General features: G+C 41.5%; 14 protein-coding genes, 4 long non-coding RNA genes, 1 other non-coding gene and 1 pseudogene across 67 annotated transcripts; 7 read left to right on the top strand and 13 right to left on the bottom strand.

Annotated features, from left to right (window-relative positions):
• The first annotated feature begins 28,070 nt into the window (after window positions 1-28,070).
• Window positions 28,071-49,271, top strand: Dusp29 (dual specificity phosphatase 29). The gene is made up of 4 exons (XM_060382098.1): window positions 28,071-28,341; window positions 28,454-28,681; window positions 41,307-41,527; window positions 48,673-49,271. Exons 1-4 carry the CDS (start codon window positions 28,073-28,075, stop codon window positions 48,900-48,902), a joined length of 948 nt encoding a protein of 315 aa, XP_060238081.1. The 5' UTR covers window positions 28,071-28,072; the 3' UTR covers window positions 48,903-49,271.
• On the bottom strand, window positions 39,076-41,313 carry LOC132653659 (uncharacterized). The gene is made up of 3 exons (XR_009591435.1): window positions 41,195-41,313; window positions 40,607-40,675; window positions 39,076-39,349 (listed from the first exon to the last, which is right to left on the bottom strand). It is a non-coding gene; the product is annotated as an uncharacterized LOC132653659 (long non-coding RNA).
• Window positions 49,272-54,212: 4,941 nt separating the features above from the next.
• Kat6b (lysine acetyltransferase 6B) lies at window positions 54,213-221,745 on the bottom strand. 8 transcript variants are annotated; one of them, XM_021637496.2, is made up of 17 exons: window positions 221,609-221,745; window positions 204,890-205,766; window positions 116,562-116,670; window positions 107,572-107,687; window positions 107,276-107,357; window positions 104,579-104,711; window positions 100,973-101,901; window positions 99,857-99,978; window positions 97,716-97,831; window positions 95,393-95,534; window positions 92,281-92,442; window positions 89,537-89,630; window positions 65,696-65,927; window positions 65,114-65,273; window positions 64,248-64,562; window positions 61,948-62,239; window positions 54,213-58,294 (listed from the first exon to the last, which is right to left on the bottom strand). In XM_021637496.2, the coding sequence occupies exons 2-17, from the start codon at window positions 205,508-205,510 to the stop codon at window positions 55,761-55,763; spliced, it is 6,159 nt and encodes a 2,052-aa protein (XP_021493171.1). In that variant the 5' UTR covers window positions 205,511-205,766; window positions 221,609-221,745; the 3' UTR covers window positions 54,213-55,760. The 8 variants fall into 8 exon arrangements, with proteins under 8 accessions (XP_021493171.1, XP_021493174.1, XP_021493177.1 ...); XM_021637499.2 differs by having other exon boundaries at window positions 54,213-58,291; XM_021637502.2 differs by having other exon boundaries at window positions 101,846-101,901.
• Window positions 221,746-248,527: 26,782 nt separating this feature from the next.
• LOC132653658 (uncharacterized) lies at window positions 248,528-263,692 on the bottom strand. Its single transcript, XR_009591434.1, has 2 exons — window positions 262,998-263,692; window positions 248,528-249,503 (listed from the first exon to the last, which is right to left on the bottom strand). It is a non-coding gene; the product is annotated as an uncharacterized LOC132653658 (long non-coding RNA).
• A 3,329-nt stretch (window positions 263,693-267,021) lies between these two features.
• LOC132653921 (U6 spliceosomal RNA) lies at window positions 267,022-267,124 on the bottom strand. Its single transcript, XR_009591742.1, has one exon. It is a non-coding gene; the product is annotated as a U6 spliceosomal RNA (small nuclear RNA).
• A 2,058-nt stretch (window positions 267,125-269,182) lies between these two features.
• On the bottom strand, window positions 269,183-691,388 carry Adk (adenosine kinase). Of its 6 annotated transcripts, none has more exons than XM_060382086.1 (11): window positions 691,250-691,388; window positions 650,505-650,579; window positions 638,894-638,947; window positions 566,628-566,706; window positions 498,415-498,587; window positions 492,354-492,462; window positions 405,454-405,624; window positions 356,407-356,442; window positions 338,455-338,569; window positions 293,883-293,969; window positions 269,183-270,110 (listed from the first exon to the last, which is right to left on the bottom strand). In XM_060382086.1, exons 1-11 carry the CDS (start codon window positions 691,309-691,311, stop codon window positions 269,986-269,988), a joined length of 1,086 nt encoding a protein of 361 aa, XP_060238069.1. In that variant the 5' UTR covers window positions 691,312-691,388; the 3' UTR covers window positions 269,183-269,985. The 6 variants fall into 6 exon arrangements, with proteins under 6 accessions (XP_060238069.1, XP_060238072.1, XP_060238070.1 ...); XM_060382089.1 differs by lacking the exon at window positions 691,250-691,388 and adding an exon at window positions 665,659-665,798; XM_060382087.1 differs by lacking the exon at window positions 691,250-691,388 and adding an exon at window positions 662,363-662,418.
• LOC132653657 (small ribosomal subunit protein eS21-like) lies at window positions 670,681-675,312 on the bottom strand (annotated as a pseudogene).
• Window positions 691,365-711,180, top strand: Ap3m1 (adaptor related protein complex 3 subunit mu 1). 2 transcript variants are annotated; one of them, XM_060382084.1, is made up of 11 exons: window positions 691,365-691,482; window positions 691,649-691,794; window positions 697,654-697,762; window positions 699,348-699,623; window positions 700,241-700,412; window positions 704,330-704,467; window positions 705,280-705,365; window positions 706,238-706,371; window positions 707,297-707,504; window positions 708,643-708,787; window positions 709,216-711,180. In XM_060382084.1, exons 3-11 carry the CDS (start codon window positions 697,694-697,696, stop codon window positions 709,314-709,316), a joined length of 1,329 nt encoding a protein of 442 aa, XP_060238067.1. In that variant the 5' UTR covers window positions 691,365-691,482; window positions 691,649-691,794; window positions 697,654-697,693; the 3' UTR covers window positions 709,317-711,180. The 2 variants fall into 2 exon arrangements, with proteins under 2 accessions (XP_060238067.1, XP_060238068.1); XM_060382085.1 differs by lacking the exon at window positions 697,654-697,762 and having other exon boundaries at window positions 691,371-691,482.
• A 1,200-nt stretch (window positions 711,181-712,380) lies between these two features.
• Window positions 712,381-808,230, bottom strand: Vcl (vinculin). 2 transcript variants are annotated; one of them, XM_021642974.2, is made up of 22 exons: window positions 807,942-808,229; window positions 776,679-776,749; window positions 761,120-761,270; window positions 760,398-760,506; window positions 758,371-758,493; window positions 756,483-756,643; window positions 748,069-748,159; window positions 747,183-747,330; window positions 742,064-742,217; window positions 741,027-741,202; window positions 737,249-737,439; window positions 735,323-735,522; window positions 734,144-734,272; window positions 730,779-730,928; window positions 727,299-727,407; window positions 725,906-726,208; window positions 724,558-724,682; window positions 722,551-722,736; window positions 718,886-719,089; window positions 716,692-716,895; window positions 716,124-716,228; window positions 712,381-714,519 (listed from the first exon to the last, which is right to left on the bottom strand). In XM_021642974.2, the coding sequence occupies exons 1-22, from the start codon at window positions 808,107-808,109 to the stop codon at window positions 714,373-714,375; spliced, it is 3,405 nt and encodes a 1,134-aa protein (XP_021498649.1). In that variant the 5' UTR covers window positions 808,110-808,229; the 3' UTR covers window positions 712,381-714,372. The 2 variants fall into 2 exon arrangements, with proteins under 2 accessions (XP_021498649.1, XP_021498648.1); XM_021642973.2 differs by lacking the exon at window positions 718,886-719,089 and having other exon boundaries at window positions 807,942-808,230.
• An 88,700-nt stretch (window positions 808,231-896,930) lies between these two features.
• Plau (plasminogen activator, urokinase) lies at window positions 896,931-903,899 on the bottom strand. Its single transcript, XM_021643016.2, has 11 exons — window positions 903,670-903,899; window positions 903,262-903,349; window positions 902,758-902,788; window positions 902,510-902,617; window positions 901,725-901,899; window positions 901,248-901,339; window positions 900,870-901,092; window positions 900,499-900,647; window positions 899,593-899,733; window positions 899,127-899,275; window positions 896,931-898,014 (listed from the first exon to the last, which is right to left on the bottom strand). Exons 2-11 carry the CDS (start codon window positions 903,316-903,318, stop codon window positions 897,838-897,840), a joined length of 1,302 nt encoding a protein of 433 aa, XP_021498691.1. The 5' UTR covers window positions 903,319-903,349; window positions 903,670-903,899; the 3' UTR covers window positions 896,931-897,837.
• Window positions 903,900-918,679: 14,780 nt separating this feature from the next.
• On the bottom strand, window positions 918,680-946,062 carry LOC132653656 (uncharacterized). The gene is made up of 3 exons (XR_009591433.1): window positions 945,926-946,062; window positions 920,811-920,955; window positions 918,680-919,268 (listed from the first exon to the last, which is right to left on the bottom strand). It is a non-coding gene; the product is annotated as an uncharacterized LOC132653656 (long non-coding RNA).
• Camk2g (calcium/calmodulin dependent protein kinase II gamma) lies at window positions 945,405-1,002,634 on the top strand. 21 transcript variants are annotated; one of them, XM_060382076.1, is made up of 22 exons: window positions 945,406-945,601; window positions 946,944-947,038; window positions 959,969-960,028; window positions 967,701-967,755; window positions 968,612-968,677; window positions 971,818-971,890; window positions 972,031-972,133; window positions 972,565-972,648; window positions 973,092-973,186; window positions 973,817-973,939; window positions 977,681-977,764; window positions 978,001-978,043; window positions 980,419-980,481; window positions 982,422-982,465; window positions 989,011-989,043; window positions 991,189-991,257; window positions 992,415-992,459; window positions 994,072-994,120; window positions 995,528-995,641; window positions 997,721-997,796; window positions 1,000,041-1,000,285; window positions 1,000,656-1,002,634. In XM_060382076.1, the coding sequence occupies exons 1-22, from the start codon at window positions 945,537-945,539 to the stop codon at window positions 1,000,661-1,000,663; spliced, it is 1,692 nt and encodes a 563-aa protein (XP_060238059.1). In that variant the 5' UTR covers window positions 945,406-945,536; the 3' UTR covers window positions 1,000,664-1,002,634. The 21 variants fall into 21 exon arrangements, with proteins under 21 accessions (XP_021498646.1, XP_060238059.1, XP_021498640.1 ...); XM_021642965.2 differs by lacking the exon at window positions 1,000,656-1,002,634 and adding an exon at window positions 998,591-998,693 and having other exon boundaries at window positions 1,000,041-1,000,231; XM_060382075.1 differs by lacking the exon at window positions 1,000,656-1,002,634 and adding an exon at window positions 998,591-998,685 and having other exon boundaries at window positions 945,409-945,601.
• Window positions 1,002,635-1,002,937: 303 nt separating this feature from the next.
• Ndst2 (N-deacetylase and N-sulfotransferase 2) lies at window positions 1,002,938-1,014,382 on the top strand. Of its 3 annotated transcripts, none has more exons than XM_021642981.2 (15): window positions 1,002,938-1,003,368; window positions 1,003,907-1,004,001; window positions 1,006,882-1,008,217; window positions 1,008,423-1,008,510; window positions 1,008,760-1,008,914; window positions 1,009,097-1,009,282; window positions 1,009,519-1,009,647; window positions 1,009,771-1,009,953; window positions 1,010,043-1,010,139; window positions 1,012,160-1,012,283; window positions 1,012,423-1,012,597; window positions 1,013,003-1,013,173; window positions 1,013,265-1,013,337; window positions 1,013,534-1,013,636; window positions 1,013,735-1,013,872. In XM_021642981.2, the coding sequence occupies exons 3-14, from the start codon at window positions 1,007,213-1,007,215 to the stop codon at window positions 1,013,593-1,013,595; spliced, it is 2,448 nt and encodes an 815-aa protein (XP_021498656.1). In that variant the 5' UTR covers window positions 1,002,938-1,003,368; window positions 1,003,907-1,004,001; window positions 1,006,882-1,007,212; the 3' UTR covers window positions 1,013,596-1,013,636; window positions 1,013,735-1,013,872. The 3 variants fall into 3 exon arrangements, with proteins under 3 accessions (XP_021498656.1, XP_021498655.1, XP_060238057.1); XM_021642980.2 differs by having other exon boundaries at window positions 1,002,941-1,003,368; window positions 1,013,265-1,013,374; window positions 1,013,735-1,014,382; XM_060382074.1 differs by lacking the exons at window positions 1,002,938-1,003,368; window positions 1,003,907-1,004,001; window positions 1,006,882-1,008,217 and having other exon boundaries at window positions 1,008,446-1,008,510; window positions 1,008,735-1,008,914; window positions 1,013,265-1,013,374; window positions 1,013,735-1,014,382.
• A 114-nt stretch (window positions 1,014,383-1,014,496) lies between these two features.
• Zswim8 (zinc finger SWIM-type containing 8) lies at window positions 1,014,497-1,030,093 on the bottom strand. Of its 6 annotated transcripts, none has more exons than XM_021643023.2 (26): window positions 1,029,886-1,030,093; window positions 1,027,201-1,027,354; window positions 1,026,876-1,026,970; window positions 1,026,388-1,026,560; window positions 1,026,113-1,026,220; window positions 1,025,894-1,025,975; window positions 1,025,657-1,025,777; window positions 1,025,082-1,025,283; window positions 1,024,745-1,024,920; window positions 1,023,337-1,024,321; window positions 1,022,227-1,022,358; window positions 1,021,909-1,022,088; window positions 1,021,626-1,021,809; window positions 1,021,278-1,021,376; window positions 1,020,161-1,020,285; window positions 1,019,487-1,019,727; window positions 1,019,237-1,019,395; window positions 1,018,903-1,019,131; window positions 1,018,437-1,018,729; window positions 1,018,072-1,018,295; window positions 1,016,479-1,016,967; window positions 1,016,077-1,016,260; window positions 1,015,809-1,015,985; window positions 1,015,531-1,015,650; window positions 1,015,100-1,015,278; window positions 1,014,497-1,014,974 (listed from the first exon to the last, which is right to left on the bottom strand). In XM_021643023.2, exons 1-26 carry the CDS (start codon window positions 1,030,091-1,030,093, stop codon window positions 1,014,771-1,014,773), a joined length of 5,523 nt encoding a protein of 1,840 aa, XP_021498698.1. In that variant the 3' UTR covers window positions 1,014,497-1,014,770. The 6 variants fall into 6 exon arrangements, with proteins under 6 accessions (XP_021498698.1, XP_021498695.1, XP_021498699.1 ...); XM_021643020.2 differs by having other exon boundaries at window positions 1,015,100-1,015,210; XM_021643024.2 differs by having other exon boundaries at window positions 1,016,101-1,016,260.
• Window positions 1,030,094-1,030,417: 324 nt separating this feature from the next.
• LOC132653655 (uncharacterized) lies at window positions 1,030,418-1,036,017 on the top strand. Of its 2 annotated transcripts, XR_009591432.1 has the most exons (4): window positions 1,030,452-1,030,534; window positions 1,032,553-1,032,653; window positions 1,034,198-1,034,710; window positions 1,035,283-1,036,017. It is a non-coding gene; the product is annotated as an uncharacterized LOC132653655 (long non-coding RNA). The 2 variants fall into 2 exon arrangements; XR_009591431.1 differs by lacking the exon at window positions 1,032,553-1,032,653 and having other exon boundaries at window positions 1,030,418-1,030,534.
• Window positions 1,033,379-1,034,570, bottom strand: Chchd1 (coiled-coil-helix-coiled-coil-helix domain containing 1). The gene is made up of 3 exons (XM_021643006.2): window positions 1,034,436-1,034,570; window positions 1,034,221-1,034,339; window positions 1,033,379-1,033,674 (listed from the first exon to the last, which is right to left on the bottom strand). The coding sequence occupies exons 1-3, from the start codon at window positions 1,034,557-1,034,559 to the stop codon at window positions 1,033,561-1,033,563; spliced, it is 357 nt and encodes a 118-aa protein (XP_021498681.1). The 5' UTR covers window positions 1,034,560-1,034,570; the 3' UTR covers window positions 1,033,379-1,033,560.
• Window positions 1,036,018-1,037,200: 1,183 nt separating the features above from the next.
• Fut11 (fucosyltransferase 11) lies at window positions 1,037,201-1,043,251 on the bottom strand. The gene is made up of 3 exons (XM_021643018.2): window positions 1,042,489-1,043,251; window positions 1,041,779-1,042,404; window positions 1,037,201-1,040,119 (listed from the first exon to the last, which is right to left on the bottom strand). Exons 1-3 carry the CDS (start codon window positions 1,043,194-1,043,196, stop codon window positions 1,039,972-1,039,974), a joined length of 1,482 nt encoding a protein of 493 aa, XP_021498693.1. The 5' UTR covers window positions 1,043,197-1,043,251; the 3' UTR covers window positions 1,037,201-1,039,971.
• A 97-nt stretch (window positions 1,043,252-1,043,348) lies between these two features.
• Window positions 1,043,349-1,063,674, bottom strand: Sec24c (SEC24 homolog C, COPII coat complex component). 4 transcript variants are annotated; one of them, XM_021642947.2, is made up of 24 exons: window positions 1,063,543-1,063,674; window positions 1,061,765-1,061,964; window positions 1,058,441-1,058,576; window positions 1,054,836-1,055,008; window positions 1,054,233-1,054,604; window positions 1,053,799-1,053,935; window positions 1,052,579-1,052,647; window positions 1,051,225-1,051,336; window positions 1,050,849-1,050,976; window positions 1,049,332-1,049,470; window positions 1,049,003-1,049,118; window positions 1,048,711-1,048,835; window positions 1,048,380-1,048,571; window positions 1,048,109-1,048,202; window positions 1,047,806-1,047,922; window positions 1,047,162-1,047,332; window positions 1,046,541-1,046,637; window positions 1,046,319-1,046,464; window positions 1,046,062-1,046,200; window positions 1,045,801-1,045,919; window positions 1,045,525-1,045,704; window positions 1,045,140-1,045,331; window positions 1,044,819-1,044,908; window positions 1,043,349-1,044,600 (listed from the first exon to the last, which is right to left on the bottom strand). In XM_021642947.2, the coding sequence occupies exons 2-24, from the start codon at window positions 1,061,934-1,061,936 to the stop codon at window positions 1,044,460-1,044,462; spliced, it is 3,357 nt and encodes a 1,118-aa protein (XP_021498622.1). In that variant the 5' UTR covers window positions 1,061,937-1,061,964; window positions 1,063,543-1,063,674; the 3' UTR covers window positions 1,043,349-1,044,459. The 4 variants fall into 4 exon arrangements, with proteins under 4 accessions (XP_021498622.1, XP_021498624.1, XP_021498623.1 ...); XM_021642949.2 differs by lacking the exon at window positions 1,063,543-1,063,674 and adding an exon at window positions 1,063,194-1,063,513; XM_021642948.2 differs by lacking the exon at window positions 1,063,543-1,063,674 and adding an exon at window positions 1,062,700-1,063,144.
• An 8,082-nt stretch (window positions 1,063,675-1,071,756) lies between these two features.
• Synpo2l (synaptopodin 2 like) lies at window positions 1,071,757-1,080,978 on the top strand. 2 transcript variants are annotated; one of them, XM_021642936.2, is made up of 4 exons: window positions 1,071,757-1,071,861; window positions 1,073,183-1,073,334; window positions 1,073,722-1,074,236; window positions 1,077,336-1,080,978. In XM_021642936.2, the coding sequence occupies exons 1-4, from the start codon at window positions 1,071,757-1,071,759 to the stop codon at window positions 1,079,483-1,079,485; spliced, it is 2,922 nt and encodes a 973-aa protein (XP_021498611.1). In that variant the 3' UTR covers window positions 1,079,486-1,080,978. The 2 variants fall into 2 exon arrangements, with proteins under 2 accessions (XP_021498611.1, XP_021498612.1); XM_021642937.2 differs by lacking the exons at window positions 1,071,757-1,071,861; window positions 1,073,183-1,073,334; window positions 1,073,722-1,074,236 and adding an exon at window positions 1,075,214-1,075,441.
• A 247-nt stretch (window positions 1,080,979-1,081,225) lies between these two features.
• Window positions 1,081,226-1,091,046, top strand: Myoz1 (myozenin 1). 3 transcript variants are annotated; one of them, XM_021643014.2, is made up of 8 exons: window positions 1,081,226-1,081,392; window positions 1,081,921-1,082,022; window positions 1,083,147-1,083,226; window positions 1,085,218-1,085,308; window positions 1,086,088-1,086,266; window positions 1,088,754-1,088,997; window positions 1,089,365-1,089,530; window positions 1,090,555-1,091,046. In XM_021643014.2, the coding sequence occupies exons 2-8, from the start codon at window positions 1,081,995-1,081,997 to the stop codon at window positions 1,090,784-1,090,786; spliced, it is 1,020 nt and encodes a 339-aa protein (XP_021498689.2). In that variant the 5' UTR covers window positions 1,081,226-1,081,392; window positions 1,081,921-1,081,994; the 3' UTR covers window positions 1,090,787-1,091,046. The 3 variants fall into 3 exon arrangements, with proteins under 3 accessions (XP_021498689.2, XP_060238054.1, XP_060238053.1); XM_060382071.1 differs by having other exon boundaries at window positions 1,081,275-1,081,359; XM_060382070.1 differs by having other exon boundaries at window positions 1,081,307-1,081,359; window positions 1,083,152-1,083,226.
• The last annotated feature ends 5,299 nt before the right edge of the window (window positions 1,091,047-1,096,345 follow it).

Raw genomic sequence — 1,096,345 nt, 5'->3', positions numbered from 1 at the left:
AACAAAAAACTCCCACAAATTGCCTTCTTACCTCCCTCCGTACGCTTACTGTGATGTGAGTGTACATCCCCTGCAAAACCCACAAATAAGCATAATAACAGAAAAGCCTCACAAATTTAAAAACTCACTGTCGGAGCTAGGGGCGTAAAGCAGTGATGAAGCCTTCGCCTCATGTGTGTTAACCCGCGATTGGTCCATGGCGCCATAAACAACAGAGCAGCTGTAGCCTTAGACCTAGCATTAAGGCAGGAAGACTGAGTGACTCTAAGGCCAGCCGAGACGACATAGGAAGGTCCAGGTCAGAGATTGGGGATGTAGCTCAGTTGGTAGAGTTCTTCCCTGGTGTATATGAGGCTCTAGGTTTGGTGTCTACTGCTGTGAAGAGACACTATGACCAAGACCACTCATAACTGGGCTGGCTTACAGCTTCAGAGGTTTAGTCCATTATCGGAATGAAATGTGGGTTCAGGCTCTAGGACAAGTGCTGCCAGCTGGCTCTCTCACATCTTGGTGGCTCATCTCTGAAGGCCGTGTGCCTGCCTTGCTGTGTGCCCAGCTTTATTCCAGAATCTAGGCCCTACCACGTACAGCTGCTCCAACTCTACGGAAAGATAGCTGTTGTTCTCAGTTCAACCTGGAGTTGGCTGGGCCTGGAGCTATCCAGACCAGACATGGTCCTAGCTAGCAGCCCAGTCTACTTACCCCAATCCCCAGAGGTTTTCCTCTTCCTGACAACTCAGTGTTGCTATTTCTTGCTCATCCACTGTCAGCAGCACCCAAAATAGTGCTCCATAGGCCTCTAAGTCATCACGCTGGCCTGTGGGTGTGGGCAGCCTGCCCCTGTCGCCTGGGCTGCGGTGCCTACAGGCCGGGATAGAGCTTTCCCCTCGGCCTGGAGCTCAGATTTCAGCAGGTCACAGTCTGGGACTCTGTGGACGGAGTTCAGAAGCTGCAGCGGGAAAAGGTAGGAGAAGCAGGTGTCTCCCAAGCCCCGAGGAAACAGGCTGGCCTGGAAAGGTAAGGGAAGCTACCTAAAGTTTGTCAGGTATGTATAGCCTCAGCCAGTAGGACAGAGGCGGAATTATTGCACAGAACTTTCTGAGAAGTGTCTTTCAAAACAAATGGTGTGCTAGCCAGACATGGCCTTTAACGCCAGCACTTGGGAGGCAGAGGCAGGCAGACCTCTATTATTTAAAGACCAGCCTGGCCTACACAGTGAGCTTCAGGCCAGCCAGGTACACATAGTGAGAATATGTAAAAAAAAAAAAAAAGGTATGGGTGTTGGGTGTTGTTGTAAATAAAAATGAGGGCTGCTGGGCCATATAATGTTTATTGTTATTAGCCCTGTAACTATCATAGTGATATTATTTAACCCACTACCACAAGTAACAAGACACAGACACCTGTCAGATTTTATAATTGCCTTATTTGCCTTGGGCTGGGCAGCTATTTCTACCTACATTATCTCAATCTCAACCATCTATCTCCCAGCCCATCCAATGCCATCTGCCTTACTCATTCCTAGCTGGGCTGCTTCCACCCACAATATTGTAAACACTTGCTTGTATTCTTCATCTGGGCCTTTTCTCTTTTTAATTTTTTCTTTATTATTATTTATTACAATTTATAATTTATTCACTTTGTATCCCGAGGTAGCCCCCTCCCTCATTTCTTCCTGGTTCTACCCTTCCTCCCCCCCAATCACCCTCCCCTAGTCCACTGATAGGGGAGGTCCTCCTCTCCTCCTATCTGACCCTAGCCTATCAGGTCTCATCAGGAATGTCCGTATCTTCTTTCTCTGTGGCCTAGTAAGGCCACCTCGACAGGGAGAGGTGCTCAAAAAGCAGGCAACCAAGTTCATGCCAGTGACTGCCCCTGTTCCTCTTACTAGGAAACCCACATGGAGACTGAGCTGCCATGGGCTACATGTGAGCAGGGGTCTTGTCCTCTCCATGTATGGCCCTTGCATATGGGCCTTTTCACACCATTATTGGAGTCCTTCCTCCCAGCCCACGTGGCTCCTTCTCCATGCTAACCCATTGTAGCGGTGTCCTTCCTCTTCTCTTCCTGTCCCACAAAGCCCAGGAACCTTAACCACACCTACCCTATTCTGCTCTGCCCAGGTCTAGGCCTTTAATCAACTAATCAGGTATGATGTTTTAGGCAGGTTTACAAAACAAGGATGGATGTATTTGGGCAGAAACCACATTTTGAAAGCCAGTAATCAGAATCAAAATGCAAGCATCAGACGAACCCCCAGCAATTGGGGAGATGGCTTACTGGATAAAGGGCTTGCTGTGAAGACATGAGGACTTCAGTTCATATCCCCAGCACACACAGAAAAGCCAGGCCTGGGGAAATGCATCTGCAACCATATCACTGAGCCAGAGACAGGCAGGACTTATTGGCCACCCAGCCTATCTAAAACAGTGAGTGCCAGGCCCAGTGAGAGACCCTGAGGTGGAGCACAAAGGGGAAAACCTGTGACATCCACTGACACACACACCACACCACACCACACCACACATACACACACACACACACACACACACACACACACACACGTGTGTTTCCCACCTCCCTGGTGCTGTGTGGAGTATGAGTAGGATTCTGGGGCTCCATTTCAGTCCTGGACAGCCTCTGCCTCCACATTTTCTTTACAAAAAAAAGAGAAACTTGTGGTGTGTGTGTGTGTGTGTGTGTGTGTGTGTGTGTGTTTTGCTTGCCTGAATGTCTGGCCAATACATGTGTGCAGTACCTGTGAATGCCAGAAGGAGGCATCAGATCCCCTCAAACCGGAGTTACAGACTTGTTAACTGTCATTTGATTGCTGTGAACCAACCCCAGGTACTCTGCAGGAAATGTTCTTGGTGAGGGCTCTTTGCTGAATGGAGACTGCCAGCTTGAAGATACTCCCTTTTCAAGAGTGCGCTGGAGGCAAAGATCATAGGACATATCGGAGTATGTTGAGAGAAGAGGGAAGCAGGGGCCATGAGGCCGCAGGAGTCAGGAGCAGAGAACCAAGCGTCGGCTGGAGACAACAGCACTATCAGAGTCCCAGAGCCTGGGAAGCTGCCGCAGCCTCTACCCAAGGATTTCCTACAATAGAGTCATTCAAGTCAGGGAAGCTTCCCTGAGACAGTTCCATTTCCCAAAACAGTCTTGGCTTTCTTTTGTTGGCTTATTTCGAAACAGGATTTCATATACCTCAGACTGGCCCTGGCCTCACTTATGTAGCCTAGGATGACCTTGGGCTTCTGGCTTTCTTGCCTCTACCTCCCATGCAAGACCATGCCTGGTTTATGGAGTTCTGGGAACCATGCTCAGGGCTTTCAGAATGCTAAGCAAGTACTCTATCACCAGAGCTACATCACCCATTACTAGAGGGTAATGGATTTCCCAAACAGATTCTCAGAGAGCATCCCTAAGGTCACCTGAATACACCTCATCCAGTCACAAACTTCAGCCAGATTGCAGATAGCGCCTGGCAAGACTGATTAAGCGCCTTTGAGAGACAGATGGTCAGCACATTCAGACTGGAGACAAGTCCTCCTTTCTTCCCTTTTCTGAGCTGGGATCTTGCTATGTAGCCCTGGCTGCCTTTAAACTTGAGATCTTTACTCAGCCTCTTAAGAACTCCTGAGTGGTGGAATTACAGACGTGAACCACTATGCCCAGCTCCTCTTTTATGCTTTTGGTGTTGTTTTTATTTTTTGTTATTTGTGTGTGCACAGGTGTGTGCCACAGTGCATGCGTGGAGGTCACAGGATAAACATGAGAGTGCCTTCTCTCCTGGGCTCCGAGGGCTTAAACTCAGATTGAGGCTTAGTGGTACCTTCACCTTTTGGGCCACCTCTCTGGTACTATTTTTGTTTTTGTTTTTTTGTTTTTCCTGAGACAGCACCTCAAATAGATGAAGGTGGCCTTGGACTTGCAATGTAACAAAAAATAACCTAGGACTCTTTCTTTCTTTGTTTTTCTATGTAGCCCTGGCTGATCTCAAACTCAGAGATCCACCTGCCTCTGCCTCACAGTGCTGGGATCAAAGGTGTGTGCCACTACCTAGCTAACCTTGAACTCTTGATCCTCTTGCCTCCACCTCCCAAATGCTTTAATTGCAGGTATGTGCCCGAACCCTCTCTTATTCTTGGTCAGTTCTGTTCCTCTAGAGAAGCACCAATGTTTCTGGACAAAGATGTTTATTATATACCTGACCACCCGCGTGACCGTCCAGCTCTGTCACTGAGCTAAGTTCCTGCCTGGGGTGATGTAATAGTCATGTTTACATTCTGTGGTAAAGTACTGTGACAAAAAGAAAAAGCAGGTTAAGGAAGGAAGGAAGGCTTCCATACCCAGAGGGGCTCAGTCCATCACGGTGGAAGGCTCAGCAGCAGGAGTGCAAGGTCAGCCTGGGAAGCATGAGCAGACCAATCACAATCATGCACACACAGGAAGCAGGTGGAACGGGGAGTAGGGGCAGGCCGGAAACCTCAAGGCCCACCCCTAACGATGTACTTCCTCTAGAAGGCTTCACTGCTTAAGGTTCCGCAGCCTTTCCAACCAGCCAACTGGACACCAAGTGTTCAATTACGTGAGCTTAGGAGGTATGGTGGTTTGAATAAGAAACGTCCCCAATAAGGTCTGGTATTTGAATACTTGGTCCTCAGGTGACACTGTTTGGGGAGATTAGGTGGCACAGGCCTGCTAGAGGAGGCAAGCCCTGTGGGGAAGGCTTTGAAAGTGAAAATCCTTCCAGTAACTCACTGCTTCTCAGTTGAGGGTGTGACCGCTCCCGGCTTCCTGACCCTTTAGCCACACCTTCAGCTGACTGCCACACCTCCCACCACGATAGACTCATCCGACTGGAACAGTAAGCGCAAACAAACTTTGTTTTTAATAAGCTGCCTCGGTCATGGTGTTTATTCACAGCAACAGAGAAGTGAATAATGGCTTGAACGGAACAGCAGGAGCCTGGACACACAAAGAGCTGAGGTTCCTACTCCAGCGTCGTCCTCGGACCAGTTGCAGGCACCAGCAGATGTGAGCGCCTGTGCGCCCTGTGCTCCTCGAGCGAGGGTTTGGTATCTTTAGCTGCACTGTAGGTCTGCTGTGAATGTGGTGATAAACAACAGGCCCAAGGGTCAGGTGTGCTTGTACGCAGTCTCAGCCGTCAGGAGGCAGAGGCAGGTGGATCTCTGTGAGTTCCAGGACAGCCAAGGCTACATAGTGAGGCCCTGTCTAAGAAACAAAACATTAAAAAACCAAAAACAACCCCCCCCCCCAACAAACAAACAAAAAACTAGCCCAGAGTCTAACATACAGTAAGTGTTGAATAAAAAAATGTGAGTTTCTTCCCTCTCTGAGACAATCAGGGCTTGGAAGAAAGCTCTGTGTGTCTGTCTGCTCTGGGCTTGGGAGAGCTGGCTACACAGAACTTAGCGTTTTCCTGCCACTTCTCACAACATTGGGACATAACAGGGTGATCGCTTGTAGGCTGTTTCTGAAAAGCCAGTGCCTAGATATCTTCTTTAAATTTGTTTGTTTGTTTATATTTTCAAAGCAGGGTTTCTCTGTGTAGCCAGGCTGGCCTCAAACTACAAGATCTGCTTGTCTCTGCTTCCCGACCTGAGTGCTAGGATTAAAGCATGCCTTGCTGCCCTTACCACCACCCAGCTCTTTTTAAATTAAAAAAAAATTTTTTTTTTAATTTTAAAAAGATTTTATTTTATTTTTAAACATTATGTGTATGGATGTTTTGCCTGTATGTCTGCTGGGAACCGAACCCCTGTTCCCTGGAAGAGCAGCCAGTGTTCTCAATTGCTAAGCCAGCCCTCTAGCCCCAATTATTTTTACTTTAAATTATGTATATTTGTCAGTTGGTGTACAAACATGTTTGTGGTGCTTAAAGAGAGCCAAGGGCCATTGATCCCCTGGAGCTGAGTTTGTGAGCCGTGGGTTGGGAACAACACTCCCATCCCTGAAGGCACATGTGCTCTCAACCAGAGTCATCCCTCCAGCACCCCGGTTATTTTCATATTCTTTTAATTATTTTTATATGATGTATGACTTTTGCCAAGAAGTTTTACATACAAAGCTGACTGTATTCTCTGAGAGTTTTCTTGAGTAAAGCTATAAACTGACATTAGAGTACATTAGGAGTCTGTAAAGCCAAATGCAAACTCCTCTGCAAACTCAGTTCTCCAAACACTAGAGAATATTTGATTTAATGGAAAGCATTTTATAGGTTCCACAGATCCAGCTCCTTCTACTCTTTAATTTAGAGAAGAGTTAATGTCCTTTACAAAAACCTCCTGACATTTTTCTTAACTTTGATATGCTCTGCCAGTAGTATATGAGTATTCACATATAGACACATGCACAGAGACATACAGACACACACACACACACACACACACACACACACTCCTGAATCAGGCCTATGAGCAAAACTTGTAATGTCTAAGAGTTGGTTGTTGTTTTTCTTTTCAACTACAACTCAATAAAAACATTCCTCATGAAATCCTGGGTAAGTTGTTTCGCTGGCAAGATGAGGTTCCCACACTCTGAGAAAACCCACTTGGTGTGACTAGGGTAGAAAGACAGAAGCCAAAGTCAGTTCCTTTGCCCTCTCCTGCCACCCTCTCCCTTCACACACAACTGGCTCCTTGGAGGACCTGGGGACAGTTCACAGCAGGGAGCAAGTGTAGGCAGCCTCCTATTCCAAACCCTGATTCTCTCCAGTCAAGGCCCTGTATTCAGCACAATATTTGGAAATTACTAGGAAGTTTTTTTTTAAATTACCTTCTACCATAAGCACATTTCATGGGGGGTACTACTGGAAATAAAATATAGGACATTCAGTTACTTTTTAAATTCAGAAACATTTTAAAACATAAATTTGCCCCAAATATCACACGGAACATAGTTATGTGAAAACTGTATTTACCATCCAGGTGTGGTGCATTTGCCTGTAATCTCAACGCTTGTGTGTAAAAACAGGAATAGCAGGAATTCAAGGCCAGGCTCAGTGATATGAGTTTGAGGCCAGCTTGGACTACATGAGACCTCACCAAACAACAACAACCTCCTGTATTTATCAAGTGGTCATTCCCACCTGGAAGTTGTTAGGTCATTATGGTCTCAGAGGAAAGGGGAAAGGAGGAAATTCAGTAGAGGATAAGCAAGAGACTGTTCACATCACAGAGGAAAAGAAAATGAAGTGCTGTTCAGCTTCCCATTACTGTAACAAGTGCCTGAGCTAAATCAGCCTTAAAAGAGGAAAGGACTGTGGTGGCTCACAGATTTGCAGGTTTCCACAGTCAGTTGCCATGTCGTTTTGGAGTCTAAGTCAGAGTAACACGTCGTGTTGGCAGCACAGAGCTGTTCACCTCATGGAAGCCTGGAAGAGAAAGGAAGAGACCAGGATGCCTTCCCCCCCACAAAAGACCTCTCAATAACCTAACTTTCTCCCCTTCTTAAAGCTTCTATCGCCTGCCAACAGTACCACATGCTGTGCCCACCAAAAGCACCACAGGCTGTCCCTGACAACAGCACCACAGGCAGGAGACCAAGATTTCAACACATGGTCCCTTGGTAGACATTTTCCCTCTAAAGTCAGTGGTTGAGCTGGGTGTCATGGCACACATCTGTGATCCCAGTAGTCAAGGAGGCAGAAGCAGACAGATCCATGTGAGTTCCGGGCCAGCCTGGTCTACAAAGTGAGTCCAGGACAGCCAGGACTACATAGAGAAACCCTGTTTCCAAAACAAACAAACAAACAAACAACAACAACAAAAAGAGTCAATGGCTGAAGAAGCCTGGATAGGGGAGAGGGCAGACAGCAGAGAGGCTCATGGGTAGTGCCCACTGTTCCCTAAGGCAGTATTCTAGATAGAGGTGGAGTGCCCTATAGACTTGGGGGAATGGAGGGGCTTTTTTCTTTAGCTGGGTAGGTTTCTGGAGGAGCAGTTATGCAGCCCACACGGGTGAGCAGCATGCAGGTTCAAGGGCCCACAGCATCAAGGCTCCTCCTCACCTTAGCCACTGTGGTTAGCACTGAGGCACAGCCAACAATCTACCCTCAGCAGGGGACTCTGGGAGCTTAATCTTAACCAAGAAGGAACTTCAGGGTAACCATTTAGTAATTAAGTGTCCTCAATTCTAGCAGGGTGATGTAGGGCCTTGGAGAAAGGCTAAGAGACAAACACCAATGACTAGCTTTTTTGTACATCTCGGTGCAGAGAAGAGCAGAACATGTGGACAGTGTCACAGTGTACCTTTCTGTCATTCTCCCTCCATCTCTACACTTTGTAACTTGTATGAGAACTCAGCCACCATCCTCTGCTGTGTGGATTCAGGCAGAACACTGAATCCTCACTGCTGCTATCCAACCAGTGAGTGGCTCCCCAGGTCTTGGGCCAGGCTTGCTGACCCCTCCCTCCTGAGAGGACAAGCTTCAGGGACAGTTTGAGAACGTGTTAAAAGCCACCAGAGTAGTGAGCTGTTTCCTTAATCCAATTCACAGGCATTTTATGGCAGATTAGACACACCGTCAGAATCAGGGATCCTTTAGTACATAATAGTAATGCCCTTGGGCCTGTTGAATGCTTTGTATTTTTCATTTATTTCAGAACCCTCTGGAGTCAAAGTAATCAAGCAATACTCATAAACTACTGTCAAAATCATGTCTAGAATCTGACCCATGTTGTAGACCCTTGTTTCTCCTATCTGACCTTGCTTCTACCATCCTTGACAAGGTTCAAGGGCTCTAATAGACCTTCATAGTGAGCATGGCAGACAGCTCCGACTGGTTTTGTCCTTGTCCTCTTTCCCTCTCACTTGCTAAAAACTGTTAGATTACATTCCTAAAGCTATCCTTCAAGGACCATTCCATAATTTGACCACTGACTTCCTGAGACAAAACACTAAGATCCAAAACATCAAAATTCATTATGTGGCTAATATGTCCAATCAGGATTTACCAACTCATCCTAGCACAGACTCCCCTTTTTTTCCTCCCGAAAAACTCACTCCTGTGGGCTAGAGAGCTGGCTCAGTGGTTAAGCGTACTGTCTGCTCTTCCAGAGGTCCTGAATTCAATTCCCAACAACCACATGGTGGTTCACAACCATCTATATGTGATCTGATGCCCTCTTCTGGCACACAGGTGTTCATTCAGATAGAGCACTCATACACATAAAATAAATAAATCTTTTAAAATATTCACCCCTGAAAAAAGAAAAATAATTGAAATACCTGCTTGCTGCTGCTGCCTGCCTCTGCAGGCTACCCACCCACCCCACTCCAACATACACACCATGCTTGCCCCTCTTGGGTAATCTCCTCTGTGCTGAGAATTTGGTGTCTGGGAGAGGGGTCTGCCCTCCCTTACACAGGTGACCAGTGCCTCTCACCCAGACATCAAGAACGTCCTTCTCTCCCAGGCTCTGACTTTAATTTTGCTATATTCCACTCTGCACCCACACAGTGTTCTTGTAGAAATGCAAATCAGCCAGGTGGCATATTAATGAGGTGAGGCAGGTGGATCTCATAAGAGGCCAGGCTGGACTCATAAGAGTCCCAGTCAAGGCTACATAGTGGGACCTTGTCACAAACAAACATAAAATGCAATTCAGATTATGCAAACATCCTAGAATAAAATCTCAGAGCCTACAAACCCCTATGGATTCAGCCCTCACCTGCTATTACTTTGCTCTGCTCTGTCCGCTGAGTTGGCCTGTGAACACATTAGGGTGTATAGGCTGCTGCCACAGAAGCTCTAGAATACAGTCCAAGCAGTTGCCTATTTCGATATCATGAAACAGAAGCAGACAGGCAGTCCAGACAGGTGAGGAGACAGCCTCTCTGAGCTCATGCAGGGGCCCAGGCCCCTTCCACATCTTTGCTCTGTCATCCCTGAGAGGGCAATCTTCATTTGCCGGGACAACAGCCTCATTTGTATCACGTGATGTTTCACAGTTACTCTTTCCTAGGCATTTGAGCACTCTGTTTGTCCCTGTAGTCTGTCCACCCTGCTGCGTTCTACTTATTGGTTCAATTTAAACCTTCCTCGATGAATTCTGCTCCTTGTTGGTTTCTGACCAATATAAGTTGCATTGCCTACTGTATGGATACACATTTCTTCCCAAAAATTAGCCCAAGATACCCTATTGTCATTTTCCCTTTTTGTAGGCAAATACTTGAATTCATTGTTTGTTTGTTCATGTGGTGCTGCAGACAACTGACCGCACAACACGCCAGGCAAAGGCACTGCTGCCAAGCTGCATCTCCAGTCCAAAGCCCCTGAGATTTGACTGGGATTGACTCAAGGTCCTGGGCACAACTCAGCTATTACAGGTTGGCTAATTCTTATCCCAGAATCAAAATATCCATGACAGTTTGGAATAGCACCACTGTCTGTGTGACAAGTGTTTGCTTTGTCCCACAGAGCTCAAGGGCAATCAGCATATTATATGACAGTTTCACTCAGTCTTCCCTTGATGTCAAAGTTGGCCTCTTTCAAAAACTTTCCTTTAAGTCTCCTGGCTCTTCTGGGCAGCTCTCTCTCATAGAGGGGCCATTTGTCCACTGGACAGTGAGTTCACCTGAGGCAGACCTGACATCCTGTCTTACTGCAGTCTGAAGCAGGGACTGGACACAGGTTGGGGTCTCATGTGTGGGAATACTAGCCGCATTCCTAAGCAGAGTCCAGCCCCAATAGACTGCATGCCAGAAGAGGGCATCAGATCACATTATAGATGGTTGTGAGCCACCACGTGGTTGCTGGGAATTGAACTCAGGACCTCTGGAAGAACAGATAGTGCTCTTAACCACTGAACACATCTCTCTAGTCCCCTAGACTGTTAATTTTCTATAGATATTTCTTAATCTATCCCATAAGTTAAGGTAATTAACTAGACTGCAATGAGGAGCAGGGAGGAATAGCAGTGGCTAGCATGTCCACAAGCCAAGTGCTCTGGTGGTGTTATCTTATTTAACCCATAGCAAGGGCTTGCCATTATTATTTCCCCTGCCAATGAGGGGATGGCTTGAAGTCAGGGCACCAGAACTAGCTCAGAACTAAGCGGTAGAGGCAGGAACTGAACCCACTTCCTTGTGTTCAGAGAACGCGTTCGCTTTCCTGTTGTGCTCTCCAGGGTGTGCCACATAAACAGGCTGCCCTGTCAAGCCTTATTAATGTCACTATGGTGCTCTGACAGGCTGTGAGGAGAACAGCCGGCTATCTGTAAAATAAACAAGCCCTAGCATGAAGACAGAGGTGCTAATGGAGACACAATTGACCCATTTGCTTGAGATCACCGACAGGCTGGAGAGGGGCTCAGAAGCCATTGGTTCTTTGGGGAAAAGGGGTAGTTTAGAAGTGCTCTGGAGCATAGCCCAGGACCTGGACCCCAGGGCTCAAGTGTCCCTCAACAGAAAGCTCACAGCAGGCATCCCCAGTGTTTTGACAGCCAGGTGATAAACAGAGGTATCGATTTCAGAGAAACATCCCCGTCCTTAGGCCTTCTCTCCAAACACATGTCCTCACATAGCTCAGCCATCAAAGTCAAGAGTGACAGCTCCTCAGCAGCAGTGCTGGCCAGCTGCCAGCAACCCCAGGCAGGCCATAGAAACCTCCAGAGGCTTGCTCGTGCAGTGGGCTTCAGGAACTGGGATCCTCAGGAGCTGGGGAGAAGGGAAGGGCTATGATTATGTGAGTAGTGTCCTTCTTGGAGAGGGGGATGCAGGGCAGGAGGCTTGAGCAGAGGGACAAATAGAAGCCCCAAGCCTATGTTCCTGTCACCATGCTGATGTGTATGTCCTATTCTCAGGAATCCCAACCAGCCCCAGGGGGCTACTGAGCTCTTGAAACATAACTGCTCTAAATTGAGATGGGCTGTAACTCGCAGACTTTTATAATGGCTTATAATGGGAAAAAAACAAACAGTGGTGCCAAATAATTGCTCTAGTAAATTTTCATTACATGTTGAAATGATAATATCTGGGATATATTCTGTTAACTAAAATATCCCAATTTATTTCACCTGTTTCCATTTACTAGTTTTTAATGTTACTCCTAAAAAAATTAAAAATATGAGACATGGCTTGCATTAAGTTTTTACTGGACAGTGCTGCTCTAATAGATTTGAAGTAAAATGATTCACTGGATCCAAGTGGGAAAACGTGAACACATCTTTTATCAAAACACAACTGAGTAAACACAGTAAAGGAGTAGGTTCATTTTACCATGTGTCTTCTTTCCCTCTCCTCCTCATCCTTTTCTTTTTCTTTTTTTCCAGACAGCTTTGTTTTGTGTGTGTGTGTGTGTGTGTGTGTGTGTGTGTGTGTGTGTTTCTGTGTAGTCTTGGCAGTCCTGGACTCCCTTTGTAGACCAGGCTGGCCTCAAATTCACAGTGATCTGTCTGCCTCTGCCTCCTGAGTGCTGGCTTGCTATGTATTTTCAAAAGGGGTTCTTTTAAAAATCTTGTATTTTATTTTTGTGTGTGTATGTGCATGGTGCATGTTGTGGGTGGGGGCGTGGGGGTCAGACATGAGGAAGTCAGAGGACAACTTTGTGGAATCTGTTTTCTTTCTACCTTTACATGGGTTCTGGAGATGAAACTCAGGTCATCAGGCATGCACTTGGGGGAGTGAATATCTCTGCCCACTGAGCCCTCTTACTGTCCCTCAAGAGAACTTTTTCTCTTAAAATAGTTTCCATGAACAAAAAGGAATAATCATTGAATAGTAATCATTGACCAAAATGATGTAAATGAACCTGAAAATCTTAACTCATGTTTTTTGAAAATGTTAAATGCATAAACTATTGTTATAAAAATTAAATGATTTAACAGGGCATGGCAGTGCATGTCTTTAATCCCAGCACTTGGGAGGCAGAGACAGGAGCATCTCTGTGAGTTTGAGGTCAGCTTCATCTACATAGTGAGTTCCAGGACAGTTGGGACTGTATAAAGAGACATTGTCTCAAAAAACAAACAAATAGTTGACAAGTCTAGTAGCCAATGTAAAGCAAGGTTGTGATGGATTACACTTATTACACCTAGACCTGCTTACATGTATACCAAAAAAAAAAGAGGACCAGCCAGGGGAGATGACCTGTCAGTAAAGAGCTTGCTTCAAAATAAAGAGGGCCTGAGGGTCAGCCCCAGGATCCACAGAAGTGCCAGGAGCGGTCAGCCCCAGGATCCACAGAAGTGCCAGGCATCCCTGGGGCTCACCAGACAAATGGTCTATCCTGAGCTGAAGGCCAGGAACAGACCTTGCTGTACAGGAAGCACTGAAGGGGCCCTCCGGCCTTCATGTACACATCCACATATGTGCACTTACACACATAAGTATGTGCTCACTGCACACACACATATACATTGAAAAAAATGAGTCTCAGTCCTGGTATACGCCCATAATCCCAGCACTTGAGAGGTGAGGCAGGATGGCTGAGAGTTCAAGGCTACTCTGGGGCGTATAGCAAAACTCTGTCTCAAAAGAAGAGTAGCAGTGGACAGATGATGGCTCAGTGATCAAGCACACTTACACTTGACCTGAGTTCAGTTCCCAGCACCCACAGCTGGCGGCTCAAACCGCCTGTAACTCCAGCTCCTGTGTATCTGACACCCTCTTCTGACTCTGCAGGCATCCACAGACATGTAGCATGTATACATAGAGACAAACAATGAAAAATAAATAACCACACCAAAAAAAGAGAGAGAGAGAACATTATGAGGCCAGACACTCTAGTGCATACATTCAACAGCAGCATTTGGGAGGCTGAGGCAAGAGGGTCAGAAGTTCAAGGTTAGGCTGAGATACACCATGAAGTTTTATCTCAAAAAAATAAACATACATGTACATATACATGGACACATATAATTAGTTTGAATTCCAGGCACGTTCTGGAGCATCCCAGAACTGTTAGGCAGAACCAAAACAAAGCAAAAACAAAACACAACAACAACAACAAAACCCAGTCACTCAGCGCAGTCATGTTGTATGTACCATCTTGGTACCCAGACCTGACAGGCAGAATCAGGTATCTTTCCCTGAGGCACTGACACAGCTCACATTCTTCACATACTCCACTGCCTCCAAAGTCAGTGGCAAGACAGCCTACCCCTTCCCAGAGTTCAGACTACGCTCCCATTTTGTCCTCAGGACACTGAGCAAGAGAAGAGGAAACGATTCCCTGGCCCGGAAGGTGTGGGTTACAAGTTCCTGCTTTGCCAGCACTGACAGACGGATGCCAAGCCACCAAAGCACCAGAAGTCCTGGCTGCTCTTGCACTGATAGGCAGCAAAACTCAACACCAAACCTCAGTCTCAGCCTTTCCAGGTCCGGCTGTGTGAGCTCTCAATTTCTGTTGTTTAAGCCTACCAGGTTGTGAGTTTTGTGATAGCAGCTAGAGCCGATCATACTCACGGAGGGGGAAAGCAGGAGGCTGCTTCCTTCACAGATGTCCCAGGGGAGGGTCCACTTCCCCTCCTTATTTAGCTTCCAGCAGATGCCTCCCAGCGGAGCCCCTTCTAGTCTTCGAAGCCAACAGCAGGAAGTTCCACCCTTTTCACATCATATCACACTGTCTGCCTCCTCTTCCTCCCTCTCCCACTTTAAGAAGCTTGTAAGGACAGTGGGCTCACTTGGATGATGGGGCTAACCACCCTACTTTAAGGGCATGTCTGAATGTTCTTAATTCCTGGGCCCTTAATTCCTTTTTTGCTGTGGTACAATGTACTAGTCCCAGGGCTCTGGGATTAGGAAGTGGTTATCACAGGGGGCAGAACCTTGCTTTGAGCCAACATGAGATTTCAACACGGAGAAACTGGGAGAGGGCAGTGTCTACTAGTATCCAAAATTGGAGAAGGAAAATTGGTAAAAAAGAGGGTTTCAGGGGGGGAAGACTTCACTAATGAAAATCACATGGGTTGGGAAAGAAGTGTTGGTACCATGTCCAAAAAAAATGGCTACGGGTATTACAAGTTCACAGGAAGCTACAAAAATGCAACACGGACCACAGAAACCAGCTGCGGTGCACATCCTGCGGAATCTTCTAGGAGCTGGGATTAGCTGGACACGTCTAAGTCAGGCTGGTAGGTTGTCTGGCTTGCTCCCATCCTGACAACATGGTGTTTGCTTTGCCCTCATGAGAAGGTATGTGGGTGTCCCCCATGGCTCTAGCTCTGCCGTCAGAGTTGTGCAGAGAATGGCGTGGACCTCACAGACTAGCCTTTTTGGCTTCTAGAAGATAGACAAGATGTCCCCTGTAAATGCCACCTTTCTTTTCTAACATAGTCTTCCCAAGGATTCCTGGAGGCCTTGAGGGAACACGACGGAAGTTGCCACCTTCCCCATCCTGCTATTCTACTGAAGGCAAGTTTTGTTGCTGTTTGGTGTTTTTGTTTATGTTGGGATTTTTGTTTAGCTGGGTTTTGTTTGTTTGTTTTTTGGGACAGGCCTCTCTATGTAGTTCTGGCTGTTCTTGTTCTCACTATATAGATCCGCCTCTGCCTCTCGAGTGCTGGGATTAACGGTGTGTGCCACTACGCCGGCTCAGAGAAAAAGTGGAGAAGTCCACCTTTTCTCTGCTTATTACTTAGGGTCTACCTAACGGAGGTGATAATCAACAGTCCCTCTGCATTAGTTGCTTTTCTAATCACTGCAACTAAATTCCTTACAACTTAAAGGAGTTTTTCTTTTGGCTCACAGTTGAAGGGTATACAGTCCATCAAAGTGAGAGAGACATGACTGCTGGCAGCTGCATGGTGGACTGGAAACAGTGCTCAATCTGACACAGATCGAGCTGTCCAGCTCTGGACACTGTCACACCTACCCCTCCCTGCCCAGTGACCCGATTTCTCCAGGTAGACCCTACGTCTTTAAGATTCCACAATCTCTCAAAAACAGTTCTATCAGGCTGTGAGGAGCATTTCACACTCAAACCATAACATCCCTCAATTTTTTTCTCTTGGCTTTATCTGACTTTACTCCATTTATCATTTCAGATGGTAAGAAATACTCTCATTGGTCTATCATCAATCCATCTACATATCATCTGGCTATCATAAATGTCTTTAGATACTGATTGGCTGGTGAATTCATCGCTTGTTTCTCTCCTTCCACCACGTGCATTCCAGGGACAAAGCTCAGATCGTCAGGGGTGATAAGCCCTTTACCCCTGAACCATTTTTTGATTGCTTCTTGTTCTGAAACAGGGTCTGGCCAAGAAGCCCTGATTGGCTTAATCACAATGTGGACCAGGCTAACATTGAACTTGTAACTGTTCCTCTACCTCCTGGATTACAGATGCATGCCTGCTACCATACCTGCCTGGCTTAGATATTTTATTCTCCTCCCACTGCTGACCCCACGTTTTCAGAGGTCTCTCATGCCAGTTCAGCCCTGTTTTAGACCAGGACCTTGAGCTTCCCCGTCAAGCCTCCCTGCAAAGAAGTAGTCTTTTACATGGATTCTTTCAACCCTAGCATCTCTGACCTTCTTATTTCTTAAGGTATTTGCAGAAAGGCCTGTGTAAGACCTCATTGTTTTGTTGTTTTGACTCCAGGGAACATTGTAACCTTGCTGTATGGTCAGACTCTCTTTCCTTTGTAAATCTTTCTGCCAAGAACTCAATAAAAGCTGTTACTAAGCAGCTTCATGATGGATATGACTAGCATAAATGATCACCATAAATTACAGCAGTGTCAGGTAACCCTGCTAGATGGATGGAAGGCTTGCTGGACAAAGCTCCAGAGGACAGTATATGGACTTCAGTAACCGAAGGATGGAAGAGACTGGTGGTCTTCTCCCCATCTCTCCTTTGCGCACACAAAATGAATGACAATGATGAGCAAGAACAGAAAACCACATGACTCACTATGAGAAGCTCTAGTGAGCCCTAAATTTACTAAAAGCTTGAAGGGCACTGGATGGGATGCTGCCCGTGATGTCAAAGAGGTGGCCTACCTTGGCGGGACTTAATAAGGGTGGAGGGATGCTGGAACAAAATGAGGCTGGAGCCAACAAAGCAGGAGGGTTAGAAAAGAGAGCAATAGGAAGAAAGACTTGGAAATGTTGGTTTGGGAAGAGTTTTGGTACTCCAATAGCATCTAGAATGTTCTACGCGTCATCACGTGCCACGCTCTTGCTAAGTGCTTTCTATACTTTATCTTCTTCAGTGCTCATGATTATATGAGTGTAGGCTTGTGACCACTGTCCTCGATGAGCCCCAGAAAAATTGGGGACTTGGGAAGAGTTTTGCAGAAAATGCTACAATACAGTGTTTGCCTACAGGGACCCTCAGGGTTTCAAGCTAGCTCTCCAAACCCTGAGAGGACTGCAGTAGAGTTCTGCATACTGTGAAGCCTGCAGCCTCCATAGGCTCTGAGCCAGCAGGCAAACCTCCCCCATCCCAGCCACAGTTCTGGGACAGGACCCACAGAGGGCCTACAGACACCTGGCTTTATCCAGCATAGGAAAACAAAGCTAGGGAATTCCCCTGTCTGTCGCCACCCTGCCGGCCACATGCCCTGTATCTGTGGCTGGACCAGAGACAAACATGTGGCCTCTAGGTACAGGACTGCTTAAGTCAAAGGTTTCAGGTCACACTGGCGAATCATTTTGCAAACAAATGCCACAGGTCTCCTCTCAGACTGGACAGCAAGCAAGGTCAGTGTCAGCAGATCTGACCCTAAAAATAGGCCCTCTGAGCTGGTCTGGAGGTTTAGTGCAAGGCGGCCACACACCCTTCGGACCGGTACCTCTTAGCCAGGCACTCCGGGCAGACAGGTAAGGCTCTTGAATGGGAAACCTGTTACCTCTGGGGTTTATCCAAGTGTTCTTTGAGAAAACAGCTATGGGGATTGGAAACCTCTCTTCCACAATTTTGGAAGCTGTAGAGAACATCCTTTTAGTAAGAAAGGCTTCTTGCTACAGCAGCATTCACTAGAGGCAGCATTGAATTGCTTTCTCCCTTCTAAATCTGAATTTTTGTGACTGTTCCTAAGAGGAAACTGAGTGGCTTGAAGTCCTTAGGTCATGTCTAAGCCTTTGGATGCTCTGTATCATATTTTATATCATGGAGCAGGGGAAATACAGGTACCAGATTCCCTTGGATCATGTGTAAGACAGCGCAAATTGCAAACCTGCACTCAAGCCTCCAGTGTCCTGGCGACCTTAAATCACACTCAAAATAAGATACTCTTCAATGATTTTTTTCATTCTTGAGGGGAACACAGGGTTAGGGATGGAAGCACCCCAAAAGAGATGGGGTGGTGGGTGATGGAGAGATAGAGCCATTCAGCTAAGACAGCACCATGTGAAATAGGAAGGGAGCTGAGGTCCCACATCTCAGACCAGCCTCTCCCATTAGATCCCAGTGCCCTTGTCCTGTGGCTCCAAGTAGGGCTTGGAACTCAAGAGCTGCTGGGACTTTCAGGCACTGTGCAGAAGCTGCAAATACTCAGAGGGGGACATGAGGGCCATGTGTGAGGAGGTCACCAGCCCCTCTGGAAACCCTCCTATGTTGCGCTCTTTCTGCTGTTTCCTTGCTCTCACTATATGAGTCCTAAGGACAAGTTGGAGGACTCTGACATTTAGCAGCAGCAGGATTGGGGGCAGAGGCTGTTCTGAGGGAGCACTCTGGGCATGGAGGTGGGAAGTGGTGGAAGGTCAGAGGAGAATTAGGAAAGGCCAGGCATCTCAGGAGCTAAGGCAGATGAGAGGCATGGTCACTCATCATCAGTAGACTGGTTGCCATGGGTGTTTCATCCTCGGGGAAGCAGCTGGGCTGAAGGAGCACCGGGGCCTGTGTGAGGGCAGACTCTGTGTGGCTACTATCTACCCGACGACAGCTAAAGAACAGAGGGGCACACTAACCGAAGGCTAGGCTTTGGGCTTTTATTTATTTGTGTTCTTTCTGAACAGAGGGCTGGTGGCATGCACGTGGGGAGGCTCCTTTCACCAGCCACAGCACTTCCTGGAGTGTTTCTGTGTGCCAGTGCCCTTTCATCAGTGTTGCCTATAGTTGGTTTGGGGTTTTGAAGACAGTGTCTCTCAGAGTATAGCCCAAGTTGACCTGGAACTCACTATATAGTCTAGGCTGGCATCAAACACATGGCAGTCTTCTTGCCTGAGCCTCCCTCACACTGGGATTCTAGGTGTGCACCACCACACCTGCCTCCCAGACGGTTTTGAGAGCTTTCAAGTATTAATATGCTTCCTTTATTCCATGTTGTCCTCCTTTTCAGATGAGGAAACTGAGGCATGGTTGATCAGGTGGTTTGCCCTAGGTCACACGGCTTAGGCAGTGGCAGGGCCTGCATGCCTCAGAGCCTGAAGGTGTACCTGCCTTGGGGCCTGGCGCCCTTTAACGTCTAAGCAGCAACGGGGGCTTCTCATTTGGCTGCTCTGTTCTGGGCAGAGCAAGGGCTGCACGAGGGGATGTGCCTGCATTTGTCCCCAACTTGATTCACAGCAGGTGATGTTTGATTCACCATTCGAGCGACCCTTGATGGTTCTGTGCTCCTGTTCCCACAGTAAAGAGGAGCAAAGGATGCGGAGGCCTGTTTGCGCCTCACCAGCACCTTCTGCCCTGGCCGCACCTCTCTGTTCTCTCTCTCCTTAGGTTAGAACGCTGCTTACCTCCCTTCTTCTTCCCGTTTCTGTTCTGTGGAATGTTCTTCAAGCCGATATGGCAGGGCTAAGATGATCTCATTTAATTCCCCAGCCCGATACATTGTCGCCACTTACATGGGAGGAGAAGACTCTGGGTGCATAGGACTCCCAGGCACGTAGCACAACTCTTTACACCAGGAGGGAAGTACACAAAAACCGAAAGGCAAGGTTGGGGAGATGACTCAGCGGGTAAGGCTGTTACTGCGCAACCATGAAATGAGAATTCAGATCCCAGCTGCCTGTAATCCCAGCACTAGGGAGGCAGAGACGGGGATCCACAGGGCAGACTGGCTAGCTAGACTAGCTGGGATCCATGAGCTCTGGGTTCAGCAAGAGACCCTGCCTCAGAAAATAAAATAGAAAGTGATCAAAGACATCTGACGCCAGCACAGATGTGCGTGTACCTGAGCATGTGTGCCCACACACATGCATACATACATGTGTCTAAAAAGAAATCACGAAGCCCAGGCTCATCCACATGCGCTCATACTCTGACTAGGAACATGGTATAGTCTCTGCTGCCACGGTCAGGGTGCAAGAGTGCTGAGCTGAGTCCCCACTGTGCCCACTTACTAACTCGGTGTCCTTTCTTCCTCTCTCTTTCTTTCTTTCCTTCCTCTTTTCTTTTTCTTTTCATTTGTTTTTTGAGACAGGGTTTCTCTGTGTAGCCCTAGCTGTCCTGGAACTCACTCTGTAACACAGGCTGGCCTCAGGCCTCTGCCTCCTGAGTACTGGGATTAAAGGTGTGTGCCACCACGCCTGGCTAGTGTCATTTTTCTTAAACTCGCTGACCCTCACTTCTCTTCGTGTGTTGATGTGGTGCACTCATGCCCTGTGGAGGAGGCTTCAAGAACAGGCAGTCCCTGGGAATACAATAAACAAAACCACCCGCATATTTATCCCTCAGAGTCCGGCCAGGGCTGTGGTTTCTCTGAGAACGTCTGTGGTGGTTTTAAGACACAGAAGCCTTGTCAAAGTCCTTAGCTTTCCAGTGTGGCATTTGAAGAGCAGAGCTAGTGAGGAACAATGGTCTGGATGGGAAATAAGAGGGGCTCACAGTGCGGGCTACAACCCCCCCAACATGAATCCTCCTTTACCCTTTTCCACAGAAGGCTTGTTCGGAGGTGCCACTCTGTGGGAAATGAGTCTTTAAAGAGCTTGTCATGCTGGGAAACTGCCTACAGCCTTCCCACACATCCCGAGAGGAGGCAAGGGCCCGGCTACTCGGGAATTAGGAACCACAACTGGCCTGGTCAGCGTTGGGTAATGTCCTTCCAGGCTGTCTCTCACGTCTGAGAGGGAAGCAGAGTGTGGGCTCCAGACCCCTCACATTTCCAGGAGGTGACCTCTGCCAAACCAAGACTGGGAAAATCAATTCGGAGCTCATAAATTACCACCCAGAGCAGTCTGAACCATTTCAAGAGTTAATCAAACAAGTTCATGGCATTGACACCATCGGAGAAGTAATATTAAATTTCCTCTTAAATGAAAGCTGCTCTGTTTTTTTTTTAATAAAGGGATTTTATATTATTTCACATAATTGCCTCCTGTTAACATACTTGCCAGGATCCAAAAGAAAAAAAAATCTGTTAAACTTGGATTACAACTGATACATTAAGAATTAAATTATAGGCAACAACAACAAAAATTCCTGGGTTTTCTTGTCCAAGTTTTCATTTCAAAAAAAAATCCACAGACTTTGTGTTCTGGTTGGGCTCAGTTTGGTAGACTTCAGATGCATGAAGACGAGTAATGACTTGAGGCAAATTGAAAGTACGTATATACTTATCTATGGCCGTTCCTGCCAGAGCCAAAACTCAGCAGCAGATACCGTTCAGCTGACAGGGTCATCATGCAACAGCATTCTCACTCCCTCCTTTCAAAGAGCATTCCAGAAACAACTCCGGTGGTGTTGAGGAAGAAATGTGGTGTACATTGCATTTAATTTTTCCCAGGAACTAACTTTTCCCCAGGAACACAAATATCCAGATGTTTCTATGAAAAGAGGGCAGATTTTTTTTTAAAAGTGTGTGTATATGTGCATGCATGTGTGTGTGGGGGGGGCTGTGTGCACACGCCAGAGGCCAATGCTATATGTCCTGTTCTGTCAATCTTCTTCTTAGTCCTTTGAGACACTGCCACTGATTGACCTGGAGCTGGGCCTGTAGCCAGCCAGCCCCAGCAATAGCCCTGCCTCTGCCCTCCAGGCTCACATAGTCGTACTCAGCTTTGTACATGGGGCCTGGAAATTCCGACTCAGGCTTTGTTCTTTCCCCATTCTCCCCAGTCCCAAGGGCACGTTAAAAAAACAAAACAAAACCATAAACTATGTTAGATCAAAAATTTCTAGACGCCAGAGATCTTTGCGGCCCAGCCAACTGTGCCCAGTCCTCTCTCACACTGATCTGGCTGGCCTTGTCCTGTGTTTGATATACAACACATATGTAACTTGGAAGGTCAAGCCACAGAGAAGATGGTGCTGCTTCCCGGCTACACTGAGGACCTCAGAGTGTCCTTGAGATCACTGGCCTGGACTAAGCCACAGCCAGGTTGAAGGGACGTTTAGGGCCCTGGCTCTGCCACTAGGAGTGGGAGGGGACTGCCCTTGCACCTACCGTGGGAGGAAGGAACTACCCTAAAGGGTAGAGCCACATCCCCGCGTGGCCTCTCTTGTGGTCTTGCACTTGCTCACCAGGCTTTCGTTTCTGGAAAGATATGATGCCAGCACTGGGACTGCTAGACTGGAGCCCATGGTTTCTCAGGAAGCGCACGGACTAGAGTGAGCTGACAGAAGCTAGGCCTGACTGCTGCCCCAGAGGCCTGTGGGATATACAACACAGCTGCTCTACGCCCCCCCCCCCCCCCCGAGGAAAGGCAACCCTCAGTTTCAAGGCAAGCACTTTCTATACACATAACCACTCTAAGGACAACATGGGATTTTCCTCTCTGTGTGCTGATGTGATGCGCTCTTATCAGAGACAATGAGAAGATGGTTTCCTAAAAGGAAAACAAAATCAGACATAATTTCACTGCACTACAGCAAGCACACAGCCAGTGTTAGTCATGTGTCTTCGTATAAAAACAGAACCACACTGTACATGTCGCTTCAGAACCTTCGGGTCCCCCCCACGACTTCCTCCTCCTTCTTGATACAGGTCTCCCTCTACACCCCTAGGTGCAACCTGCTATGTAGACCAGGTTGGTCTCAAACTCACACTGATCCTCCCACATGCTGGGATTAAATGAACCATGATGTGTGGCTGGCCTCTTCTCTCTTTAACTTCCCCAAGTCTCCACAAACACGGCTGACGTAGCCACAGGATTCTTCAAGCTGACACTGGGAACCCCCAATTTCAGTAGGTACATGGATGTCTCTAGCTTGGAAACTCTATGTTTCAGGCCTTAAGGCTTTCACTTAACTACCTACCAAAGGGTCTCTCATAGCCCTTCTGAAGTAGAAAACTTAAAACTTTGCCTAACAGCACTTTGGCACTCGGCTTCACAGCACCATTTTGAGGGCAGGGGGCCTGCATTTGTTTTCTTTTGCTACAGGCGAAAAAGTTTCTGGTCTGCTTTCAAAACTATAACTTCATCTGGGATTGCAGGTAGCTCATACCTGTAATCCAGCACGTGGGAGGCTGAGGCAGGGGCTGCTCAAAGTTCAAGGCGTGTGTAGTCTGTATAGTGACTTCTGGGCCAAACAGAGCGGCATATTGATGTCCTGTCTCAAAAACAGAACAAAGCCAGTTGTTTACAAGCATCTGGTGGCCCTCTGGCTTTTCATAAATGCACCAGGAAATGGACTGGCTAGATGGCTTAGCAGCTAAAAGTACTGGCTGGCAAGTCTGACAACCTGCACCTGATTGTGCAGGACCCTGGTAGAGGAGAGATCAGATCCCCACAAGCTGTCCTCTGACAACACATGCACACATCCAAACACATCCATGCAAGCAAGCAAGCATTTTTGTGCACACACACATGTGCACACACACAAGAAAACACACACGTGTGCACAAACATAATGAAACTATATTTTAATAGATTAGGAATCAGCCAGATGGCTCAATAGGTAAAAATACTTGCTGGAGAGATGGCTCTTCCAAAGGTTTAATTCCCAGCACTCACATGGCAGCTCACTACTACCTGTAACTCTAATTTCAGGGGACCTGACAAAAACACCAATGCACATAAAATAAAAAGAAGTTAAAAAAATACTTGCTGCCAAGCCTGAGTTCACCAGAACCCAAATGGTGGGAGAAGGGAACCGCCTTCCACTGTCTGTCCTGCGACCTCTACACATGTACCATGACATGCATCTCCCCAAAAGTGAATAAAATGTGAAGATGTATGCATCTTTAAACAGCATCAGAAAATCTGTATTGCATTCCTGCATGGAATGACAGATTGCTGTCCTGTACCGGAGGGGGCACTTCAGTGTGCCACAGTCCCCACTATTCCCTATTGTCTCTTGCTCACCACTAATCATCAAGTGTCTGTTCTTTAGTGTCCAACGACTACCCTCCACCGTGCTGGTTATGTCAGCCACCTGTCCCCTTTGTGAAGGAGTCCGAGTTGGCTTCTGTTTTTCTGAGAAAGATGCTCACACAGGCCAAGAAGCCTTCAGAGCTGGCACTTGATTCCTCGGATCCACATCTTTAAGTATGAAGCTGTAACAGGAATCTGGAAGCCTGTCTTGACAGCCTGCCCAGCTCTCATTATGACATTTAGCCTGTGATTGGTATGGTGTGTCATGGAGACCTTGGCAGTTAATCTCTGGGTCGAATCTATGGAAACCAAACAGAACAGATCTGTCTTCCCCTCCCCCTTCCCTTTTGGCTGTGATCTGGGAAACAGGCTCGCCCTCCCTCTAGAGAAATGAGGGATTTGGGGGCTGTGTGGGAGGGGTTGGGGCTGCACAGGCCGTCTTCGGGCTTTGGAAAGATTGCAGGTCTGTGGTTTCTGGACAGCCCCATGCTTTGTTCTCTTCCCTGCATCTCGATGGAGGATAATAGATCCCAGAGCCCCCTCTAAGTGCCAACCCGTACACCGCGCCACTTCCTCTTCTGTCTGGAAATGCAGCCAAGGTTTTAATGCGGAGCTGGGCCAGGGATGGCTCTTTCCACAGCCTAATGAGGGGAAAGATGCCTCACCAAGGGTGCGGTCAGCTTCAGTGGGCAAAGGAGGCAGATGGAGGTTCCACAGCTGAATGGGCTCTAGCATCTCCCTAAAATCGCACCTTTCTAAGTCCTCTTAGTGACAAGCAGGACTCAAAGGGATCTAAAACCACAGTATTAGGGAATGTGATGCCTAACTTAAAAATAAGAGGAGCAAGCGCCATTCCTACACTGAGCAGCAGGTCTTTGTAATTAAATCTGCTGTAGGCCTGACGAAAGGTGTAACTGGGAACTTAGGAGATTCTGGGCTGGTCCCTGCAAGAGAAGCTTCAGCCAGGCCTTGCAATAGTGCTGCCCTCCACCGGAAAACCCAGCAGCAGGCCCAAGAGTCAAGTTCGGGTCTCACCAGCCACCAGGGGAAGAGGCACAGTCCACGCCATGCTCTGTGCTTGCCTGCCCTGCAGCCAGGCAGGTCCCCAGTGCCTCTGTCCTGCTTCTAACGCTCCAGCTGAGTCCTTAGCCAGGCTCCACAGGCTTTGCCATTCCTTCCTCTCACTTGTCCATTCATCCATTCATTCATTCACCCATCATTCCATCGATTTACTTTAGAGATGAAGAGACCTAGGAACCCTCATCTGGGTGGTCCTTCCTCTCCCAGGCTTGCATCTGCAACGAGAACCAGTGACCTGTTCCCACCTCACTGAGACAATAGAAGGCATTTTGGGCACTTTCCAGCTCTTCTCTTGACTCTTCAGCCACATGGCAGTCAATTATTATGAATTGCCAATGAGCGTAGAGTCTCCTGGGAGCTTGTTAAATTGTCAGTTCTCGGGCCCAGTGTGCACCCCCAGAATCTGTATTTTCAGCTGGTGCCAGTGAGTCTAGAACAGATGGTCTTTCCAACCACATCGGCAGGCTCTCCTTTGCAGTAACAGTCCTCACGCTAGGAGCTGTCGTAACAAATCACAAAGCCTGGCCCTTCCCTAGCCCCATAGGCAGACACTGTTGGCTACTGATCTTTTCACGGACTTCTTGTGGACCCAGGAGAATTGAATCCCTGACACAATGGTTTTGATCTTTTCGTTGCCCTTTAAATTTTTAATTTTTCTTCAGAGATTGGGGTCTCAACCTCAACTACCAGAATATTTTGGATCATAGGTATGTACCGTTGTGTCCAGCACTTTTGAAAATTAAAACATACACACAAAGAGAAACAGTAGCTACTTTGCAACCATCATCCAGAGCCAACCATCATTCCTAGCCAATCCTGCTTCACACACCTCTGTCCATACCCTACCCTGCAGTATTGTATTTTTGTACATTTATCCAACTATATTTCTATTTTATATGTACAAATGCATTGAACTCAGGTCTCCAGGCTGATATGGCAAGACCTTTACCTGCTGAGCCTTTTCAATGGCCCTCCAACTGTATTGTTTTTAATATAAATTCTAGACACTACATAATTTTACCTGTGAATATTTTACCATGTATATATTTTTAATACAGAGTTTTTTCTGTGTAGCCCTGGCTGTCTTGGAATTAGCTCTATAGACCAGGCTGTCCTGGAACTCAGAGATATGCCTGCCTCTGCCTCCCACATGACAGAATGAACTGTTATCATGTCCATCTTAAAGATTTATTTTTAGGGGCTGGAGAGCTGACTCAGAGGTTAAAAGCTCTGGCTGTTCTTCCAGAGGTCCTGAGGTTCAATTCCCAGGAATAACATGGTGCACATAACCATCTATAGTGAGACCTATAGATGTCTGGCCTGCACGCACACATGCAGGCAGGACACTGTATACATGATAAATCAATCTTAAAGAATGACTGATTTTTAAGGGTGTGTGCATGTGTGTGCATGTGTGTGTAGAATGCACACATGAACTGTGTGCTGGCAACAGCTAGAAGAGGGCAACAGACCCCCTCGGAGCTCAAGTCATAGCTGGTTGTGGGCCACCCAACATGTGGGCACTGGGAACTGAGCTTAGGTCCTCTGCAGGAGCAGCACGGGCTCTAACCGCTGAGCCGCCCCTCTAGACTGTGAACCTGTTTTAAGCATATTACCATTTGCACATTTAATGTGTTTGGATCCACTGGAGTTATTTTTAGATTGTATGTCCAGAATGTCCTTTCCCGAGAAGTGTGAGCCTTCCAAATTGTATTCCGAGTACTGTTTGATCCTGATGTTCTCTGAAGCTCCGGACCTTTCCAATAGTCTCTGACGTCTTCCGTCACACAGTAGTCTCCACGGTCCTCCCTTTCAGCAGGCTGAAGCTGCATGTGCCAACTGTCTTCAGCGTTATCATTCCTCTCATGTGGAAAGTGGGTGTCATGGTACCTTTTACAGACTTAAGACCGAGTTAGTGAGTTTAAAGAAATTGGAACAGCAGCACCAGGTCACAAAACAAGTGCTACCCCTCAGTAGTGGGGGTGCTTCCAGGCCCTCAGGGTGCAAAGTCCACAAATGGCTGGGTTGGGAGACAGCTTGCCCAGCGCACACAGAGCCCTGGGTTTGACCTCAGCACCCTAGGAACTGCGTGTGCTGGTACAGGCCTTTGATGTCAGCACTGTGGAAGTGGAAGCAAAAAGATTAGAAGCTCAGGATCACCCTTCCATACAAAGCAAATTTGAGGCCAGCCTGGGCTACATGAGACCCTATATCAAAAGGGGGAAGGGCACAATATCTGCATTTGGATGCCACACACCCCCCTGGAGACTTTAAATAATCTCTGAGGTAGCTGTAATACCTGATACAGTATATGCAGTATGTTAATTTTATGTAAATTGGGGATTAACATCAAGAGAGATGTTCAGGATACAGGCTTTTCTTGTTTGATCCTTGGTTGGTTGAATCCTCGGATTTGGAGCTGGGTTGGATGAGCAGTTATAAGGGTAGGATGTACTTGTCAAATCTAAAAGATTCCCTGGGCACAATGGAAACATTTCTTCCATATCCCACCAACAGAATCTGACAAACTGTCCTGAAATAGTTTTCAGTCTGCAGACAGCTGTCTAGCGGGGACATTTCTTTTGACCTCCTGGCAGCAACAGCCAGATTTCTAGCATGACAGAGAGCCACGAATGTGCACCCCACCTATCCTAAGATGACTGACCCCTCACACAGACAACTTCCCTTCCACCCCAAGGCTTCAGAAGTCTCGTTTCTGTGTGCGGCTGCCCGGAAACAAACCCCACCCACTCTAGACTCAGCTGCACACCCTTTCTGCTGGACAGCTGCTTCCTGCAGATTTCTGGACAGCTAGAGGCCTGCAATGCCTCACTATTCGGGCTCAAAATGTCCCAAACTAGCAAGTTCCAGTCAGATAAAGAAAAAAGCAGGCACCAGAGGAACTGGACATTATAAAAATAAAAACAAGGGGGAGGAACAGGCTGCCTGGGGGATTTCTTCGGCTCAAGCTGCTCCTGGGTCTGCTACAAGCTGCCTCGTCTCCCCAGCATTTTTGCTGCATGAACACTGGAATGTTGGGGAGTGTCGTTTAACTGCCATCATGGCTTTTCTCACTTACCTGTGTGGCTTGGGGTGAGCAAGAAGGGGGAAGGGACACACTCTCCAAACTAAGCCCCCTTCTTATCACCTCCTCTATAATGCCCACAATTCCCTGCTAACCCTATCCTGACCCTCTTTCATGCAGAAAGAAAAGAAAATCCCTTGGCTCCAAAATGGCATCTGGCGATACAAAGACGAGCGTCAAGAGCGGCCACTCCTGTGCTGAGAGGCTGTCTCTGCAGGAGGAGGACCAGGGGGGAGCTGAGGACTACTGCACCCCGGGAGCCTTCGAGCTGGAGCGCCTCTTCTGGAAGGGCAGCCCCCAGTACACGCATGTCAACGAGGTCTGGCCCCGGCTCCACATTGGTGATGAGTAAGTTCCAGGCCCAGCCTAGGCTGCTGTCACCCCCGGGGAAGGCGCAGCGTCCTCTCCATCACTCTACTAACTCCTAGTCACAGGCCTGCCTTGTTGGTCAGCTGTTCTGTGAGAAGTGTATCGGTTAGCGCTCATCTCCATTTTACAGGACACTCAGAAAAGAGCCTTAGCAGGCCAAGCTTATTTTTCTCTTGTGCATAAATCCAAAGGAAGGCTAGCTGGGCCTAGCACAGTACCGGCAGGGTCACCAAGACAAGGGCTTCTGGGCACTGCTTTACCATCATAGAGGTCTATCATTCTTTAAGTCTGCTCAGGACCCAGACAATAGGAAGTCAGGGGACAAGAAGTCATGAAGGGCAGCTTGCCCAGGGAAAGTCTAGCTGAAGACTTCTGCACAAGAGAGGCTAGGAATGGAGTCTTATGTTTTGGCTATTAACAGTAGGAATAAGAGTTTGGCATAGAAGTAAACCCAAAATATGTGTCTGAAAACTAGGTCAAAATCGAGGTCACTGCCCCTTCTCACAGTCGGTTTCCCCACTTCACAAACAGCTGAGAAATGTCTGGTGGGTGATGATAATGGCCACCATTTAGGAACCACTGTATGGTAGGCACCATTAGGCACCCTGTAAACATGACCTCCTGTGGATTTCGTGATAACCTGGTGAAAGAGAATATCTCATGGTAAGGAAACTGAGTCACAGGACCCTTGGTGACAGAGAGCTGAGGTTCCTGACCTCTACATCAATCTCCCCCATCCTTCTGAACTGCAACTCATGCTCTGCCTGTTCTTAGAGCAGATGAACAGGGCGCCATGTGGGATCTTTTTTCTTTTCTTTTGGTTTTTCAAGACAGGGTTTCTCGGTGTAGTCTTGGCTGTCCTGGACTCACTTTATAGACCAGGTTGACCTTAAACTCACAAGAGGTTCACCTGCCTCTGCCTCCCCGAGTGCTGGAAGTACAGGCATTTGCCACTGAGCCTGGCACATGGGCTCTGAATACCCAGCTGGCTGCTTGAAAACAGGGGTGAACTGTGTATCACGGGCAGTAGCCCCATCTCCTCCTCCTAGGTATGAAAAATTAGAAAAACGGCCATTTCCTACTAAAAATAGGGGCATAAACCAAACTGCAGGCCAGACATGGTGCTGCATGCCTACAATCCTAGCACTTTTGAAGCAGAGACAGAAAGATTAGGAGTTCAAGGCTAATCTTGGCTAGATAGTAAGTTCAAGGCTAGCCTGGGCCCATGAGACTATCTCAAACAAAACAAACATAAAATCTCCCCCCCCTTAATTCTGCCAATAACAAGTATTAAGGCTTGGGGGTTTTCTTTAAGGGTTTCTGTTGTGTATGTGTGCATGCGCACGTGCACAGGTGTAAACCACACGGTCTGCATGGGCGTCAGAGGACAATGAGCAGCCCTTGGTTCTCTCTCCGCCACGTGGGAACCAGGAATTCTGAAGTCAGGTCATCCACGTTGGCAGCAAGCACCTTTACCCACTAACCCATCTTGCTAGCCTGCGTAAATTAAGTTCATATACTGTATCTACTTTCTGTGAGCGATTTCATATATAAGGAAACATACACATACACACACTTGCAAGGCATTTGCTTCCTTCTTAAGCAGATTGATTTTTCTAAAGCAAATATGATTTTCCTTCCATTATGTACATACATGTAGTTCGTGGTGCAGGGTATGTGTATGTGTGCAGGTGGCAGGAGCAGACAAGATGTCAGAGCCCCTGAAGCTTCCTTATGGGTAGTTGTGAGCTACCCATGGCAGGCTCAAGAGCAGTGAGCTCTGAACTGCTGAGCCAGCTCTCCAGACCTCCAGATGGGTGCTTTGTTGAGTCTCAGTAGCTCAGGCTAGCCTTCAACTCCTGATCCCCTGCCCTCTCCTCTCAAGCACTGGGACCAAAGGCTTGCACTACCACATCTGGCTTAAACATTTTCTCCTTTAAAAAAACCCTGCCATATTCCACAGTACAACTATGGTACAATTTGATATTTCCCAACTGAGGACATTAGGGGGACTTAGGCGAGGGGTACACCGAACTCGATGTACTGTTTTCTGTTAGAATTCAGATCTACTGGGATATAACTCATGTTCCACAAACCCATCCTCTTAAATAGTGCAATTCAGTGATTAGGATATCCACAGTTTCGCAACCATTGCCGATATCTAATGCAGAACATTTTTATCAACTCAAGAGGAAACCAGGCATTAGGCAGTCACTTCTTACTCCTCCTCTCCTCAGGCCTCTACACACCAGTCTCCCTTCTGTTCTCATACATTTGCCGAATCTGGACGTTGCCTTGGAATTGGAAGGTCTGGTGGGCTTTTGATTGGCACGGTTTTCCTCTGCATACCCTTCACGGCTCATCTACACTGTAGCATGCATCAGCGCTGCATTCTCTCTTATTGCCAAATAACCTCTGGGTTATATTTGTAAGTTTTCTATAAGTCAACGTTAGCTTTTGTCAAGGAGGTGTGCAATCACTCTGACCTCACACATGACTTCCACAGGTGCAGTACACGAGGATGTGAGCCCAGTACTGTTTATACTGAGACTGATAGAGAAAACAATGCATACCGGGGACAAGCACCCTAAACACTAGTAGAACCTACCATTGCCCCCTGGGGAGATGTGGTGGCTTTTGGACAGGGCCTTTTACCTTTCTGGACCTATGTCCTCACCTCTAAAGTAGTTGCTAAGAATCTTCAAAGCGTAAAAGACAGTACTTTGGAAACAAAAAGGTGATAGACAAATGGAGAGGTCACTGTTGTTAGTGAAATGTCTAAGAGTGTAGGTGAAGGCCCACCTGCAGAAGGCTGAATCAGGGAAGCACTGAGTACTGAGAATGCACATGCTCAGCCTCAGGGGCCGTCAACCAATGGCAAATGCTTGCTTCCTTGACCTTTGATGATAACCTTGCTTCCTTCAACCAAGAACATGTCACTGCCCTTTCAGTTCAATCCAGCTCTGCCCAATCATGCCCCAACACATACATGCACACACACACACGCACACCACTCACTCAGAGGTCCCGGGATGGGAGTCAGCTCTGCCTCATGCTTGACTCTGATCCTGGACTTGGTATGATGCCCACTTATCAGTGTTCAAAGGGTCATAGACTTCATGGCAGAGCAACCAGGTGAGGCTATAAGTTACAGGATGACAGGAATGCCTGAAGTGTGTGTGTGTGTGTGTGTGTTTGTGTGTGTTTTGGTCTCTCTGGAGATATTGCCCAAAGCCGGTTCCATAGACATAAAGTCTCAGTTTTCATTTAATATTTGCATTGAGGATGAGGGGTTTTTGTCCCATAAAGCGCCTAAGATCTTTGAAAGCGCAGTCTCTGGAGGACGGTTTGGAAGGCAATCCAGACTAAAGCCTAGGCCAGCAGCCAGCATTAACCCCAAGACGGCAGCCATTCTTTCTCCTCCAGGTCCTCTTTATGGAGGCAGACGGCAGAGCTCTCAGGCCACAATATCAGGTTTCTGTAGGGCTTTGGCCTGGCCATCAAGCTCTCTCCGATTTCTTCATCCAGCAGATTATCTAGCATTTAACATGTGAAGACATCAGAGCTCACTGCAATGCCGAGCACACTCAAGCGTGCACTATCACAGATGAGACAGGTTCTAGACTTTGACAAGAATGTGAAGGAAGTATTAGATTAAGCACTAGATTTTGTTGGGAGGTGTCCTCCTGCCGTGAGGACAGCGTGAAGACAGAAGCCAATCCGTATCAGTGGCCTCCTCTGAGATCCCAGCACAGTGTGGGAAGGTCCCTCGGCTTCCCAGCCTAAGGTGTGAAGAGGAATGCCTGTGAACCTGTGGGTTTGAGGGTTTCTAAACATGTGCTCAGTCCTGGATTGTCCCCAGCGGGTTCAGCCCCATTGGGATGCCTAAAAATCCCAAGTCCGCCTGATACACCAGCCCCACAGAACATCTGCTACATTGACAGAGGATTATAGCATGGGTCAACCAGCCACCCTGTGTATGTCCCCATGGGGGACAATTCCTCATTCGCTACCCACTTCTCACAACTTGGGGACTAAGTCTGCCCCACTGCGAAGCACAGGCTCCCAGAGACAGCACAAAGCTCTCCCTCCTCCATTCTATATGCAGGCGACAGAGTTCAAGTCCCCAGTATGCATGGCTACTAACTGTCTGGCCTTTGGCAAAACATTTTATTGTTCTGGGACTCTGATTCTTTATTTATTAAATAAAGGACGATATCAAAGTCCCCATCTGGCTGTAACATACAGTTCTTTTCAAATCATCCTGTTTAATAAATTAGGCTTTATTAGATTCAAGCACATACTTGTGTTATTACTCTTAAGTCATTTAAATTAGATTCAAATTAGGTTAACCAAGTGTTGCCCTCTAGAGAGCAAGGGACTAGGAGATAAGAATAATTCATAGCCTCTTATCAATCAGCACTCCCTAAATGGGTGCTTCAGGAACTGCTTGAGCATGCTTGAAAAGCACCACACTTCTGTAATTTAAATATTCTCACTTTAATCTCCCTCACATCTTTCATTTGCTTAGCAAAACCTTTCTTCTTTTTTATTTTTCTTTCCATCTGCTCAGCAGGAAGGACACTATCTTACCACTGTGGAGGAACTGTACATTCCTAGGCAGGGCAGCCGATGATAACAATGGGCTGACACGGAGTAATTGAGAAATCTCCTTTCCCACATGACATGCCTCTGTGCTCTTAAATGATGCTGCTGCCCCTTAGATGGCTGGGGCCCAGAGCAGCTCCTGCCAAGGTCTCATTTCAAGCGGCCATCAACAATCCCAAACCCTTCCCAAAGCCAGGCCCTCACAAACTCCTGTGCCCAGCTCCGCACTCTGTAGCCCAGGGATCTCTGTCTTGTCCTTTATGGTTCCTTTGCTCACAGCCAGCTAGTAATATTAAAAAGCCAGAGGCATCTGTCTCCTGGGCCTGCAGTTGGGGAAACTGTCCCATAGATGAGTCTGGACAGCTGTGGCCCTCTTCCCATACACAGGCACAAAATTACTGTGGCCTCAAAGCACCAAGCAAAGCTGGCACTTGGCCTCCTCCTCCAAGGTGGCAGGGTACAATGCAGCAAAAATATACCAGTGTTAACAATCTTGCATGCTGTACTTTTCCCAGAACCAGAAAACCTGGACTTTGAACCTTCAACTATTGCAAGTGGCCACAAGTCAAGGACAAGATAGCCAGAGAAAGATGCCTGAGGTCCTGGCCAGGCCTTCTCAAGCTAGATGAAGCTGCCTAAGGGCTAGTTTAATTACCCAGGCTAACCTAGAACTCGCAGAGATCCACCTGCCTCTACCTCCCCAGTGCTGGGATTAAGCACCACCACTCCCATTTCTGTTGCTGTGAATAAACAATAAAACCAAAGGCAACCTGGAGAGGAAAGGGTCTCCCTGGCTTACAGATTACAGTCCATCATCAGAGACAGCCAAGGCAGGACGGAGGAAGTGGAGCACAGACCATGGGGCAACGCTTCTTCCGGACTTAATTACGTTTCTTACACAGCCCGCGTCCACCTGATTAGGGATGGCGCCTCCCACGCTGGCCAGGCCCTCCTACAGCAATTAAGAAAGTGTCTCACAGACATGCCTGCAGGCCATCCGATCCAGGCAGTTCTTCATTTGAAGTTCCCTCTTCCCAGGTGACTCCAGGTTTTTGTCAAGTGGACAGCTGAAGTTAACTACGATGGAGTTTGAAGCAGGCTATCACAGGGCGACTCCAGGGGGCACTGGTGGGATGCTGGGACAGGGAGGAGAGGGAGAAAGGCAAGGCTCTGATTGAGGAAACCCACAGTGGCAGGACAGAAGTGACCCACATGGAAGGCTGGTACACAGGTATGGAGACATCCCTCTGGCCATCCTGGCACTCTCCCCTCATGGAAAGACAGCCCTTTCTCTCAACATGGTCACAGCCACCCTGGCTGTATAGTAATTCCCTTCCTCATTCAAATCCTAGCCAGGCCATGTCTGTCTCTCAGCTGCAGTTAGAACCCAGAGCTTGGCCAGTGGACTGCAGGGAGGGAACCAAGGAAACTTGGTTAAACCAAGGATCCAGGATGTTCTCAGAATAAACTGCATGGGCCAGGGGGAGTGGCACATCAGTCATCCCAGCAGTCGGGAGGCTAAGGTAGGAAGAGCACAGGTTCAAGCCCAAGCTGAGCTACAGGCAAACTGAGAGCTGGAGAGACTGCTCTGTTCTTCCAAAGGTCCTGAGTCCAATTCCCAGCAACCACAGCCATCTATAATGAGATCTCATGCCCCTTCAGGCATGTGGGTATACATGCAGACAGCACTCACATACATAAATAAATACATGCAGATAGAGCACTCACATATATAAATAAATACATGCAGATATAGCACTCACATACATAAAAATCTTTAAAAAAAAGGCATATAGGGGACACTTAAGATGGCTCAGTGGATCAGAGTACTTGTTGCTCTTTCAGAGGACCAAGGTTTGAGTCCCAGCACCCACCTGGTATCTCACAACTGTCCTTAACTCCATTTAAGGTATCCAAATGCCCTTTTCTGGCCTCTTCAGGCATGAAGCATGAATTCCTTACACTGAGGAATCCAGGCCATGTCCATCTCTCAGCTGCAGTTAGAACCCTGAGCTTGGCCAGTGGGCTGCAGGGAGGGAATGAAGGAGACTTTGGTCAAACCAGAGATCCATGATGTTCTCAGAATATAAATACACGTGTGCAAAACATCCATACACATACAAAAAAACAACTTAAAACATTTTTCTCTTAATTGGAATGTAAATCTGAGCCAAGGGTTTTTGTTTGTTTGGTTGGTTGGTTTTTGTTTTGTTTTTTTCAAGACAGGGTTTCTCTGTGTAGCCCTGGCTGTCCTGGACTTGCTTTGTAGACTAGGTTAGCCTCCATGTTTTCTTGAGGACCACTTACCACTTAGGAATGATTTCAGATACAGCATACCCAATTATGATTGGTGTGGGTGCACGTGGGCCCCTGCACAGCCTAAATGTACAGACATCAACTTTGCAGACTCAGTTCTCTTTGTCCACCCTTTCACTCAACTTGTCAAGTTTACATAGCACGTGTCTTTACTGCTGAGCCATCTCACCAGCTCTCGGATGTATTTTAAATTGCCCGTTCCCCTGGGCCTGATATTCTTTTAGAAGTCTTGCACTGGGCAGTGGTGGTGCATCCTTTAATGCCAGCACTTGGGAGGCAAAGGCAAGTGGGTCTCTGAGTTTTGAGGCCAGCCTGGTCTACTGAGGGAGTCAGATGGAGCTACACAGAGAAACCCTGCCTCAAAAAAGAATCCAAATAAACAAACAAATAAGTCTCTCACAGTGAGACAAACGTCTTGGCTGAAGTGACAGTGGGATGCATGTATGCACTGAGGGCCACAGGTGACATAGGTGCTCACAGTACAGGCCGATATCAGAGCTTCTGAGCTGTGTGTGCAGGTGTCTTTTGGAGACACCTCTGTCTGCAACTCCACACTAAATATCAAAATAAAGCAAGTTATTTGACTTCTTTGGCTTCTCAGCACATCTGCTTACATCATACCGTATTAAGTATGTCCTCACTTTCTAGAACATTTTATATTTATTTTTATTTACTGTGGATGGTGTTTGGCCTGCATGTGTATCTGTATGTCACATGTGTGTAGTGCCCTCAGAGGCCAGAAGAGGGCATAAGATCACCTGGAGCTGATGTTACAGACAGGTGGGAGCTGCTGTTACAGACAGGTGGGAGCTGCTGTGTGGGTGCTGGGAACCAAACCCACAGCCAATGCTCTTAACCACTGAGCCATCTCTCCAACCCCAGTGGTTAGCCCTTTGACACCGAAGTTTAACAGTGTCATCTTGAGAACTATGCGATCAGTTACAAACAAACAAACTCATGTTTTAAGTAAATCTATGATTTTGTGTTGGACATTCACAGCTCTCTTTGGTCATATACAGCTATAGGTTGGGCACACCTGCTAGTATATTAAGATAGCATTATATAAAACAGTATACATCTTTCAGTTAATTTTTGCTTTAAAAATGCTGCCCATTATTTGAGCTGTTGGGAAAAGAGTGCTGATAGATTTAGCTTGCTGTGGAGTGGCCATATGTATCAAACTGTAAAAATAAAATAAAATGTAGCACCAGAGCTGGGAGAATAGCTCAGTGATAGATAGAGCATTTGTTTGGCTTCTTACTGGAGTCCTTGGGTTCAATCCCCAGTACCACACACACACACACACACACACACACACTCACATACACACATGAACAAGCACACACATACATGTACAAACACACACATACATACACACAAATGCACAGGTATACACACACTCACACACACATGAACAAGCACACACATACATGTACAAACACACACATACATACACACAAATGCACAGGTATACACACACTCACACATACATGAACAAGCACACATACATATGTACAAACACATACACAAACACACATACATACAAACACATATATGCACAGGCTCACACCCATATACATAGACACATGAATGCACACAAAAAGCTGCACACCTACATATACCATGAAGGACAATAAAACAAGGCACAAAAAAAAGAAGGTATGAATCAGCCTGATGGTGCAGGTCTATAATCCCAAGTCCCCGGGAGGCTGAGGCAGGAGGATCACAGTTCAAGAACTTCCTGGGCGACAGAGAATTTAATGCCAGCTTGGGCAACTTAATGAGACCCTGTTTCAAAATAAAAAGTGAAGAGAGGGCCAAGGGGATAGCTCAGAGGTAGAGCACAAACATAGCATGTGCAAGGCCTTAAGTTTCATCCTTAGCATTGCAAATAAAAATAAAATAAGGGGTATGCCTGTATGGAATTATATAGAAAACAGGTCTCTATAAAATAAAAGAAAACTATGCATAAAAAACAACTGGAAGATCTTACATCAAAAGACTAAGAGTCTAATCTTTATATTTAGTGGGTAGAAAGATGGGCCTCTCACTGAGCGCGGGGCTCATCAGCTCAGCTAAAACCCAGTGGTCCTGCCTTTGCCTTCCCGGTGCTTGGACGGCAGCATGGAGCCCGGCTTTCCCGTGGGCGCCAGGGATCGGGGATCAGGCTCAGACCTCATACTTTCCTGGCGGGTACTTTCCTGACTGAGACACTAGACACTTCCTCTGTCCCTCCTCATCCAGACTCGAGAAGTAAATGTCTCAATCTGTTTGTTGTTGGTTCCCTGAAGTCTTTTCCCATGATCCAAGAGGCCCAGAAGAGACACGTGGTCTTTTCCCTCTATTTCCCATCATCCCTGGGTTTCTTAGGTTTCCCTTCTCAAATAACCCATCTGAGCCAATTATGTATTGGCCCTCAAATTAAATAAAAAACAAAACAAAACAAAAAAAAAACAAAGCAATACAGTAACCCTCTATCCACCCTCCAATTTCAGTACCTGCTGAGCTGGGCAGCTGGCCCGACTGAGGACAGGACACAGGGCGCCTACAATCTAGGAAGTACTCATTTTTATTTGTCAGTTTCCCGTTCTGCTGTGGTCAAGGTCTCAACCTGACTGCCAGCTGAGGGAAACCCCCACAGTGGTGTGTGAGGACAACACACCCCTGCCCAGCTCAGGTGGACAGAGCCCTCAGATAAGCTGATGCACGAAAGCTCTGATGAGCCCTTTCTTCCCAGACACAATCAAAGGCAGCTGGGTGGGGTGAGTGGAGCGGTATCACCAATGGGTGACAGCTACCCTGGACCCTTCACTCCAAATGCGGCAAAGTGCAAACCACAATTTATCCAAACTGCCATTGGGCTCCGTGGAGACTTGCTGCACACATACTGAGCAGTGTTTCTGGTGAGTTAGAGCTTCCTGTCAAGCACAGTTAATTTTAATTTTTCCACCGAGCTCAACCTCAAAGCGAGGCTGATTGCTGCTCAGCAAGACAGGCTGCGTTAGTGGAGGCTTTAATTGAGTGCAGATCTGTGTCCCAAAAGCATAACCTTTGTTGCATACATATTTCGGGACAAGAAGGAAAATGAAAATCAGGCCTTTTGGAGGAAAATGATAAAAGTAGATTGTGTTCTATGGCCAGAATGCCAGCACCAAGGGTCAGCCAGGGGGCTCCTTGGGACCCCAACTCCCCACACAACCTCCCCCCATTTTTGGGAACAGGATCCCACTATGCATGCAGCCCTACTTGGTCTGGAACTCACTATTTAGACCCACCTGCCTCTGCCTCCCACACGCTGGCATTAAAGACGTGTGTCACCCAACTGAGCCCCAATTCTTTTGTTTATAGACAGGGCCTCACTCTGGTCCAGGCTGGTCTGGAACTTGTAAGAGCCCCCGTCTCTGCATCCCAAGTGCTGGAACTAAAGGTATGAGCTACTGTACCTGATTGTACACACAGACAGCACTTCTGGAAGGCTTTGAAACATCTTTCTCAGCTCCAGTGCCTGTGCTTAGTTTCCCCAAACTCTAGACTCCACTGCTCTTCCTCTCACAGGGAACAAGGACACTGAGGAGAGATGGGAGGCTCGTTGGCAGAGGACTTGGCATGATTACTGATGTGAGGCTCCTCCAGGACCAGGGTACTGGTCCTTACTTCTGTCCACATCATTCTCCAGTGGCCTTACTACACGTAACGCTGATCTCGGTTGTGAGCATGGCGCACCTGGGAAGAAGGACTCTCATTAGCCTCCATTAGCCTGGCCTGTGGGAATATTTTCCTGATTGCCGATTGATGGGGGTGGAGGGGCAGCCCACCACTGGTGGTTCCATCCCTAGGCAGATGGGCTAGATAAGAAAAGTAGCTGCCCTGAGCCTGGGATTCCCTGCTCTCTGCTTCAGTCCCTGCCTCAGATCCCTGCTTTTAGCCCCTGCTCTGGCTTCTCCTGATGATGGATTCTGGCCTGTAAACTCAAATCAACCCTTTCCTCACCAAGTTGCTTTTGCTGATGGTATTTATCACAGCCACAGGTCCACTCAAAGCAGCGTGGATCTCAAAGGAAGCATAGTGCTCTCCTGGGGCTCCAGTGTTGCCATCTGACACCTTGTTACCCTTCCCTGGGCAGGGGGTTAGTTTTTGTGCTATCAAAGGACATGTCTTCTTAAATCCAAACTCTACCATCCTCTTCAAATGCTGACTATAGCTCTCTTTGACCCCCAAATACTGTCCCTGACATCCAAGCACTTCTAAGACCAAAGCCTATATTCCCTCTGTCCTCTCCTCCTGTCCCCTTTACCCCTCCTCCCCATCAAACACTCTGGTCCTCTTCTCCTTTCCCATCCCCAGTCAGTCTGCTGAGACATCATCCCAGACCAAGACTCCTCCCTCTTGCTTATTCGACAACGGCCACCAACAGATGGTTCTTGCTTTTGCTTTTCATATCCCTCCAATCCATCTCCACACATCAACCAGGATGATCTTTTAGACAATGTCTGCCCTTTCTTAAACCATCTCTGACTTAGAGTAGTAGCCAAAGGACCCACCACAAGTCCCCACCGCCCACCCATCCCTTCAGCTGCACTGGTTGCCTTCCCACTCTCTGGAGTACCTGCCATTCCTTCAGCCATGGAGGAGACACTCTTGCCCCAGTTTGCTTCCTGACTTAACCCAATGCCACCTCCTCGCAGAGACCTCTGCCAAGCACCCTTCCAGATGTAGTCTTGTGGCCAGGTCGTATTAAGTCACGTGGCTTTACTTTCTCCACAGCTTCTGTTATTCATTTGTTATTTGCTATGCCGATTAGAATAGACAGTCCCTGAGAAACCGTAGCTGCTTAATCAACCTGTTCTCTTCTGTTCCCATCAGTACGTCAAAGAATCTACACCATCATGGGGGATAAAGCATTGACTGCACAAGTCCCGAAGGTTCCTTCACCATTCTCAGCCTCCATACCTTAGTTTGTGGTATGGAGGCCTGTCTTACCTTGACGCGGCCTGTCTCGCCTCCTTCTTCTCCTTATTAAATGATGACTCTTGTAAACAAATGTTCACCCTGTAGAAGGGCAGATTTAAGGGTGTTTCTTCCCCAGGGGCTCCCAACACTTCCTCCAGGAATAACTGCTTCCTCTGATAATCCAGCCAATTTTTTTTTTCTAGCTCTGTTCTGAGACTAACTACCTCAAAGGGACCTTATTTTTGTTTCCAGAAATTCTTCTGCTGAAAACTAAGGCTCCCACCTGGATTGGAAGTAGCTCCTTAAAACAAAGAAAGCCCAGCTAGGCAAAGGATTCAACAAAGCAATCAGTCCCCATTCATACTGTGTCCTACAACCCCGTGGGCATCAATTCAAGGCTTTTATCCAGTCCCAACAAAATGCTCCAAACCATGGGCTTGAAGCCATCTTCCCAGCTATGACTACCAAACGCATAAATGTTTGGAAGCTTCAGCATAGAGGCCTCTTTTAAAGGGTCTCCTGGGGCTCTGTGAGGTAGGCTCAGCAGAACAGATCATTTCAGTTCCCTCTGGACCTGCGGGATTAGGTGAATTAGGCAAATGCCCAGCCCGAGCCTACCCCTGGAGATAGCTTTCTCAGGGTCAAAGTACCAAACAGGTGCCCAGCGGCCCGGGGCTCGGGAAACCGTGCACCACCCGAAGCGTCCTGGGCTTCTTCTCCCTGCGCCCAGGGCTACGGCGCTGGACCGCTACGGGCTGCAGAAGGCGGGCTTCACGCACGTGCTCAACGCCGCGCACGGCCGCTGGAATGTGGACACCGGGCCCGACTACTACCGCGACATGGCCATCGAGTACCACGGCGTCGAGGCCGACGACGTGCCCACTTTCGACCTCAGCGTCTTTTTTTACTCCGCTGCCGCCTTCATCGACTCGGCGCTCCGAGACGACCACAGTAAGACACCCTCTTCTGCCTTGCCTCCCAAGGCCCCGACCCCAGGCTAAGGCCCCACCCTGCCTCGCACCACCCCCAGGCCCCGCCTCCAAAGCAAACTGCCCGCCCACCTCTGGGGAGAGGTCCTGCCACCATGCATAGGCCCCGCCCCAGGAAGAACCGGGGCTCCCGCCATGCCTAACGGGATAGGTCTGAAGCAGGATCTACCAGATCTTCTCAGGTCTGGTGCGTTGGGGTTGAGGATTGTCCACAGGGATTGGCTGAGCTAACTGCCCTGGTGGGTTGCGGGTGGGGTTCTGGGCTTGATAGCTAGTGTCAGGAATTGGAAAGAGGGAGGTTTAGAGGGAAAGGCTTTGGTCTGAATCTCCAGCTCCTGAGGAACCCTTTAAAAGGCAAGGGGGAGCCTAATGGTGGCGGTGGCGGTGGTGGTGCACACCTTTAACCCCAGCACTCAGGAGGCAGAGATCGCAGAGTTCGAGGCCAGCCTGGTCTACGTAGTGAGTTCCAGGACAGCCAGGGCTACACAGAGAAACCCTGTCTCGAAACACACACACACACACACACACAGGCCAGGGTGGTCTGGAAGCCCTCAAAGCTGGGAACTGCAGCCAAACGTTAATCGTGCTGGGGCCCAAACTTAACTGGAGACGGAGGCTTCATCTGTGCTTGAAAACTTTGAAGGACCTGGCTTGCTTGAGACCCCACGTGCAGACTTGAAATACTTCTGCTTGGAATACCAAGCGCGCCCACAGACGGGCCCCTAAGACGCCCACCTCTTCAAAGTTGGGGCCCTACAGAAACTCTACCAGAGCATTTGGGCTTTGCACCCACAGTGTCCCAGTAGCCCAACGTCACTTACCGTCTTTAGTCGAAGCCTGGCCCTTGCCCACTAAGTGCCGTTTGACGGCTCTAGGGCAGGCAGGCAAGGCTACAAGGCTATTTTGGAGAGAAGGACACAGCTCGGGTATGCACCACGGGTATATGCCGTGGCTGTTGCTGGGTGACTTCAGCACATTCCACAGAAGCCAAAGGGCCATCACAAACTCCCCAGTCTGTGCTCAGACTTCAGCCTCTTGTCACACCCCTTTGTGAATCATCACACAACTAGAGGTATCCAATTACGGAAAGCCTTTCCTGCCATAAGAGGTTGGGATTACAAGGCTCACTGACCGACTGACCTGCTTCCAGAACTTGCAAGCTGGGGCTAGGCCTAAGACGCCGAGTCCGAGCCGGTGGACCTGGACGGCTGTGGCGGTGCCTGGTTCCACAGCCGGCCGTAGCCACCCACCCTTTTGGTTCAGAGGGCACGATGCAATGAAAACGCCCACAGAGCTGAAGCGTTTAGATTAGAGGATGTATCACTTCTGACCTATCCTTTTATGATTCTATTTATAAACCATCTATTGTATTCCGTCCATTCCGAGTTTCCACACAGGATCAAAAAAAAAAAAGCAGCCGGACTGTGATTCATCTCATGCGGTAAAATTCACCTCCCTGTATTTGAAGTTAACTGCAAACATATTGGGGTGACGCTGTACAGCGATCCAGCCCCTCAGTATCTGTTTCATGTGCTCAGTTGCCATTTTTATGTCTTGGAACTCCCTCCTAATGGAAGGGGCCTGGCAGGCCTTGGAGAAAACAAGGCCGGGTTTAGCGTCTCATCACAAAACTCAGTAATGATGTGATTCCTCCAGTGATGAAAATATTTACCTTGAGCAGCCCTAATGAGGAGCAGCAGCGGAATACATAAAGCATTTGGCATAGAACCTGGAGCAGGAGGCCTGCGGCCACGCGCGCTGTGGAGCGCCTCACTGTTCCGGCATGTGCACCTCATCATGGTAAAGTTTCCGATCCTAAAAGAAAAGAGAGAGAAAAAAGACATTCCAGCTTTGAACTTGTATGACAGACTCCCGTGAAAGCTTGTTTTAGGATCCCCGCACACCTCACCGCCAAATCATCCAACTCCGGACTCTGGAGTCGGATGTTCAGGGCCTGCTGGGCAGGGCATCACCTCAAGCAAGTAAGACCTGAGTCGGGGCGTGTGAAAGCGCCGGTGAAGGATGGGTCAGCAGGAAAGAGTACAGACAGAGGCCAGAGGGCGCGAGGGAAACAGGGGTGGGTGAAGGATGGCGGCTTGTCTCTCCCCGCCTGGGATTTTTGTGAGAATCGATGCCAGTGTGGTGGAACATCTGAGTTTTGAGGGAAAACCTTCAATCTGGAGTTTACTGTCACACACGTTTTCAACTCTGTCAGAGGGCAAACAAAAGTGACCAATCGTCTGCTTGTCATCTGTGTCCTGAGAAGGCTCCTTAGCTGGGCCCCAGCAATGCCACAGACCCCAGGAGAAGCGGATGACAGGTGTTTGGCTTGCCTCCACATGCAGGGGGTGCCTGACAGTGCCCTAGAAAACCAAGGGACACTGCTGTGGCATTTCTCAGCCACACCTGGTCACATGTTTCTTCTTAGAATCCTGATGTAAGAGGTGTTAAGGACAGTCTGGCCCCAAAGCAGACCTTTCTCTTGCTTCCCTCTTGCCTTTCTTGCCCTTTGTTGGCAAGTCTTAGCCCAAAAGACACTACCTTTGCCCCACCCCTCTGCCCCCTATCTTCATGCTTCTTCTTCTTTTTTTTTTTTTTTTTCTTAACTTGATCTTACTTTTTTGTAGTGCTGGGGATTGAACCCAGGGGCCTGCATCTGCTGTGTGATTCTCTCTCTCTTCATTTGTTATTTTGTTTGTTTAACACAGGGTCTTGTTATGTAGCCCATAATATCCTGGAATGCAGGATCCTCCCGTCTCAGCTAGAGTGCTGGGATTACAGGCTTAAACCACTGCTTCCAGTGAAAAATTTACCGCTTTTAGTGCTGTGGAGATAAAACCGCAGCCTGTGATCAGCCTCGGGGGTCCAAGCCTACTCCCTCTCTATGCCAGTTTGACCTTTCGAAAGAACTAGGGAACCTTGTTCATGGTGGAAAGATTGGAGCAGAAACTGTCTGCTCTCCTATCTGGGAGCTGGAAAACCCCTTCGAAGCCAGGTGGTGTGCCCAGGGTCACACAGCCAACCAGAGGCAGCACCCGCTGGCCTGGGAAGAGCTCCTCCCTCAGCCCAGCTTCACAGGGGAGCGACTGTGCCGTTGAGGAGATCTCGGGATGTCATGGAAGCAGAGACAAAGCCAGCCTATAGGATTTGACACAGTGAACTCATCCTTCTTCACTGGGGTGAGAACTGCCACAGAGCTGCCACAGAGCCAGCGTGGATGCTGGCGGTGAACTCAGGAGCATCTGTTTAATGAAATCTCCTAGGAAACGGCAGGCATCATCCGCTCCGAAGGCCAGGTCTTCGTATCACCGCTTGCCTGTCACTCACAGGCCCCAGCTTTTGAAGCCATCACAAAATCTACTTTAGGGACTGCACATGCTACTCAGGATCTGGCGCTTCCTTAACCTTGGTCCCCAGCACTCCAGCCACATCAACAACTGCAGAGAAGGAAATCCCAGCACTTGGGAGGCAGAGGCAGGCGGATCTCTGTGATGTTGAGGCCAGCCTGGTCTACAGAGCAGTTCCAGGCTGTGAGTTACATAGTGAAACCCTGTCTCAGGATAAACAAACAAACAGTTAAAAGAATAAAATCCAGGCTGGAAAGATAGCTCTGTTGGTATAGTTCTTGCAGTAAAAGCATGAGGATCTCAGTTAATGCACAGCCCCATGTGAGAAAACAAACAAGCAAAAAACCAGTTGTGGTGACATGCCTTGTGACACCAGGGCTGGGGATTTGGAGACAAGCTGATCCCTGGGGCTTGTAGCCAGACTAGCCTACTGGCAAGGCCCATGCAAATGAGAGACCTTGTTACAAAAATATAAGGTGAACAGTACCTGAGGAACGACAGGCACACACACACACATGCACACACACTTCAGACCAGGTGGGTATGAATATATAGATGCATCATCTTTCTGGCAGGAATTTGGTTCTCTGATACATCTAGGCCATAGCCAGGCCAGATTGTCCCCTTTCTTTCTGTCTGTTGGACTCACACCTTGTCCTCATTCTCTGAGGACTTGGGCATCCCCACATCTGTCTTGGATGAAGCAGGAACTGTTTCTGCCTGTACACGTTGCCAAGAAAGGCAGCTTCTACGACAGTGAGTGGGGCACAGGCAAGGGCAACCTCTAAACCAAGGAAGGGGTGCCGTCGGGGTGCACTTAGGTCTGAAGAGCAGGTAGGCGTGTGGTCACAGGCTTGCTGGGTATGTCTTCCTAAACTTTACTATTGTGATGATGGTGGTGAATCTGTGTCATGTGTGCACAGGCTGCACACCTGGAGAGGTCAGAGGACAACTTTCAGGAGCTGGTTCTCTCCTCCCACCAAGCGGGTTCTGGGGCTAGGATTCAGGTCACCGGCTTGCTCAGTAAGCAGTTTTACCCAGGGAACCATCTCCCTGGCTCTGATCTATCTGATCTGAGTGACAGAAGCTTACCTTTCAGTCACCACTGAAAACAAGCAATTGGATACAGTAGAGGTTTTGTTTGTTTGTTTGCTTTTAAGTTTATTTTGAGATAAAGTTTTACTCTGTAAAGGAAGCTGGCCTCAAATCAGTGGTAATCCTGATGCCTCAGCCTTTTAGGTATGAGCTACTATGACCAGCTAGATACATTAGAAATTCTGAATTTAGGCTGGATGTGGTGATGCACACCTGTAATACCAGCACTTGGGGAGGCAGAGGCAGGTGGATCTCTGTGAGTTCTAGTCCAGCCTAGTCTGCAAAGCTAGTCCAGGACAGCCAAGGCTACATAGAGAAACCCTGTCTCAGAAACCAAACCAAACCAACCAACCAAACAAACAAACAAAGAAATTCTGAACTTAAAGTTTCTTTATGCAATTATAGCATTTCTCCTTCTGGCAAATATTTTATCAAAGCCAGCATTTTTCAGACATAGGCTGTAACCTCTCAGTGGGTAATCAATGTGGTGGATGTGCCCACTCTTATGCATTAGAAAGAATAGAAAATAATAGCACAGACTGCACGTAGCAAAGGTACATAGTATTTGTAAAACTTGTATTTGGCGTGCATACCTTGGAGCAGTTCAGTGTAATGCCTGGGCCTCGATGCCACGCTGTCTTATCTGGGGTGTGGCCTACCATTCCCTGGCTGTGTGACTGGAGCAAGCCACTCCTCTGCATATCCTTCAGCGACCTCAGCTATAGATGGTGCTGACAGTCTGACTGGAACCACTGGGTATTTGTGAGACTTGATTATGATAATGTGAAGTGCAGGGCGCTAGGCACCCTGGCGCACAGCTGTGACTGTAGCACTCCAGGGAGGCTGAGGCAGGAAGATGGAGAGCCCAAGACCATGTCTCAATGATGGAGCTGGACCCTGTCTCAAAAGCACACAAACCCATAGAGGACCCAGCAGAATGCCCAGGGCAATCCAGGTTGCCTAGGAGTCAGCTGTGACTTGAACTAGAAAACAGTACCAACAGCACTCCCTAGCCTCAGGACTGCTAGGGCTGCTGTGGCAGTCACATAGCCTCCTGGTTTCCTGAAGTTCGGGTCAGGCCTGGGAACAAGCCAGCCTGGCTGCCCTGGTTTTCCACCAGCTCTGGGCCTCAACAGTGGGACTTGTCAGAGCCCCAGAGCCAAGAGGGAACAGGACTCTGAGGTTCTGGTGACAGGAAACTGGAGTGGAGGTAGGGGGGAAGGGCACCTGAGCCCTCCAGAGAACAAACCTGGGGAAGTCCATCTCTCTTTCCACGCTGGCAGCATTAGTGAAACCCACATTTGGCTCCAAGAGCTCCAGCCAGAGCTGAGAGCTCCCTTCCCATCCCCACTCCCAGGCTGTCTTTTTTTTCCTCTCTCTCTCTCTCTCTCTGCCTTCTCTTCACAGGCTTCAGGCTCCCCAAAAGCTTAATGGGCTACAGCTTTCATCTGTTACAAGTGTTTAGTTATGACAGGAGAGGAAGAAACACATCAGTTATCAGCAGAGCTGGCCAGAGGCCAGGCGGCATCTCTCTGGAACACTCCATTGGGATTAGAACACCAGAGGTGGATGTTCATGCTGGATGAGAGTGCGGACTGGTTCCCCCTTAGAGATACAAAGGGGGCTGCTTCCTGCCCTCCTTGCCGGCTTGGGTAGACAGAGAATGGCACTCACTAATTGCGCTGAGTTGGAGGATACCTCTGTGCTCCTCGCAGATTGTCATGGGGACAGGTCTACCCATCCCGTGTGGAGTAAGAATAGGAGAAGTGAGGTGCCCACTGTGCAGGGCTTCTTTCATTTCTTAGGCTCTCTTAGCTTCTGGCCCTTGCCACTGACTGGGCTTGGTCCCATGAGGAAGAGAGCGCTAAAAGCCACGTCCATGCAAACACTGTCCACAGGCAACTTCCTGTTTATCTCTCCGGGCATCAGGCTGAGAGGCAGGAAGTCTGACAGCACTGCGTTCACACAGCTCCAGATAGCCCAGCCAGCCGAAGCTCAGTAAAGAAACCGACCACGGTGGGAAACAGCAACCACTGAGAGAGAAGAGAGCCAAACCTCAGCGCAGTGGCGCGCAGTGAAGGCCTCAAACGCATTTTACATTAACCTGCTTCTTGTGGCATCAACCTTGTGGGTGAGCTCCGGCAAGACACGTCACCTCCTGAACCTGTCTCTCCACCTGCGAAGCAGGGAAATTGATAATGGAGTTTAAGTCAAAGCTGAAGACAAGGTCGGGTGGGCTCTAGAGCGCCACCAATTGGAGGCCTGAGGGCCATCATGGCTGCGGATATGAGCGGTGTTGGCCTGAAACGATTTTGCACGCCCGTTGCTTCTCAGAGTTGCAGGTTTCAGAGCATTTTTACACTGTTAAAAAATCTGTGAAGACTTCAAAGGTTTTCTGTGTATAGGTAATATCTTTCAAAGCTTACTTCATTGAAAATAAGAACTGAAAATTTTCAAATATTCATTAAAAATAATAAAACGTATGAATTGTAACAGTAAAAATGAAGTGTTATTCAGTTTCATCCCTGGGGTGCACTTAATGTTCTATGAGACGTATACACAAGAGCATGCTGAATGCATGCGGCGAGCACGCTTGCTCAAGGGAAGGCAGGAGAGAAGGGTGAACTGCTAGCTCATGCAACACATTTGTCTCCCTCCCGCGCAGGTAAGATCCTGGTTCACTGTGCCATGGGCCGAAGCCGGTCAGCAACTCTGGTCCTGGCCTACCTGATGATCCACAAGAACATGACCTTGGTGGGAGCTATCCAACAAGTGGCTAAGAACCGTTGCGTCTTGCCCAACCGAGGCTTCCTGAAGCAGCTCCGAGAGCTGGATCAGCAGCTGGTGAGGCAGCGGCGACAGGCCGGGCCAGGGGACAGTGAGCCGGGGCTATAGGGGCCTCCCCAGGGAGGAGCAGAGACCCTAGCACCCAGAGTGGAAGGCTGAAGCGTGTCTCCACCGAGGCTTTGGTGGTCATGGAGATGGGACAGTGAAACCAAGGGCCGGGCCAGCAGGGAGGCCTGCTGTCTCCTGTTTCCCCGCCTCACAGGGGCCAGGTCCGCTGCAGGGGAACTGGGTTTGGATAACGTACCGCTCTGCAGTCTCCTGTCCTTTAAGTTGGTAGCAAAGAGGGCTTTATTTTATTTTAATTTTTTAATGTTTGGGCACTGTGTTGTGATTAAATGTTTGGCTCTGAACGGACAAAAATCATATTCTTATATTAAAAAAAAATTAAAAATAGAGCTTGATTTTTTTTCAACCACAGAAAATTGCCTGGCAAGCTGTGTTACAGGACAGGCTTTATTGTTTAAGAGGAAGCCTCAGGAGAACCATGTTTCTTTATCCATGGCGGCAGGTATGGGCCTAAGCAAGAATGAGCATGTGTGTGTGCCTGGCTGGGGTGGGCGTGGAGTCTAGAGCCTTGGCACAAAAGTCCCTTCCCTGTATCCCAGCCAGAGCTGCCACCACCCACATGACTTGTGCTAAAGTAGAACAAGGAAGAGGGTAACTTCACAATTTGGGAGAAAGAGAGGCAGCAGACACATTTCTAGGGGACCAGAAAGCTCCCTTTCCCTTTGGTTCCAGTAAGGGCAGAACAGTGGCTTGTGTTCACTCACACCCTGAAGTATTTGCAAATGTGTGGTTTGCATGGAGGGTAGGGCAGGGCACAGCTGAGCTCCGGTGTGAGCTGACCTGTCTCAGGAGTTAAGCCAGTACCCTGACACAGCAGCACAGCCTGGCCTGCTGGCTTCCGGAAGCCAGAGCCCTGAAAAGATGGGACTGGAGAGAGGATGTCGAGAGAGGGGAACCGCAGTGGAGCACCAAGCATGACAGTGTCCTAGAGAAATCAGGGCCGGGCCTAAGGCCGGCTGGGGAATGTGGGGAAGGGCCCATGTCTCCAGTGTGAACTTGAGAGTCCAAGAGGATGTTCTTGCTGGAGGGGTGTTGGAGTGAAGCCATCCAAGCCACCATGACATCTTTAGCTTAGGACCTTGTGGTCAGGCTGATTTCCAGGAACTCTCCAGAGGGTGCTCTAGGTGTCCTCTTAATACATTCAGGGGTAGAGATTACTTGAGATTCCCTCACAGTTACAATATTGGTCTTGTAATAAGTTAAAAAAAAAAAAAAAAGAACATTACCACAAAGTTGCAAAAGCAACAGGCAAAGCTGAAAGCAAACACAGTCACCTGGTCTTGTAAGGCCCAAGACTGAGGTGGAGACATGCTAAGCTGGGCAGATGCTTGGCAGGTTGAGCACAACTCTGGTTCTGAGGGAAAGAACACTGGCATAGCACAATGACCAAGGATGGACTCAATGCTCAGATTTGGTGTGCTGGGAGCCTCAGGTCAAGGTAGCTCCTACTTGGGCTTTTCACGAGAGCATCCTGATGGCCCCTCTGACCTCAGTTCTCTATCCGTCTTATCCATTTGGTGTTCAGAGACAAGTCAGCACTTTACTTTTCGTGAGTAGGAGAGGTAGGACATCACACAGTCCCCCCCGCGCCCATACCTCGAGCCACAGGGTGTCCTAGTGAAGCAGAACCTGAAGCTGGGTGCCTGGTCTCTTCCTGGTGACTCCTGGGACTTGGAGGTAAGAGAAAGGAGGAACAAAAATCTTATCAACAGGGTTTAAAGACTTCATAAGCTGTCTTCACTTGGTTGAAAACATTATTGTGATTTAGCACATTCCAAAACTTGGGTAGGCAAATTAAAAAAATGCAGATGGTAATAAAATGTAGTCAGTGGAGGATAAGGGAGATGAGGGAAACAGTGGGGAGAAGCCTGTTTTAGACAACTTTGTGGGGTGTTGGGAAAGCACATAAGGCCAGTTCTTACTGCAAAAAAGGTGTGCCTCAACCCAAACGGGGCTGGTAAGTGCCACAAATGGATAAGATGGCCTCCATCTTTTATCCTTAAGGCAAGGGGGAGGAGCTTGGCTTCCCCATTGACTGAGGCTCAGTCTCAGTCTACCTTGGACTAATTTGAAAAGCAGCTGGCTTTGATTCACGACCTAAGCTGGAGAGCTGGCTTAGTGATTGAGAGCACCAGGTTCGAGTCCCAGCACACGAATGCTGTCTCACAAAGGTCTGCAGCTCTAGTGCCAGGAGATCCAGTGTCTCTTCTGGCCTCCGTGGGTACCAGGCACACACAGCACTGGCAAAACACCCCTACATAATACAAAAATAAAACATGTTAAAAAAGGAATCCATGGTCCTCCTCCTCAGCAGGAGGGGTTCTCACTGAGGACAGAGGGGAGCTTGTGCTTGGTCCAGAGGAGCAGGGAGCTCTAGAGTTTGACTTGGGAATCTGGAGCGCAGAGCAGTGCTCATGACGGGAGGGAAATGAAATTCTGGGTGCCTTTTACAAGTGGCTAGAGCTTGAAGTCACTGTGCCGGATAAGATAAAGAGGAAGGAAAGATACAGCCCCAAGGGTTGCAGCAGAGGCCTGGCAGAGGAAGAGGCAGGAAACCGCCCCAGAAAACAGTGGTGGAGCCTGCTCCCGGGCTCCAGAGTCCTGCGCTTTAATGCTCCCTCCCAACCAAGGACAGATTTACAGATCATTTACAGATCAGCGCAGATTTCATGGCATCACAGGCTCACCAGCCAAGCCTTCACATCAGAGAGGTGACAAATTTGGGACATTTCAGACTACAGTGTTTAGGAGGCTGACTTAGTGATCTGGGCATATTGCAGCCTAAAATTTTTAGATGGGTGAGTTGGGCGCAATTAACTTTTTTGTGTTGCCTCCACCTCCTGACCAATAGGTGCAGTTTATGAGGGAGGACTGTTGACGAAAGCTATCTGAGTCATTATTTCTAACAGTACGTCAGCAAGCAAGGCCTGTCTACTTGGGCAGGCACCATGAGCTACTTAAGTGAAGCTAGCATTGGATGACCACTCTTACAGAGGAGAGAACAGAGTGTTGATTTTGAAGATGTAGGCTATGAGCGGACTTGAGTCTAAAGAGCAGCTGTGTTCAGTCAATGATGCCTCTAAGCCACGCTTCCCAGTGAGGCCCAGTGCTCTACAGCTAGATCGGATGGACGGGTCTCTTCGGACACAGCCTCTTTATTTATTTATTTATTAAATTTGGTTATTTTTATTAACTACAGTTTATTCACTTTGTATCCCCCCCATAAGGCCCTCCCTCCCCCCCCCCCCGTCCCATCCTTCCTCCCCCTTCTTCACACATGCCTCTCCCCAAGTCCACTGACAGGGGAGGTCCTCCTGTCCTTCCTTCTGATCTTAGTCTATCAGATCTCATCAGGAGTGGCTGCGTTGTCATCTTCTGTGGCCTGGTAAGGCTGCTCCCCACTCAGGGAGAGGTGATCAAAGAACAGGCCAATTTGATTATGTCAGAGGCAGTCCCTCTTCCCATTACTATGTAACCCACTTGGACACTAAACTGCCATGAGCTACATCTGTGCAGGGGTTCTAGGTTATCTCCATACCTGGTACTTGGTTGGAGTATGAGTCTCTGGAAAGACCCCTGTGTTCAAATTTTCTGGTTCTGTTGCTCTCCTTGTGGGGTTCCTGTCCTCTCCAGATCTTACTATTTCCCACTTCTTACATAAGATTCCATGCACTCTGCCCAACAGTTGGCCATAAGTCTCAGCGTCTGCTTTGATAGTGTGCAGGGCAGAGCCTTTCAGAGGCCCTCTGTGGCACGTTCCTAGGTTGTTTCCTGTTTTCTTCTTCTTCTGGTGTCCATCCTCTTTGCCTTTCGGGATGGGGAGTGAGCATTTTAGTCAGGGTCCTCTCTCTTGATTAGTTTCTTTAGATGTACAGGTTTTAGTAGGTTTATCCTATGTTATATGTCTATATGAGTGAGTATATACCGTGTGTGTCTTTTTGCTTCTGGGACAACTCACTCAGGATGTTCCTTTCCAGGTCCCACCATTTACCTGCAAATTTCATCATTTCCTTATTTTTCATTGCAGAGTAATACTCCATTGTGTAGATGTACCACAATTTCTGTAGCCATTCTTCAGTTGAGGGGCATCTGGGCTGTTTCCAGCTTCTGGCTATTACAAATAAAGCTGCTACAAACATGGTTGGGCAAATGTCCTTATTGTGTACTTGAGCCCCTTTTGGATATATGCCTAGAAGTGGTATCACAGCCTCTTTTTTTTAAGGGATGTTTAGACTCTGGGCCCAGTGATAGGCTCGCTGTGACATGTTCTGACCGCTGTGGAGCAGTGGCTAGCACTTCAACCATGAGCTCCCTTGGACTGTGAAACAAGGGGGTGGGGCACTGGGGTCCAGACACCCAAAACCCAGAAGTGATTAACAGGCTACTGTCAAAGGGAAGGGGAGTGACTTGGCCCCCAAAGACTCTTAACACAAGAGGAAAATACTAAACTAGCACATACAAGTTTCAAAGGGGACTGGGAGGCTCCTAGACAGAGAAAACGGCTTCCTGCCAGATGTCTGGTCCTCCAAAGAGCTGGGACCCTCAGCCACCCCCACCTGCTTCGGCAACTGCTTCAGGCACACTGCACACAATCGCCTGCTATCCCACAAATACGCTCTGCTCTCCCTCCGTTAGCAGCCTTCAAGGAGGGCCTACTTAGAACCTTTCCCTCACCTGCTTCAGATAATATCCCTCCACTGGCGTGATGGGAGTGGAGGTTAGCCCTGCCGTACAGGCAGCGCATACATACACGCTTAAAGGCAAGCAACGGTGAGAACACCAAGCTAGATCCCAGCAGGCTTCCTTTATTGGGGTCACCTTTGGTTCTGGTGTGCATAGGCTATCCTGCCTGTTTGAGGCCAAGTTTGTCTGCAATCTGCCGAGCTGTGAGCCCCACCTGTGTTTAGACGCCTTGTAAAGTTAGTGGGCCAACAACACACAGGTGCCATGCCAAGCTTTTACTTCTAAATTTGTTGCTTAAGTATGCAAATACTTTAACTCCCAGTCAATATTTTCTCTGAATGCCATAAAATGTCTAGAAACATTCACTTTGTGGATGTGCATGTGTTAAACTATAAACACTAAAGGAAACACACACTCATTCAGAGTGAAACTTTCACACTTTTAAAAGAAATGAATCTTGAAACACACCATCACCGATTGTGTGCTTGTGACAGAATTGCTAAAAAAAGAAGCTCGCTGGTACCAGGCCCTTGGGGGTTTCTACAGATGGTACAAAAGCAGCAACTGGATATCCGTGTGGGAGCTTTGGGCAAATGAAGATCAAAGTCAAAAAGAAAAAAACAATTTCACTTTATTTTAAAGACAATGATTGGCATACAGAACGTATGCACCAGCATAAAAGTAAACTTTCATGAAAAGCATTAAAATCCATTATAAATTAATTTATTAAATACGTATTTGGTATATGTGATGGTTTTATTAGATATTACTCTTATTTATTGCCAACCCCCCAAGTCAAAACAAATCAGAAAAATCTCGTAACTCCAATTTACACTAGATAATTTATTTCCCCAAGTGTGTATGCGTTCTGAGGTGTGACCACAACACAGTCCTGCTGGTCACTCTCCATCAATCATAATATGACAAGGACACAAGAGGCTAAAAATGGCTCATCATAATTTATTTTATGTTAAAATGTACAGCTTTGTTTTTTGTTTTTTCTTTTTTTGAAGTAACTGACTAAAAAGAGAACAGATAAATACAAGAGTGCTGCTGGCTCCTATTTTACAAGGTCACGCCTCTCCGCTGGGCCCTCACTGTCACCTGTACAGGTACAAAGGCTACAAAAGGAAGCAATATAAACAGACACAAATAACCTTTCTGCTTTTTTACATGCGATTTGTAAGCTTAGTGTTAGCTATTCACAAGCTACCTTTCTATTTTTCCTTAAAAAATAACTCCAATATTTTATAAAGATAGAAAAATCTACAGATGGAATGAAAATGTAAAGTTAGAGGCATTTCCATAAAATAGCAACTTTACACCAAATTCACTATTTTTTTTAAATCCTGCCAAGTATTTGGACATATATGAAATGCTTCAAAACCTGACAGATAAACACTGAGATATGCTTCATTCAATAAACAGAAGTGTGCATTTATAAAACAGAAAGCTGCCTTTCCCCAAAGGAACCTGCCACCAAAATGGAAAAGGGTCTCAACTTTACACCAAACATTTAGTGATAAATCCCCTTGACTAACCAGGCGGGGATAGCTCTGATAGCTCTTTACAGTTTTATAATTAACAAAAATAGAGTTTTTTTTTTTCAACCCTCAAATTAGGGTACCCTAATCAAGGCAAAAAACTTAAGAAATGGCTTACCGTTAGCACAACACTTGTACAGTACTACAAAATGCACTGTCACTAACAAAGACATTAGCGGCATGCTGAAGTGTCACTTAAACAAAATATACAGTAATTGAAATGCTAAAGGCATTTACACGGAGTAGACAAGGAAGGAAAAAGCTCCGGAGGATTTGGGGAGGGGCTTGTGTCCACACTGTTGATGGAAGCAGGCACAAAGCGTGGCTGCTGCTAAACTCCAGTCCTAAGAGAGGCCTTCCTTTGCAGATTTTATATAAAAGTAACAGAAACAAAGGTACCAAAAAAGAAAAAAGGAAAAAAGAAAAACAACTTGTATAAGGCTTTCTGCTGCATACAGCTTTTTTTTTTTTTTTTTTTTTTTTTAAATAATTGGTGCCTACAAATGTTTTTGCATTCACACCAGTGCTGGTTTTGAAATCGTACTCTTCAAAGGTATTTGTGCAGATCAATCCAATAGTGAGGCCCAGTGGGCTCTGTGGGCTGACAGGCTGTCTACCGTCTCATGTAGGACCCATTGAGAGACTGTTTGGACATGCCTGTGTTCATGTAGCCGTGGTGCCCGGGGGCCGTGTACATCATGTTACTGTGGGGTGGGGTCTGCATTGGCTGCTGGGCATATGGCTGGGTGCCCATCATGCCCATCTGCATCTGCATAGGGTACTGGGGTGTCTGGTTCATGTAGCCGTGGTTGCTGTGGTAGCCACTGTTCATCATTGGCTGGGACATGCTGTACCCGTTCATGGCGTTCAGAGTGTTCATGTTCATGTTCACAGAGTTGACATTGTAGGCTGGCGCTGGCATCAGGTTTACACTCATGTTCATGCCTCTTTGCATTGTTAAAGTCCGTGCAGGACCCTGCATGGCTACAGTTTGGGAACGCCCGTAGAGTTGGGACTGATGGGTGGCGGCAGCCGGTGACAAAGATGCCGACTTGGCTCTCATGGAGACGTGGCCCTTGCTGGCAATCTGCGTCTGCAGTCTTTGGCTGTGGGAGATGCCAATGTTTGATGCAGCCATGTTCCGCTGCAAGAGAGGTGGCGGCAGATTCATGGGAGGAGGAGTCAGGTTAGGGGGTGGGGTCATGGTAGCTTGTGCTTGGGGTCCCCCAGGGACAGAGTGTGGAGACTGGGAAAGCTGAACAAGCCCTGTGTTACTTAATGGTGTAGACAAAGAGGCACTGTTTGCATAGGAGGTCACAGCAGCGGAATGGCTGTAAGGCAATGAATGATCAATAAGTGTATTAGTTAACTGCTGCAGTTTGGCAAGGCTGAAGGTGGCAGATGGCTGTGGGTAGTGGCCAGCCCCAAAATCACTTTGACCCATTCGCTCATATAAGCCAATGTTGGCATTGCTGGTCTCGGGGATGTCAGCCAGCTGCATGGGTGGGGTGAAGTTGGTGGCCATGCTGCACTGAGCTAGCTGCTGACTGCTGCTGGGGGGCCTCTCCACCACACAGCCTTGGGGAGACTTGACGCTGCAGGTTGGAGGGGAGTTGATGCTGGTCTGCTGCAGCATGCTGCAGCTCCCGCTGATGTTGGACATCTGCTGGGTGACAGCACAGCTGCTCTGGGTTAGATTGCTAGAGGTGAGACTGCTGTAGGAGCAGCTGTTCTGGGAAGAGCCATTTCCACAGATGCTGCCTCCCAGGGTTGAGTCATAGCTGCTTGGGTTTTCATAGTTCTCCGTTGTGCTCTCGATACTGCCCAGGTCACTAAACCCACTGTCTACGACTTGCTGTGAGTGATCTGAGACTGACGGGACATCCATCATTGGACTAGTCTCCATGTTTTGCAGAGGTGGCACTGTGATGGCAGTTTGATCGGGGCTGATTTGGGCATAGCTGTTCTCTAGGGTAGGGACGCTGGGGCTGTTGACAGAACGAACTGACTGGCCAGGATGGGAATGGACAGATGAAACGGGGCTACTGTGGTCTGACTGTTGACATTCGTCCAGCGCGGTGGCAATTTGAGGACTTTGGTCTGTGTGTGTATAGTTCTGCAGGCTTCTACAGGCCTCTTGAGTCTCGGCACAATCCTGAAAGGTGTCATCCTGTTCCCTGTTTTCTTGGGTCAGAGACTGAACAGCCTGGGCGGTCTCCGAGTCAATCTCCACAGTGGCTGTGCCTCCACCTTTGAGCTCAGCATCACTGTCATCGCTGTTCTTTTGGTCCTGCTTCTGTGTCTGTTCTGCTGGGGGTTCCTCATCAGACTCAGGGGCGGTTCCAGGGTCCCCAGCAAGCTCTTTTGGCTCACTGTTACATGAAACTGCAAGATCAGTGCCGCAGTCCATCAAGACCTCAGGATTAGAGTGGCTAGGCTGAACACTAAGGTCTAAAAAAGCCTCCTGGCTCTCAAGTGCATCTTTGAAGGGTTCCTTGGGGAGGTCTCCTCCCTTGACGTCTGCAGACTCCATGTGACCGTCATCTTCATCATCTGCATCATGGTCCTCATTGTGAGATGGCTCTTCTTCCTCTTCCTCCTCCTCTTCATGATCATCCAAATGCACAGGTTCCTCTTTTTCCATGGAGATTTCTGGTTCCTCTTTTTCCTTACTTGTAGCACCATCTTGGTCTTTTTCTGTAGTTCCTTCTTCCTCTTCCTCCTGTTCTTCCCGCTCTTCCTCTTCCTCCTCCTCCTCCCCTTTGATGAGGTCTTCCTCATCTACTTTTTCACCTGGTGATTTATGTGGACTTACAGGTGCACCTATCTCTTCCCTTCTGTTCCCATCCTGAGGCAGCAGGGCTTCCACGGCCTCTGTCACCTCCCTCTCTGTTTCCACAGGGCTGCCCTTGTCTTCTTTCACCGAAAGCTCCTTCTGCTCTTCTGCTGTCACCTGGTCGTCCGGCTCCATGGGTGTCTCTGGTGGGGTGTACAGATTCAGTTTAAACCCCGGCTTCCTCTCCTTGTTCTGCTTCCATTTGGAGAGCCCTCTCTTTGTTCCTTTGGGCCACACTTGTTTGCACTTTGGAGGCTCAGGATTGTCTTTGCTGCCTTCTTTCAAGTTTTCCGCATTATCAACCACATCTTCTTAATGAAGAGACAAGAAGAGAGAAGAGCACAAGTTTTAGAAAGTATAACCACAGACAACTGGACATATCTCTCTAAAATCATTAGCAAGCACTGCTTTCACTTTAGCACTTGGAGAGTTGATGGGAATATTGTGGCATGAACTGAGCTGAGTAACCCAGGCATAGGAAAGTAAATGACATCCTATGATGTCAAAGCTGGGAGTTCCACAATACTAAAAAAGTAAAAGAAAAAACCAATTTCACCAGGCAGTGGTGGCACACGCCTTTAATCCCAGCACTTGGGAGGCAGAGGCAGGTGGATCTCTTGAGTTCAAGACCAGCTAGGACTACAAAGTGAGTCTAGGACTGCCAGGACTTCAAAACAAAACAAAACAACAACAACAACAAAAAAAACCCAAACAAACATAATAAACCAACAAACCCAAAACCCAAACCAATTTCATCAAGAGATCTGGAAATACAGTGGGGCAGGATGAACGCTAGCTTATACCTAAATCATCACTGCACTCAGAACATTAATTTGCCTCCTACTTGAGGACAGGACCTTCTCTTTCTGAACACCTGCCAGATACTTATTTTTTTATTATGTACATTTGGTGTTTGGCATACATATATGTCTGTGTGGGAGAGTCAGAGCCACCGGAATTTGACTTACAGACCAGACACCGTGAGCTGCCGTGTGGGAGCTGGGAATTGAACCGGGATCTTCTGGAAGAGCAGCCAACTCTCCAGCTCCCAATTTGCTAGATTTAAATAATCTCAGATTACATAACTTTGTGTTTATTTATTTTATTTTATGTGTGGATGTTTTGCTTACATGTTTGTCTATGCACCATGCACATGCCTTGTGACAGAAGAGGCCAGAAGAGGGACTCAGCAACCCTGGAACTAGAGTTATAGATGACTGTGTGCCACCATGTACATGCTGGGGATGGAACCTGGCTCTTCTTGAAGATCAGCCAGTGCTCTTAACTACTGAAGCATCTTTCCAGTCCCAGACATTACTTACTTTGGCAATAAAAGCATACTTGTGTACCTTTGAAATGAAAGAGTAACTACATAGTGTATCTGCAATCATCGTCACTATCATCACCATCATCATCATCTTTAGGATCATGATGTGTGAATGATATAACGGACAATATAATTACCATAGTATTACCAAACTTAACAGTTTTTCCCCCCCATCAGTGATTATGTTCATAGTATATCTGGGATCAGTTGGCTGTTCAAATGTAAAATCTGATTTAGAAACAGGGTGTAATTGAACACTTTGTTGCAATTCTAAAACCTATTCTTCTGTGCCTATCTGTATACAGAAATAAGAATGTCTGTTTATACAAACACAGCAAACAAATATTCATATGAATAAATATGCACACGTCAGATGCCCAGGCCCTAACATCTTTAGGAAATCAAGAATCAAGTAGGGAATCAGTGGTCAATTTAAAGAGCAAGCTTTTGAAGAGTAACATTCTTAATAGAAATCCTATTTTAGCCAGATATGGTGGTGCCTGGTCTACAAAGTGAGTTCTAGGACAGCCAGGGCCACTGTCTCAAAACAAACAAACAAACAAACAAACAAACAGTATTTTAGAGAATAAAACAGTCATAGAATTGATGCAGAATGAAATGAGTCTAAAAAGGTAAGATAATTTCCACATTAAAATGACTGTCATAAACTTCCTACAGGCATTACACTCACTGATGAGCTGAGAACACGTATGTGACATAGGATGATTCTGCACAAATGCCCAGCTCCAGGCCTTGGCCAACTTCCTAAGGATGCTCAGACCATTTCTTCTGTTCACAGCAGCAGGAATCAGCCATGTCAATGTCTAGATTCTAAGGTTTTTTTGTTTGTTTTGTTTTGATAGGGTTTCTTTGTGTAGCCCTGGTTGTCTCAGAACTAGCTCTGTAGACTAGATTGACCTCTAACTTGGAGATTCACTTGTCCTGTCTCCTGCCCGAGTGGTGGCATTAAAGGTATGCAACTATCACCTTCCAATTTAGACTACAAATCTTTTGAGCCATCTCTTCATCCCTAGACTCTAAATCTAAAAAAAATAAAAAAATAAAAATAAAAAAAGCGCTTTACATCTATAAGTGAGTCTGTGTGTCTAAGTAAAACAGCTCTTTACATTTATAAGTGAGTCTGTGTGCCTGGTTGTCAGCTAGGTAGCAAGTGCCTCTACCCGCACCTATTATTCTATGGAGCCCAGATCCTATCAGTTTCTATAGGAATACATCTCTACATGAGAAGATGAGTTCTCTGAGAATCACCTATAAGAAAGGAGATGACTGTGAAAGAAATCTGGTAGAATGTGACCACAAAAGGTAACAGGAACAAGGCAGAGGTAACTCATCTACAGGCTTCCAAGCAAACACCTACAAGTGGAAATGAGGCCCGACCCCCACCCCTGGAAAGTGACCTCTCCTGCAGCTTGTCTCACATGCAGACGAGAGGCTGGGGGAGACAGCTCAGTGTGCAGTGCCTGCCGCACAACCACGCAGACTGAGTTCAGGCTCCTCGCACTCAGGAGGCCAGGTGGGATTCCCTGTGCCTGGAACCTCTCAGTCGCTGGCAAAGATAGACTCACAGGTCTTGGGAGCTCACTAGGCAAAAGGCTAGCTGAAAGAGGTTGAGTTCCAAGTAAAACTGTCTCAGAGACAGAGAAAGAGGTAGATAAGAGAGAACAGGCCAAGTGTAGTGTGCATATCTTTAATCTTAGCACCCAAGAGACAGAGGAAGGCTGACCTCTGAGTTTGAGGACAGTGTGCCTATAGTGAGTTCCAGGCCAGTTTGCTACATAGTGAGAGCCTGTCATTAATAAAAAATAAAAAAAGGAAGAAATTTAAAAAGAACAAAAAAGGGAACAACAGATACTCTTGAAGGATTCAAGGAGGTGTTGGCTTATGCTCTCAAGAACAGCGGCGATGGCAATCCCTGTGGCTCTCTGAGAAAGACGGGGCGTTTCCCCAGGCTGCAGCTCGGTCTGGGCAGCTATTTCAGCCTTCCAACTATAGGAAGGCTGTTCCACAGATCTTCTTCACTTACCTTGGAGAACCTGTGCTAACAAGGTAAGGGATATGTGCTTTAAACGGGGCAGCAAAGGCCACTCACTGGCGTCTGGCACATTTGTAGAGGATGGGGGAGAGGGTGTCCCTGTCAACTTCAAAAGAAGTCTGCCTTTGGGATGTCTGTATCACCGCCTGTTACCAAAGCTGCTACTGGCAGCGTGGGTAAGTTCAGATGGTTCTGGATCACAGTAGGCCCTCAGACACTGCTGAATGTTAGGATGCCCTGACAAGTTGTTTTCAAGAAAAACAACCGCACAGTCAGTGCTCACACGGGCGGCATATACCCTGAAGTCCAAAAACACTAGGTAGAGGACCACACAGTGGTATCAAGGAGCACACACTGTGTTTCCTTCTGGTCTTCAGAGTTCCTGAGGATGAGCCGACACAGTTTCTACAGAAGTAGAACCCACCAGAGGACTACTCTGCTTTAGAGGCTGTCTAACACAAAACCCCACTCCAAGGAAAAATGGACGAGCCACTGTGAACACGAACGAGAGCCGACACGTGTTCCAGGTGCACTGGCACACCTGTGGATCTGGGCGGCTGCAGCCCGTGTGACCCTCCACTCACTTCTACAAAGGGCAGCGTTCTTGAAGAAATGATTGTCTTTTCCTTCCTCTTCCTCTGTTTGCCTTTTCTTCCCCGGCTGATGTTGGAATGCTTTCCTCAGAACTGGCTTCCTGCTCTCTTCCTCCACTTGGATCTCACAGGTAGGCTCCAGCTGCGGCATCGGCCTCTCTTCATCCGAGTTGTCAAAGGGCTCATTCAGCACTTCCGTCGTCTCGGAAATGGTCTCAGTCGTTACACTGCTGTTGATCCTCCTGCGCTTACGACCCCTTTTCTTCTTTACTACAAAAGGCCTCTGAAATTAATTCCAAACATAATACATAAGTGCTCCTGAGAAATGAAACGTTTGAGGTGGTGTGCAGCAAATGTGTACTGAATGTGCGCCTGAGAATCTTACATGTCAGGACTTCTGCAATGCCTTTGTACTTAACCTTCCATTTGATGTTTACCACCCCTCTTGGGCGATAGAACACAGGCAAAGCACTTGTTTACTCAAGCAATGCTTTGAGGGAGAACACCCTAGCAACCTGACTGCAGACTGTGAAAGCTGAGCACTGCTTTTCTAGCACACATTTTTGAGGGGCACTTGCCAGCTTCAGTATCTGGCCTATCAGACTGTTTCTAGAACCTGGTTTTATAAGTGTTGCAGTCGTCACTGTTGCTCTGTGCCTGTTCTGCACTGTGAGGAGCACGCAGGGCGGAGGACCAGCCTCCTTGTCCCAGGTGCTGTCTACTCGTTAGAGAACAACAGACAGAGACTGGTGGCTGCTGGGATGTGAGCAATTAGAAACTTTACAGTCTATTTTGATATGGAAGATACCTTAAAAAGTGATGAAATCTCTGAATCAGATACTGGTACAAATGATCTCCCAAGGTTGCAACAATAAGCTGTCTTCCCAAGGGGAGAGAAAAAGCATGTAATATATAAAATTTAAATAAAGGAACCGATAGACTCGATGCTAAGATACGTGTCAATGAGCCATGAGACTGAGGGAAATGCTCTCCGAGGTTCAGTGTGTCCACATGAGTGCTGGCCTCTAGGGCCATAGTGTAGCTCCCTGGTGGAGCACTTACCTCTCATGTATAAGGTACTGAGCTCCATTCCCAGCATGGCGAGGGGGCAGGGGCACTACCTCCAGATGAACAGGACCAAAGACCTCCTGCACCTTACATTTTTAAAATGCTTTCAATGTTCTTAAAGAACATATATAGGCCTACTAATAATTCTAAAATTTAAACATATCAGTAATTTAACACTTGTTCTTAGTTCCCTTCAACTGTTTACACTTCCTAAGCCATGAGACTTTCCCAAACCAGCCAGTATAAAGAGCTGATTTCCTTCAGGCTGAATGGGTATGGAGGGCGGTGTCAGGTCCCGCATGATTCTGCTTTCCATGCTTTAGATCACATTGCTCATTATCCAGGAATGTGCTCTCTGCAGAGGGAAGCAAAATGCCCAGGAGCCAGCAGTGCACGCCATGCGGCAGCCTCTGCGGCCTCCAACTGTCACACCGGAAGAAGGAACCTGGCTGGGTCAGACCAGCAAACCACCTGACAAATAAACAGCTCTCAGGACAGCCTTGGGGAAGAATGTTCATTTGTCCCATGTCGAGACGACATGAGCAGTATCTGGCCCTGCTGTAATGTCACAGATAGAAAGGGCAGATGAGGATAGCAGATGTGAGAGAACAATTATTTACAGACACTCCCCCCCCCAAAAAAAAAAGAAACCCAGTGCATGACTTTCTGTACCGTTGGGCATGAGCTGGTGTAAACTGGAGAAACCACTTGGTAACTAACCACCATGACACGATGATGAGTTTCACTACTGTGTAGCTGGCCACACATGCAGAACACCAGCAGCAAAACCAAGAGTCTGAAATTCCACACAACTCTATGTGTGTGAGGGACATGAAAGGCAGGAGCACTGGGTTGGAGTTCTGAGATGTGGCTGGCCCTCCAGTGAGTCATGCGATGTTGTCAAGTGTGACCTCCCCAGGCCCTGAAGGCTGGCCATGTACTCTCTGGTACCCCCTGTGGTTGTCATGACTGGATTTATTCTTGTCCTGCACACCAGCAGGTGGCAGTGACCACCAAACTTAGGGAGCTAGCATGCTGCTGATACCAGTAAACACAGCCACAACTGTACGATGAATGATTACGACATTGGGTCAGTGAGACCACACACACATAAACTACATCTACAAAAACAAAAACTAATAAAACACTGCAGAGAGGAGCCAGATAGACTGAAAACAGCTCACAGGCTGGAAGGCTCCACACACACACACACACACACACACCTTTCTCTTAATGGAAACTGACTGTGGTTTAGTCAGCCGTGGGGGAGATGTCTGAATGTTCTCCTCTTCTTCCTCATCTTCTTCCTCTTCATCATCATCTTCTTCCTCCTCTTCCTCTTCCTCCTCTTCACTACTCTCTTTGGACAGCTCTAACAGCTGTCCCCGCTCCCCTGCCACTGGCCGCCTTTCTGGTGAATGCAAGTATTTATTTTTCGATTGTACTTTTGCGGATGATTGCCTACTGTTAACTCTAGATGACAGGATCTCTTGTTCCTCCTTCTCCCAGCAGCTGGCTTGTTCCATCAGTCGTTCAGCCTGGGGGCGGGGCGCAGAACAGTGAACAGTGAGAGGCAGTTACACAGCTGGAGCCTGCAGGATCAATGCAGTAGGGCCTTTAAGCGAGTTGTGGCTGGGACAGTCGGATGCTGTGTCATCTCAGGACCCTGTGCCTCAGTTAGGATAGCAAAGCTGAGATGACTGGGTTTCATGGGATTTAGGGTATTAATGATGCAGTGGAGCGATTCCGTCCTTTACCACCACATTACATGCTCACTTGCATGGTGCACTCCAAGCAGTTCATAGACACAAGGAATCGACGGACACGGCGGCACTGCAGCCCAGACCAAGCCTGATCTGATTACATGCTGTCAGTGCTGAGGGTGCTGCTTTACGATCAGTGATAAATGTCCCGCTTTTCATACTCAATAAAATTGTCATATCTTACTCAGTTAGGATAAATTAGTGCTTTTTCATTTCATAAGCTCTGTCTACATAACCGAGCTTTTACAATTATGCTAATGACTCTCTCAGCTTAAGCAATCTACAAGACTAAAGTCACAATTCAGGATGAAAGTATTCATCATTACCTCCTTTTCAGCTTCTCGCTCTTCTTCAGAAACCACAGCATTAGAAATTAAAATTGGGGTCCACCTTAGACTCTCCGGGTCAAGTTCATTGGGTCGGGAACAGTTTTTCAGCTTTTCCATGTGGCCCAGTATCAACTTTTCCCTTCTAATAATGACAAATCTGTAATAGAGTACGGTGAAATCAAAAGCTGAGAGCTAGCCGGGTATGGTTGTACACATCTTTAATCCCAGCACTTGGGCGGGCAGAGGCAAGAGGGTCTCAGTGAGTTCAAGGCCAGCCTAGTCTACAAACGCAGCTCAAGGGCAGCCGGGGCTGCACAGTGAGGCCCTATCTAAAATAAGACAAATAGCCTGCAATCCCAGCATTCAGGAGGCCAAGGCAGAAGGATCACCACGAGTTTGAAGCCTGCCTACAAGAGGCAACAAGAGTTTTAAGGCTACAATAGTTTGCCTTAAACACAAAACAAAACAAAGTTCCCAACCAACCCAGACTCCTTTGACACAGATCATTAAAATGGAAAGCACAGCAAAAGGACAAACAACTGGTGTGTGTGTGTGTGTGTGTATGTGTTGGGGGCTCACCTGCCATCTCTCCTGTCAATCATGTGGAGGTGCTGCAGAGTGGTGGCAATGTCGTGTGGGCACATGCCTGTGGCCCTACTGACGGCCTTGATGCTGATATGCCTCTCATGGTGGTGGTAGAGGTATTCCAAGATGACACTTTTCCAGTAGGCCAGGTAGGAGAGCCGGCCCAGATCAGAAAGTGGCTTTTCGGGAGACCCTGCTTGGCCTTCTCTTCGAGAAAGCAAATAGCCTAGGGCAGAAAAAGCACAGCTCCAGTCAGCTTAGTTGTTTCCAGAGCTAGGTCCAGGAGCCACCAGAAACAATGTCAGCGTCAAGGGGAGAGCACCACACAGGTGAGCATATCCTGTCAAGCAAGTCGCCTCTTCCAATTACAGTGATGTCACCTCGTCAGATTTCTGCTTGTCAATCTTTTGGGTGGCACTTGTAAGCCAATTCACACAGCTGGCAGCAGCAAACATACATGGTGGTATATGTCACAAAGACTGAAAGCTAAGACTAAAGATCCTACTTTTGGGGAGTCTCAACACACTGACATCCCCAGCAAGCTTGAGATTCTTTCAGAATGTTAGGCACTCAGGGGTCCCAGGGAAGGCCCACACGGACATTAACGGGCAGGTTGTTTTCCACAGGAGGATCCGCTGGCCCTCTGGCAGCTGGGGCTTAATAAAAGGGCTTCGGCTGACACAGTCTGTATTGCCTGCTCTGTTTAACCAGCCGGCTGATCTGAAGCTGTTTTAGGACTAATAAAACAATGTCTTTCAATTCCATGGTAGCAACTCATGTCTTCTTTGCTAGCTCTATTTTTATCCTTTTCATGAAAATTAACCTTTAAGTCAGCTCCAGAATGTTGCTCCTACAAATTACAAATAAAATGCATAGAAACAAAACATAACAAAAGCACACTCTTCCATATGCATATTGAAAACCCTGAGCACACGAAGCTTCACATATACAGGCTCTCTGGCAAAGAAACTCTGAAATGAGAAAACTTTAAATCCACTTAGAGTAAATGAATGAAAGCTGGTGGCTGTCTTGGTAATTAAGAGCCACTTGTGGAGTAGAGAGAAAAAAACGCTGTCTGTCAAGTAACGATGTCTTCTTTGCTCTAATTACTTCAACAGCCTCACCTTTGTGAACTTCCTGGATTTAAACAAACATCAACCACATACAGTAGGTGGCAGCAATTACCAAACCAGGCAGCTCGATAACCACCCAAATCTTCAGCATTTCTATTCTTTATCTACATTTCCAAAATGGCTGCACTTGCAAGAATGTTTTAGTTTTTTGTTGTTGTTGTTGTTACAAAGAGAAATCAATGCCTCTGATCCTTTTTTCCTGTTTCTCAAAACCACTGAAAATAACACAGAAATCCAGAACACGATATTCTACCTCAACAGCATTCTGCATCTTGATGGCTTTAATCTGAATGTCATACAGAATAGAAATAAAATAAACATCGGGTTTTGCCTAAGACTTTTGGCTTAACTCATCTCATTAAGTATCTGATTGAATGCAAACAAGCACCAGACTCTCACAGCCAAACCATTGTCGACGCATCACTTTGCTATAGACTGAAGCTTTCAATAGTGGTGTCAGGAACTGCCACTGAGACGGCTACTGTGCTGACGCCAGCCCATATCCAGTGCTGTCAACATGGGGAGTGCTTTGCTGCCAGAATAGCGAAGGAAGCCCAAATCTCAGAACACAGATAATTGGCACATCCGTCACCTGCTTTCTAAGTGCTTGGCACATTTTGATACAATTACCTAATCAGCTGGAGGCCCAGCTCTGTTCTCCTGTAGGAGTTGGGGTTGAGAGGGGAGGGCAGGGGTGGATATAGAACCATGGATGAGAACCCTTGTCTGTGAGATCCCACAATTAAAAGTTCCCTGTAGTGGCTATGGAAGTCCCCTGGGGCTCAATGGTTCACCCACTCTTGAAGGTAGAAATGTAATTTGGCCCTTAGAGAAAGTTTTCTGCACAAGCAGAAGGCTGGTGAATCAGCTCATACCCTCACCTATGCTCTCCACTGCACAGGACTTCCTTCCCCAGAAAGCACAAGCTTTTTGTTCTGTCTCTATGTTCCCACAGTCTGAACTAAGAAGGAGGCAGAATCCCTCCTCCCCCATTTTACCGAGCTGTTCCTGTTTTTTGCACTCTGGGTCTAAAAATGTGAGGTCATTCAGGCAAGCAGGCAACTTGAACCCCCGGGGAGCATAGGAGCATAAGGCTTTCATCCTCACTCCTACTGCCATGTCAAAAGTGCCTAAGACACTTCCGTGAACCCAACTGATGCTGCTCCAGAAGCTGAGGACAACAAGCTTTCATGTCTTACGGGCATCCAGCGCACTGGTCTCCCCAGCAAACACCTTACTGTTTTGTACGTGCAAAGGCGAGGGAGGCAGGGTCTGCAAGCACTCGGCTGAGGGGAGGGTGCTCTCAGGGGGCTGAGGGGAGGGTGCTCTCAGGGGGCTGAGGACACAACCAGACAGCTGACATTCAGTCAGAACCCACTGCACACATTTCAGGTATGAGGCGGACCGACACCGCACACCACACAAAGCCAAGGCCCTGCAGTGCCTGCTTGGCACTGCCTGCATCAAGTGTCTCCTCCTTCTTTAGGAACCCAGAAACCGTCAAGGAACTTGCAGCTAGAAGGAAGAAAATGGCACTTCTGCAAAGAGCCATTCGGAAGTCTATAAAATCTCCCCCTGAAGGAGGATGTGCTGATGTTAAATAGAATCCACCAGGAACAATAAAAATGACCATGAATAAATTTCTTATTTCTTAGTAGTTGAGTGAAATCACATGCAGAATGAAATCCTGTGCCGTTTAGAAGGGCGTTGTGCCTACTGCTGTGCGCTGAGTGACAGAAGACGGACTGTAACTGTCATCTGCAGCAGGCACGTGCCTGGAAGGAGCTGAGCTGCTGGCACTGAATTACGCTGACCTGCAAAACATGGGGTGTTAACTAAGGGGCTTCTTGCCACCTTTCGTTCCTTCCTACTTTCTCTTGGCTCTTCAAAGCACAATTACAATATAGAGCAGACACGGCAATTTTTGGTAAGAACATTTGACTTATTAAGTAATTACAGAGATGTGATGGTTTAAGCTCTTAAATTTAACTTACCAAAAAGATTCCAAATAATTGATCTAAGATGCAGGGAAATAAAAAGCACTTATCTTGGAAGCCGGTGTATTGTCCTGAAGCATCTGAAACAAGTACAATACACCCCTGGTGAATAGACTCCCACGGCGGGCTAACACCTCTCCTTAACGCAGGACACTTGCAATCAGAAACTTCAACTACCCCTGGGGAAACCTACTGCTTCAGATGGAAAACAAAGTGATGTGTGGAAGAGAAATCCCAGGAGCTGCAGTATAATTAATCACTGGTGAAATTACTCCCTTGAACTTGCCTGTGAGGCAAAGGTGCTGGCAAACAGCACTCCCTCAGGAGTGAGAACCTTGTCACTGAAAACCGAGTGACCCATACACCCTTACCTGCAATAGCTACCCTATATTAGCACACACTCCGGCTTCCTCGCTTGCTCTACTGGAAGTGCGTAAAGGGGAGAGGTGAGGTCTGAGTGGCAGCCAAAGTCTTCCATGCTGAACTCTAAGATGATACTCTTGAAGGGAAAGTGAACGCTGTGATGTCTACAAACAGTGTTCCCAAGCACAGCGCCCAGTGCACCTCACCTGTTTAGGACGGCCTAAAGTGTCAATTTTCACAGTACCCCGGCTTGTTTTTGCAGACATGAATAAATAAACCAATAATAATAAAATAATAAAACCAATTTGATCCCCAACCCTCGTTTATATGAAAATTCCCTCCTTTTGAACAAGTGATATTCAAGAGGACCTAGTGGAGCAAGAGTGAAAAAAATGTTCTCGGCAAGGGTCTCTCTCCTCAAAAGTGTCACCCCTCATCCTTGTACACTTCTACCTGTCATCGTCTGATTCCAAACCATATGAACTCTACTCAGCCAACTCCCATCTGCCCAGAGAATTCAGAGACGTCAGCTGCTTTTAGGGGAAGATAATCTCCAAGGATCACACACCTTTCACCAACACCTGTTTAGCTTAGCAGATGCCACTGGAAGGCCTACATCAGAAGACAGCCTGGGCTTTGCAGGCCCGGGGACTGACACCAGGCCATGGACTTATGGCAACTTAAGAGAGGAGGAGACCTGACACCTTTAGCCACATAGCTTCCTGGAGGTGGCAGTTCACTCACTGGGCCATACAGCCTGTTATTTGTTTCCTGGGCTAGCAGCACTGTGCCCATGTGGATGAAGGGCATGTTAGCAGTTTCCACGGCCAATGACCCTAAGCGCCACAGCTCTAGAGCTGCTAGGTAAAAAGGTTTGTGAAGTGGGAGAAATACTGAATGCACAATGGGATTGAGTAAAGGCCCATCAGTTCCTTGCCGGTAGAGAATAGAACAGAATGGATTTTCTAAAGCCCTACTAGGCTGCCTGTTACCTAGAGTCTGAGTAGGTGGATTGCTCTGTTCTGTGCTTGGGTGTCACTACAAACCAAACAACTCCAGCTACAACATGAATTCCAACTTAGGTCCAGAGTGGGACCCGAGGGGAAGCATCTCTAGGCAGAAGTGGTTTGTAAACTGTTAAAACAGCGGTTCTAGGACATCTTGGCTTCAGAATTTTATGTTTTAAACACTTACTTAAGACTCCAAAGAGCTTTTGTTTAAAAGAACTGTGTTGGTTTTCCTGAGACATGATATTTATTAATTTTAAAACAGCAATAAGCCTTATGATGCTACTATAATTTTAAATAGTAAAAAAGCCTTCCCTATACTTTCTAAAATGTAAACAAAAGTGAGAAAGCTTGTTTTACATTTTCACCTTACAGTCAATGTCTACTTTTGTCCTTAGTTTGTTATGTTTATCACAGGTTCTGACATTTCTGGAAAACTCCATTTTACAGTCACGAATGAAGGGGTTAAGGAGCGTTACTCTGAGATACTTATGGCCCGTGGACTGCCTGGACTGCACTTAGACACCATCTCTTTTATATGAGGAACAATAACTTTGAAAACAGAGCATCAAGACCACAAGAACTTCAGAAGTGTCATCTATAGAATACACAAGAAGCCAGGAGCACAGGCTCTGGAGCCACAAGCAGCGCAGGACCATCTAGCAGCTGTGAGACCCACAGCACGGATTTAGTAATCTGTGTGTCTGAATCCTCACTCAGACCACACAGCTAATAATCACACTGATCTCTTCAAGTTACTGGAAGCATTACACCGGTTAACAAAGAACACTCAGAATAATGCTTAGCTTAACGATTAGCTAGTAAGGATTATTCACCATAATGAATGAATGCAATCTAGAGGCAATCATTTGGATGACTTAAAAACCCTCAACATAGGGGAAATAAAGAAAATGTGGATGGAAAGAAGTCAAATTGCTGTTTAGAGTCAGACTGAGATGAGATTCCTTCCTGTTCCTACATTTGCTTGAGACACGTGAAGACCATTTTACTGTCTCATTAGTTTCCCACCATCCAAATATAAATTTAATTAAAGAAAAAGCCACTCCCCTTTGGCCTCAGGAATAGCTAATAAATTTGCTACTGAAAATTCCTGGCAAACATAATTTGCTCCCAAATTCCTTTTGGCTGTCACGTATTTAACTTCAATGACTACCCTGAAGAAACAACTAGCCCATTAAACCACAAACAATGACCGCCCCGGGCTTCAGCAGAACCATGAGGGTCCCCATACAAATATTACAAAGACTCACATATTCTAGAAGACTCAGTGTGTCCTGGGAAAATGGCTTAAACCAGAAAAATGAGGGAATGGAGACAGCATGTCTTTGGGAAACGCCTGTCCCATGTCTCATTTCAGGCTGTTTCTCTAAGTCATGGTCTTACATCTCTTCTCAAAGATGCACTAGCTTCTGGAAAGACCATGTTAGTGCTAAACTCCTTCTCAGTAATGTGGAACAAGGCCTACTGCCCAACAACCATTCCAGGAAGGTCGTCTTCATGCTCCTCCACACAGAACATGTGTTCAAGCCTACAGACCATGCTGGAGTTTGTCAACAAGTTTCCATGGTTCCTTGGTGGCTGTGGATGATCCTGAAGGCAGCAGCCAATCTACATCAGTTACCAGAGGAAGATGTGGTTTAGATGCACACTTCACAGTCGGGGTAGACGGCAGGGAAAGGGACTCTCCTCCCTCTGCTGAGCCTGTCACAGAGGGTGCTGTACATCTGCGATGGAGCACTGAGCTCTACAGCCAGGGCTGCCTCTGCTGCACGGAAGCAGTCTGAGACAAATTCCCGAGACAAGACCCGAGATGAGCCAATTTAACGGGAAGTCTCTTCAGCTCTCGGCCCTCTCCTTTGATCTAGCTATGCTGCTTCTTTTTTTTTTAATTAAATTTTTATTTTTGATATTACAGTTTATTCACTTTGTATCCCAGCCCTAGCCCCCTCCCTCATCTATTCTTATGCTCCTCTCCAAGTCCATGGATACAGGAGGTCCTCCTCCCCTTCCATCTGACCCTAGCTTATCCACCTCTCATCAGAACTGGCTGCGTTGTCCTCCTCTGTGGCCTGGTGAATCACTTCCAGGCTTGTCGCAAACATTCATGTCTCCTCTCTTAGTCTCAGCTCTTGCTTACACCAGGACAGTTTGGTCCAGAAATATATTATTAAGCGAGGAGGACTGCCTTTAAACCAGAATTTTAAATGGATACATCTTCCCCATACCAAAGGTGGGAGACTTGGGCAGAGGGTAAAGCATTAGTGAAGACAGTGCAGAATGGATTTCACAAAGATCTCACAGTCAAACGGAACTGAGGATTGATTGTGTCCTAGTTTCTTTTTCTGTGGCTGTGACAAAAAGCACTCTTCCCAAAAGCAACTATGGGAAAAAGAGTTTATTTAGCTTGAACTCTAGGAAAAAGTTTATTTGAGGCAAGTCAGGGCAAGAAATAGAGCTGAGACCACTGGCTCATGCTGGCTCACATTCAGCTAGCTTTCTTTCTTTCTTTCTTTCTTTTTTGAGGCAAAGTCTGTACGTACGTAGCCCTGGGTGTCCTAGAGGTCACTATACAGGCTGGCTTTGGCCTCACAGAGATCCTTCTGCCTCTGTCTCCCAAGTGCTGGGATTAAAAGTGTATGCCACCATGCCTAGCTGCTAAGTTAGCTTTCTTATAAAGCCTGCACAGGGATGGCACTGTCACCATGGGCTGGGCCCTCCCACACTCCACTGATTAAGGCAATCTGATCTGGGCAATCCTCCCACTAAGACTTCGTAGATGGTGCTGGCTGCGTCACATTGACAGCCAAAGCTAGGACAGTGTGCAAGAGTAAGGTATGTCACTCAAGATATGTCTTGCTTCAGGGGAAGATAAGATATTTTTTGTTTTGTTAGGTTTCTCTGTTTAACAGCCCTGGCTGTCCTGGAACTTGATTTGTAGACCAGGCTGGCCTCAAATTCACAGAGATTCACCTGCCTCTGCCTCCAGGGTGCGGAATTATTTTCTTGAGAAGATAGACAACTGTAAAATAAACTCAACCCATAGAAAATAAGGTCCTGAGATATAGGATAAAATAGTATAGAATAAGAGATGAATACTCAGCCAATATCACATATTAATTTAGATTAATTAATTAATTTAGATTATTTTATACAATTAATTTAGATTATTTTTAAATGTTTAAAGTTAAAAAATTTTTCATGTTTATATAAACATATTTTGAAAGTAACCAAACTGTTCACAAAGCCAACTCCCTTCCCCAAATATCAACCACGCTCTGATTTATCGCCCAGGGGCAGTTTTATTGGGAGATGATAGAGTACTATAGGCCCCGCTTTTGACATGACAGAATGGGAAAATGCTGCTTCTACATTCTGGTAGATAGATGCTTAGCAGATAAAGGTTCTTGCTGACAAGTTGAGTTGACTCCCCAGCCCCTCATGATTGGGGAACTGACTTCTGCAAGTGCACTATGGCACCCACACACATTAAATTGAATAACATTATTTTAAACTCTAGAATATTTTAGGAAGAGCAAAAGTTTAAAAGAGAAAAGTTAAGAAGTAATTTAAAACCATTTCTTCTCTTAAAAAAAAAACTCATCATGCTAGTGACTGTTTGAAAAAAAGACTCTAAAAAATAACTTATCAGCAAAACAAACAAACAAACAAACAAACAAACAAACAAACCTAAATTGCTGTTCTCCACTCTCCTTGGATTGCTACCGAAGTTGAAACTTGAATAAAAACTTCACATACAAGCACAAACTCCTGAGCAAGAATTTCCTATTGAAAAGCTACATGATTTCAGATTCTCCACTAAACTCATCTACTTGGTATAAAGCATGCATTTTCAGCAAATGCTGTGTGCCCTACAGTGTAACACCCATGAAACCACTTTGCTGCCAAGAGACCACAACTGAATTGCCATCACTAAAAGCAAAGCTGGGTGTTCTTTGGCCACTTTTATAGGCCCAAAGCTCTGTAGGGGCATGTATGCACTCATCTCAGCTCACCCAACAAAGCTGGGTGTGAGTGAGGTTTGCTTACACTACTGTGGATACTGCCTCTGCTTCTGAATCAGGCTCAGGAGCCAGCCTGGTGGCACAGCCTGTATATCCCAGCTATTCAGTAAGTTGTGAAAGGACTGAAGGCTCAAGGCCAGCCTGGGCAACTTATCGATAACAACAGTTAAAAGGGATGTGCAGCTCAACGGCAGAGTGGTAACCTAGCATGCGTGAGGCTAGGTTCAAAACCCGACACTGCAAAAACAAGACCCAGATAGGGTGGTTAGAAGCTAGACATGTAGCTCCCTTTCCTTTTCGCCCTCCCCTCCCCACTCCTTTCACAAACCTTCAAATACCACTCACTCTCCCCCCTCTCCGTGGTGTGTGATGTGGTGTGTGACGTGGTGTGTGTCCACCAGCACCACGGTCTAGAGACTGAGCTTTCACACAGCAAATGCAGACTCTATACAGCATGGCTTTAGGAAAAGTGGGAGAACAAAGCTCTTTCTACCTTCCCTTTGTTTTCAAACAAAGTGCACCTGAAGACAGAGTTGTCCAACCTTGAGACAACTTTCTAAAATCAAAGCCCAGCTCCTTCTCTGGTCTGACTGAACTGTTTAAAATGGAAAGCTCAGAAACATCTGCAGTGTCTGTCCTGGGTTAGCTACCCAGCGCTCACGCCCTTCCCTCGCACACCTGCTAAGTGGTTTTGAATGCAATTTAAGGCACAAAGCCTCTGGTAATACATAGCTATGTCAAGCTGTGGCCCAGCCCACTGCCAGCAGCAAGAGTGTGCGCTGGGTGATACATGCAGTTAAGTGACTGGCTGACTTGCTAGTGGCTGTGGCCACGGAGGGACTTGTATTAGGTGTGAGAGAAACAAGAGTAAATGTCGTATCATACTAGCAGGGTTTTTTGTTATCTATACTGCTGAAAAACCAGGAATTTATTATCAATCTATCTGAGGCAAGGTATCACTTTATAGCCCTAGCTGGCCTAGAACTTGCTTAGTAGACCAGGCTGGCCTCCAACTCACAGAGATCCAATTGCCTCAATTTCTTTTTTTAATTAAATTTTTATTATTTTATATTAATTAAAGTTTATTGATTTTGTATCCCAGCTGTAGCCCCCTCTCTCATTCCCTCCCAATCCCACCCTCCTGCCTCAATGTCTTAAGTGCTGGGATTAAAGGCAAGCACCGCCATACACATCTAAGGATTTCTTTTATTAAGACAGAATCTTGCTATGGAGTGGCCTTGAACTAGTGATCTACTAGTCTCAGCCTCCAGTGCGCTGACATTACAAGAATGTGCCTCATGCAGTATTGAAAGACATCAATGACTCCTTTTTGAGCTTGCAGACAGATGGTACATTTCTCTGATTCCCTTGAATGACACAAAATTGTCTGCTGTGCAAACTGATTCTAACACTGGAAGTAGCTAGAATGGAGGCACCATAACAATATATTAATATGGGCAAAGCATTATCCACAATACCACAATCATCATTTCCAGTAGTCTTCCCGTGTGGCCACTGTTAATCACCAGAGTGCCAACTTCTAGGGTACTGGAATGTACAGGCAGAGCTCTGGTGGTTGAGTATCTACTGTGTGCACACTAGACATGTGCTGGCTAGGTTGTCCAAAATACTGCTTTCCACATTTAGCTGGAGACAAAGCTCAGGGAGCTTCATTTGCTCACTACCAGGCGACTATTAAATCCAAGAGCCACCAAGAACGTAAATAACAGGAAGTCAAACACACGGTAATAGCCGCGGTTCATCACTGAGAGCTCAATTCAATGCTACACTGCCAGTGAGCATATGGCAACCGTCACTTACAAATCAAAGGGCAGCGCACACGCTCAGGAGGGCACATACACCAAGGCGGCGGTATGTGACTGTGGACAAGAACACTGAACTGTAAATTATATAACTGTCTCTTGTAATTACCCTCTGCAGAACAGAAACAAACTTCCTGTGTAATTTGCAGAAAAATGGAGATTGAGATACACAATCACTCTTTCCTTGGTTTTAACCCTTCAGCAGCTATTAAATTATATGTGATGAGGTCAAAGAAAGTTAATTTATTATGAAAACTTGGCAGAAAGGTATTTCAAAGAAAATCCTCTGAAAAGCTCCCAGCAGTAATGAAATCTGGTGACTTCTCTTCAGGGAAGAGGTATCTAAACTGTTTGCATGTTTAAAACAAATTCACAAGCACCATTCATTTTATCTTTTCTCTAAAAATACTTGCTATGGTCTGTACGTCTTTAACTGGAGGCAACTAAAAAGCTGCCGGGTGGAAGGCAGGCCGGCAGTGTCCTCAGATGCACCTTCTGTTATGGTAGGGAGAACATGATTAACTTCTTTGAATTCACGGGGAAAGATCCAGCATTGGGGTAAAGCACAGGGCAGGACTTTAGTCTTAAGAACACAAAGACATCTTGTTCTCTCTCTCTCTGCGTCTCTGTGTGTGACAGAGGCCACAGGTGAAATCTGGGTGTCCTCCTTGATCTCACCCAGCACAGCGTCATTTTGGCAACTTTCTCTGGCATTTTCTCTTCTGTGGCACTGCTTTTTAAGTGCCCAAACTTCACAAAGCCCCTGGACCAAGTACTCTAGAAGGCAGAAAGGGCATTTCCTATTGACTTTTGCAGTGTCTGCCAGGACTATATTTGTTCAATTTGGATCTTAATAAACAGAGAACAGAGTATGAGTGCCAAGGCTGCAGTCTCCTGTTCATCTCCCTGGCCTCAGTTATGGTTTCTCTCTCTAGTCCATCTCATTGTACAAATGTTTATCATCATTTAACAATTTTAAATTATTTTGTTATTTCCTATGTGTCTGACTATTTTGCCCTGCAAAGGACCATGCGCCTTGTCAGTGCCTGGTGCCTATGGAGGCCAAAAGAAGGAATTGGATGCCCTGAAACTGGAGTCACAGATGGCCATGAACTGCATATGGGTCCTGGGAATGGAACCTGGGTCCTGTGGGAGAGCAGCCAGTACCTTTAACTGCTGAGCCACTTGTCAAGCCCCCGTAAGTATTTATCTGAATCTTCCATTTCATCACCCTTCACTCTTCAGTCATGTTTAGGAGCAGAAGCGGAAGTTACAGGAAGGCTACTCTTTATCTAAGAGACTCAGCACCCGAGACTTAGTCTAGTAAGGTTTTCTGTCACATGAGAACAGCTTTACGAGGGCTGACAGGAAGCCAGTGCCAAGCACCAAGCACTTCCTTATGTAAAGCAGCAGAGGTGAACAACTATCTCTCCTTACATCACTGCTGATGTAATACCACCAACAAACAGAAAAAGCGATCCAGTTTTAAGAATTATGGCTGTAAACAGATGCCACAGGGTATGTGACCTCCAGCTTTAATGGCTTGAAACAAAACACAACTCCACAGATACAAAGGACTACCCTGAGTACGGCCTAGTGGATTACTGTAAGGCAACTGCGCTTGTAACTATCACCTGGCCCATGACACAGAATTTGCTGATCACCACAAGGGGCCTTCTGTTTGTCCTAGGTAATCCCCCCCCTCCTCCTTCTCTCGTAGGTGACCATTATCAGGGCTTTTTCTAGCAATCCCTGACAGGTTTTTGTTATTCTTATTATTTTCAGATTTATTTGTTTATTTATTTTTATGTTTGTTTTTTTGAGACAGGGTTTCTCTGTGTAGCCTGAGCTGTCCTGGAACTCACTCTGCAGACCAGGCTGACCCTGAACCCACCTGCCTCTCTGCCTCCCGAGTGCTGGGATTAAAGGTGTATGCCACCACCACTTGGCTGTAGATTTATCTATTTATTCTACGAACAGTTGCTTGCATGTGCCTGTGAATGATGTTCATGCCTGATGCCCACAGAGGCCACAGGTCAACTCTTGAGTGTCTTCTTTGATCTATTTTCTACTTTATTGAGACAGGGACTCATGAATCTGGAGCTCACCTATTTGGCCAGGCTGGCCAGCAAGCAAGCTCCTGGCATCTAGCACACCGAGGCTCCTTGCTCCACACCTACCGCAGCACCGAGTTTACAGGTATGTACCACTGCACTGAGCTTTTGTGGGGATGCTAGAAGCTAAACTCAGGTCCTCATGCTAGCGCAGCAGGAACTTTAACAACAGGCCCTCTCCTCAGCCCATAACGCTGTTTTTCCACACAAAGACCTCTACCTCATTTCTAGGTCTACCTGCATTACATTTTCTCACAATTTTAGCAACATTATTTTTGGTCCCTGCTACAGCATAACTGTGCTGCACATCTGTTTCAATATAAGTAACTATATAAGTAACAAAAATCTTTAACCCACTCAATTACTTTTATGCACTTTAAAAACATTAATTTAAAACCATTTTGTTGAAGAAAGGTTCTTCTTTAATGTGAAGCCAAAGCAAACACGACAGTATAGTGTGACAGCAGTGTAAAATGATGTTAAACACAAACCTAGCAGGGTAATCATTCCCTAGCTGTAGTTCTCAAATAAAGAAAAACTTATTTTTCAGTCACCTTGGAACCCAAACCAGGCAGCGTACTAATTTCAACCAGTAAGAACATAGGCTTGTGTGATACTGTTCTAACAGTGGAAATTTTGCCTTACAAACACCTTAACTGGGCCAGTGAAAGAGAGCTGGAAGCATTTCCTACTGCGAAGCGTCATGCATGCCACTTACACATCATGCATGGATGAGACTTGAACCCTATGTCTGACACCCCTGTCCCACAGAAAAGACTGAATCATTTGCCTTCCGGTCTGCATCACCTAGTCCATCCCTGGCAAGGTTTGGGTACAGCATGTTTGCAGAAGGAGGAATAAAGGTATATATGAGACAAGACAAAGGAGGGCAGACAATCTCAGAAGCCACCTGGGTATACTGGAGGAGCTATCAGCGATACAAAGAGTCGAGCCAGGCACCCATTTATTTCCTTAACAGATCTTGTTGCATGCTCACTGTGTGACAAGCACTGTGCTTGTGGCTGGGCTTTCAACCCTGCACAAGTCCCTGTCCTCAGGATGCCACTGCCAAGGCTCCACTTACCTACTGCTTACCGATTAGCTAGTTGCGTGGAATCTGTCTAGTTGTGGGTTCCAACATGACTCATTACACATACCCACTGGTTAGCAATATGAACAAAGATTCCAGAACAACAAAATCCACCTGTACACCAAAGGCTGAAAACCTCTGAGCTACGTAAAGCACTACGTAAAGTAGTGCTCAAAAAAAAAGAGAGAGAGAGACTGCAGACCGTATGTTTCATATTTACAATGTTTTCATTGAAGCAACGAATACACACTATTCTAGACAAACTATTCATTTGCTCTTATTTATGACAAGCTTAGTTTCTCTGAAAAGGATACATGCACCATTGGCTGCCCTGCTTCATACAATGCATTTCAATGTATTCGGTAATAGTCAACCTCTGAATAAATCACCACCAACTCAATTTTCAACCTCAATGTTATATTTAACATATTAAAATACATCACACATCGGCTCTGTGTACTAAAACAGTACAGGCAAAGGCTTTTGGTAAAACACTATAATGAGAAAACAGGGAGAATACTCATCTTCTTGTTATATTACAGACTACACTATTAAAATATGTCATCATTACACTTAATTACACAGAACAAAACACGTCTTCCAGGGACCTAACAAAAGTCCAGTGACGAGCAGCTGGCCCAGGACCTTCCAAGTGTCAAGGCAGGAGTCCCTATCCTAGAGCTGGCAGGATCCAGGCACCAATTCACAAGAACATCTCCATTTTCTTTAATGACTGCCTTGATGGCACGAACCAGGGAGGAGAGTAGTGGGGGAAAGGAGCAGAGAGAGCTGGCTTGACAGTTTCTGAGGACAAACACTGGAATCTTCCTTCAAACATAATTGTGCCAAGGAATGGACTATCTGATAACAGTAAGAAATGTGACTTAGTCACACCTCTCTTCTCTCTAATCAAGCTTGACAATGAGAACAACAATCCTTTCTGTTTAAAAGATCTCAAGAGCGAGCCTGCATGCCAACAGAGCTCAGAGGGCAGGCCGGCCAGCATCACCGGGAAGAGATGTGCCATGCCCTGGGTTGGGACAGCACGCTCCTCTTTTTTTTTCCTTCCTAAAAATAGCAAGTGTCACAAAAAAGTGAATTAATCAAGTTCCTCTTGTGGTAATTCGGTAATCACTGGTAGGACAAATACTAAAGGGCCTACAAAGTGCCAGGGTCTTCTAGAAAGCTTTCTTTGATAAAAGATAATAACAAAAACCAACATATATAGTATCTATGGAACTTTCTAGAAGACTTTCTATCTGCTTAATCAAAAGGTGTTTTTTTTTTTTTAAATGGTATCACTTAAAAAAAACAAAAAGCAAAGCTGCATTGAGTAGGTAGCACATACAATTTCATGGTACTACTGTTACCACTCTGAGAACACAGAGGATGTCTTCAGCCATAAAACAACATTCTTAGAGTCAGTCACGCTCACTCCTAAACACACCTGTAATGTCTGGCCCACCAGGCTTACATGGGTGGAGTGTGTCCCTAGTGGGGGCTCTCTGACTCTCCCCTAACCTGCACATGGTGAATCCACCTGCCTCAGGGAGTGAAGGGATAAGGCTGCTAGGACAAGATGGCAAGTGTTGCAATTTTGCTTACCTCAACTGTTTCTACCTACCCACCTGGACCCATTTTTGGGTTACCTATGAGACAGTACAGCCCTAAGTTACCCACATATGCAGAGGTGCCCACAACTCCTCATTGGATAAACGTGGTGTCTCAGCATGGCCTAGCATGGCTAAGACAGTTTCTGAAAGAGACTCAGTGTGCCACAATGTGACATGCAATTGTTCCATGTGACAGGCCTGTGGCTCCACACAGCCATGTTACAACCGACAGGGGCTGGCAATGTCTTATAAGAAACACGCCAACATCAAACTTTATTTGAAAAGAACCAGTTTCTTGCAGATTGAAATCATCTGAAATTTCTGATTAAGCGTTTTTAAGTTCTACTTAAATGTGTGGAAACTCTTTTAAGAAAAACTCCAGCCTACTCTTTGTTGCTTTTCTGTCTGAGACAGCGCCTCATCGTGTACCCAGCTTTCCTGGAACTTGATATATAGACCAGGCTGGCCTCAAGCTCTCAACCATCTTCCAGCCTCTGCCTTCTGAGTACTGGGATTAAAGACATGTGCCACAAGGCCTGGCAAGCAGTGTTTCTTTGTCCCCTTTATTTTAGTTTTATGTACACGGGTGTTTGGCCTGTGTGCTCACCATGTGGATGCACAGTGCCCACAGAGACCAAGAGAGGGTGTTGGACGCCCTGGAATTAGAGTCACACAGATAGGTGCTAAGAGGCTATGTGAATGCTGAGAACTGAAACTGGGTCCTCTGGAAGCACAGTCTGTGCTCACCACCAGTGACTCCCCTCTGCAGCTCTGCAGCAGACCATTTTTAAAGAATCCCCATCCCGAAAGGCAAAGAGGATGGACATTAGAAGAAAACAGGAAACAAATTAGGAACCTGCCACAGAGGGCCTCTGAAAGGCTCTGCCCTGCAGACTATCAAAGCAGACGCTGAGACTTATGGCCAACTGTTTGCAGTATCCATGGAATCTTATGAAAGAAGTGAGAAATAGTAATATCTGGAGAGGACAGGAACTCCACAAGGAGAGCAACAGAACCAGAAAATTTGAACACAGGGAACTCCTCAGAGACTCATACTCCAACCAAGTACCATGCATGGAGATAACCTAGAACCCCTGCACAGATGTAGCCCATGGCAGTTCAGTGTCCAAGTGGGTTCCATAGTAATGGGAAGAGGAACTGCCTCTGACATGAACTGATTGGCCTACTCTTTGATCACCTCCCCCTAAGGGGGGAGCAGTCTTACCAGGCCACAGAAGATGACAATACAACCACCCCTGATGAGATCTGATAGACTAAGATCAGAAGGAAGGAGAGGGGGACCTCCCCTATCAATGGACTTGGGGAGGGGCATGCGTGAAGAAGGGGGAGGGAAGATGAGATTAGGAGGGGAGGAGTGAGGGGTTTATGGGGGATACAAAGTGAATAAAGTATAAATAAAAGTTAAAAAATTTTTTATTATCATCATTGAGTGTGCACAGATGCTGGAGTATATATGGAGGTCAGAAGATAACACTCAGGAGTTGGTTCCCCTTTTACTCTCTGGGTTCCTGGTACTGAATGCAGGTCATCAGGGTCACATAGCAAGCACATACACCTACTGAGTTAGCTATCGTGCTGACTCTAGAATCTATACTTCTAGTCAGTAAATTTTGGTCTCTTAGCTAGGCAAGTATCATTAACTTCACTAAATGTTTTTTATGACTTTGTAATAAAAACTGCACTTGAATATTATTTGTTTTCATTTTAATCTTTCTCTTCAGCATCACCTAACATGTATAGACACGCACACGCATACACACATACACACACTCAGTCTCAGTCTCAGTGTCCTAGTCTTTGCAATTTAAAACAAGCCTACACTCATGTTGCTAGCAGCTCCAGAAAGCTAAGCTTTCTGAACTAGTCCTCACTGCTCTCTGCTCTGTTTTTTTTTTTTTTTTTTTTTGGAGATAGGGTTTCATTTTGTAGTCCATCCTGGTCTCCAGAACCCATGGCAATCCTCTGCCTCAGCCTAGAATTACAGACATGAGCCAACATTCTTGGGTAAATCCACTTTTTATAAATTTTCCTTTGCTCTGTGTGTGCATGCACACATGCATGTATACGGGAGTTAGTGGACATCTTTTTTGGACTCAAATCTTTCCTTCCACCATGTATTCCATTCCAGGAATCAAACTCAGGTTTTCAGGTCTGTAAAACAACCACTTTCACCTGCTAAACAACCTGGCAAGCCCTGAACTCATTTCTTTTAACTGTATTTAAGCCACAGCCTTCTAAGTATACTGTTTACATGTTCTCCTTTGGGGCCCTGGAGATCTATGAGAGGTTTCTTCGTGTCTCTGTGCTCCCAAAGTCACTCTCCTCTCAGTTTTCTGTGAGCTTTGACACACAGCAAGTAGTTTAGAAATGATGGCTGTGTTAAGAAAGCTGTTAGCGCTGAACACTTGCCTCCTCTGTTTTCTGGATTCCATCCTTTCCCATTCCTCTGTTTCTGGTTGCTCTCTAACTCACTATCAGTCCTGTGGATGCTAGAGCTGCAAAGGCCCATTGCTGAATTTCATTTCCCTACATACCACCCCCCAAATGGACTCCAGGAATCTTTAATCTGTCTGCAACAGTTGAAACATCTAATAGGTGTCCCATGCAAATCATGCTCTGGAGTATGTCAGTTCCCTAAGCTTGGAGCTCAGTGTTCAGCCTGGATTGTCAGCACTGAATTTCTTAGGAGCTCTGAACACACATTGCACAAATACGCTGCAGACAGCCACTGCTGGTTGACAAGTCAACATGAACAACAGCAAAATCTTTTCACTTCAGTCACTGGCATTAAGGTATTCAGTGGAGTATACATCAGGATCCCAGTGATTAAGGCTGGAGACAGATGAGCAGTGAAGGAAGTGAGCCCAGCATGGCTCAGGGTTAGTTTTAAGAATACTTTTCTTCCAGAGGACCCAAGTTCAGTTTCCAGCACCCATTCAGAGTAGCTCACACCTCCTGTAGTTCCAGGAGGAAACCTCTGAAGAAGCTCATATTTACATGTATACACACACACACACACACACACGTAATTAAAAACAAAATAAATCTCAAGGTCTCTGGGCATTATGTATGCTAGGTGTGTGATACTTACACACCTATACATATGTATACACATTTGTGATAGTACACACAGTAAAATACTAGAAGTAACCTGTATGCACATAGGGATATGTGAACAAACAATATATATACACACAATGTGCATCAAGAAAATTTTTTATATCAAGTGATTCCTGATACAGACTAATAAATGCAAAAGAACAAAATTAAAAAGGCTATAGTGATGTTTTATGCAAAAAGGAAATAAGAAAACACACAACTATGTGATCATACAGAAAGGACAGGATTGAGAAATCAGAAATGGACACAGCTGGAGACCTATGCAAAGGACTAGGGACTGGGCAGGACAAGGGAGTACAGGAACACAGCTTTAATGAGGTTTTAACTTAAAAAACAAAAAAAACAAAAAAAAAAAAAAAACCAAAAAACAGGTCATTATTTTTCTGTTTTGGTTTTTTTACAACAAAACAGCAAGTATAGAGGGAAAAACCAAACAGAAACAAACACAACCATTTCTTTACGTGTGTGTGTGTGTGTGTGTGTGTGTGTGCATGGGCCAGAGGCTGGAATGTAGTGTCTGCCTCTGCCAAGCTCTATCCCCCTCCTCTTTTAAAGACTTTATTGAAGGGCTGGAGAGGTGGCTCAGTGGTTGAGAGCACTGGCTGCTCTTCTCAGACGTCCTACCTAAATTCGAGTCCCAACACCCACATGGTGGCTTACAACCATGTGTAAATCTGGTGCCCTCTTCTGGCGTGCAGACAAACCATCGCATACATAAGAAATAAACCTTAAACAAAACAGAACAAAACCCAAACAATTTATTTATTATTTGTATGTGGATGGGTGCTTTGCCTACATGTACCTCTGTGTACCATGGAGACACCTGGTGCCCACAGGAGCCAGAAGAGGGCACCAGATCCCCATGGGCCTGCAATCACAAACAGTTGTGAGATTCTATGTGGGTCCTGGGAATGGAACTCAAGCTCTTCTGTCAAGAGCAGCCAGTGCCCTTAACTGCCAAGCCCCACCTCTCCAGCCCCTGTGAGTAATATCTTGGGCATGGTGGGACACATCTGTCACTCCCAAACTCAGGAGGTGGGAGAAGGAGGATCAGAAGTCAAAGGTCAGCCTAGGTTTTGTGAGGCCTGCCTCCAAACAGCAAATTAAAAAAAAAAAAAAAAAAAAAAAAAATCTCATTAATGAAACTAGGAGGTAAAAATGGGAGAAACTGGTGTTCACATAATCTCAAGGCATTTTCTTACCAGACACTAATTACTCAGCGATATACGCAGTACTACTTCCTAACATCTAACTATGTTTTATGCATGAGGCTACAACTTAGCTTCCCCTTAGCACCCAAGTCTAATAACAATGCAACATCAGAGAAGCCCCAAGGAAAAGGTAGGTGCTGTCTGTACCCTTCACAATGCCCAAGAGCTAAAATTGAAACAAACCCACAAATACCACTGTAGACTGCAGGAAATTCGAGACCCAATGACTAAATGTGTTAAGAGATTAGACCCCTATGTGACATAGGAACCCACACTGAGGGCTAATCCTCCCTGGAAAGGACAGCCGGAGAAACTGGCGAGACGAAATCAGAATCAATGCACTTATACAGAGTGCCGGGCCAACAGGGATTTTTTGCTAGTTTGTGGGGCATGGGGAAGAGCTTCTTTTAAGATGGTCAAATACACGCGCAGTTCGCCCTCGCCACAATTCAGGAAACAAATACACGAGAAGAGTGTGAATGAAGAGCAGACACAACAAAGGGACCCGGGGATCCAGGTAAAGAATACATGGGAATTCCAGACACATTTTCTTTTAAAACTTTTCTTTCAAGTCTGATATTTCTTTCAAAATAAAAGGGAAATAGTGAGATATATAAGGCATTACTGGGCAGCTTGAACAGCAGGAGCAGGCCAGGCTCAGGAAGAACATTCCAGCTCCCTAGTGCCTAGCTACACTCCGTGGGAAGAGCAGCTATTTTCCTTGTCTGTGGGAGGCAAAGAGTAGCAGAAGTTTTGTGGGAAGTGGGCTTCTTTGAAGTCCTAACATGTCTGGTGAGGGTGGAGAGTTGTCTGCATGTGTGTAGGAGGGCTTTAAAGTTTTTTGACTAGGGGAGAAGAAATCTCAGAATCCAGGAGAAAAAGATACGGCATCAACTTCATCCTGTGTCTATCACTCCTTTTTGCGTTATGCTAAATTTTGGGCAGTTACAAAACCCATGAGTTAGTTTATGAGCAGGCTGGGCATTTGTACCTGTTAGTCACTCTGGCCAAGTTGTGCAAACAGCCTCCTGGAAAACCTCACTCTGACAAACCCCACACAAGCTGTTTCAGAAACAAAAAAAACAACTTCTCCTAAGGGCAGCATTTGGTCCTATGGACAATCTTATCACTTCTCTTACTGTCCTGGTGTTTGTGCCTGTGTTCCTCATGCGCATACACACTACCATAGACCAGAGCTACAGCCGAGCTGCAGGCAGGCAGCCAGAGCTTCCTCTCTGTCTGTATGCTATTTCAGTTTGCTAAATTAGCCACCATTGACAAGAACTTCCCTACTTTACAGTTTAATTCACCTACTGAAAATACAACCTTGATCAAAAGATCCCAGCCTCACACAACAGAACTCAAACCATTAAGAGGTCCCTTTAACAAAACAGGACATATTTTAGGACCTTTAAACCCCTGCTTATCTTTCTTACCCAGATCACTGAATTATGAGGCAAAACTGATGAGAGGTCATGTGCTCCATGGCCCCTCCCTCTGTAAAAGAAAGGGCTCTGGAAAGATATTTATCTAACATTATTTTAAGTGACTCCCAAGGGGATGCTACTAATTTTTCAACAGCCAATTCCTTAAGATCATCCAAGGAATTCTTCTGGTTTAAAAGTGAAGTTTATTTGGATTTACACCCGTTCCCATTTTCTTGTGAGTACTGTAAAACTCTGAGTGGACAATACCAATTCACTTTGAACTACTCCACACCCCAACCCCTTTCAATATGGAGAGGGACTGATTCCAGGGCCTAATGCTTGTTAGGCAACAGCTCCACCGCTGAGCCACATGCCCAACCTCCCTGTTAACTATATTGAAGTCTTCCTTCTTAGTGCTTAGCCACTCCATTGGAGAGACAAGGCCAATGGTTCTAAAACAAGACTGCCAGGACCACTAAGCCTGGACAACACAAAGGTGGGTGGTATTCATCACAATGGCCCCAAATAGCCCAGAAAACGTTCTCTTATGCTCTGTACCTCATGTCTGAAATTACAGGGCGGTGATTAGGAATGGTGATGCACGCTTCTAATTTTAATGGGAGGCAGAGGCAGGTAGATCTCTGGGAGATGAAGACCAGGCTGGTCTGCATACTGACTTCCAAGTCAGCTAGAACTATAATGCGAGAGCCTTTCTCAAAAGAAAGAAAAGTTCAAGTCCATCTTGTTTTTTTATGTCGTGCGCTGAACTTTTAAATAGATTTAGCACTTAAAGGGGATGCCTTGTTACCTGGGTTGTTCATTCCTGTACAAGGCCATGGAGCCAGATTATATTTTACAAACATGATGACTGTTTTTAGAGCTTGACTTTTTAGTTGGTGATACCAATTCCTTTATACTTTAGGCATCACGTTAGATATCTTCATATTGCTTTGGAGATTCAATTCCTATCAAGAAAGCCACATCTAACACAGACTGTTATGGGAGCTATGCTGCTTGATACAAAGAAAGCATCCAAGGAGGTCACGATAACTTGGAAGCACGACATTTTGATGACTGCCGCAGAAGGGCAAATATAGTCTAAGCATACTTGGAATATGGCCAAGAAGGGATGAGACAGAATGTAAGAAGACAGCATCAAAAAGAAGAGGTTCCTGAGTTGTTACCAAGTGAGCATGATTTTGAGCAGGCAGAGCAGGAAAGAGGAAGTGGTCATGTCAGGAAAGGGAATGCACAGAAAAAGAATAGAGAAATGGTGGCATCCTTAGGAGCTGGAGAAAAGGAAGCTAACGAGTCAAAAGCTTAAAAGGCAGCCTGGAACTGTATGTTGGAAAGTCTCTTGATTCTATCGGCACAAAATATTGTCACAAGATTTAGGCTTGAATAACTGTGATGCACACCAGAAAGCATAACTGTAGATGAGCATCTCATGGATGGTTGTAGCAGAGAAATACTGTCTTCAGTTGTATACCCACTTCTATACTACCAGGCACTAAAGCCACACAGATGGCCCTGGTTGAATCCAGAGGAACACAGGTAAAAAGACATGAATATGGGAAAGAGATTAAGTAGTAGGCAGGGTTATGGACAAAGGAGAGGGAGAAATAAGAGAGTACGAGAAAGAGCAGTCAGAGTGCATGTATTAAAGCATTGAAGAACAATTTAATTTAAAAAAAAAAAGGAAGAAAGAAAGAAAAAGAAATTGATTCTAGCTAGAAATCTGTAAAGTAGAAACCAATAAGGTTTCTGTAAAGTGAGCCAATAAGGCGGCCCTCCCTGGAATGATTAGTCTCCTGGATAGCTAGACTAGGAGAACAGTTAAGACTAGGAAAATAAATTAGTAATTAGAAATGTTATTGGAAAGTATAAGAACAATCAACCTAAAATATTTCTTTTTCAAAAATTTTAGCTGTGTCAGTAAATTATACAACAGTTTAAATTTTTAGTTATTTTATCTGTAGACTTCAACATTTCGGAATTTGATGATACAGATTTAGAGTCAACATGCTTCCTTATGGCCTCTATTTACACTGAGGGTCTTGTATTTCCTTTATCCGGTTAACAAGAGAGGAACTACAATCTGTGAATCAGCATGCACAGGACTTAAGTGACAGACTGTCATACGGCTAGAGACTACTATGATCACAGAGTATCTCACTCAATAAATTAGATTAAACTCTGCACACGTAGCCTCAACCTTACATTTACTTATCCAATATAACTTAAGAAAGAAGAAAAAGCAACCAATTAAGCACAGCTACTGCATTATCGCCAGCACCCAGTTTTAAGCAGAGGCTCAGAAGATATAAGTACAAATAAAGTAAGCATTTCTTGAGCAACTTCTGGATACAAACACTGTAATAACTTCTGTAACAGCAAACAGAAGAGGAGCAGATCCTCATTTGAGTGCAGAGGCTCTTTTTCTCTACATGGAGATACCCCTGGTCTCCTTTGCTCCACAAAGATTATTTGGCAAAATTTTAAAAAGCTAAAACGCCTTGTAACTAACAATCCCGTGTGATTTAATCACAAATAATTACCTATTTGGTGCTAATGAATGCAAGCTCCACAGAATGGAATTCAAGTCTACCAGTTCATTACTCAGAAGGTAATGGCTCTCTGAGCCAGTGGTACTGTAGCAAGATCTAGCCCCAGTCTCCTAAAGTATAACAACTGGGTGGCAGGAAAATTTTCACTTGAGGAAGATCTTCTAACTCATGTAAATATAAATAGAAGACCCATTATCTATTGATAAAATAAACAAACATCAACACAGCAGTTTAAATAAGGTATGAGGTACTGTTTTTTGTAATAGCCATCGGCTATTATGAGAGTAACCCAAGTGCTTCACTTACTGAAATCAATGAGAAAGCGTCCAAATCCTTGCCTTTGGTGCTGGGGCATGATCATTATGCAGGAGACATTATACTTCTGCTGGCAAAGCTTTTCCTGAGGGAAAGAGAAACACATCAAGTATGTCAGAGCTCTGCTACAGTGGGCAATTCCCTGCACCTGCCACTGTCCCTGTAAAACTGTCCACTGAGGTGAAAGAGTGGCTGGGTCAGGGCCAACCACAGTAATCCCACTGTGCCAATCAAACCATCAACTAACAACAAACCTTCCACTCAGCTGTATCTTTATTCTACAAAGTCAGGACCAAAAAATAGGAATAAAAAACCTAGGAAATGGGAACAGAGTAAAACAATTCTGATGGGAGGGAATGACTGCTGCCTTTGCTCACACAACTTGGGAGATGAAGAAAATCCCATGTAGAATCACCCAGTGGAGTAAGCTGGGATTTGGCGGACAGCCCTGCTAAATGATAATCTACAACTCCGCAATGGCAATCTGTCTTCTGCCTCTGAGCAAACACCCCAGAGAAACTGAGACATGTGAGTAGATGTGCACAAATGCATTTCTCCTATGAATAAGAGGGCAAAGTAAAAAGCTAGAGAAATAATTAATCTGCATCTCAAACCAGGAAAATCAAACAACAAAAAAAAAGACAACAAGAAACCCCAAAGTCTCTGAACAATAGTGAGACCAAAATACTACCCACAGTCTAAAACCAGGAGGGAGTCTGGATAGAAAGACAGCTCTAAAAATTAAAGAACTCGCCATTCTCATGGAGTACAGCATCAGGGCAGCAGTATTCATACTACACAGACACCACCAAGGCCTACATAGAGAAGATCTGGAAAAGGCTTCTAAGGCCGTGAGTGCTGTGGACAAATATAAACCACAAATGAGGCTGACCACAAATAGAACCACATCAGAGAATTACTTCAGAACACCGAGATCTTTAACGAACCGGTTTCAAAGACCACAGGAAAGGAAAAAGTCTAAAGGGCAGAATTAAAGATTTCTTGCTGTGAAAGAAGATGAGCCCCTAGCTTCTGTGTATTTGTAGTTGTCTGTGGCATCTCTAAAATACGAGGAGTGCATTTTCTCTAGAAGATAAATTGCACATCACTGAATGTGCATGCCAGTGGTAAAGGCTCAAATAATTAATTTTACTGTGCAAAGTAAGATAAGTGGGTCACCCTATCTAAAAAGAGATGTACTCTGCACAAAGAGAATTTATATCCTTGATGACATTCCTTTCTCTGTCCAGAACCATTTCTACCCCAAAACAAAACTTTACTGAAATATAATCCAACAGCAATCCTCTCCCTTTCTTAATAGATATTCCTGGGCTGGGGAGATAGCCCAGTAAGTAAAGTGGCTGCTGTGTCAGTGTGGGCCTCCACAAACCTAAGTCTTAGAACTATATTAAAAAGGAGGAGGTAAAAAGCTGGGCGCGGCAGGTAAAGCCTTTAACCCCAGCATTCCCAAGGCGGAGGCAGGTGGATCTCTATGAGTTCCAGCACAGCCAGGGCAACACAGTAAAACAAAAATCAATGAATCAAAAAAGGAAGAAAAGAAAGAAAGATGGATGGAAGTCAGGCAAAGCAGCTGCACATTTACAAGCCCAGGGAGGATCTATGGAGCTGGCTGATGGTGCGTGTGTGTTTGGGTGGGGCATGGAGGGATGGAGAATGGAAACAGAGTTTCACCTTGCAGTCTAGGCTGACTGCCTTAGCCTTCTGAATGTTTAGATTAGAGGCATATGCCACCACACTGGGCAGATAGTCTAGCTTTTTATCCGCTGTGGAAAAGGCACTTTCATGGAGTGTTTCATGAACATTAAAGAAAAGCAGATCCAATAAAAGTCACTCATTTGCTGGGCTACCATCTTTGTTTATGTAACTATATTCTTAGGTGTTCACTTAAGGAAGGTTGAACACCTGGCCAACACTTTGAAACACAGTTGTCTTTTCATTTGCATGAGCTATCAATAGCAGTTTCTGAGCAGAATAATATGAAGGAGACGATAAGCCACTGCTCCTCAGGGTGCAGTCTTCCCCATGCTAACTGCTAGAGACATGAAGGTTTCCCATAGGCAAGCCTGCTTAAAGATCATAAGAGGCAACGGTGGAAAACCAGTCATCTATCAGTTTGGCCATCAATCGCCAGTGTTGTTTTTATTTTTTAATCACATTTATCCCTTGGTGTTTGTGTGTGGAGGGGGTGTACACATTCCATGGTGCATGTGGACAACTTGTGCAAGTCAGTTCTCCCCTACCAAATGAGTCCTGGCCTTTCCTCACTAGCCTCCCCTCCCCTCCCCACACACCAATGTTCTAACACATTAGATACTGTTGACCACTGAGGGAAGAAAATGAACCAGACAGACTGAGGTCATAATGCTACATCATAGGAAGCTTCATGTTGACACCACTTCAAAGGAGAAACAAGCTTAACAACTGGAAATCAAAGATGCTAGGCAGTCTACAAGGTGGCAAGGAGATGTCACATGACAGAGAAGCACAGGACGCTGGGGTCCTTTATACACTCCCTAGGCACCGATTTTTGTTTGTTTGTTTTTGTTTTCTTTTGTTCTTGTTTTTCCAAATGAGCGCTAAACAAAAAGCTGAGGTTTTCAGAAACATGAGCCACTTACTCAAATTATTGTCATAAAAAAGCCCTGTTCAAAGAACTGGGCTCCACTAAAAACATTTGAGAAAGAAAATGAAGGTCATGCTGGCTCGTGTATTACCTTAGAGAAGTATCCAACCAGATGACAGCCTTTTTCATCATTTTTTGTAAGGACATAAAAAAGGAATGGCTCGACATCATAATACAATGTTTTGTGGTCCAGGAAGAGCTTGGCTAACAAGCAAAGGTTTTGGCAATAAATTTTGCTCATATTCCCATCAACCTAGCAAAAGAGAAACAGACAACATTATTTAACAGAAAAATAGTACTAGAATATACTTGTTTCTTTTGTATATAATTTTAAAAAAAGTATAATTTTATTTCTAAATCCTAAACTCTTTAAGGTTAAAATACTCTGTGTTAACCAGAAAATAGCTGTTATTGCAGAATCAGAACCCCACCTTTCCTCTTGTTAAGGTAAAATCAAGACAGCTAACATCTCCCTAAGCTCATTCAAGAAATAGCAATATTAGCAAAAAGTCATTTCACTTGCAATTTATGAGTTAAAATCTATCAGGCATGTCCTCTTATTAAAGGAGCCAAATAAATCTAAATTAAACAAATACAATTTTTACCATGTATGTCAACCTTATGTTATTTTCAAAAGGACTTCAAATAAAAATAAAATAAATGAACTGTTTTATTCTGATTCAAAAGTGTGGATTAACAGCAGAGGCCTCCATTTTGGTTTTATCCCAAGTAGCACTTTAAATATAACTGGAGAAGATAAAATCTCTGTTGGGACTTACAGAGAGAGTAAGATGAATTTCAACCTATACTAAGTACCATGATTACAGCCCGCTTCTCTTCAAAATAAAAGCCTCAAGCTGTGGTACTGACGGCTTCCGACAGGAGCTCGGCACATGTGCCAATCTCTTTGATCAAATGCAGAGACTTGCTGAAACAGAGAGCCAGGCAGACCCTGCGCTCTTCCTCGGGGACATGGATATTTGCTAACCCGAGCTCTTTAGCAATGAACTTGACCATTCTCGAGTCTCCTGTGGACCATACAGGTTCTTATACTGCACAAATTATTTTTAGATTTCATATAACTATTTCCCTTGGACAGAATCTCAGTCCCACACATAGCAACATAATCAAATACAGGGAGCAGGTACTGAGGATACAATTCTCTCTTTAATTAAAGGAAGTTTTGATGTATTTGCGAGCGTGGTTCTTTTGGAAGCGGTGTTGTATTACTGTATATGAAAAAGATGGAGATGTGCATCTGCGTATCAGAAACAGAAATGAAAATGATGAAACAAATTCTGACCAACTGTGAAATGTTTAATGAAAGTGACAGGTACAGAAAAGACTCACAAACCCACCACCCGTGACTATATATTTGTTTTAAGTTACAGAAAACATCTAAAAGTTTTCGTTTATGTGACAGATATATTGACTCAAAATGCTGGAATAGGACTTTAGGACTTAGCCCACATCCTCAGTGTATGAATAAACTACAAACCCACTTCTGGGGCACTTTCATGTCTGTACTGTCCAAACATATGCCTAACAAGACTGGTTCTCTTGCCCCGAGAAGACTTCCTGATGAACTAGAGCTCCCACCACGCAGGCTCACTCATGATGATTTATTTAATAACTACTTGAAGCAAACAATGTGTTTTGCCGTCTGGGAAAAAAATGAACAGTCATTTCAGTGTTCAGCAAAGAAGCACATAGCAGAGCTACTCAAAGGCTCCGTGAGACCAGCTCTATGTACCTCGTCTCACTGGGGCTGGCAGAGCTGCATCCTAACATTAACAACACCAAGTGGGATGACCTGTACTTGGCTTTCCCTCACATCAGGGAGGCTCCCTAGAAGCCAGCTCCCACCTCCACCCCCCTTCTGCTCATGGGTATGTGGCTACGACTGTAGGCAGTTTTGGTTGTCATAAATTGATAGAGGGGCAGACCACCAGCAACTGGGGGGAGGATAGATGGCAGGATGTTGCTAAATACCTTCAAATGCACACTACCATTCCTCTACAATGTATTATCATGCATGATATGCCAGAAGTGCTCAGGCTGACAAGCCTATGGTTGGCCTTTAAGGAGAAGTAATAGAGAAACCTCACAAACAATTCCATTTGCCCTTCAAACTTGCTAGAAAGAGCAGGAAGGGGGCTTAAAACAAACAAACAAAAATATATCTCTATATATACCACAGCCAGAGTTTCCTGACCAGTCTTGGGGGAAACAAAACCAAACAAAAAACAAAAAAACCTATAAATCTAAACCCATCTGAGAAGGCTCTTAGTTCACATGGGAAAGTCACAATCTGCCCCTTATTCCCCATGATGGAGAGATACTGGAGGCCAGAGAAGAAAGCAACTGTAGTGCGGAATGATACATCTAAGCATGAGCATTCTGAAAGAGACCCCAAAGTACACCAAGATGGCGACAGAGACGACAACACAGCAAGGAAGTGTAAGTGTACAAACAGAGTGAGGAGAGTAAGGCGACATTGAGACACTGGACAGGACCGTGAGAAAAGAAAGCTTGGTGCTCTCACTGTACAACTGACTCAGCTCAACTTGATCCCCGAGCCTGACAAGAAACATGAAAACAAAGACTTTCTGAAAACACAGAATGTCTTCAAGAAACCTACAATGACAGACATGTGATCACAAGGGATTCCTGTAAATAGCACAGTTCTCTAGGGGTGGCCATCCACAGAGGTTGGGAAAACTTCCCACATCTGCTGGGATCTCATCAAAAGGATTTATCCACCCTGGCAAGAGCTGGACGGAAACACAGGTGTTTGTGTACTAAGCAGATATGTACAGCTGCTCAATTCCCCGGAAGAGTGAGGACCTGCCAGACACTGGCTGGAGCTGCTAAACAAAGCTAATTTCTCCTGCCAAAGACTGTGGAATTTATAAAGAGCCAAGAAGATCATAAATTCACTGGTGAATATTTTATTGTAGACAGGGATTGGGAAAAGACAAAAAGTCAATGTGATGAAGGAAGAATTCTTCATCACTTTAAATGGTTGCTTAATGTGGGTAGGTAACTATTCCAAACCATGGGGCTATTTTAAAGAACAGCGTGAATCTCAATGTCAAGACTGAATATACACTGTACTCTACACACAAACCATTCAAGTACACAGTCAACAGTCAGGAACACTAGGGTTCAAAAGGATGATGTTTTTGTTTACACATGCTTACCTCAAACACTGAAAGCTCTTTCTTTCGGTAAATTTCGTTCGCTGGAGGATGAAACCATCCACACTTCTTTGAGTGTCTTAGCAAAATATTTTTACTCTTCATATATTTAAGACAGAATTCACACAGGTAAAGCTTTGGTAATCTGTCAAAGTTTTAAAATCAAAGAATCTATCAGAGCAATCATACTGTTCAAGGGAGAAAAGCTAAACATTGTTCAATTTTCTCTAAGACATAAAATGGGTATAGAATCTTTTGAAACCGTTTCAAAAGAGGAGAAAGAAGCCAGGTGTGGTGGTGTACACCCTTAACCCAAACAGTTGGGAGTCAGAGGCGGGAGGGGATCTTTATGAGTTTGAGACCAGCCTGGTCTGCACACCTAGTTCCAGGCCAGACAGAGCTACATAGTGAAACCCTGTCACTAAAGGGGGGCGAGGAATCCAGTAATAAAGAAATAGAAAAACCTTAAAATATTTTAAATAAAATTTATAATGTGTTCTGATTTTATTTTGTGACCCACCATCTATTTACATGGTTCTCCTGAAAACAGGGTTTTCACCTGGAGTCATCCCGCTAAAAATCAACAATTCAGAATGCCATCTTTCAAAGCGACCCAGTGTATTTTTCAAAATTTAGATTCAATGTCATATTTCCAACAGTGTTAATGCACAGCGCTATGTGTCTGTCTTTTATTAAGTGAATTTATTATTTTAAAAATGATATAAATACCTATAAGGCTGTCTTAAAGGTGGCTTCTCTTTCTGCTTGTGGATGAGGAAGCTGGAGTTTATCATGCGCACACACATCATATATTGGTCTAAAGCAGTTAATACAGGCCGACAATCAAAGAGCATATTTGTTTTCTGCCAATGCCACTGTTGCTCTGATTTTTATGTATTCTTTAACTTAGTTGTCTATCCTCAATGATGGAGAATTACAAACTACACATTCTTTAATCTTCTGAAAGTAACAGTAGTGTCTAAATAGCAACAACTAAGGGATGAGATATACTAACTCACAGGTTATAGAGACCCACTTCAGTGACTGGCCAGCAAGTCTTTCCAGGCCACTTTACGCACATAGTACAAAGATACATACATTACATACATTTCCACGTACCATGTGGTACCAAGTGGTACATAACAAATACTTGCATTGGGCAGACAAAGCCTGAACTCCATATTCTATTGACCTTGTCATCACTTCAACTACGCTAGTCATCCACTGAGACTTAGAATTTTTCTTTTTTATTAAAATCATTTTTGAGTCATAATCTCACTTTGTAGTCTGGGCTTGGAGTGTAAAAAGCTGAAATTCTGCTAACACCATGTGACTTGATGTGAGCAACAGAAGAATGCTGGGTAATATGGTCACTGAGACACTCTCTGGGTTATTCTCAGTTAAAAAGTGAGATCTTCTGATAGCATTAATTTATCTTCTTTTTTAAGAAGGGAAACGACTTTAAGTGATCTGTGGAAGGGTCTCCTAATGTTACCAGTCGCATGCCCCTTACTCCTATTTTTTCTATTATACTAAACTTCTTGGAGAAAAACCTTAAAAATAAAATATGAGAAATTAAAAATAAGATTTATATCCGTAACTAGAAGAAAGCAAGTGGAGGAAATCTATCAAGTACCTCTAAATGGCTCTTTTTTTTCCTGATTTGGTTCCATATAAAACTAGCATTTATTCTTTTAACCAAGCAAAAACAACATGGCCTCAAATTTCAAAGAAAAATTCATTTTGGGTTTTCTAAGGCAGGTTTTCCTCTGTGTAGCTTTGGCTGTCCTGGAACCCATTCTGTAACCAGGCTGGCCTTGAACTCAGAGATCTTCCTGCCTCTGCCTCCCAAGTGCTGGGGTTAAAGGCTTGCACCACCACCTCCTGGCTCAAAGAGAAATCTGTAACACCTGTGGTGCCTACGGGTGAAGGAACATACACTAACAGTACAAACACACACCGCAAAAGCAAGCACATGGCAAACATTTCTGACTACCAAAATTTATGTTTGCTTATTTATTCATTCATTATTTCCTGGAGACAAATTTTCATGGTCACCAAATCAATACGCAGGGCTAAAGATGACCTCCAACTTCTGATCTTCCTGCCTCTGCCTCCCATCCACTCAAGTGACGGAGGTGCACACCATGATCTGTTCTACGTGGCACGAGGAGATGGAACCTGAGCCTCATGCAAACTAGGCAAGCACTCTTCCAACGGGGCTATCCCCTTAGACCCCAAATTTGCTCTCAGAACCATTCATTCTTGCTTTAGAGCCAAGCGTCACCCTTCCTTTCACACACAGCCTGCCAGGCTCGGTCCGTACCTTGCATATTCCTGTGGGTAAGGCGAGGAGTACCAGGTTTGGATTTCATACTTTCCAAACTCTATCACTGAAGGGTACCGACCACAGTCTTCCACTCCACTTTCACACTCTATTTTCTGATAAACAAACAACAAATCGTGATAAAGTACAAGTACCAAGAAGAGTATTTCATTTACATTGTTCTTTTTCATATGAGGCTACCCAAACGTATCACTGATAGTAATTACGAATTTTCATGCTGCTAAAACAGAAATTATTAAGCCTCTTTGTACATAATTCATAGGCACGCAAAAGAACATCCTCACAACAAATATGTCAAAAATGGGTAACAAATGTGATGCAGGTACTTCCCAAAGTCTATAAACCGGGTGTAACAGCACACTGCCCCGAATTCAAACTGGGAGGAGAAGATGGCGCAGCTACTGCTACACCATCTTCCCACACGCAGGTCCCTGCTCCTACAGAGGTTGTAGTGAAGCACCTGTGAGTTATACCTGTGCAGTGTGAAGTGGCGTAATCCTGTGTTTCCCCCTCCTCCCATGAATCAAGCTACAGGAGTCTGCATAATCACTGTGGTAGCCTCCATGTCTAGTATACTGTCTGACATACAAAAAGAAATATCTCTTGAACAAAGCCCCTTAGCTTTTGGGCTGGTGAGATGGCTTAGGTAAGGTATTTGCCGCCAAGATGGATAACCTGAATCTGATTTCTGAAACCCACATGAAGGAAAACAGAGAAAAACTGTCATCTGACCTGCTATGTGTGACCTCCACCAAAGCGATTAAATGTAATTTTAAAAATAAGCTTTGCCATGTGGTAGCATTAGAATTACATTATTTTTCAGATAGTGACTACTGTCCCTTACTTAGAATATTCTCATCCTACACACACACACACACAAACACACACACAAATAATATTGAAGAGGGAAACCTGGCATTTGCTTTAGCTGAAGGAGAACAAACACAAAGCATTCTGTCAGGGGCAGAAAAAGGAATGAAAATCACACTAGTTCTTTGGATCAAAAGCACCACTAGTCTTCAGCATGACTGGCTGCTACTAAAAAAAAAGCTAGAAGCACACAATGGACAGTGTGATCTCATTAAAGGAAAGCCTAGGACACAACAATAATGGCCATACACTCTTGTCTACTGACAGTAGAACTCTGTAATTACTTGTAAGTGTGTCTCGGAGATGTCTATAGCCTGACTTCTCCATGTCTGCTGACAGTATCTCAAGTCGAACTGACATGTTAAGTGGAACCATTTAGAGAAATAACTAGACAGTAAAAATAAAGATGACTTCAATTGATTATAAAAGACAACACTGCATTTATCAATGCCAAAAAGTTAAAAATTGACATATCTTCATATGGCTAGCCATCTGCGTCAGAAGAACCAGTAAATTGAAAAGGGATGTGCTTTTCAGTTACAATTTGAAATTGGTATTTTCCAAATGTCAACAAAAGTATCAGAAATCAGAAGCTTTTTAAAAATGACACACCTTCATTTCGTGTTTCAGTGTGTGCCCACACGCACGCACCTATGTGCTTTGCCCCTGTGACGGTCAGAGGACAACTTTCCAGAGCTGTGCTTTGCCCCTGTGATGGTCAGAGGACAACTTTCCAGAGCTGTGCTTTGCCCCTGTGACGGTCAGAGGACAACTTTCCAGAGCTGGCTCTCTCTCCCTACCACAGGCTTTGGGGATTGAACTCTGTTGTCAGGCTCACCCTGAGCCATCTCACTGGCCACTATTGTTACTATTTTTTGGTTTTTCTCTCTATTAGCTTGGTTCTCCTGGAACTTGCTTTGTACTGTAGGCAGGCTGGCCTTGAACTCACAGAGATCTGCCTGCTTCTGATTCCCGAATGCTGAGATTAAAGGCATGTGCCACCATGCCCAGCTAATTGTTATTATATCTGTATAACTAGTACTTCTCTGGTCTATTTTGTAAGACCACTTGAAACTTCCCCTATTTTGAAAAAAGAGATAATCCTGCAGTTATTGCTATAACTTGAAAAAAAAAAATGGGCACCAGCATGAGAGAACTCACAGGACATTGATACCCTACAGCCTCACAGCAAAGCTCAGAGGCCGCAAATTGCAAACTCTCGCTACTGCTATGTGGGATCCTGGCCTTACCTCCCAAGACAGTTCCTGGGCCTGCTTAAAAACATCCAGATCCTCTTCAGTCACGACATCCTTGTTTCCGATCACATTTACATCTGTACTTTCTTGTTTGATGCTTATTTTAATTTCAGTATCTGTCATTTAAAACCAGCAGAAAGTGTATTCACTGATTTGAAGCATGGGTGACCAGTTCATATTACCAAAATGGTACTGAATTAGCACAGTGGGCAATCAGGGATCTCTTTTTCATTAAGTGGTATAATCTTGTATAGCTATGAGCACTGCTCACAGATCCAGCAGTAATTCTTTCCCTACTACAACTAAATTTTCAATTGAACATATGATATATATATATATATATGTTATTTTTTATAACAAATACAAGGGAAAGCAAGAACAATACAAAGCAAAACATAGTTTTTCAATCAAGATTAGAAATTATGTCTAGTTATAGCATTCCCATCATTAGTTTTGAGGTCATAAAATCTACCAATTTTTCCAAACAACATATTTTGGCTTTTTGTTGGATAAAGGGTAACAAATGTAATGGGGCCAATTTGTTCAATGAACTTCGGAAATCAGTTTTCTTCCTCAGGTGGATGGGTACACACGCACACACACTCAAATCCAATGCACACTTCACAGACTCATGGATCAGGCTCTGTTGAGACGGGAGCAGGATGAACTTCGTCATGAGAAAGCAATGGCGTAGAGGGAGAGGCAGAGCTCAAATGCCTGGCTGGAAGCACTGCCAGCACACGCAAAGGCGACACTGGCTGCGGAGGCGGCACAGGAGAGAACATGGCAGAGGCATGGCAGTGGCTACTCATGCGGACTACAAAGCCAGAAGCAACGCTATGAAGGCATCTGGGGGGAAGGGGAGTGCCTAGTGCCACTACAAATGGAATAAATAATAGAAGGCCATAGAGTATTAGTTCGAAGAACAACATTTTTGGAGGTTTAGTCAGCATTAGAAAAGGTTGAAGTGTCTCTGCATGTGTGTGAAAGTGAAGAGGACAGAGAAACAGCTAGAGCCTATGTCACGGACAGGAGTCGATTTCTTGGTTCTCTTGGGGTGGGGGTGGGGGCGGGGCGCAGGTTCGGCTGGAGCTTTCACCTTTTGCTTACCATCATCCTGATCAGGGTTAATCCTTCCGTCTGCCAAGCTCCCCTTCCCTGGTGACGGGGTCCCCATCTGAGGGGTCACTTTATATTTTAATCTGCCTAGCATCCTGTGCTTTTTAAGAAAAGTTGTTCGCTTGAAGTGAGCAATGGCTTTAAAAATATGTCCTCTAGTCATTCCCCAGCTAGAGGAGGGGCGAGAGAGAAACCTGCTCCTAAAATCTTTTTTTCCAAAGAAACGGGCTTTAGCTTTTGCCGTGGAAGAGAATTCTGTTTTACGACGCATGCGTTTGGGTGGTGCATAACTTGGGTGTCCCTTTTTTCGAGACTGTCCCTGAGTGGTATAGATATGAGAAAGTCCATCAAAGAGTGCCTTCAGCTGGCTGTTGTTAGTAAGACTGCTAAAGGAGGGCTCACTGGACTGGCTGGAAGAGCTCTGGGCAGAGGCAGAAGAGGTGGAAGTGCTGGACTTTTGTGAACTGGGGCTCTGACCAGAGATGGGGGTTGGGGGTGGAAGTGCAGAAGGTGGAGGTTTTAGCTTTTGTGTGGTACCTGTAGCCAACACATGAGAAGTGCATGACTGTTTCTGAGAGACCTTTTTCCTTGGACGATAGTGCTTTGAAAAGTCTATTATTTCACCTCGTGATCTGCGACCATCAGGTGATGGTGTGAAAAACTTAGTAAGGCCATCAATGAGCCCTTTGGTTTTCTTGTTAACTTTAAGTGTAGAGGCAGAAATGTAGGTGGAGGAGGTGGTGGAGGTGGTGGTGGCACCAGGCCGGGTGGGGTCTGTAACAGCCAATCTGCTGCTTGAGTCCTTCCCAGACGCAGCATGACCAGATGAAGGTGTGGTACAGACTTTAGTCTTTTGACCCCTACCAGGTGACCCCCTTCCTGTGAGTGCATTCATGGATCCTTCATCACTGGTTACAGACCTAGGCAAAAATTTAGAGAGTAGTATCAGCATTAGATAATAGAATGATAAAGGTATCTAATAACAAATCTATAGAAACTAGATGCATAGTCAATGTACTTGGACTTCAGAAAATTAATTGCAACCTTAACAAGGGGTTTTTGTGTGTGCCACCACCTATGTTTCTTGGTGTCAGGATTCTCCGAGGGCCCATCCAATAGGTACTAGGAGAATCCATGTGGACCCAAGTGCAGTACAAAGAATAGTTTTGAAGACACTAAAAAACACCCAAAGCTTTCAGAATAATTAGACAAAAATAAGTCATCCCAGTGTTGTCCAAGTAATCACGATTTCCTGAAATATCCTTTAAGAATCATTGAAGGAAGTCGGCCACATTTTGTGACCCAGGGTAGAAGAATATCCTTACTCTAGTGAGAAGCAATTTTTCACTTAGTTTGGAAAAATTACCCAAATTGTACTTATTTGGATATGTCTATAAACTTGTACTAAAAAATAAAAATAAAGATACCCTCTTCTAGTTTATGTTCAGGATGATTAACAGCCAGTAATACTCTCCTAGGAGAGAAGACAATTACAGCATAAAATATTGCTGAAAAAGGACAACTGCAAAAAACAAAAACAAAACAACAACAAAAAAAAAAAAGAAAGAAAGAAAAAGAAATGGTTAAGGAGAAGCTGCGGCAGATCAGACATGACATGGGAGTCTGGTGGAGAAGCAGCACATTTACCATGGTCTTTGCCAGACACTGGCGTAAGAGTCTGCCTCCTACTTTACTGTCATTTCCCTTCAGGTTGGGCTCTGGCCACACTGCTGTAGGAGCCACTCCACAAACACAGCTGACTGCCTGCACCTCAGGCCAAGCCCTGGGAGCTGCCATGTTGCAGGAGAAATTTATACAGCAGGAACATTCGCATATGATCATGACAATGCTGAGGCTCAAAGTTACCAATTTAGCTGGAAGCTAATGGAAAAATGGAAGCCTGAAGATGGTATGATAACAAATTACCAAATACCTTAAATAATTACAAATAGAACACATCTTAGTGCCTATCTTGTACACAAAGATTTAATGAACCAATTTCTGTAAGGTTCACCTGAGGTGGATGACTACCAGGAACTTGGCCTGGTCCCACTGTTTCAGCCAAATCAGGTGAACACTGGAGATCTCTGGTGTCATTGAAAGACACAGTGAGGGCTAGGAAACAACTCATCCAGGCTAAAATGTCTGCATTACAATTCTGCATCTGGACTGGATCTGAACAGATTGGCCAGAAAGAAGAATATGCTTATAAAGCATATACAAGAAAATCTCCCTAGACTGTCTTAAAAATTCCTGAACTCAAAGGACAATTTTGGACAAACAAAAAGTCAGAACTGGTGCCAAGTGCAATTTCCAGCTGTACCCTTTGTTTAGAAAGTTTATATTCTACTTTGGATTTTTTAATTGGATCTTAAGGAGACTGTCCCATTTCAAGAACAATGTCTACACAAGACAAATGAAAAAATAGAATTTCTACATCAAATGATACTATATGAAAGACCTTATTCATAAATGTTTTATATTTGTTTCTAGAAATTAACAACCAACATTTATTTTAAAATGTCTACCTTTCCAGTTAAAGGGCTTTCATTAAATTTCACAGAAAATTTCAGAAAAGAACCTGCACTTTCTATTTCTCCTTCGGAAATTGAAGTACAGAAACACTTCTGAGAGCACATAATAGAGTGAACTGCAGGGTAAATAAGGAGAAAAGAATATGCCAGTAAGATTAACAGTGTTTGTCCGAGGCGGGTGGAGTACCTACTCATCTGTAAAGCACAGGGCCCCTTTTCTTAAGGCCCCAAGACAGACCTGGCTCTCCTGGAACTCACTGTTCCAGGCTGGCTTCGAACTCAGAGATCTGCCTTGCCTTTGCCTCTTAAGTGTTGGGATTAAAGGTGTGTGCCAACACACTCAGCCCTGTCTATCTACTTCTTAATACTAAAATCTATACTCTCTACAGGTTAAAAACACATTCCCTTCACTTCATCTTTTTTTCAGCTAGACATTAATGACAATTACACAAAAAAGGAAATTAGAAATAGGGTTATCATTGTAGACCTGCGGTTTACTACAAAATATTTTATCTGTATTTCTGCATACATCTACACCTACTGAATGTCTAATCTTATAGGGGACAGTCATTTGTAGGTTTCTCAGAAGCTACTATTTTGGAAAAGATATCTGAAAAAGTGGTAATATTACATTAGCATCAGAAGGGATAGTTATTTTTTTAAATGCTATCTGGAATGATAAAAGAGAATCTCTACAGACATGAACAAATTACTCTTTGGTTTTAAAAACTCCTGTGAAAATATTTATACAATTAAGCTAAAATGCTCAGCCAATAAAAAAGGCTGAGGAAGTTTGCTGTTCTTACAACACTTCCATCTTGCTGCTTGAAATATGTCACTCAGTAACACATCTATTGCCAAGAGAAGACCCCAAAATACCAACTGTAATTACAAATATTATTTTGGGGGGGAAATCCCATAGCTTATGCAAAAGAAAACTATTCCTTATTGAGTTTAGAAAAATTATGCTAAAAAAAATCTAACAAAATCCAAGGGGATTACAATTACCTACATTTTTTAAAGCACAACATAAAAGATTTCTTTTAATAAGATCTCAACCTACAACAATCGTTGCTTTAATTTATTTTTCGGTCGTCCAATGGGTTTTGCATATCGTCGTTTTATTTGTGCAGCTTTCTCATGAAGTAGTTTTCTTCCCTTTTTCTTTGGTCTGCAGACTTGGCAAATCCACATCCCTGAATTAATATATATATGAAAAAAAAATTTAATGTTTCACTTACGTTGAAGATATTAAATATAAACTTGTAGTTGTAACCTGACCAAGGACACCTGTCTGTAGAACTTTCTCTAGAAGAGTGGGTCGGCCACTCCCTGTTACTCTCTTCAGACACAGTGCTGAAGGTCAAAGAGCCCAGTTCAGGGCAGTGAGAGCGGAGGCTGGCCGTGGCTCACCACTCTTCCCTAATGTGTTCCCCGCTTGGCACTAAGCCTCCCACCACCCCATACTCACCTAACGAATTTTATGTCTGTGCATGTGTGTGTGTGTGTGTGTGTGTGTGTGTGTGTACGCACACGCGCACACATGTTAAGAAATTATGTCATGTGTATATGCCCAAGTGGGCCAGAGAAGGCGCTGGATCCCCTAAAACTCATTACAGGCAGTTGTGAGCTGCCTGGTTCCCTGGGAAAGCAGCACGCATTCCTAACCACTGGGCCATCTCTCCAACCCATGTCAGAAACCATTTATCTTTTATTTCTTATCACATGGGAGAAAAATTTTCTAGTCAATCAGACTTTCAAACTTCCACAGGGAAAACCGTTTTATTTGTTTTATCGATCACTTTGGAAATTTCCAATACTAAAAAGGATTATGAGTTCAAACATTTTAAAATTAAAATTTAACAATTTTAAGAATTCTGGCATTACAATAATTGAACTTACATGTCTGGCATGTGTAAATTGGTCAATTAAAATAAACCAGAAGATGTTAACATTATAGACAAGTTTAGCATATCAAAAAATTCCAAGTAAAGTGATGGGGAAAATGAGGAAGTGATTCAATAAACTTCCTGGAAGGAGAAGAGCTACTTCCTATTCTTCATCCTAATGTTTCAGTCCTCTCTTATCCTCTTCATTAGATACATTCTCAAGTAGCCCAGGCTGGCCTTGAACTTTAGATCCTCCTGCCTCAGTCTCTCAAGACCTAGGATTACCAGTATAATCCATCACAATCAGTCATAAAATGTTTATATACAAACTAAAAAAGTGTTTTGTTGTTTTGTTTTGTTTTTTTAAATCTACTGCACAAAGAGCTCTCTAGAAAAATATAATTTCCATGGTGGGATGGGGAGAGCTAGAACTATGTAAACTATGGAAAGAGAATGCTATTTTAAAAAAATGTCACAAATATCAGGAATCGAAATTTGAATAATATTTATGTAAAACTAAAGCTGTAAGTACTTGAATCTCAATAGAAAAAAATTATTAAACAGGTACTTCACAAATGATGACACAGTCAATAATCAGGGTCTCCTTAATGAAAAGGGACAAAACTGACAGGATTTTTTTCCTTACTATTAAAATGGATTTAAAATAAGAAGACAACAGCTTTATCAGATCCAAGATATAACTAGTCATAAGATGAAAAGATATTTTAAAGCTGTTAGAACAGAAAGCATGTCTAGGCTAGGTGAGTCTACTGATGGCGAGCATCCTGGTCACACCTGGATACTCTGTCCTGACACACTGGTAGTCAGTGCAAAAACTGCCACGTTTTCAATTTAGTAGCCTCTAATTAGAAAATTCCGCTCTATGAATTCTTCAGGAGTGACGGACACAGTTGCAACATTTGAAGTATCTACCGTAGAGAATTGGTTAATTAAATCAATTATGATTCATTTATATATGAGGTTGCAAAATCAAATACCTTTAGGAAGCACCTTGGCTGCATATGACTAAAGCAAATTAGAATGTGACAACAGGGAGTAGTGAGAGGGTGGCAAAGCATGCATGCCCCACTGAGACACCTCACGATCGAAAGTTAAAAACATCGTGCCAGCAAAGCTGATTTATGGCCCACAAGCAGGCTAGGATCCCTGCTCAATAAAATGGTGCTCAACATGACTCTTTTAAAATCATGTTTAGGAGAGCAAGCGATGACATGAGAGTGCTGACCGTCTATTACTGAAAAAGGGAAACTGCAAAGTTACACACACGTGCAGAATGCTCCTCTGACAAGGGCATGTAGAGGCAGGGAAAGACCTGGCAACTGCCCCCCCATGTTTCTCTTATGTTTGTATTTTCTGTACCTTCCACAAAGTCAATATATACATACCATAATAAAAAGGCAAGCTCATTTTTAAATGCTTAATGTATTGTAAACAAGAGGAGGGCAGGAACATGACTGACACAAATAAACAGAGAAGAAAACTCCACATTACAGCAAATACAGAGAATTCAGATGTTCGTGCATTTAGATATCAACCAACAGTGAGAACCTGGTGATGGTTTCCTGCTGAAGCACTCTGCAGTCATCACTGTCATCATGAATTTTAAAAATACAAAATTCATTTCCTCTACTTGGTAATATAGACAGTGCTATAAACTCTTGACTCAGAATCCAACTTACTAAATAAGGGGTGTTGGCGGGCAAGAATCTTTTTCCTCCCTAGGTCTGAATTACTGTGATATACCCCAGTATATGCTGGGCACTGGATCAGGACCTCCCACACGCTGGGCCAGTGCTCTACACTCAGTTACATTCCAAGACCTACACCTTTAGTATGGTTTAAAAGTTCACCTTTTGGCATTCTAGAAAGTGGTGGGTCACAGCACTCCATATGGAATCCTCTATCACAGGAGTCACAAAAAAGCATGTTGTCCTGTAACAGAACATAGTAGAGACTAATTGAGACTGAGAGCAATTGCAGAACACCAACACCCTCAAGTTCCAGGTTGACAGTGGGACACGGTAAGAGAGCCTCAACTCCGAAGGCGCGCCCGCGCCACCCGCGAGGCCGCCCCGGGCACGGGCGAGGCAGCCCCCCGCGCCACCCGCGAGGCCGCCCCCGGGCATGGGCGAGGCAGCATACTCACTGCATTCCTGCCCTGGACCCGGCAGGCGCTGCAAGTCTTGCACTCGATGCACTGCCACCTCAAGGCCTTCACGTTTGCGGTCAATTCAGGACAAAACTTCAGACAGGATGGGTGCCCTGCAATGAAAAGCAGTTGCTCTCAGCCAACAGTGCCTTGGTTTTGCAAAACTCTCATCCCCTACTCAGTGGACGGCCGGTGGTGCTGACCAGTGAGTCTTAGGAACCTGAAAATGAAAGAGGCCACAGACTTCAGCTGTACAGACTCATGGCCTTCCTTTTGTCTTTTCCTTCTTCCCCTGCTCGGCGGAATGATTGTGTGATTATGTTCTCTGAAATAAAGCTGAAGTTCATCCACTATCGGTCTCACAGGACTTGAGACAGCGTGTGTGTGCTCTAGCCTCTTAGTCCTGTCATCTTCACTAACCACCATGTGCCCACAGCTCTTGACTGCGCTGCACTGTATATTGGTAGTCAAGTTCAAACAATGTTCTCTGTGTGATTAAATCATATAAACTTTTTAAAAGCCAAATGGAAAGCAAGCTGAGCTTAGTACGGTGGTAGTGCACACCTGTAATAACGTAATTCAGGAGTCTGGTCAATACAAAGCAAGATCTCGTCTTAACGAGAAACCAGGGCTGTTTGGTACAATACAACACCAAGTGCTGTAGGGAATTCCTTCACTGAATACAGCTGGGAGAACATCCACTCCTGGGACACCAAGACGCCCACTGCCACCCTGTTCCTGAGCCACTGAGTTGCAAATCTGAAAGAAGGAGAACAACCATGAAGCTTGAAAGTCGAGGAAGGCAGACTGAGACAGAGCCTCCCTCAGCAGTCTGCCTCGATTTTCTTGAGCATTGTGCTTTTCCACACAACTCTGGGCACATTTTTATCCAGTAACACTCCACATGTCCAGTCTGCAGAAAGCCCCAGAGGAATGACACCAGGGTTCCCCGCATGAGAGGGTTCCCCGTGAGTCGAGGCTCTGGAAAGCAGCTCCATTTAAAAACTAATGGCCCTTTCTCACACAGCCCCAAGGAGAGCTCCAAACATGATTATTATTTCTTTTCTTTCTTTCTTTCTTTCTTTTTTTTTTTTTAAAATTTGGTCTCTAAATAGTAAGAACATTAGAAAATCCCATGTGAGAAAACTTATAAGCAAGCTGCAAAAGGAAACCTGAGGGGTAATAAAAAAAGCAGATTCTGTAATTTCAAAACTGTTTTATAATTTCCTGACTTTGGCAGCTTCATTGTTTAAATATGTATTTTGGGTTCCTGCCAAAAACGTTCTCCTCCCTAAAGCTTAACAGGTGCTTCATAAAATTCCACTCACCAGGAGATTTGGTTTTTGAAGTAAAAACATTCAATATCAATCATCAATGCCATTAATAAAAGTACATAATTCCCTACTCTTAAAAAAAAAATCAAAACATCTGTATTTAAGATGTTGAGAAAATCAACTGCTGCCAAATGGTTCCAACCTCAGGCTGGGAGAGACACCCAGGCAAAGGCATTTAACCTAAGCCACTAGTCTCCTCAACCAGCTTCCCGTTCAAAGGAGTGGAGGAGGGCCTAAGAGAGAAAAATGGCTCCAGTCAGCCCTCTCTGCTCAGGAAGAGCAGACACACACAGCTCACCTATTACCTAGGAGAGCATGCTCGGAGGGGAGAGACTACTTTGATCACCTCACTCCTTCCCCATGTTGAAGGAACCAAAAAGTCAACTTTTAAAGAATAGCAATTGAAATTCCACCCTTAAAATGGATCCTATCAGCTTAAAAAGACAGCCTTTACTCCTCCCCCATTCTTCATTACTTCCTGTGACTGGTATATCACCAGCACACATGACCTCAATTTCATGTACTAAATTTTTCTCCACATTAGAATCTCCTTTTGTGTTCAGTAGCTTAGTCTTTCTTCAGTAACTAAGGTAATTCATATTATATTACAGCTTATTATTTATTCCTATAGATATCCTACAAGAGATTTTTTTTTAAAAAATAATTCAACATTTTCAAAAGTAATAGATTCTGGCCATTTTCAATCAAAAGCAAGGAACATTTTTCCTCTTAATGCTTTCTTCCACTTTAAGCTATAGTATTCAAACTACTACTATTTAAGCTGCCCTACCAAATTCCAAAACCTTCAGCTCATCTTTCTTTTAGGAAGCAATTTTCTCTTTACTTAGCTTAAAAGAATTTGTTACCGATCCTTCCAGCTCTACATTTCCATGGTTCTGTAAAAGACCCTGAACAATGAAGAGACATTTCCATTTTCCTTCCTCACATTAACTTTAAAAATAAAACAAAAGATTGTAACTGATTCTTGATGTACTACTGTCCAATCTATAGTAATGAGATACTAGAAATCAATGGTATTGATAATGTAATCCATCACCTTCTACTGAGCCACTCCATAAATGCAGTCATTTCTCTAAAATCCTTGTTTTCAACACTGACAGAATTCAAGAGCATTTGTCTTTCAGGAAATAGATTGATTACTGAAGTTTGCAATGTATCAGATTTTGAGAGCCATGTTAAGTCTTTATCCATTTATTCATTGTTATACAAGCACTTAAGTATTCATAGTTTATAATAATTTTATCTAGTAAAACCAAAGGAAAAATGGTTTAGAACTAAGTACGTACCAAAGGAGTCCTGAACCATGAGGAAGTACTTGAGAAGAAAAACCATGTATAATAAATATGATAATGGTCCTAAAAGATAGCCCAGTTCTCATGCCATGTGGAGAAAGCAACCCTATAAGCACAGCTCTGATTGAGCGACAGACTTCGTGCGGCAGGAGAAGAGATGTTGGGAACATGCAATGATCTCCACTTGTCATAGCAGGTTCTGACGATGGACAAAGGAAAGCCAGAAGCCAAACACCAGGGTTCCCTCTGAAAAGGGATTCACCTGAAAGCAAGGCAAAGGCCTACCAAACAAGTAACCGAATCCTATCACACCGATGAACAATGGTATGGACTTTCTTTCTGTAGTTAAGAGAGCACACCCAACCTCCTAACACCTTAACTGTAATCTGATGAGTCCTACAGTGGACTTTAATCCTACAGTTGTAAAGTAAGAAATGTGCTGTTTTAAGTCACTAAATAGTGGCGGGCTAGGGGTGTAGCACCACAGTGGAGCACCTGATTCAACCAAAGGTGGGAGGGAAGAAGGGAAAAAAGAAAAATGCTAATAAATAATCTGATATCAGATCCCTCAGGCTGGTTACTTATCTTTTACGTACCCTTTCTTCATATGACGTTTAACTAACGTTAGAAACAGTAGAAAAGACAGACATGATTCCTACCCTTTAGAAAAACAAACATTACTGTACTGAAGCAGCGACAAAGGAACTGAAAGTTCAAGACCAGCCTGGGCCACACAGCAAAACTTTCCTCAGCACTTCAAGTTAAGGGGTCACCACAATACCACCACCAAGTCTTAGCAAACAAACACCTTCCTTCTCTTGGAGCAAGTGGCATATTATGGGCACTCAGTGAGTCACCGAGAAAGAAGTCATCACTGTCCCAGTCTCACACATCAAGTGATCACCACAACCACTTAGATTCTATGTCAGAACATAAATCCTGCTATTAAACAGATCCACACTTTTCTTCTGGTGCACACAGATTTGCTGTTATAATAATCTAAAGCTCATCTTGACCTAAATTCTCATCAATTATTCTACAGCAGCCTAAGGTACTTTTGTAAATTGTAACTCTGATCACAGAATTTTTCTGCGGCTTCCAAATAGTCTCAGGAAAAATGTAAATTCTCTCACATAGTCCCCTCTCCCCACCAAAAAAAACCCCCTTCCAAACTGAACCTCTGTTAAGGCTATCCCACATCACTGAATCCTTTGTATTCTGCCCTAATACTGACTGACTCTTCTCTCCCAAGTCCATGATGTTCTTCCCCACCTCTGTGTCACCCCCCTTCCGCCTGCCTGTCTCTGGTCCTATGTACTCCCACTCCCAGTTTGGAGGTGATTCTCAGCCAGATGATGGTGGTGCACACCTTCAATTCCAGCACTCAGGAGGCAGAAGAAGGCAGATCTCTGAGACTGAGGCCAGCCTCGTCTACAGAGAGTTCCAGGACAGCCAGGGCTACACAGAGAAATCCTGACACAAAAACAAAACAAACAAACAAGCGAAGACCGTTCTCTTTTCTCCCAACGACTTCCTGGATTATCCAGGAGACAAAATGTGCATTTGCCCTTGTTCTCAACACCATCACTGGGTAGACAAGCTTCTGATGTGTGATATTCAGCCTCATCTCAGGGCCAAAGAAATGGAGCCCGGTGACCATGCACTAAAATCTCCCCAGCCAGGATCCAAAATAAACTTTCTCACTCTGAAGTTTCGTATTCAGTTTCTTATTCTTATGACAGTAAAGAAAAAAAATCTCAACAAACATACAAACAAACACCTAACATCAAGTTAAGTGAAATGACAGCTAACAAACAAGATGTCTGCTTCTTGCCTCTCAGTGTGGTGACTCAGTGCTACAGTGGGGTTGGGGCTCCCCTTCTTCTTGAGGCAGGCTCTCTCCTTCTTCCTCTTCTTTCTATTTACTCCTCTTCTGAGGCTCTCATTCCTTTTCTTTCTTCTGTGTGTTCCTCTTAGAATTCCTTCTAGTCAAGGACTCTGCTTTCCAACCCAGTGATCCTAACTGTGTCTAGTCAGTATGAAACTAGATGACTTAACAAACTACTCCCTAAGGCATTTATACATAACCCTAAGAAACCAGTGTAAGAAAGAGAGGAGAGAGAGAGAGAGAGAGAGAAAGAGAGAGAGAGAGAGAGAGAGAGAAAAGAAAGAGAAGGAAGGAAGGAAGGAAGGAAGGAAGGAAGGAAGGAAGGAAGGGAAAGAAGAGCCCGGAAAGCCAAAGGCTGCACCTTACCAGCAACCCCAGCACCATGTTTTTCAGGATTGTTGTAGAGCTCTTGCTCGCATTTTGCAGAGCCTCTCCCTCTCCCAGCTGCCACAACAGCCGCTCTTGTGCCTCCTGTTTCAATGAGCCTCCACTTAGTACGATGCTGTAATTTTGAACTGTACACTTATCTTAGATTTGCTAATTTGAAAACACACATGCACACAACTCATCTGTAAGTAAGATTTAACCACCCAGCAATCTGAGCAGCAGACACAAAATTTCATTTAGTATAATATCTAATACTTATGTGAAGCTAATTAAAGATAATTTGGCCTTAATGAGGCAAGGAGAATATAACAGTGTTAATTTCAAAGTAGGCTGATCCATGAAAGTCAAGTAAAATCACTCCCCAGTCTTGGCATTTCCTCAGACCCGAGGACTGTCTCACAGCTCCGAAATTCATGTGTGGCTCCAATAATCCCTGATGTGTGTCGAGTCACTGACCATCTTCACATGACTGTTTTACTACCCTCATGATATCCCTGTGGATTCAGGGAGCAGACTTACTATTCTTCACATTGTGCAGAAAAAGAAAACTACAGTTACAGACAGCAGGAAAATAGAAACCGGGCCCAGGGCTGGGGATACCATCTCTATGCACCTCACCTCACATTTTTACTACATATGAACTTGAGCAATGTTTCAAAAAGGGTTTCTAGCAGGGAAAAAAACAGTCTGACCATTTGTAGAACAGTCATCTTAAAAATGGAGAAAAGCCCAATGATCTCACTCCTGGTGGGTGCAGAAGGAAACAGTTACACTCCTGTCTATGGGAGCTCAGCGGAGTGCAATCACAGCAATGGTGCTTCAGAGAGAGGTGACTAAAAGCCTTGAGCACATATGGGAAACACATTGAATAATCATCTTCCTTATGACTGCATCTGGACTTCCTTTTTCTGGTTTTATATTGCTCACAGACATTTTTCTTTTTTAACAATAATATCTTATGTTCAGAATCTCTTTGATCCTTACAAACCGTCCCAATTCTATCCTGGAGCCAGTGGGTCCTTCTGTGTATGAAAAGGCAGCAGTCTCTACAAGGTCACCTGGAGGACCAACTGACCATTAGTCCCGCTGGAGCTGCAGGACCGGACTGTGCCAGCATGGCTCCCATCATGACAGGCCACTGCAAAAAACATGTGGTCCATCACCTTCTGCTTTCCTCATAAAAATCAAGGCGTTAAAACATAGCTTAAGGAGGGTTTGTAATCCCAGAACTCAGGGAGTCAGGTGGACTCTGTGAGTTCAAGGCCAGCTTGGTCTACAAAGTGAGTCCAGGACAGGCAAGGCTACACAGAGAAACCCTGACTTGAAAAACCAAAAAAAAGCGGAACAAAAAACATAGTTTAAAATTAAAAGTATCCCAGTACCTCCTAAAATTAACTACATTTCAATACTTCATTTTTAAGGGAAAAAAGAACACAGGTTGTTTCCTTAATTGACCAGAGGATGTTCCACAATGGGGATTTTTCTCCCAACCACTGAAGTAGCTGGGCTGCGATCTTCTACATTCACAGACGATGAAGTGGACACACAAAGCAGCAGTGCTCCACTTTACAGTCCAGAGAGGCCCTTCAGGCCTCCTCTGTGCTCCACAGAGACACTGTGCCCAGGGTTTGGATTTCTGCCAGTAACAGAGGCAGACATAATCCATAGACAGAAAACCTCAACCCACTCTCCACTTGCTAGGAAAGAATGGGTACTTTGCAGGGCAGAAAGGAACCCAACCTGGAAAGTCTGAATGGAAAAGTAAGCAGCAGAGGGGTCAGAGCTCCGTCTGTAAGGTCATCAATCTGGGAAAACTAGGGGAGCCTGACTGTATCAGAAAGTCTGGGATCAACCTGGGTAGATTTACACCTCGATACCCTTGAGGAAGGCCTTATGGTGATGATAAAAATCTCAAATTCTTGGCAACTCAACAGGGCCAAGCAAGGGATATACAATGAGAAATTTTCTTCCCATATTTTAATACCCCCAGTAATCTGTCTAGTGCCCAGAAAGAGATATTAAAATGAAATGGTAGAGGGCATTTTAAAGTACAACTTAAAATCCACAGATAAACAGCACATAGTGAATACCACATAATTGATCAGGAAGTGGCAAAAAGGACTAATTCATTTGGAATGAGCCTCATGAGAAGACCTGCAAGGTAGGGAGAGTCGGACTGATGAGCGAGGCACTGATAGCAGAGCAGGGCCATAGGGTGAGGTGTACTAAGCTGAACACACGGATAATGTTTCCGTACTCCTCTGTTACTGTGCATGCTACACGGCCACATTAGAGAATGCTAATGAATCTATAAAGCCCATCACAGAGATTGTCAAGACACACTTTGCAGGTGTCTTATTTTGAAGGCTTTTCCCACCTAGTCAGGCCCTGGAGCTGCTGAACCACAAACGGCCTATTGAGTTAAATCTCTGTATAATGACTAAGAGTCATCCATCTATATGGAATATTTCCTCTATCAGCAGTTGTCCTAAGTAGTGATAAGATTTTAAAGTACAATCGAGGACGACAACAGGAGGAACTGTGGGAAACGGTAACAATGGGTGCCATCTGTCTAGGTACTCATGTATGTATATGTGTATACATGTATGTATGTATGTATGTGCCCATGAAGACTATGTACTGGGCTATTTAGTTCCTGGAAGTCTAGAGGTAAGCACCATCATTTCTAATGAGGATAATACCTTGTAGAGTGATTAGGTGATTAACTGGAAATAAAGGGTCTAGGTGGTGATTGACTCTGTGTAAGAACATGCATTCTCTAGGTTCATTCGGGGCTGTTTTTCTTCCTTCCTTCTGTTTGCTTCTGGTGCCAGGGATTGAACCTAGGGTCTTTGGCAAGTGCTTTATCGCAGAAATAAAATTCCAGCTGTTAGTCGTAAATTTTAAAATAATATTTTGAGGGAAAGCATGTTTTAGTACCTGAGAGAAAAACAAAAGACCAATACAGAAAAATGAACTTTTAAAATCTTGGGCTTGGGGTTATAACTCAGCAGTAGTGTATGGTTAGCATATTAAGGCCTTCAGTTTAAGCCCCAGAAAAACAACAGCAACAAAAGTTTGCATAGGGGGACCTACCATTACCATTTTATGTGCTAGAAAGTGTTCGTATGTGCATGTAAGCTGGGTGACTTTTACGTGCTGAATAAAAAAGACTACCCAGTTAAAAACACAAAAACTTGTAAAACATAAACACAATCTGCCTTTATATTTCTGACTAACACTGGAGGCATAATCTTAAAATCAAATGGTAAGAACAGAGCAGAGACACCCTTGTTGGGAGCATCTGGGCCCCTGTCAATGGTTCAGCCGCTGCCCACGCACTTTACCCAGCAGTCCCTCCACTCCCTTCTACGTCAGGCACCCTCATCTATACTGTTCCAGGCAACCTAAGACTCTCCAGCATCTTATGTTTCCTGTTTCCTATGTCTTCCATTAAGTTAACAGTGTTGAACTGAAATACTACATTTCACCAGCAGGTGTCATAACCTAAAACAATGCAGACTTCACAAGAGTCACGCTGACATTATGGAAAACAAACGTGATTCTGTATGTAGCGAAACCTCTCTGCTCTGAGCTGGGCATGGCCATGGTCGGGTTTGGGAAGCTGAGGAGTGACACTGAACTGAGATTAGGATTTATCTAATCCTGGAGTTTGGTCCAGGAAACATAGTGAGCATTTCAAAAAGTTCAGCGTGCAGGGTAACCTTTGAGGCCAGCCTGGCTACATGGAGTGACACCTCCAGAAACAAAGAAACAAAATCTCTACTGTGATTTCACTTCCTGCGCTGAAGTCACCACACTTAACTGTCCATACAGGAAGGAAACTGGAGTTTGATTACAAATATTACTGATCATGGAACATATGTTGGTACTGATACATTCTTATTTCACCCTTGACCTATATCATGTTCTTACCTTTCAAGCCTACTCCATCACCAAATGAATTATTTAAACCACAAATACTGTGTGGTGTATAGAGACAGAGAGCACGGAGCTCTGACAGTGGAAGTCAAAGAGGAAAGCACACAAAACCCCAGAACTCACCACTGCTGCCACAATCTGCACAGGACAGGAGTTCTTCGGGCTTCTTTTCACGATTTGACTCTTTCGTCCCCAAACAGAAGCTGCATATCGGAATGGGATCGGCGCGGGGCTATGAGAAATAAAATTTAAAAAATATTGTTAGCCTTCCTTTCAAAATTAAAACAAATTATTAAAACCAAAGCTTCTTACATATTTCTTAAGGATACCCTGATAAACTAAGCAACATTTTCAAATAAAAATCATCATAAAGTATGTGGTGGCAAAGCAGTATTTGAATACATTTAAATGTAGGCATTAAATCCAGAAATAACTTATGAATTCAGTGACACCTTAGACCTTTACATATCATACAGCCTTTGGAATGAACACTAAGGATTCATCTGTGATCCCAAGTATTCTCATAATTTGTATGCCTACAATAAGCTGATTCTTCTGCTCTGCACTGAAGACTATGGATGTCCTCTAGTTAATTAAGTGAGATTACTTAACTAAACTTTATCAAGTGCTGTAATTATTCACCTATTAAATACTGAAATGTATGTCTCTGTTCAGACAGCACATGAACAGAGAACAAGCAGGAACTGAGATTCAGCTGGACTTGAGAAGATCAAAAGACTATTAACAAGGCCTCTCTGGCACCAAGGACTTCAAAGGGAAACCAGGACACACAAGGGAGATAAACTCTCAATCTCTGACATTCACACTTTATACAAGAAATAAAACATTTGTCTACCCCTGGCACCCTTTAATTCTCTATGGCAATTGCTTTTAACGGTGTGTGAATCTACATACATTCTGTGTCTTCACTGCTGTTTACCAGTTCTAGCGGGGCAGGCCTTTCCACCCATGTGAATGCAGTTCACTGTGCCTTCAGATCGACATTATCTTTAACAGCCAAAACTGTATGAAAACTAAATTTTTACTGTACGTTCCAAGCCTTCCATGTGTTGTCTGCTAGCTCTTTGGATGTTACTATGAAGTCTTTATATGAAATCTCAAGAATCAAAAATTCAGGACATAAAAAAAAAAAAATCAACATAATCACAAACGTTTTTATATGTAAATCACAAACAAGATTGTATTAGATCTAATTCTCTACCTCTACAGCAGCACAGAATAAACCTCATTTGAGCAACTATTCAATCCCAAATGCCTAATATGTAGCCTGGCTCACAGTAGGCACTAAAAATATGTTTGCTGGTTGAATAAATAAAGAAGCAACTGTCAGTTAAAAAGAAAAATCAACCATTTCTTTGAGAAAATATTTGCAATGCCTATAATGATACAACAAATACCTTGGTTCCCTCTAACAACGTGCCATGAAAGTCATGAATTCATCTTATGACCAAGCATTCACAAAATTTGTTTAATACAGCTATGACTTTCATCTTACAATAAGTGTTCGTTATCCTGCCCTTATTTTTAGCTTAATTTGTTTTATTAATATGCACACACTTTACTCTCTAAGGTAGCTTTACAAACCTATTTTTGTAGCTTTGTTAAAAAGGCACAGTGTGAAACATTCTATACTAGGAAAAAAAAAAAAAAGACAAGCTACAACAAATTGGTCACTGACTCCAGCCATAGTTTTTGAAATGCCAGATAATCAGCACAGCATAATTATGGATCCATAGTTATTACTTGCAACTGCTCGGCTGCAATACCTTGGGAACACTTTTGTTCCTTTAAATAGCAATTAAAAGAACAATCTGGTTTTAAAGTGACAACATTCCCCTGATAGATTCTGGCTAACGCACAGTCTTTATACTAATGGGATTCTTGCTTTCATTTGATAGAACAATGTTCAAGCCACTGTCGCCACCTTTGCAATGATAAATAATTTACAAAATGTCACATATCATTCATACAGTGAAATAAATCCACATCTGCAGCTCCATTTTTCTTTCCCAGATGAATTTTTAGCTGAAAGAGAGATATGGCCATCAGCCAGCATTCATGCTCATTTTTCGTTTTTAACTAAAAGGTAACACAAAGGACAAAGGTTGCTAGTAGTTCATGGCCAGAAAGACTTATGTCCTGCACTCTGGCCAATAATAGAAGCAGAGATGCTATCACTTCACGCTACATTCAAGCGAATACCACCATGCTGATGTATGCTCACAACCATTTATTTTAAGGATAACTATCTCACAATACTCTATAAAACCACTGCATTATACAGGAGTGTCTGCCCTGCTGAATTATTGATAATTCAAAGCACTTTTTGCTAACCTCACTGTAGCCGAGTCTAATTAACCTTAAAAAATTGTCACTTGTATGAAATGAAACTTTTACAGTAATGCATGTAAATGGGTCACAGAATTATTTTGATTCACTATTCTCAGACTACATATAAACTATCTTTTAAAAAAATAATCCCTTTAAAATAAAGAAAAATGGGCTGCAGTCAGAAAGTGGTCTGGTTAGATAGCAATTTGATTCCACACAAATCTACTAAAGACAAGTGGTATTTAAAAAGTTTGAAAACAGAAGCTCAAGTGATCATAGTGGCATACACCTGAAATCTTAGCACTTTAGAATTGGAAGCAGAAAGACTGAAATGACTTCAAAGATAGCTTGAGTTTCAAGGCAGGCTGTGTTACACAGTGAAACATACTCAACACTCCCTCAAAAGAAAGTCAAAACCAAAGCCAAAACACCCCACCTCATTCGAAAATTCTTAATTCCTTTCTCTGACATCTCATGGGGTGGGGGCGGGGGCGGCAACACAGCCAGGTTAGAGGGTAAAGTATTTGCTAGAGGCCTGGTTGGTGACTTGAGTTCAGTCCAGGAAACCCACGTAAATAGACAGAAGGGGGAAACTTGCTCAAAAATTATTATTTTGATCTCTAGCATGTGTGAGAACATGCACAAACAATACAATAATAAAATAAATATTTGAAAGAAAAAAGAAAAAAAAATCTCATAAAGGCATCTAGCTTGCTGGTCACATTTTTCTATGATGTCTGATTATGCTAAGCTAATACAAACCTAAGAACAACACTCAGGGAGAGATGTGGAGACTGTTCTGTGGGGGCCTCTCCTGCCTTGCTTCTGCCTTCCTCAAGAAAAGGGGCTGAGGCAGCAGGGAAGTGGGAGGTCCTTCTTCCACGACCTCATTCACTCACCTTGATCATGCAAGATATGTGCACTTACCCCTACTGTAGGAAGAACCTGAAGGTCTGCAGGCTTAGGGAACTTCTCTAACTTTGCACAGGTTCAGTGGCAACATTCATAATTTTGTGGAAACATCATTACTATGCTTGCACAATACTTTCCATCTTCCCGGTATTCCACACACTCACTAAACACTAACTCCCTGTTATGGTCCTCTTTCTATCAGCTTCACACTTGAGATCGCTCAAGCAAATAGGGCCACACCAACTCTGTGGATGGATTGACTTTTGAGGGACAAGAGATGTCTGTACTGAGAAAGGCTGGATGGTCCACGCCAGTATGTTGACATGATAGTGGGCAGAATCACCGCACTCACGCTGGGCACCTACGGCTCCCCAGGGTTCTGTCCATATCAATGTCCCCACAGCTCTACAGATCACCATTATGGCCTTTCTCTGCTGTAATTTCCTTACTGACACTATCACACTCAAGGCATCTGAGAGTCTTTGGGATCTCTGACCTAACAATCAAATAGCTCTTTCTGAGGAAACACTCTTTAAATATAGCAACATACATGTGAGAAGCTTTATTTTCATTCATGATTACTTTTGTTCTTGCCCTGATGGAAACGACATTTGTTACTCTCGACATGTTTGTTTTTCTAAGGTACTGAACAAAAATAAATGCAAGTCTGTAAACTAGAGCAGAGCCAGAGGTACCCAGGCCCATATCCTCTTCCTGACGGCAAACATGGTGTGGATGTGTATGTGGGGATGAGGGGGTGTAGTGTTACCAGCTGCTTCTACAGCCTTGTACACAATCAGAGATGCATGTCAGGGCTGTCTTTCTATAACCCCTACGGATCCGAGCCTTCTCTGATGTCCTTACACTAGAGAATTATCTTACAAGTGGAACAGTACCATACTCAAAAGATTTGCATGATGGAAAAGACTGATATTTCAACATGTTCCTTGAGTTTCTGAGTTTCCTCACCTGTGAAAGTATATAACATGTCCATACTGTCCAGCTTTAGGACAGTTGAGAGTTCAAACATGACTGAGTATGGTAAGTACTAAGTCTGACTCAAATATTCTTAATCATTGCTCAATTCACTCTTGTTATAAAGACTAGACAGCTTCAAGTCCTTTATCAATATTAAAACAAACTGTTATGGAACATTAAATTATTCTATGAAAGAATTAGATTTTCTCAGTCCCTGTGGTGAGTATGAATTTGACAGGATTTTCCCTTAAAAGGATCACCTAACCAGTGACCACAGTAACAAGGTAAGGAAAAGTACTGCAACCAAAGGCAAGGAGGTTTTTAAAAACTATTAAAGAAAAACTCAAAGGAAAAACAACATCAACAAAAAATACCAGAAGGGAACAAATATAACGAATGTATAAACAAATTTAAAATCTTAAATAGAAAGCACATAAGCCAAGCAATTTTCATGACCACTACACATGGAAAGTAGTTTATTGCTAGAGAATGTCTACACGGGGGACTCAACTGCTTCTGTAAACTGCATCCTGTTCATCAAAGACTCTTCCGTAGAACTTTAACCCTTGTCCTTTGCTCCGGCTGCGCTGAAATCTGGAGTTTGGATCCTGTTTTGCTGCTTACCACAAAACCTTAACCAAATATGTCTCTGGTACTCAACCCAAGCTCTGAGCGGCTAGGCCTAGACTCCCAGTCTACTTCTCACACAAGTTCAATGTCTATCCATCCTTTGTCACAAGGAAATTATTACACAAGGATTCTGACCAGAGGACTCCAAGCCTTCTCTGACATTGTTTGTCCTATGCATCATTTGAAGTTTGACTTAGGTATCACATTATCAGATGGGCTACCTTGCCTATCATATCTAGAACTATTCACTGGCCTGATCTAGAACCCTCCACGCCTCGCTTTACTTCTGAGGACTAATGTCTATGCAGTAATAGGTCATCAGACCAATTTTTGCTTCTATTAATAAACCTTAAGAGCTGGGCATGGTTGCACACTCCTGTAACCCCAGCACTAGGGGAAGCAGAGGCAGGCAGATCTCTGTGAGTTCAAGGCCAGCCTGATCTACAATGTGAGTCCAGAACAGTGAAGGCTACACAAAGAAACCCTGTCTGGGGGCAGGAGTACTTCAGAATAAACCTGAAGCTTCCTCATAAAAGGAATGACTACTTGTCGATGAAACAGAGTATATTTGGGAATCAATAAATGAACAAACTAGGAACTGTTTCTTTAATTCAACAGGTCTCAAAATACTGACCACTATTGTTTATTTTCATATGTATCTTTAATGACTATAAACACTTCAAGTAAGGCAACCACCAGTGGTGAGGTGGGTCATCATTTCTTGAAGGTACTTACTTATCATCGTATACATAATAAATGATGGTTAGTTTGCCATATACTTCCTTGGGCATAATCTGACAAGACCAAAGGTTATAAAATCACTTGAAGAAAAGTTACTCTCCAACTAACAAAACATTAGCGTTTATGGTTCACCCAAAAACATTCATTACACAGTTTTTATATAATATCAGCTCAGGTATGAAGGGGAGGGCAGTATTGGGGAGACCCAAAGGGAGCAACTGAGTATGATCAAGAGACATGATTGCATACAAGAATGAAATTATTAAAGAACAGATGAAAACACACAAAATAAATCCGTCTCTGTCTGTCTGTCTCTCTTTCACCACCCCCTTTCCTTCTCAAAAAATGAAGACACGTAAAAGAAGAAAAATAAAAAAAACCAAGTGAGATGAAAACAACACAATGATAGCAGCAATTTTTTTAAAGATTTATTTATTTATTAAGTGTACAGTATCCTGCCTGCATGTGAGCCTGCAAGCCAGAAGAGGGCACCAGATCTCATTATAGATGGTTACGAGCACCACGTGGTTGCTGGGAATTGAACTCAGGACCTCTGGAAGAAGAGCCAGTGCTCTTGACTGCTGAGCCATCTCTCCAGCCTCCAATAGCAGCAAATTTTAAGAGTGTAATTGGTCGATCTTCTTGTGTTTGAGGCCACATCTTATATCGTAGGCTGGTCTGGACCCATGGCTGAGACTGGCCTTGTACTCCTGATCCTCCTGCCTCTAAATACTGGCATCGTATCACTCCCTCACTCTCTAGACCAGGCTAGCCTGGAACTTACAGAGGTATGCCTGCTTCTGCCTCCCAAGGACTGAAATTAAAAACATACTCCATAGGACTGGCTCAATCTATTTTAAAGATAGTACTTTATATACATTGGTGCTTTGTCCCTGATAATGTGTTATTATCAGAGAGACAGGGTTTCTCAGTGTAGTCTTGGCTGTCCTAGACTTGCTTTGTGGACCAGACTGGCCTTGAGCTCATAGCAATCCGCCTGCCTCTGCCTCCCTGAATGTGCCACCATGCCCAGCTTATAACTGATTTCCAAAACTTTATAACTAACAGTACAGTGACAACACAGACTGACAATGTTCCTCTTGTTTAGAGGAACTTACTGACATCCTTTTCTGTAACTTCAGTACTCAATATGGCACTTACCTAATAAAGAACTAGACTTCACTTCTTGCCACTTAGCCATTTATTCAACTGATGTTTGTTATAATGGACTAAATGCAGTCCTGATTAGGACAAACATCATGTACACTTGGGATTTTCTTTTGCAGCAATCCGCTTAACGTGGTCTTTGGGACTACACAACTCTAAAAGTCGGGACTTCTTGTGATGGTCTAAAGCATCTTTCTTCTGAGCTTATCACAGTGTCATGGGTCAGCAACTGTGGTCAGTGCAGCCATTGCTCAGAGCAAGCAGATCTGGAGCTCAGCACCCATTAAAGCATGAGGGTCTACTTCAAACCCTTCTTGGCAGAAGAGAACTCTGTTCACAAAATGCTTATCACCATTTTTTTCTGTGTTCATATACCCTTTGTTAAAGTATAAGTCTTTCCTTGCAGTTCGTTATTTGGACCTGAATATATGCTAAGTACTTTTTCCCAGAAGGTAACTGGAGTTACACTGACTACAAGATGTTATACGGGGAACAGTTTTATCTTACTTTCGCTCTCACTCTATGGATTTCCACTGTCTCACCTCTCCTGCTCACTATGCTTCTTGGTGGGTAATTGGTTCTGTGAGTGAGCAGTCTATCATCCCCACCAGCTCTGTGGATTGGGTTTCTTCATCACTCTGAGCACAAGGATTCCTTTGTTGGTAATGTATGGAGATCTTGAATGTGATGGTTGTATTTTAGCCGCTTGTCAGAGTGATGAGCAGTCACAGTATTTAACAGTAACAGTAAAGAAAAAAACCTAAGCATAATAAACAAGTATTTAAAGTACTTCTGCATATATGCATAAAATATTACCCTTTTCTCTTTCACTTAAAAGCAAACCTGTATCAATGACTACATAATACAGAGGAATAAATGCTCACAATCAAGGGAGACTTCAGAAGTAAAAATAATAAAAACTGTCACAAAGGAGTAAGAAGTGAGGGGACATTCTGAGAACATCAGCCCGCTTACCAACTGTGGGAGCTAATTGAAATGCTCACTGTATCCTGGAGTCTAGAACTTGTTCTAATTAGGCAGGTGTACTATTTATAAGCATGCTGATTAAGGAGAGTGATTGTACTGAAAGAAAACAAATCTAATCCTGCACATTGAGCTTAACAAAACCCTTTCACTGCAAGATGGAGACTACACATTTTGAAAAAAATGACAACGAAATAATTAGTTTCCCCACAGCCTTCAATTTCTTATCTGGACAGGGCCTTGGCTTTTAAGATTGCATCTGAACAGCTCTCTTCCACCCCTGCCATTAGAAACTGCAGATATTGCATTTATCTTCCTTAGAGGGATCAAAGTCTGATTCAACACAGCTGGAAACTCGACATACGGTTACAGGAAGACTGTTGAGATTTACAAACTGTTCTTGTTGGCAAGCATGTCACAATATTAGAACTATAAACCCTACATTTATATTATATTAGCACTATAAACCAGAGATTTATAAAAATAGAATGTTCAAATCAACTTATATTCAAGTATCACAAATCTTTAGTTTTTGCTTAAAAAAAAATAAAATTAAGCGAGTGCCTCCCAAGTGATTCCCAGCCTCAGTGGTTAAAAAGAGTTGGCAAAAGCAAGTTCAGACTTTGAAACTATTGTTTCTTTAAGAATAAAAAAACTGACGCGAGGTGGGGACTGGTGACTCCTGCCTGCCATGCCAGCGTTAGGAGTACCTCCAAGAGTCTGAGTCTAGTCTGGGCTACAGAGTGAGGGTCAATCTCAAAAGAAACAAAGCAACCAACAAATAAGAAGGCAGGGTTCTGGAGAGAAATCCTATCTTAATGATGGCATGAAGAACTAGGGGGTTGTCAGTAAAGCTCTGTACAAGAACAAATTTTCCTCCCACCCTCATAAAAATCAAGTGGGTTACGGGGACCTCAGTTTGTAATCCTGGAGCTTGGATAAGGAGACACGCCCTGGAGTATGCTGGATAGCCAGGCGAGCCTAACTAGTGAGCGTCAGCCAAAGCAATGGAAGACTGTTTCAAAGGAAGCGGCCAGCATTGCCAAGGATGACACCAGAGGTTACCCTCTAGTATCCACACACATATGTACCTGTACACATACACACATCACCACCACACCACCACCAACTAAAATAGATGGCATTCGAGAAAAGAAGACAAAGAGGTAAACTAGGGCTAGAGAGACGGCTTAGAGGTTAAGGGCACTGGCTGCTCTTCCAAAAGTCCTAAGTTCAATTCCCAGCAATCACATGGTGGCTCACAACCATCCATAATGAGATCTGGTGCCCTCTTCTGGCATGCAGGTGGAAGGAAGGAAGGAGGGAGGGAGGGAGGGAGGGAGGGAGGGAGGGAGGGAGGGAGGGAGGGAGGGAGGGAGGGAGGAAGGAAGGAAGGAGGAAAGGAAGAAAGATAGAAGTAAATGCTGACATTAACTTTCGAAAATTATTCCTAAGTAAGGCTAGAGCACAGCAGCAATGGATAAATTAAAGGATAGTCATAACATCACATAAAGGCATTTGCTCTAAACTGCCCTGACGCGTCCACTTTAATGGAGATACAGTCCTCAACTGTGCACAGGCATGATGTGAACTAAATGGAGACATGCTCCATACCAAAGAAAAATGTGAAGCAACTGCTAAAGAGATGGGCAATATACTTGTACCCAATACATAAAACCCAAAGCTGGAAACAGGATGCAGGGGTGAGGCAGGTAGGCCAGTAACAATCTAGAGAGGCCACATATTAGACATTCTTCTTCTTTGGGAATTTATTTATCATGTACACCTGCATGCCAGAAGAGGGCAGAAGGTCTCATTACAGATGATTGTGAGCCACCATGTGGTTGCTGGGAATTGAACTCAGGACCTCTGGAAGAGCAGGCAGTGCTCTTAACCTCTGAGCCATCTCTCCAGCCCTAGACGTTCTTCTATAGCAACAGTTCTTCACACTCAGAGACCTGCAAGGCACTGAGACACTACGCACCACTCCTAAATGTGTTATTACTTAGCACTCAAAGCACACCCGGCAGAGTCTAACTGGCATTCTGAGGGTTTGTCTTCACAAAGGCACTAAGCCCTGTAATTCTCAATTGCCCTCTGGGCACACAAACCATCCAGTGCACAGTGTTTCCAAGCCTCTGCCTATTCTGCTTCTGTTTTCCTCATTTCCTCTGCCCTTTCAATCACAGTATTCGTAAGAAGGGAGATGAGAGAGTTGCTTGGATAATTACCACCCAAAGGTCCAGAACTCGGACCTTGCTACGTGTGCAGCAGCTTCATCCACTGGTCTCTGCTGTGGTGGGGAGCTCCAGATCCACACAGGCATTGCTCTATGACCACAGCATCACTGCTATTTATTTATTTATTTATGGCTGGGGAGCTACCAACCACCCCTGAAGCCTCAGCTAGGAAGAGACAGACCACCCCAGACCTGCCAGGTCAGGGGTTTTCCAAGCTCCATTTCCTGGAGTGTATACAAGGCCACAAAAACAATACAGGAGGAAGAAGAAAGAAGTAAAATTTCTAGTATCAGGGCTAAGTACACTCCACCTCCCCTGGGGTCACAGCAGGCTCGCCACACCCGACAGGCCACACAACTGCTTTTCAAGTAAAGAGGTCACTGGGACTCAGGACATTCATACTGCTGCACACACACAAGTATATTTTTCATATAATAACATGTAGAGCAAGTTTTGCACCAATGAAGATTCATAATCCATTCCTCCTCAAAACACTCTGAAACCGTATATATATATATATATATATATTTTATATACTTATATAGAATACTTATATATACTTTATATATACTTTTATATACTTACATATATTATATATAATACATTTATTTGCTTATTTATTTATTTATTTATTCATTCATTCATTTATTTATTTATTTATTTTGCCATGGGTCAAAGTGCTATTTAGAAGCCATAATCTTCCTGCCTTGGTGTCCTGAGTGTTGGGATTACAGGCACGTGCATTTTTATACAAGTATTTTTATAGTCATAAAAATGAAGTTTCATTTCTGCACATTAAATGTCTGGGACTGGAACTGCTAGGTTGCAGGGTATATAAATGTTTCAACACATCAGAAATGCCTCACTAGACTGACTGAGAAGGTAGGAGAAGATATTGCCACAGAGCTTGAAAATATATGGAAATTTAGATAATTTTATGTTTAAAATTTAGCCTAGGGCAGGTGGCGGTGGCACACACCTTTTACCCTAGCACTCAGGAGGCAGAGGCAGGTGAATTTCTGAATTTGAGGTCAGCTGGGCTACAGAGTGAGTTCCAGGACAGCCAGAGCTACAGAGAAACCCTGTCTTGAAAAAACAACAACTAGGTAAAATGAGTAACTTCACCCATAGACCAAAATTAATTAAGCAAAAGAAAATCTGACTGTCCAGTCGGGGTCGGGGTCAGTCGGTAGAAAGCTTGCCTAGCATGCACAAAGGCCGCTGGTGTGCACACCTATAATCCCAACGCTGAAGGGAAAAACAGGAGGATCAAAAGGTCAAACGGTTTCCAACATTTCCAACTGAGAAGCCAAACAAACCTAACACATCCCTTAATGGCGGTAAGAATTCTTTACTGGATATAGCTCCCCTGTGTGATATATATATATATATATATGAACAGTATAGTAACATATAGGACATATTTTCTTCCACTCTTTTTTAAAAATTCACTTTACAGCCTAATCATAGGATCCCTCCCTGCTGGCCTCTTGATTCTACCCTCATACCTAGGACATATTTTCTGAATAATTTATTGAATTTGAATTTTGAAGTAGTCCCACTGACTTTCTTTTTTAAAGATGTATTTGTTTATTATTTATACAGTATTCTCCCTGCATGTGTGCCTACAGGTCAGAAGGGGTGGGCAGCAGATCTCACTATAGATGGTTGTGAGCCTCCATGTGGTTGCTGGGAATTGAACTCAGGACCTTTGGAAGAACAGCCAGTGCTCTTAACCTCTGAGCCATCTCTTCAGCCACCCCCCCGACTTTCTCTTTCCACTTTATAAACACAGTTTGCAAGGTTTTATTCTATACTGTCTTCCAGTTTTTGTGGTGTGCTTTTGTAGATAGTCTAAGGACCATTTTTAAATTTTTTTTTTTTGTGTGTGTGTGTGTTTGGTGGGATATAGGGTAAGGTTCACAGAACTGTTAACAAACTTAGCGATTTCTAAGAGAAAAACCTAGTAAAATTGTTCCTAGGATGATTTTTACTGTAGCCACTGGTTGGTGAAAGATTGTATTATAACATCATTGAAGTCTTTCAACACATGAACGTAGATGTGTATTGGTCTTTAGATTATTCAACAATGCTTTATCATTTAAATATAATACACATTTTGTTCACACTTCCCAAATTTAGTGTGTCTGAATAATTTACAGAAATGCTGGCAACTAAATTTAAGACCTTGTATATGCTTATAATAAGTGTATGCTCTATAAGCTACATCCCCTGCCCTATTATCTCATGCATTTTTACACCACCTGATACTTGATGATACTGTAAGTAGTAGTTTCTTTAAAAAAATTATTGAGAGGTGAATAGGATAGAAATATACTGTAATGTATGGATGAGATTCTCAAAGAATACACATTTATGGAAATTATTATGCGTATTAACTTGGGGTGAATACGGAAGACAGAGGTCGAGTTTTTAGAGTTAGCTACTCTTTCCCACATTCACATGGGCTCCTGGGACTGAACTCAGGTCATCATCTTTAAGTGACAAACACCTTCTCTTACTTAACTACCCTGCCAGCCAAGTATTCTGGTTTCTAAGTATTCATTGCTTCTATACAGAAATATAACTGATCATGTTTCATACAGTCTTGTTTTCTTGTCACCTTGCTAATTTTTCTCTAGTTTTAGTACCTTTCTTAAACACTATTTAAGATTTTCAGTGGGGGTGATCATACATTTTTAGTCCTTTCTCCCTGGACTGTGATGTGGAAGTAAATGCAAAATAAACCCTTTCCTCTCCAAGTTGCTTTTGGTCATAGTGTTTTATCATGGCAATAGTAACCCTAACTAAGACTCATGGCTTTCCCACTCCCTCTTCTAATGACATGCTGTATGTCTGTTTCAAGGCTCTGACCATCATCTCCAGGATATTAAGATGACTTTGGGGGTAGCTGAGGATATAATGTTTCTCAAACTTTACTATGTGAACCTGGTTGTGTAACCCTATAGACTCTGACTCAGTGCTTCTGAGATAAAGCATGAAAGCCTGAATTTCTAAACAAGTCCCCAGGTAATACAGAGTTGGTCTGTGGTATACACACTGAATACTAAGAATATAGATAATTTAAAAATAGCCTGGGAGGGGGATGAAGAGATGGCTCAGTGATTAAGGGCACTGGCTTTTCTTCCAGAGGACCTAGGTTCAATTCCCAGCATGCACATGGCAGCTCATACCTGCCTATAACTCCAGTTCCAGGGGCATCTGTCACCGTCACACAGACATACATTCACCAATGCACATAAAACAATGATATAGGCTGGGCAGACAGCACAGTCAGTGACGTGCTTAAAGTTCTAACTGATCATCAGCACCCACACTAGAAGTTGGGCGTAGAGTCACATGCCTGCAATCTCAGCAATGGGGAAGTAGACAGCTAGCTCTTGCCTTGCGGCTCAGACAGTGTAGCTGAGTTACGGGACCCATATTCAGTGATATACCCTGTCTCTAAAATTAAGGTAGACACTATTAAGAAAGACACCCAAACTTGACTCCTAGCCTTCACACATGTACACACACACAATCTCTGCACTTGAGTAAGCACACACTAACCCAAGCCATACAAAGATGCTGGTGTATGTAATCCCAGCATTTGGCAGGTGGAGACAGGAGAATCAACAGGAGTTCACAGTCATCCTCTGCTACACAGGAACTGTGAGGCCAGCCTAGGCTACCCAAGACCCTGACATGGAAAGAAGGGGAGGGAAGAACCAAAAATATTAAGGTCTAGGCCAGAATGAGATCGCAAATTAAAGCTACATGTCCCAAAATAACCAATATTCAACTTTGAGGCATGCACAGGGGGCTTCAAGGAAGAGGGAGTGAAAAAATGCAAGGACCAGAGTCTGGGCAGCAAATGTGGTTTCTGGACAGAACACAGCCATTGCACTCATGAACTTACTGTAGCTATGGCTATGCACAAAGTTGGCTTCCTCGAGAACACCATGAGAGAGAGAGAGGGTCATACGGCCCAAACATATGGGAGGAGAGAGTGTCATTTTCATCAGTAGTGCAGCCTTTTTTCCCGTGAATTATCTCCACCCCAGGATCAGCCAAGAAACTAATTAAAGTCAGTGGGCCACACAGTCTAGGAGGAAAGCTGGAGTGACACCTGCTGACAAGAAGGGTTCCGGCAGATGGGAAGCTGGGGCCGTAGTGAAAAATCGCTATAATCACAGCAGTGAAACTGTTGGGCAGTAAAAGGTGAGGCGACCACCTAATACACACTAACATGCCAGAAGTGGGTACCATAGTCCCCACTGTCCAGACGAGGAGACTGAACTTTCTCAAGACAGCCAGCTCTAGAGCCACTGCGATACGAAGTCTTGAGGTGTGGAGTTCACTGTTACACTACAGCTGCCCAAGGGCATTTGTGGGGACTGGCTCCAGGATCTCCCTAAACACCAAAATCTGTGGACGCAGACTCAATCCCCGAAGCACACACATCCAGTGTGCATACCGGTACACACTGCAAGTTATCCCTAAATTACTTCCTACCTAAAAGAAGAAATGCCATGTGACTGGGAATAATGGCGGGGATACGGGCTCCATGCGAACTCAGTTCAGCACAATGTCCCTCCACTGCCCCAATTGTTCTGGCTGTAGGTAGTTAGACTGGAGGTGTGGAATCCACAAATTCAAAGAACTAACTGCATTGTTAGAAATGAATGTCATCGTTTCTCCAGCTGATATTCCAGGAGGTATTGTTTAAAGGTCTTCTTTGCTAGCTCCTATAAAGTCCAGCTTCACAAACAAATACAGCAGAGTAATCATTCAGCTAAGGTCAAGGTCAGGAAAAATGTTAAACTAGTATCTGAGAATTCAGACAATCTACCCTTCATAACCTAGACTGGCTGTGCTCGCAGAGGCTATTAAAACGATGATCATGATGTTTCAAAACCTCTTGGCTTTATTTGTTAACTAAGGTGTGACAGGGTGGAACTGATTGCTTTTGAAGTTATTCTAAGGCTGACCTTGGTTACAATATGAATTCCAGCACACTTGGCTTGGAAGCAATGTTTTTATGCTTTTTAGAGATCAAGCTAAACATACATTTCTTAGTCAAAAAGCCCTGTAGAGTAATCCGATCTGCGCAGGGGTACTTTAACCCACGGCCAAATAAAAAGCATGATTGCCTTTTTCCACACACAAATTCCATTCTAGGTTAGGCCAATTACTCATGAATATAACTTTTCAGACATTACATAATTTCACATAGACTTGCTTCCAATGCCTGCCAAAGAAAACAGCAATTTGTATCACTAGGAATAAATCTACACTTGATGAGAGATCAAAGTTACAAACATGAACAGCAAAACCCTGGCCACCTCTCTCATGCCACCCTCCTGTATGATGTCACTAATAATTATTTTTAAAAAACTAACATTACTGAAACAGCATAGAATAATGTAAGCCTTTAGATCACATGAACAAAGTGAAAATCGGGTGAATTCAAATAAATTTTATGCCCACATGAAGAGTGGCAGCCTTGGAGGCATGACTAATGACACCGGGGACCAGGAAAATCAAGTCATACACGATGCACAGGGCCTCTGGGCGCTCAAGAGTCTCTCCCTCTTTCTCAGCACTGATGTAGTAAATCATAGCCCTATTTTAAAAATATCTTTTTAATTTTGGGGATTTTTGAGGCAGGGTCTCATATAAGCTCAGGCTGGTTTCAAACTTACTATGTTTGTAGCCAAAACTGTTTTTGAATTCTAGATCCTCCTGCTTCTTTCTGCCAAGGGCTAGAATCAGGGTATGTGCCTTCGTGCTCAGTTTATTTATTACTGCTTTTTAAAGACTCCATTCTCCTACCTAAGAATCACTCACTGAGTCCAAAGAGATGAGTTGGCAGTTAAAAGCGCACAGTCTTCTTATAGTAGGCCCAAGTTTGGTTCCCAGCACTCAGGTTGGTTGACTTACAAATGCCTATAACTACAGGGGAATCTGTTGTCCTCTTCTGGCCATTGTGGGTGCTGAGAAACACATGTGGCTATGCACTCACACACACATTTATAAACACATATACACAAACAAATAAAAATAAAATCTCAAAAATTAATTTATTTTTAAATAAAATACCTAACTGAAACAGCCCTGATGAATGACAAGTAATTTATTTGAAATTAATTCAACAATATCTTCATTTAACATGTTCAAATACAAATAAACAACACTAGCCCATTACATTATTTTAATAATGAACTAATCAGCTTGGATTGCCTTCATCAAGAATATACAACAGGGTATTTATAAGCAAAAAAAAAAAAAAAATGCAATAAGCCATTTGAAATAATAGTTGAAGCTATATGAGGTTTCAAAGAGGCATGTACAAACTCCTAGCAGACTTATTTACAGTCCCATTCAACATCTTTTTTAGGGTGCCCTCCTTTTAAAAATAAAATAGATTTCTCTTCCACTTACTTAAAATTGGCTGTATGAGTGGCTGTTTTTGAAATTTTCCGAAGGCTAATATGTTACCACCACCACCCCAAAATACGCAGGTGCTCGCGCACACATAGGGCATCCTCACGCTTTCCTAAAGCTCAGACCACTAACAGCAGACTGGAGCGGTGGAGAGAAGCAAGTGGCTCGGTGCTTCGTTACTTCGGAGCAAAGCCTGGCCTCAACGGCAAGCGCTTCGTTCAAATCTATTTTATTTCGCGTTTGAATATATACATTTTTCATTTTCTGAAAATGGTACAGTTTAATTCTATAAAGTAAAATTGTCTACATTTTTCTAAATTATAATCATGGTTTGTGTATATGTGTGTATGTGTGTACACATATATTTATGAAATTACATGCATATAAATTAAGTATAACATGGTAGGACATGCTTTGTTCTCCTCTCCCTCACTAATAATATTATCTAATGCTTACTGCATGTCTGCATTAGAAACCTGAACTGTCTGAAAAAGACAATGTGGTAGATGTTGCTGTCTCCTCAGTCTGAAGACGTGGGCACAGGAAGGTTAAGCCATGGGCTCACAGGCTTGGTTGCAGGGAACAAGGACAGGAACCACAGAGGTTTAAGTATGTGTTGTATTTAATCGCCCACAAGGATCACTCTGGAAGTGGAAAGCAGTGCCTCAGGGGAAGAAACTAAAGGTTGTAGAGTCTTTGAGTACCTGAATATTTCTCTGCTTAATGAACAGGGCTTAAGAAAATGAAGGTCTTGGGAAGGCTCAGTATCCAGCTGTAGAGAGAGGAGGGAGTCCATGAAGGTGACAGAAATGAGAAGATTCAGAGCCAGCTAGTGACAACCTTGTGCATAGGCAGACAGGGAGATCAGGCGAAGAGAGGAACAGAAGTCACTTGGAAGAGCTGAGGAGGACTTTGTGCAGGCAGTTCTAGGGGCTTAAAGAGAAGGCAAGCAACAGGCAAGGAACTGGGAGGCCTGGAGGCAGAAGCTAAGGAGCTTGGAGGACATCTAGAGGATTCCTAGACACTGATAGTAAAGGGCAACTCTGTATTGTTGAGGGGGACAGTCACTTAGAAAAGTATTCTAAATTCAACAGTGTTCAGAAAAAGTGCCATGAAAGGGAGCTTTCTTGTGACCCCTCTGCCAGTGTAGGTAACTGCTTAGCAATTAATGGTCATGATCATCACAGAGACTGTAGATGTTTTTATACTGTGGGGATCTGTGTCTTGAAATTTTTATTGGTATTGCGACAGGTTCTGAGGAAAGTCATCAGAATATGTCATCAGAATAAAGATGATAATTTTCCAAAGAAATCTTGTCATCCCCTCCGTTAAGCCACAGTTATCTTTAGTTAGAATGTACATATGAATAATTTATACTCACCTGGAATGGATAACACATGTATTGTCCTGAAGACATAGCTAGTTTTCTTAACAGAGAAGATCACAGAAATTCCAAACAGCTCTTCTCATTTGGAAAAAGGAATAAAAAAAATGCCAACATTTAAAGGGAAAGCCAACTTTAGCAGTTTATTGATTTAGCTTTAGCTAAATCACAACTGAGTCCTTTTTAACTGCATACAACCAGGGCATGTGTCTAATCGATACTAAACATCTACCTTGCAGTTGGGGTTCATGAATTAATCAACATCTGCTCAAACTCAAAAGCATCAAGCAAAAACAACAGTGACCTACATCTTTTTGAACACTGTAAAACCAGTGAAACGATGTTACCATCTGTAACAACAACATGCAAGTCCAATCCACAAACACAGGCCAAAAAACTACAAGTCTCTACACGTAACTTTCTATGTTATCTCTTTCTAGAAAAGAGCATAAGCTGGCACTGGGGTCCTTCCAGATGACATGTCCTGTATGGCTGGTCTAGCCTTACCCTGTAATGCTATAAACCAAGAGATTAGAAAGATGGGGGTTAGCACAAGCCACAGCAAACCTGGGAGTGTAAGGCCAATAGAGCTTTCCAATTTCTTCTCAACAGGCAATGATTACTCCAGTAACCACTTTCTCAGGGAACAAAGAGTGGGTAAGCAGAAGTCTGCCCACAAGAGAGCAGCAAACTGTGTGAGAAGGTTGTATTTCTAATTGTGGTCACATGATTGTGATTACCGACTCTTTGAGAAGATCCTGCCTGTTCTCCCTTGTGTGAGCAACTCACTGATTTTCAAGCAATGAAGCCAGAAGCCAAGTGGCAGTGGTCCCTGGGGGACAGCAGATGGACAGCCATCCTAGAGAGGCCTCTGACGTCTTCCAGCAATGAGACATGAGGGTTCAATAAATGCATCATCCTCATGCAGGTGGCACATGTGTGAAACAGAGGGTCACAGTTTAAGGAGTGGGTTTCTCACTGAGTAGCAGCCAATGCCATGTTTGGTGTTCCTGTTTTCTCTCATTCTCTCCCACTTTCCAATAAGGCCTGTCTAAATTTCCCCATCCACTTTATGGAAATATTAGGTTTTTAAAAACACACTTATCTTGGTTATAGGAAAGTTTATACTTTTTATAAGTATCAGAAGTTGTTGAAAGAGTCTAAAAGATTATCAGTCCACAGCATGGTAAAGGAAAGACAAGGCACAGACTAGCTGGTTGGAGTCAAGGATTTTACTACTTGAGCTTTTTGTTTCCACATCTGTAAAATGTGAGTCACAATCCCTCGGATGGGACCTGAATGGGTATGAAAGGTGTGTGTGTGTGTGTGTGTGTGTGTGTGTGTGTGTGTGTGTGTGTGTGTGAGAGAGAGAGAGAGAGAGAGAGAGAGAGAGAGAGAGAGAGAGAGAGAGAGCTTAAGACACACACCGGTTTTGTTAACTACTCAAAATATGCTAGAAAGAAAGAAAGGCATGGCCTTTCTATCTGCTATGGCACAGAAGAGTTGAAGAGTAAGAACATAGGCCCTGTGCTTTGCAGAGTTCTCAAATCACACAGAGAGAAACCATACATACAATTAAAGGCAATATACCCCCACAATCATATTTCTGGCATGTTTTCAACACAACAGTCTATTAAGTTGGCACATTACATGGGAAATGGTCGGCTAACGGAGTCCTTGCCTACGATGCGCGAAATTCCTAGTTCTATCCTCACAGAGCCACAAAACTGGGCAAGGTAGCACATCTGTATAATCTGTTTTGGGAGGTGAAGGCTAAAGGATCAGAAGTTTGAGGTCATGCTTGGTTACACAGTAAGAATGTGACCAGCCTGGGATTACTGAGTTCTTGTCTCAAAAAATAACCAGCAAGATGGCTACTAGTTTAAGGCCAGTCTCCACTCCACAGTAAGCCCAATGCTAGCCTAGGCCAGGCATACAAAACCCAAAACCCAAACTCAACAACCCTCCTTACAATGCCCACAAAAACCTACGCTACCCTACAAACAGACAATCTTTTTAAAAGTATGTAAATTTTAAGTATGTAGTTGCTTTCTCACATTTCAACTAAGTCTATGCAAATGAAAGCTGAAATAAATTAAATTCAAATTTGTTAAACATTTTTCACAGATCCCTAATCTACACAATGAATTTAAACAGGTATTTTGTGCTGCATAGCTTTTCCTTTCTTTTCTTTTTTGTTTTTTTTTTTTAAAGTTTGTTTGTTTTTTGTTTGTTTGTTTTTTAAGACAGGGTTTCTCTATATAGTCTTGGTTGTCCTGGAACACTGGTCACTCTATAGACCAGGCTGGCCTCAAACTCTCTGCCTCTGCTGGAATTAAAGGCATGCACTGCCGTGCCTAACTAAATAGGTATTGTTTTTAAAGTATCTCAAAATTATTAAGGAAAAATAACAATAGTTAAGAACAGGTTAGTCTGGAATAGTGACAGGTCCCATATTGTGCAGGCAGTGGATGACTGTTGCTGCAGATGAAACAGCCAGAAGACAGCATTTCAAATCAATGCTTCCCAACCTCCTGGCTCTTAGTTCCTTCCACACCCTCTTCCAAGATGTTCCCTGAGCCCTGAAGGGGTGATGTGGACATCCCATTTAGAGCTGAGCACTTCTGGCACTGACTGATCTGTAAACCTAAATAATGATGATGATAATAATAATAATAATACCACAAAGAAGAGCATGGCTTACTTGAGCTTATCTTTTTGCCCAAATAGGTCAAAATGCAAGTAAGAATTAAGCCACGGATGTACAAATTTTCTTTAGGGTGAATTATTTTGGATATATAGCTTATAGAAAGTGTGTAATAAAATAGCAGCTTACCAAGAGCCACACATAGTTCCTATTAATTATCTATAGCAGGTTTGTTGCTGTTTGAGACAGTGTCTCTCTCTATATAGCACAAGCTGGCCATGGAATTTACAATGCCGAAGAAGCTGGCTCAAACTCAGAGATCCACCTTCCTTCAGAGTGCTGGGATTAATCACAACTGCAAACAATCTGATCCACTGAGAGTCCTTGGTTTTGTTCTGACATGACCACATGACAGATATTTAGACTGTGGAACCAATCAGGGCTGTGTTAGACCCTTTCTGATCCATGATGATGCATCCTCTGGCAACACTCAGTCAACGTGTGACAATGACAATACTGCCACAAGTATTTCTAAAGACTTTATATTAACTGAACATGTTTATCAGATGATACATTGTATAGAAAAGCATATGCAACCCAGTGTAGCAATGGAATTTTTTCAAAACAGAGTGTCTGGAAACATTAGCCAGAACACAGGCAACTCGTATATAAAAAATATTTTCTTGGCAGACACAAAAAATAGATCAGATATTTTGGTTAAAATATTAAAGCTCTGGCTTAGGTAAAAGATACTAATTTCATTCAAGATACATGGCTACTTTCTTACTCACTGAGGCAGAATGGCATGAAAGATCTGTAAGTGCTGAGAGCCAAGCCACCACCAACCACTGAGAATTTACAGCATCCCCAGGCTAGTGCCCAGAAAGCTCTACAAACCTTTATGTGATTAATGATTCAATAAACAACTCCAGACAAGAAATAGACTGAATATCAGCTCTAAGTTCTACTTCATACCAACAGTGAGAAATACTCAGTGAGGGAAAACAAAACTTCTTGGCTACAAGCTCAACTCACCATCTTGTACTTATCAAAGTCACTAGGACAGACATTAATCTGGGGTTCTTTTACTATTGTCTAAAGGCTGAAGAACGTACATGTCATAAATACTTACTGGCTTGATAGCTTAATTTTTCAGGAAAGAGTTATAAAACCCCTAACATTTTAACAGCCGTGTCAAAACTAAATCTCTTTTCTCAAAAAGTTACAGTCGCACAGCAAATGACAGAAATGAGCTAAGGACTTTAAGGTACAAGACTAAGCACATAGGACACCTTTAATCTTAGCAGCTGGGCGGCAGAGACAGTAGTGGATCTAGTTCCAGGCTAGCCTGGTCTACAGAGTGAGTTCCAGGACAGTCAGGGATAAAAAGAAACTGTCTCCAAAAAAAAAAAAAAAAAAAAGACAAAAAAGGTGTAAAAAAATTACTTTTAAAGGCACAAACAAACAAAAAAAGAAAGAAAAACAAACAAATGAACCAAAAAAAAAAAAAATCAAAGCAGAGGTGTGGTGGGCCACAGCTATAATCCCAGCCTTTGTGGCTAAAGCAGGACTGCCGCAGGTTAGACCAGCCTGGGCTTCATATTAAGTTCTAAGACATCCTGAACTACAGGGAGAGCACGCATCTCAAGAACAATCAAAACCCTTATTATACTATCACCTTTGATTACTATCCAAAACACCCCTGGGCAGCAAGATGGCACTTAATCACCATGCCTGATCATCATCACTGGAGTTTGGTTTCTGGGACCCACATGGTAGAACGAAAAGACTATAGGAAGTTGCATTCCAGACTCCACACTCAGCATGTGGGAACACACATGCACGCACGCACGCATGCACACTACCCAGCACTGTCTTGCACATGCAATCTCCATTCTCTCACTGAGCTTTCAGCCCCATGGGCACAGCTGCCAATCAGAGGGCTCACTTCTTGAGAGAAGGGCCTATGTTGTCCTGCACATTTACAGTCTCTTCATGGTCTCATGTAGCATCCAGTTAGAACACTTTTTTTTTTTTTTAATTAACTGTTCTGTAAGTGAGCATTTACTTAGGAGAAAAAAACCAACAGACTCTTCTTTTTGCCCTGTGCTGTCTTATTGAGATGTTTATAGGTTGATTACCAACCTAGAACACTAAGAGCAAGGTTAAAAACACTTTTATATAAAAGGTTAAAAACTCATTTATATAAAATGCTTTATTTTTTTTGAATTTTACATTACATACTGATTACTATTATTCTTGATGGAGCAGAGGGCTGCTAATTCAGAGGAACTAGAAAATTAAGAGTCAAGGAACCCTTATTCCATCCCCCATGCCAAAAGATGGCTTCTTTTTTGCTGATAACCAACACAAAAAAGGAAGGGAGGGGGGTCAAGATGAAGCTCTGGACCAAAAGGATGAAGCTTCTCTCTCCTTACCCCACCAACAGCCCACCCACTGCTGTTTTGCTACTTTTCTGATTCTGTGAAATTATTTGGGCCTTTCTTCTTTCTTCCTCCCCCCACAACTCTCTCTCTCTCTCTCTCTCTCTCTCTCTGAAGGAGATCTCTAATTTTCCGAGCATGTCTGTGAGGAGACTTTCTTACCGGGAGGCCTCCTGCTGAGCTATGGCTATCCCCAACTGGGGTTGCCTGAATCATTCACTGGAGAGGTAGGTTTCATTATGGCCACAGAACAGAGAAGTATCACCCCACAGGATCTGCTCAAGCTAGTCCTTCACCAGTTGACAGATAAGACTCCTAATTACTGGCAGCCTTTACTAAAGAGAGGGGAGAGTAAGTCTGTCAAGCACCTGTTCTTAGGCTGACATGTTAATTACATGTTCATTACATTAACATAGTGGTCACACCTAGAACCGAGAACTCTAGCATCCTCAACAGAGTCTGTACGTCCATTTTGGCGGGGCAGGTATTCTTAACAGTACAGTGACAGTAGTGTTGACTGACTGTTGTGATTCCATTGCCTTGTACTTACTGGATATACTTCACTCTTACTTCAGCTGATCCTGAGTATTAAGTATTGCAAAATGAAGAAACTGGATACAGAACTAACTTGACTACAAGTCACTGTTTCCTGGGAGCACCTCTGGTGTATACTGAGAAAGAAACCTCAATGATGCACTCATCCAGTAAAGAGATCATGTCCCATTCCCAAAAGCTCTATGTATATAGCATGTTCCATGCCCTTGATGAGACCGTAATATTAAATATTAATACAATGGCACTTTGGGCTGGGCTTAAAGGGTGGACATGCACTGCTCAAAAAACAACCAGACATGAGCAGTGACACAGAACTAAGAAAGGATCTAGGTTAAGGCATAAAAAACGAGGCATGGGCTGGAGAGAACACTCGCTGCTGTTCTTACAGAAGACCTTGGTTTGGATCCCGCTACTGACATGGTAGCTAATGACAATCTGTAATTCCAGTTCCAGGGAATTTGAAACCCTCTTCTGGCCTCCAAAGGCACGACAGTGATACACATAAAGTAAGAATAAATAACTCTTCAGGAGTCAGTTGAGTCTACTGGGCATGATGACACATGCCAGTAATTCCAGCACTTGGGAGGTGGGGAAATAATCAACTTCCCTGGCACATGTAAGGCTGTATGTAGGTCTGCTATGTACTACCAGCAGAATGGGATACTTAAAATAAGCAGTTTGCATTTTCTGCAGTGCAGAAACCTAATGTCTAATGTCAAAGCCCAATTACTCACTGAATATTCTAACATACACATTAGTAAACCTAGCGTATATCCTTATCGGTGTCTACAGAGGATGCACTCAGCATGCCTTCCACCTATCTAAAGTGTGATTGTGGTTATTTGCTTAAGTTGCTTCCTGGCTCCCTCACCTTCCACCAGCAGGGACTGCAAGTTCAGCCACATAAACTGCACCTGTCCTGCCTACTGCTCTGGCTCCTGCCCACTCTATACACACCTAGAATCTGTGATTCATTCTTTCAAGTTGTTGTGCCAAGCAGAAGGCTCCCCAGAGTTAACACTGGTACCTTGTAATGAGTATAGTATTGATTTCTTTAAAAGGCTTAGAAAATGCAGGGAAAGGAAACAACCTTGTCCAGATATCTTCTAACACATCAACCTGTATAGACAGTTTCTACCTCTTATTAACTTGTCTTAAAACAAACACTCCTCCAAAAGAACCTGTGTTTGTCTGTGAGGAAAACCTAGACAGTGACTGTTTCCAGGTACACATTTAACAAAATGCTTTATCTACCAGCCCCTTTGACTACCACTGTCCTTTTGGGATTATGGAAAGGAAATGTTACTATAAAGAAAGTCTAGAACTCGAAGCTTCTTCAGTCAAGCTGGGGGGGACTGGGGAGGGGCAGCACAGGGAGAGGGATGTGTGGACTACACTACAGTCTTCATTTTAGTTTGGCCTCGGAGTCTAAAAGACCTCTTCAACTATCCCATAAATTCCAATATCAGACCTCTGAGCTTTCAGATGTTAAGAAATAGTTTATTCCCTAAAGGACAATTAGAATGAAGTTGAAAAAGAAAAAATTCAATAGAGCAAACTGGCTGATTTTACCATCTGAGCTCATCACAGGGCAGTAAGCAGTCTGTAACTGGCCTACGGAGAGATAAAAGGGCTTTTCTTGGCTGGAAGGCAGAAAAATCAAGCTTCCCTTTTTCTTTGAACAGAAGAATGCCCGGTCAACATATTAGGAAGTAAGCCACAAAACTTTCAAGTCTTAAAAGCTTCATACTGAAGAAATGATGTTTTAGGAGCTGGAGCTGTATCTCATTTGGCAGAGTGCTTGCCTAGCATACTCAGGGCACCCCCAGCACTGCATGGTCCATCACTCAGAAGGTAGGAGAGATACACAAGCTGAAGGTCATCTTTGGATACACAGCACACCTGAGGCCAGTCTGGGCTCTCTAAACTCTGTCCAAAACAAAAACAAAAACAAATAAACAAACAAACAAAAAAAACCCAATACATAGGGTTACAAAGCTGGTTCAGTGGTTAGAAGGCACTTGCCACGGAGCCTGGCAAGCTGCGTTCAATGTCCAGAACCCATACTGTAGAAGGAGAGAACCAAGTCTCATTAGTGCATATGGCCTCCTCCACATGAACACTATTCACGTGCAAACGCCCCCACACACTAATCCCCATAATGAATAAGCATAAAAATAGTAATAATAAAATGATTCTCTAGGGGTCTTTTCTGAGACTGATACTGCAACCAAGGACGGTTCATGGAGATAAACTAGAACCCCTGCACAGATGTAGCCCATGGCAGCTCAGTGTCCAAGTGGGTTCCCTAGTAAGGGGAACAGGGACTGTCTCTGACATGAACTCGGTAGCTGGCTCTTTGATCACCTCCCCCTGAGGGGGAAGCAGCCTGACCAGGCCACAGAGAAACACTATGAAAGACAGTCCTGATGAGTCCTAACAGGCTAGGGTCAGATGGAAGGGGAGGAGGTCCTCTACTATCAGTGGACTGGAGAAGAGGCATAGGAGGAGATGAGGGAGGGAGAAAGGGAGAGAGGGAGGGAGAAAGGGACAGAGGGAGGGAGGGAGAAAGGGAGAGAGGGAGGGAGGGAGGGAGGGGTGGAAAGGAGAGAGGGAGAAAAGGATTGGGAGGGAATGAGGGTGGGGCTACAGCTGGGATAAAAAGTGAATAAATTGTAATAAATAAAAAATTATATTAAAAAAGAAAAGAAAAAATAAAATAATTCTCAAAAAGTAAAAGTACTTTTTCAAGAACTTCACTATGAAAAGAAGAAATAAAATATTTTTTTTCAAATGAATAATGTTTCGAGCTGTGCCTAATACTGAAGGCCTAGAATCCAAGCTATTATGAGGCCAAGGCTGGACTGCAGAAAAATGCCAGCCTGGGGAGTTTAGCAAAACCCTGTTTGAATACAAACACTTAAAAGGGCAGCTCAGTGGCAGACCATTTACCTAGCATATACAGGTGATCTCTACACCATCCTTAATATGACAAAACAACATGCATGGTGACAAAGTTTACATTTTAAAAACTTAATAGTGAATATTAAAGGAACATTCAACCAAGATAGTTATTTGCAAGGGTGATAAGCCCCCTTCCTCACATATCAAACTCTTTAATATTTACATGGCTTGTAAAATCATGGCTTTTAGTCATTTCACTCTTTGCCTAATAAAGCTCTCATTTGGGTACACAACTCCCGTGTGTGTATAAGGATGCCTTGCTGTAACCCAATTAGACACCAAACTGGCATATACTGCTATCTGAAAGCCAATGGCTCATGAAAGAGGTTAAAAACAAAAAAACAAACCTGCACCAATGACCATTTTATTTGCAGTTTTAACAGAAACGTTCCAGGAAAGCTATCTACAGTAATAAATTGAAAGTAAAAGCAAGTATCAGGGTGCACAGAGCCACAGGGTGGAGCCTACTCCAAGTAACAAGCTTATGGTTTTAAGGAGCAGCGTGCCTCCTGCCACGTGCTCGCTCCTCTTCACTCTCTCTAATTTTTGTCCGTCTCACCTTCCTAGTTATTCATAGTAAGGTATCAACCTAGATACCTTACTTTTCCTAACACTTGCACCAAGTCTAACCAAACACTGCTCATCTGTACTTCCACACAGATACAGAATCTGGCCTTCGCTCACTACCCTGCAACCCTGTCCCGGTATCACCTGCTTGATTCACAGCATCTCCCTAGCTGCTTCCTAGGTGCACCTTATAGCTTATTCTAAACATGAAACATCTTATTAAAACTTCTGGTGGCACACACATTTTAATCCCAGCACTCAAGGAGACAGAAGCATCACAGATCGGTGTGAGTTTGAGGGCCAGTCTGGTGTACAAAGCAAGTCCAGGTCAGCCGAGGCTACACAGAGAAACCCTGTCTTGAAAAACCAAAAAACCTTCTAAGTCTTTCCCTAAGACCCTGCACTCCCCGTCCAGTGTCAGCAAGGGCTCTCTGACGGCTCTGGGGACCAGAATGCCTGTGTCTCTGCCATTATTGCTTCCTCGCTGCTCCCTGCTCGTGCTCCAACCCAGATGCCCAGCCTCCTATATTTCAAAAGGATCCCAGCATACATCAAGGTTTTTGCATTTCCTATTTCTGGTATCCAGAATGACACACTCACTTCCTTTAGAAGTTGGATTAAATGGCATTTAATCAAACTACTTAAAACAGAAATGCCGTCTTCCTTCCCATACCACTCTGTTACCTCTTCCACAGCTTTTTTTTCCATGTGAGTTATTGCCAGCTGATATATGATATAATTACTTGTTATAATCTGTCTCATTTGAATGTAAATGAATTTCATGAGGGCAAAGATTAGTGTGTTTTGCTCTTTGATCAATCCCCCAATGTTAGGAACACTGCCTAATACACAGAGAGACCCTGCCTTGAAACCTCACCCCCACTGACAGAGAGAAAGAGAGAGAGGAGGAGGAGGAGAGATGGAAAGAGGGAGAAAGAATGAATGAACAAATGTGTCTAGCCTGGGGAGATGGCTCAGCAGTTCTTGCTGAGAACCTGGTTGGACTCTTGGAACTTACATGGCAGCTCGCAGCTAACCATCTGTAACTCCAGTTCTAGGGGATCTTCTCTTCTGGTCTCCATGGGCACTGCACACAAACATGCAGACAGGCAAAACAGCCATACATATTACAATGAAAGTTTTTAAAAGGAAGTAAGTATTATGCTTATAGGTACACGTTTAAAGACAGTGAGTTTCTATCCTAACACGCGTCAAAATAAAAGACTATGAAAATAAAAGGTTTATTGATTACCCACCCCCAATGTTGCATTTACAACATACTGAGGTTCAATATTAGTCAAAAGATTCCCAAGGGGATAGGAAATAGCTTTAAGAACTTACACACCTTCTCTCCCCAGCCCCGCTCCCCCTATTTTAGGCAAGTAGATTAAGAACACAAGTCATATCAGACACAGTGGCTTACACCTGTAATCTCAGCACTTGAGAGGCTGAGGCAGGAGGACTGCTGAATTCTATCTACAAGGTCTGGGCTAAAGAGTAAGACTCATACCTTCCCCCAATAACCCCTCCCAAACCGTTCAAGTCACAAAGGAAATCAGACTATTTACTAGCTTGAAAGACATCATGAAGCGCTGTCTCAACTCCTGGTCAGATTTAGGCCATCACAACTGAAATGTTAAAGGGGGAATACATTTGATGAAATCCGTAGAGTCATTTGTAAATTATTACAAATGCTTTCATAAATAAAATGCTTGTGTGCTTTTCTAGAAAAGCAGTCCCTCCCTCCCTCATTCTAAGAGGAGGCTGGCTGGGACTGGAGGGATGAAGCAGGCTGGAAGGCATCTCCTAAACTCGGCAGGCTTCTTTATAGCGCCAGCTCTGCAGGTGCCCACCCCACTTACCCTGTGTGAGTTTTAACCTCTAGGAGCTGGGAGATGGCTCAGTGAGTGGCTAAGATGAGGTACTTCCCTTCCCGAGGACATGAGTTTGGTTCCTAGCACCCATAGAGGGAGGCTCATAACTGCCAGAATAGCGCCAAGAGATCTGATGTCTTGGGCAGCTGCACTCAAGGGAGCATATATTCACTCATTCATCCACTCACTCACTCACACACACACATATAAATTAGAAACAAAATCGGTGTAAAAAATATGAATTGTAATACCCACATTTCTTCATTTTAAAGAATTCAAAAAAAAATTTTTTTTTTCAAATATCTGGTCTGAACCAATGCTCTGTTACAGACAGTCATCTTTACATTGAAACACCCCTTAAGATGTGAGCTGTATTCTAAATTTGTTGCAGACAACCCATACACTCACGAGCTGCTTTAAGGAAGACTCAGTCTGACACAGTACAGACACTCACACTACGGTGCTGTGCTTCTGATGAAGAGGTTACTGACCTCTTGGCAGGAGCAGTCCTTGCCTGGGCTCATCTCTGTCCTCCCGCTCAGTCCCCATAATGAGCTCAAGCACACATGTGCAAGGCAGCTGGCAAGGGAATCAGGTACTGTGGCCATAGGCCAGAGGAAAGCTTAACCAGAGGTTTGACCTATGACCCACACCTCATTAGCACCTCACTCTAAGCAACAGAGCTGCCACAAAAATCAACACTGGCTTAAGCATTTTGTTTACAAGTGAAACAAATCCAGCCAGTGTGAAAACGAACTGTTCAAAGCTCTCCTAGAGAATTGCCAAGAGCACCCAAAAGCCAATAGTGAAAGAGGGTTCAGAGGCACCTGCTGGGCCAGTTTCTGGAGCGTCCATTCAAACAAAGAAGGGGTAAGTTTACGAGGTGTGAGCGCAGGAGACACACCCACTTCTAACACATCAGGTACTTAGTGCATGTTCACGGAGGGCCCAAGTGACACACTTGTTACTCCAGGATTAGACTATCTTCCATATTTTTATCATCTTATTTTTAATACTATATTGAAAATATCAGACATTGTTAATTTCGCCCATGTTTTATTTTTTGACACCCAAAGAAGACAGTTAAGCAAAGAATAGTAAAAGGAAAAATAATAGTTGAGGAAATAAATCAGTTTTCACCCAGAGCCCTAGCAGGATAAATTAAAAAGAAATCCAAATTGAGGGTATATTACAAAAAAATTTTCAAAAGAAATGTTTTTGAAGTATTACAAAAAACAGGCAGTTATCTTAGACTGGCAACTGAAGTCAGAGGACAATGTAGTAGTATCTTTAATGTGTTCAAAGAAAATAACCACCAAGAGTTCAGGATCTAGCAAATTACCCTTTAAGAATGAAGGTGGGAGACGAGATGCTGAGCAGCTGTCAGCAATCCCAGCACACAGAAAGCGGAGGCAGGAAGTTCCCGCGCTCAAGGGCAGCACTGGCAACACAGTGCGACTGACTCGAACAGTGGGCTAGAGCCAGACGGTGGTGGCATCTTTAATCCTGAGAGTTCAGGGGCAGTCTGGGGTAAAGAGCGAATTCCTGAACAGCCAGCGCTGCAGAGAAACCCTGTCTGCAGCTACCCCCTCCCTACCCCCTCCAAAAAAGTGGCTAGAGACTTAGCTAAGTAATAAACCACTGACTTGGCATACATTAGGCCCTGGGTTCCATGTTCCATCCTCAGTGGAGTTGCAAGAATGTGGAACAAACAAACATCATTATTACTATTTTGGGGAGGGGTGAGGTTTTGAGACAGGTTTCCCTGTGTAACAGCCCTGACTGCCCTGGAACTCTCTTTGTAGACCTCAAGCTCACAGAGATCCACCTGCCTCTGCCTCCCAAGTGCTGGAATTAAAGGTGTTCACTACCATGTCTGGCTAAGATTATTTTCATCAGCAAGCCTGTATACAATGAAATCGTTCTCTCTTTCATGTATCCAGCTCCCTTGACTGATACTGCAAACTGCCTACCTTAGGCAGGTAACAAATGCTAGCAGGCCACTACAATGCTAGATGAAATATATTTTACCCAGAACCACCAGAAAACATCAGAACAAGAGCAGAATTTTGTGTTTTTATGCTGTTTGATCTCCTGCACTTAAACAGTGCCTGTCTTATATGGAGTTCTAAGAGAGAACATAAAATGAATTCATATGATCAACAGTTTTTACAATACTAGATACTAATGTAATAACGGCACAGTTATTTGTTCCCTTTGTTTCTCCAAGAGGACAATAAAGATCTAATTGTTGTAAATTCTAAAACTAGAGGCAGTAATCACAAATTAAATGGTCATTAGTATAGCTAACTGGTATATAAAAACTTCCCAAAATACACTCCTCAGGTATGAAGGCATGTTTATAAAAGTAGCTTGTATCTTTGTATCTCTGGAAAATCCCTACACACCCTGCTCTGCTGCCAGGAAGCACTGCCAGTTTGCAAACAGTTTGTGAGGCACACTGTTTCTTCTACCCATACTGTCCTTCTCTTCCAGGCTAGAGAGATGGCTTAACGGTTAGGAGCACTGGCTGCTCTTCAGGGGACCCAGGTTCGATTCCCAGCACCTACACAGCAGCTTGCAACTGCTTATGACTCCAGTTCAAACACCTTCATGCACAGACCTATGCAGGCAAAACATCAATGCACATAAAAATAAATTAATAAACAAATCTTACCCCACCACCCATGAGCCCTTCTCTTTCTTCCCAGTTCTCCAAAAGAATTGTTTCCTGATTCTTTAAGGTCCAGATCAAATCAGTGTTATTTCTTGTGAAAAAGCTGTCTAAACATAGGCACCCAATTGTTACCTTCTCTTTTACTCAGACAGTACAAAAGCCTTCCATACCAGGCACCAGCATGCTGGCATGCTGTATCTATGCACTGGTCTACCTCACTAGGTATGGCCAAAGGATGCTCTTATGTATTCTTTGATCTCCCTACCCTTAAAAGTTATCTTAATGACTATTCCAGGTGAGGATCCAGAGCTCTTTGATAAGATTAGGAGAAATAGATAACGAGGAACTATACCAAATAGGAAGAGACTGAAAAGAAAACCAACTAAAGGCAATGGTAGGATCCTGGAATGGACATTGATGCTACAGATAAAAAGACAGATAGGAGGGCCTTGGGTTATGGCTCTGCAGTTAAAGGGCTTGCTGCTAAGTCTGGTGTCTAAATCACTCTGTGGAACTGACATGGGAGAAAAGAGAATGAACTCGCACAAGTTGTACTCTGGCCACCACATTTGCATCATTGTGTGTGTGTGTGTGTATGTGTGTATAGGCACGTGTGCACATGTGTGCTCACACACAAACAAAAACGTGTAATTAAAAAAACAAACCCGGGTTGTAGTTTAATATTGTACAAAAACTTTCTCAGCAATGTTTTGGAATTTGTACTACAGTTTCTATAGGATTTAGCACCAAAGGAAAGTTTTAAAAGGATATGTATAAATATTATGTTCTATATGGAGGCAGATCAGGAGGTTCAAGACCATCCTCAGATACACAGAGTTCAGGGTCAGCCTGTGTCAAAGAACAAAAAACATAAATACAATGTTATTTTTGCAACTTCCTAATAATTCAAAATTATTTCAAAATGCTTTCTTTTAAAATATTTATTTGTTTATTTATTTATTTATTTATTTCAGAAGCACCACTAAGTTATCAGGTAATATAATAAGTTAGCCTTGGAAGAGCTCAAATGAATCATTACCACATTTACACTCTGAAATCTTACCAGGACTGAATTGATATAACATATGTCAAGTATAATTAAGAAAAAGCCAAGTAAATAACTGTGAGAAATACAAAGCAAATGTGATAAACCAGCAAATAGCTCCAGAGCCAGCAGTCAATACAGACAACTGACTTCCAGTCACCCCTGTAAGCATGCTATGGGTAACTCAGTGAAACAAAACTCTATAAAAGTACTACAGAATACCACAGACCAAGAAAAACAAATGTGGGGGGTCAGCTTCAAATCTGAATATTGGTGGCAGGAAAGATAGTTCAGCAGTTAAGAGCACTTGCTGCTCTTGCACAGAAACTCTGTCTCATCCCAACACAACAAAGCAGATCACAACTGTCTCTGAGTTCTGGCCAGGTGATCCAGTGCCCTCTGTTGGCTTCTGCTGGTGCTAGGCATTCACATGCAACACATACATACTTATAGGCAAAATACACACACAAGATAAAAACAAGCATGAATCAACACAAGACATCACTCCAAACATTTAGGACTAGGGATATAATTGAAAGTACCAAGGCTCTCTGTGTGATCTTATCATTAGGATACCATAGAATCTCAGAATCACATCAATGGTAATATTCATGAAAAAAAAATGTTAAGTTTTAATTATGTCACAAGCAGGGTGAATTTTACAGCACTTTCAGGAATGCTGGAACAGTGGACAGCAATATTATACCCGTGATCCAAATAGTTCCGCCAGTACAGGTAACCTCTTGAACATGTTTCAATTTAAGACAAACTAGATGATTACTTATCTAAATATTAATTATCAAGAAAGGACAATTTTATTTCTACAGATACTCCTTGCTTTGCTGGTGATCACAAACAGTACAATGGAGAAGCCAGCGGAGACTGTGAAGCTGATCTGAGTTACACTCACACAGAGATGAAAGGATGACTGTGCGAGCTGGATGAGGACAGAGGTGTGGCACAGGAGGACTTTTCACAGCACAATACCTCAACGAAACTGGGATAGGACATTAGTCAAGGCAGTAAGGAACTCAGTGTTGGAATGTGCAGTGGAGGAGAAAGCAAACCCACTCTCAGGTTACAGCAAGAAGGGAATAAGGACGCTGACAGGGGTGTTCTGAACCGCTGCTTCTCTTGAGCATGGACACTGTCAAGAGGTTACTCCGTAGATAAACACCCGAGTGTCAAAGTAAGAGCACTGTTAACAAAAGCCCGACATTTGGGGACACAAAGGTCGTCTTTGAAGACAAAGCAGAGTGTGCCAAAACAAAAAAGCCCATCTGTACAATGTGTATACTAGATTCATATTCTAACTACAGAGGCTTTTAAGCTGCTAAACTGAATAAAGGGAAGTGAGCATGCTCATTAATACAAAAGCCTTGTAAATTCTTGAGCTAGCTGCTTTAGAAAGTCACCAGTTTTGGCTGAGTCTCCAATCCATAAGACCCTAAGATTTTCCAAGAAAAATAAATTGCTATTAACCTCTACAATAAGTAATAATCTAATGTGATAAACACTGAGCTAACTAAACCTAAATTAGTTCTAAGTATCTCATAATGAAAAATTATGTTGAAAGCTACCCACATAATTCTCCAATTTAAAAAGAATTCATTTAAATAACAAATAAGGTTAAACTTTATATTCATTCCATGAGAACAGCATCTGTTTCTATCACAGGACTTTTTAACTTCTGGAATAACTAATTACACTTTGAAACAGCAATAAAACACTATCACACTGTGTGGACAAATAGCCCTGGCTGCAAACGGGATACACAGCGTATGTGGACGGCACTCTGCTAGCTAGTGCTAGCCACTAGTTTTCTGCACATTAGCTTGCTTTCTCCTTCTAGAAACCTAATGTGATTTGGATGTGGTTTTTAAGAGACTTCTATGTTGGAAGGTTGCTCCCAGGTTGGTGATGTTACAAAGTCCTGGGCTTTATTCAAGAGGAAGGCCATCCTGGGGTGCTGACTTACCATGCCCCAGTTTCTCTCTAGCTCTCGGTCTCACTGTGTGGCACCCCCCTCTTGAACAAGCTCCGACTGTGATACCATCCACCATAGGAGACTCTCACCAAAGACTAAACACATGGATCAGTGCTTGATCTCTAATTCGGCCTCCAAATCCTGAGCAAACTAAACTTTTCTTTACAAGTTTCTAAGTGACAGCATTTCATTACTGTAACAGAGTACACACTGATACATGCGATAGAGCATGCAAGCCCTCTTTAAGTCATGTGCACTCTCTCTCCGCAGAAGGTTTAACATTTGTTGCCAGAGCTGCTTTTAAGACACTTCTACCACAAGATCCAAAGTTTGCCGGGAAAATGCTTACCTTCAAATATCTAAGGAAAGGTATGCATACCTAACTATATGTTAGCTATACTGAATAGCTCGTTACACTAAGCCTCTCCCATTTTTCAATCCCCAGATTCAATATTTAACACTCACTTACCTCCAAATTTATCATCACTATCACCTATAGTTATTAGATTCCTTTTTTCCTCAGTTGACTGAACAACCTAATCTATAGCTGCAAGAACACTCTATTTTCAAATATCAACAAATGCTCTAGCTGCTGGCTCCCCTGGGGCTGATGTCAGGAGAACTGGGTCAGAGAGCGCTTACCAGGTCAGAATGATCAGTCTGCTCCATCACGAGGACCCCGAGTACAAGCCTAAATCTACATGGGCCATTAACCGAACTTGACTGTATTGAAATAGTTCCACAGAAGAAATGGAGGAAAACATCTAATATGTGTGTGCAAGACACAGGACCATCTATGTTTCCAATTAGATATGGTGCCCCTATTACTGGCTGCATGCTCAGCTGTCCTAAGCTGATGTTAAAGAGAAAGGAGAGACTAAATAAATAAATAAATAAATAAAAACAGCAAAATGTTCACATAATAAATACCTTTTGCAATGCTAAAGAAATGGTCGGTATTAAACTGCAGAACCTGCTTTATAAAACTTAATCACATTTGCTGCATTCTCCTTGATCCAGATTATGAGCAGAACTCAATCATTCTAGAAATTGCACCACAATATTTTTTAAAAAGAGATATGCTGAAATGAAGAGACAAGATGAAATCTTAAAATATTGTCAACTAATAACTCAAAATCACAGTGAGAAGACTTTAAGACAGTGACGGTGTAAGAGAACCAAAAACATGCTTGCTATAAAAACAGCAAGGAACTATAAAGTTGGGCACGGCGATGAGTGCTTACATCTCAGCACTAAGGAGACTAAAGTGGAAGGACCATGAGTCCTATGCCTGCTTCAGCTATAGTGTGTAGCCATGTCTCAATACACAACAAATGAAACCTGGCGCTGATAGCATAGCAATAGTAAATAAACACACAGTTTTGAAGAGGAAAATCACATGTGACATCTTTGTGACTCAATGAACACAATCTTGAAGCTGGCAAAGGTGGCCTAGACTAAACAGACATGTCAAGCTCAAGGAGGAAGTGTGAGAGCACAAGCCTCTCTGTGTGTCCCCCATGTCCTCCAGAAAACATGAGCGGTGATTCCAGTTTTGTGGATGCTCAAGTTTACAGGTCTAGATGAACTTCGTGTCAAACAAGCAGACTCAAGGGAGAACAGATCTGCAGCCCATCACGTGAGAATGTCAGAAAGTCAGAATGTCAGCTGGCAGATGAGTGATATAGGATAAATAATAAATAAATAGATGAGTGATACAATGATAACAAGTCAAAGGGCTGGCTAGATGGCTTAGTGGGTTTAAAAAAATACAAAGAAAAAATTTAAAATTAAGATTAAAAAAAAACTGTGCCTGCTTCAGCAAAACTTTAAATGGCTCATATTACTTCTGAGTATTCAGAAGCGGTAAATAAGCTTTAAAAGCAAAATACCGTTACTAAGCCTCCAAAATTAAGCTATATCTTCTGATAAAATCATATGCAAGAAACAGGTTGGAGGAGGCAGAGATAACGAAGCCCCTGAGTGGTGCCACACACCGGCAATCTCAGCACTCAGCAGGCAAACAAGAGGATCACAGCTAAAGGCCAATCAGGCTGCACAGGGAGAGCCTGTCTCAAAAACACCAGTGATGACTGGATAGAGAGAGACAGGCAGGCAGAGAGACGGAGACAGAGACAGAGAGAGGGTTGACTGGCTAGCTCTTTTCATACTATAATTACAAAAAATAAATTAAATTGGTTTAAAGACAGCTGGGTTCGCTAAGCAGAAAACTAGAGCCTATTAGAGCAGACCGCTAAGAGCAACGACAGGGTCCTTCCTGTGCCACACTGTGCATGCCACACAGCACATGTATGGCGCTGAGTGGCAGAAGCAGGACTTCCAATTCTTGAACAGAGTCCTTCTTGTGACTAATAAATAAAACCCTTTTAGACTCTATTAACTTAAGGGACTACTAGCTTCCACCAAGCATGGGCATGGGTAGGCAGCAACGCATAGGAATTCCAGAGGCCGGAGCTCTAGACAAGCCCAGCTAGAGACAATGAGCTCAGCTAGAAACAGCTGGGTGACAGTGAGTCAGGAAAAGAAGGTTGTGAAGACTAAAGCATCTTGATCACTGAGCTCAGAGATACCTAAGATTATTCACAGGAGATCTAAAAGTACAACTGAAACACAGATGGAAGGACAAACTCGGGAGACTGGGAATGGCAAAATAAGGAGTTGCAGGAGAGCAGAGGTGGCAATTGTCTTTTTCAGCTTCTCTCTTCCTGCTTCCTCCCACAGTCACCTGCCTTCTCCACTTTCACCAGAGGCAGAACCAACCAGAACTAGCACTCATGTGGCTTAGACTAAGTGGGATATGTGTGAGACATCATATCCAGAGCAAAATGTATTTTATAAACATATTTATATAGTAAATATATATTCTGAGTTTAATCTGTTGCTTCATTTTTTTCTATTTCTTAGATTGGGTTTTGTTATATTTCACTCTTAATGGATTATAACACACACTAAAAATGTCTTGTTACTTTTATGAAAACCAACCTTTCACTTACAGTCCTCTACCACAACAGTTAGATAACATCATGGTATTTTCTCTATAAAGAAAAAACCCTCAGCTCCAATGTGAGAAGGGCAACAGCAGGGTAGATGTAAAAAGAGCTTAGGTGTGGGACTGTGGCATTTCAAGGAGTGGGGAAAAGCGGTCCACCCAGGGTGCAGGCAATATGGGAAAAGTGTCTGGAGAGGATGTAAAAATAGTAACCACGAAGAGTCTGTTTCTTATTATTGCCCTGCACCTGCAATCCTAAACAATTATGACTCCTGCCTGCTGGGGCTGACAGCTCGAGTATGAGCCAGGGAACCCATGGCCCACCACTATATTGCTCAGTGTCATATTAAACAGTTTGGACCATCACTACACAGGAAGTAGGCTTGGGGAGACTGAGTCAAAGAGAAATGGGGGTCTACTTCCAGGTATCTGATTCACAAGTTTGTATGTTTATCCTGCATCCTTAAGAGAGTTACAACCTCTCAAGAAAAATAGGCAGAAGGCAGGAGCAGCCCTGGGTCAGCTAAGCTAAGAGCCACCAGCTGAGCTGGGATGTCATCTTCCATTAGCCTACTTTCTTACTTTCTCCCTCAGTCAATCAACACCTGACTGCCATAGCTCTGAGAACATTCTTTTACATTACTAATTTAAGGCCTATTTCTTGACAGTTTCCCTAGAGTGCAGGCAGGTTAACTCTGTCACACAGACAGTCACTGTGGCCCGAGGCGATCATCTCTCACAGCGGACAGGAACTGTGGAAATGCAGCTCATGAAAACAGTTTGGATTCCTTAGTGTTCATTTTAATGGGCAAGGACATCTTTGTCTTTGTGCACTGTCAAAATTCCCACAACGGAACATTTATTTTTCTTAATTGCTTTAATTTTAGGCTAGCTATGCTTTTTACTGGAAGCCATTGTATTGAGAAAATGCAGAATATAACTGAGGAATAATACATTCCTTCATTTGTTAATATTTTAACTGTGCAATTCTCATTTCCTCTCCCCAGTGTCTCCATGTAGTAAGTAGATTTTTAAGTGAAAACCTTCAAACTCCAGTGAGAACTGAATTCCTCTAATAATATACAACTCTCAGACTATAAAAGCCCAAACAGAAAGCCTGGCTATGAGTTGCTTGGAAACTAGAGAAAAGACATTTCCTTTATCAAATCCCCACCTATGAAAAGAAAAAAGATTACCAAAATAAAACTACCCCCACAAAGCTAAAGTCTGAAATAAACACACACTGAGTAAGATCAGAATAGGCACAGTGCTGCATAGCTCTGTTCCCTCTGAGATGTGAACTGTGTCTAGACCTGAAGCCAGAAGTCTAGGCCCCAGTCCACAGACCTTGACCAACCCCTCCCTGGCAGCATAAGCAGGATCAGGCCTTAGGGCTCAGAAGGCTCTGGCTCACTGGGTTAAGGTACCTGTCAACAAAGCTGCCGACATGAGAACTCAGGGATCCGGACAGAAGGCAGAGAGAACCGGCCAGGTGTGGCTGTGTAAAGCCTTAAACAGTGGCGCATGGGAGGGAGGCAAAGGCAGGCAGATCTCTGTGCATTCTGGGCCAGCCTTAGATACACAGTAAGATCCTGTCTTTAAAGAGAGGGGAAGAGGACTTTGACAAGTCGTTCCCTGACCTATGAATTCAGATACCAAATAATGAAATAAAATTTCAGAAAGATTAAAAGGGTCAGAGATTGACAAGGCTGTAAGTGTACAGTTCTTGAAGAGACAAATGCCAGTTGTGAAGAGGTCCCCTAGAAGCAGAGGCACACAGTTCTATTACAAGTGACTGAATTGTGCCAATAGTCGGTAAGCTTGGACCATTGAGCGTCCAATGAGATAACAGTCCTAGCTGATACTAGTTTCAAAAGAAACATAGTCTTGAGCAAAAGGAACCCAATGAGCCAGTGCTTGGACTGCACTGTTGTAAGCCACTAAATCGTGGTTACTCTCTGTGTAGCTGTTGAAAGCTGGTATCAGGAATCTCCAGATGAGCTGGCAGTGGGCCACTTTCACACGCTCTAGTACACAGTGACCATTAAAAGCTGCACTCTTCTCACTCTCTTTAAATACCAGACTCATTAATAGACCTGACTTCCACACAGGTCTGCCTTGTCTGGGAATATGCTAGCCATCCAAACTGAGTATCCAGTGCCTGGAACAATAACTTCTCCAGTATTAAAACAAAGATGCACTGACCTCCTGACCCAAACACCAGTGTCTTTAGCTAGGTTAGCATGAGCCTGTGCCTTAGTGAGAACTCTGCCCTTTCACATCCAGTAAAAAATATGACTGAAATCAGACAAGCTAAAAATTAGCCAGTCCTTATGCTATGTTGGTTTTCTGACACAGTGGGTTAAAAAAAAAAAAAAAGAGCTACTGGGGGCTGGAGAGATGGCTAGCTGCTCTTCCAGAGGACCCAGGTTCAATTCCCAGCACCCACATAGTGACTATCAACCACCTATAACTCCAGTTCCAGGGATTCAGATGTGATACACATACATACATGCAAGCAAAACACTTGTACACATGAAATAAGAATTTTAAAACAAAACTCCCACTCATTAGCCTGCAGTTCCACAGGTCAGAAATAAGGCAGTTTCTGCTGTCTCTCTGCCTGATGTCCCAGCCGCAGTCAAGGCTTCATATCTGGAAGCTCCTGGGAAGAATGCACACTTAATTTAATTTGTTGGCAGTTTCAGTTCCTAGCAGTTGCAGGACTGAAGATTTCATTTCTTCACCGGCTGTCAGCAGGAGACCACACTGTTTCTAGAAGCTACTCCTGTTCCATCCTCACAGACAGTAACAATCTCCTGAGTTGCATTCTATTCACGCAATTGTATTGCTGCAAGTTCAAGGTCAGTCTGGCTTCTGGACTATGACATAAAAGCAAAATGGATCGGGGTACCTGTATGTTTACCTTAATTCCCTAGGAAAATCTCCCCTTTGCCAAACAGGGTAGCATCATCACACAAGTGGTAACAACGCATCCTCAGCTTCTACCCTTACTCAAGGAGATGCATTATGCAAGTAGGAACACTTTAGGGCTCCGTCAGAATTCGGCCAACCACAACGAAGCCCAGCAAGCCCAGCACAGTGTGACGGCTGCTCTGGGAGGACCCCCAAAGCTGAAAAACAACACATGCAGTGTAGTAAAGCAATCGAGGCTCATCCTAGATGCCACAGTTTTTCCTTTTCACTTCTCCTGAACTCGAACTTTATCAATGCATTTCTCATAGTCCCACATGAGACTTCAAAACTAATAAATACATTTTAATAAAATTACCTAATCATCTACTTTTTATGAGACATTATGTTAAGTACCTTGAAAGTTAGATATACTTAACTCCTTTCAAAAGGACTGGTAAGCAATGCAAGACAAAGCAAAGATAATACATAGTAACTATTAGTGCCACACAGTATTAGTTTTAAAAGCAAATAATTAATAAAATCATACTCAACTATACAGGGTTCCTTGTTATTGTTAAGGTTTTTTGTTTTGTGTGTGTGTGTGTTTTTGGTTTTGATTTTTGGTTGTTGTTTTTTGTTTTGTTTGTTTGTTTGTTTGTCTGTTTTCAAAGAAGGGTTTTTCTGTGAAGCCTTAGCTGTACTGAAACTCACTCTATAGACCAGGCTGGTCTCAAACTCAGAGATCTGCCTGCCTCTGCTTTCTGAGTGCTGGGATTAAAAATGTGTGCCATGACTGCCTGACAGTGTTTGCTATTTCTTAACTCTAAAGGTATCACAATTTCTGATGCAGAAATATAAATCAGAACTCTGCCCGGCTATTTAAATTTTATCTTGGGATATTTGACTCCCATGCTGTATTTGGTAAAGACAGATACTTAGTGCTGGGATTAAAGGCATGCGCTACCATCACCCAGCCTAATTCTGATGTATTTAAATAGGAAAAACATCTATTACAAGAAAGACACCAAGACGCTTAGCTATCTGAACAGTGTCATTACAGGAGACTTTCAACTGTGTTCATTAACCTCATTCTGTCTTGGTTAGGGCATCTATTGCTGTAATGAAGCACAACTACTACACGGAGCTTGAGAAGGGCTGAGCTCAGCTTATACTTCCAGGTACATCACTGAGGGAAGTCAGGGCAGAAACCTGGAGGCAGGAGCTAAAGTAGAAGTCATGGAGAAGCACCCATGCTGGCTCGCTCAGCCTGCTTTCTTTATACAAGCCAAGACAGGCAGCCCTGGGGAAGCGTCATCCACGAGAGCTAGGCCCTCCCACAATCATTAATCAAGACAGTTCCCCACAGACTACGGCTTATCTTAGAGAGGCCTTTTCTCAACTGACTCTACCTTCCCAGACAGGTCTCCATTTGTGTCAAGTTGACAAAAAAAAAAAAAAAAAAAAAAAAAAAAAAAGGGTACATTATTTTTCCCAAATAAATTTGGGCAGCTCATGATACCTAACCTAACCAATTTTCCAAACTTTTGGCTCAATCTCATGCTCTAGAAAATGCAAACTGCCTTAAAGTACGGACGGTTTGGACATGGCATAAAGCAAAGTAGGCCTCTTGAAGAGTCCAAACAAAGAACTACACTTGTAAACAGCAGTGACCAAAGCTGGCAGATACCAGAATTCAAATATAGGCATATGGAGATCACAGAGCAGGCTGCACAGAGATATGGCAAAAGCAGAGAGGCCAGAGGAGAAGTGGCAGGCAGGTGGAGGAAGGACAGACAGACAGAAGGATATGGTAACCACAGCAACAGCCCTCCAGCACTTCCTTTGGTATCCTGATATCCAGTCTCTTTTTTTTTTTTTTTTTTTGAGGCTTTTACAATTCCACACTGATTTATTGAACTGCAGGTATCATTACAAGGGAGACATATTTCACAAAATAAACTCAAGTCTGGGCTCCTAAGATCACCATTGCTCTGCTTAATGAATGTCCAGGTCTCTAAATATGCACAGAGGCCAAACTGAGTGATTCTCGTAGTTTAATTTCTCATGGCTGTAATTCTGTGGTTTCTTTAAAATCTAACCAAGAGCCTTTAATATGCTACCAGATGATTCTAACGTTTTTTTTAACTTTTATTAATTATGCTTTATTCACTTTGTATCCCCCCATAAACTCCTCCCCCAGTCTCCTTTTAAAACTAGTAATTTTCCGCTCGTTTCAACCAAAATGTACCCAACTAAAGTTGTACTTAAAGCTTAAAGCATTAACTACTTCCAAAAAAACAAAACAAAACAGGCTTTAAAAAGATTTTCTAATGCACAATTTCTTACTGTAGTCTCCCCACACCAACTTCTTCAAAGCCCAGTGCCCAGGCAGAGCTGGTGGGAATCTGTGATTTACTCTACCTCAGCACCCACATAGAACAATCCCAGGCAGAAAGGATTTGCCCATTAGCTACACTATCTCCACCAAGACAGCAGCCTTATTAAATTACAACTGTTTGAACAAGGTCAAGCCCTCAGAGTTTAATTCAAAGTGTTTCCAGGTATAATGCTGTCAGGTCAACTTAAACAAGCCAACAGAGGCTTAGAGCCTGATTAAATATTAAAACAGAATCTTTCACATCTGTTTTTACCCAAGGATAAAATTACTGTACATCACTTCAACTAGCTCATTAATACACCACGCACATCTTGCCTCAAAGGTTACAAGAATATCAACACTTCAGGCCTGCAGTGAAACTGCCCACACAGCCAGAGTGAGGTCACTGAATACTTTATTGAATGTCAATATTTCTTTACAAAATGTGAGAGATAATCAGTTAGACACAGACACATTTTAAATTAAAGAATGAAAACCTCCATGAAGATAAGCCAGTTGCTTTTGATCTGAACCTTCTAATCACTTACTCAGCTGGCTTTGATAGGTAACTTGATAGCACACATTGAGCAAACATTTCATTCAACAGTAATTACTTTATAAAATGGAGGGCTGTCACAGTCATAGCTAGCCATAGAAATCTCATCCTTCAAGTTGGAAAAGAGCAAATTAGGCATGATGGAGGGTAGGGAATATGAGCCTTTACTTCTGGCACCCAGGAGGCAAGACAGGCAGATCAGAACCCTCTGCATTCAAAGCCAGCCTAGGTACACACAGTGAGTTCCAGAGCTACAACAAAATGAGGTCCTGTCTCAAGAAACAAAAGCAAACACCACAAATATAAAATACAAGAGGTCCTTATAAACATTTCGAAGCAGAAGCATTCGTGACACTCAGCGTATACCCTGAAATTGGACTAGGAGAAAACAGAGAACTGCTTCATTATAGACCTCATCAGAGAACTGTGTCCAACAAAGATCTCAAAGTACTCATCACACTTCCCCACGTCCAACACCTGCCACTAATCCTTCCCCTACGCTCCAAGAGTGACAACTGAAAAAAAAAAAAATTCTAACACTGTGCTGGTGATTACGGTCACTGCCATTTGAGGCTCCTGTACCTATTTTCTATCCCTTTCCTCTTCTGGTACACGTACCGCACTTCCATCTGGGGAATCCACTGGTTGTTGACAGCTGTCCAACCCTCACACTCCATCCACTTGGGTGAATGTACTGTTCAAACCACAGTCCCCATGCCTCTATTGATGATGGTGGCTGGTGTCAGGGGCAAGCACCTGCCTGATCAAGCTGTTTCTATGGGCCTGTTGGGAGAGAAAGCAGGGTCTTTGGGGCTGGACCTGCTCTCCAGGGGGGACAAATGGCAGTCATTTTCCCTTTCTCAAGGGCAGAATTACAATGCAAAAAAAGGTGCTGAACAGAGGGAGCAAAGGACAAGAGGCAGAGATACTGCCTGCGCGCGCATCTCTGAGCAACCACAGCTGGCCAGAAGGAAGCCAGCTGTACAGTGTTGGGAGCATTAGCTGTCTTAACTTGGTCTGCCATTAGTTAATGTGTACACTGTCTATGTTTAAATATTAGCAATAAAGCAATTAAAAAAACACCTACTCTGACCCAAAGTAAAATTTCACCCACACTTTCTCTTAAGAATCCCAGTGGTCACCACATGCCTTTGATCCCAGCACTAGGGAGGCAAGAGGCAGGTGGATCTCCAAGTTGGAGGCCAGCCTGGTCAGAGTGAGATCCAAGGACAGCCAGGACTACACAGAAAAACCCTGTCTTTAAAATTCAAAAAGAATACCACTGGTCTCTCAAGTTATTGGACACTATGCAGCACAACTGGCAGATTACATCTCACACAATCTTCTTATTATTTTATGTACCTGAATGATTTAATTTTTATGAGTGCTGCATATTAAAGAAATTCAAGCTACCTAAGGGTAAAACATTTTAAATTACTTCAATATAGACTAGCATAAGGATGACAAAATCTAGCTCCAACATGCGACCAAAGATAATAATGCTAGTACTGATACAGAGAGAATTTGCTTTGTTGTAATACTGCTTTTCTCTCTTTTTTATTATTAATAGTGTCTCACTGTGTAGATAGATATAGCTGTCCTTGAACTCTCCAGGTAGACCAGGCTGGCTTTAAATTCATAAAGATCTGCCTGCCTTTGCCTTAAAGAAAGTTACGGCTACCATGCCTGGGTGCTTTTCTTTATCTTAAAAAAAAAAAAATTATTATTTTGTGTGTGTATGTATGTGTGTGTGTGTGAGAGAGAGAGAGAGAAAGTATGTGTATGTGTAGTGTGTGCCATATCCCCCTGAAGCTGGAGTTACAGGCAGTTGTGAGCAGCCTGACACAGGTGCTGGGAATTGAACTGGGGTCCTCTGAAAGACAGAGCATTCTCAGGCACTGAGCTATCTCTCCAGGACATGCAATATTGCTTTTCAAGAAAAGACACGGTCACTTATTTAGGATTATAGGCCAAACTTTACACCCAAAAGAGGATGATTACATTCCCCAGACCAAAAGTGGTAAAACCTTCATACTTCAACTTAAGCAAGAAAAAACATCCAAGAATCATTTGTTACTGGACATGGTAGCACTTGCCCATTATCTACCCAGCACTAGAAGGTAGAAGCAGGAGGTCCAGATATTCAAGGTCATCCCCAGTTACACAGGAAGATTTACAGTCAGCCTAGACCATATAAGACTATGTATCAAAAATCCCAAGAAGCAACTGTTGGGTAATGGACTTCTAAAAACTCATTTACGCTGGAGATACACTTTTCATAGAAAGAGCAATTCTTTCTCTAACTATTTAAAGAATTTGGAAGGTGAAAAAAATTAATGTTTTTCAATGTTTAAGATACAATTCTATTTGAAAATGGTCACTAAGAACATAGAAATGCTTTGTTTTCTTTTTCTTGTCTTTTTTTCTTGCCATAACACAATACTCAACAGCATTCCTGTAGGGACATGATCCAGGAGAGCTAGGCTGAGGTCTTACACCACCACTGACCCTGTGATGACGACAGAAAAGCAGCTGCTTTCTCAGCTGCACACTGCAGTTGTGCCCACCTTCTCCACCACAGAAGGCCATAAGTGAAGACTCACTGAAGTGATATTAAAAGGGAGTGGGGGGTGGCATTAAAAAAAAGAGAGGCAGGTGTGGTGACTCCTGACTTTAATCCTACCAGTGGCCAACAGATCTCTGTGAGCTCCAGACTAGCCTGTTCTACATTGGGAGTTCCAGGCCAACCAGGGGTACTGAGAACTCATATCAAAAATTCCTGGGGGTAGGAAAGCTTAGAGAGATACTCAGAGCTTCATTCCTCTTGCAGAGGACCTGAGTTTGTGTCTTAGCACCCATGTCAGGTACAACCACTTGTATTTCCAGTTCCAGAGGACATGACACCTTCTTCAGAACTCTTTGGACACCTAGACTCACACATAACCACACACACAAACATACATGTTCCAAGAGGTCAAACCCAACATGTACAAAATCAGCCCAGAGAGAGCCAAGCCAGACATTTCTGATTTGGTGGGGAGATGACTTTGCCAGTAATGTGCGTGTACTCCGATCCCCAACACGACATGAAAAGCTGGACTAAGTAGCTCATGTCTGCAGCCACAGCACTTGTTGGGAGAGGGGAAGGAAAGATGGCCAGCAGGGTCTAGAAACTTACAAGACAGCCAGGTTCAGGGAGAAGCTGTCTCAAAAAACGAAGTGCAAGGCTGGCAAGATGGCTCGGTGGACGGTGGCACTTGCTGCCAGACCTGATGGCAGAATAATCACCAACAGACACATGCTGGAAGGAGAGAACCCACTCCTGAAGACTGTCCTTTGACCTACACAAACATGCACACACTTGTACACACAGAGGCACATTCAAGCACACATATGTGCACTTGCGCACACACACACACACACACACACACACACACACACGTATGCATTTTTCTTAGGTGGAGAGCAACCAAAGAAAACACCTGACATAAAAAACCTCTGGCCTCCCCCACATCCCTCCTCACACACAGGTAAAAATTCTACAATAAGCACTTTGTTGTTCTTTTCTTACTAAACATAAAGTCTCAGTGTCGACTAAGAAAATGTACAGCCTATAGAGTTTTGCTGTCTGTTATCTTTGCTATGATTAAGAATCCGCAAATTAACCTGGCAAAATTAAGTTCAACTAAAAATAAAATAAAATAAAAATAAAGTAAGTACAATTGAATTTCTATTAATTTCAATTTCTCAGAAGCAAAACTGTCTCTATACTTTGAACTGTTACAGCAAAAGGTCCCTACGTACAGGACCCGGTACTTAGGTTCTGATGATTACATTTTAATAGGATGCATGTGTTTAAGAAAAGCTAAAATTTACTGACTAGAATTTTAAAGCATGATACAAGCTGAAAACATTCCAATCAAGTCTATCTTGGGTGAAATCCACTGCTTACTTTAAACACAAAATAGATGCTAACCCCATTTTTCAAAACTAGTTTGTAAGCTGGGAGCGGTGGTGCACAGCTGTAATCCCAGCACTCGGGAAGGCAGAGGCAGTTTGAAGCCAGCATGGTCTTCAAAGCAAGTCCAGGTCAGCCAAGGATACACAGAGTAAACCTGTCTCGGGAAAGCAAACAAATGAACTAGCTTGTAGAACATAGAGAATGTGTGTTGCGATGTGTGTTACAAGGAGATGGTGAAGGGATGGGAGGAAGGGAGGAAATGGCCTTCTGGTAGTGAGGATGCAGGTAAGGGCAACTAACCAGAATGGGGCTAAGAGGCCAGGGCAAGGCTGCAGTGGGGGTCTCTGGACCTCCACCACTATTCTAGATGCATTGGTGATTCTTCCCAGACAGAGAACAGCACTTCCTCGGGGTTCTACCCATGCTTGTCTGGGCAGAAAAGGATTTGGGGAAGCTAGTTTAGGCTTAGGATTATAAGAAACATAGATACTCTGAAATTTTAAAGCACTAGATCTAAACAGCAGTACTTAATAAAACAGCAAGCAGTTTGTTTAACGGCAAACAGAATTCCAACACAGCAGTCTTCCACCACACGCACAAATGCAGTTGAATGATATAATCAAGTAGAGTAAACTATACTAAATATAAAGTCAATAAATCCTTTTTAGATTGTTGACCCACCAAAGAAAAGACTAAAAGGAACTTAACAGAAGGAAATTAATCATTGCTACTTTGGTTCAATACTGATCTACAGTGAAATAATTTGGGCATCAGTATAGTTTATTTGAAATAAGAATGGAAGCAGAACGTTTAAAAGAAGTGGAATTTATTACACAACCTCTCCAAAGGATCATTTCCTCTAATTATTGCTTTTGTAACAGAAGATAAAGACAGCCCAATGTAAGTCCGGAAAATCTACAGTTAGATGCCAAAATCTTGGCAGATAAGATTAGATGAGAAGCATTTTTAGAAGCACAGCTGGGAAAAAAAAAAAAAAAAAAGTCCTGTTACCTATTCCTAATGGGCATTGGTCTTTCTCCCACAGTCACTGGGAGTATAAAAGTAACATGGGCTAGATCTTAGTGAGCTGAGAAGAAAAAGAAAGATGAAACTAGGCCGGGCACGCCAGGAGCTCACCGTGCTGGGGTGTGTGGTGAGCGGGGTTATGAAACGCCCTGCAGCACTTCCAGACAAGGGCTCTGGCCAGGTCTGTGTACATGACACTGCGGGCGAAGACAGGAGCTGGCTAGCTGACTGGAAAATCTTCACAACTGGGCTGTCTTTAGAGGAAGAGATTTAAAAAGGCAAGAGGGAAAGGCCAACATTCCATCTTGTAAGCACAACAGTGTGAGGGACCAAAGGATCAGCACGAATACCTTCACAAAAGAACAGAGGAAAGGGAGGACTAGGAAGGGAGCCGTGTCAGAGGACAGTAAAGCTGGAAAGCTGGTCTATGGGAGGAAAGTGGCTTGGTCAAATGACCCCATTATTTCAAGCTTTCTGTCTTCTGCAGATACAAGGAGGCCTGATGAGCTTCTTAGTATTCATAGCTGAAGTAATACTTCATTAGAGCAAAAAGGTGCTACGTGTGATGCTACATGTGATGGCACTAACCTGTAATCCCAGCGGTGGGGAAGCAGAAGCAAGAAAACAGTGAGTTAGAACCCACCCAAGATACACAGACAGAACCTGTCCCAACACACACACACACACACACACACACACACACACACACACACGCACTCATACCAAGGAGAGGGTAAGAAGAGGAAATTACTATCCGGGATACAGAACTAACTAAAACAGAATGTCAAAACAATCCAATTTGGAGGTAAAAACTGAATAGACAGGATTGGAGAAATGTCTGCAATTCTTGCAGAGGACCTAGATTTAGTTCCTAACACCCATGTGTCAGTTCACAACTCCCTGAAAACGACACTGGATCCTAGTGGCTTTTCTGGCCTCCATAGGCACTGCATGTATGTAGTGTAATTACATACAGGCAAAACACTGATACACATAAAATAAAAACAAACCTTTAGTAAGAAAAGCATGAAGAGACATTTCTCCAAAAGTATTTAAACATGTATAGAAAAAGTTCATTATCACTAACCACATGAAAATGCAAATAAGAACTGCAAACAAAATACAAACTCATGTATAAAAACATATAAAAAAATTACATATAACTGGGAACAATGATGTATGCCTGGAATCCAAGTACTAAAGAAGCTGAGGCAAAAAGGCTAAGAGTTCAAGGCCAGCTTGGGCTAAAGTCCTATTTTTACATACATGTACACATATATAATCAGAAAGTATTAAGAGCTGACAAACATGCACAGAAATTACAATGCCCGTGCAGTATTGGTGAATTAAAATGTGTAGCCACTATGAAATTTGGCTGCAATGCTGGGGACTAAACCTGGGGCCCTGAGAATACCTCCCAAGCCTTCTACCAATAAGTTACATTTCCAGTACAGGAGATTTTATTTTACAATTCTAGCACAATAAACAAACAAATAAACCAAAAACTAACCCAATGTCAAAAGAAATACAATTAGAGAAGGTTAGTTTCCAGCTAATTCCTGAGGGGTCCCTGATGCCAACACATGGGCACAATCTTTATTATTAGCTGTCTACTAAATTAGTAAATTTACAGTGCTCAAGTTATTAATTAGGAAATTCCAAATTTCACAGCCAACACAGTAATTGCTAGTAAGTTATAAGCTTAAAATCTGCAGGGTATAAAAACAGGTGAAAGTGTAAGTAAATTACAAAAGCCAGCTCCCATGTACTAGTGCTGAGACTGATTTTGCTATCATTTCAGGGTTCAGTAAATTATCAGAACTACCTATTTCTAATCAGGCTTTTTAATAAAAAAAAAAAAGATATTGTTCTCTGTAAATAAAGCCAAACTTTGGGGTATCAAAAAGTCCAATCTAGTCTATGTTGAAATTAATTTTGATATTACCCAATGTGGAGTTCTCTGAAACCAGCAAAGAAGGACATTTACTGCCTCATGGCCCAGCCCTTCAGGGCCTCACTGAAACCCATAAGCCAGGTCATCTAATACACCAAGGCCGGACCTCCAGGCTGTCTGTACAGGTGACTGCACTCTTCTGGCTCAGCTCTTCACCTCCTTCCTGCTTCTAATACACCCACAACCTCTTCTGGGTGGGGACCACCTGGCCCACCGGCATGGCAGGCGTTATCACTGCCCTCTTACACACTGTCCCAGCCACACTGCCACTTCTAGGTGGAAGGAAGACACCAGTCTTGGTATTCACATCCTCAGACCCACCTAACTCACCTCAAAAATTTCTGGAAATTCCATTCTCATCTCAGAGCATTGCCTAACTGGTAATTCACCCTACAGCTAGGTAAGACACAATCTAACTTCTTGCATCCAACTTTTAAGGCCCTCTAAATGGGAGAAGGGCAGAGAAAGAGGAAGTCCCCCTAGGAATAATATTCTTCTCCTAGAGCAGCATGCATGGAATCCACTTCCAGGCTTCTATTACACAGCCTGGACTATGAGCAGAAGAATAGCATGTATCCACATCTGGCCACTTGGGAAGCTCTGCAACAAGTGCTTCTAGAATGACTTTTCAGATTGTGTTGCTATTTAGCTCCTACTCTCTGCAGCTTTAGGACCTGGGCCAAAATTTGAGACAATGGGAAAATGCACTTTAACATCCTGTCACATACTTTTGGGTTTTTTGTTTGTTTGTTTGTTTTTCGAGACAGGGTTTCAGTTTCTCTGAGTAACAGCCCCGACTGTCCCAGACTTGCTTTGTAGGCCAGGCTGTTCTCTAACTCACAAAGATCTGCCTGCCTCTGCCTCTGCCTCCCACCACTTTACTTTTAAATGTAAGCCACCATGCCAGCCTACATTTTTATAGTTACAGGGCAGACAAAAATAACTGTGACAATATCCTTTCGAAAGCCAAAATTAAGAACCTGGATTAGCAGTCACTAAAGGAACCTCCACTAAGTCTGAGACTCAAAAGAGGTACAGTCTGAATGAAATCCAGCTCCATTTAACCACCCAAGTCAGTGTACAATCAAGCCCTGCTGCACAGAACAGTATCAATCCTTCTGACCTAACTGTTGGCTGACAGTCAATTTGATATGAAAGTCCATCGGTACTCAGAGATCTCATTATGAACACAAATGGTAGTTCAAGTGCACACTACCATATATCAGCGTCCACTACCATATAGTGAAGGCCAACTCCACCTGCTTTCACACTTGTGCGTGCTCTCAGGAGAGAAATCTTCACCATTTCCACTGATGCCGTCCTAATACTGTCTGGGTTCCAACTCCAGGTTAACCCTCAATAGCATAAGCCTAATAGTGAGCCCACCTCTTGCTCCCTAGGAGGCGAGAACACAAGTCACCTCTTGAGCTGCACTGGCTTCTTGAATAGAAGGCAGATACTACCATAACTTAGCAGTGAGCACTCAAGGTGAACAGTAAATGTCCATAGGCAGCCCCTAGCTTCCTCCTTGAAGAGTTCACCAAACACCACTGGCAATGATAAACAAGGCTACTTCTGCCAGCTCACATTATATGCCAGCAGTGTGGGATTGTCAGTCACAGTCAATAGAAATGAAAGCTCAGAGGACTAAAATCATTCATGCAAAGCTGAGGACAAAGATGGCAGGAAATTCTTTAATTTTTTAATGTCAAATCATGTTGTCTATGTTTGAATTTGCAAATTACTGCCTGTTAAAATATCCACTTACTAAAATAACAAATACATGCTGTGACACTTATGAAATTGTTATTTTTAAAGCATCACAGACATAAATGAATAACCCCTTGTACTATTTAGGGGGAAAAATAAGATCTGATAATTTATAGCAGTTGCAAAAAAAAAAAAAAAAAAAAAAAAAAGCACAAGAGCTGCCATATCCCTGCCTCTGGCTCCCCACGTTTCAAATTCCAAAGGCAGCTCAGCAAGGTACTTGCAGAGCCCAAACCAGAATGCAGAAAGCTGGAGGCTTCTTGCCATGGGTAGCACTCAGACAGTAACAGCAGCAAGAACCAGGCCAAGATGGCCAGGGAAAGAGCAGCAGTTCAAATCTGCACTGGAGCCTAGGGATTGGCTTAGCTCCCCACTCGGAGCTCGCATATGTCGGTCTCCACCAGCTACTCAGAACATCTTTGCTTTCAATTTCTTGTCTTCATAAAAAGTTCAGTCCTGCACTTTTTATTGAATGGCATAAATGCAAGGATGGCCTCTGAAAGAGAGGTAGTTGTCTGCAGGGGCTGCAAGGCAGAGGCTGAAAACAAAGAAAGTTTGTGGCACAAATGTAATTTTGAAATACAACCATTTATATGCAGAACAAAACAAGCAGTCACCCTTACTTTTTAACACTTGGCTTAAACACCGTATTCTAAAGCTCTTACAAAGTTAAGTGTGGAGTGACATTTTTAAAATAGTGGTACAAAAATATGATAACCCAAAGATCAAACAGGAACGAATGAGTCAGCACCTCCAGTCTCAGGTCCTCACCATCTGGCCCTACCTAACCTCCTTCTGTCAACTCTATGCCCTATTGCTTCTCTTTATGAACGCCTCACTACAGTAACCATACTACTCACTACTCCTGGCTCCTCCTTTGTGGCTTTAGAACTGCATCCCTAATATGATAAAAGAAAACTCCAGGGCACTGGGGAGCCCTTATGATTAGGTCCTCGTCAGAAACTGGTAGACCCATTCCTCTGGTATACATTCAATTTATCAAGATGAAAACTCTTTATGTATAAGCAAGCCAACAGCACAAAGCAGGAAGGGCTAAGTGAGCTGTGGCTTTCCCTTGACCTTAGACTCCCAGTTATAGCCAACTCTAACAGTAAGTTTGGGGTGGGGGGGCGGGCTTGTTCCTGTCAGATTTAGGGGGAAGAAAAAATTCTGAACAAAAATCTCCACAAGTTAAATTGTTTTAATTTTTAATATTCTAGTGTACTTCATAATTTCGATAGTTTTAGAATATTTATATATACACACACATATTTATATTTAAATACACACTAAATAAACCTGACTCTTAAGCCAAACAGCATTTTCAAATACTCCTATTATCTAAGGGAGCGGGGAGGGCCCTGAGTCTGGTATTTCTATTTCTAGGTTCGCAGGGTCTTGGGAAGCCCTCTTCCCCGGGAACAGTGATGACCTAAGAGGAGCCTAAAAAGACGTGAGACTCGGCAGAGCTTCTCACAGCACATGTCTAATGAGAGCCCCAGGCCCACTTCAGCCTGACACAAGTTCATCGTGATGTCAGCGCTGACACAGAACTTAGTGCTCTTCCCTGTTCTGGATGAATCATGACTCTTAAGAATCCTTACTCACAGCCAGTATCCGATCTTCAAAATGACCTAATTAATTTTTAAACTGTTCATTTAACTAAAACAGAAGGAAATACTCTTGCTGATGAGAAGAGCTTTTATAACAATATATGCCTCCTCACAATGAAAACTTTGAGCACAGCTTAAGTGCATTTATCTCTGGGCTGCCACAATTAATATGATATGCAGAGGGCAATGCATTCTTGAAGTTGCATGAATCCTCTCTCCTGACAGATAAAATGTCTAGCTAATGGTCATTTAGAAAAGTAATCTTTATATAATTCTTAATGTCTTGGATTGGGGTAATATGCAGACTCCTAGACAAATAAGCCAAAATATGTTGTAGCTCTTCTAAGGTTAGAGAATTTGATGCTAAGCAAAAGGTGGCCAAGAATATGTTATGTGAGAATGTAGGGGCTGGAAAGATGTCCCAGTAGTTAGGAACACTTGTTGCTCTTTCAGAGAACCTGGGTTTGATTCCCAGTGCACAAATGATGGTTTACAACCATCTGTTAACTTTAGTTCTATGGGATCTGATACCCTCTTCTGACTTCCTCTGAAAGACATGACATCAGGCATGCACCTGGTGTACAGACATACATGCAGGCAAAAACACTCATACATAAAATAAAAATATAATTTTTAAAAAGAGAAAGTAAAATAGAACATAGCAAAAACAAACTCTATATCAGATGTTGTCTCTATCTCTTTTATCCATTAAATACCAACATCCTTAAACAGATAAAATACATAAATAAAAAAAGTTAGAGAAAGAGATTAGGGGGTCTGGAGAGATGGCTCAGAGGTTAAGAGCACAGGCTGCTGTTGCAGGACCTGAGTTCCATCACTGGCACCCAAAGAATGGCTTACATCTATCTCCCTGTAACTCCTGCTCCAGGTAATCTGATGTCCTCTTCTGACCTCCACAGGGACCAGGCACATACGTGGTAAACAGACATACATGCAGACAAAACATCCATACAACAAAAATAAAGATATAAATTAAAAAAAAAAAAAAAAAAAGATATCAGGTGCTGGGAAGATAGCTCAGCAGATAAAGGGGCCTGTTAAGCCTGACTGCCACCCAAGTTCTGTGCCTGGACTGACATGGTGGAAGGAAAGAATTACTCCTCAAGTTGTTCAACCACCGTGTCTACCCACACCCATACACACAAAATAAACAAACACAATCAGTTTTCTTTTCTTTCTTTCTTTCTTTTTTTTTTTTTTTTTTTTTTTTTTTGGGCTGTGATGGCACACTGAGGCCTGCCTGGCACACATGGCAAGTTTCAGGCCAGCCAGAGCTACAGAGTCAAGACTGGGATCTCAATGGTCTCAGCTTTATCTCTCTGCCCTTTCCCCCTTCAAACTAAACACACACACAAGAAGGAACATGTCTTCTTTTTATAGGTACCTGAAAACAGACACTAAGACTCCTTCATCAAGGGCATAAAAGTCCCAGGCAGTGAAGCTTTAACACCTCAATATAAAAACTTCCCTCCTCACAGTAAAGTAACGAGAGACCTAGTAAACAGCAGTGGACAATTTTTATAAAACAGAATTGGACAATGACAGTTACCCACCTGTACTAGAAGAAAGAACAAATCACTGAACACAGCGCTCCCACTAAGCTGGCCACAGCATCGCACCAAGCAGAGTTGAAATCTAAACTCACCCACAGCTCCTTAATGGAGTGTGTGTTGCCTAAAGGCCTACTCACGAGGGCTTACAACAACCTTCGCAGGATCCTGAGACCATTGACTTCCGTTAAGGAGACATCAAAGGAAATATATCTCTAAAATACTGTCAGAAGGACTGTCAGAAGGCTTGGGATTTTGGTGATGTCAACTTTGTCACTTTCACCTTTTTTTTCCCAAGACAGGGTTTTTCGGTGTATCCTTGGCTGTCCTGGAGCTTACTCTGTACACCAGGCTGGCCTTGAACTCACAGAGATCTGCCTCCAGAATGTTGGGATTAAAGGTTTGCGTCACTATCACCTGGCTCATCTCTCGGACCTAAAGCTGATAATCTTTTGTACCTGACACTACCGTCTTTGAACAGCTGTTTGTCAACTATTGGGAACATCTATGCCCTGTGACAAAACAAGAAATAATATAATAGGGCTTAGGGTTGCTTTGTCTCTCAACTTCAGAAACATGGCGTCCTAAGGAGGCTGAAGCCCTGAGGATGGAACACAAAGCTTTGCTGGGAGCTCAGGTGCTGACCTTGATTTGAGAAAAGAACAAATGGAGGAACAGTCACTGCCTTCCATTTCCCGCATGCATCATTTCATCCCATTGTTTTTAACTTCTTTGTAAACTCTCGGGAACTCAAGAGAAAGCATTTACTCTCCCAAAAACCATTCTCACATACACACCATCATTAACTTATATTTTCTTTAGCTTGTCTTAATAAAGAAAACCCATATGGTCATCCAGAGTGTACTATAGGCACATCACTAAATCTAATGTAGAGTTCTTAAAATTCAGAAAAGTTATGTAAATCAAGCCAAGGATTAATGGTAGCCCTTAGAAAAGACACCTTGCCAGTAAAACAAAATGTTTTAGCTAGTATTTATCAGGTCTCTTAAAGACTAAAGAATTTCTTTACTCTGGCATTAGGTATAAAATTAAACTTTTAAACAAAGATAATTTTCAGAGGCTGGTGAGATGGCTCAGTGGTTAAGAACACTGTATATGCTCTTCCAAAGGACCCAGGTTCGATTCCCAGCACCCACATGGCAGCTCACAACTGTCTGTAACTCCAGTTCCAAGGGATCTAACACCTTCACAATTTTATGATGCACATAAAATTTAATTAAATTAATTCTTTTTAAAAAAGTAAGCAATCTCACATGTTTACCTAACAGGATCCAGACATGCTGGCTAGAGCATCTCCACTAACATGCCTCAAAATCTAAAATAACTAACTATGAAATAGGCCTGAAAATGTGGCCCATGTAGAAAAAGTCTTTAGCAAAGAAAGGTTTCTTCTAAGTTACATTAGTATTCACACAGGAACAACTTATTACGGATGCACAGTTCTAGTCTCATCCAGAGTAATACCTTTGATAATAAGAGAATATATCCGAATGCCATTTCTCTTTCACAAAACTGACATTAATTTCATTGTTTCCTAATCTGACAACTCTTGAATTCAGGCCTGTGCTTCTCAATTCTAGCATCTTGTAATTAAGTTTTGTGTAATTAAGTTTTGGCTAATGTTAATTAGCCAAAATTAGCCAAAAGGGTAAGCATCCATCAGACAGTTTTAGGATGAGGTTAAGGAAAAGAGACAGTGGGACAGACTAAACTTAACAACAAAACCAGAAAAAAAGAAATAAGAGAAATCTGAGTAGGGAGTAGGGAACACAGTGGTCATCTTGTAGCCTGGGCAGACACAGCCAGTACAGGCCTCAGCTTCAGGTAGAGGGAGACCTTTCCCTTAGTCTCCATCTCCCATCCTGTATCATCCAACAAAGATGGAGTTATGGTTACTCTCAAGCGCAATCAGAAGTCAGCCTGATGTGAAAGGAGAGCCCTTGGGTCTGAAAAGCCACAGCACAGTGTTGCAAGCACCCTTGCAACAGGGTTCCACATGTCAATTTCACAATGGATAGATAATATTCAACTGGCCCCAGCACTCAGAACCTAAGACAGGAAGATCTGGTTTGAAGTGCGTGGGCTATGTAGCTAAACCACCTTTAACAAGTCCAAACAAACAAAAAAGGATCTGTGAGTGAGATTAGACCCCCGTATTTTGACAGGGTAAGGATTAGATGGTGGTGCACAGAAGGCACAGGGTGTTGACAGAAGCCAAAGGCAAGAGGCTCTGGGCCATAGCATCAGCTCACTACATAATCTTCTCACAATATCCCCACAGCCGACGTGCAGAGAATCAACTAGGAACAACTCTGATGTCTATAAGCCTCAAATCTTAGAAAAACAATTTACTCAAGTGAGATTCAAATTATAAAACTTATAGGGAGAATCAAAGCTACACCTCTGGACTAGGGATATCCCTAACCTCCCTAACCTATAAGAGGCACAGCATAATGTGTCCAAAGACCCAGCATTTCCACCCCTGGTACTCACGCAGGAGATAGGAAAGCATCTGTTCATGGCAAATGTGTACAGAATAAGAAACTATGGTACACATCTGCAATCCTAACGCTCAGGAGGCTGAGGTGAAAGGGTCACAAGTTTGAGCCATTCACTGGGCTACAGAGTCCCTAGTTGTACCCAATGCTCATAACAGCACAGTTCATAATAGCTAACATCTTTCAAGCAGTGAATGAGTAAACAGAATGTGGGACAGTCATCCAATGAAAAAGAGTGAAGTGCTGATGCATGCTCCGAGCCAGATGAACTTGAAAACAGTATGCTTAGTGAAAGAAGCCAGTCACAAAAGGCCAGTTTCTACATGACTCTCTTTATGTTAAATGTCTGTAATAAGCAAATCCATAGAGACACAAAGTAGATTAGTGGTTGCCAGGGACTGAGGGAAGCAGGGAATGGGCAGTGACTGCTAATGAGTACGGGGTTTCACTCTGGGGTAATCAAAGTGTTCTGGAATTAGATAATAGTGATGGTTACATGACTTTGTGTGTATACTAAACCACTGAGTTGAACACTAAAGGCATAAATTCATGGTGTGAATTATACCTCAGTAAAAACAATGAAAACATATAGTGGCAAATCCACAGAAGTGGAGAAAGCATTGCAGGGGGAGGCAGGGTGGGAACTGCACAGAATATCCAGAGGACACTAGTCCTTCCTTGGCATAGTTTGATCCCATTAGAAAGACTCCAATAGGCAGCATGCAACTCAGCCTGCTGACAAAAATAGGGCCCCGGAATCTGGGGACAAAGGAGCTCTCAGATCTCGTCAGAATCATGTGCAGTAAGCAACTCCCCTAGAGCCCTGCTTCTGGTTTTCTCCCATGTCTGCTTATTTCTCATAGCAAATGGTTTATCTACTCTTTTAGTCTTTTTTGGTGAAGGTTGTTACAGCCTTAAAAGATTCACTCCCTTCCATATCTTAAGACATGGAGGATCATGGAACAGACCAAAAGCTAAACCATACTGGCTTTCTTAGAGTTGTTCATTACAGAAACCCCATGCCCTAGGTACACAGGGCTCCCTGGATAAGGCTATGAGACTGATAACTACACCATGTAACGTTGTCTAGCTTCAACTAAGATGTATTTCCACCACCTATGCTTTTCAGAGACTGAAGAACTAGATTCCTGACACAGATGCAGCGGCCAAGCTCTACCCTCACGGCACATGATTCAGCTCAAGTCAATGACATACAAAAGCAGCTGCCTCTGGGGACAGCCTTGTTTCCTGAGTACACAGCTTGTGTGGTTTCCCTTGGCCCTTTCCACCTCTTTCCTATGGGAACAGAAAGGCAGAGCCTGTGCATGCAGAAGCTACTTTCTGAGAAGCAGCACGAGAGAGGCTTCTAAGCCAAAGACGGTGAAGCAGGAAGTTGCAGAGATGCTGTTTCTCGAAGGTACAATAACACTGCAGGCAGCTTACCTGCAACTGTTGCCTCCAAGGGACAAAGAATCCCTGCCTGGCTAATGTCCCACTTTAAAAGCTCTCTCTGTTTCAGTTGAACATATCACTAACTAAAATATCTAAGAAGCTTCCTAAGAAAAACCCAGAAGGTCACTCAAGCTTAAAATTAGTCATGCAAAACAGCTTAAAGTGGTACATTAGTCTCATGCTTTTAAGAACAGCGGGTATATGTTTGGTTCAGTTTTGTTTTGTTTAATAAATGAAAAAATTCAAGGGCTTCATTAAAATGCCATATACCTTTTTGATACTGTATTTTGAATCAACAAATGTTTTTCCTCAAGGTTTCCACAGACATTACACTTTGCACAACAGATTGTCAAGGAAACTGAAGCCCACAGATGATGTGGAAGAGCCAGATGCACAGAGTCAGAATGAAGGAACGTAGGCAGACTCAGGGTAAGCCTCTCTGCCTCCACCTCAGGGATGTGGAGAAGCCTCACGCACCTTCACAGATGTGCCACTCTGCGTGACTAGGGAAGGACAAGGAAGGGGTCACACACCTATAGTCCCAACACCCAGGTAATCTGATGACCTGAGTTCAGTCTCTAGATCTAACTCCTGCCAGCTGCCATCTGACTCCACACTTGTGCTGAGGCACTCAGCATGCACACCCATATGCATACAGTACATAAAATTAAAGAAATAAATATTAAGAGAATTAAGCTAAACCAAACAAAAAATACAAAGATTTTTAAGTTTTAGATAGTAAGGTAGTTAGCACATAAAAATACATTTTCTGGTTATTTGCTAAGCATCTCCTCTCCTTTGCAGCCATCATCCCTCAACCCACACAACTTAATGTCTATACTTTAGTACATCATCAACTTGTCCACACTCTTGAGTACCACAGGCTCAGGCTCTCTCTCCTCCAAGGTCAGCATTACAGTGATAAAACTCAAAAACAGATCTTCCCTGTCCTCCCTCAAGCCTGCCCTACAACACTGCACAAAGTTACATTCTAATTTTGAGACACAACATCACTATGTAGCCCAGACTAATCTCAAACTCTCCATCCTCCTGCGTCGGGTGTCCTGAGGGCTGAGGCTATAGGCATGCAGCATGCCTGAGTCACCATTATATGGCTTTGCAGCTTCATCTCCTATCACTCCTCCCCTGCACAGAGTCATACACACTGGTCAAACACTGCTTACCATCACCCAAGTACGCATCCTGGAGCAGGCCTCCCATCCTCTGGCCTTCTGATTTTCCTACCCAGAAGGCTTTACCCATAAGTTACCTTTCTCTGTGAAGCTTTCCACAGAGAACAAGCTCTCCATCCTTTGCACTCCAAGGTACAACACTAACATCAGTTGCATACATGGGAGTCTTACTGGTTTATCTATCAGCAAATTTGTTACATGTTATCAAGCTCCGAGCCTCACACATCTCCCCTGAGGCAAGCATTCTACCACTCCACTGAGCTAATCTCCATCCTAATACTAAATAAATACATATGAGCTTCTTGCGAGTAAATCAGGGTTCGTAAAAAGGAATGCCTGCTCTATACCCACAACAGACAAATCTGAGGTGTCCAATGTCTGCTAAGCTCTATCGCTATAGCTCCTTACAAAAATGTTGCTATTGAGCTTTGATATGAAGTCATCCCTTCCAAAGGAATGAAACATGAGAAGCATCTACTCTGAGAGTTCTATTAGCATTCAAAACTTGATTTCAATAATGTTTTTCTGGCATATTTTTAAATTTCCTTTTACTGTACCACCACGTTTTATTGTTATAATTGGTATATCCCTCTAATAGGAAGTGAAGAGCAGAGTAGGAAGAAACGACTGAATATTAACACTACACTGGATTAGAATCCAAAATAAATTGCCCCTATATTCACAGAAAAAGAAAGAGGAAACAATTCTCTCTGCTTCAACTTCTATGCTTCCTGGTTTAACAATAGGAATTGTATAAACCACCATCTTCCTTCCTCTTCAGCATCTAGAATGTTTACAAATTAATTATTCATTCTAGACAGAGGGCTTATCTGTTCTTTCATCTTAATTATTTTTGAGGCTTTGAAAAAAATTACTTATTAAACATACTTAATAACCCAAGCAACCTACAGTCATTTTGGAGATGCACGCCCAGCATAATCACCATACAGCACAGATGAAAACGAGCCGCAGCACCTCCTGAAACATGGGAAGTACAGGAAGCCTTGGTGGAGATCATACAGCTTCGGAATTTTGGAAATATCAGCCTCATTTCCCCCTTCAAGTTATCCCAATATATTTTGGTGAACATTTTGAAATCAGTTGGGATTTTTCATTCATCTGTTTTATTTTTCTTTTTGGTGCGTAGGGAGGCATTAAAACAAGGTTTCATGCAGGCCAGGCTGGCCTCAAACTCTTTATGTAGCTGATTCTACCCCTGAACTCCTTATCCTCCTGACTCTTATCTTCCAAGTCTGGCATGTATTATCACACCCAATTTTTTGTTTTGTTGGGACAGGTGTCTAGTTTTGTATAGCCGTAGGTGGCCTAGAACTGGCTATGTAGACTAGGCTGGCCTTAAACTCACAGGGATCTGTTCCTAGCACAGACACCTGGCAACTCCAGCTCTAGGGAGATCTGACACCCCCAGTCTCCACTGGTACCTATACTCAAAGTGTGCCCATACGCACACATAAATACACATGTACACAGTTTAAAAAATATTTTTTAGAAATTAGTTTTCACTTAATAACTGTTTGCTGGAAGAGAAACATTTTTTCCAGTATTGTAGCAACTATTAAGTTGTTTATACTCCTGTAAGTAACCCTAATTAAAACCACTGGTTTACTAAATACATACATACATGCATACAAGTAGAAGAACAATTAGCCAGGGGGAGAGAGGGGGATCAATGGGAGTGGGAAAAGTATAAGAAAGGGTATGGGAATAAGCAGGATCAAAATATACACATAATAAAAATGTCAAAATGAAGTCCATTATTAGGCATAATTAACACATGCTAATCAAGAATGACTAATAAGGGGCTGGTGGGATGGCTCAGGGGTCGGAAGAACTGGCTGGTCTTCCAGAGGACCCAGGCTTGGTTCCCAGCACACATACGGCTATCTATAGCTCCGGTTGCAGGGACACCAAAACCTTCTTCTGGCCTCTGCAGGCACTAGTCACAGGGCAAACAGACATACAGGCTGGCAATATGCCCATACACATATAAATAAAGATCTTTTAAAATTAATAAGAAAAGAAAACTTCATATTAGCTTTGGAAGCAAATCTATGTGAAAAAAAAATGTGTATATCTACGATGAAAGAAGCTGCACAGACCTTCCCCAAAGAACAGGGAGTTGGAGCCTAATTTTCTACCACCGTGATTTAAGAGAAGCAGTGCTCATTTACATTTTCTAAGCTTTTCTAAGAGTGGGCAATGTTGACATGAAACTACCAGGGTAAATATTTGTTCTTTTTTTGGTTTATAAATTTCAGGATGACAAAACTCTGTATATAGAGCCACTAATTAAAAAGGAGTTTATTTGCCTTGTAAGATGTTTGAGGCTGTGTGTTTATTCTACATGAATAAAATGGTACACACTAGAAAGAAATAGGAATTAGAGATTTGAACATGGTTGCTTTGGCTTGACAAGTTCCTCTTGGGAATGAAAAGAGTTCATTTGTCAAATCTAAGTGAGGCCTTTCAAAGAAGCATCTGTGTGAAGATACAGCAGTCCAGTAAAAATTATCATATTTTGGCCGCAAAAGGAAAGGGATACAAGATCAAGAAACAGCAAGACAAATGTTTGGGATTTGTTTTAGGTCAACTTACACCACCAAAGTAATTTAGCAACAAGGTCTTCTCAGTGCCCCAGGCTGTTTTGATATGCCCACCCGGAACTAGCCTAACAAAGCTGATGACCAACCAACCAGCTGTGCTATTTACTTCTGTACTGACTGGGCCTGAACTGGTTTTCTGCCACAGCATCAGAAACTCTTCCGGTGCACCAGGGAGGAGGCTTCCTTGGTGGTGCTTTACTCCTACTTTTACACAAGGTCTCACTGTGCAGGCCAGGTAGCCTCAGCTCTGTCTTACTACCCACAGCTTCCTGAGATATCGGATTATACATGTATGTCACCATACCTAGCTTTTGTTATATTTATTTATCCAACATTTATATCTGTGAAATAAATTCTGCCATTTCCAATTCAGCATACAAAATTTTAAAAGACTGCAAAACCTTTAACCAATATCTACAGGACAAAGAGAACCAAAAACAGAGACTAAAGGCAACTATGGTCTTCAGGAGCTAATGATGTCTCTAACTGGGCTCTTCAGTAACAAACTAATGTCTCCGGGGGAAGTGCTGGTGATAGGAAAGGCTGTGTATAACTGTGTGGGTGGGGTGTAGGAGAAATCTCTGTCCCTTCTAACAGTTATGAACCTCAACTCTACTCTACACAAACAAGATTGAAAACAAACTTAGAATCAGGTACACACAATACACATCCTGCACAGAGAAGTAACCAGCCTCTCAAGATAAGTAACTCCACTAACTCTCCCCATCTGCCACTCAGAACTTGCTGACTGTAAAACTGATGTGGAGGATACTGTGAAGATAACTGAAAAAAAAAAAAAATCACTGAAAAAGACAATACATGACAACCAACAGTAGTCAGTCACCTATCCTAGCTAGCTTGTCATTTATTTTCTTCGGACTTAGAATATGACTACAGAGATTTCTTCTATGATAACTCCGTATGTGGCTTTTCAATTTTTGAAGGCAACTTAAATGCATTTTAGGCACTGGGATGTAACTTACTTGGTAGTGTTTTCCTACCACATATGAAGCCTTGGGTTAGTTGGATAGCCAGTACCCTACAAACAAGGTTTGGCAGAACATGGCTGTAAAGCCATGACTGTGGGCGCTAAGAGAGACTGACACAGGAGGAACCTCCCAAGTCCTCAAGAAGAACTCACCCTTCATGAGAGCCACATTCTCATCACTATTGATTTCTTCCATGTCATCCATCACATCCTGAATGTGAATTCTATGAAATCACATGGTTCAGAGTGGAAGCTCGATGTTTAAATGAGTGGAGGAAAGAATAAAAGGCCACATCTGGTGTCAGAAACATAACTGGACTCAGACCTTTGTGGCCTTGACTGCCTCTAGGACTCAACTTCCTCTTAAGTTGGTGGGTATAATGCCTACCCACCCCCTCCTTGGCTCATTTGAGAGGACAAGATGTCCTAACAGAGTTAGTGGGTGGCAGTTCTTTTAGAAAGAAAGGCCAACAGACTCCTGAATCAGTGTGAGGAGGAAGAGAATCAGGTGCACAGATAAGCATCAGGAAATACTCCTATATAACACTAACCCAAGGTACAAGTCCGGATTGTGTGCCCTTCCGATTCTCAATCAGCTCACAACATGCAAGAGGCACTCCAGTTATCTCCAAAGACAATAGATGCTGCTTTGTTGGGCACAGGGGCTCTACCCTAGCAGCACCTGGAACATAGGCTACATGGCCAGCTGTGGGAACTCCGCACAAGCAGTGGCTTAACATATGACCTAGCAGGCCTTTTCAACTTCAAGATCTTTGAAATAAGAGCCGAAAAGATGGCTTAGCTGTTAAGAGCATTTGCTCAGAAGATCAGAGTTCGGGTTCTAGCACCCACCTGAAAACCAACAACTGCCTACAACACCAGCTTCAGGAGATTAGATACTTGGATACCCTTTTCTGATCTCCTTGGGCACCAAGTACCCATGTGGTGTGTATATATGCATGAGGGCAAAACACCCATAAGATAAAATGAAACTTTTTTAAATATTGAATTAAATATGCCTGAAGTACCCAGGAGCATATTGGTAGACAATGTCAGAAACCATTTCTTTTTTAAGTTTCTAGTACCAAGGAAATCACAACCAGCCTAGAATATCAAGGCCCACTAAACTAGAGTCACAAACAGGACCAATGAGCAAGGACAGACCAATAAAGAGTATGATACTACAACAACAACTCAGAAGTTACTGAAGGCTCAGAGACTTCCTAAGAAATCCAAAGTCGCTACATGTGGGCCGTGTACTGTATGTAGAGCTGCCTGAGAACTGTGGCCCTAGCTAACATCAGTGTCAGTTTCTCTACAACAGTGAGTTTGGTGCAGGCCATGTATTGGCATCCGCACAATGACTTAATAACATGTAGCACAAGTTCCAGACCATGGAGTTCCTTGCAAACATTCTGCTATACAGAGCATTACAGGATGGCACAGGCAAGGGCAAGAACAAGGAAGCTTTATGGGTGAAGGAGAAGGAGCAGAGGGAAGAATGAGCACAGAACAAAGCCTGCATAAGTAAGAAGGGACACTAGTGGGAGATGATCACATCTGCACTCCACTTGTTCTATAAGCTCAAAAGCTGAACTTTGACCCTCAAGTTGAAAACAACTGCTTTAAGGGCTGGGGAATGTAGTAACTCCACGCAGAATGGGTTACCTGGCATTATTGTTGCCTTGGTTCCAGCCCCAGCAAAAGAAAAAAGAAATTCATGCAAGAAAGAGCAACTGAAATTACCTCTTTCAACAAACAATTGATCTTAAACAAAACGAAAAATATCAAAAGGATCCATTTGCAAGTGGCTGCTATCAGATGAGGAGATACAACACCGCATCTCTGAAGACCCTGTTGCCACTCATCCTAATTAAGACATGCAGAAGACAAATTGACACATTATCCAATTCTAACATGCAAAGCAAAGTCTGCCCTTGGGAATTTCAATTTTAGGCCTCATGTTTAAAAATCACTGTACATTAATTCTGACAGCATATCAGAAAACATGACATATGTCTCCTGATCATCCTAAATACAACCTCCAAAAACCATTCAAGTTTGACAAAAACGTGTCTAGCTATTTCTAAATAAGACAGTAAGTAACACCACAACTTGTATTCATGCAAGAAAGATGGCCAAAAAGTTCTTTTCTTCATGGGGGAAAGGGTTTAAGTGGCTAAATAATCATCCACATGGGTGTGTAAAGGTAGACTATAAAAGGAACTAAAAATATACATGGTATGTTTCTAGCTTTATTAACATGCCCTTCAGAGAACTCCTCTGTATACTGATATGGGGTAAAAGGACCAAAAGTTTCACAAATTCAAGGTCAGCATAGGCTACTTGAGAACCTACCTCCAAAAAAGAAAAAATAAATAAATAAAAATAGCACTGAGTCTTTGCGCTTTGTTTTACTTTATTTTATTTTTCTAATGTGCTTGAGTGGTATGCCTGCATGTGTTTCTGTGCACCACATGCATGCTTGGTGCCAGTGGCGGCTGGAAGAGGACATCAGAGACCGGAGAACTGGACTTAAGGAAGGTGATGAGCCACCATGTGGCTTGGAACCAAACTCAGATCCTTGGGAAGAGCACCCAGCGCTCTCAACCACCAAGCCTGGAAAACAATGACACTTACAATAGGAAATAGTTATAAAATGCCATGGTAATTTCCACACAAAACACAGAATGCTCATCAGATTCATGTATTCTTTGACAGTAAGTAGTTGTGCAAAGAACTGTATATACAGAAAAATCTGGAAGGAAATAAGAAAAAATAAAATATTTGGTGGTAAGGAAAACAACTGGTGAGATTCTAGACAGTGTTTGATACTTTCAAAATCTTCTTCAAGGCTTTGGAGATGGCTCCGTGGGTAAGACCTCTCGGTCAAGCAGGAAGATATAAGTTTGGATTCCCAAACACCCATGCCAAGCAGGCATGGTAGTGCTAGTGTGTGGCTGTTCTCTCAAGGTTCCTACAGTGAGCTGGAAGGTAGAGAAGAGAGACTCCCCAGAAGCTTGTTGGCTATGTCAGGATAGAGCCTGACATACAACAAAGTTGACCACAAGAAAATGTCTCAAATAAGTGGAAGTCGAGGACCAACACCGGAGACTGTCTCTGACCTATGCATGCACCATGCATGATGTATGTCCCATGCACACACTGCTTAGATGTTATATTGTTTTCACCATTGATAACATCAGCATGGATACAGATTCTGAAACCTAAAGGACAGCTTAGTTTGTTCCAACATGTAGTCTAGGAACAAGGCTAAGGTTAACACAGCAGCAGGGCAATATGGCGTACAAGCCTTGGAGTCTGAGAGGCCCAGAATCCGTATGCCTAGGCCTAATTAGTATGTGATACCAGGCAGCTACTGAACCACCCTACGGAGAGATTTTTTTTTTTTTTTGGTCTTTATGACAGAGCTAATGAGACCTACCTCAAAGTTATTAGAATAAAATACAAAATAAAAAAGCATATGCAAAAGAGGCCAGGTCTGCAGCCCAGAAGAATGTGTGCTTAACAAGTATGTGCAGACAGGATTACTATTAGCAGATGCATCTGAAGGAAAAAGCGGGCTTCCAATCCAAAGGACAATGCTAAGGCACAAGAAATGACCAAACTGGACAGATGAATGTTCCTCTTCAAACACCATGGAATGATTTCTCTCTAACAACAACCAAACCAACCCATTTTCCATGCAGTCACCTATATATACTATGCTCTAAAGATCCAAAAGAATCAGTCCCTAAAAATATTCTCCTAGAAGGAAAATAAGCCATACATTCTCAGCAATAACAACAATAATAATATTGCCTTTGATTTAAAAGTGAGGTTTCCCAGGCATTAGGAGGCTGAGGCAGGAAGATCTCTAGTTTGAGGCCAGAGTGGTCTACAAGGCAAGACCTTGTTTCAAAAAGGAAGAAGGAAGAGGAGCAGAGGCGATGGCAGTGGCGGAGGCAGCAGTCTCTTGAAATAGTTTTCAGATTGAGCAGACTCCATACAAACGTGACAGACTGAAAACAAAACAACCCTAAAGCCCAAAGTTATACTGCTAAAATTTGCAAACAGATGGTAACAGTAAGGCAAGCTTTGAGCTTCTAGAATAGTTGATAATAAACTCAAAATAAAAACAATTCCGTTATTCCACCATGATCTTCAGACACAGACTGCCATAAAATTAGGATACTTCTGGCAGCAAATATTATAAAAGCATATTGTCTTCAACTTACTATGTTAGGTTTAAAAAAAAGTAATTTCCTAGGACTTGGCAAAATAATAAATCAATTTTAATCATTTAGTATAATTGATCAAAAGTTTTAAAAAGTGTTGTTCATTGCCTTCCATGAGAACATACGACATTGTCAGAAGAGGAAGAAAGCTGTCAGCATTGCTTTGCTGAGCACCTGCATTAGAATGACTACCCTTTAAGTCTTTGTGCTCCTCAAATCCCCAAACCAAGCTAGCCCGAGCAGCTGCTCACTGACCAACTGGTCTGCAGAACTCAGTGGACAACAAAAGGTAACCTTAACTCACTAAGATAACCAGCACACATACTTCCCCACCACCGAGTCTCGCCATCCGCAAGGCGGCAGAGCCTGGAAAACAACTGGCAGCACACAGACAGCCTCATGTCCCTCTCAAGAAGTTTCTCTCAGCAACAGCTAAGAAGAAACCGAACTTGAGAGAGAGAGAGAGAGAGAAACTCAAAATATCATGATCCAAAGACTTGTTAGGAAGTTATTTTGAATGCCACTGAGGTTTACAGACCAGATGGGTATTATGTTTTATTCAACTGCGTCTTGTACAGGGATAACAAAACTCAAGGCAGACACGATCTGGATCTTGTCATTGTTCAAGGGCCTTACAAATCACAGCAGGAACTAAAGAGTGTACATGTGAGTTATGTGTGTATGTCAGAAAGAAAACATCGGGGCTGGAGAGATGGCTTATAGGTTAAGAACACTCGCTGTTCTTCCAAAGGTCCTGAGTTCAATTCCCAGCAACCACATGGTGGCTCATAACCATCTATAGTAAGATCTGGTGTGCAGGTAGAATGTTGTATAAATAATAAATCTAAAAAAGAAAGAGAGAGAGAGAGAGAGAGAAGTCAAAAACCCAATCACAACAGCAACTTCAAAGAGATCAGTAACAATTTTAGGCTGCAACATGACATCTTTATACCAAGACAGCACTCAGCTAAACATAACCTATCTATAGTTACCAATTATCATCAAACAATGGCAATGATTCAATGCACAACAAAAGCGAAAAGGTGGCACTGCAAACTGGATTCAGTACAGAAGTTTCCTTTCCTAACACTACACTTAGACCTGATGCAGTATGTTCCAAGTGTGGGATTTCATCATTGGTAGAAGCTCCGAGGCTGGGAGACTTGAGGTGATGTGAGCTGATCTGAACTGCAGAGTGAAAAGGTTGCTTCCTTTTCAGTTTTCCTGTCCAATTAGGTCGAGAAGGAAAAGCCTCAGTCTGGTATTAGTCTGTATTAAACATATCTTTATAGCTTGATAACCTTTGAGAACAGGCCTTAGGCTCAGAGCAGACATTAATTAATTGTAATTCAATAAAATGTTTTAGATAGTAGCGTGTACAATTACCTTCTATTTATGGTAAAGAATGCTTTTTAAAAGAAAATACTTATTTTTCTGTAGGTAAAGACAGTGAGGCAATTTAATTGCTTTAGTATTACATGTGTGTGCGCGCGCACATGCCCTCTCTCTGCATGTGTGGAGGTTGGGAGGTAACCTACAGGATCGGTTCTGCCCTTCTCGTAACATGTTGACCCCAGGTACTGACCTCTTCTCCAAGCTTGGTAGCAAGTGCCTTTTTACTTGCTGAGCTGTATCCCCAACCACAATTTAACTTTTAAATGCATATTCTAGTTACATCTACTTTCCAATGTATAGAAAAACTGTTAACCCTACAGAACCTACTTGTAGTACAGGGAACACTCATACTCAGCTCACTGGTTATCACATTTCTGACTCTCATCATTGAGCCTTTACTTCTTATGTACATACCCATTATTTATTCACGTTGTGATGTCTGCTGAACCACCTGAAAGGACACTCAGACACCCCAACACTTGAGCATGAAATACTTAGGAGGCATCTCATAACTCACAAGGCTAAAACCCACATGACTAAAATGTCATCATCACACTGAAGAGCATTACCATCAGTGCCATCAACTTCTCTAAGTATCTGGTCCAAGCTCCCATGTACAAAATTATCACCTAAGCATTGTTTACAGTTTTTATGTGCACAACTCAGCGGTTAAGGGCTCGTGTATATGCCAGCTAAGTCACCAGTGTCCATGTAACAATGCCTAAAACTCTAGCACGGGATCCTATGGCTCTGCTCTTTAAAGGTGCCAATACTCAAATATGCATATATTATGCATATACATAATTAAAACCAAATTAATTCAGCCTGCATGCTGGCACACGCCTTTAATCCCAGAACTTGGAAGGTAGGCAGATGGATCTCTGTGAGCAAAGCTAGCCTGGACTACATAGAATTCCAGCTCATCCAAAACTACATAGTAAGACTGTGTCTCAAAAAGTTAAATAAGTAAACTAAAATTAGTAATTTAAAGGCATTAGGAAGAATGGGCGTGGGGAAGAACAGGAAATGGAAGATCTGACTTTTATGTTAAGGAAAAAAAAAATCAAACCTAGGCCTTAGTTATGTGGTGAGGGATAAAGTGTGTCAGTACACAGCACCCAGATAGGTACATTCTCGGACTCAGACCACAAGATTGACAGCAACGGTTATCTGCCTAAAACACACAGGCAAGATGTCAACATGTGTGGGGCTTCAAAAATAATGCAGTAAGGGCAAGGACTAACTCAGTGCTCAGGAGCTGCTCTTTACCGTTCATAGTGGGCAACACTGCTCTTGATGTGTGCTCAACAATAAAGTCTTACAGAAAGAGCATTCCTAATTGAACCGATAAAATGGAAGGAAAGATAGACCCTCTTTCAACATTAGACTTGCTCTGGAAGGAAAGATAGACCCTCTTTCAACATTAGACTTGCTCTCTTTTATAAAAGAGGCCATTCAAACACTGAAATTATCAGTAAGATCTTTCGGAGCTATGGGAAAAAAAACAAGCATAATTACTCATGAAGACTGTGAAAAAAATAATAAAGAAACATAGCTTACGAGGTAATAAAACATACTACAAAGCTACAGTAGCTAGAACCCTGTGGTACAGGTGCATGCAAGGAATTAAAAGTCTAAAAATAAACTCAAACACACATTTAGTTTATGATAAAGATGGAATTTCATATACTGAAGAATAAAGAGATTATTCAACGAATGATAACAGGACAGCTGGGCTGCCATCTGAAAAGATAGTAAAATAAAATTGGATTCCTACCTTGTTCCTTAGAGTAAAATAAACTCCAGATGGATCAAAAGCTCAATAATAAAAAATGAAAACAGGAAAACATTGTAAGAAAATAAGTGGAATTTGTTTTTCTCATTATCTCACAGAACAGGCCAGTGCACAAAATGAGGCTTAGAAGCCATAAAGGAGATGTGATTGCTTTTCAGCAGAGAAATAAAATAAATTTAAACTGTGTATGCCCTCTTACCTGGACACTGAACTCAGGGATGCACCCTACAGATGTTCGAAGGAGTCATCAATATTCACATAAGGACAGAAAGAGGCATCAATCCACTAGATTGTACTATTGATTAAAAAAGAACATACATCGCTTTAGATGATTCTAGTCCCACCTCTAATATCACATGCTCCATTAGACATGCATGAAAAGCTGCCTTTTTTTTTTTTAAGGAAAAAAACATGGGCGTGCAGAATATCTTTGGAAAATTGGATAAGAAATTATTAATATTTTCTGCCTCTGGGGAGAATGACTGGCTGTCTATGAGACAAAGATGGCTCATTTCTTAGTATACATCTATCTCTAAGTCACAAACAGATGGTGGATGTTTTTTGGTTTTGAATTGTTCTTTGTTTTTTCAAGACAGCGTCTCTCTGCATATCTCTGGTTGTCCTGCAACTTGCTCTGTTGACCAAGCTGGCCTCAAACTCAGAGACCTGCTTGCCTCTGCCTCCCAAGTGCTGAGATTAAAGCCCCCACCACCCAGCTTCCATTGGTGATTCTTAAAATGCATCAACTGATGGATGGGTAGGTATGTATGTCATGGAGAGAAGGAGGAAAACTCAAGGTTTCGTGTAAATGTTTTTATTTCCTTAGATGAGGGGATGAGAATGAGAGTTTTTCTCACTCTTTCTGAACTATCACTGGCTGTTCAACTCAGCTGTTCTGGCTCAAACTCCTCTCCAAACTGTCTGATTCAAATTGGCTTCTCTTGACTCTTGACTGAATTGCTCTGCTTGGCCTCAAACTAATTTTGGTAGTATGTTTTAGTCTGCTGGCTCCTTCTCATTCTCTGGCTGGTTCTGTCTCTGTAAAACATAAAAAACTCCTGGTAAAAAACTGTGTGTTGCTCTTACGTAGGCCCTCTTTCCTGTCCTGTTCTAGTGACAGTTCTGCATATGCTATCTCCTGACTCATTCTGTCAAATCTTTCTCTAATCATCATTTTGTCTGCCTCTCAATGTCACTTTCAAACATAACTGCTTCCTTCTATAAACTAATCTTACCTTCGTTGTTTGGAGTTAAAGCTGTGTATTAAGACCCATTGATGCAATGATCCTTCATAACTGCAGTCCTGATAATCCGGAGTGTGTCTGCATTCCAGGCGAAACTCGTAGACCTAGGTCTTTCAATGTGATCGCTTGCCAGAGCAGCCATACTGCTGAATTAAAATTCCTCTGAGGTTTCATGTATGCCACTAAGCTATTTATATGCAGTCCCTCAAAATAAAAAAATTGAGGCATCAACTTCTTTTAAAAAATGAAAAAGAGCTGGGGATAGTGTTGTACAACTGTGATCCCAGAATTCAGGAGGCAGACCAGGAATTTGAAGTCAGTCTCACCTAGATGAAGTCAGCCTGAGCAACAGTGGATCCTGTCTCAAAATAACTAAAATACTACTACGAATAATAATTTAAAAAAAATTAAAAACCAATGAAAGTGTTGAAGTTTGCTAGATATGCTAACTGTAACAAACTTTTGAATTATAAGCACTGAATTATCAACTTCCCAAATTCAGATTTCTTCCTTTCCTTTTTTGGGGTGGGGGTGGAGGGTGTGACAGTGGGGACAGACCAGGGATCTGTGCACATTTGCCAAGCACTCTATTACTGAGCTATACCCCAGCTCTTTTATTTTAAGATAGTCTCAGGCTAGAGAGATGGTTTACTGATGAAGAGAACTTCCTGCTCTTTCAGAGTTCAAGTTCCAGGCATCCTCAATGTGTGGCTGCAATCACCTCTAACTATATCATCTATGGGGATCCAACACCTCTGGCTCCCATGGGTATCTGCACATATGTACACATATCCACAAACACAATTAATTAAAATAAATCTTTTAGGGGAGTGGTCTCAATTAAGTTTCCCAGGCTGGATTTAAACTTGATATCCCCTGCCTCAGTCCCATAAGTTGCTGGGATTATAGGCCTATACACCATAGCTCAACTATAACTCCTTTTTTTTTTTAGGATTTATTTTTTGTGTATGAATGTTTTACCTGCATGTATGTATGCATACCACATACTTGCCTGGTGCCTTCGAAGTCAAAAAGGAGCATCAGATCCCCTAGAACTGGAGTTACAGATGGCTGTTAGCCACCAAATAGGTGCTAGAAACAAACCCGGGTGCTCCACAAAAGCAGCAAGCACTCTAAACCTCTGAGCCATATCTTCAAACCACTTAGAACTCAGATCCTTAAAACGGGATTTTGAAGCCAATAAGGACCAGCTTGTTGAGTCTTTTATTTTTATAAAAGCAAGGATTCCTTTAGCCCAGATGGGCTGGAGAGACGGCTCAGAGGTTAAGAGCACTGGCTGCTCTTTTGGAGGTCCTGAGTTCAATTCCCAGCAACCACATGGTGGCTCACAACCAACTAAAATGAAATCTGGTGCCCTCTTCTGGTGTGCAGGTGTACATGCAAACATACATTGTATGCATAATAAATAAATAATTCTTAAAAAAAAAAGGGGGGGATGCCCTCCTTTAGCCCAGACTAGCCTTAAACCCACTGTATAAAAGATACCTGCCTTAAATTCCTATCTTCCTGCCTCCACCTCCCACAGAAATTTGGAGCCAGCAGATAAGAGACCCGGAAGTCTTCTCTATTACCTCCTTAAGGGACAATGAAAGTGACCCTCAGCCTCCATCTGAATCGGCCTCAGCTCTCTACACCTCATCAAACCATAGACGCCCTGATAGGAAGTCCATGTTGGTTTTAAGCAACCTGTATCCCTAATTAACCATCCTAAGCAAGACTGCAGAGATGACTCAGCACTTAAAGAGCATTTGGGGCTCTTTAAGAAAACCCGCGTTCAGTTCCCAGCAGCCTGCTATCAGGAGACTCATAGCTGCAGCTCAAGGGATCCACTGGGGAGATGGTTCAACAGTTAACAGATGCTGCTCTTGCAGAGGTCCTGGACTCAGTTCCTAGCACCCCCAAGGCATATCACAAACATCTGTGATTCCAGTTCCATTCATCTGACACTCTCTTTTGGCCTCTATGGGCATGCTCGTGGTATAAACATAAAATAAAAATAAGATAAAAAGTTTAAAAGAAGGCCAACAAGATGGCTGAGCAGATAGAAAGTACTTGCCATGCAAGCCTAATGACCGGAGTTCCATCCCCAGAGTCCAAGGTGGACTAACCCCTAAAAGCTGTGCATACTGTAGAATGCATGCATGCACCTGCTCCTGCACACACACATCCTCCACACATACAATACTAATAGATAAAAACATTTCAATCACTCTCAAGATGGAGGACACCATACTAGTCACCTGAGAAGGAATTGTGGCTGTGAATCTTGTTTCAACTGGCTCTTTAATTACCATGTGAACAGGGCTTCTTCTTGTAACTTCCACAGGCCCACTGTGTTGATCTGACCCCAATAGAGGTAGAGGCAGAAGGCTAAGAGCCAGCACACTGCAGGCAGCCTGACTACTAAGACTCAGGTGCAGCTCCAGCCTGCCCATGTACAAGTCACCCTGCTTCCTTGGCTCTTCCCACCACTCAGGGTTCATGTAAAATAATTTTGTAAATTTTTTGTTTGTTTTATTTGAGAGCGGGTTTCTCTGCATAGCATTGTCTGTCCTAGACAGGCTGGGCTGGAACTTAGATCCACCTGCCCCTGCCTTCCCAGTGCTGGGATTACAAGCGTGCACGGCCGCCACCTGACTCTGTTTTCAATAGTAAGAACATTACAACGTGTTTAAATATCTTCTTGGATGGTTTCTATATCTTCAAATATAATGTGAACTATTAAGCATGCACACTTTAAAAGCATACAGTGTTTTCAACCATGCCTTTTTGCTTTCATTGAATGCCACAGACTAGGGAGGGAATTTAAAAATGATCCCACACACGAACCATGAACTTCAGGAGGACTGAGAATTTTTCACAGGATACACACAAGAGTATTAAAAAAAAAAAAAAAAAAGTGGTGCTCTCAAACATAACTATTTCATTTTGCTCTGAATTTTTGAAATGCTTGCAAAATATACACAATTTGCACCAGATCAGTGTACTCCAAGCTCCCTGAGGCTTGTGTTCACACAGTAGCAAGACTTGTTGTTAACCAACATAACCATGCTATGTTGGTACCATGGAATCAAGATACTAAACAATTTTCAAATTCAGAGGTGATTTTATAAGTTGGCGTAAACACTTTGGAGGGGGATGTGATTGTTGGTATAAACTGGAAGGTTTCCGAAGGTCAGAGTGCATCAGATGGAAAGATCACAGTTTTTATCAGCTCTGGAAAGTACACTGATAAGCTGATAACTAAATAGCTGTTGTTCTTCAACAACGGGCAACATTTGGTATTTCCAAAGCACTTCAGCTAAGGGCAACTACTAGGGAATGCAGCTGCATTGTGAAGGAATGGGCGATGACCACCCCTCCAGCCACCTGGCTGTATTTTCTGAATTTTTCTCCAGAACAAAAGAAAGAACAAAAGAAAGGAAAGAAAGGAGAGAGAAGGAAGGAAGGAAGGAAGGAAGGAAGGAAGGAAGGAAGGAAGGAAGGAAGGAAGGAAGGAAGGAAGGAATTGACACCTGTGTGGTTGTTTCTTTTCCAACTGCTCAGGGTCCCTTAACTGGGGGCTTAAGAATGAACTAACCAGCATAAAATGTTTCAACTATTGCTTAGTCTCTAAGCTTGGAAAGCTGAGCCTGGTGTTGCACACCTTTGATCCCAGCACTTTGAAGGCAGAGGCAGGTGGATCTCTAGACAGTCCATCCAGGCCAGCCTGATTGATATACATACCTGGTCTCTCTACAGAGTGCCAGGCCAGTCAGAGCCAACAGTGCGACACTACCTCAAATGAAGTCTCTAGGCTGATGAGGCAGTTCAGCGGTAAAGCACTTAGGTGAAAATCTGAGTTTGATCCCTTGATTCCACCATGGTGAGAAATGAGATGTTCTTGGATTCCTGTGCACACCACACTATACGCATACACGATAATCAAAATTTTTAATTTAAAAATGTTTACATTTCTTTGTTTATTGGGGACAACCTACAGTCCTTTCCTACCGTGTGAGCTCTCGGGATTACACTCTGATCATGAGGCACAGTGGCAAGTGCCCTTACCCACTGAAAGCTCTTTCTCTACAGCTTTAAGTGTATTTCTTTAAGTCTATTTCTCAAAATCCATTATGAATCAGACTTTAAGTCACGCGTCTTTAACATGAGCACTAGGACACTAAGGCACGAACTTCATTTCAAGGACCGCTTAGGCTAGAGAAACTATCTCCAAAAACCTGTTTAAAATACCAAAACTCCCATTATTAAATACCCTGCTCTTCATGGTGTACAGCTCAGCCAGTTAAGTGCTTAACAAGAGTGAGGATCTGAGGTCACTTCCCAGAACCCATGGTTTAAAATCCTGACACAGAATATACACAGCACAGTGCAATCTCAGGACCCCAAACACTAAGATAGGAGGAAGACTGTGAGTCAAGGCCAGCCTGGGCTACACTGCAGGTTCCTAGCCACCCTAGGTTGTACAGTGAGATCTTGTCTCAAATCCTACCCCAGCCCTCAAATTTTTCTAAACTATACTGGTAAATCCATTTGTTGTTAGTAAAAGGACACCACCAATCAGAGACAGAGATGGGACCCTGCTCTCAACCTTAGGAAAAAATTCAGGCAACACAGCTTCAGTCCTAGCACTCTGGACTCTAACCGGCAGCCAGCATTACTTCTATAAAATGACCCATTCTTCTCTAAGCAGATTCTGACATACTGTAAGTCTGAGTTAGGTCAACCACTGTGCAACAAGCCTGCAACACAATGGCTACCCAACAGCATCCACACTTCCTAAGGTCCCAAACTTCTGTCATCTTTGTCAACATGGTAACCTTGCAGATGGGAATAAGCAGCACTTAATGTGCTTTGTTTAGTTTTTTAACTTTAAAGGGGCAGGTTTTATTTATTTATGGTTGTCTACTTGTTTGTTTGTTTGTTTGCTCAGTACAGAGCCCAGGCTGGCCCTGAATTTGAATAAATCCTCTTGCTTTGGCCTCCTGACTGCTGGGATTATAGTCATGCCCCACTACTTCCAGCTAAGGACTCTGACGTGAAAAAGTTAAGCCAGTATCAACCAGATACACCTAATCCCATGTATCATTTAAAGCCAAGCATGACCTATACATCAGAGATGCAGTGTTGCTGGTCTTGAAGACAGAGGAAACTATGAGTCCAGAAGGAGGGTACAAAGGTGAGGAAACAAAACTGCTAGAGTGCTATGCTGCTGTCATCCTTTATTTTTTTTTAAATAATTTATTTAACTTCATTTTTTGTGTTTTAGTGTGAAGGTATCAGATCCCTTGGAATTTGCATTACAGACAGTTATGAGCTGCCATGTGGGTCCTTAGAAAAAGCAGACAGTGCTCTTAATCACTGAGCCATCTCTCAAGACCCCTGCTGTCACACTTTAACATGAGGACCCTTAACCACAGGACAAAAGGGTGATAGATGGCAATGTTTAAACACTAGGTATGGGAACAGAGCAGCCATGGAAAATTAATACCCACTGAAAGGCTATTTGCATGGTCTCAAGCCTGCACTGAGCATAAACTAATCACAAAAGGAAAGGGGGTGCTTCTACAAAGGAAGATCTGGTAGCTGAAAATGTGCCTCCGTGGTACAGTGTACTCACACAGCGTCCAGGAGGCCCCGGGTTCAAATGCCCCGTGAAGTTATCAGCTCAAGATATCCTACAAGACAACTCTTCAAACCTGGCCATGTCTCTGGGAAAAGAGAAAAAGCTCTTCTCTACTGAAAGTCATAATGACCAAATGCAACTTGTGAACTTTGCTGACGTATAGGTCCTAAATCAAGTTATAAATAACATTAAGACTCATTTGAAAAAAATATGGACTACTGAGTAAACATTCTGGCTTCAGTTTTGAAGTTTTTACATGAGTGATAGTTCTGATCTGTACAGGAGGCTATTTTTTTCTCACTAAATGTTTAAGGATGTAATATAAATAATGTCTGTCATTTATTTTCCAATATTTCATTGAAACTTATTTTCTATTTAGTTTTTTGTTACTGTTTTGAAACAGGGTGTCTCTATATAAAGCTCTGGATGTCCTGCAATTTGCTGTATAGACCAGGCTGGCCTGGAACTCAGAGATACACCTGCCTCTTGCCTCCTCCGGGATTAACGGCTTAAGCCACCACGGCAATCCCCAAAATTATACATATATACATTCACTTATTCAGTTTTCCTTTCTCTTTAAAAGAGAAACGGAAGGAAGAAATAGGGTGCAGTGCTAACACTGGTGAAAGAATGTGCTATTTATTATGCCACTCTTTCAACTTCTTTCAGATAGCACAATTTTTTAAATTGCAAAGGTTAAGGGGCAAAGTGTGGGCTGGCTCCCTCCAGTGCCCTCCTTCCCCATGTCCCTCACATACTGCCTGGGATGCAGTGAGCAGCTTGTGCCCCTCAGGCAGCCTCTACACATCTACAAGCACACAGTTTTTGCTTCATTTTTACTCACAATTCAAACCCAATAGCTGAAAATCTGGTTTTGTTATAAGAAAGAAACATACGACATTAAAATGCCATAAAAACAGGTCAAACAACAAGAAAGAATCACCTTTGATGACCTTGTTACCGGGTTAAGTTTGTGTATTCTTCTCTTCTGTTTCTCTTGTTCCAAATACTCTTTACACTCTTGTTTGGAATATCATCCTTCCTATGTATGACTGAAGAAGGTCACAAGCATGGCAGAAAACTGGACGAAAAACAGGCCTAGTCACATCAGAAACCACACTGCCTCTGGCTCCCAGCCCTCATCACTGAGAAGGTCACAGACAGCCTAGACCCAGGTTCTCGCTTCTCACTGCACTCCATATGGAAGCTTCCTGACATCAAAGAAGGTGGAAGAAATGATCTACATTCACCAGACTGTTCCCACTCCTTCCCTTGAAATGTGGAAGAATCCATGATGTCTCAATCATCTCTTCTGCAATCCCTCTTTTCCTGCATGCTATGACTGCACAATGCTTAACAACAACAGAACCCTAAGTTAAGGGACTGCGTGGAAGGGAAGAAGCAAGGAGGACTAACCACAGACCTCCCTGATGAAGGGGAACACAGCTACAACTTTGCATGCCTTCCAGAATAATACCCAGGAATAAAAACTGAACTTGTAAATGAAATTAGGTTACTCTTTTGAACTGCCAATCTAGAGAGACAGGAAAAGCCCCAGCATGGTTTCTATGAGTGCCTATGCTGTTTTTAATAGTGAGGACACAACCAAGCCAAAACAAACATCTGTTAACCAGTCAAGTTTGTTAATGAAACAATATTGCAGCTGGTTTATCAAAGATCAAAGTGAAGCAAATTAGAAAAAAGATGTATGAACAAAGCTGGTATCTGAAAAATAGTGGCTAAAGAATTTTAAACCCACTTGTCAAATTAACACAAATCCTTCCTGGATTCCCTCTGAGCCCTGATTAGTGTTTACTCTGCACCTCTGTGGAGACCAGCCTCAGTCAAAACCAGCATCACTTATTCTAGTACTTCCGTCTGTCTCATTTCCAAGACTTTAAAAAACATACCCTTCCATAAACAAAACAAAAACGTACACCATGTGCTACATTATAAGCTACTCATTATGTTTCCTTTTATAAAGATGAACAATAATATGCAGTTCTCCATTCCTGGCAACTTCTCAGCCGAGTGGTCCAAATTCAAGCAGAAGCCTCAGTGCACTCTGAGGGCCATCTCTCTTTCTCACACATCTGTACTAACGTCCCCTCACCACCCCAAAGCAGCAAGAACACCTACATGCAATAAAAGCACACTTTCCTCATGGCCCTGCTAACAAAATGTCATCAGCAAATTATATGGCTGACTCATTTGCAAACTCTAATTTGGTAAGCTAATTGCTGTTTATGTCAAACATTAATAGATGGGAGAGATGAAAGTACTGAGAAGATTCAAATCCATATTTTAAATCTTGGTGTGACTGCAAAACAATTTTTACCAAATCTACTATAGTTTAATCTTCAAGACCAGGAAAATGAAGTATAGAAACATAACAAAATTTTTTACCTTCCAAACTGTCACTTCAGTGATAAACAATCACATCTCCTATGTGTTGGGGATAACATACAAAGATAAAATAGATTAAAAAAAAAGAAAGAAAAGAAAAACAGACTTCCATTTGAGAACATTTAAAGTATATCATGTGTTAAACATCTGAAGAGAAAACAAAAAATCTTTGCCAGTCAAGATAAAATCAGAATAAATCAGCAAACAAGACAAAATTGTTAAATAACTTCAAAGCTAAAAATACTCACTTTCTTGGTACTAAAAGTACCACAGAGTGGGAGGAACATGGCTCAGTAGGAGTATTTGCCTAATGAACATAAGGTCTTGTATTCTATTCCCAGCAACACACACACACGAAGCTGTTATAAGTCATGTAGGTACAGGGAATACAAGTATAAATTCCCCAAAGCTGGTGATCATTCAGGATGGGATTAATGTTGTAGGAAAGGTATCAAAAACATCAAATACACCTAAGATCTAAAGAGTTACAAGGAATGTTCACCACACCCTTAACAATCAGACCTTCTGACATGCTGCTGCTTCTCTACCTGAAGCTACTTCATGAGAAACCCAGACAAGTTCTATCTTGAACTTCACAGCTCAAAAGTAGAACAAGCTGTCATGCTTCAAGTGCAACAGAAAGACCCAGTCACTCATTTCATCTTCCACTTGACCTAACTGACTAGCTGGAGATAGTCTGAGCCCTCGCCACAGTGCCAGGTCTAGGACCAGCTGCTCACAGAGGCAGCCCCAAGCACTGTGCTCCTCTGAAGAACATCTCAGGCTTAATTACAAGAACAGGAACCACAATCTTCCTTCCCTGACCTTGGACCTATAAGCATTGGTGTCCTGACAGAACCAAGCCTCCCTCCTGCACATAAGCCTTTGTGGGTTTGTCCCAAACTGTCCCTAAGAAAGAAGGAGACTAAATCAGGTTTAATTAATTTTAACCAAGAATTTGTTTTTAAATACAAGGGAAAAACAAGAGTTGATGTACAATGTAGGCATGTCTCTGGAGGGGCCTCATTGTTCATGCTGTAACAGGTTTTAGCATTCTAAAACTGACTTTTATCCATGCCAATGACAAAATTCAGAGAATTTTAAAGGGCAAAGTTTATAGTACTTAAGGCTCTAACCAACTTTCAGTTGAATACATATAGCTAAATACTCTTTGAGAACAAAGAGTCTTTGATACAAATGACATCAACTAAAGCCAACAGAAGGGGATACTGGGACTCTAAACAGTTAAAAAGAAAAAAAATACAGAGTTGCTTTAGACTATTAACAATTCCCCTAGGACTGAGACACTTCTGGAAGCTTGCTTACATCATGGACCAATATGGACTAGTGAAAGATCCTTCACAAAGTACCAACAACTGAAAAAATCCCAGAGACAAGATAAGAAGGGTCTACTGTAGGACAGGGATAAGGAGACTAGAAAAAACTGCAAAGAAAATCTTAAAAAACAACAAAGGAAAGTCTAAAAATAAAATTCTCTCTTTCATGGTCTGATGAAAGAATCTGACATAAGGTATGACTATGTCTGTGCATAGAAATCATACACATTAATACACTGCGCTGCCCAGGGCCCCCCAAAAAAACATCTCTCTCTTAAAAAAAAAAAAAGAGGGCAGGCATTAAAGTACCACAACTATATAATCTTAGCACTGGAAGGCTGAGGCAGGACAATTGAACAAACCTGACCTACATAATGTTTGTGACTAGCCTATACTAGATAAGGAGACCCTGTCTTAAAAATGAGAACTAAAACTAGAGAAGGCAGGGACAAATAAACAACTGAACTCACCAAGGCCATCACAATAGTGTTTGTCTCTAAGAACCTGTGCAACTCTTAAAACTCTTAAGTCAATGTCCTCATGTAACTACATTTAAAAAATTTTTTGTAAAATTCTTCAGCTGGGGCTAGAGAGATGGTTCAGTAGTTAAGAGTACTGTCTGCTCTTCCAAAGGACCCAGGTTCAATTCCCAGCACCCACATGGCAGCTCACAATTGTCTATGCCCCCAATTCCAAGGGATCTGACACCTTCACACTAATGCACATAAAATAAAATTAAATAAATTATTTTTTAAAATACTTAAAAAAAAAAAAACTCCTCAGCAATTTGTTCATTTCTCCTAACGAAAAATTTAAAAGCATTATTTGGAGTTCCCCTACTTTACAGTATACTAGAAGCATACCAAGATTCAACATTTAATACCTTTTAGGATGGTATTCTCAGTAAAGTGAAATACTATGGAAATCTGCTTAAAATTGGACTAAACTGATTTTATAAAAATGCTAAAGCCCATATGTGTGCAAATGGAATCTTACCGCTACAAAGTGTGATAACTTAAGTCTTCTCTTAGAATATTTGACTTTCTAAAGTCCTCATAATCTGACCTAATTGAGCTTTACCACTTTTAATAAGAAACATTAATACTATCCTTTAGGAGTTCCCACACTGAGTCTAAGATAAAGTTTTATCTGCAGTGGCTTAATTCATTTCCATATCTCCTCACCAGAGAGAGCTTTCTTAAATAAATACAAAGTCTTTCGTGTTAAGAACTGAGAATGGCGATACCCAATTTGAATTCTAGACATCAAAAGTCCTGCAATTACATTCCAGAAAGAAGGAGCCCTTCTATTTAACTTCTATTGTGCTCCTCCCAGCAGTCATGCATATGAGTGATGATGATGTTAAATCTAATGAGGCACAGATTTCCCCACTGCATTTCAAGTTTGCTAATATTATGAAAGTAATAAGCTCATCCTAACTACCAAATTTCAAACACTGGGAGTCTATTTTATTTGCTGGGGAAAACTGCTTCTGACCAAATGAAGACAAAAGAGAGATTTTCACTGTTCGAGAGCTGGCCCAGTGCTGATTAGAGCAATGCTCAGAACAAATGAGCCTGTACTCAACACTATCTGGAGGAATCTCAGCTTGACTGCTCACCAATTCTATTGACCTTGGACAGTTTTTCATCTGCAAAAGCAGGACAATAACCTACTACCCTCCCAGTAACTTTGAGTGAAGAACTAAGTGTGAACTACTTAGAAGAAGCCAGCTTTTATACTTTTAAAACACAAGCTTTTGTTTTGTTTTGTTTTGTTTGAGACAGGGTTTCTCTGTGTAGCCTTGGCTGTCTTGGACTCTCTTTGTAGACCAGGCTAGCCTCAAACTCACATTGATCCACCTGTCTCTGCCTGTCTACTCGCTATTACTTTTATTTTCTCTTTTACAATGACATTCAACATCTCAAAAGTAGTCGCAATAACAGCTTCTTTGAAAGACATTATCTCGTCAAACTGTAGTTAAGATTGTACCATCTTCTGTTGCTCTCTTTGTGGAGCTCCTGTCCCCTCCAGGTCTTACTATCTCCCCCTTCTTTCATAAGATTCCCTGCACTCTGCCTAAAGTTTGGTTATCCGTCTCAGCACCTGCTTTCATACACTGCTGGGTAGTCTTTTAGAGGCCCTCTGTGGTAGGCTCCTGTCCTGTTTCCTGGCACAGGGGTCTTTTCTGAGACTGATTCTCCAACCAAGGACCATTCATGGAGATAACCTAAAACCCCTGCTCAGATGTAGTCCATGGCAGCTCAGTAACCAAATGGGTTCTCTAGAAAGGGGAACAGGATTGTCTCTGACATGAACTCAGTGGCTAGCTCTTTGATCCCCTTCCCCTGATAGGGGAACAGCCTTGCCAGGCTACAGAAGAAGACAATGCAGCCACTCCTGATGAGACCTGATAGACTAGGATCAGAAGGAAGGGGAGGAGGACCTCCCCTATCAGTAGACTTGGCGAGGGGCATGGGAGGAGATGAGAGAGGAAAGATAGGATTGGAAGGGAATGAGGGAGGGGGCTACAGCTGGGATAATAAAGTGAATAGACTGTAATTAATATAAAAAATAAAAATTAAAAAAAAAAAGATTGTACCATCTTGGAACAGTTTCCATTCTTACCCTAAATTCTGCCAAGCATGGTGAAATTCCAGCTCCTAGGGAGGCTAAGGCATCAGGATCAAGAATCCAAAGCCAGCCTGGACAACTGAGCGAAACAACGTCTCTATTTTTTATAAAATTGAGGATAGGGAAATGGTGCAGTAGGTAAAGTACTCAACACACAAACACAGAGATCTGTTCAGATCCCCAGCACTCATGTAAAACAAGGCTGGTCGCAGTAAGTGCACTTCTGTAATCCTAGCATTGAGAAGGTGGACAAAGCCCTGGAGCCCTGGTCAGCCCAGGGAATCAATCCGTGAGCTCCAGGCCAGTGAGAGATCCTGCCTCAAAAATTACAGTGGAGAGCAATAGAGGAAGACATTCAGTATAAAAAATGAGAGAAAGGAAGGAAGGAAGGAAGGAAGGAAGGAAGGAAGGAAGGAGGAAAGAAAGAAAGAAAGAAAGAAAGAAAGAAAGAAAGAAAGAAAGAAAGAAAGAAAGAAAGAAAGAAAGAAAGAAAGAAAGAAAGCTGGGCATGGTGGTACACACCTTTAATCCCAGCACTCAAGAGGCAGAAGCAGGCAGATCTCTGCAGGTTCATGCCCAGCCTGGTCTATGTGGTCTAGGCCAGCCACAACTATATAGTGAGACCATGTTTCAAAAAAAGAAAGAAGGACAGAAAGAGAGAGAGAGAGAGAGAGAGAGAGAGAGAGAGAGAGAGAGAGAGGAAGGAAGGAAGGAAGGAAGAAAAAAAGAAAAAAAAGAAAGAGAAAGAGAGGGAGGGAGACAAGCAGGCAGGCAGGCAGACTTGGAGGCCTCTCTGTATTAGCTAGTGAGTTCCAAGAGTCTCGGGGAGCCAAGCATGGTGGCACACGCCTTTACTCCCAGTACTCAGGAGGCAGAGGGAGAAGGGTCTCTGAGAGCTGAACTAGGTTGTAAACCAGCCTGGACTACAAAGAGAGTTCCAGGACAGCCAGGGTGATTGTACTATCTTAAAACTCTATCTTGGAAAAAAAAATAAGTAAAATAAATTATTTAATATATATAATAGGTTGAGGCTAGATAGCTCAGTAACAAAATACCACCACAATTCTCTGATTATTTGATACAATTAATCAGCAAATTTCATCAACTAAATATTCTGGAGCACACTTTCTCAGCTTTCCTTGCTAAACAATGATGCTAACTGGACAATTTAAAGATCTACATCATAGAATGAGCAGTTGGAATTGCATGCTAAGCAATAGATTACTCTGTTCTCAATCCTAGACACTTTCAAACATGAATTTTCCTTTAGACTAAAAATAGTTCTTCTGTACAGACGCTGCCTGAAGAAAAATGACAAGGTTAGCAAGAAACGGTGAGCAAGGTTGCAGAGGAGAGGAGTTTGGAGACTCTATCCTGACTCTTCCAACACATGGAAAAATGCCTGCCAGACACAATTACTCATGAAGACACTAAACCAGCCACAGTGCCTGAACTTAGACCATGGGCCTGACAATTATACAACTTTGCCATGGCTGAAGATAAAAAACAAAGATAACCAAACTTATGATGAAATGGCTCTAGATTTTCTTAAAAATTTTCTTTATGATATATGTGTACACGCAGAGAGATTCCCTTAAAGAATTTCTTTATATGTGTATGTACACACATAAAAAGATTCCCTTAAAGAATGTCTTTCCAATAGATAGAAATGAGCTTTTACTAAAATATTTAAGGAACTGGGCAGGGTGGCTCAGAGCCGGCAGCACCTCACGTCTTCACCTCAGCAGTCAGAAGCAAAAACAGGCAGCTCTCTGTTTGAAACCAGTCTGCTCTACATCTAAAGCTACAGAACATCCAGAGCTACATAGTAAAGGCCTTCTATAAATAAATAACTAATAACAATAAATAAATTTTTTAATTAAAAATGTTTTAAGGAGAAGTAGAGATGTCTAAATAAATGGCTCTGTTCAGGAATCCAAATAAGTCACTTTCTGTAACTTTTAAAAGAAAGTTATTAAGAAAATTTCATAGTTTACTTCATTTCTGATACAAATACAGACACAATAAATAAATAAATATTGTGGAAGACAAAAAAAGGTACAAATATAGTTAAAAATTCCATTCTAAGCCGGGCATGGTGGTGCACACCTATAATCCCAGCACTCTGGAAGGCAGAGGCAGCCAGATGTGAGTTCAAGGCCAGCCTGGTCTACAAAGTGTAGCCAAGGCTACACAAAGAAACTCTGTCTCAAAAAAAACAAGAAAAAAAAAAGAAGAAGAAGAAAGAAAGAAAGAAAAAGAAGTCTATTCTAGACTTCCAGATACCTGTGTAAAGACCAGCCAGATCTTACTGAGCTTTGAAGGTAGGCTCTTACCAGCTGTGCACAAATGGAAACCATTTCTTAAGTTCTTTGTACCAGAAGAACAGAAACAAACCAGCTTTTCCAACACTTGAGTCTCCTAGGAGCTGAGACTGAATCCAGGCCCTGTCATGGCAGGCAGGCATCTTCCCATAGAGCCAGAACACCTGGATTTAATACTCCTCAATATTCAATTTGCAAGCACAATTACTTCCTATTAACAATGGTCAATGTCATTTTTAAACTGTAAAATTAACTGCTATCGATGAATAATCAAAAGAAATGCAAAAACAATCTGTTGTTCTACTTCAGCTTGACTTTGGGATATTAATTCAGTAAGTCTGAAATAAAACCATGAAAACATACCCAACTGAAGACTTAAAAATCACAGCAGTAACAAAACTATGCCATGTATTTAGAATGTTATAAAAGTAACATAAAGCCTTGGGCCAGCGAGATAGCAACGTGAGTAAAGGTGCTTGCTGCCAACCCTACCAAACTGAGTCTGATCTCCAGGACTTACATGTGGAAGAAGAAACTCCTGCAATTGTCCCCATTCCTCCACGTGTACACTGTGGCTTGCAGGTATGTACACACACTCACACACACACACATACACACACAAATAGATAAATAAATGTATTTTTTTTAAAAAAGACACCAAACAAGACAAAGTAAACATTCACCTACACTCGCTGATCACTGGACAATAAATGGCTTTTAAATGATACAGAAGGTATTTAGGCCTCATAAAACAACTCCCAAAAAGCAAAGATTAGCGTATTAAGGTAAGTATGGAGATTTTTCTTCTCTACAAATAAGGGAAGGGAAACCCCACACTCTACTTTCTTGGGCTTAAGGAAGATGGATTCAAGTTTATCTAGTAGCAATTATAGTATAAAACAAGTTATACAAGTACTATATTAACTCTTAGCCCCTGAGGAAGCCCTGAATGTGTCATGAAATGATTTTTAAAAAGTCATGCTGTGAAACATCCTGATATAAAATATAAAAACCAGCTACAAGGCAAAAAACAACTGATCGCAAACTCTACTCAGAACTTTCATCCACATCCATGGTTCTCAACCTTCCAAATACTGTGACCCCTTCTTTAATACAGGTCCTTATGTTCCCAACCATAAAATTATTTTCATTGCTACTTCATAATAGTAACTTTGCTACTGTTGTGACTCATAATGTCAATATTTTTAAAGCTAGGAGTTGGCCAAAGGGGTCATGCCCCACAGGTTAAGAATGGCAAGTTAAATGAAAGTTAAATGGCAATGCATATACTGCAGGCTTCACTCACCTGGTCTTTCTCATGGGGTAGAAGGCTGACAGGAGGAAGTGAGGATGGAAAAGCACTGGGATACTGGGGCACACCTTTGCCATCTGAGCTCCCATAATTGACCCTGTACTGTGGTCCTTCCTTCAGTAACCTCCCATTGTTCACGGCACGCTTAGCCCCTAGCCGCAGCCTCTGCTGAAAGGCTGGGTGGTTGGTGGTGCCTGTAAGATCACTCTGACTTCTAAGATACTTCTCGATGTTCTTCAAGGAGGAGCCATTTGGCTCCTCAAGGCTTTCAATTGCTCTCTTTAAAAGTTTATTCCAATCCACATTGCGTAGATCATTACATGGTCCTTTAGACCCCTTGGTTGACTTGGGGAAAGTGCCTGGTTTAACTGATGAAAAACGCCCAGGATTATCTGGGTCCTTATATGAAGCAAGGCCTTTGTTGGTGACTTTGAGAACTGAGCCATCCTGAACACTGAGTTCCAGCTGTTCCGAGACTGTCTTCTTATCCAACCCATGGGACGTGCTGACCGCATGGCAGATTCTCTCTTCAGAGGGCCGCTGCTTTTGCTTTTTGATTTTTTGCACTGCTTCAAGAATCCACTCTGTGTAAAGTGGGTTTGCAAGTTTTACCATGGTTGACAAATGGCTTCTCCAACACAGACGTTACCCATAGAGGTTCTCCTTGTACTTAACACAATCTGCACATTTGGAAGTCACAATTCAGCAAACAAGCAGAGGATTCCAGCCCATGTCAAGAAACATCTTAGGGACAACCATCCTTAAGAGAGTCGAAAGAGGACAGCCAGGCAATGTTGATTGATAGCTGTCTTAGTTCACCAATGGGAATGACTGCACTCTTCAAGTGAAAGACATCTTAGGAAACCAAGACCTTAAAAGATAAAAAAAGAAGACAAAAAGCTGTTAATAATCGAACTTCTAAGAACAAAGGTTCCTCAGTATTATTTTTTCAGATACAAAATGATTACACTGGCAGGCACGTACTGTGCAACACAGCCACAGTGCTGATGATACTAGGTCACAATCTATGAAGGAACTTTTTAAGGATTTACACATAATAACATGCAACATTTAAGAGATCACATCTAAATTATATGAATAATGGATTCCATGTGCCCATGAAAGGGCTCAGCAGGTAAAGGCACCTGCCCCTGCACTGATGACCTGAGTTCAATCCCTGCGACTTTACGTGGTAAAAGTTGTCCCCAAAGTTGTTCTCTGACCCCTTGTACATGCTGTGGTATATGCTTGCTCCAAACCCCTCAAAGCACAAAATAAATTAATTTAAAATGACAATTCCTACTGTCAAAATCAATAACCACATGAAAGCAGTCTAAGGTACATCTTCACCACAGATATAAAGTACTCAGAAGGCAGAGACAGAAGAAAGATCTCTATGTCTGAAGACATCCTAGTTTACACAAAAAGTCTCAAGCCAGTCACAGTAAAACACTGTCTCAAAAGAAAACATAAGGAAAAGCACAGTAATCCTGAGCTGAGCTAGGTCACAGAGGGAAGTTTCCAACCTAGCCATCTGTATGGAATCAGGACACCCGTGCTCTACACTGTATAGCATCTGTGAGTGACACCTTCTATGGCACAGGCTGGCAAACGGAGACACATACGGTAACATAACCCTTCACCTTTCAATAATGCAGCTTTCTACTTAACACATGCTCCAGCTCATTCCACACCTCAACAGAAAGAAAAACCCTACAAATCTGACTCCAGCTGGCCAGGGCGGCAGTGCTCTCACAGACTTCTGCTCTCCAATCTGGTGCTGAGTACAGTCCTGGCCTAGGAACTGGGCCAGACCTACTGCTCTCCAATAACGTCTACACCATAACCCGTCTATCCAGACGACAGCGTGTTCACACATAACATCATTTGCTCAGTGTAATATGATGGCACAAGCCTGGGATTTAGCATTTGAGAAGAGGTGGCAGGAAGGCTAAGAGCTTGAGGCCAGTCTAAGCTACATAAAACTGTCTTCTTATCCAAACAAACAAACAACCACCAAAAAACATGTCATGCAATTGCCACAACAACTCTAAGTGTAAAAGGCTCAGAGATGTAGTAATCAATAGCACACCACAGCTCAAGGGGCATTATTGCAGAATCCGAGCCTGACCCTGTTATCACCTGCCATAGCCACCTGCTTCAGCTGCTTCTGCCTCTGCAGACACTGGACCCCAACTCCATTACTGCCTTGTGGAGAGGTACAAAATTAAATGACCTAAGCATCAGTCACTTTCCCTACAGGCAGCACAGGTACAGTATCTCCACTTACCCATTCAAGTTCCCAGAATGTTCCTGGAACAGATACTGCAACTGATATATACTGTACTCCTTTGCTTTGATTTTTTTTTCCTGTACATACGTACCAACAATAAACTTTAATTTACAGATCAGGTACAATAGAAATTAACAACAATAAAATAGAACAATACACCATGGCAAAGCTTATTTAAAAGTTACAAAGGAAAAAAAAATCCTTCATTTTTCGAGTTTTCTATGCAATACTTTTGGTATGGGGTTAACTGCTGGTAAATGAAACCAGAGATGAAAGAAGATGGTCAGACATCGTCTCCAGGACTGTTCAGGTTCCAATGCATACGGCACTTAACCATTCAGGATACAGTATATTACTATATACGTGTAGCAAATTCAATGTCTCTAGACCTTGAAAAAGGCCTCATGAAACACTAATTTAAAGTTTTACTACTATTGATTTAGATATATATACCTAAAGAAGGAATTTAACACTTGCACCCAAAGACCTTGGAGATCCTACAAAAGCTGCCACTCAACTCCTGACCCAACAGCCTGAGAGAGGCTTCTCTACAGGTCAACACAGTAAGCTTCCTGGGTCTTCTTTCTGTGATTCAGACACGTGGCGTTGAGGCGACCTTAGAGGTCATCCACTCCAATTCTCAGTTGGCCAGTAAAAGATCTTTGTCCAATATCCCTACAGATAGGCCACCGAATCTGGGGCAAAACCATGCACTGACAGGAAATTGGAGCCATAATGAATTTCTTGCTCAGAGGAGCAAGCCTCCACCTCCCTATGAGTTTGACACCCAAGTCAGAGTCTCCAGGAACAATCCCAAGATATTTCACAAGCTCTTCAATATGGCAGGCCCAATATTTGAAAATAAGTATCTTTTTAAAAACACTACCAGCCAGGTGTGGTAGTGCACACTTGTAATCCCAGCACTTGGGCAGTCAGAGGCAGATGGATCTCTGTGAATTTGAGGGCAGCTTGGTTTACAAAGTAAGTCCAGAACAGTCAGAGCTACACAGAGAAACCCTATCTGGAGAAAACAAAACTATCAACCAAACCCACCTCAACCTCGAAGGCCTCCCTTAATAAAGGCTGACAACTCTTTACACATCCTAGATCTCTAAGCACAGCCATCTGGTGGCTACTCACTGCTTCTGCGAGTATCTACCTTCAAAGACCCCAGTCCAGGGGTTATTCAGCTGAAAGTGCAACCCAAAATTACAGGAACTCCCTTACTATCCCTGTCCTGCTGGCCATGCTGAGCAGGCAGTCCAACCAAATAAAGGCCCAGATCTTCCCTCCCCCAAAAAATGTCAAACTAAACCTTTTCAGCTCTTCCTTTAAGAAATTAAAATGCCTTATTTTATTTTTGTTGTTTATTTCTGTTTGGTATTTGTTTTTTAACATGAGGTCTTGCTAGCCCTGGCTAGCCTGATAATCATGGAGCCCAAGCTAACCCTGAACTTACAGCAAACCTTGTGCCTCAACTTCCCAAATTACAGGAATGCACCACTACCCCAGGCTTTTTAAATACTGGAATTCAAAGTTGACTGAACTATCTTCTAACCTGCCAAAGACTGTCTGAATCTTGACCCTGTCACCTGCAAATCTAGTAAGCACTCCATCTTGTGCCATCACATAAATCACTTACAGGCATGAGACATGAGCACTGCGCTTAGGGAAAATAAAACACTCTCCAGGCACAGCCACACAGAGAGCAAGAAGCACTGGTCAGAACATCAACAACAGGAAACGCATCTTTCCAAAGTGAAATGGTTTGGATCAAAATGTCATTAGAAGATATTTCACTATGTCCAAGTAATTACTCCCATTCTCTATGCAGAAGGAATCACCACCACTAACTTGATTTGCGCATCATACAAAGCACAGACGATGCCACAGAAAAGCACCCAGGAGTGCGGAGTTGCTTTTAGGCATGTTAGATACATAAGCAACAGGGCACTCGGGAGAGCAAAATCTATCTCTCAAGCAATACACACCAAAATATACATCACCAACAAGCTTCTACACTCAGTATCCACAACTGAAATAATCATTCATCTCTATTACCAATACATTTCAGCAAGACTGACATTTCATAGCTTAAAAATATAAGAAGAAGAAACACCGGAATTGGAACTCCAAATGTTTTAACAGTCCATAACAAAAACTGAAGATTGTCCAGGTCTTCGGGCAAATCTGCCAAAAAAAAAAAAAAAAAAAAAAAAGAGGGAGAGAGTATATTTATTTTGGTACAAGGACATCCCTTAAATCAGCAATTACCTCAGGAAAGTGCCCAATGAAGTACATTTCACTTTCTTCTACAATTTTTTTCCACAGATTATCTCCACTAAAACTATGACTGTAGGCTGGGCAGTGGTTGTGTACATTTTTAATCCCAGCACTTGGGAGGCAGAGGCAGGTGGATCTCTGTGAGTTCAAGGCCTACAAAGTGAGTCCATGACAGCCAAGGCTACACAGAAAAACCCTGTCTCAAAAAACCAAAACAAAATAAAAATGACTGAATTGTGAGCTGGTTAAGATGGTTCTGCAGGTAAAAGGCATTGGCCACCAAGCCTAGCAATGTGAGTTCCATCCTGGAGGCCTCACAGAAGTAGAAGAAAAGAACTTGCCCTTAAAAACCCCAGCACTCTGGGAGGCAGAAGCAAGCAGAGCTCTGTAAGTTCGAGGACAGCCTGGGCTACCAAGCTGGTCTAGGACAGCCAAAGCTACACAGAGAAACCCTGTCTTGAAAAACAAAAAGAAAAGTTGTCCTTTTACCCCAGAATGTGCTCTGTGGCACACATTCACAAAAGCAAGTTTAGTAAAGAAAAAAATTTTAAGTACATGACTGCATCACAGCAGCACAGAGGCCATGCTAATCCCCAAGTCACTCTAATTCTAGGAGATGTGCTGTCCAGATTTAAAACTAGATTTTTGCAGTCCCTTAAAAAAGAACCCTATCATGGGAATACACATCACCAGGCAAATGCAACATTTTAGTGGTGAGAACATTAGGACCTAAGCAATTCAACACTGAGTAGTCCTGAACACCACCTTTCCCAGACAGCATTCACTGTCTGTCCCATAGGCCACCTGGCACTTACACACTTGTGAGTTACTATAGGTAGAGTAGGCTACCAAGATTTGACTGACAGCTTTACCTAAGAGACAGACACACGAGTTCTGCACAGTATCAACACAAGCCTCAATTTAGGGCAGTGATCATTGGCACTTCAAAGAAAAAAAAAATCATAAATACTTGTATCTTAATCTTACACAAAACCACCAGACAACCTTAGATCCTCCTTCTCCCCTCCCCCCAGAAACTAGCACAAACCCCTCTTCTCAATTTAATCTCAAAATAAGCTCTCATCTGACACCAACCAACAGAGTTAGTCAGAAGCTGATATAACTGAGCGGCTCTCTGCTACAAGCTGAATAAAGTGTTTAAAAAATATATACAGCCAGAAGAAGGAGGGAAAACAGAAATCTCTTAGCTGTAGCCAATTCTCAGCTAACTACATGCATATTGTCTACTTTGTACATTATTCACTACAAATTTTTAAATCTGGGGTTGATTTGTCTCTGACATCACACTGGTCCCATCCTAAATTGGTACAAGATAAGAGAATCGATTGAAAATTGACTTCATTTTAGCCAAAGCAGTATCTAACTAGACAAATCAACAGGAAAAAAATGCATAATTCATTCAAAAGCCACATAAAAATTATTTTTCCCGACTCAAAATTACACACAGCACTTCTTATGCAGAGCCGTAGGACTCGCTAGATATATGAACAGGACATTCAGTCATGACTAAAACTCTAAAATCATTATTCTCTTTCCTTTTTGTTTTATCCTATTAAAAACATAAAAGTTCAACTATATCTGGGCACAGGGGTCTTTTCTGAGACTGATTTTCCAACCAAGGATCATGCATGGAGATAACCTAGAACCCCTGCTTATTCTGAGTTCTGCTCGTTCTGATACTAAGTAGCCCATGGCAGCTCAGTATCCCAGTGGGTTCCCTAGTAAGGGGAAAAGGGACTGTCTCTGACATGAACTCAGTGACTGGCTCTTTGACCTCCCCCCACCCCACCCTGAGGGAGGAGCAGCCTTGCCAGGCCACAGAGGAGGACATTGCAGCCAGTCCTGATGAGACCTGATAAGCTAGGGTCAGATGGAAGGAGAGGAGGACCTCCCTATCAGTGGACTTAGAGTGGGGCAGGGAGGAGATGAGGGAGGGAGGGTGGGATTGGGAGGGAATGAGGGAGGGGGCTACGGCTGGGATGCAAAATAAATATACTAATTAATATAAAAAAATAAAAATTTAATTAAAAAAAAAAGTTAAAGTAAGAGACTCACCCCAAATTAATTCAGAAGATTCATGCCACATCAAATTAAACCCTTCTATCGTCTATGGTTGTGAAGCATTTTATTTCTAGCTAAAAAATATGGGCAAATTACAGGGTTGTATTTCTCAGCCTTAGGAATCTATTTGCAGCACTCCTTACAAACTAGTCTGCACAAATCTGGAGAAATGCTTGATCGAACACTGAACTTTAAGCCTCAATGGCATTACATAAATATCAACACTATTCAGAAATATTCAGAACAACATAAGCAGAGTCTAAATTTCCCTCTCAGAAGTATCACGAGAGGCCTCCTCTAAGCTTGCAGTAAAGCCTGTGTTATTTCAAAATTAGTGTCACAACAGTCAAGCTATGAGATTACAGATGTGCCAAAAGCAGTGGTAGAAAAACAAAAGGTCAATAATAGCGTTTATTCTTTCATCATCCTGGGTTTGACTTGCTATTTTTAGCCCTCTTACTCTTAGAAGTTCCAGGATTTTTTTTTTCAAAGACCATTGTATAAACTGAGTGAGCATCAACAAATGCTAACAATATCTCCCACAATACAACACAAACTGCTAATGGAAGAAACCTTGCGTTCTTTCCTCCATTACCACCCACCACACCCCAGTGGCACAATGGCTTAAAATAGCACCCTTGGTTTACAACCATCTACTGTCTAACACTAAACAGCATCCAATGGTGATGCTTGGTACCTCACAAGCCCTGAGAGCTTCTATTTCCCTGAAAAACATTCTTGAGTCTCATAATACATGTAAACTGGGAGATGAGGTTATGAATACTCCTCAAAAAACAATGAATAGATACTTAGTGACATAAAGTCCCTGCCCTACATCCAGTCTCACGTGGATGCTAGGGAAAGGCAAAGAAGAGACAGGACACTCAAGAACCAAATAAGTAACAAAGTACTGCTTAGTGAGGCCTCAAGAAGATAAACACAGAATTACTGTCGTCCCACAGGTCCACTTCCTGCTATCCCCCAGAAAAAACTGAGAATAGCTTCTCCAACAGATTCAAAAACATGTCCACAAGAGCACTGTTCATAATACCCACTGGTGCAAACAGCTCAGACATCCACTTATACTAGAACAGATAAAATGTGGGAATAGATCCACACACCGAACTATTCCACAAGGACTGATATATATGACTACAATATGGATGAACACTGAAACACATTATACCATAAAAGAAACTACATAAAAAGTCAGATACCCTAGAACTGTATCTATACAAAACATCCATATATAATTCATAAGGCATGCATTGCTAGGGCCTCGGTGTGGAGAGAAGCTGTTAAGTATGAGATTTTATTTTGAATCAAAAAATGTCTTAGATACAGACAGAAGTGATGGTCAAACAATGTGAAAGTACTAAATGGCACTGAGTTAATCACTTTAAAATAATTCATTATCAGGATGGTGGCTCACACCCATAATCCTAGCACTTGGTCAAGGCCAACCCTGAGCTACACAATGAATCTCAGGCTAGCCTGAGCTACAGACTGAGACCTTATCTCAAAAACAACAACAACATGGATTATAGATTTTAACTCCATGAATTAGTAAACAATGTTTTAAAAACTAAAACAAGGCTGGGTATAGTGATATACGCCTTTAATTCCAGCACTTGGGAGGCAGACACAGGAGAATCTCTGTGAGTTAGAGGCCAGCCTGGTCTACAGAGTGAGTTCTAAGATAGTCAGGGCTACACAGACAGAGCGAGGGACACAGAGCAATGAGCTGAGAGTTTACATCCTTAGCAGTAAGTGGGAGGCAGAGAGCTCGGACTGCAAATGAGGTGCATTTCTGAAAACTTAAGCCTGGCCCTAGAAACACATCTATAACAAAGCTATGCCTCCTAATCCTTCCCAAACAGCTCTACCAACTGAGGATCATATATTTCAAACATAGGAGCCTATGGGAGCCACTCTCATTCAAACTACCACAGGACTAGAACTAATTCATTTCCACATGCTCTACTTTCTGGGACTACAATTGGATCAAAGAAAGGATGCAATGGCCTCTTTTTTGGGTTTGTTTGATTTGATTTTCCAAGAGGGTCTGACACTATAGCCTAGGCTGTCAAAGAATTCTATATAGCCCAGTCTGGCCTTGAACTCATGGTGTGGTGGCTAACAACTATAATCCCAGCATTTATTTGAAAGCCTGAGACATGAGGAACATCTAAAGTTCAAGGGCAGCCTAGACTACACAAGGAACTGGGAGGAATAGACAGGAGGATCTCAGGTTGAGTCCTGCTGAGCTATACAGCAAAACCAAAACAAAAGAGGGAGGATAGGAGGAGGGGGAGAGGGAGAGAGAAGTGTGGCAGTGGCATCTAAATGTGACATATCAAATAGGTAAAGCAGGTACACATGACACCAAAAACATATACAGTGCGCACACACACAAACACACACTCACTCACAATCATGTTAAATGTTTGAGTCATTTTGACAACATCTAGCCTCTACAAGGGAGGAGTGACAAAGAAACCAGAGCAAGCAGGATTTCATCCTTCCAAATATCAATCCAGTTTGGATTAAATTTATGAGTCTAATGGACTCAATGCATGCTAGCTGGACTGAATTTCTAATTCTCAATCTTTTTAGAGGAATACTAAGTTCTTTCCCACTACTCATTAACATAGAGTTTTCAATTCATAAGCTAATAATGTTTTCCAAGGATTTCTAAAAGGCTAAATCACCATGAAAATTATCATTTCAACTAATACATATTATATGAATTGTAAGTTTAAGTTTTCATGTCATGCTCTCTTAGTTGACAATACCCTTGTTATGTCATTAAACTATAATTGTGTAAATCTGCTTCAACAAACAATAACTGAACCATCAATAAACTATTACAGCTTCCATAATCCCCAGCAAAGATTAGTTTCAACATCATCATCATAAATTAGTAGGGACAGGTCCCAAATCTCCTGATTGAAGCCATGAATTAGGTTTGCACAGTCATTTCTGCATTTAAGTGCTCAATAGTTTCAGTCTCTAAAATTTAATCACACTGTTAGGAACATCACAGGAAATCTGATCCCTTGTAAAAGGGAGGATTTGAGGCAAGATGAAAAGTCATCTCAAGACCGGTGGGCCTTTGAAGACAGCGCTGATTAGGAATTATGATAACTAAGAATTTCCACTTAAAAAATAATCAACTGCACTTAGAGGGTTTCTAGCACTTACATTTTTCTATTCAAACCTAAGTTTCTCTCTAACTGCAAGTCAGCTTTAGTCATTTTTAATGACAGAGAACAATGTATTAAGAAATAATTTGCTGGCTGTTATGCAAAACTATAATCCCAGCATTTGGGAGATGGGAGGCAGAACAATCAGTTCAAGTCCAGCCTGAGATGCATGAGACCCTGTCTCCAGAAAAGAAGTAATCTGAATTTTAAAGATGAATCTAAAGGCTGAGATCAAGTAAAGTACTTGCCCCATGCCTTAGAATCCACATTAAAAAAAAAAGGGGGGGGGGGTGGGAGCTGGCCAGACTAGCCCTATCAGTAAATGTTCCTCCTTGTTCAATTAAGAGACCCTGCCTTGGGGCTAGAGATGGCTCAGTGGCTCAGTGGTTAAGAGCACTGGCTGTTCCAGAGGACCTGGGTTCAATTCCTAGCACCCACTTGGCAGCTCACAACTGTCTGTAGCTCCACTTCCAGGGGAACTGACTTCATGCAGGCAGGCAAAACACCAACACACACACAAAATAAAATCAAAGAGACCCTGCCTCAATATCTAAGGTAGAGAGTGATGCAGGAGGACTCCACACCCACTGCTAACTCAGGCCTTCCCGGTTACATATGTGCACCCAAACACAAGCAATCACACACCAAAAGAACAGGGTTATTCTGAAATGTCGAGCCACTTCAGGGCCCTGTGCTAGTTCCTCTACCACACACACCCCATTCTCCTAGACAAACAAACGAGTTCCCTTTAAAAGTCAAAAAAACTGAGCCTACAAAACAGCTCAGGAGGCGAGGTTGCTTGTCACCTCAATTTGATCCCCAGAACCCACAAGGTGCAAAGACAGAAAAAAAAAAAAAATCCCAAAAGCATGTCAAGAACAGAGTCTCTGATTCTCATTCTATTCTCCCTCCCCACCTCTCTCTCATACACACAAATAAATCAATTTCCATAAATAAAATAAATAGCTGGCCACACTACTACACAGCTTAGATGGCAGAAGCATAGACCTCTTTGAATTCTAGGCCCATCAAGAGATGCCTCAATAAAGGAACGAACGAATGAATCTGGGTGGTGGTACATGCCTTTAATCCCAATAGAGGCAGGTAATCTCTGAGTTCAAGGCCAGCTCTGGTCTACAGAGCAAATTCCAGGACAACCAGGGCTACACAGAGAAACCCCGTTTCAAAAAGAAGAAAAAGAATAAATAAATAAATTTGGAAGAGTATGCAAATGTCAAGAGAACTGTAAGTCTACCTTTGAAAGTGAACACACGGCAAGCCTCTCAAGTTAGGATCAATATACCTGTATCTAATTCATCCACGAGCCACATAAAGCCTGCTAACTACCCTGAAGATACAGATGCACTTTTTCCAAGTTCATAATATACAGAGTGCCTTAGTTGGACATGCTGCACTGAGAGCACAGGAGTTGGGGGTCAGACATGGTGCACTTCTCTAAGTTGGTTGAGACTGAGAGTGTAACTCAGTGATCAAATACTTACCTGGCATATAAGAGGCCCTGAAACACCATCACCAAAAACAAAATTAAATACATAAAAAGGTGAGGAAGGAATTATCTTTGGTTATAAAGTTTTTAAATAGGCTTGAGAAATTTTTCAACATTTGACTTAATAAGGACTACATTAGAAGTGGGGCATGGTGGCATGTGCTTCCAGTACTCAGGAGGAAGAAACAGTCAGATTTGTGCACTTGACAGCCAGGGCTGCACAGAAAAACCCTATCTCAAAAAAACAAAGCAAACAGTTTGCAGTCCAGTCTCCACATTGCTAGCTACGGAAACTGGGATACTGGACATGTTAGTAAATCAATTTAAGTCTCAGGTTCTCATGTGTAAAAATGGGAATACAAGCCTGTTTTACACAACTCTTAAGAGGAATCACTGCGATAACAGATATGAAAGAAGCAAGTACGGTGGCTGACCCATAGCAGGAGCACAATAAAATGCTAGCTCATAAAAGCGAAAGGGTGGTGCAGTCAGCTGGAGGCCTGTAAAATCGAATCTGGCTCAACTTCTGTCTATAGGACCATTTCTCCTAAGAAACTAGGGAAGGCAGCACCTGGCTCTTGGCTGAGGCTGCAAACAAGTAAAAACTGAAGACAGAAAAACGTGAAGAAAAGCAAGCACAGATTTACAGTGGCAAGCCTGGTCAGGGAGAGTGTGTTGCCCTCACAGTTACAGATCTTACAAAGTCAGTAAAAAAGCTTTCAGGAGATAATACTCCATAGAACAGCAACTTTTTAACCTCAGGATGGACAAGTCCTTAAAATAAGACACTATAGGCATTACCCATAAAGAAAAGACCAATAATCTGACTCCATTAAAATTAAGAACTTCAGTTTATTGAAAGACATCATAAAGAGAGTGAAAAAGAAAGCTATAGGATAGAAAAGGTATTTGTAACATACACACAGGACAAAGGACTTGTATTCACAGTAAATAAAGACCTTCCAGGTCAACATGGTGGCAAAGGGGGTAAAGGTACTTGGCAATCAAACCTGCTAAACTTGACTTGAATTCCATCCCAAGGACCTATATTGTAAGAGAGAACTGACTCCCAAAAGTTGTTCTCTGACCTTCACACACGCATTAGTCATGGGACATAAGCCCACACCCATACATGCACCCACACACACACACAAAATAACTGTAAACGAATTGTTAAAGAACATTTAAAAGGAAGAACTTCTAAGTAGCAATAAAAGACTACATTCCAAATTAGAAGAGTGGATGGAGGGGGACTTTACAAATGAGGAAAGCCAAATGGCTAAGACAGGAAAAGCTGCTCAACCTGCTCACTACTCAAAGTTTAAACTGGCTAAAACTTTAACAGCTAACAAGACTGGGTGCTGAAAAGGACACAGAAACCACAGATTTCCTACATGTTGTGGAGGGTGACCCTAGCATAGCACTTTGGGAACAGTTTAGCCAGTGAGCAGCAAGACAAGTCCATGTTCTACTTAGAGCAACCATCTAGCTTCACCCAAAGCCAGAAGGGTTATAATTACGCTGAGATGCAGGGCAGGAGGTGCCCTACCTATACACCAACCATTCCACTCTTGGAAGTATACCTTAAAGAAACGTGTACACATGTGTTCCATGTGACATATGTGGAAATGTTCCAAGCAAACCAGCAACAACTAAAATATTCACAACAATGGAAAAAGAGAATATGAAGATTGTGTCCCTCTGCCCTATCTCTCCTATCAATTTACTACTATTCTACAAGCAAGGTCATCACTACGACTCCTATGTTTCTACTTTCCCAAACAAATTGCTTCCCTGGATACAAATGCAGCTGTATCTATGCAAGTGGGAAACAAAGGCCTATAACCTAGAGAACTAGCTTAGAAACTACAAGCCAGACCCTTGGTTAAATCTTTTCTAACAGGAAAATGAATGTTCAAAAAAGGGTGAGTGAGAGGCTGAGCAGGCAAAGGCACTTATTGCAAACCTGATGACCAAAGAGTTTGATGCCCTGGCACCAACCCAATGAAGACAACCAGACACCCAAAGTTGCAGCGGCGTGCACACACTCACTTGCATGCTCGCAGGCACAAGCACATTCACACACGAAGCACATTAAAATAACTCGTCCGAGCCAGGCAGTAGTGGCACACACCTTTAATCCTAGCACTCAGGAGGCAGAGGCAGGTGGATCTCTGAGTTTGAGGACAGTCAAGGCTACTATACAGAGAATCCCTGTCTCAAAAAAACAAAAATGAATTAATTAATTGACCAATTAATAGTTTGCCAAACTTGCTCTACCCTAATTACTTTTCATTTACATAATGTCTAACTTCCACCTGTTTTCACAAGTAGTCCATTAGTTCACAAGACAAAATACAACCACAGTGCATCTACCCAGAGGCCCAGGTGCAGCCAAAGCATAAAAATTCAGCTGTGTCATCTAAAGCCCTCCTTTAGGGTAAAACTTTCCTTCCTTATTTATTGATTTGATTACTTAAACCCAGAGTCTTAACTACCCAGGCTGACCTCAGAAGCCAAAAATGACCTTGAGATTACAAGCTCCTTAGCCATTCCTACTTAAAAACAAGACAGCTCAAATTCATTTTAGTACATGCGCAATTAATTTGTAATAAAGCAATCAAATGTCGTATTTCAGAGTTACATCAGAAAAATTAGGCTATGAGAGGAAGGATGTAGTTTCTAAAAACATACATTTTATTGGGGCTGGGGCCATGGCTCAGCACACTTAGTGCTGAAAGCATGGGCGCCTGGGTCCGAATCTCCAGCACCCATGTAAAAAAGCTGAGCATGGCTTAAATTGCCTGTAATCCCAGCATCAAAGGGTAGAGACAGGCAGCCTCCAGAAGCTCACTGTGGGGCCGGCCAGCCTAGCAAAAATGGCCAGCTTTCAGTTCAAAAAGAGACTATATCCAGGCACAAAAACTAACACAGTGCGAACCCAACACAAGTCCCATCCCTCTACCTCATGGCCATGCCGTTCTTCCGGCACCTCCACCCCAAGCGAACTTGGCTCACTTGGTCTCTTTTCCTACCTCAGACACCTGTATCACTAGCCCCTTTATAACTTCTACTGCTCTCACATCTCAGTACCGTCTCCCAACTGCAGGCGTTAAAACTGCTCCACGGTGCGCAGGAGCTCCTTGACCCGCCCTTCTGCTTTTACCCTGCCAGTTCCCATTACTCCCTGAACCCTGCCCAAACCAAAGTCCTACAAAGTTCAAAAACCCCACATGTCCTTGCCCAAGGTACCAAGCCTCCATTTCTCTTCCTGAGTACATTCTGTGTTCTCCCTTCTCCAGGCACACTTCTTCAAGACTTGGCCCAAGTTTACTCCAGGCAACCCTAGCCTATCGAATTAGAGGCCCCAACACCTTTCTTGGCTCACTGAAGACTGAGGGCACAGCCCAGCAAATTATACCCACCAAGACTTTTTGCCCAGTCCGGCCCACTTTCTTAACAGCCCTAGCATTTCCCTACTAATATATTTTTACAAATTACAAATAGACTCTCCCTATTAAAGTTTTTTCTGCCACCTTAACATCACCTTTTAGAAACTCTTCCAAACTTAACGCTATCGTATTCCAATTTGAGGATTCAACCCGATTCTTCTTTCCCTTCAAAGCAATTGCACCTGCCTCATGAACCAAGATCCACCCCCCAGGACAACACCCACTCAGCAACGCTCTCAACTCCGCATCCACCACGCCCAAACTCATCCTCAGTGCGTCCCCAGGTAACTGCAATCTCGCGATCTGAAACACTTCACCAGCCCTCACACGGCCCAGAACCTACCCACTCCCTACTCCCCCTCATACACCTGCTCCTACCCCTCCAGTTTCCTGTCCCGTCTTCCCTTCTCCAACCCTGCCCACGCCCTGGTCCAACCACTACCATCCATCCCACCAGTTCACTCACTCACTCACTCACAGAAATCCCCTCCCAGGCCCCTCCTTCCGACCCTCAGCCCCGCCCCGCCCCGCCCCGCCCGGCCCCGCCCCTGCACACACGAGCCCCGCCCCGCGCCCCGCAGGCTCGGGCAGGGGCGGAGCCTGTGCCTCCTCCCTCCTCTCCCCCGCCCCCTACCGTCACGCTCAGGGGCAGCCCGACCCCGAGCGGCCCCGCGGTGACCCCCGCGCGGAGGCCTGTGGGAGGGGCGTCGCGCGTCCTCGGCGAGCCCCGGCGGGCCCCCGCCCTCCCAGTCTCCTCCCCCTGGGAGCGCGCGGGGTGGGTGACAGACCTGGCCGCGCGCCACCGCCGCCGCGCCTACCGGGGGCGCTGCCGCTGCCCGGGAGAGAAGCCGCGGCCGCCGCCTGGAGGAGGTGCCCCGGCGCCCGCCACCGCTGCCGCCAGGGGTAGGAGCTAAGCCGCCGCCATTTTGTGTCCCCCTGTTGTTGTCGTTGACATGAATCCGACATGACACTGATTACAGCCCAATGGAGTCTCATTAAACCCGGGCCGCGGCCCCGCCCCGGCGCCGTCCCATTGGACCGGACCACCAGCACTCGAGGCCAGCCGTTGGCCCGCAGGTCTGTCCGTCACCCGCTCGCCGGCCGCCCTGCCCCCCATTGGGGCAGGCTCCTGCCGGTCACCGCGCCTCCGCTCAGACACACCTCTCGACCCAGCCTCCCCCCGCCCCGGCGCCGCCCCGAGGGAGGGCCGGCGGCCGGCACCAATCGACAGAGCGCGGGGCCCGCCTCCGCCGGGCACCGATTGGCCCGGCCTGCTTCTCCCGCACAGACACCGCGCCACCTCTACTTCCACCTGCCCGCCCCGCTCCCTCTGGGCAAGGATTGGACCTGGGCGCCGCCGAGGCGCCCGGCCCCATTGGCCGTACACGACGCCAATCCGAGGCCTCTTTCCTCTCCCCTCCCCCCCCGCCCCAGCGCCCCTAGCCCGCAGCTAAAGTTTGTGTGAGAGCTGATCGCTGGCGGCGGCCGCAGGATTTAGGGGTGGGCGCAGGCGGGCGCGCGCGGGCGGGCACGCGAAGTTAAAATTCGAGGTTCTCCGTCGCCAGCTCCCGCCGAGGAGCGCGCGGACGGGCGCGCCGCCCGGAGCGTTCCATCCCGCCCCCTCCTCCACCCTCTCTCCTGTCCCGTCCCGGGCGACTACTCGCCCGCCCCCTGGCTCGCATCCTACCCCCCCCCTCACATACCCCCTACCCTGCCAGCCCCAGACCGGGCGCAGGCGGAACGAGCTCGCGGCAGCCTCCTCGCCATCCCATACGGAGGGGGAGCGAGCCCCTGCCCGCCGGGCGTGCACCCCCGGCTCCGCACTCGCCCGTGTCTGCAAGCACGTGCACCATCCGCCGCTGCCTCCGGCCACCCCGGTCCCCGGCTAACCTCGCCTGCTGCCCGGCCAATCGCTTGCTGCCCTTTGTTGCTGCAGCCCGGGTCTCCCCGCTGCCTTCCTCAGCCTCCGCCTCGTCCTTTGCCAGCCGCCCGGGTCCGCAGCGCCGCGCTCCCCCCGCCCGGGACCCACCGCCGCCGCCTCCTTCTCCTCCTCCGCCTCCTCCTCCTCGGCTCCGGGCTGCAGCGCACAGAGCCCGAGGCAGCGCCGCCCAGCCCCGCTCCCCCCGCGCCGCCCGCTAGCCCGCCTGGCCCGGCCGGGGGCGCAGCCCGGACCCCGCCCGCCCCAGTCTCCGCCCCGGGGGTACCTGCCTCCGCCCCGGGGGGCTCCGCTCACCGCCCTCGGGGGAGGGCGGGTACGCCGGTGTCCGTGAGAGGATGGGGACGCCTGGGCCGTTTTGGGGCGGGGAGTGTGCCCGCCAGGTCTGGGACTGAGGTGCGGTCTTCTTAAACGCGCCCCCCTCCCGCCGCCGTGGGCTCCAAACTTCGTCCTCCTCCCGGGCCTCGTACCCTCGGGCGGCCGCGGCAGTTTTGGGGTCGGGGGGGGGAAATGCCTCGGGAGCTGTGTCTACCCCGATCGGGAGGAAGAGGGAGCAGTGACATTCAGCGACTGCGGACAGGCATCCTCGGGTGGGAGTAGGAATGTCAGTCGCGGGCTGGAGAGGGAAGCTGCCCCTCAGGATGCCCTCTCCCGGCCTGCCAGGGGCTGGCGAGCTCGGAGCTGCATTCTGGGTGCTTCCCGGACTGTGCAGCTGGGTGGCAGAGGGGCAGGGGGTAGGGCGGTGGAGAGACCGCTGGGGGGGCCCTTCCCCCGTCTCTAACCAGCGCTGTGAGGAAGGCTGATGGCGAAGTTCGGTTTTCCAAGCTTCCCTTGGGCCCCCGGAGTTCCTGAGGCCCATACGAGGGAGGCTGGGGGATCCTTTGGCCGCCCAGGCAAGGCTACTCTAAAGCTGCCCACATGCCTTGCAGCTCCCTCCGGACTCCGAAGAATACGTCCCTGGCTCTTCCCGGAGCTGGGTGGGATGCTGGCAAGGGATACTTGAGAGAATGACAAAGGTAGGCTTGAGAAAAGGCTCCTCCAGAGTTTGAACAGTTTCCCTTCCCGGGCCACTGGGAAGAAGGGAAACCTATGGCACTGAGAAAGCCAAGTTTCCCGAGTGGCTGCCTGGGTGGAAAAACCACCTGTTGCCTGAAGTTCTGTCCTTGAATCTGGACGTTCTTGAGGGCCCCGGTGAAAAGATGTAAGAATTTCAGTCTCCCTGCCCTGAATGACTCCCATCTTGCCACTGACACCACAGCTGCAGTGCCTTCAACTCCCCATTAGAAACTACGATACGATACAACTCTGTAGGTACTTTGCTAGAACCACTAATCTCCGTCCTTATCTCAGGCACAACAGCAGCAACTCTGTCACAGGCAGGCCGGAAAACACAAAGGCTGCTCTGGTGTGTGAGCTTCCCCTGCTTCTGAGCTTCTTGACAGCAAGGTGAGAAAGCAGCCAAGACGAAGGGCACAGAGTTGAATGAAAGATTTAAAGAAAAAAAAAAAAAAGGAGGGGGAGCAGAAGAGTTGTAACACTACACTCTGAACTGTCACCGCTTCCATTATAAACCTCTTTATAGGTGTTTTTACTACTTGGTTGTTAGTTTTTAAAACACAAACCTCTTTAGATTACATCTAGGCACTCTCAGGCTCAGCCCAGGGAAACAAAAACAAGGTAAGCTCAGCCACTGATTGGCCTGGCTAATTTTGAGTTCCATTACTGTAGAAGGAAATCTCGGGTTGAGTTTTCTAAATCTCTTCCTGTCCGTTTCATTTAGGATCTTCAATCACTGGCTCAAAGAGAGTTTTTACAAGCCATTGGTTCATAACTCAGTCCAGTTCATTTAGATTATTTCAAAAAGGGCATGTTAAGGTGTGCTTGTTTTTTTGTTTTTTGTTTTCTTTCATAATGCAAGTGCTGGGAATTTTATTTCCCAAGAAGTTACAAAGTCAATTTAAGGATGCTGGCAGCCTCCTTAGCATTTCTGTTTTGCTTTGTTGTTTTTCTGATAGTCTGTCCAGGTGCACTTTATTTTTTAAGTTACATCTTGGTCCCTTGGGATGACATTTTATTTACTTTTCGAGACAGGATAAGGTCTGTCTGTAGAGCAGTTGGCCTCAAGCTCACAGCAGTCCTCATTCCTGTCTCCCAAGTGATAGAATTACAGATAGTAGGCCACCATGCCCAGCCCTCTGACTGCATTTTACCAGGAGCAATAAAATAAACCATGTCTTTAAAACTCTAGCTCTCTATATTCCAACCAAGTATGTTAAAAGATGTAACGAAAGCCAGTAAAAGCCCAAAAGTCCACATTTAAGAAGCCACCATTCTCATTGCCCCCACCTCAAAAAAAAAAAAAAAAGCCCTAACACTTAAGAGTTGTCACAGTGCTGGAGACAGAAGCCAGGCCCTTGGGCTCACTGTGCACAAGGGTTTCCAGAACATCACAGTAAACCGCTCTTAAAAGATGGGCTGACTGCTCTCATCAATAGAGAACTTAATGCTCTGGGTTCAAGCTTCAGCCTCTCCGAGAGAAAGAGAGACAGCCAAAAATAGTACATTTGCCCAAATTCTTGCTGCTGTAGCTTCAGGAGTTAGCAAACTCAGAAAACAGAAATATATTTTAATTTCTGTTCCTAACAGATCCTTCAATGGGTGTGGCAAGAAAAGGGAACAGCTCTCCCACTGATATTCCCCTGGAGGGTTACTTGTCCTTTGACAAATCTGCCTCTTCAAATAAGTGGGACTGAGAGGATAACAGAGATGAAGCCAAAGATACTTATTGCTTACTCTTAAACCTCTTTCTTATCTGTGGTATCTCAAGTTTCTGCTGAGTGAAATAGCTCAATTAAGTTAACCTAGGAATAGCTAGAATTGAAAACCAGACATAGTACAAATTCTGCAAGATTAAAAACCAAGTACCTCATCTCACCTGTCCCCCAGCACCTTAAAACAGCTTTCCTCTGCCTGAACTATTGACAGCAATTTGTACTATTTAGTCAGTCTACAGATCACTGGGATCAGAATGATCTGGGATGCTTCCCAGATAGCATCCTTGGCCCAACCCACATTCTGATTCAATAGCTAGGAATGGGCTCCAAGATCTACACTGTTAGCTTGCCTTGAAATTCTCAATTTTTGAATTTGAGAACTGCTAGCCTAGGCTGAATTCTTCCTCCCCTCCCCCCTCAACAGAAATAATTCCATGAGTGTCTTAGCTTAACCAGAATTGGGACTGGAATGATTCCATGGTGTGACCCATGTGTCCTTGAGCATTAACAAAAAAAAAAAAAAAAGAGTAGGTGGGAAATGAGCCTGAGGGAGTCACAACTGTTTTTGATCTTTGGGGCTTGTTTACTTTCTCTGAGACAAGTCAGGCAGCTAGATAAGAAGTTCCACAGACACAGGCTAATGGGGAGGAAAGTGGGTAACGAAGCAGCAGGTAGACAGACCTTGAACTTACTTGGGCTAGGTCAAGAATTACTTGAATTCATGGGCTAGGTCCAGAACCTTCAGTTAGGACCTTAAAAAAGCATTAGCCTAAGGCTACAGAGTTGACTCAGTTAAGAGCACTGTCTGTTCTTCCAGCACCCATATGGCAGCTTACAACTATCTGAAGCTTGAGTTCCAGGAGATCCAACACCCTCACATGGACATTCATGCAGACAAAACACCAAATAATTAGCCTATACCACCCTTCAAACTGCCAAATGGAACCTTCTCCCAAGGCTAACTGGAAATGGATGCCCGCAATGTGTGATTTCAACAGTCACAGGCTGCAGAGGCCACCGGCCGGTCACTGAAATAAAGTCAGGCTCTGAAGGGAAAGCCCAAGTTACCTCATCACCCCACACCTCATATGTGCCTTCCTGCTTGGTGGCTGATTTGGTTGGTTGGTTTTGTTTTGTGACAGGCTAGCCTGGAACTAGTAGATGACTCTTCCTGCCTCAGCCTCCAGGTGCTGAGATCATAAGCTACACTACCACACCATGAAAAGCTTTCACGTCCTTTAAATCACTCTAAATCAAATGTGAACCCCGGGCCAGCTCCCGTGTTCTCCGTGCAGTGCCCTCGCTCCCAGCTTTATCTGACAGAGACCTTGAAGACTTCCACGTCTAGGCTGAGCTGCTGCTTCTGGGCAAGTTTTCCTTGCCCGAGCAGGTGGCCCTCAGGGTTCTGAACCTTACAACAGCCCTGGTCTGTATTAAGTTAGTATTTGTTGAGAGCCCGAATAAATAAAAGCACTTACCGAATCCTGTGATCAGTTTTTCATAATTATTCTACTGTACATACCAGCAGCCTGCTCATCTCCATAACTTAACCCTAACCCTAACCCTTGCCCTCACCCTATGGAGGTTTCCTCCCTATGGAGGCTTCCTCCCGAAGCTATTCAAAACATGTGATTCTTGCTCAAGCCCTATTTAGAATCAGCTGAGGAGTGTTTGTACCAACCTTTGCCCTAGGCCTCACCTGAGGCTAATTAAATTAAAATATCTGAAGGTAGGGTGTGTCATTCATTAGTTTTTGCTTGGGTTGTTTTGTTTTGAGTAAGGGAAGAACGGAACTGGAAAGATGGCTCAGTAGTTAAAAGAATTTGCTGTTCTTGCAGAGGACCAGATTCAGTTCCTAGCATCCACTTTGGGCACAGCCACCTTTAACTCCAGTTCCAGATAATCCAACTCTCTTTTGGCCTCTGTGGTACCTATGTGCACGAGATGTACACACATATATATACATTTGCACTAAAAATTTTAATTTCAGGGTAAATAGGACTGGGCCTCACATAACCCAGGCAGGCCTAAAACGCACTGCATCTCAGTCTAGTTTCGGAACTTTCTACTTCCACCTCGTAAGTGATGAGATTACAGGTGTGCACCCCCATGCCAAGTCTATTTAGTACTGGGGGAACGAATCCAGGATTTCAGACTTGCTAGGCAAAGTACTCTACCAAACTAAGCTCCCAGTCCCCATCAGCATCACTCCTAAGAATCCCGCGCAGTCAGACTGGAGAAACTGCTGTCTCTGCAAGCCAGGAACTATCTCTGCATCTAGTGAGATTATGAAGGGAGGGAGGAGCTGACAGACTGAAGAACTGACTAGCTGTGGTTAAAGAGACCAGTTCCTAGGGACGCTTTTGTGTTTTAAGACTCAAAAGTGAAAAGCCAGGCATGGTATTACACCACTGTAATCCCAGCACTACGGAGGCAGAGGCAAGAGGATCTCTGTGAGTTCCAAGGCCAGCCTGGTCTACAGAGCAAATTCTAGGCCAGTCATGGCTACACAGAGAAACCCTGTCTTGACCAACCAAAAAAGAAAAGAATCTACTTAGGAAACATTGGGCTAAGGGTATGTTAAGATCAATCTAAACATTAACAATTACCCAATGTTCTACAATCCAGTGTGCTTGCTTTTGTTTGTTTGTTTTTTAAATTATATTTTCAGCAGAGGGAACACACCTCAGAGGGATCAGTAAATGTGAAGAACACTAAATTAAGAGTGGAACCAGAGGATAGTCAGGGTGGAAGATGTCTTTAATCCCAGCACTCGTTAGAACAAGTGGATTTCTGTGAGTTCAATGCCTGGTCTATATAGTGAGTTCTAGGACAGCCAGGGTTACATAGGCCAGATCATGGTGGCACATGCGTTTAATCTCAGCACTCAGAAGGCAGAAGCAGGCAGATCTCAAGAGTTTGAGGCCAGCCTGGTCTACACAGCAAGTTCCAGGGCATCCAGGACTATACAGAAAAACCCTGTTTCAAAAAACCAAAACAAAACACTGACAAACACACACAACTTTAAAACAGTAGTTTTAAATTGGGTAATAGAAAGTATTAGTTTACAGTGGTTAGAAATGTATTCATCAAACACTCATGCACTTAATGAATACTTACATAAAACACTGTATAGGAAATCTTCAAGCTCATGAGGTTTGCTGTCTAATGTGTATTTAAAAGATAGCTTTTAGATTGGCAGATAGCAGATCTTTACTTTACCAACCACACTGGCTGGTTGTGGTGGCTATTCTATAATTCCAGCACTGGAAATATCAGGCAAAACAGTTCTAGGACAATCTGGGTGAATCCAAGCCAGCTTGTACTAAAGAAAAAAGATCCTTGAAGAAGTTTATTGTCTTTTTATTCTTACTTTTTGGTGTGGTACTGGGGTTTGAACATAGGGCCTTCTGCATTCTAGGTGAACACTCTTACCAGCTGGGCTGGACCTCCACTCCCTGTGGAGTTCTGTGCCTGAGCCTGTTACAGGAAGCTAAAGTCTATCTTCCTACAAGCAGTCTCTTCTGCTATCAAGGGAGTTGTTAGCAGTCTCATCCCATTGCCCTTCCTTGGGATGGAACTTGAAAGGTGAACTTGCAAGGTGAAGTTCAGTGAAGAACTTGCTGATTTAGTGGTGTGATGCTTGGCTGCATGAGTATCACATAGCTGGGAAGGAAAACTTAAGAGCACATGTCATCAATTCTGCTGAGCTAATGGGATATTTCCAGATATAGAATGATTAGGATACATGTAAATTGTCTGAGAAGGCTGGCCTCTAATTCAACAACTGTGTGCAGACAACAGAATATTAATATATAGATTAGTTGTGTAAAGAACTTATAAAAATCAATTTTTGTTGTTGTTTAGATTGGTGCTTATACTAACTATAGCCTAGGCAAATGCTTATCAAGGATCTACCATATGCTGGGAACTGTGCTCATCTGAGGGTATACTGCTATCCACACAGCAGTATGGATAGCATACCTGCCTCACAGAAAATGAATGAGGGTTGTTTGCTTTTAAGAGTGTTTTGTCTAAATTTACATAATGTACTGAATTCATGCCTGGTGCCCGCAGAGGCCAGAGGAAGGCACTGAATTCCCTGGAACTGATTGTGAGCCACCATATGGGTGCCAGGGACTAAATCCAGTTCCTCTGCAAAGGCAGCAAGTGCTCTTAACCATTGTTCTATCTCTCAAGCCCTAGCTTAATGTTATTGTTTTTTAAAGAAGTGTTTTATGTTTAGTTATGTGTATGTGGGTGTGAGTATGTGCATGAGTGCAGGTGCTTGTAAAGGCCAGAACATGGCTTCTGAGCTGGATTATAGGTGCTTGTGAGCAACACACTTTGGTGGTGGGAGTTGAACTTTGGTCCTCCATAAGAGCAATGCACAACACTCACTTAACCACTGGGTCATTTCTCCAGCCCACGGGGGTTTTAATTTTATTTCTTTGGCAGTACTGAATATTGAAAGCAGGACCTCATACATGCTAAGCACTATTGTACTATCTCCCAAGCCTGCCCCCCCCCCTTTTTTTTTCTCAAGACAGGGTTTCTCTAAGTAGTACTGGCTGTCCTACTCAGCAAGACCATGTCTGTGTGTGGCTCCTGTCTACTCCAGTTATTCCAGTCGCCCCTTCTGGAGTTTGCTGCCTACAAATCTGCTTCAAGTACCTCGCCCTGGTGGTTGATAGGACTTGGTGAATGTAGCAATTGGGACTGAGATCTTGCTCCTTTCCATTCTTATGCAACATACCCAATGATTGCCCTTAGTAAAGAGTCTGTAATAATCCCTAGAGTTTGCTTCCTAAACCAGTACTGAGGACTTGAACTAACAACACCAAATGCAGTATCCATTGTTTTAACAAGACTAGTGTTCCCCAGTTTTCCTTTGTACTCCCTCATGTATCAAAGATTTCCTTTCCATTATGTCAGGACATGGGACCAATTCCCACAGGTGATGAAAATCAGAACTGATGCATCTTATTTTGAAGTCAAGGGTTTAAAAGCCAGAGTGTGGTAACACAGATATATAATCCCAGAACTGAAAAAGGAGGGTTGTAAATTGGAGGCCAGCCTGGTTACATAGTGAGAAAAAGTGGGACTGGAGAGATGGCTCAGTGGATAAGAGTGCTTACTATGCAAGCATGTGAATCTAATGCCCTTGTGAAAATAAACTGGCATGGCAGTAGGCACCTGAACTACAGCACTGTTGGGGTGGAGACAGGAGGAGCCCTGGGGCTTGCTGACCACCAGCCTAGCTCCCAGTCCAGTGAGAGACCTTGTCTCAAAGGATTAAGGTGGGGAGTGACAGAAAAAGACACTCCAAGTCCTTTGGCCTCCAAGGGTACACAGTGGCACACACTGCACATACAGATACCACACCACACATACATCAGATCACACATAGACTCACACAAGAAAGAAAGGGACAGTGAGTCATTCTCCATCCCTTCACTTCTTTACCTTCAGCAACATCTCAGAAGCCACGGACTCCACAGGATGAACAACATGTTAGCCTAATTCTGTTTAGACTGGACTCCTGAACAACTGATAAAGGAGATTCCTTCTACAGCTCTGACAGCTAAAAGGAGAATAAACTTTGCTGCATTAAGCTAAACAGATAATGAAGTTTATCTAATACAGCAAGTGGTATCAAACATACCCCTAAATGCAGTATTTCACAAATATATTTCTATACCCAACCTTAACCAAAACAATGAGAAGCAATACAAACACTCTTCTGTTTGGTTGGTTGGTTTGGGGGTTTTTTGTTTGTTTGCTTTTGAGGGTTTCTTTGTATAGCCCCTGGCTGTCCTAGAATTAGCTCTGCAGACCAGACTGGCCTCAAACTCAAAGATCCACCTGCCTTTGCCTCCCAAGGGCTAGGATTAAAGGCATATGATGCCAACATTTAGTTTACAAATACTTTTTTTAAAGACACCTTTTTGCCCTTCCATACCTAAATTTCTGGTCTTCACAGATAACAGTACCAGTCTTTAATTTTGTTGTGACAGGGGTTCTTGCTACATAGCCCAGGCTCTTAGGTATGGCGCTACACTAGCTTAGTCCCAGGTAATTTGTCATGAACTATCACAGAAACTGACTTACTGACTTCAAACTAACTTGTTTTCTCATTGCCGTGAACAGAGCTTTTGGAAATATGTACGTTGCATGGGAATAGGACTCCATCTCAAGGGAGAAGGAAAGAAATTCTGCCTTGAATCTGTTCAAAACTCTCTTGGCAGCTTCTCTATCTAGTCTTGGAGCTCTAAGAAATGGCCAATGACCTAGGAGCTGATTTACATGATGGCTAAGAGAAGAACAATTTATTCTCATCAATTAAAGGAGTTGGGGGAACAACATTGGCATGGTGCTGTTAAAGTCTGTGGCTCCACTCAAAACCTCCGAGGATAAACAGTGTGAGATCTTGGCTGCTGAAGTGGGCTCCAGGAGCACATTTGCTGAACATGGCTTTAAAGTGTCTGGTGTAGCAATGTTGTTAATGATAGCCAACACTCAGGGAGTACTTACAAAGCTAAGTGATTTCCTTGAATTGGCTTATTTGATCCTCACAACAATCAAGTTTAAATACTGCTATTATCCTCTGTTTTACAGATAAGGAAACTGTGACCCTGAGGTGCTGAGTACTTGGTAGGAGGTCAGTATTCCCAGCCAAGCTCTTCATCATTACATTCTGCTTGCCCTCCGGGAGGCTGAACTACAAGACCAGGCCTGAAGCCATTGCTCCATAAGGGTGGCCTTCCCTGGGTGTTCAAGAGTTCAAGCCCATGATCTCACTACACCACAGACTATGAGTAGGAGAGGAAGCTGGCACCAGGAAAACACAGAGATGAGAGGCCAGGGAGGGTGAGATAACACCAGGGATAGAAAGTCTTGACACTTGATGGATAAAAAAGGTGTTCCTTGGCAGTGAATGCCTTTAATCCCAGCAACCTGGGGAGGCAGAGGGAAGTGGATCCAGGCCAGCCTGGCCTACAGACCAGGACAGCAAGAGCTATAGAGAAACCCTGTCTAGAAAATAGAAAGAAGAAAGAACTGTCATAAGCCAGGCCATAGGCAGGCGTGAAGACACGTATACACAGACAGACAGACAAACAGACATACATGCATACAATTGCACCCACACCAACTGCAAGGATGTGGGAATTACCACTTTCTTTAGCCAACAAACGCTTAAAATTAATATAAAGATTATTCACCTAGAGGGTAGAGTGAGCAAACACAGAACTGGGCAGCAGCAGCGGCCAAAGTAGGAACTCCTCAGGGGCATAAGCAAAGTACCTTGCCTGCCATGTACCCTCCCCCACCATCCATTGCCATCCCCAGCCACCCACTGCCCATGCTCTGTACCTTTGTCATTCTCCATCCCACAGCGCCAGCTAAGTCACTCAGCTGTCACAATGAGGCCTTGAGCCGCAGGATACAAAATAACTCCTGGGAGACCTCCCTGAGGCTGAGGCGGGAAGGCTGAGGGCCAGCCTTTCTGGTGCCCAAAGAGCACCAGCTGCATCTCCCACACTGCTAAATTAGCAGGACTAGTGTTTTCCTTTTAATTTTTGTGTGAATTCAAGAATAGGTGGCGGATGTCTTGGCAGCCTGTGAATGAGACCCTTATTGAAAGAATTCACCTAGCTAAAGGAGGCTGTCAGGCACACAAAACTCAAGTGAAGCAGGCTTTACTCCAGCCTCTTGCTCACCCTGCCAGGAAGTAATCAGCCTCCCTTCCCAGGATCCCTCACCCAGCCTGCCTCCTGGCCAGGCAGACCCCAGAGCAAGGGCCTGTGGGAGGAGGCAGGAAAGACAAGGCCAAAGGTTCTACAAACTGACTGACTTGCTAACAGGGCAACACTGTCAGCAGCCTGGCTCAGGAACTGGACTTTGGAGCAAAAGAATCACTCCAAGGATGGTGATCCTAGACCCTGCTACCTTTGTTCACAGGAGTCTGTGTCTTTGTAAGACAAGCTATGAACTGAGGAACTGACAAGTCATTTTTTGTTTGTTTGTTTGTATGTTTGGCTGGTTGGTTGTTTTTGAGACAGGGTTTCATATAGTCCAGGCAAGCATTGAATTTGGTATGCTGTTTAGGATAACCCTGAACTTCTGATCCTCCTGCCTCAATCTTCCAAATGCTGGGATTATAGCCATATGCCACTTAAAAAAAAAAAAATGTGTCTTGTGTTGTAGCTGTGTGTGTGCAGGAGATCTAGAGTACTTGCTCATGCGTGCCACTGTAGCATGTGGGGGTCAGGGAACAATGCAGGGCTGATCCCAAAGATCCAACTGGGATCATCAGGCTTGGAGAATGGCAAGCATCCTTATTTGCTGAGCCATCTGGCCAGCCCATATGTTGCATTTTTAACAGTATTTTGGTTTTTGATTTTTCATATATAGCCCAAATATGGTTGTGCACCCTTGCAGACCCAGCTGCTGGAAGGCATCACTTGAGTACAGAAGTTCAAGGGCAGCCAGGGCAATATAACACAGTAAGACCTGGCCCCTTCTCAAAATAAATAATTAAATTTAGCTGAGCACACACATGTGAACAATTCACAAAAAAATAGTAATGCTACACACATACAAAGTGTCTGGAATCACTAGGTATTAAATTCATGAAAACCATGAATTAGTGAGTCTTTTTCCTTTCTGGATTAGTAAAATAAAAATATTACCAATCCCTTTTTTAAAATACATGTATCTTCAGAGATGATTATAACTGAATAACAAATACACTATGATCAGTATGTCTTTTTAAAATGTCTTTTGATGGGGGCTGGAGAGATGGCTCAGCAGTGGAGAGGACCTTGGTTCAATTCCCAGCACCATATGGCAACTCACACTTGTCTACAGCTCTAGTTCCAGGGCTTCTGACACCCTCACAGACATACTTGCGGGCAGAACACCAATGAGCATAAAATAAAAATAAATTATATATTTTTAAAATGTTTTTTGATACAGAGGCCAGCTATGAAGGCCATGCTGTACTTGAACTTACAATCCTTCTGCCTCAGCCTGCTGAGGTGCCTAAACCTATACCTCCAACCTGGCTTACAGTTTTAAATTTTAAACTTACAGTCATGAAGGTGGTTCTAATACTTCTCTCAGAGATGAAGGCCAGGCAGTTTTGATGGCTCCCTCTGTGCTATCAGCCTTTGGTTCCTGGCCACTCAGAAAGAGATTGCCTATCAAGATGATTCAATTTGCATTGCATCAACTAGGAGCTCTGGGTGTTTCTTTTCATGTTTAAAAGCTATCTGTAGGAGCCCGGAGTGGTGCCTGATGGTGCCAGAGCAGATCTCTGTGAGTTTGAGGCCAACCTGGTCTAAAGACAGCCAAGGCTACACAGAGAAACCCTGTCTCGAAAAACAAAACGCCACTTGCATTTCCTTTTCATTGGACTCTGTAAGTATACTTGGCCTTTTTTTCCTAATGTTTTTCATTTTGTTTTTCACCAACTTGGTCCTTTGGTGAACAAATACGTAGATGTTTTCCTCTGTTTATTCTTCTGACTTTATTTATTTATTTATTTTTGTTTGTTTGCATGTTGTTTTGTTTTGAGACAGGGTCTCTTTATGTAGCCCTGGCTGTTCTGGAACTCACTAAGTAGAACAGGCTGGCCTTGAACTCTTAGGAGATCCACCTGCTTTTACCACTCAGATTCTGGGAATGAAGGTCTGCACCTCCACACCAACTCTATTATTGTTTTTACTCTCTATGTTGATCACAGAGATCCACTTGTCTATGCTGGGATTAAAGGTACCTGGCTGGCATTAGTTGTTTTGTTTTGTTTTGTTTTAATCAAGGAAAATTTTAGGTCAGGTATGGTGGCTCATGCCTGTAATAACAGCACGTAGGAAGTAAAAAGTCAAGAGGGCAAGATCAGGGCCTGGAAAGAGGGCTCAACAGTTAACATCACTATTGAGTGCTCCTGCAGAGGACTCAGCACCCAACCCAGAGGCTCAAAAGCCAGCTGGAACTCCAGCTCCAGGTTATCTGACACCACTGACCTTCTGGGATACCTGCACACATGTGTACATACTCGTACTCATACACATACATACACACACACACAGACAGAGACAGAGAGAGACAGAATTAAAAAAAAAATTCAAGGTCAGGTTAAGGTTGGCTAGCAAGTTTGAAACCAGCCTGGGCAACATAAGACCTTGTCTCAAGAAAAGAAGGAAGGAAAGATAAAAAGGGAGGAAGGAAAGGAGGAAGGGAGGGAGGGAGGGAAGAAGGAAGAAAGGAAGGAAGGAGAGAAAAAAATAAATTAAAAATACATACTGCCGGGGTGTTCTGCAATTGCTCTTTTGTTGCTGTAACACACTGAACTGTTGAAATCCATTGACTGATTCATCTTTTCCTCTGAGCTCCTTGAAGGCCAGGGTCATGAACGCCACCCACATAGGCAGCCAGGAAATCCTTTGCAGGGCTATGGCTCTGCTTAAGTGACAAGCACCAGTGGACTCCTGAGAAAGCTGTACAGTCCACAAGGAGAAAGCTTGCTGGAACTCTACCAGCTTTGTTCAACTGTGACAAAATAAAGAGATTTTCAAGGAATTACCCCAGCTCAGGTCAATAGTCTTGATAGTCAAGGACAGACACAGTTTCATCCAGCCTCTGCCTATAAACCCACTTCCCAGCCCTAGAACCAACACTGCTCCTTCAGGGTCACGCTCACTGAGTTCCAGCATCCCCTGGCCCAGAGGAGCTCCAGAAGCCTCTTGTCTTCCAAGGGACTTGGAAAGAAAATGAAGGTTCTTTTCTGACAGGACACAGGGTAGCCTACACAGTGTTGTGCAAATGATTAGCTCTAATCCAAGGACCCTTGGAGGAGTCCCTGCCTATTCCTGGAGGAACCAAGTAAAGAAAAAAGATGTAGAAAAATCATATGGTAACCTGTAGTTCAAACCCTGGTGCGGCCCACTGAGCTCCTGGGAGCTCTCCCCGCCCGTATCATCCCTTTCCTTTGTTATCTGCTCCTCCTGTGCTGCCTGTTGCTACCCTGTGCGATCCCACCCTTCACACTGCCTTCCCCACCTCCCTCCTATGCTGCCTGGGGTGCGTATGGTGCTCACGGTCCATGGGCAAATTGGGCAGAAGTACAAAGTGAACTTTGTTACCGCAGACTAATTTCATTTTGGCTCTTGGCCACAGGTGTCATCATCTAAGAGTCTGCGAGCCAGCAACACTAGTGTCAGGACTTCCAAGGAAGGCCATACTTGCTATACTTGCATGACTGGCCCTCTCCCCGGAGCCTGAGGGAGCCACTGCATGAAGGCTACCTTCAGCCACATGAGGTTTAGGCTGCATGAGACCCTAACTCGAAAAACAAAACAAAACAAACAAACAAACAAAAAAAAAAACAATAAGCAAAATGCCTTTTCTTTTCTTGGTTTTTCAAGACAGGGTTTCCCTGTGTGTAGCCTTGTCTGTAGTGGACTCACTTTGTAGAGCTCAGAGAAACGCCTGCTTCTCCTCAAGAGCACTACGACTACAGGCGTGCGCCAACACAAAAACCTTCCAGCAGAAGAACCTGTGTGAAGCTTAGGACAAAGGGCAGCTACAAAGTCTCTTCACCGAACTGCTCTACACTCCTCAACAAGACTCCCGTTGATCATGAGTGCCACACTCCCTTTATCCCCACCACCAGGTATACCATCATCTCTGTAATGAACTAACTGAGAGGAAATTGAAGACTTCTACCCCTTAAATAGGTCCATCTTCTACTAACATCAAGGACATCCTCTTAAATGATCATGACTTTCAAATTCAGAAAATTTAACATTGTTAAATTGCTGTTGTCTAACATGGAATTCATATTCAAATATCACTAATTGTCCCAATAAAGGCTTTTATAGCTTTTTTCTTATACCAGGAGCCAGCCCAAAATCTGATGTTGCAATTTAATTGCTTAGTCTCCTCCAGTCTAGAAGAGTGCCTCAGCCTTTCCCCATGACTTTTGAGGAATTTTACCCACCTGGTTTTGTAGAATTCTTGTTCCCTTGGATCTGCACAGTGTTGCCTCATATGAGGTTTAGGGTGTTTAGGTTTTGTTGTTCTTTCTGTGACCCCAGGAACAACCAGGACTTTTCCTCCCTCCAGCTCTAGTTGCTCTCATTTGATTTTGTTCTGTTTCCTTTTAATAAGTTACTTTTGTTGTTGTTTGCTTGCTTACTTTATTTTGGTTTGTTTTTTTCGAGACAGGGTTTTTCTGTGTAGCCCTGGATGTCCTAGAACTAGCTATCGACCAGGCTGGCCTCGTGCTTAGAGATCTCTCTGCTCCTACTTCCTCAGTGCTGATATTAAAGGCTAAAGGTATGAGGCCACCTTTGGTGCACCAGGCACTTTTGCTGCCGTTAATTATGAAAAAATACATGTTCCATAAAATTTACCATTTTCATTTTTGTTTGTTTCGAGAAACGGTCTCCCTATGTCACTCTGTATAGAACTATGTAGACCAAACTGATCCTCCAGCCTCTGCCTCCCAAGTGCTGGAATTAAAGTTGTGTACCACTATACCTGGGCTGGGTGAGTTTTTAAATATATTATTTATAACTGATATTGCTTAAGGATATGTAATTTTCCAATTCAAAAGTGGTAATACATCAGAATCAGAAACAGAGTGCTGTGGAAAAACTAGTCCCTCTTCATGTAATACAGCAGACCCAGGGGTCCCTTAAATCAGTTTTATCATCCACAAGATAGTGTCTACCTCGGCGTGTGCATGTGTGTGTTTTGAGACAGGATCCCAAGAAGCTCAGGCTGGGTTCAAACGATATGTAGCTGAGGATATCTTCCTCAATCTTGCCTGAGATTACAAGTTATACCACCATCCCAGGTTATTTGACGCTGGAGATTGAAGCCATAGCCTCCTGCATGCTAGTGCTGGGAACACGGTTAAGTAGTGCCAAGTTAACTGCATCCCTAGCCCTACAGTGTAGATTTTTGAAGGTGTGTATATGTGTAAGTGTATGGGTGCACTTGTGGAATCCGAGGTCAACCTCCAGGTCCTTCCTTAGGAGCCATCCACCTGGATTTTGTTTGCTTGAGACAGAGCCTTTCAAACATGGAGCTCCGGTAGGAGCTGTCTGTCTTCTCGGCAGCACTCTTATTACAAGCTTAAGTCACTGAGTCAGGTTGGATTCTGGGCATCAAACTCAGGTCCTGATGCTTGCAAAGCACTTTACAGACCAAACTCTCTCCTCAGTCCCCATAACATTAATTAATTAGAACAGGAAAAAGGTACTTGCCATGCAAGACTGGTGACCTGTGCTCAATTCCCCAAACTCACTTAAAGGTGGGAGAACCAACTCCATAAAATTGTCTTCTGACCTCCACATGTGCACTTCAGCACTCATTACACAATAATAATCAGAAGAGTAAGGAGGCGAAAGGTCTCCCCGCTATGAGTTTGCTGGGAGCACTCACAGAACGGGGGATCCTGTACTGCAGGGGAAAGAAACACTGGTTTATAGAAGCTTCCCTGAAAGCCTGCAGTTCAGGCTCAGTCTAGGGAGGGGACATAGGAGGTGGCCCACGGCTGCCCCTGGAGCTACGGCTCCCTAGGGAAAACTTCTGAATGTCAAGTTTCCTTCTTCAGAATTAAGAAAGTGCAGCAGTGTCTCTAGCACAGGCCCTGCAGCTAACGACATGCTGAGCCTTGGACATTACTATGCTGGTTCCCACCCTTCCAAACAACCATATAAATCGAAGGTTATATAAAACTTGGTATTAATACCAATTTTCAGGTGATGCTGTTGAGGCTCCAGGGATTTTCATGGCCAGCCCAAGGTGGGGAACATGGTAGGCGATAAATCCAGAGAAACTGGGACCAGCTCAGCACAGGCAGCCTGGGAATTTTCAGGTAACAAATATCCACCATTTACTCCGGATTATGTGCCATATGCTCGGCCCAGCTCAGCTTCGACCAGTCAGCATTTGTAGACTTACTGCCCAGGAAGCACTGTTCTCATCCCCTTTGTCAGAGAGGGGCAGAGGCAGAGTAAGGCTAAGCTGCTGGTCTGCAGATTGTGGCTTCTTTCTCAAACTGTCACTTACCTAAAGAGAGCAGATGATGTACTATGTAGTGGCCTGTTTATGTTATTTTATTTTCCAAGACAAGGCTTCACTGTGTACCTTTGGCTGTCCCGGATCTCACTCTACCGCAGCCTGGCCCTGAGCTCAGAGATCCACCTGCCTCTGCATCCTGAGTGCTGTATTACCACTGCCCAGCTGAGATCTATTAATTTAGAATTGGGGATGGACCCAGGACTTTACACATACTAAGGACATGTCTTACAACTAGGTCACACCCAGATCTCAATGGGGGTGGTTGGTTTTGTTCAGTTTTCAGCTGGGGCTTGAGCTTAGAGCCTTGAGTAGGCAAATAGTAGGCAAGGGCTCTCCCGCTGGGCTATATGGCATATCCCCAGCCCTGTTTTTTTTTTTTTGTTTTTTTTTTTTTGGTTTTTGAAACAGGTCTCACATTGTAGCCAAGACTTGCCTGTAAGTAACCAAACGTGGTCTTGAGTGCTCATTTGCCTGGTTTTAAAAAAGGCATTGTGGAGCTCACCTGAGACAGTTCCAAAGTCCACATTCCGCCCAACTGAAGCACGGTCGGGCCGGTCACAGCAATACCCCAGTCCCTGGTACCAACTAACATCTTAGTTAGGGTTTTATTGCTTTGAAAACACCATGACCATGGCAACTCTTAAAAAGGAAAACATTTCATTGAGGCTGGCTTATAATTTCAGAGGTTTAGTCCACAATCATCATGGCGGAAAGCATGTCGGCAGGCATGGTGCTGGGGAAGGAGTTCTACTTCTGGACCCGACGGCAGCAGGAAGTGAACTGCCTGACTTCCTCCAACAAGACCACACCTGCTCCAACAAAGCCACACCTCCTAATAGTGCGTTTACCTATGGCTTATGGGGGACATTTTATTAAAACTCCACAGCCATCTTGCCAGCCCAGGTTACCCATCTTTTTATGATATGTTGTAGTTCTTGTGTTCTCTGCCTTTCCTTCTCCCAACCTTTCTCTCTCTCTCTCTTTCTCTCTCTCTCTCTCTCTCTCTCTCTCTCTCTCTCTCTCTCTCTCTCTCTCATTTTGAAGCAGGCTCTCAGTGTAGAACTGGGGCTAGCCTTGAACACCTGGTCCTCCTGCCAAGCCTTTCAGTACTGTAACGGCAGGTACTGTGATCACCGTGCCCACTCCTTTTGTTAATTTTACTCTCAGATTTATTTACCCATATGCCTATTTTCTGTTTTCTAAGGTCTTTTGATGGTATTTTTAACTGATTTTTTTTTTTTTTTTTTTTTTTTTTGGCAAGACACTCTACCACTGATGTTAATTTTTAGCCCCGTCAGCTTTTGTTTGTTTGGTTGTTTGGTTGGTGTGGTTTTCTAGTACCTTTGTGGATTGGACCTAGGGCCTCACAAATGCTAAGCAAATACTCTCTAACTCTCTAAAATACAGCCTTTTTTTTTTTTTAGATAAGGTTTCCATAGCTTAGGTTAGCCTGATACAGCCATTCTCCTGTCTTGGCTCCTCTTCTGAAGTTCTGAAGTGTGAACCACGTTAGGTTTCTTTTTTTAATTTATCTATTTATTTATTTGTTTTGAGGCAAGGCACCTCGTGCAACTCTGCTGTCCTGGAACTCACTCTGTAGACCAGGCTGGCCTCAGAGATTCACCTTCCACCACCACCTGGCACACATTAGGTTTTTTAGGAGGTTTTGTTCCTCTTATTGGCATTTATTTGTACAGTTATTTTATGTGTATGCATGTGTGCACATACACATTACCTCAGAGGCCAAACCAGATACTGGATCAGCTGAAGCTAGAGTTCCAGGCAGTTGTGAGCTGCCTGGCCCTAGTGCTGGGAACCAAACCTGGGTGCTGCGGAAGAGCAGCAAGTGCCCCTAAGTGCCGAGTCATCCTCCAGCCACTCTAAGGGAGGCCCTTGTTATGTTCTGTGGAAAGAGATTCTCAGGCTTGCCTCAAACTCCCCACATAGCTGAGGCTGACCTTGAATTCCTGGCTGGCATTACAGACAGAAGCTGCCTGCCGTTCTGGCTTTTTACCGGTTTCTATCTTTTCTAAGGTTTGGTTTTACAGAGCTGGGTGTGGTGGTGCACGCCTCTAATCTCAGCACTCCTGGAGGCCGAGTAAGGCAGATCTCTGAGTTCAAGGCCACCCTGGTCTACAAAGTGAGTTCTGGACAGCCATGGCTACACAGAGAAACTCTGTCTCAAACAACAACAACAAAGTTGGTTTGGTTTTGTTTTGTTTTACATGTGCACATATGTCAGTGTGGACATGTACTTGTGAGGTGCCCTCTGAGGCCAGAAGAAAGTGTTCCATCCCTGTAGCTGGAGTTAAAGGCAGCAGTTAAGCTGTGCCATATTGGTGCTAGGATCTGACCTTGAGTCCTGCTGAAGAACAATGTGTTCTTACTACTGAGCTGTCTTTCCCACCCTTTCGCTGGCTGCTTTCTTCACTTTTGCCGCTAACAAGCTGTTTATTTATTTTCGTGTATCTGAGTATTTTACCTGTCTTGCCTGTCTCTCTGCCTGGCACCCTCAGAGGCCAGTAGAGGGCACAAGAGCCCCTCGACCTGGACTTAAACAGGGGGTGAATGTGAACCACCATGTGGGTGCTGGAAACTGAACCTGAGTCCTCTGCTTTACTGAGCCAAGTTCAATTCCTCTGCAAGAGTAACGAGTGCTCTTAACCCGTGAGCCATCTCTCCAGACTGTTTCTTAAGGTGAAAAGTTGGGTTGCTTATTTGAAATCTTTCATCTTCTCTATACAGGCCCTTACAGCCTGCACTTTCCTCCCAGCACCACTCTTATTGCATTCCAGAGTTTTTGGCTTGTTGGCTTTTCACTTTATTCATCTTAAAGTGTTTTCCAATTTCCCTGGTGACATCTTTGACCCCCTGCCTGTATAATTTCCACATATTTCTGATTCTCTTCTGTTATAGCACACAATCCTTTCATTGTGATCAGAGGCAGGCTGTATGATTTCAGTCCTTTTAAATGTACTAAAATCCTTTTTACGGCCTAGTCTAGGATATATCCTGCAACATGTCTGACATGTATTGCAGAGGTAAGTGTATCCTGGTTTTCAGAGTATATAGTAGGTGCCTACTAGTTGCTTGCTTGCTTACTTTTTCTTTCTTCCTTTCTTTCCTCCCTCCCTCCCTCCCTCCCTCCCTCCCTCCCTCCCTCCCTTCTTTCTTTCTTTCTTTCTTTCTTTCCTCCTGTTTTGTTTTGCAAGGCAGGGTTTTTCCATGTAGCCCTGGCTGTCCTGTAACACATTATGTGGACCAGGTTGACCTCAAACTCACAGCAATCTGCCTGCCTCTGCCTCCCAAAATTCTGGGATTACAGGCATGTGCCATCATGCTCAGCTATTTTGCACTCTCTCTCTCTGTTGTTTTAAGATTTATTTATTTATTTATTATTTATTTATACAATATTCTGCCTGCTTATATGCCTGCACACCAGAAGAGGACACCAGATCTCATTATAGATAGTTATGAACCATCATGTGTTTGCTGGGAATTGAACTCAGGGACTCTGGAAGAATAACCAGTTGTTCTTAACCTCTGAGCCATCTTTCTAGCCCTATTTTGTTGTTTTGAGAAAGTGAGAGAAAAAGAGACAGAGAGAGGGCCTCACTGATAGATACAAACTGTCCTCAATTTTTCGGTCCTCCTGCTTCAGCATCCTGAATCAAGGCGCCAAGTGCCCACCCCACCCCGCTGGTGCAGTGCTGCTGTGTTCTAGCCATGTGTGATTTTCTGCATCTTCATTCTTGCCATCAAAGAGCAGGGGTCTTGGGCCCCTTTGGCTGTCATGTTGGATTTTCTATTTCTCCTTTGCCTTAGGTGTTCATGTGACTATAGTTGTCTCTGGGTAGCCATTCTCAAGCCTGAGAAGCCCAGGTCCTTTACATTAAATGGTATCAAAGATGTATAAACCTATGCACATCCTCCTGCATGCATTCTCTCTCTCCTCCCTTCCCTCTCCCTTTTTTCTTTTTTTTGTAAAACAGGCCTCACTATGTAGCTCTGGTTGGCTTCAAATTTATGGGGATCCACCTGCCTCTGCTTCATGAGTGCTGAGATTAAAGGGTGAGATCACATCCAGCTTTCGTCTTCACCCCACCCCCTTCCCTCCTTATATCTTTTCTTGAGTCTCATGTAGTCCAGACTGTTCTTAAGCTCACTATAAAATCTTGGATGGCCTCAACTACTGATCCTCTGCCTTATCTTCTGAGTGCTGGGATTACAGGCATGATGGGGAATGAGCCCAAGGCTTCATGCATGCAGTCTCATCAACTGAGCTGCATCTCAGCTTCTCTCCCTACTTGATTTACTTATCTATTCAGAAACTCTAGGACAATTTTATTAGAGTTTAAAAAAAAAAAAAAAGGAAACAAACAAAAATCCCCCAAACAAGGCAAGTAAGCTATTAAGTCTCAGGATCTGCCTGGAGGAGAATAGAAAGAAGGAAAAGACATGCAGTTTGAGTTATTAGTTTGGAGGTCAACCACAATCAGGCAGCCACAGGCTAGCAGGCAGCCACAGGACATCAGGGCAGAGTGGATTATCTTTGCTTCTTTTAGATGTGGTTTCACTCTATCCCAGGCTGGCCTCAAGCTTGTGACCATTTTCCTGCCTCGGCCTGGTGCTGGGGTAAAGCCATCGTCCTGGGCATCCTGTATACTGTAGGTACTTGTCTGCCACCTGTAACACAGTACGGAGTGGAAGCTCCGAGCTAGTTGTAGCTATACTGCATCACTTGGAGAAAATGATTGACTGAGGTTATGTGGTGTCTAGGCACATGTACAGGTGCTAATGGAGGTCAGAAGGAGGTATTGGATACCTTGGAGCTGGAGTTACAAGGAGCTGTAAGTCATCTGATTTGAGTGCTAGGAACAGAATTTAGGTCCTGTACAGGAATAGTACACAGTCTTAGCCACTGGCCTGTCTCCCCATGCCCCAGAAATAATGATTTTCAAAAGTCTGCATCTGTTTAGTACAGAGGAAATTTCTCTTAGATATTTCATGAATTCATTGAATTCGTAGACGCAGAGTCCACAGACATGGAGGATTGACATCATTTATGTCTATTACCCTTCTGGTCATACTGCACATTTTATACTTATAAATGTTTTGTTCCTCCTAGTAGCACTTTCTCTTATAAATTCTATGTTGTCTGGTGCTTAGGTAAGCATTTCTGTTCTCTTTTGGTTACTATTTACATAATATAGCATGGTTTTTCTTTCTTTTTTGGGGGGGTGGTATTTTGTTTTGTTTTGATAGATTGGTTGGTTTTTAGAGACAGGGTTTCTCTGTGTAGCCCTGGCTGTCCTGGAAATCACTTGGCTGGCCTCAAACTTTCAGAGATCTGCCTGTCTCTGCCTCCTAAGTACTGGGATTTAAGGAGTATACCACCATCTCCTGGCTTTGTGTGTGAATTCTAATAACACACACACACACACACACACACAAATTTAAAATCCAGGCTGGGAATTTTATGACTTGGTTGGTACATCCATGAAGTCCTGTATTCGATTCCCGGGACTATAAAAACCAGATATGGTGGTACATATTTGTAATCCCTTCAGTCTGAAGTTGGAGGCCTGAAAAAAAGAAGCTCAAAGTCATTCTTGGCTACATACTGACTTCCAGATCAGCCTGGGATATAAAAGATCCTGTTAAGAAAATCCTTCCAGTCTCCATGGTTTTAAATTTTTGTTTATTTTTATTCATATGTATGTATGTGTCTGCTGCTTATCTGTATATGCCCTGCATATGTGCACTGCCCTTGGAGGTCAGAAGAGGGTGTTGAACCCCTTGGAACTGGAATTACTGGTACCTGTGAGCTACCTGATAAGGGTGCTTGAAACCAAACTCAGGTCCTCTGCAAGAGCAGTAAATGCTCTTAATCTCTGGGCCGAGGTGAGCCGTATCTCCAGCTTAGTCACTAGCTTTGCTTTTATTTTGTTTTTTTTTTTTTTTGAGACAGGGTCTCACTGTGCTTTGTAGACCAGACTGGCCTTGAATTCATAGAGATCTGCCTGCCTCTGTCTCCCAAGTGCTGAGATTAAAGGTGTGTGCCCCTGGAGCCTACTTTACCAGTTGCTGTTTTGAAGGCTAGAATTTGAAAATTCCTCCAGACTTTGAAGGAATATTAGAAGTTTCTTTCTAAGTCCAAGGAAGTCAAGGATAAGGTGGCTTTCTTCCTCTCTGAGTCTCGTTAGGAAAGGGAAGAAGAAGCCTCTTGACACCTTTAGTCCTTTGAACACTTGTTGCTTGATGACAGCTCAGTGAGTGTGTGAGGGGTGGCAGTGGCTTTGCCTGTGTCTGAGTCATCTCCACATGTTCACACAGTTATAATTTTGATGGAGAAGAAAGGATCACCCTGCTGTCCCCACTGGGCTATCTCTGCCTTCCTCATTCCCCAGACATTCAAGTTCTGCAAGTTCTGCAAATTCCTGTGTCAGGTAGACTCTCTGCCCATCCTAACCCATCCACCTGGAATGCCATTCTTGTTTCCAATGGCAGGGCCCCAGAGCTACCCATACTACCTTGCCTTCTCTCTTAGTGTTAAATAGCATGGCACTTTTCGTACCTTTCTGTAAGAGGAACCCTCATTTGGTGACAGGAGAGGCCTGGGTGGCTTGAGTATCTATTTCTAGGCTCCAGGAATGTTGAGTAAAGGATTTGTGTCATCTATCCTGGATCCCTCCAGAAGGTGAAGTATGGTTTTGGTTTCTGAGAAATTTTATCCATCTTTTCTTGGCTTTTTCCTTCCATCCTCTTTCCTTCTCTTTTCTTCTTTCTCTTGTCTTTCTTCTCCTCCTCATCTTCTCCTTCTTACTTTTTTTTCTTTTTCGAGACAGGGTTTCTCTGTGTAGCCTTGCCGTCCTAGACTCGCTCTGTAGACCAGGGTGGCCTTGAACTCAGAGATTCACCTGCCTCTGCCTCCCAAGGGGTGGGATTAGAGGTGTGCACAGCTGCACCGACTCTCCTCCTTTTTCTTGACAAATTTCCACTATGCAGATGGCCTGGAACTCTCTGTGTTGACCAATGTGGCCTCTAACTCACATGAATTCTCCTGTTTCTGCCTCCCTAGAGCTAGAATTTAAAGGGTGTGCTATCACACCCAGCTATCTTTGCTTGGAACTTGCTATATGGAGGATGACCTTGAATTTCTGACCTTCTTGATTTTACTTCCCAGTGCTGAAATTACAGACCTATACTGCCCTGCCCTGCCTGAGAGGCTGAAGATGGAACCCAGGGCCTTCTTTCATGCTAAGCACACACTCTACCAACAGGGCCGCATTTCTAACCTCTCTCCTTCTTTTTGAACCACTGAACAATTATGGAGTGCTTCTTAAGTCTTAGGTTTCAGACTAGGCACCAGGGAGTGCCTGGTGGACAAAACACTGCCTCAGATGCCAAGAGGGCCACTGTTCATAGTGATGGGTCCAGATTGACTATTAAGGGGCTGCTGGTACTTTTCAAGAAGTTGGGGCTCTTACAAGGCAGGTGAATTTTAGCTGAACTCTGTGAGGGCTGTGTACAGCCTCTGCTTGAACAGGTAAATCTGCCAGTACCCGTCAGGCCAGTGTTCTCTCTTCTCTCAGCTTTCAGGATGCCTGCCCTCCTGCACACCCTGGCAGTGGGGCCTCAGGTCCTGTGCCACTCATGGCCGTGTGTGAGACTTTCTCCTGAGTAAGTCAGAAGGCAGCTGCCTGGCTTTGTCTCTTCACAACTGGAGAGACTGCCTCTGCTGTGCTCTCTCCCACTTAGAGGCATCTTTGCGACAGGCTCGAGCACATTGCTTTATTGTGTCTTCCCGTTTGTAGGTAACTGTGTCTACCATGCTGTACCAGAAAATACATTACTTCTCAGGGACAGCATGACAATGGCATGGACATGCTGTGTGCTGAGTTCCGATTGGCTGATTTGCTTGCAGTTGTCTACATGCAGTGTGCTCTGGAAGGTTAGGGTGTTGTCAGTATTATTCCTCTAGATATCTGCCTTCTTGGTCACTATTAGAAACCCAGGCTTGGTCCTCTTGTGCATGGGCAGAGCTCTGTCACTCTTGCTGGCCAATGAATTTAAAGTGGTTGGTGGCCCTCGAGTCAACTAGCTTTAGAGAAAAATATATTTGAAACCAAAATTGCATCTCTATTAACAAGGTTTGGGTTTTTTTGTTTGTATTTTTTTTTTTTTTTACAATTTATTCATTTTGTATCTTGATTATAACCCCCTCTCTCACCTCCTCCTGGCCCCGCCCTTCCTAACAATGTTTGGGTTCTTGTTTAGTTCATAGACAATGTAGCATAACTATTGACATAGAAATAGTCTAAAAAATGACCTATGGCGGGTGCTGGAGAAATGGCTCAGAGGATAAGAGCACTGATTGCTCTTCCCAAAGGTCCTGAGTTCAATTCCCAGCAACCACATGGTGGCTCACAACCATCTAAACATGAAATCTGGTTCCCTCTTCTGGCGTGCAGGTGTACATGCTAACACACATTGCATAAGTAATAAATCTTAAAAAAAAAAAATGACCTATGGCTAGACAGGTGCTTCAGCAGGTGCAGGCACTTGTCCCTAAGCTGAAAACCTGAGTTTGATCCCTGGGTCCATCATAGGAGAGAACTGACCCCTGCAAGTTGTCCTCTGACCTCCACACCTGTGAGCGTGAATAAGTAATAAATCAGGGTCATTATACAATTTTAGTAATCTAAAGGATACAGGAGGATGCACAGTCTATGCAGTGATTATTTTATATGAGGATTTTGGTACCCATGGGAGTCCTGAAATCTGTTCCCCTGTCACTTGCAGCCAACTGTAGCGTGTGTGTCTGTGCGGAAGCATTTCAGTGTGCTCGCAGGGCGCTTCCTAGTCTCCTCGCTGTGTCCCAGTGGCTGGCTGCGTCTGAGAGGACAGCTGCTTCCCCAGCTTGGGCCCGTGATGATGAGTCCTGTCACAGCAGCTCCAGCCGATCTGATACACAGTCTGAGGGAGAAGTCAACTCCTGTTGTCAGAAATCACTGGGGTTGAGGTGCTGTAGCCTCGCCTGACCCCCTCCTGCTGTGAAGCTCTTTAGAGACTCTTACACTTCGAGTACCCATGTGGGGGGTGTGTGTACTGGATAGCTGTTTCCAGAACTTTAGAAACGATGGCCCTGGAAGCAATAACTTTCTTTTTTAACAATGGCTGAAAATGAGTGCTCATCGTGTTCCCTCTCCACTTTAGCAGGGACCTAAACTGTGTGGTTCAGACTTACCGAGTCAGCAAGCTAGGCCTATTTAAGAAGTCTTTTCCTGTCAGTTTGCTTTCCCTGCCAGCTGCTTGTTCTGTGACAGGGTGTTGGCACATGGACATGCCTCAGTTGCCTCTAGATGCAGCGGCCACCTGGGCTCTTTGTCTTTGTGACTGGTGATTTGTTGATGATGTCACACCGTCTGATCTTTCATTTGTTTTCATCTCTATGCCAACCTGTCACCTGAGTTTCAAGTGAGAAGAGCCTCTAGTGTTCATATGCCGTCCTCTCCAGCTTCAGGTTAGATGGACATAGTGGGCCACCCATGGCACAGATGCCAGGCACCCAATCAGCCAGTTCTTTGCAGATCCTCAGAGAGACCAGGCCTCCCACCCTCTGCCTGCCTGGACAACTGCCCCCACCTTCAAGACTTGTCCAGGTGTCTCTCCCTCTTCCCAGGAGGTCTGTCCTTACCCCAAGATTAACACTGCAGTCATCTCCACTCATATTCTGGAATGTTCTTTGTCTCCTGTGCCCTGCATCTTTCCTCCAACATGTTAACCTCCTTAGAATGAGCCATACTGTTTAGTGATTATACTTTTAATATTTTTGTTTGCTTTTTTCCTTTTTTGACCTGAAGTGGACTGGGAGAGGGGTATGGGAGGAGAAGAGGGAGGGTGAGATTGGGAGGGGACCAGGGAGAGGGCTACAGCTGGGATACAAAGTGAACAAACTGTAATAAATAAAATAAACCGTTTAAAAAAGGAAATATAACCTTTTTAGTGTTTATTTCTTTTTTATTATTATTAGGGAATCTCACATCATGCACCCCAATTACACTGACCTCCCAGTCCTCCCATGTCTGCCTCCTCTCCCATAGACAACCCCCCCCCAAAAAAAAGAGAAAAAAAAAAAGCCCATTTTGTGTCGTCTATATGCCCACTGGAGCATAATCACATTTCCAGTGGCAAGCCCCCATGGGAAGGTGAGTCTTTCTCTACCTGCACCCCATCCCTTCATTGCCCCCAACTCACCTCCATCCCCCAAACAGACACCATCAACTGACTGGAGCCATGCTACAGCTGGAGAAGAACAGGACCTGTTCTCCACATGTGGTTTTCTTATAGCCCAGGCTAGCCTCAAAGTCTTGATATAACCAAGAATGACCTTGAACTTGAGATCCCCTTAACCCAGGGCTTTGAGCATGTTAGGCAAACATTCTCCAACTAAACTGCATTGTCATCCCTTGCTGTGCTTTGCTGTTTCTCTTTCTAGAACAAGAACAGCACAAGCCTAGGAAATATTGTCTGTTTCCTAAGTGATCACAACAGGGTCTGATACAAAAGAGAAGATTTATAAATATCTGCTCAGTGGTCATGTTGGGCACAGGTACGAGAGTGTTTTTGACCACTGCCTCACATTCCTTGGATCCGCTGTGCTACGCCTGACCCTGCTGCTTTTCTTGGTTTGACCTAACGTTTCTCTCTTGCCTGTCAGGGAAGCTTCCCTCCCTCAGCCCTGGCAAAGTCAGAAATGAATTCACAATGAGTCTTCACTTCCTAGGGTTGGTCGTAGGTGAACAAAGGCCAGAAAGGAACACACGACATGATGATGAAGACCATGATGATGAAGTGCTCAGCGGCCACTACATTTGGAAGTGGACAAGGACACTTCCGCCCCTCCGGGAAGATGCCAAATCCATGGCCCCTCATGACTGAGTTTCTGATAGTCTCTGGTTGTTCTGGTCTTATTCTAAATGTTGGAGACAGACAAGGAGAGATGGTATCAGTTAGTTGGTGAACATACAGATGTTAATATGACCTTTTCTTTTCTTGAGACAGGGTCTGCCTGGGTAGCCCTACGTGGCCTAGAACTCAATATGTAGACCAGACTGGCTTCAAACTCACAGAGCTCTGCCTGCCTCTGCCTCCAAATACTGGAATTAAATGTGTGTGTGTGCGCTCGTGCATATGTGTGCATTACAGCAGACATATAGAGGTCAGAAGATAATCTGTAGGAGTCAGGGCTCTCCTTCTACCTTTTGGTCCCTGGGGATTGAATTCAGGTCATCAAGCTTGACTGTGAGCACTTTCCCTGCTGAGGCATCTTGCTGGCCTGTGCACAGATGTTGGCTGGGGCCTCACTCATGCCAGTTACTTTTTACCACTGAGCTGCATGGCCAGTTGACTATCCCGTCCCACTAAAGTCAAATATTCCTGTGCCTCCTACACCTCCCTTGCCTGGAACTGTGCCTCGGGCTATACACGCACACGGGCATGCTGCGGTCTCCGTGCTGGGCACCTGCCCCGCTTTGTTATTGCTTCTTGTATGTTATGTTGTGTCATTGATTTACCTTCAAAGATGGTGTTTTATATTTCAATTTTTGTTCTCCCTAAGCTCAGAATTCATGCTCCAGCAATGCTAGTCACTTGTTGAATCTGTTACAGAGAAAAGAAAGCTATTTTTCTTTAGTGTTAAAAAGTTAGCAGTCAGTAGACTTTTAAATTTATTGGAAATGTTATTTTTCAGTCTAGATAATGTTTGTGATTACTTGTAAAATTTAAAATAATAATTTGGTGTCATTTATGCAGTTGGTTAAACACTTCCAACCTGCCAGTCTGCATCTGTGACTATGACAGGGTCTGCTACCTCTCAGAGTCTGCGGACCACTCTAGCCGTGAGTCAGCCTCCCCCAGCATCTAAGCAGCTTCTGGAAATCTAACAAATTAGACATGGAGACATGGAACACCTAATTACGCTTACAGGTTTCAAGTGTATATAAGCTTAGAAAGACTTTTACTGAAAACTCACAAATCTAAACCAATTACTTGATTTAGACTGTGACGCGTAAACTTAGAGAAAACTTGGTGTTGTGCCCACGGCTGGCCATGGCTCCGTGCATGCCCAGCATAGGCCTTGGATTTGGTCCCCAGCACCAAATAAACTGGGCACATTGTAGTGTTCCCTTAATCCTAGTAAGAAGTAGACGCAAAAGGGTCAGAATTTCAAGGTCCTCTTGGCTACATAGAGTGTTTGAGGCTAGCCAAGGCTACATGAGACCCTGTCTCTAAAACAAACAAACACCCCCCCCCCCAAAAAAAAACAGTACAGTACAAAGATGTTTTTATCTGACAGTAAGCGCTGACCCAACGCTCCCTCACCTCTGGGTGTTTCTGAGTGTGTTTTCCTACATACAGGGACATCATGTATACAATCATAACATAGCCTTTCTGACCAGGACACACACTGATGTGTTGATACCATCAGATCCCCAAGCCCCATCCTCATTCTGCCATGTGTTAGTGCCAAGGCTTGTGCTGAAAGAGATGAGGAGAAATGGGAAAGGGACTGGTGCCTTCAGGTTGAGAACTCACCCAGCTAACCCTGCAATTGAAAAGAAAAGGCCTAAGGAATTATCTGTCCATAAAGAGCAACAAAGCAAAGCCGATGCAGGTGTAATTTAAGGAGAGTTCTAGATTCCATGCCAAGCAGGCAGCAGAACTTGAGACACGGTTGCTCTCTGTAATAGACCTGGCTGTCCTTTGTAGACCAGGCTGGCCTCCAACTCAAGAGATCTGCCTGTCTCTGCCTTCCACGTGCTGGGATCAAAAGCGTATGCCACCACGTCTGGCTTAGAACTCGAAAGCATTAGTCACATGATTCTGGTTTTGGAGTCTGGAGGGATACAGGTGTGTCCTGATGGTGAAGGAAAAGCCACTGAGGCTGGGCCTGTGGCAGTGGAGTCCCTGCATGGAGGCCCCAGAGAGGCTTTTGCACGAAGCTGTGAAGTGAGACCCCAAAGATGCTGGAGATGCCTGCCAGGGAGAGCTCATAGGAAAGCGGAGCTGCCCAAGAGAGAGATGTGTTGCAGGCAGCAAAGCTGGAAGGGCAGAGCCAGTCAAGCCCTTTGATTTTGGAACAGAGCTAAAGGGTTCAGAATTTTCCCTGCTGGGTTCCAGGCTTGCTTTGGTTCAGTACTTCCTCACTAAACCCCCATTCCTCCCTTTTGGAATAGTAACGTATATTCTGTGCCATTGCATATTGGAAGGATATAGTTTGTCTTTTGACTTTCAGGAGGTACAATTTAAGTCTCTCTTGAGACTCAGAAGAGACTTTGGGTTTTGAATAGCTTTGGGACTGTGAAGGACTTTGGGGACTTCTGAAACTGGACTTGGTTCATTTTGCATTGAGATAGAACTGTGCCGGGGAGTAGAATGTGATAGCGTGAAGATGGCCTCCACAGGCTCACATGTATGAATACTTGGTTCCCAGTTGGTGGAACTATTTGGGAAGGATTAGGATTAGGAGGTCTTGTTGGAGGAAGTATGTCATTGGAAGGGCATGGTTTGAGGTTTCAAAAGCCACACCATCACTTGCAGTTAGCTCCCTGCCTCCTGCTAATGGATCAGGTATGAGCGCTCAGCTACTACTCAAGGGCCGCGCTCCCTGCAGCAATGGTCATGGACTCACCCTCTGAACTGCAAGCCTCAATGAACTCTTTATCTGTAAGTTGCCTTGGTTATGGTGCTCTTCACAGCAATAGACAAATAACAAAGACAATGGCATACCTGTAATCCCAACACTTGTGACTAGTTCAATCTGTATAGTGAGAAGCTAGTAGATATATGATACTATGCCTCAAAGGCAACCATAATCACAACACCCCCCAACACACACAAAATACTTATTCATTAGGGGAATCTCTCTAAGTTCCGGAATTATTCTCTCTCTCTCTCTCTCTCTCTCTCTCTTGCTCTCTTTCTCCCTCTCCCTCCTTCCCTCCCTCTTCCTTTGAGACTGCTATATTGCCCAGGCTGGTTTGGAATCTTGTCTTCCTGCCTCAGCCCTCCTTGAGATAACAAGCCTATTAGAGACATGGCATGGTATTTTTGCTAACAAGCTTAGCTGTCTTAAAAACTCAGAGCAGCCAGGCATGGTAGCACAGGCCTTTAATCCCAGCACTTGGAGTCAGAGGCAGGTAGATCTCTGTGAGTTTGAGGCCAGCCTGGTCTACAGAGCAAGTTCCAGGATAGACAGGGATACACAGAGAAACCCCATCTTGCAAAAATCATACCAAACTAAAACAACAACAACAACACAAACCAAACAAACAAACAAAATCTCAGAACATACAGATCTTGTGCGAGCATATAATTCTAGCTACATAGGAGATGAGTACATGTAAGTACATGTGTCCAAGACCAACCTAAAGTGCTGGGCTCTGTAGGTAAAGCACTTCCTGTGCAAGCATAAAGACCTCAGTTGAGATTCCCAGCACCTTTATAAAAACCTGGCATGGCAATATATATAGATGCAATCCTGGCACAGGAAGATGGAGACAAGAGGATCCTGGGAACTCACTGGCCAGCCACTCTAGCCAGCTGTTGACCTCCAGATTCAGAAAAAGGCCTTGCCAAATAAAGAAGGAAAGAAAGAAAGAAAGAAAGAAAGAAAGAAAGGGAGAGAGAAAGAGAGAGAGAGAAAGAAAGAAAGAAAGGAAGGAAGGAAGGAAGGAAGGAAGGAAGGAAGAAAGAAAGAAAGAAAGAAAGAAAGAAAGAAAGAAAGAAAGAAAGAAAGAAAAAGAAAGAAAGAAAGAGAAAGACAACATGTAAGGGGGAGAACAGTAAGATAGCTCAGTGCTTGCTGCGAAGCCTGGCAGCTAAGTTTGGTTTCCAGGTCCTACATAGCAGAAGGAGAGAACACGGAAGATGACCTCCATATGTGTATTCTAACCTGCACACCAATCAAAGGGGAGAAAGAAGGGCATACAAAATTAATAAACAACAAAAAAGTAAAAACGATAAAACAGGTGCAGAGTGCAGAAGACAGCTCAGGTTGACCTCTGCTCACATAAGTAGACAACAAGTACACAAACATCAGCCTAGACAACACAACAGACAAACATAGTGAAGCCTCAGGACCTAGCCATGTGGCTCAGCTGGTAGAGTGCTAGTCCAGCATGTGTAAGCCTGGACTCCATCAGCAGCACTGCAAAATCAAGCAAAGGGAAACCCAGAGTGCTGAGAACACAGACAGACTCTTAGTGGCTGTCAGGCAATGTCTACCCAATGGTGAATTTGGGGCCTACATTCTGGGTAGTTTGAAACTATTATTGGCATATTTACAACACAGAAATCTGCAGATGCTATGAGCAGTGATCTCCCACCAGAATGGGCCTGTAAATCATAGCCAACACCACTGCCATGAGCTCTGTTTATCACTGCACCAATGACTCCATAACCCAAAAAGGGAATGAACATTCAGAAAGCCAAGGACCCTGCCAACCCCACTCACAGAAGCTCCAACTGCCTGTCACTTGTCTGAATACTACAGTTCTTAGCCTTTTAAATGTAACCCCAACTCTGAAGTCTTCAATTTAATGGACTCCTGAATGCTTCCTAGGACCACACAGTACTCAGAGCTGTGGAAATGAAATCTGACAGAGTCTAGGTCATCTCTCCCAGCTTTGTACAGCTCAGGGACAACCTTAAAGGACACTCTAGGATCCAGTTTCTGATCTCAGTCTCCATTCTAGCATATCTTTCTGCTGTATCACAGTGGAGCTTCATGCTACTAACTAACTAACTGACATAACTTCCTCTTTCTGCAGTCTTAGGGATCACACTGTAGCTGAAGATGACCTTAAACTTAGTTTCCCAAGTGTGGGATTACAAATGGGCAAAACCATTCAAAGTTTATGCCGTACTTCAGATCAAACCCAGGGCTTCATGGATACCAGGAAATAGTCTACCAACACACCCAGCTCCTTTTTATATTTTATATTTCATATGTATGTACATACATACATGAAGTATTTATTCATTATTTATAAGATTAAATATATAGTCTAATTATATGTCATATATTAAATATATATATTTATTTAAGATGTAGTCTTGCTGTGTTCCCATCCTGGCCTCCAGCTCTAGGTTCAAGTGAATTCCTGCCTCAGCCTCCCAAGTAGCTGAGACTGCCGGCAGGCTTGGCTACTTCTATCTCCTTGTTCAGGGTCTAGACAGGATTCCTTTTGCAGACAAGTTCCCTGGCCGCACAGCCTGGGGTGCAGACACCCTCTCCCTGCTTGCAAGGTTCTCAGAGCTGTGTGAGCTCTCATAGCCAATCCTCTCAACACCTGGCATGAGTGTGTGGACAAAGAACTCACATTGTTATGCTGGTGATTCAGGCCGTAAAACTGCAGGCCAAGTTGTCAGACCCAGATCCAGGTAGACAGCCAAAGAGGGCCAATATTACCAGCGCCTGCATTGTGCAGTCTCCCCATCTGTGGTGGCCTCGGTGTGGCCTATCCCTCCAGGAGGCCAGGCCAGTGTAATTTATTGGGCCATAATTGTTGAAAGGAACAGCCCTTATAGACTAGTCATTCATGCCCAAAATGCCTCTTTTTTTGGGCATTTTCAGTGTTCTCAGTCTAGTGCTATGCAGTGGTAGTGGGTTGTGTCTGTGCGTGTGTGTTTAGAAAAGCACAAAAAGAGGCCCAGGCCTGGCCTTGTGCAGTGTGAGAGCTCAGCGCCACGGGGAAGCAGAAGGTGCTGAGCGCTGGAGAACTAGTGGAAACACAGCCAGCGCGGTGGGGCACGCCTGGCGCTGGTGGTGGAGGAAGGAGGCTGGCCTCTGCAGTAAGAGCGAGCTTGAGGCCAGAGCGTGCTCCAGGCACCTTGTTTCAAAACGCCACAGCGATAATAATTATGACAAACAACAACCAAAAAATGGAGCCAATGTTTAAGAATTGGACAATTTTATTTAAAAATCCAGGATTGGCTGGCATAGCAGGTACATGCCTGGCATCCCAGCACTTGGGAGGCTGAGGCAGGAGAATGGGTATGAGTTTGAGGCCAGCCTGGGTACAAAGCAAGGTCCTGCCTTGTGAGTGTGCGTGTACGTGTGCGTGCGTGTGGACGGGTATCTATCTGATCCTGTGTTTCAGTGTGCATTCATATGTGTGTATGTGTAAATGCCTGTGGAGGTCAGAGACAACCTTCATGAATGAAAAAAGAAATAAAAAGGACATACTGCTCCTTGGTATGTTGGAAGAGAAAACTTATTGTCCATGAAAGGAAGACAATCGTCAGAGGCAGAGACAGAACCATCTGGGAGAGTCCAGGTTCCCAGAAAACCCTGAACCAATTCCCAGCTTTTCATCATCTGTAACTACAGCTCCAGAGGACCCAGTGCCCTCTTTTGGCCTCTGTGGGCACCAGGCATGAACTTGGGAGGCAGAGGTAGGTGGGGCTCTGAGTTCCAGGCCAGCCTAGTCTAAAGAGGACAGCCAGGGCTACACAGAGAAACCCTGTCTTGAAATGAAACAAAACCAAACCAAAATTACTTATGTATAGATGTTTTTTTAAATATCAACCTTTTGTTACAAGTTTGAAGCTAAATTTTGTTACAGATTTTATAGATTTTTTTTTAAAAAAAACCATACCCAATAAACTTGCAAATCATGAGATAAAGTTTATAGTCTTTTTTTTAGGTTTATTTATTTATTATGTATACAGTGTTCTGCCCACATGTATGCTTGCAAGCCAGAGGAGGGCACCAGATCTCATTATAGATGGTTGTAAGCCACCATGTGGTTGCTGGAAACTGAACTCGGGACCTTTGGAAGAGTAGCCAATGCTCTTAACCTCTGAATCATCTCTCCAACCCTAAGTTTATAGAGTCTTACGAGATTTTTTTTTTAAAGCAGAGCACAGAGAAATTATAGAGATAAAATATTTTCCTGAAGGGGAAGTAGAGAAATCTTAGCAATAAGAGACATTTGAAAGTGTAGAGCAAAGAAAGTTTAGACATAAGAGCTTTTGGGATCATTTGTTTAGTGGCAGAAGTTGTTTCTATATCAGAGAATTTGAAAATCTAGCACGCTAGCCAGGCAGTGGTGGTGCATGCCTTTAATCCCAGCACTCAGAAAGGGCAGAGGCAGGTGGATCTCTATGAGTTCAAGGTCAGCCTGGTCTACAGAGGGAGTTCCAAGGCTACACCGAGAAACCCTGTCTTAAAAAGAGAGAGAGAAAAAAGAAAGAAAGAAAGAAAGAAAGAAAGAAAGAAAGAAAGAAAGAAAGAAAGAAAGAAAAAGAAAGAAAGAAAGAAAGAAAGAAAATCTAGCATGCTAATCTTTGGCCATTGATCTGTACTGAGACCAAGTGGTTTGCAGTCTGAAAAAGAGAGAGAGAGAATTTCTATAAGCTCCAAAAGAGAGCTGAGGGAGAGAGCATGCAATGGCCCAGAAGGGCTCAGGCTTAGGAGAGCTAGGAGTCTGCCCCAGGGAGGAGAGGCCTAGAAAGGCTTAAGGAAGAGACAGCAGGCAAGCAGGGGAAAAGGAAGCTGTAGGAGGGAGCGGAGCAGAAGCTGTGGGACGGTAGGTTCCTAGAGGGAGGTCAGAGAAAGTAGCTGACATGGATACAGTGTCCTTGTGAACTTCCATCTGGGGGGCTGGAGACATGGCTCAGCAGTTAAGAGCACTATCTTCTCCTCCAGAGGTCCTGAGTTCAATTCCCAGCAACCACATGGTGGCAAGCATGTAGATAAAAGGGGGTACAGAGGCAGAGACAGAAGCTCCTGGGAGAGTCCAGAGTGGACATGACCAGCAGATTGGGCTGAGCCATATTTGAAGAGGGGTTAGGGGAGAGCCAGATGATTGAAGATTAAAAAAAAAATAAAAATAAAAATAAAAAATACAAAAAAGACCAGCATAGCCAAAATGGCTGGATGATATAGGGATGATATAGGAAAGGGCCACAAGAAAAGAGCAGCCGAGCCCCTGGGCCGGTGACTTCAGTGTAGGGGCAGCCTATGCTAGTGAAATCCAGTAACAGGTGGGAAATGAAGGATGCTGGAAGGACCTGGCAGTCAGGTCCACTTTGATATGTTAACGGGCATCTCAGCCCTTTGTTTGGGTTTGAGACCTAGCACTTGAGTGTTGTTTTGTTTTTAAATAGGCTCTCTCACTACTGTCTGGCTAGTGTCTCCACATTGCTAGGATTACAAGCGCCTGCCACCAGGCCAGAATTTTTCTGTGGGTTCTGGGAGTAAAACTCCAGTCCTGTGCTTGTATGGTAATCATTTGACTAGGCCATCTTGCCAGCCCCAATACCTTGTCTTTACAGACCCACAAATAAGAAAATCTGCTATTGCAGCTCTCACAGAGGTCTGGCTGTAATAGTGTGGATTCCTGCTGAGTGGCTGTGGAGGAGCAGTGGCTGCCCCTGGCCTGTGTCAGCTTCCATTTTATAGCTGTGAGACATTGCTGTCCCCCACTGCCATCCTTCTTGGCCTCTATCAGGCATTTGATCTGGAGACCTTGTTAACAGCTGTCTTCCTTAACACCACAGATGTGAGGAAAGTGAGAAGATGGCCAGAAAATGGACCACCAGCATGCTGACATCTGGTGAGTCCAACAGGACTCATTTTTGGTTTTTGAGACACGGTTTCTCTGTGTAACAGCCCTGGCTGTCCTGGAGCTCACCATGCAGACCAGGCTCACAGAGACCTGCCTGCCTCTGCCTCCCGAGTGTCACCACCACTGCTGGCCCAACAGTGCGCTCTTACTGTGTCATCTGCTCACAGTCCTTGAATTTTGTTCATGCGGAAGGTTGTGCTTACTCATCGGCTCTTAGGCCTGGTCCTGCTGAGGCAGTCACTTCCCAGCAGTGTGCATGCTGTCTAAGCCTGCCCTGAAAAGCTGTGCCTGGCATTAGGGACAAACCAGTCCAGAATGGAGGGTTTCTCTGTATTGGCATTTGTTTTGGCTTCAGTGGGCAGAGGAGCTTTTGAGCTGACAACATTACTACAAAGTTTTGTAATTGCTCATTAAAGCACACAGATATGACTTGATGGCTGTAAACTGGAGTGAAAAGGAGAAAGGGAGGAGGGGAAGGTAAAGAGGAGGCAAAGAGTAAGAAGGACATATTAGAGAGTGTGAACTCAGCCTGTAATGTGAGAAGATGTATCTCAAAACCAAACATTAAGGGTCTGGAGAGATGGCTCAGCAGTGAGGAGCACTGGCTGCTCTTCCATTCACTTCCCAGCACCCACATGGCAGCTCCTAACCGTCTGCAACTCCAGGATCTGACCCCTCACACAGGTATACATGCAGGCAAAACACCAATCACGTACAATAAAAATAAATAATTAAAAAACCAAACATCAAAACAAACACATTTCAAACAATAAAACCCTCATACAAATCTGTACTGTTATATGTATGAACTTTATATATAGGGTTGTTTGTTTGTTTGTTTGAGGTAGGGTCTTCCTTTCCCACAAACTAGTAGCAATCTTCCAGAGTCAGCCTCCTCAATGCTGGTAGACATATACCACCATGCTTGATAATACGTAAGTGTCAAAACAAAGAAGAAAAACCGTAACAAACCTGTGACAGGTTGAGGCCGGAGCTCGTGGTGGAGAGCTTTCCTGCCATACGGGTTCTCCAGCACCAGAAAAGAACCAACCGAAACAGGGTGCATGGTGGGACGTGCCTGCAATCCCAGCACCGAGGAGACTGAAGTGGAGGGACTGCCCTGAATTCGAGGCCAGTCTGGGTCATGGTGAGTTCAAGGCCAGCCTGGGCTACCCAGTAAAATTCACAATACCAACCACCAAACAAACTTCAAACCAGCCCGCTCTGGCTGTAGGCCACACTAACAGAAGTCTCAGTGGCCCACACTGAGGTACTGCAGGTTACTGTGTAGCCTTCCAGGAACGTCACAGGCAAGAGACTGGGAACACGGTTGCAATAATGGGAGGAAGTTGCCCAGAGTTGCCACCACAAAAGAAGGCTGCCAGGGAGAGTCTGTGGACACTGGGGGGAACAAGTCAGGATGGGATGGCTTGGCAAACAGGTGGAGAACAAATGAGCACAGGATGTCTTCCCGTCTCTTTGGACCCTATTATCCCTATTCCAGCACTGGCTATTGGCGAGAGAGCACAAGGCACCATCTCTGAACTCAGAGGAGCTCTCTGCCTCATCAGAGGGCAACTGTGGTCCGGACTGAAATGCCGTTCTGCTCAGCCTCAAGGTCATGGTGTGGCTGGCTTTGCATGGTGGGCTTTGAGGATATGCCTGGCAGTCAACGCATACAGTCTATCGGCTCCAGGGAGTTACTGGAGAGTTACAGGCCTGAAGTCTGCTCTGCAGGGCGCTGCCACTGCAGCCTTAGCGGTGCTTTCCTAGTCTTGGCGGCTGTAATCCATGATGTTCCCCAGAAGAACGGAGGGGCAGCTAGGGCTCTCTTCCCTGGCCCCTGCTTCCCAGATCTATGTGGACTAAAGCAATTTGCTTAATCTTGCTGGAGCCCAAGTGGCACTTGTGTGAGTTGAGGTTTCATATTCATAGAAGAGAATGCCTATGATTAGATGTTATAGTCAGTTTTGGTCCTCAACTCGATCTCATCTAGACCCACCTGGGAAGTCAGGGTGAGGGACTGTGGAGAGTAGGTTCCGAGACATTCTTGATGTGTTGAGGGGAAAGCCCTGCCTGCCATGGGGGGCACTAGTCCCTGGCTTTGTGAAGAAAAAGGGGGGAAGGCAGCTGGGTGGCGGTGGTGCATGCCTTAATCCCAGCATTTAGGAGGCAGAGGCAGATGGATCTCTGTGAGTTCAAAGCCAGCCTGGTCTACAAAAGTGAGTCCAGGACAGCAAAGGCTACACAGAGAAACCCCGTCTCAAAAAGCCAAAAAAACCCAAAATACAAAAAACAAAAAAGAAGGGAGAAAGCTGAGCACAGGCCTGCGCATCCATTAGTCTCCACCTCACTGTGGACATCATGAGCAGCTGCTTCAAGTCCACTGCCTTGGCTTCCTCACCGTCATGGATTTCACCTGGACTGTGAGCTAAAAGTAACCCATTTCTGCCCTGCGCTGCTAGAAAAGGAAATAAGACAGATGGCGACCAACAGAAGCCCAGCAAACACCATTTCTTTCCAAATCCTCTTTCCCTGAGGAAAGGTCACGTGCCTCTTAGGCTGGCCTTGAGCTCACTATATATACAAGAATAATTTGAATTTCTGACCCTTTTGCTTCCATCTCCCCCTGTGGGCGCTGCAGTTAACAGGCACACACCCTGGGCCAGCCTCGGGTGGTGCTGAAGTTCAAATGCAAAGGGGGGCTTTGTGCATGCTAGGCAAACACTACCAGCTGGGTTACAGCCCCAGCCCTAGAGTTACATTTTGGATGGATTTGTTGCTTTCAGAGAAATGGCAGCCTCAATCATCCTGAGTTTACTCTGAGTGACTGTCTGGGAACCAAACAGCACCTTCTAGAAAGAGGACATGCCCTTCCGGCAGAGGGATGGGCCCGCTGGAGCCAGCTGCCTCTGCTTTGGCTTCCTGGCTGCTGAGAGGGCCAAGCAGCAAGAGGCTGAGGGCAGGGGCAGGGGCTCTGGAAGAGGAGGTATTCACTTACGTAAAGGGAGCCGACAAAGCACACTGCTTCTAAGACGCACAGAATACTCCCGGGGAACCCACAGCCTCACAGCCTTGTCTCTCCGTGGTGCAACTGTCTGGCGTCACAGCTGTGAGCACCGCTTTTTAGATGGGCTTTCACACTGAGGGGTCTCCAGACCGTGCTGCTGCTCACAGGGGCCTCTCAATGCCTCGGCCATACACAACCCTGGTGTTTTGTTCACGTGGAAGATTGAACTTACTCCTTTGGCCCTTAAGACCTGGTCCTGTTGAGGCAATCACTTACCAGCATTTTTCATGCTGTCTAAGCCTGCACTGAAAAGCTGTGCCTGGCATTAGGAACAAACTCCAAGCTGGAGGGTTTCTCTGTGTTGGCATTTCTTTGGCCTCAGTGGGAAGGGATCTTTTGAGCTAGCAACCCTAACAGCAACATCTGTGTGTGCGGGTGCCTGTGTGCTGAGTGCAGGAGGACACTGGTGTCCGGCTCCATCACCCCCACCTTATCCCTTGAGGCAGGGTCTCTCACTGAACCTGCATCTGGGCTGGTGGCAGGAAGCACCCACAATCTCTACCCCTGAGCAGGTGGTGAGGTCATGGCTGTGTACCACCGTGGAGTCTGGCCGTTTTGTTTTAATGTTTATTTCTACTTTAAAACATGTAAGTGCAGTACCTGCTAACGACAGAGGTATCAACAACTCCCTGATGTGGGTACTGAGAATAGAACTTGGACCCTCTTGACTACTGAGCCAGCATTCCAGCCTCAATTCTGGACTTTACATGAATGCTGGGGGTTTGAACTCAGGTCCTGATGATCATGAAGCATTTCTTACCCACGGGGTCTCTCTCCAGGACCCCTTTCCCCAACAGCATCTTCTAATGGCAGGAGATCAGATAGTTAAGGCAATAGTTTAGATAGTATTAGTCTGTATGACATCGACTAAGCTGGCTCTTAACTGATGAAAGCAAACAACTCACAGTGCACAAACAAGGCCCGGAATACAGTAATACTCTTGGTCACATGAGGAACTTGGCAATTGGTTATGCTTTGATTCTGCATTTGTCTTTTATAATATGTAGCCTAAGTTCTTACACAGACAGAGAGCAAGATGCCTTGTTCTCTGAAGCAAACCCAATTCCTTCAGGACAAGAAATGTGGTGACTCTGTCATGAGTGAGCTGCTAGAACACTCATCATCCATTTACTGGTTTAGAAAAATCCTGGAGGCCCAGATAGATGGGACACGGCCCCATGAGGACCTTCACACAGGCACACGTGCTCCACCTCAGGCTTCTCACTGGGGACAGTGAGTTAGTAGGTCCCTACACAGTGGGACTACGGAGCATCTCTCTTTCACCTTCAGCTTGGAAGTGCCTGCCTGACCTTACTGTGCTGTTGGCTTTGCATTAGTTGCTCCTTAGCAGAGGAAGAGCTTATTTTGATGCCTACATTTTGAAGTTTTAGTCCATCGTCTTTGGCTCCCCCGAATCCAGGGCCATGGAAAGCCTGAACACCATGGTGGGAGAGGTGTGTGGAGGAGCAGGCTGGTGAGTTTACAGCAGATGGGAAGTACAGGAATAAGAACACCAGGGCACGTTCTCACTAGGACCTACCACCTCTGCATTTCTCAGAAAAACAAAAAGCTGGGCGGTGGTGGCACACGCCTTTAATCCCAGCAGGCAGAGGCAGGCGGATCTCTGTGGACCAGACTAATCTACAGAGTGACAGCCAAGGCTAAAACAGAGAAACCCTGTCTCAAAAAACCAAACCAAACCAAACCAAACCAAAAACAACAACAAAAACCCAAACAGACTCAGTGTGAAGCCTGGACTTACTTATGTAGTTGAGTAGGTGGGAGTCAGCATCAACAACCTTCTCATTCTCCTAGGATAAGCCCGTGGTTCTCCAGAGTGTGGGGATTTGAATGAGAATGGCTCGCATAGGCTCATATGTTTGATTGCCTAGAAAAGGGACACTGTTTGAAAGGATTAGGAGGTGTGGCCTTGTTGGGGTAGGTGTGGTCTTGTTGAAGGAATCCTGTCACTGGGGGTGGATTTTAGGATTTCAAAAGCCATAGCCAGTCCCAGAGTCTGTCTCTTCCTGCTGTCTGTGGATCCAGATATAGAACCCTCAGCTACCTCTTCACTATCATGTCTGCCTGCATGCAGCCCCATGCTCCCTGTCATGTTGCCATCTCTGAAACTGTGAGCCAGCACCAATTAAAGGCTTTCTTTATATGAGTTTTATAAGACCATGGGGTTGTGGGCTCTCTTCCCAGCCATAGACAGTGACCAAGACACAGAGTGTCTGAAAGCCATCTCTCAGAGCATAGGGAAGTTCCTGAGGTGCCCACAGGGAGGTGAGACACAGCCACAAGCCAACAGTCCATGACACTGGTTCCATGAAGACAAAGCTGAGAGGCCTTGGTGCTGTGAGCAAGGGGGCTACTCAGAAAGGATCTGTTGCTTGAAGGAGCTTCCATGAGCAGTTGCAGCATGGAAAACAATGCTGTAATTTTGAAGCTAGCCACAGTGGCTCACACCTCCATCTTAACATTAGGTGACTGGGGCAGGACGATCGCTGTGACTCCCATGCCAACCCGGGTTACAAAGTGAGACTCACAGACGGGGAGGGAGGAGAAGGCTTGACTCCAACAGCACGTTTACATCTGTTGTTGTCAATAACTGGTGTGTGCTAAATAATGTTTATTAGTAGTAGTCCTATAATTATTATGGTGTTATTATTTTACCCATTATCACAATCAAATAAAACACAAACACTTGTTAGTTGCCTTTAACACCTTGGGCTGAGCAGATCATTCCATCTAAGCTATCTCAATCATTTCCCATCCACCTCCCAGCCCCCATCCAGTGCCATCCACCTTAACCATTCCTGTCAGGGCTACCTTCCATCCATAATCTTATAAATACTTGCTTACATTTTTCATCTTGTGTTTCTCTCCACGCCATTCCGGAGGTCCTTTCTTCCGGCCCACGTGGTTTCTTCATTCCTAACCCATTGAGGAGCCTTCCTCTCTCCTGTCTTCCTGCTTCCTGTGATTCTTCTGTCCCCAAAGCCTGGGAACTTAGCCACACCTTCCTCCTTCTGCCCTGCCCAGGTACAGGCCTTTTAAATTAACCAATCAGGAATAATGTCCAGGCAAGTTTACACAACAAGGATAAGTGAACCTGGGTAGTCACCAGATCTAGCGGGCCCAGATCAGACTACAAAAGCATCAGACCAACAATATCTAAATGAGTTTTATCTTCCAAAGATTTCACTTGTTGGCTTAGATATTTATTCTAATATACTTTATGGTTCCAAAATCCTTTCATAAAAAATTTAAAATGACACTTAATTTTTTTATATTTATTTTTTCTTTGAGGCTAATCTCACTGTCTAGAGGCCTGGTTGGCCTGGGACTCACAATGTATAGCAGAGTAGTTTTGAACTCACAGAGCTCTACCTAACTCTTGTCTCCCAAGAGCTGGGATTAAGGGTGTATGTCACCATGTCTGATCTATTCTACTTTTAATTTGTGTGGGGGGGTGCAAGTGTGCCACAGCATGACCTCTGGCGTAGAGGTCAGAAGACAACTTATGCAATACTCTCTTCTGCCCTCTGCAGGCGCCCAGGCATTAATGTGGCACAAAGACATGCATGCATTCCAAACAACCAGGAACGTACAAGAAAAGAAAATGGAGAGGGTCTGAGGAGATGGCTCAGCAGTGTAAGAGTGGGGTCTGAGTTCAGGTCCCAGAAAGTGTTTTTAGTTTCTCAGCCACCTCTCCTGTCCCAATTAATAAAATAAGATGTAGAATGAAGTTGGGTAAGGCACACCTTTACTCCAGCATTCAGGAGGCAGAGGCAGGTGGATCTCAGTGAGTTCTAGGCCAGCCAGGGATAAGATCCTGACTCAAGGGGCTGGAGAGATGGCTCAGTGGTTAAGAGCACTGTCTGCTTTTCCAGAGGACAGGGGTTCCATTACCAGCAACCACATGGCAGCTCACTACTGTCTGTAACTCCAGGATCCAACACCCTCATACAGACATACATGCAGGTAAAACATCAATGTATATAAAATAAAAATACATAAATTTTAAAAAAGATCCTGATTCAAAAACAAAAATGTGAAGCTATTCCTTTTGTTCCTTTGAAACAAAGTCACAGTCAGGCATGGTGGCACGTGCCTTTAATCCCAGCACTTGGGAGGCAGAGGCAGGTGGATCCTTGTGGAGTTCAAGGCCAGTCTGGGCTACAGAATGAGTCCAGGACAGCCACGGCTACACAGAGAAACCCAGTCTAAAACAAAAACAAAAAGTAGCCTAGGCCTTGAACTCATTTCCCAAGTGCTGGGATTAAGGTGTGTATCACCACATCCAGTCCTGATGGTGCTGGGGACTGAACCCAGGCCTCTCTGTGCATGCAAGGAGGCCACATAGCCATATCCTAAGCCCAAGTGTGTGTGTGTGTGTGCACATGCAGTTCATATATATTAGTATATATCAATGGTCCCTCTCTGCCTTATACTTAAAAATTTTCATTTCCTCACTTGGGGATCTGACACCCCCCCCCCCCCACACCCACAGTCTGAGTGTGTAACCAGACTAGCCTTGGGTGTGAGAGCCTACTGCTGGGTCACAGGTGTGTGCCACCGCACCTGGCCTCTGGGCTTTACTTTAAAAGGGTCACCTGTTGGCTTTTCTCTTGGTGGCAGATGGCCGCCTGTATAGGGTCCTCAAATCCTTGCTATGTCCTGGTTCTACCTTTCAAAGGTAGCTGGGTATTCTCCCTGGAATTTCAGATCAATGCCCCCAGCCCTCAGTGGGACTCTGCTTGCCAGGAGGCTCAGGGGAAAGCCTTACCAACAAGCTGTCTCAAGATGAAGGTCAAACAGTTCCTTGCAGCGGAGGGCTGTGGCTCCCTTCCCTTTTTGACTTGTTGGTCTGACATGGCCCCTACAACTTTAATGCCATCAGTGGTCCTCCTTGAGCTTTGAATCTCTTTGACTTCTGCCCTCTTCTGCTGCTTTCAGCTCTAGAAGGCTCTCTGCTTTTATAGGCTCCCGTGACCAGAGCAAGGCTCCCTAGATATTCCAGGAGAGTCTCAGTTTAAGGTCTAACCCTTCAGTATATCTGTAATCTTCCCGTAGCTTTGTTACACACAACAGGCTACAGGGATGAGGGCTCAGGCATCTCTGTGGAGCTATGAAGCCTTTCAAAGCTCTTATTTCTTTATCTTCTGTACAGGACAGTCCAGCATCACCTCTCCCTTTAAAGGGGAGTTTGAAACAGTCTCATCTTTTTGAAGAAAAGAAACTGCAGACACCATTACACCCCCAAACTTACATGAACATTGCACTTTCAGCTGACAACCATGAACTGTGATGCTCGTATCAGGTTAAATTCATCTGGTGGATTGAAGACTTGAGATGGCTGCCTTTGACACACCATTAAGTGGCACTTACAAAAGCTGGCTTTGCCTGTATGTTCTGGAAATAGTGATCAGACAGACTGGAAGCTGGGATGCGGCAGCCTGGCAGTCACAGGGAGGTCCCCAAGGTGAAGCCAGTGAGGCTTGGACATCCTTGGGATGTCGGAACAACTTTACAGATTGGGTTTTTTTTTTTTTTTTTTTTGGGGGGGGGCTTTTCAAGAGACAGGGTTTCTTTATGTAGCCTTATCTGTCCTGGATTTACTTTGTAGACCAGGCTGGCCTCCAACTCACAGAGATCTGCCTGCCTCTGCCTCCCTGAGCACTGGGATTGATTATAGGCACGTGCTACCGAACCCAGCCTAGCATTTCAATACTACCTAGCAAAGATAAAGATATAATTAAAATATATGTATACATGTATTTATTAATATAGAATACTTTACAAATTTGTGTGTCTTCCTTGCACAGAGATCATGCTATTCTTCTCTGTATCATTCATCTTGGTGTGTGTGCTCCTGAAGCAAGCATAGGGAAAAGCAGAATAGTTTTAAAAATCATGGGCTCAAAAAAAAAATCTCACATATGTAATATCTACATATATACAAATAAGACAGGATCTCACTATATAGTCCTGGCTGGCCTAGAACTTGGTGTGTGGACCAGGCTTGTTTCTACACCAAGCTGGGGTCTCTGAAGAGAAATGGCAATCACACACTTGCACTCTCCCAAAAGGCTCTTCAAAAATATGTAATTTTTTTTTCATTTAAAAAATTTATTTATTTTTATTTTATGTGCATTGGCATTTTGCCTGCATGTTTGTCTGTGGGAAGAAGTCAAACCTTGGAGTTACAGACAGTTGTGAGCTGCCACGGGGGATGGGGGTTGGTCTGGTGGTCTGTATATTCACATCCTAAATTCTGGGCCCCAAGATCTGGTGCATTCTCACATACACAGAACAATGTTGTGCATACTTTGCCCTCCAGTTATCTGTGATTGGTTAATAATAATATAAAAGCTGGACAGCCTATGATTGGGCAGAAAAGAGGTATGCGGGGCTTCTTCAGTTCCCCGGGCTTGGGATCTCAGGGAATGACTAGGAGAGAAGAAGGAAGAAAATGGAGAAAAAGGGCATGGACTGATGAAGCTGGTGCAGCCAGGACCAATACTGGCAAGTAACTTAGGGCGTGTGGCCGGGAAGTAGCCAGACTAGCTTAGAAAATCAGTATAGATAGCACCCGCCTAGTTACTGTGCTTAAAGTTTGTTGAATCAATCAGTAGGCCACAATTATTTGGGAGCTAGCCAGCTTAAAACAACCTACTGAATTAATAAACACTTTACAATAGCAGGTGCTGGGATTTGAACCTGGGCCCTCCGGAAGAGCAGCTTGCGATCCTAATCATCGAGCTATCTCTCTGGCTCCTCTTTTATGTGTATGGATACTCTGCCATACACCATGTACGGGCAGTAGCCATCCATGGAGGCTGCAAGACGGTGTTTGATCCCTGGAACAGGAGCTGCAGACAGTTGTGAGCTGCTATGTGGGTGCTGGGAATTGAACGTAGGTCCTCTGGAAGAGCAGCCAGTGCTCCTAATTTAACCCTTGGGATAAAATGTAGAACCAAATATTCTGACTTGGGTTCAGCAGTGGCTTTTTAGACATGATACCTGAGTCACAAGTAAAAAAAAAAAAGACAACCTACAAGATGGGAGAAAATATCTGTGGTTCATACAATGGCATTTCATATGAGATATGTTGAAAATACAACTTAATAGTAAGACAAATTACCCGATTATAGAATCAGAAAAGGATCTGAAAACACAACAAACTGAAAACACAATAAAGAGCCGACAACATATGAAGAGATGCCAGTATCAACAGACAACGAGGGAAACCAAGTCAAAACCTCAGTGAGAGACCATCTCCACTCTGCTAGGTGTGAAGGAATGCAGAAGAACAAGGGCCTCTGGGTGAGGGTGTGGAGAGACTGGAAGCCTGTGTGCTGCTGGAGGCCACTCAAGGGTCCCGCCCTACAGAAAACAGTTGTCAAGATTGGCCAGAGAGTGTCTCGTGTGGCACTGTAACGAAGAATCGCCTGTCAGTAAAAGGCCGATGCCCGTTAGCGGAACCACACGTGCTGGCTTGTCTTGCTCACCTGCTGGAGGCCTTGTCCCCAGTGAGGCAGCACAACCCTTGTAAAAGGCTAGGAGCGGAGGTGTGTGCTTGTGGCCCGGAGCTGCTGAAGCAGAAGGCAGAGCCTGGGGCTCACTGGCCAGCCTGACCAAGCTCCAGGCCAAGAAGAAACCCTGCCTCAAAAAACAGGTAGACGCAGCATGAAGGACATCTGGGGTTGACTGCTGGCCTCTATGTGCATACGCTTACACCTGAATTTACACGCACATTGCACCCGCACAGGCACCCACACCTGCACCCGCACAGGCACCCGCACAGGCATCCACACAGGCACGCTGCACACAGTGAGACCTTACCTCAAACAAACAAAAAGAAAAAAGTTTACATATGATCTAGTAATTCCACTCCTACAGGTCTACCTGAAAGAAATAAAAACACAAAGCAAAGAGGAGTGCTTATAATGTTATAATGTTATTGTGTGTGCATTACATAGGTATTTATATATAATATACTATATATATATTTCCCCCTCACCCCGTCAATACAAATCATATAGGGCCCAGTACTAAATAACAATCTTTCTTCCTTAGTTTTATTGAGCACAAGCCAAGAGAGAAAAAAAATTCCTATATGGCAGTTTTTTATTTGTATCAAGTTACAGAGTACCATCCATAAGCAGAGGGTTACAGTCTGAGCATAATGCAGATGTTGGGGAATTAATAAGGCGTCCCAAGTCCAGCAGAGGTCTGATGCACACTGCAGTGTTTATGTGGAATAATTCGGTGTGATTAACATTTCTGTACCTTATTTAACCAGTGTGTGCACACACACCTTCAACCAAATTAAATATAATTATATAAAAAGCTCAAGAATGATATTAGCATTAATTTCTTTAAAAAGTCTATTATATTAAATCGCACCTGAATTGAAAACAGAAATGTAAAAAAAAAAAAAACCAAAACCTGATCAATTTGCTAAACACAGATGAATTTACAGACAATTGAAATGAAATAAAAGTTTCTACTGAAATGTTGTATTCCTGTTTGACTTCTAAGAGGCACTAACAACCTATGGAAATAAACATTTTCCCCAGATTTCAGAGAGACTAAAGGTTCTAGGAGTAGCACTGAGCCCTCTAATTAATAGTGAGAATCATGGTGGGCAAAGAGAGCGGATAATTTCATTCTTTCTCGTGGCAGGAAGGCCTGGACGTGGTCACCGCGCTCCACTCCCCGGCCTGAGCTCTCCCCTCCCGTCAGCGGAAGTCTGGCTTCTCGGGAAAGGTGCAGCCAGATCGCCTAATTATGACGCTTGCCGCATAGTGCCCTGCGCGGATGCATTCAGTCAGGGGCTTGTCAGAGACCAGCTGAGACAGAAAACCTAGAAGAGACAAACGAAAGACCGTGAGCGCGGTGGAACAGCACCGGCAGTGCCCGAGAGCTCGGACGCCGCCCAGGCACGCCGCCTCCGGGTTGGCCAGAAGCGTGTTGGTAACTCTGGGTGCCACCTGCCCTGCTGTGGGCGGCACCACCTAGCAGTTAGCGGCTGAGTGCCGTGAGAAGAGGAGAGCAGAAGCGTGCGGCGTGGCCATTCTCTCTGCTTCCCGGCTGCCCGCTCCGGACAGCCTGGCAACACGGCAACAGGTCTGCAAGTGTGTGCCACAAACCCTTCTTCTCCGAAGCTCTGTGTCAGGTATTCTGTCAGTAATGGAGCAGTTTAGCGAGTGCTGGTGACAGGTACCACTTGGAGTCCTTGGCGATTAAGTTAGACTTTCACTCTCTCGTGGGTTTCCTCCACGTTGTTACTCCTGGTACAGTGCTATCTCAGGAAAACGCTATCATCTCTTGAGAGAAAGATTCAAAGTGCTGACGCACGGAGCACACCCGCAGGCTCAGTGCTTGGAGGCAGAGGCAGGACAGTCAAACGTTTAGTCATTCAAGGCCCCACAGTCAATTCAGGACTGCCTGAGCTATGGGAGTCTGTTCCAAAAACCAACAAAATCTGGGTGGTGGTGGTAGGGGGAGAGAAGAAGAGAGTGAGACAGACAGACAGATGCACTAACGTCACAGCTGGGGTCAGTCTGACGTTAACATGAAGCTAATGCAGAAACAGCATTAAAAGGAACCAGATTCACTCCCCTTCTTCTAGAAACAGTTTAAACTATGTGAAACCAAGCCCTTCAAGCATTTTGCGTTAGCCACACAAGGTTTAAGAACGGGAGGACAAACAAGAAATAGAAATGACTAATTGCTATGCATGGTTATCAGGTCACGCAGTGTGGCTGACCAGGTCTGTCCAGTGTCATACAGCGTGTGAGGAGGCAGAAACAAATACATTTCTAGACATTCTGACAAGACAGATGGAGACAAGGAAGACCAGTGTAGGTCAGAGAGGTGGCGTCACTGTGGACTCTGAGCAGATGAGGGGATAATGAAGAAACACCATGAACAGTGTAAGCCACAGACCTGCCGCATCAGGCCAGCCGGCACTTCCCAGAGGGACACAAAAAGCTACGGTGGGGCTGGGACCTGTGCCCAGACAGGCAGGCAGGTCTCTTAGTTCTAGGGCAGCAGGACTATAGAGCAAGAGCCTGTCTCAGAGAGAGTTTCTTACAAAGAAAATCGTAGACCATTCTTTGTGTGGACAGACCATGTCCGCCTCGGGTGTGCCTGGTGCTCAGCTTCCTTCCATTCTTACTGTCAGTGCTTCCTCTCAAACACCATCCCAGAGACACATGCTGTCACTGCTGAATTCCATTGAATCGTTAAGAAAAACATTGCCAATGCTGGAGTTTTCAGAAAACTAAAAGGAGATGCTCTGTACTCTAACCCTGACCCCAGCCTTACCCTGAAAACAACACTCCTTATGAACAGAGAGGATTCGGGAAAGATGGAAACATTCTGAAGAAACTGGAGCAAATCCAACCACAGCACATAAAAAAACAAAACGGCGGGAGAGGTGGCTCTGAGGTTAAGAGTACTTGCTGGTCTTGCAAAGTCCTGAGTTCAGTTCCCAGCACCCACATGGTGGCTCACAAACCCTGCAACTCTACTTCCAGGTGACCTGACGCCCCCTTCTGGCCTGTGTGCTACACTTGCATACAGGCAGACAAAACACTTAGACACATTAAAAAATAAAAATAAAAACAAAAGCCTGGGATGGTGGGCACATCCTTAATCTCAGCACTCAGCAGTGAGAGAAGGAATTTGTGAGTTTGAGGACAGCCTGGTCTACACAGTGAGCTCCAGGCTAGCCATAGCTACATAGTGAGAACCTGTTTCACCCCTGATTCCCTAACAAGATAATAAGAGCCAATGAGGTGGCTTTTCAAGTGAAAAAAGTGCTTCCATGCACACCTGATAACCTGAGTTTAGTTTCCAGACCCCATTATGGAAAAGGAGAACTGACTGCTGAAAGTTTTCCTCTAACCTCCATATAGGTGCCATGGCATGTACATTCTCTCTCTCTCTCTCTCTCTCTCTCTCTCTCTCTCTCTCGCACACTCACACATGTATTAAAAACATGGTACAGTAGTATTATCTCAAGCTGTCAAGGTTAGGCTAATATTTTAAAATATTGATATGTGTCAAACCACATATAAAGACCTTAGATCACCCTAATACATATAGAAAAAGCATTTGATATCTATTCCTAATTTTAAAAATTCATAAAATAAGAATAGAAGGGAACTTCTCCACCTGGGAAAGAAATTTATAAAAATTTACTGCTGCTATTTTTAAGGTGAATGATGAATGTTTCATTTTCTCCTTAAGACTAAACCTGAAGCAAGAATGTTTGCCTTCCTCCTCTGTGGCAGGGATTCATGATGTAGCTCAGGGTGGCCTCACCCTCACTTGAGCTGGCATCTTCCTGCCTCATCCTCTTGATAGTAGGATCACAAGTTTCCACCACCTGCCCAGCTGAAGTGCTCTCCCGCACTCTCATGGAGACTTTAGCGGATCATAGTGAGCCATGAATATGGAAAAGGAAGTCACTTTCAGGATTTGAAGAAGACAGGATTATTTATGCCTATGACTCAGAACAGTAGACAAGGGGGCTGAAGACACAACTCAGCAGTGAAGAGCACTGGCTGCTCTTCCAAAGGACCCAGGTTCAATTCTCAGCACCCACATGGCAGCTCACCACTAACTGTAACTCCACCTCCAACAGAGTGGACACCCTCACATAGACATACATGCAGACAAAATAACACACATGAAATAAAAATAAATAAGTTGGTTAAAACAACAACAATAGTAGACAAGGCACTAGGAGTGGTGGCACACACACCTTTAATCCCAGCATTCAGAAGCAGGTGGTTGTCTGTGAGTTTGCCAGCCTGGTCTAGCCATAAGTCCAGGCAATCAGGGTACACAATGAGACCCTATCTCACTACTCTGCTCAAAACAAAACAAAACAACAAACAAACAAAAACCAGTTGAAGCTGGGTGTGGTAGAGCACGCCTATAATCCCAGCACTCAGGGAGGCAGAGGCAGGAGGGTGGATCTTTGTGAGTTTGAGGCCAGCCAAGTCTACAAAGCAAGTCCAGGGAAGCCAAGAGAAACCTTGTCTCAAAAAAAAAAAAAAAAAAAAAAAAAAAAAAATTGAACGTGTCATGCCCATCTGGTGGCAGGGACACAGATAAGCACTCTACTGTGTCAGTGATGCCAACGGCCAGAATTCCCAGGATATTTTGGCACAATGGGGTAGCATATCCTTTAGTCCTAGCACTTGGGAGCTGGAGGTGAGAAGGTTAGGAGTTCAAGGCCATCCTCAGGCACTCAGTGAAGTCTGAGGCCTGCTTGGGTAAAGGAGACTCTCCCTCAAAAACCAAAACAATAATACAAACAAAAACTTCGGAATCTCCCTAAGAGCCTGTGGAATCTAGAAAACTGTTACTGTTACTAGTTTGGTAAAGCTGGAGGGTAGCAACTGAAAAACCAGCTGAAGAGCTGCATTAGCACATGCGCACGTGCACAGAAATTATATCTCGTAGTGGACAATTAAAAAGTACAAAATGCTACTTACTCATAGAGTCAAACACATGAGATACCTAAAAATATACCTGAGAAAGTGGTGCAAGAACAGCCACGTGAAAAATGACAAGGCACCATGAAGGAAACAAAACACTGAGCCAACTGGGGTGTCAGGGCTGGAAGGCGGAGACTTAGCAGCTGACAAGAGGCCTGTAACACTTGGACGTATGTTAGCCCAGCTACTTAGGAGGCTGAGGAAGGAGGCCTGCAAGTTTGGCATCTGTCTGGGCATCGTCGGAAGACCCTGCCTCAAAAACCAGAACTAGAATAAAAAAGAAAAGACACTGGGGGGGAGGGCTGGGGGTATAGCTGGGGCTAACCTTTGGTCATAGTGTTCAATTCTCAGCACTGCAGACACAAAACCAACCAAAGCAGAAGCCAAAAATAAGACTGAGTGGAGTGTGGTGGCACATTCCCGTAATCCCAGCACCCAGGGAGGCATAGGCAGGCAAATTACTGTGAGTTCGAGGCCAGCCTGGTTTGCAAAGCAAGTCCAGGACAGCCAAAGCTACACAGAGAAAACCCTGCCTTGAAAAAACACTGTGGCATCTGAGAAATGACAGGAGAAAATCTTTGTGAACTTGAGTCTGCTGATGGCAACTTTAGAAGCTCTCTCACTGTGACAACCCAGGCCCTAAGTGCAAGCTTTTCCAGAAGACACATGATCTGGATTTCATGTATATGCCTGTGTAACCTCAGTACCCAGAAACAACACCAACACCAGCAAAGAGAAATTGATGCCAAATACATGTAGGGTAGAGCAGCAGCACCCATTAAAGAAACGCAAGTGAGAACGGCAGTAACGCCACTGCACTTCATTAAAATGACAACGTGGCAAGACCAAGCCTGGGTGGGGATGTGCATCTTCCCAAACTTTAAGCACACTGATTTAGGAATGTAAAGCAAACTTATTGAATCATTACTGCCGGAGAACAATGTGTGTGCGGCCACGTGTGCCTAAGAGGGCAGCTTGTGCAGTCAGTGTTCTCCTTCCATCTTTATGTGAGTTCAGGTTGCCAGGCTTGCTCGGCACATACCTTTGCCCAGTGAGCCATCTTACTGGCCCTGGAGAACAGAAAATGATGAGACCACTCTGCAAAAGGATTCATCAGTGCTTGAAAAAATTAAGTTTGGGGCTGGAGCAATGGTTTGGTGTTTAGAAACCCAGGCTACTCTTACAGAAGACCATGGTTCCATTCCCAGCACCCATATGGCAACTTAACAACAGTTTGTTACTACAGATCCAGGGGATCCAATGGCCTCGTCTGGCCTCCTAGGGCACCAGCACACAGGTGGAGCAGGCAGGCAGGCACTCATAAAATAAACATAAACACCGTTTTAAAAAGTTAAATGTACCTACTATACTACGACTCAGTCGTTTTATCTCTAGCTATTTACTCAAGGTAAATGAATGCAGACACGCATAGACTTGTGAGTGTTCACAGCAGCTTTACTGTGACAGTTTCCAAGAAGAGGCAATCCAAGTGGATGAGACAGCGGAGGAAAGGATTATGGACAGGCAAGGAAATGGTGGACACGCCCATAGGGAGGGGCATCACAGGTCAAGTTTATAGAACTGCACTTTAACATAAAAGGGAGGGAGGAAGGGAGGGAAGGAAAGAGGGAGGGAAGGAAGGAGGGAAGGAAGGAAGGAAGGAAAGAAGGAAGGAAGGAAGGAAGGAAGGAAGGAAGGAAGGAAGGAAGGAAGAAAGGAAGGAAGGAAGGAACGAAAAGGTTGTAGTTACAAATAAGATAGGTCAAAACCAGAAAAACCTGTGCTACTGCCCCGGGAACTTGAGCTGTTGCTGTGCTCTGGTGCTCGGAAAAGGATAATGAGAAACTGCTCAGCAGGCAGACTTCCGGGCCTTCCCTGAGGCCCCGGGCAGCCTGGAGAGCAGGGTGGAGTTGGAGGTTAATTTGAAGCCGTGGTACAATGACCTGTAGAGATCACACCAGATTTATGTTCTTCCTTCCTCTTTTCTCTGGCCAGGCCCGGGAAATGCTCTGTGTTTGATAAAATGTCTGGCCAGTCACAGAAGAGAATTAATTTGGTTAACAGAATGATGTATTTAGAAGAATGTGAACTTATTTTCTCAAGAGTATTTTTTATCATGGTTTTCAGGAATAGGCACAGGTCAGTATAAACTTTCTGCCAGACTCTGAGACTGAAATGTTTGGCCCACACAGCAAACGGAGCAGACTCCGGATTCAGAATGGGATCAGCTTACGATGGAAACACGTCTATTAGAACCCTTATAAGCAACATCTGTTTTCCTCATTCTTCCTGCCATGATCTTTGTGAGAAAAGCTTGTGTCGTGGAACATTCTGTGAAACTAAGTGCCGGCACCCTCCTTCTGAGGGGAGACCTGGCTGCCGACCGTGGCGCAGCGCTCTGAAGTCTCATCTGCTCTGACAAGGAAAACCTGGTGCTGACAAAAGTTAAGACCTTTGGCCCCTGGAGAGCAGCAGCTTTTCAATCTATTTTTAAAAACAAGCAAAGACAAACTACAGATATTATATAATCAATTATAAGTGGAACCTTCAGAAAGTACTCTTTATTAATCATAAAGCCTGTATGAGGTTACTTAATGTACATGCTTATATTTGAAGAAACAATAGGAAATTCCTTTAAAATGTGAATGAATTAACAGCCCACATCTCCCCCCATCCCCCAGCCTTCAGAGAGGGTCTTCCTGTGCAGCTCTGGCTGGTCGGAACTACCTATGTGGATCAGGTTGTCCTCCAACTTACAATGATCCACCTACCTTTGCCTCCCCATGCTGGGACTGCAGACATGTACCACCATGCCCAGCTTCTAATACACTTCTGTACCTCAAGAAATACATGTAACAACAACAAAAATGACTACCTTAGCAGTATTTATCACGCTTATTTATTTAGTGTGGAGGCAGGGTAGGTGCTCTGGTATTGGAGTCACAGATGATTGTGAACTGTCATGTCTGTGCTGAGAACCCAACTTGGTCCTCTGCAAGAGTGTCCAGGGTTCCTATCCACTGAACCATCAACTCCCCCTTCCGGCTTAATCATGTTTAGCCAGAAATATGTATCACAGCTTTCGACTTTGTTTACCTACAGGCTAAAGAGCATGTTGGTTCCTTCTAAGTCTTGTCATTTATGAGTAAAACTGCCATAGACATTTGTGCACAGGTTCTTGTGCAGACATAAGTTTTCAACTCATTTGGGCAGCCAAGGAACACAATTGCTGGATCATATGGTAAGCATATGTTTAGTGTGTAAGAAACTGCCAGACTGTGTTCCCAAGTGGCCATCCTAGTTTTCATTTTTCACCAGCAGTGAATCAGAGTTTCTGGTGCTGTACATCTCTGCCATGTATGCCACACATGCAAACTCAAGATGGTGGTGAAATGAGATGAGAAAGGTTTTCCTCTCTGTTTTCAGACAGCACTTCCTATAGCTCAGGTTGGCCCCAAGTTCTCTCTACATAGAGAGCTGAGACAGCCTTGGATTCTTGGTCTTCCTGTCTCTACTTCCCAGGGGCTCAGATTACAGGGACCTCCTCATCTAGCTGGTCTTTCCACTGTTACTATTTTAAATTTTGATCCAGGCATAGCTGTACATGCTTGTGGTCCTAGTCCCTGGGAGGCTGAGGCGAGAAGTCCAGCTCTAGGCTAGCTTAAAAGACATAGTGAGATGCCGTCTCAACAACCACAACCAACTCCCACCCCGCGTTTATTTAAAGAGAAACCCTCCCAAAACAGAGAGACTGAGAAGGGCTTCTTACCACACCCCATCCCAGCAACTCCTCAACTTTCCCAGCATCCTCTCTCTACTTCATGCCTGTTAGCTTCTGAAAGTCACATGACGCAACCCCAGCTTCTGTAGCTGTTTGCGGTGGCTTTGGTTTCAGTCCTCTGGACAGGTACAATGATTTAATTAATCATTTGCTTTCCTGACTGCTCTAATGCGGTGATTTCCAGACTGCCTCTGTCCCTGGCCTTACTCCAGCTTGCTCACTGAAGTTATCGATACTCTTTATATGTAAGTAATATCAAACTTCACACTGTACAGTAGTGACAAGTTAATTACATAGTTATTAAGAGATAATGTGGGAGTAGTAACACAAGTTATCATGTAATTACCTTTGTTCCTAAAGGCATTAACATGCAATTAAAGCAAACGTGATACGATATTTTAGCAAGCAACAGTACTGAACTCCTTTCTTGTTCTTCTGTGAGTGCATATGCATTACTCTGTCATTTCTGGGTCAGTTTAGTTTTCCAGTTCTATATTTTCCTTTTTAAAAAGACATCTGCCCTTTAGAAGCTGGGTGTGGAAGCTAAGTGTTACATAGTGAGTTTCAGATTAGTCTGGGCTACTGAGTAAGACCCTGTTTGTCTTTCTTGCTTGCTTGCTTACCCATCCATCCATCCATCCATCCATCCATCCATCCATCCATCCATAGAGAGGCTTTCCCTATAGTCCTGGCTGTCCGGAATCACAGAGAACCACCCAGTTCTGATGCTGAAATTAAAGGTATGTACTACCATGTTTGGGTACCCTGTGTTTAAAACAAACAAACAAAACCAAAAGCAAATAAACCAAAAAACACAGCAAAGACTCTTGCCCTTAGTGTTGACTGTGGTGCTTTCTTACCCCTACCTGCTCACCCTCATCTTCTACACCAACAGACACCAGATCCAAGCTGCCACATAGCAGGCGAGGCTGTAAATCAAAGGCTCTACTTTTGTTAAGGTTGGATATCTGAATATCTATGTACTGGGCAAGATGTCAAAGACTTTAAAGATAGATAACATACAATGTTTGTCTTAGATTTTATGCTTCAGGAGGAAAAACATATGTATGCATCTGAAGATATCAAGAAATTCATCCTAGCCAGGCACAGTTGTGCACACCTGTAACCCCAGCACTCAGGGAGGCAGAGGCAGGTGGATCTCTGTGAGTTCAAGGCCAGCCTGTTCTACAAAGCAAGTCCAGGACAGCCAAGACGACACAGAGAAACCCTGTCTCAGAAGAAGGAGAAGAAGAGGAGGAGGAGGAGGCAGAGGAAGAAGAGAAGAAATGCTTTCTTGGAAAAGGGGTCATGAACAGGGCTTTGGTAGGTGCTGTAAGAGATGTATGTTATATGCAGAAGAAACAGAAGGAAACATTAGAGCAAAGCACATTTTGGAGAACAGTAAAGGTCAGTTGTATGGAGGACATGATAGGAAAAGCAACATGGAGAGCAAATGTTGAAAGTCTCTGATATGATATAGATCTGGGAGCGTAAGACAGTAGAGTTTTGATTGCAGTAGCTCTGGTCAGGTAATTCTGGCAGAAGCAGACAGGATGTTACCAGCAAGACTCAGCAAGGCCCCTACAGCATCCCGGCTGCTGCTTAGAGCGCTGTGCTTAGAACAGCAGCTTCTCTATCACACAAGCCTCACCTACGGCGAGTTTGAGTTTTGCACTTCAGTTGTGCAAAGCATTTCAGGCCAGAAAGAAGAGCAGAAAGATGGAGCTTGCAGCTAAGAGGAGGGGAAGAGATAGGGACAGAAGGCCACAGAGTTCTTTTAGATCACTGTAGGGACATGGACTTTTTATGTTAAACAAACATGAAGCCATTGCAGATAGAACCATGAGAAAGAAATACCTGAACTTCTTCCTAAATGATTATTTTGGTTGTAAGAAAATGTAATGGAGTATAAGACAGAGAGAACATGGAGATCAGTCAGAAAGCTGCAGTAAAAACATGGACTGTACTGTAGGGAACACTTGAAAACCATATATATGAGGACACATACTATCTTTGGGGCTGGAGAGATGGCTCAGGTTAAGAGCACTGTCTGCTCTTCCAGGGGTCCTGAGTTCAATTCCTGGTAACCATATGGTGGCTCACAACCACCGATACTGGGATCTGATGCCCTCTTCTGGCGAGCAGGCATACATGCAGATAGAGCACTCACATACATAAAAAAACCAAAACCAAATATATCTGCTGATAGAGCCTTCTATCCAGCATCACTGAGGGAGGTCAGCTGAAGTGTTCTGTTCAGTCAGTACTTAATTACCTACTAGACTGAGCAAGGACGAATACCTTACAGTCCTCCCAGGATCTCACGATAGCAGTGCCTGAGAGCCAGGCTGGTAACCTAGCGCTCTTCCAGAATGGACGCAAAGTCATGTAGGAGGCTGTCTGGGAGACTGCAAGCAGACGTACACACAGCCCCATATCTAATGAAGGAGCGCTCCGAGTCCCTGATGCCAACACAGACCTGCCACTGGCTCCCCCAGTGAAGACCTCTAGCACTGCCTCTTGTCTGAGATCCCTTTAGGACAGCCAACAGTTCTAACCATGGGTCCAGCATTGTAAATGTCACTCACTTGACTCTCGGAAAAACACAAACAAGGCAGATACTCATCTGTATTTCTGTAGCTGAGAAACATGGAGTATTTAGTGATGTTAAATTTTTTGTCCATAGAATCTTGTTTTTGTGTTATCATAACTGAATACCTGAGATGGGATTATTGATAAAGAATAGACATTTTGTTTAATAGAAGAACTGAGGAATCCCAGATGAAACTATTGCCATTTGATCGTGTAAAGGCCTTCTTCTGTTTCACATAGGCAAGCTTGGTTGAAGTCTCTTTTTAATCGATTATTATTATTCCCTGGGGATTGAACCCAGAACCTTACACATGCCTGGCAAGTACTATACTATTGAGCTACAACTATAGCTCCTAACCCTCTTTAATTCCATTAATAATCTGATTAGCCATTAAGGCCTTACCTCTTTTTTAAAAAGTTTGTTATCATTTATTATAATTTATTCAATTTGTATCCCAACCCTGGCTTCTCCCTCATCTTTTCCCAATTCTACCCTCCCTCTCTCTTCTCTCCCTATACCCCTCCCCTAGTCCACTGATAGGGGAAGTCCTTCTCCCCTTCCCTCTGACCCTAGCCTATCAGGTCTCATCAAGACTGGTTGCATTCTCTTCCTCTGTGGCCTGGCAAGGCTGCACCCCCAATGGGGAGGTGATCAGAGAGCCAGCCACTGAGTTCATGTCAGAGAAAGCCCCCCACTCCCCTTATTAGGGACCCCACTTGGAGACTGAGTCTGTGGGCTACAGCTGAGCCAGTTTTAGATCCTCTCCGTGCATGGTCCTTGGTTGGAATATCAGTCTCTGCAGGAGCCCAGGGCTCAGTTTTTGTTTTTTGTTTTTTGGCTCTGCTGGTCTCCTTTTGGAGCTCCTGTCCCCTCCAGGTCTTCCTATTTCCCCCTTCTTTCATAAGATTCCCTACACTCTGCCCAAAGTTTAGCTATGAGTCTCAGCCTCTGCTTTGATACCTTGATCAGTAGAGTCTTTCAGAGGCCGACTGTGGTAGGCTCCTGTCCTTACCTCTTAATAATCATTGTACTGGCAACACTTGAATTTTGGAGGAACACTACAAATGGGAACATTTCCCAAGGTGGTTACTGGTGGGGCTAAAAAAATCAAATGTCTATTGTTTTACATTTATTTACTTATAAAATTTCAATGTTTATTTTTGTTTTATGCACATTTGCCTACATCTATGTCTGTGTGAAGATGCCAAATCCTCTGGAACAGGCAGGTATGAGCTGCCATGCGGGTACTGGAGACTGAGCCTGCGTCCTCTGGAAGAGCAACCACCGAGACATCTCTCCAGCCCCGAGTTATTGTCTATTTTTTTTTTTTTTTTTTTGGTGGTGGTGGGGAGGTGGTTCAAGACAGGGTTTCTCTGTGTAGCCTTGGCTGTTCTGGACTCACTTTGTAGACTAGGCTGGCCTTGAACTCAGAGAGATCCACTTGTCTCTGCCTCCCAAATTCTGGGATTAAAGATGTGACCCTACCATGCTGGGTGAGTTATTGGTTCTTAGATTATATTAATTCATTTTATTTTTTTAACATGGATGAGTGTTTTGATTGCATGTATGCCTGCATCACATGCATGCCTGGTGCCCCTGGAGGCCAGAAAAGGTTGCAGCATCTTCTGAATCTGAGATGTTATAGAAAGCTGTGAGCACCATGTGGGTACTGGGAACTGAATCTGGGTCCTCTGGAAGAGTGGCAAGTGTTCCTAACCACTGAGCCATCTCTCCAGCCTCTAGCTACTGTTTAAGTCTCTAAATTATACTGTCTTTATGCTGATGAGCTTCCTTAGTTCCTCAAAATGTTTTGACTTGAAATGGGCTTCTGTTACCTTTGATGAAGCTGGACAGAAAGAGCACCCTGAAGCTAATGTGTGACCCGGCTGCACCTTGCCCTACTCCATTCTCTCAGTGCTCGTGGCTTCCTCATACAGCTGTCACTCTCTAGAAAACAGGCTAAGTCGCTGTTTTGTAGGGACTCTGAAATGCACATATAAAAATGGCATATTCTGAGTCCTACATCCATGTTATTCTTTTTATCCTGTCACTAAATATCTTAATATTGAGGAAGAGATCTAAACATAACTACCAAAAGCCAATTTCCTCTTCTACCTTCTAACATATAAGGAGTACAAACCCTCACAGCCCCGCTAATGTAACGAAGTCTCACAGCATGCTACTTCCTGGCTTAGAGATGTAAGCAGGTAGTATCTGGCATGAAACCACTTGCATACATTAAACACACAGCACCAGGTCAGAGGACATCTGCTGCTGTCTTTCTGACGGTCTGTTACTTTAGATTTTAGATCCCCTAGATCTTCTCATCCTCACCAGTCCCTTAGGCAGGAGCAGTGCAGGAAGTCATGGGAAGTTTACAGTAAACACTGAATAAATTAGTAAAAGACACACTGAATGGTAGTTTATTTTTAATACATTTTCATTTTGTGTTCATTGTTCTCGGTGAGTGACTGTGCTCCCTGCTAACTGTAAGGTTTTTCAAGCTGTTTGCAAGATGGCAGGTGAAGTGTTTACCCTTTCATGGGGCTTGAGGCTAATATAGTTCCTTTACTATAGCTCAGCTTTGGTTTGATGTGTATTAACCTTTATCATTAAAATTACAGTAAGGGAGGGAAGGGGCTACAGCTGGGATACAAAGTGAATAAACTGTAATAAATAATAACAATAAAAAAATGTAAAAAAAAAAAAAGGTTACAATTAAAAGGGCCCCAGAGATGGCTCACAGGGTAAAAGCACTTGTCACTCAAGCCTGATGACCTGAGTTCAATACCTGGATCCCACAAAAAAATGGGAGGAAACTGACTCTACAATGCTGTCTTGTGACTTCCACATGCACACGCAGACACACGCCACTACAGTGAGAAACAAACAATATCTTAGAATTAAACAAACAATATCTTAGCATTAAACAAACAATATCTTAGAATAAAAGATAAATAAAATATCTTAGAATAAAATATCTTAAACAAAAAATATCTTAGAATAAAAGTATTCAGCTGGGGCTGGAGAGATGGCTCAGTGGTTAAGAGCACTGCCTGCTCTTCCAAAGGACCGGGTTCGATTCCCAGTACCCACATGGCAGCTCACAACTGTCCATTTCCAAGGGATCAGACACATTCTTACTAATGCACATACAATAAAATAATAAATTGTTTTAAAATATTTAGCTAAGTGTGGTAGTTCCAGGTCAGCCTAGGCTATACAATGAGACTATCTAAAAACAGAAGACTCTACACTAAACCAAAAACCAAGCCCCCCACCCAATAGCAAATAAAAAGGAAAATATTTAGAAAGAAAACACAGTATAGGCACTTTTACACACACAGTCATGGTGTAGGACAAAACATGTGAGCGCCCTAAAGATGCTAGCACATTTTTTTTCTTCTTCAAAGACATTTCTTAAATTATGTTTGAATGTCTTGCCAATTCCTTAACATTGACCTTTCAGGAAAATCATGTATAGTTCTCTGTTTTTGCACTGGCTTTTGCTCTGATGGGCCTAATCACCATAATGAGAAAAAAAAAAATCTAAGGTACCTGTAGCCATTCTATTCATATATTTAACAAGTCACAACCTTGGGATCCTGTTCTACCTGAAAATACCATTCAAAGTTCCTAGTTATTATTACTAGGAGAAACTTTTAAGAAAAGCTAATTAGCTACAGAAACCCCCAGTGGTTAACTGACTTTTAGGGGCTAAATTTCTGCTATTTCTAACTGTCCTCTGATGGCTCTCCTTGGTGTCTCAGAACCATGACAGCTGACAATGAAAACCTGCAGTGAAATCCACCCACCCTGACACTGTGCTAAGCGTCAGCCTCTCCCTCTCCAAGCAAAATCAATACTCTGTTTGAGTAAACACGTTTACAGCTTTATTAGGATGTCTTGCTTGTTCTGTAACAGCTACTTGAAGCTGTGGTAACAAATCGACTCAACTCAGTTAAACCTAGAGAGCTGGGTAAGAGGCCCATCGATAAGGTTGTTATAAAAATAAACTGCAGGAGATCAGAAGGCTGGAGCAAACAGCCTGGTAAATGTCAATATTTCCCCTCACAGAGGAGGAGGCAATCGTGAGATCACGTGCAAAGGCTGTTTCCTCTCTCAACAATGCTTCTTGTTTCAGCTGGATAAAACGTTTCGACTTTTTGTGCACAGGTCTTTTGAATAAAAATTTTACTTCCTGATCCCCTGTGAATCTGAAACAGGAAGTTGACATAAATATAATTCTTCATAATATTTCAGATTCTTTCTTTAGAGAAATATTTTGGTCTTAAACTAACTTTATTAAATGACCTTAAGCAAGTCATTTGGAATACTTGTGACAATACAGTCTCGCCTTTTTCTTAACGAAACTAAACTGTCATCATCTACATCTTGCAATTTCAATAGGATGTTCTCTTTTGAAATAGTTTCCATGACATTGATGTTGTGCCTTGAAAATTAGGCCTTGGGTGTTCTTGCGCTTCACCACAGCAAACATTCGTGGCTTTGGTGAGCATATATGCAATGTCTGCTACCTATTAGGAGCGAGCTTGCATTGTGGGTACAGGTTTTTTTTTTAGCAAACCAGGACTCAGATCCCCGGACTGTGATGTCCACAGGTTACTGACGGAACTAACATCTGGCAGGAAATTCCTACTTCCATTTGGCCAGCTCAGACAATCCAGATGTGAAAGTAATGTTTCCTTGGATTGAGAAGCACTTTCCTCCACTATTTTGTATGCAGTCTTGTCAGTAAAGTTCTGTTCTAACTTTATGCTGTCTACAGCACAACTACCACCCAGTTACGAATTCATGTAACTTGTCCATATATTACAAAACAAAATTTTCAGGAAAAAGAACCCAACAAACATTGAGTGTTAATTAATGTAAAAAGATATTGTGTCTGCCAAGATTAGTTCCTGCACAGCAGGTACACAGACAATAAAGACCAAAGTTTAACTGGTGTGTACTGGTGCAAGGACTGACCCGTTCAGAAAGTCAACTGAGAGCTGAGGCTCTGTTGTGGTAGCTTACCATGAAGCATAAACTGGGAAGTAGGAGAGAACAGACACATGGTCTTGGCTTCAGCTAGGGGAATGCCTTCAGTGTCCATGCTTATATCAGCGTCTCCATTAACCTGGTTAGTTCTAGTACCTGTTGTGTAGGATGTCTGAAATAAAAACAAATCCTGGACCTTGGGGATGTGAGTGCTTTGGGTGAACGAGGCTTGGAGTTTGATCCCCTGTACCCCATGAGTATGGTTGTGCACTGGAGAAGTGAACACAGGAAGAGCAGGACATCAAGCTTCTTCTTGGCTACACAGTGAGTTTAGGATGGGCTGACCTATACAAAACCCCCACTCAAAAAGAAGAGGAGGAGGAAGAAGAGAAGAAACAGCCGTAGCAGCCACACACTGGGCTGAGGTATGGGTTAGTGGTTGTTGCAAAGGCATGTTTCTTGGCATAAGACAACAGTAAACTTGTCTACCTGAAGCTGTTCTATGCTCTTAATTCTTAAGCACAGCAACTTATTATAGCACTTCATAGATTTCAGTAGCTTTTGCTTGACAATTTCTCATAGCAAGATGATTATAAATACTTAAAAGTGCTAAATGACAGACAGATTTTTAATTTGCCAAGTGATGAGCCAGAAATAAAAACATATAGTTCTAAATTTTATAAAAATATTAATATCGGTAGGGCATGGTTGGGTGCTCAACTTAAATCCCAGCATTTGAGAGTCAGAGGCAAGTAGATCTTTGTTAGTTTCAAGCAGACAGGGATACAGTAAGACTGTCTCAAAAACAAAACAAAACAAAACAAAAAGCTAACTGGCTAACTAAGTGAAACAGAAACCAAGGTCTCTTGGGATAGTAATGAATCTAATCTATCTGAAGTGAAAAAAACTTCTAATTTCATAACTGTATGCTATTTATTTTTTGAAGGAGGGAATGACTCAGACCTCTGTTGATATATATATATATATATGTATGTATGTATGTGTGTCAGTGCACATTTGTGACAAGAGCAGAAGAAGGCACCTTAGCCCCTGGCACTGGAGTTCCAGGCAGTTGTGAGCATCCTAATATGGGTGCTGGGAATCAAAGTCTAGTCTTCTTTGAGAACAAAGAAGACTCTTACTGCTGAGATAGTGAACAAATGATTTAACTCCTCCACAGCAGAAAGAACAAGACTTAGAACTGAATACAGAGGCTGGGGATAGGGGCGCATGGCAATGCCTTCCAATAAAACTGAATACATTTATCTCTATGAAAATGTCTTGACTTGTCCCTATCTATCCTGATACTTACTGATTTAAAAACTGTTTTGAAGCTGAGGCGATAGGCTAGGGGTTGAAGTGCTTGCTGTACAAGCAAGAGAGCAGGTTGATATCCTCAGAAGCTCCCAAACTCACCTGTACCTCCATTCTCAGAGGTAGAGATTAGAGAGCTCTGGAGCCATCTGGCTAGCAAGACCTGCCTCATCAGCAAGCTCAGCTTTTGACTGTAAAACTTTCTTTAAAGGATAAAGTAGAAAAGTAATGAAGATGTCAATCTTGGGTTTACAAACACACACACACACACACTCATACATCACAAATATACCACATACATATACACATGAAAAGAATGATGGAAGGAAGGAATCAAAGACAAAACCTCAAACCAATCAAACAAATGATAACAATAAAATACCTCTGTTGTGGGCTGGGGGTGCAGAAAGCTCTGGGCTTGATCCCTAGCATCATGAACTTTGTGTGCTGGCACAGGCTGTAATCTCAGCATCTGGCCAGAGAAAGATCAGGAGCTGAGACCCATCCTCAGATACACAGGGAATCTGAGAAGAGCGCATGCTAAGTGGGGGCCTATGTTTTAAAACAGACAGACAAAACCAACCAACAAAAATTATGTCTGAGGCTTATAACAGTAGCCTTCAAGCCAGTTGTTCAGGAAACCACTCTGGCCATTTCTCTTCACTCAGAAAGGAAGACGGGATGTCATCTAGTAATAGGAAGTAGTACAGCAACTTGTAGGTCCCATTTTGAGTGAAATGAAAATGAAAATACTGGCTTTGACTAGACACATTACTTAATCTCATCAGACTCTGAGGCTGGAGGAACTATGCAGCAGTGGTTAGGCCCAGTTTCCAACTAAGGTTTATCTAAATAAGTGGATTTTTTTTTTTGTTTCAGCTCACTACATTGTGGAAGTAGTTATGCATTACTATTACAGATGTACGGATCATGCAGATTATTGTAAATTTGACCAGATCCATGTGATAGCAGCTGGAGTATCCATTTTAAAATTCAAACTATTTCCAGTCTGCTAACTGATACTACAGGACAGGAAACTAACAGACAAATATTTTGTCATGTTATTACAGTAACAAAATAAACCTTGGGGACTGGAGAGGTGGCTCAGACTTTAAGAGCACTGGGTGTTCTTCCAAATGTCCTGAGTTCAATTCCCAGCAATCACAACCAATGATAGTGAGATCTGGTGCCCTCTTCTGGTGCACAGGCACACATGCAAGCAGAATGTTGTAATAAAAAACATATTTAAAAAGAAAAAAAAAAAAAGAAACTAAACCTTAGTAATTTTAATTATGACGTTACCTCTGGTCCTCTACCACTAAATAAAGCCATTTCATAACATCATCAGTTTTTATTGGAATAAACATCTCTTGATTGCCTTCAAATCCAGAAAAACTAAGGTACACACATTTGAGCTTTGGTGTATATGGTGGTTTGAATGAGAATGGCCCTCATAGTTTCACGGATTTTTAAAAATATTTTGTTTTTTTTGAGATTGGGGTTCTCTGTTTCTTCCTGGCTGTCCTGGAAGTCACTTTGCAAACCAGGCTGGCCTCAAACTTACAGATTCACCTGCCTCTGCCTGGGTTTAAAGGCTTTGATTTGAATGTTTGGTCATTAGAGATTGGCACTACGTAAGAAGGATTGGAAGGTGCCGCCTTGTTGGAGGAAGTGTGTCACTGGGGGTGGGCTTTGGGGTTTCCAAAGCTCAAGCCAGGCGCAGTGTCTGCCAGAGGATCTGGATATAGAGCCCCCAGCTGCCGCTCCATCACAGAGAGCCACCATGCTCCCCACCCAGCCCTTATAAGAGTTGCTGCGGTATCTCTTCACAGCAATAGATAGTGTATAGTGAATGTCCTTGTATGATAATGGCTCATATCATTGTGGTCTTAAATTCCCACCAAATCAAGACCTTTGAATTCCACTATTTATTTATATTTGCTTCTAGATGGAAACCATGTAGGATATCAGGTCTTTGAGAAAAACTGGTATATCAAAAAGTCCAGATTTCATTCTAAAATTATTCTGCATTTTGTACAACCAATGTAATATATATTTTTCTCTCCTCTCTCTTGTCCTGTCCCTACACTCTTCATTGCTGGGAAAGGATAATCTTCATTTCTTCAGATTACTAAAAAAACAGTACTGTTCAAGCAGTCACAGGCCAGGTTCTTAATGTTTGGTACTCAAGCTTACTTCACTCTCTGAGCATGTGACAATTGCAAGGTATGAAAATCTTATTGTCCCCTGTATGAAGTTGGTCTAATGGTTACTTCCATATTCCTAACAGCCAAGTGAATTTTGTAGTTCATTGGATTCTGTTGTTGTTGTTTTCAAGACAGGGTTTCTCTCTGTCTTCTCTGCCTTTGTTGTCCTGGACTCACTTTGTAGTACAGGCTGGCCTCAAAGTCATAGAGACCCTCATGCCTCTTCCTCCCTAAGTGCTAGGATTAAAGGCATGTGCTACCACAACTGGCTTCATTTGATAATTTTAAGACTTTTAAATAAATCAATCAAAACAATCTCCTACTAGAGTTGAAAGACAAAAAAGGTGGTGTCACTGCTACATGGCTGTCTAGCAGAGGGCAGATATCATGTAGGCCATTATCAAACAAGTCCCTAGAAGGCAGCAGTTACATAAAGGTTTTGACTTCTGAGCACAAAAGCATGGAAACAGCATACTGAATGCCTGTCATGTTACTTTTTAGTATCTAAGTAGAAAAGCAAAGGAATGTGGTGGCACACAAAACAATTGTAGGAATTTAATCTTCCCTCTTATGAGGTTTTTTGACATGTATATAATGTATTCTGATCATATTCACCCCTCCCACCCACTCTTATCCCCTTCTCACTCTGGCTGATCCTTTTCCTCTTCCCAACTAAGCCTCCATGTTTTTTCTTTTCAATTATGTGTGTGTGTGTCCTGACAAGTTTAGTTAGGGCCGATTACATGAGTAAGTTAGATACAGAGCAGGAGCAACTTAGCAGTGTCTACATGACTGAAAAAAAAAAATCACAAGAATTATGCATCATTTCTTTGTGTAACACACAATGAAGCAGTAATTAAGGACAGAGGATGAAGGCTGGCAAGATGGCTCCACGGGTAAAGGAGCTTGGCATCTAAGCCTAGTGACTGAGTACAGTCCCAGGGCAAGTGACTCTGCCAGCCACTGAGCCATCTTACTGGGTTTGGAAATAACTAAAGACAAAACAAAATTATTTTCTAAATATAAATTAAACAGTTAAATTTTATCAGATGAAAAACAGAATAGTTTTTTTTTTGTTTTTTTTTTACACTGTGGTCACTAAATGGCCTTAAGAGTCTTTACATATTATAGGCATTTTTTTAGGCAATACATTCTCTCACCTAAAGCTGAGATGAGAATGTTCAGAACCAAAAGCACTCAGATATAGTACAAGTTTTTAACTCTCAAAATACTATGTTCTAAACTATAGATGGGTCTTAACCATTCCTGTGTCATTTTGTTCTCCTGAGAATGTTGGTTCTTAAGATAGGCCCCTAGTCTTTTATCCAAGGGTGCCTGGACATCATCTGTCATAGGTGTATTCACTTTCAGTCTAAAGAGGATTTGTAGGTTTGGTTCACACACAGTCCTGCAAAACATATGAGTAAATCCTATCATATTAACACAGGCTAGTAGTGATGCCCAGTGGGGACGTCCTGGTTAGGTCTCCTTTCATATCATTTGTTATGATTTTTCTTCTCAGTTTCATTTACTGTGAGGAAACTTTCACTGGGAACAATGACAGTGCCTGTCACAAAATGTTCTCAATGTTTCCATTTGTTACTATGGCAGTGACAAAGAGGGTTCCAAATGAAAAGGCAGACCTGCTGTGACAAAGCACAGCAGGACAACAAGAAATTTTCTTCTGACCTAGGAAATTAGGAAATCATAGTTAGAGCTTATAGAATTTCTCTATTTCAAAAGGTACAATCCTGACACTGAGGCTTTTGAGGAAGAATGTGAAAGCAGGAGTTTTATCACTGAGAAATAAAAGAGCAAAGGTTACAAAGCATTTAAGATCTCCAAATAGAACAAGGAGGTGTGTTTGTCAAGGCCAGAGGGATTTGATACACACACACTAAATCCTTGAGATGGAACTATGAGTTTAAGTCATGTACACTGGGGGTACTCATTTATAAGTTATAGATGAGAATCAAGACGTAAGTTTATAATTTTCACTGACCAAAAGAGAACACATGGTAGTTTGTTACTGAGTTATCTAATCTGCACAAGGTAGCTAGAGTGACGCTATAGCAAAAACCTTGAAATGTATGAGAAGAAATTATTGTACTTTAGAGAGTTAAGTCACCATAACTCTGTAGACTGGAATACAGATATGCAAAGTCACACAAGACAGAAATACTCTTAGGCCAGCAAGACTTGAAAGTAACAGGATGAATATATTATCTTTCTAAAGATAGAATATGTCAATCAAAAAGGAGATATGTTAATCAGGCAATGAAGCAAAGAAAAAGAATCTACTTAGTAATGTAAAAGTTGCCACTGCCTCTCTATTTATGTCAAAGATAGGAGTTTAACAGCTGGTTATTTCTAATCCCAGGAGAAAAGCTCTTGCTGATATGGAGATGGGAACCTGGGGTTTCAGCCAATGGGTTTATTTATTTATTTTTAAGATGTAAAACCATTTCTGTTTTAAGATAGATTTGTCAGGTAGCTTACCTTGGTGCAATTAAACAGCTGCTTCATATAATTTCTGTTTGGACGTCATCCTTGCCAAGTAGGTTTACTATCTGGCTCTGCCTACCTCCTGCTGCAATCTACTTCCTGAGAGGCTCTGGCTCAAGCTCCCATGCAGCCCTTCCATTCTACAGTTTCCCTTTCTTTCTTTGATGCAACAAACTCACCTGGAGTCCTCAGCATCCATCCTATCACATAACAAAAGGTGCTCTTCAGTAAACGAAGTCATTTTATTCAGATTCTCTTCAGCAAGCCAGTGCTTGTTAGAAAGGCTGGCCTGTGGCTCTTGGCTTTAATGAGATCTCTCTCTCTCTCTCTCAAATCCTGTTTCCAGAAGGATACAGTGTAGCAACTGCATTCTCAGAGACTGACTTGAAACACTGAGTTTGGTCCCTGGGGCCTGCATGGTGGAAGTAAACCCCAGCTTCTGTAAGCTGCCCACTGACCTCCACATGTGCACCATGATATGTGTTGCCCATACTCATACAAACAGAAACTAAGTAAGCGTAAACAACAACAACAACAAGGTCTTGGGATGTAGCTCAGTGGTACAGTACTCTTTAGTTTTCACAAGGCTTTAGAGTTGGATTCCCTCCACTACAGCTGCCATCATGGCCTCTCTCTCCCAGCTGGTTAAAGTAGAATATAAAGGTTATCTACTGTAACTATTACAGTGTGACTCACACACACAGAATGTGCTGACTATGCCAACATAAATCTTCCACTGGTAACTGACATAGAGTGTCATCTCATTTTATAACCTTATGTTTCAACTGTGATCGTCCTGGGAACTCATGAGAGGTTTCTGTTTTTTAAATACAGGGTATAGAGCAGCCCTGCTGGCCTTGAGCTCACTATGAGTGAAGAGACCTTGAACTCTTGAGCCTCCTGCTTCCACCCCCTTCCCATGTGTAGTGTTACAGACATGCATAGCCACTATTTTATGTGCTGTTAAGGATCAAACCACATGTTTTATGCATGCCAGGTGAGTGCTTCAAACTACAAGGCCAGTATGGGACACTTGAGATTGTTTCAAAACAAAGCAGAACCCCTAAAGGCTTCTTTCCTTTATATTTACCTAACAGTAGCCACAGCCAAGGCTCTGAAAAGAGGCTTAAGGGCTACAGACTGAGCAGGTAAAGGTGCCTGTTCCTAAGCCCGAGGATTTGAGTTTGATAGAACCAATTCCCATAAGCTGTCCTCTGATTTTTACACACACTCTGTGGCACAACTATGCCCACTTCCCATGATAAACAAATGTTTCACACCATACCACCAGGCTTAATATCTTTAACACAAGTGCCAACCTTTCTGGCCATCAGGCCATCACTCGCCACAGTGTGTACTGCAGTTAGCTTGTCCTAGCTGGGTCCCTAAGAAGAGCTCCTTCCCTCACAGGCCCTGCATTCTCACTGGGTACCGGCAGCACGGCAGGCACACTATCTGCAGTGTGACCTGTTGTTGCAGGGCCAGACATAGTAATTGGGTCACCCTGGTACCTGTGACAGCCTCATTATACTTCCCACTAAATGTCAAGCAAATAGAACACGCACCGCTCTGCAGAGCTAAAGCACTTGAATGATCTGAACACAGCACACAAGTACACAGGCTTCTGGGCTAAGATCCCTGGTTTAACTAATTTCTAATCAGAAAAATCACTACTGTTCCTTAATGCATTATGCAGTATGGCTTAATTCTGAATAAAATATTTTTAGCTTACAAAAATTTACAGCTCTGAAGGGGATGGAATAGGAAAATTAGCTGTAGATTACTCTAATATCATCACTGATGAAGTCTTTCAGTACAAGGAAACCAAAACCAAGCATGAAGTGGTATACTGTCCATTATACACACTTTTGTAAAGCGTACAAGGGCCAGCAAGATAGGTAAAGGTGCTTCCTGGCAAGCCTTAGAATCCTAGCAGGACCACTGGCCCTGAACTTGGAAAGCAGAACTGACTGACAGCCACATACAAACAGTGGCTTGGGTGTTTATGGGAGTGTAACAAAGGTACACACATAATAAATACTAAATGAAGGTAACAAGAAAAGATAATGAAAGCTCATTGGATAAAAGAAAATGAGGTAGAGTACCTGTTTTATACCCTCAGGAATATGTATAAGAAATTTTAGAGAAATGAAACAATTTTGTTGATGAAAAGATCACTAAACTGAAATAACACTTGTTACAATCATCATATTTAAGCATTTCCCATGATGCATATCACCTTTCAGGAGAAGGTAGCAACAATCATCTCCACTGGTCTTTAAAACCCAGCCTTGTCTTGTTTTCCACTCAGGACTCAAGTTTTCTAGAGACAATGCCTGGCTTAAAACTACAGTGAACTTTGAGTAATTTAAACGTAAAAACCTAACTGTCCTGATCTCACTTTTTGCTCCTTCTTACTGGGCCTGAATTAGTAAAAAACTTAACCCTTCTTAAGCATCACATGGGCACTATCAGGTACAGACACTGTGACAATTGGGCACGAATCAGCTATCTACTGTACTTGCTATGGCTTGTTACAATGTTCTGACACAATTACTCTTGTGAAAACGACTGAGGCAGAACATAGCACCAAATGATCTTCACCAAACAAATGTTCCTGTAGTAAAATCTCCTCGTATACAATGACTGTAGCTGATGGAGAGAGTACTGGATTAAAATGTTTGACTTAGAAGCAAAGGTGAAATAAGTGAGTCTGTACCTCCAACAAATGCATCTCCAGCTCCATTGGTGTCGACGATTTCTTTCTGGTTTTGATCCAAGACAGCGAAAGCAGTGACATCATTCTCTGTAATGAAAGCAAAAAAAAGCAGACTCACTTAACTTGGTAATGCTCAGTACTTAAGATCACTGGCAAAACTTGACACTGCTTGCTCACCTGCTGTTCAGAGAAATGACCCTGTGTACTGTACCAGAGCGCTTGGTGCAGAGCAACGCTTTGTGTGTGGGTTAGTAGAGCCACAGGCAGGTAGTTCACACTCCTGCAGACTGACTCTAATCGCTCTTTTTTGGACAGATCATGTGACTGAACAGAAACTGTGAGCTAAAGGAAGTGCTTCTGTGGACTGAATCGCATCCCTTAGCAAATCCCCTGCTTGGGTTGCTGGCAGTGAAATTTTAGATCTCCTGAAAGAGCTTCGACTTTTAACTGTAAATATAGTCTTGAGTGCCTTTCTACAGAAAAATCACAATGGCAAAATAAAGAATGTTACTATTATTCTGTGAGAACACTTGCTGTCCATGTCAAGGATTGTTGATTTTAGCTGGCTTTTTATACATAAGCTAATCTGGTTACCTTTGGCCATCTGCCCCGGCTAACAAAAGGCACAGCTACTGCAGAATTCACAGGCAGAAAGAACAGCAGGGACAAGTGCAGCCAGAGCAGGGTTTGCCTTTTCCCTACAGAGTAACCTTGGGTAGTGCTCTAAGCCTGGCACATGGCAGCTCTGGTATGCTTTGATGAAATCTGGCCTAGGAGACAACTGCAAATGACTGCATAGTAGTTTCTTACTGGGAGCTGGGACCTCTGAGGTGACAAATTTGCACCCTATGAAGACAGATTGCAAACTTCAATCTCACCTCAAAGCAAAAAGGAAGTAGGAGATCTTAGGGACTTTAAGAATGACCTTACTGACTAAAGCTCTTAACTGAGGTGAGTGCCTGCTTTGCACATGTGTGCAGGTGTGTAGCATATGACTGTAATCCCAGCATTCAGTAGGCAAGAGCAGAAGTTAGTATTTTAAGTTTGAGGCCAGCCTGACCTATTATGGGACTCTTTCCAAAAAACAAAACAAAACAAAAACAAAAACAAAAAACAACAAACACCCCCCCCAAAAAACAAACAAACAAAGAAAACCGCAGAAGAAAGTTAGGGCTGTACTCTACACTGCTTGGCCATACTCCATAGACTGGCCAAGGACAAGTGGCAGTACTTGCTTTCTGGGTATCCAGTGCTCCAGGATCTGGGATTACAGTTGTTTATTATCATTCCCAGTCAAAGAGAGATTCAACACAACAGACACAGAAATGTTAATGAAAAAATGATCCCACTGTGCTGAGCAAGGAAAAACTTGCTTGTAACCCTGGCACTACATCAATTAAAATATGGAAGGAGGATCTTGGGCGAGGCCAGTCTAGGCTACAAAGTGAGACTCTATCTTATAAAACCAAATAAAACCTAGGAAATCAATCTTCTCAGAAAGGCTTGTATTTAAGAAGACAAATGGTCTACTTAGCAAGCCAGTGAGCATGTTGTCAAGCAGCTCTATCTGTGGCCTCATGGGCTTTGTAAGTCTTATGATACCTAGGAAGATGGCCTAGCATATTTACAGATGACAAAGTTATATTGCAGTGTCAGAAGGTTGGACAATCCTGGATGTTAAAAACCCAGAATCATCTATTCACTTCTAATTAACACTGGTAAGATGACTCATGAATGTAATCTCAGCACTTGGAATGCTGAGTAAGGAGGATCACAGAGGCCAGCCTGGGCTACACAGTGATTTTACAACTAGCCTGAGCAACACAGTAAAATCTTTTTAAAAAAAAAATTAAAAAAACCTGAAGCAATTAAACTTTCTATACTTTGTAACTATAGAGCCTATGTGGCAGTGAACGGGAGTGGAATGAATTGGATGTTATGGTGTAAATATAAAGGATCAGTGTTTCTATGGAACATGAAGTACATATAGTTGCATAGGGAGAAGGAAAAAGATGCAAGCAGACTTTATTAGAAATAATTGGGACTGGGCTGCAATCTGATTTAGGGAAAGGTCTACACTATAAGTATTTATAGAGAAATCAAGTTGTATTACTTTCAAATATAAGTCACACTATATAGGTGATGAACTATGATGAACCTAGAAGAAATGCATTGAATAAGGAAAATGAATGATGTTAACGAGTCACTATTATCAACGGAGTCACACTATGTGGTAACTGGACACATTCGTAAAATACTCTGGGTAATAATTAACTGTGGGGGATAGGGAGATGGTAAAGGGCTTGTCTGGCAACATGAAGACCTCATTTGATCACAGAAACCCATAAAACACCAGCACTCCTACTGGAAAATGGGTGTTAGAAGCTTATGGGCCAGAGGACAAAAACAAGAGACCCGTGTCCACAAGACAGGAGTGAGAAATAATCCCTGAAAGCTGTCTTCTAAGGCCAGCATTCGGGAGGCAGAGGCAGGCAGATCTGAGGTCCAGCCCAAACAAGCTACATAGTAAGACCTAGCTTCAACCCCTCTGCATACAAACAACCTCAAAAAACCCCAAAACCCCAACCAGAGCCAAACAAACAAACAACAAACCCTCCCCCCGCCTCCCAAACCAATAAAACACCTCACATAAAAAGGAAGCAGGGAAAGGCAGAAGGGATCAGGGGTCCCACCGCACTCTCTGAAGAGCTATTGGTAGCACTGGTTACTGGAGGAGGGGATTCGTTTTCTTCAGTGGTATAATTGCTGGTAAGTTACCCATGCTTTGGTACTCTTTAGTACTTATCTAAGCAATCCTAATCAAATTCAGACAGAATTAAAACAGAAAAAAAGCACAACAATCCAAAATAAGACAAAAAAGAAATTGTTATTATTATTTGAGATAGGATCTCACTGGGTAGCCCTGGCTGATCTGGAACTCACTATGTAGACCTGGCTGGTCTTGAACTCTGTGATCCTCCTGCCTCTGCCTCTTAAGAACCCTGAAATTAAAGATGTGCAGCAGGACAGGAGCTAATAAATACTTTATGATATTTTATCATAGGCTAGCACTACACTGACTGATATATTAGTTACTTTTAAGTGGTTAAGACCACAAAATAAATATCTGACAAACACACAGAAAGTAGATGGTTCCTGAGGAACACCAACTAAGACCTCCACATGTGCACACATATATAAATACATACCACACACACACACACACACACACACACACACACACACTTCCCACATCAAGAATGGGCCAGCAAGATATTTTAGATGGTAAAGGAGCTATCCCCCAAGCCTGATGACCTGAGCTCCCTGTGTTTCACAGAATGGAAGAAGAATGCTGACTCCTGCACGTTGTTCTTTGACTCACACATATGAGCCATGCTCTATGTTTAATCAAATACTTCTACTTAAGAGCTTACAAGGCCAGCGGGTGTGGTGGAGCATGCTTTTAATCCCAGACATGGGGGAGAGGGGGAAGGAGAGGAAGAGGGAGGTGGATCTCTGTTATCAAGGCCAGCCTAGTATCCGTAGTTAGCTTCAGCCAAGGTTACAATGTAAGACTGTCACAAATAAACAAAGAGCTTGTAAGGATTAAGCTGAGAGGATAAATGTGTGTGTGGTCTCTCAACAACAACAACAACAACAAAAAGGCCCAGGTCCAGATGGTTTTAGTGCCAAATTCTATCAGATATTCAAAGAACAGCTAATACCAATACTCCTCAAAGTATTCCACAAAGTAGAAACTGAAGGAACATTGTCAAATTCATTCTATGAAGCCACAGTCACCCTGATACATAAATCACACAAAGACTCAAAAAAGAATTTCAGACCAATTTCACTGATGAACATCGATGCAAAAATACTCAAAAACTAAATTCAAGAACACATCAAACACATCATCCACCATGATCAAGTTGGCTTCATCCCAGGGATCTAGGAATGGTTAAACATACAAAAAACCAACATCCCTTCATTATGAAAGTCTTGGAAAGATCAGGGATACAAGGCCCATATTTAAACATAATAAAGGCTATACAGCAAGCCAATAGCCAACATCAAATTAATTGGAGAGAAACTCAAAGCAATTCCACTAAAATCAGGGACAAGACAAGGCTGTCCATGCTATAAGTCTTCAATACAGTACTTGAAGTTCTAGTGAGAACAGTAAGACACCTAAAAGAGATCAAGGGCATACAAATTGGGAAGAAAGAAGTCAAAGTATCAATATTTGCAGATGGTATGATAGTGTACAAAAGAGACCCCAAAAATTCTGCCAGAGAACTCCTACATCTGATAAACACCTTCAGAAATTTGGCTGGATTCAAGATTAATTCATAAAATCAGTAGCCCTCCTATACACAAACAACAAAGTGTCTGAGATAGAAATTAGGGAAACTATACCCTCTACAATAGCCACAAATAATATAAAGTATCTTGGTGTAACTCTAACCAAGAAAAAGACCTGTATAACAAGAACTCCAAGTTGCTGAAGAAAGAAATTGAAGTTATAAGAATATGAAAAGATGTCCCATGCTTGTGGATTGGTAGGATTAACATAGTAAAAATGGCCATCTTACCAAAGGCAATCCGTAATCTACAGATTCAATGCAATTCCCATCAAAATACCAACACAGTTCTTTACAGGCCTTGAAAGAACAATTCTAAACTTCATATGAAAAAACAAAAAACCAAGAATAGCTACAATAATCCTATAAAATAATAGAACTTCTGGAGGTATCTCCATACCTTTATCTCAAGCTATACTACAGAGTAATACAAACTGCATGGTACTGGCGTAGAAATAGACTGGTTGATCAATGGAATCGAATTGAAGACCCAAAAATAAATCCCCATACCTATAGTTACTTGACTTTTGACAAAGGAGCTAAAACCACACAATGGAAAAAAAGACAGCATCTTCAACAAATGGTGCTGGATGTCTACATGCAGAAAAATACAAATAGTTCCATATTTATCTCTCTGCACAAAATTCAAATCCAAGTGGGTCCAATACCTCAATATAACATCGGATACACTAAATCTATTAAAAGAGAAAGTGGGGAAGACCCTCAAACTCACTGGCACATGAGACAACTTCCTGAACAGAACACCAACAGCTCAGGCTCTAAAATCAACAATTAATAAACAGAACCTCTTGAAACTGAAAAGCTTCTGTAAGGCAAAGGACACTGTCAATAGAACAAAAAAAGAATCTACAGACTGAGAAAAGATCTTCACCAATCCTACATCTGACACAGGGCTAATATCTAGAATATATAATAAACTCAAGAAATCAAGCACCAACAAACAAATAACCCAATTTAAAAATGGGGCACAGAACTAAACAGAGAATTCAACAGAGGAATGTCAAATGGCCAAGAAGCACTTAAAGAAATGCTCAGTTTCCTTAGTCATCAGGGGAATGCAAATCAAAACAACTCTGAGATTCCATCTCACACCAGGCAGAATGGCCAAGATCAAGCTGCTGGCCGGGGTGTGGAGAAAGGGGAACACTCTTCTATTGCTGGTGGGAGTGTAAGCTTGTACAATCACTTTGGAAATCAACCTGCAGCTTTCTTAGAAAACTGGGAATAACTTTACCTCAAGACCCAGCTATACCTCTCCTGGGTATATACACAAAAGATGCCCTGCCATACAACAAAGACACTTACTCAACTAGGTTCAGAGCAGATTTATTTGTAATAGCCAGAATCTGGAAACAACCTAGATGTCCCTTAACTGAAGAATGAATAAAGAAACTGTGGCACATTTACACAATGGAATAATACTCAGCTAACAAAAACAAATCATGAAATTTGCAGGCAAACAGATGGAACTAGAAATGTTCATTCTTGAGTGAGGTAACTCACACCCAGAAAGATGCACATAGTATGTACTCACTTATAAGTGGATTTTAGCCATATAATACAAGATAAGCATGCTATGAGGCAAAGACCCAAAGAAGATAAGTAATAATGAGGACCCAATGGAGGGTGCATAAATCTCATCAAGAAGGGGAGACAGAAGAGACAGAGGTGATGGCTGAAGAGAGAAAACAAGGTAGGAGAGGAGGCACAGAGAGTTAAGAGGATGGAGATCAGACCTGGGGAGAGCAAGGGCAGGAGGAAAGGACTGTAGAGAAAATAGAAACTGAGGGTGGGACATCTCTGTGACAAGCTGGAGATCTAAGTCAGGGTAGGGTCCTGGAAGGATATACGAGGGATTCAAGTAGAGACTCCTAGTAGCAGAGACCATAGAAACTGAAGAGGACATCCTCTAACTAGACTATTCTTCTAGTAAAGGGCAGGGAACACAAAAAAACAAAAACTTCTTCCCAAAATTTACTCTGCCTATGAGATGTATGTGGATAAAGATAGAACAGATAGAGGAGAGACTGAGGAAATGACCAACTGATGCCTGTCTCAACCAAAGACCCACCCTATCAGAGAGTGCCAACCCCTGATATTATGAATGATATTCTGCTAAGCTTGCAGACAGGAGCCTGTCAGAGTGGTCTTCTGAGAGGCTCTACCCAGCAGTGCCTCAAAACATGCTGAGACTCACACTCACAGCCAATTAGTGGTCAATGCATAGAGAGTCTTGGGGAATAGTGGAAGAGAAAGGACCTGGAAGTGACCAGATATCTACAAGAAGACCAACAGAGCCAACTAACTAGGGCCCAAAGTGGCTTTCTGAGACTGAAGCATCAACCAAGGACTATTCATGAACTGGACCTAATCCTTTTATAAAGATATAGCAGATGGGCAGCTTAGGTCTCATGTGGGTTCCCTAGAAAGGGAAGTGGGGACTGCATCCGGCATGGACTCACTTGCTAGGTTTTAGGTCACTTCCCCCTGGTGGGACTGCTTTGACCTGCCATAGGGAAAGAGGACATGTTCAGTCTTGATGTAACTTGATAAGCTGGGCTGAATGGAAAGGGAGCTCCCCTTTCCTCAGACTCTACCCAGCAGTGTATCAAAGCAGATGCTGAAACTCATAACCAAACTTTGGGCAGAGTACAGGAAATCCTATGAAAGAAGGAGGAGATAGAAAGACCTGGAGAGGACAGGAGCTCCACAGGAGAACAACAGAACCAAAATACATGGGCACAGGGGTCTTTTCTGAGACTGATACTCCAACCAAGGACCATTCATGGAGAAAACCTAGAACCCCTGCACAGTAGGGGTTCTACTGAACCCCTGTAGCTCATGGCAGTTCAGGCTCCAAGTGGGTTCCCTAGCAAGGGGAACAGTGGCTGCCTCTTTGACCACCTCCCCCTGAGGACTAGCCTTGCTAGGCCACAGAGAAAGACAATGCAGCCACTCCTGATGAGACTTGATAGGCTAGGGTCAGATGGAAGGGGAGGAGGATCTCCCCTATTAGTGTCTTGGAGAGGGACATGGGAGGAGATGAGGGAAGGAGGGTAGGATTGGGAGGGAATGAGGAAGGAGGCTACAGCTAGGATACAAAGTGAATAAGCTGTAATTAATATAAAAAATAAAATAAAGAAAATCCTTTAACTTAAAAAAAAAAAGGTACTCTGCACAAAGGCACACACCTGTAATCCCAGCACTCGGGGAGGCAGAGGCAGGTGGAGCTTTGTGAGTTTCAGGCCAGCCTTGGGTACAGAGTAAGTTTAGAACTTCACTGAGAAACCCTGTCTCAAAACAAACAAAGCAAAGCAAGCAAACAAACAAACAAACAAAACCCTTCACAATTGGTTAATATAATGATTGCACAACTGTCAACATAAGAGCAACTCTTAGGACAGATACTTGAAAAAAGTGAGTTGTTGGGAAATGTCCAGACTACTTTGAACACATGAAGCTCTTTCTAAATTACAAAACAGAGAATGCCCTTATGTTTTACTGTGGCATTATAGTCCACTGCATCGCCACACTATCATTGATTTCCCAGTCCTTCATGATGGACTTGTGGGTAACCTTCAACCTTCCTTGATCACACACAATGCTGCAAAGCATGCAAGCCTTTATCGTTAATACCATTTGGATTTAATTATTATATTTAATAGCCAAGTCAATGATATCATTCCTACTTTACTCAGGGAACTGACACAAATAAACCAGGTTGTTACGGTAAGAGCACTAAATGTGCCTTAACGAACACTGAAGAAATGAGAATACAGGAAATGCTTCTTCTCACTAGGACACACACATCAGGATATGAGCAAGACACCCTGCTCAGACTGCCCTAATAAACAGGGTAATGAAACAGATGACAAACTCTTCTAATAATAGAGATTTATAGAACAATCCTAATTAACAAGGACTTTGGGGACTGAGGAGCTCTGAGTTAATTTAATTTTCTGGTTAACTAAAGAAAAAGCAGAAAGTCTTTTTTAGTTGGAATTTTTTCTAAATGTCTTAACATAATATATTAATATACCATGACATCCGTGCTTTAATTAATTTATGGAACTCAATGAAATTTTTCTCAGAGAATAGAGAATCTTACAGCACATCTGAATATCATTCTCTTGAACATTAATTCCTACTATAGTTCTCAAGGTACAGGTCTTTCATGAGAAGCAGGCTCAGTAGAACGGTGGGAATGTTTGCATTAAAATCTAAAGTTTATTAAAAGCTTGTCTCATGTCAAGAACTGTATTAGAGACCAAACATGGACATGTCAATGGTGCAGACCAAACTGGCTTTTAAGGGGCCTATATTCTAGCAGGTCAGGCGCTCGCTATTCAAGTAAAAAGGAATGCCTAGCCTGAGCTATAGTAGATGTCTCAGAAAGAATGAAACAGTACAGGAAGACCAAGTATGACAGAGCAGGAGGGTTAGTTTAGGATGTGATGTTTTAGTTGAGGAGGTGAGTGACAAAGGAGCAAGCCATGTGACAATCCAGGACTAAAACATGTTAAATGCAGTCTTTGGGCTAGTAACAAGCTTGATGGGTTAGTTTTGTTAAATGTAAAGTAGGCTCTGTAACTGGAGCATGAGAGTGCAAAGGTTTGTTTTTACTGTTGCTTGTTTGTTTGTTTTTGAAGCTCAAGGACAATTTTACTAGAATTTGAAAGAAACACCCCATGGCAAGCAACCTGTAGGACTTAATCTGGAGAACAGAGAAAGGGGGAAAGAATGATGCCATTTTAAGTGGCACAGAGGTCAGACACTTGGCTCACAAACATCCCCTGGCAAGAAAAAGAACACGGAAAACCCAAATCCCAGGAAAACCAGCCAGGTGTGGTGACGCATGACTCAGGCAGAGGCAGGAGGATCTCTGAGTTCAAGGCTGGCCTGGTCTATCGAACAGTGGCAGGATATCCAAAGCTACACAGACAAAAAAATCTTAGGGAAACCCAAACTGTTATGGAAATTATGCTTGGATAAGAATAAACCACATTAAAAAAATAATTCAGAAGTGGCCAGACTGTGGATAGAAGCTACTATCATTTTCCCCCCTTGAGCCAGATACTTGCTATATAGGCCCAGCTGGCCTTGAACTTGCAGGAACTAGCTAGCATCCCAGTTCAAACTGTGTAAGTTTAATAGAGGATACTTATTTTCTACAGTAATTATATTATATGTTTATGTTACAAAACACTGTACCAAAAGGGAAAAAAATACTAATATATAATTTTATGAGGTAGGAGCTTACTCTCTTCAACCAGGGAACACATACTTACTGAACAATAGCTACAAGCTCTTTATACTCTGCTAGGTTCTCTGGAGATGAGACACAGGAGAAATATTCAGATATGATCCATCTTCTCAGAGTGTTTAAAAGCATGCAAGGAAAGCTGGCCTATGTGAGAATCTCTGAAGGATCAGGCAACGTAACACCCATTGTAACTGCAATGGGAACTTGGAGGGAGGGAAGGAACAAGATGAACTTAGCTTATTACTCAGGTGGTTTCATGGAGAAGAGACTTAAATTAAGCTTTGAGGATGTGGATAATAAAGAGAGGAAAAAAGAGCTGTGGGTGCTTAAGAGGAATATCTAGAGAAGAAGGTTTCTGTCAAGTAAGACAGCTAGAGTCCAGCAATTTCTAGAGACTCTGAGGCTGAGAGATATGGGTTTGATGCATCAGTAGATGGGAGGCAACTGTGGTCTCCTGAGTGAGGTCCTGCTGCACTATACACCACCTCACGCCATCTTCACGGCAGTTCCACCCGTTGGGTACGGTCAACTGATTGTATAAACAAACACACCAAGGCCCACAGAGTGCTGACTGCCTGGGGGCTCATGGGAAAGGCAGATCTTGGGGAAAAAAATGAATGAGAAAAAAGTAGGTTGCTACTCAAGCAATACTGCTGCCATTTGTGTGATCACAACAAAACAGGTTTGATTAAGCATTATAAAGCAGTTAATTGAAACAGAAATTCCCTTAAGCCTGGTCCTGATAACCAAGTTTGGCTAAATTAATTGATAAAACCCCCTAGATAAGAAAAGGCAGTATAACATTATGATTAAGAAGCTGAGCTAGGCTGTGTAGGATTATACTTCATACAGCTTTATCTTTGCTCTCTGGTAAATCAAAGTAAACTCTCTTCAATTTCTTCTGTTTAAAAACAAGGCAACTGGGGCTGGCAAGATGGCTCAGGGGATAAAGGTGCTTGCTGCCAAGCCTGGGGACCTGAGTGCCATACCCAAAATCAATATGATAGAAGGAGAAAACAAAGGCTCACAATTTGTTCTCAGTTGCCTCTGTCCTCCACACACACTGGGTATACACAAAAAAAAAAAAAAATAGTAAATAAACAATTTTTTTGAGAGAGAGTTTTTCTGTGTAGCCTTGGCTGTCCTGGACTCACTTTGTAGATCAGGCTGGCCTCAAACTCCAGAGGTCTGCCTGCCCCTGCCTCCCAGAGCACTGGGATTACAGGTGTGCGCTAATTCGCCCAGCTTCTTTTTTCAGTTTTTAAAAGAAGAACAATACTAGCAGTTGGAGATTTTGTGTACGCCTGTGCATACGCACATGCACATTGAATCTGTAAGTATAAAGCACTGAGAGGAAAAGCTGGCGCACAGTAAACACAGTCCCTTTGAATACGTGAAAAACATATCACTTACCTTAAATTGAGACACAGACACAGGGATCTAGGTCTCTTTTAACATGGCTGTTTCTAAGCCAGACATGGAGGTGCTTAGCTGTAATCTTAGCACTCAGGAGACCAGAGCAAGAAAATTACAAATTTACAGTAACATTTCAAGGCTCTTTCTTAAGGAGTGAACAAAGCAAATTGAGGCTTCTAATGGCATGGGCTTTTCCTCACAGATCATTTGACTATATGTTATTGTTTGTAGCAAATTCTCTGTTCACAGTTCCTTCTAGTTAATGTGAAATTCCAGAGCTGGATTTGGCAGATAAGAGAAGAAATGGGTTACTTTGAATATAAAATAGTTTTGCAAGGGCTAGGGATGTAGTTCAGTGGTCGGGCACATGGGAGGAGGCCCTAAGTCTCATCCTTACTCACTACTGCTTAAAAAGAAAAAAATTGCTAGCCGGGCGTGGTGGCACATGCCTTTAATCCCAGAAACCAAACTAAACCAAACCAAACCAAACAAAGAAGTTTGCAGTAGAAATGATGAAAACAACAACAATGAGGGTTGGAATCGGTGCTCTCAAGCTCTCTAATCTTCCTCTCCTCTGTACTAGGTGCATATTAAAAAAGATTTATGTATGTATGTATGCATGTAAGCATCCATATGTGTGCCTCTGTGAGTTCATGGATACCACATGCATGTGTCTATAGAGTGCAGAAGGTGTGGATCCTGGACCTGGAGTTAAGGTTGCTGTGAGCCTCATGATATGGCTGCTTGAACCAAACTGGGGTCCTCTGAAGAGGAGTCAGTCCTCTTAACTGCTGAGCCATCTCTCTAGGCCCATGTATTCTTTATTTTCTTTCTTTTTTAATTAAATTTTTATTTTTTTATATTAATTACAGCTTATTCACTTTGTAGCCCAGCTGTAGCCCCCTCCCCCATTCCCTCCCAATCCTATCCTCCCTCCCTTGTCTCCTCCCATTCTCCTTTCCAAGTCCACTGATCGGGGAGGTCCTCCTTCTCTTCCATCTGACCCTAGCTTAACAGGTCTCAGCAGAAGTGGCTGCATTGTCCTCCTCTGTGGCCTGGCAAGGCTGCTCCCCTCTCAGGGGGAGGGTGGTCAAAGAGCCCACCACCGAGTTTATGTCAGAGACAGTCCTGTTCCCCTTACTAGGGAACCCACTTGGATACTGAGCTGCCATGGGCTATATCTGAGCCTGAGTTCTAGCTAAGCAAGAAGGAAGTCCCTGAGTAAGATTATCAATCCTCACTCAGAAAGACAAACGGGATGGACATTGGATGAAGGAAAAAACAGGAAAGAGGACAGGAGCCTATCACGGAGGGCCTCTGAAAGACTCTACCCACAGTGTATCAAAGCAGATGCCGAGACTCTTAACCAAACTTTGGGCAGAGTGCAACCTTCTGCACACCAAGCTCTAGAACCCTAGTGCCTAACGCATCTGCTACTAACTCCTAACCGACTTAGGAGCATTAGGGCCACAAGTGCTCGGGAGCCACAGGTGGCCACTTGGCAGGCACACTGACGGGTACAGAATATATTCTTACTGTAGAAAGGCCAATGTTATAAATATTTTCACCACTCAGGAAATTTCTTTCCGTCCTTTCTGAGTCAAACTCCTTTTCTAACAAAAAGGAAAAAATAAAAACTCACCATTCTAAGTTCTATCACTGTAAATCAATACTGCTTGGGATGGCTCCGTGGGTAAAGTACTTGTTGCACGAGCATGAGGGTCTCAGTTTGGATCCCCAGAATCGGCATAAGGCGGACACAGTGGCACAAGTTTGTCTCCTCCCTCCCTGTGTGCACAGTGTGCTGTTCATCACAGCACCCATGCAAAAGTGAGAGTACAAACCTGTAGAGTGGGTCCTTTCATCCACCTTTACATGGATAAAGGCGTCAATTGCCTCTACTTGCTGATATATCTCACTGATCCAGTAGCATGAGCTGAGAGGTAGGAATCGCAGAATCCCAGATGCTAGAGGGCCAGCCACCCTGGCATAGGTCTCAATGAACAAGAGACTTGCCTTTAACAAGGTAGAAGGTGACAACCAACGTACGTACGTGCACACAAAAGAGACTTAAAAACAAATAAGAACCTGCAACTCAACAAGCAAATCAGTGCTTGTCCTAAATTTGAGTAAATGTACACACACAGCATGTTTCTTTATTTCTGGCTTCTGACCTAGGCTCATTTTCACGCCTTTTGAGATTCCTTCAGGTTGCTATGAATACTATTACCTATTTCTATTAACTGTGTGGCAGCGTGCTGCAGCTTCCTCACGTGACCGAATCTGCACATATAAAACACTCCTCAAACCTAAGTGAGGTGCCAGGTGTAGCAGCTCATGCCTGCAATCCTGGAACTCAAGATTCTAGGGCAGGAGGATTGCAGGGAGTAGAAGACAAGTCTGAGATACAGGCTGACTTTGAGGCCAGCCTAGGCTATTGAGAAAGACTCTGTGCTAAAAATAATCATATTAAAAAACACTCCTGATTTCACCAAACTAAGTGATGCCACCCTTGGCAGCATAAAGTCAGATCTGGTGGAAGTATTTATACAAATAACAGTTGTTATAGATTTAGCTCTCTTTCTGGCTATGTGGTTATGAGACATTTACCAAAACACCAGTGATCCTGTCAAAGAAGTACCTTCATCCACAGTGACAGAAGGAGAGGGAAAAGTAGGTGTGTAGTACTAGAATTCATTTGTAAGAAGTGGCAGGGCAACCTAGTTATCATTCACTAGGAAGAAAGAAACTAGCTGCATAATACCCATTTATGTTTCCTCTTGGCATAAAACCTAACGGAAAGGGGCAATTTTCTAACCCAGAGTAGGATATCCCCTTCTTGGAATTTCTCATGTAATATTTCTTCATCTCATTCAAGACGCAATCAAGAAACGTTAAAGAACAGGGACAGGAGAGCATGGGTCTCCCTGGACAATAGACATTCCCATAAAGCCAGCACCAGTACCCTTGAGCAAAAAACCCCTCATTAAGCCAGGTATGGAGATGCATACCGCCACACCAGCCCTGGTGTCTGGGGTAGGAGGAGTGACATGAATCTGAGGATAACTTGGGTTCCCTGGTGACTTCAAGGCCAGTCTAGGCTACAGAGTGAGAGCTTGTCTCACAGACAAAATAACAAGAACAATAACCAACCAACCAACTAACCAACTAACCAACCAACCAAAAAATACCAAAGTCCTTCCATAGTTCAGCCTTCCCAGGGTTAAGAAGAATAACAGAACCAAATAAAAAAAAAATATATATATATATATATATGACTACCCTGCACAGAAGTAGGCTGGCATTTGTTACCCACGACTGTTCTAGTTGCTGGAATCTCCTCCAAAAAGGAGGTTACTCCAGCTTGGTGCTTCTATCTACCTCTTCAAATATCATTTTTAATGTCTTCTCCTCTGGGCCAGTGAGAGGACTCAGGGGGTGAACAAAGACTGAAGTCCTAAGTTTGATCTTCAGGATCCTCGTGGTGGAAGGAGAAAACTGACTCTTGCAAACTGTCCTGTGACCTCCACATGCAGACCGCAGCATGCTTCCCACCCCCAATTAAAAAAAAAAAAAGAATAAAAAGGTTTGTTTGTTTTTGTTTTTCAAGAGAGGGTTTCTCTGTATAGCCCTGGCTGTTCTCAAACTCACAGAGATCCACCTGTCTCTGCTTCTGGAGCCCTGAGATTAAAGGCACATGCCACCATGCCTGGTTCCTACTGTTCTTAAGTCAGTTATTTCAAGAAAACAGAAGCCATTAGGTACCAATTCTTTAGTTGGTTGGTTATACCAAACTATTGGTTTTCCATCACATGATACAAAACTCAGTCTCTTTGTTTCTGAGGCTGCAGGAAGATGGGAGATAATTCATCTCCCAGTTTAGAAACGCTGTCATCTAGCATCAGAGGACACTATTTATACTCAAGTCTATGCAAATGGTATCGCTGGATGTGGCCTGCTCACGAACCACAACACTATTTATACTTCTTCAGATGACCCAGAAACCATGTAAAAACTGGCTGGGCTATCACAGTCAGTACTGTAAGGCTCTTATCCTTAATTGTGCAGTAGTCTTGTCACTGCTTATATCTACACAGAAAAAAAAATTGTGCTATGCTAGTTAATTCTTAGGAAAAACAAAGTAATGTAGAAAAGGAAAATCATTTTTGATGTACTAATGACCTCTGCCAGGAGTACCCCCAAATAACAAAGGAACAGCTTCCCCATACAGGAGTCAGTTTGTTCTTCTCTCTTTGCTTTCTTCGCTCTCCTCTTTTTGGGGACAGGTCTTACTATTTAGCCTACCCTGGTCTTGAACTTGAAGCCTCTTTTGTCTCAGCCTCCTGAATATGTGCTTGCAGGCCTACACGACCTGGCCCTGCTTTGTTCATCTGTTTTAATACTTGTAGTCAGAGTGAGAAGATCCTGTGTGAGCTGTAAGTCACAATGGAAGTGTCTGTTCTTACTTGCTACTTCGCTATAGTGGCTGCTGACCAAGAAGCTGGGTAGCTGAATCTGAGTGTCTTAAGGGGGAGGCCCACATTTCCTGATATCAGTGCCACCCCTACATACTGTGGAAGAGGGCCCGGGACGCGCTGGACATTAAGAGCGCTCAACTCTTTCAAAGGTAAGACAGAGACTTCGTGGGAACTTCAGGGCAGTCAGAGGCACAAGCCTTTACACCTTTTAAAGCACATGTTGGACTGAAAAAGAGGAACATTGGATCTTAAACTAGCACATTCTAAGAGGCTATCAGATAACTCCTCTTTGATTACATACTTAAAATTTTAGCAGAAGAAAATGAAATAGTTTAAACATAGCAAGAAACCTAATATTCCAGGCACCTAATAAAGTTGACTGACAGGATTTAAGAGATCTTTTTTTCCTTATGCTTTCTTTTTATTTTTATTAATTACAGTTTATTCACTTTGTATCCCCTCTGAAGCTCCCTCCTCCCTTCCCAATCCCACCCTCACTCCCCTTTCTCCATCCATGTCCCTCCCTAGGTCCACTGATGGGGGAGGTCCTCCTCCCTTTCCTTCTGATCCTAGTCTATCAGGTCTCACAGGAGTGGCTGCACTGTCTTCCTCTGTGGCCTGGTAAGGCTGCTCCCCCCTCAGGGGGAGGTGATCAAAGAGCAGGCCAATCAGTTCATGTCAGAGACAGTCCCTCTTCCCATTACTATGGAACTCACTTGGACACTGAACTGCCATGGGCTACAGCTGTGCAGGGGTTCTAGGTTATTGCTATCAATGGTCCTTGGTTGGAGTGGAGTCTCAGAAAAGACCGTGTCCAGATTTTTTTGTTCTGTTGCTCTCCTTGTGGAGCTCCTGTCCCCTCCAGGTCTTACTATCTTCCCCCTTCTTTCATAAGATTCCCTGAACTCCACCTAAAGCTTGGCTATAAGTCTCAGCATCTGCTCTGATGCCCTGCAGGGTAGAGCCTTTCAGAGGCCCTCTGTGGTAGGCTCCTGTCCTATTCCCTGATTTCTCCCTTAAAAATAAGAATCAATTTTATCTTCCTGATAACGTAATATTCATATCTTTAAAAAGTTTCAATGTGAGCTGAAGAGATGACTCAGTGGTTACAAACACTGGCTACTCTTCAAGAGGACCCAGATTCGATTCCCAGCACCTGCATGGCAGCTCACAACTGGCTGTAACTCCTGTTCCAGGGGACCCAACACCCTCACTGAGACATACATTCAGTAAGGCACCAATGTACATTAAAAAAAAAAAAGTTTTAGCCAGGCACAGTGGCACACGCTTTAATCCTAGCACTCAGGAGGCAGAGGCAGGAGAATCTCCGTGATTTTGAGACCGGCCTTGTTTACAGAGTCCAGGACAGCCAAGGCTACACAGAGAAACCCTGTCTCAGAAAAACAAAAACAAACAAACAAACAAACAAACTAAAGTTTTAATGTAGGGGGTGGAGAGAAGAGAGGTTAGGATGTCATTGGTGTGGGCTGCCCAACATGAGTGCTTGGAACTAAACTGGAGTTCTCTCCTGAACAGTGTGTGTTTATAGCTGCTGAGCCATCTCTCCAGACCTAGGGTGGGAGGGACAAGGACTCACTTTGTAGTCCCAGCTGGCCTCATACTTAGAGACGTGCCTGCCTTTGCCTCTCCAGTTCGGGGATTAAGGGTGTGTGACACTGTGCCTGGCTAATTTCTCTATTCTTAAGGCCATTCTTTCCGATGGCAATCACCAAGCAGATTCTCCACAGCCTGTTACGCGTTTTGATTGAGTGATGGTCTCTGTGAATAAAACAGTGGTGTACGTAGAGATCAGTGTTGAGCTCAAGATAAGAAAGCTTTGCGGAAATCAGTTGCTAATTGTACTTTGATAATTAAATACACAAACCTATGATCCTTTTAGGCTCACCTAATTAGTATTAAACAAGTTTACTTAATTACAGCTGTAAATTAAATGCATAGGGTTTGCCTCATCTTGGAATAATTACATGTGCATTGTAATGTGAATTATGGAACATTAATTTGAACTTTATCGATTATTCCCTCAACAGAGACTAGGGCTCATTAGGACAAAGCTATTATCATAGCAGTTTTGATAAATATCTCCAAAAAAGACTGCTGAATAATATCAGTATAATAGTTCTTCAAACGAGAGGTATATACTTGAGTCTCAGCTGGTTGAGTACATTCATTCACTGCAAAATCCAGCATAGAAAAATGTTCTTGCTAAGGTGTTCAGTTAGAGGCATGTAAATATTTCATAGCAGAAGCTGTGATTATATTTTAAAAATATTCTTTAGAAGAATGTTAAGTAACTACAGGTCAAACTACTCTACCAAGCTCATTCTTAGCTTTGTTTGGAATGAGGAAATGATAGATTATCATATCAGGAAAATGTGCTGTGTTTATTATAGCCAAGAAAAACAGGAAAGGGAACAGACTCCTATATCTTTTATTCTGTGAATACTTTACAGTGATAGTTCTGCCCCTTCATCTGCAAAAGGAAAGGAAAGGAAAAGGAAGGAAGGTAGGAAGGAAGGAAGAAAAGAAGGAAGGAAAGAAGGAAGGGACGACGGGCACCTTGAGATGTCAATATAGTTTGGCTGGTACATTTGCCTTCTCTGTGCAGAACCTCAGCTTGACCCTCTAGCTCTCTACTGTCTCTGTGATAGTGCACACTTATAATCAACCCAGCACTCAGGAGGTGAAGGCAGGAAGAACAGGTCAAGGTCATCCTCAGCTACACAGTGAGTTTGAGGCAAGCCTAGAATACATGAAAACCTATTTCAAAAAAAAATTTAAATAAAAAATAAAGACTGTTGATTAGTTGGGAATAATCTAGTTCAAATGAGGCTCATCTAATATACAATTTAATATATTTTAATTTGAAGGAGGGAGAGAGGGGATCTGTAAGCACAAATTAAAATATTTAAAAGATAACTTTATAAGCAAGCCTTAGACTTCTTAGGTATAAAATAATTTTAAGGAAAAATGAGATTTTCTTTTTTTATATGTAATTTAATTTAATGTGCATTGGCGTTTTGTCTGCATGTATGTTTATGTAAGGGTGTTGGATCCCCTTGAAATGAAATTACAGACAGTTGTGAGCTACTATGTGGGTGCTGCAAATTGAACCCAGTCCTCTGAAAAAAAGAGTCAGAGCTCTTAATTACTGAGCCATTTTTCCAGCCCCTGAAAAATGAGATTTTCATACTTAAAATATGCAATGTTCAGATAAGGCTCTTGCACCCACTGTTTCTCAGGCTTCCCTTTCTTATAAGCAATGCCCACTGGCCACATTAGTCACTGAACTCATATTGTTTCCCTGCATCTTCTTGGCTAGTTCATAGAGGACTGTAAACACTAGCGTTGCTGCTTGAGGGCGGGGGGGGGGGGGGGCTTTATCCAGTTTTAGGAGCAACAACAGGGCAAGGCTTTCTTCTCCATTTGGCATTTCTAACTGACCACCATACCTTTTTTCCTCTGCATATTTGTAATTTTCTGCCATTTTCTCTCTTTAGATACTGCCTGAAGGGAAGACCACAGCATAATAAACCTGTTGTAATTCGGCCCAATTTTGGCTTAAAGCAAACACCTAATTACTTGTGATTAATTCTAAAGAGCTTAACCTATGGTCATGTTTAGTGGGCCTATGCCTGGATCTAGCTAGGGCTTTCCTCAGCTTCCCCTGCCTTTCAGCCTTCCTTCCTCCCTCTGTTAGCTTAATCCTCAAAGCAGCTGAAGAATCATAAAACACCATTCTCCTTCTACACAAGCTATCTGTATTGTGCAACTCACATTTAAAGGGTTTACATTATTAGCCTTGAATAATGTGCTCAAATTCAGATTAAACTCAGACTACTCTGTAATAAATGACAAGATGCATGAGAGCACTGTAATCCAGGCAACCGTAATTATACAATTATTGATGAAGTTCCTGTTGATAAACAATGCAAACATTAGGAAATACTGTTTTGCAATTAAATGGTGAAGAAAGCTGTTTATTGCCTTCTATTCCATCCTCTTAATAAGACTGGAGTTGCAGATGTTCATGTATGCTGCATTGATGTTAAATGGTGCATGATTCTCTAGGTGGTTCCCATAACCTTGCTTTGTCTACTATGAACTGACTCAATTGATATGATAATAGAGAAAAGAGCTGGGGCTGAACTGGCACAATTTGCATAGCCTTGAAATTTGCCATTATTGGACAGCCAAGTGTTCCTAAAAGTTCTTGTTCAGTTGTCACTGACAACAATGTGTTAGACAAACAATATTTTGAAATGAGCCACACAGGTGGGAACATCACTTACTGAAGCTTTTATCCTATCAGACAAGGTACTCATCAGTACATTTATAAAGCTAACAATTGGGAATTTTGCAATTTCTTCAGAGTGCAATTGCTATTAGAGCAAGTATAAAGACAGCAGAAATTATTCATAAGTTATAGAGATGTAGTTCTGGCAGCTTTGACACGGATCTAGCAGAGTACACCTTTCTCTTTCAAAACACTTGCATTCTCATCTCCTACTAAATACTATCATATTTATGTTATGAAATAATAAAATCACCAATGTTATTCAATATTGTATTTTATCCATAGAGGAGGGGGAAAAAGTATCTGAGAAATACAACACAGGGCTGGGCAGATGCTCAGTGAGTCAAATACGTGCTGTGCAAGCATGAGGACCTGAGTTTGCACCCCCAGAATCCACGTAAAAACCTAGGCATGGCTGTAGCCACAGCACTGGGGGTGGGAATGGCAAACAGATGGTGGACTGCCAGAGCTTCCTGGCCAGCCAAGCTAGAGGACTGACAAGCTCTAGGTTTAGCAAGAGACCCTGTCTCCAGCAATAAAAGAGAAGATGATCCAAGAAGATAACCAACTTCTGTGTGTTTTCCCTATCTTCTTCCTCTATGCATATACTACATACCTACCAGTTCCACCCACATACAAAAAGCATAATAAAAATAAATAGAACAAAGAAAGCCTTATAAGAATGGTGGAGCTGTTCTGATGCACGTCAAAATGAGGCACCACCAACACTGCAGAAAACGCAAAAATTCACTTAGCAGTAATAGGAGAACCACCGGAAAAATACCATACATATAAAGAAAGAACTAGAAATCTTGGAGTTTATAATTTATAGGCCTGGATGAGGAAGACAAAAAATAAGTCATAGGACATGTTCCTAGAGGGGAATGAACAATGAAAAAGTTAGGTAGAACACTTGTAAGAAATTTCATCCTAATGAAGATACAATACAAAACAGGAAACACGAGTGATATTCCCTGTATCACGCCCTGGAGATCAATATTTAAATACTTAACTCCTTGAAGAGTAAAGTCCCACATGAGGAGTCGGTTAAGACACAGGGCATGCTGGTTGTGATAGCGAATGGCTAGAACCCCAGCACCAGGAAGTTAAGCATGAGGACTGCTGTGAGTTCATGGTTAGTCTGGGCTACACAGACATTGAGGCTAACCTGAGCTGTAAACTGTGATATCCCATCTCAGAGAGGTGGATGAGCAGCTGTTGAATGAGACTATGAAATAAGTTAGAGAAGTGTCAGGTGAAAGAAAGTGTACAAACATGGGGTTAATGGGTTCAAAGGCACCACAGTCTTCTGTTGTTGTTATGACAGGCTCTCTCTATGTAGCCCTGGCTGGACTCACACTCACTAGCCTCTGCCTCCCAAGTGCTGCGACTAAAGGCATAAACATTATGCCAGATTATGATTGCTTTTTAAAACAGTATTTCCTTTAGCTCTTTGGCTTTTGTTGTTGTTGTTGTTGTTGTTTTAGTTGGTTTAAATAGCATATTAAATTAAGACCTTTCATTTTAAAGATCAGTTTTATTATAGGAAGAGTAGAATTAAACCTGAAGGAAAATGGGGCCACTGTATATTATATTCATTGTCCTTCTCCATTGGGCCTTTTCCCCGTAGGAGAACTGCAATCTGCTCATAAGGACTGTATTTTCTATCCAATTACTATCAGGCTGGGCTGCATGACTTGCTTCAGCTAATGAAATGTGAGTGGCAGGGATACAAGAATGTTACTAACAACTGTTTAACCAAGATACATCTAGCAAGTTCCTAATAGGAGCTGCCCTGCCCTGTCAGTCTCAGAAGGAAGAGCGGATGGTGCAGTCAGAAGGAAGGGATAGTGCCTTAGCTAACCTGTGGCAGATGAGATTGGAAGAGAAAGGTATCTACTGTAAGTGATGAAGATTTCAAGGAAGGGATGCTAGGCAGCTTCAGCCTAGTTGATTAACAAAGGTAGCAATAAACAAAAAATTATTTTATTAATATTTGGTATATGTATGCATGATGTGTGCGTGTGTGTGTGTTTTGGGGGAATGTACCATAGCTTACATGTAGAGCCTAAAGAGGAACTTTGTAGAGTTGGTTCTCTCACCTTTATGTGGGTTCATTCTCAGAAGGTTACGTATTTTAATCTTGGTCCCCAGTTAGTGGAACTGTTAGAGAAGGATTGGGAGGTGTGGGTTTATTAGAGTAGGTGTGCCACTGGGGCTGGCCTTTGAGGTTTCAAAAAAGCCCAGCCCTTCTCAGTTTCTCTCTGCCTCCTACTTGTGCATCAAGATGTGAGCTCTCATTGTTCCTGTGGCCATGCCTTCACTCCACCATCATGGACTCTAACCCCCTCAAGCTGTTAAGCTCCAAATTAAACTGTTTCTTTGTAAGTTGCCTTGGTCATGGTGTTTTATCACAGCACTAGAAAAAAAAACAAAAAAAACAAAAACAAAAAAAACAAAACTAAGACACCAGGCTTGAGCAACAAGTGCCTTTACCTGCTGAAGCATCTCTGGCCTGAATTTTTTTTTTTAATCCGGAAATAATTCATAATTATGAGCATAAAGTGGCTGTGTACTTGAATTTGAAGATGCCTTTAACTTATACGCCCTAAACAATATTATATTAAATATCCAAAAGAAATCCTTAAAGAATATTAGGATGGAGTGAGGTGAGGTGGTACACTCAGGTATGCCAGTGTGTGTGAGATGAATGCCTAAGGGTTAGGAGTTCAAAGTTACTCTTGGCTACACATTTTTACATCTCAAAGAAGAACAAAACAATATTGACATAAATTTAAGTAGGCTTTAGAAACTTGTAACAACAATGGTAGCATATGAGATTCAGAACAACTGTCTTATCAGGAATATTTGTACACAATATACATTTTAGGACTAAGAATGTTGTTCAGTTGGTAGAGTGTATGCCTACCATGGATGAAGCCAACAGCTCAGTCATAATACTCATAAAACTGGATGTGGTAAAATAGAGTTATAATCCTAATCCTAGCACTTGGGAGGTAAAGGCAAAAGGACCAGGAACTTAAGGTTATCTTCTACAAAGAAAGTTTGAGGCCAGCCTGGGTTACACAAGACACTGCCATCCTCTCCCAAAATGTACATACTTATTAAAAATCTTGGCTAGGAGTGTAGCACTTCCCTGGCATGTGCAAGACCCTGGGTAGCATCCCCCACATAACAAGTAAGTAAATAAGTAGGTAAATAAGTAGGTAAACCTGCTTGAAGGCTTAAGAAAGAAATAAACCATCACCAGGGTAGGATACAGCGGCAGCATCTAGGAAGGTAGGCTCGCTCTTTCACACTTGGAGGAGAGTTCGGAACTTAGAACCATCCTCAAATTAGCTCCAGGACAGCAACTCCTCATCTAAAGTTGGGACCCTAAAGAATTAAAGGTGGTGACCAGGACCAGGGAGACCACAGCAAAAGACTGCTGCTGACCTTCCACAATCAGAATTCCTAACTCAGGTTATGATGACTCCAGTGTGCTTGTGCTCTCATGCACACATAAACTGTCTTAGGTTTCAAGTTATTTCTCCAAACAACTAAGTAAATTAAACATCTCACTAATGACACACACACACACACACACACACACACACACACACACACACACACAAAAAAAAAAAAGAGTGACATGAGGAGGGAAGCAGATGATCAAATCCAGCAGAGATAACACAAGAGAAATTAGCCTAAAGCTGCTGCAGATGATTCCACCAAACAAACTTTGAGAGAAAAGTTATTGGCCAAGTGTTAAAAATAATACAGCAACAGCCAGAGAGCTGGCTCAGTGGGCAAGAGCACATGACACTCTATGTAGATGACTCAGGGATGGTTCCCAGCATCCTCATGGCAACTCACACCTGTCTGCAACTCCAGTTCCAAAGGATCTAATGCCCTCTTCTGGTCTCAGTGGGCACTGTGTGCACTCGATGCACAGCCAAATGCACACACACACACACACATACACACACACACACACATTTTAATTTTTAACAGAATTTCAAGAGAGTGAGTAGTGGAAACTATAAAAATGAAAACTGAAATAGGGAACAATTTAGACAGGATTAACAGCACTGATTCACCTTGGAAAATTTGTGAACTGGAAGACAGATGAGAAGAAATAGGCGGGATCAAGCACCAGGAAGTACATCTTACCACAGACGGCTGAGAGAGCAAGGCTCTCGGGAGCTGAGACCCGCTATTTGCTACATTTTATTAAGGACAATTTCTTCCCAACAGAAACAGATTCTAACCAGGGTTTAAAAACGGAAATGAGCGCATCACCAGGTTCTGAGCGTTTTAGAGAAGATTCCTGCATTGAGCTAGGAATGAGATAGGTGGTCCCTAAACCCTTTCCAACTTTAAAGCTCTAGGATTTCATATGGAGTCAGAGAGTGAACAAGGAGAAAAATTAAACTGAAATGTCTCTGGGGAAGGAGTTTGGAAAAACACAGAGTGATCCCAGATTTATAAAATTCTGTAGTATGTGTGCATGGAAGGCAGACGTCTGGAAGGATAGTCACAAAGCTGCTAACATTTGTTCTCTCTGGAGGGATGGGAGCTATTTCATGTAAGGAACCATTCTGAGGAGCTCAGTAACCCTGAGATCAACACACTGCAATGACAGCATTGCATTAGGGAAGGGCTGCTCAAACTTTTTGGCTTCAGTTCCTGTAATACTTTGCAAAAATTATTGAGGCCCTAAAAGCCCTTGTTTGTATGAGCTGTGATTATTAATAAGTGTATACTATAACTTAGCTGGGTGTGGTGGCTCACAACTATAACTTTAACACTTGAGAGTCTGAAGAGAGAAGTTCAGGGAATTGAAAGCCAGCCTGAGCTATAGAGAAGACCTTGTCTCAAACAGCAAAATACAACCACCACTGTCGTTGTCACTGCCGCCGCTGACACCACCACCATCAAATAAACCAACCCCATAAAATCTTACTCTGTTAGAAATTCAAATGAACAACTTAATATATCTACCATTAATATATCTACTTTTAACCTGTTTTTCTAAAAGAGGACTTTATATTTCAAACAAAATATTATTCAGAAGAGTAGAATTTACATTTTATCTTTGTGTGTGTATCTGTCCATATGTGTTCACGTGTGAGAGTGTATGTGTATACATGTGCATACAGTGGTCAAAGACCAACATTCACTATCTTCCTCAATTGTTTTCCATTTTATATTATTTTGAGACTGGGTCCCTCACCAGCTGGTCAGCACGCCCAGGAATCTTTTCAGCTCTGCTTCTTCTAATAGAGTTAATGCTGTGCCTACCTTTTTATATAGGTGCTGAGCATCTAACTTGGATCTGTTACACTTTTGTAGTAAGTACTTTACTGAGTCATTCTCCCAGCCAAGGATTTACATTTTTGCTAATCTTTTTAATGCCTAGTCTCAGAGAAGACAGTTGGATCCTCTTATCTTTAGTATACAATTTGTTGCAGTATCATGTACTCTCTGAAAAACGCTACTGCAATTGAGAGTTACAAAAGGCAAATTTATTTATTCATCCATCCATTCCCAAACTCAGAGATCCACCTGTCTCTCTCTGCCTCCCTAGTGTTGGGAATAAAGGTGTGGGCTACTGGGCTGGAGAGATGGCACAGTGGTTAAGAGTGCTTGTTGTTCTTGCAGAGGACCTGGGTTCAATTTCTAGCACCCATGGCTGATAGCCACCATGGCCCCAGTTGCAGAAAATAATATTTTAAAAATTATTGTGACATATGTGTATATATATATATTATACATACATACACACATATATGTATATCTTTGTTCATTTGCCTTTTATATCTTTTCAAAGATCTTACATAACTCAGGCTGGTGTACAACTCATTATATAGCCAGGTATATAATGCCTCCCCACATCCCTGGGATAACAGGCATGCAACACTATGATAGGGCTCATTTGAGATTGGGCTTTGCTATCTAAGCTTACCTCAAACTTTTAATTCTTCTGGTCCTAGCTTCTCAGGAGGATTTATTGTGATATAGTTTGACTTCCCAGAAGAGACTGTTTGAAAGAGACCTGGAGATTATACTCCAATGCCAGGATGCTGGCCAAGCTGCAATTCCTGGGAAAGTATTAGATCTGATATGCTTATAGCTGCGGCTGGCAGAATAGGCCAGGAGAAAATATATGTTCCCAAAACTCAAAAAGGAAGATACCAAACAGTGCAGAGATGAAAACAACCCAGCTCTGAAGACTATGTGTGCATGTATGTGACATGACTGTATGTATGGGTACATGTGGATATCTTCCTCAGTCTCCCCACTTTATCTATTGAGGTGGCATGAACACAGCGTGTCCCAATACCAGCTAGTCTAGCTGGCCAGCTTGTTTTGGAGACCTTTGTCTGTGTCCCAAGTGTTCAGTTAGAGGCCACACCTGCCAGCTTTTGTGCATGGTCTGGGGATCTGAACTCAAGTTCCAAGTTACCCAGGTTGGACTTTACTTGTGATCCTTCTGCCTTATCTCAAGATGGTATCATAGCTTTGTGTTCAACCTCATCTTTTTTTTTTTTTTTTTTAAAGACAGGTTCTTTCCCTCCTTTCCTCTGCCATACTCCTAACTCATCTTTTTGTCATGCCTTCTCATAAGATGTCCAGAATCACATGATTCCTGGCCAAGAAACAAAAGGAAAATCATCATGTTCCTCAATGGGTTTGGATGAAAACTGGAAATAAAATCAGGTACAACTCAAAGAGAAGACAGTGAGAAGAATGAACGAGGCTGGTCTTTAAGGATTCACACAATGGTGACACTAAGCTTTATACTGAATCACGGCCATCCATCCTACTTGGATGGGGTTTTTTTGTTTGTTTGTTTTTAAACTTTTTAACATTTTTATCTTGTAGATGTGGTCGTGTTTAAATTGGGAGTGTGGTTTGTCCAGTAATAAAATGTAGAATGTTAACAAAAAAAGAGACAGGTTCTTTCAAACTAGTCCAGCAATCCCTCTTGCTTCAGCCTCCTAACTGTCCACAGGCCTGGGTTAGTTATTCCAATTATGAATTGCTCTTCCACTTTGTTGGAAACAGAAGTAAAGTTTGTTGATATAAAGGAACTTGATAAAGCAGACAAGCATGTCCTAAGGGAGAAACTACCAAAGGTCTTGAAAGAGAAGACAAATGGTCTCCACATTAAAATGCTGATATATGGAGACGAGAATTCTGGTGCTAAGCTTGGCAGTTGACCTTTTTAAAGACTTCCAACCCAGCCCCCAAAAAGGATGACGTTTAAGAGCCCATACTACACTATGAAAGTTATAACTTAACCTGTTTTACCAGAAAGATAATTAAGACAACCTACAAGTTCTCCCACTAGGCTGAGAAAATTTGAAGACTTAAAAAGAACATAGTGGGGGCTGGATGGCTCAGAGGTGAAGAGCACTGGCTGCTCTTCCAGAGGTCATGAGTTCAATTCCCAGCAACCACATGGTGGCTCTCAACCATCTATAATGAGATCTGATGCCCTCTTCTTATATGCAGGTGTACACGCAGGCAGAAGATTGTATACATAATAAATGAAATTTAAAAAGCGTTTAAAAAAAGAGCATAGCGCTGAAGAGGGCCAGACATTGCGCTGCACACCCATATTCTGAGCAACCTAGAGACCACCAGCTTTATGCCCTACTCTCAAGACACCGTTAATATGATGGTCTCAGTAAATTAATACCTACAACAGAGGTTCTTATGTTATAGTCTGGGGGCCAAACCTCACTAGGTGCCAATTTTACGAAGTTTTATTGGAATAGCCACATCTATTTGTTTACAAATTGTTAAATATGGTTATTTCTACACCACAGAGGCATAGATAAATCTTTATGCTGGAGATCATGAGTCCTACAAAACAGAAAATATTTACTGCTTGGCCCTTTATAGAAAGTTTGCGGTCTTAATACAGACATAATATCTAGTAGAATCAAAAGATACATTAGAGGCTTTCCTGGCAGTGTGTTCATTTTATAGTTGAGTAAAATGAGACTCACAAAATTGAAAAAGCAATACGCGCAGTGCAGAAAAGACAAGAGGAAGCCTCCTAGCACACGGGATTTTCTTTGCGGCTTCCTGGCATATCACAGACAAGGAATACTCTGCCTAAAGCAAGAGTCCTGCCGAGACTCTTAAAAGCCACATATGGTCTTGGCACAGAAATTGTTTTTTCAACACCTGGGTAACCAGGCTGTGGCGGTCCCAGGAGGGCAGCAGTGCCCTCAGCATCAGCTCTAGCCAACCCCTGAGGAGTCAGATTTGAGAAAGAGCCACTTTCAAGGCCCTGCCTCATTAGTCCCTGCTGCCACCAATCTAGCTCAGAGAAAATTGATCCTTCCCCCATGCCTGCTGCACCAAGGCCAGCCTTGGGTAAAAAGGTTTTGTTCATAGAGGATTTGTTAATTGAGTCATCATTGTATAATGAAACCCCAGAGCTGCAGCCAGTACCAGTCCATGTTACTTTGGGGTAGCTAAATTTGTACATTTGCATTAAAAGAAGGTTCTTTTAGAAACAACTGGCAAGTGTTTTAAAACATGAAAATAAGATATGGAAAATACACTGTATTTTTACACAACATAATCAGTCTTGCTACTTTGATTGTAGTGGCAGGCAATTTTTATGTACTGATTTGTTTATGCTTGTTGAAAAGTCCTCAGATCCTACGTGAAGCAGTTTCACAAAGAAGAGGAAATGGCTATGTTGGTTTAGTTTTCATTTGAAACACTACATAAAGAAGGATCAAGTTGCTGTACCAACCTCCAGCCCCTGCAATGGAACATGGGGCCCTGAGCTAGCAAAAGTTCTACTAATGAGCCAAACCCCTAGCTTCTGTAGCATCTAGACTCAATGACAGCATCATATAAATACCATATGTTACCTATAGTCATTTTTCCTACTACAGAAAATGACACGGATGCCTTCATATGTAGATGTTCCTATATTTTTGTTTGTTTGTTTGTTTTCCAAAGCATGGTTTCTCTGTGCAGCCTTGGCTGCCCTGGATCTCCCTTTGTCCACCAGAGATCTACATGGCTCTGCCTCCCAAGTGCTGAGATCAAATTCTGTGTGCCATTTGTTCCTATATTTTTGAATAGAACTAGGATATGAACATTTTAAAAAGCACTTTAGACTCTAGCAATGCTATAGGAACAACTGACCAATCACCCTTGGACCGTCAAACAGTTATTCATTTAAGAAAGTCTTATCTCACACATTCCAGGTCCAATTTTCTCAGGTCCCCATACCTTCTAATAGGTTTATGTTCAACCTTGCAATATTCAATAACAAGACTTCACAGAGGATGAAACTGCTAAAAAGTCATTAGTAGTCTCTAAGAGGAAAGCTCACTGATACAAGCAGAAATGTAGCTGGTTGTGGTGGCACATGCCTTTAGTCCCAGCATGTGGGAGGCAAAGGAAGGCAGATCTCTGAGTTAGAGACCAGCCTGGTCTACTGAGTGAGTTCGAGGACAGCCAGGGACACGCAGAGAAACCCTATCTTGGGGAAAAGAAACAAATAAACAAGGAAAGAAAGAAGAAGTAAAAATTTACAAAGGCTAAAGATGTTTTTATTAAAGGTATTTATTAAGATACTGGGCACCTGAGACATTGCTCTTTCTGCACCTCTCAGAAACAAAAAATATCTAATTACTATTACTGGTATATTACAAAGGCTGCCAAACATCCAGTTTAATATCCAGCCCATAGTGACCAACAAGAAAAAGAATTATACCAAATTAGCACAAAGCTACAAACACACATATACCTCTTTTTGTTTTTAGGCTTATTTATTTATTGTGTATACAGTGTTCTGCCTGCATGTACTCCTGCACACCAGAAGAGGGCACCAGACCGCACTATAGATGGTTGTGAGCCACCACGTGGTTGTTGGGAATTGAACTCAGGACCTTTAAGAACAGCGAGTGTTCTTAACCTCTGAGCCATCTCTCCAGCTCAACATAACAAAGGACACTTCACTACATTAGTTACAAATCACATCATCCAGTTCCTCATAACTCAGGCTACTTAGATTGCTTCAAGTTGCAAAGATACATTTAAAGATGGTTCCACCTGCACCCCCTCCTTTTTTCTTTTGAGACAGAGTTGTCCTGGGCTTAACTGATTTTCCCACCTCAGCCTCCTGAGTAGCGAGGTTTGTAGGTGTGTGTAGACAGACATATGCAGCAACCAACTCCTTCTTTTATATAGATATGGTACAAGATGCAAAATACATCTGACTATTTTAAGAAAAATTTATTTCTTCTATTAATATCTACACCAAGGCATGAATGACTTACACTAAGCTAAACATACTAAGGTGTGTAATCTGGCAATTTGATATATATTCATGAAGTCATCACTTCTAGAAGCTTCTGTGTGCTTTTTTTATTTTTGAGGCAAGGTCTCATGTAGCCCAGGCTGGCCTTAAACTTAGTATGTACCCCAAGATAACTTTGACTTCATGATCCTGCAGTTTCCACCTCCCAAGTGTGAAGATTACAGGTGTGACTACTATACCTGTCCACTTTCTTACTAAGTTAAGGGTCTTAGTCCCAAGCGAGGTCTTTTCCAGGGCAACTCAGTCAATCTCGTAGCATTAACATTTGACTTGGGTTTGTAATCACTTACCCTCTAATGATCTGGGCAAAACTGCTGTACCCTGGGGGCTTTGTCTCCACAAATGGACATTAACTTGACAATGGAGGTTACTCTCTAGGACTCGTAAGAGCTGCAGAATCACTAGGCAGACAGCGAAGCTTTAGGCATTCTGGTAAGTACCAGTCTTCTGAGAAAGCTGACAGGCCCATCATATATGAATGCATAATTACAGACTTCATGCATCTCTCAATGACTGGTCGTTCTTCAAATACAAGTATTTGAAAACAAACGAAAGATAAATTAATTCAGTTATTTAGATTCAGGCCTTTGAAATATTTACAGCAATTTAGATTTTTTTTTGTAATGATATGCATATTTGAAGGCTTTTTTTTTTTCTTCTGAGTAAGAAAAGAACTGGCAGGTGATTTTCTTCTTCTAAGCTTTATATTTACAGGTGGGCACGGGGGCACACGCCTTTAATCCCAGCACTCAGGGGACAGAGGCAGGAGGATTTCTGTGAGTTGGAGGGCTGCCTGGTCAACAAAGAAAGTTCCAGAACAGCCAGGGCTTCATAGAGAAACCCTGTCTCAAAAACAAAACCAAACAAAATTATACTTACTATTATTACATGTGTGTACAGTGTGGATGTGGTGTGGGCACCACAGTGCAGAAGAGGGGAGTCCTAGGACCTCTCCCTGGAGTTGGTTGTCTCCTGTCTTCACGTGGGTTTCAGGTACTGAACTCAGGCCAACAGGCTGAGTCATCTCACTCGTCCGATTTCCTTCTTTAAGTTAGTTAGTTAGTTAATTAATTAATTAATTTGGTTTTTTTGAGACAAGGTTTCTCTGTGTAGCCCTGGCTGTCTTGACACTCTGTAGATCAGGTTGGCCTTGACAGAGATTCTCCGGCCTCTGCCTTCCAAGTGCTAGGATTAAAGGCATGTAATGCCTGTTCTTATCAGTTTAATATCTGATATGTCCTCTATCCAGTTTCCTTTTTTAACAGCTTTCAAATTTGAAGATGTGGTGCCAGTGGTCAAATATCAATTCTAGGTTTAAGAATGTATGGTAAGTAGCTCCCACTCAGAAGTCCATTCTTGAATCACACTATGTGCCACTGTTCAGAACCTAGGTATTTTCTGTCACTAAATCCTGATTCTCTTTCTTGTTGCTAGTGATGGGATCCTTTTTTGCCTTGCTAGCTTCTGGTTTCGACACTGTGCCCAGAGCATTGTTCTATTCCCCTTAGCCTGTACTTTTGTGTGTGTCTTTGACCTAAAATCCTTCCTTTGCTTTACTTGGCAAACTTGTATTGCTCACCTACACTAAGTCTCATGCAAAGCACTTCTTCTGATCCTTTATCCTGCTAGCTGCTCTCTCTTTTGGGTACTTAACACCTTAAATATCCATCTGTTAAGGGTTATCCCTTTGACCTCTATATCCTGACTTCTAAGTTTCCACCTGGGAGAACACCTTACTCAGATCCTGGAACACAGTAGGCCCTCAGTCACTGTGGAGGAAATGAATAAGCTCCACCAACATTTTCTCCCATTAGTGCGACACTGTTTTAACTCAGATGTCTATATTTCTGTTTCCATACTGTGTCCTGGTTACAGGCTTCTCCAGTCTGATTCGGATACTAGTATGGACTCTTATCTCCATTCTGAACACCTTCGTCTGCTCTGAACCCTTTAATTTCATGTCCTTTCATCTAAGATCTAGCTCTTCAGCTAGGTACTTAAATACCACTGTAACTTAATTTTCTTCTGCTATTCACTATATTTTTTTTCTATAAGAATTCTATCTATACTAGTCATATAGAAGTACTTGTGTTTTCTGGAATTCATAATTCTAGATTATTCCAAGTCCTGTCACTGAGATATGGTAGTGCAGGTGGCTGAAAACTACAACTAGTAGCATTAAAGTAGCAGGATGCAGCCATGCCACTATGTATTGTCTACAATGACTTTACATTGCTGTAGCTTTGTTAGTGGTTACAAAAGGGAACAGACACTTGCAAACCTAAAATAAGTACTTTCTAGACCATTAGGAAAAAAAATAGTTGATTTTTTTCAAATAAATCAGCAAACTAAATACCTAGACACAAATTCCAAACCATCCCAGCAAAGATAATGGAGATCTCTACTCAGTTCTTTCAGCCTCACTTGGGCTGCTAGAAATCTTCTGTGACATCTAATTCAAGGGTCACCCTGGGACCATGTTCTGAGTTTAGGGCTACTCCTGCTTGGTTAAGAAGAACCTTCTCACTCATTTTCTTATTGATAGAGACAGACAAGTTTTTTCTAGCTCTAGTCGGTTAAGAACAAGCTGGAGAGATTCAGCTGCAATGCCAAGGGCTTTACTACTCGTTCTGGAATCTGCAGGCACTTGCATACATATGGCATTTACATACACACAAACAAAATTAAAACAGCCTGTTGTGGTGGTGTACACCTTTAATCCTATCACAGAGGCAGAGGCAAGCAGATCTCTGACTTCAAGTTCAGCCTGATCTATAGAGAAAGTTCCAGGATAGCCAGGGCTACACAGAGAAGCCCTGCCTTGAAACTGCCCCCCATCAAATAATAATAATAATAATAATAATAATAATAATAATAATAAAACAAATTTTAAAAGAAAAAAGAGTGTATTCTTTATATAAAATTTTAGGCAGGCTACTTGGAGTCAACTTGGGTGTGCCCCAAAGAAAGAAGACATGAAAAAGGGCATTTTCTCCTAGAATTATAGAGCGTCTGCTTGATTCTGATTGTTTACTGTCTCAGGTGGCCAGTGAGATACTTTGTTCCGAGTTAAACTGCTACCTGAGGAAAGACCAACCTGGAAAGAGCTATTTCTGCCCTATCTAGGTTGGAAGTCTGTGTTATTCCTTTGGGTCTGACTTTGCTTAACAATATTTGGTATATTCTTTCATATTGTGGAAAATAATTCATTTATTCTCTGCTCACTATGCATTATACTCTGCAAACAAATAATTTATTCACTTTACTATTTATGGACATATAGTTTGTTTCTACTTATTTTTGTCATTACAAATGATGTCCATCTGTTTTCTACAGCAAAAATTAGAAAAACAGCCAGGCATGGTGACACATACCTTTAAATTCAGTACTCAGAAGGCAGAGGCAAGTAGATCTCTGAGTTCCAGGCCAGCCTGATCTACAAAGTGAGACCCTATCTCAAAACAAAAACAAAAACAGAAGCAAACATTAGAAATGCAATGGTGTTCATGAAAAGAGGGTTAGTAAAACAAACCATGAAACGTGAATAAAACAAAATATTTTGAGCCAAAAACATATGGAACACTCTCCATAATGGATTTAGCTACTGCTTGGCATATACAGAAACCTGACTTCATTGTGGCACTGGTTGATTCTGGGATAGGATCTGAATAGATGGGAATAGAAACAGTCAGGAGAATTTAATTTATGTGAACATGTGACACCACAAAATCCAGATTTATTAAAATTTATAAAAAAAACCCATCAATATAATGGACACATTTTTCCATAATAATAAATATTTTATGACTAAACTAATTTCTACCTTATGGCTACATTAATAAATCCTCTAGGAATGAATATTTAGGCTAGAATGAGTATAGATTTCCCATAAAGCAATAAGGAGCTATTTCCAGAATAGACAACAAAGTGAAAAATAAAAGAGAATAAAGAGTTTGCAACTTTTTTAAAAAGAGAAAGTATAAATTAGAAAATAGTTATGTATATGGTCATTTGAACATGAAGAAATAGAGGGATAATATCCCACCCATTGATGACTAAGTAAATAAATACTGGCTTATCATGTTTACAATAATGTAAACACATTATTGCAATAATAATACTGCCACAATAAACACTAGCATATTGTAGCACTGAGTTGGATGATGTGTCCTCCATATTTATGTTCGCCCGGTGTCTCAGAATGAAGGGTTATTTGGAAGTGTGGTCTTTGTTATAGCCAGAAGTCCTGTTGGCTTAGAGCTGCCAATTATTGCAGTCCTTCCTGTAAGAGAACAAGTGACCACAGGAAGACGAGAGACCGAAGTGACACAAAGCCAGGCGGGAGTGCTGCGCCCACAGCTAGGTGGCGAGACAGAGTGACTGCGAGGAGCCTCACGTGGGAGCTTCCCTGCTATTTGCTGATTTATGCATCTGTGTCCTCTCGAATTGTGATAGGGTAAATTCTGTGAAGTAACTTAATTCATGCTTATCTACTGTGGGAACAAATACACTGAGTAATGGAATATTATACAGTAATGCAAAGAAATGAAATATCCAAATATTCTATACCTTATAACCAACATGGCAAGCAAGAGAAGCAGAGCGTATTTACTATAAGACTATTTTAAGGGAATTTCTAGAATAAGCAAACATACAGGGACAAAAAATAGATTAGTGTTTGCCAAGTTATGGGGCAGAATTGGGGAAGAAATAGTTTCTCTTACATATGATAAAATATTCTAAAATAGTGAACAGCAGATATCCTGTCAATGTACTAGAAATCCATACACTTGTATAATTTAACTTTAATTATTCTTTTTGAGACAGTGTCTGGCTATATAGCCCAAGCTGGCCTTGAAGTACCATGTGGGTAGACTTCTGTCTGTTTCCCAAGTGCTGAGATTACAGATGTCCAAACATGTCTAGATTTAAACCGTGTAACTTCAATGGTTAATTCTATAGTATACAAATTGTATATTTACATGTAGTATGAAGAGGGTAGAAAAAAAAGCAAGAAATACAAAATAGAAGAAAGGAAACACAAGAAACAGAGATGGGTTATTTACCAAAGGTTGGTTTTTGTGGGTAACTATTTTGTTTTGCTGGTTTTTGTAGATACTGCATAACTGTTCTTGATGAGAGAGGAAAAACAGAAAAATGGGAGGTGAAATCCAGCAGGACAGACAACACAAATACCCCATCACCACCACATGCACACACATGAACACACACAAACATGCAAGGTGACACCTCTTTTTTTTGTAATAAATTTTGGTATATTGATACAAATTCAAGTCTATTTATTTATTATGTATGCAGTGTTTTGCTTACATGTACTCCCGCTCACCAGGAAAGGGCATCAGATATCACCATAGGTGGTTGTGAGCCACCATGTGGTTGCTGGGAATTGAACTTAGGACCTTTGGTAGAACAGCCAGTGCTCTTAACCTCTGAGCCATCTCTCCAGCCCCAAGGTGACACTTCTAACAGCATATTTTTGTGAATGGTCCTTGAGGGGTTGAAGGGTTAACCTGGTGGAGCACAAGGGCTACCCCAACACCAAACCCAAGCCAAATAACCAAAAATCATAGGGAAAAGCTTTTCCTCATAGTAGAAGCCACTCAATGAGCAAATAAGAGATAATAGAAATTTAAAAAATCATTATCTGACAAACACCACAGAAGTAAAGATTATTATGGCAAAATTAATCAAAAGGATACCCAATTGCAAAGTCTCCTTCGTGAGCAATTTATTCGGTTGTACAAGAAAAACGCCAACTGCACAGTGGAGAAACCTGGCAGGGACAACTTTCAGCAAGTGAAGCCACTAAAGGAGTCAGGGCTGATCTGGAGCTATGATGCCTTCAAACGTTAATTGCCCGTCAAGATCCTTGTGAGGAACTGCTCAGGTATCCAGAATGACCGGGTGTAAACTGGGCCTCCCAAATTGTTCCTGATTTGCAAATAAAGTTGCCTACACCTGGGCTGGGCAGGAGAGAGGTAGTTGAGGCTAGGTTCCAGGGCTTTGGGAGAGGAGGAAGGAGGAGAAAGAAGCAGGTCGCCACAGGTTAGCATGTGGCTAAGAGGAGCTTACTCTGAGGACTGGCATGTGGAGAGAAGCAGCCCAAACAGAAAACATGCAAGTATTTATGGGGGTTATGACAGGGGACTAGACAAGATGGCTTAGAGAGTTAATATCTGTCCAGCCCCAGGGGTAGTAAGGTAACAGGTTTCTGTGTCTTTTAGTTATAAAATAGAGGGTCAAAAATAAATAAATAAAATAGAGGGTCAAGGAATAACTGCTACCTTAATAATTATATGAATCAATATTAATATTAATAATCATATAACACAAAGTTAACATTACCACTACAGAGTCTACACGATCTATATCATATGTCACTGGTATGGTACAGTGAGATGGGCATAACAATGCTTCTATGATATCCTTGCCAAAAATGTGTAACTTGAATTTAATCATGAGGAAAACATCAGTCAAACACAAAGTGAGACATGGTCTACAAAATAGCTGAGGAACACTCTTCAAAAATGTCATAATGGGGCTGGAGGAATGGCTTTGCAGTTAAAAGCACTTCTTGCTCTTCCAGAGGACCTGGGTTCAGTTCCCAGCACCTACATCAAGTGACTAACAGCCACATGTAACTCCAGCTCCAGGGGATCTAATGGCCTCTTCTGGCTAACACAGGAGGCTTATACCCACACAGACACATACATCTAAAAAAAAAAAAAAAAATCTAAAAAGAAAGTAAAAATGATGGGAGACAAATACTGAATGACTCTAGTCTGTAAGACATTAAAAGGACATGCCAGCTGGGCATGGTAGTGCATGCCTTTAGTCCCAGCACTCAGGGAGTCAGAGGCAGATGGATCACTGTGAGTTCAAGGCCAGCTTTGTCTTCAAAGTGAGTCCAGGATAGCCAAGGCTACACAGATAAACCTTGCCTTGAAAAAAAAAAAAAAACAGTTTTTTGCTGGGGCGGGTCAAATAGATGGCCAAGTACATCGAAGAACTTGCTATGCGAACCTGATGCCTGAGTTCCAGCCCTGGAACCCACAGTGGAAGGGCAGAGCTGACTCCTGAAAGTTGTTCTCTGACCTCTACATGTGTACTGTGGCGTGTGTGTCTATGTGCACACATTTTAAAAAAGGATAACGGGAGGCAGGGTGAAGGTAAATAAAAGAAATTTATTATTTTTAGAGATTTTTGGTGCAAAATGTTTACAATAAAACATTTAAAGTTATAAGCCTTGTGCCACCATGCCTGTACTCTGTATGTGTGTATGTGTTGAGATGGGGTCTTATTGTAGAGTCCTGGATGGCTTGGAAGTCATGAAGCAGTCCAGGCTGGACTTGAACTGGCTATATTCCTGCCTTCTGAATGATGAAATTGCAGGTATGAAACACATCCAGATCCTCCTGCCTCTGCTGAGTGCTGGAATTATAGGTGTGTGCCAGCACGCCTGGCTTTGCAGGGTACTGGAGATCAAAGCCAAGGCTTTGTGCTAGGTTACTTGTTTTTCTGATCACTAGATATAAACTCATACTTGCATTATTTCTATAGCACAGCTTTGGGTATACTGCACATGATATTTTAAAAAAAATACCACTATATAATATATACGATATACTATATACATAAAAATACATATAAATTATATGAAGCACCATTATATATAGTGGTATACACACACACACACACACACACACACACACACACATATATATATATATAGTGATATTTAAGAAACATCATGTGTATTATGTTGTTTGTTTTTGAGACAGGGTTTCTCTGTGTGGCTCTGGCTGTCCTGGACTTGCTTTGTAGACCAGGCTGGCCTTAAACTCACAGAGATCCACCTGCCTCTGCCTCCCTGAGTGCTGGCTGGGATTAAAGGCACACACCACTATGCCTGGCTACCACTGTATATTTTCTCTGTGGTACATAAATAAATTCTCTTTGAGAAAAGGACATGTACTTTTGTATGTGTATATTTCTTCTTCTTTTTTGTTTAACTGAACCACTTTGTCTTCTTTCTGGACCTCCTATCTATCTTAAGTAACTTTTTTTTTTTTTGTTGGTTTTTGAACCACTAAAGCAAGAGGTAAACATTCAAAAACATAATTAGTACAATTTACCTAGAGAAAACTCATCACCCCAATAGTAATCAGGTAAACACAGAGTAACTATGAGGAAAAGCTGCCTATGTTTAGAAGCTGAATTGAGATTTCTTATTACATAGTACCACACCTAAGACCCAGTTGCAGACAGAACACAGACCAATTGTCAGGATTGTAAAGAAAAATGTGACCATGCTTTACAAGTAAGTAAACAAGAAACAAGCTAAGTTAGATTCTTATTGTTACCTGTCAAAGAAATCTAGTGATCCCCATTCTGAGATGCTTCATATACTCAAATACCAATAAGCAGACATCTAAAAGCTTACTGCAGCCAACTGTTCTTTAAAAATATGATTTGGGGCTGGAGAAATGGGTAACAATTAAGAGCACGGTGGCTCTTCCAGAGGACCCAGGTTTGACACCTAGTACTGACATGGAGGCATACAGTATCTGTAACTCCAGTCCCAGGGGAATCCCATGTTATCTTTTGGCCTCTGTAGGCATTGCAAGCACACAGTGCACAGATGTACATTCAGACAAATAAATGCTCATGAACATAAAATAAAAACAAGTAACATCTCAAAAAGAAATTAAATTAAAAACCATGATTTTCTCCTTTTCTCTCAACAGATCTTGGTACTTAAAAAATTTGAAAATACAAAGTAATGTTATGAAACCAAGAAACATGTCTATTTCCAACCTATCTTGATTTCCACATGTGCTGACTTCCAAAAGTTCCTAGAGTTAAGGCTGCAGATCTTTAATATTTACGGATTTGTTATGAAGGCTTAAGGTTTAAAACCTTAACAGACCCCAGACTCGCTGGCTGTAAATGCACTGTTGACTTGATCATAACAAATAGCAAAGCTGATCCTTCACAGAAACAGTAATGATCTCTAACTCATGGTAGAAACGAAATGGCAAATCCAGTCTCAGAAAGCCAAGGCCACAGTTTATGTTTCAGAAGTTACTGGGCAGCACAGACTATAAAGAGCCCTGTGGAGAAGGGTCCCTGCAACTTTCAGGGCCTTTGTTCTCTAGGTTTCTGTCTACTGTCCCTCCTGCAATCTTCCTTAAAATAAGTTAAGCTCTACAGGTTTAAGAGCTGCAGAGGGAAATGTTTCAAAGAGAATTCAAGAGAGAAGCTCTGCCCTAGGAAGTGGGACCATTTCTCTAAAGTCAATTCCGTCATGTAGATCTGGGGTAGAAGTTCCATGTAACTCCCAGTGAGAAGATCAGGGTAATGAGACTATTTCTGAGGACAGAAATAGGAAGGTTCTGTCAAATGGTTGGTCAATCAGTGACAGGAGAGTTAAAAACAGGGAGAAAAAGTGGGACGATAGAGAGGGAAGTAGGAAACAGTCTTCATCATCAACCCTGGCTCTGTGGATGATCACAGTGGCAGTCACACTCCTCTCGGCCCCTCACACATAGTTCACAGATACACAGGGCCTGCAGTCTCTCAGGGGCAGGCAGAGTTACCCTTCCTTCTTCCTCCTTGAGGCTGTTGCTATCTCAAGTCTTCATGTACTGAGGGCTAGCTATCACATCTTGTCCAGTAACAAGTGATGTCTCCAGATGCACAAAGCAGGGAGTGCTTTGCTGTGGAGAGAATGGTGACCTGCCTGATCTACAGATGATGAAGTTTGTGGGCTAGCACAAACTCCAGGCACACAAAGAAAGAAGAGAAGTTTCTGAAGTGAACACAGCCATCAATACTGACAACACATCTGCCTGTGGCCAGACCAGTTCTCGGCCAACACTGGACAGCAGCAGAAACTATTAGAACACAGAGGAGCTATAATACAATCCAGCAAACCAGACCTGCCCCAGACCAATACCAAAACCATGAGACACAAAAATAAGCCTCTTTAATATTTTGACTTCTTAAAACAACAACAACAACAACAACAAAAACCCACTAGTGGATTTTGTGGATCAAACTCTGGTTGTTGGGTGTGATGACAAGTGACCAACTCACTGCTCCTTCTTTTCCTTATTTTGCAAAACTGAACTTTCTGTATTCCTTCCTTCCATTTTTTTAAAATTATTATTGATCAGTAATATTTTTACTTTGAAAACTTTTGCTTTTCATTTTTATTTACCTAATGTTATTTACATCTTAAAATTTGTTTCATAATTGGACTTAATTTATCTTTTCCTCTTCCTCATGCTCTTTTCCCTTTATTCCCTTTTTATGTAACCACATTTCCTTTTCCTTTTTTTTTCTTTTTCTCTGTGTAACAGTCCTGGCTGTCCTGGATTCACTTTGTAGACCAGGCTGGCCTTGAACTCACAGAGATCTGCCTGCCTTTGCCTTGCGAGTGCTGGAATTAAAGGTGTGTACCCCCACTGACCCACTGAGTATTCTTAGGAGCAGAGCTTCTCTCCAGGACCCTTGATACTTTAAGTTTTTATTTGTTTTTAATGTGCCTGTGGCAATGTATGCTACATGTCAGTGGGTACTCATAGAGGACACTGATTCTTTGGAGCTGGAGTTACAGGTAATTATCCTATGTGGATGCTAGGATATAAACCCAGGTCCTCTGGAAGAGCAGCACATACTCTTACCCACTGAGCCATTTCTCCAGCCCCTAGTCCTTAACACACACACACACACACACACACACACACACACACACACACACACTAAGGCCTGGCTTATTGAAGAAGATATTTGGCTAATTTTGTTTCCATCATCCCACAAAATCATAAAACGTGGCCACTCAATTAAACTACTTTAGCTGAGTGATTCTCAAAGTCAGAGATGAGAACAGACAGAGCAGCTGTATTACCTAAGGGAAAATTTTCTGGCAATGCACAGCTTTCCTCCAGCTCCTTCTGCTGGCATCCTCACACCCCTCTCCAAGGATGCCCACCCCAAAGTTGCACATGGTGTGACTATCAGAGTGGGAAGATACTTTTAAACAGGGAGGTGTGCATTCACTCAAAGTTCACTAGATGATTTATTTGCATACGGCAGTATCGGCCTTTCAGTTGTAAGTCTCTATGAGAAAAAGAGGTTTACAAATATCATATCTCAAAAGGAGATAGGTCTCTAGAATAAAATGCCAAGAAAATTGATTTTTGTTAACGTTGTTGCTAAATGCCTTAACAGCGTGATCATTTGAAAATACTCTACAGCGTGAGGTTTAAGGTACAATGAGTCCTAATTAGTGTTTTAATAACTGTGTTAGCACTGCCTTGTACCATTCTGGAATGTCACTTACAGTAAATTAAGGGACACTTTCCCTCCCTATCTTCCATTAGATTTTAATGCTAGGAGGTGGGAAAAGGCTGATCCATATTCAATAGGAAAAGAGGGAAAACAATAACAAATTGGCATTTCTTCTGTGAATTGCCCCACAGGCCAAGCATTTTTATGTTCTTAATCATTATTAAATGACTTAACATGACACCCAGAGTCTAGCGAATGATTGCATCCTGACATGAGAACAAATTACAAATGAAATGAAAGATCAAGCTGTATTAGAGGACTGCCTCTGGGAAATGAAAATCTTTAATTCTCTTTTATTATTGACATTTATTTGGCTGCCATGAATAACAACACAGCAAAGAGATTCAGCTATGCTTGTGCACTGAATAGTTTATCCCAGGGCTCAAAACTGCATTAACATTTATCATGTTTGCTTTTGTAGCTGACACCACTGAACAGATTCTCTATCCATCTTGTATTTATCATGCATCGCAATATACTGCATCCTCTAAGTTCATTTTCATATGGTAGGAACAGCAAGATTAGCTGGTGTCTTGTATCAAATAAATTCCCGATTATAAGCATTCTTAGAGTGGTTTAATAGATTTAATAAAGCATGAAGTAAGTTCACACAGACAAAAATTGTTACAAGATAGGGAGGCTAGATTTCATTCTGGAGAAAATTATACAAATCGACAGTGAGAAAGACATTTATATGATACATGTTTCTGGATATAGGAAGACTTAAAAAGGATGTCTCCACAAAGAGCAACCCAGTAGCATTTTATGAATGTAGAGGTAGGATTACATTTCCTATAAGAAGCCTGCCTGGTTTAGGACAAAAATGGCCCACACACTGTAACATGATAGTGCTCTTGTCTGTGTCATGTAGAGATATCCTTTCATGGGTTATTTCTTTTCCTGCCACAGAAATGAAGGATTTCACGGTTCCTTTTGATATGTCTACAACAAAGAAGTTGAGTAAATTACTTCTTGTGTGTTTCTCTTTACCCAAATTAGTCAATAATTTATTTCATCAGTGACCCTTTTCAGTTTTTATATGTTTACTTTGCTAAAAAAGTTACTTCAGGGGTCTGGAGAGATGGCTCAGTGGTTAAGAGCACTGGTTGCGCTTCCAGAAGACCCAATTCAATTCCCTGCACCCACATGGCAGATCCCAACTGTCTGTAACTCCTGTTGGGATTTGTTGGGAATCCGACATCCTCACATAAACATACATGCATTCAAACATAAATTAATTTAAAAATATGCTAACTTATAAAAAAAAGTTACTTTAGTAGATGTGATGGTGCATAATTGCAATCCCAGCACTTAAAAGGCTGAGGCAAGAGAATTGCTCCAAGTTTGAGTTCAGCTTGGGTACACAGAGATTACAAGTGAGCCTGGGCTATAGATTGAGAATCTATATCAAAAATTAAAGAAAGAAAATTTTCATTTTCAGTAGAATGTCTCTTTTCATGTTTTGTTGATCTTTTAAGTCAATATCATCCACAATGAGAAGTACAGTTATACTTTAGATTATATTCAACATTTTATGTACATTAATTTTATTTTGCAGATCTTTAAAGATCATGTTATATTCGATATTCAGCTGAGTACTAATCAAACACGTTGGCAGTAATTATATTACTGTTTATAAAAATCATTAGCTAACTGATTGGATTTAAGATGAACCATTCAGAAAGAATTAACAGATGCTTGAATAGTAGCTAAAATGAAGTAGCGTCATATTAAAAATATTATTTTAACCAATATGTATGATTACTAGGTGAAATTCCTATTTAATTTCAATGCCATAAAACAGACATGAGAATTTTCTTCTTGAAGGAAAATCTGAGGTTATAATCATCAACCAAGCTCTTTGGGAAGCTGAGGCAGGGAGATTAAAAATTCAAGGTTATTCTGGGCTACACAAGGAATTCAAGGCCAGTATAGGATATTTAGCGAGACAGTCTCTTAAAATAAAAGGTTATGGAAAATAAAGTATAAAAAAAGGACCAAGGATATAGCTCAATGGTAGAGCACTTGCTTAGCATGCTTAAGGCCCTAGATAAGATTTCCAGTATTGGGCCAGGCATGAGTCAGAGGCAGGCGAGTTCAAGGATAGTGAGTTCCAGGCCAGACAGGAATACATAGACTGTCAAAAAAAAAAAAAAAAAATCCCTGTATTGGAAAAACAAATCAATAATGACAGAAAACATTCAGAAGAAGAAACAGTTCTCATAATAGCATAAATGTATTTTATTCTGATGTAACTGTTTATATGTAAAAGTATTGCTTGAAAAGAAAGATATTCTCAGTAACCAAGTGGGTTTCCCTAGTAAGGGAACTATTTTTGACATGAACTCAATGAGTGACTCCTTTACCTCCCCTGTCCCCCAAGGGGGGAACAGTCTTGCTAGGCCACAGAGGAGGACATTGCAGCCAGTCCTGAAGATACCTGATAGGCTAGGGTCAGATGGAAGGGGAGGACCTCCCCTAGCAGTGAACTTGGAAAGGGGAATGGGAGGAGATTAGGGAGAGAGGGTGAGATTGGGACGGAATCAGGGAGAGGGCTATGGCTGGGATACAAAGTAAATAACCTGTGATTAATAAAAAAAAATTAATAAAAAAAATGCAACCATGAAAAAAAAGAAAAGATATTTGTAGAATAAGTAAACCCCTCAAAACTTCAAAAGTAAACAAGCTACATCAATAGACTTTTCATAAATTATAGTTTTGACAAGAAAATTATGTCCAGAGGGTAGAGTAATATCAAAGTCAAACTGTAGAAAGCATATGACTATGAATAGCACACTATCAAAGGGATGTAGAACCTTGCTGATCTCTTTAACCCTGGATTACCAGGGCATCATGTCCAGAGGGTGGAGGAGAGTAATATCAAAGTCAAACTGTAGAAAGCATGACTATGAAAGCACACTATCAGAGGATGTAGGATCTTGCTGACCTTTAACCCTGGATCCCTACGGCCCCACATACCTGCAGCCACTATAGTGTCACCTTGTCCTTGAGTGAAGATCACAGTCCTCCGCCTCTTCAAGTTCACCTTTGGAAGAGCCTGTGTCTTTTTGGCTATTTCTTTAATGTCTTTAGTCTATTAATAAGAGGGAAAAATTCATTATCAGTAGAGTAAGGGAAAATATTATTAGTATGTTAACAATTTTGCTTCTGATGGGACACATTGGCTACTAGGGCACATTTGAAAAGACCTTTTTAACCACACAAAAATAAAGAGAACAGCTTTATTTGTTTATCTCCAAGAGCTCCCGGGGATTATACTTATGATGGATTTTACTCCATCTTCACCTTCAATACCTGCCATTCATTTTATTTCAAAGCAAAACTCAGGCACTTTATAATTGAATCTATAAATGTGCTAACGTGTCAGGGCTGGAGAGGTGGCTCAGCAGTAAGAGCACTAGTTGCTCTTCCAGAGGAGCTGAGTTCAATTCCCAGCATGCACATGGTGGCTCACAACCATATACAATGGGATCTGATGCCCTCTTCTGGCATGCAGGTGTTCATGCAGATAGAGCACTCATACATAAAATAAATAAAATCTTAAAAAGTGTGTTAACATGTCATCTATGAAAGGTAATGACTAAAACACTGCATAATCACGATATACTTTAAATATTTCACCTGACTTATGAAAGGATTTGGGTTCAGTTCCTAGTACAAAAACAAACACAGCACAGTGTTTCTGAGCGAAGATGATGACAGTTGGTAGAGGGACTTCTTGGCTACTAGAACTAGTCCCCCACCCATCACCAGAAAAAAGTCCTTACCACAAGCAAATAAATATCGAGTCAAATTTCAAATTAAAGAGTTTTAGAGAATTTCTCATCTGTATTTGAGATGGAGTCTCCCTGGGAAGCCCCGGCTGGCTTGCAGTTTGTGATTCTCCTGTGTTTACCTCCATAGGTTGGAATTACAAGTATGTACCCTCATGCTTAAGTAAAGAGAGGTTTTTTTCCTAAAAAACTTTAATTCATTATTTTAGACATTTACAGAGTATGATTATGATGACTTGGGAATAATACTAAATAATAAAGCAATGTCAATTTTCCAAAGATTTGGCTGAGAAAAAGAAATGCTAACCTTACTTTACTTTGTAAAGACAATTTTCCATAGGAAGGGGCATTAAAAAAATAATAGTTAAAGGAAAGGCTTTACATTCTTCATGACTCATTGTCAGTAATCTGCACTTCATCACCTTTCATCACCTTGTGTTATCTTTTCTAAATGCTCTACTATAACCACATACACATTAGATCATTTTTTTTCTCTCTAGATTGGATGAGTTTGGTTAATATTATACATTCTGAGTATACATGTTGCAAAGTTTATGACTTTATTTTCATTTAGAGCTGAAAAAATTTTTTACTTGTATGTCAGATTTTCATCATCTATCAATCTGGTGATGGGCATGACACCTGGTTCCTTTTCCTTGCAATTCAAACAGCAATAAATATGGAGGTGGAAATAGCTCTATGGGAAGGTTCGGCATTCTTAGAGTACATGCCCAGGAGTGAAAGAGTTGGGCTGTATGGTAGTTCTATTTTTAATTTTTTGAGGACCCTCCAAATTGATATGCATAATGTGTGTACTAATTTGCACCCCCACCAGCAGTCACTAATGATTCTTTCTTTACATCCTTGCCAACATTTATGATCTGACTTCCCTCCTTCCTTCCTTCCTTCCTTCCTTCCTTCCTTCCTTCCTTCCTTCCTTCCTTCCTTCCTTCCTTCTCCTTCCTTCCTTCCTTCCTCCTGGAGCTGATTACTGAACCCAGGGCCTTGCTCTTGCTAGGCAAGTGCTTTACCTCTGAGCTAAATCCCCAGCCCTGCTATTAGATTTTTTGATAGTAGCTGTTCTGAAGTGAGGTGGACTAGGGGTGTTGAATTGAATGCCTTTAAAAATAATTATTGGTCATTTGTGTTTCTTTTGTTGAAAACTGTCTATGTATTTCCTGTATTTCATCTAGAAGTTTAAGTTTTCACAGGTCTTTGATCTGTTTTGAATTGATGTTTGTCCAAGGAGAAAGATACAAACCTAGCTTTATTCTTCTGTAGGTGAATATCCAGTTTTTCCAGTACCCTTTGTTGGACAGGTCAAGTTTTAATTTTCTTTCTTTTTTTTTTTTTTAGTGGCTAAGTATATAAAAACCCTAAGAGAAGTTGCACAGCTTCAGAATGGCTCTTCTAACTTCAAAGAAGTCCACTGAAATATACAGAGTTTGGGACTGGGCAAGTGTTTGTTTGAGTGGCTACATTAATCTAGCTTCTATTTTTATGAGTTGATTAGAATAAAGTAATTTTTGTATTTAAAAAAGGGGAGGAGGTGGAGGAGGCAGTAAAGCCTGCATGGTAGCTCATGTCTGTGATTCCAGCCCCAGGGGAGGGGTGGGAGAATTGGCGTGGTCAATGCTATCCAGTTCTACACAGTGAGCTCCAGGTCAGTCGGGACTACATAAACAAAACAAATAAAAAAACAAGCAAAAATAGTTTTAAAAAGTATAACCTATTTCTCAAAACCCTAATACTACTTTTCTTTCCCCTTTTCTTTGAGACAGGGTTCTTCCATGTCCTACAACTCACAGAGATCCACCTATTTCTGCCTCCAAAGTACTGCCACCATGCCCAGCTTTGATGCTGTTTTTCATCTCATACAGACCATGAAACTTTTTATCACTCATTCTCAACTTATGATGAGTCAAGACACCTTGGTGGTGGTGTGTATGTGTGTGTGTGTGCATGTGTGAAACAATCCTTTTATGGGGATAATATATCAGATACTTATATCATGATTCATTACAGTAGCAGAAGTACAAGTAGCAATTAAAATAATTTTATGGTTGGGGGTCATCACAACGTGAGGAAGTATAGGAAAAGGGTCACAGAGTTAGGAAGGTTGAGAATCATGGCTTTATGTGATAAATGACTTAACCTGAAAGACAAATTATAGAGCCAGGTGTAGAGACCCACACCTGTAGTTCCAGCACTCTGGAGACTGAGGCAGGATAACTGCATGTTTAAGGCCAGCTTCAGCTATATAGGAGGGGTGGGGAGAGAAGGAGGAAAGAGGAAAAAAAGCCAAAAAAAGAAATGAAAAAACAAAAGAGGCATTCATTTTAAAAGACATATTTTCAACTCTTTTATTATTAATTGATATGAATTTTTTAGACAGGGTCTCATGTGTCCCATTTTCCTGCCCCCACCTCTCAGGTGCGGGGGTGCAGGTGACAGTTTAGATGCAATATCTCTGTGCCTAGTGTATGTGGTGCGGGGATGGAGCCCAGGGTCTCACTTATTCTAAGCATTCTTTTTACCAACTGAGGTACATCCCTGAACATCTTTTCAGCTGATTTAGAGAAAATCCAGGATTTCATCTGATGCTCTTCTAATGCTGTCCATGGACTGGGCTTTTTAGGCAATTTGCCTTATCACTGGGCAAAGTTTCACATCTATGCAGAAAGAGACACAAACCACAAAATGTTTAACTCTCGAAATGAAGGATATATAGGAAGAAAACAAATCACATACAAAGAAAAAAATTTAGGTCAGCAAAGCAGGAGTCACAATAGCTTACAACAGTTAGAGAGAACACAAAAAACTTTGATATTTAAAAAAGTATGACAGCCAGTCCCAGTGGCATATGCCTGTGATTTTTAGCATGTGGGAAGTGGAGGCAAGAGGATAATGAGTTTGAAACTAGCCTGGAGTAGCTCACTTTTCAGTGCTTATCTGATCTCTGATAAGAAAGTGAATCTCGGTGGGCAGCACTGGGGACCCAATATGTAGAGTGAAGGCTCCCTTGACCATTGGAATAGGCACACAATGCTAACCAGAGCAGTGCTTGCCTGATGCCTCTATATGTTTCTATCCTTCTTGACCCTTGTCCTATAAGAAAGCTTTTCTTCTCATTCTCAGCCAAACAGAAAGAAATAAGAACAAATAAATAAATAAATATCCCTTAAATGTGTGAAGATAGACTGTTAGAAACAATAGCAACCTCTCCAGGCTGGGGGAGTGTAAACTCATACAACCACTTTGGAAATCAATCTGGCGCTTTCTCAGAAAATTAGGAACAGCGCTTCCTCAAGATCCAGCTATACCACAACTAGGCATATATCCAAAAGATGCTCAACCATTCAATACGGACATTTGCTCAACTATGTTCATAGCAGCTTTATTTGTAATAGCCAGAATCTGGAAAGAACCCAGATGCCCCTTAGCTGAGGAATGGATACAGAAATCGTGGTACATTTACACAATGGAATACTACTCAGCAATTAAAAACAAGGAAATCATGAAATCTGCAGGCAAATGGTGGGAACAACAAAAGATCATCTTGAGTGAAGTAACCCAGAAGTGGAAAGACACACATGGTATATACTCATTCATAAGTGGATATGAACCATATAATATAGGATAATCATATTAAAATCTATACTCCTAAAGAAGCTAAGCAACAAGGAAGATGCTCAATCCTCATTCAGAAGGACAAATGTGATGGACACTGGAAGCAGAAGACAGGGAACAGGATAGGAGCCTACTACAAAGGTCCTCTGAAAGACTAATGATTGAAGCAGAGGCTGAGACTCATAGCCAAACTTTGGGCAAAGTGCACACAATCTTGTGAAAAAAAAAGGGGAGGAGATAAGAAGACTTGGAGGGGACAGGAGCTCCAAAAGGAGACCAACAGAGCCATAAAAACAGCCCTGGTGGGGGCCCTGAAGAGAATAATACCTCACCCAAGGACCATGCATGGAGAGGACCTAAACTCCCTGCTCAGATGTAGCCCACAGACTCAGTCTCCAAGTGGGTTCCTTACTTAATAAGGGGAACAGGGGCTTTCTCTGGCTTGAACTCAGTGGCTGGCTCTCTGACCACCTTCCCCTGAGGGGGTGCAGCCTTGCCAGTCCACAGAGGAAGACAATGCAACTTGTCCTGATGAGACCTGATAGGCTAGGGTCAGATGGAAGAGGAGGAGGACCTCCCCTATCAGTGGACTGGGGGAGGGACATGGGTGAGAGAAGAGGGAGAGGGGGTAGGATGGGGAGTAGAGGAGGGAGAAGGCCACAGCCAGGATACAAATTGAACAAATTGTAATAAATAATAATAAAAAGGAAAAAAACATAAATAAAAATTTTTTAAAAGAAACAATAACATCAAAAAAGCAACCCAAAATGCCATATAATAACAACATCTTCACTCTGTTAAACAATGCACATTTAATTAGAATGTATATTAGGCGAATCTTCTTAGTACAAATATATTTTACTACTGAAAGATTTTTATGCTTACATATAATGCATATTTAATAAAAGGCAGAGGTTTACTCTAATCTCTTGAGAGCAGAGTCTTGTGAACTAGATATGTTTTTTAAAAAGTTTTAAAAATTAAAAAAATTTTATTTGTGTGGATATGCATCCCATGGCATGTATGAGGAGGTCAGAGGACAATTTGAAGGGGTTGGTTCTGTTCTAAGATGGATTCTGGGCACCAGCTCAGGATGTCAGGCTTGGCAGTGAGTGCCCACTGAGAAACCTTGTCTCCCTCAGTTTTCATTGTTTTGAGGTGAGTGTCTCGCTACACTGCCTGATCTGGTGGCAGACTCCTAGACTTCAGCCTCCAGCAGATCCGCTGGATACCAGTACATTTTTATCAAGTTTTCAAAATGGTGTAAAGAATAAATTAACAGTAAGATTACATGATTTCTTTTTACCAACTTTTTGGGAACCCACAGTTCACTGTCAGAGTTTGGTAATTTAATACTAAAGAAAACCTTATGTTTCAAATTTAATCTCATAAAATGATAATTTAAGATTGAAATAAACTTTTCAAATATACACCAGAAACTTTCCTAGATTTATCCAACCTTTTTATTTTTATTGTATCCACATACACAGTTTCTACCAAATCTTTTCATTGCTCACTTTAGGATCCCTGTTAGCAATGCACCTAATCCAGGTGTCTCACCCTGGGGTCAGGAGCAGCTGCTTGCTTACAAGAGTTGGTTTTCATGCATTGTAAGTTCTATCTCAAAACCTCAGTTTATCTTTACAACACTATAGACTGACACCCTTTCCATCCTGTTAGGCCCTTGTCCCTCACACAGAAGATCATGCACCTCAACAGAAAGATGCAATCACAAAGAGCTTTAGGACATAGCAAACCGAGACTCTGTAGTAGTATGACTATGAACCGATTAGTAAATATCTCTAGGGCTCCACTTACTGACAAAACTAAGAAAGTAGTCAACTGAAAGATGTTGGGCCTGGGGAGTAACACAGTGGTAGGGTGCGTGTCTGGCCTGTGCTAAGTCCTGGGTTCAAGCCCCAGCACCAAATCTCCCTTTATAATACTTACCATAAATGGAAAAACCAGTAATTGTAAAGTGGAGAAAACTGATAAATATCATTTTAATTAATAACCAGCTGATACTAAAATTCTTGGACAAAAGATATCTGAATAGTCCCAGAGACTCTTCTACAGACTGTAACAGAAAGGAGGAAGCTGCAGAGGATAAACAATCGATACCACCTTAGCCCAGTGATCAAGGTTAACATCACCAGCAATAAGACTCTGTGACATCATTTAACCTCCCTGATATGATGCTCTGAGAAGGGCACATCACTTCTGTGGTTTTCCTGTTAAAAACATCCAACTTCAACCCACTCACAAGAAAACACAAGGCACACTCAAATAGAGAGAGTGGGACATTCTACAAAATGAATAACCAGACTCTGAAGTATCAGGGTCACAGACAAGAAGGAAAGACTAAAAACCTGTCATGGACTGGAAGCTGCTAACAACCCATGACACAAATGTAATGTAGGATCCTGCATTAGATTTTCAACAGAAAAAGGGAAACTATGCAGGAGAGAGAGCTCAGCAGGCAAGGGTGCTTGCTGCCAAGCCTAATGAGTGCGGTCTTTAGAACTCACATGAGCAAGGAATGAAATGACTCTCCAACACTGTTCGCTGACCTCCATATACATGTGTGAACACCCCACACAGAATAAGCAAACGAGGAAAGACTAGCGAGACTGGAACACATTCCCGTTTTGTTTTGCAGTGGATGTACGTTAATTTTCTTATTTCAGCTGTTAAACTTCAGTTATTTAAGATGTTAACAGTAGGGGAAGGTAACATGTATGTGGAGATTCTGTTCTGTTTTTGCAAATTTCTAAAACTAAGGTTATTTTACCAAAAAAAGGTGAAGCTAGGTATGGTAGTACATGTCTGTAATTATAGTACCAGGGGAAAACACAAAGAACCTGAGTTTTAGACAGGGCCACAGAGCAAGACCTTATCTAAAAAAAAAAAAAAAAAAAAAAAAAAAAAAAAAAAAAAAGTGCTGTTTCACGACCACATGACCACTCCTAGAATCTCAGGTACAGAAAGGTGAGGAGGAGGATCATCATGAGTTCTAGGTCAGCTGGGCATCCACAGTAAATTCAAGGCTAGCTTGGGCTACGAGTTCCTATTTCAAAAGAGAAAAAAAGGCTGAAAAGTCGGCTTGGGGTGAGGACCACTTGCTGGTCTTGCAGAGGACTCAGTTCAATTCATGCACCAGCTCACAACTGCTTGTACCTCCAGTTCTTCAGGATCCAAAGCCTTCTGGCCTCTGCAGGCAGTAGGCCCACATGTGGTACACAAAGATACACACAAGCAGCACACTACATATATAAAATAAGAATAAAGAAAAAGCAAAGAAGTAAAAGTTGTGGAGATGAAAGATAAGGTAAGTTGAAAGAGCTTAATTATTTACTATACTAAAATAGAAGAGGACTAATTTTATTTCTCTCAATTTAATCCCTTGTAAAACTTTCAAATCTGTGAGATGCTCCTTAGAAAGGGGCTAAAAAATATTGAGCACTGAAAACTCAACTGTAATATCTAATAAGGAGGAAAAAGATAACAAGGGGGTGGGGTAAGAGACAAAAATTCACAGAGCTGAGCTGTGAGCCATTACAGGGTTCTAAAAGGGTTCCCAGCCTTAATTTCTCTATATAAAAGACACTACAATTTCCTTTATCTTACCCTAAAATCTCCACCTGGCCTTTCCTACCCCATGCAGTAGGTCTGTTAGTACATTTCATCTTGCAGATGGAGAAACTCACTCACAGGCATTAAGTATGCTGCCTGAGGTTATAAACAGAGGTGGTATAGCCAGGACGACATCCCCGAGTCTGCCTCTAGGAATCTCAGTATTTGGAACCACTGCTTCCTGGCTACGCACAGATGGTGCTGCTTCTATAAACCTTGTTATATGCCTTTTGCTATTACCACAAAAGTATAGACTGTTCTTCCTCAGTCATTTTTTTTCTGCACATTCACAAGTTAATCCTGACCTTCAGATAAATGTCCAATGTTTAGGTGTTTAGATATTCCTCATTTTATTATTAATTACACTTTATCACTTTGTATACCCCATAAGCCCCTCTCTCCTCCCCTCCCGGTTCCACCCTCCCTCCACCTTCTTCACGAATGCCCCTCCCCAAGTCCACTGATAGGGGAAGTCCTCCTCTCCTTCCTTCTGATCCTAGTCTATCAGATAACATCAGGAGTGGCTGCATTGTCATTTTCTGTGGCCTGGTAAGGCTGCTCCCCTCAGGGGGAGGTGATCAGATATTCCTCATTCTTCAAGGCCATTTTGAAGTTCAACATTTTCTTCCAATAAGTTAGAGCAGGACAGAGAAAAAAATGTGATTTACCAACTAGCAGAGCTGAGCTCTGATTACGCTGGCAGTATGAGCGAGCTGTGTGAAGTGGAACCTGTCATATGGCTTGGGTTTCACCTGTTGAACTTACTATCTACCTCTCACGGTTTCTAGAGGTATAAATGTGCCAGTGACATGTTGGAAAAGGTTTTATAAACTGAAGCATTTTATACAATGTAAAAGTGTATTTTATCGCCACTGGTTTAGTGTAGTATTATCTTCCGTTATTTTAAAGACCATATTTTCTTGAAGCAGTCATTAACAGTCTCCCCTCCAAAAAAAGCCCTGGACCAGATGGCTTCAGCGCAGAATTCTACAAGACCTTCAAAGAAGTGCTAACTCCAATTCTCCTCAAACTATTCCACAAAATAGAAACAGAAGGAACACTACCAAACTCATTCTATGAAGCCACAGTCACCTTGATACCTAAACCACACAAAGATCCAACAAAAAAAGAGAACTTCAGACCTATCTCTCTTATGAATATTGACACAAAAATACTCAATAAAATACTTGCAAACCGAATCCAAGAACATATAAAAGATATCATCCACCATGACCAAGTAGGCTTCATCCCAGGCATGCAAGGGTGGTTCAACATATGGAAATCCATCAATGTAATCCACCACATAAACAAACTGAAGGAGAAAAACCACATGATCATCTCACCCGTTCATGTTTAAAGTCTTGGAGAAATCAGGGATACAAGGCACGTACCTAAACATAATAAAGGCAATATACAGCAAGCCTATAGCCAACATCAAACTCAATGGAGAGAAACTTAAATCAATCCCACTGAAATCAGGGACAAGACAAGGCTGCCCATTGTCTCCATATCTCTTCAATTAGTACTTGAAGTCCTAGCCAGAGCAATAAGACAACTAAAGGAGATCAAGGGGATACAAATCGGGAAGGAAGAGGTCAAAGTGTCACTATTTGCAGATGATATGATAGTATACATGAGCGGCCCCAAAAATTCAACCAGAGAACTCCTTCAGCTGATAAACACCTTCAGCAAAGTGGCAGGATACAAAACCAACTCAAAAAAATCAGAAGCCCTCCTGTATACCAAAGACAAAAAGGCTGAGAAAGAAATTAGGGAAATAATACCCTTCACAATAGCCACTAATAACATAAAGTACCTTGGGGTGACTCTAACCAAGCAAATGAAAGACCTGTTTGAGAAAAACTTCAAGTCTCTGAAGAAAGAAATCGAAGAAGATATCAGAAGATGGAAAGATCTCCCATGCTCATGGATTGGTAGGATTAACATTGTGAAAATGGCCATCCTGCCAAAAGCAATCTACAGATTCAATGCGATTCCCATCAAAATACCAACTCAATTCTTTACAGACCTTGAAAAAAAAAAAGATTCTCAGCTTCATATGGAGAAACAAAAAACCCAGAATCTCCAAAATGATCCTGTACAACAACAGATCATCTGGAGGTATCTCCATCCCTGATCTCAAGCTGTACTACAGGGCAACAGTAATAAAAACTGCATGTATTGGCATAGAAACAGAAAGGAGGATCAATGGAACCGCATAGAAGACCCAGAAATAAACCCACACACCTATGAATACTCGATATTTGACAAAGAAGCCAAATCCATTCAATGGAAAAAAGACAGCATCTTCAACAAATGGTGCTGGACCAACTGGATGTCTACATGCAGAAAAATGAAAATAGATCCATATTTATCACCCTGCACAAAACTAAAGTCCAAGTGGATCAAGGACCTCAACATAAAACCAGATACTCTAAATCAATTGGAAAAAAAAGTGGGGAACAGCCTAGAACTCATTGGCACAGGAGACAACTTCCTCAACAGAACACCAACAGCACAGGCTCTAAGAGCAACAATCAATAAATGGGACCTCATGAAACTGAAAAGCTTCTGTAAAGCAAAGGACACCATCATCAAAACAAAACGACTGCCTACAGATTGGGAAAGAATCTTCACTAACCCTTTATCTGACAGAGGACTAATATCCAGTATATACAAAGAACTAAAGAAACTGAAAAGCAGCAAACCAAGTAATCCAATTAAAAAAAGGGGAACAGAGCTAAACAGAGAATTCTCAACAGAGGAATATCGAATGGCAGAGAAACACTTAAAGAAATGCTCATCCTCATTAGCCATCAGGGAAATGCAAATCAAAACGACCCTGAGATATCACCTTACACCCATCAGAATGGCCAAGATGAAAAACTCAAGCGACAACACATGCTGGAGAGGTTGTGGAGAAAGGGGAACCCTCCTCCACTGCTGGTGGGAATGTAAACTGGTACAACCACTCTGGAAAGCTATCTGTCGCTTTCTAAGACAATTAGGAATAGTGCTTCCTCAAGACCCAGCTATACCACTGCTAGGTATATACCCAAACTTTGCTCAAGTACACAAAAGGGATACTTGCTCAATCATGTTTATAGCAGCTTTATTTGTAATAGCCAGAACCTGGAAACAACCCAGATGTCCATCAACGAAAGAATGGGTACAGAAATTGTGGTATTTCTACACAATGGAATATTACTCAGCAATCAAAAAGGAGGAAATCATGAAATTTGCAGGCAAATGGTGGGATCTAGAAAAGATCATTCTGAGTGAAATATCCCAGAAGGAGAAAGACAAACACGGTATATATAGACCTATAAGATATGATAAACATAAGGAAATCTATACACCTAAAAAAGATAATCAAGAGAGCAGACATGGGGTAAGATGATCAATCCTCGTTTAGAAAGACAGATGGGATGTGCATTGAATGTATGACAGGAGTCTACTGAGCGCATCTGAAAGACTCTAACTAGCAGTGTTTTCAAAGCAAAGACTCATGACCAAACCTTTGGCAGAGTACAGGAAATCATAAGAAAGATTGGGAGTTAGTCTGATACAGAAAGGATAGGAGCTCCACAAGGACCAAATATATCTGGGCACAGGGTCTTTTCTGAGACTGACATTCAACCAAGGACCATGTATGGATATAACCTAGAACCTCTGCTCAGATGTAGCCTGTGGTAGCTCAGTAACCAATTGGTTTCCCAAAGTGAGGGGAACAAAGACTATTTCTAACAGGAACTCAATGACTGGCTCTTTGGCCTCCCCACCCCCAAAGGGAGGAGCAGTCCTGTTAGGCCACAGAGGAGGGCTTTGTAGCCAGTCTTGAAGATACCTGATAAAATAGGATCAGATGAATGGGGAGGAGGTCCCCCCCTATCAGTGGACTTGGAAAGGGGCATGGTGGAGATGAGGGAGGGGCTGGGAGGGAATGAGGGATCTGGACACGGCTGGGATACAGAGTTAATAAAATGTAACTGATACCTTTTTCTCAGAGGCGGGACCTGGGGCATCAACCCGCATGCAACCAGACATGCTCTTCTCTGGGTCCAAAGCGGCTGGCCCTGAGTGCGGTGCTTAGCCTCGCATCCTGAGCGTAACATTTTAGCTTTTTATGGTATCCAACCATGCTTGGGGAGACTGTCCTGCTTCAATGGCTGTAAAGGCCTGAATGATCATGGCTGCATCACACTGTTGTGAGACTCTAATCTTGCATATATACCACAGGCAAACCAAGGAGACCAACACCAGAAGGCCTGCTAACACTCCCATGCCTGCCCATTCCTTCAGATGATTCATGGCTGCAGCAATCCATGATGATAATCCTGTGGCTAGTCCTGCGTCCACTCTGGTAGAATTTACTGTGACAATGGCCACTCTCAGCTGCTCCATTGTAGTATCGAATTCTCCAGTCCAATTACCTAAAATATGTACTCACATCGGTACAAAGTCCCAATTTATTTCTAATATCAGAGATCAGACCTCTACTCTTGCCTGATGCGTCTAAAACAAAAAGGGGGAACTGTAGAGAGCTGCGGAATGCTATGCCTTAAAGATGGAGCTGGTTTCCGCCTTCCACCTTCCCAATGGTGAGTGCTCTCTGTCATGAACAATTCCACATTTGGCTAAGGCTGAGGATCTGGCTTGCTTCCATGTATGTGGACCTATCTGCATTGCCCACGTGGCACGCCTGGGTTGGCTACCCAGAGGCTATTTAAGCTGTGGGCTGGCTTTCCCCGGGGTCCGAGGATTGTTCAAGGTTCCTGAATAAACTGCATTGAAAAAAAAAAAGTAACTGATAAGAAAAAATAAAATTAAAAAAAAAAAGACCATATTTTCTTGGGTCAACAAAAGGGTTTGGCAGGTAAACATGTTTGTTGCCAAGTCTGATGACCTGGGTTTGACCCCTGGGGCCTAAACGCTAGAAGAAAACCGATTTCCACAAATTGTCATCTGACCTTCATACCTACACTGTCACGCATGCCACCCAGTAAAAGGAGTGAACTTTTTTCTTTTTAAAAAACACATTTCCTTCATTCTACTTTCTTGTCTTCACTTCCTTTTCACCAAGCAGGCGATGCACATGTTTGAACCCCCGTCCCAGTCTGTCCCAGCTGTGCCATTCCCACATAGTGCTCACTCAACGATACAGCATTTTTGGTTTTGTCTTCCCAATAGGAACTCTGTAAGATCCCAGTGTTCACGTGACCGGCCAATCGGCAGTTGAGTCTCAGGCTACCTTCCTCACTCTGCCAGGCCAGAGACACTGGCCCCGTGGGGTGCACAGCACACTGTGCTCTTTCTTGGTGAGAGGCCTTTGTATTCTTGTCTCCTCTGTTTGAAAGTGTCTCTTTGTTTGACTAAACTGGTTCACTCCCTGCCCCCTGCTCTTGTCATTGCTAGATAACTATTTGTCAAATTTTAACTTTCTTTAAAAAAAAAATTACCATTGGGAGAAGCACATGTCTTTTCCAGCACAAGTATGGGGACTCAGAGGACAGCTTTGCAGAATTGGTTCTTCCCTTCTATCTTCTGGGTTGTGGGGAACAGTATTAGAAAACTATGCAATCTATCTTTTTTATTTCTTTTTTTTTCTTTTGCAATCTATTTTTCATAATCTGTTTTAAAAGTTGTCCTCTTTGGGGACCTAGCCACCTCAGAAAACTGCAGGGTATCCCCTAGCCAGTAGGACCTGAGTTAGGTACTATTTTCAGACACTGTGACAGTTATTGCAATCCTCAAATTTGTAAAGAACACAGGCACTTGAGTATCACTTGAGAGAACCACTACTTCCTGAATATGCTCTCTAGATTTTGTCCTCAGTGCTGATTAATGGGCCTTCCTGCATACATGCTGTGGAGTGCTAGAAATGTGTATAGGACAAACGCGGCGACTACATTTCATTTTATGTTTTGAGACAGAGTTTCACTGTTTTAGACTGGTCTCAAGTCCATGGGCTCAAGCAATCCTTCTGTCTAAGCATTCAGGGTAGTTGATCCTACAGAGTTGTCAGTACACCTGACCTTGACTTTACACTTCATTTAATATTAAATAATCTTAACTTGAGCAGCAGAGTGTGATTATTGGACTGTACAATTCTATACGTTGTCATTCAGTGCTACAAGGTGACTGAGTCTCACGGGCCAGAGGATGTTCTGCATAGTCAGAGACTGAGGGAAAAAGGGAAGGGCAATAAGATCACTTTGTTCCCTATGTGCAAAGAGCACTATGCCTTAGTCATCTACAAGAAAAGGAAAACTTTTGCTTGGAGTAACGTTGAATAAATGACTCAATGGTTTGAATTTCTTTTAAAAATTGGCATATATCTTTCTCTTACAGAGACAATGAAAATATAGAGAATAACTAAATTTAGGTTTTAGAGGTATTTTCTTCATTTTATTTAATTTATGTCAATTTATGGCAATTTTAAAAATGCTTCATAATGAAGGCTGCTTTTTAAGTATGTTGCTTTTATTTAGTCTCTAACAACATAAACCTTTGATCAGTTCAGCTCAAGAAAAGGAAGACTTAACAGCACACTGCAGTCTGAGCTGTTTTTTCCAGAATAATAAAAGCCTCATGAAACTCTTTACCAAGAATTGTCATTTTAAATTCTTAGCAGGTCTGTCATTTAAATCGGGTACTATGCAATTTTCTATCACCTATATAGAGAAAGCCACTCTCCTGCCTTGTGCTCTGCCTGGCTCCAGCTTTTATCTCCTTTTCCAGTGCTCTCCTAAGCTGCTGCTTCTCTCTAAAAAAAAAAAAAAAAAAAAAAAAAAAAAAAAAAGCCCAATTCACTTTAAAGATTAAAGATTTTTTTTTTTTAAATAAAGATTATCTAGAGTTTGCAGAGAAACCCACCCGGGCGTTATAAACAATGCTGCTGAGGGTCTTTCCTGATGAATAAACACAGGTTATTTTTAGAGGTGTCAGGCTGGCCTGTCAGCAGTCAGATCACTGATGGCAACACTCAGTGGTTTTGGGAAAGGACTGGGATTAATAACAGAAAATAAGGGAGGGCAGGGGTGCTGGTAGGAAGGAAGGATGCATGCTACCCCTTTCTTTCAATCACTCCACTTCTTTTTTCTTTTTTAGATTTGCTCCAAATTCAGAGCCAATATTAAGGTTGAAGTGCTAAAATACAAATTTTTGTCTAGTTACACTAGTTACACTAGACGTGAGAACATCAGAACACTTCCATAGAAAGAAAACGGCTCTTGTTTTATTTATACTGTACACCTATGCTTTCATTTTTTCCTGTAATGAACTTTAAAGACATTTAAAGAAAGCTTTAAAGACATTACAAATCATTGGCTTTCTTAGACAGCATTCCACACATGGATTGTATTTTTATTAACAATACTGACTTGAGGTTATTCTATTCATGGCTCATGTATATTCTTCAATGTTTCTAATGATTTTGGGAGTCCATAGAGGGACATAACAAGACACTATGTGCCTTATTGAATCTAACACACCACTGTCAACATCACTAGCAGAGCTGTTCAATATGTCAAGAGTTAACAGGGTATGTGATTATGTAATCATCACTTTGCTTATATGCTCTAATCCATTACGGCAGACTTATGACAAAGTGAAACCATTTAAAATCAGTAAATAGGAACTAATGAAAGGTTAATATAGTGCTGGTAAACAGGAAAGATCGAACGTAGTTTGTTGCTAAGACTGAATGTAAACCACACATGCTTAGAGCAAAGAGCTCAAGGAATAAAGTCTATAGCAGGTTTACTACATGAAAAACATCACCCAAGCACTACAGAACCAATGCATGTTTTATGCTTAAGCATGTTTTATACTTAATCATGGAACAAAAACACTTTTGTTTAATGATGACACAGCTAACTGACAGGTACAGATTTATATGCTAAAACCTATTATTTATGAAGCATTATGATTTGTGATATTTGAGAATATTAGCTTTTAGTATAAATACTTAGCACAGTTAAAACTTCACTTATGATTTGATACAGGGTCTCACCATGTAGCCTTGGCTGGCTTGAACTCTGAGATCTGCCCGCCTCTGCTTCCAGAGTACAGGCATGACAGGAGTTGCACACAACCATGCCTGGTGGTAAAACTTTAAAATTAACTGAAAACATGTACATATATTCTCACAATCAAAACATTTGTTTTAAATGTGTGTGTGTGTACATGAGCACTATGTTCCTAGCTCCATGTAAAAAAAGATTACATTAATTTAGTGTAAGTATTTACACATGTCTCAAAGCTCTAGTGTGGAGGTCAGAGGTCACACATAACTTTATCTGCTGAGGCATTCTGGTGGCCCCACATTGCATTTGTGAACTAAACACTCTCCTAACTATATTAAGTCTTATACAACAGTTATAAGTTTGGGAAATTAAATATTAAAACAAATTAGTCAAAACAAGCAACTTTGGAATTCCCTTTCTACACTACTTATCTGTACAATGACTAAAATAATGAAAGCAAACTTCTGAGAAGTCAATGATTATGTCATCTTCCTATAATTTCTAATGGAAATCATAGATGGAGAGACTTCTTAGAGACATGCTCATTGCCTGCCTCTATGAAGAGGAGTGTTTCCTGTGTATGGCGTCCCGTGGCACAGATGCCACACACGTGCATTATTTTGTTCCTGAATGATGAATTTGCTTTTCATGAGCTTAAATAATAACTGCAACACAAATTTATGTTTTTTTAAGGAGCTTAAAGCTTACTAGTATTGTTTACTCAATGCTCACAGCTTCTGTACATGGTAGACAATGCTGAGTACGCAAATAAGGTAGAGTCCCAGAATCTCAGCTCTGGTCACATCGACTTTCTGAAGTTACACGAGTGGGGTGGCTTAACCAGTAAGGGTTCTTGCTGCCAAACCACATGACCCACACGGTGGAAGCAAAGAACTGACTCCAGCAAGTCATACGCTGTGGCAGGCAAGCGCCTCCTACTAAATAAGTAATATAATTCTTAAAAGTTACTATAGTCAGATAATATTGCAAGTTGATATATAAAGCAGGGCATGTGACATAGTTCTGGCTCAATATCATAACCATAAAAGACCCATAAACTCAGTTAATTATCTGTCCATTGACCTGGGTTCATACTGAAGTTAGTGTTTTCTTACAGTCAATTAGAAGATAGATATTATGGACTTGATTGTATCTTGATTTTGCCAACAATAACCACATGGAATTTTGAGTCTTGACAAGACTGTCCCTCTATTAGGAAAACAGAATTGAGACCAGAAAATTAAGGCCAACTGTCAATATTTTCTTCACACAAAAAAACATATCCTATGTTATTTTTTAAAAAGATAAGAGGGAGACAAGATTTAAACAGGAAGCTCATAAGCAGGATTTAAATTAATCAGTCCCTAACAACTGTTAAGTACAACCTTTGGAAATTAATTTGCATAATGATAATCTACATATGATAGGGTTGAACTTATTTAAGTGACATGATAGCTCCCTATTCCATCTTGCCCCACTACTGCTTCAGCACTGAATTCTTATGAAATGTAATGCAGCTAATGAGGTAGCTTTTTAACTGAACAAACTGACAGGCCCCATATCTGCAGAGGCAGCTTGAAACTGTGCCCAACCTCTTGGCTTCCCAAGAGGCTTTTCAAAATTCAATAAATAACATCTGTAGGCGATGTTGGGTGCAGACCTAGCAGAGTGCGTCATAACACTGTGCTGGCAGAACAAAGAAACCATGACGACTGCCAAGTTTCCATGGCAACTGCAGCGAGGCTCTGAGAGTATAATAGCACATCAATCACTGTCCAAAAGAACTTCATTATCAGCTAGAAAAAACCTTTAGGATCTGTTTAGTGTGCAATTGTGGGTTAACTCACCTCAAAGCCTTGCTCTCTAGCAAAAGTGGCAGCTTCCTGGAAAAAAAAAAAAAGAACAGTTAATTATAAAGTGCTAGATAATGAAGAAACAATTCATTTTGAAACCCATTCAGTGTTCTTTCTACACAATTATCAATATACTCACATAGATTAATTTTTATTTTTACCCTAAAAATACTTCCTTTTTGTCTTGGTATTAAAAACAATGGGTCACATAGTGTCAACACACTTCAGGAGCTGGAACACAGAAGATGCAGTATGTGTTTTTACAGCTGCTGTCACAGAGAGTTCAGGTGTTCTGACCTCACTCAGCAAAGAAAGACATTCACTTGAAATCCAAGGACTATGCTGGTGGCTACATTTCTAATTAAAACAGTGCCTCTCAGAAAGCTCTTCTGGAGAAAAGAATGCCTGCCACTAGATGTGCAGACACTGGAAAAAAATATTTTGCAATCCCGTGATGAAATTTATAGACAGGATCAGGAGTGTCGTTAAAGTCACTGGGTGAAAGGATGACAGGGAACCGGTTCTTCACATGGAGTCAAAGCAGCACAGATTACGCGCTGGTCACAGGGAGCAAAGTGTAACTTTATAATGGAAGGGATCAAGCTGTCATCATTTTAACCCTGTGATCAGTCCTATCACTTGTAGTGGGATCACCAAACATTCTGAGCCTCTGTACGATGCAGAATGGAGGCCACATTTTCAACCAGGAAGTATTCTGCCCACATATCTTAAAACCAATTAGTTTCAAAACTGAATCAAAACTTTAGTCCAGGAACTTGTATTCACAAGAAAAATAGAGGAACAAACTAAAGGAGACAGTGATAATGATGCTGAGCAAGTCTGTAAGATGGGACTCATTTATAGGGCAACTAGTTTTGTGTCTTTAACTAAAGGTAACTTCAAAGATAAATTGGGGAGGGGAAATGAACAAAACCAATGCATGGACCTTAACTGGATCTTATTTTAAACAAAAGAGCTGTGAAAGGCACTTGAACAAATGTAATTTGAGAATCATCAGTTTTATATTAGGAATAATTACTGTGATAAGTCTTTAACCTTTAAGGTTGTACCCACTAGTATTTAAAGATGAAATGTCACAAAATTTGTAACTGGGAATACCCAGGAGGCAGGGGAACAAAAGGAAAAAATTTTGACAAAATATTGATGACTATGAAATCTAGGTACATAATATGTGGGTTGAATAATTTCTATCTATGTACCCTACCCCCAATCCCGCTTGCTATATCCCTGGCTGGCCAAGGACTGCTATGCAAGCAAGACCAGCCTCAAACTCACACAGGTCCACCAGGCCAAGGACTGCTACGCAAGCAAGACTAGCCTCAGACTCATACAGGTCCACCAGTTTCTGCCTCCTATGTGCTGAGATTAAAGGTTTGGGCCACCATGCCTGGTTTTTGACTAAGAGGAAAAGGCTAACAAAAGTTAACACTTAAAAATAAGCTGCGTGCAGTGGTGCTTGCCTGTGATCCCAGCACTTGGGGAGGCAGAGGCAGCAGATCTCTGTGAGTTCCAGGCCAGTTTGGTCTACAGAATGAGTCCAGGACAGCCAGGGCTACACAGAGAAACCCTTTCTCTAAAATCAAACAAACAAACAAACTTAAAATTTTAATACACAAAGGTCTTCTAGCCTTTAAATAGTTTCTGAGCACAATTTAACAAACATTATGATATACTCTAATGCTCCTCTAACAGACTACTGAAAGACAAAACAAAACAAACCACCCCAAACCAAAAACATACATACATCTATGTAACTAAATCCTTACACTTTTACTGTTTATCTTGTGCATACGTTTTAATTTTAGGAATGATAAAAAGTGGAGGCAATGTTACTTTTCATTTTTACTTCCCTCTTGAAAGTGAAAAAAACTGCAGACAACTGTCAAAGAGTCTCTACATCTTAACTTACATTCCTCCAAAATTATCTTTGCCAAGAGATATTAATAGAAGGATAGGATTTGAGTCCAAGTAGTGAGCAGATCCAACTCAACTAGAACGACTGCTGCACCAGACCATGTAAGGCAGTGACTACAGTCAGAGCCTTTAAAATGATCGTGGGCAGCTCCTCCATGCTGAGGAAATACTAATGAAGAAATGTATGCATGTACTTACAGTCCACTATATGAACAACAGAGATTTCAAAAACATACACTTTTGAGGGTGGGAAAAGGTCAGTTAACAGGAAATCTTAAGCTGAATGTACAATTCTTTACAACATTCACTAGAGGAACACCAGGCCAACCAGTGAGGCACAGCCGATGGCTCCACACACACACAACACATATCCTGACAACTGTTTCAAGCAAGCAAGGTCGCCATCTTTCCAATCTACTTACAAAAGAACATTTATAATTCACATAGTTAATAATATTTCAAGACAAATGATAAGGTTGAAACAATAGCAATGTATTGTTTTCTAAGCTGTCACAATTAACTACATGAATTCTTAGCTGAATAATGCAACTGACTAGCTCTGGTGAGAACTACTACTACACTTATTGCTATTTTAGATTTATTTGTTTTATGTACACGAGTATTTGGCCTGCATGTATGTTTGTGTACCATGTGCATGGCTGGTGCCAGGTGTGGGCAGCAGACCCCTGGGAATGGGAGTTATCAATGGTTGTGAGCTATTGTGAGGGTGCTAGGAAGCAAACATAGAAATCCTTTACAGGAGCAGCAAATACTCTGAACCAATGAGCCATCTTCCCAGCCCCCAAGAACTACTTTTCAAGCCCAGCCTGGGGGATAATGAGTTCGAGGACAGAGGTGGAGATTCAGGGTAACTAAAAGATAAGAAATCTGTATGATTAAAGTTGCACTATGACAGAAAGACTGAAAGTCCATATGTAGTAGTTAAACTGAGGGAAGGAGCAGTGCTGAGGATTGAGATCCCAGCCTCAAGTTGCTAGATGAACTTCAAGTTAAGCCCCCAGTCAACTGTACTATTTGTATAGAGTGGGCTCCTTAGGTAGCCCAGGCTAGATTTGAACTCTTTAATCTCCCTGTCTCTGAGTGCTGGGATTATAGATCTGTGTCATCATGTTTGGCTATATTATTATTATTATTATTATTTTTAATGCCAGCTTTGTTCTTATACTAATCAATTAACTGTAATGTGGTATATTAAAAATTAATGGCAAGAATAAATAAAAAAATACTTACACGAGTATTTTTTTCTCTTTTAGACAGGGGCTCACTATGTAACCAACCTAAGTTGGCCTGAATCTTAGTAGATAAGATTTGGCTTTGAACTGTCTCTCTTCCTGCCTCCATCTCTCAAGTGCTAGGATTTTAGGCTTGTGCCATCATGCTTGGCTTCAAATCATTATCTTGTATGGAAGGTATGCCTTAGGACATTTTCACATATATAAACAGTTTCAAGCACCAACACATTTCTGGCTTAGGATGGACATACTTAAGAAAAGCCAACTCAATTTCTATCTCTGCAAACACGGGTATGCTGAGCTGGGCCCTACCAGAAGAGCTAAGTCCTTATTCTATGCCTTAAAATGATCTTATTTTTACTAGCTTCTTCTCACCTTCCTTTGATCTTGGACTGGTGCCTCAAGTCACACCACTACAGAAGGCAGCTGCCTCACATCACTGTAGACTCTGTCACCACTAACCTCTGATCTGAAGGTGTTTGTAGATGCAATGATAGAACAGCATTCATTTTTTCCTCTTAGCAAAACAAACAAAACAACAGAAGGGAACAGTTTGACCCAGCAAGAATTTTAAGCAGAATTTTTGCTCTCAGATTCACTGCATGAGAGAGCAGAAAGAAAAGGTATTAGGTCAGAAAACAAGGAAGAAAGAGTGAGCATAGATGGTGGGTAGAAAAGTACGGCAGGTTCCAAATATCAGGAGTAATTCCAAGTGAACTGATCACACTAAATTGAAAAGGACTTGTTAGTGTGCCATTGTGGCAAAAGTGAGAAAAGAAAACAAGCAAGCCCCCATCTGTGCTGCCCCAGGGCGCCTTGTACTGAGTTTCACAAATCTAATGAAGCAGTCAGGTTAAAATCCAACCACGGAGTGGCTGTGACATGTGGGAACAGCTAGAGCTAGACTAGAGAAGCAGGGCGGTTCCTAATGCAGGTGATTATCCATGTGATAATCATCATATTTACAGGCTTTTCATTTTAGATCTGACATAAAAACCACAAAGGAGGAGGGATTAAGGAGATAAACAACTGACATGGAGGCTTTCCGGCTCCCCTGAGAGTATAGCACTTCCATTCATGCATGGCAAGCAAAACTAAACTGGCCTGGGAAGACTATTTCTGATCAGCCTGCACTTCACATTGACACTTTTTTCTATTTTGATAACTTCCACCATTATGCTGTTTCAGAGACAGGTCACATTTTCAGAATCTTCCCATTGTTGGATATGCTATAATACAGCGTCATTTTTCCTTTACAATGAATGAAACTCATATTATACGTCTTTTGCAATAACAGTCATTTTTCCCTTCCGGGAGCGAGTGTTGTCAATAAAATGATACATAATTAAAGTCTTATTCTTGTCTATACCACACCACTTAGGAGCCACGGTAGGCCAGCTGCTTTACCACCCAGGCTAAAAATGTGCTGAACAAACAACACCAGATACAGATTTTGAAATGAGGTTTAAAAAGCATAGCTAAGGGCTGGAGAGATGGCTCAGTGGTTAAGAACACTGGCTTCTCTTCCAGAGGACCCAGGTTCAATTCCCAGCACCACATGGAAGCCCATATCTGTCTGTAACTCCTGTTCCAGAGGCTCTGACACCCTCACACAGACATATGTACAATCAAAACACCAATATACATAAAAATATGAATAAATAATTTTAAAAAGCAAAGCTAAAATTAATAGTTAATGAAAATGTGGAATGCTTACCTTAAGGGCTTTTAAAAGCAAATAGCAAGCCATTATTAAAAAAAAAAGTACAGCCCTAGGCCAAGCACACACCTTTAATCCCAGTACTGGTGTGGCAGAGTCAGGTGGATCTCCATGAGTTCCAGGACAGCCAGGGCAGAGAAACCTTGTCTCAAAATAAAACAAAAACCAAAACAACAACAAAAAGCAAACAAAAACAAAACCCAACCCACAGCAAACAAAAAAGTACAATCCTCAGATTACTCAGAAAAGCAAGCAGGTGTTTGTGTGCACAAAAGACAACTGCTTTATTATAATCAACTGATGAGAAAACTCCTTTTATTCTGTCAAATGCACAGAACTTATGAGAAACTTAAATAAAACAGAATTAAAGGAATTGATATTTTAACTAAAACTATACTTTGTTCATGCTCATTTCAATCATTTGTAGCTAGTTATTATAGAAATGCAATTTCTGCATATTGGCCTGGAATCATCAGACTTTTCCAAACTCAATTATAGGAAGGTTTTCTTTTCTTGTGGTTACTTAGGATTTCCTACATAGATGGGTAAGACTATTAACTTGCTCTACTATCATAGCTCATAACCTTGACCCTACTTCCTGTGCTGCACTTCAAGACAATGGACCTAAATTAGAGCTATTAACTGTTTGTTACTGTCTTGTACTTGCATCTCAGACATGAGGGGTCCTGGGTATAAGCTGAAACAAAAAGGCAAAGGAAGGTTCAGGTTAGACCCAGGGACAGAAGCCCACTCATCTGAAGCACACTGTGGCTTTGTTGTTCCAAGCAAGGAGACAGTAGAAGAATCAAGGTTTGATAGTGTGGGTCTCACTGGGAATCTCCACGATCTTTACCTCAGTCCTGAGAGTCAGAGCACAGGAAGACAGGAGGAGAACAGGGCACTAGACCAATGCTTCTTTTTCACATTGTTCACCTCTCTATCAGAAAATATTTACTCCTAAATATGGATTTAGACTAAGGACATCTGTTAGGATAGAGGGCTCCAGCTGTTGCAGATCTTAAAATGATGTTAAGCGATGAAAAATATCACTCTAAGTCCTAAATAGTGCACAATGGATGAATCTAAGGCATCTTGCGCATTTTTCTAAGTAAAACCTGTGTATAAAATTGTCTTTATACAATAGAAAATTCAGACCTCTCTCTATATTTTGAGGTATGATGCTCTTTTTGAATGGCTTTTGCTGCAGTAATAGCCTACAAGGGCAGAGTGTAAGGTTTAAAGGGGTTCCAGTTTTACAGCCAATTTGCTGAGGAGCAACTCACTCAGTGTATTAGTTTGTTTATCTATGGATTAAATTGTTTGTTTTTGGCTAATAATTTTACTGGGCTATGCTAATAAAATGAAAACATTTCATATAGTATAATAAGATCATTTTGTCTACTGCATGCAAGCTCTTTGGTATTTTTAAGAACCAGAAGACCTAGAATAATACATTCAAAGGCCCATCTTACCTGAAAGCCATGTGTTTCAGCAGCCCCTACAATGGCCTTGGTGATCTGACTCTGGTACTCAGATACTTGGACAATCTTCCCCAGAGTGTATGGGCTACAGCTAGTAACCTGCTTCTAATAAATGACCAAAGGGATGGAGTGTTTTGCTCAGCCTCTTTAGCACATCTTTTCTCTCTCTACTTTACTAATTTACTTAGTTCCATATTGTAAGGACCCTCATGAAGAGGAAAATGGCCAACACGTAGTGAGTATCAGAGTGTTTACAATGGACATCTCAGCAAGGTGACCATAACCCTAGGTTATACTCTAATTCGTCCTATGCAGACTCTTAATCATAGGTACCAAAACTTCAAAGCAGTATGTCAAAAGATCAACCACAGGGTAAACAAATTATGGAAAGAAACTTTAGATACATGTTTTTAGAACATGTTAGGTAGCTCAGTATGGTTAACCATTTCTTTCTCAACTGAGAAACACCCTTACAAAGAAATCTTTTTCTTTTTGGCATCAGGTTTTTAAAATATCTATGGCACATGTTATTCGAGGCTACGGCACTGTTATTCTTATTGTCACTACAGTAAGATTTTTAAGTAGTGCTGGAATACTCAGGTGAGAAAAATATTAAGTTAAAGTCTAATATTGTAAGTTCTGCAGCAACTTTGGCAGCGATGTACCTCCAAGTCATACTGAAATTTAATGATAAATACCTGTTGTTTCATGCTTTTCACATCACATATGTCAGAATATAAAGACACATTGTTCAAGCTTCTCAATGTTTTCTTGTGCTGTTCTTCAGACTATGAACTACATTTTCTTCATGCGATCTATAAAATCACTTACACATTTCCATATGAAAGTGTATTAGTGCTAACACTTCAAAAATTTTATTATTATCAATGAGGAAAAGTTTTAATTTATAAAAAAAAATGAAGGCTGGAAAACTGCTAAGTAACATTTGATCCTGGGAACTGCTCTTAAAAAGAAATTTCATTCACAAAAATGTCTGAACTGGTTTTTCCAAGGAATATAATGTATAACATTTTGGAGATTTCCAACCTGTGCTCTGACATTTATTACCATATGCTTCCTGTCTGCAGAATGCTGAATAGAAATATTATTTAACATTTATTGAGTGCCAGAAACTCTGTGGGCCAATGTGTAACTATAAAGACAGACATGGCCTCTGTCCAATAGGTATATAATAAAAATTAGATAGTCAGTATATAAATTATGCCTCTACTAATGAAACTAAAAAAAAAAAGAAAACAAAAAAAAACACAAAACATTTAAGACACAAAACACAAGCCAAAAATGGGGCTTAGTCCATGAGACTAAACCCTTTCACCAAGTGGTTTACTGGCTAGCTGATTTCACTGTTTTAAGAAAGAATAGTAGGTTTTTACCTTTAGACACATTTAATGGTGGCAACCAAAGGAAAGTGACGTTAGTAGGAGCTTCCCCACAATTGAAGACTGATGATCCATGGGGGGTGACTTCTAGAACAATCTAAGTTTTTACACAGTGGAAGTGCTGTGGTAGCGAGTACGGTACATGTGCTTGCTGGTATGGGAACATAGACAGGTACATGGATGGGTGTAAAGGCCACAGTTGGATGTCGAATGCCTTCCTTTGATCACGGTCCCCATTAATTTTTTGAGACATTGGCAGTCTCTCACCGAACTTGAAACTGACCAGTTTGGCTGAGATGGCTGACTAGAGAACCTAGGTTCCCTTTCCAGCACCAACAGGGTGGCTTACAGTCCTGGCGATTTTGATGTTCCCTTCTAGCCTCTGCAGGAATCAGGCTCACACATGGGCTAATACACACATGCAGACAAACACTGATACACATAAATGGAAACAAAAAGATCTCTACTTATAGATAGATAGATAAATAAATATCTGTTTATTTTCTTAGGCTGAGAAGGCAGCCTAAGAAAAGCCTCATTGAAGTATTATGTATCTTATTTCATTTAATAGGACAGTGCAGGCTTAAGTCATGTGTTTATTCAATAAATGCCAACCTTTTCCTTTGTCTCAAGTCCTGAAACTACAGAGCTAGTAACTATTAAAGATGGCATGTAGACCTGTGGCTGACAAAATGTATTAGTGGTCTACATGCCAGTGGACATGTGTGTACATGATGTATGGGTGTGCATGTCACAGTGTGTGGAAGTCAGAAGTAGTTTCTGAGATCTTCCAGTTCTCTCCTCCATGTCTCCTGCTTACCTGCATTTGCTTAATGTCCTAAAGGAAAGTACCTCAGCTCTCAACCTTTAAATCTTTTCCCCTTTTCATCCAGTGGGCTGTGCATGGGTTGGAGGTGGATTTCTCATATTCCCTTTGTGATATCACCAGATATCCTGCTGTACTTTCTGAGTTCTGACAAGTTCCAAATTCTGCCACACCTAATCTAAACCTGTAAGACCCATGTTTCCAAGCCTCCTGCCTTACAACTAGGTGCCTGCACTTATGTTTGCAAGTATGAGTGCTATAGTCTACCATCTAGACACCAGTACTAGTCTCACCCAGTCAGAATGCATCCTGTACACAACTGCAAAGTTTGTCTTTCCATGAAAATTTTCTAGTCAGATTTTTTTTACTATTTGCTTGTGTATGTGCCATGTGCCAGTCAAACCAGAATGCTTGCTGGTCTCTGAACACGCCCCAGGCTTTCTTCCCTCCATGCTACCTTGCACATGTAGGCACTAAATGAATTAGAATCCCTTCAACCACTCTTGTCAAACTGCTAGCTATCCCTCCAGGGTTAGTTCAGCCATCTTTCTCTTAATGGAAAGCCTTCCTGAATTGTTCATGAGCGGCTTCTTGCAATGCATAAGGATTTTGCTTAAGTTGTAAGGACTTCTCAAACTGGCAATTATGGCAACATAGTTATTTGTATAGATAGCTTATCTTTCCTACTGACTACAAATTCTTAGTGCAGAAGCTCTTTTTGCCTGTTTGCATAAAATAGATAATAAACCCTTGTTGGCTTTCCAAATGATAAGGAAAAAATCAAGTCTTGAAATACTATCACATTACATTGACATGTTTATTTATTATTATTATTTTTTTAAAAGACAGGGTCTCACTATGTAGCTTAGGCTAGCCTAGACTTGATCTTAATTCTGTCTTTGCCTTTCACCTCATAGGCTTACAGTTTTATTTCTTTCCAAATAAATTAACAAATCAGTTTCCTGAGAATACACAGTATAAAACGGAAAAATATACACTAGAATGAGTTAAGCTGACAAATCTAATGCCTTTGCTAAAAAATGTGAAGGTCATTTGACTTTTATAACTTTTGACTTGGAAACTTGGTGAACTGCTGGTTGGATGTGCTTTGTGGGGTTATTTCCTGCCATACCTATAAGTGTCCTACTCCAAAGTCACCCTAAGGCACGAAGTATTCACTACCAAGTATAAATCCAGGGGAATAGATTTTCCAATAAAATACTGAACTCTGAATTTGCATTGTAACAATTGCATTTTGGAGGCTGCATGTAAGCTAGACATTTTTTGGCAGGCAGTGAACACCGAAGAGAACAGCATAGCAGAAAAAGGATAAAGGTTTGTTATAGAAGTAGCAAAATATAACAAGACACTGAGCTTCGTGTGGTGGCTTGAGGCAAATGGACCCACAGGCTCACATATTTGAATGCTTAGTCCCTAGTTGGTGAAACTGTTTTGGAAGGATCAGGGGGTATGGCTTTCTGGAGAAGGTGGTCACTGATGGTGTGCTTCGAGCTCAAGCCAGGCCACCCAGTCTCATCCTCTCTGTCTCTTGCCTGTGGATAAGATAAAAACTCTGAACCACTGTTCTATGCATGCCTGCCTGTCTGCCACCATACTTCCCACCATGAAGATCATGGACTCTCCTTCGGAAACTGTAAACAAGCCCCCAATTTCACGCTTTCTTTTTTAATCTGCCTTGGTCATGATATCTCTTCACAGCAATAGATCAGTGACTAAGATTAGATGCTTTGTGTGTGTATGTGTGTGTGCCTGTGCAGAGGCCATTCCATTTCTTCTTCTCTTGCTCTCCACCTTATTTTTGAGATAGTCTTTCAATGAACTGGACCCTAAGCTTCAGCCAGACTGGCTGGCTAGCAAGCTCCAGAGATTTTCCTTATTCTGCCTCTCTAGTACTGGCATCCGAGGAACCTGCTGTTATGCTTGGCTTTTAAAAATAGGGATCTGAACTTAGTTCTTCATGCTTACGCAGAAAGCACCTTGCTGACTGAGGCATATCTCTAGCACTACTGTGAGGACGGAGTTAATAGTAACTCCTCTTTCGCCAATGACCTTTATGTTACCCACTGCTAACAGATGACAGCAACCTACATTTACTCTGAAAAGATGCCAAAAAAAGGAGTCACAACAAAGCAAAGATATATTACTTAAATAAAAATGATAAGCCGAAGCTAGTAATGTAGTTTAGTGTTAAGACAACAGTCTAGAAAACAATAAACTATAGAGGTAGAGACCACTCCAGCCTCAAGAGCTGTCCTATCTAGGGTTTTCAGAAGCATTCCGAATTACTGAGTGATACTAAGTAGCTGTGGAATGAAATATGAAATCTCATTAATATCCCCAAAGCAAAATACATCACATTTGTAAGATTTAATGAATGTGTTACATGTAGAGCTAGTGTTGAATATTTGATTAGTACCCATGTCTATGTGACCACTGTGACAGGGTTAGTCTTATGTGATACTCAACATGGGAGGTACAAAACCTTGGATATGATGATCAAGGTGGATTATTTTCTTGTTGTTATCTGTGCTAAATTGCCTTCCATCTTCTTTGAGAGTTTAGTAGTAGGTATACAGAATACCATTTTCTAGTTATATGAGTCTTATGGGTTCCTTTGCTCAAATAAAAATAAATCAAAGAAAATAAAGATGAAATGTAAAAGTAAGGGTATAACATTTGTAATTTAAAATAAAAAGAAAGAAAAAAGGAAGAAGCTGAATTTGATATACGTCTAAAAAGGTAAGTGAAGTTACAAGTGCATTGCAGAAAGACAGACATCTAAGTAAACCTACATACATGCAGTGGGTAGGCTTCATGTGAAAGGGAAGAGTGAAAATTCTTCAATGATAGGCGAGAAAACATAATAAACACAAACCATTTTAAATAATGAAACAGAAAAAGACCAAAATTCATGATATAAACAACAACTTTTAGTTTTTTCTAACTCAGTGACCATAAAATGGATTTGTGTGTGTGTGTGTGTGTGTGTGTGGGTTTGTGGCTTTAACAGTTACAGACAGGTAAGGAGGGTCCTCTAAGGAAAAGTCTATATATTAAGAAATGAGCTGGGCATGGTGGCACACGCCTTTACTCCCAGCACTCAGGGAAGCAGAGGCAGATAGATGGCTGTGAGTTCAAGGCTAGCCTGGTCTACAAAGTGGGTCCAGAACAGCCAGGCTACACAGAGAAGTCCCATCTCAAAAAAAAAAAAAAAAAAAAAAAGGGTGACCTAAATCAGTGAAGAGATTTCAATCCTCGTATCTGTAAAAGGTAAAGTGATATTTTAAAGGATGACAGGAAAAGACTCATTACTTCTTCCTAGAAGTCAGAATACAAAAACAACCTCTCTTCATTCATACATATTTGAAACAAACTCTTGCCAAGAAAATCAAACTGTAAAGTTGATGCTAGAGATTATGACTCCTCACTGGCCTTCAAACTTACATTTAATAATTAGGGCACAGTTTCAAATGACATGCTCACTCCCATGATGCTTAAACACAAGTTCAATACGAATCTTCAACTTCATAGATGGCATTTAGATGTAGTCAGAAGTAGAAATAAGAGCCATGTGGTGGAGGAATGACTGCAGGTGAAGTGAAATGCAGGAGAAAATAAAGACATAAGGAGGCCAGAAGGTAACAGCGAAGCGGAACGCTGGGGGAGGCTGAGAGTGAGCGCTGTGGCAGCGCTTCTGTGGCAAAAGTCAGGAGGCAAGTGCTCATAAATTTTATATCACACATTTCGTATTTGATGAGAGTCTCAATTAATGCTACAATAAAAGATGAAGCACCCATCATTTAAGAGGCAGAAATTATTTCAGGAGAACTTTGTGCCAGTTCTCAAGGAATTTTACAACATATGGAACTCGGCGACACATGATTGCAAGTTACAATTTGCCCTTTATTCCACAATCAATTTGGATTTTATTTAACTGTCTTTTAAAAGTTTTATTCCATCTTAATTTTAATCATATCCATTAATCTAAGAAATAGAACTGCAAGTGAGGTCTTATTACATATATTGTCATATGTCCTAAAAGCCAGGCTCATGCATTTTTCCTCATAGGTACTCTTTAAAAACCACCAGGACCACAGGCAGCAGTCTTAAACTGTGGAAATCGATGTGTTGCATACTTAGATGTTAAGGGGCAGTCATGCAAATGCTGTTGGACTTTACAGGCAAATACCAATGATATCACAGTACTGCAGGAGAACATGGATATACTATGGCACCAAACAGGCTGTATCCTAAGACAGTGATTTGATTCCCCATGTCTTATCTCTTCTGAATGTGTTTTACTTTCACCCAACATCCTGGCTCCGGGGGCTTTAGAACTATCCTTTAAATAATTTAGAGCCCCACAAATCAATGTCCACTTTTTCTCCATGTTACTAATACTTAGCAATTTTTTTTTTCAGGGCTCCTGGGTAGAACACGGAAGAACAAAAGAGTCAGAAGCCTATTCAGAGGGGCTGACAGAAAAGATCTAAAATGGGAAGTGTCCAGCTGCGACCAAGATGGCTCCTGTCTTAGGAAGTAGCTGAGCTCCTGAATGTTAAGAGCTGAGATGGTTTAACAGTGGAAGCCTTAGTACAGCCAGGACAAAGGGATAGTGGACAATGGTTCACTCAATACTTTGTGTGAGATCTTTGGTGGGGAGAAAAAGAAAGTGTTCCCAAATGGGGCAGTTTCTTAATTAACCTAGCGGGAATGAAATTTAAAAATCATATTTCATTTGAGAAAAGTAAGACTAAAGGAACATTTTTGGACATATGTGAAATTAGGAACAAAACAAACAGAAAAGGTTTACATATGGATCAAAATGATATACATATGACCAAGAGTATGATAGAGCATAGTCTATAAATATGGGAAGATAACAAAATGGTAAGAAAATTCAAGGAATACTCATATGTAAAGCAAAGTCAGTCAGGATTAGCTTGTTGAAAATGAAGATTTCTGGGGCTGGAGAGATGGCTCAGTGGTGAAGAGCACCAGCTACTTTTCCAAAGAACCTGGGTTCAATTCCCAGCACCCGCATGACAGCTGACAACTGTCTATAGCTCCATTTCAAGGGGGATCTGGCACCTTCACAGACATACATGCAGGCAAAACACCAATATATGTTAAAAAAAGAAGAAAAATGAAAAATTTTGTGTTGGGAAGAAAAAGACTAAAGGCATAAAGCAACATGTATTAGAGGATGCTCAGAGAATCACAGGACTAGCACACATGGGTCATCAAAAAGAATACACGAAACACTGTTGGTTTTCCTTGGCTTGAGAAGGTTTTCAGATCTGAACACAGTACAGTGCTGCCCTTTCCTAAGAAAGGCACTGTTCTGGGAGATTCCTGAGATTCTCGATTTGACTCTAAGGAAAACGCTCAGAAGGCCTGGATGAAGGCAGCAAAGAGATATCTGGGGAAACTGAGAAGCGAAACAGTTCTTTTCTAGACACACTTCTTGGCAAATTATTATACAACAGTACTCACCAAAGTACTGTGGATCCCAACAACAACCCTAGTAAATAGTCATTTTATTCCATCTCTGTGTCTGTGCACATGCATGCACATTACACTCTTGTACCCATTATACATTTCTTATTTATATAAAAAACACATTATTATTTCCTGAAATAAAACTAAGAATATTTACAAACTAGCAATTTGGAACTCAGACTCAAGAGAGCTGTTGGAGGGCATCTTACAGTGACTAGAACATGGCAGATTCACTATGGTAATCCATCCTTTGCTGATGAGGGGGCTGTAGCAGTGCAGTAACTCAGAGGACATTAAGGTAGACCACATGGTTTTGGTGATGTAGACAGACAAGGAATATCTGAGAGGGATGTTTAAGAGGAAACCTAAAGAATAAGTTAGTTAGGTGAGTAACACTGAGTAACAGGACAAAAACAGTCAAGACAGAAGCAAGAGCATGAACATAAGGGCCTTAGAAAGAGGCATGGTGGCTGCAGAACAGCCAGCGGAAAGACAGTGTTACAGATACTGAATTTTGTTCCATATGAAAAATGGCAAATCTAGGCTAAAATAAATACCAATAACACAACACAAAGAAAAAAATATTCAATGAATATAAAGCAAATACAGAAATGTATTTACTTTGCCCTTGACCTAATTTACAAGGACCATTTTAAAGTCATGGAGTAGAAAATTTAATGCAAGTGTACTTGACACAAATGACATCCATTCGATTTCTTGCCGAAGCAGACATTTATTGAAAGCATATGTACTATGTTAAAAAGGATCCTAAAGTTTTATGCGGCAGATTTGATAAGAGATCTAATTTATATTCTGGCATTTGGCTCGAAGCTAGATTTGTCATGTAGTAACACAATAAGAACTTGATTTTCCCTTTAATAGGTAAATCACATCTACATGGACATTAATAACCCCAACTAACACAAGCTGGACCACTAACTGTAAAATAAGAAGGTTAAAGGTCAAGGTCCAGGGGACCATCAACTAAAGGAAAACAGACAAAGGTTTATCAGTGAGAGTGTGCTTGCAAGCACTGTGTTGTATTCAAGCTCTTGAACGCACACCTAAGCCAGAACCATCAATGTTTTCTATCAGGTGTTGTTAATGCCTAGTTCTGTATTAAATGCTCTATGCATGTATTAGAGAAGGGGATAAAAAGAGGCTCCTGCTCCTTTAAACAGTGCTCTAGGCCTTACTTACTTGAAAAGCACCAGTGCTTCAGGCAATGGACCATAAAGTAAAGAACAAGCAGCGTTCCCTTATACTTCTCTGTAACAGTACTTTAGGCCTCACTTTCCTAATAGGTGCTCACCATCACACGGAGAAGAGCCAGGCTCACAGCCGGCCACTTCTTCTATTCACTTTACGTCCTTGTAGTTGCCCCGTCCTTCCTCCCTTCCTCCCTTCCCTCCTTTCCTCAGAAAAGTCGAGCTCCCTTTCCCATCCAGCCCAGCTCATCAGGCTGCATCAGGACTGAGCTTGTCCTCTTCCCTGTGGCCTGGCAAGACAGTCCCTCCAGGGGAAAGTGATCAAAAAGCTGGCAAGTGAGTCTGTGTCCAATGCAGTCCCCACTTCCCTGACTAGAGGACCCACATGAGGCCTAAGCTCCCCATCTGCTACATCTTTGTAGGGGACCTAGGTCCAGTCTGTGCATGGACCTTGATTGATAGTTCAGTCTCAGCAAGCCCCTCTGGGCCCTGGTTAGGTGGCTCTGTTGGTCTTCCTGTGGAGCTGCTGTCACTTCCAGGTCCTCTTCTCTTTCCTCCCACTTTTCCACAAGGATCCCTATGCCTCACCCAATGTTTGGCTGTGAGTCTCAGCATCTGTTTTGAGGTGCTGCTGGATAGAGCAGCATCCAATTCATGGCATGACACTCCTCCTGCTTCAGCCTCCCAGGTACTGTGATGATAGGCACTAATTCTGTCTTGATTTACCTTTCTTTTAAAGGATTTATTATGTGTTTTTCTGTGTATGGGTGTTTTGCCTATGTATATATTGCATACCATATGTGTGCAGTTCCTGTGGGGCAGAAGAGGGTGTTGATGCCCTGGGGACTGGCCTTACAGGTGGTTGTGAGTCACCTTGTGGGTGCTGGGAATTGAGCCGGAACCTCTGGGGCACAGCCAGGGCTCCTAACCCCCAAGGAATCTTCCCAGCCTCTCAATCGTTTCTTATGTAATACCTTCCAACATAGTTTGAATCCTTTAAAGAGAGTCAAATAAAGCAACTCTAAAAGCTAATTCAATATTCATATTTTAGTTGTATAGCCTAAGTATCCCTTGAGTATTAAGAAAAGAAGCATCTTCTAGTAGATCTGAATTGGCAAGTGTACAGATAACTACTCATTCTACTTATAAATCTGGGCATGTTCAGAATTTTTGATGATTTTTTTCCCAATTTACATTCTAGAAATGACTTCAGTCCAGCCTTTCCAAGCAAGATTACTTCCCCTTAACAAACAGCACTGCTACCAAACACATGAGTACCCTTTGGATTCTGCTGGTTTTGTTTTAGTGGAAAGAGTCTTTGTAAACTTTTATTATTTAACTTGGGATGTGAATATTCTGAACAGGTTCACAAGCACTTTTAAGGTAGTATAATCCTTTTGTTTTTCTTTTGTGAGAGTCTAGACATAAATAGGCATGTCATCAGAGTTTTTGAATTTGGTAGTCTGCAGAACTGACTGCCCAGAGAACTGTAGAGTGGCTTCTATCCAAGGGAAGTTTTCCACTAGGTGTGAAATACTTGTTGCTATCCTTTTTGTACTAATACCGTAACTTAGAAAGACATATATTGTAGCCACAATGCTAAAAGTATAAATGCATGTGTAAGTTCCTATTAAATAAAGGGCAAAATGCTTGCTGGCATTGTCAGCTTTTACCGCTGTTCCCCATGTGACATGCTACTTTACAGCAACATGCAGAAGTGGCTGCTGACCACTGCAGAGAACTCTACCTGTGGCTAGGCTGAAACAAGGCTGCCCATATGATTATATCCTTTTCAAGAATGAACAGAAATCATGACCCATCATCCAGGATATCTAGCAAACTAGGACTTAAATGACTAACTTTTGCAAATGAACAAACAAATGGCTATACTGGAACACCCATGAAACTCCACAAGTAGGGACTATAAAATAAGATAGTGACCACAAGCTATAACATACAAAACACAGCTAAATGTAAATTAGAAGACTCCATATACAAGTATGGTGGTTTGGATGAGAATATACACACAGTCTCTGGCATTGGGATACTAGGTCCCAAGGTGCTGGCACTGACTGGTGATGCTTAGTGTGGTGTAGCTGGAGGAGATATGGGGTCAGGCTTTGAGGGTTTAAAGCCATACACCATTGCCATTTTTTTTCCTGCACCTCGGTTTGGTTCTGGATGTAAGCTCCCGGCTGTTTTAGCTGCTACACTTCCCTGCAGTAATGCTGATGGACTCTTACACCTCTGGAACTGTAATCCTAAATAAACCCTTCACCTTATAAGTTACCTTGGTTATGGTGTTTATCACAAGATAGAAAAGTAACTAATGATATAAGATAACACCAAAAATAAAGTCAGAAGACAAAATGGGTGATAAATGTTTACAAATCAACTAGGGATTGATTTTTTAAATAAAGTGAAGGAAAAAAAAAGACAAAAACAAAATAGTAGAAAAGAAATAACTGAAGAAATTCAACATTAAACCTAGAAATGCAAATTTTAAAAACAAAATACTATTTTCAAATTTGCAAAACCTGAACAGATGCTTAGCTGGGAGCCTGACTGTGTATGTGCTGCGTGTGTATATGTATACATTCATGTGCGCAGACAGTTGCAGACACCAAAGATCAGTCTTGATGTCTTGATAATTGCTCTCTACTTTCCTATGTTTATTGATACATGTGTGGGTGTGTGCATGCATACATGTGTAGGCCACGGTGTAACTTTGGAGGTCAGAGAATAACGTATATTGAGTTTGCTCTGCTTTCCATGTGGGCCCTCTGGGATCTGAATCCAAAGTCAAGGCCATCAGATCTGCAGCCAAGTGCCTCTACCAGCTTAGCCCGCTTGCTGGCCCCATCTTACCTTTTAGAGCAAGGATCTTGTCACTGAACTTAGAGCACGGCAACCTGCCTAGCAAGCTGGCAATTCCAAGAGTTCTTGTCTCTGCCTCCCCAGTTCTGTGTTTAAGCTGCAGTGCCCCTATGCCTAGCTTTTTATATTGGTGCTGGTGTTCATGCTGGGTGGCAAGTATTTTTTGAATGAGCCATCTCCACAGCCCCAGGGGTACGTTTTGATAAAAGCTTCTGGAAGGCACTTTTCTAACATTCTACAAGTTAAAATGTTTTCATTTCCTAAGAATGGGCAGGTTAGGTTGGAGAGCATATGGAAATATTTGTGTAAAGTACATAAAATATACTTGCTACAGTGCTATTCACAATCAGGAAAAGCTAAGCAGGAGAACAAACCATATAATAATACTTGAGTGCTGAGAGTACAGGTGCTTGTTAAAGTACCTTACTAATAATAAAACTCTCATGAATTTTTTTTCGAGAACAAGATTACCATAGCATCAGTAGTTTGTTCTATTTTAGGGCTGTGTGAATGTACAAGTATCCACATGGTTTATGTGGTTTTCAATTACAACTGGAACAAGAGGATAACCACAAGTATTATACAATCAACCTGTGTCCTGTCTGTAGTAGCCAAAAATAAAGCCTCATAACTTTACAGATCTGTGTGGGAGGATCCAAGTTTCCTATTCCAAGTTTCAGTAAAGAGTGTAACAAAATATAAGAATAAAGTACAGCAGAATTGTTCATAGTAGTTTTAATAAAGAATTAAAAAACAAACTGCAACTTTTTTTGGGGGGCATTAAATTTTGTAGGATGTGACTATAAACACAGCAGGCTGAGGCCAGTCTGGCTATACCACGAGACTCTGTCTCAACCTCAAAACCCCAGTCCCTACCAAAAATGACATTTAAAAATGTAATTAGTAGCTATAGAAACAACAGCGTAGTCTGGCCAGCAGCTCAAATTCAAATAGATTTTGCTTTATACATAGTCAGAAAAATCACACAGTAATACATTCTGAAATATGCCATAGCACTTGCACTGTGGCACATAAGAGCCAAGAAATGCCTCAGTAAATGGGGCATGCTGCTATGTATCCTTGAGATCTGACATTCTATCCAGCTAAGAAAATACACGAAGATTTCAAGAGTGGGAGTAAGTGGGGAACTGAAAGCTGATCGTAGAAAACTGATCCCTTTCGATAGATACACGCTAAACTGTATAGAGATATATTGGTCCTGCAAGGAGACTAATACCATGCCTGCAGCTGTGCTCAGCACCCTTCTCATCCCATATTCAGAAACAAGCTTTATTTTTAAGTTCTTTAGAGATAGTACTGTACTAACAAACTCTTTCCTTAGGAAAATAGGAAAACAAAGCAAAACAGAAACAAAAACAAACCCAACCAAACAAAACAAGATTGGTTAAGGACTGGACAGTAAAACTAAGAAAAATGTTTCCATAAAAACTATATATATTCCTCCCACAAATATTGAAGTAGCACTTATTATTTGCAGAAAATATTTAGTTAAATATACAATAGCAAGTGTCCTGGCCGTCAGCTCTATTTGAGTCATTTTTTTAGCTCAGCACTAAGGGGCTACATACAATCTAGTGTAAGAGAGGCTTGAAATACACTCTTGCCAACTGTCTTTTTTTTTCTCTCTTTGAAAGCTTTCAAATCAATGATAAGCTATCTGAAGGGTATGGAATAGCCTCAGTTGTATATGCAGTCCTTGTAGAAAGTAAGTAGAGCTCATATGGCATATTGCTGTTCTCTATTTTAGAACCAGCACGGGAACCACGTGACGTGTTCATTGCTATGGTAACTACATTTCAGTAGGGAGCAGGAGAGCAAACAGGCATGTAAAACATGTATAAGTTGTCAATATGTAAGTAATTGCTGCCCTGGAGCTGAAGTAACTTAAATTTCATTGATGCATGACTTCTTAGAATAAAAATCTACCTATTATTTTTTTCAATGATGTTAATAAGCCTCCACCTCCCTTTAGTGCTTTTCCCATTCAAAAAGCCAGTCTTTTATCTCATTACTTCAGTGGCTTCTCGGAAAGACAACAACTGCCCTCCTACTACTATTGTTACTGGCAAGTCATGCCATACCCTACATCACCAGGATAAGTAGAGCCCCAGGCCTGGTCAGTAGGAAATATGTCCTAGGCATTCTTCTGTAAGGGCTTGAGACTGTCAGACCATGAGTGTCTAATTTTGAGATCTGTTACAGGATCTATGATTCCACGCTAGAGTTATCTCAACAGTCAGGTTAGAGGAACCAGAGAGCCAAATAAGATCCTATTACTAAGACTTTATTTGTGCTGAATTTCTTTTCGATTAAGCACTGGTTATCTAGGATATTCTGGCATAGCTCTACCAGTATAGACTTAACTTTAAATCTTTCACATGATGCTGTTTTTTGAGACATGGTTTCTTTTGGTAGTCTTGCCTGTCCTGGACTCATGTTGTAGACCAGGCTGGACTTGAACTCACACAGATCTAACCGCCTCTTCCTAAGGTGTGTGCTACCACACCTGGTTTATATGATGCTGGTCATGACAGAAACGTAAAATACTTCTCTGAAAATTCTTGCGTTCTCTCTCCCTTTTCATTCCCAGGTCTGATCTTATGGGTGGTTACCTACATTTGACAACAACTATGAAGGAAATGATAAACTTTCCTGCCTTTTGTCACAGGGTCTTTCTACATAGCACAGGCTGGCCTGGGACTCACCTTTGTAGTCCAGACTGCCCTTGAAATGATCCTTGACAGTCTTCTGAATGCTGGCATTACATGTATCCATCATATTGTATGGCTAACATAAATTTCTTTAAAAACTCAGGGGCTGGTAGATGGCTTCAGAGGTTAAGAGCACATAGCATTCTTCAGGAAGACCTGAGTTTGGTTCCCAGCACCCATGTGAGGTGTCCTCCAAGGGTGCCTATACTCATGTGCACTTTTGGATATATTTAAGAAATAATACAAATTAAATCTTAAAAACTTTAAATTTTATACCATTTTCATACTATCTTAAACCTGTGTCACATAAAATTAAACAGTGGTATTATTTCAAATAAGTTAAATCAGCAGATACACAAAATTTACTTATCAGAGTCATTTTTGTTTTGTTTTTTGAGGTCTTTCTGTGTAGTTCTGGCTGTCCTAGAACTCCCTTTGCAGACCAGGCTGCTGGCCTCAAACACATAGATCTATCTGCCTCTGCTTCCCATGTGCTGTTACCAAAGGCATGCACCACCATGCCTGGCACTCTGAGGTTCTTTTATGAGATTATGTTTCATAGGAAACAAATAAAGCCATAGTTAAAAACACACGTTAGATTGCTGGGGGGTAATCTGCTATTCTTATTAGTGGGTATTATTAATTGACATGAAAAGACTTTTCTTGTAGCAACTTCCTACTTTAGAAAATACGCATTTGATTGGAATGTAAAGGAAAACTACACACCACCTAACGGAGGCTATGCTGACAATCATCATACTGTATACACGCAGCTATTCATGGAGAAAGTAAGATGAAAAGACTATAAATCTGCATACTAAAAAGAAACTTATACTCTTGGATGTTTCAGCAACAGGAATATCTTCTTCAGACTCATTGGTTCAGTGGCACCACATGGAGCCTGCTGATTTCAGATACCAGAATGTCTCCAAGATACATTTCATTCCAGTGTGTTAAAACTTCCTACCCTGCAGCTGTCATTACAGCTATGTAACTCATGCCCTACTATAAAAATGCAAATCGTATAGCTTACTCTGCTGATAGAAAGAAAAGTGGAGTCTAATGTATCCATATTTCTTAGTCATTTCAACTCTGTGTTAGAAGTACTCCATACAAGGGAAGCCCTGCTCTCCCTCCCACATAGCTCAGACTTGCCTCCATCACAGAGGGTCTCTTGATTTTGCCTCCCAAGGGCTGGGATTAAGAGCACACCCCTTCCTTCACAGCCCATTAATCTCTTTCAAATTTAACTCCTGCTGTAGGGTTAAAGAAAGAGGACAAGAGAAAAAACAAACAAACAAACAAACAAACAAACACATGAAGGTGTTAACCTTCATTTGGTGATAGGGACTTCTGTTACATAAACAATATGGATTAATCATAGAAATAAATAAGCAAAGATTTATGGGTCTCTATACTGTACTTTATCATGTCAATAAAATTAAAAAAGCACAATTTTACAATATGTTGTATAAGTATATATATATATGTATACATACACAGGCATATATGTATTTATATCTTTAGGAAGTATGTGTGTATGTGAGTGTCTGTGTGTGTGTGTGTGTGTATCTCAAGGAAATGAAAACACAGAAGTCAGAATAGGTATCAGTTCAGCAGAGGGCTGGCAAGAGCCTTAAATAACAGAGGCAGAAACATGTGCTTTGTAATGTACATATGTTATATATATATTTTGAAAGATATTACATATTTCATAATAAAAGAAAAGAGACAAGAGAAAAAAAGAAGGGAGGACACCAATGCATAATTACCCTTTCATGGGCAGAACATCACAGACCCTATTTTACCACAAAAAACAACAAAGAACACAGTACAAGCAGGTATCACGGGAGATCTCTGTTTCTGATATAAAAGCATATGGAGCACTGGGAGGCGGCTCAACTAGCATGCATGAAGCCCTGGGCTCCGCCTCCATGACTACACGAACTGGGACTGATGGCACGCTTCTGTGTTCAAGGTCATCCTTGGCTACCTAGTAAGATTTTTAAATTTACATTTATTTATTTAGTTTTTACAATTTATTCATTATAGATTCCGATTCTAGGCCCCTCTCTCAACTCCTCTCAGTCCTACCCTCCCTCCCTCTTCCCCACATCCCCTTCTCCTAGTCCACAGAAAGGGGAAGTCCGACCCCCTGCCACCTGCCCCTAGCTTATGAAGTGATCCTCCTGACATGGGTGCTAGGAACAGAGCTCGGGTCCTCAGTAACAGCAACATACACTCTTAACTGTCAAGCCATTCCTCCAGTCCCAGGAGTCTCTATTTTATAGTTAGTCATGGACTTAGTTTTGTTTAGTGTTTCAGATACAAGGTATTGTTATGCAGCTCTGATTGGCCTGGGCCTCACTACATAGCACAGGATAACTTCAGATTCACCATACTCTGCCTCAGCTTTCCCAGTGCTTGGATCATAGACATGTATCACCATGCCCAGAAATACTGAATGTATATAGTACACAGAAAAATTATCCTGGTTGATGGACACTGTTTCCAGTTGTAAATGTAGTTGCAGATTTTTGTGAATGAATGTTTTGTTATTCTGTGTCTGGTCTAATCATTACCTTGTTTTCGTTTTTGTTTGTTTTTCCTTCAAGACAGGGTTTCTCTGTATAGCTTTGGCTGCCTGAACTCACTCTGTAGATCAGGTTGGCCTTGAACTCACAAGATTCATCTGCCTGTCTCCCAGAGTGCCAGGATAACAGGTGTGTGCCAATGCGTTAGACACTGATCTTTCGACACTGATCATTATCTTAATAGTGTCTTTAGCAAACAAAACAACCATGCTGAGGTATTAATTTATAGAAAACACCTTCTTTTAGTGAGTAGTTTTTGTGTAAGTATTGTTCAAACCTCAGCACAATCACAGATTTCCAATGACCCCCTAAAGATACCCAATACCTATTGACTTTTGCTCCTAGTCTACTACAGTAACTGTGACAAGTATGAGAAGCCTTGTGATTTAATGACCTTCTTTCCAAAAGCAAAATCACAATGTAAAAACAAAGGAACAAGATGTTTTCAAATCTCAGCTAAACAGTGATCATGAAGCCAGGCACAATGGCACATGCCTGTAATCCCAGCACTCCAGTAGGCAGAGGTGGGCGGGTCTCTGTGAGTCAGAGTCAGCCTGGTCTACCAATCAAGTATGGGACAGCCAGGGCTACACAGAGAAAACCCTGTCTCAAAAAACCAAATCCAAACTAAACCAAATCAACAACAACAAAAACCCAAAACCAAAACCAAAATCAAAAAACCAAAACCAAAACCCAACCAACCAACCAACCAACCAACCAACCAACCAACCAAAAAACAGTGATTATGGTGGAGAAGAATAGAATTTTTGATTAGGTTTGTCCACCATTGTTACCTAACTTTCAAATCTTTATTTCCTGGGGGAAATATGTGGTAAAGTACTTGCTGTGACCTTATGACCTCAGTTCCATTTCCAGCACCCATGCAAAAAGTTGGCTATGGCCATGCTCACTTGTAACTTTAGCATTGGGGAGTATAGAAACATGGACACCCAGGTATTACAAGTAAGAGTATCTGATCATGACTTATTCAAGGAAAATGTGACATATTTCACAGCTAACTGGGAATTAACAGGATCAGCTGGGGAAAAACATGGCCTCCTACCCACCAAATGAACGTGAAAATGTGTATGTTTTATGTATGAATCTTTTAAGTTTGAATTATGAACATTTACAGAGTAAATGGCATAAATCAGAATGAATATCGTCTACAAATCTCTGTTTAGTATTGGTGATGGTGTAGGAGGAAAACTATGTCTAACCATATTTCATTATGTAGCCTAGACTGTCGCATAACTCTTAAACCCACTTTTTTCCTTGTTTTCCTTTCATAACAAAGTACGATGTTAGAAAGAAGACCTTAATTTTAGGGGCTGATGAGATGGCTCAGCCAGTAAAGGTTGCTATGTAAGCCTGGAAACCCTGAGTTTGGTCCCTGGTGGAGAGAACTGACTCCTACAAGTTGTTCTCTGATCTCTACATACATGCCAGGATATGCATGTATAATGAAATTTTAAAAAGTTTTTAGTTTTAGTTTTCTTGGTTGTTAACAAAACTTAGGACTTAAGGTTTTTGTTAAAATTTTCTGTTAATAGGCTTTTTTGGCCTGTCACAGCCATACTGATAATTTCCCATGATTTTTATGACTTTATTGTTTCACAGTGATATATAATTCATACAGAGTTATGTTTTTGTACATTGTGTAAGGTGACTTTCCCATATGAATGTCCAATTGACTTAGGCGATATACATCCTTTATAATGCCCCATCTGCTATAAAGGGATTCCGTGTGTGGGTCTTTCTGAGATGCTACATACATTTTGGTCTTTGGTAGCTGGCTCAGAGCTAATTCCTCAAGCTTCCTATAGAAGCTCTACTGGTGTCTGCTTCTGGTAGACCTAGACACCTTTTTTTTTTTTTCTTTCAGATTAGAGAACCCCAGTCGATACAGGACCCTGATCTATGCCTTGGAGTAACATTGCACACAGACACCCAGAAGAACCTCATTAGACAGGCTTTGTTGGAGTCCAAACAAAGTCTATCCTTTATGTCAATCACATTTCTACATAAATACACACGTACCAAACTATCCGTATTCTTCCTCTATACAAGGAGGTCTACATAAAATAAAAAAAAGGACAGAGTTCCTAGACTGGTCAGGTGACTGAACATAAGGTGATTCATAGATGGTATTGGGACCTATGCATTTCTTTATCCATGACAGGCCATTAAATATGTGTCTCTGAACTCTATGAGTTATTCCAGCAAATTAACTAAAACCAAGGTGGGGTTCTGGGAAACCCAAATTATGCCCAGTATGCTGGAGGGAAAGGTAAACAAGCCTGGCTTTGTGACTGAAGAGCTATTGAAAGCAATGGTGGGGCTAGGATGAGGATGATCTTGGGGACTTAGCCTGTGACCTGTGCTATCTCCAGGAAGCTTGTCAGAAAAGAACTGAATTACAGGCATCCAGGAGGAACACTTCTTTTTAAAATGTATTAACTTATTTTATGTGTACAGGTATTTTCTCTGCTTGTATGTCTATGGACCATGTGTATGTCTGGTGCACAGAAAGGCTGGAAGAGGAGGTACACCCTGGGATTGGAATTTCACACAGTTGTGAGCTACCATGTGGGTGCTAATAAACCAGGTCCTCTGGAAGGGCAACCACCGCCCTTAACCACTGAGTCATCTCTCCAGCCCACTGTTTTTCTTTTTGGTTAAATGTGTATCTCATGCTTAAAGACAAGCTCTTTCCGATGGGTGGTGGTGGAACATGCCTTTAATTACAGCACTGAGAACACAGAGGCAAGTGTATCTCTGTGAGTTAAGAGGCCAGCCTGGTCCACAGAGTGAATTCCATGACATCATGACTAAAACAGAGACAACCAAACAAGCTGGGCATCATGGTGCACACCTTCAATCCCAGCACTCAGGGAGGCAGAGGCAGGAGGATCACTCCCGGACTCTTCCTTCTTTACCAGAAAGCATTTCACTCCTTAGATCAGACTGGCCTTGAACTTCGGGGCTTCAAGAATCTTGCCTTCATGTTCCTACTGGCACATACCACTGTGCTTGGTTCATAAAATGAGATAAATTAGGCAGCAAGACAGCTTAGTGGGTAAAGGTTCTTACTGCCCAACTGATGCCTGGCCCACCCAAAGTCCCACCCTATTGGAGAATGCCAACCCCTGACACTATGAACAATATTCTGCTAATCTTGCGGACAGAGGCCTGTCAGAATTGTCCTGAGAGGCTCTACCCAGCAGTGTTTCAAAACAGATGCTGAGACTCAAAGCCAAACATTGGGTGAGGCATAGGGATCCTTGTGGAAAAGTGGGAGGAAAGAGAAGAGGACCTGGAGGTGACAGCAGCTCCACAGGAAGACCAACAGGACCAACTAATCAGAGCCCAGAGGGGCTTGCTGAGACTGAACTATCAATCAAGGTCCATGCACAGACTGGACCTAGGTCCCCTACAAAGATGTAGCAGATGGGGAGCTTAGGCCTCATGTGGGTCCTCTAGGAAGGGAGGTGGGGACTGCATTGGACACAGACTCACTTGCCAGCTTTTTGATCACTTTCCCCTGGTAGGACTGCCTTGCCAGGCCACAGGGAAGAGGACAAGGTCAGTCCTGATACAACTTGAGGTGGGGTCAATGGGAAAGGCAGTTTTCTGAGGAATAGGCAGGGGAGGGGAGACTGAGAGAAGAGGGACTGAGAAGGGAGGAGGAATGGGGCTATAACCAGGATGTAAAGGGAATAAAAACATAAATAAATTAAAAACAAAAGTTCTTACTGACAAGCACACACTATGAGTTTGATCTTTGGAACCTACAAGGTAGGAAAGAAGTAACCCAAACAAGTTCTCTGTGCTGGGCATGGTGGCACATGCATTTAATCCCAGCACTTGGGAGGTAGAGGCAGTTGGATCTCTGTGAGTTTGAGGCCAGCCTGGTCTAGAGAGTGAGTTCTAGGACAGCCAGGGCTATACAGAGAAACCCTGTCTCAAAAACAAACAACAAAAACAAAACAAAAAATAACCCAAACAAATAAACAATCAAACAGTTCTCTGGGCCTATAGAGAAGGCTAAGTGAAGACAGCATGTACCACTTTTAAAGAGGACCTGAGTTTGTTTTCTAGCATCAGTGCTGGGCTCATGGTTACCTGTAACTCTAGTTCCAGATCTGATACCCTCTTTTTGCCTCCTCAGGTACCTATATCTGTACACATACATACACACGCAGGCATGCACAATAAACAAACAAAGAAAGAAACAAACAAATAAGTAAAATCTTACCAAAAAGGTTCTCAGGCTGGGCATAGTGGTACATGTCTTTAATCCCAATACTTGGGAGGCAGGGACAGGTGGATCTGTGTGAATTTCAGGCCAGCCTGGTCTATCTACATGGAGAGCTCCAGGACTGCCAGGGCTATGCAGAGAAACCATGTCTCAAGAAAAACAAAACACGCCAAAAACCAAACAAAAAACAGACAAACAAACCAAAAACCAACAAAAAAAGACCTCTCCTCTGACCTCCATACACGCACAGTGTCATGATTGTGCACACAGAGACACACAAAATAAATGAATATATTATGCTTAAAAATTAAAAAAGATATACCTTAATAAAAGGTAATAGTACTAGCAAGTCTGTAGTTTTTAAGCACAAAGAAAACCAAGTCTTTAAGGACTGATTGCTGGACCATCTCACTCCTTGCCATCTGAAACTCAAATCAGTCTACATTAGTTCTGCTCTATTCTAGCCTATTACACACAACACAGTGATGTTAAAGTACATTTCTAATGTTGCCAGTTCTACTTAAAAAACAAACAAACAAACAAACAAACAACTTCCAAGATCTTCCAACTACTGCAAGACCAAGAGAAAGGCAAGGCATTAAGAAGCTGCTGCATTAAAACAGGCAAGTGGCAATGGCACCACAACTAGAGTGAGGCAGCTGGAATGCAGAGATATGATTTTGGTATTGCATCATGCATAGCTCAGTGATGGGATATGGTCTGAGAAATGTGTCCCTAGGTGATTTTGGCATGGTGTGAACATCACAGAGTGTACTTACACAAACCTGAAGGTACAGGCCAATCACTTGATGCAATCAACAGACACAGTAAGAAGCTGAGGATGTAGCTCAGAGGTAAAGTGTTTACCTAGCATGCAAGAGGTCCTGGGTTTAACCCCAGCACCACAAAAAACAAAAAACAAAACAAAAAAAAACAAAAAAAGAGAGAAAGAGATGCAGTAAATACATATAAAATTGCTGCTTCTTAACACATTCAAATATTACAATAAACTTTTAAAATAAGTAGATGTATAATTTAAAGCCACTATTAAAGTACAGTACAGCAAATACATAAGCTGGTGACATAATCATCAAGATACGGACTAGACATAAGAAAACTGCTACACTCTTGAATGAGTAGCAGGTTTATTTACGCGCCTATCTCCACAAACAAGTGAGTAATGTGTTTCACTACACTGTAAAATGGCTGCACATTTGCCACACGATAAGGAGTGACAGCTTCCCTCTAGTCTCATAGGATTAGTGCTGAACAAAATGTAGGTAAGCAGCGCCTGCCTATTTATAGCAGAACTGTCCTCTGGGCACAACATGACAATTGCTGTCTTAAATCAGAGCAGCTGTGAACACCCATAGGAGACCCCACCCAGGAGACTGGGCCTATTAACATGGCCTCAAAGCAGGAGGGGAGAAGGGTCATTAGGAGCTCACTGGAGATTCCAGCCATCACTTCCTTCTGTCTTATTCAGCTGCAGAGTTACGCTGCGGTGTCTGAGTACACAGGAGTGGAAGTCTGACTAGCCTGGGGACTACGGAGATGCACCCAGGCTGAGGGGGAGATTTTCACAATGCAGCTGCCTCAGCCACCCAGCCTCCTCTAAGCAATCCCAATACACAAGTTGGCTCACCAACCTGGACTTGTATGGAATAATTTCTTTGGTCTGTTAGTGCCCTATCTGGGGTAGTGTTTCTTTGCACCTTCACAGGAAAAGTAAAGCAATAATATTATGGGACAGTCAAAAATGACTGTTCTCATTTCAATTAATATATGACAATGATTATTAGAGTCCCCTGGCTGCAGAATGCTGGATGTGTATCTTTGCCATAAAATTGCTGTACAACATCTGGAAATGCAGCGAGGGATCATAAACTTCAAGATGCTCACAGACTTCCTCCAGCACAAAAATTTACTAAAAATGGATCAAAGACCTTAATACAAAACCCAAAATCCTGAAAGTGGTAGAGAAAAATGTAGGCAAAACACTTGAAGATGCATAGGCAGGTAATGCTTGAAAAAGATTCCAAGAGCATAGAAAATAATTTCAGGAACTGATAAATGGGATTGCATGAAATCATTACATGAAATAAAAAAAGCTTCCATAACAGTGAGATGGCTCAGTGGTTAAAGACACTTGATGCCAAGCCTGACACTTGCGTTCAAACCCTGGGATATACATGGTAGAGAAAGAGCTCAGTCCCACAAGTCGTCCTTTGATGCCAACACACACACACACGATTAAAAAAAAACTTTTAGGGGCTGGAGAGATGGCTCAGAGGTTGAGCACTGACTGCTCTTTTAGAGGTCCTGAGTTCAATTCCCAGCAACTACATGGTGGCTCACAACCATCTGCAATGGAATCTGCTTTCCTCTTCTGGTGTGCATGAAAACAGAGTGTTAATACACACACACACACACACACACACACACACACACACACACATATAAACTTTTAAAATGCTACCACACAGCAAAATAACTAGAGTGAGGAAACAGCCTATAGAATATAAAAAACAAAAAACAAAAACAAAACAAAACAAAACAAAAAACCCCAGGGAATTAATATCTAGATACTAGAAAATATAAAGAACAGAAAAAAAAAATGTCCTAAATATCCTAACCCCTCTGAGTCATTCAACCAGTGAACAGGCTGATGAATTAAGGTGTGGTAGTACATACTTGTAATTTCAGTGCTTGGAAGGCAGATGCAGGACTACCAGGAATTCAGTGTCATCCTTCTTACAAAGCAAGTTTGAAGCCTACCTGGGATATATGAGATCCTGGTCTTAGAACAACAACAAAAATACAAACAGCCAATAAAAATTTAACATCCTTAGCCATCATGGAGGTGAGAATTAAAACAGAGATTCTATCTCATTGGTAGAAAGGTGCTATGGAAGCCAGTGTGAGGTTCCTCATAATGAAAACAAAAACTACCAGATGTTGCTGCTCTCTTGCTCCTGGGTACTTGATGGATTCAAAGTTATATCATAAAGATGCAAACACGCACATCGCTGCATTATTCACAACAGCTAACAAGTGGACCTTCCAAATGTCCACCAACATATGAATTAATAAATAAACCAGACTCTAAATATTAATACTGAACACTTTCTCTCACTTGAGGAATCTAGGTTTAAATATACCCGTGCTTGTTTGTGTGTGCATGTGTGTATGGATCATAAACTAGAAAGGGAGGAAGACTATGGGAGGAAGAGGACAGCTCTGGATTCTTGGGATTGACTCAGTGTTTTTTATCTGAAGGCCTACAGTGCATACTTCACATAACTCCTCAGTCTTCCATCTGCAGCATGCTCCAGCCATTCTGTCTGTGCATGCCTTCTTTACTCTTCCCATCACCTCTACCATAAAATTCCCAGCATACTCATTGGCCATATAAGATGTGAAGTTAAACCTGAATCTCAGATATGAAACAAGTAATGTTTTTGTACAAGTATATCTCAAATATTTTGTTTCCTATCTAGAATTCAAGTTTAAATGGACCCCTGTACTTCTGTTTGCTAAATCTGGTAACCCCATTATTCAGCAATTTCTCATGCTTCCAAATTTCCATTTTAATTATATTTAAAATTGTATATATTAACATTTAATTATCCTTTTCTGTAGGATTTTTTGTTTCAGTGCTCTGTTTTAAATACTTAGATGCATTCAAATATTAGAATTACAATGGAGATTTATTTACAAAGATTTCTTACCCAGCTAAATGCGTAAAACTGAAAAGCAGAAACAGTAAAGTGTTCAGCAACAGAAGACCTGAAAATACTGAAACAGTTAAGAGTATTGCCAAACACAGCCATGGACTCCCTGACTGATGCATCTGAACCAGGACCCACACGGGTGCCCAGGCTCTCATAGCCAACAACATACACTGCGGAAGACAGCTTCTTCAACAAATGGTGCTGGTCAAGCTGGAGAGCTACATGTAGAATGAAACTGGATTCTTGTTGCTCACTCTGCATAACACTCAACTCCAGAGATCAAGGATGTCAACATAAGGTGCCATCCCCCGAATCTGAGAGAGGAGAATATGCTGATGTGAACGAACTCATTGGCACGGGAAAGGATCTTTTGATTACGACCCTGATAGTGCTGGCATAATACCAGCAATTAATGAATGAGGTGTTGTGAAATGATAAAGCTTCTGTGCAGCAAAGGTCACTGTCAGTTGAGTGAGAAGGCAGCCTGTAGCGCAGACACAACCCTTTGCTATCTACACATCTGTCACTGGGTACCTAGAATACAGAAAGAACAAGAACAAAAATCCAGGTGTGGTGGCACACACTTGTAATCCCAGTACTCAGGGAGGCAGAGGCAGAGGCAGGTGGATCTCTGTGAGTTTGAGGCCAGCTTGGTTTGTAAAGCAAGTCCAGGACAGCCAAGGCTACCCAGAGAAACCCTGTCTCAAAAATATAAAAACCAAAAACCAAAAGAAAAAAAAATCATGACAAATTCAGGTAAATGGATACAGCAAGAAATAATCATTCTGAGTAATGTAACCCAGCCCAGAAAGACAAACATCACATGTTTTTTCTCATTTGTAGAAGTTAGTTTTGAATCTTCAGATATGTACTTGTGTTTCATTTAGAATATCCGGAGAGGCCAGAAAATTAGCAAGGGCCCTGGGGAGAATTGACTTTCAAGAAAGGGGAGACAAAACACAGTAGTATAAAGTGTTAAAGGAGGAGTAATAGAATTGGAAAGGTTAAACTGAAGTTGAGGAGGGGATGGCAGAGTAGAGGAAGATATACAGGGAGTGATAAATAACAGGAAGACTCTTCAAAACGGCAACTGGAAAGCTACTGATGTAGAAGCTTCCTAGTATACACATGCATGTGCACACATACACTTAAAAAGTTAAGGTGGATTTAAACTATAACGAGGTGACAATTCTCCTACTATACATTAGGGCTAACAAATAAAAAGCACAGAACCAGGAATGGGTTACCTCTTTTGGAGCTGTTGGCCAGTGAGGTTCCACAGACCCCAAGTTACTCCATGTTATTGTCAGACCCTATTGCTGAAGACACTATGTATTGGAGTCACAGAACATGGAGAATTCTAGCTGGTACTGATCTGGAAGCTTCATCCCTGTTGAGTAGATTTCAAAGGGCAGAAAGGTGCTATGCATGATGCAAGAGGAGAAAAGTAATCTACTTACCCATCTGTGAGCCCTGCTAATTATAATAATGACTGGCCTGGCAAGATATAGTAACTGGCACTATAGTGGCCCAAACATTGTAGAGTACTAGCTAACCACTTTGGATTTAAGTCCTGCTCCAGAGGAGGAAACTTATACCTGGCAAGATTATTGGGCCAAGGATCTATGGCTAGACAGATCATAGGCCTACGGGAACCTACTACTATTATTCTCCTAAATGCACACAATATTAAACCTACTCCCAATGACTTGCCATTATATTCATATATTAACGTAGCTCTCAACCCTCATGCAAGAAGTTTTTATTTGCAGCAGATGGTGACTAAGAGAGACTCACAGCTAGCCATGGTGCAGAGAATAAGTCTGGAATACTCAACCTTGAATGAGACATCCATGTTGCATCTTCTCCTCCCAAAGCTTGGGGATCACTGAAGAAGAGGCAGTGGAACAGGTGTGCGAGCCAGAGGCAGTGTGTGATTACAAGAAAAGAGTGCTTTCTGGACACAGCAGAGCAGCTGCACATTTAACTCAGAGCAGTTAGGATAGCATGCATAAGACATGTGTGAATTCAAGCTAGTTAAATCCCATAATGGGGAAAGGAGGTGGTCATGAAGTTCCACCTCTAGCCAACGTGTTATTGGTGATTGGTAGCTCCTGGAAGAGGGGACTCTGCTTTCTCTAAAAGAAGGTCTTTGGTAAGTCTACCACACTTCAGTGTAAGGCCACAAGTCCAAGAATATGTTGGCCCCTCCCTGAGGATTAGCGTTCATGGCACCAGAAGGTACTATGAAAGCTCCAAGAGAAGGGAGCAGCAGTCCTACTCAGCTATGATACCTATGAAACATAACAATAACCAGTGTGGCACAATAAAACTAACAGCACAATTGTACCAAGGATACCTGTGGGTAACCAGTTCTCTAATTGTTCCACTCAAGTAGACAGAAATCATGCCTGGTACTAGGAACCTAGTCAACCACAGAGTGCTGAATTCAAGCACCTTAATTTTTTTTTTTTTTTTAGATAGGGTTTCTTTCTGTAGTCATGGCTATGCTGGAACTCGCTCTGTAGACCAGGCTGGCCTTGAACTCACAGAGATTCACCTGCCTTTGCCTACTGGGATTAAAGGCTACCACCACCAGATTCTACATAACAACAACAAGATGCTGGAGAGATGGTTCAGAGATTAAGTGCATGGCTGCTTTTCCAGAGGATCTGGGTTAAATTCCCAGCACCTACATGGTGGTTCACAAACCACCTGTAACTCTAGTTCTAAGGGTTCTGACATACTCCTCTGGCCTCTATGGGCACCAGGAACACACAAGTGGCACACAGACAGACACACAGGCAAAACACATTTAAAACAAAACATATTTAAGAAGAAAAAACAAAACTGGGTTAATACAAGTTTGAGAGCATTATAGACAGAGAGATGAGACTATTTTTAGCAAAGGCTTGCCTCTAAACAAGTACTGTTCCCACTGTAAATAGCGCATCAAAATCACATTTTTAGTCAACCAGTTCTTAGAGACCTCACTTCTTCTACTTGCTGGACTAGGGAAGAGCGATAGGGAGGAAAGAGGGAGGTGGGACTGGGAGGAGGTGAGGGAGGGGGCGTCAACTGGGATACAAAGTGTATACATTGTAAATAATAATAATAAATAAAAAACCTTCAAAAATCATATGATCATCTCATTGTTGCAGAAAAAGTCTTTAAGAAAAATAACACTAACTGCTGTTCAGCTGTATAACGTTATTTAGTAAGTGCTTCTTTTGTTGACTATTTGTCATCACCTGGATGGTCTTTTGCAATGAGCACACGTTTCTCTAGTTTATTCTGCAGTATTCCTCCTGGCCTATTTGTAAGTTCCACAGAACATGAGGTTAAACCCTGACTGCGGCATGACAGACGTGAAGTTTGATTCCCAACGAGTAAATTCAATTCACCCCTGACAGCATTTCCCTCCTGAAAGGTGGCAGGAAACAGAGGGGTCATTTTGTATTAATGCTATACTCAACAAAAGAAAGCCTGTAAGGAATTATTATTATGGTTTTTTATTTACAAACTATCAATCTAATTTGGATTTATTTATTAAATTAAGAATATCCTCTTACTTTTTACAAGTGAATACAAATACCTACAAGCTAATAAACCACTTCAATTTAAATATTAATTTTTATTCAGGTTAATGACTAAAAACATACATTGCTTCTCAAAATGAATTACTCATTGAAAGGAACATTAGTAGAACAGTTGTGGTACTCATGAGGCTTCTGTAGGAGGGTCATGCATTCTCAACCAGCCTGGGCTGCACAGCAAAGCCTGTCTAAAAAAAAAAGCAAGTAAAAGTAGTAGTATTTCAATGCTCAAACAATGGCAGTGGAAAGATGGTATCTATCTGGCCTTGAAAATAGCCAATAAAGTCCTTAAAGGAAGTTACATTTCCGAATGAAAATTTAAACATCCTCCTAAGGAAAAAGAATTTAAAACAAGAAGAGAATCCATTGTGCCAGAGACCCTGGGCTCATGCTAAGCACTGCAAAACAAAGAAATGAAACAAGAGAAAACTGACTATTGAATACAGGAACAACTGGTAAATTTAGAAGTCTTCTGTGTCTTACGTTTGCACTCTCGGAGTAGGGTACACTAGTTATTGAAACCAGAGAGGGTAAGAGCTGATTAAATGCTTTTGGTAAAAACCAGAACCCCACGGCTTAGTTTAGGGTGCTAAGAAATGGGTTCTTAAAATTATTAACATTTCCCAGAGCTTTTGATTTATTTGATTTAAATGGTTTTATAATAAGTAAAGGACTGTTTTTTATAGGACATCAGATCTCCCCTGAAGTGGGAGCTGCAGGAGGTTATGCGTTGCCTAACACAGGTCTCTGAAAGAGCAGCAAGCACTGGAGTGCTCAGCCATGTCTGCATTCCCAGCAACATTAATATTCTGAAGTATATCTGAGTACCTTGTGCATAGCTCAGACTATGAACTTAATAAACTATAGTCAAAATAATTATAGACATAACAGCTAAGAAATGGAACCTTCCAAATGTCCACCAACATATGAATTGATAAATAAACCGGACTCTAAATATTAATACTGAACACTTTCTCTCACATGAGGAATCTAGGTTTAAATATACTCGTGCTTGTCTGTGTGTGCATGTGTGTATGGATCATAAACTAGAAAGGGAGGAAGACTATGTGATAAATTAGTGGTGAAGAACCTGCCTCACACCTTGGAGGCCTAAGAATCAATAGCTAATACTTAACAAAAACAAAATAAAACAAAAGATAGTAAGTAAATAAATATTAGCCTAGAGATGATCCTGTTGGCCTGTCCTCAGGGACCCAGCAATTGTGACAGGTGTGCAGGCCAGGTGCACTAGGTGTGTGCACCTGGATAAACGGATCTGCCTGTAACCCCAACTCTCTCTCTGTCCCCCATTTTGTCCTTCTCTGAAACCCCCACTCTGTCCTCTGCCCTCATGGCTTAGCTCTCGTCTGTCTGACTGTGTACATGGTCATTCCTCTGCCTCTGCCATTTCTCCAGGCCTCACCAATCTCCTTTCTCACAATACAGCTTCTTATACCACATCTGTAATTTCTCACAGGTATACCTTGGCATGAGCCTGCCATGGAATCCCCTCACATTACATTTCATAACAAATGTAACACACACACACACACACACACACACACACACACACACACACACACACACAACTAGTGGCTAATACTTGTAATTTCAATAGGGAGTTAAGAGGGTGATTCTGGGTTGGAGGCCAAGTTGGTCAATGTGGTGGTTTGGATGAGAATGGCTCTGAGAGGCTCATGTTTGAGTATTTGATTGCCAGTTAGTAGAACTGTTTGAAAAGCATTAGGAAGTATTATTAGGTCTTCTTGGAGATTGTGATCACACCACACACAGTGTGATCTCAGCAGCTGCTCCAGCTACCTGCCTTGCACATTTTCTGCTCTGCCATCGTGGATTCTGACCCTCAAGAACTGTAAAGCCCAAGTAAATTCTTCTTTCCCTAAGTTGCTTTGGTCCTGTTTTTTGTTGTTGTTGTTGTTTTTTGTTTGTTTGTTTTTTAAATCACAGAAAGAGAAAGGTAATTAATAAAGTTGATGTACAGAGCACCATGACAATTTGGACTGAAGCGTGAGGCTCTGTCTCATACAAATTCACAGTTATACACACACATGTGTAATTTAAAATAAACCTTAAAATTCACAAAAATTAAAGCAAGGACACTCATGATCTCTACAAATGACTAACAAAAAAGCAGACTAAGAAAAGAATTAGACTTTGACTAAATTTTGAGAGCAAAGAAAATGAAGCAATAGTTTTAAAACAGCCAAGGGAAGAAAACAGGAGGTACGTGTTGGTATAATGTTCTTTTGGAATGTATACAATTTACCCTTGTTCATCCAAATGGGGATTTCATTCCCCCACTATCTGATTTCAATCCAGGCATCGCATTGTGATTCTTATTCTAAGCACCACTTATTTGTGTAAACATGCCACCATTTGTTCTCTATATTGTCAATTAAAAAAACCAGCCACACTGCTGAGCAATGGAGAGGATAGGGTGAGACATCCTGGTCCAGAGAGAGGAAGAGGAAGGAAGCAGGAGGGAGAGGAGAGGTGGGGAATCCAGAGGAGAGGTCTTGGAACCACGTTGAAAGATGGACCAGACCTAAGATGTAACTAAAAGCAAGTATAACATTGTAGCCATATCTATAATGTTGGAATGTAGTGGCAAAACAGATTTCTCAAGTGTCAATGATTATAAATGACTACACTGCTGTTTGTTTACATTTATGCCTAGGTAATGAAATCCCATCCTGAGCATGGCAGTTTGGTGGGACTTCCTTGGCTGGTGATCACATTGTTCTGCTGGGAAGGTGATGTGTTCTATTCCACACGATGCAGAAGCTATAGCTTTAGGACCCTCCCTGAACTTGTCTTATTTATCTCTTCACTTAGCTATTCCTGAGTCGAGTCCATCATAATGAAGCTGGAACTGTAAGGAAAGAGCATTCCTGACTCTGTAAGATGCCCTAACAAAATCTTGAAGGCGAGAGGATCTTGGGAATCCCTAAATTTGTTGCCAGTTTTGTCAGAAATGTAGTTGGACTGGGGGTCTTCAAAGTCCAGCTGGAGTCCTATAGAGGATTGAGCTTCTAAACCTGTTGTGTATTGCCATGATAAAGCACAATGACCAAGGCAACCCATAAAAGAAAACATTTAATCTGATGCCTCACAGTCCTTGAAGGTTATAGTCCACAGCTGTCATTGTGAGGGAGCACGGTGGCAGCGAGGTCTGGCTCTGGAGCACAGCTGAGAGTTACACTTGGTTCCACACATGAGGCAGAAAGAGAGCTAACTGGGAGTGCTGTGCGCTTTGTAAAGCTTCACTCCCCACCTGTGTGACACACCTCCTCCAGCACATCCCAAGCCTTCCTAAACAGTCCCACCAGCTTGGGACCAAGTATTCAAATATATAAGCCTATGGGGGCCCTTCTTGTTCAAACCACTGCACATGTGGTGTTCCGTGTCACTGCTAGTTAGTTATCATCAGAAATGAACGCTAGTCTACACTGCTAGGATGGAAACAAACTCAAAAACAGTGATAAGTAATAATCAAGAGGGGGACTGAGACGTGCCTTAGTTGTAGAGCACCTGTTTAGCCATGAGCAAACAAGGCCTCAAGATAAAAAAAAAGCACACAAATATAGTCTGCACATAATATTACCTAATGATACAGTATACAAGGCTTGGGAGTACTGTGTTCATTTTTATCTCAAAAATTACAGAGATGAGCATTTTCCAATTTGTTCTAGACCTATAGAAGATCTCACTACTCTAAAGTTATATTAGGGTTGTCTCAAATTCAAGACTCCACCCAAAGGAGTACCTATTTTATGAAATGAAACGGGAGGCATGAATTCGTAGTGCATAAATATCCAGAGCCTAATTGGAGATTAAACTTAATTTTGTTACGTAGAATATATAAAGTAGTCAAAATAAGAATTGCTATTTTAGTATCTAAATTATCTTAAGGGTTTCATTACAGTCTAAAGCAGTCATACTTTTAGAGAAATTGAATTCCATCTTTGGAACCAATGGGGGAAAACCCCAATTCCCCACATACGTGCCTTGGCGCACATGTGCACATACACATGTACACACACAATTAAAACAATTAAAAGCAAAACAAAATACCATTGGTATAAAAAGAGTAATCTTAAGATCTTAAATGCTTTCAAGGTCAGGCAGAGGCAGGCGGATCTGTGTTCGAGGCCAACCTGGTCTAAAGAGTGAGTTTCAGGACAACTAGGGCTATGCAGAGAAACCAAAGCTAACCAAGCAAGCCAGCAAGCAAGCAAGCAAGCAACCAACCAAATAAAAATAAAAAGTAGTGACTAAACGTTATGATATTTGTGAAAAACAAATGTTCTCCAAAATTTACAAAAGTTTAAAATCTTCTGAAAAAGGAAAAGCAAAATCATTCATTTCTGAAATGTTTATTAGTCCTTACTACCTAGGAGATAGTAGGAATATAGTGAGGTAAGAAAGTCAGTGCTATGGACAAATAGTTCAGTGTAACAACATAATGACTAAGTAATTATGATTATAAAAGTAACTATAAACAGCATAAGCACTATGACAAACAAAACAAAATCACATTCAAAACTGACCTAACAGTAGAGGAAGGAGGAGAATCTCTGCCAGGGAGAGTAATTGCCACATGAAATATATGGCCAGAAAATTAAATGAGTATAGCACAGTAATTTTTTTTCATATTCATGCAATGTTTTAATAAAATAAGCAAAAAAAGATGAAGAGTCTTATGCCCTAAAGAATGATCACATTTTATCTCTGGTATTACTGTTGTTGTTTTTTCCAAGACAGGTTTCTCTTTGTAGACCTGACTGTCCTGGAACTCGCTCTGTAGACCAGGTTGGTCTCAAACTCAGAGATCCATCTGCCTCTGCCTCTCAAGGGCTGGGATTAAAGGTGCGTACCACCACTGCCTGGCATCAGGCATCATTTTTATCATATTATAGAAATAAATTGATTGGGACAGACAGAAAATTGGTCTTAATTCAATTTAATAATTTTCATAACTGCAAGCAATATTTTGGAAACAAAGTGACATTTTTAGTATTCTAATGAATTCTATTTGATGGCAATGCTTTAAGCAGTTGATAATCAAACATTCAAACAACCCCATAATAGGAGCTAGGCAAGTAACTTTGACAGCTCTTGCCTAGCAGTCAAAAGGCCTTCGTTTTGATCTCTAGCATTGCAAAAACAAAAAAACAAATCAGAAACAGGCATTCCTGCTGAAGTCTGAAAATATATTCAATTCATTTGGAGCTGAATTTGGAACTATCTACAAAACTATGCAAGTACTATTCCTTTGCTTCATTATTCCCATTTGAAGGAATTTACCCTGAAGAAGTAGCTCTAATAATACAAAAGTGCAGATAAACAGCTATTTGGTGAAAGGCTGTTTTTTACTGTGAATTCTGGGAATGCCTTAAGAGCTCACATACAAGAAAGTGACTGGACCAACTACAGTGCATTCACACAATGGGGTACCATTCAGCTATAAAAAAAAAAAAAAAAAAAAAACAAAAAAAGCCCAGAGATGTGATGGAAAGATCTTTAAGAACATACCTGTTGAAAAAAAAAAAAAAAAACCATCTAAATACAAAGCAGACTTATAGTAGGCAGCCTTCTATGAAACAAAGAACTGTGTTTAAAGAAACACATGACTATGAGTCAGAAATTACTGAGATTAAGAAACACATTCAGAGCTGGGGGATAGCCTGGTCGATAAAGGGCTAGCCCAGTAGCATGAAGCCCTGGGGTCAGACCCCAGCGCTGCACAAACTGGTTGGTACAGGCAGAAGAATCAGGAGTTCAAGGCTGTCTTCAGCTACACGATGAATTTGGGGCCAGTTTGGGCTATGTGAGAACCAATCAATCAATACAAAGCAGGTCTGAAGTTTGAGAGGATGTGGAAAGAGGTAGGTGAGGGATAATGGGTGTAGTACTTCTGAATAACTCTTTTGATGCTCAGAACCACAGAAATGTTTTTTTGCACACTAAAAACTGAAAGTAGTTAGGAATAAAAAAGAAATAAGTAAACAAACATTATTCTGACAATATATTCCAAAGCTAAAGTAAACAACAGCCACAAAACCAACCAACCAAAATCAAAATCTGCACAGAACACTGATCTGAACCTCTTAGTTGGCAAGTGGGGTGCCTCCGACTCAATGTTTCTCCCAAGGCTGTCACAAAGGTATAGGCCCCAGCCTGGTTGTCTCACCCCTGCGGGAGTACTCACGTAGCTGCCTTAGCCCTCAAGTCCCAGGCTACAGACTGAAGACGTCAGTTCTTTGTCCTATGGGGCTTTGAACTCAGAGTATGGGATCAATAGGGATAACAAGAGAGAGCGAATAGGTGGAAATGAAAGTATTTTGAAATAATATGTTCGAATTGAGCATCATTCCATTTGTCACATTCCATTTGTTAGAGAGGGGACTATAAACCAGAATGAAAGCCAGGAGGCAAGTTACTAAGGGTCATTTTAGAGACTGCTTACCACAGTGTGCCCATGTTCTACTCACATGCAAAATGCACCGACCCTTTCTTCAGAATGATTCTAGTTTTCAAATAATTGTATGTGAATTTTAAGTTTGAACAATGAGGAGTTATTATTGCCTCATGGGTTGAAATATACACAGACACAGAATTAAATAGAAAAAATAAGTGATTAATAGACAAAATGTACACATACATTTACGTCAATTATTTATTAGAAGTAAGTTCCCTCTATGATTCCCAGGCTAATCCCAAACTCCTAGATTTAAACACATTCTTCTTGTCTTAGCTGCATGAGTAGCTAGGTCCATACCACTGTGTGCAGCCAGAAAGAACAACTTTAAAGTTGTTTAAAAAAAACTAATAATCAGCAGAAATGGGAGATTAGAAACCTTGACATAGCCAGGCAGATTGGTGAATTTCAGGCCAGCCAGGGCCACAGAGGAGTTCCAGGACAGCCTACACAGAGAAACCCTGTCTTGAAAAACCAAAACCAAACCAACCAGACAAACAAACAAACAATAACTGCCAAACAAAAACCCAAACCTTGACACAATACATAAAAAGACACAGCAGCATTCTTGTGATACTCTTATTAAAGAACTCCAGTAAACCCCACCTTGAAGGGTATCTTACAAGATAACAATAAAGATATCTAAAATTGTCATGGCCATAACAGAAAGCTGTTCCAGTTTAGAGAGACTAAAGGAACAACTGATAGCCAAAGGCACTGTGGATTCTGGACTAGGTTTGGACCTGAAAAAGGACAATAGGGATTTTCCACATATAAACATTTTACATAACCATAGTAAAAGCATTAAACTAAGAATTTTATGTTCATAAATTATCAACTAATCTTTAAATTTTTCCAATAATCTCCCTAATGCCTACTAATTTCAGCTTCTTGGCACTCATTGTTTTCTATGCTTTGAAGGACAAGAGAAAAACCCAGGAGCTGAATAAAAAATCAGGATCGCCAAACTGAGGAATAGAACTATTCCTACTGTGACATAAGCTCAAATTTTTGTTTGTAGGATACTAATTTATTAAATAATTTAACAGCACAATTTAAAAATTGCATTAAATAAGAACTTTAAGTATCAACCCATAATTTTATAGTATATCATAGTCTATAAGTAATAATCAAATGGTCACTTACAAATTTATAATGCAGAAACTGAATCAATTAAATAGGTAGAAAGATTAACTGAAATATTACTGTATATCACAAAAGCACTGCTGCATAAATATGATGATTTTCATGGTAATTCAAACCACTTCCAATTCTGTTATTTTACAAATAACAAATAGAATAAGAATGATTTTTAAAAATCTCACCATTAGAGTCAATGTAGTTGCTATGAAGAGAGAACAAAAGGAAAAAAAGGGCTCTTTGGTAAAGGTGAAGAGAAAACAAGAAGAAGGAAGAAAAAGGAAGGAGAGGCAAAGTGCAGGCCTTCCTCATTTGGAATTGTCTCCACGGCATCTCTGTGACATGCCACCAGGTTAGAGGCCTCCTTTCTGTTACAGTGTCCACTTTCTTCCGATGAGTTAAACATGTAAGAAAGACTCGAAGGAAAGAGTTATATCGGAAGCTAAGCTGCAGTCTTATGATACTATAATTCTGTGCTAACTGAAATTTCATTTTCATCACCAGAAAAGTTAAATGCATCAAAATTCTACAAATCAAATACTAATGGGTTCCTATTTTCTTTGGCTGCACTTATAGCAACCTTAAAATTGTCTGCATCACAGGCTCCCCACAGGAGGAGTGTGTGCCTTTCTATGAACAGGCGTGAAAAGGTAACTTTTATCCATCATTAGATATAGCTCTATTCCTCAATTTCATGTTGACAACAGTCTGGTAAAAGGAAAGACCATTACTTCTATGGTTAGAACATGCATCTTTGAGTTCTTACAAATGCTTGGAGACCATATAACTTAGAGAATTAGACTAGACAAAAAGAAATATAAATAAAATACTCCTCTGAGTATAAAGTATATGGGCTTGATAAAGTTTCTAAAAATTAATGACATGTTTACAAGGCCTAGAAAATCCTGACCGAAGGACAGCACCTAACTGAAGGTGTGTGCAAGCAAAGCATCTACGAAGACATGCAGGGGTGAGTGCATACGCGTTCACCTGTCAGGGCAGAGGACAACCTGCCTGCTGTTTTTTAGGAATGCTGCTCACCTTTTCTTTTTGAGATAGCATATCTCATTGGACCCAGAATTGGCCAGTTAGGCAAAGCAGCCTGGCAATGTGTCTCTGGCGCCAGTGCAGGGATTCCAAGTACGCTACCATGCCTGGAGCTTTTAACCTGGCTCTGAGGAGCAAACTCAGGTCCTTGGGCTTATTGCTTACAAGGCTTTACTGACTCAGTTCTCCCATTTCCGCTTAAACATCTTTTTTTTTTTAATGAGTCTGCAAATGACTTCTATTTTACGGGACTATAGAAACTGAACAAACTATTTCACAAATCTGTAACAAGATTAGTTATGATTTAAAAAATAACTGCTCTGTCTTTTAGGTTCAGGAATATGGATCAAACACCTAAAGCCAATTTTACTTTTGACATAATGTTCTGATGTAGCAAATAACACTTGTCTTTTTGGTCATATCAGCCTCATCACTACCCAAAAATGACCCTGCAATTTCTCAATAACTGAACAACCACATCAACAAGCTGTAGAATTAGCTTCACTATTTGTAATTCATGTATTGCCAAATCACTCAGCTAGAGAAAAGGAGGAGGGAGGGAACGATTTCAGAGGGAGAGGCAGGCAAGGGTGAAAGGACAGAAAGAAGGGAGGGAGGGAGGACACTTAGGCACAGTGGTGCACACCTGTAATACTAGCACTGAGGGTGCTGGGCCGGAACATCTCCATTTCAAGGCCAACCAGGCTATGGAGTGAAAAACACTTTTTAACAACGAAAGCAATGAAAGTTAAACAACCACACAGGAGAGAAAGTAACATAAGCTTTCCTGCTCTATTATATGTGAAGTCAAAAGGTTTTAACATAAGATTCTCTGTAAAGAAATGGTGGAGCAGTGAAATTACCAGAGAAGGATTTGATGAAGCAGAGTGTTAGTAAATAAAATCATCTGTCAGAGTCAAAAACCTACACACAAAAGGGGGAGGTTAATAAGCAATATATTAATTCTTAGTACATATGAAATAATTCATCACAGCTCTTCCACCCAATTTCAAGCTTTATTTTACAATCTTAAATATCTTAAAGTGCACTGTACGGGTGATGTGATGCTTCACTGTGAAATTAAGTGGTAACTCTTGACAAAGTAGTCATTATCAGGAGATAATTGACCTTATTTGAGAGCTAAGCATCCTGAGGCAAAGTTGAGTGTACTTAATCCTGGCAGGTTAATTATCTAGTGATTAGGAAACCTTAAAAGGTATTACTCTTAAGAACCATTTTCAAAATGACTCTATTCAAAAACTTCTTAATTTAATAATAATGAAAAACAAGAACAATCAAGTTCTTTAATCATGTACAGGTACACAATGACTAGAAAGCAACTAGCATGAGCTGATATCAATAGATATAATTGATAATTACCTACATGTCCTTTATTAAGCTGATTGCATGTAAGTTTGTTAAAAAATGATATAAACATATAACATAGGATAAACCTACTAAAAACTGTACATCTAAAGAAACTAATCAAGAGAGAGGACCCTGACTAAAACGCTCAATCCCCATCCTGAAAGGCAAAAAGGATGGACACCAGAAGAAGAAAACAGGAAACAACCTAGGAACCTGCCAGAGGGCCTCTGAAAGCCTCTGCCCTGCAGACTTTCAAAGCAGACGCTGAGACTTATGGCCAACTGTTGGGCAGAGTGCATGGAATCTTATATAAGAAATGGGAAATACTAAGAGATGGAGAGGACAAGAACCACACAAGGAGAACAACAGAACCAGAAAATTTGAACAAAGGGAACTTCCCAGAGACTCATACTCCAACCAAAGACTATTCATGGAGATAACCTAGAACCCCTGCACAGATGTAGCACATGACAGTTCAGTGTCCAAGTGGGTTACACAGTAATGGGAAGAGGGACTGCCTCTGACATAATCTGATTGGCCTACTCTTTGATCACCTCCCCCTGAGGGGGGAGCAGCCTTACCAGGCCACAGAAGATGACAATGCAGCCACTCCTGATGTGATCTGATAGACTAGGATCAGAAGGAAGGAGAGGAGGACCTCCCCTATCAGTGGACTTGGGGAGGGGCATTTGTGAAGAAGGTGGAGGGAGGGTGGAACCGGGAGGGGAGGAGGGAGGGGCTTATGGGGAGATACAAAGTGAATAAAGTGTAATAATTAATAATAAAAAATGATACTGCTGAAGGAAAATGTTTAAAACTTTGAAGATGTTTAAAATTTAATTAAAAATGTAACATTTAAAGAGTTTATATACTAGAGAAGTATCGAAACTACTTTAGTCAATATAACCTATGAATTCATGCATTTCATTTCAAAGTAAAACATAAGAGGGTTACCAAAGATTTTGTTTCTTTATTTAATTATTCATTTACTTTTTTCTTAAAGGTAGGGTCTAAGCTGGCTTTGTACTCATGGCAATTCTCCTGCCTCAGTGTCATGAACCATCACACTGTCTTACTAAATATTTTGAAATTGAGAAAAGAAAAACATGCCTCTGTGCATTTCTGAATCTTAGGGAAATGGCTGCAGGACAGACAAGTGGAGGACTACTTGCCTAGAACACAGAAAACACTGTATTTTACCCCTGGAAAGCAAATGGGAAGTGCCTTGGGGTAGAGAGAGAAAAAAAGATTATTCAACTTTAGAAAACAATATACTTCTAAGACATGCTATAACATGGGCAAACTTTGAAAACACTATGGGATAATAAATAAGCCAGGGATGTCAGATAATTATTAAGTGAAGCTAACTGTATGAGGTATTAGGATGTGCAGACTCATGATGACATACAAAAAAAGGTGACTACCAAGGCCTGGCAAGACAGAAAATGGGTGGAGTTATTAGTTATAAGCACAGAGCTTCTGCTTGGGAAGAAGAAAAAATTCTGCAAGTCGACCATGGGAAGTGAACTGCACGCTTGAAAAGGGTTGGGATGATCAGCTTTGCCTCCACCTCCCAAATACATGGAGTAGAGGGCTGTGAGGCTTCTGTAGCCAGGCCAAGCATTCTATCAACTGAGTTGCATTCCAGGTTCCTGTTAAGTATTTCATACAATATAAGAAAGTAAATCACTTAGTCTACATCACAGTCCTTGAGAAACAATATTCGTATTTTGTCTTAGGATGTACATAATTATTTTCAAACATTCATTTTTTTTTCTTCCTTTTAAAACAGTAACCTGGGTTCCTGGGTTGGCTTCAAAATTTTGATCCTCCTTCCTCTACTTCCAATTGATAGAAACACAAGCACACACTGTTGCTTCACTAACTTATGAATTCTAGTTTTGGTTCAAAGGGAAGAGTGACTATAAGACGAGTTGAAACTCTTTCAAATTCAGGGATTTATTCCCCCTCATCATTTTATTTACTTTATATATATTTGAGACAACAGCCGCAATATCATACCTTAGGCTGATTTGAACTTTCTGTGTAGCTCTGGCTTATCTGAGACAAGTCTGCCTCTTTCTGATGAGTGCCTGTGCCATCACACACGTCTTTTCTGGTATTCTTCATGCTAGCTTTTCAGAACTCCTAGAGTTCCAACTCAGTCCCCTCAATTCAAACACACTGTATGGCTACTTGGCTTAATTCTGAATGCTACAGGCTTGGTACTTCTCAAACTGTGGGTCATGACCCCCTTGGGAGGTCAAAAGACCTTTTCACAGGGGGTCACCTGAGACCATCAGAAAACACAGATACTTACATTACAATGCATAACAACAGCAAAATTACAGTTCTAGAGCAGAAACAAAAATAACTTTATGGTTGGGCTCACCGTAATGTGAGAAACTGCATTAAAGGCTGCAGTATTAGGAAGGTCGAGATCCGCTGTGAGTGATACGCTGGACAATCGTTGCATTTGTGTCTTTCAATTGTTTTCCTGGGGATCACTGATTACTGTCTGTGAAGGGATGGTGTTGGTGGGCAAGTTGGCTTTTATTTATTTATTATTTTTTAAATTTTATTTATTTACCTTATATATATGTATGGGTGTTTTGCCTGCATGTATGTCTAAGAGGGTATTTGATCCTTTGGAACAGGAGCTAGAGACAGTTGTAAGCTACCATGTGAGTGCTGGGAATCAAACTCAGGTCCTCTGGAAGAGTAGCCAGTGCTCTTAATAACTAGTCACCTCTCCAGCTCCTGATTTTTATTTATTCATCTTGAAACAAAATTTTGTTGCATGGCTTAGGCTAGCCTTGAACTAGCAGTCTTCTAGTTTGTAGCCACCTACCATTATGCCTGGCTTGCCAAAGCATTTTGTTTTTAACTGAGACTACAAGAAATCATTAATGCTAGTACTCAAACCTCTCCAGAAAAGGAAAGGGACAAGTAAGTACAAAATAAAAGCTAAGTGTGCTTGATGTTAGCTAATTTATCGACATTTTAGAAATCAACTATTAAGCAGATTTTTTTGGGGGGAAAGATTATACTTAGGGAGAAAAAGAAAATAGAAAATAATTGTAAATATATACACAAATACAAACATTTCTTGTGAGATATATATTTTACATTGCAGTGCATTTTTATGACAAAATGGTTTCCTTTTTAAAAAAACTGAAGATAATTTATTATTATTACTAACATATTCAAGGAGAACAGTGGATAATATGTTCAAATGACAAAACACTAATCTACTTGCTCTTTGTAATCAAATACAGTATCATCTTTATTATCCCTATTTAACTGCTTCGCCTTAGCTGATATTTCTAGCTGATTAACATTTAAAACATCTGATTCTGACGTCCAGCTCGCTTGGTATCATTAAGGTGTTACATTATTTGACTTTGTGCAAATGCAGCTGCATCCAACCGCAGTATAAAGTGCAGGGCAAACACCTCATATCCCACTAGGAAGCTGTTTGTTTATCAGAAGACCTTTAGAGACTGCCTCAATAAAACACCAAACACATCTAATCAGCTTGTAGCACTTTTACATAGCTCACAACATGATAGATATTACAGGGTACTTGTCTTCTACTAGTTATTGATTTACTATAACAGGCCTTATCATATAAATATTTGTTGGAATGAATGCAAATAAACAGGATTTACAAACAAAAGAAATGAAAAAGTTGTTTAACATAACATGCAGCCATGTAGCAGCTCACAGTTTTGTGTTCTAGGTCCATACAGTCCAGAAACAGACAAATCTTTCTTTTTTTTTTTTTCCATGGTGGGATTAAAGGCATGTACTGCCACCCCTGGCTTTTTCTAAAGCAACTCACCGTCTCATTTCCAAAGAGGATGTCAACATAAGGCATGACTTTCATCAAGGATTCCTTGAAGAACTGACTAATAAACGGTGCAGACAGATTCAAGGTGAAGACTCTGTTGTTCTCGGCAGCATGGCGAGCCACTTTCAATACTGACTCGGGGGAGACTGTAAGAAAGAAGCCCTGAACAAAGAGAGAGAGGGAGGGGAAATTAGAGCTATCAGGAACGTATACAAAATACCAAGTTCAATTATAAAATCCAAGGTAGAAATGGTTACATCTAACTAAAAAAAAGTTCATCATGTGAGTACAACATATTTGATATATAGCAGTACTAAAAAGTAACATTATTTATTTGATATTAGATCACATATATGCACTATCAAAGAATACTTGGAATCTACAAAACAAAAATACTCAAGAAAATAACAAGTATATTTAAATTTGAGAAATATAAATAGAGGTAGACTGAATGCTTTTAGCTTCTTATAAACTTTCAGCATCTTTTCAGTGATTTAAAAATGTTTTATAAAGAGCATACCTTATTTATCTTAAAAATATCTTAACTGAATTTATTTGATTCTATTTTAGGCTTGAGAAAGTGTTCCCTATGTTAACCAAGGCTGGCCTGGAGAGTTCTAGGAGCCTGAAGATTTCAGGTGTGTGTCACAATGTCTGTATTTTTTTATTACTTACTTTAATTAGAATTTTCAAATAATAAGAAGACAACCCACGGCTACTTATTTTAATTAGTTTAATTGCCAGAAACAGTATATTTTAAAAGTGTTTATCTATATTTTTCATGATAAAGTCTTCTTAGCATACACTAATGATTTCTAGCTGGAAACATAGGCAAAGATATGGATAAATTCGAGGGAAAGTGGTTAGGAAGGCACAGAGGCGAGGAGACAAGTGAAAGCACAGTAACTGAAGATGAGGTTGTGTTAATACAAGGGCCTCGCAGGGCAGTCAGGATGCATTGAACAGCAGCATGGGAGTGTACTGAGGAAGCAGTGTGAGTAATGAGTTTTTCTCAGAAGAAAGGAATATGATTACAGGAAAATGCAAGAAAGGCAAACTGGACAGCAATACTTTATCAACAACTAATAACACCTGTGTTTGGCTATGTAAAAGGAAGCCACATTGGAGTTTGAAGCACAGGCCCTATAGACTGTGTAAAAGGCAAAGAATAGAATTCAAAGATGATGTTTAAATAATTTAAAAAAGAACACTGGTCTTATTACTAAATAGAGAAGTCTAGAATAAGACTTGTATATAGAGCATTCAGTTTTGGTCATACTGATCAAAGTTTCCATTAAAAAAATTGACTCATGAGAAATATGTCAGAAGAAGGTTGTGGTTCTAATTACCAAGGAAGGGAGTATGGACCAATAAGAGAACAGATGAAAAAAAATACAGAAGAGGAGAGGAAAGGAAGGCAAACAAGGAGAAAACAGCAGAGAAACCTTATAGGGAATTTTAAGGTGCTTACGTGTTCAGGGTTACAGGGAAGCAGAAGGGTCAGTAGCAGACATATGACCTGATGACTAGAAAAAGCACTCACTGTGAGGGTAAATGACAGAGTAGTTGAAGGACCCGGGTAGGGAACACCCATCAAACCTAGAGATAAGCAGTGAATGTTGATAAAACCATCTGAAATTTACTGATCAGCTCTGATGTACCAAGCACTGATGTACAACCTTCCAACTTACTGAGTATTATGAAACCCATGGAGTATACACTGTTTATTACTCTCATTTTATAAACAATTCTGAAATGAAAACAGAGAAATTTTCTTTTGATGAAGGAGCGAGTGAGAGGACAGGAAACTGTCCTCTGAGTTTCTGGCAGGAAACTCAGGCTTGCCTTAGACCCCAACTCCTATAACCTCCTCTTCCCAAGTGGTGGTAACAGGCACCATAGGACAGCTGTATTTTGCCCATTCTTGCTTTTCAAAGAAAACAATCAAATGAAGAAACAGAAGGAAGAACTAAGGGAGGATAGTTAGAGCAAAGAACCAGAGGAAGGGGAGACATTTTAAACTAGGCAGGAAGAAGAGGAAATAATGACAACATATAAGAAAGTGTCATTAAAAGGTTGTGAAACATGTCCAGGCATGATCTTGCACACCTGTGTTTCCAGCATTTGGTAGGCAGAGCCTGGAAGATTGTAGAGTTCAAAGCTAGCCTAGGCAATATAACATACATCCAGTTCATCTCAACAAACCAAAGTTGCAAAATGTTATGATGTATGGACTTGTATTTGAAAGTCTAATCACTTATATGAGGATACAAGAGAGAAAGAAAAAAAATAGAAAAAAAATCCATTTATTTTCATATATCAAGTTGAACATAATATTCTAATAAATTTTGTGGTAGCAGTCACTTGTATAATAATCTATTTGTGAAGATGTTTACTGCCCTTATACAGTTGTAAAAATTAAGAGAGAGTTGTAATTGTGCCAAGAAACGGCACTTTGGAAATAGGATAAAACTGCAGAAGATACTTCTGTGTGAGAGTTCCCATTTTATATGAAAGTAGACCACAAGACCTCATTCCAGGGTTTTGTGCCATTCCTGGAGGATGAGAAGAATCTGGAAAGATGGTATTCCTTCACCCGCTTGTTTATCTATCTATCTATCTATCTATCTATCTATCTATCTATCTATCTATCTATCTTGTATGTGTATGTTGCTTTTTTTTAAATTTTTTATTTAAGTTTTATTAATTACACTTTATTCCTTTTGTATCCCCCCATAAGCCTTCCCTCCTCCCTTCCTGGTCCCACCCTCCCCCCCCCCCCGGTCTCACCCTCCCCCCCCTTTCTGCATGCATGCCTCTCCCCAAGTCCACTGATAGGGGAGGTCCTCCTCTCCTTCTTTCTGATCTTTTTTTTTTTTTTTTTTTTTTTTTTTTTATTCTTCTCAATGCAGTTTATTCAGGAACCTTGAACAATCTTCTGACCCTGGGGAAAGCCAGCCCACAGCTTAAAATAGCCTCTGGGTAGCCAACCCCAGCGTGCCTCGTGGGCAATGCAGATAGGTCCACATACATGGAAGCAAGCCAGATCCTCAGCCTTAGCCAAATGTGGAGTTGTTTGTGACAGAGAGCACTCACCATCGGGAAGGTGGAAGGCGAAAACCAGCTCCATCTTTAAGGCGCGACTTTATGCAGCTCTCTACAGTTCCCCCTTTTTGTTTTAGACACATCAGGCAAGAGTAGAGGTCTGATCTCTGATATTAGAAATAAATTGGGACTTTGTACTGATGTTCATTTAGGTGTCATCTACCCAAAGAGCATCAGACCCATCTGATACCTTTTTCTCAGAGGCGGGACCTGGGGCATCAACCTGCATGCAATCAGACTTGCTCTTCTCTGGGTCGAAAGCGGCTGACCCTGAGTGCAGTGCTTAGCCTCGAATCCTGAGCGTAACATTTTAGCTTTTTATGGTAGCCAACCATGCTTGGGGAGACTGTCCTGCTTCAATGGCTGTAAAGGCCTGAATGATCATGGCTGCATTACACTGGTGTGTTGCTTTTTGAGGCAGGTTTCTCTGTGTGGTCCTGGCTATCCTGGACTCAATTTATAGACCAGGCTAGCCTCGAACTCATCCAGATCTGCCTGCCTCTGCCTCCCAAAGTGTTGGATTACAGGTGTGTGACACCATGCCGGGCTTCACCTGTTGTTTATTACCATTAGATATTACATCATATCCCCTTGCCCTAGCTTGATTCTTTAAAAAAATTATTTCTTCAGAATTTAGTCATATAGTACAGGATAGACATACTACAATGTACAGACACCCAAAAGATAAGCCCGATGGGCATCTTAGGCTTTATGTGGGCTCACTAGTCAGGGGAGTGGGGCATATCTCTGACACGTACTATGTTGCCTGCTTTTTGATCACTTACCCCTGATGGGACTTCCCCACCAGGCCACGGGGGAAGAGGAACTCAGTCCTCCTGTGAATAGATAAGCTGGGGTGTCTGGGTAGGGGGCTCCCCTATTTTGAAGAACAGAAGAGAGGTGATGCAGGAGGGAGGACTGGACTGGGAGGAGGAGCCTATGACTGAGGTGTAAATTGAACTAAGTAATTAAAAAAAGGAAAAAAAAAAGAATTTTGCATAAAATAGTTTACCCAAAGCTGTGAGACTTCATGTCTAAGCGCTCCTGTGTAACATGAAAGTTTGCCAAATAGATTTGTTATGCCTTTTTCTCCTGTGTTGTGAGTGCCAGCCATGACCCTTGCAATGGTGAGCTATTACAAATTATAATAACACAATGTTTTCTCACTTAGAAACTCCATGCTGCTAATTCTTAACCACTAGTCAATTGTTCTAAAAGGTAACGTTTAAGCACCATTAAAAAATATTTTCAACATTTTTTCTTTAGACACATGCCATTTGAAAACTATCAGCATCCAAGCTGTGTTCTTTGCTATTTCTGTCACTAGGAGAATTTAATGGAGCGGTTTATACAGCATCTGTCTCTGTAGTAGTATGTATGTACTTGCTTTTTTAGTCTTTTATTTAATGAGACGAGTTTAAAGCTTTCCTCTTATTTTTCTCCAAACTGTTACAGCATGAAATAGAAACCTCCCAGAGCTAGCATTCTGCCAGCTGTGGATTAACCACAGACAGCCACAGAATGGTCTATATAAATAGTAACCTGGTCAAATAATTAGGCTTCTCACCAACTTCAGACTGAAAATTTGATCTGTGCTCCAATACACATGATTGTAATTTAAGTCACAGAACAGTATGCCTCTAGAGCCTAAATTTGGCCTGATTCCAAATCTATGTATGTTGTATGTGTTTTACTTTAAAATATAATATAATTGTATTATAATATGGATAGTATATATTTGATTTCTGTTAATTTTATAAAGAATAGGCAAAACACTAGCTTCTAAATAAGTAATAAATGTACAACTTAATTATATTTTAAAATAGGCTCTTATTTTGTAAAGTAAATATTCAGAATTTAAACAAGTTGGGATTTGTGATGTTAGCTTGTAAAGATTGTTAAAATTCATGCCAACCATAACTTTTCTTCCCAGATTTATAACCTTTACTAAGGCACGTGTTCCAGCCTACAGCATGACCCAAAGTAAAAACAGAATTGTTTTGTTCATGTCAGGATTGTAGTAAAAATAAGTGGAAAGTCTGTATGTCTGTGCTTTAGAAAAGCACTCTATATATCCAGCAAAATCTTGGGATTTTGAAGTTAGGGATGTCAGTTTACACAGTTAGCTCTGTGTGTCTCTCCCTGTAAACAACATATTCTCTTACAGGTTGAAAAACACTAATCAGAACTGAAAACAAAGGGGGATATCCTTATACACTATGAACAAAAAAGAAAATAGATGTAAACGACTATGTAAAACCAAAGACCATTTCAGCCAAACTTGACACTGGAAATCTTAACCACTCTAAGGGATTTCTCAGGGTATTTTAAAGATAGTAGAAATTAGAAATATATGAAGACTGTGTGAGGTATTCCAGAAGCAGAAAGACACACATGGTATATAATCACTTGTAAGTGGATTCTAGATCTATAATATAGGATAAACATACTCAAATCTGTACACTTAAAGAAGCTAAACAAGAAGGAGGACCAGGGGTAAGAGGATCAATCCCCACTTAAAAAGACAAAGGGGAAGGACATTGGAAGGAGAAAACAAGAAACAAGAAAGGAGCCTACCACTGAGGGCCTCTGAAAGTCTACCTAGCAGTGTATCAAAACACAATCTGAGACTCATAACTAAACTTTGGGCAGACTGCAGGAAATCCTATGAAAGAAGATGTAGTTAGTAAGACCTGGAGAGTACAGGAGCTCCACAAGGAGAGCAACAGAACCAAAATATCTAGGCTCAGGGGTATTTTCTGAGACTGATTCTCCAACCAAGGTACATTCATGGATATAACCTAGAACCCCTGCTCAGATGTAGCCCATGGCAGCTCAGTGTCCAAGTGGGTTCCCTAGTAAGGGGAACAGGGACTGTGTCTCTGACATGAACTCTGTGGCTGGCTCTTTGACCTCCCCCCACCCCACCCTGAGGGAGGAGCAGCCTTGCCAGGACACAGAGGAAGACACTGCAGCCAGTCCTGATGAGACCTGATAAGCTAGGGTTGGATGGAAGTGGAGGTGGACCTCCCCTATCGGTGGACTTGGAAAGGGGTATGGGAGGAGATGAGAAAGGGAAGGTGGGATTGGGAGGGAATGAGGGAGGGGACTACTGCTGGGATGCAAAGTAAACAAAATGTAATTAATATAAAAAAATAAAAATTTAACTAAAAAATAGAAATATACGAAGAGAAAGGGAAATGATTTCTTTCTCTTTACTAGTGCTTACTTTAATTCAGCATTATTATTTGGATTCTTTTAAAATGTTTTTACCTAAGAACGTAAGCTTCTTAATAACAACCATTAATAGTGATTTGAGGTGTAAAAGGTATGTGTGCACAGACACTATGTAAGTATAAGTTTTTATTGATTCAAAAGAAAACAGTACAGTGGTGGGGGGTGGGGATTGGCACATGCCTGCAATCCCAACACTCAAGAGGCTGAAGCAGGAGGTTCAGGAACACAAATCTATTATTGGGTTCACAGAAACTTCAAGGTCAACCTGGGCTACACAAGACCTTGACAGAAAGAAAACACAGAAGTACACAGAGTGACCATGACTCTAAATAAATGGTGAATATACTCAGACAAACTCGGGTGGGAAGGGAGGCCTTTGCCTGTGTTATCAGAAGCAAAGGAGACTCATTTGTGTCTACCTAGTCCTAGAGAAAATACACACAGGCGCAAACACTTGTGTAGTGGTGGGCGAGTGGGTCAGCACCCCTCTGCAGTCCACATATAAATGGCAAGCAAGCACTCAGTTTGGCTGGATGCTAACAACTTGTAGTTTCAGGTCCTATCTGCAGATATACAGCCACACGAATTCTAGTTTGAGTTAAGGTTTAAAAAAATTGACAATATATACCAAAAGAAAAGTAAATATCATACTTCTGAAATGCAAAATTATTTCCAAGGCCAGAACTAAAGAAATAATTTGCTTTAGAAATATTGAAATCTTCACTCATTTTGTTCTAAACCCAGGAGGCAGGGAAATAGAAAACTGGGAAAATGACAAAGGGTAAATAAATACGCCAACTCTGTGAGAACCTGAAAATAGTTGGGAATGGAGCACTGTTGTGAGTCTGACATCATCCTAGGCGATATCCTGGCCATTTTAGGACAGGATATCGCCAGCCTGACTTCTGACTCATCTTGCACAAGAGAAATTCCTAGTAAAGTCCCATACAGACAAAGGCTCTTCTCCAGCAATTAAAGAGACAATGCTCAGTGTTCAAGATGGTGAAAGGCAGAGCTGAGATTAAGCTCCAAGCCTAACACTGCTGAAGACAGTAACTGGCAGTCCTAACCAGAAGCAAACACACACCAATACTGTTGAAGACACAGGGAATGCTCAACAAACTCATGCTCTCGACTCAGTCATTCTTCTGACAACCTGCTTATGTGCTGGGTCTGAAATATCTCCCTATAGGCTCAAAAGTTTGAATACATCATTTCCTCCTAGAAATGCTGTTACTTGTCAGACACAGGCCTATCTGGCAGACAGAGGTCAGTAGGGACAGGTATTTAAAAGGGACATCCACTGTGATCTGGCCTGTGTTTTTTGCTCAATGGTTTATGAGTAGTCAAACCAAACCAGAGCAAAACAAAACAAAAACCCAAAGTAAAACCCTAAAATATGACTACCTTCAGCTAGGTGATTTGATGTTAAAATAAAATATATTATTAGCCTGCCTTTTAAAATGTTTGGGGAGCTGGAGAGATGGCTCAGTGGTTAAGGGCACTGGCTGCTCTTCCAGAGGTCCTGAGTTCAATTCCCAGCACCCACATGGTGGCTCACGACCATATGCAATGTGGTCTGATACCCTCTGTTAACTTAGGGTCAGATGAAAGGGGAGGACGTCCTCCCCAGGCAGTGGACTTGGAAAGGGGCAGGGAGAAAATGAGGGAGGGAGGGGGGATTGGGAGGGAATGAGGAAGCAGATACAACTTGGATACAGAGTTAATAAAATGTAACTAATATAAAAAAATTTTTGACAGAAAAAAATTTGAATGTTACTATTTAAATTATGCATGTAGTTTATAAGATCTCTAGAGAAGAATGTTGTTGTAGAGAATATTTTGAGGACATTACAAAAGATGAAAACAAAGTTGTAAAGGAAAAAAATATTATGGCAATGCTTGTTCAATTAAAAAATAAGACAAAGGTAGTTTATGTACCATTAGTATGATTAGAAACTACATTATATCAATGATAAAATGAAGAAATAGCTGGTGGTAGTGGCACATGCCTTTAATCCCAGCACTCAGGAGACAGAGGCAGGTGGATCTCTGTGAGTTCAAGGACAGCCTGGTATACACAGTGAGTTCCAGGATAGCCAGGGCTACACAGAGAAACCCTGTCTCAAAATAAAACAAATGAAATGATGAGAAGGGATGCATAAAAAGTAGAAATGGTAAAGGCTGGATATGAAAATTTACATATTATAAATAGTTTACTTTAAAAATTAGTGATATGGGTTAATTATGCTTGAGATTAAAAAATTAAAACTAGAACTATTTTGTTCTATTGAAATAAACAGCAAAATAATCAGAAGATATTTATAAATACTGAGAATATTAATTCAATAAACAAGAGTAAGAGCAGATAAATGGCTGAAGGTAAGTCTATATTTCTTCTTGCATAAGGCTAAAAAAGGAACAAACTAAATGAGTGATTAGTGATTTTAGTAAATAGAAACCACTATTTACAGAAACAGAGGGGAAGAAAAAAAAACAAATGTATGTTTAAAAAAAGAAAAGACAAAAGAACAACAGTTACAGGGAGCCTAGCACTGCGGAGGGAAGAACTCAAGAGTGCCAGATGCCTGTCTCAAGACGTACCACTGTTGTCTGTTTTAAAGAATATAATTAGCCTGTTTGCAGTGCTGTAACTAAGGTGCCATAGTAACATCAGCTGGAGAACAGGGTTGTGAGAATGAATAAATTACAAGTCAAAAATAACCAATACAATACCCAGATAACATGTTTTTCTCCTCTAAGTGGGTCCTACATGTTTTGTGAATCTCCCAGAGTGTAAAATACATTTCCTTGTAGGAGTGAAAGAGATCAAATATAAATTATGACAAGCCATAGTTCATTGCTGCTGTAAGGACAACATTGGCTTTGACAACTATTAAGATAATGCATAAGCCATTTACAATTATGATACTGTGATATGCAATATTTCATATGAATGACAGCCACAGAACTGCTAAAAGAAAGTTACAACAAACACGCCAGTGAGTGCTACAAGGTTGCCATCACGGAGCAGAGGAGAGTAATTCCCCTGTGTCTGTGCCTCTGCAGAGCTTATAAAGTATGAATGCCTATTTCTCAAATCTCTAAATCTTTCCAAAGATTAAAATACCAACAACTTTAAGTATACAATATTTACCATAAATGAAGATGCCAATTTTCTTTTAACACATGTAAGTTCCTCAAATACAAACACATGAACAACCAACCAACCCAAACAAAGACACACAAAGCAAAGGCAGAAAGGTGTCGTCAAAGGAATATGGATCCCGGGAAGGCAATATATGTGAATATTTATCTTCATTTTCTGAAGTAAGAGAGTACAGGATATTCTAAAAGTCTGTTTGGGGGAAAATATAAGCACAGCAAACAAAAACACACTTTGAAATACTATGTATAATATAAACACACACACTAAAACAAGGCGGGAGACGGCTCAGCATCTGTGTTGCCCTTGCAGTGGCCCTGAGTTCAGTTCTCAGCACCCACACTTGCAGGCTTATAGCCACTTGTAACTTGAGCTCCAGAGATTGATTACTGGCCTCTGCAGGTACCTGCACCTACGTGCACACAACAAATACACAGATACCCTTTAAATTTTTTATATAAAAAATCTACAACAATCTAACAGTTTTCAAAAGTTGGTATTAGGGGTCAGGAATTATACAAAGAAATAACATAACTGGAGCTGTAACCAGGTCAAGTGAGACCTGAGGAGATAGTTTAACTCAGTTTCCAGCGAGTTACACTGAGAACTCCTTCTTTTCCTCCTTTCCTCCCTTCTCATTCACTGGTCTTGAACTTGTGGGTGGAAGTAACGCCCCGACCGCCTAGTACATTTGCTTTTAAGTTTTGCTAATGTGTTCCTTACTAACTGTGGGCTTTGGGCACTTTAACATCTCAAGACCTTATTGTTCTCAGGCTGGGAATAATAAAACTTCAAGGCTGTAAGAATTAAATCAGAACACAACACAGTGCAAGACATCGGAGTATGAACTTAAGCATATTTACACTGTATTAATATATTCCTGTAGGAATACCAAGTATTAAAAAGTGCCCCTCCCTTAGGAATGACAAGTTCTTTTTACAGCCGTTAGTTAAAATGCTAAACAAAAATGTGCTCTTTAACTTAGATCCTTTGAAATATAAATACATAAAACAAAATCCATCATCCCTTTCCCAAAAGCTCTCCATGCCTCTTCTCTCTCCTTGATTTAATCATCCCATGTCCTGCTGACAGATTAATCACCCTAATCATTCTTCTCTTCCTAGTAAATTAAATCCAAATGCCTCACACCCCAGCATTCAAACTCTCCACAATAGCACTCCAACTTCCATAGTAAACCAGCTGTAACCTCCATGTTTCTACAACATATGTACATACTTCAATCATACAAAATGATTTGTCTCTCCAAAAATAAGTCTTCAGAGTCCTTACATTGTTCCATTTGAAATGACCATTACTCGGCCTGTTGAAACGGTCCTACTACCTCCAGGTCTGTTTAAAAACATTAACTTTCATTCACCCCACAGAGAGACCTACCCATTCCTCTTTGAACTTTCCAAATAGGCAATATAAGCTGAGGAACTGATCTTTTTTACTTCCTAACATAGGAACTCACTTTTGTCCCCCGCCCTCAAAGGGGAGAGCACATCCGCTGTGTTTCCTGTAGCACAGCGCAGTTTTTTGAGACTTTAACTGAATTCCTCTGTCACTGAAGTGCTATTTTGAAAACAATGAAAATTAAAGACTGATGTATTTTTACATACTCGCAGAAGAATACATTCATCTTAGAGTTAGGCAATTCCTTCTAGTTCATAGGATCTGAAACTCCCTCAGCTCACAGACCTTTACAGTTTGTTATTTTTTCACGGTATCCTAGCAAATGCCTAACAGTTCTGTTTTGTAGCAAGCAGGTCCAAACAACTTAATGAGTACCATCTTAACAATTTGATGCAAGTTTGAGAAATTACATATAAACCGAAAAAGAAAAAAATGATTTAAGTCACCGCAATATACACTATTGGGATATATGAACTTCTAGAGCCCGGCATAACCCTTCCAGCCTTCCATTCTAACCAATTGTTGCCATTCTCCTTCCAGCTGCGGTGGTTTTCAGACAGTACTACCTTCTAAAGAAACCACACCAAACTTTCCCAAATTATGACATCATCCCAGAGGTATGGAGATGAATCTGATGTTGAAACTAATGCAGAATATCCTGGAGCGATCTTGGGGCTTTTCTCTGGGCTGTCTCAGTGTACAGTTTGGGACCTTTAAAGTTATTAAAAAAGATACCTCAACATAAACTATTTTCATTTGAGAAAGCTAATGCCATTCATGGCCATAGTTCAGAGCCGTCAGGAAAAAGAAATAACTTTCTCTCTAAAAATAGCACAAGTAAACTTGAACATTCAGGTGGCATTCTGGAGAGATGGACCCTGAGAAGTAGACAGCAGGCAGACTGCAATACCTACTTATGCTGGGATGACATAACAGCTTCAGCAAAGCCGACACTTTACAAGCCTTAATTTACCTACTTTATAGTTTATTGCAGTCTTTCTCTACTAATTAAAATGCTTCACACAAAAGAGCTCCTTACTTCCCTCACATGTGTAAATAACAACCAGACAGGAGGCATCTTTGTACTTTTCAATATAATCTTCAGTGGGACACAATGGAAACTCTTAGAATCAGCACTTGGGGTTCCTTGCTAACCAAACCAAACCAAACCAAACCAAACCAAACCAAACCAAACCAAACCAAACCAAACCACCACCAACAAAACCCTATGCCGCTGACATGCTCTCCTGTGTTGGTTATCCTGTATACATAATACAAAGTCTGTTCTTCATCTGCCATTTGACCATAAGAAGGGATGCTTTTTGCACAGGACTCAATTAGCATTTAGCTTTGCAGGCTTCGTGATTCCCACTGAACCTACTTGCCTGTTAGTGTAGCAGAAGGCAGCAATCTACAATATTAAAATAATGAGTGTGCTTGCGTCACAATAAAACTTCATCCACAACAACAGCGAGTCATTCTTGCTGAAAACAACTTAGATAAGAATTATATTGAAGAAATATTTCTACAGGAAATTCACCAGGCTAAGGAAGTTAAGAGTGTACTTTAAGTTAAGAGTGTATATTACAAAAAATAATAATAAAAATAAGGGCTGTAGAGATGGCTCAGGGCATAAGAGGCCATGTTCCCTTGCAGAGGGCCCAGAGAGGTTCACCTTCTAGGCCCCACTCAGTAGAGAACAGCCATCTGAGGTCAGATCCAGAGGGCGTGAGTCTATTCCTGGCCTCTGTCGGCACAGTATGTATGTGTTGCACAGACATATGCATGGGAAAAATGCTCAGATATAAAATGAAATTAAACGAAGTTTTAAATCACCATTTCTTTTGCTTTTGAATGATAGATTTCTTTTTATTTTATGTTCATTGGTGTTTTGCCTGCAAGTATGTCTGTGTGAGGGTGTCAGAGCCCTAAAACTAAAGTTATAGACAGGTGTGAGCTGCCATGTGGGTGCTGGGAATTGAACACAGGTCCTTGGAAGAGCAGCCAGTGCTCTTAACCACTGAGCCATCTCCTCACCTGAATATACACAAATTTTAAAAATTGTAAAATTAAACTGACAGAAAAGTTAAACTAACAGAGAATTTTACATTTTCCAACACCTTATTTTGAAGCTAGCACTAAATCTACACAGGCTTTTACAATTGAGCATAACACATTATTTTTAATGGGTAACTTGCTTTTCTTCTCTCTTCAGTCTGTAGTGCTAGCTAGGGATTGGACCGATTGTCCACTGAGTGACGTCTCCTGTTCGTATTTCCAGTTGCTGCTGCATGCCACCTCAGTCTTCTACCAACTTGATGCTTAACTTTATTGAAGACAGAAGTTTTGAATTGGATATGATGGGGCAAGCCTATAAATCAGGCGCCCTCCTCGGCTTGACACAGTAAATCTGAGGGAAGCCTGGCCAACACCAGACCTGGTCTCACACAAAAGCAAAAGCAGAAACAAAAACAAAACCACTTTAAAGCAGACCCTCCAAAGCTTCCACGCGCAGGGCAGGGCCATTTATTCCCTTGCAGTGGGATTTTCTATATTGGAGTAAGGACAAATGTCAAGGAACTTTTAGGAAACATGCTGGCACAAGTACTTATGCCTGAAATCCAAATACTCAGGAGGCTGAGACAGGAGGATTAGGGCAAATTCAAAGCTAGCCTGGGCTGTAAGGTAAGATCTTGTGTCAGAAAAACAAGATATGTATAGGTTCTTTGTTTGTTTGTTTTTTAATCAAGAGCTGGACATCGCAGTCAATGCTTTGTAACCCCAGTATTCAGGAGGATGAAAAAGAAAACCATGAGCCTGAAAGTGAGCTCGGCTAAAGCGTGATACTCCATTTCAAATGAAAAAAAAAAAAAATCAACACCATGGTATGAATTTAGGGTTCACAAACCATGCCTATGTGGACTAGGTTTAAAATACAGGGCCCCAGCACTAGAGGTAAGTGCCGTGGTAAAGCGCCTCCTAACACTAGGAGGCCCTGGCTTCAGTCTGCCCCAGCACTCCTGCCCTATAGCTTTCGGTGCCAGCATGTTATACTTCTCTTAGTTCCAGCTCTGCCTTATTTTATGGCAAATTACTGCACTAAACACCTTTTATGCTTGCCAAGCAGGCTGTGCTGGCTGACCACCTGCCCTCCCTCCTCAGGGCTGGCCTAACGAGCTTGTCGTCGCCACATCTAGCTATTTTATGTGGCTTCTGGGCCTTACACGCAGGTTCTCATGCCTGGACAGTGAGAGTGACGAAGCTGTCTCTGTTTTCTCCTCTGTCTTTATTTTTATTTAAAAGCAAAACTTGCAGCAGTATATTCCCTTAATTTTTTTTTTTTTGTTTTAAAAAATATATAATATTTAGGACAAATGATTCAAGCCTGTAACTTTAGCATCCAGGAGGCAAAGGTAGAAGGACTAATGCAAATTGAAGCTAATCCTGGTCTACACAGCAGGTTCTAGGCCAGTCAGAGTTATATAGCAATAGCCTGTCTCAAACAAAACAAGCAAATAAAAAGACCCAACACGTAATAAAACAGTGTGTAACCTAGGCCTCCCATCCCCAAAAGCTGACAGGTTAGAAACTTTAATATTTAAATTCTGGTCTGCTAGCTACTATGCAACAAGATTTATTTATCAGGTGCTTTTTTTTTTAAACAGGCAGGAGACTGGACTAGGGGATCCCAAAAATTTCCATTTCAAATTTTCTAAAGTTCAGCTCAGTTTTAAAAGAAATGAAGCCTTTATGAACTGCAGCTGAATGCTGTATAACTGATGTATACAACATAAACTTATTTTCACAATGTTATATAATCATTAATCATATTTTTACCATATTCCAAAATTCCCCCATTCATAAAATGCATAAAAAGTACAGCTTAATGATGGAGCACTTGCCTAGCACGCACAACTTAGCACAGTAAAAACATACAGAACGAAACCATAATAAAACAACAACAAACACCCTAGCCTCAGCAACCACCTTATCTCCTTTCTGCTTCGATGGATGTAGCTATTCTGGACATTTCAATAAATGGCCTGAAATAATGTGATCTGGGTCTGGCTTCTCTCACTTAGACAATGACTCAGAGGTCCATTCACAATATAGCTTGTATCAGGACTTTCTTTTTTCCCCCTCCCCGTCTCTCATACAATGTATGACTATCACAATGTGTTTCTGCTTATGAACATATAGGCTGTTTTGATAGCTAGTTTAAAAAAAAATACTTCTTAGAAGCAATAACTACTATAAAAGATGTGCTTTTGAGAAAGGTTTGGGATTCTGATGAGTCCTTCTAATCCAGAAAGGGAAAGATCTAAATGAGCCAGAGTGAAACTAGTTCTAGTTTTGCTTTAATTAACTTGAGATTTTAGTCGAAAATGCAAAATTACAAAGTTTTACATGTGACGTGAAAGTGTAAGAAACTATTAAGAAACAGAGGCTGGCATGGGCACTTATGCCTGTAATTCAAATACTCAGGAGGCTGAGACAGGAGGATTAGGGCAAATTTGAAACTAGCCTGGGACACAGGCTACAAAGAGAGATGTAAATAGCGAACACAAATGTCTTTACAAGTGTCCACAGTGGAATGATTATCTTATTGAGGTGATCTTAAGAAGTTTTACTTATTAAAACATGAAATAGTTGCTTATCTCCACTTTTTTAAAAAAACTTTACAGGTTTGAAAAATATTTGTGTGTGTGTGTTGGCTGTTTTTTTTTTTTTGTTTGTTTGTTTGTTTTTTGTCAACTTAAGCTACAGTCATCAGGGAGAAAGGAGCCCTCGGTTGAGAAAATGCCCCCATGAGATCCAGCTGTAAGGCATTTTCTCAATTCGGGAGGGCCCAGCACACTGTGAGTGGAGCCATCATCCCAGGGTGGGGCACCTACAAAGAGCCAACCAGTAAGCAACGCCCTCCATAGACTGCATCAGCTCCGGCCTCCAGGTCCCTGCCCTGCCTGAGTTCCTAGCCTGGCTTTTTCCCATGATGAAGTATGATCTGGAAGTGTAAGACTAACAAGCCCGTTCCTCCTCGATTTGCTTTCGGGTTACAGTGTTTTGTCACAGCAAACCCTAAATAAGACTGTGCATGTGTGTGAGCTCACATATGTCACAGCATGGTTACTGAGGTCAGAAGACCTGTGGTAGTTGGTTCTCCACTTCTACTATGGGGCCTGGGGACTGAGCTCAGGTTGCCAGGGTTGGTGACAAATGCCCTTATCAGTGAGTGGGCTTGCCTGCTGGCCCACAATTGTTTAAAATCAGAGTTTAAAAATGGTTAAAAATGCAACCATTTTTTTCCTTTCTGGATAATTGCTGTGGCTCGCTGAAGTTTATCATTTTGTTTTTATGGAAGCATCACTTTACAGACAGAAAATGACTAAGCCAAAAACTAGTTTCATTGTTGTGAGTGACCAGTGTTTTTATTTTCGGTAAAAGCCAGATTTCGTATCACTTTCAGGAACATAGGAAAGCACAAGACTGTCAGTAAATGTGCTTATTTTGACCCTGACATTTTCCTCTTAGGTGCTGCCAGAATGTCATAAAGAGAGGGTATTCTTAGACATGAATAATTTCTTTATTGCTGATTGCAGCTGATTAGTTCCAACCCACTCACAACAGTAGCACAGAAAGCCAGCACACACAGCTTTCGACACTGGACAGGAAACCTATTAAACCAGCTTTTCATTCCAAGACACTGAAAAGTTTTTAGAAAAATTAAATATTTTTTATTCAATTCTTTATTATTTAAATTTTTAAAATTTTTATTCAATACAGACATTGCTTTAGGACAAAATACATGATTTGATATAATTTTTAAAATGCAAAATGTGGCTGAATGAATTCTTAATGGCAATATAGGACAGTGGTTCTCAAACTTATGTAGCAGGATATAGAAACCTGCATTTCCATAGCCTTCTAGGTGATTTTACAGAAAACAAGTGGTTAAAAAGAAAGGTTCAAACAAATCCATCCATTCTCCATTACCAAGACATTACAGTTTTCATGAAGATGGCAGGAAAAGCCCTACTATGAAATATCCACTTGACAGCAGCAGTGTAGACATGGTGTCATGGTTGGCTGCCAAGGAGGTGATGCTGCTGTTTGTTTTGTTCTACAGAAATCTCGTATTATCTGGATAATAAACTTAGTTTCTGTGCAAGTATGTTATCAGCCTAATCATAGGAGTTATATTTTTTTAATTTATTTATTTTTTAAATTAATTACAGTTTATTTACTTTGCATCCGAACTGTAGCCACCCTCCCTATCCTACCCTCTCTCTTCTCCACCCATCCCCCTCCTCTAATCCACTGATAGGGAAGGTCCTCCTCACCCTTCCATCTGATCCTAGTCTATCAGGTCTCATCAGGAGTGGCTGCGTTGTCTTCCTCTATGGACTGGTAAGGCTGCACCCACCTCAGGGGGAGGTGATGAAAGATCAGGCCACTGAGTTCATGTCTGAGACAGCCCCTGTTACCATTACTAGGGAACCCACTTGGACACTGAGCTGCCATGGGCTACATTTGTTCAGGAGTTCTAGGTCATATCCATGAATGATCCTTGGTTGGAATATCAGTCTCAGAAAAAACCCTATGCCAGATTTTTTTTTTCTTTCCTTGTGGAGCTCCTGTCCCCTCCATGCCCTCCTGCACTCATAGCCCAAAGTTTGGCTATGAGTCTCAGCCTCTGCTTTAATACCCTGCAAGGATAGAGTGGTAGGTTTACACAATGGAATACTACTCAGGAATTAAAAACAAGGAAATCATAAAATTTGCAGGCAAATGATAGGAACTAGAAAAGATCATCCTGAGTGAGGTATCCTGGAAGCAGAAAGATACACATGGTATATACTCACTTATAAGTGGATATTAGACATACAATATAGGATCAACATACTAAAATCTGTACACCTAAAGAAGTTAAACAAGAAGGAGGACTCTGGGTAAGATGTTCAATCTTCACTCAGAAAGGCAAACGGGGATGGACACTGGAAGAAGGAGAAAACAGGGAACAGGAGCCTCCCACAGAGCCTCTGAAAGACTCTACCCAGCAAGAGTTCTATTATTATTTGAGGCACACCTTAAGTTTCCAAATTACCTCCCATTAAAACACTGATCTGTAGCTAAAAATACTTTGACATATTGACCTTGTCACTTTGCATGTCAAATTAAAATTCAAAAGAGTTACTCAACTTGTGCAAGGTCTTGTGGTAGTAGATTAAGGAGGTACTAGAATGCCAGTCCACTGTTCACTTGTCCACACAGACATTATTCCACAATCAATGAAACAGCTAGAGAAAAAAATCATGGAGGATATAACTTAGCAACTCTGAAAGCAAGGCAGCACATAAAGATGAAGTAGATACCTGCCTCATAGTTCATTAATTATATAATTGATAGAGAAACTCAAAGATCTTGTCTCAATACTAGCAACAGTAGATAACCCGAGGCTGCACTTCTGAAACACATCTGATTTGCCATGTGTTTCACACTGCTCACTGCATTTCAGGTTTTAAGACTGATCAGTTTATTTTGCATGGATTCATTACTCAGTAATAAATTCTTATAATTTATAATTCTAATATTAGGAGTTGTAAATTTCTGTCCTATAACAAATTTGCTTAAATAACACTTTTTAAAGAATTGTGGGCAACATTAAAAACTCCCCAACTTTATTTTTATCTGACGTCATGCATTATTCTCTTTGTAAAGACTTAGTGTGTATGTATTCCTACACATGTGAGTGAAGTGCCCTCGAAGTCCAGCAGAGAGTACACGGAATACTTTTTATTGTAAACATAGGACCTCATTATATAGCTCTGGCTGACCTGGAACCCACTATGCAGACCAAGGTGTCCTTGAATTTACAGAGACCTGCCTGCCTCTGCCTCTTGAGTGTTGGGGATAAAGGTATGTGCCACCATGCACAGTGATCACTGAAATGCTTTAAAAAATAAGTCAATTCAGAGTAAGATGGGAGAAAATACAGTGCATAAAGTTAAAAAGTTAAGGTTGAGGGAATCCAGATAATTGGAGCAATGACTACCACCTAATATATTTGTCATCTAAAAAAAAAAAAAAATAGAGCACAAGGATGGAGTGGCCGAGTGCTTGCCTAGCAGGAATGTAGCTATGTTCAGTCACCATGGAGGAGGGGATGGAGGCAAAAGGGAGTGTGTGGGATCCAGCCACCCACCACCCACCCTTCAAGGAACAGATGAAAGTTAAAGAATATTCACCAAAAGAGAGATAAGAGAGTAAAAGCAGCATCCTCAATCACCTTCCTGTCTTGCTACCTAACACAAGCAGGGGGTGGAAAGTGGGGGTGAAGGTGGGAGAATAAAAGGAAAAGAGAAATATGGGACAAACAAATAAAGATTAACCCATGGAAGTGAAATGTCATGATTTTTTTTTCCAGAACAGCAATATCATCTAAATTTATAGGGATTAAATAAAACATACACACAGACACAGACACAGACACACACACACACGTGGGGTACTGTTGCACATGCTTATAATCCCAGCCTGGTCTACAAAGCAAGTCTAAAATAGCTAAGGTTACACAGAGAAACCCAGTCTCAGGAAAAAAAACCAAATAAATAAATTAATATATATACACATACATATATAATTATTAATATGATACCTACAATATTGTTATTTATTACTTAAATTTTAGAAAACCACACAGATTTTAGAAAAAAAAAAGGTAAATAACCTATAGAGGTTTAAGAAGGAGGAGAAAAATTAGACTTCTCAAAAGTAGGTAATGTTAAAATATGATAGAACAATGGTTTCAAGACTTTAAAAGAGATAAATTTCTTCCTAGAACTCCGTATGAATAAGTAAGTGAAAATATTAGAAATGCTAAATTTCAGAGACTCTTTCTCCTATATTCTTTCTCATAAAACTGAAAAGAGAGAGAAATATAAGGTACCAAAAAAAAAAAGGCATTTACATAAAGAGAATGTGTGGGAGTCCCAAAATGGAATATTTAGCCCAGATTTGATGAAGAGAATTTAGAAATGTGAGACAGAAAAGTCCTAAGTCAATACTTAGAACAGAAAAATGAATGACCTCAAAAGCCAGGTCTTCAGGACAACACAGGGCAAGCAAATAAAACAAAAAATGCCACTGGCAGGTTTAATGGGCAACTAATGATTTTACAATGCACAAAATAATTTAGAGCTATTAGAAGACACATATAAATCACTGCGAGCACAGAAAAGCAAAGGGAACAGGAAGATGAGGGACTTTAAAACTCTAAAAGAAAAAAATAATCACAAGATTATGAAACAAATTAGCTCCCAAAGGACAAATACATATATATATATATGAGTGCAATAATGTTTATGAATAACTTTTATTTAACTATTATGTTGGAGAATTAGTGAGGGGCAGAGTCCAGGATGTACATGTGCAGGAGGGCAAAATGTCCATCTTTTACAGTAAGCAGAAAGTAGTAGAAATGAATGGGTTAGGAAGCACTTAAAACTATAGAGGTAGTTAAATGAAAAACAGCAAATTTCTTAGTAGAAAATGGGTCAGGATACATTCCCTTTTACATTGCAAACCCTTGAGCTCAAAATGAGTTAACAATGTACATATGTAATTTAAATTTTAATTTAATAAATTTAAAGAATTAAAATAACCATAAATAATTCTATTTCATAATTCAGTGCAGTAAATGAAAACTTAATGTGCTACATCTCATTCTTATTTAATGAACACATTATAGCAAGAATTTTAAGGACTGAATACATATGAACTACACTGCAAATACTTTTGCAAATTAATGAGCCAAAAATTGTCTTTAGTAAATAAAAAGATAAACATGTGGCATCTATTAGATTTTTTCAATTCTGACTTCACTGAAAATGAAGTAAAATATGGTATATACATGAAATGATATTTTAAGATTTCTTATGACCTTTCAAAAATCTTGAAAAGTATATGTTTCTTGACCTGCCATATAAATACATTGGCCATAAAAATTATCAAATATTTTTGAGAATTTTATTAAATCAGTTAGTTAGGTATTATTTAAATCAGTTAGTTAGATAGTATCCAATTTTACATTAATTAGATTCATCTTATAGATCTACAAACTGAGGCTGAATGCACAGGAATAAAGTTAGTGAATAAAAAAATGTACTATTTGGTAATTTCCACACTAAAAATTTTCCAAAAATATTTAACAGTGGCCAGGCTTTATGGCACCCTTCCCTTAAGTCTAGCACTTGGGATGCAGGTGGGTCTCTGTGAGTTTAAGATTAGCCTGTTCTGCATAATGAGTTCCAGGACAGCCAGGGCTACATAACTTCCATCTTTCTCTCCAAAAGGATACCAAAACTAATAAGTTTACATCATCTAAAACTACATTTAGTTTTTATATTAATTACAGTTTATTCACTTTGTATCCCAGCTGTAGCCCCTTCCCTCACTCCCTCCCAACCCCACTCTCCCTCCCTCATCTCCTCCCATGCCCCTCTCCAAGTCCACTGATAGGGGAGGTCTTGCTTCCCTTCCATCTGACCCTAGCTTATCACATCTCATCAGAGCTGGCTGCACTGGCCTGGCAAGAGTACTCCCCCGTCAGGGGAAGGTGATCAATGATCCAGCCACTGAGTTCATGTCAACAACAGTTCCTGTTCCCTTTCTAGGGAACCCACTTGGATATTGAGCTGCCATGGGCTACATCTGAGCAGGGGTTCTAGGTCATATCCATGAATGGTCCCTGGTTGGAGTATCAATCTCAGAAAAGACCCCTGTGCCCAGATTTTTTGGTTCTGTTGCTCCCTGTGGAGTTCCTGTCTATACAATGGAAAAAAGACAGCATCTCAAAAATGGTGATGGTCTAACTGGATGTCTATATGCAGAAAAATGCAAATAGATCCATACTTATCACCCTGCACAAAACTAAAGTCCAAATGGATCAAAGACCTCAACATAAAACCGGACACACTAAATCAGTTAGAAGAAACGTTGAGGAAGAGCCTTGAACTCATAGGCACAGGAGACAACTTCCTGAACAGAACACCAACAGCACAATTAAAAAATGGGGTAACAGCAGGGTATCAAAACATATGCTGAGATTCATAGCCAAACTTTGGGCAGAGAGCAGGGAATCTTATGAAAGAAGGGGAGATAGAAAGACCTGGAAGGAATAGGAGCTCCACAAGGAGAGCAACAGAACCAAAAAAACTGAGCCCAGGGGTCTTTTCTGAGACTGATACTCCAAACAAGGACCATCCATGGAGATAACTTAGAATCCCTGCACAGAAGTAGCCCATGGCAGCTCAGTATCCAAGAGGGTTCCCCAATAATAGGAACAGGGACCATCTCTGACATGAACTCATGGGCTGGCTCTTTGATCACCTACACCTGAGTGGGGAGCAGCCTTCCCAGGCCACAGAGGAAGACAATGCAACCTGTCCTGATGAGACCTGATAGACTAGGGTCAGATGCAAGGGGAGGAGGAATTCCCCTATCATTGGATTGGGGGAGGGGCATAGGAGAAGAGGGACTGAGGGTGGGAGTGGAAGGAGATTGGGAAGGGGCTACTGCTGGGATACAAAGTGAGTAAACTGTAATTAATAAAAAAAAATTTAAAAATGGGGTACAGAGCTAAACAGAGAATTCTCTGTAGATGGAATGGCAGAGAAACAGAAACGCTCAACATCCTTTGTTGACAGAAAAATGCAAATCAAAACAACCTTGAAATTTTACCTTACACCCATTAGAATGGCTAAAACAAAAAACTGAAGTAACGATACATGTTGAAGAGGATGTGGAGAAAGGGGAACCCTCCTCCATTGCTGGTGGGAATGTAAACTTGTACAACCACTTTGAAAATCAATCTGGTGCTTTCTCAGACAATTAAGAATAGTGCTGCCTCAAGATCCAGCTATACCACACTCCTGGGCATATATCCAAAATATGTTCAAGTATACAATAAGGACATTTACTCAACCATGTTTGTAGCAGCTTTACTCGTAATAGCCAGAACCTGAAAACAACCCAGATGTCCCTCAACGGAGGAATGGATACAGAAACTGTGGTACATTTACACAATGGGATACTACGCAGCAATTAAAAACAAGGAAATCATGAAATTTGCAGGCAAATGGTGGGATCTAGAAAAGATCATCCTGAGTGAGGTATCCCAGAAGCAGAAAGACACAAATGGTATATACTCACTTATAAGTAGATATTAGACATATAATATAGGGTAAACATACTAAAATCTGAACACCTAAAGAAGCTAATCAAGAAGGAGGACCCTGGGTAAGATGCTCAGTCTTCACTCAGAAACTGACAAACTGGATGGACATTGGAAGAAGGGAACAGGACAGAAGGCCTCTGAAAGACTCAACCCAGCAGTATATCAAAGCAGATGCTGAGACTCATAGCCAAACTGTGGGCAGAGTGCAGGGAATCTTACGAAAAAAGGGGAAGATAGTAAGATCTGTTTTGTTTCCCCACCCCATTTTTATTTATTTATCTATCTATTTATTTATTTATTTATTAGTTACATTTTATTAACTTTGTATCCCAGCTGTATCCTGCTCCCGCATTCCCTCCCAATCCCACCTTCCCTCCCTCATTTCTTCCCTGCCCCTTTCCAAGTCCACTGATTGGGGAAGACCTCCTCCCCTTTCATCTACCCTGTTGTAACAGTTATCTTCAGGACTGGCGGAAAAGTCCTCCTCTGTGGCCTAGCAGGACTGTTCCTCCCTTGGGGGGAGGGGGAAGTCAAAGAGCACGCCATTGAGTTCATGTCAGAAATAGTCCCTGTTCCCCTTACTAGGGAACACACTTGGATACTGAGCCACCATAGGCTACGTCCACGCAGAGGTTCTAGGTTGCATCCATACACGGTCCTTGGTTGGAGAAATGCCTCATATAAGACCCCTGTGCCCTGATATATTTGGTCCTTATGGAGCTCCACAATGTTGTTTGTTTTTTAAGACAGGGTTTCTCTGTGTAGCCTTAGCTTGTCCTGGAACTCACTCTGTAGACCAGGTTGGCCTTGAACTCAGATAACTGCCTGCCTCTGCCTCCCAACTGCTGGGCTTATTTTCGCTTTTTAGTTTTGTCTGTAAACATGCAGGTACCTGTGAGCCATGGTGTGAGTGTGGAGGTTACTGCTTCCTTTCACTTGTTTCCACTGTTAGGCTGCATGCTCCAGACTAATTCACCCATGGGTGACAATCCCTTCTCCACTTCCCATGTACCCACAGCACTGCTGAGATTACAGGTGTTTGCCAGGACATTTAAGCTTTTTCTTTGGGTTCCAGGGACTGACTAGGGTCACCTTCCTAGCCTGGGAGGTCCTGCTGCTTCTAGAGTGCTGAGCATGTGTCACTATCCCTACATAAAAATCTAAAGTAGTACCATCAGAGTCATGGCAGACACAGATATAGTGTCTCTAGGAGAAATGGAGGACGACCACTGGTGTTCTTCACACAAAATGCATGTTGTTTAACCATGCAGAAATACAGGACTAACATAAGGCATACCCTAACAAAATAAATACCTGTATTTTTCTAAAATAACACAAAAGACAAAGAGGCTCAGATTAAAGGACACAAAAAGACAACATGAAAACATCTTCAATCTCTTGCTCGGTTCTACCAGGAGAAATCTAAGACAATGCTCAAATGACTAGTCCAAGGCCTGAAAACAAAACAAAGAAAAATTCCAAGACCCCTGTTTACCCTTAGAGAAACAACTATTAAAGCTTATGCTACAAATGTCCAAAATGCTGAGATAATTGTGGCAATTATTCTCTGGGAGAATAGGTAATACATAAAAAACACAGTATACCTGATACATGCTACATTAAAGGAGAGAATGTAAAAGGATAAAAGACACTTCATTTTATACTACACTTATCTAATGTATAATTAAATTTGTCGTTGTTGGTAAATTCCTGGCAAAATTTTGTGGGTTTAAACAGCTCTACACCATCATTAATTATATAACACATGCCATATGTTAAACCTATATTGGCTAATATATAGATATTTTGACAGTGATAAAAAAAAATCAATGTTGTAGCACATAAAGTTCTTATTTCTTTGGCATTTTTATCTAATTCGAAAAATATTTTCTACATTTAAAAAAAATTCCAGATATTCTCCCTTATTGAAATTAGAATGTTACATATTTGCAAATAATGAAGAGAAGGATTTTAAAAATCTTATATTTATTCCTTGACAATTCTGTGACACCCACCAAAATGTTCCCTTCCCATCAAGAGAAGAAATTAAAAAATACACATATATATTCATATGAACATGTGGATTGTATCTGAAGTCCTGCTCAAACGATTACGCCCTTATCTCAATTGGAACCAAGTCCCAGTCTCATTTTTCTACTCTCTAACCAGAACATTGCTCTTATATTTACCCAAATCTGAATACTTTTCTGGGCAAGATTTTTTATTTTTTTTTTAGATTTTTTTTTAATAGTTACACATATTTTATATAAGTTTACATACACAAAATACATAGATAGGGTACTATAAATGTAATAGATGCATATATAATGCAATTATATATGTTTGTTCATAACTATGTACTTGCACAAATACATATCATACCTTAATTAAAATGTCTTTTAGGGCACTATAGAAAACCTAATTGCATGCCATCAATAAAAATTTATAGTCTTCCATAATTGTAGTGCTCTTTTTTTTTTTTTCAATGCAGTTTATTCAGGAACATTGAACTGGGCAGGATTCTGTTCATACTTTTTACATGAATTCTCTGCTAAATACATTCATTTCTACCTTGAACTGATCCCTAATCTTTACACTGTAGATCTCAGTATGTGGAAAGATGATTAAACATATGTGTAAAGTAGTCTATATAAAATTTCCTTTAGTAAAAAAATGTGTTGGATACCATGCCTCTGAGTCAGACTGCTACACTGTGAACTGCTCAACAGATGCTCAAGTTATATAATAAAAATGGTATCACACTGTCAGCCATAGTCTTGACAGGGTCATCATGTGCCAGGGTCTGTCCTAAGTCTTCCAACTCATTTAACTAAAACTAAAACCCTGTGGGAAAGGCACCTTTTTCCTTCTTTCTTTCTTTCTTTCTTTCTTTCTTTCTTTCTTTCTTTCTTTCTTTCTTTCTTTCCTCATTGGATACTAGGGACACTGACACAGAGGTAGGACAAATGGCTTCTCTAAGGTCACAGGCTACACAGAAGGTATCAGGGTTTCAGCCTGGACAGTCTTCCTAGTGAACACCTAAGAAGGGCTGTTCTAGACCTGCTCCTGCACTGGGGGATGAGCAAAGCTACAAATGGAATCCCAGGCAGACAGATTAAACATCTTTCCCCGCCCCCTCTGCTTTCTCTCTTTTCTTCCTTACCCACTTTTAATTTTTAAAGCATGGTCTGACTTCATTGCTCACACTGGCCTCAAACTTGCAGCAATCTTCTTGTGAGTGCTGAGATACAGGTAAGAGCCACTACACCTGGCTCAATCACCTGTCTTAATGCATAAAAAGCAGAGTTTTACTGGCCTTCAGAAATAAAATGGGAGAAGAAAAAAAAAATCTTACTTAGATACCTCTATTTCCTACAAATTTAGAAAAGTGATTTTTGTAGCAGGGGAAAATATAAGCTAAGTGAGAAGTTCCAAAAAAAAGCACATTTATTGTTATTAATTCACTATTGCTATATTTAAAAATCTATTTCTCCCCATAAAGTTATATTTTGAAAAATACCAAATCTACAGAATAAAAAATATTTGAACGCTCCCAGCAATTTACCTATATTTGCCAATTTATTGCAAACTGTTTTATGCGACATGCATATACCTGCATACATGAACCTTTTACTTCCTGAGTCACTAGGAAATTAGTTGCAGACATGTATTCAATGCACAGCTCCAAAAGCTAAGGTAATTTTCCTAAATAAATAGAAATTATTACAGTAGAACTATATTACATGATATAGTTCTATTCTTTTCAGTCACCTCAAAAATATCCTCTGCAGCTAGTCTCTTCTGTTTAACTTTTGGATGTAGTTCAAGTCAAAGACCTAGTATTTTCCTTGCTCGTATGCCTTCTGCCTACAAGGGCTCTTCCACAGGGCAGCATGTCCAGGGTTCTAGGCCACTTTCTTGTAGAAATACTCCAAAGTGCAGATTTGTCTGATACTTTCATGCTAAATATTTTAGGAGAGAATGCAGATGGACAATACTTGTTAAAAACGAACAAACCAAACAGACACTATATAAAAAGTAGTTATACTATGTCTAGGGAATGAAACAAAAAGGTCTGTATGTGCTCAGTACAAAGTTAAAAAATTACTTTTGATCATCAGCTGGCTGAATCTGATGATGTAGACAGCCAACTTAATTTGAATTTGACTATTTTTGTCAACCATTCATTCTGAAGTGAGACATCAATCAGCTCAAGAGAAGAATCTTCTAATCACTTCCTTTAATTAAATATAACAGGGCTTATTAGAATATCAATGACTCCGAGGCTTTAGTTTTTATAATGCTATGATAATTAGTGTTCAGAAGACCTTTTTATGAATACAGGGACTCTTCAAAACCCACAAAAACAAATTATGGCTGGGGAGTTTCTTTGAATAAGGAAGTTGAACTTAAAATTAAATGATAACTATGATAGGAAAGCACAAATTTTAAATGATAAGCATAAGACATAGTACACAAACATCCATGAAACATAAAATGTTCTCAAGAATAAAAACTTTTGCGTTTGCAAGAAACAAATAAGAAACTCCCATTGTTAAGGGCATAGCATATACCTGGAGGATTCTACTTTCTCTCACCACAACCCTGGGAGTTGTTCTGTAAATGAGGTAATTAAGAGTGAGCCCAGATGGCTGAAGAACCCTTGTGAGACAAACATTTTAGGACTCAAATAGAGACAATGGCAATGTTAACTGATATCTGACCTTACAACTGACATCTGACTCTGGCTTTTAGGCAATAAGATTTGAATGAGAGAATATGATATATTTTCACTCACAGTTTAAACATTTATCGAAACTCACACATTAATACATATATTATTAATTGACACATTACTGAAAATTGAAGTTGCCTGTTATGTATGTTTTTAGGTTCTTTATTTGGTTCCCTTCCTTCCTTTCTTCCTTCCTTCCTTCCTTCCTTCCTTCCTTCCTTCCTTCCTTCCTTCCTTCCTTCCTTCCAGGTTTCTCTTTGTAGCCATGGCTGTCCTGGACTCACTTTGTAGACCAGGCTGGCCTTGAACTCACAAAGATCCACCTGCCTCTGTCTCCCTTAGAGTGCTGAGATTACCAGGCTTGCACCACCGTGACCAGCTCAGTTCCTTTATTTACCATCATACTGATATTATTATGTCCTTATTACTACAACTTTAGGAAGTCTAATAAATGAATTCTTTATATCTTGCATGTCTTTAAGAGGGTCTTGGCTAATGCCAACCCTCTGAATTTCCAAGAGTATCTAAGAAGAGCATCTAAGAATTAGCTTTTCAATATTCCACTTATTAGGTTTTTAATTAGAATCGCACTGAGTCTACAGATTAATTTGAAAGCTGACAAATTTGAGTCATTATAACATTGAGGCTTCTAATTAAGAGCTATCTTAAAAATTCATCTCTATTTCATTTTCCACTTATCTCAATTATGTTTATGATTTCCTGTGCCTTGCTCATAGTTTATTAAGTTAAGTTCTAGATATTAGATATAAGGCCCAAAAGCAACAAAATTTGAGACAGTGGGAAATAAAAAAATTAGTTTTAATAAACAGTATAAAAGTGTTTTCCAAAATATGAAAGTTATTACTTCTAATATTGGACAATATTTAAAATTTTTAACAACTGATTGTTATAAATGGCACCTCACTGCTGATTTCATTTGCATTTCTCTGATAGAGCAGAACAGCTCTTCATTAGTTTAATAGATATTATCTTCTAATGCAGAATTTCTGGTGTCGTCTTGGGACTAATTATATTCTGGGTTCTCTTTTTCATATTGACACCCGGGACTTCTTTATATCTTACGGACACTAATTCTTTCCTGGTTATTTGTGTTACAATCATCTACTCAGTGGCATGTCTTCTGATCTTTGAAGGGCATCTCCTGTCTTAAAATTAATTAGTCCTTGCCATTATACTTTCTGTATATGGCTCAAGAAATATTATCTAAGGTCACATGCACTTAATCTTAACCAAAATGGTGAGAAACAACTCCAAAGTTATTATTTTAGATTATTCTGATTTTTAAAAAATTTTTATTATTCTGATTTTTGGTTCCATCTATGATCTTCCTAAAAGTGACTTTTGTGTATACAGTGAGCTACAATTTGAAGATGGTTCATTCCCCTGAGACCTTAACTTGGTGACACTGAGAGGCAATGTATGTATCTAAGAGTCGAGGCCTACAGGAAAGCTGTTAAGATTCTGAGCAACTGCAGGGATTATGACAGTTCTTTTCAGAAATGGAAGAATGCAGATGAAAGGATCTTAGGCCCTGCTTCTCCAGTAGAGCGTTCCCAACAAATACTCTATTGAAAAGGGGATTTTAGAGTGGAGTAACATGACAGTAAACCATCTTCACTGGATGATCAAGATTACAGTAACAATGACAAGCCTAGAGTTACATTCCAAGAAGGCAACATCTTCCCATGGAATTCTACCATCATATCCACATGGTCAGGAAAGACACAGTAACATGTCAACCAACGCCAAATGCCTCTTTGAATAGATTCTGGAGCAGAAAAGGACATGACGTGACACACTAAGGATCAATGTTACTATAGTTTGGAAAAGGCTCCACGGTTATGGAGATGTTAATACTAGGAAAAGCTCGATGAAGAATCCAGGACTTCTTTGTACTGTCTTTATCAATGGCATTGACAGAGTCAGGATATGGATGACAAAATAGAATATGGAAAAAGACAGTCAAGAGCTTTTCTTCTGACAGCAGAAGATGTTATTGATCACTTTTGACTATGACAGAAATGCTCATGTCCAATATAGTGGCTATTAGCAACAAGTGGCTAATGAGCACTTGATGTGTGGCTACTATGAAAGGATAATTTAATTTCAAATGGATTATTTTAAGATTTAAAAGGACTTAGGCAATACAGTGCACAACTGTAATCCTAAAACTTGGGGGTTGTAGGCAAGAGGAATGTAAATTCCAGCCTTAGCTAAATGAATGTTTATCTAAAGCCCACAAAAATGTACAGTCCTTAAAAATTTGGCATCAATGGACATTTCCTCATCATAACAAAAGTCTATTTAGCACGCTCTGTGATGAACATTGAAAACCTTCTCCTCTAAGATCTGTAACAAGGAAGGCAAGGATGCTCACTGACACTCAACAAAGCCTAGAAGACACAGCAAGATAAATCACACAAACGAGAAAAAGAGAGGAAGAGGAAGGAAAAAAACAAATGAATGAATGAAGGGTACAGAGGGATTAAAAGATATTGACAATCCTTTATCTGAATGATGATGCTGTGTGGTTCAGGATGGCCCAGAATCTCAATTCTTCTGTGACAACCTCTGAGCTGTGTACTATCACGCCCAGTTGAGTGTCACCTTACATGTCCTCTGTATATTTAATAAGACTAAGGTGCCAACATTACTGAATTACTATTATCTAAAGTCAAGAATTTACATGTCCAGAGTGTCCATCCATGTGGACTTGTCTGAGATTTTCCTCAAACATGAGGTTGGAAGAAGTACCTCAAAGGAGTCAAGTTCCAGCCTCCTCACTTCAAAATTAGGAATCTAGGAATCTACCTAGCCATGAGTGTGAGGCTAGCCTGGGCTACAGAGTGTGTTTATAACCCACAATCCAAACCTTGAGCCAAATGTAAAAATGGCAATAAAATGAGTAAAGCCAGTCTCTTCCAGAGGAAGGAAGAGGAGAGATTCTCCAGGAGAACTAAGGCTCATACATCCCTGTCCCTCCCTATGGGCCTTTTAACAGTACTAACTACAATACATCTCCCTCTTCCCTAAGGTCACGAACCACAGAGATCCTTGATTAGAAACAGGACTGAACTGGAAAGGGCATTTTAAGGAAAGGTGTAGGTGTACTTAACAGTACAATAAAAGACAAAATGCTACAAGGTGGAAACTGCTGATAATTAAATGGTTCTCAATCTGTGGGTCATGACCCCTCTGAGGTCACACATCAGATATCCTGAATATCAAATATTTACACTACAATTGGAGGGGCAGAAAAATTACAGTTACAAAGTAGCAATGAAAATAACTTCATGGTGGAGGGAGTCACCACAACTTAGGGGTTGCAGCTTTAGGAAGGTTGAGAACCACTGTAATACACTGTAATGAGAATTACTGAAGAATTGGGATATATATGTGAAATCCAGGATACCTTGGTGTGACCACAGGCTGACACTAAACCTGTGTGTGCACATGTGTTGTATGTTTATGTGAATGAGTGTATATGTGGTGCTGGGGACTGAACCCAGGGACTCACGCATTAGGCAAGTTCTCCAACATTTAACCGTATCCCAAGAGCTCTACAGAGTTTTATAAATGTGACACTTTCTAAAATTAACATCTTATGTTTACAAAGGCCAAAGATCATTTAATGTTTATATATATATATATATATATATATATATATATATATATAAACAAACATATATATATCAAAATATATCTATTTAGGGTTTTTCAAAATAGGGTTTCTCTGTGTAACAGTCCTGGAACTTGTTTTGTAGACCAGGCTGGCCGCAAATTCAGAGACCCACCTGCACTGCCTCCTGAGTGTTGGTTTAGAGACATCTGCCACCAGACCCAGCCGAATATATCATTTTAAGTATAAACGTATGCTTAAAATTAAAATTCTGTTCAGTTTTCCCTAAAAACAATTACAGAGAAAAACATGAATTACCAATGAGTTACAATCCTATTTTTCTAGAGGAAAAAAAAAAAAACAAACCCGAAGATTTAATGTTAATTATTAACCATCATAAATGGACAATATTCCACGTATCTTCACTTTACAATGAAATCATGTGTAGAATTTCTAAGAAAGGATTACTGTATAGCAGTGAAAACATGGAAGTCACAAAATTTTATCTAATGTTTTGGGGATGCTAGGTATTAATTCAGTCCAATCTGGACTATGAAATCAAGAAAAATGTTCTGAAGATGTATACACATACAGATTTGGGTGAATATATTCTTGGCTCCCTGTACTTTCAAATCAAGGTAGATGCTTAGAAAAAGAAGTTTAGTGTTTCCCAGAGTATCAAATTGTGTGGTAACTCACAGCTTTCATACAAGCTTCACAATAATTACAGAGTATTCAAAAACTATTGATAAGGCCAAGAAGCCTGTAAAAGCATTCAGAAACCATGTTTCACTGACACAGGATACCACTGTTCTTTCTTTATAGTTGTTCACCTTTGGGGTCAAAGTGTAACAGACAAGATAATGGGGGAAAGTTGCAATTATACTGCTGAATCAAGGACCTATGCTTATAAAAGAAACGATTTTGACTTTATTTCATTTTATATAAGCTCTAAATCCTAAAACGAGTAATTTAAAATTCTATCTGTAGCAATACAAATATGTATGTTTATTTATTAACCAGATATATGTTATTAGGAAAATTAAACATATCTATATTTGTTAAAATGGATTGAGGATTTTACTTACTGCATGTAAATACCATGAAATCATCAAATGTCTCAGGTAACAGATTATTAAATGAAGACATGACATTTCAGCTAATGAAGCAAAGCCATTTATCTTGAAACGCTCATGCTACAGAAAGAGAAACCTTTAAAAGTGGCCTTACGTTTGCAAAAATCAGCAACTTTAATCTATCCACTTTCTTCTGACCTTTACACTCAATCTCAAAAAAATGTTCAGCAACATAAATTCGATCTCCAAAGGCTGCTGCAGATCTCATTTTCTGCTGTTTTTCCATTAGGTATTTATGGGACTCACTAGTGTTACAAGGGACTAGTAAAACGCCAAAGTAATCCTGCAGTTCCTGTGTATGAATTCTGCTTTCCCCTTGGAGATGATAACTTTTTCCCCATTGTGAAGGCCTTTTCAGATTTGAGTAGGAAACTAAGACCAAAGGTGTCATGTTCTTTTGCAGAGGTAGGCTAGGGGAGTTAGGGACTGCAGGCAGGGACAAAGAAAATGAACCGCACTTTGGCTGTTTAAGAATCAAAACAAAATAATTTCTTAACCCATTAAGGTAGCTTGTTACACATTTGCACTAATTGAAACCACAGCATGTTTTTATACAAGGTAGAAAAGGAACCTAGAGAGTTTTAAAGTTTGAGTGTCTCAGCTGTGTGCATACCTTCTTCTAACAGCACAGGAAACCAGCTGCTTCCATTTATGAACTGTATTGAACACATGTGCTCGACTATTATACCCATGACATAACACGTAACACTACACTTTCAAACAGGCTTGCCAAGTAGGGGGAAGGGACACAAATATTTTAGCAGGACAGAGAACATTATAGATGTTTTGTAAAATTTTAGTTAAGAAAAGAACCTTGTTTCCACTGGTGCGCTCCATAATCCATTATTAAACAGACAAATAAGAAAATGAGTGAACTTGGAAATAAACTCATTTATTAGAAGTGTGGCTTAATTCTAAATCTAAATTAAGTCTAGATCAAAAACACATTAAATTAGTTGATAGTACCTATATCTTGTAATAGCTATGGGATACTAGACTATGAGAACAAATCTTCTCACAATTTATATAAAACCAGACCAAATTATTCCCACTTGCCCTTTCTCAGCTAATGGAAGTTTCTCCCTTCACTCTTCTTTTCTCTCATGAGCTCCTTCCAATCCAACAGTCAGTTCTATTGTGTGTATTTGTAAATGATGCCCTCAGGTTTTGTGTCTCCGATTACAATCACATCTTCCCACTGCTCATTCTGATCTAGCCATATAAACCTCTACATGTGGTTTTCGAACGTGTCCCCATGCTCCTGGCATAGCAGCCACACAGTATTTATTCATGTCTAGATTGTTGCTCTCCCTAAGATGTGCATGACTTCTTCCTTGAAATTTTAATTTAGGCATCACCTTCTCGGGTAATACATTTTTTTTTTTTTAATCTGAAAGTGAAACATTCTTTCTCTTGACATGAGCATCTTTTACATTGCTTTTCTGCTTAATTTTTCTCTAAAGTTCCTATAACTATCAAGTATACTATATAAGGCAATATTTTTAGAAAAAAAAAACTTGACGGTAATAGTTTATATTTGTGTTGTTTTGGGGAATACTGTTAGTAGCTAGTGATGATGTTATAGACACATATTAATCTTTTACTGAACTATGTATATGAAATAGCACACACTTAAAGGTAAAGAGACAGAAGTTCAAAAGACAACTTTCCTGTACTGTGAGTAAAAACGACTAAAAAGTTGTGTAATGTTCTTTCACGGTATAAGAAGTATACAGTAAAGCCAATTTGGTGCCTTCTTATCTAACACCAATTATAGACTCTCAATAGAGCAGGCGTAGCCCAGTGTCTGTCTCAACTGTCCCAATGAAGACGAAAATACGCAGAGGCCAGAAGTAATGCCACAATAGTCAGTAAAGAAGAAAGAGTAAGCCAGACTGCCTGCAACACCCACAGCACGGATTTGTATTTGGTCCTTCACAGCTACCAATGAAAAGGAAGAAACAGTGGAGACCCTCAAGCCTGACAGACAGATGATGGTAATCTGGTCAATGGCCAACAGAGTCCAGTACTTAAAAAAATGTAAAATAATCACTTAGAAATTTCTTAAGACTTTCACTTTTCTATGATAACTAAATAAGCTTGGCAGCAAGCACTATTGCAGAATTCCAGAGGAGGACACTGAAACTTGCACAAATCCCTGACTTATAAAAGTTAAACTTCTGTTTTATTTTAAATTTTATTTAAGACCCAACTTTCTCCTATGTGTATCTTTTAACAAAATATTTTGACCTTCCTATAGCTTATTCTCCTCATTCATAGACACTCGGGTATGGAAGGGCAACTCAATGTATGATAAACTACACATCTTAACAAAATATGTCACTTTTGATCCTAGACAGCTTACTATACTCAAAACCAGAGCCTATATGAGTTGAAATGTGAATGCTGACTGTATGATTACCACAGGCTGGCTCATTCATTTCTTTCTGAAGCTGAATGAGTTCACTGTGACTAAACTGTAAGACTCTTATGCAAAAAAAAATCTAAATAAAAAAATCAAATAGGAAATGCTTATTACTTATTTACTCATTTTCAGGTACTTCAGTAGTAAGTTTTAGAATAAAATTGAATTATGAATTAAGTTGTTTTCATTTCTTTCCCTCTTTCTCTAGAAACTGATCTACAGGAGTTTAGAGACGTTCTTAGGATACACTCTCAAGGCCAGTTTTAGCTCTGCTAGGAAGATAGGTTAAGACAATACTTTCTTGCTATTTTATAATTTCTCCACATTACTAAGTGTTTCTATATTCTATACAGAAGATCAATAGCTTAGAGGCTCTTGTAATTAAAATACTCCATTAATGATATCACAATACTATCCAAAGCAGTGCTTTATATTTGCTGTTGCTGAGGACTTTATGCTTTGCTATGAAAACAAAACAACAAACAAAAAAGGAAATACAAAAAAGGGATTAGACTGCTCACAAAACCTGCAAGGAATTTGTGTAAGATTTAAAACAGACATACGCTTTTAAAGTCAAGACTTTCAAATGCAACAGTTAATCCACATAATAATTCAACAACCAACACAGACTCAAAGTTCTAACAGATACCATATGTAACCTGTAATAAAACCTGAGTTAAGATATTTCAGGCAACAGTGTAATTTCATCTTCCATTTTAAATACCCATTTATTTTTAGTTAACAGGCTATAATACAGCACATGAAAAAGCTGTCATTGTATAATAAAACCCTAGTACAGATAAGATATTTTATTATTTGTTAGATTTGGGGAATAGCATTGCAAAATGGTCTTTCCAAGTTTTCAATGTTTTATACATTGCATATGCACTCTGAGGTCACTATTAATTGTATAGTCTGATGTCCATTAAAAGAAATCTACTTCAGGAAGCAGATAGAAAAGCTGAACAGTTATCCTTAGCCCACCAAACATAAAAGTTCTGAATGATCAGTTATATTGAATACCTACTATGTGTAAAACTACATTCATTGTAAAGGGAATACATGTATGCTACTCACAGGAAATAAAAACAGAACTAGTTTAACAAAAGGGAAAGGTCAGTTATCTAAAATTCCTACATCAGAGTCATAGTGAACTAATTAGGTGAAATGTAACTAATACTGTCAGGGTTTTTTCCCGACAAGAATAATCAAAGCCTTTGTTGTGACCATCATGGCTTCACAGAGCTATGGAAGCCACCAGACCAGGAAGGTACAAAAGTTAAAACAGCATCTATGAGTAGATAAAAACATATGCTAAGTTATACACAAAGAAATGTTTATTTGTGCTAATACTTTTGTGACAAAGGAACAAATATCTAGCAGCTGAATTGAGAGAAATTGGGAACATCAATGGAAGAAATTGGGAACATTCAAGGAAATGTCATTTTCTATTTCTGATTTCTCAAGTTTCTAGTTGTTTTACTCTAAAGAGTTACTCTTAAATATGCCTGAAACACAGAACTGTCCTATAAATTTAAAGACAGAAAACTGGCAAGCCTCGGCAACAGTATTTCAGCATTACAATAGGGTCTTTTATTAGAAACCCAGTACTTCACATCCACTCATCTGCTGGACAGAACTTCCTGGCTAATGGTCCATTGTGATGACATAATCTCGACAGAAACATTCAGTAAGAAGGAGATTACCAGGATGGATCATTACAGTTCTCCTTCATATATTTTCTCAAGATGTTTATAATTCATGGAAAGGAACATCTTATTAGCATTTCACATGAGGTCCCGTCATCTCAGAATATCAAAAAAGCAAGCAGAAATGAGAGCTCTGTAGATAAGATAAATAAGATAAACAGGAACTTGTTAGGGAAGCTCTCCTTCGTCTCTGTATAGTGCCTAACACTACACGGTGAACAGCAGGTGAAATCTGGCAGAGACATTAAACCATTTGCCCAGAACATAAAACCATAACTACATTTTCAGAACTCAGTGTCCCCATGAGCAGCAATCTAAAAATAGCCAATATCTGGAAAACTGTAAATATTTTATATTTTCTAACTTTTAAAGCCAACACTATCGCTTATGTGTTTGTATGGGGAAAAAAAGTAAAACCACAAATCAGGTTTATCTATTAATGTGTGAAATTTCACAAACAGAGAATAGTAGACTTTTAAGCACAACAAATAAAACAAGTTCTAACCAACATATACCTAAAAGGGAGGGCCTGTGTGTGTGTCCCTGTGTGGAGCAGTATGGCATAGTTTGTCAAGATGAGCTTTTGGTATACAATGGTATACAACCAGAGAGTTTTTGTTTCTGTATAGAAGACTGCTTTATTTGGAATGAGCTTGGAGAATGCTGATTACAATGTGCTCAATGGTAGGTACTCTAGCAGGTTTTCCTGTAGGCAGGAGCTGCACTTAGACAAAGACAGAAACAAACCTGAAATCTAAGTCCCTTCCTAATTTGAAATTTAAAAATAAAATAGAGTGGCATCTGTTTAAGATTTCAGTTTAACTATGTAAAAAATATTTTTAGTTGAAGTTAAAAAAAAAAAACTGATCACACACAGGCAGGAGTAAAAAGGTAGTTGTATAATTACCTTTTCTTCTTCAAGTCACCCAGAGGCAAAATAACAACAAAGGTTTTTTTATAAGGCAATTAAGCAAGGAAGGGAAAAGGCTCGTTTTAGTAGTGATAATGTTCGTCTCCTCACTGCAGAGAGCTGATTTTTTTATAGTAGTAATACTTCCCAAACTGTGTCTAGTTCAACTCATGTCCCTTGCCATAAAAATAGATGGTTCATAAATAATGGTTTTGTCCCGAGACATGTTCAATTTTTGGTCTATCCTCATATTTCCTAAGTGTTTGGAAATAAAACTTTTTGTCATGGAATATAACTTAGGAGAAAAAAATATCACATCTCACCACATGTTAAGGAGGAAAAAGAAGAAGGAGTGAGAGAGAATATATATATTCCAATAAAACTATTTTGATTATTGCTTTGTTTGTTTCTTTGCTTTTGAGGCAGAGTCTGATTTATCACAGGGCCTACTATGTGGTTGAGAACGATCCTGTATTTCAGAACTTAAGATATATATCTGATTTCTTGCCTCAGTGTCTCTTTTCATAGGCCCTTCTTTACAGACTTTGCCCATGCTGCCCTGCCAGGCACTTCTAACAGTGTCCTTGCCTCTTCTCTACTGAGTGCTCACCACTGCCTCACATGTGGTTGTTTCCTGTGCCCTGATTGCTCCTTTCCATTCTACACGGTTCCCAGAAGCAGAGGCTTTCGTATGGTATACCCAGTGTCCTAGCACACAGTGAGGCATACGGTAAGACTCATTCATTGTATGTTGCTGTCACACAAACGGAACTGGTGAGGTCCAGAAGTGAAGACTGAGATGAAATTTGATGTAACAGCAAATTACGTAAAGACAGCACTGATAGTTGCCCTAGCATAAAATAATAAAATCTTAAAGGTGGCTCCTCTGGCAGGAATCTAAGACATGGTACAAAAAGAAGTAAGAAAAGCAGGGAGAGAACACACAGGGTATTTACACTGAGTTCTAGCACAAATGTAAGTATATTTAGAAGAGGCAAAGAACAGATTTTTCTTTGGTGTTTTAAAGACAGGTTCTCACCATACTGGGTCTGGATCTTGTGGTAATCCTCCTGCTCTGCTTCCTGTGTCTTACAATAAAAGAATCTCTTAGAACTATTAATCTAATTTAGAGGAGATAGTATTTGTTTTTTAAAAAGTACTCTTTAACAGTTTTATGAATGAAACTAACTTATGAGTGATTTAAATCAGGAGCCTCCAATCATTCTGTTAAAAAAAAAATCACTTTACTTCTTAGATAAGTTTTACCTCTCTAAAGTGTTTCTGAACACTAACAGACAGAGTTTACTCAATTTAACCATAAATAATCAAGCATACTCATGGAAACACAGATAAACCTGAACCAAGCAGTGTCATGAAACTTGGCTCTGACAAACTATGAGAACAACTAAACAACTTTCAAGACGGAGTAAAGAATGTTGTCAAGGCTGGAGAGATGGCTCAGCAGTTAAGAGAACTGACTGCTCTCTCAGAGGACCTGGGTTCAATTCCCAGCATGTACTTGGAGGGTCACAACCATCACCTGTTACTCCAGCTCCAGGAATCAATGTCCTCTTCTGGCTTCTTCAATCACTGCATGCATGTGGTGTACTTATAAACATGGAGGTAAAACACTCATAAACATAAAATAAAATAAATGGTATTAATGATTTCCAATAAATATACATGAGTCAAGTAAAAGATTTTTATCTTACTGATTTGGAAGCATTGCTTTAAAGACATGGCTGATCTTTATTAGATATTTTTTTCCTAATGTGTCAGAGAAAGGTCCATTCACTGTGAAAGAACCTCCAAATATAACATGCTAGCTATAAGAAAACATAATAACTTGATAATGTTTAAATTCAAGTCTCCATACTGAGGTTACTTCCCAAATTCAGGAGGGCTTCCATAAGGATTACCTATAAGCTTAAGACAAACAATTCAACACATAAAACAAAAAATTTAATTAGTTCTTTAAAACTGTGTTAATTAAAATATGAAAAGCCAGTGAATTACAAGTTTATAAATTGTTACATTTTATAAAAATGACCAATAAAATGGTTGTGTCAACTTCTTTTAAAAATAAAACTTTATAGGTTAGAAGAAGCAAGAAAAGGGGGAAGGAAATAATCCTAAAAGGAAGTAATTTTTAAAAGCAAAAAAAAAAAAAAAATCACTCAAAACTACTAATAACTCCAAGTGAAATGTCATATAAAAGCTTTAATTGCCTTAAATTTGTGAAAAGCTACCCAGGAGATCAACAAATTCACATCAATGAACTGTATTATACTAACAAGAGAAGCCTGGCCTCAAGCCAAGAAGAACAAACAAAATGAACCATTCTCACATGGCTGCAAATTATCCGAAAGGAAGGGAAAGAGACAGAGTCAAAGTAGCATGTTTGCATGATGGGAAAAAGATCAAATATTGATCAGTCCAAGCTGAGGTAATTGCAGATGTTGTCAGGAGATGGGACATGAGAGTTCTTAGTTTTTTCTGAAATGCCAATTTTTGTCTTAAACCTGATGAAATTAGACACTTGCTACCTGGATTGCCATTAAAAAACTTCAATAAAATATCTGGACGGAAGCAGGTGTTCCTTGGATCTTTAAGAAATGATCTTTTATCATATACCTGTACATTAAACTATGGATTGCTCAAATAAGCAGAACATAAAAGTACTATCAAATAGAAACAAATTAATACATCTTACTGAATGACTAGAAGGTCTGAAACTTCCAGAAATTATCCTAATTTTTTAAAATAACCAAAGCCTTTCATTTCCTTTTCTTCAGAATTATCACCAATAGTAATAGTTTATAATTTTAGGGATTAATGTAACACTACAGTTAAAAAAAAAGTCTAATAGTCCATGACAAGAAGCAAATGAGAAATCTGTCTATATTTCAGTCACAATCATTTTTTAAAATATTGTTTTATTTATTAGTAGTAATTGGATTAGACAGACAAATGTGGCACAGTGCACAAATGGAAGTTAGAGGACACCTCTGTTGTGGCAATTTCCTTCTACCTACCTGTGGGTTAGGGAGGTAGAACCCAGGTTGTCAGGCATGCCACAATAAATCAAAATATTTCATTCATAACACTAAATTCTTATGAACTGAACATGTAAGCATTCACCTACAACTTATCATTAGAGATTATTTCTAAAAACAACTTAATTTTTATTGTTACTACTTCTGTACCTACATAAAATTTCTCATTGATGAAATTCCTGACATATCTCAAGGGTTATTTTTATGTTTAGAAATTCATGATTTTGAAATGTTAAGAAAGAAAGTTTGCCTTTCTCCATATCCTCTCCAACAAGTACTGTCACTTGAGTTTTTGATATTAGCCATTCTGATGGGTATAAGGTAAAATCTCAGGGTCATATTGATTTCCATCTCCCTGATGACTAAGGACGTTGAGCATTTCTTTAAGTGTTTCTCTGCCATTCTATATTCCTCTACAAAGAATTCTCTGTTTAGCTCAGTACCCCATTTCTTAATTGGATTACTTAATTTGTTGTTTTTTAACTTCTTAAGTTCTTTATATATTCTGGATATTAGCCCTCTGTCAGATATAGGGTTGATTAAGATCCTTTCTCAGTCCGTAGGCTGTTGTTTTGTTCTGATGACAATGTCTTTTGCTTTACAGAAGCTTTTCAGTTTCATGAGGTCCCATTTATTGATTGTTGTTTTTAGAGCCTGTGCTGTTGGTGTTCTGTTCAGGTAAGTTGTCTCCTATGCCAATGATTCCCCACTTTTTCTTCTAACAGGTTTAGTGTATCTGTTTTTACATTGTGGTGTTTGATCCACTTGGCCTTTAGTTTTGTGCAGGGTGATCGGTATGGATCTATTTGCATTTTTCCGAATATGACATCCAGTTAGACAAGCACCATTTGTTAAAGATGATGTCTTTTTTTTCCCCATTGTATTGTTTTGGCTTCTTTGTAAAAAATCAAATATCCATAGGCTGGGGGGAATATAAACTGGTACAACCACTTTGGAAATCAATCTGGTACATTCTCAGACAATTAGGAATAGTGCTACCTCAAGATCTAGCTATACCACTCCTAGGCATATATCCAAAATATACTCAAGTACACAACAAGGACATTTGTTCAACCATGTTCATAGCAGCTTTATCTTTATTTGTAATAGCCAGAACTTAGAAACAACCCAGATGTCCCTCAATGGAGGAATGGATACAGAAATTGTGGTACATTTACAGAATAGAATACTACTCAGCAATTAAAAACAAGAAAATCATGAAATCTGCAGGCAAATGGTGGGATCTAGAAAAGATCATCCTGTGTGAGGTATCCCAGAAGCAGAAGACACACACGGTAGATATTTCTAAGTGGATACTAGACATATGATATAGGATAAACATACTCAAATACTCAAATCTGTATACCTAAAGAAGCTAAGCAAGAAGGAAGACCTTGGTAAGAAGATCAATTCTCACTCAGAAAGACAAACGGGATGGACATTGGAAGAAGGAGAAAACAGGAAACAGGACAGGAGCCTACCACAGAGAGCCTCTGAAAGACTCAACCCAGCAATGTATTTAAGCAGATACTGAGACTCATAACCAAACTTTGGGCAGAGTACAGGGAATCTCATAAAAAAAAAAGGGGGGGTGGGGGAGGGGAAATAGTAAGACCTGGAGATGACAGGAGGGCCACAAGGAGAGCAACAGTACCAAAATATCTCAGCACGGGTCTTTTCTAAGACTGATACTCCAACCAAGGACCATGCATGGATGTAGCCCATGGCAGCTCAGTATCCAAGTGGGTTCCCTAATAAGGAGAACAGGGACTGTCTCTCACATGAACTCAGTGGCTGGGTCTTTGATGATCAACTGCCCCTAAGGGGGGAGTACTCTTGCCAGGCCACAGGAGGACAATGCAGCCAGCTCTGATGAGACCTGATAAACTAGGGTCAGATAGAAGGGGAGGAGGACCTCCCCTATCAGTGGACTTAGATAGGGGCTTGGGAGGAGATGAGGGAGGGAGAACGGGATTGGGAGGGAATGGGGGGGGCTACAGCTGGGATACAAAGTAAATAAACTGCAATTAATATAAAAATTTAATTAAAAACTAAAAAAAAGAAAAAGTTTGCATAGCTGGTTTCATTTTTCCTTTTATAGTTACGTGTGTTGATTAGTCACCAACTTCAGCATTCTATGACAAAAACAAATCACTGAGGACTCTGAAGGCAGCACTGAAAAGCCTGTGCCCATCACTAACATGGCCAACAGAAGCTTTGCATTTGTAGAACCAGCACTTGTGTTCTGGTAAAATCTGATGTCACTCTGAAAAGTCAAAACTCAGTCAACTAAAATAGACCATTCATGGCTTCTTGCTAACAAAGTCTATTTCTTTTATTACAAATTTACTGAACTATTATTTTTCAAGGTAAATTATAGTTTTATCTCATTTTTTATTTTTAAATTTTTTATTGATTTATTCTTTATTACAATTTATTCACGTTTTATACCAGCTGTAAATTTTTTTTAACATATCACACCTGTATCCATTAAGGGCAACCACAATAAGAAAATAAAATGTTTAATCAATATAATGGGTCTTTCTTTTTTTTTTTTTTAATTCTCTTTCTACACAGATCTTTAAAGAGAGATTTATTTTTGTTTGTCTGTATGTTTGTCTGTGTGAGTGGGTCACAGAGGCAAGAAGAGGGGCTCGTATTCACGGGAACCAGAGTAACAGTAACAGCAGTAAGCAGATGTTATCCTCTGAGCTATCTCCCCAGCCCCCTGAGTTTTGAACTGTCTTTATGAAAAAGTAAGTATGTAAATAAATAAATAAATAAAGTATATTTTAAAAATACCAAAATAATTATTTTTGATACTGAGTTAACTATTCTGATATTTACTTCTTTAAAAAGAATTAATTACACACATTTATTTGCATTTTGCCTCTACTCAATTTAGGAGTATTAATTTACACCCAGTACTAGTAAATTTTAATTCTAATAAATTTCTGACAAATGAAATCTAGTCATTTCAGTAGATTTGCTACACACTATCTCCCCATGCACCTCTTTTTCTGAGTTATGGGCCAAAAAGGATCAAGTCATTTGATAAAATGAACATCAAATTTGCATGTCACCCCAGAAAAATGCTTCATTTGTAACTTCTTAGTCATGTGACAGAGAACACAAATGACACCCGTCTTTCATTGTTAGCAACTGTCACTGTGTCCATAACCATTCAACAGAAGCTGTCATTGCTCCCCAGGAAAAAAACAGTCATCAAATGACACACTGGTGCTTGGCTTTCAGTCTCCACAGGAAAAGGTGGAGAGCAAACACAGTACTTTGCATGTAATTATCTGGTTTGTAAACAATTCTACTGGCTAAAATAAACAAGAGGTAATTCTTAGCTTTCTAGGAATGAAATCACTAAAAAGCCACCAGGATGAAATATGTTTTGCTCTCTCTCTTTAAGCAAAGAAATTTATGCTTGTCACTGGCTGGTTGAGTGTTAACACAATCAGGATACACTGAAGAAGAAAATCATTTGAAAAAGTTATCAATTGACTTTTTTTTTTTTTCACAAAATGTAAGTAAAAATTCATTTACCTCTGTGAAAAAGTAGACTCATAATTGTTAGAAATTTTAGAGAGAAAGAAAAGAAAGAACGCCCGGTTGTTACTCCCTTGACATTTTCCTAACACTTAATTACAAGTGAAAAAGAATAAAAAATAAAGCAATTTCTACATGTCAGTGGAGAGCACTGAATAACATTATGCCAAAATGCAATATTAAAAAAAATCGCAATTAATCTAATGTACTTTAACTCCCAATGTTTGTGCTCAGAGGGATAAAACTGCAGCTGTTCCTTTCGTTCAACTGTTCTTGCCATGTTTCACAGAAAAAAAATTAAGATGTCTCGCTCATGGAAAGATGCATAAAAACTTTAGAAAGTTTAACAAAATCAACATAATGTGAACCTCAACTCATAAAATCAAGGACATTGAGAAAGTAGTTCACTGTTCTTTATCCAATTACATGTTTCAAACACTTTGGTTGCTCCTCATGCATTATAAGATGAAATGTGGATTTATTCTAGGTTCCTTTAAATTATTTCAACAAGCAATATTTATTAACTATCTTCTCAATGCAACACTGAAGAGCAGCCAAAAGGGCAAACTTCTTCCTCTTGCTGTGCTCACCACAGGGAAGGAAAAGAAGGTGGAACACAACGCCCTTCTCTCCCCGAGGAGAGGGACTCTACTGAACGTAACACTAACTTAGACACGATGCTTCAGACTGCAAGTACAATCTTGTCAAGTGAATATAAGGGATTGATTGTAGGTTACGCTTTTGATCCTTATTGAACAACTGTTGGACACATTGAGGCATTGTGCAAAGCCATGGAAAAACGGAAAAAAATCGAAACAAGGTAGTGCCATCACTGCCACTGAGTTTCCATCACTTAGTCACCCCACAACATTCCTGCCTTCAACTTTGTCTGGTCACCTATCACAGAGCACTCTGCTTTCAGGCTGGTCTGGAAGGTCACTTTTATTCTGCCTCAGCATCCCACGTGGTAGGAGACCAGGGGTATGTCCTCACCTACACAGGGAGTTTGAGGTTAGCCTAGGATCCACAAGACCTTTTCTCAAAACATTGATAACCACCCAAACCCCAAATTGAAAGACACCCTCTAGATTCCTTGCAATGTACCATTCTCTGTAGCCATGCTCATTCATTCCCTGAAGCAGTGCTTTTACCCTGCAACATAACTTTTTCTTTGCGTTGCCTCACTTCTGAATTCTTTCCAAAGGTGGCAAGTACCTGGAAACCCTGAGTAGAAGACCCACTCAGTTCTCTTCATGGTTAAGATCTCAGCTGATGTCAGGAACGGAGTAATTTGGATGATCTGGAAGCATTCCATTGAGTTCTCCTTGAGAAAGTGACCCAGCAAATGGGTGGCAGCTTCTGCCCAGACCTAGAGTTGAATCTGACAGTGTGCCCCCTGCCCCCGACCTCTTCTGGGTACCTACTGCCTACTGGGTCCATACTTGGACTGCTTAGTCAGTCTCCTTGAGGACACAGGTCAGTTCCTTAAAATCGGTCTCTCCAGCCTTCTCTATCCTTCCTGAGGCTAGTCTGGCAAATGGAGCCCCAGGGACCTACCTGTCTTCTGCCTTCCACCTTCCAAGCTCTGGGATTACAAATGTACACCATCATGCTTGGCTTTTTTCATGTGGATTGAGGTCCTTGTGCTCTCTTGGCAAGGACTTTACTAAGCTATCTTTCTATCCACAGCACACACTCTTCGGTTCTGATCCTTTAAGGGTGTACAAATTACTCACTGAACATCTACCATGTGCCAGATCACTTAACTAAGAACTATGGCACACTTTTTATGGACTTGTTAATTATCTTTTGAAGTAAGTGCTCTTGTGATTTCCACTTTACAGAGGAGAAATCCAAGGTGAAGAGACACATAGCATTAGAATATCAACCACAATCTCACAATCATCTCATTTTATCATGCTGGTTATCAAGGGCTGGGGGGGGGGAGGGAAGTCCATAACAAAGGAAACTAGAGTATGCCATTTTGACAATGGATTATTTTTGAGTTGAAGAGAATTAAGGAACAGCAAACAGAAGAACTTCCCATTTTTCTTTTGTGGAAAAGCAGGACGTAAACTTCCCTTTCATGAAGAATTTCTGTCCTTATAAGGACATTGTTCTTGAGCTGCTGATGTACCTCAGTGTTAGAACACCTCAATACTCAACACTCTGGGTCACAACCTCTGCAAGGGGGAGAAATGTCTTCATTTTCAGTACCAGGAAGAGAATGTGTCCACTCAAGTCTGTTATTAAACCCTCTCAATCAACCCTTACATTCCCAGCTATTTCCTAGTAACCCACCCACAGTCTGTTATTTCTACCCTCACCCAAACCCAACCTTTTGTCCAGGCTTTGCCCAAAATATATCTATCAATAGTCTCTTCTCAAAACATAATAAATTATTTAGATGGTGTGAAAGCCTCTGAGTCTAACTTCTTCCTTGGGGATTTTATTTCCTTTCTATGAGTTATTTTTTTTCCTTAGTTTAACTAGTAAATCCCAATTAATGAACCTAAGAAGATCAATAGAGCAGAAGGTTTTCTTCCCTTATGATAGTAGCTTCATCCCTCCTATGGGGGATGAGGTCATGAAGGGGTGTTTAAGTAAATATGGTCAACAGCACAGTTACTACTTTGACAATCAGCATGTCGAGGAAGTGATGACTCATGCCTTTACTCCAAGCAGAAGCAGGTGGATTTCTGCGTTTGAGGGAAGCCTGGTCTACAGAGTGAGTTCCAGAATGGCCAGGGCTACACAGAGAACCATGTCTCAAAAAAGTAAAATAAAACAAGCAGACAAAAAGCCAGCATGTATAAAGCATATATAATTTGTGTGTGTACGCGTGACAATGAAGACTGAAGTTAGGGCTTTCTACATACTAAACACACACAATCAGTAATATATATATTTTGATAGAAATTATTGTTGCTGTTATTTTGGTACAAGCAACCTAACTCATGCTCAAAATTTATGTGTTTTACTACTTAACTACAACCCAGACTTTGGCAGGAATTATTAGCAAAGTGTAAAGAGAGAGCAAATCTGAGTTGTAGTTTGTTGGCACAGAGCTGGGTGGGGTGGGTGGGAAGAGAGAACTCCAAAGCTTCTTATGTGAAAACCAATAAGGAACACATGATGCTATAAATACAAACTACATATGCTTAGCTAGTCTAGGTCCTTGGGAGGCTGAGGCAAATGATTGCAAGGTTGAGGACAACCTTTCTGCCTCAGAAAAATACAAGTAAAAAACAAAATAAATAAAAGCAAAACAAAAATCACCAAGGAGGCTTGCTGAAAACCACTGAATTCCAGAGGCTAAATAGAAACAATGAAGTCATTAATTAATATGTCTTTCAATATATTTCAGAACTCTAAATGTAATAATAAACTGAAGACTAGCTGGAGAGATTTGTCTACTAATTTCCCTTTAGTCTACGGCCCTGGATTCACCGGCATGAAGGAGTAAGAGCTCTCAAACCTACAGCCTTACCTCCCACCACTTCTTAAAAGAATTTTATGGCTCCCAACCACTTGGAATACAGAGTTTACATTCCAAGGCATGGATGGAAGGTCCTTCTGACCCCTCCATACTTTACTGGCCTCATCTCCCAGCATGTTCCCAAATGCAGCCTCCATTAGTAGATCACATTTTGATCTACTGGCAAGCTTGACAAGTTCTCTTTGAAAAATGGATTGACTTACACATATTCAAAGCTTCACATTATATCTCACTCTTGGAAATTCAAAACGAATTATTTAAAAAAGTGGTACTATCTGGAAGGGTTCCTGAGAAAGAGCCACAGAATGATTCTGCAAAGAGGGCCAAGTGGTTTGAATAAGCAGTAGATAAATGATTGGATTTAAATCAGTAATAAAAGAAAGAAGTTAAGGCCTTTTGAAAAATATATGAATTAAAGTTTATTCACTTTGTATCCCAGCTGTAGACCCCTCCCTCATTCCCTCCTAATCCCACACTCCCTCCCTCATCTCCTCCCATGCCCCTCTCTAGGCCCACTGATAGGGGAGGTCCTCCTCCCCTTCCATCTCACCCTAGCTTATCAGGTCTTATCAGGACTGGCTGCAATGTCCTCCTCTGTGGCCTAGGAAGACTGCTCCTCCTTTGGGGTGGGGGTGGGGGTGGTCAAAGAGCCAGCCACTGAGTTCATGTTAGAGACAGTCCCTGCTCCCCTTACTAGGGAACCCATTTGGATACTGAGCTGCCATGGGCTACGTCCAAGCAGGGGTTCTAGATTATATTAATGCATGGTCCTTGGTTGGAGAATCAGTCTCAGAAAAGATCCCTGTGCCCACATATGTTTGGTCCTTGTGGAGCTCCTGTCCTCTCCAGGTCTTTATCAGAAGATGGAAAGATCTCCCATGCTCATGGCTTGGCAGGATTAATATAGTAAAAGGGGACATCTTATCAAAAGCAATCTACAGATTCAATGCAATTCCCATCAAATTACCAACACAATTCTTTACAGACCTTGAAAGAACAATTCTCAACTTCATATGGAAAAACAAGAAACCCAGAATTGCTAAAATAATCCTCTACAATAAAAGATCTTCTGGAGTTATCTCCATCTCCGATCTCAAGCTGTACTATAGAGCAACAGTAATAAAAACTGCATGGTACTGGCATAGAAACAGAAGGGTGGATCAATGGAACCGAACAGAGGACCCAGAAGTAAACCCACACACTTATGGACACCTGATTTTTGACAAAGATGCCAAAACCATTCAATGGAAAAGAGATACCATCTTCAACAAATGGTGCTGGTCTAACTGCAAGTCTACATGTAGAAAAATGCAAATAGACCCATACCTATCACCCTGCACAAAACTAAAATCCAAGTGAATCAAACACCTCAATATAAAAACAGACACACTAAACCTCTTAGAAGAAAAAGTGGGGAAGAGCCTTGAACTCATTGGCACAGGAGACAACTTCCCGAACAGAACACCAACAGCACAGGTTCTAAGATCAACAATCAATAAATGGGACCTCATGAAACTGAAAAGCTTCTGCTAAGACCACTTATTTCAGCATTCACCTTGCTGAATTTATTTCTAATTTGTATATTATGTTTTGATTAACAAGTTGTTTTTTTTCTATTTAAATACAATAAACATGTTTAAGCTATATACTTAATTCCAATAACTTAATCTAATTCACACTTGAAATAGGCCTTATCATAAATCTTATAGGCATATTTACCTGTGCATGTATATTTGAATATTCCCCCTTTGAAAGGCAGATTCATGATAGAGGTTCAATGTGTGAATTGGAATTCCTGAGAGAAGAGAGCAGTTATAACTCTTTCATTTATACTTGATGGCTTCTATTAGCCTTTCCTAGAATTCTCAGTAAACAATTACTGGCATTCACTTTATGATTTAGGTAAAGCTCAGCAGTCACTTCCTCTGAATAAGGAAACCAAGGCTAAGAGAGGTTAAATGGCTCAGAGCAGAACAGAGATGGAACTAGCTGCATAGTTATGGGACACTCAGGAACTAATTTACCCTTTCCTCTAGAGAAGTGTAAACATACTATAATGTGAAACCACAGAAATTACAAGTTACTTCTCCACTACAGCCACTTTCAGCACTCTAAGGTGCTTTACAACCAAATGTAGGAATTATTGCTATTATAGGACAAATTTAATTTCATCAAATAAAAATTATGTATTAATTGCTAAATAGCTTATGTTAGAGAATCAGTTTAGAAACAAGAAACAGACCTCCCCCCTCCCCGAGGGAGGAGCAACCTTGCTAGGCCACAGAGGAGGACACTGCAGCCAGTCTTGAAGATACTTGATAAGCTAGGGTGAGATGGAAGGGAAGGAGGACCTCCCCTATCAGTGGACTTGGAACAGGGCAGGGAAGAGATGAGGGAGGGAGTGTGGGATTGGGAGGGAATGAGCGAGGGGGCTATGGCTGGGATACAAAGTAAATAACCTGTGATTAATATAAAAAAATAAAAATTATAAAAAAAGAAATAGAGGCATTGATATCTAAATTTAGATACATGCTTTTAATTCTTTAAAATTCACTTATTTATTTAGTATGTGTATTTGTGTGTGTGTGTGTATGTGTGTGTGTGTGTGTGTGTGTGTGCCACAAAGCACATGTGGAGGTCAGAGGACAACTTGTGGGAGTCATTTCTCTCCTTTCACCTTAATATAGCCTGGGAGATCAAAACCAGGTAATCAAGCTCTAGCATCCACCACTAGCTAATAAACCAGCTTGCTGGCTCCTGATTTAGATATATTAGTGACATTTACAATTGTTATCAATATGTCAATCACTAAAACCTCAAAGTGGGTCAGGTCAGGAGCAGCTGATTTTAGGCATTGTTTTGTTCTGTTTTTGTTTAGCAGAGACTACATGTAACACCTGTACATGTTATTTCTGAACCAGAAGAGGAAAAATAAAAGGTTAAACCATATATGTGCTGCAAACACGTGAATATGCAATATGAACCGAGCACCCCACAAAGAGGCCAGAGCAGGATAGGAGGTGTCTTTCGCCACTCCCTTCCTTCCTGACTATAGACACTCTCTCACTGAACTGGAATTACATTGTTCCAGCTATGCTGACTGGCCAACAAGCTCTTGGCATCTGCCTTTACCTACTCCCCACTGCTGAGCACTCTTAACCCCCACCCCGGCCATTTCTGTTGTCCCTGTAATTAATTCTTTAAAAACAAACAAACAACAACAACAACAAAAAAAAAACAACAAAAGTGAAGCGCCTTTTGTAATCCAGTACTTATATTTGTTTTTCTAACTTAGTCATTATGACTATAAAAATAGTTTCCATCACAGGGTTTATTCTTAGTGTCTTCCTTCTTTTCTAACATGTATATGTGCCACTGTAATCAGATGTTGTGAAAATTATTATATTGTCACAGGAAATGGATTTTGTGACTCCTGGTGGGAAATAAAGCAAGCAGACAAATGAACCATTACGGGAAAAAAAGCCTTATCTTTTCTGAAAAGCAATGGATCAAGATATTAATGATCATCACCTCTGATCTCACTGCTGGATGCTGAAGAAGAAGAATTTAAATCCCTTATCACCAGAATAAAAAGGAATGGCTTCTTTGAAAGGCCAAGCCCACTTTTCCACAATATAAATTACGTATTTATCTAGTCAATGGAAAGCGATGTAAGCAGGAGGAAAGACTGCCTGAGAGCACACTCCCAAACACGTGCTACAAAATAGTGGCTATCCTTGTCAGCTCTTTCAGTGAACACTTCAAAATACTCGAGAAAATAAGAAACACTTCACCTACAGCAGAAAAGTCGAGGGAACAACTTAAGACATTTACTCTTAAATGGAGTTCACATTCATTAAAAGACCACAATCAAACAGAGACATGCAAGTCGACAAAGTCCAAAGTATGCATTCATCACAAAGCAGACAATGCCACTCCATTAAAAACACAAAACCTAGGACTCTTACAATGAGATAACTGCTTTCACATTCACTGTAGGTACTGAACTTTTTACCTCATGAATACTACTTAGCTTCATTAAGTGTTAAGCATTTGTGGAATAATATGGGAAATTAAGTAGTATCTGTAGAAGGAATTAATTTCTGTAGCAAAATGCATTTTCAGCCAAATGACTAAATTAAACATAGACTGAGCATTTTGTTCATTTGATGACACACTGCCAGGTGTGGCAAAGGGCTCATGAAGTCCCACGAAGTTAATTATCTTACAAGCAGGTCAGCTGCATATCTGTGAAATGAACAGGCGGGTCACAGAATTGGTGACCTATAAAGTCTGGTATTGATTCTTCCTCACTGGTTTATCAACATGTAACTTTCATTGTAAATAGTATAATGTGTTTACCTAACAGGGACTACAACGCAGTGAATGGCTAATTCTACCAGTGTTGGATGGAAGTAGAAAAAAAAAAAAAATAGCTGAGGAGATGGCTCAGTGGGGATAGCATATGCCAAACAAGTGTGAGAACCAGAGTTTGGATGCCCAGTACAATGTAAATGCCAAGCAGGTGTGGGGCCTGCCTGTAAGGCCAACCCCTGGGAAGGGAAGATGAGGGGGGTGGACCCTTGGAACAAGCTGGTCATGAAAAAATAAAAAAATATCAGTGATACTATTTTTACATGGTACACTTCTGCAGTGTATTAAGATCCCCTAAAACCTCTATGTTTATGTCTTTAAGACTACAAATAAGTATGCACGCGAATATGAATCTCTTTGTGTGGGTTGTTCTTGGATGTACCAACTAGTCTAATTAACGAAAGAGCTCTGAAGGGTGTGGGGCCCTAGCTTCCGGGCAGAGTGATTGCCCAGAACAAGTAAGACCCTGGGTTGGAAAGCCAGCTCAGGTAAAATTAAAAAATAAACCCATAATTAAAAGAAAATCAAATACCTTTGGGATTAAGGATATAGCTTAGCAGAGAAGTGTCTGCCTAGAAAAAAATCCGCTGACGCTATCAAATCCTCACATTGTACTACGCAAGGCGTACAACTGTATGTTTATAAAGTAAAATTCAATGAAAAAATCTTCAAACAGGGTCTCATTGTACAGCCCTGGCTGTCCAGGAACTCAAGCAATCTGCTGGCCTTTGCCTCCCAAGTGCAGTGAATTTTAGTGTGCTAACAAAGACATGGAACTATCTCTACACTTTTAGAATACTTTTCCAATCCCCAGAGAAAGCCTGTCTCAATGAATACTAACCATTTCCTTACAAAGCTTCTAGCCCGAGATAATCACCTTCTGACTAGTACCCTCTTCTTCCAGTCCTCCTCCGCTAATCACCACCCTCTGTTTCTAGGGTACTGTATAGTATCCATCTTCCTGTGCCTCGCTCATTTCCTCAAGAATCATGGACTTCTGATTCGGGGTTGCTGCAAATGGCAGGATTTCCTTGTTTTTATTATCTAGTTAGCGCGCGCGCGTGCACACACACACACACACACACACACACACACACACACACGGTTTTATGTAGCTACCAGAGTATAGGTTGCTTTCAAGCTTAATCCTTCTTAGCCCAGCCTCCTGAGATTACAAACAAGCCTGTGCCACCACGCCTGCCTAGCACAGCATTGCTTATTTTTAAATATTGAACAATATTCTATTGTGTGTGTAACATATAGCAGACCTTCTCTTTGTTCATTTGTTGATATAAATTTAAGTCGTTCTTGCATATCTGACTACTATGAATAATGCTGAAATGAACATGAATGCATATATTCCTTAGATATACTGATGTCATTTTCTACTGAGCAAATTCAAATATGGAATTGCTGGATCATATTTTTTTGAGAAACTTCGAGTTTACCATGGTAACCATACCAAGTCACATTCTCATGAAAGTATACAGGTTTAAGTTCTCTCTACATGACCGTCGCTGTGTGGGTGTGATGTGGACAGAAGTGTCTGTGGTCAGTGTGAATATGCCACAGCTCGATGTCAGCTGTCACTCAGTTGTTCCCTACCTAAATTTTCATTAGTTTTCCATTATTAACCCTTCATTTTCAATGTGTTATAACATATAATAGTAATATAGTAACAATTAAAACATAACATGCTATAATAAATTCCAATATACAATATTGTTTAATATACTTACTATAACATATTCCCTACTATCACATATAATGAACCATTATAATTTTTGTTTGGAGACTGTATTTTAATTACATTTCTCTCTTTTATTTCCCCTTCCCAAATTCTGACATATACCCTTTCCCAGTCTCCTTCAAATTTGTGGTCTCTTTTTTCACCAGTTGTTATTGGATGCCTCTATGTATCTGTGTATTCACACATATCTGTATAATGTTCCTTGTATGTATGTTCTCAGGGCTGACCATTTGGCATGGGAAAACAACTGGTGCCGGGGAGGGCGCCTGCTCTCCCAGCTTTACTCAGCTGCCTGTTTTTTTTTATAGTGTTGACATCTCATGGGTCTCTCACTGAAGCTGGAGTTCATGAACTTGGCTAAGAAGGCCGGCAAGCTAGCTCCAGGGTTCTGCTCTCACCACACACCCCAAGGTTACACATGAACACTGTTCAATCTACCTTTCATAAGGATGTTATCTGAACTCAGATTTTCATACTTAACAAGCATTCAACTGACTGAGCCATCTCCTCAGCCTTTACCAGCAGAAGCTAAACTTACTGTGGTTATGATTTGCATGTCTTCTGATTGGTGGCGCCAAGAACCTTTCACATATTCTTGGCCCTATGTATCTTTCTTGGAAAAACGTCTCTTCAGGCTTTGGCTCACTCTTAAAATTTATTATGATTATTATTTGTATTAAATTGTATGAGTTCCTTATAAATTTGGATAGTTAACCCTGTATTATTTAATATATGTATCCTTGCATCTTTAGATGGCTCTGCATTTTGCTCTTTCCTTTTGATAACCACATGTTTGCTTACTTTTGCTCTGCTTGCATATCCTTTTTGGTAACATTCAAAGCAAAACATCATTGCCAAAACCAATCTAGTAGATTTCCTGCTATGTTTTCTTGTAGTTTTATAATTTCTGATTGTATGTTTAATCTGTAATTCATTTTGAGTGTTTTTTGTGTATTTTGGAAGATAAATAATCAATATCAAAAGCAAGAACTCCTTTTCTTCCTCCTTCATCTATTCTTTGCTTGCTTACATCTAGTTTAGATAGAATATACTTTATTTATCAATCCATTAACTGACAGACAAACATTCAGGTATAAAGTTTTGAGTAAATATAGGTTTTTTATTTTTCTTTAGTATTCTATAAGTAGAATTGAGTAGAATTGCTGAGTCATATATTAAGGATCTGTGGTCAGCCAAATTAGAAACTACCAATATTCCAACCAACAGCATACAAGCTCTAATTTGTTTGTATCCGTACTAACCATCCATGTTTTATTTACAGCCATTCTAGTGGGTATGTTGTTCAACCTTAGTTTTAATTTGTATGACTTTCATGCTAATAATGTTTAGCACCTTTTCATGTACTTATTTTGAAGGGTGCTAGGGATGGAACCCAGCACCTAATAAGTTTCTTATTAACAAGATATTATTATTATTTTAGTTTTTAAAAATACTTATTTTAATTTTTATTAATTACACTTTACATACCCCCATAAACTCTTTTCTCCTCCCCAACCAATCCCACCTTCCCTCCCCCTTCTCCATGCACACCCCTCCCCATGTCCACTGATAGGGGAGGTCCTCCTCTCCTTCCTTCTGATCCTAGTCTATCAGAGCTTATCAGGAGTGGCTGCATTGTCTTCCTCTGTAGCCTGGTAAGGTTGCTCCTCCATCAGGGGGAAGTGATCAAAGAGCAGGCCAATCAGTTCATGTCAGAGACAGTCCCTGTTCCCATTACTGTGGAACCCACTTGGACACTGAACTGCCATGGATTACATCTGTGCAGGGGTTCTAGGTTATCTCCACGCATGGTACTTGGTTGGAGTATCAGTATCAGGAAAGACCTCTGTGCTCAGATTTTTTGGTTCTGTTGCTCTCCTTGTGGAGCTCCAGTCCTCTCCAGATCTTACTATTTCCCACTTCTTTCATAAGATTCCCTGCACGTTGCCCAATAGTTGGCCATAAGTCTCAGCATCTGCTTTGATAGTCTGCAGGGCAGAGCTTTATTAATAAAATCCCTTCCACCTAAATCCTTTTTGTCTGTTTGTTTGTTGCTGTTTTGTTTTGTGTCTTTGAGACAAGATTTCTCTGTGTAGAGCTGGCTGTCCTGAAACTCACTCTGTAGACCAGGCTGGCCCAAAACGCACAGAGATCTGCCAGCCTCTGGCTCCTGAGTGCTGGGATTAAAGATGTGTAAAACCACAGTTGCCTCTAAATCCTTCTTTTGTATGTTTTTCATGATGTAGAAGTAAAATCTTGACTTTCGAAGCCAAAATGATTAAAGTGAGGAAAGGGCAGTTAACCTATTAATTATGAGAATATAGCTGAGGGGACATACATGTACTAAATACTCATCTCTTTAATTTACATGGCAATAAATCTGACTCTTCCTAGGAAATCAGTACAATAAAGAGAATGTTTTGTTTATACCTACAAAAACAGTGATTCACAGGATACACACAGTAAAGAGAGTCAATGAATGATGAGTGTATATATGTAACATCTAGGCTCATATTATCTTCCCAACGCAGAGCTAATAGTGTACTATTCTATTAAATTCTGGCATTTGTTTCGTTTTGTTTTAAGATAAGGTCTCACATTGCATGTAATCTTGGCAAGTTTGGAACTCTCTATGTAGATGAGGCTGACCTCCAACTCATAGGAATCCATCTGCCCCTGTCTCTGGAGTGCTGGTATTAAAGGCTTGCACCCTACACCCAACTCAACCCTCTTGAGAAAAAGATCATATGCATATGCCCTGAGTTAATGGGGCCATCATTATTCCCTGAACTTATATTTACTTTTCTGAGTCCTTTTTCATGTCTATTAATCCAATGTTTATATAAAAAGTGTGGTGGGGGGCAGGAAGAAGGGGTTTCAGTGTAACACAACTTGGACTATGTACCTGACAAAATTCTTGAACTCCTGTCTCTGCCTCTTGAGGCTGGGTTACAGATATGTGCCACTACAACTGACTAGATAATTTAAGTTTTAAACAGTAAATATCTGCAAGAAAAAGCATCTATGACTATGCATGGTAATTTGCATACTTTAAATAATACAAATAACTTGATCATATAAAAACCAAAATAACTGATTGATTAATGGTGAAACAAGCATTCGGTGAGAGTAAAGTCTATGTTACTGTCAAGAGGCAGAATTGGGATATAACCTTATTCTTGTGAACCTACAGTATAAACCACAAATAGTCTCCAGTACTACAGGATTCAAGGGGAAGGTCAAATAGGTTATTTGTGAGTTAGATAAAGCTGAACCACTGCTTTAGCCTTTCTTAGTTTTGGGTTCTAGATATTTCAAGTGGATAAAAACCCCCAGAAGAGTTCTGAGAGGACTAAACATGTAATAGACAAAGGAATAGTAAGCATATATGGAAACAGTTACCCTTGTTCAAGGAAGTACTGTAAATATGTCCAAAATGAATTCAACTTTCAAGTAAAATAATCATTTAAATAACATTTAATCCAACTGGATTTGATCTAAGAGCCTTAGTGGGGTGGGGAAGAGAAGGAATACAAATTGGAAGAACAGGAAAAAGATCATTTTAAATCTGTCATACATATTTATATTAAATCAACAGACAAGACCTGTTGCCCCATTCCTGCTGCACCTAGGGTTTCCAGGGTTCATGTGCACAGAGCTGGATTGGAAGGAGGGTAGCTTAGTGGGTGGGTAGGTGAGTGCAATGCAAAATCTCAGTTGGTGCAGAGGAAATAGCCTTCTCAGGACACAGCTTCAGTAAGACCTCTTGTTTAACTGTGGGGGAACAGAAGCCACCCTTTGGGGAGTGGGTACAGGCTTTTGGGGTGAGTGTACATCATTATGCGAGGTCAACGTGCTGGGAATGCCTTATTTGCATGAAGAGGAATTCCAGGTGCTTGCTGGACATGGCCTTATGAAAGAGTGTGTTTAACCTGTAACCTGGCCACCACAAAGGCGGGGTTTTAAGGCTATGTGCACCTGGACAGGCAGGCCCAGGATAGGGAGGGAGCAGTCCTACACCTGCAGGTCTCAGGATAAGATTTCTGGGGTTTGGACACATTTAGACTTTACATCTTTCTCCAGGATAGCTCCTGGGGTCCACAAGGACCCAACAAGTTTAATCACTCATTATTAAGATATCTTGTTATAAGAAAATTAATTCTATGAGCTAACAGAAATTCTGCGACCTATTAACAATGGACTGTTGATACCAAGGACATGTGCTCATGGGAAAATACCCATATCTATCTTGCGATTCTATCAGACTGGTTAGTGGAGCAAATCTGCTACTCTTTGAGGTTGGGACAACTATCTGAACATTAAAACATGAAAAGGTATAATGTTACAGATTTAATTTCATGTGATACCAGTACTGCTTGGCTTACTGTACATAACAAACTCTATAAACACGAACAAAGAGTTGCCGGTTTAAGTAGGCATTTTTTTTATATGAAGGTGAACTTTTTTTTTTTTTTTGAAAGCCAAGACAGATTATAATCCATTAATATATCTTTCAACAGAAAAGATGAAATCTTCTACTGGTTGGGCTGATAAACTCTTTCGTGTCAAAACTAAGCTTCTTTATCATGATAACCCAGAATAATGGTCGGCTGCTCCAGGCACTTTATCTACTTTACAGATGAAAAATCAGTTCTACTTTCATGGAATTAGATTAATGCTATAACAGGAAATATTTCTGGGGCTGAACTTGCTTCATACCTTCAAAGCTGCCTGTAAATTTAAAGTACTTCCTGAACTCAAAAGATAAGACAGGAGAAGGAAAAAGAAAAACAGTACAGTGACCCCTTTACTGAAGGAAAATATTGCTTTCTGAAACACTGCTGAAAGCTACTTGCTGAGGGCATTATGCTCTAGAAAGCCTAGGGCAAGTCTGTTTCAGCTGAACATGGGGATTCTGGGCAAATATCAGACAGCTGCTATAAATCTGTTCTTTCTAAAATCCCTTTTGATAAACTTTCTTTAAGTCTTCATGGTGAAAGCTAAAGTAATAACTTTTTCAGTTTTCTTGGTCTATACAAAATTGTCGTTATTTTATATATAATATTTTATAACAGATTACAATTTGGAAAAATGTCGATCATACACTCTAGAATTAAAACTTGGTTCAAAATGTGAATCAAAGGAAGCAAATCCAATCAATAGCTTATTAGGCAGTGTAATCTAATAAAGAAATGCAAATTTATCCAGAATATATTAAAAGTTTTAAAAATAGTGATCATAATACTAAGATGGTATGTAAAAGAAACATTTGGTTGGAGAATAATACTGGCTATCTGTATGTATTTGAACATGATCATATCAAATTGAAAACAAATACAATAAAATAACGTTCCAGAAAAGAATAATACAAGAAAGGGGCTTAGGATGAGAGTATGTACTGAGTATGTACATAATGAGTATGTACATTATCCTCAGAGTATGTACTGAGGGTAGTGCAGTGTATACTACACAGGCTTGGAAGAGAACAGAGACATAGCTTTCAGAGATCAAGACAGGGAGTTTTAGATGTCTGGTCAGAAAAAGATCATCAAGAGAATAAATGAGTATATACCCGTGTGTGTCTTTCTGCTTCTGGGACAGCTCACTCAGGATGATCCTTTCCAGGTCCCACCATTTATCTGCAAATTTCATGATTTCCTTATTTTTCATTGCTGAGTAATACTCCATTGCATAGATGTACCACAATTTCTGCATCCATTTTTCAGTTGAGGGGCATTTGGGTTGTTTCCATTCTGGCTATTACAAATAAAGCTGCTACAAACATGGTTGAGCAAATGTCCTTATTGTGTACTTGAGCCTCTTTTGGATATATGCCTAGGAATGGTATGGCTGGATCTTTAGATAGACATATAACATAGGATAAACCTAGTAAAATCTGTACATCTAAAGAAACTAATCAAGAGAGAGGACCCTGACTAAAATGCTTAATCCCCATCCTGAAAAACAAAGAGGATGGACATCAGAAAAAAACAGGAAACAACCTAGGAACCTGCCACAGAGGGCCTCTGAAAGGCTCTGCCCTGTAGACTATCAAAGCAGACGCTGAGACTTATGGCCAACTTTTGGGCAGAGTGCATGGAATCTTATGTAAGATGTGGGAAATAGTAAGATCTGGAGAGGACAGGAACCCTACAAGGAGAGCAACAGAACCAGAAAATTTGAACACAGGGGTCTTCCCAGAGACTCATACTCCAACCAAGTACCAGGCATGGAGATAACCTAGAACCCCTGCACAGATGTAGCCCATGGCAGTTTAGTGTCCAAGTGGGTTCCATAGTAATGGGAAGAGGGACTGCCTCTGACATAATCTGATTGGCCTGCTTTTTGATCACCTCCTCCTGAGGGGGGAGCAGCCTTATCAGGCCACAAAAGATAACAACGCAGCCACTCCTGATGTGATCTGATAGACTAGGATCAGAAGGAAGGAGAGGAGGACCTCCCCTATCAGTGGACATGGGGAGGGGCATTCGTGAAGAAGGTGGAGGGAGGGTGGAACCGGGAGGGGAGGTGGGAGGGACTTATGGGGGGATACAAAGTGAATAAAGTGTAATTAATAAAATAAAATAAAATTTAAAAAAAGAGGATAAATGAGTTGAAAGCTGATAGTTGTGAATGAAGAAGCTTTTAGAAAACCTGTTCAAGGGTATTTAAGAATACAGGGAAAAAAAACAGAAGATACTGGGCTAGTAGGAGAAAGCCACATAAGGCATTAAGAATTTTGTATTCCACAACAAGAATTCTGAAGTGTACTCCATAGCATCCATAGAGAGGATTTAAATATAAAAGTGTATTTTGCTAAATTATATCTGTAAAAGGTCACTGAAGGACTTGGAGTGGAGCTTCATGATAAAACAAGTGCCTAAGCCAGAAACAAATATGGGCATGATTCCTGGAACCACAAACAAATGAGCAAACAACAAAAAAGATGACTCTAGCTGTTCCAAGGAAAATAGTTAAAAGAAGGTTAAAAAGTAAAAATAAGGAGACGGGGTAGTACTGAGGAAAAAGAGGACTGTCACAGTGTAACTGTTGACAAAAGAAGGACAAATAAAGCTACAGAACTTACTTTTCAAGTACAGTCTTCCTGAGAGAACAAGCCCCTCTATACCCAAGCTTTTCTTTGCTTAGAGTCCAGTTATCAGTATTGGTTTCACAGACAGAGGTGCATGCTACAGAGCTGTCTATCAGCACTTTATGATACCGACAGCCACAAACCTGGCTGGGGCAACTGCACAGTTTAAAAATGTGTGAGTGCAAAGTAAATACACAAACAGATCAGAACGAAAGTCAGATTGGATTAAAATGTTAATTTATTGGCCCAACATTTTTCTAGGATAGTTTAGTAGGTAAATAGCTATAATATTGTTGGCTTTTTAACCTTTTCATTTCTTAACTTCACTAATCTTACCTGTACTGTACCTATTTTATTCATCAGGCTTTAGATTTTATTTCTTGTTTTCCATTATGTCATTTTAAAAAAATTACCAAGTTCTTATCTTTAAAAAATTTTAGTGGGCTTCTTAAGAAATACTACATGTAACATTATACTATAAAACAATAGCACAAATGATTCTTTTCTAACTAGTGTGTCCTTAGTTGCATTGCTTAACTAACACAAATATAAAGAGAGATTTGAGAAGCCCCAGAGCCACATGACTTCCTCCATGGTTTTTTTTTTGTTTTTTTTTTTGTTTTTTTTTTCTGACAGTTTTACATTTAAGTCGTGATTCATTTGACTTTCAGGTATGAAGTTTAGGACAAAGTTTATTTTTCTTCTTTAATTACTGATAAAGAACTGCTGCAGAAAAAAAAAAAGAAAAAAAAAGATACTATTGATTTTTTTGCGTCCTTAAGCTTTACAGTATACAACTTACATCTACTTCAGAGTAATACAAACTCAATTCCATTGATACAGAACTATCCCTACACAGTCAATCCCTGCTCCTCTGTGTGATATACACACAGACAGAAGGAGAACTATGTTATAAACCCAGCAACACATTCATCCTTATTATTACCAAAAAGGCATGTATATATTTATCAAGATTATTATATAAACTTGAACTTCTAGTTCTTTCATTTCTTCTTAGTGCAGTTAGGCTATCGTGTGGTATCATTTTCTTCCTCTCCTCTCTCCGTCCTCCCCTTTCCTTCCTTTTTTTTCTTCTTGGTGCTGTGGATTGAACATGTGACCTTCTGCATGTTAAGACTTGCCCTCCCACCAACCTACATCCCTAGCCCAAGTATTACTTTCTTATTGAAATACAGTTGTGTTGTTGTTATGTAGATTTAATTATAAAGTTATAAAGCTGACAACGCAATAATATACATAGTTATAAACTTGCTTTTAAAAAAGAAAAAAATTATATTCTTTTGTAATTATATAAGTACCTTATTCATATTCTTTCTCTGTTACATATCCTCTGTGAAAACTGTCTATTGTCATTAAATTCTGATATGAAGAACTTTCTTCATAGTTGAGACAAATGTGCTAAAAATAAATTCCTACTTGATGATCTAGAAAACAGTTTTAGTTTTTATACATTTTTATTTTTGTGTAATCAAAGTCCATTAGTAATTTTAATCAGTGATGAACCATCCTTCAGAACTCTGCCTCTTAATCTCTTCAGTTGTTTTCAATTTCTTTCATCATTTAAAACATCACATAGATGCTGTTAGCATTCATATTCCTGCAGTTAGACTCACTCCATATACAGATGATTATTTCTGCCTCAGGATTTATTACCAGAGCTATGATCTCCAAGTCAATCAACAAGGTAACTTCCAGTTTGTTTTACTCAGCCACATACAAACACCCCTTTTTTACTCTCTCATGTTTATCTTACTAAAGACTAACGTAATAACTAATTTTTAATCAATGCCCTTATAATTAATAAACTATCTTAACTTTAGTTTAAGACACTCAGGACAGATTAATGTATCCAGCACAGTTTTCATCATACTCCGTGTCCACTAAAAAACCTTTAAGAGTACTTCATTACTTTAGTGATCGATACCAATTTTAATTTTACCACCATCTGCTACTCTTGCATCAATCAATTTGACAAGTCAACAGTTCCTTTAAAATACCTAGTAACTGTAAGCATGAGTAAATACTTATTAGGTGAACTGCTTAAGTGATTAAAACATCAGAATTACATAACTGAAGAAAAATGTCTCCCGTCTAGATTATGAATGCATTCACCTTCCTATCCTTAAACTTAAACTACTGAACAACCAGTGTTATTTTCCCATGCCTGATGACACTGTTGTTGCTGGTTTTATTCTTGGATGAGCCACATTCTAGCCTCCTGCTGTTACTGAGAAATGCATTAAAACAGGTCACATGCTTTTCCTCATGTCAACAAATGATGGCTCAATTAGGCAGATAAGTATCTAGAGCCCTCAGCAGAATCTTCAGTCCATTCTTAGCAGTTTAGAAAAGCACTTTGGTTAGCATTAGAGCTAGGGAAAGGAACACTTGTAATTCTTTAAGCATTCAATTAAATTTTTAAATTCAAGACTGGCTATTGAATGTTTCCAAACACAAACAGTGTGGAAGTAGATGTTCATCATGAATGAGCACTCTAAAATCTGGTGTGTATGTAAATTTCTTAATGAAATGAGATTATGACATTCTGATGCACTGTTTGCAGTATAAACACTTATGGATGATCCATTTTGGTAATTTTGTCATCGACAGATGATGCTATGTTGGGTTGCTAATTAATGGGCAGTATTTGCTTGCACACAGCCAAAAAAATTTCTAACTGAGAGACACTCAGTGCTGTTGCTGAGCCACCTCCTTAAGCAATGCTTTATGCAGAGTGGAACAAGAGCTTACAAACATAAGCACAAAAAAGAAACACAAGGAACAAAAGTTCTAGAGCAGTCGGGTGCTCAGATACCTGCCTCCAGTTTACTCACTGTCTAAACCACCTTCTCTTTTCCTATGAAACTGGGAGTAACAAGAGTGGTAGAGATGCAGGCTGGAAATCAGGCTTAGCCATAAAGGGCTGGCCTAGAAAACACAAGAGCTTAGGTTCAGTCCTTGATATTTTTCCGGGAAAAGATGCTGAAGGAAAAGGTATTCCAGAAAGGGACAAAGTTATTTTCAAGCATTTGTAGGGGATTGGGGTATAGCTCACTGATAGGTCCCTTGCTGAGCACAGGTGAGACCACAGGCTCCACTCTTAGCATATAAAAAAAGTATACAGTCATACAAATATAGTACTTTGATATCACCTAAAATAAAAGCAAATGCTTACAAGGACCCATAGAATGATCCAATTAGTTATTTAAAGGGTCCCCAACAGTTTTGGGCAAAAGATAATAAATCAATAACTTAAATTTCAACAGTACTAACACCCATGGTAAAGTTCTCTAAAGAGGAAAAGTTTACAACCATTTGACAATATTGCCAATCCTATTCACTCAACCTCAAGCTCTTTCCTAAAAGCCAAACCAAAACAATGAACATACACAGAGAAATATGGAGTCCAATTAGTGTTGGCAAAGTACTCATAAGTATGGACATCTGTCCTGGAGTGTGGTCCATATACCCAGTGTCATTCCACTGACAAAAATTGATTTTCCTTATCCCAGGAGCTACTTAGCTAAGGATGGGACACTGTGTTCACTCCTCCCCTTCTCCATGCTGGGCTTCTGTGCAGGTCTTATGCAAAGGGTCAAAGTCTCTGCACATCAACCCCATTGTATTTGGAAAATGCTGTTTGACCACCCCTGAGTTTTAGAGCTTTTCCACTTCTTCTGCTTAGATTCCTGAGCCTGGAGGGGAGGGTTATGGTAAAGTCATGTCATTTAAAGTCCCTCACTCTCTACACACTGTTATTAAGCAGTTCTTGATTTTGTTAACTCCCTTCTCATGAAACTATTTTTGGCTCAAAAATCCATTAATTATCCCAACTTGATTAAAAGACCCAATGAATAAATTTTACTTTCCTCCTTCACTATTCCAATTACACACATGAAAGATGGCGAAAAGACAGCCTTAGTAAAGTGGCTGAAAATGTTGCATCTGTCTGAAGGAAATTTTAACCATCTTTGTCACACATAGAGGCTCAGAATTAGAAAAATGGGATAGTTTGGTCAAAATTATAACAACACAGCATGAAACTGTCCTGGTGTGTTGATTGTAAGACCAATGCATATATCCTGTTCTCCAGGAATGTGTCCTCTTAGCTATAACTATTGACGATTTCTCCTGAATTTTATGATGACTGTGACATCATGTGGGCCCATCCCCCAATCCTACTATAGCCTCCACATTTGCCAGCCAGCTTCGGACATTTGTGGCAAGCAAAATATTTTTCTTTTCTATCAATCCATGAATAGTTAAAAAGATCTCATAAATCACTTATTTCTGCTAGGCCTAGGAGTCTATACCTGTAATCCCAACACCATGGAATTGGGGCAGGAAGACTGAATTTGATGTAGGCTGAAGTTCAAAGCCAGGCATCAGCTTCATTAATTCAAATGAATAAACAAACAAAACCAAACATTTATACATATAATTCAGATCTAATCTGTCCACACAGTGGACATTTATTTTAGTTTGCTTACAATTTCAGGTCTCCCATACTATCAGTATTATTATTTTTAAAAATATTTTGAAGACATGGTGTTTTCAAACATTTAAAACACTATACCAAATGCTACACTCGAAATATTATTAACACAAACTGTGGTCTCCCATCCTCCCTTCTACTTATTTCACTTCCTTTTGTTCTATCTTCCCTGCATACATCACATCCTTGTCTCCTTTTCCCCTGCAGAAGAGGATGCACTCTGTATTCTTCTTTCATCTTAAAAAATATTTTCTGAAACCACTACTGATAACGAAAAGATTTCATAAACACGGCAGTGCATCGTGTAAAAGCTCTTCCATATATTCTTCTATGACTGGTCTTTTAAGAAGTTCCCAATTTTTGGAAGTTGCTGCTAATGCTACAATGAATAACTCAGGTACAATTACTTTCAAATGTCATAAGGATAGGATATTTATTTTTCTCTATATGCTATTGCCCACATCTAGAGATTTTTCCACTTATACTTGTAAGTAATTGTGCAGGGATAGTGTACAAGGATACTTAAGGATACTTAATGACTTAAGTAAATATTCATTAAATAAAACAAATAAAATCATGAGAAATAATAGAATGAGATAAATTACATGAAAACACATAGATACCTATTATAAAATAAAGGCGTATGATAAAGATTCTGGTTAACTTCAACATTTCATTGTATTTTCTGCATCTCAAAAAAAAACCACAAAAAAACAATACATTTTGCTCTGACATCACTTTGTTGCTCAAAAGAAGAACTGAAGAGGTATAGCAAAAGGAAAACAAAAGACTTTTTTCAAAATATATTGCTGGGTAACAGATTACATTCAGAAGGTAAACAAAGTAAAAACAGAAACACATGCAGTAAGGAAACATGCTCACACATCTTTCATTTTGGGGGATGCCGAACCCTGTCAACTGAACTGGAGTTTTCACAGCCATGTTCAAACTGTCAGCAGAGAGCTAGAGACAGCATGGGAAGAGTAACTGTACTCACTCATCTCTTCCAACGTGAAATTCAGTGACATCACACTGGTAGCCTGAAATCAGGCACACTTGATAAATTAAGGCTCAACTATTCACTGCCCATCATCTCACTGGGCCCAAGGTTAAGGACATAAACTCCAGGTGTACTGAAGATGATGATGCTTCCACTTAAAGTACCTCCATTTTATGTCCCACATAAACATGGGACAAGAACAAGTTTCATGCTTAGTGTAAGAATAAAACAGAATTAAGCCCATCCCACAGAAAGACTGAGCAAAAAAGGATTAACCAGTTTTAACCTCCATGTTGGGGAGAGGTAAAATATTTTCTCTGAAAATTTAACCATAAGTCTACTCTCATAAAAGTTTATGAATCTGAAACTTATGTTACATATGAAACCCACAAAACTTTATTCCCAGAATTTATTAGATTATGTCTCCAAGCAAATGGTATCCAAGGCTTTTTGGAAGATTCAGGTACAAACACCTTCTCTTTGGAAATATATCACGGACTCAGAAGTACCACAAATATTGAATACAGGTCAACACCCAGGAAAATAGGGCAGTTTGAGTAAATGGAAGCAGAAACAACAGCAAACTAAAAACTGGAAGGTTCTAAATATTAAGCTAGTTTCAGTTGGGAAACAAGATTGATTAATTAAAGGAATTAAAAGAGAGAGGAGTTTGAAATAAGAAATAAGAGTTCAGCAAAAAGAACAACAACAACAAAAATCACTTTGTTAGTAAGAAATAAAAGCAACAGATATAAAAACTCAATGGGTGGTTTAAGACTAGAAATTGCTGAAGACAAAATTGCAGTAATGGAAAGTAGATAACAAAAATGACAAAGGGAAGCTAAGAAATGTGGTAGAACAATTAGGGATTCAAAAGCAAGTAAGCTATATATGTATTAAAAAGCAGAGTAATAGCCATAACATGTAGGACAATGGCTACCTCTGGGGTGGAGGGATGCATGGGATAATGAAGGGTACGGAAAGATTAAAAGATATTGACAATCCTTTATCTGAATGATGATGCTGTGTGGTTCAGGATGGCCCAGAATCTCAATTCTTCTGTGACAACCTCTGAGCTGTGTACTATCATGCCCAGTTGAGTGTCACCTTACATGTCCTCTGTATATTTAATAAGACTAAGGTGCCAACATTACTGAATTACTATTATCTAAAGTCAAGAATTTTCATGTCCAGAGTGTCCATCCATGTGGACTTGTCTGAGATTTTCCTCAAACATGAGGTTGGAAGAAGTACCTCAAAGGAGTCAAGTTCCAGCCTCCTCACTTCAAAATTTCACACTGGTGACTTTCACCTTCACTTCTGGCTGGCTCAGTGCTCTTTGGCTTTTAGCCATTATTCCCTTTGTTCTAGAGCTATAAGACCCCCATGCTTCTGTTGTACTTTCCACAGTGGAACCCAAAGCCAGTTATTCTTTCAAGTAGCTCTAGACCCCTTTATTGGATAATGAGGTTTATAAAACTAGATCCGAGCATCTGATTGTTGCTCCTGGAGAGTCACTGCTTCTACTAGGGTACCCCAAAGGGACATGCTAGGAAATACATGCATGCACACTAACCCATGTAAAGGCGTATCTGTAAGTTTTCTGTTTACCCATCTTTACACATGAAAGGTAACATAGCTATGCTACTACATATTCATCTATGACATGCAGTCCTTTTTTGACAACAAGAAACTTAGCCCTCACCATTCATCATTCATTTACTTTATTCCAGTACATAGCCAGAGCAGGTTAAGAAATACTAACTCGTTGAGTTTACTAACTAGCCTACAGTGTTTATGCGACTCTTTTTTCCTTTGGCATTTTTTTTTCTAGTTCAAACACTATTTTTTCAATTACTTAGGGCAGTTCCTTTTCTGCCACTCTTGAGTGAGACTATGTCATACATTTGCAATGTAATTAGATACATTCAACACCATCTGTAGTCTATCGTGAGATACACACATCAAATTTCAGTTCCTTATGATGCTACAGTTCTACAGCTCTAAGAACTCCAGGACAATAATGTGTCCACTTATGGAGCACCATGCAGAACAGTATCCTCACTCCAACAGCTGCCCATCATTTGTCATTTTAAAATCTGACATGACTGAAAAAAAAATCTCTGATGAGTAAAATTTAAAGCTACAAGAAAAATATTCCTTATACAATAAACTGAGGAAAATTAATGTTTATTAAGTAATTTAGGGTTTATAATATATAAATGTATAGTTGCGGATGATTCCTTACTTAGCTGTTGTTCTTCAGTGCTATTCCATGCTGTGCAAAATAAGAACCTCAGGGTTGTTCGATCAGCAGAGTTGGATTCCAGTACTGTGCAACCAGTTTTTGTAGCACTTTTTCCAAGGCAAAAATCTACAAACTTTTTCTTAAAAAAACTGAAATTATTTTTCTTTTCTAGAGGGAATATTGAAAATAAAACTCTACTATAATGACAAAAAATAAAATAAAAAAAGACAACTACCTTAGACAATTACTCAACTTGGTTCTATCAATTGTGTGGTCATTAGTTCCTAACAGATATGTTATGATAGCAGCAGCCCATTTTCCCAGATCTAGAGCACTCTGTCAGAAGAACAGTTCCTCAACCAGACTGAGAGTTGAGAGAGAAGTACTAGCATTCATGATGCCTGCTGGTACTGCTTCCCAGACCCCTACCATAAATCACCAGCATACACAGTTATCATTTTATTTACATTGAGTAGAGTGTTAAGCTTATGTGCTTCACATAAAATTTCAGAACCACATCCCAAAGACAGAATCATTTGGGTGGCATGATTAACTATGTGCATCTAAGAGGTATAATCTTCCTGCTGCCAGTATCATCATAATCAGCTGAGGACTTTTAAATTTCCAGCTTCTCCCCCTGGTGGTAGTAGCTAGGTTGGTATCTATTTAGAAAACAAAACAACAACAACAAAAAACCCAAATAGTTAGTATCTTAAGGTTTACAGTCACTACATTCAATTATTGGTAGGCAATTTTGGGATAAAGCGGATTTAAATGAAATACAAGCAAATCTCAAAACTCTTCTAATGAAAGCACTCACCTCCTATAGTTCTCTCCCTGTCTTCTCTTTCTTTTCCACAATGCAATTACACCCATTACATCATTGTAAATTACATGCTGGGGTTATCTCAGTAGGTATCTGCCAAATGTAAAACTTACAGAAGGTCTTCAATGTAATAATGATGTTTTATCATTTTAATTACAAACTCTTTAAAAAACTCCCTAAAGTGTACCAATTGGGGTGGTCTAAATTAACAATATCTTGGTAGCCCAAGGGTAGCAAAAATAGATTGAACTACCAAATTTCATCATCCTTATAGCAGCTGTCTTCCTGCCTCTAGGAGCTGAGTATTTAACAAAGCAGACAGCTTGGCACTGGCGTCTGATTAGCAGCGTGTGCATTGTTAGACAGAATGTGCTTGGCTCTTCTGTTCCAGGGTTGGATTAGAAGCCTGGAGAGCAGTGGAACTTTATTCTTCAGGCTTCGCAAAAGTAAATAAGTTCTGAATCTTCCCCTGGTGCTACACCTGGAGAACTGATAGGTGCTCTCTTAGTAATGTGCTTTATCAAATATTGCAAAATTTAAATAAAGGCTTTCTAGTATAATATTACAAAGACTGAAATATAACTGTTTAAAAATCACTACAGTTAATCATAATATGTATCAAAAATATTTATTGAAATATAGTGCTTTGAATTATATTGAACATAAAAATTAAAATACTGTTTGTGGGACAAAAAGAACGGTCATTTTAGATTATACAAATATTGTATTTCTAAAATATTAAATTTAAAAGATATTCTCCTCTGAACTCGCATGAAGCATACTAGAAATAAAACACTGCCTTACAAGAATAGTATTATTTTGCTGCAGGATCCAAAACATTAAATTATAAAAGGGTGACTCTCATTACCTTTTCACCAGAAATTTCTTTGAAAATTTATTACAAATGATTGCACTTATTGGCAGAGTTCAAAATCAGTAGAGTCCACGCAAACAATCTACTTCAATGCGAAGTACATTCTTTTACTCTATCAAATCCATCGGAGGTAATCAGACTGGATGTTTTATTCAACAGGGCTGAAGAAAATTGTTCTACAATAGGTTAATTCAAAATGGCAGCATAGAAAATGCATCTGTCAGTGGGGATCAAATTACAGGGCAAGCTCCTCTCAATGCTTAGAAAAACAAGTCTGCAGTTCTACAGATTATGTGCCTGTGTGTGTTTAAAGGGGTGGGAAAGGAGCTAAATATCTGAGCTAACCTCCAATTAAAGTCAATCATAAAAACAGCCAATTTAATGAGTGCGGATTTCTTTGGGTAATTATAACACCAACCACTTTTTTCTCTTTTAAATCTGTAATTCTGCCTTCTTGTTATTGCTTGCTTTGTCATTAATCGCCTCAGGACCTTGATTTCCTAGCAACAGACTGCCACCAAACATTTGGCTCCTGTTCAACATTTTCTTTGTGAAAAATGGCACTGCTGTTGCCGCCTGGGCTGCTGCAGCTAGACTGGCTGTGTAAGTGCTCTAATAATGTATTCTACTGAAAAAAAAAAAATCACATGATACAGGGTGCGACGACTGAGCTCAGTTAATTACTGAGCTGGGAAGTTTATCTACAATCTAAAAGCTGTGCTGGGGGAGGGGGCTACAGGATTAAAAATGCATGCCTTCCATTATTAATAATTTGAAGGTAAGAATTTTCAAAGAAATGTTTTATTTTGAGGTATATAAGTTTATTGAGGATCAGGTACAAGAGACCAATGTCCTTAAAATGCTGCTTGATGATTTCTTTCTCTACAAAATAGCCCCAAACTCACAAAAGGATTGCAGAACAGTTTGCTGCAATTTAAGAAAGCAAATTAACCTATGTATCTGTCAGCTGTTGTCTTTTCTACTTAAGGCAAAATCATTTGTATATGTAAATACGCTATATGAGAGGGTAAGAGTTTTCATTCACAGCATGAACAGTACATACTGAGAACACAGAATATTCAAAATATTGTGTTTTGGTATATTGTACACTTAAGTAAATATTTAATAACCCATGATAAGAGTAAAGATGTTTATCCTTATTTGTGAAATGATTCAATTGGGACTAAAAATCAGGCCTCATGATTAGAAACCCTGTAATAAGGTAGCATAATGTGCTTTTCTTCTCTTTCTTTCTTTTTTTTTTTTTTACTGGGCAGATTTATTAAGATTTTTCATGTCTTAGAAATACTGCCACCCCTAGTAATGATAGTTATGGAAATTAACATGGCATGTCAGCTATGGTTCACTGAAGCCTGGCTTTATAAGACTGGCATGTTTCAGGACTGCTGTCAGGATATGATAATTTAATATACCCAAGAGTGCACTAAGTATTATGGAAGCATCTGTGAAACTAATAAGCCAGTGGACATACTGATTCTCACCAGTGTCTACACACTGTGTAACAAACTTCCTACAAACTGCAGTCTCAATTCAGCTCATCTGAGGAAATGAAAATACTAGAGTGTACTTCAAAAATTCACAATCACTACCCTTGACACACTGATATAAAAAGAGATTAGGGAAACTATAGAGAATCACTAAGCATTAAAAAGTCACTGATTATATTCAAAATATGTACATGCTTTTTAAAAATGAAAAGGAATTAGAGACATTAGATGTTTAAAGAATGTGTTTATTGCTGACAGTAACTCACACTGTTTCACTATTGAGTTTGATCCCATACTTTAGTATACTTTTACAAAAAGAATTCTTGTTGGCTTAACAAAGGAAATACACATTCACACACGCCCATCAATTTTAGAACTTAAAATTCAATAAACATTGGTAATTACTACACGGCCATATCAAAATATCAAAAACTGAGGAATGTTAGCTGATTTTTACCAGTAAAATATTTTAGTCTATATTCAGTTAATTGCAAATTTCAAATTAAAGACACATTAAACCTAGAAGCCACACAAATGTGAAAAACTTAGCCAAGGGCTTAAATGAAAACTATATGGTGTTTGTTAACTTCATTACATGTATGTCAATCTGAAAAAGATGAACTAACAACATTGGTAGCTTAGTCTCATATTCGCTATTTCTGACATACTATTTAAAAATGGGCTAAATTCTTCACAGAATTAATTAAAACAGAAGTAAATGCCTTAAAAGATGAAGTCACTCAAGGAGTGATTAGGATAGCAAATGAGCAGGCTGGGGATAACGGTGCTAGGAAAAGGGGAGTTAGAGAAAAGCAACCGAGTGTACCACAGCTTCAGAAGCACACATACTAGAACCTCTACAGGACAAGAGGGAGGAGAAGAAGTCGGAGAAGTAACATTCTGTCTTTCAGAAATATTCAATGACTTAGAATTTGCTAATGCCTTTAGTGACAGCAGAACAATATTAGTAAAAAGGAGATTATGAGTAAGTTCAAAAAGTCTAGAGCTTTAAGGACCTGTAAGCAAGGAGGCCAAACAACAAAACACCATAGTGAATTCAAGATCTTAGACTCAAAAGATACCTATCTACAAAGAACCCAAGCTGTTCTGATAATGACCAAAGGGATATATGAATACACGTAAAAACATGTCTTCCACAGTAAGGACTGGAAGGAAGAGAGGCTGTTCACCTTTTTCCATTCTATTTTACCAATTAAAAATTTAAAACCCCACATAACTCCATTTATCACATTTTTACAGAGATAAGGGAAAAAACCTGGCATTTTAAGAATGAACAAACTCAGGGGGCTGGAGAGGTGGCTCAGCAGTAAGAGCACTAGTTGCTCTTCCAGAGGAGCTGAGTTCAATTCCCAGCACTCACATGGTGGCTCACAACCAGCTATACTGGGATCTGACATGCAATTGTACATGGGGATAGAACACTCATTGACATAAAATAAATAAATGTGAAAGTGAACAATCTCTAAAACATGAATTATATACTGAAGAAATAAAGTAGAATAAAAGTTTAAGGGATCTTCTCTAGAAGACTTGCAGTAGAGAAATAATAGGAAGGAACAGATGACCAAAACATATATATCACTTCCATTATATTTGTCAACCAACAAAGACAAACATTGTCTGACTAGAAATAATGGAATTATTTGTAGTATGACACTTGGACACTAATGAAACTATAATTAGAGAATCTAGAGAGCAGATGAAATCCAGGAACATTGCTAACGGAGACTATATGTCTTTAATATGATATAAATGTTCTAAAATTAGATTATGGTGATGACTGCAGAACTCTATAAATGTAGCAACATCCATTGAAATGAATATATTAAATGGGCATATATAATCGCACATAGGTACTGTAAAAAAAGCTGTTAAAATTGATTGAATTACATTTGTCTGAAGGACAGAGACAACAGAAGTTATTGATTAAATCACATAAAAATTTTATAGCATGCTCAGTAAATATGGTGGAATACAAACTGCCAATATTCAGGGCTAATATTTTTCATTCAATTTATATACCTTTTCAAAGATAGACAAATATCCCATAATAATATATATTGTCATAATTTTTATGCATTTTCTCTCTTGGTATTTATTACAGAGATTCGGTAAACAGTTGATTTTCTCAAGCTATTACTTGCTGCTCTATAATACTAAAAGTAAATAGAAGCAAAAATATGTAAGTAGATGATTTGCTAATTAATTTGGGGTCCTATGTGTACACATATGCTTATTTTCTTACAAATGAGACTAGTACACAGCATGATTTCCAATTTCACATGAAATTCTATATCCTCATTATAATGCCATAAGCCCACAATCCTAAAACTTCTAACTTTATATCTTTAGAGTCTATGCTTTTACATCCAAAACTACCTTACTTCTTTTAATTAGGTAATAATATTATTGTGTTAATTGACTACTGATATACTAGTACATATTTTCTTTTCTTAATGGTAGTTTTACTTCTGATAGTTGTCAAAAATAGAAGTTACAAAAAATCACAGGCATGAAAATTCAACTAACTTGAAAATCTGTATCTACTAAAGAGATCAGCAGGTATTTTTCTAAGAAAATTATATGGACAGAATTTAGCTTGCTGAGAGGCTGTGGCTGTAGCTCAAATGGTAGGGAGCTTTGCATTGTATGCATAAAGCCCTGTGTCATAAACTGGTCATGGTGGTGTAAGTCTACCATCCCATCGGTGGGAGGTAGAGGCTAAAGGATCAAAAGTTCAAGGTCATTCTCAGTGGGGGAAAAGGATTTAACTCGCTATGAGATGAAGGCCAGCCTGGTCTACAAAGCTAGTCCAGGACAGCCAAGGCTACACATTCTTGAATAAATCAAAAATAACAGAACTTCAGGCCAATCTGATGAAGAAAAGTCCCTCTTACTCTAGCTGTGTCAAACAATTGGACTACACGTGTTTTTTTAGATCTCCTCTCTCTCTACACACACACACACCACACACACACACACACATACACACACACACACACCGAACACACACCCACACGTAAACATGCACAGATATATAATTAAGAATAGAAATAATTAACTTCTTTTGTTTCTGTTTTTTTGAGATAGGGTTTCTCTGTGTAGCCTTGGCTGTCCTGAAACTCACCCTGTAGACCAGGCTGGCTTGGAATTCTCAAAGATCTGCCTCCAGAGTGCTAGAATTAAAGGCATGTGCCACCACTGTACGATAATTACCTTTTCTCACATTATGTACTATGTTACATTCATTTTGGAGTTCATAATTTGTCTTTATGTAAAGAGATCTCAGCTCAGCACATTAACTTCTAAACCCTGCATAGGTGGGATGCAGGTGTCCGGTCAGGCACACAATAATGTGAAATAGACAAAACAAACAACACCATCTACTTAATTTCATTTATCCATTCACTTTTTGTTTTGGGATGTGGAGATACTGTGCAGCCTCTTGAAACCCTGAGTTCATGTCATCTTATATCTTAGTTTGGTTTCTATTGCGGTGATAAGGAATGTGAACAAAAGCAACTTGAAGAGGAGGTGGGGTTTATTGCCTCACACTTCCTACCACCATCCATCATGGAGGGAAGTCAGGGCAGGGGCCCAAGCAAAGGCCTAGAGGAAGGAGCTGAAGTAAAAGCCAAAGGGAATGTTGCTTACTGGCCTTGTTAACTACTGCTCACTCAATTTGTTTTTTATATAATCCAGGACCTCCCCCAGATCAAGGCTGGCACTGCCCACAGTAGGCTAAACCCTCATTAAATCAACTGTTAATCAAAACTGTTTTACAGATTTGCCCTCCGGCCAATGTGATTGAGAAAAAAATTCGTCTTACTACGTTACTCTAGCTGTGTCACAGTGACAAACAGTTGACAGGACATCTCAGCCTCTAGAGGCTAAAGATTATTGTCAAACATCTGTATGCCCGACCTATTATTTTAATTTTTAAAATGTAGTACATCTTAAGGTTACCTGGAAGGCCATTTTCAGCTACAAGCAGTTAAGCCCTAGAAGCACAAGGAAGCAGTCCAGAATCAGACACTAAAAAAAAAAACTAGAGTTAAAAAAATTTTCAGGAATAAATCTATACAGTAAACACCAATTTGACCAGGGCAATGGAAATTTTAGCACATAAAAGTACAAAAACTGGTATCTGGGGTAAAAGGTCAAGTGTAGTTCAAATGTCCCACCTCTTTAATAATCTCAGAAGAATATTACAAAAATTAATTACTAAATTTTAAGGGGCACTTTGAATCCTATTTAAATGTTTTATAGAGAAGTATGACCTATATTTAATCAATTATCATTTACAGGATATCTTAAATTAAAAAAAAAATCCATTAGTTCAACTTTTCTGCCAAAGTATATTATTATGAGTATAGTCTTCAAATGATGGTATTAAAAAGCTTTGCTATGGTCTAATAAGGTTAAAACAATGAATTCAAGTAAGAGTCTATAAATTAATAACACCTTGCTAGATTTTGAAGAGAAGGAAAGCAAATCTTAACATACATTAAGCAATATTTATGTTATTTTTCTCTTCTTATTTTTCAGTTTTTCTTAATTATGATATGACAGATACATTTGCTTTCACAGCTACTGTTCCCAAGTCTTTCATAATAAAAAGAATAGCAGGTTACACATTTTAATCTGGAACATAATCAAGATGATGGATCCATGTATAATCATGCATCAGTTTAGATGCATTTTTCAGAACATTGTGCAAAAAGGTAAGTCCTTAAAAACAGCAATTGTACACTTCAGCACATACACATTCTAACATTTTATCCAATGTTGGCAGACCAATATGTACAAACCCTAACTCCTGTATTCTAGGATAGGCTCAAGCTCACTATGTCGTCGAGAATGACCTCGAACTTCTGATACTCCTGACTCCTCCTGCAAGTAAGCACAACTACATGTGTGCTAAAAGACATGCATTCTACCAACTGCTATATCCTCAGCTAAAGAATTTCCTTAAAAAACAAACAAAAATCAACCTATTTACTTACAAGGTGCCACTATGTTGTACAGTATAACCTTGAACTTGTGACTCTCCTGTCTCAGCTTTGAGTAGCTGAGTTATAAACACTTACCACTGCACCTGGCTGTCCTTAAAGCATAAAACTGCTAAGCCTGGGATCTGATAAACTCTTCTTTGTTAAAGATTATTTGATTTTATATATATCTATGAATGTTTTGTCTGAATGTACAAATGAGCACTATGCCCATTGCTCTTGCAATGCTCTTGGTGGCACCAATCCAGGGAACTAGAGTGAAAGCTATCTGTGAGCCACTGTGTAGGTGTTGGAAACTAAACTTGAGTCCTGTATATGAACAACGTTTTTAAACGCTGAGCCATCTCTCCAGTCCTCTGATTCATTCTTTTTTTATTTTTATTAATTACACGTTATTCACTTTGTATCCCCCCATAAGCCCCTCCCTCATCCCCTTCCAGTCCCACCTGCCCTCCCCCTTCTCCACGCATGCCCCTCCCCAAGTCCACTGATAGGGGAGGTCTTCTCCTTCCTTCTGATCCTAGTCTGTCAGGTCTCATCAGGAGTGGCTGCATTGTCTTCCTCCGTGGCCTGGTAAGGCTGAACCCCCCTCAGGGGGAAGTGATCAAAGAGCAGGCCAATCAGTTCATGTCAGAGACAGTCCCTGTTCCCATTACTGTGGAACCCACTTGGACAATGAACTGTCATGGGCTATATCTGTCTGTGCAGGGGTTCTAGGTTATCTCCATCAATGGTCCTTGGTTGGAGTATCAGTCTCAGAAAAGACCCCCGTGCCCAGATTTTTGGTTCTGTTGCTCTCCTTGTTGACCTCCTGTCCTCTCCAGGACTTACTATTTCCCACTTCTTGCATAAGATTCCCTGCGCTCTGCCCAAAGGTTGGCCATAAGTCTCAGCATCTGCTTTGATACCCTGCAGGGTAGAGTCTTTCAGAGGCCCCCTGCGGCAGGCTCTTGTCCAGTTCTCTGTTTTCTCCTTCTGATGTCCATCCTCTTTGACTTTATGAATGGGGATTGAGCATTTTAGCCAGAGTCCTCCTTCTTGCCTAGTTTCTTTAGGTGCACAGATTTTAGTAGGTTTATCCTACTAGTTCTTAATAGTTTATTTTAAACTTGGAAACTTCTCCAGAATAATAATTTATTAGAAATAATGCAAAATTTTCTATATAAAACCATACTATACTGACAATAGAATTAAAACAATAAAAATATACTGAAAGTTATTACATTGGTAAATATGCATATATGAACAATAATATTAGTAAAGAGCTTTCAGATTTGTTTTAAAATTATAAAGGATTTTTACAGAAGCTAGACTATTTTGGCAGTGTTTCTGAGATTGAAACAACCTGAGCACAAACCAAAGGCTATTTTGTTATCACAAATTTTGAGTTCCGTTTCCAATAAAAACTTTGTCTAGTATTCTGATACTCTAATAGGTGAAGGAAGAAGAAAGATAATTTAGGGACAACAACAAGGAAAAAAATCAACACCCGAAACAAACAAAAAAAAGTGAAGCTGAAGTTGAATATGATGTTCCAGAAAAAGTCAATACAGAATGAACATGGAGATAAAACATGTTCAGTTATTAACAGGTCAAATTCAAAGAAAAATTATTTGGGTAACCTTGTAGGACAAGCAAATAATCTAAAGAGAGAGAGAAAGTAAAAAACAAAAACAAAAACAAAAACAACAACAACAAAAAAAAAACCAACCAAAATCAATGTAGGGCTCTCTGTTGAAGGAATAACAAAACAATGAAGTACTAAAATTAGAAAACAAGGCATGTAAACAACTGTAATGATTCCAAGTTCAAAGCTGGCCTCTGTTATGTACGGACTTTGTATCTCAAACAAAATGGAAAAAGGTTCAGAGATGAAAACTATGCCAGAGGAGAACCATGACTACCAATACTGTCACCACTACCATCACCACCACCACAACAACAAATATAAAAACTCTCAATCCCTAATCTTAACCAACAAAACCAGAGTTGACAAAAAACAAAACACCGATCAATCAATCAATCAATCAATCAATCAAACAAACAAACAACAGCTGGTAGTCTGAGACACCAGAGAAGTTACAGATGACAAACCAGAAAAAAAAAAAATCTAGAATAGTGTCCCTCTGCCTTTTAGTTAGTGTGGCTAAGGGTTTGACTATCTTGTTGATTTTCTCAAAGAAACAGCTCTTGGTTTGATTGTTTGAATTGTTCTCTCTATTTCTAATGTATTGGTTTCTGAGTTTGATTATTTCCAGCCGACCACTCCTCTTGTGTGCATCTGCTTCTTCTTCTTCTTTTTTTTTTCTAGTACTTTCAGGTGCGCCATGAGATTGTTTGTATGAGATGCCTTGAATTTCTTTCTGAAGGTACGTAGTGCTATGAACTTTCCTCTTAGCACTGCTTTCATTATGCCCCATAAGTTAGGGTACGTTGTACCTTCATTTTCATTAAGTTCTAGCAAGTCTTCAATTTCTTTCTTCCCTGACCAAGGTGTCATTGAGTACAAAGTTGTTCAGTTTCCATGTGTGTGTAGGCTTCTTGTAATTTCTGTTATGGTTGAGATATAGTTTTAGACCATGGTGGTCTGATATGATACAAGGGATTATTTCAAGTTTCTTGTATCTGTTGAGGCTTGCTTTGTGCCCGACTATATGGTCAGTTTTGGAGAAAGTCCCATGAGGTGCTGAGAAGAAGGTATACTCTTTTGTGTTTGGGTGAAAGGAGGACATGACAATAAACACTGAGAAAATCCAAAGAATCATTAGGTCCTACTTCAAAAGCATAAATGCAACAAAATTTAAAAATTTAAAAATGAAATGGACAATTTTCTTCATAGATTCCACCTGAATCAAAATCAGGTAAATAAATTAAATAGTCCTATATTTCCCAAGGAAATAAAAGCTGTCATCAAAAGTACCCCATCCAAAAGAAGCCCAGGGCCAGATGGTTTCAGCACAGAATTCTACCCGACCTTCAAAGAAGAGTGAACACCAATACTCTTCAAACGATTCCAGAAGGAACAATATCTAACTCATTCTATGAAGCCACAGTTACCTTGATACCTAAACCGCACTATCTCCTTATCAGAAGGAACAATATCTAAGTCATTCTATGAAGCCACAGTTACCTTGATACCTAAACTGCACTATCTCCTTATCTCTTCAACATATTTCCTGAAGTCCTAGCTAGATCAATAAGAAAACTAAAGGAGACCAAAGGGATATAAATTGGAAAGAAAGAAGTCAAAGTATCACTATTCGCAGATATGAAATGTGGTTGCTGGGAATTGAATTCAGGACCTCTGGAAAAGGAGCCAGTGTTCTTAATTGCCAAGACATCTCTCCAGCCCCACACAAGTTTTCTTAACAATGGATTCATCGGTACTTTAAAATGGAATATACTGTGGCATGTTGTTGCATGATCATAAGATAGCAAATAACTTCCCCAGTCTTGTCGGAACCACCTGGTCATCATAATATAAAAAGCTGTCTTCAGATGTTACCAAACGTCCCTAAGGGACAAAAATGCCACTGGTCAAGAACCAATGTCATAAATAAGTACTAATCTTGGACAGACCTAAAAAAAAGTGCAAGACTTCAAAGCACAATAGTTATAAATAATTGTATCCCAGAATAAACCTTGATAAGATTTGCAATAACACTATAGATAGATACCACATAGTACACAAATGTGAATCAGATGAATACACCTCCTATTAAGGAAGGATAAAGCAAGCACTCAAACTGCTCTCAAAATTTATGTTGAAGTTGATAGAGAATGTTCCAAAAATTATTTTAATTATATATATCAGTTGCTTTAAACCTTCCTAATGCTGTGACCCTTTAATAAAGTTCATCATGTTTTGGTAATCCCCAACGATAAAATTATTTTTGTTGTTACCTCATAACTTTAATTTTACTACCAGTATGAATTATAAAGTAGATAGGTGATATGCATGATATCTGATATGCGACCCCCAAAGGAGTTATGACCCAGAGGTCATAACTGCTTTATATATTCTAAAAGTTAGGCAGAGAGAGGCAATAATTACAATTCTCAACTCAGTTTTCAGATATAAAAACAGCACTGAGATTTAAAATACATTAGATAAATTCATGATAGTTTAGATATTACAAAAGAAAACACTGGTGAACATGGAGGTGCCACACAAAAAAGTGGCTAAAATAAAAGACAAAAAGAAAAAAGACATTAAAGAAAGGAACAACAGTGAACTATATGAAACACTGTCCAATGGTATGACGGCAGAAAAAAAAAAAAAAGTCTGCAGACCTTATAGCTGAAAAACCCCCAGAAGTGATACCAATTCTAATGCTGCAGCTCAAGAACCTTAAGGAAATTTCAAGGCAAACACATGAAGGATATACTAGAATATAATCATAAAACTATCAAAACCGGTAATAAATGAAAAAATATAAAGAGTAAGGGGTGAAGGGAGGTAAAAGATGATTAATAAGGAGCAACCAAAGCAAGGAACTGCTGTCTTATCAAGAACATCCAAGGAAGAAGAGAGTGTGCAATGGCTTTCATGAAATGAAAGAAAAATAAAATTGCCAAGCCAAAAGTATGTGCAGCAAAAATACTACTCACAACTAAATATAAAACTAAGATGTTTTCAAACCTGGATGCTAAAAGCATTTATGACCAATACATCCAAAACAAGAATTGTTAAAAAATGCGCTCTTAGGCAGAAGAAAAATGATGCCAAATGGAAACCGAACTCTAAGGAAAAGGGATGAAGAACACTAGCATGGCAATTACGTTTATAAATGTATTTTTTATTTCTCATTATTTAGTTATCTTTAAAAAGATATAACTTATACGAAATAATGTGATAGGGTTTGTAAAATATTTAAGTAAGGCCTGAAGAGATGGATCAGATGTTAAGAGCACCGGCTGCTCTTCTAGAGGTCATCAGTTCAATTCCTAGCACCCACATGGTGGCTCAAAACCATCTATAGTGAAATCTGTATACACAGTAATAAATAAATCTTAAACAAACAAAACATGTAAGTAAAATGTGCATCATGGATTATATACTAACAACCTATTTAAAAACAAACTACAATATAACAGTGGCTGTAGAAATAAAAATGGCAATATAGTTATTTCAAGGTTCTCACACTATAAGAGAAATCATATATAAATCGAAAACAGATTTTGATAAGTGAAAGATGTGTACGATTAAACTCTAAAACAGCAGGGAGAGAGAAGGAAGAAGAGAAAGGGAGAGGTGGCAGAGAAAGAAACAAAGACAGAAGAAAAAGAACACATGGAGATAAAAATACTAAACCAACACAAAAGGACAGGAAAGAAGCAAAAAGGATACAGAACAGTGAGGAAAACTACAAAGACAAACTCAATTATATCGATCACATTCAATAGAAATGGTACACAAATTCTAATTAAAAGGCAGATAATGTCAGATAGGACAAAATAAGACCCAACTCTCTGTTTCCCACAAGATACACGCTTTAAATGTAAGGAAGTTCAGAGTGAAAGGGAAACAAAGGTATACCAGGATACCAAGAATCAAAACAAAGCCGTGGTGCTGGAAGAGCTGGCTTACGAGATAGGAAGGCTTGCTGTTGCTAGTGCTTCATGGCTTTGTGTAACTAACTCTGCCTGATCCGAAGATCTTTTCTGGTCTCCATCAAAGTCCATGCTCAAACAGATACTCATATATTCATGTGTAATTAGAATTTCTGAAAAAGTCCAGTTGTATTATGTGAATATGTTTTTGTTTTAATCCCAGGTATGGGATAGGGGGCTGCCTCGGACTGTCCACAGCTGCTAACTATGATTTGTCTTATGCTTTAAGAGGGGTGTGGTTTTGTCAGATGCAGATACTTTCTGGGAGTGTGTGACTTTGGAATTCTGGGAACTTTTCAGAGAGGATAAATGCCAGGGCCCCAGTAGGATACTGGAAAAGAGGCTGCTGCTTCTCCTATGTTGCTGTCGGCTGGTTGCAGTTTGTTGAGATTTATCAAGTGGTCATATGGACAAAGAAACAAAAAGAAATTGAATATCCTGATGGCCAAGGTCAAATCTGCACCAGGGAACCAATATGCCCTATTCAGCAGGGAGTAGTCTAAATAAATCTACCCCACCTTTCCCCTCTAGCTTTCTCTCCTACCTACTTTTGGGGATGCGAAGGGTAGTAGATAAAAGAACCCAATAAAGTAGACCCCAAAAGCCCACCTACACACATGCACATAAAACCAAAAATAATTCTTTAAAAAACAATAGTAAGCTGGCTATATGAATGCCAGACAATAGATTCCAGGGCAAAGTATATTACTAAAGATGAATAATATACAATAATAAATGGATCAAATACTTAATTCAGTATATTACTAAAGATGAATAATATACAATAATAAATGGATCAGATACTCAATTCTACATTTTAAGTATATTGGATGTCCACTAAAAGGCATAGCATCCTGGCATGGGGTACACACACATACTCTCCACTATGGAGGCAGGAAGATAGGAGTTGAAGGACAGCACTGACTATATAGAAAGCTAGAAGGCTAGGAAAAAAGTTAGCTGGTCATTGTGCCTCCCACTGTAATCCCAATACTTAGGAGACTAAAGTGAGAGGAGCACTTGAGTTCAAGGTTAATCCAGGCTACATATTGAATTTTAGGCTACCTTAGGTCACATAGTAAGACTGTATCAAAAACAAATAAGGGGTGGGGGTTGGGAGAGATGAAGGGAGGGAAAGAGGAAGATAGAGATCCATCTTTCTGAAATAAATCGATATATATGGATAGAGATAGGTTTGTCTGGCAATGCAAAGGCCTTTCAAACAACAGAGCAGCACTGAAACACTAGGAGCAACAGCCACAGCTACATTGCGCTGCAATCCATTTTGATGATTCTTCTGGTTAAATATTCTATACAAAGCTTAAAAGTAAACAAAATTTTATTAATTGACCAGAATTATTCATTGTATAACTTACATTAAACTATACTTTTGTATAACTAGTACCTTAAATTTTATCCACCAAATTTATCCAGATGGTTAATGGTATATAATCACGTAAGGAATGAGTTGTTAGACCAGACAGATGGCTCAGCAGTAAGGTGCTCGCCACCAAGTCTGACAACCTGACCTGTATGCCCGGAACAGGCAGTGGAAGGAAAGAACTGACTCCAGTAAGTTGTCTTCTAACCTCCACACGGGCTCTCGGGCAGTCACAGGCACATATGTGCACACCCACACCACCCCACAACACAAATAAATACTTGGAGAGGCTCAGTGTCATTTTAAAAACAATAAATTGTGATGCCTGCAAGTTCGGTCTTGTTCTGCAACAGTCCCATTACTCACTAACTGTTAACTAGATCCAGCCCACTGTATAACCGCTACACTACTCTCGCATACTCATTATCATTAGACTTCCAAGCAGGCGCATTCTCCACTTGACACTATTTACTACATAAATACAGAGAACTGTAATTTTCAGGTTAAAATATTTTTCATCAGAATACACTCCCATTTTAATAGTCAAATAATACACATACACAATGCTAAATTTTGGGTGACATACTATTTGAAAATCATACTTTTATACACCAAATGACCTGAAATAGCAGTAAAATGATATACTGATGTGAGACATATTTACAGTTCAAGAATTTGGGAGGACAAATTAAAAAGATCAGAATTACGACCAACCTAGGCTACATAGTGCGATCCTGTCTCAAACAAATAAAAAACTATACTACAAAAATACAGTCTAATCCTTAAAAAAAAAATTTAAATTATTTTTTAAAAGGATTAAAATAAAATAATAGAAATTTTTGAATTCTAGAAATGGTTTTCTCATCTACTGGGTGAAGATGTAGTATTGCTTTCCATGATGTAATCCCATGTAAGCATTTATGTGACAGTTACAAAGGGGTAGAAACTGCTATACAGAGAAATCAATACTATATTGTAAAGCCGTGCACATAAACATGCTGTAGGAGACACTAGCACTAGACTGAAATAAATAATTATAGTTTCAATAAACACATGGCTACAGGGTAATCCATCTCAAACATGCCCTCCCAGCTGTTTCACACAGCTCAGTAGAAAGGCAGCAGCTGTCTGTCCAAACTGTGAATGGCCTCAGATCCTGCTACAAAGTAATAGGTACATATACTCCTGTCTCTGCAGACATGTTTAGCTCAAGGTCATCGTGGGGGTGATTAAGTCAAGAGAATTTTTAGTGTACTTTTGAGAAATTAATTCTTTTTTTTTTTTTTTATTCAGGAACCTTGAACAATCCTCGGACCCCAGGGAAAGCCAGCCCACAGCTTAAATAGCCTCTGGGTAGCCAACCCAGGCGTGCCACGGGGGCAATGCAGATAGGTCCACATACATGGAAGCAAGCCAGATCCTCAGCCTTAGCCAAATGTGGAGTTGTTCGTGACAGAGAGCACTCACCATCGGGAAGGTGGAAGGCGGAAACCAGCTCCATCTTTAAGGCATAGCATTCCGCAGCTCTCTACAGTTCCCCCTTTTTGTTTTAGACGCATCAGGCAAGAGTAGAGGTCTGATCTCTGATATTAGAAATAAATTGGGACTTTGTACAGATGTTCATTTAGGTGTCATCCACCCAAAGAGCATCAGACCCGTCTGATACCTTTTTCTCAGAGGCGGGACCTGGGGCATCAACCCGCATGCAATCAGACATGCTCTTCATGCTCTTCTCTGGGTCCAAAGCAGCTGACCCTGAGTGCAGTGCTTAGCCTCGCATCCTGAGCGTATCATTTTAGCTTTTTATGGTATCCAACCATGCTTGGGGAGAATGTCCTGCTTCAATGGCTGTAAAGGCCTGAATGATCATGGCTGCATCACACTGTTGTGAGACTCTAATCTTGCATATATACCACAGGCAAACCAAGGAGACCAATACCAGAAGGCCTGCTAACACTCCCATGCCCGCCCATTCCTTCAGATGATTCATGGCTGCAGCAATCACAGAGGGCCTCTGAAAGCCTCTGCCCTTCAGACTATCAAAGCAGATGCTGAGCCGGATGGGCAACTGTTGGGCAGGAGAACGGAATTTTAGGTAAGAACTGGGAAATAGTAAGAGCTGGAGAGGACAGGGTCTCCACAAGGAGAGCAACAGAACAAGAAAATTTGAACATAGGGAACTTCCCAGAGACTCATACTCCAACCAAGGACTATTCATGGAGATAACCTAGAACCCCTGCACAGATGTAGCCCAGGGCAGTTCAGAGTCCAATTGGGTTACATAGTAATGTGAAGAGGGACTGCCTCTGACATAATATGATTGGCCTGCTCTTTGAGAAATTAATTCTTAACCAATTATTTTTATGTCAGAGAGATTAACTCAAATTATATGCTGCCCTATTTCCAGATTTAAGAGATTTGCCACAATCAATGTTTCTGAAATATTAAATTAAAAGGTGTCATGCTAATTACTATTGGATAAATAGCAATTATGATTTTTTAGGCAAATAAACTCAAACTGTTAGCAGTGCATACTTATATTACTACTGTTTCACACAATGCTCATATCATTTATAATAAGTTGCCAAAAATGTTTGTAAAATGACTTCAAAATATCCAAAGAAATGGATTTAACAGCGCAGAAATCCATGTGACTGAGAAGTTATTTATAGTATCGTCAAGGCAGAAGACTTGAAGCTGGTAACACAAATTACATACCCATGAAGATTATATTTCTCTGTGTAATTATTAGAAGTGAATCAAGCCTATGCTCGAGACACACTGCCCGCAGGGTTAGGTAAAGGATGTATCAGCTGACGGCTACCCCTGTCTGTGAGCGAGCACTTACCGCAATGTAGTAAACTCTGGCTTTTTCTACCAACATCCAGTTCTTCTCCAGATCAAGGTGCTTTTCCTTTTTATAACAATTGGCAGCAGCAAGGTTGGCAACAAGGGACCTAAAAACCCAAGAAAAAGGAAATACATGTGATTTATAAAAGATTAAAAACCTTGTCAGTTATTCTATACAGAAAGAAATTCTTCAAAAGCTGATATTCATGATGGTAAGACTGGGGCATGTGAGACGCCTTTAAGACAACAGACATGCTAACAGCATTACCTAAATTTCTAAGGCTGTACCTGAGTTTTCTTTTTTTAACTCCCAAATACAGTCTGCTTTATATATATTAATAGAATTCAAAATACAGTTAAGAAACAGGCAACTAGGTCATTCTGAAATAGGAAATCTATATAAACCAAAATTTCATTTTTATGGTGGAAAATATCTTTAATATGACCTACAGACTATACTTGACGAATTTAATGCTTTAAGAGCCCAATATGGGATTAATTTCATAAAACACACATAAAAATGTAGATCATATTTACTGTGAGGAATAAATTTGCAACTATTACCTTTTAAGGACTGGAATTAATTAGAATCAGTTTCTATAGCTGAAAACTCCTATGCAATGCTGTTTTATAGCTGGAAAATTTAACAAGCATACTAGATGCAAAATCTGTCTATTAAGTGCTACTGAAATTGCTTACTTTTAAACCAACAATTCAATTTATTGAAATAAAAAAATTTATATTTCAGATAAATAAATACATAAATACTTCTTCATTCAGACATAAGATTGGGTAAATTATTTGGCATTTTTTTCTATTTTCTTAAATTAAAACAGTAACAACCGTGTTCTATAAAATAATGACCTCAGCATTTGAGACTTGTGATGTTTAGTTACACTATCTGAAAGAAAAGTTTGTCTTCCAAAACAATTTTCCATTCATCCTTATTTTAATTTATTCCTCAATGATACATGTGTTTATATTGAATAAAAATAGGAAAATGAGAAATTTTAACAATACATTTAAATACAAATCATTTTAACACAAATATAAAAAAGCACTATCATTCTTTCATTTGGTGCCAGGGAATGAACCTGCTCCTAACTCACAAACAACCTAATCATGACGCAGGAATTTTTCATTATAACACTTTCTTGCAAACTTTTATTTTAACTACAAAAATGTATTTGAGTTCTATGTTTTAATTACCAGAAACTAGCTAAAAGAAAAACCTACCATTCTATCAGGTGTTAGCATTTATATTATGAATTGGAGTGACCTGTTCCCTCCATTCCCCCAAATTTAGAGTTCTCACATTTTTTTTCTTAAATTCCAGACCAGGTCTCATGTACCCCGGGCTGAGTCTGAATGCACAGTGTAGCAGAGGATGGTAATGAACTTATGCTTCTTACCTCTAGGACTGTGGACACGCATTACTGTATCATGCTTACTCAGTGCTAGGGTGGAAGCTGGGGATTGTACAACCCAGAGGGCTTTTTACCAACCCTGCTACATCCCCAGTTCCGAGCCCATCTTACCAACACGGGGCAGCAAAACCACAATACTGGTGGGCAAATTGAGTTTTTAACCTCCATGAGCCCTAATAATTTTTCTTTAAAATAGCAATTTAGTATATAAAGACAATTTAACAATTTTATTCTAGCCTCGTGATGTCAGAAGCAAAACTTGAACCACCTATTATTAATGGGAAACCCATACTTGAAGAAAACATTTCTAGCCGGGGTGGTAGCACATTCCTGTAATCATAGTACTCAGGGAGGCAGAGGCGGGCGGATCTCTGTGAGTTCGAGACCAGCCTGGTCTACAAAGTGAGCCCAGGACAGCCAAGGCTACACAGAGAAACCCTGTCTCAAAAAACAAAACAAAAATGGATAAAATTCCTTTTAGGAAAGCTCCAAGAGGCAAAGCTTGAAACAAGTACATCGGAATAGTGTATGGCTGAATCTACAGATACGTTGGTTTAATAATGAATAATTTAATTGAGACCTGAAAATGATCAAGTTTTCCTAATCTCTCTCACACACACAAACACATACACATGCATGTACGCACAAAATAAACAAGCAAACAAAATAAACATGTTTAAAAAAAGGTCTGCAAATTACTTTGGTCCCCTAATTATTCTTGAAAGTTTTATGTTAGATATTTTATGACTACTGTCCACACTGATCCTCAGCACCCAGATTTGTGTAAGGTCCTAATATGATCCTGTTGGAGGTATGCTGGAAGTCAAAACAAGGAAGGCGAGACAGGGAATTGTCCTAATTTTCTTTCTATTTGTGGGGTAAACACCACACCAAGAAAAACTTGTGGCAAAATGGGTTTATGTGGCTTACACTCCCAGGTCACCATCCATCATTACCTAGGGAAGAGAGGGCAGGAACACAGAAGCAGAACTAAAGCAGATGATGGAGTAACACTGTTGACTAGATCGCTTCCCCAGGTTCGGTCTCAGACAGCCCAGGACCAGCTGCCGAGGGCGGAACTGCCAGTAGTGGGCTGTGTCCTCCCAAATCAATCATTAGTGGAGAAAATGCACCACGGAAGGCCCATAGGCTAATCTGAGGGGGTATTTTCTCAGTTGAGGTTCCTTTCTTACCAAATGACTCTCTATATCAAACTGAGCTTGTTCGGATGCTAGCAGGGAAGTGCAGCTACTCGTTTACCTTTGGCTGGAAACCTGTCCTTGTCTATTCAGAAAAGCTCCTCCTCTTTGACCAAGCATGCAGCTTCAGGAGGAACACACATGGCGCAGGGAGGGAGGAAGGGGACACCGGCCTAGCCAGCCAGATCAGCCCAATCAACCCTGGCAAGCAATGGGATGACAGATGTCGCAGCCAGATCGCCTTCACATCATCTTATGTCAAACTGAAAAACCTTACCAGCAGAGGGATGGATCAGTATAAAAAAACAGCACCAAAAAAAAAAAAAAAAAAGGAGGACAAATTACATATTTATAAGTAAAGAGGACCCAGCCAGACCTGGGACACCTATAAATTTGACACTGTGGAAGGCAGAAGTATAAGGATAGACACAAGTTTGAATTTGGTTTGGCCTATATAGCAAATTCCAGGACAGCCAGGGATGTACCTCCAGACCCTGTCCCAAAAATCAAACCAGCCAAACCAAGTACAAAGAATGAAAGTTTTGTAGGGGATCAAAATTTAAGGTAGGTAATTCTGAGGATTATAATAAAGCAGCAAAGACAGGGGTTTTGTTTTTCCATACAGAGGAGAAAGGTGGCTCCACGGCTTTGGTGCTAATGTTAGCAATGTACCTGTACACACAGGACAATAGCTGATGCATGGAAGGCCATGAGAACTTTCTACTAAGGAAAGCTTGTAGGCAGAAGGGCTGACTAACAACGCCGCTCGCCATCTTGATCATATTTCTGCTTTGTGGCCACGGCTGGGGAACTTACCCACTAGGAACCAGGCACAAATGAATGGGAGCATATTTGGATTTTTCTGCTCCATACCCAAGACTTAGGCAATGAAAAGGGTTTGAAAGAAGCTCAGTGCAAGATATAAAACGAAGAGTCCATTTTAGTCCTTTCCATGTCTGCCTGGAAAAGGGACTGCAGGTAGCCCTCATCTGTGGCATGTACCATCTAGGCCTCTCTGACTTGTTTTAATATAGCATATTTCACTGTGAAAATGTCAAAGTTAGTCACCTGACAGCCCTGGGACCTACACTGGTTGTTTGACCCCTGTCTCTTTCCCTGAGTGTCTTTTGTTTTTTCTTGATTTAAAGAATAGTAGCACGAATGACCCTCTATTGTTGAGTAACCCCAGGGGCTCATGTTACAGTAGTGTGATGCCACTCGCTATCTGAACAATAAAAGGACTTCTAAAATACAATTTGAAAAAAGTATTTGTGTTTCCCTCCACCACCACTCTCATCTCCACATGCAGGGTTTATTATGTAGCTTATCCTGGATATCAAACTTGTGATTCTCCTGCCTCCTAAGTGCTGCAACTCCACAGGCAAGAGCCATGACACTTGGCTGGGTTGGAGACTGCTCGGTGCATTAGAAGACTGGTGTTGTTTAACTTCAGTGGAAGCTCTGTGGCACACACGCTTCTTAAAACAGATTCTGATACTCTGCTATCAGGGCACAGTGACAAGATCATTCTTGAGAGTTCAGTAAATTACATGATGTAAAAAAATTATTTTCTTTTCCTAAGCCTAATTATAAAAGGTGGAGACTAGATTAGATAATCTCAAACTTTCACTGCAATATACCTTATGAATTCAAAAGCAGGTCTAACTAAAATAAACGAAGAACACAAAAGGTGGACACCTGTGAGATGGTCCAGTAGTTAAAGGAGCTTGCCTGATGGCGGAAACGTGAATACCTGGCTTCAATCCTGCGACGCCACATAAACGCAGTAGGAGAGAGCTTCACCAGCTGTCTGCTGCTGTCACAATGTGTGCCATGGTATGCACACATACCATACAAACATATCATCACAATACATAAATAAATAATGAAATCTTACTCAAAAAACAGAAACAACAAAAAAGTTAGTTGGCCTGAAGGCTCACTCCTGTAATCCCAATCCTTGGAAGGTAATGGTGGAAAAACTATTAAGAGTCTGTGGATAATCTGGCCTACAGTGTAGGATGTTGTCTCAAATAAACTGAAACTAAAACCAAACAAAATAACTACATCTCACCCCAGTGACAATGGCTAAGATTCAAAAACAAACAAACAAAGAATAAACAACAAGAAATGAAGGTATGGATGTGGGGAAAGCAGAGTACTTACTGTTGGGAGTACAAAATGGTGCAGGTACTACGGAAATCAGTGTGGAGGCTCATCAAAGACCACATGATCCACCTATACCACTCACACATATACCCTAAGATTCCATATCCTGTTACAGAGATAAGTGTTTATCCATGATCACTACTGATCTATTCACAATAGGCAGTAAGTGGAAACAGCTTAGTGTCTATCACCTGATTAGCGGATAATGAAAATGTGTTAGGTTTTTCAGCTGTTAAAGAAAAATAAAAATTATGAAATTTCTGGGTAAAAGAATGGAGTTGGAAATAATCATTCTGAGTGAGATTAATGGGAAAGCAAGAGTTAAATAGGACGGAAGGTGGGAGAGCTTAGTGCAGGACAGAGTTACAGGGATTGAAAATCGATATTAAAAACCTTAGAAAAAGCCATATGTAAGTTCCTGAAATATGTATACATATAAAAAGAGTTTAAGTAGAATTATCTCACGTCTCCAAAGGCATAAAAATCATCAAGGAAAAGGGGGTGGAAAGATTTTAAGAGCCAGAGGTAGCAGATGTCAGATCAAATCAGCCACAATTAAAAAATGAGTTAGGGAGTAGCTCATAAAGTCTCAGCCTTAGCTGAAAAGCTATTGGCAACTGATAGTTGTTTGGGGAGGAAAAGCCAGTTTTCTTCAGCGATATGGTCTCTGATATCCATGCTGGAGTAGCTAGCCATTCAATGCACATCCAGGCAGGACTAAGTGGTTTTAATGACCTTAAAAACACACGAGCTTGAGAGAAATCTCAACAGTTAAGAGGACTTGCTGCTCTTACAGAGGACCTAGGATTCAGTTCCTAGCACACATAGGAGTTCACAAACAGCTAAAATTCCAGTTTCAAGGGATCTGACACCCTCTTCTGATCAATATGGGTACCATATATGCATGCAAGTAAAACACTCACATATAAATTTTTTTAAAAATGCACAAATTTAAGAAACTGCCTGTAAGGTTTCACCTGCATCTGTAACAATAACAAAGAAAGCATGTGAAGTTTAGAGGTAGAAATTGTGTGTGTGTTTGGGGGTGGGGAGTAGAATGGGGGAGGAGACAGAAAGGAATAAGGGGAATGAATTTTATAAAACACATTATATACATGTATGAAATTCTTAAAAAGTAAAAAATTAAACATAATAAGGTAAAAATGACACAAAGAAGGACTTAGTAAGCATGAAGACTGTCGCTGAGGGTTCATGAGCGCTTCCACAGCTCTGAAGTGAGGGTCTCAGCTTGATAATGACTTGCCTGTTGCCGCCAGTGATGCACGCAGCACACGTTCCCGTCGGCTGCTCACTCTGCTCGTAGTAATGAGCGTCCACATGTGCTTCAGCAGCCTTAGTCTTCAGGATCTCCCCAAATTTATCTGTCCCAATGCATCCAAAGAATGTTGCTGCTTTGTGTGGCTCCTGAATCATCCACTGAAAAGGAAGAACATAAATGAATGGGTCAGAAACAGAATAGATAATTCAGGACTCTGCCAAAGATGCAGGCATGAAAGGCACGCTTTGTGATAATGAGGAATGGAACTTAAACACTGCACTACTGCTTAGGATAACAACCTTGACAAAACAGCTGCACACATCTTACTCTACTGCTCGAGGAGCAGATACACAGTGGAACACTTCAGTGCATTAAACATTAAGCAGTTTTTCAGAGCCCAGAAGAAAAAGTTATACAGACTTTAAATCCAATGCTGAGTATTTATAGGAATATCAATGTTAAGTGCCAATAAAATGAACTAGCATAGCATTTTCATGGCAAAGTAAAGAATCCATTTTGAAAGACTGTATTCAGATACCATGTTTGCTCCTGACTAGCTATAGTTCTATAACTGTGATATTAATAACATGTCACTTGATCTTTCAACCTTCTTTTCTATTCTACCATACTCCCCTTAAAGTATTTTTGTTGTTAGACATGTCTCACATTGCAGTCCGGGCTGGCTGCAATGGACTTCAGAACACAGGCTAACCTAAAATTCAAAGCTGTGCTCCTGTCTCAGCCTCTTGAATTCTGGGATTATAAAGGTATGAACCACCATCTTGGCATCACCTTTCTACAGTTTATTTTTCTCATTTGTAAAATGGAGAAATGATAAAAACATGCTTATTAAGGTAGCTGAAGATTAACTGAAATAATATAGGTTAATGTATATGCAAAGCTGAGCATAGTACCCAAGATACAATAGGCAATAGTTATCAGTTGTGGTAATCAATATTTTTATACTTCTTGAAATAATTTATAAATAAATTATGCTAGAACATGTTCATGCTTAATGCCATTAAAAATGATGGGTGAGCACTGTAGTGCAAGCCTGAAATTCGAACACTTGGGAGATGGAGGCATGAGAATCAGGAGTTAAATGTCCAGTCTTGGCTAGTTTGCAAATTTTCAAACTGCTTAGCTTCTAGAAGACTGTCTTAAGACTTAACCTCCTCTCTAGAAAAGGAAGACAAGTGTTCAATTCTGAATGGATGGTGGATTCTGAGCCCTCATCATAGGAAGTAGATGGCAATTAATTAAAACAAGGCACACACACACACACACACAAATAAGTTACTGTGAAATGCACATCTCAAAAATGAGACATCATATTTCTTATCCCACAGCTCAAGTTTCATCCAGAAAGAGGAGGCAGTGAATGTCTGAGGTGAAACAGTATTTACAGGGCTATTGCACACAAACACTCACTGTGGCTGCCACTGAGTGAATAAGACTTGCAGGGGCTGAACACTGCCAAAATCATAGTACTGATGAGGGAGGGGCTTATGAAGCCCCACTCCTATTTGAAGAGCCACTTGCAACTGATTACTGCTGAAGGTGAGAAAGTCAGCTGTCTTCAGGGGTGAGCTCTGAGAGACTACCCACACTCTAGTAGATGGTCCTACATTCATGCACATACAGACAAAAGAGGAGGAAAGCACACAAAATAAGAGCAAAAAGCAATAGGGAGGTAGGTAGATAGGTAGGGAAGGAACTGGGGGAGGATTTGAGGTAAAAACATTATATGCATGTATGAATATCAAAATTGTGTGAAGCTAGAAGTGTTACAATTCTAAGTACAAATATCTCATCATGTCATTAAAGCAATTCTTATGAACTTTAGAATTTTTGTTGTAAATGATTCATAATGGATTTCTTTTAATACGGATGCCTTTCATTGATTTGAACTCTTTAAATTAGCTCAACTCCCTGAGGCTTTTCATAACTTATTAGTGATTCTAAAAAGACCATCTCTTTTTGTTTCAAATATAGTTGCTAGAATTCTCTGTATACCAAGTTAAAAAAAAAAAAAGGCAAAAAGAAAGCACCAACAGAGGGGCCTGGAGGGCTTAGTAGTTAAGAGTGTTTGCTGAGGGCCCATGCTCAATTCCCAATGTGCACACTGCAGCTCACAACTGCCATAACTTGGTTCCAATGTATCCACTGCCTTCTTTTGACCTCCATGGGTACTACACGCTTGTGGTACACAGAAACACATGTAGGCAAAGCACTCACACACATAAAATACAAATAAATAATAAACATAACATGAACACATATTTTAATAAATATATTTTCAAATACTGAGATGTTGGTTATGTATACAAACAGATAATTATATAAATACTGAATATATTTCTATATTTATACATATACAAATATGTGTATATACACATACATATGCCTGCATTTGAGAGATAAAGGAATGAGGAGATAAACAAAACAGTAATAGAAAACTGTTGAAGTGACATACAGTAATTGCCTGATGAGGAGTCCTATTTACGATCAACATAAAATCCTACAGGTGCAAATATTTATTTATATTTTACTTACAATGAAATAATGTCTATGCATGGAAGACTTGCTGAATAAAATGGATGAACCTGTTTAATAGAAACCCATACTCACACACAAAACAAGGAAAAAGCTTAGAGAACAATCCATCTATATAATTCTTGCACTTGAGAGGGAGAGACAAGAGGTTGGAGAGTTGGAGGCTGTCTTGGGAATGAGTTCAAGGTAAGTCCAGTCTGAACTTCACAAGGAAACGTCCTCTTCAGAACTAAGGGATGGTTAGTGGTAAAGCTTGCATGGCATATATAAGGTCAAAGTTTTCAAACTCCAACACAGCAACAATAACAAACAACATATCCCAAACCAAAAGCACCAACAGTAAAAGAAATAAAGGGATCCATGTGTGTTGACCACGCTCTAGGAAATCTTGTGAAGCTAGAAAAATTTTAAAAGAGAAAACATCTTGAGAAAGGTTCAGACACTGAATTTGTCAACATTTTCTATGGAATTAAGACAATTAAAAAAAAAAAAGGAAACCATGAAATTTGCAGGCAAGTGGATGAAACTAGAAAAGATCATCCTGAGCCAGGTTACCCAGAAGCATTAAGACACACATGGTATACTTACTTATAAGGGGGTATTAGTCTTATAATACAGGATAAACATACTAAAATCTATAGTTCTAAAGAAGCTAAACAACAAGGTGCTTAATCCTCATTCAGAAGGGCAAACAGGATAGACAGCGGAAGTGGGAGAAGACAGGGAACAGGACAGGAGCCTAGCACAGAGGGCCTCTGAAAGAATCTACCCATCAGGGTATTGAAGTAGAGCTTAGACTCATAGTCAAACTTTGGACAACGTGCAGGGAATCTTATGAGAGAAGGGGGAGATAGAAAGACCTGGAGCAGACAGGAGCTCCACAAGGAAACCAACAGAGCTAAAAATGTGCAGGGAATCTTATGAGAGAAGGGGGAGATAGAAAAGACCTGGAGCAGACAGGAGCTCCACAAGGAAACCAACAGAGCTAAAAAAAATCTGGGCCCAGGAGGGCCTGCAGAGACTAACCAAGGACCGTTCTTAATCCCCTGCCCAGATGTAGCCCAAGGCAGCTCAGTCTCTAAGTAGGTTCCCTAGTAAGGGTAGCAAGGGTTGACTCTGACATGAACTCAGTGGCTGGCTCTTTGATCACCTCCCCTTTAGGGGTACAATCTTATCAGGCCACAGAGAAAGACAATGCAGTCAGTCCTATGAGACCTGATAGGCTAGGGTCAGATGCAAGGGGAGGAGGAACCTCCCCTATCAGTGGGCTAGAGGATGGGCATAAGGAGAGAAGAGGAAGAGAGAGGTGGGCCTGGGAGGAGATGAGGGAGGGGTCTACAGCTGGGATACAAAGTGAATAAATTGTAATAAATAATAAACAAATAAAAATTTTGGAAAATTACCCCTAAAAAAAAGATAAAAAGAAGACAAATAAAGCAAAAGTAAGTAACTACGACTCCAAGAAACAAGACCTGCTGAACAGCAAAAGGAACGATCAAAAAAGTTAAAGGGCAATTATATATTTGATGAGATTAGTATTCAGAATACCTAAAACATGTCTACAGCACCACAATGAAAACAATAGCCTGAATGAAAATATGGGCAAAGGCATTGAACAGGTGTTTCTAATTACCCAAATGGCCAATAAGCAAATGAACATGCGCAACAGCACTAACCATCTGGAAAATAAAAAAATCAAAAGCATAATTAGCTGTTATTTAACGCTGAGCATGAATGACACTACGAAAAGAATACAATAAGAAGTGTTGGTGAGAAGGTGGAGAAATCACCCTTGTGCTATGGACAACTAGAAAAAAACACCATGAAGATTCAAGCACAGGAGTCTCAGATGCTGGATAAGAAGGAAGCAGTGCTTCTGACAGAGAGGGCTCTGGAGGGACCCATATGCACTACTGCGAGGCAAGTTTCTGACTGATTCAGGGAACAAGAAGCCAACAGGAGCCTGGCACTGCCACTGAAATCAGTGCACACCAATAAGTACTGAAAGAAATGCAGAGGAACACACTGTGAAAATTATTTCAAAGCTAAAATTTCTAATGGCTCTTAAAATTCTAGCTACATGTAACCTAGGCATCATTCAGCAATATACAAAATAATAAGGAATCTACATAAATGTTCTCAAAAAAATGGAAGTAAGCATGGTTGTACATGTTTGTAATTCTACCATTTGAAGCAGAGGCAGGAAGGTCTGGAGTCTAAGGTCATCTGTGGTTGCATAGTGATCCTTGGTGCATGTAGTTTCTAAAGGTGCTAAAGTAGCATTTCTCCACCTCTCACAGGGGCCGCATATCAGATATTTACATTATAATTTATAACAGTAGCAAAAGTACAGTTATGATGTAGCAATGAAAATAAGTTTATGGATGGGGTCACCACAACATGAGGAACTGTATTAAAAGGCTTCAGCATTAGGAAGGTTGAGAACCGCCTTTATAGAGGATAGAGAATGTAGAAGGTGAATTTCTCCAACTATGTAGCTGTTGGGAGGTTGCCATTTATGCCAAATGGGACTTTTCAGTGACAATTCCAGAAGTAACCCTTACCCATGTTCCTGGAAGCCTGATACACTCCTTGGTTTGTATTCTGATGGACTCATTACTTTGATCTGTCATTGGGGCCCTTTATAGAGTGAACTGATACATGTTTAAGTCTGCCAAGGAAGGCAGCACAATAACAAACCATAGTCTCAAAGACATTTCCTAACCAATGTCTCAATAGGATATCTAGAGGAATGAAAAAGGTGGTCCTATGATGAAATACGGAAAAGGAGACAGAGAGAAATATAGGAAGCATATTACCCTGAGAGATATCAATGCTACTAAAGTCTAAATTCTTCAGTTACAGAATGTATGGTCTTATGGAGAGTGTAAGAATCAGAAATGCCTAGCTGCAACAGGAAATCTACTCACTACTGGTATAAATAGCTGAATTAGTTTAATTCCACATAAATAAGAACAGAAACAGCACACTATTACTAGAAAAACATCCAGGAGAGGAATTAATTGCAACAAAGGGATAACAAAAGATTTCCAAAGGTAATGTGATATCATCAATTGTCTTTAAAAGACATGTCTGAATCTTTGGAACTGAGAGTGAACTTCAGAAAAAGCCACATAGCATAGTACACAGTGTGTTTTATCATCTTATTATGGTGTCCCTAGTTCTAACCAAAAACATTTTTTTCTAGCAGTTAGTATCTCGTGGGTACTGCAAATTCCCACAGCCTTAGACTCACCATTTCACCCTGACTTTTAATCGTAGAAACTGCAAATAAATTTGTTTTTGTAAAGTACCAAGGAAGTCACTGAAAGAAATGTAGCTGCGTAATACTAAAAGAAAAATATCTGGACGAGTGGTCCTTGCTGTGTTTGACAAATGTCATTGTGCTGCCCTCGAACAACTAAATTATTCTGTGGAAGGTGCTGGCTAGTTCAGTAGGAAACATGTCAGTCCCACGGAGCATCTAGAGGACTTTGTGTGGGTTTGATACAGGCTCACGGGGTCCCACCAGGGTGTAGCTGGGGAAAGAAGCACACATGTTAACAAAAACTAATAAAAAAGATCACTAAAGAAATATCAAAAGTGTAATGATAGAGCAACTATATAGGAAGAAAAAAATCTAGTGGGAAATCCTGACCTGGGCAAGATAATTAAATGTCACTATACAAAGTGTAAGCATCATTTTGTAGGTATAATAAAGCACAAGGAGGTTTCTCAGCAAATGAGCGCCATTATAAAAGCCCATGCCTTATTAACACAAGGAACCAGACAGAGTACATTTATAACCAAACTTAAATAGGCGCTGAATAAATGACATATTAAGCTTCATATTAAGCGTCTTTAACAACATATACAAAGATTTCTATTAATATTAACTTCACCTTTCTGGTGAATTCTCTCTTCACCCAGCTGCAATACTTTAGGGCAGCACTGAGAGTCAGTCACTTTTAAGATAATGCCATCTGCTTTAATTTAATTCATAATTAAATGATGAAGAATGACACCTAGACACTAAAATAATTGAAAAATAAGCCAGACACAGGACACTTTATGACAGAAAAAGTAGGGAGACAGAAAAAGTAGGGAAAACGGAAAAGCACAGCTGAAAAAAACTGGAATGTTAAAACTGGGAAATAACAGTAAACGTAAGCATCTATCAAATAAAGAAAAGCAACTAAAAATGAGAACAAGGAGGGGAGGTTGCTTAGCGGGGAGAGGTGCCCAACAGAGGACTGCAAAAGCATTCATTTAGAATTTTAACATATTCACATATACTGTAACATTCACCCTGTGTATTACAAGGCTGTGTAACCATCTCCACCATCCAACTCCTGGACATTTTCAACATCTTAAAAACAAATTTGTACCCATTAACAGTCCCTCAATCCTTATCTTCTAGAGGAATCTCAACCATTTTCAGTTATTCCCCCCACTTTTAGCTCCACTTTCCCTCAATCTGCTAAATGTCCTGTCCTCAACAGAGCAGGCTCTAACACAGGGGGCTTCTTGACAGTACCATCAGGTCAGCACTCCATTCTGCTGTCAGCCCTGTTCTTCCTACCTTCAGTTTAGAACTTCTCCCTCCCCACCTCTTTCCTTCTCCTCCCACACTCTTGTATCTCTTGTATCCCAGGCTGGCCTGGAACTCCCTAGGCAACCAAGGATGGCCTTGGTTGGGTAGATTCTCTTGTCTACACCTACCAAGTGCTGTGCACAACTGTACAGTAGATGCAGTACTGAGCTGCATTCCCAGACATTGTATCTCGTTTTCTTTTCTTTTTTTTTTTTTTTTTTTTTTTTTTTTTTTTTTTTTTTTTTTTTCGATACAGGGTTTCTCTGTATAGCCTTGGCTTACCTGGAATCACTTTGTGGATTTGCTGGCCTTGATCTACCTGCTGTTTCCTCCTTGAGTGCTGGGAATACAGACATGAGCCACTGCATCCCCTTATATCTCATGTTCTTAAGTAAACTTTTTCCAAGCTCTATCCTGGATGTTGATGTTAGATAATGCCACAGCAGATTTGCTATTATTAAAATTAGTTAATTATTTTCCTGTTCAGTATACTTTCTTGGCTCAGCTGGAAGAACTGTAGTTTGCATTTCCAAATCTAAATGAGTACCTGCTACTTTCTGTGCAGTTAATATTCAACAAATAGTAAGTGAATGAATAGGAAGCATGGAGTTACCTCTTCAGCAAGCTTGTAGCTTAGGGACATACAGACATTACAGACAGAAGTACCATGCTGCTCGTCATAGGAGGGTGCACACAAGCGAGGGCTTGCACCATTCTTGGGAAAAGCAGCTACATAGGGAGAAGCGGCTGGTCAGCGCCCAGGGGTGACGGGAAGCTCTGAGCTGACACATGACGACCTCAGCCATGAGGGCACTTCACGACATGGTACTGGCACAGTAAGTATTTTAAGATGAAGTGATTTTAGAAAGGACCTTTTTATTTCTTCCTCAAATAAGACAATAAGAAAGTAACACACACATGTAAAGATGAGGGACACTGAGATGAACAATAAAGTCTCGTCAATATTTATTTACTAATTTTTGTATAAACGTCTTTATCCTTTATCACTTTCCAACAACTTCCCATTAAATTTTACATAAAAATCAGCCACATTTGTTAATAACGTTATCAGTCACCATTTCCTCTCTACCATATAAACTTACATCGAATTAATCCCTTTGTTAATGTGTTTACAAAGGCCTCAAGTAGAATCTAGAAAGCAGGAAGGAAAATCTCTGCTTAGGCTCAATGGCAAGAATCAGAGCATATAAGTTTTTAAAGGAAAAGAGAAGCGGTAAGAGAGAGAGAGAGTATGCAGATGAGGTAGGTAGAAGATGGTGGAACAAGAAAGCTAAAATTCAGTATTCCAGGAAGGATTTTGGTATTTTATTATAAAACTGTAAAGATGAGTTTTATAATAAGTTTAATGTACAGTGTATTGGGGATGATTAAATGGTTCATTGTATGAAGTTAACTCAGCAGGTTAATGTGACTGTTCGAATCTGAAGATGTAGGTATAATCCCGAGAAAACTCGGTAGAAGCCTACTGAATGTTATTCTTTGATCTTCCTGTGCACAATATGGCATGTACACATTCAAAGAACCACCCCCAAATACTCACATGCATGTTCACAAATATGCACATGTGTGCACACATACACACACACACACACACAGAATTTCTTTTTAAGATCAGTTTTGGTTTATTTTTAGATTTCTACAGGACAAAAAGTATATTGAATATGCTGTATATACAAATATCACTGTTAATATAACCACTTATGTAGATTTAGGGTTCAGTATAGAATCAGGCAATAAAAGTCGACAGAATAACCTTTAATTATTATAATTACTACTGTTGTAATTATACTATCAGTATCATTAACACCACAGTTATTTCTTTTTTACTTTAAAAATTACTATGCTGTACATGCATGGTATGCTTGTGTGTTTGTATATTCACACCTGTGCAGGTCAGAAGACAACTTTAGGCGTTTGCTTATCTCCAATCTTTATGTGGACTCTGAGAACTGAACTCATGTCATTAAACTTGTATGGTAAATGCCAGACCCATACTTCTTACCCAGACAATTGGCATTTAACTGTGGTGCATTTCACAGAAGAGGATTTACAGATTGCATGAAATTACTAATAGGGAGCAGGGTATTGACAGGAGGAACATGCATAGAGGAAATATAGACAGAGCACAGAAACACCAGGAAAGATGCATTCTTCTGTTCAAACAAAACAAACAAGGTTACAGGACTACAAAAACAAACAAGAAAAATATTTTTCCACATGTATTTGATCATTAAAATACTGTATAAATGAACTATTTTAATTATGTGTAAACTTTTATGTCTATGTGGAGTTATGTGAAAGTGTGTGGAGGTTGTTCTCAGAGGTCAGACAAAGAAAGGCAATGGATCCCCTGGAGCAGGCATTACAGGTGATTATGAGCAGCTCTATGTGGGTGTTGGGATCTGAACTATGCAAGAACACTAAGTACTCTTAACCAATGAGCCATTCACCAGCCCCTACATTACGATTGTCAAAAGCAGCTTATATCATCTGAGAACTCTCACTGAATTAATTTAAGATGAGCAGAAATAGGCAGCCAAAATCTAATGATAAAAAAAAATGCAGCACCTGGTATGGCTTCAAGTTTTATTAAATCCTACTTTCACCAGAAGCCTTGAAGGATCAAGATTTCTGCCAAGTGGGCAATATAGCTTTCTATATCTATCCTATCAAGATTTACAAAATGATTTCTCCCTCTATTTTTGAACTAGTTTCTTGCCTGTGATGTTCTCTTTGTTTAAGATGGATCAAACAGGGATTACCTAAGGCGTATATTGTTTTCTTTAGAATCGGAGAATTCTGAACAGTATTTTCTCAAATTAGCTGAAACTGTGAAGTCCCTTTACACAATTAAATGATGTTTTATAAAGGAAATTTTGCTTTTCAGTTGGTTTTATAGGGTGTTTTGTTTGTTTTATAAGGTGTTCCTATGTACAGCCCAATCTAGCCCTGAACTGACTATATATATATATACACGCCCAGTTTGGCCTCAAACTCACAAAAATCTGCCTGCCTTGGCCTTTTGAGAGCTGTGATAATAAACACGTGCCCTGGCTCGATACTACATTTTATGGATGGTACACTGAAACAGCCTCATATGGAAGGAGATGGTGGACAGCATTAAATGCTCTAAAACTCAAAGCACTTTTAATTCTATTCTACATTTCTTGTAATTTAAAGACAGTAATTTAAAAATAATAATTTTCTTCATAAATATATTTAAAATATTTTTCTTCAGAGTACTTAAGAAAACTTATGCTAAAGTTAAGTATTAAAGACTTTCCTAAAAATGCTATCTATGTATTGCTAATGATTATTTAGAGCAATAACAGTTGTGAGTTAAACTACTGAGCATATTGAAGTGTGCATTTGTGCATTGGTGGAAAAGCATTGCTTACTCTGCATCAGGACTCCAAGTCAATGCCCAGGATCATAACATTAAAAGCTTGACTACTTAGTATGTGTTGTGTGTCATGACAGTGTTTCACGTAATATCTTAACTCATTAAACCTGAACACTAAACATGAGGTTCTCGGTCTTACACTGTTTTTAAAAGTGAATATTCAGCAAGGGGAGAGTCGTAGCAAGCAAGCATGACTTTAGGAAGGAAAGCTTCAACCTTGATAGAGAGTGAGGGGCGAGGCATGATGCAACACCTACTGCACTTTCACAGGACACAAGCTAGGTTTCCAGCAACCAAGTCAGACAGCACACAACCAACAGCAGCTGCCGGCCCAGGGTCTGGCCCCTCTACAAATAGTTGAAAATATTAAAAGTTTAAAAAATTTAAAGAAAAGCACCCTAAAAGGAGTGCTATCAGACCGAGTGTCCAGCAGGCTGGGAGGGAGGAATTACATGTCTTTGTGCACTCTCTAGCCATCACTGGCTATATGACCTAGGAAATCACAATGATGTTTTAGGGATCTATCACTTACAGCTATACAAAATACAGAAAGAATACAGTTGACAATGGCAAACGAAAACTGTCGGCAAGGAGAGGAGACAGAGAAACCATTAGAGAAGATGGTTTAATAATGGTCTTTGACGTGAATATGTCACTAAGAGGCATCTGCCCGAAACCCCACAGCATCCGAGGAGGCAGGTAACTAGCAACCAGGAAGGAGGAAAAGAACCGAGACGTCGTTCTCCTTCACTATTTCTAGCACACACTCCATAAAAAGCGAAAACCACAAGGCAGTAAACATTTGTTCATCAACACCTAGCAGCAGCAACATCAGAAACATGAGGCAAAGGTCAAGTCACAGTTTATTGACAATGATGAACTACGGCAGCCTCTATTAAATTACCCCTTCCTTCAAGGTGTATGTGATCAAAGCAGCAAAAGATATTTTCACTCAGTCACATAACAAGCTATTTGTTGAGATTGAAACATCTGGTCAATATCTCCTAACACTGCAATTTCATGCACAGTTAGCATTAGGGCACATTTCTCCTCTTCCTACAGGGTCCACGAGAGTGGCACATATGGCTGATCATTTCATTCAAAAAGGATTCAATTCAAGGCATTACACACAATCGCCTGTGCTTTATGGTGTTTTAAGTCTACCTGCTCTCGTTTTCCATCATCATTGCTGACTACTGTTCTCCTCTACTATAAAAGCCTGTAAATATGACAGAGCACTTAAAGCTCAACAGCTTTCCTGAACTGAAGTTAGAAAGCTTTTATGACAAGAGAATCAACTTGTCTTCTATTATTAACAGGACTCAGTACATTAAACTATTTATCATTTCAGCTAGCAAATATCTAGTATAGATTAGTAATTTTTATTTACGTTTAAAACCTGTAGTGTGCATATATGAACGTGTGTGTGTGTGTGTGTGTGAATGTGATTGTCCATGCATGTGTGAATATGTGGGGGCTAGAACTTGACAGAGTGTCTTTCTCTATTGCTCTTCACTTTTTTTTTTTTTTTTTTTGGAGAGAGGGTCTCTCGCTGGTCCTGGGGCTTAACATTTCAGCTAAAATAGCAAGTGAGCTATTGGGATTCACTTCTTTCAAGTGCCCCAATCTCCACTGGGTCACAGAGGCATGCTGCCTGGCCTTTATGTAGGTCCTGGGAAACCAAACTCCGGTCTTTGTGCTTTCACAGCAATCACGTTACCCACTGAGGAACCTCCCCAGCAATAGAAATCAATCCAAGTATTTGACATTGTGCACAGTATATTTATGAGGGTATTCTTGAATATGATTCTTGAGGAAAACAAATAACACAGAAACAGTAGTATAGAAGTTTACATTGATTTTTAGGGTTTATGAGATGGCTCAGTGTAAAGGGGCTTAGCATCAAGTCTGCTGATCTGAGCTTAATCCCTGGGATCCACATCACGGAAGATCAAAGTCCTACAAGATGTCCTCTGACTTCCTCACATAAGGCACAGTACAAAGGTGCTCAAACACAACGATGTGAAAAAAAAATTTTTTTTAGGTAATTTTAGTAGGGGTGGTCAGAATCTTTTCAGTAATAAAGAACAATCCTATACTAAAAAGAATCAGGATGCCACAATTTTATCAGTCACATATGCTGAAAAATTTCACTTGAAATTCATGCATTTGTTGCCATGGTAACAGAGTCCTTTCTTGAACACTTACAGTAGCAAACCTGAACTCACACAGTAGATTTCTCTTTTTCTTCCCTTCCTTTGGGATTATAGCTTCAAGGGGTAACTGGGGTGGGAATGGGCACAACCAAAGCTTTGTTCCACATTTCCGATGACATGTGTCCTCACAGCACGACTGCGTAAGGACAGCTATTTTCTAAAACTTGGGGATTGGTCTCTCTGGCCTTTCATAATGGAGAGGATTTGAATGAACAAATATTCTTGTGATAAGTGACCATATGAAAATACTAATATGAAAGGACTAATTAGGAAAAGGGAGTTAAAAATCACAAAGTTGAACTGACATCCAAGTTCGAGAGTCCCAGACTGAAATTTGGCATGTAATATAAATTTCTTGTTTGTTCATTTGTTCATTGATTTAGCCAGTCAATTCAATCTGATGACATTTGTAGAATGTGTTCTAGGATTAGGCACAGTGTTGTCACAGGAATACACACTATAAAGTGATTTCCTTATGTCACGGAGATTCTAAATTCCAGACAAAGCAGAGACAAGCAAACAAACAAACAAAAGCCAGGCATGGTGATGCCTTCCTGGTAGCCACACCCCTTAGGAGGCTGAGGCAGCAGGACTGCTGTGAATTCAAGGCCAGCCTGGCTAGCATAGCCTTACCTTATCTCACACAGCATGAGCAAAGGGCATGAAAAATGGCTCAGCAGTGAAGAGTAGTCAGGTAAACCTGAGGATCTGAGTTTAGTCCCTGAGATCAACAGAGAAGAAAATTCATTCCTGTAAATTGTCCTCTGTGACATGCAAGTAACCACAAACACACAGAAAAACACACATGCAAATGTAAAACAAACAAAACAAAACAAACACTATCAATCACAAAATGGGTAAAAATTACCAAGTAGGAAAACACTGTTAATGCAGGAGAAGGGTCAAGAAAGGTAAGGCAGACATAAAATATGTAAATATATAAAGGAGAGAGTCAGATAAAGAATGAATTTAAAGAACTTCTTGAACCAAAAGAAGAGGCAGGACTCTTCTTTCTTCGAAGTTAGACTTTCACATTAAAATAAACTGTACAGGTGATGAACGATGAAAGTAAGCTGGAAAAACCAAGGTTTGCTGCTATTGATCTGGAGGTACTATGTATTCAAATGTTAATTATTTTCCTCCAAGATCCACACATATTCAAAATGATGTTGTGAGAACCTTGCTCTCAATTATCCCTGATTGGTTAATAAAATTGTCTATATCCTGGGCTGGGCAAAAGAGAGGTAGTCAGAGCGAAGGTTTGGGGGTGTGTGGGGTTGCAGAAGGACCACAAGGAGGAGAGAGGAAGGAGGTCGACATGGTTAATGTAACCAGGAGCATGTGGCCAAGAGAAACTTCCTCTAAGGATTGGCCTGATGGAGCAGAAGCAGCCCAAGTGGAACATGTACAAGTATTTATGGGGATTTTGGACGGGAAGAAGACAAGATAGCTTAGAGGGCTAATATCTGCCCAGCCCTAGTGTTTTAAGGCTTATTAGAAATCTAACAAGTTCCTGTGTGCCTTTTATAAATAGTGGTCTAAGGAATAACTAACACTGTATTAATAACCAATTTTCATTAATATTAATAAAATAATTCTATTTACAATCGGTACCCAACATGGGGCACCATTTTGACGTGGAATTATTAATAATTAATGTTAATAGAATAATTAATTCATTTTACACATTTCTTAATAATTATATGAATCAATATTAAATACTACTAATTCCACAACATAGGATCTAGTTTATGTGAGCCTTGCTGGTATGGTAAGGATATAAATTCAGAATGTAATAGGATGCAGTGAATGATTTTAAAGAACATGACCTTATCAAATGTAAGTAAGGGTTCTTTTGCCATTTCCTGTAAGAGGATTACCGAGGAAGGGAGGATGCTAGTCACAGTCCACATGCGTCCAATGACAAGCCTGAGCTTTACCCGTCAGCTGTCTGTGGCTCTCAACCGCCTTTAATTTCATTGCTACTGTGCATCCATGCTACCCTGCCTTGTCGACACTGTTACAACAGTTTCCCAGTCCACTTGCTTTCAAGAGGCACACGCAGATACTCCCACCCTTCAAAACTGTGAGACCGTGTCATCCATCTGCTCAAAACTCTGCAATGCTACCCATTCAGCAAGAGGCAAGATCCACAGAAGTCTATGGGGCTCTTCCAGAGCACTATGGCACTGGCACTGCCTTAGCCTCAGCTCCTCTTCCTTTTTCTCCTCCTCCTAACATCAACAATAATAATACGCTAAAATCATCATCACCATCTCCAACCACCTTGAAGTTTGGCACATATGCTTTTCATTAGCAAGCACTGACCCTTTACTGGATGGGGTCAATGGGTACTGCGCATGCCTTTACTCTTTAAACTCTTTATTCAGATTACACCTTCAGAATATTGATGCTGTAAAATGCCCCTTTTAATTTAATATTGCTATGCTTTCCTCTCTACTTTTTGTCCTCATCATTTTTCAGTAACATGCTCCGGGATATGGTTCATCAGTCAAGTGTGACTGCTAAGACAATCCTGAGGACAGGAGTTCGGATCCTAGCACCCAACAACTGGCTGTCCTGAAACGGGTGTGATTCTAGCTCTGAGGGATCCAGCGCCTTCTTGTGGCCTCTGCACTCAATTACACACAGTCATGTACTTAGACATACACATAAAAGAATGAATGAACTGAATGTTTTTGGAATTTAATTGATGTGTGTTTGTAGTTGTTTCGCTACAAAGGTGTGAAAGTCAGAGGGCAACTTAAAAAGCATGTCGCCTCCTTCCATCTTACTGGCCCTCTCATCACCTTCTAATCCACTTATGTTTATAACAATTATATGATCTTCTTCCCTAACAATAAGAGAGTAAGAAATCAGAAACTCGTGTTTATTAACTAATGTATCTCAGCTTTCAGCACATAGATGATGTATATTATGTAAGGAACAATTATGCTTGAAATGTCAAAAATGAGAAATTTTTAATGTTTTAACATAACAAAATTTTATTTGGTAATATCTATCACTGCTGTTAAAATAGGATTTTATTACATGAGGATGAAATATTATGATAAAGTGTCAAATGTTTACATTACTGAACATTGCGTGGCATTACTCCCACTGTATAACAGCAATGGGACCTATGGAATTTTCTATTCTATGGTAAGGAAATTATTAAACTGTTTAAAAGGGTAAAAGCAGAATACCACAACCATTGAGAAACATAGAAAAACTAAAGACATAAATAATATGTCAGACAAGAAATAATTCAATCACTTGTGAAATATTGTATTTTTATTTAAAATTTTTATTTTAAAATTAATGTTTATGTATCACAGGCATACAGTGCCTGTGAAGGCCAGAAAAAGGAGACAGATCCTCTAAAATTGGAGTTACAGACTATTTGGAGCGGCCATGTGGGTGCAGGGAACTTAATCCAGGTCATTTTCAAGAGCAGGGCTACCCCTAGACTCTGAGTCATTCCTCTGGGGCCCCCTAAAACATTTTAATATATCGCCTTCCTGGCCCCTCATCCGACAAGTTCTCCTGTAGCCCTTGACCTTGAGATCCTTTGGCCTCCATTCTCCAATTTCTAGTATTGAAAGGAAGTACACCACATGTAACATCATATTTACAGAGGTGACTAGAATCATTCATGTATGAAATAAAATTATATTTATGAAATTATGTGGTAAGTATTGATATGTAGTGCCACTAAAAGTCTAGATAATAAGTACACGAGGTTTAGTACACTTTAATTTCTGTATATTCTTGAAACTTCTTGCAACAAAAAGTTAGAGAGTAAGAATATAAGATGAAAATCTTGATGTATGACGAAAAGTCAAACATTTATCCCCCAAACATTATTATTTTAAAAAACGCTGCTGTTTGTGGTAATACATGTCTGTAATCCCAGCGGACAGGAGGCAGAGTTACAAGCCAGCCTAGTCTACATAATAACATTCAGTCAGGGGTACAAAATGAGAGGCTACCCTTCAAAAAGTTATTTCATCCCCAAAGACAATCTATAAATTACAATGCGAATCAAGTACAACATCAATATGACTCTTAGTTTCCTGGAAACCTGCTTTGTAAAAAAAAAAAAAAAAAAAAGCAAATTCTGAAAAAGATGAGTACTAAGGGTGGGGAAAGAAGATTTTATTACTAGGCATTGCACTTTATTATTGACAACCGCAACGAAGACAATTTTTCCCTTCACCAAAAAAAAAAAAGTAAAATAAAATAAAACAGAAAGAAAGAACAAACCCAGAAATATAGTGAATTTAGCTATTTATTCCAGTAACCTTAGATAGGAATAGATTTTTTTGTGGCATGAACATAAAATACCAAAAGAAGAAAAAGAAGATACTGTTGGGCTTGACCAGAATTTGAAATCATTATTAAAAAAAAAAGTGTGTGTAATCATATATATATATATATATGTATATATATATATAATGTGTCTGTGTATACACATGTAGTATGAAGCATTCTCTAAAGGAAGAAAATGATATGAAACTAGTTGTCATAGGATGGTATTTATTGGTATTTATTTATTTATTTATTGAAGTGAATTCATAAATATAGGCAACTGTACATATACTCTCAATATGGATAAAAATGCAAACACTAAAATGCTCAGAAGAGTGGACATCAGCAGCAAGTCTGTTTCATTTAGCAGACGAAAGCTATATTCACCGGGTCGATTCTGTATTGAGGATGCTACTGTTCAAATGAGATTTAAAAGGAGACCAGCCAGGTGTGGTGGTGCATGCCTTTAACCCTAGCACTCAGGGAGGCAGAGGCAGGAGGACTGCTGTGAGTTCAAGACCAGCCTGCTCTACAAAGCGAGCCCAGGACAGTCAACGTTATACAGAGAAGCCCTGTCTTGAAAACTCAAAAAATAAAATAAAATAAATAAAAACGAGGATGCCATAGTCTTTCAAGAAGTTCACAGTGGTCACTCTCAAAGGTGCTGCTGAGGTGTTAATGCTAACCTGAATTCCATGTCCACTCCAAATGGTGACTATACTTTGAGCTGGACTGTCTTCAGATGTGAACAGTAGTTACTGTATGCAGAGGGCTGAATGGAAGGCCATGTGAATCAAAGATATTAATCAAAGCATCTCTGCAGAGTCCATGCTTTAGTCTGTCCCTATCTATTCTTGTAAATCATTTAATTAATTTTTTTTGTCTGTTTGTTTTTCGAGATAGGGGTTCTCTGTGTAACAAGCCCTGGCTGTCCTGGACATTATTTGTAGACCAGAATTACCTCGAAATCACAGAGATTCACCTGCCTCTGCCTCCTGGAGAGCTGGTTTTAAAGGCATCTACTACCATGCTTGGCAAAACAGTTAATTTTTAAAAACAGGAAATGGTACAGACACTGTGACAATAAACATATGTCCTCTTATCTGTGACGAAATAAGCATGAATAAAGCCATGAAGGATTTACAGTTTAAAGAAGAAGGGAATATGAAAGAAAAATGCCAAGAGCATATTTGTAGTGGCAAAATACCACGCCACTACAACAGAGGCATAGGCAGAAGATTCCGAAAACAACAAGTAGTTATGGGAATGATGAAAGGTCAAAGAGAAAATGATAGGTGTGCCGACTACTAAAGGAAGACTTTTACCGTGTTGCAAAAAAGAAAAGTAAACTAAGGCAAATTATGTGTGGAGAAGTTTATAGGTTCAAAACCACAAAGGAATAGTCTGGTCATGACTCACATAGGAAATTAGCAAACGTGGCATCCTTAAGAGCATAGTTTGTAAAGGACTGGTACACAACCACTGAGAAGCAGGATGAGTCAGTTAAATGACAAGCCTGTATTTCAGAAAGATAAGTTACGACAATGTACAGAAACCCAAACGACGTGGGGACATAATTCTGAAGGTCTCTCACAGTTCTGCAGCACTTGTCTGCAATTTGGTCCTGGACTGTCCTTAGACATTAGTGTAGCAAGAAGATGAGAACAGTGTTTTCACTAAAAAAAGAGGTTAAGAAACTTAAAATACTCAAGTATGGAGGCTTGAGGATGGGTGTTCCTAAAGTTGGGGTTCCTCCACTATAAGCAAACCCTAATTACACAGCTTCTGCCTGGACTATTCATCATAATGTCCCTGGTGAATGCGGAGCCAAGCTGACCCAGTATGACAAATGTTCAAGTTGTACCCAAACTAAAAACATCCTGTTGTCTCTGACCCAGGAGGCTTTTGCCTCTGTCAGCACCTATGAAACTGCCAGGCAAATCTGTGAGCTTGTAAAATGTAGGGTGAAATCCAAGCTACTTCACTTAATGACAGACAAAGACAAGACAGGACACAGAAAGAACAATTCCAGGAGAGTTGGTATTATAGGAAAGAGAAACCATAACAGAGCTCAGGAAGGCAGGAAACAGGAGAAAAATATTTCATAGAGGCAGAACCAACAAGTCCCGGGGCTGAGTAGTTGAGGTAGGAAAGTGATGGTTGAGTATACTGTAATATCTCTAATTGGATGACTAATGGACAGCTCTAAAGTAACGGGGTTAGAGAGTGTAAGAACAGAGGAGCAGCACATTGTGAGAATCCAGAGAAAGGTGAGATGAGTCAAAGGCCCTTGATTATAAGGGTACTCATGACACACGATACTAAAAACCTGGAAGGAGTTTGTAGACCCAGGCAAAAGTCTGAAGGGGAAGAACACAAAACAGAATACCCTGCTGGGTAATAGTACATCTCAAAGAGGTGTCTGTAAATCAGGCTGATGACCTGTCAGGACCATCCAGGGCAACTCAATTTGAAGAATACTGAGATGTTATTCTCTCAACATGGCTGCATTTGCTTTCATCGCACAAATTCATACTGGTATTTAAGAAAAAAATAAATAAAGGCGACTGAATTAGGTCCAACTACTACTTCCTTCCCAATTCTTTACAACTATGTGCTCACATTAAGATATTGATTTTGCAAGAAGCAGTAAAATTCATGGAGGTTTATCAAATATTGACCCTCAAGTGCACACTTAGAGTTGAAAATGGCAAGTGAGAATGAAGTACAATGGAGTCCTAAGGAGACCACTCGTGAGGTTGAGTTTCTATACAAAGTAGCCGCTTTTCCGTAGAAAACTATCTCTATTTGAAATGATCACTGGCAGACAAATGGTCATTATTCAGGCTTAGACATTTGGCAGACATTTTCTTGGAAAAAAAAAAGTTTTAAAAAAGCTTTTTACTTAAAAAATACTGTCCAGGTTAACTGCTAATAATAAAATTTGAGCTTTCATTTAAAAATTATAATCATGTAAAAGCCACATCTACCACAACAAAATTCTCAATACTTAAAGACTATTTTCTTGAGACTGATAGTGGTATTGAAAAATGAGATACCTTATAACATTACCAAGATATGCATAATGTAATGAATGAAAGAATTTACAAATGACCAATGTACTACGGTCAGAAAAAGAATCGCATACATGTAAAATATGTAACTATATGCATTAGATCATATAAGTAATATAAATTTAACAGCTTTTGTGATATAGAGTTTAGATACTTATTTAAAGTGAACAATTTAATCGTGTTTCACATAGCAAGAGTTGTTCAAAAATCATATCAATTTTAGAAATTATAATATCCTGGAAAAAATCCTCAAAACAAAAACCAAAGGACCCTAAACCCTCAGTTTTCAGACTATACTCCAAAAAAATACACAAGTGAAATACTTACTTCCTGTCTCTAAAAATATGATTTTTTCAGATCTCAAAAAATAACAAAGTGTAGACTGTATACTTTTTGGCTGGCTTCTTTAATTTAGCATGATTTCAAAATTCATTGACATAGTATGTATCAGTCCTTCCTTTGTTAAGGATATGAATACTCCGAATTTTGTTCATTTAATAGTTGATGAACAAATGAGTTGGTTCCATCATTATCCTATTAGTTCTGCTATAAAATGTGTGCAGGAAAAGAAGGAGAAATAGGCACAAGTCCTACTCCTAACCAAAAAGCTATTTGCAAATGATACATGCCAAGAGAGAGAAAATCAGTTTCCTCTAAGTATCACTAGGTATATCAACTAAACTCCAGAGCCGGCTTCATGCTCAGTAGTCCGTGACTCAAAAGGATTTCCATATTTTCTCAGTGTGTGTATTGTTGTTGTTGTTGTAGTTACTTTATGGTTGTCGTTGTTTAAGGTGGGTTTTGTTTTCTTTTGAGAGAGACAAAGAATATAAATAGGGAAAGAAGAGTACCTGGGAGGAGAAAAACTATGGTCAAAATTTATTACATGGAAATTAAAAAAATTAAATTGTGAATATTTTTCGAACTTTTCACTTTTCTTAAGTATATTCATAGCAGACTGCTAGATAACTTGGCAACTGTATATTCAAACAATCAAACACTAGCAAGTTTGGTTTACAGAGAAGCTACACCTTGTAATGAACATTCTCACCAGCAGTGTATGCATGCATCCATTTCTGTATAAGCTTTTCAAAAATGCTGTCATTCTGATAACAGCCATTCTAAACAGATACACAAAGCTATCTTATCACAGCTGATTTCAATTCCCTTGATAGCTAGTGACGCTTCCCAGCCTTCCATGAGCTTACTGTTATATCTTCTTCAAAAGATAAATCTATTCAGAGCATTGCCTGCTTTTAAATTGAGTTGTCTTTTCACTGAGTTCCAATATTTTTATATGTTCAAGATAAAATGTAAAATAGATAGGAGAGAAAATATTTAAAATTTAAGTTGTTCTTGTGTGTGTGTGTGTGTGTGTGTGTGTGTGTTTGCCTGTTGAACTCAGAGCTTCCAGTCTATTAGGTAAATTTTCTAAAACATACTACCAACTCCAATACCAGATGGTGGCAATCCTTTTAAGAAAAAAAACAAAAAAACAAAAAAAACAAAAAAACAAAAAACCTATACTTTTTTTCCTATTATTGTTTGTTATAGTTAGACAAAGTATGTTTTTGCCAAACTCAAGTTATGCCAAGTATCTTCTGAGAGTTAAGTCTTTCATTTACTTTAGGTTAACTGCACACGGACTTAAGGATGCAGCCTCACAGCTGTCCCAGGACCTTTAGTTGAAAAGACTATTTCTTCTCCCATGGTACCTACTATGGTTACAGTGTAACATGTCTCCCACAGGCTCGTGAGCTTGAACACTATATGCTCAGCGGGTGATACTGCTGTGGGAGACTGTGGACCCTTTCTTAGCTAAAACTGGGGTAGAAAAGCCAGACCACACCAAGTCTTGAGGGAGGAGCCACCCTGGCACAGCTGCCTGCTGTACCCAGATTGGAGAAGTGTTAGCCACAAGTTCCCACCTCCCCAGACCAAGCTGCGCCACAGTGCCTGCTGTTCCGTGATGGACTGATTTACACTAGAACTGTGAGTCAGAGTGAGCTATTAGTCCTTTATTTCTGGCATGAATTTTGTAAAAATGAAGAGTAAATAATAAAGAACTTTTGTCAAAAGTCAGTTTGCTGTAAATAGGAAAACTTACTTCCAAACTTGCAAACTAAACCACATGTCAGTGGATTATGCCAATACCACAATGTATTTATTAGTACCGGTTGATAAACCAGGAAGTGGGCATCTTACAATTTTTTTTTTTTTTGGCTGTATTGCAACTCTTCGTGTCCATATGAATTTTGGGAGCAGCATGTCAAACTATTCTACGAAGTAAGTTGAGATTTTGAGAGAAAGATGATTTGAGAGAATTGCCATCATAAAAAAAAAATCTTTTAAAACATGACAAGTAATGTCTTTCCATTTAAGTTGATCTAATTTCTAACAATAATATTCAGTTTTATAGCACATAAATTTTGCAGTTCTTTTGGTAAATTTATTAGAAAGTACTTTCTCCCTTTTGAGACTATTTTAATGGGGTTCACTCAAGATTTCATATTTTTATCTTTTAACTGATACAACTGCAGATTCAATTGATTTTTCTGTTCTTGGTAATAAACCTGACAATTAGATTGTCAGGTGGGATGTGGGAAGGCCCACTCGGTATGGGCCATTTCCTGGACTTTTTAGTCAAGAAAGGAACAGAGCAGGAGCTTGCGTTCATCACTGTTTGCTGGTTGTGGATGGCGTGTGAGCAGCAGCTTCTAGCTCCTGCTGTCTCACTTCTTTGCCATGATGGACAGTACCCTGAACTGAGTCAGAATAAATCTTTTCCCCTTAGTTGCGTTTGTCAGAATATTTCATCACAACAACAAAAAAGAAACTAAGACAACTAAGTGGATACTTTTACACAAAGTATTCTTTTCAAAATCATTACAATTAAATGTATCTGTGCAAACATACAAAGCTTGAATTGAAGAGTTTCACTACGAGACTTCCCATTTCTGCCTATCAGTCTTTCACTTTAACATGGCAGATGTGAAGAGTGCTCATGAGTCAAAACCAGAAACATGCAAATGTGACATTGAGAATTCATTTTATAGGTCTATGCCAAAATGATACTCATTACCATGCTTTCCAGTTATTTTATCTATGTAGGGTAGAAAGCATGGAATGAAATGCAGATTTGTAAATAAAAGTTTTAAATTGTAGTGTCAAGTCAGAAGCCATGAGGGGTCTACTATTTATGCTTTTTCTAAGCAACGAGATTAAGGCAGCCACACTGTGTCTGTCATTAACTCATATCTCTATCACCATTGACAGAGAACATATGAATTCTAGATCAAAGAAAAAGACAATTCATTTTCACGGCACAACCAGAACCAAAAGCGATTATCTCTGAGGAAGGTTCCCTGCGCTCACACTCCAATGGGGCAATGCAGCAACAGATGGATGTTACCAGCGTACACTGCAGACCACATCACAGGGTGGCCAGCAAACCAAGGATCTTTGTTGCTCTGTTCTGCTTCAAAGAAAATGATGACTTGTTACTCTAACTGTAAGCAAAACTTCTCAGGGGGCAGTGGTGGTGTCTGTGTTACCCTGCTTGTCTCCAGGTAAGGATATGCCACTAGCATTACTATCCTGGGATTTCCCTCACACAAACCCAAGCATGGTAAATGCCATGCATTTTTTTTAGTTACTTGTTTATTTTTTTAAGACCATGTCATCTTAGCTGCCCTTGAACTTATTATGAAGAACAGGATGGCCTTCAACTCACAGACTACCTGCCTCTGCCTCCCAAGTGCTGAGATTAAAGGCCTGTACCACCACTGTTAACAAAAAAAAATAACCTATGTTGTTGGTTTCAAATTCATCATTCTCGGTATATTATACCTCCATGTGACACCACAATCAGCTGTAACTGTCTTTGTTTAGAGGATCCAGACTTTAGGGAAACATGAGAAATCTAACGACTGATCACCCACAGTCAATTCTCCACTTGTAAATGGGAATAAGAGATACACTGAAGTATTATAAGGCACACACATAATGTGTCTGAGAGCTTTCTAGCATAGAGAACAACATCTGTGACTTTATCAGTGGAACAGGACTATTCGAAATGTATTGAGCAGAAGTGGTTGGTTCACCTGATGCAAAACCACATCCTAGCAAATAGGTGCTGTATGGAAAAACCTAGTCATGCCCACCCTACAGACAAGGTGAAGGCCCTTACAGTGATTCCATTCAACTATTTCAGTGTAACCCAACCATTTCAGTGTAACCCAAGCTCCACAGTATAACCCAACAGTAAAAGAGATTCTCTGGGGACAGAGATGTGCCTCAGCTGTTAAAAGTACTTGTTGCATAACTGGAACTGAGGTAGGGCAGCTCACAAATGCCTGCAACCCCTGCTAAATAAATATATTTTTAAATCCTTTATTTTATATACATGCATGGTTTGCCTGTGTGTATGTGTGGTGGCCAAAGGGGCCATTAGAGACCATTAGGATTCACCTCTGAATGCTAAGAACTGAACCCGGGTCCTTTGCAAGAACTAATAAGTACTCTTAACCACCAAGCCATCTTTCTAGGCTTTAACAACATTTACTCAAGAAAATAAAATAGAGAGAAAAGTCTGATTATTAAGTATAGGTAAAACTATAAAAAAATAGGGATACACCTCAGTGCTGAGGTATTGTTTAGCATGCAAGAGAGGCACAAGCACCACTAAATACATAAATAATGAATGAAAGGAGCCAAAAAAGAAAAAAAAAAGTCAGTTGCCCAATATCCAAGTGAACACAGACAATGGAGATATACTAAATTAGAATTTAAAAATGTAATGGTCCCAAGTGAGAAATGATACCAAAGCTGGATACTTTTCAATCCCTCTGATGACAGTACTGGTTTCTCTTTTTTTGGCTATGAGCCTATGCTGTAACTACTGAGTCATCTCTCCAACCTCAATATGTGTTTCTGTACAATTTATCTAAACTCTATCGGTAAATATTCTCATCTCATGTAATGCATACTCTACATTTCCAGAAATATGTCAACCATTAAAGAAGAAAAAAGGCATTTGAATGAAGCATAATGCCAAAGGAGCTTTTAACAAAACAAAATTAAATCTTAGCTTATATATGTCAATTCATGATTACATAGAGTTAGTTATGTATATTCCATATTATCTAACATGGCTTTCTTTTTGTCCATTTAGATAATTTCATTATTCTTCAGATATTGGAGAGTTTTAAAAAGCAGAACAGTACATTTTGTTCTTAACATTCCTAAGAGCAGACCTAAAGGGAAAGCCAGTGCTTTTACTAACAGGTAGTTTACATAATAAAAATACTGATAATTAGAGCTGGCACAGCATGATTGGTTAAAATCCCAGCAACCAGGAGGCTGAGGCAAGAGACTCCTGGGGCAGAGGCTAGCCTTGGCTCCACAGAAATCCTGTTCCAAAACAACAGCAGCAATAATTACAATGACAATTAAGAAGCTAAGTTTGAACCCTTAGGCTTATCACAATATATAAGCCATCTAAGCTAGGGCATGTTAGGAAACACTGATAGGAATAGAGAAAGTTCAAACACTAAATGAACCACACAAATCCATTACTCGTCTGCTTGGACTTAATGCACCATAATACATATGGCTCCAAGCAAAGTAACAACAAATACAAGGTCAAAGAACAACACGAGACATATATCAAGTGTAATTTCATTTGAGAGCTTTCATTTTAGATTTTTTTTTTTCTGGTTGGATTCAATGTTTTCAAGACATGGGGAAAAAATTACAAATGAAGATCACATGAGATTTTAGAATTATGAAAACCATTGGGCATCAAACAAAAATAGCCATGTAGCAGGTGCAAAGGTTAAATCACTTGCCCTGGATCATATAGTTGCTCTGAGGAGCATTTTAGTAAATTTTCTGGATCACAATCATTAGGTCTTGTGATGTTTGGCAGCCACTTTTTATGACTGCTTCTGTCTTCCACGATGTTAAAAAACTTTTTAATAAGATGTACCAATATACATATTCCTTAAAGCACCCATGAAGGGGCTGAAATTTCCATAATTTTCCCTGAGTACTACTTCAGAGAATACATTCATACAGTCACTGTTTTAACATCTATTCAATAACTTCATACACAATTATCATAGAATATAAGGGCAAAGAAAGTGTTTGATGTTTCTACAGCTAACTATCCATTTATCTGTCTGTCTGTCTGTCTGTATGTATGTAGATAGGGTTTTGTGTCACAGGCTGGCCTTGGACTTATTACATCTGAGGAGAACACTGACTCTGTCACTTTTACTTCTGAATACTGGGATCACATTCACCCACACAATGCCCGGCTTACATCTGGGTTTTGAGAATGGTTTGCCTTTGAAGCCCAGTTTAGCATCAAAGACTCAATCTTCCCTTCTCCACTCCTCCTTGGTGGTAGGATTATAAGCATGCAGCACTATGCTTAGTTTTAAGGAGTACAGTAGTTACAACCCAAGATTTTAGTAGGTTAGGAAATAAATGTTCAACTGACCCAAAGACCCATCCCAGTTTCTATTATTTATGATGAAATTTTACAAAATTTTTCTGGCAAAAACATTTACAGGCATACTAGAATATTCCTGGAATTGTCAATGGGGCAATGCACGTGATTCATATTAGGACAACATAAGACTCACTATGCTGCTAAGAAGATTAACTCTCATGTGTCTGGCAAGAAGTACTCCCAAATGTTAAACTTTCACCTGTTCTCATGAGCAACCTTCTGCACAACAGCAGCAGTCACTGGTTTTCGTTTGTTTATGTTTTGTTGCAGTTGTTGTTTGACAGGGTCTCACTATCTAGCACTGGCTGGTCTGGAAGTTGTAATAAAGACCAGGCTGGCCTTAAACTCATAGAGATCCACCTGCCTTTTGCCACCACATCCAGCAGGAAACTATTTCTTAATAAAAACAAAATAATAATAACAAGGATTTAGAAAAATTTAAAGCTAATTTATAACCTATGATTTTTTTGTAGCTCAGAAAATAATATAGTTATCAACAAAAAAGACTGCACATTATCATATAACCAAAACAGTTGAAAATGAAGACTTTTCTTCTTCTTCTGATGTCTATCCTCTTTGTCTTTCAGGATGGGGTTTGACCGTTTTAGGTAGGGTCCTCTCTCTTGCTTAGTTTCTTTAGATGCACATATTTTAGTGGGTTTGTCCTATGTTGTATGTCTATATGAGTGAGTATATACCATGTGTGTCTTTTTGCTTCTGGGACAACTCACTCAGGATGATCCTTTCCAGGTCCCACCATTTACCTGCAAATTTCATGATTTCCTTATTTTTCATTGCTGAGTAATATTCCATTGTATAGATGTACCACAATTTCTGCATCCATGCTTCAGTTGAGGGGCATCTGGGTTGTTTCCAGCTTCTGGCTATTACAAATAAAGCTGCTACAAACATGGTTGAGCAAATGTCCTTTTTGTGTACTTGAGCCTCTTTTGGATATATGCCCAGGAGTGGTATGGCTGGATCTTGAGGAAGCACGTCTCGCCCCTGGGGGCAATGGTCTCCTGAACCTACTCAGACCTCGGACACCACCACTGCTAGTGCTAGAACTGATGCAGGATGTTCCAACGAGGGGGTTAAGGCTTCTCATAATATTTCCTATAAGTCCACACCTATTTGTTTATATCCCCCATTTTTATTCATTGTTAGCCAGATAGAGCCAAGTAATTGTGGTGATGATACTTGCTTTTTTGCCCAATGCTGGAATGCTAGTGAATTTAGGTATGCCCTGGTTACTCGCATGCCTCGCTGGGTGCCTGTGCCCGTTGATGTCCCTCATGCTATGACTCTCTTCAGACAGAAAAGGGATCTTGGAATTACAGCCGCCATTGTTACTGCCATCTCATTGACGGCTGTTGGAGATACCACCGCGGCATTAGCCATGAGTCATACTGTGCAGACTGCTCAGACCCTAACTAATTTTTTAGCCAATGTAGCTCATGCATTAGATGTACAAAAAGGAATTAATGCTCAACTAAAAGGAGGCTTGATGGTGTTCAATCAGAGGATTGACCTCGTGCAGGAGCAAATTGATACCCTATGGCAAATCGCTCAACTTGGCTGTCAATGGAAGTATGCTGGACTTTGTGTCACTAGCATACAAATACGAGAATTTTTCCCGTGCTGCAAATCTGTCTAAACAATTGTCTAGCTATATTTTAGGTAATTGGACTGGAGAATTCGATACTATGATGGAGCAGCTGAGAGTGGCCATTGTTACGGAAAATTCAACCAGAGTGGACGCAGGACTAGCCACAGGATTATCATCATGGATTGCTGCAGCCATGAATCATCTGAAGGAATGGGCAGGCATGGGAGCGTTAGCAGGCCTTCTGGTGTTGGTCTCCTTGGTTTGCCTGTGGTATATATGCAAGATTAGAGTCTTACAACAGCGTAATGCAGCCATGATCATTCAGGCCTTTACAGCCATTGAAGCAGGACAGTCTCCCCAAGCATGGGAGCTAAAATGTTACGCTCAGGATGCGAGGCTAAGCACTGCACTCAGGGTCAGCTGCTTTCGACCCAGAGAAGAGCATGTCTGATTGCATGCGGGTTGATGCCCCAGGTCCCGCCTCTGAGAAAAAGGTATCAGACGGGTCTGATGCTCTTTGGGTGGATGACACCTAAATGAACATCGGTACAAAGTCCCAATTTATTTCTAATATCAGAGATCAGACCTCTACTCTTGCCTGATGCATCTAAAACAAAAAGGGGGAACTGTAGAGAGCTGCGTAATGCCGCGCCTTAAAGATGGAGCTGGTTTTCGCCTTCCACCTTCCCGATGGTGAGTGCTCTCTGTCACAAACAACTCCATATTTGGCTAAGGCTGAGGATCTGGCTTGCTTCCGTGTATGTGGACCTATCTGCATTGCCCAGGTGGCACGCTGGGGTTGGCTACCTAGAGGCTATTTAAGCTGTGGGCTGGCTTTCCCCAGGGTCAGAAGATTGTTCAAGGTTCCTGAATAAACTGCATCGAGAAAAAAAAAAAAAGAAAAAAAAAAGAAAATGAAAACTTTTCTGTTTACATTAACAAATTCTTAAACACTGCATTTAAATAGTTTTAGTGTTGTCTTTCTGGTTTTAAGAGATTTTACTTAACAGAAACACAGCAAAATGTAAAAATTTTACCCGAAATTGATTAGAAACTAGTGAGTAAAAATTTAGAATACAATGCATTTATTTCAACAATTTTCATGTCTTAAACTAACCTGGCATTCCTGTGAAAAATAATACTTCAGCATGCCATTAATTATTTTCATATATTGATGATTTTGTTTTGTTAGTATTTTATTGACAATTGTTTTATCCTACTTTTAGGATAAATTGGTCTGTAGTTTCTTCTTTTCCTAATGACATATTTGTCTGATGTGGGTAACATGGTGATGCCCAGTTTTCTTAAAATGTGTTGAGATATATTCCATTTTTTATATTTAAAACACTTTCAAACTGATTATAAATTGATTAATTAAAAAGACTGAAGGTTATCTGTTCTATATATATTTTAAAACTGTAAGATCCAAGATCATAAGTGTAGTAGATTTTTAAATGGTAATAAAACAACAAAATAGAAATACTAATCAGGGCTGGAAAGATGACTCAGCGGCAGCTCACAACTGTCTGTAACTACAGTCCGAGGGGATCTTACGTCCTACTTTGGTCTCTGTGAATACTGTACAAGGTGGTGCACAGACATCCATTCAGGCAAACAGCCTTACATATTCTTAAAAAAGAGGAGGGGGATATACAACTACATGCATATTTTATTCAATACATAGTTCTGCAATTTAGATAACTTTATTAAAAATAATTGCAGTCATAATATCAATAAGATAAAGAGATCCATTCAAGACTCAAGGCTACAAAAATATTTAAGTAAAAAGAGAGAAAATGACACCTGGAAAGAACCAAAAGAAAGATGATCAGACTTTATAAATATCACAAAAAACATTGAAATATGCTGCTTATTAAATAAAATAGATAAATTCTAAGGCACAAACTAAAAATAGGTAATCTAATACAAAAGGGAGGAGACTGAATCAATAATAACAACAACACTAATAATCTAACAACAAAGAAGTCAAATAACTTGATTATTATATTACAAAAACAGTTTAAAGAAAATTTTTAAAATGCGAGAAGCTGATTTCAAATATGAGAAAAGGGAATACAGCAACACATTTTATGAAGCCAGACCACAGTCATTAAGAAGAAAAAACAATAGATCAGTTGAACTTATATAGAGAATAGAAAAAGCAACAAAATATTAACAAAACAAATTCAGCAATACATGAAAATAACTAAAGCATGATGAAATTTAATTTATTTCAGAATTGCAAGATCTAAAAATCAAGGGATGGAGAAATGGTTCAGTAGTCAAGAGCACTGGCTACTCTTTTGGAAAACTTCAGTTAAATTCTAAGCACCCACATGGTGGTTCTGTAATTCTAATTTGCGGGGACCTGACTTCCTGTTTTGGGCCTCCCCAGAGACCAGGAACACAAATGGTGCACAGATATTCAAAATATCTATTCACATAAAGTAATAAATAAATGAGAGTACTGAAAATCAGTTAACACAGTAAGTCACATCAATAAAAAAAAAGAAACACAGAGAGAGAGAGACAGACAGAGAGAGAGAGAGAGAGAGAGAGAGAGAGAGAGAGAGAATGAATCAGGTGTAGAAAGAGCCTCTGGCAAAATTTAAACAACAACAACAACAACAAAACTGTTTTAGGATAAAAATACTCTAAATACTAGGAAGAGAAGGAAATTTCTTTAATCTGACTAATACATTTATAAAACCCAGAATCATCATCATACTTTATATTGAGTTAAATGCTTTTATGAAGAACAAGAGAAGAATAACTGTTCATCACAAGTTTAGTCAGCATTATACTAAATATGAACACTAGGTCAATTAAAAAAACAGATTAAAAGATTTTCATACTGGAAAGAGATAAAACAATATTGAGTCATAGGTGACATGGTTTTATATATAAGAACACATAAAGAATCCACTAAAAAGAATTCCAAGTGGATCAAAGACCTCAACATAAAACTAGATACTCTAAATCTGTTAGAAGAAAAAGTGGAGAAAATCCTAGAACTAATTGGCACAGGAGACAACTTCCTGAACAGAACACCAACAGCACAGGCTTTAAGAGCAACAATCAATAAATCGGACCTCATGAAACTGAAAAGCTTCTGTAAAGCAAAAGACACTGTCGTCAGAACAAAATGACAGCCTACAGACTGGGAAAAGATCTTTCCAACCCTATATCTGACAGAGGGCTGATATTCAGAATATATAAAGAACTAAAGAAGTTAAAAAGCAATAAATCAAGTAATCCAATTAAAAAATGGGGTATGGAGCTAAACAGAAAATTCTCTGTAGAGGAATATAGAATGGCAGAGAAACACTTAAAGAGATGCTCAACATCGTTAGCCATCAGGGAGATGCGAATCAAAACAACCCTGAGATTTCACCTTACACCCATCAAAATGGCTAAAATCAAAAACTCAAATGACAACACATGCTGGAGAGGTTGTGGAGAAAGGGGAACGCTCCTCCATTGCTGGTGGAAATGTAAACTGGTACAACCACTTTGGAAGTCAATCTGGCGCTTTCTCAGACAATTAGGAATAGTGCTTCCTCAAGACCCAGCTATACCACTCCTAGGCATATACCCAAAATTTGCTCAAGTACACAACAAAGACACTTTCTCAACCATGTTTGTAGCAGCGTTATTTCTAATAGCCAGAACCTGGAAACAACCCAGATGTCCATCATTGGAAGAATGGATACAGATATTGTATTTTTACACAATGGAATACTACTCAGCAATCAAAAATGATTTTGATTTCAAAAAATTAAATTTGCAGGCAAATGGTGGGATCTAGAAAAAATCATTCTGAGTGAGGTATCTCAGAAGGAGAAAGACACATATGGTATATACTCACTTATATAGACCTATAATATATGATAAACATAATGAAATCTATACACCTAAAGAAGATAAACAAGAAAGAGGACACAGGGTAAGATGATCAATCCTCACTTAGAAAGATGTGCATTGGACGTAGGAGAAGACAAGTAACAGGACAGGAGCCTACTGCAGAGGCCCCTGAAAGACTCTACCTAGCAGTGCATCAAAGCAGATACTAAGACTCATAACCAAACCCTCGGCAGAGTGCAGGGAATCATATGAAAAAAGGGGGAGTTAGTATGACATGGAAAAGATAGGAGCTCCACAAAGATCAAATATATCAGGGCACAGGGGTCTTTTCTGAGACTGACACTCCACCAAGGACCATGTATGGATATAACTTAGAACCTCTGCTCGCATGTAGCCCGTGGTAGCTCAGTAACCAAGTGGTTTCCCATAGTAAGGGGAACAGGGACTATTTCTGACAGGAACTCAATGGCTGGCTCTTTGACCTCCCCCCACCCCCCCAAGAGAGGAGCAGTCCTGCTAGGCCACAGAGGAGGACTTTGCAGCCAGCCCTGAAGATACCTGATAAAACAGGGTCAGATGAAAGGGAGGAGGTCCCCCCCATTAGTGGACTTGGAAAGGGGCAGGGAGGAGATGAGGGAGGGAGAATAGGATTGGGAGGGAACGAAGGAGTGGGATACAGTTAATAAAATGTAACTAGTAATAAAAAAATAACAAAAAAATGGAAAAAAAGAAAAGGTAAAACAAGATTTTATATAATGAGTTAATAAAATTCACATCTACTATTATAGCTAAAAGTAATTCAGAAAAGCTAAAAAACATAGAGCAATAATTTTAACCATCTCAATTGAGTAAAAATGAACAATCTGAAGATTAAAGTAAGACATAAAGCCAGGTATAGTGGGACACAGAGAAATCACAGAACTTGAGGTAGGATATGGAGTTCATGTTCAGTCTTAGTTATACAGTCAATTAAAGGCCGACCTAGACTATATGAGAACGAGCTTGTCCAAACAGCAGCAGCAGCCGCAATACTGAACAATGGAGGGGGTGGTGTTGTAAAAATAAGTAAACAGAAAACGAAAGAACAAAAACAAAAAAGGAAACAACAAAACAAAACAGAGTAAAGAAAGCATTCTATTTACAAGAGCTCCAATATGAAAATATCTAGGAAGAAATTCTTTTTAAAGTGCAACAGTTACACTCTATAAATTGTAAAATTTTGTTGATATAAATTCCAGCCTGTCTACAAATGGAGAACTATCCCACATACACAGCTGAGGAGAGGTTGGAAGAAAACTACTTGAAGCTGCCAGTTAGGGTGCATTTACGTGCAGTCCCGGGATTACAGACACAGAATCCCTAGGAAATCAGAATCTTTAGCTTAAAAATAACAAGATTCCCTCTCAAAACACGAGAAACAACAATGACAAAAAACTCAAAGACACAGCAACAATAAAAGAGACAGCAGTCTTACGCCAATCATCTATAGACTCAACACACTCCTACAAAAGCCCAGATATACTCTTTGTATAAATTGGCAAGGCGATTCTAAAATGCATTTATAATTACAATGGAGTCTGATTAAAGAAAGTCAGAAAACAAGGCAGGTGGGGAGTGATAGCGAAAGTGTATGGAGCTTCATGTTTTTCTGTATACATGTACCCGTTCACAGGTGTCTATACCTGTGTGTAAGTCTTTGTGCACAGGTATAAAGGCCTGAGGTTAGCATTAATCACTCTCTACATTACTTCTGTAGACAGAAAATCCCAATGAACCTGGAGCTTAGTAATTGAGCTTGACTGATTAGATTGCCTAAGGGATCTGCTCTACCTATTGCTTATTATAGCTGAGATTACAGCTCCTGACTTGTATGTGTTTATGTCAGATCTCAGTGCTTCCAGAGTGAGGACTTTACTGACTAAGCATATCTCTTCAACCCTTGGGAATTCTTTTGGAGGTGATAAAAATACTACAAAATTATAATGGTCATGGCTGTTTATTTCTATAACAGTAAATGCCATGGAAATACAACTTTTGAATGGAATAACATTATGGTGTGTTTGCTATGTCTGTATTAAGTCAATTTCTTATGGTTTAGGAAATAAAATTAAAGACCATTTCATTTTATTCAGGTGAGGAAGAGTCACCAAAAGATACCAGAGAGTAATGTCTTTTGGTGCTAACTCTATGTTTTATTATTCTTTATATATAAAATTCTGAAAATATACATACAGCAGCAACTGAGTAAAACATGTCGGTCATGAATTACATTATTTCTGAACTACAAGAAGAGATAAACAAACAAATCTCAAAGCAACTTTTAATAAAATGCAGCCAAGCAAATACAACAGCAAAGTATTGCTACTCTATGACAAGAAACATATCAGTGACAATGCACAATGATGGGACACCCAGACATATTAGAAAATTTGTAAAAACAATGTAAACAGCGAAAGAACGTAAACAAAAATAGACAGAAAAATGAAAACCACAAAAGTCATTTTAGTGTATACAATATAATACACCAAGTACACCATCATTGGGATAAGAACTGTAAAACTAAAGTCTAAATGTGTAGGAAACTAAGGCATTATGTTACCTATATATCCATCACATAGCATTAAGGAAAAGAATTTCAATTCTGCATAATACCACAGCACCATAAGATAAGTGCGAGTTGTGTTGTAGTCACGTAGTCACTTTGAATAAATGCTATTTTGCTGGTTAATTTTTATGTCAGCTTGACACAGGCATTTGGGAAGGGAAATGCCCTACTAGCCTGGCATAGTAAGCCTGTGGTGCACTTTGTTGACTGAGAATTGATTCTGGGGGCCTACAGCTCACTGTAGGCCTCCCCTCTGGATGGTGGCCTTGGAACTATATATAAGTAAGCAGACTAAACAGGTCATGAAAGTACAGCACCCCTCCACAGTTCCCACCTCAAGTCCCTGCCCTCATTTCCTTCGGTGAAAGACAGGGACCTGAGTTGTAAGGTGCAATAACCCATTTCCTCCCTAAGTTGCTTATGGTCGGTCACAGCAGTAGAAAGCCTAACTAATACAGAGATAAAGATAACTAGATGTGTAATGAATTAAAATACTACTATAATCACTAATAAATCTCTTAAATAAGTGCATCCTGAAATTGATGATTTGTTTTGCTTACTTGTTTGTTTGAGCCTATGCATCCCTGGGAGGGCTGGGAATTAATATGGGTTCTTTAGATTTTGTTTTGCTTTGTTTTAAAGAAGTATTTCTGAGCTGGTGCTTCAATGTTGTGCATAATTATACTATCTAGGGAAACAGGCAACAGTATTTGTTAAATAAGTATGCTGTGCACGAATCTGACATTTTAAGCATTCAAATGTTAGATTAGCCATGAACATGCTATGTAGATACTTATGACCGTATGAAAGTAGACTGAGTGAAAAGCAAATCTCTGACAAGCAGTGAGTCTTCAGCCTGCCTGCACTGCCTGCCAGTGTCACGTGTGCTCCTCCTGAATTTTCATTTCTATTTGTACTGCTTTCTTGACTGTATTCTGACCCCCTTACCCGTCAATCTTTAGATAATAGATACACACTGAGAAGCATGCAACTTAGGTCTTCCAGAGTTGTTTGCATTCACATTATCAAAGAAAACACTACATATGCCTTATTTTTTATGCGATTATTTTCTAACAGTTTTTAAAAGTAACATTCAAAATTTTCAAACTGAAAAAACAGAATATCAAATCCAATCTGGTATGTGAGACAGAGAGAGAGAGGTGAACAGAAAGGGGGGGGAATATTTCATGTAGTCCAGACTTACATCAAACTCGCTATACAGCCAAAGATAACCTTAAATAATTTTATTTTTTAATATTTTTAGTGTGTGTTCCTCAAACTTGCTACACAGCCAAAGCTGACCTTAAATCATTTGATTTTTTAAATATTTTTAGTGTGTAGGTGTGTGCATGTCAGGAAGCATGTGTGGAAGTCGTAGGACAACCTGAAAACGTCTGCTCTTTCCTACCATGTGGGTCCTGGAGATCAGACTCAGGTCATTATTAGGCTTAGCAGCAAAAATCAAACAGGCCCAACCAGTTAGATTTCTTATCTCCTTGTTTCCACCTCCCTAATGTTGAGATTGCAGATGTGTGTCATGACACCCATGTTTATTTGATGCAGCAGATCAAACTCAGGGCTTCAGACATTACACAAGCATCTACCAAATGAACTGCAGTACCAGCAAAAGGAAATGCTTTCTGAAAAGGAAAATCCACGATATGCAGAAACTGGAGTGTCACAGCACTTAATCTATAAAAAAATACAAGGAAATGGCCGAATTTTCCCTTGACTTTTCCAGAACCAATCGAAAATACAGACACATGGACATGATTTCTTAGACTTCTAGGTTGCTGCTGTTCTTTTGAGAGAAGGCTGGCCCTGAGTCCCTCTGTAGCTGAGGCTGGCCTTCAACATCTGATCCCCTACTTCTACTGCAAAGGGCTGGGATTCCAGGCATGTGCCATCATGATCACTGATTTTCAGCAAGTACTTCATACCTTTCCCCCCTTGAACTCACACCACCACACAACAGACTAATATTTTTATCAACAGAGCTGAAACTATAATTATGTTAAATAAATATAAATTAACCGCCTACCTTTTTAACAAGATAAAAGATTATAGATCCAACACATTACTATCAACTCAAATACTTGAAGTTGTCTGATATCTAGGTGAAAAATGGCCCTTCAAAATGGAAGAGATTTTCATCAACTGGTTTAAAAATAAGAGCGAAATAAAGAGCAGCATAGACAAGACTGCTTCTATGTTGTGGCTTTCTTTAGTACAAAAGTATTACAAAGGAAAGAGTAAGTCAGTGCTGAGACAGTAGAGAAGCCTCTTTTTTAATACATCACTTTTTCAGAAAAGGAACTCGCCTGCAAAATCTGTGAAGGTGATTTCTCTCTAGGTGAATAAAATGAATGGCCATTGAGCTTAAATCCAGGGAGTGTTGCTTCTACCAGTGACAAATACATCCCTGGAATATCATGGACTAGGCTGAGTGATCGCACATGCTGAGTAATTTATTTGTACAGTCAGGATTTAGGGTTTACTTTTAAAATTTACACTTGCCTTTTATTTGGTCATCTTGTATATCTATAAAATAAGTCCAGCTTGTTATGGGGTCATTATACATAAAACATCCTAGATTTGAAAGAACAAGGTCCGTCAAAGACACCTCAGTGCAAACGCAATGCTCAAAATGAGATAAGTGAAAATTCATACAAATCAGTTAGGGAAAAGACAGAATTGCATAGGTAAACAAGACTAACATTGTTTAATGAGCTTGATGATAACAAAGATTTCAATTAGTAGTGAAGAATTCTGGAGAAATTAGCATCTTCAATTCAGTACATTCACGAGTTACTGAGGAAACAAAATAATTTTTACTTTTATTTGTAGTCCTAGAATTCAGGCTAAGGGATTAGTTCAGTAGTAAAATGCTTCACTAGTACACACAAGGTCCTCCTCAATCCACATGATCACAGCATTTGTAGGGCCTAAGCACAGATATCTACAAGAAGTTGAGAATGTAGAACAAAAGAAGAGTAAATGGAATATATTTTAATACAAATAATATTGTAGTTTTTAAAGCCTTTATTTAAAAAACTTTTTTAAAGTGTGTATCATGGCATTTTCCTGCCAGAGAGAAATTAAATGATATAAAGCATATGAATAAAAATGACTTAATTGCCAAATAACATTTTATATTCATAGAATTCCAAACAGTACAGAGGTTCCAGAAATGTCTTGACTCAGATTATGCTGGTGATTATATATTCCATATCTACAGTCCACTATAAAAGTCTAGGAAATCAGAATTGTTTCAGTACTAACCGCTATACTAACTACAGAGCTATGCAAAACTCACTGTATTTATACACATTCTCATTTGTGTATGTGTACCAATTCCATGATATGTTAATCTCTGTAGAGTCACCCATTCTGTGTCTCCATTTTGCCAAACCCTGATTTATTTGGAAGACACTATTTTTAAAAACCAGTCTAGAAGTATTATACATGTAACCTTGTGGGGTTTGCCTCTTCTTCATTCCATGTTCTGCTTGGAGATTCATGGAAAGTCTTGTCTGCACCAGGCTTTCTTCTTTATAGAGCTCTGTCTAGATTTAGCACAGTTTGTTTATTTGCCTGTTAAAGTTTTTCTGGATTTTTTTCCAGTATGTGGGGAGATTAAAAATAAAAATGTCATGAATATTTGTATAACAGGTTTTTACATGAACATAAATTTCCACTTCTACAGTAAATATCCAGTGATATAATTGCTGAGTCACATAGAAAATTATTAAGTTTGCAGTAATTAAACTGTTTTCCAGGGGTGTTCTATCATTTTACATTCCCACCATCAATTTTATGAAAAAGATTCTACATTCTCTCTAGCGTTTATTATAATAAATAATAAAGGTCTTATGTTTCTTTTCTTTAACTTTTTTTTTTTTCAAACTAGAAGTCATAATGGGGCCCAGGCTTACCTGGAACTTACTATACAATGTAAGTAACTCAAATCCAGGACAATCTTTCTGCTTCAGACCCCTGAGTACTAAAATTATAGCTATGGCTGACCCCAGAGGAATTTCCCTGTAAGTAAATTTTTATTTTAGATATTTTAATATGCATGAATCAATATCTCACTGTAGTTTTAATTTGTACAACTGTAATTATTAATAGCAGAAATGTTTTAAGTGGCATAAGACATCTTATATATCTTTTATCAATTAAAAATTTAAAAACATCTGAAAATGGAATATATACTATCTCCAAGCACACAGTTAAGATTTATTTTTAGGTGATTACGTAGTATAACAGGGACAAATATGTAAGAAGCTAATGAAGTAAAATAGAGACAAGTGTTAAGTATAGAACATTTAATTTACAAAGAAGATGACATTATAGGAGTGATTTGGTTAAAGCAAGTTATTATGACAACCATAAAGGGTAGGGGGCTCCAGTATTCTGAAGAATAGGGGAGGGAGGATGCTGTAGGGAGGGTGGGACTGGGAAGAGAGGAGGGAGAGCCCTATGACGGAGATGTAAATTGAATTAATTAATAATAAAAAGTGCAAAAGAGTCAAAGGTATAAAGAGCATTGTCAAGACCCCTCCAATATCCTATGTGCCAATGGATCTGCCCTTAGTTAGAGGAACTATTCTCTCTTAGTTATTGTAGCTACTTTATGTTTCATGACACCAAGTGAGCAAGCAGGCCACTGGAGAGAAATAAAAAACCAAAAGAAAAAATAAACTGAACTCTGACATTTGACACAAACTAATCCTGAAATCATACACACTGGACAAACATGAGGACCTGCATGTGGAGTCCCTGTACCCATGTAGATATGGCAGTAAGGTGTCAACATTGGGAGTAATAGGAAGACAGGGGGATACCTGGACCTCACTGGGTAGCCAACTTAGTTTATCTGTGAACTGCTAAGTTCATCAGAAGACTGTCCAGAAATAGAAACACACATGCTCTCTGTGTGTGTTTTTCTCTCACTCACACACATGTATATACAACACACATACACATATTAACAATAAATTGGGGAAACATGTAGCTAGGGAAGTCATTGGCCCTAAGAGTTAAACTACTGTTTAGCAAAAATGACATAGGGTCAAACTACCATCTAAATATTTATGTTTACAGCCACAGACTAATCAGAGAAGCCTTTCTTTCTTGAGAACAGCAGAGGCTTAAGCTGTTCAAAGAGAGTGTTGATAATAAATGATGGTTGAGAACTCAGCTGTAAACGAGACATTTATACCACCCCAACAAGGCTCAGGGATCATTACAGTCAGCTACACTGAAAGAACAAAACCACAAGACCAAGTGACCATGCTCTGAAGAAATGAACTAACATAAATCTTCCTCCTTGCAAGGTGATTGTCTCAGGTATGTAGGCATGGAAACAAAAGACTGACACAAATCTAAAATTACTTTTGAAAAAATAAGGTGGTTTGATTTTAATGAAATTAACCATACATTCCCAGCCTGACTCAGAAATCGCACTCCCAGTGAAATGGAACTTTATGTTAACACAAAGATGCATAAACAAATGTTTATAGCAGTTTTATCCATAATTGCTCCAAATTGGAAACAATCCAAATATTCCTCTTAGAGTGGATGAAGACACAGTACTATACATCATGATAATGGAAAAACACTCAGCTGTAAAACCAAACAAAGCAAACCTTTGTCTACTTATATACAACAAAATGCATGAATGTAAGGCACATTTCTATCACAGGCAGAAAGCCATATTCAAAGATCATGCATGCATGATTTCAATTTAGTGTGTGTTAGGGACTCAGGCTAGAGTGAACTGAGTTGGCATATTTTGAAGGAGGAAATGACAATAAGCCAAAATGAAAGTAAGAGTTAACTCTTAAGAGCTAATCTTGAGAAAGTTCCTGCTCCTGTCAGGAACTGTTCTATCTCCTGTCAGCCCCACCTGCAATGGCATCTGCTCAGCAGTCAAGCTGTGGTCTACCGAGAGACTGCACAAAAGGCTCCAGGATAAACAGGTCATTTTTGGACCTGAGAGTCTGGTAAAGTCTGGAAAGTTTAGAATTTTGAGAAGAACAATACAAAGTCAAAAATGAAGAAAAGTAACTCCAAGCTTTCTTCCCCCTCTGTCCATGGTCAGATCATGAGAGAAGTATATTGCCAAAGGCTCCAGGATAAACAGGCTACTCACATTTGAATTCACAGTGCCTGGAACTGTGATGTGAGTACCAAGCAAGGCTGAGTCCTAGACTACCATTTATTTTAAAGACTGTAAGGGAGCATGCATACTCTGAATACGGCATAGAGAGCGCAACCTTTTCTTGAAGCATCCCAGGTGAAACTTTTGAAATGCCTTACATGGATGAAGCTTGAAGGGAAAAAAAAAAAAAAAAAAAAGATCTCACAGAAATATAAGGGGCGGTGTTGAAGGCTCAGTTGGTAAAGAATTTGCTGTGTGTCTTAGTTAGGGGCTTTCTATTGTGGTAATAAAACACCATGACCAAAACCAAGTTTAGGAGGAAAGGGTTTATTACAGCTTACAACTCTGTCACAACAAAAGAAGTCAGGGCAGAAACCTGGAGGCAGGAACTGAAACAAAGGCCGGGCAGAACAGTGCTTCTTGGCTTGCTGTGCATGGGCTTGTTCAGGCTGCCTTCTTATGAACCCAGGACCACCTGTCTGGGGGTGAAACCACCCACAATGGGCTGGCTCCTCTCACATCAATCACTAGGTAAGAAAATGACCACAAACCTTACGTACAAGAATAAAACAACAGCAAAGCCACAGACCAAAACTAACCAGACTCAAGCCTAGACATCTCAATGAACTTCTTAACAGAGTAGGCAGTTTGAAGCTGTGGAGCTTCACACTGGCTTTTACACTTGACTATCAAATACATTTTCATGTGGTACTCAAACAGTAAATCAGATCCACGGTTTCTAAATCTTTGGTTTTGACAATAGTCTTTTTAAAAAGAAAATTGATCAAATTTACAAAACACAATAGATTAAAACAGCATAATCAGCTGTGGAGGCTGAGTTCTCAAAAATGCAGCAGCATTTGGCGGCAACCTTCCTCTCTCCTGACTGCCAACATTAACTCACAAACAGGATAAGCCCACAAAAGTATTAGATTGCTATTGTTCATTTTTCTCCTAGTGACCAGAGAGCTAAACACTCACTTTAGTAAGAAGTTTTTAATAGAAAGGAACATCTGGTTTATGTTACATGAGAGACAGGAAAATTCTTCCTCTGACTGCATTATTAATGCGTATGCCTCTGATGGCATTATATTTTTCACTCATGGCCCTACACTAGCTCTCTAAAGCGCATCATATCCCCTGAAGTAAAACATTTTTCTGTTAACTGTACAAAACTGTAGATACCATAATTTTAATGTGACATGCTGGTATTTCTTTTTTAAAACCACAAATACATTTCTTATTCTCAATCACAAATTTAAATTTCCTTTATATTCCCAGATCACTAGTCATTTTTCTTTCAAAACTGCTGAATAAAATGAGACTTTGATTTTTTCAATTTGTCATCTCATTTTTAATAGGTCTTTTCCCAACTAACTCAGAATGTAAAGCTGAAAAAAAAAAAAAGCCCTTGCTTTTGTAATATTCTTACTAGTAAAGCAATCTGAGCTCGAGAAACATTATAACTACAGCTTTTAAAGAGAGTCCACCTCATACTTAGTTATCTAAAATGACAGATTTGCATTACATTACATCATTACATCAGTTGCATCCATTTACTGTAACAGGTCTATCTTCTTCACTTGTTAAGTCCTTAAAATATAACACAAATTCTTTATTTTGCTTCTGAGATTTATTCCTAAATGTATCTGACACCACTGCATACCCTGCCGCTATGAAGACAGTGAATTTTCTCTCTAGCTTCAGCTTTTGTGGCTAAGCAAAATTCTACTCATATGAACAGATCCTAACAAAACAGAGACAAATCATCACTGCTCATGAGTCTCTTCAATTAGGGCTTCAGTTCCTTTCCTCTGCTTGACTCCAAGAAGACTACAGATGGTTAAGATACTGCTATCTTTCAGTTTCTACCATACACAAACTATGCTTAAAAAATAAAAAACGTTGAAAATACGTCAATTAATAATTATAATAGCCTCAGAAGGGACCAGATGGCAATAAATTCCTGAGTATATCAGGAAGCTACTCATAAATTTACCTTTTTAGAGTCTACCCATCAAAGTGCAGTTCTCTATACCGTGCCATTACAAATCCTGGTGTGAGTGAAGCCTGAACTGAAAGGCAAACAATGCTAGCATCTTCATAGCTATATGCACCTCTTATTCAATGCTTACTATTGGTAGAAGAAAATGCTTGTCTAATTCTTAGTTTCATTTAGAACATTCTAATATATTGTCCATGATGTATGATAATGGTAGTTGAGACATACTTCTGGTTAAAACAAGTGTACAATTATGAATGAATATTTCTCTTTTAGAAGTGAGGAATCAAACGTATGACTTTACGCTTGACAAGCTAGTTAATACTCTATCATTGACTTGTACCCCAACCCTTGAGTGGATTTTTTTTTCCTTTTAATATCTAAAAATAATCCTATATCAAACCATCTTTACACATTCACAATTAATCGAACTGAGTTATTGTCCAGTATTAATGACAGTATGTCAAAATAGCAGCATTAATTCACAAGTTATTTTCGACTTCACACTTTGTTTCCTTTTTAAGCCATGGTTTCAATGTGAGATCAACTTCACACACACACAAAAAAAAAAAAAAAAAAACAACACACCTACATGCTTTGTCTTAAAGCTCCAACATGTTTTACATAATAGTTTGGGCTTAAGTTTGGAATTATTCAACAATCTGCTGCATTTCCCCAGTGAAGCATTAGGACCAAGAGTCCTGTAGTAGAGAGGACTCTTTCATCACCTGATGGAACTCTTGTAGAGGAATCAGGCAATTAAGATTCCAATCTGTTTAGAGTGAAGTTTGGTAATTTATTGCTCCGAGAAAATAGCCTGCTCTCCCTAATCATTTCATTTCACAGAGAAAAATGCAAATATAAATGTTTAATAGGATATTATTTTGTACGGATCACACTAATAAAGAACACACTGAATATCCTTTGAATTGCTGATGACTCTCTGGAACAACATGATTATTTAATTCTAAAGAAATGAAACTACAAGATTGTAAAGATAGACTTTCACAGATGAAAAATGACATACATATTAAGGCACTCGCTGAACCATCTATATAAACCATTTAAGTGCATGGCAGCAGGACAAACATTAACCAAATTAAATTCCCCTCCTGTCACAGAATTCGTTCTTAAGCCACTGAAAAGAATCAGACCTGTTCTGATATCAAATAATATCCCAAACATATTATTCAGCTGGAAAAAGGAACCAAACTTTAAGTAAAGAATGCTAATAAACATAAAAAATAGATAACCTACCATTTAAAGGACCATTTTTGGAAGGATAAAGATAAGAAACTTATTAAAGGGTTCTGGCAATTTAAATGAGAATGTTCCCTATAAATTCAAAATCATGTGCTCTACTCCCCTGGAACTGTAAGCTCACATTAAGTTTTCTATGAGTTGTTTAGACAATGGTGTTTAATCACAGCAATAGAAAAGTAACTAATGCAGATTCACATCTAATGAATAGTGAATAAAGTTATAGGATGGAGTGAAAACCCCTACTACTTTTACCATAAACTCTTTTATAAATTTTTGAATTTTTATCTTTACACACATTATTAACCATTGTAAAACACACTGATTGACAACAAGACACACTATATTGCATGGATTTTATGGGATAAAGATTTGGCCGTGACTCAGTGGAACAGCTATGGTTTGCCTTAGTTCTCTTGGCCAGTAAGTTGGCATGGACCCCAAGTTTGACTGGAGCTGCCTCATTTGTTGTAGATTACTATTGGACAGCTGTCCTCTTCCACAGAAGGACCTCTTCACAAGACGAGTAAGAGTACTCATGACACACGAACTGACTTCCTTCTTACACATATTCCAAAATAATAATGTGGGAAAGATGGCTTCCTCAAGGCACAGCATCTTTGCCACACATTCCAGTTACTAGGATGGAGTGATAAAGTCTATCTAGTATCCATGAACAGTTATTCTCCATCTTATAATCATATCAGAGAACGTGTTCAACATGTCTACACTACATTTTAGAATGCCAAAGCAAACTGGTTTTACAAAATTAAATCAAAACATCCTGTGGAATTTTTTTCAAAAATTTTTAAAAGCAAACACTAGTACAAAGTATGTTAGAGAATCTTTACTTATAAATTGACAACATACACTTCAACCCAAGATCAAACTTCATTGACATCCAAAATTAAAACATGCTATGTGATTTTGGAAAATGGAACAAATAATACTATGCTACCAGAAAACAGATTCTTTCAAAGTAAATAGAGTGGCTATTTAAGGAATAACATAAATTACTTTGTTAAGCTTACTCTTAGACCAGGAGGGCCTGGAACTCAGTGTAAGTTGAGGCCAGTCTCAAATTCAAAGTGATTTTCCTACATTAGTACTGAGATACTGAGATTACAAGCATGGGTAAAATAACTCTGAGAAAACCTGCAAATACCAATGTAGAGCTCTCTCAAGTTCAATTCAAAGTATATCCTATATAAGCATGTACGTGTGTGTGTGTGTGTGTGTGTGTGTGTAACTTAAAATACAAAATAATCATGGTGGTGATAACCCAACATCTTTTATAACAATGTGTCCATGGAACATACTTGAACTACAATTATACAGAATTGATATCTCCACTTCACTTCACAATATAGGAAAGAAAGAAAGAAAGAAAGAAAGAAAGAAAGAAAGAAAGAAAGAAAGAAAGAAAGAAAGAAAGAAAAGCAATGCACCAGAAGAGCAAGCAAATGGCACAATCAGGCACAGCGATTAAGAAGTTTCCTAAACACCTCAAAAGAGAGGGTTATCAGAACTTGGTACAAATCCCAGTAAGATGACTGTACTCAGTTCATGTTCCAGCGTTTGAAATATTTCTCTTTCATTATTTTCCAGAGGTTGAATTTGGTAAACAATATGACACAGACTTACTACAAAACAGAAAGCAAAATGTCTTCCTTATAAATCGCACTTAAAATGCAAGACACTATGCAACCACAAACTCACAAACACAAAATCAAACAATAGATAATTGTAATTTCTACTTTGTGACTTTGTGGCATGTAAGCTATAGTTATTAAAACTATCTAAAAATTTTTTAAGGAATGCCACAAATACAGGTACATGGGAGTGAAACTTAAGGCATCTTCAACTCCTTATAGAATGCTGTATCTTCAAAAGAAGAAGGGTCTTAAAAACAAACAAACAAACAAACAAACCAGAAGGGTCTCTGTGAGTATGAAACCATTCTAGACTGTGTAGGGAATTCTAGCCTAGGCAATACAACATAGTGAGACACTATCACAGTTACAACAACAGTAATGAGGAGAATAATTTTCAAATTAAGATTTTAAATTTCTAGAAATGAAGGCACAAGGGTCACCTGAGCCCAAGTGCTTGAGGCCAGTTAAGCAACACAGTAAAACCCAGTGTCTAAAAACATAATAATTAAATGCAATCAGTATATAGAACTAAGAACTGGAAATTAGATGTTTCATTCTGAATTCTGTATCTTTTTTGTTTTGCCTGTTACAAATTACTATGTGTGTATTATAAAAACTAAATAAAGAAAAATGTCTGTACAAAAATAAAGTTGAAGCTGTCAAAAAGTACATAACACAACCCATACAATCAAAACTTAACACTAAGAGTGTCATGTAGGTTAGTTCTACATACTGACTGCGGTGCTTTAAATGTTTACCAAGAACATCTAACAAAGTTCACAGTAATGCAAGATCTTTGAGAACTATGAGGCCTCTTTTGGCCCAAATGTGCTTGACCCAGGAACTAAGGAGTTTGGTGATCAACAGTTACCAAAGCCAATCTGAGACACTGGCTTTCAGGTTCTTTATTTCACGATGATAAGGAACAGACATACAGATAAGGAGGGACTGAGGAAAGCCAAAAGTCGAATTAAGGAAAATGAAAGAAAAGTGAGCAATCAGAAAAAAGTGAGGAAAACTCTTCAGAGTAGAAGGGAGAGACCAAGATAGGAAGAAACCGGGGAGCTAAAGTCTAGAGGGTTTGTAAAGGATTTGGGCAGAAGCTGGACAAAGACTGAGGTACTTCTGTTGAGATTGGTTGTTTCTCTGGACATACAGTAGAATACATCAAATGAGATCCACATGCTCTGTGCATGGTTCCCTGGAACAACCTGGCAGATGACCAAATGCTGTTTTTATACTCACCACTCATTTAGGTGGCTATGCATTAAAGCCCTGTCTGCCCATTTTTACTTGCTTTGTTATCTGCTGACCCTGGTTAATGTTTGCCAGGCTATTGATCACAACCTTCACTGGTGTCCTGCTGGGTGACGAGCCTAGTTTTACCATGGGCCTTTTCCATTATGGCTTCCAGGGAGCTAACTTCTCCCTCATTCGAGAGACCAGTTTTGCAATAGTATGTTACATAATACCTAAGAGACCAAACCAAAGTAGGACGGAGTCATGGATGCTACTGCCAGGCAATCAAATAGAACGATGAAATAGGCGAATTTCTAAGAACTGGGAGGTGGCAGCCAGAAGATTCAAGCCTTTGGAGTCAGTGCAATAAGACTCCTCTGCCTTAGCCCTTAAGGAATGTCAATCTGAAACAAGCAAACCTCTCACTATTGCTTCTGCTTTCCTCAGCACTTCTGTCTCAAACACCAACATCTTCTAATTAGCAAACTAAACAACTATATTTTATAGGATGAACTTTTTTTGATTGTAGAATTGCAAATAGGGCTATCCTAGTCAGGGTAATAACTGATCTGATGAAAAACCATGACCAAAGCAAGATGGGGGAAAATTGTAGTCCATCAATGAATGAAGCAAGGGCATGAACTCAAACTGGTCAGGAATCTGTATCCAGAGGCTGATGCAGAGTCTGCCAAGGAAAGCTGCTTAATGACTTGCTCAGCCTACATTCACATAGAACCCAGCCCAGGGATAGTACCATCAGCCCAGGGATAGTACCATTCACAAAGGGCTGGGCCCTCACACATCAATCACTAATTAAAAAATGCTCTATAGGTTTGCCTACACAGCCTGATCTCATGGAGGCATTCCATCAATTAAAGTTTCTGAAGAAAGAAATTGAAGAAGGTATCAAAAGATGGAAAGATCTCCCATGCTCAGGGATCAGTAGGATTAACATAGTGAAAATGGTCATTCTGCCAAAAGCAATCTACAGATTCAATGCAATTTCCATCAAAATACCAACACAATTCTTTACACACCTTGAAAGAAAAATTCTCAACTTCATATGGAGAAATGGAAACCCCAGAATTTCCAAAACAATCCTGTACAACAACAGCTCATCTAGAGGTATCTCCAGCCCCGATCTCAAGCTGTACTACAGAGCAATAGTAATAAAAACTGCATGGTATTGCAGAGAAGCAGAAAGGTGGATCAATAGAACCAAACAGAAGACCCAGAAATAAACCCACACACCTATGAATACTTGATTTTTGACAAAGAAGCCAAAACCTGTCTTTTTTCAGAGGAAAAAAGACAGCATCTTCAACAAATGGTGCTGGTCCAAATTGGATGTCTACATGCAGAAAAATGAAAATAGATCCATATTTATCACACTGCACAAAACTAAAGTCCAAGTGGATCAAAGACCTAAACATAAAACCAGACACACTATATCGGTTACAAACAAACAAACAAACAAACAAACAAACAAACAAACTGGGGAAGAGCCTAGAACTCATTGGCATAGGAGACAACTTCCTGAACAGAAAACACCAACAAAACAGGCTTCAAGAGCATCAATCAATAAATGGGACTTCATGAAACTGAAAACCTTCTGTAGAGCAAAGGATACTATCATCAGAACAAAACGAAAGCCTACAGACTGGAAAAGGATCTTCACCAACCCTATATCTGACAGAGGGCTGATATCCAGAATATATAAAGAACTAAAGAAGTTAAAAAGCGGTAAATCAAGAAATCCAATTAAAAAATGGAGTACAGGGCTAAACAGAGAATTCTCTGTAGAGGAATATAGGATGGCAGAGAAACACTTAAAGAGATGCTCAACATCCTTAGCCATCAGGGAGATGCGAATCAAAACGACCCTGCGATTTCACCTGACACCCACCAGAATGGCTAAGATCAAAAACTCAAATGACAACACATATTGGAGAGGTTGTAGAGAAAGGGGAATCCTTCTCCATTGCTGGTGGGAATGTAAACGGGTACAACCACTTTGGAAATCAATCTAGCACTTTTTGAGACAATTAGGAATAGTGTTTCCTCAAGATCCAGCTATACCACTCCTAAGCATACATCCAAAAGATGCTCAAGTACACAACAAGGACATTTGCTTAACCATGTTCGTAGAAGCTTTATTCATAATAGCCAGAACCTGGAAAGAACCCACATGTCCCTCAGTTGAGGAATGGATACAGAAATTGTGGTACTTTTACACAATGGAATACTACTCAGCAATTAAAAACAAGGAAATCATGAAATCTGCAGGCAAATGGTGGGATCTAGAAAAGATCATCGTGAGTGAGGTATCCCAGAAGCAGAAAGACACACGGTATATACTAACTTATAAGTGGGCACTAGACCTATAAGATAGGATAAACATGCTAAAATATGTATACCTTAAGAAGATAAACAAGAAAGAAGACCTGGGGTAAGATGATCAATCCTCACTTAGAAAGACAAATGGGATGGATATTGGACGTAGGAGAAAACAAGTAACAGGACAGGAGCCTACCACAGAGGGACTCTGAAAGACTCTACCTAGCAGTGTATCAAAGCAGATGCGGAGACTCATAACCAAACCTTGGGCAGAGTGCAGGAAATCATATGAAAGAAGGGGGAGTTAGTATGACCTGGAGAGGACAGGAGCTCCATAAGGACCAAATATATCAGGGCACAGAGGTCTTTTATGAGAATGTTTCTCCAACCAAGGACCATGTATGGATATAACTTAGAACCCCTGCTCGGATGTAGCCTATGGTAGCTCAGTATCCAAGTGGGTTCCCTAGTAAAGGGAACAGGGTCTATTTCTGACATGAACTCAATGGCTGGCTCTTTGACTCCCTCCCACCCTCCACCCCCCACCCCCAGCCTTGCTAGGCCACCGAGGGCATTGCAACCAATCCTGAAGATACCTGATAAGCTAGGGTCAGATGGAAGGGGAGACAGACCTCCCCTATCAGTGGACTTAAAAAAAGGGGCAGGGAGGAGATGAGGTAGGGTGGAATTAGGAGGGAATTAGGGAGGGGGCAATGGTTGGTTTACAAATATATAATCGGTGATTAATATAAAAAATAAAATAAATAAAAAAAAAGTTTCTACCCTAACCCTAATCTTAACACTGATTGGAGCTTGTATCAAGTTAACTAGCCAGCACAATAGCTTATCAAGACCTTTACATTTTAGACATGTGTCAACTACTTGGGAGATAAGCCCATGTTTCAGGACAGCCAGTTGTTCTTGGAATAAGAATGGTCAGCATGGGCACATATGAATATTTGGTCCCCATCGGTGGAGATGTTTGGGAAGGATTAGGAGATGTGACCTACTTAAGGTGTGTCACCAGGCAGTTTTGAGGCCTCGAAAGCCCCCCATCATCCTTAGAGGCTTTTTGTTTCCTCTCTGTGCATCAGGATATGAGAGCTCAGCATGCCTGACTACTGCCATGCTCCCTGCCAGGATAGTGACAGACTCCTGTGCCACTGGACTTGAAGAGCCAATTAAATGCTTCCTTTTGTAAGTGTCCTTAGTTACAGTGTTTTATCACAGTCATAGGGAAATAACTAAGATGCCAAGACACCTGGCAAGACTGTGTAGGAAAGTAAACAAGACAATGAAAAGCTTTAACCTAAATTTATTGAAATCCTGTCTTTTGATTATGCAGTTTTTGTTGCTCCTGGTATTTGATATTTTAGAGAGGCTCTTGCTGTATAGTAAGGCCTTGAAAAGCAAGCTTCCTGTTTTTGACAACATGCCCAGGGTTTCTATGATGCTTGTTTAGCCTAATTGCTGATTAGAAAATATAAGAAATGTAACAAAAACTACTGAACACATACTGAAGATAAACACTAAACTGCTTTGCATGTAATTACCAACCATTCAGCATTACCTCCTTATACAACTATTCATTTTGTTTTCACAAAAAAATTTAATATAACTTTCCATAAATCAAAACTAATTTGAAGAATATTGGATTAGAAAATAATTTTTTCATAAGAACTACAAGGAGTGTTTAACACATATAACCTACAGCTTTGTATGAGACATACCAAACATACCAAGGAACAGACTCTTTTATGTTTAGATAGTAACTACCAGGGAATAACTCTTGGTGACTAATCAGTAAAATTTCCAACAGCAACAGATAACCGCTTATTTCCATGTTACTGTCTACAACAAGGATATGATTAAACAAATCAGATATCTCAGAGTTTAGAAAATAATTAGAATTTTTGAACATTGAAATACCCAAATAATTATGAAAGAACACTTTAGGGCTGAGTTCCCTATTTTCAAATATTGGGAGTATTTTTTTTAGATAGATATTTAAAATAAAAAAGATATCTGGGGTATTTTGTTCCATAACAGACATCATCTTCGCATCACAGCATTCTGACTAAGATCAAATGTGGTATCATGTCTATTCTTATCACCGTAATATACACATCATCAAAAATTGGCAGACTCAGAATTCAGTTAGGGTTAAGTAACTGCCAGGTCCACTTCTTAAATGCAGTGACACCAGCTACAATTAGCTGAACTCTCACGTCTGAGCACTGGGCTAGCTGTACTGTGCATAATGATGTCATTCAATTTTAACACACAATGTGAAGTCAGAAGGTCTGAAAAAAAACTGAAAGATTTTGAAATTGAAAAAAAAAGGGGGGGTGATGTCACTAAAGGACACATAGGCATCGTTTAGAACAGTCTTCTAACAGTCTGATTCTATAAGACTCACATCTTTGATTATTACTGAGCTACATTACAATCTGTATGCTTTTCAGTATAATAACAATCATTTTGGTCTCAACATCAGCATATAAATTTTGATGAACTGGACGGATATTTGAAACAAAACCCTTTCTGTCTCTCATTAGAAAACAGGCTTCTAAGGGAAAATAATAAAATATAATAAAGTAAAACACATTGCAATTGGACAAAACAAACAGAAGGAAAAGAGCCCTGGAGAAGGGACAGAATCAGAAACCTACTTGTTAGCATGCTCAGGAAGCCATAATATGTACACAGATGACCTGTTATAGATCAGTGCAGGCTCTGTATATGTTTGTTTCCCCAGTTTCTGTGAATTCATATATGCTTTATTTTAGTTTAGAGGGCTTTGTTTTCTTGGTATCCTCAATCCCCTCGGGCTCTTACACCCATCCTGCCTCATTTTGGGCAGGGCTTCTGGGGCCTGAGAAGGATTGTATTTAGGGGGAGGGATTTGATATAGACATCCTCCTTAGAGCTAACTGCTGCAGGGTCTCTCACTCTCTGCATGTCTGACTGTGGGTTTTGGTATTTGTTCCTATCTGCTGCAGGAGGAAGCTTCACTCACGAAGGCTGAGCGTGACACTAATCCATGGGTATAGAAGAATCATTTTATTGCTATATTTTATTCTATTATTATTATTTCAATAAGAACTACCAGATATTGTTTGGTACCACTACACTAACATTTGTGCCACCACTACACTAACATTTCTTGAAGGCAGGACACTACTGTAGATCTAAAGGTATGCTTTGGGCTTTGTATTTATGTTTCTCTTCTGGTGGCATTCAGAGTAAGTACTTCCTGTACCAAAAATGCTAGAACATAGAGGTGGAGGCTATATGTAGATACCAGCTCACCTTCTCCATGCTCAATAAGTTATGTAGGTATTATCTTCAGCAACAGGTCCTGCCATCAGTTTGTGGAAAGCAACGAATTATCTTGGCTACAGCTTGGGTTGTTTGGGGACTGTCATGAGAACCCTTTGGTCAACACCTCAATTAGATGGACCCTAATCCTGGTACTGGAAGCTTCATTTCGTGGCAAGAGATGGCCAGTTGGGACTGTCTTCCAATTTGGTATGTTAGTATGATGTCTATTTCATTTCATTCAATTCTAGAAAGTCTTTTCTGTTGCTCCTGCTGCTGATATCTAGCTTTAATCTGTCAGACAGAATGCAGGGTGTATATTTCAATTTTATTGTGTCTGTTGAATTCTGCTGTGCCCGAGTATATGCTCAGTTTTAGAGAAAGTTCCATGAGGTACTGAGAGGAAGGTATAATCTTTTCTGTTTGGGTGAAATTCTGTAAGTATCTGTTAGGTACATTTGGCTTGTAACATCAGTTAGCCCCAGCCATTCTCTGTCTGGATGACCAGTCAACTGAAGTCTATTATCAGTGTGTGAGAGTCAATGTGTGATTTAAGCTGTGCTTCTTTTCTGAATTTTGGTCTCCTTTTGTTTGGTGCATAGCTGTAAAAAATTGCAAATGATTTTTCTCTTTGATAACTATGCTGTACTTCCCTGTCCCTTTTAATTAGTTTAGGTTTGAGGTCTATTTTGTCAGATATTGAAATGGGTACGCCAGCTTGTTTGAGACCATTGGTAATATCCTTTTCCATCCTTTTACCCCTAGATAATGTCTATCTTTGATGATCAGAGATGTTTCTTGAATGCAAGAAAATCCACTTGGGTAGTCTGTGCCTTTTTATTGCTGGATTGGGACCATCATTGAGAGATCAATGAGCAGTGTTTTTTGAGTCCTGTTATTTTGTTGTTGTTGTGCAGTGTGCTGTGTGTGTGTGTGTGTGTGTGTTTTATCTTCTGATTTACAGGTAGGGGGTTATTTATTCCCTGTGTTTTCTTGGATGTGGTTACCCTCTTTAGGTTGGAGTTTTCCTTCAAGTACCTTCTGTAGTGCTTACAGATAGATAATGCTTAAATTTTATTTTATCATGGAATGTCTTATTTTCTCTATCTATTGTGATTGCTAGTTTTGCTAAGTGTAGAAATCCGTGCTGATAAACATATGCCAAGGCTCTTTATGGCCTTTAGAGTATTAGTTGAGAAGTTAGGTGTCATTCCAATCAGTTTGCCTTTATAATTACTTAGTCTTTTTCCCTTGCAGCTTTTAGTATTCTTTCTTCATTCTGTACATTTAGTGTTTTGGTGATTATTAGGCAAAGGAACTTTCTTTCATGGCCAAGTCCATTTGGTGTTCTACATGCTCCCTGTACCTTAATAAGCATCTCCTTTAAGGTTAGAGAATCTTCTGTGGTTCTATTGAAAACACTTTCTGCACTTTGATCTAGAATTTTTCTCCTTCTTCTTTCTCTATTATTCTTGGTTTTGGTCTTTCATAGTGCCCCAGATTTCATGGATGTTTTGTGCCAGGAAAGGTGAAGGTCTGCAGTTAGCCTACCTGATTCACTGGCTTCAGTTAGCCTGTGGATTCCCATGAATTGAGGCTGGAGCTGATGTCTGGGATAAAGCAACAAGTTGGAGGGGAGGAGAGCAGAAGAAGATCTGTATGATCCACTGGAAATATGGGTTGAGGGGAAAGGGAGGGTGCAGCAGGTAGTCTGCTACAGAGCTGGGAATGAGGCTAAAAAACCGGATGTTGAGATGAGGACCAGTAAGTGAAGGAAAGTCAGTTAATTTACCTGTTTCCATGATTGAAGTAAGACTTTTCTTTTCTTTTTTTTTTTTTTTAAGAATTTTTTTTTCTTTAAAAACAGGGTAGGTAACAACTATACTTCATAACTGAATTGGCAAAGACTAGCCAATTAACATTGCTATCAATTAACAAATGAAACTTATCAGAAAACAAAATGAGTTTAATTTTCTTCTTAAATAAATAAACTTATAATTTAAAGTTTAGTTTTTGTTTGTTTGACTGCTTTAAAGCTTATGAATTCAAATTCCAAAACAGAATGACAGGAAGACACATTGATGGCAAACAGCATGTCTCTGATACTGCTCCTTACTAAAGCTCTCTGCTTTGCATGGAGGCAGCAGGATGCACACTGAAACAGTATTCATATTTAATGTCACATATCGAGGTACCCAAACAGGTAGATGTTTGTCTTTCTGTGTCAAGTGACTGAGACATGCGGTTTTACACCAGAAAACCTTAGAGTACAAACACAGCTGCTGGGAGAATTTCCAAAAAAGTATCGTCAGTAACGGCAAAACAGCCTCTCAAAATAAGGTCCAAAGGGCAAATCATAAGCATTTTTAAAAGGTAAAATGGAATGAAAAAATAAAGGGGGGTAATATAGAAAGAAGGAGATAAAATTCTAGAGTTATTTTAGACTAAATCTGTTCACAGTAAAAGTACTTTCCAAACAAAAACCTGAGAAAGGACAACTAACTGTTTCCATGATTTTAACTACTAAAATTTCACAACCCGCTTCAACAACAACAGAAGGCCACCGAAGAAAGGAGTGTTGATTCATACAGAAAAGTTTACAACTACAAGGAGAACTCACAACTGGAAGGATCAGTCATATATTTAATGGGACTGGTGCATTGGCATGGACAGGCCCCTCCTCCTCCGTGGCGGGACCTGACAAGAGCCCCCGTGCTGAACCACCATCTGCCACATGCTGCTCTGATACCTATAAATGCAGTTGTGCTACTGAAGCTTCTAACAACTGCTCCAGGTGTGAGGCATTGAAACAGAGAATTCTCATTCCAGTATCATTTCTTCTTTTAAAACGTAAGTAGTCTAGATTGGTCGCAGATTCCCAGAGATGTGTCTCATAAAAACCCTCTTATACTCTAAACAGTTTTACTAGGTGAAACAGGTCAAAAAAGTAGACAGTCAGAAATAGTCACTCAAAGAGAAAGGCTAAATAATTTGAGATATCAGTGCTATGAATTTTAGTTCAATGTTTCTATTTCATTAAAAAATAATTTTGGAAACAATGTTTTTAGACACTTAATATACCTAGGGTTTAGAAAAATTTAAAGATCTGAAACTGGAACATTAAATAATATTCTACTTTAAAGCAATAAGCGACAATTCTCTCAAAATTCAATTAAAGACAGAATAGAAAAGCGATAAAATTTTTACTACAAATTAAATATAAATATGAAAACTTACCTAAGAGAAAAGCAACTAGAATATCAAAAAGTTAATAACTGCAAAACCATATCACATCACTCCTAATCTCTAGGCAAAGGTGTATAAGACTAAACCAGAAATCACAAAATAGGCCTAAGAGTACAATAGTCCAAAAAGAGAACAATAAAGCGTTTGATCTTATGGGAAGAAGATTCAGATCTACCACTGGCAGTTGTGAATATGTGGTCATGGAATAAAAGCTGTAACTGTGGACACAGTTCTACTACTACTGAAGAAAACTGGGACCAGGGTGCCATTGGGCAGCATCTTACACATTTACAGCAGTGTCGATGAAGTGATTTCTATTATGGCAAAGACAGAAGTGTAGGTTTACCCAAAGATCTTTGCTTAATTGGGAAGGAAATTACTACATTAAGAAAGATGGTAGTTACCAAAATAACATGAAAATTATTATTATTTATTACTGACTACTCATAAAAATCCACATAGACTCAGTAAAGTTAATAGAAGAAAATTCCAATTTCAGTGATTATATGCAGATTATAGTATACTTCACAAAGAAAGCAGTTAAAATACTTAATGGAATACCCAAAATGCACACAAAAATAATAAAAAGATAAAAGTCAACAAATCAATTTCAAATTTGAAAGTTTGAAAATAACCTTATGTGATAACAGAAATATTTTAGTGTCAACAATCAGGCAAAAAGTTACCGAAGTATGAAGGAAAATCACTGTCCCTTAAAACAGCTTAGTTGAGTTAAAAAAAAAAAAAAAGGTTACAACTGATTTACTCTGTAGGTATCTGTGGAGACTGAGCCTCAAGATTTTCATTCCACCGTTTCATGTTTGTAAGCATACCAAGGCACAAATATCACCACAAGTTAGACATTTTAATTTTTTTTGTCTTTTCAAGTTCTTTTTTTTAACTTTTATTAATTACACTTTATTCACTTTGTATCCCCCCATAAGCCCTCCCTCCTCCCCTCCTAATCCCACCTTCCCTTCCCCTTCTCCACGCATTCCCCTCCCCAAGTCCAATGATAGGGGAGGTCCTCCTCTCCTTCCTTCTGATCTTAGTCTATCAGATCTCATCAGGAGTGGCTGCATTGTCATCTTCTGTGGCCTGGTAAGGCTGCTCCCCCCTCAGGGGGAGGTGATCAAAGAGCAGGCCAATCAGATTTAGACATTTTATTTTGAAACTTGTGTCCTTTATTGTTTCAAATTAATTATTTAAGAAAAGTGCACTTACATATACACACAAAGAAAACTGCAGGAAAAAGTAAGCACGCCTACAAAAACCAGACACTAAGAAGGTTTACTACTAAGAGATCAGACCAGCCAGGTATGGTGCATGCATGCCTTTAATACTAGCACTTAGGAATCAAAGGCTGGCAGATCTCTGAGTTTGAGACCAGTCTTGTCTAACAAGGAGTTCCAGGCCATTTAGGGCTGTGAGGCCTTGTCTCGAAAAACAAACAACAAACAAACAAGATAGTTCTACATAAATTATTAAGAGGTCCTTCAGGACACTAGACAGCAACCACAACCCATTTTAATAAATATAGGGCTTTGATACAGTCAATTACATAAGTAAACATAAATGCCAGTATTATTGAAATTTTGGAATGCAATTGCCAAAAAAGTATTTATGCATAGTAGGAGAGGGAGGAATGCTCAGGAAAGGTCTTGGTATATAGCTCAGGCTGATCTTGAACCATCTTGATCCATCTGCCTCAACCTCCTGAGTACTGATACTACATTTCAAAATACATTATAGACTGCTTTAAGCCTACCATGCTAAAGAAGATTCTGGGGCAATTACTCCACTGTTTTTGGCACCCCTTAGTGAACTTCAGTCCTTCCTCTCCACTGGTCCCCTCCAGCTTTGAGGATCATGTTACTCCTGTCCACTCTTCTATAAGGCTGATGTCTTGGTTTCCACAGATGAATGAGGACATGTGTACTGGACTTTGTGTCTGGCTTTATTCACTTACTATAATGCTGCTTCAAAATGACAGGGTTTCATTCTTTTTAGAAATGAACAGTACTTCACGGTGTAAATATATCCATTCATCCCCAGAAGGATATTTGGGTTTATTCCACAACAGTGTAAAGATCTTCCTAGTACAACGTCATTTCATTATAATTCCTTTTCTGTTTATAAATGGCTTAAAGAGAAATGTGGGAGATAATCATTACAAGGTATACTAATTGGCAGACGCTATATGAAGATGTAATGATCAGTAGTAATTATAGCAACTCAATAAGAGCATACAATGGAGATGTAAAGGAAAGTGTTTATATACTACACACATTCAAGTCAGGATGTTAAAAGTTTAGGAGGTTAATTCTAATTACACAACACAGGAAAGGAAAAGGAAGAAGGGAGCCAAAAGAATATACTAGCACAATTCAATTACAGGCAAGCACTGTTAGGCTAAGAGAAAAATAAAAATGGTACTTGTTAATGCACAAATTTTGATATCTCCTCTACCCCTGCCAATTTACATATATTACAAACTGTCATCCAGCTTGACCTGAGCATAAACATTTTGAGCAGTGATCACCTTGCTATACCCTTGAACAACTCTGGTATGTTTTCCCAGCATAGCATAAATAAGCCAAACAATTTCAATGGTATGTAGAGTTTTATGACTGAGCCGCAGTGTCATCAAAGCCAAGAATGTGCCGACATCTTTGAAATTATCTTGACACAAACCAGATACTTTCCCACTGAGATAGAAATGATTTTGCACTGCCTGCTACATAAGCCACCTTCCTTTAACCTAACTCTCAGAAAATTCTGCTGACTTTCTTGACCATGGGTTTCTACCCAAGCCCCCTCAATAGCCTGATGGCACTGTATTTCCACATGTCTGTCTGTCTTTCCTTCCACAGCAACATATGACTGGTTCACATATGCTGGGACAGGAAGCATACTGAAGCACTAATCTCCAACAGTACAGAAACTGGCTCTACATGAAGACAAGCCTTAACAAGGTAGTCCAGCACTGCAGAGAGAAACAGGACAGAAGCATAACTGACAGTCCAATGAGCAAGCAACAGCCTAGTGGCTACCTGCACGGCTAGGAGAATCCTGACAGAGTATTCAGAACTGAGATAAAATAACCTATGCTTCCTTTGTTAAAATACACACATATTGGATAAAACCCATTATTTTATGTAATTATGATATGCCAATAAAATAGAGGAATGTTGCATCCTAAAAAATGCACACATAACTATTTGATAATTAATTTTTGTACACCATATTATATATCCTTAAAATACACAACTGAAAATGTTTTAAGAGTATAACTACAACTAGAGAGATTTTATTATCAGTATATTGGGATAACAAACAAAAAATAGATGGTGGATTATTTAAGATTTTATTTACTAGTGAACAGGCATACTAGACAGGTTAGTTTACACCTCTATAGAAAATATACTTGCTAGAAAGAAAATCCTATTAGGTAGTTCTATACATTTTGAACTCAGGGCACAGGACATACACTAAATACATGTTTCATTAAGTGATTACCAACTACATTCTTCACATTTACAGATCTATCATATAAAATTATTTACATTCACATGTGGCAGGTACTGTAGAGACACTTCTGTTTAAAGTGCTGAGCATACATGGCAGATAGATGCTCACAAAATGAGACAGCTACATTGCCCACCTCCCCAAAGGAGAATCTCTTCAGGGAACATTGGAGGAGGAGGAAGAAGTGAAATGCTATCTTCCAGGCATAACGAGGCTGTTCTATACTCCTGAACTCACAACAGCTGTGATCACCTGCAGACGACATGAACATGACCTAGCCTGTCAAGATTCCACGGAAGAGGAAGAGCTCAAAAGGGTGGCCCCTCCATGAGGGGAAGGAATTAGGATGGAAGAGAAAGCAAATCAGTGGGGGCAGGAGAAGTGACTTGATCAAATCAAGTTATATGCATGTATGGAAATGCCACAACCAAATTCACTATTATATTATAGACCAATAAGAAACTTTTAAAGTGAATTACCTATGACTAAAATGACTATCAATTTAGAACATTCTAAAGTCTAATGGCTGTTATCTAAATTAAAAATTTCATTCTCAATGATATTTTTTAAAGCACAGAGCTAATCAGAATTTATGGTGTCAAAACCAGAATTGAAACAAAGATTTAGTAAAGAGGCTAATAAAATTCTATTAAATTTCAGTGCACTTTTCTAGAAATAAAAATATAATCTACAGGTCTGAAGCACTTTTATCACATAAAAATGAAGTCAATATTTTTATTGTATGAGTTTCTGCCAACTTGTTTATAGCTTGCTCTAATATCATCAAATACTTTGGAAAAACTGCATCCAAATTTTGGCTACAATATAGTTCTTCTTTCTAATTTTGGTCCCAAATTATTAACTCCTTAGAAATGTTGTCTTATTGGCTAACCTTAAATTTGTAATCCTTTTGCCTCACCTTCCAAATTTTTATTGTATTTAACAACTGGTATTTTTGTGTTTATGTTTTTGTCTACAGACAATGATAGTTATCATGCTTATATTTAGGAGCTGGGGATTGTACGCAGGGCCTCGCACATGCTACACAAATGCTCTCCCATTAATACACTGAGTCATAGCCCAGAGACATCTTTTAGTTTTATATGCATGAAGAACATCTTCTGTATCTTTCAAGATGAAAACTATATTAAATATCATTTGAAAAAGACGAAACATGACTGGAAATACATATTTTTAATGTTTAAATTAACTGGCAAATTGTGTTGTTTCATTAAATGGATCTAGTTAATTTTGGTAAAAATATGTTTTATGGGAATATTTACATCACAGATAAGAAAAACCAACTTTATTTTCACATCCTTTATGCAGGATAGAGACATAAAATGTTGCCTTTTAATTAAAAAAAAAAAAACAATAACAATAGGAAAGGGGCTAGCAATAAGACTTAGCAGATATGAGCACTAGTTAGTCTTCCAGAAGCTGGGTTTGGTTTTCAGAACCCACAAAGGGGTGAAGCTCATGCATAGATACATAAGAAAAGAAATAAATCTTTAGCTGGATATGGTGGAGTGCTCCTTTAACACAGTAGGTAGAAAGTAGAGGCATGTGGGCAGATCTCTCTGAGTTCCAAGTCACCTGGAGCTACACAGTGAGATCCTGTCTCAAAAAAAGACATACAAAATTACGGTAACAAACAAGTATGTGGAAACTGACAATATTGCATGAGTCTAGATTTATATTTGAACAGGATATTGAGAAATATGTTTAAATATGGTGTGGCTTCATTAAAATCTCCAGTGCAGTTAAATAAATCAAACTCCATCTTGGTTTAGGAACATTTTCTTGACATGATCTCTCACATTACTAAAGTATAAAAAACATGATTCCTGGTAATATCAGACAGAATGAACTCTACATTGTAAGCAAGTCAATACATCCGTATGTTCCCAGCACTCTGACTGGGAGTCTGACTGGGAGGGCTCACAAACATGAAGCTTTACAGAGGAAGAGCTTGCCTGAAGAAATATTCCCCTGGTTGTCTCATTAGCCATTAGAGTAAAACCTTCTGGTTCATGAATATGACTTTACATTGTTGGTGCCTGCAGAATGACTGTTAATTCACTCTTTTAAGTAGTAGTTCATTTTCAAAAACTGCTGACTGAGAAATAATTGTCTTTTATTCTACATATTTGTTTTCACAAGCTTTCTGGTAACATGCCCAACCAGCCATTCTTTTGTTATACTGTCAGCCTGTTTCACTGTTTTCCCTCCAAAAGCCAGGGATACCTGTGATGCCATGAAAACACCATAATTACCTAAGCCTCAGTTTTTGGTAATGTTTGAATGTTGGTTTTGTTGAGACTATTATGCTTATTTTTATAATTTAAACTCATACACAAAATAACACCAATATTAAAAATATTAAGATAATCAATTATCAATGCAAAGTCCATAATTCAGTGACAAACACTAATTTTCTATTGTACTTGTCTTGACTTCAAGAAATATTTAAGTCCAAGTGTAGTTTTCTCATTTAATCAAGCCATGGGTTATAACCAATACTGTATCAGGACTGACTACCCTAAGACTTTAAATATATTTTCCAGATTTTATTTTATGAGCAGACAAGTATGGTAGGTCACTGTTTCCTCCCTAATATGATCACTAACACGGAGAGCAGATACTCTCTACATATAGCTACTCAACACTGAAAAATGTCATGCTATCAGAACCTGATGGAAAGCTTGACAAACTAATTTACCAACGTTCACATGAATACAGTTTTTGAAGCTATATGCTTCACCTATCTTCATCACAAATTATAGTTTGAAAGTATATTTAGCTCACAAATCAGAAAGAAAGGAAAAATAGTCAGAACTACTGGAAAAGTAAAAACAAAACAAAACAAAACAAAAAACCCCAAAAAACAAAGAAGATACTCAACTCAACTAAAAGGAGAGTAAAGAAAGAAGATAGCAGTTCTGCTCTGGCAGCACTCTTCATGAACAAGTGAATTAATGTTGTAAAGATCAAGCTCATTATTTTAATTTTTTGTGATTATTTAAAAAATGTCTGCATGTATGTCTGTGCACCACACATGTGCAGTGAGCACAGAGGCCACAAAAGGGTGTCAGATGCCCAGGAAGTGGTTAAGGATGCTGAAAACTAAATGAGCTCTTAACTATATCTTCCCAACCATTAGATTAAAAAAAAAAAAATCTTAAAGGAAGCAGGATTAGTCATAGTACTTTTAAAATTATCACTTGAAAGTAGTATAATTCTAAAACTCATTATCTTACAATTATTTTATAATTTCTATCCAATCTAGGGCTTAATCTCACCTATACATAAAGATGTCTATTTCCTCCTAAGGGTGGATAAATTGTTCATAGCTTCAAAGCCACTTAAATAGAGGGGAAAAAACCCAAATTCCTTGAACTTAAACATATTTTTAATATATTCCCAAGCTCACAAGCAGAAGTGACTCTATGTTTTTCTCTGACTCTATGTTTTTCAAGATGGGGTTCCTTTGGTTAGCTCTGGCTATCTTTGGATTCCCTATAAAGATCAGACTGGCCCAGAACTCACAGATCCACCTTGTTCTGTCTCCCAAGTGCTGAGATTAAAGTCACAGACCATCACCACACAAGTTCATATTTTAGACTTGCGAATGGTACTTCATTATTAAATAAATGAATGAAATCTTTTATGATTTAAATTGGTAAATTATCCCTAAAACAAAATTTACTCTTTTAATAACTTTACAACTATGCTTTTACTTAGCAATGGATACTCTTCTGAGACATGTTACGAGGCATTTCATTGTTATAAGAATATCACAGGGTATGTGTTCATATTAAGAAGGGTATTGGTAGACAATATACTCCCATCACTAAGGCACATGTGGCCCCTAAATGCCTGAAACATGCGATGAAGCACATGACTACATGCAGCTCATTAGCTTAAGTACATTTATGGCTTTTGTGCCAGTGACACTACCATCTATTTCCAGAATATCTTTCATCTTGCAAAAGGGAAACACTATACAAATTAAACAACAACTCCTCATTTGTTCTCCTCCCAGTTTTTGAAAATGTCCATTTTACATTCTCTATGAATCATACTACAACAGATACCACCTATAAGTGGAGATATGAAGTGTGTGTGATAGGGTGATTGGCTTATTTTACCTAACACAATACAAACTCTCTAGGTGCCTTTTATAAGAACACTGACCCATTCTTCAGGTCCACTTATAGGATATTATCTAACTCTAGTTACCACCCCACAGGTCTCATTTACACATACCATTACACAGGAGAATTTGTGTTTCAAACTCTGAGTATTAGGAGGACATAAACAAATTAGCATATGCAGAAATTCGAACTTCTGGGTCATGTGATTAATACCAGCTTTAAATCATTGAAGAACTAGCAGTCCTTTTCTCCACAGTAGTGGAGAAAACATTCTCAATAAACATTCTCAACCCCAGGTACAAGGTCTCCAAATGCCCACATCCTTACTAATAATTTCTATTTCCCATACTTCATTTCTTTGTGCTAATAATAGACTTCTTAACAGGTCTAGAGTACTCAATATTAACATTGAAAAAACAACAAGAAAAACTTTGAATAGATACTAATAGAGTTTGACTAGACATGAAATAAAGAGCCCCCAGAAACGAAAGAATTTGATTGTGTTCAGTTAAAAGCTTCCAAAATCTAGTAAGAGAAAAGGAGTGAAAAGAAGCAAAGAGGTGAGGAAGAACATCATCCCTCTATACTCTGCTTAAGTTCTTGGTGGAACTCTAATGCTTAGACTTTTATAAAGGAAAGGAGGTTATAAGGGTCTCGCATAACTAACAGAAGTGGTATTAAAGAATGAATAACAGAGATACCTTGCTTCAAGGAAAAGGCAATTATACAATTAGAGGACATCAGAAAAGGGCAGTGATCTATAAGAGAGGAAGAAAGAATTTACACAGAAACAACCCTGACAGTGCTCTGATCATGGACTTCAGAAATCTGAGAGGAAAAAAAAAATATCTTATTCAATCATTCAATCAGTGTCTTTCGTCATGGTCACCAGAACAAATTAATATAATATTGAAAATAAAAATGTAAGTGATCCTTTGTGCATGTGATTCTTGGGACAGAACTCAAGGCCCTGTGCATACTAAGCAAACGTTTTACCCAGGTTCTTTCCACATATTTGATTTTTAAAAATAATGTTTTGTGTGTATCATGTATATGTGAAGCCAATAAAACCTTTCAGCAACAGATGCTCTCATTCTATATCATGTGAATCCCATAGGCAAAACCATCTCATCATGCCTTAAAGAAAAGGCAGGGAGAATCTTGAATTGCAGCCCTAGCTAGTGTTGGACTTCTGCTTCTGCCTATTGAGTGTGACATCACAACAGTGAGCCAACCAGCCAGGGAAACAATGTTCAGAGATTCCCCCCCCCCATTCATTTTATTTATTTATTATTTATTTATTTGTTTATTTATATTAGTTACATTTTATTAACTCTGTATGCCAGCTGTATCCCGCTCCCTCATTCCCTCCCAATTCTACCCTCAATTCCTCATCTCCTCCCTCCCCCTTTCCAAGTCGACTGATAGGGGAGGACCTCCTCCACTTTCATCTGACCCTGTTTTATCAGGTATCTTCAGGACTGGCTTCGAAGTCCTCTGTGGCTTATCAAGACTGCTCCTCCCTTGGGGGGTGGGGAGGTCAAAGAACCTGCCACTGAAACTCAAATGACAACACATGCTGGAGAGGTTGTGGAGAAAGGGGAATCCTTCTCCATTGCTGGTGGGAATGCAAACTGGTACAACCACTTTGGAAGTCAGTCTGGCACTTTCTCAGACAATTAGGAATAGTGTTTCCTCAAGACCCAGCTATACCACTCCTAGGCATATACCCAAAAGATACTCAAGTACACAACAAGGACATTTGCTCAACCATGTTTATAGCAGCTTTATTTGTAAAAGCCAGGACCTGGAAACAACCCAGATGTCCCTCAGTTGAGGAATGGATACAGAAATTGTGGTATTTTTACACAATAGAATACTACTCAGCAATCAAAAACGAGGAAATCATGAAATTTGCAGGCAAATGGTGGGATCTAGAAAAAATTCTGAGTGAGGTATCCCAGAAGGAGAAAGACATACATGGCATACACTCACTTATATAGACCTATAAGATAGGATAAACATACTAAAATATGTACACCTAAAGAAGATAAATAAGAAAGAAGACCCAGGGTAAGATGATCAATCCTCACTTAGAAAGACAAATGGGATGTGCATTGGACGTAGGAGAAAACAAGTAACAGGACAGGAGCCTACCGCAGAGGGACTCTGAAAGACTCTACCTAGCAGTGCATCAAAGCAGATACTAAGATGCATAACCAAACCTTCGGCAGAGTGCAGGGAATCATATGAAAAAAGGGGAGTTAGTACGAGTTAGTATTAGTTGAGAATTAGTATTAGTTGAGAGGATAGGAGCTCCACAAGGACCAAATAAATCTGGGCACAGGGGGTCTTTTCTGAGACTGACAATCCACCAAGGACCATGTATGGAATTTTTTAAAGGTCTTTAAATACTAAACTAGACGTGCCCCAAAGCCTTTAAAATTTTAAGATATGATTTTGTCAAGATTCCTGAGGTAGCCTCAACTTCACCATGTAACCCATGCATTATGCCTTGAACTTGTGATCCTTGTCTTGAACCTCTGACCAGCTGGTATTATGGGCCTGGCCTACTACAATAGATTTTGCTTCTTGTGTTATTTTTGTTGTTTTATCCCTAATTCATCTGAGCTCACAATGTCAATAAGAATCAAACAAAAATAAACTGACAAAGGCCTTCTTAAGCCATTTCATAATAACAACCATCTTGAATATTAATATTTACAGCTTTGGAAGTAGGTAGAGTGATCAAAATGTACATTTAATCAAGTAAGAGTTAACAAAAATGAAAGAAAGAAGAAAGGAGAGAGGAAACTTTCTGGATTTTATTTCTCAGTTTTTCATTTCTCCAGTCCTTGAAGTTAATTAGAATTCAAAGAGAAAGCATTAATCAACAAACAAACAAGAATGACGCTAGTCCATGAAAACGGAACCACGACTACAAAGAGTAAGATACTAATTTGACTTTCAAACTGTAGTGATTAGCTTTTTCATACCGATTGGAGACTGATTAGCATTAAGGGGGCTGGAGGCATGGCTCAGAAGAACACTGACTGCTCTTCCAGAGGACCCAAGTTCAGTTCCCAGAACCCACATGGCAGATTACAACTGTCTGTAACTCCAATATCTGACACCCACAGACATACATGCAGGCAAAACACCAGTGCACATAAAATAAAAATTAATAAATTTTATTAAAAAAAGAAAATTAACTTTTAATATTAGAGTAGCCGTTGATTCAGATTATATTTCATAATGTGTTTATTCTAATACCTACTGAACACCTTTGATATTTTTAAGTACATAGATATATGTAAATAAATATATACATATACATAGAAACAAATAAAACATATGCTTATATATTGACATATAAATGGATATAAAGATATATATATACACACACATGCACACACACACACACACACACACATATATATATATATATATATATATATATGTTCAGTTGTGATGGTTTGTGCCTTTAATCTAAGCATGCAAGAGGTTGGGACATGCAGATCACTAAATTTGAAGCAAGCCTAGTCTACATGGTGAATTCCAGGGCAGTCAGAGCTACATAGTGAGACCTTATCTCAAAATAAAAACAAAACAGCCAGGTGAGGTAACACACCCCTGTAATCCCAACACTCAAAGAGGCAGAGGTAGGCAGATCTCTATGAGTTCCATGCCAGCCTGGTCTATAACGTGAGTCCAGGACAGCCAAGGCTACACAGAGAAACCCAATCCTGAAAAACAGAAATAATGACAAAAACAAACAAAAAAGATACATGTTTGCATCCATGTATTTATATAAGGAAGAATATTAATATGTTGTAGCAATATCCTTTCTATATATCATATAGAATGCAAAATTCATAAAGTTTGGTTTTGTTTGGAAGTGGAGTTATACTGCGTTTCCCAGGCTAGCCTCAAATTCATAATCATCTTTACAGGCATCAGCCTGTAAAATACCTGAAATTATAGGTAGATGCAATCACCTCTACAAAGTGAAAAGAAATGATTATAATAACTAAATCAGTGTTTATAGTAAGAGTGTTCCAGAAGCAAAAGCAGGAAGATTGCCAGAAGCCTGAGGCCCAACTAGTCTACACAGTGAGTTCAAAGCCATCAAGTCTAAACGGCAAAAGTCGGCCTTCAAATAACAGAGGTGGGCATTCAGCCACTGAAGAATGGAAGGATGACTTTGTCAAAGTAATGATATCATAAGCAAACAAGAAAAACATTGCACTTCCAACATAAAAATTACGGTTATCTATGAAATAAGAAGTTCTACAACCAATAACATGTAAAAATAATAGTAATGAATAAAGATACAAAATTATTTCTAAGCTTATCAATGAAAGACAAGTTAAAATTACTAATAGATGTGCTATTAAAGAGTCAAATGAAAACGAACAAAACTATGTTGTAACAATAAAAGTACATTGGAAAAGATTATGTAAAATAACTAAAAGTTTAGAATTATTTTGAGACAATTTTTGAAATGATTAACCAACCTGAGCAACTTTCATTGAATTCTGAGTAGAGCCACCAGCATGATATTCAACTTTGAATTTTTTTACAAGTTCATCAAACCTACAATAAAATAACAACAGAAATTAGCATATGTCAGTTTTCACAAAACGCAAATTCTTCTAATTAAAATATAATTAGTGGGATTTCTAAGTCATGTATTTACATCCAAGTATTGAATTAAATTTCTTTTGTAAATATATAACTTAAAGAATCTAAAATATGTGCAGTCTGAATTAGTTACTATACTAAATAGACAGTAAAATAAGATTTATTAATTTGCAAGTAAAGGTCCCATAAGGCAAATTGGCTATTCAAAGCCAGAATCCTGTAGCAGGATGCAGTATGCCTGCAATCCCAGGAGATAGGACAGGAAGTCAGGATCTAAGTCATTCAGGTAACAAAGCAAAATCAAGGGCAGCCTGAGCTGCAGGAGACCCTGTCAAAAAGACAAAACAAAAGCAAAAAACCTACCAGAATTCTCATCTGAGAATTATGTGAAATTTAAAAATGAGTATTTTTCTCTTATTCACACAAGAGTTTTCTAAAGGAAAAAACAACGCCTTTGCAATTATTATGAAAGACCCAAATATTATACATTTACATTTCAAAATGAACAAGGAAGCATGCATTCACTTCTAATTCCACATATTAAATTTCAAAAATTATGTTTTATATAACATTAAAAGTGTTGAAAATTAGAACAGAATTTAAAAGATGCAACAAAATAACATCTTCTAACAAAAATCAAATGTAAGAATATTGAATAGGTAGTAATGGAAGACACAGTAAAGTAAGAGTTGTAAACACTGTATTTGTAAAAAACAAAACAAAACAAAACAAAAAACTATTTCCAGCTTTATCTGAAATAGCCAGAAGCTGGAAACAGCCCAAATGCCCCTCAACTGAAGAATGGATGCAGAAATTGTGGTACATTTACACAATGGAGTATTACTCTGCAATGAAAAATAAGGAAATCATGAAATTTGCAGGTAAATGGTGGGACCTGGAAAGGATCATCCTGAGTGAGCTGTCCCAGAAGCAGAAAGACACACACGGTATATACTCACTCATATAGACATATACCATAGGATAAACCTAGTAAAATCTGTACATCTAAAGAAACTAATCAAGAGAGAGGACTCTGGCTAAAATTCTCAATCCCCATCCTGAAAGGCAAAGAGGATGGACATCAGAAGAAGAAGAAAACAGGAAACAACCTAGGAACCTACCACAGAGGGCCTCTGAAAGGCTCTACCCTGCACACTATCAAAGCAGACACTGAGACTTATGGCCAACTTTTGGGCAGAGTGCATGGAATCTTATGTAAGATGTGGGAAATAGTAAGATCTGGAGAGGACGGGAACCCCACAAGGAGAGCAACAGAACCAGAAAATTTGAACACAGAGAACTTCCCAGAGATTCATACTCCAACCAAGTACCAGGCATGGAAATAACCTAGAACCCCTACACAGAAGTAGCCCATGGCAGTTCAGTGCCCAAGTGGGTTCCATAGTAATGGGAAGAGGGACTGCCTCTGACATAATCTGATTGGCCTGCTCTTTGATCACCTTCCCCTGAGGGGGGAGCAGCCTTACCAAGCCACAGAAGATGACAATGCAGCCACTCCTGATGAGATCTGATAGACTAAGATCAGAAGGAAGGAGAGAGGGACCTCCCCTATCAGTGGACTTGGGAAGGGGCATTCGTGAAGAAGGGGGAGGGAAGGTGGGATTGGGAGGGGAGGTGGGAGAGGCTATGAGGGGATACAAAATGAATAAAGTATAATTAATAAAAAAAACTATTTCTATCTTAAAAGCTCAGAGTTCAAGAGTCTGATGTCATAAGAAAGCTCTTACAGATTCCCAGACCACCCAGGAATAAGTAAAATGCTTAGTTTGTTCTCTCTCCTTTAATTTCCTCTTCCTGTTTCCCTTTTTCTTCTCTCCTGCCTTCCTTCTTTTCTCCTAACAGTTTTAATGCACTAGGTAGAGTGTATATGTAAAACCCTAAGGTCAATATCCAGCACTGCAAACAGAACAAACAACACACACACACACACACTATGAGTGCATAACACACACACATATATCCATACAATTCATTCGCCTAAAAATGTAACACTCAGTTATATTCACGCTTGTATAACTGTTACGAAGAGCAATACCATGATCAAAAACAAAAAGTCAATACCAAATACCTTCAACCACCTCACATCCCACCTTAAACAACTACTAATATATCTTTTATCTCTATTTTTTTCCATTCTGGACACTTTGTATACAAGATCCTTCATATAAAATACATTCAAGGCATGGTGGTTTGAATAAGAATGGCCCCACAGGTTCACATATTTCAATGCCTGGGAAAGGATTTGAAAGGATTACCCTTGTTGGAGTGGGTGTGACCTTGTGGGAGAAAGTGTGTCACTGGAAGTGGGCTTTGGAGTTTCAAAAGCCCAAGCCAAGCCCAAGCCAAGCCAGTAGCTTTCCCTCTCTTTCTGCTGCCTGCAGATCTGAAAGTAGAACTCTCAATTTCTCTAGAAGCATGGTTGCCTGCATGCTGGCATGCTCCCCACCAGGACGATTATGGACTAAACCAATGAAAGTGCAAGCAAGCCTCAATTAAACATTTTCCTTTATGAGAGCTGCCATGGTCATGGCATCTATATACAGCAATAGAAAACTGCCTAAGAAAAGATTTATTCCTAGTATTTATTATACCACATTTATGTATAAATGTATTGGTCAATGTATACTTAAATTGCTTCTATCTTTCTTTTTCCTACTATGAGTGCATGCACAAATTTTGTAGATACACCTTCATTGTTATTTGGTGTATATATTCCTCTTGACCCAAATGTTTTCTTCCACGTTTTACTTTTTGAGTCACCCTTATCAACTACCTACTTAGGAAAACTTGATTGTCTAATTTTGTAAAGAGCCAAAACAAAACATCTCTTTATACCAATTCAGCATCTTTTTAAGGAAGACTAGCTGGACAGGCACTAAAGGGGTATCAGTAAATGAGAAAACTATGGACACAGACAGGGGAACGAAGATGGCTGCAGCTAGTGTGCACCTCAGCTGAAGGGCAAAGGACCTGCAACGCCAAAATTGGTTAGTGAAGGGGCTGATCAACCCAGAACAGAGTTATCTAGACTTGCAGGAAGAAAGAGACTAACCATGAACTGAGTCCATCTAGAATCAGGTCACAGGAGACTCACTCCGGGAGAAGACACCCTGGGAGGTGATCCCTAGGCACTTCCCTGTATCCAACACCCTACTCCCTCTTAGGAAGAGGCAGGAGGCGGCCAGCAGAACCTGCCACAGACCACACTGTCTGTACCCCAGCCCCAGCGATAGCGGCAGCCTCCACCAAAAAAACACCGAGAGCTGGGGCTGAGATAAACCAATCCTTTCGGATACTATCCTGAGAACGCCACCATAACCCTGCCCTGACGGAGTGGAAAGATAGAGAGGCGCACAGCGGGTTCACAGTGCCTGGACCCCAGTGCTGCCAGCTGCTCTTAGCAAACAAACTTCAGCTCGGGATCTGGGACTGTAGTCATTCAACACGTCCTGACACTTTCCCGGGCCCAGTGCAATAAGGTCTAGCACCAAGTTCTAGCACCAGCGGCCCCTGTCAGAGAAACCTCAGCTTGGGATCAGGGACTGAGAATTCCCAATCCCTCCTGGCACTCCCCCGAGAACGCCACCATAAGCCTGCCCTAGTGGAAGGGAAGGACAGAGAGGCGGCCTGCGGATGCTGCCACAGGCCACAGCACCTCCACTCCAGTGCACCCAGCGACCCCTGGCAGAGAAACTCCAGTTCTGGATCCGAGGACACTCAACCCCACCTGATATTCCTCCCCTGAACTGTGGACATACGCACTAGCGCCGGGCAGCTTCTGGCAGAGAGATCTGGGCGCGGGATATGGGATTTCGGACACTCAACCCAGCTCTTTCTGATGCTACCCTGGGACCAGCCACCATAAGCCTTCCCTGCGGGGAAGGTCAGAGAGGTGACACACAGGGCAGGTGGACACCAAGTCCTGCTGCTACAGCGCCACTAAGCTGACTGTTAGCCTACACCCGCATTTGCCCCAGTAGGATCAAATCGGAGAGTAGAGAGCAAGAACCTCTGTGCATTCCAACTGGTCCTGCATGGGAGTGAGTGTGCCTTCTAGGGAGAGTTTGCCCCAGACCCAGGGCCTCTCTACACAAGCAACCAGACAAGAGATCCCTGCCACCCACACCCCTAGTGTGGGCATCATAGGGATTCTTGGAAAAGCGACCCCAACATTGAAGCCTCTGCCTTGCGGGACTACCAGTGAAATCTAGGCAAACAATTCCTGGATCCCAGACAGAGCTGCATACTAGTGGCCTGAAGGCCACTGCCATAGTCAGAGAATCGCGCATGCACACTGCGCCCACTAAAAGCGCCTGCAAATAACAACAGTATCACATTCCTTACTTGGGTAAAACTGAAACTACAATGCACACTCCCAAACCAGTGAACCTCTCTCATCTTCCTGAAAAAAAAGTCCAGAAAACAGAAAGAGACAATCTTAGCCTGAACTACAGACTCCAGGAACAGTGAGGGTTACAGATTACCAGATGGCCAGAAGCAGATATAAGAATACACCCAACAAAAATCAGGACATCATGGCTTCACCAGCAAAACCTCACAAATCAATGGACACTTCAATTCACTAGATACACAAGAAAATGACTTTAAAACTATGTTTTTCCAGCTATTAGAGGCACATAAAGAGGAAATGAACAACGCCCTCAGAAAAATGGCAACAGAAATCGAGATGAACAAAGAGGAAATAAATAAAGCTCTCAGAGAATGGCCACAAAAATTAAGGCAAACAGAGGAAATGAACAAAACTCTCAAAGAAATAACCACACAAATAAAGGCAAATAAAGAAGATATGAACAAAGCTCTCAAAGTAATACAGGCAAGTACAGTCAAACAAGTAGAGGCACAATTAGCGATATATAGAGGGAATGGACAAAAAAAATAAAAGCCATCAGTGAAAAGTAGGACTCCACATTCAATCAGATGAAGAAAATGGTGCAAGACATGAAAACAGAATTAGAATCAATAAAAAAAACACAAATAGAGAAAAACCTGGAGCTGGAAAACATAGAGAAAAGATCAGGAACTACAAAGGTAAGCATCACCAACAGAATACAAGAGATGGAAGAGAGAATCTCAGGTGCTAAAGATACACTTGCAGAAACTGACACGTCTCTCAAAGAAAAAAGAAAATCAGAAAAGTTCCAAACACAAAACATCCAAGAAATCAAGGACACCATGAAAAGACAAAATCTAAGAATAATAGGAGTAGAGGAAAAAGAAGACATCACAATTAGGCCCATAAGTTAAAAAAAAAAAAAAGCCTCAGTAACATTTACACCACCTTAAAATCATAATGAGGAATCCCCTTCTAAATATGGTCACATGACAATAGTGTAGAACTCCCCCTTTCAGTGGACATGGGCAAGGGGATGAGGGGAAGATGGAGAGAGGGTGGGACTGGGAGAATTGAGGGAGGGGGCTTCAATCGGGATATATAATGAATAAATTGTGAAGAAAAAAAAGAAAAAAAAAGGGAAAGAAGACATCAGGCTCCAAGGCCCGGAAAATATTTTCAAGAAAATTATAGAAGACAATTTTACCAACTTAAAGAAAGAGATGTCCATAAACATACAAGAGGCCTACAGAACACTAAATAGACTAGACCAGAAAATAAATTCTTCACGTCACATCATAGTCAAAACACTGAACCTACAAAACAAAGAAAAAATTTTAAAAGCAGCAAGGGAAATAGGCCAAGTAACATATGAAGGTAGACCTATCAGAATCACACCAGATTTCTCAACAGAAACTATGAAAGCCAGAAGGGCCTGGGCAGAAATCATTCAGCCCTTAAGGGACCACAGATGCCAACCCAGACTACTATACCCAGCAAAACTTTCAATCAACATAGATGGAGAATACAAAACATTCCATGACAAAACCAAATTTAAACAATATCTACACAGTAATCCAGCACTACAGAAGTTACTAGAAGGGAAACTCCAACCCAAAGAAAACAACTACATCTAAGGAACCATAGGAAATAGATAACTACCCAACAAAAATACCAAAAGAATACAAGCAATGAAACACAGCAACACCACCAACCCCACATCAAAAGAAAGTAACATCCATTGGTCACTAGTATCTATCAACATTAATGGACTCAACTCCCCAATAAAAAGACACAGACTAACAGAATGGTTGTGGAAACAAGATCCAACATTCTGTTGCATCCAAGAAACACACCTATGCAACAAAGATAAATAGTACCTCAGATTAAAGGGCTGGAAAAATGTTCTTTAAGCAAATGGATCCAGAAAACAAGCTGGAGTAGCTATCCTAATATCTAATAAAATAGACTTTCAACCAAAATTAATCAAAAAAGATAAGGAGGGGCATTACATTCTCATCAAAGGAAAAATCCACCAAGAGGACATCACAATTTTGAACATCTATGCCCCAAGTACAAGAACACCTACATTCGTAAATGAAACATTATTAAAGCTTAAATCACACATTGATCCCAAAACCTTAATAGTGGGAGACTTCAACACCCCACTCTCACCAAGGACAGATCAATTAAACAGAAACCAAATAGGGAAACAAAGGAACTTACAGAGTCCCTAAATCAAATGGACCTAATAGACGTCTACAGATCTTTTCACCCAAACTCAAAAGAGTATACCTTCTTTTCAGCACCTCATGGAACCTTCTCCAAAATAGACCATATAGTTGGTCACAAAGAAAGCCTCAACAGATACAGGAAGATTGAAATAATCCCCTGTATTCTATCCGACCACCATGAACTAAAGCAGGACCTCAACAGCAATGGAAATAACAAAAAGTCTACACACACATGGAAACTGAACAACTTGCTATTCAATGACAGCTGGGTTAAGAAAGAAATAAAGAAATTCAATGAAATAAAGAATTCAATGAAAATGAAGGCACAACATACCCAAATTTATGGAACACATTGAAAGCAGTGCTCAAAGGAAAATTCATAGCATTAAGTGCCTTCAATAAATTTGTAACATCACATACAAGCAACTTAACGGCCCAACTGAAAACCCTAGGAAAAAAAGAAACACATACCCAGGAGGAGCAGATGACTGGAAATAATCAAACTCAGGGCTGAAATTAATCAATTAAAAACAAATAAAACTATTCAAAGAATCAAAGAAACAAAAAGCTGGTTCTTTGAGAAAATCAACAAGATAGACAAATCCTTAGCCAAACTAACTAAAAAGCAGAGAAAATCTATCCAAATCAGCAAAATCAGAAATGAAAAGGGTGACATAACTACAGACACTGAGGAAATCCAAAACAATCAGTAGGTCATACTACAAAAGCCTATGTGCCACAAAATTTGAAAATCTAAATGAGATGTACAATTTTCTTGATAGATTTCATCTACCAACATTAAGTCAAGATCAGGTAGAAAAACTGAATAGCCCTATATCCCCCAAGGAAATTGAAGCAGTCATTAACAGTCTCCCCTTCAAAAAAGCCCTGGGCCAGATGGTTTCAGCGCAAATTCTACCGTCCTTCAAAGAAGTACTAACACCAATACTCCTCAAACTATTCCACAAAATAGAAACAGAAGAAACATTACCAAACTCATTCTATAAAGCGATAGTCACCTTGATACCAAAACCACACAAAAAATAGAGAACTTCAGACCTCTCTCTCTTATGAACATGATGTAAAAATACTCAATAAAATACTGGCAACCCAACAAAAAATAGAGAACTTCAGACCTCTTTCTCTTATGAGCATTGATGTAAAAATACTCAATAAAATACTGGCAAACCGAATCCAAGAACACATAAAAGATATCATCCACCATGACCAAGTAGGCTTCATCCCAGGCGTGCAAGCGTTGTTCAATATACGGAAATCCATCAATGTGATCCACTATATAAACAAACTGAAGGAGAAAAACCACACGATCATCTCCTTAGATACCGAAAAAGCATTTGACAAAATCCAAACCCATTCATGTTTAAAGTCTTGGAGAGATCAGGTATACAAGGCACATACCTAAACATAGTAAAGGCAATATACAGCAAGCCTATAGCCAACATCAAACTCAATGGAGAGAAACTTAAGTCAATCCCACTGAACTCAGGGACAAGACAAGGCTGCCCACTCTCTCCATATCTCTTCAATTTAGTACTTGAAGTCTTAGCTAGAGCAATAAGACAACTAAAGGAGATCCAGGGGACACAAATTGGAACGGAATAGGTCAAAGTTTCACTGTTCGCAGATGATATGATAGTATACATGAGTGATCCCAAAATTCAACCTCAGAACTACTTCAGCTGATAAACACCTTCAGCAAAGTGGCTGGATACAAAATTAACTCAAAAAAAAAAAAAAATCAAAAGCCCTCCTGTAAACCAAAGACAAAAGGGCTGAGAAAAAAATTAGGGAAACAACCCCCTTCACAATAGCCATTAATAACATAAAGTGGCTTGGAGTGACTCTAACCAAGCAAGTGAAGGACCTGTATGAGAAAAACTTCAAGTCTCTGAAGAAAGTAATTGAAGAAGATATCAGAAGATGGAAAGATCTCCTGGGCTCATGGATCAGCACAGCAGGATTAACATAGTGAAAATGGCCATTCTGCCAAAAGCAATCTACAGATTCAATGCAATTTCCATCAAAATACCAACACAATTCTTTACAGACCTTGAGAGAAAAATTATCAACTTCATACGGAAAAACAAAAAACCCAGAATTTCCAAAACAATCCTGTACAACCACAGATCCTCTGGAGGCATCTCCACCTCCGATCTCAAGCTGTACTACAGAACAATAGAAATAAAAACTGCATGGTATTGGAATAGAAATAGAATAGTGGATCAATGGAACCGAATAGAAGACCCAAAAATAAACCCACACACCTACGGATACTTGATTTTTGACAAAGAAGCCAAAACCATTCAGTGGAAAAAAAGATAGCATCTTTGACAAATGGTGCTGGTCCAACTGGATGTCTACATGCAGAAAAATGAAAATAGATCCATATTTATCACGCTGCACAAAACTAAAGTCCAAGTGGATCAAAGATCTCAACATAAAACCAGATACACTAAATCGGTTAGAAGAAAAAGTGGGTAAGACATTGGAATTCATTGGCACAAGGGACAACTTCCTGAAACAACAGCACAGGCTCTAAGAGCAACAATCGATAAACGGGACCTCATGAAACTGAAAAGATTCTGTAAAGCAAAGGACATAGTCATCAAAACAAAACGTCAGCCTACAGACTGGGAAAGGATCTTCACCAACCCTATATCTGACAGAGGGCTGATATCCAGAATATATAAAGAACTAAAGAAGTTAAAAAGCAGCAAATCAGCAATCTGATTAAAAAAATGGAGTACAGAGCTAAACAGAGAATTCTCTGTAGAGGAATACAGAATGGCAGAGAAACACTTAAAGAAATGCTCAACATCCTTAGCCATCAGAGAGATGCAAATCAAAAGGACCCTGCGATTTCACCTGACACCCGCCAGAGTGGCTAAGATAAAAAACTCAAGTGACAATACATGCTGGAGAGGTTGTGGAGAAAGGGGAACCCTCCTGCATTGTATTGTTTTGGCTTCTTTGTAAAAAATCAAATATCCATAGGCTGGGGGGAATATAAACTTGTACAACCACTTTAGAAATCAATCTAGGGCTTTCTCAGACAATTAGGAATAGTGCTTCCTCAAGATCCAGCTATACCACTCCTAGGCATATATCCAAAAGATGCTCAAGTACACAACAAGGACATTTGCTCAACCATGTTTATAGCAGCTTTATTCGTAATAGCTAGAACCTGGAAACAACCCAGATGTCCATCAATGGAGGAATGGATATAGAAATTGTGGTATCTTCACACAATGGAATACTACTCAGCAATTAAAAAGAAGGAAATCATGAAATTTTCAGGCAAATGGTGGGACTTCGAAACAATCATCCTGAGTAAGGTATCCCAAAAGCAGAAAGACACACATGGTATACACTCACTTATATAGACCTATAAGATAGGATAAACATACTGAAATCTATACACCTAATGAAGACAAACAAGAAAGAAGACCCAGGGTAAGATGATCAATCCTCACTTAGAAAGACAAATGGGATGGACATTGGAAGTAGGAGAAAACAAGTAAGAGGACAGGAGCCTACCACAGAGGGACTCTGAAAGACACCACCTAGCAGTATATCAAAGCAGATATTAAGACTCATAACAAAAACTTCGGCAGAGTGCAGGGAATCATAAAAAAAGGTGGGGGGGGTTAATATGACATGACCTGGAGAGGACAGGAGCTCCACAAGGAACAAATAAATCTGGGCACAGGGTCTTTTATGAGACTGTTTCTCCAAACAAGAACCATGTATGGATGTAACCTAGAGCCTCTGCTCAGATGTAGCCCTTGTTAGCTCAGTATCCAAGTGGGTACCCTAATAAGGGGAATGGGGACTGTTTCTGACAGGAACTCAATGGTGTGCTCTTTGACCTCCTCCCGCCCCACCCTCGAGGAAGGAGCAGCCCTGCTAGGCCACAGAGAAGGACTTTGCAGCCAGTCCTAAAGATACCTGATAAACCAGTATCAGATGAAAGGGGAGGAGGTTCTTCCCTATCAGTGGACTTGGAAAGGGGCAGAGAAGAGATGAGGGAGGGAGGAAAGGTGGGATTGGGAGGGAAAGAGTGAGCGGGATACAGCAGGGATACAAATTTAACAAACTGAAATTAATATTAAAAAATTAAAATTAAAAAAATACTATGAAAAAGCAGGCTACAATTTTGATATAAAATGTGAAAGTCAAATGAAAAGATGTATTTAGGTAGTCTAACATCCATCAATTAGAAATATCAGAAAAGGAGAATAACAATAATAAAGGGTAAAAGAAAGAGGAAGAAAACCCTTAATTTTCAAACAATAAGAAAAACACAATCTAGACTTCTCTAAACACTAAATACTCTAACCAGAGAGGAGGGATTTGAAAATATATTTACATAGAATAAAAACGATAAAAGCTTTAAAAAAAGATCTAAAATAAAAAAAGAATTAAACTAAGACCAAATATTTTATAAAACAAAGGCTATTAGAAGACAATAGAAAGTATTTTTTATGCTATGCAAGGTGTGGGAAAGAATTTGAAACTAGAATTCAGTATCAACTAAAGTAACCATTTATTAGATTCCAGAAAACAAAGGCACATAGAATAATTATGATTATATAAAAAGTGTAGTTTTCCCTCCATAAAATAAAACAAATGAAAAGTCTAACATTAGTAATAAGGAAAATTTTAATATTGATCAAGACTATGCATCACAAATGAAGAAAAAAAACATTGAGAGCCAAACAAGTATACAGTGAACAGAAGAATGAGAATGATAAATGTTGGAAAAAATAAGAATTTCTTATTAATCAAATGCATATAAAGATTTCTTCACAAAACAATTAGTTGAGGATATGAGCTTCATCCCTGGACCAAAACATGGAAGGAGAGAACCGACACCTAAAATTCATCATTTGAGCTCTACACTTTTGTGTGCACTGTGTACACACACAAAAATAATATTAAATTTAAAAAGGAACAATATTTTGGGAGTATCTCCTGTAAATAGTCAGTATAACTTAGAAAAGACATCAGGGGACTTTTTTAATTCCAGATTTTGGTTCATGAGTAATGACAGCAATAAAAAATAAGTGTTGCCTCTGTTGGTCTTCCTGTGAGATTCCTGTCCCCTCCAGATCCTTCCATCTTTCCCTCAACACTTCCACAGGACCCCTGGAGATCCACCCCATGGTTGGCTGTGAGCTAACCCAGTCCCATGAGGGCTTTCAGAGACTGAGACATCAACTAAGGAACATGCATGATCTGGATCTAGGGGCCCCTGAACACATGTAGGAGATGGGCTCCATGGTCTTCATATGGGTTGCCTGGAGGTGGGGGGGGGGGGTGCTAACACGGATTCTATTGCTTGCTTTTGGGTAATTTCTTCCTCACAGGGCTGCCTTGCCTGACCTCAGGGGAAGAAGATATGCTCAGTTCTGATGTGACTGGCTACAGAAGGCTGATATGGGGAGTGGGGGGTACTCCTTTTCTGGGGAAAGGAAAAATAAGGAAGGAGGAACTGGGAGGAGAGTAAAGAGATGGCATCCTTGAGATGTAAAATCAATTTAAAAAAGAAAATACAAATAAATTTAAAAAGAAAATAAGTCTTGCTAGAACATGCTGTAATAGAATTTGTTTCTTTTTTTGTTTTGTTGTTGTTGTTTTGAAGACAGGGTTTCTCAGTGTGGTCTTAGCTGTTCTGAAACTTGCTCTATAGAGCAAAGGTCCTTAAACTCAAGAGATCCAACTACTTCTGCTTCCCAAGTCCTGGGATTAAAGGTGTGTGCCAACATGCTTGGCTACTTTTCATTCAATTTTAAGACATGACTTCCAAAATAACTTTTTTTAGTTCTTTTAGCCACCTGATAATGTCAACTAGTGAGTCACAATGAAAAGTTAGTAATGAACTTTAGGGAACATCAGCTTTCTTCTCAGACAGTACAGAATAATGACAACGATAACAAATCCATAACTGACCATGATAATATACTTCACACAAAACTAATTCCTAAGAAACACCCTCCTTCCCCTTTCACACTCTTACTTCCCACTATAGCTTTCTGTGCTGACATCAACCCCAGTCCCTGGTCAGACAATTAACTGATAAGTAAGTTCAGCTTGTCAACATCATTAGCTCTAGGAAAATCTACATTGAAACTACAATATGATGAAATTTTTTTCAGTAAAGACATAAAAAACCTAAAAATATAAAGCAGTGAAAATACCAGTAACTGACAAAGGAAAAACACACTGTTTATGGAAAATTCAAAAGGCTCAGCACTGTTTGGTGATACCTTGGAAAAATTTAAACATGTGAGTCCGATTTTAATTCAGGCACCTCAGCAGTGATTATAGCCTTATTAGTTCCAAAAGCAAATTAGTAAATGAACTAATTGATATGTTCATAGGAGAAAAATTATTATAGAATAAGAAAAAAATCAACAACTGTGTCTTCAACAACACGGATTACTCAGAAAAACGCTGTAAGCTACGTGAAAGAAGCCAGACATAACAGTGAAACATACAAAGCCATTGCATTTTCTGGGATTCTGGATAAGACTAACCAACAGTGGTTGGAATCAACTGCCACAGACGAGGGGTCCTGAAGTGAAGCCAGTTACAAAGAAATACGACTTTAAAATAGAACATTTCTATTTTTTGTTGATGGCTGCACAGTATAGATCTCGACATATAAAATGTTATACATAAGTTAATTCTTCAGGAAAACTTCTTTAGTATATACTTTAATATATACTAAATTCTTTAGAATATACTTCAGTATATACTAGTGAACTTGACCTTAGAAGCTACATAAAATCCATATCATTATCCTAATTTTCCAAATGAACTAATAAGCCAAAGTTTTCCTGACTAATTTTTTATTACTGGCTTCTGAACCCATTTCAGTGTGTAGGAAGAATGAGAAAACTTAAAATCAACAGTCAGAAACTCACCAACGCTTGACATTTTTCATGTTACACTCTCTCAACAGAATTAAAGACGTACCCTTTCTAAACCATACTCTGTAGATATTTTGGACTTCTGTCATTTATAACACACCAAAGTGGAAACTTCCACAGAAGGTGAAGAGTGCGCTCCAGGTTCACTTAAATGCTTTGGTTAAAAGGGACATTTCCAACTCTAATCCAACTGACAAAGTAGAAGGAGAAAACCCATCAATAAGAAGCCTGATTCTGAGGTCTAGGACAAAACATGATTCCCCATATTTGACACATTCCTAACTAGGATGGATCAGTAATGATGCATTAGAAAGGGGACCTGCCTCATCCTGGCCCCCAAGCTACCATCCAAAATACAGGTCTGAAGCTAGTAGTAGATTTATTCACTTAATAGGTAAGGATGTCTGTCAAAACAGACATCATCCATTACCTTCGTTGCTAGTCTTTAAAACTCTCCAAATATTCACTTTAAAAAGCAGTAAGAATACAGACATATGATATTGTTTTCAGGCTGGCCTCATACTCACTATGCAACTCCCAGAGCCCATTTTATTCAACTTAACAGCAGGCTATAAATTAAAACAGCACATGAGACAGGATTTCTGCCCATTGGACTCACAAAATAAAAGAAAGAGGGAGAGAAAATTGGCACACTGGTATAGTTACTCAAGGAAGCTAACATTATGGAGATTTCCAGCAAATTTGAATTTAAATTTACTAAAAATTTTAATTTTTGTTTGTTTGTTTTCTTTTCTTTTGTTTTTTGAAGCAGAGTATTTCTATGATGCTCTACTTGGTCTGGATTTCTGTGAGATCCACCTGCCTCTGCCTTCTAAGTCCTGGGATTAAATGCATGTACAAGCATACCTGGTTTTAATTAATTCTTAATTAATAAATTTCCTACTTATGTGACATGAAGCAACTTCTGCTTGAAATGCAGGATACTGTGTTTATAACCTACATTACCAGTTATTCTCTGAGGGAAAATAAGACAAGAATTATGAACAGACATGTCCACAAAGAGCCAGACTACACAAGTTCTACTTCTATGTAAGGGCAACTACTTTATGTTTTCACTGAAACTAAAGTTGCCATGTTAGCCCAAAGGAGAGGAAGAAAAATTCTGGTGAAGAGGAGAGAAGGAGGACACATGTGCACAGGCAGCATACATCTGAAGAAAGAAGACCTCATACTGTGCATAGATGCAAACATCAATAATTTAAAACAATTCAGGAAGACAAAAGAGAAGGGGTAAGACAATTAACATCTTCACAGGAAAACTCAAAGAAGTTAGTTTCCTTGAGAAAGCATTCGTAACTGCCAAGTAGGTTTTTCAATTTTCTTTCCTAAACTTCTCATCGAAATGAATAAATTTAAAACGTCAGTAATTCCAAACAGGTTATACTTATTAAGACCAAATGTTAATAGAATAACACAAGAGAAGGAAGTCCATAGGCAAATTGTAAGATTCAAAGCTTTGAAATCTTTAAACCACAAATGTTCAGTGAGGTTAAAAAAAAATTCACTCAAATGTCAGTCTGATAAAAGCCAAAAGAACATTCCCCACATGTGCTTATATTTAAGTGTATTTGAAAAAGATGGAAAGAGTAACAGTCACTCAAAGCTAAAGTTAAGCTATTAGTTCATGAGGATTGTAATTGGAGGCATTTCTCTATCTTTTAACATCATTTGCTTTGATAAAAAGTTGTAAAAAAAAAAGTTGTTTATAAGCATGTGCTGGTTAGATAAGCCACTACTCTACTCAAGTCTAAAATATTTAAAAGTTTAATTATTCCCATTTATAACTCTGAAGATAGATGTCTTTTTAGCATGTGAGATAATCAAATATACTGTTGAAAAGCACTTTCTAAGTATAGATGACTAAAATGATTGCTCCTAAATTTACATAAATGGCACGTGCATTAGGTTTCAATCTATCATAAAAACATATAACTAAATTCCTCTAAACCCATTTACAACTTTCATTAAACAGTAAATTGTTTGACATTTAGTTATAAGCCATGCAAGGAAAAAAAAATACTGTAGGAAAGTGATCCTCAAAATGACATGTGGAGTCTCTGGATAAGCATAAATGACATCCTATCCATGGGTAACTCCAAAACACAAATTACATGCTCTTTTCATCTTTCTTTATTGCTCTGCTTTCTGCTCTTGTTGTTATCAAAGCCCAAGGTTTATGTGGGACAGAGTTTCTCCAGTCACAGACAAGTTCTAGAAATATATGCAATGGAAATGGAAAATGGTTGAGCAACAGCTAATCATTTTTCTCTGTCAAACTTTAAAAACAAATCACTCATCAGAAACACTCAGGCACACATTTAAATCCCCATCAAAATATAACATACTGCACTTCCGATTCCAAGTAACAAATACTGTGTCACAGCCAACATTCCTGCTGACAGCAACCAGAAAAGCCATATAAATCTGAAGTCATATAAATAAAGGCACCTAAAGAGGTATGTTGATAGAGTTCCATGGAGATAAGAAATATTCCAAGAACAGTCTCAAATCTGCAGGACTGTTTCACACCTGCACACATCTGTAGTTGGTAACAGGAAACTGGAGAGAAACAACCCAACATTTACCAAACTTCACATAGTTGGTTGTCAATAACACATTTGCTGAACTCTGCAGCTGAATGACAAGCTATAGAGGCAAACAAAAACCACCTCAAAAACAAATAGTTCTCTTTGGTGGCACCTCATGAGCAGCAGGGTTCAGGAAAAGAGGAAGTAAACCATAATGGGCAAGAGTACGAAAGCAGCAGGAGCAAGTGTAGATCCTCATACCGCACCTCCTGCCAGTGTTCCCCCTTTCTCCATAAGGTTGTTGGAGGAAGGGGCTCTTAATAAATCAAAGATTAAGCCAGGCCACCATTTCCCTCCGGGAAAAGGGGAAAGCATTTACCAACATGGGTTACATCTAGACAATGAAAACACACAAGAGATTAAACAGAAGTTAAGGATGGGGTGGAAAGCAGGGGGTGGGCATTAACAATTACACTCAACTAACGTGATAAAACTAGACAATGAGGACCTACAACAAAAAGTCAGTTTTGCCTTTTGAGATGTGCCAAAGTTTGAGGGTGTGGGGGCAGGAGGATAAATTGTTCAAATGACACTCTTAAAACAATTTGGCACCCTTGTTCAGTAGACTGTTTCAGAGTTAATGAGCCAAAACTTCACTGATCTCATTTGAAAGCTCCAGAAGTTCAGGCTCCAGGAACAGGCAAACTAGGTAGACTATGAAAACTGAAAATCAGCATGACCTAGGCTTATTCCTGGATTTTACTACTGAGTTCAGACTTCCCTTTCTGTTCCACATTAGATTCATACAGAAAAGAGGGGACAACTAACAGAAGCTATATCATGAAGGCCCTATAGCTTCATATAAATAGTGTCTGACCAACAACTGCAAGTTATAATGAGAGGAAATTAAGAAGGAATTGGGGAAATACCAGAAAAATTTAAAACTATATAGAAACCTAATGAGATTATACTAAAATCAATATCCTCTAAACGCTAGGTGAGGAGAAGTCAGAAGAGAAACCACTATTGAAGAGCAGCTGGTCCAGCACTAAAAGGAAGAGAAGGAAGATGTCAACTATGACAGAAAACAGTATCAAATGCTTCTAAGCAACTCCTATCAAACAAGGTTCTTCAGCTTCCTCCCCTAAGCGAGCAGTGTTGGGGCACAACAGCGTGTGTTCATGCACACCATTTCACTCTTTCATTTCATTACCTTGAACATGTTTAAACATTTAATAAACTTTAGCAACTATCTACAATTGTAGAGGGAAAACCAAGTTGCTGATTTCATAGAAAATTTTCAGTTAGAGGAAAATCTAAAAAAAAAAAAAAAAGGGACCAACTACCATCTTTAATATTTTAAGTTCAAATTTCCAGAAATTTTATAAGATATTGAATGCAGCTTCTCAATCTTTACTGTAGGAATAACAGAGAGCAAAAGCAATTGAACAATTAAGTAAATGGTAACAGTAAATTAAAAATATGAATTGCACAGCAATGTAAATTCAAAACCACCTACAAAAGACAACACTATTTTTTCAGTACTGTTAACAGAATTATAGGTCTAATATTACCTTTTAAAAGGAAGGATTATGAAAATTTATCAGTGTAAGTATTACCCCAGTCATGCCCTGGCAGCAGAAGATGTTCAAGAACCAATATGAAATGTGTTTAGATACTCAGACGATATTTTCTTTCATCTTCCAAACACTACAAACAAAGATGCCAATAAAGAAAACCACAAGTTTGCTGAAGTTAAAACATCTGGGGAGCAGCTTAAGATATTCATCCTAAAGAGCTCTATATTAAAGAACAGCCTGAAGGGTAATGATAAATTTGCACTAAAGCGGGAAGTGTGTTTTGAATCCCACTGAATATAAACAGCCTTTTTTCCCTCTCAAAGGGGAGGGTACTATAATTAAGACATGAAATGCCTTAGAGGAAAGTAATCCATGAGAGAAAATGTTAAAAATAAAGCCTAGAGCTCAGTATGCGATAAGAACGAGAATGCAACATCTTTACAACAACAGCAGGAAACAGAAGGTGAACAGTCAAACATCCTTACTACTCACGGGACACAGGGAGTGTTCCACGGGGGCCCATTTCTATTCCGGTGCCTCATGTGAGAAAGATGTTCCCGGCGATACACTTTTATTTGGTAATAATATACTCTCAGATGGCTGTTATCAAACTAATGACAAGGACTAGAAAAATGCTCAGAAGGTAAAGGTTACCACCAAACCTGACAACCTGAGTCCAGTTCCTAGAACCCACATGGTAGTAGGAGGAGAAAATGAACTCCTGCCTGAGGGCTGTCTTCTGACCTCCACAAATAGACACAGACATAGGCACACAAGCACATACAGAAATACAGACACACACACACACACACACACACACAGAAGGGTGGGCAAATATAAACAAACTGATGGCAAATTTTAGTCTGTCAGCACAATCTATAATAAATTTTATATTTCAGCTTTCAAAATGTCTTTTCAAATAGCCAATGCTGAATACTAGCATAAATCCAAAAGGATAACATTTATACTAAGAAGGCATTCATAGAGTTCCATTAGAATGAAATTTTGATAGTTACATTTTAGCATGTTACTGCAACGTAAACAGCAGTTCCAATCCAACATCAGACGGAAACTGTGACTGTACCACAGGGTAGACTTTGAAGTACCTTTGTCTTTGACTTTGAAAGTCTAAAGAAAAACTGATGAAGCTACAAACTGAACACAAAAGATCTGCTAATATTTTCCGAGTGCATGAGTGGATGAGAACATCGATTCTAGTTTGAACTTTAAAAAAAAAGAATGGAATGTTTACGGAAACAGTACTTATTGCTTTAAGTTGTTGGCAGATGACTTTACCATAGGTTTTGCACACAGGATTGTTTGCTTGCAATTTAGAACTAATTGCAGATTAGAAGATGATGGGCTGGAAAGATGGATGGAAGGGGTAGTTAGGAGGACTTGCTTCTGCACAGGACCTAGTTTTATTTCCTACCACCCACATGGCAGCTTGGCACTTTAACTCCAGTCTTGGGATCTGAAGCCCAACATCTGACCACCATGGCTGACAGGCTCCAGCATGGTGGACATACATGTTGTAGACAAAACACCAAAACACAAAAAATAATAAAATAAATACATAAATCTTGAAATATTTTTAAATGATATAAAAATCTCCAGCAAAAGCTAATTTTCAAAGTCATCTAATGCTCAATGACAGGAAACTGAATTTTGAGCAGGAGATCAAAATATTTCAGCAAACAAACCAATACGCTGTATACAAGTGAAATACATTAAATTTCTGAATCCCAGAACAAATTCAAAAATAAATTTGTTTCTTCCTGAGAACAAATGAAGTTAAATAATAAATGACTGACTCAAATACTTTATACAAAATATCTAATAATACAGTGAATATGCATAGGCTTTAAAAACTGTATACTTTACATCCTATGAAAACTCCTTCAGTTGGACCTGCTTTCTAACTCCAGCCCAAATACTGTATGTGCGTGTGTGAGTGTGCATGTGTGCATGCACACGCACCCACAAATGAGGCTGCTTTGTGTAGAGAACTCAGGGAGACCAGGAGGACAAGGGATGCTCACTCTTTCAGTCTCCATTTCATTCCCTTGAGACTGAGTCTCCCACTGAACCTGGAACTAGGCTGTCTCATCCCTGCTCCTCCAACATCCCTAAAGCTACAGGTGTTGAAGACATGATACTGAACTTTTTATGCTCCTAACATTTTCCCATCACCGGTTGTGGCTTATCTTAATAAACCTCATCTCAGAATATAATCAATGTTTTTCTCAACTTTTTTGAAAATAGTCATGTCTACATATGCTCCACACAGACTTTTAGTGGAAACTAATTCTTCAGTCATCTCAAACCGGGAATTGTTCAATTATTAAGTAAACAATAACTGTTGATTCATAAAGACCTTTGGAAAGTTAGATGTGGAGACACACCTCCCTGTGGAGACACCTAGGAAGCAAAGTCAGAAGGGTTTCAAGTGTAAGGATACCCAGGCAATTCAGAGCGCTCACTTAAGAAGAGGAGGGAGGCAAAGAGGGAAGGAAGAATTAAAGAAACAAAAGCCAGAAGGCAGCCAAAAGAAACCACATAAAATTACCTTCTTTGGTGGACGACTCCTGAGTTGAGTTCAGTGTCCTCAATTCTTAAAGTAACTATTGTCATCAAAAGCTAGAATCCTTAAATTTAATTTTCAAAATAAATTTGGTTGACACAATAAAATAGAATTTGATTATTCTTTCATTAGGAAATGGCTATTGCTTGGCTAATAAGTCATTTACAAACATACTTTGTGTGTGGCCTCATTTTAACTTTGCGTGTCTATGTGAAAGCTTGTATGCCTATAAATTCTGAGATACTCTTTAAAAATTGTAGGAGAAATGCCTTCCTATGAATTTGGAATATCTCTTAGTTATTATCACAGTGGTATGTATAGTCTGATCATAGTGGTATGTACAGCATCCACAGTCCCTTAAAATCAGGAGTTTCCTTTGTTTTGACATGCCAGGCATAAAGTAGCAACGGTTACTAGAGTTGTGGCTCAGCAGTTAAGAGCACTAGTGGCGATGGGCCGGATCCCCAGCACCCACAAGTAGGTCACAACTGGCTGTGACTCCAGTCCTAGGGGATCCAACACCATCTTCTGGCTTCTGGGGACACTGCACACATGCGGTGCAAAAGACGTACATCCAGGTATAATACTCACATAATAAATAATATAAGTTAAATAAAAAAGTTATAGCACAACTGTACAGGTGGAATTAGAATGCATCACTGAGAGGTGCCGAGCTGCAGACTGAAGAAATGAGGATGTCGCATAAAATCCCTGCTGTAAGTCTGCCACACTGATGATAGTGTAGTCACAAAGTACTGAGAGGCGGGTCTGTCTCTCAAAGAGCTCTACACATACGGATGCTGAAGTTTGACTTTCAAACATCATTCATATGATACTATTAAAAACTGTTTAATAACAGAAAAACTTTGCTTCTAAGTCACCAGGGAAGTGGAATGAAAGATTTGGTCCCATGTCTTAGTTTGCCCACCTCTATGTCATGTTAATTGCTCTTTGACTTCAAGGTAGATCACGTCTTCTGAAGTAAGTAAAGTAAGTATAATGTTTGTTTTACCTATTTGATAAAGAGAGCAATGATTAAACAAACTAAACACAACGTGTCAACAGATTCTAACATGTGAAAATTTTTTCTTTAAAAATAAATTTTAATTGTTCTTGTGAATAATTCTGTTTTGGATTGCTTTTTCACTATAGAAGGATGCTTGCAGCCAAGACAATGCCAGGACCACCCCCCCCACACACACACAGACACACACACACACACACATGCACACACACACACACACACGCACTTACATGCAATACAACCTTTTCTTTAAGAAGCTCTTAAAAAAATTCAATTTTGTTTTAGAGCCAGAGATTGGGTCAACAATTAAAAGCAATTGCTGTTCTAGGCTTAGTTTCTAGCACCCCACATGGTAGTTTACAACTCCAGGCTGAGTGGATCAAATGCCTTCTCCTAACCTACTCAGGCGCCAGGCGCACGTATATTCAGGCAATACATATTTTGCCTGAATGCGTATATTCAGGCAAAACATACCCATAAAAAATTAAATAAAACTTTTAAAGAAGTTCTGTTTTGCATTCAGAAAATGATTATACTCATGCAATGTACTACCCTAGGCAGTACGTAGCAGATAATAAAACATAAAACACAGTATATCTTTCATTATCTATTAGCTTAAAAGTCATATAATGAAAATAAAGTAATTCTGACTAGCTTGTTCGGCATTAATAAACTTGGATAGTAGCATTTTAGTTACATAAACAATACAAGAGTTTCAAACTTTCACAAAACGAGGTGCTTCAGAAAATTACTATGCACACTTAACTCAAATATTTCTACCCCATATAATAAAATTTATAATTCTGCAGGCAACATTTCCTGAGGATTTGTATTAGTTACTTCTCCATTGCTGTGATAAAACACTATGACCAAGGGAACTTCCATAAGAGTGTGTTCATTGGGCAGCAGGAACAGTGGGGGAGCTTATGTCTCAGCAGGAGACAGAGCGTGCACTACAGAGAGTGAAAGCTGCTTACATTTGAGCCAGGCGCCACACCTCTTCCCACAAGGTCATACATCCTAGTACTCGCAGCAATTCCAATAGGGACCATTCAACTACCAGAGACTACTAAGGGACATTTCATTCAAACAAGACAGGTTTGATTTCTCTGGTGCATTCTTTTCAAATGGATTCTTAATTTTCCAATGTATATCTATAAGCTAATCTTTAATAAGAAGTGTTTACACCTTATCTAGAATTGATTTGGATGGGATTACTCTATGCTCTGTTTCTATTATCAAAACAAACTTCTTTCTACATATAAACAACTCCTAGATCAAAAGGGACTTATATTTTTAATAATATAAATTTAAACTTTAATGATTTATAATCCTATTATGGTTTATGAAGGTGCATATTTTCTGTGTCTTTCCTAATGCTGAAATTTAAGAAACCTGCTAACATGTTTAAATTCTTAGGCAAGGATGAACAATCCTATATCCTTTCATACATCTTAATGTATGAAATATTAGCTTTTCTACCCATCATCTATTCACATATTTTCATATGTAAATATTGTTTAATCCCCATCACCATGTAAAGTGGAAATGGTGGGTGTATGGCTATAATCACAACCATCAGGGGGTCAAAGTGAAATGTCATTGTAGGCCATGTATGTACAAAGTATGTACTGTAGTGAATTCAAGTCTGTCATGGGCTGTCTTATAAAAACAAACAAGGGGCTGAAGACATGGCTAAGCAGTTGAGAGTTCCTATTGCTCTTGCAAAGGATCAGGGTTTGAGTCCATCAACTACATGGCAGTTTACAACCATCTGTGTAATTCCATTTATAGAGGATCCAATCTCTCAGAAGATATAGACCTACATACAAGCAACATGCCCATACACATAACCAATAATAAAAATTAAAACAAACAACAACAGAACCTAATCAAACTGCAATGAGATAACCCTTTATGCACCAGGATGGCTCTGGTTTTTCATAAGTGATTTTGTGATAATGAGTTCTGAACTTAGGGTCTCTGTGTACGTAAGGTAAAATGTTTTCGCTATGAGCCACAGCTACAGCCCTGGCTCAGATTTTGAAAACAGTGGAACAAGTGGAAAGCCCCTGGGTACTGAACATGTTAGAACACTGGCACTGTAAGCAGCTTGAAAATTTAAGGCAGGTGCACCTATTTAGCCAGTATGTCCATTCCTGTAATTCCAAAAGAAATGGGTGTACACGAGCCATGAGTGTCCTGTACCAACATCATTTCCAATACAGGCAAACTAAAAACAACTTGAATATCAATCAAGAAAAGTGAAAACAAGTTGGGAAGAATTCAATGAACATGGACCAAAAGAGAAAATGAACAAAGCATTGCTCCATGCATGCAGTGCATAGCCAGTGTCACAAAAGTAAGGCAAAGAAGAACGAGATCAAGAAGGCACGCTACATGATTCTATTCATGAAAATTGAAAAACAGCAAAGCTAAGCTCTGATGTTAAAAGACAGAAGACATCTCTGGGGAAGAGGTGGAGACCAGGTGCTTCTGGTCTGATTGCCAAGTTCTACTTCTAGGACGGGATAGCAATTAAACGGGTATGTTTATTTTGAGGTAATTCTTTCAGCTACACACTTATGATTTGTATACTCTTCTACACGCTGTACTGTAGTTCATAAAAAGTTAATAAGAACGTATATTGAATTGTGCCAAGTGCTTTACTAGCACCTATGAAAACAATCATAAAAATTGTTTTATGATTCCAGAAGTCTATATAAGTCATCAGTCTAGGACCAACAACAACAACACACATACACACAAAAGTTAAACTACAAAATAAGTAGGAGAAATTTAACCTAAAGCATCAAAAACTACTATATGAGATTAAAATGGGCTATGAGGAAGCTCTATATGGCAGCCTACAGATGACAGGACTCCACATTGAAATAAAAGCTTGTAAAAGGTCAGATTTCACTGGGAAAGCTGTGCATCAGCTACACTGGGCTTCCTGAGGCACCCTCAGGAAGCATGTGAAAAAGCCCAATAAATTATATTAGCAGAAGTCTCAAACACGACTGGCTTTCTATTGCTATAATTAAGGAGAGAGAATCCTCCCGTAGCATCGACTCTACTACAAAGGCTTTCTTCATGCATAAAAAGATAGCATGCTCTGGCAGAAAACTGGTTATGTGTATGTGTATGGAGAAACAAAGCTAACCTCTTCTAAGACAAAACAACAAGACCCATTTTCCCTACAAAGTATTTTGGAATCCATGAAGGGAACACAGGACAGGCAACCTTGGTACAGCAATAGTATAGACAGTTCTATGTTAAACTAGTAAAGCTGAGGGAAAGAGAGAAGAATGATGTCACAATTCATGGCTCTAGTGCTGCAGTCATTTTGTGCCTCATAGAGTCTAGCAAGAAGACTCCAGAAAAGAGAGTACAAATCTAAATTGCTGGACCTTAAGATTTCTTAATTTCCAGCATAACATATGTTGCTTGTTCCATGCTACCTCCTGCAAGAGAAAGTTACTAGGACCAAACCTTGTGTAGATGGGAAAACTGAAGTATATAATTAGTGTAACATATAATACAGGGTATCCAAAATTAGAATCCGCCTCTCCCACAGCCCTTGATACCTACCCTTAAAAGAACCTTGACTAATAAAGACACCAAAATAAAGTAAATATGGTGATAAGGGCACTTTTTCTTACAATTGTGGTTTGAAATACTTCAATAACCACAATATGGACAATTACCACCAAACTTCAACCACTTCTGTTTATTGTATAAACAAAATAATTTCATAGAACATATGCTAGCTTTCTACTTGTCTACAACTGAAAAAAGAAAGATAAAGAAAAAAAAATCCACATGATGCTTTGTAGAAAATGTATGACATCAGGGCTACTATTTTTCTATTTTGTTTTTTTTTTTTAATCAGCTGAAGACAATAATGAACCAAATGCCTCAGATCCTTTAGTATATATTTTGCATATGGGCAATAAAATGTATTACAAAACATTTTCCATTTTAAGCTTGTTATTTGGCAGAAAATCTCCCACAGAGCTTAACTTATTATTATTATTATTTGCTACAGACTCTTCCTAAAAGCAAGAGCAGCCCGTTTTCTCCAGATGACTCATTAACTAAAGGCACAGCAGAATGAAGTGTTCCAGCTTGAAATACCAACAGCTAAATATAACCTTCTACACAACATTAGAAAACTGTCTCTCTTCAGTCTAAGAGGCATCGTGAAGGGTCACCCTCACAAAGCACATGCAGCTCCTGAAGTGATCAGCAACAACAAGAAACAACAACAAAAACCTGGGCCTTTATGAGGGTTTCTTTAAAAAGAATTCAGAAAATGTAAAATCTTCACAAATCAAAAAAACAAACAAAAATGACATTCCTTCTCATTCTTTAGGCAAATTACTAACGCCATACTTAAATTCACTTAACAACATATAACTTGTCAAAAATACCAAAATTTACAATGTCATCCAATGTGTGAACTGGAAAAATTTTCAGCCATTATCAATGGAACCTAGCCACAACTAGCTCATTTGAAGCTAACCTTCAGAAGAAGAGTGAAATACTTTTTTTTTCATGATTGTTTGTAAGTAAATCTTACAAAAATATTAATTTTTTTCTAGATGTATATCCAAAACTGACCATCAGAAGTACTGACAGTGTTTCAAGCGAGCAGGAGAACAGCTAGCATGAGGCCATTACAAACACAGAAAAGCAAAGCAGAAGCTGAGGAGTGACGTTTAGAAGTGACCGACACACTGAAGCTGTGAAACAGAGGGAGAGAATGAACAAAAAGAACTTCTGACAACTGAGTCCTTTGGGTTTAGGTACCCTAAGGTCCAACCAAGCTCCTATTGTGTGAGCACACTTTGGAAACGTGACTAAATTCCGTTTTCAGTCAAGATTTCTCTAGTTAGACTTCCTGCCACTTGGAACCATGAATCCTAAATGCATCTTAAATATTATTCTAAGAAAGAATGAACTGATTTTCCATATGTTTACAGGAAGACATGGATTTTCAGGTATATTATGACATCGTACACTGCATCTTTTCCTGTCTGCAAAAGAGAGTTATTTATGCCCCACTGTGACTACATTGTGTCTGCTGCTTTTGCTGAGGATATGAGTTCAGTTCCCAGAATCCATGTCCTGAATCTCCAGCTCCAGGGGATCTGAGACACTCTTCTGGCCTCTGAGGACACCTGGCACATATGTGCATAACCACACACAGAGAAACACATACATATGTGTTTAACTTAAAATAAAATCTAAGAAAGAAAAAATAGATGTGGAGGCAGTCATCCAAAAAAATATCAATGTCTATTTCTACAAAATGGATTTATAACACATGAATTTACTTTTATATTTTTCTTTTCTGCCAAGTCAGTAATTCATTTGCCATTTACATACATACCTTAGTTAATAAGGTACAATGTCCAGCCAGCTCTCTTATTTCTCGTTTCTTTATTTCTTCTTCTTCTGGCCAACTCATTAGATATAGATTCCTTGAACTTTAGCTTGACCCTTCTCCCCTAGATTTATTCTGAATAAGCACATCCACTCACTATCATATTGGGATTGATAACTCCAATGGTATTTACACTGAGGCTTAGGATAAAGAGCCATCTACACTGAAACCTCTTTTTTTTTTTTTTAAAAAAAAAAAAGATTTATTTATTAAGAATACAGTGTTCTGTCTGCATGTGTACCTGCAGGCTAGAAGAGGGCACCAAATCTTACTATAGATGGTTGTGAACCACCATGTGGTTGCTGGGAATTGAACTCAGGACCTTTGGAAGAGCAGCCAGTGCTCTTAAACTCTGAGCCATCTCTCCAGCCCCGAAATCTTACTTTTTTAATACCCAGACATGTGACCATGAACAATTGCTGTGTCTCTGTTTTCTTTTCTGAAATACTTATAATAATAATAATAGCAACTGCTTCATGGTGCTATTTTTTTACTACTAAATGCATAATATTGGCAAATCACTTTCTACCATGAATTAAGCGGTAAATCTGAGGTCTACGGCTGATTTGCCACTACCTATATTGATCTATGCTCTGACTCTCGGAGAAATTAACCATGACTACTAGAATAAATAATTTCTTTCTTGAGACCCTGTTGAAGCTAAGAAGATTACGACTTTCTTTTTACACTGAGAAAATAAAAACAGGAGGGTCAGAACTGTTAGATAACATATAGGCAAGTCCTATAATCTCTATTTTGTTTCCTCCTGGGAAGGAGAACACGGCAGGTTCATTGGCCTTTCTGTGAAGCCCTGACAATGTAAATAGTCTCAACGGCCACAGTTGGCCAAATTGTTTAAAGAATATTTCCATAAAAATCTAGGAGAATATTTAGGAAGCAATTTAATAAGCATATAAGTTGAGGGCATTAAATACTTAAATATCTGACATAATGTTCCATCCATCATCATTAGTGCAATGTATTTCCAATTAATACAATCACCCAACCTATAGTACTGTAACCTGAGAATAATTTCCCTCATCATCTTTGTCCATAGTATTCCTTTATTTTTTTAATAATTTACTTTTATGATAAGTGGTGTTTTGTCTGTGTGAGGGTGTTGGAAGCCCTAGAAATGGAGTTAGAGCCAGTTATGAGCCAGTTAGAGCCATATGGGTCCTGAGAGTTGAACTCAGGTCCTCTGGCAGAGCAGCTAGTGCTCTTAACTACTGGATCATCTCTCTAGTCCCTGTCCATAGTACTTTCAAAACAGGTCTCAAAGTGTTCTAAAGCTACAAGGACTCCACAGCTCACGTCCCTCTCACAGTGACACGGTCTACGGTTAACTGCACCAAGCAGGCTAACTCAGCAAATCAGAGCTGCATCTGCCCCGTTTATTTCTGCAACGTCTCTTCAACATTCGTTGTCAATAAATAATTAACAATTTATCATGGCCAAAAGAACAGATTATTCACTAGGTTATTGTCAATAAATAAAAATGGTACCAACAAATACCAAAAAAGTAATTTAATGATACTATACTAAAAGATAGCAATGAACATTTTTTTTTAATCCATAAAGGTTCTGTAAAAAGAATGAATGAAAATATAACATTTATGTAAAGGTACATGTATACTTTCTGGGAAATCTCATCTGTTCTCATCATCATACTGTGTCAATGGTTCTTCTTAATGCCATGTATAGCTCTGAAAGCAGCAAACCATTCCTTTATTAAGGTAGTTAAATCCAACAAAGGAATAAAAACTAAATCTTATAACTCTTAAAAGCTTAAGGGAATTATTACATTTTATGGCTATTCATAATATTTTAGTACATTCTAAATGATCCAACTACAGTGTCTTTTCATAAGTACTTTGGTATCACCATGCAATTTTAATCCATATGCTTAAGCCCCTTTCGCAGTTTATAGGAACAAAGCAGGTTTGATTCACAAACAATGCCCTGCAGTCAAGCATGCTCATGAGGTATTAATTTACAGCTTCATCTGTGATCAGTTAAACTGCATGTGAAATCTTAAACATCCTTAAAAAGCTCACCACAAATAGTTCAATAAGAGATTTTTGGGTAACATTACTTTAACAAAAAACATGTAAGATTAAATTCTATTGTAAAATAAAACCAAATGCCACTTACTTTTAAGGATCACTCACTAACAAAACAATCTTTTAAACTGCCACCTTTAGCATCTAAAATATTAATTAAAAATGTTAACACCAGTATCAAAAACATGTGCTTTAAAAGATTTGGCAACAGAAGTCATGAATAAAAAAGAAAAGCAACTTTGTGAAGAAAATACATATACTTCAACCAATAAAATGCTTTTTGAATCAGTCCAAGAAGCCAGATTTGCTAAAATGTCAGGTCGAAACATATCAAAACAAAACAAAAGATTAAAATGACCAACTTTACCAAACAAACAAAATATCAGATCTACACAACTTACAGACAACAACAGAAATGAAAGAAATAAATTTCCAATTTAGCTTACTTTAGTAAAAACAATAGTTACTAATGCTTCAAAACTTGCATTTTTGGTCTTCACATTTATGTAAATTGAACCTTACAATGTTTGTTTATTCAAGACATCTTCTGGATAACAGTACCAATAATTACTCTGATTGCTGTCTCAGTTGTCAGAGGAATTCTTTCATGCACTAAAAGCCCAGTGTTAGCGGGCAGAGGGCTCCATGTCTAACTTCCTGCTCACAAGCCCAAGTTTCCTCCTTCGTGTGATGCCGCTGGTCAAACAGTTCCAGAACAGCTACACTATTTAAACTATGTCTTTACTTACTGTCCAAAGATTAGAGGAAAAAAAAAATGTCTTTTCCTTTCTTGTGAATTTTTTACCCTTACACACCCCCAAAATGTTTTCAATAAATTTCATCAAGTTTTATTGGCCAGTCATTGTTCAATAGCTTACAAAGGGAACATAACAGTCAGAACTGGTGTGATTTAATTCAGATCTTGTATCTGAAGGAAGAGAACCACACAGCAGCTCATAAAGGACAAGAATATCTGATGCAAGAAAGCTAGGCAGCAGTCAACACTGTCCTCATACACCACACAGAACCATCACCAGCTATTATTTTCTTTACCTGCTACAAATGAATACCACACATACTCTTAATATGTCAATTAGATTATCTGACTCTGTATAGAAACACCGTTTCCAAATGATTAAGAAAAAATTAAAGCTGCTATTTGGACTTGGGCAGATTAAACCAATGAATGCACTTCGTACACAATTTTTGACTGCTACTAAGTCCTCACTAGAACTTGGTTAAACTTAACAGCAAAGGAAATTATGGTAATACTGGACAGGGGGGAAAAGCAGAGCAGTGTAGATTAATTCGTTAGATTCAAGAATCTAAGTGGTAGTAGAGAAGTACTGGAATGCAAAAACTTACACTGTCATAGCACCCCAAAAAAAAACATCAGGTAGCATTGGGACCTTTATGAACAGAGTGATTCCAGACATGGAGGAGCACACCTCAAATCCCAGAGCTCAGAGGCAAAAATGACTTCCAGGACAACCAATGCTATATACAGAGATTGACTTAAAAAACAAACAGAATAGAGTGAAGATAGACCATCAAAATTTAAAAAGCAGCTAAACTCCAAGACTTCCCCGCTAACATTTGTACACAATAGGGTGACTGTCCATCTGTCCCATCCAAGCAGACTACCGTGCCGTTATCTACAGAAGATAAACTGAGACAGAAAAAAATTTCATAGTAGAAAGGCTAATACAAACTAAACTGGAACTTCCAATTTTATTCTCCTTCTTGTATCTTAGAGGGCAAGAAACAGTTTCTTCCCAGATCCAATCTGATCAAAGTAACAACCAAACATCAACATAATGAAACATTTAACAGCAACTGAGTTGACAATTCCTACTTGATGCAATTAATGTCATTTAATGTCTCACTATTAATCAAAGAGGCCAAGGTCACCATACATTTGAACGAAACTGCTAATGAGAAAAGCAAATAAAAAAAATGTAATGGAAACTCATATACTATGGAACAAATGAGAAAAAAAAAACCATTAGTATTCTCAGAGGAATAGATAATATTTAATACTGCATCCATGGGGCAAAAAAAGGAAAAAAAATCTAATTTAAAATTAAGAGGGAAGTGAAATTAAAAAAAAATCTGTTTCTTCTCTCACTCTCTGAATCTTTTTATAACACTATTATTCAATTACTGTATGTATGTATGCATGTGTATACATATATTCTTACATGTATAGGTGCTTACATGTAGAGGTGGGAGTACGTTTTCGCCTTCCAATACATGAAACCTGAAGAAATGACTCAGGTCATCAGGCTTGAAGCACAAACCTTTACTTGCTGAGAGACATTGCACCAAATTCTTAGAGTACTAATAATATGAAAGCAATAATTTAAAAAAATCTCTCAACGGGTAAAAAAGATACCATAAGTTACTTTGGGATTTTAAATTTTTTAAAAAATAATCCAAGAGTCTCAAATTTTGACAACAGGTCTGTAAAACACAGAGAACTGGGGTTAGAGAGGTACTCCGTGGATAAGAGAGCTTGCTGTGCTTTCAGAGGTCCAGAGTACAGCACCCACCCATAAATCCAGCTCTGTGGGACCCAACAATAGTACCTACCACCTCTGTTTTGTTTTGTTTTGTTTGTTTTTGTTTTTCAAGACAGGGTTTGTCTGTGTAGCCTTGGCTGTATTAAACTCACTTTATAGACCAGGATGGCCTCAAACTGACAGAGATCTGCCTGTCTACTACTACTTAATATCACACTAGGATATTAGCAACACTGTTCAACAAAAGAAGAGAAAATACAACCACAAATATTGAAAATCCCAGAAGTTAATCAGTGCTAAAAGTTTGTATTATTGATTGCTGGGGAGAAAAAAATGAAAGGAAAAAAAAGTGAGGCATGTGGGTACATTCTTGTGAGACTCCCATCACTCAAAAGGCTGAGATAGGAGGGATTGCAAATTTAGAATCAAGTTTAAGGCAGCCACAGCTACATAGCAGATATCCTATATCCAAACCAACACACACACACACACACACACACACACACACAAATGCATGCATGCATGTACACAAAGGTACACACAGCAAGTAGAAGGAGAAACAGGAAAAAAGAGGAAGAAGGAAAAAGAAGTTGCTGCCTCTGTCTTAAATGATAGTCTGAGTAAAAGAAAAAGTATGTAATAGAGTAAGCTGAAGGTTCACATTAAGATACTAGAAAAGAGAAACTCCAAATAAAAAAGAAGAAAATAATAAAAGAAGATTAACACAAAGTACATTAATTCAGTCACCATCTTGAACAAGTCTGGAATTTTAGTTTCTGAAGCCCCAGTGGAAAAACACAGTCCTCCTAACATCACCACTGCAGACGATGAAACCTGAGCAGAGTAGCACGCACCCTCTGCCCTAGCTGGGAAGATGGCAAGTTTGAGGCCAGCTTCAGCAACTTAGTCTCCTTTGCCAAAGAGTGGGGCTAAGAGGAAAAAAAAAAAAAAAAAAACTTAGAGAAGAAAACCAGCTCAGTGAGAAACTGTAGCCTTCGGAACTAAGAAACTAAGAAACATCACATCTCTCATGAGAAGATAGAGCTTCAAAGCTGCTGAAGTCATGGGGCTGGATTATGGCTGCAACAGGAAACTAACACATTCTCCCTTGCTGGAGCAGTTAACTGCTGGCCCCAGCCACAGTATGTTGGCTTTTATGCTGCAATTTACATTTCAAGCCACAGCTAAAGAGACCAGACTGATACAAGCATCCTAAGCCATCATCTGCAACCTACAGGACTAGTCACCACAGAGCTTCTCTATGATGCCGGATCCTCATCTCTAAACCTTTGATCTCTTGCTCCATTAAATGCCATGCCGCTGCCATCTTGACAGTTAAAACGAGCAGCAACCTTGATCAAGTCACCGAGAACCAATGCAGTGGTATATCTGAACCAGCTTGAGCAGCCTTTGCCAGGGTGTTAATTACTGTGGTACTGAAGAATGTTCCCATGTTAACAAAGCTTTGTCTTTGATGTTGACCAAAAATTAGAGGTTCAGAGGACTCATGTGTTGCTTAACGATGGGGATGCATTCAGAAAAATGTATAAGATTTTGTCATTGTGCAACACTAGAATGCTTATATGAACCAGAAGGAATGGTCTGCTACAAATCTCGGTGCATGAAATGCCTATTTGCTCCCAGAGTATCATCATGTGTAACATGTTATAGTGATCAATGTTGTAGGCAATGATAACACAACTGTAGGTATTCATTGAAAAAGTATAGTCAAAACACAGTACAAAAGACAAAAAATGGTGCATTCCCCATCATGAGCATGCAACACTGAAAGTTGCTCTGGAAGAGAGAGTGGGTTGTGTGGTGAGTGAATTTAATTTTGTGCTTCAGAACCACTGAACACAATCCACTAAATTTACAAAAACTTTAGTTTCATTTTTAATTGTGCGTGTGTGTGTATTTGCTCAGGTGTGGCATGCAGATCAGAAGACAACTTGTGAGATACAGTTCTCTCTTTCTACTACATGAGTCTCCATAATTGAAGTCAGGTTTTGTGGCAACAGCCTTTACCACCTGATGAACCATCTTTCCACTCCAATCTTATTCTTTCATAACATATACCTTACTAATAACTTTTACACTTAATTCTCTTGCTTCTCTGTAATAGCTTAAAACACAAAATATACTGTACTGCTCTATACAAAATGTTCTATTTCCTTTTGTCCTTATTTCATATGCATTTTTTGGATTTTAATTGTTTCAACTTTGAGAAAACTTTGTTTAGAAAATGTGAGATGGGGTGAAGCATAGTTTGCAAAATGTGTTCATAAGACCCTGGGATGGGCCCCAGAACAAACTATATCAGATGCAGGAGCATGCAACCGAAGAGCCAGCACCCACAAAGCTGCTACAGGAGGGTCAGAAACTCACGATCATCCTTAGACACACAAACAGTTTAGGACCAGCCTAGTCTCCACCACACCCACCCCTCAAACGAGGTTATAACAAACGCTCCTCAACCTAGGCCAACAGAGAGTCCAGATCACAAACATCACTGATACCCATCTGGGACAAGATATGGATTGTGCAAAGGGCTTTATTTCCCTGTGGTGAGAAAGCATACTTTTGAGTCTGTTAAGCATCCTAACTGAAGCTCTAGAGATTTTGTATATGAGACTTTGCTTGCTTTTCTTCACCATACATTTGGTTACAGACAATGTTACCAACATTCCTCTCTAGTAATGGAAATCTTTCAATACTTGGGTCTGCTTTCCTGCCTTCTGAGGTCCTTGTTCAGGCCTGTAAAGGCTTCTGCTATACCCTTCGCGGTAACATTTGTTTGTTTGTTTGTTGGTGAGTACCTTCTTTTTCTTCACCAGAAGTTTCCTTTTTTCTTATCTCGTCAGCTGTGCAGTCACTAGGCAACAGGACCATTACAACTCCATTACATTTTGTGTCTCTGCCATAATATCCATGGCCTGTTACAGCTGAAACAATGATATGTTGCATAAAACAACATGGTGCTTGCCCCAGATAGACCAAAAAAATAAAGCTTTTAATTGAGGAATTTATGAGAAAGACCTATAACATACAAGTCTTAAAGAATATGATAAAAATCAAGTATTCGTAGGTGTATGGGTTTATTTCTGGGTCTTCTATTCGGTTCTATTGATCTACCTTTCTGTTTCTATGCCAATTCCACGAAATTTTTATTACTATTGCTCTGTAGTACTGCTTGAGATCAGGGATGGAGATACCTCCAGACAATCTGTTGTTGTACAGGATCGTTTTGGAAATTCTGGGTTTTTTTGTTTCTCCATATGAAGTTGATAATTTTTCTCTCAAGGTCTGTAAAGAATTGTGTTGGTATTTTGATGGAAACTGCATTGAATCTGTAGATTGCTTTTGGCAGAATGGCCATTTTCACTATGTTAATCATATTGATCCATAAGCACGGGAGATCGTTCCATCTTCTGATATCTTCTTCAATTTCTTTCTTCAGAGACTTGAAGTTTATATATCTGGGCACAGGGATATAACCTAGAACCCCTGCTCGGATGTAGCCCATGGTAGTTCAGTATCCAAGTGGGTTTCCTCGTAAAGGGAACAGGGACTATTTCTGACATGAACTCAATGGCTGGCTCTTTGACCTCTCCCCCACCCCCGAGGGAGAAGCAGCCTTGCTAGGCCACAGAAGTGGACACTGCAGCCAGTCATGAAGATAACTGATAAGCTAGGGGACTACCCCTATCTGTGGACTTGGAAAGGGGCAGGGAAGAGATGAGGGAGGGAGGGTAGAATTGGGATGGAATGAGGGAGCAGGCTACATCTGGGACACAAAGTTAACAAACTGTAACAACTAAAAAATAAAATTAAATTTAAAAAAGAATATGATAAAAGCTACAACCCTTCAAAAATGCCTATTCACAAAAAAACAAAAAAAAAGTTTGTACATAATTTTACAGAGGACAAGAGGAGTTCTGAGTTACAAGTGAATTTTCTGAGCACAGACACTAACATAAGCTGTTGGCGCTGTTGAAGGTTTTTACTAGGAGCCTACCCCAATGAATGGGCAGGGTCAAATGTGTGTAGCTATGGCACGTGCTGCAGTTGTCTCCAGTTTGACGAAAATGTTAGGGATTTAATCTCTATCTTGGTTGACTGTGAGACGAAAATTAATCTGGAAAAGATGGCCAAAGGGCTAAGTCCTGATTTAACAAGTTTGAAACCTTCTGGTCACCATATGCCCACAAGGATCGCAGCTATACACCTCCAAGTCTACCACACTAACTCAAGAAACCCTGATTCATGCATTAAAATATGTGTGTGTGTGCGCGCGCACGTGTGTGTGTGTGTGTGTGTGTATCTTGGCCTAGCATGTATAATACACAGACACAGAAACACTCAGATTGCCCCTATTCTAATCCTAACTTTTCCTTTTTCTTTTCTTTTGCATGCTGGGAAGCAAACTCAGCATCTTGCATACCTGGGAAGGATGCTGTAGTTGAGCCACATCCTCAGACACCTTTTCTTCTATTACTTTTCAGTATACCAATGGGCTTGTTTAGAGCAAACACCCAAGTATCCAAAGCAGAGGGGATGAGCACAGTGAAAACCCTGAGAGAGGTACAGTACAGACCATCAGCAGGCTGAGGCAGGCCCACTCCAAACAAGCCTACTGACCAAAGTGGGTTGTAAACTGAAAACTAGATTATAAGTGGAATAAGTACATGAGAACTGACAAAAGAAGCAAACAGCAAATTGATGTAAAAAGACTACATTAAACCAAAAGAAACCAAACACATAAGACTTATACCTTAACTACCACAAAAGGAGCTGAGAAACATCACCACTAGAGAGATCATAAAATTATACATATATAATGCTACAGAAATGAGTGAAGACATCCTCATATCTCCTGTGGGGAAAATTAATTTTATATGTATCATTCTGCAAAGCAAAAAATATTAGCAACATTTCCCCTTTATGCAAATAACTACTTATATTTTGACTTAGTCACATTAAAGACAGTAAACAAATCATCTCCACATCATAACATAAGTACATTCAGAATAATTAAGGTTTCTCAACATGTTATATCCCTACAAATGATTCAGTATCAATGAATTTAGAATGCAGTTTCCATTCAGAAAAGAAGTATTTATTTGCTTGACATATCAATGGGAAGTTCAAGCTAATATGAAAATGTAGAGTGCTTTCCCATGCCAAATAATTATAATTTTGATAAACACTACTAGAAAAATATAGATAATAAAACAAAAATTGTCTTAAAACATAAAGAAATAAAAATGTGGAACAGATACGCTTTGAATTTCAAAGCATGAAAATACATATGGACTAAGTGCTTGATCAATACTGTTAGAGCTAAAATTTCCAATACTTAATTACTGCCAAATACTAACAGAGGTCTGTTCTGTCTCCAGAGCTCCTTAAACAACTGCCAGTTTGGAGGTGGCCAAACCCCTATGTAAGATAACCACGTGACACACTAAGGAACAAGCTCGGCATGTGGAAGCCTCTGTATGGAGGTTCAGTTCAGTCTCGTCCTTAATATATTGCGACTGTTTCTAGGCACATCCCTGCCAAGCAGAAGACAACACTGCTATTCCTGCTCCTGTCTCATGCATGCTGTGGGCCACGAGAAAGAAATGTCCTGTACAGGTCTCCTGTGCAGGGGCCTTTAGAAACTTTTTACAGAACAGCTATAGTCTACACAGCCGCCGCCATGCCCACTCTTATGGACATTATCTCATTTAAAGGGCCTTAAGCCTCAAGTATTACCTCCAGCAGTGGTAAGCTCGGTCATCAGAATCTACATGCTACTACAGCTCTATTGGCCCGTGCTCTCCTCTGTGTGACCCTCCAACCCTTTCTATTGAGTTTAAGATCTTACTATCTGATCCAGGAAGCTCAGCACCCATGGTCCTCCTCAGCCTCCAGAATCCTGGGATTAGAGACACGCATCATTACACCCAACAAAGATCTGTTAATGACACCCAGATCCAGGCCAGCATTTCATCAGCTTTCCTAGAAATCTTTCAGGAAATCCATAAAGTTAAAATGATTTACCTTTTACAGTTTCTTAAAATTTTACTTTATGTGCATGAGTATTTTGCCTGCATTTACATCTGTGCACCATGTGTGTGCCTGTTGTGGAAAGAGGTCAGGAAAGGGTCTTGTAATCCCTAGAACTAAAGTTTGTGAGCAACAATGTGGGTGCTGGGAACTGAATCTGGACCCTCTGCAAGAACAAGCCCTCTTAACTGCTGCACCATCCCTCCAACCAACTTCATTTCTGACCAAGCATATAATAAGGATTTTTCGGAGGCTAAATAATATGTAATGACATCACTCCAATGGTGAATGGGAATGGAAGCTGTGTGCTCTTAAGTCTGAAGGGACCTGGAGTATAATTATGTGTGTTTTCATGTATGAATTCAGGTTGTTCTCAGTACACGCTCTTGTTAGCTTTTATTGGGACGAATCTCACTGAAGCTCTTATTTCATTCATGCACTTCAACAAAAAACAGCAACAACAAAAACCTGTCACAGATTGAGTTCAGAAGCAGATGAGAATCCAGCTGTCCTCTATTAAGTCAGACATTAAAGAGTCGAACATTAATAGTTGTGTTAACAAGTATTAAAGCAATAATACTTTTTGTAAGTTTTCACAAATACATGCTTATGCTTACAATGAATTTATTATAGTGTACCAACTATTAAGACCATCTATCAAGAGATATATCTCACCAAGCAATACCTTATTTAAAACCAGGCATACTACTTTTCATGAATTTAACCATTTTGTCTAAAAACATGGTTCCTGTTACTGATAAAATCAATTTTCATTTTTTAATTTTTTTATAATTTATTCACTGTATATTCTGATTGTAGTCCCCTCCCTCAGTCTCCTCCCAGTCCCACCCTTTCTTCCTTTTTCCCCCATTCCCCTCCCCTACACCACAGAAACAGGGAGCCCTCCTCCCCTGCCATCTGCCAATTTTCATTTTTAATATTTAAAACATTTTCTTTACTTTTAATTAGTAGAAAACACTATATCTCCTTAAAAGCATTTCATATACATACTTTCTTATCTGTGTAACACAACAATCAAAATAAAACTAGAACATATACCACACAGAATAATGAATAATAAAAATGAGCAGCCATGTCTTTTTAAAACATTTGGCCTTATGTGGTACTATTTGCATCCACAAAATGTTATATGGCAAAAATTAGTGGAATAACTTAATGTTTTATATACTGACAATTTTGGATTTTGAAGTATAACACATCTTAAAGCTAACTAGGTTGTGAGTTGAACAAGAAAGTGCTAGTAAACAGTTTTAAAGAAAACACTGTTTTATTCCATCACTATCAAGAGTTTCACTATATTGTTAGATACTCAAGTTGTATATTACTAAATCTATAAGGCTGAGACGCTTTAAAAGCCATCATGGAAGCTCTTAATACTTACATACCAGTTAACCTAAATGGATTACAAAAGCCCTACAGTCAGTGGAAAAAAAATATGATAAATAAAAGCAATACATTATAATAAAGATGAATAGTAAGTGAAAAATTAATGTTACATTTAAAATACATTTCTGACTAGTGTACGGAGCAATGAAATACTTTAATTAAAAAACAAGTTTAGGCAATGCTTAATCATTCATTCTCTCCCTCGCTGCCAGCTTACATTCTTCAAACACATAAAACAGTTTATATTATTTCCCCAAACAATAAAATCATTTATCATAATTTCACTATATTTATTGCCAGTCTTTAAGGATAATTTATATTTCTCAAAACAGATTAATTACAAAACCCTTGCAGGAACTTATGCATTTCAGCATACAAATGAAGGCTGGCCATGAATAGGACAGGCTGATTCAACTGTCTTTTTACACAGTAAAAACAGTGATCAGTAAGTTAAATTCAATTTTTAAATTGACCATTATAAATTTACTCTTGTGACATTCAGGGCACATAAATTAATCTGAGATGTATAACAAGGGCTGATAAAATCCTAATGTGCCTGACTTATAACATCACTTTTGAAACATCTGAAATGTCCGGCATAGGCCAGCCAGTTTTCTGCCATATCTTATTTTATCTTTACAATAACTGTATCAATAGTATATAGCCTATTTCAGTGAAAATATGGTCTGAAAGAAGTTATAACTAGGTGTAACAGAGATGAAATTTGAATAAAGTAATTCTAGTGAAGGAAAACTGAAGAGATGATGACAGTTTGAAGGTAGCTTTTCTAAAGCAATGGGTGCAATTTTCCAACCATTTTCCCCGCACCCAGCTCATTTGATGTGTATGGCATTTTGCCTGCATGTATGTCTGTGTATCACTTGCTTGCCTGGTTCCCTCTGTGGTCAGAGGTGGGTGTCAAATACCCACTTACAGATTACAGATTGCTGTGGGTCAGCATATGGGTGCTGGGAATAAAGCCTGGGTCCTCTGGAGGAAGAGCAGTTGTTTTGTATTGTTAAGCCATCTCTCTGGCCCTCTAAACATTCTTTATCCCCTAACAATACTCAAGTTTGTCTGGCAGACTCTTTTATTATTATTTATTATTTTTTGAGACAATGTTTTACTCTGTAGACCAGGCAGAGAGCCCAGTGCTGGGATTACAGGCATGTGCCACTCTGTCTGCAGAGTTCACCTAAACATTCTTCACCAGCAAGTTCCTAACACAAACTTCATCTTTAATTTTGGGAACAGGTCTAGAATCCAAGCCAGTCCCGGGAGGCCTCATATATATAAAACACACTGAATTTGTAGCCATTAGAAAACATGTGGAAAAACAAGAATATAAACCCTTTAGCTGATGGCAGTCATCCTTTTTGCAAACAGAAACAAAACCAAGGAAAATAAAGTAATAGTTGAACTACGGTTTTTGTCACTTGCACAGTACACACACATCAGTGAAATTTTAATGGTACAAATGATATTAACATATTTTATCATTCCAAATCTGAAATCTTAAGATAAAAGACAGAACCAGGGAATTACTTTTACTGTTTCAAAAAGACGAATAAACTACATTCTAATCTAGGATAAGATGGATGGAAATATACAGTAACCTAGGATAAGGTTAACAATTATAGTAACACATCAAATTCCATGTGACTGAACCATTTCAAAATCTGCTTGAAATGATTCTAAATAAAAATATATTTTACATAGTCCTTAATTTAAAAATTATAAAAGAATTGATTGCGACTTTCACAATATAGTTTACTTAGGAGACAGACTGCTTTAAAACACAAATATCAGTGAAATTTTCAAAATCATCACTGAAGGGGGGAAAATCAAGAACTACAATATTACCTTGAAATACACTTAATAACAGACAATTGACTTATGATACCGACTGAATCTATTCAGCTTCATGCCTTCAAAACAGGAGTGCAGGCAGCTGGCGCCACCTAGTGTCCTGCACGGGCCACTATGCGTCCATCTTCAAATTCCTTTTGCAGCTGAAGAACACAGGCTAGTCTTCTCCCATTGTTGCTTTGTCTTCAATAATTTTTCCAAAAGCCATTTGGTTCTAACTCAGTACCACTCATGAGTAGCAGTCCATGTCTCCTTCATTCATACCTTTATCAGCAACAGCTCAGTGAGTTTAGAGATAAATATTTTAGACTTATTTATTTTTCTGTATCTGTGCTTGTTTGCATGGGTCCACTGGGAGGTCAGGAGAGGATGTGGATCTCCTGGATCAGGAGTCTCAGAGAGTTGCCTGATGTGGGTGCTAGAACAAACTCTGGCCCTTCTCTGCTAGAGGATGGGCAGTGCACGCACAAACATCAGTGAAAACAGTCAAAGTAAAAATAAAACCAAGCTCTTAAAGCTCTGCCGTCAGAGGATCAGGAGATGGCTCAGTTTGTAAAGGGGCTGCTGTGTAAGCATGATGACCTGTGAAAATCCCCAGCCTGTGAAAAGCAGGCACATCAGCCTGAAACTGACCTTGGAGCTGAGAAGACAGCTGTTACCCAAACCAGTGAGCTCTAGGGGCAATATGAGAGCTTGTCTCAAAAACTCAGGTGGGAATCAGTGGAAGATGCCCAGCAGTGCTGGGGCGAGGAGACAGCTGGATCCTATAGGCTTGTTGGCCAGTCAAGCTACATAAAACAGTGGGCTTCTGTTCAGAGAGGGACCCTATCTAAAGACGCAAGGTGGACGGCCAGGAAGATGACTCAGTGGGCAGAGCAGTAGGTAGGAAAACCTGAGGACCGGAGACCAGTCTGTGGAGCCCCACAAGATGCGGGTGCCACAGTGCACATCTGTAATCTTAGCACTCCTACACTAAAGGAAAATTTAAAATACCAACCTTCAGGCACAGGAAGGATGTTTCAGCCATTATAGCTCCTGCTACTCTACCAGAGAGGATGCTAGGGCAGTTCTGAGCACCCTCGTGAGGTGCAGTCTGTAAGTCCCGCTCCAGGTCAGACACCTCTGACCTCCACAGCCGGCACATTCAAGTGCACTTATGCATGTGTACACATACATCCATGCACAATTACATATGTACACATAATCCATGCACAATTACATATGTACACATACATCCATGCACAATTACATATGTACACATACATCCATGCACAATTACAAACAATAAAAACAAAATTTAAAAGCTCAACCTCTGGCTTCCACATGCACATATATGAACAAGCATGGCAATGCAAGTGTATATATGGATATGTGTGCACACATGCACCCACAAAAGCATTATTATAGCCATGCATAAGAAGTAGTTAATATAACTTTCTAAGCTTACAATTTAGTTTGTTTTGTTCTTTTATTTATTTATTTATTTATTTAGAGACAGGGTTTTTCTGTGTAGCTCTGTTCTGGAACTCACTCTGTAGACCTAGCTGGCCTTGAACTCACAGAGATCCACCTGCCTCTGCTGGGACTAAAGGTGTGCACCACCATTGGTCAGCACAACTGAAAATTTAAATGCCGGGTAATTTAGCTACATATTATAGAAAAGGTGGCCAATTTTGTAGAAATATACCAAAAAATATTATAAATATATTTTTACAGTGGAAAAATCAGAAAACTTCTACATACCCATTAAGAAGAAACTGGAAAATAATTCATAGCTCCAGAGAACATGAAATTACCAAAAACTGCAGAGCAAAAAACTGAGAGGAGGGACATTTAAGCCTGTCATAATGACCCATTACATGCTCAAAACAAAGAAAAGAAATTCACAGTGAGGAAAAAATCAAACGGTGACATTATAAAATGAGTGGGGCTAGAGCAACGGCTCAGGGTTATAAGCACAGGCTACTCTTCCAGGGGCCCGGGTTTGTCTCATAGCACCCAGGTGGCAGCTCAGAACCATCGTGACTTCAGTTCCAGGAGATCTGACTCACTCAGCAGGCGTGCACATGGCATACAAACATACGTGGAAGAAAAATATTCATACGTATAAAACTAAATTTGATTTAAAAGAAATTAAAGAATAGTAGGGGGAAAGAGAAGATTTTTGGAGCTCAAACAAAAATAATTCCCAGTGAAAGAACAGAAGTCATTACGGCAACACGTTTCTCACAAGAAACACTGGCTACCAAAATAAGACTTCATATTGTTGAGAAAACTATTTTAACGTCAAATTCCATGCCCAGACAAAATACTAGTCTAATGTGAAGGCAAATAAAGACGTTTTGGGTGAGGATAGCTGAAACGCAAGAGGATCTTGTGTAGCCCAGGCTGGCCTTGACATCTACAGGCAGCCAAGGGAGGCCCTGAGTTCTAGATCCTCCCAACTCTACTTCTAATGCTGGAGTTAACGAGAGAATAAATAAACAGAAAAATAATGAATAAGCAAATTATTCAACACAAATAGAATTTAAAAAAGTTTTGAAATCAGCTATAAACAAATGAAGTTTGGATAAAGCAGAACAAAAGAGAAAAAGAGATATAGAAAAATAGAAAAAATCATTACTAAGGTTCTGGACTTTAGGATTGCTGGAAAAAAAAATACTGAATGTGAAGTACCTGAAAAACTTATTAATGTACTTAGAGGAAAGGTAAATAGACACCTAGCAGGTTAAGAGGAATCATTAATTTTGGAAAATAAGGAAAATGCTTACAGCATATTTTTAAAAATAAAACTGCATCAAGGAAACAATCTAATAGCATTTTAAGTGACTGCTTCAGAAAACAAGGGAAGAGGCTTACTGCTTTATAAATCTTTCTTGCACTACAAACTAAGTTTTTTATTCAGCTGTAAAAATTGCTTCATATAAAAAGATCTCTTAATACTATTGGGTTTGATGACACCAAAATTAATAAAAAATGAGACACATGTAAGAGGGAATATAACTGATCATCCATGAAATGTTCCTTTGTATTAACTGAAATCAAACAGTAATCAATTTAGGAACAAAAATAGTGATTAAAGACAGGGAAAGCGGGAGACAGAGAGCGGTATGAGTCAGACTCAACCACAGAACAGAGAAAGGCAGAAACAGCAATAAATAAAACATCATCTTATAGCTGACACAGTCATGAGTACTCAAAAGCAGCAGTGTTTATGAGTGGCTGCTTTGTAGGAGCAGATTAACAAATATAGACAGGATCTCTTGTTTCAGGAAAAAGCCATCTCTGTTACTTGGGTTTTTAACTATGAGCATAGATTCCCACTGGATTTCTAAGGGTTCTCTGAGATATAAGGAGTCAAACACTTATGGGCTTTCTCAGAAACCTGTTACCAGAACTATTTCCTCAAAAAAGTATAATAAACTTAACAGTCTCCAAAGCCTAAAATTCTACTTAGAACATTCTTGCAAAAACATACAAACTAGGGGAACAGAGAAAACACTAATGCAATAGGAACAAAGCCAAGTAGGAGGAGTGCTTCTAACGATATGAGTGTATACAAAAAAATGAGTTATGAAATTCACACTGAACCAGTTACTGAACCTGTTCAATGAGCAGAAGGATAATAAAAACACAGAAAGTTTCTAACACACTGGTCAGGTGACATAAAGTCACTATGTATAAATGAAGGAATAAGAAAGAACTCAGATCAGTAAACTAAAGATAATCGAATCCAAACACCACCTCTCTAACTCAAGCCTTACATAAAATATATCTGGACACATGTTCAAAATGTGTAACATCCAAATTCAAACTCTAGACTGTGAATTCACTTCAGAACTACTAATATTCCATAATTCTAGGACAAGAATGTTTTTAAAACAATGACTTTGTCATAAAAATGATTTCAGATACATCTCTGTGATAGTATGCATAATAAACAAGCATGTAAATAACATAATTTAGTAACCTGAGAAGTTAATGATGAAATGTAAGGGAGTAGGACAGGTTAGAGGTGCAGCTTAGCTGGCAGAGTACTTGTGTAGCATGAACAAAGCTCTGGGCATGTTGTTAAGAACCACAGGAACCCAAAGTGGGGATACAGGTAGAAACAGAAGGATCAAAGTTCAAAGCTATGACTCTACATAGGGAATTTGAGGCCAACAGTGTCAGTATGAAACACTATCTCCAACTTTTATTTACTTATGTAAAAGACAGGGTCTCAAAAGCAAAACAAACTAGCAAACAAAGACAGGACCTCTCCACATGGCACTAGCTGGTCTGTAACAGCCTCAAAAGAGATTCTCCCACGCCTGCCTCTGCACATGAGGATCAAAGGTGTGCGCCACCAGAAACAGCTAAGATTTATGTATTTTTATTTTCGTGGATGTATGTCTGCTTGCACAAAATTAATGCATGCACACCTGAGTGCTGCAGCCAGAGAGCAGAGGGCTTGCCCTGGAGCCGGAGTTACAGGTGGGTGAGAGCCACGTGATGTTGTCACTACGTCCTCCATAAGAGCAGTAAGTATTCTTTAATGCTGAGCCGTCTCTCCGGCCACCCTTTTTTTGTTTGTTTGTTTTGTTTTGTTTTTAAGATTTAACTGAAGAAAAAAGAAAAAAAAAAGGAGGTAGAGGAGGGGAGAAGGAGGTAGAGGAAAGGAATATAAGGAGAAGGAAAAGGAAGAGGATAAAGAGGAGGAGGAAGAAGAAGATGAAAAAGGAGAAACAAAGAAAGAAGAAAAGAAATGTAGAATAGACTCCTGTAGTGTTTGGGAAGACTTCTGAAGGTAAAGCAGAAGAATGATGAATTTGAGGGCAACCTGGGCTACATGATGAATCGAAGACCGCCTGCATTACACAGAAAGACTCTGCCTTTAAAAAGACAAGAGGTGGGGCTGGAGAGATGGCTCAGTGGCTAAGAGCATTGTCTGCTCTTCCAGCATACAGTGCTTCCCAGCAACCACCATGGTGGTTCACAACCATCTATACTGGGATTTGATGGCTTCTTCTGGTGTGCAGGTGTACATGCAGATAGAACATTCATGTACATAAAATAAGTAAATAAATAAATCTTTTTTAAAAAAAGCCAGGAGGTGTCCATTTACATCATGCAGCTCACAACTGTCTATCATTCCAGCTCCAGAGAATCTGCTGCCAAAGTGCACATCCTCATACACATGCACCTGACTAAACACAGACCCAAAACATACATTTAAAAAGACAGTCGCTGGGGCTGGAGAGTTGGTAGTGGTTAAGTCACTTGTTGTTTCTTACAGAAGACCCTGGTTCAATTCAAAGCACCCACTTTGTAGCGTACAACAATCAGTAACTCTAGTCCCAAGGGATCTGACACCCTTTTCAATCCTCAGCGTGCATCAGGCACACATTGAGTATATATAGTGTATGTAAGCAAAGTACTTATAAACATAAAATCTTAAAAAAAAAAAACACTAAGGCATTTGTAAGGAATAAAAGCCAAAAGAACATTTTATTCAAACAAACAAAACTGTAATAAGCTGGGCATGGTGGTACACACCTCAAATCCCAGCGCTCAAGGAGGCAGTAGTAGGCTATGAGTTCGAGGCCAGCCTGATCTACAAAGCAAGTCCAGGACAAACAAGGCTACACAGAGAAACCCTGTTTCAAAAAAACAAAATAAAACCAAAACAAACAAACAACAAAAAAACCAACTGTAATATATATTATTAATGCTTAGACTGAATAAGCATCACTTTTGCTATGACACTGAACAATAAACAGCAGCTGTATACTTTCATTTTATTAATAAAAAAATCTTAGTTTATAAGAACTGACATGCAAATTACTAGATATGATTCTTCCTTTTTCTTGCTAACAACATGCTTCAAATTTTGATTACTTCTAAATCTGTTGTATTAAGTCTAAAACCCATTAATGATGTACTGTATCCTGCTAAGTAGAATTAAATTAGTGTATAATTGATTACTGTATAATTGAGGCAGTTGTAGATTTATCAACTTTAATTAGGAGAGCTTATTACAGATAATTTATACTATAATATAAAAGAAAATAGACACAAGGAGTTCATCAAAACCTCAAATTAAGATCAGAAACATAAAATTAAGGCTTAGAAAGGACTATATGCTAATACCAAGTTCTATGAAAGTAAATCAATTTAGGCTAAATCCTTTTAGAGCAGAAAATTGATTGTTAACCTTTTAGCCTAGAGTTTTCAAGTAATTACACTATTTCTGGGAATATAGGTATTGCTAACTTGTGTGAAAGAAGGTGTATATACCTTAATACCTTGTTTACCAACAACATTAAATAAGTTGAAAAGGCATGAACAAATTTGCTTTTAATATTTCTCTCAACACCTTTAAAAAGGTGTTCACCAGTGGAAGAGATGGCTCAACAGGTAAAGGGGCTTAAAACAGAAGTTTCTCGACGAGTTCAGTACCTGGACCTATTAAATCAGTGCAACCTGTACTGTAAATAAACTAGTAAATAAAGGTGGAAAAGTGAAACATCTACACAAAGTCATCTTCTGACCTTCAAACACATGCTCCAACATACACTTGCCTGCACACACATATACACAGCCAAACACAAACATGCACACACACCAAATTATTATTTAAAAGGCAAGAAAAAAATGCTATAACTCTAATCCTAAAAATAAAAATCAACTAATAAGCAAGTGAAGAAAAAGCATGTGAGAAACAGAAAATTTGTCTGTTCTCTGAATACTCTTAATGGATGTAACCACAGGCCAGAAAGTTGTACACATGAATTGCTAACTCCCCTGAGTTTAAACCCATGGTAATTAGGTTCATTATCTTACATGCTAATGACACAGAGATAATAAGTTTGCAGTGAATAATTCATATAACCAGCTCTCACAGTAATGCTCATTGCCAATAGTTTATTTACAGTACAACTTGCACTGAATTTAATAGTTTAATTTTATTGCCTAGATAAACAGGAGTCATTTAGTGTGGAAATCTAATTTACTACTAGTAAGTGATAATCTTAATAATGTATTGGTCTGTATATTTATGTAACGTTTTCTCATTTATTATCAGTTATAGTATCAAAATATCATACAAAAGTTTGTAGAAAGATAAAGATATCCGAATTAAACTTTAAAAATATGCTGGATTAATGTCAAATTACAAGCTGCTTTAGTAACTGATATTTTTCAAGCAAGTAATAGCATTCTGCTATTTTTGAAATGTACATAAGACAACTTTGGAATCTTGACTATTAAAGAGCAATGGAATCACTTAATTTCTCATATGCTTATTAAATTGAATTTTTTACCCAGTTTTCTAATGGATTTTAATGTCAGAATTGCTGCATTTACACTAACAAACAAGGCATGGCAGTTTTCATGTCTCTGTAATTGAGTTCTTAGCTGACGTAACTCATTTTATAGCATGAAACCTGCATCAGTGGAGAAGAGCGAGACAGGCTTCAAGCAGCATTTATCTAGTAAGATTTCAGACTCTCAGCAGCTTCCAACAATAGGGCATGCAAGGACTCAACTTCATGTCTTCTCACTTCCAGACTCAAGATGACAGAGAAATCACCATCTCAAATTCTGCCAGTCGTGTCAGCAGATAGAAAGAACGTTCTAGATAATCTTGTACTAGTAATAAAATGCTAATGGCATACAGTGGACAGGGGACTAACCTTTGAAATAATTAAGAATTCAAACAAAAGTAAACACCAAAACCCCCAAATCATGTAGGTAGTGAATGGTTGAACAAATTATTAAACAGAGTTCACAAAAGAAGTAAAAATAGTGAATAAATGTAAAAAATGTTCACCATCACCAAAGAAATACAACTCAAAACTACATTGAGATTCCATCCACTTTAGTCAGATGGCTATCATCAGATGGCTATTTATCATCAGCTAAATTGGGGAGGGGGTGGGGCTCATGCACTGCTGGTATGTATAATGGTATAACTACTGCAGTCACCGCTGAGTTCAGTATGGAGGTTCCTCAAAAACCTTCAAAAGATCTGGCTATACCAATCCTGGGCATATGCCAAGAGGAATCTGAGTCAGTATACCACAGAGATAACTACACATCAGTGTTTATTGCAACACTATTTACAGTAAGACAATACAGGGAATCAGTCTAAATGGTTATCAGCAGATGGGTGGAAAAAGAAAATTGTATATATACACAGTGGAGTTTCATTCAACTATGAGAAAGAAAAATGTCATTTGCAGGAAAATGGGTAGAACTGGAAATCATCAGGCTAAGTGAAGTAAGCCACACCCAGAAAGACAAGTACTGCATTCTCTCTTCTAAAAAGACTTTCTATTTTTTAAGTATGCATGTGTGTGGGTGTGGGTGTGCGATATGTAAGTAGAGGGGAAGGTACTAAGGTAGGGCCTGTGGTACAAGCCTGCCATCCCTCATAAAAAACTCGAGGCAGGGAGACTGCATGCTTAAGTCCCTGTCTGAGGTACAGTGAGTTTAAGGTTAGTCTGGTAACTTAGTAAGACACAGTCTCAAACAGGAAGCAAAGAGGGTCAGTAGTTAAGTATTTACCTAGCCTGTCTAAGGCCCTAGGTTCATTTCCCAGTACTGCTAAATAAATAAATATATACATGCATATGTTAATTAATTAATAGGAAGGGAATTCCTGGGAAGAAGAAAAGAAAAAGAAAGGATATGGACTTACAAAGGTGTCATAACGAAATCCGATATTTTGTAAATCCAGAAAACATTTAAAGATTAACATTTCAAAATTAGTACAAAGAACAACTCAGAATCACCGCTTCATACAATAAAGCCTAATTGCCAGCTCTACAAAACCTCATGGGTAAAATGTAATAAAATCTGTGGTTAAAGTGAAAGGAAATTTAATAGTAACTTTTAAAATATTATGATCAGAGATTGTAATCACAACTACCCTTTTGTTCAAATCTTATGTGTGTTTTTACAGTTTTTTCTATTAGCTTTTAAGTAGTAGCTGGTAAGATTAGATTAAGTATTTTATTTTCTCTTCCTCAGTTTGTAAATATGGTTTTCAAGTATTTAAATACACAACTGCTTACATTATACATGTATTTTGCTGAATTCTTATGTTATTAGTCGTTCTGATTCTGTAAAATTTTCAAATACACAATTATATCATCTGCAGTTTCATTTCCATTTACTTCACCAAATCTCACTGCACATAACCTTTAGCAACATTACATATGTAAGTAAACTACACAGCTGTACTTTATTGCTGTCCTTAGGAAGACTATCAATGTTTCCTCATAAGTGAGATGCTGGTTTTAGGACTGAAACAGGTAAACAAACAAGAAAATAAATATGTGTGGCATGTGGTGTACGAACCGGGCCAGCACATGTGGACACCAGAGCAGGAAGTATGTCCAGCCAGAACAGAAAGTAAGGCTTCTTCCTTTGTTCTATTATTGCCTTGATACAGTCTCTCACCGAGCCTGAAGCCTGCAGTTTTAAACTCTCAGAATCAGCCTATCTCCCAATGCTGGGGTTACAGGCACCTGAGGCCATGTTTGGCTTATGTGGGTGCTGAGGATTCTAGCTCAGGTCCTCAGGCTTGCAAAGCAAGTGCTCACCCACTGAGTTATCTCCTCAGCCCAAGTTAAATGTATTTCATAATATTAAGAAGTATCCTGTGAGCCAGGCACAGTGGCACATACCTGTAATCCCAGCACTAGGGGAGGCAGAGGCAGGTAGATCTCTGTAAATTCAAGGCCAGCCTCATCCAAGGCTACACAGAGCTACACCCTGTCTCAAAAAACAAACCAAAACCAAAACCAAAACAAAACAAAAAAGTTTCCTGTGATTTTGACCTATTCTCTCAAAAGTTGTTTCAGTCAGAATCAGTGTTGAACTTTTGTCAGAACCACTTTCATCAGCTATGAAGACAGCCATATGATCTGCCCCCTTGGGAGAGCAAATTAGGTTAAAAGATTTTTATTACTGAGCCATTTTTAAACTCTTGTTAAAATACCTACATGGTCACAGAATATTTTTTTAATGTGGCCTCAATCTTTCGCTAACATCTTTTCAAAGATTTAGTTTAGCACATATAAGTTATGTTCACTGAAATGTGTTTAGTGCTATCATTATCAGAGTTAGAGTATATATGATACATGTAACACACACACAATAATGAAAGGTATCTTTCCAAGGCAGTGTAGATGCTAGGCAAGTCCTATTCCACTGAGCTAAATCCCCAACACAATTTCCTTTAATTTCATGTAATACTTAGGTGATCCTGAGGCAGACAGCTTTAAGATGCACTGCCAAAGTTTTGGTTTTATCTAGAACAATTCTCAAAAAATGTAACAAAACAGCACCTCTAATTATAAACACCTATCAAATTGGAAATACCTAGAAATGGGAGTAAAAATTTCCCAGGACATTTCGTCAAAGTTCTTTCTATATCTAACCAGTCATATTTATCAATTATTAGTCAGTATAAATATGACTAAAAAGAAAAATGCAGTAACTATGATTGGCCTGGACTAATGATATTTTATTCTAGTCGCATGAAAGTGGGATAGGTGTACACACACACACAAACAAGCCCTTTCTAAGCCATTTATCTCTCAAACTAGTTCATTTTTTAAAAAGACTCTACCACAAGGACACAGTAATGAAGGGGGGTTTTGGTTAAGCTTTATACTAAGGAAATTAGATAGATGATATGGACATTAATTATATCTTTTTAGCTATGACATATATTTAATTGTAGAGCAAGGCTGGATGTGGTATGTAGATGTGTTACAGCTCTTTCATTCCGCAAGACGGGCAAATAAACGTAATAATTAAGAGACTAGGTTTTAAAGTTAGATTGACCAAAGTTTAAAATCCACCACTTAACTGTATGATCTTGGTCAATATATCCTCTCCTGAAACTCTAGTTGTTAGTGTTTTTTTAACTCGTGCTGCTATGAGAAGCAAATGAAACAATGAAGGTAAAATGTTTGGCATTTTACAAACCTAAGCTTTGTAAGAAATTTTAAATAAATATTAGTATTATTAGCCTCTACCATACTAATATTCTAAGGATGAAAATATTTATACCATATTCTAAGGATGAAAACTTGGTGATAACTGTAACATTCAGGTTTTTAAATGAAAAACTAAAAGTATTAACCCTACCCTCCCAGTTTTTATTTTCTTTCACAGGTAATTTTCTTCATGTGCAGCTTCATGTTTACAGTATTCCATTAGGTTAAGAACTGCAAACCAAATATTACAAACCCTCACTCCTTCCCGCAAACCATGCTACATTTCCCTTTGAAGCTAGTGGCATCAGTTTTTCTCTACACAAATATCAAAACCTCCCTTCCTGTGCTTTTCTTATCAGTAATTTTATTCTGTCAATTCTGCTGCTGTGCTTAGCTGTGGTGCTGACGTTTCTAGTTGGTTCTGCTGATTTTTGTTTTCTTTTATTTCGTTTTTTCTTTTTAGAGACAGGCTTTTGCTTGTAGCTGTAGGACTATCGTGAGGCCATGTGAGCCTCCAACTCTCTGCAATCCTCCTACCTACCTGGGATTACACATGTGCACTGACTACCCCACTGAACTATGTTACCACCCTGACCTTATGACCTGACCTTATCATAAGCCATTTATCCCTCACACTAGTTCATTTGCCCCCACCCTCAATGCTGCTTTAATCTGTGTTCTATTGACGATCAGCATAAAAAATACAGACTAAGTATGTTTGCTGCTTAAAAATGTTCCACAGGTCCCAGCTACCTCTCACAAAACCACAACACTTCTAGCTTCTGTGTGAAACTCTGCCACGCTCTGACCCTAACCTACTTGTTAAGCTTTTCATTCCTCACACAAAGGATAAAATAAAACGTATTTTATCCAACTCTAGAGTAGCTATTCTTCTCTAAGACACCTTGACATACAGACATCTCTGCATTCATAAATGACACTCTACCTAGGCCACCAAAATAATTCCTCTTTGGTTCATACTGGTCCCCTTACAACGAATAATTATTAATCATCCTTCAAAATCCACCTCAATGCATCTCTGTGATGTCTTATGTCCCTCACAGATAAAGAGAAATATAGTGCTCCTATAGAATATTATATATAATTCTATCACAGTAGTTATCACATTCCATGACAGCTAATTACTGATCATCTACAATACCAAATACAATGAAAATGTTATGTTTTTTAATATTGGGTGTACACGTGCACTTCAAATATAACCATTATAGCATCAAATAAGTAGACAGTAGCACATTAGAATTCAAAGGAGTATGTGATGGAGGGAAGGAATAGGGAAGAGGAAGAGAGAAAAGATACATGAGCAAACGTAATGACACACAAATATTCAAATGAAAATAAGGACCATGATGTCATAATCCATGCATTTCTAGTGTTGAGAATGTCTGCTCTATAGACTTTATTAAATGAGTAAACTAATATATATTTCGGTAAGTATGCAAAAATAAAAGTTAATGACAATAAGAAAAGCCAAATCATTACCTTATCCACACACACACAAATTAAGATGTAAATGTTTTAATGCAGTCATCGTTTTAGCCATTATGTGACAAAGGACCCTTTTACTAATAAAAGCAGCAACAACTGAAGGATAATTCATACAAATATTGTCTTGGGCATAGTTCACTTTATTGGAAGACATGGAAAATAAATAGACAGAAAAAGAGTACTAACAAGAAACACAGACTAGAGGCTGAAGAAATGGCTAGTATAATTGTTTGTTCTAGCGGAGGACCTGGGTTACTTTCCCAGCACCATACGGTGGCTCATAACTGTCCACAACTCCAATGCCAGGGGATCTGAGGCCCTCTTCTGTCCTCCACGAGTACCAGGCACACAGGTGCTGCACAGACACACATGCAATCAAAACACTCATGTACCTAAAATAAAATAAACAAATCTTTAAAAAGCACAAAATGTGTGATCATGTTTCTCTCCCAATTATCTGCTACCAATCTTTACCTCTTCAAATAGCCAGTAATAGCACAAACAAAAATCATACTCCTTCCAGGATGACAAAACAATAATCAAAACAAGAAACAGAAAGACTCTCAGCTTTACTGACCAGCAAAAATGAAAACAGAAGCAATTAGCTAAACCAAATTACCTTTTAAACTCAGAGTAAAAAACTATTTTTAACAATTTACTCAGACATACACCAAGAGAATTTTAAAGGACAATGGTCCAAGTAGTCATTAATGCTTGATTCATTTATTTACCAACATTTTTAATAAGAACCAATAGCCTAGTCCTTACTTAAAAGCCCTGAGAAATGAATTTATTAGCATTACTTTGATTCCAAAAATTCCAGTGACATAGTCCTTTTAAGGTATTTACATGAAGCAATTTTGGAAGCAGGAAATGTACCTCTGTGGTAGAGTGCTTGCCTGGCACACACAAGGTCCTAGCAAACCTCCCCCCCCCCAGGCACTACAAATAATAATATTAGTAGATTTCAGAAAAGTAGATTTTAAATTACAGGTTACTCATTGTCATTATGTAAATCTCAACGAAAGGGAAAAGTTAAATAATTTCTTTTCACCATATACTTGACATAACTACTCAGTCATTAGTATAAGAAATATATGTTAATGAGAGAAATAAAGTGTGAAGTTTACATTCTTCTAGGAGAGACATATGAGGGCTCCAAAATTGTAACAAAAGGCTTTTTTTAGAAAAGGACAAGACATTAAAACAAGTTCAAATGAGCATACAGCAGTTCTCCACCTCACTGGTAGATAAGATTACAGTCATATCATCACTATTCAAAGACAAAAAGGAATATAAGAAAATGTACTGACTTAAACTGAAATGTAAAAGACCTGATTTCATACATTCTAGCAAAATAGCTGAAACGGATAACAATGATTTTGGAAAATACTTCCAATGGCATCTTATTTATATTTCACTCTCATGTCCAGACACAAACACAGATCTATGGGTTATGAAATTGTTTAAAACATGCCCAGGAAGACGGCTCACTGAGTTAGAGTGCATGCTGCACAAGATGAGAAACCCAAGTCTGAATCCCCAGCAGCTATGGAAATGGCCAGGTGTGCCTGCGCCTAGGCCTGTAATCCTAGAGCTTGAGGGAAAGGAAGATAGAAACTGAAGGATCACTGAGGCTTTCTGGCTGCAGGCCTTGCTACAGGTACAAGAAGTAATGCATTGTGGGAACAAGATGGTGCGTGATTGATAGAAAACATTAGGTGTTCTCTTTCCTCTACACGTGTGCACACGTGGCAAAGATCATGGGTATGTGCACACACACAATAAGTATAAAACACTGAAATGTATTTTCATTCCCTCTCTCCCTTCTTCCCTTCTCCACCCCATCTCCTGGGAACAATGGAGCCACCTGCTTTAACCTCCTAAGCACAAGGCTTACAGGTATGTACCACCATATCTGGTTTAAATCCTAACCATCTCCTAAGGACAGGCTATCTAAGTTCAATGAACAGTGTATTTCATCAGGTAGACACTCTAACTATAATGGCTATTCAACTGGCACATTCCATAATTCTTGAAACATATAGTTATTTTGTTCCTAACATTTACATTTACAAAAGTTGTCTCTCGATTATATAAAACTAAGGAACTTAATGGTGACCAAGCCTAATTTTTTCTACTGAGACACGATGGCCCATGCTTGGCATAGAGAAAGAAGGGTCAGTTTTCTGGTCTCTATAGACACCAGACTCAAAGGTAGTACAGACACACATGCAGCCAATACACCTGTACACATAAAACAATCAAAATTTATTTATTTGGGGGGGAGGATCTTGCGATCTTCTAGATTGCTATAATTGGAAAGATTCTTTCTTATTTTTTCTCATTTCTTTATATTTTTTATTTAATTACTTTACAGCCTGTTATCAGCCTCTTTCCCCCTCTCCACCCAGTCTTACCCTCACGTCTCCCTCTTCTGATTCCCCCCTCTACTTCTTCTCAGAGAAGTGGAGGCAGTGGCTAAGGAGTACCTACCAACCCTGGCACCTCCAGTCACAGCAAGCCTAAGCACATTCTTTCCCACTGAGCCCAGACAAGAAAGGGATACAGAGAACAGAGTAGAGACAGCCCCTACTCCCATTATCAAGAGGTCCATATGATGACCATGCTGCACATTTGTTACATATGTGTAGGAGGTCTAAGTCCGGCCCATCAAGCGCTTTGGTTGGTGGTTCAGTCTCTGTGACCTCTGTGGGCCCAGGTTAGTTGACTCTATAGGTCTTCTTGTGGTGTCCTTGACTCCATCAAATCCCTTAAGCTTTCCATTAACTCTTGCACAAGTCTCCCCGAGTTTGCCTATTGTTTGGCTATGGAACTTTGCATCAGTTGCTGGATAAAGGCTCTCAGAAGACAGTTATGCTAGGCTCCTGTCTGCAAGCATAGCAGAGTTAGGGTTGACTCTCTCCTTTAGGATGTGTTTCAAGTTGGGCTAGTCATTGGTTTGCCATTGCCTAAGGTTCAAAATTTATTTTAAAAAGGAGAAAAGGGGACAGTTGTTTCTGGGGATCAGGGGCAGAGCTCAGCAGCCTGGTGGCCTGGGGTTTCACCTCCAGATCCTCAGGTCTGCACAGGAGAGCATGAGCCAAGAAGAGAAGAAGGTGTAAGGCTAATCTGGGCTATACACTGAGACCCTGTCTGTTTATGTGTACACACACACACACACACACACACACACACACACACAGTCTGCTTAAGCTTACTTGCAATCAGAACAAAGTATCAGTATTATACACTGTTTCAAACAAAAAGATTCTCTAACATTTTAATTATAGTACTACTGTTTAACATAAGAAATGAACTAAAGTTTACGTTATTTGAATACTTACTTCCACACAATTCATCTCTGGCTCCAAAATAGTATGTCCAAGTAATTCTAGATCTTCTACACTTTAAAATTATAAACTTATTAATCATAACGTCATAGATAAAACAGGCGAAATAGCACCATCTGGTGGCTATTTTTGTTTTAAGATAATTTTCCACACTGACCTGATAAATATTTCTTAAAACTGTGCAACAGGAAGAAATAATAAAATTACAAATGAACAATGATATGTAATCACGTTAGCAAGCAAAACTACACTTTAAAATTGAATCAAGATTGCAGCATTGTTTTAAATGCTGAAAAGTTAAATGGCACTATTATAGTGCCACTAAAACTAAAAATCACCTCAGCACTTAGCCTGTGATCTTTGATAGTTTTAAAGCACTCACTTTAATATAAAAATTAAATTTATACAATTTAATAAATCAAATGAAATATAAGCAATCATTTTCACAAAAAACAAAAGTATTACTTGTTTGAGTTATATATATTTATATTATATATAGACTTTTTATATTATATATAAATTATAAATATATTTATAAATTATGTTATATATTATATTTATATATATAAGGCATGCCTAAATAAGCCACTGAACATTTTAAGGCTGATCTTAAGCTTTGCTAACAGGAAAACCTTTCTGATATTCAGTGTGCTGGATAATGGCCAGAACACAAATCATGAAATAAAAGCAAAATTTAAAAAATGACATTGAGTAAATTAGGAATAAGCTACAACAGGTGAATGAGTACACAGTGACGTAATCATATGAAACCTTATAGAAGTGTATAGAAATGATAATTGCAGTTATGTTTTAAGGCTATTGAAACTCAGGGTAGAATGCCACTTACACTGTTTTTAAGGCTGGGCCTGGTGGTACACACTTTTAATCACAGCACTCGGAGTTTGAAACCACCCAAGTTTACAAAGCAAGTCTCAGACAGTCATAGCTACATAGTAAGACACAGTCTCAAACAATAACAAAGGTTTTAAGACTACATTGCAATATCCAAACTATTGAGAGATTTGTAATAGTTTAGTTTTTAATTTAATTTAATTTAATTTTATGTGCATTGGTGTTTTGCCTGCATGTATGTCTGGGTGATGGTGTCAGATCTTAGAGTTACAGACAGTTGTGAACTGCCATGTGGGTGCTGGGAATTGAACCCCGGTCCTCTGGAAGAGCAGTCAGTGTTCTTAATCATTGAGCCATCTCTCCAGCCCCAATATTTTACTTTTTTAAGATTGGTGGGCAGAACTGGTTTTTGTTCTTTATATTCCCAACGAATATAAGCATTTTAGAGATGTTTTCATGCCTTGTGGATAGTCTCTTTTATATTCCGGTCAAACAAGGTTTCCCAAGACCCACTAACAAGATAAATAAGGTATATTTAGATCAAGCACACCCAGTGCCAAAAGAACACGCCAGTCTGAGAGAAGAGACCTAGATTCTTCTAGTCCATTTCCTGTCATATTCAGCAGGATGACCCTGAGTATCTCAGTAACTTCCACCAGACTCAATTTAGCAACAATAAAGTAATTACATTACAAAACCTTTAGGAGTCTATGGTGGAGTCCACAGTCTAAAATGCAGTTTCCATCTTTATTCCAAAATCTGATCTTCTGTAAACATGCAAAGTTTACACAAAACACAAAACAATATTGAAGGTCTAGTCTCAAAGAGGTCACTTTGCTAAAGTAGGCAAAGTCTTATACACAGGGTATATACAGTATCTTATAGAGGGGGTTGAATAATGCATAATTCAGTTGTAATTTTTCAGATTTGTCTTGGGGCTATATGGTGGAATTTCATGGTTAGCACCTTGATATTCTATTTTTGCCACCGACAAGTTCTCAAATCTTAGCATGCATCAAAATAATTTGCAGGGGTTATTAAAGCAGATTTCTGGGTCTCTGCCCTATGGCTTAAAAAACTATTAGTCAGTCAAGAGAAAACTCTAACCTAGATAGTATCTGATGAGTGCTTTCAGAACTAGTTCTTGGGCCATGTCCTCATAAGTCTGCCAGCGGGAAGATTTCTACCCTCATTAGCAGATAAATTTCCTCACTACCATCATTCGAGGCTATCTTCAATAAGAAGCCATCAAATCAGTTTGTTGTCATCACCTTTTTCTTACCCCTGATGTTGTCTTTTAGTGGGAAGTAGAACTGAGGAAGCTGGAGGGGTCAATGATACCACAGAAGACCTACAGAGGAAACTAACCTGGGCCTATAGGGCCCACAGAGACTGAGCTGGCGTGGGCCAGATCTAGAAACCCTACACATATGTACACATATATAGTATGGTCATCATGTGGCTCCCCTAACAATGGGAGTAAGGGCTATCTCTGGCTCCATTGCCTTTGGATTCCTTTCCCTAGCTGGGCTGCCTTGTCAGGTCCCAGTGGGAGAGAATGCACTTAGTCCTGCTGTGACATGAGGTGCTAGGGTGGGTTGGTACCCGTTGCAGGCCTCTCCTTCTCTGAGAAGAAGAGGGGGAATGGAAGAGAGGAGGGCCATGAGGGTGGGACTGTGAGTAGAGGAGGGAGGGGCCTGGGATTAAGCTGGAAAGTGATTAAATAAATAATTTTTTAAAAAAGTAATTTGCTACTTCTAAGCCTGCTTCTCAGCTGTAAGCCTCTATTTGTCTTTATTGTATTTAGACCTAAGTCCAGCTGTATACTTAGCTTACTTTCCTCTCTTTGCAAGTCCCAGAATGATGTCAGTTTTTGCTGGGTTTTTAGAAATAGTTTTTTTTTTTAATTTTCTATCTATGTTTTATTTGCATATAAGTGTGTGTACTATATGTGCATCTGGTGCCTGTAGAGGACAGAAGTGGGCTCAGTATTCTCTGGAATAGGCATTACAGACAGTCTAAGTCGCCAAATGGGTTCTGGAAATTGAACCTGGGTCTTCTGCAAGAGGAGCAAATATTCTTAACCACTGAGGCACCTCTCTAGTCCAGTTTGGATGGTTAAACCAATGTTCAGCTTGGTTTTCTTGGCAACACATACAGCGAGAAAGAAATACATTATAAACGTATAGAAAGCCATCAAGAACAATACTTTTGTACACTAGCTTAAAAAAAAGAAAGAATAAGTGGAAACAAAGGGAAAGGATAGACTGAATCTCCAGAATGAGAGAACTATGACAGTGCAGGGGTGGAGCGCTTTCCTATCATGATCAGGCTCTGATGAATGTAACCTCTTACAGTGATACATTTTGCTGAAAATATCCCTTGACCCCAAACTTGCAGCTAAGCTAATAAAATACCCTGAGATCAATTAAGACTATGTAAACACTTAACCTACTATCCTGCTGTTAAACTTGCTTTTAAGAAAAACAGTGTTACCAACCTTACAATGCCTTGGATTTTCAATTCAAACAACTGTGGCAACCTGAGCGACATACTCTTCCACCCCTGATGCCTAATGTATGTATGTAAGTGCAGCATGGTAATCTGAGGCCGAAAGCAGCACCAGGCTGACAACAAATGCCCCATAACTGTTGAAGGCAGCACGCAGACACAAGCTAGTAACATCTGTATGTGGTTCTAAGTGCCCCCTGGGTCCACTGGGATCAGTAAGGTCTCCCTGATGAAACACCACTAAAAGTTCTTGTAAAGAAGACCTCATTTCTTTCCCATCCACCACGTTTCTGTGCTGTTCAATAAGTGCAGAGCACAGACCTTTTTCAGATTTTGATGGAGGACACCAGCAGAGAATACAAATTTGAGCTCACTCTTGGTCAAACTAAATACAAAAGAAAGTTGCTTAATTTTCATTTCTTAGTGTGTTGTCAATAGAACTAAAAATAAATACACATACGCACATCCCTACATATGTGGATATGGTTATGTAATTGTGCTCTAAAGATGTTGTATAATTTACTCTCCTGCTCACCCTCACTATCAAAGTCAGGACCATGCACATGCTAAACTAGTGTGACACCACTGAGCAATGGCTCAGCTCTAGTTTCAGAGGGTTCAATTATGTGTCACAATCTTCATTGTTTTCTACAATCTTTACTTCAAAGACATCAGAATTATATTAAATTGTCTACCTATAAATGCAGATATGTACATACATATATGTTAATATATGAATGTATGTATGTATCCTTTGGGTTATGCCTTAAAACTGTCACTTTTCTAAACTTCCCACATTTTCTTGAAATGTAACTTTGAAGTAATACTTAGTCCATAATCCATAGCCATTGAATAACTCAAGCAACAAACTGCAATGGAGAAAAGCATGCCAGCATAACTAGATGTGATTAGTCACAAGTTGTAAGAAACTCTCTAACACAGAACACTCCCAGAAAAGTTACAATACAGCAAATTTATTAGGGCTAAATGGGGAGCTTTCACGTAGAAATGGCTAAATTTTGCAGTTATAAAAATTAAAAAGAAAGAAAAAAGTTGGGGAAAGGGTAGATGAAAGCTAACTAGAGCAGCTATCACTAAAGGATAAGGCAAAGTCCCGATAAGCAACAACTTACAAACCATGCTGACCTGGACAATTAACTAAAGTGGTTTTATTTGGTGGTATTTGTCTCAGGCTGGCATTAACTCAAGATAATCCTCCTGCCTTGGCCTGACAAAAGCTAAGCATGAACCAGATTCAGTTTTCCAAGTATCTTAATATTATAGTCAAGTTAGAAAGGTGATCAGTTCAGGACGGGGTAGAACATTGCCAATTAAGCAGAATGACAGAGCCATGAGACTGGAGGCAGACAATCCTATAATGACATTTCAGGAAAAAATCATTAAAGAATGAAAAATGGAAAGACGTGAGGACATTCTGGCATGATATTTGTTCATTAAGAAAATATACTGAGCCAGGCCTGCTGCTATACACCTTTAATCTCAGCTCAGGGGAGATAAGGGCAGAGGAGTTTAAGGAAGCAGAATGATAAGTCATTGGGTATTCTGTCTCACCATTGCTTTATCAACTGGAAAATCACGGTCCAAAAGTAAAGAACAACATCCCTTTACTAAAAGGGAGAATTCAAGGTTCAAATGTTTTCCTAATGCACATATTGAGAAATGAATATTAGGTAAAATGGCAAAGGCGGTGAACACAATGAGACAGGTGAGGGTCGTAAAGCACTGGCCTAGCAAGAGTGAGGCATGGGATGGGATTCTAGCACCAAAGGGGGAAAATCATTGCTAATTATGATTTTTATGCTTCAGGAGAACCGTTAGTAACATTAAAAGAATGGAACTCAGTACTGTCTTTACCTGAAAATAGGCAGGGATGTGAGGAACATTTTCATTACAATACAAGGAGGTTTGAGTCGGGCACTAAGCAATACCTGGTGAATAACTTGATAGTGTACGAACTCCTTGACTTTACACTATTGAACAGTTCAAGGCCAGGGAGAAGGCTCAGGAGCTAAAGCACATGCTGTGGAAACATGAGGACAAGAGTTCAGGTTCACAACCTGTATAAATGTCACGTGGGTGCAGAGAGCCAACTGCAATTCCAAACTTCACTGCAGCCTGCTCTGTAAGCTTCTGGGGATAAGAGCAAGGGCTTCCAGCACACCTCACAATCACTCTACCAACCGCAGCAAGTCCCCAGCCCAGATAACCGTTTCCTTTGCAAGCAACTTAGAAAGAAACATGTGATATAGAGACCAATCACATTATAAGTCTGTCTAAGTAATCTTTAAAAAGAAACTTTCTCACTGTCAATAAATATTCTCAACTACAGCTTACCTCTAGAATTTCAATCACCCCAGAGATGATTAAACTCAAAACTGTCCACACTTAGGACTGTGAGTTACTTTTAGCAAAAGCTTCATGAGAGTAGTATATAAATCTCATGACTTTATTTAACTGCAAAACATTTTTTCATGCAATATTTTTCATGATGGTTTGTTTTCCTCCCCCAATTTCTCCCAGATCTTCCCCACTTTGACCTCCCAATCTATGAAATTTTCTCTTTAAAAACAAAACAAGAAACACAAAAAAACAAAAAGTAAAAGACCAATAAGACCAAAAAAAAAAAATTTTAAGCGCCAAAAGAAAACAAACATCCATTAAAAATACTGCTGAGTTCATTGTGTACTGGCCAAATACTCCTAGACATTCATTTGGCCTGCACAGTAATGCGGTTGATATACACAGTGAGATACCATTGGAAAACTGAGTTCCCCTTTGCCAGAGAGTATTTATTGAATATAATTAATTCTTCTTGATTAGGGGTGAGAGCCCCTATCCACATCCCTCTCAGTGCCAGACTCCAACTGGCTCTAGCCTGTGCAGGCCCTGTGCATTCTGCCACAGTCTCTTGAGTTCTTATGTGCATCAGTCCTGTTGTGTATAGAAGACACCATCTCCTTGGAGTCATCCTTCAACTTTGGTTCTGACTAAATTTCTGCCTTCTCTTCAGCAAATTCCTGATCCTTGCGGGGAAGGGTTTGCTGAAGACATCCCATTTATTACTGAGTGTTCCAAAAGTCCATGTCTAACTCTCATTTACTACAAGAGGAAGTTCTCTGTTAGGGCTTGAGCGGATCTCATGACCTTTGAGAATAAGTGCCTAAAAGTGCTATTACAACTAGTAGTGTTTTTGTACAGTTTTGTCTCACAATTGCTTAATAAAATACCCTTTCAGAAGACATAATCTCTTAATTTTTATTTTATTTATTTATTTTTTTATTTTTTGGGAGAACAAGTCTACATAACTTAGCTTCAGTTTCAAAAAATAAGACATCCAAACAGCAGTATACTCAAAGTTCCCATGAAGAAATGGATAAGGAGTACTTCATGTTTTAGTATGAAGCAAGTGCATACTGATTTCAAGGGAATGTCATTGTAAGATTTTAAGCACATACATATTTTTAATTTTATTAGAAGCTTAGGTTTGTAATTTTTTGATTGAGTATTTTTGTGTGAATAAAGACCATATGATCATTAGTTCAGAACTAATGTTTTTTATGATAATGGTGATGGCTATGATATTCCATCTCCTGGGAAAACATGAAAGAAGGGAGAATGTACTTGGCTTCTTGATTTGTTTTTCTTTTTTCAATTTCTGTTATTTTCTATTTATTTATTTATTATAATTTATTCACTTTATATCTCGATTGTAGTTCCTTCCCTTGTTTCCTCCTGGTCCCACCCTCCCTCTCTCTGCACTTGGCTTCATATCCTAGATAGCATGCCACTTGAACAAAACCCAAGTTACAGTAACTGAAAAATTCTCATGCAAAATTAATTTTATGGGGCTAAAGAGGTTGTTCAGCAGGAAAGAGCAGTGGCTGGTCTTCCAAAGGACTTGGGTTCGATTCCCAGCACCTACATGGTGGTTACAACCATCTGTAATGCCAGTTTCCAGGGGATCTGATGCTCTCTTCTGGACTCCACAAAAACCAGGCATGCATGTACTACACAGACATATATGCAGGCAAAACACCCACACACATAAAATGGGTACCTAAAAAACTTTTTAAAGCAAGTGAAAATAAGTTTATGCTACCAATACTAACACACGTGTCTTCTACTTGGGATAGGATAGAAGAGTTTTTATGCACTTAAATAACACAAACAGTTTATGCAAGGATCAATTCTGCCATAGGATTTAACTATGGTTTATGAGGACCCAACACCTTACTATGTTGTTGGAAAAAATTAGGGAAATTGGTTGGCTTCTTGGTGGAAGTTAATTTTTGTTTTGCTTTTTGAAGAGACCATGCTATTAGCCCAGGCTGGTCATAAACTCAGAATCCTCTACATCAGCCTCTTCAAACTTGGGGAACTAGTGATGGTCCAGCTTTCAGAGAGAAGCACTAAGCAGTGCTGGGTAGGTTGAGGAGTCAAATATTTGGAAGAAGTGTATGGGAAACCCAGCTGCTGACTTAGCCAGTAAGAGGTCCAGGAACGGCTAGCAATTTGAACTTTCCTCCTCTGAGCTTTCAGTGAGGTACTGTTGATACACCTGGACAGTTGAAAACTTGAGTTCATTGTTTTTCCTTCGGCATTCAATGTCTTCTTTGTAAAATGGTAATAATTATACTTTATCTGTTAGTAGTAGAATGGGGAGATCTGGCTCCAAAGTTAAGTCTTGCAAGGAGTCCTGGCTTTAGTTCCTAGTACCCACATGGCAGCTCACAACCTTCTATAACCACAGTTCCAGGGGATCTGACACCCTCTACTGTCCCCTGCAGGCATTGCATACATGTGGTATATATAAATGGAGGAAAAAATCATTCACATTAAAAAAAAAAAACTGAGTAAATCTCTTACAGGGGTTTAATAAAGCTAAAAAAAATAACCTATGAAAACAAAAAAAAATTTAAACATACACATATGCATAAAAGTATGCTTGTAGGTACATGTGTACAGTAATGTTCATAACATCTTTCTTGGTTTATAAGTTTATGGAACCTAGGCTGACCTGGAACAAACAATCCTACTGAATACTGATAGGAATATAGCATTTGTCTCTCAAATATCACTTTGGCTTTAAATTAATGATTTGCTATTTACCCCTGTTTTCATTTATTAAGTAATCCCTTTAGGTATAATCTTCTTAGAGTCCACCATTAAACTTATATGAAAAGTTCAAACACATCATTTGTGCAATATGTTTAAGACTAAAATGACCTCACTTGATGTTTAGTCTGAGATCCAAAAGAAAATAATCTAATGAAATCAGCAAGAAAGGACCAAAGGAATCTAACATAGGTTAAATACTTAATAAGAATGAAATAATGGATTTCATTCATTAAATAATGGATTTAAATAATTTAAAAAGCAATGTAATAAGGTTGCCTTATAAAAAATTAAGACTACATAGAAAAACAGTTTTAAAATAACAATTCTGGGGCTTCTGGGATATAGTCCAGTATTAAGATGCTTGCCTGCATCCGTGAGGCCAGAGTTGGTCCCCACCACTGGAAACAAACATGCAAACAAACAAAAGAGGTAAATGTTTCTAAATTCAGGACACTGTTCCTTAGGTTACATTCCCCAATGAAAGTTACATGCATAGAATAAAAAACCTAGGATGGAAGAAGTTTGGCATGTTCTCGAGAAAGGAGATCCAAGGCAAACAAAAATGCCAGTGATGAGGATTCTGAGTAAGTTACTCAAGAAAATGAAGAATACAAAATAGGCTCAATTTTATTTCATAAAATATATAGATATAAAATTCACAATACAATTAAATTATAAATCTGACATTTCATAAGCTTTTTGTATTAATCTGACATAAACCTTTGAATTTTTGCCTCACCTTGAAGAATCTTAACTGTCTTCAATTTGGAAGTCAGACATGTACAATACCTGATCAATTTTCTGCAACCCACTTAGTTGTACATTTAAGGTGACTTCTAAAATCACAAATTGGTCCTGTGATAATAATTTAGGCAGCAAGATACTGTGTTCACCCTTATCAGTTACTAAGTCTAATATCAACCTTTAAAATTACTGTGTAGGCATGCTAGAGAGGTTGTGGAGAAAGGGGAACCCTCCTCCATTGCTGGTGGGAATGTAAACTTGTACAACCACTCTGGAAATCAATCTGGCGCTTTCTCAGACAATTAGGAATACTGCTTCCTCAAGATCCAGCTATACTACTCCTAGGCATATATCCAAAACATGCTCAAGTACACAACAAGGGCATTTGCTCAACCATGTTCATCGCAGTTTTATTTGTAATAGCCAGAACCTGGAAACAACCCAGATGTCCCTCAACTGAGGAATGGATACAGAAATTGTGGTACATCTACACAATGGAATATTACTCAGCAATAAAAACAAGGAAATCATTAAATCTGCAGGTAAATGGTGGGAACTGGAAAAAGATCATCCTGAGTGAGGTATCACAGAAGCAGAAAGACACACATGGTATATACTCACTTATAACTGGATATTAGACATACAATATCAGATAAACATACTAAAATCTGTACACTTAAGAAAGCTAATCAAGAAGGAGGACCCTGGGTAAGATGATCAATCCTCACTCAGAAAGGTAAACAGGATGGACATTGGAAGAGAAAAAGGGAACAGGACAGGAGCCTCCCACAGATATGTTCTGAAAGACTACTCAGCAGGGTATTAAAGCAGATGCTGAAACTTATAGCCAAACTTTAGCAGGGTGCAGGGAATCTTATGAAAGAAGTGGGAAATAGTGGACAGGAGCTCCACAAGGAGAGCAACAGAACCAAAAAAATCTGGGCACAAAGGTCTTTTCTGAAACTGATTCTCCAACCAAGGACCATTCACGGAGATAACCTAGAACCCCTGCACAGATGTAGCCCATGGCAGTTCAGTGTCCAAGTGGGTTCCATAGTAATGGGTACAGGGACTGTCTCTGACATGAACTGATTGGCCTGCTCTTTGATCACCTCCCCCTGAGGGGGAAGCAGCCTTACCAGTCCACAGAGGAAGACAATGCAAAGGAAGACCTGATAGACTAGGATCAGAAGGAAGGGGAGGAGGACCTCCCCTATCAGTGGACTGGGGGTAGAAGCATGGGTGGAGAAGTAGGAGGGATGGTGGGATTGGGAGAGGAAGAGGGAGGGAGCTATAGGAGCTACAAAGTGAATAAACTGTAATTAATAAAAATTAAAATAAAATTTAAAAACTTACTGTGTAGGGACATGAGGAGTTGATGCAGCTGGTAAGATTACCTGATGTTCTTGCAGAAGATTAAGGTCTAGTTCCCAGTAACCACAAGGCAGCTTATTCCCATATGTAAGTCCAGGTCCAGGGAACCAGACCCCCACTTTCAGTCTCCACAGGAACCATGCACACATATGGTACACGTACATGTACATGACAGCAAAACACTCATATACACAAAATAAAATAATCTTTAAAAATAAATAAATGAAACAACTACTGTGTGTTCAGGGAGCTTTTTGGTAAAAAAGAGGACATTTAAAAGGGAATGAGACCAGTTTCTGGTTCAGTGTTGTGACTGATCAGTGTATTAACCTATAACAGGTCACTTTATTACTGTGACTCTCACCCTATTCATGACAAGATAGGGCATTAGGTTTACCTGAGTGTCTGTCTTTAAAGTCAAGCAAATAAAACTAAGTCCTGTTAGGAGAGATTTTTCCCCCTGCTTTGTAAAATATAACAAAGTAGGCAAAAAAAAGATTATTTCAGCTATCAAGTTTAATCTATCTCTGTAAAGTAGTATGGACAAGTTTTTGTTAATAACTTTAGAAACTATTAATTTTTCTTACATGAATCTTCATGATCATATATCAATATACTATTCATATTCAAAGCAATATAAAATTTATATATTTATAAAATGAATGTGTTTAAAAATGGTGCTTTCTTCTTCCATTGCAGATCTGTCCAAAAATAAAAAAAACTATTCTTAAGTATCTATTTACAATAACTGTATTGAGATATGACAGATATGTAAAACTACATAGAATTTTTGAATAGTGCCTAGTAAAATGATATGGCTTCGATATATAATGCAACTGCCAGAGCTGGAGAGATGGTTCAGAAGTTAAGAGCTCTGGCTATTCTTCCAAAGGTCCTGAGTTCAAGTCCCAGCAACCACATGGTGGCTCACAACCATCTATGATGAGATCTGGTGCCCTCTTCTGGCCTGCTGGCTCACATGCAGGCAGAGCATTGTATACATAGTAAATAAATAAATCTTAAAAAAAAAAAAAAAAAGATAGAACTTTCCAGGCCCTGGCATTTGTTAAAGCTTGGTCATTAACACAATGTTCAAAAGTGAGACTTTGGATAATGAAGGACCCATGGGAGCTCTGTCTTACTCTGTGTGCTACCCTGCCAATGGATTAAGAATTTAATGGCATTACTGAGACGTGATACAAAGCAGGAAGATGTGGGGCCTGGGTGGAAGTGCTGTGCTCTTAAAAGAAATGTGTCCTAAGTGTCCTCTCTCTGTCTCTCCTTTCCTCTCTCCCATCTTTTTCTCCTTCCTTCTCTCATCCCTCTGTCTCCATCTTGATATCTGTCTCTATCTCTGTTTGCTGGTTTCCCAGAACACTTTCCTCTACAACACCCTTACAGCACACACAGTGATGAAGCCACCCCGGACCTACTGAAGTCTCTTGAGTCTCCAAGCCAAAATAAACCACTCTCCCTTTAAATTGGTTCTCGGGTACTTTTCCACAGATGTGTTATGCTTACACACAGTAATCGGCACAAGCGGAAAAAAAAAATACTTAGAGAACTTGCATTTTTCTTATTTAAGCTATTCCACTTATAAAACTACACTTGGAATGGAGTTTGAAAAATAAGCAAACAAACGCAAAACACTAAAAAACAATTTCGTTATGGGATTATTCACAGAGCCAAGCCCCCAGTTTTGGATTAATCACATCACAACTGTAATCACTCCACTTCACTAACTTAAAGCCATCCCCTAAAATAGAATATCCAGTGTGTAGAAACAAGGAGAATCATTCTGCTTAGAGAAACAAATGTCTCTACTGACCAGCTTTTTTCCCAGTGTGGCAAGTGGGTTTTCCAGAAAGTGGTTGCAGAGAATCTCCACGAAGCATGAGTGACTGTTCATGGAATTCGAATCATAAGATTTTAGAAACTAAGTCTATTCTTAATAAAAACATAGTTATTCTACAGAAAGCAATGCCAACTATCAGTATGGTGGAAGCTTCTGTTTGTATACATTGAATCAGGGTATGCTGTAGATAGATGAGCTAATATGATAGTATCCACTGATGTTTTTAGAATATCATGATGAGTCAAGATTATTTTGAATGTAAGAACCAATAGTAGTGTTTTATGAGAATAACATATGCCTCATTAATTAGATAATTACATTTTAGGGTTTTCTGCTTTGTTTTGGAGTATGTGTACACATGTATGAATGTATGTGTCTATGTATCTACTTTACATGTGTGTAAGTGGATGTATACCACAGCAAACATGTGGAGGTCAGAGGACAACTCAGGTGTTGGTTTCACATCCCATCTTGTTTTAAGCAGGGTCTCTCTTTTGTGGTTCGTCACTGCATACAGCAAGCATGCTGTCCCACAGGCTTCAGGGAGTTCTGCTGTGTCCCTCTCACTGCTAGAACAGCTACAGGAACACACTGTGCTTGTGCTTGTGTCCCTGTGTTCTAGAACAGCTACAGGAGCACACTGTGCTTGTGTCGCTGTGTTCCAGAGTTCACACTCAGGTGCCTGTGCCTGGCAAGGTCTTCACTGACTGGGCTGTCCTCTCAGCCAAAACTCTGTGTTATATCTGTATTCCAGGTCTTTTAAAACCTTTGACTTGAGCACAGAGACTTGGGCTATCCTTCTTAACAGATATAAAACATTTTTTTCATCTTTATAGGGAATATAGTAAAATTCAGTAATTCAATAATGCATACAATCAGTACCAATCAAACTAAGGTGAAGAGCATTTCTACCTTCTCTGTGAGATTCTTGGCTATTTAAATTTCAAAGACACAAATGAGATTATTATAAACATCTTTCATGAAGAGCTGTTGATAAATCAGGTTCTATTCATATTCAATTGGGAGTTTTTGTTAGTATATAGCTCAAAAAACTACATGACAGAAAACAATCAAAGTAAAGTCACCCAACTGCCAATATTTATCAACAAAGAACAGATAAACTATTCAGATCAAAATGCCATACTAAAGCCTGGAGTGGTAGGGCAAACCTTTAATCCCAGCACTCAGGAGGCAGAGGCAGGAAGATCTGTTTGAGGGCAGCCTGGTCTATAGAGTGAGTTCTAGGACGGTCAAGGCTACACAGACAAACCTTGTCTCAAAACAGAAAAAAAATAAAAATAAAAAAAATAAACAACAACAAAAAAATGCCTACTAATCAGTATTTAAAAGGACTTAAACGACACATGCAACAATAATGATCTATCTAAAAATCAAACTGACTAGCCCAGCATGGCTGTCACACCAGCACTCAAGAAGCACAAGCAGATAGATCTCTATGAGTTCAAAGCCAGCATGTTAGGCAAAGGGAATTCCAACCCAACCAGGGCTACATAGAGAACGTCTATGCCAAAAGAGGGTGACAGAGGGAAAAGAAGAAATAAAGAAAAAGAGGAGGAAATAAAGGGTCGTATATTAACATAAAAAGTCATATATATGATTTTACTTACTCAAATTTCTAATATAAGCAAATTTAGAACAACAACAAGAACTCTTAATTTAGGGGGAAGTATTCTGACTTCTGAAACTTATTTGAAAATGAACCCAAAGTTAAATAAATAAACAAACAAATAAATGAGTGGACAAAACATGGTGATAAATAAGCACAATAAAACATAAATAATAAAATCCATATGGTGAATATGTGGGTCAATGTAGAGTAAATGTTTAATTTTCCCATAATTACATTTTTATATATCAGGTAAAATTAAATGTTATAAACGTTTTTTCATAATAAATTACAAGAAGAAATCATTAGTCAAGCTCTAAACAAGGAGGTGAGCTGTATCTCGGACAGCTAACCAACTTCTAAGTAAACATTAAAACAAACTGAAAGACCAATGATTAAACTATTACATAGCAAACAGGATACAGTGTGCATGTACATGAGTATACAAATGAAAACTAAATTAAGTAAATATGAAGATAAAATGGCTACAGGGTGCTGTGGCTCTCTTCTACAACCCACAATCCCAGCATCTGGCAGGCAGAGGGTTACCTTGAGCTCAGAATCACCCTGGGAACACTGTGATACATTGACAGACTAAACTACAAAAGGAGAACTTTTCTCTACATAAATAAATAAAATGTCTTTAATATGAAAGTATATCTAGTACACTAAGAAAATGTCCAAGGCACCTTGGAAAATCAACATACTTATAAATTAGGACAGATACCTAATTAATATGCAGAATAAGTAGCCTGGTGCAACCTAAGGATAAAATTAGAATCAAAGTCCTCCAATTCTTCCTTTTACAGTATTGATGTTGGCTGTTTATATAATCGTCAACATTACCAGTATTTCTCTTACTGAAAACGAAGAAAAAATAGACCAGCTTAAAAAAATTAGAAGCATATAAAAATTTTAAAGCTTCCAGATACATAAAAGACTAACATAAGTTTCAAACTTCCCAAGCCTATCATTTGCAACTGAAATATTGACAGTCCTTGTCAGATGGCAATCTTTTAAATATACCTTCCAGCAGAAAAATGTCATAGAAAACATCCCAGCATCCCATTTTCTCAAAAGTGAAAAAATAGAATTCTAAAAGAAGTACATTAAAAAATGTTAAAGCAATGACATTTCAAGCTCCATGTTTGAAGTATTTTACTTTATACTAAACAATGGATAAGTATTTACTTTTGTATAAAGCTCTAAAAGAAATAAAATCATGTTTCCTCATCTTTAGCAAGTGCTAGAAAAAGTACTAAATAAAACTACAAAATTAGCTATGAATTTTTTGTTTTATCTAGGGGAAGAAAAAGAAATGATGTGTTTCTTACATATATGATAGTGTTACTTACAAGTATATATATGTAGTGTAGCTATAGTGTTACATATATATAAATGATAGTGTTACTTTACATATATAATGTCTATAATATAAATAATACTTAAATCAAGTGGCTTACAAACATCTACTTCATAGAGTGAACAGTATAAACTGAGGTTGAATGAACTTACAATTCCTTGTGCTTGTCTTCAGCCAAGATCTGATCATTTGGTTTCAGAGAATACCTGTAACACATAAACAACACACTAGTCAGGTAAATATGCAAACATACTTGCCTCAATTAGACATCTGACTACATTTAACCCAATCAAATTGAAGTGTACGGTCTATCTGAGTATGAAATAAGTACCACAACCCTGTCAGATGCCTATGACTTAACTGATAAGACATCACCAGCTTTGCCAGAAACGGCAGAAATGAGACAATGTCCTAAGAAATGATTACTTTGGAATAGATGTTTATTCATAACTGTTTATAACAATTTATCAAGAAAAACCACTTGACATAGCTATATTGAAATTAACAGTATCAACTCTTCCCTAACACTTTGTGAAATATTCAGGTAAACACGACATCCTGAGAAAAAAGACCTATAATGAGAACCAGGTGTTGTGGCCTATGCCTTAAATCTTAGCATTTGGGAGGCAGAGTGGACCTCTGAGTTCGAGGCCAGACAAAGTGAGTCCGGGACAGACAAGGCTACACAGAGAAACCCTGTCTCAAAAATAAAACCAAAAGACCAATAATGAGTGTAATCCAGTAATTACAAAACACTTTTCTGAGTGTTAGTCACTACGGCAAAAACACCTCACCAGAACAACTTAAGGAAGAAGGGTTCACTCTGACTCACAATCTGAGGAAGCCCATCATGTTGAGGATGGCATGGCAGTAGGCATAAAAGGCTGCTGGTCATATTGCACCCACAGGAAGTAGAGAGTGACAAATGCTTATGCTCAGCTAGCTTTCTCCTTTTTATGTGGTAAAGGTCCTCAAGCCATGGGACGCTACCATCCACATTCAGGATGGAACATGTCACCTCAGTTAACCCACATAAATATAAATGACCGCATCTAACTTGTATGAAGCTCTAGGCTTTATTTCCAGCATTGTGTGTTCAGGGGAGGTGAAAGGCAAAGAGCCTTAGTAGCTTTTCAAAGTATACCTCCCAGAATTCCATGTCTCAAATGATGTAACCAGCTAACCTGGTGCTGTTTCTAAGTTTTGCTTTCAAGAATACTGAGGAGGCTAATCAAATAATAAGCTCATGTGTAATTTTCAGGGTAGAATTCAAATAACTGACAATGCTGAAAGTTCTATTACAATCCAACAAGCAGTGGGAACAGACTGTTGAGCTAACACAAACGCACTGGGGAGAAAAAAGGAGTCTTGTGAACACCTATAATCTTAGCAATAAGGAGGCAGAAACAGGTCTAAGTGAGCAAACTTAGCTGTCTTGGTTTTGGAAGGAGTGGTTGTTTTAGCAGTCTTACTGTGTAACTTAGGCTGTCCTGGTGGCTCAAGTTGGCCTGTCACTCAGCACAGGGTAGCCTTAAATGTTCAGTCATCTTGCCTTTGTCTTACGAGTGCTGGAATGACAGACCATTTGTCACACCTGATTTCCCTCAGTTTTATTATTCATTTATGTATGTGTATATCCTGTGAATACAGGCATAAACATGCTATGTACAGCACAAGGGCTGGAATCAGAGGATAGCTTCTGAAATTCAGTTCTCTTCCTAAGGTGGCTTTTAGGGATCAAGTTCAGGCTATCATGTTTACAGCACAAGCACCTTCTCCACCTGACGCACCTCGCCTGCCTAACCCTCAGTGTTTCAAATCAATAAGCCAAGAAGGAAAACTCCAACGTAGTATCTGAAAATCAACTTCCCACCAAGTTCTTCTGAGAATGACGCAAAGCACAACTTGTTCTCTGTTATCTTGCAAAAGACATGATTTAGAAAAGTATCCTTCTGGGTGCAGTGGCATACACCTTGATCCCTGCACTAGGAAAGCAGAAGCAGGTCTCTCTGAGGTTTGAGGCCAGCCTGGTTTATACAGAGAGACCCTGTTTTAAAATTCTTTGAGGAAAGGAATCTATAACCATTTATGAGATTGAAACACAAAGACACCCCCTAAAATCAGATACAACAAAATGGTACATTAGAATTTCACAATATTTTTTTCTACTTTAACTTAGCAAATGAAAATGAGATGTACATCAGTAAGCAGCAGATGCGGAAGTGAGGTTTGGGAAAAGACCCTCTTACCTTGCCTCTAACCCACAGAAAGAAAACCTTCCACATGAGATTAAAAGTCAAATTAGGCAAAGCTACTTAATTTCTCTAACAGGGATAAAACTATCCGTGTCACAGGGTTAATACCCAAGCCAAAAAGTGCCGATCCTAGTAATAAGTATACAACCCTTCCTACTTTTTTGGAAGGCTTCCACCTCTGCAAAAAGAGTAATTCCACTAGCTCGAGGGAAGGCAGTTTAAAGCGTGTATAACTTTTATGAGTCTTTTAAAAGACAGAAACAAACAAGCTTATTTCTCTGATGACTACTATGGCATGGAGATTAAGAACCGAAAGGTTTTTTAAGTCACTGTGGATGACATCCAAAGGGCACAAGTGGGAAGCCATGTCCCCACTGGGTAAAACAGGACAATTTAAGCACTTCTACAAACAGTAAAACTACCGAAGAATTGAGCATGTAAAATTTCATAAAAAAAAAAAAAAAAAAAAAAGGTGAAGTTAATGCATGTATTTCCAATGAAGCCCATGTATCTGCAAACAGTCATGAAGACAGCATTGCTGTATTGGCACAGCATGGTCATAAACAGTAACAAAGTTACTTGAGTACACACTACATATATGAATATATATACATATATATGTATGTGTAGAGAGATGTAGACAGGTGTGTGTGTGTGTGTGTGTGTGTGTGTGTGTGTAATTACGAAGGATGAAAATGGAGGAAGCCAAAAGTTTTACCCACCACAACACTCTGTAGACTGCTCGACTCACATTCAGGCTAAAGAAACAGATTAAGAGTAAAACAACAGCAAAAAGGTACAGATTTTATGAAACAGTGTTTTAACTTCTCATCAGCAAACCAGATAGGAAATAACTAAATTAGAGAATCTTAAAGAAAAGGGCTCAACTAGATTTTAAACCTGAATATATAAAACAAAATATATTCTTCATAAGCTTAACTTTTCCTATTCTTTTTTAAACAGTTATTCATGTCATGGGAGAAAATTTCAGAATGTGTCACTGCTGAGCTCTTGGGCCACGTCAACAAACTGAACCAGTACACTTCCTGTTTCTTTTCTAACAGTTTGTTCTGGCTTCTCTTCCCACCACTCCACTGTGGCTTACCTAGCTGAGGTCAAACTGGCATTCTATTAACAAGCATGATAAACTCTGTTAGGCCTAACGTCACTACATCTGGTATGAATGACAAGTCCTTGTCATAAAATCATCTACCTCTTAAGATTTCTTTCCCATCTCCTGCTCAGTATTTCTTAGTCTCCTTCCATAATTACCTTTGGTGTCTCTTGTTTTTGGAAGACATTTATTTAATTTTTGAAGATAGATTTGAGAAACAAGAACATGACAGGACACTTCACAAGCCAAATTATACAATAAAATAGACAATAGTGGCATAAGTATCTTTGCATCAAAAGCACTCCAAGTATACCAACAATGACAGCAAAGTTACAGCAGTGAGCAAAAAAGCCACATTCATAAATAACTAGGTCAAAAGCAAAACATAAGCACTTACCAATAAGATTAATAAGTGTGTAGACTTGGCTTATTATAACTCTAGTGACTTAAAGAACTATGAAAGACTATCCAAGACTCTGATGAGATATACCAAAATCTCCATGGATAGGAGGATAGAAATAAGATGGTTCAGCAGGTAAAGGTACCTGTCACCACGTTTGAAGACCTAAATTCAATGCTGGGAGCCACATAGCAAAAGGAGAGAATCAACTCCCGAAAGTTGTGCACACCTTCTTATCTGCGCAAAAACGCAATCAAAAAAATTATACATTTCTAAAGTTCTTTACGTATCTTAATTCCAGTGCTGGAAATGATATAAAGATGAACACATAGCACACTGAATTATAAGAAAAATAATACTAACAATTGAAAATAGTGGGTAATAGTTCTCTGTAATCACGCTCAGTCCGTGCCTGCCTGGGCCTGCTCAGCCTCATCTCTTGCTTTCTGTCTGAATAATGGACCAAACCCATATTCCTTCATTTCCTGAAAGGGAATAAGCTTCAGACTATCAGCAAAATATGTCTAAGATCCGTGCATTGTGCATGGAGAGGAGCTTCCTGAGGGAGTGGGTGGAGAGCATAGGGAATAAACACCACCTGCTACTCGTAAAGCTAAATCAGAAGAAAATGCCAAGGAAGGAAACTCAGATAATTAGAAGGCAGAAAAAAACAGAAAGATGAGCTGTCAAGTAGGGAGGGAAATGACCAATTGAAGTCCATTTTCTTTCTTTTTTTTTTTCCATATTTTTGCTTTTATTGAAAATAGACTCTTTTTTCATACTGAAGTCCATTTTCAAAATTTCACTAAGTGTACTAAATCCTCAAACAAAATTTACAAAGTGCTCTGACATTTCCAGAAAGTCAAGAATATGTAAACATGCAAATACTTACTACAACTTGCCGATCTATCTGGAGCAAGAACGTTACACATTTTAAAAAAGCTAACATCAGAAATAGTTTTGAAACTGACATCTATTAGACAAAGTGAAACATCTAGTTTTTCTGACAGAAGCAGTAGGAATGTACAAGTCCACAGGGAGAGGGTGGCACATGGCTCCATGGATAAGGTCACTTTCCAACAAGCCAGAAGACCAGAGTTCAATCCCAAAGACTCATGAGGTGGAATGAGAACCTATTCCAGAAGTTGTCCTTTGACTTCCATGTGCACTCTAAGGTATGTGAATGTGCAAGCACAGAGACACACATAATAAAGAAACAAAATGTCCCTTTTTTTTTTTTTTTCAAGATAGGGTTTCTCTGTGTAGCCCTGGCTGTCCTGGAACTTGCTTTGTAGACCAGACTGGCCTCAAACTCAGAGGTGCCTCTGACTCCAGATAATTAAAGGCATGCAACCACCCAGAGCTTTTTTTTGTTTCTGTTTTTGAAAATCAGGGCTATGAGCTGTGCCTGGCAAGTGTAAGGCTCCAGGTTCAATGTCCATTACTTTAAAAATAAGGCTATTATCGTCAACAGTCCAAATAATTTTTACCATTTAATGTTTTATAACACTGTAGGCATCTCTATATTAGTGAGTGTCTTCAGAAGCTAGCTGGTCTTGTTGAATTCTTATTTTGTGAAGTCAAACACTACACTATGAGGAAAGGTACAGATGTAACACATGATTAAGTAGTTTGTAAGAAGAAATTTATTGCATTTTATTTGTGGGCTTTGTTTGTTTGGCTGGCTTGTTCTAGTTTTTCCCAACATAGACAAGGCTGGCCTTAAAATATGACTCCTTTTAGTATTCCTGACCAAAGTACTAAAATTACAAGCATACACCACACTTGGCTTCTTGTATTCTTCACACATTTCCAATTCTGTGATTTTTAAATTCTAGCATTCGTATTTGAAGAGTGGCTAAGGTCTACAAATTTTATAAGTTTGAATGGCTGGCTATTGCTTTGCCATTACAGTTGAGATTTTATTTTTCAAGTGGCAGTAATAATTAGCTTTTCCCACATTAAGTAGCTTCATAACTTATCACAGACTTTTTTTTTTTTCTGCTTTTGAGAGAAGGCCTTGCACTGTAGTCCAGGCTAGCCTTGAATGCATGGTCCTTGAAAACACCTTCAACACTACACTTTAGGAATGCACTCAGCCTCGTGGAGGCCTGAAATATATGCTGTTGCATTATCACAGCTTTTTTGCAAGGGAATAATTTCACAAGAGAATAATAAACATTTCCCATTATTATATTGTTAAGTAACGCAGTAAGAAGGAATTCTACCTGGCTCTCCTAATACCTAATGTACGTAAGTAATCGATTTCAAGAAAAATTGAGCCAACAGGATATATACATATGTACATATACAGATGTATAAGAGAAGATATATAGGAATTACTTGCTGTGGCTACAGAGGTAAAGAAGTTTTACAAGAGGTAATCTGCAGCAAGATAGAGACTTGGATGCAAGAAAGATAATTGTGCAACTAATTCTCAGTCCAAGGTGAAAGACAAAAGAGACAGGGAGGAGGTAAAGTAAATTGTGAAATCCAAGGGCCTGGGAACCTTACGTTCTGATATCTAAGAAATAAGAAATCAGAAGAAAACTGCCTCACAGATCTAAGAGACCACTGGTCTTTCTGTATTTGTTACCTGCAAGCTCAGGCTGATCTGGTGGTAATAGATCTTCCCTATCATTCAGATTCATACACTCACCTCCTCTGAAAGCGCTGTATACATACTCATCCAATCAAGTTTTACTGGGTAGATAGAGAGGTGTTTGTTCCACCTAACCTGATTCAACAAGTCTACAAACAACTGGAAATACGCATCTACCACTCACACAGTCTGTCAGAATCCCGCACCAACCCCCCACAAGAAAACACAGCTTTGGAGATTTCACCTCCCCTGATTTAAAACTGAGAATTTAATCTGTTCTTTGGAGAATTTTTAGACCTCAGGGATTTTAGACTGAGAACTTTGATCACAGGACAAGGTGTTGCATGCTTTAATCCCAGCATTCAAGAGGGCAAAGGCAAGTAAATAGATCTCTATGATTTTGAGGCCACCGAGATCTACATAATGAGTTCCAGACCAGACACATAAACAGGCCATGTCTCAAACAAACAAACAACTTTGATCTGTTAGGATTTCAGGTTTTATCTTTTGTGACTACAATCAGCACCACTAGAATAAATCTCACAGAAGGTACACACCCATGAAGAGAAGAATACAATTTTGTAATAAAATCTAAGCTGCCATCTGGGGTGTGGCTTGGTTGATAACATGAACAAAGACCTAGGTTTGACCCCTAGCACTGACCAAACCAAGCACGGTGCTGGGTGCCTGTAACTTCAGGAGGGTGAAACAGAAAAATGACAGAAGTTTGAGGTCAGCCTGGGGCAGAGATAAGACGCTTCCTTAAAAAAGAAAATAATTAACTGAGCCACGGAGAGTGGCACAGTCACAACAACAACCCAGCACTACAGAAGTTAGATTCTCATAAGCACAAGGCCAGGCTACTCAACACAACAAACTCCAGGCCAGTCAGGACTGATATATACCAAGACTTTATCAGAAAAAGAAAGAGGAGGAAAGAGGGAGAAGGGAGGGAGGGAAAGGAAAAGACAAGACAGGGAAGACAAGACAACTTAGTGGTAAAGTGTGTGTCTAGTGTGTGAACCAAACAATCGTGTGTATACAATCTCACTTGACATTCAAAAATTCAAGATTCAAAAATTCAAAATTGACATCTCAAACTTACCATACATCCATTTATAATGTATTTTTATTTATACAAATGATTCATTTATAAATAATTTATATTGATTTTATAGTGAAATTTACAATCAACTTTAAGATAAAATTAAACACCATATTACATGCATGCTTTCTCTACCTACCAATGAGTCAAAGATTTATATCTGTGAGAAAATACAGAATTGTTCAAAAAGGCTAATTAAACAGGGTATTTTCAATTCTACTTATGTCACTTTTTTCCGATCACCATTCCATTAACTCCCTTCTTCCTCTTTTGTGACTTTGACCTACTAATCCTACCCTATATAATCCTTCTTTCCCTTTCTATTAATACGGATGGATCCTCTTCCTTTACTCTCTATATAAGACCAATGTTCATCTACATTTCCCCACATAACTGCACTCTCTTCAGTACAGCATACATCTTTCCAGTAGCCTGTTTTTTTTTCTTTTTTAAATCATAAATAAGCCTATTAATTTTCAGTTTTGATATCTTGCCAAGTTGGATACATCAGAGCTGATTAACTTAATTCTGTTTTTATTTTCAATTATAGATCCATATTTTGTTCTTAATTCAGAGAAAAAAACTACCTTTATAATAAGAAAATAAACAGACTATTTGAAAAATAATCATATAGCAAGTATGTAAACATTCTATTTTTTTCTTATTTTAAAACAACAATATTTGGTTGTATTCTGAAAACATGTCAATTCTAGGCAAATTAGCAAGTTTCCAATTCAAGAACTGAAGTGTTGGGGGCTAGGAAGATGGCTCAGGGGTAAGTACTTGCTGTACAAGCATGAGAACCTAAATCTAAATCCCTAGCACCCATATAAATCCAAGCACAGAGGTCTGTAACAACAGCACAGGGAGGTGGAGAGAGGTGGATTACAGGGACTTGCTGGCCAACAAACCTACCTAAAAAGGAAGCTCCAGATTCAAGGAGAGATTGAACAAAGTAAAGGGAGAGCAATACAGAAAGATAGCCAATGTTGAATCTCTTTAACTGCCTACACACACATACAGACAAAATAGTTTTGACACTTGAAATGTTTTGAAAACCTAATCAAGAAGAATATTATTAAGCTTTTCTTTTTGGGGAAGAATCTTGAACTCATTGGCACAGGAGACAACTTCCTGAACAGAACACCAACAACACAGGCTCTAGGATCAACAATCAATAAATGGGACCTCATAAAACTGAAAAGCTTCTGTAAAGCAAAGGACACTGTTTTCAGAACAAAATGAAAGCCTAGAGACTGGGAAAGGATCTTCACCAACCCTAAATCTGACAGAGGGCTAATATCCAGAATATATAAAGAACTAAAGAAGTTAAAAAGCAAAAAATCAAGTAACCCAATTAAAAAATGGGGTACAGAGCTAATCAGAGAATTCTCAATAGAGGAATATCAGAGAAACACTTAAATGAAATGCTCAGCATCCTTAGCCATCAGGGAAATGCAAATCAAAACGACCCTGAGATTTCATCTTACACCCATCAGAATGGCTAAGATCAAAAACTCAAGTGACAACACAAGCTGGAGAGGATGTGGAGAAAGAGGAACCCTACTCCATTGCTGGTGGGAATGTAAACTTGTACAACCACTTTGGAAATCAATCTGGCACTTTCTCAGACAATTAGCAACAGTGCTTCCTCAAGATCCAGCTATACCACTCCTAGGCATACATCCAAGATGCCCAAGTATACTATAAGGACATTTGCTCAACCATGTTTGTAGAAGCTTTATTTGTAATAGCCAGAAGCTTGAAACAACACAGATGTCCTTAGTTGGGGAATAGATACAGAAATTGTGGTACATTTACACAGTGGAATACAACTCAACAATTAAAAACAAGGAATCATAAAATTTGCAGGCAAATGGTGGTAACTAGTAAAGATCATCCTGAGTGAGGTCACCCAGAAGCAGAAAGACACACATGGTATATACTCACTTATAAGTGGATATTAGACATATAATATAGGATAAACATACTAAAATTTGTACACCTAAAGAAGCTAAACAAGAAGGAGGACCCTGGGTAAAATGATCAATCCTTATTAAGAAAGGTAAATGGGATGGACATCAGAAGAGAAAGAAAATAGGGAATAGGACAGGAACCTACCACAAAGGGCCTCTGAAAGACTACCCTGCTAGGTATTAAAGCAGATGCTGAGACTCATAGCCAAACTTTGGGCAAAGTGCAGGGAATCTTATAAAAGAAGGAAGAGATAGAAAGATCTGGAGGGGACTGGAGCTCCACAAGGAGAGCAGGAAAACAAAAATATATGGGCCCAGGGGTCTTTTCTGAAACTGATACTCCAACCAAGGACCATTCATGGAGATAACCTAGAACCCCTGCACAGATGTAGCCCATGGCAGCTCAGTGTCCAAGTGGGTTCCCTAAAAATAGGAACTGTCTCTGACATGAACTCAGTGGCTAGCTCTTTGATCAGCTCCCCCTGATGGGGGAGCAGCCTTGCCAAGCTACAGAAAAAGACAATGCAGCCAGTCCTGATGAGAACTGATAGACTAGGATCAGAGAGAAGGGGAGGAGGACCTCAAATATCAGTGGACTTGGGGAGGGGCATGGGAGGAGATGAAGGAGAAAGGGTGGGATTGGGAGAGGATGAGAGAGGGAGCTACAGGGGGGATAAAAAGTGAATAAACTGTAATTAATAAAACAATAAATTTTTAAGTCGATCAGTACAACTTAATACACTAATTACAACTGAAATGAACAAGTTTTGAAGCAATTACACATATTTTTCTAACCTATATTCTATTTACACTTGAATGAAAGGAATACAGCAATGTACTGGTTAGTTTTTGTCAATGTAAGACAAACTCGAGTCACTTGGGAAGAAGGAGCCTCTGTTGAGGAAATGCCTCTAACAGAGACAAGGCAGTGACAGAGACAGAGATTAGAAGACAACTTGGAGGAGTGAGTCTTCTTCTACATCCAGGAAAAGAACTCATGGCATCAAGTTTGGTGACAAGTCTTTATCTGAGGAGCCATCTCAATAACCCTGGTTTTGCATTTTAGGTATAAAAACTTTTTAAATCTTCTAAATCAGCATTTTTCAACCTGTAGGTCTTGACCCCTTTGGGGCAGTATATCATATATCCTGTATATCTATCGGGTATTTATATTATGATTCATAACATAGCAAAATTATAATTAGGAAGCAGCAATGTAAATAATTTTATGGTTGGGGATCACTACAACATGAGGAATTGTATTAAAGGGTCAAAGCATTAGGAAGGTTGAGAACCACTGATCTAAATACTAAAAATGCCAGACCCTTACATGACTTGCTCCTACCACACGGGTTGGCCTGATTTTGTGTATGAACACATTCATATGCTTTCATGTACATACACATTCATGTGCTGGTATTGAATCCAGAAACTTATACATGCTAGACAAACACCATCCAGCTACATCCCCAGACCTCAATTTCTAGACAGTGTCTTGATGCAGAAAATTTCATCTTTTTGAATAAAGTCTCATTTTTTTCTTCTATTGCTTATGCTTTTACTAATATTGAATTTAATAATCTAGTGCTAAAAGCAGAACAAAGATTTACACTTTTTTTTCTAAGATATTTATAGTTTTAGTTAAGGTTAGGGTTTTGTCCCGTTTTGGGTTAATTTTTCTATACAGTATGAAGTAGGAACTCAGTTTTACTCTCTTGCATGTGAAAATGCAGTTACCCAACACCATTGTGTTTTGTGTTGCTTCTTTTTTGTTTGTATGTTTCAGACATTCTATCATGTAACTCAGACCCGCCTCAGACTTACGATGATCCTCCTGACTCAGTCTTCTGAGTGCTTAGGTTACAGGTATGAATCACCGTGACTATTACATAATAACTGTGGTAATTTATTAATCAATAAACAACAGTGAACTAAAATTTCGACTTCATGAGTTTCCCTCCAATTGACAGTGATATATGGTCAATTTTTTTTCTGCAGAGTTTTTGTTATTGGTAGGGTCTTGTTATAGGTAGGTGTTTACTCATTTATTGTTTGTGTGTGTGTGTGTGTGTGTGTGTGTGTATGTGCGCGTGCACACACGTGCACAAGAGCAAGTCATGCTCGTGGGGGGCAGGTCAGAGGTCAACCTGCAGGAATTAGTTTTCTCCTTCCACCATGTAGATCCCAGGGTTGTCAGCCTGGGCAGGGAGCGTCTTTACCCACTGAACCATCCTACCAGCTCAATTCCAATTTAATCAGTTCTCTCTTCCGGGATGTTTGCTGCTGTATATATGAAGTGGTTAATACTTACTTATCAAGGAAATCTTTGTCTACCACAGCGGAGATGTCAAGAAGAGGATTTCCCATTCCAAACAGCACATTTTCACTAAAAAAAAAGGGGGGGGGCAAAAGTTAGAAAACACAAATATGAAAAGAAATATATCTTCACTTGAGTATAAGCCTGACATCCTAGTTTAAACCTCTGATTTACCAATTACATGTAAGACAATGTTTTAGAGATAATAACAAAGTTCTAATACAAAGTTCTTTAGAAAAAAAAGATTTTTGGGCTAGCAAGATGGCTCAGTGGTTGAGAGCACATGGTGTTCTGGCAGATACTGAGTATGAGCCCTATTACTGAGCTATATCTTGGCCCTAAACACACAATCTTATTTGGTTTAAACACCTCTCTTTCAGCAAGTGACAAAACAGTCAAGTACAGCGAGAATAAGAACTGCACAATTGCATACTCACCTAGGTGACTAACTTAGCAATAAAAAGCCTTATACGTGGAATCTTTAGGAGGCAGAACCTCTCAGGAAAACTACACCACTGGGAGCAGGCAGTAAGAATTTATAGCCTTACCCTACTCCAGTTCCCTCAAGGCTTTGTACTTGCAATTTCCTGCTCTGGTAGCCTGCAGCCATGCCTCCCCCAACATTATGTACTCTCCCTCTGGAGTTGTAAGGTAAAATAAAGTTTGTTGCATAAGTTGTTTGTGGCCATGGTGTTTTATATCAGCAACAGAAAAATAACTAATATAATCATCAACATAAACAAACATGTTTAGGGACATGCAATTTCCTAAAAAGCCCATTACTCTATACTGTGGACACAAAAACCAACTCTCAGCTCAGAATGGTAAGAGAATCCCAAAGATGGGAGGAGAAAGACAACCAACCCAAATCATCATGGCCAAACTAATTAATTACAGCAAGCTTATTTGTGTACATGGGCTACCACCGCCTAAGGTAGGATTCGGCACTGCATGGGAGGAAGACAAGGCTTTTATAGCTCAGGGGTAGGGGGTTTCCAAACAGGATTTGGTAGGCAAAATAGGTAAGGTTACAGAAACAGAAACACACTAGTCCCTCCTGACTAAAGACATGGTTGTAAGGTAGGCATAACAAAGTAGTCATCAGTGGCCATATAACATTTTGAAACCAACATAGGATTGCAAGATGACCATGAACAACTTTTTGAAGCAAAAACATGATTGACATTCCTGAAACATGCAGCATAGAACCATTTGCAGTTAAGGTTACAGGCAGGACATAGTCCAATCTTTGAGAAACAGAGGTTAATCATAAACAGGAATGACCCTAGTTTATCTTTACTATAAGATAGTTTTTAGGCCTAAAATGGAGGCAGACTAGTTCTTCGATGGTTTATTCTGGAGCCAAATATGAGCGAGCATATCAGAAACATAGATTTAGTCTACACCAAGTTCCATCACAGAAGCAAGTTTCCTGGAGTTTTTATAGTAATAGAACAAAGGCAACAAATCAAGCCACTTTTTTTTGGGGGGGGGGGGCAAGACAGGGTAGGTTTTCTCTGTGTAGCCCTGGTTGCCCTAGAACTTACTCTATAAACCAGGCAGGCCTCAAACACAGATATCCATCCACCTGCCTCTGCCTCTACAGGTGTATACCACCATGCCTGGCAACATGAATTATTTTTAAAAATGAGTAAGAGCCAGGAATGGTTACCCACACCTATAATCACAGCACTACCACTTGAGAGGTAGAGGCAAGAAGATAAGGAGTGATAATTCATCTTTAGCTGCACAGAGAGTTTGAGGCCAATACTGTAACAGGCCTGGCATAAATAAAGATCTTCTAAAGAGACATTTGTGTCTCTCAATCTGACTATCAGACTATTGAGCAAGGAACCCCAAAGAAATAGGAATTTCTCCAGGAATCTCATGCTGGGAGAAGGAAAGGAGCTAGACAAAAAAAGGATTTTCCTCCAAGAAAGATTTCACTCAGTTCCAACAGCTTTTTGAACCAGTTTACAGAACAAGAGGGAAGAGCAGACACCTTGATTGCTACAATATAGATGTGCAAATCTTAATCTCACTCCCAGATGCTGAAGACAGATTTGGAGAGCTGGCTGGATCTCTTTGTCCCTCTTTCCAAGCAGCCACACTGAATAAGTCTCCTTTCCATGCTTTCCATTTTAAGTTGGCTGTTTCAATTGGCTCTTTGAGAATGGGTGGCCAGACCAGTCAATACTGTTGGAGACTATCTTTGACAACAGAATTCTTCTGGCAGAATGTGGTTTTATGCAGCAAAACTGTCTCAGCCAAATGCAGAGGAGGCTATGGAAGCTCATCTAATCCCAGATATGATGATGGGCAAGGGCTATCAGAAAACCCACCCACAGAAGGGCAAAATCAATCATCTAGATAGCCTGAGTACTGCTCCAACACCTGGTGTGTGAGGAGGGTAAATTTTGGCTCTGAGAATCTGAAATCTGAACATATGTATTTTTAAAGATTTTTTTTCTTATTTACAGTGGGGGTGAGAAGTAAGGAGGGGGCACACGTGCAAATGTTCAAGTGTCCCCAGAGGCCAGAAAAGGGTGCCAGATCTCCAGAAGCTGGAGTTACAGGCCTAGTGTGGGTCAATAAGGACTCTTAACCCCTGAACCACCATCTCTCCAGCCCTAAACATACATTTATGGTAGAAAGAAATTACCAAAGAAGTAGAAGGCTGACCACGCTAGATGGGTAGAAGAGTGATGTGTGTATCTAAAACATTGCACCATTTCTCACAAATAAACGAGGCCTTGTTAGGAATTTCCTTGCAGGGTATGGCCTGACTGACAAAGCAACTCCATAAATGAACATTTGTCTCATTATCTTTTTTGTACAGAATACTGAACTAATGACATGTTCAGTATTCTGTATTCAGTATTGACATGGCAATTGCCACATTTGTTTCTTTGAGACAGGGTCGTGCTGTGTAGCCTAGGCTGCTCTATAACTCATGGCCAGGCCTCTGGAGTACTAGGATTATAGGCATGGGCCACCACACCCAGCTAAATGTTTTAATGAGTAAATCTGTTCAGACTGCAAAACTGACTCATCTTTATATAATTAGATCACAGCTCTTCAAATCTGAAGAAAACACATAAACAGCTTTGGAAGAGTAGCTGAGATGCATGAAGGGCAGCTACCTTTTGTGTTTTCACTTACTGTGCAGGTTAGGTTTTTGTCAGCTTGACACAAGCTAGTGTCATCTAGGAAGAAGAAACTCAACTGAGAGAACACCTGTAGGTAAGTTGGTAGGTCATTTTCTTGATTAATGATTGATGTGGAAGGGCCCAGCTTGTGGGGGTTGGGTGCACCCTAAGCAGGTAGTCCTAGGTTGTATAAGAAAGCAAACTAAACAAACCAGGAGGAGAGAGCTGATAAGCAGCCTTGCTTGATAGCTTCTGCTGTGTTCCCCAGAGCCCTGCCCTACTTGAGTCCTTATGCTGCCTCCCTTTGGGCTGAAATAAACCCTTTCCTTTCCAAGCTGCTTTAGTATGACCTTTATCAGTGCAATAGAAATCAAACAATGAAACTACTCCTCTCTGCCTCCCCCCACTTTCCTCAAAATTCTGAAGAGAAACAACCCTCAAGCACTGAACTCAAGTGCCAGGCAGCCCCCTAGAAAAGTGAGAAGAACTGGTGCTCTTTTAGAGCTTCTCTTCAGAGAACTGCTGTCATTTCAGCTTACTGACAGTTCCTTCGAAACCTCAAAGCTTCCCATTATTTGACCTGATCCTGAGCTTGCCCCATGCTAAGAATTTCCCAAAGAGTATCTGTCAAAAACAACCAGCTGCAATTGTTTAACATTCCAGCTGCCTGAAGCAGTTGAAACAAACAAGTTAACCAAAAACATAAAAGGAAAAGTGTGAGAAATAACTGTTCACAGAGGGTTTGGGAACATGCAGAATGTTCCTGAGATTGCTGTGGCCATGCTTAAGGAAGACAAGAGAAGGCCCAAAGCAACCACCCCTGCCTGGGCAGTGGACCGCCAGGAATGAATGCTGTAAGCGTGGCTGAGTGCGTAGGGTGTGCTTCAGGCACGTAGACTGAGCAACAGCAGCAAGTATTAACAGGACCGGGAAGAGATGTCTGGAACCCTCAGACATTGTTTTTGGAAATGTATAATGATGCAGCCACACTGGAAAACAGGATAGCGGTTTCTGAAAGAGGAGGAGGAAAAGGCAGAGAAAAGGAAGACAGGAGCTTTCGCCTCAAAGAGGCCAAATATGAAGCGATTATACCCAAGAATAGTTTCCTTAAAAACCATGTTCCAATGTGGTAACAGTTCAATGAAGTTTTATAGTAACAGAAGAAAGAAAATCCTAAATCAAGACACTTTCTGAATACATTGGTAGAAACATCAGAAAAGCTGGGGAAGTCTCAACTATAGGCCTCAGATGTTATCTGCAGGGGTCTGTTTGTACATTCCAAAAGATTTACCTAACGGTCACGGAGATATTGGGTCACACAGAGGAAGGTAGTAAATGGCAATTAAGGGTGTTAAAGATAGCCCAAGATAATTTGGCTTGGCAACATTCCATCATTTCCACATGATTATAGTTCTAGTGAGTCAGTCAGCCTTTGTTGTCAGCTTCTTTCTAAGAATTTTTGTTCACAAAGTAACATAAAATTATCCTATGAGACTTTCCTAAGAGAAACAAACATATGGCAACACAAAAACTTACACATGGATGCTTACAATACTACTATTCATAATAGCCAGAGTGAAAATAACTCACATAGCTGGATAAACAAAATAAATCTACATACTAAAATGTATTCAAACATAAGAAGGAATGAAACACTGATAACTTGATATGACATGAACTTTTAAATCATTTTGCTCTCTGAAAGAACTAAGGTTCACAAAGGCCAAAAATTACATCATTGAGCTCATGATATATCAGACTAAGAATTCACAGAGGCAAAATGAAAAAGTAGATTTCAGTTTCCAAAGGATAGTTGGTGATGCAGGACAGGTGGAAAGTGACTGCTAACAGCTATAAAGTTTCATTTTAAATTGATAAAAATGTTTTAAAATTATATTGCAAAGACAGCTATTCAACCCTGTGAGTATAACACTATAAACTGATCTGTCTATTTTAAAATTATTTCATAGTATATGAATCATATCTTTACAGTAATTAAACAAATGGAGATAATTGGTATTTATAAAATGCTACATTCAAGCCAGGCACGGTGGCTCACGCCTGTAATCCCAGCACTCAACACAGAGGCAGGCGCCTGGTCAATGTAAGTTCGAGGCCAGCCTGGTCTGCAAGTCCATGACAGCCTACACAGAGCAACCCTGTCCAAATAAATAAATAAATAAATAAAATGCTACATTCAACAACTGCAGCCTGAGGTTTCCATTCACAATAGTATGGGATGAGACCAGGGAGAAGACTCTGAGTCAAGTGCTGCACACGTGATGGCCTGGTCCTCAGAATGACGACCCGGGTCCTTAGAACCAAGAGCTGGGAAGATGGCTCAGTTGGTTAAGACCCTTGCTTGCAAGCCTGACAACCTGAGGTCAATATCCCGAACCCCTAGAGTAGTGGGACAGAACCAATTCCCACATTCTCACAACAGTACATGTGTTTATACACACACACACACACACACAAGTATATAAAATGTTTAAGCACAGGAGAGAAACTATGTAAAAGCTGTGTATTGTGGCCCACCTCTGGATTCCCAACACTGAAAGACAGAGACATGAGGATCTTGGGGGTTTGCTGATCAGTCTAGTCAAAATGATAAGCCGCAGGTTCAGTGAGAGACTGTTTTTAAAGATAAGATGGAGAGAGAGAGAGAGAAAGATACTTAGTATCTACCTCTGGTCTGGTCTCCACATATGCACACACACATACACACATTCTCTCTCTCTCTCTCTCTCTCTCTCTCTCTCTCTCTCTCTCTCTTGAATTAAAGAGTTCAAAACCAAACTGTAACATTCACCAAAATAGACCACACTCTAGGCCATATGGCTAGTCTTTGTAGATATCACAAGACTCAAAGGACTGAAATGATAATATAATGAAACAAAATTGTAATTCTAGCCTAGGTCACATGATAAAAATCATGAATCAAAATAATCACACACCACCAAAATATTGAGGGACTGGTGAAATGGCTCAGCAGGTAAAAAATGTTTGCAGCTAAGCCTGAACACCTGAATTCTAGCCCAGAGACCTACATTGTGAAGGATGAGAAGCAACTCTTGCAAACTGTCCTCTAACTTCTACCCACATATGGCATGCATACACCATACACCTATACACACACACAAATCTAACAGTGATATGAAGCCGTCATTATGTCACACAACTATTAATTCCAGCACTCAACAGGCTGTGAGACAAGAGGTTCTCAAATTGTGAGCCAGACCTGGACAGCCACAGCAAGTCTCAGGCTAGTCAATGCCACACACACAGATACACAGACACACAGACACACAGACACACAGACACACAGACACACACACACACACACACACACACACACAGTCTCAAAAAAAATGAGACAGACAGACAGATGAAGACAGAGACAGAAAGGGGGGACAGATGGACAGATGGACAGAGACAGAGAACACTGGAGGGGGCTAGAGATTAGTCAGCATCTGGCTGTTATTTCCAGAGGATCTAGGTTCAATTTCCAGCACCCACATGGCAGCTCACAACCATCAGTAATTCCAGTTCAAAGGGATCTGTCACCCTTTTCTGGCCTCATCAGGCAGAAAGCACACATTTCATGGGCTACATACATGTAGGCAAAACATCCATACAGATAAAATAAATTAAAAGTTGAATAATAACCAAAAAAGGGAAAATAAGAATAACTAGAAAACTCACAAATAATAAGACTGAACTAAAAGGGCCCACCATAGTAGTACATTCCTTAATCTGGAGGCAGAGGCAGGGGGATAACTCCATGTTTAAAACCAGGCTACACCGAAAGCTTTAGGCCAGTAGGGATTCTATAAACATAGTGAGACCCTGTCTCAAAAAACACACATAGGAGTTGGCACTAGAGATGCAGCTCGGTGAGAGATAGCTTTGGAAGGCCCGAAGTTTTATTCCTCATACCACAGGAAAAAGGGGGGGGAGGGGGCGGCAGGGTAGGGCACATGTCATGCCAGATGTGGCAGCCCCATAATCTCACCTACTCAGGAAACTAAAGCAGAAGAATGGCAAGTTCAAGGCTGTACAGACTACAGAATTGACTTCAGAGCCAACACTGGCAACTTAGTGACATTTTATTTCAAAATAAAAAGAAGATTGGGATACAGTTCAGTGGTAAAGCACTCTCCTAGCATGCACAAGGCCCAAAGTTCAATTCCCAGTACTGTAAATATATATATATAATATTTATATATAATAAGTAGGTAAAAAGGGAAAAGGAAACAAATTAACTGATAAACTTATAATGAGCAGAAAAATTGGTATATATTGTACAGTCATTTGAATTAAACACAGTGTATTAAAATTTTTTATGATGCAACGGAAAAAAAAGAGAGAGAAAGTCGGCTGCTGAGTGCAAGATCTGCCAATACCAAAGACCAATATTGAGGCCCCTACATCACACACTTCCCCAGGGTGACCAGACAGTAGTGGCATATTAACTACATTGGACCACTTGTTTATGAAAAGGACACACTTTGTCCCTTACTGGAATCAATATTTATTCTGTTTATAGATTTGCCTTTCTTGTATGCAATGCTCCTCGGAAAACTACCATCCATGGATTTATAGAATGCCTTATCCATAGTTATCCATAGTTTCATACAGATTGCTTCTGACCCAGGAACTTACTTTATAGCCAGAAAAATGTGATAGTGCACCTATGCTCGCGGAATCCACTGGCCTGACCATGTTCCCACCATCCTGAAGCATCTGACAGACAGAATGGTGGAATGGCCTTTTGAAGGCACAGTTACAGTGCTATTGGCTAACAGTAACCTGGAGTGATGATGCAGGGTTCTCCAGAAGGCAGGATATCCTTAGTATCAATGTCCAACAGGTGGTAGTTTCTTCACATAGCCAGGATTCACAGGTCTAGTAATCAAGGATGAAAATGGAATGGTTCCACCTACTATCACCCCTAGTGACTCACTAGGAAATTTTTTGCTTCCTGTTCTTACAGCCTTAAGTTCTGCTGGCCTAGATGTGTTTTTTGTTTTTTGTTTGTTTGTTTGTTTGTTCCAGAATGGGGAGTGAGCCTGCCTAAAGACACACACACACACAAAAAAAACCATTCCATTGAAAGCTCAGCCTTCTCCTAGCTACTTTGGGCTTCTGATGCCCTTAAACAAAAAAGCTAAGATTGGAAAAAACAAACAAACAAACAAACAAAAAAAAAAAAAAAAGGGTGTTAGGAGGGAGTGATGGATCCAGATTACTAAGGAAAAACCAGATTGCTTCTTCACAGTGAGATAAGAAGTGGAATGCAGGAGATCCTTTAGGGTGTGTCTTGGAGCTACCAGGTCTTCGATTACAGTCGGTGGAAACTACCCAATCCAGGCAGGATGACAAAGCACACAGACCCTTCAGGAATGAAGGTATGGATCATTCCTCCAGGAAAAGCAGCAAAACCTGCTGTTTGCTGAGGGGGGAGGAAATATAAAATGGGTTGTAAAGGAAGGAAATTTTAAATAAATACCAGTTAAGGTTATATGACCAGTTGCAGAATCATGGATTGTAATGACATATGTCTGTACTGCATACATATGTATATACAGTATTTGTGCATCTCTATTTCTTTATAATGTAATGTACCATCATTTGGGATATTAGTGGTTATCATATTTATGTTTTGAGACACTTAAAGAGTAAGTATGCATCAAATGATATTGCCACCAGTTCTAAAATACATCATTTTTGGTTGTGTGTGGAACAGTTATGTTAGGTGGAACTATGTCCCAGTTACTGCTTTCATTTGGAAATTAAGCATGACATAAGGAGACGGGATCAAGCTGACAAAGGGTGCACTTGGTTGTCAACTTAACTGTGTCTGGAGTAACCTAAAATCTAAGTATCTGGGCACACCTGTGAGAGATTTCCTTGATTGAATTATCTGAGCTAGAAAAAAAACCACCTAAACCTAGGCCACACCTTCTGATGGCAGCCCACATAAATGGACATGAAAGGACTTTCTGGCTGTTGGTCCTCACTCTTGCTGGCTGGTTCATCCACTCTACTCCTCAGGTATTCCTTCGCTGGTATTAGAACCTACTTCTTCAGGATTCCAATGAGACCAAAAGCCAGCTGAAATACCCAGCCTTGTAAACTGAACTAGAAGATTCTTGGGTTTTCCACAGGGAGATAGTCAGTATTTAACTATCCATCCAGATCACAGCCTGTAAGCCATAATATATATAAATGTATATGTATAATTTATTTATAATATATAAAAATAATTATATCATGTATATTAGAATATATATATTCATTTAGTCATCAGTTTTATTCCTCTAGAGAGCCTCAACTAATACCTTGCCCAAATCCACACAAAAGACGCTGGACTATGTTCTGAGCTAAGGAAAACAGAAAGGTGCAAAGCCTGGGTACTATCCTTAGCAGGACAGAAAGAAAAACAGAAGAAAAACAGGATGTTCACTGTATTTTTATTCATCATGACTAAAAACTGAAAACAACATAAATACCAGCAACAGTAGCACCACTACGTATAAGTGATGGGATATTACTCAGTAATGAAAAGGAACAAGCTATTAACACTAAAACAGGTGAACCTCAAAATTACCATGATGAACAAAAGTGGGCAAACCCAAGTAGCCCTTATTGTATAAGACTTTATATGAAGTTATAGAATAGGCAATTTTTTTAATATAGGGAAAAAAGTCTATTACAAAAGGGGAAGGGAGAGAGAGGAGGGGCACTCCATAAAGGAGAGAAGAAGAGAAAGTCAGAGAGAAAGAGCAAGTGAGAGAATAGGCAAAATTAATCAATGGTAACAGAAGAGCAAAAGTAGTTGTCTGGGTGGTGAGGAGAACAGGCTAATTGAAAAGGGGAACTTCCCCAAAATTGTTTGCACAAGTAACTACATTGTCAACATACAGCTACAAAGGAAGGTAGCTCAATGGTAGAGCATTTGTGTAATATGTGTGATATCGGGGGTTCAGTCTCCAGCACTGAGAAAAGAACAGTGAAAGCAGGATCTACAGTTTTACACTATATATACCATTGGCATAAAAAATGCAAACTAATAGCCAGGCACAATGGCAAACACCTGTAATGCCAGCACTACAGGAGGCAAAGGCAGGCGGATCTCTGTGAGTTTGAAGCCAGCCAGATCTACAGAGCCAGTTGAGGACAGCCAAGGCTATGTAGAGAAACCATGTCTCAAAAACAAAACAAAACAAAACAAAACAAAACCAAAAAGCAAACTAACAAGGATAACGTGCATCCCTTGGCTATGTAACCCTTCCATTTGTATCCTAATTCTTATCTCTGGTTGTATATTTTAGAATAGTTCATCTCTGACCATCATTGTCTATGTTCCTCATTTACAACTGGGACATTCTTTTCTACACACTAACATGTTTAAATTTCAACCCCTGGCCTCCAATGCACTCCCACAGTAAAACAGTTCTAAAAATAAATAGTAAATACTCTACTAAATAGCTGTTTTTGTAGACTGATTTATTTATGTACTTATTTATTCTGTGTGGCAGGGACATGCGCATGCACGTGGTCACTTACTTGTGTGAGAGGACAATGTACAGCAGTAGGCTCTCTCCTTCTACCATGTGAGCTCCTTTTGAAATTCTCACAACTCAACAATAATAGGGAAGGCATTATTACTTTCTGTTTACAGACTAGGAAGGATTCAGCAAGATTGCATAACCTCCAAAAAAACCAGACAGCATAGAAATGGTTCTAAACCTCACAAAATGTTTCCTTGTTCAATAATTACATGAATTCTTTTTAATATAAAAATGCTTGGTCAAGGAGAAACATCCTGATGTAGGCAAAATAGGGGTATAGACATTATCTATGGCCCTACTTCAAATAACATTTCAACATCTCAGACCTCCCACAATATGATTGCACTACATACATAAGGTGACCAGATAATTTACTATCCAAACAGAACACTTTCAAGAATAGATTTAAAACAAACAAACAAACAAACAAACTACCAGTAATAGGCATCATCCAGCAGTACTCTGGAAAAACAGGGGTATGTGATCACCATGCTTCCAAGACAGCCTTATTTGTGTTTCATAAAGAAATAAAGAAAGACAGAAAGACGTGGCTGCTAGACAAATGCAGCAGGAAAAGGTTAACATTTGGACAGTCGGTCATCATTTGGTTCCAGTTTTATCTTTGACAGTTCTGCTTAATGTAGCAGTTCTCTGGCCGGAATGATGTGGGGTTAGAAAACCTTGTGTGTTCTCTCAAACAAAGATGACCTATTTATAAATATGAGCACTAACAGCTGACAACACTACACATAAGGAAAAGGTCCCTGTTTCAGTTTTTCAAGACAGTTCATAGATGAAATAGTTTCAGTGTATCTTAAAATCTTATTTAACCCATCAATAAATCTCATGACATAAAAGTTTATGTAACAATTTGAATTTTTAAATTCTTAGAAAAATAAAAGAAACCACAGGTCCTAAAATGAGTTTGAAAATTCTGCTTAAATGTTTCAAAGAAACCATCTCAACAAAATTCCATCTTAGCTCTACTTTTGTTTCCATATAATATTCTCTGAGTGTTTGGGCAATTCTGTTGGATGTACCTCAAAAGCCTCAAGCCTGAAAAAGAAAAACACACCAGGACTCCACCCATAGCCCACATAAACTTTCCATTGTGAGCTTAACCTACCGTAGCAGTACCAGAATGATGGTGGTAGACGGAACAGTCATACTCAGAGTTCCAAAATAGTCTCAGCCAAGTCTACCCTAGCCATGCAGGCTACAGAGCAAATACCCTCACTGGTTCCCAGTGGTCCCTGGCACAGCTTGGGAGTTGTAAACAACTCCAAACCAGACTGCACACAAGGTTATAAAGACAAGGCATTGTTCATAGAGAAATTCTGAAAGTGTTAGTCAATAAAAATTACAGAATGCAGTACTCAAAGATCTACATTCTATCTTAGACTCTACCCCTAACTAACAAGACTATATCACTTCAATTAGGAAAGCAGTTCCCACAGAGACAAAGAATTAAAATACTGTCTAAGTCTCCTAAACTTAATTAACGCTTTAACTTTCCTATTAGAACAATTAAGAGCAGACAAAAGCATTAGTTTATCAACTATACTCTAACTTGACCCAAATGAAAACCAGTTAGAATCTGATACACATAAGAAGGATGGAAGTAGTTCTCCAAGGAAAATTGCTTTTGCAAGCCATAAATTTAGCTTCCTTACTAACAACCAGTGGAATAAAATACCAATTATGAAAGTCAGAATACCTCCAGCCAAATCATTCAAGATCTTCAGCTTGAAAAAAAAAGGGTTTGTTTAAAATAATTAGGAAGTCTTAATTGCTGAGTGCTACACTAAAAGGGCATAGCTAGGCTTAAGTGGGGTATTTGGAAATCTAGGATCTGGTTCAAGATTCATGACAATTTATATAAACTTGAACAAATTACACTGTCTCTGATCTTCAGTGTCTTCAACTGTAAAATGAGGCAATCAGATATGTGAATTTATTTCCTGTTCATAAAGTAAGGTTTTAAACATGTCTTTTCAGTGACATCATTTCCTAGGGAAATAAAAAGGCTTTTAGGATAAAGACTATATTCTAAGAAATATCTTAAAATTTAAAAGCATTGTACAGATAATAGGACACGCCTATCATCTCAGCACTCAGGAGATCAAAGCAAGAGGGTATCGATTTTAAGACCAAGTTGGGCTATTACAGCAAGTTCTAAGGAAGCCTAGTTTACACAGTAAGACCTTGTCTCAAAAATATCAAAAATGAAATAAAGTTTTTAAAGCATACTTTTCCAGTAACACTGTAGAATACAGGTTACTGTTGCAGCAGTGAAGTATTTCATTAAACAAATGAAAATGTTTAAACATGTTCAAACATGTTAGAAAATAATTAGAAAAGAGCCTCAATTAGATTCTAGGTATGTCTGGCTTCTAATCCTATATTCTTTGATAGCCATTGCAAAGTCACACATTACTATATTTAGCAACAATTATTTTAAGTGTGGGGTAAAAGCAAGAACACAGGACATGCGGTCAGAGTCTGATAACTTGGGATCACCAGAAAAGGGTATCAGGACCTAGCTTTTAGGGTACTGTTAGAATGAGCAGTTAATGGGAGCATGCCTAACATCATGACTGATAAAGACATGACATTACTGCATTAGCTGCAGTCCCCATTGGAAACTTTCAAAACTACAACAATGTAGCGTAACTTCACCATCCACATCCTCCCTGCCTATATGCTTGAACCAGGCTACCAGAAAGAGGTAAGTGAAAGAGTCCTACAAATGTCTCACAGCTGTATGTTTTATAATTTTTGTCGACTGATACATTTTTTTTCAGAAAATTAAATGTGCTGTTTCTACAAAGGCATCAAGATCTAGATTCAATTCCTAACCCTGCTCCTAACAAATTCTCTTCAACTTTTCTTCAACTTAGTTTCTACAGCAAAGAGTGATTTTCTTTCAAGCCATGTCACGGTAGGTCAGGACTTTAAGCAGGAAAACAAAAACAAAAACACTTCACTATCACTTATTCACCTTTTCAAAATATATCCAAAGCTGGTGTTAACTTTCAAATAAGTCTTCTGAAAACAACTACTGAATTTCTACATTATAGACACATCTCACTGCTACCCATTTGGACATTTCTCCAGTGAGTAGTCACCAGCAATTAAAACCACTGGGGGAGGGGGGGATGTGCTTATCATGCACAAGGCCCTGAGTTCAATCCTCAAGACAAAAAAAGAAAAAAAAAAGAATTCACCAAAGAACAGAGTATTTAGAAAGCATTAGAACAGCACACCGAATTCTGTGACAATGGGAAGGGAAATAGGAATAAAAAGAAAGGAAATTAACTGTTGTCATAGTGCTATCTCAACTCATCTTAAAAGTCATTAACTTTAAAAGATAGATTTATTTGCAGCAATGTCACTTACCAAAAAGTCTATATGGGTCTTCTACACCCTACTTATAAATGTAAGAGAAAAGGCAACATCCAAGTTCAGCACCATTGCATCCTAGCTTACTGAGGAGAAGGTATCAGAATTACCACTAAAAAAGCCATTAAATTATGAGGATTTAGGCTCTTTGAAGCTCATAGCCCGAGATCACTTCTTCAAATTTGCACTGTGCTGGAGCTTCCCATTCTTTTTGAAAAATAAAGGGCAAGATCTACTTTTAAAAAGGCACTCCAAAACACTAGGTAAACGAGGAAAACTGTCCTTTTTTTAAAAAAATAAAGTCACATTTACATAAACATTCAATAAAAGCTAATAAAGTACATATCACCATTTGCCGCCACCACCCCAACCCCTGAAAAAAAAAAAAAGAGGAACGTTCAAAACCCTGAAGCTGTGATTGGGCCAGTCGGCTTTTATTATAATTCATCTCACAAAATGTATTTCAGTTGTGACGCTCGGGTAAAAGTAGGTAAACATGGTACCTTCGAGAACCAAAGTACAAATTCCAGTCAAAGGCAAATATTTTAGGGACACACAGTTTCACAACTTGGGAACAATCTACATGAGAGGTGCCAACTTTGCAGATCTGCTCATGGCCAACCATGAAGTTCATCAGAAGGCATGACACAGAGGAATGGCCACACACTGTGCATGCCACGTTCCCTTGGGGCCAGGGTAACCCCACAGTGGGTCGATGGGGCGAGAGATAGTTACATTTTCATGAGAAATCCATTACACATACAAACAAGCCTCAGACCCTGGGATATGAGCAAGGGTCACCTCAAGCAAGCGGAGACAAACAGGGCAGAGCCTTGTGCTACAGACGCAAAAACTTCGGAGGAAACAAGAAATGCCCTGATGAGAAGTGTGAGGAGACCTGAGAGGGGCCAGGGGCAAAGGGAGACTCCAGACCATCCAAGGACCGGGGCGATAGTTCTCCGGGGATCTGCAAGCTCCCGCCCAGTCGGGGCACGGCTGAAGCGGCCGCCCTCCGCTTACCTGGCGGACGTCATGACTTCACCTCCCCGTCCCGCACGCTGCGCCCCGCGCCCGATGTCCGATGCTCAGCGTCCTCCTGGGTAGCAGCAGGTACCACAGCCACTGCTCCCCTGCTCCGGCACTCAGCTTCCCAGAGCGCGTCCTCACACACCCCGCGCGCGGGCGGCCCGGGGCTAGCTGGCCCCACGCGCTGATTGGCTGCGGCCAGAGGAGGGCGGACGCCCCGCCCCCGCCGGACCGCTGCAGCCCCGCCCCGGCACTCATTCCGGAGGCTCGCTGCCCGCACGGCTCGGACAGGCTCGCTGCCACGGGGGCTAGTGACATGCCAAAAGGCTGGCTAGCGGGTCCGGGAGCCATCTTGAGTCCTGGTAACCACCTCCGCATTGCCCTCCCGGCCCCACAGGGCAACAAGGTTGAGTGCCCGCCTCAAAAATGGCCGCGCCTCTGGCAACCCGGCTGGCAGTCACATGGGCACGCTCTACCTCGGCGAGCTCAGGTCCTTTTAACAGCTCTGGGAAACGGGACGCTGTCAGGACAAATCGTGGACGTGGTAACAGCCTGCAAAACCTCATCTGCTGACGGAAAGCAGCCGCCTGGGAAACCTCAGCCCGGGAAAAACTGAAAGTGTGGCAACAGCTGCAAGACACGCTGAATTCCAAGCTGCAGCCTCGGGGAGTCAGTTGCAGATGATCCGAAATGTTCTTGAACTTCAGAAACAGCTATCTAATATAAATGCATTCAGGGTTCACTAAACTGTGAATGAGAGTCTAAGTAGGTGAGGTCCCGACATCCGGTATTGTTAGTGTGTATCCAGATGAGCCAGGTGTGCACTCAAATTTTACATCCTCCAAACCAAACTGCCCAATGCCCTATTTGCCATGAAAGGTAGATTACCTTGCTCTCCTCAATACAGGGTCTGTGAAACAAGCATTGAAAGCTACAGGCAAAAGATCGATGTGAAAGTTTAGAGTGAGCTGCAGTGAGTTACTGATAATGAACCACTAATAAAGGCTACAGGAAAACTGAGAGGGGATGGTGGAATCGGTAAATGCTTTGTGCCCCAAATAGCTTTGTTTATTCCTTCTTTATTCTGGGTAATATTTATGTCAGCAGAAGAGGACAACATCCAGCGGCACTCATTTACTGAGCAATTTCATTGGTCTGAAATATATTAAAACAAGTCCAACACCATCAGGCATTAAAATGTGGTTGATAGTGAGGGAAAAGAAGGGGCTGAAGGCACAACTCAGCAGTAAAGTGTCTTGTGAATAAGAGGACCAGAGTTTAATTTTCAGGGTCTCTTGGGAGAGGAGGGAAAGGAAGATAGCTCAGCAGGTAACACCTGCTACTGCAAGCCTTGGATCTAAGTTCAAGTCCCAGGACCTACTTGATGAAGGCAAGATTGTTGCCCATTCTCTGAACTCCAGATATATATCATGGAGAACATCTCCAACCTAACAAATAATTTATTTTTTAAATTCTTAAGTGGATACCTGCTGTCAGGTGGCTGACCTTCAGATCAGCCACCTGACAGCAGAAATGACAGCAGAAATGTAGCTTTCTGCTACATTTCTTTATTCCCCTTCCAGAGAGTTTAAAGGTTTACAGCTTTTCCTACCTTGAGGTTTTCCTCTTAAACTCTAATAAACTTCAGAAAAAGGCAGGGAAGGAGAGGGATGGGGTGGAGTGTAGTAGTGTGTACCTAGGGGCTGAAGACATATCTCAGTGAAAAGGGCACTTGCTGCTCTTCCAGGACATATGTCCAACTCCCAGCACCCACAAATACCTGAACCTCCAGCTCCAGGGAATGTGGACACCTGGAACTGCCACACATTCACACACACAAATAAACAAAAACAATTTTTGAAACTGTGATTGAAGAAATCAAGTAAACATAATGTACCTAATGTTAAAAGTGAAGCAATGTGTCTTGAGGCTCAGAAAAAAATATACTTAGATACCCAATCACTTGAGAAATGTAAACACTAAAATATGATTTCAACAAATGTGATTGTTCTTTCAGAGTCAGTTGGGTAAAGAAAAAAGTTAAAACTACTGAGGAGGCTGGGAGGTGAGCCAGACGGCACAGCATGCGTGCACTGGATGGGTCTCAACTCAACTGCTTTTCTGTCCACTTTATCTTATCTTGGTTTAGCAGGCTGAGATATAAGCAAACAGACAGCTAGCCCCAAGTTGCTAACTGACTCTAGATAGCAGAACAAAGATGTGGACCGACCTACCAATCTTTCCAACATACAATCCAGGTCTGGAAATAATAGTAATGCTCTTAAAAAGCAGCTGGTCTGCTATTAGAGTACAATAAAATTAAAAAGCACTCCAGAACATTTTTAGTGGGAAAATAAAAAGAATACATTTCTGGACAGTGCTTGGTAATGTTATCAGAAATTCCATTTTTGAAGCAATTATTAATTAAAAAGTGGACCAATATGAACAAACTTCAGCATTAACAATAGCAAAATATATTATGTACTGTAAGCCAGTAGCAAGGTACTATTTCAATAATAAATTACAGGGCTATTATGAAATGTTTGCACATTTTCCTTCATTTCATAATAGCCCTATAATTTCCTACATAAGTAGGAAAATGCTCAAAAACATATAGTATAAAATAAAAAATAAACAAAAATACAATATACAACCTGTGAAGTTTTTTTTAATGCATACCATATAGTCATTTTTAAAAAAAGAAAGAAAAAAACAAAAAACGGGGAAAAACACACCTAAATATCATCATTGGTTTCCCATGGAAAGAAAAAGGAGGTAAAAAAATTAATATTGCTGTAGTTTATATATATTTTTAATACCCATTGGCTTGGTATATGTTTTTGGATTTTTGTTTGTTTGGTTTTTTGTTTTTTTAAGACAGGGTTTCTCTGTGTACCAGAGCTATCCCTGGCTGTAGGCCAGGCTGTCCTTTGCTTCATGAGTGCTGGGATTAAAGGTGCACACCGCTACGCCCGTCTTTGATTTGTGTTGTTGTTGTTTGGTTTGGTTTTATCATATTCTTTACAGGCTGTCCCACACAGTCCATGGTGTGCCCATGCAAACCAGAGGACATCTTGTAAAGTTAGTTCTCTCCTATCATCTAGTCCTGGCGATCAATTTTAGTTTGTCAGGCTTGGAAGCAAGCACTTTTACCTACTGAACCATCTCATGGCCCAAGAGGGTTTTGTTTCAGAGGTTTGGGTTTTTGCTTTGTTTTCTGAGATGGACTTTCCACTGTGTACCTACAGCTGTCTTAGAACTCACTCTTTAGCACTGACTGGCTAGCTTTAAACTCAGAATCCTTCTGCCACTCAAAGCCTGAGATTTTAAGTGTGCACCACCAGGCCCACTTACACCCTGACTTTATAGTCATTAACATTTTTGTAATATTAATTGTTTTTATTTAAAGCTTTACCTAATCTTAGGTAAAGTGAGTGTTTACTACACATACACTAATGTGGTACAGATACTTTTTATTTGAGATAGAATCTCACTATATATGTCAAAATGACCCTATATTCACAACCCTCTTGCTTCAGCATCCCAAGTGCTGGGATTATAGATTTATAGTACTATGCCTAGCTCTGTGATATTAATTTTATTTATGATTACTGTTGTTATGCATATATGCAAATATGTATGTGTGGGTGTGTGGGTGTGGTAATGGGGATTAGGCCTAGAACCTCGTGAATACTAGACAAATGCTCTACCACCTAACTAAACCCCAATACTCTGTCACCTTAAAATGACTTAAAAATGTAAGGCATCCCTGCTTTTTTAATAATTCTCTTATTGTTAAGAACACAACTAATAAAACTATATTTATTTTTAAAGGATCTAGATTTACTCTGTAAATGTCTCATCTTTTCATGTACATGACCTTTTGAAGACAGGAATAATAATAATAAAATAGATATGATTTTCTTGGCTAATTAACCGATCATAATTTCATGGTAATTAAAAGTAAAAACACCACTTTGGAGGTTTGCTTGATTAACCCAGTTATCAAGCAAATGTGGACTATTTCCCATATGATACTTAAAAATATATCCCCTTACTAAATATTTAAAAGATTGTATTTTTAATGAAATCTTTACCTTACTCATAAAAGAAAACATCTTACATCTTATGTCCCTAAATAAAATAATTTATAACGGGAAACAGAGGTAGGTGGATCTCTGTGAGTTTCAAGGCCACCATGATCCATATAGCGAATTCCAGGTCAGCCAGAGTTACAGTGAGATGCTGTCTCAAAACAAACAAACAAAGGTATACCACAGTACAAGGCAGAAAAATGGGGGTGGGAATCTTTTTTTTAATAATTTATTTTTATTATTTTTAATGAGGTGTATGTGTGTTGGAGTAGGGGCATATGCATATGAGGACATCAGGACATCAGGTGCACTGGAGTTGTGAGTAACCTGACTCAGGAGCTGAGGACCAATCTAGGGTCCTCTACAGAACAGAATTCGGTCTTAACCATTGGGCCACAGTTTCAGCACCAAGGAGATGGGCCTTTTAATTGTGGACCTGCCAAAAACTTTCTAACCTTCAACAAATCGTTTGACCACTAGCTTCTTATCTGAGACACAAAGGAGGTCACTATGTGACAGATGAGGTTCACTTAAGTTCTTACTAGAGAAGAACTGTGCAAACTAAGTAGTCTTTTTAAAAGAACCAATATTAGTTTTAGTTCAAATAAACACTGGAATATATAGTTATCTCAAGAGATATTACAAGAAGTCGACTGTTACCAGCTTCTTTCTGTTCTTTCTGGTTATTGGCATAGTCTTTGGTTATATTTGATTAATGTCCCATTTTCAAACAATCTTTAAATGGAAGCTGACAATTCATAGCAGATTTTGAAGTATATAATAACCCTCAAGTGATTAAACTTTAGAAAACATTTTTAACAAAACACTCAGGTATATCCACACAAGTGTTTAATTTTCAGTGAACTGGTACTCAAAGAAAACTATTTAAAAGTACACAATACTGCTTACCAAGCATCCATTAATTCATCAAATATTTATTGAGTGTGATGCACGCCTTTAATCCCAGCACTAGAGAGGCAGAGGCATGTGGATCTCTGTGAGTTCAAGGACAGTTTTGTCTACATAGCAAGTTTCAGGCCAGTCAGGACTACACAGTGAGATCTTGTCTAATACACATATGGACTATATACATTTACTAACACAGACACATACACACACATATATGCATCATTTCCTCTTCCATGCTAGACACTAGATATTCAGCAAAGATAAGCAATGCTTTTTTAATGGAATTTACATTCAGACTAAAGTGTTACGGATGAATAACCAAGCAACAAACAAGTCCCACCAAATGATCAAAAGTGCTATATGGGAAATGCATAGGATTTTGTGCTCACAGATAAGCATTAGGGGAACTAGATATGTTAAACACACAGGGCAGTTCTTCAAGGAAGGGATGCATGATTTGCTATCCATCCAGAAGGCTGAGAGCGGATATGGTTAACAGCCTGGTGCCCTTTGTGCTATCTGTGTGACCAAGACCACACGGGACTCTCCCCGAGACACTTACCATGAGCTTGTCAATCTATAGAACCCATCTGTATGGAAGGTGTCATGTGTACTTTACAAAGAGTTTCCATGCAGTCATGTCTTAAGCTTTATTGTGGTAAATGGGATTGAGTAATGACCAAGAAAGTTTCCACCAAATTGTGCTGAGCTTAAATATGCCAGGTCAGACTCCTATTACGAGACCCAACACCAGCTACAAGTTGTGTTAAAATGAACTGCCTTCTCATGGATTGTCATTCTGCTGGCCATGGTGGAATTCAGAGAACTAGCCAAGACACCAATGGAGGGATGGCCTCTGCATTGGGTAGTCAGAGAAGTTCTCTCTCTACCAAGAGAAAAATAAGTGACAAGAGCTAGGTGGGGAAGCCCATTCCACACAGAGCAAACCTATAAGAACTCAATCACCACTGTAAAGAAAAGAATAAAAAAAAAAAAAAAGGGAGAACATCATCTGGCCACCATGAGCCTAGGAACATGACAGAAAGCCACTGTCATTTAGTTCTCAACAAAGGAAAAATGTGACCTCACATTGTTAAAAAGGTTGCTCAGACTTTATATGCGTAGAAGAAGAGAAGCATGAAAGCAAAAAGGCAAATCAGAAGCGTGGTGCAGCAATCCAGAGAATACACACACGTGGTCTAAAGCACAGATAGGACAGACGTGAAGTAGCTGGATCCGGGAAGCAGTTGTGAGATAGGCAGCGGGTCCTGCTTGAGGATTAGACATTGAAGATGGAGCTGCAGCTCACTGATAAAGAGACTGGGGTCAGAGCCAGGGGCTGAAGAGAGGTCTAGAAAACACAATTTAATCTCTAATCTGCTTTAGAATGCTTTCTCTAGAATGCTTTCTGTTGTTGTTTTAAGATTTGTTTACTTTTTTATTTTATGAGTGGACTACATGCATGCAGTGCCTATGGCGGCCAGAAGGCGGCATAAGAATCCCTGGAACTGTAGTTATAGCTTATTGTGAGCCACCACATAGGTGCTGGGAACTAAAATCAGGTTCTCTACTAGAGCATCAAGGGCTCTTAACCACGGAGCCGTCTTTCCAGCCCTGTTTTCTGTTTTCTACCCACAAATAAAGATACGTGACTTGACTTGTGTATTCAGCCTCACCAGGAAAATAGCCTAAAGGGGAACATCCGCTAGCAGCCTCAGGTGTATAACACTTGCTGCAGCCTTAATTTATGCTAGACACAAGCTATAAATATTCAAGTGCTTGCCCATTAGAATCACAGCAGCCCTGGAAGGAGATGCTGCACTATCATACTTTACATTTTACAGAGTTAAAAATCAGAAGCTCAAAGGGGTTAAATAATCTGCCTCCTGTCATACTTCAGAGACCAGAGATGCAAGTTATGTGTCTGATTTTGGAACTGGGGCTAATTACATACTCGACAGGAAACAGTATCACTGGGATAAACTCAAGGTGTTCTGACATGTCTGAGACTTCTATAAATACCAAGTCTCACACAATTTTACCTATGAGGCAGTAATCCAGTCACACACAGCTTTCTAAGTAGCTAGAGCATTGTACAAAATACTTTCATTGCTTTTCTTAGACCTGTTTTTTTAAATTTCAACCACAATTTCATTTGTCAGAATAACTTTTTTAATCAAAACAGACAAACAAACAAACAAATATAAAATGTTTTTTTTTCCCCAGAGTATGATAACATTCACCTATAATTCCTGCCATAGGGAAGCTGAGATAAGAAAGCACAAAGTTCAAAGGTAGCCTAAACTACATAGAGTTTGAAGCCAGCCTGGAGTACACCGAAAACCATTGTTTCAAAAAGGGAAGAGAAAATAAAAATTGCAAATTTACTATTATCTCAGACATGTAGCTACATGTAACCTGTTGTACAAATCAACTGAAACCTAGTAAAATCATTTCATACTAAGATTTTATGAGACTCAGGGGTCTCATGCTCACAAGGTTCCCTTGTTAAAAACTTTAACAAGGTAGAGGCGTGTCCTCCTTCATCTGACTCCTGGTGCTTACCATTTTCCACAGAAAAGTAAAGTGCGATCTCTGATACAGAATGCATTTTTCACAAAAAATATTTTGAACAATAACCACATCTACCTGGTTGGTTTTGAAATGACGGGGCTAGAGAGAGAGCTCAGTAAGAGTAAGGGTCTCCCTGAGAACCCATGTGTAAGTCCCAGCACCCACAGAGTCTCACAGCTATCTGTCCCTCCAATCCCACAGGATCCAACCAGTTCTTTTTATTTAAATCAAAATAAATAAATAAAAAGTATTTCTCGGCCAGACTTTGTTAATTTGTCTATAATCCCAGTCCATCAGCAGCAGAAGCAGGACTGTGCAATAAAAGCTAGCCTGGGGACACACTGTCTCAGCAAACAAAGTTGATTAATTAATTGAAAGTTAGAATGGTAGCCCATGCCTACAATCCTAGCACTTGGAAGACTAGCAAGAAGGCTGCAATAATATGGCACATATATTAAAATTCTAGCTAAAAAAAAAAAAACAAAAATAAATCTTGTCTGATTATTTTTCTAAACATGTTTTTTTGACACAGGGTTTCTCTGTGTATAGTTCTAGCTGTCCTAGAACTCACTTTGTAGACCAGGCTAGCCTCAAACTCACAGAGATCTATCTGCCTCTGTCTCCCATTACTGGGCTTAAAGGCGTTCGCCATTCTTTTTAAACAAAGATACTCTGTCACTTTTATTTACAAATATTCCCAATCTCTTTTGATCAAAGGTTCTTTGAGACAATTCCATCAGCTTTAGCCAGCCCGGAGAATAGAATCATCTGACACCCCCATCCTGCAATTGGCCCCGCAGATAGCACAGGTTTTAAACTGGCCATTAAACCGGCCCGTGACCCTGTCAACCTTGGGCGCATTCATCTGGACGAATGCGCAATCCTTGGCACCAACGATGTTTGCTCGCAGAACATTTCCCCGGCATCTACAGGTCCGAGAACTCGTTGTTCTGCATGTCAAGGCCATACCTGCTCACTGGTTCAGCAGGAGCGCAGAAACACCCAGATTTTTGTTTGCAGTTTGTTTTGAATTTTTTCCAGAGTTTCTTTCTGTGTACTCCTGGCTGTCCTGTAATTTGAACTTACTTTGTAGACCAGGCTGGCCTCAAACTCAGAGATTTGCCTGCCTCTGCCTCTGTGCCACGCCTGTCAAAATCATATTTCAAAGACTAACAAAATTAAAATCTCAGATATTAAAAAAAAATCTTGAATACATATTTCAGTCCCATTCTGAATTTCTGACCCATAAATTTTTTTAAGATTTATTTATTTATTATTTATACAGTATTAGTGCATGTTTGCCTACACGCCAGAAGAGGGCACCAGATCTCACTATAGATGGTTGTGAGCCACCATGTGGTTGCTCACAATTGAACTCAGGACCTTTGGCAGAACAACCAGTGCTCTTAACCTCTATGCCATCTCTCCAGCCTGACCCATACTCTTGAAACTTAACAAAAGCCCCTAACTTTAAACTAGGAAAGCACATTCGATGTGAAGAACACATTGTATATTGTAGCTAACTATCCTATGCATACACATAGCTGAAACAGTTTCACAAAGTAATAATAGTGCACTGATACTTTCTATCCTCTTCTTCCCCGTCCGCCCCTCCTCCAAGGGAAGGTCTCATTAAACTCTGACCTCAAACCCAAGATCCCTCTGCTCAGCTTCCTTAGTGCTGAGAATTATAAGGATTGACCACCAAATATGCTTCTGCTTTTCTTTTACAAACTGTTTATGCACAATACCCTGACCTACAACTTAGTCTGAAAAACATTTCAGTCTATACCCTTGCTTCGAAGGTGAATACACAAACCTAGAAAAACACCGTGGTAAAACCTTGATATCCTGAGTCCTAACCCAAAGCTCTGTTCTTGTCCCATGCTAACAGCCCATTATGTATAACAACTTATAACAAGAAGTTTCTCATAAACTCAAATATCTCAGAATATGTGAAAAACCAAAAAGCTATAAGGAGGTCATAAAGGAATCAGGAATAGCTAAGAACTGAGATATTTCTTTTTCCCTTCCTCATTCACAGATCTATTTTCCTCCTATTTCTTTTTTCCTATGCTTATTAAACATGATAAAAGTAAAACTTTTAAATATTTTAAATACTATTTAAAGAAATTTTACAATCATACTCTTAAAAACAGGCTAGCTGGGGAAAACTGAAGAGATGGCTCAGCATCGAAGAGCACTGGCTGTTTTTTCAAAGGACCAGGGTTCAATTCCAGAACCCACACTGTGGCTCACAAGCATCCATAACTCCAGGTCCAGGGTACTTACTGCCTTCTTCTGGCCTGTGTGAGGATATAGATTAAAAAAAAAAAACAAAACATTTTTAATAGGCTACCTGAAATTTTTAACATTTCTTTATAAAGGTTTATTTTTTTGTGTGTGTTATTTTGTTTTGTTCTGTGATATTTTGCGACAGTGTCTCACTATGTAGCCTTAACTGGCCTGGAACTCAGCATGTAGACCAGGCTGGTCTCAACTCATAAACATCTACTTGTCTCTGCCTTATGACTGCTGGATTAAAAGTATGAACTATCACTCACTCCTGACACTATTTGGATTTTTTTTTAATTTTTTGCACTTAATTATTATGTGTGTGGACTCACAGGTGCTGTGGCATGTGTGTGAAGGTCAGAGGACAATGTGTTTGGAATTGATGCTTTCCATCCATCATATGGGTCCCAGAGAATAAACTCAGGTCATCAGGCTTAGTGGTAAGTGCTAAGACATTTCATTGGGCCTGTTTGTTTTTAAAACAAATCTTGCTAGGTAGCCCAGGATGATTTAAAAAATGCAATCCTCCTGCTTTAGCTTGCTGAGTACTGGAGATTCACTGACACTATAACTTTGGGTTTTGTTTGTTTGTTTTTGTTTTTGCTTTTTTTTAAATTGCCCATGGCCCAGTGCTATTTGTTACAGTGGGTCATTTCTAAAGCAAAAGATTTTTCAGCTCTGCTGTTTTGATAGGATTTTAAATTATTAACAGTATTAACAGATTATCAGCTTCTTAGAAGATTACCAGTAATTGTTCCCTGTGTAAGACAGGAATACTGGCTAAAGCAAAGGCCTGTTTAATGTTTTAATCCTACTGTTGATCACTGTTTTAGATCTCAAAATCGTAGACAACTGATAAAAATATAAGACACAGTACAGTTTAAGTCCTAGTTCTGAAACTTAATGTATGATTATAGGCACAAGATTTAGACCCTCTGAACCTGAGTTTTCACATTTTTTATCCTGTATTTTAAAGATTTTTATTTTTATGTCTTATGTGTGTACCTGCACAAGGATGGCCACGTGTGCATACACCATGTATCTACAGGTGCCCGTGGAGGCTGGAAGCACCTGACACATGTGCTGGCAGCCAAACAAGTGTCCTCAGACAGAACAGCAAACACTCTCAGCTGCCGAGCCATCTCTCCAACCTGCATCCTACGTGATTTTAATAACTAATAATACTAAAGATAACACTCAAATTGTTAGAATCAAGGAAAAGCACAAAATCTCTAAAACACACTTAAACTCATCAAAGATTATTCTTACATTTTAACTAGAAAGCATTAACAAAATTGATTTTCCCAAGTTATTAATTAGAAAATACAAGCTGCTCAAAATTCAAACTCAATGAGTTAAGCCACTGGTAAGACATACCGTTAAGTATATCCTACAGGAGAATATTTATTCTCGGGTAAAAACATTACACATGCAGAGCTGATGAGCTGTCTCAGCAGATAACGGCATGGGCTAAGATGATAACTGGAGTCCAATCCCCAGGACCCAGAAGGTAGCGGAACCGACCCCATCAAGTCCTCTGACTTCAGCAAACATGAAATGTGGCACAGAGGGGAACACATGTTTAAATAAATGTAAGAATAAATCAAAAACATTAAGTAAAATAATCTAAAGTTCATGTGCAAAAGAAAACTGGAAAGTCCAAAGTTTAAACCTGATAACAAAACACACTCATAGTATTTCTTTAAAGAGCGTGGGTACCTACACTTCAAGGACTTTCAGTTTATAGCTTTGTAGTATAACATAAACACAAAGAAGGATGAGCCAGACACCCTGAGTATGAGATGAGGCCCAGCTTCTGATTTATTTCCTCAGCTCAGGGCAGCTTGGTTGCTCATGTCAGAAGGATCAGTAAGAAAATTTAAGTGGAAACTAATTATAGTTTTCTTTAAACTTGTTATTTTCATCTAAAACAAAATCCAAAGAAAAACTAATCCTTCGTTTGTTTTAGAGTAGTATATTACATTGGGAAGTTAAAAGGGATCAAATCTCATCTCTGGTATTTAATATCTATTAAGGGAGTAAGCTAGCTGTGTTTCCCTAGAAAACAAATTAACCTCTCTGGACTTCAATTCTCACAATAGAGTGAAACAAATATACAAATATTAGACTCTAGCTTTGTAAATATCTCACCAAGCACTAACAATCTAGAGTATAAAACATGTCTAATGAGTTTAAAAAAAAAAAAAACAACAAACTATATGCAACTCTGAATCACCATTTCTAAACTTATCTGGCTCATCCTGAGGTCTGTGACTGCTTTCATAACCAAAGCCAAAATTTGCGGGAAGTATCAGCTCTAGGCGGGAACATTCCACTCGCCCTAGGAATTTGCACTCAGTCCTACCCTTCGCCCACTCCCATTCCCACCATCCTTTCCCAGCAGTCCTTGGGGAGTAAGGCTGAGAGAATTTGTATTAATCTCATTTACAGAAGCAATATCATGCCCAAAAGGAGGCACGTTAACTTCCTCCCAGCACTTGGGAGGCAGTGTTAGAGGGATCCCTGTGAACTCAAGGCCAGCCTACTCTACCTAAAAAGTTACAGGCAAGCCAGAAAAACACAATAAGGACCTTTTTTTTGGGGGGGGGGGGCCAACACAGGGTTTCTCTGTGTAGCCTTTGCAGTCTTTGCAGTCCTGAACTTGCTTTGTAGACTAGGCTGGCCTCAAACTCACAGCGATTCTCCTGCCTCTGCCTCCCAGAATGCTGGGATTACAGGCATACGCCACCATGCCCAGTTCAGTAAGGACTTTTGTCTCAAGGAGAAAAAAAAAAAAAAAAAAAAAAAAAAGAGTACGACCAACAAGTAAACAGTTAAATACCTCTACATCTGACTGATATTTACAGGATACCATCAAGTCTTCTCTAGAATGCAGGCAAGCTTCACAAAGAATGAAGGGCAAAGGTTCAGGTGTGTGTGTACATGCGTTCTCGCCAGTGGAAAAACACATTCTTGTTCACTTAGTATAAACACGGAGGAATGCTGAAGCATAGATCCCTGCACGTAAGCACAGAAATCTATTTCTCTACAAAGAATCCTTCAGCTAGGGTGATGATATGCGCCTGACATCCAGCAATTGGGAGGCTGAGAAAAAAGTATCCTTGCAAATTTAAAGCCAACCTGGGCCACACTGCAAGTTCAAGACTACTCTAGGCTACATGGACTCTGTTTCAAAAAAACAAAAACAGGGGGAGCCTGATGAATCCCAGAACCCATACATTACAGAGAACTGATTCTCTGTACATGTGCTATGGCATACAAGTGTCCCTATGTACTCTCTCTCTGTCTCTGTGTGTAAAAATTAATTAGAAAGAGAAAGGAAATCCTTAGAATATTCAAATGTAAGGATTAACTCATCCAAAGTTCACCTTATCATATGGAAAACCTACACCCCTATCTGCCCCCCCCCAAAAAAGACAATTCTTATTCTTTTTTTTCTGCGTGTTATTTAAAATACTGTTTGTTTCTAAACATTTAGCACTTACAAGATTTAATAATAAAATTTGCTTTATGATATCAGTTCAAATCTAAACTGTTCAATTATATGGATTTAGGTAAGGGTTTATTTAGTAAAACAGACAAATCCACACGGAAATTGTTAATAGGCCTTCATAGTCTATCCCACACAAAAAATGCACTAACCAGTTCATTGAGAGTGTATGAGAACAGAGACTTAGTCACAAGTAGACGTCTGCATTACCTTTATGACGTAACAGCTTAAACTTCAACCAAACTAAGAATTCAAATTGGTAAGATCTCAGTTGTATTGAGGAAAAACAATCTTTAAAAGTGTTTTTAAAAGGTCTTAAAACTTCTTCAATCATGGCTGAAAGCCAAGAATGTGTTCAACTCTCTAATGGGGTTAACTTCAAAGACAGCACATGAGGACTGTTTATTTGTCAAGAGATAATTTTCTTGTATTTCAATTAGATGGTTGTTTAGACCAGCTCTGGGGTTCAGGGAATGAAATCTTTATTTTGCTGTATATATCAAACTGAAAGAAATTTGAGAAAACTTTAGACATCTGTATTAATCCTTTTGAAATACTCTGTTTTCAAGTGACCTCCTTTTGGGTGAGTTATTAGATTCAAGCTTTTTTTTTTAATTAAAATATGGTTATAAACTTCTTTAAAAGACCAAATGTGGCATTACCCACTGGTTGCACAGTACACTACATTACACAACACTCTGGGAATCTAGGACTGTGTCACTGACCTTCTCTGCTTTGGGACTCTATAGTTAAACCACAAAAACAGCCTCAGTAACTAACCCAGGGTAAAAATAATCTATGTAAAGTCAATCTTTCAGAAAATCCATTCTCTACCGAACAAGCAAGTCTAGTATGTGTGTGTGTGTGTGTGTGTATATATATATATATATATATATATATATATATATATAAAACACTAACCATTGGGCTTTAATAAAGTTATGTCTATATAGAGGAAGGTGTGTTTGAAAGAATTTTCCCTATGGACAAATGCAAGAAAGAAGCACCATAGTAAAAAAACTCATTAGGATCAAAACAAATCTGAAATTCAATCTAGAAACAAATTTCTTAGCTATACTCCCCCTTCTAGTATCAGATTATTTTATACACCAGGTCATTCCATATAGCAAAAAAGGAAAAGGTTACGGAACAATGAAGTATCTTAAGGTCCTATCTACTGTCAAATAGGTTAGAATTTGAAACTAATACAAAAGTACATTCTACAACACTAAACGTTACAAATAAAATCTTAGCTACTTTGTTTATTAGTTCTCAGTATGTAGCCCTCGGCCTAGTTCACCCTGAGCTCAGTACTTAGAACCAACATAACAGAACTAAGCAGTTCCTGACATCTACATATAAACACACTGGTGGTGGGGGGAGGGGGAAAGAGTAGACAGGGAGAGAATTAACATTTTAAGAATTCATAATTTGCTGCTGGTGGTGGCACATACTTCTAATCCCAGCGCTAGGGAGGCAAAGGCAGGTGGATCTTTGTGAATTTGAGGCCAGCCTGGTCTACAGAGTGAGCTCCGGGACAGTCAGGGTTTCTACACTGAGAAACCCTGTCTCAAAAAAAAAGCAAAAAACAAAAAAACACCCACCACTAGTTAAATTGCAGTGAAGGGGGCAGTGAAGGGAGGACTACGCTGCTCAAGCAGTTTGCTGACTTCACGCAGCAATGGTGAAATAAAGCACAGACACTGACATAGCAATAAAGTACAAAGTATAAACAGCACAGGAGCCTTGTGCAAGCTGAGTAGAAAAGTTATAAACATGACTGGACCTTGAAAAACAAGGCTTTTTTGTTGAATTGACTGATTTGTAGGGCTATCATAAATATTTTCTATATAAAGCTTTTCTCTAGCTAGAAGGATGACACACCTCACTCTATTCTCCACAGGGTCCTAAAAATGGTGACTATACTGTCGCACTGAAGACTAACCCTGCTTCCCCCACATGTGTGAGCACCTCCTTCACTGGCTCCCCACATAGACCAGCACCATTAACTCCCACACGCTCCCACATGGTGTGTGGGAGAAAGTAAGATTGTATCCAAGGCTGACCAAATAGTTACAACTGTTCTGTCTTCTTGATAAAGTGTTGCCTTTATTAATATGTAGTGTCCCCCTTCATCTCTCTAATTAGCTTGGCTTAAAGTTTACTTTATTGACTATAAGGGCATCTTTGCTTATTTACAGCTTCCATTTGCTTGGAAGTTTTTTCCATCCTTCAATATTTAGTTTTTTTATATCTTTGCTAGCTTTTTTCCCCTTGAAAACAACATATACTTGGTTCCTGCTTTTTAATCCAGTCCATTAAGTCTACATCTTTTTAATGGTAAGTTGAGGCCATTTCCATTACATTTAAAATTATTACAGGAAGAGTTTTTGCTATTTCCTATAAAATTTTTAGTGGTATTCTGTTCTGCTAATTATTGGTATTTCTTTTCTTTCCTCCCACACTATTTTTGAGTTTTTGCCAGATTTAATTTCCTTTCGTGGAGTGTACACTTCCATGTACTAAGGTGAAGGAGGTCATCTTGCCAACCCATGAATCAAATTTTAAAGAGACCATCCTTTGGAGCAAAGTAAGTTCAAGGTTAACCCTGGCTACAAGAAACAAAATAGCAACTGACAGAAATTCAAATACTCCACAGCTGACTATTTAAATATTTAATAAGGTTCTGCCCTCCACTTCTTAAGTCCTGGAGACCAGGTATGTTTTAGAATTCAGAATGCTACAGATTTTAGGAAGGCTGACACAATGCGTGCCTAAAAATATTTTATAAAATGGCCTAGAGGGATGCAGTGTGCCATTTTACAGACACTTTCGACAAGTGTAAAACAAAATGAACATCTTTGCCTCAGACAGCTACTACAGAGAGCTTTATATTAGTTTGTTTCACTGCTAAAATCATCATTTCTAATGCACCTAAAGTGCCAGATACTTTAATGTCAACTTGACACAAACTGAAGTGAGCAGAAAGGAGCCTCACTTAAGAAAATGCTTCTATCACTTAAGAAAATGCTGCTATAAATCAAGCTGTAGGCAAGCCTGTAGAGCATTTTCTTAATTAGTGACTGTTGGGGGAGGGTCCAGCCCCTTGTGGGTGGTACCAGCCTTGGCTGGTAGTCCAGGGTTCTACAAGAAAGAAGGCTGAGCAAGCCATGATGAGCAAGCCAGTAAGCCATGGCCTCTGCATCAGGCCCAGTCTCCAGGTTTCTGCCAGTCAAGTTCATGCCCTGACTTCTTCAGTGATGAACAGTGAGGAGAAGCATAATCCAAATAAACCCTGTCCTTCCCATGATGTTTCATTGCAGTAACAGTAACTCTAAGACACCCAACTTTAAAATTTTTTAAGTTTCCAGAGACTTGGGATTTCAGAAATATGGATCAAGAGATTGCAGCCTACAATAAAGTCACAACAATTATTTTACTGTTTCCAATATATTTGGTGTCTCAAGTACAGTACACTAAACTGTAATGCTAATATTTAGCCATTCGGCCCCTGGCCAAATATGTACCTAGTGAACATCACATTCTCCAGCTTAGCTTCGAGTCCTAATAAACTGGTCTGATGACTTATCTTGGCTCAACTTGACTACATCTGGAATCAACTAAAACCCAAGCAACTGGGCAGCCTGTGAAGGATTTTCCTGATAGGATCATTTGAAATGTGAAGGCCTATGAGAAAGCCTCATCTTCTCCAGGCAGGCTGTGTAAACAAGCCTTTTCTATTTGTTTATTTGTTTGAGTCTGGGTTTCTCTGTGTAGCCTTGGCTTTCCTGAAACTCACTATGTAGACCAGGCTTGCCTTGAACTCAGAGATCCGCCTGACCCTGCCTCCAAAGTGCTGGAAACAAAGGCATACAGCATCATCACCCAGCTGTTGCTTTCTGCCTGCTTGCCCTCACTCATTCTTGTTGTTAAGTTGCTCTTGTTGGTAAGATTGGTTCTGTCTTGTTCCAGAGCCAATCCTACATGAGTGTTAAAATTGACTTTTGGAGGATTGTGACAGGGACCGAAGACTGTCCAGGACTTCTCTGGGACACCACCAGTTTGGGACTGATGAGACATCACTGAGCCTTGTGGACTAAACAACTACAAGATCTTTGGCCTTTCCTTCAGCAGAGATCCACTGCTGGACTGCTTGACCTTTACTTACATTATATATGTTTCATTCTATCATTTCTGTTCTTTTAGAGACATTAACACACATGCATATACACATACACCAAAAACAAAAATCATAAAAAACCACAATCCAATAACAATACTTGGATTTAAGTGTAACTATTATCATCATTTTAGAGAGGGGGTCTCATCATGTTGTCAGGCTAGCCCTCAATTCCTGTGTTCAAGTGCTCCTTATGCCTAAGCCCTTCAAGTGAGTTAGGACCACAGTGTCACACCACTACCCATGGTTTACAATTCACTGCCAAATGTTCACTTCTTAAAATTAGAATTAAACGTATCTATATTCTTAGTTTTTTGGTTTGGGGTCTTTGTTTGTTTGGTTGATTTGGTTTTTGTCCTCACCATACTATCAATATGAATATTCGTTCAACCAAAGGAATTTGGCTTTTATTACAAGGTTTCCCATTCATATCATTTTTTTTGGACTTCAAATACATATAAGTTGGGACCATTATTCCTATCCTAATCTTTTTTATTTCATTTTTCATTATTTAATCTTGTTTAAGGTGGTATCTCATTTAGCCCAGGAGGGTCCATAGAGCTGAGGATGACCTTGACTTCTTTTTGTTTAGTTACTCTGTTGTGTTGTTGTTGTTTAAGACAGGGTCTCACTAAGTAGCCCCAGCTGGGCAGTTTACTCATCCACCTGCCTAGTCTGGCTCCCCCCCTGGGCTTCAGCCATCACATCCAGTATCAAATCATAATACTAACACTCTCAAGTCTCCCTCCTCTCCTATTTGTCTTTTTTTCAAGCTGGAAAATAAACATGGAGCCATGCACAGGTCCTTATTACTGAGCTATACACCACTCCAACACTTTACACCAGTTCCTTCATTTTCCTTTCAAAACCATTTGGTCTATTTTTCATGTGTAGGTTTAATTCTAAGAACTACATTTCTAAGTCCATCTATTTAAGGTTTACATATTTCTTATTTATAACATCTTGCTTGCTTTTTGATGACCACTTATGTCATGATTTATCTTTAAAATAGTTGTCTTGAAAGCACTCTAATGTTTCCATTAGATTTTAAATGGATTTATCTCCTGGTAGCTGTACCTATTCTCTAAGGATCTTCCTTCTTTACACAATCTCAGACTTGCTCCTTCTTCTCCCAGTAGTTTCTGAGACAGGTCAGCATACAGAGCCCATGACGTCTAAGCCCAGTGCTCTTGTACTAGGTGACAGTTCCTGATGCAGAGCCATCTGGCAGTGGGGCCACTTCTGTCTTTGCTTCAGGTCCACAGCTTTTTAAAGCAACAGCAGGGAGCAGATGAGTTCAGCCTTCTCTCAGACAACCACAGCCCAGGTCCTTGTTTCACCCAGGTTATCTGGCTCTAGATCCTCTGCCGAGATATTTCCAGCAGTTCCTGAACCCATGGTATAATTCTATATTTCATCCCTAACCTAATTCATTGGAGATGTGTACCTTTAATTTTAGGAAGCCTGTTTTTTAAAGGTTCCACAGTATAGATACCTCTGACTAAACTCACTAAATTGCTGAGCTGGCCCGGAAGTTTATAATCCTCCTGCCTCAGACTCTCTTGTTGCTGTTATGACATGTATATACCATCAAGCCACCTCTTGTTAAGTGTTTTATTTCTTTTCCTTTTAAAATTTACTGGTGGAGAATTTAGTGCTGAGTAGCGTATCATAAAATAAGCAAAACTATGATAATAGCAGCTATTCAACATCTACTGTTTTAGGTTTATTCAACATTTACTATGTTTTATATTTATTTGTTTAATAGCTAACAATCTCATGAGGTAGATACTCTTACTAAGTAGAAAACAGATACACAAAGCAAGTAAACAAATCTTCCCAAGATAATCAGCTATTAGGAGCAGGAATCACAACATATGTCTTGATTCCACAACCTTATCCATGCCTTTCACCTTGACTAGAAAGCTCTTTATAACTCTATTTCCTTTGCCTCCCACCCCAACTGTGAGCATTTTGCACAGAAATAAGATTTTCCTGAAGTAGAAAAAAGGAGCAATGTTCCAGGATGGCAGGGAGCTCAGCAGCTCAGTGTTCTTCAGCCTAGTTGGTAGTTGGGGGAGGGGAGGGGAGGTGGAGGGAAGATGCACGTACAAACCCTGGAAATCTCATCCTGAGATCGACAAGAGTACTGCTGCCCCCACCATGTCCCAGGCCTGCATGTCCAGGCACACAGTAGCACTGTGCCCCCACCTTTGCCTCCCCACCTCCCAGGCCAATCCCAGCCACACACAGAAAGTCACATAGTCCCAGGTAGCCAGGTTAAACTTCCTCTCCCCTTGTAAGGTTATTATAGCAGCAACAGGAATTCCTCCTTATACAAATGGGCATCCCCAGGATGCTGGTCCTGGCCAATGGTGTACACTCACCCAAAAAGCCCCTACCCACCCCCTAAAGGTTTAAGTAAGCTTTGTTCTCCCCATTAAATGAGCTGTCTCACTGAAGCTTGCCTCCTGAGTCTGTTCTCTTGTGCTCACCACTGCCTGAGGTCTCTTTCACCTCCTGCCCTTCCACCACCCTTCCCACTCAAAATCCAGTGATTCTGGGTGATTGCTCTTTAATGGGCGAGTAAGCGGTCTTACATCTAAAGTCAAAAACAACCTTTAATGCAGTCTTTCCCTAGAGCCCTTTCCAAGTTCCTTGAGCTCAAGCACCTCCGGGCCTGTCCCTGGACATCCAGCACTAGTTGCACAATCACTTTGTGGCTTTCTCCTTCCCTCCTTCCCTCACCCCCACATTTACTGTACCCTAGTACATAAAGCCCAGATAAGGACCTTATGAAAACTGTCTTTAGAAGAATTTGTTTTCTATTCCTTCATGGCCTAAAGCCTTAAAGGATTGAGCTGTAAATAAAGGTGAAAAGCGTATCATAGCTAGAACTGCCAAAGTTGATTTTAGGCTACATTAATGAAGGCATAGAGTTTGGTAGGGTTTAGAAGGGTGAAGGGTCTCTCAGTTCTACTCTGTGCAACAACAGACTTTAATTGAAGAGTTATAATGACCAGACATTGTACAACACACCAGAGACTTTTTCGGTCTGAATATATTTTCTTCATTTAATCATCTCTGTGGACCACTGTGGGAACCATAAACTCATTGTAGTAAAATGATCTTACAGAGATTTTTCCTAAGGGGGAAATGTGTTTTATAAATCATCACCTGTGACTTGTGTTTAGGTTTATGACATAGGATGTATGGTGATGTAGGGGACTGAGGAAAAGAAAGAGGTGTGTAAGTGAAATGCTTAGGAATGAGTAATTGGAAAAAGCTATGTTTGCTGAATAGAAAATTGTTTCTTTTAAACTAATAGTAAAAGATATGACTCTTGATCTTTTTTTGAGCATGTATGCATGCACATACATGCGTGCATGTGTGTCTGGTGTATGCACGAGTGCATGGCCACTGGTGTACATGTTTGCATACATGTAGAGGCCAGAAGACAACATTAGGTGTTATCCTTGGGAATGTAGTCCATCTTGTTTGATGCAAGGTCTTTCACTGGCCTACAGCCTGCCAATTAGCCTAAGGATTCTGTGTCTTCATCTTCCAAGTGCTGCAAGAAGTATACCACACCACATTTGGCATTTTCACATGTGTCCTGGAAATCAAACTAAGATCCTCCTGCTTGCAGGGTAAGTGCTTTACAAAATGACCCATCCTTCCCCATACCCTTTGAACAATGCTTAATCATTAGTGTCCAAAGGAATCATGATAATTGGCTTTTAGGAGTCAATCTTTCCTAATACCAAGTTCATAGGTAGCAAGTATTTGCTCTGATGATTAAGCAGAGTTTGTGTCTAAAGTAGATAAGGCAGACCTTGAAACTGTAGAAACTACTTGGAAAACTAAGAAAAGAAATCTAAGCCAAGATAAAAATCTAAACTTCAGAGAAAAGGAGATCAGTACTGCTACTAAGTGATGCAGGAAGCATGGGAGAAAGCCAAGAGTTAGGACAAGAAATGAATTTGCTTGCATATATGCAACTGCAAAGATCAGCAAGTCAAACCAGGCACGGTGGCACAAGCCTATAATCCCAGCATTCTTCCAGGCAGAGGCAGGTGGATCTCTGTTTGAGGCCAGCCTGGTCTACAAAGTAAGTTCAGGACAGCCAAGGCTATACAAAGAAACCTGCCTCAAAAAACAAAAACAACAAAAAGGTCAGCAAGTCACTTGGAGATACTCAACAGTTAAAACCAGCTTCCAAAGACCATGTCAATCCCAGCACTGGTGAGGTGAAACCAGTAACACCAGAAGTTAGAGGTTCTCCTTGGTTCTCAATCAAGTTCAAGGCCAGCCTGAACTACATGAGTTTGTGAGACCTGTGAATACACAGAGATATCACATATGAAAATGACCAATGAAGTCTAGATCCTTCCGACCTTCTACTCCAGTCTGGCCAATTCATCTGATCTTTAGTCTTCAAGAGAGGACTTCAGAATAATTATCCTATACAGGAAGGTTCCTTACAACATACCTGGTTAACTTCTACTCATCTTACCAATGCTCAGGTTTCTTTTTCCCAAATTCTACTTAGTTCACAGAAGGAGAGTGGCACCTGAATCATACCTTTTTCTTTCTCTCCATAGCAAGTTTTTAGCACCATGCCTAAAATAGCACATACTTGAAAGACAGACAGAAAGAGACTTGGCATGTATTCAACACTACTTGGAAGGTGCTGTGTCTTCTTAGAGGTGACCGCTGAAGCAATGAGCTTGGATAAGATTTCCAAAGGAAAGAAGAGAAAATTAAATAGTCCTTCTATAAATGTCTGCTACTCAGTTTCTTTCTCCTTAAACTCACCTGAAAACATGTTGCAATCTGATTCTTTGAAATCTTAGCAACTGTCAGGCCCTGAAAAGCAATCAGCCTTAAAAAAAATTAAGAATAAGAAAAGAGGGTTCTCTTGTCAGATGGGCTCCCCAAAGCAGTTTCTCACTCTCAACAATACTGACAAATTTTGGCCTGACAATCTCTACCCCTAAAGGATGTCTTCCATACAGTTCAGATGTCTAGAAGCATCATTTAATACATTGATGGGAGCACCGTAACGGGGGACGAAACAAGGAAATCTCTGCTAAAGGTTTCAGATGTTGTGGTTTACAAAGGGTCTCACTCTATAGAGCCCTAGTCAATGTGAGACCTACAGAGATGTGCCTGCCTCTGCCTCCAGACTGCTGGGATTAAAGGCATGGGCCACCATACTAGCTTTTTACTTGTTTTAAATTACATTTATTTGTTTGTTTATTATGTATGCACATGCATGAGTACATACCAAATGGGTTGTCTTAGTGAGGGTTTTATTGCTGTGAAGAGACACCATGACCATGGCCACTCTTATAAAGGAAAACATTTCATTGAGGCTGGGAGGATAGCAGCGTGCAGGCAGACATGGTGCTGGAGAAGGAGCTGAGAGTTCTACATCTTGATCCACAGGCAGCAGACTATGACACTAGGCCTAGCTAGAGCATATATGAACCTCAAACGCAGCCCCCACAGTGACACACTTCCTCCAACAAAGTCACACCTACTCCAATCAGGCCACACCTCCTAATAAGTGCCCCTCCCTACAGCCCATTCAATGAGTCTATGGGGGCCATTCCTATCCCAACAACCACAAGGGTCCTGGATCTGGATTAACATGGGTCATTAGGCTAGGCAGCAAGCACTTTTACCCTCTGAGGCTTCTTAGCAGCTCTCTAGCAGCACCTGTGAACTAAACTACCCACCCCCACTCCACCAAAATTATCGCTAGGTTTTGCCAAATGTTTCTTCTAAGATAAAATTCCCCTCTAGTTAAAAACCATTTCCTAGGCTGGAAGGATGGCTTAATGGTTAAGAGCATATACTGCTCTTGCAGAGGAGCCCAGTTTGGGTCCCAGCACCCACATCAGATGGCTCACAACTATTTTTAACTCCACCTCCAGGGCATCCAAAGCCCTCTTCTGGCCTACACCTACAAGTGACACACATTCACACAAACATACACATATAAACATAAATAAAAACTATTTCCCTAAAGTTAACTGAACTCACAAATTCATAAATTCTTTCCCTGACATCTATACATGTATTCCATTAATTTATTTGTTCCCCACTGAGTCTATACATTAAATTGTGCTTACAAATTTATAAGCAATTTGCTTTAACAGTTAAACAAAATGGGTAGAAATCTCTTAACTGCCAGGCAAATCACAGAGTAATTTAGTCTAAATGCATTACCATACAGCAATCGTGAAAGGTAAACTAATACAGTATAATAAAATTACGAATAATCAATTCCAAAAGTCCCACATAAAAATAAACAGCTTTGTCCCATAGTCAAAATACCTAATCTTTTAACTTCCCTTCTGCAGAAGGCACTAGGTTAGCATTGTGTAAAGAGAATTTTATTCCTCTAAATTATTTACAAGTTTTAAACAAACACACATGTCAGATATGTGCCTGTTTGCTTTGGTAAAATTGAGATAATTATAGAAATGGTCTTATTAGGTTGTTACGGAATTGAGGTGAAGTATGTAGAATGAAGAAAGGTGCCTGGCATATACATATTAAGTGTTAAACATTACCATGGGTCATTTGTAAACACATAAGAAAACAGAAGCATGTCTTGGATGTTGTGTAAACACACTAGAACCAAATAATAAACTTGAATCCTGATGCCCTGGGTTCATATTTCCCTTCCTTAAATGTTTTATTTGAGCTTCAATAATCTTGCTTGTAAAATATGAATAATCCCTGTCTTTCTTTATATCATTACTTCATATGGTAAACAATATTAAAATGGATCATGATTATATATAAAGTATTGTTTTAATTAAAAGAAAATCTATGGAGACAATTGTTTATTTAGTGAGAGCGGGGCCACATGTGAAGGTCAGAGGACAACAGAATAGGTTCTCTCAGTCCACTATGTGGGTCCTGAGGTCTGAACTTGGCATCATCCGACTTGGCAGCAAATGCCTTTAACCGCTGAGCCATCCCGCTGGCCCAGGTAATCTAAAATTTAAAATAAAATATCCTCGGGGTTTTATTTTTTTAATGATTTCCGTTTGTGGTATTAGACATGCACAATAACCCTCTAATAGTAGGCGTACATTAAAGCCACTGGAAGGGATTTGGCCATAACCTATTTGGTCATAACCTATTCCACCAAGAACATGGTACAGGGCCCCTAACTAACCTTTTCTTTTCGGTTGTGGATAAATCATCCTTTTGAACATGGAGAAGATATGTTGAAATAAATGGGATTTGTAGAATCAGTAATAGCCCCAAAGTTTTAAATCAGTTTGATGTGTCTATTTTTAGATAGAAAAATCACTGCCTTTCAATGAGCCACTTCAAAGTCATCAAACATTGCGCGCGCTGGACTTTACTTATTAGGAAGAAATGCCTTTTTAACAAATGGCTTTTTATAAGTGAAAGTTGCAACATCAATTACATGAGTGTCAGGTGTTGAGAGAGAGCGCTCTCCGCTCCTGCCAAATACGCAGAGAAAAACACTTTCCTAACTATTTAGCCAAATGCTACCTCGCCAGCAAAGCCTCTGAGGTAGTTTCGGGTCCCTGTATGGGTCTCCACAGGATTTCAGAGGCGTGATGAGAAAGGTGAGACCGCTCTTCCGCAACGCCTTCCGAAAAATCCCAAGAATCCTATCTTTCGCCAGGGTCCGGAGGCGCCGGCTCCTTCCCGCTACCCCCGGGAAGGGCTGCAGCTCCAGACAGGTCCTTTGGGGTCGCGCTAGCGCAGCCCGCGCGGCCTCGCACGTGGCACCGGAGGAAGGCTCGGCCCCCGGGGCAACTGCTCTGATTGGCCACTGGCTGCCAGGCCGGGAACGCACCTGAGCCCAGTCCGAGCTAGGGGAGCGCTGAAGGAAGGAGCGGCCACGCGGGCAGCTCTCCGACTGCGGTCCCGCGCGGCGCCCTCCAGCGCGGACCCCAGCCCGCTGCCCAGCCCGCGCGGGCCTCGGGGTGCCGCCCCCTCCTCCCCCTGTAGGGCAGCTCTCACCTCGGCGCTCGTGGCGCTTCCACCTTCAGCTTTTTGGGCTTCGGCTCCTCAGCAGCTGCCATCTTCGCTCTCTCACCCCCAGTTTGGCCCTACCGCGCGTCCCGCCCCTCAGCCCGGTGACTCCGCCCCCTCTCGGGGCCACGCCCCATTTCTCCTAAGCCCCGCCCCTCGGCTCCACCCATTGGCTCTCCGCACCGCCGCTGTCCCGTCCCTCCAGGGCCTCGAGTACTACGGTAAGGGACCCCGAACGGAGTTAGGCTGCGGGTGAGCGCCTGCGCTCAGCGAGAGCCAAGCTCCCTGTCCTTGCAGACCCCGAGTAATGTAGAAGATTTAGATCCTCAACCCCTGGAGACACCGTCCCTCTCGCTGAACGCCTTTCCGCTCTTTGTGTCTTTCTAGTCCCGACCTCCTCGGCGCCTCTGCGGCTGCTAGTCAGGCAATCTGTTGGGCACTCCAAGCGCGGGGTCCTCGCGGCCTTCTCTGCTGCTTCAGCTTCGGTTCAGAGAGGACCCGGCACCGACTCACTGACTTGCCTAGGTGTCGGGGTGAGTGCGAGGGCGGGGAGTCTGCGGGCTGGAGACCTCTCAAAAGCCGGGGAGTAGACTCCATAGCTCGGCTCGCCTCTCTAGTCTGTGCTGCAGGAGCGTCCCTGCTGGTGTGCGCCAGGGCGGCGCCTCCCCCTACGCCCGGCCTTCCGGGCTTTCTAGTCAGCTGGGCCGGAAGAGAGCTGTGCATCTGTCACGCTGAGTTCTCGAACCCTGGACCCCAGCCGCGAGGGGCGGGGGTGGGGTTGGCCTTGGAGGGCTAAGTCCCGGCTGAAGCTAAGAGAACGACCTGATTAAAGGGTGGGGTGGTTTCTGGATGAGCGAGCCTGGGATGGGAAGACAGTGAGGACGGTCTTGCACCTTCTCACGACACAGGTGACAGGGCTGTAAGCTGAGAAGGTGGCCTGGTGTGCATGTCATGGATTTGTTTGGTCCTGAAGTTTTAACTTCATGGTTGAGAAGTTGTGTCACTGTAAAAAACTGGCTTCCTCACAGGAAGAGAAAGATTTGGGGGGTTTTATTTCTTTTCGGCATTTGGGATTTTGACTTGAAAACACTTTACACAGAGAAAGAAATTACCTGCAACCAAATTTACAAATCTGCCTTTGTGTTGAAAGAAAAAAATATGTCGCTTTTTCTTAGAGAGAACAAAACCTTTTACCTACTTCCCCAGTGCCATTATCTTCTGCTTCTCAGTGGCCTCCTTCTTTTAAACGTTTTTCTTGCATTTACTTGTTTGTTTGTTATATGTGTGCTGCGTCTCACAATACATTGTAGAAGTCAGAGGACAACTTGTGGGCCCCAGTTCTCTTCCAACCATGAGGATCTTGGGGATCAAACTCAGATCCTTAGGCTTGGTAGCAGCCACCTTTTCCTGGTAAGCCTCTCAATCTCCTTATCTTTGTTTTACCTACTTTATGCTTCTATCCAAGCACCACACTGCAATGTCGTTTCCAACACCCTGCTGAACTATCACTAAAATTACTCTAACCAAGATCATCAGTGTTCACTTGACATTAAATCATATCTTCCCTGTGTGAATTAAAAAAAACTCTTGGAGTTGGAGAAGTGGCTCACCTGTTAAGAGTACTGGCTGCACTTTCAGAGGACCCAAATTTAATTCCCAGCACCCACATGGTGGCTAACAACTCTCTGTTACTCCAGTCCCAGGAGGATATATGACACCCTCTTCTAGCCTACTTGGGCATAGCACACACAGTGCACAGATATACCTTCAGACAGAACACCCATACATATAAAATAAAATTTTAAAGAAAAAAAAAAAACTACCTGTGAGGCAACAGAAGTTAAACCCTTTTTGTGCATAAGACATACAGTGTTCTTTTTTCTTCTTCTTCTAAATTTGTGTGGCAGGATCTGAGGGATGATGCTGAAGAGATGGCTCAGTAGTTAAGAGCATTTGCTACTCTTGCAGAAAACCCAAGTTCAGTTCCCATCACCTACATTGGGTGGCTCATAACCACCTATAACTCCAGAGGATTTGCTAGCTCTTCTGGCCTCTGAAGGCACCTGCACTCATGTGGCATAAACTTACAGAAATACATACATATAAAAACAAAATTAAATTTTTTTTTTCAATGCAGTTTATTCAGGAACATTGAACAATCCTCGGACCCCGGGGAAAGCCAGCCCACAGCTTAAATAGCCTCTGGGTAGCCAACCCAGGCGTGCCACGGGGGCAATGCAGATAGGTCCACATACATGGAAGCAAGCCAGATCCTCGGCCTTAGCCAAATGTGGAGTTGTTCGTGACAGAGAGCACTCACCATCGGGAAGGTGGAAGGCGGAAACCAGCTCCATCTTTAAGGCATAGCATTCCGCAGCTCTCTACAGTTCCCCCTTTTTGTTTTAGACGCATCAGGCAAGAGTAGAGGTCTGATCTCTGATATTAGAAATAAATTGGGACTTTGTACAGATGTTCATTTAGGTGTCATCCACCCAAAGAGCATCAGACCCGTCCAATACCTTTTTCTCAGAGGCGGGACCTGGGGCATCAACCCGCATGCAATCAGACATGCTCTTCTCTGGGTCCAAAGCGGCTGACCCTGAGTGCAGTGCTTAGCCTCGCATCCTGAGCGTATCATTTTAGCTTTTTATGGTACAAAATTAAATTTTTAAAACTTGGGTTGTGAGCTGCCTGAGATAGGTGCTTGGAACTGAACTCTGGTCCTCTACATGTTTTTAATCCCACTCCTTTGTATATCCAGCTGAGATAGGTGCTGGGAACTGAACTCTGGTCCTCTACATGTTTTTAATCCCACTCCTTTGTATATCCAGCTTCAGGCGATCCATTGCCCTCTCCTGGCCTTTCATGAGACTGCACTTACAGGCACAAAGCCACACTTAAGTACACGTAATACACACATTTAAATTAATGGAAAAGATCTTATCAAAACAGTTGGTAGGGAACAATCAATATGACTGGCTGAGGGGTAAGAGCCTGGAGTTTTAAAAGATCATTGGTAGCTGGGCTCGGTGGCACATGCCTTTAATTCCAGCAGACTATGAATTTGGGACCATCCTGGTCTACAAAGTGAGTTCTAGGACAGCCAGAGCTACACAGAAAACTCCTGTCTTGAAAAGAAAAAAAAAAAAAAAGGAAAGGAAAATTGTATAACATTTGTGTTTTTTTTTAATTATTTTTAATTGTATATATGTTTGCATATGGGTATGTGCACATGAGTGCAGTGTCCATGGAGACCCAGGGCTATGGATGCCCTGGAGCTGGAGTTATGATCTGCTTGACATAGCTGCTATTCAAGCCAAGGCTTCTATGTGTAATCACCCTGGCTATCCTGGAATTCACTTTGTAGGTCAGGCTGGCCTTGAAGTCATGGATATGCCTCTGCCTCTGCCTCCCAGGTGCTGGGATTAAAGATGTTTACCACCATACCCACCAGAATCTGAGTCTCCTGTGAGAGCATGTTGGAAATGAGCCATCTCTCCAACCTGGAAAAAAAAACTTTTAGATAATCTTTTTCAAATTCTAACAGCTTGACCTTTTTGTACCAACAATACTTTAGTTACTAAAATTCTCCCACAACCCTTCCCCATTTTTAAAATTCTGCTTCAGCTGCATCTTAGTCTCTTTTTCGTTCCACTTCCTTTACTCACCAGCTATTCAAATACTGGTTTTTCTTTCATATATTTCTCTTGCTATGTTCATAATTTCTTTGGATATGATTCTTTATATTCATAATCCCCTTTAACAACATCTCAATCTCTTTAAAGCACTAGAGTTAAATACAGTGATTGAATATATTTATTTGAATCAAATATATTAGGAGTTGGGTCAAATTACATAGGACTAAATACTAGGACTAGGACTAAATACTTCAGCTTTCATCTTATTTCTACACAGCATACCCCAAATTAAATACATTTCTCCTCAAAGCCTGTCCAAATAACTCATTGTTCATCATTGTATTCTATTCCCTTTTTTGTTTGTTTGTTTGTTTGTTTGTTTTGTTTTTCAAGACAGCATTTCTCTGTGTAGTCTTGGCTGTCCTGGACTCACTTTGTAAACCAGGCTGTGAACTCACAGAGATCTGCCTCTGCCTCCCAGAGTGCTGGCATTACAGGTGTGTAACACTGCACCCAGCTTATTCCATCTTCTTGTTAACCTTCTAGTGTTCTAATTCAGGTTCCTACTATTCCTGTGTGTGTGTGTGTGTGTGTGTGTGTGTGTGTGTGTGTGTGTGTTTGTGTACTTCAGGCTCCTACTATTCCATTGTGTGTGAGGGGAGTGTATGAGTTGCATTTGCTGAAAAGGCCAGAATTAGGCATTGGATCCCCAAGGACTAGAGGTACAGACAGTTGTAAGAGTACTGGATGTCAAACCTTGATCCTCTGGACGGACCCAGTGCTCTGAACTGTCAAACCATCTCCAGCCTGACTGTCACTCATCTCCTAACTGTCACATAAGTCAGTGCCTTGTCCAGTTTCCATAGTGTAATTAGTAAAATCTCTCTAGAAGTGTAACTCAGATTTGCTTATTTTCCTTCAAAATAAAAAAATAAGATGAAATGTGGGAAATGACTTTACATTACATTGAAAATAATAAACAAGGCTGTCCTTACCCATGACCAATGGTTGTTTACATGGCCTTACCTTTTATCCCAGCATTTTTTCCACCTTGAGAGTTGCAAACTTTGTTTTGGATTTCTTTTAGGTGTTCTCTTTTTATTGGTACACCTTGAAGATTTCACTAGCTTGCTGTATTTCCCCTATCATAGGAATTGTTTGCTTCTGAAAGTTCTAAGTATAGAAATTTTTAGTTCATCCTCATATCCCCAAAAATGCCTAGTTTATAAAACATAGAACAGCTTGTTGAATGGGGAAAAAATGGCCAAGATTCTGGTTGAGAATCAGAGGAGCTAAATTCTTGGCTATCATTGTTTTGTGTGTGTGTGTGTGTTTGAGTGTTTGTGTGGGTGCATGAAACTGCAGAGGTCACCATTTGTGTGAGGACCAGAAATTTAAGTTGGGTGTCTTTCTCTATGGTCCTCCACCTTGTTTGCTGAGACAAGTCTCATTGACCCGAGAGCTCTCAGACTGGCTAGAACATCTAGCCAGAAAGCTCTGAGGATACGCCTGTCTCCACACCCAACCCCCAGCCCCTTGCTCCACTGTTAGAGTTACAGAAGGGAACTACCACCTCCTGTCTAAATTCAGGCTTTCATGCAGGCACTTTACAGACCTGGCCATATTCCCATCCCCTATTCTTTCACTTTATACATAGGCCATCCTATGCCTCCATTATGCTTTGTGTAGAAGGAGCATCTGTGTGGTGATTGACTGTACATCAAGTGAGATGTTGAGGCAAGGGATTGCTTAAGCCCATGAGTTCAGCAACATAGACTGTATCTAAAAAGAAAAATAGAACATACTTTGTGGTTTAGACACTTGCCTTCCAAGGATATTTTGATTATTGTATTGCTGAATGTACATTTAGTAAAGAGGATTCATGAAGCAATTAAACTACAGTCAAAACTCTGACAGGTGTGTTTTGCAATTCAGAGTCACACATAAAATAGTTATGGTGATGGTCCCTGTGTAGTTTCCTAAGGAAATACAATAAAATAAGCATCAAAGTAACTACAGCTACTGAAACTTAAGTGTCTAAAGAAATGGGCTAATTTTTACTACTTCATGAGGTGTTCCTTGTTATATGCATTAGGCAACTGGTCATAATATGGATAAAAAAACAACTAAGGTCTCTTTTCATATTATAGAAGGTTAAAATAGGTTTTAAAACCGAGTGCTGTTGAGTGCAGGATGTGTTATGCTCTCACCTCAGCACAGAGGAGCACAACAGTAAATCCATTGGCTGGTTCGATTACACTGAACTCTGAGCCCTGAACTGCTGCCAATAAAAACAACTTGGATGGAAACTTTCCTGGAAAGAATTTTCCACCAGCTTAAGAAAGTGAGTGGAAATCTAGCTCTAAAATAAACTAGTCAAAAGCAAGAGACTGTTGTGATAATGGAGAGCCGCTACTGGTTTGAAATGATCTGTGTCACTTATCTTCTTTTTCTACTTTAATCTATTAATCTTTCTCATCACAAAAACTAGAGTATGTTTTGTTTTCTATATGGAACATATCCTTCAGCTCTTTATCTTAAATCAAGCCAGAACAGCACATTGACTGTACTATTTACAGTGACATCACAGCCAGGTGTGGGCATTTAAATTAATTCATTAGCTTTATAAAGTAGCACTTATTTGCAGTTTTCAAGTTGGCCTGGACTATGTAGTGAGATTGTCTCAAAAAATAGCTAACATTTCAATATATTAGTTGTCTTTGATACATTTTTATTGTTTCTTTTCTGAGGCAGGATCTCATTTATCTTGAACTGACTTGAGTTTACTGTGTTCATGGTCCAGGCTGGCCTTGAACTCACCCTGATCTTCCTACCTGCACTTCCCAAGTGCTGGGATTTACAGGTATGTAAATCCACTCCCAACTTCGTATGAGCTACATTTCTAGTACTCAATAGTTATATGTATACCATATTGGACAGCACAAGTAAAGGCCATGTCCTCCACTGCTGAAAACCTGATTAGCACTGTATCCAAATACATGCCTGATAATTAGTGTATAAGAGGTAAATTAAGAGCAGGAGCTCAGAATTCAAATGTTAAGTTTGGATCGTATATCTGACACTGTGTTGTCTACAGTAATTGACCTCTCTGCAACATTTGTCATATTATAAAATGAAAGTAAAGCAGTTAGACATTTTTCTGTTGTTTCCTTCTTTATGTTTTTAAGACAAGGTCTCCGGTATTCCAGACAAACCTCAAGCTTGTTATGCAACACACATGATAAATACTATGGCCAAAAGCAACTTGGGAAAGAAAGGATTTATTTGGCTTACACCTCTTGATCACAGTTGTTCATTAAGGGAAGTCAGGGCAGGAACTGAAGTGGGAGCAGAGGTAGGAACCATGGAGGAACACTGCTTAGCAGCTTGCTCAGCTTCTCATATTTCCCAGAACCACCTTCCTAGGGGTGGCACCACCCGTGATGGGCTGGGTTCTTTTACATTAATCATTAATCAAGAAAGTGGCCAAAAGAAGTCCATAGAACAGTCTAATTGGGGCAGTTTCTCAATTGACATTTACCTAGGTTATGTCAAGTTAACAGAACTAACTGGCATGTATTGTATATTGTACTGATTAACTATCCAATGGTAAAACAAACTTGCATTCTTGGAATAAATATACTTTTTAAAGTTTGTTGCTGAATTTAGTTTTCTAGAATTGAGAACTTCTCCATCTGTGTTTTTAAGTGATAATCATCTGCAGTTACTTATATTGCCTTTGTCTGGTTTTTATGACAGGGGAATATGACAAGGATTTTTTTTTTCATACAATACATTTTGATTATATTCTTTCTCCTCCCCCTATCCAGGTCCTTCCCACCTCCCTACCCACCCAACTTTATGTTCTCTCTCTTTCAAAAAAAAAAAAAAGAAAAAAAGAATGAAATAAAATCAGACAAAAACACCAAAAATAGAACAAAACAAAAAGCACACATATACATTGTGTTGGCCAACTACTCCTGTGCATGGTGCCTGTCCTACCCACTGATACTCTGTTGCTGAAAAATGATTTTCCCTTTCATAGCAAGTATCAGTTGCAAATAGCTTCTTGGTTAAAGGTGGGACTTGGTGTCTATTTCTTTTTCTCTGCCCTGAGATTTGGTCTGGTTTGAATTTGTGGGGGTCTTTATGTGGTGTCTCTTTGAGTTCATATTTGTATCAGCTCTGTTGTGTCTGGAACGCGCTGTCTCCTTGAAGTTATCCATCGCTTCTGGCTCTTAGAATCTTTCTGTCTCGTCTCCGTCGTTTCCTGAGTCTTGAGGGGAGGGGTGTGATGAAGACTTCTGTGTAGGGCTGAGTGCTCAAAGTCTCTCACACTCTGTACATTGGCCAGCTATGACTGTTAATTACCATCTACCACAACTGCAGTTCATGTGGACAGGAAGTATAGTTGTACTTATGCTTTTTCCCCTTTTTTTCCATCACAGAAAATGATCCACAGTCTGTTTCTCATCAACTGCTCTGGGGATATATTTCTAGAAAAACACTGGAAGAGTGTTGTAAGCCAGTCTGTGTGTGACTATTTCTTTGAAGCTCAGGAGAAAGCTGCTGACGTTGAGAATGTACCACCTGTCATTTCAACTCCTCACCACTACCTCATCAGTATCTATCGGGAGAAGCTCTTCTTTGTGTCTGTCATACAGACAGAAGTGCCACCTCTCTTCGTAATTGAGTTTCTCCATCGAGTTGCTGACACTTTTCAGGTTTGTATCAATCAAACTATTGTAACTAAATCACCCACGATAGTTGGAGGAGAGACACATACTCATGTTTGTTACTTAAGTTTTTGATGTCCACGGTCTGACTTTTCATTCTAACTAAACATAATGTTATAAACACGTCTATAGAACATGCAGTGGCACACATTGCTGCTCTGGTCATTGTTTCTTCTTGCTGTTGTTTTTTTGTCTGTGGCAAATTGTATCATTAGGAAACAACAGTGTCCTCCTCTTAGGATCATCAGAGTTTTGACTGATCATGAGTTCTTCTGTAATTACATTTTCTATTTTCCCTTGTTTTGATGAATAAACCAAATAGCTTAAAACTTTATATGTGTTTGGGAGTGGGTTAATCAGGGAAAATGAAGTTTATAGTTCACATCTCAACTTCATGTTTCAGTACTTTCTGGCATGGCATATAATCAGAATCAATTTAGTGTAAACACAATAAGAAAATATTGACGAGAAATGTTTGGCCTTCCTTGGAGAATGTTTTCATATGTATATATTTCTAGCATCGTAAATCATGAGTTTTATTAGTTTACTCTTCAAAAGGCTTTCTTCATGCCTTCAGTTGTTCAATATCATGAATGTTTTGTTAGGACTACTTTGGTGAGTGTTCAGAGGCTGCAATTAAGGATAATGTGGTCATTGTATATGAGCTCTTGGAAGAAATGTTAGACAATGGATTCCCACTGGCTACTGAATCTAACATTTTGAAAGAACTGATAAAGCCTCCAACAATTCTACGTTCTGTCGTCAATTCTATTACAGGTATGAAAAACGAAAATACTATGCTAAGAACTGGTCCATTGAAACTCTTGAACGGTTCATTTCTGCTCATGTGATAGACTATTAGGCTAGTCTAATTTGGCCAAAATTAAAGTTACCAATAATGTTTAAATGAGTATATTTTCTTTTTTACTTTTTTTCTCTCTCTCCCCACCCCTGTGTGTGTGTGTGTGTGTGTGTGTGTGTGTGTGTGTGTGTGCGTGTGCGTGTGTGTGCGCGCACGCGCGCGTGCGCCAACGCAAACCATAGCATGGGAATAGAGGTCAGAGGACAGTTTGTGAGAGTTGATTCTCCTACTTTAATATGTGGATTCTAGAGATTGAATCAGGTTTTCAGGCATGCAGCAAATACCTTTACCCACTAACCAATCTGGCCAGCCCCCCTTTTATTTTGCGGGGGAAGAGCAATAACAAACACAGATAATAGGAGATCAGGTGTAGCTCGCATGTATAATCATAGCACTTGGAGGCTCACCAAGGAATTGCTATGTTCAAGGCCAATCTAGGATACGAAATGAAAAAATATGTTTCTTTTATTAAAAAAGGCTCAGTCTTGCAGAACAAAGGACTTTTAGAGTTAGGGCATAGCTCATTTTTCTATTACTGGGTTCAGCGTTCAATTCAAAAAAAGAAAAAAGAAAAGCTAGTAAGTAGAAAATTAGTTCATGTGTAGAACCCATGCATATTGGGCATTATGCTTTTTTAAAACTTAAGTTTTCAATTTAATTCTGGACCATATCTAGAAATTAAGCATGGTCAGGTAATCATTTGGTGTTTCAAAAGCCTTCTAGAAAGAATAGGCTTAATGGTACAAGCATTTAATCCCAGCATTCAGGAGATAAAGGCAGGTAGGTCTCTGAATTTGAGGCCAGCCTGGTCTACACAGTGAGTTCCAAGCCAGCCAGTGCTATATAATGGGACTGTGTCCAAAAGAGAAAGCCTTCTAGAGGAAGATTTATGGAATGTTATATGCCGCTCCAGCTCTGTTGCCCACCGTCAGAAACTCTAGTCATCCCATTACCATCAGGAGAAATTCTCTCTGGGAAAATAGTTTAAATATCTAAACACTTTAAAGAACAATTTTGTATTTCATGGACATTGTAGTGAGGCACTGGAAATCTCTCATAATATTAAGGGGCGGAGGGAAAGCACAAACTCAATAAAAATTTAGATATCTATAAATATTTATAAAGAGAAACATTCTAAAATGTTTATATTGATTATCTCTAGCTAAGGAAACACCTTTACTTTTCTTTATACATTTTTAAATACATATATGAATAAATGTGAGTGTGCACGGAGACATACAGGTGTCACATCTATCACCCAAACCTGAGTCCCTTTCTGAGACAAAGACTCTGAATCTGGAGCTGGGCTGGTAGCCAGCAAACCCTAGCCATCCTCTCTCGACCCCCACAGTGCTAAGGTCACAGGCATGTACACAGCCACAACCATCTTTATGTGGGTGCTGGGATCTGGACTCAGATTCTCATGTTTGCATAACAACCACTCTTATCCACTGAGCCATTGCTCCAGCCTGTCTCATACTTTTTAACTTTAAAAAAAAATGTATTTAATAAGAAAAATTACTAATGTATAGTGTAAAACCATAGCATGGGTTGATAATGTATAAGAGAAGGGTTCAGGCTGGATGGGGTGGTGCATATTTGCAATCCCAGCTTCTAGGGCAGCCAGTTGTGAGTTCATGGCTAGCCTGGGATACAGAGTAAGAAAATATAATACACTGGGGATGTAGTTCATTATTGAAGTCTTGCCTATTATACTAAGGCCCTGACTGTGTTTCCTAGTACCACACATACGTATACATACCAAAGAGTGGTTCAATAGGTGAAGTGATAGGTGGCCAGAACACAGGGCCTTGAAGATTCAGTAGGCTATAGATAAGAGAAATTAGAACATGTGTGAGAAAAATGCAGAGTGGAAGACCTGAGTTGTGTTAGGCCCTCCAGCAGAAGCAGAGCTGTTTGTAATTGAGCACTGAGGGACACACTTTTTTGGTTTTTCCAGACAGGGTTTCTCTGTGTGTGGCCTTGGCTGTTCTGGACTCACTTTGTAGACTACACTGGCCTGGAAGTCACAGAGATCCACCTGCCTCTGCCTCCCCAAGTTCTGAGATTACAAGCGTGCACTTAAACGGTGAAATTGGGCTGAGTGTAATGCCATATACCTCTAGTCCCAACTACATGGGAAGCTAAGATGGAAAAATATTTGTGCCCAGGGCTACGCAAAACATTTAGCTTTTATCAGAGAGCAAATGAGAAGCACTAAAGGTATCTGAACAGGGAAATAATATGATTAAAGCAGTATTTTTCTAATATTCTTGGAAAGTAACAGGCTGGAGTTACTTTCAGCAATAAGTAGTCTATAACATTAATGTTAGCCTTGTAGTCACGCTTAGTGACACATGCTAGTAGTCCTAGCACTCAGAGGCTGATGTAGGAGGATCACTAGTTGTAAGCCATCCTGGCTACATACAGTCCTTGTCTTTAAAAGCTAATCTTGACTGGAATGTAATGTGTTGCCTTGTAGCCAAGGATGACTGAACTTCAATCCTCCTGCCTCCACCACCTCACAAGTGCTGGGCTTAAAGTGCATGTTCCACCATTCATTGCTAGACAGTGAACACAGGGCTTTATGCATACTGGGCAGTCACTCTGCCTGTTATGTCCCCAGCCCTGAAACTGTTGGTTGGAGTGGTTTTGTGTATATTTTCTTGTTTTTGGAGACCAGCTCAGTTGGCTTTAAACTAGCAATCTTCCTGCTTTAGCCTTCTAAGTGTTGCAGTTACAGGAATGTGGTGCCTGTCTTGCATAGGTTTTGTTCTGGTTTTGTTTTTGTTTAATGAAGACAGGGTCTTGCTGAGTACCCCTTACTGGCCTGGAACTCACCATGTAGACCCGACTGGACTCAGATTTGCTTCCGTCTCCTACCTCTGTCTCCCAAGTGCTGATCTTACAAATCCGAGCCCCTATGCCTAGCTTTGCAACTGCAGAAGAAAAACAAAACAAAACAAAAAAGGAAAGAAAATAGACTTACCAAAATAGAAAAAAGTGGTAAATGCTACTTAGGGGGTATTTAAAGAGACAGGCCCAGATGGCAGTGGTTGGTGTCAGTAGTGAACCGTTTTTCTTGTTTTTAAATTTAACGTCCTAACTGTTGATCATGCGTTGCTTTTCCATTAGAAATGTAAACTAATCAAAATGTTTAGTAGGTCATAGTGGAAGGGTTTCTGTTTGGATAACCATAAAGATACAATTTACCAGGAAGCAAATAGAACATTAGTCCTGTTTCAGCAGAAGTGGCCTTCTTACGTCAAGAAAGATGTGGGGTGTTTTGCTTTATTGTTTTGCTGTAGTGGGGACTGAATATAGAGCCTTGCACATGCTCAGTATAGAGCTACATTCTCAATAATGTGCTGGTGTTGACGTGAGAATAAGCAAAAAATGTTCTTCATCTAGTTGCTCCAAAGAGAGTGGCAGCCTCTCGTGTAGAATTCCTTGACTAGAAGAATCAGGTTCTGTGTGTCCTCAGCAGAGACTTCTTGCCGGCAGGTTGTGAAGTAGCCAGCCCTTTTTCATTGCTGGCAGCAGGACTGGACTCTTGTTGAACCACTGGAATTAGTTTAGATTACTACTAACACACAGGAAGCAAAAGATAAATGGATGCATTTATCTTATACTAACAGGTAGACAGAGGAGCTTATGTCTGGCCTCTGGTGTGGAATCTGTCTCTAGCAGTTCTAGAGCCCATCCACAACTCCAGTGAAGGAGAAACCAAACACTGAAGCAGAAGCTAAAGCATTCTTTTTCTCTTTTTATAATAACTTTTCTGACAACCATTGCATACATCCACTTTGCTTTCTTCTTTTCTAATTTCTAGGCAGTAGTAATGTTGGGGATACACTCCCCACGGGGCAGCTGTCCAATATCCCATGGCGTCGAGCAGGAGTAAAGTACACAAACAATGAAGCCTATTTTGATGTGGTTGAAGAGATAGATGCAATTATAGATAAATCAGGTAATTATGTATGTGTGGCTTATAGGGGGAAAAACTTCAGTTGCTACAAGTTGGATTAAAAACCAAAAATCCTTGGCATGGTGGTTTTTAGCAGAAAAACATTCATTATCTAATGATTTATAAATCTTTTTGTTCTGCCCAGTGGTTACATATAATTACCATAACCACTAGCTATTGCCAGATGTTGTAAGTCCCTCTTGCAATTATTCATCTGACAGGTATTCCATAACCCCTGTTGTTTCCCAAATCTGTGTACAGTGCTTCAGTTAAAGGCCTCTTCTGGTTTTTGGTTTTTTGTTGTTTTTTGTTTTTTTTTTAACCAAGAAAATGGTGGTGGCAAATATCATAAAGTTTGATTTTTAAACATCTCATCCTGTACTCAGGATTTACACATAAAGCAACTAAGACTCGGGACCATGTGGCCTGCTCAGCATCACGTAGCTATTTGATTGATACATGGGGTGGATGATTTACTTGGATAACAAGTTTTGTCCATCTTTTTTCCATTATCACCCAAGCTTAGTCCATTTCGTATAAAATCCGCTTCACTTTAAAATTCTATTAAAATATTTTAAGCTTCTATCCAAATAATCTTAAAAGATTGACCCTCTAAAGGTTTGATCTTCCTTAGAATTATTCTCTAGCCAGTTAGGCGTAGCCAGTGAGAAATGCTGTTGGAACTGACCTATTATTGAGGTGGTAAGCTTTGTAATTCTGATACCCAGATTGTGTTTCCATTACTCAGGTTACAGTGACAGCTCTAGAAAAGACCCAGATTCCAATAAGGTTATCAGCTTTTTATTTTTCTTTAGGATCTACAGTCTTTGCAGAAATTCAAGGGGTCATTGATGCTTGCATTAAGCTGTCTGGAATGCCTGATCTCTCTCTCTCTTTCATGGTAAGTTTTGATCTGTTCTGTAGTCTCTTGTATGCCTAAGATTTGAAATACTAAATGATATGATAATTACTGAGATAAAATTGTTATCTTAAATTCTGTGTTACTGTGTGTGTGTGTCTGTGTCTGTGTGTGTCTGTGTGTCTGTGTCTGTGTCTATGTGAGTTGGCATGCGTCTCCCAGGGCAGCGTGTGGAGATCAGAGGACAACTTGCAGGAGTTGATTCCCTCTTTCCGCCCTGAGGAGACTATGGACCAAACTCAGGTCCTCAGGCTTGGCAGCAAGCACCTTTACCTGCTAAGCCATCTCTTCAGCCCTAAAGTTTGTATATTAGGTTACAAAGGATTACCTCAGAAATATTTCTAGCACAGCTTTCCAGACAGTAGCTGACACATTGAACATGGCCTTTAAAGAAAGGTCAAAGAGAGGTCTTTACCAAGAGTGTGCTCAGAATTCACTGTCTGGCTTTTGTATTTCCACTGTCATTTTGACCAATATTTGCTTTGCTTATGTAAAGGGGCATTGATATTTTGCATTTTATATTCAGCATGACACACTGCTAAAAACAGCTAAGAGAATTGTGTTCAGTTCCATCTCTGTTACCTGTTTCCCTTGATTTTATTGAATCTCAGTTTTTATCTATAGAATACAGATAATGCTACTTGCTTTTTCTCCTTATAGTTTATAAACTTCAGGTAATATATATAAAGTATTTGCTAACTTTAAAAGTTATAAAACTATAAGGTTATTTTGATGTTGTCCTGATTCTTACACTGCTTTTATAGTGACTTAAGGGGCATATGAATTTGTCATATGTAAATAGTGTTGTCATACTCCTTATACTCTGTGCATATGGCTTTTTCTTTTCCTGACAGAACCCAAGGCTTCTAGATGATGTCAGCTTCCACCCGTGCATCCGGTTCAAACGTTGGGAATCTGAAAGAGTTTTGTCATTTATTCCTCCAGATGGAAATTTCCGACTCATATCATACCGTGTCAGCTCACAAAAGTAAATTGATGCATCAGCCAGATTTGCCAACAAGACAATTTGAATAGAATTCCCTGTTCTTGTTTCATTTTTACAGTTTAGTTCTTAAGTTTATCTGCTTTCTTTAGTCATGCTCACCTAGTGATGTAGTGAGAACTGGTGATGATATATATATGTACCTAAAACAATAAGTGTTTCTGGACCTGAAAGTGTAGAGGAGTAGTGAAAGAGAGTAGGTTAAAATCTGTAACTGAGAGCAAGCCTTTGTATTGTGCATGACCTGGGCAAACCATGAAGCTGCTGCCTTCATCCACTATGGTGTGTAACTAACATGACAGCATACCCTAAGACATTTCATAAACTACCTTCTTTAAGTCACTGTTCTCCAGTCAAGGTTGGAGGTGGTTCTTGTTATCTGTAACCCAGGCCAGCCTCAAACTCTGGGTCCTCCTGCCTCCACCTCCTGAGTGCTGGGATTATTGATATGTGCCACCACACTTAATTTGCATTAAATTTTAAACAGTTTAACATTGTCAGTGGTAGCTAATTTGTCCCTTTAAAATGTCAGAAAGCATTTGGCTAACAAGACAAAACAAACTTTCTGAGAAATTATTTCTTAGCACTTTAAATTCTTGTAATGGGCTCTCTCTCTCTCTCCCTCTCTCTTCCTTTTTCCTCTCTCACTCTCTTTTTTAACTATATCCCTTTATCCCAGTTGTTTATATGGTATTTAAAGCAGATTTCTGTTTTGGTTTGTGTATTTGTTACCAACCCATACAGTTCTAGCATACTGGTACTGTGCTGTCCTCAACAACCCTACTGCATAGACCGAACCTACCAGGGTTACAGACACCATGGGACACAATGCTACACCTGGAGTTGTCCCACGCCTTTCATTGTGTACATATGTACTTTTTTATATATTTCTCTCTGTGTCTTTTTTTAGTCTAGTGGCAATACCAGTGTATGTGAAACACAGTATCAGCTTTAAGGAAAACAGCTCTTGTGGCAGATTTGATGTAACAATTGGACCAAAACAGAATATGGGGAAAACTATTGAAGGAATCACAGTGACTGTTCACATGCCAAAAGTTGTGCTGAATATGAACCTGACACCAACACAAGGCAGCTATACATTTGATCCAGTCACCAAGGTACAGCCACTTCAAATCAAGAGTCAGCAAGTGTTCTGCAATCTGTTTTGTGGTTGGAGTTGGAGGTAATAGTAGTTAGGAAAGCAATGCCCTTGCCTTGCTTACACATGCTAAGGGTTTTCAGAGATCTATAAAAGCACCCTTGCTTCCTTATGTAAAACCATGTTAAGTTTTCAACAGCCGAATAGTGTTTGGTAAATGAGAAAGTGTGTTTTGGTTTGGTTTGGTTTGGTTGGTTGGTTGACTGGTTGGTGGGTGGGTGGGTGGGTGGTTTGGTTGATTTGATTTGAAATAGGGCCTTACTTGTAGCCCAACCTGGCCTGGAACTCAGAGCCACTTGCCTCTGCTCTGTGCTAAACTAAAGCATGTGCTACTGCTCTTACCTGAGGTGTACTTTCCAATCAACTCATAGCATTTTTTTGGGTGGTTTTTTTTTTTTTTTTTTTTGCGGGGGGTGTCTTTTTGAGTTTCTTGATGTAGCCCTAGCTGCCCTGAAATTTGCTGTGTAGACTAGGCTGGCCTGGAAGTCACAGATAGGCCTGCCTCGGTCTCCAGAGTGCTGAAATTAAAGGCATGCACTACTACACATAGAGCATTAAAGGATTGTCTTACATTGGAGCTGGAGAGATGGCTCAGTGGCTAAGAACATAAACTACTATACAATGCCCAAATTTGGTTCCCGGCAATCACATTGACGGTACACAACTGTCTGTAACTCCATTCCAAATAATCAAATACTCTTCTGGCTTCTGTGGGCTCTGTATTCACATGCACAAATGCACATAGATACACACGTACATAAAAGAACATCTAACTTCTGAAGAATTCATCTTAAGCTTTTCCAGGGACTACATAGGTCTAAGCAGGGAGGTTCCACGTCCTTGGCCCTCCACCCCAACTGCAGCTACACTTTCATCTATTACTGTTTCCACTGGGTTTTAAAAAAAAAGTGATTTTGCTTGAAGAAAGGATTCTGTAGCTGAATGTTTAATGGTAATAACATAAGCCAATTGTATATTCCAGGCGTCTTCTGTTTTTCAAGACATTGCTTTATTTTGTGTAGAAGTTTATAGTATCATTAACCTGTGAGCTTGTCTTTAACACAGAGCTCAGATTTTTTTCTCTCTCTCTTTTTAAGGTACTAGCATGGGATGTGGGGAAAATTACTCCACAAAAGCTCCCAAGTCTTAAAGGACTGGTAAATTTACAGTCAGGAGCACCCAAGCCAGAAGAGAATCCAAGCCTCAACATACAGTTCAAGATCCAGCAGCTTGCTATTTCCGGTAAGGATAAGCTTGCTGTGTGTCCAGCGGAAACTGGGGTTAGGAGTTTGGAAGAGTACTAACAGTTCCACCCTGGAAAGAGCAGTAGCTTCAATTTGCCTTCTGCATTGCTGGCCTCCAGGCACCAGGAATTTGGGAGCACAGCTTATCTCGGTCTCCTATCACACATATCCCACTTCACTTTCATTTAAGTGCCAGAGAAACAGTCATTTGTTCACAGAAAGCGGAGTTAGCTAGCTACAGAGGCATCTTAACTAAGGCCAAACTCCCCATAGTATAACATGTGGGTGATAGAAAAGGGACATTGTTTCCGAAATGATGAATGGAGCACTGTGCAGTGTCACATCTAGGGTACAGTGTTTATTGCTAAACAAAATACTGCATTATTACTGAGTTAGTAATGATTTATTTCATTCTTTTTAACACAGGCTTAAAAGTGAACCGCTTAGACATGTATGGTGAGAAATATAAGCCATTCAAAGGAGTCAAATACATCACAAAAGCTGGGAAGTTCCAAGTGAGGACATGAGAAGAGGCCAGACTTCCTCAAGATCAGTTTGTTTTTCAAGTGTCATTACAGTTTATTACTATTAGGCACCAAGTGGGTGGGAATACGCATTCAAGCTACACTGCTAACCAAGTTGCTTAGTGATCAATGTAGTGTTCTTAAGGGGCTTAAGCTAAGGAACGTTTTCTGAAGACTTAGCTTATTTTGTATCTTTCCACTTAGGAAAAGATGTAGGTGATTTCTTCCATGGGGGCTACCAGCTGAATGCTGCACATTATCAGTCAAGGCAGAAGGCCAAGGTGATCCCTCTCTCCTAAAGCAAGTGAACTGGTCTCTTCCACCAGCAGGAACTGTCTCAGTCCGTGACGTGTCAGGTGCAGCCGGGTGTCACACCTTCTGATCTTAGCCATCTCAGTCAGTGTCTGTCCCAAGAGAGGAGATTGTCCCACCCAAGAAGTTTACAGAAAACTGCCTCTTCAAGTGTTTGCCTTACTCAGCTTTTCACTTGTGCCATTAAGCAAGCACTGTAGCAAAAGCCACTTCCACATGGCCCTGGCAGGGAGCATCGCAGCTCCATGCTCCATTCTCACTGTACTTGGTATTATATTTTTTATAAATAAGATTTTTATGTAAAGCTCAGATTTTGATTTACAAGGACCTTGCTGCAGTAAATATACCATCAATCTTGTGCCACCAGTCCCGCTGTTAGATAGCACAGTCAAATCATTTGCATCAAAGGGCAAATACTTTTAGATAATGAAAGGGAACTCTACTGCTGTTAGGAAGTTATTGCAGGCACAAGTGTTTGTGCTTGTAAACAATTAAAGTAGTAAAAGATAATTAAGCAGAACCTTTGTTTTATTAAAAAATCTCATGTTTTATTAAATCTTTATCTAATGACACTCTAACCTAGTTAGCCTGAAATCTTCATACCCTAGTTCAGCAAAGGGAAAAAAACATGTGTTTCGCTACTGCTTCTTTCTTTTCAATCTTTTATCTTTTTGTGCTTAGATAGTTGAATTTGCCTGTATGCCCTATATCTGGGGAGCACCTCTTCACCGTATGTATATCCCAAGGCCATTGTGGTAGACACATTCCCCCAAACTATTGTCAAAATGTGACTGAAGCACCTAGTGTCGCTGCTGTATACATGGAAGAACATTATACTGAAGGTCAAAATCCTCAGTAACGATTTACACCAATTGATCCTTACACTTGGAAAGTCAGTCTGTGTCTCGTTTCATTCTGCATCTTTGATTTGGAAATCCTGTGCAATGATTTTGCCTCATTACACATAAAATGGAGGAAGGCTAAAAGTTAAGACAAAAGTGCTTGCTCTTCCTAGTCCCCTTGTTTTCCTTTAGATTACTGGTGTTGTCCTTTCTTTCATCTTTCCTTTACATGCTAAGTCTGTGTCGTATGCTTACTCCTTGTTGGAGTACTGATGATACAGTAGCGCTGTCACTTTTGCCTCATCTAATAAGAAAGGCCAACTGTTGCAACTTCAAATAGAAATTTCTTGAGTAACCAATCTCAGATTGGCGATTTTTTTTCAAGTCAAAATGAAAAATATCTATTTCCTTTGACAAGATTGGTTCTCTAGTTCCAGTATCTTGTTCTTTTACCTCAAAAGCAATCATAAGCTTCATTTTCTTCATTCCTTTATCTCACCATCCCTCCATACCCAGACTGTGCAACTTCCCTCTTGTACAGTCTTGTCTATCAAAGTAGAGCTTATACCAAGTCTCTTCTTGCCAAGATTTTCTGCTAAAATAACTAAGTAGACTGTGTTCTTTTACAGTTAAATTATTGTATTTATTTTGACAGAACCCAGTAAGCCCTTTCTCTAGCTCTGGCTATAATGTCAATAAAAACATGAAAGCAACATACTGATTTTTTTTTTTTAAGTTTGATTGTTGATGGAATACGCTCCTATTCATGCTATGTTAGAGCTGGCTGTATGGAATCAGTTTCTTCTATATCATAAAGTGTTGTAGTTACTTGAAAAACATTCAAGCGGCCTTTTCCTAAACAGCACACTCACAGCTATTCATCTCTTTAACGCGCCCCATTTCTGGTCACAGACTAAGTGATAAAAACGATTACAACTGCCTTCTTCACCACTTCAGTATAGATCCAAGAGTATCCAGCATTAAAAGGTTTTCAAACATGGAGTTCTGGTTAATCCAGCATATTCCCTTTTATTTTTAAGTAACCCTAATCCAAGAGCAAATTCAACATGCTTATTTTCTGCATGAGGTAGCCCCATCCCTTCCCCACTAGGCATTCAGCTGGTGGCTTCATTTCTTAAATGGTACAACAGAAAAACCCTGGAAATATGCTGGTCTTATTGTACTTAGAAGCAACTAGTGAGGGGGAAAAAAAACAAACAAAAAAACTAAAGACTGTAGGTGGCACAGTGCCAGTAAACAAAGTGAAAAACAGAAAACAGAGGCTGTCAGGGACTGCTGAGCCAGTTCAGCAAGCTGTAGTCCACTTCTGGTTGTAAATGTCTAAATCAACAGAATGATAAATTTCACCCAGTGGTATTGTTTAACCTCTTTTTTTTCTTCTTCAGTTCTAGAAAGTTAAGCAAAAGCATAGGTTTTTTTTGTTTGTTTGGTTGGTTGGTTGGTTTTGGTTTTTTTTGCTTGTTTGTTTTTGTTTTTGTCAGTGTTTCCTCTGGCAAGAGGTCAACTGTTCTTAAAGATGATTCTGCCTCACAGTCCTAGTTCTGTACTGGGATTGGGAACAAATAAAAGTGTCCCTTACATTTCACAACTTCAGCTTTTTAAGGGACAGTGGTGGTCTCCAATCATAGTTAAAATCTTCTTAAATGAGGGCCATTTCAAGGGGGGGCTGACCCACATCCGGCTGCTCGGCCCACTGCAACTTGTGATTTCTGTTCCCCCTAATGTATCGTTGCCAAGATTATCCTTTACCAACATGGCCCTCTTATGTAAATACACTATTAATTTATACTCCTTTGTGGATTGAATAGAATTGTTAGTTTCCGGGTGTTGAGGATTAGCTTCAAAAATGAAGAGTCTGACCCAAAGTTGTTACTAAAATAACATGTCCATCATTTAGAACATTATTCATATAAATGTATTTTATTGTTTTAAACAGAACAGAAGAGGCAGAAAACATTTGCATATAATAAATCCTAGCTTATAAATGTAGTTTTTTAGTGGTGGCATTTCTAACATGTCATTCAGGGACTGTTTTCCTTTTGCCTCCTTATACTGTGACTCAAGAAAAGCACATCTGGCAGACGTGTGTTTCCAGAACTGCACAAACTTGGAGAGCAAACATGATTTTTCTTAGTTCCTCTAAGCAATCTTTAGTAAAACAAGAGATGATCTTTGGCATAGATTCATACTTTAAAGGCATTGATATGCATTTATATCAGGTAAGCAACTATACAGATCTGCTGAGAGCTTTGAAAAGAATCGTTATCAGCTGAAAGGAAATAGGGGGAGCCTGAGTATACAGGATCAACATAAGATGTACACATTCAGTGTTGGAATTGAACACACTACATATAGGAAAACATCCAAGAAAAAGGTCCTACTCCTGTATCCATCTGGTTCTTCATTTCTGAAAGAAGCATTCACGTGCTGGGAAACACTTACACAGCAGGGGTCAATGCAAGAGTGAGGGAAGTCGCTTCTTTCTGACCTCTCCCAATAGGAAACATGCCTTTCTGATAATTAGACACCATTCTCATGATTCCTGAATGCTTGTATTTATGGAAGGATGAAAAAGACTTGGTTATAGTTGGTTAAAAGCAATTAAAAACTATAATAGTCCCTACCGATTTATCCAGAGCAGCACCAGAATTATAATCTGCAAATGCTTTTTTCCCTACTCAAGAAGGATCTTTCAGCAGGACTACCTTTCCATTCAAGCCTCTTAAGGAGCAAGCCCTAATTCCTGGGACTTAATTTTGAATGGACCTTTCAAAGTTACAAGCAAAGCCAAGTGTAATGGTAGGAGCTAATAGGCTGACACAGATAGATCATTTGAATCCAGAAGTTCCAAGACTAGCCCAGGCAACATAAGGAGACCCAGTCTTAAAAAAGAAAAGGTGGGGGGATAAAGGGATCACAGACAAACACCTACCTATGTATCTTTAACATCTTAATTAAGAAGCATATAAAGGAAGATTGCCAAAGAGTAGGTGATTTGGTTAAAAAATAAATGCAGCATTTCAGCTCAGAAATTAAGAAAGAAAAAAGAGCTAATGAATGCATGCTAAGGCCTCAGCATAGACCTCTATTGGCAGTGACAAAGCATAGAAAACCTGGGAGTGGCCCCACTGGGAGGATGGGCAGGATCACACCCAGCTACTCTGCCCCTCTAGTGGCAGAGAGCACCAGTGTGTTTGCAGAATGGTTACCTTGGCAACCAAGCAAGGCAGGATGTGAGGCAGGAAGTTTTCCTAACACATATTGGGCATGGTAAAGACAGAATAGTGATTTCCTCCCAACAGTGAAAGTTGATTTTACATTGTGAGGAAGCAGGAAATGACTCCAGACCACACAAGCTGGACTTCCCCAGAGACCATCTTTTTCCTGCAGCACGATGCACAGCCCAGAGAAGGTAAGCAGAGTCAGCAGCAATGTGGAAACCCAAAACAACTTTTAAAAGCAGTTATTCATTGACTTGCCTCAGCTCTAGGTCTTGAGAGCCTAAAATGGGGAAAGGGAGTTGGTGAACCGTAAACAGAGGGAAATGTTTCCCGGGGACAGAGCAGGGCGTCTGTCTAGTGTTCACTCTTATTCTGAGCTTATATAAAATCCATGGGCTAGAGACCCAGTCCTCATTACTGGGAGACTGTGCACAGGAGTAACCGTGAGAGTACAGGGTTTACACAGACAGATTTCAAAGTGTCCATGACAGAAGTGTAAAGTATAAAGTATACATGAAGAGGCCCCATTCCTTTCTCGTGTGTGAGACCAAGGATTGATTTTTTTTTTTTTTCACTCCCTGCAATTCTGAATGGCTTCTGGAATTTAGATGGTTCTCTTCTCTTTAGCAGAGGTTTATGGATCAGCCAGGCATGGTAAAGTGCCTACTGGTACCAGGGAGTCTTTCTGACCCAACGCAGAGTGAATCCAGCATCTGTTCGAATTTTGATTGAAGCGGCTTCTGCTTCTCGCACTGTCTCCTTCACAGACTGCATGAGGTTCTGGGCATTATGCACCAGCATCTCTGTGGCCTGCAATAAAAGAGGCCTGTTACTGTAGTGCCTAATGCAGTGCTGCCTTTGAGCAAGTGTGAAGCCAGGAGTGGACTGCAGTTAACCCCACCCACCTGCACTGGATCTCATATTTGCATGTTATCACTGGTGGTTTAACTATACAGTCAGTGATTGCACTGTGTCCTCATGCGGCTGACTCATACTTGATTTTTCAAAGGTGGTATTCTTTCAGGACTCCTGCTATTTCCTCTACCTGTAACGCTTTATTGTCCACGGAACCCAGGCTCCTCCTCCGGTGTCCTTCAGATCTTTGCTAAGCTGCCACCTTAGGAAACCTTTCCTTATATTAAATCGCACTATAAACTCCTAGCATTCTTCACGTGAAGTTATTATTTTCTTCACAAAATTCCTCACTAACTGGCATGCTATATATTCTACCTACTGTTTGGAGGATGGGGTTTTTTTGTTTGTTTGTTTGTTTTTTGATTTTCGGGTTGGGGGGTAGTTGGTTTGACATATCCGTCTGTACCATTTAAGTTCCATAGGGCAGAGATTTTTGTTAGTTTTGTTCACTGCTCTCCACTACTTAGGACAGGAGGCATCTCAAAAACAATGAAAATAATCAAACTAAGCCACCAACTACCTTAGAAATGTAAGTATGTTAATTTTCAAAACACAAATTTAGAGGACAGGGATCAAGTTGAGTGTCTGTTCATACCCAGGCAACTCAATCATTCTTTAGGGCAGATTCTAACTATCTATAAGTCATAGATCTTTTGAGGATTTAATAAAGGCTGTAGGGTTTCCCCAGAGAAATATGTCACATGAGTGAAATGTGAACATAAACTTCAGAGGGCTGTAAGAAAAGTCCCTACAGTCTAAATTCCTAACATTGGTCCTCTTACTTGTTATGATGGGTCTCAGGCCTGGAAAAGCTTGGAGCCTTGCCAGCCAATTCACTCCACAAGACAGGATCCAGCTAAAACTTCTCACTTGTATCCTGTGTGTGTTCTAGTCTACCATACTGTTTCTACCTTTTTTAATTTAATGGAACACACATAGTCCCAACATGTATTTTGTTAACTAACTTCATATGATTTCCAGTCTCATCCTTCCTTTCCCAACTTTTCCTATTGTTAGGCAGAAGACATTCCACCACGGAAATCAACCCAGTACCAAATTCCACTTGCACTATATGGAGGTTAGGGATTTTGATGAAGTTCCCATGGTAGGGGAGATGAGAGCTGCTGGATTAAAATAATGGTAGTGGCGGCAACAGTAAAGTGTCCTTCATGTTTCCTCAAAGGTGCAGTGGGTGCCCCTAGTCTCTGTAGAGGTCAGAAGCAGTTGGTCTCCCAAATTGTCTGTGAGTTCACCAATGGGGCGAGATAGACTCTCATTTTAACTTTTAAAATAATGGCGGGTCCTCTGTGGGTGATACAACCAAGATGTCTTCACCATAGGAAAATCAGGAGTGTGACTCAGAGTAGGGCTCAGCAGAGGGGGAAATAAGGAAAGAGAGGGAGGATTGCTGAATTCTCACTTCAGAGCTAAGTTTGTTGTCAAGCTGAAACTAAACAGCAAAGAAGCTTGAGCCGAGCATACAGAGCGGCAGCACGTACCTGCTCGGATTCCTCGTCACTGATGTTGGTGCGGCCCAGCATGGTCGCCTTCACTGTGGACAGGATTTTGAGCTGGGTGCTTATAGTTGGGATCCGCTCACACACCTAAAGAGAAATTTTCATTTCATGTTCCTTGACTGTCCTGCCCACAATTTCCTTCCAGATGGACATACCCAACTCCATTCTCCGTCGATGGTATGCAGAAATACTCAATAAAGGCAAAAATATACTTGTTTTTATCTCTAGTGTCAGTCCAACCCAATTGGTTCATAAATGGAAGCATTCAAATTCTACTATTTTTAGAAAATAAAACTTTCAGTCTATTTTTTCCAATTATCTACACACTGCCCTTGCTGCTGTTGCTTTCCCTTCTTGAGTGCCTCTTCCTAATTAACCCACTTTCTTCTCTGCTTTTCCCTCACATTCATGCTTCTCACTCAAGTGCTCTTTCTCATGCTCTCTCCTCTCGTGTTCCCTCCCTCCCCTCCCTCTCCTTGTCCCCACCACCACCACCACCACACACACCCACACACACCCACACACACACACAGCCTATTTTCCCAAGTACCTGTAAAAGATTGGTTCTAATCCGCTTATCTGTGCACTGCTTGGCAACCTCCTTGGCCAGCCGAGTCACCTCATCAGAGGCCTTGGCGATGTCCTTGGCACACTGAATAAGTGCCCGCTTGGTACCACTGCCCCCTCTTACCAGCCGAGACATCTCTGCCATCAGCAGAGCCATGCGCTTGGCTGCTGCAATGATATCATTGCCCTGGAGAGAAGCAAAGACATAGCATGAGCTCTGCCCACACACTGGCCAAGTTAAGGAAAATAGGAAAACAGAGAGAAGGAAGCCTGCTGCTCTAGCAGCCCTCTGGAAGGCTAAGGAAGAAGGGAGAGTACTGTTTTGATAATAGAATGCACTGGAGAAACAACAGTGAGACAGAACACTTGCCCCCATACTCAGAGAGAATGCCCTGAATGAAAACAGACGGCCAGATATTAGTCTGAAAGGGAATTGTGCATGCCCCAGGCACAGCACTGGACAAACACTTGAGCATCTCCAGATTAATTGTGTCAATAACATAGAGCCAGAGCCAAGGAGTCGGTCACACAGGCGTTCTGATTTCTATAATAGGGGAGAAAGTAGTGGAGGTGGCCAGAGAAGGAGAACGCAGAGGAGGCTTTCCAGATGATGAAAGCATCCTCTTCATCTTTGTTCTTGTAAATAGCAGCCAAGTACTTGTGCTACTTCACTAGAACTTGAAACCCCACATACTATTTTCAGCCTGAGTAGAAAAACAAGAGAAATGGATATTTTCTCATTTAGACTAACTTTGCCTCCCTCTACTGCCTCTTGACCTGTCAGCTTGAAAGAGCATACAATTTTAATCATTCCACATTTTAAAAAGTTACAAATCAATTTTTCAGTCCCATAAGCTAAGTAAAGCTTCCACTTAAGGTATGTTCACCTAGGAGAATGCTAAGGGAGGGAGGGAGGAAATAAATAAATAAATAAATAAATAAATAAATAAATAAATAAATAGGGCTGAATCGGGCTGAAAATGGAAGCCCGTTTGATCAATGACAGTTTATCTTAGCTTTGGCATTTGGTTCACTTAACACCCTCATGGATTATAATAAGAAAATACTTAAGCAATTTATTTTATGTCCTTAACCTAAAATTATAGCAACTACGGTGTTTAAAACTACCGAAATGGCCAGGCCCCACTCAATTTTTCCCCTCATGCTCTTCAGTTTTTATACAATGCAGTGAGCCACACACAAACCATGTCACTCAGGGTGCTCTCGCAAGAGCTCCACAGTCACCATGAAGTGGCTCATCGTTGATGTTGGAAGGTACATTATGTCTCAGGAAATAAACTGAAGCTAGAGAGAACACGCGTTTGGGAAGTCATGAGGAAAAGCGTGTGTTAGATGAAGCCCCCTGGATAGTCTTCCAGTGTTCACCTGAGGTAATTTGGGATTACATGACATGGGTTAGAAGACAACACAGTGCCAGGGTTAGTTATTACCCACCATCTTCAGACTCTTGCAACATGCCATCTTTAAATAAGAAAAAAAAAAGAAAGAAAGGTGATCACTTCCACACCTACACTCTCCAAATGAATGTTAGTTCAGTAACCAAGGCTCTATCATCCAACTGACGGCCTTGAGCTTTCCCTGTGGCCACTTCCAAGCCCTCTAAGACACCTGAAAAAGCAGTCAGTGAAGCCCCTTCCCTGTGGGCTCCCATGAAGGCCAGCATCTGTCACACAGCCAAGTGCAGGGCAGCAAGCAGTCCTCCCCAGAGACTCTGCCATCTAAAGCTGCTTCTTGTCCTGATCAACTCTGCTGAGCCATCAGTGAGAGGTCAGTGGGAGCCAAGCAAAGCTCAGTGGTTAGCTAGAACTTTTAGTCTCCAATGGCTCCTGACCTAGAAGTCACTGAGAGATATAGCTACAGCTTCCCAAGGAATTTATAGCTCCAATAATGGCCACAAAAAAATGGGAAGAAAATGAATCTTTTGAAAGTGACCCCATTTCTCTTTATTCGCCAAACATAAATGCAGTTCAGACGGGCATCAGCAAACCTATCAAACTTGTGAAGCCAGTCCTAACAACAAGGTGCAGACAGACGACAGTTGCCCGCCCGGCTCAGACTCACAGGACCCGCACAGATAATGAGTGATGCAAGGTGTCAAGGCTGCACATGGCCGGATGCATTTGGAGCAGCCCCCAACAAGGGGTACCGATCAGTACCTTACTAGACCACTTGGTAGCTTCCCGGTGCAAGGACTGAGCCGCCGCCAGAATGGGCTGGTTGACCGGCTGATTAGATGGCATTAACAGCAGCTCAGGTTCGTAATCGTCTTCCATGTCAGAGGGGAAGGGGAACCCAACAGCATCAGCCGCATCTGCCTCAGCTACACCTCCTATACCCACCTGAGCGGCTGGGATACCCGGCTTTGTTGATGGCGGGAAGGGTGAGAAACAGGGATAGTGTTAGTAAGAACAACAGAACTTGGGAAATGGAGCTTCAGCTGGTTTAGTAACCAAAGCTTGCCTGGGATGGGAAAGAAAATGGCACATTCTCCAGGAGCCATGTGAACCAAGGTGCAAAGACAGGAACTCAGCCTCCAGCCTAAGTCTCCTTGAGAAAAGTGAAGACATTTGCTGTAGTGAAAGGTTTCCAGAGAAGGCAGGTGCTATATACTTGCTGCTGAAGTTAAACTTGACCAGAATCACGTGTTTAGGGGAGCCAAACCACCCAGTCGCCCTGACCTTTAAAAGGAATCCAGAGGGCTGGAGAAATGGCTCAGCAGTTAAGAACACTGTCTGCTCTTCCAAAGGTCCTGAGTTCAATTTCTGGCAACCACATGGTGGCTCACAACCATCTATAACGTGAACTAATTCCCTCTTCTGAAAGATGTAAATGCAGATAGAATATTCATATACATAAAATAAAGAAATCTTTAAAAAGGGGGGGGAAGGAATCCAGAGGAGAAAAAAAAATAAACACAGCCATATAAGTTGTTTGAACAGGAAAACCAGGCATCCTCCTAAATCAGAGGCTCACCATTCCATCACCCGAAACACACAGCTCTGCAGCTACCAGACACTTATTATTTCCTTCAAGAATTAGAAGTTCTACATTAGAAATGGTACGTCAAAGGTAACAGACAGCTAGCCAGGAATCAGACAAGAACAACCTAATGGTGATGAAGAGGATTTACAAATAGCCTACAACCACTCAACTAGCTATAAGGAGCCTAGAGAAGATGCCTCATCCAGTTGTCCTTAAAAAGATCTTCCATGGGCTGGAGAGATGGCTCAGAGGTTAAGAGTACTGCCTGCTCTTCCAGAGGTCCTGAGTTCAATTCCCAGCAACCACATGGTGGCTCACAACCATCTATAATAAGATCCAGTGTCCTCTTCTGGCGTGTAAGTGTATATGCAGATAGAATATTGTATACATAATAAATAAATAAAATATATATTTAAAAAAAAGAAAACAAATAATAACAAAAATTTAAAAAAAAGATCTTCCGTACAAAGCTTCCACAATATCTTACTGAAGCAACCAAAAGCACCACCTTCTGAGTACAGCTGAACGCTTGCTCTCGTTGAAAACAACTTCTCACTCACCCCAAACTCAATTTACTAGTTCACAGATCAGGTAACACATGGACTTGGCAACTAAATGGGGCTAAACTCAGAGAAGCCCTCACATGAACCCAAAATGGCTGCTTATGAAAGAACAGAAACCAAGAAGGAACGAACGTGAGTTTTATGCAAAAGGTAGAAATTATAAGGGTTTGGGAAGATACAGAGAACAGATGCCAAAAACAAGCTGGAATGGAAAGAAAAGAAATTGCTTCAACAAAGCCAAGCCATTTATAAAATGACTGGCGAAGAAAGGTTGTTTACACCAAGAATCTACAACCAGGAGGAAATACGTGTTCATGTGGAATTTTATTTAAGGTTCCTAATCTTACCCAACCAGCACATTTCTGTAGTATCCCAGAGGCAGAGGCAAGGAGACCACGTTGGAGACTGGTGAGTCATGAGACTGTCTCAAGAAGTAAAAAACCTTTAAAATTAACAAAAGAAATTCTTGGGGCTACAAGATAGCTCAGTGATTAAGAGCACTGACCACTCATCTCCTGGAACTCCCAGCGATCCATGATGGTTCACAACCACCTGTGACTCCAATTCGAAGGAAACCTTCTTCTAGCTTCCATGGGCATTGCACACAAGTGGTACACAAGCAAACATACAGTCAAACCACCCACATAAAGTCTCAAAAAACACAAAATAAAAATAAAACCAAAACAACAAAAATAAAAATTTTGTGCTAAACACAAAGCCCACCTCAAAAAAGTGGTAATGAAGTTGGACAACACAGGGCCAGCAAAGGGTTTAGATACCACCAACCCTTTTACCTAAACTCTCTCAACCAAGACTCCTCCCCATGCCTTGCAGGAAAAACCAGTTTAATGCTGCTAAGGTTCAGAGTGACAAGCTGCACAAAGACAGATTGACAGGATCAAACACATACTCCTTCCCCCCAATACACAGTTCATATAACTCCTAGCTATATATGAGCCAATGCTGTCTGACCCTCTGAAGTTTCACCTTTATAGTTCACACACATTTTCACAATATGTGTGGGTTTATTATAATTAAATTTACATTTTCTGTGGGGAAAATCAACCCTACTATCACTCTCCCACTCTCCATGCATGGTAGGATTGTGCTGCATGATACTGAGGGTGTTGGAGAGACACCATTATAAATAATTCCACAGGTCAGGTCCAACACCAGCAAGGTTTCCAGTCCTGGGAACCTGGGCTCCCAGCTAACAGTTCTAAACACTGGATTAAAAATCAAGGCCGCACTGGGCAGCGGTGCTGCATACCTTTAATTCTAGCACCCAGGAGGTAGAAGCAGGTGGATCCCTTAAATTCAAGGCCAGCCTGGTCTACACATTGAGTTCCAGGACAGACCAGTCTACGTACAGAAACTCTGTCTGGGAAAAATGTTTTAGGAAAAGGAACACCAAGGTCAATTTCTCAGCTGGAGATGGGGGTGGGAGGAACCAGATTAACTGCAGGCAGTACCCATTGAAAGTATATTCAGTTAAGGATGTAAAAATAAAGGAATATAGTAGGAATAAAGGAATATGAAGAGCTAGATTCAGCTGCATTGGAGACAGTTTAGAGCTAAGAACCACATCTCACTGCCAGATGAGCAACAGGATTTTGCTCTAAGCAAGAAAAACAACTCATTTCAAGCACTAGGAAACAAGCGGGATGTGATCATGAGGCAGGACTGTATTACATCCAAATTTTCACCCACACCATTAATATTTAGTCTTTTAAATTAGCTGAGTTGAAGATAACTCAGAGGTGCCTTGAGGAAAGAGGGAGCACAAGATGATTCTGAGAAAGGACAAAAGCACACTGCTTCTGAGCCACTAGTCCACCTGCTTCTTAGTACAAGAATTGAAAGAAAATACATTTCTTCTAGAAAAACCCACAAAAGACACTGTCACAATTACAGCTTTGCTAGTTAGTAATAAAGCATCAAAACACATTCAATAATCCAATAAAGATAAACAATTTCTGAAAGGACGTGAAGTGTTAGAAGTCAGAGCAACTGACACTCTAATGGACAAAAAGAGAAGATGCTCTGCTTTAGCCACAGCCATCCCAGCCTTTATTTTTGCCCAGAGAGAGGCAAGCCCTCCATCAAACACTAGAGACCTCTCACTAAATCACTGGTAAAAAGAACATACTGCCTGAAACACGGGCACTAAGCAAGAAGGAAGGAGCTCACACAGACTTCTTCCTGGGCTGTGTAGCAGGTTCTCCATGCTTTCTGTGAAGACACACATTCCCAACAAGGGAAGTCTCAGTGCTTACCTTGCTAGACCATTTCCGAGCTTCGTCATGGAGCTGCCTGGCAGCCATCATCATTGGCTGGTTAATCACCTCCCCGGCTTTCTGCTCAGGGAACTCTTCATCCTTCTCTTCTGGTGGTGGGGGCCTGGGTGGAGGGACTTCACCCTCAGGCAGAGGTGGTTTAGGAGGAGCCAGCTCATCAGTTAGCTACAAATATGAATAAAACAGATTATAAGTAAAGACCTAGGAGCTACTTTAAAAAAAAAATCTAGAAAATCTGCCCAAATTGACTCCATGTAACACCTCCCACACTGAGCCATGAGGAGCATCTGTGCACTCTCTACTACTAGAAACTAGTTGCTCATATCCATTAGGAGGCATACACAACATTACCAAATCAACAGTTCCCAAAGCCAATCTCCACAGAAGATGTAAGACCTGGTTCTGGTTCTCACTGTCAAAAGGCAAATGGAAGGCAATCACTTCCCACTAGAGCCTCAAGATCTCTATGACCCTAATTCTAAATGTCATGACTCAAAGAAGCCACTTACCAGGAATATCACTCTTCTCTGGCTCTAACCATCGAAAGCCTCATTAGAAAGTATAAAGAAATATTGAAAACTGGGGAACCACCAAACCTACCTATGTATAGTGACCCAACCTGACATAAAATAAGAAAACACAACAAAGGAAGTAAATATAATTGTCTTGATATGCTATTCTTCAAATCAACGTATTTCTAAACTGTTACTTGGAATAATTATCTACATATAATCATTACTGTTTCTGGTTCTAGGATTTGTAACTACAAGATATTATCAAACTAGCTTATTCTTAAATCATGGGAAAATATATTCATAGTACTTGATGGGAAAGAATTATGAAAAGATTTGAGGACCTAGAAAAATGGCTCAGCAGTTAAGAGCACTTGTTATTCCTCCAGAAAATATGGGTTCAGATTCCCAGCACCCACATGACCATCCACAACCATCTATAACTCTGGTTACAGGGGATCTAACACCCTCTTCTGGGTTCTGAGGTTACTAGGCATGCAAGCATTGCAAACCACCCATAACAAATGTAATAAAAATTTGTTTAAAAGATTTTAAATAACAGTGTAATTTAAAAAGAAAACATAGAAACTTTTCTTAGTCTGAGGAGACAGTAGAGTACTTGCCATGCAAGCATTGAAAGCCCTAATACCCAAGTAAAAAGTTCAGCATGAGCCAGCATAGTGGCATATCCCTTTACTCCCAGCAGTCAAAAAGTAGAGGCAGGTATATCTCCGTGGGTTCAAGGCCAGCCTGGTCAACACAGTAAGTTCCAGGATAAGCAGGGCTATGTAGAGAAACCCTGTCTCAAAAAAAAAAAAAAAAAAAAAAAAACAAAAACAAAAACACCAACTACTCAGCAAGGTAGTATGTGCTCATAATCCCAGTAAATCTCCTGGGCTCACTGGTCAGCTAGCCTAGCCAAAATGGCAAGCCCTACATCCCAGTGAGAGATCCTGGCTCCAAAACTAAGGTGGATGGCTCCTGAGGGACAACACCTGAAGTTGACCTCTTTCCTCTACAAGTACATGCACACACTGTATATGCACCTGAGCACACATGTACACATGTACACACACACACACACACACGATGGTTTAATAATTTTTAAAAGCAAGGACTTTTGTTACTAAAAGGAAAGAGCCTAAGAAGATTCTAATAGCACAATTTCACCCTTAGCAATTATTAGCACACGTGAACAAATTATTTTACTACAAGTAATACCTCAGTTCATCCCAACTGCACTTACCACTCCTCCATTTAGCCTGCCATACAGGCTAATCTCATGTAAGTACATACACAAGTGCTGGGTTATGATGCCATTCACTTTAGGAATGCAAATCGAGATCTGGCTCTAAATGATCACGTAAAAGCTATACAAGCCAGCTGGTAATAGAGACTGTAAAAGCAGATCTGCCTCTCATACAGGATCAACCCCTTGCTGCTCAGTTCTTCCCATCTGTCTGAGCTTACTTACTCGGAGCTGTTCAAGGTCTGGTGGAGGAGGCGGGAAGTCGGGCTCCTGAGGTTGGAAGGCTTCTCTGACCTTGGCCACAGCTCCCAGGATCTGATATCCTGAGTCCAGGAAGCTCTTTTGCAGGCCTAAACACAAAACACTCTCACTTTCAGCTGGGCAGGTCAGAACCGAAGCACTACCTGTCCAGCAGAAGAACTGGTTCCCGTTAACAAGGCTGGATGTGAAGCTGCCAGTAAGAACCATGGGCAGTGATGAGGGAAAGGGAAGTAGGACAAGTTAGAGGCCCTGAGGAAGTATCACGGGCCAGCTGTTCCTATAGTGGCGAGGATGCCTTCTGACTCAAAGAAGTAACAAGTATTTGGGAAAATGCTGGGTGTGAATAATAGGCTCAGGGGGTACCTATCACTTCTCTTGTGATGAAGCAATCATGAGACAGGTCTGCTGAGTGCAGAGCATAGAAGATGTCAGGTTCAGATTAGGTTTGTAACTCCCTGGAGTACAGCTCACCTTTCTCTCTACGTCTGTGCTCTAGTTGGCGTTCAGTATGTTAACCCTTATCTTGAACTGCTAAAATATGAGAAACTCTAATTAGGAGACCAAATACATCCATAGTGCTGGTGGACTGCACATTTCAGCAAGGCCAGGGGTGAGTCAGGCAGCCTAGATTCTCACCAATGAGATAGGACATGTCAGTTTCTAAAGAGGAAGGAATTTACCAAATTTGCAGCTAATCAAGTAGCCACTGCAAATATTATCTTCTTTAGTGGTACTGAAACTATGATCAAAATGGAGCTGAAAAAAACTCAAAGTCTTTCATGTAGAGTGTTAAGAGACCAAAGTTAGGTTAAGCCCTCTAGATTTGACAAAAACAAGATTCTCTGCAGAGAATTTCCATTATATGCAAAAAAAATAGAAGAGAGGTCTTACCAACTCAAGAACTAAATGGTTGGCAGATAATTAAGGAGCTAGCATTTATTTTAAAGTTTATAAAATTATGACTATAAAGCCAGACAACATCAAGAAAGTGTAGAGACACTGATCCAGAGAGTGACAAGCCTGACAACACTGTAGAAATGTGAACAGAAGATTAATACAACAGTCTCACTTTTTTTTTTTTTTTTTTGAGATGAGGTCTCATTCTTTAACTCTTCCTGGCCTCAAACTGACAGTTATCCTCTTGCCTCAGGCTCCTAGGGGCTGAAATTACAGGAGAGAGTACCAAGCCAACCATTGTCCACACCTTTCCTCCCAGAGTCTGTGCATGGTGGTTGTGGATAACTACTCTTCTCCCATCTCTGCCAAGCTAGCCTTGCAGTTAGGGTGAAACACAGCATGCACTGTCGCTTACCAGGGTCAGAGATGTTTCCAGCCACAGCCTTGGCATCCATCACCATTGGGGAGATTGTTTTGCTCAGTTCATCAGAGGCAGCTTTCACAGCCTCTCGGAACTTTGGATCCTCAGAGTTCTCTACCTCCCTCTTAGCAACCAGCAGGATCCGGTTGGCCCGACGAGCAATGCTGGTTGCTCCAGCGACCAGCATCTGAGGCTGAATATTGGCCATGGCTACCTTACACTTATCCAGGTCTTTTTTAATTGCTTCTTCAGAAGCATCCAACAGAGATTTGGTATCAATAGCCTCGTCCACCAGCCCTGTCAGGAGAACAGAAATGGAACTGAGTTTGCTTTTAGAAGAACAAAGACTCTAAAACACTGTCATCTGTTTGCATCTCACGAGAAAGTACAATACTCAGAATTCGCCTTAGTTCAAAGCTCTTTCTACAAAATTGAAAGCTTTCAATTGAACAAAATAGCTTTAAAAAAAAAGAAGTGCAAGCAAAGCCCAGGTCATTTGGACTTAGGATTTATACTGACCGTGGTCACTGGCTCTCTTGTATCCACCACAGACAACCAGACATGCAAAGGCATCAGGAGGAAACGTATTGAGTCTGAAACCTTCACCGCATCACCACCACAGTATCTGCTAATAACATTCTCTCCCTTTCCGGCTCACTCTCCACCACCTGTTGATTGTTGGCAGCTTGAGGTGCCTAAGCTGAGCCACACAGAGGATTCCAATAACACTAACAGCCTGTTTCTTATTTCTTTCTCCTCTCTTTAGACACTTCAGGAGCTCTGTTTTCATTTCTGGCTGCTATAGACCCCTAACAGCAGGTTCTACAAGGACAGCAAAGAGCCTATACTAATTTCTGTCCTTCTGTCCTATCCCTCCACAGGGAAGAGGGAAGATTCAGAGGCGCGTCTACAGTCGTACAGACACACAGGTGTCTCTTTTTTTTTTTTTTAGAACTATGTAGTTGATAAGTTGGAGGAAACTCTGAGACAAGCTGGGATAAATGGTAGCTATTGTGGTTCCTTGAAATGTGAACCCTCTGAAAATGACAGGGACACTTACTGTACCCACAAACACCGCCTCCCAGCTTCTGAAACCAAACTCTACCTGGGACTGGGCAAAGACAGCATTCAAAGAAAAGATAGGAGCTGTAACAATGAACATCACACCAGAAGGCGGTTCTAAAATAAAAGAGACTCATACAGTCTCTCGTCCAACAAAGAAGCAAAGCTTGAATGAGAAGCCGCCACTGCTCAGCAGCCTAATCAGGGCCCAGCACACTGTCGAGCCTCTAACTGTCCCTTTATCCAATTACAGCCAATATAACCGGTCCTGCTTGAGGTCCTCACAACTCATGCATCCAACCAAAGGAATTGTGCAAAACTCTACCTGTCATTTTTTCAACATTATCAATCCACTGGTTCTTCATGGTCTCAAAATGTTCATAAGCTGCTTGATTGCCAGGGTTCCTCAGCAAGATTCGTGCAGCTGAGATGACCTGTCAATGACAAAGCAATCTTCAAATATCATGGCACTAGCACATTCCAAATACAAATCTATAGTAAAGCTTTTCTCCATTTTACCTACAGATGGCACCACAAAACCAAAATTGGCAAGCCTCTTCAGGCTAAATACATTAAGTTTGCTGCCATAAACAGACCCCAGTGTGGACCCCTCAAACAAAGGTTTAAATAGAGTCACAGCTTGGTTTAAAAAATAATAATAATAAGGTATCAAAGTAAATGAGCATTCATTTAATATCTCAGAAGAACATAACATTTTCATCTTAAAAATAACCAAAAGGAAACTAAAAATGTAGTCAGGCAAGGTAGTTCAATCCTGTTATCTAAGCACCTGCTAGGCCGAGGTAGGAGGTTTACATGTTCAAAACCAGCCTGGGCAAAACAGTGTGTTAAGAACAACCACCGAATATGGCGGCATAATTCCTAAATGTCAGCACTTGGGAGATTAAAACAGGCAGAAGGAGTTCAAATTTAATTCTAGCCAGGACTAGCTACATAGCAAGACCCACAGCTTTAAAGAAAAGAAAAGAAAGACAAAAGACTGGGGGTGGTAGGCAGGCCTTTAATCCTAGCAATGGGGAAACAAGCAGGCAGAGCTCTGTATGGTTAAGGCCATCAGAACCAAAGTGAGTTCCCAGCCATCAGGGCCTCATAGTAAAACACAGTCTATAAAATAAAATATTAGAGTGAAACAAAACATTACTGAGATTTGATTTATGAATATTGATTAGAATACATATTCACAATTAACCTAGAAAAATATTAACTAAAATACTTGTTCAGTTAATAAACTGCTTTCCCAGTCATTACATATTGAATTTTTAATACAACCCCATAAGAGGCAGAGTAGGTAACATCTTCACTTCCAAGATGCAAAAATCAAGACACTCAAAAGGATTCTGGCTGGTTAGTAATGATGCTTGGGAAAGATGTACTAAATACGTGGCAATGCAGAGTCCGTGCATGTACATTTTCATTCCTCAAAACAACACAGTATGGAGGAATTAGCTTCATGGAATGAGAAAGCTAGGAGACATCTTAGTGCAGATCTGTCCCTAAAGTCTTCATTCTTTCCAAGACTGGGGTTTTATGTCTAGTTTTCTGGATTGTATTTGTTTTGTTTGTTTGTTTGTTTAGGGAAGCACAAGTGTCCTTAATTAGAGTTTAAAAAAAAAAAACACAGCACATGCAAGCTATAAAACGAGCAGTGGCCTGAAGATAATGGCTATAGGAGAGACAGAAAAAAGCCACTTAAGTTCCAACAAATGTCAGACATTTAGGAGAGAAGCATCAACATGACAGGAAGGGACGCTTTAAAGAGAAAAAGAAGCCCAAAATATTGGTGGGGGAGCCTAAAGTGTTAAGGAAAATATGCTAAAATAGAGGTAGAAAAAAGTAAAGGAAAAGCTGGTTTTTCTGAAGATCAGGAAACTTACTATGCAGGAGACTTACTATGCCCTTACACTACTGCCTTTCTGGATTTTGTTTTGTTTTGTTTTTTAATCTCACTTTTGTACTGAAATTCTGTTTTATGTTTCATGGGAGTTTTTTAAAATTAAGAATGTTCAAACAATGTAACAAACAGTCTTACTTACTTACTTTTACAACCTAACTGACATAGAGCTCTCATCTTAAGTTACATAATTTTCTGTGACCCTCTAGCCAGAGAACATTGCGTATGTGTTTGCATATATGTTATGCTAATAAATGCTGGAAACAGGAAAAAAATTTCATATTTTATTTTCTAAAAATTCTGGATGAAGCTAGGCATAGTGGCACATGTCTGCCATCCCATCACTCAAGGGACTGGTGTGGGTTCAAGGCCAGCCTGAGCTTCATAACAAGATCCAGTTTAAAAAAAAATGGTTTTAAGTTAACTGAGTATGACTTTTCCAAATGAGCTGAGGCATGTCCTCCGTGGTGGTGGGAGGTAATTGCCTTGCATATACACTGCCCTGAGTTTTATACCCAATGATGGGAAAAGGAGGGGAGGGGAAATAGAGAAACTCTTATGTGTTACCAGGCAACACAGGCACACACACACACACAGAGACTGTTTCCCTCCCTTCCCAGAGAAATTCCCACAAAAGCTAAAATCACAGACTGATAAAGCCCAGCAGAATACCCCATATATTACATGCACTTAAAAATGTAATGGAGGGCTGAAGAAATTGCTCAGAGGTTAAGAGCACTTGCTGTTCTTCCAAAGGTCCTGAATTCAATTCCCAGCAACCACATGGTAGCTCACAACCATCTATAATGAGATGTGGTACATTCTTCTGGCAAGCAGGCATACAAGCAAGGCGGAACATTGTTTACATAAATAATTAAATAAATAAATTTGTTTTTTAAGATGTAATGGCTTTTTGCATATTAATAAAAGGGGGGGAACCACAACCCTGCATACACATCACCCTAAATGCTGAGCTAATCTTTCTAATAAAGCTAGCTGCGTGTGGTTTTTCACAGCTATAATCCTAATATTAGCTAGTTTTAGTAGCTAATTAGTAGTTTTTGTAGCCTGGACTACAAATAAAAAAGCCTGCTTCAGAAAAGAGGGGTGGAACTGGGTAGTGTTGGTGGACGCCTTTAATCCTACCACTTGGAAGGCAGAGGCAGGCAGATCTCTGTGAGTTTGAGGCCAGCCTGGTGTACAGAATAAGTTCCAGGGCAGCCAGACTAAAACAAACCCTGTCTCTGTGGGGGGCGAAGGGGGAGAAGAAAAAGAAAGAGGGGCAGAGGGAGAGAGAAGGGAAGCTGACTGATTTATTAGAACTTTAATTCTTTCCAATTTGTTTTCTATCATTTCCAATCTTTTGTTCCCGAATTTCCTGGCTCTTCTTTGGTTACATAATTAATCATATACCTTAGTTATATAATTAGGCAGAAAAGGAAAACAAGCAATGAACACAACTATTTTTTTCAGTCTCCTCAGATGCTGTGGAAATATTTCTTAATTACATGTGTGCTAGAGAAGAAGGCTGCTTATCTTTCGCTTTTGAAATAATACAGACCATTATTTAAAAATTAAAACAATGCAAAAATTTATATAGTTCAAAGTCCTCTATAATCCTAGAGGTCGCCAAGTCTGTCACAATGAATATGTAAATATGTATGTAGGTCATGTGTTTTGTTAAGTATGCACAAACGATATGCATGTAACGCACATCAAACATTTGCATGTGTGAGTGGGTACATGTGTATGGAGGTAAAAATACAACCTTGGTGTTGGTCCTTATCTTCCAATTTGTTGGAGCTCTAAACAAAGATCTTAACAAAGCATCTGTAATTTCATTTGCTGACTTCTATACAAAGATATTGAAATGAAGACTGAGCAAAAGTTAACCTGGGGAGTGAGTTCTCGAGCTGTCTTCACTGATGCCTGAATGCCTTCTACTGTCGATTTATTGGCAGTACCAACAGCAGCTGCCTTCTCCGCTGTAGCTCCAAGCCTTCCTGAATGGTTTTCAAAGTTTGCTGCCCTTTCATCAAATACCTTGAGAAAAAAAATAAAGACATCAAGGAAATTTCTTTCAAAACAATGCATAAGAAACCCTGAGAAAAGCTCTTGTTAAATCTCATTCTGCAACCGCTCGAAGATTTTAGAGATGGCGTCAACTCTTATTAATAACAAAATAGTCAAATGGCAAATCTTGACCTTTATGTTTCCTCAGAAGTTCAGCCTTAAGCATCATGTACACACACAAAGAAGCACATCCTTGAATCTTCATTCAGACCTACTTACCTAGAGCAAACAGGACACACACAGGACAATATACCTTTCAACAAGTTCACAGAATATGAAGACTAAATAATCTCATCCCCCAAAGGTGTACTCTTAGTTTAGTAAGAAAGATAACGCCCTTCCAGGTGCTACTGTAGGCAGCTGGGTGCACTGCAAGCCCTGAGTATCCAAAGAACCCTTACCTAGCTCCAGCTTCCTCTCCTGTATCCCATTACCATTAATGTTGTAAACACTCTGCCCTTGACCTCAATGGAAAAAATGATAGCTGGTGCTCATACTAGACCTAACACAGAGGCAAGGATGGGTGATTTTACTAGTCCTAAATACAAAACCATCTACTTAACTGTTTAGTTGGTTCTCTAAATCTCAAAAATCTTAACTTTTGGCATAGGGGGAGAAGAGGGAGGTTGAGTGAGACTGGGAGGGGACAAGGGAGGGGGCTACAGCCGGGACACAAAGTGAATAAATTGTAATAAACAAATAATTAATTTAAAAATATTTTTTAAAAAATCTTAACTTTTCCTTCCCTCATGATATCACGAGACACTGCGTCACCAAAGAAACTATTTGTTTGGGTGAAATTAGGATCAATATCTGGAAAATATTTGTTTGGGTGAAATTAGGATCAATATCTGGAAAACAGGGTATACCAAACAGGACCACATAAACTGCATGCCAGCAGCCTAGCAGAATACCTCTTTTTCACATCCGACTGAGGTACTTGCAGGTATGATGTCCATACTTGGTATCCAATTCTGACTCAAGTCAGACAGTCTCTAAAGGTTTCCTAGTTCTGCAGAAAGCTCCACTCCCGTTCCAGTGTTCTGCAGCCACCATCTGAGGTCTATCTGATCTTGACCTATCCTGACCTTTTGTTTTTATTCAGCTTCCTAGATGGGTGGTGGTGGCTCACACCTTTAATCCCAGTTCTGGGAGGCAGATCTCTATGAGTTCAAGGCCAGTCTGGTCTTCAGAGTTCCTGGGCTACACAGAGAAACCCTGTCTAAAAAATTTTAAAAAGGCAGAAAAAGAAAAGACAGAAATGTACATCTAAAGGGGTTCATAACTTAGTAGGAGGCCAAAGTATATGCCCACTAAATGGTTTAAACAGAAGATCAGGCTTGGATCTTTCCCTCTTCCTAACTGATGGCTTAATGAATGATTCAAAGATAACACAGCCAAGCAACCATTTAGGGAATGGAGAAAAAGAATCAGAATTTAAACTGTGGCAACATAATAGGATTGGAAATTATTTGTGATATAAAATCAATAAGCCTGAGTTATCTGCTGGTGTGAAGGGCTAGAAACAGACACTGGAAACAAATACTTTCAAAAAGAAACTCAGCATATGCTGAGAAACCTATGCGGCATCTTGAATCCAGACAGACAAGACAAGCAGATAGCTGAAATTTAGTAACTTATAATTAGCAACTGCCCTAGTATAAGGAGACTATGAACTGAACAACCTCCTAATCTAGGCCAGAAAGAGAAAGGAGAGTCACTAAGAAGCCAGACCACAACATTTACCCAAAATGTTACATCTTGGGTGGCGCTCCAAACTTTTCGCCTCTGCTGTTAATTAATGACTAGGAAAATCGCATACTTCTGTCCTAGGTTCTTTCACATTCTCTCTAAGAGTTCCTGGAAAAGCTGCCACATTGTCCATTCAGCACCTATAATGTGAGCGACCTTGCTTTGAGAACTGGGCCTCAAGTACTGACAAAGCATAGGCCCTGCCCACATGGAACCTGCAAGACAATGTGAGTCAAAGATACAAAGAAAATATGACAAATGCTGTGTCTGTTTTGCTCAGATAGCCTAAAATGACCTTGATCCTCCTGTCCCCGCCTCCTGAGTACTGGGATTACAGGCATGCACTGCCTGTCATTGCAGTGATGCAGTCTTTGTGCATGCTAAGCAAATACTTGACAAACTGAGCTATTTCCCCAGCCCATTAAACATCAATAAATTCTAAGAAGTAGGATATGGATATTAGGATATCCCTGAAGTGACAGGATGGGGTTTTCTATGTCACACAAAAGTGAGACTTCAGTCGAAAGGTGAAGAAAGTGAATAAATATAATTTGTGAAAAGAAGTGTCAAGGGCTTAAGAGTAGATAGAACATAAACATATTCAAGGAACACTATGGGTTCAAGATCAACGTGAACAGAAGAATATAAGGAGGACAAAAAGTATCATTGTGAGGTCAAAGAAGTAGATAGGGAGCAGACTTCAGTCAGGGGTAAAGCCACTTTTACAGATGTACACTAATTTATAGGAGTCAAATATGCCCCATTTCTTTGCAGTTTTGTTTTCAATGGCTTTACATTAAAACAGCTATAGTAACTAAGTACACATCTGTAATCTCAATACCTGGGAGATGGAGAAAGGAGGATTAACACAAGTTCAAGGCCAGCCTGGGATAAAAAAAAACAAACAATACAAATACAACACATTGAGATATAATCCACACAATATTTATTTATAATTCAGGCTTTTTCCCCCTAAAGAGTTAGCTTAACAGCACATCACTGGCCTGCTATTCATTGTAATGATTCTGGCTTCACTCTAGGACACGGAGGAGTCACCCAAAGGATTTGCACACAATTATTACATCAAATGAGTTTAAAGAATTGTCCTGACTTGTGTTGAGTCTAAAATGCCCTACTCAGAAACTGCAGTGATCCGCACCCAATTTCTTCCTCGCTGGAGTGACGCCTTCCCAAAAGAAAACCCCAGAGAAGCCAGTTTTTACCTTTTGAACCATGCCAAACACATTTACTTCCATGTCATGCTTCTTGTTATCTGATGAAATGCAATTCCACTTGCTTTAATCTAATGGCCAGATAGGTGACAGCTTTCACTTAAAAGCAGACATAACTGACACACTTGGTAGACTAGAAGACTCCCCCTTTTGCCCTTCCCTTTTTCATCCACAAGCATCCTCTGTACTTCAGATACTTACCTCGTCTCTATTGGGTGCATTAGGAGGAGCAGTGGCCGCCACTGCCAACAGCTTGATGGGAGTTGTGGTATCGCTGAACACATCAGACACTTCTTGAGTCATAGCTTCCTGCATCTGGGCTTTAAGATCCTTAAAAATATTGTTTACAAATGAAAATTTATAGCAACATCCAAAAGGCATATCTGCTGTAATGCCCTTACTTCACTGACATATTCATTCTTTCTCTTATTCCTTTACTCTCAAAACTATTTCTTCAATATCAATTGTGTACAAAGCACAGAGCTAGCAAGGACCTAGGTGTGGATTCTGTTCTCTAAGATGGTATTGTGTAGTAAAGGGGCAGATATGATTCCTCTCTTGATGGACACTATGAAGTGATAGAACCACACACAGGCTGAGTCCAAAGCAGGCTCTAAGGTGAAACAGAGTTCTTCACCATTCTCAAGTCTAGCCAGGCCTAGTGATAACTGCACTATTTGGAAGATTCAGTACCAAATTCCTGAACAGTTCATTTTCTTAAAAGAAATCGAAAATGAGATTAAGGTTTATAGAAAAATTTCAATAACCTCCAGGTGCATGTCTATAATCACAGCACTCACATGGCCATGCTATGAAGACTGCCAAGAGTTCAAGGCCAGCCTGGGCTAGAGAGCAAGACACCCTATCTAAATAAATAAATACTAACTAAATAGCAGAAAAATAATACATGCAAAGAGTAAAATCATAGAAGTTCTCTTAATTAAGTGGGAGTTAGAGAAACAACATTGGTTGTTGCCAGTTGGCTTTTTCCTAATAAGCTCTGATTTCCTTATATACTTGTCTTGTTTTAATTTTCCCTAAACCCAAGAATCTCAAGCCTCAGGCAGAGGTGAAGCAACTCATCAATAAAGTACTCACCTTGCCACATGAGAACCTGAATGTGAGCTCCAAAACCCACATTAAAAATGCTGGCACTGGAGGGGTGCTGACAGGCAGATCCCTGGGGCTCACTGGCTGCCAAGCCTTCCCTACTCAGCAAGTCCCAGAACAATGACATGCCCTGTCTCAGAACATAAGGGTAGATAGGGCCTGACACCTGAGTGGTCCTCTGACCTCCACATACATGCAGACACACTGAACAAAAGTCTCTCCTGTTGTGTTTCTCAATACTAAGATATCAAACCGTATTCTGAGATCTACCTTTAAGGAGTCTTGAAGCTGAGATGCAAGTGCTCTTGCCTGAGGACTCTCCCCTTCCCCCCGGGCAGCTAGGTCAGCCAGCTGAGCTGTTAGCTGGTCTACACGGTCACACTTGGCAAGAAGATCTTGGCGATAAGGTCCCATCATGACATTGGCCAGCCGATGCCCTTCAGCCACAAGTCCACGGATAGCAGCCTGACCTAAACCAAGAGAAAAACACTAAAGTTTACACAGACCCAAGGAAGGCAACTATGTTGCCACTCCAAGTTTTTGTGAATAGCATTTAATGAGTACAGGGTTCTGTGACAAAACAGAACTCTTTGGAAATACAGAAAAGTATAAAGAGATTGTACTATGTGTATTAACATTTTTGCTGGGGAAGAATGCTGGAATTGGACCCAGAGCCTCATGCACATCTAGTACAGACCTATATCCAAGCCTAACTTTTATTCCTTAACTCCTACTCTTTACAATGAGCAGCTTCCATTTACTAAATATCTTTTTAAAGCATGGTCTAAGGATGCAGTGGGTAGCATAATGGCAGACTACTTGCCCAGCACACACAAATCTTAGGGTTTGCCCCAGCACTATAAAAGCAATAAAAACAAAAATATAGCCTGAAAGTATAGGTCGTATTTTTGAAATGCTTTGTTTATTTTTAGTTTATGTGCATTGGTGTTTTGCCTGCTCCTGTATCTATGATAGGGTGTAAGATCCCCTGGAACTGGAGTTACAGTTGTGAGCTCCCATGGTGGGAGCTGAAGCTGGGACTCTCTGGAAGAGCAGCCAGTGCTCTTAACCACTGAGCCATCTCTCCAGCCTCAAGGTTACATTTTATTATTATATTAATCATAATTATCTTATTGCTTGTTAAGTATTATTGAATATTCACATTGTTTACATGCAGTCTGATAGTAATTCCCTAGAAATGAATAGAAAGAAGGAAAAAAACTCCTAAAAATCAAATTGTAGACCAAATGGGTATGAACGCTTTAACAGCATTGTGCATAGAACATCAGATTCAGACTGCATTATTTCATTCCTAAGCAGTTATGTATCTGCCCAGTTCTCTAGTCCCTCTCTTACACTAGACATCACTAATTTAAACATTCACCTTATCCAATGAATGTAGGAAATAAGAGCATATCTTTTAGCCTCAGCAGATGTACTAAGAAATCATGAAACAAAATCATACAAAATTTCTTCCTGGGTCTTATTTTGTTTTGTTTTCAAAATAGGGTTTCTCTGTGTAGCCCTGGCTGTCCTGAACTAGCTTTGGTAGACCAGGCTGGCCTCAAACTCACAGAGATCCGCCTGTCTCTGCCTCCAGAGTGCTGGGATCAAAGGCATACGTCACTATGCCCAGCTTCCTGGGTCTTCTTAACATCAAACTTTTAGGTTAAAAAAATTTTTACTTTCAGGTAGGCCTTATGGTGCATGTCTTTAATCCCAGCACTCAGGTCAGAGGCAGATGGATCTCACTGAGTTCACAGTCAATCCGGTCTAGATAATGAATTCTGGGATAGCTAAAGCTATACAGAGACCATGTCTCAAACAAACAAGCCAATGACAACAAAATTCAAACTTTTAAAAGATGCTGTGAGGACATTAACACCTTTTACTATCATTTTCCAAAAATAGTAAGCACTATAAAAAATAGAAATACTACAGAATGAAAACATACACAGGATTGATAGCAACTTGTTCAAAGCTAAAATTATGAAGCTCTTTTTGTTTGTCCATAGCAAAATCATTTACTCTCTAATAATTCTCTATTAAATCAGAGAGATTTTACTGGCCGCATCTGAAAATGGAACCATCCTGAAATGTGACTTCCCAGCAGCTGAAGAACCCTTTCAGCACCTTATTACCTCATAAAGGACACATGGTAGTGACCGGTACATTTGCACTGAGACCAGCCCTTACCAACTCCACGGTCATCTACTGTCGGATTATCAATCCACCGATGCGCTTGTTCGATCTTGCCCTCGAGGTGGACGGCTGCCTTAGCAGGTCTGCTGTTGGCCACAGCCCTGTTGGTTTTGGTCTGTAGGTTTTGCAGAGCCGTCGCCACCTGTTTAGCCAAGGCTCGAGCCTCTGGGGAGTCTCCTTTCCCCCTAAAGAAGTAAAAACAACCATTCAATTATAATTTACATCATAGACACAATGTATGTTGAGCTAATTTAACTGTTAATAACATGTTAATGAGAATGAAAATTGCTAACGATTATTAAACAGATTTGAAATGAATGTTTTATTTAGCCCATGGATATGAAAATAATTTAAATTCACATTACTTTCTCCTAGCTTGAGTTAATATATATACACACACACATACACCAGGCTGTTATCTCCACTCCCTCACTCACACTAGACTGCCTGCACTCTTTCCCTGACACACATACAATCACAAGCTCCCCATGGAAGTAGGTGTGCCTAGACAATCATGTCAGTAGTAGAAGCAAATGATGCTGTATTTGAGTTCTAATTTTTCTAGGTATGCTATAAGCTCTAGCTCTCCCCTTTCGCCATTTAATCTTCACATCCACCCTACAAGGTAAAGAACAGTATTAGCCAAAACACAAAACTGATACACAAAAGTGAGTAAGAGCCTATCATTTAATTCAATAGAGTCAGGGTTCAAACCTGGCCCTGTGAATCTAGAGGGTTCACTTTTCTATCCATTTTGTTTGTTTTCAAACAGTGTTTCACTGTATAGCCCTGGCTGTCCTGGAAGTTGCTCTATATACTAGGCTGGCCTCCAACTCACAGAAACCTGCCTGCCTCTTCCTCCAGGTGTGCTGGGATTAAAGTTGTGTATGAGCACCACCTTTTAATCTACCACCTGTCCTACCGTATGTTAGTATTCTATAACCCCTATTCTCTGCCATAACTGATAGAACTGGGTGGTTTTCTACTCAAAAACAACATACGTGAAAGTCACAACCTACACTTAATTAGATTCTAGTGTTTCCCTAAATACAGCGTGAATAAAAGTTATCTGGGACTTTATTTTTTGATATAGATAGTTAAATCTACTATCAAAAGAGACCCCTGATCTAGGATGAGGTAAGAGTCCACATTTTAAACAAAATTTGCAGGTAATCCTTGTTCCATACTTCAAAAACATTTTCCAAGTCAACCAGTAGAGGCTAAGGAGCTAGAAAATCATGTAAAGCCTGGGGCGTGGTAGGCTAAACCCCCCAAGTAAAGTGAACAAAAAGAGTAAACAGATGGACAAGATCAATCTGGATACTAAGACACTAAAGGGAGACATGAGGGCTTCTATTTACTACAGGACATGGCCTCTGTTCAAGCTTGGGTTCCATTAGATGCCTCCATATATTTTCAATAACCCATCACTTTTTACTTGATTCAATTTCTTGCAGTCAAAGAACACGAGCAAGTGTGTCAACACAGAAATTAAAAAAACAACCACATTATGTCTCAAGAGGGGAAACTATCCTGAAAGAACTAATTGCAAAGCTGAGATTTTAACCATCAAGAAAATGAGCAGATGGGGCTGAGGGGGTGGTGTAGTGGTTCCATGCACTGGCTGCTCTTACAGGACTCAGCTTCAATTCCCAGCATCCACGTGGTGCTCACAGCTGTCAGTTCCAGGGGATTCAACACCTTCTTCTGACCTCTGTAAGCACCAGGCATGCTTATGATACACAGACACGCATGCAGACAAAGCACCCATACAACATAAAGTAGTATTTTAAGAAAGAAAAAGGAAATACAAAGAACCTGGTCAAATTTTATGTCTTGAGACTACTCAATCACAGAAAATTACAAAACTATCACATTGGGGGATGATGACTCACACCTTTAATCCTAGTGCTTGGGAGGCAGAAGCAGGCGGACTTCTGAGTTCAAGACCAACCTGGTCTACAGGGCATGCCAGGACAACCAAGGCCACACAGAGAAACTGTGTGTTTGTGTGCATGCGTGTATGTCGGGGGAGGAGGAAGGCCAGGGTTCTATTAAAGAAAGCACCAAGGCATCTGGCAGACTGATTAATTTTACAATGTCTTTATGGTTTTAACTTTTTCTAGCCTCCCCTCTTATAAAGCTAAGCAAAGGCAGTGTCTTCTACAGTGTCTATATGACTAGTCCTGCTGCCAGGCTATGTACACGTCCGTTTATATTACAAAGATAAGAATGATGATGGCATTAACAGCCACACATGAAGGTCTACTGTTATCACCCTTACCAGCAGTTATATGTCATCTAAAAAAACATGCCGAGTATCTATGTAATGGATTGTGCTAGGTCCCAGGAATTCATAGTCTCTGCCTTTTTGCTTTCTTAGCCAGCAATATCCTCTTTTGTCAGAGGATTCTAATCAATCTGTTATTTTGGGAAGATAAAAATAGGCATTTTCTCAAAGAAGAACAGAAATAGAACATATAAGTTCAGGGGAAGAAGTGGAATATTCCCAGACATTTGACTTTGGTTTTCCTTAGAGAATGGTGCTGCAGGACTGCAGTAGAAAGAAAAATATTTCTCTTTGACATCATCCCCTCCTTTAGCGTTCCTGGGAGCATGTTGAGAGGTTCTGGCAGGAAGTGCAGCCACTCTCCTACATCCTTGACCAAGAGCAGTCCTCCTCTAGCTATCAGAAGGCCATCCTCTTGGACAAACCAGTTCTTCTAGTGAGATACACATGGAGCAATGAGGGAGGACAAGGGCACCCACCTCAGACACCAGGTGGACCAGCCAGACCACCCTCCTTCTCATCCCACTAGAGAACATTTTAGGATATGGTGTTGATTTGGTTTGTTTGGTTTGGCTTGGCTTAGTTTCTTCAAATAGGGTCTCATATAGCCCAGGCTGGCCTCAGATTCATGATGAAACTACAGGAGAACTTGAATTCTGACCTTCCTGTCTCTACCTCCTAATTCCTGGGATTATAAAGATCTTCCACTACACCTTGTTTTATGCAATGCCCTGCCTGCACAAGAACTCTACCAATTAAGTTATATCCCCAGCCCACGGTGCTGTTGTTGCTGCTGCTTTAAAGACAGCAATATATTTGTCAGAACAAAGGAGTAACTCTTTTCCATATGATCAAAGTAGGTATGTTGAAAGCCCTTTAAGAAAAGAATCTGTGGCAAGGATGTTATAGGAACAATCATTCAGGAAATGTAATTTAAGAATCCTTTATATAATTTATACTCAAGCAGTAACACTGCTAGGCAAGGGAGAAAGTACTTTCTTATGCTTCCTGTCTCACTCACATATAGACACACAGGAGTCTTTTCATAGCTAACTACAAATATTATTTTTCTCATGTCTAGGATAGACATGTAACAAACATAATATAGCACGGAAAGTCCTAGTTTAGAAATTATAAAAATACAGTTTAAAAATGAGTTCTCAGCAGACTAAAAGTATTCACTTAAAATCATATGATCAGGAACAAATTATTAAAGTTCAATTACATCACTGATACACAGAGGAAACATCTGACCTAGTCATGTCACATGACCTAGTCATGTTAGCCTATAGGGATCCAACATGCAGTTGACATACATTATGTCTGAGGTAGGGTCCAAGGATCTGCATTTTGGGGATTAGCTATGCATTTAGCCAATGAGAATTCAACTCTACATACTCCTAGAGTAAAAGAACAGAGGGAAAGTGAGGGGGAGGTGAGATGAAGAGATACTAATGTGAGAATAAGAAATTAAATACGTACTGTCTTCGTAAATCGCCTAATTTAGAGGTCAGAGCAGCTATCTCTCCAAGGGAGCGTAGGATGTCATCTCTTTCCTTAGGATCATCACATAATTCTGCAATCTTCCGAGCTTCAGCCAAAGCCCCTCGAATCTGTTCTTCTCCTTCGGGTCCACCATTTGGATCTGCAAGCCAATTCTACACACCAAAGTGGACAATGTAATCTACCCATGAGCCACATTTAAACTTAACAAAGCCATCAGAAATGTCTCCAAATAGTCAAACAGCATACTGGCAATCATTTTTAGAGTGCTGATTGTTTTACACAAGTTTTTAGCTCAGGTAAAATCAAATTACTCTATCTTTTCTTTTCTGGGTTCTATTATGTCATTACCCCACCATCCCAAATACTGAGGACCAAACCTAGCCATAAATTCTTACCACTGAGCTCTGCTCCCAAGCATGTTAGTTTCCATTAGAATAACATTCTCAGGCTGGGGTTTTAGCTAACTAGTACAGAGCTTGACTAACATGCACAAACCCTGAGTTTGATACCCAAACTGAAAAAAAAAAAAAAAAAAAGATAAAACAACAACAAGGAATAAAATATATTCATAAGTTTTATCCCATCTTTGAATTAATCAGACTTTTTTCAAGTTTTTCAAGCATTTGTATTTGTTAAGTCAAATTTGTTAAATTAAATACAAATGGCATTGAAGGTGTTTTGTACAGAACAGAATCTGAAATTTGAATACCTAATATAGTAGTGAATTCTAAGACAGGAAAATAGTTTCAAAATCTAGTATTCTGTCATATTCAGATCTTTCAACTAGCTGAAGTACTGAAAATTAAGGTCTCTAGTTCAAAATATAGGGAAACATGAGTCCACACCTATTATGGTGCGGGAGGCGTCACCACTGTAAATTGCTGGGAGTCACTAAGGAACATCCATTTATCCACCCACAGTAGATGATGGCAAAGGGGAGTGCAGGAAGAGATGTGGGATATTAAGAACGCTTCTCTCCCTCTTCTCCTGTCCCTCCTGAGAACCATCCTCACCTGGGCAGCATCAATCTTCTTTGCAATACTCTGCTTTGAGTTCGTCATGGCTTCCAGCTTTCGAGCTGCATTTTCCACTTTGGCAGTGAGCACGTCAAGCCCCTGAGACACCTGCTGGGCCTTCTGCATGGCCACTGGCGAGGCTCCTTGTCCTCTACTCAGAATGACATATCTGGTCATTATATCCTCTCAAATACTTAAATATTCCTTTACAAAGTATGTGTGATCTTTATTAATGTGTGTACCTTTTTCCCCAGTAAGCTCAGACAGCACAAGAAAACAGAACAAGGGAAAACATTCAAAAACCTACTTTCTCTTTTGCTGTCAAAAACACAAGTTTTTATTTTGCTCTGTTTTGTTTTTTGAGACCAGGTCTTATCTAACTGTAGCTAGCTCTGAATGCCTCATCTTCCAGCTTCCTTCTTCCCAAGTGTTAGAAGTGTAAGTGTGCACCACTGTGTCCAACTCACGTTAGCTTCAGAGAACTACTTAACCACTTGGAGACAGGCCAGCAAATTTTGGTGATAATTGTTAGTGATTATACAACCAAAAATGAACTTTTGCTTTTGGAAAATGTTCCTAGAGATCTGTTTTATATGGCATGGTTACTATAGTAGTGTGTTCTTTAGAAATGAGTAGCCCATTAGCTTGTCTTATTTATGGGGAATCATACATGGATATTATTTCAGAATATAGTGTATACAGTCTGAGAGAGGATAACACATCAAACCAATTAGATCTATGTTTCTAAATCCTGACCTTTGGCTCCTTTAGAATTTTTGTTCTAATGTTTAACATTCTTGGGCTTCAGAATTTGTTTAGTTTGGGTTTTTGTTATTGTTTTGGGTTTTGGGGGGGAGGGTTGTTTGTTTTGGTTTTGGTTTGGTTTTTCATACAGGGTTTCTTTGTGTAGCCTAGGCTGTCCTGGACTTGCTTTGTAGACCAGGCTGGCCTGGAACACACAAAGATCCGCCTGCCTCTGTCTCCCAGAGTGTTGGAATGACAGGCATGTGCCACAGGCTACTAATGATGATCTTAACATGTATCTTCCATTACTATACAACTTATCAATGACCAAACGAGTCAGTGCGGAGGAACAAACGGAGCACATCGCTTCCCACGGAGTCTTTAAAGACTGATATTTCCCTCTCTCAGAAACAGTATTCTACTACTGCAAAAAAAAAATGATAAGACTGAGTAAGAGACTTGATCCCTGATCGGACTTTCCAGGCTAAAAAGTGAGACTAGCCACCTTTTCACAAACCTGGACCATTTTAATCCATCTAGATTAATAATTTCAATCACAGGTGTGATGATTTCATCATTTTAAAGAATGGCATGATTGAATTTAAGCTTCGAACACCCTTGCTTCCCTTAACAGTAAAATGAATCTATCATTATCTGACTTTAAAAAAAATTTTTTTTTGAAATAGCATTTATTCTTATTTGATGTGTATGGGTATTTTGTATGTCTGTGTACTGTGTGCATAAACTGCCTGCAGAGGGCATCGAATCTTCTGGAACCAGAGCTACCAATAGTTGAAAGCTACTATATGGATGCTAGGAACTGAACCCAAGTTCTCTGGAAGAACAGTCAGTGTACCTACACGATTGAGCCACCTCTCTAGTCCCATATTTATATTTTCTGTGTATACATGTTTGTATACATGGAGATGTTTGTGTCCATGTGTATGTATATGCCAGTGTAAGGCATTGTTTCTCCGCTGTCATCCACCTTGTTTTATGAGACAGGGTCTCTCACTACTCTAGAACTTGCTGATTAGGCTAGGCTAGCTGGACAGTAAACACCAGGAAAATGCCTGTCTCTACCTCATTGGCACTGGAATTATAGACCCCAGACTGCCCTGAGGTCTGACTTTTTACATAAATATGAAAGATCTTCCCAAACCCTCTGCCCTCTTTCTAAAATCCATCTATACCAACACTATAGGTAGTGAACTCCATAAATGCACTGCCAGGTGTATAAAGGCATACATAAGCCTTTGTCTCATACTTGAGGCCTTCCTACAACCTGACAAGAGAATGGAAGACTGAGCAAACACTATCCATATTTCTTTTATTTTTTTCAACTATAGTAATTAATCATGAAGAATATTTCTGGTAAATGAATCTAACTGTGAAAAGGTAAGAATATATTATAGGCCAAATTCAAACTAAGAAGTTTACTGAGCCCAGAAAGATACATATGGTATGTTCTTACTTATATGTGGATTTTAGCCATATAGTACAGGATATATATATACAATTCACAGACACAAAGAAAATAAGTAAAAAGGAAGGCACAAGAGATGATGCTTGAATCCCACCCAGAAAGGGAAATAGAATAGACAGCAGAAGTGGCTGAAGAGAGGGAACAAGGTAAGAGAGGGAAAAATGGAGAGAAATGAGGGTGGAGATCAGACCTGGGGAAAGCAAGGGTGGGAGGACAGAGGGCCTGCAAAGAGAAGAGAAACAGTGGGCAGAGGCATCTCTGTGACAAGCTGGAAACCTAAGACAGGGTAGGCTTAGAGGGGAACTCTAGCTGAGACTCCTAGTAGCAGGGGCCCTGGGGACTGAAAAGGATGCCCTCTAACTAGACAAGACTCCTAGTGGTGGGAGAACACCAACCCATCCAAAATACTTCGATCCAAACTTACCCTCCTACAAGACCTGCAGGGACAAAGACAGCAGAGATTGAGGGAATGTCCAACCAATGCCTGGTCAAATCTGAGATCCACCCCATGAGAGACAGCCAACCCCTGACGCTACTAAAGATACTCTGCTATGCCTGCAGACAGGCGTAGCTGTCCTCTGAGAGGCTTCACCCAACAGCAAATCGAAATAGATACTGAGACTTACAGCCAAACATTGGGGGAAGCGTAGGGAGTCTGGTGGAAGAGTGGGGTTAAGGATAGAAGGACCTGGAAAAGACAGAGCTCCACAAGAAGACCAACAGAGCCAACTCACCAGAGCCCAGGCAGGCTTGCAAAGACTGAAGCAACAACCAACAACCATGCACAGACTGGACCTAGGCCCCCTACACAGATGTACCTGATGGGCAGCTCAGGGTTCATGTGTTCCCCTTTCTAGTAAGGGGAATGGGAGCTGTCTCTGACATGGACTCTTTTTGATCACTTCCCCTTGGTAGAGCTGCCTCACTAGGGCACAGGGGAAGAGGAGGCACTCAGTCCTAATAATGCTTGATGTGCGGTGAGCGGGGGGGGGGGGGGGGGGGGGGACATGCGCTCCCTTTTCTGAGAAGGGGAGGGGGATAGAGGGAAGAAAGCAGAAGGGTGGGGTCAGGAGAAGGGAAAGGAGGAGGTTACAATTGGGATGTAAAGTAAATAAATAAATAAAATTTTTAAATGAAGGAAAAAAAACGTTTACTGAGTCCTATGGGGGTAAAAATGTATTCTTAAAACCTAGAAGCCTGGGGCTGGAGAAATGGCTTAGAGTTTAAGAGCACTGGCTGATCTTTCAGAGGCCCCAGGTTCAATTCCCAGCACCAACATGGCAGCTCACAAAGTGAATTGATTGTAATTAATAAAAAAAAAAATAAATAAATAATAAAAAACCTAGAAGCCGGAATATCAATTTTTAAAAACAAGTTACTATGTTTCAGCCATCAAATGTTAAAATAGCTGGACATATTTAAGAGAAGATAGCTTTCTAATCTTTTATCATGAAAGGATAATGCAGGCTCCACTAGGAAGCAGGGCCAGTTACTAATCTGTGTTTAGTCTCTCCCATACAACTGCCTCTTTCTTTTGCTTATACTCACAACTGTGTTTTTGAGAATTCCAAGTGAAAATTACCTACCACCCTATGAAAGAACTGCAGACCAAAGAGGAAGCAATGAAAAATTAGAAGAGCCAAGAATCTTGTCAAACTGCACTGGCATTTTTCCGAATGGGAACAAAACTTCTTTTTGTCCCTTCTGCAAAGTCCTTGCCATGCTTCTGAAGGAAGGCTGCTTCTCAACAGGAAACAGGCTCAGTGAGAGCCATGCACCTAAGCTATTCCCTCTCCCGTTTAGACACACACTCTAAGACTCTGCGGCTTCTTGGCTACAACACATCCACAACCCACAGGTATTTGCATTGTTTTAAGTGAAGATGAAGGGCTTCATAAGAATAAAAATTTATGTTGATCCAAAAGAAGTACCTTTCCAAGCTACACTTAGATGTGAGCGCTTCACACCAAACAGAATGCTAATGGAACATATTGCAGTTTGTTTCTGTACTCTGATACGGTATGTTGTATATACCAATGATTGAGGAGTTTCAGGACATTCTCAAAGCAAAATTAAATTTCACTTACACTAGTTATTTCAGCACAATTCAATCTTCTCAATGTCTGTAATATATTCATTAACACCATAGTTTTTTTTTTTTATCTACATTCCACTGAGTTATTTTCAAAAGCAAACTAGGTGTACTTATTTAGGGGTAGGAGAAGTCTAAAAACCAAGACTTGAGAAGAGTAAAAAGAAGGTTAAAACAAATTATAAGGGCCTATGAGATGGCTTAGAGTATAGCTACACACACAAAAATAATAATAAAATGTTAACAATTTTTTTCTTTCCCCCACCCCCCAAATGTTAACAATTTTAAAAATACATTTTAATACAAAATGAAAAACCAGTATCTCATGTAGCTCAGGCTGGCCTTCAATTTAATGGGTAGCTGAGGATGTCACTGAACTCTGATCCTCCTGCCTCTACCTCCTGAGTTCTAGGATTGAGACATATATTCCTTCCCTGGTTGGTGGTGCTAGGAACTGAGCCAGGGTTTCATACGTACTAAGCAAGCATTCTATCAACTGGGCTAATCTCCAGCCCTACTACGCTTCGATGTTTCTATCTACCCATCCATCTTTTATAAAAGAGGTAACTAATTTGGTCAGACTTCAACTCTGCCCCTTATTCTTCATAAAACTCTAGCCAGAAAACTAGCTAGAAACTTTTTTTTAATTACATAATTAGCTCTAACTTTATTATGCTTTATTATGCTTAAAGCTCTCTTATTAGCACAAGACAATTCAGTAAAATTGCCATGGACTTCTGTACAGAATCACCTCATTAGCTGTTACTGGTTTGAGAAAAGTAAAGGAATCTTACCTGGCTCGGAGGTCAGCCACTTGGTCGGTCATCTGCCCTAGCATCTTGCAGGTTCCTAGGATCTCCCGGCGTTCTTTGCCTGCACAAAGTTCACCAACTTTTCCAGCTTCATCTAAGATCTGTCTGATGGCCTGCTCACCAGCATCCCCTAAAATAGTGAGGTATTCAATATCTACATTGTGGGCATATCAATTATTCAAAGAGGTCACTTAACAAGTCAGTTCATTCATGAAGGAATAGACAACTTTAAAAGACAGGTGAACAGAAGGCAGTCCATCTGATGGCTAACAGCCACGCAGTGCCTCATAAAGTGAGTTTAACCACAGGCCCCAATGAATAAGATTACTTGGCACCATAACTGCTCAGATAAATGAAGTAGATTTACCATAAGAATGTGGATAATGAAAAGAGAGTCTAATAATTCAACAGTACTTAGCACCTCCAACTTCCATTAGGCTCAAACAATCTAAAATGGAATAAATATTAAATTAGAAAAGCCTTAAGGCCAAGCTCAATAACCTAGTTAGGTCTTCACTTTACCATTCTTATTGACATTACCATACAATCTGCTTAACTAAGTATACTGCAGATATAAATAATAGTCTACCCAACTGCACTAGCAAAAACAAGCTTTTATTCAGAATAATAACCTTTCTGATTAAGAGAATGGGTGAAGCAATAACTTTTCAAGGAATGCCAGCTTAGCTGGTTTACTTATTCACAATGAGAGATGCTAAGGTTGTGCCTTCATCCTTTAAGACCCAGGGATGTTTCAGTCACTCGGAACCATGATGGGGTACTACAGTTATCTCAGAGTTCCTTCCTTTCCTTCATTTGCTTGTATTTTAGCTGTTTATTGTTCAGGAAAGATGAACTGCAGGGTTACCTGGAGAGGCATTAGGGTCACGGAGCCAACCTTTGGCCTGGTTCAATTTAGAGTCTATGGATGCCAGTGCTCTCTTCATGGCTTCGGTGTCCTTTGGAAGACAAACAGCACAGTTATTGTCTGTTTTGTAATAATGTCTCTTAATTTTTACAGAGAGGTAGCTACAGTACTAACACACAACAGCTCAGGTAGTCCTACAACAGCCTTTAACAGTCTCATCACACCACAATTCTTATATCTGTCAAAATGCATCATCTTGCATGCAAATGTTTAGTTAATTCTATCCTGCCTCTTGATATTTCCACTGCTAAAATTGAAAAAAACTTTAAAAAACTGCTCAAGCCAAAAATATGTCAAGTAAGTTTTCAGCAGCAAGATACCCTGCTGCCCATGCTTCATTATCAGCCTTTCCACTAGTCAACATCCATTGACAAAGCCTTGACAAAGCCTCTCCCTGCTTTAGGAGAGCCTCATTAGTATGTGGTGCCACAAAGCACAGTTCTTTTATCTCTTGTTTTGAAATGCTCACACACACTGGATGATGTTTCATTATATTTAATTAATCAAAAAAATTACAGTTACTTGTTGGCAAAAACAAATAGAGGGTGTTAATGTAACTGTTTTGTTTGAGTTCTCAAAATAAACCACTCAAAGTTTTCCAAGAAGAAAGAGCACTGTTGGCCTTCCCTACTACTCCTTACTTAATTCTCGTTCTTACATCCCTCGCCATCCCTAATAAATGGATCTCAATGTATTGCTTATAACCAGCATTCATGATGATAAGCATAAAACTAATACAGAATCTGCCAGGATATAGCTAGAAAACAGCCAATATAAAGAAAAAGAAGTTTTGAGACAGGGTCTCATTATATAGCTCTGGCTGGACAAAACTTGCTATATTGACCAGACTAGCCAAGTTGACATAAAGAGCTCCGGATTAAAGCTATGTGTCATGACTCCCAGCTTGCTTTGTTTGTTTGAGACAGGGTTTCTCTGTGTATCCTTGGCTACCCTGGACTCGAATTGTAGACCAGGCTGGCCTCAAACTCACAAAGATCACCTGCCTCTGCCTCCTAGTGCTGGAATTAAAGCCACCACCTCCTGGCTACCCAGATTAATTTTTAATACCTAAAAATGCAAAAAGCAATATAATAAATATTCATGTGCACCCCCCTCAACTCTGTCTCTCACAGTCCTATCCTTCCCCGGCCGGGGTGGAGGAGGGGTATCACTGCGTAGTCCTGGTTCCCTGGAACTCATTATATAGACCAGGCTGGCTTCATGGCAATCTGCTTGCCTCTGCTTCTGCCTCAAAAATTCTGGGATTAAGGGTATGTGCTGTTACAACTGGCCATCTCTTAAGTCTCACTTAACATCTTAAAAAACAGTCTATCTCCCTTTTTCACATTAAAGTATAATGTTAACCTCTAAAATTCTAGGCAATGCCCATCCCTAAATTTTATTCAATTTCTAATCTTACAGATGTTGTAACACCAAGCTTCCACAAGGGGGCACCAAGCGTACCCCTACTTCCAATTCAAAGAGACACCACTACAACATAAAGAGCAGGCAATATTTGCAAGGCTTAAAATCAGCAGCAGCTGGACTCCAATATTTTCAAAACATCCATTCAAAAGATAGACTCTCCACTTCTCCCTTCTCGCCCACATAAGAAGATAGAGAAAGCTCTCTCGTTCTAACTGTTCTCAGCCACAGCAATAAAAAAAAAAATGACCTAAGTTACTAGGAGTAGGAGGAGGTGAAAAAGTTAATAAGTTATATAGAATTACGATAGCTACCAATGTTAGGAAGCTTCAGGAAGATCTAGTCCAAAGTCCACTTATAACCAGTAAAATAGGACAGCTGTATCTTTAGGTATTTGATATATCATTTAAATCTGTTTGGGTCCTCCTCTTGTTGTACAATAATTTACCCAGCAAACCTTGCTCCCAGAAGTAACAGCTGAATTCCAAAGATATCCAAATATTGTTTTAAGATTCATGTAACTCCTAACCTCAAGGAATCGAATAGCTTTCAGTAGTTAACATAAGTTATAAAATTTAACAAGTTGTGTAGGTGTAGATTTGTTTCTAATAATGTAAGTTTTTTTCTTGGGAAATATGTGCATACCTTGGAAAAGAGGAATTGTGTCAATGTAATAAACTGTTAATAAACATTTCTATAATACTTTTATATTTCAAAATCTAAATTCCAAAGAAAAGGACATCTTTTCAAAAAGGCAAATATATTTTAGCAGCATATATATTATAATATATAGCAGTAATAAAGGCTACTAGTTAGGAAGGCAACTTTAATTGAACTTCCTGCACGGTAGATTCTGTTTTAGCCATTCTTCCCTTCATTTACTTCATTGAATCATAAGGTGAAATATAATTGTTTTACAAATTAAGAAACAAGGAGTCACTCTCAGAATGATGTGATCTTAAGTTTGCTGACTTCAACATCTTATTTTATATCATATGAAACTTTATTTTTTTTTCTTTTTTTCCAAAGAGATTAGCCAAATATGCCACAAACCTTCTGCAACAGTCAGCAGAGCTCCACCTTGTCAGTGTGGTCTTTTCTCAAAAGAGAAGCTCCAGAACTCAAACTCACAATCTGTGCTAACATAAATGATTGCTTTTATTCTCCAATGTCCTGAAATGGTTTGAAACACAATGGAAAAACAAGCTTTGCTCTATTTAGCATCCTCGAAAATCATTTCTTTTTATGAGCTCAAAGCCCCTTCACTATGAAGAAAGATTATGATTCTCAGGAAGAGAGTAATTTTCTTCTGAGTAGATCTGACAACATCAGGAAATTAAAATTAGCAGATGTTCCGTTTCCCCTATACTTAACCAATGGCAAATGGGGAATGAAACTGCAGTTTTTTAAAATGTATATGGATGTTTTGCCTGTATGCATGTTTGTGTCCTGTGTGCATATCTGGTGCCTGTGGAGGCCAGAAGAGGGCATCAGATCCCCAGACACTGGAGTTACAGAAAGTTCAAAGCTTCCATGTAGGTACTGGGAATTGAGCCGGGGTCCTCTGGAAGAACAGCCAGTGCTCTAGACCACTGAATCATCTGTCCAGCTCTGAAGCTGCTTTTTTAAAGCTGGGAATTTCAGTTAGTTTCTAGGTTGGTTTATTGTTATTTTTTATTTATTATTTTTTGTGTATGTCTGTGGGAGAGAATGTGCCACCACATACGTTTGATGGTCAGAGAACAGTTTGCTGGAGTTAATTCTCTCTGACAATGTGAATACCAAGAATCAAACTCACATCAGCCTAGGTGACAGGTGCCTTAATCCTCTGAGTCATCTCTCCGTCCCTTTTAAAGCATGTAATTTAGACAGTTAAAATTTTTATAACAGTTACTTAACAGACCTCCTTAAATTATTTTTGGAACAGTGCAGCTAATAATCATTTGAACACATTACCACTTAGTTGTAGCTATTAAAAACAAAAGTGTTTCTAGGGACAAAAAAAAATCTCACATGTATTTTTTTAAAGGGCAGCATTTATGAAATCCTCTCATGAGCAACAAAAATGCACTAACAGCAGACATGATAAAAACAGATTCCATAAGTACTAAGACCAGAAGTCAGTTCGGAGATGTGTGTGGGAGTGTGTGTATACATGTATACATGTGTGTATGTGCATGTATGTGTGTGTATATATATATACACACATATACATACATATATATACACACATACATACACACACACACACACACACACTTATATATGATAAAAATAATTACAATCTGTGGTCAGCTGTACCACAAAGCATTTAGTTAAGCCCTGTCATGTAAGTATTCAGAATAGGAAAAAAAACCACACTTTTATTCTTCTCCATAAAAAATTCAAATTTGGGGACTGGAAAGATGGCTCAGAGGTTAAGAGCACTGTCTGCTCTTCCAAGGGTCCTGAGTTCAGTTCCCAGCAGACACATGGTGGCTCCCAGCCATCTATACTGGGATCTGATGGCCTCTTCTGGCCTGCAGGTGCACATGCACATACAGCCCTCATATATTAAATAAAAAAATAGATAAATAAGATTTTTTTTAATTCAAATTTTGGGAAAGAAAAAAGTCAGCACCAATTTCTATTGGGGTTCTTATTGTGATAGTTTGAAATATTTATTTCCTTTTTGTTTCATTGACACAACATCTAATAATAGCCCCGGCTGGATTGGAACTCACTGTGTAGCCCAGGTTGGCCTCAAACTTAAGATCCTCCTACCTTTTGCTTGGAATTACAATTATTTGCTGCCAGGCCAGGCCCCAATTTGTGATTGTGTGTATGATTGTGTGTGATTGTCTGTATGTTGCTCAGGATCAAAACTTCAATGTCCTAGCAGTTTCCCCCACATACCAAAGGTAGAAGGACATCCAAAACAAAAACAAAGAACCTCTATATGTGCCTTCCCAAGAGCTGACAGGCTCTTAAATTTTATAAATGTTCAGGCTTCAAGAATACCTATGAATACTATTGAGATTCTATCTGTAGGCAATCAAGTGTAACTACAATAGAAAAGTAGAGTCCAGCACTTTGGAGGCAGAAGCAAGAGGATCTCTGTGAGTTCAAGGATAGCCTGGACTACATAGCAAATTTCAGGACTACATAGAAATACCCTGTCGATGATCATTATGATGATGATGAAGAAAAAAAAGCAAAGTCCTACTATGCTAGTATTTTTAAGTTAAATTTTTTAAATATTTAAACTATTGCCCAATCCACTTTTCTTTCTTCACTAACACTTATCTCCCCATTCTACTTTATTTCTGATCACATTTCTGTAAGTACCATTCCAATGCTTTGAGCAAAGATGTTTCAGGAAAGAACAGATTGACCAATGAGAAAGTGCCTGGTCCTAAGTGACCTTCTCTGGCCTTGGTTTCTCCTCTCTGATAAGAAACCTGTGCCAGTCATGAGCACACTACAAGATGGACCCAGCTAAAGATAGCCTACATCAGGTGAGAACACCAATCTTTTAGCATTTGAGGACTTCCTCCTTGAGAGGTGAACAAAACATCAAAAATGCCTGGGTTAACTATTTACCCAAATTTCTATAGATAAATTTCTTACTCTATTGACAGCTAAAACAAAACTTGAGAATACTCAGAAAATGTTTTAAGCTTATATACAACCTGATCTTTTTAAAATAATCAAACTTAAAGTCAACCCTTAAATCCCAATGGTTTGCAGTGAGGATGTTACAGGACAGCACAATCTAGCCAGTATTTCCGTCTTTGTTCAAAAGCACAATAATCTCATGTGGAAGGCATCCTAGTCAGTCACCACTGTCCATCACCAGCCTAGACCCCAACGGGAGAACACTCACCACAACAGCCAACTGTGAATCACAGTTGACTCAACATGAAAAGCTACCTCTGTAAGGCTCAAAAATTCTGGGCAATGAAATCAAGATCAAGTAATATAAATAATTTTTTTAATTTTTTTAAGACTTGTAAATTTGCAGAGAAGAATAAGAGTTGTATTTAACTCAAGTTCTTTTGAGTAGTTGTCCTAGGAAAAGATGCTGGCTTTGCTTGAATGATCATCAGGACTATTTACTGAAGGAATAGTTTTTACTTTCAATAGAAATGAAGTGTTTAAAGGTGTGAATCTGAACACCAAATGGAGGTATTACAGGTACACTATTCAGCTATGCATTGCCTCATCAAAATCTGAAGACTTATTCAGAAGACTATTTTTACCAAGAATTTGTTCCACTTACTTTCTTCCCCCACTTTTCTAGAGGAACCTTCACTTTCCAGAAGAATACTGCACCAGTGGGGAAGCATGAAACAAGGATGGGAGGACAAAGTTAATTACTCATTGGGAGGGGCAAGAAGTGATGAAAGACACTGTGCATTGAACCCTGGAGCTGGTTAATTCACTGCTTACAGTTCAGGAAAAGAAAATTTGGAATCCTACTTTAAAAACAAAATAATAATGATAGACCAATACCCTAGATACCACTGTGCATTCCTTTTTCTAAATATTCTTGTAACTACTGAAGTGCTTACACACAGGGTTAAGTAGAGGTAAAGCAGGAGCAGGGCTGGGAGTGACTAGTCATGTGCATCTCTGTACACTATTTTGACTTTTGAACCAAGTAAGTGTATAACAAAGGCAGGCAGATTAAAAAGTTCCTCTTGCTCATTTTAATGCCATGTATTTGAACTTCTTTTAGCCAAACAAACTTAATTTATTCTCATTCTTGACAAAATTAGTTTTGCATCATCCTAATCGGCCAGCTTCTTCCAGAGCAACATGAATATGAGGTAGCTACAAGACAGCTGGTGAGGACCAGGTCTATTTCCCTGGTCCATGATCCTGGTACTGAAAACCAACTAAACTCATTTGAGTTTTGTTTGCTTGTTTTTAGAGAAGTATTTATTTATGGCAATAGAATAAAATAAATCCACTAAATGAGAGATTACTTTTCCCTCCAAAACAGAAATGTTATGATTAAATGCCTATCCTTCCTCACTAGGTTCTCACCTGCTAGAAGCAAAGAAAAGATATTTGGTTAGAGTGATATGAAATCTTTGCATTTTGGCTGATCCACAGCCTAGGCAACAAAACATGCAAAAAGCCACAACCTCAAGATAAGAAAAATAAAAAATCAATATTCTTTATTTCTTGTCCTCTTTGACTTTGCTCTCTAGCCTACCCACTTTCATTGCAGGCAAACCCTCAACAATACATCTCCAAAAGCAAAATGTCAGGGCCCACCAGAGATGACTGTTAGAAAAGCAGAGACAGCATCACCCCAAGACTTCTTTCCCAAGAGCTGGGCCCACAGATACCTGACCCAGTTACCTTGAGAAATGTGCCCTTCCAATGAGGCCAGTGAAGATAAGGGAGCAAAAAATATTCTTAAGGGCCCTATTCATAGAGATAAAAGCACCTACCAAATATAGAAAGCCTGATATGCCATAGCAATCTTTTCTCTTTTGTCCCACCCATCCAAAAACATCAAGTCAATAAGAGCCAAACTCAGTCTACCCAACACAACCCAGAATTCCACATTAAATCATATCCTGACACATATCCAAGCACAGTGTTACACACCGCCACACAACATAAGGCATGGCACACGGCACGAGAAAAACCTCACAGACATGCTTTTTCTCTTTTTAAGCAAAAAAGAAACTAAAGGGCAAGAGAAAGCTTACCTTCTAAGCTCGAGAAAAAGAAAAAACAAACAAGAGAACAACAACAACAAAAAGAAGATGCACAAAGAAGTCATTGGGAAGTAAAGTTATCAAGCAAAAGCAAAATAAAATCAAATATCAAAGACTTAAGATGGTTTTATCATAAAAACTTAAAATACAATTTTAGAACCAGTTAGAGAGCATACTATCAATGTGGAAACACCTCAGTGAATAAATCTATAGTTAAAAGTAAACTAATTGATTAAGTATAGTTAAATTAGTGTCTGAGCAGCAGGAGGACTGGCGATGCTATACCCCAGATTTGACCTTACCTTCCATGTTGTCCTGCAGGAAAAGCAGCTCTAATGAGCAGCCAACGAAGTAAAATTATAAAATCATTGCCTATTAACAACCAACTGGGTGACCTTGGTGACAGCACTTGGGCCATACACAGGTAAGCTAGACCCTGGAGCCAAATATTCCCCCCACTGCCTGCATCCTGGGCTTCTCTAAGGTAAGTGTAAACCAAAATGTCTTGGCTTCCCCAGACCTGGAAGCTTTGCCATTGCATAGAAATAAGTAGACCAGAGTGGCAACAACCCCACGCCATTACTGATAGGCTCTACAAGAAATCCACATTAATAGACTCCCTTTGGAGTCTAAGGAATTTCTAGAGAAAAAAAAAAAAAAAAAGGATCTGTAAACTAATGGACAAATGTGAAGACCAGTACTTTAATTATACTTTCCTTAGGAAAAACAGGGTGATCAAGCAACACATCTAAAGAGCCTGAGAGTTCCCTCTGTTTACTCCTCTTAGCAAAAGGTTGGCTAAGACAAGCCTTCCAAAAGTGCATATTTATAGACATATTACCCATTTTTCTTAAGTCACCTGGCAATAGTCACCCATATGAAAAGCAAGGATCCCATCCAGAGAAGTATGATACCCCAAGTCCTTTACCAACCCAACCAATGAGAACTGAGCTTGAGAAAAGGCTACACACCTCAGCCTTCCACCAATATTCATCTTATATGCCTATTCAGTCCATCTTGGAACAAAGAAAATGTATAATGGTGACAGATAACCAACCCACAAAATAAGTGAGCAAGAATTTTTTTTCTACAATATCTGTGTATTCTTAGGTATACACAATTACAAAATAATATCTAGGACAGATAACAATCAAAATCTCCCAGGAATGCAGAACTTGAACTTTTCCATATTTCTCCTCTACGGAGACTTACCTTGTTGGCCCAGGCATCTTCATCCCAAGAAGTGAGTTGTAATACACGAATGATCTCATTAATCTCAGCACTCATCTTTTCTACAGTAAAATTTCGATTTTTCAAAGCTTCTTCTATTCCTTGATTTTTTGAGTTTTTGGTTGTAACAAAAATCTTCATAGCTATAAAAGTAAACAAAAGATCAGAATTTAATCTTTTAAAAATGATATGGAGGTCAGAGATAGGAAGCATGGGTCACTTCTTTTCTTCCAGCATCTGGGTGCATCCCAGGCAATCTATGCCATTTAATCTTACTGATTAATAATATTCACAGATGATGTTCCACAATTTTAATATGTATTTTGGTCTTTTTTTTTTTTTTTGTATTTTGGTCTTCTAATGAGTGTGTGTGTATGTGCATGTATGTAGGTGTATGTATGTAAAACAAACACTGCAAATCTGCTGAATAAAGTTCTGGTATCATCAACTTTCATTGTAAAGCAAATCCAAGTACAAAGAAAGCATCACATATCATTAGGGAACTAATTTAACACACATAAAGATGATTTACAATCACAAAGTACTTAATATCCTTCTCAATCATGATCATCTTGAGTATAGCATGGCCTGCAAACCTAATGGGATAGAATAAAAAAACACCAATAAAACTGTGAGTAGCCTACTGCCCCCAATACCATGGTAGGCCCAAAGTCAGAATATTTTCCAGTCTCTCAGTGTATACCACTGACTTCTCTTCCTTCCTTCCTTCCTTCTTTCTTTTTCTTTCTTCCTTCTTTCCTTCCTTCCTTCCTTCCTTCCTTTCCTTCCTTCCTTCCTTTTCTTCCTTCTCCACTTCCTTCCCTTCTTGTTTATAAGATTACTTATTTTTAGCAGGGCATGGTTGCACACACCTTTAATCTCAGCATTCAGGAAACAGAGACAAGCAGATCTCTGTGAATTCAAGGCTAGCCTGGTCTACATAGTGAGTTCCAGGACAGCTAGGGCTACATAAAAAAGAGACCATGTATCAAAAATATCAAGAAAACAAACCAAAAAAATGAAAAGTAAAAGAAGTAAAGAAATAAAAAGAGGGTTTTAATTAAAAATTTTTAATTAAAAGACAATTATTTCATTTATGTATATATGATTGTATGCCAAGCATGTACAAGTACCTACAGAGACCTAAAGAAGCTCTGGAGCCCCAGCAACTGAGGTACTAAATTATGACAATGACATGCTTCATAGAAATTTAAGTACAGCTTTCTTCTGAGAATTAAACTAAATAACCCATAACTTGACTAAGATACGGGCATAAACAGTAATGCACTGGCACATACTTACACTTAGTAAGCAAAGAGACAAAAGCATGAACGCCACAGCTGTTTGAAGGAGAAATCAAAGTGTCCAAGCACATTCATTTGAGGAAGGTAGGAAGATGTACATATCATTTGGCTTTTAACTTTTGTTTATTGAGTGGCTTCCCTCAAGTCCAACCTTTCATATGTTTATTATTAGTAAAGTTCACTAGAAAGCCAGTAACACTAATAACAGTTTATTTTCCTTGCAAGAGGCAAAAAGAGAGAGCTTTGGCACAGTGGCACACACGTTTAGGCCCAGCACTCAGAAGACGGAGGCAGGCAGATCTCCATGGATTCAAGGCCAGCTTGGACTACAAAGCGAATCAATGACAGCCAGGGCTACATAGAGAAACCCTGTCTTGAAAAACCAAAAATAAAAAAGAAAGAAAGAGAACACTCAAAATGGGTTCTCAGCCTTCACTTACTGCTTACATGTAACATGTAACACTCAATCATATCTCATCTTCACCCAGTCTAAAGGATTTATACCAAAGCAGCATAGGAGAATGGCTGCCTGACTCCCCTCACCCTATAAATGAAGCAGGAAGTACCTGAAATGAGAACAGGAAGCAGCTCTTTGACGGTATTCATAGAGTTCACCAGCATCACTCGGTGTTCCTGGTGAGTCAACTCCTGCTGTCTCTCATCAATCATTTTGGCCATCTTAGTCATTCCTGAGATACAAAGAAGAAATTATGTAGGATAGGTCATAAAACAAACCAGAATCTGGCCTTTTCAGCCCAAATCCATTACTACAAAAATCCAAACTACTGTTTACCTACTTAAAGACAGACATTGTAACAATACTAGCATTTATGCAATGTTATGGCTTTCAGAGAAGGTAACTTATTAAAGAAAAATTCTAAATGTAGTCATATTGTATGCATACAGGTTTGATATAGTATACCTGGCTATTGTGCTCTGCTATGCAAGACTCCCAGGGAAGGAATTCTAAGAACAACAGTGGGTTGGGTTGTTTTTGTTTTTGTTTTAACATTCATTTATTATGTATACGGGGAGGAAACAAGTGTGCCATGTGTAGCTATGGAGAGGTCAGAGGATAACTTGGCAGAATTGTTTCTCTCTTTCTACCACGTTGGTTCTGGGGATGAAACCTGGGTCACCAGGCTTGGCAGGCAGCAAACACCTTTACCTACTGAGCCTTGTGTTTTATCCTTACTTTGGTAATATTTTTTGAATTTTGCAAGGTCATCCAAAGAAAGCATATACTACTCTTAGAATTAGCATCAAAATAGAAATATTATAAAATGTACAGCTTTGTAAGCATCTGGTGTCTTGGAATCAACCAGTTATCACTTTGTTTACTTTGGTTATTATTCAAAAGCGTTATGTAATTTTTAAATTGCACTAATTTATTTATACATATGTGTATATGAGGACACACACGTGTGCCACAGTCTATGTGTAGAGGTCAGTGGACAGCATGCAGGGGGCAGTTCTTCTACCATGTGGCTCCTGGGATGGAACTCAGGGCAGCAGGCCTACCTCCAAGTACTTTTATCATCTTGCTGGCTAGCCTTATGACTTTTGTTTTAAGCTTTGACTTTCAAATTACCCCTAGGATTTCATAAGTAGTTTAACAGACCATGAACACTAAGGAAAGGCAGAACAGTGGGCTGCTTCTGCTTCACCCAGTATGTCTGTCTTTATGAGGAAAACATAGGCCTTTTTCCAGTGTTACAGAATAAGAATACAGGTCTTTGGGTGCCGGGTGTGTACTCCAGTGGTAGATCACTTGCTTAGCATGCACTAAGCCTGGGTTAATCCCCAACACTCCCAAACACACACAGGCCATCCCCCAGCATGCTTCTACAGGCATGAAAAAAAGCCATTTCCAGGTGATCGTCAACTTAGAAAATGTGATAAGTTCAAAGGACAACCCTCAGAAATACAGTGTTAAATAAACATCAACATTTCAATTAAAAAATAATTCACAGGGCAAAAAACATCAAGTTAAACACCAATTATTCCTCTTCATTAATCACATTTATACTTTATGGACTCTTGATGTCATGTTGTAATCAAATGCTAGCATCTATATATTTTGAATATTCAATACTCAGATGCCTAAATAATCATTTCAAAATGAGATTTAACCACAAGAGCTCTTCTGTCCTTTGAGGTCTGATTATATTTCTGCAGCCCTGGGCTACAACATTAAGTCCATAATAATAGGCAGCTAATTATCAAGCTAGGAAGTCATGAAGAGCTACCGGCCAGCCAGCAGACAGTGAAGGAATGCTGTGTAATGTAGAATGAAAGGTCAGGTTTTAGGGTGGTCTTCAGCATTACAGTAGCAGAAAAGTATTTCCTACATTGCCCCATCAATATCCACAAATCTGGTTTAATGTTCTTGACAGGGCTGGAACTTGTAGAAAGCAGATAACAGACTTCAGAGATAACATAGCCTCAGCAGAAACCCATCGTCAGCTCCATTCACAGAAAAGCCCAAATGCAGCATCCCCTATTTTCTGCAAGTAAAGAAGAGGAGCCTTTCCTCTCAAATCAACACCGTCAAATAACAAGACTTTTAATATAAAATTTGGTTTTGGCTCACCTGGCCCAAGATTCTTTGTGTAAGTGACCAAATCTTCCATAGTCTCCACTACCTCTGCCACTGTAAGATATTCCAAAATTCCTTTGCAAACTCTAATAATCTTACGAACCTGAAAATACATATTTAAGGACTCAGTCAAATTAGTGAATAGTACATAGAGAATGACACTAGAGATATGTAGCTTTTTAATATTTTAACTGTTTTTTTGAGCTTTGGTAGGGGTATTTTTGGTTTTGTTGTTGATTTTTTTGGGGTTTTGGTTTTTTTGAGACAGGATTTTACTATGTAGTCCTGGCTGTCCTGGAACTCACTATGTAGATCAGGCAGGTTTAGAACTCAAAGAGATCCACCTTCCTTTGCCTCCCAAGTGCTAGGATTAAAGGCGCCCAGGTTCCATTATTATCTTTAAAATTAGGCTTTAAGAGCTGGAGAGATGACTCACAGATCAGGAATGCTTGATGCTCTTCCAGAGGACCCCAGTTTATGGCACCGATGTCAGTTGGCTCATGACTGCCTGTAGCTCCAGCCCTAGGGATCTGATACCTGTTTCTGATTTCCATGGGCACCACAAGCATGTATGCAAGAGTATGGACTCAGGTGCACACCACACAGGCACATACATACACACACACACACACACACACACACACACACACACGCAAGATACAATCTAAAACTAAGTTTTTGTGTAAGAGAGGTCTTTTGGGCCTCAGATTGCCTACCTCAGCCTCATCAAAGGTAAGCAGTAGATCTGATGTGCCGGAGAGAATTCCCCTAGAACCATCGATGAGGTAATCCCGTGCAGGAACTGAGTATGGGTCTGACTGAAGCATCTGGGCTGCCTGAACGAGCTTGGTGCAAGCATTCTCAACCCTACAGCGGAAAAAAAAATGGGTTAACTCCTTAGCAAAAGGAACTATAAGACCATCATCCACAAATATGTGTGAAGTTATTATTATTTTTTTAATGTAAGGGACAATTTATAACAGAACTTGGGTTTTTTTTTAATTTTTTTAAGTATTTATTTCTTTTCTATACAGTGTTCTGCCTGCATTTACACCTGCACTCCACAAGAGGGGACCAGATCTCATTGTAGATGGTTGTGAGACACCATATGGTTCCTGGGAACTGAACTCAGGACCTTTGGAAGAGCAGCCAATGCTCTTAACCTCTGAGCCATCTCTCCACCCCCAGAACATATTTTTTTAAGTCTTAAACTTTGCAGCTAATGGCAGCACATGTGTTCACTCACTGGAAGCACTAGGCTTGTAAATAACTTGTTCTTTGTTATTTCTTGGCAACAAAAAATGAGAGTACATTTGGCACCTATACTTTAGGTGGCTACATCTCCGCAAACCCTTTGTTGAAGTTCTTTTGTTTCCTTACTCCTTCCCATCCCACAGCAGACATTAAATGAAGAACTGAAAACATCAGTAGTACTGTCAGACTTACCATCTAGATAAGCACCAAAGGCATATGTAGTATTTAGGTTTTGTTGTTTTGTTTGTTTGTTTGGTTGGTTTTGTTTTGTTTTGTTTTGTGTTTGAGACAGGATCTCACTACGTGGTTCCAGGTAGCCTGGAACTCAGTACGTAGACAAGATTCATCTTGAATTCAAAGATCCATTTGCCTCTGCCTGCAAGCGTTATGCTTTAATAATCAAAGAATTAAAAGGAAATAGAGAAAAAAGGAGAAAAAGAGTAAAATAATACTGAAATTTTTATTCATCTTGCTAAGTGATTTTGGGCCGAGCAACTCTATAAAACTATGTTGTTAAAAGATCCATAGCATTAATAACTGAACCAATAATGAGCAATTTAATACTAATTCAGACCACTAAGTCAGCCAAGGATTTGGTGGCGGAGGTGGGGAGAACTCATTTGACAGAGAAACTCAAAATGTAGAAATCAAGCATACTTCTTGAACCTACTTACTAAAATATAGTCATTCATTCAATTATTCATTCATAGAAAAGAATGAATGAATTACCTCCTCTCACCTCATTTCAATAAACCCACTGTTTTAACTGAGTAACTTTAAGAGATAAGGAACAAATTACTTAAAAAATAAAATAATTTGCCAATACTACATATTCTCATTTGGAAAAAAAAAACAAAACAAAACCAAAAAAAAGCTTATGTGAAAAAGCCCTACTCATAGCATTGTTCTGTGGATCATATTAAACAATACAAAAATTTACACAAATATAAGGTAGTGTTAGATTGCTAATAGGAAAAATAAAATTAAACCAGTATGAGATTTCAACTATATAAAAGAAGTGGGCTATGAAAAATGTAAAAGGTATTATTATAACTCAAAAAAACATACTTTCCTAAGCTAGGACATAACCACGGGTACCATAAGGCAGTACCTAATAATACTAGTGAGAAACAAAGACCTACTGTGCATGCCTGCCCCACCTCAACCCCCCTACCCTCTTATCTACCCCTCCAACCCCAGCTTTTCTGTTCTTTTCTTTTAAGACAGTATCTCACTATGTACTTCAGGCTAGCCTTGAATTCACTGTGTAGCCCTGGTTGGTTTTGAACTTGTGCTCCTCCATCTTCCTGCTAGGATTAAAGGAACACACTACAATACACACCACTATACCTGATTTGATGCAGCTGTTGATCAGTCTTAATAAGCACAGGCCTGGAACTGGAGACATGGTTCAGCAATTAAAATCACTTGTTTTTTGGGTTTTTTTTTTTTTTTTTTTTTGGTTTTGCAAGACAGGGTTTCTCTGTGTAATATCCCTGGACTCGCTTTGTAGACCAGGCTGGCCTTGAGCTCACAGAGATGCACCTGCCTCTGCCTCCCTGAGTGCTGGGATTAAAGGTATGTGCCACGCAGGGACCACTTGTTATTCTTGAAGAAGACCCAGATTCGGTTCCCAGCACCCATATCAGGTAACTCACAGCTGCCTATAATTCCCCTCCAAAGGATTACACACCTTTTTCTGACCACCAAGGGTACCAGGCATACTTATGGTGCACATACATACATGCAGGTAAAACATACACACACACACACACACACACACACGCGCGAAATTAAAATAAATAAATCTAAAAACAAATTTAAAGACATACAGAGAACCACTTCATTCTTTTATACAACTACATAATAATCACAATTTATTAGCCTACTATAATGAACTGCCTTGAAAGCTTATTAGGAGTGTATCTGCCACATGCTCAGTCAAAGGTATGGGTGCTGTAATTTTTATATGTTGCCATAGTGCTATCTGCATAAGTTACATAAACTCACATTTTCACAATGGATGAGAAGGCAGAAATAGTATTTACATTCTCAAAAATAAACAAATCTGAAAAACTAAAAATAAATTAAAACTTTAAAATTTAAAAAGAAGAAAACTACACTAAAGAAATCACAGTGAAGTTACTTAAAACCCATAACAATACTTTTGTTGCTGTTTTTCTGATTTTTTTTTTTAATTCAGGGTTTCTCTGTATAGCCTTGGCTATACTGGTACTTGCTCTGTAAATCAGGCTGGTCTCAAACTCATAGAGATCCTCCTGCCTGTCTCCCAAGTTCTGGGATTATAGGCATATTTCACCACTGTCCAGCAACAACCTTGAAATATTTAAATGAGAGGTTGAAAAGATAACTCAGTAAAGTGCTCAGTAAAGTTAAGTGATGGAAAATCCCAACCATTCTATTTTACCAATAAAGACTCAGATGCTGGAGTGAAAACCTGCTAGCTCAGAGAGGCAAAGGTAACCACCTAACCTTTCTCAGCTCAGGTCTGGATGGAAAAAAACCAAAAGGCTCAATAGTACAACTATTGACTATGACAGCCCATGAGGAAAAAGCCAAAAAACCCAAGGCCGAAGGCTTGTTAGTTCAAAGCCCAACAAGCCAAGTTCCTGAGGAGCTCAAGCCTAAGCTAAAGCCAGAGTTTGAGCTAAAAACTACTTCTCTTTTCTTTTTTTTCTTCTTTTTTTTCCTCTTCTTTTCTTTTTCTTCTTCTCCTTCTTCCTTCCCCCTCCTTCTCGTCTTCTCCCCACTGTCTTAAATACCCCTCAACTCAAAGTCCCTCCTACTCTTTCATCCTTGTCAGCTGGCTTCTTGCTCTGCCCCTTGACCTAGGGTTAATTTTATTAGATCCAGTATTTAGAGAGCTCTTGAATTAAAGGTATATGCTAGGGCTGGGTGATCCACACCATAATCACCTGTTTATAATAAACAGAAAGTCCTTGGATTTAAGGTATGTGTTAAGGCTCAACCAAACCAAACAGCAAACAGGGTTTTACAGTTCACTATTTTGGGGTTCACAATGGGAGCAAATATCCTGCAACACCATTCAAGCGTGTGATGAGGACCTAAGTTCACATCCCTATAACCCACATAAAGACCAGGCCACACACAGTGGCCCCAGCAATAGGAAAGCAGACATGGGCCCTGTTAGGTTGGCTGGCCAGTGGGGCCAGCCTAACAGAATCAGTAAGCTCAAGGCTGAATAAGAGACCCTTTCTTATTTAAAAAGAAAAAAAAAAAAGTTTGCTGGGTGTGGCAGCACACCCCTTTAATCTCAGCTCAGTCTATTTGGCAAATCCATCTCAAAATTAATTGATTGATTGATTGATTAATGTGGGTGGGCTAGTGAGATGGCTTAATATGGCCCTTAATACCAAACTGGGATCTGCTTGCTCAATGGAAGAAGAGAACCAACTCTCCAAAATTGTCCTCTGATTTCCATGTGTGCTACAGCACTCATTCCTACACACGGGAAATAAGTAAACTGTTTTAAATAAAATATTTAAATGAAAGCCCAAATACATTGAAAAGAATGCTTTCAAAAGCAGCACAGGAATAGCCAATCATTATTCATTGAAGACAAATAGCCAATGACTGTTTACCCTTCCTTTCCTCTATCTACCCTTTCCTCTATCTCAAATACCTGTTTTCTTCGCCTCCCCTTCTTGTGCTCAGTTTTAAATCCCTTCCTTTAGATAATCATCACTTGACTCTCAAATCTACAGCTGTCTTATGTTCCCATAGAACTTAGTACATGTTCTCAGTTTTTGTTCATAATACTGTAAATTCAGCACAGCAAAATAAAAATTTCATTCACCTCAACAATTAATATGGTCAGAGGGTAACACTTAACAAATAATAAGTGCTCAGTAACTGTTATGTCTCTACCAACTGTTGGGCATGGCTGGCATACCTTGCCCTCTACCTAGGCCAGAGCTCCTCCCCTCCCAGTGGCCCTTCACCATATAATTCAGACATCTTGGTTCCACTGGCTCTTTTTCTCCCCTTTTCCCCCTTCTTGCTCTCTCTCTCTCTCTCTCCCTCTCTCTCCCTCCCTCTCTCTCTTTTCCTTCCCCCACCTTCCTCTACCACCACCACCACCCCGCTCAAGCTCTCCCGTGCTGCTCCAATAAACCTGCATTTATAAAACATAGCTTTGTCTCTCCATTAGCTCACCCCGTTTTCTATAATCAATCATCTGTTGCCATGACTCAGGAGGTTGAGCATTAGCTCATCCCATTTTCTATAATCATCACCTGTTGCCATGACTCAGGAGGTTGAGCCCCACAAGCTGGACTGCGTGGGCTGCTGCCTATACGCTCACACTAACAGCAACTATTTCATGAATACATTTTACCAAGAAAAAACAACCTCATCTGAGCCAAGGAAATCAATAACTGTTTATTTGATTTGCACTTTTTAAGACAGGGTTTTACCATGTATTCCACACTAGCCTTGGACTTGTAGCCAAGGCTGGCCTGGAACTCGTGATTCTCCAGTCTTAGCTTATCCTGTGTGATGGGACTGCAGGCATGCATCATCATGCCTAGCAGGAAATTTTTTACTAAATAGTCCCAAACTTGATTTTACTTCCAAGGAACTTGATCCTTGGTGAAATTATAGATTCACAAAGATCCAGTTACTATATATAATTTTCAAACTTGAAAAAAGAATTCTTAAATGTTAGGAGTAACTTATGGAGAGAAAACCTGGTGGAATGAGAAAAAGAAATGAAAAAGGTTTGCCAAGAATCAAATTGATTATCCACTAATGGTTCTCTTGTGCAATAAAATGATAGGCAGAATAGACACTGCACCATTTTTTACTATAATAAGATTATCTGGTCAGTAGGTTAAAATGTAATGGCATTCTTAAAAGCCAAACAAATCCCACTATGATTAACCAGCAATCAGAAACAGGAGGAGCCCATATAAGTCAAATAAAATGTGATTTTTATTTAAGCATTCTATCTGCCTGGCCTCTTAAATGATTTTCTACTTAGAAACAGAAACCTAAATTCTAGGGAATAACTAGAAATAGGATCAGTTTTCTAAATAATCTTATAACCTGACTATGTCTTAAAATATTCACATAAATAAATCAATCAGCTAGTGCAAGTTGAGGCTTCTCTGCCTTTGAGTCTTCAATCTCAAGGACCAATGCTTGTGATTTAGATCAAAGGTATCAATGACAGTTTCATGGAATTCTTAACATACTTACTTAAAAACTAAATCCATCCTTCCCAGAATATCACCTCGTATAAAATAACATAAAAGAAGGTTCTAAACTTCTCAGTTCTCTGAGATTTTAATTATCTTTAATCAAGCTGTTTTAAGCTTCAAAAACTTTTTTTTTCCCAATGCATACTGGGTATCACACATGCATGCTATCATTCACTCTTCCATTCAGCAGTAGTCACAAAGACGATTCTCTTCACAGTATCTCTCTGAGTTCCTTTCCAAGTAATTATCTCTTGAACTTGCAGTCTGCCTTCCTTCGTCTCCAGAGAGCTGGGATTACAGGTGTGGCACAAGGCCTGACTTCCAACTTTATTTTAAAACAACAGAAATAGACTCACTCATGTGTAGCATCCCAATAATAGCTAATATGCTTTGCATCCTGGAGTTGCCATTTTGAAAGGTCAAGTATCCTTAGCCATTAGTCATCTAGAAACCTGAGTGAAGGCCACAGGCACAGTAGCAGTTTTTAGAAGGGAGTAGGGAACACAGAGTACAAAAAGAGACATACTTTACTCTAGTTCAAGTAAGCAGCAAGTGCACAGCCCCAACTCACCCTATCATATGCTGTATGACAATGCCAAAACATGTTGTTCCAACCTTGTGCTCTATGAGATCTTACAGTCCTCATCCATAAAATCCATAAAGTACTCCTTCCCCTGTCCCAACTCTTAAGGTAGGACACAATACACAGTAGTTTTCTCGTTATTTTAAAATTATTTTAATTATGTATATAAGGGGTAAAGTCAATCCCCTGGAACTGGAGCTGTGATTGTGAACTGCCTGACATGGTTGGTACTGGAACCCGATTCAGGTCCTCTGGAAGAGTAGTACACACTCTTAACCTCTGAGTCATCTCTCCAGCCCCTTTTCTTAGCAAGGCCAAACTGCCAGTGTACAGCCAAAATGAAAACTTTGTCTCTAAGACCATAATAAAGCTAAGGGGTAAGGTTATAGATTTCTTTTTTATTAATTCATTTATGAGTGTGTGTCTGCATCTATGTGAGTGAATGCCGCATTTACACGGTACCTGCAGATACCAGAAGCAGGTGTCATAGTCTTTAGAACTGGAGTTACAAGGCATTTGTGAGGCATCTGACATTGGTGCTAAGAACTTAATTTGGATCCTCTGGAAGAGCAGTAAGCATGCTGAAAAGTATCAAAACTGTTTTTGAAAGCAAAGGCAAATGAACCCTTCCCTGATAGTGCATGCGCACTGAAACAAGCTAAACTCTCTCTCCCTCTCCCTCCCCCCAGCCACAGAGCTCCACTCACTAATTTCTTTTATTTCAGATGAGATCAGCCAACCCTGCAGACAGACAGTTTTGGCTTCCCACCAAGAGATAACACAAGAGGAAGCAGCATGCTGGGAATGGGACTATTACAAACATTCCAGCCATCCACGCTGCATGTTCAAGAGTTGGTAAACAACTAACTTGAAATCATGTGAGTGGTAACCTTTGAATCCTTAACATATCATGTTTTCTCCCTCACTCCCTTTTTTTCCTTCTTTACCCCTTTTCAAATCTGGCATCAGTGAACAGAGAAGAGATTCTAAACCTTGCAAGGTTTCATGAAGAACTCTGTGACCCACAAGTTACAGATTCCTATGGTCCTTTTCTGTCAAGTCAGAGTTAAGAATAGAGACAGACTGAACATACAAGCAAGTGTGTTTTACGAGTACCAGTAGTTTTCGAATGTGTGCTGATGCTACTATGATGTAAAAATTATTTTTAAGTATTACTAAACTCATGTATCTTCTTATTCTAATACATTCTTTTGATTAACTAGTAGTTAAAGTCTTACTCTTATTATTTGAAGGTCCTTTTGAGGAAAAAAAGTTGATAGTCACTATTCTACAGCATAATGTAATGAATGATGAAGTTTAAATGCCTAAACACAAAATTAAATGGGGCGAATATACTGAGGGACTACTTTCACTAAAAAACAACTACCAATAACTATCATGCAGACTTAAAGAACAAAGCCTAAAGTTGCATGTCTAACACCATAGCAGTAATTCAAAGAAGGATAATAAATAATAGCACATCACTAACAGAATTTAAAACACAGAAGAACCACCAACTTTAAAAAACCAGCATAACAGTATCACTTAGAAATATATAATGATATCTGGTCACAGCGGCACATGTCTGTAATCCCAGCACTTGGGGAGGCAGAGGCAGGTGGATTTCGGTGAGTTTAAGGCCAGCCTGGTCTACAAGGCAAGTCCAGGACAGCCAAAGCTACACAGAGAAACCCTCTCTCAAAAAACAAACAAACAAACAAAAAGTTAAATAAATAAATAAATATTACACCTAAAACTAAGTAGAAAATTAACATAGGAGATTTTAACATATTTCAATCACAAAATGACAATTCCACTAGACAAACCCTAAGTAAAGCTTTGAGTTGGACCTCAGTACCAAAAAAGTGAAAGAAAGAAAGAAAGAAAGAAAGAAAGAAAGAAAGAAAGAAAGAAAGAAAGAAGCTGAATGAGTAATCAAAACTCTATAGGCCAGTAGACACAGAAAAGTTTAGAAATATTTTGCCAAACTTTCAACAGCAAATAATCTTTATTTTATGTAAACCACTTAAAGGAGAAAAAGAACTTATTTTATGAAAATAAAATCACCTTGATATAAAGCTGGACAAAAACAGTCCGAGAAAATTATAGAGCAAGATTCTCCATGAATAAAAAAGTGAAGACCTTTTAAAACAACAGCTATTTGCCACCAAGCCTGGAACACACTTAGTGGAAGTAAAGAATCAATTCTTGCAGGGTATCTATTTTCTGTCCATACACATCACACACAATGAAATAAATGTAACAAAAAATGTAAGTATTTAGTAATTAAACCAGATATATGATGGCTTACACCTGTAATGCCAGCACTCAGAAAAACTGAAGCAGGAGGAAAGGAAGATAGGGAGTGTGAGGTCAGCCAGGACCACATGGGGAGATTCCGTCTTAATAAGGGGACGCAGCACCCTAACTCAATTCAGCACTGCTGTTTGGTTTGGTGAGAAGATCCTACTATGTAGCTCAGGATGGCCTCAAATAGTAGTTAGTCATCCTGCCTCAAGCTCACTGAGTGTGCCACAACTCCCATTTGATGCTGTTTAAGAAACTTACAATTTATTTAAAAAAAAAAAAAAAAAGGAAGGATGGTTCATTATCAGAAAATTGGCATTCATATAGCAGATTACAGACTATCATAACAGTAAAGGATAAAAAACTGTGTGGTTGTCTCAATGGACCCTGAAAAAACATTAAATAAAAGTAAGCTATCTTTTGCATGTGTGTGTATGTGTGTTACAGTCATAGAGACTAGAGATATAATTCATCGAAAAAAATGACTGTGTCACATCACATCATAAGGTCCTGGGTTTGATCCCCAGCACAACAAAGTAAGTCTCACCATGAATAGAAAACAGAGATTAGAGGGGGGAAATCGCTATCATAAAGTGTTTTAGTTGGGCTTATTTGAAGAACGCAATTTTAAAAAGATTGAGAGGCTATGGCAGGAGGTGACCATCACCAAACCGCAGGGATTTTTACAACTATTATCACTCATGATGCATCAAAGCAACTAGCCTACCATCAGAAAGCAGTGTCACAAAGTGGGAGAGCATGTCTTAGCACAGGCCTTGCTGTCAGACAGTGCTAGGTTAGATCTTCTGCCATTCCTGCACTCCGTCGTTTTCAAGAAGTTACGGAGCTGCCTCATAAACAAAATGAAGTGGATTAAATAACAACCAGTCCATACAAGGAACTTAAGAAATGGAGCTGTTTCATGTTGTTCCTTTGGCTCTATTATGGAAAGAACAATAATGATTGTAAACAACTTCAGGAAAAGCAAACATATAAACTTTAAACTTTGAAAATTAATTTCTTAATTTGAGACTAGACTTATATTGAAAAAGTCAAGGTAATAATTAAAAGAATACATGTACCTGATTGTTCTTAGTGTTTCTATTTTCTTTGTGTTTTGTTTGTTTAACTTATTCCATATGTGTGGTGCATGTTTAAATATGAAAGTGCATGTGTAAGTGTATGTTGTGTGTGTGGTGGTTGTGTATTCATGTGCACAGTTCAACTAAACAGCCAACCCAACTGGTAAGCCAACAGGGTTCTCCAGTGTCCACTCTAACCAGACCCCAATGCTGGGGTTCAAGGTACACCACTCCACCCAACCTTGTATGAGGCTGCTAGGAATCCAGACTCAGGTCCTCACGCTTACACAGCAAGCATCTTCCCCAATGAGTCATTTCCCCGGCCCCGTTTTTCCGGAAAAAAGCTGAGGCAGACAACAGTCCCTAGACATCTACGGGATGAGTCACTCAGTCAATAGTACTTGTAATCCTTAAACTGTGAAAGCTTAGTATTTCAGTTCTTTACAGTTTTAGAAATATAGGACAAACAAGCCAAGGGAGTGGCTTAGTGCAATGCAGTACTTGCTGTGCCAGCCTGACAGCCTGCCAGCCTGCCAGCCTGGGCTATAGCCTTGGGACCCACCCTAGCAAGAGGTGCAGCTTGTTTGTATCTATAAAAAAGAATCACCCCAATATCAGAAGAGCAGCAGAAACAAAAGGAGACTCTGCCTCAATAAGGTAGAGAAAACCAAGTCCTGAAAGTTATCCTCCCAGCTCACAATCACACAAGAGCAAGCACACGCCTGCACTCATTCATATACCATATACGACATACACAGACACAAATAATAAATAAAACAAACAAGAATTACTAAGACAGTAAAATACATCACAAATTACATCTGTACTTTTCATTTTTCTTGAAACACTCAGGAAAAGAGTAAATTGTTATCGTCTAAATTGTTATCGTCTAAAGTGATAACACACAACTTTAATCCCTGAACTCAGGAGCCAGAGGCAAGTGAATTTAAATTTAAAGCCAGCCTGGTTTACAGAGCTACATACAAGTTCTTAGCCAGCCAGGGCTACACAGAGAGACCCTGTCTATCAAAACAAGTTAGTACTGTCTGAGGGTGGGTGGTGGATCAGACTACCTTCTGGAAAGTCAGACTATAATATGAATATACCCTTGAAAACCAGGAAGTCGGCAGTAAGGAAAGTAACAGGGTGATAATGAGTGGGTCGGTTTGTCAAAATTAGTGTTCTTATCTATAAAATGAGTTTATTACTGGTGGTACATACCTTCAATCTCAGAATCAGTATTTTAGGCCCACTATAGCTACATATCCAGCTAGTTATCCTAGGCCACGTGAGACCCTACCTCAAAAGTGAGAGCTTATTTTAAATGGGCAGAATCTTAACATTGGCATTCTCAGAATTACATGGTGTCCTAGTTAGGGTTTCTGTGACAAAACACCATGAGCAAGTTGAGGAGGAAAGGATTTATTTGGCTTACACTTCATATTGCTGTTCATCACTGAAGAAAATCAAAACAGGAATTCAAACAAAACAGAAACCTGGAAGTAAGAGCTGATGCCGAGGCCATGAAGGAATGCTGCTTACTGGCTTGCTCCACATGGCTTTCTCAACCTGATTAATTACAGACTAGGACCACCAGCCCAAGGACTGCACCACCTGTCAATCACTAATTAGAAAATGCTTTACAACCAGGCATGGTGACACACGCCTGTGATCCCAGCACTCTGGGAGGCAGAGGCAAGTGGATCCCTGTGAGTTGGTCTACAAAATGAGTTCCAGGACAGCCAAGGCTACACAGAGAAACCCTAGATTGAAAAAGAAAAAAAAAAAAAGGAAAAAATTTTTACAGCTGGATCTTAGGAAGGCATTTTCTCAATTAAGGTTCCTCCCATCAGATAACTCTAATTTGTGTGTCAAACAGACACAAGAGTAGCCAGCATGTATGGTTATACATGTTGTGTGCATTTATATACATATGTATTATACACATCCTAGTCATATGTGTGTAAGCTTTCTAGGCCTTCTCAGTTCTTTTCAATCTTTTAAATATTCTGTAGACAGAGAAACACAAGCCACACATGACTAATGTTTTATTTGCTCATTTCTCAATTATGTGAGGTACATAAAGTAAACCAGATTTAACCCATCAACCTATTTAGAACTCATCTGCAAATTAATAAAACAACTCTGCTTATTACTGGAAAAACTCGATTTTACAAATTATTTTTAAGTAACTCAGTCCAAAACAACAGTACAGTCATGTTTAATATAGCAAGTCCAAAGGGGGGCTACTTAAAATCAGAGTGCTTGCTCTGGGTCAAAATGCAGTGAAGCAGCTGGCAGACGTGAATGACTATCTCACAAAACTTGTCACCTAGTTGAAGAAGTTATAACAGCAATGAAGAGGATCACAAAAATCACAAGTTTAAAAACAAACAAATTGGGGCTGGAGAGATGGCTCAGAGGTTACAAGCACTGGCTCTTTTTCCAAAGGTCCTGAGGTCAATTCCTAGCAACCGCATGGTGGCGTACAACCATCTATAGTGAGATCTGGTGCCCTCTGCTGGCCTGTAGCCATACATGCAGGCAGAACACTGTATTCATAATAAATAAATCTTTAAAAAAATAGTAAAATAAAAAAGCCGCACTGAAACATCAGAAGCACACATTAACCCAGACAGCATTAAAAAATATGTTAAAAAGTAATTCTAAAATTCAATAATCCTATGCACTTTAACCAACAAGCAGATTTAAAAATACAAATGCTGGAATATGAAACAAAACACTATTATTACCTTAGGTCAAAATGACCTAATTTAGATCTAAGTATGTTTTAATCCCTTTATTATTATTTTGTATTCTTTGCACATTAATATAAACTATGTTTAAAAAGTCTTACAAGCACGTGCCAAAATTATGCTTAAGGATGAGAACAAGGTATTGCCCGGGGAGACATGATGAATGGATGGGGCACAGAGCACTCTCACACGGCACTCCAAGAACACTGCTTTATTCAGCAGGCTTAGACATCCCAATGTGTTTCAAAAAAACCCAAGCTGGCAAATCAACTGAAGCTTTGACAGTTCTCAGCAGGCTGTTGAAAGCAGCAATGAGGCAGAAGGTAACACGCTCCTGTCCCAGTGCAGCAGCATTTGCCTGCCAGCAGAAAGCGTGCTTGCTCTCTGCTCCTTAGAGGGAGTTCATGCACAGGACTGCAAGCGATGGCTGAGAATACTGGGGCAAAAGCAGCCTTAGCCATGGCCCAAGAACCACCTTCCTTACTGTTTCTGCTCCACTGCAGAAATAAGAATGAACTTCCCACTCAGAAGGCAGGGGCAGGAGGATCTCTGTATGAAGGCAGCCTGGTCTACATAACAAGTCCCAGGACAGCCAGGGCTACATAGTAAAAACCTGTGTCAAAAAAAAAAAAAAAAAAAAAAAACAAACTTAAAAAGAATGGGATTCCACTGTATACTGATTTTTTTTTTCCACAAAGATAATTCAAACAATTCATCAGAAACATTTCTCACCTGTAAGGAATCAACATGAAGCAAGTCCTCTGTGACAGAAAATGAAGCTAGCTAGTTGACACACAACTTATTCCCCATTTTAGCAGTGACACTATTATTCATTCTGAATCTGGCTATGAGCCATGCTCAAAAACCGCTTGCATGCTGTCATCCTGTAGCTTAAAAACTACAAAACTTCGTTCCTGCCAGCTCTAAATTCCCCATCTAGGTTTTCAAGGACCCTGACCCCTGGGCCCAAACTGCCTCACCAGACTTAGTGTTTAGCATCCCCCACCATCAGCAGTCCTCTCCTCGTGGGCCATCATGAGTTACATCCCGAGAAGCTGGCCTTCTCCTTCCTCTGCTCTCCCACGTCTCACAATGTACACGACACCTCCTTCTATTATTCATGCCGGCACTGACATACAGTTCTTTTTAGAAAATCCATTTGTATAACAGCTCCTGAACTTGAAAGTTCTCAAAATATCTCTACTTTCTGTTTCTCTTTGATATACAGAAAAAGAAGCCTGTAATCCAGGTAATTGCGCAGGGAGCTGAGGCAGAAGGATCCTGAATTTGAAGCCAGAGGAGCCTCTGCCATGAGACTGCTGCTTGAAAAAGAAAAACAAGCCAGCTGTGGTGTCACATGCCCATATTCCCAGCACTCTGGGAGGCAGAGGCAGGAGGATCTCTGTGAGTTCGAGATCTCTGTGGCTAGCTTGATCTACCAAGTAAGTCCAGGACAGCCAAGGCTGTACAGAGAGACACCTCTCTCAAAAAAAGAAAAGAAAAACAAGACAACTCATATATATGACATACCCAATATGTCTGGAACTATGTACAGTTCCTAGGCATCACTAGCTGTAATTCCACCTCCAGTTAAAAAAATCATAATAAAAGCAAAATAGTATATCAGTCAAAGTATAAGAAGAAGAACAACAACAACAGTAAGCAGTGAGGAAAGCAATGTGGGACTGAATACTTGCCATTCATTTTTTTTCCTCTCCAACCACACCTGCTCCTACCACCTGCTCCTACCTACCTGACTGGTTTGAATATCAACTTATTTATTTTATTTTTTTCCTTAATTTTATGTATCTGGTTGTTTTGGCTTCATGTGTGTCTGTGTGCTAGATGCACACACTACCTAGTGCCTGTGGGGTCTAAAAGAGGCTCCAACCCCTTGAACTGGAGTTATAGATGCTTGTGAGCTACTATGTGGGTGCTGGGAACCAAATAGTTGAGGATCAGATTTTGAAGAGAGACATGCCACCCGCATTTATTAAATTAAAGAGAAATCTCTTTAAATTTACCAGCTGCTTCGAATATGAACCTACCCACACACCAAGAGTCTTCTGTTTTCTGTAGCCTTGGCTTCCTCACATTCTAGAAAGTGAACCTAACAGTACATTTCTACAACTTATTTCCTTCCTTGTGCTCCCTAAGAAGCAGTTACTACTTAGATCCATGTACTACAGACTTCAGAGGAAGCTTAGGTCAGTAATGCCCTGGAAACATCCAAACATCAACCAAACAGCCCCAAAGAATGTCCTACTCAACAGTGCCAAGGATGTAATTAATTACTTCCATCTGTTTCCCTCTGTCCCTTTCCCTTCAAAGCCAAGACATCTATTTTCTGCTTCCTTACATCCTAAAGAAAAGCAAAAAATAATAATAACCATTGTTTTTCAAATTGTAGAGTATTTACTTGCCTCCAGAGCTGACAACCACACTCATCTTGTTTGGGCTTTAAGCTACTGTAAATGTTCAGTGTAGCTAATTAAGTGATACACTTTTAAATAAACTGCTCAGTACTTTTCAGTTCATAGTAACACACTGGTTTTCCCATATTCTCATGGAGTCCGAGGTTTTTGCCTCATGGTACAATAAAGATTCAAATCTCTGGGCTTTAGCCTCTGATTAACTTTACATGCGTAACTGTTTCTCTGAAATACATACAGCGATGATTTTCCAATTGTCATTCCTACCATATTTATTGGTTCACATTCTCCTCATCAAACAGGCTATGAAGCTACTCTGAAATAGTTTTTATACAAGAACAGCAGGAGAAAAGACTTTATTTTTCATTTCCTATTGCCAGAGTAAGGGATAGCTACCCTAGTTACCACCAAGAGTCACAGGGAGTTTCTCTTTTTTTTTTAAGAATTTATTTTTGACTTCCACATGTGCACACAGACAGACAGACAGACAGACACACACACACACACACACACACACACACACAAAACAAAAAACATGAGTAGTCTTTGGAATTAATTTACTTTTTCTTTCTAACAAGAATAATATTCTATTTAGTAACAAATGGTTTAGTTACTCACTTAATAAATGCGGGTGGCATGTCTCTCTTCAAAATCTGATCCTCAGTAGTCTGAACAGTCTCCTTTCCAACCTACAAGAGGAAGGCATGAGTCAAACATAAATTCTCTGACTGTTAATATGCTTTACTTAAGCATGTTTGAAACATATTTTAAAACATAATGAATCAGGCATCAGAGCATATACCTTGCAATCCCATCACTCAAGACACTGAGGCAAGATTGTTACCAGTTCGAGGCCAGCCTGGATTACCAGTTGGAACAGCAACAACAAACAAAAAAACCTCCATAACCTAGTTTCAAAAGAAATTATTTGGATTTTCAATTATTAAGCAGGCTCAAACCAGGCATGGTGGCACAGCTATAACCTCAATATTTAGGAGTTGGAGGGTCAGAAGTTCACAGTCATCCTTATCTACATAGTAAAGTAGAAAGCCAGCCTCGGAGACATGAGAACTTGTCTCAAAAAAAGGAAGAAAAAAAAAAAAATAATTGTTCCCATAACATGTTTTCACAATATAATTACAAAACAATATGAAGTCAAAACACAGTACTGTTATCATTTCTCCAGAGTAACTTGGAGGCATCACTGAGAATAATGAGAGAATAGAGAAACCTGTTGAAAATACACATGGGTATTCTACACTAAAAAATCTCTAAATGGTCACACAAAGTACACAACCTAAGCAGACTAAAATGAAAGTGCAAAATATTATGCACACAAATATATATGTGGGAGGGGGGAAGGGAAAAGACTAAAAGTATCTGATGAAATTCTGACTCTGATACTAGAACTCAAACAATAAAAGGTGCAACACACACACACACACACACACACACACACACACACACATATATAATGTGTAAACCTGAAAGTACCCACCCTTTTCCATAATTACAAAATAACTTAAAAAGAAATAATATACGCTTTTGAATGCCAACAATGTAATAGACCATTCCACACTCTGCAAATAGCAATATAAACTTGCATGTTCTCTTTTGGAAAGGCATTTGCTTCTGTATGTTACAAAACATAAAAATTGTCACAACTAAGAATTCCAAATTGAGACACTAGACCTTTCAAACAATATCACCAAACATGATAATTACAATGTTCATAAAAGTATTCACCATTGTGCTATTTATAACAGACTTTTAAAACTTACCTAACAGAAACAATATGGTTATAAAGACTTGATGATGTGAAAAAATACTTCTGACATCATATTTCACTTAAAAGAACTTTAACGCCTTTAATCCCAGCACTCTAGGAGTCAGAGGCAGGCAGATCATTGTGAGTTCAAGGCCAGCCTGGTCTAAAAAGTGAATCCCGGATAGCCAGGGCTACACAGAGAAACCCTGCCAAGAAAGAAAGAAAGAAAAGAAAGGGAGGGAGGGAGGGAGGGAAGGAGGGAGGAAGGGAGGGAGGGAGGGAGGGAGGGAGGGAGGGAGGGAGGGAGGAAGGAAGGAAGGAAGGAAGGAAGGAAGGAAGGAAGGAAGAAAAAAAAGAAAAAGAACTTTAACTAGATATGGTAGCTCATACCACATCTCAGCAGTCAGGAAGCAAAGGGATTAGAGTGACAAGCATACAACCTGGGCCCCCTAGTGTACTCCAAAATCACAAAAATCAGTCTAAAAATCACAAAACCGGTCTGGAACTATAGCTCAGTGTTACACTGGCCTGACATATTCAAGGCTTTGAGTTCAATTCCCAGCTCATAAAAATAACTTATAAAATATTAATTTTTGGTTGTGAAAACTAAGCCACACATACAGATCACACATGTGATTCAGGACTTAGGAGGCTGAGGGAGAATCACCATAGATTTAAAGGCAGCCTGGCCTATAGACTGAGTTCTAGGAAAGTCTGAGGTACAGAGTGAAACTTTATCTAAAAAACAAAACATACTTGATGTATAAAAACCAAAATAGGACTAGAAAGACAGCTTAGTTGGTACTTGCCATGAATACACAAGAGCCAGAGTTTGGCCAGGCACATGTTATAATCCCAGGCTAGGCAGGTGAAGACAGGCCACTAATCTAGAATAATTGGCAAACTTCCAATCCCAATGAGAGACCCTGTATCAAAAAATAAGGTAGAGAAATCCTTGAGAACACCACCTGATGTGACCTCTGGCCTCTATACATGCACATGTACCTGCATGCACACATGCACACACATACCACAAAAAAGTTATGATAAATAAAACTTGAATAAGCAAAAATTACCCTTAGCACCACAAAAATTGTCAAGACAGTAAGTCATACTAACTAGATTACATAAGTACTTATATATGTGTTCTACCACAAATTATATACTTCCTCATTCTCTTCAAAAATCACTCCTCTGCAAGGGTTAGATGTCTGTGACTATCCCACTGTACCCTAATTATCAAATGTTCCAAAGAGGTGAACTATCTTAGCAAAAGCTTGAGAAACAACTGCAAAGGGCAACGCTGTGGGCAGTGAGATTCACCCACTGCGTCAGCATAGACCTACTTAGGTTTACTCAGACAGAAAGCTGAGCCACATCATAGTGCAGAAATGTGAAATTCCTTAAGCCCAAGTTAGGGGGCATCTTAATCCTACTTAGCCATTTAACTTTTGATTATGGTTTAAAGAAAAAAAGCAAGCAAGGAAAATCCCGAAATGCACAATAAATCAGCTAAAGAAAAAGCTACAATAAACTATTCTTAGGGAATACAAACCATGCATAAATGACTGAAGACAGGGTTTTTCTATCAAGTTAATAGCTCAGAAAGAGCAACACACAGTGCTGTGTAAGAGCCAGTGCTTCCACAGACAACAGACTGTCTGCAGCACAATAAAAGCCTTTCAAACCAGCAGTTGCTTTAAGAGTTTCCCAGATAAAATATGACCGAATATTTCCAGATATATTGTTCACTATATTTGCCAGCTGAAACGAACCATTCAAAAGCTGTGGGCTGTGATTTCATGAAGTAAAGGACGAAATTAAGGCATGAAGTCACTGGTTCATACTAAGCACAATGGACTTAAAGGAATATTCACAGTTAAGACACTTGGAGATTCCTTTAATGTATACATAGGGAGCAAGAGGATGGAAAACAAAGAAGGAGAAAAGGGTGTGCTCCTCTCGAGTCTTCTTTAGAAAAGTGAGAGTTAGATTCAGAGTTACTGAACCACACCTCAGACACTGCTCTGGGTACTAAAGATGAAGCAGACAGTAAGTTTCCTGCTGTGCTAGACTTTACATTCTAGTAGAGTTAGACAGAGAATCACAAGTAAAGAAAAGGAGCTGGGGATGTGGTTAGTTGGTAGAATGCTTGTCTAGCATGCAGGAAGCCTGGGTTTAATCCTCAGCACTGCATAACCCAGGAGTGGTTGTAACTCAAGTGGCAGAGGCATGGTGCACAAATACATACACACAGGCAAAACATTCATACACATAAAAAGAAATAAGTAAAAGCAGACAAAACAGTTCGTTCTAAAGCAATAATACCAGAACTAAGACTTTGAGGCCAAGGAGAAAACTCTTATCCTGAAGATCTAGGCCTAGTTGGCCATGCTACTCAGGAGACCAGAACACAAGTTCTAGGCCACTTTGAATAACCTAGTGAGACCCCTGTGTCAAAGCATAAACCTATTCTACCTATAAACCACTGCAGACTCCAGTCAGTTAAACCAGTAGCTGGTGAACTGGTCTCCTTCTTGTTTGTTCTGTTGTATTTTCATTTATAAAACATGAGTGTATAGAAACTATCTCTATCTGCACAGTCATAGAGAGACTGGAGGAAATTTATTTCCTGTCATCTCTTGCTTAGTGGCTTTAAAACCCAAAGTTCTGTTTTGGGTTTACCTAGAAAGGCTTCATTAAATGTTCATAAATCAGATATCATTATGGTCCACTATACCCTTAGAAACTGGCTTTTTTGTATGCCCTAGACTTTATGATACTTATGTAACAGAACACTGAACTGTCAGGAAGTACAACAGAGGATGACACCCCTTCTATAGACCTGAAGGTCAAGGTAGCCTAACTCTTTATTTTATCTGTCCTTTCTAGACCATTTCCTTAGCTGAAGCCATTCCAGCCTGTCCTTCTTATTCAGCAAAACATGTATGCAAACACACCTGACTGAACCCTTTCCTGTGCTCATTCTTCTGACTGAGCTATGTGATCCTTTTCTTCTCCACCTACAACACTAAGTTCCAAGTCTCTTTTGTGAAGAAGTCATTTGGTAAAGACATAAAAAGGTTGATGAATAACCCAAGAATGAATTCAGAGAAAGAGCCAAGAGACAAGTTCAGTTTTAGAAGCTTAATGTTCAGTGTTATAAGTTCAATTATAGAAAATTTATTATTCCCAATAGGTCAGTAACGTCTCACACCTGTGCAGCATCACGTCACCAAAACACCTGGCCTGTTAAGCCAAAAACTGATAAGCCAAAAACTGACACACGATAGAATCTGGTGCCTCATTTGTTGTTCCAGATTAGCTAATAAACAGGTGTGGCCTCAGGTAAGTTATTTAATTACTTTTCCTTTAATTGCTCCTTCACCACTGTGACCGAAGTGCCGTAGGGGCTGTAGAGATGGCTCACTGATTAAGAGCACTGTCTGCTCATCCAAAGGACCCAAGCTCACATTCAAGTATGTTTGCCAACAATTTCACAATCACCAAGATCCAATTCCCTCTTCTGGCATCTAGCACGCACAAAAGCGCGCACACACACAATAATAATAATAATAATAACAACAACAATAATATCAACAACAATAAAAAGCTCATAATTAAAGTTTTTTAAATGTAGGAAGAAATTTTTATGGCATCTAATAATTTATCAATAACAAAAAGAAAATATTAAAGTGAATAATTACTTTAACTACAATGTAATTAACAAAATATTTCAAGATAAATTAGAGCAATACTATTGTAATTCTTATATATAAAAGCAAATAAACAGAAATTTTCTACAAAGAAAACTTCAGGATCTTGAGAGATGTCACAGCCATTCAGTATAAATTCACTGATCTTCCAGAGGACCTGAGTTCAATTCCCAGCATCCATTTCCAGAAGCTCACAACCACTTGTAACTCCAGTTCTAAGGGCTTCCAACATCCTTGGCCTCTGTGCACACCTCCACTTGTGTGCACTTATCCACACACATTCATACAATTAGAAATAATTTTAAAAATTTAAATGCAGAGAAAATAGTAATAAATGGTTCTGAGTTACAGGAGGTTCTGAGTAAGTTGTCTGGTCACTATTTTTAAATCAGAATTATCTAATTTTATAGTAAATACACATTTTCACTTCCAAATTTCAATTCTATTCTCTGTAGTAGTCAGATTTGTTCACTTCTAGCCATTGCTCTTAAGACCTAATTTATATTCAACCCAAAAATCAAATGTTCCCTGCCAACTATGTGTCACCTAGGTGGTAGGAAGAGAAAAAGCAGCAACATATCCTTGGCCATATAAACGGAAATGGTGGTAGTGAATGAGAAACAGCCTCAGGGAGGCTTCAGGGGACTTGGCAAGAAGCCTTGTTTCTTCCGAAGGCTCTTATTTTGTTCTGTAGTTAATTTAAATTTCTTTTGTTCGATATGTAACTTTCAGTTCAAAATTCCATATAAAGGCTTTTGTCTTCTGCTTTTGTTATTATTACTCTTTTCATCACAACCAACTCAAGTTGAGAAATGTAGAATGATTGGTTTCTTTCCAGAGAATAAAGGATGGGGAAGGGATGAAATGGGACTAGCAAAGGCACTAAAAAATATGTTAATAGATGCATTTCTTCACTAAATGTAAGAGAAAATGGTCAAGACGAAACAGCAAAGAGGATTTGTTCTACCAATTTGTTTAGTATAAGTGGCAACTCTCTAGGGCTTTACAAAAGTGGCAGGCATGGTCCTGCATGCTATAATCCTCATAATTTTTCCCTGAGGCAGGAGGACCGAGGTTAAGAAGACATCCTGTGCTATACAGTGAGACCATGTTTAGACAACATTTATTCTCTCTCTCTCTCTCTCTCTCTCTCTCTCTCTCTCTCTCTCTCTCTTTTCTCTCTCCCTACCCTAAGACCCCTTCTGTGACCCCTTCCCCCTTCCCTTAATAAACCTCCCACGTGGAAGCAGTCAAGTGGCATGATTTGTGAACCCACCGTGTAACTTCTCTGCACAATCCTAACAGCAACAACACTAGCAGATAACAGCAGCTAAAGAATAGATCATTAAAGATAGGTGTGGTGACTCATTACTGTAATCCCGAAACTCTAAAGTCCAAGACTTAGAACTGCCATATGTCTGAGGCCAGTCAATAAGATTCAGTTTCAGGAAAAGAGAGAGAGAAAGAGAATTAAGTACATATGTGGGAGAGAGGGGACAATATTTTCATTCATTCATTTGTCCTACTACAAGATGCTCACTAGAGTCCGAAACAATGAGAAAATTTTCACATTAACAATTCAGATCTACAAGCTTCTTGAAAATTAGGAAACTCTGACTATGTTAGGTCGTATTTCCTCGACAAAAAAAACTAGAGATTGTAATAACTTGTTAGGGCCTACACTGTTTTAAATTTACCACAGGACTCATAACTTCTTAGTGTCCCATAGCTGTCCTGATTCACTCACAAACCACTTGATTGACTGAATGACTGAATGACTGATTGATTTGTTTTTTTGTTTTGTTTTGTTTTGTTTTGTTTTCTTGGTGTAGCCTTGGCTGTCCTGGAGTCACTTTGTAGACCAGGCTGTCCTCGAACTCACAGAGATCCACCTGCCTCTGCCTCCCAGAGTGCTGGAATTACAGGCATGGGCCACCATGCCCAGCTTACCAAACAAGATTTAATTTTAATCAGTACAGTACATTAGGCTAGTTCCCTAATAACATGGACTTTACTCAAAATGCCTATTTTCATAAAACATTCTATTGTATACCAATTGTGTATCTACACAGAAAAAAAAAAAAGGTTGGATAGAGAAAGGCACATCATGGAAATCAGAATTTCAGATGACTTTTTTCTTGTTAATCCTTTTCCATACATCCTAGATTGGGGAAGGGCAGATAAGTATGTACTACCTTCAAAATCAGGAAATTCCAGTGCTTGCCAGGCAAGATGGCACAAGCCTATAATCTCAGCATTCAGGAGGTTAAAACAAGAGGATTCTGAGTATGAGGCCGGCATAGAATACAAAGAGAATTCAAAGCTACACAGAGAGTTTGAGGCCAGCATGGCACACACAGTGATACTTTCTCTTTAAAAAAAAAAAAAAAAAAAAAAGGAAAATCAACAATATCCTTTGACACAAAACAATTTATAAAATATGAAAAACTAAGCCTGGCATAGGGGTGCGCGCCTTTAATCCCAGTGCTTTGGAGAGAGAGGCAGGCAGATCTCTGAGAGTTCAAGGCCAGCCTTGTCTACAAAGCAAGTCCAGGAAGCCAAGGCTACACAAAAAAACAGTCTCGAATAAAGAGAAGGAGAAAGGGACAGAAAGAGAGAGATGAAAGTTTCCACTTCTAACAAATTTCAATAAACTAATGTATATGTGCACAAAGAAGAACACAGTTATGTGAGTTAAACAGCAGGTGAACCATGTTAATGGCAAGTTCTAATGTCAAACATTCATCCAGCAACACAGTTTCCTGGAGTTCAAGTTAAGCTGCCTTGGCAGCATCTGTTTATTCTGACCCAACAACTGAGACAGTCATTAATTAGGGCTGGATAAATGTTAGCAGAGCAGCCTGGTTCACCAGAACCCTATTTAAGAAGACGTTGTGAATAGGCTTCCAAAGTGCAAAAGCTTCCTTCCATGTGCAAATACTTCATCCTCTCTCTCAACTCAAAATTCTTCCACAGGCTTTACAACCACTTACAGCTGTCTTCTGGAGAGCCACCAAATTAACAGGAAAACAGACCGTAAGTACAGGCCAGTATCTTCCTCACCACCCGCTTTCTTGCCCACTCCCTCAAAGAAACATAAGCTAGGCCCCTTCTACTACATGGATTGGGAATTGTCGGGTGAAAAAGAATATAGCAGTCTATTCCAGATACCTCATCTTAGAAATGCAGCTCTGGGACTGGAGATGTAGCTTGGTGGACATGCATTCAGCTCCCAGAAGAAAAGAAAGGAGGAAGGGAGAGAGGGGGAGGAGGACAATGAAGTTTGCAAAGGTTATTTCTCTTGCGAAATTTAAAAGCCCACCAAATACTAAAGTACTTTTTGTGCTGATTTCAGACATACAAACCTAAGAAAAATTCTAGACCGCACCCAGCTCCCAATTTTAGTCCTACCTCTAATAATAATAAATCAAGCATTAACTATAGGAAAAAAGTTGTTTATTTGATTTGGGTTTTGGTATTAAAAAGATTACTTAAAGGAGAACTCAGTAGCATCCCCAATGGTTATAATTAAGTGATCAATGAATATTCATACATACTGATGAGAAAGGAAAGATCTTTGAGTGACCTGAATACTATCTTTAATAAATGTTTCAAGTAGAGTGCAAATTCCTTAGGGAAGCTGTGACTTCAGGTCTGAGAATGGTTTTTCTGTCACAGCCATGGCACAGTGACTGGCTCAGAAAAGAACCACTCACTGAAACAGAGAAAATGATTAAAGCAAGTAGCCAAGGCTGTTAGTATTTAACTCTACCAACCTTGTATCTGCCCACACTTGCTCTTTAATTCCTCCATTCCTCCTAATTTCTGTACAACTAAGAAAACCTTTCTTTTTATTTTCATTTCTTCTTTAATAATTGAAGAAACTCTAACATTCTATAACCCTATTAAGATGACCAGCTAGGGTCCCGTATGCCACAAAAATGATAAAAGTATGAAAATAGAAAAGCTAAATAAAAATATTACTGGAAAAAAAATTAGTTTGACATCACCACCTGTTGTGTCTTATGCATGATTAAGAAAATAATATGCATGAATGTGCCATTAGCGCTTAATGCCTTAAAATAGACCAAAGCACCACCAAAATCCATAGTCTGCATCTTCCTCATTGCTGCCCTCTAATCAAACCTACTTTTCTCAAAAGATTCTTCCACAACAATTTAAAATGTCTGGGTTTTTCTTTCCTGCTTTAATAGCTAGAATTACAAATAAATTTTTCCCTAACAGTTTTAGTTCACAAATATGCAGAATTTAAATGATTATTGTAATCTTTGTAGATAAGCCTAGAGTTGTAACTATAACCAAAACATTTTTCTGTGTAGAAAAATAACTCCAAAAAGCCATTTGTAAGTAAGTTTTGAAACAATCTATTTCCATGCCCATCCTGGAAGGTACTGTGGAGTAGCAGAAGAATCTCGCTTTGGAGTGAGGCAGTCGAACCTTGCTAAACTGGGTTTTCTAGTTCTGGGTCCTGCACTTGTCCTTAAGCCTCAGTCTCCATATCAATAAATGGGAAAAATGAACTCTGGAGATAAATGAGGTAAAGCAGATAAGTTACCAGGAATAGGCCTGGTGGGTAACAGATGCCACTGTTTAGTCCCTGTGTCTTTCTCTCCATCCTTGCAGTACTCACTGGTGATTTTAGGGTTTTGTTTTGTTTTTTTCTTACAGTGTGTGTGTATGTGTGTGTGTTGTTTTTATTTGCTTGTTTTTTATTTTGTTTTGTTTTGAGACAGGGTCTTACATTGTAGTCCTGGCTGACCTAGAACTGGTTATGTTGGCAATGCAAGCACCACGTTTGTGGCTACTTTTCTGCCTTAACCTTTATACTGCCAGGGTTACAAGCCATGCACAGAAATATAAATACATAAACTTGCCAGGCAGTGATGGGTGCATGCCTTTAGTCCCAGTACTTGGGAGGCAAAGAAAGGTGATCCCTGAGGTCAAGGCCAGCCTGGTGTACAGAGCAAGTTAAAGGGTAGTCAGGGCTACAGAGAGAAATCCTGTCTTGAAACCAACAAACAAATACATAAGCAAACAGACAAAATAAATAACTTTAATATAACATATGCTTTAAGTCAGGACTTAATACTTCATTAAACCCTAACAGCTATAGAAGGCGGGTATCAAATATTTTCTCATTTCTCAATTAGGGGGCTAATCAATTGGCCTAAAAAGTTCTTTAGACTGTGGTATTCATATACACAGATCCATGCTCTAATCCTAACTGGAAGAAACCCCAGCAGAATAGAAGCTGCTCTCTATTAGTATGTTTCTTTAAATGATAAAGTGCCTTTCAGTGATGTTTCTGAAGTTATTTGCCATGCTCTTACAGCCCTATAAAAATCTATGGCAACAACAGGATGACTTGAAGCTGACAATGAGTGAACAGGCTGTAGGGTCAGGATGGAGTCTAACTGACAGACAATGCCCTGGTTTCTTCCATCAGCTGCAATGTCTCCATAGGCAAGATCAGTCAGGCTCTTTTAGGCTCGGTCTCCCAAGCTGCTATTCAACTAGGAAATATCAGCTGAATAGAGGCTAAGGGTCTCTGGCAGCCACATAAAAGCTAGTAGCAGCAGCATTTGTCTTACAGAGACAGAAAATGTATCTCTCTCGCCCCAGACCCACTTCTCTCTTTCACACACACACACACACACACACACACACACACACACACACACTTTTAAAATTAACCTGGCTTCAACTAGCTTTTAAAGTTGAACCAGGGCTAACCTACATACAGACTTTTTTTTCCCTTTTATGTAATTACTGGTACCAAAATCTGAAATACTAACCCAGTGGCAAAAGTCTTTATTAATGCTAAGAGCCATTTTGCTTGCTAATTGGAGATTATTCAGAATCCTTTTACAATACAATAACTGAATTTGGCTCCAGGCCATAATAAACACTCTTACCCATTAAATCAGGGCTAAAAGCAACACTTTACTATGTCTTTGTTAGTGGACAAACAGTACTCAAGCGTCGATTTCTCACAAGCAGCCAGAGCTCAAAATTCTATTCTGTTAAATACAGGAATCAAATGAAAAGGCTGCCAATTGAAGTGTCTAAAATAGAGACTTTCAAGATATCTACACTAAATAAATATCCAAAGCTATACCTTTAAAAGCTTTTTTTCTGTATTTTGTTTTGTTGTTTAACTGGAGGCAGGGGTGAGCAGCGGGCACACATACAAACGTGTAACAAACATGTAGTGGTCAGAAGACAACTTTCAGGAGAATTACTTCTTTCCTTCCACCTTAATATGGGTTCCAGAGAATGAACTCATATCATCAGGCTTATACAACAAGCCCTGAGCCATCTCATCCACCTTCTTCTAGGTATTTTTATTTTTTCAACACACCTAAACACAATTCAGTATAACTCTATACAGGCTGAGCACAGACTCAGTTGTAAACATGCTAAAAAGTGAAATAAGAGAACAACGCTGCACCTCCAAATTAAACTAGCCAAGATGTACTGATACGAAAAAGCTACAAGCCACCCCCAGCAATGCTGCAGGGGTTTGTGCCTTCTGCAGACTGTCATCTCATCCTTGCTCCTCATGTAACATTAACACAGTACTGGGCTAGCCAAGAGGAGGACTTGTAGGAATATTAAGCTTGTTTCCTTTGCTTACAGTACAAAATATCAATACCACAATCTAGATATTGAACATCTCTCAGAGATAACTGAACCATTAGGATGTTCCAATCTTACTATCTCAGATGACTATTCCCTGCTGGGCAAAATGAAGACTGAATTAGGAAGAATTGAGAGAATAAACAGTCCATTAGTTTGTTTTGTTTTTAAAGTATTAAGAAGGCTGGAGCTCTGACTGCTCTCTCAGGACCCAGGTCCAGTACCTCACAGGGCAGCTTACAACCATCTGTTAGTGCACTAACAGAGAGAGTGCAGTTCCAGGAGATCCAACACCTCCTCTGGCCTCCTCGGGCACAGAGCATGCACAGAGGACACAGACATAGTGCAAAGTCTCATTGTACTCTAGCTTTCCTGGAGGGGCACAGAGTGGAGCAGCACTAGATTCTGACGTTGGCTTCTCCTCTGCAAGAGGAGTGTGTTTTATACCAGTTCATTATCTCCGAGAATACACTTTCTTGTTCTTAAAATGAGGCCATTGCATCAGAACCACTCTGAGTCTATTTACAAGTCTCTAAATCTACTTCATGGTTTGAGGTGTGGAGTATATATATATATGAGAATAGATAGTAAATATTTTAGGCTTTTGTGAGCCATATAATCTCTGTCACAGTTTTTCAACTGTCATTTTTAAGTGTGAAAGCAGCCATACATAATCTGTAAATTACCAGGCATGGCTATATTCCAATTTTGTTTTTCCTTATGGACACTGAAATTTAAATTTTTATCATTTCATGTGTCATGAAATATTCTTTTTATTTTTTTCCAAGAGATTAAAACTGTAAAAACTGAACCAGAGTTGCACACCTGTAACACTAGCACCCAAGAGGCTGAGGCAGCAGGATAGTCTAGAGTTCAAGGTTAGCCAAAACTGTAAATATTATTGTTAGGCCCTAGACAATAGAAATTTGGCAGAGGTTATAGTTTGCTGAGCCCTGTTCTCAATAGAGACATAAGCTCATGAGGCTTGAATCTAAGAAAAGTAAGATCAGAAAGGGACTGAAGTATGACAGTCCTCAACAGCTAGAATAAGAAATGTAGGGCTGGAAAGATGGCTCAGGGGTTAAAACAGCACTTGTTCTTTCAGAGGACTGAAATTCAATTCCTAGTACCAATACAGTAGCTTACAACAGTCTATAACTCCAGTAATATGGGGATCAGACACCCTCTTCTGACTTCCCTAGATACCAGGCATACTTGTGGCACACATTCATTAGGCAAAACATACACACAACATAAAATAAAATTTAAGAAACTAGAAAAAATATTGTATATTAAACTAGAAAATACTGTGGAGGAAGCTTAGCAGATTTCTCAGCAGGAAGGTGTTACGATTAGGGCTACACTTAAATACAGACTAGTAGCTTTGAGGATAGAAAAGAAAAACCAGAAAGATCAGGCAAATGCCATTGGAAAAAAAAAAAGAAGTTTGCTTATTTCGTCACTTAGCATAAGTTTAAAGGGTCCATTTCCAGACAAGAAGTGTGAGAAAAGAGATATTTCTCTTTCTCCTTCCTGGAGTAGCAAGAGACAAAGGAATCTGCCTTTTGATGATCAGCCCAGGCTGGAGCTTCCACTCAGACTTCTGTATGCATCAAGTAAAATGTAACACTACAATGCTGGTTTTGGAAATGCGGTATATAAGGCACTTTTAGAGTTGATGCTCATTGACTTACAGCTTCTACATTCAGGAGACATAAGGAAATAACATTTACCATGTATGCAATGGTACATCATTACCCTCAAAATTATTAAATCATTCTGCTGGTAAGGCTCAGAATTTTTATATGTATCTTCTTGTTCTGATGGTGAGAAGGGGAAAAGGAGAAAAAGGAAAAAGGAAGAAAGAAAGAAAGAAAGAAAGAAAGAAAGAAAGAAAGAAAGGAAGGAAGGAAGGAAGGAAGGAGGAAAGGAAGGAAGGAAGGAAAGAAGGAAGGAAGGAACTCAGTAGTGCTGCAAATACAACCAGCTGAATCAAAGTATTAATAACCCACTCAATGGGGAGTACTAGATCCCTTCTAGAATTCAAAGCTGGATGCAGGGCTGGGGTCAAAGGAGAGGTAGAAACACATGAACACAAGTAGCTCTAACTTGTAGGCAGTTTGATGAGAACCAGAGCCAAGTCTTACAGAAACACCAAGAGAAATTAATTCAGCAGCTGAAGAACTCCATAGAGCAGCAAGTAGGCTGGGCCCATCCTAACAAGAGAGGAAGAGTAATCCAGGCAGTGAGAATACTAGAAACAAAAGGACTATCTTCCTCCCCCACCAACATGTGTGTATGTGGCCCTGGCTGTCCCAGAACTGTCCAGACCAGCCTCAAACTCATAGATAGCTATTGTACTAATAAGTATTCTACAAAATATGATGATGAAAAAATTGGATAGTATGACAAGTCACAATTTGTATAAAAGAGAAATGTGTGTGTGTGTGTGTGTGTGTGTGTGTGACTGAACATGTATCTGAACTCTCTCTCAGCACTCCTAAGACTATGAGGATGGAGAGAACCCAGGTGGCAGGTAGCTGGGATTCAAAGTGAGAAGAAGAAGAGCCTTTTAATCTTAATCCTTTTACCTTTAACTTTTTTTTTAACTTTTTTAAAGTTCTAAATTAGGTGCTCTTTTACGCATCCATAAATCAGTTTTCCTTTTCTTTCCTTTTTTTTTTTTTTCCTTTGTTTGTTTTTGGGTTTTTTGGGGGTTTTGGAGACAAGGTTTCTCTGTGTAGCCTTGGCTGTCCTGGACTCAATTTGTAAACCAGGCTGGCCTTGAACTCACAGAACTCCTCCTGCCTCTGACTCCCTGAGTGCTAGGATTACAGATGTGCACCACTGAACCCGGCTTTCTTTCCCCTTTTGTGTGGCTAGTGTTTATGGCAAAAAATTTCCTTCCCTAGCAGGCCTGATCTGCCTTAGTAGTCTCATTGCTAACCCTTCTCTACTGCTAACTACACAGTTATACTCTTCTCTCTTGCAAAAGATTTTTCCCATTTTCTCAGGCTAATTCCTTCACATTTCAGAAATAGCCTCTGTAAAGTAAAACAAACTTCCCTTCTTGTCTTCCCACCACATTCTGACAAACAGCCTTTGGCCTACTTTTGATTGCATGTGTACTCTCCAGCATCAGAGGCTGATTCACAGTCCCAGCCCAAGTCCACCAGAACTTCATACCCTTCAGGGACAGAGTCCAAATTTCTTAAGGCATTAAAACTATGATGAAATAACAGGATTATTTTTAATATTTACAGATATATGCAACCCAAAAATCTATCAAGACCTAAATGTGGTAGATATATAAAACAAAGGCCCAACCAGATGCTTCAGTGGGGTAAAGGTGATTGCCACCAAGCTTGATGATGACCTGAGAACCACGTGGTAGAAAGAGAGAACTGATACTACAAAGATGTTCTCTGATCTCCACATGCATGAGGGCATACATGCTCACATGCATACACACACACAATGTAATTAAATTTTTAAGTTAATTTTTAAATTTTTAAATATACACACTATATACTCACGACGAAATATAATTCAGTCTTTAAAATGAACAAAATTCTAACACTTGCCAAAAAGAACCCTAAAGACACCAGGCTAGTGAAATAAGCTGGTCACTAAAGCAGAAATATTGTGGACTAAGGATGTAGACATGTAGGCAGAGAATGCGTATAAAGCCCTGGATTCATCCACAGCACTGCAAAAATTAAAATAAGACAATATTGCATAATTCCAACGGTACCAACACTAGTCAAATTCACTAAGACAAAAAGTAATTGTATGTGCCAGTAGCTAAAAGGAGACACATGGTTTCAGTTGGGGGAGGCATGCCATGGTAATGGTTGTACAACAATGTGATTGTATTTATTAATACCACAAAACTGCATATGTAAAATTAAGTATATTTTACCACAACTAAAATTTTTAAGAGCCAAAGATGGGGCTGAGGAGATGGCTCAGAAGGCTCAATCAATAAACTAGTTGCCACAGAAGCATGAAAACCTGAATTTGGATCACCCACATCAAAAGAAGCTGGGTGCGGGAGCTCACACCTATAATCTCAGAGTTGGAGAAGTATATACTAGGAGGATCCCTGGAAGTTGCTGGCCAGCCATCTTAACTGAATCTGTAAGCTTCATTCAGGTTCACTGAAAAATTGTATCTCCAAAAATAAGACAGAGGGTGACTGAAGAAATCACCTAATATCAAGCATTGGCTACCACAAGAAAATACACAGAGAGAGAGAAAGAGAGAGAGAAGTGATGGGAAAAACCATCTACATTCTCAAGACAAAATATTGTCCTGACAATGACCATTTTGCAAGTGCCTTGTATTCTCAACTGTAGCATTTTTTAAGTCCTAGAAGTTTCTGTATTTTGAGATGCTTCTGATTAAAACAATATTATCAATATTAGTATTAAAAATATGATTGAGGAACAAGAGTATCAAAACTGGAGCACTTAACTGCTCTTGCAGAGGTTCCCAGAACCCACATGGCAGCTCACAACAATCTGTAACAATAATGCTAGGGGACCCAACACCCCTTTCTGACCTTCACAGGCACCAGACAAACATGTAATGTACAAACATAAATGAAGGAAAAACATTCCTACACACAGTTAATTTTAGAGACTTTGAAGTTACTGCTTATGATTTTTTTTTAAAGTCTAGAAAAATCATTAAAAAGACTAGAAATAATGTATATAACTTCCAAACTGTTAGCTGTTGTCTCCTGAATCATATTTGAAGTTTGTCACTCTTACAGTTGATAGGACCTTTGAAAGGATTCTGCCCTCCTTTTTTTTTAATTTTTATTTTATGTGCATTAATATAAAGGTGTTGGATCCCTTGGAACTGGAGTTATAGACAGTTGTGAGCTGCTACGTGGGTGCTGGGAATTGAACCCAGGTCCATTGGAAGAGCAGACAATGCTCTTAACCTCTGAGCCATCTGTCCAGCCCCTTTCTTACTAATCTATTTTGAGGCAGGTCTACTGTAGTTCAAGCTGATTTTGAAGTTATTATGTAGCCTGAGATGGCTTTGTATTCCTGATCCTCTTGCCCGTTCCTCAAGTACTAGGATTATAGGTAAGTGCCACCATATTCTCGGTTATTGTCTTACTCTCTAAATCAACCAACCAACAAACTGGCTAGAGAAGTAGCTTAGCAGTTAAGAGCACACCTTGCATTTCCAGAGGACCCAAGTTCAGTCCCCACCACCTGCTTCAGGCAGCTCCTAACTACGTCTGACTCCAGCTCCAGGGAATCTAGTGCCTCTTTTGATCTCTGTGGGTAACTATACACATTTACACAAACACACACACACAGACACACACATATATATGTAAAAATAAAAAAAAATAAATCTTATTAACAAACAACTGAAGGGGTAGCCCGGCCACCCAACGAAACAATAAGATATAGTCAGCCCTCCAGGTGAAGCTAAATATGTTGCATTTATGAAAAGCAGAATTCATCAGTATCTGGAACAGCCAGTTTAGTATGATAGATACTGTGAGTAGAGTACCCACTATGCTGCAGACTGGAGTAGCTTCATATTTCTTGTTAAAAAAAAAAAAAAAAAAAAAAAAGGCGGGGCGGGGGTGGCTCAAAGGTTAAAAGCACTGGCTGCTCTTCCAAAAGACCCGGGTTCAATTCCCAGCACCCACATGGCAGTTCACAACTGTCTGTAACTCCAGTTTAAGGGGATTCAACACCTTCATACTAATGCACATAAATTAAAAATAAAAAGTAAAAAAAGCAGGGAAACAGAATCCCCTGCAAAGGCCCTATCAACTATAAGAGTGACAGACTTCAAATATGATTCAGGAGATAGCAGCTAACAGTTTGGAAGTTATATACATTATTTCTAGTCTTTTTAATGATTTTCTAGACTTTTAAAAAATCATAAGCAGTAACTTCAAAGTCTTTAAAAATAACTTTGTGTATGAGTGTTTTGCCTTTGATTCCTAGCACTCATATCTAGTAGTGCACAACCAGCTCCTGGGCACCAGCACTCAAATGCACACACCTCACACACAGATATACACATGTAAGCGTAATTGAATAAATCATTTTTTAAAAGAGGGAGAGAAAGGGAGAAAGAAAGATAGCACACGAATACTTAGGCTAACAGCTCAAATCCTAAGCCTCAACTCTTGCTTTAAATTGGGAGTGGAATGGAACACTTTTTCTTTGCTGTTATTCCAATCAAAAGACAGCAATTAAAATTTTAAGCCGGGAGCTGAGCAATGGTGGTTCATGCCTTTAATTCCAACATTTGGGAGCAGAGACAGATGCACCTCTAAGTTTGACAACCAATCTGGTCTAAAGTGAGTTCCAGGACAGCCAGAGCTACACAGAGAAACAAATGCTTTGAAGGGGAAAAAAACAAAACAACAATTAAAAAAAAAAAAAAAAAGCCAGGTCCATTCTTGTAATCTCAGCTACTTGGGAAGCGAAAAGGATTATATGAATCTAGGATTTTAAGACTGCTTGGGCAACATAGGAAAACCCTATCTCAATAAGAGAAGGAAGGAGAGGCCAGAGAGAGGCTCCGAGGTTCCAGACGCCCTGAGTTCAATTTCCAGCGACCACATGGCGGCTCACAACCATCTACACTGGGATCTGATGCCCTCTTCTGGCATGCCAGAAGTGTATATGAGTGCTGATAGAGAACTCATATACATTAAATAAATAAAATTTTTAAAAAAGGGAGAAAAGAGGAAGGGAGTAGGAAATAAATGGTTACTATAAATAGATATAGCTCAGTGGCATAGCCTTTGCTTACCAGGTATAATACCACCCACCTCCAAAAAAAAAAGAAAAGAAAAGAAAAACAGAAAAAAGTAGAGGTTGTCTTTAATCATGGGAAACTGGGAATTAAAGGTTCAGCTACCTAAAGCTGTGATATTTTTCCCACAGTTGGTAAAACTGTATATTCCACAACATATGGAATTCTACTGAAAGCTTTCATTGGCATTTTGCCATGTTGAATAAAAGTTAAAGCTATGCTTAGGCTTTTTTTTTTTTTAAATCAACAGCCTTTTCACTAGATTAACACTTAAAATGTGCCTTAAAATCATGGGAAAGAATGTTAGTGATAAATCTAATACATACTGTGCACTTAACTATGTGTCAATAATTGTTCTAAATATTTTGGGGAACTCACTTAATACTCACTCATAGTACTATGAGAGACACATTATCTTTACCTTTACTAGGAACTAAATTTCTCCAAAGGTACCTATCACTAAATAGCCAATGGTGGGGAGGATTGAGGCTTATTTTACTTTTCATTAAGTGTATATGGTGGGGGAGGTGTATATGTCTGTGCAGGTGCCTGCAGAGACCAGAAGACAGTGACTAGTCCCCTAGAGCTGAAGTTACAGGAATATGAGCTGCCAACATAGGTGCTGGGAACCAAACTATGTACTTGCAAGAACAGTTAACAGCCACTGAGTGATCTCACCAGCCCCAATGGTGGGTTTTAAACCCAAGGTGTTTAACTCTTAACCATTATACCCTACTGTTCTCCCTCCTACAAGAATACTGTTATGATTCTACATTAATTTACCTTTACTCTACATCTAAACTATGATTGGCGTATTTGCTATTGATTAACTCATACTAGATACATTCTGCTGAGGCTGACGATTCTGTTCATTTGAAAGAAACAAAATTCATGTCCATGTCAAATTCCAAATCCATGTCTTATTTTTATTTATACGCACATATTCTCTATAAACCTACAATAAGCCAAGGCAGGATTATCTCCATATACACACTGGGATTGTGCCTGGAAATTATTCAACATAAATTGGATGGTTGCATTACATGCAATGATTTCTGTATCTTATATATCCTAGCATTACTTACAATACCCAATAATAGACACAATTACAGTTCAATAAATAATGTTAATATTAGGGAAGAATTAATAGAATGGGAAGTTTAAGCACAGTTGGTATAGTTTTCTGTAAAATCCACTAGCCCACTTATCCATCTTTTATTTATTTTATTAAGACTGGATCTTAATACATAGCACTGGATTGCCTGAAACTCTCTTTATAGACTAGGCTGGCCTCGACCTTGGAGATACTTCTGTCTCTGCCTCCAGAGAAAGGGAATGAAAGATGTGCACCACCACGTCCAGCTTCCCCCAACTCCTTATTTTAACTATATGACTAAAAACATTTATTTTACCTGGTAAACAATGAATATCCTAGGGTGAAAACTCAAAGAAGGCTAAAAACATTGGGAAGATAGATAAAAAAGGGCCATGAACTTTCAACTCTAAGAACAGGCATGCCATTTTCTTCACAGAAAGCTTACTTGTGGGAATAATTTTGGCTTAGTTCAAAAGAAGGAATGACTTTAACCTGGATGGCGGCCAGCTGTGCTAAGAACTGCAGCAAATGCAGCCACTTTCCTAAGTCGTTCAACTGGAAATGTTCAGTGGGAAGTTCTCTAAGGGCCAATGACTATTTTCTGCAACCCAATCTGAGTCTCAAAATAGTTAGTTCTAATTTTTGGCTTTCACTCTCTAAGCACACACATATGCAGCCCACACTCACATCAACCCAAGGAAAGTCTGACTTCTCATAGAAGTGACAACAAATTTTTTGGAATCAGAAGTCCAAAATCTGTATCCAGTATGTCTTAGTTAGGGTTTTATTGCTGTGAAGAGACACCATGATTAAGGCAACTCTTTTTTTATGTATTTTTTTATTTTTAAATAATTTTATACATTCACTTGTATCCCAGCTGTAGCCCTCTCTCTCTTTCCCTCCCAATCCTTCCCTCCCTCCCTCATTTCCTCCCTGACCCCTTATGAGTCCACTGAGAGGGGGTGTCCTCCTCTCCTTCCGTCTGGCCCTAGCTTATCAGGTATCTTCAGAATGGTTGCAATGTCCTTATCTGTGGCCTAGCAAGGCTGCTTCTCCCTCAGGGGTGAGGGGAAGCTCATGAGTTCATGTCAGAAATAATTCCTGCCCCTCTTACTTGGGAACCCAGTTGGATATTAAGCTACCATGGGCTATGTCTGAGCAGGGGTTGTAGGTTATATCCATGCATGGTCCTTGGTTGGATAAACAGTCTCATAGAAGACCCCTGTGCTCAGATATACTTGGACTTTGTGGGGCTCCCTATCCCCTCTAGGATATACTAATTCCTCCTTCCTTCATATGATTCCCTACACTCTGCCAAAGGTTTGGTTATGGGTCTCAGCATCTGCTTTGATACACTGCTATGTAGTCTTTCAGGTGCCTTCTATGGTAGGCTACTGTCCTGTTACTTGTTTTCTCCTATTTCCAATGTCCATCCCTTTTGTCTTTCTAGATGAGGATTGATCATCTTAGCCCTGGATCTCTTTCTTGTTTATCTTCTTTAGGTGTACATATTTTAGTATGTTTATCCTATCTTATAGGTCTATATAAGTGAGGATATATCATGTGTCTTTCTGCTTTTGGGATACCTCACTCAGGATGATTTTTTTTTTCTAGATCCCACCATTTGCCTGCAAAATTCATGATTTCGTTGTTTTTAATTGCTGAATAGTAGTATTCCATTGTGAAGGCAACTCTTATAAAGGAAAATATTTCATTGGAGCTGGCTTACAATTCAAATGTTTAGTCTATTATCACAACAGTGGGAAACAGGTTCGTGTAAGCAGGTGCTGGAGAAGGAGCTAAGCCTTCTACAACTTAATCCACAGGCAGCAGGAGACCTCAAAGCCCACATCTACAGTGACACATTTTCTCTAACAGGGCCATACCTCCTAATAACGTCACTTCCTACTATCTATGCCGTCAAACACATGAGTCTGTGTAGGCCTTACCTATTCAAAGCACCACACAGTTTAATTTAATTCTTTTCTCGGGTCTCACAGGCATTTAGAATAGACAGGACAAGAGCACCACCAAGTCTTCCAATAGAGACAAGAGATAGAAAGCCATCCTCACCAAAACAAAATCACCTTAACATGACACCATAAATACCAAATATCAGAGAAAACAACACTACCAAGTCCTTATCCTTAAGAAATCAACAATCTAAAGGGAGAAACACCCAAGATAAGTGGGGAGGTAGGGAAAGAAAAACTTTAATCAAATCAATCATCCAAGACTCATGGCTCAGCATATGAAACACAAAATTTAATTTTACCATGGGAAAGAAGCCAATGAACTTTCCATTTCCTACGTGTAATTGTGTAAGTCCCCTTTCACGAAGTACACTATCATCTACATAGCATCTCTCCATATAATGCACACAGTTAAACAAATTTAATCAATAAGTCTTTGACAACATGTCTTGAAAAGAATGTCAGTCAATATAGGAAGTCTCTCAGGATCTAGCTACTAATTCTGAAGTTCTTTCATTCTACACTTACCAGAGGAGCAGCCAGGTAACAAGGGACCCAATTCAAGGTCATCAGGTTTGAGACTGCCTCAAGCTATATGAGACTGAGGCAGGAAGAAAGTTCTTGAGTTCAGGGCCAGCCTGGGCTACACAGACAGTTCAAGGAAGCCTAAGCCACACAGCAAAACAATGTTAAAAAACAAGACAAAACAAAAAACCAGGGCATGGGGGTCAAGGAGTAATTTGTTTTCTTCTACTAGTCCTATACAGAATCCCTATAGGAAAGCTTAAAGTTAGAAAAAGGTTCACGTTTTCTGAGAAAAACAATTATCTGAATGAACACTCTTCTCATGAGGGAGGAGTCCTGAAAACAGAGCTTTATTCTAAAGAGAACTTATAGACATAAGATCAGCTCCTCTCTGATACCTCCTACTTAAAGACTGCTACTTTTGGTAGTAGCTAAATGCTGGTTTTAGCTCCTGAAATGCAAGAGAAATTGGCATACTGGCATATTAGAGAAAGGACTTCTCTTTAAAAGCTTCCCTTTGTCTTTCTACTTCCTGTCTGACAGGCTTATTGAAATCTTGAAACATAAAATACTGAGTAATTTAAGTTGAGATAAAGTGTTTTTAATTATATGGGGTGAGAGAGAAAGCCACTGTCATGATGACATAAGGTTTAATTTAAAAAAGAAAAACAAAAAACAAAAAACAAACCACCATCACCACCACCAACAACAACAAAATGTTGGACTTGAATGAGCTCATTCAAGTGGTGGATCAACTTAAAAATCTCTGTCTCCTGCCATGTGGTCCAAGGAAATACAGCTATTTAGTGCACAATTCATGACTCAGAGTATAAGGCTACACTGTACACAGCAGAGTTCCAAATAATAGAGGAACACCTGGTCCAAATCATTACATTTTTTTAAAGGCACTCCCAAAAAGAGAATGCGAAATCCCAGGCATCTTCCAGATAGGAAGCACTCGAGCTATAAATTTAGTAAGTGGCCTGCATAGCTGAAATGACTCCTAAACAGAGAAGCCACAACTCAAAATAGACTGAACACTTTTGTTATCTCAAACAATGGGCAGTTAGCCATCCACTCCTCCCTTAGTACATATATGACCTGTATTTACCAAAGACCATTATAAATTTGGTGAGCCTTCACATATGGCTATACCACATGTTTGAAAGGTAAGGACTAGAAGCACCAATTGTACACTGATTCTTAATGTTGTATGCACTAAAATGAATGCTATGAAGATTCATATAAATTTAAAAATGTGTACTGTAAGTCTATGACCAGAACAGACATAGCCCTAAAGTTTACTAGAAAAGACAAACACCTAAGATGAGCATTTCCCTGGAGCATGCAAATGAGTCACTAGACTGCAGTACACAGATGATGTGGGTATTCCCATTCACCCTTCCCAAAGGCACCTGTCAGAGTACATTTTAACATATGTACTTTCTTTTTTTTTTCCTATTTTTCTTACAGTTGAGGGGGGTTAGTGCATGTGACAATCAGAAAATAGCTTGTAGGAGTCAATTCTCTCCTTCCATAATGTAGGTTTCAGGGATCAAATTTGTTGGGTTTGGCGACAGCTTTGTCAGAAGCACCTTGTTAGAAGCCATCTTGCTGGTGCTGAGCTTTTAAATGATTGCCCTCTCAGTATACAAGCACATATACATGGATATGTACATGTGTATACACACATACATCTTATACACAAGTATATGAGCCCTGGTTAAGTAAATCCATAAAACAAACAAGCCGCTCTATTTTTATTTATTTTTAGAGTTATTTATTTATTTTATATGTATCAGTGATTTGACTACGTATGTGTACCACATGTGTGCCTGGTACTCATGGATGTCAGAAGAGGGTGCCAGATCCACCGGAACTGGAGTTACGAATGACTGTGAACCGCCACATGGGTGCTGGTAATTAAGCCCAAGTCCTCTTCTAGTGTAACAAGTGCTTTTAACCACTGAGCCATCTCTCCAGCCCGTAGGTTGCTTAAACAAATAGACAAGAATTGTATTAATACCCAAGTGAGCCCTTATCTCCATAAAGGTAGTTTCCTTAATGCCACCCTTTCTTCAAAACAATAATAGGGAGGGGAGGGGTCAAACTAAAGCTACTACTATGGACTTCTGCTGTGCCTACTTAGAATTATATCAATGCTATTTATGTAACATCTAACTTCCTGCTTTGTGTATATAAACACACATTTAAGTTTGGGCTCCCCTAAAATTACAAAAACACTTGCAGAAATATATATAATTTCCAGAAACCTTCTGTTCTCTCAGATACATGAGTGTTAACATTATTAAAATAAAGTTCACATCTGTTCCATTCTTAAATATTTTTGATCTGGGGCAAAGTTTTTAAAGGAAATTTCATAATCTCCCAAAAAATATATACATTTATTTATCTCAAATACTACTTAGTTCTAATAGGCTTCAAGCTAAGCAATCATATACATATGGCTTTAAGCCTTTCTCTGTTTTACAAATAAAAGTCTTTAGAGCTGATCTGCACCTATTCTTTATTTCCGGGAAGAAGAAGGGGAAGGTGGAGATATGTAGTGTGTCTGAGGTGTGACTATAAAACTGCAACTCACCCCTGCCACTCTCTATATAGACCTGTCATGAGGTCACACCAAAGCCAGACTCCAAAAACACTGTTGCCAGGCCCGGAACAAATGGAAACTTGTGACTAACAGCATTCTTGTTGCTTCTAGCTCCAGGTGGAACTTTTCCAGTGATACTTAACAACTCTGATCTAAGTGGATGAGGAACAGTGGAGGGAATAAGTGCGGAGGATCTGGAGTAAGAGAGCATGGGTCTGAGTCCAGGCCAACTTGTAGGGAAGCTATTTAATTTCACTAAACTATAGTTTCTTTATCTATAAAACAAGGACCTCACAACATCCACCCACAGGATTGTTGTAGGATCACCAACATTGAGTGATTTCATGGGCCCTAGAGAGACGGGTCAGAGGGTAAAGTGCTTTCTATGCAAGCATAAAGAACTGATCTCAAATTGCCACCATTCATGTACAACGTTGTACACGGAAGTGACCACTGGTAACCCTAGAACTAGAGGGTAAAGACAGGTAGATTCGAGGGCTCACTGGTGAGCCAGTCTAGCTGAACTTATAAGCTCCAGGTCAATGTCTCAAAAACTCAGATGGAAAACCAGTTGAGAAAGGCATGCCAACCTCTGACCTCCACTAATGCACACACAGGCAAGAACTCAACACATGTGCAAAAAGGCTTACATGTATGCACACATACATAAGTACATCATACACATACAAAAAAAACACAGAGTATCTCATAAGGTATAAATGCTTATATAAACCTCCTTATTTACTTTATTAATGGTTCTGTTTTGTTTTTAAAATTAGGAAATACAAAAACTGATTAAGAAAGATCACCCACAGGTGTGTCACTCAGATGTTGTTCAAATGTTAATACAGATAACTGCAAGTGGCAAAATTAACTACTGATCTCTTTTAAAGGACAAAACAGACTTTTCCATCTATCCACTTAAACAGAAGACAATGCTACTATTTGTCCCAGGACTGGTCCCAAGACCTTATGATATATGGGTGAGACACATAAAAGTCAAGGCTACAACATCCTCCTAAAATAAGTATCTCATGAGTCCAAGGAATAGTTACAACAGATGATCTCATATGCAATGGGAGATTAGGTATCTGAAGGCCCATTAATAAAACTGACATGGCTGTAATGTCAAGACAGATCATTTGCTATAGGCCACTTCAGTGAGAAAAGAAAACTGACATATGATTGTGAGATGGGCAGCCTAGGCTTCCAACTCCCCTACACTGCATACTAAATCCCACCCGTCTTAGAACTTGTGTTCCTCCTTTTTATTCCCTTTCCCCACCCTTCCCTTTTCTACCTCCTCTCCTTTGCTTTAATGCACTGAATTGCTTTTGGCATTTAAAATGGTTTCCATACAATGGACAACAACAACAACAACAACAAGAAAAGAAAGAACAACAACAAGAACAAGAACAACAACAACAACAAGAAAAGAAAGAAAGTTAGAAGAAAGGAAGGAAGGAAAGAAGGAAGGGAAGGAAGAAGGGAGGGAAGGAAGGAGGGAGGGAAGGAAGGAGGGAGGGAGGAAGGAAGAAAGGAAGGAAGGAAGAAAGGAAAAAAGGAAGGAAGGAAGGAAAGAAAGGAAGGAAGGAAGGAAGGAAGGAAGAAAGAAAGAAAGAAAGAAAGAAAGAAAGAAAGAAAAGAAAAATAAAATTCTGAGACATACTACACTATGGATGAACCTTGAAAATACTATGCAAAGTAAAAAGAAACCAGACACAAAAGCCACAAACTGTACGATTCCATTTATATGAAATATCCAGAAAGGCAAATCCAGGAGCTAGGAAAGTAAAGGGGTCATGGAGGTAAAAGAACAAAGGAAAAAATGAGTGATGCAAATGAGTATGTGATTTCTTTTTGAGTAATCAAAATTGTTCTAAAAGGGGATATATGTGAGTATGGGGGACAAGAAAAGGTTATAAGGAGGTGAATATCATCAAAACACATACATTTATAAACCCATTATTATATATAATATATGTTATTAGAAGAAATCATAAACAAATTGTTCTAAAATTAGATTGTAGCAATAGTTGTACAACAATAATATTACAAAAAGCAATTAATTGTACGCCTGAAATGAGTAAACTGTATAGCATGGAAATTATATCGCAATAAGGACTGTTTTAAAACATGGTCTTATTCAGTATCCTAGGCCGCAAAGAAGACATAGGCAAGCATGGCAGTGTATACCAGTAATCGGAGCTCTTGGGAGGCAAAGACAGGAGTTCACGTCCAACCAGGGAAACTTCTTAGTCATCTATCTAGAAATCCACAGTGAATCCCTGTCTAAAAAAAAAAAACAAAAAAAAACTAAAACATTCAAGCAAAAAGTTTAAGTAGTTCATGGGCAATAACTCCATGTTTAAAGCACTTGTTGTACAAGTGAAAGAAGTGGGAGGATCAGTGCCACAGAACCCATAAAATGCTGTATGGGTATGACAGCCTGCCTGTAATTCCAGAGTTGGAAAAGAGGAGACAGATGATCCTCCAAGAAACAAACTGCCTAAAGATTAACCATATCAGTAAATTCTGGGTTTGACTGTAAAACCCTGACTCAATAAATAAGGTGGAAGAACAATTGAGGGTGATTCCAACATCAGTCTTGGACTATCATATGCAAAGTAACATATATCCACACACGAAACATGTATGTATGCATGCATACACACACACACACACACACACACACACACACACACACATATACACACAATAAATGAGGAAAGAAAAAACACCTTACTGAAATTCCAAAACAACCTCCTCAAGTGTGGAACAAAAATAACAACTCAAGAGCTGGAGAGATGGTTCAGCAGTTAAGAGCACTGGCTGCTTTCCTAGAGGACCCAAATTCAAGTCCCAGCACCCAAATGGCAGCTCAAAACTGTAACTACAGTCCCAGGAGATCTGACACCCTCACACATAAATGCAGGCAAAATGCCAATGCACATAAAATAAAAATAAATCATTTTAAAAGACAGACCTGTGAACAGGTACTAAAACTACATTTTAGCTGGGCGTTTAATCCCAGCGTTCAGGAGGCAGGAGGCAGATCTCTGGGTTTGAAGCCAGCCTGGTCTACAGAGTGAGTTCCAGGATAACCAGTGTTATACAAAGAAACCCTGTCTCAAAAAAAACAAACAAATAAAAACCAACAACAAAACCTCAAATGCTAGATACAGTGATCAAACTACTATGTTTCAGACTACTATAGCTGGGCATGGTGGCACACACCTTTAGTTCCAGCGGGCATTGAGATGGGAGAGGCAGACAGAGCTCTGTGAGTTCTAGGACAGCCAGGTCTACATAGTAAGACACCGGGCAGACATTTGATTTTTTAAATGCTGTCTAAGTTGTTGACAAGTTGCATTAAAAAAAAAAAAAAAAAAAAAATCATAGCTGGGCATGGTGGCTCACGCCTGTAATCCCAGCACTCTGGGAGGCAGAGGCAGGTGAATATCTCTGAGTTAGGGCCCAGCCTGGTCTACAAAGTGAGTCCAGGACAGGCAAGGCTACACAGAGAAACTCTGTCTCAAAAAAAAAAAAAAAAAGGAAGAAAGAAAGAAAAGAAAAAGAAAATCATTACATAGAATTTTGACTTGGGACTAGGGCAGGATTTCCAACAATTTCCAAAATTCTACACAGTTTTGCCACTTTGTAGTACATATTTATGTGAAGGAGACCTCTCAGAACTGCCGATTTTAAGACCAAAATACACATCAACTCTAGAAAACACTGAAGATGCTCTGTTTCGCTGAAACAGCAAATATTCAGCCAACATTTAATTCTTTACACACAAATAAAGCACATCTACCACAGTATACTAGGTAAACTTACTTGCATCTTTTATTAATGGTAAAATCCTATCTATACCAAAGAAATGCTTTAAAATAAATTTATGATTAGCCATGGATTGTTTTATATGCCTATTTTCTGTATCTATATAACTAAGGTATAGTCAAAATTTCTCAGGCCAAAAGGAGTCACAAGGAGAAAAACCTAAGAAGCCCTGTCTTAGACCACAGTATGCCAAGTAGCTGGGCTCAAGGAATGCCCATTTCACTCAAGATATAAATTTTCTTGACCAAAATAAGACCATTTGGCATACATATGTAAATAATCTGACAGAAATTCCCAAAGAAAATCACTTGAATAAGGACGCTATAACTTCCCAAAGTTATTTCCAAGAAACACTCTGACAATAAAAATTCCAAAATATTTGCTCAAAACTTAATTTCATTATTTCATAGAAACAGCATGAGTTTTGCACACCCAGAGTTCTATTATTCGGTTATTATTTTTCAACTACTTTTACATTTAATTCCTTTTCCATTTTTCCTGCAGCATCCAAAGCCTAGGCCTTAACTTCAAGTCTTACAAGACTTCTATCTCTTCACACAGCTCCTCTTCCTGTAACCTCAATTTTTTGAGCCACCTGTGTGTCACTGCTGAGGGCTGAAACCAAGGAGCAGAAAAATATGTTTTCCACTTAGATTGTATTTTCCAGACAAGAGTCAGGACCTTGAAATACGTTCAGGATCCATACATTTAAGAAGTTGGCATTAAGAATTCAAAACACAGGTGGATCACTGAGTTCCAGGCTTGACTGGTTTACACAGTGAGTTCCAAGACAGCCAAGCCTACACAGAGAAACTCTGTCACAAAAAACAACAAAAAGAATTCAAAACAATGGATGGGTCCTCTGGCCTCCCTAGAGCCCAAATGTTCTTCCTCACACATTCTCCCCTCCTCCTCCCACCCAGTTGGCACTTCTGTTGGATAAGACCTGCTAAACCTCCTATACGCCATTTCCTTTATTATCTGCCCTTGTTTCTTTTGTACGTCTCATGACTATGGCCACCATAACTACCTATGGCGCTTCTTCAAAAAATACAAATTCCTTACCCTTGATGAGCCTGGGTCTGGAATGGGAATATCCACAAAGTCCCACTGGTGACTCTCATACTCACACTGAGAGCCCCTAATTTATTACACCATGCTCTTTAGACAACACACACTCAATGCTTATTAATTCATGTCACGAACGCTCATAAATAACTTTTCTCTAAATAGCCTAACCAGATATCAAGCAACCCGTTGACTACACTAGCTGTATTCCAAGTGCAACATGTGGTTTTAAGATTTTGTTTCCTCAAGTACGACATGGAAGGGACACCATTACCTTTCGTCTTTACATTGTTTCCCCTTTGTTGAGAAACCCGAGGTCTGGAATGCAGCCAAGTCAGACAACACTACCTAAGAATGTTCTCTGGGTTTGAGAAAACAATACCTAAGAATGTTCTCTGGGTATGAGATTAAAAGTAGTTACAAAAAGAACAAGAACTAGACAGACTGTCTTAATGAATACAGTGCTCCTGCTCAATAGTTTCTTACTTCATCTGTACAGAAGAACACAAATTTGTTCGAAGGTCTGTCTCTCACCCTGCCCCTCCCCGCCTCCACCTCCCTAGCTACCAGTCTGCTGAAATGCTTGAGTCCCGAGCCCCTGAAGACGTTACGTGCACTAAAGTCCTATAATCAGAAAAATAACACAAGCCCCACCCGACTGACAGTTATCTACCAACCACCCTGACACATCATTTGTACAGCTCAGTTCGGAAGCAGAATGAACTTTTTCCTGTGTTGTCTTCACAGCAACTGAAGTCTGAGTCACACCCCGCCTAGAGCAAGTGTGACATTAGCCAGGGAACAGTTAAGAGACTAGTCTCTGTATCTCTTTTTCCATTTCAGAAGTGGACCGCACCTCAGTTATTAAAAATGTGAGCCACAAAGATCAATGGAGATCCCGGGGCCGCAGAAAGTGTGGCCTGGGAAAGTACGCCCCAGGCTTCCCAGGCAGGGGCTGCAGATCCCAGATTCCACAGGCCTCTCGTAGCAGCTCCATCTTGCTTCCTGCCAGAAGAGGGGCAGAGCAGGAGGGCCCCCGAATCTGGAAAGGCCCCAGTGGAAGGAAGCCGTTTGACAGCAGGTAAAGCTGTGTGGAAAGCTTAACGGGAGGAATAAAATGAATGACTACGGGGTCAGGCAGGAAGAGCAGGGCTCTTGGGAGTGAATTACCGCATAAAGGTGTTAGAGTGCCCGAGGTGTGAGCAAAATGCCCCGGAGGGAAGGAGGCGGCGGCAGAAGGGGAGGAAGCCAAGTAGCCGGGGAAAGCGTCGGACGCCGGGAGCCACGGGGAGGGCTGGGCAGGTAGGTGTCAAGGAACAGAAGTATTAGAAAGGTGAGCAGCAGGGCGCAAATAAGAATCCTTGGAAGGAAAGGCGGGGAGTCCGTAAGAGAACCCACCCACAGGCTGGATAAGAGAGGCCTAAAAAGGAGCTGAGAGCAAGGTAGTCAACGTGAGGGACGCCAGCCTGTCCAGGGGAGGAACCATGAGACAACCTAACAACTCTCATTTCTTGGGCACACACACATACAAGCGAGGCACTTTACAACTCAAACCTCTCTGACTCTTTACAACGCACACCAGGATTTCTGATGACTGCCCCATTTTATAGATGAGGAAACTGAGGCCCCCGACAGGCTCAGGGGCTTGCTCAAGGTCACAGCATAGAGAAATCAGCATTCCGAACCTCGGCACTTGCCCTGGAGCCCACATCGCGCAGAGCCACAGCAAGGCAGCTCGCGAATTCAAGCAGCGAGGCGGACCGGGACCCTGGGGACGTGTCCCGCCCGCACTCCAGTCCCAGGCCCGGCGCGCTCACCCGGACGAGGTTGCTGACGGCCGCCTGCACGGCGGCCACGGGCGCGGTGAGGTCAGGAATGGCTTTGCCGTCCACCTCGCCCTCCTCGTGCATAATCACCAGGTGCGAGATCTGCTGCGCCACCGGCTCCAGGATGCTCTCGATCGTGCGCGTGTGAAACACCGGCATCGCGGCGGCTGGCGGGGCGGCGAACCGCGGGCGACGGAACCCTGGGATCGGCGGGGCCGGCAGCCGGCGGCAAGAGACAGACTCGGAGCGGCGACTGGAGTCCGGGCTTCCCTCGGCGTACCCAGCCCCACGGGCGCCCCGCCCTCTCACGTCGCCGCGCCCAATGGCAGTGCCTCTCCGATCCCCACCGTTGCTCCTATTGGACCTTCTTTGATAAGCTCCGCCCCCAAGACCGCGCCGCCAAAGCTCCGCCCCGCCCCCATTCCCAAGGGAGGGGCCTGGGATTGGGGCTGCGCCGCAGGGATTGCGACTGGATTCCCGAGCCCGCTCGCCGGGCGCTCCTTATAAGGGCATGGTGGGAGCGGAGCGTAAGGCTGCCGCCGACTAGTCCCGCCCTCAGGGGCCGCCTCCCGCCTCCGAGTGGCGGCGCCCCGCCCCTCCGCAGGATCACCTCAGAGGGGCGGGATCTCCTCACCTCGGGCGCTTCTGGAATCAGAGGAGACCCCAACCCCCCCAGGTCTCCCCACAGGGATCAACTTTTCCCTTCACGGGACGCAGTCAAAACCCTGTTCTGTGTCGCAGTAATTCACGAGAACGTAAAGATCCAGGCGAGGAAAACACACCAAGGAACGTGAGTGCCCATTGATTTACACGCAGGACTCGGCCGCCCTCAGCTGCTCAGTTAAGTTTGGTGTGGCACTTTCTAGACCTCTGTGTACGCGTTCACTTGCAAGTGTATATATTCTAAGGTAGGAACATTTTCTTAGAACTAAAGATTTAATGAAAATTAGCTGATAACCTTTCATTTTTCGTAAATGGAAGTGCCACGTTCTGTTTTAGTGACTGGTATTCAGTTCCTGCAAATCAACTTAGGTTTGGGTCTGTTGGTAAAGTGCCCGGCAACACGAAGCCCTAGGTTTGATTCCCAGCACTACACAAAATCAGACGTGATAGAGCGGCCTGTATACCCGCACTAGAGTTTGATCACGAGTTCAAGGTCATACTCAGCTACTGAGGAAGTTTAAGGCCAGCCTGGGCTACGTGTGGGAGGTAGTCCTTTTTGGATTTTGATCTGTAGTTTCAGCAGCACTCCAGAGGTAAGGTTAGGAGGATCATTTGAGAAAGGAGTTCCTGGCCAGTCTGGGAAATATAACAAGACCCCCATCTCAAAAAAAAAAAAAAAAAAAAAAAAGTGAAGTGAAAATGCAAAAATGTGTACATTTTACAAGTCGTTAAGTAGGGCCAAATTGCCTAATCCCTTCACCACATTTAAGACATCTGCATGTCTTCTTAACCTCAAATTCTCTTGCCCAAGCTTCCTCATTCTGAGAGGAAACACTTTCATTAATGTCTTCAAATAAAAGATCCTTGAGACAAAGAAAAATATTTCTCAGGATCTCACATTTTGCAGAAGGCCAAGCCACAAGTTTTCTGGCGCAGCTTTTTAAAGCTATTTTTGTGTACCACATTTCTGCTATATATGTTGTCAAGTCTTGAACTTTCTCTTGAGTTGGGGATGAGCTCCGTTGGTAAAGAGTACTTGCCTACCATACACAAAGCTTTGGGCCTAGCATCTCATGAACAAATATAATCTTAGAGGCAGAAGCAAGAGGATCACAAGTTCAGGGTCTGCCTCAGCTACCTAGCAAGTTTGATGCCAGCCTGGGCTATATGAGACCCTGTCTCAAAAACAAAACAAACAAAACCACCTTAATAAATAATGTGAGAAGCTTAAGGAAACATGTAAAATGCACAGAGGCTCATCTACACTTGAAGAGGCTGTCTCCAACAGAAGCCAAGTACATTCTGCACAGGAGGAAGCTCGTTTCTATTTGCCTTTTGGTAAGAATTCCCTGGGCCATTCACCTTCAGACCTCCTCTGGAGTCTCTCAATTCATTACTGTGTTTTACTTGTTGCTTAATGACCCATCTCCTGGAGAGAGGGATAGCTTTGGATTCACTGCAAACCTTTCCAGAACTTGGGGACCCAAGTTATAATTCTACCCTGCTAACTGTAAGCTGCTAGGAAGAAAGAGTCCAGGGCAGGCATTTCCCATTTTTCATAGGCCTCCTTCCGTAAGCCCACAGCCCACAGCAAATGACTGATCTTCAGAAGTATTAAAACATCTACTGAAACACATTCAGTAATTTACCCCATTCAATCCATCCTCAAATATGCTGTAGCATTCCTGCTATTTGGGAATGGCTACCATTGTGCTTGATCCGTAGACAATGGAGATAGTACACACTGAAATTCAACCAAGGTAGGAAAGAAGGCAATTATGACTGGGCCAAAGCAAGGAAATGGAGACTGGGCAGGGCCAAAAGGCTAGGAAAGCCAGCAGCTGAAACCTATCCAAGACTATGACAGACGTATCAGCTGTCCCACTAGAATTCTTTTCTGTGTGACAGACTGGCAGATGAAATTTAATATCAAGACAGCAAATACTGACATGAAGTGATTCTGAGTGCAGGAACCTGTGCAACTGCACCATTTGTATACCAAACAATCAAGCTGGGTTACATAGGTGATAATAGGTCTGACCATTACTGACTTTTAATAAGTCAATAGTGAGCCTGGTGGTGGTGGCGCAGGTCTTTAAGTCTAGCACTTGGGAGGCAGAGGCAGACAGATCTCTATGAGTTCAAGGCCAGCCTGGTCTACAGAATGAGTTCCAGGACAGCCATGCCTACACAGAGAAACTCTGTCTCAAACAAAAAAAAAAACCAAACAGAAAAGTCAATAGCTCCCCAGAAACACCCGCTCCTTATAGAAACCTATCAAAACTAAGATAAAGGGGCTAGACAGATGGCTAAATGATTAAGGGCACTATCTGCTCTTCCCACCTGGCAGCTCATAGTCATCCATAACTCCAGTTCCAGAGGCCCCAATGCCCACATCTGGTTTCTGTAGGAACTGTATGCACGTGGTATACATGCAGGCAGAACACTCATTTTCATAAAAAAATAAAATAAAAAATAAATTTAAAAAACACGAATGGTTAAAAAGCTTATCTAGTTCTACCACATGCTGTAATAATTTGAATGAGAGTGCCCCCCTCCATGGGCTCATATGTTTCAATAATTAGTCCCCGGTTTGGGAAGGATTAGGAAAGATGGCCTTGTTGGAAAAGGTGCGTCACTGGCTTTGAGGTTTCAAAAATCTGGGCCATTGCCATTATTGTTCTTTCTTTCTTTCATCTATCTATCTCTGTCTCTGTCTCTGTCTCTCTCTTCTTGTGAATCAGAGGTAAGCTTTTAGCTGCTGCTCCAGTGCCGTGCCTGCCTGCTGCCAGGCTCCCCATTATGACAATCATGGAATAACCCTCTGGAATCATAAGCCCCCAAGTAAATTTTTTTAATGTTACCTTGGCCATGTGTTTTGTCACAGAAGTAGAAAAGGAGCTAAGACCAAAGGTGTTTTCTTTGCATGTTGCTTTGTATAAGGAATAGTAATAGGTGGATGATAAAACTGTACATATTTTCCTTTTAAACAATTAATTTCTATTGCATTTATTAATTTATGTATATGATAGAGGAACATATACAAAAATTTATTCTTGCCACAGCACATATGTAAAAATGTTGAAGTCAACTCTCTCCTTCTACCCTATGGATCCCACAGATTGAACATCAGCCTTGGTGTCAATTGTGTTTCCCAGCTGAAGCATCTTTGCTAGCCATTGTATTTTTTTTTTCTATAAACTCTCCTTTTCCCCCATTCTGCTGATGGAATACTTATGAGTAGCTAAACATGTTGTACATATTTCCTACAAATTGCCAGTAAAATTTAGAGGCTTAAACATATATTATTCTTATCTGTAACATATCATCCCTGCCTCCAACTTCTAATACAAACTACTCATTACTGGCCATATTAAGCTACTAAGATACCGTTATGCACAGTTCTTTGCTCCCTTTCATCTTCATCCATATCCACTACTGCCCTCCCCACATTCACATGCATTCTCTAACATCTTCCTTGATACTTGTTAATACCAATGCTTTCCAGAGTCTGGATCCAGACTGACCTTACTACCTTCTATTTCTCAAGCTAGACAAACATACAGATAGGTAAAAAAGCACAATGAACAGAAACTCAGAATCATTGGTGTTCAAACTATAATCCTAACTTTACTGTTTGACCAAGAGACAGATCAGATAAGTGGCTTTTCTTCTCCAAGAAGTAAAAATGAGATAATGTCACAACCTTCATAGACTTTATGTAAGAATCATTGAAAGAATTTATATAAAGAGTCCAGGAAAGCAGAGAATGTGTCTCAGTTGGTAGAGTGCTTGCCTAGCATACAGGGGATCCTGAGTTTGACCTAGAATACCACATAAACCAAGAATAGTGGCCCATTCCTGTAATCCCAGAACTTTGAATATGGCAGTAGGAGGATTAGAAGTTCAAGGTCATCTATTACAGCATAGTGAGTTCAAAGCCAGCCTGGGCTACATAAGACCTTGTCTAAAAACAAACAACAAAAACGTGCAGGGAAAAGAGACCTATTATTATTACTGGAGCAATGACAAGCATATTCACAAACTTCAAAAATTCCTGGTAGCATGTTACTTTAGGAGTTTTTTGTCTCACCTTTTCCACCTAACGCTTTCTATTTTTATATAAATCTTGGGAATTATGGTAAGCAAAGATCCTTCCATCCCCAAGAATGAAGCAGTTTTCCCTAGCTGGTCCTCGAGACTGTTTGCTGCTCAAATTCCAGGTAGAAAATCACCATTGACTATGGGTAAGAAAGAATCTATGGGGCAGTGAAATGACTAATGTTTGGTTAGGCAGGCCATAGAGCAGACATTCCAGAATGAGCAAGTCTGAAGGAGGACTGTATTCCGAGTCAGTGCTTAAGTTAGTCACTCTGAGGTACGTGTTCAGTGTTCATGCAATTCAAAGATAAAGATGTGAAAGTAAATTTCCACAAGATTATAAGCTTCAGACATTAAAGACTGTGTGGCATCTGCTCTTAATTGTGGCTAGCTCAACTTACTCTTTACTTTATAATTAGTCTGAAGACCACTAATGATAGGGAACAATGTAAGATATGTTAAATTTTATCATTTTTAAGTTTTAAATAATTAGGAAAGTTTTGATGGCAACAATTATATACTTCTCTATGGCACCAGAAATTTTCAGTTCTTTGAAATCCATAGCAATTCTGAGGGAGGTGGAAAGCAGGAAGTATAACCCTCTTTCCTATAAAGGTTGAGAAATTGAGACACAGCAACTATCAGTTGTGAATACAGTTTGTGGAAATTTTGGTTCTATATTTAGTCAAGATATTCGGTTTCTCTCTGAGTTTTTGTACTTGGCTTGTGATTAAATTTTAGACTGTTTTATGCCAACTAAGTGTCTCAGGCCTTATACTTAGATGCTCTCCAGATAATACTTCAATAGGGTTAGTGCACAAGTGAATCCACATACAATTTAACACATACTCGTGCATACATACTAAGTGCAGCTCCCACCTTACCTGAGATGAACCTCCTTTCTCTCTCAAGACCACCCCACCTTACCAGCCCTTTCCCCACATGTCCCTTCTTTCCCCTCCCAAATGTTGACTCATACAGTAGGTCCAGTCCTCCATCCCCACCCAAACCACAAACTTCCCCCATCACTTTGAAAACAAGGTGTTTTTTTTCTTGACCATTTTTTAAACTACCTGTGCATTTAAGCCATTTTCAATTTTATATAGTTTACAGTTTTCACACCTTTTAATAGTACTTAAGTCTTTTAAGATTTATTTTTATTATTGTATGTATTTATATCTGTGTGTGGTTATGTGCATATGAGTGTAAGTAACCATGTTACTCAGAAGAGGTGGTTAGACCCCCCCTGGAGCTGAAGTTACAGGAGGTTGTAAGCCACTGGACTTGGGTGTTGGGAATCAAACTGTTATCTTCTGAAAGAGCAATACATGCTCTTAACTTCATCTCCGCAGCCTCTACACTTCAATATTATGTATTGCATGAGAACTCTGTAAAGGCTATTAACATAATGTAAAAATCCAGTTCCTAGAACCAACTGCTATTGATATTTTAGTATATTCTCTTTTTAAACCTTCTTCTGTTTGTGTGTATGTCTATGCTTAAAATTTTCTTACATATTTTTCACTGAAATAAGTTATATACCATAAAATCTAGCTCTTAAAAGAATAGTGTTCAATGTTCATTCCTACTGTCTTCATCTTAACATTATTGTATCAAGAACATTTGTCCATAATATTGAATAGTGTTTAAGTTTTTAAGACGGGAACTCATGTAAACTAGGTTGGCCACAACATCAATATATAGTTGAGGATGACTATATATAGTTGAATTTCTTAACTTCTGCCTCTATCTCTCAAATGCTGGAATTATAGGAATGCACCATCACACTTAACTTAAAAACTTGGTATTTTTAGGCAGGAGTGGCCTGTAATCCCAGCACTCAGGGAGCCAAAGGCAGGTGGAAAGCTGTGAGTTAGAGGCCAGCCTGGTCTACAAATCTAGTCTAGGACAGCCAAGGCTACAAAGAGAAACCTGTCTCCAACCTACCTCCCCACAAAAAAACATTGATATTTTTATAGCCATATAACAAAGTATATAAAAATTAATTTATTTAACTATCTACCTACTATTGGACATTTTGAGTGTCTCTGGCAAAAATATTTGCAAGTTTGGACTGGAGAGATGGCTCAATGGTGAAGTGTATTAGCTTTCTTGCACTTACGTGGTGGCTCACAACCATCTGTAAATCCAGTTCTTGGATCTGATGCCCTTTTCTGACTTCCATACATCTGGCCTTTTGTTTTTAAAGGCTCAGGAGCATTATTTAACACATTTCTTGTTATTGTGAGAGGGACAAACTGTATTGGCTGTATTTCAGTAGGAATTCTCTGCTTGATCTTTACCTTATGGAATCCAGTATTGTTTAAAGGTGTATTAATTGTTTACTTCTGTGTATAAATCAATGCTAAACAAAAATCCTTTGTAGCTTTCATGGCTTCAGGAATTTGCATGTGGATTGACTGGGTTGTTCTAAGCCTGCCATGAGACTGCAGTTAAATAGTATTTGTCTACCACCAATGACAGGAACACAGCTCCACAACACATCAGCAACTGTCTGGATTCTTTTCAGAGGTTTCCACCTAGGCAAAACTTTAATTTTGCCTTTGACAGAGAAATGAATTTCAGAGCAAGGCAAATATGAAGCAAAGCTGAATTTATTAAAAATAGAAATGAAGGTGCCAAGAGAAAGCAAAGCACACTTGATAGAAGAGTGTGGACTTCTCTATAAAAGTTTCAATAAGGTTTCATACAATGGGTATATATGGGTATATATGTGATTTTTAGGAGGACCACAAGTTACATCTCTAGCACCTAATAATAAGCCACTCTTCCTTTTAAACACCTTTGAAAAGATCTTTTAGAATTATGGATCTGTGTTTGTCTCTGTGTTGGTATGTGCATCATGTGCTGCAGGTGTTCTTGAAGGCTAGAGAGCTTCACATCCCCTATCACTGGCTATAGGTAGTTGCGAGCCTTCTAATGTGCGTGGGTATTGGCAACTGAACCAGGTCCTCTGCAAGAGTAATAAGAGCTATTGAGCCATTTCACCAGCATCTCCACCACCACTTTTTCTTTTGAGACAAGGTGTCACTATGTCCCAGTTGGCCTAAAACTTGCTGTGTACAACAGGCTAGCCTTGAACACACAGATCTTATTTCTTCTATCTCATAAGTGCTGGGATTAAAGGCATGCACCACTAAACCTGAGCCAAAATATTTATTTATTCATATTCTATGTATATATGTATTTTATCTGAATTTATGTATGTGCAGCATGTGTATGCCTGTTGCTGTTAGAGGCCAGAAGAATCCCCGGGAACTGAAGTGAGTGATGGCTGTAAGCTGTCATGTAGGTACTGAGAACTGAACCCATTTCCTTTGTATAACAGCAGCAAGCACTCTTAACCCCTGATCCATCTCTCTAGCTCCTAACATTGCCCAACAGGTATAATTCATACATATTTTAAGAGTTTTTCTTTTTTTTTTTCTTTTGTTTTGGTTTGTTTGTTTGTTTGTTTGTTTGTTGAGACAGGGTTTCTCTGTATAGCCTTGGCTGTCCTGAACTCATTTTGTAAACCAGGCTGACTTTGAACTCACAGAGATCTGCCTGCCTTTTGAGTGCTGGGATTACAGGCTTGCACCACCATGCCCACCTGTAAGGTTGGATTTATAAAGGACAGCTCATAAATCTAGGAAAGATGAGTGCTAGGAACATCATTTTAACTCTAAGACAGCGCAGCCTAATTATTGTCCTTGACATCATTAATTAAAGATATCTTTAGGAATACATCATTTGGCCCTAAGTAACCTCAACTTGTTTATTGTTTTTGGACAAGGATGTCTTTTGAAAACTATGCATTGACTCTTAGGACTTATCAGTGAGGTCTAAAGTGGTCTGCTTTCTCAACAGTAGAGTAGAACAAAACTCTGCCTTCCTCGTAGTGCCATCATTCCCTCCCTTCCTGCCCTGCCTCAGAGTAAGCCTCAGGGCTTCTTCACTTACCTGGCCTGGGAAAACCAGAAGAGCTAAAGACTTGAACAACTTTCTCTCTTTCTTTTTAAAAATTTTTAAAATTATTATTCTGAATTATTTGTAAGTATTAGATACAGGTACCCTCAGAGGCTCTGGCCTGGAGCTAGAGATGCAAGCAATTGTGAACTACCTGACATGGTTGCTGGTAATCAAACTCAGATCCTCTGAAGGGACAGTATGTCCTCTTAATCATGGATCCACCTCTTCAGCCCCTATTCTATTTCTGTATGGTCCCTCCACATAGCCTGAAGCACAGGCATCTGCAGCAAGCTGGGTTTATTATATGGCGCTCAGAACTACAAAAACACATCTCTGTACAGATCAGGAGCTAGACAGATGCTATATGACTTTTTCTAGAAAAGCACTGGGAGCCTGAGTCATATGTAAGTCTGCCCCAAATTCCAAAAGAAGAAAATAGACTCCATTCCTTGATGGAAAAGTATTAATTTCACATCATAAGAAGCATGTTTTGAAACTACAGCCTGAAGCAGGAGGCAAATATGCTAAAAGGGGGCATAGACCTCCACCCATTTCTAACTAGTGATTTAATGTAACTAAACACACTACTAGATAGCCACTGAATTTTTTTTCTTTCTTCTTCAGAACGTGGCAAAGTATACTAAATTACTCAGATTCCTTTGCCAGCAGGATAGCCAAGTGACAAATTCTGCCTAATTAAGGTAAGACCAAAGCTAAGCAAAGTTTTATCTCCCCTTGCTGCTTCCTGATGCACAGAAACAGAACTTTGGGTGTTTTCTTTCCCTTTAATGTATTGTGTTAGAATGGAGAGCATCTGGATCTCTGAGTTAGAGGCCAGCCGGGTCTACAGAGTGAGTTGTAGGACAGCTAAAACTACACAGAAACCCTGTCTAAAAAACCAAAACCTAAATAAATAAACAAACAAATAAATAAATAAATAAAATGAAGATCATCTCCATTTAGCATTTGTGATGAAATACCTAGGGATAGAGAAACACTATAAGGAACTTAAAGTTGAAGGCAGAGAGAGAAAGGAAAGAGATTTTTTTCATCTGCTGAGGCAGGAGGCATGGGGGGGAGGCAGTGGGAAGGAAGTAAATGAAAACAAAATATAATTACACATACACTAATAAATAAACAAACAAAATCAAAATGTCAACCAACTCTTACAAAAATTGATCCTCAATGTCTTATATCAAATATTTAGCCAAAAGTTATTTTACATGTAAAATTAACTATATCCATCTAATTACTATGCACCATTTGCTTTCAACTTTAATAAATGGTAAAAATATCAGAGTGTTGTCTTTGTGGTGGCTAGTTTTATGTAAGCTTGACACAAACTAGAGTCATTCAGGAAAGGGAATCTCAACTGAAGCATATTCCCATCAAACTGACCTGTAGACAAGCCTGTGGAGCATTTTCGTGACTCATGATTGATGTCAGAGGAGCCAGCTCACTGTAGTTACTGCTACCCCAGGCTGGTGGCCATGAGTGCTAAAGAAAGTAGGCTGAGCAAGCCTTAAGGAGCAAGCCAGTCAGCAGTGTTCTTCCATAGCTCTCTGTTTCAGTTCCTGCCTTCCAGGTTCCTGCCATGAGTTCCTGCCCTGATTTTCTTCAATAATGGGCTGTGATATGGAAGTGTAAACAAAATAAACGCTTCCTTCTGCAAGCTACTAATGGCCATGGCATTTTATCACAGCAACAGAAACTCCAACTGAGACAGTCTTACAGTACATTTATTTGTTATTGGTAAATGTGTGTATCTGTATACTTATTTTAATGTACCTGTGTATTGGGTGAAAAGGGGTCTTGAGCAGAAAAAGAATCCCTGGATATATACATAGATAAATACATTAGAGGTGAAAGATGGGGAGGCAAGTGAGTCCTCTTATCTCTGGTTTGTGCTTTCATCTGTTTTAGTTACTCTAAGCCAATTATAATCCAAAGGTATTAAGTAGAAAATTCCAGAAAAAATTTCCAAGTTTGAAGCTGTGTGCTCTTTTGAATAGTATAAATCATATCTTCCTGTTCTGCCTGCAATATGACTCATCTCTTCGTCCACTGTATCCACACTGTAAATGATATCCATCCATTAGTCACTTAGTCATCTCAGTTATCAAATCAACTATCACATTGCTTGTGTTCAAATAACCTTTATTTTATTTAATACACAAAAGTAGTAATACTGGTAATTCAGATATGACAAAGAGAACTGTAATCTACTACCTGTGGAAAGATAAACGTTCCTGAATTAAAAAAAAAAAAAAGAAAAAACTAGCCAGGCAGAAGTAGCACACACCTTTAATCCCAGAACTCAGGAAGCAGAAGCAGGTGGATCTCTGAGTTCCAGGCCAGCATGGTCTTCAAAGGGAGTCCAGGACAGCCAAGGCTACACAGAGAAACCCTGTCTCAAAAAACAAACCAAAAACAACAAAAAAAGAATACCTTTAGGAACCAGTGAGATATCTCTGCAGGAAAATGTCCTTGATGTACAAGCCTTGGACCTGAGTTTAATACCTGAAACTCATGTGGTGGAAGGAGAGAATCAATTCAGTTCCACAAAGCTGTCCTCTGACATCCACATGACACTCTGTGGCATGCACATACTCCTTGCTGGCTGGTGTGTCTCCCAGCTCCCTCCTGTAGTGTCCTCTATAACCAAGGCACAAACATGTCCTATCTCTAAGCCTTCTCTGATCTCAGTTTACTGAAACCAGTTTTACAGATTAAGTGTTTTTTAGGTATGAGTGGCATAAGACTGTTGTTTTGTGCTGTCCCACTTCAATTAAAAGTTGGAGTTGGGGAATGGCTCCCCCTCTTCAAGACCCAAGCATGCTTGTTTAAAGGTTTCCTCCAGAATCTCTGTCCCATATCAGGTAATCCACCTGTCTATGTGACAGAGAAAGGAGAGCAAAACAAAATAAAGGGACAGACTATTCCCAATAGGGACTATTGCTACTCATCTCATGTTTTTTAGTTTTGTTTTAACTCTCTAGAACTTTTGCTAAGGCATAAATCTTATCTCAAAAGTTATACCTTGTTTGTTTGTTTGTTTGTTGAGAAAAGGTTTCTCTGTATAGCCTTGTCTGTCCTGAAACTCACTCTGTAGACCAGGCTTGTCTCAAACTCACAGATCTGCCTACTTCTGCTCCCAAGTGCTGGGATTAATGCCAAGGGCTACAACGGCCTTTTTCTCAGGACTTGTAAGTCTATTATGCCACCTTTCCGATCCTAAAGATTTATAAACATTTTGGTTGATTAAAAATCTGTAAAATCTGCCAGGCATGGTGGTACAGTGATCCCAGCAATCAGGGAGGCAGAGGCAGGCGGATCTCTATGAGTTCGAGGCCAGCATGGTCTACAAAGTGAGCCCAGGACAGCCAAGGCTACACAGAGAAACCCTTTCTTGAAACAAACAAACAAAAAATTTGTAAAATCTATAACAAAAGAGTTAATTTAAAATTCCTAATATCAGGGTTGATAGCTAAAATTCTAAACATAGGTAATCTTAAAAGGAAACATATAGCTTATAGCCATCTTAGCTAATGTCTGCCCACCAGGATGGAGGCAGCTTAATTAATGGCTGACAACCATCTTTGCTAGGGTTGGAAAAGATGAACTTTTCCATGTGACTTCATTCCCACCTTCATTAAAAATGACCACATGGTATAGGGCGATCAAGGAAAAACAGCTCTTTCTAGCTATGAAGCCTGAACCAGATGATTCCTACACTATTTTTGATCATGCTAACAGGCCTCCCCTTAATCCATAGTCCCTTCTTTCCCTCCCCAGCCTTTTCTGTCTCCCTTTCTCTCTTCTCACACAAATCAACCCTCTTTCAACCCACTGGCAGCCCTTAGTCCTACTGCTACTCACTCCTACTCCACCATGGGACCCCTTTACTTTCCTCTACCTGGCCTAAACAGGCCACTGTTCTCCCTTTGCAGGAGGTTGCTGGAGTGGACAGCTTGGTCAGGGTACTTCTCATTAAGGGAACTCTGAAATAAAAAAGAGATTGGGGTCCTACACTGCCAATTCTTTCACCTTCATAAAAGAATTCTAGTATATTACTCAATCTTACAAACTCACCTTCCATATAAATCATGTTTATATGATTTTCACCAACAGTTTTCTCCCCAAGGAGTGCAGGCAAGTCTGGGGCCAGGCTGGAGCACATGCAGATGAAGTCCAGCTCAAGCTCTGAGCACAAAGGATTTATTTGCCCCAGAGGGACAAAGGGCCGGGAATAAGAGACAAAGATAATGATAGAGAACAAGAGAGAAGGGGAAAGAGATATTTGTCCTGTGAGGAAACAGAACTGCCTCTGGATAGAAAGGAGACAAACATGGCCCACAGGAAAATGGCAGTTTATAAAGGTAAAGGGGGGAAACCCGTGTTAGGTTGAGGTGCTTAATTTTAATCGAGCATGTTAATTAGGTAACCAATTTTAGTTGCTGGACTTCAGTACTTTGATAGCTGAACTTTGGTAATCGGCTTCAGGAGGAAGAAGTGGTGAAATAAAGGAATAGACCATGGTAGCTTTAGGAATGTAATCTAATGGTTTTTAGCAATGCAGAAGGAGTAGGGGAAGGACCAGGCCTGTCAGAGCCATGCTTGCCATGCTCATGTTGGCTAAATTCCATTAGTACCCAGTGAAGAACACTTGCTGGTTTCCATCACAGGGTTTATAGTGGCACAGAATGACAAATGAGCAGTTCATGTCCTATCCTTTCTCACAGTCCTGGGTATAACCAGTGGCATCACCACTGTAGCAGCAGGACTGACTACTTCCTTAGCTATTTACCATCAGCTATCATCTAAGTTCATGCAGTATATCCAAAGGATGGCTCAGACAATCCTTACCCTCCAGGGCCAAACAGACTTGCTGGCTGCCGTGGTACTACTGCAGTGAGAATTAGATCTACTAACAGCAGAGAGGTGACTTTGCCTCTCTTCAGAGAAGAATGTTGCTTTTATGTCAACCAGGAGATAGAGTAAAAGATAAGATCTAACAACTCCAGATTAGTCTCCAAAAACCTAAAAATGTCTCTAGTTTACAGTCCAGTATGTAATTGGATACTGCTTTTTTCTTCTCCTTTTTCAAATCCTACTAATTGTACCCTACTTCTAATCTTGAAGCAGGTCAAAATAACAAAAATTAAATGCCTACTTACCCTAGATAGGGAACCCACAACAGACCAAAGTACAAATACCACCAGAGTCCTACCTGATAAACCAATGGGGTTACTTATGGGCAGAAATGACTCAAAGACAGTTGCATCACCAAGGCCCACCCCAACATGAGTGACAGCTCACAAAGCTGGGAAGGTAGAGCACCCTACACAGCTACAGGCCTCTCAATAGGTTGGATAGTGTTCTTTCCAAGTATTTCAGTGGGTCAAACCTCTTCCAGGCAGCTCAGCTGGTTTCTGCTTCTTCCAGGCAGCTGCTCTGGTCTCAGAGTCTTCTTTTGCAACTCAGTTTGCCTGGGTCTTCTTGGCAGCTCCACTGCCATCTTAGAGTCTTATTTGAGGCTCACCATCCTAACTTCTGAGAAGGACTCAGCTCTTATTGTTTACTCTGGCAAGGAAGAACCTGGAGAATCTGGTCAGTTTGGGGGACTTCCTGAAGCTGTTTCGAGTTGTTCACTGCTTTCCTGAAGGACAGAATGTTCAGTCTCAAATAAAACTGTTACACAACAATACAGTAGGGCTGTGCTCTAGTGGTCGACTAGGGTACAGGAGACGCTGAAGAGTTCTTAATGTAAAACTCAAACAAATGATGAAACAACACTTTTAAACATTAGCAAAATAGTAGTGCATGACAATGATTCCTCAGACAAAAGAATTAGTGAAGTAAGCTTTATTATTGTATTGACTTAAGGACAGTTCAAGGATAAAGGACCCAGAGTCTAAGGCTCTGAGGTGAGGTGTTTCTGGGAGGTTGAGAAGACTAAATGTCACAATAAAGAGTCTCAGAAAGGACAAACCTTCATAGGAAGAAAACTCTGGAGAGTATCAGAGAATTGGCTTGAGGTTTTTTGTTTTTGTTTTTTTGTTTTTGAATAAAAAAAATATAGGAAGCTTGCAGCCCCACCCCACCTCTCCGAGTTACTCGCAGACCAGAGCTGGCTGGCTTGAGGTTTTTAGTACAACTACCCAAAGCTGGAGAAAGAACCACCTCTGGCTGGACTATAATGGCACATGCTTTTGATCTAAGTACTCAGGAGACAGAAGACAGGTGGATATGAGTTCGAGGCCAGCCTTGTCTACAGAGCAAATTCCAAGACAGCCAGGAACTACACAGAGAAATCCTGTCTCAGAAAACCAGTTAATTAATTAGTTGGTTAATTGGTTAATTAATTAATTTTTTTTTAAAGAAAAAGCCTGGTGTGGTGGTGCACATCTTAAATCCCAGCACTCAGGAGGCAGAGGCAGTGAGTTTGAAGCCATACTAGTTTTCATACCAAGTTCCAAACTAATCAGGGTTACACACTGAAGCTTCCCAAAAGAAAAGCAAGCTAGATGTATTTCTATCATATCAGTGCTCAAGAGGCAGAGGCAATAGAATCCCCACTAAATTAAGACAAGCCTGGCTTACAAATGTACTTCAAAACAATTGGACCTAATATCAAGACCCTATCTCAAATAGGAAAAACAAAACAAAACAAAACTTTGAAACATAGAAAGGTGAAAAATCTTGTCAGTGGTAGACATGCATCATTAGAAAGTCTTTCAGACAGACAGAAGAAAAAATATATTTACACACACACAAAATTAAGACTACTAAAGCCAGCCAGGCTTGGTGGTGCCTGCCTGTAATCCTAAAACTTGGGGAGACAGAGGCAGGTGGAGCTTTGAGAATTCAAGGCCAGCGTGTTCTATAAAGCAAGTCTAGGACAGTCAAGGCTACACAGAGAAACCCTGTCTCAAACAAAAAACAAACCAACAACAAAAAAAGTATACTACAAAGAGACTATAGAGATGGCCCAGTGATGAGCACTGACCGTTGTTCCAGAGGACCTGGGTTTGATTCTCAGCATCCATGCAGCAGCTTACAATTTTATGGGATCAGGTTCTCTTTTCTTGTCTCTGCAGGCATACATGTGGTACACAGATATACCTGCATACAAAACACCCATACACATAAAATTTAAAAAATAAAAGTAAACACTGTAAAATGGGATTGGAGTATTTGTTGTCTTCCAGATGACCTGAGTTTGGTTCCCAACACCCATGCTGGGTGGCTCACAGGCAGCTGTAATTTCAGTTCCAAGAAATCTAACTCTCTTTGGGTAATGCATGAGTGCACACACACACACTTTTTTAAAAATGTCATAAGCAGGCTGGAGAGAAGTTTCAATAGTTAGCACTTGCTTCTGTTCCAGAGGACCCAGGTTTGGTTCCTAGCACCTGTGTGGTGGCTCAGAACCATCTATAACTCCACTTCCAGGTTATATGAACACCTTTCTGACTTCCACAGGCATAGCATTATGTGGAACTTTCAGACACATAAATAAAATAAATACTATAAACAAGCAAGTAACACTTGTTTTTATAATATTTAATATTTGCAGAGTATTGCTGTGATAGGCCTGGCCATGAAGCTGTCCTGTGATAGGCCTGTCATCAGCAAGCTGCCTGTTGAACACAGGCTCCTCCTGGCTGCTTGTAGATCAAGATGTAGAACTCTCCATGTGTCCATGTTCATGTTTCCAGCACCATGTCTGCATACATGATGCCATGTTTTCCACCATGATGATAATGGACCAAACCTCTGAAACTGTAAACCAGCCCCAATTAAATGTTTTCTTTTGTAAGAGTTGTGTTTGGTTATGGTGTCTCTTGACAGCAATAAAACCCCACGACAGCTGCCAAGCCTGATGACCTGAATTTATTCCTGCAACTCACACAGTGGAAGGAGAGGGCACCTCCCAAAGGCTGTCCTTTTACCTCCACGTGTTCACTTCAGCATATTGCTTATGTATGTACAAAGACAGACAGAGACAGAGACAACTAACAAAAATTAAGGAATGCTATAAACAATAAATGTGTAGAGTAGCATACAAAAATGCAGTTTCCTTACATTTCAAAAAAATTGAAGGTCAGCAGTAGAAGACCTTAACTCAACTGCTCAATCAACTAGAATCAAAGATTCTAGTTCTCACCCTGCCAAACTGGACTTTTTCTCCTTATGTTAGTTGCTTCAAAGAATCTACTAAGACGTCTTGCATACTGGGGTACACCTTTAGTCCTCTCAGGAGGCAGAGGCCCATGGAGATCTGTGAGTTCAAGGCCAGCCTGGTTCTACATAGAGTGTCAGGACAGCCAGGGCTGCATAGAGAGGCCCTGTCTCAAAATTAAAAAAAAAAAAAAAAAAAAAAAAAAAGTGGTTACTATGTTTTATGTGATTTGTCCCCAGAAAAACTGATATTGAAGTTTATAGTGCATTAGAGATCTTGGAGCCTTTAAGAAGTGGGACGGTAGTGTTTTCTTTTGTGAAACAGTAATGCTAATTCTAAGGAATGGGTTTGGTCTCATAGAAGTAGATTTGTTTCCTGTGAATAAGGTTGTTATAAAGAGCTACCTTCCCTGTGCTCTGTTTCTTTCTTTCTTTCTTTCTTTCTTTCTTTCTTTCTTTCTTTCTTTCTTTCTTTCTTTCTTTCTTATGTGATTTCTGCTTTAATTGCTATCTTCTCTGTTAAGATGGAACCACAGGGCTCTCACAAGAGTGTAAGATAGGGTCACCCAAACTAGGATAGTTAGCCTACAAAGAGCTAAATACATCTCCTTTATTAAAGTACCCAGTCTTGGGTATTTGTACTAACAACAGAAAATGAACTAAGACAGAAACCTTATCTTCAAACATTTCTATTAATGGTACCAGTGAGAGTCATGCATAAATATAAATACTGAGAAATGGTTTAGAAAGAGAGTGATACATTTGAATGCCATCAGAAGGAAAAAGAGATATACTATTATGTGATTTGAGGCTAACTAAAAAGTCTCATTAGCTTGAACAAATTGTAGTTATTAAGCTAAGAAACTAAGGAAAAACCAAAGGTAGAAAATTCTACACTGAGCTCTGCATTACCTCATTAGCAATCAATTCTCATTATGTTTCTATGTTTCTTCTACTACTCTGTCAACATTACACCCATTGGGGATATATTGGGGGAATTCATCTCCCTGGGGGGGTCTCTTAATTACAGTAATCTATTTTCTCTAACCATCATCCCCCATTCATTACCAAATACCAGAACTAGCCAAGTGTCATATCCTACCTCCTTAATAACAGTCAGCCATTTAAGAGGACATGTGTGCCAATCAGAATCCTTCCCTGAAATTCATGTAGTGGTCCTAACAGAGATGAATTTTCTGTTGGAAGTGGTAAACTTGAAATAGTTAAAATTGGAAGTGTTAGAGCCATTTTCTCCAGAAGTGTGTCTGGAATGAAAACATAAAATAAAGAAAACCACTGAGAGAAGCAGGGCACAGAGAAAGAAGAAAATATTTAACTCATTGTTTGAGCCTCTGAATCTAGTTATGTTTAGAGCCAGAGACTATGAGCCACTCAAATATAGGAACCAATAAATTCCTTTTGGATTTCAGTTAGTATTCTGACAAGTGTAATTAAAATATCTTGGTTAATGTACATTGCTAATCTCAAGCCTAAGAGGGAGTGGAGAATTATACTAAATGTATATACCTGATTAGATGAAAGATGAAGGCTCTAAAATCACCTAAGGAAGAGGCACATTGCTTCCTGTGATTAACAACCAGGGTGTACACCCTCCTCCCTCTGATACCCACTAGATTTTTCTCAGCTTTTCCTTTTATGAGTGTGTGGTAGGGACTGAACCCAGGGCCTCAAACATTCGAAGCAAGTGCTCTACCACAGAGCTATGACCCCAGCCCACACCTAGTTTTCACCTAGGGATCTAGTTTTGAAAAGGAATCATTTGGGGTACTGTGGATAATTATTGTATTTTCTAAGAGAGTTCTTGTTTCCTTTCCAATATATGATGTATACAAACCTGTTTTACAAAAAGAGATTTTGTTTTGATTTAATTATATTGCTCTAAAAGCATTTATAATCAAAGTATTTTAGACTCTCCAGTCCAGTAGTTTTTAGTGAAAGTTGATGAAAGAATATAAAACAAATAGCAAAATTCTAAAATGTAACTTTGTTTTTTTTTTCTTTAAAGGTTTGTTTTTACTTTTTATTTGTTTGTTGGGAGTTTTGGTTGGTTGGTTTGTTTGTTTGTTTGTTTGTTTGTTTGTTTGTTTTTTCCAGACAGGGTTTATCTGTGTGTAGATCTGGCTGTCCTGGAACTCACACTGTAGACCAGGCTGGCCTTGAACACTCAGAGATCCACCTGATTCTGCCCCTGAGCACTGAAATTAAAAGTGTGCAACACCACAGCCCAGCTGATTTTTACTTTTACTTGTATGTGCATATGTGTGTGTGTGTGTATGTATGTGTGTGTGTGTGTGTGTGTTGGAGTGCATGCACATGAATACATGCGCTCCTGGAGGTCAGAAGAAGGGATAGGATCCTCTGGAGCTGGAATTATAGAATGTATAAGCTATCTGATGTGGGTGCTGGGACCTGAATGACAGTCCTCATAATAGACCAGCAAGAGCTCTTATCTACTAGGACATCTCTCTAACCCCTGCAAGTTACTTTTCTAAGCAAACTCCTTTTGCATATTCTTTATGTGCTCAAAAAGTAAAGTGACCCTGGAAAGTGGGTTAGAGATAATATCAAGTGCAGGCCTATTGTAAAATAATGATTTCACTGAGGTAACTAATACAACTTACTAGCCTATAACTACAAATTTTGTCCATATTTCCACTAATAATAAAGCAAATTCACAAGGCTAGTTCCTTTGATTGCTAAAATTCGCCTCTCAGTGCAACCTGATGGGAAGGTTGTCTTTTCATTGTCAGAAATAAGTACATAATACTACTGTTCTAGACTCCTCAGAGACCCTCCCTGGATCACTTCAGGTGACAAAAGGGTGTCTTCCCCAAGTTCTTTCCACTTTGATCCAATGCTCTAATATCAAGAAATATATTCTTTTTTTCCCCTTAGCTTTTCTGCCCTACATGCTGTGGTCTTAGAAATGAAATCAGCTTGTAACAAAATGCCAAGTATGGCACAAAGAAGATTATCTCACAGAATCCAAGGATAGAAGTTGTAACTCAGTTTTATAAGAAACAGAACAAGAGGCTGGAGAGAGAGCTCGGCAGTTAAGAGCACTTTCTGCTCTTTCAGAGGACTAAGAGCTCATGTTTGATTTCTATCACCTACACATAGGCTCACAGTCATCTATGGCTCCCATTACAGGAAATCTGATACCTTCTTCTGGCTTTCCCTGTCACTAGGCACACATGTGGTGCACAAACACACACGTAGGCAAAAAACACTCATACACATAAAATAAACAAAACAAAAAGAATTAGGAATGGTCAAGTTCTAAAGCAGATAACTTCTGCTTTGTCATCTTCTACTGAGGGTTCTTGGCCTGTGGACACCTGTTCCATTCTAAGGTTGAGAACCAGCCTTAAACATGATCTACAACCTTAAACATGGCTGTCCCAGGTTACAAGATGTCTTCCTCATTTTATTAGTTGTGTTAACTAATATATTTCTTATTCATTTTATGCTATCTTTTTCTCCCTCCTTTTTTAGAAAGGATCTTGATGCAGCCCAAGCTGACCTCAAACTTGAAATCCCCCTGCCTGAGCCTCCTTGAGAGCTAGGATGACAGGTATGCATCAGACCAAACTTGAAAATATTTTTTTTTCTTTTGTTGTTGTGATGAAGGGTCTCTTTTGTAGACTAGACTTATCTTCAACTAGCAATGTAGCTGAGACTGTTCCTAGACTCCTGATACTCCTGCTCCCATTTCCCAAGTGCTGGAATTAAAGGTGTGGTCTATCACATACAACTTTGCTTGAAATCATCTTGATTCTGATTTCAGAGAACCCAAAGTAACATATCTAGCATCAGTAGATTCTAAATTACTTAGTCTTTAAAAATGAAGGAGCCAATTTCTTTCTTCAGAGACTTGAAGTTGTTTGTTTGTTTGTTTGTTTGTTTGTTTTTAACAGGTCTTTCACTTGCTTGGTTAGAGTTACACCAAGGTACTTTATGTTATTAGTACCCATTGTGAAGGGTGTTGTTTCCCTAATCTTTCTTGGCCCTTTTGTCTTTGGTATACAGGAAGGCTTCTGATTTTTTTTTTTTTTTAAATTTTGCTTCCAGCCACTTTGCTGAAAGTGTTTATCAGCTGAGGGAGTTCTCTAGTTGAATTTTTGGGATTGCTCATGTGTACTATCATATCATCTGCAAATAGTGATACTTTTACTTCTTTTTTTCTGATTTGTATCCCCTTGATCTCCTTTAGTTGCCTTATTGCTCTATCTAGGACTTCAAATACTATGTTGAAGAGATACAGAGAGAGTGGCAGCCTTGCCCTGTCCCTGATTTCAGTGGGATTGATTTAAGTTTCTCTCCATTTAGTTTGATATTGGCTATAGGCTTGCTGTATATTGTCTTTACTGTGTTTAGGTGTGTGCCTTGTATTCCTGATCTCTCCAAGACTTTAAACATGAATGGGTGTTGGATTTTGTCAAATGCTGTTTTGGTCATGTGGTTTTTCTCCTTCAGTTTGTTTATATGGTGGATTACATTGGTGGATTTCCGTATATTGAACCACCTCTGCATGCCTGGGATGAAGCCTACTTGGTCATGGTGAATGATATATTTTATATGTTCTCGGATTCAGTTTGCAAGTATTTTATTGAGTATTTTTGAATCAATGTTCATAAGAGATGTAGGTCTGAAGTTCTCTTTTTTTTTTGTTGTTGGGTCTTTGTGTGGTTTAGGTATCAAGGTGACTGTGGTTTCATAGGATGAGTTTGGTAATGTTCCTTCTGTTTCTATTTTATGGAACAGTTTGAAGAGAATTGGAGTTAGCTCTTCTTTGAAGGTCTGGTAGAATTCTGCACTGAAAATATCTGGCCCTGGGCAAAAGGAAGGGAGAATTTTGATGGCTGCTTCTATTTCCTTGGGGGATATAGGACTGTTCAATCTATTTACCTGATCTTGATTTAATTTTGGTAAGTGGAATCTATCAAGAAAATTTTCCATTTCATAAAAACTGCATGGTACTGTCATAGAAACAGAATGGTGGATAAATGAATTGAATAGAAGACCCAGAAATAAAACCTACAGATACTTGACTTTTTTTTTTTTCTCAAAGAAGCCAAAACCATACAATGGAAAAAAGACAGCATCTTCAACAAATGGTGCTGGTCTAACTGGATGTCTACATGTAGAAAAAATGCAAATAGTCCATATTTATCACCCTGCATGAAACTAAAGTCTAAGTGGATCAAAGACCTCAACATAAAACCAGACACACTAAATTGGTTAGAAGAAAAAGTGGGAAAGAGCCTAGAACTTATTGGCACAGGAGACAACTTCCTGAATAGAACAGCAACATCACAGGCTCTAAGATCAACAATCAATAAATGGGACCTCATGAAACCGAAAAGCTTCTGTAAAGCAAAGGATACTGTCGTCAGAACAAAACAACAGCTTCCACACTGAGAAAGGATCTTCACCAACCCTATATCTGACAGAGGGCTAATATCCAGAATATTTAAAGAACTCAAGGAGTTAAAAAGCAACAAATCAAGTAATCCAATTAAAAAATGGGGTACAGAGCTAAACAGAGAATTCTCAATAGAGGAACATTGAATGGCAGAGAAACACTTAAAGAAATGTTCAATGTCCTTAGTCATCAGGGAACTGCAAATCAAAATGACCATGAGAGATCACCCATCAGAATGGCTAAGATCAAAAACTCAAGTGACAGCACATGCTGGAGAGGAGGTGGAGAAAGGGGAACCCTCCTCCATTGCTGGTGGGAATGTAAACTTGTACAGCTACTTTGGAAATCAATCTGGCACTTTCTCAGACAATTAGGAATAGCACTTCCTCAAGATCCAGCTATTAGACCACTCCTCAGCATATATCCAAAATATGCTCAAGTACACAACAAGAACATTTGCTCAACCATGTTCATAGGAGCTTTATTCGTAATAGCGAGAACCTGGAAAGAACCCAGTGTTGTTTGCAGGGACCCATGTCCCTCAATGGGGGTGGACACTTATACAATGGAATGTACACTCACACAGTGGGATACAACTCAGCAATTAAAACAAGGAAACCATGAAATCTGCAGGCAAAGGGTGGGGTCTAGAAAAGATCATCCCGAGTGAGCTAGCCCAGCAGCAGAAGACACACACGGTAGATACCCACTTATAAGTGGATATTAGAAATACAATATAGGATAAACATACTAAAATCTGTACACTTAAGGAAGCTAATCAAAAAGGAGGACCCTGGGTAAGATGATCAATCCTCACTCAGAAAGGCAAATGGGATGGACACTGGAAGAGAAAACAGGAAAACAGGACAAGAGCCTCCCACAGAGATATTCTGAAAGACTCTACCCAGCAGGGTATTAAAGCAGATGCTGAGATTCATAGCCAAACTTTCGGCAGAGCGCAGGGAATCTTGTGAAAGAAAGGGGAGATAGAAAGACCTGGAGGGGACAGGAGCTCCACAAGGAGAGCAACAGAACCAAAAAATCTGGGGCCAGGGGTCCTTTCTGAGACTGATACTCTTAACCAAGGACCATGCATGGAGATAACCTAGAAGCCCTGCACAGATGTAGCCCATGGCAGCTCAGTATCCAAGTAGGTTCCCGAGTAAGGGGAACAGGGACTGTCTCTGACATGAACTCAGTGAATGGCTCTTTGATCACCTCCCCCTGAGGGGGGACAGCCTGACCAGGCCACAGAGGAAGACAATGCAGCCAGTCCTGATGAGACCTAGGCTAGGGTCAGATGGAAGAGGAGGAGGACCTCCCCTGTCAGTGGACTTAGAGAGGGGCATCAGAGGAGATCAGAGAGAGAAGGTAGGGTTGGGAGGGAATGAGGAAGGGACCCACAGCTGGGATACAAAGTGAATAAACTATAATTAATATTAAAAATTAATAAATTTTTAGTTATCTTGAATGGGAACCTATTGTTTCCTTTGGATTTAGGCTATATTATATTTATAAATTGTTGTCTTCCCTTTGGGATGATGCCCTTACATATATATATATATATATTTTTTTTTTAATGGTTTCACTCTGCAGCTCAGGCTGGTCTTGACCTCACGTTATAGTCCAGGCTGGCCTTGAACTCACAGCAATCCTCCTACCTAAACCTCTCAGCTCCTGGGATTGTAGGCATAAACAACTGTATCTGCATCTGGATTCTCAACATTTTTTGTTTGTTATTCTTTCTGAGACAAAGTCTCTTTATGGAGCCCTGGCCCTTAATTCGCAGAGATCCACCTGTATGTACTTGCAAGTACTTGGATTGAAGGTATGTGCCACCATACCTGGCTCCTTCATTTTTTTTTAATTTTTATTTTTTATATTATTTACAGTTTAGTCACTTTGTATCCCAGCTGGAGCCCCCTCCATTATTCCCTCCCAATCCCTCCCTTCCTCATCTCCTGCCATGCCCCTCTCCAAGTCCACTGACAGGGGAGGTCCTCCTCCTCTTCCATCTGACCCTAGCCTATCAGGTCCCTCAGGACTGGCTGCATTGTCTTTCTCTGTGGCCTGGCAAATCTGCTCCCCCTCAGGGGGAGGTGATCAAAGAGCCATTCACTGAGTTCAAGTCAGAGACAGTCCCTGTTCCCCTTACTCGGGAACCTACTTGGATACTGAGCTGCCATGGGCTACATCTGTGCAGGGCTTCTAGGTTATCTCCATGCATGGTCCCTGGTTGTAGTATCAGTCTCAGAAAAGACCCTGTACCCCATTTTTTAATTGGATTATTTGATTTGTTGCTTTTTAACTTCTTGAGTTCTTTATATATTCTGGATATTAGCCCTCTGTCAGATATAGGGTTGGTGAAAATCCTTTCCCAGTGTGTGCGCTGTCATTTTGTTCTAATGACAGAATCCTTTGCTTTTCAGAAGCTTTTCAGTTTCATGAGGTCCCATTTATTGATTGTTGATCTTAGAGCCTTTGATGTTGGTGTTCTATTCAGGAAGTTGTCTCCTCTGTCAAGATGGCTAAAAATTATATCCAATTTACATTAACACATTTTAAAATATAAAGCAACTGTATTTGATGTTGTTTGCTATATCAGATTTTCTCCCAAGAACAAAGGGTCAGTACTGGACATATATTTGTATAATTAAAAAAACAATAGCTTTCCCAACACAGTACCTTCAAAAGGTATCCAAAACTTTACTTCCTTTATAAAAAAAAAAAAAATTTGTTTGATTTTTAATTTGTGTTGTTGTTTGTTTTTTTTGAGACAGGGTTTCTCTGTGTAGCCTTGGCTGTCCTAGGCTAGCTTTGTAGACCAGGCTGGCTTCGAACTCACAGCAATCTGCCTGCCTCTGCCTCCCTGAGTACTGGGATTAAAGGTGAGCACCACCGCACCTGGCTTCTGATTTTTAAACTTTTAAACTATGTGTATATGTATTAATTTGAGGGTATGTACATAAGAGTGCAGTCCTTCAGAGGCTAGGCAGTTGTGCAGCCTACAACTCCTGGAACTGGAGTTACAAACGATTGTGAGCCAACCTGAGTGCTGGGAAAAGAATGCAAGCCCTCTGCAAGAGCAGTACATACTCTTAAGCTCTGAGCTATCTCTTCTTTGCCCAAACTTTGCTTCTTAGCAGGCAGGAACTACTTGTAATTTTTTAATGACAAATTATTCTACTTTAAGAATCTTGAGGTCCCAACAACCCATTGCTCACACATTGTTTCAACCCTGAGAACAATAATACATTTTATTAATTCATACTTTACTGAGTAGGAAACTACATTATAGAGAATTAGGAAATTCATCCAAAGTTACTACACCAAGTTTAAAATAAAATTAGCTCACAATCTCACATTCCTGGTACTGTCAGAAATCCTACCGAAAATTCACTTTGCTTAGATCTTAATCATGATGTAGGAAGGACATGGGTAGTCCTGGGTGAGGATAGCTGGAAGGCCTTCCTTAGCAGGGATACTTGGGTGGCTGAGATTCTTCCTCCACACAGTCTCAGACCATCTCTGTTCTACTTGGCTCCTCCACATCATTTCTTTATATACCTCCCAAGCATTATGTCCAAATTTTTAAAATATTTTTTATTCAATTTTATTTTATGTGCATTGGTGTGAGGATGTCAGAACCATTGGATCTAGAGATACAGACAGTTGTGAGCTGCCATGTTGGTGCTGGGAATTGAACTGAGGTCCTCTGGAAGAGCAGCCAGTGCTCTTAACTGCTGAGCCATCTCTTCAGCCCCATGTCCAAAATTTTAACTAGAAGTTTCTGAAGTTTTCAAAAGTGCAAAAGCCAAAATTGCCAGGTAAAGCTTACTTTAGAAATGATACAACAAAATAAAGCAAAAACATGGAAATGCTTAAGCATATGAAAATGTATAAGATCTTGTGTACACGATCATATAGTTTTAGAAATTTATAACTCATTGTAACTCAGTGACATGCTCAAGGCCTGACTTGATACCAAACACTTAAAAAAAATAGAAAGGAGAATGATTAGTCATTTTAAAAATGAGTCACAGAGTCAGAGTCTGTGTGGGAGAGGATTACACAGAAGCATGAATAACAGGAGAAATATCAGCAATGGAGATCGTTTTTTAAAAATTAGCTACTACACTTTACAACTGATTGGCCTGTCTTTTGCCAGAAATATGTATATTAAATAGCATATTTATTCATTTTTTTCTCCATCCATTCACTATTTTCAGCACTGGAGATTGACACTGGGGCCTTGTACATGCCAGGCAAGTATTCTATCAACTATAGCCCCAAACCCATAGTCATTAAAAGCTAACTATGATCTGAAAAAAAAAAAAAAAAAAAAAAACAAAACAAAAAACTAGATGTCCCTCAATGGAGGAATGGATACAGAAATTGTGGTACATCTACACAACGGAATACTACTCAGCTATTAAAAACAAGGAAATCATGAAATTTGCAGGCAAATGGATGGAACTAGAAGAGATCATCCTGAGTGAGGAAACCCAGAAACAGAAAGACAGGCATGGTATTCACTCACTAATAGGCAGATATTAGCCGTATAATATAGGACAGCCATCTACAGACCTAAAGAAGCTAAACACTAAGGAGGACCCTAAGGAGGATGCTTAAATCTCATTCAGAATATCAAACAGGGTAGACACCAGAAGCGGTAGAAGAGAGGAAACAGGATGGGAGTCTACTGTAGAGGGTCCTCTGAAAGGATTCAGCCAACAGGGGATCATCCAACAGGGCCAAACTTTGGCCAGAGCACAGGGAGCCTTATGGAGGAAGAGAGAGGTGAGATTAGAGGAACATGGAGAGCACAAGAGCCCCACAAGGAGACCAACAAAGCTAAAGGATCTGAACCCAGGAGGTCCTGCAGAGACGGATGCACCAATGGAGGACCGTGAATGGAGAGGACCTAGACCCCTGCTCAGATGTGGCTGATTGGCAGCTCAGTCTCCATGTGGATCTCCAAGTGAGGGGATCAGGAGCTGCCTCTATCATGAACTCAGTTGACTCTTCTCTGATCACTCACCCCTGATGATGCAGCCTCTCCAGGCCACGGAGGAAGAGGATTAAAACAGTCCTAATGAGACTTAACAAGCTATAGGTGGATGGCAATAGTGGAGAACTCCCCCTTTCAGTGAACTAGGGGAAAAGGATGAGGAGAAGACAGAGGGAGGGTGGGACTGGGGAAGCTGAGGGAGAGGGCTTCAATTGGGATATAGAATGAATAAATTGTAAAGAAAAAAAGCTTACTATGAACCAAATAAAATGATTCAAAGTTTTTAAGTTTTAATTTGGGTATTTATTTCATATTGTTTAAGACAGGGTTTAAGCTAACTTTCAGCTCTCTCTTTCTTGACCTACATTTCCCTAGACCCTAGAAGTTCTTTGCTTCCTAATATGCTTTCTTTTTTTCAAGACAGGGTTTCTCTGTGTAGCCCTAGCTGTCCTGGACTCACTTTGTCATCCAGGCTGGCCTTGAAATCACAGCAATCATCCTGCCCTGCCTCACCAAGTGCTGGGATTATAGGCATGTACCACCATGCCTGGCCCTTTTTTCTTCTTTCTTTCTTTTTCTCTTCCTTCCTTCCTTCCTTCCTTCCTTTTATTCATTAATTCTTTCTTTCCTTTTGTTTTTTTGAGACAGGGTTTCTCTGTGTTTAGCCCTGGCTGTCCTGGAACTTGCTCTATAGACTAGGCTGCCCTCACAGAGATCCCCTGCCTCTATAAAGGCCTGTGCCACCACCACTCAGCCCTAAGACAGGGTCTTGTATAGCCCTGGTGGTCCTAGAAACAGCTGAGAACCAGGCTGGCCTTGAACTTTCAATAATCTTCTTCCCTTTGCCTCCTGAGTGCTGGGATTACAGGTATGAGCCACCTTCCCCAGCCTAAACGTGTTTTTAGAGATGCCTTTACAACCAGGCAGTGTAGCACCCACCTGTAATCCCAGCATTTTCCACATGGAGGGAGAAAGATCAAAAGTTCAAGACCAGCCTCAGCTACATAGTAAGTTCCATACCAGCCCAGACTGCCTCAAAACAAACAAAAAAAGAGAAAAATGTGTCTTTGATTCTAGCATTCCGGAGGCAGAGGCAGGTAGATCTCTGAGAGTTCAAGGCCAACTTTGTCTATATAATGAGCTCAGACCAACCAGGACTATATGGTGAATCAAGAGAAAGAGGCACTATTTTCTCTCCTTTTTATCAGACCAACATAGAACTTTGAAGCTGTTTCTTGTAGGGGGCAGAGTGGGTGTTTCTTTATTTCTTTTTTATGGTTGTGAGCCTAGCCTTTAACGGCTGAGCCATCTCTCCAGCCCTCTTTATTTCTTTTTTAAACAGAATCTTGCTGTTGGTTTTCAGATTGTAATCTATTTCCTGCCCTGAACAAAAGGGACCTTACTCTAGGCATATATCGCTGCACCTGATTTGTTGAGGTTTTTAAAAAATCTGTTTCCTCATTATAACCTTGTCACATATGACTACCTACCCTCATTTGTGAAAGTGTTCTTGAAGATATTTTTAAGTTCTTAGATTTAAATAATTGATGAGAGAAATTAAATGGAATTTGAACATGCACCTTCACTGTCATGAACTATAAGATTTTAGCAGCTCATCTGGATATAATTTACATGATATAAAACTACACATCTGAAGTACACTGTACTTTCTTTACTTTATGGTCAATGACTCTTATGTTTACAAAATTTTGCTACAGCCACTGCATTCATTTTTAGAATATTCCATAACCTCAAAGAGAAAACTCTTACACATTTGCCATCACTTCCCATTCTACCACTGCCGCACCCAGTCCTAGCTACCACCTACGCTTTCTTTCTTTATAGATTTGACTGTTTTCACTTCTGTCTTCTTTCTGATATCACCTACCAAGTGCTAGGATAACAGACATTCACCAAGTCCAGGCTATCGTGGACCTAGGGTTCAAACCAGGGCTCTGTGAATGCTAGGCAAGCACTCTATTAGCTGAGCTGTATCCCCAGCCTGGTAATTTCTGTGTTTATATCTTGCCTATTCTGTATAGTCTTTATGAATAGAGTCACATTGCTTTTTTACTTAGCAAATGTTTCAAGGTTTATCTATGTTACAGCATACATGTGTACTTTATTTGTTTTATGGCCAAATAATAGCCTATTATGTGAATATGTGATATTTTCTCTATCAATCCCCGATTAGTGGGCACGGATCTGTTTCCAGCTCTTGAGTCTTATGAATAATTTTCCTATGAATAGTCATATACATGATTTTATTTTGATATGTGTTTTCAATTCATTGTTCCATGAATAGATGAAAAGTCACTGATTATTTTCTAATGAGTAAATTTTATCTTTCTGATATATAGTAAATTATAAATAACTATTAAATGAGAATGAGAATTAGAGAAGTAAGTGAGGGTTATACTCAAAATGTAAATGTAAAGGGATTTAAAACTTAAGTGTACCTGCATGGTTTGTATCACTTCAAGATGTGTTCTATCACTAAGGCAATGATTTAACTTTGAGTTTCTGTTTTCTTGACTATATAATGGAAAAAATATAAAAATATTAGGTTGTTGTAAGGTTTGAAACAGGTATGTCTAAACTCAGTGTCAACTACATTGTAAATTCATTAATTATTAGAGAATATTTTAAATAATTTCTATGTTGTTTTGTTTTTATAATAAGCATGCATTGCTTTTTGAGATCCTACTACTTCAGCTTCATAAGTGCTGGAATTCTAGGCATGTACCCCAAGTTCAGCTAAATGCATTCTTCCATTATCAAATATTGCCTTACATTGAAAAATACTATTTGAACCTGCTCCGTGGTTGTCTGGTTTAGATTGACTAGAGAAATAGAGATTGCTGAATGAAAGCTTGAATTGTGCCTTAGTAATTTTTTAACTTAACAAATCAAAAGAGAGAATTTATTGAGCATACAAATTCATGAAATAGGAGCTGTGGAGATGGTACATGGGTAATGTGCCTGCTGCACAATAAGGACCTGAGTTTGGAGCTAAGCACCCACACAAAAGGCTCCTATGCCTATAACCATACTCGGGAGGCAAAGAAGCAAATCGCTAGGACTCACTGGCCAGTCAATCTAGCCAAAATGGGAGCTCTAAGTTCAGTGAGAGATGCTGTTTTGTTTTGTTTTTGTTTTTTTTTTTTTTTTTTTTTTTGAGAGATGCTGTCTCAAAAAAAAAAGAAAAAAGGTGGAAGGCCAGTGTAATGGATCAGCAGGTAAAGATGCTTGCTGCTGAGCCTGATGACTGAGTTCTATCCCCAGGGTCTACATGGTAGAGGAAAGAATAGACTCCTGTAAGTTATCCTCACACCTCCACAGGAGCACTGTGGTGCCTACTCACACAGACACATTCATTCACAGACTAAATAAATAAGTTGATGACTGAGATAGAGGAAAATACCTGAAATCACCCTTTGGTCTCCATATGCACACACTTGTGCGTGCACGCATGCAGACACACACACATGTAAACCAGGTATTGGTGGTACCATTCTTAGTAAAACTGATCCTGGGGTATACAGTTCCTGACAGTTTCTGATTCATAATAATTTGATTTATGTTTTGTTTTTACTTTACCGTAGGGCGACAGTAGTAAGTGCTCAGTAAAAACCATACTTTGCATTTGGATCTTTTCCTGAACTAAGGATTTAAGATGTGATACTGTGGCCTAGCATGAAGCTACAACTATCAATCAGCCACACTCCATAAAGGAACCATCTATAGTTTACCATGTTGTTTATCAATAGTGTTTGTTCAGTTCAGTGTACTAAATGTATATTTGGCTTTTTTATTCTTAATTTCTGATGAGTTTATAGAGGTAACACTATCATAAATTAATGAATATCTGTAGTAATATTGAAATTTATGATCTAGAAACTGTGACTTCTCCCACCCTTGTAGAGACCCAAATTCAGGGCCTTATACATGGTAGGCAAGTGCTCTACCACTGAGCACTCAAAGAATTACTTGTACTTTTCCACTAATCTTTGAAGCAAAACAATTCTAACTTAATTTCTTTTTGAGCTTTAATTCTTCTTGTTTTAGTGCAAAAACAAATCTGTTAATCTCACATTTTATTAGATTTTTGTCTTCTTTCTCCCTATAGCTGATTTGGTAATCCATTTTAATTCATATTCTGTGCAATTCATAATTATATGATGTATCTGATGACTCACCTTAAATAATAATGTTCATCTAATAAGGCCTATTTAATTTTTAGGACTTAAGGAAAAACTTAATTTTTAAGAAGAAACATCAGAATGCTGAAATTACCCTATTAAAATGCACTATAAGAGCCATTTAATGACCTTTTTTTGGGTATATACATTTTTTTGGTCAGTTGATATGGGATACATAGTATAAGCTTGTGAGGCCCTTGATCAGGCTTCTCCTACTTATTCTTTTGTTGTTTGTTTGTTTGTTGTTTTGTGAGACAGCATTTCTCTGTATAGCTCTGGCTATCCTAGAACTGCATGAGCCACCATCACTGGTTCTCCTGCTTATTCTTATGTTTAACAAGTAGCAACTTAATAGGACACTGGGACCATTTGCCAGACTTCAAGAAACCTAGAGCATTTTATCCAATCAGCTTGTTAGCACCTACAAAATAACAAGTTTTAAATTTAAGACCATCTTTGTGTCTGGAACTACATCTCAGTAGTAGCAATTGTCTAGCATGCTAAAGGCTCTAGGTTCAGTCTTGAGAACTGACAACAAAACAAAACAGCTCTCTCTCTGTGTTTTATATACCTCCCTCCCTCTCTCCTCCCCATGTATTTGCATATGAAGCCATGTTATTTATACCACAGAATTTACCCACTTGAGTTATGTTTTATATCTCACTTATGGTCTGTATAGATTCCTACCATTGTGATGCCATCTACCACGAAGCCTTAATGGTAGCTGAAACAATGTCATGGCACTATTTTTTTACTTTCCAAAATCAAAGCATCTTTAACTGTGAGCTCTTTAATATATATATGCTACACCAGGTAGAGAATTTAGCTAACATGGACAAGGTCCTGGGATCAACCCTAGCACCACTGGAAAAGAAGATGAAAACATAAATATAAACATGGAGGTTGTTAATGCAACCTTACTGAGTTATATATATATATTGCATTAACAATTTTAAATTAGTTCATCGCCTCAGACAGAAGTCCTGTTTTGGGGGTTTAGAGGAGTAGCCTTCAAGACAGGATTTCTGTGTGTAACAGCCCAAGCTATCCAGAAAATTGCTTTTATAGACCAGGTTGGTCTCAAACTCACAAAGATCCTCCCAAGTAGAAATGCTGCCCCCCTTTTGGTTTTGTTTTGTGGGGGCTTTTTTGAGACAGAATTTCTCTGTGTAGCCTAGCTGTCCTGGAATTTACTATGTAGACCAGGCTGGCCTCAAACCCAGAGACTGACTTGCCTCTGTCTTCCCAGTGCTGGGATCAAAGGCCTGCGCGCTACGGGATATTGCTTAGCCATTTTTCACCAATGGTGGTTCTCAACCTCTCTAATACTGCAACTCTTTAATACAGCTCCTCATGTTGTGGTGACCCCAATCATAACATTATTTAGTTGCTACTTCATAATTACAATTTTGCTACTGTTTTGGATCATAATGCAAATAACTGATATGCAGGATATCTGTTATACCACCCCTGTGAATCACAGGGACATTTAACATCCACCCCTCCTCCCCTCAAGGAGTACATGAGAACCACTGTACTAGGTATTTGATTGTTTACATTTTCTGGCTATTGTGAATAATTCTGGAAGGAGCATTCTTTTTTTAAATTTTTTATTTTATGTGTATTAGTGTGAAGGTGTCAGATCCCTTGAAATTGAGGTTACCAACAGTTGCGAGCTGTCGTGTGGCTGCTGGGAATTAAACCTGGGTCCTTTGGAAGAACAGACAGTGTTAACCACTGAGCCATCTCTCCAGCCCCTGGAAGGAACGTTCTTGTGCATGCTTTTCGTGGACGTGTTTTAATTTCTCTTGGGCATATAGACAAGAGCAGAATTGATTGCTGAGTTATGGTTTCTCCATGTTTATATTTATGTTTTCATCTTCTTTTCCAGTGGTGCTAGGGTTGATCCCAGGACCTTGTCCATGTTAGCTAAATTCTCTACCTGGCGTATTTAACCCTTAGACTTTTTTTTTTTTTTTTTTTTTTTTTTGAGACAGGGTTTCTCTGTGTAGCCCTGGCTGTCCTGGACTCACTCTGTAGACCAGGCTGGCCTGGAACTCACAGAGATCCGCCCGCCTCTGCCTCCCAGAGTGCTGGGGTTACAGGTGCACCACTGTGCCCGGTGGCTAGATTGTTTTCTAACGTGGTTATTCCACTTTACATTGAGACTATTTGTAAGATCTGCTTTATCCAGGCTTAGTTGATACTTAATTTCGTTGTAGTCTTAGGAACAGGCTTTTGTTCAGGCAAGAAACCTCCGTTAAACATTCCCTCTGTATCATGATCTGAATTGGGCACTTTCAAAAAGTCGGTGTTTTTCAACAGTTTTAAAATAATTAACATCCTTCTCTTTTGAAAGAAAAGGGTAACTGTTTACTCAAGTTCCAGATGTCTGCAGCCTCTTCAGGAGCACATGCTCCTCTCACCCCCACAGACTGAACAGGCCTTAGAAGTAGATGGAGTAAGACAACGCTATCAATTAAAGGGGATTTCATCATGGCCCCATTTCCTTCATCAGCCTGGCTGCCATAACAAAACACCATAGACTGGGCATCTTAAAAGGAGGAATTGGGGCTGAGGAGACTGCTCAGTGGATTAAAGCATTTGCTGCTCTTCTAGAGGACCTGGGTTTGATTTTCAGAAACCTCTTGGTGGCTCATAACCAGCTGTAACTCCAGTTCCTGGGGAATGCAATATCCTCTTCTCACCTCTTTGAGCAGCAGACAAATACATAGGGCATATATATACATGCAGGCAAAGCATTCATATACATAAAATAAATGAAGGTAAAAAAAATTAAGCAATAGGAATTACTTTTTAAAGTTTTTGAGTCTTGGAAGTCAAATGGAAATGTGCTGGTAGATTTTGTTCCTGGGATTTCTTCTTAGCTTGCATATGTCTTTCTTTTCCTTAACACCTTACATGGAATTTACATGCCCTCCCAGCATTGGGCTAGGATTACATGTGTGTACCACCAAGCCTTGGTTTTGTTTTGTTTTTTATATTTTGTAGATTTTTTTTTCTACATGCATTCTGAGGACTCAAATTCAGGTCCTGTGCTTGCAAGCTGAACACTTTACTGACAGAATTATTTTCCTCTTCTTCCTCATCCTTCTCATCTTTCTTCTCCTTCTCCTCTTTTTTCTCTTCCTCCTCCTCTGACACAGCTCTCTTCTTGAGAGCCCCACCTTTATGATCTCATCTAAATCATAACCACCCATAACTCAAAAATTTATTATCTTGAGGGCTAGGGCTCCCTAGGATGCAGCCTTTGGTGTAGATCATCTTCATACCACAAAGGGAATGCTCACTGCACTTACAACCAGAATCTCTAGTCATCACAGCAGTTAAAAGTTCATATGGGCAAATCATTTTTTTTTTCTTAAGAAGGTCATTCACACTTTAGCACCAACTACTTTACTAGTCATGTTTTCTTTCTAAATCCTGGTGTAAAGATGGTAGCCTCACACTGAGCTATTGTGATAGCGTTGGAGGAACTAAAAAAGGACAGGAAATGAGTGATTTTAGAGTCTTAGAAAGATGGTGTAGAACACAGTACATGTATTACAACCATTTTAACTTTGAAGAAAAAAAAAGATTTTAAAAGTTTGTTAGCTTACAGAAGGTTACTCAACAGATTATGTGTAGAGAGAGCTACACATAATTTGGTATTTTGACTCAAATTGATTTGGGTGTCATTCCTTAGGTACAGTTCACTTTTTTTTTTTTTTTTTTTTTTTTTTTTTTTTTTTTTTTTTGTGTGTGTGTGAGACATGGTCTCTCACTGGCCTGGAGAACTCACCAAGAAAGGAAACACAAGTGCAACTCTGGGATTATGGGAGGGATGGAGAGAGCTGGCTGCATGTCAAGACCAAACTGCCTTCCCCAGAGTAGAGTTACACAGGATGGGTTAGCGCAGCGCTTTTCCTGACTAATAACCAGCCTCTGGTGAGCAGGCTGTGAGGAAGTGCTGCCAGCTTAGCGAATGGACTACTGTACTTGACTAAGTTAGGACTCCAGCAATTGCCGCTGGCAGAGCTACACACTCCAACAAACCTCCTTATTTGGAAAATTCTTTTCTATCATATTTGGGCAGGAAGACTATAATCTCTTATTAAAGAGAAACAAAATGTCTTGACCTACATCAGAAAGGGCACTTGCAAATACCAAAACAGAGAAACATTAAAAAAAAAAAAAAAATCAAGTCTCTTTCTAACTATTTTGCTACAAAGGGAGATGGTAAGGGCAGAGAAAGCTTCATCAGAGAGAAAGTGGATATTCATGAATCCCCTTCTCCTTTAACCACAGAGGCAGCTTTACTTAGCTGAAAACTTTGAATCTCAGTCACCACAAATTTTAAAACTTTTGTTGGAGTTTTTTTAAAAATTCTAGAATCCAGGTATGGTATAGCATAGGTTTGTAAGCCCAGCACTTCTGAGGCAGAGGCAGTGAGACTGGAAACCAGCTTAGCTCAGACGCAGGAGTTCAGACCCTAGCAATACAGAAAACAAAATACATATTTTGTTTATTGATTGAGTGTTTGGATTTTTCTTTTCTCTTTCTTTCTTTTTCTTTTTTGTTTGTTTTTTGAGACAGAGTTTCTCTGTGTAGCCTTAGCTTTCCCAGAACTCACTCTGTAGACCAGGCTGGCTTCAAACACAGAGATTGGCCTGCCTCTGCCTCCTGAGTGCTGCAATTAAAGGTGTGTGCCACTATGTCCAGTTATCTTTAGATTTTTCAATTTTATTTTATGTGTATGAATATTTGTCTTCATGTATGCCTGCTGTCCACAGAAGTCAGAAGATGGGGGTCAAATCTTCTGGAACTGGAGTTACAGATGGTTCTGAGCTACCACATGGGGTGCTAGGAATTGAATGTAGGCCCTCTAGAAGAGCAGCCAACACTCTTTAACTATTGAGCCATCTCTCTAGCTGTTATTTATTTACTTATTTGTTTATGTGGGTTTTTTTTAATGCTTTCACTCTGTACCTCAGGCTGTTCTCCAACTCAATATGTAGTTCACACTGGCATCAAACTGAAAGCAACCCTCCTGCCTCAGGGTTCTAAGCACTGAGATTACTGCATGGGCCACTATACATGTTGATGGTATTGAAACTGTGAGAGAGGCTGAATGGCAGGAAAATATATACTCTCAAGTACAAGTTAATCTTTTTTTCTAACAATGAGTGAAATTATACTTGCTTTTGATAGTTTGGTTTTAGGTCGATCTTTCTTTCTTTCTTTCTTTCTTTCTTTCTTTCTTTCTTTCTTTCTTTCTTTCTTTCTAGATGGCTGTCCTGGAACTATCTCTGAAGGCAAGGCTGGCCTCAAACTCAGAGATATTTCTGATCCAAATGCTGGGATCAAAGGTGCGTGCCACCACCAGCTGGTTATACTTGCTTTTGAAAAGAAGAGACATAGAAAGTATTTGCAGAGTGGATTAGTACACAGCTTGAAACACATGCCCATGACCCCTGCAATTGCAGGGTAGAAGCAGAAGGCTCATGAGTTATGGGCCAGCCTTGGACACACACCCTGGGCTTTATATGCCTTCCCGAAACTACTTTCTAAAGGTGCCATTGGTATACAGAGCACAGAAAAGCCCAACACCTCATGGGGTGCTCATAAAATCTTACCTGTGCCTTGTTTTGTCCCCAATTCTCCTTCAACACCCAGACCCTGGCAGCAATGCATTAAGTCACATAAATAACTTATGTAAACATCCTCACAAAAAAAAAATACCTTTTGAGTTAGGGTCAAAGTCTCTGTGTACTCAAGAATAACCTTGAATTTCTTATCCTTTTGCCTATACCTTTTGAATGCTGTGGTTGTAGGTGTGTACCACAATGCCCAGTCTTATGCAGTGTTTGAGACTGAACCCAGAGCTATGTGCATGCTGGACAAGCACTTTACCAACTGGGCTACATCCTTAGTCTCAAAAATACTTACAAAATAATCAGAACACATGCTTCCCCTTTAAAAGTCCTAACATCTAAATTCTTCATTTCATAGAAGGATAGAGTTGATGGACAGGTTTTCCATGTCCCCCAGCTTGCATAAAGGTCGGACTGCCTTCTCTGATCTGGAAAAGCTGCATTATCTTAGCTAAAATAGTGTAAACACAAGATGGAGTTTTGTTTTCTTCTGCATTACTCTGTAGCTAATGCCAGTGAACAGTCTCTTTGTTTAATTACATTCACTAACCATCTGACATAACTTCCCCTGGGAAGAAGCTTATCCGACTCTGACTCATACTTTACAGCATGTTGGATTTGAGGAAATGGATAATGTACGCCCCGCTGGCTTTGGAATTTTAAACAGAAACCCACATGCTGCTGCATCTCAGGCTTACTCCCAAATATGGGAGAATGTGTGCCTCAGCCACAGTTGCAGGAGGCATGCTCAGTATGACAAAAGGCAAAACCCACAGTGCCAGGCAGGGAGGGGCAGAGCCAGCAGCCACTTAAAAGAGAAGAAACAACCACAAGAAAGGGGAAGGAGGCTGATACTCTAAAGGACCATATCATTTTTCTAGAGCTACCCAGATGATGTCATGGAAGTGATCATCTTACAGAAAGTAAAGCATAGCCCCAGCATCAGAAACTACAAAGGGCCAGCCTTTATAAAGCTCATCCAGCATCACTCATAGATGTAGCATGTCGGAACCAGAAGTGAGATAATAAGAGTTTTGTCCTGAGCTGTTTGGGTCACCCTGATCCCAGGTCATGGTAAGAAGCCCTGTATGCTCTAGCATTCTCTGAAATAGAGAGCTATCCTAAGATAACAGCCCTGGATCCCAGAGCAGGACAGTGCTCTCAGCTGAAGGCCAAAGAAGACTCATAGCCCACTTGAACCCCAACCCCTAGTGCTCAATCCCTCTCCTGCCCACAAGCCTCTACTTTTCAAAAGCTTCCTTAAGGATGTTTATTTTTAAAATATATGTCTATTGAAAAGGCAAACAATATAGGACTGTAACAACAGCCCTTTTATGAAGTGTTTCTTTGCATATGACTCTGTTCTAAAGTACTTAATCTATATCAGCTTGTTCAAACTTTATGGTGTCCCTATGATGAAGTAGGTATGTTATCATCAATGTCATTTATAGATGAGGAAAGCAAAGCCCTTACAAGTGCAGTCATTGCCTAGAGTCACATAGGGAGAGCATAGCAAAGCTGAGATTTAAAGGGAACTCGAGTTCTTCATTACATATGCTACCCGAAAGAGTACAAGACAGGCATGCCATCCCATCCACAACATTGTGCTTCCAATTTGTAAAAATGATTTTTTTCTAGTTTTTCTAGTTCTAATTCTGTTGTGGATTTTTTGGTTTTAGCAGTGGACAACTGCATAAAATGAATTCAATACAGAAAAATACAAATTTTTAATGTGAAGCTACAAAGCTTCTGTTTTGAATGTCAATTCCTCCTCCTCCTCCTTCTCCTTCTTCTTCTTCATTATATTATTCTGTTTTATTTGGAGGCAGACATGGTCTTTCTATGGAGTCCTGGCTGGACTGGAACCCTCTGTTTTCCAGCCTGGACTTTAACTCCTCTGCCTCCTAAGTGCTGGAATTAAAGGCATACCCCTCCAGCAGCTCAAATGCCAATTCTAACTGTATGTAGGTTCATTAAATTTGGGTTTGGTTAATATTGGTATGCGATGTTTTATTTATTTGCAAGATTTTTATATGACAAAATATATTTATTTATTTTATGTTTGAGTGCTCCATCTGCATGCACACCTGCATGCCAGAAGAGGGCATCAGATCACAGAAGTCAGTACACTTAACCACTGACCCATCTCTCCAGCCTCCGATAAAATTTATTTTAAAACAAACAAACAAACAAACTGTAGCTGAGGGAACTGCACTTCATTGAGTCTAGCTCTGCTGGTCTTGAGCGTATCTTAAGTGTCTTGCTGGATGTGTCTTCGCACACAGTAGGCACTTAATAAATTCTCTCCACTGATATTGTCAGGGACAAGTTCTGTGATTCATAGCCTTGGCTCCCGTGTAGATAATGATGAGAAATGAGGTCTTCCCCACTCCATGTAGCATTGAGACAAAAATAAAGAACCAGCTGCTTCCATGTAGTTTTGACATTTCCTCAGTCTGGATAACAAATGGATGCTACTGCTGCCATCCCAAGATGGCCACTTAAAAACCTTGCTATATTTACAACTCTTCTTTTCTCTTGGATGCTGATGAAGAAAGAGGCTTTGAGGACACAGGTCATTACAGTTTGCAAGAATTCTGGGAGTCTGGCAAGTGGAGATACTGCAATAGGACCTCTACTTAGTGGTACTTCTGAAACTCCCAGGGTCTTCTGTTCTAATCAACAGTGTACAAGATAGCTAAAAGATTTTGAAGGGAAGCTGGACATAGTGCCATGTGCCTTTAATCCAGTGATTCTCAACATGTGGGTTGAGACCTCTTTAGGGGTCAAACAACCCTTTCACACAGGTAGCCTAAGAATATCCACATATCAGATATTCACATTATGATTCATAACAGTAGCAAAATTACAGTTATGAAGTAGCAATAAAAATAATTTTATGGTTAGGGATTACCACAACATGAAGAACTGCATTAAAAGGTCAAAGCATTAGGAAGATCTGCCTGCCTCCATGCCTCCTGGCATCCGGGCAGGTGGAGGACACCCAGAGGCCGGTGCACCTCACCAGGCCCACCCACAGCAGGAGCCACTACAGAGTGCAAGTATGTGGTGGACAGATTGGAGAGGAAGAGAAGCGGAAAAGTTTGAGTATTATGAAGGGACGTGGAACTGGATATGGGGGGGTGGAGGGGAATAACCTGTGGTGAATAGCCAGTCCTGACACGGGAGGCCATGGTGACATCCCAGCCCATGCTGTCATGTCTGGGCCCATAGGTATGCAGCAACAGGGGTCGGTGTCGATGTCTATGGCTCATCTTGCCACTAAAGACCACGTGGATATCCTGGTCTGGGCCCATGTAGATATGCCTGGGACCACATAGGTGTCCAAGGGCTGTACAGATTTGGCTTCGCCCTTCACTGGTTGCAGAATTCTGGAGAGCCAGGCCCTGCACCTCACCTGAGTAGCATAGTAAGGTTATGCTGGGGTTGGGGTGGGGGTTCAAGGATGAGCCATCTCTGAGGGTGTGAATGCTGGAGAGCTAGTGCCACCAGTTGTCTACCATGAGGTAGAGTGAACTCGGGAGTTAATGCCTTCCCTGCCTCCCTCTTTGCCACCTGTGGTAGGTAGTTAAGAGAGTTGGCCTTGAGGTCATGAGAGCAGGAGAGCTGGCCCAGCCCTTTACAGGCTGCAGCACTCCAGACGGTGTCCCTGTACCTCGACTGGGCAGCATAGTAGAGCTAGTTCTGGTGGCATGGATGTGGGTGAGCCAACACCAGGACACAAGAACTACCCCTGCCCCTGTCAGCAACAGCATTGGGTGAGCTAACCTGGGCAGTACTAGAGTGCTCACCCTGGTGCTGCACATACAAGAGAGCTGGCAGGCTGACCAGCTCAACTAGGCCTAGATCCAGGCTTTGAGTTAGCCTACCCCAACATCTACTGCATCTTTCAACTTCTGGAATGTGTGAAAGGGCCGGTCCTGCAGATCCAAAGCTGCGGGACCTCCATAACACAGGGCAACAACAGGATAGGAGAGGAGTCCTGGTGAGGATCCAATATTGATGGTGTAGCAGAAGCCAGGAATCTCAAATCAGACCAACAACTTGTTGCAGTGAACATTTCCAAGTACGATTTGTGAACAAAAGGGCATACTGTGGAGCACACTGTGACATACTACAGCTTCCACTTTGTTTTGTATATTATATTTTTTGTTTTGTTTTTCAGGGGGAGGTTGCAAGGGCAGAGGGTGGATATGAAGGGACTAAGAGATGTGTGGGACTGGGATGCATGATGTGAAACTCACAAAGAATCAATAAAAAGTTAAGTATATATAACTTTCTGTCATATATATATATATATATATATATGGTGCATACTAATGTTTGACAGAAAGAAACAAAGAGTAACTTTGTACTATGCCAAGGTAGCTAAGCTTGAATTGTGCTTTTCGTTCCTTTGTTTATTTTTTCATAATTCCTTCCTGTATATACTTCTGAGATAATGTTAGCCACTAGGCACATGTGAAGCAGCTACAGTTGTGGCCAGAAGGTCAGTAGATTGATATTGCTATAACTCAGTGTTCAAGATCAGATGGTTTACTTTGTCACCATGAAATAGTAGTTGGGCCCTTACCTCCTCCAGCTTCTACCAGATCCTTTAGATTTTTCAACTCCTGAGCCAGGTGTGTGTCTATCCCCATAAAGGACTCAGAAATGTCTGCAACCCACCCACATTACTGAAGTAGGAGATTTTAGAGATATTGGTAGACTAATGCAGTTCATTCTTGTTCGAGTTCTGACTTATCTTTGCTCTGCCACACTTCACAGTTATTTATTTTTCTTTCTTAACTTGAGACCCAGCACTAGAAGTGAAAGCAATAGCTTTATACAGACTGTTTAACCTGTCCCCACAATTGCCTAAGATCAAACCCTTAGAGGAACCTCTAACTCTACACTGTTCCCAGGAGTTCTGCTTTCCTGGTTAAACTTGACTGATATCAAGCACTAAGAATAAACCAGATGGGTGTGGTAGCTTATACCAGTAAACCCATCACTAAGGAGATTGAGACAGGAGGTTTCCAAGAGTTGGAGGCCTGACTGGGTTACATGTAAATACTAGATAGTCTGGGCTATAAAATGACAACTTATCTTAACAGAAAGGTAGACAGGGCTAGAAGGATGGCTCAGTGGCTAAAAGTGTATCCTGCTCTTCCAGAGGACGTGAGTTCAGTTCCCAGCACCCATTTTAAGTGGGTCACAATCACTATAAACTTCAGCTTCATGAGGTTCTGATGTCTCTAGCTTCTGTGGGTACATACACTCATGCGCATATATACACACACAGATATACCTAATACAGATAATTATAAATAATAAAAATAAATGGTCTTTGGTTTTGGTTTATTTTTGTTTGTTTGTCTTTTGAGACAGAGTTTCTTTGTGTAGTCTTGGCTGTCCTGGACCTACTTTGTAGACCAGACTGGCCTCAAACTCACAGCAATCTACCTATCTCTGCCTCCCTGAGTACTGAGATTAAAGACATGCACCACCACTCCTGGCTAATAAAATTTTTTTTAGAGAAAGAAAGGAGGGGTATAGAGAGCTGGCTCAGATGTTAAGAGTACTGGCTGTTCTTCCAGAGGACCTGAGTTCAATTCTCAGCAACCACACGACGGTTCAACAACCATCTATAATGAGAGCCCATGATCTCTTCAGGCACACATGCAGGCAGAGTAATGTATAAATAATAAATAAATAAATCTTTGAAAGAAAGGAGAAGGAGGAAGGGTGATGATAGAAAGAAAGAAGACAAAATAATGCTCTTTTAAAATCTCACCTCCAGCAAGGACCACTGTCAACATCTTAGCATGTATTCTTTCTTAAACTTTTAAAAATTATTATTTTATTTTTTTGTGTCTATATGGGTGTTTTGCTGTGCACCACATATGTGTCTGGTGCCTGTGGAGGACAGAAGAAGACATTGGATTCCCTGGAACAGAGAATTGTGAGCCATCATGTGGGTGCTGGAAATCCAACCCAGTTAAGCCAGTGCTCCTAAGTACTAAACCATCTCCCAACAGCATGTCTCTTCCTGTCTAAGTCACTTTAATTGATGAGAGTAAGCCCAGGGCGGGTTAAGTGACTACTGAAGGCTAGCCTGGCTGTCAGCAGAGCTGGATCTTCAGAAGACTGACATCACCCCTGCCAGCTGGGTATTACTTATTCTCAGCCTCAGAATCTCTAAATGATCCTTCACTCCCCTGACCTTCCTGGTGCACCTTCTTGCTTTCAGCTCTGCAGCATGTAAAAACAGCTTTTCTGATTTGCTTTTTTGTTTGTTTGTTTGTTTGTCTTGGGTTTCAGGTTTTTGTTGTTGTTGTGCTTTGTTTTTTCCTTTTCTGTTCTTTTTTAATACAGGGTCTTATGTATCCCGGCTGGCCTCAAAGTCTCCATGTAGCAGAGGATGTTTTCACCTCCCAAGTGCTAAGATTATAGATATGCAGCACCACAGCCCACTGGAACCAGCTTTTCAACATGTATTTTCCTGGACCTTCTAGCCAACTACTTTTACAACTTCCCTAGTTTGATCTATACTAATTTTCAGAAATTTCATCATCTTATACCTTTTCAGGTAAACAGACGAATGAATAAACAAAACCTTATAAACCAGACTCATGCTGTGTCAGCTATGCTTAGAGTTCTAACCACAAAAGTGTAAACTACCAGGGGGCCCGAGTGAGTCCAGAGGCCCTCCCTGTTCAGAAAATACAATTTCCCAGATATGAGTTAGAACTGTAGTCCTTTGATTTCAGGATCACTATCTCAAGGCTTCTTTAAGAGTAGGAATACACTGTATGGAAAGAGTGATCTCCCAGATACACTATGGTGTCATAAATGCTTTGGTAAAACTAGATGTTGTGATGCACATGGGAGCCTCAAGCAAAAGATCAAGTTTGAGGCCAGCCTGAGCTTCATAGCAAAACTCTATCTTGAAACAAAAATAAAAAGCTTTGATAGAGGATGGGGCAGAGTGTGTGGCCTAGGAGAAGCCAGAGACAAACTTTGCCTACTTTGCAGTTTAACTGAGTCTCCTAGACACTGAGGTGTAGATTTTTCTTTTTTTGTTCATTTATTTTGCGACAGTCTCACTGTATAGACCTCACTATGTAGAGTAGGTTGGCATCAAACTCAGAGATCCGTGTGTCTCAAGTGCGAGGATTAAAGGCTTGTACCACCATGCCCATGTTGGACAATTGAGTTTGGTAAGACCATGAGTTAACAGGACATTCTGTTTAACCCTAATCTTGAGCTTGACTCTCCTCTTCATTTGGAAAGTAGACATACAATAGGAGAGCACATTTGCTTCCTTCAAGAGAAGAGAATCACAGAGGAGCAACTGACAGTGGAGTGTAATTTAGAAACTAGTTGTGAGGAGAAGCGGTGGCGCATGCCTTTCTTGCATGCCAGTTCTGCCTGCTGCCTTCTTAAAGAGGAACAAAAAGTAGATGTTATATCTGATGTTTTTTTTTTTGTTGTTGTTGTTTTGTTTTGTATTCTTTTCTCTTCCAATGGCTTGCAGATACTGATGGCCTATTTTTGATCGGCGCCTGTCACTGTCCCCTCGGAGGAGGAAACAGTTGGTCCACAGGTTGACTGCTGAGCTTGAGCCCCAGGCTGGCAGGGAGGCCACAGCTCAAAGCACTGGGGCACCCAGGGGTAACATTATCCTGCCAGAGCTGAACAAGGAACTGAGTGTTTAGGATAACTTCAAGAAAGTCGTGGGCGTTTCCTCTGTCAGGGAAACAAGAAACCACAGTGAGATAATGGATAGCTATATTCAGGTCACAGATTATCAACTGCCACTGCTGCTTCCTGTTCAGAATTCGATGAAACTTCTTTCTAGTCACTGAGCCTTGTGGATGTAGTGAGCATGAGCACTATGGGGTTTCAGAGTTCTGCCTGGAGTCTGACATACCCCAGAGGTGGGAATTGGTTTGTTGCTTGGTTGGTTTTGAGGGGATGGATAAAGCTTCAGGAGTCAGTTCTTATTTGTTTGTTGTTTGTTTTGTTTTGTTTTGTTTTTGAGACATGGTCTTATGTAAATCAGGCTAGATTCAGACTCTATGTGCCAAGGATGGCCTTGAACATTCTGCTCCTTCTATATCCACCTCTTGAGTACCACCCTGTGTACCTTGAGTACACCTCTTGTGTGTCATCGTGGTTGGTTTATGCAGTGCTAGGGATAGAACTGAGGACTTTCTACAAGTTAGGGAAACATCCTACCAGCTCAGCCGTATCCCAAGTTCCAGGATCTAGTTCTTAATGGAGAAATGGTAGATAAGAGACCAATAGCAAGGATTAATTTTACTAAGTTTACTGTGTTTGTCAGGCTCTTGTGCTAAGTGATTTCCATGTATTATCTCAGTTGATTTTCAAAACTACTTTATGAGAAAGTGATACTCAATCGTCACAAAGCTAGAACGGGGAACTAGAACAGAACTTTTCCAGTTCCTGCCTCCTTCCTTCCCTCCCTCCCTCCTTTTCTTTCTTCCTTTCTTTCTTCTTTCCTTTTCTCCCTCCTTCATTCTTCCTCAATGTCTCTCTCTTCCTAATTACAGACATGTATCCTCTATCTAGAGAAAGGTTGGACATTTCCATCATTTCTCAGAGTTCTGTCATACCCCTTTCCAGCAAATATTTACTGCCCCCGCTTTTATTTTGTTTTGTTTTTTTGGTTTACAAGACAGGGTTTCTCTGTGTAGCCCTGGCTGCTCTGGAACTCACCAGTTAGACCAGGCTGGCTTTAAACTCAGAAATCTGGCTGCCTCTGCCTCCTGAAGGCTGGGATTAAAGGTGTGTGCCACCAACACCTGGCAATAACCAATGTTTTTAATTTCTGTGCTCAGATGTTGGTTTTTACACATTTTTGAACTTCAGGCCAGTGGAACTGTATTCTTATATCTGATTTGCTTTGCTTCACAAAGTCTATCTGAGATATGTTCACATTGTATGTACCTCCACATTGCTCCATTTTTACCATTGAATACCATTCCATTTCATTAATTACAACTCGTTTTATTTCTCCAGCCTCTTGTTGGTAAATTTGGATCCCCTCTCCCAGTTTTTGGTTATTTTGAATAACACTGCCATGAACATTCTTCTTGGTTAGAAATACTTTTTTTTATTAAATACTGTATTGCTAAAGAAAAGGGGGGCATTTTATATTCCCAGGAACCCTAGACCAGAGTTCTTTTACATTCTTGCTAGTACATATTTTTTTCATTCTATTAATCTCAGCCATTAGAGTGAGGATGAGGAATTGGATCTTTCTGACTCTAAACCTATGCAACTTTATAAAATACTGGGGTGGAGCTCCTGTTGCACCCATGGCTCTCTGCTGTGGATGGGAATGGGAGAACAGAGAAACACACTCCTGGCAGAAAGAACAGAAAGGGGCTACTTAAGACAGCTGGGTGCCAAGGAGCCTGCCTCCTCTGTCATTTCTTGATTGGTGCAACATGCCATTTTCTAGGAAAAGTGCTGTGAGAGAGAGCTTTCTTGTGGCTTCTCGTACAAAGGCATACCAAGTGTGTGGCCATTGTGGTTAGAACCTACTGTAGAGTCAGCCCTGTTCTTTCCTAAGAGCTTGAAGTGGTTCAGACCAGAGCATCAAAGGACTGTCAAGGACGGGACTGTCCCAGGAGCCACTGTAGTCCAAAGCATAAAAACCTTCTGACTATATTCCAGTCTAGCCCTCTCTCTGAGGCACTGAACATCTCACAGTTTTCTTACTGTTGAAGGGAGGCAACAGTGCCTGCCTGTATTCAGTCTCACATAGGTTTCCAAGCTCAATACTGTTTCTAGGGTGCCTCCTTCAGTAAAACTTTTCTCCGTGCTCCATTTCTGCCATGCTGACCTATTTAGTATTCATGAGTAGGATAACCTCTTTCATTCCAGATTGTTATAAAAAGTGCCCCAAAGAAAGTATCCCCCCCCCAGGAATGCCCTCCTTGCCAATTGATCTGGCAGACTCCTCATCCCTCAAAACTCAGCTCAAACAATACCTTTGCTATGAAACCTTCTCTAGTCATTCCTCCATTCTTCTGAAAGATGGATGACCTATACACCTCCTCACTACACTGTTTTCTCATTAGACTATGAACTTATAGAGTGCATGTCAGGTGCATAGCAGATTCTCAGTAAACACCTCTTGACTAAGTGAATGAATTTATGATTGGATGAATAAAGGAAGGAATTTTAAATGAAATATGGAAACATTAAAAAATATAAAAATGAAACCACTATCAGCTCTTAAAGTAAAAATATATACAAATATATATCCTATGAGATAGCCAACTGGTATTTTACTTTGCTTTTTCTGTTTGTTTATTTCTTGAAACAATATTTCATTATGTAGCCTTTAACTCACAGCTGTGCCCATGCTCCAGTCTCCTGAGTGCTGGTAGTAGATACATTGTTGTACATTACTCTTCACATGTAAGTTGAGGGAAAGGGGTAGAGCTGCTCAGTGGTGAATTTCATAAAGCACACGCAGGCTCCTGAGTTTCGTCTCCAGCACCAAATACATAATTTGTAAAAAGGAAGAATCACTAGAAGCTAGGTATGCTGGCACTCACCTACCACCCCAGCATTCCAGAAGCTGAGACAGGAGATCATAAATTCAAAGTCATCCTCTTCTTGTTTCAAAAAAAAATTAGAAGAAACAAAACAATAAAAACAAATACAAGTTGCAGGAACAGATCAAATAGAAAAAAATTAAAGTTGGGGTTTTCTTTTCTATTAACACTCCAGTGAACTTTTAAAGATTTCCCTATTTATTCACTCAAAAATTAAGTTAAATGTATTTATTATTAGTGTGAGTGTACGTGTTTATGTATGGAAATCATAGAACAACTTTGTGAAATGTTTTTTTCCTAACAACTTCATGTGGCTTCCAGGAACCAAACCCAGGTTGCCAGATTTACACATAAGCACTTTACCTGCTGAGCCATATTTCTGGCCTGAAAAAGGGTTGTTGTTGTTTGAGACAGGTTCTTTCACTCTACCTCAAATTAGCCTGGAAGTTACTGTGGCCCAGATAGGCCTGGGCTCACTGTGGTGCAGTCCTACCTCAGACTCCTAAGCATCAGCATTCACCTTAATTACAAAATTTAACACATGTGCACTGTAACTAATTCAGACAGTACAGAAATACATAAATAAAAGGTATATATTTACTGTATGAGTATATAAATATGTATATAATTATTTAAAAGAAAACTAATACTGTGCTGTGTGATTTGTGTTCTGTATACTGCTTTTTTTAATCTCATGAACATTTTTTATAATATAATATTATATATATAGGAAATGGAGAGAAGGCTCAGTTATTAAGAGTACTGACTGCTGTTCCAGAGGTCCTGCATTCAATTCACAGTAACCACATGGTAGCTCACAACCATCTATAGGGAGATCTAGTGCCCTCATTTGGCATGCAGGTGTACATACAGATAAAGCACTCATAAATAAAATAAATAATAAATACATCTTTTTAAAAATATACATATTATATTTTTTAAATATAATATATATTATATATATTCCTTTCTTTTTAATGGCTACATAGTATTGCATTGAATGGTACATTATAACTTAGATATTTTCTAAGCCTGTGCTAATATAGCATATACTTTCATAAACAGAGTCTAAAAAGAAAATGAAGTACAGTTTGGGACTTGAGATGACAGGTTCCTCACATGATACTGTGGATCACAGAAAAAACACAAACTACAAAGCCTTTTTGACTGCACATGTGCTTCCAACAACAAAACTGGAAGGCCTGGATGTCATCTAGAGAAACCCATCACTCTTCCTCCCACCAGGACTCACATTTCATTGGCGAGGACATAGAGGGATCCAGGATCCCCAGAAGTATCCAGGAACAAAAACTGAACGTAGGAAGGAGTTTGCTTTACATGAACAAATTGGTTTTGCAGAAACAGGAAATTTCTCTCATATTTTAAGTCCGAAAATAGAAGAAATATGCTGGATGCACAGGGATTTGGGGAATTTGGCTAACACTGTGAAGTAACTTTTATGTGCATTTTTAATCTGGCAATCTCAACATGAGCTATTATGCACATCTCAGAAAGCCTTTTAGTGAGAGTCAAGAATGTTCACACAGTAATAGAACAGGGAAGAAAACGCTTGTAAATATGACTGTACTCAAAGGTACAGAGAACAGGTCCTTCTGCATACTGAGAGAAAGACTATATAGGGCATGGCCTAACCTTCCTCTTCAGGCTTTCTGGTTTCTGCCCACTGGCCCTAGTGTTTCCTGCCTAGCCCATTTGGTTACACTCAGAGCTTACACACCTGCCTTTGTCTGGAAAGCGTTTTCTCCTTCCCTGACCCCTGCCCCAGGTTCCTACACTTTATCTCTTCCATACTTTGATCCTCAGTATAATGAAAACTGTCCCTAAATACCCAGCATAAGCCTCCTCTGTCTATATTCTGTGACAACCCTTTCTTTCTTTCTTTCTTTCTTTCTTTCTTTCTTTCTTCCTTCCTTCCTTCCTTCCTTCCTTCCTTCCTTCCTTTCTTTCCTTTCCTTTCCTTTTCTTTTCTTTTCGTGAGGGGTGCTTTAGAGCAGTCATCATAACTACAATAACATATTGATTTGGGCGATTATTGATTGAAGTGATACTGCCCTCCACTAGGAAGAATGTATATTTCTTCATGGCTGAATTCCCAAGGCCTTATAGATGTCTGACATGGAATAGATATCCATTAAACATTTACTAAGTGAATGTTTTTAAGGGGTGACCTCTATCAAAACTGTAAATACATTATTGTGTGACTCAATCATCCAAATTAAACAGTCTATCCTTCAAAAAAGTACATAACTGAACTATGATGTCAGTGTAAGTATATTGGTTAATGTAATATATGCATTAGTAGAGACTTAGAAAATGCCCAGAGTGTAGTACATTAGTCAATGGAATGCTATGTAATCATTAAAAAATAATGAAGCCGGGAGTGGTGGCATATGCCTGTAATCCCAGCACTCTGGGAGGAGAGGTAGGCAGTGTTGGAATCAGTAAGCAGGCACCTCTACGGCCAGCCCCAAGGGACCTGACAAACCGGTTATCAGGCATTTGTGAAGACACCAAGAAGACCACCCACTGCCCACCTGGAACCACCTCCGCATGCCCTGGGTCACCCTATAAGAGAACTCCTGGAGCCCCCCCTTTCGCCTCATCTCTCTGCGACCCCTTTACCCTTCCCCTAATAAACCTCCCACGTGGAACCGATCTCATGGTGTGATTTGTGAACCTGCTGTGTAATCTTCACAGGCGCACATTTCCTAACAGGCAGATCTCTGTGAGTTAGAGGCCAGCCTTGTCTACAAAGAGACAGTCAAGGCTACACATAGAAACTCTTCACAAAAAACCAAAACCAAACCAAAACCAAAACCAAAACAAAAAAAAAAACAAAACAGGAGAGCGAGACATGGAAATGTGAAAGAGATTAATTAAAAGACAAAGCTTGACTTTGATCACCTCCCCGTGACGGGAGAGTAGCCTTACCAGGCCACAGAGGAAGAAAATGCAGCCACTCCTGATGAGACCTTACAGACTAGGATCAGAAGGAAGGAGAGGAATGTTGGGATCAGTAAGCAGGCACTTCTATGGCCAGCTTCAAGGGACCTGATAGACCGGTTATCAGGCAGTTGTGAAGACACCTAGACCACCTGCTGATCACCTAGAACTACCTGCGCATGTCCCTGGGTCACCCTATAAGAGAACTGGGGCCCTCCCCTTCCTCTCTCTCTTCTTCCTCTTCCTCTCTCTGGCTCTGTCTCTGGCTCTCTCTCTCTCTCTAACCCCCTTCCCCTAATAAACCTCCCACGTGGAACCGATCTCGTGGTGTGATTTGTGGACCCGAGTGTAACCTTCACATTCGCACATTTCCTAACAAGGAAGACCTCCCCTATCAGTGGACTTGGGGAGGGCCATGCGTGGAGAAGGGGGAGGCAGGGTAGTATTGGGAGGGAGGAAGAAGGGAGCTACAGGGGGGATACAAAGTAAATAAAGTGTAATTAATAAAAATTAAAATAAAAAATATTTTTTAAAAAGAAATTAAAGCAAAAAAAAAATGTAGTAGAACAGAGCCTGATATGCTGGTGAGCACCTATAATCCTAGTACTAAGAGAGGCAGAGGCAGGCACACCACTGTGAGTTCAAGGCCAGCCTGGTGTACAGAGTGAATCTAGGACAGCCAAGGCTGCACAGAAAAACCCTGCCTGAAAAAAACACAACAAAACAAACAAAAGACAAAGAATTTTAGATCACTGAAATGACTATATTATAATAACAAACATATGTCATACCAGATGTAGTAATTTACAGTGATAATCCCATCATTCAGGAGGCTGAGGCTTTGAGAACCAGGAGTTCAAGGCCACCTTTGGACACATGAAACCTTATCTGAAGAAAGCTAAAAACAAAACAAAATCTATGAAATATGTAACACCAACAGTGACTCCTGACACAGACTGTTGATTTGAGGACGCTGTGTTGATGAAGGTTCATCAATTATAACAAAAGTATCACTTTAGTTAGGGATATTAATATGATGATGGTTGTACATGAGGGAAGAATGCCAGAGCCCACCAGCAGAGTCAAACAGTTCTTGAGTTGGGAGTGAGGATTAAAATTAATAAACTAACACACAACACACAAGAGACTTTTCTGAGAGGCTCCGGACTTGGACTCGACCAGCCAGCAGCAGCCTGACTTTATTACAGAGAGCTTTTAAGCCAGAATAAAAACAGCTTAGAACAATGGGTTAAATTTACAAGGAGGTGAAGCAAGAGGTGTGATCTTCACAAAGCTATCCCACCTGCTGTCACAAACAAAAGGAGATGAACTTGCTAATTCTTTCCTGACTTCAGTGAAGGCTTGGTAAAAGCAATCTTTCCGCTGAGATTTAAATATCAAAGCAGCTGCTGGAGCAACGGCTCCGGACTGAAGAACAAATGGGAAGTACGTGAAGGAAAACAGGTTTTGAAGTACAGTGTCTGGTACTGTTATTTCTAGGCAACTGCTTTACTAATGTTCAACCTTATTTTTACTTAAAAATTAGTTATTATTATGGGAGAGCATGAATACCATGGCACACTCATGGGGGTCAGAAGACAGCTTTGTGGAGTTGGTTTTTTTTCTTCCCATTTTTTTACATGGGGTCCTAGAATTAAATTAAACTCAGGCTTGATCAGCAAGCATTTTAACCACTGAGCCATCTCAACAGCCTTCCTTTTACTTTTTTGTTTTTGTTTTGGAAAAGTGTCTCACTAAGTTGCCCAGACTTTCTTTAAACTTGCAATCTTCCTGTTTTAGCCTCCCAAGTACCAGGAATCACAGGCCTATACCACCAGGCCTGGTTGAGATCCTTGTTCTTGAAACTCAGTTTTATTCTGAACTTAAAGCTGCTTTAAAACTTGAAGTCTATTTCTAAAAACCCTATGAGCCATATGTAGGATTCTAATATTTGTTTGTTTTTCCAAACAGGGTTTCTCTGATTTGTTTTTTGATCTTATGGAAAGCCCCAGGTCAGCCAGGAATGCACTATTGTATCTGGGCAGTAGTCCGGTCAAGCCAGATGCCAAAATTTAGGGGGCAGTAAGGTGCCAGAAGGCCCCCGACAGGTCCCCCTTTATTTTATTTTTACAAGGCCATAATCCTAAGGGAACCGTGCCTGTCTTAGGAGGCAATCCGGGGTCTTCAACCCTTGCTAAGCCCATCATTGAATACATCAGCAGCAATTGGCTGAGCGCCTGTCTTAGGCAGCAAAAGGGGGGAACAGAAGACCACTGTGGATTCCCTTACCCGTCACTGGCTAACCGGTTCAGCTCACTGGAATGATTAGCATTAGGCCTATTCATAGTCTTGGCTGACCATCTTCAGCCTTTAATAGTGCACCTGGATGGGCTGTACCTTTAGGGCATCAATCTGCTGTTTAATAAAAGCCATAATTTTATTGAAAAGAGCAGGTCCTATTGAAAGAATTATCAATAAGATAAGCAGGGGACCAATGAAAGGAAGGAGATAGGGAAGGAGCCCATTCCTGTGCTGCTTAAGTCTACCATGAACATATATCAGCTGGAGGCAAAGGATCACGGTCCATGGAAACAATTGTTTTTCTTCCATCATTTTTGTAAAGAGATATAAAAAGAATATGTTCTCAGGGTAATTCTTTTACCCTGGACTGATGAGTATTATTATTATTATTTATATGCTTTACTAATCGTTCTGGCAACCATCTGGCTGCATCTATCTCTTTAGAATAGATGCAAACTGCTCCTCTGCCCCGTATCAAGACAGGATCTAGACCATACCATTTATTGTCCAAAGGATCTTTCCATAGGACAGTAGCAAACTGTCTTTCTGTATCCATATGCCAGAAACCTTCCGCAGCTGAACGTTCATATTTTCAAGTTTCAGGCCCTTGTTAATTAAAGTGTTAATTAAATCCTCACAGTACTTTTCCAGAGAATGGAGGAATGTAACCGCCCCAGACCCTGGTCCTCTGCTGGGACAGAGATAAGGAAGTGAGCAAGCGAAGACAGATCTACGCTTGAGAGATAACATCACCTAGCAATCAACCCAGATGGACTCAATTATTCTCCTGAAGAGCCCCTTACCTTCTCTCAGGCTCGCTTCTCAGAGAAGACACAGGTTGATGCTAATCACTCTCCCACCTTTGGCTGTAGCCACATCCCCACTAGCAGAGAAATTCTGAACATGAATTAAAGATCAGATATTCCCCCAGGTGTCTGGCCAGGACTGACCAGACCTGAAAGTCAGCTACCTAGCCCCTCATCCAATTATGAGTAGCCAGGACTGCAACCCCTGAATTTCCCTGTGCCCTCTCCCCTAAAGACCCTAGGCTTATGTCTCTGGGGGCCCGCTCTTTGCTGAGTGGCAGAGTGACCCCAACGTGCATTGGCCCCAATAGACCTCTTGCTTTTGCATAAAGCCTCTGAGAGTTTCCTATGATAGCCTCTCTGGAAATTAAGCTTGTGCCGGGCTTATTTAAGAAATTTAAAATAAAAGCTGTATGGGATGTAAAATTTCTAGGAGACCCTTTGATGGGGTACCACTCCCCCTTTTTTATTTTTTCAAAAGTATTTTTTATAGATAAATGTGCCCTTTGTACTATTTTTTGTCCTTGTGGATTATAAGGTATACCTGTAATATGTTTAATATTAAGTTGTTGACAACATTTTGAAAACATATTTCCAACATAGCCAGGGCCGTTATCTGTTCTAAGTTGTGTTGGAAGTTTTAATATAGCAATTGCTGACAGTGTATGAGCAATACCATTTTTTCCAGCTTTACCAGTTTGGAGTATGGAAAATATAAACCCACTATAAGTGTCAATAAAAACACGAACATATTTTAAATTACCAAATTTAGGAATATGTGTAACATCCACTTGCCAAATAACATTAGGTACAAGGCCACAGGGACTGACCGCAAGATGGGGAGTAGGCAAAAGGACAACACAAGAAAGACATTGTTTAAACAAGTCAGCTTTATAATTACCTTTAGTTAAAGGTCCTGGAAGGTTAGAATGAGCTTGTAAATGTCCAATGTAAAAGGAAAAGTTCTTTTTTTTTTTTGTATCAAACTTTGTAAAAATAAAATTTTAGCAGGAGATGTCTAAATTTAATTTGCAGTCTCTAACCTAGGCAAAGATTGAGCTACATAGGCACTATCTGTAAAAATATTTAAAGACTGCTTATTAAAACTTTAAAACACAGCAAATACTGCAGATAACTCTGTGCTAGACACTTGAAAAGATACTGTTTTTTATCATAAGTATAGGCAGCAACACCAGATGATGAACCATCAGTAAATACCATTAAAGCATTAACAATTGGAATAACTTTTATTTTAAATGGAAAAACTATAAGTTGTACCTTTAAAAATTGAAATAATTTGTTTTCTTGTGTATCAACAGGTTGGACTTTGTCGTAATAACGTTACATATGTTAAAATGCCATATTTATCAGATCTCTGACAAGCCTGAGGGCCAGAATATTTGAGTTACTCTTGTTTATCATCTGCTCTAAACTGCATCCTATAAAACAGGATGCCATAATTTCTAATTTTGGCATATTTTTGATGCATTTTTTTATAACCAAATTTTAAGTAAATCTCTATATATAGGCAGATTTTATGGTTACCCATTTTAGATTCAACCCTTTAAAAAAAAAACAAACAACAGCCCAAACATAGAGACTAGGTAAAGCTCAATCTTATACTTAACTATAATCTTTAGCATAATTTTAAATCTGCACTTTTTAAACTAAAATCAAAGCAAAACTTTTAATCGGACATAGTTTATAAAGGGGCTAGCAAATCTTATTAATCCTACCATATTGCATTAAGACTTAATAGCAAAAAATTAAAGGACAAAAGTTTTATTTAGCATTAAACAGAGAACTAAACTCAGCTTGTAGCCCTCAGCAAAAATGGAATATTTTGGCCATATCAAATCTATAGGCCAGAAAGAAACCACATTAATTTATTTATTTAGGTGCTGGCAGCCAGGCATATATTTTATATAATGGTTAACAATGATCTGAAAATAACCCTGCATAACCCTGGACTAACATGGAATTGCAGTTCTTTTTTCCCTTTAAAAGACCACAAGCAAACATTTTGCATTGAAGAATCTCCAGCCTTTTTAAATGAAGAACAAAATATTTTACAGTTCTTTGTTAGACTGCCCAAGGGTTATTATTTTAAAATATCGTCAGTTGTTAGTCAGATTTTTGAAATATCGTCTGTCCAAGTTTACAGATAATCATACACACAGAGAGACATAAATAAGGAACATAGAAATCTGACATTGTCACCTTAGGGTAACCAGAATGCCCAGGCACCAGGACTTGATTGGCCTCTACGGAACACAAGTCCCACAGATTCCAGGAGTGGACCCTCTCATGGGCCCCCTCCATACACATAGATTTCAGAAGGAGCAGAGCTCTCATGGCCCTCTACACAGCTTCCAGATGGAGAGCAGACTCCAGCAGCCCTTTCTCCATCCAGAGTAGGGTCCCAGCGACCCTCTTTCCTGGTTCCAAATTGAGTAGAGCCTTTACCAGGAACTGGAGCATCCTCCAGATTTCCTAGACCAGATTAGAAACTCCAAATTTCCCAGAGCTCCACATCTCACTATAGATAGTTAAGGAGCTCAGGTGGTTGCTGAGAATTGAACTCAGGACCATTGGGAGAATAGCCAGTGCTATTAACCTCTGAGCTATCTCTCCAGCCTTCACAAGCAAACCAAAACCAGAAATCAAACAGACAGCCGGCAGACAAAAAACACAAACAAAAAACAGAGACAAAGACAAAAAACAACTGCGGTACCTGCCTTTTAAACATTTAAATATTTTTTATCTGGCTTTGTAATATTAAAATAAAGCATTTTTAGGAGTGAAATCATAAAGCATGTTTATAATTTTAAAAGTCAAAACCAAACTTTAAAATTTACCAGTGCAAACAATCCAATTTTTAAAACCAACACCAAATTAAATGAAATTGTCTTTTTTAGTTTCCTGAGTTGTAGGTTTTACCCCCTTTTTAATAAGAGGGGAGAGCGGTTTTTTGTTTTTCAAGCTTTCCTCCTCACTGTCTGAATCTTCCTCACTTTCTAATGAGATGAGGTCTATCTCTTCTTTGGGAGGTTTTCTGGTACCAGCTCTTATCCCTGTACTATCTCTTAACATTTGCTTGCCTGATTGCACTGCTGGCAGGGGATCTTCCTATCTCACCCAGATAATATCCCGAATGAGATTCCAATAGGAAAAGGCTGTTATGGGGATTTTTTTTTTAGGCCTCAAAGTCCTGTAATAATCTTTCATGGCCTCTCCCACTCAGTCTCAGTGCCTTTCATTAATGGTCCCCTCCTGTGAGAACCAGGGACAGACATCCTTAAGAAAACTAAAAAATCTTAATAAATCTTTTACTCTCACCTTTACCCCTCACGCCTGAAATGCCTCATTTAACTGTTTAACATACAAGTTATGACTGCTAATTTCTTGTCCCATAATCACCGACACTCACCAACTGTGTAGCTTTGCCCCAGCAGGTTCCCACGACAACGCGAAGTTTCTCTGTCTTTAATCTCGGCTGATCTATCTGATGGTTTACTTCACGTTTTCCCCCATATTCAGGCCCCATGTTGGGAGCCACTTGACCTGTCCCACAGGTCTGTCAACGGAGATCCTGAATGAGGGAGTGGGAATGAAAAAGGGGACAAGGGCGCGAGAAATGAAGACCAAGACAGTATCTCTGATCAAAGTCTCCATTTATTCGAGTTTTCCATACAACTATATAGGCAGACGCAGAAGGAATGTAATTGCCTTTGGCAGGGTTACTAAGTGACTAGAAATCACAGGATGGCCCACCAAGATGGTAATAATGGTAATTTGAAAAGTTCCTCAGAAGAGTTACTTAGGAAGCCCTGAGGGAGAGGAGGATTTAAGGTATTTCAGGAAGATGATCTTACCGAAAGCCCCAGGTCAGCCAGGAATGCACTATTGTATCCAGGCAGCAGTTCGGTGAAGCCAGATGCCAAAATTTAGGGGGCAGCAAGGTGCCAGAAGGCCCCCGACAGGTTTTTGGCTGTCCTGGAACTCACTCTGTAGACCAGGCTGGCCTGGAACTCAGAGATTCACCTGCTCTGCCTCCTTTGTGCTGGGATTACAGGCGTGCACCACCATGCCCGGGTGAGTACAGTTCTTTTTTTTCTTTTTTCTTTTTTTTTGAGTTACTGCTTTTATGTGTATGAGTTTTGCCTGTACATACGTTTGTGCATCCCATGCATGCTGGCTCCCTAAGGAAGCCAGAAGAGGCTGTGGGAGCCCTTGGAGCTAGGGTGCAGGCAGTTGAGAGCTGCCATGTGGGTGCTGGGAATTGAACCCAGTTCCTCTGGGAAAGCAACCAGTGCTCTTGACCTTTAAGCTGTCTCTCCAGTCCCTACAGCTCTTTATTACACAGTATTTGAGGAAATAAATGTACCATAAGGCACACAACTGTTTTTTCTACCGAGGAAATTGTACAAGCTGCTTAAGCATCTAATTTTTAAGTTAGGTGAGGTGGTTCACTAGTAATCCTAACAGTAACACTCAGGAGGCTGAAGCAGGAGGAAAAGCCAGGCCTGGTGTCACATGGTCTCCAGCACTTCTGAGAAAAGCAGGAAGATCTCTATGAGTTTAAGGCCAGCCTAGTCTACCTTATTTCAGGACACCAAGAAAAGCAGGAAGATCTCTATGAGTTTAAGGCCAGCCTAGTCTACCTTATTTCAGGACACCAAGAAAAGCAGGAAGATCTCTATGAGTTTAAGGCCAGCCTAGTCTACCTTATTTCAGGACACCAAGGCTACAGAGTAAACCCTGTACAAGAGGAGGAGCAAGGACAGAACACTACTTTTGCAGTCCATTCTATATATTTAAATATATACATTAAAAAACATGCTCATAGCTTCCTGGCCCAATAACACTGCACCTGCCTTCCCCTGAATACAGGGAGGCTGACTTTTTCACCCACACAGTCACTGTACCACCTTAAAATGCCCCTGGCTGGAGAGATAGCTCAGAGGTTAGGAACACTGGTTGCTCTTCCAAAGGTCCTGAGTTCAATTCCCAGCAACCATAATGGTGGCTCATAACCATCTATAATGAGATCTAGTGCCCTCCTCTGGTGTGTAGGCAGAACACTGTATATAACAAATTAAATAAAATATTTTTTAAATGCCCCTAAAAGCCATGAAGCATTTGTGATGGTTTTTGTAGCCCTTTGAAATATGTATCCAAATTTTACATAGCTACCACTTATTCTAGTCACTAAGGGAATTCTCAGAAGCCCTTGCCGTTGACTATCTGTGTGATTTTTTTTCAGTTGTATTTATTTATTTGGGAGGAGGCATGTCATAGAACATGTTTGGAGGTCAGAGGAAAACTTATAGGAGTTGTTTCTCTTCTTCCACTATGTGGATTCTGGGGATCCAAATCACGTCATCAGGTGTGGCAGTAAGAGCCTTTATCCACTGAGCCATTTTGAATCTCTCGTGTGAATTTTTTGTGTGTTTTATTTTTTGTTTGGGGACTGGGGAGGTGATTGTTTGTTTGTTTGGTTGGTTGGTTGGTTTGGTTTTTTGACACAGGGTCTCTTTATGTAGTCTTAGCTGTCCTGAAACTTAATCTGTAAACCAAACTGCCTCGAATTCACTGAGATCTGCCTGCCTCTGCTTCCCTGTGTGCCACCACGCCCGTTTCATGTGAACTTTTTAAACATTTATTTATCTATGCATTTTATGCATATGGGCACTTTGCCTGCATGTACATCTTGTAGAAGATGGCATCAGACAATTGTGGGTCCTGGAAATTGAGACTAGGACCTTTGGAAGAGCTATGAGTCCTCTTAACCACTGATCTCTCCACACCAATCATGTGAAATTTTTGAATACAGTTTTCTTCCCTCTGCTACAGAGACACAAATTTCCTTTCTTTCTTCATTTTTTTTTTTTTTTTTAAGATAGGATCTCTCACAATGTAGCCCAGGCTGGCCTGGAACTGATATGGCTGGTGGCTACATGAAACTGCAAAGTGTGTGTACTGAAACACCTTACTTCTCTGCTTCTCTGGTGAACAACAAGTTGTTTCCATACCCACCCCTCTGATGACTATACCTGCTTATGTGTCCTGCTGACTCGTTAGGAGTACGTATGTTTAAATCCACAAAATATAGTCAGGTGGTGTCCAAAATGGCTTTACAAGCTTGTTCTGCAAGTAATGGTTCCTTTGTTCCTTTCTCTTTACATCCTTGTCAGACTTAGTAGGTATCATCTCACATGTCTTGCTTTTGCTTTCTATATCAATACAAGGTGATAATAATTTGTTTTTGTTATTATTGTCATTGTTTTGTGCTAGGGATTAAACCCATGGATTCACACAAGCAAGCATGCTATCTACTATAGTGGTACTCCATAACTTCATTTACTGGGCTTAAAGTGCTCTAAGATTGAGCATTCATCTCTTCAAATGTTTGTCAGCAATTCTTATTACTCTAGTTTTTAATCCTTTATTTTCTTTTTGAGGCAGAGTCTTATGTACCCTAGGCTAAATTCAACTTACTATGTAGGTGAAGATGATCTTGAATTTCTGATTGTTTTGCCCCTACTTTCCCAGTTCCAGGATTACAGAAGCATGTCACCAAGTCCAGTTTATATAGTACTGGGTATCAGACTCAAGAATTTGTGCTAGGCAAGGACTCTATCAATTAAACTACATCTCTACTTCCTTTGTCAGCCATTTTGGTTTCTATGATTTGCTAGTATATTCATTGCTTAATTTTAATTGAGTTTCTGGCCCTTTTTTCCTTCTTTTTAAAAATTTATTTATTTATTCACTTTACATCCTGAATGAACCCCCTCCCTCCTCTCCTCCTGGTCTCACTCTTCTACTCTCTTCCCCTTTCCCTCCTCCCTCTATTCTCTACAGAAAAGGGGACCACCCCCCTTGCCAACCCACCTTAGCATATTCAGTCACATCAGGATTAAGTGCATCCTCTTCCACTGAGGTCTGGCTTTTTTCTTCCATGTACAGGAGTTCCTTGTACATTCAAGACATTAATTCTAAGAGTCTGTAAGATATAATATATTACATATAATATAAGATAATAATTATAGTACAATAATAATAAATTGATAAGATATTATACAAAAATATTATCCAAAATGCCCATAATAATTGTTACAAAAATCCAGAAAATGGCTGTACATGGTGGTGTATGCCTTTAGTCCCAGAACTTAGGAAGCTAAGGCAGGCAATCTATGTGAGTTCAAGGCTAGCCTGGTCCAGGAAACCTTATGGAAGAAGAGGGAGATAGAAAGACCTGGAGGGGACAGGAACTACACAAGATCAACAAAACCAAGAAACCTGGGCCCAGGGACCCTGCAGAGATGGACACTCCAACTAAGGACCATGCACTGAGAGGACCTAGAACCCCTGCTCAGATGTAGCCCATAGGCTGCTCATTTTCCAAGTGGGTTGCCTAGTAATAGGAGCAGAAGCTGTCTCTGACATGAACTCAGTGGCCAGCTCTTTGAACACCTCCCCTTGGAGGGTTTGGCCTTGCCAGGCCACAGAGGAAGATAATGCAGACAAGTCCAGACAAGATAGAAGGGGAGGAGGTCCTCCCCTATCAGTGGGCTAGGGAAGGGGTATGGGGGAGAAGAGGAAGGGAGGGTAGGACTGGGAGGAGATGAGAGAGGGGGCTACAGCCAGGATACAAAGTGAATAAATTCTAATTAACTAATTAATTAATTTAAAAGACTGGTCTGGCCTACAAAGTTCCTGGACAGACAGGGCTACACAGAGAAACTCTGTCTAAAAACTAAATAATTAAATAAATAAATAAAATAAAGTCCAGAGAGAGGTACTTTGTGGGAGGAGAGATGGCATGGTGTGGCACAAGGTATCTGACAGGTTATGGGAGTGTTGCAATTTTCTTTTTCTTAAATTGGATGGTTGGTTCTATAATAATGAATTAAATTATATATTTGATTTAAGTAGTCTTCTGTTTTATTTTCCAATAAAAATATATAGATTGGAGAGATAGTTTAGTCATTAAAGTGCCTGTTGTACAAGTATGAGGACCTAGTCCCTAGTAGCACATGAAAATCCAGGCCAGTGGCTGGGCATGGTGGCACATGCCTTTAATCCAGGCCCTCTGGGATACAGAGGCAGGTTGATCTCTGTGAGTTCAAAGCCAGGCTGGTCTACAAAGCAAGTCCAGGACAGCCAGAGCTGTTATACAGAGAAACCCTGTCTCAAAAAAACAAAAGAAAAAATAACAATAGAAAGGAAGGAAGGAAGAAACAAAGAAAGAAAAGCCAAGCCTGGTGAGTAGGCAGAGAGATGAAGATTCCGAGGCCTCACTGGCTAGCCAGCCTGTCCTAGTCAGTCAGTCCCAGGCTCTATCGAGAGAGTGTCTCAGAAAAGGAGTGAGACCTAAAGTCAGCCTCCAGCCTCTGCACACACACAATGGTAGTCAGGGTATAAGGGTGTATTAACCAACACACTCTGGATTGATAGAATGGATGCCCTGCTGTATGAGGTCTAAAGTGTGATCCCTAGTATTTAGGGGGCAATAATTAACTAACATGTCTTGCATTTTCTAATACCTGATAATAAGATCCAAATTTATTTTTTAAATAAATCCACTTTGTTTCAAAATCAGTCAAAGCAAACAAAATTCCTAGACATAAACTGCTTTCTAGAGATTTTTTTTTATTTATTACCACTCTGCCTTTTCTCTTTATTGTCCATCAATAAAAGTGGCCACCCTCCTGTTGGATCCAAAACCATACAAGGGCTTGTGGAGTTAACCCTCTAGAGCTAATTTATACACAGGAGCAAAAGAAGGCATGATTTTAGGAACTTTGGAATCTGTTTCATGAACCTAAGAGGTTAGCTCTGCCACCAATGCTGGCAGGCTCAGAGCAAGGAAAAAAGGAGGGAGGGAGGGAAAGAGGGAGAGAGAGAAGGCAGACAGACAAGATGATCTAAGGAAGTTGCTATCCACATTATTCCCAGTCTGGGAAACCTTAGGGCTTCACACACTAGTGCTTTTTGACCAGATAAAAGTAAGCTATGTTCAAGACTCCGCAAGCTCAAGGGGAAATAAGAAAAAGAACTGCTTGTTCTGCAGTTTAGGGATTCCATTTGCAATAATGAAAAAAAAATTGTAATATTGGAGAAGGTTGGGGTGAAGGAGCAAGCAAGCTGTGCCAGATAAACTGCTTTGCTTGTAATGACGAAAACCTCTGCCTTGGTGGTGTGAGTCTTCAAAGACCTAAAAGGATCTATTTCCCCAATAACTTGATACCAGCTTTGGTCAAGACACTAGCCACAGCAGCAGCTGCACTAAGCCACTAAGTGTTATTTTTATCTCAGAAGCTCACTGGGACTCACTTGCTTACCAGTTTGTTGAGGGAAGGGTTTGGAAATCTAAATCCGATTGTGTACCCAACAGATTTATGTCACTTGAACATTGAAGGTGTGTTTTTATTAAATGGTTGACTAAGGCTTTTGCACCTTCAGAATGAGGCTCTTTACTAAAAGCTGTAGCAGAGAACTCAGCCTCGGCCAGGTGGCCTCAGCAAGAATTCCCCCTCCTACTTATTTCATTTGAGAGTTCACAATCCATCTCACTACATGGAGGCCATCCTCATGGAGGCCAGGTACTTTATAGCCATTGTAAGGAGTCAGGAAGCAGAAGGGAAAGAAATGAATCCTTAATTTCTCTTTTTAAAAATTAATTTATTTTTTAATTAATTACAATGTATTCATCTGTATCCCAGCTGTAGCCCCCTCCTCTGTCCCCTCCTAATCCCAACCTACCTCCCTCATCTCCTCTCATGCCCCTCCTCCAGTCCACTGATAGGGAATGTCCTCCTCCTCTTCCATCTGACCCTAGCCTATCAGGTCTCATCAGGACTGGCTGCATTGTCTTCCTCTGTGGCCTGGTAAGGCTGCTCCCCCCTCAGGATCAAAGAGCCAGCCAGTCAGAGATAGCCCCTGTTTCCCTTACTAAGGAACCCACTTGGACACTGATCTGCTATTGTCTACATTTATGCAGGGGTTCTAGGTTATCTGCATGTATGGTCCTAAGCTGGAGTAGCAGTCTCAGAAAAGAGCCCTGAGCCCAGATTTTTAGGTTCTGTTGCTCTCCTTGTGGAGCTCCTGTCCCCTCCAGGTCTTTATATCTCCCCCTTCTTTCATTAGATTCCCTGCACTCTGCCCAAAGTTTGGCTATGAGTTTCAGCATCTGCTTTAACACCTTTGTGGATAGAGTCTTTCAGAGGCCCTCTGTGATAGGATCCTGTCCTGTCCCCTGTTTTCTCCCTCTTCTGATGTCCGTCCCATTTGCCTTTCTGAATGAGGATTGATCATCTTACCCAGGGTCGTCCTTCTTGCTTAGCTTCTTTAAGTGTATGGATTTTAGTATGTTTATCCTATATATATTTCTAATATCCACTTATAAGTGAGTATGTATATACCATGTGTGTCTTTCTGTTTCTGGGATACCTCGCTCAGGATGATCTTTTCTAGTTCCCATCATCTGCCTGCAAATTTCATGATTTCCTTGTTTTTAATTGCTGAATATTATTCCATTGTGTAAATGTACTACAATTTCTGCATCCTGAATCCTTAATTTCTAACAGTAAAGCGTTTTTCTCAATATTCTTGCTCTTCGGTGTCACTTTCAGAACAACTTCTTAACTCTAAGTGTGGCATGCACAGCTTGGGGTCAAACAAATTTCTTCTCTAAGTCTCTTTTCACCCAGAGTCCTCTTCACAGTGCCCTCAGGCCATTTCATTTTTCCGTTCCACAGGCCATTCTCTCATTTTCCAGCTAGTGGTGTGGGCACCTTCCTATCCATTGTCACATTTCACCTGCATCCCAGCAGAGGGCGCCAGCGTGACGCAGATGAAGCTGGCATCGGGAGAAATTGTGAAAGGCAGGGCTCAACAGCTATCAGAATTTCCCAAATTTCAGATATTTTCAGTCCAAGTGTCCCTCTAAGCCAGCCACTCTGGGCTCTGGTTCTCTTCCTTGAAGCTCCTCTTACCCTTATCAGAGAACAAGACCAGACTAAATATACATATATAATATATTATAAATATAAATATATATAATTCTACATTATACTATATATATGTATATATATATATATTTCCAGGATTGACCTCATATATATATTATCACATTATTTCCTATGTATAAAGGCTGATAGTCAATAAACAAAAAAACAAATAAATGAATGAACTAAATATATATATATATATATTTAATGTTTAAGCTTTGGATACATTTGTAAAATACCAAAAAAGATCACTAAAATTAGGTGAGTGAAGATGACTCTGGTAGGCCTCAGTTTGATCCCCAGGGACCCACACAGTAGAAAGAAAGAACTGATTCCTGAAAATTGTCCTGTGACCGCTACACATATACCTATACAGCACCCACACACACATGTAAATAAATAATAAACAAAAATTATTAAGGTTGTAATATATTTTAACTGTCATTACTTAGCAAATTAAAGTTGTGACACAAACACATACTACATCTACATAGTCACATATATACTTGGGTGTATTTCCACATATGTTATACAGTAACATAATGGGGCTACTTATGAGCTATATGAAAATAATATAAATGTGTAACACATATGGTACTAATAATGGAACCAAATTTAAGATATGTGTCTTCTGTTGATTTCTCTGAGTACAGCTGAGTGTATCTCCATGACCCAGGCTTGACCTCATACATAGATGTTCACATTACTCCCTATGTAAAGGCTGATAATCAAATGGCCCTTCTAGTGAATTTCTCATTCTCCACTACCACATCTCATAGCCTAGGCCACTGTGAGATATTATATCAACTGTAGAATGATGAAGAGGAAAGAAGGGGATTTAAAAGTTAGCTTTCATAGAGGGGAAATACTGTTTCATTAGTTTGTTTGTTTGGGTTGGATTTTGTTTCTTAAGACTCTTGCCATATTGTACAGGTTGGTCTCACCTCAGTCTCCAGGGTATCTGGAACTATAGGTGTCCATCATGACAGACTTGGAAAATGCTGTTAGCTGCTTAAAGAATGTAGATCAAGGGCTAGAGAGATGGCTCAGAAATTAATAGCCCTTGCTGTTTTCCCAGAGGACCCTACTTTAGGTCCCAGCAGCCCACAACCTCCTTTAACTTCAGCTCCAGAGTCACCTGCACTCATATGCACATATCCCCCAAAACACACACACACACACACACACACACACACACTTAAAAATAACAATAAAATCTTTTTTTCTTAAGCATCAGGATAAAGAGAGAGAGGATGTTCTATCCTGAGACTGCTCTCTGTAAAAGCCTCCATCACAAAGATATCCCCTTTCTTAGGCCCCAAAGCCCTTTCCTGAGTTTGTGTTGTTTTTGTCAGAGCAGGAAATCTTCCTGGAAATCCTCCAGGGAGACACTGGCCTTAAGCATGCACTCCACCCCTCTACCTCAGTTCTGGGCCAAAACAACAGGAAGTTATCTTCCCAGGAGCCCAAGGTCTTGCCCTTAGATGAGCATTAGCCCTAGCCTTTGCCTCCCCTGAAGAGCAATAACTTCTTGGAGTAGAAAACAACAGTAAGAAAGAAATAGGGGCTTGTTTGTCTTTTAAAGACGGTCTCAACTAGGTAGATGGCATGGAACTCAGAGATCCAACTCCCTCTACCTCCTAAGTGCTGGTATTAAAGGCACATGTCACCCCAGCCCAGCCAAGTTTGCCATTTTTAAAGAATATTTGAAAACTGAAGGAGCACAAAGAAGAAATCAGCCATAAGTGGCTTGAGATGGGTCAATGGTTAAGGGCACTTGCTGTTACTGCGGAAGACCTGGGCTTCTTTGCCGTCAGCCACATGGTGACTCACAATCACCTCTAACTTCAGTTTCAGGCAATCTGACACCCTGTTCTGAATTCCATGAGGCACATATTGCACATACATACAGACAAGCTAAACATTCATACCTATAAAATAAATAAGTTTGAAAAATTTTAAAGCTGAGCATGGTGACACATGCCTGTAATCCCAGCACTCTGGGAGGCAGAAGCAGGTAGATGTCTGTGAGTTCAAGGGTAGCCTGGTCTACAAAGTGAGTCCAGAACAACCAAAGCTACACAGAGAAATCCTGCCTCAAAAAAACCAAACCAAAACAAAAAAGCAAAATAAATAAATAAACATTTATAAGAAAAAAAATAATAATGTTTATTTCCAAAATGTTTATGTCCCTTCTTTTTACCTGGTGCCTGACGACTGAGTACTGTAACTCCCCAAGCAGATATGCAGATTCCAACAGTCTGGGGAGCCAGCTGTTCCTTGCTTCTTCAACCATCAGTATCTTCACCTCATCTAGTCAGCATGGAAAAGGACAAGGCTAGTGTTTGACTGCGGGATTACCTGTGTTCACTACCCTAGGAAAGTGGAGTTGGTCAAGGGTCAGGAATTGCTCAGATATGCTCAAGGGTCCATGAAATTTGGGCTAGACATAAATAACTCAGTGGCAGAGTGCTCGCCTAGCATGCATAAGGCCCTGGGTTCCATCCCTGGTACCCCAAGAAAACAAAACAAAGAGAGTCCATTAGCCTTGCTAGGTGCTTCTGGAGAAACATCCAATCCAAGTTCACCATCCTATATCCAGTGTTGAGGTTTAGAAAGGTCTAAAACAAAAAGTAATTATGTAACTAAGAATAAAGTTAATAGTTTATATTCAGTGTATTCAGATTTTCATTTAACCTTCTTAGCTGAATATCCATGTATTTTCTGTAGAAGAATAAATTTAGCTGACCACAGAGCCAACCCACACTCTGCTGGGTGCTATAGAATAAATAGTACATTCTCACTATTACCTTACTCAGGTCTGAAAAAACCTAAATTCCAAAGACACCTGGCCACAGAAACTTTTGGTACTGAGTTGTAAGTGGTATAAATACCTCTTCTGGATATTTAACCTGTCCTCAGCACACTAAAAGCTCTGAAAAGCTTTATTGTAGTCAGGAAATCGACCTTATGCAATGTCCTCCAGAGTAACTGGCACAAAACCCTTTGCTCCACTTGCCAGTTTTTACTACCTAACAGAAACCCTGGGTAGGTTTTTATGTGATAGGTACCTCAGCAAAACAGCTCGAGGGGAGAGCAGACTTTGTTGGCTTCAGAGGTTCCAGCCCATTGTAGAAGGAGCCAGGTAGGGCACTGAGGCTCACTTCATGATAACCAGGAAGCAGTGTAGAGATCTGTGCTCAAGGCTTTCCCGTCTCCCCAGTACTATCCCATCAAGGTCCCTAGCATATAGGATGGTGCAGGCCATATGAAGAGAGGTCTGCCCTGTTTATGACACCTTCACAGGGGTGAGCTTTACTTACTTCCTAGCAGGTTTTAAATACAATCAAATAGACGACCAAAACTGAGCAGAAGTCTGCCCATTGTCAGCTTAACGTGCAAACATGTCTCTCTAATCCATAATATTCTACCTCTTGCCCCCCAAAAGGCTTACATTTACCTCACAAGAAAAATGTATTTGGTTTCTTTTCAAGATCTCACATAGTCTCAACAGTTCCAATGTTGCTCAAGGTTCCAGGCCAAGTTTTCTCTGAGACTCAAGGCAAACATTTAGTTGTGAGCTTATGCAACATAGAAAGTACCATATACTCCCAAGGTACACAGAGTAAGCATTGCTCTTCCAAAAAAGGAAGGAAGAATGCGGCATAGAAAGGAAGGATGGGGTAAAAGTAAGAAGGAGACAGGGAAAACATTAAGTGCTGCAGCTCTCTGTCTATCCCCAGAGCTGGGGCATGATTTGAGTTTCTGAGGGCCTAGCCCTGCCCCTCCAGTCTTCTCTGTTGCCACCTCCTGCAGTTTCTCCACAGCCTGCACAGCTTCTCGTTTTCTGCTTGCATCTTAAAATCAGGGTGGAAGGCTAAATAACCCTGTGACTCTTCTATTCTTCAGATCACCCTGACACCTTGAATCATTGCTCTAGCAGGCTCTGAATGCCAGGATGGTTGAACATGAGGGAGATTTATCTAGATAGCCTTCTGTAAGCAGGATTCTCCAGAGCTGCTTCTTAAAGCAAAGTTGTTGTTGTTTTTGTTTGTTTGTTTTTGTTTTTGTTTTTCAAATAAATCAAAATCTTTACACCCTTGGGCTGAGAGTATAGCTCACTTGGTAGAAAACCAAGCATTCAGGAAGCCCTGGATATGATCTCCAGGACTGCCATAAAACAGGGTGTGGCATATACATGTAATCCCAGCAGCTGAAAGGCAGGAGCAAAAAGACCAGAAGATCAAGGTCATCTTGGGTACTGAGTAAGTTCAAGGCCAACTTGGGCTACATAAGATGCACCCTTGAACCTGGTGAAGGCTAGCCAATTCCAGAAATCCCTATAAGACTTCTTTCTTATTATAGCAATGCAAACCAGTAGTATCACTTTAATGATACTATTGTCTTCAACAACCATACCCTCTTTGTTCACAACTTTGAAAGTACTCCTTTTCTGGTCAGATTACAGATTTTAAAAATCTTGCTGTTTATTGTTCACAATTATTTCTGTAAGCTTGGCTGGACATACCCAGCAGTGTCCATGATGCAGGCTGAATGCCATGCTGCCTTTAAAGTATCTTCATCAGATGAATTAGCACATTGCTTTTTAATTCAGTAAGACTCAAAGTCTTATGTCATGGATAAAATGTAGCCAAGTCTTTTAACACAATATAACACAAATGTTCTCTAATCCAATTTCAATGAAGTCCTCCATCCCATTTGAAACTTCCAGTATGAGAATTCTGATCCTCTGAGCTCCTATACAGAATTACCTATTAAAGCCAGAGAGCATCCATGCTTATAACCCCAATACTCAGGAGGTAGAGGCAAGAGGATCACTGTGAATTGGGCCAGTCTGGGTTACAGGGTGAGTTTAACACCAGTTTGGGCTACAGAGTAAGACACTGTGTCAAAACAAGACAACACAAATATAAAATTGTCCACTGAGTCCTGATACAGCACTCCAAGGCTTCTTTATCCCACATCTCAAAATTTTTCTAAATCTATCCCATTAATCATCACAAAGGCTTAGAAGCCACATGGTTAGGTAGCCACAACAAGGACTCTACTTCTCTGGTACCAATTATCTATAGTAGTTAGACATTCTATTACAATGGCAAAACTCCTGGGAGAAATCATTTAAAAGGAGGAACATATGTATTTTGGCTTGCAGCTTCATTCATTCATTCTCCATCATAGTATGGAGAGCAGGGCAGAACAACTCACCCATGACAGCCAAGAAAGAGAGAGCATAGTATGCCTGTACTCTAGGCTTTCTCCTCTCCGCCCTTGCATTGTGCTCAGGTTCTTAGTCTATGGATGGTGCCACTTATATCAAGGAGACTCTCACCTCTTAGTTAATCCTATCAAAAATACATCATGGACAAACCCAGAGATGGGCTTCATCAACTTTCAACTAGTTCTCATTCTAGCCAAGTTGGCAACAAAAATTAGCCATCACAGTTCTCATGTGGAGCCTTGGGAAACAGGGTATTTAGAAGAAGTTAGCCTGCTAGCAGGGAATTTTCAGATGTCGTGGGAAGAGTGGATCTTCCTAGGAGGGCTAAGATCTTAAGTACAAAGGTCAGTTTGTATCCATTCCCCGGGTTAAGACAATGCGCAAGATGGAAACTTCAATTGGGATGACTGAGTCAAGATATTCATAGCTTTCACCATCTGGGAACAGGACCACAGCCTGCTGAAATACCCAATTTGAATAAAGTAGTAACTGGAAGTTAAATCAGAGACCCAGACAGGAACCAGTTTAAAATTGAGCCTAAGACCTGAAACCAATGATCTGCAGGAGTTGAAGTAATCAGTAATTCAAGTGCTCAGTAACAAAGAAGCCCTGAAATAAAGGCAACCTTTTGCCTCATCCTGTGTAGCCAATAAAGGCCTGCAGCCCTTCTGGGGTTACAGGTGAGAGATAAGGGAGAGTGCCTGGCATGTCAATCCAGCGAGCAAGGTGCTGGGGTGACTTTATGTTCTCTCTTGATGTCGGCAAAGGTATTATGTTATAGTATAATATGAAGAGACTTGTGAGAGCAATTGATTGAGGCATTGAGCTTTTGAACATAACTCTTGAGTCTCTGGTCTCCTAGTTTCTAGATGTTATAATTCTTTGAAATTATTCACTGACCAAAAATGTCAGGCTTTGGTGCTATGTCTCAGCTTTCAGGACATGTGTATGAGGAGATGGCTTTCTTCACTACTGCCCTTTTATAGCCATGGGCCTGTTAGATGACAAGGGACCCTTCAGAGTTAGCTTTGGATAATTCTAGGCTAATTTATTGTTTCCTTTGAGCTCCTATGATACTTAGGAGCATCAGGAGCACACTGGCAAAGATGGGTGGAGTCTATCCCATTTGGCTACCCTACTGTGTCTGCCCTTTGTAATTTACTCTCTGTCTCATGTTTTCTTAACCTTGACACTGTAATTTTAAGATCAGTCATTCTTTGCTATATGTAGTGATACCATGCATTATAGGATTTTAGTTACCCACTAGATGCCATTAGCTTACTTACAGTTCTGACAGCCCAGATTCACCACCCTTATTGGAAACCACCGTCCTATCCAACTAGGGAGGCCATACAGTAAGCTGAGCGTGTGGGAGCCCTGGTTGTGGACTGGCTGTGCTCAGACATTTGCACTATTTTTATGAGACTGAACTGTTTCCTGCTGAATGTTACTAACTTCCCTGAGACCCCATTTCCCCACTAATAGAGAACATGGAAATAAGTCTCAGAGCCTTGTGAAAAGATTACAGTGCTTGGCACCTGAACATTCTAATACCTGAGGAGTATTATTAATCTTTGTCCCCTAAGTCTCCACGATTGCCTGGAAGGTGACTACTAACTGCCCTTAAACTAGCTTATAAAATACTTTGTGATCTGACCTTACTGCTCTAGCTTTATTTCTCTACTTCAAATTTGACATTCCAGTACTGTTGACCGCTTCCAGTTTCAGGAGAGCAGCCAAGTTTTTTATGGCTCCTGTAGTCTCTGAATATATTATGTTGTTTCTTCCATCTGGAACTCTCTTCCTGTCCCTTGACTAACTCCTCCACACCCTCTAGATCTCAGATTGGATCATCATCAGCTCCAGAAAGGATTTTCCTCCCCAAGTCTGGACCAAGGGGCCACTTCTGCAGCTCCCTGGTGTCTGTACTTCCCATCATCATGCATCTGACAAAGCATGGTCACTGCCTGGTTAGGTCTGAATCACTACAAATTTTGATCTGTGAGGCAAAGTGATGCGATCTTGCACAATATAGAGTCTCCAGAACTAAACGCAGTGCCAGCCATCCAAAAGAGACTAATTTGTCTGATCCATGGCGGAGTTTCCAAACTGTCTTTGCACTAATACGGAAAGAGACTTTTCCTCTTCCCTCCCAGATAACCATGTACTAGCTTTTCCATTTGAACACATAGATAGAACTTGCAAATGCAACAACATTTCAAAGTTATCAAACAGAATGTAGAGAATAGGATTTTCCCTACTCCTCTACATACTTAGTTTCCTTTCTGAAAGCAACTGTTCTCACTCATATAACTTTCTAGAGATGGTCCAACTGCCCATTTTAAACTTTTTTTTTCTACTTTTATTTCTTGGCACTATCATACTTAACCAATTGTGCCTTTTATTATTGTATTTGTTTACATATTTATTTATTGGTTTTTCAAAACAGGGTTTCTCTGTGTAGCTTTGGCTATCCTGGAATTGCTTTGTAGACCAGGCTGGCCTTGAACTCACAGAGATCCACCTGCCTCTGCCTCCCTGAGTGCTGGGATTATATACCTGTGCCACCATGCCCTGCATTTTTATTTTTAAAAGACTTTATTTATTTATTTTATGTATGTGAGTGCCCTATCTACATGTATGCCTGCATGCCAGAAGAGAGCATCAGATCCCAGTGTAGATGGTTGTGAGCTACCACGTGATTTCTGGATTGAACTCAGGACCTCTGGAAGAGCAGCCAGTGCTCTTAACCTCTGAGCCATCCATCTTTCCAGCCCCAGTGCCTTTAATTATTACTGATTTTTTTTCCAGACATGTTCTCATGTATTCCAGGCTGGCCTCAAACTCACCATGTAACCCAGGATGTGTTTGTACTTATTCTTCTGCCTCCACCTTCCCAAGTTTTGGGAGTACATCGGTATACCTGGTTTATGCAGTACTGAAGATAGAACCTGAGGTTCCTGCATGATATGTAAATACTTTATCAACTGAGCCCCAACCATGCGTTTTAATGGGAGCCTTTGTAATTTGGCTTCTGGCCTTTAAGTGCTACCCCACTATCATAATTTCAGTTTAGACAGTCAGCAAGAGTCTTTTTGTCCAAGTCAGTTCTCCCCTACTCATTAATACAGACTCATTGGAGCAGAAAACAAAATTTTACCTTCCTTAAAGGCTGGAGGTGGCAGAAAACAGGCATGACAGCAAAGAAAAAGGTAGGTAGATCCCAGCATGTGTAAATCCCTTAGCCTGTATAAGTACATGCATACAAAGGAAAAGTAAAAACGGAGACAAGAATGCCCTAGAACATTGGTTCTCAATCTTCCTGATGCTGTAGCCCTTTAATTCAGTTCCTCATGTTGTGCTGACCCCCAACCATAAAATTATTTTTATTGCTACTTTATAACTGTAATTTTGCTATGTTGTGAATCATAATGTAAATATCTGTGTTTTCCTATGGTCTTGGGCAACCTCTGTTGAAAGGGTCATTTGACCCCCCCAAAAGGGTCCAACCAAGAGGATGAGAATCGATGCCTTAGGGATACTGCAAATCCTCACCTTATCCCTTACTACTACCTTGAGAAATCAAAGAAGGCAGACCCAGGTTAAGAGGAAGGAAATTTCAATGCTTAGTCATTTCCCACTGGGTTGGGCTCTACCTAGGACTTAGTCACTGCACAGGTGCCTAGGAGGGAGAGGTGCTGCCTAAAATGACACATTGTTGTCCAGGAAGGAGATTAGGCCCTAGGAGTAAGATGTTGGGGGCGGGGGGGGGAGGTTCCAGGGACCATTCGAAGGCATGCTAAGAACCTCTGATCTAGGGGGATTTTTGGAGTTCCAGGCCAACGGTAAAGCCTTAGACTAGAAAAAAACAGAGAGTCTAGGGCTCCTCTTCCTTTGTTCTCCCTTTTTTCCCTTCCCAGAGAACCAGACACCTCTCAGTTTGCATCTCTGAGTACTAAATTACTCAATTACCCTAAGAGGACTTGAGTAAAACCTCTAACAGTTCTGGACTATTAGCAATATAAGTAACAACAGTGTAATTTCCCATCTTCTCTTTCTCAGTTGAGGATAAAGTCTAGGGCCTGAAAAGCACAGTGAGAGTCCTGAATCTCAGGGAAGTGTCAGCTGTTGACCAAACCTTTTAACTATGCCAGAGGCTTCCTGGAGCTGGCCAGAATAACCCAACCCTGGAATGAGCTGGGCTTTAAGCTGGGGATTCCCCTCCTGCCTGACGTTCACAGTCCCTCCAGCAGCTATTTTCACTTCTATTGCTCTGAAATAACTGTGGTAGGCTGAATAACTTCCCTTCAAAGATGTCTTTGTCCTAAACCCAGAATACTTTGCCTTGCCTAGCCATTGAGATTTCGCAGTATTAAAAAAAAGTTCTGGGGTGAGGGTGCTGTTCTAGATTATCTAAGCGAACCCATTGCAGTCACCAGCGTCTTTCAAAGAGGAAAATAGAGGATGAGAATAAATGAAGGAGATGTCATAATAAAATTAAAGATGAGAGTAATATGAATCAGGGAATACAGGCAACTTTTGGAAGCTAGCAAAAACAAAGAAACTGATTTTTCCTAAAGCCTTTCTTTAACCCTTTTTGGCTCGTTTTGGACTTTTGACCTTAGAAATATAAAGTAATACATTTGTGGGTTTTTTTGTTGTTGTTTTTTTTAAAGCAGTGAGCATAGGATATGGATTCCTTTAAGAGAGCATCATTCAGACTACCACAGAAAAAATGTGAAAGCTAGTGTGGACGTTGATATCAGGAGTAAGGTGTTAATGTAACAAATACTTAAAAAAAAAAAAAAAAAGCAAATAGTGGGACTGGAGAGATGGCTGAGCAGGGAAGAGAACTTACTGCTCTTGCAGAGGACCAGGACTCAGCTCCAAACACCCACACCGGACAGCTCACAACAGCCTGTAATACTGATTCTAGGGGATCCAATGACCTCCTTCTAACCCATGAGGACACCTGCATGGTATACACTCATAGACTCTCTCACACACATTCAAACAAACAAACAAACAAACAGATCTCTTTTAAAAGCTAAATAGCAGTATACACAGTAAATAGAAAGTTTTTAAGGGGCAAAATACAACAAAATCTTACAGATGTTAAAAATTCTGCTGGTGACAAGATGGTGGTGGTCCACACCTTTAAACCCAGGCAGAAGAAGATGGCTCTCTGAGTTCCAGGCCAGCCTGAATAACAGAGAAAGTCAGGGCTACACAGAGAAACCCTGTCTTAAAAAACAAAAACGAAAATCTGCTGGTGAGAGATGAAGAAGAAGTGATAGAGAAGAGAAACCTGTGTCATTTGGTGTTATTAATGTTGTTGTTGTTACTGTCTCTCTGTGTGTATGAGAGGAGGAACACGGTGTGTGGAGGTCATCTTGTTTGATCCAGGGTCTCTCTGGTTTCTGCTACTTTGCTGCTTATACTGGCTTCCACAAGATTATTGTATCTCTAACTTTCATCTCATCCTCACTGTAGGAGTACTAGAATTACAGAAGTATACTGTCACCACCATAACTAGCTTTTTATGTGGGTTCCCTGGATAAAACTCAGATTGTTCAAGTTTTGTGGCAAGCACTTTTACCATTGAGCCAGCTTTTGGTTTGTTGTTTTTTGAAATAGTCTCAATGGTACCCAAGCTGGCTTCAAACTAGATGTGTAGCCAAGAAGGACTTTGAACTTTTGATACTCCTGCCTCTACCTCTACCAGAATTAGAGGCATATACAGCAGACACAGTTTATGCAATGCTGGGGATTAAACTTCATTCAGGCTAGGCAAACACTCTACCAACTTAGATACATGCTCATACCAAGAAACTTACACTGTCTTGGACAATATCATCACAGACAAAAATGTGGGACAAATAGGGACATTGAAGACGGTTCTGGTTAGGGCTTATAAGAAAATGGGAAATAGTTTATTGGAAGCTGTAGCAAGGGAATGAAAAGTCCTGTTAAAGAGCTAAATGGCTGCATTGTGTCCTACAGTTATATGGAAAATAAAAGTTATAAACAATGAGGAAGAGATGGCAGGAGTGGGACAGGGAGCTGGGGTATGTTGAACAGCCTTTTTTTTTTTTTCAGTGCCTTAGAAGAATAATAAGGTCAGTGTGTTTAATCACATAAAGGCTCTTTGAAAAGAGATCTCCTGAGCCATCTCAACAATGGGATTACTTTTTAAAATCCATGATGATGCCTCTTATTTAATGAAGTGAATTTATTACATGAATGATCCATAGTATTTGTTTGAAACAGTCTTCTCTATCTATTATACTGTCTTTAATATCAGGAGCCTCCTGCATAAACCTCCTAAGTGATGGATTACAGGCATGGCCTACCACACCCAGTCTCTTAAGAGTCTCACTGGCCCCCTTCCACCTTTCTGTCTTCCCTAGATTTCCAAATGGGAAATCTGTAGCTACCCTCTGCCATAAACTTCCATCAGCTGTTTCCTTGGCACTCTTTTACCGTTTCCTGTTTCTCAACCCTACTCATAACTATCTCTCCCTTTAGTTGATGATTTTAAACTTTATACATCAAAATCACATGGGGGAAAACTGAAAAAAAAATATTCAAGCTCCAGCTCAGACATAATTAAGTTAGACTTTCTTGAGGTGTAACTTAATTTAGGTAATGTTTAAAAGCTCCTGAGGTGAGTCTTTTTGTTTTGTTTTGTTTGTTTGATGAGCTATAGTTTTACCATGTAGCCCAATCTGGCTTCAAACTCATGGTCTTCCAGTCTTAGCCAACCTGAGTGCTGGAATCAAAGATGTCTACCTTCATACTCAGCTTCCTCTTCCTCTGGTAATTATTATTTTCCTCCTCTTCCTCCTGCTCCTCTTCTTAAGATTCGTTTATTTTCTGTGTATGAGATTTTACTTGAATTTTTGTTTATACCACATGCATTCCCTATAGAAGTCAAAAGAGGGCATTGGATCCCCTAGAAATGGAGTTATAGCCAATTGTGAGCTCCATGTGTGGGTACTGAAATCAAACCTGGGTCCTCTGACAGAGCAACCAGAGCCATTTATGCAGCCCTCCTCTGGTAATCCTGATGTGCAGCCAGCACTGAAAACATATTATCAACCTATTGCTCTGTGACTATCAGACATTAAGAGATAGATCATCTGAAATACCCTGACAGAGATGCCCAGGATTCAGGACTAGGGTCTCTGATGCAGGCTCAGGCTCTACTTGGGCCGGCCGTCTATTTAGATATGACTCCAGGGAGATCGCCTACAGTGGAGCTTTAGTTTCTCACTTGTAAAATAATATAATGACCTTATCCATCTAAAGTCAGGATTCTAAAACAGATGACAGAACTCCTCCTCCCAGTCTGAGTCAGCATAAAGTCTGCTGTATCTCTACAAATCTCCTTTATCTGTACTGTACCTTCCTCCCTATTGTGCCCCATAGTCATGACTCACATTCTTTGCAGTTCCCTTGAGGCTAATTGAAATACTTCCCAAACTTGTTTTGCCTGCTCTTAGTCTCATATAGACCCAATAATCACACTGCTCCAAGCTCTTAGATGGACTCCTAGTCATAATACAGTCCTAATTTTTTTCCTGTAGCAGAGAGTTGTCTAGGCCCTTAAGTTCCTTCAGCCAAACCTCCTCTCCAATGCTAACCCATATCCTAGCAACTTGAACTGTAGTCACAGGGTCTTCTATGCGTCCATCTTCTTCACCTTTGTTCATGATGTTCTTTCTGCTCAGAAAGCCATCTTTCCTTCCTATATTTGTTCTTTAGTGTTCTGCTCCAGGTTACTTCTTCCTCTTTGTTCCCTTAACCCTCCATACCCATCTTGCCTATCTTTCTCATGCTGATGTGCTCAGTGTTTTCTATTTTCTGTCTGTTCTCTCTCTTGACCTTTATCTTAGTAAGGCAGTGTTCATTTACATACCCAGTATACAGCAGAGTGCCAGGCTCTTGACCAACCTTCAGTAAATGTTGAGTGAATAAGTAAAAGATAAATCAATGAACCAAAGAATCTTGAGTCCCCTTCAAGGTCCCAAAGTATCATGCCTGGCTTTTTTTTTTTTTCAACACACACATACTATATAGAGGGAGCTAATTAGAGGACATTAAAGTTAATGAGCTATTTTAGACCTTACTGGATGTTCAAGCAGAACAAGGCCCAAAAAACAAAAACAAAAAGGAAAACAAATAGAAAGGCAGGGTTGGGGTGGCACCAGAAAGAAATGTAACCACTAATAGGTTTTCTCTTCTTACAAAATAAACCAACTGAAGCCAAATTAAAAATAAAAAATGCAGGTTGATTGGGCATACTTCTTGGGCGAGTTCATAGTTCCAAGGAATGGGGCCAGGGAAATCACTATGCAGACCAGGAAACAGGGGGAGGGGAGGGGGGAGAACATATGCATGCAGGGAGAGAGAAATGCAGAGAGAGAGTACAAAACCTCTGGATTATATAGGGAAGCGTAGCCCCTGGTCTGGAAAATTCAGGGCAGAGGGTAGGGGTATGCTAGCCATGATTGTCACAGGCAGGGACTGAAGGATGCTGGGAGAACCTGGAGGCCAGATCTACTTTTGATATGTTAAATAGTCACCTTGGCCACTTGCCTCAGGTCTGAAACCCAACATCCCAGTGTTTTGTTGATAATAAATGAATAAGGGGAGACATAATTGCCTATGACTACTTCTTGCCAACATTGGGGCATTGTTATTGGGCATCCAAAATGCTGGAATTTTGGCCAAGTCTGGGAAGAGCAGGCTATTTTACTTGCTCTGCAGGACCGTCTGAGGCTAGAGATTTGAGGCCGAAGTTGAAGCAGTTTGCAGTCTTTAATAGACTGGAAATCTGCTGGAACAGGTATATATATCAGGAACAGGAGGTAAAGTTAAATAGGTTAGGGAGAAAAAAATTTCTACACTTGAAACTTTTAGGTTCATGGTCTTGGCAGTTGATGCTGGGGTGGGCATTGAGGGGCAGTCCCAAAACCAGAGAAGGGGGAAGAGATCCCACCCTCAGGAATAGGCAGGTGGGGAAACAGGCTGTTGAATGATGGTACTTATTTATAGTCCATTTGACCTGTAAGGTGGATCCAAGATGAGTCTCTGAAGCTTACAAGATTTCTTTTTTAAGTTTACAAAAAGAGATTAGCATCACCATTGTTTGTAATCCATACTGAGACCACATAGTAAAGAGGGCAGTAGAATCACATTTTTGTGTCAGCAGAAGCTTGGGAAACAGTTTTTGGTTAAAAGCATGAACACTCCCTAAGTTGAGCTCAGGGAAGACAGGAACCTTACTGGGAGCAAAAGGTGCAGAAGTTCCTTTGATTTTGATTTTCAGTATGACTACAACCCATGAAAGAGGGGCTTCTTTCCACTCTCTAGAAACTGGATGTATATAAACATAGCCCAATAAAAAGCATTTTTAAGTCTGTACTCAACAACCAAAGGAAACTTAAAATCCTGCGCTTGTGACTATGATATCAGAACACCATTGATCAATGTCAAGACTCTGAACTTTGAAGTCTTAATACAACAGTTACATAGTGAGGGAAGGGAATCTGAAGCATTTTTTTATTCCTCTTATATACCTTAAATCACTTTCTTAACACCATTTAAGATTTCACATCCTCCAACCTTCAAAATTTACATTCACCAACCTTAAAATGCCTTTTAAGACCCTAAAGCACTTTCTTAGAGCCTCACAACGTAAGCTTCTGTATCCTTTACTTTACTTTTTTGTTTTCCTATCCACTCATTTACCACGAGACACAGATGGTTGATTACTGGGATCAGTCACTGTAAATTGAGTTTCTTTAGATAAAGAAATAGTAAAAAGTTACTTTGAAACCTGCTCTCTGAGTCTGGTAAGAAGGTTAACTGTGTCTAGTCCTAGTAGTGGCAGCTCTAGGAGAGTGAGGTCTATGGCCTGATTTTTACACGTGAAGAGAACTGAGAAAGCAGGTTAAGCCTTGGTTGCTGCTGTTCAACTGACAGTCTTCCGCCAGTCTAGTCTTCAAGCCCATCAGAGATCTGAGAAGGATAAATTTCACTTGAGTAAGCAGGAAGTATAGACCTAGAAGCTTCAGGTCTATGAAAATGAACTGCCAGCTACCTGGACAGTTAAGTCACCCAGGGTTTCTCTGTGGGTGGTGGGGCCTCTTTCTTCGTTGTCCGGCCCGGAAGATCTAACAGACTTTCTTGTGAAGCAGGAATTTGAAGGATTGCTGTAGTGGATGTAAACATGTGGGATGTAGAAATGGTTTTGGAACATCCTCCTAGAAAAATAGCCCCCTTGAAAAGGCACATATGTTTGTCAGCTGGAAGCTGTCTTGTGCAGAGGGCATGGGTTTTGCCAGCTGAAAAACGTCCTGTACAGACTTTGGGAGAGTATAAAATAGCCCCAAAACAAAGATAAACCACTTTTGCATTACTTTGCATCTTTTGTCTTCTTTGCTTCCCATCATTTTGAGGCATTCCCAGAGAGAAATGCTCCAGAGAATGCTTTGAGGTTGCTGTTGTATTTGCTGGCTTGCTGGCTTGCTGTTTAGCTGGGCTTCTGGAATACAGTTGGCTGAGATTGGTATTGCCCCCAAACACCCAATGCCCCTAACAAGCAGGAAGTCTAGAGAGGTTTGCATTCCTTTGCTTTTTTTTTTTTTAGTTACCCCTCCTAGGTTTAACGTTAAAAACATAAATAAGGCTTATTCCTGTAATTAATCATATTAATATTTAGCATGGCTACAAATATAGTTTTGAACATATTAAAGAATTTGATCATTTATAAGGTGACTATTAACTTGCATTTATTAATTATTAACAGTTCACAGTAATTTAGTTGCTTTCATAAGACTAGGACTACACCAGGCTAGATTTAGCCCTGTTAGGCCTGAGCCTTAAAAATCGTGATTTTGAATTGAAAGTCTTTTAGTATCAAAATAAAAGTTTTTGTTTGTTTTTGTTTTGTTTTGAGACAGGGTTTCTCTGTAATAACTCTGGCTGTCCTAGAAATCGATCTGTAGACCAGGCTGGCCTTGAACTCAGAAATCAGTCTGTCTCTGCCTCAAGAGTGTGGGGATTAAAGGCATACATCACCACTACACAGATCAAAATAAAACTTTTGCTCATAGATAAGGTCCCTAGAGAGAATGGCAACTTTACTGACCATGAAAAATGGACACAGTAAAAAAGATCAAAATAGCCATCAAAAGGGAAAAAAAAATATTTTAAACTGCTAAGGCTGTCCAGGAGAAAGGGGGCTTGTGAGCTCTAGTGGGGATTGTGAACAGTGGGGTTGAAGTAGCCTTTGAAAGAACATTTCCAATTCAAAGGCTTCCTGGAACAAAGACCAGTTTTTGTTTTGTTCAGGAATGGGGTTGCCCTGGTGAGGCAGGGGACCCCAGGAAGACGTACCTGGAAGAAGTATCCAGCACTTCTTAGGCAACCGCTGAGAAAGGAGAGGGAGGAGGACGCCTGCTAGATCAAAAGTCAATGGATCAAGTCAGGTAGAGAGAAAAACAGGGGGAGAAGAATGGCTCCCCACGGCCAGCTTAATCTGGCTTGCCTTCCCAGGTTTCAGCACCACGATGATAGGTTTTCTCCATTGAAAACTTGTTGGAGCAGCTCTTGGTCCCAAGCAATGGGGCCAGGAAAATCAACATGCAGAAAGAAAGACCATGAAGGGATAGGGGAAAAGGGGGAAAGAGAAATGCTGAGTGGGAGGGGCAAAGAAGGAGGGGGATGGGCAGAGAGAGACCAAAATGTCTAGATGAAATAGGGAAGAGACTCTGTGACAGGGGAAGCCCAGCCTCTGGGCTAGAAAGTTCAGGGCAGAGGGCAAAATATGCCAGCCATACCTTGTAACTGTTAGGGTCTGACTTTTAGCAGAATTTTATTGTTGTTATAAGAAGAGGTTGTTTTGTTTTTAGATAGGTCCTAATATAGTCCAGGATGGCCTAAAACTCTTGACTCTCTTGACTCTGCCTGAGAAATGCTGAGATTATAGATGTGTATGCCATCGTGCCTGTTTTGTTTTTTTTTTTTTTTTAGCAATACACACACATACACATAGAGAAAGAGATCCTTGAATTAGTAAAACATTAAAGTTAATGAGTTATTTTAGACCTTACTGGACGATCATCTGAACAAAGGCACAAAAAACAAACAAGAAAACAAGTAAAATGGCAGGGGAAAGAATGGCACTAGAAAGAAATGTAAACATTTCCTTTGACATGCAAATGATAATGTCTCATGCATAAATATTTACAAAGAACTGTCACATACTTTATGATGCCTCTATTCTGAAAGGCAAATTGAATGAGTGTTATAATTAACTATACTGTACATATGCAGCTTGGCTTTTTTGTTTGTTTGCTTGCTTTGGTTTTTGAGACAGGGTCTCTCTACATAGCCCTGGTTCTGCCTCCCAAGTACTGGAATTAAAGGTGTGTGACACTAAGCCAAGCTTAAAGAGATTTCTTATGCCAAAGGAAAAAGCTAGTGATAAAATAATTATGAAAAAAAGATAGAAAATTATATTTAGAATATGAACACATTATTTTTTTAAAGTAGCATATACATCAGAATGCATTTATTAAAAAAAATTAGATGTGTGCCATATTCAGTGATGATCAAAAGCAGTGTACTTGACCTCATGAAGTCTATAATTTGGTGGGAGAAAAGCACACACATTAACCAGCTAATGACACAGCAAATGTAAAGCTGCAACAGTTACTAGTACAGCAGAGAGGGGCGCATGGCACAGTAAGACTGTGGACAGAGAACGAGGTCTTAGGTAGGTACAAGCAGCTAAGAAAATATAATTTTGGCTCTCTAAAAGAAACTAATGTTGGTAGTGGAAATGGAGAGAAATAGATCACCGGGCTCAGGTGATAGAGTGTTTAGCTAGTGTGTAGGAGTTCCTGGCTTTAGTCCCCAGTACCACATGAACTAGGCATGGTGGCACTTGCCTATAATCCCAGCATTTGGGAGGCAGAAGCAACTGAGTGTTCAATTGTACCCTGAATTCAAGACCAGCCTAGACTACCTAAGACCTGTCTTTAGAAAAACTAGAAAACTTCAAGAGATACTGGACAAAATGCCTGGGATTTTGTAATAGATAGAATTAGAAGGTAGGAACAATGAGATGACTGCAGGATTTCTGCTGCATAATTGTGAGGTTGTGGTACTATCACCCAGAAAACAATGGAAGAAATTTAAATTGGAATTGAGAGCAATGAAAGCTGGTTTTCAGGTAGCTATGTGTGTCAATAAACCAGAGTGACAAGTAGGCACTAGAAAATAAGGGACTGTCATTTAGAAGTCTGGCAAACATTTGTGAGTCATCTGTTGGTGGTGATTTAAGCAAGAGCATGAGTAATAGTTCTTTAGAGAAAGTTTAGGGTAGGAACAAGAAAGGATTTAGTATCTGGCTTTGGGAAGCCAAATATTCAAAGTCAAGTAGAAACTAAAAAAAAAAGTCAAGTCAAAATGAAAAGGAAACCCCAAAGCCAGAGATGTTAACAATGACTGAATACTATGAGATTATTTTTCTTGTATAGTTCTTTTTACAACTGGGTAGAAATTTTTAGTTAATAAACTAATAGTAATAATAAGAGCCAGCAAGATGGTTCAGTGGGTGAAGGTCCTTGTTGCCAAGACTGACAGCTTGAGTTCAATTCCTAGTATCTACATGATGGAGAAGAGAACTGAGGGGCTACCTGAGGGTGTCTTAAGATAGAAGCTGCTGTATTGAGCTCAAAGGGGATGGTGTGTGCTGTAGGGCGTCAGTCCTCTTAATAACCTTCACCCACTGGATCCCACCAGCTCCTTCATCTACTAGCTGCTTCCTCTACTTATAGCCACTTAGATTCTTGGCTCTTCCAAGACAGACTATTTGTCATTTCTTGAGACTGCTGTGCCTTTTCATTTCTCCATAGTCTTTCCTAGGCCTGGAATACCTTTTTCTTTATTTGGAAAATTTTGTGTATCTTTAAAGACCTAAAAGAAATAGTATCTCTTCTGTAAATCTTCCTTGACTCCCAAAACAGAACTAAGAGCTCTGTTATCTTACTGTTGTGCATTTTGCATTTCATACAAATAGACTTTTATTGTAAATTATTATCACATTAGATTATGGTTATGGTTCTTTTTCCTTCCTCAAGTTGTTAGCACCTTAACCCCAAGGATTGACTTGTCTGCTCTTCTATCTCCAGCATCTAAGAATGCTTGGCATATATGTACTAAGACAGAAATTAAGAAAATAAGAAAGAAAGAAAGAAAGAAAGAAAGAGAGAGAGAGAGAGAGAGAAAGAGAGAGAGAGAGAGAGAGAGAGAGAGAAAGAAAGAAAGAAAGAAAGAAAGAAAGAAAGAAAGAAAGAAAGAAAGGAAAAGAAAGAAAAAGAAGAGAAAAAAAAGAAAGGGACTGGAGAGGTAGCTCCTTAGTTAGGAGCTGTTTTGCATATGACAGCTCATAGCCATCTGCAACTTCAGTTTCAGGGAACTGACACCCTCTTCTAAGCTGCATACACATGGTACACTTGCATGCATACAGGCAAAAGATTCACACACATAAAATAGAATATAAACATTTTAGAGAAATAAAAGAAAAATCCAATATTTTGGAAAGTACTTGGGAGGCTGAAGCAGAAGGATCCTGAATTGAAATTCAACCTGAGCTACACAGTGAGTTCCAAGCCAGCCTCACCCACATAGCCAGACCCTGTTTCAAAAAAATAACAGGGTATGAGGGAGAAGAAGGAAGAGGAGAAGAAAGAAGGAAGGAAGGAAAAAAGAAGATGGTTGCTGAATCTCAATGTGACTTCAAGGTCAGAAAAAGGCCTAAACCATCTTTCTCCCCAATTTGTTATTTAAAACTTAGAAGCAATATTGACACATGCTACAGGATGATGAAACTTGAAAGCATGATGCTAATGGATAGAGACAAGATTGTGTTTTATATAATTCTATTTATGTGAAGTATCCAGAATTGGCAAACCCACAGAGATAGAAAGTGGGTAAGAAGCTGCCTAGGGCTGAGGACCTAGGAAGGGGGGAAAAAAACAATTGCTCATTGGTTCAGGTTTTCTCTGTGAGGTGATGAAAATGTTCTAAACTGATTGTGATGTTGCTCAACTCTGTAAATATACTGAAAATCCTCCAGTTGTGTACTTTAAATGGGTGAATTGTATAATATATGGACTACATCTCCACAAGGCTGTTAATTTAAGTGTTCCTCAGCAACTTCACACTGTCTGATTCAAGAAAGAGCTTATATGGTTCCTGCTAGGAAGGAAGGTAGGCTCAGTAGGAATGAGTATGCAGGGGTGTGGCTGTTATAGGGTGCTGGCTTGGGAAAGAGGCAGCATTATGGAAATCAAGTTGAGTCCCTGATAATTGAATTGGCCACAGAATATTTCTAAAGGAAGGATTCTGGTGAAAACGGAAACCACCTCAGTGAAACTAGATTTCAGCAGAAAAGGCTGAGGTTGCTTGATCCGGGTAAAGTTGTTCTTTATGCTGGTGACTGGGTGTGCTCTCCTTACATTGGGACAACAGACTATACAGCTACCAGAGTTCAAAACCTGACTCTGCATTTGAAGTTCTGTTTGCCATGCACAGTCAGTATCTCTCTGCCTTTGCTTTTTCTACTGTAAAATAGGGCCACAAGTATTACAGTATCTTCTTCCTGGAATGAGGGTAAAGATTAAATCAGGATTGAGAGCCCTAAAACAGTTGTGGGGGAAGCAGCTAGAGCCTCAGGACAAGATAGCTGAAGGCAGAGGTGATGGCTAAGAAATAAACAGTCTGTTGACTGTTAGCAGGCTCATTGCTCAACCTGCCAGTTGGGCTCAGACTTCCTGTTCTCCTTGTCTGGGAGCTGTGCTATAGCTGCTCAAGTTTGAACAAGATCTTTCTTGGCCCCTGGGGAAGAAATGAAGAAGCTGAATAGCAACTCAACCTGGGCTGGGCCCCTTAACTTCTAACCATGTCCTTTCTTTCCCAGCAAATATCTGCTTCCAGAAACACTTCTGCAATCCCAGGGTGGGAGACAGAAAAGGGTTCCATTAAACCCTGAGGTATTTACTTACACACTGTGTGTGTGTGTGTGTGTGTGTGTGTGTGTGTGTGTGTGTGTGTGCATATGTGTGTGCATGTGTGCGTGCAGGTACAGATGTGCTACAACAATGACTTGAAGCCAGAGAACAACCTCTGGAGTCAGTTCTCTCTTTTTACCCTGTAGGTTCTGAGGATCAAACTCAAGTTGTCAGGCTTAGCACCAAGGGCCTTAAACGGATGAGCTTTCTCAGTGGCCTTGTTTTGTTTTTTTGGTTTGTTTGTTTATGGTGGAGGAAATGTGGGCAGGGGGCACAGACAGAGAGGCTAATGGTCTTTTCCAAGCCACTTAGCTAGTGTTAAAAGCCAGAATTCTAGTTCAAGCCACCTGATTGCAAAACCCATGCTGAAACACAGCTGCACTGTGTGGGGGAAAACTGTGCTAGGTCATAGGATTAAAAGCACAGGGATCCACAGAACCCCCAGGAGACTTTGTATCTGCAAAACTCCACTCGCAAAACTGGCTGTTCATGCAGAGAATTCATGATGACTACGTCTTGAATTTTCTGGCTCTTCATGGGTTCTGACTTATTGCTGCCTGGGGTTCTCAGTCAGTGGTGCATATCAAAAACACCTAGTGAGCTTCCCTCAAGTCACAAGCCCTGGCACCAGCCCTGACCTGAATCATAATCTCTAAGAGGTGGACCATAGGTGTGTATGTATTTTCTAAGGCTTCTCAGGTGACTATTTAGAAACCCTGCCAAAACTCATAAATGTGACTTGGAAATTCCAATATTTTAGCATCTAATTATATTTTCCAGCCTACCTTCTATGTATTCTATGTATCAGCTCCTCAGAACCTGATGTTTGATTCAAATCATGTGGTCAACACCTTCAGTCCATCATCCAGCTTTAATTATGAGTTCCCTGGTCTCATGAATAGCAATGAGTGACATTAACACACAAGGAAATGCTGCACTAGCCCCACATGCAGATCAAGGGTAATTATGTTTTGTTTTCCCTGGACGTCACATATGTAGGGTGGTGTTGTGGATCAGCGGTTTTCACTCGTGCAAACATTCTTGGCTGAGGTCAGCCCAAGGATTGGTGGGAACAGAGTAAAGAGAATATGGGTACAGCTAAGACTCAGTAGGATCTGTGCGAGCGGGGCATGCAGAGAGCAGCCTAACCCCTGCTGAAGCAGGAGGGCCCCAAGTATGAAGTCGTCTGGGCAAGGTCTGCCTCGCCACTCGGTAAGACCTTATGTCAAAACTAAAAACTAAAGTAAAAAGGTAGATGTGGCCTCAAATATAGGATTCAATTCTCAGTACCAAAATTAAGGGGGAGGGGAGGACCACTGTATACAGTTATAAAAGAAGCACACTTCCATGGGCATGGTGGCACACGCCTGTAATCCTAGCACTCAGGGAGGTAGAGGCAGACAGGTCTCTGTGAGTTCAAGGCCAGCCTGGTCTACAAAGCGAATCCAGGAGAGCCAAGGCTACACAGAGAAAACTCTGTCTCAAAAACAAAACAACAACAAAAATAGGCACACTGCTGGATGTGATGGTGCATGCCTTTAATCTCTGGATTCAGGAGGCACAGTCAGGCCTGGTCTACATATTGAGTTCCAAGCCATCCAGAGCTACACAGTGAGCTGCCATCTCAAAAATAAATACATAATGAAAGAGCTACAGTGCACAAGAGCACCAGTCTGCTGAGGCCATTGTGAGCCCACTTCCCAAGCCATACATAGTCTGTGGCTTGTTTTGTAACTTAGGAGCTGTGGAGACTGGATCTGGAACTCTCCTAACCTTTCCTTTCCAAGGCCACATTCAGTGTAGACGTGCTCCATTACCACAGAGGAGCCTCAGCCTCATCCCACACACAGATATCCCAATACGTTTGCTGTTTCTGGAATGTCAGATTCACAATGGTTTGGTATTGTTATTATTGTTATTATTGCTATTGTTTATTTCTTTATTATTTTGAGACAGGGTTTCTCTGTGTAGCCCTGGATGTCTTGAACTCACCCTGTAGACCAGGCTAGCCTCAAATTCAGAGATCTGCATGACTCTGCCTCCTGAGTACTGAGATTAAAGGAGTGCCACTACCATCGCCCAGGTTTTGTTTTTTATTTGTTTTATTTTTAAGATTAACACTTAATCTGTAGCCAGGTTGGCTTCAAACTCAATGCCAGTCCTCCTCCCTCACATGCTGGGAAAACAGACACGAGAAATCATACCCACTCATACTGATATTTTTATTGGTTTTTTTGTAAGATTTATTTTTAGTTATTGATATGTGTCCACGGGTGCTGGTGCCTACAGAGGCCAGAAGAGTTACAAGTAGTTTCAGCCACCTGAAGTGGGTACAGGGAACCAAACTCCAGACCTCTGCAAAAGCAGCAAGTACACAAGCACTCTTAACCACCTAGCCATGTCTTCAGCACCCACATTGCTGTTTTGTTTGAATTGGCTTTTTTTCTTTGTGATTTTTTTTTTTTTTTACAGTGTCTTGCTATGTAGAGATTACCATGTAGTCTGGGCTGACCTTGAATTTATACCAATCTCTATTTAGCCTTCATGTTACTAGGATTATAGGCACTGACTACCATGCCTGGAAAATCAGCAGTTTTCACTCATCTAAGCATACTTGTCCAAAAGAGTCCAAGCAAGTCCCAAATGATACTAAGCTGCATGTGACCTTCATTGTGTTCTTCCTTTACTGTCCCCACTTCCCTGTCATACAAGAACCATGGAGAAAGCAGAATCTTCAGAAAAATCACATTTTATTAATCACCTGTATTCAGAATTATAAAAATAGATATAAATAAAATAGCAGAACATAATTATTAAATATTAAGTATATAGGAGTGGTCCTTACCCCACGCAGTGAGGATTGGATGAACAGGCTAACTAGTAAAAAAGACAACTGGCCAATAAGTGGACATCTACATAAAAAGTGAAACAGACGTTTAGTGCTGGTCACAGGTCATGCCCGAGAATGGTACATTCACATGGAGCATTACATGGAAGACCAAGAGGCCCCCCACATCACAGTCCAGAGTTAGGGAAATACCTAGACTTGCCATTATACACAGGAATAAATCAGCTTTTGCTCAGGCTCACACAGCCTGTTCACAGTAAACACACATGTACACATTATCTATGATTTCCTGATCTGTTCATAGAATGCTAGAATTGTTCCCTCAAATCATTAGTGTCTCTACTCCTCAAACCACTGTTCTCATATTGGACAAGCCCCCTCAAAATACCTCAGCTATTACACTTCCTACTTGGGAAATCATTTATTTCCCAACAGCAGACCTCATGAATGACCCGTTAGAGGAACCAGCTCTCCTCCTACACTTACACAGGAGACTTTTTAAAACTGCAGATGGCTTTAGTCCATAAAAAGACAACTCCTGCTCAATATCATCCTGAGTCAGGACCAACTTTCCATCCTGGTTAGGAGAATCTGGGTGGCCAGCACCCAGGCCTGTGTCTGAGGGTGAAGTTATTGGTGCTCACCATGGCGGGCAGCACAAGCAAATGATCAATGCAGAGCCTATCTTACTTGGCTTCTTCCCTCTGTTTGACGATGACCCTGCTGCAGAGATGATGGTCAGCATGGAAATGAGTGACCCATGTTCTTCTCCCTTCAGCTACCTGGAGGCCATCAGAAGGCTAGGCCATTCTCTTCTCCAATGTGGGATTGAATCCAGCTCAGGAAGTATGAGACCCTCGTGTAGACACCTGGCTTGTCTTTCAGCGCACATCCGCGGCCCCAGCTCACAATCCCACTCAGAGTTGGGCGGCCATTGATGTTACAGACAAGAGGTCCTCCAGAATCTCCCTGGGAAGCCAAAGATAAAGAAGTGAGCTCTGGAAGAAGTGAAGAAAGGGTCACCACCCAACATGTCTGAGAGAACAGGGAGAGGTTCCTAGAGTTGAGACTTGGCAACTCCCTGTTTCCTACCCAATCAAGTGTAAACAATTTTACTTAGCTTTCATCTGCCACTATTCAACCCACTTTCCCAGATCCTTCTATTCCTCACCTTGGAACATAATAACTGAAACATGCTTCCCTTTTCCTTCCATGTCTTAATTACCACATCATATTCTCTTTAAGGCATCCCCTCCCTTAATACCTGATTTTTTGCAATTCACAATGAATATAGATCCTGAACAATGAAGTACAGAATCATTGATTTCACCTGTTCTTAGCCAAAGGCCCAGAAGTGATGTGAATAGTATCAGTGTTTTGTTGTTGTTTGTTTGTGTTTTTGAGACTGGGACAGAGCCTCGTGATCCCATGTATTCCAGGCTGGCTTTGAACTCACTATGTAGCTGAAGAACTTGTGAACTCCTGATTCTGATCCCCTCAAGGGATGATATTACAGGTGTGGGTCATTACACACAGTACAGGAATTGGATTCAGGGCATCATTCGTGCTGGGGAAGCATTCTACCAACTAAACCATGTTCCCAGCCTGTTAGTTTTTCTTATGGTCTACATTCCCTGAGTTGAGAATTGAACTCTACCACTATACCACTGGGTTTTGTTTTTTTTTTTTTTTTGGGGGGGGGGGGAAGGGTGGATTTTTTTGTTTTGCTTGATTTTGTTTTATTTGAGAAAGGGTAGCACAGGCCTTGAGTTCTCTGTTTGTAGCTTGGGCTGGCCTTGAACTCATTATTTTTCTGTCTCAGCTTCCAAAGTGCTAGGGTTATAGGCATGCTCCACCATGTCTATTTTTTAAAAAATGGTCTTGGTCCCTTTTAGTCTAAAGTGTGTAGCACAGTCTCATGCCAAATGTTTGAATCTATAAGTACTGGCATATGCTCCCAAAGACCTAAGTACTTGATTGTTAGGTTGTTGGCCAGAAAGAGACTCCCCAGAGCTGTCAGATCAAATCCAGAGCTCTGGGGAGTTTGGGAGGTGATAAAAAGAAATGCTTGAGAGTCTTACCTGGCAGGAATCTGTTTCCCACTGTGGATCAGCAGCACACAGCATTTTATAAGTGACTTCAGAGCCATAGTAGTGGGGTTGCTTACACTCTTCATGGGAAATAACCTTTACAACTGACATTTTCAAGTTCTTTGGGTAGAGGTAGTCAGCTAGATGGAGGAGGTAGATGTTCACATTAATATGTATCTATAACTGAGACTGTCTGCAAGGCTGAAGATAAAAAATATCTCAACAATAGAAATCCCTTATTCTTTGTTTACTCCATCTGAGCCTTTACTCACCCATAATTGTTCATCCTTGTTTGACTTGGTTGACCCTCACTCCCTACTCTATCCCTGGACCTATTTGTCACCTCCATAGTGCTCCCACCCCTGTCTCCATAGTCTTCCTTTGATAGTCTGCTGCAGTCATTCTGCACAATAACACTCCCCCAGAACCTCCTCAGTCAGCTTCAACAGTCACTTACTTTCACTCTCTTGTCCAAAGCCAGTGATCTCACAGTTTGAACCAAAACTGGGATCACCAAACCTTGGGGGCAGGCAGATGGTCTGTATGGATCTAGATGGCTGTGCACAATGGCCCATGCTGGTACGTATCTTCAGCAAAGCTGGAGATAGGAAAGATCAGAGGGAAAAGATTATCACCTACCAGGGCAGATGGTCAGCATCTCTCCCTTCCAAATGCTAAGTATTGATCGACACTCATGACACTGGATTCGTGGAACACCCAAGAAGGCCTACTGGTATCTATCTATCACCCAGAAGCCTCCCCTTCCACATTCTCTAAATGCTTTATTTCAGCCGATGACAGATGTTCAGGCAACCAGAGCCACCATATACAACTGAACAGGTTGTTTCCTGCTGAGGAAACTGAGCTGAAACCCAGCCAAGCTTTGCTTTACAAATTCTAAATTCTGGTATAGACAGAACCAGCATCCGTCCTGCATAGACAGGGCATTCCCAGACTGAGCCATATGCTGACAGGATTATTTCTACTTAGAAGACTGCCTGTAGCTGGGCACAGTGGCACATGCCTGTAATCCCAGAACTCGGGGAGGCAGAGGCAGGCAGAGCTCTGTGAGTTTGAGGCTAGTCTGGTCTACAAAGTGAGTCTAGCCAAGGCTATACAGAGAAACCCTGTCTTAAAATAAATGAGTTGGGGGGAGAATCTACCTGTTTGGCAAATTCAAGGTCTTTACAGAGGAGCACTATACCTCTCAGTTTCTCATGTATTTCACTCAGATCTCTTCCCCATCAGTTGTCATAAAAAGCCAGAACTTCAAGTCACCCAACAATTTCCACCACTAATTTAGCCTTTCCTTCTACCACTCTTGCTGGCCATCACCTTTCTGGTAACTAAGTTTTCTGCTCACCAATATCATTATGGTGGGCCAGGCTGTCAGCACTGTAGTCCTCGTGCAAGATGAGCTTCTCTACCTCAAACTTCATCTCTCCAGGATTATAGGCGTTCCGCTTTGACTGACCCAGGTAGACTACGTAGTCTTCCTTCTTTGGGTTATTACTGTGAGAAATGAGACATGTCAGCCTGATCTCATGAAGTCCTGTTACTTTCTCCTTTCCATCACAGAAGCCTCAAAGTAGTATTACTTGTGCCTAAGGCCATAAGCTGTGTGATTAGAGGCTTAGCAGGAGAATTACAGTGTAATTCCATAGGGAAGGAGAAAGAGACACGTTTGGGGTGTGGTGGAAGGGTCAGAGAGAAAAGGCAGAGGGATGTACGTACATGAAGCAATGTGTGGCACTGGCCACCCAGCAAGGACTGATGAGGCTGCCACCACACATAAAGGTGGGAGGACTCCCTCCCCTGTTCTTCCTGTAGATGGCTGCAAACCAGGGCTGGTTCTCAATGACAGTGAATTCTCCCCCAACAATCTTAAAGCGGGGCCTTAGAGCCTTCTGGCCACACTGGAACCCTTGTTGGTCTAGGGAGGAAGAGGGCTTTTTGCCTAAAAAAGGGAAGAGATACATATTTTGGGGAGGCAGCAAAGAATGAAGACTCCCACTGAGGCAAACCTCATTTCTCATTTCTCCTGTAGTGGAAGGGGACAATATATGTTTGTCTCTTTCCACACCACTGTCATAAGCAGTCAGTGATACTCACTAACAGAGCAGTCATGAACCATGCATTCTTGGACAAACTGTTTCATGCCAATCTGCACATAGCACCAGGGTCGCCTCTGGTTGTCAGGGTTCCTGGTAACATGAAAGGATAGGGAATGTCATTCCAACCCAAAATGTCAATCAGAGACTTGGATTCTTAAGCCCCATTCCTGTACTAGTATACCAGGGGCTTAGAAACATAAATTTCTAAGAGGCCACGGGCGTGTGTGTGTGTGTGTGTGTGTGTGTTTTAATGTATATGGGTGTTTTCCTGTATTTATACCTATGCATGCTTGCCCATTGAGGCCAGAAGAGGGTATTGGGTCCTGTAGAATTGGAGTTACAGACTGCTGTGAGTTGCCATGTGGATGCTGGGAATCAAACCTACATGCTCTGGAAAAGCAGCCTATGCATTTAACTGCTGAGACATCTCCTTAGCTCCCATGGGAAGGATTCTTAGTACTCAGTCTCCACCTACCTGCAGTAATTGTGTTTCCCCAGGCCTAGGCTAAGAGCATCAGGTCTGTGGGCATGGTAGGTTTTCTGAAGGACAGTAGGGGCATTCCAGGCCAGACAGGCCCGGCCTTTGGTGTCAGTGTTGGCCTTTCCTCGGTAAGATTGACCATTTCCATGATAGCAGGTTTTTGAGGTATCTAGAAATGATTTGAGGATTATAGAATATTAGAAAAAAGGAGGAAATTTAGACAGGCATTTCAGAGGTGACATAGTTTCAGAACTGGCAGGTGACTTTAGGAAGTTCTCCTTTTTTCCCATATTTCTGTGGCCTACTATGTGTATGACTCCTAACTTCTGCTGCTTGTTTTTTTTTAATGTTATTTATTTGTTTATTTTATGTATATGGTGTTTTTCCTACTTGTATATCTATGCACCACCATGTGCATGACTGCTGGAAGAGGCCAAAGAGGGCATCAGAGACCCTGGGACTTGGAGGTACAGTACAGATGGCTGTAACCCACCATGTGGATACAAAAATCAAACTATAGGCCATGTGGAAGAGCAGCCAGTATTCTTAATCACTGAGCCATCTCTCTAGCTTTGCCTAACCCACCTTTTGAGACAAGGTCTTACCTCAAAGCCCAGGCTGGGCTGGGCCTAAACTTAATACTCTCTTCTTCAATCTCTTCCTAAGTGCTGGCCTTACAGACCTACACCACCAGGCCAAGCTTCTGCTCTGCTATCTTTCCCTGTTCTGCAATCTCTGGTCCTCCCCTCCTTCCCAATGAAGAGTCCAAATTCCCGTACCTATCTCACAGTGCTCCCCTTGGAATTTCTTTGGGCAGCTGCATCGGCGAATGCTGGAGAAGTACTTGTAGGACACGCATGTTCCTCCATTCTGACAGCCACAGTTTGCTAGCAAGTGCAAAGGTGGGATAAACAAGGATCAAGGGAGGAACCGGCCTAGGGGGGGGGGGGGACAGGGAGGGTATGCCTCCGAAGGTTTTCAAGATGTCTGTGCAGTCAACTATTGTGCAAAGGAAGTAGATACTCACATTCATCAGAAGCTCCAGGTTCATGGCTACCCTGCAAGAGATGAAACTGGGTGTTACCAGCAGTGACATGCTCCAGGGAATCCATGTTCAGGATAAAGAGGCCCCGACCTCGAAATCCATTCTTCCCTCCAGTAATATTTATTCTCATTCTCTCTCTCTTTTATCCTTCCCATCTCCAGTCTGTTTTTGTTTGTTTGTTTTGTTTCTAGCCAGCTTTCCAAATGAAGGCCATGAGTTTCCAGTGCCCACACATGGGCTGACTGAAGCAAACTTCACACACACCAGGCGCACTCTTGGGCTAAAGCAGTCTCATTGGCTTTTCTTTCTCCTGTCAGATAGTGCAAATCTCTGGTGCACAAGCTCCCCGTCATTCCCCAGGAAGGCCTCGACCTGCTATTGATGCTTAAGGATCCCAGCTCCCCATGCAGCCCCCCTTCCTCCCTGATGCTGTTTAGGGGTCCTGCAAGCCCTTCCCGAGACGGTTAAAACAGGGAGGCCACTCACTGCAGAGCTGTTCACCACCACAGCACAAAGGAGCAGGCACGCCAGCCAGACTTCCATGGTAGTGAACCCCGGGCGCTGGGCCCCAGTTCTGCAAAGGAAGGAAGACATCAGGGCAAGAAGCAGAGCAGCTTGAAGGTGGGAGTGTTATGGCAGTTCAAGGGAAGAAGCGCCAGGACCCCTGCAGGGCAAGTCAGCAGTGACCAAACTCCCCAAGCCTCGCAGTCTCTCTTCTCTGCGGGCTCTGGACACGCACAACAGCATTGACCCACACTGTAGAGGGGCGCGGTGGGCTGGAGTGGTAAGCTCGCCCACAGTCCGGCTGGCCAAGGTACAGTGGGGGGAAGGGAGACGTGCAGGAGGTCTGGCTGCCTCATACCGCCAGCCTCGCTTCAAACCAACAGCACTCACCGGTGACTGCAGCGGAAGGGCGCCGGCTGACAAGCAAGGACAGGATTGATGACCCACCGTGCTCTGAGGCTCCAGTCTCTGCTCTGCGCCGCTCAACCTTTATTAGGGCGCGCCCGAGCCCTGATCCCGCCCAGGCTTGGTGGAGGGCGGTGCTCTCACGGTCCTTTTCCTTTCCCCACGTCCCACCGCAACTGGAGGCGTTTGTTACCGCCAATTTGACAAAGTCATGAGATCCCCATCTGAGCGAACTAAGGCAGTCTCGACTGAGGGATCCGGAGGCTACTACTTTCTTCCCATCCTTGAGTCACCTAGAGCTGCCCCAGGGTAGCATGGAGAGGGCGCTCTAGGCACTGGCTCTCTAATCTCAAGACTCTTCTATAGAGGCTAAATCAATTCTTCTCCAACCTGTCCATCTTTGACCCCTACCTGCCTGCGACACTTGATTCAGATGTCTGAATATACAGAGGGATATAATTTGCAGTTCCTGTTATGGCAAAAATACCTGCTAACAAAGGTTCTTACATGTCAAATGCTGAGTCCCCAAATGTCAGAAGACAAAAGTGAGTTTGTAGTAAGGGAGTTTAATAGTGTTATCGGAGGAAGAAAGGCAAGGTCAGATTTTATTCAGATTTGCTGCTTGATTTAAGGCCAATCTTTGAAAGATGGTTTTAAAAATCATGGAAAAGGCCATACATAGCGGCACACGCCTTTAATCCAAACACTATCGAGGAAGAGTAAGGTCCATTTCTGTGGGCTCAAGGCCAGCCTAATTACATGGTGAAATCCTGTCTCAAAAATAATTATGATAGGGTCTGGAGAGATGGCTCAGCAGTTAGGAGCACTGACTGCTCTTCCAGAGGACCAGGGTTCAATTCCCAACACCCACATGGCAGCTCACAACTCTCTGTCACTCCAGTCCCAAGGGATCTGACACCCTCACGTAAATGTACATACAGGCAAAACACCTATGTACATAAAATCAGAAAATATTTAAAAAATAACTGATAAAAATGATAAAGGTTAGTATATGACAGGATTATGAGAGCAAAGTCCTGGGATACCAACTGCTATTGACTTTGGTTGAAGTGTCAATTGGTCTTTTGAAAAATACCTATAATGAACAATCCAGTTATTTGTCTGGGAAAGAATACAGTCAATACAGATGGTAAGACAGGACTGAGTACATAGCTCAGTGGTATTGTGCTTGGCCCCCAGAACCACAGAAACAAAGAAACAATCAAAGGGGGAAAGTCTTATTACTGTGAACAGGATAAGAAAACCAATGGATAGCCAAACCTTGTTAATGTGGGCTGTAAGTTGTGGAACAGTGCGGGTGTCTGTTCTCCCCTGTTGTAGAGGAAGTGTGGCTCTGGAGGACAAGATAAAAGGACTGTTTATTTTTCACCAAATGCTCTTTCACACTGCTTTAAAAACTTTAAACATATCCCTGTATCAGACATTCCAAAAAGATAATTACACATTTTATTTTTGGTTGTGAGCCTAGTCCTTAACAGCTGAGCCATCTCTCCAGCTCAATTACACATTGTGAATGCATTTATAGCATTCTACATCATCATAGGACATTATGATATTAAAAATAAAATTATTGTTTATCTAGTAAAATAGTCTTCCATAAAGACAGGTCATGTGTAAATGACTCCTGCACATCTTGAGGACAAAGCATGCATGCACACATGCAAACACGCACACACATATGGATGTGTGCGTGCACACGCGAACCCCTCAGGCATAGTAGGAAGTACACAGAAAGGATTCCAAGATTCAGTCACCTTCAGTTCTGCCCTGGTGTCAGACACAAGGACTTCTGGTCATTTTGATGCTCCTTTCATAAAAGAAGGGACTTGAGTCCCTATAATTCATCAGGGCCCAAGCCTTGCTTTATTTCCAGAAGCCTAGGCCTGTAGCATTTTCCTGCCAACCTGAACCTTGGAAAAGGTAGGAAGGAGGAGGCTGCTTGACTCTACTCCAGCCAAGGCTCAGGATGCTAGCCTCTGGGCAGAAAAAAATGCACATTATCTATCCAGCCTCGGATAGGCAGGTGGCCATCATTCTTCAGGACTGGTTTCCCTGTGCAACTGAGCTGCCAGCAACCCATAGACCGCTGAGTCAGAGATTCCATAGGTCTCAGAGGCAACTTGTTACTTCCTTTAGAAGACAGTGGCCAGTTATGTTTAAATTTAAGAATCCATTGATTGTAAATAAACACAATCGAAATGTAAACAGAGATGTTACAGCTTGAGGATTTACCCCGAAACTCGAGTTTAGTTATTAGGAAATTCCCAGCAAACTGTCGTGATTCACATTGCTCTCCCAACAGCTCGCATGACTCCGAATTACTTGGCTGGAGGCTGTCATGCTGATTCTTTGAGAGTAGGATGACCTCATTTCCTCCTGGACAAACAGAGACCGTTATGCAGTATGATAGCCCTCTTTCTCCTTCCTCTGCCACTTCTCCACCTGGCTGAACACTCCTAGTGCCTCCAGCACTTCACAGAATTGCCTTTCTACTGGTTAACCTTCAGGCTCCCTGAAATCTCTCATTATTTTCAGTGCAGTCTGCACTAGACTTTCAGGTCCTTGGGGGCAAAGAACATATCTTACATGTCCAGCCCTCACCCGTCAGGTGAGGGCTACAGAGGTATCGGTGAGTGCAGAGCAGAGAACAGGAACGGAGAGCTTGGGGCATCTGCAAGTGCGGTCTCTCCGCATAGATACATATTAATGACTAAATCCAAGTCACCAATATGGCATCAGTGTTGCATTTAAAAATATATAAATATAAAAGATATATAAAAGCACTTTCCCTTCGAGTCTTCCAGCCAAGAGCAAGTCTACATTTGAATTCCCTACTTCATGATTACTGTGTCTTATGTCCTGTCTGTTGTCTGAATGTGTGCCTGCCTGAAGGCTGTCTTGTGAGTTTGTTTGTCCCTGTTTCTATCCCTATATGTGTCTGTTTGTTGTATGGGCTGGATGTGTGAGTGATGTCTGTTTGTGTTTGCTGTGTGTGTCTATATGTGTGAGTGGTTTTTGTATGTTCCTACAAAGGGCTTTGTTTTGTATTTATTGAATAGCATAAAAAGCATCGCATGGGGAAGAAATGGGATACTTTACAGAAATCTTTAACATACTTTTACAAGGGATTAAGACACTGGCTTCACCTGATTCCCAACTACCAGATTAAAATATCATTGTTTATCAATAAATATCCATAAATAGTTTCTCTTAATCTTTATGGTAGATTATAGGAAACTGCTTTTAACTTCTCTATTTGGTGCTTTCAACAAATGATTGATATTCATTATGTTAGTCAGGGCATGGAAGAGTACATAACCTAAGATCACAGCTGTGTGTTAGCTTCTGTTGTAAAGCTGATTATGTAGAAATTCCAAGGCAAATAAGCTTGTTACATTGCTGTCTCTTCCTCTCTTCCTCCCTCCCTTCCTTCCTCTGTTTTTCTCTAAATAGTACAGGCTTATATCCTTTTTTTTTTTTTTTTTTTTTTTGTCTAGTGCTTAAAGAGATTTTCATTTTCAGATACATCATTCCTCTTCTAATGCAGAGCTTCCCTATGAAATAAATAGAATTGTCATTCTCATTCTGCAGGTAAAGAAAATATGGCAAAGGATGGTAAATAGTTGGTGAGTGACAAAGGTAGAACTAAGATCCAGGTACTCTCTTCCATGTCCCTGTGCTCTGTGTCACACAGTCTCCATAAGAAGGCAGAATGCTGTAAAGAGAGGTAATTAAGATGTTCAGGTAGATAGTATAAAATATTCCAGCCCAGGTGTTTGCCTCAAGCCTTGCTATTCTGGAGACCTCCTTCCAAAAACACTTTTTTTTTAAAGGATGCCAGTGCTATAATACAAGTTATTTGCTTGCCTGAATTCCAGGAACTTCCTTTGTGGTCTAAACTGCCTGAAGTTTCTGTTGAGAGTAAGGAATAAGGAAGTGAATGTATATGATTTCATTATTTTCTTGACTCTAGAAGGGAAGTCGCCAACACTGCCTTTGTATCTCAGGAGGGCAGAGCTCCTGAGTCACATGTGGCAGCATAGACTAATGGAGGAACTCTTTGTGGACTCTGTTTATAAAAGGGCAGGCAGATGCAGGAATCCAGGCTGCACTAGCAAAGTGTCTAAACCTAATCTAGCATCCTATATCCAGGAAAATGAGTCCCTGAGAGCTTTTGGTTTGGGGTTTTGTTTGTTTGTTTGGAATTTTTTTGTCTGTTTTGTTTGTGATAGGGTCCTTTTATGCAGCCCTCAATGCCCTAGAATTCTCTATGTAGACCAGGTTGGCCTTGGACTCAGAGATTCGATTAAAGGCATGTGCTACCATATTCAAATCATGTACTTTAGGTTTTTGAGACAGGGTCTTATATAGCCCAGGCTGGCCTTAAACTGATTCTAGTCTGCACTTCCCAAGTGCTATCATGCCCATCCCTTAAAGGCTATTTTCTGACTAGCTGGGTCCAGAAGGAAGTTCATGTTGAGTCATGGGATGTATTTCTGGGTTGCTGTACTAAGAGCATTGAGCATGGTACTGCAGTGGAATGATTTGAAACAAGTTACCTAACTCTTGATTCTCCCATCTGCAAAATGAAACAGCATTGGTCCCATCTGCACCTGTTCGGCAGATTGGATGAAGTCATGCCTTTGTGTGAAAAGTGTTCATTCATTCATACATTCGTTCGTTAGTTCATTATTTATGATTGGCTACTAAGTGCTAATGTAGTTCCAGATGCTAGAAATGAAAGATGAATTTTGTAAACTGTAATTCATATCTGGAATGCTTCCCTTCTTTTCTTGTCTGTTTTGGTCCAAAAGACCAGGTCATGCTCGAGTCCATCTCAGAATTCCAGTTAAGTGGGGATGCTATGTCCTTGGCCCACAGTTCCTAACAACTGGACAGCTGGGAAAGACAGCTGCATATTCTGCTCACCCCTGCACCCCTGCCTCCCGTCCACCCCCCTCATCTGTGATTCTGTGCAGTGAAACTTTTTTAAAAACCTTCTTTCTTGTTGTCAAACAGACCCCTGAGCACTTTGGGGAAAAGGCCATGGAGTTGGTTGTATAGCATCCTTGAGTCTCATTGTGCCTTTCTTGGTAAAGGTGAGGCTGACTATGTCTGAGCCTGTAACATGATAGGGGAGGGAGTGGAGCTACTGAGTCCCTAAAGGCCAGTAGAGGAGGGTGGGGGGAAGCCACATATTTGCTTCCTTACTCATGGAAAGCAAAGCACTCAGGGGCTGAACCCTGAGGTTACAAGATGTCGTCAATAACACAGAGAAGCACGAGTCAATTTGGTCCGTCTGTATGCAGTCTATGACTCTCTAAACTTCCTTTTTCTTTCAGTGCTCTGATCTGACTTTAGTTTTAGTCAGGCCAATTATCTCAATTAGCATGTTCTGCATGAACATCTTGAGCCTAGGCCAAATTTCTTTTGCCCCTAATTCAAACTAAGTAAGTCAGAAATTTATTACCATACAAGAATATTGAGGGGCTGGAGTGGTGGTTCAACAGTTAAGAACACTTGTTGCTCTTGGAGAGGACCTGGCTTCAGTTTCCCAGCATCCACGTTTTGGATCCCAGCTATCTGTATCTCCAGTTCCTGGAGATCTAATACCCTCTTCTGACCTCCAAGAGCACCAGGCATGCTGATGCACATGCATACATTTAGACAAAATACTCACACATAAAATAAAAATAAATCTAATAAAAATGTCAAAGAGTATTGGTTATGACTTTCCAAACCGCCTGGATTCTGAGTTTCTCTCCAGGAAAAGTCTGCCCATCTTCCTGTCCTACAGCTACAACTTAGAAGTCAGATTACCATATTGTGTGGCAATGGATGCTTTAGAGGAATCTAAGGACAGATCCCAGAAAAGGGGCTCAAAGAGGAAGTGAGAAGCTGCTGGGTTTGCTAAAAACTGTCAAAAAGTTCATCTGAATAGATGTGTTCAGCTATGGGCTGAACTGCTAAGCAATCTTGTTCTGAAGAAAGAAAAGATGTTATCATATAATGTATGTTTTCATGGCTCTCTCAAACTAGATTCTGTATGCTCTTATTTACTTAAAGAAAATGCAAGTACCTCTCCTTCCATTACACAGTGAGGAAAGCAGCAGCTAATAAAAGGAAGTGAATCATCAGAGGTCATTCACTGAAAATGAGATTCACAACTTACAGATTTTTGAAGAACCTCATGACACATTTCCACCCTCTTTCCTATCCTATTCTGAATCCTCACCTCCTTCCTTCCTTCACCTCCACCCTCAGCACCTTTGTCTGCTCTGTCCACCTGCAGAAAATGCTCCTTTTCCCCAAACGGTGACAGAGACCAATCAGTTGAGCCTCTGAGAAAGATTTGGAAGAATTGATAGACACCTGTGGGAAAGAGAGAAAGAGTGCACACACACACACACACACACACACACACAAACACACACACACATTCAAATGTGCAGCAGGGACCCAGGGATATGGAACAATTGGGAGGAACTGGGTGTGGATAATTGCATGAGCAAAAAACGCTCCTTTACTCTGGGGAAATGACTGTGGTAGTGTGGCAGAAACAAGAGTAAAGGAGGCCTGCTTTCTTCAAGGGTATTTTATAATCTGTCCCTCCTTTAAAGGACGATAACAAAGCCAGGCACAGTGGCCCAAGAGTTAAACACTAGCCTAGACAACATTACAAAAAAAATTAATACTTAAAAGATAGCTAATAACCAATTTTTATTGTATGGTATTTACTTTTAAAACTTTAACAATGTAGCCAGGCAGTAGTGGCTCACACCTTTAATCTGAGCACTCTGGAGGCACAGACAGTTGGATCTCTGAGTTCAAGGCCAGCCTGGTCTGTACAGTGAGTTCCAGGATAGCCACGGGTACACAGGGAAACCCTCTCTTGAAAGAAAACAAAACAAAATCCTTAACAATGTTCTTTAAAGAAAGTACTATGACCATTAATTTTTATAATTAATAAAACTGAGAAATACAAGTTAGAACAAGTCCCTTAAGGCCATACTGTAGGCAAACAATAGAGCTGGTGTCCCCATTCAGACCTGATTACAGGGTTTGCGAAACTCTATGAGACAGTATTCTATTTGGCCAGTAAGGGCGGGTGTTGTTGCTTGTTTTTGTTTGGCTCAGTGGCCCAGTGTTCCCTTGAACTTGTTATGTAGCTGAGGATGGTTTTAAACTGATTCTGTACCTACTTGCCAAGTGCTAGGATCACAGGTATGCAGCAGCATGCCTAACCCATGTGTATTTTATTCAAACTCATGATGGCACCCAGGAAAGCCCAAGCTGTCCCAGCCCTGTCTGCTTTGGTTCCTGCCTATCAGCTTAAGCCAGACTTTGATTTAAAGAAAAAAAAAAAAAAAGTCTTCCTTTTGTGTAATATAACCTGCCACAGTTGTGTCTTCTTAGACTAGTCAGAAAAGCTATCATTAGGTCTTGTGGCTACACTTATATTTCTGTGTAGGTTCCTTTTTCATAAGCTCTGTTTACCCATGTTTACATGTGAGGACACTGTTAGACTTCTGTGTCCAACAGGAAATATTAATAGTGTCTCTTTACTGAGCATTCTTTTTGTCAGGCATTGGACTAAGCTCTGTGTGCGTGATTTAATCCTCAATGGCAAAGACACAGTATCATCTCCACTTTATGCTTAAGGAAAGTGGGAGGCTCAGAGAGGCTAAGTAACTCCACCAAAGTCCTACAGGCAGTCCCCGCAGGCCAGACCCAGGTTCCCACTGGAAAGCCTGGGAGTTTGTTGGTGCTTTGTTTTAGTACCAAGCATGGATTAGTGTATGGCAGGCAAGAGAACTGTAGCACTGAGCAATAGCCCTAGGTCCCAAAGCCCATGCTGATAATTACTGTGATAGTGTTGTCTTTTTAGCATTCCCTTCCAAGCAAAGAAAAGTTATATTATTGGGTAGGTGTCTGGTAACCAAAATAATATCCATCAATTCTATGTTTATATGTCTTGTCTGTTGATGAAAATGACCTGGATTAAAAGTCCAAAAAACCATAAATATTCAGTTTAATCTTGAAAATTCTAATTCATTAGATAGACTCCTAGGCATCTTGATTTTTAGTATGCTTTTTGGGGGATTCTTATGACCAAATAAGCCCTGGAAAATAATATTTCCCTGCATATCTAGAGAATTTTGGTTTGTTCTTATTGGTTTATTCACCCTCCTATATCACCCCTGGGAATATCTAATTAAACCATAACATTTCTATCTAGTGTCACTCAAGCTCCACCCTTTGAGATGGAGGCCACATAAATGGCGAAGGCAAGAGCTACTGAGCAGACCTATGAGCAGTGCTTTCCGTGTAGATGAATCAGGGAGGGGGGTGTACGCCTGAGGACCTGTGCCAACCAAGATACCCTGAGGTGATTTTCTACAAATCTATTCTCAGAAAGTTAATTGCTTCAGCACTTTTGTGTTTGTGTTTTTTAAAAGATTCCCAGTTATTGTTTCATTTTAAAAATGTGCCAAGTGGATGGCCAAATGAACTTTTCCATAGAAAGACTGAAAAGAAAAAAAAAATGTGTAAGGATTCAGAGTCATAGCAGTGGGGCAGGCAAAATAGTTCAACATGGAAAGGCACTTGCCATTAATTACTTAAAGATGTTTTAAAAAAAAAAAACTGAATAAGAAATTGATTCCCCCATGACTTCAAGAAAACTGGAGAAATGAAGTATGTTAGAACAAAGCAGAGGTGGAGAGTCTTATATTTATCAGTATCATTTTTTAGTCCAGTTGCCGCATCATTCCTATCATCTCTTTTCTACTCCTTAAGGTCAGATTATTTTAATTTTTAATTTTTTATTTTTTGGAGACAGGGTTTCTCTATGTAGCCCTGGCTGTCCTGGACTCACTTTGTACACCAGGTTGGCCTGCCTCCCAGAGTGCTGGGATTATAGGCGTGCACCACTGACCCAGCTTTGCTTTAACTTCTAGGGCTGATATTTGGTGTTATTGGTTGGTTGATTAGTTGGTTAAGACTGGTTCTCTAACCCAGGCTGGCCTCAAACTCACTATGTAGGGAAGGGTGATCTTCAGTTTCTGATCCTTCTGCCTTCACCTCCTGAGTTAAGGGATTATATGCCTGTGCCATAGTGCCAAGTTTTATTGTTTTGTTTTCTTTCAGTTTTCTTTTCTTTCTTACTTTCTTACCATCTTTCTCCTCCTCCTCCTCCTCCTCCTCCTCCTCCTCCTCCTCCTCCTCCTCCTCCTCCTCCTCTTCCTCCTTCTCCTCCTCCTCCTCCTCCTCCTCTTCTGTTTTACTGAGACAGGGTATCTCTGTGTAGCCCTGGTTGTCATGGAACTCAATATTTTTACCAGACAGGTCTCAAACTCATAGATATACCTGCCTCTGCCTCCCAACTGCTGGGACTAAAGGCATGCACCACCACTCCTGGCCCTTAATATTTATTTTTGTTACTTTCAAGTGTGTGTGTGTGTGTGTGTGTGTGTGTGTGTGTGTGTGTGTGCAGGTGGGTATAGGTGCAGGTGAGTATAGGTGTGACAAGAGAATAAGAGATGTTGGACCCTCCTGAAGTAAAGTTGGAGTTACTTGGTCTTCTGGAAAAGCATCACATGTTCTTTGCTACTAAGCCATCTCTCCCAATTTTTAAAACTTTTAAAAATAATTTTATTCTTTTACAGTGTGTGCATGCCACAGTGGACATATAGAGGATAATTTCTGGGAATCCCTGCTCTCCTTCTACTGTGTAGGCCCTAAAATTTGAACTCAGGTCTTCAGTCTGACAGTAAACACCCTTTACTGACTGAGCAAGCCATCTCACTAGCCTCTGTTTTAAGAACAGCTCTTGTCAATGAACCTGGAGCTCATTAATTGGCTATACTGGCTGGCCAGTTAGCTCTATCTGATTCCACCAACTCTCTTCACTTTGGGGTTACAGACCAGCACCATAACACCTAGCTTTTTTTCTTTTGTCCATTTTATATGAGTGCTGGGGATCCAGACTCATGCTTGAACTCAGTACTTTGCCCATTGAGCCATCTGCCCAGCTCCATGCAGTTTTGGGGGTTTTGTTTTGTTTTGTTTTGTTTTTTGCACTGGCATCAACCTCTACCAGCTTAGCTATATCCCAGGCCCAATTTCTGATTCACCTGAATTGCATTGCACCTTTGCTGCCCCCAGCAACATAAATAAACCTAGCAGCTTCTGAGGTGAGCATAATTCAAAGAGAAAACAACAGTGACATTAACCCTATTCAGATCATCTGTTCCATGATGTAGCACTCTAGAAGTTTGCTCAGTCTACACATGGTAGTCAGCATGTGGAGAAAATTCTACACTCCAACTTCTAAAAATAAAATAACAAAACTCAATTCAAACTTTCCTTTTTGTTTACTGAACCAGAAGGGACTTTATAAAGCATGCTAGCACAGATTACACTCTGAGGGCCAGAAGAAGAGGAGGAGGAGGAGGGGGGGGAGGAGGAAGAGGAGGAGGAGACGACAAGGACGACAAGATCACTATTCTGAAAAGTGTTAAATTCTGGAGCTGAAGATGTAGCTCATTTGGTAGAGTACTTGCCTAACACAAGAGTAGAGGAATTTTAATCCAGCAACATGGCTGCTCTGGCAAGGGGTCACGTCTAAAGACCTTCCAGCACTATATGATCTGGCTGGGATACTCTGTACCCTTAGTATACACTTTTAATCCCAAACAATGAAAGTAAGTTTAGCTTAATGTTTAGAAGGAAGCAGCTATGTTTGAAAGTGACTGTCTAATTGAGGGGCAGATAAAGTGGTGAATCAGAGAAAGATCTGACAGAACAAGTCAAAGATAGAATACACCCCAACTCTCACAAGAATACCAGGAGCGAGAGGCTGCTTAAAGAGCAGTGCAGGGAGAGAAGAGGGTAGCAGTAGCCGGAGTGTAATGGGGTAGTGTGTGTGGCATTACAGGGACAGGTTGCAGAGAGAACAAATGAGAGAATGAGAAGGAGCCAGAAAAGTAGAACAAATTGCCAGAATTAGTTTGAGCCAAGTAGAGCAATTCAGTCAGAAGCAGAGAGAGAAGCTAGATAGAATCAGTCAGTGTGGGGAGAAGTTTGGGCCAGAACAGCTGAGTTGAACCAGCCAGCAAGGGTTCAGAAAAAGCTAGAAAGAGTGAGTTTATTCAGCAGTAAGTCTCAGAGGCTGAAACATTCTAGGCCTAGATTAGAAGAGAGAGGCTGGAAGCTGAAGCCTTCAAGGTTCAGGTTTGCAGAAGATTAGACTGTACGGAGGCTAAAAGCTTCCAGGCCCAGGCCTATGGATAGAATAGAGGAAGAAATGCTTTGGGTTCAGTACAAGCCACGTATTCCCACAGTTTGGGTATGGCTTTCATCTCCATCCCCTCATCTGAGGAAATAAAAGTGACATTTACACACATGTGAAGCCCTAAGTTCTATCCAGGATACTACATAAATGAAATAACAAGTTCAAGGTAATTACTTTTTTTTAAAGATATACTTATTTATTTTATACATATGAGTGCCAAGTACACTTGCATGCAAGAAGAGGGCATCAGATCCCAGTATAGATCTGATGGTAGGGAGCCACCATTTGGTTGCTGGGATTCAAACTCAGAACCTCTGGAAGAGCAGACAGTGCTCTTAATTGCTGAGCCATCTCTCCAACCCCCCTCAAGGTCATTTCTAACTATTTATCAAGTTTGAGATCAGCCAGGGATACCTGAAAGCCTGTCTTAATAGAAAAAAAAGTGCTGAAGTCTAGTTAAGACAACAAATGTACAGGAAATAGTTTAAAACAATTTCCTGAAAATGAGGACCATATAAATATATATTTGTTGCAAATGTGGAGAATTTGGAATTTCATATACTATTATTAGGATTCAGAAAATTAGATCTAGCACATGATCCAAAAATCCTACTTCCAACAATACTGAAAACAAAGTCTCAAGGAGATAACTGTACACCCATGTTCATAGTAGCATTATATTCATAATGGCCATGAGGTGGAAGTAACTGTTGATGGAAGGTCCATCAACATATACTTGAGTAAACAAAATGTCTTACACACACACACACACACACACACACACACACACACACAGACATACACACACACAATCAGGACTAATAGAATAGGACTTTTAGGCAAACAGGATGGACATTGGAAGAAGGAGAAAACAGGGAAGAGGACAGGAGCCTACTACAGAGGGCCTCTGAAAGACTCAACCCAGCAATGTATCAAAGCAGATGCCGAGGCTCATAGCCAAACTTCAGGCAGAGTGCAGGGAATCTTATGAAAGAAGGCAGAGATATAAAGACCTGGAGGGGACAGGAGCTCCACAAGGAGAGCAACAGAACAAAAAAATCTGGGCCCAGGGGTCTTTTCTGAAACTGATGCTCCAACCAACGACCATGCGTAGAGATAACCTAGAACCCCTGCACAGATGTAGCACATGGCAGCTCAGCATCCAAGTGGGTTCCCAAGTAAGGGGAACAGGGACTGTCTCTGACATGAACTCAGTGGCTGGCTCTTTGATCACCTCCCCCTGAGCGGGGAGCAGCCTTACCAGGCCACAGGGGAAGACAATGAAGCTGGTCCTGATGTGACCTGATAGGCTAGGGTCAGATGGAAGGAGTGGACTTGGAGAGGGGCATGGGAGGAGATGAGGGAGGGAGAGTGGGGTTGGGAGGGAGTGAGGGAAGGGGCTACAGCTGGGATACAAAGTGAATAAACTGTAATTAATATAAAAATTAAAAAAGAATATACCCTAAAAAAAAGAATAGGACTTTTATTCCATCTCAAAACAAAGAAATCTTGTCATCCTGTCACATGTGCTACAAAGTGGACAAATCCTGAAGATTTTGTAAGTGAAAAAAGCCAGCACAAAAAGGCAAATACCTTTAGATTCCAGTTATAAAGGATACTTAGAATACTTCAGAAACTAAAAGTAGATTGATAGCTGCCAGAGGTTGAGGGACATGGAAAATGGGGAATTACTATGAATAGAATTTCAGTTCTGCAAATGAAAAGGCTTTAAATAACACCTGTAGCCCAAAAAAAGTGAATATAGTTAACACTACTACTAAACTGTACATTTAAAAGTAGTTCAAATCTAGGCACGAGCCAGGCATGGCAGTACACGCCTTTAAACCCAGCAGAGGCAGGCAGATCTCTCTCTGAGTTTGAGGTCAGCCTGGCCTACAGGGTAAGTTCCAGGACAGCCAGGGATATACAGAGAAACCCTATCTAAAAAAAAAAAAAAAAAAAAAAAGAGAGAAACAGAAACAAATCTAGACATAATGGTAAAGTTGAGGCAAAAATAGTGTAAGAAGCCAATCTTACACTATGTGAGTTTGAGAACAACTTGGCCACAAAGCAAGGCTGCCTGCCTATGAATGAATAAATGGGTGGATGAGTGAATGAATGGATAAATGAATGAATAGCAAAAAAAAAAAAAAAATGGCTAAGATAGAAATCTTATGTGTGTTTGCTTTGTTTATTTTGAAATAGGAGTCTCCTTGTATGGTTCAGGCTGACCTTGAATTCATGGTCCTTCTGTCCCTACCTCAAGAGAGTTGGGATTACAAGGTATGAACCACCGCACATAGCACTATGTCTATTTTTTAGCCATAATTTTATAAGCTGTTAATCATTAAGTTGTGTGACTATCAGCTATAGATGTAGCAAAAGTTAAAGGAGACACAAAAGTTAGAGATTGATTGGAAATGAACAAATCTTAAAAGCTACATTGGCTTGGATTTAGTAGTGAGCAGAGAAAAAGAAATCCAAGATGACTGCTGAAAGAAGAATGATGCAGGAATAATCAGACATTTTACATGTAATGAAGAATAAACCTGGGATGTGTTTAACTGTGGTGTGTGTGTGTGTGTGTGTGTGTGTGTGTACGCACATGTGTATGTCCTTGCAAACAGTTGAGAATTATAACCCAATTAAGGAAGATTTGTACTGGGGAGTAATGAGAACTAAATATAATTAGGTGGGGTGAGGTCAGATTGGAAACAGTCTTTAAAAACAGATAAGGGCTTGGAATGCAATTCTGTTGAAACGCTTGCCATTGTGTATAAGACCCTTGGTTTATCTTCTGCTCCACAAAACAAAACCTTACAAGGAAAACCAGGTAAAAGTTGAAATTCTAAGAAGATATGTAGGTTTCTAAATCAAGATGTATATGTTTCTTAATAATACTAAAAATCCTCACTTGTCCTACCTGGCATATTGGAAAAAAAGAGAATGACTTGATTGTGGGCTGGGACAGAAAAAAAATGGGGGAGCAATAAAACTGCAGGGTTGAGTATAGCAATGGAGTGAGGCATGGAATGACAGAGTACCCTGGGGAAACAAGAGGGAAGGGAAGGGAAGGGAACGGACTTGCTTGCTGTCATCTTTCCTATACTAGGAGATCTTGCTTCTTCCTGACTTACAAGGTTGTGTTTGATTTAAAGTCTGAAGTGTGTCCTTTAAAAGGCTGTGTTAGCCAGGCGCACTGATGCATGTCTGGGATGGATCACTTGGAAAGGCAGAGGCAAGTGGATCTCTGGAATTTGAGGCCTGCTGGTCTATAAAGCGAGTCCAGAACAGCCAAGGCTACACAAAGAAACTCTTGACTCAAAAATAAAATAAAATAAAATAAAAGGCTGTATCATGAAATCTATATTCTGTGGGTTAGAATGAGGATAATAGGACAGAGAGCCTCACTACTCAGTTCAGCATCACCAGTCAAGACTAAAGGCTGAGTATAAGCTGAGGCCCCTCAAAAGGAAGGGGTGACGTCTTGATGAAAGCTGTGGTTCTAGAGGAATGGAGCACCATTCCCAGACTGGTGGATGATTCTATTTGTGAACCCAGCTGAGTCACTTCCCTTCATTTTCCTTCTGTGCAATGCAGAAGGACCTTTTTTCCACCTGCTTTTGCAGAACACAGAGGTGGATTGAAGAAAGAGCAATTTATACCATGCTCCTTTTCATTTTTGAGGTGGCAGAGGTGAGCCTCATGGAGCGCTAGGCAAGTTCTCCACCCCATACTACGTTGTGCTCCATTAAGCAAAAGACTAAGGCCCAGGCTGGTGAAAAGCTTAGGCCATACAAAGCCACGGGGTCCTAGGTTCGATGTGTACATGGGAGGGCAGTTTAAGATACCCTACTCTCGACATCAGAAACCCACAGAGAAGATGTAAGCATTAAACAATATAAACAAAGATTGCTTCAGAGAGCCTAGGTTCTGGGAATATGAACAGAGAATTCTGACCAAAATTCCAGGTCTCCAAGTTCCCCTTGAAGAGTCATGAGGATCATGCAGGAGGTGATTCACCACACCCAGCGTCCATCCATCCTGAAGGCCTAAGCCACCAACTATGAGTCTTGGCAAAGGAAGGGGCTAGAAGGAAGGCTGATTCAAATAGCTTAGGGGCAAAGGAATATAACATGTTCCCCTGGGCTCTGATGGGTCTCAAAAATAATTTTGCCTAAGGCTCTGGATGCCATTCTAGTTCTGAAATCAGTGGTAAGTCAGAGCCAGAGATGGTCCCCATGGAATTAGCACAGTTACTTCTAGCCTGGAAAAAAAAAAGGAAAAAACAAGTTCAGAGAATTGTTGGCCTAAATAAAGTGACTTTATTTTTCCCAAAGTCCTACTTTATATAACTGAAGGGTAGAGAGAATGTGGTGGCTACTCTTGGTTGTCAGTTTGACCACATCTGAAGTTAACTAAAATCCAAAACTGGAGGGCATTCCGGTGAGGGAGTTTGCTTAATTTGAAGTAGGAAGATGCACTTCTAATCTGGATCCTGTGGGGAGTCATACACTTTAATCTGGGATGCACCTTCTGTTGGAAATTTACATAAGGACATGGAAAAAGAAAACTTTTGCTTTTTGCCTGCTTGCTTTCACCTTGCTAGCAAGTCCATTCCTTCACTGGCATTAGAGTCTACTTCTTCAGGAATTCCATCATCTGCTGAAGACATCCAGCCTTGTGAACTGAGCAACTACTGGATTCTTGGACTTTCTGTTTATAGCCAGCCACTGTTTGATTAGCTGGACCACGGCCTATAAGTCATTCTAATAACTCTCATACACACACACACACTAAGGATAGTTGTATGTCATGTGGTTTCAATGCCAAAGGGAGTTCTCAGAGCTGGGAGGGCCCAGTAGGGGTCTTTAGAAGAAGAAACAGACCACAGCCACCTGTAAAACACTCAGACTTCTGCTGTATTGTGTTCCAAGTTCATATACACTAGAAGGGTGGTGTTTTTTGAGATGTAGCTGGTCCAAATTTATTATGTAATTGAGAAAGATCTTGAACTTCTAACCTTTCTGCTTCAGACCTCCCCAGTGACGGGGTTACATGCATATACCACCATGTCCTGTGTCTTAGTCACTGTTTTATTGCTGTGTTCTATGATACCATGACCACAGTAACTCTTATAAAAAAAAGAATTTAACTTACAGTTTCTGAAACTGCTTACAGTTTCAGAGACTTTTTATTAACATGGTGGGTAGCATGGATGCAGGCATAGCAGGAAGATATGGTGCTAGAGAAGTAGCTGAGATCCCTATCCTGATCTAAAGGCAGAGAGAAAGACCCTGGGCTTGGCATGGGCATTTGAAACCTCAAAGCCTACCCACAGTGACACACTTTCTCCAACAAGGCCACACCTCTTAATCCTTCTAATCCTTTCAAATAATGCTATCCTTAGTGACTAAGCATTCAAATATATGAGGGGCCATTTTTTTTTTCTTCTGGTTTTGCCTGTTGCCATTTCCCCCCTTTTATTGAAAATAGATTCTTTTCTCATACAACACATTCTGATTACAGTTTCCCCACCGTCTAATTCTCCCAGTTCCTCCCCATGTCCCCTCCCATCCAGATCCTCTCCCTTTTTGTCTTCATTAGAAAAGAACAGAGTTCTAAGTGATAACAACAAAACATAATAAAGGAAAATACGATAAGATAAAACAAACAAACCCCACATTACATTGAAATTAGAGAAGACAAACCAACAAAAGGAAAAGAGCCCCCCAAAAAGGCACAAGAATCAGAGACTCACTCATTCACACTGAAAGCTAGAACATTTACACAGAGGTCTTGTACAAACCCATGTAGGCCCTGTACTTGCTTCTTCAATTTCTGTGAGTTCATAGAAGCTTTGCTCAGCTGATTTAGAGGGCATTGTTCTCTTGGTTTCCTCCATCCCTTCAGGCTCTTACACTCCGCCTCCTCTTCTGTGGATTCTCTGAACTCTGAGGGAATGGATTTGACAGAGACAGCCATTTAGAGCTGTGTGTTCCAAGGCCTCTGTGTGTGTAATGTCTGACTGTATGTCTCTGTATTTGTGTCCATCTGTTTCAGGAGGAAGCCTCTCTGATTATGGCTGAATAAGGCACTGATCTATAAGTATAGCAGAATATCATTATTAGTCGTTTTGTTGTTACTTTTTTTGTATTAGTATTTGGTTTTACCCTAGGTCTCTGATTCTTGGTCACCCAAGCAGGGTCAGATATGGATTCCATCTTAAGGAATCAAATATTAAGTCAAATCAAATATTAGTTGATCATTCCCATAAGTTTTGTGCCACCATTGCCCTAGCACATTTTTCAGGCAGTACATCACTATAGACAAAGGATTTGTGGCTAGTTTGGTGTTTACATTTCTCTTTTGGTAGCCTGCAGAGTACCTTTCTATACCAAAAACTCTAGAACGTAGGGTGAGAGTTCTATGTAAGCACCAGCTCAACCTCTCCAAGTTCAATGAGTTGTGTTGGTGTTGTCTTTAGCAACACCTTGCTATCAAGGGACCTTGCTGTCAGTTTTTGGAAAGCAACCTATTGTCTTGGCAACAGCCTGGGTTGTTTGAGACCCCTTTGGCCACAACTCAATTGGGTGTAACCCAGCCCCGGTACTGGAAGCTCATTGGATGACAAGAGGTGGCTAATTGGGACTTTATTTCACTCATTATTTGGAGACTTGATTATGATCACCTTCATATGTTTTAGGAAGTTTCTACTGTACTAGGTTTCCAAACCACCCCTCAAATGTGCCTCAACTCTAGCTTCTTTCCCTTCCTCGACCATGTTTCCCCTCCCCCTTCTCACCTGCCCCTCCCACTGCTATCCTCTCTGCCCCCTCTTCCCCTTCATAATTGATCCCTCTACTCCTTTCTCCCCCTCCCCATCTAATCATTCTACTCCCATGCTCCCACCTCTCTACCACCTGATCCTCCCACTCCCATCCCCTCTCTGCCCCCAATCTATCCATAAAATCTATTCTATTTTATGAGAGCCATTCAAATCATTACACCCTGTTTCTGCATTGTTGAGAATGACACCCAGGGCCTATTCAGGCTAGCTAAGTACTCCACCAACTAAGGCCTATGCCTAACCCTAGAAGGGCCATTATTTTTAAGAAAGTGGTGGGGAGGAAGAAGATGGCTTAGTATAGTGCCTGCAAGCATGAAGGCCTGTGTTTGGATCCTTAGCACCCACATAAAAAGCAGGGCATGGAGTGTACATCTGTAACCCCAGCACTGAGAGGGAGTGTGAGACCAGCAGAATCACCAGCCAGACTAGCCCAGTGGATGAGCTCTAAATTCAATGAGAGACCTTGTCTCAAAATATAAGTTGGAGAGCAGTGAAGGAAGATACTTGAACTAGAACCTCCATATGCACTCCACACATGTACACACTTGAACACACACCTGTACATACAGTCACATGAACATCTACATAGCACACACACATACATATGTAAAAGGAAATTAAGTGTCAGTGAAGCACTGGAATTCTGCGCGTTGCTGGTAGAATATAAAATGAGGCAACCACTATGGAAAGCAGCTTTATGAACCTTCAAAAAGCTAAGCCCAGGATTGCCATATGATAGAGCACTTCCACTTCTAGGTATTCACCAAAAAGAACTGAAATCAGAGTCTCAAAAAGATGTTTGTTTACCAGTGTTCACAGAAGCATTATTCCCAATAGCCAAAAAGCAGAAGCAATGAAAATGTCTATTGATAGAAGAAGGGCTAGGCAAAATTTGACATGTGCATGCATGGAAGATCATTTCACCTGGTATAGGAAATTTATACATATGCTACAATATAGGTGGCTTTCAAAAGCATTGTCCTAAGTGAACAAACCAGACACATGGCACGTGATTCTGCTCATTATTATAAACACACATAGTCAGTAGAATGGTGCTACAGTGGGGGTGGGAGGTAGGAAGGAGATTTTCATTTATGAGTACAGACCTATTTTCCATGGTGAAAAAATTCTGTAATATATAATGGTGATGATTGTTTGATGCCATTGAAGTGTACATTCACTTCTGTACATTCATTTCATGTATGAGGGGCACTCATACATGTGATGAAACATAGGTGACCAGGTTTGGTAGCAAGTGCATTAACCACTGAGCCACCTCACCGTGTACATTTAAAATAGTTTAAAGGAGCCAGTGAGATGGCTCAGCAGGTAGAGGTACTTGCTACTATGCCCGAGTTTGATCCTCAGGATCCACATACTGGAAAGAGAGCTGACTCCTACAGGCTACCCTCTGACCTCACACATGCACTGTGGCATGTTGCTTTATGACCCTCAAAGTAATAAATTTTAACAATAACATTTGTTAAATGGTTTAAAGGTTTAAAATTTTTTCTTTACATGGTCTCACAGTGCAGTCCAGGCTGGACTCTAATTCACCACCTTCCTGGCTCCGTTTCCTAAGTGCTGAGCCACCACATCTGGCTAAAAGGAAACTTTGTGTTGTGCTTATGTAGTGCTATAGAACAAACTCAAACAAACATAATTTAAATTATAATTGTTTTACCATCAACAAACAACAGGGCAGCAGTGGTGCGCATCGTTAACTCCCAGCTCTTGGGAGGCAGAAGCAGGTGTATCTGAATTCTAGGCCAGCCTGGTCTACAGAGTGAGTTCCAGGACAGCCAGGACTACACAGAGAAACACCGTTTAATAAAACAATAAATAATAAGTCCACGGCGTGAATATTTAACAGGCTCTGAGAATGAGACTTAAGGATCCAGGACATGAGAACGTATCAACAAAGACTTGCAGAAATGTGACTTGGAATGAGAAAAAGAAAACCTACCCAGAATACAAGGGCTATAGTATGAGGTCAGACATAAAAGACAAAGAAGTTGACCCAAATGAGTGGCTCAGTGGGTAAGGGTACCTAACTCCCGGTACAATGGTCTGGATTTGATCCCCAGGCCCCAAATGGTGGAAGAGGAAAACTGCCTGTTACAAGTTGTCCTCTGGCCGCCACACAGACACTGTGGGGTGCTGCTCAATGGTAGGGGCTTGCCTCACAGGTTTGAGTCTCCAAGTTCAAATGGAAGAGCAGCAAAACAAAAATAAACTAACTTTAATTTTCAGACTATTTCTTTTCCCAGGCATAGTGCTAAGAAGCTCTTCTGTGTTACTAAGTCCTGCACAGTGCTATGGAGCTCTGTGGCTCTGATTTAGAGATGAGGAAGCAAGCACTGATAGAGGTTGAGTGATTTGACCAAGGTTGCACAGCCATCAAGAGGTTACCCAGAATTTGAATCCAAGTCTTTCTGACAACTAGTTGATTGATTAATTAATTTAAAGACAGGATCTCATGAATGCTAGGCTAGCCGGGAACAGCTGAGGCTGTTCTGAAACTCCCTGATCCTCCTGCTTCTACCTTCAAAGTGCTGGGATTACAGGCATTTCACATGACACCCAGTTTACAAGGTGTTGGGACATTTGGTGTTGGACACCCTTGCTAGGGAACACTCTACTGACCGGGTCCTATCTCAAGTTCTTGTTCTAACTTCAGTGCAGTTCTCTTTAACTTTTCAAGGAAACAGAATGACATGACAGGAAGCTGCTGAGGGCCTGGATCTTTTTCTAGCTATGTTCCCTGCAAAGCATGGTGGCACATACCTATAAATCCATCTCTTGGGCAACAAAGGCAGGAGGATTGCTGCAAGTTTGAGTCGAGTCTGGTAGCCTAGTTCCTTAGTAAGACCCTGTCTCGGGAATCATAAGAAAGAAGGGGAGTTAGTCTGATGGGGAAAGGATAGGAGCTCCACAAGGACCAAATATATCTGGGCACAGGGTCTTTTCTGAGACTGACATTCAACCAAGGACCATGTATGGATATAACCTAGAACCTCCACTCAGATGTAGCCTGTGGTAGCTCAGTAACCAATTGGTTTCCCAAAGTGAGGGGAACAGGGACTATTTCTAACAGGAACTCGATGACTGGCTCTTTGGTCTCCCCACCCCCGAAGGGAGGAGCAGTCCTGTTAGGCCACAGAGGAAGGCTTTGCAGCCAGTCCTGAAGATACCTGATAAAACAGGATCAGATGAATGGGGAGGAGGTCCCCCCTATCAGTGGACTTGGAAAGGGGCACAGTGGAGATGAGGGAGGGAGGGAGGGACTGGGAGGGAATGAGGGATCGGGGCACGGCTGGGAATCAGAGTTAATAAAATGTAACTGATAAAAAATAATAATAATAAAATAAATAAAAAAAGGAAACAAATTTGGGAGTGAGTAGGGTGGTGGTGGTGAATCTGGAGAAATAAGAGGGAAGAGCTGGGGTAAATATGATCAAAATACATTGTATGCATGCACAAAATTCTCAAAGAATTAATAAAAAGGTTGTTTATAAAAAAAAAAGACCCTGTCTCAACCCCCACACAGAAAGAGAGAGTCTCCAACCATGTTCCCACACCATAACTTTTGAGCCATAATTCCAAATTCTGGAGTATTGTATTTGATCACCAAATTTAGGTCAAAAATGAGTCAAACATTGGTAGGACTGACTCACTGTGGTGTCTGTCAGCTTTAAAGGCAGACAGGAAGCCTCAGCGAGCAACTGTGGGCTGACTACAGTGGAGTGGCTTAAAATTGTAGCAGAGTCCCATCACATGTCCTCTGAGGGTTAAACTTGGAAATTCACGTGGCTGCAAAAGAAAACGTCCATCTTAAGATTCACTTGTAAATCAAACTGCCAATAATGCTCTTTTTTTCCTTTTTTCCATACTCTACCTTATTTTTTTTGTTTTGTTTTGTTTTTTGTTTTTAAAACAGGGTCTCTGGAAAGGCTGGCCTCAAACTCTATATGTAGCTGAGGAGGACTTTTAATTTCTGATCATTCTGCCTCCATTTCCCAAGTGCTGGGTTGCAGGCATATTACAATACGTTGTTTATGAGATGTTAGTGATTGAACTCTAGATTTCCTGATTGCCAGGCATGAACTCTGCCAACTGAGCTATGTTCCCAGCCCTCAGCATAATTTTTCTTAATCTTTTTACATAATTATTTACTTCTTTCAGTGCGTGTGTGTGTTTGGCATGTACCCATGGGTGTGGGGGAAGTTGAGACAGAGTCTTAACTATGTAACCAGACTACTAGACTAGTTTCAAACTTACAGTAATCCTCCTGCCTTTGTTGAGTGCTGGAATTATAGGTATGTGCCACTGTGCTTGGCTGGGAACATAGCTGGAAAAAATCTAGGCCCTCAGCAGCTTCCTGTCACCTCATTCTGTTTCCTTGAAAAAGTTGAAGAAAGCTGTGCAGCATTTGGGAGGCAGAGGCAGGCAAATCTCTATGAGCTTGAGGCCAGTGTGATCTACAGAGTGAGTTCCAGGACAGCCAAGGCTACACAAAGAAACCCCATCTCAAAAAATTAAATAAATAAATAATTAGATGAAAGATGGATGGATGGATAGATAGGTGATAGATAGATATTGTATACTTTGAAGTTTGGACCCAAGTTTAAATGTTTTTTTTTTCTTTTGAGGCAGGGTTTTATTATGTAGCCCTGGGTGTCCTAAAACTCACTGTGTAGACAAGTTAGAACTACTCACAGAGATCTGTCTGTTTCTGCCTCCTGAGTGCTGTGATTAAAGGCATGGGACACTATGCCTGTTTACTTTTATGTTTCTTTCATATTTACTTTATTCACATAGTCTAGGAGAAGAACTATGCAATGTTTTTAGTGTATCTGTGTTTTCAGATACACTCCTGTGGCTCTTCATTTACCACCAGAAAATCTGAATCTCTTCTGCATTCTTCAGTTTACTGTATAACACTTTTTACAATAAGATTTATTATCTCACTTGTAGAATGTGAGTGATTATATAGAGTTTTAAATGGCAAGTGAAATTACATTGGAAATGTTCTATAGTTAGACTAAGGGTATACTGTAGTTAGCAGAGAGCTCACCTGGCATGCATGAATCCCTCTGGTTCAGACCCTATTACAACATAAAAGTAAGCATGATGATTTATGCCTGTAATCCTAGCATTTAGGAGATAGGGGCCAAAGGATCAGAAGTTCAAGGGTATCCTTGGCTACTTAATGTGTTCAAGGCCAGCCTGGAATTATATACGTGTATCCCTGTTTCTACATAAATAAAGAAAGGAAATAAGCAAAAATTAGTGAAAGGTTTCAAGTTTGGAGTTCAAAGGGGATGCTGAGGCACATTTGGAGGGGGCATTGAGGTCTATTAGAAGAGTTATTGATAACACAGATAAAAAGACAGATAGTAACATGGCAGGTAGTCTGAGGAGAGGCTAGGCCTACATGATAGAGTGCCAGTCCCTTATTACAGCTTTCACAGGAAGAGGATGGTGGTAAGAAAAAGATTAAACTCTTTCTAGTTTTGGCAGTTGATAAGTCATTGATACAGGTTAACAGGAATGGTGAGCTGAAGAATGCCAGAGGATGGATGACATCTCTTCTAGCTCGCCATTACGGGGGCTCAAGGTCTTGTCTTCAGATCAGGAAAACAAGAATCTAGAGAAACAACTTAATTCTGGAAATCAAATTGCTTTAGCTTCCATAACTGTTACAGTCCAACCAAAATGGTTTACAAAATGCTTAACAGAGTGGTGTCACCCTAGCTAATGTTCATAGAGCAAACTCAGCCTTAAAAATAAGGGTATCCCTGGGTTAGTTAATCCAAGGCTAAGTCAAGATGGGAACCAACTTGGCCATGGTAGCGCGTGCCTTTAATCCCAGCACTCAGAGGGCAGAGGCAGGAGGATCTCTGAGTTTGAGGCTAACCTGGTCTACAGAGTGAGTTCCATGATACGCAAAGCCAGATACACAGAAAAACCCTATCTTGGAAAAAAAGAAAAAAAAAAAAAAGATGGGAATCAAGGTTGGGTCTGGCAATGGTGGTCAAACTCAAGGTTGGGAGTAGAGTTGAAGTTCTGAGTGAGAACAGAGGCCTGTCAGGAACAAGGTCATGCAGGGGGCTGCATCAGGTTTTGTTGTTGGGTAAAAATTCAAGCTGGGATGCAGTGCTGTCTGAACCCCAAGACAAAGCAGCAGTTTCATGCAGTGACCCAGAAGCAGCTGCCCTTCTTCAATGAGGGCTCTAATCCAGTGTCTTTGTTAGAAGAAAAGGAGAACATGGACTCTAACACATTTTAAGAGAGCTTCAAAAGAATAGGGCCTTCAAAGAACAGTTCTACTGCCTCTTCTCCTTCATTCACTTCCCCTACCCTAGCAGTAGTGAGTAAGTCAAATTGACTGTCAGCATCCTGTACAAGTCTGGTCCTTATAGCTTCGAACATACCTTTTGCATTCATCAACCATCATTCATCCATCCATCTATCCATCCAAGACACATTCATTAAGTACTTATTATGCACTCTGCTACATCTAGTTCTTTGCTAGGCTCTGAGAATTCAGCAATGTAAGAAAGAAGAATATTGTTTATCCTTTTGGGGCTTCCATCTGCAGACAGACAATAAGATGGATTTCCATCTGCATTTATATGTATTTGTGGGAATAAGAGTAAATTTTAAAATCAGTTTGAGATAGGAACTATGAAATTAAGCCATGTATGGTGGCACATGCCTGTAGTCCCTGTACTAGAAAGAAGGAAACAGGAGAACAGGTGTTCAAGGTCATCCTTGGCCACAGAGATATTTCAAACATGGAACTTCAACTTTTCAAAGCAAAGCAGAACAAAAGCTAATAACAAAAAATAGAAAAGTATTTCTCTTTTTCTTTCCAAAATTATTTTTAAATATTTTAACATACTGGGACAGCTAAACATGGTAGTACATACCTGTAATCCCACACTAGGGAGGCTGAGAAAGGAGGACATAGAGTTTAAGGCAAACCTGGGTTACCTGATTCCCTACAGAAATAAAAGGAAAAGAGAAAATGTATTTCTCTTTCTATTTTGGGTATGATTTTGTGGGCACACAGAGGGAAGCTGGGGAGAGAGCATGGCAGGATGGAGGGCTCCTGGTCTAATGAGACAACTTCTACTCACCTCCTCTTTATTGCCAAGGAGAATTGAGCTCCAGCTCTTACACATGCCAGGCAAATTCTCTAACCTTGGGCTAATATCACTGACCCTTTTTTACTTTTTCTTTATCATCAGGTCTTGCTAAGTTGTCCAGACTGGACTTAAGTGAGCAATCCTCCTGTTTTAGCTTCTTAAGTGCTGACATAAGCACACAGCATGTCTAGATCATGTATTGTATTAGGTGCTGTCAACAGCAGCTTCCTCTGGCCTCTGGAGCCCACTCTTTACTACTGCATAAAAGGTTGAATGATCTTCCTTCCTTGCTTATACAAGATCAAACACAAATCAATGACTGATGAGTTTGGTTGATAATTACTCAAGTACCTTTGTTTTTTGGATGAGATAACATTGAGCTACATATTCTACACATCCCAGAGTTCCCCAATTTACCTTACAAAATGGTAACTTCCTAGATAACTCATATAACCCTTATCAATTGCTTCCTTTCCTTACTTGCCTTACTTCCTACCCCCTTACTGTAAATTCCTAAGATCTGCTTCCACATAAGTATTTGACACCAAAGCCCTGGTGCAGGGTCCACTTCTGGAAAAAAAAAAAAAAAAGAATACAAAACATTAACAAATATTTGAGGATTTAGATGTAGTTCAATAATAGAGTCCTTGGCTACTGTGTTCAATATCATGGATTCAACCCCATCGCAAAAATAAAATAAGTGGAAACCTGCATGTTAAAAATTGCATGTATTCTCATGTGTGTGAGCACACATGCATGTAGGTCAGAGGACAATTTGCAAAAGTTGGCTCTCTCTTTGTACAGTGTGGGCTCTGTGAATCAAACTCAGAGTGTCAAGTTTGATGAAAATGCCTTCACCCACTGAACCATCTCAACAGCCTGAAACCTGGATTTTTTTAATTTTTATTAATTAGAGCTTATTCACTTTGTATCCCAGCTGTAGCCCCTTCCCCCATTCCCTCCCTCCCTCTTCTTCTCCTATGCCCCTCCCCAATGATAGGGGAGATCCTCCTCCCCTTCCATCTGACCGTCTCATCAGGACTGGCTTCATTGTCTTCCTCTGTGGGCTGGTAAGGCTACTCCCCCCCTCAGGTGGAGGTGACCAAGGAGCAGGCCACTGAGTTCATGTCAGAGATAGTTCCTGCTCCTATTACTGGGGAACCCTCTTGGATGCTGAGCTGCCGTGGGCTACATCTGTGCAGGGATTCTAGGTAATCTCCATGAATGTTCCTTGTTTGGAGTATCAGTCTCAGAAAAGACTCCTGTGCCCAGATTTTTTGGTTCTGTTGCTCTCCTTGTGGAGCTCCTGTCCCCTCCAGGTCTTTCTATTTCCCCTTCTTTCATAAGATTCCCTGCACTCTGCCCAAAGTTTGACTATGAGTCTCAGCGTCTGCTTTGATACACTGCTGGGGAGAGTCTTTCAGAGGCCCTCTTGTAATAGGCTCCTGTCCTGTTCCCTGTTTTTTCCCTCTTCCAATGTCCATCCCACTTACCCTTCTGAATGAAGATTGAGCATCTTACCCAGGGTCCTCCTTCTTGATTAGCTTCCTTAGGTGTACAGGTTTTAGTATGATTATCCTATATTATATGTCTAATATCAATTTATAAGTGAGTATATACCGTGTGTGTATTTCTGCTTCTGGGATACCTCACTCAGGATGATCTTTTCTAGATCCCACCATTTGCCCGCAAATTTCATGATTTCCTTGTTTTTAATTGCTAAGTAGTATTCCATTTAGTAAATGTACCACAATTTCTGTATCCATTCCTCAGCTGAGGGACATCTGGGTTGTTTCCAGGTTCTGGCTATTATGAATAAAGCTGCTACGAACATGGTTGAGCAAATGTCCTTGTATACTTGAGCATCTTTTGGCTATATGCCTAGGAGTAGTATAGCTAGATCTTGAATTAGCACTATTCCTAATTGTCTGAGAAAGCACCAGATTGATTTCCAAAGTGGTTGTACAAGTTTACATTCCCACCAGCAATGGAGGAGGGTTCCTCTTTCTCCACATCCTCTCCAGCATGTGTTGTCACTTGAGTTTTTGATCTTAGCCATTCTGATGAGTGTAAGGTGAAATCTCAGGGTCGTTTTGATTTGCATTGCCCTGATGACTAAGGATGTTGAGTATTTCTTTAAGTGTTTCTCTGCCATTCAATGTTCCTCTATTGAGAATTCTCTGTTTAGCTCTGTACCCCATTTTTTAATTGGGTTACTTGATTTGTTGCTGTTTAATTTCTTAAGTTTGGATTTTTTTAAAGTTAAAACTTCCTAGTTAAAATGTGTCATGTTAGCCAGGCATGACTTTACATGCCTATTATCCTAGCACTCGGGAGGCTAAGGTGAGAGGACTGTACCGAGTTCAAGCCAGCCTGGACCATATAGTGAGTTCTATGAGAGCCTGGGCTGTGCACTGTGAGACCCTTTTTTCAAAAACACAAAGAAGCCAACCAGTGGGGGTGCATGTCTCTAATCCCAGTACGTGGGAGGCAGAGGCAGGTGGAACTCTGAGTATGAGGTCAGCCAAGGCTACACAGAGAAACCCTATCTTGAAAAGGAAACCAACCAACCAAACAATCAAAGTTGCACATCAGCAAAACAGTTTGCATACGGTCTGTGGGCCATCAATTTAAGATTCTGATTTAGACTAAAACATTGTCTTTCTTACAGCACTTTCCCAGCTCCTAAGAAGGAACATGTGTACCTCATGTATCTGGGAAAAGTGTTGAAGCTTCATGAGAATGTCCTGAGGAAAGACTCCTGCTACCTGGAAGCGGTTGCTGGTAAAAGGGGAATGAGAGAAGAGCTCAGAGTGAAGTTGTCTGATGGCATGGTGGCTCCTCCCTACTGCCCTTGCTGCAGGCTTTTTTATCAATCTACACTTAGCAGCCACCATTCCTACCTGGGTAAGTCATATGAAGTCCCTTGGGAAATCTCAGGCACAGTGACCCACAGGGAGGCACCCAAATAGCTGCATGCCAAACTGGTTCCGTAGCCACTGTGACATGCCAAGGCCAGCTGGCTGCTGGGTCTTCAGAATCACACTTTCCTGGTACCCATGCCAGCACCCCTACCAAGGCCACAGCAGCTGTGGCTCTATATGCTCTTAGCAAGGCTTACCTGGCCTCTTGGCACAAAAGGAGGGCCCAAGAGAGCAATGGGAATGTACTGGTAGAAGGAACAGAAATCTCCTTTCCATGGCACATCTAACCAAGCCAGCTTTCTAGGTAGTCATCCAGTTTACTGCCCAAAGTGCTGACAAGAGGTAGCGTCATCACAGGACTGCAAAAACAAAAGGCAGACAAGACCCTGGAGGGTGCAGGGCTGCACCTGGCTGGGATGCCCAGACAGGCCTATGGGTGACAGGCAACACACTATGCCCAAGCCCAGTCTCCAGCAGTGTTTGCAAAGCTTGTGCTATTTTAGGTTCCTTTGTCATCATTGCAGGCAAACTGGGCTGGAGGAGTCTGATTAAAAGGGAAAGAACTGGTTTAGCAGAGCTGGGCTTAGGGGTAGCAGCTTTGAGGTAGCAACAAGAAGAAGCTGCCTGGGTCAAGGCTTCTGGGCTGGTCAAGGACTGGACTGAGATTTCAACACTGGCTTCAGAGCATCTTGCCAAAAACAAAACCAAAAAACAAATGAACAAAAACCCAAAGAGGAGGACTTTAAGGTTCAGGGTCCAGAGGCTATAATTCCTGTGTCAGGATTAATCACGTCAATAATGATACCTTATTAGAAATGTGCTTTATTACTATACAGGGTGCCTTCATAGACATTCTCTCATTTGATTATCTCATTTGCTGCAGTCCTATGAGGCAGGCAGTTATTATTCATCCATCTGAAAAATGAAGAATCTTAGTCTCAACAAAGTAAGTGACTTGCCCAAGGTCACTGACTTTTAAAAAAGTAGGAAAAATAGGGCCTGAATCAATTACTGAGACACCTAGAACAACACATCTGGAGATCTTTGCAGGAAGGTAGGAACTTAGGGAATGAAGACAGGCTTTTGCTGTCTGCTGGTGACCCCAGGCAATATGGAATTTCATGAGACTGTATTTTTAAGAGTGGACCCAACACAGAGCTTGTTGGTGGTCTGACGTGGCACTACGGGGCCCTCACAGCATGCCTTGTCTCCCCTCTTGGCTGATGGGTAGGTTTTTCTATTTCCCTCATGCCCCCTACCCAGAGTGTTCTTCCTTCCTTCCTTTTTTTCTTGTGGAAACTTCCAAGATGAACCTTTAACTTACCTTGGTGGTTTCTCAGAGGAGACAGAGAAGGTAAAAATTCTCCCCTTGCTTAGTGGTCATTCTTCTGATCTTGGAGAAGTGACTCTGAGGACCATGTGCTCAACATTCCTGAGAAGCACTTCTGAGTCAGAGCCCCAGAAACAGCTGAGGCAGCTTCAAGCTGAAGTCTTGGCTCTCTTTCCTCTTTTTCTGTCCAAAAGCAACTCCCTCCCTAGCTCTTTGGATGTGACCAGAAACCCAAGCAGATCCCTGAGGTAGAAGCCTGGCTCAGCCAAAGTCTATAAACTAGATCTGGTCTCTGCATCCCCTCTTGGGGTGCAGCTGTGTGGTGAAGGCTTGTCTGTATCCAAGGATATCTGTAGTAGGAAGTCCAGGGGGCAGTGGGGACTAACACAGTGCCCACAACTCATGACTCAGTGCGGCTATTGTCGGGGGCTGCCTCTAAGAAGGGGGTCGCAATTAAGATTTGGCTTGAGTTAAGGCAGCATCATTCCTTGGGCAATCTGCCAGCATCTCCTTGCTGCCTGGGCGTGGGGCCCGGGACATGCCATGGCAATGCCAGAGAGCTGACTCAGGGGGAAGGCATGAGGGCAACAGAAAAACCTACCATCAGCCAAGAGGGGAGACAAGGCATGCTATGATAGCCCCGTAGTGCCACACCAGACCACCAACTCTTAAGAACACAGTCTCATGAAATTCCATATTGCTTGGGGTCACCAGAGGACAGCAAAAGCCTGTCCTCATTCCCTAAGTTTTTACCTTCCTGCAAAGATCTCTAGATGTGTGGTTCTAGGTTTTCCAGACATCTGTCCCTAGAAGTGACTATATAGCAACCAACTTTTATAGTTTGTGTTTCTCTATCTTATCTCCCCAGCTCTGCTCTGACTTCCTTGACCTCAGGCTTCTGAGTTAAAGAGCGTGCCTCAGAGATACATTGGTTGGCAGATAATCTGAGGGAAAAGAACAAAGTAGAAAAAACAGGGGGTGGGAATGTTGCTCAGTGGTAGGATATTTGCCTTAAATGTGTGTGGCCCTGGGTTCATCATCCAGCCCCACCCCCCAGCACTGCAATCAAAATTAATAATGAATAAAAAAGAAAGGAAAAAAGAACTAAGAAAGAAACCATTCAGGCTGGGCTACACCCCAAAATCTCAGAAATGTGCTCCTTTTCTCAAGAAAAATCACCCAAACCATTTGAAGACAAGAGATAAAAAAAGCTGCTTGGTGAAGCCTCAAGCCTGCCAAAGGATCCTGGGAAACCTTTCACCTCCAGAATGCAGGTGCCCTGCATTGATTTTTTTCAACTGTGGCTACTTTTCTTTGTCTCCGGATTTTATTTTGTTTCCCTAAAGCCTGATGTCCCATAAAATAATCCACAGTGAAGTGAGAACCAGCTCTGGAACAGAACTCATGTCAGCAGCTTATCACACAATGTAGTAATTAGAAGGTTGCCTTCATTCCCTGTTAGCTCCTGTGAGTGGTACAGTTTGGATTGTTCACAAGCTGGTCTCTGAGTCTAACACACTTTGTGGTACAGTGTATGTGTCAGTAGATCCTCATGCAGATTTGTGAATTTTGCATGATAGAGGGGCAACTAGAAGTTGCCAGTACATTCCAGTCACCATTGGCAACTTTTATTCTGTAGCCCATTCCATAGTCAAGCATCTGAGTAGAAGAAACTGAAGCTGAACCATCTGTAGACTATCTCTGGGCTTTGGATTCTAGGGGAAATGTGGTTTTGTAAATGACTCTTTGGGGCGGGGTGGGGTGGGGTTACCAGGTGAGTAAGTCTACAGTCCTACTGGCTCTTTATCTAAAACCAGGCATCAAGCGGCCTCTAGTGGACACCAGAATCACTGTGATTTTAGAAAAGAGCTTAGCTTCTTCATCTATGTGGAGCAGGATCTCTATGTTCTCCATTCCTGGACTGAGGATACAGAACAGTCAGATCATACCACCAGCAAGATAAGAGGACCCTATGAGAATAATAGGCCATCCATTCAAGAAATTAATTATTCAAAGGCTTGCATCATGTACAGTAGCTGTGCTCTGTTGAAAGCTATGGGGAGAGAGGGATCTTTGCCCTCAAGGAACCTATGATCACAGTGAGAAAGCAAAAAAAATTTTTTTGTTCAGTTTTTGTTTGTTTGAAATGGGAACTTGTTAAGTAGCTCATACTGATCTGGAACTCCCAGCAGTCCTCCTGCCTCAGTCTTCCAAGTGCTGGGATAAAAGGTAGAGCCACCACATTTGGTGTCAAAAAAAAAAAAAAAAAAAATAAGCCACAGCAGTTTTTAAGTAAGTCACTTTGGTACTCTTAGCACTTGAGAAGATGAAGCAGGAAGACCATGAGTTTAAGTTCTGTCTCAGCTATGTATCAGGAGCCTATCTCAACAGCAATAAAATGAGCTCGTTATCAGCTGCCAACTACTTCAAAGGCTGAGTTTAGAAAAATCAAGAGTGCTTTCCATGCCTGAGGGTTTGGGATTTTTGTTTGTTTTTATTTTTGTCTGGTTGGTTTTGCTTTTTTGAGACAGAGTCTCAGTAGCACGGGCTGGACTTAAACTTGGTATCGCTTTGTTGCGGAGGCTAGTCTCAGACACTTCACCATCCTGCTTTGTTCCTGGAGACTCGAACCACCAGTTTATCTGTGTCTTAGGTTTGTCATCCTCACAATGGGGTAATAAAATTCAATTTCTTAAAGTTGCTATGGAGATTAAGAAAATGTTTAAGAGATAAGTAAATATATATCTGCAGAAAACAACTCCATAATGAAAAACTGCCAACAAAAAACCCACAAACAATTAAGAACCCTCTGCTGTAGGTCAGTGAGATGGCTCAGTAGGTAAAGTGCCTGCTATGCAAATGTAATGACTTTAGTTCAATCCCTAGAACCCATGTAAAGGTGGAAGAAGAAAATCAACTCCACAAAAGTTGCCCTGTGACTTCCATATACACACACATCCCTCCTTCACACTAATAATAATAAATAAACCTTAAACTACTTAATTGAAAATACAATTAGCTGGGTATGGTGACTCACATCTGTAATCCTAATACTTGGGAGGCTGAGACAGGAGAATTACCTCAAATTCAAGGCCAGTTGGAACTACAAAGTAAAACCCTGTCTCAAACTAACAAAAAACAACACAAAATGAAAGAAAAGAAAGGAAGAAAGGAAGAGAATTAAAAATATGTAGTAATATTTTTAATTAAAAAAACTTTTATTTTATGTGTATGGATGTTTTACCTCCATACATAGCTCTGTGTGTGTGTGTGTGTGTGTGTTCATGCCTGATGCCAGAAGAGGGTGTTGGATTCCTTGGATCTTGAATTACAGACAGCTGAGAGCCAGCATGTGGGTATTAAAACTGCAAGCTGGGAATTAAACCCAGGTCCTCTGGAGGAGTACCCAGTGCTTTCAACCATTCCAGCCCCATAAACAAAAACAAAAACAAAAATTGAGAGACTAAAATAGATGATGAGGTGATGAGCAGAAAATATAAGAAATAAAGTAATCTGTGTTCATCATATAGGATTAGAAAGCTTGTTTTAAAAATTAAAAAGTGTACACTAATAGCACTATCAGAAAAAGCATTAGCCTACAAATACTATCATTGTTAAGTTTTTATGACAACCCTATAATGAAAATTAAAACTTTTTTTCTTGAGACATGGTCTTATGTAGCCGAGATTGGTCTCAAATTCATTATCTAGCCTCAGATGACTTTAAACTGCTGCTCTTCCTACCTCCATCACCCAAGTGCAGGATTACAGGCCTAGGCTACCATTCACAATTTTAAAGTTATAACTTTTCATCCATATTGACAAAAGGACATGAAGCTTAGGAAGTACAAAAATTTTGCCCAAGGTCATGCAACTAGTAAGTGATGGTGTCAGAATTAAAAAATAGCTCTGCCCCTAACTGAGATAGTGGATGAGTCAAGGTTGATTCTACAGTTCTGAACCTAGTTATTGGCAGTAAACATGTCAATGTCAGGTCCAACGGAACTAGCAGGGGTGGAGGGACTGGTTGAGAATGGCAAGGAGGCCTGGTGTTGGCTCAGGCCTATAAACCCAGCACTCAGGAAGCTGAGGCAAGACCACCTGGGCTGCACAGCAAGTTTCAGACCAGCAAAGGCTCCAGAGACTGTCTCAAGAAAAACAAAGCAAGCAAGCAAACAGAAAAAGCCTGGCAAAGGGAATAATTATAATAGCTAATAGTAATTACCATTTAGTGACCCTTTCAGCACCCACATCAGGCAGCTCACAGGTGCTTGTAACCATAGCTCCAGGGGATTTGGACATCCCTGGGTTCCTCAAGTATCAGAACTCACTGGCATATACACACACACTTAAGAATAATAAAAATAAATATTTTAAAGTGTTTATTGGCCAGGTGATAGTGATGGTGTACACCTTTAATCTCAGCACTTAGGAAGCAGAGGCAGGTGGATCTCTTGAGTTTGAGGCCAGCCTGGTCAACATAGTGAGTTCCAGGACAGCCAAGGCTACATAGAGAAATCTTCTTTTGAAAAACAAAAGCCAGGCACAGTGGCATATGCCTGTAAACCCAGCACTCTTGGAGGCAAAGCAGGTGGATCTCTTTGAGTTTGAGGCCAGCCTGGTCTACAAAGTGAATCCAGGACAGCCAAGGCTACACAGAGAAACCCTGTCTTGAAAAAACAAAAAACAAAAACAAAGAAAAAAAAAAAGAAAACCAAAAATTTGTTGAGCTTTACCATTGTTAACTTCATACGTACTAATAATTTACTGTTCCTAAAACTCTGATTAGCTAGAAGGAACAAATTAAAGCAACATATTGTGCAATTAAGTGACAATAGCTAATAACAATGTATTGTGTTCTTGAACTGTGATAGAAGAAAAGATTTCTGGGGCCACAGAGATGGCTTACGGATAAAGGCATTGCTGCCAAACCTGAAAACCTGAGTTCAACCCCACATAGTGTAAACAGAGAATATACTCCCAAAACCTGTCCTCTGGCCTCTGTACTCATGCCCATAAACAACAATACAAAATAAACAAATAGATGCAATTAAAATTTTAAGTTCAAAAGAGTGGATTTTTAGTATTCTTATCATAAAAAGAAACAAATAAGCATGTTAAGTAATATGTGTTAACTCAATTTAGTCATTCTAAAATATTTCAAAATAAGATGTATGTGATAAATATATCCAATATTATTTGCCAATAAAATAAATCATTATTTTTTCTATCATTTTAGATAGGGTCTTACTGTATAGCCCTAGCTATTCTGTAATTCACTTTGTAAACCAAGCTGGTCTCAGACTCACAGAGATCCACCTATCTCTGCCTCTCAGGGCCTGGAACTTAAGGCATTCACCACAATGCCTAGTCAAGACATTAATTTTAAATAAATTATATGAGGTATCATTGTTATCCCTAATTTGCAGATAAGAAAACTGCAAATAAGTTATAAAATTAGCATACTCCTTCGATTACTCAGAGGCAGCTAGGAAGTGTCTTCAGTGTGTGTGTGTAGAATGAACCCAGAACCCCTCTGTATTTCCATACTCTGGTTTTTGTTTTGTTTTTGAGACAAGCCTCACTAGATTGCCCTGGCTGGCCTTGAACACACTCTGTAGCACAAGGAAGTCTTGAGCTGGACATTCTTCTGCTTTAGCATCCTGAGTAGCTAGGGCCATAGGCCTACACCAGCAGGCCTCATCCATGGCTTATTGTCTCTGATTTTGCTTAATTTGCATTTAGAGATTGTAAACTTGAAGATTGTAGACTTGGATCTAGTACAATCAAGTGTAAATGTCTGGTAGGCAACATAGTAATTCAGGCCTGGAATCTAGGTGCCTCAGGATCTTCTGTGGAGTCCAAAAAATTCGACCCTGCTCCTTTCTCTCTTGCCTATGAGTCCACCAATAGCCAGATCCAGTTTTAGAGCTTCTTTCTCCCCTTTGTTCTTCCTGCCCTGTGGTTCATTTCCCAAGAATTTACGAGCCCTCAATATTTATTTCAGCACCTGATCTGCACTGTCTATTCTACTGATAATGTCCCCTCTACTCCAGCTCTAACAACTAGCATCCTTTTCCTTCCATTTTGTCCTACTTCAAGTCTTTCTGTTTACCCCAAGCTACTTGTCTTTAAAAGTCCCAAAGTGCTGAGCTTTTATCATAGTCTAAGCATTTATTGAGCTCTTGCTACATATCAGGTACTGACCTCAGGAGTTCTGAGTAACAGAAACAGGTATAAAGTTGTAGTTGGAACAAGTACTTTGAAGAAATGATGGTTAGTACTTTGGGGGCTGTCATTACAGAGATTTGATCCGGTCAAAGGTAAGGGCTCTAACTGCTAATTGGAGAAAGGAATATTTGAACAGAGGACTGAAAGACAAGCAAAGGGGGTGCTATGGATACAATCGTTTTAGACAGACATTTTTCAAAGACCCAGAGGTTGCTAGTGATATGTACCTGTTTTCTTGTATCCTGTTATCATAATTCTCTTCTTGCTTCCAGTAAGTATAACTCTTTTTTTTGGGGGGGGGTGTCTATTTCTGAGCCATCTTTCTTCTATAGTAGTTAGAATGAAAACTTGTCAAAAGTAGGTAGACTTGAGGGGATATTGTCTATGGATTCTAGGGTCATATCACCCCCAGAGACTTTGGAGCACTGCAATATTATCCACCCTCTTTTGTGGTGGCCAAGTAACAGCATAATTTCTAGCTTCAGGCCTAGATTTCTGTCTGTCCTTGGTGGAAGAATCTTCTCACCTTGGGCAGGTCTCACGTGTGGGTGAGCATAGAAGCAGTCCACTATGTGGACTTCCTGGAAGCTGCATTGTTTGGGGCTCAGAAGGAACACTAGGTCAGATGTAAACAGGCAGTGGGATTTAGTTAGGGCCTGTAGGTGCTTTTCTCACCTCTTGTATCTTGCCTACTCTAAATTATTAGAGTCTCCTTTCTACCCCCAAATATACCAACAATTTTTAAAGATAGTTTTTATTTGTGTGTACATGTGTGTGCCTGTTTGAGTTTATGTGTGCATGCAGTGCCCTTAGAAGCCAGAGCACATTTAACTCCTAGGAACTAGAGTTAAAGGCAACTGTGAGCTACCATGTGGGTGCTAAAACCAAACCCGGGTCTCTAACACCATTAAGTTGGTTCTATTTTCTTGGCAGTAGTACTGAGTCTGATATTACGTTTCTTGGTTCATTGCCATCCTTTAAAAATGTAAATCCACAAGGGCAAGGATCTTGCTGGATTGTTCTTTTCTGTGTTCCAAGTGAGACAAGAAGAGGAAAGTGTTCAGTCAAATGGATAGATGGATGGATGCATGTGTGGATGGATGGGTGTGTAAATGATGGAAATTTTTTTTTTTCAAGACAAGGTTTCTCTTTGTATCCCTGGCTGTCCTGGAACTAGCTCTAGCTCTGTAGAACAGGCTGTCCTGGAACTCAGAGATCTGCCTGCCTCTGCCTCCCTAGTGCTGTGATTAAAGTTGTGTACCACCAATGCCTGACTCTTTTTTTCTTTTCTTTCTTTTTTTTTTTTTTTTTTGAACACACATTCTTTCTACTGACTGGCTTTCAGTTGATTTATCTTGGTTGCCCTTCCTAGTAGCTACTGCCCTTGGGTAACTTAATTCACCTTTGTAGGGTTCAGCTTCCTCTTCTTTAAGATGAAGTGGATAGCTTCCGTACTCTTAGGGTAGTGGTGGGGTAAACGGAAATGGTACAGCATATGTAGAATGCTTAGTGGATATGCCTCATAAGAAACAGCCTCTCTCTCTGAAAGTTTTAGCTAGAGGCATGGTTCACTGGCTCACCACCCTCACCCCCCCCCTTTTTTTTTTTACAGCTGCAACTCTTCTTGCACGTCCCTGTTGCCACCAGGGGGCTGCACATACCATTTTCCCTGCCTGGCAGCGTGGGCTCGTGCAGGCAGAAGCTGGTTGCTTGGCACCTTCCTTTTGCCCCTAATAAGGTGCTATTACCTCTTCACTGCGCTCCACCTTTCACTCAGCTTACCTCTGTCCTTTATTCATTTCACAAATATGTAATGAGTGCCTGCCTGATGCCAGGTGCTAAGCTTTTAATGGGAAAGATCAGAAACTTCCTGCCCTCAATGAACAGTCTAAAAAAGAATAGTAGAGGGGACAAGAAACAAAGAACTTGGGGGAGGGGTGGGGCAGGTGTAAACTACCCTCTTGACCTCTTAGCTAGAAAGTGAAAGAGGATTCTTTCTTCTTTCTTCCTGGGGATGAACTGAGAGGTTTGCACACACTAAGCAAGTGCTCTACCACTGGGACAGCCTCCTTGCATTTCAGAAATCTTGGCTGCCCACCTTAGGTGATCTTCCAACTCGCCACATTTCTGAGCTCAGCATTTCAACCTGGAGCCTCAGACTCTGCTTCAGTTCCTCATGTCCGTGCTACAGCTCCCATCTCAAACACCCTCAGATGATAACCTTCTTGACCAAGAGTTACATGCAGGGGCTTGAGAGATGGCGCTTATTGTTAAGACCACTGACTGTCCTTCATGGTGCCTCATAATCATGTGTAACTCCAGTTCCAGAGGATATGACTCCCTCTTTGGGCCTCAGAGGACCCTAGGTTTGCACGAAGTGCACAAACACTTAGACAAAATACCCATACAAATAAAATAAAATAATAATAATAGCCGAGCAGTGGTGCCTTTAATCACAGCACTTAGGAGGCAGAGGCAAGCGGATCTCTGAGTTTGAAGCCAGCTTGATGTACAGAGGGCGTCCCAGGACAGCCAGGGCTACAGAAAGAATCCCTGCTTCAAAAAAACATAATAATAATAATAATAGAATACACACTACAAACATATTTACATACATATGTGCGTATATCTATAGGTGTGTGTAGTTTGTATGTTAGTAGCTGGAGCATGGCCATGTAATCCTTCGTATTTAAGGTAGTGTGGCTTGAGCCCCCTACACCATGGATACAAGACTGAATTAATTCTCCTAGCATTGATTTTTACATCACCCAGAAAGGGACCATTCTTTGTTTTTAATGACATCCTCTTCCTTGCATTTATTTATTTATTTAGTTATTTGTTCTGAGGCAATGTTTCATGTATATCTCTGGCTGCATAGAACTCACTAGATAGACCAGGCTGTTCTCAAACTACCTACCATTTTATGATTACAGGTGCATGACACTACACTGGCTCCTCTTTCAATTAAATACCTCACTTCTGACTGCTCTGTTTTCCTTAGATTGGAAGAGTAAGTATTCTCACATGCTCTAAAATCACATTCCAAAATCCGGGAGGGAAGTATCTGTCATTCAGAGGGCAATATGTAATTTTCAGTGGCTTCAAGACAAAAGGGAGGAGTACCACCTAGTGGGGTACCTCTGGTGATTATCAAGGCATCAATTTCCTGTGTTATTTGCTGTTCCAGGAGTTCTGAGCAAGCTCTGCCTGAGTGCTGCCCAGGGGACTGGCTACAACCAGAACAGTGCAGCCTGTAGACCCCAGGAGGTTGCCATAGATACTGATGCACAGGGAGCTAGTAAGCTCTATTTTTTGTATGTATTGTCCCTCTAATTGCTGTGGGGTAGCTGGAGGTTGTGTGGGTGCTTCAGCAATGGGGATCAAGAAGGGTGTTTTTGAGGGTGTGTCTGTGTGAGCACACAGAAGTGTTTGTGGGCTGCAGGCTGCTAGAGTGGACAGGGTCTGCACTATTAGGAGAAATAATCAAGGTAGAGATGTAAAGGAAAAGGGACAGAGTGGGCATTTCTAATTGTATAAATTATAAATATCCACTTTATTAGACTATTTCATTAAAAGGCAGTGAGAAGCACATAGTAGGTAGTTGACATTTGTTGAAAAACAGGTAGCTCCATTTACACAGTAATGTGAGTCATTTTTAAGCTTTCACCCAGTATTTTCCTGTGTCATTTTTTTCACCCAGAGATGCACAGTGCTTTATAAAGTTCCCCTGAAATGGCCAGTGTAGAACACTTCCCCGTAGTTGGAATGACAAACCCTCACAACAGGCACATAGGACCAGTCAGGTTATAGTCCTGCTTTTACATTTTCCTCTGGGGTAACCCTAAAAGATCCCATTTCATCACTAGTCTATGCTTGTTGTGAACTCTTTCCTCTTCTTCATTCCACCTCACGTTAATGCGGTTTCACATATCAGCGTCTGGAGGTCAGGAACCAAGTTGCCTTGAGAACGGGCACACTGACGAAAAACTAATAGACTGCCTCCTTTGCTGGAGCACCGCTAGCAGCTGCTTCTACCTCCAGGGTAGATAGACACTGAAGATTTACTGGCATTCTCAATTTTACAACTCCTTAGCCTACCAACCTATGCTGGGAGTTGGGACCTGCTGCTTTGAGGTAGGAATAGGCCTTGTCCCCTACACTTAACTTCCTGTTACCATGTGGAGGGGTGGAGTACATTGCTCTGTCACCTCAGCCTGTACCTTGGTTCTTCGCTGCTCTCCTCCCTCAGTTAATGCTTTCCTCTTGAGCCCCACTCCCTCCTATTTTCCAGTCATCGCTCTGTTTTGTTCCCTGGGCTCTGGGGTAAGGAAAGAAAGGGAAGCTTTCCTTGAGCACTTTGCTCTTTCCACCCCTCCAGAGGGAAGCATGGGAGGCCAGGATACCTCTCAGCTGCCTCTTGGGGCAGCACCAGCCTGCTGACAGAGAAGGCTGGATTCCCAATGGGCATCCTGCTGTAATCAAGTCTGAGAGGCAGCAGTTGGCGGAGCTCCATTCTGCCCAGTTGGGAATGGCCCCTGAGTTGGGGTACAGCTGCTGGGGCACATCGGGAACTTGCCCAGCCTGTTTCTCCTCCAGAAACAGTAACTTGACTGTGTCCCATGTACTCTTAGAGACAGCGGATGGGGTGGATTGTATCTGGAGCTGATTATTCAGTGGTTCCATTGGAGTGCATTTAGTGGGAAGACAAGTACTAAATAATATCTGTAGACAGTTTTAATTAGGTACAAGGATTATTCTAAGTACTATATGTTATTTAACCCAGTAAATGTGCACAGCCCTATGAAATATACTATACCATTATTCCCAGTTTTCAAATAAGGTCATTGAGGCCCAGAAAGATTGCATGAGTTGCTTAAGGTCAATGAGTGGTCCAGAAATCGAGCTAGGTAGTATGATCGAAGAGTTCTCAATAATGTGTGCTAGCACTCATACCTGCAAATGTATCATTACAAAATGTGATAAAAGTCCCGTAAAATACAATACAGGCTGCCCCACAAGAAAATGAGTCTGCGTTCATCTTTTGCTTTTAACTACCAATGCACAAAGCCTTTTAAAGACATTCTCTTTCATTACTGACCTAGGAGACAACGTGTATCTCTAAGAATGCAGGAAAGCACCACACAGGTCACAAGAAGGCTCAGTGAGTAAATGCACTTGCGCTAAGTCTACCTACCTGAGTGCTAGCCCCCAAACCAAAATAGTGAAGAGCGAACCAACTCCCCAACTTGTCCTCTGATCTCTACACGCACATACACATGCAAAATAAATAACTGGAAAGAAAGAGGGAGAGAGGGAGAAAAGAAAAGAAAAGCAAGCAAACATCTTGCCCCCTGGCCTAGTTTCCCTGATAAAACCACGGCTGAAGGTTTTTTGGGGTTGTTTTTTTCTACTGATGCCCTTGATTCTTGCAACAGTCCAGAATATCGGCACCCTGAGGGAAGGCTGCTGGCAGCTGGCTCTGCAAGGTCTGGGGAGACCTCCCGAGTGTACAGTCTCACACAAGCTCTTTGACCTTGGCATTTTCTCGGCTTGGTTCACGTTGCAGGCTTGGGGCCCATGTGTGGGTCCTCTCCCCAGACCTCGGTGGTCTAGACCCTATACTGCTCAGAAACCACTTTCGCACTCTCGTTTCTGAGCTCTTGAAGGGTCCCCTCTTGGAGAAGCCCACGAGTAGCGAACTAAAAGGATCGGTCGATCCCAGAGGGTGGCTGGGAGATGGGACCCCGCATTCACAGCCCTCTGGCGCAAGGGGCTCAGTTCGGGCGGCTCCCAGGGAGGGGCGGGGCCGACGGCGGGAGGCCCCTCCCCAAGGGCGGGGTGGAGCCAGCGGGGCTGGGGGCGGGGCCGGCGGGCGGGGCCGGCGGGCGGGCGCGGGGGTGTCCCTCCCTCCCTCGCTCGCTCCGGTAAAGTCTCGCGGTGCTGCCGGGCTCAGCCCCGTCTCCTCCTCTCGCTCCCTCGGCCGGGCGGCGGTGACTGTGCACCGACGTCGGCGCGGGCTGCACCCCCGTGTCCGCCCGCCCGCCAGTATGGCCACCACCGCCACCTGCACCCGCTTTACCGACGACTACCAGCTTTTCGAGGAGCTCGGCAAGTACGGCCCACCGCCACGCGCGGCGGCCCCCTACCCTAGCCTAGGCGTCTAGGCGCTATGCGGCTTCTCGCCCCGCCCCCCCGGCCCTGCACCGGCCGCTGCAGCGCCCCCTCGACCCGCCCCACCCCCAGCTTTTCCCGCGTGCTGCCTCGGGGTCCTTTGGCCCTGGGTTCCCGGTCCCGCAGCCCCCTCCGCGCCCTGCAGCCGCTGCTGAGCTGCTGCACCCGGCGCTGCCACGGGAACTGCAGCCCCGGGACTGCTCCAGGGCGCCTTTCAGCCCCGCCCCTCCCGCACCCTTCAGATGCTCCCCTTCCTCGACCCTACCTGCCCACCGTCCTTTCCCCAACGGGCTCCCGAGCCCACTCTGCACCCGGTCGCCAGTTCACTCGTGCCTGGCACTCAGGACCCTCCCCAGCTCTGCAGCAACAGCCCAGCTGCGGTGCCCTAGTGTGGGGAGATGGTTAGTGCCGGGCCCCGCCCCCCCGCTAGTGCCGCTTCCAGGATCCCAGCCTCTCTGCTGGGCAGTGCTGCGGCACCCCCGGCCCCTCCCCCTATCCCTGCAGTGGTCCCGGGAGCCGAGCGCCGCAGCCGCCGCATCCCCCTCCCCTCCGCACTGAGCTGGCCGCCGCCGCAGCCTGGGTCCCCGCCACCCCCACCCGCGGTGCGGAGCCTGGCCACTGCAGCCCCTGCTCTGCCCGCCCCCCCTAGATATTTCCAAAACCGAGATCGCAGCCCATTTGGAGGGTCATGTAGAGGAACATAGCGTGAGGAAGGGGAGCCACTGCTGTCAGTATCAGAGCTGTCCTTCCTCTGTTTCCCTGCTGTCAGCTGAGCAACACAGTTGCTCTGGGTTTAAGCCAGTTTAGCAGATCTTGAGCCTCACTTTCTCCCAGACTTAAGGGAAATTTCTCAGGAAATAATACCTTCTGTTTAATCTCCCTTTCCCCTACTCTCAGTTATTTCTGCTGAGAGAATGGACAAGTTCTCCTTGTTCCTTCTCTCTTCTCCCTGTTCCTTCTCTCTCTGGTTGCCTTTGCTGGGACCGAAAGGCTACCAGTGAGGTGCAGCAGGTGTGTATTTGAAGCATTGCCCACCAGTTCCTGGTGGACAGTCTGAGGTTGAGGCTGTTGCTTTGCCCAGGAACTAGAGATGGTGGGGTAGGAGCCAGGTGGTACTCCACCCACATTTGTTTAATGCCATGGGGTGGCCTTATCCTTCCTTATGTTAGCTGTTGGTTGTTACTACAAGCCTGGCAGTGGGAGCATTGCTGTCCTCGTCTGAAGTATGTCTGTGTCACTTTGCTTGGCTCCATGTCCCAGTTCTTCCCCCCTTCTCCCTCCAGGGGTGCCTTCTCAGTGGTCCGAAGGTGTGTGAAGAAAACGTCTACACAGGAATATGCTGCAAAAATCATCAATACCAAGAAGTTGTCAGCTCGAGGTGAGTGTTCCCTGTCTGGGCCTCTCCCAGAGGATCTATCCAGAGATCAGACTTATGCAGAGAGCTGAGGGAGGCTATGTTTTAGCGCCAGGTGTGACTTGGAATTTCAGGGTGGGTGGACTTTGAAGCCAGACAAGGAGGTGTGAGGAAATTGGAAGTGCTCAGGAGGAAAAAAATAAAAAATAAAAAAGTAAGAGATACAAGTAGCTGGAGTGGTCACCAAAGATGTTGAGGAAGCTCAAGTTCTGAGTGGTGAATCTAGAGGTGATAGGTGGTCTGGAATGAAAAGCCCTTAATTTAGGGCAGTGCTGGCCACTTGTTCTAGCCTTGTGCCCTGTTGGTGACTTCGGATGGAGATGCAGTAAATGAGCAGTTCTGGTGATTCTATCCTCCCCTGCCCACCAGGAGGCGGAACAGACTCCCAAGGGAAGGAAATCTGTAAACATCAGGGGAGGCTGCTACTGGCGAGGGCTTCTGGGGAACAAATCCTGCCAGATGAACTTGATTGCTTTTTTTTTTTTTTTGATCAAATTACAAAGTTGGTGGGGAAGCAGCAGATGTAGTCTGTCCTGAGCAGAGGGTGATGATGCCTTATGGTCTAGAAATCCCAGTGGTCTGGTCTGAGCAGGAGCCGCAGTGCCTCAGTGTGTGAGGAACCTAACGCGTGGGCCCTAGAGCCTCACTTGTGAGAGGCTGTTGTGTACCTAAGGCTGGGAAGCCAGGGCCTGTCCTTAACACTTTGGATGCACATCTCGGAAGCTGGTATTGGGTGCTCGCCAAGCTTACCTCATCTGATAAGTGTAGACCCGGCAGTGTGTGAAGTGTGAGGTGACTTGGTCTGGTTAATACAGAGGTCAGGTCCTGGAAAGCTTCAAGGTGCAGCACAGCAGTAAAGGTTATACGACTCAGAGAAAGGGATTAGGGCTGGGCAATAGGACTCCCAAGACAGATGTCCTGGGGAATACGTGGTCTTTGGCCAGTAGTGACATGGGCATCAAGATATTAAGATGTCCCAAGCACCCAGAAGCTCTAGAATTCCAGAGAGATGACAGTAGGCTTCTGTCCTGCTGGTGGTATTCTGTGGCCTGTTCCACAGGGCGGTATCTGCCTCCTGGTCTGGGTGTCTTTCCTATTACCAAGGTTTGTTTGGTTGTTTCCATTTTCTGTCTTATACTGTTATGTACATTGGCTGTAAAGTTGAATTGTTTATTTTCTTTTCATCGGGTACCTTGAGTCCAAGGCACTGGTTGTCATAGAGATATGTGGGTGGTCAGATGCCCTCCTCTGGGATGAGGGGGACAACAGTAGTTGGATTCTCTGGCAGACATGCTCTGACTAAGAATGAAAGGTGTAGGCAGACATTAGTTGATGAGGGATATCAGAAATGTGGCTGATATCTCGTGTCATGTCTGTGATTGACCATGTAGCACTTTGCTTTGCTCATTACCAGTGTCCTCTAGTCCAGGAGTGAGAGAGGGATAGGATGTTAAGAGCTGAAACTTTGGGATCTGAAGGTAGCTGGTTTTAATGACTAGAGCTACCAACCTTAGGCTTTCATTTTCTGCTACTTCCACATCCACCTGAACTTCTTCCTAAGCTCTGGGATAGTGTCCCTTTTTTTTCCCTTCCTCAAAGCCTTTCAACCTTATTCTGGCTTTCCAAACTTGTATCTTCATGTTCTTCTTTCCCTGGATGAGATTTAATTTTTCTTTTCAACTTGAGTATTTTTGAATAAGATCATGTGTACCAGGCAGCAACTCCCCCACTTGAGAGATGGTTATGCCAAGACTGAGGCTTTGGCTTACGTACTGGGTTAACTTTGGGACAGAGGCTCGTGGCGGCTGGTGGATGTGCTCAGATGCCAAAAAGAGGGGTCAGGAATGCAGAGGTGCCATTGCTATTTGGAGGTGAGGGAGTAGGAGGAGGGTGTACTGCTAGCGATCGTATGTGTTGTCATAGGGGCTGGGTCAAGGTCCACGCTGGGCTGGTACCCATGGGGTTCAGGAGTGAAAACCATGGCTTCCTTGCAGCCTCTCAGTTTACGCTGTATATTTTATAAAGGTGCTGTAGCTGGAGCTGGGTTTCACTTGCTGCTGTCTGTCTGTCTAGGGCTCCGCAGGTGTTGGATTTCTGTGTTTGGGAATGTCATTGCCCATTAGGGTCACCTATGTGAAGGTCTAGAGAGGCTTGCTGTGTTTACTGGGGTTCCTTGATGATTTACCTTCTTTGTGATTTTTCTCTGCTACAAGCTGAAAGGTAAAAAAAGGGTGGAGAGTTGCTTTTCTTCATTGTCCATAATGATGTGGCCCAAGAGGCCCTAAAGAGAGACAACTTAGTGTTTTGGGGTGTCAGGTTAGATAGGAAGCTTTCTTGTGGGCCGTACTTTCTTGTCGTTGTAGCCTCTGACAATGCTATTGGTGGCTGAGTTACCAGGTAGGATGAACATACAGGTGTGCATTGAGCATTGCTTTGTTTTTTATTTGCAGGCCTGTCTACATGGGCACTAAAAGTCATGTAACACCATTGCTTTTACTTCAGTGCAATGATGGGTACAGAATTGGGACTCTTACAGGAGAGCCTATGGTTCTAAGCTTAGCTCTACTAGGCTGAAGGAGGCATTTAAAATAGGATTGGATACAGGATCTAGTGGGCCAGGTGATGGCAATGATAAGTCGTTATTTTAAGATTTAAGAGCAACTCCCCCCCCAAGAGCCTGAGCCCTTATGTCTTTTTGTTATTTTTAAATCTTCATATTCCCTTCTTATCTTTATTCATATGCATACAGATTTTCACCTCGTGGAGCATAACATTTTATATCCTGCTTTCTTTGCTTATATCCAGAGCCTTTTCCCCGTATTGCTACAGTTGAAGGGCAGCAAACGGTCCTTTCTAATTTCTACTTAGCTTAGGATTTATCCTTAGAGCATCATAAGAAACCTCTGTATTTGGATTATTTATCCGGATTTCAGATCCTTTGACTGAAATTGATACTGGAGTAATGCCCTTGGCCTTAGGAAGGAGGCTACCAGAAACAGTGTTATGAAATCTGTTACATTATTTCCTTCCTTCCTTCCTTCCTTCCTTCCTTCCTTCCTTCCTTCCTTCCTTCCTTCTTTCCTTCCTTATTTGTCTGTCTGTATACTTCATGAGAAAAAAATTCTGTTGTAACTAGGTATAAGAAAAGCCTTCCTCTTTGCTCGAGGACCTGAGAAGTGAGAAAAAAGACCTTACATTTTTTGTTTGCTTTCGTGTAGGCAGGCCCTAGCAAAGTACATGATACACACTGAACACACACATGTACACACACATATATGAATTAAGAGGGCTAGATAACCAGTTGTGGTTGCTTTTTGGCTTTAGCTCCCAGGAAACTCAGAGTTAAGTTTCTGGAGCCCTTGAACCCTGGTGCTGGCTTGGGTTCCTCCATTTTGATCCAGGGAGCCAGGCTGCTTTGGCAAGAACAGATGAGGATAAAGACTTCTGCTTTGGGCATAAAGCAGTGTAGTTTATGATTCCTCCTTTCTCATCATTCATGGCCTTGTAGGACCACTTCTGGGACTTCCTCTAAGTAGTGACTTTCAATTTCAGTGCCAATGAAGCGCACTTTGAGTACTGATTAAAACAGCAGCTTCCTGGCTTCTATCTACAGAAATGCTGCTTTAAGATTGAAGCCTGGGGTATCACCCAGAATCTGTATTTTTAACACACGCTTCAAGTAATCTATGAGCCACTTTTAAGAAATTAGTAGATGTTACTTGTGATGCACAGACCATTATTCCCAGTACTCTAGAGACTGAGGCAGAATGATTGCCACAAGTTCAAGGCTACAATATATATCAAGACTCCCCATCTCAAAACAGACAAAAAAGACAAAACCAAACGATGTAGCAGCAACAACCACAGCCGTTCATGCTGTCTCCTGGGATTCACTGGTCACACCTTTGCCCAGCCTTCTTCAGGTGGTGTCTCAGGGGCACTCTGCTGTCATATAGCGATCTGTGTCCATAGCTGATTTGTGGCTAGGGGCCTTGTTCTGCATCCCTCATTTGGGGTGTCACTTTGTGTCTAAGGCTATGGCAGGCCGAGTGGCTGATGTTGTGGCATGTTGGCTACCAGAAGGGTAAAGGCTGTCCCTTTCTGGGTCCAGCTGGCCCTGGGGACTGAAATGGGATCCCCTTGAATGGTGCCAGATGAAAGTCCCCACCCCCTCGGTGTTGGCCTGAGTAGCCCCCATGACATTTGTGTCCCCTGTGGTATCTCCAAGTAAGACTTTCCTGTTAGGGATCTGGGTGAAGTAAGGGGAGGAGAAGACAGGATGGTGTAGGAATGGAAAGAGAACAGTTAGAAGGACTCTGCTGCTCTGGACCTCTGGGATTCGAGGGGAGATTGAGGAGGTTTTGTGTAAAAACAAACTTTTCAATAGAGGATAAAATAAGTTGCTTTCTAGAGACAGAGAAATGTTTTCCTACATATAAGTGACTGCACTCCGCTGCCACCTTTCGTGCCGTGCATGAGGGAGGAGGGTAGAGGTCCCGCTTCTGTGCCAAGGCTTCTACTTGGCTCCTTTCATCATACAATCATGACGTGAGGTGTGAGTTATAGAACACTAACCTGTCACCTTGTCCTACTATCCACCTTCCCAGAAGGAACTGGGGTGCTGTGTTGGGTGGGGATGGAGGTTAAAATGTGTCCTGTTTTGTAAAATAGGACCCTGATTTTCTTTCTGGTGTTTGTCATCATATCCTTGTCAGAAGCTGTGCTGAAACCCTAGAGGGGAGTGGCTGGCCCCATTCTTTGCTGAGGCTGGAGCAAGGAAGGGGAGGGCTTGGGGTGACCGGTTCCCACCCCCCATCTCCATGCTTGCTACTTTCTGAACAGCTTTGGCAGACGGACAGGGGCTGATCCCAGGGGTGCCAAAGGGTGGTGACAGAAAAAGATAGGTACTTTGCACCTCTTGAGTGCCTCTGTAGAGGCCCTTGTCACCTGCACATAGCCAGACAGATGTTTCCTTGTAGAAACCAAGGCATAAAAGATTTCTTCTGGGTTTGTTTTGGGTGTTAGATACATACACAGTTTTCCTGATTCTCAGACACCAGCTTGCTCAGACAGTATGGCCTTGAGTCCCCTTGGGCTTTTTCTCCTGCTCTTGCTTTCTCTCTTTCTTTTAAGACAGGTCTCATTAGCCCATGCTGGCCTCAGACTCACTATGTAGCTAAGGATGACCTGGAACTCCTGATCTTCCTGCCTCCACCTCCTAAGTGCTAGGGTTATATTCTGTTAAACACAGGTGCTTGTCCTTTGTTCTGTAATGAATTTTGGTGTCATCCCATAGCTCTTCATCCAGCACCCTAGATAATTCTAAGCCCAACAAAACAAACCTCTCCTTATTGCCTCAATCTTCTGTACCCACTTTTTTTTTTGGGGGGGGAGATTCTGGTGAGGGCATTTTTAGCCACTCCCCACACACATACATCATCTCTGTTTCCTGGGCCCTCTCACCATCAGCAACAGAAGATTCCCATCTGCTCCCCTCTTTTCTCCTCCCTCTCTTTACCCTCCCCCTCTCTTGCTGCTGCCCTGGGAGGAGCTATTTTTAGGGGCTGCTCCCTGGGATGTTTTACTTGGGGCTGGTTACCATGAAGGAAATGTCACCAAAACATGGGCAAAGGAGAGGGGCACCCACTAGGGTCATGGAGCTGACCCCATTTTGACCCTTAAAAGTAACCAGAGTATCCACAGGCAGAACCTTGCCTTCTTGGGGCTTGTTAGTGACCCCATGGGGATTTTCTCCATCAAGGCTGACTTGGGGTTTGAACTTTAGGGCACGTCTTGGCGCCTCTTGCCTTTCCCTCCTTAGTTGGCCTTTCCATGTCTTGAAAGCCAGAGGCCACAGTGAGGCTCAGGACTTTCTGTTGCCTGATTGGAACTGTTCAAGTTAAAAGTTGAAGACAGAATATTTGTATGTGTGCTATGTAAGGGACAGAGCCTTGGGTAACATGGGCATATTTCAGGTCCTGGTCCCCTGTATTCATAACCATTAGCTAGATCCAGGTTTATGGATGAATTAGAAGACTCTTTGCTTACTTGGTAGATGTACTTTGCCCTATTTATTTATTTATTTGGTTTTTCAAGACAGAGTTTCTCTGTGTAACCTTGGTTGTTCTGTACTCATTTTGTAGACCAGGCTGGCTTCGAATTCACAGAGATCTGCCTGCTTCTGCTTCTCTGAGTACTGGGATTATAGGTGTGCAACCACCATGCCCAGCTTCCAACTTTGCCTTTAATTGGAGATTCTTTGCACCTTTAAAGAGGAAGGGATTTGGCGCCATGGTGTCATGGGGAGGTCAGTGGGATTGTGGCTTGAGTTTCTCACTTGTTGGTGCCTAAGTGTTGAGGTTGTGTATAAGCGCAGGGGAAGGTGGATTGTGACACGAAAGCACTGTGTTGCCTTGTTTCTGCTCCTCAGAGTGATGCCCAAGGAGTCAAAGCAGGGTGTCAGCTGTTTGTGAAGGGCACTCAGGTGGGGGCACTCAGGAGGACAGCTAGATGAGACCACCTCCATCTCTTGTCAGAAATCAGTGAGTCTGCTGGGAGCTTCTCACAGCTGATGTTGAGGTCACAGGCACAGATGTGCAGAGGGAAAGATGTCTTTGAGATTGGAACTCAGGAAGAGTCTTTATAGCCGCAATGTGACTGTGTCTTTTCCTATTTACAAAAGGCTGTATGTTTATGTGACAACAGACCTCTTACTTGAAGCTGCTGCTGGCTTTTGTGGTTTTAGAGAAACATTGCTAAATCAGTGTACAGGTCCTTGGCAGGAGACATGGAGAATCAGTGGCCAGTGTTTGTGGTCCTCCAGTGCTGAAGAATGAAGGCAGATGTATATGGGTAGGCTTCTGTTGGGCTGGAAGGAAGAGACAGTTCTAGGTTTCTGTGTGCCCCTTGCTGTATGCTGTTGAAGTTACTTTGCCCTCTGATAACTCATTTGTGCTTCCCTTGCTATATCTGGTCACTCCTCACTGCCCTACCTGTGAAATTGTGGTGTCCTAGACCAGGTCCTGAAACCCCGGGGCCGAAGCCTGGCTCTCACGAGGTAGATGGCTGGGGAAAAGCCCAAGCAGGGCCAGGAGGGCTGGAACAGGCTCCTAATAAGGCTGCTTCTGCTTTCTGATCCTGATGCCACCTCTTGCTCTTAAGGGGGAAAACTTTGCAGGAGTGCACCTCTGCCTATGGTTGTAGCTAGGCTGAAGGACTGCAGGGTGGGTCTCCATGGCAATAGCACACAGGCGGGCAGGAAGTGGCCCTGTGCAAAGCAGGAAGTGGCTGTTCTTAAACAGGAAGGGGGCTGGGCTGTGGGGTGGGAGGAGCCCTACAGAAAGGTGGGTAAGAGGAGGCTGGCTTTGTGGCAAGAGTACCTGCTGGTTTGTGCTTACCCTGAGATGCCAAGCCTAAGCCTAGTTCCACCACCATGGACTGAACAAGCTCAATGGCTTCACCCCTTTTTAGTGTTAAGAATGCTGTGTTCAAGAAAGGTACTCTACAATCACTTCCTGTTCCTGCTAGAGTAGAACACTTTTTTTCTCACCAGTCCTGAGGAGGCTGTAGAGCAGGAGGTATGGGGAGAGAGATAACTACTGGAGAGGTTAGGCTATGCATGGTGTAAGAGAGTGTGGTAGGCAGAAACCACATGGTTCACTGAGCAGAGAGCTTTGGGATGGCAGAATGCCATAGCAAGACCGGGGAAGAGGAGGTATCTTGTGGTCAAGCACTCCCTGGGCTGACGCTGTGTCTGAGTGCACCTCTTGCTTGCTTTCTTCTGCAGGCTGTAGACATGCACAGGTTTCACCTCTGGATCGCAACGGAGGATCTCACAGGAACCTTAAGAACAAGTCAGGGCTTCAGTTGTTGCATTTAGATTCAGTGTCTGTCCAGGGTTGGGGAGGGAGGGAAGGTACTCTCTCTCTGGCAGTATGTATGAGCACACAGTTAGAAATGATGGCTCAGTAGTGAAAGTGCTTGCCGTGGAAGTGTGAGGACCAGAGTTTGGATCTCCAAGAACTCTTGTAAATTCTGAGTTGTCATGGTGACCTGCCTGTAGTTCTAGCCTCGGAAGACAGAGATAGGGAACTCCCAGAACAAGCTGGCTAGCAGACCCATAACCTTTGGAAGATTTGATTGTGAGATCCTACTTTAGTAAGTAAAAAGAAAGTGTAACCATAGTGGTGCATGCCTTTAATCCCACGGTTCTGAGTTTGAGGCCAGCCTGGTCTACAGAGTGAGTTCCAGGAAGGCCAGGACTACAAAGAGAATCTTTGTGTATGTGTGTGTTTGTGTATGTGCGTGGGGGGCTGATTTAACCTTAGGCCTTCATATGCATGTTCACACATAACCGTATACATGCAAAAATGGACAAAGAGAAAAGAAAAGCCATTTGCACATGTCAGTACAAGAGACCTTTTCCTTTTTATCACCAGACAGTTGAAAATGGTATGCTAAGTATTATACCATATTACCTCATTTAAACTTCAGGTATTGCTGTTTCTTTCTGGAAGTATGAAACTACAGACTGAGGTTGTGGCTCAATTGAGAGGGTGCATAAGGAGCAAGTAGCAGGTCCTAGGTTAGATCACAGGCACATAAATGAGGTGTGGAGGTACTTACAATGCCGGTACTTATAATGCCAGTACTTAAGAGGCAGGAATAGGGGTATCAGAAGTTCAAGGACATTTTTGGTTACATATTAAATTCAAGGACAGCCTGTCTCACCATAAATAAATGGATGGATGGATGGGTAGGTGGATGGATGAAACTCCTTCAGAAAGTAAGTGACTGGTTTGCTTCCTTCGGGTCTTAATCAGATGTCATTTCCTTGCTGAGGCTTCCCCTGCGTATTTTACTTAAACTTAGCACTTTCTTCCTGCCCTGCGTTGTCTGCCTAGTGCTAACTTCAGCATCTAATGAGCTTCTTGAGTCTGTGTCCCCTACCACCATTTCCTGCCCCATAGAATGGGAACTCCATGAGGGTAGGGATTTTTGGCCGGTTTATTCATCGTTTTCCTGAATTCAGAGCAATGCCTCTAGGAGTGAAGGACTCAATAACTACTTTTTGAAGGTATGAATGAGGCTCAGGCACATTTAATAATTTGGTGGAGTGTCCGCCCTTCCAAAACTAATGTGCTCTAGCTTGTGGCTTAAACTCAGAGCACAGTTCTGGGGTTCCAAGAAGACATAAGCCTTGCCAAGAGAATAAGGCTTGGCCCCTTGGAGTTGACTAAGTGGAAAGATGAGTTCTCTGGACCTTCGGCAAGCCCCTTCAAGAGCTGAGAGCCTCCTGTCTTCTTCTCTCTGCTCTGAGTCACTGGTAAAACCCGTCCTTACTTTTAGTGCTGCCACTATTGTAGGGCTGTAACCATTAGCCCGTAAGAGACTTAAGAGAGGAGATAAACGTTAATCTTCTGGGCCTTCTCTCAGCTGCCACCTCCACATTGCAAGATGCTGTTCTCTCACACCTGCCCAGGAGCCATGGGTCAAGGGGTGGTGAGGTAAGTGGTCAGAGATAGTGTGGGTAGATCTGCAGCTGGCAGGGCTGGCTTGCTTGATTCCTTGGTCTCAAGACCAGGGCTGGGAGAAAATGTTGATCTGTCCTGTCATATGGCCAGATATGGGAGGAGCAAGCCCAACACTCCCATCAAGCAGGTTTATGGTTGCTTCCTTGAGTGTTTCAGTTTGTTGAAGTCTGCAGCCATGTTGTTCTACCTGGCCAAGGGATACCAGGACATGTTGGGAATTATCCAAGGGTTCTCTCTGGCCAAACCCTGGTCATTGATCATGCTGAATGAAGGTGGGAAGAGAGGCTGGACCCAGCTCTTGGGCTGCTGGGACAGATTGGCTGAGTAGCAGGAACTAATCTCTGACTGCCCCACCTCGTTTAACAACGTGGAGCTGTTGCTAGAGGGAAGGTTAGGATAAAGCTGAGAATGACTGGAAAACACTGTAAGGGAATTCCTTCTAGTCTGTCTTCTTTGTAGTGTCTCACAGTAACAAGTCAGCATTGAATCCTTTTCTCTTGTTGAACCTTAAGTTACTTCTCTGGACCTTAGTTTTACCATCTGTAAAATTGTAGTAACCAAGTTGGGCACGGTGGCACAAGCCTTTGATCCCAGTACTTGGGAGGCAGAGGCAGGCAGATCTCTGATTACAGGCTAGGCTGGTGTGCAGAGTGAGTTCAAGGACAACCAGGGCCACACAGAAAAACAAACAAACAAACAAAACCAAACAAACAAGAACTAATCATACCTCCTTCTTGATAAGATCATTGAGGGGGTCACTTTAAGGAGACTAGAGGGCAGATGGGGAGGAACTGTCAATCGAGGCAGGAGGGCTGTGGGTGGGACTCAGTTGGTACAGTTCTTCCAGCGTGTATGAAGCCGTGAGTTCAATCCCCAGGGCTGCATAAGCCCTACATGGTCATGTGCAGCTGTAATAGCACTCAAGAGGTAGAGGCATGAGGATAAGGAGTTAAAGGTCTCCGTCTTCAGCTCCTTAGGGAGCTTGAGGCCAGCCTGGGCTACATAAGGCTCTGTCGTAAAAAGAGGAAGAGGGGAGGAATTGCTTATCCTGGAGAGTTAGATTGGATTGGATTCTGTACCTCAAACTCTGGGAGTCTTCAGTTGCTATTTCCACTTTTCTTCCTTCTGTCATGGCAGAGCAGTTGGCGAATGAGTGCTCTGAGCCATAACCACCTTTCATCAGCTTTCTGACTGTATTACCTTGGGCAGGTTACTTCTGTTTTTAAGCCTCAGTTTCCGTATTTAGGTAATGGAGCAAAAACAGAGCCCTGTGTCACAGAGTTTCTGGATGAACTATTGAGAATCCCTGACTCTGCCGGGCATTCAGTAAAGCTTAGCGAGTGGTAGTTACTGCTACTGCTGTTCCGGTTAAGCTCTGCTGAGCCCTGTATGCATGAAGACCTCCAGCAAGTACAGCTTAAAACCCTGAACCCTCTTTGAAGAGCTTATGACCAGAAGATAGCAGTTTTAAGATATGAGGAGTCTGAGAATACAGTGGGAGAATGGGGAGATAGTTATAAGAGGGGAAATCACATCCTGCCAAGAAGAGTGGGGAGGGTTTTATGAAAGTCGTGACTTTGGCCAAATTCTATCAGGTGGAGGTAGGGGGCTTTGAGACCTTCTTGCTGTGGGCATCACTCTCTGCTTCCTGGAGCTCTGTCTTCTCTGGAAGGAATCAGCTCCCTTGGATCTGAAGACTCAATAGATTCTGATTGTTTCCTTGAAACAGTAATCCTAGGTCTGAGTGCAGAAAAGCTAAGTTCCAAAGTAGTGGGTAGCCAAGAGTATCCCAAAGAGGAGCAGGATTTGTGTCCTTGCTTCTCATTCTGTAAAATGGGCATCGTAATTATGCCAATTTTCAATGGCTGTATTATTTTGGGTAAAAGAAAGCATGTCTCACTTGTATAGCAAACCTTTAATCAAGTTCACCTATCATTGCTATTGTTTTATTTACTTTAAAATATTTTCATTACACTTATGTGTGTGCACAGACGTGTGCATATGCCATAGCATATGGGTGTGATTATGGGTAAGGGAATAACTGTGGCAGTTGGTTCTCTCCCTCTACTGTGTGGGTTTCAGGGACCCAGCTCAGTTCATCAAGCTTGGTGGCAGGAGCTTTTGAATCCTCTCACTGACCGTATAATTGGTATTATTTTAACTCATCATTACCTTGATCACCCACATCATCACTGTCAGCATCACTGTTTTAGGGTTGTCATAGAGAATCCATGTGGAACCAGTGTGCTGACTGCTGTGTCCAGACTCAGTGCAAGTCAGCTTAGCTTTCCTGTATCCAGTTGCAGTCACATATGATCAGCTATGATCTGAAGTTCTGCAAGGTTCCAGAAATAAGCAACTAATAAAACTTAAACTGCATGTTGTCTGAGTAACATGATAAAACTTCTTGCCATCCTGCTGCATCCCACTCAGGACATGACTCATCCACATATCCACACAGCATACGTTGCTCGCCTGTTAGTCACTTAGTGGCTACTTAGTGGCCTTCTTGGTTATCAGATTGATCAGGAGTACCTTGGTGCTTCCCCCTTTTGCTTCTTGCACTTCTGCCTCCGCCTCTGAAGTACTGGGATTATAGGTGTGCATGAACACCTGCTTTGGTTGTGGGTTTTGTGTATTTTTATAATACTAAGGGTTGAACCCAGGATCTTGTACATACTTGGACAAGTTCTGTATCAATGAGCTGTATCCCCTAGTCCTTGAGTTTTGAGACATTGTCTCAATATGCAGCCTAGGCTGGCCTTGAACTCCTCCTGCCTTTACTTCCTGAGCACAGAAAAGACAGACATGGGTTACCATACCTGCATTTACAGTGCTTTTATGTAGTGTTTGGTACTATCTGGAATTTCATACATATCAGCTGAGGGTATAGATGAGGGAGGTCAGTTGTTACTCATAAAAGAACTCACTATGTAGACTAGGCTGGCCTCAGACTCCGAATCTGCCTGCTTCTGTTTCCCAAATGCTGAGATTAAAGGCGTGTGCTACCCCCACCTCCACTCCCACCCCCTGATTCTTAACACCCCAGCTCAGTGAAATATCTGTGGTAGAGGAAGAAGATCAAGGTTTAGCTAGAGACCTAGATTTAAATTGTAGTGTGCCCCTCACGGGTTTAAGGTGTCTACCCTCTCCAGTCTTGTTTCCTCATCAGGAAAGGGCAGGCACAACAACTTTCTACAGATTTGCTGTGTTACAGATTTGCTACAGATGTGCAGTGTTAACTTAGCAAATTGCCAAAAATGCCTAGATGTTGCCCAAGAATTAAAGAAATATGAGTGGACAGGCAACCAGAGCTAGAATGGATGGCCGATGACTTTTGTTTTCTTTTGTCTCCATTTAGATCATCAGAAACTAGAACGAGAGGCCCGGATATGCCGACTTCTGAAACATCCAAACATTGGTGAGTGTCCGGCAGAGTCTGAGTGTATCACAGAAGGCAGGGAGGACAGAGACTGGCTTTGCATGTGTGGGTTACCTATGGTCTTGGAGCTTCACCTGTTGTCTTTTCTTGCTCAAGTAGGATGGCAGCTGTGTGTCAGAATTCTAGGGCTTTCTTGTTTAGAGACCTGAATGTCTCCTTGGCTATGGTGCCATCTCAGGGCTGAGATGTGAGGCTTTTGAATATGTTTCAGACTCTCTTTCTCCTTCTGTTTTTGGGCTGAAATCCAGAGTCCTCAGTGTGTGAGGTTCCGGACTACCAGTCTGCCAGCGTCCCTCAACAGAGGCCATCCATAGCCTCCATGAAAGGCTCAGCATTTTGTTCCTGAACCTAAAAGAGTTTTGTCCCTGTCGCAGTGTCCTGCACACTCTGGGGGTTTCCATGGCACTTCTGTTTATGTTCCACAGAGCCAGGAAAGCAAACTGCCTGTCTGCCTGGCTTCTCTGGAGAAGGAATGGCAAGGGCTGCTTAGATGAGGAAGGAGAAACACTTGAGAGGCTCTCTCCCCACTCCCACCCTGACTGGGGTACAAGAGCACATTGTTGGTTGTTCTAAAGCCTGAGGAGCCTCGCCTACCATAGCCCACTCTGGCTCAGTTTTACATTGTTCGGCTGAAATGGTCTTTGCCAAAAGTGTTGGCCCTGTTCTGCTGCTCCTCACAGAAGGGACAGAATCTGGGCTGACTGCAGTGTTTGAGCAGAAACCCCAGTGTTGACTTGGAGCAGGGAGCATCTCCTAGGTTTTCCTGAAATCCCTGAGTCATCACAAAAGATAACACGTGTTCTCCTCAGGCATGGCCTAAATATCAAGGCTCCCACAGTGCCCCGGAGGCTTCCTGCTTAGCTCTAGGGCTGAGAGTCAACTTGCTGAAGAAGCGTGATGTTGCCTCTAGAGCTACCCAACCTCTGGCTTCCCAGATCTCAGGGCTCAGTGTGAGCATTTATGTGGAGGAGCTGAGGTCCAGCTGCAGCCCACTGAGAGAGGAACAACCCTGAGGTAACAAGAACTCCAACCATGCAGGGCTTTATAGATCACAATCAGCAACTTGGATTACACCTGAATCGGATTGCCATAGCCAGGGTTCTGCTTTGCCTGGTGCAGTGTTCCACAGCACCAGCATCCCTTAGCCAGGGACTCTTGTTGGCCTTAGAGCTGCTGGGGTTCCTGTGTTGCTTCTGAGGTTAGACTCGTCCCCTGAAAAATACAGTGGAGAACAGTATGTTGCTATGGATAGAAGGCAAAAGAGGGAAGAACCCTAGAACAACAGTCACAAAATAAGGCATGTTCAGTCACAAAATTTGGCTAGTTCAATTATATAAAAGTATTTTTGTTATTTGATTATTTAAAAATTATATTCTACATTTTGGAAAAAAATTATTTCTTTGCCTTTTGAACCAACAGGCCTGACTTTAAAGCTACCTACTGCCCACCTTTGGGAGAGGTGGCATACACTTTTAATCCCAGTACTTAGGAGGCAGAGGCAAGCAGATCTCTATGAATGGTGGCATAGATCCACTGCTCTTAAAAATGAGTTCCAGGCCTGCAGAGCTATGTAGTAAGACCCTGTCTTAAAATGAAACAAAAACACCAATAAAGCTACCTACTAGCTCAGGCAATAACTTGAGTTTGTGTTTCTTGTGATCAACTCAGATAGCAATGATGAATGGAGACCAGAGAGGCTGGGGTTCAATGAGAGAGGAGGCTGACTTACCTCTCCTTCATCTGTGACATGTGGGGTTGATCATGAAAAGTTGAGGATACAATAATGACAATTGAGAAATCAACAAGTAGGGCAAAAGTAGGGTCCTAGCCTAAAAGACTTTCTAGCCTTCCTTTCATTATTTATAGGAATAAGTTTATCTAGTCTGTGACCTCTCACTTTATGTGGTTTGGTACCCTTTCTCCTGTGCACTTAGCTCAGAATAAAGGCCGAGGGAGGAGCCGTATACCCTGTGAGTCTGCACCGCTGGCAAGGTGTAAAGCGGAGGAAAAGCAAGCATAGTATGTTCACTCCAGTACCAGATTGGCAAAAACTGTGCCTCTATTTTATGATGCTCAGTGTCCTGAGGGATGTGTTGGTCTAATGACCAATTTCAGGGTTAAGAGTAGGCAGATTGAAGAGCAAGCCAGGACTGTTCTGAGAGCATTGTCTGGCTGAACTCTCTTCTGGTGGGAACCAGGACTTCTGGAGATGTGGCTGAGCAGGAGGCAGGGGTTGCCATGGATCCCAATCTGGCTTGTGGCTAGAGAGGAGACCAATTGTGCCTTTAATTCACTGTTTTTTCTCTCTGCTGCTTCGTCCTTTAAAGCTATGGCCCTTTGGTTGTGGCCTTTTAAGTCACATGCCGAAGGGAGACAAGCAGACCACCCGGTGGCCATGCCGATTGAAAAGAATGGAGAGCAGGTTTTCAGGCCTGCTGAAACGCATAAGTATTCGGTGTAAGGAGCCAGGTGGTTCCAGTTTTTCCCCTAGTACATATTCTGTGTCGCGTTAAGGACCTGTTGAAAGAGTGAACCTTAGTGTAAACCGTAGGTTTACATGATGTATCATTGTAGGTCCATCAGCTATAACAAATCCTGGTGTGGGATGTTCATAGTGGAGAATCTGTACATGGGAGTCAGGAGGGTATGAACCTTCTGTTCAGTTTTGCTGTGAACCCAACACTGTTATAAAACATAGAGTTAATTAAAAACAGGCAAACATAATGCCTGTTGGGGGTAGGGTACACTGTTGAACTCAGAAAGTGGGAGCGTGGCCGGCTGGCTGTGGGGAGTTAAGCGGAGGAGTTGGATAGTGCTGATAGTCTGAAGTCTGAATGGAGTGCGTGCTACCTGTGATCTGTTTGCTCTCTGCTCTAAGTTCCTCTAATGAATAGACTGTGTTTTCTTTATGCTGAGCTGCTCCAGCAGTTTCAATCACAGGCCAGCGTTTGTGGTTTAAAGCAGCACTTCTCAAACTCTCAGGTGCTTATGAATCAGCCAGGGATCCTGTCAAAACTCAGATCCTGATTCAGTAGGTCTGTGGTGGTGGTGGGAAGCTGAGATTTCGATTAGCTTCAAGGTCTCCAGGTGATGTCAATGCTTTGTGGTCTGTAGTCCATCGGTTTGTGACCTTGCTTGCAGTCAGGTTCACTGGATTTGGATTTCTGAGTTTCTACTTAGAAGCTGTGACCCTAGCACAGTATTTAACCTGTATCTGCCTGCTTGCTTTGTCCTTTATGACCCTTCATGGAGTCAGCAGAGGGTTCTGAAAGAGCATAAACATGAAAGTAGAGATTCTGAATCCCAGCTCCCCCACTCCCTGCCCCAGCTCAGCTAATGATAAATTATTCAAGCCTGGCTGCATTAAACCTTGGGCCCAGGACCCATTCAGCTGATAGTAAATGCAACAAAAACAGTTGCAAAGAAAAAACAACAACAACAAACATTGAGTTATGACTGAGCTTGTCCTAAAGCCTCCTAAGTTGGGAGGGCTGAGAGCTGCCACAGCTTGCCTTTGGGGGACAGACTTAGTTCTGTTTGAGATCCCATTCCCATTGCTTTATTATTAAGGACATTTAAAAAGCATGCCTGATTTTATTTTTAAATGTGTACGTTGTGTATGTGTGTGCACAAATGGGCAGGACGTGAATGCAGGTGCCCTCAGAAGCTTGAGGCATTGGATATCCGTGGAGATGGAGTTACAGGCAGTTGTGAGCTGCCCAGTGTATGTATGAGGACCAAACCAGGGCCCTCTTTAAGAGCGGTAAGCACTCTTTAACTGCTGAACCATCTCGCTATCCCTAGTTCAATAATTTTTAACAGATACTTTTTCAGTGTTGTTGTTGTTTTGAGAAAGACTTTTAAAGTAAAAACGCAGATTGCTGGTGGTTTTTGAAGAATTAGAAATAGCCATTCACAAAATTTGGGTTGTAGATTTATTTATTTATTTATTTATTTATTTATTTATTGGTCCATGAGAGTATAAAATGTTAAGTAAAACTTATTTAAGTCTGTCCTTTTCCCATTGATTTTAGAGGCTTATTTATTTATTTATTTATTTATGTTTATTGCTGAAGTGCAGTCATGATTTATGTTTTTCCCCCCAGATCTTCCTGTCTGTAGACTTGGTTCGGTCCTCTTGGGCAGGGCATCAGATGGCATTATTCAGTGTGTCCATAGTGCCACTTAAATAACTAGTTACGTATTTGTATAATTACTAGTAAAAGCCTGTCTTCTACATGGGGTAAGCTCGGTAGTGGCAGGGCCTAGATTCCTCTCTTCACAGCCATGTTTGTGTCTGCTTCAGGGTTGTCACCTAATGCATATATTGAACCAATTAGAATAGCTGGAGCTGGGCGGGAAAGAGTGGAGCATCCTTACCTGAGAGCATGAACAAAGTAGTTCTTTGTCCTGTGATATTAATATCCTGTGATATTAAGGATCTTGATGTTAGTTCGCCAAGTTAGTTGTTTCAAGTTCTGCTATGTAATGTGACTTTGAACTGTTAATTCTTTTGGAGCCTGTTCTCTCTCTCTTCAGGTGAGGATGGCATAAGTAGTTGTCTGACAGTTAAATCAAGAATTCAGCAGAGTATTTGCATAAAACACTTCATATGGGCTGGGATTGTAGCTCAGTTGGTACAGTGTTTGCCAGTCATGTACAAGACCCTGGGTTCAATTCCCAGCACTGCATAAATCAGCTTGGTGGTGCATGCCTATAATCCCAGCACTCAGGAGGTGGAGGAGGCAGGAGGATCAGAAGTTCAAGTTTATCCTCAGCCACGTAGTAAGTTCAAAGTCTGCCTCGCCTCGGTTACATGAGACACTGTCTCAAGAAAGTAACACGGTGGTTGACACATAGGAATAGCTTAATTAAATTTTAGTCATCTTAATTTTAATCATCACGATCAGCTGTGCTTAACGTAGCACAGTTAATTTTCCCTTCCTTGTCCTTAGTTTCCTGTTAATTTTCTTTACAAATTGAAACGAAAAAGAAAAAAATATAGCAGTTCTCATTCAGGGCCCCTTGTCTTGGCATGCCGGGTATCTTGCTTCCTGCTTACATCAGAACCTTTGGGGCTGGGTGGCCTGGAAGGATTAGTTTTCTGCTTCTCTGCTAATCCCCACCCACCTGCACTGTGTGTGTGGCCTTCCTCCAGAAGGGCAAAAGCCTGGTTGTCTGTGCATCTGGCCTTGTTCTTAGGTCTGCAGTGTTGGGGGTTGGGGAGTGAAGTATTGGGAGGAGGTTGTCCAGGTGAGGCCAACCTCAAGGCTCAAGGCCAAGCCCAGCAGGGTAGGGCACCTGGGCTCCCATTGGGAGTGGTTGTTATCTTCCTGCCTGCTATCCTGTCAGCTCAGCATCTTGCTGCTGTTAGTCAGCTCCCTAATGAAGCTGGTCTTTGGCTTCTGGGACAGCTGATTTCCAGGGGATTATTTGTATTACACACTTTAATGCTTTTTAATAGCAAAATTTTAATTAAATGGAAAGTCCTTTTGGAAGCAAGGGAGCAGCCGCAGCAGGACTCAGGATGAGGCACTGACTGAGACCAGAGAAGTGAAATGAGGAGGCAAGGGGAGTTCTTTGTGTAGCTTGACCAAGCCTAGGTTAGGAGGGTCGGAGGGCAGCAGCGGGTCTAACTATGGTTCCTTCCTTCCATCCTAGAAGCCGTCATCCACAGTCTAGAGAAGTGAGGAGGGTTGCAGAACCAGATAAGATCCACAGACAGGCAATGCAGTTGTTAGCCCTGGATCCATCCTCATTCCTGAAGTGAGGAGAAAGGGGGCTGTAGTGATGTCCAATACCTTGTGGCAGCTTCTGGTTTCCTCTCTTGTAGGGGACACAGGAAATGCATCAGCCTTTAGGAGATGCTTTGGCACTGGAAAAGGCAGCAGTCGGGCGTGCCAAGGAAGTGGCACCATGATTTTTTTCTGCCCAGGCACCTCACCAGTTGCGTTTGTGTCGGGCCATTCCTGAAATGCTCTGGAAGGTATTCCTGTAACTGCTGAGGATTGGAGCAGAGCTCAAAGATAAGGAGGGAGTCCTTTGAAACCAAAGGTTCCCTATTGGAAGCATTTGGGTGAGGGGAAGGATAAGAGCATCCACATAGGCACCAAAGCAAGTCCTGTTTGCATGAGAGTAATGCTCAGGGTTGGCTTTTGACTTAGGGTGGCTTTGTAGTCGGAGCTAGAGAGACTTCAGAAGACATCGCGTTGGTCTTTTGCCCAAGTTCTTTTGAGGCAGGCATTAAGAAGGGATTGTGCCTGCCAGCCTTCCCTTGCACTTGAGCTGCCTCTACCTGCTGCCCTCTTGGACATATCTGTAGTCCTGTTGTAGGTACATTTATAAGCACTCTCTCCTTGACTCTGCTGCTTTGCTGCCTCTGTGTAGGCTGACCCACATTTCTTAGAGGCTGTAATCGAGTGGACTATCTTTTGGTGTTTAAGACCCACCAGTTAGTAACCTTTGCCAAGAAGTGGAAGCCTGAGCCTCTATGGTTCTTTTCTGTAAAATGGAAGTATCAGTTACCCCAGGGTAGGGTAATAAACTCCTTGGACACTCTGTCCCCCCAAATGCCATCACCTAGCCTGGCACACTGTATTGTTTAAGACATGCGTGTAGAGTCAGTAGTGTATGACATACATCTAACCCAAGGCTGGCCCACGGTATATATACATTGACTAAACAGTTGTTATGACTGGGCATGTTGGTACATGCCCGTAGTCCTAGTATTCCAGACAGTAAGGTGGGGGGTTACCACCAGCTCCAGGCCATCTGGGCTACACAGCAGTACTCTATCTCAAAAATAAATAAAGCTAAGCATAGTGTTGTCCTGCTCCTTTAGTTCCAAAACCGGGAAGGCAGAGGCAGGCACATCTCAGTTAGCTTGAGACCACTGTAGTCTACATGACAAGCTCTAGGCCAGCTAGGGCTTTATAATGGAGCTCTGTCTCAAAAATAAGGGGTCTGAGTATATGGATGAGCAGAAAATGTGGCTCAGCAGGTAGAGTGATTGCCTACATAGGTGGAGTTCCAGATCCCCCGGCACCATATTAATTAGGCATGGTGGCATGTATCCATAATTCTAGTGCTGAGAGGCAGAGGCAGGAGGATCAGAAGTTTGAGATTGTCCTCAACCACATGTTGAATTTGAGGTTATATATGCAGACCATGTCTCAAAACAGTTACTGTGTTGGTTGCCTGAGCATGTGTGTTGCCTGCTCCACATGCCTTTTGGATGGGGTCTACCTTTTTCCCAAACCCTTTCATCCTCCTTCCATTTGTTCCTGAAAGAGCTCCTGGGCTTCCCTGTCTTGGCAGTGTGTAGTCCCGTTCCACACATCATGTCTTAGGTGCACCTTCTGTGGGACTGGCCCCTCTAGAAAGCTTCTTGCTTTTCTCCATCTGATTGTTTTCAGAGCCATGAAGCTTCTATCTCTTGCCTCAGTCTGTACTGGAAACCAAGCGCCAGTCTCTTGCTGTGGCTGTGTACCCACGGCCTGACTGGTACTAGGCACATTGCCACTTTTCTCTGCAGCATCTTCAGAAGCAATCCCTGTGAGGCTGACAGGATGGAGCTGGGTGGGGTTGCTACAGAGAATAGGATTTCTGAGTTCCTTTCTGCTAATCTCTGTTCCCATCTCCTCTCTTACAGTGCGTCTCCATGACAGTATTTCTGAAGAAGGGTTTCACTACCTCGTGTTTGACCTGTAAGTGCCACTTTCTGTGGGTATGGGGACCTTTCTCTCCAGCCAGCTAAAGCTGAAAGCTTGGGAAAGTCTAAACTGCATCTTCAGCCTCTGTTGAGGATTCCTCTCTATTGCCTGAGGAAAAGGACTCACAGAGTTTCTAGGGGGGTGAATGTGCCTGCCCAAAGGCCCGCCCCCTTCCCCAGCCGCCTCATTGTTCACTCACTGTCTCCTAGTACCTGCGCCCCACGATGACCTAGCTCCTTCCTTTCTGTTCTCTGCGTACTGTGTGCAGATGTGTGTTTCTTGCCGTGTTTTCCTTATTGGAGAAACAAAATAATGCCTCTTTACATGTCCTTAAAAATCCTAGGAAGTTGGAGGTAGCTTTTATGGGTCATGTACAGTGTTCCATTGGTCTCTCTTCTACTTTAGTTGTTCTTTAGTGTCTTAAGAATGACTCTTTACCTCCTGGAAAGAGGGCTTTCCAGTATTGTCATGGTTGAATTTCTGTACCTGTGGTCTCATTATTCTTCAACTTCAGCAGTAGGTATGCCCTTGCCTTGCCATATGATCATGTTCATATGACTTTTGTGGTAGTTAGAATGTTTTTTCTTAGATCCCTATGTCTTTATCACTTTCTGAGTGTTAGTGATTCTGTTAGGTTAAGGAAACAGAAGTGTCAAAAAGGGAAGAACCCATGTTAGCCCATGGAGAAGCTCTGTGCCGTTGAAGGGCTGAACATGTTCTGGGCTCCCAAAGTGCATGGGGAGTTGGAATGGCTCTAAAAGCTGTTTGCCTATATGATTCGGTTACCTGCTGGGTGCTGGAGTTGGCTGATGGACCCGCCTCCTCTGACCATTTCTCCTGTTGGTTACAGTGTTACTGGAGGGGAGTTGTTTGAAGACATTGTGGCCAGAGAGTACTACAGTGAAGCTGATGCCAGGTGAGAAATCCTCCATGTCTGAGTTGAAGCCCTTTGAGTTTAGGATTGAAATAAATCCTGGCTAGTTTTTTTGGGGGGTGGGGATTGTATTTTATTTGGATCATCTTTGGACTCTGGCCTGGACAAGAGTGTGTAAAAGTTGTGGTAGAGCTGCATTCTGTGCATAGTATCAGAAGGTGAAAATTCAGCATCCCCAGATTAATTTCTTTCAAAGCCTCTTTTAAGGTCTCCTTTTTCCTGTTACCTCAGAAATACCTTCTCCCCCTCTCCCCCCATTATTATGTGCTCACAAACATACGCAATGCCTCCTCTCTGCACATCTTCCTTCTTTTGACAAACTGTAGTGTGTACAAGGTTCTGACATAAGGGACTGGGGGATCAGAGAAAGCATCTTTTTTGTCCTGAAGGGTATGAAACTGGAGAGCTTCCTCAGGAGCCTTCAGCCTTTGTCACCTTGTCACTTTATCACTGTGACCAGTTCAGCATGGGGAAGTGTTCTCCGGTGCCATGGCTCATCCCCCGACTCTCCATCAAAGCTCTTGTATGACACAGCACAGTCCACCTGCATCTTGGCACACAGGTGCTAGTGTGGCCTGCCTTGCCTGCCTTAGCTATTCCTCTTTACAACCTACAGTTTATCTGGCTCGTGTGGTGGCTCAGGCCGCCTGTAGAGAGTGGAAGAGTGCGGCTTCCTCACGAATTTCTCAACCCTGAACAGCCGATGTTTGCTGATCAACTTCAGATGCCTCAGCCTGCGGAAAATTCTCAAGTGGAGAGATGAATTCCAGTGCCAGCAGGGGAGGACCAGGCTGTGGGTGGGAGGAGGCGGTGATAGCTCAGGGAGCTTGCGGGTGGGGGGACTGTACCAGTGGGCTTGGCCTGGCTCTGCTGGGACACTTCGCACTTTTGCCATTTTTGGCCAGAAGGCTCTCCCTGCTAGCCGGGCTCTGTTCTAATTATACATTTCTGTGGAGACTCGCCTCTGCAGCTCAGCCTTAAACCTCCTTTGGCAAACTCTTGGGCTCTATGCTGTAGGAGGCCCTGAGCCTATCTCCAGGTCTCATAACATCCATTGGCCCTTTGGCTCTCATAGGAGCCTCAGATTTTAGAGAAACAAAGTGCAGGTCAATTAGGCCAGCACACCTGGATGTCCTGCAGGTTTACCTTGCACACCTGCTGGAGGCTGCTGACTGGCCATGTACCAGCCTTCTTCAGCTTCAGTGGTACTGACCTTTAGCACAGATAATTTTTTTTGTTGTTATGAAGGTTTCTCCTATGCACAAAGATAACGTAAAAGCATCCCTGAGCAGTAGATTTCCCCTTTCCAAGTTGCGCCAACCAGAATTATTTCCAGACATTGCCAGATGTCTCTTGTAGGGCATACTCACCCATACTTGGAAACTATTGCTCTGGGTACTCATACCCGCTACCAGGATTTGGCTACAGAACTGGCAGGAGAGTGTGCAGGGTGGACAATCTACTCTTAAGAAACAGCAGCAGAGTGTGATTCTGAGCTAGGTTGTCTTTTCCCCTGCAGAATTACCAGAAATGCTTTGTAGACACCCTATTTAGAGCCCTCTTAAAGTGTTATTTCGGGAAGGAATCTATGTGCTTGTCTTGTCTCCCTACTAGGTGAGAAACTTTAGAGCAGTTAATATCTTAGGTAGTATAAGAAAACATCTAAGAGTCACTCAGTAAATGTTTGAGGAAGTGAAGGTATATGGTCTTCCTAGCTCACTTCCCAAGTTAACAGCATAAGCTTCTCCTCTAAGATTAAAGTTTGCTTATGAGGAAAGAGAATGATGGATGTTCTCACCTTCCTTAGGAACATTTAGCATCTTTCAATCTCTAGAGAACGAACGTTTTGGACCTTTGTAGTCAAAATAATCTGCAGTAGACATCTATTATAGTCTTCGCCCTAAGGCTTTGCCACTCTGGAAAACCCACATAAGTTTACCTTGGCCTCAGTTTCCTTTTCTGTGAAGTGCTGATGAGGAGAAAAAGAGAACTTTTAGCTGAGTGTCATGGCATAAATCCATACGTAATTCCAGCAGACGTGAGGCTGAGGTAGAAGGATCGTAAGTTTAAGGCCAGCCTGGATCACATAGCAGGTTGCAGGTCAGCTTATGCTACATAGCAGGAGAACTCTCCCTTGAAACAGGAGAAGGAAAGGAAGAAAGAATGGAAAAGGAACCTTTATACACTGTTGGTATTATAAATTAGTATAGCCGTTTTTGGAAAACAGTATGGATGTTTCTTAGAAAAACTAAAAATAGAACTACCATATGATCCAGCAATCCCACTACTGGGTAAATACCCAAAGGAATTAAAATCAGCATGTTAAAGAAATGTCTGCACACCCACGTTCTTTGCAGCATTATTCACAATAACCAAGATATGTAGACAACCTAAATGTCCATCAGCAGATGAATGGATTAAAAAAATAATCGTGTATACTATTGAGCCTTAAAAAGGCCAGGAAATTCTGTCATTTATGATAGGGATAGGTGGACCTGGAAGACATTCTGTTAAGTGAAACAAGCCAGTCACAGGAAGACAAATGCCATATGATCTTACTTATATGTAGAATCTAAAAAAGATGATCTTCTAGAGGTAAAGAAGAATGATGGTTAGCAGAAGCCAGAGTAGGTGGGAGGAGATAGGGAAAGGAGAGTTGGTGGTCAGATAGGAAGAATGGATTCCCATATCTTATTGCACAGCTGGTGGCTAGAGTTAGGGATGTTTTGTTTGGTGTGTTTGTTTGTGTTTTGAGACAGGGTTTCTTTTTGTAGCCCTGGCTGTCTTGGAACTTAGTCTGTAGATCAGGCTGGCCTCAACCTCAGCAGTCTGCCTGCCTCTGCCTCCCAAGTGCTAGGATTTAAGGCATGGTCTACCTATACCTGGCAATATTTTAAAACATATGAAAAAGGATTTTATATGTTCTCACTAGAAGGAATAAATACTTGAGGTGATATACATGTATCAGAATATTATATTGTCCTTCAGAAGTAGTTATTTTTCAATTAAAAATAAAAACAAAATAGGTTGAGCTAGATAATATTTAAGGCCTAGGGTTCTAGCTTCTTGTTCGGTGAGTGTGATTTATCCCTGCACTGGTATTTCTTGTGTTGCTCTTCCAGCCATTGTATACACCAGATCCTGGAGAGTGTTAACCACATCCACCAACATGACATTGTCCACCGAGACCTGAAGGTATTTAACCAGGCTGACTTTCTTTCCTTGCCTCCTGCTTATGACTTGTTGGCGCCATCTGGTGCTAGGTAGTGGTACTGTAGGCTCCCTCTGGGCTCCAGGGTGGGTACCTCATAAGGTTCTCCTTGTTTCTTCTACAGCCTGAGAACTTGCTGCTGGCAAGTAAATGCAAGGGAGCTGCAGTCAAGCTAGCTGATTTTGGCCTCGCTATCGAAGTGCAGGGAGAGCAGCAGGCTTGGTTTGGTAAGAGTGACCCTGTTTTCCGGGAATGCAGCCTCCGCCCTTCGTCCTTTTCCTGGTCTGCCTTCCTCTTCCAGAACTAGAAGTCAGGCCTTTAATGGTCCTGGCCTTTTCAGAAAGTGGAGGAGGGTGGGGGGCACAGAGGTCCCTCCTGGCCCTCATGACTCAGTACAGTGAGTCTGGTTGCTGTCAGCACTGCATTCTTGTTGCCTCTGGGGAGGTGTTTGAGTTCCTGGTAGGCATAAGTACTTGCCCTCTGGTTTAGATTCCAGAAGCTGCACGAAGCCCAGCCTATCATCTTTTGCAGCCTGGGTTCTGAGAGCTTCTACAGTAAAAGCAACAGGCCTTCGAAGGGCTTTGGAGGAAATTACAGACATGGACTTACTGAGAGAGAAACTGGGTTCAGTATGCCTCTACCCTCTCTTCTGCTACAGGTTTTGCTGGCACCCCAGGTTATTTGTCCCCTGAGGTCTTGAGGAAAGATCCTTATGGAAAACCTGTGGATATCTGGGCCTGCGGTAAGCCCATTCCATATCCCGAGCTTTCTGGTGTTATGGGCCCTCGGCTTTCTGTCATGACAAAAACAAAAAAACAAACAACAACAAAAAAAAAACCATTCCATTCCTTCATTCCTTCTGGGTTCCACAAGTGTGTGCTGTGTGTGAAATCATGGTGTTTGCTCTCATTCCCTTGGGAGGCTGTTCCCATGATGCCCTCCTCCAAGTAACTTTCTGAATTATGTTGCATCCTTCTTGGAGAAGGATTTACCCACGCCTTGAAGGATAGCTTGTACCTAAAGAAGTCTGTGACATAAGGAGTGAGGCACAGCATTGTCAGCTGGCATCCACCTCTAACTCTGGCCTGGCCTTGCTTTCTGAGTGGTTCTGAGCCCTGCATGGCCTTTCTTGGTTCCTCAGGGGTAGGTGACTGACCCCAGTGACCTGTGTGTTCTGTCTCGCAGGGGTCATCCTGTATATCCTCCTGGTGGGCTACCCTCCCTTCTGGGATGAGGATCAGCACAAGCTGTATCAGCAGATCAAAGCTGGAGCCTACGATGTAAGGATGGGTTTTCTGAGAACTGAGCAGGCACTCCTGGAAGGACAGATTCCCTGCCCCTAAGGGTCTGTCCAAGGGAGTGGCATTATTGTCGTTCAATAACAGGTGTCAGGGGACTTTGAGGACCCAAGGATGGGCATACAGGACTCAATTCTTGCCACCTTATTTACAGGGAACAGATTTTTCTTTTTTTAATCCTCCTTGTTAGCTATAAAATTAAGGAACTCATTGTAGTCCCTTGGTCTACTTCTGCAAAGAATAGGGAAACTACACGGAGTGTTATATCAAACAAGGAGAATTCTAGAGGCTCCCTCCACTGCTTTTGGTACCTTAGGCACATTGCAAAGCCCGTTTTCTTCTTAGTAGAAAGATAAAATTGAAGCAAAAATGTCGGAGTCCCCCATCCTTCACTGATATGATACATTGACACTCTAACCATTATTGTTTGTTCTCTCTTCCTTTCCAAGTCTTTAAGTTGACACAGATCCTGGAATATTCCCAGGAATATCCTCCAACTCCTGGGCACCACAGAATATCTCAATTATAGGAATTATAATGAAGACAGCCTACATTTCAGGGCAGCAGCCTCACAAATTTCCTGTCTTCTTTTTCCCTATTCCTGCTCCTCAGTTCCCATCACCAGAATGGGACACGGTCACTCCTGAAGCTAAGAACTTGATCAACCAGATGCTGACCATAAACCCAGCAAAGCGCATCACAGCTGACCAGGCTTTGAAGCACCCATGGGTCTGTGTAAGTGTCTTTGCCCCTGGTCTTGGAGATGGGGATGGTGGCTGTCGTGTACTCTTTTACACTCCTTGCACAAGGATTCATGGGGATGAGTGGAGTCTAAGGCCAATAAATGTCATCAGGGGTACTTGGGGCACAAAAGGTACTAAATGAGTCTTTACTTGTCTCTCTCACACTTCTTGTGAGGCTGTAATTTGGTTCTGTTCTTGAATTAGGACAGGTAGTTGATGGTGGAAAACAGCTGGAACCCTGTGTAAAGTCCCAAGCTTAGGATATACTTGGTTCTCAGCATTGACCAGGACCCAGTGAATAAACAGAAGAGGCTTCTGAAGTTTTGAAATATGTTCCTGAAGCTCAGTTGGGAAGCTCTTGGGCTGAGTTCCTAGGAACTCCTAGACTATCTGTGTAGGTCGATACACAGTTCTATCAAGCTGAAACCACTGTTTCCAGACAAAGAAAAGGGTCTCGTATGGTATAGCATCTTGCGTTTGTTTATTTGTCATTTTTTATGTTTATTGAATGCCTTTTTGCAGGTCACCAGTTCCTGGAGATGAATTGGGGCATGGTCTCTACCATGATCTGGGGAAGTAGGCATTCAAACAAGCAGCCATGCCTATGACCTGATAAACACACACATACACAGAATAAGAGATTCAGGGCTGTCTGCTGCCCCTGGTAGGCATTAGGGTCACAGAAGGTTTTGTGGAGAAGGTGATCTCTGTCTCGGTTCTTGGCAGATGACCCAGGGTCCCCTGTATGTTACCCTGCAGACAGCTTTACGTGGAGACAGAGAGGCCACAGGGAATGGTCACCTGTAAGGAATGTTGAGTAGTTTGATTTTCAGCGAGACCATGACTAGGAATGCAAAAGAATGAGGCAGAAAAAAAGATTGCATGACATACCAGCTTCTGCCTGAAGAGTTGAGTAGGGCTTTTAAAAGAGCATAATATTTGCATTTAATGTCACTTTGAAAGCTATGTAGAATGGAATTGATGAGGCTGGAGGCAGAGAGACGAAAAGCTGCCACAACTGTCTAAGCAAGGCCAGGTGAGGTCTTAACTGAGAGTGAAGATGGAGGAGTGGGTGGTGTCATCAAATTCAAGAGAATCTGAAGGATTTAGTGTCTGGGCTTGAATACTAAAGTGGAGTGAAGGAGAGGACAAGCCAGTGCATACTGTTCAATTTAATTGGTCAGTGAACAGATGGTTGTATAGTGCATGGGCCCAGAAGAACTAGATTGTGAGAAAAGACAATGACTTAGTTTTGTAGGCAGTGAACGTGGTATTAGAGGACCACCAGCTGAGGTACCTGGTGGGCAGTGAGAAGTGCAGCTGTATGGTCTGGACATGTGATAGAATGCTTTCTTGGCATACATGAAACCCTGGGTTCCATATGAACACCAAAAAGAGAGCATGGGATGTGGAAGAGAGGGGGCTATAGAGATGAGAAGTTGGCAATGCAGCCTATCATTTCTTCATAGGTGATGTTGAGGATTTGGTAATGTATGAAATTGTTGTTGTCCGAGTAGATTCTTACTGTGAGCATGTACTGCTTCAGCAAGAGAAGAGGTGGCCGCTAAATACCAGCATTTAAGGACAGGGAGAGTTAAATGAGTCATGCAGAGAGGTTGAGAATAAGACTGTCTATACTCAAGAAGACACAGGAACAAGTGGGCCTTAGAGCAGCAGCCGCCAGATGCTGAATGAGACAGAAAAGTCTCGCTAGCTCTGACTGATGAGAGGCCATGGTTTTATGATTTCATAGAGACAGTAGAACATGATAGGGAAAAACTTTTTTGTCTGCAGATAAATGAGGCTGAAAAGGCTGGGAAGCCACGCAGTGAAGGAGCAAATAACCAGTATTCCTTAAAGGAAGAACACGGGTCAGGAAGCTTTGTGTTTTCCTTTGTTACTAAGCATTTATGTATATAAATATCCACTGTTAATTGTGATAATTTAGGTCAGGCCTACACCATGTACTGTTCAGTGCCCCCACTTCCCCACATACCTTAAATCTACTCTCCTTCTTTCCAAAACCCTCATCCCTCTACTTCCCTTCTTCCCAGCCTTCAGGAATTGCTATTTTTACTTGTCTTTACTTTTCAGATTTACTTTAAAAAAGAGAGAGATTAATTTGTGTGTGTGTTTTGCCTGCAAGTATGTATATGTGTTCACTATGTCTATACCTAGTGTTCATGGGAGCTCAGAAGATGGTGTCAGATCTCTTGGAACTAGAACTGGAGTTAACGGATGGTTGTGAAAGTTCTGAACCACCATGTGGGTGCTGGGAACTGAATCTGGGTCTTCTGCAAAAACAGCAAGTGCTCTGAACCCATAAGCCATCCTCCTTGCAACCCCTCCCCCCCTTTTTTTTTAACTTTCATGTGTGAGAGGGAACACTTAGTAAGTAATGCCTGTATGTGTGTCTGGCTTATTTCACATAATGTAATGCCCTCCAATTTTAGTATTTTTTTTTTAAAGATTTTGTTTGATGGAAGTTTGTATATAAAGAATCTAATACAGAGGGAGATTGGCTGAAGAAGGATAAGTTTGGAGAGCAAAGGGAGAGAGGGATTTCTGAGCTTAGGTCAGAGGTCTACCCTGGGCACAATGAAGGACACCTGAGACTGGGGTTAGGTTGTGGGTAGGGAGACTCAGACGCTGAAGCAGAAACAGGGCATGAGTACTAGCCTCTTATTCTGTAGGGAATTTTACACACACACACACACACACACACACACACACACAAGGAGGGGGGGCGAGGTAGAGAAGGTAAAGAGAATTTTTGGAGAGCCAGGAAAGGGAGGGAGCCAGGGGCAAAGGCAAGGACTATGGGACACTATAGGCCATAAACCCTACCATTTATTTTCAACCTGGCTGACTAAAATAGCAATTGTAGAGTGATGACCAGCTCAATTCAGCCACCCAAGAATCACAGAAGTACTGTGAGTTGGCCCCACCACTTACAGTCCTGTAGTTCTCTGTAGCCCCAAGGAACATCACTATATTATATTAGTGCATAGTAAGTGATGCTCACATTATGATCCTGCATCATTGAGAAATGCAGACCATGTCTGGTAAGGAGGCAAGGAAATTAAAAGAAAATAATAGGGAAAAAAATCCTTCCAAAATGATGAAAAAAGAACTGGGCATGTGGTACCCATCTATAATGCCAGCACTTGAGAGGCCAGGGCCAAAGGATCATAAGTTTGAGGTCAACCTGGGGCTACGGCAGCAAGACCTTGTCTCAGAAAAAAACAGAGATAATTTCTGCTTCAAGATTAATTCTTGGCTTTTCAGAACACTGTTTCATCCAAGACTTTGTGGGATATGATGAGGGGTTCCTGAGAAGCCCTCTGTAGAGCAGGAGCCTCTCTCCCTATGCAGGGTCTGGATGACAGTGAGGATTCAGTAAACAGTTGCTGAAGAAGTCACTGGGCCAGAATCACACCACACCGGATACTCTCATTCTCAGCTGCTTTGAAAAGCTCTGTTGGCAACCTCATGCAGAATCAATTATTGGTGCTTTTCTTGTTCAGATTGTCCCTGCATAACCTTGAGTTGGTGGTGGCACTTAGTTCTAAAGGCTTTTTCTCGTCTGTGACCTCGTTTGGTCAGCACTGAGGTAGCAGAGTGTGTGACCCCATCCTGGCACAGCCATCAGTGCTCAGGAGACATGGGACTAAGGTGAGGGGTGGAGGAGCTGTGGTGGGGAATCTCATGGACTTGTCTGTTTGGCTTCCAGCAACGATCTACAGTAGCATCCATGATGCATCGCCAAGAGACAGTGGAGTGCTTGCGCAAATTCAATGCCCGAAGAAAACTAAAGGTAAGCCTTACTTCTGGATCACTGGCCTCTCAAAATTGGGCCTTCTGACAGTGAAGGTCCTACCTGGGCCCACAGTGAAGGCCCCCTCCTGTTGAAACTGAGTTGTAAAGATTGTTCATATTGGAACACCAGAAAACTCGTGTCTTTAGGCTCTGGGCAAGAGCTGCCTTTGCCTGAGGCCAAGCTACCCTTCTCTAAAGTCCATTTGAACTCACAGGACTCTCTTCTTTCCCCAGGGTGCCATCCTCACAACCATGCTTGTCTCCAGGAACTTCTCAGGTATGTGTTCCCAGCTGTGCACTTTAATTTTGCTGAGGTGAGTGGGACAAGAATGGGATTTGGTCAGTCCGGGCAGCATAGGTATGTCAGGCTACACCTTGAGCAGGAGGGATGAGGACCCTGTTTTGAGGGTGGCTGCTGCTGGTTTCTGTCACCCATATGGACGGAAGGGCTTTTCTGAACCTCCAATTTATCAATTCTGTTTCTTCGGACCCACAAGAGTAGCCTGACCAGCTTCCCATGTGCCTTATCCCCATCTCTTCGTAATTCACCAAAGACTCTTCAGTGCTTTAAGATTTTGGCCAGTCTAGGGTGTTGAGGGATGCACCGGAGTGAGAAGAAAGATGAGACACAGTGTGTTTTCTCAATCGTACCTACTTAAGATCATCTCCACTGTGTCCAAGAAGCGGCACAGAATTGAAATTATTCCAGGTGTTTAAACCTTTCACAGTGACTGAGGCTTACAGTGCTCTCTGTGACAATACTCTCTGTGAGGTTATAAAAGTGAAGAAACCAGTGATGGGTAGGTAAAGAAACTCACTTAATTTGCATGAGGAATTGGCAGAGTTGGGCCAATAATTTGTAAATCACACTTGACATTTCTTTTTAAGATGCAAGACATTCCAGTCCCCTCTGCCCCATTCTCACCCCCACCGTCATTGTTTGCCCTCAGTTGGGAGCACAGTGGCTTTTCTGTGAGGAAAAGATTAATGTCAAGGCTTAACTGAAGACAGAGAGCTCTCTCCCCAGCTTGCTTTTGCCCTTGGTCTTCCCTTCCTCTAACCCCCAGCCTCGCTATTTTGGTTAAAGATCCCCCTTTCTCATCCTTCTAACAAGACTCCTTCCCTTGCTTACCTCCTGCACTGCCATGGAGAGGGGCTTGTGAGGGAGTGCCAGCCATCCACCATTACAGTAGGCGGCCATTCTGGGCAGGGCTTTTGTCTTTGAGTGCAGATCCTGCTAGAACCTGGTTCTGGAAAGCTCTGGCTTTAAAGCGGGCTTCAGGGAGGAGAGCTAGGTCTGTATAAACTCTTGCCTTAGACCACAAGGCTCCAGAATGTCAGGACTGAATAGTGTGCCTAGAATAACCTTGTTTTTAGGCTTGTTCCTATGTTGAGTACACACTAAAAGGTCGTGGTCTCCTCCAGTTGGCAAGCAGGAGATAGAGTAGTGTCCCCTGTCCCAATCCCCCCATGGTGCTCCTTACCCTGTAAGGACTTCCGGTTTTATTTTCTTGATTTCAGAGCCTTCTTAGAGGACACTCGAGGACATTTCTATACTGCCTATAGAGTGACAGTTCCTCTCTCCTCTAAGTTAAAGAAACATGTAGACAGGCTGCTGCTTCTTGTGTAGTCTGGCCCGTCAGAAGCAAGTGCCCTGTCCTGTGATCTTGGGTTGCATGTCAGCCTCCCTCTCTACTTCAGGAAATTAGTGTCCTGGTTTCAGGCAGTCAGGCTCTCTTAGGAAAGAGCATTGAATCACCCTGTGAGAGCCTTCTGGCCTTTGAGCTTGCTTTATCCTAGGTCAGAAGGAACAGTAGAAACAAAACAGTCCAAAACAGTCCTGCAAGCTTTCCATGTTGGCTTCTTCTGCCCTGAATTTAGGACAGGCGAGGACAGGGCTACAGGCAGAGACTTCTGCAGGTGTGATAAAGGATAGTCACTTGTTTCTTTGGCACAAACGAGACTGTTTCCCAAGTTGATCCATGGGGTATAGTAGTATTGAACAGATGTTGACATCTAACTTTGACAGCCTTTGTTTAGTTTATGGACCTCCTTTCTTGGGCATCTCCATTCCAGGGTACAGTGAAATACAGACTGCGAAGAGCTACCTCTCTTTGCTAACTCCTTAGAGGGAGAGGAAGGACCTGGGGCTTATCCATAAAGGTAGCTGCCAACGGGCCACGAGAGAGCCTTCCCATGCCCTAATCCCTCTGTTACTTGGAATGTGAGGGACATGTTCTGTGCTCCAGACACTCTACTAACAGGCTCATTTAAAACAGAGCTTGATTTTCTCAGAAAAGGCACATGCCTCCCACCAGCTCAGGCTTTTACCTGCTGGCTCTTAACTTGAAGTAATCATGGAACAAACAATGAAGCCATTGCCATGGTATTCTCTTCAGTAGAGGCATGGTATTCTCTTCAGCCTGTTGAAGCCTCACAGGCCCCCAGACTGCTATAGGGCTGGCTGCTCCTGCCTCCTCAGTCTGCCCCTGGTGCCTCCTGTACCCCAGCTCGGCTGGCTTGGCCATGCCACCCAGGCCTTGTTGTGCGTGGGCGGCCAGTGCCTCCGCCTCATGCTGGGGCATGCTCGCTGCTGACTGGCCCCTGTGGCTTTGCGGCAGCTCTGTGCACTGAGAGACTGTATCCCCTCAGTTGGCAGGCAGAGCTCCGCCCCCGCCTCGCCTGCCGCGAGCGCCGCCGGCCTGGCCGGGCAAGGTACGTGGCATGAGTCCTCCCCGACCGCCTGCCTTGGCTCCCTGCCACCCCAACAGTAGGGCCAGCATGCCAGGCCCACTCACCAGGGAGGCGAGTCCCATGCTTGCGGGCTGAGATGGGCATGCCATACGGACCACCTAACTTGGCATCTGCAAGCACATTGATGTTATGAAGGCCCCCTAACCAGCCATGCATGCTGGGCGCTTGCCAACTCTCAGGAGGCAATAGCCTGGGGACTTAGAATTGGGCAGTAGGAGCCTCTCCTCCAGGTGGCCCAAGGGCTTGACCTGCAAACAAACCTGGGCATCACCTGAAGCATCTGGTGCAGACTAGACGTGTGCATCGCCCTCGAGAGTGGTGACGCCTCAGAGAAAGCCTCAAAATTGTGAAGCCTGGAGTTTATAGACCTCCAGGTCTAAAAGGCTGTGCAGTACAGAATCTGTAGGATCAGCCATCCCTTGGCTTAAATTCTAGCCCTGTCATACACTGAGCAAATCATGTCAGCTCTCCCGCCTCTGATTCTCTCATCTCTGTAATGGTCTTAACAAGTAACACAGAGATACTGAAGAACATTTATATTGTAGGTTCTCAGCTCTTGCCTATATAGGACCACCAGCCACCTGGGAGCTCTTAAAATAAAATCCTGATGCCAAGGTCCCACCCTACACAAAATAAGAATCCTTAGTGGATGGGATAAGTGTAAGTGTTTAAGTTTTCCAAGTGATTCTAGTGGGCACCCTGAGTTGAGAACCAACTGATAAATGTAACAGTAGATGGTCAGGCTTACTGCTATTAACACATTCAAACTTTTCTTGCCCACGTACAGCATGACCAGCGATAAGGCTAATGGCCCTTTTTTGAGAAACAAGATGTTGTGATGAAGTTATGGTCTTTCTCTCACTGGAGAAAGACTGAACATAGCTCAGATAGGAATGGCCACCTGAGGAACAGAGTACAGTGGCGGTAGTCGCAGTGATGGTAATGAGCAATGGCTCTTACATGCCAAGCACTCTGCTAAGTGCTTTTTAGGCATGGTCCCATTGGAACCCATGTGACCTACTTTCCTGTGACCTAGGTGCTGTTTCATTTCATCTCACAAATAAAGAATTTGAGTCTCACTCATGTTCAGGCACAGAACACCAGCTACTAAGTGGTAGAACCAAGATACAAATTTAGGGTATTGAGGTGGAGCAGAGAGTTGAGATGAGCTCTCCCACCCTCTGTTTGCCGCCTTCCTATGAAGGTCACCTTTGTGACCTTCTGGTGTCACCATCTGCCTGGTGTATCACCTGTGGCTGATTGGAATCTGTTTGGCAGCTCATAATTCTATCCAGTCCTTCCTGCTCGTGGATTCAGAGAATGGGAAAGGGCAATAGCTAGAGCCCAGTAAACTGATGAGGTCCTGCCCAGTGAAGGCTTCAGCCCCTTGGCAAAACCCTCCTGTAGGTGGTCCTGGTTTCTGTGTCTGTGACTGTCTGTCCTCACGTCTGGTCTCTTTGGTGAACTGTGACACTATTTTCTTGAGAAAACTCCGGAGATGTCTTGCATCCTTCCATCAAGAGGACTTCCATGGTGTCTAGATTTGGAGTCCTCACCCTTTCACATTGGCACTCTGTTTCTTGGCCTGGGGAGAAGCTGTTGAGGACAGCCCTCCCAGTGCCCACCCAGGAAGCTCTCGTACCGAATGTGGTTTCTCTTCCTAAGCACAGGGTATCTGCTTCCACTGAGCCCTCATCATGGCAAAGAAGGTCCTAGAGTGCCATGGCTCTGAACCCCTCGAGATGCCCTTCCTGCGGAGGAGCTACTGGAATGAATGGCCTTTTTCAGAGCTGTGGAGGCTCCTGGCCCCTTGTTAGCGCAGCAGTTTCTTGCAGATCTGGCTGCCAGGTTGAAGAGAGGATGTGGTGCAGGAGACATGACTTGCCTCTTTGTTTTCACAGCTGCCAAAAGCCTATTGAACAAGAAGTCAGATGGCGGTGTCAAGGTAGGTATATCTCTAGCCCTCTCTAGGCACCTTGTCCTCCCTTTCTCTAGGAACATTGTCCTTGCTGTTTTGTTTTAAGCCTTTGTACTCAGACTAGCTAGTTCTCCTGGCCTGAGAGGGAAGAAGGGATATGTGTCTTCTCACCTAAGGTAGATGGGAAAGATGTTGGGGGAATGATCCAGGTTACAGTTTCCTAAAGCTGAGCCTGACCCCTATACACCAGCCTCATCTCCAGAACTGGATTCTCTAAGTTTCTGATTTGTTTGAGCCATTTGGTTAATCTTGTCTCTCTTTGCACAATCTCTTTTAATCAAAGTAAGCCAGTGTGCCATAGTAACTCAGGCAGGCCACTGTACTGGGAACCAGAAGCTACTACTTTCTTTCTGCTTTTTTTCTGTAAACCACTTCCAGATCCCAGGTCAGATGCCCCTGAGAGACTCAAGCTTCTGTAAGTGAAGCGACATGTGTGTCACAGATCATTCCCATCTGGTAAAGGAGTTTTCCTGTATGAGTCAGGGAATAAGAGGGCCACCTGGCTGAGATTTAAAAAAAAAAAAAAAAAAAAAAAAAAAAAAAGTGGCTAGAAATACCCACAGGATAAAGGGGTAGTTACTTTGGAGACAAAAGTACCCTGAGGCTGGAAACCGGATAGGAATTCATACTGTCTTGAGACCCACCAGCTGACACATTGAAGAATTTCAAACCAAGAAATTATCCAAACCATAATTTCTAACAAATGCATAAGTTGGGCCTTTTCCCAGCTCTCTGGTTCATGAGCATGAGCAAGATGAATAAACGAAATAGGAAAATAAGTCCTCAACTAAATGGTCCAGTCCAAGAAGCTCTGGAAAGAAGCTTAAGGGGCACAGGAAGATGAGCCCATTTAGTAATTGTCTCTGAGGTATGGAGTTAGAGGTGAGGGCAAGACAGGAAAACAGCTTTTTTTTTTTTTTCCTCGTCCTCTTGAATGCATTTTCTTTAAAACAAGACACATTATCTTTATAACATAAAAACAACAAAATACATATGTAAGAGTTATCATATACAGTGATGTTCTCTGTCCAACGAGAATGCAAGATATGGTAGAAAGATAGAAGACAGGTGTGGTGGCACATGCCTGGCATTATAGTACCTGGGAAGCTGATGTAGAAGGTTAGTAAGAGTGAGCCAGCTTGAGAGGAAAAAGCAGTCAGAATTATGCCTAGGGCTGTAGGGGTGGGGCCCTATAGCTCAGTGGTAGAGAACAGCAAGGCCCTGGGTTTCATTCCTTGGCACTGAAGGAAACAAAACAGCCCCTTACTAATCTGGTTGAGCTAGACTGTGGGAAATAGTGTATGCTGGATTTAGGAAGCTTTGGTAAGAGTGATAATAAGAGATTGGAAGGGCCAGAGATAGCCTTCATATGTACTGTAATAAGGAAAATAGAGAGATGTCTTAAGTGTACATGGGTGAATGGGAGAAGCAAAGAGTTGTGAGCAGAGCTGTCAAGATATGTTAAGAATAGATGGTCAGGGATATCAAGGGAAAATGCTCAGAACTATTGACCAGATTCTCCTGACTAAGTTGCAGTAGAGGAATTAGGGCAGCCAAAACTACACAGAGAAACCCTGTCTCGAAAAACCAAAAGAGGGAGGGGAAAAATGCAGAGGCAAGTAGATTTCTGTGAGTTTGAGGCTAACTTCATCTACATTGTAAGCCAGGGCTATATAGAGAGACCCTGGAAGGAAAGACGGAAGGAAGGAAAGGAAGATTCATCATGTGACAATGTCAAGGTTTCTAGCCTTGACTGTTGGACAAAGGGGTTATGAGAAAAGTGTTAGTTCAGATGGGATGAGTTCTGCTTTCTATGAGGTCTCATAGATAAGGAACAACTGGCAAATCCAATGGAAATGTTTCTAATGGCCCTGGGAATCACGTGGTATAACCCAGGAAAGCATCCATCCCTAGCCTTGAACTCTGTCTCCCCTAGAGTATTGGGACTCTAGGCCAATGCCATCGTGTCCATCTTTGTGAACCCAGTGTCTGACAGACCCAGCATTTTAAATATGGTTTCAAAGATGACTATCTAGTATAGCCATATAACATTAACATAAGAAGGTAATTATAATATATGTAGTCTCCAGAGCCAAGGGTGTATCTCAGTGATAGAGTATTTCCTTAGCATATACAAGGTTCTTGGTTTGATCCCCTACACCACACAAAAACACACAAACCAAAAAAATACTGGTTTGAGCTGCTCTTGCAGAGGACCTATGTTCAGTTCCTAGCACACGTGTGGCAACTCAAACCTGTCTGTAACTCTGTTTCCGGAGGATCCAATGACTTTTTCTGACCCCTGTGGTCACTGCATACTCTTGGTACACAGACATACATGAACGCAAAACACCTATACACATAAAATAAGAATAAATATTTCAAAAATTGATTTCAGGATGTAGCCTGAGATTTAGATTCCAGAGACCTTGAATGGGAAACAAAATTAACTATTGAATTTTAATGCGTTCCTTCTCCCATGTAAGTCTAAACCTGAAAATTAAAAGTATAGAAGGAAAATAATTGGAGTTATATGTTATTAAGGCACTGGAAAAAGATTTCAGCAAAGGAATTGGATACTGGAGAAGAACAAATGCGCAACAATGCTAGACTCTGCTGGAGTACCGAGGAGGAGGCTGTGTGAACAGAATGGCTGGGTAAACAGGAAAGTGTGTGGAGAACCTAGCTCTGTATGTCTGACTCTGCCATGTATTTGGTAAATGAGTTTAATGCTATGGGTTTTTTGGGGTTGGTTTGTCTGTTTTGTTTTCTGAGAAGAAGGTTTCACTATTGTGATGGGTTAAGAGGCCAAGAAACAAGTATTTGTTTAAGAAAGGAATGACCAAAGTTAACAGGACCAGCTACAACTGTTAGGAATATAGAGCAGCCATAGAGCACTTGCCTCGCATGCACAGTTCTTAGTACTGGCAGGTAGGTGACAGGGGTGTGGGAGACATGGAGAGCCTAGGAAAATATTCGCAGTAGGTGTGGTGGCATGGAAATTCTCTTATTAAAGTGTTTAACAAATATAATCCCTACCACTTAAAAAAAGTAGAAAAATTATCTAAGAAGATTTATTGGTCATCTGAAGTGGGAAATAGATCAGAATGGCAACTTTTTAGCCTTATTACTATCAGTGAAATGCAAATTGAAGCAATGAGCCTGGTCTACAGAGGGAGTGCCAGGACTACATAGGGAAACTCCATGAGGGGGACAGGGGGGATTTCGCCATTTTCTTAATTATTAGTTTAAGTTAGTGATGGTTGTAAAAATACAGTGTCAAAGCTATACAGATGTTACTACCTATTCTTCTAAGTATTCTAAAGAAGTAATACAAAACAGGAAAAGCTGAAAGCAGAAAGTTGTTTTATATGACATTATATGAAAAGATTGGAAACTGTTTTAAAAGCCAGCCGTAAATAAATGATTAAATAATAATGAGAAATTCACTTAATAGAATTTAGAAGTGTATTCACCTTGAGTTGGAGAGATGGTTCAGAAGTTTGGAACACTGGCCGCTCTGGCAGAGGACTGTAGATTAGTCCCCAGCACCCACCTCTGGCGGCTTACAAGAGCTGATCTGAGGCCCTCTCTGGCCTCTTCAGGTAGATCTTGAACTGAGTAGCCAGTTAGGAGTTGGCTCTGGTTCTGGACACTAAACCCATGTCCTCTGCAACAGCATCAAGTCATCTGCTGAGCCATCTCTCCAGCCCCTAAGTTGTATTTTTTAAAATACAACATAACTGTAGATTCTTGTTCAACATATAATATGGAGACAGGAAAATAAAACCAACAGAAGAAAACGCACTGAAGTATTTAATCGCTAAGTGATGGGAATTTCTGTAACATCGAGGTTTCTAAACATTTTTCTGTTACGCGATTTTTCTTTATGTTCCATACTTTTCACCTAGACCATTCATTAATATTAGTAAGTCAAAGGTAATCTGTCTTCCCTTTCCAGTGCGCTTTTTTTTGATTTCTTCAGCTAATTTGTCCATAGAAAGGTTTCCTTCCCTTTGTTTGGATGTTTCTGCGACATGTTTGCTACAGCTAACATGGGTTTGAGCAGATCCCATGGCTTTGAACTGGAGAACTTGAGATATGTCAGGCTTCTTTAAAGGTTGATGCTAGTCACCCAGGGTCTGTAGAGAAGTGAGCTCTACTTTTGAAGGCAGGACTGAAGGGAACCACAAATATTCAGCTTCTGTGAGGCCCCTGCACAGCTTAACTGGTTTCAGGCCAGACGGACCATCCAAGCTTGTTTGTTTGTTTTTAAATAAAAAGAAGAAACAAAAGCAAAGGTCATAGTTAAGTATTCTTTGAGTATTTGTTTTAATTGAGTATGAAAAAGAGGCCTGAACCCTTTAACTATAAAATTTTAAATTTACGTAGTTTTTAAATAGAAGTCAGAAATGGTTTCTTAAAAGTGATCTGGCATTTAAATAATGCTCTGGTGTTCTGGTTGAGAAGGAGCCCAGTTGTGTGTGGCTGAGCCCTGAAAAGATGGGCAGAAAACTGAAAGACAGGCGCTGGGAAACAGCTTCAGAAAAGGATGATTGGTTTGCCTGTAGGACAGCTTAGGAAGAACAGAGCAAGCCAGGAGAAGGCTAGGAACATAGTACCCATCAGGTAAAGCAGTGCTGAAAGGTTTTCATTTGAATGGAAGTAAAAGCAAAGGCAATGGCCTTTGACAAACAGCCACTGAAAATCACCAGAACCAAGGTTGGGCCTGGACTGATACCTGGCCCCCTTCTCAGAGGTAACATTAGAGACGTGTACTCTGTTTTAGCTTGGGGAAAAGCCACCTTCACCAAATGTGATCAGCACAGCACATGTTTATTAATCTAATGTTAACTGCCAGGCTTCTGTTAAGACACTTACAAAGGCAGGTAAGATAATGGCCCTTCCTTCAAAGCATCAATACTAGCTAGTGTAGTGACTCACACCTGAGATCCCACTATGTAGGAGACTGAGGCTAAAGTTCAAGGTCATAGTAGGCCACAGTGAGGACCTGTCAAAGGGGGAAAAAAATCACAAGAAGGGAGTTTCCTTATATATACACACGTAAGGAAACTCCCTTCTTTTGAGGGATAATTTTGGAAATAAATCTCATATTTGAGCATATCCAAAAGACTAATGCAATCTGGGCATGTGACATACTTAGTAGGTGAAGGCAGGGGGTCAGGAGTGCATGTTAATTCTTGGTCAGAGGCATCTTGAGCTAGCTGAAGCCAAAGTCCAGTATGGTATCACATACCTATGATACAACTACACGAGAGAGTAAGGCAGAAAAACTACAAATTCAGGACCAGCGTAGACTATATAGCAAGACCCTGTCTCAAAACAGAACAAAGGGCTAATGCAAAAGGAAGCCTACCATAGGTTTTTCTTCTCCTTTAATTCAAATCCAAATTATGGACAAATTTATTTTTTAATGTTTTGCATATAAATTATGCATAGTGATGGGTTTCATTATGTCATTTTCATACAGGTGCACATACTCCCACTTACTCTATTATCCTCTGAAATAGTCTTTTAAATATTAGTAGCTCCCTTCCAGAAAATATTTCTTAAAGTAGAATGTTAGTCCCATGGGGACAAAAACCATTTCTCAGATACGTTTATTGTGCCCAGAACAACCCTCAGTAAGTGGTATTGGACACTGTTACATGAACGTCCAATCGTCAGACAGCAGACATATTCCAAGGAGACTCTGTCTCCCAGTGAGCTAATTAGAGAAGTTATAATTACTCTTAGCCTTTTAGTCTACTCTGCTGTGCTTTCAGTATGCTGTTTGGTCTTAAATTTCGATGTTCTTGTTTCACACAAAACCTGAGGCCTGAGCATCTAGTGGAGGTTGAGGAGTTATGGCTTCCAGCACTCCTGTGTTTCTCTTTCTAGTAATTAGAGAAGAAGCAATAGAACATGCAAGTCTTTTAAACCAGCATGGCTGTGCTAACAGGGAATAAAATATCAATTTTTAACCGTAAGATAAAGAGTCTGCCGTCTTTTTATCTGAATAGCACTCACAGCTTCATTGAGGTCTGAGTTTAGAAGTCAAGTGTTATTAAAACTGAGAACATCCTATAGCAGCTTTTGTTATTTCTCTGCTAGCTACTCACCCTGACCGATGCAGTCGTAGAGAATATGGGTACCCTTGTTAGTGTGCCAGTCCTGTAAACTCAAACCTAGAATTTTGCAGCAGTCAGGTATGCTTGTGAATGAACAAGACGTGCTTCTCGGAGTACACTAAATTTCCTGTGTTTATAAACCCAATAGAAGAGATCTTCCCTAGCAGCTGGAGGAGCGTATGTGCCTGTGGTCTGTGTACTGTTTTAACCCCTCTGGTGCTGGACTCTGGGTTGTCCCCCATCTTCCTCTCCCCCCTCCTGTTTTCCTCCTCTTTCCCCTGATGCAGAGTTCAGGCTGGTGCACTAACCTGCAGCGTCTCTGTGCTTCTCTTCTTACCTCCTCTTTCCCCTTCTCTTTCCCTTTTGCTGTGGTGTGTCCAGAAAAGGAAGTCAAGTTCCAGCGTGCACCTAATGGTGAGCCTTGCCTGCCCACCCATCTGCCCACTTCATGCTGCTTGTGCCCGCCTGCCAGCCATGCAGACCCATTCTGCCATGTGCGTGTGCGTCACTCATCCTCACTGCATGTCTGTGCTGTGTGGGCAGGTGTGGCCTGTCCTGCCAGGCGGGGGCCATTGCCCAAGTCACCCAATGGCCTCAAAAATGGGCATTGGAAAGTATGGTACGGTACTCCTTGCTGTGGAAGTTGGGCAGCCCCTTTCAGCCTATTGCAGGGAGTAAAGCTAGTAGGGATTTTGGGAAAAGGCAGCAAGCACAGGCAGAGACCGTCACTCAGGATATAAGGCCTGTTCACCAGGTGTGAGCCGATGTTTCCTGGGGCCCCGATGTTCAGTAGACAGCCATGTAATGAGAAGAGCTAATGGTTGGCTCCTGGTTCTAACCTTGTTCATCTGTGAACATCCTATTTTCTTGCTTGGTCCAAGATTGTAGCCTGCCCACCCAGCCTTCAGGGGGAACAGCTACACTGAAAGACTACAATAAGTGCATCTTTTCTCATGGGACACAGGGCATCAAGGGAACACAGCAGCCTAGTCATTATAAAATCATCCATTACAACCAGAGGTTTGGCCCCTTGGGTGTTGGCTCAGTCCTCTGCAGATAAGTCTTCTCTTACCATGGAGTGCTCATCCACTGTCCGCTGCAAAGTTCTAAATGTCAACCGGGCTTTGCAGGCTGGGCACCCTTGTCCAGTTGGTCCCAACCAGGAAGTCAGCATCAGTGGTTGAGCCAGGAGAGCTCTGCCCTCTGCTGTCTCAGGATAGAAACAAAAGGCAGCAGTTGCTGTGATTTTTTTTTTTTGGAGGGGGTGTGTAACACAGGGACTCCTTTTCAGCCTAGACTCCTACACCTATTCAGTAGCATCTTGCAGTACTTGATATTGATTCAAGATTCCATGCCTTGCCCCAGGTTTGAGGATATCTCAGCCACTGACAGCAAGCTGGGGTTATATAGCTTAGATCTGGTCCATGAGGCCTCTGGGCAAGGCGTAGAAAAGTCTAGATGCATTCTGTGCGTGTCCTTGGAGAAGAAAAATGCATTCTGGCCATCAACATGTCTTCACTTACGCTCTGAATAGAGGCACATTTGTCTCCATGCCTGTTGAAGAACTCAGATGATCAGGCTGCTCCTTTGTGGCTGACACTCAGAAGGAACCCAGTAAGACCAGGTTGAACCGCTCAGGGAATCGGAAGAGGCAGAGAACATTGGTGTGATTCCCTACATTGGAGATCAGTCTTCTTCCTCCCTCTCCAGCCCTTGCACACTCCTCCTTGGCTGTGTCCACTCTGTAATGTCTTAAAAGGCAAGGAATATCCCTGGTGGTCATGTTGCCATTAGGAATATTGGTTTGCTGGGCGGCTTGTTCTTTGCTGGGAGCTGAGTGCTGGGATTACAGCCACAGCCACCACTGAGATTTGTCTGCCCTTCCCTGGAGCTCTGCCCTCACTTCCAACTGATCAAGTCTAAGATTTATCAGATGGAAGATGAAGAGCACAGTCCTGGTCCCTGAGATCTGTGGCTATATTTTATGCCCAGAGTTGAACTCCGCCTATTTCCTCTCTGGACAACACCCCATAGGCCAGGTATTCTTGTTCATTTCCTTCCTCCTCTTTTCATATAAGGCCTCAAGCTGGTATTTTAAGGGAGAAAGGAAATGCAGGTGCCAGGGGGAAGGGCAACAGGGGAGCCAGAGTTCCCAGGTTTTTGGGTTGTTTTTTTTGTTTTGTTGTTTTGTTTTCTGTTTTAAGTCACCATCTTTTCCACTGTAATGTGGGAAGAAAGTCCTAAATTTCTTTGTATTTGGTGTGACTGTATAGTGACATGGCACCTAGAGTAAAGTGGAAATTTCTAGAGAGATGCTTTAAAACAAATCTTTGGTAGTCCTACAAGTGAGGATGCCTTCAGAGCTAAGTCTCTGGGGCTCCCCAAATTTTCCTTCTCTAATCATCTCTCTAACCATTGCTCCCATCTGCATAGTGTTACAGTTGCCACCTCAGGCCTAGCACCTCTGGGCCAGACCACGGGACAAGGGAGGTCTGGGAGTCAAACCTGACCAGCTTTGGTGACTCTGGAGGAACTAAACCATCTGTTTTCTTGTCTCAGCCACAGAGCAACAACAAAAACAGTCTCGTAAGCCCAGCCCAAGAGCCCGCGCCCTTGCAGACGGCCATGGTACCTCTGACTACGGCTTCTCCGCCTCTGACCCTGGCTGCCTCCTGCTCCTTTTCCACTTCCTCTTCTTGCCTTACCTCCCTAGAACTCCTCAGCTTTTGTCATTTTTTTGATTCCCATAGAGCAGACTGCTCTTTGTACTGCCCTGCAGGCCCCTTGCCCTTCATTCTCCTGCTTGGCATTGCACCATCCTGCATGGCGGAACCACTGCTCCTGCTCCTTTCGCTGTTGGGGGAAAGAGTGGTCAGGGCTGCCATTTAGGCCTCCCACCCCCAAGCTGGACCCCTAGTGGGTCTGTTATGGGGGCTAGGGGGTGAGCTGCTTCAAACAGCACAGGGTAGGAGTTCTCTTGGTATCTGATCATTAGTTCTAGAGGCCTCCTTGTAGAATCTGCCTCAGCCTTTCCTTTGCATAGTCAAGAAAGAACAGGAAGGAGGACTGGACTTCCCCAGTGTTTGTCTGGTCCTGGAGAGCCGCTCTGTTCTTTCTGGGTTCTTCAGTGCATACTGTATTATCACAGAGCTCTCACTGTTAGTGCTGGCTAGCTGATGAGCTAGCAAGGAGGAGACTGGGAACAGAGGGACAAGTGATCATGCCTTCTACTTCCTGTGGACCCTCTTGCTAACTGGTGTGGTGCTGTAGGTCCATCTAGGGAAGGCAGAAGGTGGGTGAAATGGGTACCTCCCTAAGTTGAGCTTGCCAAAGGGGCATCCTAGGTCTCACTGGGAGACATTATCTTTCTGCTTTCCCTGTGTCCCTGTCTTCTGTGAACCCCTTGATGAACACTGTTGGCAGGGCCTGACCTGTGCTCTGAATCCCACAGCTCTTCTTGTGTATTTGCCCCATGAGGCTCCAATCTAGGAAGAACCCTCAGACCCAACAAGATTCAAGTACCGAGGCCCCATCCTCTCAGCTTTCTGAGAACCTGCCTCTTCCAAGCTTCTCTTTGCCAGCCATTGCCATCAACTAAATCCAGGCTTTCCTACTTCTCTGGACCCTAGTTGAGCCAGTATATTTTTTTCTTATAGGGATGGCTGGTGGGCAGGCCTCAGTGGTCATCATAGGGTCTCTAAGGGTACCATGTAAGGGTGTGGGGGATCCCTCAGGGATGAGCTTAAGTCCCAAATCAGGAGGGTAATTTTTATCTTCTCTCACAGGAACCACAAACCACCGTGGTGCACAATGCTACAGATGGGATCAAGGTGAGTGGGTGACCACCAAGTCTGATTTGCTTTCTCCCTCAGCAAGAAACAGATGGACTAAGTCACTGGGGTGTGAGAGTTCTGTGGATGTTCCGTGTAGGCTGCACCCCAAGGTGGAGGTGTTTGTGGAGTCCAGGCTAGAGGTAATAGTTAACTCCGTGAGTTAAGAAGTTTAGTGAGAAGGGGCTTTGGAGAGAACTTGGTGGATAAAGTACTTATGAGCAAACCTGAAGACTGGAGTGTGGATCCCCAGGATCCACATAAAAGCCACATGGTGGTCCACATGTGGGAGATAGAAACAGGATCTCCCAGACAATCTGGCTGGTTAGACTAACCAGGTTGAACTAGCAGGTTCTGGGTTCAGCCAGAGACCTTGCCTTAGTAAGTAAAGTGGAGAGCAATTGAAGAAGACAAACAGCGTCGGTCTCTGGCCTCCATGCATGCACTCACATCCACACATATGTGAGTACCATACACCCTAAACAGGAAAGAGTGCAGCCAGCATTCTCCTTCGTATAACTTCCCACTCATGCTTTTTACCAACATTACTAAATACCATGGCTCTGCTCTATCAAGAGGACAAAACAAATTTTCATTTGGGGTGGGGAATGACCCAGTGGATAACATACTGATAATCAAATAAGATAAAACCCAATAGTGGGTAAGTGCTCTGAAGAAAGGGGCACAAAGTAAAGAGAATGAGCAGGGCCTTTAATTAAGTGGTCAGGGAATGGCCTCTCAAGAGGGGATTATCTGAGCTAGAAATGAACCATCAGTGGGAAGGAGGTGGACAGGCAGGCTGCCAGGCAGAGGACACTGCAAGTGCAGAGACTTGGCCTGGGTGATGCCTGAAAGAACCAAGCAGATCTGAGCTTAGTGAGCAAGGCCAAAGGGATAGAAGAGTGAATAAGTTGGAGAAGCAGGCAGGGTTTTCAGGGTGGTTTACTTTCAGGGGCTAGAAGGACTGTTTGTTTGTTTCTAGACAGAGTCTCCCTATGTAGCTCTGTCCTGGAACTCCCTATGTAGACCAGGCTAGCCTTGAATTGACAAGAGATCTGCCTGCTCCTGTCTGAGTGCTGGGATTAAAGGTGTGTGCCACTATTCCTGGAGATATGCAACAAAGAGAAGTTACTAGTAGTTTTTTTTTAATTAGGTGAGAGATAAAATCTAGTATTTTATAAGTTCACTGTGACCACATTTTTAGAGATAACAATTCTAAGGAGAAGGCAAGAATAGCAGTACAGAAACCTGGAAGCTGTGGTAGTGATTCAGTACTCAGATGTCAGTAGCTCAGACAAAGTGTAGCTGGTTATGCATCTGAAAAGAAGAGGCAGGATTCATGTTAAAGGTGGAATGCTGAGTTTTGTTTTGGATTGACTGATGGAGATATAACAGAAAGAGAAGAATGATGATCAAAGTTTTAGCATGAGTGACTATGTGATGCTTTTCCTGATAGGAAAGCTCAGGAAGGATACTGGGACCTGAGGAGTTTCTCATCAAGGAGCAGGGGTGAAAGTAGAAGCTCCTGTAGGCACCTCGTGTAGGAACCCATTTCTTCCTGTTCCTCCAAGCTTCCAAGGGCTGATCACACACATGTTCTTTTTGCCCACAGGGCTCCACAGAGAGCTGCAACACCACTACAGAAGACGAAGACCTCAAAGGTAGGTGCTGGCCCTTGAAGGGGAAGAGACCCCAGCTGTGACCCAGGTACCTCAGTGTTGATAGGGCATCTATCTTTTCTGTCACTGGAACTAGGGTTGATGACTCCTTATACTTACAGGAGGGCTTGACCTAACAGCTACTTCCATGCACTGAGATATGAGGTCCCCCATGTGATGTTAGTAGATGAAGCAAAAAAGAACTTTTTTACCAAAATCTAGACTAGCCAAATTAACGGTTTCCAGGGCCAGGGCTTAGGGAGCTGTTCCAGTTGTTGGTAATGAGGTTGGGCATCCCGGAGCAGAGGCATCTGCAGAAATGGGTCCTGGTTTTCCCAAGACCAAGGTAATTCTTAGAATATAGAACTTTGAGTTTTAAAATGAAGGCAAAGGGTTGTGGTATAGATCTATGGGAGAACACTTGTCTAGCCCAGCACCTCTCTTCTCAAAAAAAAAAAAACCAAAAAAAAACAAAAAAACCCTGGGCTGGAGAGATGGCTCAGAGGTTTAAGAGCACTGTTCTTCCAAAGGTCCTGAGTTCAGTTCCCAGCAACCACATGGTGGCTCACAACCATCTATAAGAGATCTGGTGCCCTCTTCTGGTCTGCAGGTACACAGGCATGCAGAATACTGTATAAATAATAAATAAATAAATAAATCTTAAAAACAAAAACAAAACAACAACAGAAAAAAAACCAGGACAGCTCCCAATTGACTCTGGTCCAGAGTTCTGGCCAGGAGTGACAGAATTAAAACAGATCTGGTGTCTGAAGCTACATTCAGCTGGCCTGTCTTTGGAGGCCTATCATGACCACTAGCCTAAACTTGGGGCTGGCGCCAGGATGCCAAGAGCTATATGGAATATAACCAGTGTAGTGGAATCTCCTCCTGTTCTTTGGGTTGGCCTCTTAGAACTTCTGCCTATGCTTTCAGTAAGTGACCTTCTGCCAGTCCATCAGAAAAAATAGGACTGCACCACATGACATTGGGACCCAAAAACACCAAAAGTGTGTACATATAAGTTAGTACAAACAGTACTTCTCGGGCTGCTGGGAGTGTCAGATCAGTGTGGTACTGACAGAGTACGAGGCATCTTCACCGCTAGACTTGTGGTCTCGTGCCCTCTTGAATATCTTTTCTGGGAGCAGGGGTCCTTATGTTGGCTGTTTTAAGGCTCCTTTGGAAGCCTAGGTCTGTGAACCTCTGCAGTGTTCCCAGCTGGGAGGCCTCTCTGGCAGAGGCAGCTGAGTGGGATGTGGTCCGGTGTCCACAGCAGCCCCAGGCGTCACCTTGCCCCGGCTCTGCAGCGCCAGTGGCTTGGGTCCTGTCCGGCTTGCTCGCTCACCTGCCTTATTCTGTTTGTTTTGGCTGCTCTGCCTTGCCCTGCCCTGCCCTGCCCTGCCCGGCTAGCTGCCCCGCTCCGCACTGGGAATGGCAGCTTGGTGCCCGAAGGACGGAGCCCCCGGGACAGAACAGCCCCCTCTGCAGGCATGCAGCCCCAGCCTTCTCTCTGCTCCTCAGCCAGTAAGTGTGAGGGAGGCACATTCTGGCTTCCAACTCCCTGGCTCTTCCTGAAGCCCCTCAGGGATTCCCCAAAGAGCAGTCAGCCTAGCCCAGCTGCCTGTTAGTAAGCTTTAGGGGCATGGTGTCTGCCAGGGGCAGGGACCTGCTGGAAGCACTAGTCCCAGACAGGCCTCAGTTTGGAGCCTAGAGAAGAGAAGAGTGGGTGGGGAAACGTGGTGTGGAAGTTGGGAGTAGAAAGTCCCTGGGATGTGTAGCATACCTTGCTTTGGCAACAGCCAGGAAGAACAATGAGAAGGATGGTGGGAGTAAGGGCAATGGTGCATTGCAACAGCCTAGGAATTGTGTCGGGTTTAGTATTTTCTGAATCTCAGCCATATGAAAAGCATGGGCTCTGAATGAGACAGACCTAATTTTGAATCTTAGCTAAGTGTGGTGCTACACAGTTACAGTTCTAGTATTCAGGAGGCTGAGACTAAAGCTGAAGGATCTCCATTGAGTTCAAGGCCAGTCTAGTCTAGCTACACAGTGAGACACTGTCTCAAAAGAAACAAATTCCAGCTATGCTACCTTCAAAAGTCTGTGAAATATCTTAGTTTCCAAGAGCTTCAATTTCCTTATCTGTTGAGTGGGGCCCAGTGAAGGGGTCCCCACTTGAAGTAGTTGGCAGGGTTCCTGAGATTCATGTTTTTGTCTGTAGTTCAGTGTTAAGTATGCCTCTCTTGGTTTCTTTGCCCCACATTGTCTATCCTTACAGAGTTTCTAAATCCAGTCTTCTTTACCCACAGGACCCCAGGCAGGTCCTCCAGATTAGTTTGATGGAACTCTCAGGGAAGTGTTATGTTAGACATACCTGCTTGCTTCTCCAGAAAAAGAATGGAGCTCATTGGTTTCCCCCCCTCTCCCCGCCGAGCCTCTTCTTGTTCACATAGGGCTGCCCACCATCAGTGGTCTGTGTGGAGGTCCCTCCTGGCTGTACCTTCAGCTATGCTGTCCCCTCCCAGATACTCCCCTTGGCTGTGCTGGCCCAGCCATGTCATGCTGGTACTGTTCTAATGCTCGCATTTGTCTGTCTTACAGCCTCTTGCACCTGTGAGGAAAGGCTTGTGGCCTGGACCAGCCTGGGGCTCCAGTTACAGTCAGGGTTAGCCTGAACTCAGTCCAAGTTCGCCCTTACGCTAGAGACACCCCCTGCTAATAGTGGCTCTGTCTGTAAGTGAGCTAACCCTGAGAGCAGGATGTCACCATGTGCCCCTTGGGTAGGGAAGGAGGGCACCAACCTACCTGCCTCTCAGTCTTGTCTTGATTTTCTGTAGGAACACATCCTCATATGAGAACTGCTATAGGTTTCTAGGTTGTTTTTTGTTTTGTTTTTTTTTATTTTTTGTTTTTTGTTTTTCAGCAGCTTATTCAAGGGCAATGTGGCTAATCTCTTTGTGAGAGACTATCAAAGGTATTCATGGTCCCAAGATCCATTATCCCAGAAAAACTCCATGGAAGAGATCAGTGGTGTAAAAAGAACCAAGTATCCAACCTAGTCTGTTCATGCTTTGGGAACTTCATCTCTAGCTTAGATTTTGCTCCCAGGCAGGTTGTCCAAGACTAAGTTCTGGACCACTGGATAAGGGCTATGAGTGTGGTAGTAACTGCAGCCTAGCTGAGCCCCTTCTGGTAAGAAAAGTTAAGTGGTTAGAGACAGAACAGCCATATCTAATGTTGATAAGCCTGCTAAGGATGGAATACAGAAGCTGACTAGAGGGCTCATGATATGATAGGCTACTCAGCTGCTAAAAAGAAGATGGTTTCTGCAACCTAGTTGTTGATGGAGAAGGTGGCAAAGGCCACAGACCCACAACTACCGGATGGGCTTAGAAAGGAGGTAGTCCTTGGCTCTGCAGATGCCAGAAGGGGGTTGAGGAGAAGAGTGGGCTTACTCCTCCTGCACAGGGCCTTAAAAGACAGGAGGAGGAGGGTGTCTTTAACAAAAGATCATAAGGGATCCCTGAAGGACTGAGGAAGGCTCTCTTGTCCCTTTGGAAGTTGCCCAGCAGGTAAATCAGTGGATTTTTTTCCTCCCGACAGTGCGAAAACAGGAGATCATTAAGATCACAGAACAACTGATTGAAGCCATCAACAACGGAGATTTTGAGGCCTACACGTGAGTAAAGACCCATTGCCTTGAGATGTTGATTGTCTCCCAAGTCCACCTACCTCTCTTTCCCAAAAACTGTCTGGGACGTGCAGGCTGGATCTTAAGCTGTGTCCCAGTCAGCCCCTATGCCCCTAGGCTAGGGTCCCACCCAGGTAGACTCCTCACAACTGAGCCTGACACCAGGTGAATGGGTAGGATTGCTAAGTGGCTCTGCAGGCAAAGGCAAACCCTCAAGAGTGTTGTCTTTGTTTGTTTGTTTTTTTTTGTTTTGTTTTTTTTTGTTTTAATTAATTTATTTTTTTATTAATTACAGTTTATTCACTTTGTATCCCAGCTGTAGACCCCTCCCTCATCCCCTCCCAATCCTACCCTCCCTCTTCTCCTCCCATGCCCCTCCCCAAGTCCACTGATAGGGGAGGTCCTCCTCCTCTTCCCTCTGACCCTAGCCTGTCAGGTCTCATCAAGACTGGCTGCATTGTCTTCCTCTGTAGCCTGGTAAGACTGCTCCCCCCCCTCAGGGGGAGGTGATTAAAGAGCCAGCCACTGAGTTCATGTCAGAGACAGTCCGTGTTCCCATTACTATGGAAACCACTTGGACACTGAGCTGCCATGGGCTACATCTGTACAGGGGTTATCTCCATGCATGGTCCTGTTTGGAGTAATAGTGTTGTCCTATTTGGTATAGCCAATAGCTGACCTGTGAGACAGATACAGCTGATGAAGAAGGCACATAATTCCCACAGAGGCCTGACGGGCTGTGTTTTTGCCCTCTACCCCATCCCCGGCCCTCTTTTCTGCAGGAAGATTTGTGACCCAGGCCTCACTTCCTTTGAGCCAGAAGCCCTTGGTAACCTCGTGGAGGGGATGGATTTCCATAAGTTTTACTTTGAGAATCGTGAGTGGGTTCGTGCTGCTGACATACTCCTGCCTGCCCTTCTACCCCTGCCTCTGTCCCCACCCACCCTTTACCCTAGTTACCCTTCTTCTCCTCTCTGCCCTTCCTGCTGCATTCTGCTCTGTATGCTCGCTTCCTTGTGCCCTGCCAGCTTTTAAATGGCACTGCTTCAAAGCTGAGTGCCCATTCATTTGGTGGCTGTATCAAGGCACTGTTGATCATCACCATTAGGGTCATTGTATTCGCTTAAACATCACCAAAGACAGACTGTAAACTCTTCAAGATTAAGAAAACATGACCTCAGCAAGTAGTAATAAAGCTCTGTGTCTGCAGGGTTCACAGTAAAGGAAATTAAAAACAGGATAAGAATGTGTAAGCAAGTAGTAGCACTAATGGTGATCAGAGAGGTCAGACATTGTGGCGAGGACACCCTGGACACTGAGGGAACCAAGCATCTGGATGGGGGAAGTTTATAGTCTGAATAGTTCCTGGAAGTCCCAGAATTGAATCATCACACCCTCCATCTCTTTCTCCACTTTCCTAGACCCTCATTCTTCAGTTGTCCTTCCTCTTGTCCGCTTTATCTGAGGCGACTCTTACTCTGCCCTAAGTTTTATGTTGTAGCTATTTCCCACCCCCACACTGCCTCCCCATATCCATAGCTGCCTGCGTAATCCCTTAGCTATCTAAGTAATTCTGATAGCCAAAAGCAGTGTTTCTCTTCATTCCAAGGGAGGTCTCTTACAGGCTCTGTAGCATAGGAATGAACTAAAGGGAATCTGAGCAGAAGCATCACCACATGCAAGGCATATGCTGATAATGGCATTCCAACTCCTTTTGCTTTCCCAAACCCAGAGAACCCTGGAAACCTGAGTGACATCTTGAGCTAGGTGCTTTGGGGATTTCAAACTTTAATGTGCCTTTTTAAGTCACAAATTGATTTTGAATGTATTGCTTTTATGATTTTTCTCTTTAGCCTTACTTTAGGGGCAAAATAAGCTTAGAACTTTTAAATATCTGCCTAACCAAGTAGAAAAACCACATAGTCCTGAGTTTAAATATTTTATTTTATTTTATTTTTTCTCCTCCTTATAGTGAAGAAAATAATATCGGTGAAGAAATTCATCTCTTGCATGTAACACCTTAGCATAATACCTAATGAAATGACTAGTCGCTATTATTGTTACCTACATTTCTCTTTCTTTTGGATGAAACTAATGTAATAGGGGACCTTGGCCTCTGGCTGGGAATATGGGGCCACTTGGGGATTCTAGAAATGGCTGCTAGTGCAGCCTGGCAGGAATATGTGAGTACCCAAGCCTAATGCCTACCACCCCCCACCCTGCCCCCTGCAGTCCTGTCCAAGAACAGCAAGCCCATCCACACCACCATCCTAAACCCACATGTCCACGTGATTGGGGAGGACGCAGCTTGCATCGCCTATATCCGGCTCACCCAGTACATCGACGGGCAGGGTCGGCCTCGTACCAGCCAGTCAGAGGAGACCCGGGTGTGGCACCGCCGGGATGGCAAGTGGCTCAACGTCCACTATCACTGCTCAGGGGCCCCTGCCGCACCGCTGCAGTGAGCTCAGCCACAGGTGCACCTGGTGGGAGAGAAAGGCCTGGGCGGGGGAGAGGTGGCGACCCGGGAAGAGGGATGGACCATCGTAGAGGCAGCAAAGATTGGGCAGCGTAGTTTTGATAAGCTGTGCTTTGTAATCAGACAGACTCCAGACTTGTTGCATGCATTCTTCCCCCTGCTAAGCCTCAGTTTCTTTAGTTATCAAAAGAGGGGGATAGTGGTTCTACGTCCATTCCTGCCTGGATCGTGAGGATTAAGATACTTTAAACAGTAGCCTATCCCTCCATCCCCTGCCCACTCAAGCGACTTAGCCTTGTACTAAAATTCCCAAGAACTTCTCTGTGTTCATTATCCTCTGTTCTATCACCTTCTATTCTGTTTGACAGGGGCATAAGGAGATTCCAACTAGAGGTTGAACCTTCGAAGCCAGTGACTCTGGAGGGCCTGAGTGACAGCGGCAGTCATGTTCGTTTGAGGTTTAAAACAATTAAATTACAAAGCGGCAGCAGCCAATGCACGCCCCTGCATGCAGCCCTCCCGCCCGCCCTTCGTGTCTGTCTCTGCTGTACCGAGGTGTTTTTTACATTTAAAAAGAAAAAAGAAAAAAAAAAGAAAAAGATTGTTGAGAGAAAGAGAATGGAATTCAAACCATGATGCGTTTTAAAACAACTGATAGCCCTTGGGCTTGAAAGAAGGCAGGAGTTTGTGTGACACGTTCATCCAGGCATAAACAGTGGGCTCACTCACCCACCAGCTTTGAAGAGGCGAGCTTGGCCTCAGGCCCCCATGGACTCAGGGGGACCAGGCAAGGACTCTTGACAGAGCTCTGGGAGCCATGGTGTGGTTGCAGCCCCAGAGGTGGCCTGATCACCCAGGTCTGAGTGGACTTCTTCAGAACATGCATTGACAGTGAGTGAGATGGAGGAAAGCACCGTGGCTGTTGGACCTACTCGGGAGAGAACGCAGCACCCCCAGCCTGCTATGGAGGTGGCTGCGAAGCAGAGGCCTCGGGACCGAAGGCCTGGACTCACTGGACTGTTGCAGTTGGCGTGGACAAGAAGAGATTTGGTGCTGCAGAAGTGTGCCCGCTACGAAGCTGATGAGAGACCTCACATTAGTCTGACATGCCCTCACTCATCCATTTCTATAGGGTGCACAGTGCACGTGGGCCTGGCACTGAGGCCTGATTTCTGCAGATGGGAAGGGGGAGGGATTGCTACTTTGCCTCCTGTTGGTTTTCCTGACTTAACAAGGAGAGACCCAGACCTTGGCCAGGGCTCCTTTTGCCACTTTTGGCAGTTCTGTTTCTGTGTTGATCTGGACCATCGTTGTCTTGGATTTTCATGGTGGTGGTCCCCATGCTGACTCTCATCTGGGCCCTCTGCCAAGTGCCCCTGTGAGATGGGAGGAGTGAGGCAGTAGCCTAAGAGTTGGTTGTTTCTATGCATTCTGGCCGCCCTCTGGGCTGCCTCCCTTCTTCCATGCTGCACGCCCATCTCTCCCTGTGTTTGAGATTGAACTGACTGCTTGGGTGAGGAGTGTCCTCATTGAAGAGGCTCTTTACTGACCAACTGAAGTACAGACTTTCTGCTGGACAGTCTGCATGGGCATCACCCCCTCACCTGCATGTACCCAAAAAGGGGGTCCAGAGCCAAGGCTCCTGCATTCATTGTCCCTCTGTGCTCAAGGAGTTTCATTCCAGGAAGAAGAGATCTATAACTTAAGCATATAACAGAAGATAATGGAGGAGCAATTGGTCATAGTCTGGTTCCCTCCCACCAAACAACTTATTATTTGCATTTGGGGGGTGGGGGACGTGGGTAAGGTTTCAGCTCCTTGGCTGGCCTTCAGGAGGCACAGGAGCTGGGAAAAAACAGAACTACAAACTTTGGAACCAGCTGAGAAGAGGAGACACTCATGGGTGCTGGTGCTTGAATTTAGCTAGGCTCCTCAAGCACTGCCTGCATGCCTCAGACCCTGGACCCTAGTCCCTTCCTGCCCTGCAGCCTGCAGTGCCAGCCCACAAATACCTTCCCGACAGGGTTTGGTTTCGCTGGCTTGAAGACAACAAATGGTCTTAGAGCTCATTGAGACCCATAGCTTCATATGGCTGCTCCAGCTCCACTTCTTAGCGTTCTTACTCCACTTCTGGGGCTAATGTCAGCATCTATAGACTATTAATAGACTATTTAAAAAAAAAAAAACACCTTTTAAACAGGAAATGGAAGGCATTTGATGCAGAACTTTTGCATGATGACATAGAAATAATTTAAAAATAGTGTTTGTTCTGAATGTTGGTAGTCCCTTCATAGCTTTGTTACAATGAAACCTTGAAGATATTTAATAAAATAACCTTTAAACAGTCCATTGTGTTGTTGCTCTTGGAGGCTCATGGCCATGAACTTGGATTTTAGCAGCCTGCGTGACAGGGCTTCACTAGGAGACAAACATCTTTTCATCAATTCCCTTGGGGCGCAAGGAAGAAAACTTCTCATAAACTCAGCCTGGACTGCTGAGTCGGGGTTGAGGGGGTGGCTGGGAGGAAGTAGCTCTTAGAAGGTGGACCGCGATTTCGCCCCGCCCGAGTCGGGGGCGGCCCCGCCCTCGGTGCGCGGGCTCCCTCCCCCTAGCGGGGCTGAGTGGACCGGCCTGGGCCCTGGGCCCGCCCCGACGCTCCGCAGACCGTGCCACCCGGCGTGGAGGACGGGGTCCGCTCCGGTAGGCCAGGCGCGAGGCCGAAGGCCTGGGAGGCTGCGGCTGGGCTGAGCACCGCGGAGGGCCATTGGCTTATCCTAGATCCCGCTGGCGCGGCGGCCACGCCGAAAGAGCGCGCGGACCCGAGCGGACATCTCGAGCCGCAGCGCTCCACCTCTCCCCCTGCTGGGAGCCATAGTTGGGTCCGGCTGCGGCGGAGCGTTCGCTCGGAGATGGCGGAGCCGCCGCGACGCGGCCCGAGGCCCCGCGAGCAGGGAAGCCGGGCGGCCCCGGGGCGCGGCGGGGCCCGCGGAGAGCGGGGACGCCGCCCACTCCTCCGGGTGAACCATCCTTGAGAGCAGCTCCCGTCCACGCTCGCCTCCAGTTTTTCCCATCAGACTTCTCGTGAGTGTCGCCCCCGTAACCAGCTTGCAGGGTCGTCCTGGGCGGCTCCCCTCCGCCCCTGCGTGCCCCTGCCCTGTGTCCCGGCCGCGGGCCTCCCCTCACTTGCCTCTTTCCGGTCTCTTCACCCGGGTCACACGGGGCTCTTGCAGCCGGTGCTTGTCTGGATGTGAACTCTCGGCCACGCCCCTGCCCCTGCCCCTGCCCCTCCAGCTCCCCCACCTGTGGGCTCCCTATTTCTTTGGTGATCCCGGAGTTCCCGTAGGAGGGTCCCTCCATCCTCAAGGCCAGGTCCCCAGTCGGTATGCCTTCCTCCCACAGCCTCTGCCCTGATGTTTTTCCAGTGGTGGACCCACCCCTCCAAACCTCCCTGACCCTGTATTTGCCGCCCACTTTGGCTGACGACCCTTGGGTTTCTCCTTCTTCAGAAACTTTCCACTGCTACACACATGTTCTTCCTTCACTATTAGTCATCCTACTGCTTCCCCCGAACAGTTCTCACATGACCCCCCCCCCCCCCCAACTTCTCTGCCTCCCCTAGGTATGAAGCTCAGATGCAGTGGTTACAGCGCAGGAGCTTGACAGGCCTGACCTTTGAATCCCAGTTCATTCACTGACAGAGCTTTGTGATCTTGGGTAAGTTACTAAACTTTTCTAGGCCTGAAATTAGGTGTGTGTAAAGTGGAACTAATACTAGTTATGAGTGTTTTCCCTTCCTCTCGGAGCTGGTTTTAAATGCAGGTGCTTCTTGATCTACAGTGGCTTTTATCCTGATAAACCTTTAGATATCCTAAACTAGAAGTGCAGATAGCACACCTGACCACAGCAGCTCATCACTGCCCTTTGCTGTGTGAAGTCAGTTGCTTAGCCTTCTGGTTGTGTGGCTCAGTAGGAACTTGCAGTATCTCGAATTACAGGAAGAGTATTGTGTATAAATAAATCACCTACCTTAGGAACGAGTTAAAATTCTAGGGCCTCGGGCTGTTAACCCCAGAGAGCACTTGCCTAGTGTGGGCCATGCATTCCATCGCCAGCACCGAGACCAAAACCCAAAACAGTTTGAAGTCTACTTTATGCCAAATGTTTGCTATTTGCACATTGATTTTTGTTGTTGTTGGTTTGTTGGTTTTTCGAGAAAGGCTTTCTCTGTATAGCCCTGGCTGTCCTGGAACTCACGCTGTAGACCAGGCTGGCCTCGAACTCAGATCCTTCTGCCTCTGCCTCCCAAGTGCTGAGATTAAAGGCGTGCTTTACTACTGCCTGCCTTTGTTTGCACTTTGGAATAAATTATAGGTTTATTTATTCCATTTTAGGTCTAGGTCTCATTGTATATGGAAAGCCCTCAGAAGAATATCCAACACTCAATAGATGCTTTTTTTTCCCTCTTTTTTGGTTTTTCGAGACAGTGTTTCTCTGTGTAGCCTTGGCTGTCCTGGACTCACTTTGTAGACCAGGCTGTCCTCAAACTTACAGAGATCTGCCTGCCTCTGCCTCCCTGAGTGTTACCGTACCTGGCTATAGAGACTATTATTAACATAGGTGATACATTCGAAGTACAACTTCCTCTCTGGGAGTTCTCCCTACTGTTTTCCCTAAAATCTTCTCTATTAGAATGCAGCTGCTCCTGCCAGACAGTAGTGGTACACGCCTTTAACCCCAGCACCTGGGAGGCAGAGGAGGTAGAGAGAGTTCGAGGCCAGCCTGGTCTACAGAGTCAGTTCCAGGACAGTCAGGGCTACACAGAGAAGCCCGTCTCGAAAAACAAACAAACAAACAAACAAAAATAATTCAGTTCTTCCCATGACCTCTTTCTCCTTCTTCTCACTCCCTCCCTCTTCCTCCCTTCCCCCCTTGCATTTAGAGCCCCTCCCCCCCCAAGCCTGGCTTTGCTTCTACACTAGGACTCCAGCCCCGTCACAGTGTTGTTGTTTTTTTTTTTTAATTTATTTTTGTTTCATGTGCATTGGTGTTTTGCCTACATATATGTCTGTATGAGGGTGTCAAAACCCCTAGAACTCTGTTCTGCTGTGTTGGTGCTGGGAATTGAATCCAGGTCCTCTGGAAGAGCAGCCAGTACTCTTCACCACTGGAGAGATCTCCAGCCCCTCATCACAGTTTTTATTCTGTCTTCCAGCTCTCTTATGTTGATTAGTTTTAGCCATGCCAACGCTGAACTCTAAATAAATCATCTCTAGATTCTGAAAGGATCTTATCTGTGCCTAATCACCCCTGAGGTACATGTACTGAAATGGGTGGTAGAGAGGGATTGCCAGCTACTGACCTGCTTAAGAATGGCTAAAATAAAAAGTAACTGTAAACTTCCAGCAGTCTGTTTGAGAAAAAGAAAGTCAGGTTAGATTTCCTTAAAACTGTTTTCTGATTGTCTGACCTTCGATTCACTTTCTCTAGCTGGACTCAGTCCTTCAGTTCCCTCCAGGTTAGCTCCGGGACCGTCCTGAGTGGGATATAGTAATAGTGTGGGTAAGTTAGGAAGGAGACTTAGAATGGATGGGGATGACCCTCGGTTTGGCTTTCTGACTTTTCTCAAGTGCTAGTGATGACATGCCCTGCCCTGGGCGTGCATTTGTCTCTTCTCTCCCGATTCTGGCATGGGTGGAATGAAGGGCATGGGACAATTTTTCACAAGTAGTGGAAAGAAAATCCCCTCAAATTCTGGGCTCAGAAGATAATCAAATAATTAGCTCTCAGTATTTCTCACGTTCCCCCACCATAGTGTCCACATGACTGCAAGTCCGTTAGTGCTGTTGGCTGTGGTAATGAGTGTGCTTGATGTAGAAGATTAAGACTCATGAGTTTCTTCTATCTGATGTTTCGTTGGATCATGAGACTTCTAAGATGGGCCATCCATTTGTTATAGAGAGCTCATTGGCAAACTTCTCAGTCACAGGATGGGAATCGTCAGAGTAGACCTCTGTTCATCCTCCTGGCTTTTTGGTCTCTTTGGATAGGCTCTTAATGTGAGTTACTGCCCTAGCTTGAGCATTGGGGAATTTGGACATTCGTTTGGGTATTCTAAGAAAGAGAACAAGCTGTGAAGCCAAGGTGTGGGATTCAGCTTATATTCTTCTATAGAAGTTTTACTTTTTTCTAAAGAATAAACTGTCTGGGCTGGGGAAAGAGCTCAGTGGGTAAAGTGCTTGCTGTGTAAACATGAGGATCTGGGTTTGGACTCCTAGTACCCATGAAAAGCCAGGAATGTGGTGGTATACATCCCCAGCATGGAGAAATGAAGCCAGGGGCTTGCTAGCCAGCCACTCTAACTGGAACAGCGAACTTTGGGTTCAATGACAGACTGTCTCGAAAATTTGAGAGCCGTAAAGGAAGACACTGATATTGGCCTCTGGCCTCTACATACACAGACACTCATATGTGTACAGGCATGCACATACCCAGAGGAGATCATCAAAAATGCCTGGGGTAAGAGATAGGCTAAGGAGAATGGTTAATGAGAAGCTTTCAAAGGAAGAAATATCGACCAATTTCTCTACTTTACAGATTGTGGGCGCCAACCTTCTGAACTTCACTCATCTCTGATGTAAGAACCTCCACCAGAGCTGAGGGAGCTCAAGTTTCAGCCTGAGGCATGGGCCAGGAGGCCATGGTGACCTGAGACCAGTGGACTCTGTCCATTAGACCCTGTTGCTCCTTCTGCCTCCCTTATCCTGTATTGAAGGAATTGTGTTCATCTCGTCAGGGAACTGACCCTAAGAGAATTCCTTCCCCTTATTTTCCAATTCTTCTGCCCTAACAAGACAGTTCCAGGCCATAGACCTCCTACCTCCCATCTCCAGAGGTAGTCCCCCTCCCTCCCTCATTCCTCCTCGCCATGCTCCAGCTGTGGAAGGCGGTGCGCCCTGCTCGGCAGCTGGAACTGCACCGCCTCATACTGCTGTTGATTGGTTTCAGTCTTGTCTCCATGGGATTCCTGGCTTACTACGTGTCCACTAGCCCCAAGGCCAAGGAACCTTTGCCTCTACCCTTGGGAGACTGTAGTAGCAGCGGGGCAGCTGGTCCTGGCCTTGCAAGGCCACCAGTCCCACCTCGACCCCCAAGGCCTCCAGAAACAACTCGAACAGAACCTGTGGTCCTGGTGTTTGTGGAAAGTGCATACTCACAATTGGGGCAGGAGATTGTGGCTATCTTGGAGTCTAGTCGTTTTCGTTATAGCACTGAGCTAGCACCTGGCCGAGGGGACATGCCCACGCTGACTGATAATACCCGTGGCCGCTATGTCTTGGTCATCTATGAGAACCTTTTGAAGTATGTCAACTTGGATGCCTGGAGTCGAGAACTGCTAGATCGGTACTGTGTGGAATATGGCGTGGGCATCATTGGCTTTTTTCGAGCCCATGAGCATAGCCTACTGAGTGCCCAACTTAAGGGCTTTCCCCTTTTCCTACACTCAAATTTGGGGCTCCGGGACTACCAAGTGAACCCTTCTGCCCCACTACTACATCTTACCCGCCCTAGCCGCGTGGAGCCAGGGCCGCTACCTGGTGATGACTGGACCGTCTTCCAGTCAAATCATAGCACCTACGAGCCGGTGCTTATTGCCAGCCATCGGCCAGCGGAGCTCCCTATGCCAGCACCCGTTCTTCGGCGGGCCCGTCTCCCCACTGTGGTACAGGACTTGGGACTTCATGATGGCATTCAGCGGGTGCTGTTCGGACACGGCCTTTCTTTCTGGCTCCATAAACTTGTTTTTGTGGACGCTGTCGCATATCTCACTGGGAAGCGCCTCTGCCTAGACCTTGACCGCTACATCTTAGTGGACATTGATGATATCTTTGTGGGCAAAGAAGGCACTCGCATGAAGGTGGCTGATGTAGAGGTCAGTTTTTCTTTCTTCTGTTTATTTTGCTAGAACATTTACAGCCTCTGGCTGTCAGGTTCCCTGCTTTGATTCTGAGATGATCGTAGGCACATTTTATAGTATGTATAGTATGCTTCTTATAGGTGGAAAGAAAGCTGCCTACTAGGTGTTTCTCACGCAGTCTGTTTTCTCATGTTTCGGCATTTCTCTACTATCCTTCCAGGCTCTGTTGACCACCCAGAACAAACTCAGGACCTTAGTTCCCAACTTCACCTTCAACCTGGGCTTCTCGGGCAAGTTCTATCATACTGGTGAGCTTTTTGCCCTGTTTTATCAAGTTTGATCTGTCTCTAGTATTGACCCCAGGGTACACAAATTGGAGAAAAAGACAAAGTTTGGGGACTTAATGCAGTGATGAGCTAGTGATGATTTGGATTAGCGTAGGTGGCGGTGAAGCAAACAGAAAACCTTGAGCCCTGGGCAGGGGTCAGTAATGGCTGAAGGATGGAAGATGGCCAGTGTTATTACAAAACAGGGCATAGCAGTTAGTGTGCTGACAGGGACGGAAGAGGAGGACGCCGGGGACGACATGCTGTTGAGGCACCGCGGAGAGTTCTGGTGGTTCCCGCACATGTGGAGCCACATGCAGCCTCACCTGTTCCACAACCGCTCTGTGCTGGCCGAGCAGATGCGGCTCAACAAGCAGTTTGCCCTGGTGAGGCTCTTGAATCTCTTTCCTGTGCTTTCTCCCAGAGATAACGTTTCTTTTCTAACCCTCCCTGTGGATACCTTCTCCCTACCCTTTCCAGTTTTCTTTCTTTGGAGGCATCCCCACCCTCTCTACCCTCTACTCCCCAAACTTCACCAGGTCCTGGTGAGAGTCTATGCCATTCCCAGGAGCATGGGATTCCTACGGATCTGGGCTATGCTGTGGCCCCCCACCACTCTGGCGTGTATCCCATCCACACGCAGCTCTATGAGGCCTGGAAATCTGTCTGGGGCATCCAAGTGACCAGCACTGAGGAGTACCCCCATCTCCGCCCTGCTCGCCACCGCCGTGGCTTCATTCACAATGGCATCATGGTGAGGAAGTTCCACTACAAATTTCAAACATTTAGACAGCTTTCAACCAGCATGGACCTGTGCCTCCTCAAATACTAGCCCAAGGCATCCACAAAATAATAAATTTTGTTACTATAACTTCAGACCAGGCCTTTGTAAATTCAGGGAATTCCAGTGCCTCCTAACTTTGGTCCTTAATCTGCTCTCTGTTTTACCATTTAAATCTCATCTATCCCTGTGGTTTTTTTTCCTCTCAGGTGCTCCCTCGGCAAACATGTGGCCTCTTCACCCACACAATCTTCTATAATGAGTATCCCGGTGGTTCTCGTGAGCTAGATCGGAGCATCCGAGGTGGAGAGCTCTTTCTGACGGTGCTGCTTAACCCGGTAAGGTGCCAAGAGGGGAAGACTAGAGAGCCAAGGTGCTCTCAAGCCAGTGCCTTTGTTCACTGAAGCCGATCCTGAGATAGGGTAGCTCTCAAGGCTCAACGTGCAGGCATCTTCTTGCAGATCAGCGTCTTCATGACCCATTTGTCAAACTACGGGAATGACCGGCTGGGCCTGTACACCTTCGAGAGCCTGGTACGCTTTCTGCAGTGCTGGACACGACTGCGCCTGCAGACCCTTCCTCCTGTCCCTCTTGCACGAAAGTACTTTGAACTTTTTCCTCAGGAACGAAGCCCCCTTTGGCAGGTAAGGATGGTGCTCAGACTGACCAGAGATCTGATGGGGGTCAGAGTTTATGAGATTAGTCCTTATCAGATTCATGGCCTAACCTTCAGAATCCCTGTGATGACAAGAGGCACAAAGATATCTGGTCCAAGGAGAAAACCTGTGATCGACTCCCCAAGTTCCTCATTGTGGGACCACAGAAGACAGGTAAATTACGCACAGCCAGTTTTCTCACACTGCCTTCTTGTACCTGCTGCTGATTAATCAAGTCTCTTGAGAGAAGGATTCATTTCTTAAAAATTTCATGTGCTTGCATGCATGTATGTGTGCATGTGCAGGGCAGCTTGAGAGGGTTATTTTCACAGCGTGTTTTTTTATTTGAGTTTTATTTGGGTGTTCTTGAGACAGGGTTGCTCTGTGTAGTTCTGGCTGTCCTGAAAGTCACTGTGTAGACTAGGCTGGCCTCAGACTCACAGATCTGCCTGCCTCTGCCTCTGCCTCCCAAGTGCTGGGATTAAAGGTGTGCACCACAATATTTTTTTAATTAAATTAATTTAATGTGTGTGTGTGTGTGTGTGTGTGTGTGTGTGTGTGTGTGTACATGCATACATACATACATATACAGGGTAACTTGAGAAAATCAGTTCTGTCCTTCCCCTGTGTAGATCCTGATGATTCACACTTAGGTTATCAGACTTGGTGCAACAGTGACCCACAGAGTCACCTCCACAGCCCTGAGACGGGAATATTTCTCTATTAATCCTAGATGTATAGCTTAATTATTTGTAGAGAAACTTGATATATTGGTTCACCTGTAGCACTAGCACTTAAGAGGCCAGGGCAAGGGATTATAGTGAACTCAAAGCCAGTTTGGGCTACATACTGAGTTCCAGGTTAGCCTGAGATATAGAGAGACGACTGTTTCATTGGTTATTAAAGACAAGGTTTCTCTGTGTAGTTCTGGCTGTCTTGAAAGTCACCGTGTAGACCAGGCTGGCCTCGAACTCAAGAGTTCTGCCTGCCTCTGCCTCCTGAGTGCTGGGATTCCTGGGATGTATCACCACCAGCAGCCGGGGCTCGAAGACCCTGTTGAAAACCATAAAATCCTACACTACTACTAACGGGCGCGTGCGCAGGACTTTCCGGGGCGGCTTTGGCGGCAGCTGTATTTTCCTGTAGTGTTTTGAGAGTTATACCCAGGACCTTGCACATGCCGTCTCTGTCCCACTCAGCTGACACCAGCTCCCTCTGTGGAATTTTTTTCTAATGTTTATAGTTTTTGAGACAGGGTCTCACGTCACCCAGGCCAGCCTTAAATCCCCTGATCACTTTGCTTCAATTTTCCAAGTGCTGGGATTCCATTTATAGGCCACTATACCCGGCTCCATCTGGAGAGTGTAAAAGATACATAAATAGGGCAGAGCTGTTTGCTGAGCAGGCACAAACCCTGGGTTCCAGTCCCAGCATAAAGTTAGCATGGCAGAACAGGCAGAATCAAAAGACCTCACTTGCTATACAGCCAAGGCCACCCTGTGTTGTATAGCAAATAAGGCCAGCCTAGGCTGTCTCAAAAATCTTAGATGGGCTGGACAGATGGCTTAGTGGTTAAGAGCACTGATTGCTCTTCCAGAGGACTCGGGTTCAATTCCCAGCACCCATATGGTAGCTCACAACAACAACTGTCTGTGACTCCAAGATCTGACACCCTCACACAGACGTACGTGCAGGCAAAACACCAATGCACATAAAATAAAAATACATTTAAAAAATATTTTTAAAAACTCTATTAAGATAACCAGACTTGGTTGTCCAGGCTTGTAATCCTAGCAGTTTGGGAGGCGGAAATAGAATGTCAGCTTCCGGGCCTGCCAGGCTACAGAGCACATTTAAGGAAGCCTGGGCGACTTTGTAAGACCTAATCTCAAAATAAGAAAGAGTAAGAAGGTCAGAGGCCATAGCTCAGTTTGAGAGCATGAACCACGTGTGAAGCTCTAGACTCAGTCCTGAGTGCTAAGGACGGGGGGAGTCTGCAAGTGATTCTAATCAGGTGAAGGGTGAAAGCCCTGTCTAACCCAGGCTTGGGCCTCTCTCAGGGCTTCCTTCCCTCACTTTACTTGGCTGAAGGGAGTTTTACTACCCACAAATGAGTATTTTCTTACTTCCTTCAAATTCATACTGTTGAGCTGGCTGTTTTCCTGGAACAGGCTGCTCTTTCTCCTCCCTACAGGCACCACAGCTATTCACTTCTTCCTGAGCCTGCATCCAGCTGTGACAAGCAGCTTTCCTAGCCCCAGCACCTTTGAGGAAATTCAGTTCTTCAATGGGCCTAACTACCACAAGGGTATTGACTGGTGAGACTGGGTCCCCTTGAGTGCTCCTCAGAATAGTGTTGCCTTCTCCAAAAAAATAACCCACGGCAGCTCCTGCCAGCACACGAGCATCTGATCTTGCAAGTGAGATTTTTCTTCTCTTTCCTATGCTATTGTGTAGGTACATGGACTTCTTCCCTGTTCCTTCCAATGCCAGCACTGACTTCCTGTTTGAAAAAAGTGCCACATACTTTGACTCTGAGGTTGTACCACGGCGAGGGGCTGCCCTTCTGCCAAGAGCCAAAATCATCACTGTGCTCACCAACCCTGCTGACAGGGCCTACTCCTGGTACCAGGTTTGCCTGACGATAGGGACACATTCAGTCTTGAGGGAGAGGTGGAGAAGGTAGTAGCTGCTAGAGATTCAAAAAGGAATGAGAGGGGGCTGGAGAGATGGCTCAGAGGTTAAGAACACTGCCTGTTCTTCCAGAGGTCCTGAGTTCAATTCCCAGCAACCACATGGTGGCTCACAATCTCTGTAATGAGATCTGGTGCCCTGTTCTGGCATGCAGGTGCACATGCAGGCAGAATACTGTATATATAATAAAAAATAAAATCTTAAAAAAAAAAAAAAGGGAATGAGAGTAGGAAAACTTGCCCCTTAGGGAAAGGTAGCTATGCTATTGTCACCAGACAAGAATATGGCCAGAATAACCCTGTCAGATCACCAGCCTTACCCCTTCCTGTCCTCCGTCCTACAGCACCAGCGAGCACATGGAGACCCAGTTGCTCTCAACTATACCTTCTACCAAGTGATTTCAGCTTCCTCTCAAGCCCCTCTGGTACTTCGCTCCTTGCAGAACCGTTGTCTTGTTCCTGGCTACTATTCCACCCATCTGCAACGCTGGCTGACTTACTATCCCTCTGGACAGGTACAGTCTCCCAAGAGCCCTCATTAGAGTACCCTTCCCTTCAGCCCAGTCTTCCTAAGAATCTGGAGGAACCACATCCCTGTCCTTTCAGTTGCTGATTGTGGATGGACAGGAGCTTCGTACCAACCCAGCAGCCTCAATGGAGATCATCCAGAAGTTCCTGGGTATCACCCCCTTTCTGAACTACACGAGGACCCTCAGGTGGGAGAGCATGAGCTAAGGCCAAGGTTTTGCAGGGAAAGGGAAAGAGGTCCTGTTTGGAAGAGACATCTCTCCCTGTGGCCTGGAAGGGTAGGGTACAATTTGTGGGGATTGGATTTTCCTTCTCCCTGATACCTAATGGCCTGTTCCTTTGAGTAGGTTTGATGAAGATAAAGGATTTTGGTGCCAGGGACTGGAAGGTGGTAAGACTCGCTGTCTAGGGAAAAGCAAAGGCCGGAGGTACCCAGACATGGACATGGAGGTCAGTGAAGCCTGGGACACGGTTGCCACTCCACCTCTAGAGTGATCTCGCTGCCCTCTTTACTGTTTGTTTCTCCTTTCACTTTTTTCTCCCTTCAGTCTCGCCTTTTCCTTATGGATTTTTTCCGGAACCATAATTTGGAGCTATCAAAGCTGCTGAGTCGGCTTGGACAGCCAGCCCCCTTGTGGCTTCGGGAAGAATTGCGGCATTCCAGTGTGGGCTGATGTCCCAGTCTTTCCACACCAGCAAAACGCTTGCTAACTTCACTGAGGGCCAGCCTTAGAGCAGCGCCCACAGGGAGATTAGTGTGGCCAGGCCCCTTAACCCTCTACCTCAGTGGCCCCTAGTACTGGGATGTTTGAAAAGAGAAGGGCATCCATCCCTTTCCCATAGTTTTGGGGCCTAATAAAGGGGCTTCCGTTGGTACCGCATAGTACTAGGTACTAGGTACCTTTGACCTATGAACCCGGTAGGTGAGGAAGAGAGGGTCCAGGGAAGGGGTAGAACAATGTATTAATTCAATGATTTCCCTCTTCATCCCCAGCAGTTAATCTGTCTATGCCTACCAGTGAGAGGGCCCTTTGCTGTGACCCCTTAAGTCAGTCAGTGGGATCTACCTGTGGCCTGGCCTCCCTAGTGTCATTCACATTGAATGGGGATGAGGTCGGACAGTTGCTCATAGAGCTGAATATGAGCCCTAGCTGTGGGCGAGAAATATCCTTAATAAAGGTCCTTATTTTTCTGTTTTTGTCTGCTTCGCTGCAATTAAAACAACAACAAAAAAACCCCTAGACCATAGCAGGTATCAACTGACTTTCCACAACTCTTCTACACAAGGAAGAAGGAAAAGACCCAGAAAATAGAGTAAAAAAGGAGTTTATATATTTATAAATGCCAAATAAATACCAGAGGCCACCCCAGACCCTCTCCCAGACCAGGCTGTCTCCCCCAGCCCTAGGCTTCTAAGGCCTGAGACGTCTTGGCCCCAAGCTACGGCCCATGAGCAGCTGCCAGTCTGGGCCGCCAGGGAATTGAGCGGAGATGATCTGTCCAGCCAAGAGTCACTCCCTCTGTGTGAGAGGCCCCTATAGCCACAGGCCTGTGTCCCTATGTAGGGCCCTAGAGGGGCCAGACTCAGGGGGAGAAAGTGGTTATCTCTAGGGAGACCCGCTGCCACAACTCCTTGGTCTGTTTGCTGCGCTTGAGGTTCTGTAGGATGTCGTTGAACTGCATCATGCCCATGGGTGTCAGGCAGAAGGCGCTGCGGGCACTGCGGATTGCATTCACAAAGTCGTCGTAGTCGGCAGGGGTCAGGTGAATTAAGCGGTGATGGATGTACTGGAGGATGGGTTGGAGGAGAATCTCAGCACAAAGCACACACAACTGGGGACCCAACTCCCTTCCATGCTGAGGGCTCTGCCCAGGGGGTACAATACCCTATTCCATACTTCCCGAGTTCTCACCTGCATGTATGCCTGCTGACAACGCTGCACCAGTTGGTGGAAGGCCGGGGCTCGAAGGTGGTTGTGGGCATGAATGGGGTTCAGCCGCTGCAGCGTCTCCATGACGATCTCCTGCAGCACAAACGGGCTCAGCACCCCCTTGGCTGCCCCCACACAGAACTGGTGCACGTAGTTCACTCCTGGGGGGCAGGGGGAGGGGCATGAGACGGGGGTGGCCACCTCTGCCCTAGGGACCCACTTACAGATCTCAGCTCTGGCCTGACAGAGAGCTTCCCTCCACCCCAGGAGCTGAGGCAACCCTCCGCCCACCAGGCTCACACACATACCCGACCAAGGCCTCAACTCTGAGCAAGAGCTAGAAAGGAGGTCTGGGATAGGAAAGTGGGGGAAGCAGGTCAGGAGACAATGGTCCTGGGGAGGGGAGGTGTTACCCAGCTTTGCTGCCAGCCCCAGCAACCATTTGACATCATCAGTGTAGGGGGGGGAGCGGGAGAAGTTGTTGGGGTGATCGTTGTGTGCTCGGCGTCCTAGCATCTCCAGTGCCAGCATCCCTAGGAAATACAGTTGGGCACACAATAGGATATATCCTTCACCTTTCACCCCAACCTGATAACTGACCCGTAGTAAACAAATGAAGAGCTCGTGGAGAGAGTTCTCTGAAGAGCCCCTCACCCAGCTGTAGTTAGAAGTACAGAAAGGGACTTCTTACCAACACGGTAAGCAGCGTGCAGATGGTGCAAGCTGTGTGGATTGACTGGTTGACTGTGGCTCTCCTCCTCTGGTGGTGGAAAACCTCCGCTTACCAAAGGGCTGGGCTGCGTGGTCAAGGCAGGCAGTGAGGCACCCTGGATGGCTGGAAATGTGGGTGCTGGATGGACACTGCTCACTGAGGGTGGATTGAAAGCCATGTGAGAGAAGAGGTGCAAAGAAGATTCCCTCTCTACCTCCCATCTCCAGTGAACCTCCCCTCCATTCACCTGCTCCCTGTCCCCGAAACTCACAGGCCACACTGGTGGGCAGCGGGAGCCCTGGCTCTGTGTGGTAGGGATGGACTGTGATGGGAGCCATGGAAGGGACAGGAAAAGATACAGCAGTGGCAGCAAGTGAGGGAGGGGTCACCGAGTAAGGGTACTGAGCCCCCAGGAATGCAGGATGCACACCCTGTATAACAGATGGGAGAGAAGAGCAGACACCAAGTCCTGTTAGATCACAAATGGACATTCCTACATTTCTTAGTTGGCCTTGGTCTCCCATTTTCCCAGCACCTTACCAGGACTCCTGCACAGCCCTGTATGTGCCCAAAGTACTCTATTCCAACCGCTATGAGCTCCTAGTGTTCTCCCACATGACCCAGACGACCAGTAAAAAAATAGTCTCACCTGTGGGTATGCAGAGCTGGGCACAGGGAAGACAGCAGGCCGGGGCATATGAGGCATAGGGTGGGCAGGGTGAGCTGGGTGAGTGAGGTACTGTGGGCTGCAGGGCAGATGGGGCTGTAAAGCAGTGTAGGGGTGCAGGCCAGGGGAATGACCATGCCCCAGTCCTGGACCTGGATATAAACTGGACCCCACTGAGATGACTGGAACCACTGTGGCTGCTGCTGTCACTGCTGCTGCAGCCACTGTAACAGGCTCAGTCCCTGGGGCACCCCTGCCCTCGGGCAGTCCTCGCCCAGCCTCCCCAGCAGCCCTCATCCCACTGCCACCACAGCTCGCAGCCCCTTCCCGGGCCGCGGCTGAGCCGCCTGCTGTCTGCTCGTAGAGCCAGAACCACTGATGAGCAACCTCAAACAGCACTTCAGGGTATACACCCCCGCCCTTGGCTGCCTCCTCCACTGCCATGCAGGCCTTCTCCAACATCAGGTTATCCTGGAAAGGACCAGAGGATTAGGGGGAAAGGGCTTACCCAGGAATGCAGGCTGGTTGAGAGGGACATCAGAGGTCAGAGTCAGTGCTCACAGTATCAGCGCTGAGTGCTTCACACAGGCACTGAACAAACAACTGTTCCCTCCCACCCAGGCCATTCTCAGGGATCATCTCAGGCTCTGTTTGCTTGTGTATAATGGGAATCATCCTAGCTTTACGATTATGACAGTATATAGAGAATGGAATGCGACACATTGTATATGAATATAATAGGGTGAATATAAAGGATGAATGTGAAAATGTGAATTCATATTACTAGTGAGTATCCCTAATTTGAAAATGGGAAACACTAAAATCAAACTTTTTGAACAATAACATGACACCTCAAGTGGAAAATACCATGAAATTATGCTTTCGTGCACAGATAAGGCTGAAGACAGTAAGTCAGTTGATTACCTAGCCTGCATGAGGCCCCAGATCCAATTTCACATATGTATGTAAATACACAGAAACATAAATATATACGTACATTAGAGAGAAAGAGGGTGAGAGAGACAAGATTACCTTTAGGCTGTGTGTGTAAATAATACATGAAATATGAATTTCATACCTACATTTGGCTCTTATCCCCAAGCTCATGTATAGGAAAATTCTCTGAAACCTAAAATCAAAACACTTCTAACCTTGAACTGAACAGACACTCAGCCTATAATATGTGAAACGATTCTCCATGAACTCCTGAATATGGAGGAATTAAGAGAGGGTCACTAAACCCCAAATAATAGCATGTCCCAAGTACTCAGAAGGCTAAAACAGAATTTGAAGTTCAAGCACAGCCTAGGCAACTTAGACCTCGGAAGGAAGGGAGGGAAGGCTGCAAGACAGCTAGTGGGTAGAGGTACTTGTTGCGAAGCCTGACTTGAGCTTGATTCCTAGGACCCACACAGTATAAGGAGAAGACAAACTCCCACAGGCTGTCCTCCGACCTCCACATACACTGGCACATAATCCACACCAGCATGTACACACACCACAAAAAGAATTTTTTTAGAGGAAAAATGCTGGGTTAAGTTCCCCTATGCCCAGATGGCTGACAGCAGGAAATACCTGTTCCTTGCACTGCACCAAGGCTCGCTGAATTTCATTGGGGTTCAGTGCGTGGGCATGAGGCAGGCAGCTTAGAGCCAGCTCTGCCGCTGCCCTCACCATGTTGGAGTCTCGTGCCCGTGATGCTCTATCAGCCAATGATGCAACCTCAGGGGGTGTCAGGTGCCCGTCCCAGCATTCTACCAGTATAGTCAGGGCTGCGCTGCCAATCTCCATTGCCTGTCCTTTAGGGAAAAGAAAAAGGGGCGAAGTGGGTACCACTGGCGGTCTGGGGATGGTATCTTTCAGCAGATCAGCAATGTCACAGAGACAAGACCCTTCCTAGTCACCTCCATCCTGTATGCAAATCACAACATTGGATTTACCTGTAATCCAGGACACATGGGAAGAATAGGTACGAGAGAGCCAGTTAGGAGAAACAAAGTTGTGCAGGCCAAGGGCATAAAGCCCAATCTCAAAGGCGCAAAGGTGCAAGTTGCGGTGAGGACCTTGGTGGCCTCCTGAGGAAGATGGTTGTGTGAAAATGGAAGTGCTGCTGTTGCCCCCAGCCTTGATCAGAACTGTCTTCGCCAACTCAAAGTAGAAGTGTGCAGCTGCCTCTGACGGCTGATTGGGTACATGGGGGGCATGACTCTCAGGGCGGCGGCCTTTGTAACACCTGAAGGAGCAATGGAGCATGGTCAGGGTTGGAGTGTCTTCAAAATGGTTTTCAAATAGGTTAGGAGGAACCAGGGTAAGTAAGGCTGTTAGGGCATAACAGTGGGATCATACTAGGAATATGATTTTTGAGGATGGGCTAGATTAGAAAGATGGGTTTTTCTCCATACCGACCTGCCAACTTCAACTGTCTTTGCCCGGGCCCCTCCACTGGCACTAGCCCTGCGGCTTCCACTGGACGATGAGGAGCCCAGGGAGTCTGACGAAGAGCTGCTAATGCTGTCACTGTCTTGTCCTCGACCCCAGGAAGTAGGGGCCCAGCCCCCTCGAAGTGGCCTTCTGCTTAAGGTGGGAGAGCTGTCCGATGTGGTTTCCGGGGCACTGCTGTCAATGCTGGCCATGCCTAGTAACCCCAAAACAAGTCAGTCTCGGAAATCAGGAGAAATGGAGTCAGTCTCCAGCCTTGAGGACTAGCCTTCCCTCCATGCCATCCCATAGGCTGTCCTACCTGTGTGCTTCTTCTTGGGCCGCCCTGGGGAGCCCCAACCTCGACCATTATAGCCTCCACGACTGCCAAGAGCTAAACGGCTAGGAACCTTCCCCTCTGGCCGTGGCGTCAAAGCTGCCTCAGGTGGGAGGCCCTCACAGGGGGAATGTGGGGAGCTTTCTGAGTGAGAAAATAGGATGCCAGGATAAGCCCAGGAAAGGGCACAACAGGACTGTACCACCTACCCACCCTACCTGGCGCCCCGCCTCACCAGGCACATTCTTCTCCGTGAAGCCTTCAGTGGAACCTGGCCCAGCCCCTGACACATTCCCTTGCTGAGCAGGCCCTGCAGAGCCTGAAGTCAGTGGCTGCAGGGCCCCAGGGGCAGATGGTGCCCCATGCTTTGAAGGAGATCTCTGATTGGCTGTGGCTGGCCGGCTAGATGAGTAGAAAGAACTCAGTGTCTGTGGCTTATGTGTCTGGCTTTCTCGGTCCAAGAGTTTGTCTAAGATCTGGAGAAAAGACAAGCAGTGACATGATGTCCTTTATTTTATTAATTCTATTACCTTCCTTTCTTCTTGAAGCAGCCTAATGCTACCTCCTCAGGAAGTCTTCCCCAGTTTTAACTACAGGATAACCTCCCAGCTTACATGTCTTGGAATCTTCCATAACACTTACCTGAGGATTGAACATACTGATATTCAATAAATATTGAAATAAATGAATGATTGACTTTATGCTCTCTGCTTCTCTTCTTCCACCTCATGCCCAAGCATACCTATAAGAACCATTGGTCTCTTGTTCTTTATGAGAAGTCTCCAAAATGCTCTACTTAACCTCCTACAGGCAGACCAGTACTTTTGTCATTGTACTGGAAACTTTTAAGAAAGATAGTGACATTTTGCTCACTCTGCCTGGCAAAAACCCAGCACCTCAGTGCCTCACCTTCTTGAGCTTGGCCTGGTCATCCTTGTAAGTGATCATGAGTGCTAAGGCCAGGTCACCCTTCTCCCGACGTGTGCCTTCACATAGGAGGGGATGCTCTGCCTCGCTCACTGTTGTCTTCATGCCTGCGAGGAGGGCCTCTTGAGGATTAGGAGTGGCTATAGCTTCAGAGACAGCAAAAATATACAAAACAGGGCCAGCTACCTGCTCATGAGAAAAAGGCTCCCACTGCTTAACACACACAGACTTAGTTCTGTCTGCTTTTCAAGACCTTGTAACCTGTTCTATTCTACTTGAGGCACTTTTTGATTTTTTTTTTTTTTTTTTTTTTTTTTAAGAGGCAAGATCTCATGTAGCAGACTAGCCCCAAACTTGCTGTGTAACCAAATGAACCCCTGGAGCTAGAGAGATGGCTCAGAGGTTAAACAGCACTGGCTGTTCTTGCAAAGGTCCTCCTGAGTTCAGTTCCCAGAAACCACATGGTGGCTTGCAACCATCTATAATGTGATCTGGTGCCCTCTTCTGGTGTGCAGTGTACATGCAGGCAGACCACTGCATAATAAATAAGTAAATAAATAAATAAATAAAAATGAACTCTGATCATCTTGCCTCTACCTCCCAAGAACTAGGATTGCAGACATAACCTGAGAACTAAGTCTGTTCCTGGCAATTTCCTGTCTACAGCTCCCTGAACTTTTAAACTTACAGCACATATGCTGTCGCCTCTCTGAGGCCTTTCTTTAGATTTTTATTTTGCCCTTTAAACACCCACCCTATGAAACACACATTTAAATAAGTTTTATTTACTTGAATTTATGTGTGTTTTGCCTAAATGCATGCATGTACCATGTGCTTGCAGTGCCTACAGAGGCCAGAGAGGGCATTGCCTCCCTTGAAAAAAGAAATCACAGATAGTAGTGAGCCATCCGGTGGGTGCTGGGAACTGAACCAGGGTCCTTCAGGAAAGCAGCAAGCCAGCTCTCCAGCCCCTGCTCTAAATTAGTATGTATTAAGCAAAACCAGTTGGTTCACACATGTCAACTTGACTTTCCCATTACAGCTCCTCAAGGTCTGACCCAGGCTTTGCTCACGAACATGCTCAAGACAAGACACTTACCCAAGGCAGCAACTGCTGCTTCAAATCCCAGCTCCTCATCACCAGGCATCTCATTATTCCAGTTTCGACTTGGGGGCCGGGAACCCGTGGGAGAAACCACTAGATGAAAATTGGGTTAAGTCAAGAAAGCAAAAGTAACACAGAAAGAATGCAAAGGAATCCAAGACCCTCATCATCCAAGACCTACCCACAAAAGCTGCCTGCTGGGTCCTACAGATGACTCTGACAGTCTTAGAACTTTTGGGATTTTTTGTTTGTTTGTTTTTGTTTTATTGTGGGGGGGGGGTCTTAAAAAAAATACCCTTCTCCCTCCAGGTTCTCCACTTACTGTAGGGGCATGCACTCTACCTGGAGTACAGAGAACATCAAAGATGAAACTGGCCAACATGAGGGGCAACACAGGCCTATAGTCACAGAGTGTGCCCTCCCGAAGCTCTTCTGCCCGGCACCGCATGGTACTCATTTCACTGGGACCCAGAGGGATCTTCTTGAGCAAAGCAGCCACCTCAGATTCCTGATATGCCAGCTTTACCTGAGAGTACAGAAAGAAACTCAGACCTCCTATACCTCAATGGAGATCAAGATGTAAGAATCTGAAAAGATTAAGGACAGGACAGATGGAGCCTCCAACCTCCAAGGCCTTGGTAGAAGCAGGGGGCCGCTGCAGCTCCAAGGCAAACATGCCAACTCGGAAGGCCAGATTGTGGTGCTCTGGGCGCTCACTTAACACTGTCAACAGGAAGGCTGCCTTGGTCAGGGTGTTGGTAGCGACCCAGGTCTGACGGCTTGTGGATACCTTGTTCTTCTTGCCCTAAATGGGAAGTGCAAAGAGTTGGACAAATGAGTCTGATTTACCTCAGTGGAGATAGAAGGAGGCTCTCACTTGGGGTGGGGAATAGGAGCAGGGATAAGTGGGGCCAGGAAAGTAGAGGAAGGAGGTCTCTCTCACCTTGGCAGGGGGCGGCTCTACCTTGAGGTCAGGTGGGTTGGCTAGCAGGTCCTGGGCAAGCTCCACAGTGAGGCGGGAGGCCTCATTGCTGTAGCCATGGGCATGCAGGGCCTCAGCACAGGCAAATAACACCTAGAGGACATAGGACCAAAAGACACAGGGCCTTCATTTAGAGAACATCATACTTGATTATGTAGCACAATATTCCTAAAGCACTGGGTGCTCTGCTGATCTTGGGTATACCATAGGAGTTCAGTCTGGAGTTACAGACACCACCAACCTTCAAGATCATGTGGTAACAAGTATTGCTGAGAAAAGTCAAAAGGGACAAATGGATAGGGTGGCCCATATGGACTTGGCACAGAAGAGCAGTGCTACTCTCATCTGTGGGGGGGTTCATCTCAGATACAGTAGGCCAGGAAAGCTAGTAGAGGCTGTGGGAAGCTCAGAGAGAGACTTGTAGGAAGACAAGGTCTGTTTATTTGAGTGAGGGTTTCATTATGTAGCTCAAGCTGAGATTCTCGCAGTTCAGCCTCCTAAGTGCTAGGATTACAAGAGTTCGCTACCACACATGGCACAGAGGGGATTCTGAGTTAATCAGCCTTGTGTCCCTATCTCTCAGAACTCTAAGGTCTCTAAGACCTGAAGAGGGAACAAGAGCTAACCAAACCTGGTGAGAAAATTCCAGGCAGAAAGGCCAGTCTAGATCTAAGTATGTAGGCAAGAGGGAACATGGCAAGCTCCAGGAATAAGTGAACTGCACAGAGGATGAAAGACAACGTCAAGATAACACTGGAGAATCTGGCGAAGATGAGACAGAGCGGAGCCCACAGCTCATGCCAAGGACCTTCATTTTTATTCTAAGGGCAGCAAGCAACCACTGAAGATTTTAAGTAGCATGCTGACATTCTATCTGAAAAATATCCAGAGAAGAGTCAATGTGGAAGCAAGCAGTAGGGAGGGCAGATTGCAGACCAGGAGGCTAGTTATAGTACCCTACAGAATGGTGATAGTCATGCTAATTAGCTTGACACTTCCAACCAGAGCCACTGGGCCCCTCTTAGTCATTCCAAAGATACAACCCAACCTCCCTCTCTTCAGTCCCCTTACCTCCATTCGGCTCTCCTGTTCCAGTGGCTTCAACCCAGCAAACAGGTCGTGCTCCTCTCCAGCCCCCCCCTCAGCCTTCTCCTCTTCGCCTCCAGCCCCATCCTGGGCATTCAGGTAATATGCTTGGTAGTCATCATCATCCTCTCCAACTATAGGAGCTGCTTCTTTGGCTTTATGGAGTCCACTGCCACTATCATCCGTGGAAGGGAGGTCATCCCTGGTACAGACCTCCCCAGGCAGCAGGCCAGGGCGGCCAGCAGAGGCTGTGGGAGGCTCAGGCCCTTCTGAAAAGTACACACCAGCATCTTCCTCATAAGTGTCTGTGGGCTCAGGAAGGAAGGTGGAGGGCCCTCTGGAGCCAGCTGAGGGAGGACAAGGTGGAGGGCTTTCAGGGAATCCACCGAAGGTGCTGGCCTCTGCTCCCAGGGCCAGGCTGCCGTCATCCAGGCTCATCTCGGCCAGGTCTGGTTCCAGGGAGCTGTCTTCACTGCTTAGCCGGCGTTTGCTCCCACTGCCAGCTGAGCTCTTGCCCCCACTGCCAGTCCCACCTAGTACCTTGGCTTTGCCTCCACCTGGACCCATCTTATGCAAAGCCTTATCTCCTCCTTCAGCAGATGAGCGGCGGGGACCCCGCTGTGAGGACACCCCCTCACCCAATCCTTTGCGCTTGGTGCCAGGTTCCTTGGGCCTCACAGCTGGCTCAGTAGGAAGCGGTCGAGGCCGGGACTCTTCCAAACCCCCAGATCTAGAAGCTGCTGGCCTAGTGGGCAGGGCCCGGGCCCAGCATAGGGCTAGCTTTCGGTCAGTGCCACTGTAGGTAACACCAGGAAGGGGGTAGGCCTCTTCCCAATTAAAGTAGCAGGCCTCCACTGCTGGCCGGAAGCCAGGGAAGAGCCTCTCCAGGGTCTTCTTGTGTTGTCCCCTCTTGACATTCTCAATCACCTTCAGTTGCCACTGACGCAGCTGTGCACACAGTTCCCGGCGGCTGTGGAGACAAAGAGCAGGAGGCTGCTAGGGGAGGACAAGCAGTCTGCCCCTGGGAGTCTACCCAGCAGTCCCTTCCACTGGGAGTGGAAAGGGGCAGATAAAGTAGGACTACACCTTCAAAGACAGACATAAAGTGGAGAGGGGCTGCTCTTTCTGAGCCAGCCCCATAAGGAATCAGTGCAACAGTCACGGATTTTGGAAAGTGGGTACTACTTAGGGGAGGGAGAAAGCCTGTCAGAAACAGGACTCACAAAGCACCAGGAACCAGTGCTCAACACTGGTTCTCTCAGTGAGAGAGAGAGACAGAGACAGACAGAGACAGGCAGAGAGAGAGAGAGAGATCCCTGTACTCAAGGAGACCAATGTCTGTGCTGTCCTGGGCCGGCCTTGTCAAAATACAGTAACCCTGGGGAAGACTCACCGCTGAGGGCTGAGTGCAGGGTCCAGCACAGCCAGCCTCCACAGTGTGACCATCTCATCACACATACTTGCACAAGCGTGGGCTGCTACTTCTGACTGCCCATTGCTACGGCCTGTGTGACCACTGGCACTGCTGTGTGAAGCTGAGGTGCGCACACTATACCACCAGCCTGTTATCTGGAGGCAAAGAGAGCTGTGAGGTACACAAAAGCTCAGAAAATAAAAATAAAAAAATAAAAACAAAAAAACCATACCCTTTTCCATGTTCCTATCAGAAAAAAGAGAGTAAGATGAGGGGAAGGAAAGAAACCACACAGCTCCCCATCCTGAGGTGTTACCTGCTCGTAGGTGAGGCACTGGTCTGTGAGTATTTCTAGCAAGGGGGCAGCATTGCTGTCCCTCCGCTTGAACATCTCTCGAACAATGCTAAGCAGGTTCCAGACACCCTCAGGCTCTCGGCCCCTCAGAGGGCGCAGCAGACACGCCCATTCAGCAGCAGCGGGAGGTTCCGTGGAAGAGAGATACATTGAGTTTACATCACTGTAAACACAACAGAGAAGATGGTGACTGAGGGAGGGCTGCTGAATGAAGGAGGTCAAAACAGAGTAGGGCTTTGCCCTAAGGGAGATCCTGACCTATACAGTGTGAAGGGGAAACGGACAACTGTGACAAAATTTTTGACCCTTCTCTGCATCTGCATCAATATGATTAGCCAAAGGAAGAAAATTGACTCTGGCTCTACCCAGGTGGGAATCCACAATCATGGATGCATCACTGATACCAAGTGCCAGGCACCATGCTAGTGCAGGGATGAGACGGTAGGAGACACGTGCACTAACAGAGCAAAGCTCCATCAGTGGCCTAAGGAAGGTGCCTACTCACCACAGATTTAGTATGCAAAGATCCAGTTTACCTGAACACCACAGGGGAGGGGCCGCAGAACTTGTGCAGGGTCTTCTTTATGTTGTCAGTGAGTGTTGACTCATCCAAATACCAAGTGCTCTGGTCTGAAGCTGAGGGCCCTGCTGTAGGATCTGGGAATTACAAGCAATCAGTCAGCTATTGCTAAGGACCCAGTTCACCTAACACCATGGAACCTTCAGCAAGTGATGCTTTGTCCTAGCAGCGTTCTTTCTTTCTTACTACTTACCTGGTGCTCCACATACTGTGTTGATGGCTGTTGACTGGGAGGAAAGGAGTTCATCTAGAAGACGCTGGGCTGTTGGGAGAATCTGAGGGGAAGGAACAAAGGAACAAAGGCAGAGAGAACAGGACAGGGCACAGGTGAGTCCAAAGAGGCCAGTCATAATAAGAAGGCTGAGGCTAAACCTGAAAGCGAGAGGTGGGAAGACATGCCAACCTCACCCACCTGCTGAGGAAGCTCACTGATAAGGTACTGAGCAAATTTCTGAAGCTGATCCCTTTGTAGCCGAGACAGGGATTCTGAGACTGGAGCCCGCAGGCAGACTGCAGATGCCTGAAGGAGCAAAGAGAAATAGAACCATCTGAGAAAAGGTTCTGGAGCTGAAGCTGGGGCCAGATGGGCAGAGGGGAGTAAAGGGGCTCACATTGTGGCCAGGCATGCAGCAGAGAAGGGGGGAATGGAGCGTAGGATAGGGCCAGGAGAAATTGGGAGGGCCTCACGTTGTGAATGCGGAAGAGACAGAGTGCCACGACGTGGGTGCACCATTTGGCCCCTGCCCCACAGGTACAGCTACAGGAAGTGACCCGGCAGCGGTCGAACATCACAGCCACATTGTAGGCCCCTTTGGGAGGGACCATCTGCGGTGGCACCACTGTAGCACTCAGATGGAAGCCTAGGGAGAAATAAGGGCATGGTCAGAAGTCGCTACCGTCAACCCTTCCCCATACTTAATTAGACAATTCAGTCTACATTGGTTTTTTATTTTGTTTTTGGTTTTGACACAGGGTCTCTTTTTGTAACCCTGGCTGTTTTAGAACTCACTATGGAGACCAGGCTAACCTCAAACTCATAAGAGATCCACCTGCTTTTGCCTCCTAAGTGCTGAAATTAAAGACATATGCAACTATACCCAGTCACAAAGATTCTTAATCTTTAACACTAGTGATGCAAGGAGCAAGGTTACCACAGGACATGATGGAATCCTTACCTATCTGCAATGGATCTTTCACAGCCCTCATTCGGAACAGCTGATCCCCTCGCTGGAACTCATCTGCACTGCCATTGGCTAGACATGAATACAGACTGGGGGGAAGAAGAGGACATAGCAAATAATCCTCCACAGACACTGTGAGAGACCACCGTGCTCTAGGCAGCTCTCTCTATTAGCACCCCTGAGGAGGAAATTCTGGGCACTCCCCCTTTCCCTCATCTTCCTCTTAGCAGTTCCAGTTACAGTATCTCCTTTGGTCTGCAGAAAGCCCAGCAGCCAGTGTAAGATAGAAGAACTCTGTTGGCCAGTTCTCTGGACTCACCGAATGTCCTCTTCATTCTCAGGGAAACTCCAAAAAGCAATTCGGAGTTGGAGTTGTTCAGGCACTGGAGGATAAACTTTCTCCACCACTTCAAATGGGATGTGAAATGCCACCTGCTTTGCTGACAGCTCCACCAATGGGATTACCAATCCATCTTCCGAAACAAAGATTGGGATGATGAAAGAGAAAGGGCCATAATTACTTGGTACCAGTGCCATACCCTGGGCACACATACTCTCTTTTTAGAAATATATATTTTAAAGGTTTGTTTTGTTTCATTTGTTTTGTTTTTGTTTTTCAATACATGGTTTCTCTTTGTAGCCCTGGCTCTCTTGGAAATCACTTTGTAGACAAAGCTGGCCTTGAACTCAAGAGATCCACCTGTTGGGACCAAAGACGTGCGCTACCACAAAGGGCTACATTTTTACGTTTAAATTTTATTTTTTCACTATGTGTCTTTGTGTGTGTTTGTGCATGTGTATGCAGGAGCCCATGAAGACCAGAAAAAAATTGTCAGAACCCTTGGGCCTGGAATTACAGGTAGTTGTAAGCCATCTCACATTGGGGCTGGGAATTGAATAAAGGTCCTATTGAAGAACAGCAAGCACACTTAGCATCCTTCTTGTCAGGATATAATAATCCCTTAAAACTCCTTCTAGGAGGGGAGCTGGGCAGTCTCCAGCCACACACAGCCAGCTGGCCAGCTCAGGCCCAGAACAGAAGATAACAGAGAGATTCCAGAAAACTTGTGGCCAGACAGGAGTGTTCTAAGACTCCGACAGGTAATCCACTCACAGGCACCAGCACCAAAGCCCCTACATTCGCCACAGATCCACATCACACTGAACTACTGTCTCTTTGGCAGCTCTGATTGTCTTTTTATTTATCACTTTTTCTCTAAATGACTGCAGGCCCCCATCTAAGGAGGGAAGATAAGCCAGAACTCAGAATAATTAGGGATCTCAAGAAGCAAAAGAGCCTACAAAGCCTCTGGCATCTAAAGCCTGACTTCTCATCCTGGAAGGTAATTATCCCAGGGCACCTGGCTGTTGCTCCTGAAATCACCTGGAATGGGATGGAGTTAGCACTCAAGGCCTTTCTAAACTGTTTTAACAAAAGGCAGCAATGACAGACTGCAGATCTCACAGCAAATGACTATACTAAAAGACTGATAAAACAACAACACAGAACTGAAAAGAACCTTTCAAAAACAACAGCTACTGAAGGTGGCTGGGGGTGGGTAAAAACGTGTACTCAGGTCTGAAAAGCTGTTGTAGGAAGGTCAAGACCTGCAGAGGCTACACAGCCAGATCCTCTCAGGAGGATGGGAGGGAGGGAAGGAAGAGAGAGAGAAAAGGTCTTAACCTATGCAGGAAGGTATCAATATGCTGAAAATCTTTACCACTATGTCTTCATTTCCTTCCCCCAAAGTGAGAGAGCTCAAAACCCCCAGACAATCCACTGTCTATGAAGCAGGGAGTTCACAAAAGGTTCACATCGAAAATGCTTGTGATCTGCACACATGTGTACACTTCAGTAAATGTTCTCTCTCTCCAACTGAAGCTGAATACCACCCCTTCTGAACAGTGACACAGACAAATGTCTCTGTGTCCTAAAGGGGCACCAGAAATCTCTGCAGCTTTCAGAACAGGTCTTTTGGAATGGCCTGGCTAGAACACACAACTGAATCCTTTCAACCACTAACGAAAGCCAGCTTCCACTGAGAACCAGAATAAAAAACAAAACAACAACAACAAACCTGCCTTGGGCAGAGCAGGGGAAAGGTTTGATGGTTCCTAAACCTGTGAGGCTTTTCATCTTTACTCTCCTTTCTACCCCCTCCAAAAGCAAAATTCTTTACAGCATTAATCCTTGACTTCACTGGAAGACCAAGAATGAATGAAACACAAAGGGAAGGTGCTTCATGTGAAGAGCCCCAAGATAATTAATCGCTCACCCTCCTGCCCGGAGCTCAGATATGGAAGCCCAAGGCTCCCATCCACTGGTCCCTGCTTTGGCTTCTAACAGATGCCAGGAGCAAATCTCTAGTTTAACCCTATGAATTATGGCATCTCTTCTCATTAGACAGGTTCTTTCCTCTCGCTGCAATCCTTTCTTGGTGCAGCTTATGAGGAGAGATCAATATTCTGGAAGCACAGCAACCAATGCCCCATCCCATAGAGTGACACACCTCAAGTGATCACTTTTCCACAATCCATGCCTAACCACATTCTTGTCTGCCTACTGCTGGTTTGCTAAAAGCCAAATTCCGTTAAGCATTCTTAAAACAGAGAAAAGGTATTCTCCCATATTCGGTTTCTAAGGCGTAAAGGAATAACAAAAGATCTTTCTGGCCAAGGCAGGATGTTCTCTGCCACAACACAACCTTGCGTGAGCGCGCGCGCGCGCGGGCGAGCGCGCGCAGTTTCTCTCTCCCTTCCTCCCTCCCTCCCCCTCCCTCCTTCCCTCTCCCTTCTTCTCTTTCTCTTTCTCTCTTTCTCCCTCTTTCCCTCTCCCCGGCCTCTCTGATGTGAAGATGCCACCCATCCCTGGAAGGCCAGAAGAGCGAGTCCTGAAGTCTGCTCTAAGCTTGGGACAGCTCCCGGGCCGGACAGCTCCCGAGCAAGGCCTAAGCCGGGCCAGTCTGCTCCCCTCCCCCTCGCAGCCTTCCCCGCTCATCCTCACCTCGCATTCTGGTACCGCCACTGCCACCTCCACCACCGCCTCCAGTGGGAGAATTGGGCCCCGCTGACTGTTTGCGCCATCCTCGCCAGTTCTGGCAAAGGCTCTCGGCCTCGGAGATGAACGAACAGAGTGAATCCTCCTCAAAGCGGTCGGAATCCTCGAACGAGAAGCGCTCGCCGTCCTCCCACTCCGCGAACATCAGCTCCATGGGGCCCGCACCCCCCGGGGCCGGGTCTCCCCCAGCGGATCCGGGGCCTGGGCCGCCGGCCGGGGACTGAGGGGAGGCCCGGGGCCTGAGGGGCGAGCCGGGGCTGGGGGTGGCCGGGGCGCTCAGGGCGGCCGTGCCGGGCGAGGATCTCGAGCCTGGGAGGGACACCGCGCCGGGCCTCACCCAAGAGCGAGGTGCGAGCGGGGATCGTGGCCAGTCTGCGAGACTCGAGGCCGGGACGAAGCGCTGGGCGGCCAGGGCCTCTAGGCGGCTGCGGCGCCGCCTCCCCCATCAGCTGATCCGAACTTCCGGCCGCGCCGGCCATCACCACTTCCGCCCTCGCGTGCTCGGGGACCGGACTGCGTACGGGCGGGTGTAGGGGACACGTGTGTTCATTGCCTGCTGTTTTCTAGAGCCCACCCTCACACCCAGCTCCCAAAGGTATGCGAACAGCTTCAGATTCCAGCAACTACTTGGTGCCCGTAATGTCCCCAAGGAAGAAACAGCCGCTGTTCATGTCGAAAATAGTTAGCTGTCAGAGGACAGTGCAGTGACCATTCGCTAGGTTTTTGTCACCCCCTCGGGATAGGCCGAGGCCGCATCGCCTCCTGGGAGTTGCAGTTCAGAGCCCATAATCCAGCCACTTTATAGTCTAAAGGAGAGCCCCAGGAAAGAAATCATTTGATTTGACTTCAGGAATGGTTGTTCTTTTCCTCCACACTGCCTTTGAATCTAGGGGTTTTTAATTTGCCTACACGGCGCGTGCATGCGCGATGTAGACCTCTTGTCAGTCTAGTGAAGTCCATGGACGCCCACCACTTCGCCGGATTATTTATGAATTACAAATTACTTAGGTTTAAACACAATTATCAAGGCCTTAATAAAACGAACTTGTAACATAGTACTGTTTATAAATTATACACCAAGAATGGGCGGGTATTTAACTCATTTTTGGTTCTGAGCCTAACCTTGCTGAGATATGGTGCTCTTCTAGCCTGCAGGCACAAATGCAGACAGACCATTGTATATATAATAAATAAATTAAATTAAATTTAAAAAAGAAAGAAAGACCCTTCTTTACCTTAGTAATTGTCACACTAAACCATGGAGAATTCTCATTTCTTTATCACATTTAATGCTATCAACTACTAAGAAAGTTATCTAGACTATGCCTGAAGGGGCAAAACATACATAGAATCCTACACAATTATTCCAACTATCAGAGGACAGTAAATACTTTTCAGCAAATAGCAGAATATAAGAAAACAAATAAACAGTAATTTACAATGAAGTTAATTTCCTACCAAGTCTTAGTTCTACCACTTGGGAGAGTTAAGTAAAAAGTCACTGGAATATTGAGACAGATGACAATCGGCTCTACCTGATTATTTAAAAAATAGTTGTCAGAGGGGAAGTGAAAAAACTTTATCCTCAAAAAAAGAAAAGAAAAAAAGAAGGTTGGGGTATTCAAGACAGTGTTTCTCTGTGTAACAGCCCTGGCTGTCCTGGACTCAAAAGATTTGTAGACTAGGCTGGCCTCAAAGTCACAGATCTATCTGCCTCTGCCTCCTAAGTGCTGGGATTACAGGCATGCACATCACGGAACAATTTACAACACAGTACCGTTAGGAATTGGTCTGGTGCCATGTATCCTTTTGGATGGGAAGCAGACAAGATAACTAGAGGGCTGAAATCTGTCCAGCTCTAGTACTTTAAAGCTTAGAAAGTAAATTATAGTCCCTTCATATCAATTATTTGGAAACTAGCAGGGGGCAGAGAAACCTTTAAGAGTCTAGTATCCCCTTTCTACAACATAGTACTGCTTATTTATTCATTAAGCAAGACTGAGCAGAGTATTTAATTCATTGGTAATGTTTGCTTTTAATTTTTTAACTTGTTTTGGGGGCTTTTGTGACAGAGCTTCTCTGTGTAAAGCAGGCTGTCCTCAGAGTCTCTCTGTAGACCAGGCTGGCCTCAAACTCTCAGAAATCAGCCTTCCTCTGTGCTCGTATTAAAGGTGTTCTCCACTACCAGGCTTTTTTTCTTAAGCAACTTTTTAAAAAAATGATTTAATTTTTTTGTTTTTTGAGGCAGGGACTCTTTATGGCCTTGCTCAGAGATCTGCCTGCCTGCCTCCTAAATGCTGAGATAAAAGGCATGTATGCCATACCCAATGAAACTTTATTTTGTGTAAGTATACTTGAAGGCATCAGGTCCCCTGGTGAGACACCTATCACTGTTGCTATGGAACCCAATGTCAGTCCTCTACAAAAGTAGCAAATTCTGAGCCCCTAAAAATTGTACAAATCAAACAAAACATATCTTAGAACCTCTGGGTTATCAGTTTATGCACTTTCTTCAGCAAGTACTTTGGACATACTATTTGTGAAGCATGCACTCACTGAATACAGTTTATGGTAAAAATTAAATTAAAAAAATAAAAAGCTCTGCATACACAGGTACTTCACCAATCCTCATGTATCTGAAAGAAGCACTAAATGGCATGAAGGACTTGAAAGGCAAAGAAAGCCATCCATTCTTGTTCATCATTTGGAGCCAGGTATGGTGGTGGTCACCTTCAATCCCAGCCAGGCTTGGAAGGAAAGGAAAGGAAAAAGGAAAAAGGAAAGGAAAGGAAAGGAAAAGGAAAGAGGGAGGGAAGAAGGGAAGAAGAAGGGTGGAAGGAAGGGAGAGAAAGAAGGAAAGAAAGAAAAAAGAAGAGAAAGAAAGAAAGAAGGAAGGAAGCAAGCATATTTGGTCTGGGAAGTGGTGGAGCATGACTCTAACCCCAGCACTTGTGAAGCAGAAGAATGCTGATCTCTGAGGTCAAGGCCAGCCTGGTCTACAGAGTTTCAAGACAACCAGGGCTATAGAGAGAATCCCTGTCTCAAAAGAACAAAAAGAAAGGAAAAAAGAAAAGAGAGCATATCAGGAATTAAAGAGCTTCCAGGGTCTAGGGGGAGAGTATGTGTCTCAGGAAAGGGTATGCTGGCCAGGTTCTGTGGTGCACATCTATAATCCTAGCAGAGGCAGAGGTAGGTGGATCTCTGTGAGTTTGAGGCTAGCCTGGTCTACAAAAGTGAGTCCAGGACAGCCAAGGCTACACAGAGAGACCACGTCTCAAAAAACCAAAAAAAAAAAAAAGAGAGAAAGAGAGTGAGTGATGTTAAGGGTTAGCTCAGTGGTTGGGTGCTAGCCTAAGGCTGGGAAAGGCCAAGGCCAAGTTCATTTTCAGGATGGGGGTCGGGTATGGCGAAGAGTAGCTAATTAGAAGTAACAGCCAACTTCTTTTTAGAGGGTTTTATTTCAAGACAGCATCCAGAACATGATTCATTCACAAGAGCAAAATTCAGTATTTTGCCTCAATTTACCCTTCAAAAATGAACGGCAGTGCAAATGCAAACATCCTTAACATGCCTCTGCAGAGCTTTCAGAAATGATAGTTCATTGAAAATGTTTCTCCATTTTCAGCTGAGGTGAGATTTGCTGGGAAATCTCTGTAACAACCTGGTCATTTTGTGGGGAGGTAAACTCTCAGACTGTCCCAGAGTCTCCTTAATTGATCTCATCTTTCGGGCTTCCTGAAAATACAACAGAAAAAAAAAATAGTAACAGTTCTTCAATTTACTCCGATCTAGACCCATACATTTTCTAATACTCCAAACCCCAAGACACCCTACCTCAAAGAATACAGTGGAAGAGGAAATGGAGTAAAATTCTAGACATTGACCAGCACTCGTGCCCACAAATGTGCCCCTGCATCTTCGAACATGCATGCATTTACACACACACACACACAGAGAGAGAGAGAGAGAGAGAGAGGGAGAGGGAGAGGGAGAGGGAGAGGGAGAGGGAGAGGGAGAGGGAGAGAGAGAACCCAAAGGAATAAAAACGGCATTTAAAGGATTTGGGATCTACAAATGATTGTATCATCCGAAGCTATTAATCTAGGTATAAATTAGTAAGCTCAACCACCGTCACAACTTAGCTTTTCTCATTTTGGCTAGAGTGCGAAAATCCCAGATGAATGAAAGGCTCTTTCCATAACTTAACACGAGACCGTGTGAAGCATTTGTCTGTATTCCCCTTTCTCTTCCCACGAAGGCACTCCAGAAGCCAGCTGTCACCTGTGCTCTGGAAGAACAATCGAAGAAGTCCTGGATCTCTTTCCTGCACGCCTCCTCGCTGAATTCATTCTGCTTCCAGCAAGCCATCATCACCGACATCTCCGTGATACAGGTTGCCTCTGGAGAGGAAGAACTGGAGTACCTTCAGCAACACGCCGACCTTCCTTACACCTCTGCCCCGCGCTTACCCAGACACCCCCGCTCCGAGTGCTCACCGCCTTTCTCTCGGCGTCGGTTCCCGACGCGGTTAGCTAGGATAAGAGGCTTGTTGGGTTTCAGGACAGGTTTGTTCGGGTTCCCCAATCGCGCCAGGCGGCCTCGTAAACTGGGAGTCGCCATTTTGCACAGCGTTCCCAGTAGCCTCCGCGGCGTGCGTGACCCCTCCTGACCCTAACGCGCTGGGAGTGCACCGGCAGCTGCGCGCGCGCTTTCCTGATCCTGACTCCGCCGAGTGGGTCGGCTCAAACCCCGGGGGGGCAGCCGCCGCCAGGTTAGCGTGCTCTAGGGTGTGTGCCGCCCCTTTGCCGGCTCGGGTCGGGGGCGGACGCGTGGGCTCCACGTCCGAGGCTGCGACTTGTTTGTGCGTCTCCGTGTGGAGGCCACGTGAATGCTGCATTGGTGAAGGCGTCGGAACCCCTGGGGCTGGAGTTAAGGATGTTGGGTTGGAAAGGATTTTTGTTTTAACAAATCTGTAAGAATGATTGCTTTTGCCGGGCTTGGTGACTCACGTCTTTAATCCCAGTACTCGGGAGGCAGAGGAAAGAGGATCTCTGTGAGTTAAAGGCCAGCCTGGTTTACAGTGTGAGTTCCAGGACAGACAAGATTACACAGAAAAACCCTGTCGCGAAAAAACAAAGTAAACATTAAACAAAAGAGTGGTTACTCTTAAAAACAACTGCTGTGTAGCTGCTGTTTACTCCTTTGGCGTTACCGCACTGTGGGGTGAGGGTTATGACATGTATAACGTACATAACACTTAACGTTATTACATTCATTTAGATCATTTCTATTTATGGACCTCCTGTTGTGGCTGATTTATCAGACTTACTGTTTGACTTTCAGCTATTTGAAAAACCGAATCCAGCCAGGCACAGTGGTGCACACCGGTAATTCCAGCAGAGTTCGAGGCCAGCCTGGTCTACAAACGAGTCTAGGACGGCCAAGGCTACACAGAGAAACCCTGCCTCGAAAGAAAAAAAAAATGACAGAGAACCGAGGTTGTGCTACGGATTCCTATGCATGGCATTTGCAAATGAACTCCCAAAACATTTCTGCTAATGGAATCGGAATCCAACTGAAGAGCTTAAGATAGCCTGAATATAACTCCATTTTGAAATAAAGATCTTGACTGGGAACTGAATTCAGGCACCAGGAAATATCACAGAATGTACACCTGGCAGAAAACAAAGTTAACTCTCCTAGCAACAGCCTCTAGGAAATATAACAGAATAAATGCTTCATAGAAAATAGAGACAAACTCCCTGGCAATAATCAATGGGAATCGGTTGAGAATCGGGTGGGAAAATTCTCCCCAATGTTTCAGATATGGTTTAGAAAAATAGCCATTGTGATTATGTGCCTCAGAAAAGGTCACCCCGCCCTGCTAAACTTCACCCAATTCTGTAATGCCAAGGCTTGTGCCCCCTGCTTGCTGCCATGGAAACCCCCAGTTCACAGACTTTCCCTTTAAAAATCATGTTCACTCAGAGCTCGGGGTCCCACTTCTCTACTGCTGCGCCAGTGAGACTTGGGTCCCGAGTTCGATCGCTCTCATAATAAAGCTCTCTTGCAATTGCATTGAGTCGTCTCCTGGTGATCTCTGAGGGTCCTGTGAACCTGGCATAACACAACAATCAGGTAGTTTTTAATATAATGTCTACTATATAATGTCTACATGCAAGATGTACTTGCATGGATAATTTGTGTTGAAATTATTTTCCACAGGTGTTTGGAATTCTCCCTTGATAACCTACATGGATGGCTTTTCTTCTTGAGTCACGTGCCTTGGGTTGAGGCCATTGTCAGGTGGGAAATGGCCCCCACCAAAGTCCATTTCTTGGTCAGTATTTAATATTTAATAAAGTTTACTTGAAATTTGGCCCAAAATGGTAGAGTTGGTTTTTCTGGGGAATCTCAGGATTAACACTCAGTTCATGCCAAAGAGTCACACCCTACCAACACCCGTCACAGTGTGAACTGAATGTTTGTGATCTACCCCAACACCTACTTTAAAACAGTGGCTCAGGCTGGAGAGGTAGCTCCGTGCTTACGAGCGTTTCTGGAAGCTAGACACAGTGGCGCACACCTGTGATTCCTGCACTCCAGGAAGCAGAGGCAGGCAGATCTGTGAGTTCAAGGCCAGTCTGGTCTACAAATGGGTCCAGGACAGCAAAAGCTACATAGAGAAACCCTGTCTCAACAACAATTCAGTGTCTCTGGCTCTTCTACTTAAGATTTGGTTTCCATCATCCACTTTGAAGGGCTCATTTCTACCTGTACCATTGATTATTAATGTTGTTAGGCCAAATATGGCATACACCTGTGATCCAAGAAATTGGGAGTCTGAAGCCTGCCTAAGTTACATAATGAGCACCAGGTAAGCAAGGGGTCCATACCATGACCCTGCCTCAAAGAAACAACAACAAAAAAAATCATTTTTCTTTAAATGAACTAAAAATGATGAAACAAAAAAGGAAAAATAGTAGATAACTGTTTACCATTGTTTTGGGTTTTTTTTTTTTTCTTCCAAGTCTCAAATTTTATCATCCTCAACCCAAAAAAATAAGGAAATAGAGGCAAGCAAAATGACTCAGTGGGTGAATTCAGTCCCTAGAACCACATAGTAGAAAGAAAACTGACTCTTCCAAGTTGTCTTCTAACATACACATGCACAGGATAATACAAGCTACCACACACACACACACACACACACATAATGAACAAGTATAATAAAAAAGGAACCAGGTAGAAGACACTATGTAAAAAAAAAAAACAAGGTTTATTATATAAGATGAAACTGGAAAAAAAAATAGTAACACTTGCCATCAGCCTTGTGTTCTACCTTCCACTCTGGTAGTAAATAAAAGACTATCAGAAACTTCTCTCCAGAACCTGCAGTAAATACTTGCTGCTGGATACACTGCAGCTGAGCCCCAAACCGGAAAAATTTCACTCTGCTTTTTCCGTATGGAAAGTAAAGCTTTTTCTTTGGTAAATACTCTGTGGTTATTCACAGCTCTTTCCCTTGTGGAAATGAAGCACCCGATTTGTCCTGGTCTTTTGATTGTTTACATAATGATAGGGATAAAACAGTGTCTGGGAAGCACTGAGGAAACCCGGAAGCCTGACTGTCCAACAAGAACCATTCATGAACAGCCAGCTCACTTTGTGAATAAAAGTGCTAAAGGAGTGAGCTGGTGAATTGGAGAGGACCCTTACATCCTGTGTAACCATCACGTTTCTCACTGCACGGATGACATCTGAGCTCTGACCTAGGCTTGCACTTCGTAGTGGTTACTCTGCTATAGGTATCGTCACCTGCACTGAAATGGACGATACCCTCGGAAACAGGATCTTCTAGGACTCTTTTGGACTATGGTATTTGTTTTTGTTTGTTTATTGAAACAGGGTGTCTCACCATATAGCTCTGGCTGGTCTGGAATACTATGATGTTCAGACTCACAGAGCTCTACCTGCCTCTGCCTCCCAAAGTGCTGGAAGGCCGAAACTAAAAGTGCGCAACCATGCCCATCTATACTATAAAATTTTATGCTTTTTCTTCTCTTGAGACAGTCGTGCTATTGTAGCCCAAGCCAGCCTAGCACTCATGGACCCACCTTTCTAAGGTGTTTTTTAAACATCTTTCTCTCTTTTCTGCAAGAAACAAAACAGGTTAAACAATCTCCATGCTACTATGAAGGCATTTTTTACTAAAGAACAAAATAAAGGTCTGGGGATATAACTCAGAGGCAGAGCCTGAGCAAATGCTTAGCACGCACAGGGCTTGAGATCCATCTCCAGCAAAACACACCCGATGGGAAAACAAAAACAAAAACTGTAGCAATCTACTTCCATGTATGTTAAAGCTGTTCTTGGTCACATCCTTATATGTCACTATGAAGCCTGGCTGCTTACAGCATCTAACACTGCATGCATATCTATATATAGATTCACAGCTATCTGTAGCTTAGTCAGATATGCTGATAAGCTGACTTTTCAAATGAAAATTAACTAATACAATAAGCATAGGTCTAAGGTCCATGGTGTTCTTTCCTATATCCCCCAGCAAAAGCTCCTGTGTCCTGGTCAATCTACAGCAGCATGCAGCTGGTTTGCATCTCCAAAACTATGGTTGTGGTTGTTGTATACATATATGGGTGCTGTTTTACCTACATGTATGTCTGTGCAGCACATTTCTGCCTGGTGCCTATGGAGGCCACAAGAGTGATCAAATCCCCCCTAGAATTTGATTTAGTTGTCAGCTGCTATGTGGATGGGTGCCCTCTGGAAGAGCAGCCATGCTCTTAACAGTGCAGCCATCTCACCAGCCCCAAACCTAAAGTTTTCATTTAGCTAGCCACTTAATGGTGATTTAAATCCTTTGCCTTCTTCAATTTGTTTGAATTGGGGGTTTGGGGCTAGCTTTAATGAAAAAAAAAAAATCTCAGTATTAAGGTCAGCTATAACTCAACTGGTAGAGAACTTGCCTTCCCAGGATCACAAAAACCAGTGACTCAGCACCATACAGTTGCCTGGAAGAATGTAAGAGAATATGAGTAATGAATTGAATAGAGCTATCCAGCCCTAGAATATTGCAATACACTGAACTGACATCAGTGTCATATTAGCTAATTAATCTGTTCATGAGAGAAGGAATTCCAAACATACCCTAAATAAGAAAACCAAGCAGTAAGAATGATGGAAATGTTTGTCCATCTTCCCAACATCTACAGGAGATAGCAAGCAAAAAAGAGCTATTTAAAATAAAAGACATTTGAATATTAAAGATAATGCAAGGGTTTTTTTTGTTGTTTGTTTTTTGTTTTTTTGAAACAAGGTTTCTCTGTGTAGCTTTGGCTGTCCCAGTCTCGCTTTGTAGACCATGCTGGCCTTGAACTCAGAGCTCTGCCTGCCTCTGTCTCCCCTAGGGGTAGGATTACAAGCTCAATACAGTAAGGGTACAGGGCTGGGCATAGTGCTGTACACCTGTAGCCCCAGCTACTTAAAAGCTGGGGAAGTATGGTCAGTTAGGCCCAGGAGCTGGAGGCTGGCCTGGGCCTTGCAGTGAGACCAATCTCAAAAGAAAGAGAAGCAGAGAAGCAGAATAACCTGCCCTACCCCACCCCCGCTTTGCTTCTTCACCAGTATTATAACTGATAAGAAAAGTAAAATGAGGAATGAACACTATTTACAGATACTAAATAATGGAAGCTGTAGTTCATAACCTGACCCATCCTGCCCATATCTGAAATGATGAAATGGCTACAGCTATGAGAAGTGTGCTTGAGTGAAATGGCTGCTTCTGGCTTCTGTCTCTCTTTAAGAAGCTCTCTTACTACAGCTGAGATACTGGCTCCATTCCCTTCGGGTAGAGAGGTGGGAGTACTTGCCTAACACTCCATCCCCGGTGCAGAGCAGAATCACTCCAGAGTAGACAACATCCACTAAAGGAGGGCAGTGGATATGCCTTAGGTGCAATGGTAAAGCCATCTCCTTAAGTCTTCCAAGCTAAAGGCTACTGTGTAAGGGAAATTAGAGATTTTTATTCCTTTTCATGAAGATCTGATGTACATAGTCCCAAAATTTCCTCTGCTGGGTTTCGTTGTTGTGGATCATGGTGGTGAGAGCTTCCCCCTGATAGAGACCTTGCCAATAATCTTGTAGCCACATTTCCTTCCAGCTGAAATGACAAAACAGGACTGGTGGTGAACTGGGGAGCCACAGCAGCAACAGACTCTACCTTCTTCAAGTGCTTCCAAAGAAACTATAAATAGGTCCCACAGTGGTGACACACACCTTTAATCCTAGCACCTAGGAGGCAGTGGCAGGAGGATCTCTGAGTTCCAGGCCAGCATGGTCTACAGAGAGAGTTCTAGAACAGCCAAAGCTACATAGAGAAACCCTGGCTTGGGGAAAAAACAACAACAACAAAACATTAAGCAGATACTGTGGCCTCTGGCTAGGACAGGGCTCTTCTGTGAAGGAAAGGGGATATGGAGTAAAACTAATACTAGACCAAGGAACAGAAGTAGGTCATAAACATGAAGACATCATAGTACACCTAAGTAGCTGACACTGCTGACTTGCCTAGAGCTCTCAAATGTGGAGTAAGTACAAAGGGTTGCAGAAGGGTCCTGAGCATGGTACTATTCTAGAGGAAAGCAAGGGAGCCTTTTAGAAGGTGTTGACTTTCACCATTATTTAAAAATCTAAATAAAGGTGCAGTGACATGTAAAGGCATAACCATGGGGCTGGAGAGATGGCTCAGAGGTTAAGAACACTCCCTGTTCTTCCAAAGGTCCTGAGTTTAATTCTCAGCAACCACATGGTGGCTCACAACCATATATAGATCTGAGATCTGGTATACAGGCAGAATGTTGTATAAATAATAAATAAAACTTAAAAAAAAAAGGCATAACCTGAATTTTCTTTTGTTAGAGGGACAGGAGTATCAAACAGCCCAGGCCGGTCTCAAATTCAGTGTATAAGGATGACTATGACCTTGAACTCCAGATTCTCCTGCCTTGGTCTCTTTAGCATTAGAATTACAGGTATGTACTACCATCCCTGGCTATTTCCTTAATGCTTTAGCTTTTCTTCTAGTAAGTGTGTGTTAAGCATAAACTGATAAATTCTTAGTGAAAGACTCCACCATCAAGACCCCACTGTAAGCAGCCCTCTGGGCCCATCCACTGTTGGCAGTCCCTTTCTCCGAGCTATTCTAGTAATCCCTTTTCAAATCAATTGTGGCAGCTTGTTGCACGTGGTTTCAATGTTTTCCCATTCCATCTCCCATGCACACCTTCTTTCTGCTTTCAACTAATTTCCCCTTCCCCTACACTGACTACCAATTATACATCTATTGAAAGCATTCCTTCATTTCTGTCTAGAGTGGATAAATCAGGATATGAACTATATCAGGACATATAGAAATGAAAGGACGGCTGGGGACATAGCTCAATGGTAGAGTGCATACTTAGCACACTCAAGGCTCTGACTTCACACAAAAAATATGTAAATGCTTTTCATGAGTATGGTGGCTGACTCTTGTAATCTCAGCACTTTGGAGGCTGAGACAGGAGGATCACAAGCTTGAGGTCAGCCTGGGTCTACAGAGTGACACTCTAGTATGTCTGATTAATTGATAAATGCAGGGAGGGGGTTTCTTTCAAAATGCTCTGAACGAGCTGAGGTGTTTGACTGGGTGGAAAAGTATTCTCTTGGCATGTAGGACTTAATCTCTAGCACAGCCAGAATTCATCTTTATCTTTTTCACAGTGCCCTACACGCTAAGAAAACAAGTAATGTGATAGCTTCAGGGCATCCCAGCAACCCCTACCTGTCATTCTCAGGAATCTCTTCGACTTTGCCAAAGCCAGGAGTAGGCACTGGACAGTTCATGTGTGAGGTCTGGGCAATGTGAGGCTCAGGGAAAGGAATGTCCCCAGGGGAGGATGCATGCGCTTTCTCGGCATTCAGCCGAGCCAGTTCATGGTCACAGACGAAACACTCAAAGCCATTGAGGTAGTTAGGCAACATGGGATCATTCACTCCCCACTCCCTGTACTCGAGATTGTCCAGAAGAAACTGGTTGGTGATGCCCCCAGGTTGCTTGTATGCCAGGTATTTCATATACTCTTCATCATTCTTGTCCAGAAAGTCAATAAACTCTGCTAGCTTTTGAGGGGACTCAAAGTCATCGATTAAGATGATGGAGTGGTTATTGGGCATCCAGTCCCTCACAGAAGGTGATCCACGATAAACAGGCACAGCACCCAGATGCATGGGGCGCCACAGTTTTTCTGTCATGTAATCATTGCAAATGGCATTTTCCAGGGCCAAATGAAACTTATAGCGGGACAAAAAGGCCAAGAGTTCTGGATCCTCGGTGGTGGCCGTGGCTGTGTCCTGTAACCGTTCGGTGGGCAGCTCGCGGTTCTGCAGGCACTTACCATAGGAATCCACCTAAGCGAGGCAGAGCACCGCGGTTAGCAAGGTGCCGCGTTCGCCCAGCCCACCCCCTTCCCGGCACGCCACTCTCTCACCCACCGAGATGTAGCGCATGAGCTCCCGTACGTAGCGGTCCCGGTCTGCGGGCACGTCGCAGTGGGACTGCAAGTAGAGCAACGGCGCGTAACCGCGGCGCCGCCACTCGGCGCGCTCCCGCAGCGGAGGCGCAGGGCGGCGCAAATAGAAGGCTCCGGGCAGCCATTGCAGCGGCAGTGGGTAGTCCGAGTGCCGGCTGAAGGTGGCCGTGAGGTTGAAGAGGCGGATGCCCGGGCCGTGGCTCAGCAGGAAGTTGTTGAGCGGCGACTCCTCGTGCAGGAGCGCCCAGCTCTGGTGCGCTAGGCGCGGTAGGGGCGCGTCAGCCGCCCGAAAGTCGGTGCCGTAAAAGAGCAACGCGCGCGTCCGCGGGTCGGCGCGCGCCCGTCGGTCCCGGGACGCCACGCACGCGCCATGGCCACATTCAATGCGCTCCGAGTCGCCTGGGAAGTGCGGAAACAGACCTGGGCTCCACCATAGCAGCACCGGTAGGTCCGCCGTTTCCGCGTTCCCTGGCGGCGAGGACTCCGGCCCGTGCGCCACCCCCACTGCGCCTAGCGCAGCCGGCGGCCGGAAAACCGTGCCGTCCCAAGGCTCCTCCCACTCTGCCTCCCTACCCGTCTTCCCCGAAGCCTGGGATTCGGGGCTACTGGCCGCATAGACACTGAGCACCCCCAGGGCGGCTAGCATGGTCTCGGTGCAGCGAGCAGCCATGTTCTCACCGGACCCACTCGGACACCACGAAACCCCGCCCTGTGGGCGACTGGGTAGCCGACCAGGTCCTACGCCATAGGGGCACGCAGCGCATGCGTTAACTTCTCTCCGTCACAGGCATTGCTGGGAGAGGTCCGAAGTAATGAAAGGGATACTGGTTACATCTTATTTTATTTCTTTACAAATTAAAGATGCATTGAAAAATAAACCAATGAAAAGAAATGAAAGGTCCAGAGCAGGGGCATCCCGGGCTGGGAGCAGGCAAGCCTGACCACCGTCATTCCTAGCCCTTGTCCTGCCCCAGCCAATTGGAGTTGGAAGATAACTGTCAGCCGCTCAGTCAATACCAAAGCCCGGTAACGTCCTGGCACAGGAAGACAGGGCTCCAGCCATCTCTGCCTCTCCCCAACAACGCCCAGTTTACAGAAGCCGTGTTCCTGGTGGGAGCTGAGAGGGATGTAGGCTGGCTCTGTGAGGTATTGCAAGTTGACCATCAGGCTCTCTATAAAACCATCCGGTATTGGGGCTTCTCCATCTGCAAAGGAGGCTGCCACCTCCCCTGGGTGTTAATATGCTTTGCAATTCTGTCCCCAGGCTCATTCATCTCTAGCTATGTGCTTCTGTCCACGAAGTGCTCACCAATCATTGCAGGGGAGAGAGAGCACGCACAATTAAGTAGAGAGACAAGTAGTCAATCCATCCTCAGTAACTATGCTTTTGCTACTGACCACCAGGACCCCCAAAGGACCAACTACTTTATTCTCCACCACCTACGGTCTGTACCCAAACTCTTGTGCACCTGTATATTTTATCCCTAATATAGGAAGTTGTTGATGACACGGAGCTGAATTTGCCACCTTCTGTAATAACCCTGGGATTCCCACTTCTCTTCCTGCCTGCCCCTTTCCATTCGGAGTCTGGTCCAAATGGACACAATATTGCTAGGGCCTGGCTGCCTCCAAACCCCCAACACCAAATCATATACTGTGAACTGAGAAACTACATTCATTACAACAGGATTAGCAGGAGAAAGAGGGTAGAGTAAGGGTCCCGGGGCACCTTCCATCAGCAGGACAGGACAGAGTGGTAGGGTATTTGAGCCCAGAAAGAAGGTGTCACCTTATATCTCGCCCTCCCCCCGAAAGAAGTCAACTGAGGTCAGCTTACATGAGTTATAAGATATGGAACTGTCCCAATTTCTCTGCCATCCTGGGGTACTTCCTGGAAGCTGGCATGGGACCCTATGCCATTTACCCACTTGCTTTAGCTCAGTAGCTGCCGAATCTCCTTGTGCATATGACAGAGAAAGTCCACATAGGATGCACCTCCACTTAGGCTCTTGTCTTCCACCAGGAAGTGCTTGAACAGCATCTCCAGCTTGTCTTCCTGTTTGACCACAATAAGCTACGGCCAGAAGGCAGGTTGTGAGGAAGGGCCAATGGAAATGAAGTACTCATTCTCTCCCTCCTCATGCTCCTTCATGCTCACTTGACAAGGTAAAAAATCCAGGCTTCAGAGCAGTGTTACTGTAGCTCAGTGTTAAAAGTGCTTGCCTCACATACAGAATGCCTAGGGCTTAATATCCACCCCCACCATGGCAAAACACACAACATCTGGGTTACCTTCATGTACCGCATTCTCTGCGCCCGTAAGCTATCAATGAGGCCTCGAACCTTCTTGGATAGTGGATTATCCAGAACTGGCAAAACACTCTAGAACAAAAATTCATGTATTACTATGATAGAGTACTTTTAAATCAAGAGGGAGCAACAGATGTAGGTATAATCTGAAATGAGGAAGCCTGAAAAAACTTGACAGCACCTTCCCTTGCCCCAAGTGGTCTCTGATATGTAAAGGACCAGCAGAATGACTTCACTGACCCCGTAGTCAAATTACCAAAGTGTTTTTCCACACCCATATTATCCCTGACACCCTCTTCTCACCAAGCCACTGGTGATCTGACTGAAGGAGGAGACGTTGAAAAGGCTCTGGACAACACCTTGTTGGACGCTTGCTCCCACCCAGACAAAGAGGTTGAGACCATTTTCCAGCAAATATATATCGCCACTACTTAATCGCTCTTCAGAGGCTCGAACTGCTGGTGGTTCAGTGGTACTATCGAGGGGAGACTTTGTCTAGACAAAAAGGGAAAAAAGTCACCAAGAACTACAAAGACAGTCCCTTACACAAACTAAGAAAGCTAAGTCTCTAGATAGTAATATGAAATGTACATAAAAATAAATTCCTTGATGTTGGCAATAAAGTAATCCCATTTGCTCCTTAGAGACCCTGTCCTTAGTACAGTGTCTCATACTCCATCATTCTCACCAGTGGTAGGAGCCGAGGGTAGAAGAAGACATTGGTCTCAGCCACATCCATGGAGGAAACCAGCTGTCGAACATAGGCACGGTCATCAGTAGTGACCTCAGCTCCAGGCTGCAGAACATCACTCTTCAGTACACAGTTCAGGTAAACTGGGAGTAGCTTCATGCACTCAGGTAGGATCAACTGAGGGGTTTATGGAAATAAAGTCAATGATCATGAGAAATCCCTCTAAAACAAGCTTTTGTTGAAACCACCCCTCCACTAACATTCTTGCCCCACCTGTCCTGCAGAAGAAGGGCTGGCACAGTTCTTTCTATAACAGGCTAGGATCTGGGCACACTGGGTGATGAGAGTGTCACGTACAGTCTTCACAGGGCTGTTCAGAACACCTCGATATGCTGCATGAGAAAGAGAGACAGCAGTCACTGGTCAGCTTCCCGTCATATGCACTTTCCTGCTGTCACACCTACCCAGGAGTGCTGAACCATCCTGGACCTTTCTCTCATCCCCAATCCCACCCTGCCCTGCATCTACCCTCACCAAACTTGGCCATGTAGTTGATGAGCGTGTCAGTCTCACAGTTTCGATACAGATCAGCCAATTGGGTGCAGCAGTTTAGGGCCAGGTTGTGGATGCGGAGCCGACGCTGCCCTGCACAGCTGGTATAAAGCAGGGCACACTAGGGGAAGGGAGAAAGGGGGAACTCACACCCCTCCCTCACAATCCCACCCAGCCCTTATCCTCTTCCCAGTGAGTGCATCCAGCACTCTTGTCCCGTCCCTTCTCCCGCCTGCCACCTGCAGTAGGGCTCCACTCTCTTCGCTGAGCCGGTCATCATGCTTGAATTCCACAGTCACTGTCTTGTCACCATCCAATCCAGCCAACTCGACATCTGTTGTGTTGCTCATGTAGAAAGCCCCAAAGAAATCTACAGCACGGATACCTGAGGCCACAGGGACAGGTCAGGGCTAAAGATAAGACATATGCCTCAACTACATTTATCCTCAGCCAGAACTCACCAGTACTTGTCCGAACCCGCATCACAGCATCAAAGCCAACCTCCTTCTGTACATCCCTACGAAGGTCACTCAAGAACCGCTCCTGATCATTCTCCACCTGCAGCCCAGGCCCAGAGTCACATCACTGACCACACAGGTCACCCTGCAGTCAGTCTCCCAGCACCCCTTCCATTCTACAAGCCCTCTAAATCATAAAACAGTGCAACCAAAGAACGACAAGGAAGCCTTTCTACTGCATGACAAACCAGGTGGCACACAGAGTGCTGTATATACAACTGTTTAATTCTGTAAATAAATCCGAGTTAGCAAAACTCTACTTTGCAGACTAAAGAACAAAAGATGAGTAATTAAGTGACTATCTTTGAACACTAAGTGGGGGACCTCAGTATCAACCCAGGACTGACTTTTGTATTTATTTATTTATTTATTTATTTATTTATTTATTTATTTATTTTCAGGACTGACTTTTAAGACCCATGTGCCTAAACAGTATACTCTGGGCTCAACTTCACGCACCTGTAATAACAAAAATTATATAGTCCTATAACACACACCACTAAGTTAATAGCTAAAGAGCCACTCCAAATATAAGCAGATATTTCCACACCCAGAACTGTATACCTGAAAGCAGGCATATTTGTAGACAGAGCCTCCAGTGAGCTGGGGAACAACAGAGAGTGTGGCCACATCTACATATTGGTTAGGGAAGAGGAAGAGGTCCACACAGCAGCCTTGGGCCACACACTCTTTGGCCAGAGTCTGATAGGCACCCATCTGAGGCTGGAACAGAGTCTGGAAGGGAACAAAAGAAATGTCAAAAAGCTTTGCCCAACTTCATAGTTATGTATGTAAAATGAGAAACTCAGAGTTTCTACCACCTTATAATTTCAACAGTAGGAAGGAAAAGGAAGACTAGAGAGGAGAAGGGAAAAGAGAAAATGTGCAGGGTGTGATTGGGCACACCTGTAATTTCAGCACACAGAAGACAGAGCTACATGTAGCCTGGGCTACATAGTGAATTCCAAGCCAGCCTAAGCTACATAGCTAGACCCTCCCATCTCAAAAAGAGCAAAAAATGAAAAGGAGAAAAGGAAAGAATCTAGTCAAGTCCACTAAGAATTTTGTGAGTAGGTTGGCAGACACAAATGGGACATGTGAGAGGGCAGAATGTAATCACAGTCCACCTGAGTGACAGTGAAGCGCTGACTTTGGAAAGTTAGCACCTTCTTCTGTAATGGAATGCCCCTCCCCATCTCTAGCCACACCTTCTCCTTGTCTGTGTTGATCAACTTCCTATCATCTCTATTCTTCAGCTTCCCTGGGGCCTCTGCAATGGGCAAGGAAGTGTGGAACAGAAACAGCTTTCCTGCACACTCGGCAGCCTAGGAAAAAAAATAAAATTACTTGTCCATTCCTCCTTTATTCATTTATTGTTCCCTCATCTTTTTCTTTGTCATTTATTAGGCACTAACTGTATGACACACACTGACTTGCTAGACAGTTACACATAACCAAGGCTTGTTATCCAGTGGATAACATGGTCAGAGAAAAGCAGGAGAGAAGGTTACCTTCAGAGCTTCCATCCCAGCCTGGATAACTGGGGCAAATACTGTCTCTGTCTCTCTTGTATCTGCAAACATTTCTGGAATCTGATCCAATAAACTGAAAAGACAGACAACCAAAATTGCCACTCAGATTTTAACTGAATAGTTATCTGGCTCCCAGACTGAAAACTCCTGGACCACACCCCTGCCCATCTACAAACTCTGCTCAACTCCCTGGTCTTCTGTGGTTGTACCCTCCCACTCTTTCCATCTGGCTCCACCATCTGGCTCTTACCTGGTGATAACTGCCCGAGACTCACTGACATTGACCAGGAAGCCATCCAGCAGTGGCACAAACATGTCAGCCACATCAGATACAACCATCATCTGTGGCTGAGCCAAAGTGCTCTTCACATTGTAGAAGTGGAGCACCTTATTGTAGGTGACAAAGCCGACTCGGATTGCTGACTCTTCTGCTCCACCCTCCCTGTGGGAGGTGACACTGTTACTCACACTGGCCACCTTCACCACCCACAATTTTATGATATAACGTTCCAGACATAATGCACAGTCAACCCGAACATCCACCATTAACCAAAGAAGAGCAGTACTTCTTCAACTCTCACCTAGGCAGATAGTCTAAGAGTGACTTGAGCTCCTCACAGAGGAGCCGAACAAGACCAGTTCTGATGGCATTGTAGGAGACATCAATCATAAAGATGAAGGCAGGAGGACTGGGGAATTTATTGTTCTGTAGAGGAAGGAAATGTTGAAGGTAAGGAAGACAGTAAGCAGGCCAGTAGACTAGAAGGCAATAAGCATCAAAAGGAACCATGACAGGGTAAGGGAAATGATAACAGCTGATTTGGGCTCCCACAATCCTCTACCCACTGCTCCTCTCCCATTACCTTCCCTTACCTTGCAATAATCTACAGTGGCCAAAAATTCATAAGAGCCTAGAGACAGCTCAGGACGATCATAAGCATCTACGCGTTTGCCGGTATGATCCAGATGTTGAAAATACTGGGGAGGAACTGTGGGGAAGATGCAGTGTGTTACTCAAAAGGTTCACCCCCAACCTAAGTATGCCAACTCTTGGCCAAGCTCCTTCACATCACTCCAATACCCCTTGTCCTCACCTGTGCCCTACTTCCCCAGCTCCTGACAAATGCTCCCTCACTTATCTAACTAGAAAGAGAACAATGCGATGCAAGCCTTCCCCACACAGCTCAGCCTCCACAACACACCATCATTGATACAACTGCAAAAGGAGCACTGGAAGCGCCTCCCTCCCTCGATGAATGTCATGAGAGGGCACATGTATGCTTTACAGCGATTACAGCGCAGGGGGCCAGATTCGCCGTGGTCCACAACATATGGTGAAGCCTAAGGAACAAAGAGAAGGGTCTCAGGTGGAGGGAAGCTACAGTGGGATCAGACATATGGCAACATATGACACAGACCGATGAGAGAGGCAGCATGGCTCAGGTATTTTGCCTAGGGAAGGAATACAGTGGAAGAGAATGAGGACAGTAAGGGTATTACTGATCACTGGGAAAACTCCAGTTCTCTCTCTGTGTTTTCTATCCCAGAATGCATTTCTTCTTTAAAAAGGAAAGGGCCTATTAAACTGGCAATAGCACACCAAGGGCTGCCATGAGTGTCTGAGGAGAAAGCTAAAGATTATACAGGATTTCTACTCCTGTCCTAGAGACAACTTCTGCTTCTTCCCTTGTATAGCTATGATACTTCTCCCCCATCACTCACAAGAGAATTCTGTGACACCTATTGTTGTCTCGGGTAGATGTCAGGTTAGAAATACAAGAACAGCATCTAACCATCCTCACTAGCAACCACAATGTACACTAAGCCTTGAGGTTCCAGTTCTAGAGAACTCTTTAAACAGCTACCTAATTTAAAAATGCTTTCACCAGGTATAGTGGTACATGCCTTTAATCCCAGCACTTGGGAGGTATAGGCAGGCAGATTTCCAAGTTCAAGGCCAGCCTGATCTACAGTCCCAGGAACAGATGTTCAGGAAGTCCTGTCTTGAAAAAAACAAAACAAAAACTGCTACTTTCAGGTACTAGACTGGCAGATGAGGGCCCAAGACAGGTGAAGGGTGGATTTTTGGATACAATAGCACCTTCTCTTTTATATGCCTTCCTATACCCAACCCAACCCAGTGCAAGGTTAAAGACACACACAGAGTAACACATTTATTATCATCATCAAGAGATGTGACCACACAACAGGAAATTCCCATATCCAGTTGTCTTGCCTCTACAAGTTAGGTTGGCCCTTCTTGTTTTGTTTTAAGACAGAGTCTTACTATATATCCCTGACTGGCTTCAAAGTCTAAGAGGTCTGTGTGCCTCTACTTCCTGAGTACCATGCCTAGCTCTTTATTTGTTTTGAGATGGAGTCTACTGTGTGACCAGGCTGGGCTGGAACTGCATGACCTCCTGTTTCAGGTTCCTGAGTGCTACAAATACAGATGTAAGCTTCAAAATACAGCTGGTTCTGGTTCTTTTCATTTGTTCCTCCTACAATCCTGGTCTCACAAAGTAATTTGTTTGGCTTTTTGCTTTCATCCTTATCACTGCTACCAGGTTTGGGCCCTAGGAAAGAAAGATACCAAAGATACTGGCTATCCCCTCCTGCCCAACCAAAATGACTTCCATGTCAGCCAGAATCACATCGAGAAAGAAACCTTATCTCCTCCTCTTTCTCTTTCATTGTATTCTCCCCTTCCCTGACTTACCTCCTCTGGGGGCAGCCTTGCCAGTGGCTTGATGACAGCTGCCAGAGGCACCTGAGCCTGCTTAGCCATGTCAGATGTGCAAGGAATATTATAGGATGTGCATCGAATGTACCGAGGACTTGCATTCCCTGAAGGCAAAAGATATGAGTCACATCATAGAAGGCTTCCAGATACCAGCTCTCCATTGGTGAATCACTCCACCTCCACACATGTTAAGAGTTGGCAGTAGCTTTTAGCCCCCTGAAGGACTGAGGGAGGAGCAGAGATAGGGTGGGGACACTGGTCTCTAGTTAAAGACTAACAAAAGCAAGATCTATAGCAGATAGCTTTAGAGAATTAGCTGCCTTATGAAAATAGACATTAAAGTTCTTCTCACCTTGGTCTTTCACCAGGAAATTGGTAGTGACTAAAGGTGGCACCTGTCCACGTACACCAGTAACAAATGGCTCTGAACCCCGGTTGTTCCTATCATCTTCAATAACCTGAATCTGTAGGAAAAAAGTGAAATGAGTAGTATGATAAGAAAAAGTATTGGACAGAAGCAGGCCAGAACTGTAGCACAAGAACAAATAACTTGCCAAAAACCACTTCATGCACCAGGCATGCTTTCCTACTGGAGACCGTATCAAATGCCACCATGCTAACCTTCTACTTTGCAGCAGTTATCAAGGAGATGCTTGGTGGGTCTGGGTGAGAATGGACTTTCTGATAAATCAGCCCCTGGCCTCCAATCATTGGTAAGTACCCTTTTATTCCTCCCACTCCAGGAACGTTTCAACTCTGATCCCAAAGCATAAGACATGATTAGATTCCATTCTCCATCCCCATCAAACCTTTCCCTCCCTTCTTCTCCTCAAGACACGCTAAGTAAGACCAAGGAGAACAGATAACAGAAACTCATGTAGAAATGAATCTACCTGGAATGGTTCTAAACTCAATGAAATTAACAAGGAACACGGAAAGGAGAGAATTAAACAGCCAGAAATGATCAGGTAAGGTAAGGAAGCAAATGCTGCCTTCCTTTTAGGTGAGCATATATGGGTCCATACAGGAGAGGATAAGTACCCAATCCTTATGGCCCAGTCCTCAAACCTCTACATGTGACAAGACATTGAAGAGAACAAACACAAAAAGGATATACAAAGCTGGTAATCAAACCCTTGTGCAAGCTGATAACCTTTGGTCAGTTACTTCAAGATGAATTTGGTAAAACCAGAAAAGTAAAGGGCAAATAAGACTATATCCCACAGCAGAAGGAGTTGAAGCTTAGAGACACACCAGAGTCTAAAGTCTTCAGATGAGGTCACCCACATTCTTCCCCTGTAAGAAATGCCATGAACCTGTACATTCATAGCCACCCACCGAAACATTTCTCCTCACCAAACTGGAAGGATCTGCTGCTCAATTCTGTCTGGTTCCATCACATGCCACACACAAGCTCCTGGAGGAGCCAGCAAGACTAAAACCAAAGATTAACATGCCACCGGGCCCACCCGTAGAGCTGGCCATCCACCATCCCATATTCAAGGCACTGCTAACAGTTTGCTATCTCCTGCATACATTGTGACTTAGGGCATGCATATCCTTCAGCTTATAAAAGCAAGGAATAAGAAGAGTTCAGGGAAGAGAATGAAAAGGGATGGACATGGTGGATGAGGTGAAGTCACAGGCATGCATGAGTGACACTAACACAGGGATGACAAGCACATACTCCCACCCCCTGCACTTACTGGACTAGGAATGGCATCAGGGTCTATTCTGTGCCTGGTTTTCTGCTGAGGAGGCAGCTCATTAAGTTGCTTTTAGTGTTTTAATAATAAAGGCAGCAGGGATATACAGGGAGGGAAACAAAAGAACAAGAGGCAGATATTACTTCTCTAACCCTGGTGAATCAGACTTGAAGAGCTGGAACACAGCTCGGATTTCAGAAGTCAGGGACCCAGTGGATCTGGAATTCCAAGTCTCTCTAGCCCAACACAGAAGCCTCACAAGAAGGCCTCAGTGACTCAGACTACAATGGAGCAAGATAAGATCAGGTAGCACAGGCAGGAGGCCTTAATGGGAAAGCCCTCGAGAAACAAAGTTCCTGAGAAGGCCAAGCCTAAGCCTAAGAACTCTCATGCCGGGAAATGCCTTGGCTATCTAGCTAGACTCTCCTTCCCACCATGGAGGAGAGAGGGAGAATCTGTTAGTCTTCTTGGGTTCCCCTTAGCCAATAGGCTTCCTCACCATGGTAGTACCCCAAAGGAAGAAGGAAGAGAACAGAATGGAATATGACAATGGCTAAGTATGAAGAGGTAACCAACACTGATGTTACAGATAGGATATAAAACAGGCCCTACATGGAAAAACTACTTTACCCATGTCCAGTAAGGAGGGGTTGAGTATTCCAGTGGCTCTGGGGGAGAAGCAGCTTCCTCAATGGACTTTACATGCACACTACCTTCATATGCTGTGATTGTTCCCCATCCACCCAACAGGGGCCTACCAATCAATAGTACTGGGGGACGTCATCTACAACACTGCTGTATAGGAGCAGAGAGGAACTAGTGAACTGCTACCTGCTCTGACGTCAACAAGAATGATATTCTACTCGATCTAAGGGAGTGGGAACTGGCAACTACTCTACAGAAGGGCAAAGATGACCATGTTATCATTATGTCCAAGAGCCACAGAGCATAACCCTCAACCAGAGCTCTACCACTATCTTGATCACTCTTGGTTCCCTTTTTCCCTATATAACTGTGGAGTTAAACTGCCCTAAAAGACTTTGGGGACTTCAAATTCCATTTCAAAGGCTTAGACATCACATCTAAATTTTAAGTCTTACAGAAGATGGCTGAAAAGGGAATACTATCAGAAAATGCCAGGCAAACATCTTATCTAGGTCAGTCTGCATCTCCGGCAGATAAATTAGTGTTTTCCCAAGACCACATAAGCACCTACTTACAGGGCTGGGGATGGCATCAGGGTCCAGGCGCTTAGGAGGCAGTGGCTGAGGAGGCCCCGGCTGACTGCCAAAGGTAGGTGCTCCAGGGTATGAGCTCTCATAATTAGGCTGAGGGCCTCGGGCTGGTCCAAAAGAACCTGAAAGACAAGGGCACAAAGTTGACAAACTCAACATCCCTTCCCTATCTCTTCTTAAAGCCTCAAGAAAATAACTGAGATTATAAGGTATCATAGTGCCTGAGGAAGCCAAGAAAGGCCATACTATCTGAATGAATTATGAAACATGAAAATTGTCTTACAAACCTCACACCCTAGTAATGGTACCCTGAAGCTGTCCATCTAATTTACTACTTGGCAAGCAGTACCAAAACAAACAAAAAGCCCTGAAGAGCTGAAGCCTTTGTCTTCTAGCCAGATGGTGGGGAGAAAACTCACCATTCTGCTGCAGCTGATAACCCGGCTGCTGAGGGGAGTGCATAGGTGGTGGTGGTGCTGGGGGCCCAGGCAGCTGAGGGCCTGGGGGCAAAGCATGAGCAGGAGGCGAGGACACATGGTTGGCCTGGTTCACTGGGAGACTCCCAAAGCCCTGTCCAGGCGGGAGTGGACCAGTCATGGAAGGCATCCGAGGACCACCTGAAGCTGGGGACGTGAAGCTGGAAGCCAGTGGTGGGGCAGATCGCAAGGGAGGCTGGACTCCAGGATGACCTTGAGCCTGGCTAAGGGGAGGAGCCTGACTCTGAGGATAGGAGCCATATGGACCAGAATTAAGGAAACTTCCTGAGGCTGAGGCCAATGATGTTGGTGGGCCTGTGAGATAGAAGAGGTAGAGGTGGAGGCACAGTTATTCTACCTCACTTGGTAAATTATTTCTGCTCTCACCAAAAAAACGAAAAGCAAAAACAACAACAAAAAACAAACAAACAAACAGAAGACTGTCCCTTCATCTGGGCTCAAAGGCACAGGAAATAAAAATTTCCAGAACCAAATCTTTCTGAAAACTAGATGATAGGATAGCATCCTGGTCCCACCAGTACTTACCATAGCCCAACCCAGAAGGGGTAGGGGCTTGGGGCACAGCACCAGTGATCTGCATTCCAGCCAGCTGTGCAGTCACCTGTGTACTTGTTGGGGGCGGGCCATAGGGCTGAAGCACAGGTGGTTGGCTGACGACAGGGGCCAATGGGGACCCAAACTGCTGAGACCCAGGGAGCCTATTAAAAAAAAAAAAAAAAAAAAAGAGCAGAGATGACTAGAGGGGTGAGTTGTCAAAGCTGGTGGAGTTCCCCACCATTACAGGAAGCTACCTTGTGTTCTGGCATGTTATGTTCATCCTGAGCTCTCTGAGAGCTTCATACATGAACAGTTGTGGCCAAGTGGCATTCTTGATTGTCTACATAAATAAGATTTGTGGAAAAGCTTACTTTCCACTAGGCTCACTCCACACACACCAAGCACTCTTGGGCAAACACTTTATAGAGAAGTTAGCGCCTCCTGAGCCTCAGTCTTGTGTTGGCAAACTGCCTCAGTTTTGTGATCTACACCTGAGGAAGTTGAAAGGAAAGGCACACATAAGCACACTTACAGCAAGTGCTCACTTAGGTAATATGAGACTGATAAATACAATTTGATTGTTCAGCTTTTTCTGTTTATTTAGGTTTTTGTGTTTTGTTCTTGTTTTTTGAGACAGGCTTTCTCTTGTGTAGCTCTGGCTGTCCTGCAACTCATTCTGTATACCAGACTGGCCTGGAACTCACAGAAATCTAACTGCATCTGCCTCTGCCTCTGGAGTTCTGTGTGTGCACGCATGCCCACATATGTGCTAGGGTTAGTGAATGCATGCAGGTCAGAGGACAACTTTCAGATGTTAGTTCTCCACTTCCATCATGTTGAAGCAGATTTCTAGTTTCTGCTGCACAGCACACTCCAGGCTAGCTAGCCGTCCTGCTTCTTCCCAACTCTCCTGTTCCCACATCCCATCTTCTGTAAGAGTGCTGGGGTTACAGATGTGCACCATGCCTCCAGGATTGGCCATGGTGTTCAAACTGAGGTCATTGGGCATTTTACCCACTAAACCATCTCCCAGCCCCTCCCTGCCTTAATTTATCTGTACTAAATAGCTAGTACTTTACACGTGATCAGCTCCATCTGGTCTTTAGTTTAACACTCATCCACTCATTCATTCAGCCAGCCTGTTACTTTTCCTTCAACTGGAATCTCTTTTATGTGTGTATTATGCTGGGACTTGAACCCACAGACTTGCATAAGCTAGGTAAGCACAAACTCCAATGGTGAACTATCCCACTACTCCCATCCTTAGTATTGCTTTCAACTAGTATTTTTACTAGTGATCCTTACCTTAAGCTCTTTGTTGGGCTTTGCACTGTTTTGTGGTACACAACAATAACATACTGTTATTAACCACATAGCAGATGCTCAATAAATCTTGTCAGTCTAATTATACTGCATGGTATTGCTCTAATAATGTGGATCATTTCTACCAACAGCCCAGTGTTATTCTGTCAAATGCTCCACCATACCTATATATAGCATCTATAGTTTTTCTATTTAATCTAACTCTACAGCAAAATAGTGAGAGTAGATAGGAAAATAAAATACTGAAAGCATAACAAAACAAACTATAACCAGAGTCTAAAACTGATTCCCACCTTAACTTGTAAGACATAACACAGATATGTATACTTGAGCAATTCTAATGCAGCTAATGGCACAAGAAAGCAAATCAAAAAGTATAGACCAAAAGGCCCTACATATATCTTCTTTATGATTCCTTCCCTTTTCTCCCAGGGGTAACTACTCCTAATTCTCAATTATCATCCCCTTGTATTTAAAGCAGTACAGTTCAGTTTTATCAGTTTTTTGGCCTTTAAAACAAATAATAAATAAATATATATATGTATGTATATATACACACACACACATTCTCTGGAGTTTTCATATTTTTATGAAATTTAACTATGATGTTCCCATTCCATTAAATGTTATTCCATTAAACTGGGCATTTTTAGTCCCAGCACTCAGGAGGCAGAGGCAGGCAGATCTCTGTGAGTTTGAGGTCAGCCTCAAACTGATCTACAACAGAGCAAGTTTCAGGATAGCCAAGGCTACACAGAGAAACCCTGTCTCAAACAAACAAACACACAAACACACACAAACATTATTCCATTAAATATGCCACAACCTGATCTAATGAGGTGGCTCATAGTTTAGGTAAAGGCTTTTTGCCACCAAGCCTGACCTGAGTTTGATTGCCAAATCTATATGGTAGAAGAAGAGAAACAACACCCACAAGTGACCTCTGACCTCTACACTTACCATGCATGTACCCACAAACAGAAATGTTAGATATGTAATTTTTTATGCTAGATATGCTAGATATGCTAGCATTTTTTATTAAAGATGGCACACACCTTTAATCCCAGCATTTGAGAGCCAGAGGCAGGCAGATATCTGAGTTAGAGCCCAGTCTGGTCTACAGAGCTAGTTCCATGACAGCCAGGGCTACACAAAGAAATCCTGTCTTAGGGGAAAAAAAAAAAAAGTGATAACTCATCTAAACATTTTACTGTGCATATATATTTCAGTTTTCATACTTTTTATGAGTTTTGTTTTTTTTTTTTTTTTTAAATTGAGGTGCTAGAGATCAAACCCAGGGCTTTACCCACTTTAGAGAAACACAATCTTGGGTGAGTAAAAACAGTGTTGCTGGAGCTAGAAAGATGGCTCAGCAGTTATAAGTGTGTACTGTTTTATTTATTTATTTGCTTGCTTACTTGCTTGCTTACTTGGCTTTTCAAGATGGTTTCTCTGTGTAGCCTTGGCTGTCCTGGACTTGCTTTGTAGACTAGGCTAGCCTCACAGAGACCTACCTGCCTGCCTATGCCTCACAGAGTGCTGGGATTATAGGCGTGTGCCTCTGCACCCAGCTCATGGTTATACTTTTTAATTTATTACCAGGACCCAAACAACGTTCTAACAGACATGAATGCCCTCCTTTAATAGACTCTTTATGCAAAGAGAAGTTTATCAGGGTCTCATTATTTATGCAGCTTTTTTTCTGAGTCTTCTTATAACTGGCCATGAACAAATTTAACCAATCAGTCCTACTAAGTGCCTCATTTAGTGAAAAGGGAGACAGACACAGACAACCTTCCTTTAGCGAAGGTTCATGAGGAAATATTCAGGAAATGTCACTGTGGAAATAGATGTCTGGTAAAGGGGGAAAATACAGGTCAAAAGATAATATGGAAAAGAACCCAGGAACTAAGATGGGTTCATAATAGGGCTAGACATCAGTAGCACCTGTAACCTGGAAAAAGGACTGACAACATGGCTCTGTGGGTGAAGATGTTTACTATCAAGCCTAAAGACTTGAGTTTGGTCCCCAGAACCCACATACTGGAAGGAAAGAACTGCTTCCTACAAGCTGTCCTCTGACCTCCACATGTACCCCATGGCACACATGCCCACACATGTATCACTTATGCATACAGAATATATAAATGGAATAAAAATAATTATAAGAAGACAAACATGATAGAGGGAGGAGAATAAAGAATCTAAAAGAAAGGGGAAAAAACAGAGCTCATAACGTTGCTATGTCTTTAGGCTAACCCAGTACATACCTTTGCAGCTGAGCTGAAGAGCTTGGCCCATTCTGTATATCACCTTGACCAAATTGGCCATATGTATTCTGACCACAAGGGGCCTGCACTGTTGAGGCTGGAGGTGCCCCTGAGGAAGGTGGGGCTCTCGGCACACCTGAGGGTAAAGGATAGAAAATAAATGGCTGGAAATAACTTTCTCCTCTGCTTTGAGGCTGGAATGTAAAGCAAGAGTCAATAAGAGAAACTTTCACAGATCCTACTCTCCAGCTGCACAGCAAAAAGGACACCATGCAATTCTCACTACCGCAGTATCTGGCATGTGATATCCAACAAACAGGCTACTTTCTCCGACATATTAAGGTGAAGCTATTCAGAGCAACACAACACAGACCTTCCTCCGATCAACACACACTTTCTTTCTCACTCAATCTAAGACTCAATCTCAAAAAAAGAAAAAGAAGAAAGAAACCAGGGGTCTGGGGATGTGGTCAGTTGCTTGCCTAGGATGAAGCCTTGAATTCAAATCCCAGCACAACATAAAAAACTGCCTGGCAGGGTCTAGAAAGATGGCTCAGTGGTTTAGGACCTGGGTTCTAATTGCAGAGGACCTACGTTCCATTCCTAGTCTCCAAATGGTAGCTCACAACCATCTGTAACTCCAATTTCATAGAAGAGCCAACTACTTCTTCTGACTTCTGAATACATACATGCAGGCAAAATATTCTCACCAGTAAAAGAAAATAGTAAATAAGTTTTTTTGCCTTTTCTCCCCCTTCTCCTCTTCCTGCTGTCTCTCTCCCCTGCTGTCCCTTCCCCAGTGTCCACTTCCTTCCCCTCCCTTGCTGCAACCAATAAACCTACATTTATATAATACTATATAATACTAAAGAAAAAAGAGAAAGAAGAAAGAAAATAGTAAATAAACTACATGGTATTGTTCCTATACAACAAGGAAATCAAGAGAACCAGAAATTCAAGAAACTGGTGGCTGGGGAGTTGTTTGTTTGTTTGTTTGTTTTACAGTGCTGGGGACTGAGTCCATGGCTTTACGCCTGCTAGGCAAGTGTTTCCTTCCTTCCTTTCACTACCAGAAAGGTACTTCCCAGAGACTGTTCTGACTGCTCTTTATACATTTTATAAATCCTATTCATGTTGTTTTTGCTCTCCTCCAAGTTCAGTAGTCTGCTCACAAGTCTAAGACCTTTTTTTCCTCCAAGAAAAAAAGGTGAGATGGCTTATCCTACTGTCAATGCTGTTATCTACATTCTCACAAAAGCTGGGCTCTGTCCTTTTTCTGATCAGATCTCCCATCAAAACTACTTCCACTAAGCTTAGCCATACTTTCAGCATAAAACACAAGAAGTGACAAGTTACATGGAAAATCCCTTTTGAAATGTTCCTCAGGAGAGATCAGATTCAGTGAAATTGCTCACTAACCATAACAGAACCAGGCGGGTTTCCCTTCAATAACAAACCTCTCAAAAGAGTGACAAACTCCATTCTGATAAGTCAGACCTAACAGAGCAGAAGTGGACTCTGTCCAGTCAAAGTCCCACCCCAGAACACAGCATTTCTAAAGAACCAAGACCTAATTTTACCACTTCACTGTTTTCAATGTGATTAAAATGGTAATATTTCATTCATTCTCAAAACCTATCCATGCCTTGCCTGACTGGTATCTTTTTCTCCTCTTTGTTAATCTACTCTTTTTAATTTTTTTAAAGTTGTATTTATGTATTTATTATTAATGTATTTATTAGATTGTGTATTCATGTGTATGAGTGATCTGCTCATATGTACTTCTGTGCATCACATACATGACCGGTGCCTGCAGAGGTCAGAAGAGGGCATTGGATCCCTTGCAACTGAAGTTGTGGGTGCTTGTGAGCTGCCATGTATGTCCTGGGAATTGAGCCTGGGTTCTCTACAAGAATAAGAAGTGTTTTTAACCACTAAGCCATCTCTCTACTCCCCCATAACGTTATATTTATGTATTTAGTATGCGTGGAGATTAGAAGAAAACTTGTGCTCTCCTTCTCCCATATGGGTCTCAAAGATTGAACTTAGGTCACTATGCTTAATCGTCAGCACCTTTACCTGCTAAGCCATCTCAAGCCTCTAATCCTACCCTACCCATCTTTTCTATTGATCTGTCTGCCTATTTATTTATTGGTGGTTCTAGGAACTGAAACTAGGCTCTCATACATGTTAGGCAAGCAGTTTGCTAATGATTTGTATCTTCTTTTTCATTTTTATTTTTAAACAGAATCTTACTCTATTACTTAAGCTGGATTTAGACTAATTCTATAGCCCTGGCAGGCCTTGAACTTGTAACCCTCCTGCTGCAGGCTCCCTCATAACCGGAATTATGGGCCTGTCCCAACAGGCCTGGTGGAATCTACTCTCTTAAACAACATAAGGTTTGGTTGCTGAGCATTGGTGGTGCACACCTTTGATCCCAGCACTCAGGAGGCAGAAGCAGGCTGAGTTCAAAGCCAGCCTGTTCTACAGAGACAGTTCCAGGACAGCCAAGGCTACACAGAGAAACCCTGTCTGGAAAACAACAGCAAAAAACTAATAGAGTTTGCACACTGTAAGTCTTCAGCCAGCCTAACCAAAAAGTCAACTATTAATAACTTCACAGATCTGCAAAAGACCAGCTACTCTTCTTAAAAAAGTATCATAAAACAAAACCCTGAAGACTGGCAGCACAGCTCCATGATAAAGCATGTATACATGAGGCCTATATTCAACCCCCCCCCCAAGACACACACAAAGAATCTAATGCAACACCAAGTTTTCTTATTTCACTGATAGTACAAAACATCCAAGAAGAGAAAACCCAAGCAAAGGAAAATGAAAGACAGTAAAAGATCCAGGGAGCACTAAAAGTCAGACATACAACTATCCTTTTCCTCCCAGAGTCATGTACAGACAAATGTGTCCCAGAGTAATCTTAATAAGAACCAGAAGTAAAGTAAGAGGCATCTCAACACATAGGAGAAATAAGTGACTTCAGGGAAGTTTGAAGTCAACAGGCAATGGAAGAGCTCTGACCACAATTCTTCCATCTAGCTCTTAGTAATGCAGCCAGGTGAGGGAGTCCGGGGTGACACCCACAGAAGTGAGCTGTTACTGAATCTGGAAGATGCATTACCACTAGATGTCTCAGGTGGAAACAGTCACACCTGTAAAAACAGGATGAGAGAGTCTACTCACAGGGCCCTCTTTTCAGAGAGACAGACTCAATCACAGTCCCTACGAAGCTTCATCAGAGCAATACAATCTAACATGAAGACTGCTCATTCCCTTCCTTAGCTCAAAAGGAACCTGGAAACATACCTTGGGGAGGTGTCTGCTGATAGCCTGGCACTGGGCCATTGTAGGCTCCATAGGGAGTAGCAGGGACTGCAGGTCCTGATTGCCCACCATAACTGGACTGATGATAACCTGGGTAGATAGGCTGGTTCTGCCCAAATGGTGGAACAGGTGGAGCTGACTGGTTGACATTCATTATGAGAGCATCCCCGATCTGATCTCACCTATTTGATGAAGGAAAATAATCAGTCAAAACAAACTCTCTAAAGAAAAAGCAACTATTCAGGGAAGGAAGTAAGAAACAAAAAGGGATTGACCTTATCAGCAGTGATCAGTTAAACTGTTCCCACACCACCACAGGATCTCAGAAACTTCCTGCCCCAGCCAGTACCCAATTACTTTCCTCAAAGCAAGGATTTTGTTACTGTGAACCCCATGTTGTGTCACTGCCAAGAGGTATACATTTCAACTTCAGAAATACCTAATGGAACAGAACAGCAGCCACCATTCTCCAGTGGTATGATTTTCAGTGTCTAGTCAACCAGAGTCTTCTGACTGATAACTACCATGATGTTACAGGTAAATAAAACAATGTTTCCACTTACCATTCATTCCTTCTACCATCAACTCATCATTCATCCCATAACACTGAGTTATTTCAAATGTATTGGGTTTTGTTTTTAAACCACGAAGGCAAAAAGTAAAAAATGGATAAACTAAAGTCCCTCCCCCAACAAAAGACAAACTGAAGAGCAGTTGCTTGGGAAATATAACATTCTTTGTCTGACCTACAATAATCCAAATGTTACTCTGACCCCAGTCTTTCCATGAAGAGTGTATTAACCTTACAGATGAAGCTAAAGATTAAAAAAAAAAAAAGTAACAATATTCCGTGACAAATATAATTCATCTCATCCCTCAAGTGGAAGGCTATGGGTATTCTAAATCCAGAAGCATACCTGTAATTCTGTTTCTGTTCTAATGTTTGTTTGATAGGTTGTTATCAAAAGTATTACAATCTTGCCCGGCAACAGAAGGATGAGTTGGAGGTCCTTTCAAGGGTCATTCCAAGAAGAGGACAGCAAATCTGAACAGTTTATCATTCTAATTATTCTACAAGCTGAAGAGGCCCAGAACGAGTGAGACCTCTCAGGTGCTACAGTAGGACAATGGGCCTTTCTCTTTAATAGGAAAGCCCGAATCCTGAATCGCTCCCGGACTGAAAACTTTTTAAAGTCAAAGCCATTTTAGGAGCTGTCATCCCAAAGCCTAAACCTTATACATGCCACCAACACTAAGCTTGGGAGATGTCCCTCTCCCTTTAACTTCCTGAAGGAGGGAGGGGGACGGAATAAGCTCGGAGTAAAACTCTAATCTAGACTCCATTCTAGGTAGACAGTCGAGGGTGACAACCCAAAGGGGCGGGGCAAGCTTCCTAGAACTCTGAAAGTACCCGAGACGCGGAGGCTTGAGAGCTCCAGGGATCGAGATCGGGAAGCCAAGCCTGTCTCTAGGGCCACGATGAGGGCCGGCTCATTAAGTAGTAGACCAAGCTTCTAATGCCCTTCAACATGCTGGGAGGGCAAGGCGGGAGCCGGAACCCGGGCCAGGAGATGAAGGGAGGGGTCTGGGGATCTGAGACCCAAGCCCGGTCACAAATGAGGGAGGTGAGGGTCTCTTTCCAGGCCCCGCCCCCAGGCTCCTCCCTTTCCTCTAAAACCGGACCGCGATCAGGCCAGAAATACCCTGGCCTCTCCTCAGCATTCCTCCCCACCACGCAACCTCGCGATGCCACTCCTCACCCGGCTCCAGATCCAGGTTCGACTTCGTTCCTAACGTCAAGGCTCCCAGACTCAACTTCCGGTTCCGAGGGGGCTGGAGTGTCGTCCCCGGAAGTTCCGCCCCATGCTCTAGGGCTTGCCCCTCCTTCTGCCACGTCGGCCTTAGGCACGCTTCCGGGAACCCGGATGCTGCGCATGCGTCTGTGTTCTTCCCCGTCTTGGCGGCTGTTTGGGAAGTACTGCTTGAGTTTCATGTTTTTGGTTTTGTTTTTTTTTCCAGATTTTCCACACACTTTACGGCTTTACCACTTGAAAGAATATTGAGAAAACTAGGTCAGATTATTTTTAGAAACGCTTCCTTCGTCATGTCGAGACTTTAAGGCTTGCTGGTCTTGTAGCCACTTCCTGTTAACCTTTCACCCCATCGATTTGTGTCCCTCATCTCGCACCCTGAACTTTGAGCTACGGGTGATGCTGGTAGGGTATTAGCCCTTGCTATAAAGTTGTGTGTTTATGAGTTCGAGTTTGGGCCAATTAGTTCGAAGTTTGGATAACTTCTGCCCCGGTTTATTTCTTTACTGTAATGAACATAATGCCTGTTGAACAGCGAATTGAGATGAATTTAGAAACATTTCATAAGGTTGCCTAGTAGTGTTTGTTCAATAAAGATTAGTTACCATTTTATGCCGTGCCCTTTTTTATAGAGGCAAAACAATCGGAATCAAAAGATCATGCTCCCTCTTTTAAAAGAGCTACAATTCTTTCAGTAGTGATAGGACTCTTTAAAGAATAATTGTAACTAATAATTGTTGCTCTTTTTTACCTCTAACCAGTTTTTTTTTTTTAGACAGTATCTCAATGTATATCCAGACTGCCCTGAAACTGAATATGTAATCCAGGGTCACCTTAAACTCACAATCTTTGTGCTTCCACATCTCTGGTGCATGCATTGTAATCCTTTCGGTATTGTGTGTTCATGCTGCTTTAAACACTTCTTAGGGCCAACTCAGGTCCTAGGTTTCATGTATACGTTAAGCAAAATGATTTTTTTCATATGTAATGGTAGTTACACAGTATTTCATGCTTTTTAAAAAATGGGTATGTCAGTTTGCACATGTGTTACTAACCAGGCAGTACTTTCTCTCTAGTTTGTTTAAAAAATTTTAAGATTTTAGATATTATAGTTTATACAGTATTCTGCATGCACTTGTGCCTGCAGACCAGAAGAGGGCGCCAGATGGTTTACGATGGTTATGAGCCACCATGTGGTTGCTGAGACAACTCAGACCTTTGGAAAAACAGCCAGTGTTAACCTCTGAGCCATCTCTCCAGCCCTTAAATTTTTTTATGTATGAGTGTCTTACCTGCTTGTGAATGCAGTGCCCTCAGAGACCAGAAGAGGGCATTAGATCCACTAGAATTGGAGTTAAAAGCCATGTGGATGCTGGAAAGCAAACCTGGGTCATCTGGAAGAACAGACAATGTACTTTGTCTATCCAGTTTTAAAATAATGTCATCAGATTCTAGGATCAATGGTATCAGTATCATCTGGAACTTGTTAGAAATGTAAATTTCTTTCTTATTTATTTTTGGTTTTAAGACAGGGTGTCTTTGTGTAGCCCTGGCTGTTCTGGAACTCTGTCTATGGACCAGGTTGGCCTTGAATGCAGAAATATGTCTGCCTCTCCTCCCACCACCTGGCTTTTCTTTCTCTCTCTTTCTTTCTTTTAATGGGGTGGGGAGAGGTCACATTGTATGGACCCACCTAGCCTCCAACTTACAGAGATCATTCTTCCTCTGTCCCCAGAGTCCTGGGATTAAAGGTATATGTCGCCAAACCTGGCTAGAAATGTAAAATCGTAACCTACCTAGATGTACTTCAGTTTTGGAAATGGGGTTCAGCTAACACTAGTCCTTTGAGTCCCTGACACTAAGTGTGACAAGTGTCTTTCTCCTGGATGATTCTCTTGCTGACTAACAATTGTCTCGTTCCATAATTTGCCAAATGCAACTAACATTTATTGTGCACCTGGACTGCTAAGGTGAAGCTGAGCCCTTACCTTAGCATTTTACATGATTTATCTCATTTAGCTTTCATTTCACCATGAGGAAGAAGATATAAACTGTCATGCTTAATGTTTATTCACTCCTACTAAGGGCCAAGATTCACAGCTTGAAGATGGAGGCTATAAATTGCATTTGAAAATTTTCTGTAGCTCAAGTTTGTACTTACAATCATCTGTAGTGCTCTAAAAATTATTTTTACTGGCTGAGCACTGGTGGTGCACACCTTTAATCTCAGCACTTGAGAGACAGAGGCAGGTGGATTTCTGTGAGTTTGAAGCTAGGTTGGTCTACAGAGGGAGTTCTAGGACCACCAGGACTACACAGAGAAACCATATCTAATACAGAAAACACTGGTACTGACTGGACATAGTGTCACATGCCTTCCATTTTAGCACTCTGAAGGCTGAGGCAGGAGGATCAGAACTTTAAGCACCTTATCATTTATAATAAGTTCAAGACCATGCTAAACTACATAAGACCCTGCCTCAAAAAAAAGTTCAAGGGGGTCTGGAGAGATGGCTCAATGGTTAAGAGTCCTGAGTTCAATTTCTAGCACCCACATGGTGGCTCACAACCATCTTTAATGAGATTTGGTGCCCTCTTCTGACCAGCAGGCATACATGCAGGCAGAACACTGTATAATAGTTTTTTGTTTTTGTTTTTTTTTTTAAAGAGGCTATAAGTGAATGAAGCTCAGTGAAGGGTGCTTTCCCAGCGAATGTTCAACCACTGCCAATTTTTAGTAGACCAAAAAAGTACCTAAAGCTAAGGGTGTGGGTGTTATTTTAAGGAACCTATAGCTGTCAAAGTTTTCTGTGTGATTTTGATATGCATTGACTGTTATTTAAAGTCACTAATATAGCACGATGACTGACATATAGGTAGCACTTGCCTTTTTGTTTGTTTGTTTGTTTGTTTGTTTTTTGAGACAGGGTTTTTCTGTGCATGTAGCCTTGGCTGTCCTGGACCAGGCTGACCTTAAACTCACAGAGATCTACCTGCCTCTGCCTCCCAACTGACTCTTTTTTTTTTTTTTAAGGTGGGTTCTTGCTGTATTGTCCAGGCCAGGCAAGGCAGATCTTGACCTTCTGTCCCAAGCAATCTTTTTGCTTCAGTCTCCTGAGTAGTGAGAATTTTAGATGTATTCATAAACACAATAAAAAAAAAATGAAAGGAGTCAGAAGATGTATAATTTCAGTTTAACTGTTATGTATGTAAAATATTGGTATGTAAAAGACTAAGCCAGGCATGGAGGTGCACACCTTTAATCCCAGTACTTGGGAGGCAGAGGCAGGCTGACCTCTAAGTTTGAAGCCAAACTGGTCTGCAAAGGGAGTTCTAAGATATCAAGGCTACACAGAGAAACCCTGTCTCAAAAAACCAAAAATATTAAAAGTTAAAAAAAAAAAAAGAGAGAGAAGCTAATTGGTATAAAAAAATAAACAGAACTAAGGGATTGGAGAGATGGTCAGCAGTTAAGAATGCTTACAGCTCTTGCAAAAGACCTGAGTTTGGTTCCCAGGGCCTACATTGGGAGGCTTACATCACCAGTAACTTCAGCTCCACGCTATATAATGCCTTCTTCTTGACTCTAGTTACTTGAATTCTCAGGCACATACCCACATACAGACACACATAGACACTTAACTTAAAAATAAACATTTGAATAGTCAATGAAGGGGAAGGGATATCCAGATGCTTTTTTTTTAACTGATAAAGTCAAGTAATTTAATAAAAGCATATTGATAAACAATAGGCTAACAGAAACTCAGATATTGTTCTTCTAACTCTGAATTCTGATTTGTAACTATATCATAACTAATAACTAAGATAAATAGTTTTGTTTCTGATAATAACTTTTATCACACACCAGCAGAACATCTATTCCACAGACTCTACCCACTGACAATCAGGTACCACATGAGAATGTTATATTTTGTAACAGAAAGAGGTTTCATAATGTGGAACATATTTGTGCAATGGAAACCTAGAAACAAGTAGAGATTTTATTAATATCAACAGTTGCCTGTTTACACACACATCTGTATTCCTGTTTCCTTGACTCCCTCCCCCTGCTTTATACTATGATGGTAATTCAGTTCAGCAAACATTTACTGGGAACAATCTGAGGTAGTGGAGACAGGAAGCTCAGGAATCCAGTCTGGCTTATATGAAACTCGGCAGAAAAAGAAAAAGAGAACAACAACAAAATCAGATTGTGGACCACTGCACACATTCCTTGACTTCAACTTTTTAATAAATAATATATTATGTATAAATAATCTACATGTTCAGCTACAAAATACAGTGTGGGGGCTGGAGGGATGGCTCAGAGGTTAAGAGCACTAGCTGCTCTTCCAGAGGTCCTGAGTTCAATTCCCAGAAACCACATCGTGGCTCACAACCATCTATAATGAGATCTGGTGCCCTCTTTTGGCGTTCAGGTTTACACGCAGACAGAACATTTTATACATAAGAAATAAATCTTTTTAAAAAAAAAAATAGGGGCTGGAGTGATGGCTCAGAGGTTAAGAACACTCACTGTTCTTCCAAACGTCCTGAGTTCAATTCCCAGCAACCACATGGTGGCTCATAACCATCTATAGTAAGATCTGGTATGCAGGCAGAATATTGTATAAATAATAAATAAATCTTTAAAAAAAAATAGTGTTCACAAGATACCTATATTGCTCAAACTGGAAGGATTAATTCTGTAGGGGAGGAGTTGGAAGATGCTTTAAGGAAGAGGTATTAAAACAATCAAATCAGAGCTGACCAGACTTCAGTACTCAGTCCTGTAGTGGGTAATACAGATCTCCATAACAATTAACCAGAGGGTAGTGGGGTGTGCCTTTAATCCCAGCACTCTGGGAGGAAGAGACAGATGAATTGATGTGAATTCCAGGCCAGCCAGGTCTGCAAAGTGAGTCCAGGACAGCCAAGGCAACACAAAGAAACACTTGTCGTGGGGGGCGGGGGGGGGATTTAAAGCAAATATATGTAATTGTGTGTGTAAGTGTGCAAGAGTGTGCAAAACATTCTGATGTGTAAGTCATAGTAGTTGTGTGGGTTTCTTCCCCCTCAGCAGCTTGGAGGCTGCCTTTATTGAAAGAACTGACTCTTCACTTGAACCTCTACAGTGTCTGTGAGTGACTGCTTGGTATCAGAGAGCCATGCACTCATGTATCTGACAGCTACACAGGTTGGGGATATGGCTCAGAACTCCAGCTTTTTTGTACCATGCACAAAATGTTAGCCTTCGTACTCGGGTGGAAAGGTGTCCTAGGACATGGGAGCCCAGGAACCACATTGCTCTGAAAGGAAGCCTCTGCCTCCACTCCAGTATTGCAGCTTCCAGCGAGGGTGTGCCCATCTGAGCTGAGGGGCTCAGGGGCCCCAGCCCCACTCCACTTCTTTGCTTCTTCTCTTCTTCTCTTCATTGCTTCGCAGCTTCTCAGAGTCACACCAGGCAGCAAATCTCATGAAAGAGAGTTACTGGGAGGGTCCAGGACAGAGAGGAAGGAGTCCAGGGGTGGTTGCCACTGCTCCTGGGAGAACACAGCAGGGAACTGAGCGGACACAGAATCTATGCAGGATTTTTTTAGGGGTGGAGATTTCCAGGGTGAGGATTGGTAGAATTCCAAGTCCTGGGCTTGGGGGCGCTCAGGAATTGGGTTTTCCTGCTCAGGGATTGGTGGATTTTTGTTCAGACTTTTCACTTAAAATTAGCATAATCTGGGAAGGGTTCTATTAAAGGGCTGGAGATGACCTTTGTGACAGTTACAAAGGCTGGAAATGCTATTATGACAGTTAGAGCGGTCTGGGGGATGGGTCTGGCTGCTGGAGCTCCTCAGGCAAGGGCCTGGGCACGTTCTTATCATGAGGGATTACAAAGTTTACAAAGTGTACAAAGTTTATAAAGGGAGTCCAGGCTGAGTTGTCATGAATAGGCAACATTCCCAGCTTTTTTTTTTTTTTTTTTTTTTTTTTTACTGTGGATGAACAGTCAGGGCTGGGGAAAGGTGAGGGACGTTATCATTAGAGACTAAATGCAGGTGTAGAGGTGGTTGAGGCAAGTTCAATTGTCATAAATTAGGGTATGACCCACTGTTGCAAGCCTCTGGCTTCAGAGCAGGTAATCCCTAGTAACAACTGATTAAAAGTCTAGTTAAACATCTTTTGGATCTGTTTATGAAGAAGTCTGTAAGTCAAGGTACAATTAGTAGGATTAGGAAAAGAGGAGAAGGGGGGACAAGAAGGGTAGTATCCAGTTCCACATTGGATTGTTAATAATACACTGTCCAGAGGCCTTAAGCTGTTTTCTACGTTTTTTGGAGATCCACAGGGAGTGGTAGGATCTTATCTTTTACTATGCTTGACTGGTTGATAGAAAAGCAACATTCTCCCTGAGGAAGAGACAGAGACCACCTCTCTCTGCTTTTAGCAGATCTAATCCTCGCCAGTGTTGACTCACTACAGCTGCCAGTGAGTCTGGCTGTGGAGAGTGCAGATGGTCCGAGCCACCCTTCAGAGGTCCTGAAGGCAGAGAGAGGAAAGGCAATGGTAAATAACTAAAGTAATCAGTCCTGCCGTTCCCGTGGCGGCACCCGCAGCTACACCCCGGATTGCAAGGAAAGGCAAGATCTGAACTGCCTGTTTGTTATGCCTGGTTCTTTACCAGGTACCACTCCTAGTTTTGGAAAAAGGAGAACCAGGGAACAAGTTCCAGACCATTCAGCAGGTAGGCAGTGGTAAACTTGAGCGCTGCGGAGAATCAACGCATTGTGAACACTTGGGCATAGGGGCTGGGTGCTGGTGTTAAGGGTTAGGGTATTGCTATAGTCTGCAGGATCTAGTGCCCACAAGGTGTGCCCCAGAGGAGTTAAAGCAGTTTGCAATACCAAAGAAAGGGTTATGGGAGAGCTATGGGGTGGCAGTAATGTTTGGCTTAGAACAGTTAATGAGTGGGGAGGTGAAGGGTCTAATGAACCAGTTGTCGAGGCCTCCAATGGTGGTTGTGATTGCTAGTATCACAGGGGGAAACGTAAAAATTTTCTTTGTGAGAGCACTCACTGATTGCTTCATTACCAATTACCTTTCCCCAACCTTAGATCAACCTGCTGCTGTTTTTTGAATGCTCCAAGGTACATGTGGGGTGCAGAGGACAACTTTTGGAGTCAGTTTTTTCCTTCCACTATGTGGGTCCCAGGGATAGGACTCAGGTCAGGCATCAGGCTAGAAATGATGAGCAATCTAACAGATGTCTTTATTTTCTACATATCTTTTAACTGTACCCTCTGGAGGAAAGTTTGAGGCTTGAATCTGTCATTTCTGGCCACTTGATATATAAACTCTTATTCATCCATCCATTCATTCATTTTAGATTTTTCTGTATTCTGAAACTTGTGCTGTAGACCAGGCTAGCCTGGAACTCAGAGATCCACCTGCCTCTGTCCCCCAAGTGCTGGAATTAAACTCTTATGCACAAAAGTCATGCTTTCCATGGTTAGCAGATTGTGCGGTGCACAAGTAGGTCCTGGTTCAATAGTAAGCTCAAAGAGCAGTCGAGTTTATGGGAGCAAACCGCATCTTTTTTTTTTTTTTTTAGACAGGGTTTCTCTGTGTAGTTTAGCTGTCCTGGAACTCTATAGACCAGGCTGGCCTCCAACTCAGAGATCCATCTGCTTCTGCCTCTTAAGTGCTAGGATCAAAGTCCCAACTCTGGGACTGAAACTGATGTCACTTTGCAATGGGATTTTGCCAAAAGCAGTTAGATTCATGATCCTTGGGGTAAGGAATGCTGCCTGAAAGAAAAAGCTTAGAACTGACACTGAGTCCTGACTAAAAGGCCCAAGCAGTAAAAAGGAGGACATGGAGGGCAGAAGTTTGTACTATAATTAGTTCTAGGAGTAACACAGCTGGGGGAGGGAGAAAAATACAGCCGGCAACTATTTTGAGAAAGTTGTGATTGACATGACATGTGTACTGGACTGGACTGATCCCAGGGCCAAGTTGCCTGGCCTGTAGTGTGTGGTGGGGGGAGGAGGGAGAGGCCTGGGTCGGCAGGAGCAGGACAGCCGGACAGGCAGGCTGGACGGGGTACCAGCACCTCAACTTCTCTCTCAGGGACACTGTCCAAACTCCGGGGGCCACAGGCCAAGCTGTGCGATGGGTGCTGAGGAGGAGGTGCAGGTCACGTTAGCAGGGGGAGCACCCTGGGGCTTCCGACTTCAGGGGGGGGCCGAACAGAGGAAACCCTTACAGGTGTCTAAGGTAAGGGAGAGCTCCTAAAATGATGTTTCATGGAGAAGGGAACCCAGGGGAATTTGGGAAGAGTCATTCTGGGCCAGGAAGGTGGGCAGAGTGGGAGGTTGTGAAGAAGAGGTGGTGGGCAGGTGGGCAGGTAAGCATGCTCAAGGCTACAGGGGAGCAGACTGTGACCACAAGCTCCTAGAGGACTATCAGCAAAGCCAATTTCGGATTCAGGGAGTAAAGCAAAAGAAGGCCCTGCCTTCGCCATGTGGACAAGGAGGCTAAGTCTGGCCATTCAGCATTTTCCCCCGTGGGTGTGAGCCTCTCTACTCCACACTCCAGGAATGCAGGGAAGGTCCTAATTTCTCTCTGACTAAACTGATATGTGATGAGCTGAGGCAGTCTCTCCCAGCCCTGCCCTGCCCTGCCTGACTGTGCCCTAACCTGCCAATGCCTTTAGTGTTTTTTTTTTCTCTAAGTCATAATCCATTCTCTTACTAGGTGACTAGGTCCTAGACTACCTAATGAAGAGTTTATGGGAGCAAACCTAATTTTTTTTTTTTTTTTGAGAGGGTTTCTCTGTGTAGTCTTGGCTGTCCTGGAACTGACTTTATAGACCAGGCTAGCCTCTAACTCAGAGATTAACCTACCTCTGCCTCTTGAGTACTTCAACCTACAGACTTAGTTTTCTGTGCTGTAATGTGGGTAAATGATAATACAAACCATTCTAAGAATTATGTGCAAGATTTCATACACTGCAGTGAGAACTCAACCAATGACAGGCATGTGTCACAATCTCCCAGAATACAGCTGGGTTACCTCAGTGTGGACTACCATTCTAAAATGGTTTTTGTTTGTTTGTTGAGACAGGGTTTCTCTGTGTAGCTGTGGCTGTCCTGAACTAACTTTGTAGACCAGGCTGGCCTTAAAATCATAGCTCTCCTCCTGCCCCCTGAGCACTGAGGTGAAAGGCATGTTCCACCACACCCAGCTCCATTCTAAAATGTTAACACATAATGGCACTTGGGATTTCAAGGCCTAAAAAAGAACTTCTGGCCAGTAGAGACACTGTCCTTGGGAAAATGTCTTAGGGACTCACCATTTCTCAGACCTTATCCCATGCATGTTCTCCAGTCTCTGCTGCAGTCAGAGGCTATGCTGCTGCTCCCATCAACCTGTGCCTTCTCTCTGGACAGGCCTCCTTAGTTACACCCCAGACATCTTCCTATCCTTTTTAACCCTCCCCCAAAACCCTCAAAAACAAAAGCCTCTCACATGGGTCCTTTTTGTCCATCCCTTTTGGAGCTCTCCATGATCTACAATCTCTCCTCCAACATCTCAGATCCGAAGACGGAGCCAGGCTGGCAGAGCAGGACTCCGAGAGAGGGACCAGCTCTTGGCGATCAACGGGGTTTCTTGCACCAGTTTCTCCCATGCCAGTGCCATGACCCTCATTGATGCCTCAGGGCATCAGCTTGTCCTTACTGTGAGGAGGTATGAGTGCTTTCCTACTTTTTCTCTAGCCTAGGTCTCTCCTTGCCTGCCCCAGCTCTATGTCTCACTGGCCTGGCTTGAGTGACTAACAAGCACCTTTTCCGATTATGCTTTTTCTACTGGAAAATGTCTGTATATATCTCTCAATGGAATGTATCTGCAATTGATGGATGGGAGCAGGCATTTGAATGACTGGTGACTTCAATCCTTGGCCTGTCACCTCCTTATCACAGCTTCCTCAAAGCCTTCAGACCTCCCCTCATCCTTGCCCACTTATTCCAACTGTATGTCAGTCTCTCCTTTCTCCACTGCCTTGCCTCTTCATCCCCTCCAAAGTCATTAGTTCTGTAGCTCCATCTTTCAAGCTCTGTCATCTTTTTCATCCAGGGTAGCAGATGAAGGGTCTGTGAGATCTCCATCTCCAGGGGAGCTTCAAGTGCTGTCACCCTTATCTCCATTGAGTCCTGAGCCCCCAGGTGCTCCTGTTCCCCAAGCTCTTCAGCCTGGGAGCCTTCGTTCACCCCCTGACAGTGAAGCGTACTATGGAGAGACAGACAGTGATGTTGATGGCCCTGCTACACAAGAGAAGCCCCGCCGGACACGCCGCCGAGGTCCTGCAAGGCCCTTTCTGCCAGGAGCCCCACCTGATGAGGTGTACCTGTCTGACAGCCCTGCAGAACCAACACCTGTTAAAACTGGCTCTCCCAGGCAGGGTGACAGCCGTGTGAGCTCCCCATCTTGGGAGGAAGGGACAGCCCTCCAGCCACCACCAGCAGAGGCACTTCTGTTACCACATGGTCCTCTCCGGCCTGGTCCTCATCTTATCCCTATGGTGGGCCCTGTCCCCCACCCAGTGGCAGAAGACCTTACTACTACCTATACCCAGAAGGCCAAGCAAGCCAGTGAGTGCCTGAATCCTTTTGTTCTCAATCAGGATCTGAGCCCTAAATCTGTGCCTTCATATCCATACATTCTACCTACCTCATAGTCTCTGGAAACAGCATTTGAAACCAATTGAGAAGAGTAGTGAAGGAGAGGAAAAAGAAATATTCATGGTTCCTACTTATCTTTGTTGTAAGATAACTATTATAACTATCTTATATAATGGCTTAATTCAAACTAAAAACAGACTTGGAGGGGACCTGGGGAAGGAATTTAAAGTCTTTGATGGTGGTTGTTGTTTGGCTAGATGTCAGGATAAAGGGAGGAGAAAGGATTCCGGGTAGGGAGAACCTGAAAGCAGAGCGAGGGTGTCTCCTGCTCATTACAGTGTTAATTGTAGGCGAGGTATGAATGTTACTTTTGACACTTACAAGTCCATAAAGGATCCCTGGGGAGTAGCGAGAAAGAGAGGGATCTTTGGTTTCTTATCTTGGGCAAGAGTGTCAACCAGGGCAGAGATGGCCAGTTCCACTTCCATCAGGGTCTCTGCTGTTTCGATGTGAGCTAAAGAGGGACTGGATCTAGTGAAGTTTCTCTCATCCTATGCCCCCCCATCCCCTTCCAGAGACTCCTTTTTTGCCATTTCTGACATCTCAGGATTAGCTCTCTTTAGGTATCTTTCTTCTCTTCCACCATTGTGATTTCTCAATTTGTCTTTGAATTTGCGGAGGCTAAAATCGTGAGAGTTTATAGTCTGACATCCTGAGAGTGTCCCATATCCTACAAAAAAATTCCAGATGCAGGCTCGAGATCTCATACTTATCCCTAATTCTCATTTTAGCACCCCCCTCCCATCATGCTGGCTAAGATTCTATTTAGTGGCTCAGGCTTATTTTTAGTCAAGCAGACCTCACAGTTCAGAGGGGGTGGGGTGAGGGGAAGGGGAGGCAGGTGCCCATGTCTATCACACTAGGAGTTGTGGGACAGGGAAAGAAGGGAGGGGGACAGGCTCTAAAAACAGCTCAGTGAGCTCATTCAGCTGTCAGCTCTGGGGACCAGACAAAGGGGCTTTAAAAGGCCTTGGGGGTGGCTCAAGCTGGTCCTGCTCCAGCCAGCACTGCCTTTCTCAGCATGGACACCACTGATCCCATCATCCAAGAGCCCCTCAGCCAAGCCAGCTGTGACAAAGCCCCAGCTCCTGAACTCCAAGACCCATTCTATGCAGGTACTACTCTATCCCATTCAAGAGAGTGCTGGGGGCTAGAGTGAGGGCAATTGACAACAGTGTAGGAAGAGTGGTCTTTGGGAAAGGTCATACCCTCTTATTCTCTCTCTTTTGCCATTCTTTTCCTCATTCTTTCAGGAAAGTGGCACCACCCCTTTCTCAGAATGGTTGACTACATGACAAGGGGTCTATGACCACAAGAACTGTGGGAAGCTCATAGGAAAAGAGTGAGAGAGTGCACTATGAAGACATGTATGTGCAAATCTAAGATATGTAAGAACAAGAACATGTTGTTGTCCATGAGCAGCTTACATCAAGAAAGCATAATGGTTGCTCATGGTGTGCCTTGGCAGTGTACTAAATGCTAAGTTGACTCATCTCACTGTGTCCATGGTGATCTTATGAAGAGGTAGCCATTATCATCCTCATGAAGTAATTCTCCTAGGTCTGAATTCTGACTCCCTGGTCTAGTCTCTCATATATAGTACTATTCTGTGTGTTATACACGTGGAGGCAAAAGGCATGAGGTCCCTAATTAGAAAGCAGCTTGGTATCTTGAGAGGAAAAGTAGATGGAATGTCAAGAATTTTCCAGGAGGGCTGGGGACCACAGACCAGAAAGTATCTTTGTCCAGGGTGGGGTCTTACAGCAGGACAGCCCCTCCCACTTCCTGGCTTCACCTACTCAGGCCCCACATGGCAGGGAAGTCCTGCCCTGGTGCTTTAGCACACAGACCTTCACATGCCCACCTGATAATGCTGCTCTTTTGAGTTCTCTACTTGAAAAACTGGGCAAATGAGAGAGGAAACAGTTCTATCCTCTAAAGCCCTCTATCTACTCCAGTGCCAGCACCAGCTTGTAAGAAAGGAAAATGTATTTATTACGTGGTGACCTGAAATTTCCTAAAGATTTAGGGGTTGCCATGGAGAGCAGCACTCTGGTTTTTCCTGCATTTTGGATCCAAGATTATCACGGATGTGAATAGCAGAGGTATGAAGCACAAAGGAATGTTTTAGCAGTTGGGAGGGCTAAGATCAGTTCTAAAATCCTGTCTATAGTATACCAGAGCCTCCCCGGGGGAAACTGAGGGAGGAGCTACCTGGAACATGTAGGTATACAAATGTATTTGACAACACTGTGCTAGTATATGTTAACTGGTGTGTATGTAAGCTGGGACAATAAGACATTCTGAATGAGAAAAGTACAATGGAGAAAAAAAAACATGGCTGGTTTTTAGGAGACAGATGTTAACAAGTTATTTCTATGAGTGTTTATGATGTGTGGAATTGTGAATGAAGAGCCTCATGTTAAGGATCTGTGTGTTGGGTGACACACACTTTTAATTCCAGCACTTGAGAGGCACCAGCAGTTGAATCTCTGAGTTCGAAGCCAGCCTGGTCTACATAGTGAGTTACAGGACAGCCAGGGCTATGTAGAGAGATCCTGTTATCAAAAGAAAGAATCTGTGTTTCCTGGTTATAGGGGTAATAGGTGAGAAGTAGGGATAAAGTCCAAACTTTGTGAGGATAGAATGGTGGGAGAAAAGTGTCCCTCATCTTTTCTCTTTCTGGGAAATGTTTGATTTTCCTGCCTTAGAGTGACACCTCCCCCACTCCACTGACAGTCAAGAGAGAGGCAGGTGAAGAATGTGTCGAGTGGATAAGGCTCATCTCCTGGAAAATAGGAATGCAACAGAGGAAAGGGACAGAAGAGTTGTGTGGGCAGTGTCCATGTCCTTGGTTTCACCTTCCCCCTCCACTCTGTCTTCAGTCTTTGCAGCAGGCAAGAGACATTGTGGGTCCTTTCAGTGAAAATACATGAGGTAAGAGCTTTGGGGAGGAGGATTAAAATAGGCTGTGAAGTCCTTGATCAATCTACATCTTGATCTCCTCAGAACTGCAACGTGCAGAAAGCCTCCAAGAAAAGAGCGTGAAGGAGGCCAAGACCAAGTGCCGGACCATCGCATCCCTGCTAACAGCAGCCCCCAATCCTCACTCCAAGGGCGTGCTTATGTTTAAGAAACGGCGGCAAAGAGCCAAGAAGTACACGCTAGTGAGTTTCGGGGCTGCAGCGGGGACAAGAACAGAGGAGGAGGACGGCATTCCCCCAACGAGTGAGTCAGAGCTGGACGAAGAGGCCTTCTCGGACGCTCGCAGCCTTACCAATCAGTCTGACTGGGACAGCCCTTATCTGGACATGGAGTTGGCCAGGGCTGGCACAGGCACAGCAGAGAGTCAGAGTTCTGGGCTGGGCGGGCAGCTAAGTGAGGTCTCTGGGAGAGGGGTCCAGCTCTTTGAACAGCAGCGCCAGCGGGCAGTCTCCAGCAGCCAGGAGGGCCCAGCAGCCATGCTAAATGGGCAGAGTCTGCAGTCACCACCTCGAGCTCAGAGTGCTCCCCCAGAAGCAGCTGTGCTCCCACGTAGTCCTTTGCCGGCCCCCGAGGCCAGCCCTAGTCCCTTCCCGGATGGTGGAGCCCCTAGCCCAGCGCCAAATATCTTTAACAGGTCAGCGAGACCTTTCACCCCTGGTTTACAAGGGCAAAGGTCAGGTACCACCGCAGTGATTTTCCGGCCCTTAGCCCCTAAGAAGGTGAATGAAGGCCTGGGAGGCATCAGCTCCGCTCCGTCCCCCTTCGCAGCCCTTCGGCAGGAGCCCACCTCTCTGCCCAGCTTCACCACAGTTGTGCCCAGCCACACGCCCGTCTCCGGGACTTCCAGCACCCCACGTTCCTCCGGTCCTGTGACCGCTACCAGCTCTCTCTACATCCCAGCTCCGAGCCGGCCCGTCACACCAGGAGGCGCCCCAGAGCCTCCCACTCCTCCTAGCGCGGCTGCCATGACATCCACCGCTTCCATCTTCCTGTCCGCGCCTCTCAGAAGCTCTGCGCGCCCGGAGGGGCCGGACCCCGCGGACCCGGAGTCTGCTAGCGCTCGGGAACAGCGCATCTCCGTGCCTGCTGCCCGCACCGGCATCCTGCAGGAGGCTCGGCGCCGGGGCACCCGGAAGCAGATGTTCCGGCCTGGAAAGGAAGAGACGAAGAACTCGCCCAACCCGGAGCTGCTTTCGCTAGTACAGAATCTGGATGAAAAACCTCGGGCCGGCGGTGCGGAATCTGGTCCGGAGGAGGACGCTTTAAGCCTCGGAGCCGAAGCCTGTAACTTCATGCAGCCACTAGGGGGCAAAAGTTACAAGACCTTATCTCAAGTGGCACCGAAAGCCCCGCCTCCACTGGCTTCCAAAACCCCACCCCCTACAACGCCTAAGACTCCACCTCCTGTAGCTCCTAAGCCAGCTTCTCGAGGGCCTCTTGATGGGCTAGTGAATGGGTCGGCCCCAAAGGCTGGAATGCCTGAGCTCCAAAGGCTCCAGGGGAGGGGTGGGGAGCTATTTGCCAAGCGGCAGGGTCGTGCCGACAGGTTCATAGTGGAGGCCACTCCCGGTTCTAGCTTCAACCCTGGCCTTAGCCCTAGAAGTCCTTCTCCCACACCCTCACTGCCCCCATCGTGGAAATACTCACCCAACATCCGTGCCCCGCCTCCTATTGCCTACAACCCACTCCTCTCACCCTTTTTTCCCCAAGCTGCCCGAACTCTCCCCTCTAAGGCCCAATCCCAGGGACCTCGGGCGACCCCCAAGCAGGGTATCAAGGCCTTGGATTTCATGCGGCATCAGCCATACCAACTTAAAACTGCCATGTTTTGTTTTGACGAGGTTTCTTCATCTCCTGACCCCATTTCAGGGCCTCTCAAAACTGCTCGAGTCCAGGAGATCCGCAGATTTTCCACTCCGGCACCCCAGCCCACTGCAGAACCCCTAGCTCCCACTGTGCTTGCCCCCAGAGCGGCTACTACACTGGACGAACCTATTTGGAGAGCAGAGCTGACCTCACCCCCTGTCCCTAACCCAGACTATCCTCAAGAGTCTCCCAGGAGCTTTGCTGCCACTCCCAGCTCCTGTGGTTTCCAAGTAGCCAGGCCTAGGTTCTCAGCCACCAGAACAGGGTTACAGGCTCATGTCTGGAGGCCTGGGGCAGGGCACCAGTGAGCAGGGAATAGGTCCCAGGACCAAGTAAAGGAACGTAGAATCCCAGAAGTTTCTTCTGCTTTGTCCTACTGGCTTCCCCCCAACCCCACATCTGAGGCTGATTGCCTCTTGCCAGAGATAGTGTTTCCCCTCAACTTCCTCAACTCCCTGCTACTGCTTTTGAACCAATTATCTGTGCTTTGGAATCTTCTCTGTATTTCCTTGCCTGGATCTCTGGCTTCTCCACCCAGAGATCTCAGTAGGTATCTGTTTTGTTTTTCATTTGTGTTTCTCTTTGTGGGCAGCACCTTAGTGTTAGGTAAAAAGCGCACGGTAAAGTGACCACTGAGATCTCAAGCAAAAGGCTCACTATGAGTCAAGCAACTAAGGGACTGAACTATGTCCTGAGCCCCTGCTTATTCTGTTAGCTGGTATAGGTCTAGGTGGGTGTGTGGGGGTGTGTGCGCGAATGCGTTTTCACAAATGTGTGTGGTTAGGATCTGCTCTGGAAAGGCATCAAATATGTATACATGTGTACTTCTCTTGAGGCAAAGGTAAGAGGGGAGTTCTTTTCCTCCTACTGGAAGGGTCAGATAGCTCCTCCATAAGGAGTCCTGCGGGGCACAAGAGCTTAACTGCACTTTCTCCTGAGAGGAGTGTCTGTAGCATGTAGAGATGTATGCACAGCATCTTGTAAAATAAAGTCTGACAAGACTCACAGGCAGCGACACTTTTCATGGGTATTAGTTATACAAGTTAGACTTGGAATAAAACCAAGGATTCTATTTCCTTGGATTTCAGGAAGTTACTAATCAGGGTCCTGTGCTAAGCAAGTAAGGAAATTTCTCCTGAACTGCTTACTGAGTCTAAGACAGAAAGGATGGTGAATAGAACCAGAATGGATGGAGAGAGTGAGGCAAAAACCTAGAGCAATGAGTGAAAGTGACCAAGAGGGAGAGGGTAAAGTTGGCCAACAAGAAACCAACTATGTGTGAGGGGGTATAGAGGAAAAGTCTGAGCTCAGGGGAAGAATGCATGTGAGGATGTGTGCCCAATGTTAAAGAGTTGTGGCTGTGTTATGTCCTGTGAGTCTGACCTTCCCCTCTTCTGCAGCTCATTCTGATGACCTAGCAAACACAGGCCAAACCTCCTTTTCATCCCACCCTACCTGTAGAAGCCTAGCTTTGGTTCCTTTCACTTCAGGCCCTGATTTCCAATCCCAGGAGGATAAGGACTGCCCTTACATGAAGACCACCACCAGCAATGCTTGCTGTTTGATCTGAAAATTGAACTTTGCAATATTGGGTGTCACAATTCTTTGGTTTGTGCACAAGAATAAACATATGCCCACACCTTCTGTTGCTGTCATCAATTCTAGTTTTAGATCAATCCTGATTTCTTTGGTCTTCTCGACTCCATTTTGCTGACTGTTCCTTGCTCCTTGTCTTTCTCCCTGCCTTCTCATCCTGCCCTCCTGCCAATTATTTTGCTTTGATCTCATCACCTTCACCACTTCTCTGGTTTCCTCTCCCTGCAGTGTCCATGGAGAGTCTCTTCCAAAGGTCATTCTCTCTAGGCAAGGCTCAGTTTGTACAATTGAGAGTAATTAGAAAGGCTCTCTGAGCCCTTTGACATTTCCTGAATCCCTGAAGAAAGTAACAGTGTTACGTATTCTCTGGGAATCATGTGAAGGGAATATAATGGCAGGTATGGGTGGCATGGAACAAGAGAGTGAGTGTGTGGAATGAGACTAAAACAGGGAATTTGGGAACTGACTGGAGAGAGAAGGAAAGTGTCATTACTTTTCTTACCAGCAGGGGACACATTTGTGCCAATGAGCAGATGCTTCCAAGAACAGTGTCAGAATTCCAAGGAAAGGACTGAGCCGCCATAGCGTAAATAGTGGATTTTTATATCTTTTATTTCAGGTATTTGGTCATAGGAGATCAGACTTTAAGTTCTGCGGGTTTTTTTGGTTGTTTTGTTTTGTTTTGTTTTGTTTTACGAGAATGTAGTAATAACAAAGTTACCTTTCACTATTTATGGTTTTTCCTGTTTCTTCTTTGGGTTGGGAGGAAATGGACCAAAGATAAAAGGTCTGGGCAGTGGCCACCAGCTCTGGTGTGTGTGTGTGTGTGGTATGGGTATGTGTGTGTGTGGGGGTTTGGGGTGTGTGTGTGGTGTGTGTGTGTGTGTGTGTGTGTGTGTGTATGTGTGGAGGACTCTCAGCCCATAGTTTAAGCATGACAAGAATAGGATAGAAGAAGGGTGTGGTCAGAAAGGGTGGGGGTGGGAAGTCCACAAAGGGACAGGGGTACATCTGGAAACTTCAAAATCCACTGCCTGAGAGGAGTGGATACAAGAGAGGGTCATGTGGTGTGAATGTGAGTGATGCAATGATAATGTGTAAAAAGATGTCATAAAGATTTTTTGTTTTTTTCTTTTTTTTTTTTTAGACTCGGTTTCATTGTGTAGGCCTGGAATTTAGAGACCCATCTGTCTCCGCCTCTTGAATGTTGGGATTAAAGGCATGCATCACCATGCTGGGCTCAAGAAACGTATTATTTTCTGTTTACTAAATTAGCACCCCTCTCCTCCCAAAGCCAGTTCCTTAGGTAGTTGTGTTAGGGCAAAATGTAAAAAGGCAAGCTGGTTTCAGAATATGAGCAGAAGATGAGGATCTAGGTATTACTGTAGCTAACATTGTAGTTTTCAACCTTCCTAATGCTGTGACCCTTTAATACAGTTCCTTATGTTGTGCTGACCCTTTACCACAAAATATTACTATTATTAATTAGTTTTTGTTTTTCGAGACAGGGTTTGTGTAGTTCTGGCTGTCCTGGAACTCACTCTATAGACCAGGCTGGCCTCAAACTTAGGGATCCAACTGGCTTTGCCTCCTGTATGCTGAGATTAAAGGCATGAGCCACCATGTCTGGTGTCTCATTATTTTCGTTGCAATTTTATAACTAATTTTGCTGTTATGAGTTGTAATGAAAATATATGATATGCAGGATATCTGATAGGTGGCCCCTGTGAGAGAGTCTTTTGATTCCCAAAGGGGTTATGACTTACAGTTTGAAAAGCACTGTGCTGAGAGAGCAGCAGAGGAGGGAGGCTGCCAGGTCTCCCCCACATCCTCTCCACTGAGGCTGACTTAAGCTGGTTCCTGTCCTACCAAGATCTAAACCTCTCAGAGAAAAAAGTAACCTATTCAGGAAGTTTAAAAGCAGAACCACTGTGAAAAAAATTCCATCCTATCTTCAGTTTAGGGCCTTAATTTCTCCTACCCATGGGTACTTCCAGCCCTGGCCTGAAATGGCCCTGACTGGCCTACAAACCATGTTTTCTGTTTTTCCATTTCCCTATTCTTAATTCTTACCCACCACTTAATGTTTCCTCTGCCTCTGTCTTCAATTGCCTCCTGAAATAATTCTTTGGATCTAAGGCTCAAGGTTCAAAGAGGAAGCACTTCCCCTCAGACAACTTGATCCCCAGCTCAGACAGCCTGGTGGGAAAATTTTGTAGGCCTTGTCCCTTACTGAACAACAGGCAAGGAGGGCAGGATCTTGGTTCCAGGGTCTCAGTACCCCCTGTGCCATTTGAGCTGCTTGTGTTCATCATCTCTATTAATAACCACCCTCCCTCCCCCACTGCTGGTGCTGCCCCTACGCTTGCCCAGCTCAGGTTCTCCAGTCACAGCAGCTCAGTCCTCCAAAGCTGCTGGACCCCAGGGAGAGCTGTCAACCATCTGAGCGGCTGGTAAGTCTGAGTTCTGTGGTATGAAGGGGCTGGAGCCCACTCTTCTGACCTTTCGGTTTGCAGTTGTAATTTATCCTTGGGGAGTGTCCTCTCATCTCCACTCAGCTCCTAGCTGTTCAGCTGGAGCCACAGAGTTGGAACAAAAGGGACCTAAGGAGTTAGGAAAACTTAAGATGTGTGGGGAGGACCTGAGGAGTGGGAAGGGGTGGTCTGAGACCCCACTAAGTTGGTAGTGTGTTGTGTTTGTGCGACAGGACTCCATAGAAACCAGCATGACTGTAAGGAGAGAATGGAGTTCATGTCTTTTCCTAACTTGTCCCCACCCACAGCCAGATCTTATTACCGTGTTTCTGTCCCCCACAATTTTCAACTGCTATGCATGTTATTGCTGAACTGACATCTGTCAGAGCTCAAATGCCCTCAGTTCACTCTCTACCCCCAACTCTGCAGCTTGGGATAGGAGTGCCTGAAAGAGCAAGGAACACACCCATGACCTCTCAGGCCATGTTCCAGTTGGCCTCCTGGAAGAACAGCAACCTTTCCTTCCTATGGACAATATTTTGGCTGAATCTCCTCAACAGGAGCCAAACATTTCTTTACCCTGTTGGACCTTGGGGGAAGCCTAGAGGAGGAGACCGGAGTCTGAAGCCATACCTGTAGTCTGACATTCCAATACAAACAAGGACTTTAAATCATGCCAGGCCCAAGAAACCTGGGTGTATTGCCCCGCCAGTGTTATGTCTTTTAAACACCCCTCAGCCACAGCTGTGTTCCCAAGTCCCACACAGGAGCTATGGAAAGTGGACACAGTGGGTTGATAAGAAGTAAGGAAAGGGATATAGCTCTACCTCTTGACCTGCTTCCAAAATAATCAGGAACCTCGGGAAGTGTGGTTTTACCTTTTGGGGGAAATACACATTTCTGTGAAAACCCAAGAGTGGAAGGCATAGCTTAGTGGTAAAGAGCCTGCTTGGCATGTGTCAAGCCTTGAGTTCAGTCCTCAACACTGGAGAAACACACACACACACACACACACACACACAGCCCTGAAGAAATTTTGTACCCAAACCCAAGTTAAGAAATACTACAGGAGAGAATCCACAGGAGAGGTCTTGGAACCACATGGAGAGATGGACTGGATCTTAGATATGACCAAAAGCAAGTATAATGGGTAAAATCTGAATAATAGGATGAAGGTTTGGAGGTTTGAGATGGAGTAATCATTGCCCAGCATTGTGCTCTAGGTTAATTAAATAAATCCCAGTCTCTGTGTGATGATTTGGGTATACAGCTGGTTTAGGAATAACTGCTGCTTAACTAAAAGATAAGTAAATAGTAAATAATAATAACCGACACATCCATCTCCCTATGTGGTTCTAAGACCTCCCCTCCAGATTCTCTCTCCTCCCTCTTCTCTCCCCACTCATTTCTTTCTCTCCCCTCTTCAGACCATAATGTTCCACCCTATACTCTCTATTGCTCAGCATTGGGGGCTAGTTGTGTAATTGACAATATAGAGAACAAATGTTTACACAAACTTGAGACAGGTGATGCTTACAATAAGCATCACAATGCAATGTCCAGATTGAAACCAGATAGTGGGATAGAGAAATCAGCATTTGAATGAACAAGGGTAAATTGTATACATTCCACAAGAGCATTATACCAACAGTTCCTCCATGGCCTCTGCCTGTTTAAAACCACTCTCTTGTTCCCAGATCTGCTCCTGACCTCATTTCTACTTCTCCCAGGGTCCCAAGACTGAAACCTTGAAGTGATTCTTTATCTTCCTATAGCCCATGTTCTCGTATCCTATTTGAAATCTTTAAATCTTGGATATGTTTAAATCCTCTGTTTTATTGCTTATCAATAAAGTCATACTCTATTAAAAAAAAAAGAATAAGTACTACAGTAGTGCACACACGCACACACACACACACTTTCCCCATTCCCTATCTCTCCTTCAAGCCTGCTTCCCACTCCCCTTCCAGGTCAAATCCACCTCCACCATGCCGCTCTCCGGAACCCCAGCCCCAAACAAGAGGAGGAAATCCAGCAAACTGATCATGGAACTCACCGGAGGTAGGGCATGCTTGTAGCTCCCTAATGCAGGGCTTTTAAGAGTATCCATCCCTGACTCAAGAATCCCAGAAATGACATAAGACCAGATGTAAGTCAGAGTGAAAAAAACAAGAGGAATACAGCTGTGGAGGGTGGTGTGGGAGATAGGGATGATGGGAGAGGTAAGAAAGGCAAGAAGAAAGAGGCAGAAAGAACTGAACATTCACTCTGTATCCTCCCATCTCATCCACTGATTACTCCGAGACAACACCCTACTACACTACTCAGCCAGGCCCAGGATGACAGGGCCCATGGTAGGGAGGTATGTGTGAGCAAGCTAGGCTCACCAAAAGGTTAACTTCCTTATTTCTTTCTAAGTGCTAGGGAACTTGTGTAAGCACTTAAAATAGGAAACTGCACAGACATACTCCCTCGGGATGCATACTAGTTACCAAGTGTGAAGTTCCTGATACCTGTGGAGCCAGAGTTCACTAAAGAAAAAAGAAAGGAAAAAAACAAGAATGTGTATTTAGCTGGGTGGTGGTGCCACATGCCTTTAATCCCAGCACTCACACTTGGAAGGCAGAGGCAGGTGGATCTCTGTGAGTTCGAGGCCAGCATGATTTACAGAATGAGTTCCAGGATAGCCAAGACACAGAGAAACCTTGTCTTGAAAAACAACAACAAATCTGTATTTAGAGATGGCAACTGCACTTGGGATTGGCCTATCTGCTTCCCCCAATGTTATAATTTCTCCAATTTCCTTTTTTTAATTGCTATTTTTCCACCTCCTGGATAAGGTGGACGGGAGAGCTCCGGCTTGAACCTGGGCAAGAAGATCAGTGTCCCACGGGATGTGATGTTGGAGGAGTTGTCACTACTTACTAACCGAGGCTCCAAGATGTTCAAGCTGCGGCAGATGCGGGTGGAAAAATTCATCTATGAGAACCACCCTGATGTTTTTTCTGACAGCTCAATGGTGAGTATGGACATCAACCACTCTCTTGAAGCCCAATGTCTTTCCTGGAGTCTTTTTAGTAGGCCCTAAATCCTCAACTACCAGCAATCTCTTCTCCATGAGAAACACTCATTAAGCCCTATATATTAAGTTCCCAAAAACTCTAGGGTGAGTTACAGTCCATTTCTGAAGCTTAGTCCCCATCCTGGAGCCAGTGCAGAAGTGAGGAACACCACACCCACAGGGAGAAAATTCCTTCCTAGTGTGAGCCAGGTAAAACACAGTCCTGCATATTGAAGTTAAGATATACAATGAATGATTTTTTTTTTTTAGTAAAGTATGTCCTTTATCAGTGGAGACATAAAACAAGAATTAAAAACTACAGAATTATGGAGCTAACTGTATGGCTCAGTGGCAAAGCAGGTGCTTAGGACCTAGGTTTCATTTATAGAACACCCCCCCCCCATCAAACAGTAAACCTACAAAAATCTAAAGAATGTACCCTGTTAAATGTGACCTCCAGGTTCACACAGCAAGCTGGGTCACCCAGGTGGCTTAGGAAGGGGGGATTGCTCGTGAGTTTGAGAACAGTTTTTACAATGAAATATGTTGCCTGTACATGTAATTTTTTGGACAAAAAGCAATATAAGATTTGAATAGTAGCCAGCTATCGTGGCACAAGCCTGTAATCCCAACACTCAAGGAGGCAAAGGCAGGTGCATCTCTGAGTTCCAAGCCAGCCTGGTCTACAAAGCAAGTCCAAGACAGCCAAGGCTACACAGAGAAACCTATCCCCAAAGGAGGGAAAAAATGCACAAAGAATCCCCCCCAATGAATTTGAATAATAAAAATTAGGTTTTGTTTTTTTGTTTTTGTTTTTGTTTTACAAAGAAGCTTACATTATGTGGCTAGCCTGGAACTATGTAGACCAAGCTGGTCTTAAACTCACAAATCTTTTGCCTGCCTGTCTCCTGAGTGCTGGGATTAAACATGTGTTACACTTTGGAGCCGGCCATAGTGGCACACTCTGCCTGTAATCCTAGCACTGGGGAGGCAGAGGCAGGCAGTTCTCTGTGAGTTTGAGGCCATCCTGGTCTACAAAGTGTGTCAAAGATAGCCAAAAGCCAAGGCTACACAGAGCAGCTCTGTCTTGAATCTTTCCCCCACCCCCCAAAAAATAAAAAAAAAAAAAGGTTTAAAGAAGTGTGTTATAGGGTGCTACGGTGGCAACAGGCCTGTAATCCCAGTACTTGGGGAGGCAGAGGCAGGCAGATCTCTGTGAGTTCCAGGCCACCCTGGTCTACAAAGCCAAGAATGGAGAACCCTATCTCCAAAAAACAAAAACAAAAACAAACTAAATAAACAAAAAAGAGTGTTACATTTTAAATACAGGACAAATACTTCCTTAATGTAAACACATCCTATTAAATATCTAAGGTAAATTTTATACTAAAAATATTGTTATATACCTGAGCGTTAAATTTAAGGGATAGTCTGTAATTTTATTTCTTAAATCTCTTGATGTTAGAAGGGTTTAATGAGTTTTTATAATCATCTTCATTTTGAGTCATTCGTTTTTATTTTTTTAGTTCTAATCTCTTCTCTAAGGATACCAAACAGGAACTAAAATCCTCCTTCTTTAAGATCATACATCTTCTGTTCAGACTTCTCCAAAGAAAGAGAAGTTGGGGTTGGAGAGAGGCCAGGCACAGGATGTTACCACCAAGAAGGATCCATTTCCTCTCCTCCGCCTTCTCTGGGTGGCTGGGGACAGTGGGAATGGATGCTTGCATGACATGGCCAAGGCAGGAGTTTCTGTCATTAGCCCTTAAGTAGGATCAAAGTCAAAGTGCTGAGTGGCTCATATCTAACTTTAGGAAGCCAAAAGCCCTCCTCTGGGCTGGGTCTGGTTACACTAGGTGGCGTGGGGGACATACAGTGGCCAGGAGGGCCTCCTTAAGGAGTTGGTGGGGTTATTTTTAGGTTTTGGAGCTGAAACCAGTGTTGCCCTTTTGGCCATCCTCCTCTATTTCACCTGCTACAGTTTCACTGTGAGAAAGTTTTGGTCTGATAGGCAGTCAAGTGGAGAGAGGAAGAGAGGAACAGAACAGGGAAAGAGAGTTCTCAGTGCTGGGCATACTGTGAAGGGGAGGGACAGAGGTTTTTCTTTCTTTCAAAAGAAAACTGGTTTCTCCCTGGAAAATTCATCTTTGCAATTTCTTGTTGAGGAGATGCATTGGTTTGCTTTGCCTTGTCAAGACAGGAAGGGGGACTAGAAAATGAGCTGACTTACTGTGAGGTATAATTAGGGAATTATACGTCTTCAAGAAAGTAATTCCTTTAGGCTAACACTCTTCTCTATGCATTTATTAGAGAGGATGTTTTCAGAGATTTGGGGTCTTCTGGCTGATTCTTAGCTCTGTCTCAATGTATACACATACATATCTGTCTTCATGTATTTTCCACACCCATTGTTAACCTTCTTCTTGCACTGTATTTTCTTTTCAGGATCACTTCCAGAAGTTTCTTCCCACAGTGGGAGGACAGCTGGAAACAGCTGGGCAGGGGTTTTCCTATGGCAAGGGCAGCAGCGGAGGCCAGGCTGGGGACAGCGGCTCTGCTGGACAGTATGGCTCTGACCACCACCATCAGCAGGGATCTGGGTTTGGAGCTGGGGGTGCAGGTGGTCCTGGGGGCCAGGCTGGCAGAGGAGGAGCTCCTGGCACAGCAGGGGCAGGCGAGCCAGGATCAGGCAAGTATTGTCTCCAGAAGTCATGCATCTGTTCCCCAGGACAGAGATGTCCCTAGGAATGAGACCTACTTGAGATATGGGAAGAGGGAGACAGAAGTGTCTTGGATCCAGAAGGTATCCAGAACACAGATATGTGTCTGTTCTACCCACAGTCTTATCATTTATTTATTTTTTCTGGTTTCTCAGATTCTATAAAAATCTTCCCCGAGACTACCATTATGTTACAAACCATATACAGTTTCCAGGGTGTTACCTCTGGTCCCTAGACTCAGCAGCTTTCCTAGTGGTAGAATATGGGATTAGCTTTCATTAGTTACTAATAGTAGCTGCTATTATTTGATTTACATTTCTCTCTCATTGCTACCAGGTGACCAGGCAGGTAGAGAAGGAAAACATATCACCGTGTTCAAGACTTACATTTCCCCATGGGATCGGGCCATGGGTGTTGACCCTCAGCAAAAAGTGGAACTTGGCATTGATCTACTGGCATATGGGGCCAAAGCTGAACTCCCCAAATATAAGTCTTTCAACAGGTAGGAGGTTCTCTGCTGTGTAACCCTTCACTTGGTATGGGGTTACAGTTCAGATGTCTCAGGAGGCTAAGGGGCAGTGGCAGGAATGTGTGATCGTCACAGAGCATCTCTGTTCTCCTGCATCTCATAGCAGTATGGTGAAGGAAAGATTTGTTTGGAAGCAAGACCTTTATGTTAGCTCACTGATAAGCAGTTTGGGCATGGATTTTTTTTTTTTTTTTTTTTTTTTTTTTTTTTTTTAGCTTTGGTTATTTTTAAGGTAAAATGAGAATACTACAAATTATGGAGGTATCTTCTGGGTTTTTCCCATTCAAGGTGACAATGTCATTACTCTCCCTACAAAATAATTTTATTCTTTTTACCCTGCTCCAAGTTTTTATTGTTTTGGAATTAGACATTGCAGACCATAATAAATAGATCTGTGTGTCAGCAGGCTGAGGATGGTTTACAGAAGTGCTTTTGCATTTGATTCTTAAGTCCTCCTGGCCCTATCCATTTGAGGTGAGGGCAGATTAGGAGGAGGCATATACATTGTAATGCAAGATGGTCTCATACTATTGGCTCCATAGTATTTGGAGCCACTTTTTCTAAAATGCTGGCATATGTCACAACTGTCCATAAGACCATGTAGTCCTCTCATCACTAACCTTGGAGAGCCAAGCAAGCCGGGTAAGTGGGGTGTTACGGGAGAATAAAGCAATCTGTAACTATGATTTATAGAGTCTTTTCCCTTAAAACGGGTAATATTTTGCTGGGTGCAGTGTCACACGCCTGTAATCCCAGCACTTGGGTAGGCAGAGGCAGGTGGATCTCTGTGAGTTTGAGAACAGCCTGGTCTACAAAGTGAATCCAGGACAGCCAAGGCTGCACAGAGAAACCCTGTTTTGAAACAAAACAAAACAAAACAAAAAAAACCACCCCAAACAAACAAACAAACCCACAAAACGAAACAGGGAAATATATCATTGATAAGTATTGTTTCTTTTATTCTGATTCTTAACTACGTAACATGTCCCCCTCTCAGGACTGCAATGCCCTATGGTGGATATGAGAAGGCCTCCAAACGCATGACCTTCCAGATGCCCAAGTTTGACCTGGGGCCTCTGCTGAGTGAACCCCTGGTCCTCTACAACCAGAACCTCTCCAACAGGCCTTCTTTCAATCGAACCCCTGTTCCCTGGTTGAGCTCTGGGGAGCCTGTAGACTACAACCTGGATATTGGTCTCCCCTTGGATGGAGAGACAGAGGAGCTGTGACATGTTTCCTCCTATATGACATCATTTCCCCTCCCTGGTTCCAGTTTGAGAAGGGATGCCCCAGCTGTACTCCAGTATTCTTGTGGCAATGGAGGGTAAATGGTAGGAGTCATTGTATTCCCACCCTTCAAGTTGCCACTCCAAAGCACCCCTCCCCACCAGCTCAGAGCTCCCATCCTGTTGTTCCATATGGAATCTGCTCTTTTATGAATTTTTTTTGCCACCAGTAACAGTCAATAAACATTAAGGAAATAAACACATTCTTTCTCTGATATTTCAAGACTAATGAAAACTGAGGCTCATGATGCACAAATACTAAACACTCTGTTCAGACTTTAAGACCACACATGAGCTTTGGTTGTTTACATACCCATACCTACATCCTCATCCACAAAACCACATTCATATAAACAAAGATTATTCAGTATTATATGAGATAAACCCACATGCTGGTTCATGGGTTTATAAAGCTAAGAAGTTTTTATACACAGATTAGAAAATAAATGTTGGTAACACTGGTATTAGTTATCTTTGTGTAGCCAATTAGAAGCTGAGAAACACCAAGAAAGGAAAATGGGGGTTTAAGAAAGTGAAGGTTGGGGGCTGGAGAGATGGCTCAGCTGTTAAGAGCACTGGCTGCTCTTCCAGAGGTCCTGAGTTTAATTCCCACATGGTGGCTCACAACCATCTATAATGGGATCTGATCCCTTCTGTCATGCAGGCATACATGCACATAAAGTGCTCATATGTATAAATAAATAAATCTTTAAAAAAACAAAGTTAAAATAAAGAAAGTGAAGGTTCCTTTGATTGTCACAAAACAATACCATGTTTAAAGTTACTGGAGGAGCTGGGCACAGTGGTGCATGCCTATAATCCCAACACTCAGGGAGGCAGAAGTAGGTGGATCTCTGTGAGTTTTAGGCTAGTCTGGTCTGCAAAGCAAGTCCAAGACAGCCAAAGATACACAGAGAAACCTTGTCTTGAAAAAACAAAAATAAATAAATAAATACAGCTACTGGAGGAGCTGAAGAGATGGCTCTCCATTTTAAACACCATTTTTCCAAAGGACCAGTTTAGATGCCAGCAGCCATTGTAATTCCAGTTTGCTTCCTAGGGTATAGTGCACATACATGCATGCAGACAAAACATTCACATACATAAAATTAAAAGTAAATAAATCTAAGATTGCCAGAAAGCACAGTAAGCTTGGGAATACATATGTAAAAGCTTATATGGGGCTGGAGAGATGGCTCAGAAGTTAAAAGCACTTGCTCTTGCAAAGGACTGGGGTTTAATTCCAAGCACACACATTGGGGTTTAGTTCACAACCACCTGTAGCTCCATTACAGTGAATCTGCTGCTTTCTTCTTACCTCCATATGCACCTCCATATGTGTGGTGCATATACACACATACAGGCAGAACAATCATACATATAAAATAAATAAAATAAACCAACCAAGAAACCATATATCCCAAAGGACTAAATAGGAGACCATATAAAATGGACAAAGAAGTGGGAGAAACCAACTATCGGTTCTCCCACAGTGTGCTTGGTTCTGGGTGAGCATAGCAAGAAAAAATTTAAGAGTTCCAGGGGAATTAGTGATATCCAAAATGTACAGTGGTTGAAGAAACTATGAAAGCACAGTAGGAATAGAAATAATAAAAATGATTGACAATACTCTTTCTATTGATTTCATATGTAGAGTTACTCTAGAATCTCAAGCTTAAGCCTTTTTTTTTTTTTTTTTAAGACAGTGCCAGTGCTTCACTATGTAGCTCTCACTGGCCTGGAATTCACTATGTAGACCAGGCTGGCCTTAAACTCATAGAAATATGCCTGCCTCTGTCTCCTAAGTGCTGGAATTAAAGTCTACTTTCCTAATTTGTTTTAACTACTAAATTCTTTTTCTTTTTAGAGACCAGCCTGGGCTACTTAAGATCCTATCCAGAGAGAGAGAGAGAGAGAGAGAGAGAGTAAGAGAGAGGGAAAGAAAGAGAGAGAAGAGAAAGAGAGGAGGAAAAAGCAGCTTTTGGAGAATTCTTATATTTTTTAAATGTGTAAGCAAAACTCTATTATGTGCATTTTCCTAAGAAGGTTTGCATAGTTTGGATGGCTCCTCGAGATACCTGAAATGAGGTTTATATGGAAACAGTGCATTTAGAAGATGACATCCAAGCAGCATAAGGGAGTGAAGAGTAAGCCAGTATTAGGTGCTTTGGGTGATGGAGGTAATCCCACTGGAAACTTCAGATAGCTACTCCAAGAATGGCCATGACTGGCAGCAGCATGGAGCTCGAAAGTGGGCATGGTGGCTTGCATTTGGCCAGTGCTTCTAGCATTTTGGAGGAGCAGAAGGATCATGGGTAATATGAGGCCAAGCCAAGTATAGAGTGAATTCTAGAACAGCCTGGGAGGGCTACACAAGTAAGCCTGTCTCAAACAATAACAACAAAACCAAAGAAATAAAATATGAAATACAGATGCATGTGGTTGCTCAGGTCTGTAAAATTAAATGTAGGGGCTCTTCTAATACCACTGTAGCTCTCAAATAATGACATGGAGACCTATTATATTAATAAGCTTCAAGCACTATAACTGGGCTCCAGAGCTCATCTATTCTTACCTGACTATACTGGCCTGGATTAATTCTCAGCCATGTGCCCTGTTACCTGCCACCTTAGTCTTGCCCTGGCTGCTCCATCTGTGTCCTCATGGTGATTCCCTTGGCAACTTCTTTGCTCCACCTGGACCCCCTCCTCCCTTGGATTGGAAGTCCCACCTTAACTCTACTGTCCCTGTCCTGCTATAGGCGGTTCATCCCTTTATTAACCAATCAGAGGTGATAGAGAACAATTTTTACACCATTTTGAGACAGGAGATGCTTCATAGAAATGACAATGTCAACATTCAGACGGCAATCAGATCTCTGTACAGAAATCAGCATTTGATTACACAGTGCGCAAAACGTCCTCCAACACAGGCCTATAATGACAGTACTCAGTGCTGAGTACACACAGTACTGAGGCAGAAGGATCATCTTGAGTACAAGACCTGCCTGAACTACAAAGTGAATTTCAGGATTTGGTCTTGGGAGGCTGAAAAAATGGCAATAAATGCAAATTCGGGCTGAGGACCTGTTTTATCACTTTCTTCGGTGATCTATGTATGCTGGAAAATTCTGAGAAACATTACAATAAAACATACCCCAGGAATGGGTAATGGTGGCTCATGCCTTTAATCTCTGCACTCAGGGGGCAGAGGCAGGTAAATCTCTGAGTTCAAGGCCAGCCTGGTCTACAGACAGATGTTAGGCCTTCATAATAATTACACGAATCTGTTGTAGAAAAAGGTTATTAATATCTACTATACTAGCATACAATTATTGCGGCAGTTAGTATTTAATCTGCTATCATATCAATAAAAGACACAGACTCCTGTTATATTTTTAATATATCTATACATTGGAATGGGACAGAAACAAGACCCCTATGCTATCTTTATATCTCTCAGCTCCATATTCCATGCCATTTGCTTTAATTACTCCTACCTCATCCATCATTCCCATAGTTACTCATGCTTTTCATCTGAGCTGCTTCCCTGCATTGCTGATCCTCAGAGCAAACTCCCTGACACACAGTTCTTTATGCTAACCTATGGTGGTTCTGCTTTCTTTTTCCTCTCCTATCTCTCCCTCTTCTCTCTTTCCCTTCTGTGATCCAGGCACAATGTTGTTATGAAAAAAGAAAATCCCAAATTGTTCAATTTTACCAATGAAGATTCAGGAGCCAGATGCTGGGGTGAAAATCTACTAGCTCAGAGAGGCGGAGAAAGCACCCAGCTGATCTTCCTACTCAGCCAATGTCCCAGAAGAAAAAAGCCTTTCTTACTCAGCTCATGTCCCAGATAAAAAAAGACAACATGCTTCTTCTCCACACAGTCTTAAATACCCTTCAAGTCCCTCCTTTTTCTTTAATCTCTGTCAGCTGGTTACTTTTTCTGCCTCTTGACAGAAAACTTTGGGATAAAGGTATGTGCTAAGGCTCAGCCACACCATAACCATTTGTTTATGATAAAGAGAAAGTTGTTGGATTAAAGGCATGTGCTAGGGTTGAGCCACTCCACAAGGATAAGCAGGGTTTTACAGTTCACAATCTTGGGGTCCATATGGGATCAAATATCCTGCAACCTGAATCAGTATTAAATATTCATAATAACACAACAGAGAGCTGCACAGAGAAATCCTGCCTCAAAACAAAATAATACTAAACTAAAACAAAACAAAACAGCATTTATGATTGGGGGCACCATAACATGAGAACTGTATTAAAGAGTCAACAGCATTAGGAAAGAATACTAAACTAAAACAAAACAAAACAAAAATTTATCTCAGAAGCCAGGTGTGGTGGCACACGCCTGTAATCCCAGCTCTTTGGGTGGCAGAGGCAAGTGGATTTCTTTGACTTCAAGGCCAGCCTAGTCTACAAAGTGAGTCTAGGACAGCCAAGGCTACACAGAGAAACTCTGTCTGGAAAAACCAAACCAAACCAAACCACAAAAACATATCTCAGAACCAGCCCCTCAGGTATACAGATATTTAGCCACCAAATATCATTCTCACTGCTTGTCAATTGTTATGTTGTGCTTCTATATAAAGAGAGGCAATAGAATATAATTATACTCCAGAAATTCTAAATAGAAATTTTCAGGAAAAAAAAAAAACTCAAAAAAACCCACAACACTTTTTTTTCTCATTTTTTGAGACAGGGTTTCTCTGTAGACTTGGCTGTCCTGGACTCACTTTGTAGACCAGGCTGGCCTCACAGAGATCCACCCGCCTTTGGGCATATGCCACTGTGCCGGGCACAGAAATATATTTTTTTAAAGATGTTTTTTCTTAATGTATTTGTCTCCATGTTTGTGTGTGCACCATGGTCACCACGCAGTGCCTGAGAAAGTCATAAGAGGGGTCAGATCCCCATGGAACTGGAGTTACAAATGGTTGTTAGCTGGGAACTGAATTTAGGTCCTCAGCAAGGGCAATAAGTGTTCTTAACTTCTAAGCCATCTCCCTATCTCTAGCACAATTCTCAAGTTTTGAATTGCACATTGTCCTAGTAGCATGATGGAAATTATGCTGACCTACACAGTTTCCTTTATGTAGCATATTCAGGCTACAAAAAGCTATCCTCTCTTTAGAAATCATCCTAGTAGTCATACTATTGACATACAGTAATACTGTATATTTAGTCTAATTATTTGGTGTATTGCTACAATTGTTCTATTTTATTAATTCTTGTTAAGTTCTATAAATTAAGCATTTTTTTTAGTGGTACTGAGTATCAAACTTAGGGTCTCAAGTGTTCATTTGCTAAACAAGTGCTCTTCCACCAAGCTATACCACCAGTTCTATAAATTAAAACTCTATCATAGGTATGCAAATATAAAAAACATAGTATGTTCAGAGTTTAGTATCTCAAGTTTTAGGCATATGGGGCAGGTTCAAACCATATTTCCTACAGATAATGGAAAACAAATAGCATGTCCAGATAT

The sequence above is a fragment of the Meriones unguiculatus genome, chromosome 4 (assembly GCF_030254825.1).
Source record: "Meriones unguiculatus strain TT.TT164.6M chromosome 4, Bangor_MerUng_6.1, whole genome shotgun sequence".
NCBI lineage: Eukaryota > Metazoa > Chordata > Mammalia > Rodentia > Muridae > Meriones > Meriones unguiculatus.
The sequence above is the reverse complement of the archived record's forward strand: the minus strand, read 5'-3'. Positions and strand labels throughout refer to the sequence as shown.

Coding starts and splice junctions, on each gene's coding strand:
- Dusp29 (XM_060382098.1), top strand. CDS start 28,073: ATGCCTCACTATTCGGGCTCAAAATGTCCCAAACTAGCAAGTTCCAGT. Junction 28,682..41,306: donor CGGCTCCACATTGGTGATGA/GTAAGTTCCAGG, acceptor CCCTGCGCCCAG/GGCTACGGCGCTGGACCGCT. Junction 41,528..48,672: donor GGCGCTCCGAGACGACCACA/GTAAGACACCCT, acceptor CCTCCCGCGCAG/GTAAGATCCTGGTTCACTGT.
- Kat6b (XM_021637496.2), bottom strand. CDS start 205,510: ATGGTAAAACTTGCAAACCCACTTTACACAGAGTGGATTCTTGAAGCA. Junction 104,712..107,275: donor ACTTTCTAGAATGCCAAAAG/GTGAACTTTTAA, acceptor ATATTAATTCAG/GGATGTGGATTTGCCAAGTC. Junction 62,240..64,247: donor CAGTTTCCATTAAGAGAAAG/GTGTGTGTGTGT, acceptor AATTAATTTCAG/AGGCCTTTTGTAGTAAAGAA.
- Adk (XM_060382086.1), bottom strand. CDS start 691,311: ATGGCAGCTGCTGAGGAGCCGAAGCCCAAAAAGCTGAAGGTGGAAGCG. Junction 650,580..691,249: donor GAAGCGCCACGAGCGCCGAG/GTGAGAGCTGCC, acceptor CTTTTTTTTTAG/TGAAAATGTGCTGTTTGGAA. Junction 356,443..405,453: donor TCCTCTTTGGAAATGAGACG/GTGAGTTGCTTT, acceptor TTTTTTTTCCAG/GAAGCTGCCACTTTTGCTAG.
- Ap3m1 (XM_060382084.1), top strand. CDS start 697,694: ATGGTCCAGGCTGGCCTTGAACTCACCCTGATCTTCCTACCTGCACTT. Junction 704,468..705,279: donor TGCAATTATAGATAAATCAG/GTAATTATGTAT, acceptor ATTTTTCTTTAG/GATCTACAGTCTTTGCAGAA. Junction 706,372..707,296: donor TACCGTGTCAGCTCACAAAA/GTAAATTGATGC, acceptor GTCTTTTTTTAG/TCTAGTGGCAATACCAGTGT.
- Vcl (XM_021642974.2), bottom strand. CDS start 808,109: ATGCCGGTGTTTCACACGCGCACGATCGAGAGCATCCTGGAGCCGGTG. Junction 724,683..725,905: donor TGGAAACATCTCTGACCCTG/GTAAGCGACAGT, acceptor TTTTGTGTTTAG/GCCTGCAAAAGAGCTTCCTG. Junction 714,520..716,123: donor GTGACGAGGAATCCGAGCAG/GTACGTGCTGCC, acceptor CTTTTATTGCAG/GCCACAGAGATGCTGGTGCA.
- Plau (XM_021643016.2), bottom strand. CDS start 903,318: ATGGAAGTCTGGCTGGCGTGCCTGCTCCTTTGTGCTGTGGTGGTGAAC. Junction 902,789..903,261: donor TGGTGGTGAACAGCTCTGCA/GTGAGTGGCCTC, acceptor CATCTCTTGCAG/GGTAGCCATGAACCTGGAGC. Junction 901,340..901,724: donor GGGAAACACAATTACTGCAG/GTAGGTGGAGAC, acceptor TCATGTTACCAG/GAACCCTGACAACCAGAGGC.
- Camk2g (XM_060382075.1), top strand. CDS start 945,537: ATGGCCACCACCGCCACCTGCACCCGCTTTACCGACGACTACCAGCTT. Junction 989,044..991,188: donor GTTCCAGCGTGCACCTAATG/GTGAGCCTTGCC, acceptor TTCTTGTCTCAG/CCACAGAGCAACAACAAAAA. Junction 998,686..1,000,040: donor TAAGTTTTACTTTGAGAATC/GTGAGTGGGTTC, acceptor TGCCCCCTGCAG/TCCTGTCCAAGAACAGCAAG.
- Ndst2 (XM_021642980.2), top strand. CDS start 1,007,213: ATGCTCCAGCTGTGGAAGGCGGTGCGCCCTGCTCGGCAGCTGGAACTG. Junction 1,009,648..1,009,770: donor TGACGGTGCTGCTTAACCCG/GTAAGGTGCCAA, acceptor ATCTTCTTGCAG/ATCAGCGTCTTCATGACCCA. Junction 1,012,598..1,013,002: donor GGGCCTACTCCTGGTACCAG/GTTTGCCTGACG, acceptor TCCGTCCTACAG/CACCAGCGAGCACATGGAGA.
- Zswim8 (XM_021643020.2), bottom strand. CDS start 1,030,093: ATGGAGCTGATGTTCGCGGAGTGGGAGGACGGCGAGCGCTTCTCGTTC. Junction 1,019,728..1,020,160: donor ACCAGGCCAAGCTCAAGAAG/GTGAGGCACTGA, acceptor TCTTTTCTCCAG/ATCTTAGACAAACTCTTGGA. Junction 1,014,975..1,015,099: donor GTCAGCAGGCATACATGCAG/GTGAGAACTCGG, acceptor CCCATCCTCCAG/TACATCCATCACCGCTTAAT.
- Chchd1 (XM_021643006.2), bottom strand. CDS start 1,034,559: ATGGCGACTCCCAGTTTACGAGGCCGCCTGGCGCGATTGGGGAACCCG. Junction 1,034,340..1,034,435: donor CCGACGCCGAGAGAAAGGCG/GTGAGCACTCGG, acceptor CTTCCTCTCCAG/AGGCAACCTGTATCACGGAG. Junction 1,033,675..1,034,220: donor ATTGTTCTTCCAGAGCACAG/GTGACAGCTGGC, acceptor TTGTATTTTCAG/GAAGCCCGAAAGATGAGATC.
- Fut11 (XM_021643018.2), bottom strand. CDS start 1,043,196: ATGGCTGCTCGCTGCACCGAGACCATGCTAGCCGCCCTGGGGGTGCTC. Junction 1,042,405..1,042,488: donor AGCTCATGCGCTACATCTCG/GTGGGTGAGAGA, acceptor TGCCTCGCTTAG/GTGGATTCCTATGGTAAGTG. Junction 1,040,120..1,041,778: donor GAGATTCCTGAGAATGACAG/GTAGGGGTTGCT, acceptor TTGTCATTTCAG/CTGGAAGGAAATGTGGCTAC.
- Sec24c (XM_021642947.2), bottom strand. CDS start 1,061,936: ATGAATGTCAACCAGTCAGCTCCACCTGTTCCACCATTTGGGCAGAAC. Junction 1,050,977..1,051,224: donor TTTCCTGGTGAAAGACCAAG/GTGAGAAGAACT, acceptor TTTTGCCTTCAG/GGAATGCAAGTCCTCGGTAC. Junction 1,045,705..1,045,800: donor GCCCTTCTTCTGCAGGACAG/GTGGGGCAAGAA, acceptor TAAACCCCTCAG/TTGATCCTACCTGAGTGCAT.
- Synpo2l (XM_021642936.2), top strand. CDS start 1,071,757: ATGGGTGCTGAGGAGGAGGTGCAGGTCACGTTAGCAGGGGGAGCACCC. Junction 1,071,862..1,073,182: donor AACCCTTACAGGTGTCTAAG/GTAAGGGAGAGC, acceptor CCAACATCTCAG/ATCCGAAGACGGAGCCAGGC. Junction 1,073,335..1,073,721: donor CTTGTCCTTACTGTGAGGAG/GTATGAGTGCTT, acceptor TTTTTCATCCAG/GGTAGCAGATGAAGGGTCTG.
- Myoz1 (XM_060382070.1), top strand. CDS start 1,081,978: ATGTTGGGATTAAAGGCATGCATCACCATGCTGGGCTCAAGAAAC. Junction 1,082,023..1,083,151: donor CCATGCTGGGCTCAAGAAAC/GTATTATTTTCT, acceptor TGCCCAGCTCAG/GTTCTCCAGTCACAGCAGCT. Junction 1,086,267..1,088,753: donor TTTTTTCTGACAGCTCAATG/GTGAGTATGGAC, acceptor TTTTCTTTTCAG/GATCACTTCCAGAAGTTTCT.